Source organism: Dendrobates tinctorius, unplaced genomic scaffold, assembly GCF_039654945.1.
Source record: "Dendrobates tinctorius isolate UK_male_01 unplaced genomic scaffold, ASM3965494v1 ptg000187l, whole genome shotgun sequence".
NCBI classification, from domain to species: Eukaryota; Metazoa; Chordata; class Amphibia; order Anura; family Dendrobatidae; genus Dendrobates; species Dendrobates tinctorius.
The window spans coordinates 1,826,118-2,867,771 of NW_027361854.1; the positions used below are offsets into that span (position 1 = coordinate 1,826,118).

At 44.3% G+C, this 1,041,654-nt stretch overlaps 2 protein-coding genes across 5 annotated transcripts; both read left to right on the forward strand.

The window, feature by feature from the left end:
• The first annotated feature begins 24,836 nt into the window (after nt 1-24,836).
• Nucleotides 24,837-106,012, forward strand: PAN2 (poly(A) specific ribonuclease subunit PAN2). Of its 4 annotated transcripts, none has more exons than XM_073552225.1 (26): nt 24,870-24,953; nt 28,293-28,618; nt 28,900-29,069; nt 29,212-29,332; nt 30,074-30,151; nt 32,440-32,707; nt 33,220-33,562; nt 34,317-34,413; nt 35,329-35,439; nt 35,583-35,702; nt 36,109-36,237; nt 45,944-46,146; nt 62,438-62,586; nt 74,638-74,747; nt 79,526-79,624; nt 88,039-88,112; nt 101,414-101,558; nt 101,763-101,906; nt 102,171-102,230; nt 102,308-102,398; nt 102,479-102,636; nt 102,868-103,011; nt 103,479-103,658; nt 103,739-103,832; nt 104,723-104,925; nt 105,686-106,012. In XM_073552225.1, exons 2-26 carry the CDS (start codon nt 28,337-28,339, stop codon nt 105,857-105,859), a joined length of 3,747 nt encoding a protein of 1,248 aa, XP_073408326.1. In that variant the 5' UTR covers nt 24,870-24,953; nt 28,293-28,336; the 3' UTR covers nt 105,860-106,012. The 4 variants fall into 4 exon arrangements, with proteins under 4 accessions (XP_073408324.1, XP_073408326.1, XP_073408325.1 ...); XM_073552224.1 differs by having other exon boundaries at nt 104,723-104,920; nt 105,686-105,860; XM_073552223.1 differs by lacking the exons at nt 24,870-24,953; nt 105,686-106,012 and adding an exon at nt 24,837-24,855 and having other exon boundaries at nt 104,723-105,093.
• Nucleotides 106,013-296,174: 190,162 nt separating this feature from the next.
• GDF11 (growth differentiation factor 11) lies at nt 296,175-808,780 on the forward strand. The gene is made up of 3 exons (XM_073552226.1): nt 296,175-296,816; nt 794,478-794,851; nt 803,523-808,780. Exons 1-3 carry the CDS (start codon nt 296,417-296,419, stop codon nt 803,901-803,903), a joined length of 1,155 nt encoding a protein of 384 aa, XP_073408327.1. The 5' UTR covers nt 296,175-296,416; the 3' UTR covers nt 803,904-808,780.
• The last annotated feature ends 232,874 nt before the right edge of the window (nt 808,781-1,041,654 follow it).

Genomic DNA, 1,041,654 nt, shown 5'->3' on the forward strand with positions numbered 1-1,041,654 from the left:
ACAGGTGACGTGGTCCATGACTTTGTGCCAGGAGACCTGGTGTATGTGAAAAAGTTTGTGCGCAGAGATTGTCTCCAGCCGAGATTTGAAGGACCCCACACGGTGATCCTGGTCACCCCCACTGCAGTAAAACTTGAAGGAAAGAGCACCTGGATTCATGCTTCACACTGTAAAAGAGACCGAACCAGTGTTTAGTCACAGTAGTGACTGAAGGGAAATGTTGCTGTTGTTTTTGACCTTGGGACTGGGGGCCATCCTCGCCCCTACCTCTTCGGCCCCTATTGTAAATAAGAATTCTGGTCCCTTTATTCTCTGGGTAAACCTGACAGCCCCGGTGAATATCTGGCGATTTGATTTCTGTGATGTAGTCAAGTGCCTTGAGACTGAACGGGTGGTAGAGGGGATCATCCAGTTCTATATGTGTGTTACCAGACAAGACAACAATAATTGTCATTATTGGACAGATGCTGCCTGGAGTACGGGGAATGATTGGGGATATAAACCTAGCGAAGCCATGTTCCCCAAGGATGGGACGGGTAGGAGTCTTCGTGAGAGAATGCATCTAACAGCCCTTCTGCAACCATTTAGGGGCTGTAAATGGGGTAGAAGCTGTCACCCCCTTCTCCTAAATCTTGAAAGCCCTCAATCTGCTGATCTGCAGACGTTCGTACTAGGAAGGCATTATAATTATGTATTTAGTGCTGGACCTTATGCGTATTTAGGCCATATACGGCTTCAGGATATTAGCTTCAGACCAACCAAGGCCCCCGTTACCAGTACACCTAAAATAGGCCCAGGTGAGCGTTTGCAAAATGTAGTTAATGAAGTGATCCCCATTCCAGGTCTCAGTTGGCAAGAGGTTTTCTCCATAGAAACACAAACAGCCCCAAGGAAAAATTTGTGGTTAGAATGGGTGAGGTACAATGTAAAAGTCCAGAATATCTCTGTAGGATGTATTGCTTGTGCTGCTGCGAATACACACCTATACACACATGCATTGCTTTTCCCTGATGACAACACCACTGCCTGTGTCATGAATTTGTTGAAAGGTTTGAAGCCCACTGATTGCCCAGATTACGTCCCACTAATTCATAAGGAACCCAAACTAAAGGTCCCAGGAGAAGTAACTGTATTAGCTGACAATTACACCTGCTATAATTCCCACGACACCACAGGTACACCAGTAGGGATCTTCGAGACAGGTTTCTGCAAAGAGAATAGTTCTCTAGATACTGACTTGTTAATCAAACATACACAATGTATGTTTGACATTTATTGGTTATGTGGAGATGGTAAGCTCCGTCCTAGGTTGCCAAATGCCTGGACAGGCCAATGCACCCTTGTTAAACTAGCTATGCAGTTCAAGATTCTACCCTGGGATCCAAAGATACCTGATGAACCTACCAGGAAAAGGAGAAGCCTCGATCAGCTCCATATGAGTTATGAAGAAGATCCACTAGTATATATTGATGCTATTGGAGTGCCAAGGGGGGTGCCTGACCAATTTAAAGCCCAGAACCAGATCTATGCTGGCTTTGCTTCTATAATCCCACAGGTGCAGATTAATAAAAATGTTGAATGGATCAATTACATATATTACAGTGAACAAAGGTTTGTCAATTTCAGCCAAGATGCCTTCCAAGGTATAGTTGAAGAATTGGGCCCTAACACTAGAATGACACTCCAAAATCGACTAGCCCTTGATATGATATTAGCTGAGAAAGGAGGAGTTTGTGGGATGGTGGGAGAGGAGTGTTGTACCTATATCCCTCAGAACTCTGGAGTGAATGGAAAAACCATGATAGCCCTTAAAAAGATAACTGGGTTAGCAGCAGAATTGAAAACTAATGCTGGAGTAGACACATCTTTCTTTTCCGGCTGGTTGGGTGGACTCAAGGGATTCCTTCAACAAGCTTGTATAGTACTGATTGCCCTCCTTGTAATTGGATCGATAACTCTTTGTTGTGTTATTCCCTTGTATAAAAAGGTTATTGCCAAAGCAACTCCGACTGGCACCTTCCTCAATCAAGAAGTAGACCCACCAGAGTACGATGGTACTGATCTAGGGGAGATCCCTAAGTATATTCCCCTCAAGAGAGTAGACAAAACCCCCCATTCTCAGATGATGTTAAGAGACTTAGTTTAGGGACAGCGGGAGAACTCCATGTGAGGTTAGTGAAGGGTTCAGCTGCCTGGAGGCCTCTCGCTAGGGGAGAGCTTCTGAGGTGTCTGGATGAAGAAATCCACCTCCCCTTTTCCCATCGCATGGACAGTCTCGAAGGATCTTTCATTAAGGGAAAAACTTAGTGTTTAGGGGGGATTGTCAAGGTGAAAATATATTTTCTTATATAACTTTTATACTTTTATACTGTGAAACAATAAGTTTTTCCTAATTGCTTGCTAATGCAAAAGTAACTGTATTAAAGATGGCTGCCAGTGTTCACTTTCACTTAAATTCAGTGTCTAAAGAGTTAAGTTAAGTTTCATTTCTCCTAAAAAAGATAACTCAGGAATGTGAAGAAGAAGTAACCATCGGGAGACGTTTTGACGAATCAGAGAGAGACTGGACACTAGATGTATACTGCATAAACCCCGCCTAATGCACGCCTTCCCCTAACACTCAATATAGTATTGTGTATTTGTAAATAAAGCCAGTTGTTGTACTGCTCCTGACAGGTGTGGATGCGGGACATTAGCTAAGACTGAATCAGCTGCGTGTCTGAGTCATTCTTAATTGGTACCAGATGTTTTGCGCTCGCACAATGATTTGGAATGACTGGTGAATGAGGATTTATTGTCGTTTACGACCCCGACAGTATATAACTTGAATTCCACACTATATACACATCTGTACATTATATACTATATATACAGTACAGACCAAAAGTTTGGACACACCTTCTCATTCAAAGAGTTTTCTTTATTTTCATGACTATGAAAATTGTAGATTCACTCTGGAGGCATCAAAACTATGAATTAACACATGTGGAATTATATAATTAACATAAAAAGTGTGAAACAACTGAAAATATGTCTTATATTCTAGGTTCTTCAAAGTAGCCACATTTTGCTTTGATTACTGCTTTGCACACTCTTGGTATTCTCTTGATGAGCTTCAAGAGGTACTCACCGGAAATGGTCTTCCAACAGTCTTGAAGGAGTTCCCAGAGATGCTTAGCACTTGTTGGCCATTTTGCCTTCACTCTGCGGTCCAGCTCACCCCAAACCATCTCGATTGGATTCAGGTCAGGTGACTCTGGAGGCCAGGTCATGTGGCGTAGCACCCCATCACTCTCCTTCTTGGTCAAATGGCCCTTACACAGCCTGGAGGTGTGTTTGGGGTCACTGTCCTGTTGAACAATAAATGATGGTCCAACTAAACGCAAACCGGATGGAATAGCATGCCGCTGCAAGATGCTGTGGTAGCCATGTTGGTTCAGTATGCCTTCAATTTTGAATAAATCCCCAACAGTGTCACCAGCAAAGCACCCCCACACCATCACACTTCCTACTCCATGCTTCACGGTGGGAACCAGGCATGTAGAGTCCATCCGTTCACCTTTTCTGCGGCGCACAAATACACGGTGGTTGGAACCAAAGATCTCAAATTTGGACTCATCAGACCAAAGCACAGATTTCCACTGGTCTAATGTCCATTCCTTGTGTTCTTTAACCCAAACAAGTCTCTTCTGCTTGTTGCCTCTCCTAGCAGCTATTTTACCATGAAGACCTGCTGCACAAAGTCTCCTCTTAACAGTTGTTGTAGAGATGTGTTAGGAACGGCGGAATGCACTGAATAAAAATAAATAATAAAGTGCGTTCGCCGCTCGGGGTCCACCGTGCAGTAGATGTAACACAGCTGCTAGGTAATGACAGACGAGCAATATGGCGGTATAATGCACATGGGTTCAACTTCACCCGAAGTGCGCAGAGCGGGCTCTGTTCACACACAGAGGCGCCGCAACATAAACATACAAAAACGCTGAGCCTGTTAGTGTCACAGGCCTCAAGTAAATGCACACACGGTATCTGGTCACAGGAGCAGGACCTAAGACAGAGGAGCTGCGTCCGTCTAGACCTACCGTGTGTGCGGCGTCGCTACTGCGAGCGCCAAGAAGGACTGCAACTGCAGCGTGGCATAGCACACTGCCGCTCGACGACAAAGCTATAAAGCAAGCGCAATGTCGGACGCTAGCGTAGAGGTGCGGTGTGCACAGTGGCCTAAGGCTTGCCACTGACTGGCACTCACTGCTGAACTAATACCCTATCCACAAGCGTAATATCAGAGGGAAGGGGTTTCTTAATTAGTCAATCACCAGAATCATACATCCGTCACCATTCACACATCTAGCAAGTATAGCCTATACTAGCGCATGGCCCAACGGTCATGCGCGCTTTTTATAGCCGTGCGGGACCTTCCAGATCTCCGAGATGGACCAATGAGATCTGGAGCAGAAACTGGGCACATGACTCCCGATCTCCAATGGGAGATTGCCTTGTGAACATGCCCAGTAGGAGCACAGAGGAACTTAGTCTCTGGAGCTGTCTGCTGCAAAGTAATCTTCTCTGCAGTAGACAGCAGGAGACCGCAGAATGTGAGGGTGTGGATTCCTGCAGAGCAGACGCAGAACCCGGACGCCTAATAGAGATGTGTCTGCTGCTAGAACTCTGTGTGGCATTGACCTTGTCTCTAATCTGAGCTGCTATTAACCTGCGATTTCTGAGGCTGGTGACTCGGATGAACTTATCCTCCACAGCAGAGATGACTCTTGGTCTTCCTTTCCTGGGGTGGTCCTCATGTGAGCCAGTTTCTTTGTAGCGCTTGATGGTTTTTGCCACTGCACTTGGGGACACTTTCAAAGTTTTCCCAATTTTTCAGACTGACGGACCTTCATTTCTTAAAGTAATGATGGCCACTCGGTTTTCTTTACTTAGCTGTTTTTTTCTTGCCATAATACAAATTCTAACAGTGTATTCAGTAGGACTATCAGCTGTGTATCCACCAGACTTCTGCACAACACAACTGATGGTCCCAACCCCATTTATAAGGCAAGAAATCCCACTTATTAAACCTGACAGGGCACACCTGTGAAGTGAAAACCATTTCCGGTGATTACCTCTTGAAGCTCTTGAAGCTCATCAAGAGAATGCCGAGTGTGCAAAGCAGTAATCAAAGCAAAAGGTGGCTACTTTGAAGAACCTAGAATATAAGACATATTTTCAGTTGTTTCACACTTTTTTGTTAATTATATAATTCCACATGTTTTAATTCATAGTTATTTTCATGAAAATAAAGAAAACTCTTTGAATAAGAAGGTGTGTCCAAACTTTTAGTCTGTACTGTATATACGCAACTCTACATTAGACACTATATTAGCATGGCTGAATATAGTATATATCACATACTGTTAAACTGTAAAGCGCTGCGGAATATGTTGGCGCTATATAAAGATTATTATTATTATTATAAGTGATACTGTGACTGCTGTATATACACTATATAAGTGATACTGTGACTGCTGTACATACATGCTGTATATACATTGTATAGGTGATACTGCAACTATAGAGTTGCATCACATTCATAATGTATATACAGCAGTTGCAGTATCACCTGTATAAAGGGAACCTGTCATTAGGTTAGGCTGATATGAGTTGCGGCCACAGCGTTTCAGGGCTTATATACAACATTGTATATTGCTGTATATAAGCCTCCAACCCAAACTGTAAGAGAAGAAAAATAACTTTCATTATACGCACCTGGGGGGCGGTACAGTCCGAGGGGTGTCGCTCTCCTTGGTCCAGCTCCTCATATCTTCTTGTGATGCCGTCCTCCTTCTTGCTTCATGTTAATGACGCGTCCCTGCATCATCCACACAGTCTGCTCGGCATCACACTCCTGCGCAGGCGTATTTATCTTCCCTGTTGAGGGCAGAGCAAAGTTCTGCAGTGTGCAGGCGATGGGAAAGGTCAGAGAGGTCCAGCGCCTGTGCACTGCAGAACTTTGCTTTGCCTTTCACATGGCAGATAGGTACGCCTGCAGTATCACCTATGTAACATATAGAGAGCAGTATAATATACTCTAGATATATACGTGTATATATATATATATATATATATATATACAGTTAGGTCCATATATATTTGGCAACACTTTTCTAATTTTGGTTCTAGACATTACAACAATGAATTTTAAACAAAATGCAAGCACCACACCTCAAATCAACTCCAAACCTTTTATCTGCTTAATTGAGAATGACATAACGAAGGGATTGCCCACACCTGTCCATGAAATAGCCTTGGAGTCAATTGTCCAATTACTTTTGGTCCCTTTAAAAACAGGGTGGCACATGTTAAGGAGCTGAAACTCCTAAACCCTTCATCCAATTTTAATGTGGATACCCTCAAATGAAAGCTGAAAGTCTGAACTTCAAATGCATCTGAATTGTTTTGTTTAAAATTCATTAAAATTCATTGTGGTAATGTCTAGAACCAAAATTAGAAAAATGTTGCCTCTGTCAAAATATATATGGACCTAACTGTATATATATATATATATTATATATATATTGTATTTATAGCAGTCGCAGTATCCTCTATAGGCCGGGGTCAGACTTGCGAGAAACTCGGACGAGTCTCGCTCGTCAATACCCGGCACTGCCGCCGGCACTCGGATCGGAGCGTTCAGCTGCATGTATTTCTATGCAGCTGTACGCTCCGATCCGAGTGCCGGGTATTGACGTGCGAGATTCGTCTGAGTTTCTTGCAAGTCTGACCCCGGCCATATAATGTATATAGACAGTCATATATACATTATATAGGTGATACTGCATCTCTGCTGTATATACATTATATAGGTGATACTGCGTCTCCGCTGTATATACATTATATAGGTGATTGTTGTGAGTTCATTTTCCCCTTCATTACTGAGGCCCGAGGAACTCCCTCTTCTGGTAAAGAAAGGTAGTGAGCCTGATTATCAAACACCTGAGGCTGATGATGATGACTGGCTGAGTGGAGTTACTGACTGGATATAAGGCTGCCGACGCCCTTCTGCCCTGTGGGTGATTTCTCTGTGGGATCCTTGGAGACCAGTCTGAATTCCTGCTCCTCTAAAGCTAAGTTTGCTGCTCGGCCTTTTGCATTTGTGCTTTGACTTTGCTTTGCTTTGTTTTTCTGGATTTCTGCCATTCCCTTCTGGGGTGTGCTGAATTCCTTTAGCCGTCTTCTGAAAATACCTGAGTGCTGATTTAGTTTTTGAAGCCTAGCTGCTTCAGGGCCTTTTTCATATCAGCTTGTTGGCTTATGTCTTTGATAGGGTTTTGGCAGATTGCAGACAGCAGCCTTCCTGTCCTTTCCTATCTAGGTAGTTTTGGGCCCGTCTTTACTCAGTCTATCTATCTGTCTGTGTTAGTGTTTTCATCTTGCTTCACCGTCATTATATGTTGGGGGCTGCCTATTGCTTTGGGGTCTGCTCTGGGGCAGTTTAGATTTCCCCTTTCTTTCTTTAGGCCTGTTTAATTCTCCGGCTGTGATCGAGGGGTCTAGGGCATCGTAGGAACCCCCCACGGCTACTGCTAGTTGTGTTGATAGGTTCAGGGGTCTGCAATCTGATAGTTGCCAACTTCTCTGGTTTTCTGGACCTAGCTTGTATTTCTGTTTTTGCCTCCTACGGTGACTCATTCATAACAGAATCACCCGCCATACCGCAGATCCTAGGGTACTCAATAGCAGGAAAGAATTGTAAAAAAAAAAAAAGAAAAAAAAAAAGTGTGTATATTTTTTCCTCTATATCTCTGAGGCCGTAGGGGGAATTTTTTTTTTCTCTCAAAGGAGATAAAGCAATTGTCTGATCGTGTGGAGCAGCTCGCTGCGGAAGTGCGGGAAATTTCCGCCTACCTTGCTCATTCACATGCTGCTGAACCAAAGATTCCTACACCTGATGTATTTTTTGGGGATGGGTCTAAATTTTTGAATTTCAAAAATAATTGTAAATTATTTTTTGCCTTGAAGCCTAACTCGTCAGGGAGCTCCGCACAGCAGGTTAAAATTGTCATCTCTTTGCTGCGTGGCGATCCCCAGGATTGGGCGTTTTCTTTTAAACCAGATGATCCTATTCTGACTAATGTGAACGCATTTTTTCAGGCCTTGGGGTTGTTGTATGACGAACCTAATGCCATTGATCAGGCTGAAAAGACCCTGCTGGCATTGAACCAGGGTCGTGATTCTGCAGAATTATACTGTCAAAAATTCCGAAAGTGGGCAGTACTTACTACCTGGAATGATAATGCCTTGGCTGCTCTCTTTCGGAAGGGGTTGTCAGAAGCCGTAAAAGATACTATGGTGGGATTTCCTGTTCCCTCTGGTCTTGACGATTCTATGTCATTAGCCATTCAGGTTGATCGGCGTTTGCGCGAACGCAAAGCTGCACGAGAGGTGTTGCCACCTGTTGAACAAATGTCTGAACCTATGCAATGTGATAGAGTTTTTTCCAGAGAGCAGCGTCAGGAGTTCAGAAGGCGTAATAGGTTGTTTTTTTTTCTGTGGAGATGCCTCGCATATTATTTCTGTCTGTCCTAAGCGAGAGAAACGCTTTGCACACACGTTTTCTGTTGGGGGTGTTCAACCTAAGTCTCTTCTGGCTATTACTCTGATCTGCTCCCTGTCCACATTTTCCGCCAAGGCTTTTGTGGATTCGCAAGCAGCCCTAAACCTAATGGACTTGGATTTTGCTAAACGTTGTGGATTTCCGATGACACCTCTGCAGACGCCTATCCCTTTGAGGGGGATTGATGCTACTCCTTTGGCTAAAAATAAACCTCAGTTTTGGACCCAGGTGGTAATGCGGGTCGCCCCAGACCATCAAGAAAATTGCAGATTTTTGGTGTTGCATAATCTGCATGATACTATTGTTCTGGGGTTTCCCTGGTTACAAATTCATAATCCAGTTTTGGATTGGAAATCTGTGTCTGTGGTGAGTTGGGGTTGTCGGTGTGCCTTTAGTGAGGCTCCGGTGTTTTCCACCTCTCCTCAGTCGCATGATGTTCCTGATTATTTGGCGGACTTTTATGATGTATTTAGTGAGAATGAGTCTGCGTCTCTGCCTCCTCATAGGAGTTATGACTGTGCAATTGAACTGAGCCCGGGGTGTAAATTTCCCATGGGTCGGCTCTTCAATTTATCTGTACCCGAGCACGAGACTATGCGATCCTATATTAAGGAGGCGTTGGAGAAGGGTCATATTAGACCATCCTCGTCACCCTTAGGTGCCGGTTTTTTTTTGTAGCCAAAAAGGATGGATCATTAAGACCTTGTATTGATTATCGTGCCCTCAACAAAATTACTGTTAAATATCAGTATCCGTTACCCCTGATTTCTAACCTATTCTCCAGAGTTAAAGGTATAATCTTATTCGCATTAAGTATGGGGATGAATGGAAGACGGCGTTTAATACTCCGGAGGGACATTTTGAGTACCTGGTGATGCCTTTTGGGCTCACTAATGCCCCTTCTGTCTTCCAGTGCTTCATGAACGATATTTTCCGAGATTTTGTCGATAAATTTTTGATTATCTATCTGGATGATATTTTGACCTTCTCCAAGGATTGGGATTCTCATGTGGAACATATTCGGACTGTGTTCCGGATCTTGAGGGAGAATTCCCTGTATGTCAAAGGATCTAAATGCCTTTTTGGAGTACAGAGGATTTCTTTTTTGGGATTTATTTTGTCCCCGTCAACTATTGAAATGGACCCGGCCAAGGTACAGGCCATTTACGATTGGGTTCAGCCCACTTCTTTGAAGGCCCTCCAGAAGTTTTTGGGTTTTGCTAATTTTTATCGGAAATTTATAGCAAAATTTTCTAGTATTGCCAAGCCATTGACTGATTTGACTAAGAAGGGTGCTGATGTGTTAAATTGGTCTCCGGAGGCTGTTTCTTCCTTTCAGGAGCTGAAGCGAAGATTCACCTCCGCCCCGGTTTTGCGGCAACCTGATGTCTCACTTCCATTCCAGGTAGAGGTGGATGCTTCTGAGATTGGTGCAGGAGCTGTTTTGTCCCAAAAGGACCCTGTAACAACTAAAATGAATCCCTGTGCTTTCTTTTCCCGAAAGTTCTCTCCATCTGAACGTAACTATGATGTGGGGAATAGGGAACTGCTGGCCATGAAATGGGCATTTGAGGAGTGGAGACATTGGTTGGAGGGAGCTAAGCATCAAGTCGTTGTCCTCACTGACCACAAGAATTTGATTTACCTAGAGTCGGCTAAGCGCTTGAACCCTAGACAGGCTAGGTGGGCCTTGTTTTTTACACGTTTTGATTTTGTGGTTTCTTTTCTTCCTGGAACGAAGAATGTCAAGGCAGACGCCCTCTCTAGGAGCTTCTTTGCTGATTCTCCTGTGGTGACCAAGCCTGCTACCATCTTAGGCGAAGGGGTAGTTCTTTCTGCCATCTCGCCCGATTTGAGACGTGCTCTGGAAGAGTTCCAGGAGGACAAACCTGAGCGTTGTCCCAGTGGAAAGTTGTATGTTCCTGACCAGTGGAAGAAGAAAGTGATGTCTGAAGTTCATTGCTCTGCTTTGGCTGGTCATCCAGGTATTTTTGGTACTAGAGATCTGGTGAGTCGTTTTTTTTGGTGGCCTTCCTTGTCTCGTGATGTCAGGAATTTTGTGCAGTCCTGTGGGACGTGCTCCCGGTCTAAATCGTGTTCTCGCTCTAGTGGGTTGTTGATGCCTTTGCCTGTCCCCAAGAGGCCATGGACCCATATTTCAATGGATTTCATCTCTGATATGCCTGTCTCTCAAAGGATGACTGTTATTTGGGTGATTTGTGATAGGTTCTCTAAGATGGTTCATCTTGTACCACTCCCTAAGTTGCCGTCTTCCTCTGAGTTGGTGCCCCTGTTTTTACAACAGGTGGTTCGTTTGCACGGGATTCCTGAGAACATTGTATCTGACAGAGGAGTCCAGTTTGTGTCTAGATTTTGGAGAACTTTCTGTTCCAGGCTGGGAATTCAGCTGTCCTTCTCTGCTTTTCACCCTCAGACCAATGGGCAGACAGAGAGAACAAACCAGACCTTGGAGTCATATTTGAGATGTTTTATTTCTGCTGATCAGGATGATTGGGTTTCATTTTTGCCCTTGGCCGAATTTGCTTTAAATAATAGAGCTAGTTCTGCCACTTTGATGTCACCTTTTTTTTGTAACTTTGGGTTTCATCCTCGATTTTCTTCAGGGCAGGTGGAGCCCTCTGCCTGCCCAGGTGTTGACACTGTGGTGGAGAGAATGCACCAGATTTGGGACCAAGTGGTGGATAAGTTATCTCTCTCCCAGGAAAAGGCCCAGCGGTTTTCCAACCGACATAGGACCATTGGTCCCCAGTTTAAGGTTGGTGATATGGTGTGGTTATCATCAAAAAATATTGCTATGAAGGTGGCTTCTCCTAAGTTTAAGCCTAGATTTATTGGACCTTACAAGATTGTGGAGATTATTAATCCGGTCTCTTTTCGTTTGGCTCTTCCTGTCACATTTAAAATCCATAATGTGTTCCATAAATCTTTGTTGAAGAGGTTTGTTGAACCTGTTGTTCCGGGGGTGGCACCCCCAGACCCTGTATTGGTTAAAGGTAACATGGAATATGAGGTAGAGAAAGTACTGGATTCCCGTCTGGCTAGACGGAGACTCCAGTATTTGGTTAAGTGGAAGGGTTATGGTCAGGAGGATAATTCCTGGGTCTCTGCCTCTGATATTCATGCCAAAAGATTGGTGCGTGCCTTTCATCGGGCTCACCCTGATCGCCCTGGTGGCGTATTTGAGGGTTCGGTGACCCCTCCTCAAGGGGGAGGTACTGTTGTGAGTTCATTTTCCCCTTCATTACTGAGGCCCGAGGAACTCCCTCTTCTGGTAAAGAAAGGTAGTGAGCCTGATTATCAAACACCTGAGGCTGATGATGATGACTGGCTGAGTGGAGTTACTGACTGGATATAAGGCTGCAGACGCCCTTCTGCCCTGTGGGTGATTTCTCTGTGGGATCCTTGGAGACCAGTCTGAATTCCTGCTCCTCTAAAGCGAAGTTTGCTGCTCGGCCTTTTGCATTTGTGCTTTGACTTTGTTTTGCTTTGTTTTTCTGGATTTCTGCCATTCCCTTCTGGGGTGTGCTGAATTCCTTTAGCTCTGTCTTCTGAAAATACCTGAGTGCTGATTTAGTTTTTGAAGCCTAGCTGCTTCAGGGCCTTTTTCATATCAGCTTGTTGGCTTATGTCTTTGATAGGGTTTTGGCAGATTGCAGACAGCAGCCTTCCTGTCCTTTCCGATCTAGGTAGTTTTGGGCCCCGTCTTTGCTCAGTCTATCTTTCTCTGTCTGTGTTAGTGTTTTCATCTTGCTTCACCGTCATTATATGTTGGGGGCTGCCTATTGCTTTGGGGTCTGCTCTGGGGCAGTTTAGATTTCCCCTTTCTTTCTTTAGGCCTATTTAATTCTCCGGCTGTGATCGAGGGGTCTAGGGCATCGTAGGAACCCCCCCACGGCTACTGCTAGTTGTGTTGATAGGTTCAGGGGTCTGCAATCCGATAGCTGCCAACTTCTCTGGTTTTCTGGACTTAGCTTGTATTTCTGTTTTTGCCTCCTACGGTGACTCATTCATAACAGGTGATACTGCGACTGGTGTGTATAGTCGCAGTATAACCTATGTAACACACAGTATATACAGCAGTATCTCCTATAGTAGTTCTAGCAGTCACAATATCACCTATATCATGTATATAGATACAGCAGAAGTATACACTCACTGGCCACTTTATTAGGTACACCTGTCCAACTGTGTGTTAAGACTTAATTTCTAATCAGCCAATCACATGGCGGCAACTCAGTGCATTTAGGCATGTAGACATGGTCAAGACAATCTCCTGCAGTTCAAACCGAGCATCAGTATGGGGAAGAAAGGTGATTTGAGTGCCTTTGAACGTGGCATGATTGTTGGTGCCAGAAGGGCTGGTCTGAGAATTTCAGAAACTGCTGATCTACTGGGATTTTCACGCACAACTATCTCTAGGGTTTACAGAGAATGGTCCGAAAAAGAAAAAAAATCCAGTGAGCGGCAGTTCTGTGGCCGGAAATGCCATGTTGATGCCAGAGGTCAGAGGAGAATGGGCAGACTGGTTCAAGCTGATAGAAAGGCAACAGTGACTCAAATTGCCACCCGTTACAACCAAGGTAGGCAGAAGAGCATCTCTGAACGCACAGTGCGTCGAACTTTGAGGCAGATGGGCTACAGCAGCAGAAGACCACACTGGGTACCACTCCTCTCAGCTAAGAACAGGAAACTGAGGCTACAATTTGCACAAGCTCATCGAAATTGGACAGTAGAAGATTGGAAAAACGTTGCCTGGTCTGATGAGTCTCGATTTCTGCTGCGACATTCGGATGGTAGGGTCAGAATTTGGCGTAAACAACATGAAAGCATGGATCCATCCTGCCTTGTATCAACGGTTCAGGCTGGTGGTGGTGGTGTTATGGTGTGGGGAATTTTTTCTGGGCACTCTTTGGGCCCCTTGGTACCAATTGAGCATCGTTGCAACGCCACAGCCTACCTGAGTATTGTTGCTGACCATGTCCATCCCTTTATGACCACAATGTACCCAACATCTGATGGCTACTTTCAGCAGGATGATGCGCCATGTCATAAAGCTCGAATCATCTCAGATTGGTTTCTTGAACATGACAATGAGTTTACTGTACTCAAATGGCCTCCTCAGTCACCAGATCTCAATCCAATAGAGCATCTTTGGGATGTGGTGGAACGGGAGATTCGCATCAGGGATGTGCAGCCGACAAATCTGCGCCAACTGTGTGATGCCATCATGTCAATATGGTCCAAAATCTCTGAGGAATGCTTCCAGCACCTTGTTGAATCTCTGCCACGAAGAATTGAGGCAGTTCTGAAGGCAAAAGGGGGTCCAACCCCTTACTAGCATGGTGTACCTAATAAAGTGGCCAGTGAGTGTATATACATTATATGATATAGGTGATATTGTGTTCTCCGTATGGTCATCCGTGTGTAATGCGTTTGCAATGTGATGAAGCGATTTTCTCGCACCTATGTATCTGCATGACATGCATATGGCTTTACATTTGTCACTGATTTTTCCCATTGAATTTAATGGCTCAATGGGTTGAAATGAGGAAATTGTGTCTGTACTTGTCGCAAGCTAGACGAATGGTCCGCGTGGTGTCTGAGTTTTTCTCGCACCCATAGGCTTGCAATGCGTGTCTCGGACGATATATGCATACAATCGCAGCATGCACGATGAATACGCCTGAGAATTAATACTGTGATGTGAGCTGCCGCATAGATTAACACTGGTCCGAGTGTTATATGATGTTTTCTCGCATAGCACGCCTCCGTATTCTACGGTAGTGTGACCCCGGTATTATGGTCATGAGACAACGAGCTTCTCTTCCTGCTTCTCTCAGTTTTGCACTGAACATTGAAAAACGTCAGCTCATGGTGCAAATAATAAGCCCTTAAATAGCCCCATAGACCAAAAATGTAAAACATTACGGGTCTCAGAAAATGGTGATGGTATTTTTTTTATTTTTACAAATGTACAATTTTTTTTCACCACTTAAATGAATAAAAAAAACTGTACATGTTTGGTATCTGCGTGCTCGTGCTGATATGGAGAACCATATGCCAGGTCACTTTTACCATCTAGTGAACACGGTAAATAAAAAAACAAAACAAAAAAAAAAACAAAGTGAGGATTTGCACTTTTCCACCTCCGTTTTCCAGGGCAGCACATGATAAATTGAAAGGTATAATTAACCCCTTCCTGACATCAGACGTGTGTGAGCGCCGCTGATCGCGGCCGGGTGTCAGCTGATTATCAAAGCTGACACCCGGCACTATGTGTTAGGGGCGGTCACGGACCGCCCCCGACACGTTAACCCCTTGCACACCGCGATCAAACATGATCGCGGTGTACCGGGAGTTAAAGGGAAGCATCGGCAGGGAGGGGGCTCCCTCCGTGCTTCCCTGAGCCCCCCACGGCAGCGCAATGTGCAGCGCTGCTGCGGGGTACTCCTTTCCTCCAGGCCCCCGGATCCAAGATGGCGACGGGGGCCTGGAGGAAGCTGGCTTCCTCAGTGCCTGCAAAGCGCAGGCATGAGGAAGCCTTGTGCACTGCCTGTGACAGATTGCTGATCTGTCACAGTGATCTGTGATGTGACAGATCAGCGATCTGTCACAGGACAGTCATGTCCCACCTGGGACTATGTAATAAAGTTAAAAAAAATTTTAAAAAAGTGTAAAAATAATTTTAAAAAAATCGCCAAATAAATTAGTAAAAAAAAAAAAAAATATTCCCCAATAAATTCATTTTTTGAAAATAAAAAAACCCCAAAACAATAAAAGTACACATATTAGGTATCGCCGCGTCCGTAACGACCCGCCCTATAAAAATGTCCCATTAGTTAACCCCTTTAGCGAACCCCTAAAAAATTAAAAATAAAAAACGAAGCAAAAAATAATGATTTATTATCATACCGCCGAACAAAAAGTGTAATAACGCGCGATCAAAAAGACGCATATAAATATCCATGGTACCGCTGAAAACGTCATCTTGTCCCGCAAAAAACGAGCCACCACACAGCATCATCAGCGAAAAAATAAAAAAGTTATAGCTCGCAGAATAAAGCGATGCAAAAATAATAATTTTTTATATAAAATAGTTTTCATTGCATAAAAGCGCCAAAACATAAAAAAAGACCTAAATGAGGTATCGCTGTAACCGTACTGACCCGAAGAATAAAACCGCTTTATCAATTTTACCGCATGCGGAACGGTGTAAACGCACTCCCCCAAAAGAAATTCATGAAACGCTGGTTTTTGTTCCCAAAAATCGGAATAAAAAGCGATCAAAAAATGTCACGTGCCCGAAAATGGTACCAATAAAAACGTCAACTCGTTCCGCAAAAAATAAGACCTCACATGACTCGGTGGGTCAAAATACGGAAAAATTATAGCTCTCAATATGTGGTGATGCAAAAACTGTTTTTACAATAAAAAGCGTCTTTTAGCGTGCGACAGCTGCCAAAAATAAAAACCGCCATAAATAGTAAATCAAACCCCCCGTTATCACCCCCTTAGTTAGGGAAAAATAATAAAATTAAAAAAATGTATTTATTTCCATTTTTCCATTAGGGCTAGGGTTAGGGCTAGGGTTAGGGCTAGGGTTAGGGCTAGGGTTAGGGTTAGGGCTTGGGTTAGGGCTGAGATTAGGGTTAGAGGTGTGTTGGGGTTCGGGTTGGAGTTAGAATTGGGGGTTTCCACTGTTTGGGCACATCAGGGGCTCTCCAAATGCAACATTGCGTCTGATCTCAATTCCAGCCAATTCTGAGTTGAAAAAGTCCTATGGTGCTCCTTCCCTTCCAAGCTCTGCCATGCGCCCAAACAGTGTTTTACCCCCACATGTAGGGTATCAGCCTACTCAGGACAAATTGCAAAACAATTTTTGGGGTCCAATTTCTCCTGTTACCCTTAGGAAAATAAAAAATTGGGGGCAAAAATATCATTTTTGTGGAAAAAAATGATTTTTTTATTTTCACGTCCGAGCGTTATAAACTTCTGTGAAGCACTTGGGGGTTCAAAGTGCTCACCACACATCTAGATAAGTTCTGTGGGGGGGTCTAGTGTCCAAAATGGGGTCACTTGTTGGGAGTTTCAATAGTTTAGGTACATCAGGGGCTCTCCAAACGCACATGACACCCGCAGACCATTCCATCAAAGTCTGCATTCCAAAACGTCACTACTTCCCTTCCGAGACCCGACGTGTGCCCATACAGTAGTTTTCTCCCACATATGGGGTGTCAGCGTACTAAGGACAAATTGGACAACAACTTTTGCGGTCCACTTTCTCCTGTTACCCTTGGGAAAATGAAAAAATTGGGGACTAATTGATCATGTTTGTGGAAAAAATACGATTTTTTTATTTTCATGCCCGGGCATTATAAACTTCTGTGAAGCCCTTGGGGGTTCAAAGTGCTCACCTCACATCTAGATAAGTTCCTTAGGGGGTCTAGTTTTCAAAATGGGGTCATTTGTGGGGGGTTTCCACTGTTTAGGTACATTAGGGGCTCTCCAAAGGCAACATGACACCCGCAGACCATTCCATCAATGTCTGCATTCCAAAACGTCACTACTTCCCTTCCGAGCCCTGACGTGTGTCCATACAGTAGTTTTCTCCCCCATATGGGGTGTCAGCTTACTCAGGACAAATTGGACAACAACTTTTGGGGTTCAATTTCTCCTGTTACCCTTGGGAAAATAAAAAAATTGGGGAATAATTGATCATGTTTGTGGAAAAAATACGATTTTTTTATTTTCATGCCCTGGCATTATAAACTTCTGTGAAGCCCTTGGGGGTTCAAAGTGCTCACCTCACATCTAGATAAGTTCCTTAGGGGGTCTAGTTTTCAAAATGGAGTCATTTGTGGGGAGTTTCCACTGTTTAGGTACATTAGGGGCTCTCCAAAGGCAACATGACACCCGCAGACCATTCCATCAAAGTCTGCATTCCAAAACGTCACTACTTCCCTTCCGAGCCCTGACGTGTGTCCATACAGTAGTTTTCTCCCACATATGGGGTGTCAGCTTACTAAGGACAAATTGGACAACAACTTTTGGGGTTCAATTTCTCCTGTTACCCTTGGGAAAATAAAAAAATTGGGGAATAATTGATCATGTTTGTGGAAAAAATACGATTTTTTTATTTTCATGCCCTGGCATTATAAACTTCTGTGAAGCCCTTGGGGGTTCAAAGTGCTCACCTCACATCTAGATAAGTTCCTTAGGGGGTCTAGTTTTCAAAATGGGGTCATTTGTGGGGAGTTTCCACTGTTTAGGTACATTAGGGGCTCTCCAAAGGCAACATGACACCCGCAGACCATTCCATCAAAGTCTGCATTCCAAAACGTCACTACTTCCCTTCCGAGCCCTGACGTGTGTCCATACAGTAGTTTTCTCCCACATATGGGGTGTCAGCTTACTCAGGACAAATTGGACAACAACTTTTGGGGTTCAATTTCTCCTGTTACCCTTGGGAAAATAAAAAAATTGGGGAATAATTGATCATGTTTGTGGAAAAAATACGATTTTTTTATTTTCATGCCCTGGCATTATAAACTTCTGTGAAGCCCTTGGGGGTTCAAAGTGCTCACCTCACATCTAGATAAGTTCCTTAGGGGGTCTAGTTTTCAAAATGGGGTCATTTGTGGGGAGTTTCCACTGTTTAGGTACATTAGGGGCTCTCCAAAGGCAACATGACACCCGCAGACCATTCCATCAATGTCTGCATTCCAAAACGTCACTACTAGAGTTGAGCGATACCGTCCGATACTTCAAAGTATCGGATCGGAATGGATCAGCCGATCTTTAAAAAAAGTATCGGTATCGCCGATTCCGATACCGGAAGTCCCATTCAAGTCTATGGGACTTCCGGTATCGGAATAAGAAAAACCCTGTTTTTGCCTTGTACAGCCTCTCTGGGGTCTGTACGGGCCTTTCGGGGGGCTGTGCCGGCCTGCCAGGGGGTCTGTGCCGGCCTGCCGGGGGGCTGTGCCGGCCTGCCGGTGGTCTGTGCAGGCTCCGGTGGGCTGTGCCGGCCTGCCGGTGGTCTGTGCAGGCTCCGGTGGGCTGTGCCGGCCTGCCGGGGGGCTGTGCCGGCCTGCCGGTGGTCTGTGCAGGCTCCGGGGGGCTGTGTCGGCCTGCCGGGGGGCTGTGCCGGCCTGCCGGTGGTCTGTGCAGGCTTCGGGGGTCTGTGCAGGCATCGTCCGATGGGACTACAAGTCCCATCGGGCGATGCCTGCTACCATGACAGTGATTGACACATTAGCCAATGATGGGACAGTAGTAGTCCCATCATCCGGCTAATGTGTTAAATGTTAAAAAAAAAAAAAAAAAAATACTACATACATACTACATGCATGCTACATACATACTACATGCTACATACATACTACATGCTACATACATACTACATGCTACATACATACTACATATATACTACATGCATGCTACATACTACATGCTACATACATACTACATGCTACATACATACTACATGCTACATACATACTACATATATACTACATACATACTACATACATACTGCATGCTACATACATACTACATACATACTACATGCATGCTACATGCATGCTACATACATACTGCATGCTACATACATACTACATACATACTACATACATACTACATACATACATGCATGCTACATGCATGCTACATGCATGCTACATGCATGCTACATACATACTACATGCTACATACATACCACATACATACTACATACATACTACATACATACTACATGCATGCTACATACATACTACATGCATGCTACATGCATGCTACATACATACTACATGCTACATACATACCACATACATACTACATACATACTACATACATACTACATGCTACATACATACTACATATATACTACATGCATGCTACATACATACTACATGCTACATACATACCACATACATACTACATACATGCTACATACATACTACATATATACTACATGCATGCTACATACATACTGCATGCTACATGCATGCTACATACATACTACATACATACTACATGCTACATACATACCACATATATACTACATACATACAATACATTCATACAATACATACATAGACATACAGTACATATAACATAGAGTAACATACTTACCAATACTTGTCACATTGTTCCCCGAAGCCATTGTCTTTTCCGGAATAAATATTAACATAACAAACCACAAAAATACTCACCCACGATCCGAAGCAGTCCACGAGTGTGTCCCACGACGATCTTGGGTAGAGAACTGCAGCATCAGATGATGCTGCCGTTCTCTACGGGCTGCAGGAATCCAATGACGGAAGGTAGGTATCCTTCCGCACTGTATTCCTCCGCCACTTAAAAAAAAAAAAAGTCCCTAGTCTCACTTTATGCCATTGCTGCGTGGGAAATTGTAGCATGCAGTATGTATGTAGCATGCATGTAGTATATATGTAGTATGTATGTAGCATGCATGTAGTATATATGTAGTATGTATGTAGCATGTAGCATGTATGTAGTATGTATGTAGTATGTATGTGGTAAGTATGTAGCATGTAGTATGTATGTAGCATGCATGTAGCATGCATGTAGTATGTATGTAGCATGCATGTAGTATGTATGTAGCATGCATGTAGTATGTATGTAGTATGTATGTAGTATGTATGTAGCATGCATGTAGTATGTATGTAGTATTTATGTAGCATGTATGTAGTATGTATGTGGTATGTATGTAGTATGTATGTAGCATGCATGTAGTATATATGTAGTATGTATGTAGCATGTAGTATGTATGTAGTATGTATGTAGTATGTATGTGGTATGTATGTAGCATGTAGTATGTATGTAGCATGTAGTATGTATGTAGCATGCATGTAGCATGCATGTAGTATGTATGTAGCATGCATGTAGTATGTATGTAGCATGCATGTAGTATGCATGTAGTATGCATGTAGTATGCATGTAGTATGTATGTAGCATGCATGTAGTATGTATGTAGTATGTATGTAGTATGTATGTAGCATGTAGCATGTATGTAGTATGTATGTGGTATGTATGTAGCATGTAGTATGTATGTAGCATGCATGTAGTATATATGTAGTATATATGTAGCATGTAGTATGTATGTAGTATGTATGTAGCATGTAGTATGTATGTAGCATGCATGTAGTATATATGTAGTATGTATGTAGCATGTAGTATGTATGTAGTATGTATGTAGTATGTATGTGGTATGTATGTAGCATGTAGTATGTATGTAGCATGTAGTATGTATGTAGCATGCATGTAGCATGCATGTAGTATGTATGTAGCATGCATGTAGCATGTATGTAGCATGCATGTAGTATGCATGTAGTATGCATGTAGTATGCATGTAGTATGTATGTAGCATGCATGTAGTATGTATGTAGTATGTATGTAGTATGTATGTAGCATGTAGCATGTATGTAGTATGTATGTGGTATGTATGTAGCATGTAGTATGTATGTAGCATGCATGTAGTATATATGTAGTATATATGTAGCATGTAGTATGTATGTAGTATGTATGTAGCATGTAGTATGTATGTAGCATGCATGTAGCATGCATGTAGTATGTATGTAGCATGCATGTAGTATATATGTAGTATGTATGTAGCATGTAGTATGTATGTAGTATGTATGTGGTATGTATGTAGCATGTAGTATGTATGTAGCATGCATGTAGCATGCATGTAGCATGCATGTAGTATGTATGTATGTAGCATGCATGTAGTATGTATGTAGTATGTATGTAGTATGTATGTAGCATGCAGTATGTATGTAGCATGTATGTAGCATGTATGTAGTATGTATGTAGTATATATGTAGTATGTATGTAGCATGTAGTATGTATGTAGCATGCATGTAGTATGTATGTAGTATGTATGTAGTATGTATGTAGTATGTATGTAGCATGCAGTATGTATGTAGCATGTATGTAGCATGTATGTAGTATGTATGTAGTATATATGTAGTATGTATGTAGCATGTAGTATGTATGTAGCATGCATGTAGTATATATGTAGTATGTATGTAGCATGTAGTATGTATGTAGCATGCATGTAGTATATATGTAGTATGTATGTAGCATGTAGTATGTATGTAGTATTTTTTTTTTTTTTTTTAACATTTAACACATTAGCCGGATGATGGGACTACTACTGTCCCATCATTGGCTAATGTGTCAATCACTGTCATGGTAGCAGGCATCGCCAGATGGGACTTGTAGTCCCATCGGACGATGCTTGCACAGACCCCCGGACATCAGCACAGCCCCCCGGCAGGCCGGCACAGCCCCCCGGCAGGCCGGTACAGACCCCCACAGGGTGCACAGACCACCGGCAGGCCGGCACAGCCCCCCGGCAGGCCGGTACAGACCCCCACAGGGTGCACAGACCACCGGCAGGCCGGCACAGCCCCCTGGCAGGCCGGTACAGACCCCCACAGGGTGCACAGACCACCGGCAGGCCGGCACAGCCCCCCGGCAGGCCGGTACCGACCCCGGGCAGTCCACACAGCCCCCCGGCAGGCCGGCAGAGACCCCCGGAAGGCCCGAAATGACGGCGCATCATGATGCGCACACACCGCGCATCATGATGACGTCAGGCCGTCAATCAACTTTGAACTTCCGATTCCGATGCCGAATTCCGATATTGAAAAAATATCGGAAGTCGGTATCGGAATTCCGATACAGCAAGTATCGGCCGATACCCGATACTTGCGGTATCGGAATGCTCAACACTAGTCACTACTTCCCTTCCGATCCCCGACGTGTGCCCATACAGTAGTTTTCTCCCACATATGGGGTATCAGCATACTCAGGACAAATTGGACAACAACTTTTGGGGTCCAATTTCTCCTGTTACCCTTGGGAAAATAAAAAAATGGTGAATGGGGTCTAGTTTCCAAAATGGTGTCATTTGTGGGGGGTTTCCACTGTTTAGGTACATCAGGGGTTTTCCAATCGCGACATGGTGTTCGATCTCAATTCCAGCCAAAAACGTCAAATGGCGCTGCTTCCCTTCCGAGCTCTGCCATGCGCCCAAATAGTGGTTTACCCCCACATGTGGGGTATCAGCGTACTCAGGACAAATTGCAAAATAACTTTTAGGGTGCTGTTACCCTTGGAAAAATAAGAATTGAGGGTGAAAAGATCATTTTTGTGGAAAAAATATGATTATTTAATTGTACGGCTTTATGTTATAAACTTCTGTGAAGCCCTTGGGGGTTCAAAGTTCTCACCACACATCTAGATAAGTTCCTTAGGGGGTCTAGTTTCCAAAATGGTGTCATTTGTGGGAGGTTTCCACTGTTTTGGTACATCAGGGGTTTTCCAATCGCGACATGATGTCCGATCTCAATTCCAGCCAAAAACGTCAAATGGCGCTGCTTCCCTTCCGAGCTCTGCCATGCGCCCAAATAGTGGTTTACCCCCACATGTGGGGTATTAGCATACTCAGGACAAATTGCACAATAACTTTTAGGGTCCTGTTACCCTTGGGAAAATAAAAATTGGGGTGAAAAGATCATTTTTGTGGAAAAAATATGATTTTTTAATTGTACCGCTGTACGTTATAAACTTCTGTAAAGCCCTTGTGGGTTCAAAGTTCTCACCACATATCTAGATAAGTTCCTTGGGGGGTCTAGTTTCCAAAATGGGGTCACTTGTAGGGGGTTTCCACGGTTTAGGTACATCAGGGACTCTCCAAACGTGACATGGCGTCCGATCTGAATACCAGCCAATTTTGCATTGAAAAAGTCAAACGGCGCTCCTTCCATTCTGAGCTCTGCCATGCGCCGAAACAGTCATTCCCCCCCACAAATCAGGTATCAGCGTACTCAGGACAAATTGCACAATAACTTTTGCAGTCCAATTTCTCCTGTTACCCTTGGTAAAATAAAAAAATTGAACCTGAAGTTTTTTTTTTGTGAAAAAAAGTTAGATGTTCATTTTTTTTTAAATATTCAAAAAAATTCCTGTGACGCACCTAAAGGGTTAATAAACTTCTTGAATGTGGTTTTGAGCACCTTAAGGGGTGCAGTTTTTAGAATGGTGTCACTTTTGGGTATTTTCTATCATATAGACCCCTCAAAATGGCTTCAAATGTGATGTGGTCCTAAAAATAAAATGGTGTTGTAAAAATGAGATCGCTGGTCAACTTTTAACCCTTATAACTTCCTAACAAAAAAAAATTTTGGTTCCAAAATTGTGCTGATGTAAAGTAAACATGTGGGAAATGTTAGTTATAAAGTTTTTTGGGTGCCATATCTCTGTGATCTAAGGGCATAAAAATTCAAAGTTGGAAAATTGCGAAATTTTCAACATTTTTGCCAAATTTCCATTTTTTTCACAAATAAACGCAAGTTATTTGAATGAAATTTTACCACTAACATGAAGTACAATATGTCACGAGAAAACAATGTCAGAATCACCGGGATCCATGGAAGCGTTCCAGAGTTATGACCTCATAAAGGTACAGTGGTCAGAATTGTAAAAATTGGCCCGGTCATTAACGTGCAAACCACCCTTGGGGGTGAAGGGGTTAAAAAATAGGAGTCGTCCCACCACAAACAAGCCCTCACACTGCTATGGGGACGGAAAAATAGAAAAAAACGTATGACGCTTTTAAGTAGGGAAGGAAAAAACGGAAAGATGGAAATTGGCACGGCGCGAGAGAGTTAAACCGCGATGAATCCCAGCTATGACTATGCCAGAACAAAAATGTACAGAACCGTGCCGCGCGTCGGTTCCGGAGTCTACCGCAGGAGATGACGCGCACTGAAGATATGACGCACCGTCACAACAACCTCCCATTACTTGTGGTAATATACACATTCGCTGTGTGTAATCCAGACTTTGGTAAAACACATTTGACAGTGAAATAACAATGAAATTCACACCTTGTAATAATAAATATTACAGGCACTATATTAGATCATATGCAGGGACCTACATACGCGAACTCTCCTGGCTGCAATAAGTTTGACTCCCTTCTCTTTCCGTCCAGCAGCCTCAACTCGCTCTCGCCGCTTGTTTCCGTCAACAAGCATTTTCTGGCCTCCAAGCTCTTTTAGAGATTCTATTGGTTCAGCTGTTTGAGCTGTCTGCTCTGATTGGCGCGCTGTACTGCCAGTCCAGCCAAGCTTGTAGGCGGGGATAGGCTGTGGCGCCGGTGGCCGCATACAAAAGATGGTGTCCTGAAGCAGGTAATGATGCACAATGTTTCCTCACAGGCGTTTGGAGCCCACGGTGTGCGCCGTGGGGCCATGGACGGAGGAGCAGCTGCTGTACATCCCCGTCCAATGTATATGCTCCTCAGTGTCGCTATGTAGCAGTGGCCGCAGACGGCTATGTGTGACTGGGCGCCAGTTGGCTGCACGCCTCGGGCCGTTCTTGGTGTCTGTTTGTTGCATTGGGCACTGCAGGGCTGGTGTTTGCTGGTGCCGGCGGTCTGTCCTGTGTGGGCTGGAGCTGGTGTTACACGTGGGGAGGCTGCAGCCTGCTGGGGTGTGCACACTGGTCTCCAGTGTCACTGTGTGGCCCCACCTCAGCACCAGGGATCTCCTTCAGTCATTATTTATGCTTTTTGTTCTAGTTGACTGCCTGTGCACGTCTCATCAGTCGGTGCCCAGTGTTCACATGCTGCAAATTCATTGATAGAGATAAAAGCTGTGCATTCTGTAAATTGTTCATCTTGTACAGCACCACACACAAATACTCCTGTGCTGGAGTACAACTGTGCAATCGGTGATGAGCGAGCGTGCTCAGATAAGGTGTTACCCGAGCATGCTCATGTGCTAAGGCTGGGGTCACACTGTGTTTCAGCAGTCTGTTAGATGGACTACTTTACACCGCGGTGCAATGCAGTCCGTTAACGCTGCCATTGCCCCCCCCCCCCCCCCCCCCCCCTATTATGTGGCGCATGCCGTGAAGCAGCACGCGTTCGCGATGTGCTGTCATTCACTGACGGAGCCTGGGATGCGGGCTGCAGCGTCTGAGGCACCGTCACCGCTAGCGCTGATGAATCATCAGTGCTAGCGGTATAGCATATCGCGTTGATGGGCTGCGTTAACGCTATAGCATAACGCAATATGCTTTAGCGTTGACGGGCTGCGTTATGTGTTGAACGGGCTGTGTTAACGCAGTGTGAACCTGGCCTAACCGAGTGACTTCAGCGCACTCTAATCTATTTGAGTACCTGCATGTCTCATGGCTGTTAGCTGCAACACATGAGGACTGCCTAACAAATGGGCCGTGAGACATACAGATGCGATCACTCTAAGGCTGTGTGCACACGCTGCGGATTCATCCGCGCGGATTTTGTAAAATCCGCAGGTGAAACCGCAGGTCAAAAGACCTGCGGATTGCTCTGCGGTTTTGCCCTGCGGTTTTTCATCTCCTCAATGGAGGAGATGGCAAACTGCAGGAGAATCCGCAGAAAGAATTGACATGTCAATTCTTTCTGCGGATTGAAAACCGCAGATAATCCGCGCGGAAAATTCCGCACCGTCTGCACTGCGGTTTTTGATTCCCATAGGGAATCATGGTACTGTACACCGCAGCAAAAACTGCTGCGGGTCCGCAGCGGCCAAAACCGCTGCGGAAACGCAGCAAAATCCGCAGCGTGTGCACACAGCCTGACATTATTTGAGCATAATGACACTCAGCACCTGAGCATGAATGCTCATCACTAGTCTTAATCTATGTTCAAATGTGTGGGGTTTTTTTTTTTTTTTTTTTTTTTTCTTTTCCCTAAAGGGTTGTTCCCTTAATCAGTAGTTCTTGGATATAAAACAAACCTGTCAGCAGGATTGTGCACAGTAACCTACAGACAGTGTCAGGAAGGTGCCATTATACTGATTAAAATGATACCTTGGTTGATGAACTCCGTCTTGTGGTTTAATCTTTATTTTCAGTTTTGTTAATGACATTCTCGTGCTCTGCTTCATCTGTATGGGCTTAAATGACAGGTCACTAAATCTTTAGGCTCTGTGCACACGCTGCGGTTCTGCAGCAGTTTTGGCTGTGGTGTACAGTACCATTCAAATGAATGGTATCCAAAAACCGCTGTGTAGACGGTGCGGATTTATCCACGCGGTTTTCCTATGGTTTTGAAACTGCAGAAAGAATTGCCATGGCAATTCTTTCTGCGGAATCCTATCTTCACCATTGTGGAGATGGTTAAACCGCAGGTCTTTTGACCTGCGGTTTTTGCTAAATCCACGCGGATGAATCCACAGCGGATTCCACAGCGTCTGCACACACCCTTCGTGATCTGCCTCCTATTTTAAATACTGCATTTGCGCAGTTAGGCTAAGTGCACATGTAGCAGAAAACTTCTGCTCAAAAACCTGCCACCCTTCCCAGAAACCGCACTTTTTTTTCCCACGGTTTTTTGATGCGGTTTTTCCGCAGCGGTTTCAAAACACGTGGAAAAATCCACAAAATTAATGAACATGCTGCGTTTTTTACCGCGATGCAGTTTCTTTCGCAGTAAAAAAACGCATCAATGTGCACAATGCATAGAAATGACTAGGAAGCTTATTTTTAGCGGTTTTATAGTGAAAACCACTAAATGCTGTGTGTGAACACAGCCTTAACATTGTGGTCTTTACCCACCCCCCCCCCCCCCAAAAAAAAGTACAGCAAAAAATGACATTGGCTGTGCAGTAGCATCTATTGACAAGTGGTGCATACCAGTGGGCTGGGCTTACACAGATTAAGAGCATCGCTTAGCTGAATGCTACTGTGCCAGCGCCATTTTGTTGGGGGGGATGGCTCCAGGAAAACGAAAGTATTTTGCTGTAGGTAACTTTAAAAAAAAAAAAAAAAAAAAAAAATTTCTTAGCCTACTATTTTAACTCCTCAAGTGCTGTTTAAAAAAAAAGAGGCAGGACACTGAAGGTTCAGTGACCTGTCATTTAAGTCCAGGCTTGCTTTAAAGATAAGTTCCAAAATTAGTTTAAAAATAAAATGTTCCTGTGCTGAGAATCTTATAATTGTGCTACTGCTGTGTAATGGCTGTGTCTTCCCATACAGGGACATGGTCTGATCATACCACAGCTCCTGGTCAGGGGAGGAAGCAAAAAAGTATACATATGACAGCATGAAATCACAGCTGATTCTTTCTTTGAAATAAAACATTGTTTTAAAAACAGGGAAATGTTTTACCTCCCAAAAAAGAATCAGCTGAGATCCCCAGCTGTCCTGTCTGTATACTCTTTTCTTTTCTTCCCTGCCCAGGAGCTGTGGTATGATCAGACCATGTTCCTGCACGGTCAGACTCGGCCATTGCACAGTACACAGCTGGGGACATTTAAATAAGATTAGCTTAGCAGTGACACCCCCCCCCCCCCCCCCCACATCCAGTTGGGGTGCTTATTATTCTGAGAAGTATTGAATATGGCATAACTAAAGGGTACTTATTTATTTTTTTTTCCTGTAAGACAAGGCATCCTTTTACTTCTGGTGTCTTCTCCCTTTGGCACTTGGTGCTGCTTCTGAAAATGTGTGTTGTACTTCAGCCTGCCTTCACTCCTGTCATGTCTGTTTTAGCAGCTTAAATACCTTTTAGGTAACATTAGAAAGTGAAAAGAGGCTTCTTTAATGGTTGTTGACTTTTTTTTTTTTTTTTTTCTTCCAGTTTTACCACCTCCTGTTTTACATAATCCCTATTTTCCAGTCGTCATGAATTTTGAAGGGCTAGACCCAGCTTTGGCAGAGTACTCGCCTACCTTGCATGCTCCCTTGGATCCAGTTCTTGATCCCCACCTGAACCCTGGTCTTCTGCAGCCTGTAGAGCTAAACCATGAGCGTGTTGGTCTGGAAGGGATCCCTGTCCCAGAGACTGTGCGGATCATGGAAGGAATGTACTCTGAGCTGCACACAACTGTTTCAGAGGTTGGCGTGCCTGTGTCAGCTGTCCACTTTGACGTTCGTGAGGAGATGCTCTGGGTTGGAAACCATGGAGTAAGTAATATAATTAAAATGTTATATTGTAGGGGTGGGGGGAAACCTAAAATGTCTACTAAATCACATTACTAAGGAGAAAATTCTCAATATCAAACAACCAATTTTGTAAAGGCAAAGAGCAGATGTATTTGCTTGCCACATCTACAACTTGGTGACTACATCCTTCACCATGAAGTATTGCTTGACACACACTACTAGGTATAAAGGCACAGGGCTAAATTGGGCAGGTTGTTGTAGTTATAATCAAATGTGTATTAATTTTTGCCCTCTTTGTTTAGGGTCATGCCACATCCTTCTTCAGTCCAGCCCTCGAGAGGTATTCATCTTTTCAGGTTCATGGTTGCAATGATATCCGACAGATCCAAAGTGTGGACACTGGGGTTCTTTTCCTCTCAAAAAACAACTTGAAATGCATGACGCGAGGTGGACTTACCATCTTTGATTACCTGTGAGTTCTTGGCTATTTCATTTAACAGGATAGTTATACCAACATTTTCATTGAGACTTATAACTGGTTCTTCAGCTATTTACTGCCATACTTCAGTACTTGCTTACAGTATTAATATATTGATCCTCATTCTGGCTTCTAGAATGGAGGAGAGTATAGATAACCACAGTCTCTTACTCACAAATGACAACACTCTACTCATGGGAGGTATGCAGAACCATGTCATTCAGATGGATCTGAACACTGTGCAGGAAATACAAAAGGTAATGGGTTTCTTTTACATAAATTACCTTTCATGTGAAGACAAAGGTGCTTCACTCGATTGCTTATGTGCAGCTTTTCAGTAAGCTATATTTGTGACAACTTTAGTAGTCATGACTGGTGGACATGGAAACATTGAGGGGGAGCTCCATGTAAGATGGTAATGTAGTTGGCTTCTCTGGTTTAGGCCCTGATCCCTACTAGGGAAAAGGCTGCATAAGAGGGTCCTACAGGAATTAAACTTGGGTTCTTAAATTGAGCAGTAGCAGTTCCACATCAGTATTATGGCGTAAAAAGCTTTGACAAGACTGAAGTTTTCTGCAATCCAAGTCTGCTCAAAAATTTTACCACTTGGCTTTCTCTCACAATTTTCGCCCAGCTCTGACAAAGTGGGCAATACTGAGGCATGGTGACTACCGTTAAATTCATGGTATGTGATGTAGGATTTGTGTCAAAGTGCACACCACTTTTCTGATGCTCCTGAATCGTGATGATGCCTGTCTTTTCATGGATCAGTAGCTTCTGACTCGGCACATCGCCTTATCAAGACGGGCATGAATATCAGTCTTAATGAATCGGCCCCAGATCTTTAGGCTGCAGAATGTCTAATTACAAGCCATATTAATACCTTTAAATGGGTTCTCCTACTATATTCACTGGATAATGTGATAAATGTATGAGGAAAGGTTTGTGGGGGGGGGGGTTAATTGTTACTAAATTTTGATTACTTGTTTACACCTCAGTATACAGTGGAAGTTCCTGGTATTACAGTGATGCGACAATCAAACCGCTACTTTTTCTGTGGACATGCATCTGGAAAGGTATCGTCTATATTGCTATAATGTGTAACTGTATCGATTAGTTCTAAACTACTCCATGTTGTAAAATATTCTGCCTGGTGTATGTGCCAGATTTGGCATCTTACAGACTTTCATACTTTTAATATACAAGAAAAAAACACACAAAAAAAATCCCATACAACAATTTTTACAAATTACAGAAATAATTTTATTGAAGTATAACAGGAATGTAGGAAAAAGGTGGTAAAGAAGTCAATTCTGACCATAATTAGCACATGAGTGGGAAAAAACCCAAGGGTACACCATAGGTAATGCATAAGAGATATAATTCATAGTATCAAACCCTTAATAAATATATTTATTATCCCAAGATAATGTATAGTAGCCAGTCCAAGTATGCATGCTAAAAGACTATTGTAACACACACAAATGGTGGAACCTGCCACCAGTGAGGATAAATAACATAGTCACACCAAATGAGTTCATTGCTTGATATTACCTCTTAGACTGGTCAAAAGTATAAGTCCGCCTAGGAGTACCCGACCCGAAGTACGTTTCGGCTATGTAGCCTTCATCAAGGGGTTTCATACTTTTGTGGATAGAAGGCAGTGAAATTGCCGAAGTGCAAACCCACTTGTTTATCTTGCTAGGTTCACTAAATGCTAACTGATCTGCCATTATGATTCTCCTGGTCAGTACAAGTTCATAGACACCAAACATGCCTAAGTGGTGAAAATAAAATACCAAACTTTGCTTAAAGAAATAAAAAAGCGCAATTTTCCAAGACCATGTTTTTCCACTTTTTTCATGCTCTCAAAGTGAGGGCCTATTAAATTTTCTTTTCTCTGAACACAGCAATACAGTGTGTTGTGTTTATATTTTTTTTTTTTTCTTTTCCTCCCCATGCTTCAAGAGACTAGAAGCTGGCACAACTTTCGGCTCTGCTACATAGAGGCAGTGAGCAGATTGCCTCTATGTAGCAATATTAGACTTGCTATGAGCACCGGCCACTTGGTGGTGCTCATAGCAAATCAGCACTGACTACAATAAAGGCCTTGGGTTGTCATGCCGATGCATCGGTGACGCAAGTCATCGCTAAGCGGTGAACACATTTCCGGCCTATTGGCCAGAAGCGCCATTTAAAAGCTGCTGTCACTTGATGGCAGCATTAACTAGTTAATGGCTGTGGGTGGATCGATTCCTCCCGCGGCAAGCACATGTCAGCTGTTCAAAACAGATAACGTCCTGGAAAAGATGTGGGCTCACCGCCTTTGATGTGGGCTCCGGGAGGGATACCGACGTACTATTACGCCTGATATTGGTAAGATGTTAAAAATATGGCATGAGGACCCCTCGATTCTCAGCTGTCATCAAAGCTGGTTAACGAGGGTTACAGCCCCCAGCTGTGAGTTTTGCCTGGCTATCAAACGTACAGGGAAACCCGCTCCGTGTGGTGGATTTATTTATTTTTTTTTTTTTTTTAAAACTTGTCTATAGTGCAGGCTAAGGCCTGTTTCACACTTCCGTTTTTTCAAATCCGTCAAAATCCATTGGTTTCTGTAAAAAAAAAAAACGGATCCACCATTTTTTTGCAGGATCCATTTTTGTCCCATAGCGGATCCGTCAAAAAACAGATTCGTTTTTTTTAAAAACGGATCCGTTTGCATCCGTTTCCGTCAAAAAAGCGGAAACGGATCCGTTTGGCGGACACAAACGGAAGTGTGAAACAGGCCTAATGAATACTCCCATCAGCTGCCACTTGCTCAGTTATCAGTTGAATACAAATCTCAACATTCTCCCCTGCTAGTGCTGATCATGGGAGAGAGTATTAGTTGTCTTCACCTGGCGCTGGGGAACAGCGCAAACAGTACTGCTGATTCCCAGGTGCCAGTACATGTGATACTGATGAAGCACAAGTATTGCACATGGACACTGATCTTTCTTGGACTGGAGATATCGGGACATATGAAAGGGCTTTGAGTGAGCAATGCTGTCTTAGATATGCATGATCAAAGGCTAAAAACTAATGTTTGCTAATAAGACTACTGAATTTTTTTTTTTTCTTCTAAAATTCCCCACAACGGTGGACATATTCTGTCTCTTGTAAACATTTAGTCTTGCTTTGCAGCTCTTATTTTAAAATGTGGGCTTCAGAAAGCATAGAGAAACTTGCATCTCTGAGTAGCATTTTCTGCTGTTCTGAAACCTTGACAACTGCCAACTTGTGAGTTCTTTAGCAATATGCATCTGTAAGCATTTTGTCAATTACCCTCATCTAATTTTTAACAATCCACTTGTTTACCCTACAGCTTTCTTTACGAGATCTACGCACTTTTAACGTCGAGCATGAGTTTGATGCGTACTCTAGTAGTTTATCTGACTTTGATGTCCATGGAAATCTTGTGGTGACATGTGGATTCTCCAGTCGCATGAACGTTCTCGCTTGTGACAGATTCCTGAAGGTGTATGACTTGCGTATGATGAGGGCTATTACTCCTCTTCAGGTTCATGTTGATCCCCTCTTTCTGCGCTTCATACCTACATACGCTACCCGGCTGGCGATTATTTCTCAACGCGGTAAGCTCAATGTTGTGAGGGTGTTCCCCCCCCCCCCCCCCCCCCCCCTTTTTCTCTTAGAAGGTACTGCTTTGTAACCCTGCCCCCCCTCCCCCCCCCCCCCCCCCCCCCCCCCCCACTAAAGGTACTGTCTTTAAAGCAGTTTGCTCCCTTGATGTTGTGGGTTCTTTTAAAGACTTCATCAGTAGAGTGGAAAAACCTCATCCCACCAGTGGATGGAGGCTATCGTTATATTAATACAATTTCAATTGTGTCTAAGAACACTGAAATATTTCCTGCAAAAAAAAAAAAGCTCAAAACACAACCTAAAGTGTGGTTCTCCTAGGTTGTAAAGTTTCTAGTCTCTGGGAAGTGGATCCTTTCTTCCTTGTTGGTTATCTGGTATGGAAATCAAACTTGCCAATTAATATTAAACCCTTTTAGAATCAAGAACTTATTGTAACATCAGTATCCTGATACTGACAGATACCTGATCGTGATTTTTATGTAACCACTTTCCACCTCTCTTACAGGTCAGTGCCAGTTCTGTGAACCCACTGGTCTGGCTAATCCTGTGGACATACTCCACGTCAGAACTGTGAGCCAGCTTATTATGTCTTTTGATGTGTCTGCTAGCAAACAAGTTTTAGCATTTGGAGACTCTGATGGCTGTGTGCACCTATGGGCAGACACCCCAGAAGCAACATTTAACACATACTCTCGTGACTCGGAGTTTGCATTGCCCTGCTTGGTGGACAATTTGCCACATTTGGACTGGAATCAGGATCTCATGCCGCTTTCTCTTATCCCTGTGCCGATAACAAATGAAGCCTTGCTCTCTGACTGGCCATCTACAAACTCCACACCAGCTCCTCGGTACTTTTATTTATTTTTTTTTTTTATGTAGTCTTAACAGCCACCAAAAACTGTTTTTTATCTACACAGTGGTTGTATATTTCACAGTTCTTGTTAGAATGTTTACTTTTTTTTAATTTTCAAACAATTGTGTATGCTAAGGTTTAGTTGTTGGACAACTTGTTAAAAGGAACCTGTCACCTGTTTTGGCTGCTGTAAGATGTGGCCTCTGCCTTTCAGGGCTTGTATACAGCATTCTGTAATGCTGTAGATAAGCCCCCAGTCTGATTTGCAAGATAAGAAATAACTTGTACTCACCCAGGGTGGTGGTCTGGTCCGATGGGTGTTGTAGGTACAGGTCCGGCAACTACCATCTGCTTGTTTCCTCGCTACTGGCATTTGACTTCTGCACAGGCGTACTTCTCTGCCCTCTGAGGACAGAACAAAGTACTGCAGTGCACAGGCGCTGGGCCTCTGACCTTTCCCTGCACACTGCAGTACTTTGCTCCCCCCCCCCCCCGCCCGGGTGAGTTGAACTTATTTTTCTTATCTTGCAGGTCGGATCTGGGGGTAATCCACAGTATTATAGAATGCTGTAGATAATCCCTGAGAGGCAGTAGCCGCTGCTTATAGCACTCAAAACAGCTGACAGGTTCCCTTTAATGTTTGCAGGCTGAAAATGAGATCCTTTATGCGTTGTTCATGTTGTAACATACAACACAGACTATAGTGCATTATCTCCTTAGTCTGTACTCACAAGATTCTCTTGCTTCAGTCATGCTCCTCCTGTAGATCAAGACATACTCCGCACCATGAAACAAGTTGGGTTTATTGGCTACTCTCCCAATCCTAGGACAAGGCTCAGAAATCAGGTCTGTATTTTAAGACTTGTCATGATGGGGACATTTTTGGTGAGTTTAGTGACCCTTCACCATTGTAGACTGCATAGTTCTATCACTTTCTGTAGGTTTTAAAAAAAAAAAAAAAAAATGTTTCTTCTATTTTGTGACACACCCAGACCCCCTACCCCTTTCCTCCTCTTGCTCTAGTCATTAGGGGTTTGATAAAATGTTCACCAAAGCTGAGTCAATGCCTTGTTAAAGGGTACACAGCCTTTAAATAGGCAAAACAAAAATCGCTGTGAAATTTTAATATAAGGCCGGGGTCACACTTGCAAGTGCAATGTGAGAAACTCACGCCTCAATACCCGGCACCGGAGTGTGTGGCTGCATGTCTTTCTATGCAGCTGGCGAGAGACTCATGCAAGTTTCTTGCATTGCACTCACAAGTGTGACCCCAGCCTAAGACTGAAAATAACTTCTAAGTGGGAATCTGCCTCCTGAGAACCCCACTCTGCACAAAGCACTGCTCCAAATTGCACAGCTCTTGTATGTGGCCTGTGCACACACAGGTTCAATAGTAAGTCTCTGGCTCTGCCCGACATGAGTGGGAAACAAACTGACGTAGCTGGACTCCTCAGAGCAGCCAGAGTGAGTATATTAGGCTCTGCCTTCATGATGTTTTCCCAACACTGAACAAGCGCTGTGTATCCAGTAAGCACTTCACCCCCTCCCCAAATTTGACCCAGTGATTGTGATTGGGTGTAGGGGCAGGGAGCAAGAGCTGGTGAGTCTTAGAAGGCTAAATTTCCACTGTAATTGAGGCTGTTTAAAGAAGTGCTCTGGCTGAGTGTCTGAGAACTACTTGAAATGTTGCTTGTTGTTCAGTATTTAACATTTCTGTGACAGTGTGTAAAGGTCTGTAATGTTACATATGTTGCCTCTTAGGTGCCATATCAGTTGGAAAATGATTTTGACAGCTTTAATCAAGTTCCAGAATCTCCAATAGGAAGAGAGGAAGAACCTCATCTCTATATGGTGCTCAAGAAGTATAGGAAGGTTGTGTAGATTATTTTACTATATTTTTCATCTTGATTTCATTAAACAGACAAGTTTTTTATTTTTTTTTGAGGGGGAGGGTAAAAAACACTATAAGTTGCCCTTTATGAAAAGTGTGAAGCTAATTCTCTTGCCTCTCATAGGTTACCATAAAATATTCTAAGCTTGGTTTAGAAGATTTTGACTTTAAGCACTACAATAAAACCTTATTTGCTGGCCTGGAACCTCATATTCCCAACGCCTACTGCAACAGCATGATCCAGGTGAGTAGGGAGGCCTGTACTGTGTGGGTGGTGGTAAATGACCAGCTAAATTATGGTGGAGCGAATAAAGAACAATTGTCTGACATCAAGAGACTGTGGCTTGACATATTAATAATATATACTTGTCACACTTTAAGCCAGGAAATCTGGGTAACCTCAGGTGTCCTTTTTAGTGTGACAAGTGGCACACGTTCAGTTAGTGACTGGTGCAGGAATTTTTATACTTTCAGCTCTCTCCAAATCATGCCACATAACTTATAGGAACACCAATATTATCCAGATCACTTAAACAGCTGCATCTGTCACCATATGAAACTTAATAGTATTTTACAATGTTTCAACCCCAGGCAGCGTGTGGGTTTTTTTTTCGATGGAAATCTGTTCTCACTTCTAACTTTCTACTTAGGTTATGTACCTCTTGGAACCAGTAAGATGTCTTGTCCAAAACCACCTCTGTCAAAAGGAGTTCTGCTTGAGTTGTGAGCTTGGCTTTCTTTTCCACATGTTGGATTTGTCACGTGGAGACCCTTGCCAAGTAAGGCTGTTACTGTGCAGATGCATTTAATTACCTCTTTGTTGAATTTCCTTGAAAGTAAGAGTCAGAAGATCTATTTATTCCCCCCTCTTAACTGGTAGTCATTATGGTAAAGTTTACAGTGGGTGTCCTAATAGTTCACAATGGATCACTAGTGTTGAGCATTCCGATACCGCAAGTATCGGGTATCGGCCGATATTAGCTGTATCGGAATTCCGATACTTAGTTCCGATACTTTTTTCATATCGAACACCAGAATCGGAAGTTCCCATAATGCTAGGAGCCCGCTCGATTTGATTCAGTCAATGGGGATCCTCAGAAGTGTGGGCACATCCTGTTAGGCATGTTAACTACTGGCATGGCCGTGATTGGCTGCTGAAATGATGTCATGATGCACTATAAAAAGCGCTGCAGCCGCCATTTCTGGTCACTCTGCTGTGAATTCAGTTAGGGACAGGCTGCTGTTGAAGACTGTGAGGGACAGTTAAAAATAGCGATTCCACAAACCATATAGTGCTTAACCCAGGCTACATAAACCACCACTGTAGCTTGCTTTTCCCTAGCAGTGCTGTCTGCAAGGGCTGTGAGTGCAGACCCACAGTGTAGTGTGTCCTGCAGGCACGTCTGCTTGTAGGCCGCCCAGCATGTGTCTCTGCCTCATACACTTTTCTTTTATTGCTTTTTTTTTTTTTTTTTTTTTTTTTTTTTTTTCCTCCTGTATAGTGTGCTTCCATACATATCCATTTACGTTGGTTGCAAACACTAAAGGAGTGGACAGCGGAGCCTTTCAGTGCTATAGCCCATTTCTCTGCACTGTTTTTGGCTGTCTGATAGGTCTCTGTGTGTGAGTGCAGCTCACGTTGCAGTGTGTTCTACAGCCACCGCTAGCTGTAGTCCGCTCAGCGTGCGTCACTGCCTCATACATAGTCCTCTTTTTGCAGCTAATTTAGCCAGATTTTTGCTCCTATATTGTGCTTCCAACCGCATTCATTGTCATTGGTTGGTTGCAAACACTATATATAGGATTAGATAGAGGAGCCTTTTTGTTGGCTTGTGCCCTTCAGGGCCAGCCAGGCTAGTATCGCCCTATTTTTTTGGAGCCTCATCAATTGCATTGTAATCGCTCCAAAAAGTTTGATACTATAGCTTTCAAACTTTGGTCACATCCTTTCCTCCCCCCCCCCCCCCCCCCCCAAAAAAAAAAATAAAGTTCACCAAACACTCCACTTTAAAGTTGTGTAGGCCACATTAGATCATATTAGAGTGTAGTACACACACTCTTAGCCAAATTAGTGTTTCTTATACTGGTTAGCAGGTGTTCAGGAATAAGAACACTAAGCCACCCCTTTTTTTACTCTTCTACCTATCTTTATCAGTCTACCAAGATGAAGAAGGCAGGGAGTAATGCACGTGGACGTGGAGTTTCAGCAGGGAGAGGATGTGGGGTTTCGGTGTCTGCTGCGGCCACCAGTGACCTGGCATCCCCCACTTTTACCAGGCAACAGTCCTTCATGCGCAGCTTTGTAGGACCTCGCCGTACCCCACTGCTGCGTGACGAACAAATTGAAGCCGTTGTCGGATGGATGGCAGCTAACACATCCACTTGAATGACTTCCGCATCCTCCCAAGGCCAGAGCACTGAAGAGCAACCATCTGTCTCTTCACCACCTGCCAAATTGCCCGGGCAGTCTGAGAGCCCTGGACAGGACCCATCTCAATCTTCTGTTCTCAGAATCTGTTGGCTTGGAAAGAGGTGGCCAGCCAAGCAGCATTCTAGAGCGTGAAGAAGAGGGAGTATGCAGTGATGCGCAACTGCTTTGTCCCTCTGAATCTGAAGAGGTGGGTGGGCCAGTGCCTATTGTCAGCACACCTCAGTGCTCATCTGATGATGATGACTCAGTTGCCAATTTCTGGTGCATACAGTGCTGGCGAGACAACCCAGGACCAGCCGGTGCTTGAAGCGGGGAGTGGAGATGATGAGGTCCTTGACCCATCATGGCGTCAGCCACAGGAAGGTGGTGGGAGCAGCTCTGAGGAAGAGATTCCCCAAACGGCCAAAAGAGGAGGGCGGGGGCAGACTTGGTTGCCTGTAGCCTCCACTTTGGCACCCGTGAGGAGCAATCCTCTTCCAAAACACAAAACGGGCGCTCCCAGGACTTGCAGTGCGTGGTCTTTTTTTTTGACACAGTTGCAGATGACATTTGCTTTGTCAAATGCAAGCTGTGTCATCAGAAAGTGAAACGAGGGAAAAATGTGACCAACCTCAATACCACAAATATGTGGAAACATGTGCGTACCAAGCACGAGGTGGAGTTACACAGACACACTGAAGATGTAGGCCAACTTTCAGCAGCACCTACCACCTCTTCAGCTCGTGTTGGGGCCTCTTCCTCCAGCTCACACACAGCTGGTTCGGCTTCCTCACTGGAACGCCATGGAAGAACCACTGCCACTGTTGTCCAGAGACCCAGTGAAATTCCACCCACTGAACCACGTTCGCAGTCATCAGCACACTCCCAGGCCACTCGCCAGCAATCGGTAGCACAGGCATGGGAGAAAAAGCGGCCATACTCGGCAAACCATCCCCGAGCACTGGCTCTGAATGCCGGCATTGCCAAACTACTGGCCCTTGAGATGCTGTCATTCAGGCTGGTGGAGACTGACACCTTCCGGAACTCTGTCATTGGCAGTTCCACAATACAATGTGCCCAGCCGCTTTTATTTCAGCAGGCAAGCTGTCCCTGCCCTGCAAAAGCATGTGGAGGGAAAAATTAAAAATGCGCTACTAAATGCCGTCAGTAGCAAGGTCCACCTGACCACCGATGCATGGACCAGTAGCCATGGACAGGACGATACCTTTCCCTCACTGCCCATTGGGTCAATGTTGTGGAGCCGGGTACAGATCTGGAGAGTGGCTCTGTACGTATTCTGCCAACTCCAAGGATTGCAGGAATGCAGTCTGTACATATTGAGTCCTCCTCCTACTCTAGTTCCTCGGAATCAGCACTGCGTGAGCCTGTTTGGCCACACCTGTGCTCATATCTGGCCTAACGTCAACAGGCCGTCCTTAAATTAATTTCTTTGGGGAATCGGAGCCACACAGCACAGGAGCTCTGGAATGCCATCAAGCAGGAGAGCGATGTGTGGTTTGTGCCAGCGAATCTCCAGCCAGGTTTGGTAGTGAGTGACAATGGCCGAAATCTAGTGGCAGCTCTGGGCCTAGGCAACCTCGCTCACATACCATGTCTGGCACACGTGCTCAATTTGGTCGTGCCGAGCTTTCTGAGGGACTATCCGGATCTTGATGCACTGCTGCACAAGGTTCGCCTAGAGTGCTCACTTGCGGCGTTCCAGCATGGCAAGATCGCGCATTGCATCTCTGCAACGCCGATTCCGCCTGCCAGAACATCGCATCATGTGACCTCCCCACCAGGTGGAATTCAACGTTGCATATGTTGGAGCGGTTGTGTGAGCAGCAGGCAGCAGTAATGGAGTACCAGCTGCATCAGGCGCAAACAAGTCGCACTGTGCGCCAGACACACTTTACCACCACTGAGTGGGCCACTATGAGGGATATCTGCCAAGTTTTGCGTGCCTTCGATGACTCCACGCGGATGGCCAGTGCAGATGATGCACTAACAGCATGACTGTCCCCCCTCATCTGTCTGCTTCAAAAAACCTTACAAGCACTAAGTGAGGAGGTTTTTGAAGAGGTCGAGGATGAGCAGTCAGAAATGCCATCTGCTTCTGGCAAGTCTGCGCAATGTGCTTCCACACAAAGGCCCAGGCAGGGGACACTTAGTGAGGAGGATGACGAGGAGTCAATGGAGGAGGAGGAACACATCTCTCCAGAGGAGGGAGGTACACAAGGCTCTAGTAGTCAGTGTGTACAGCGAGGGTGGGGTGATGCTGAGCAGGCAGAGATGCTGCCTCAAGCTGGGGACAGCGTTTCCAGTCCAGTTGGCAGTCTGCAGCACATGGTTGATTTCATGCTGCAGTGATTGTTAAATGACCGCCGCATCGCCAACATTCTCCACACGGCTGATTATTGGGTGTACACCCTCCTAGATCCTCGCTACCAGGACAACTTACAAAGCCTCATACCACAGTTGAACCGGGAGCGAAAAATGCAGGAGTACCATGAAACACTTGTGCAGGCCATCATGTTCTCTATTCCCCCAACAAGTGTTGCTGGTAGTGCTTTTCAAAGCAGCCATGTGGGTAGAGGCAGTGGAGGAAGCTCTGCACAAAGAGGTAGCAGAGGCAGTGCCGCAGGACAAGGCAAGGCCAGTATGGCCCAAATGTGGAAAAGTTTTGTGGGACCGCCACAAACGGCTACACCATCACAGACGGCTCCAGTCAGCAGGAGGCAACGTTTCCGTCAGATGGTGACAGACTACTTGTCGTGCCCTATTAGTGTACTCCCAGACGGCTCTTCCCCGTTCAAGTATTGGGTCTCTAAGCTGGATACATGGCCAGAGCTTAGCCAGTATGCATTGGAGGTGCTGGCTTGCCCTGCTGCCAGTGTATTATCGGAACGTGTCTTTAGTGCTGCAGGTGGTGTGGTAACAGACCGTCGCACGCGCCTATCCGCCGATAATGTTGACCGGCTTACTTTTGTGAAAATGAACAAGGCCTGGATCTCGCCTGAATTTGCCAGTCCTCTTCCAGAATAAATAATTGGCTGGCAACAGGATCCAGGTCTCCTGTTGTGTTCATGTTTCTATGACCTGAACTTTATTTCCTGGGCTACAGCAACACCCGTTGTTGCTCAGAAGTGCTGTCCACACAGACAAAACACTCGCTCATGTGTAAGTGGGGTTCGGTAACGTCAGCTGATCCCCCCCCCCCCCCCCCCCCCCCCCTGCTGTGTGTACGGCAAACTCTCCTGCTGCCTACAACTTCTGACTACCTCTGATTTAATGTTCTCTGATTTGCCCTGTCTCCACTCTGTTTTGAGTATTTCCTCCAGCCTACAACACCGCCTGTTTCTGCTCTCAAGTGCCGTCTGCACAATCAACACTTGTTCCTGTGGTACCTGGGTCCTGTATCATCTGCTCATCTCGAGTTGAGCACGGCAATGTCTCCTGCTTTGTCTACATTCCCACTACTTGTAGTGGAAATGTGGACAGAGCAGGAGACATTGCCTGACTCGCCTCTAGGGAGAAGCTGCTGTTACAGAACCCCAGGAACAAGTGTGGGTTGTGCAGACGGCATTTCAGAGCAGCAACTGGCGTGGTTGGAAGCCAGAGGAAATACTCGAAACAGAGTGAAGACAGAGGCCTAATTGGAGTACGTTGACAGTTAGTCTAGAAACAATCGCAAACTGCCACCAAGTAGGCCTCGGCCTACCACCTGATTTTCCCTGGGCTCCGACACCGCCAGTTGGTGCTCAGAAGTGCTGTCCACACAGACAAAACACTCGTTCATGTGAAAGTGGGGTTCGGTAACGTCAGCTGATCCCCCTGCTGTGTGGAGGGCAAACTGCTGCTGCCTCCAAATTGTAACTACTTCAGATTTAAACATTCTCTGATTTGGCCTCTCTCTAGTATTTCCCCTGACCTCCAACACCGCCAGTTCCTGCTCACAGTTGCCATCCACGCATTCCACACTTGTTCCTGTGTTCCTGGTGTTCTGTAACGTGAGCTGATTTTCTCTCCCCCCCCCCCCCCCCCCAATGTGTGTCCGGCACTGTCTCCTGCGCTGTCCACCTTCCCACTGTAAGTGGTGGGAATGTGGACAGAGCAGGAGACAGTGGCAGACACACCAGGGGATCTGACATTACAGAATCCCAGGAACACGTGTGGATTGGGCAGACGGCTGCTGTACGCATAAACTGGCGGTGTTGGTGGTCACGTGAAATCCTGGAAACAGAATGGAGACAGATGCCTAATTGGAGCACGTTGACAGTCTGTTGTAGCCTACAAACAATCTAAAACTACCTCCAAGTAGGCCTCAGCCTACAAAATGACTATCCCTGGGCTCCAACATCGTCAGTTGTTGCTCGGAAGTGCTGTCCACACAGAAAAACACTTGTTCATGTGAAAGTGGGGTTCGGTAACGTCAGCTGATCCCCTGCTGTGTGGAGGGCAAAGTGTCCTGCTCCCTCCAAAGTCAAAATACCTCAGCTTTACACCTGGCTCCTAGTAGGCCTCGGCCTGCACCATGATTGTCCCTGGGTTCCAACAACGCTAGTTGGTGCTCGGAAGTGCTGTCCACACAGAAAAACACACTCGTTCATGTGAAAGTGGGGGTCAGTAATGTCAGCTGATCCCCCTGCTGTGTGGAGGGCAAACTGCTGCTGCCTCCAAATTCAAACAACGTTTTATCTTAAACTGCCTCCAAGTAGGCCTCGGCCTACACCATGATTGTCCCTGGGCTCCAACAATGCCAGTTGGTGCTCGGCAGTGTCTTTGGCACGGGGACTCCCTGTTGCCCAGCCTGGTTCCAGCACGCCTGCTGTTTCCGGGTAGTGTCAAGGTCACTATGCCACCAATCCGTTGTCCTGTCGTCTTGCGGCCGGGTTAGCCGACTCTACGGTGCCTGCAGTTTAGGTGACTCCTATGTGGGCTGCGGGAACTGGCACTGAAGGCTGGATCCATAGTGCCAATGGGACATGGACCCCCTGTAGGACTGTGGGTTTCGGTAACTGCGGCCGGGCTACTTTGCTTTGAATGGGTACCTTCTGCTTCCCACCCGGGTTCCAGCACTGTCTGCTGGTTCTCGCCAGAGCCTTTGGCCTAGGTGCCTCCATCTCGGTATCTGAGGTCCAGCACCGTCAGCTGGTCCTTGGTAGTGCTTTTTAGCACAGGTACCTTCTGCTTGGTGCTGGACCACGGTTACTATCAGTTGGTCCTCAGAAGTGCCATTGGCTCTTGTTCATTCTGCTACCCATCCGGGTGCCAGCACTGTCGGCTGGTTCTCGCCACAGCCTTTGGCCTAGGTGCCTCCATCTCGGTATCCGAGGTCCAGCACCATCAGCTGGTCCTTGGTAGTGCTTTTTAGCACAGGTACCTTCTGCTTAGTAACCGTGGTCCAGCACCATCAGTTGGTCCTCGGTAGTGCCATTGGCTCTTGTTCCTCCTGCTACCCATCCGGGGTGCCCGCACGGTCTGCTGGTTCTCGCCAGTTTCTCAGCCTTCTTGTACCTTCTGCTACATTTCCAAGATCAAGCTTTTTGAAATTGTCTTTGGTAATACTTATTGATCTCCATGACGACGACCCTGATGACGACAACCCTGAAGACCACACCAAAGAAGACCAGAAATATGACCCTAAATAATAAGACCAAGAGGACAAAGAACATGACAACCACGAAGATACAGAACAAAAGACAGAAGAACAGAAAGCAGAAGAACATTAAGCATAAGACTAAAAATCAGCATAGAAGAAATCAAAATTATAAGCAGAAGAAGACTAAGCAGTAAATGGGGGGTGAGTCCGTTCCTCCTCGTGGTGCCCCTGGAAAATGCCTGCTGCTGCAGGCCAAACTGAACGCGGACAAATCCTGTTGTAAATCTTTAGTGACAGGCAGAACGTAAGGTGTAATCTTATAACTTTTATAGATAAGTACTACAGGAATGCCTGTCACCATAAGAAAATGAAGACAAAGAAGAATAGGAAGAAGATTAAGAAATGGCATATTAAAATTGATAATTGAATAAGAATATGAAGAATGTAAAAAAAAAAAAATAATGGGAAGATGAATAAGGTGAAGAAAAAGTTGATGAAAAAAATGCTACTGCTGCGGATCATGAAGGAGAAAGTGTGGGAGAAGTACAAAAGAACGTGAAGAGCATGGAAGTTGTGAAACATACATATCTGACAAAATATAAAAAAGTTAACAGTCAATATCTTAACTGAACGTACTGAAAAAAAAAAATTGGAATTAATGCTATGCCATGTGATTTGAATAAACCACTGCTTTTAATGTCTCCTCCACCTCCCACAATACATTCTACATGATTCTTATTTGTTTTCAATTATGTAGAATTAGCCAACAAGGAAATAAAGGGCTTTTTTTTTAATTCCGATACCGGAAGTCCCATTGACTTGAATGGGACTATCGGAATCAGCGATACCCGATATTTTTTTCGTATCGGGCGATACCATCCGATACGATATTTTTGGGTATCGCTCAACACTAATGATCACAGCTCACTTCAGACTTCCCCCCCCCCCCCCCCCCCTGCATAAGTCGCAATTCTCCAATAAATTCCAATGGGTCATCTCCAGGCACAGATTTCCTAACGTGAGCCCTGCAGTTGTGTACAGAAAATATTAAACACGTATGCATTGGTATGTAATTTTAAGGCTGTGTGCACACGTAGCGATTTTTAAGCGTTTTTGCCGCGATTTTTGGCACAAAAACGCTGCGAAAACATTTAAAAATCGTGTACAGAACACCCCCCCATGCATTCCTATGGCATTCCGCACATGCTGCGCTTTTTTCTGCGGCGGAATTGCATCGCGGAAAAAATAGCAGTATGCTCATTCTTTGTGCGGAATTGCAAAGAATTGCCGCGATTCCGCACCCATAGGAATGCATGAGAATCACTTACTTCCCGCATGTGGCTATGCCCACCATGTGGGAAGTTAAGCGTCTCATGTGCGGTTGGTACCCACGGTGTGGAGGAGACTGTCCTCCAGGCCCTGGGTACCATCCCCCTGTAAAAAAAGAATAAAAAATCAGGGTATATTTACCTTCCGGCGTCCCGCGATGTGTTCCCAGTAATGCCTTGCGGCAAGGTCCTGTGATGACGTAGTCTTGCGTGACGCTATAGCAACGCGAGACTACCTCATCACAGGTCTCGCAAGGCATTACTGGGAACGCTGAGGCCCGGGAATGCAGCGCGGGATGCCGGAAGGTAAATATACTCCTTTTTTTTTTTTTTTTTTTTTTTTTTTTTTTTTTTTTTTTTTTTCTTCCATTTTAACATTCTATCTTTTACTATTGATGCCACATAGGCGGCCTCAATAGTAAAAACCTGGTCACACTTGTCAAACACTATGTTTGACGAGTGTGACCAACCTGTCAATCACTTTCCAAGCGATGCTTGGAAAGTGCTTGAATATCGCACGCGAAAATCGCGGTGAAATCGCGCAGAAAAAAACCGCGATTTCTGGGAAGGAGTCCGGTTTTTAGTAAGCATTTTAAAACGCTACGTGTGCACATAGCCTAATTGGGAATATGTATAACTCATTCAGTATCTCTTCGCAGAGCCTGGAACTTTATTCAGAGGTCTATAAACTCCCAGTTTATTCTGTCATTACAAAAATCTTTCTGCTGCTGTTTACTAGGCCACAGCCTTTGATACACTAAAAGATCAGTGCTGTCCTGAGCCACTTAGAAAGAACCTGTCGGCCCCTCTGCTCTGTGGAGTGGTGGTTAATTGCAGAAGATGCCAAGCAGTTGGTCTCTGCTCCATTATATGCCACACTTGATCCTGGCAATCATGGCTGCAGTATATTGTTAATTGATACTAAACAATGTCTGCTACACTGCAAGTGTAGATATAGACATGCCAGAACTGTGTTGTGCCAATTGATAAACTTTCCTCTATTTGTCAAAATTTGACATCTTACGCATTTACACAAGCCATTGATATTTGGTCCTTCTTTTTTTTAAGTATCCAAAACTGCAGTGTCTGATTTTGAAATGTGAATATTTTTTTTTTTTTTTTTTTTTTTCCCATCTCTCTGAAAGGCAAGTAACTTTTTGCGGGCTTTCCGAACAATCCCAGAGGCAGCTGCATTGGGACTCATTTTGGCTGATTCAGATGAGGCCACAGGAAAGGTGAACCTGGGTCGCCTGATACAGAGCTGGTGTCGCTTTCTTTTGACACAACTTCACCAAGAAACTCAAGAGCTGGAAGGTCCTCAAGCTTATCGTGGTGTTGGAAGCTCCAGGTAAACTATACTTTCTATTTCACCCCTTTAGAGCATGTGCAAAGGTGCTGGCCCCTGTTCCCCCCACACACCTCCCTAAACAACTGAATATTCAGTGCTTTTCCAAAACCCTTGACTGGGAGGAATGTCTTTAGTTGGACTACCAAGTAAGGAAAGAGTGCCTGACGGGGAGGGGGTGGGACTACACATTAGCCCCTTACTAGCCAATACAACAGGGGCCATATTGGGCCTCTAATCAGTGCCATTTTTTTTTTTTTTTTCCGTCTTACCCCCATGTACAGGCATTGCAGAACATCAGGTATCCATGGTTATGATCACTGGTGACAGCTAGTTGCTAGTGATTCCAACCATGGATACAGAAGGTCCTGCAGTGCCTGCACGTGAGGAGACATGGCAAATCAAACTATACTACCTTTCTAATTGGAGGCACTTACTAATATTACACCTACATATTGGGATCAGATCTTGGAGGGTCATCTTGGAACTGCCTTTGTTTGTCCTCCTAGGACTGAAGCTCAAGTATAGGCCTTGGCTTCTGCTGTGGGCCTGATCTGGTAGGCTGTCAAGCCCTGGGGTCTGACCCTGTTGCCTTAGGCAAGGCTCTCTTTGTATCAACTAACGCCTTCCTTTCCGAATAAATATATATATATATATATATATATATATATATATATATTACTCTCGAACCCCACACCAATCTGCTTGGCCCCTGCTCTTTGTAGACTTTGTCTAGAAGTATAATTTCCTGTCTCGCCAGCATGTTGCAACTTGTGGTACCTGCAGCAAATTGCTTCTGGCTCAAGAGCCCCTGTGACAAGAATGTAACCCCAGCTTGGGCCATTAAACTCACTATGCCATTTCTCCTTTCCAAAGGCTTTGAGTCACATAGTATAACAGGCAATCCCCACATGTGTTGAGGCTTTCTAACTGTCACAAATCATGCAGACAGACTCTGTAACATAACATACAAGCACACTCGCTACTCACTACTTGCCACCTCATACACTTCAGCGACTCTGCAGACGTTCTGTGGAGACTTCTGGCTCAACCAGATCTAATTTCCCAGGATAACTACTGAAGCCTGTTAACCCCTTCCTGACCTTTGACATCACGTAAGCATCATGAAAGTCAATGCCAATCCGAGAAGATCGCTCTACGATCACGCCTGGTGACCTTTTTCACCCCCCCCCCGATCTGATTGGAGCTAGCGTCCATGTGACGCTAGCCCTCCAATCAGATTTTGAGGGGCAGAGTAAAATGATGGCTGCCTCGCTCCTCAGCTTCATCCCATCTGTGGAAGCTGAGGAACGAGGTGCCTGACTGCCGCCCTGACCTGCGATCGTCGACGCTGCCACCACTGACAATACAGTAATCCCCTTATCTTCCAGCCCCCCCCACTTCCGCTTACTCTCCCCTGCCCCCCTGATGGTCCCCCTGCTGCTTTTTTGTTCAATCCACCTCATCTCAGCCCCCCCATGATCACCCCGATTTAACCCCTGCTGCTTTTATATCCAACTCCATCTACTCAGCACCCTCCTGCCCCCCCAGTATCAGCCCCAGTGATCACCCCCTGCTGCCACTGTCTTCAAATCCACCTACATCTCAGCCCCCTTCTGCCCCCAGTGATCACCCCCTTGCTGCCCCGGCCCCCGTGCACACCTGACAGCCCACTCCTGCAGTAAAGTTTCACCAAACACTTGCACATACACACTATAAGCTCTTTTTTTTTTTTTTTTTTTTTTTTTTTCCTTTCTCCTCCACTCACAATGTCCCACTCACCCCAGTCACCAAAGGATCAACTCGGTTGAGGAGGCATATGACATTATTGCCTCAAACTGATAGGGAGAGGACCCCACCCCACCCCCACCTTTCTGTATTCCTCCAGCGACACACTAAGATGTCACAAGATGAGAAATGGTCCGGAGCCCAGGGAGGGTCGGAGGCCTTGGAGGAAGTCCCACAGCGAAGTGGCGTTCCCCCAAAACCCCCCCTCCCCCCCCCTCCTGGACCCCCATCCCTTAAAACTTTTGCTCCACGGATTCCTGATTTCTCTAGCAACCTTTCACAACAGCATAGGAGGTTGTCTCCATGCCCTAATGGGGGACAGGAAGTATGAGGTTAAAGGTCCCACCCACCTCCCTCTCACCAGTGTCTTTCCTGTCCCCCATGGGGCATGGAGAAGTTCAGTGTGCTGTGTGGCCGGCTGCTGCAGCAGCGTACCTGGGATCCTAAGCCGGGCAGTGGTCGGTGGCGCTGCCTCCCCTCCTCCAGACTGCTCCTGTCTTCTTAGAATTCGGGACCGCTCCTGGCCCACCCACGCTCTCCCAGGGGGAGTAAAGCGGGCCAGTGATTTTTTTTTTCCCCCCCCCCCCCCCCCAACTGGAGGCCTCCCGCAGCTCTCCGGTCTCTCCTCCTGCTGCGCGGTGACCCGGAAGTGATGTCACACGCGGTCACTTCCGGGGTATGTCTGACGACTTCCTATCATGGCGGCCCCCCATTCAGCTGCCGGCGCGTGGAGCTCGCCAGTACCAGCTGTGCCTGCTCCAGGACCCAGGGAGGGGGGGGAAAATGAGAAACTGCACTGAGGGCGGGGTTAACCCCTTATTAACCCGCCAGAAGACGCCGACAGGTAAGACTAAATCCCCTGTTAGCATGGACAGTTCTTCCTGCCCTGCGTCTGCAGAGCCCAGCGCTGCCACAGTGAGTTACCTGGGGTGGGTCCTAGTGGTGTGGTCCTGGGATAGAGGTCCTCAAAATGCTTTCTTAACCCCCCCCCCCTTTTGTCCCAAAAAAAAGACTGTCCACAAGAGCACCAATACCACCAGCAAGTCAGCCAAATGTGCCATATGCAGTTCAAAACTTCCCTCAAATTGGGTGAAAAAACTGTCAGGCTTGCACGGACAGGGTGGTCAGGGCTGAGCATCAATCACTAATTGACAAAATCCGCAGCCTGGTTACTCATCAGGTCCAGACCTCTTTGGCTGCCCTGTCTCCCCCACCACCACCTCCTCCGATTGTAGGCTCCCCATCCCCCAAAAAACAGAAAATACAAATAGAGGGCTCAGAATCCGAATCAGAGAGGTCATATAATTCAGGCTCAGAGTTGGGAACAACCGGGAACTTCTAAATCAGCCGGAACTAGGAGATACCTCCTTTCTACGGAATGTGGAGGAGCTGGTCAGTGCTGTTAAGGCCACCATGGGCCTAGAGGATGAACCAGTTACTCAGTCAGCACAGGACCGCATGTTCGGAGGATTTGAGGGACCCAGACAAACAGCTTTCCCAGTTCATAAGAGCATAGTAGACATGATCTTTCAGGAATGGGAGTACCCAGAGAAGCACTACTCGGCCCCGTCAGAGCTCAGGCATAGATTCCCCCTGGAAGGAGAGGAGTTTAATTGGGACATCCCGAAGGTTGATGTCCAGGTGGTGAGTGGTGAAAAAAACGGTCCTTCCATTTGATGTGTCCCAGCTTAGAGACCCAATGGACCGTAAGGCAGAAAGCCTCCTAAGAAAAGCCTGGGAAACTTCTGCCTTCTCCCTAAAATCAGGAATAGCATCCACATGTGTCTCTAGGTCTCTCTTCCAATGGATAGAGGAACTAGAGTCATATTTCCCGGGGAACCTCAAGAGGTGACCTCCTTAACTCCCTTCCCATGCTACAGGCTTCTTGGCCGATGCATAAGTGGAGATGATCTGCACCTCTGCCAGAGCCATGGTCCAGTACAACTCTGTAAGATGGGCTCTTTGGCTTAAAACATGGAGCGGGGATGTGACTTCTAAGGTTAAACTCTGCTCCTTAACCTTCAAGGGTGAACATGTCTTTGGCCCGGCCTTAGATGAAATTCTTGAAAAGGCCACAGATAAGAAGGTGCTTCCTGAGCAGAGGACCACAAAGAAGCGGCTTTTTCGAGCCCCCCAGAATCAGCCATCCCAGCCGAGAGGCAAGGGAAAGACAGGAAGATGGAGTTATGCTAAGGGGAGAGGCAGGAACATCCTGGTCCCCCAGCAACAGCCACAAGAAAAGCAATGACTTGACCCCAGTGGGGGGTAAGGCTTTTGAGGTTTATTCACTCTTGGCAGATTTCCAAGAGCCCCTGGGTCCTCAGCGTGATCAGAGAGGGCCTGCTGCTAGAACGCAAATCCTTCCCTCCGCGGGGTATAAGAGTTACCTCCCTACCACCTCGGGAGTCCCCAGCATTAAAAACTGGCATCCAGGTCCTGCTCCAATCAAACGCCATCTCCAGTCGCTGTGGAGGAACGGGGAAGAGGGCATTATTCCAGACTGTTCCTAGTGAGAATACCCCCACGAGAGGCAAGAATAATAAATCTGAAGGGCCTCAACCGACACATCGTATATCACAGATTCAAGATGGAGTCTGTGAAGACCGCCATTCCACTGATAGCCCAGTCTCACTTCATGACAACCATAGACTTAAAGGATGCCTATTTTCACATCCCCATACCTCCTTCTCACCGGAAGTATCTGAGGTTTGCGATCCGCCAGGGTACAGAAGTCGGGCACTATCAGTACAACGTGCTTCCCTTTGGAATATCCTCTGCTCCTCGAGTATTTTCCAAGGTTATGGCAGAAGCTGTGTCCCACAACAGAGGGCAGGGCATATGCATTGTGCCCTACCTGGACAACCTGCTGATAATAGGAGCCTCCTATTCTTCAATCATTGGGGGGATCCCAAATATAAAGTCACAGATCCAGCCCTCCCAGGAGATAAAATTCTCAGGAGTCCTCCTAGATTCAAGACAACAAATGACCTTCCTCCCAGAGGAACATTAGAGGTCCATAATATCAAGGATCTCAGCTTTCAGGGAACAAAGGTCCCCCAACCCTCAGGTCAGCAATGTCTATACTAGGGTCAATGACCTCCTGCATCCAGTCAGTGCCTTGGGCACAGGCCCACTCCAGAATACTCCAGTCCCACATCTTGGGGAGCTGGAACAGGGATCATGCCTGCCTGAACAAGAGTCCAGACCCCAGGAAAGGTGAAATCTTCACTAGCATGGTGGATGGACCGCAAGAATCTGTGCAAGGGAATCAACTGGTCCCAGATTCCCCTGCTCTCGGTAACATCAGATCCCAGCAAAAAAGGCTGGGGAGCTGTGGTGTCCCGACAACCATTCCAGGGGTTGTGGAGCCAGAAAATGAGAGCAAAATCCTCAAACTTCAGGGAGCTGAAGGCCATGGAGGAAGCTCTTCTGGCAGCAAGACACCTAGTCCAGGGCCATCATATCGGAGTCTGTTCGGACAATGTAGCAACAGTGGCCCATCTCAGACACCAGGGCGGCACGAGATCCAGGAGCCTAGAGGGCCTTTCTGGTCGAATATTTTGCTGGGCTGAAAGACACCTCCGTTCTCTAACGACAGTCCACCTAAAGGGTACCTTCAAGCAGATTTCTTGAGCAGAAAATGCATCCAGCCTGGAGAGTGGAGCCTAAACCAAAGAGTCTTTCAGAGGCTGGTCAACAGGTGGGGTCTTCCAGAGGTGGATCTACTGGCCTCAAGAGAAAATGCCTGAGTGAGAAACTACTTCTCCCTGAACCCCAGAGACAGATCCCTGGGGGTAGATGCCTTTGCCCACAGGTGGAGATTTTGTCTGGCGTATGCATTCCCGCCAGTTCCAATCCTTGCTGCAACCCTGAGGAAAATCCAGGAGGATTAGACCCAAACCATTCTAGTAGCCCCCGCTATGGCCAAAGAGGAGCTGGTACTCTCTAATTATGGAGCTACAGGTAGACGGGCCATTCTACCTACCCCTGGAAGACAACCTTCTCTTGCAGGGCCCTCTACATCACCCAAACCTCCGGGGAATTAAGTTAGCGGCCTGGTTACTGAGACCCAGATCCTGAGGGCCAGGGGGCTATCAGAAGCAGTAATAAAAACCCTCCAGAAATCTCAGAAACCGGTCACCATTGCTATTTATAACAAAATATGGAAAACATTTTCCTCATGGTGTCTGCCAGATTTGCCTGACCCAGAAAACCCTAACATTTCCCGTATCCTGGATTTCCTACAGAGGGGGTTTGAGCTAGGTCTGAAACCCAGCACGCTTAAAGTTCAGATATCAGCATTAAGCTCCATGTTCGACTGTGACTTGGCCAACCACAGGTGGATAAAAAGATTCATCACATCAGCCACTAGGCTACATCCAAAAAGGCTAGTCGCCATTCCACCTTTTGGACTTGAATGTGGTACTTACGGGACTCACTCAATCACCCTTTGAGCCCCTGCCTTCCTGTACTTCTCAGCTGCTCTCCTGTAAAGTGGCCTTCCTTATAGAGATAACCTTGGCGAGGCGAATAGGAGAGCTCCAAGCTCTCTCTCAATCAGGGATCCCTACCTAACCATTAGGGACGATTCCATAGTTCTTTCCCTTGATCCATCGTTCCTACCAAAGGTTGTGTCTGATTTCCATAGATCGCAGGAAATCATTCTTCCCTCGTTTTGTCAAAACCCAGCAAACCCTAAGAAAAGTGTTTCATACGCTGGACGTGGGGCGCATAATTCTCCTACTTAGAGTGTACCAAACCCTATAGAATTGATCACAACCTATTTATCCATACTTCTGGTCCAAACAAGGGAAAGAAGGTAGCAAAAAACCATTGCCAATTGGATTAAGAAAGCCATCTCCGAAGCATACCTGGTGCAGAACATTGCTCCCCCTACGGGGATCAAGGCGCATTCAACACTATCTACCTCTACGTTTATGGGTTGAGAGGGCAGGCGCATCTTCGGTGCAGATTTGTAAGGCAGCAACCTGGTCCTCCTTACATACTTTCACTAAACACTACAGGTTGGCCCTTGTGTCCCACCTCATTGGCCCTTGTGTCCCACCTCGTTGGCCCTTGTGTCCCACCTCAGTGCAGTATAGGTTGTTATGCCTCCTATGCTGTTGTGGAAGGTTGCTAGAGAAAATAGAATTGGACTTACCGGTAATTCGGTATCTAGAAACCTTCCACGACACCACTATTTCCCTCCCTGCATTCTTGGACAAAATTCTGAGAATCTTAAGGTAACCGGTGCTATGGTAATCAGTTATATGTAACTGGTGAGAGGGAGGTGGGTGGGACCTTTTTAACCTTTCGTACTTCCTGGAGGCAACCTCCTATCCTGTCGTGGAAGGTTTCTAGAAACTGAATTGCCGGTAAGTCTAATTCTCTTTATTCCCCAATCAAGAATCCAGTTTGAGACTGCCAACTTCAGGGAAATAAACTTCTTTCAAAGTCTATTTCTCGGAGTCAATTGTCAGTCTCATGGTGCAACAAACTTGTATGCCCAGCTTTTTTTTTTTTTTTTTTTTTTTTTTTTTTTTTTTTACCAAAACCCAAATTCATCATTTTCTGCTTGGAGTCCCATTGACTGTGTAGAAATGATGAAATATTGGGGACTGGTCCTTCACATGGGGATTGAAGAAACCAGAAATTCGCTGATACTGGAGTACTGATATTTTGTATCACACAAATATTTGGCATGGTTATGACTCTGAAACATTTTGAGGCAATTCTCAAGTTTCTCCACTTTAGGGACCATGCCGACAGCCTTCCCCGAGATGACCCAAATTTTGATACTGTTCAAAATTTGGCCAGTCATCAAACACTTCAACAAGTTTGCTGACGTGTACACTCCCGAAAGGGAAGTTTGTGTGGATGAATCCCTCATCCACTTCAAAGGGAAGCTTCAGTTCCGTCAGTACCTGCCCAGCAAGAGGGCGAGGTACAGGATAATAAAACTATAAAGCAGAGAGCATACCTGGAGGTTCTCACACACAGCTTAGAGTTTACCAAGGGAAGGACAGTAGGATCCAGCCCCCAGAATGTCCACCTGCTCTGGGGGTGAGTGAGGAATATAGTGTGGGATTTGGTCCACCCTTTGCTTGATAAAGGTTACCTTCTGTATGTTAACTTTTATACAAGCATCACACTATTTCAGTCCCTGTCTGCCAGAGCTATCGTCGCTTGCGGTACGGTGCAAAAACCAGAGGGGTCTCCCTTTGCTGCTAATTGAGCAGGCTCTCCCAAAGGGTGAGAGCAGAGCCCAATGTAGCAGCAACCTACTTGTGGTCAAGTTCAACGACAGACTTCTTTTTCTTGGGGTACAACAAACACATGGGGGAGTTGATCTTTCTGATCAAGTCCTCCAGCCCTATAGTGCCATGCAGAAGGCAAAGGTGTGGTATAAAAAAAAAAAAAAAAAAAAAAACTGGCTGTGCACATCGTACAAATGGCGCTGTATAACACATACGTGCTATCATGATGTGCAGGCCAGACCAACACCTTCAGTTCAGTTCCAGGAGGCGGTGATAAAGGCCATGATTTCTGGAGACTAGAATGGAGCGTGCCCCAGCACCCTGGAACTCCAGTTTCCCATATGGTACTAGGGCAACATTTACGGTCGCCTCATTGGGGGACACAGAACCATGGGTGTTATGCTGCTGTCCACTAGGAGGCGACAGTATGCATAATCTGAAAATAACTTTGGCTCCTCTGCAGTATACACCCCTGGAACGTGTCAGCCTTCTCCAGTCTTTGCTTAGTGTTGCATAGGAGGCACACAAAGGTGGGTTTTTTTTTTTTTTTTTTTCTTTCCTCCCTGACTAATTACAGATGAAGAAAAGTGGATCTCCTGAGACCCCCCCCCCCCCCCCCCCAGCATGGCTCCTTCCTCAGCCACTATTATAGGGTGTTATAGGGTGCCCGGTTGAAGTTGAGGTGGCTATTCCCCAGTCCCTCGGGTACTGGTTTGAAGTCGAGATCTCTCCCCCCCCCCCCCCCCCCCCTCCCAAACCTCTTTGGGGTTTGGGTTGAGGTGAGGATGAAGACCCCTGATGCTGACAGATGCACCCTCCTTAATCCCCCTCTGGGGGCATTAAGTTGAGACACACAGGTAGGTCTATATAAGGCAGCATTCTGCAGCTTAAACAGCCAGGGACCCAAGCCTTGCTGCGGGCTCCTGTTGGGGCCGGGGAAGAGTTCAGACAGACATGGCACATACAGAGACAGGGCTCCTTGCGCTCCTGTCTCTGCAGCAGCACTGGCTCCATAGCACCTCAGGGGCACCCCCCCCCCATACGGATACCACTATCGCTGCTGGCCCCACCGCTACTGTCTCTCAATCCGGGCAGGGGTGGTTCAAATCAACCCCCTTCTGGACATCCGCGCCAGTCTGGAGCCCTCCTGGGCATCAGGCTTCAAATTTAGACCGTGGCTTCGGCCTAGCTGAAGCCACAGCCTTCTCCCCGCTCCCCCGCATGACTATTATGACACTCTATAGTGTCATAGAAGGGGTGGATCAAGGCAGAAAGGGCGCATTTTTACATAGCCCTGCGTGCCCTTTTCAGCTCTCCGCCCCCTTCTCCTCCTCAGCGTCCCGGTGGCCATCTTTGCCGCAAGCCATCTGACAGGACGCCCACAGCAACGTCGGCAGTCTCCGGGGGGCACAGGACTGAGATCTGTCGGCGCTGGACCTAGGGGCACACTGGTGGGTTAAGATCACAGCTGGGTCCTCTTTACTCATCTGTGAATCCATATCACCTATAAGGCTCTCCTATAGGCTCCTCTGCACAGCCTCCCCTGTAGGGTCTCTGATAGCCAGCCTCTGTGCACTATGCCGGGCTCGAGAAAGAACCAGGCAGGACTGTTTTAATGCATTCTGCACAGCCTGCAAAACCCCTCTCCCCAGTGGTAGCACGTACCCACATTGCCGGGATTGCATCCAAAACACTGGGTCAGAACCCCAGGAAGCCCCTACCAATGCTTCAGCATCGGCTACTACGCCAGAATGGGCTGCTCAGATGTCAGTCTGACACAGTCCATAGATAATCTAACCTCCACACTGCTGCAGGCTCTTCAGGGGCATGTCTCAGCTATGAACATTACCCAGCAAAAGCATAGCTTGTCTCGGGAACATGCCGTTTCCGACACTCAGACGTAAGCGAACCCACAGGTCGCGGTCATTTGCGTCATCCCATAGCACACAGTCATCTCCCTCCAGGGAGAGACACCATGATTCCAGGTCGCCTAGACCGTCCCCTACCAGAGACAGACAACGCAGATCCCCACAGCGATCTCCGACCACAGCAGACCTCCACTCCACTCCACTTTGCCCACTAGGGAACGCCTTAGTGACACGCAGGATTCGGAAGGCATCTGTGACTCCGACAACGAAACGGAGAGGTCTGCGATACCTTGTCCCCCTAGCACTACAGCGCTAGTTGAGGACATAGTCTCTTCCATCTACTGGGTGCTGGAAATTTCTGATCCAACCCTGGAAGCCCCAGAGCACAAAATTTGCTTTGAAAGTGTCCTGAAACCACCTAAGGTCTTCCCTAATCACCCAGAGTTTCAGACGATACTAAACAGTTCTCGCAGCCAATTGCAAATATTTGGAAGCAAGGTACCCCTTCCCAGAGAAGGACACCAAGGTGTGGACAGACCCACCCGAAGTGGACCCCCCCCAGTTTCTAGGCTAGCAGCACAGACCCTACACTCACTGCCAGATGGCTCAACCCTCAGGGACGCAGCAGACTGGCAGGTAGAACGCATGGCCCGTTCAGTTTTTGAAGCGGCAGGGGCCTCCCTGGCCCCCGCATTTGCTTCAGTTTGGGTAGCCAAGGCCATTCTGGCTTGGGCCAAAGCATTGCAAGAGGGTCTTCAAGCTTCAAATCCTGGGCTTTTGGACCAAGCGGTTCAAATTGTAGTTGTAGCAGATTACATACTTCATGCAGCACTGGACTCCGCAAGAGGTGTAGCGGGGATAGCAGCAAACGCCGTCACGATCCGGCGTATCCTCTGGCTGCAGGAATGGAAAGCAGATGCGGCCTCAAAGTCCCTCACGCATCTCCTGTACCTTAGTGGACGACTTTTTGGTGAAAAGTTGGACACAACGATATCCAACGCCACTGGGGGTAAGAGTACCTCTCTCCCTCAGCTGAAACCTAAACGCACGTTCAAACGGCATAAACAAACACTATTCCGATCCTTTTGGAATTCTTCGGGCTGATCCATCTCGAGACCAGCACAAAATTGTAACCGCTCTCCACGCAGGGACAACCCACGGGCGGTGCAGAGGCCGGACAGGACCTGGCAGTCGAAAGCGGGCCAAGCGAAACCCAATGGAGGAAAAACCTCAGAACTCCGCTTCATCATGACTCACGAACTCTGGAAGACACACCACCAGTAGGCGGGTGACTTCTACTCTTTCAGCAAGTCTAGCTGCCTATTACAGAAGACGGGTGGGTAAGGGAAATAGTGTCTTCCGGATACAAGGTAGAGTTCACTTCCAGTCCACTGAACTGGTTCTTCCTCTCTGTCACCAAAACCACCAGACAAGGCTCGTGCCTTCCACCAAGCGGTCTCCTCTCCTTCAAGCAGGAGTCGTAGTACCGGTTCCCGTGAACGAACGCTTCTGAGGGTTCTACTCCAATCTATTCATAGTCCCCAAGAAAGGAGGCAGCGTTTGGCCCATACTAGACCTGAAACAGCTCAACAAATATGTACGGGTCTGTCATTTTTGCATGGAGTCCCTTCGGTCCATCATTGCGTCCATGGAGCAGGGAGAATCTCTCCTCCATAGATATACAAGACTCATACCTGCACATAACAATTGCTTCCGCCCATCAACAGTTTCTCAGATTCGCGATCAACCAGGACCACTACCAGTTTGTGGCTCTCCCATTCGGGCTTGCCACGGCTCCAAGAACGTTTTACAAAGGTCATGGCAGGCAGCTACCATGGACGTTCTACGCTCCAGAGGCATTGTAGTCGTTCCATACCTGGACGACCTTCTCAACAAGGCTTCCACCTTCAAGGACTGAGAGGACACTGTCTCAATCACAATCGACACTGAGTCGCCTGGGCTGGTTAGTCAACCTACAAAAGTCATCGACTACCCCGAGTCAGGCCCGGACCTTCCTGGGGATGCTATTCAACACTTCCAGGGGTCTGGTGCTCCTACCCAGGGACAAGACACTGGCTCTGTCTGGGAGTTCGCATACTCCTCGATCCCTCCGGTTTGCCATGAGTGTCCTTGGCAGGATGGCAGCAGCAATGGAGGCGGTACCATTTGCCCAGTTTCACCTCAGGCCTCTTCAACTTGCCATCCTCAAGTCTTGGGACAGGAATCCCTTCTCCCTCGACAGGGAATTCTGGTTGACATCGTCAACCAGGAGGTCCCTACACTGGTGGCTCAAGCCAACTTCGCTTGCAAGAGGGAAACCTTTTCTCTCGGGTCACTGGAAGGTCGTGACCATCGATGCAAGCCTGACAGGTTGGGGTGCGGGGCACCTACATCACAGGGCACAAGGCAAGTGGTCACCAGCAGAAATGACTTTGCCCATCAATATTCTGCAAATTCAGGCCATCATCCTGGCACTGAGAGCCTTTCATCGCTTGCTGGCAGCCTCTCACATAAGGATACAGTTGGACAATGCGGTGGCATATGTGAATCGCCAAGGCGGGACCCGCAGTCCCCAGGCGATGAGAAGTGGCACATATCCTCCACTGGGCGGAAGAGACGAGGTCGGTACTCTCAGCGGTCCACATTCCGGGTGTGGACAACTGGGAAGCCGACTTCCTCAGCAGACAAGGAATGGACTCGGGAGTGGTCTCCATCCTGAAATTTTTCACCAGATCTACCATCGCTGGGGGATCCCGGACGTGGACCTAATGGCATCCCATTTCAATGCCAAGGCCTCCAATTTCATGGCCAGGACACGCGACCCGCAGTCGCTCGGAGCGGATGCCCTGGTGCAGGACTGGACCCAGTTCCAGCTTCTGTCCTTTTTTTTTTTTTTTTTTTTTTTTTTTTTTTTTTTTCCCTCCACCCTTCCCCCTGATCTCCAGAGTCGTGAGGAAAATCAAACAAGAGGGAGTTCCAACCATCCTGATCGCGCTGGACTGGCCCAGACGTACATGGTACGCCGACGTCGTGCAACTTACAGCAGACGCCCCCTGGCGTCTCCCCAACCGTCACAAGGTCCGTTCTACCATCTGAACTCAGGGGCTCTCAATTTGATGGCGTGGCCCTTGAAACCTGGGTTCTAACCCAAGCAGGGCTCTCACCAGTCGTCATCACAACCATGATCAGAGCAAGAAAGCGAGCCTCCGCCCAAGATTTATTGTACCTGGAGAGTTTTCTTTACCTGGTGCGAATCCCGTGGACAGGTCCCACTCCCTTATTCCCTCCCGAAGGTGCTGGGTTTTCTTAAATCGGGCCTGGACGCCGGCTATCCCTAGGCTCTCAAGAGCCAGGTGTCAGCGCTTTCAGTGCTTTTCCAAAGGCATATTGCTAACAAGCCGCAAGTAAGGACTTTTCTCCAGGGAGTTTCCCGATTGGGTCCCCCCTACAGACGCCCACTGGAAATGTGGGATCTCAACCTCGTCATGACAGCATTACAGGCACCACCTTTCGAACCCCTTAAGGAAGTCCCACTCCGCATCCTGTCACAAAGTGTTTTTTCTGGTGGCAATCACCTCGCTGCGCAGGGTGTCTGAATTGTCAGCACTCTCCTGCAGACAGCCTTTCCTAGCTTTTCACCAGGACAAGATGGTTCTCCGTACAGTACCAACCTTCCAAAGGTTGTGTCCACCTTCCACCTCAATGAAGAAATCTCACTGCCATCCCTTTGCCCAGGTCCAGTTCATAGAGTGGAGAAGGCTCTGCATACTCTTGACCTCGTCAGGGCATTGCGTATATACGTGTCTAGGACTGCACTCTTCCGGAAGTCTGATTCCCTTTTCCTTCTTCCGGAGGGTGTTCGCAAGGGTCTGCTGGCTTCCAAAGCTACCCTTGCCAGGTGGATCAAGTCCACCATACAAGAGGCTTACCGACTTGACAATTCCCCTCTTCCGGCCGGTATCACGGCGCACTCTACGTGGGCAGTAGGGGCATCCTGGGCCATTTGGCACCAGGCTTCGGCTCAACAAGTGTGTAAGGCAGCCACTTGGCCTAGCCTACACACGTTTATGAAACACTACAGTGTTCATACCCAGTCCTCAGCGGACGCGAGCCTGGGTAGACTGGTTCTGCAGGTGGCAGTGCCCCAAGTTTAGGCACCTGCTAGCACAATATCTGTCCTCTGCTTCCCACCCAGGGACTGCTTTGGGACGTCCCATGGTTCTTTGTCCCTCCCCAATGAGGCGACAGAGTAAAGGAGATTTTTGTGTACTCACCGTAAAATCTTTCTCTTGGCCTCTAATTGGGGGACACAGCTCCCACCCTGTTCCCCTTACGGGCTGTTTACGGTTGAGTTCTCATAATATTCTTTGAGCTCGTACATTGTAGCCTTCTTACAGGCATGGTTATTTCTGTTACATTCCTCCTAATGCTCTTGCACAAAACTGGAGAAGGCTGACTCGTCCAGGGGTGTATACTGCAGAGGAGGAGCCATAGTTAATCTTTTTCAGATTATGCATAGTGTCGCCTCCTAGTGGACAGCAGCATAACACCCATGGTTCTGTGTCCCCCCCCCCCCCAATTAGAAGCTAAGAGATTTTACGGGGAGTACACAAATCTCCTTTTCCCCTTTATGAGAGAGGGGGGAAAAAAAGGTGCTGGGTATGATATAAAAGGGGGACAGGAAGGGAAACTCGTATCCAATGTGAAACTGTCCTGACAAACCTGGACTGTTTGAATGAATGCTTCAGAATTTCACACGTCCGTGGACTAAACACATCCTGACACAACACTACAGAACTCGCCCACACCAACCTGACGTACACTACATCACCACCCTGATGTAGTGTCAGGTTGGTGTGTGGTATAGCATACGTCGGGTTGGGGTGTGTGTGTGTGTGTGTGTGTGTGTGTGTGTGTGTGTGGTGCAGTGTACGTCAGGGTGTGTGGTGTATACTATACCTCACACCAACCTGACGTACGCTGCGCCACACCTCACACCATCCTGACGTACGCTAATGTTTGGAGCTAATTTTTCATTCAAAGTCAGACAGTGCTCCATTTCCGAGCCCTGCTGTGCCCAAACAGTGGTTTATGACCACATATGAGGTATCGGTGTACTCGGGAGAAATTGCCCAACAAATTTTAGGATCCATTTTAACTTGTTGCCCATGTGAAAACGAAAAAATTGATGCTATAAATTTTTCAAACAAATTTTCCTTCCACGCTGCTTTAGTTCCTCTGAAGGGTGCAGTTTTTAGAATGGTGTCACTTTGGGGTATTTTCTGCCATATAGACCCCACAAAGTGACTTCAAATGTGAGGTGGTCCCTTAATTTACAAAACTTTGCTGGTCAACTTTTAATCCTTATATAAAAAAAAATTGTTTCCAAAATTGTGCTGATGTAAAGTAGATGTGTGAAATGATAAACTATTTTGTCACAACTCTCTGGTTTAATAGAATAAAAATTCAAAATGTAAAATTTTCACCAAACTTCCTTAATTTTTGCTTTTGAAAAAAAAAAAAAAACCAACCTAAATTTACCACTAACATGAAGCCCAATATGTCAAGAAAGAACAATCTCAGAATTGCTAGGATCCGTTGAAGCGTTCCTGAGTTATTACCTCATAAAGGGACACTGGTCAGAATTGCAAAAAAATGGCCAGGTCATTAAGGTCAAAATAGGCTGGGTCATGAAGGGGGTAAGAAACCCTAGTATTTTTAGATCAAGTTATGCAAACCATGATCAAGGAACGGAAGCCATCCTTATCTTGTATCTACCGTCGTACCTGGAAGACCTTCTTACATTGGTGCAAAGCCTGCAAGGGTCCTCTGTGGTCTTCTCGCGTCTCCTTGCATTCCTGCAGTCAGAGCTTGATTCAGGGGCTACTGGTAAATGAGTCCATGTAAGTGCAGTGCCCACCTTACTTCACTTACCACTCACTAGCAAGGTTGGGACAGTGCCTACTGCTCTCCCATCTGACCTTTCCCCATCTGCTGCCTGCCTAACTATGGAGTTCTCTAAACAAGCAAATACTGATTTGCACAAGAAAAGTAAGGATTTACTCCCCATTAATGCACCTTACTATAAATGCCCTTAGTATAAAATTCTGATGACAGGTTCTTTAAATGTGAGTGAGTGCTGTAGGAACAGGAGGAGGTTGCCCTTTGAAGAACAAGTGGTTGTATGTTGCCTAAACGTGTAAATCCAATGTTAAGGCTGACTTTTAAATCTAGACAAAGTTGAGACTTGGTGCATATTTTCAGTGCAGAATGCATAACTTTACAATGTGTACAAGAAACTCTTGCATCCCTGTAATTATCTACATTTAATTTTACATCCCATATTTAACCCTATCCTGACTTGCATGTTTGCCATTTCAGCTGCTTTTCATCCTCTGGAGGTTCAGTGATTGGGCAGCTTTTTGGATGTGAAGTGGAAAACTGCAGCATGTGCCGCTGTGGTAAAGAGACAGTGCGTTTATCTACAACTCTACTCTTTACTTTGTCGTATCCAGAGGCAAAAAGTAATGGTATGTGATTGTACTCGGGCTATTACAATGCACTACATCAGAGCTATTGCTGCTTATTTGTTGTGTCATTCTATGTTTCCCTGCACCTGATTGTGGGGAAGGATTGGCTGGGACTTATTGCAATCATGTCTCTCTACTTTGTACATTTTATAAGGTCCATAGTGACCTATCATGAATTGGTTTATACATTATTTTTTCCGGTTGGGACTGTTTTGCATTGGACTTTTTATGCCTTCACAAAGGTTTCATAAATAATCATTCAAAGTGTTTGCAGAATTTACTGTTTAACCCCTTACTGCCATGTGACGTACTATCCCATCCATGTGCCCTGGGACTTAATTCCCAGGGACGGGATAGTACGTCACAGCGATCAGCGGTGCCCACGTGGTGAGCGCCGCTGTCGCGGCCGGGTGTCAGCTGATGATCACAACTGACACCCGGCACAATGTGTCAGGGGGCGGTCATGGACCGCCCCGGCACGTTAACCCCTTGCACACCGCGATCAAACACGATCGCGGTGTACCGGGGGTTAAAGGGAAGCATCAGCAGGGAGGGGGCTCCCTCCGTGCTTCCCTGAGCCCCCCACAGCAGCGCTGCTGCAGGGGGCTCCATCCCTGCAGGTCCCCGAATCCAAGATGGGGACCTTCGGGGAGCTGGCTTCCTCATGCCTGCAAGGAGGAAGCCTGTGTAGTGCCTGTGACAGATCGCTGATCTGTCACATCACATATCAGCAATCTGTCACAGGACAGTCATGTCCCACCTGGGACAATGTAATAAAGTTTAAAATATCGCTAAATAAAAAACATTCCCTAATTTGTTTGGAAATAAAAAAACAAAACAATAGTACACATTTGGTATCGCCACGTCCGTAACGACCCGCCCTATAAAACTGTCCCATTAGTTAACCCCTTTAGCAAACCCCTTAATTTTTTTTCTTCGTTTTTTATTTATCATACCGCCGAACAAAGTGCAATAACGCGCGATCAAAAAGACGCATATAAATATTCATGGTACTGCTGAAAATGTAATCTTGTCCCGCAAAAAAAGGAGCAGCCACACAGCATCATCAGCAAAAAAATAGTTATAGCTCGCAGACTAAAGCGATGCAAAAATAATTTTTTACATAAATGTTTTCATTGCATAAAAGCGCCAAAACACAAACTACATAGCGGTTTTAGTCTTCGGGTCGGTACGGTTACAGCTATACCTCATTTATCAATTTTACCGCAGGCGGATTGGTGTAAACGCACCCCCCCCATAAGAAATTCATGAAGCGCTGGTTTTTGTTCATTCTGCGTCCCAAAAATCGGAATAAAAAGCCATCAAAGTCACGCGCCTGAAAATGATACCAATAAAAACGTCAGCTCGTCCTGCAAAAAATAAGACCTCACATGACTCAGTGGGTCAAAATATTGAAAAATTATAGTTCTCAATATGTGGTGATGCAAAAACTATTTTTACAATAAAACGTCTTTTAGCGTGTGACAGCTGCCAAATATAAAAACTGCCATAAATAGTAAATCAATCGCACCCTTAGGGAAAAATAATAAAATTAAAGAAAATGTATTTATTTCCAGTTAGGGGTGTGTTGGGGTTACGGTTGGAGTTATAATGGAGGGGGGGGGGGGGGGGTGTTTCCACTGTTTGGGCACATCAGGTGCTCTCGAAATGCAACATGGCGTCTGATCTCAATTCCAGCCAATTCTGCGTTGAAAAAGTCAAATGGTGCTCCTTCCCTTCCAAGCTCTGCCATGCGCCCAGTGTTTTACCCCCCATATCTGCCTACTCGGGACAAATTGCAAAACAACTTTCTTTATCGCCTTATTGGGGGACACAGAATACCATGGGTGTATGCTGCTGCTAGGAGGCTGACACTATGCAAAACAAGAAAATTGGCTCCTCCCTGGCAGTATACACCCACCAACAGGCACTAGGCACCTCAGTTTGTGCTTAGTGTCTGTAGGAGGCGGACCGGGATCTACCCAGATCTGCACTTAACCCTTTTTTCCTTAGGTTTTCTTGTAGAACGTTTTTAATTTTGTCTCTTGTTTTTCAGATTAAAGTCGGGAAACAGGGTGTGGATCTCAGGCGGCTGAGCGAGCAGTGTGGCTTATCCCACATTGCACCTCTCAGTACGCTGGCAGGACTTTTTTCCATATCACCTCCTGGTGCTATGGGTTGGAGACAGGTGGCTGGTCCTTGCCAAATCCCCCTCCTCACCCCTTTCTCGGGACAGGGCTGGGAGGAAGACGGCGATCGCAAGAGGTTACGCCGTCTTCTCCAGGATGTGGGTACAGAGGATCCCGTGGGCCCCTGTGGTCATCCTCTTCAGTGCGCCAGGTAAGTGCCTGCACGTCCCTCCACCCCCGCATTACTTTCAGTGAGTCCATCAGAGCATCTACAGGTCCCCCTCATTCAAATCTCCCGCCCTGCCTGCCGTGCGCTCACACAGCCGCTCGCGCCTCTCTCCTCTCTGCAAGCGGAACACAGGACTGCTCCCACTATTCTCCAGGGTGGGAGACACAGCAGCAGATTCCTTTTTTAGATCAGCGTTGATCTCCTCTCCATTTGTCAGGCACGGGGCTGCGGCGTCCTTGGTTCATTTTCACTTTCGTTTTCAGTGCTCTCAACACGCTCCCTCTCTAAGCACGCTTTTTTTTGCGCCCTTACTAGCCCATCACAGGGCTCCTTTCTTTTTCGATATGCCAGCCTCTCATTTACCTCCCCATCTCCGACGCTGTTATCCAATTGCGGCTCAGCCGCTAAGCTCCGCCCCCCCACTTCCATCAAGCATTTCCTGGAGTTTTTCTTCTCTTCCTGTGCTGCTTGGGGGACACTAACGGTTTTTGCTGCTCACCTGAATCCTGGTAGGCTCTTCTCTGATGCAAAAAAACTAGCTCCTCTCTGCAGTTCCTGTCTATTCCTGCCGCCATTCAACGCAGTGTACTTACGCCCAATCCTTCAGGGGATCTGTTTCAGGCCCACCGCTACACATTACGCCTGTGCGCGCTGTAAAAAGAAGTGGGCGTCGGGTCAGTCGTCCCCCTACTGCCTTTCCTGCAGTCCTCCAACTATGTCTGCATCTCAGGAGCACACCGACTCTCGGGCTGAGGACACTCCACCTCCCCCGGAGTGGGCCGTTGTAGCGTCTCAGTCTCTCACTTGACTAAGGTTTCTTAGTCGCTGTTCCAGGTTTTAGAACGATTACCTCAGCTAGCTACAGCCACCTGTGCACCGACCACCTCTCAAGGTGAGTCGTCCGCACCTGACCGCAACCTTCAGAGGGACAGACCGGGCAGGTGCTCTAGGAAGCGAGTGCTATCTGGCTCGTCTTCCAGCTCACTAGGGCCATCTGCCTCACCCAGGTGTCATTCTTCCTCAGAGGACAACCATAGGTCAGACGACGATCCCCAATCGGGATCTAGTTCAGAAGCAGATAACATATCCAAAACGTGGAATATGGTTGATGGTCTCCTTTCTGCTATCTTCCAAACCCTGGAAGTTAAGCAGGACAAGACCCCCTCCGCAGGAATGTTCTGTTCCATTTAAACGAGCAAGACCTTCCTCCCGAACCTTTCCAAACCACAGAGTTCGATACTACTCTAACCAAACATTGGGAGCACCCTGAGCAACGCTTTTCAGGCCACAGGTACTTGCATGTTCTGTACCCCTTTGATGTAGAGCTGCTCACAAAATGGACCAAAGCCCCCGAAGTGGATCCTCCCGTCTCTCATATAGCCTCTAAGATGGTTCTATCCCTCCCGGACGGGGCATCGCTTAAGGATCCAACTGACCGGCAAATAGAAGCTCTGGCAAAGCCTATTTTTTTTTGAGGCATCAGGCGCCACTGTCCTATTTTCGCTTCCTCCTGGGTGGCGAAAGTCATTTCAGCTTGGGCCAAAATTCTTCGCAGAGGCATCTTGGCGGCAGCTCCTCAGGACGAGTTAGCAGATCAAATTAATTATGCGGGTAAATACCTTTTTTAGATGCGGCTGGGTGCGTAGCAGCGACTAACAGCAACATAGTGGCAGTATGCCGAGTAGTTTGGTTAAAATCATGGAATGCGGATACCACTTCTAAAAAGTCGCTTACCAATTTGCCGTTCCACGGTTCTAGGCTCTATGGAGCCAAGCTGGATCAAATAATTTCTGATGCCACTGGTGGTAAAAGAACCTCTCTCCCCCAATCTTGACCAGAACGTTTTTTTCAACAAAGGGTTTCCGGCCGTTTAGGCCCTTTCGTCCCTTCTCGTCCACAGATCTACCCAGCAAGATCGGTCTTCCGCCGCCAGGGAGCGAGAGCAGAAAAAAACATATTACAAACCCGCTCCCCACTGGAGATAAAGGGGACAATATTCCAGGTCTTCAGGCGGTGGTTCCGGTAGGTTTTCCTCCAAGTGATGGGTCACACCCACCTGGAAGTTTTTCCAGGGTGGGAGGCAGACTTTCCTTTTTCATGGACGCTTGGCTGTCTGTGGTCGACGCTTTGGTCAGGGAAATCATCGCATCCGGTTACAAGATCGAATTTGCTTCCCTGCCAAACAGGTGTGTTTTTTTTTTTTTTTTTTTTGTTTGTTTTTCCTGTCTCGACCTCCAAGACAGAGGTCCCACATTCCGGGGTTCTTTCAAGCCGTCTCCTCCCTTTCTGCCGGAGTGATTGATCCCGTTCCCTCAAACGAACGGTTTTCAGGGTTGTACTCAAATCTTAGTTCCGAAGAAAGACAGCTCCCTGCTGCCAATCCTGGACCTCAAATTGCTCAATCACCACGTGAAGATTCTTCACTTCAAAATGGAGTCGCTTCGATCGGTGATGGCCTCAATAGAGCCTGGAGAATTCCTCTGCTCGGTGGACATACGAGATGCCTATCTTCACATCCCTGTTTGCTTGCAACATCAGAAATATCTCCGGTTTGCAATTCAGGAAAATCACTACCAGTTCACGGCTCTTCCCTTCGGCCTAGCCTCCACTCCACGTGTGTTCACGAAGCTCAAGGCTGACGGTCATGGCTATCCTTCGATCCAGGGGGATTCTCATCATCCCTTACCTGGACGATCTCTTGATCAAGGGATCGTCCCGTCAAGACTGTCTCCTAAGTCTTCAGATAACCCTGGATACTCTTGGCCGTCTCGGATGGTTAGTCAACAGGAAAAGTCCATCCTCAGCCCCACTCAGCGTCTGACCTTTCTAGGCGTGGAATTCGACACAAATCTGGCGGCCCGAGTGTTCATTCCGAGGGAAAAATTTGCGTCTCTGTCCAAGGGAATTCGAGCGCTCAAGCGGCCAACGCCCATTCCTCTTTGTTTCTGCATGAAAGTCCTGGGGAAGATGGTGGCTTCCATGGAAGCAGTACCTTTTGCAGAGTTTCATATTTGCCCCTCCAGCTGTTCCTCCTTTCAGCCTGGGACAAGACACCGCTGTCCTTGGACCGCCCCATTCTCCTCCCTCTCAAAGTGAGGCAATCCGTGACTTGGTGGACAATGCCTGCGTCAGTCCTCCAAGGGAGGTCCTTCTTCCCGCTTCGGTGGCAAGTCATCACCACCGATGCCAGCCTTCTAGGTTGGGGAGCGGTTTTCAATCAGAACGGCCCAGGGACGCTGGAATCCACAAGAAGCTCTCCTTCCTATCAATCTTCTCGATCAGAGCAATCTTCCTGGCCGTTCTTCGCTGGCAATCTCTTCTCGCCGGCAAGCCAATCCGCATTCAGTCGGACAACGCCACGGCTGTGGCGTACATAAACCATCAGGGCGGCACGCACAGCAACCAAGTGATGTCAGAAGTGGCCAAGATACTGTGCTGGGCAGAATGTTACGTTACAGCAATCTCTGCCGTTCACATTCCAGGGGTGGAAAACTGGGCAGCCGACTTTCTGAGTCGTCAAAGCCTAGCGTCGGGCGAATGGTCTCTCTTCACCCCACAGTCTTCGATCAGATATGCCAGCGCTGGGGCTCTCTGGATGTCGATCTCATGGCATCGCAGATGAACCACAAAGTTCTGCGCTTCGTAGCCAGGTCCAGGGGGACCCTCTAGCTGTTGCTTGCGATGCCCTAGTAATTCCGTGGTCCCAGTTCCAACTTCCTTATCTGTTTCCACCTCTTGCCTTGATCCCAAGAGTAGCCAAGAAGATAAAATTGGAGGGCGTCCAGGTGACTCGTGGTTCCAGACTGGCCAAGAAGGCCTTGGTATGCAGAGCTGGTAAACATGCTCGTGGATGTTCCTTGGAAGCTTCCAGATCGTCCAGACCTTCTCTCGCAAGGCCCCTTTACCACGAGAATTCTCGGTCTCTGAATTTAAAGTCATGGCCGTTGAGGCCGCAATCCTAAGAGTCAGGGTTGTCCAACCAGGTGATTCAGACAATTATCAAAGCCAGGAAACCAGCCTCTTCCCGCATTTACCATAGGTACTGGAAGGCCTTTTTCCGTTGGTGCGACGATAGTCTTTCCAATGTCCTTTTCCATTCTGTCCATACTGGGTTTTCTCCAGTCCGGCTTAGATTCGGGTCTCTCTCTCTCAGTACCCTCAAGGGCCAGGTTTCCGCTTTGTCTATACTCTTCCAAAGAGAGCTCGCTTCCTTGTTGCAGGTTAAGACTTTTCTCCAAGGGGTCGCCCACGTGGCTTCTCATCATTCGCCGATAGACCCGTGGGATCTCCATCTCGTCCTTAGCGCTCTTCAAAAGGCGCCGTTCGAGCCTATCCAGGACATCCCGTTATCCCTTCTCTCATGGAAGGTAACCTTCTTGATTGCCATTACGTCCATCAGAAGAGTTTCTGAGCTGGCGGCATTGTCATGTCATTCCCCTTACCTCATCCTCTATCAAGATAAGATCGTCCTCAGGCCCATTCCTTTTCTTCCGAAGGTGGTGTCCTCTTTCCACATCAATGAGGATATTGTTCTTCCATCTTTGTCCTGCTCCTCACCCTCTTGAAGTCTCTCCACAAACTGGATGTAGTTAGAGCCTTGCGTGTCTATCTCGCCAGGACCTCTTCATTTCGTCAGTCCGATTCTTTGCTGGTCATCTCTGAAGGTCGCCGGAAAGGGCTTCTGGCATCCAAATCCACGCTCGCTGGATTCGTTCTACCATTCTGGAAGCTTACCAGCTACAGGAAAAACTGCTCACTCCACCCGAGCCGTGGCAGCGTCGTGGGCCGTTCGTCACCAGGCCTCGGCCTTACAAATTTGCAGGGCCGCTACCTGGTCGTCCTTGCACACCTTTGCGAGGTTCTAAAGGGTTCATACCCAGGCCTCGTCTGATGCAGTTGTTGGTAGGAAGGTTCTGCAGGCGGTGGTGGCGCACCGGCCCACCTAAGCCCTTCCTGTTCTTTCATTCCTTATTGCTGTTCCCGCCCTTGGGACTGCTTTGGAACGTCCCATGGTATTCTGTGTCCTCCAATAAGGCGATAAAGAAAGATGGATTTCTGGTTCTTACCATAAAATCTTTCTTGGAGCCTTCATTGGGGGACACGGCACCCTCCCTGTTTAAATTGTACAGTGTTGGGTATTTGGAGTCCCTTGTTGGGTTGGTACATATGTTTAGAGTGGTTTTGTTGCCTCTCCTACTGCTTTTTCATCAACTGAGGTGCCTGTCGGTGGATGTATACTGCCGGGGAGAAGCTAATTTTCTTGTTTTGCATAGTGTTGGCCTCCTAGCAGCAGCATACACCCATGGTATTCTGTGTCCCCCAATGAAGGCTCCAAGAAAGATTTTATGGTAAGAACCAAAAATCCATCTTTTGGGGTCCAATTTCTCCTGTTACCCTTAGGAAAATAAATTGGGGGCAAAAATCATTTTTATGGAAAAATGTGTGTTTTTTTTTTTTTGTTTTTGTTTTTTGTTTTTTTTTTTTTTTTCACGCCCTGGCGTTATAAACTTCTGTGAAACATTGGGGGGGGGGGGGGTTTCAAAGTGCTCACCACACATCTAGATAAGTTCTGTGGGGGGGGGGTCTAGTTTCCAAAATGGGGTCACTTGTGGGGGGTTTCCACTGCTTAGGTACATCAGGGGCTCTCCAAAAGCAACATGACACCCGCAGACCATTCCATCAAAGTCTGCATTTCAAAACGTCACTACTTCCCTTCCGAGCCCTGACGTGTGCCCATACAGTAGTTTACCCCCACATATGGGGTATCAACGTACTCGGGATAAATTGCACAATAACTTTTAGGGTCCTGTTACCCTTGGAAAAATAAAAATTGAGGGTGAAAAGATCATTTTTGTGGAAAAAATGAGTTTTTTTTTCAATTGTACTGCTGTATGTTAAACTTCTGTAAAGCCCTTGTGGGTTCAAAGTTCTCACCACATATCTAGATAAGTTCCTTGGGGGGTCTAGTTTCCAAAATAGGGTCACTTGTGTGTGGGGGGGTTTTCCACTGTTTAGGTACATCAGGGGGCTCTTCAAACGTGACGAATTCCAGCCGATTTTTGCACTGAGAAAGTAACACTCCTTCCCTTCTGAGCTCTGCCATGCGCCGAAACAGTGGTTCCCCCCCCCCCCCCCCCCCACATATCGGGTATCGGCGTACTCAGGACAAAATGCACAATAAACTTTGCAGTCCAATTTCTCCTGTTGCCCTTGGTAAAATAAAAGAATTGAAGCCGAAGTGTTTGTTTTTGGGTTTTTTTTGTGAAAAGTTAAATGTTCGTTTTTTTTTTTTTTAATCAAAAAATTCCTGTGACGCACCTGAAGGGTTAAACTTCTTGAATGTGGTTTTGAGCACCTTAAGGGGTGCAGTTTTTAGAATGGTGTCACTTTTGGGTATTGTCTGTAATATAGACCCCCCCCCCCCCCCTCAAAGTGGCTTCTAATGTGATGTGGTCCATAATAAAATGGTGTTGCAAAAATGAGAAATCGCTGTTCAAATTTTAACCCTTAACTTCCTAACAAAAAAAACTTTGGTTCCAAAATTGCACTGATGTGAAGTAAACATGTGGGAAATGTTACTTATCAAGTTTGTGTGCCATATCTCTGATTTACGGGCATAAAAATTCAAAGTTGGAAAATTGCAAAATTTTTAATTTTCGCCGAATTTGTTTTTTTTTTTCACAAATAAGCGCAAGTTATTTGAATGAAATTTAACCACTAACATGAAGTACAATATGTCATGAGAAACAATGTCAGAATCACCAGGATCCATGGAAGCATTTCATAGTTACCTCATAAAGGGACAGTGGTCAGAATTGTGAAAATTGGCCCGTCATGAACATGCAAACCACCCTTGGGGGTTAAGGAGCTAACTTCATTATAAAGGTGCCAAAAAATTGCTATTTTGCACTTTTTAATCTGTCTGTCTGTGGGGTCCAATAAACCCATATTTTTTTTCTTGAGCATTTGGCTTTAAAATGCTTTTAAATTGATTCTTGCGTGGTTTCTGCTTATGCCAAATAAAGAATATGTACTTTGTACTACATTTATAATCTTTCTGGGTGATGGCCGTTGCAGCATCAGCATGCAGCATGCGCCGTTGCAGCATTCTCCCTGGTATGACAGTGTCTGGTATCTAGCAACTTATCAATTATGCTTACTTATTGGCACAAAGGGCAAGAATGCTTAATACCCAAACTATACTGCCAAGACTCACACGTCAGTGCTTGCATACAGTTGTGGCCAAAAGTACTGACACCCCTGCAATTCTGTCAGATAATACTCCGTTTCTTCCTGAAAATGATTGCAAACACATTCTTTGGTATTATCTTCATTTAATTTGTCTTAAATGAAAAAAACACAATTGTCCTAAAGCCAAATTGGATATAATTCCACACCAAACATAAAGAGGGTGGACGAAAGTATTGGCACTGTTCGAAAAATCATGTGGTGCTTCTCTAATTTGTGTAATTAACAGCACCTGTAACTTACCTGTGGCACCTAACAGGTGTTGGCAATAACTAAATCACACTTGCAGCCAGTTGATATGGATTAAAGTTGACTCAACCTCTGTCCTGTGTCCTTGTGTGTACCACAGAGCATGGAGAAAAGAAAGACCAAAGAACTGTCTGAGGACTTGAGAAACCAAATTGTGAGGAAGCATGAGCAATCTCAAGGCTACAAGTCCATCTCCAAAGATCTGAATGTTCCTGTGTCTACCGTGCGCAGTGTCATCAAGAAGTAAAGCCCATGGCACTGTGGCTAACCTCCCTAGATGTGGACGGAAAAGAAATTGACAGGAGATTTCAACGCAAGATTGTGCGGATGTTGGATAAAGAACCTCGACTAACATCCAAACAAGTTCAAGCTGCCCTGCAGTCCGAGGGTACAACAGTGTCAACCCGTACTATCCGTCAGCGTCTGAATGAAAAGGGACTGTATGGTAGGAGACCCAGGAAGACCCCAATTCTTACCCCGAGACTTAAAAAAAGCCAGGCTGGAGTTTGCCAAAACTTACCTGAAAAAGCCTAAAACGTTTTGGAAGAATGTTCTCTGGTCAGATGAGACAAAAGTAGAGCTTTTTGGGCAAAGGCATCAACATAGAGTTTACAGGAGAAAAAGGCATTCAAAGAAAAAAAACACTGTCCCTACAGTCAAACATGGCGGAGGTTTCCTGATGTTTTGGGGTTGCTTTGCTGCCTCTGGCACTGGACTGCTTGACCGTGTGCATGGCATTATGAAGTCTGAAGACTACCAACAAATTTTGCAGCACAATGTAGGGCCCAGTGTGAGAAAGCTGGGTCTCCCTCAGAGGTCATGGGTCTTGTAGCAGGACAATGACCCAAAGCACTAGAAAATGGTTTGAGAGAAAGCGCTGGAGACTTCTAATGTGGCCAGCAATGAGTCCAGACCTGAATCCCATAGAACACCTGTGGAGAGATGTAAAAATGGCAGTTTGGAGAAGGCACCCTTCAAATATCAGGGACCTGGAGCAGTTTGCCAAAGAATGGTCTAAAATTCCAGCAGAGCATTGTAAGAAACTCATTGATGGTTACCGGAAGCGGTTGGTCGCAGTTATTTTGGCTAAAGGTTGTGCAACCAAGTATTGGGCTGAGGGTGCCAATACTCTTGTCTGGCCCATTTTTGGAGTTGGAGTTTTGTGTGAAATGATCAATGTGTTGCTTTTTGCTTCATTCTCTTGTGTTTTTTCATTTAAGACAAATTAAATGAAGATAATACCAAAGAATTTGTTTGCAATCATTTTCAGGAAGAAACTGAGTATTATCTGACAGAATTGCAGGGGTGTTAATACTTTTGGCCACAACAGTATGTATGCTGCCAGTGCCTTCCACATACTCTGTGGTGCTATTCATTTATTTCCTTCATGAGACTTGCTGATTTATTTAGTGCCATGGTGTCCATTTCTTGCAGACAAAGAAAATCACTAGTGAATTTGGCCTCAGTCATGTTAAAGAGTACCTGTCAGCAGGATTTGGCACTGTAAAGTAAATTCATGGCCATAATGGCAGTATGGTGCTAATCGATCTGATGTGGGATGTGGAGGAATCTGATCTGCAGTTGAATAATCTTCCAAAGTGTTCATCTGTGCAACAGAAAAGCAAGCAAAAAAAATGCTAGCTATTAATGTCCTTATTGGTAATGGTGTCAACTGAAAAGGATTCATTAGTTTGAATTAAATACTTTGGTAAACATTTCAGCCAAAACCAGAAGTGGATTCACGTAGTGTAGAACACTGAGAATGGACTTCTCCTTCCTGCTGGATCCATTGCTGGCTTTGGTACAACCTGCAACAAACTACTCTTGTGATTTCTGACTTAAAGCTAGTTACATACAGTGGCTGAATGTCAGTCCAACCTGACTGCTCTCCATTACCCCTTCTGGCCATATCTGGGAAAAAATGGGACTGTCAGGAAGGTGAAAATCGGCTTCAGCGGGAGAGTGTTAAGGGATATTCTAGTGTCCAGTATGTGGTCAGTATTTTGCGTCAGTATTTGTAAGCCAAAACCAGGAGTGGGTGATAAATACAGAAGTGGTGATGGGTTTCTATTATACGTTTCCTCTGACTGTTCCACTCCTGATTTTTGCTTACAAATCCTGAACATGTGAATGTGGCCTTAATTTGATAAGACCTGTCATGTCATTATTTTTTTTTTTTTTTTTCCTCTTCTCTAGATAAAACCCTACCTCCAGACTTTGAGTTTGTAGATATTCTGCGGAGAAGTATCTGCCTGGAACAGAGCACTCAAGCCTGGTGTGAAAACTGTGAGAAATACCAACCTACAGTAAGAGCAGTGATCATGCAATATCTAAAAGTGCACTGTCACAGCTGATGTATGCTTAACCTTTATACGAAAGTGCTACAAAGCCAAAATATCAAATTTTCTGATTTCCAAACTAATGTATTAAGAGGCATTTAACAGGATGTCCTTAAAGGGAATCTGTCACCCTTTTTAGCCCCAATTAGCTGCCGGCATAGACATCGGGGGCTTATCTACAGCATTCTGTAATGCTGTAGATAAGCCCCCGATGTAACCTGAAAGAAGCGTTATATTATACTCACCGAGGTGTGTGGTCCGGTCCGATGGGTGTCGCCGTCCCGACGGTGCCTCCCTTCATACGATGACGTCCTGTAATGGCGCAGGTGCACTGCTCTGCCCTGTTGAGAGCAAAGTCCTGCAGTGCACAGGCGTCGAGAGGTCTGGCGCCTGCGCACTGCAGAATTCTGCTCTGCCCTCAACAGGGCAGAGCAATGCGCCTGCGCCGGAGCAATTACAGGACTGGAGAAGAGGACGTCATCGTATGAAGAAGGGAGGCGCCGGACGGGATGGCGACACCCATCGGCCTGGACCGCCCACCCCGGTGAGTATAATATAACGTATTTTTCTTCTTTCAGGTTACATCGGGGGCTTATCTACAGAATTGCAGAATGCTGTAGATAAACCCCGATGTCTATGCCGGCAGCTAATAGGGGTAAAAAGTTGACAGATTCCCTTTAAGGCTGCGTTCACACATTCAGGTTTTTTCTGAGTCTGCCGCGAAAAATCGGCATCCCATGCAATCCTATGGGATTCAGCAATTCTTTGCTAATGCTGTGGGTTTTCCCACGGTGGAATTGCATCGCAGAAAAATCTGCAGCAGAATCGTGGCAATTCCACCCACATAGGAATGCATTGCTCTGCTTACTTTCCGCATGTGGCTGTGCCCACCATGCGAAAAGTAAGCAGAAGACTTGCGCATGGTACACACGGTCTGGAGGGGAGGAGGCTGTCCTCCGGACTGAGTACCATATCCCTGTAAAAAATAGAATTAAAATAAAAAAAAATCAGGTTACTCACCTTCCGATGTCCAGCGCAGCATCCCCAGGCTTCAGCGTTACACACGGCAGCTCCCGTTCCCAGTAATGCATTGCGATGACCTTTGCTGACGTCGCGTCTCGCGATGCTGTAGCAGTCTCGCGAGACCGCGACACCATCAAAGGTCATTGCCGCCATGCATTGCTGGGAATGGGACCTGTCGGAGCATCGCGGAGGCCTGGGGATGCTGCGCGGGATGTCTCAAGGTGAATATAACCCGAAAACTTAGGTAAGAAGGTGAGAGAACTGGGAGCGCAGGTGGTCTTCTCATCCATCCTCCCAGTGGATGGCCATGGAACAGGGAGGTGGAATAAGATTCTGCAGGTGAACTGGCTACATCGATGGTGCCGTCAGCAAGGATTTGAATTTCTGGATCACGGAGTGAATTACCTGTATGATGGACTACTTTCTAGAGATGGGGTGCACCTTACGAAGACTGGAAAACATGTATTTGGAAGTCGCCTTTCTACACTCATCAGGAGAGCTTTAAACTAGAACAATGTGGGAAGGGAAGCAAAAGACCAGAAAAACTCATACACCTGGCAAATTCTATTGAGAACTCTGCTATTAGAAGTGGAAAGGAAGAACAAAGACAAAAGAATCTAAATAATAAAAATATTGGAGGAAGAGAAACTAATCACAAACTAAAATGTTTCTATACTAATGCACAAAGCATGGGCAACAAACAAGGAGAATTGGAACTACTAACAGGAAAAAATGTAATTGGAATAATAAACTTGGTGGGACAATACACATGATTGGAATACAAGGCTAGAAGGTTACAACTTATTTGCGAAAACCAGACTTGATGATCGAGGAGGTGTTGCATTGTATGTTATAAACTCTTATATCTGCACAGAGATCCAAGCTTCAGAGACTGGGAGTTCTGTGGAAACTGTTTGGGTAAGAATACAAGGACAGAACAATGGAAAGGACACCATTGTAGGCATTTACTACAGGCCGCCTGTGCAAGCTGAAGATATGGATGAACTCATTATGCATCAAATGGCCAAGTTCTCCAAAAAATGACATGGTTGTCATGGGAGATTTCAACTATCCTGTCATTTGTTGGGAATCTCTCTCAGGCAAAACTAACAGGTCAAGGAAATTCTTATCCTCTCTTGCTGACAACTTTATCCTCCAAAAGGTAGGGGAGAAAACAAGGGGATCTGCTACCTTGGATCTAATCCTTATAAACAGGGAGGAAATGGTTGAGGAGGTAAAAGTGGCTGGGACCCTAAGAGGTAGTGACCATGCCATTTTAGAATTTTGGATAACTAGAGGAGGAAGACCTGTGGGGGGGAAAAAAAATGAAATTCTTAAAGCACAATTGTTGACAATTCCAAAAAGAGGGAAGAATAGGAAGCATTCAAGGAAACCAGGATGGATGAACACAGAACTTAAGCACATGCTAAGAAGGAAATGTTTATAAAATGGAAAGAGGGAGGCATATCTAAAGAATATAATGCTGTCTGCAGAACTTGAAGGGCACAAATCAGATTATCTAAAGCTGACAATTGAGGCTTGCAAGACGTCAATAGCAATAAAGGATTTTGGGGATATGTCAAAAGTAAGTCAAAGATGCTATAGGATTTTTAAAGGATGAAAATGATGACATGGTAAGACAGGATGTTGAGAAGGCCGAACTTTTAAATTCCTATTTTGCATCTGTTTTCTCTCAGAAAGGAAATGTAACATCAACTGTTCTTCACTGTCCTATTAAAGGAATAGAAGAATCCAGGATATCTATAAACAGAAAGATGGTGAGGAAACACTTAGCTAACCTAAATGAATTCAAGTATCCAGGTCCAGATAAATTACACCCCTGAGTACTGAAGGAGATGGCAGAAGAAATTTTTGAACCCCTCTCCATAATCTTTGAATATTCTTGGAGAACAGGAGAAGTCCTGAAGATAGGAACATTTGCTCTTCTCCAATCTTCAAAAAGGGGAAGAAGGTGGACCCAGGGAACTATAGGCCGGTGAGTCTGACTTCTATAACAGGAAAGATCTTTGAACAAATTATTAAACATGTATGTAAGTACCTGAATAAGTATGAAGTGATTAAACAGTCAGCATGGGTTTGTAACTAATAAGTCATGTCAGACTAACTTAATTTCCTTCTATGACGGAATCACTGAGTGGGTGGATCAGGGTAATGCTGTAGATATAGTATATCTTGACTTCAGCAAAGCATTTGACAAAGTATCTCAATCCTTATTGAAAAAATGACTAAGTATGGAATGGACAAGGCAACTGTTAGGTGGATTCATAACTGGCTGAGCGATCAGACCCAAAGAGTGGTTGTAAATGGCTGCACATCCAGTTGGAAGAATGTCTCAAGTGGGGTACCACAGGGCTCTGTCCTGGGCCCTGTAATGTTCAACATCTTTATCAACGATTTAGATGAAGGAATTGAGGGTAAACTGATTTAAATTTGCTGATGACACAAAGCTTGGAGGGATGGCTAATACTAGAGAAGAGAGGATTCAAAAAGATATAAATAAACTGGAGCAGTGGGCAGCAACTAACAGAATGGTTTCTAACAGGGAGAAATGCAAAGTACTACATCTGGACAATAAAAATGAAAAAAGCATATACAGAATGGGAGGAATAGGGCTAAGCAACAGCACATGTGAAAAGACTTGGGTATACTAATAGATCAGACTGAGTCAACAGTGTGGTGCATCAGCAAAAAAGGCAAATGCAATTCTAGGATGTATTAACAGAAGCATACAGTCTAGATCACGTGAAGTCATTATTGCCCTGTACTCCTTTGGTCAGACCTCATCTGGAATACTGTGTCCAGTTTTGGGCGCCACATTTTAAAGACCTCAACAAACTGGAGCAAGTTCAGGAAAGGGCAACCAGAATGGTGACCGGTCTGCAAACCCTGTCTTCTGAGGAAAGGTTGCAGGATTTGGAAATGTTTAGTTTGCAAAAGACAGAGTAGACTTAATAGCTGTCTACAAATATCTCAAGGGCTGTCACATTGTAGAAGGATCATCTTTATTCTCATTTGCACAAGGAAAGACTAGAAGCAATGGGAGGAGACAGATTAGATATTAGAAGACTTTTTGACTGTTAGTGATCAATGAGTGGAATCGGGCTGCCACAGGAGGTGGTGAGTTCTCCTTCAATAGAAGTCTTTGAACAGAGGCTGGACAGACATCTGTCTGGGATGATTTAGCGAATCCTGCTTTGATCAGGGGGTTGGACCAGATGGCCCAGGAGGTCCCTTCCAACTCTACAATTCTATGATTCTATATTCTTGTTTTTTTGGATCAATTTTAATGTATTTGGACATTGGTATAGTATTTTATTTTGGTGCGGTTACTTGTGCATTCGGTGTAGTTTTTTACCCATCTATTAATAAAGGTATTTTAATTTAATCTTGGTTGTCCAATTTTTTTATTATATATTTTTTTTTTTTTTTTTTTTTTTTTTTTTTTGACCATTGATCCAGTACTTTTTTCTTATTACAGAGTGGTCTGCCATTTAACTTTTTAGTAGATATATACCATTTTATTAACACAAATATACTTGATTTTTCTGGTATATACTTTTGTATTGTCTCAATGCAGGAAAAAGCATTATACAATGGCAACAAATTGCCCCTGGATTGTTGGGATATTAATTATTTAGATGCAGTTATGTATTCATGGCAGTGTTCTTTAATTTAGAGATTAATTGCTTTCTTACCCACAGGTTCAGACTCGTAACATTCGTTGTCTTCCTGATGTGCTTGTTATAAATTGTGAAGTTAACAGCACAAAGGAGGCTGACTTTTGGAAGATGCAGGCAGAGGTACGGTTTAGTACTTATTCTACTTATTCAATTTCCTTTACTCTTAATATAAGCTGTGTATTTTTTAACCCCTTTCCGACATTGAGAGTAATAATACGCCCACGTCAGAATCCCTCCCTTTGGTGTGGGCACTGGGGCCACATCTTTCCTGGCTCATGGCAGCTGTTTTGAACAGCTGACATGTGCCTCCAACAGCCACGGGTGAAATTGCAATCCACGCATGGCTGTTAACCTGTTTAAATGCCGCTGTCAATCTGACAGCGGCACTTAACATGCTTACTGGAAGAACGCCGGAAATCCTGCCCATTGACACCCGGTCAGATGACAGCAGGTCACTAATGGGTTGGCATGACAATCAGGTGTCCGGCAGACCTCTATGGTTGTCATAGCCAGATTGCTGTGAGCGCTGCACGGTGGTTGGCACTCATCGCAACTAAACACTTCTGCTACATACAGGTGATCTGATCCATCTGTGTGGCACAAGCGACCAGACAACTGCAGCTTCTAGTCTAGTATGAAAAAATAAGTTTAAATCACCCATTCAAAATAAAAATATAAAAAAATACACATTTGGTATCGCTGCATTCAGAATTGCCTGTTTTATCAATGAAAAAAAATTTCCCGGTAGGTAAACGGCATAACAAGAATTCAAATCTCATTTTAAAATTTATTTATTTATTTTTATTTTTTTTTTGCCGCTGCTACGTTGCACTAATGGGAAAACAGAAGATTGTATCTAAACCACTAAACAGTATCCATAAAAACATTACAGCTCCGCATTAAAAAAAAAAAGCCCTCACCCAGCCCCAAATCACGAAAGATGGAGATGCTACAGGTCTCCGAAAACAGCTTTTTCCAGTTCACCACCTGACAGCACCATGGAGGACATCCTTTGTACCCTCAGTGGGGCAGGAACAATGAGCGGTTAAAGGCACTTTCCTACCACCCATCAGTGGTTTTTCCTGTCCCACTGGGGATGGGAATGGCAAAGCGTGTCCTTGGATGGTGCTGTGCAGATGGGGAGGGTCGGGGGGCCCAGCCTTTCCCTTTCTGCCACAAGAAATCTGCGGCTGATGCCTGCAATGGGGAGTCCCTCAGCCAGCCCCAGTGTAGCGCTGCTCCTGGGTATAGGGTTCCGCTTTCTCCTCTTTGGGGGCTCTCGGGGCCCAGCACCATGCCTCTGGTCAGCAGTCTCCACTGCAAAACGGGCCAGGGTGCAGTAGTGGCCACAGCAGCCAGCGCACGGCTAAATCCTGGCCGCAGAAATGCAGCAGCCGGCAAGCATCGAGTGCTGGGAGAGCAGGAGATGCGGCCGCATGTCATTTCCTGTCACACGCTGGTCATGGTGGCCGCATCACTGCCGGGTGGTGGGGGAGCCCAGCACAGCGCCTGCCGCATGGAGCGGCTTGAACAGTGCAGTCACGCCGCATGAAAGCGGCAATCGAGTAGGAGCAGGATCAACCAGGTAAAGAGAGGTATAAAGGGGAGGGCTCGGTACCCACCGCTGGCCATCCTGAATGGTAGGAACAAACTCGGGCAGTCTGTGCCACATAATGGAGGACACAGCCAGACCTGAGGGAGCAGAGCAAAGCCAGGGGCACATGAGTAGGCTACTAACAAAGCCATGCCACATTAAAATACCCTACACACAGAGATAATGCAGGATCTCTGTGTATTTGTAGGGAGTCATCCACCCCTTCAGGAGAAAGAAACCCGCGAAGAATAAATGTCATCTTTGCTCAACATCACGAAACAATCACTGACCTCAGGGAGACCAGTCAAAGAAAACACTGCGGCAGCCAGCAAAGGCGCTCAATCAGTGAAATCCTAGGTGCATTGCTCCCTGGGAAATACAAATATGCAAATAAAGTTCGTGGAGCATCATTTAAGACCAGTGTTTTCTTTGACTGGTCTCTGAGGTCAGTGATTGTTTTATGATGTTGGTCTACTAGGCATTGCTGCCACCTAGCCAGAATCCTACTCCACACTGATGAGGGGCAACACCCCAAAACAGCTGTCTGTGGATGGATACCTGGCATTGGTATTTCCTTTGTCATATCTGTAAACTCGTAAAGAGCTGGATATTGACTTAAATGGCCACTTAATATGGTGGTAATGGTGGTTTCTGAAAGGAGCCACCCTTTGGCTGGGTCCTTCACTTGAGGAAGATCTCTTGAGGAAGATCTGGCTAGTCCCGTGTTTGAGACTCTTAAATGAGGCTCCACGGACTTTATTTGCATATTCATCTTTGCTCAACAAAATTGCCAGAAAGCTGGCGGAAGCCACTCTGTAAAGCCTGTATCATTAAAATTGTTTTAGAGGAGCAGACTTTGCTGATGACCAATATGAGGTCAATGATAAAACAGGAAGTGCAGGCTTGCATATCAGCCCTAAACCTCCCTCATACCAGAAATCCAGAGGCCACAAAAGAGGCTTAGGGAATCTAGTCCTTCCTCTGATTCGGATCAGGAAGAAAAGGAGGATCCGATAGGAAGAGGGGGGGAAGGTACCTCTTCTCTGCAGCGGACACCGATGAGCTCCTCCAAGCAGGACGGGACACGATGCAGTTATACGACACCCCAGAGGAGGTTTCCATACAGGATGAAATGTTTGGTGGACTGCATACCAAGGTTACTAGTGTTCCCAGTGAATAGCCATGTCCGGTCCATGATCTTAGAGGAGTGGGAAGATGCAGAAAAGAGACTAGTGGTACCAAGAGATTTCAGGCTCCGTTTACCCTTCAATCCAGAGGATATAAAAACTTGGGACGAAACACCCAAAATAGATGTACCATTGGCCAATGTGGCGAAGATTGCAATCCTGTTTGAAGACTCCTCCAGACTGAAGGAGCCAATGGACCGAAAGGCAGATAGACTCCTGAAAAGATCCTGGGAATCTTCGGCAGCCATAATTCGGGCCCACATTGCAGCAATTTGTGGCCCGTCGATGCATTTATGGGTGGACGACTTGGAGGAACAGAACATCTCAAAGCAAAAACCCCCAGAGAGGTTATACTCAAGTCTCTGCCATTGCTAAAGCTCGCAACAGGGTTCATGGCAGATGCATCGGTGGAGTGCGTACAAGTCGCCACCAGGAGTGAGTTTTTCTAATGCAGCCAGAAGAGCAATCTGGCTAAAGACTTTGTCTGGGGATACCCAATCCTAAAACAAACTCTGTGCCATTCCCTTTTCTGGGGGGGGGGGGTAAAGTTTTTGGGCCCATTCTAGATGACATATTAGAGAGCCTCAGACAAAAGTTTTTTTTTTTTTCCTCAGAGAACCAAGTATTAGCCCTTTTCGTAGGTCCTGGGTTAATCAGCGGACAGACTACAGGGGGAAAGGGAAGACAGGGAGATGGAGCTATCCCAAAGGGGGTAAGGGTAGAGACTCCATTTTCTCTGGCTCAGGGTCACAAAGACATGTGAAGGTCCTCTCCGACAACATGACTGCAGTGGCGTTTCTAAGACGCCAGTGAGGCCCAAGACATCCGTCATTACAACATCTGGCGGATCGGATCTTCGAGTGGGCAGAGAACTCGGTCGAGTCCATCTCGGCGGTACAAATGGAGGGAGCCAGGAACCAGCTGGCAGATTACTTAAGCAGGACATCGCTAAATCCCACAGAATGGGAGTTAAATTCGGTGATATTCCACGTACTGTCAGCGTTGGGGGAACACCGCAGGTGGATCTCTTTGCCTCCAGAACCAATGTAAAGGTCAGAACCTTGTATTTGCTAAATCCCCTAGAGGGGGCAGCCGGGGTCGACGCTCTGTCTCAACCCTGGGGAGAAGGGCTCCTGTACGTGTTTCCACCCCTTCCACTAATTCCGAGAACACTCAGGAAGATACTAGACAGCAATCGTAGTAGTTCCCTTTTTGGCCAAAGAGGAGCTGGTTCTCCCTTCTAAACAGAATGGCAGTGGTAAGACCTATCCGTTTACCAAGGAGACAGGATCTGCTATACCAGGGTCCGGTACTGAACACTAATCCAGACTCGCTGCAGTTATCTGCTTGGATCCTGAGCGCCAAACCCTGAGATCCAGAGGCCTATCAGACGATGTCATCACCACACTCCAATCAAGTAGGAAGCCAGTGACATCGGCGATATATCTGGAAACTATTCTGTACTTTATCGGGGGGGAGCTTCAAGTCTGGACATTCCCAAAATCCTTGACTTCCTCCAGCTGGGGCTTAGAAAAGGTCTTCGGCCTAGTACATTAAAAGTACAGATATTGGCCCTTAGTGTCTTCTTTGATTTCTCCCTAGCCACCCATCCCTGGGTAGCGAGGTTTTCTAGGGCCACACAGATTGAGGCCCCTCGTAAGGAAGTCCTCCACCCTGGGACCTTAACCTGGTCCTTAATGTGCTGTGTAAATCCCTGTATCGCCTGTCAGAGAATAAAGATACAGCCAAACTCTCTCCTTTAAGACAGCCTTTCTCATAGCCATTACATCAGCCAAGAGGTTGGGGGAAATGCAGGCCCTATCTATACAGGACCGATACCTACAGATTTTTGAGGAAGGGGTTAGTCCTGCGGCTTGACCCAACTTTTCTCCCCAAAGTAGCATCTTCCAAGAATATAAAAGAGGTGGTTCTTCCCTCATTTTGCCAACACCCCAGAAATCCAAAGGAGGGAGTCTATCACAATTTGGACGTCACAGTGCTAAACCATCTAAAAGCAATCGAGGGTTGGAGGAGAGACGAAAATCTGTTGGTCCAGCACGGGGGACCAAATAAGGGCTGTAAAGCGGCAAAAGTGACAAATGCGAGGTGGATTAAAACCACGATAGACTTGGCCTATAGAGCTCAAGGGAAAGATTCCCCAGACAGCAATAGAGCCCATTCAACTTGAGCCGTAGCTACGTCATGGGCAGAAAGAGGGGGGCCTCAGCAGAACAAACTTGCAGGGCTGCAACATGGGAAAACCTTAGTACCTTTGCTAGGCATTACAAATTGGACATAGTGTCAGAATAGCTAGCCTTTGGCAGGAAGGTCTTGCATGCCGTAGTCCCGCCCTAAAATTACCCTCCTTTGGTACTTCTCCATGGTGCTTTCAGGTGGTGAACTGGAAAATGGTAATTGGACCTACCGGTAAGGCCTGGATCACACTTCCGTTTTTATAAATCCGTCCAAATCCGTTAAACGGATCCGCCATGTTTTTGGCGGATCCTTTTTTTTTTTTTTCCTCATAGACTTGCATTAGCGGCTACCACGGATCCGTCAAAAAAAAAGATCCAAACGGATCCGTTAGTGGCAAAAAACGGAAACTGCTCCGTTTTGGCGGACACAAACGGATGTGTGAAACTGGGTTTCCAGGAATCCATCCTGACAGCACTACTAGTTCCCTCCCTACTGCAAGTTGAGTTTGCATATTGATGTGAAGTAACATTTGTATAAGAATTGTTAATAGTCTGTTTGCATCCATCCAGATGTGGTACTTTGAAAATTATTGATGGGTGGTAAGGGGAGGTCCTTTTTAACCGCTCATTGTTCCTGACCCACTGAGGGTAAGAAGGACATCCTCCATGGTGCTGTGAAGATGGATTCCTGGAAACCCAACTACCGGTAGGCCCAATTACCATTTTTTTATGCCAAAGTTTGGATTTTTTTAATAAAAAAACCTTGACATATTTGTCTATGAACTCTTAATGACCTGGAGAATCATAATGGCTGGTCATTTTTACCATTTGGTGAACATGGTTAAAAAAAAAAAAAAAAAAAAAAAAAAAATCCCCAAAACAAGTGTGAAATTGCACTTGTTGCAATTTCAAAGCACTTGGAATTTTTTCCTGTCTCTCAGTACACAATATGTTGAAACCAATCTCACCATTCAAAAGTACAACTTGTCCTGCAAAAAAAACCCTTATGGCTATTTTGACTGAAAAACAATGGTCTGGGAAGAAGGGGAGCAAAAAAAAATGCAAAAGACAAATACTTGCAGCAGTGCTCTCTGGGACTCCCATTTGTTTGCGATCCACATCACCTTTCTGTTGCTCGAACCCCCACCTATTAAGCTACACAGTTGGCCTCATGTTTTTATGAACAAAAGCCTCATTTTGCCCCCCCCCCCCCCCAGCAATTTTCAAACCTAACACATGTAGTATTGTAGCTTGTTAATCAAAAACAAATGACAAACATCTAATGTCAAACATCTCGCTTCCTAAGGGTACCGTTACACCTAGCGATGCACCAGCGATATGACGCGGTCAGGGTCGCTGGTGCATCGTTAGGTGGTCGCTAGTGAGCTGCCACACAGGCAGATCTCACCAGCGACATCACTGGGGACGGGGGTCGTTACCTGTCAGACGCAGCGATCCTGCGTCCTCCTGCCCGGCTCCACGCGTCGCTCGTCACAGCAGGAAGAACCGCAGGAAATGGCCGACGAGGAATGGTCCAGGAGCTTCTCGCGCGATCAGCGATAACCAGCGGGGGAGCCGGTCGGAGGTAAGTATCAGACACAGCGATAACGCTGTAACGTCACAAAATCGGTGACTTTACAGCGATATTGCTAGCGATATCACTGTATAACGGGGGCTTAAAACTCAATGTAGACAAAACTGAACTCGGAACCTTTCCTCCATCTCGCATATCTTCCCTACCCGATCTATTATGGTAAACGGCATCACGCTCTCTCCCACACCTGAAATCCGCTGCCTCGGAGTAACTATCGACTCTGCCCTGTCGACCAAACTTGCCACCTCCTATCGCCTCCAACTCAAAAACATTTCCAGAATCCATCCCTTCCTCAGCCCTCAATCTACTGAAACTCTTGTACATGCCCTAATCTCCTGCCTTGACTACTGCAATACTCTCCTCTGTGGGCAGCAGAGTTGAGGACAGACTGGAGTGGTGCATGAGTTACTCTTGCACTACTCCAGTCTGTCCTCAACTCTGCTGCCCGACTAATCCACCTCTCCTCGCTACTCCCCTTTCTCTCCCCTCTGCAAATCCCTCCCTTGGCTCCCAATACACCAACGAATCCAGTTCAAACTACTAACACTGACCTACAAAGCCATCCACAACCTATCCCCTCTTTGTATCAATGAACTAATCTCCCAATATCTTCCCTCATGTAATCTGTGATTCTCCTACTCTCCTGCACACTTATTCGTTCCTCACACAGCTGCCTCCAATATTTCTCATGAATATCCCCTATCCTCTGGAATTCCATGCCTCAACACGTCCGATTATCCACCACCCTCGGATCCTTCAAATGGAACCTGAAAACCCATCTTTTCAGGAAAGCTTACAACGTGCAATAACCACTCTGCTGCCTCGCCACCACCTCAAAACCACCAGTGCTGCTGCACCCCCGACCTGCTGTCTCTTCCCCACTATCCTATAGAATGTAAGTCTGCAAGGACAGGGTCCTCTCCCCTCTGTACCAGTCTGTCATTGTAAATTTGTTTACTGTTAACGATATCTATAACTTTGTATGTACCCCCCCCCCTTCTCATGTACAGCACCATGGAATTACTGGCGCTATATAAAAATCTACGTTTTGCAGATTTTTACAATATTACTCTTATACATGGCAGTTTTTACCACCGGTCTTCCAAAAATACACACTTTTGACCTTTTTATATTGTGAATGTGAAAAATCACTGGCTACTTGCTTAGAGGGCACACTTTACCTAAAGACTGTCTACACAGAGTGACTGTTCAAAATAAGTCCACCGCTGAGTGCTTCACAACAATTATTTGCACATGCCTTCCTACCTGCTTGATTTCTATCTGCCATTACTACCCCCACCCCCTTTGTTTGGTATGAACAGTCATTCTGTGTGGATAGTCCCATTTTAATCTTGGTTAACAACCTGTCTAGAGTTTCCTACTCTAATTTTGGCTCAGGCTGCTTTCACATTAGCGCTTTTTAAGCGCACGCACGGCCAGGGGTAGCTCCGCCCCCGAGCCGGCTCTCTGCCCGGCGTGCCCGCCCCTTGCTTGTAGCACCGCCTCCTAGCGCACAGCAGCGCCTGCGATCGGCGCACCCTATCTTTAGCATAGGGTGCGCAGGCCGTGCGCTAGTTGCGCTTGACCTGCGCTGCGCACTTTTGACGGTGCGCTGTGCGCGCCAAAATCAAACTTTTCGGATTTTGGCGCGCACGGCGCACCGTCAAAAGTGCGCAGCGCAGGTCAAAGCGCAACTAGCGCACGGCCTGCGCACGATCTGCGCACCCTATGCTAAAGATAGGGTGCGCCGATCGCAGGCGCCGCTGTGCGCTAGGAGGCGGCGCTACAAGCAAGGGGCGGGCACGCCGGGCAGAGAGCCGGCTCGGGGGCGGAGCTACCCCCGGCCATGCGTGCGCTTAAAAAGCGCTAATGTGAAACCAGCCTCACTTAGGATTTGTCCACACAAAGTAGCTTGCCATGTTGGGTTTTAAATCAATCAGTTTAAAGATTTTCTTTATTTTCAGTATGCCTTTAAAAAGGCCCTGCGAAAAATGGAGCTAAACTACCCCAAACCCAATGAAAGTAGCAGAGGTGGATGGTAAGAACATATCATATTGGCAGAAAACTTTCCTAATTGTTAATTGCTCAAAGAAGCCGTTTTTGACTGGCTAAACATTGGGCGCAGGGTAATGCCCTCATTTAAACATACAGGTAGTCAGTCAGTTTGTAGGAGTTCTAAAGTGAATCTGTTATTGGTGTCAAATGCAGTAAGGTTTCACCTAAATTTCACTCCACAAAATGTATTTAAAGTGTATCATGAGACTAAGGGATCATATACATATCCATAGGTCTGTATCAGAAAAGGTAGCAAGAAAAGCAGCAATCACCCGATCCTTTCTAGATGTGGTTTTAATCCATATAATGGGTTGCATTGATATTAGCAGAGGTGCAGGTGTCGGAGTTGTTTCATGAACAGTAAAACCTGCCACACTACAGCTGTTTCACGCCTTGCTGGCGCTTCTACAGGTCCATAGGTATCTTAATTTCTCTATCGCTTCATTGGGGTACATAGGAACCATGGGTGTATGCTGCTGCCATTAGGAGGCTGACACTATGCACAAAGTTAGCTCCTCCACCACAGTGTACACCCCACCAACAGGAACTAGTATATTCAGTTTAGCTTGGTGTCAGTAGGAGGTGGACACGGGTCTCTCTAGAGACCCATATCTACCTAATGTGTTTTTCCTTTTCAGGTACCTGGAGTGATAGTGTGAACGGTCACAACTGTACTCCCACGCAGAGACTGAGTGCGGCGTGTACTGCCACCCCATTTCTTCATGTCTGTTAGGCAGGGTCCCAAATACTAACACAGAAGTGTTTGGGTGATCCAGAAGAAGACCCAGTCCTGCCTCCGTCTCCCACCCACTCACCCACCAGAGCCTGTCGGTTGAGGAGACGTGGACGTCTCGCAACATGGATTCCGGTCTTCGTGAATGGGGAGGTACTTTCTTTCCTCCCCAGGTGCTGAAGAGAAAAAGACAACCCCACCACTTTTTCTTCAAGCGGCTAGTGCAGATCATACTTTGCTTTGCGGCTTGTTTGGGGGGCCTCAGCACTGCTTTGCAGATCCTTTTGGGAAAGAGAGGGTATTTTTGGCACACAGGGGCTCCTGTTCTTTGTGCCACTTTGCAGCACGTATAAGCGACACCATGGCGCTTTTGTTTGCGCCACTTCAGTCACATACCTCTTCCTCTTCTGCTCTGGTCAGTCATTTTGTGGTCTCTTCAATCCTCTCCCCTCTGTCAGAGCTGCAGAAACCCCACTGCCCAGGAGCTCCTTTCTGTCCCTGGCGACAGCAAAGTCCCTATTCCAGGCTGGGCTGCCTCTCAGTCGCAGTCTGTGACAGATCTCACCAAGGTATCAGACTCTGGTGTTTGTCCTTGACAGGTTGCTCCCTCCTACGCCCGCAGCTGCTAGTGGGTCACTGGCTGGGCCTTCTAACACGGGCCGCCAGAGATCAGACAGGGGTGCCTTTCTAGGTCCTCTTCCCGCTCCATCTCACAACCCCAGGCCTTCCCGGTGGTCTGCCTCTACCCGATCCTCTTCTCCAGAGTCAGGCGAAACATTCTCGGACACACCATTAGAGAATGAATCGTATCTGGATTCGGACCAAACATCTAACAGAGACTTGGTCCAGAGCCTCATTGTGGCGGTCAACCAGTCCTTTAAAATCAAGGACACCTCTACGGAACCCGCAGATCAGGTGGTTTCGTTTAGGCGGTCAAACCATCTTCCAAGGTCTTCGCCCCTCAGAGAATTTCAGGAGATACTCACCAGAGAAAGGGAGAACCCGACCAGGCACTTTCAGAGAGGAAAGCGCTTCGGAGTCTTATATCCCTTTTCTCCTGAGCTCACCACTAATTGGACAGCTTCTCTTACTGTGGACCCGCCAGTGTCCCAGACTGTCCTCCAGCACGGTGCTCCCGCTCGCTAATGGAGCGTCCCTCAAGGACTCCAATGACAGGAACATAGAATCCTTCACAAAATCAGCTTTTGAAGCTGCAGCTGCAACATCATGTCTGGCTTTTGCTTCCACCTGGGTCTCCATGGCTATTGCCAAGTGGGCTAAAGAGCTCTGTCATGGCATTCGTGCTGCGGCTCGTCCGGATGACTTGGCGGATCTCGCCAACCAGATTTCGTTTGCAGGAAAGTACCTGATCTCAGCCTCTCTAGATGCTGCTTTCTGCGCAGTTCTGGCTTCTCTCAATATTGGGGCTATTCGCCGGACTATCTGGCTCAGGCTTGGCAGGCGGGCCTATCTTCGGAGTCACTTACCAGTTTGCCTTTTCAGGGCACTCGTTTTCTCGGCTCCCTGCTGGACCAGATTAAGGACGTCACGGGGGGCACGATTTCTTCCCTTCCCCAGTCCAAACCCTGTCGGCCACCACTGAAGCGGCAGTTTCGGTCCTTTCATCGCTTTGCGGAGCGGGAACACTTCACGGGTTTCTATTCGAACCTGTTTGGTGCCAAAGAAAGACGGCACAGTGCAGCCCATCCTGGATCTCAAGTTGCTCAACAGGAGAGTCTGCCTGAGACAGACATTTCAAGATGGGAGTTTCCGCGTTCTGTAATTGCTTCCATGGACCACAGGAATTTCTGTGCTCCATAGACGTTCAGGATGCCTGTCATGTCCCTATTTTCCCAGGCCATCAGAGGTTCCTGCGCTTTGCAGTAAATCAGCAACATTTCCAGTTTGTCAACCTGCCTTTCGGTCTTGCAACCGCCTAAGGGTTTTCACCAAAATCATGGCCATTTTGAGAATCAGAGGTCTTGTTCTCATCCCATACCTCAATGTTATCCTCATCAAGGCTCTGTCCTTTTCTCAGGCCAGACAGCCTCGCCATCATTCTCGACACCCTTTCCCGTTTTGGGTGGCTTGTCAACAGGAGGACGTCCTGCCTTGTTCCGACTTGGCGCCTGATCTTTCTAGGCATGCTGTTCGACACCTGTCGGACAAGGGTCTTTCTTCCAAAGGAGAAAAGGGTGATCCTCCAGCAGGGGGGGGGTTCGCTCTCTACAAAGCATTCGGCTTCCTTCCTTCTGCTCAGCCATGAGTTCTAGGGAGGATGGTGGCCGTGTCGGAGGCGATCCCCCTTAGCCCAGTTCCACTCAAGACCTTTAGCGGGCCATCCTTTCACAGTCGAACACGTCGGTTCTCTTCCTGGATCGTCCTTTTCCGCTCTCTTACCAAGTCAAACGATCTCTCAGATGGTGGTGGGACTCCCCTCTCATCCTCCAGGGCAGATTCTTCCTTCCCATCCACTGGCAAGTGGTGACGGATGCCATCCTTCTAGGCTGCCGAGCAGTATTAAGTCAGCTGACTGTCCAAGGACATTGGCTGGTGGAGGAATCCTCTCTGCCGATCAACATCCTAGAGCTTTGAGCTATTCTTTTTTCCCTACTCCACTTGGAAACTCTTCGCAAGGGCCTGCCAATCTGAGTTCAGACGGACAATGCCGCTGCAGTGGCATAGGTCAATCACCAAGGAGAGACCCGGAGTTCTGCAGCAATGGCCGAGGTAACAATGATTCTTCTCTGGGCGGAGTCGACTGTTTCGGTGATATCCGCAGTGCATATTCCCGGCGTGGACAACTGGGCTGCTGATTTTCAGTTGAGGGTCTCGCAGCAGGAAAAATGGTCCCTGCATCAGGAGATCTTCCATCAGATCTGCATTTGATGGGGTCTCTGGACGTGGACCTCATGGCGTCCCGACTGAACAGGAATGTCCCACGTTTCGTCTCCAGGTCCTGCGGTGGGCGGCGACACTCTGGCCATTCCCTGGTCCCAGTTTGTGCTTCCCTATCTGTTTCCTCCCCTCTCCTCCTGGAGGGAAGTGCCGGTCATTCTCATCGTGCCGGACTGGCCCAGAAGGTCTTGGTTCGTGGACATTGTCAATCTTCTCGCAGATGCCCCCTGGAGGCTCCCAGACTGACCAGATCTCCTATCCCAAGGTCCGATCTGCCACCAGTATTCTCGGTTGCTCAATTTAAAGGCGTGGCTGTTTTTCTTTTCCAGAAGAATCTGTCCTCCCGTTCTCGGGTCAGAACCTTTCTTCATAGAGATGTGCATGTGGCTCCTCTATACAGGACACCGATGGACCCTGACCTCAATCTAGTTCTGGAGGCTCTGAGAAGCCCTCACTGTGAACCGCTCAGAGGTTTCACTGTCTTTTCTGTCTTGGAACGTGGCGTTTCTGGTGGCCATCACTTTCATTAGGCGTGTTTCGGAGTTGGCAGCAGTTTCCTGTCACCCTTTTTGGTTCTGCACCAGGATAAGGTGGTTTTGTGCCTTCCTTCCACCTAAATGAGGATATCGTCCTCCCGTCACTTTGTCCGGCTCATCCTCTGGAGCGTTCTTTGAGCAAGCCTAGACCTGGTGAGGGTGGGATGGGTTTATCTGGCCACGACTGCCCCCTTAAGGAAGACTGACTTTTTGTCATTCCTGATGGTGCTCGAAGAGTTCTTCCGGCCTACGATTGCTCGCTGGATCAGGACTGCGATCTTGGAGGCTTACAGGGTCAAGAGCAGAGTGCCTCCCCCTGGGATCAGGGTTCTTTCTACCCAGGCAGTGGCTGCCTCCGGGGCTTTGAACCATAGGGCTTCTGCTCTACAACTTTGCAAAGCGGCAAGTTGGTCTTCCACACGTTCACCAAATTTTATAAGGTCCTTACCTACGCCTCAGTTGACGCCAGCCTAGTCAGAAAGATCTGGCAGGCCGCAATAGTGAGTTTTCTGACATCAATGAAGCTTCATATTCCCTCCCCAGGGACTGCTTGGGGACATCCCATGGTTCCTGTGTCGTTCCCCCCCCCCCCCCCCCCCCCCCCCCCCAATGAAGCGATAGAGAAAACAGGATTTTTTGTTGCTTTCTGTAAAATCTGTTTCTCAGAGCCTTCATTGGGGGACACGGCTCCCTCCCAAGTTGAACAGCTTCTTACTATATTATATTGTTACATTTTTAGTTTTTCTGTGGTTTGTCTCATTTACAGATTGCTTCTCCTACAGCTTTCTCACTAACTGAATATACTATTTCCTGTCGGTGGGGTGTACACTGCAGAGGAGGAGCTAACTTTTTTGTGCATAGTGTCAGCCTCCTGACACTATTTTACGGTAAGGAACAAAAATCCTGTTATAGCAACTATGCTCATGTAAATCAGTTTGTAAGTGATTACTTCATATACCTTTCCCTTTAAGTCTTAGAGCTGCAATGAACCTGTGAACACTTGTGCCTACTCAGAGCTTCCTGCAGATTAGAGACCGTTACGTCAGGGGCTCTACAATTGTGTCTTGGCCGGAATCGAAAGCCGGATGCCGTTTTTGCTTTCAAAAGTCAAACTGTAATTTTTTTTTTTTTTTTTTTCCTATTTATCACTGGCCATGTGCCCAAACAGTAGCTTTCCAGCATGCTCGGGAGACAAATTGTACAAACTTTGGGGCCATTTTCCCCAGTTACCATTGTGAAATGGGAATTATTTTTTTTTTTTTTTTTTTGTCCCTTTCAGTAACTGTATACACACTTGTACAAAAAGCTTAGATGGCTGTTAAATCGCTGACAACCCCCCCCCCACTAGAGCAAACATTCCAGAAAGAGTATAAGATGATGCCTGCAGATTGGACTATATTTTTAGTGACTTGTTTCCTTTTAATATAACAAGTTTAGAGGATTGTATTGGTACACTTATTTAGCTGACTTTCTAATCGCATGAAGAGGATTTGCTTTTCAACACTGAAATTGCAACACAAAGTTGAAAAGTCAAGACATTATGCAAATCAGAGGATGAGTAGACCGGCTAATACATAAATTGTGAGGGGTAAAAAATAACCCTCTTCAAAACTTCTATTTTTATACTGCATAGTGTGATCAACGCACTCTATGGTAAGGCATGTAAGTACTTGTATTGATTCCTTTTGATCCATGATGTTAATGGTTGTCTGGGGATTATTCAGCCACCCTGAATGCACTTGGGCAAAGTAACATCCATTGCTGGCAGTTCACTTTGCAATTGCTAACCATATGTGCTTGATGGGAGACAAGTCTGGAGAGATGGTAGGCCGTGGTAATGCATTCATTTAGATTTCTGGTTGAAAGTCATAGCTAGAAGACTTGTTTGCCAGGACATCCCTTATTGCAGAAAACCATAGTACAAAATACCAAGCAACTAACTTTAAATGGATTGTGCAGGCTTGGGGTGGGGGTTGGCCTCAAGTCTGTAGTCACACTGGCTGCATACTTGTGAAACCGCATAGTACGTGCTTGACACATAGTAAAATGTTACACACACTCCAAAAATAAGATAAAATATCCTCAGATATGTACCCTACCACTTCCTTTCGAAGCCACAATTCCTCAGCGGTGAAACGTGCGTTGAGGCTGCTGTTTGCTACTACCTCTATAGCAACAGTGACCACAGATAATATACCCAATTAAATATTTAATAGTTGTGTTTTATAATAAAAATATATACTTAGGCCATAAGCTAGGTTGCAATGTTGTCAGATGTGTATGTACATACATGTAAATGGCCTAACTTGTGTACCTTGTAGATGACTACCTAATGTCTTGATGTCTGAGTCCTCTGATTAGCCATATGGTCATTTGACAAGACAAGTGTAGTAGGGAGGCAAACAGTAATTTCTTTATCGCCTTATTGGGGGACACAGAATACCATGGGTGTATGCTGCTGCTAGGAGGCTGACACTATGCAAAAACAATAAAATTAGCTCCTCCCCGGCAGTATACACCCACCGACAGGCACCAAGCACCTCAGTTTGTGCTTAGTGTCTGTAGGAGGCGGACCGGGATCTCCCCAGATCCGCTTTTTTCTTTTCAGGTTTAGTCTGAACTTTTTAATTTTTCCCTCTTTTGTCTTTTAGGTTATTTTCCATCGGGAAACAGGGTGTAGTTGTCACCCTGATTTCCCATATCATGCGGCTGAGCGAGCAGTGTGGTGTCATCCACATCGCAACTCTCAGTACCGCAGGCAGGACTTTTCCCTTTCGCCTTCCGGTGATAAGGGTTGTGGACAGGTGGCTAGTCCTTGCCGAATCCCCCTCCTCACCCCTCTCTCGGGACAGGGCTGAGAGGAAGACGGCGATCGCAGGTATTTCAAGCCGTCTTCTGCAGGATGCGGGTACAGAGGACTCCCTTTCCCCCAGCGGCCTGCCGTTTCCCCGTGGGCCCCTGTGGTCATCCTCTTCAGGGACGTCAGGTAAGTGCCTGTACGTTCCCTCCGGCCCCCGCATAAGCTCCAGTGCATGGGAGAAGTTGGATCTTGGGATTACAGGTCCACTGTTTTGAATCTCCCGCCATTTTTGCCTGCCGCGCGCTCTCACAATGGAACTATCCCTTCCCCTCTTAGTCAGGGAGACGCTGCGGATTCCTTCACTCACCGCAGCAGCGTCGCAAGCAGGGGACCGCTTCATATTTCATCCTGAGCGCGGTATGTCGGGGTGGGCAAGGGGTTGCAGCGCCGGCGCGGGCGCCGTCACTTTCACTTTCACTTTCCCCTCAGCCAGGGGAATTTCTCTGCTCCCTCCTCCATTCTTGAGCGCGCTCTTTCAGCGCGCCTTTTCTAGCCCATCACAGGGCTTCTTTCTCTTTGGAATGCCAGCCTCCCCTCTCTGTCATGCCCCCTCCGTCGCTGGTAGCCAATCACGGCGCAGCCGCTAAGCTCCGCCCCCCATCTTCCAGCACAAGGATTTCCTGGTTATCTCACTCCTTCCTGCGCTGTTTGGGGGACACTTCAGCGTTTTCTGCTGCTCACAGAATCTCGGTAGGCTCTGCTCTGAGGCAAAGATTAGCTCCCCTCAGCAGTTATTCCATAAATCCTGCGGCCATTCAGTGCAGTCTACTTATGCCCAACCCTTCAGGGGATCTCTGCTTCAGGCCCACCGCTATCTATTACGCCTGTGCGCGCTGTAAAAAGAAGTGGGCATCAGGTCAGTCGTCTCCATTCTGCCCCCCCTGCAGTCCTTCCAATATGTCAGCATCTCAGGAGCGCACAGAGTCCCGGGCGGAGGGCGCTCTTCCCTCCTCTCTCTCCCCGGAGTGGGCCGTTACAATGTCACAGTCTGTGTCTGACTTGACAAAAGTATCACAGTCGCTGGTCCAGGTTTTAGAACGATTACCTCAGCTATCCTCAGCCACCTCTGCCCCGACCACCTCTCGGGGTGAGTCGTCCGCACCTGACCGCGACCTTCAGAGAGACAGACGGGGAAGGTCTTCTAGGAAGCGGGCTCGGTCCTCTTCGTCCTCGAGCTCGCAGGGCCCTTCTGCTCCCAGGCCTCCTTCTCCTTCCTCAGATGACAGCCTTCAGTCAGGCGATGATTCTCATTCGGAAGCTAGCTCTGAGGGGAACAGCGTTTCTAAAACGCGGGACATGGTCGATAGTTTGCTTGCAGCTATCTTCCAAACACTAAAACTTAAACAGGATGAGGCTCCAGCTCAGGAAGGCTCGGTTGTCCTTAGACGAGCCAGACCTCCGTCCCGAACCTTTCCCAATCACAACGATTTTAATACTACCTTAGCCAAACACTGGGAGCGCCCTGAACAACGTTTCTCAGGCCGCAAGTATTTGGACGTTCTGTACCCCTTTGACGCAGAACTGCTCTCAAAGTGGTCCAAGGCTCCAGAGGTAGATCCTCCAGTATCCCAGATAGCCTCTAAAACGGTTCTCTCTCTTCCAGACGGGGCGTCGCTCAAAGATCCTTCTGACAGGCAGATTGAATCTCTGGCTAAATCTATCTTTGAGGCATCTGGCACCTCTCTCTGCCCTATTTTCGCATCCGCCTGGGTGGCGAAGGTCATTTCCGCTTGGGCAAAAATTCTTCGCAGAGGCATCTTAGCGTCAGCTCCTCAAGACGAATTGGCAGATCTTGCAGATCAGATTAACCAGGCGGGAAAATACCTTTTGGCCGCGGCCGGCTGCGTAGCAAGGGCTAACAGCAACATAGTAGCTGTACGCCGAGTCCTTTGGCTAAAGTCATGGAATGCGGACACTACTTCGAAAAAGTCGCTTACCAATCTGCCATTCCATGGCTCTAGGCTCTTTGGAGCAAAGCTGGATCAGATAATTTCCGATGCCACTGGAGGCAAAAGTACTTCGCTTCCCCAGTCTCGACCAAAACGCCCCTTCAACAGAAGGGGGTTTCGACCATTCAGGCCTTTTCGTCCCTTCTCTGCCACGGAGAGGGCCACTCAACAGGATCGGCCGCCTGCCACCAGGGAGCGGGATCAGAGGAAACCTTCCTACAAACCCGCTCCTCGCTGGAGATCTAGAGGACAATATTCCAGATCTGCAGGAGCCAATTCCGGCAGATTTTCGTCTAAGTGACGGGTCACCCCCACCTGGAATTCCTTCCAGGGTGGGCGGCAGACTTTCCTTTTTCGCGGATGCTTGGCTGTCCGTTGTAGACGACGCTTGGGTCAGAGAACTCGTCGCATCCGGTTACAAAATCGAATTTGCTTCACTCCCGAACAGACGGTTTTTCCGGTCTCGGCCTCCGACAGCGGGCCCAGATTCCGGGTTTTCTGCAGGCCATTTCCTCCCTTCTTTCCGCCGGAGTCATTGTTCCCGTTCCCTCAGACGAACGGTTTTCCGGGTTCTACTCCAATCTCTTTGTAGTCCCGAAGAAAGACGGCTCTCTTCGTCCTATTCTGGACCTCAAATTGCTCAATCGCCACGTGAAGATTCTCCATTTCAGGATGGAGTCTCTTCGGTCGGTGATTGCTTCCATGGAGCCCGGGGAATTTCTCTGCTCGGTGGACATTCGGGATGCCTATCTCCACATTCCAATATGTGTGCAACATCAGAAGTATCTTCGATTTGCGTTTCAGGGAGACCACTTTCAGTTCACAGCTCTTCCTTTCGGCCTGGCTTCAGCGCCCCGGGTTTTCACGAAGGTGATGGCGACGGTGATGGCCATCCTTCGCTCCAGAGGGATCCTCATCATCCCTTATCTGGACGATCTTTTGATCAAGGGTTCGTCTCGCCAGGACTGTCTCCGGAGCCTTCAGATAACCCTGGACACTCTCTGCCGCCTAGGTTGGCTAGTCAACAAGGAGAAGTCCATTCTGGTCCCCACCCAGCGTCTGACCTTTCTGGGTATGGAATTCGACACGGAGCTAGCCCGTGTTTTTCTTCCAAAGGAAAAGTTTGCAACTCTGTCCAAGTGCATCAAATCTCTCAAGAGGCCTGTTCCCATTCCCATTCGGTTCGGCATGAAGGTCCTGGGGAAGATGGTGGCCTCCATGGAGGCAGTGCCCTTTGCGCAGTACCACCTTCGCCCTCTCCAGCTGTCTCTGCTTTCAGCCTGGGACAAGACCACGATGTCCTTGGACCGTCCTATTCGGCTTCCTCTCAGAGTGAGGCAGTCTCTCACTTGGTGGCTACGGCCAGCGTCAGTTCTCCAAGGGAGGTCCTTCCTTCCTCCTCAGTGGCAAATCCTCACCACCGATGCAAGCCTTCTAGGATGGGGAGCCGTGTTCCATCAGAAAGCGGCCCAAGGACGCTGGAAGCCACAGGAGTCTCTCCTTCCAATCAATCTTTTGGAGATCAGGGCGATTTTCCTTGCCCTTCTTCACTGGCAGCCCCTCCTTTCCGGCAAGCCGGTCCGCATTCAGTCGGACAACGCCACGGCCGTGGCGTACATAAACCATCAGGGGGGTACGCGCAGCAAACAGGTAATGTCAGAAGTGGCCAAGATATTCCGCTGGGCAGAACGTTACGTTCCGACAATCTCTGCCGTCCATATTCCAGGGGTGGAAAATTGGGCAGCCGACTTTCTGAGTCGCCAGGGCCTAGCGTCCGGCGAATGGTCCCTGCACCCCGCGGTTTTCTCTCAGATATGCGACCGTTGGGGCACCCCGGATGTCGATCTCATGGCATCTCGGATGAACCACAAGGTACCGCAGTTCGTAGCCAGGTCCAGGGACCCTCTAGCCGTCGCATGCGACGCACTGGTGACTCCGTGGTCCCAGTTTCAACTTCCGTATTTGTTCCCGCCTCTGGCATTGATCCCTCGGGTGGTAAAAAAGATAAAATCAGAAGGCGTACCAGTGATTCTAGTTGCTCCAGATTGGCCAAGACGGCCTTGGTACGCGGAGCTGGTCAACATGCTCGCGGACGTTCCCTGGAGGCTTCCGGACCGTCCAGACCTTCTCTCGCAAGGCCCCCTTTACCACGAGAATTCTCAGTCTCTGAGTTTGACGGCATGGCCATTGAGACCGCAATTCTAAAGGAATCAGGTCTGTCCAGTCAGGTTATTCAAACTATGATCAGAGCCAGGAAACCAGCCTCTTCCCGCATTTACTATAGGTACTGGAAGGCTTTTTTCCGTTGGTGCGATGATAGCAAAGTCTTCCCAATGTCGTTTTCTATCCCGTCTATCCTAGGGTTTCTTCAAGCTGGGTTAGACGCGGGTCTGTCCCTCAGTACGCTCAAGGGCCAGGTTTCCGCTCTCTCTATCCTCTTCCAAAGAGAGCTAGCTTCTCTACCACAGGTCAAGACTTTTCTACAAGGGGTTTCCCACGTGGCTCCCCCTCATCATTCGCCAATAGACCCGTGGGATCTCAACCTCGTTCTTAGCGCGCTCCAGAAGGCGCCGTTCGAGCCTCTCCAGGACATTCCTTTGTCCCTTCTCTCTTGGAAGGTCACCTTTTTGATCGCCATTTCCTCCATCAGAAGAGTTTCTGAATTGGCCTTGTCATGTCGTTCCCCTTACCTCATTCTCCATCAGGACAAAGCCGTCCTCAGGCCCGTTCCTTCTTTTCTTCCAAAGGTGGTTTCCGCTTTCCATATCAATGAGGATATCGTCCTTCCTTCTTTTTGTCCGGCTCCATCTCATCCTCTTGAGAAGTCTCTCCACAAACTGGACGTAGTTAGAGCCCTGCGTGTCTATCTTGCCAGGACCTCTTCCTTCCGTCTGTCCGATTCCTTGCTAATCATCTCTGAAGGTCGCCAGAAGGGCCTTCCGGCTTCCAAATCCACGATCGCTCGCTGGATTCGTTCTACCATTCTGGAAGCGTATCGTCTTCAGGAAAAGCGCCCCCCTCCGGGAGTAAGAGCTCATTCCACCCGGGCTGTGGCGGCTTCGTGGGCTGCTCGTCACCAGGCCTCGGCCATGCAAATTTGCAAGGCTGCAACCTGGTCATCCTTGCACACCTTCACGAGGTTCTACAGGGTTCATACCCAGGCCTCGTCTGATGCTGTGGTTGGTAGGAAGGTTCTGCAGGCGGCGGTGGCTCACCGGCCGACCTGAGCCTTTCGGTTACTTTCGTTCCTTTTTGCTGTTCCCACCCTTGGGACTGCTTTGGGACGTCCCATGGTATTCTGTGTCCCCCAATAAGGCGATAAAGAAAGATGGATTTTTGGTTCTTACCGTAAAATCTCTTTCTTGGAGCCTTCATTGGGGGACACAGCACCCTCCCTTTTTCAGTTGTACCGTGTTGGGTCTTAGAGTCCCCTGTTGGGTTGGTACATATGGTTCGAGTTTTTTTCTCGTTGCTTCTCCTACTGCTTTTTCACCAACTGAGGTGCTTGGTGCCTGTCGGTGGGTGTATACTGCCGGGGAGGAGCTAATTTTATTGTTTTTGCATAGTGTCAGCCTCCTAGCAGCAGCAGCAGCATACACCCATGGTATTCTGTGTCCCCCAATGAAGGCTCCAAGAAAGAGATTTTACGGTAAGAACCAAAAATCCATCTTTTGTGCTTCTCTTCTGTCACATTTGAATAAGTGTACATTTTTTGTAGATATTTTGAGTTTTGTGTGTAACATTTTACGGTGTCAAACTCTTTGATATATGAATATGCATGATTTGATTCCCATTACCTTGTTAAATAGGCTTCATATAAATTTTTTTTTTTTTTTTTCCTCACCCGTGAGGGGATTATATTTATCTTTGAGAGGATCATTAGGTTTGTGGCATAAACGTACTAAAATGGCCCACAGCGTGTCTTTACTTCTCTCATCCAGCACATCTGGGACATCATTGGTCAGCAACTGGAAAGGGAGCTGGCAGCGGAAGACTGACTTGCATGGTGGATCTTTTCTCAAATACATGCACTTGCATACTTTGGCATGTCAATTAAGTTATTAATGGTTGCCTGTGTTGCACTCAAACTTTCAAAAAAACCTATTAACATGTTTGGTTTTTTTTTTGTTTTTTTTCTCATCAATTGTCATAACCCCATGACTTTTCCTTCTTGCTGTTGCAATTTCATAGTGAGTGTATTTCCAAATCACATAGACATAAACTTGCCCCCCCTTCCCCTACAAATCTTAGTTTCCACTGGAGGAACAATTGAGTAAACTAAGATTCAACTCCTTGTGTCCTCGGCAGGAATGACTGTCACTCTGAAGGGCCACTACCATCCCTAATGCCTTCAGTGGAAGAACTTCGTAATGTGTGGGTCCCCTATTCCTTGAAGATGAAACTTTCTAAAAACAAAGAGTTGGAGGTTCTTAATTGTTCTGAGAATGAGGAGGTATAGTTCCTATAAATCTTTTATATTTAAATTTTGTTTAAGTTTTTAACTTGTCCGGCGCTAAAGATGCCTTCTTAAAAGCATCTGCTGTACAATAGCCGACTGGTTTGGTCTCAAATATTAATGTTTATTGCATACTTAACTAATTTTCACCTTAACCAAGAATTGTGGTGGGTGTTTTTTTTTTTTTTGTTTTTTTTTTAGACTAGTCAGGTAGAAGATAATGCAGATGAAGCCACAAATGTGTATGACCTAATGGCGACCGTCAATCATGTATTGGATCCCCGCACAGGTGGCAGCTTGGTAGCACACATAAAAGTGGGAGAGACCTATCACCAAAGAAAGGAGGTGAGTGTTGGAAGACATTTTTCAAAGTGGTTTTTGTCAAGCCACCAAATGGATTCTTAATGGGTGACCAAAATAAATCTCTGGTTCCAACTCTGTTTCTTGGCATGCCTCCACCATATATAGTGTCTGTATTGGTCACTTACATGGACTTCCCAGTGGCATTAGTTGGATATATAAAATTTCATAAGATGTGGGTTTTCTAAATTATTTTTTTTTTTTTTTTTTTTTTTTTTTAACTATTACATTTTTTACTTTTTTGCTCAGGGAGTAACACATCAACAGTGGTATCTGTTCAATGATTTCCTCATTGAACCTGTGGATAAGGTAAGGATAACCTAATACAGAAATGTTGCCTTTTGAGATGAAGGGGGTAAACCTTAACTAACTTTTCTTGTGTTCAGTGTGAAGCTGTACAGTTTGACATGAATTGGAAAGTACCTGCAATACTGTTCTATACTAAGAGGAACCTGAATTCAAAATTCAACTTGACTAGTAAGACTTCATTCCACCCACCCATCACCTCCATCAAATTCACTTTTCTTTACCAGTAACTGATTAAATATTTCCTTTAGTTAAAAATCCAATTGAAGCTAGTGTGTTACTGGCAGAAGCTTCTCTAGCAAGGAAACAGAGGAAGTGTCACGCAACCTTCATTCCATTACTGCTGAATGAGATGCCACAGGCAGGAGAACTGGTGGGGCTTGATGCAGAGTTTGTTACCCTAAATCAGGTAAAGCAGTAATCGTTAAAACACTTCTTGGCAAACTCCTGGACAAAACGCATGCATAAGTTGACTTGGATCTGGCTACAATATAGCATTAACATTAGTTTTATTTTTAATCCAAATTATCTGTTCCCTGTGAGAACAAAATCCTTTAAGTAATAGTCTACACAATCACTACATCAATGTAGTGAATTTATGCACCATTCCAACATCTTGTGGTTGTGTTAATTTTAACAGGAGGAAGCTGAGCTACGGAGTGACGGTACAAAGTCTACAATAAAACCTAGTCAGATGTCTGTTGCTCGTATTACTTGTGTTAGGGGGCAGGGACCTAACGAAGGTGTCCCATTCATTGATGATTATATCTCCACACAAGAACAGGTTAGTTTTTTGTACTCCATACAACACTTGTGCACTTTAACACATCGGTGTTTGTTGTACATGTTTGTTCTTTCCAAGAGGAGAGAAGAAAAGAGAAAAAAAACTGACCTCCCAGTAGTCATGATTTATCATTTATGTACAGTATTGACTCTAGTTTAACCACTTATCAGTCCTGCACTATACATTTTCTTGTGAACTGGAGTTTTAATTTTACTTGTTATATTCATGTTGCGGGGAGATGGTTTGAAGCCGGGAGAAGTGTTCTGTATTTGAGTGGTCACACTGATCAAAATATTAATCAATCAAGGTCACACATTAAACTTCATTTAAGGCATTTTTGCAATCGATATGGCATACTTGTAAGAGTTGCATGCTGTTGAAGTGCCATCACTGCTGCTGTCGCAGCAGCAGAGACCGGTGTACAGTGGTGGAAAAATGTTTTTGTGAAGAATGTAACTTTCTTGTAGGTTGTCGATTACCTTACACAGTACTCTGGAATAAAGCCTGGTGACTTGGATGCCAAGATCTCATCCAAGCATCTGACTACATTGAAGTCCACATACTTAAAACTAAGGTTTCTCATTGATGTAGGAGTTAAGTTTGTGGGTCATGGCCTTCAAAAAGACTTCCGTGTCATAAACTTAATGGTATGTGTTGGAACATTAATTTGAAATTCCATCTTTGTAGCTCTGTCCAGTATCTGAATTTTTTTTTTAATTGGATATAGGTGCCAAAGGATCAAGTGATTGATACGGTTTACTTGTTTCACATACCACGTAAAAGGATGATCTCTCTGCGCTATTTGGCTTGGTATTTCCTGGGTGAGTTTCCACTTCACTTTAATATTTCAAAAGTTTGACATGACTGGCTAGTTTTGAAAGTGTTCTAAAAAATTAAATTTGAATTGGCCACTTTTAAATCTCTACTCGAGGTTCTACTTGTATGGGGATGTGCTGGCAAGCATGTCGACCTTTGCAAGAAATTGTTCTGTTTAATATTGCAGAAGGTTTCTCTATAAAATACAATGTTTTGGAATGTAAAAACCACTGCAGAACTTGCAGCATAATAATTCTGGGTCCTTCTTTCATTCTCCCCCACCCCTCCATAGAACTGTGTGTAGCAACTGTCATTTTCCATCTATGTCAATAACTACAAGTCTTCATTCACCAATAAGTAATTCTTCTGAACTGAGGGCAGTCTGTATTCACTGATCTTTCATTCCTTTGATAAATCAATTGTACATGAAAATCATCTTTGACAGCTTATTATCTAAAAACACTTATTACTCTAACCCCTTCCTGATATTTTTACATTTATGTAATGTCTTGTCCCCTTGTTTATATAAGACTCTTGGTTATCATGCGTTTTTTTTTTTTCCCCTCCCACTTGGCAGATAACTGCTTATAGTCCAAAAATAAGATCATAGTATGTGGCTTTTTAGTTTTGATATTGCAGTAATTGTACCAATTTGTAGAATTTCAAACCATTTTTTATCTTGACATGAACACCATAAAAACAACCTATATTGGAAGAGGGTACAAGTCTGAATCTCCTGATTGGTAGGGGATTTAATGAGGCAAGTTCATATAATAAAGATCTTTAATAGTAGCAGCTAAGTTAATTGGGGCATACAGTCCAAATGATAAATATAATCTAGGCATATATGTTGGAAAATGTCTTGACTTTTTTCTTTTCCTGCTGTTTTATATAGATCTTAAGATACAAGGTGAGACACACGATAGCATAGAAGATGCTCGGACAGCCTTGCAGCTCTATCGCAAATACATGGAGCTTAGTCGTAATGGAAGAGAGCCAGATAACTTCCGCAAAGTATTGAAATGCCTGTATGAAAAAGGACGAAAAATGGACTGGAAGGTTCCAGAACCAGAGAGTCAAAGCAGCCCAAAAAGTAAAGTGGATGCAATTCTTCTTGACCCTGATGCAAATGATGATCTCACATCAGCTCAGTGACTGTCCCTTTACCTCACCTGACTGTCTGCAGCATCTGTTTCTATATCTGGCACTGATCTAGTCTTTTCACTTTCTCACTGACCACTAATGTGTGAAAGATGGCACTTGAATTGTATAGAGCTGCTTTTTTTTTTTTTTTTTTTTTTATAATGTCAAAGTATTTGTAGAAATGATTAGCTTCCTTTTATGTGGAGATAGTTGTGTCTGTGATTGAATTAATGCTTGTTTTTTGTTTTTTTTTGGTTTTTTTTTTTTGTTAATTGACTATCCTTTTGCAATATTCTAACACTTGCATGAATGAGTGTCTACCTTGTAATTACTTAGTTTTCCTAATTCCTTCTCTTGATCAAGCTGTCGAATGCAAAGATCTTCACTTTTTTTTCATTGGATCTTATTTTCATGGTCTCAGGTCTTTGCATAACTTTTCTAATCTATTCTGCATTAAATGGTGACTGGTGCTGTACAGATCCCTACAGTAACTGAGTTGTTCCATGGTAGACTTTTTATTTTAGAATTCACATTTCCTGTGTTAAGACCTTTAAATTTCCTACAGCATGCATGTGTAGATGTCTGTACAATATGTATGTGCAGATTTGTCACATTGATATGACTTGTGCACGAGTAGGTTTCCTTTATCAAAGTCTGAGTTACAAATTACTTGTGCAATTTGCCTAACTGATCTCCAATTTTGTTTTATCCACAGATGCGCCAGTGTATTCTGCTATGGTGGGACTTTAGTGTCCTTTTTTTAAATTTTTTTATGAACTTTGTAGAGTGGAAACTAATTTTCCACTTACTACTTTTATTGATTTGTTTTTTACTTGTGATATCGTTCTGTGAACGCAAACACCTCACTTTTAATAAAACCAAATATTGAATCCAGTGTCTGTTTTATTGGTCGCATTAAGAATTATGCTTCACAAACATCTGTCAGTTGACATTCTTTGAAATGTGAACCTCTCATAGCTTTGCCTGTTTTTAAAGATGTATTTTGCAATATTGCTCAAATAAAGATTGTTGGAGATATTCATTCTTGGGTTTTAAAATGGTTTGTAATTTCCATAGCAATTACACTTTTATATAGAACTTGAAACATAACCCCTTCATTACATCCTCTGTACATGTACAGCGACTTGTGAAGTATTCACCACCCACCCCTTTGGCATTTTCTGTGTTTTGCTACATCACAACCTGGAATCTCACTTTTGTGTTTTGCATGAATTCATTGAAAAAGCCAATGGATCCACCAATCAATAATTGTAGTAGATAAGCAAGGCAGATATGTTATTAAAATATAACTTTTAATGGTTAAGGAAAGAGCCCTTGAGGTCCATTCAAAACAAAATTAACCAATTTCAACCAAAATTCAAAAACCCACCAAAAGAAAATCACTGAAAAAATTAATTTAAAGTGGCCATATAGAATTTTTAGCCAAGCTATAACTTATAACCTTCCCAAGACAGTCTCAAAATTTTCACAAATGCCATTAGTAACATGTATATCAATGCATTAGTAGATAACCTTTACCAAGAGATTATCAGTTCAATATTCTCTCATTCAAATTCAGGACTGAAATGCCCTCCTCGTACTGCTTAAACACCAATAATGGAGCGGTTTAGAAAACATATAACCAAGTGATATCACATTAATGCAGCATATATATGTGCAATGAATATCCCAATAAATCAGCACTTTGGGTGAGATTGTTCCTTCTGTCAATATTCACCAGTGTCTATTTGGTAGCCTTTCAGGTTTTGCTTGACCAAATCCAGTAGGGGGAGGCTTTCACATATAGCTGTACAATACCCTACCATGAGGGCATAGCAATAGACTGAAATATAATGGGTCTCCAATCATCCTACTTTGAGTTCAAGTAACGAACATGCCTATAACTGACTGAAACAGGTTTTGCTAAAGAATATCACTGTTTTCACTTCACCCATGACAGCACACCAGAGAGATCTGCCAAGACAGGAACCTACTGAAATATAAGTGGCTGTACCTCTCCTCCGCTTCAATTGGGTTCCTGTCCTGGAAGGGAATCCCATAATGACAGCGGTGGTGCCTGTCATGCAGTAAAGGAAAAGGGCCCGGCACGGGAAGAGCAGGTGTCATGCCTGTAGTGCCGATCGTCTGGTCCTGGAAGCGCAGTTCGCAGGGTTCCCTGGGGGCTTTGCAGGTGTGAGTGGCATTCTCCAGGGTGCTCCTGAAGATATCTGCTGTGCCTCCCTCCCCTCGCATCCCCCGAGCCAGCTCGCACTAAGGCAGTGTGGAGAAGCGGCCGAGGGTGACATCCGGCTGCTGCTGACATCACAGGCGCCGCAATGGATTATGGGGCGCATGCCTGCTGGCTTCAGGGAGGTGCTGGGAAGATGGCTCCTTGTGTGACGCATGCTGGCTTTTTTGAACAAATGCAGGTGATCCGGCCAGTGGTCGTAGGGGGGAGGGGCGGGTCATCACCTGGAACAAGGGGGAAGTTTAAAAAGAGGACACCAGAGGAGAGCAGGCTGCTGGCAAAATGGAGTCAGAGTGGCAGTTATCGCCACTACCTCCAGCACAACCTGCGGCTCATCCACAGCAGAGCCGCAAGAGTGACAGCCAGTCAAGTACCAGAAGCGGCAGTTGTCCCAGCCACAGTTCTAGGGAATCCTTAGTGTACAGAGAAGACAGGTTAAGAGTCCCGCCAAGTCTGGTACCCTTGGTTATCAATGGTTTTTGAGGGATCTTTGTGAATGTTAGCTAGGTGTTTAATAGGCCCCTATTGTTTGTCTAAATCTTTAGGAAAAGCCTAGGAAGTCTGTCAAAGAAGAATAACAGGGTCTGTGCCCTGTGTAAAAATCCCCTAGCAGAGGACTTGTGTTCCAACTGCATTCAGAGAACTATTGCGGAAGAGACCCCTGATTTCACATCAAGCCTTAGGTTGGAGGTGGAGGGCTCCCTTAAAACCCTATTAAAGAAAGGGAAGAAGAAAGTTAAAGACGTTCCATCCGACTCTTCCTTGACATTGTCTCAGGGCTTAGGACAGTCAGTCCCCTGCCTTCTGCCTCAGATGGTGATGCGGGTGGTAAATCATGTTTCCTGATAGACACTGACTGTCACCCCTTTTTTTTTTTTTTTTTTTTTTATATAAGCTGCTGCCACAGCCATCAGGGACTTATCTACAGCATAATGCTGTAGATAAGCCCCCGATGTAACCTGAAAGATAAGAAAAACGAGTTATATTATACTCACCTGGGGGTCTGGTCCGATGGGTGTCGCGGTCCGGCGCCTCCCATCTTCTAGCGATGACGTCCTCCTCCTTGCTTCTGTCACGCTCCTGCGTAGATGTACTTCTCTGCCCTGTTGAGGTCCCTAATGTGTTTCGAAGTCTCCAAAAGTCTTTCAGGTGTGCGGTCATGGGTGAAGGGAAAACCACCATTGTTACTTACTGGTAGCCGTTTTTTCCGGAACCCAGGATAGCACCCGTATGCACGAGAGTTGGATGCATTTTGTGATGTGTTGGATTAATATGTAACTAACCAGGAAGTCTTCTCATGCTCTGTAACCAACTGAAGCAGGGGAGACGTACCACCCCTTATATTTCAGTAGGTTCCTGTACTGGCGGGGCGGATCCCTCTCTCGGGTATGCTGTCATGGGTTCCTGAAAAAACGGCTACTGGTAAGTAACATGGTGGTTTCACCCCTGTAGTTCATTCATTGTAATTTATTTTCTATGTAATCCCTCATGTATAGCGCTTTGGAATCAGTGGTATGCTAAAGAAAAATACTCCTTTGCATGATGTTCCATCCAGTCCTCCACCTTGTCCTCTTTGCCAGTCTACACACAGCAAAAAGCTGCAGCAATTGGTACCTGTTTCATCATCAGATGTGCTGTGGCATTCTGCTGATCATTTGCAGTAGCCCTCCCATGTACTCATCCTCAAACAGAACAAGTGGTTTGGTACCGATGCACTCAATGTCTTCCACTTATGGGCCAAGACCAGGTCGATGGCATACAGAACCTCAGCCAGCAGAGACATCAAAAGCAGAAGTGAATGCTGCATAAGATACAGATGCCCGTCGGCTGCAGGTACTAACGGTCTTCTACGGGATTTGGAAGTTTCTCCCCCAGCAGTTCGCCCCTGGGTACACTTCGCCCCCTGCATTTGGCCCCCGGATGTTTCACCTACAGCATTTTGTCCCTGGATGTGTCACCAACTGATGTTTTTCCCCTAGCATTTTGACCCCCAGATGTTTCACACTCTTTTTGGGGTCAACATGCAGGGAACTAAACATCTAGGGCTGAACATACCTGGGGATAAAATATACAGGACCCCAATTGCTGGGGATTCTTGTGGCTGCCTCTTCAGCAGCTCTACTGGCTGGCCTTAAAGGAGATTATCACCCTAGAACACAGAAAAACTGACATACGTGTCGCCGCTGCAGCTCCTTGGGTCCCAGAGTGCAGTCTAGCGGTTCCCCGTGACGTCTTCTCCTGCTTCTGGCTGTCTTTTCATCTTGCCTGGATCACTGATCCATGAAGCATGATGAATGTCGCGGCAGTGAGGCCGAATGTCTCCTGGCCTCTCACTGACATGATGTCACTCCTGCCCCATTCATCAGCCAATCCAGGGGGCAGGATGTCTCCTGTCACCAAAACACTGCTACGCATGCGCAGTGCCGCGATGAGATCAGGCAGAAGACGAGGACGCTGGGAAGGAGAGGACTCGTGGTGGCCTCTGGATCCAGCATGGCGATCGCCAGCCCACACAGTCAGGAGAAGATCAGGCAAAGATGAGCAGAAGACCTCTAGGTAAGTACCAGGAGGGGAAGATCGGCATCATGCTTACCACAACATGATTGCTGAAAGCATGCTGCCTTATTTTGCTGTTTGGCATGAGAATACCGCTTTAATGCAGGCTATGTATGGAAGCAGGGGGACTGTTGACTGACTACAGGGTTAATCCCACCAACCATCTCTGCAGAACTGAGATATTGGCTTTGCTGAACTAAGGTGGTGGTGAACCAGCTTCTACAGAACCTCTTTATCAGGTCTTCAGAAGGGGGGGTTTGGGATTAGCCCTCACAGTACACTCTGCCAGTATACCAAAGAATGGAGCAGCAGATAAAAGTGGTATTCTCACTTCAGGATCCCTTTTTCTATTGATGCTCATTCCTCAGATTAGGCCAAGAATAGGGTCCAGTTGTATTCTGCATTAAACCAGCTGTTTATCAGCAGCTTTCAGCACCAAGGACAAGTGACTGGATGCTGCAGCCATAGCGCTCCATGATTTCAGTGAGATCCAGGGAAGATGTGACAGCGCCTGGTAAAGAGCTGGTCCACCGTGACATGCCTTATACAGGGGCATGCACTGCTCTGTGCAGAGAAATGCATGTTCTGGACGGGACTCGGTTGTGTGCAACCGGTCTTTCAGTAACAAATGGCCCTTTGGAGACAACCATTAACTTGGTGTGGCCCTTGGTGAATATGAGTTTGACCCCCCTGATCTAAGACAAGTGACCATCATTTTACTGTCATGTACTAGTGGTGTTACATTTAATGGCTTCTTTTTGTCATCCATTATATATCATACTGTATCTAGTGATGAGCAAACCCGATCTGGAAAGTTCAGGGTTCGTATCGAACATTGCCTACTCTGGTTCAACCACACTGACCCCAACAGGCAATGTTCAGAGTTTGCTCATCAGAAAATAAAAATCGCTTCTCTCCCCTTTGCTGAGCTCCTGACCTGTGGAGAGTCTTCTTGACCAAGGGAATCCCTAGCTAGGAATTCTGAAAGGTATTCCCTCGGGTATGATGACATTCACACAATGTGGAAGTGCATGGAAGAGGACTGAAGAGGACCCTCCGCGTCTGCCGATACCTCAGCAAAGGGGTAAGTAACAATATATATATTTTCTTTTTACTATCTGGTCAGTGATGAAGATGTGGTGGACAGATTCTCCACTCCTCTGAGTCTCCATACCCATTGAGTCCAATGGAGATGATAGTTTGGAGGTGCTGAACCCGAACCCGGATTTTCTTGTGTGTTTGGGACGGAACTGCCCGAACTGAACTTCAGCAGGTTCACTTCTCACTAATCTTATTTTGGGTCTAAGATGTATAAATGTGATCAAGTTACGATTTTTTTAATTCCAAAACTTTGACTTTTCTAGATAAGTAACTTTACAAACAGACAGAAAAATATTAACAATTGGTCAAACCAACCAACCAACATTGCAGAACAATATATTTAAAGCGTAACTCTAAAAAAAAAAAAAAAACAAAAACTTTTGATATGTTATAGTTAGTGTTGAGCGCTACCATCCGATACCCTAAAATATCGGATCGGATGGTATCGGCCCGATACAAAAAAAGTATCGGGTATCGCCGATTCCGATACCGGAAGTCCCATTCAAGTCTATGGGACTTCCGGTATCGGAAGAAGAAAAACCCTTTTCTCTCCTTGTACAGCCTCTCGGGGGGGGGGGGGGGGGGACCTTCCGGAGGTCCGTGCCGACTGTCCGGGGGTCTGTGCAGGCTGTGGGGGTCGACACATTAGCCAATGATGGGACAGTAGTAGTCCAGTAGTCCCATCATCCGGCCTATGTGTTGAATGTAAGAAAAAAAAAAATACATGCTACATACATACTACATACATGCAACATATATACTACATGCATGCAACATGCATACTACACATATACCACATACAGTATATACTACATATACCGGGGGGCTGTGCCGACTGTCCGAGGGTCTGTCCCGACTGCCCGGGGGTCAGTTCCGGCCTGCCGGTGGTCTGTACCGACTGTTCGGGGGTCCGTGCAGGCTGCGGGGGTCTGTACCGGCCTGCCGGTGGTCTGTACCGACTGCCCGGGGTTCTGTGCGGACTGCCGGGGGGCTGTGCCGGCCTGCCGGTGGTCTGTACCGACTGTCCGGGGGTCTGAACAGACTGCGGGGGTCTGTGCAGGATCGTCCAATGGGACTACAAGTCCCATCGGGCGATGCCTGCTACCATGGTGGTGATTGACACATTAGCCAATGATGGGGACAGTAGTAGTCCCATCATCCGGCTAATGTGTTGAATGTACAAAAAAAAAATACATACTACATGCTACATACATACTACATACATGCAACATATATACTACATGCATGCAACATACATACATACTCCATATATACCACATGCATGCAACATGCATACTACATATACACCACATATATACTACATGCATGCAACATGCATACTACATATACACTCACTGGCCACTTTATTAGGTACACCATGCTAGTAACGGGTTGGACCCCCTTTTGCCTTCAGAACTGCCTCAATTCTTCGTGGCAGAGATTCAACAAGGTGCTGGAAGCATTCCTCAGAGATTTTGGACCATATTGACATGATGGCATCACACAGTTGGCGCAGATTTGTCGGCTGCACATCCCTGATGCGAATCTCCCGTTCCACCACATCCCAAAGATGCTCTATTGGATTGAGATCTGGTGACTGAGGAGGCCATTTGAGTACAGTGAACTCATTGTCATGTTCAAGAAACCAATCTGAGATGATTCGAGCTTTATGACATGGCGCATTATCCTGCTGAAAGTAGCCATCAGATGTTGGGTACATTGTGGTCATAAAGGGATGGACATGGTCAGCAACAATACTCAGGTAGGCTGTGGCGTTGCAACGATGCTCAATTGGTACCAAGGGGCCCAAAGAGTGCCCAGAAAAAATTCCCCACACCATGACACCACCACCACCAGCCTGAACCGTTGATACAAGGCAGGATGGATCCATGCTTTCATGTTGTTTACGCCAAATTCTGACCCTACCATCCGAATGTCGCAGCAGAAATCGAGACTCATCAGACCAGGCAACGTTTTTCCAATCTTCTACTGTCCAATTTCGATGAGCTTGTGCAAATTGTAGCCTCAGTTTCCTGTTCTTAGCTGAGAGGAGTGGTACCCAGTGTGGTCTTCTGCTGCTGTAGCCCATCTGCCTCAAAGTTCGACGCACTGTGCGTTCAGAGATGCTCTTCTGCCTACCTTGGTTGTAACGGGTGGCAATTTGAGTCAATGTTGCCTTTCTATCAGCTCGAACCAGTATGCCCATTCTCCTCTGACCTCTGGCATCAACAAGGCATTTCCGGCCACAGAACTGCCGCTCACTGGTTTTTTTTTCTTTTTCGGACCATTCTCTGTAAACCCTAGAGATGGTTGTGCGTGAAAATCCCAGTAGATCAGCAGTTTCTGAAATACTCAGACCAGCCCTTCTGGCACCAACAATCATGCCACGTTCAAAGGCACTCAAATCACCTTTCTTCCCCATACTGATGCTCGGTTTGAACTGCAGGAGATTGTCTTGACCATGTCTACATGCCTAAATGCACTGAGTTGCCGCCATGTGATTGGCTGATTAGAAATTAAGTCTTAACACACAGTTGGACAGGTGTACCTAATAAAGTGGCCAGTGAGTGTATACTACATATATACTACATGCATGCAACATGCATACTACATATATACCACATATACCAGGGGTCTGTGCCGACTGCCCGGGGGTCTGTACCGTCCTGCCGGTGGTCTGTACCGACTGTCCGGGGGTCTGTGCAGGCTGCGGGGGTCTGTACCGGACTGCCGGGGGTCTGTACCGGCCTGCCGGTGGTCTGTACCGACTGTCCGGGGGTCTGTGCAGGCTGCGGGGGGCTGTGCCGGCCTGCCGGTGGTCTGTACCGACTGTCCGGGGGTCTGAGCAGACTGCGGGGGGGGGTGTGCAGGATCGTCCGATGGGACTACAAGTCCCATCGGGCGATGCCTGCTACCATGACGGTGATTGACACATTAGCCAATGATGGGACAGTAGTAGTCCCATCATCCGGCTAATGTGTTGAATGTACAAAAAAAAAAAATACATGCTACATACATGCTACATACATACTACATGCTACATACATACTACATACATACTGCATGCTACATACATACATGCAACATATATACCACATGCATGCAACATGCATGCAACATATATACCACATATATACTACATGCATGCAACATGCATACTACATATATACCACATATATACTACATGCATGCAACATGCATACTACATATATACCACATATACCGGGGGGCTGTGCCTTCTGTCCGGGGATCTGTGCCGGCCTGCCGGTGGTCTGAGCGGACTGCCGGGGGGCTGTGCCGGCCTGCCGGTGGTCTGAGCGGACTGCCGGGGGGGCTGTGCCGGCCTGCCGGTGGTCTGAGCGGACTGCCGGTGGTCTGAGCGGACTGCCGGGGGTCTGTGCGGACTGCCCGGGGGTCTGTACCGGCCTGCCGGGGGTCTGTGCCGGCCTGCCGGTGGTCTGTACCGACTGTACGGGGGTCTGTACCGGCCTGCCGGTGGTCTGTACCGACTGTGAAGGGGTCTGTGTACCGGCCTGCCGGTGGTCTGTACCGACTGTGCGGGGGTCTGTGTACCGGCCTGCCGGGGATCTGTACCGGCCTGCCGGGGGGCTGTGCCGACTGTCCGGGGGTCTGTGCAGGCTGTGGGGGTCTGTGCAGGCATAGTCCGATGGGACTACGAGTAGCTTAGCGTACATTTTTTTGCAAAAAAACGTATCGACAAAATACCCTGGTTTTGTTAACATCTTTTACTAGCACTTGCTACTTACAGTTACATATATTTTACAACAGAGTATTTATGCACGTTTGTCATACTGTGTTCTGTTTCTGTGTTTTAGTTCTTGGGTGGTGTGAACAGGGTCTTATTGACCCGTTCAGTTTTTGTGCATGTGTCATGTGTTCTGAATCTATTGATTTCTTGCTTATGCAAGCTTTGGGAGATCCCCGCCTCTCTCTTTTGGGACATGCTTAAAAAGCCATTTTGCCCAGCGAGCCCATACCGGGCAGCACCTTTCTGAACCCTGCTCATGAAGGTATTATTCACATGTTCAGGTTTTTAAATATATTAGATAGAACTGCTCCGAGAAGGGTATGCCTTGACGCGGCGGAGTGGCTTAGCGTACATTTTTTTGCAAAAAAAGTATCAACAAAATACCCTGGTTTTGTTAACATCTTTTACTAGCACTTGCTACTTACAGTTACATATATTTTACAACAGAGTATTTATGCACGTTTGTCATACTGTGTTCTGTTTCTGTGTTTTAGTTCTTGGGTGGTGTGAACAGGGTCTTATTGACCCGTTCAGTTTTTGTGCATGTGTCATGTGTTCTGAATATATACTACATGCATGCAACATATATATAATACATATATACTAAATGCAACATACATACTACATACATACTACATATACTGTATACCACATGCATGCAACATGCATACTACATATATACTACATATATACTACATGCATGCAACATACATATATACTACATGCATGCAACATACATACAAACATACTACATATATACCACATGCATGCAACATGCATACTACATATATACTACATGCATGCAACATACATATATACTACATGCATGCAACATACAAACATACTACATACAATACATTCATACAATACATACATATAGACATACAGTACATATAACAGAGTACATACTCACCATCACTTGTCACTTTGATCCCCGAAGCCATTGTCATTTTTGGAATAAATATTAAAATAACAAACAAACAATATACTCCCTGATCCGCAGAAATCCACGAGAGTCCCACGATGATCTTGCGTGGAGAACTGCAGCATCAGCTGATGCTACCGTTCTCTACGGGGCCCAGGAAACCAGTGTCGGGAGATAGGTATCCTTCCACCCTGTATTCCTCCGCCAGTGTAAAAAAAAAAAAGTCCCTAGTCTCACTTTATGGCAAAAGCTGCATGGGAAATTTTTCACACAGCAATGCCATGAAATGAGACTAGGGACTTTTTTTTTTTTCTTTACAGTGGCGGAGGAATACAGGGCGGAAGGATACCTACCTCCCGACACTGGTTTCCTGGAGCCCGTAGAGAACGGTAGCACCAGCTGATGCTGCTGTTCTCCACGCAAGATCGTTGTGGGACACTCGTGGACTTCTGCGGATCAGGGGTGAGTATATTCGTGCTTTATTTTAATCTTTATTCCATAGACGACAATGGCTTCGGGGATCAAAGTGACAAGTGATGGTGAGTATGTACTCTATGTTATATGTACTGTATGTCTGTATGAATGTATTGTATGTAGTATGAATGTATTGTATGTAGTATATATGTATGTTGCATGCATGTAGTATATTTGTAGTATATATGTAGTATGCATGTTGCATGCATGTAGTATATATGTGGTGTATATATATAGTATGCATGTTGCATGCATGTGGTATATATGTAGTATGTATGTTGCATGCATGTCGTATGTGGTATATATGTGGTGTATATATATAGTATGCATGTTGCATGCATGTAGTATATATGTAGTATGCATGTTGCATGCATGTAGTATATATTATGTATGTATGTTGCATGCATGTAGTATATATGTGGTACATATGTAGTATGCATGTTGCATGCATGTAGTATATATGTAGTATGTATGTATGTTGCATGCATGTAGTATGTATGTATGTTGCATGCATGTAGTATGTATGTAGCATGTATGTAGCATGTAGTATGTATGTATGTATTTTTATTTTTACTCTTCGCCACGACAGCACCCACTGGAGGTATCGGATCCGCCCATTTGGAACAGGAAACCCTACAGGAAAGATAAAAGGGGCGGTCCGCCTTTCCTCCTCAGTTTTTGGTTTCCTGTTCCAAATGGAGCAGGATCCTGCAGGATCTTACCTGGGCCATGCATCCGCCTGTGCGGTCTCTTCGGGAACGGCAGGGGCTGCGGTCCGGAGGCAGCGTCGGGGGAGACTCCGTTTGACGGCTCCCCCCTCGTCTGGTGGCATATTGGTAATGGCCGGGTCCGGGGAGGGCCGCCCGGTCTTACCAGGGAACGCGCCGGTCTGGCATCCGGGAGATCCTCCCCCCCCCCATCCCCATCGGTGGGGGTATAGCGTGGATGGTGAGGCCATGTGCGCGCGAGCCGCGTGTGTAATTGCGGTGGCGCGGGAGCAGGCCGGCGCCCGACGCTCCTATACCCCGGAAGTGATGGTTGAACTTCCGGGGTAAGATGGCGATGACGCGGCGCATGCGCCCTGTGACTGGCGACTTCCGGGGCTACAATATGGATACAGATAAAACAGCGCTGCAGCGCTGCAACGTTGGAACATGTCGTCCCCCGCAGAGTCGCAGACCCCAGCAGGGGATTCAGCTGGGGGCAACTCCACCAGGGACCGCAGCGCCAGGACGGAGACTGCCCGCAGGAGCGAGGCAGCAGAAACCCGATCCAAACCGTCTCAGCCATCTGAACCGGTATTAAGCTTCACTGGGTGAGTGTGCAAAGCATATGCTCTACCTATTAAGCTAACCTCCTCTCCTCCTCCCCCCCCCTCTTTACCTTTGACCTCCCGTTTTAGTCAAAGAAAAAAGGAAAAACAAAACATAAAGAATGCGCATTATGTTCAGAGCCTCTCCCTGACTCCTACCCCAAAAAGCTCTGCAAACAATGCATTAAAGAGACCAGGCAGGGGTCGACGATATCTTCTCAGGATATCCGAGCCATAATTAGGGAGGAAATACAAGCCATCAACCGCGCCAGCACTCCCGCAGAGTCCAGTCATAGAAAACAGGTTATTGTTAGTTCAGAGTCAGAGGAAGAACAGGATTTAAACTCAGACTCCGCTTCCACGTCCTCATCATCATCCTCGGAGGCGGAAGGACGCGCATGTTTTCCTCTGGACAGCGTAGATAACCTGGTAAAAGCGGTTAGAAACACTATGGGGTGTGAAGAGGAAAGGGGAGCCCAGACCGCGCAGGACATTATGTTTGCGGGATTGGCAGAAAAAAAGAGGAGACCATTTCCAGTAATACCGGCAATTAAAGATCTCATCAAAAGGGAATGGGAAAAACACGACCAGAGGGGTTTTCTCCCATCCGCCTCAAAACGGAAGTACCCGTTCACTGATGAAGATTTATTAAAATGGTCTAAAATACCAAAAGTGGACGCTGTCATATCCTCCACTTCCAAACAAACCTCGATCCCGGTCGAGGACGCAGGATTGTTAGCAGACCCATTGGACCGAAAGGCTGAATCTTCGCTCAAAAGGTCCTGGGAGTCCACCACCGGGGTATTCAAACCCGCAATAGCCAGCACATGTACTGCTAGGTCAATGCTGGTATGGCTAGATCAATTAGACCAGCAGATTGAGCAAAGAGTGTCAAGAGACAAACTGCGTGCAGCCATCCCGTTGATAAGAGGGGCAGCTGCCTTTATGGCAGACGCTTCAGCGGACACCCTAAGACTGGCAGCAAGGTCGGCAGCCCTGGTGAATAACGCCAGACGCGCGCTTTGGATAAAAAGCTGGAAAGGGGATGCACAGTCAAAGTCCAAAATTAGTGCAACCCCATGCGAGGGTGAGTTCCTCTTCGGAAAAGCCTTAGACGAAATTCTCGCCAAGGCAAAAGAAAGAAAAAAGGCCTTCAGTGATTCTCCCATTCCGTTTTATAGGAAAACCTTTAAAAGACGGCCATTCGGGAGAAGAAGACAATCGGACAGAACGAGATGGGCCACGAAAGACGAAAAGCAGAAGGGTACCATCTTCAGAGGGCCAACATATAGGAGAGAGAAAAATTAAAAGTTTAGACCCACCGGTTGGGGGCAGATTAAAATTTTTTTTTACCAAATGGGAACAAATTACGTCAAACCCATGGATTTTGAAAATAATCAAGGAAGGAATAAAGATTGAATTCCTTCGAATCCCCTATGAGTTCTTTGTTATAACTCGCCTTAATTCCTCACTTCAGCAAAAGGCTCTCGAAGACGAGATTCGAGTCCTGCTAGCTAAAAAAGTTTTAGTTGACGTCCCTGAGGAACAACAGGGTAGAGGCTTTTACTCTCCCCTGTTTTTGGTGTCTAAACCAGACGGTACATTTAGAACCATTATTAATTTAAAGAAGCTAAATTCATTTATAAAAAATTATAAGTTCAAAATGGAATCGATTAGATCCACTATAAAGCTTCTTTTTCCAAATTGCGTAATGGCAGGGATTGATTTAAAAGATGCTTATTATCATCTCCCTATACACAACAGATTCCAGAAATACCTAAGAGTCGCAGTGGAAGTCGAGGGCAGGATTCGTCATTTCCAATACGCGGCCATGCCCTTCGGGCTTTCCACGGCACCAAGAATATTTACCAAGGTGATGGCAGAAGTGATGGCCTACCTTCGCCAAAAGGACACACTAATTGTACCATATCTAGACGACTTCCTAGTAATTGGGAATTCAGTCAAACAATGTACTGAACGCGTGACTGACGCAGTCTCCTCTTTTCAGAGCCTTGGCTGGATCATCAATATCCAAAAGTCCAGACTCGATCCGCAATCTCTCCAGACTTTTCTAGGATTTCAACTAGATTCCTTGACCCAGAGATGTCTACTACCCCTGGTAAAAATCATCCTCATAAAACAAAAAATACAAGCAGCTATAGTTAAACCACGTGTATCCTTAAGAGGAGCAATGTCACTATTAGGATCACTAAATTCTTGCACCCCGGCAGTCCGGTGGGCCCAGTACCATGTCCGTACACTACAACACCAGATCCTCCAGGAGGATAAACGACATAGTGGTTATTTACAGAGCAAAATAACCCTGTCACAAGAAGTCTTGACTTCCCTAGAGTGGTGGTTAGACGATGACCATTTATGTTCAGGAGTCCCATGGGTTATAGTTCCATCCTGTATTGTAACCACCGATGCCAGTCCCCAGGGCTGGGGAGCCCACATGGAGAATGGGTTTTATCAGGGAAGGTGGAGTAAAGAGGAATGTGATTACTCATCTAATTTAAAAGAACTGACTGCAGTGTTCTATGCTCTATACAACTTCCTTCCGCAGCTCCAACAGAAGCATGTAAGGATCCTGTCGGACAATACCACCACAGTGGCATATATAAACAGACAAGGAGGAACTCGATCAGAGACTCTGATGTCTTCAGCGGCAAAAATTTTAAACTTAGCAGAAAACTATTTTTTGTCCCTCTCGGCCCTTCATATAAGAGGCGAGAGCAATCAAAAGGCAGACTTCCTAAGCCGTCACACTCTACGACAAGGAGAGTGGTGCCTCAATCGGAAGGTCTTCAGGGACATAGTAGCCGCATGGGGACAACCCGAGGTGGATCTTTTCGCCACAAGGGAGAACAGGCAGATAAAAACCTTTGCCTCCCTATCTCCGTCAGATCACCCAAACATACTGGACGCCTTTCTAGCTCCATGGAATTTCAACCTAGCGTATGCGTTCCCTCCATTGATCCTCCTACCTCAAGTAATTCGGAAGATCAGAGACGACAAAGCCAGAATAATCTTAATAGCACCGTTCTGGCCAAAAAGACCGTGGTTTTCGTGGCTGCAGATTATGTCGATAACAGATCCTTGGATCCTTCTGACTGCCAATCTACTCTCCCAGGGCCCCTTTTTCCACCCTCAAGTGCTCAGCTTGCACTTGACGGCGTGGAATTTGAGAGGCAGTTATTGAGGACAAGAGGATTCTCGGAGTCCTTAATTGCTACACTACTACAAAGTAGAAAACAGTCCACGACCCAGATTTATACTAGAATATGGAAAAAATTTCTTCAATTCCATACAGTACCTCATACAACAGAAGTTCCGATAATCCCAATCTTGGAATTTCTGCAGAAGGGGAAACACTTAGGCTTAGCAGTAAATACACTGAGAGTACAAATATCGGCATTAGGAGCACTATATGGCCATAATATAGCGGGCAACAAGTGGATAACTCGTTTCATTACAGCATGTGAACGAATAGCTCCAATCCACATACCCTCCGTCCCTACATGGGATCTAAATCTGGTCTTAGACGCCCTAACGGTAGACCCCTTTGAGCCGATCGACACAATACCCTTCAAATACTTAGCACTTAAAATGGCCCTCTTAGTATCACTGACCTCAGCTAGAAGAGTGGGTGATATTCAGGCCTTGTCAATAGATCCACCTTTTTTCCAAGAATACCAAGACAGATTAGTATTAAAACCTGACCCTGCCTACCTGCCAAAAGTGGCAACAAAATATCATAGATCTCAGGAGATACTCCTCCCAACCTTCTATAAAAATCCCTCTACTCCGGAAGAGCAGAAGTTCCATACTCTGGACGTCAAAAGAACTGTCCTAAAATATATTGAGAGGTCCAACAGTTGGAGGCAGAGCAGGGCCCTATTTGTTTCATTTCAGGGCCGTAAGAAGGGGTATGGAGTCACGAAGAGCACCATTTCCCGGTGGATCAGAGAGGCCATTCGTTTAGCCTACTCCGCAAAAAACGAAGATCCTCCAGGGAACATCAGGGCGCATTCCACCAGAGCAATGGCAACCTCTTGGGCGGAAAAGGGAGATGTTCCGATTGAAACTATATGTAAGGCGGCAGTTTGGTCATCCCCTTCTACCTTCTATAAGCACTACAGACTTGATCTGTCATCAACCTCTGACTTAAGCTTTGGCAGGACTATCCTTGGCACGGTGGTCCCACCCAGGTGATGGTCTCTGGAATCTCTCCAGTGGGTGCTGTCGTGGCGAAGAGTAAAAAGCCGGATTACTTACCGGTAATGCTCTTTTAATGAGTCCACGACAGCACCCGTTCACTTCCCCCCCTAAAGATATCAATAGTTAAAGTATTACCAAATAATGGATAAGAAAGATGTTAAAATAAGAGAACATTGCCTAATCCTTGGCGGTCCTTCTGGTACTCTGAAACGTAAAACTGAGGAGGAAAGGCGGACCGCCCCTTTTATCTTTCCTGTAGGGTTTCCTGTTCCAAATGGGCGGATCCGATACCTCCAGTGGGTGCTGTCGTGGACTCATTAAAAGAGCATTACCGGTAAGTAATCCGGCTTTTTTTTTACATTCAACACATAGGCGGGATGATGGGACTACTACTGTCCCATCATTGGCTAATGTGTCAATCACCGTCATGGTAGCAGGCATCGCCCGATGGGACTTGTAGTCCCATCGGACGATCCTGCACAGACCCCCGCAGCCTGCTAAGACCCCCGGACAGTCGGTATAGACCCCCGGTAGGCCGGTATAGACCCCCGGTAGGCCGGTACAGACCCCCGGCAGGCCGGCACAGACCCCCGGGCAGTCGGCACAAACCCCCGGGCAGTCGGCACAGACCCCCGCAGCCTGCACAGACCCCCGGACAGTCGGTACAGACCACCGGGAGGCCGGCACAGACCCCCGGACAGTCGGCACAGCCCCCCGGTATATGTGGTATATATGTAGTATGCATGCATGTAGTATATATGTGGTATATATGTAGTATGCATGTTGCATGCATGTGGTATATATGCAGTATGTATGTTGCATGCATGTAGTATATATGTTGCATGTATGTAGCATGTATGTATGTAGCATGTAGTATGTATGTAGCATGTAGTATGTATTTTTTTTTTTTTTTTACATTCAACACATAGGCCGGATGATGGGACTACTACTGTCCCATCATTGGCTAATGTGTCAATCACCGTCATGGTAGCAGGCATCGCCCGATGGGACTTGTAGTCCCATCGGACGATGCCTGCACAGCCCGGTACAGACCACAAGCGGGCCGGTACAGACCCCCGGCAGGCCGGTACAGACCACCGGCAGGCCAGCACAGCCCCCCGGAAGGCCGGTACAGACCCCCGGGCAGTCGGCACAGCCCCCCGGCAGGCCAGCACAGCCCCCCGGACAGTCGGTACAGACCCCCGCAGCCGACACAGCCCCCCGGACAGTCGGCACAGCCCCCCGGACAGTCGGCACAGCCCCCCGGCAGGCCGGCACAGCCCCCCGGGCAGTCGGCACAGCCCCCCGGGCAGTCGGCACAGATCCCAGGAACAGTCGGCACAGCCCCCCGGTATATGTGGTATATATGTAGTATGCATGTTGCATGCATGTAGTATATATGTAGTATGCATGTTGCATGCATGTAGTATATATGTTGCATGTATGTAGCATGTAGTATGTATGTAGTATGTATTTTTTTTTTCTTCAACACATAGGCCGGATGATGGGACTATTACTGTCCCAATCACCGTCATGGTAGCAGGCATCGCCCGATGGGACTTGTAGTCCCATCGGACGATCCTGCTCAGACCCCCGGACAGTCGGCACAGCCCCCCGGCAGGCCAGCACAGCCCCCCGGGCAGCCGGCACAGCCCCACGGCAGGCCGGTACAGACCCCCGGCAGTCCGCTCAGACCCCCGGACAGTCGGTACAGCCCCCCGGCAGGCCGACACAGACCCCCGGCAGTCCGCTCAGACCCCCGGCAGTCCGCTCAGACCCCCGGACAGTCGGTACAGACCCCCGGACAGAGGGTACAGACCACCGGCAGGCCGGTACAGACCCTCGGACAGTCGGCACAGACCCCCGGTATATATGTAGTATGCATGTTGCATGCATGTAGTATATATGTGGTATATATGTAGTATGCATGTTGCATGCATGTGGTATATATGCAGTATGTATGTATGTTGCATGCATGTGGTATATATGCAGTATGTATGTATGTTGCATGCATGTGGTATATATGCAGTATGTATGTATGTTGCATGTATGTAGCATATATGTTGTATGTAGTATGTATGTAGCATGTATGTAGTATGTATGTAGCATGTATGTAGTAGGGATTTTTTTTTTTTGTACATTCAACACATTAGCCGGATGATGGGACTACTACTGTCCCATCATTGGCTAATGTGTCAATCACCGTCATGGTAGCAGGCATCGCCCGATGGGACTTGTAGTCCCATCGGACGATCCTGCACAGACCCCCGGACAGTCGGCACAGCCCCACCGGCAGGCCGGTACAGACCACCGGCTGGCCGGTACAGACCGACGGCAGTCCGCACAGACCCCCGGGCTGTCGGCACAGACCACCGGCAGGCCGGCACAGCCCCCCGGAAGGCCGGTACAGACCCCCGGGCAGTCGGCACGGACCACCGGGAGGCCGGCACGGACCACCGGGAGGCCGGTACGGACCCCCGGCAGTCCGCTCAGACCCCCGGGCAGTCGGCACAGACCCCCAGCAGGCCGGTACAGAACCCCGGGCATTCGGCATTGACCCCCCCCCCTCCGGAAGGCCCGAACTGACGGCGCATCATGATGCGCACAGACTGCGCATCATGATGACGTCATTTCGGCAGCCAATCAGAGCCACAGCAGTGGCTCTTTGCATTATGGGAAATTCCGATATCCGATATTGAAAAAATATCGGTACTCGGTATCGGAATTCCGATACAGCGAATATCGGCCGATACCCGATATTTGCAGTATCGGAATGCTCAACACTAGTTATAGTACCTGTGGCACTGATCTTTTCCGATGGAGACCACCTTCCAGCAGCTTTAGTTTTTTTTTTTTTAAATATAATTTTTTCTAAATTTTATTTAGTTTTGTGTGAAAAGTCCCATCCAAGTTACAGCAGCAGGCTCTATGTGCTGCAGGATTTCAGTGGTTACTAAGCAAGTTGGGCCCCCTTGGTAGCTAAAATTGTGGATGGATTCAAGCTTCCTGTGATACATTCAGTTCTACTCGTTCACAGCCCTCTGGAAAGTTCCCCTTCCCCCTCCCCTCATGTGCTTCATCCTGGACAAGAGGAGGGCTTCCCCCCTGTGTAAAGCCAGTAAAGGACTGAGCACATGGGGAGCTTTGCAGAGGGCTGTGAACTAGCAGCCCTGTATACATCATAGGGGGCACGTTGATGCCTCTTTCAGACTTGCTGTTTTCCTGGTGATTACCGCTGCAGTTTAAAACAGCGGCGGTAATCGCCAGGAAGATAGAACATGTTTTAAAATGAAAAACCGCTTTCTGCAGCACAGTTTTCTCGTGATTTGAGCCCATTGACTTGCATTGGGCAAATCGAGTGCTATCTAGTGGTTTTGCTGGCGATTACCGATGCGGTGTTAAACTGCTGCGATAATCGCCATCAAAGCCGCTAGTCTGAAAGAGGCCTGATAGTTGCACGTCCTGTGTAGCCACACCGCCTAGAGTCCGTCCACAAATTCTGCTACCAAGGTGAAACTACCTTCTTAGTAGCCACTGAAATCTTGCATCACATGGAGCCTGCTGCTGGAACTTGGATGGGACTTTTCACACAGAAGTAAAGTTGCTGGAAGGGGGTTTCCATTGGAAAAGAAGATCAGTGCCACAGGTACTATAACATAGCAAGACTATTTTTTTTAGCGTTACGCTTTAACTGTAAAAATTAAAACTGTTAAACAAGAAACAAAGGGTATAGAGGGAGAAGGGTTAGAGAAAAAGAGGAAAGAAAAGAAAAATTGCAGGTGTTAATGTTTGAATTATTTTACAGCTAAATATGTGACCATCAACTAAAATTCAAAGCTGTAGGCGATGCCTCTCAGATAATCTATCAAGCGTCTTGTTGAAATCTTGCACAATACGTTTAACCAGAGGCGTAGCTATGGTTTTGGTTCGGGGGGGGGCAAAACTTCTGAGTGGGCCCCTAACTAGGTAACTTTGATTACAACTCGGTGACGCACCCTAATAGTGGAGGTAGGAGATGACTGCGCTGTTACTCAAAATAATCCCTATATAAAGACCAACATGGATATTACCGCAATATGGTCAGTGGTAAATACCAGTCCTACAAAACGTGATTACTGCACAGGTATAGTTGGTGTCTTACCGCTGACGTTCTTTCTGATGGAATCGGTCATTTTTCACGTCTTTTCCATCTGGCCCAGACCGACATGACAACTCCTCCAGCCAGGACTCGGCTACAGAGAATACAACGACACGTTTCACTTCTCATATTCCAGCCCCATCACCATGTATCCCCAACCTGCACAAACCACTCATCCTGCTGATACCCCAATGCTGAGCCGCTGCTGCCGCCGTATGTGTCCCTATTACTGCATCTGATACCCCAATACTGAGCCTCTGTTGCCATATGTGTCCCTACTACTGCACCTGATACCCCAATACTGATCCTCTGCTGCCGTATGTGTCCCCATTACTGCACCTGATACCCCAATACTGAGCTGCTGCTGCCGCCGTATGTGTCCCTATTACTGCATCTGATACCCCAATACTGAGCCTCTGTTGCCATATGTGTCCCTACTACTGCACCTGATACCCCAATACTGATCCTCTGCTGCCGTATGTGTCCTTATTACTGCACCTGATACCTCAATACTGAGCCGCTGCTGCTGTATGTGTCCCTATTACTGCACCTGATACCCCAATGCTGAGCCGCTGCTGTCGTATGTGTCCCTATTACTGCACCTGATACCCCAATGCTGAGCCGCTGCTGTCGTATATGTCCCTATTACTGCACTTGATACCCCATTACTGAGCAGTTGCTGCCGTATGTGTCCCCATTACTGCACCTGATACCCCAATGCTGAGCCACTGCTGCCGTATGTGTCCCTATTGCTGTAGCTGATACCCCAGTACTGAGCAGCTGCTGCCGTATGTGTCCCTATTACTGCACCTGATACCCCAATGCTGAGCCGCTGCAGCCGTATGTGTCCCCATTACTGCACCTGATACCCCAATGCTGAGCCACTGCTGCCGTATGTGTCCCTATTGCTGTAGCTGATACCCCAATACTGAGCCGCTGCTGCCGTGTGTCCCTATTACTGCAGCTGATACGGCAGCAGCGGCTCAGCATTGGGGTATCAGGTTCAGTAATAGTGACACATACCCCAATACTGAGGCGCTGCTGCCATATCAGCTGCAGTAATAGGGACACACGGCAGCAGCGGCTCAGTATTGGGGTATCAGGTTCAGTAATAGGAACACATACGGCAGCAGCGGCTCAGCATTGGGGTATCAGGTGCAGTAATAGGGACACATACGGCAGCAGCTCAGCATTGGGGTACGAGGTGCAGCAATAGGGACACATACGGCAGCAGCGCCTCAGTATTGGGGTATGTGTCCCTATTGCTGCACCTGATGCCCCAATGCTGAGCTGCTGCCGTATGTGTCCCTATTACTGCACCTGATACCCCAATGCTGAGCCGCTGCTGCCGTATGTGTTCCTATTACTGAACCTGATACCCCAATACTGAGCCGCTGCTGCCGTGTGTCCCTATTACTGCAGCTGATATGGCAGCAGCGCCTCTGTATTGGGGTATGTGTCACTATTACTGAACCTGATACCCCAATGCTGAGCCGCTGCTGCCGTATGTGTCCCTATTACTGCACTTGATACCCCCTATACACACACGGCTCTGCTCCACACCCCCTATACACACACGGCTCTGCTCCGTACACGCTGTACACATGCGGCTCCGCACCATACACCTTGTACACAAACGGCTCAAATCCGTACACCTTGCACACACGGCTCCACTCCGTACACGCCGCATACACACAGCTCTGCTCTGTACACCCCGTACACACACGACTCCGCTCTGCTCACCCCATACACACGGCTCCGCTCCTCTGTACACCTCATACATGCATATCTCTGCTCCGTACACCTACACACATGGCTCTGCTCTGTACACCTCATACACGCAGCTCTGCTACATCCACCCTGTAAACCCCTCCTGAACCCACACAGAAACTTACTTCACCTCATCCAGCACCATGACAACCAGCACAGCAGAGCCCGGTGCTGAAGCCCCTGATCATGTGACCCCTGAGTCCGCCCCTCCTGTGACCTCATCACACGTCATGTGCGCACAGAAAAGCTCATAACTACGTTGCTGGCTGTGAGGTGGGGGGCCCACTGCTGGCACCAGGGCCCCCCACCGCCTTCTCGGGCCCATTGCAGCTGGGCGGCAGAGTAGGGAGATCGATTCTCCCCGCTCTGCCGCAGAATGTAACTGTATGGGCGCTCTGTGCACGCCGATACAGTTACAGTAGCGTAGCTCAGTGGGCCCCTCAGAACTCGGGGCCCGGGGCGACCGCCCCCTCTGCCCCCCCGGTAGCTACGCTACTGCGTTTAACCCTTCCTGAAATTGCAGCGTATTTTTTGTCTCTTGCAGTGGTGGGATTTCCTGCTATTATCTGAATAATTTCTAAACTGTGGAGCTCTTGCTGATCTTTCAGACAGTTAATGTACCAGTATATATTTGGGAAAAGAGTACCACATGTTTCTTGAAGGCTACGGTGCCATCCTTCAACATCATTATTTGTTCGCTGTTGATCATTTAATGTTTGTTCATACATATACCAAAGTTGAACGGGAAACAAAGGTGCCTGACCTCCTGCCAAGCCACCCCCTGCCAAGCTCCGGTAGGTGACAGGCACCTACCGGAGCATGGTGTACCCTCTTCCCAGCACTAAGTCAGCATTGGAACTTCATTTCAGGCTCTTGGCAGGGGGCATGGCTAAAGGGGCAGGCCATTGCGGAGGAAGGGGGGCCCAGGCCCCTTCAAAACTTTGCTATGGGGCCAGGGCCAAGCTACTTATGTCCCTGCATGTGAATGTATGCTGCCATTATGCAAAAAAGATTCCAGCCATTCAGACAAGGGGCTAAAATCCTGCACTAAAACCTGCACCTAAATCCATAGAGCTAAATAGAGATTTTGGTGTAGAATTATCTACACCAGAATAGCTGTAGATCTACAGTTGTGGACTGTCCACAGAAGTTAGGAGACATGTTAATGAATCCTTAAGGTCCATTCACATGCACTAAGTAGCTGCAGCAGACGATCTGCAGCTAATTTATATAATAAAATTCTACAATAAAATTGACATCTAGTGATGCGGGTTTGATGCGACAACTTTGTCCTCTGGCTGTGATTGACAATGGCTGGATACTTGCAAATCATGGTTGGTGGACAAGGTTACTACTCTACTTATGAACATGGCAGACCACTGTATCTCAAAGGTAGGAATTCTACTTTGAAGCTGAGCAGAGAATCAGACTGCAACTAAACAAGTGAGGCATAGTTGGAATCAGTAGGCCTCACCCTACATTGCACTATTCTCAAAGTTTCCCTTTAAGGCAAAATAATCACATAGTATTCTATATCAGCACTTTGTAATATATAATTTTTCACATTTGTGCAGCATAAACTTTGCAATAATTCTACATAATGGAAATGTTAAATGCTCACCAGAGTTATGCAGAAGGAACTGCTGCTGGATACCATCAAAAAACAAAAAGCAAGCTAAGCCCAGAAAACCGGAGAGGTTGGTAACTAGCGGATTGCAGACCCCTGATCCTATCCACACAACTAGCAGTAGCCGTGGAGCGTGCCTACGGTGGTCCTAGACGCCTCGTCATGCCCGGAGAACTAAATAAGCCTAAAGAAAGAAAGGGAAAATCTAAACTGCCCCGGAGCAGACCCCAAAGCAGTAGACAGCCCCCAACATGTATTGTCGGTGAAACAAGATGAAACACAGAAAGATAGGCTGAGCAAACGATGGGGCCCTCACTAACTAGAAAGAACAGGAAAGAAAAGCTGCTGTCTGCAATCACGCAAAAAACCCTGCCAAAAAAATGTCCAACACGTCTGATAGAAAAAGAGGCCCTGAAGTTGCTAGACTTCAATTCCCTATATCAGCACTCAGGTATATTCTGAAGACAGAGCAAAAGAGATCAACTGATCAGAGACAAAATGGGGATTCAACCCAGTCCCAGCCAGGGCTGGCTGAACACAAAGACTAAGTAAACCAGACGAAAACGCATATGAACAATAGCAGAGTAAACTTAGCTTTAAGAAGGCAGGAACCAAACTGGAAACCAGAAGCCACAGTCAGGAGAAATCACCAGAAAGAAACTAGGGAGTCGGCTGCCTTAAATCCAATCAGAAATTCCTGATGTCCAATCACAGTCCTCTTCCTCAGGTGGCCGGTCACTGCCATTTAGATCAGCTTCATTACCTCCCTTCACCAACAGAGGGAGTCCAGATAGAGAACTCACTACTCCTCTGTCAGCACTGCCAGCTCCATAACCCTCACCAGAAGCCAGAGGCAAACCCGAAAATGAGCTCACAACAGGTATTGTTCTCTTCAGTGATGCTTTCTTTGGGAGAAGTGCTACAACATTAGAATGGGCTCCTGAAATGACTTCTGTGAGAATTTGTTGTGGTGTCTCATGTGCTGTCCTTGCCCTGGTGACCGCCTCATTGTCAAGTCGGATTGCTTCAGGTCTTGCTGCTTGTGCTGCGTGGTTTTGGTGATTGGTTACTTTCACCAGATGCTTCATTGGTCCAAACACGTCCCTTGCAATTCGACCGTTTTTCACACACCCAGATGGAATGGACATTGTCAGCCGTTCGTTTGGAAAATACGTAAATGTGATTCTCGTAGACCAACTTCTTCCCACGTTTGGATAGAACTGAATTCATACTTGTAGAAAGTGAATTGCTGTGGAAGCTGGCTGATTTTTTGTGCTAGTACACCTCTCTCTTTGTAGAGATTTTAGACACAGCTATATTCTGATGTAAAGATGGAATAAAAGCTAGTCTAATGTAACTTGCAGGACACCTGACATGAAAAAAATTGTTACATCTGCAGCAAAACATGCAAAAAAAGCAGGTCAGTGCTGGGTCAGGTAAAAGTTCATAAAATGTTTTGAGTTTAGAGTGGTTTACATTCCTCACCTAATCAGGCCTTACTCACACTACATTTTTTGGATCCGTGTTATGTTTTTGTAACACAAAAACGTTTTAGAAATGTTTTGGAAAATGTCTTGTTAAAATTGCGGGCAAAATGCTCTGACACTATAATGCAATCAGTTGTGAGGTTTATAGATGGAAACAGTTGATTTAACATGTCACAAAAGTGCAGCACTCTGTACAGTACTTTTGTGACATGTGGATTGATGATGGATGGAAATTCAAGAACCACAAGGACAAACTGGCAAAACTTCCAAACACAAAATTCTGGGGGCAAAACAGGGTACAAACATCCAGGGGCAAACTACCGGGGGCGAAACATCCAGGGGCAAACTAGGGGGGCGAAACATCCAGGGGCGAACTGCTGGGGGGAAACATCCGGGGCGAACTGCTGGGGGCCAAAATATGTGGGGGCGAAATGTGCTGGGGCGAATCCTCCTGGGGGTGAAATGATAGGGGCGAAATGTACCTGGGGGCGAACTGCTGGGGGCGAAACTTCCTATAACCGTCTTCTACATAGTCCCCTGCTGAAAGGCAAAATGAAGGCACTCGGGCCAACAATCGAAAAACCAATGTACTTATTTTGGCCTTACCATTCATTCGTTATTCAGGCCTATAACATTACACAGAACATCCTGTCTCCTGCATGCACAAGAGAAAGGTGTTTTATTTGGATGGTTATTGGACGCAGATCAGCACCTCTCTCCCTGCAACAGCTACACCACCAGCAACACTACCGTGTCCCTGATTTGATTTTCACCCAAAACAAGTTCAGAGAATTACATGGCCTATAGAATCACCAACAGATGATGGAACTGCCTATTTTCAGAGTGCCCCCCCCAAAAAACAAAGCACGAAAAGACCACAAACGGTGTTGGCTCCGCCTCTTCCACCTCCACTTGGACCTCCACATTCAGGTTCAAGATAAGAGAGATCTATTATTCATTATTTTTTTCCTGTTAAGTAATTTCCATATCCACATTTGTTTGCAGGGCAATTGTCCTGCTCTTACACCCATTCAACTTCCTTTTGCAGCCCTCTAGCCCTTATTGCATTTTTACAGCTCTTTTAAAGCACCAAAGTTCAGGTTGCCATTGACTTCTGTTGGGTTCGGGGACAATTTCGGATATCAACCTGAACTTTCAACTGTAGTTCGGCCGAAGCGGACAAACCCGAACATCCGTGGGTTCGCTCATCCCTACTCCTACAACATGGCAAAATAAGTTATTGTACTTAAGAATAAATAATAGAAAGGAGGGCACCACTATGCTATATTGGAAAGAGGGGGGTTCTCCAAAGGTATGTCAATCAAACAATGGCATGAAGTGAAAACAGCGACTTGCCCATAAACTGAGAACACCACAAGTATGAATTATATAGTAAACAAAAATATATTTTATTAACATAAAAGGCTCAGAAATGAAACAACAGTATACCCATAAAAACTATTAAAAACATGCAAAAGATGCATAGAACTGGTCATGTCATATAATAATGATTCAATGACCCTCCCACATCCAAAATCCCACAGATGGAAACAATTATGTTGGAGCAAAATGTGCTCCAAACATTCAATGTGCAAAAGCAAACACTTTATAATGCAATTTCATGTGGATAATGAAGAACCCTGCACACTAAAGGTATAGCTGGTCATGGCACATGCGGATAGAATACTAAGTCTATAATGCAATTTCATATAAAAGATCAAATACCTTGCACACTACAGATATGGCTATTCATAGCACCATGCAGATAAAATGTTTAAGCCCATATAATAGGACAAGTCAAATATCTACATATAACTAAGGTAATAAAGTGGATGCAGCAATCACTGCCTATTACCAACACATGAAAGGCAGAGAGCTAGGTTGATCAAAAGACTCCTCAAAGCATGAAAAGATAAAGTGCCTGGTGCAGATGTGGGATGAAGTGGTGGGGGGAGCAAAGCCCCATGCGTATCGCCACTATCCAAGTGGCTTTCTCAAGGGAGAATGAAGTGCTGAATGCCTGGGCGTGCCAGATGTATTTATGTAGGTAGCACATGTGCAGAATAATCAACAAGAACCTTACTGAGATGAGGTGTCCGGGAGTTCGCGCTGCCGCGGCCACCTTGTTGGCATCAGAAAGAGTGTAAATAAAGTTGAGCAAAACGGTTAAACAGCGCATGCGCCGAATCCATAGTTGGGCGTGTGCGCAGACGGCATGCCTAAGCTCTGTCACAATAAAGACTGGATCCCAGGGAGAGAACAATTAGACAGCGCATGCGCCGACTCCGCGATTAGGCACATGCGCAGACGACGTATTCTAGCCCTTTCACAATAAAGATTTTGTTCCCATTTTACGGTGATGCTAGACGGTCAGGCCACGTATGTGCTACATGCGCGGATGGCGTACTTAAACCCTGTCGCGGTCAAAACTGAATCCCTAATGCAGAGAGAGGACAATCAAACAGCACATGCTCCGGTTCAATGATTAAGCACGTGCACAGACGGCATATTACAGCCCTGCCGCAGTGAGGGTTTTTATCCCTATTACAGGGAGATACTGAACGATTAAACCACAAAGTAAAGAACGCTATACACTAGTGATAATTTGACATTCAGTGTATATACACTCACTGGCCACTTTATTAGGTACACCTGTCCAACTGTGTGTTAAGACTTAATTTCTAATCTGCCAATCACATGGCGGCAACTCAGTGCATTTAGGCATGTAGACATGGTCAAGACAATCTCCTGCAGTTCAAACCGAGCATCAGTATGGGGAAGAGAGGTGATTTGAGTGCCTTTGAACGTGGCATGATTGTTGGTGCCAGAAGGGCTGGTCTGAGTATTTCAGAAACTGCTGATCTACTGGGATTTTCACGCACAACCATCTCTAGGGTTTACAGAGAATGGTCCGAAAAAGAAAAAAAAACCAGTGAGCGGCAGTTCTGTGGCCGGAAATGCCTTGTTGATGCCAGAGGTCAGAGGAGAATGGGCAGACTGGTTCGAGCTGATAGAAAGGCAACAGTGACTCAAATTGCCACCCGTTACAACCAAGGTAGGCAGAAGAGCATCTCTGAACGCACAGTGCGTCGAACTTTGAGGCAGATGGGCTACAGCAGCAGAAGACCACACCGGGTACCACTCCTCTCAGCTAAGAACAGGAAACTGAGGCTACAATTTGCACAAGCTCATCGAAATTGGACAGTAGAAGATTGGAAAAACGTTGCCTGGTCTGATGAGTCTCGATTTCTGCTGCGACATTCGGATGGTAGGGTCAGAATTTGGCGTAAACAACATGAAAGCATGGATCCATCCTGCCTTGTATCAACGGTTCAGGCTGGTGGTGGTGGTGTCATGGTGTGGGGAATTTTTTCTTGGCACTCTTTGGGCCCCTTGGTACCAATTGAGCATCGTTGCAACGCCACAGCCTACCTGAGTATTGTTGCTGACCATGTCCATCCCTTTATGACCACAATGTACCCAACATCTGATGGCTACTTTCAGCAGGATAATGCGCCATGTCATAAAGCTCGAATCATCTCAGATTGGTTTCTTGAACATGACAATGAGTTCACTGTACTCAAATGGCCTCCTCAGTCACCAGATCTCAATCCAATAGAGCATCTTTGGGATGTGGTGGAACGGGAGATTCGCATCAGGGATGTGCAGCCGACAAATCTGCGCCAACTGTGTGATGCCATCATGTCAATATGGTCCAAAATCTCTGAGGAATGCTTCCAGCACCTTGTTGAATCTCTGCCACGAAGAATTGAGGCAGTTCTGAAGGCAAAAGGGGGTCCAACCCGTTACTAGCATGGTGTACCTAATAAAGTGGCCAGTGAGTGTATATATATATATATACAGTATATATGCTGGATTTCACCATTTAATCATACAGGATGATTATTTAAGATGCCAAAGAAATATTTAACGCGCTTTAAACCGATAATAGGCAAATATTAGAGACAAGACTTCCAAGCAAGATATTAAACATAATTATGAAACCAATATAAGGTTGCTTAGGTAAATAGTGAATAATAAATGAAAAGGGAAGCATCTAAGGACCATCACACATGCCTGAGCTAAGCATTCACATTCGTTAACTTCATATACTGTCACAATGTGGGCATGGTCTTAATTATAAGAGAAACTAAACAGGCAATCAGACAGCGCATGTGCCAAAGAATAAACCATAGAACCCTGGTTCGATCAGCAATAGTAGATGGACATTAAACATGTATGTAAATGCTGAAATATGAGCACAAGTGTGATGACATTGATTGCCATATCATTGAAAAAATTGACATGATGTTGACACATCAAGATAAAAGGGCCTCCAAAATAATTTTGGGACCAAAATTATCATTGAGCATAAATGTTCAAAACACAATGACGTGTCAGAAAGAACGCATGACACAGAAATCAAAAGCGTCTGAGCTAGATATTGTATGTGCTCAAAGACAGTGATGTGCAATGAATACATGTAGAAATAGATAAAGATAAGTCGACGAAACGCCCATATAAACAGCGCATAATAAAACCCCAGATTGAACCCTGGCACTAACTAGGCAAGACATGTATTTTGGGGGGCTGAACGAGGTATACTTCAACCAATGTGTAGTCTAAGTGGAAGTACAACAGCTGAATTAACAGCCAGAATAGTCAGCAAAAAGAATGTGTCGCTTGCACGCAATAATGTGCAACAGTTTTTATGCAAAAAAATTGTGCAAAAAATCCTATCTTGATGAAAAAAGTTTAATTATTGTTTTCTGGAACAAAGAGAGCAAACAGGTATAGTTTAATGGCAACTTATGTCTTTAGTTGTCAGAGACCCTAAAAGCATGGTACTATGAATAGTCGGGTACTATGCCATAAGGCAGTAAATGCTCAAAACCCAGTCCACATTAGAAATTGTAGTCAAACAAAAAAGACAGCAATAATAACTAGCCAATCAATCAAAATGGCGACTTGAACGTGCCAATAAAAGTGGAAATGAAAATTGGGTAGAGGTTGAAAACCCAAAGATGATTATTGATAATTGATTATCTTAGTGAGCAAAGTTTGAATATTGTTTTAGGACAGGAAAGACAGATATATGATATGATGACAGCTTGTATCTTTATTTCTCATCAACCCTAAAACATGGTACTATGAATAGTCCGGTACAATGTCCCAAGGCAACAGATGCCCAAAACCTAATCCACATTTAGAAATTAAAGTCAAACAAAAAAGACGATGATGACTGGCCAGTCGATCAAAAAGATGGCGTCGGCGAAATCTCGCGAGATTACGCCGACGCCATTTTGGATCCCGATGTCGCCCATGCCAGCGACATGTTGTTGCGGCGACGCCATCTTTAATATCGCGGGACTTCACGATATCCAAGATGGCGTCCCGCATGAACATGTCGCTGGCGTGGGCGACATCGGGATCCAAAATGGCGTCGGCGTAATCTCGCGAGATTTCGCCGACGCCATCTTTTTGGATCCCGATGTCGTCCACGCCAGCGACATGTTGTTGCGGCGACGCCATCTTGAATATCGCAGGATTTCACGAAATCCAAGATGGCGTCCCGCAAGAACATGTCGGCGGCCTGGAGAACGTCTGGATCCTGGATCGCGGCGGCGGAGGAAGATGTCGGGGCAGCGACGATGACGGTGTGAGTATGAGAAACTGAGTGAGAGAAAGGAACGTATGTGGAGTGAAAGAGTGAGTGGACATGAGTGGAGGTGAAAGGTGAGAGGAGTGTGTGTTGAGGCGGTGTGGTGTGTTGAGGGTTAACATGGCAAGAGGTGTTAACGACGTCGGCGAAATCTCGCGAGATTTCGCTGACGCCATCTTGCATTCGTGAAATTGCGTCATTTACCTCACGCCGACTTGCTGTGCGGACGCTTGGCATTGCCTGTACCACCATAACTACTGCTGCCTTGGTCCTATGCCTGTTTACTGCCGGTGTCTAATTACTGGACCAATTTGCCTGTACCGCCATAACTACTACTGCCTTGCTCCTCTGCCGGTGTCTAATTACAGGGCCAATTTGCCTCTACCGCCATAACTACTGCTGCCTTGCTCCTCTGCCAGTGTCTAATTACAGGGCCAATTTGCCTCTACCGCCATAACTACTGCTGCCTTGCTCCTCTGCCGGTGTCTAATTACAGGGCCAATTTGCCTCTACCGCCATAACTACTGCTGCCTTGCTCCTCTGCCGGTGTCTAATTACAGGGCCAATTTGCCTCTACCGCCATAACTACTGCTGCCTTGCTCCTCTGCCGGTGTCTAATTACAGGATCAATTTGCCTCTACCGCCATAACTACTGCTGCCTTGCTCCTCTGCCGGTGTCTAATTACAGGGCCAATTTGCCTCTACCTCCATAACTACTGCTGCCTTGCTCCTCTGCCGGTGTCTAATTACAGGGACAATTTGCCTCTACCGCCATAACTACTGCTGCCTTGCTCCTCTGCCGGTGTCTAATTACAGGATCAATTTGCCTCTACCGCCATAACTACTGCTGCATTGCTCCTCTGCCAGTGTCTAATTACAGGGCCAATTTGCCAATACCGCCATAACTACTGCTGCCTTGCTCCTCTGCCGGTGTCTAATTACAGGGCCAATTTGCCTCTACCGCCATAACTACTGCTGCCTTGCTCCTCTGCCGGTGTCTAACTACAGGGCCAATTTGCCACTACCACTTCATAACTACTGCTGGGCAATTACAGGGTCAATTAGTATCTGTTTACTCTACAATACTCCAGGACGCCTTCTTCACTGCCAGATAACTGCCAAATAGACTCCTTTACCTGTGCCAACATGAGTCATAACAAAAAGTATGCCAATGCCAGTGAAAGGAAAGCAGCTTTAGCACTACGACAAAAACAACGCCGTGCTAATGAGACTCCTGAGGAAAAACACCATCGCCTTGAGAAGATTAAGGCTTATAAACGCCGTCGCCTCACACACGAATCCCCTAACTCTAAATCCATAAGATTGGCTGAAGAAGCCTCTGCACGCCGTCACCGCCGACAACAGACGGCCTCTTCCTCATCATTATTATTAGACTCACAACAGGATGCTTCCACATCAGCATGTGGAACAATTTACTGCTACACTTCATCCCATATGCCGTTCACTGACATAACTAATCAGCAATCTGTTTCTGCCCTATCAATACCACCATTCAATACCGATGCACAGTATGCCAATGCCAGTGAAAGGAAAGCAGCTTTAGCACTACGACAAAAACAACGCCGTGCTAATGAGACTCCTGAGGAAAAACAGCATCGACTTGACAAGATTAAGGCTTATAAACGCCGTCGTCTCACACACGAATCCCCTAACTCTAAATCTATTACATTGGCTGAAGAAGCCTCTACACGCCATCACCGCCAACAACAGACGGCTTCTTCCTCATCATTATTAGTAGACTCACAACAGGATGCTTCCACATCAGCACGTGGAACAAGTTACTACCACACTTCATCCCATATGCCGTTCACTGACATAACTAATCAGCAATCTGTTTCTGCCCTATCAATACCACCATTAGTCAATACCAACGCACAGTTTCTTCACATACAAGCTGCAGTTAGCCCGCAGAAAGTGCAACCAAGACAAATATACTTTGGTCTCAAAACTAGGCGCACCCCATCGGTTGGGCATGCACTTCTACTACAACCTCACATTTTCACTAATGATGAAAATAGTATTACCGAACACAGCTGTGGTGACATGACCCATGTATGTGAGCATTGCGAAGCTTTGCATTTTGTAGCAGAGATACCTTCTGATAACAACTTTACGCTCTGCTGTCAGAAGGGTAAAGTCCATGTACCCATACTACAATACCCTGATGTCTTTACACGTTTGCTGAAAGGGCAAAGTGAATTTAGCAAAAATTTCATGGATAATATTCGAAGTATTAACAGTTCCTTTGCTTTTGCCTCCATGGGTGCAAATATTTTACCACCTCCTGGATATGGCCCATACTGTTTCCGCATACATGGCCAGATCTATCATAGAACTGAAACACTACATCCCTCAGATGACCAGCAACGCGCATTTGCCCAACTTTACATTCTCGATACCACTACCGCAAACGAAAAACGCTTACGATGTAAAGAAAATCAAAAATGTCATCCTACATTGATGAACATTATTGCCCTTCAAATCCAAACTATTAATCCTTTTGTGGAAGCTTATCAAATGTTACGTGATGTGGAAGAACAAGAAAAAATTAAATCTCTACAAAACGGAACTGTCATGCCAAACATCACTATGGCTATTAAACAAGATCGTACTCAAGACCCTCGACGCTACAATAATCCCACTGTCAGTGAAGTAGCAGTCGTGTTTCAAAATGACAATGGTGAGCCACTAATGTCCACTCGCAGGATTTCAGAATACTCAAGATGGCATGGCCGCAAGAACATGTCGCCGGCGTGGACAATGTCGGGATCCAGGATGGGGCCGGCGGAAGAAGATGTCGGGGATCGTGGAGCAGCGACGATGACGGTGTGAGTATGAGAGACGGAGTGAGAGAAAGGGTCGTATGTGGAGTGAAAGTGAATGGACGTGAGTGGAGATGGTGAAAGGTGAGAGGAGTGTGTGTTGAGGCGGTGTGGTGTGTTGAGGAGGTGTGTGTGTATTGAGGGTTAACATGGCAAGAGGTGTGTCACTATCCTCTCGATGCGATAGCATCGGGCCTTAATCTACTATAATAAATGCGCTAAGAAGCTTCCGGGTTGTAACAACTTCCGTCCAGTTGTAACTGGTGACGTCACAGCACACCTCTTGCCATGTTAACCCTCAACACACCACTCCTCAACACACACTCCTCTCACCTTTCACTATCTCCACTAATGTCCACTCGCAGGATTTCAGAATACTCAAGATGGCATGGCCGCAAGAACATGTCGCCGGCGTGGACAACGTCGGGATCCAGGATGGCGCCGGCGGAAGAAGATGTCGGGGATCATGGAGCAGCGACGATGACAGTGTGAGTATGAGAGACGGACTGAGAGAAAGGGTCGTATGTGGAGTGAAAGAGTGAGTGGATGTGAGTGGAGATGGTGAAAGGTGAGAGGAGTGTGTGTTGAGGAGGTGTGTGTATTGAGGGTTAACATGGCAAGACGTGTGTCACTATCCTCTCGATGCGATAGCATCGGGCCTTAATCTAGTATATATATATATATATATATATACACACTCAATGTCTAATCACTAGTCCATAGCGTTCTTTACTTCATGTAGCGCATGCGTGGTTTGATCGTTCAGTATCTCCCTGTAATAGGGATAAAAACCCTCACTGCGGCAGGGCTGTAATATGCCGTCTGCGCACGTGCTTAATCATTGAACCGGCGCATGCGCTGTTTGATTGTCCTCTCTCTGCATTAGGGATTCAGTTTTTACTGCGACAGGGTTTAAGTACGCTGTTATGAATGGGTCACTGAGGAGGAAAAAACAAAACAAGCTAAGTCCCAGAAAAACCAGAGAGGTTGGTAACTATGCAGATTGCAGATCCCTGATCCTAACCACACAACTAGCAGCAGCCGTGGAGCATTCCTACGATGATCCTACCGTGTTTCCCCGAATATAAGACAGTGTCTTACATTCTTTTGACCCCCAAAAGTCCCACTATGTCTTACTTTCGGGGTATGTCTTATATTAGAAAAAAAAAAATGACAATTTTTGTTTTAACCAAAAAATAACATTTATTAACAAGCTGAACAGTGTGGTGTTCACCACAAAACAGTTTTATTAAACCAAGTGCCCAAGAAAGTGCCAAGAATGTCTTGTTACAACCGTATCATGACGGTATTTCCATGTATAACATGTAAAACATTTAAAACAATGAAAAACGGTAACAATGAACAGTCTGAATAAGTTATACTGGAAGATAAAACAAGATTTATTCGATGACAACCATGTCATCATCTTCAGGAACATCATCGTAAACATCCACACTCTGAGGTTCCTGTGGATTTTCTTGGGACTCTCGGGAATCCATTTCCGCCTGAATCATTGGCCCATATCTCTCATGGGTAGCAATGGCACTGTCCTGAAATGAGCAGGCCTTGTCCAGGTAGCCAGCTCGCAGTGCATTTTCAATGCAGATGTCACTGATCTTATCCCATGAATTCTTCACCCAGTTCACAATCTCAGGCAGTTTTGGCTTAACAAAGTTCCCACGTACGTTCCTCTCCATACGGTTTTCAATGTAGTCATTGATTTCCGCACGCAGATTGTCCTTGAAGGGCTTGTTTATGGCGATATCCAGAGTCTGGAGATAAGCCGTCATCCCTGCCGGAATCATGATCTGGTCGATACGTCGCTCATGAAGGAAGTTTTTCATGTCTTTAGCCCGGTGTGTGCTGGCTGCATCCCAGATCAGCATCCCTCTTTTGCTCCCTCGCATAACAAGCGGCAGCATTAAATCAAGCCACTTCCTTATAACCGCTTGTGTGGCCCAGGCTTTTTCCGTTTCCAGCACATAAATACCAGAAACCCGCTCTATCTTGTCCTTCTTGCCCTTTGAAATCAGCAAAGGTGTGACTTTAGTGCCATCCAGACGAATCGCCAAAATGCAGGTGACATGTGCACTTTCATAAGCGGTGGAGGGAACGTACACTGAGGAGGCACCTCGTTGATCAACGGTGGTTTGAGCTGCTTGGCCCATGAACACAGCAGTTTCATCCATGGCGATCATGTGGCAAAGATTGTATTTGGAGAAGTCAGTGTCATCCACAAACTTCTTGTAGGCAAATGCACGTTTCACAATCTCTGCATCTTCCAGCCTAAAGAGGGTCGTGGATCTTCTCAGAGACAGGTCATTGCGTTCCATGAAGTTATCCACCCAGTGCTGTGACGCCTTGAATTGTTCAGGGGTAATGTCAAACTGTGGTGCCACAGCAAGGGCATACTCCTGAATCTGAGCCCTGGTCACCACCAATGTCTTCGCTCTCCTGTCAGCAACTCACTCACACACCAGGCTTTCCAGCTCGGGATACATTGGCTGCCGACCACATCCAACCTTACGCCTTTTAGCCATTCCACTCTCCGCTTTCTCACTCAGGTTAGTGTATTCTGCACGCCATTTTTGGAACAGTCGGTGATCCAACATCTTCTCCTTGCAGAACTCCACTACATTTTTGCCCCAAGATTCTTCAACCATGGCTTTTTTATACTCCACAGAGTAGCTCTTCCTTTTACTCGGACCGGAACCACTCATGTCTGGGGGCAAAAATATAGCGTATAAGCATTGCTTATGGTTCCGTATCACAGTCACCCATACAGTCCCATACAGTATCCCACAGCAGCCTGCCATACAGAAGGGTTGCTGCCATTACAGTACGGTATCTCACAGCCTGCCATTGTACAGTATCCCACAGCCTGCCATTATTGTACAGTATCCCACAGCCTGCCATTGTACAGTATCCCACAGCCTGCCATTGTACAGTATCCCACAGCCTGCCATTGTACAGTATCCCACAGCCTGCCATTATGGTATGGTACAGTATCCCACAGCCATTGCTTACCGGATGGCGATTCCTCTGCGGTGCGGGACAGGGCAGGGCAGGCTTCTTCTTCCTCGTGCAGGGGGACACTGGCCAATGAGCGGTGACGTCAGGGCGGCGGCCGGCGGGCGGGCTCACAGAAGCCGCTGGGCCAATCAGAGAGGCCCTGACTTCTGCCCGGGGGACACAGGGGGACACAGGCACCGGTACCGGTATGTTAAACCTAATGCATTATACCGGTACCGCACAACGTCTTACTTTCGGGGCACCGCTGATCCGCTATGTCTTATAAACGGGGGATGTCTTACATTAGGCATCCCCCATTATTCCCCTAGTACGTCTTACATTCGGGGGTGTCTTATATTCGGGGAAAGACGGTAGACGCCTCATCACCGCCGGAGGACTAAATAAACCTAAAGCAAGAAAGGGGAAAACTAACTGCCCCAGAGCAGACCCCAAAGGAAAGACAGCCCCCACACGTATTGACGGTGAAACAAGATGAAAACACAAACACAGGCAGGAAAATAGGCTGAGCAAACGATGGGGCCCAAGCTAACTAGAAAGGACAGGAAAGGAAAGACTGTCTGCAATCTGCCAAAAACCCTACAAAAATAATGTCCAACACTTCTGATAACAAAATTAACCCTGAAGTCACTAGACTTCTCCCACTATATCAGCACTCTGAAATATTCTGAGACAGAGCAAAAAGAGGCCAATCTAATAGGGGACAAAAAGCAAATTGGCAAATACAGATAAATAAGAGTGGAAATTCAGCACAGCCCCAGCCGGGGCTGGCTGACCACACAAAAAACTGAATAGACCAACAAAATCAAGTGTGAACATTAGCAGAAAAACTTAGCTTGAAATGACTGGAACAGAGCTGAACACCAAGAGCTGAAAAGCCAGAAGGAATCACCAGCACCAGAATAGGGTGTCAGCTGACTTAAATCCAGTCTGAAATTCCTGAGGTCCAATCGTCATCCTCATTATCAGGTGGCAGATCTCTACTGATTAAATCAGCCTCGCTACCTCCTGTTACCACCAGAGGGAGCCTGGAAGGAGAACTCACAACTGGTAGACCAGAAAATGAACTCACAACAGTACGCCGTCCACGCATGTATCGCATGCGTGGCCTGACCGTCTAGCATCACCGTAAAATGGGGATAAAATCTTTATTGCGACAAGGCTACAATACGCCGTCCGCGCATGCGCATAATTGCGGAGCTGGTGCATGCGCTGTCTAATTGTTCTCTCCCTGTAATGGGGATCCAGTCTTTATTGTGACAGAGCTTAGGCATGCCGTCTGCGCACGCACCCAACTATGAATTTGGCACATGCGCTGTTTATCCGTTTTGCTTAACTTTATTTACACTCTTTCTGACGCCAACAAGATGGCCACGGCCGCGCGAACTCCCGGACACCTCATCTCAGTAAGGTTCTTGTTGATTATTTTGCACATGTGCTACCTACATAAATACATCTGGCACACCCAGGCGTTCAGTACTTCTTTCTTCCTTGAGAAAGCCACTTGGGTGATGGCGATATGTGTGGGGGCTTTGCTCCCCCCAACACTTCATCCCACAGCTGCACCAGGCACTTTATCTTTTCATGCACTTTCATTCTTTGAGGAGTCTTTTGATAAACCTGGCTCTCTGCCTTTCATGTGTTGGTAATAGGCAGTGATTGCTGCATCCACTTTATTACCTTAGTTATATGTAGACATTTGACTTGTCCTATTATATGGGCTTAAACATTTTATGTGCATGGTGCTATAAATAGCCATATCTGTAGTGTGCAAGGTCTTTGATCTTTTATATGAAATTGCATTATAGACTTAGCATTCTATCCACATGTGCCATGATCAGCTATACCTTTAGTGTGCAGGGTTCTTCATTATCCACATGAAATTGCATTATAAAGTGTTTGCTTTTGCGCATTGAATGTGTGGAGCACATTTTGCTCCAACATAATTGTTTCCATCTGTGGGATTTTTGATGTGGCAGGGTCATTGAATCATTAATTATATGACATGACCAGTTCTATGCATCTTTTACATGTTTTTAATTGTTTTTATGGGTATAGTGTTGTTTCATGTCTGTGCCTTTTGTGTTAAAATATATTTTTGTTTGCTATATAATTCATACTTGTGGTGTTCACAGTAGAGTTGAGCGACTTTGGTCGGATCGGGTTTCTTGAAACCCGACTGAAACAAAATTTGAGTCAGATGAAACTGGTCCAACTAGGGCAAAAAAAAGTCGGAGTTTCGTCCGAAACTCGACCCCAAAGCAAGTCAATGGGGAATAAAAGTCGGCATTGAGTGGATGAATGTCTTCCGCTCAATGCCGACTTTTATTTCCCATTGACTTGCTTTGGGGTCGAGTTTCGGACTAAAGTCCGACTTTTTTTGCCCTAGTTGGACCAGTTTCATCTAACTCAAATTTTGTTTCAGTCGGGTTTCAAGAAACCCGATCCGACCAAAGTCGCTCAACTCTACTGGGAACAGTATGAATTATATAGCAAACAAAAATATATTTTATTATCACAAAACTCTGGGGGGTTTTTTTGCCCTAGTCGGACCAGTTTCATCTGACTCAAATTTTGTTTCATTTGGGTTTCCCGAAACCCGATCCGACCAAAGTCGCTCAACTCTCGTTCCCAGTTTATGGGAAAGTCGCTTTTTTCACTTCAAGTTATTGTACTTAAATTGCAAATAATGAATCTGGCCCTATATCTTCAAAAAAACATGGTCAATTCATCAGCTCCATAGACTAAAATGGTTATCTCTTTAAAAACAATGCAAAAAATATTGTACGCGTTCTGACTATAAGACGCACTTTTTTTCTCCAATTTTGGAGGAAAGTGGAGGTGCGTCTTAGTCTGGATGTTCCTTATATGTCCCCTGTGGATGGTAGAAGAGCAGCGGAGGAGCAGGTCACAAGAGCCAGGCGTGGCTACTGCAGCTAACACTGCCCGCTGTTAAAGAAAATGAATATTCACTGCTCCCCACGCCCATAGTCCCACCATTGAAGCTGGTCCTGAGGTGGGAAGGACTAAGGGCACGAGGAGCAGTGACTATTCATTTTCTTTAATAGGGGGCAATCACGTGTGGCCACTAGTAAAGAGAATGAATATTCACTGATCTCCACAAGCAGCATCAATTCTTCTAGATACACCTGCACACGTTTTTTTTTTATTCTCTTCGGCTTTGAGGTTGTTCCAAACATTGGTGAACTGACCACAGATCGGTGGATGTAGGCTTGTGCAAATCCTGTTCCTTCAAGTAATCCCAGACAGGCTCAATGATTTTGAGATCGGGGCTCTTTTGATGCCATATCATCGCTTATAGGATTTCTTGCATGATGGATAAGTATCTGCACTTATGTCTCAGCAGTGAGTATATCAAGAAGTGAGCAACTTTGAGGGCCATGGATGCAGTGGTTGGCCAAGGAAAAGTGGTTGGCCAAGGAAACAATGCAGCAGAAGTAAGACATTTTGCTTACTTCATTTAGAAACCAATGTGCCTCAGCTATACCCATCTACTGTTTGTAAAAGTCTTCATGTGGTCTTTCTGGAATAGTTGTGTGGAAAAACCATACCTCCAATATGGAAACAAAACTATATGACACAACTTTAGTTATGTAGCTATCATCCAGTACAATCGAAGAGGTGCCTGATTGGCTTCAAATTTATTTAGCAGTTGGACAATGACCATAAACATACAGGCAATATAATTAAGAACTGCCTTAAGCGTTAATGAGAACCAGGAGTCCTGGAAGTGATACTATGGCCCTAAATAACCGCAATCGCAACATCATTGAAGCTGGCTGGGACCGCAAAAAGAAGTAAAGAATTTTAGATAAGCCTTACACCACAGATCTGTGGTTATTTCTCCAAGATGTTTAGAGTAACCTAAATTCCTTCAAAAACAGTGTGCAAGGAGAATTGATACTTTGATACTGTTTTGAAGGCAAAGGCCCATCACCAAATATAGATTTGATTTAGATTACTTTTGTGGTCCTTCACTTTGCATTTAGTTAATTGATAAACAAACTCCATTTCTACTTTTGAAAGCATACTTAGCAACATTTTTCCAACACCTGTCTAAAATATGTGCATAGTGTTATATGTCTTAAATTTTTGCGAAATTTTAGCTGAACATGCTACTTGCCACAAAGGCACAAAAAAGTGAAAGCCAAAAATAAAAAGCATTTTATATTTTAGGCAACATTCATGAACCACTTGTGCCATGACACGGCATCCACCACGGGTCAATGGCGCCATTGTGGATGCCGTGTCATTGCCCCACACGCTGTACACTGACCGGAACAACTTTGCACAGTTGTGCTTTATGTCCATAATCCCGGGGGGATCACACATTTTCTGGCTCCTTTTTAAGCATTATGCAAACAACAACAGTACAATACATAGTACTGTGATGAATGTCAATGTGACCGAAACGTCTATACTGTATGTACTATATATTAAAAACTACCTTTTCACTGGAAATCACATATTGTGTGTGCCAAGTTTCTATACCTATATGACTACGGACTAGGATCCTACTTGTTGCACCAAAACTTTATAGCTGTTCTAAACGGTTTTGATTCTTGAGAACGTATGCAGACTTGGCCAAGTCGCAGCCTTGTAAACCTGTTCCGCCGAAGCCTGGTGCCGAATGGCCCAAGAAGCTCCCACCGACCGAGTTGAGTGTGCCTTAATCCCCACTGGGAAAGGATGGCCCCTGAGGGTGGTAAGACTCTTGAATAGCCGAGCGTATCCACCTGGCTATAGTGGACTTAGAAGCGGCGAGACCCTTCCTGTGACCCTCAGGAAGACAAACAAGGCATCCTTCTTACAGAAAGAAGCCGTCTGAGAGATTTACCGTCTGAGAGCTCTCACCAGATCCAGAGTGTGAAGAGCCCGTTCGACACAGTGTACAGGTGCTGGGCAAAGCAAGGGCAGAGCAATGTCCTTGTTAAGGTGGAACGAGGAGACCACCTTGAGTAAGAAAGATGGGGACGGGCTGAGAACCACCTTGTCCTGGTGAAAAACTAGGAAAGGGGCTTGACAGGGCAGCTAGCTCCAAGACCTGCCTGATTGACGTCACCGCAACGAGAAAGGCGACCTTCCAGGAAAGGCAGGTCAGGGAAACGTCCTGCAGTGGCTCGAAGGGAGACTCTTGAAGAGCCCACCAGGACAACGTTAAGGTCCCCGGCATCCAACAGCGTTCGGTAGGGCGGGCACCATATGGTAGACCCTCTGCAGAAACATCCTCACTTGCAGTTTGGAAGCGATCCTGCGCTGGACAACAGATAATACCGAGATCTGGCCTTTGAGAGAGCTGGGCGCCAGGCCTAATTCCACACCAGAAAACCTCAAAAAGAGGAAAAAATCCTCCAACTAATTCAGATACAAACCAGACAGACCTAAATGCATCTGCACTAATACAGGGTGCAGTGGACCCAAGTAAAATGGCAGCTGCACAGGTGCATAAATACCAAATGAAACAGCCAGCCTACAATCAGGGATTGGCCGTGTGGTACACCAGTGCAGAAGAAATAATCCGCATGTGGCAGTGTTCACACAGGGAATGCAGGGCTCTTTTTGAGGTTTTCATGTTAGAGTAGGACTGGCAAGTGTAAGGAACTTTGACTCAGTTTGCCAGCTTCTGTATTAAGGCCTTATTATCAACCAATACCTTATATATATTGATATGTTTTTTGTGCACTTTTTATATTTCTTTCAGGGTGCAGTTGGGCCCAAATGGTACTGCAAACTTGTGGCCTCTGTTCACACAGGATGCATTCTAGTTGGCACTGGGCAGCCCCCCTATATGGTGTTACTAAGAGGTTGTGAACCAGAAGCCCTGCATTCCCTGTGTGAACACTGCCACATGCGGATTATTTCTTCTGCACTGGTGTACCACATGGCCAATCCCTGATTGTAGGCTGGCTGTTTCATTTGGTATTTATGCACCTGTGCAGCTGCCATTTTACTTGGGTCCACTGCACCCTGTATTAGTGCAGATGCATTTAGGCTTGTCTGGTTTGTATCTGAATTTTTTGGAGGATTTTTTCCTCTTTTTGAGGTTTTCATGTTAGAGTAGGACTGGCAAGTGTAAGGAACTTTGACGCAGTTTGCCAGCTTCCGTATCAAGGCCTTAATATCAACCAATACCTTATATATATTGATATGTTTTTTGTGCACTTTTTATATTTCTTTCAGGGTGCAGTTGGGCCCAAATGGTTCTGCAAACTTGTGGCCTCTGTTCACACGGGATGCATTCTAGTTGGCACTGGGCAAACCCCCTATATGGTGTTACTAAGAGGTTGTGAACCAGTAGCCCTGCTTTCCCTGCGTGAACACTGCCACATGCGGATTACTTCTTCTGCACTGGTGTACCACACGGCCAATCATTGATTGTAGGCTGGCTGTTTCATTTGGTATTTATGCACCTGTGCAGCTGCCATTTTACTTGGGTCCACTGCACCCTGTATTAGTGCAGATGCATTTAGGCCTGTCTGGTTTGTATCTAATTCCAAACCAGTCTGGAGGAACTTCAAAATGGTTGGGATGGAAAAAGATGAGAGGAGGACGACCAAGGTCTCTGCACCAAGCGAAAAAGGCATTCCAGGTGCCGTGGTAAATGCACACCAAAACCCGCTTCCGAGCATTAATCATGGTGGAAATGACCTCTTGGAAGAACCCAGATTGGGCTAGGACACAGGATTCAATGGTCAGGCCGTCAAACACAGGGCCCCTGAGTTTCGGTGGCAAATCGGGCCCTGAGAAAGTAGATCTGGACTATCCGGAAGATGCCAGGTAACATCCACGACGAGCTGCACCAGCTCCGCGTACCACGCCAGGTGTGGCCAGTCCAGGCAACCAGGATCACTATAACGGCTTCTGCCTTGATCTTCCTGATGACCCTTGGAAGTAAAGAAAATGGGGAAAACACATACGGAACTTGGAACTGATGCCACGGAAGGACCAGTGCATTCACCCCGATAGCTGCTGGTTCCTGGGATCAAGCTATGAACACGGGCTCCTTGGCGTTTTGTCTGGATGCCATCAGATCCATATCCGGAGTCCCCCAGCGATGGCAGATCTGTTGGAAGACCTCTGGATGAAGTGCCCACTCTCCCGAGGCGAGACCCTGATGGCTGAGGAAGTGTGCCACCCAGTTTTCCACGTCTGGGATGTGAACTGCTGAAAAGACCGAATGGTTCCTCTCGGCCCAGTGGAGAATGTGCGCCACCTCGCACTTTGCGGCTCTGCTGTGGGTGCCCCCTTGATGGTTGATGTATGCCACGGCCGTGGCGTTGTCCAATTGTATTCAGACAGGGCGACCCGCGAGCAGGAGATGAAATCGCTGCAAGGTCCATCGGATCGCTAAAATTTCCAGTACATTGATGACAAGGCGCGATTCCCGAGGTGACCAGCGCCCCTGAGCAGTGTGGTGATGAAAAACGGCTCCCCAGGATAGAAGACTGCCGTCAGTGGTGACCAACAGCCATTGAACTGGGAGAAAAGATTTTCCCTGGGAGAGAGAAGACTGTGAAGTCCACCACCTGGGCATCTTCCTGACCCACGGAGACAAGCGGTACCACCGGTCAAGGGAAAGCTGGTTCCTGTCCCAGGCTGTCAGAATCGCATGCTGCAAGGGCCGGAGGTCAAGTTGGGTGAATGGAATGGCTTCCATCGCTGCCACCATCTTGCCCAAGACCCCCATGCCGAATCGAATGGACTGTGGGTATGGGTGACAAAGTGCCCAGGCTCCCTGCTGAAGGGCTAAGACATCTCAAGGGAGAATGACCAACCCTCGGGAGGTGCCCAAGGTCATTCCCAAGAAGGATATCTGCTGGGCTGGCCCTGAGAATATTTGTGCAAGTTTATCAGCCAGCCCAGATGAGAAAGTGTATCCAAGGTGATACGGATGCACTCTGCGCAGGCTTGGAAAGATAGCCCCTTGATCAGGAGGTCATCTAGGTATGGCAGAACGACCATTCCCTGAGGGTGCAATATGGAAATGACGGCTAACATGACCTTTGTGAACACTCTGGGGGTGGTGGCAAGCCCGAAGGGTAAAGCTGTGAACTGGAAATGTTCCTCGCACATAGCGAAGCGCAGGAACCTCTGGTGAGGGGGAAAGATTGGGATATGAAGATAAGTATCCTTGATGTTGATGGAAGCTAGAAACTCCCCCTTTTCCATCGCGGAGATGACAGAACAGAGGGACTCCATCCTTCAGTGTTGGACCCTTACAAATTTGTTTAGGAGCTTCAGGTCCAGAATGGGCCACACCGTTACTTTTTTTTGGAACCAAGAATAAGTTCAAGTAGAACCCCTTGAACCTTTCGTTTTTTGGGACAAGAGTAATACCTCCGTTTTGGCATAGCAAATCGATGGCCCGGTAAAAAGACCAGACCTGTGCCTATGTCTTGGGCGGGCGAGAGGGAAAGAACCATGCCGGAGGGTGAGAAGAAAACTATTTTGTATCCGGCAGACATCACTTCCCTGACCAATTCGTTGTGAACAACTGAGAGCCAGATGCGTCAAAACAGAAGTAGATGACCACCTACCCTACTGGTGTCTAACGGATAATGCCACGAGTCATTGCGCTGAGAATCTATAGGACCTGGATCCCTTAGATCTAGATTGTTTAGGTCGGGTCTTCCAGGACTGGATGGCCTTGTACGAGCCTTGGGGATATTTCTCCCCATGGGGGAGCGCCCCAATCTGGAAGAGGTGGTTGTAGTGGACCAACCGGGATTGCCACAAAAGGATCGAAACCGCGTCTGCTGCTGACGATGGAAGTGTCGCCTAGTTCTCTGCTGTGGGAGGAATTAACTTTTCCCCCTGTAGCGTTGGAGATAAGCTGATCCAGCTTCTCTCCAAATAGATGCCCGCTCTGGTAAGGCAGAGACATTAAGGACTTCTTGGCCGTCAAATCCACTTTCCATTCCCTGAGCCACAGTACCCTTCTGATGGTGATGGCGTTTGAGGCTGCAAGAGCAGCACAATTAGCCACATCCAGAGAGGCATGGACCAGATAGTTGCCTGCCAGAGAGATCTGATTGGCCAGATCCACTGTCTCCTGGGGAAGGTTGCTATCCTGAATGGTTCCAGTTACGGTATCTGCCCAAGAAACCATGGCTTTAGCTACCCATGTCGCGACAAAAGAGGGAGAGAGTGCCGAGCCGAAGGCTTCAAACATTGAGCGGGCAAGGTTCTCTCTCTGATGGTCTGTGGGGTCTTTAATGGAGGAACCATCTGGTAAGGACAGAAGGGTTTTGGTGGCCAGACGGGATACAGGTGGATCAAATAGAGGGGATTCGGCCCATTCCTTCTGCAGATCCGCTGAAAAGGGGTATCTCGCCTCCAGAGGTTTCTGACCTGTGAAGCACTTGTCCGGTCGCTCCCTATGTTGCCGAACTATTTCCTGAAACTCAGGATGATTAGAGAAAACCCTATGAGGGCGTTTTGTCCACTTGAAGGATACTGTGTGATCCGGGACCGAGTTGGAGTTCTCGTCGATGGTGTTGAGCGATACCACCCGATACTGAAAAATATCGGATCGGAATGGATCGGCCGATCTAAAAAAAAAGTATCGGGTATCGCCGATTCTGATCCCGGAAGTCCCATTCAAGTCAATGGAATAGAAATATCGGAATTAAAAAAAAAAACATTTTTTTTCCCTGTAGGTTAATTCTACATGAAGAAAAACAACTAATAATAATGTAGAATGTATTGTGGGAGGTGTAGGAGACATTAAAGGCATAGAACTTTAGCCCAATCAAATGGAATAGCAGTATTTTTTTTTTTTTTTTAAAGACGTTCGTAGTTACAAAGATATTGATTATGTTAAAGTCTTTAATATTTTGTCAGATATGTATGTTTCACTACTTCCATGCTCTTCACCTTCTTTTTTACTTCTCCCACACTTTCTCCTTCATCATCCTCAGCAGCAGCATCTTTTTCATCAACTTCTTCTTCACTTTATTCATCTTCTTCTTCTTCTTCTTCTTCACCTTCTTCCTATTTTTTTTTTACATTCTTCATATTCTTCTTATTCAACTATTATTATTCTTCATATTCTACTTCTTCATCTTCTTCCTATTCTTCTTCTTCATCATATTCTTATTTGTGTCAGGCATTCCTGTAGTTGTAATCTATAACAGTTTGAAGATTACACCTTCCGTTCAGCCTGTCACAAAAGATTTACAACAGGATCTGTCCGCGTTCAGTTGGGCCTGCAGCAGCAGGCCTTTTCCAGGGGCACCACGAGGAGGAACGGACTCACCCCCATACACTGCTTAGGCTTCTTCTGCTTATAAATTAGATAATATCATTTGCTCAGATTTTTTAGTCTTATGCTTAATGTTCTTCTGCTTTTGGTTTTTATGCTTCTTGTTCTTCTGTCTCTTGTTGTTCTGCATCTTGGTGGTTGTCTTCATGTTCTTTGTCCTCTTGGTCATCTTCAGGGTCATCTTTTAGGTATTCTTCTGTGTGGTCTTCAGGGTCGTCGTCTTCAGGGTCATTGTCAGGGAGATCCAGAGTGAGAATCAAAAACCATTTCCACAAGCTTGAACTTGGAAAAGTAGCAGAAGGTACAAGAAGGCTGAGGAACTGCCGAGAACCAGCTGACGGTGCTGGAACCCGGATGGGTAGCAGAAGGAGCAATAGCAAATGGAACTAGCGAGGACCAGCTGACGGTGCTGGAACCTGGAGGGGCAGCAGAAGGAACAAGAGCCAATGGCACAACTGTGGACCAGCTGACGGTGCTGGAACACGGTTACTAAGCAGGAGGTACCTGTGCTACAAAGCACTACCAAGGACCAGCAGACATTGCTGGAACTCGGATACCAAGAAGGAGGCACCTAGGCCAAAGGCTCTGCCGAGAACCAGCTGACGGTGCTGGAACCCGGATGGGTAGCAGAAGGAACAATAGCAAATGGAACTAGCGAGGATCAGCTGACAGTACTGGAACCCGGAGGGGCAGCAGAAGGAACAATAGCCAATGGCACAACTGTGGACCAGCTGACGGTGCTGGAACACGGTTACTAAGCAGGAGGTACCTGTGCTACAAAGCACTACCAAGGACCAGCAGACGTTGCTGGAACTCGGATACCAAGAAAGAGGCACCTAGGCCAAAGGCTCTGCCGAGAACCAGCTGACGGTGCTGGAACCCGGATGGGTAGCAGAAGGAACAATAGCAAATGGAACTAGCGAGGACCAGCTGACGGTGCTGGAACCCGGAGTGGCAGCAGAAGGAACAAGAGCCAATGGCATAACTGTGGACCAGCTGACGGTGCTGGAACACGGTTACTAAGCAGGAGGTACCTGTGCTACAAAGCACTACCAAGGACCAGCAGATGTTGCTGGAACTCGGATACCAAGAAGGAGGCACCTAGGCCAAAGGCTCTGCCGAGAACCAGCTGACGGTGCTGGAACCCAGATGGGTAGCAGAAGGAACAATAGCAAATGGAACTAGCGAGGACCAGCTGACGGTGCTGGAACCCGGAGGGGCAGCAGAAGGAACAAGAGCCAATGGCACAACTGTGGACCAGCTGACGGTGCTGGAACACGGTTACAAAGCAGGAAGTACCTGTGCTACAAAGCACTACCAAGGACCAGCAGACGTTGCTGGAACTCGGATACCAAGAAGGAGGCACCTAGGCCAAAGGCTCTGCCGAGAACCAGCTGACTGTGCTGGAACCCGGATGGGTAGGAGAAGAAACAATAGCAAATGGAACTAGCGAGGACCAGCTGACGGTGCTGGAACCCGGAGGGGCAGCAGAAGGAACAAGAGCCAATGGCACAACTGTGGACCAGCTGACGGTGCTGGAACATGGTTACTAAGCAGGAGGTACCTGTGCTACAAAGCACTACCAAGGACCAGCAGATGTTGCTGGAACTCGGATACCAAGAAGGAGGCACCTAGGCCAAAGGCACTGCCGAGAACCAGCTGACGGTGCTGGGACCCGGATGGGTAGCAGAAGGTACCCAGGAAAAAAACAAAGTTGCAAGGCCGTGAGCCGGCCGCAGTTACCGAAACCCACAGCCCTACAGGGGGTGCTTGTCCTATTGGCACTACGGAACCAGCCTTTATTACCAGAACCCGCAGCCCACATAGGAAGCACCGAAACTGCAGGCACCATAGACTCGGCTATCCCGACCGCAACACGACAGGACAACGTATTGGTGACAAAGTGACGTTGACACTACCCGGAAACAGCAGGCGTGCTGGAACCAGGCTGGGCAGGAGGGAGTGCCCGTGCCAAAGACACTTCCGAGAAACCAGCTGACGGTGCTGGAACCCAGATGGGTAGCATTAGCTACAAGAGTCAATGGAACTACTGAGAACCAGCTGATGGTGCTGGAACCCAGAGTGGCAGCAGAAGGAAAAACAGCCAATGGCACAACCGTGGACCAGCTGACGGTGCTGGAACACGGTTACAAAGCAGGAGGTATCTGTGCTACAAAGCACTACCAAGGATCAGCCACGTATTGGTGGCAAAGTGACGTTGATACTACCCGGAAACAGCAGGCGTGCTGGAACCAGGCTGGGCAGGAGGGAGTGCCCGTGCCAAAGACACTTCTGAGCAGCAACTGGCGATGTTGGCGCCCAGGTCAATCACGGAGCAGGCTGAGGCCTATTTGGAGCAAGTTTTACATCGGTTGTACACTACAACTGATTGTAACCGTGCTCCACTTAGGCCTCTGGCTCTACTGTCTCTAGTATTTCCCCTGGCCTCCAACCCTGCAAGTTGCTGCTCTGAAGTGGCGTCTGCCCAATCCACACTTGTTCCTGGGTTACAGGGGCTCTGTCACGTCAGTGGATCCCCTGATGTGTGTCCGACAAAGTTTCCTGCTCAGTCCTCATTCACACTACTAGTAATGGGAATGTGGACAGAGCAGGAGACATTGCCGGACACACATCAGGGGATCCACTGACGTGACAGAGCCCCTGTAACACAGGAACAAGTGTGGATTGTGCAGACGCCACTTCAGAGCAGCAACTGGCGGGGTTGGAGGCCAGGGAAAATACTAGAGACAGTAGAGCCAGAGGCCTAAGTGGACCATGGTTAAAAATCAGTAGTAGTGTGACTGTGTAGGCAGCAGGAGACTTTGCCATCCACACAGCAGGGGAGCAGCTGGCGTTAAAGAACCCCAGTGACACAGGAGAGAGTGTTTCTATCTGTACGGACGGCACTTCCAAGCTACAACTGGATGTGTTGGAGCCCAGGATCAATGCTTCGAAGCAGGCTGAGGCCTTCTTGGAGCAAGTAGAAAATAAGATGTTGCGTGATTTTGGAGGCAGCAGGACACTTTGCTGTCCGCACAGCAGGGGAACAGCTGGCGTTACTGAACCCCACTGACACCGGAGCGAGTGTTTCTATCTGTGCGGACGGCACTTCCAAGCTACAACTGGCTGTGTTGGAGCCCAGGATGAAGCATGCAGCAGGCGGAGGCCAACTTGCAGCTGGTTTTATAGAGGTTGTAGACTACTACTGATTGTAACCTTGCTCCACTATGGCCTCGGCTCCACTGTCTCTAGTATTTCCCCTGGCCTCCAACCACGCAAGTTGCTGCTCTGAAGTGGCGTCTGCACAATCCACACTTGTTCCTGGGTTACAGGGGCTCAGTCATGTCAGTTGATCCCCTGATGTGTGTCTGGCAAGGTTTCCTGCTCAGTCCTCATTCACACTACTAGTAATGGGAATGTGGACAGAGCAGGAGACCTTGCCGGACACACATCAGGGGATCAACTGACGTGACTGGGCCCCAGTAACTCAGGAACAAGTGTGGATTGTGCAGACGCCACTACAGAGCAGCAACTGGCGGGGTTGGAGGCCAGGGGGAAAAACTAGAGACAGTTGAGCCAGAGGCCTAAGTGGAGCACGGTTAAAAATCAGTAGTAGTTTGAATGTGGATGGAGCAGGAGACATTGCCGTCTACACAGCAGGGGAACAGCTGGCGTTTCTGAACCCCCCTAACACAGGAGCTAGTGTGTTGTTCTCTGGGAAGACAACACTTCTGAACACCAACTGGCGTTGTTGGAGCCCAGGATGAGGCATGCAGCAGGCTGAGGCCTGATGTTTTGGCCTGTGGAGTCAGCAGGAGACTTTGCCGTTTACACAGCAGGGGAACAGCTGGCATTACTGAACCCCACTAACACAGGAGCTAGTGTGTTTTTCTCTGTGAAGACGGCACTTCTGAACACCAACTGGCGTTGTTGGAGCCCAGGTTGAGGCATGGAGCAGGCTGAGGCCTGATGTTGTTGGCTTGTGGAAGGCAGCAGGAGACTTTGCCGTCTACACAGCAGGGGAACAGCTGGCATTACTGAACCCCACTAACACAGGAGCTAGTGTGTTTTTCTCTGTGAAGACGGCACTTCTGAACACCAACTAGCGTTGTTGGAGCCCAGGTTGAGGCATGGAGCAGGCTGAGGCCTGATGTTGTTGGCATGTGGAGGCAGCAGGAGACTTTGCCGTTTACACAGCAGGGGAACAGCTGGCATTACTGAACCCCACTAACACAGGAGCTAGTGTGTTTTTCTCTGTGAAGACAGCACTGCTGAACACCAACTAGCGTTGTTGGAGCCCAGGTTGAGGCATGGAGCAGGCTGAGGCTTGATGTCGTTGGCATGTGGATGGAGCTGGAGACTTTGCCGTCTACACAGCAGGGGAACAGCTGGCATTACTGAACCCCACTAACACAGGAGCTAGTGTGTTTTTCTCTGTGAAGATGGCACTTCTGAACACCAACTGGCGTTGTTGGAGCCCAGGTTGAGGCATGGAGCAGGCTGAGGCCTGATGTTTTTGGCATGTGGAGGCAGCAGGAGACTTTGCCGTCTACACAGCAGGGGAACAGCTGGCATTACTGAACCCCACTAACACAGGAGCTAGTGTGTTTTTCTCTGTGAAGATGGCACTTCTGAACACCAACTGGCGTTGTTGGAGCCCAGGATGAGGCATGCAGCAGGTGGAGGCCAACTTGCAGCTGGTTTTATAGATGTGTCGTCTGCACAGAGAAAAACACACTATCTCCTGTGTTAGTGGGGGTCAGTAACGCCAGCTGCTCCCCTGCTGTGTGGACGGCAAAGTCTCCTGCTCCAACCACATTCAAACTACTACTGATTGTAACCGTGCTCCACTTAGGCCTCTGGCTCCACTGTCTCTAGTATTTCCCCTGGCCTCCAACCCCGCCAGTTACAGCTCTGAAGTGGCGTCAGCACAATCCACACTTGTTCCTGGGTTACAGGGGCTCTGTCACGTCAGTGGATCCCCTGATGTGTGTCCGGCAAGGTCTCCTGCTCTGTCCACATTCCCACTACTAGTAATGGGAATGTGGACAGAGCAGGAGACCTTGCCGGACACACACCAGGGGATCAACTGACGTGACTGAGCCCCAGTAACTCAGGAACAAGTGTGGATTGTGCAGACGCCACTTCAGAGCAGCAACTGGCGGGGTTGGAGGCCAGGGGAAATACTAGAGACAGTGGAGCCAGAGGCCTAAGTGGAGCACGGTTAAAAATCAGTAGGAGTTTGAATGTGGATGGAGCAGGAGACTTTGCCGTCCACACAGCAGGGGAGCAGCTGGCGTTACTGAACCCCACTAACACAGGAGATAGTGTGTTTTTCTCTGTGCAGACGACACATCTGAGCGACAACTGACTGTGTTGAAGCCCAGGGATTATAGTTCAGGTGGTAGAAACATGAACACAAAAGGAGACCTGGATACAGTTGCCAACCAATTATTTAGTCGGGAAGAGGACTTGCAAATTCTGGAGAGATCCAGGCCTTGTTCATTTTCAGAAAAGTAAGCCGGTTGACGTTATCGAAAGATAGTTGCTTGCGACGGTCTGTTAGTACACCACCTGCGGCACTAAAGACGCGTTCCGATAATACACTGGCAGCAGGGCAAGCCAGCACCTCCAATGCACACTGACTAAGCTCTGGCCATGTATCCAGCTTAGAGACCCAAAACTTGAAGGGGGAAGAGCCATTTGGGAGTACACTGACAGGGCAAGACATGTAGTCTGTCACCATCTGACGGAAACGTTGCCTCCTGCTGACTGGAGCCGTCTGTGATGGTGTAGACAATTGTGGCGGACACACAAAACTTTGCCACATTTGGGCCACAGTGGTCTTGCCTTGTGCTGAGGCGCTGCCTCTGCTGCCTCTTTGTGCCGAGTTTCCTCCACTGCCTCAACGCACAGAGCTGCTTTGTAAAGCACTAGCACCACTGCTGTCGGGTGGAATGGAAAACATGATGGACTGCACCAGTGTGTCTTGGTACTCCCGCAGTTTACGCTCCCGGTTCAACGTTGGTATGAGGCTTTATAAGTTGTCTCGGTAGCGAGGATCTAGGAGGGTGTACACCCAATAATCAGCCGTGTAGAGAATGTGGGCGATGCGGCGGTCATTTCTCAGGCACTGCAGCATGAAATCAACCATGTGCTGCAGACTCCCAACTGCCAAAGAACCGCTGTCCCCTGCTTGAGGCGTGATCTCTGCCTGCTCTGCATCACCCCACCCTCGCTGTACATACTGTCTAGAGCTTTGTGTACCTCCCTCCTCTGGAGAGATGTCTTCCTCCTCCTTCGACTCCTCCTCATCCTCCTCACAAAGTGTCCCCTGCCTAGGCCTTTGTGAGGAACCACGTAGCGCAGACTGTCCAGAAGCAGATGGCATTTGGGACTCCTCATCCTCCACCTCTTCCAAAACCTCATCCCTTAGTGCTTGCAGTGTTTTTTGAAGCAGGCAGATAAGGGGGACAGTCATGCTGACTAGTGCATCATCTGCACTCGCCATCCGCGTGGAATCATCGAAGGCACGCAAAACGAGGCAGATGTCCTTCATAGAGGCCCACTCAGTGGTGCTGAAGTGTGACCGGCGCACAGTGCGACTTGTTTGCGCCTGATGCAGCTGGTACTCCATGACTGCTGCCTGCTGCTCACACAACCGCTCCAACATATGTAACGTTGAATTCCACCTGGTGGGTAGGTCACATATGATGCGATGTTCCGGAAGGCGTAATCGGCGCTGCAGAGCAGCAAGGCGCGATCTTGCCATGCTGAAACGCCGCAAGTGAGTGCACTCTATGCGGACCTTGTGCAGCAGTGTATCAAGATCCGGATAGTCCCTCAGAAAGCGCTGCACGACCAAATTCAGCACATGTGCCAGACATGGGATGTGAGTGAGGTGGCCTAGGCCAAGAGCTGCCACCAGATTTCGGCCATTGTCACACACTACCAAGCCCGGCTGGAGATTCGCTGGCACAAACCACATGTCACTCTCCTGCTCGATGGCATTCCAGAGCTCCTGCGCTGTGTGGCTTCGATGCCCCAAAGAAATTAATTTGAGTACGGCCTGTTGACGTCTGGCCACGGCTGTGCTCATATCGGTTGTAACAGGCTCCTGCTGCGCTGTTTCTGAGGAACTTGAGTAGGAGGAGGAGTCTATGTGTACAGACTGGATTCCTGCAATCCGTGGAGTTGGCAGAACACGTACAGCGCCACTCTCCAGATCTGTACCAGGCTCCACAACATTGACCCAATGGGCAGTGAGGGAAAGGTATCGTCCCTGTCCATGGTTACTGGTCCACGCATCGGTGGTCCGGTGGACCTTGCTACTAACGGCGTTTAGTAGCGCATGTTTTATTTTTCCCTCCACATGTTTCTGCAGAGCAGGGACGGCTCGCCTGCTGAAATAAAAGCGGCTGGTCACGGTGTATTGTGGGACTGCCAATGCCATGAAGTCCCGGAAGGTGTCAGTCTCCACCAGCCTGAATGACAGCATTTCAAGTGCCAGTAGTTTGGCAATGCCAGCATTCAGAGCCTGTGCTCGGGGATGGTTTGCCGAGTATGGCCGCCTTTTATCCCATGCCTGTGCTACCGATGGCTGTCGAGTGACCTGGGAGTGTGAGGATGCCTGGGAACGTGGTGCTGTGGGTGGAATGTCACAGGGTCTCCGGACAACAGTGCCAGAGGTTCTTCCTTGGCGATCCTGTGAGGAATCCGAACCAGTTGTTTGTGAGCTGGAGGAAGAGGCCCCAACACGAGCTGAAGAGGTGGTAGGTGGTGCTGTACGTTGGCCTACGTCTTCAGTGTGTCTGTGTAACTCCACCTCGTGCTTGGTCCGCACATGTTTCCACATATTAGTGGTATTGAGGTTGCTGACTTTTTTCCCTCTTTTGACTCTCTGATGACACAGCTTGCATTTGACAAAGCAAATGTCATCTGCAACTGTGTCAAAAAAGGACCACGCACTGCAAGTCTTGGGAGCGCCCGTTTTGCCTTTTCAAAGAGGAATGCTCCTAACGGATGCCGAAGTGGAGGCTACAGGCAACCAAGTCTGCCCCCTCCCTCTCCCTCCTGTTTTGGCCGTTCGGGGAATCTCTTCCTCAGAGCTGCTCCCACCACCTTCCTGTTCCTCACGCCATGATGGGTCAAGGACCTCATCATCTACACTCCCCTCTTCAAACATCTGCTTCTCCTGGGTTGTCTCGCCAGCACCGTACGCACCAGAAAGGGGCACCTGTGTCTCGTCATCATCTGATGCATACTGAGGTGTGCTGACCATAGGCACTGGCCCACCCGCCTCTTCAGATTCAGAGGGACAAAGAAGTTGCGCATCACTGCATACTCCCTCTTCTTCACATTCTGGAATGCTGCTTGGCTGGACCCCTCTTTTCAAGCCAACAGATTCAGAGAACAGAAGTAGAGACTGTGATGGCTCCTATCCAGGGCTCTCTGACTGCCTGGGTACTTTGGCAGGTGGTGAAGAGACAGATGGTTGCTCTTCGGTGCTCTGGCCCTGAGAGGATGTGGAAGTCATTGAAGTCGATGCGTTAGCTGCCATCCATCCGACAATGGCTTCAATTTGTTCCTCCCGCAGCACTGCGGTACGGCGAGGTCCTACAAAGCTGCGCATAAAGGACTGTTGCCTGCTAAAACTGGGGGCTGCTGACTCACTGGTGCCCGCAGCAGGCACAGAATCCCCACGTCCTCTCCCTGCAGAATCCCCACATCCTCTCCCTGCTGAAACTCCACTCCCACGCCCACGTGCCTTACTCCCTGCCTTCTTCATCTTGCTAGACTGATAAAGATAGGCAGAAAAGTTCAAAGGTGGGGCTTAGTGTGCTTATTCCTGAACAGCTGGTTACAGGTAGAAGAAACACTAATTTTATGAAGTGTGTGTGGACTACACTTTAATAGGAGCTAATGTGGCCTACACAACTTTCAAATGTAGTGTTTGGTGAACTTTATTGTTTTTTTTTGTGAAAAAAAACTAAAAGGATGTGACCAAAGATTTGACAGTGATAGTATCACCAACTTGTTGGAGCTATTACAATGCAGGCAGGTAACCTACAATGCAAAAGATGAGGCTCCAAAAAAATTGGGTAATACTAATCTGGCTGCAGATGAAGTGCACAAGCCAGAAAAAAGGCTCCTCTATGTACTCCTATATAGTGTTTGCAACCAACCAATGTAGATGGATAAGGATGGATGCACACTAATAGGAGAAGAAAAAATGAGCTGCAATTAAAGAAAAATATGTGTGAGGCAGTGACGCACGCTGAGCAGCCTTCAACCAGACGTAGCTGCAGGACACACTACTCAGCATGAGCTGCACTCACACACAGTCAGAGACCTCTCAGACAGCCGTGAACAGTGCAGCTAAGTGGGCACTAGCACTGAAAGGCTGCAGAAAGGCTCCGCTGTCTGCTACTAGTGTTTGCAACCAACGTATATGGATACGGATGGAAGCACACTAGATATAATTTTTTAAAAATAAGCAGCTCAAAAAGAAAAATATGTATGAGGCAGCAGTGAGGCACGCTGGGCGGCCTACAACCAGGCGTGGCTGCAGGACCCACTCCACAGCGTGAGCTGCACTCACACAGCCCTTGCAGACAGCTGTGAACACTGCTGCTAGGGAAAAGAAAGCTACAGTGGTGGTTTATGTAGCCTGGGTAAAGCACAATATTGTTTTGAGAATTGCTATTTCTAACTGTCCCTCACAGTCTTCAACAGCAGCCGGTCCCTAACTGAATTCACAGCAGAGTGACCAGAAACGGCGGCGGCGGCGGCTTTTATAGTGCATCATGACATCATTTCAGCAGCCAATCACAGCCATGCCAATAGTTAATATGCCTACATGCCTAACAGGATGTGCCCACACTTCTGAGGATTCCCATTGGCTGAATCAAAGCGAGCGGGCTCATAGCATTATGGGAACTTCCGATTCCGGTATCCGATATGAAAAAAGTATCGGAAGTCAGTATCGGAATTCCGATACAGCTAATATCGGCCGATACCCGATACTTGCGGTATCGGAATGCTCAACACTACTCGTCGAGCTTCAAGGTTTGGTTGACGGCCCCTATGAGGCTGTTTACCGTCGCCTGATAGTCTGGAGAGTCTAGGTCGAGAAACACGTCAGACTCATACTCAGAGTCCTGGTCAGTGCAGACCCCAGGAGAAGGGGAGTGAGAAACGGAACTAACGTATACCGAGGCACGAAAGGACACGGGAGACGTGCTATGGATTCGTTTTCTGGATGCCTGTGTATTTTTTGAGTGAGAGCGGCCCCTGCTGAATGATGGTTCCCCTGTAGTAGGGGAACTCTCTGAGACAGGCAGACAAATGCCCCGACCCATGGAGGGATCGTGGAGGGACTAAATTTCTTTGGCTAGTGAAACCATGGACTGCACCAGTGATGAAGCCCACTCAGGGGGACTAGGTACACTGGGTTCGGAGGCAACAGAGGGCTCCTGAGTGCATTCCGGATCACAGGCCTTGCAGAATGGTGTAGTCTGCCCTCAAGGCTACGCAGTCTGGCAAGTGGTACATGAGGCAAAAAACACTTTATGTATTTTGTTAGCCTTCCTGGATGTCTTAGGGAGAGACATGGTGTAACTCAGTATGTCACGGTTTCTGCTACTATGTCCCATAGGACAGAAAGACCCCTCTGAGGACTACAGAGAAGGGCCAATCTCCCTGATCTGGGGTATGCAGCTCTTACCCCAGTCCTGTGGCCCTGTCGGTCCTCCCAGCACTGCGCTCTTCCAAGTAAGCCACTTGGTAGCAGAAATGCGGCAGAGTATGTGATTGATCCTGGAGATACCGCTTGTTTCAATCTGCACAGCTGGTCTCGTGATGGGCGAGAAGTGCCAAAAATGTGGGTGGAGCCACTGGTGTGGGCAGATCTACCGGGTTGCGGCCTAGAAACCAATACACTGGACCACACCCACCCAAAAATACTAAGCTAATGATGGTGCACAGATGTATATGGGAGCTAACATGCAAAACGGCATAGAGAATCAAACAAGGAAGAGCGCAGCGCATACAAAATTACAACATTTATTAAAGATACAACATAGCATACAAAGACAAATAGTAAAAACAAGGATGACAGTGGTACAGACAACCAAGAGGAGTCACGGTTGAAAAAAGTAGGCAAACCAATCAGGACAAGTCTATAATTTGTAGGTAAAGTCCGCTAAGGAAAGTGAAAGTGCAGTGTGCTGACATAAAGATCCTATGCAAAAGGTAAGGATATAGTGTTATCCATATAGACCAGCACTAGAATTGTTATAAGGGACTCGGAAAGGTAAAACACCACAAAAGTAAGTAAGTAGAACAGTTTTGCATAGTAAAAAAATGGGTGCCCAGAGGGTTTACCTTGAAAGACCGTGGCTCCTCCCACCCCAACGCGCGTTTCGGCGCAGTGCCTTCTACTGGGTTGCGGCCTAACCAACGCCGAAGCCTAAATTTGCAGGCGGCCGGCTGTAGTACGGGGATAGCGCGCACTGCAGGAGTCCTCCTGTCGAAAAAGACCCGGGACCCCACTTAAACTCGGAGTTAGGTGAAAGATTACCAGCGAAGATCACAGGGCCCGTCATCTCTGCTACACGTCGGCTGTTGTAGCATGGATGGTGCAGGTAGCCCTCCATCCACCATCCCTTTGATATGGCGGTGGAGAGGGACTGTCTGCCTCCTTCCATCACCGCTGTTCTATCGGCGGTGATGCAGTGGGGGCTGCACAGACAGTAACAAATGCCTCTGGACATCCTGGGGTTAATTCCTCCATCATGGGACAGGGCTGAAGTCCAGAGTAAAAAAGGCCTGGCTGCAGAAGGGGGTACATGGAGGCAACACTCCATGTTCCCGTCTGATGATGGTGTGGAGAGAGTGGGGCCCTTAAGGTGCCCGTCGCCCCTAAAAAAGCTCAGGCATATCTTTAAACGGTGCAGGAGGGGGTACGTGGATGCGACACTCTACATTCCCGCCTGTTGTTGGTTAGGGGAGTTCAGACCACTAAAGGGATCCGTCGCCCCTGTCATCCATTAAAAGGCGTAAAAAGATTAAAATTAAAAATTTAAAAGGTAAAAATTAAAATAACAAATTATGGTCTGAATAGCAGACCCGTGTGCCTCCTGCGGACACTAAGCATGAACTAGTTCAGCTGGAGCCAGTGTGTGGGAGTATACTGCAGAGGAGGAGTTAACTCTTTTTGTGTTTACTTAGTGTTAGCCTACTAGTGGTAACAGCATAACACCCACGGTCCTGTGTCCCCCAATGAGGCGAAGGAGAAAATGTAATTTATTATTTCTTCACCGCTCAATTGTGTAAAATTCTGTGAGGCACATGTGGTGTCAATATGATCACTGCACCCCTAGTTGAATTCAATGCAGAGTGTAATTTGTAAAATGAGTTCACATATAGGGAGTTTCTGTTGTTCTGGCATCTCAGGTGCTCTGCCAATGTGACATGGCACCCTTAAACCATTCCAGCAAAATCTGAACTTTAATATGGCGCCTCCTCCCATCTGAGCTTTGCACTGTGCCTCAAAAGTAGTATTCCCCCACATATGGGGTATCGGCATACTCAGGAGAAATTGCAAAACAAATTGTAGGGTGCAATTTTTCCTGTTACCTTTTTGAAAATGCAAAAATTGGGGCCAAAATAACAATTTTTGTGAGGAAAATGTAATTTTTTTTATTTCAAAGGCTCAACGTTATAAACTTCAGTGAAGCACCTTGGGGTTCAAGATTGTCACAAATTTAATTACATCCTTTGAGGGTGTCTAGTTTCCAAAATGGGGTCACTTGTGGGGGGTTTCACTGTTTAGGCACATCAGGGGCTTTCCAAATGGAACATGACATCCGCTAATGATTCCAAGAAATTTTACATTCAAAAAGTCAAAAGATGCTACTTCCCTGTCGAGCCCTGCCGTGCGCCTAAAACAGTAGTTTTATCCCTCATATTGGGTATGGGCGCACTCAGGAGAAACTGCACAACAAATTGTATGGTGCAATATCTCCTATTACCCTTATGAAAATTAAACATTTGTGGCTAAAACAAATTTGTGGGGAAAACTTCTGTTAAAATTTTGCATTCAAAAACGCAAATGGCGCTCCTTCCCTTCTGAGCTCTGCCGTGCACACAGTGATTTTCTCCCTCATATGCGGTATCGGCATGCTCAGGAGAAATTTCACAACACATTTTGGATAAATAACTTGATCTCAAGTACAGAGCACATATTCTTTATGGCAAGAAATCCTGGTATACCACCAGGATACTAATGGGAAAATTCCCTATGGAGCTCCCTAATAGCTAGAACACACAGAAGAATGGAGCCAAATGTCTATAGAAACAGGAAATCAGTACAAAACTTGCTTTTATTAATACAAAGAATTATTTAAAAATCATCACACAATGTTACAAACAAGGACAAAGCCATTTGATACAGGTCAGAATACACCAAAATTGAAATAAAACGTGCTGCACAATGAGCACCAGACACTGGAATAAGACCAGTATACTACCCTATGACCCCACACATATATCCAAAAAATTATATATTGCGTCTATATAGACAGTAGCATCCATAGCCCAAACTAATGGGGGAAATGTTGTGGGGCCCAATCCCTCTCCACCTTCTATGCCCCCATACATATAACTAGGAGTAGCGATGATTACATCCTGCCAGAGTATAGCCACATCTACCCCAAAAAGGGAGGGAAGAGGGAGGTCAAAAGTCAAACAGAGGCGTCAGCCATTACCTGTGCTGGTGTCCATTAGCAAGCGCGTACCCATTTTGGAGTCCATTTTTTCTTGTTACCCTTGTCAAAATGAAAAAAAAAATGGATCTGAAGTAAATTTTTTTGTGAAAAAATGTTCATTTTTTTCCCACATTCCAAAACATCTTGTGAAGCACCTGAAGGGTTAATAAACTTCTTTAATGTGGTTTTGAGCACCTTGAGGGGTACAGTTTTTAGAATGGTGTCACTTTTGAGTATTTTCTGTCATACAGAACCCTCAAAGTCACTTCAAATGTGATATGGTCCTTAAAAAAATGGTTTTGTAAATTTTGTTGGAAAAATGAGAAATCGCTGGTCAACTTTTAACCCTTATAACTTCCTAACAAAAAAAATTTGGTTCCAAAATTGTGCTGATGTAAAGTAGACATGTGGGAAATGTTACATATTAACTATTGTGGGTGACATATCTCTATGATTTAAGGGCATGAAAATTCAAAGTTGGAAATTTGTGAAATTTTCCAAATTGTCCCCAAATTTCCATTTTTTTCACAAATAAATGAAGAAGTTTTAGCACTATCATGAAGTACAATAAAAGCAGACCAAGAAAAAGTATATGCAACAACTATAGGGATCACCACCAATATTTATAATACAAAAATATATTATATTTAATTTCAGCAAACAGTACATACAAACACATAGTTAAAAACAATTAAAAAAAGTCTGTGCAAAAACAGACATTAGAAAGTGAACAAAGAAAATTGGGTCATAATCACATACAATTCAATATTTAAGGTTCCAAAACCCCAGACAAAATACAAAAGTGCAAGCGCTCATTAATTAATGAGGTCCCACTAGATAGAGATATATATATTATATTTCAATATTTCAAGTACTGATATCTGTATGCATGCAATTTACAAATAAATACTGACATAGACATACAGAATGTGCTAGACGCACGCGTACACAGGGAACAATCAGCAAATATTATTAATGGTACTTCAAGCTCTATTACCATACACCCTGGAACATTCAAATTGCTGCAGCCAATATTACCTCACAGCAGATAGAGCATATTACCAGCACAGGAGCCCTGGAGGCATAGACAAAAATCTCCCCTGCCTGCAACCATGATACCAGGCGGACCCCAAGTGAAGCACACAGCCGGGTTTTATGGAACCTAGGACCCACACGTATCGACACTAAGATGTGTCTTTCTCAAGGTCAGTGTGTTACTGAAGTGCAGCAACACTTGATATATATATAGCTTAAAGATAACTAGTAAGCCTTACCAGCTGAGCGATGACCGGGAGGAAGTATAATTCATGATAAGACGGCGTCCTGTCAACGCTACTACGCTTACTAGTTGGGGTCTGCCTGGTATCATGGTGAGTTAATATTGGTTGCAGCAATTTGAATGTCCCAGGGTGTATGTTAATAGAGTTTGGAGTACCATTAATATTTGCTGATGGTTACCTGTGTAAGCATGCGTCTAGCACATTTTGTTTGTCTATGACAGTATTTATTTGTAAATAGTATGCATACAGGTATCAGTACTTGAAATCTAATATATAAAGCTCAATGTTTGTGTGTGTCTATGTGTGTATGTATGTATGTTTGTATGTCCGGGATTGGCATCTGCACTGTCGCAGCTACAGCCACAAAATCTTGCACAGTCACATGTCTGGACCCCGAGAGCGTCATAGGCTATGTTGTGAGGCGAAATTTTAACCCCGCGCGTTCCAATTCACAAAACAATTTTGCCCCTAGGTACATAATGGGGAAAAAGTGTATGTATGTAAGTGTGGATGTCCGGGATTGGCATCTGCACCGTCGCAGCTACAGCCACAAAATTTTGCACAGTCACACGTCTGGACCCCGAGAGCGTCATAGGCTATGTTGTGAGGTGAAATTTTAACCCTGCATGTTCCAATTCACCAAACAATTTTGCCTATTATTCTTATCATTTCTATGGTGTTATCGTCCTTCTGTAAAGCTGGAAATATCACAACACAGACCACCCTCTGACACAGACTGCAGGGGGAGCCCAGTATCATACAGGATAGGATTAGATACACGGCTCAGCAGTCAGTATCACACAGGATAGGATTAGATACACAGCTCAGCAGTCAGTATCACACGGGAGAGGATTAGACACCTGGCTCAGCAGTCAGTATCACACAGGATAGGATTAGATACACAGCTCAGCAGACAGTATCACACAGGATAGGATTAGATACATAGCTCAGCAGTCAGTATCACACAGGATAGGAATAGATACATGGCTCAGCAGACAGTATCACACAGGATAGGATTAGATACACAGCCCAGCACACAGTATCACACAGAATAGTAATAGATAGACGGCTCAGCAGTCAGTATCACACAGGATAGGATTAGATACACAGCTCAGCAGTCAGTATCACACAGGAGAGGATTAGACACATCGCTCAGCAGTCAGTATCACACAGGATAGGATTAGATACACAGCTCAGCAGTCAGTATCACACAGGATAGGATTAGATACACAGCTCAGCAGTCAGTATCACACAGGATAGGAATACAGTTAGGTCCGTATATATTTGGACAGAGACAACATTTTTCTAATTTTAGTTCTAGACATTACCACAATGAATTTTAAACAAAACAATTCAGATGCAGTTGAAGTTCAGACATTCAGCTTTCATTTGAGGGTATCCACATTAAAATTGGATGAAGGGTTTAGGAGTTTCAGCTCCTTAACATGTGCCAGCCTGTTTTTAAAGGGACCAAAAGTAATTGGGCAGATTAAATTATTGTAAATAAAATGTTCATTTCTAGTACTTGGTTAAAAACCCTTTGTTGTAAATGACTGCCTGAAATCTTGAACTCATGGACCTCACCAGACTATGTGTTTCCTCCTTTTTGATGCTCTACCTGGCCTTCACTGTGGTGGTTTTCAGTTGCTGTTTGTTTGTGGGCCTTTCTGACTCCAAAAAAGCATTGAAATTTTTTTTTTCCCCAATGTGAAGCTTACTGTTTGCCACATGGTTTGTTTTTTTGCCTTCCTCTGGATCAACATGTTAGGGAAAGTTAGGACAGGATATGGGTTGAACTAGATGGACTTAAAGTCTTCCTTCAACCTTAATAACTATGTTACTATGTTACTTTGTCTGTATTCAATTAGTCATCCTTACAGTATTAGGTGATAGTTGTGTCATTTCTGTGGTATATAAGACTATAAAAAAGTGTTTAAAAATTTGTTGTATTCAAATAGTCATCCATAGAGCATTAGGTGCTTTCTTTGACATTTTGGTGGTATATAGGACTCCAAAAAAAGCGTTGAAAAATTTGTCTATATTCAAATAGTCATCTATACAGTATTAGGTGCTATCTTTTAAATTTCAATGACATATAGGACTCCAAAAAAGAGAGAAATTTGTCTATATTCAGTTAGTCATCCATAGAATATTCTGTTAGAGTGGTATACAACAATGTTTCTGGATTCAATTAGTCATCCATAAAGTATTAGATGTTTTCTGTTAAATTTCAGTGGTATTTACCGCCAAACCGCTACATGACCAGCTCTACCCTCACCTACTGTATCCTCATCCATCCCTTATAGATTGTGACCCTTGGCGGGCAGGGTCCTCTCTCCTTCTGTACCAGTCATGACTTGTATTGTTTAAGATTACTATACTTGTTTTTTATTAAGCATACCCTTCCTCACATGTAAAGCGCCATGGAATAAATGTCACTTTAATAATAATAATAATAATAATAATAATAATAATAATAATAAAAAATAAATAATAGTAATATAAGACTCCAAAAAGTGTTGAAAAATTTCTCTGTATCTCTGTATTCAATTAGCCATCCATGCAGTATTAGGTGCTTTCTGTTAAATTTTGGTGGTATATAAGACTTCAAAAAAAGCGTTGAAAAAATTTTCAGTATTCAATTACTCATCCATTGAGTATTACGTACTCTGGGGTACATTACAGTTGTGCATAACACTACAAAAAAGCATTCAAAATTTTTATGGATTGAATTAGTATTCCATACAGTATAGCGTGTTTAGTGGGCGACAAGGCGATAAAGATTGCAGAATCCTGCAAAAAACTCCAGAGGGAGCGACCAAAACAATATCGGAGCCAGACTAAGCTGGAGAGACAGCATAGGTGAAGTAGCCTGTGGTTGGAACCAGCTGCTGTCCCAGAACCACCAAGCCCGGACTCAGTTGGGGTTCTTGTGGACTGCAGATGGGAGAATCAAGATCCAGCAACTACACTTTGTTCATAATATTTGAATGAGAAACTGCTTTTGGTGCCTTCAGTGGTGTATGGAAGACCCTGCTTGCAATTTTTGGCAGACTTTCTACTTAGTGCATAGTGCTAATAAGTCTAGAAGTACCACTGCATGACAATTTGAGCAGAATGTGTATGAGGCCCTCCTGTATGTCTAATTCAGGGTGTTATCTCAAGTCCCTCTGAGTCCCTAATTATTGGCACTTCATGCTTCCTTCATAAATTACACTGAAATTTCCATTTTTTTAATAAAATTAATTTGGGTTTGCATAAATTTATTTTTTTAAAATCCTTTTTAATTTTTCCATTATAAACAAGTCATTATACAGGAAAAAATGTTTCTTAACATTTTTTTCCTGTAAACTCCAATTTCTCGTTGATTTTGAATGTTTTATTGTCAGTCCTTAAAGTGGAGTAAAAGTGTGACACCATTGTTCTCAGCAACGATCTGGGAGTGAGAGATGTTCCAGGGGTCTTCCCCATACTGTTCTCCTTCCATTCAGTATATTTTGCATCCACTTCAACATTTTCACTGCCCCCCAGAAATCCTTGTAGGGTCTGTCAGAAAAATGCTCACATTTCCCATTGACTCCCATTATACTTGTAACTTGAAACAAGCGCACGAACATTGGAAATTGCTTGGTTCAAATAAAGAGAATTTTAGTGCTTGCTCATCACCAATGGCTATACATCTTTTGTCAATAGGTCCTTTACCATGTAGAATACAGCAGGACCTTTAATCAAGGAAAGCAATCACCCCCAAAGGAAAATGTATGAAGAAAATTTAGATAAAATACAATTTATTGAAAAATGCAAATTAAAATATAAATATATCAATTAGCCAGTAGATGGCACCACATACCAACAAATAATTCACCAAATGCTAAAACCTATAATTTCCAAAAGCAATTGGTACCACATATATTTTTCATATACATGTTGGGTAAAATTCCTTTTGTAAATTGTAGGTATTATCATTTGATAAATGCTCCACTCAGGGTTACTATGGTAATTTATATGTTCATATCTTTCCCTATTTACCACAATTATTGTTATGTGGTGCCATTGATATGTTTATATTTTAATTTGCGTTTTTCAATAAATTGTATTTTATCTAAATTTTGTTAATACATTTTGTGCTAATCCTATTACTGGTTTAGATGCACATTTTCTTATCTGATCTGCTATTCTCCTGGTGCAGAACCATATATAGTCCTATAGTGGTGGGTACATAACATATTTACTATGGTTTAAATTACCTACTTAAATTTACAATTATTATTCTCTATGTGCTTGGACTGATTGCTTTCTTTTGGGGGTAAACCAATATTAGTAGATCCCCCCAAAAAAAATTGCACTTACAAGACCCCAAACAATTAGGGTATGTTCCCACGGCCAGTCAACACTGCGGGATAGACGCTGCGTACAGCCGCAGCAGCCAGATGTTACAGCATAGTGGATGGGATTTCAAGAAATCCCATCTCCACTATGCGTGCACGGGCTCCCGCGGCTTCCCTGTGGAGATGGACATGCGGCACGTCTTTCCAGACCGCAGCATGTCTATTTATCTTGTGGAGACGTGAGCCTCCACAAGATAAATTTCACGTATCCAATGTATTGGATGCGGTGATTCTTCACGGTTCAATGAACACATACAGAATCACCTGCGTTCAAAAGCCGGCAGCGCTGTGACCGCAGCGGACATGTGCTGCACCCAAAACGCTGCCTAAATACTAAACGTGTGCACATATCCAAAGACTTGGCAAGTGGATGGGCTCTCACACACAAATGTGCATTGCCGTCAGGCTTTTCTGACAGCGGTTGGCTCCATCTAGTGCTCGGAAGCAGTATTACTCGTGCTCAGGATTGGAGTGATACTGATACCTGATCTGTGTATAAGAGCTGCAGTGCAATGCAGCTGAAATGGCAACGAACCTGACAGCAACGCGGATCTCTGTGTGAGAGCCCATCCACCATCGGCATATGCCAACTCTATCTGTTTGGGGTCTGGTGAGTGCGATTCTTTTAGTGGGGTGTCTGCTTTCTTTGATGAAGGGTCCTGCTGTATTCTTTAACTTTTTTAGCTGCCTGGACACTTTCTTATTGAATTGCAACTAGGGCTTATTTTTCGAGTATGGCTTATATTTTAACCAAACTCCAAAACGCATGAAAAAAATCATGATAGGGCTTATTTTCTGGTAGGTCTTTCTGTAAGCGTGAGTTAAATGCCGCTGTCAGAGATTGACAGTGGCATTTAACTAGTTTAACAGCCACAGGTGGATCGCGATTCCATCCACGGTTGTTGGAAAGGTGCTGACTCTGCGTCGGAGCCCAAACCAGACAGGGGAATCAGGCATGGGCATACTATTATGTTGGAAAGGGGTTAATAGATTATATTATTTGTATCTTATGTCATATAGCAAAGAAGACCTGGAGGAAAGGGTGGGGAAGGAAGAGGTGGAGAAGGAGACAATAAATGAGAAGAAGGTAATTTACACTGCTAAATCACAGGTACATCAAGCTTTGAGCTTCGCCTCATTCAGTGCGTACATGATATGACAATGTTAAAGTATAAGACCTTATGAAAGCATCCTCCACTAATCACATGGAACTTTTATATGGAGATTCTACATGAATTTTTATAGAGATTAATTATTCATAAACCTTATATAGACTTGCGCTAATTAAATGTGTCCTGGTTAAAAAGAAATATCTTATGAAGAGATCTATTACCTTTACTTGAGCTAAAACTGGCGAAGCAGGGAGAAAAGTCTTCAGAATACAGGTAGATTTCCAGGTCCTTTCCCAAAGATACTCCCCGACACAGCTGTATAAAAAGTTACTGGAGCTAAAAGGTGCTACCTCCTAGCATGCCGCCGTCCCAGCCGGTGACTGGCGTGCAGCTGGAGGTGTGTATCGGCAGGCTGTGAAAGTGCCAGCCGCCGCTTGCAAAAGCAGGCCTGCAAGGTCCGAGAACGCTGAAGGACCTTGCGTGACATCACAGTCACGTGGGAGGTCACGTGACAGGCAAAATAGCGCTATGAGGCGCTGAAGGGGCCAAAAACAATGGCAAATCATACGCGTTGCGGAATTCACTGATTCCTTCTTCAGGGATGGCCCCCTGGGACAAGAGGAACCCTTATATAGCCTCCAGTGATAAAGCATCATATTATACATTAAAAGCAAATAGCTCAATCTCGCTATTTAAACCATTTGGGATCAGAGTATTCAATTCAAATATTAATTTACACTGCTAAATCACAGGTACATCAAGCTTTGAGCTTCGCCTCATTCAGTGCGTACATGATATGACAATGTTAAAGTATAAGACCTTATGAAAGCATCCTCCACTAATCACATGGAACTTTTATATGGAGATTCTACATGAAATTTTATAGAGATTAATTATTCAGTCTTACAGGTGACTTAGCCACTATTACTCTCATACATGCAATATAGATTTCTCTACTTTAGTTGTATGGAAAACTGTTTTATTTCATATGCAAATGAGGGCTCATCAGTGCACCCTTAAATGGAACCTGTCATCACAATGTGTGCATTGATTCTAGTATCTTGAAGTGTCCTTAGCTTAATAGTCAGGACTATGGGAATAGGTATCAAATCAGTATAAAAGCACCATTATTGCCCTACCTTTATTTTAACATACTAAATTATGATGACAGGTTCCTGTTAACATAGGCTAAGGCTCAGAGAACTATTTTTCTCCCTCAGTCAACCATACCTCCCAACTTTTGAAGAACAGAAAGAGGGACAAACTATGCAGCGTGCATAGAGCGTCGTTTGAAATTGTGGCCATGCCCCTTACCACACCACGAGTCACACCCATTTATCATTTCTTTCTACCCTGGCTTGTAATGTCAGAAGGGTGCTGGCATTATGGAACATTCAGAAGAAGTCCGAGACTGAAGAGCGTAGACCCAAATCTGGGACTTCCCACTGTATCGAGGTTGTTTGGGACTACAGATAAGCAGTTTCATGGGACTCCGATCCAACATCCCGGTCAGTTATACAAGGTGGCTGGATGGTATGCCTATGAATCCCTTACATTTCGGCGTCCCCGGAGCAGCAATTGATTGGCCAGGGCCGGTGCTACGTCATGTGTTCATCATGCTCATCTACAGTTGGGACCTAAGAATTTATTTTTCGTCCATTCATTTGTTCATTAATTTTGCATAAATTTCACAATACATAACATCTGTGTTTTTTTGTTTACTTCAGGTGTCCACACCAAACTGCGCAATAAAAATTTTCTCTGATTATTGCATTTTTGCTTCCTTTTCACTTTTATTTGTATTTGATGCTTTTTGGTGCAGATGTGAAGCAGCGTTTTTTAAGTGTCTTTTTATAGTACAGAAAACACAAGCCTCAGCATTACATTTTTATTACATTTTTTCATATGTCTAATAGAGGAATAAATTAAGCCATTTACCAATTGCCATAAATAATCTGATCGCAGGTTGTTACGATTACAGGGACACCAAATATGTCTGTTATTTGGAAATTTGTTATGTGTATTATTTCTTTAAAAAGCTAATTTGAAATTACATTAATGTCATTGTTTTCTATTTTTAGTAATTTTATAGGAATGGAAAACTTTTTCTTTTATTCTCCCTCTAGAATACAGGGACATAGAAATACAGTGCTATGTACAGATGTATATCTATGTACAAGTATTATCTACTTGAGTGTGTGGTGCCTACATTGCAGGTTGTCAGTGCAAGCTTTGGCTCATCTTTTTAGTTAATGCCTGCAATGATAGAGGTTGTGGGTTCAATTCCCAGAGAGACCAGATCTGAAGAAGAGAAAATGACATTTTTGTAATTGTTTTTCATTATTTTTAATAGTTTCATAGGAACAAAAAAATTGGACTTTTTCTTCACCTTTAGAATACAGGGACATAGAAATACACTGATATATCCAGATGTATCTCTATGTACCAGTATAGTCTGCCTTTGAGTTCACTGCCTGCAATGCAGTTTCAAGTATACAAAATTCACATAAACTTGTCAGTGCAGGCTTTGACTGCTGCCTGCAAAGGTAGAGGTTGTGGGTTCAATACCTTTTGGAGACCAGATCACAAGATAAGAGAATTGTTTATATAATTAATGTAAGTGTGTGCAGGGCAGATAGGTTGGCCCCGCCCCTCAGGAGGAGCTACAGAGCAATGAAGCAATGTAAATGGAAGTCAGAAAAACACTCTGACCTGCCTTGGACAAATGGGACAGTCCCGCTGAATCTGAGATGGTTGGGAGCTATGAATCAAAATCCCACTCACATCACCATAGCGTGATTGATCCCTGCGAGCTGCACACAGAATAATAATAACGATCTTTATATAGCGTTAACATATTCCACAGCGCTTTACAGTTTGCACACATTATCATCACTGTCCCCGATGGGGCTCACAATCTAAATTCTCTATCAGTATGTCTTTGGAATGTGGAAGGAAACTGGAGTACCTGGAGGAAACCCACGCAAATACAGGGAGAACATACAAACTCCTTGCAGATGCTGTTCTTGGTGGGATTTGAACGCAAGGCTGCAGTGCTAACCACTGAGCCACCGTGCTGCTGGCAGTTGCTGTGTGATCTTTTATGAAACATCTAACACTGTGTGTGCACACTTGTACGTTCCTGGAGTGTTAGTGGGAATGTATGGGATTTGGATGTTTGGCCCCCAGCAGTTCAGTTTGCCCCAGGTACATTTCACCCCCGCACATTTCATCCCCAGCATTTGTCCCCCAGAATGATTCAACCCCCGCTCATTTCGCCCCCAGCAGTTCACCCCCTGATATTTTGCCCCCAGAAGTTCGCCCCCGAATTTTTCACCCCCAGCAATTCGCCCCTGGATGTTTTGCCCCTGGATGTTTCACCTACGGCATTTTGTCCCTGGATGTGTCGCCATATGATGTTTCGCCCCGAGCATTTTGACCCCTGATGTTTCACCCTCAGCTTTTGGGGTCAACATGCAGGGAACAAAACATCTAGGGCTGAACATACCTGGGGTAAAATATACAGGACCCCAATTGCTGGAGATTCCTGTGGCTGCCTTTTCAGCAGCTCACCCAGTGTCTCTTCTGGCTGGCCTTAAAGGAGTATTATCACATTAGGACACAAAAAAACTGGCACTCTTACCTGTCACAGCTGCAGCTCCTTGGGTCCTGGAGTGAAGTCTAGCGTTTCCCCGTGATGTCTTCTCCTGTTTCCAGCTGTCTTTTCATCTTGCCTGGATCACTGATCCATGAAGCATGATGAATGCCATGGCAGTGAGGCCGAATGTCTCCTGGCTGCTCACTGACATGATGTCACTCCTGCCCCATTCATCAGTCAATCCAGGGAGCAGGATGCCTCTCCTGTCACCAAGACACTGCTGGACATGCGCAGTGCCGCAATGAGATCAGGCAGAAGAAGAGGATGCTGGGAAGAAGGAGAGGACTCGTGGTGGCCTCCGGAACTGCTGCTGGATACCATCAATATTGATCCCTTGGAACTCCTGGGGAATAACAAGTTGATCAAGGGTTTGGGGCAACCTTGGAATATTTCCAAGTTGCCTTGATAATCGTATTGTTCTCTTCAGTGATGCTTTCTTTGGGAGAAGTGCTAAAACATTAGAATGGGCTCCTGAAATGACTTCTGTGAGAACCTTTTGTGGTGTCTCCTGTGTCGTCCTTGCCCTGATGACCGCCTCATTGAAAAGTCGGATTGCTTCAGGTCTTGCTGCTTGTGCTGCATGGTTGTGGGAATTGGTTACTTCCACCACTTCACCAGATGCTTCATTGGTCCAAACACGTCCCTTGCAAGTCAACTGTTTTTCACACACCCAGATGGAATGGACATCGTCAGCCGTTTGTTTGGAAAACACGTAAATGTGATTCTCGTAGACCAACTTCTTTCCACGTTTGGATAGAACTGAATTCATACTTGTAGAAAGTGAATTGTTGTGGAAGCTGACTGATTTTTTGTGCTAGTACACCTATCTCTTTGTAGAGATTTTAGCCGCTGCTATATTCTGATGTAAAGATGGAAAAAGAGCTAGTCTAATGTAACTTGCAAAAAAGCAGCTCAGTGCTGGGTCAGGTAAAAGTTCACAAAATATTTTGATTTTAGAGTGGTTTACATTCCCGACCTAAATCAGGCCTCATTCACACAACATTATTTTAATCCTTTTTTTTTTTAATGTTATGCTTGTGTAACTCAAAAACGTTTTAGAAATGTTTTGGAAAATGTCTTGTTAAAATTGCGGGCAAAATGCTCTGACACTATAAAGCAATCAAATAAATTAAGACTGTGTGCCCACGTTGCATTTTTGTAGCATTTGTGCCGGATCAGACGCTTCAGAAATGCTTAAAAGAAGCTTCCCATTCAATTTAATGCATTTTGGCATTTTTGTTCCAATGCATGCGCTTTTTTCCGCTCAGAAAACGCTTAGCGGCTAAAAACGCAGCATGCTCATTATTTTCCACATAGCTCCGCGTTTTTAGCTATTTCCAATGTTCCCAGAAAACGCGAGGAAAAAAACGCATCAAAAACGCGCAAAAAATGAGCGGATATAAAACGCGCGGTTTCTGGGAAGAAGTCCGGTTTTCTGAGCGTTTAAAAACGCTAACGTGGGCACACAGCCTAAATCAACTTGGCACTCAGTTCATGAAGAATTTAAACAGTTCCTTTTATTATGTGCATCCAGACAATAAATTGCTTGAACGTTTTCGGTCCTACAATGGACCTTCATCAGAACATCATTTCGTTAGATGATGACTAGAATATATGTGAAACAAACAAAAATGTAAAATTAATAAAAAAAAGATGAAACAAAAAACTCGTCATAAGATGCAAAACGTATTACATCGGATACATGAGTATCTATTAAGTTGGTAAGAGATCATGCGCAATTCAGAAGAGCCGTGTGTAATTGGCCCAGGGCCACACTGAAGATTTCAGCACAAATACAGTAAATCTGAAGGAGAAAATATTTGCTTGTTGTAAGGCTGGTACCTGCACCTGAAAAGAAAAGCTGTGCAAAAAAGGAGGGTTTTTTTTAGTGCTGCAGGGTCTTAAATGTTTCACATGAGCAACTTCTGTAAAAAAATGCCTAGGATTAGTATTGGGTTAGTATATAAAAAAGCAAATATAGGAGGAAAAGGCCCACATAGATGTATGTAGTCCTGAATAATCCTTGTTCCTGTACGTGACAAGTGAATAGTCACAAAGTAGTAGAAGAAGGCAGAATTAAATTCTAAAGTCTCATGCAATCTGCCCCGGCTGGTGGCAGTTCCTCCGTGTTAAAAAGAAAAATGGCCCGGTCACGGACCTGTCGGCTAGAATGATTACCTTGCGCAATGTCAAAGGAAGAGAGTCCGCTCTCTATGGTGGTACAGACAGCAATGAAGCCAGCTGGCGGTGAATATGAGACTATATCTAACTGTTCTAAACCCTCTGTCTTTAAAAGCGATTTTGTATCCCTCACTCCAAAATTTTTAGAAAAGGGTTATAATTTCAAATCATTAGACGTATTAAAAGAATCAGTTATGAATATGTCCTGCCAGGACCTCTTTAAAGAGAAAGAAAAAAGCAAAGAACAAGATCTTCTTAATTTTATCCCAATTATTACACAGTATAGCTCCAATTCTGTTATATTAAGGAAAATAGTGAACAGACACTGGGGGATACTTAAAGATGATTAAGTTTTGGGGGGATTGATTCCCACATTAACCCATTTTATATATAAATAAGCATGTACGGTAATCTTGGGAATATAATCGCGCCAACTGTGCAAAACAATACTAACCAAAAACACTCTAATTTATTTACTCATAATTTGAAAGGCTTCTATCCCTGACATAAATGTTTAATATGCTCACAAACCTGTAGCAGCAAAAAGCTGGCAATTACAAAAAGATGGCCAAAATCATATTATAAAAGCCTTTATCATCTGCTCCTCTGAGGGCGTTATACAGTATTTGTAATCAAATGCCCATGTGATAAACTCTACGTGGTATGTACCAAACGCCCACTAAAAGCGAGAATCAGCAAAGATATTAGAAATATCAAAAATAAATTCATGGGCCATCCACTCTCTAAACATTTTATTGAACATCTTAAGAGTGAGATATATTGCATGGATGTTACAGGTTTTGTGCATGTACCACCACCTTGGAGGAAGGGTGACTATATAGCTTTAATGTCACGGACGGAAACTAAGCGGATCTTTACTTTGGATACGCTGATTCCTAAAGAATTGAACAGCGAGCTGGAACTGTTTGGCTTCTACTAATGCCAGCTGATTACAGGCAGATGGATAAAAGGACCCCATTGTTAGAAAGGACCATCCCTGACGAAGGAAACTGTGTTTTCGAAACGCGTTGGATGTTTCTGGATCCTTTCTGCAATCTGTACTTTCCTGCAGCCAGCAGCAAGCTTGGGTCACGTGTCACCATGTGCCGTCCTGCGTCACGCCAGGTCTTGCTCCCACCATCGCACACAAGCCGACTCTCTTCCTTTGATATTGCGCAAGGTAATCATTCTAGCCAACAGGTCCGTGACCGGGCCATTTTTCTTTTTGACACGGAGGAACTGCCACCGGCCAGGGCAGGTTCCATGAGACTTTAGAATTTAATTCTGCCTTCTTCTACTACTTTGAGACTATTCACTTGTCACATACAGGAACAAGGATTATTCAGGACTACATACATCTATGTGGGCTTTTTCCTCCCATGTTTGCTTTTTTTTATATACTAACCCAATACTAATCCTAGGCATTTTTTACAGAAGTTGCTCAATGAAACATTTAGACCCTGCAGCACTAAAACTGCCCCTCCTTTTTTCCACAGCTTTTCTTTTCAGGTGCGGGTACCAGCCTTACAACAAGCAAATATTTTCTCCTTCAGATTTATTTGTGCCTGAAATCTTTAGTGTGGCCCTGGGCCAATTGCACACAGCTCTGCGGATCTAGTGCAATTGTACTAGTTACTTTTTTAGGCATTTTCTTCACCTGTCTTTACAGTTTTTTGTCTGCAGCACTTAAACACCAGTTGGGCAAAGTGCAATATTTATTGTGGGCTATTGCAATTGTGCTTTCTTGTATTATTATGGTCTGGATGTAATTATGTCTTGAAATATCATCGTTTCAGTTTGACATCCTTTTTATATTGTTTTTTTCACAATTTAGAGGTTCTATGTGTGCAAATCTATTATTATATCCAATAAATAAAATAAACAATATCTGGCAAATATATATACATAAACTTAATTTTTAAGAACTATAAAATAAATAACTAACTCAAGCCCACCAATTCCTACCCCTGCACTGACATGAGAGTTGGTCCTGCGACTTATGCCTCAGTCCATGTGCAATGTCCATATGCCAGATCAGGCCAGCGCCAGCTTTTTACCCAAACACCCCAGTGTCCCAAAGTCTCACAAATTGAAGCCACCTCCCCAATTTTCCCACCACCCAACCTCACACCTACACCTAAATCTATATCCCTATATACAATATATACAGAAACAAACACTACAATAGCCACAAATAACAAAGCCGAAGTTAGGCACTTGAAGCCCTACCTCACTATGTACTGAGCAAAGCAATACAAAAAGACTATCGTGTCAGTAGCCCTCCACCAGGGAAGCAGATGACCAGATTATGGCACACTAAAAGAAAAGATACTCCAAAGTGGTCTTCACTAGGTCACCGAGTATGGTCCTAAACACATTGTCCACTGGGAGGTTTCATCAATACTTCGCACTGTGCATTCCATGTGTGATACCTAACCACTAACTAGAAATAAGGTGCTGCGGTCCCGATCACCCAGGTTTCTGAATGCTTCATAGGCCCGTTCCACATAAGAAAGACCGGCCAGCTGAGGCCAGCCAATGGAAGCGTCCACCCTGCTGTGCACCTCTGTGTTAAAGGGACAATGAAACAGGAAGTGGTCCATGCTTTCCAGCAAGGTACCACAATGCTCCCGAGGACAGTTCCTGTCCTCAGAGCTCATACAGTTCAGATTGTCTTTTACATACAGTTTCCCATGGAAGCAGCGCCAAGCCAAGTCCCAAAACAACGAGGGGGTTCTGATAGAATTCAAACAATGTAGACCCACTCTAAGTTCCTGAATTGGGCAATCTCTCAGTGCTAGAGGTGTCTGAATATGGGTCGAAGGAACCCCTTTGTCAAGAAGCTTCTTTGGCAGAGTTCAGATCTCCCACATTCCCAAACCCCAGCTGCGAATTACCTTCAGAACCAGGGTAGCATAAGCCAGAAGATGTTCATGTGGTGTTCGAAGATCCTTCACTTGCCCTACTATCTACCATTCCTGGAAGAAAGTTTAAAACCATCCCCAACAAGAGAACACCCATGGAGGCGACCCTCTCTTTCCAGAGGTTTTCAATATTGATCTTAATGAAGGTAGTCACGAGGAATACCACAGGGTTGGCCATACTGTCATGTCGGACACTGTTCACACCAGGGTGTCCGGCAGACAGCGGTAATACCCTGTTCCACTACAGTATTGTCATGTCGGACACTGTTCACACCAGGGTGTCCGGCAGACAGCGGTAATACCCTATTCCACTACAGTATGCTCAGGGACTTTGTTGGGTATTCTGTTCCAGTCGGGATAGGGTTAACCAGGTTGTCATGCTGGCTGAGGGCTGGGCCACGCCCTTGGTCTTTAAATAGTCCGTCCTGACTATGGGCGTCGCCGACTATAGCTTTTGCCTAGTGCTAGCAATACCGGTCAGCAGTGGTGGTTTTGGAGCGTCTGATATTTGGTGCAGTATATCTCTCAGTTGTTCTTTCTCCTATCTGTTATATATATATATATATTTGGTTGCCCTTGCACATTATTGTATTCCCTTGTGTATTAACGGTGTGGTGTTTCTTTTACCCCTGTCCATACGTATTTGTGGGGTCTGGTGTCTGGTCCCCTCACTGGGTGGAGGGTGGTGGGTTCAGCTTAGGGCTGGACAGGAGACAGGGACAGGGTGGAGGCCCAGGCAGGCACACCTTCAGTGTAAACCCTGGGTTGAGGGACAGACAGGGTTTTCCCTAGTCTGAGGGACACCGCAGGGCTCCCGGGGTTTTAGCCTAAAGTAACCTAGGCATACCATGACATTATAGTCGGCCCAAATACTAAAGTAAGAAAAAAAAAAGTAGGGAATATAGGGGTTACTTACTATGGATCCTATACTTTCCCTAACCAAGCAGCTGGAGGCTCTATCCATACAGGTCACTGAACTTAGGGGGGCGGTCCAGCAACAAGGCCTGTCAGCTCCTGCAGTACCTGCTGAGGCTGCAGCCAGGGCAGCTGAACCCAAGTTTCCCCTTCCTGAACGATTTGCTGGTGATCGTGGTAAGTTCACGGTTTTTCGTGAATCATGCAAATTGTATTTCCGTATGCGTCCACATTCCTCAGGTAATGAGGCTCAACGCGTGGGCTTGGTGATTTCTTTGCTGAGTGGTGATCCACAGGCTTGGGCCTTTTCACTCCCGTCTGACTCACCGACATTTGAGTCTGTAGATTTTTTTTTCTCTGCTCTGGGTTTGATCTATGACGATCCGGATAGATTAAACTTAAGAATGAAAGACAGCAAAATGTGCTGGAGTGGGTTATCAAAATCATAGTGATTTAGATGTGTTGGTAATCACAACCAAGATTCCAGCACATGAATGGATAGTGCAGAACACACTGCATATAACCATAGCAACTGACGAAAAGCAGTGAAAAAGTCCTCATATCACAAGGTAAAGTGCAAAGTAGGTTTTTATTGAAAGGTGAAACAAACAGAACATGGCTAAAAAGTGACATTGGTAGGAAAAGAAAGGCCGGGTGACCATGGCAGCTCCAAATAAATAGTCATGAGAAATACATGAACATTGTGAAGTGTCTAACTGTCTAAACATAAATAATGTTTGCCCATGGTCGTGACCATAACTACAGGGAAAAAATTCCTACATGAATGATGACAGGCAAAAACATACAATATGGTAATAAAGGAGGCACTTACACAAGAAGGAGCAGCAAGGGAGACCACAGCCGTACCCCAACGCGCGGCGTTTCGGCGATAATGCCTTCCTCAGGGGGAATGCCCCTGAGGAAGGCATTATCGCCGAAACGCCGCACGTTGGGGTACGGCTGTGGTCTCCCTTGCTGCTCCTTCTTGTGTAAGTGCCTCCTTTATTACCATATTGTATGTTTTTGCCTGTCATCATTCATGTAGGAATTTTTTCCCTGTAGTTATGGTCACGACCATGGGCAAACATTATTTATGTTTAGACAGTTAGACACTTCACAATGTTCATGTATTTCTCATGACTATTTATTTGGAGCTGCCATGGTCACCCGGCCTTTCTTTTCCTACCAATGTCACTTTTTAGCCATGTTCTGTTTGTTTCACCTTTCAATAAAAACCTACTTTGCACTTTACCTTGTGATATGAGGACTTTTTCACTGCTTTTCGTCAGTTGCTATAGATTAAACTTAGCAGAGTCTAAGATACGCTCACTACTACAGGGTGAGCGACCAGCTGAGGATTACTGCACGGAATTCCGGCGCTGGGCGGTGGACACGCTGTGGAATGACCCTGCGCTTAGAAGTCAATTTTTGCATGGGGTTTCTGGAAGGGTTAAACAGACTCTCCTAATGTACGAGACTCCCGCCTCTCTGGAGGCTGCGATGGCACTTGTAGTACGCATAGACCGCCGTCTCCGTCAGGGGGCGCTGGTTTCGTTGCCTCCGGGAGGTGGGGGAGTTGTAGGTGAGGTTGCCTAGGGTGAATCCGTGGAACCCATGCAGATCGCTGGTATAGCACAGTCACCGAGTAACAAGCCTAAACGTCCTTGGCACAGAAGGCAGGGGGTTTGTTTTTTTGTGGCAAAGGAGGACATTTTATTAACGCTTGCCCCCTGGTACCTAAGAAGGGCGCGCCGGCGGAAAACTGATAGGCTCAGAGGGTTTGGAGGAGTCTAGTCTGAGCCTTTGTGTGTCCTCCATCATGGTTTCCCAGTGTATGCTCCCTGCTAGGGTAGCACTTGGGGGGCAAATGCTCTCTATTACAGTGTTTGTTGATAGTGGCTCAGCTGCCAATCTCATTGATGAGAAGTTCGCGCATACAGCGGGATTTGCGTTGGAGAAATTGCCGAACCCCATCCGGGTGGTTACCATCAATGTTTCCCCGTTGCCTCAAGGGGAGATCACAGAGTGTGTGTTGGATATACAACTCCACATTGGAGTATTACACTTAGAGCGGGTAACTTGTAAGGTGCTTAGTAACTTACCGGCTCAGATGGTTCTGGGCTTTCCATGGTTGTCAATGCATAATCCTGTTATTGATTGGAAGACCCAGGACAAAATTCAGTGGAGCAAGGAGTGTCAGGAGAGGTGCCTGGCTACATGTATTTCCGCTTTGACTCCCGGAGCCGTTGCTGGACTATGCGGATGTATTTTCTGAGAAGGGTTGTTCAGAACTACCACCGCATCGCCCCTATGACTGTGCTATTAGGTTGAAACCAGGGGCCAAGTTACCTAAAGCTAGAATGTTTAATATCTCAGGTCCCGAGAGGCTACCTCTCAAAGAGTACATTGCGGATAGTCTGAGCAAGGGTCATATTAGACCTTCCTCTTCTCCTCTGGCTGCTGGCTTCTTCTTTGTGAAAAAGAAGGATGGCGGTTTACGCCCGTGTCTGGATTTCAGAGAACTCAACCAGATTACGGTTCGTGATCCTTACCCTATGCCACTTATACCCGATTTGTTCAACCAAGTGGTTGGTGCCAAGTGGTTCTCCAAACTGGACCTCAGGGGGGCGTACAATCTTATAAGAGTCCGTCAGGGGGATGAGTGGAAGACGGCATTCAATACCCCTGAGGGTCACTTTGATGAGAGTTTGGTAATGCCGTTTGGGTTGACTATGGCACCGGCAGTCTTTCAACATTTCATAAATGATGTCTTCTCTCATTTGCTGGGGAGATTTGTTATAATTTATCTAGATGACATCCTCATTTTCTCTCGCGACCATGATACACATATAGAGCATGTTAGACAGGTCCTGCAGTTGCTCAGAGAGAACAGGCTCTATGTCAAGCTTGAAAAATGTGTGTTTGTCGTACAGGAGCTACCGTTCTTGGGTTATATAATCTCTGCCTCAGGGTTTAAGATGGACACTGCAAAGGTGCAGGCGGTACTACATTGGGATCGGCCTGATAATCTTAAGGCGCTTCAGCGATTTCTTGGCTTCTCCAATTACTATAGGAAATTTATTAAGAATTTCTCTATGATTGCCAAACCACTTACTGACATGACTAAAAAGGGTACCGACTTTTCTGACTAGTCTGAGCCTGCGGTACAGGCGTTTGAATTCCTCAAGAATAGTTTTGCCTCAGCGCCCATTCTGGTGCAGCCCGATGTCTCCTTACCATTTGTCGTGGAGGTGGATGCGTCGGAGGTTGGAGTGGGGGCTGTACTGTCTCAGGGCCCATCTTGGGCCAAGTTGCATCCGTGTGCCTACTTCTCCAAGAAGCTGTCACCTGCGGAGCGTAATTATGATATTGGCAACAGGGAATTGTTGGCCAGCAAATTGGCATTTGAGGAGTGGCGACACTTCTTGGAGGGGGCTGTTCATCAGATTACTGTGATAACCGACCATAAGAATTTACTTTATTTAGAATCTGCTAAGCCCCTGTCCTCCAGACAGGCTCGCTGGGCATTATTCTTCACCCGGTTCAACTTCATTGTTACCTATCGACCTGGTTCAAAGAATATTAAGGCAGACGCTTTATCCAGGTGTTTTTCTGGTGGAGAGTTATGTGAAGAGCCGGTGTCTATTCTCCAAAAGGGTGTGGTGGTATCTGCCATCACGATAGAAATTGAGGCAGAGATTGCGGAGGCTCAGGAGGAGGTACCGCCGGGGTTGCCTGCTAATAAATCTTTTGTGCCACTACATCTACGCTCTAGAGTGTTAGGCGAACATCACGACACGGTACTGGCAGGTCATCCAGGGGTTAAGAGCACTCTGGAACTGGTATCGCGTAGTTTTTGGTGGCCTAAAATCCGGCAGGATGTGGCCTCATATGTCTGCCTGTACCATGTGCGCACGGGCCTAGACTCCTCGTTCCCTTCCCGCTGGTAGGTTGCAGCCTCTCGGGGTGCCCAGTAAGCCATGGACTGAGATTTCCATGGATTTTATTACAGACTTGCCCGCCTCGGCGGGGAACTCGGTCATTTTGGTAATTGTTGATAGGTTCTCCAAAATGTCACATTTCGTTGCTTTACCATCTTTGCCCAATGCTAAGACTCTTGCTCAGATATTTATTTGCGAGGTGGTCAGACTTCATGGTGTCCCGTCTGACATTGTGCCTGATCGAGGTACGCAGTTTGTGGCAAAGTTTTGGAGAGCTTTTTGTTCTCGCCTTGGGATCAAATTATCTCATTCATCGGCTTTCCACCCTCAGTCGAATGGGCAGACTGAGCGGATGAACCAAAACCTGGAGCAATACTTGCGCTGCTTTGTTTCCGACAATCAGGAAGAGTGGTCAGCGTTTCTTCCTCTGGCAGAATTCGCAATAAACAACCATTGCCAGGAATCGTCTGGGGAATCTCCTTTTTTTTGTGTGTATGGTCAACATCCTCAATTTTGTACCTTGCGTCAGGGGTGCTCGGTTGGCGTCCCTGAGGAGGACCAGTTGGGAGCTCAATTGTCGTCTGTTTGGAGGAGAGTTAAGCAGCGCTTGTTGAAGGTGGGTTCCAGGTACAAACGGGTGGCTGACTGCAGACGTGTGCCAGGTCCGGACCTGTGTGTGGGTGATTGGGTGTGGTTATCTACAAGGAACATCAAGCTCAAAATACCGTCACTTAAGTTGGGTCCCAGGTTCATTGGCCCATTTAGGATCTCCGCAGTGATCAACCCCGTGGCATTTCGTTTGGAGTTGCCGGCTGTGTATAAGATTCATAATGTGTTTCACAAAGCATTGCTAAAAAAGGTCGTGGGTTTGGCGAATGGTTCTCCAGGGCCACCACCTCCCGTCTTGGTGGATGGCGCGTTGGAATTTGAGGTGTCCAAAGTGGTGGACTCTAGGGTGGTGCGTCGCACTCTACAGTACCTGGTCCACTGGCATGGCTATGGTCCTGAGGAGAGGACATGGGTGCCGGCCTCAGACATTCATGCTGATTGACTGGTTACTATGTTCCATCGTCGCCATCCGGACAAGCCAGGTCCTCGACATGGTGAGGTTCCGGAGGTCCCTCGTAGAAGGCGGGGTACTGTCATGTCGGACACTGTTCACACCAGGGTGTCCGGCAGACAGCGGTAATACCCTGTTCCACTACAGTATTGTCATGTCGGACACTGTTCACACCAGGGTGTCCGGCAGACAGCGGTAATACCCTATTCCACTACAGTATGCTCAGGGACTTTGTTGGGTATTCTGTTCCAGTCGGGATAGGGTTAACCAGGTTGTCATGCTGGCTGAGGGCTGGGCAACGCCCTTGGTCTTTAAATAGTCCGTCCTGACTATGGGCGTCGCCGACTATAGCTTTTGCCTAGTGCTAGCAATATCGGTCAGCAGTGGTGGCTTTGGAACGTCTGATATTTGGTGCAGTATATCTCTCAGTTGTTCTTTCTCCTATCTGTTATATATATATATTTGGTTGCCCTTGCACATTATTGTATTCCCTTGTGTATTAATGGTGTGGTGTTTCTTTTACCCCTGTCCATACGTATTTGCGGGGTCTGGTGTCTGGTCCCCTCACTGGGTGGAGGGTGGTGGGTTCAGCTTAGGGCTGGACAGGAGACAGGGACAGGGTGGAGGCCCAGGCAGGCACACCTTCAGTGTAAACCCTGGGTTGAGGGACAGACAGGGTTTTCCCTAGTCTGAGGGACACCGCAGGGCTCCCGGGGTTTTAGCCTAAAGTAACCTAGGCATACCATGACACATACCCAACCCACCTACTCTCTTCATATGTTAAGTTACCTCCTTCTTGACCAGGTTCAGTTTATTTCCCCCATAACAGTTTTAAGACCAAATAGTATACCTGAGTCCCGAAAGGCTTCGGCAAGATGCACATGCTGCCAAGTTAGATCAGTAAAAGGAGCAGGTAAGTTTTGATCAGGTTTATCCTTTCCCTTAGGGTCAAAGAACAATCATTCCATACATTCACCTTCTGTGTGGCAATCTCTAGCCTGATGTCCAAATTTTGCTTGGGGTAATCCCCTTGGCCAAATTCAATGCCAAGGACTTTTGCAGAGACTTTGGGTCCTGGAAGGGTGTCCGGGAGATCAAAACCAGAATCTCCTCCTCCCAATCAGAGACTCTCACACTTTTCCCGATTGATCTTGGACCCGGATGCCTCCAAGTAGCGATCTACAGTACCTCTAACATCAGCCACGTTCCCTCCCCATCAGAAGAGGGGTCATCAGCATATGCCACCACCCTCAGAGTGGCTTCCAGTGCCAGCTAGCCCATCCCAACCTCGGCCAACGATTCACTTTTCACCCTCCTAAGAAGTTAGTCATTTAAAATACATATAGCAGCGGGCTCAAGGGACAACCCTGTTGAACACCAGACTCAAATTCAAAAGAGCTGCAAATCCAACCATTCAGGCCATACCAGAGAAGGACAGACCAGAGGTACTCCTGATTAGCCAAATCAAATGCTTTTACCTGGTCCAATGATAGTATGCACCCCTTCCAGTGTCCATCCTTACCCTGCTCCACTGCCTCTTGGACAAACATCACAGCAGTCAATGTAATGCGGCCTGGGACAGAGCAGTGCTGGGATCCCAAAAGGTGTCAGGGTGCAAATTTCACCAGCCGATTAAACAGGGCCTTTGCCAAAACCTTACTGTCTGCATTAAGAAGCGCTATGGGATGCTAATTCTCAAACCAACTGTTTTTTGATTGTAAAGACACAAAGACATTGATTGTAAAGACACAAACCTATTTCAAAAAGCTCTAAATAAACAATAAAAATAATGAACATATGCAATGCAATGTAAAATACAGTGCCTTGCAAAAGTATTTGGCCCCCTGGAACTTTTCAACCTTTTCCCACATATCATGCTTCAAACATAAAGATACCAAATGTAAATGTAAATGTAAATTTTTGGTGAAGAATCAACAACAAGTGGGACACAATTGTGAAGTTGAAAAAAAATGTATTGGTTGTTTTAAATTTTTGTGGAAATGCAAAAACTGAAAAGTGGGGCGTGCAATATTATTCGGCCCCTTTACTTTCAGTGCAGCAAACTCACTCCAGAAGTTCATTGTAGATCTCTGAATGATCCAATGTTGTCCTAAATGACTAATGATGATAAATATAATCCACCTGTGTGTAATCAAGTCTCTGTATAAATGCACCTGCTCTGTGATAGTCTCAGGGTTCTGTTTGAAGCACAGAGAGCATCATGAAGACCAAGGAACACAAAAGGCAGGTCCGTGATACTGTTGTGGAGAAGTTTAAAGCCGGATTTGAATACAAAATGATTTCCAAAACTTTAAACATCCCAAGGAGCACTGTGCAAGCGATCATATTGAAATGGAAGGAGTATCATACCACTGCAAATCTACCAAGACCCAGCCGTCCCTCTAAACTTTCATCTCAAACAAGGAGAAGACTGATCAGAGATGCAGCTAAGAGGCCCATGATCACTCTGGATGAACTGCAGAGATCTACAGCTGAGGTGGGACAGTCTGTCCAGAGGACAACAATCAGTCGTACACTGCACAAATCTGGCCTTTATGGAAGAGAGGCAAGAAGAAAGCCATTTCTCAAAGATATCCATAAAAAGTGTCGTTTAAAGTTTGCAACAAGTCACCTGAGAGACACACCAAACATGTGGTAGAAGGTGCTCTGGTCAGATGAAACCAAAATCAAACTTTTTGGCAACAATGCCACATGATATGTTTGGCGTAAAGGCAACACAGCTCATCACCCTGAACACACCATCTCCACTGTCAAACATGGTGGTGGCAGCATCATGGTTTGGGCCTGCTTTTCTTCAGCAGGGACAGGGAAGATTGTTAAAATTGATGGGAAGATGGATGAAGCCAAATACAGGACCATTCTTGAAGAAAACCTGTTCCAACAAGACGATGATCCCAAACATAAAGCAAAATCTACAATGGAATGGTTCACAAATAAACGTATCCAGGTTTAGAATGGCCAAGTCAATGTCCAGACCTGAATGTCATCCGCTCAATGCCGACTTTTATTCCCCATTGACTTGCATTGGGGTCGGGTTTCGGACGAAACTCCGACTTTTTTTGCCCTAGTCGGACCAGTTTCATCTGAAACAAATTTTGTTTCATGAAACCCGATCCGACCAAAGTCGCTCAACTCTACTTACTGATATCCTGAATTTTCTGTCAGGTGAATGCTACTTCTCGTAGTCCCTTTTAAAAACCATGTAGGTCTGTCATTCAGACATCTCTTACTCTGAAAATATCTTTGCAGTTACCTGCAGGTGAGACAAGATGCTTGAGTTTACTCATTAGTCGTTAATGCAAGCATTGCCTGTTTAGACTCCTGAGACATCAGAACTGAAAGAAGAATATTGCCCTCTTATTCTTGAATATCTACCACCACTCTGACTTCAAAGAAACCAAAATAAAGTAACCTAAAAATTGGACACTGCCAAAGCCCACTCCATACACCGAAACATATCATAGGACATACATGTGGCCTCACATTTGACTCTACAATAATTCGGAAGTATTGTGGTTTGCTTGAATGAAACTTTGCAAACTTTAGAGACTGTACGTATATTAAAATTGACATCTTCACTACCCTGTTTATTTAGTTGCAAATTTATATAGCTGTTTGAGGTGTTTTTGTTTTAATGGGGGAAAATATTCAGATTGAGAAGGGATAGTCCTAGTAGTGGACAACCCCTTTAATGTGCAGCTCTATTACCTTCAAGTTAATCGATAAATAGTAAAAATAGCAATTTGCTTTTCCACTCATTCTGCCAACTGTTCCATCCTTGCAGCCATCCTGAACACAGGCAGGAGCAAGCTTCAGTTAGATGTCCTGTTGAATGCAGGGAGAAAATTTCAGCCCCTACTGACACTTCTTCTGAATCTGTTACATAATAAGGGATATATCTGTATATAATAATATGGGTGAGAACTGTATGTAATCAAGGATGGCACTATACATAACAGAAGAGGACAATTTATGTAATAAGGGATTACACTAAACATAACAAGGGAAGACTGTATGTAATAAGGAACAGCACTATAAATAAAAAGGGGACACTGTATGTATTATGGTAAGGAACTAAGTATACTTGGGGAGAACAATGTACTGCTGGATAAAATTTGCATAAGTGATGAATCAAACTGACTCATTTTGATCCATTTTGTAATGGATCTTATTGACTACATACATAACATATGATAACATTGAGGCACTGAGAATGTATACAAAGGCAAAGGTTCCTATATAGCAAGGATGTCAAATTCAAATACGCAGAGTGCCAAAATAAAAAGCTTGAACAAAATTGCCCTCAATACAATATAATGGCCACAAAAAGTGCTCCATGCAGTGTTATGGGCACCGCATAGTCTTCCATACAGTATAATGGGCACAGAAAGTGTTTCATACATTATAATAGGCCCCACATGGTGCTCCATACAGTATAACTGGGCTCTGTATTGCCTTCTATACAGTGTAATGGCCCCACATAGTCCTCCATACAGTTTAATTGGTCGCACATAGTCCTCAATACAGTATAATGTCCCGACATAGTCCTCCATACAGTATAATAGGCCCCACACAGTACTTAATTCTGTATAATGATCCCACATAGAGCTCCATACAGAATAATGGCCGCACATAGTCCTCCATACAGTATTATAGCCCCACATCGTTGTCCATGCAGTATAATGGCCCCACATAGTCCTTGATACTGTATAATGGCCCCACATAGTGCTCCATACAGAATAATGGCCATACCTAGTGCTCCATACAGTATAATGGCCCTACATAGTGCTTTGTACAGTAAAATGACTCCACATAGTCTTCCATACTGTATAATGGCCCCACATAGTCCTCCATACAGTATGATGGCCCCACATAGTGCTCCATATTTGTCCCTTTAACACCTTGCTTTTTTATTATCCAGTTTTTAACATCTTTTTTAATATCCCGTTCTATAGCAATTAATATATATATACAGGCATTTCTTTAATAAAATTCATTAATATAATTTACACATATGTAATAATCATTCTTTATGTTTATACATACTGTATATATATATATATTTTTTCGAACACAGGCGCGTTTTCCATATACAGCAATTATGTTTTTTATTCACTCACATATATTTTATCTGGTTATAGGAAGTTTCGCCAATAGCAGTTCGCGCCCACACATTTTGTTCCCAGCATTTGGCCCCCAGGATGTTTTGCCCCCGCACATTTAACCCCCGCACATTTTGCCCCCAGCAGTTCGCCTATTTCACCCCCAGCACTTCGCCCCCAGCAATTCGCCCCCGGATGTTTGTACCCTTGTGGTTCATCAGCAGTTCACCCATTTCGCCCCCAGCAGTTCACCCCCGGATGTTTCACCCCCAGTAGTTCGCCCTCGGATGTTTGTACCCTTGTGGTTCATCAGCAGTTCACCCATTTCTCCCCCAGCAGTTCGCCCCCGGATGTTTCGCCCCCAGCAGTTCACCCCCGGATCTTTGTACCCTTGTGGTTCATGAATTCCCATCCGTCATTTTTTGAATCCATTTATTTTTTTCGTGTTATGTTTTTGTAACACAAAAAACGTTTTAGAAACGTTTTGGAAAATGTCTTGTTAAAATTGTGGGCAAAATGCTCTGATACTATAATGCAATCAGTTGTGAGGTTTATAGATGGAAACAGTTGATTTAACATGTCACAAAAGTGCAGCACTCTGTACAGTACTTTTGTGACATGTGGATTGATGACGGACTGGAATTCATGAACCACAAGGACAAACTGGCGAAACATCCAAACACAAAATTCTAGGGGCAAAACAGGGTACAAACATCCGGAGGCGAACTTCTGTGGGTGAACTGCTGGGGGCGAAACATTTATGACGGACGGGAATTCATGAACCACAAGGGTGCAAACAAGTGGTAGCGAACAGCTGGGGGCGAAACATCCAGGGGCGAACTGCTGGGGGTGAAATTGGTGAACTTCTGATGAACCACAAGGATACAAACATCCGGGGACAAAACATCCGGGGGCGAACTGCTGAGGGTGAAATGGGTGAACTGCTGATGAACCACAAGGTTACAAACATCTGGGGGTGAACTGCTGGGGGCGAAACATCCAGGGGCAGAACTGCTGGGGGCAAAATGGGTGAACTGCTGATGAACCACAATGGTACAAACATCCGGAGGCAAACTGCTGGGGGCGAAACATCCAGGGGCAAACTGCTGGGGGCGAAATGTGCGGGGGTGAAATGTGTGGGGGCGAATCATCCTGGGGGCCAAATGCTGGAGACAAATAGTGCGGGGGCGAAATGTACCTGAGGGCGAACTGTTGGGGGCGAACTGCTGGGGGCGAAACATCCAAATCCCATTTTATCCTACATATACATTTATATTTTTAATTCACAATATACATTTTTAATATACTTTTTTTTGAAAAGATAAAATTGTCGCCCTGTTTTTTGGTGATGGTAACTACATTGTTGGTATAAAGCTGATTGAACGCCAAATTTAACGCCAAATTTAATACTTGATTTCTTCTTCTTTGATTGAGCCTCTACTGGCCTGATCTGTGGCATGGGGGACTGATCAGTGGATCAGACTCCTGTTTGTACGTTTTGAAGGAAGTTTGTTTCCACACAAATTATACATATTTTTTTAATATAAAAATTCTTTCTTCCTTTTCCTCTTTGAACGAACCCATAAAAATATGAGATAATATGAGTATATTAATTACTAATAATTTTATTTGTTCCTATAGATGATCTGCATATGTCATGTGCTGTACCATGTGTCTTTCCTATGAACTTTGACACTGTTAGACATTTGACTTTTTTCTGGCGCCATTCTTGAATGTGCAACTTATTTAAACAGTATGTATGTATAAGACCCTATTGCGCTTTTCATTTTTCCTTTAGTTGCGCCTTAAGGATATAGCTCTTTAGAGTCCTAAGGGTTCTGCATTTTTTCCCGTTTTTCATTTGCACATTCCAAAAATCGCAACTTTTCCTTGGATATAGCTGTATATTTTTTTAAATTTTGTTTTACCTAGGTTTATTTGCTCTGGGGCATGAAGATACCTGAGAACTTGAGAGCATAATCATGTACACTGTATTTCCTTTGAAAAAACTTGATGCAGTATGCATATCCTGGCAAAATTTGATTGAACTGCCAAATTCATATTTCACTTGTAATCAGCCTTGATGGTTGTAAAATAAAAACACTCTTTTTAAAAAAAAAAAAAAAAAAAAAAAAAAAAAAATTCTTGTATTGACATATGCTTGTGTGCGATAATTTGATTTTTAAGCGGAAGTTTTTATTGGTACTATTGAGGGTTACATAGGACATTATGATCACATTTATTTACTATTTGCAGCCAAAGCGCCCCCCCCAAGAAATCAATCCTGACAGTGTTTATGTGTTTAACAACCAGGAATAACAATGTGTTACTTGGTGTCCTCGCATTTGGACATGTGCATCTTAATGGTTAAAATTGGAGAAACTTCCTATTTTGCCCATTTAACGCTTAAAATACTGTGTATCCTACCAATGTGATTGTCAGAGATTTACTTTTCTTTAGTTACTGCCTGCTAGACTCTTTTAAAAAGAACCTAGACTTGCACAGTGATAACATGTAAGGGCATATTGTTGGAATAAAGTAGGATTATATGAAGTGGCTCGCTTTATTCTAATCGGGCTGCAGGTCTGTGCCAGTAAAATCTAAACAATTGGTAAGTATGCCTAGCTTTCACATGTCTGTTTATCACAGGGCCTTTAGTTAACATACTACCAAAATCAAAATTCATACACTGAGTACCGAAAGTATTCAGAGCCCTTTAAATTTTTCACTCTTTATTTCACTGCAGTCATTTGGTAAATTAATTTTTTTCCTCATTAATGTACACTCTGCACCCCATCTTGACTAGAAAAAAGCAGAAATGTAGACATTTTTGCAAATTTATTAAAAAAGAAAAACTGAAATATCACACGGTCATAAGTATTCAGACCCTTTGCTCAGACACTCATATTTAAGTCACATACTGTCCATTTCCTTGTGATCCTCCTTGAGATGGTTCTACTCTTTCATTGGAGTCCAGCTGTGTTTAATTAAACTGATAGTACTTGATTTGTAAAGGCACACACCTGTCTATATAAAACCTCACAGCTCACAGTGCATGTCAGACCAAATGAGAATCATGAGGTCAATGGAACTGGCCAAGGAGCTCAGAGATAGAATTGTGGCAAGGCACACATCTGGCCAAGGTTATAAAAGAATTTCTGCTGTACTCAAGGTTCCTAAGAGCACAGTGGCCTCCATAATCATTAAATTAAAGAAGTTTGGGACCACCAGAAGTTTTCCTAGACCTGGCCGTCCAGCCAAACCGAGCAATCGTGGGAGAAGAGCCTTGGTGAGAGAGGTAAAGAAGAACCCCAAGATCACTGTGGCTGAGCTTCATAGATGCAGTAGGGAGATGGGAGAAAGTTCCACAAAGTCAACTATCACTGCAGCCCTCCATCAGTCGGGCCTTTATGGCAGAGTGGCCCGACGGAAGCCTCTCCTTAGTGCCAGACTTATGAAAGCCCGGATAGAGTTTGCTAAAAAACACATGAAGGACTCTCAGACTATGAGAAATAGGATTCTCTGATCTGATGAGATGAAGATAGAACCTTTTGGTGATAATTATAAGCGGTATGTGTGGAGAAAACAAGGCACTGCTCATCACCTGCCCAATACAATCCCAACAGTGAAACATGGTTGTGGCAGTATCATGCTATGTGGGTGTTTTTCAGCTGCAGGGACAGGACGACTGGTTGCTATTGAAGGAAACATGAATGTGGCCAAGTACAGAGATATCCTGGATGAAAACCTCTTCCAGAGTGCTCTGGACCTCAGGCTTTCCCCTAGGTTCACCTTCCAACAAGACAGTGACCCTAAGCACACAGCTAAAATAAAAAATTTGCAAAAATTTCTACCATTCTGATTTTTTGTCAGTCAAGATGGCATGTAGAGTGTATATTAATGGACAAAATGAAGTATTTTGAATTTACCAAATGGCTGCAATGAAACAAAAAAAGTGTAAAATTGAAAGGGGTCTGAATACTTTCTGTACCCACTGTAAATAATTTTGTAAATGCACACCTCTGAACCGTCCTGATTCCAGCGTAACAGTCCTTAATTTGGGGAGTTGTGACCATGTCGCTCCAGGTTGGGGCTGATACAGTTGAAGCCAATGTTGAGGGACTCATTAGATCTCTGCTCTACCGTTCAGCATGGGTAGAGACTAAAGGATTTTCAGATCACTTGACACTCTTAGTTTCACATGACTGGCAACAGAGAGTAGCTAATTGCGGAGCAGCAGAAATGAGAATGGACACAGCAAAGTGGGATGCTTGTGTGTGGGCCACCGTGGGAAATTCATACTGTGGGGACAATATACTGTATGAGGTTGTGGGGGATATCATATTGTGTGTTTAGATGGCACTGTGAGGGCATCTAACTTTGGGGTGGACTGGGGGCATTATTCTGTGCTGGGGCAATGTGAACTCTTCATACTGTCTGTGAGGGCATCATAATGTGTGTATGAGGGGCATCATACTGTGAGTGGGGACATCATAACGTGTGTGGATGTACTGTGGGCAATATACTGTGTGTAAGGGACTGTGCTGATCATCATACTGTATAGGGGACTGTGGGACCATTATACTGTACGAAGGACAGACTATGAACATTCTAGTGTGTGTGGAGGGAACTATGGGCATAATATTTTATGTAGTGGGCATCATAAAGGTATTATATTGTGAGGGAGACCACTGTGGTCAAAGCGGGAACAGTGATCATTCTGGGAAGTGAGCGCAGTCAATTAGAAGCAGTAGAAGGGCCTCATTACGCAAAAGAGGTGTAATGGTGCACCAAACTCTTGGCCATGCCAAGGGTGCACCGAAGCCTCTACAAAATAAAAATATTTTCTCAGGAACTGTATCAGTAACAGGTACAGTGCTAGTATGGTTATTATAAAGGCTAATTCTCTTATAACCCATTTAAAATGCATTTTGGGGGTGACAGACTGACTTTAACCAGATACTTTTTAAAATACATCTTCCAATGCTGACTACATTGATTACATTTTCACGAATAAAGTGTCTCAGTAATATTTCTTTACCATTTATACACACATGTATTTGTATGTTTATTGTGTGAACAACAATAAAGAGTTCTCGTGATATGCGCTCTTGTTTTGGACATTGCTTTGCAGCTCAAACTTTGAGTACCATTGATGAAGAAGATTACAGGAAGGGTATTAATATTTTTAGAATTATTATTTATATAAGTTCCAATTTAAAAAAAAAACAAACTACAAAAGACCTATTGGACAATATGCAAATTTACACATTAATGCAAATGTCCTTAGCAGTCACAATCACAGGATAAATCATTGCAGTGATAATTGAGAAAGTCAAAGCTGTTCAGGATTTGGTTAGATCCAGCAGCCTTTTCACAAGATTGCTGTCCCAGAAAAAGCGCTAGATGCCATTTTTATGCACATAGCTCACTCAGGGAAAAACTGTTATAACGCACAGTTCCATGGTGACACCGAGTTGACGACTATTCAACGTATAATTGCTGTTATAATGTGACTTGCAGGCTGGGCCGGTTTTAGACAAAGTGGGGCCCTGGGCAAAAGTTTAAAGTGGGGCCCAAAATGCTCACATATTGCACCATCACACACACACTGTTGTATTTACAAGCGCTGAGTTCAGGCCATTAACCCCTTAGCGACAGAGCCAGTTTGCAGCTTAATGACCAGGCCAATTTTTACAATTCTGACCACTGTCCCTCTATGAGGTTATAACTCTGGAACGCTTTCATGGATCCCGCTGATTCTGTTTTTTTGTGACATATTGTACTTCATGTTAGTGGTAAAATTTCTTCGATAAGTCTTGTGTTTATTTATGAAAAAAACGGAAATATGGCGAAAATTTTGAAAATTTTGCAATTTTAAAACTTTAAATTTTTATGCCCTTAAATCAGAGAGATGTCACACAAATTTCTTAATAAATAACATTTCCCACATGTCTACTTTACATCAGCACAATTTTGGAAGCAAAATTTTTTTTTGTTAGGAAGTTATAAGGGTTAAAAGTTGACCAGCGATTTCTCATTTTTACAACAAAATTTACAAAACCATTTTTTAGGGACCACATCCTATTTAAAGTCATTTTGAGGGGTGTACATGACAGAAAATACCCAAAAGTGGCACCATTCTAAAAACTAGACCTCTCAAGGTGCTCAAAACCACATGCAAGAAGTTAATTAACCCTTTAAGTGCTTCACAGGAACTAAAGCAATGTGGAAGGAAAAAATTAACATTTAACTTTTTTTTGCAAAAAATTTACTTCAGAACCAATTTTTTTTATTTTCAAAAATTTGTTGTACAATTTCTCCTGAATACGCCGATACCCCATATGTGGGGGTAAACCACTTTTTCAGCACATGGCAGAGCTCGCAAGGGATGGAGCGCCGTTTGAATTTTTCAACGCAGAATTGGCTGGAATTGAGATCGGATGCCATGTTGCGTTCGGAGAGCCCTTAATGTGCCTAAACAGTGGAAAACTCCAATAAGTGACCCCATTTTGGAAACTAGACCCATTAAGGAACTTATCTAGATGTGTGGTGAGCACTTTGAACCTTCAAGTACTTCACAGAAGTTTATAACGTAGAGCCGTGAAAATAAGAAATCCATTTTTTTCCACAAAAATGATTTTTCGCCCCCAAAATTTTTATTTTTACAAGGGTAACAGGAGAAATCATACCCCCACAGTTATTGTGCGATTTGTCCTGAGTACGCTTATACCCCATATGTGGGGGGAACCACTATTTGGGCGCATGGGAGAGCTTGGAAGGGAAGGAGTGCCATTTTGGAATGCAGACTTTGATGGAATGGTCTGTGGGCATCATGTTGCGTTTGCAGAGCCCCTGATGGGCCTAAACAGTGGAAACCCCCAACAAGTGACCCCATTTTGGAAACTAGACCCATTAAGGAACTTATCTAGATGTGTGGTGAGCACTTTGAACCTTCAAGTGCTTCACAGAAGTTTATAACGTAGAGCCGTGAAAATAAAAAAATCAATTTTTTTTCCACAAAAATGATCTTTTCGCCCCCAAATTTTTATTTTTACAAGGGTAACAGGAGAAATCATACCCCCACAGTTATTTTGCGATTTGTCCTGAGTACGCTGATACCCCATATGTGGGGGGGAACCACTGTTTGGGCGCATGGGAGAGCTCGGAAGGGAAGGAGTGCAATTTTGCAATGCAGACTTTGATGGAATGTCTGCGGGCATCATGTTGCATTTGCAGAGCCCCTGAGGGCCTAAACAGTGGAAACACCCCACAAGTGACCCTATTTTGGAAATTAGACCCCCGAAGGAACTTATCTAGATGTGTGGTGTGCACTTTGAACCCCCAAGTGCTTCACAGAAGTTTATAAATGTAGAGCCGTGAAAATAAAAAGTCTTTTTTATTTCCACAAAACTGATTTTTTAGACCCAATTTTTAGACCCCCAAAGTTGGTAAATAGTGGAAACCCCTCAATTCTTTCTCCTACCCTAACCCCAACACACGCCTAACCCTAATCCCAACACTAACCCTAATCCCAACCCTAATCCTTAATCCTAATTCTAACCCTAATCCTAGTTTGCCCTAACCCTAATTCTAACCCTAGCCCTAACCAGATCCCTAACCCTAGCCTTAGCCCTAACCCTAGCCCAACCCTAGCCCTAACCCTAGCCCAACCCTAACCCTAGCCCTAGTCCTAGCCCTAACCCTAGCCCTAGCCCTAGCCCTAGCCCAACCCTAACCCTAGCCCAACCCTAACCCTAGCCCAACCCTAACCCTGCAGTGGGGCATTTATGCACACTTTATCGAAGTACAGTTTTTCAAAATACTGGCAGTTATAACATGGATGAATGTGACACGCATCTCTATTCTCTTCATACAGGTAACCAGCTCCTTCAATCTCTGCTCTGAATCAACCTGTGTTTCTCCACTCCATTCAATGTCAGCAAACAGTTAATCCTGAATGCTATATATGTGTTTTCAACTATGCAAGCTTCTATCTGGTAACCAGCTCCTTCAATCTCTGCTCTGAATCAACCTGTGTTTCTCCACTCCGTTCAATGTCAGCAAGCAGTTAATCCTGAATGCTATATATGTGTTTTCAACTATGTAAGCTTTTATCTGGTAACCAGCTCCTTCAATCTCTGCTCTGAATCAACCTGTGTTTCTCCACTCCAATGTCAGCAAGCAGTTAATCCTGAATGCTATATATGTGTTTTCAACTATGATGTAGTGCTGGACATCTGTTTATTTGACCACAACATTTTATTGGGTTCTGCTGTCTCAATTTAGTTTGATTAACGAGAAGAGAGAGAGAGCAAAAAAAAAAAAGAAAAAAAGGTTCTAAGTCTTATCCTCCTATATATTCAGACATAGTTTGGGGAAAGCATTTATGCAGGGGGCATTCATGCACACTTTATCGAAGTACAGTTTATCAAAGTACTGGCAGTTATAACATGGATGTTAGACAGGGCAGGAGACAGGTAAGACATTTATATACATCTACTCCCTGTACGTTTGGCGTACAACAAATATATACCATCTGCATTTGTGTAATTTATATCCTGGCAGCTGCATTCACACACATCCACCGCCCTGGCATTAACTCTCTACACTCCATACATATCGGCCCCTCGCAACTCTCCTCTCCTATGTATAGCACTCATGCTCTTTTCACATTGTTAAATTGCACAGATCCAGTCAGTCCCACCATTCAACGTAAGAGACGCTCTCACAAATCACTTAACCATCTGCACATTCTTTCTATCCTCCTTCTCCTAGTCGCAGGAGACATTGCTCCCAACCCTGGTCCCCCATGTTAAAGAAAGTCAAACCCCCCAACTGCTACACTCAGAAACCCCTCTAATCTTATTAATATTCCCTGCATGCCATCTGTCTCTCTTAATTGTGCACTTTGGAATTCTCACTCAGTGTGTAACAAACTCTCCTTCACTCATGACTTTTTCCTTTCTAATTCTCTTAACCTCCTGGCTCTTACTGAAACCTGGATCCAGCAGTCAGACACTACAGCTGCTGCTGCTCTTTCATACGGGGGACTACACTTCTCTCATACCTCAAGATCAGACAATAGAGCAGGTGGAGGAGTCGGTCTGCTCCTATCACCAAAATGTACCTTTCAGGTTATCCCTCAACTACCCTCACTAGTCTTCCCTTCTTTTGAGGTCCATGCCGTCAGACTCTACACCCCCTTCTCCATGCGAGTGGCGGTAGTGTATCATCCTCCCGGCCCCTCCCATCAGTTCCTGGATCATTTTGCCACTTGGCTTCCACATTTTCTCTCCTGTGACATCCCTACCCTCATCATGGGAGATTTCAACATCCCCATTGCTCTTCCCCTCTCCCCATCTGCTACTCACCTTTTATCTCTAACCTCCTCGTTTGGCCTTTCGCAGCTTACTAATTCTCCAACGCATGAAGACGGAAACTCCCTCGACTTCGTCTTCTCTCGGCTTTGTACAGTGGATGATTTTGCAAACTCCCCTCTCCCGCTCTCTGACCACAATCTTCTTTCATTCTCTATCAAGAACTGCCAGGCTGCTCAGGTCACCCCCACTGTCCATATTTATAGAAACATACAGGCATGTTGTGAGCTCATCTGATCATTCACCTTTTGTGTCCGAGGATCTCCCTCTTCTGGTGAAGGAAGGTAGTGAGGCTGATTTGGATGAAAGAAACCAAACACCTGATCAGGTGGATTGTGACTGGGTAACAGGAACTTCAGACTTGATATAAGGCAGCCAACGCCCTTCTGAGTGGCTGGTGATATCTCTGCTGGATTCTTGGAGACCAGTCTGATTCCTGCTTCCCAAAGATAAGTTTTTGCTCTGCTATTGAACTTATTAGTTTTGGTTTTGTTTACCTTGTTTTTTTAGTTCAGCCATTCCCGGCCGGGGGTGTGCTGGATTCTTTTTCCTTGATCAGTGTTCTCTTTTGCTCTGCTTTTAGAATATTCTGAGATCTGATATAGGGTTTGAAGTCTAGTGACTTCAGGGTCCTTTTTGCTTATCAGTTATGTTGGTAATATTTTTAGCAGGGTTTTCTCGGATTGCAGACAGCAGCTTTTCTGTCCTGTCCTTTTTAGTTAGCTTGGGCCCCATTGTTTGCTCAACCTATCTTTCTATCTGTGTTAGTGTTTTCATCTTATTTCACTGACATTATATGTTGGGGGCTGCCTATTGCTTTGGGGTCTGGTCTGGGGCAGTCAGTTTTTCCCTTTTCTCTCTTTAGGCTTATTTAGATCTCCGGCTGTGACAAGGCGTCTAGGACCACCGTAGGAACGCTCCACAACTGATGCTAGTTGCGTGTTAGGATCAGGGGTCTGCAGTTTGCATAGTTACCAACCTCTTTGGTTTTCTGAGACTTAGCTTGTATTGTTTTTTATTTCCTCCTCGGCTACCCATTCATAACACAGGTCATTAACACCCAGAAACTTATGAAGAACTTGCAGTCTTCATTGGCCCCTATCTCCTCCCTCCTGATTCTGCATTGAAGCATTACAATGAAACACTTCAAAGTGCTCTGGATGAATTTGCACCCCCTATAAATAGAACACCACAACACAGACGGCGACAACCCTGGCACACCCTGCAAACACGTTTCCTGCAGCGGTGCTCCAGGTGCGCCAAACGTCTGTGGAGAAAATCCAATCTACACGAAGATTTCATCCATTATAAGTTTATGCTTCGAACATACAACACTGCCCATCACCTCACTGTCTAATAACCCGAAATGTCTGTTTGACACTTTTCATTCTCTACTCAACCCAAGAGTACAGGCCCCAACCACGGAGCTCCGAGCTGACGATCTGGCCAATTACTTCAAAGAAAAAATTGACCAGATTCGACAGGAAATTATCTCCCAATCACCTCTTACCATGCACTGTCCTCCCTCCCCCACTGCATCTAGCTCACTCTCTGATTTTGAACCAGTCACAGAAGAAGAAGTAAGCAGGCTCCTTGCATCTTCTCGCCCAACCACTTGCACCAGTGACCCATTTCCGTCACATCTCCTCCAGTCCCTTTCCCCTGCTGTCACCCCTCACCTAACTAAAATATTTAACCTCTCTCTCTTCTGGTATCTTTCCCTCCTCATTTAAGCATGCCATCATACATCCACTACTTAAAAAACCATCCCTCGACCAAAACTGTGCCACTAACTATAGACCTGTCTCTAATCTTCCCTTCATCTCTAAACTCCTGGAACGCCTGGTCCACTCCCGTCTTACCTGCTATCTCTTTGATAACTCTCTTCTCGACCCTCTCCAATCCGGTTTCCGCTCTTTACACTCTACTGAAACTGCCCTCACTAAAGTCTCTAATGATCTACTAACAGCTAAATCAAATGGTCATTACTCCATGCTAATTCTCTTGGATCTCTCTGCAGCATTCGACACTGTGGATCATCAGCTCCTCCTCACTATGCTCCGTTCCATTGGCCTCAAGGACACTGTTCTCTCCTGGTTCTCCTCCTATCTCTCTGACCGCTCCTTTACTGTATGTTTTGCTGGCTTCTCCTCCTCTCACCTTCCCCTTACTGTTGGGGTTCCTCAAGGATCGGTTCTAGGTCCCCTCCTCTTTTCCTTGTACACTGCCCCTATTGGTCAAACAATCAGTAGATTTGGTTCCCAGTACCATCTCTATGCTGATGACACCCAATTATACGCTTCTTCTCCTGACATCACGCCAGCCTTTCTAGAAAACACCGGCAATTGTCTAAACGCTGTGTCCAACATCATGTCCTCACTATATCTGAAACTGAACCTGTCAAAGACTGAACTCCTTGTGTTTCCTCCCTCTACAAATGTACCTATACCCGACATTGCGATTTCTGTGTGTGGTTCCACTATTACTCCCCAGCAACATGCCCACTGTCTTGGGGTCATACTTGACTCCGAGCTTTCCTTTGCCCCCCACATTCGATCACTGGCTCGCTCTTGTCATCTGCACCTCAAAAACATCTCTAGAATTCGACCTTTTCTTACTTTTGACTCTGCAAAAACTCTTACTGTTTCTCTTACTCATTCTCGTCTCGACTATTGTAACTCTCTTCTAATCGGTCTCCCTCTTACCAAACTCTCCCCTCTCCAATCTGTCTTGAATGCTGCAGCCAGGATCATATTCCTCACCAATCGCTACACCGATGCCTCTACCTTGTGCCAGTCATTGCACTGGCTACCCATCCACTCCAGAATTCAGTATAAACTTATTACCCTCACCCACAAAGCTCTCCATGGCTCAGCACCACCCTACATCTCCTCCCTTGTTTCAGTATGCTACCCTACCTGCACCCTTCGCTCTGCTGATGACCTGAGGTTAGCATCCTCAATAACCAGAACCTCCCACTCCCATCTCCAAGACTTTACACGTGCTTTGCCAATTCTTTGGAATGCACTTCCCAGGTCAATACGATTAGTCCCCAATCTCCACAATTTTAAGCATGCCCTGAAAACGCATTTATTCAGACTGGCCTACCGCCTCAACACATTAACCTAATCTATCCCTGTGTGGCACAGCCAAAAGTTTTACCATTACCAGGTTCCCCGCATCATGTTCCCACATGCTTTATGCATCCATTAGCCCTCTGTGTCTGTAATGTTACACACTTAACATTATGGCTGGTCCATACAATCAGGGCAACTGTTACCACCCACCTTTCGTGTCTACCTCTTTCCTCATAGACTGTAAGCTTGCGAGCAGGGCCCTCATTCCTTTTGGTATTTGTTATACTCTATGTGATTATTGTTATGCTGTAATGTCTATTGTCTGTACAAATCCCCTCTGAAATGTAAAGTGCTGCGGAATATGTCGGCGCTATAGAAATAAAATTTATTATTATTATTATAACCCTAGCCCTGAACCTAACTCTAATGGAAAACTAAAAAAAAAATATTTTCTTTATTTTATCATGTTTGCCTATATAAGGTGGTGATAAACAGGGGGGGTTATGTACTATTTTTTTATTTTGATCACTATGATCGTTTATCATAGTTATCAAAATAATGAATGGAATCTGCCAGCCGGAGCCGGCAGATCCCCGGCGGGCGCACTGCGCATGCGCCTGCCATTTCCAAGATGGCGGCGACCATCGGAGGACGCCGGCGGGACTCGGGACCACCGGGAGGGGACGGAGGACCACGGAGAGGTACCGGGGGGGATCGGGGACCCTATTTCTCTCTCCTCTAATGTGCGATCACATCAGAGGAAAGAGAAATTTAATGCATAATCGCGGCTTCTTTTTTTTTTTTGCGGTCGCTGTTATAGGGTTAATAATGGCGATCGCAAAAGTGGGGTCGGTAAAAACCAACCGATTCATGTTCTCTGGGGTCTTGGCTACCCCTGGCAGCCGAGACCCCAGAGAAAATCCGACACTGAGGGGCGCTATGTACTTTCTCCACAGCGCCGTGAATTAACGGCAATGTGGTTTTAGTACCCTTAATTACCGCCGTTAAAAGGCGTATAGGCGGTTGTTAAGGGGTTAAACGAGCATGATCGACAATATAGAAGTCCTTCAAAGCTTGTTTCCCGGCCTCTTTACACCGGCTGAGGAAGAGTGAAGGGTACGGATAGTTCTCGATACAGTACAATGCAGGTCCCATATAGTAAATATAGTGTAATGCACTGACCATGGTCCTTGAAAGAGAATAATGCAACCCCCCTCATAGAATATACTGCAGCCCCCTCATAGAGTATAATGCATCCCCTCATAGAATATAATGCAGCCAGCTCATTGAGTATAATGCAGCCCCAAAAACACAAAATATAATGCAGCCCCCTCATAGAGTATAATGCAGCCTTACACACAGTATAATGTAGTCCCCTCATAAAGTAAAATGCAGCCCCCTCTGAGTATAAAGCAGCACCACACATAGTATAATGCAGCCCCACACATATAGTATAGTGCAGCCCCCACACACAGTATAATTCAGCCCCCTCCACACACATGCAGTAGAGTGCAGCCCCCTCCACACACACAGTATAGTGCAGCCCCCCCACACACAGTATAATGAAGCTCTCCACACACAGTATATTGAGACCTCCCACATACACAGTATAATGCAGCCCCAACATACACAGTATAGTGCAGCCCCCACACACAGTATAATGCAACACCCCAAATACACAGTATAGTGCAGCCCCCACACACAGTATAATGCATCATCTGATGCTCTCTCCACAATCACTGCTGAAGTGCAGCGGTAGCACACTCTGTAGTGATAAGGCAGTGACCCAGCAAAGTTCAAAACAAAACGGCTCTTTAGTGTTCAACTCAGCAAAACACAGCACACGATATCCTCTGGTTCACAGCCGGGCACATATCCTCTTGATTACAGTCACTAAACACCCAGTCATCCTTTTGAGACCAGTTGCCGTGGGTGACTGCACCACCGTGTTAATGTTCTACTCACAGCATTACACAGTACACAATATCCTCCGGAACGCAGCTGGGAACAGCTTACAGTCACTAAACACGCCAGTCTTCCTCTGACCGGTTGCCGTGGCAACTTCATCGCCATGTACGCTGTGGGTGCCAGGCTTGGCTGTTTGGCTCCGCTTGTATGTGTGGCCTCACACAGGTGGAGCTTCGCAGAGCCTTCTGCTCTGTACTTCCCCAAGCACCACTGTTAGCGTGGGTAGTCTGGAGCCGGAAACTCCAGGAGTGGACCCTCTGGACCGTGGCACCGAGGGGCCCCAGGCGAGCTGCCAGGTGGAACCGACCCCTATACAGGGACCGTTAGGAGCAGGCCCAGGGGTTCGAGTACCACGGTAGCCGGTACCGAGAGGGGCGGCTCAGGATGGACCGGAGTAGGACTGTGGGACAGAAGTATAGATGACGGAACAGGAACACTGGAGGCAGGCCTGGAGTTGGACTGCAGGACTGGAGTAGGATGGAACAGGAACACTGGAGGCAGGACTGGAGTAGGACGGCAGGACTGGAGCAGGATGGAACAGGAACACTGGAGGCAGGACTGGAGTAGGACGGCAGGACTGGAGTAGGATGGGACAGGAACACTGGAGGCAGAACTGGAGTAGGACGGCAGGACTGGAGTAGGATGGAACAGGAACACTGGAGACAGGACCGAGAGGCTGCTGCGGAGAGCAGGCAAGAAGAGAACTGCAGGAGCTGACAGCACACGATGCAGCGAGGCCAGTGTGCATGGAAACACAACAATCAGGCACCTCCCACAGGGGGAAGTGGCCTGATATGCTCCTGTCTGGTCTGCCATTGGTCAGGGAGGTGCTTCCGGGTCAGGGCATAGCCAGAGCACAAGAAGCAGAAGGGAGGCGCGGCCGCGGCCTATGGCGCATGCGCATTGCATGCAGGGACGCCGCCGACCGCGCACCTGCCGGAGGCGACCTCCGTGGATGTCGGGCGGTGGGAGGCTGCGGCGTGAGAGCGATGGCCGGGTGAGTACGCAGGGACGGTGTAACAACCACATTGACTCTGAACCTGACACACCCAGACCCTATACTGCAGGGTTTTTAACTAGAATCTGTGGCCTTCGGCCACATGGAAAACCCGGGTCGGGAATGAAATGGACTGCAACACTACCATCTGCAGTCTGTTTTAAAACCCCAAAAGCCCAGAGCAGGTTTTCCCTAAATCTGCCTGGTACAACCAGCATGTCCAAGACCTATACTCACTTTAGTCTGCATTGCAACCACAGCTACGCCTGTGACTGCAATGCACTCTCATACCATCAATATGCCTCCGTGCGCATCCTGGGGGGAACATACAGTGACCCTGACATGTAACACCGATCGCTGCCTCACACTGCTTTCAACTGTATAGGCATCTATGATGCCGATAAGTTGAATGTGGTGGATGGCGGCACCGGGTCCCTCTTACTCACGGGCCCCATACTGGCCACTGGCTGGGGGCCCCTCGAGGAGCAGGGACCCTAGGCAGCTGCCTGCCCTGCCTGCCCATAACGCCAGTCCTGCTCGCAGGCTTCATTATTGTTTCCTTATGTGAAACAAAGTTGCAAATCCCCTTCTTTGTGAAGGTGACAAGGACTCTGTGATTTATTGTTAATGACTCCACAAAATAAAAGATACTATTTGAAATTCTTGATTGAGCAGTGAAGTGGAAACCATTGATGTTTAATAAAAGCATCATTAAAGTCTACAAGCAGTTTTGCATAATGTTATAAAGTGCCACAGTAAGAGTTCTTGTAAAAATAAACCAAAAGAGAGGGCACTCCATGTGAAGAATGTCACAACACATATGCAGTGGGGGAAGAGGTGTTCAACTCACCACTAGTAGTTGTGCATGTCAGGCACTCACCTGATGAAAGGGACGGATTGTCCCTGAAATGCGTTGCGTGTTGAATAAATCAACTTTTCTTATCTGACCTGGGTGGTTCCTGACTCAGAGCGTGGAGCCCTGTGGAGCTCCATCGCCCACCTTCCATTGTTTCTTACTATCGTAAGGGCTCATGCAGGCCTGCACAGCCTTGTTGTGGGTCTCCCATCCTGAGCGTGAAAGCCTTATAGAAATATATAAAGATGTCATGCTTCGGTAAGGAGACCCGCAATCAGTCGATGCATTGTGGTCTATGATTGGACCAAGATCAACAGACACTTGCATGAGCCCTAAGGTCATCATACCAATAGCCACAATGCAAGTTACCTTGGTTGCCTTACTTAACCCCATAGTGACATACACAATTTGGGCCTTAAAATGTTGGCCTGTCACTAGGTCGAAAGTGGTGAGATTTATTACACCTCTCACCCGAGTCTACTTTTTTCTTCTTATGTTTTATTAATCCACAGTATAGTTGCAGAGATATGGACCTTTTTATTCATTACTAGTTTTTATGGTCTTTACGAGGGGGTGTTGCTCAAAGGGTTATAATTCAAAGCAGCCTAAAAGACACTTCCCTAGAGAATCCTGTGAACAACTCCCCCATGATAAAGATTATGAACATAAGCAATAAATAAAAGGAACCTATTAAAAATGACACGCAACTCATAAGTAGCAAGAACAATTTCATAAATTTATTAATACATAGAATCAAAACTAGACACAATAAATAGTTCAAGGAAAAGCACTACACAAAAAGTTATACATAGAAACATGCATGATGTTTGGATAGAACAAAGTAAATCATGAACAGCATAACTCCATGGAGCGTGACATAACCAATGCATGGGCGCTCTGAGGAGTTGCGCACTCCGGCAGGGAGTGGCGTCAGTGCTTTCCCATGCATGGGTTATGTCATGTTGCTACCAATATTTGCTGGGCTCATCTGATTGATCCGCTCGGACTTAAATACCTATGATACTTACCTTTCCCTCATTCCCTCGTCACAGTCACCAGCAAAATGCGCGTCGGGTCTTCCATGCTGTAGGGTCTGTATTTACTTAATATGTCTTGTTGATTTTGGCTGCATTTTTCCACCAGTATCTCTTGATGTTTTATTGATTTATATGTGTCTCACTGTTTGAACATTTCATTGAAATTGATTCTGGTTATAATCATATACATTTTTCTGACTTTTTCCCCGCTGCCTCATTTATTTATTCATTCATTATTTATTTATTAACGAGCACATGCCATTTTATTCTACTGTATATTACCTGGTTTTGTAAATATTTTTACACATTATGATGATTACTCTATTAAACTGTTATTCAGTCTGCATGCTCTCTGGCACTAGTCGCTTTTTGACCTGAATACTTTTCAGCTGTGCAATATATTTGAGTATTTGTTTACATAACTCTGTGGAATTAAGCTGTTCATGACTTATATTATTCCATCCACACATCATGCGTGTTTCTATGTATAACTTTTTGTGTAGTGCTTTCCCTTGAACTTGTTATTGTGTCTAGTCTTGATTCTATGTACTAATAAATTTCTGAAATTGTTTTCGCTACTTATGGGTTGCATGCCATTTTTTTAGGTTTCATTATCCCCCAGGGCATACAACCATGTTGCTTCATTCACTTATAGCTAATAAATAAGGCCCAAATCTCTGGGACCGTATGGAAGATTAAAAAAAACAGCAGAGAAATAGAACACTAAGAGAGAATGATATAAAAATTGGCAAGGTTTTACTTGGTGACAAGTCCTCCTTAACCCCTTTATGACCTTGGATTATCCATATGTCCAGGTTGGCTGGTACTTACCAACCTTGGACGTATGGATGCGTCATGGAAATTTTGCACAGAGACTCTGTGTGTGTGATCGCCGCTGGGTGTCAGCTGATTCTGACTGCTGACATCCGGCACTCAGTGCAGGAGCGGTGCCCGCACCACTCCCGACACTGTAACCCTCTAAATGATGCGATCAAAATCGATTGCAACGTTTCGCAGGCATGCAGAGGGAGGGAGCCCCCTCAGATCTCCGATCGGCACGCCCGCGACATTGCGAGGGGCCGATAGTTGCCATGGTGAATCGCTGTCATCATGACGACATCCGGGTCACCAGAGCTAGCAAATTTGCTACACCATGCTCAGAACATGGTGCAGCAAGTTTGTCAGTCAGCTCCTGCTTTGCTATGCTTTACAAGCGATCATACTGAGAAGAGTAAAAAAAGGAAAAAAAAAGTGAAAAAAATTGTAAAAAAATCACAAAATAATTAAAAACAATAAAAATATATTGTAGCCATAAATAAATATTTTTATAAAAAAAAATAAAAGCATATTTGGAGTCGCTGCATCCAGAACGACCCATCCTATAAAACTATTCCACTAGTTAACCCCTTTAGTGAACACCGCAAGAAAAACAAAAGAAAAAAAAAAGAGGCAAAAACAATTCTTTATCATCAGTGCTGAACAAAAAGTGGAATAAAACACGATCAGAAAGATGAATTTAAATAAAAATGGTACTACTGAAAACGTCATCTTGTTCCACAAATACCAAGCAGCCATACAGCTCCAGCAGCGGGAAAAAAAAAAGTTATAGCTCTCAGAGTAAAGCAATGCAAAAATAATAATTTTTTCTATAAAATAAAAGTTTTTTTTGTGTAAAAGCGCCAAAATATAAAAAAACGATATAAATATGGAACCTCTGCAATCGTACAGACCCAAAGAATAAAGCTGCCTTATCAATTTTGCCACATGTGGAACAACATAACCCCCCACCCCCTGAAAAAAAAATCCTGAATTGCTGGTTTTTGTTCATTCTAGCTTCCAAAATTCAGAATAAAGAAAGCAATCAATCAATCAGCAACATCCACTGCTGCTTGTTTTTGGAAAACACCCATGGAGTCAAAATCATTACTATATTTGTAGATAATTTCCAAAAGGGATATAATTTCCAAAATGTGGTTACTTGGAGGGGGAGATTCTGCTCTTCTGGCACTTAGGGGCTCTTTATATGGAGTTTGCAAACTATTCTAGGAAAATCTGCCATCCAGGAGGCACTCCGTCCCTCCTGAGTCTCTCTGTATGGCTCAGCAATACTGTACAGTAGAGATGAGCGACTTTGCCTTTTTTCGGGCCGAGTCGGGTTTTATGAAACCTGACTTTCTTAAAAGTTGGGTCGAACGAAATCGACTGACTATAGGGAAAATTTGGGGTCCGACTGAAAGACGAAACCCAGTGCAAGTCAATGGGGAAGCAAAGTCGGCAGGGAGTGGAGGACAGTAAACACACCTACAGTTCCCATTTCAATACCAACGACATCAATTCTTATTACTTAAGCTTGTCAACCTTAATTTACTTTATAATAATAGTTACGCATTAAAAACTGGGGTTATTTGGCTAAAGTTGTGGGGGGTAGGGCTGGCGCCAGGTTTTCGTGTGCCCTGGGCCAGAGTGTCAGTGCGCCCTTTTAACACATACCACAATTCATACACACCTACAGTTCCCATTTCAATACTAACGACATCAATTCTTATTACTTAAACTTGTCAACCTTAATTTACTTTATAATAGTTACGCATTGAAAACTGTGGGTTATTTGGCTAAAGTTGTGGGGGGGGGGGGTAGGGCTGGCGCCAGGTCTTCGTGTGCCCTGGGTCAAAGAGTGTCAGTGCGCCCTTTTAACACATACCACAATTCATAATGCTCCGATACGGCACAGAAATATAGGTATAGTACAATGAAAAATACTTCACTGCTTACATGACATGACTGATATCTATTTTAAATTCTACAATAGCTCAAAAAATGGACAGTATATTACTCCATACAGTATTATGGCCACCACCTAGTGCGCCATACAGAATAATGAGTCCCATATATTTCTCCATACAGAATAATTGGTCCCATATAATGTTCCATACAGTATATGATGAGCTCCACATAATGCTGCAGTCTATGTTGGTCCCCATGGATGATGCTCCACTGTCTTATGGGCCAAATAATGCTCCATAGAGTCCATGTATAATGGGCCCCATTTCTAATGCTCCAGTGTATAATGGGCCCCGTAAATGCTGCTCCAGTGCCTGATGTCTTCCATTTGGAATGCTCCAGTATATGTTGGTCCCCATGGACGATGCACCAGTGTGTTATGGGCCCAAATTATGCTCCATATATAATGGGCCCCATTTCTAATGCTCCAGTGTATAATGGGCCCCGTAAATGTTGCTCCAGTGTCTGATGTCCCCCATTTGGAATGCTCCAGTATATGATGGGCCAAATGGATGATGCTCCAGTGTATGATGGGCCCCATATATCATTCTCCAGTATATACTGCTCCCCAAAAAATGCTCCCAACATTTAAAAAAAATTAAACACCTCTCCTCGCTGGGCACTGCTCTACTCTGGACTCCTCAGAATTGCCATCTTCAAGCTCTCTGCACTTGTACTGTTTCGGTAGAGAGCCTACAGACGTGATGTCGTCACACTCTGTAACCTGAATGTCACTGTCAGGAAAGGCGGAAGACGTCACGGCGGTGGAGCAGGGAGAGGTAAGTATTGCAAGTGCTGTGGCCCTGAGCAAGCATGCGGGGCCCACTCGAGGGCGACGGCACTGGCACAGTGCCCCTCATAGTACGACGGTATGTCTGACGGTGAGTGGGCCCTCCCACCGGCAGAGACACTTTTGCATACTATGAGGGGCCCTGTGCCACTGCTGTCGCCCACGAGTAGGACCCCCCTACCTGCTCAGGGAACCAGCACTTTCATCTGCACCTTCCTCTGTGTCACCATGTAAGGTGGTATAGTATGCGGGAAGGGGCACCTGAGTTTCATCAGTGTCACATTCTGGCTCTGTAGAGTGCGAGGGAAATGTAGTGCTGTGGGTCAATGTACCAGCAGAGTCATCTAGCAGTGGCTGTGCATCAGTGCACTCCATCTCCGATTCATGTTGGACTGGGGAATTCATAATTTCACTTGATAACCCAGGCATGGCATGTGAAAAGAGCTCCATGGAGTAATCTGAAGTGTGGGCTGCCGCATCCTTCAATTTTAGTGCGGGTCAAGGAGACAAGGAAAGAGGTGGTTCCTGACCAGAAGCCTGCACTGACGACTCAGTGCTTGCATTTTTTTAAACTTCAGAAGAGGAGGCGATAGAGCTGGAGGCTGTTTTGGCAATGTAAGGCAAAACCAGTTCCTGATGCTCCGGCTTTAAAAGCAGTTTACCTACTCCCAGAAAAGGGAGCCTTAAAGGCCTTCTTGTGCCAGACGACGCAGGCTCAACACCTCCTGCCTTAGCTGATATTGTGCTTTTGTCACTACCGGCAGATGCACCACCACCACCATCAGTACCAGCTGACCCCCCACACCCATGTCCACGGTCTCTTCCACCATACTTAATAATTTTTGTAAAAATTGACTCAAAATACCAGCAGATATATGGTACTGTTTCAGAAGCGGAGAGCACTATACAGTCTAGGGATAATTGTAAATCTCCGTATATATTTCATGAGTCAGACACAGATGGTCACAGGCTCAGTATGGATTAGACAATAATATAAAATTTGCAAAAGGGTACAGTATTACTAGATACAAGGTATATATAGTATAGTTTAAACATACTGAATCTCCGTATACATTTCAGGAGGCAAACACAGACGCTCTCAGGCCCAGTATGGATCCGACAACAATATAGAAAGTTGAGAAAGGGTACTATGGTGCCCCTGAGGGTTCGCCTCAGAGGTACTGCACCTCATCCAAAGGTGTGGTATCCCACCCTCAGGTAAGGAGGGATCACCACTCAGGACTCCTAACCCTGCACTCAACACACACACTAGTTAGTCAGTGCTTTCTTGGTGTACCTGGCGGGAGGATGGCCTCATCCTAGACTGACTAGGAAAGGGTGTTGGGGGTTAGTGTGGTAGGTAGGTACAGTGGGAGGAGCTTAGGTAGTGGAGTGATTGTGGGCATCCAATCAGAGAGAGCAAGGTGACAGTTGGTGGGTGAAGCTAGTCTGAGGTAAATGGATCTTTCTAGAGAGTTCTCAGTCGGTGACAGGACAGAGTAAAAGCAGGATTGCTGTGAGAGGGCAGAGGGTCAGAGAAGAGAGAAAAATCTTGTCCAAGCTCCTAGACTGGAAGGAAGGGGTCCTTGGGGGCACAGGAAGTGCAATAAGCCACCTGTGAAGCCTGTTTCTGGAGAAGGAAGGACCAGGCTTCGTTGGGGAAAGTGGCTCTTGAAGGTAGTGGAGAAATACAGGGCTCTGCTAGAAAGACGGAGGCTGAGGTAACTTTAAGTTCCTCAGTTGCAGCTGCATTCAATACTCAAAAAGCAGCAGTTGGAATAAAGGACCCTGGAGCCTGACCCACGTCGCCCGGTGTGATCCGTGGCTGCCGGCTTGGGACACTGTTTGCGAAGGCGCACAGCAGGAAGGAAGGGAGAGGTCAGCACAAAGACACGGCCTAGAAAGGATACACAAGGAGGAGTCTTGAACAGGTGTGCCTGATCTACCTTGGAGTTTGCCGGACCCCTCCCTCGGATGACAGTACCAATCGGGTCATCTTGTGCACAAAACTTTTGAGGAAAAACTCAGAAACTGCACCCAACTGTGTCCTTGGTGTCTTTTACAACTCGCCTGCCACACATGCTACACACACACTATCTCAACTGCCCTGGGATACAGCTCTGCCCATGGAGAGCTTCATTATCTTGGCTGCTTTAACACCGGCTCAGAGGATCTGCATTTCAGTGTCGGCTACCCTAGACGAGTATCACCGGTTGCGTCACGATCCCCCTTTTCCAAATTACTTATCATACCATCTTCCCCCTCATCTGAACTGTCATCTTCTTTATTGGACACCCAGGGCCACGGACTGGGTCCCACTCACCACCGTGACATACTTCCCCCTTAAAAGAGCTTGAAAGGCCCCGTACTGAGTAACCCCCGGCCCTGCGTGGCGTTTCATTTTAACACCAGATAGCAGGGATATATTGTATAGTTTCAACATTATAAATCTACGTATATATTTGAGGAGGCACACACAGACGCTGTCATGGCCAGTATGGATTCGACAACAATTTAAATAGTAGAAAAAGGGTACAGTATCACCAGATACAAGGTATATATAGTATAGTTTCAACATTCAAAATCTCTGTAGTTATTTCAGAAGGCAGACACAGACGCTCTGAGGCCCAGTATGGATTACACAATATAAAAAGCAATAAAAGGAAATGGATCCCAAACGTACTGCTGTATACAGTGTTGGTGTCATTTGCCGATCTACATATATATTTCAAGAGTAACACACTGCCTCTCACAGGCTCAGTATGGATCTGTCACGTCGCCGTCAGACACAGGAACTGCTGTTCCTGCCTCGGCCACTGGGAGGCTCCGGACTGTCACGTTTCCGTCAGATACAGGGACTGCTGTTCCTGCTTCGGCCACTGGGAGGCACTGGACTGTCACGTCGCCATCAGACTCGAGGACTGTGGTTCCGGTCTCGGCAACTGGGAGACGCCGGACTGTCACATCGCCGTCAGACTCGGGGATGGCTGTTCCTGCCTCGGCCACTGGGAGGCGCCGTGGTTTGCCCGTGGGTGTGGGTGGTGGTGTCAGAGAAGAGGCTCCTGCACAGGCATCAGATGGGCGCAGGCTCCGCTCCTTTGTCAGTCATGAAGGGGTTGATGCATCACCATCTGTCCTGGTTCTGGGGTGGTCCAAATGACATCATCAGATGTGAGCCTGTGAGGGATAGCCTGAGCCTTCAAATACCTTGGGGCCTGTCTTGCAGGCCACCAGATATAATCTTGGTTTCCCCAGTGTGCTAGTGTGTTATTTCCTATTGCTATCCCTGACCTCAGCCTGGATTTTGACTCTGCTACTGCCTGCCGATTTTGTACCTCTGTTGCCCTCCTGGTTTAATGGTCTTACCTTGGCCAGGATTCTGACTCTGCTACTGTCTGCTGATTTTGTACCTCTGCTGCCCTCCTCGTTAATGACTCTGACCTTGGCCTGGATTCCGACTCTGCTACTGCCTGCCGATTTTGTACCTCTGCCGCCCGCCTGGTTTAGACTACGCTTTCGGTCCCGCTAATTTATCCCTCTCTGGCGACCATCCTGCCTGGTCCGCTGCTCTTATACAGACAGCTACCTCCTGGGCTCAGCTGTAATTCCAGATCCCTGTATAGGGGTAAAGGGTCTCGGGGTTGCTTGGGGTGTTGTCTCAATTGCAATCCAGACTCGCACCAGACGAACGTCACAGGATCACACCATAATATAAAAATATAAAAAAGAAGATCCGCAAGAAATAATCACACATGTGGGCCAATGTTCCAGGGGTCAATGAGTGGTGGGTGGAGGATGAATTTCGGGCACAAAGGGTACTGGATCAACAGATACAAGATATATATAGTATACTTAAAATTCAAAAAATCTCCGTATGTATTTCAGGAGGCAGACACATGCTCACAGGCTCAGTATGGATTTGACAATAATGTAAAAAGTTGAAAAAGGGTACAGTATCACCAGATACAAGGTATATATAGTATAGTTTAAACATTCTAAATCTCCGTAGACATTTCATGAGGCAGACACAGACACTCTCAGTCCCAGTATGCATTAGCCAAGAATATAAAAAGTATAAAAAGGTTACTGTATCACCAGATACAAGGTACATATAGTATTGTTTAAACATTATAAATCTCCTTATTTTTTTCAGGAGGCAGACACAGACGCTCTCAGGGTCAATATGGATTACACAATATAAAAAGCAGTAAAAGGGTCATGGATCAGAAGCGTACAGCTGCATACAGTGTAGGGGTCATTGTAAATCTCAGTATATATTTCCAGAGTCAGAAACAGACTCTCACTGGCTCAGTATGAATTAGACCACTATATGAAAAGCAGTAAATGGGTAAGGTATCACAAGCGTACAGCTGTATACAGTGTTGTGGAAATCTTAAATCTACAAATATATTTCTGGAGTTACAGACAGACGTTCACAGGCTCAGTATGGATTACACCAGAATCTAAATAGCAAAAAAGGGTACTGTATCATTAGCATACAGCTTTTTCCAGTGTTGGGCAAATTTTACATCTTGGGATCTATTTCCGCAGTCACCCTCAGACGCTCACTCACTATGGATTTGACCGTAATACAAAAAGTCGATCAGAGGTACTGTATCACAAGATAGGAGTTATATATAGTATAGGGTAAATTTTATCTACGTATATATTGAAGGACTAAACCACACACGCTCACTCACTATGGATTATGCCGTACTAAAAAATTTAGAACAAAGGTACTGTATCATCAGATACTAGGTGTATATAGTATAAGTGAAAATGTAAATCGCCCTATATATTTCTGAAGTCACATACAGATAGTCAGCATGTATTTCTCCATGATACCAGCCGGGACACGGTACTGTGTGAGGAGCGTACAGCTGTATACGGTGTGGGAAATAATGAACGTTCGTTCACTGTGCAGAAAAAAAGAATAAAAGTATTAGTGCTGTGTAAAAAGCTGTCTGCACAGCAGTGTACACACAGCAATACTGCTATAAGGCAGGCTAATAATCGGCGCTGCTGCACACAAGAAAATCCTCCCCTATGACTGCACCCTAACTGTACCCAACAATTGCGTTCAGTACAAGCACATAAGAACTTCTGTTTACAGGCCTAAGTATCTCCCTAAAGACAGGGGCCAGAGCGAGCCAAACCCCCCCTCCCCAGAGGCGTAAGTGGATGCCCACATGACAGTGGATTGGAGGGAGGGAGTTAACTGTCCCTGGGGGGTGGAGTATGGAAATAAGGGGAGTATTTGAAGTCGGCTTATGGGGCGGTTACCTCAGTTCCTGCTACGGAGCAGCAGAGACTGTCCCACGCCCAGACGGCATGGAGTCCATATCAGCTGGATTGGAGAGGCTGCGCGCTGCAGCGGAGTTGCAGCCTGCCGGCGTGGATCAAGGAGCAGGTCGCGGGGATCATCGGTGGAAGCAACGGGTCGGCCACTGATGTCTCTTCCCGTGCGAGACGGCGGTAAAGGGCCACGGCGCGTTTATCCCCCGATGCAGATCCCAGGACGCAGCGCTGGCGACGGAGCCCCTTCCAGGGCCCCTCAGGGTTGGGTGCCTGCTGGTAAGCGTGCAGGCAGGCCCCAGGCTGGGAGGAATCCACAAGCCGGGCTGGGTCCAGTGGCGGTTGCAAGTCCTTCTCCCCGAGCAGAGCGGGAGGCGGGACCTGCACTCGCTGGGTCAGCGATGAACAATGATGTCACGGCAGGCTGTCATGGAGCCGTGCGGTCTGCCTCCTCCTCTTGGGGCAGCGGTGGGAGTTACCCGGAGGGGGGTCATCGGGCAGCAGCCCCCATCACCCGATCCTGTCAGCTATGCCCAGTACCTCGGGCACCCTGACCGGAACAACGGTGGTGGATCAGCATGGACAGTGCGTCAGGCAGTCGGTAGGGGTTGCGGGGGGTGGGTGTCCGCAGGCGGAAGCCCCCATGGCTGTGCAGCCCGCTTGCCTCAGCGGGGTCCGGAGAAGCAAACAGCCCTGAACGGAGTTCCCCGTGAGAGCGTCGTCGTCGAGAATGCCTGTTTCACAAGGTGGTGGACCTCTGGGGACAGAGGGTCTGAGGGGAAGCTCCGTAATCGATGGCCAGTGGGATACGGGATTGGCGGCTGGAGGAGTCACAGCATCATTGCAGCCCAGTGATTATGGCTCCATGTCTTGTTTGTCCTCATCTCTACTGAGGTCCCCTGCGGTCAGGAGTGGGTTGGAGGGCTGGCCAGTGGAGTTAGGTCAGGGAGTTGTGGACCAAGTTCCTTCATGGATTGGGGGGCTGGGGGAGATGTTGACTTTCATGCAGGATTTGTTGTCGCAGATGGAGGGACTTGGAGCGCACCCGGTGCATGCGCTTGGGTGGGGTCGCAGGAGCGAGGGACCAGTTTGTCGGGGCGGTTACCGGGGGTGTCAGTTGGCCGAGCTGACCCTGTGTCTGTTTTGGTTCAGACTGAGAAGGAAAAGGAATGTCGGATCAATGTAGATGACAGGGCGCATGGAGAGGTATATGTATGCTTTGAGGGCCCACTGGGCGCTCATCGTAAGATGGAGGTGCGGGAAAGGATATAGAAGGACGAATATGTCGCGATTTTGTCACTGCTTCCTTTGGAAAAGTTGAACTTGGACAAAGGGAAGAAGGATGATAGCCAAAAAGATGAGGAGGAAAAACGGAGATGGCGATTGATTCCGCACAGATTATCTAACTGGCTACAGGCATTGGATATTTTGGCTAGCGTGTTTGGAGAGAAGGCGCCTGAGAATTGTTCTCCTTTTTTTTGTTTTTTTGTATTCGATTGGGGAGGCTTATAGGGTGTAGGGGGTTCAGGCTTGGCTCCGTTACGACAAACAGTTTAGGCATAGGAAGGCAGTTTGTCCTGCAATTTGGTGGGAAAAAAAAGACTAAGTTCGGCAATTCCTTTCCTGGGGGTGCCGGGGGTGCCAGTTTGTGAAATGCACAAAGCAGTGGACAAGGGGCAAGGGGGTCAGTCAGGGCAATCGGGCAGCCAGAAGCAGGGTCTCTGCTGGCAATTGAATGATGGCCAGTGTAAATTTGGGGCTACATTGCTGCAAATTCAAGCACCTTTGATCCCATTGCAAAGGAACCTCGCATGGTGCTTCCAGATGCTTTAGGAAGCAGAAAGGAGAAGCAGAGTGAGAGTGCTAATTCAAAAGGGGTATGCGCCATTGAACCTGGCAGCGACGGTCCCTTATGTAAGTAGGTTTCCGGATGGGGTTAAGTTGGAACTGTTGTTGTCCGTTTTCAGTGACGGGTTTAAAATTCCCACTCCTCCTTTTGAGATACCACGGGTGATCAACAATCTGAGGTCAGCTGGCCAATATGCTGAGGTGGTGTCGTAACATTTGGGGAAGGAGGTTATGTTGGGAAGGATGTCGGTGCCGTTTAGGGATCCTCTGTTTGATGATTTGGTAGTCTCTCCCCTGGGTGTAGTGCCTAAGAAACAGCAGCATAAGTTCAGGCTCATTCATCATCTGTCTTTCCCTCGTGGTAGGTCGGTGACTGATGGAATTGACCCGGAGCTGTGCTCTTTGTTTTATAAGTCATTTGAGGAGACGGCAAAGTTTGTCCGGAAATGTTGGAAGGGGGTACTTTTGCCTAAAACAGATATTGAGTCGGCGTTTATGTTGATCCCTGTTCATCCGGATAGTGTTAAGTTGTTGGTGTGTTACTGGGGTGGTGTTTTTTGGGTTGATAGGTGTTTGACAATGGGTTGATCGGTGTCTTGTGCGTTTTTGAGGCATTCAGTTCTTTTCTCGAATGGGTTGTCCGTGAAATATCTGCTTTTGATTCCTTGATTTATTACCTGGATGTTTGTGTATTGGTCGGGCTAATTCTGGTTGTTGGGAGAGGTTACTTAGAGTGGCGGAATGGGTGGCGGAGCGTTTTGTTGAACCGCATGCTCCCGGTAAAACAGAGGGGCCTTGTACGTGCCTATCGTTTTTGTGAATCGTGATTGATTCGTTAAAATGTGAGTTCCATTTGATGGAGGATAAGGTAAAGGAGTTGTGGGATGAGGTGTCTCGGGCAAGATGGTTGAAGAAATTGTTGTTGACATAGGTGCAGTCACTACTTGTGAATTTGACTTTTGGTTGTCGCATTATTACAGTGGGTCAGGTCTTTTCTCGGTGGTTTGCGAGCACTACAGCGGGAGTGCGGGCTCCGCAGTATTTTGTTTGGCTTTATAGTGAGCATAAGGCTGATTTGGAATTGTGGGACTATTTTTTGGAGCAATACAACGGACGTTTTTGGCTCATGGAGGAGGCAGTTGTAAATGATGACTTGGAGTTGTTCACAGATGCGTGTGATGGAGTATGTTTTGGGTCATATTTTAGGGGCCTGTGGTGCGCGGCTGCGTGGCCTGAGGAGTGGTTTCGGCTGGGCCTTGTTAGGAATATTGCTTGGTTGGATATTTTGCCTATACTGGTGGCTGTGAACCAATGGAAGGAGGAGTTTCGGGACAGAAGGATCCGTTTTAATTGTGACAACATGGGAGTTGTGCATTCCATTAACAGCTTGACGGTGTCCTCTCCTCCAGTGATTCGAGTCCTGCGGCACTTAATTTTGACTTGTTTAATGCTTAATGCTCATGTGACGGCTTCTCAGGTGGCAGGTATTAGGAATTCCATTGCTGATTCTTGATCTCGTTCACAGTGGTAGCGTTTTCGGTAATTGTCCCCGGATGCGGAAGAAGCGGGTTTATGTGAATCCAACCGGGCCTTGTAAGGTGGTCTCAGTGCTGCAGAACCTATCATACGGGCATCTCTGTATTTTATTACTTGGTCGATTTATCAGTCAGTATGGATTAACCGTAATACAAAATGTTGGAAAAAGGTACTGTATCAGCAAATCCCAGGTGTTTCCAGTCTAGGGGTAATTGTAAATCTCCATCTATACTTCAGGCTTCAGACAAAGACAATCACAGGCTCAGTATGGATTACACAAGAATATAAAAACTTGAAAAAGGGTAATGTTTTACAACCGTTCAGCTGCATACAGTGTTGGTGTCATTTTAAATCTCCTTATATTTTACCAGAGTAAGACACAAACTCTCACAGGCTCAGTATAGATTACACCAGAATATAAAAATGAGAAAAAGGGAAATGTATTCAAAACGTACACCAGTATACAGTGTTGGAGTACTTTGAAATCTTCGTTTATATTTCATTGTCAGTCAGCCAGTCCAGACTCTCCACTAGAGGAAGCTAGATGGATAAAAGTACAGACGTAAAGTCGAGTGATTTCAGAAGTGTTGGAATTACTAATCACGGGAAAACCTCCCAGGAGAATTCGCAGAGGCGATGCTGACCCTCAATAACTTTTACTGTGGATACAGCTAAAATGCAAATTAGTGAAGTAAGGGTTGCTATTTCACAGTAGCGTCGATCCCATCACTGTTACTCATCTCCATCAAATTGTGATCACAGGGAGAGCTGTAGACATGGTCCTCACTGCCTATTATGAGCTGTCTGGTCACTTTTGAGTGCAAAATACAGAAGCCACAGGCCCTAGGGGATTCTATTGGATTGCCATGAGAGGAGACATTGAAAAATGGTGTCAGAAATGTCACACGTCTGTGACTATGAAAAATGTGAAAGGTGATCAAAAAGCACCACTGCATCCGATTGGGAGTTGACGTCCATTACAAATGGTAGCCATTGGTAATCTGAAGGTAGAGGCCAGCAGGAAAGGACATAGCTACATCTTAACCATCATCGATCAGTACACCAAATTTGTAGTGGCCATCCCTGTGAAGGATTTAACTGGCCAGACTACACAGCGGTGGAGCAGGGAGAGGTAAGTATTGCAAGTGCTGTGACCCTGAGCAAGCAGTGGGGACCCACTCGTGGGTGCCGGTACTGGCACAGGGACCCTCATAGTACGCCAGTGTGTCTGATGGCTAGTGGGCCCCCCACCGTCAGAGACACTTTATTGTACAATGAGAGGCCCTGTGCCAGTGCCGTCGCCCAAGGGTGGGGCCACACACCTGTTGAGGGCAACTGCACTTGCCCGGGTGCGGCAGGTGGTGACCCCGGTCCTGGGGTGGGGGGGAACCCATTTAGGGAGGTTTAAAAAATGGCATATGTTGATGTGTAGGCTGGACTTTCAGCTGCTGCAAATGGAGAAATTGGAGAAGTCAGAGGAAGAGGACGACAAAAGCAAGCCTTTTCTCTGGCAACCTATGTGTTATCAGGGGAGGGTGGGACAAAATCTTTTGAAACCCATGCATGGTTCATTTTAATGAAGGTTAGATCATCAACATTTTGGGTCAACAGATGGGTCCTTTTTTCTGTCAGGATTAGAGTTGAGCGAAACGGGTTGAAAAAATTCAAAAGTCGCCGACTTTTGGCAAAGTCGGGTTTCATGAAACGAAACCCGACCCTAGGATGAGGTCGGCCACGAGGTCGGCGACTTACGCGCCAAAGTCGCGTTTCAAAAGTTTGTTTTGCGCTCTTTTTCAGCCAATCAGGATCCACGGACACTGTGGGCAATGTGATGACCTAGGCACGGGTCACCACCATCTTTCAGAAGGGCATGCAAGTGATTGGCTTGCTTTGGTGGGCGTCACAGGGGGTATAAAAGGGCGTGCACGCCGACCGCCATCTTACTTCTGCCGATCTTAGTATAGGGAGAGGTTGCTGCTGATTCTGTAGGGAGAGCGTTAGGCAGGGAAGAAGACAAAAAAACTGCTTCTGCTGCTAACGATTTGGCCTGCACAACACACAAGTCACTGTGTGTGCAGTGCAAGGGGAGGCTATATAGTGGTGTATCAGTGGTGTTGGTTGTTGGGCTGCCTTTTAAGGCTTCCTGACACACTGGCATTGCTGTTTACCCACTGCTCCGCAAACTGCTTTTTTAAAAGCAATCCAATCTCCCTTATCCTCTAGTCACTTTTGTCACAGCTGTGCCATCGAGCCTGTCACATAGCGCTCAGATATCAGTGGGCCTCACACAATCCACAAGTGTCCAGTGTCCAAAAGTGTGCACAGAGATTCAAAATCTCCATTATCCTCTCGTCACTTTTGTCACAGGCAGCTGTGCCATCGAGCCTGTCACATAGCGCTCAGATATCAGTGGGCCTCACACAATCCTCAAGTGTCCAGTGTCCAAAAGTGTGCGCAGAGATTCAAAATCTCCATTATCCTCTCGTCACTTTTGTCACAGGCAGCTGTGCCATCGAGCCTGTCACATAGCGCTCAGATATCAGTGGGCCTCACACAATCCACAAGTGTCCAGTGTCCAAAAGTGTGCGCAGAGATTCAAAATCTCCATTATCCTCTCGTCACTTTTGTCACAGGCAGCTGTGCCATCGAGCCTGTCACATAGCGCTCAGATATCAGTGGGCCTCACACAATCCACAAGTGTCCAGTGTCCAAAAGTGTGCGCAGAGATTCAAAATCTCCATTATCCTCTCATCACTTTTGTCACAGGCAGCTGTGCCATCAAGCCTGTCACATAGCGCTCAGATATCAGTGGGCCTCACACAATCCACAAGTGTCCAGTGTCCAAAAGTGTGCACAGAGATTCAAAATCTCCCTTATCCTCTCGTCACTTTGGTCACAGCTGTGCCATCGAGCCTGTCACATAGCGCTCAGATATCAGTGGGCCTCACACAATCCAAAAGTGTCCACTGTCCACAAGTGTGTGCAGAAATTCTAAATCTCCCCTGTCCTATAGACACCTTGTACCTTGTTTTACATTACTATATAGTTTGTTGGATTTTGTCTACATTTCTACCAAAAATGAGGAAGGCTGGTGGAAGAGGCCGTGGAATTGGGCGGGGGTTGGCAGCTGGTAATGATGGTGTTGGTGGTGGATCTGATGGTAGTGGCAAGAGCAAAATAGGACCGAATGCAGGAGGTGCTGACCCTGCGTCATCGTCTGGCTACATAAGGCCTCGAACGCTTAGTTTTCTAGGAGTTGGCAAACTGCTTTTAAAGCCAGAGCATCAGGAAAAAGTTTTGTCTTACATTGCTGACTCAGCCTCCAGCTCTATCGCCTCCTCTTCTTCAGTTGTAAAAAGTAAAAGCACTGAGTCGTCATTGGAGGCTCATGTTCATGAACCACACCTTTCCTTGTGTCCTTCACCCCAACCAAGATTGAAGGATGACGCAGGCCATACTACTGATTACTCCATGGAGCTGTTTTCACATACCATGCCTGGATTATCAAGTGAAATGGTGAATTACCCAGGCCAAGATGAATCTGACATGGAGTGCACTGATGCACAGCCGCTGATGGATGATTCTGCTGGTACATTCACTCAGAGCACTACATTGTCCTCGCAGTGTACAGAGCCAGATTCTGACCCTGATGAGACTCAGGTGCCCCTTCCCGCACACTATACCACCATACACGGTGACACAGAGGAAGGTGCACATGACATAGAAGAGGAGGTGATGGATGACCCAGTTGTTGACCCAGATTGGCATCCATTGGGGGAAGAGGGTGCTGCTTCCAATAGCTCAGATGAGGAGCATCCACAGCAGACATCGACATCGCAACAGCTGTTATCTGGCAGGCCCGGAGCACTCCAAAGACAGGTTCCAAACATCAAAAGAGTTGCTGGACAGCTTGTCCAGAGGGTCAAAAGATCACAGCGTGCTAGGCCGCAAAATGTCTGCCAAAGTAGGAAGAGTGCAGTGTGGCACTTTTTTGAACAAAATTCTCATGATCAGGCCAAGGTTATCTGTAAGAAGTGCGCAAAGACCTTTAGCCGAGGGAAAAATCTGAAAAATTTGAATACCAGTTGCATGCTTAGACATTTAACCAGCATGCACTTGCAAGCGTGGACACAACACCAAACCTCAAGTGCCACGTGTGCAACTGATCACAACGAAGGTAGTCAGCAACGCTACATTGTTTCCCCCACTGTAAGCCCACCGGTTAGCACAGCAGCAAATGTTGAGGTGTCGTTGCAAGACCACAGCAGTCAGGGAATCCCACTGTTATATCAACGAAAGACTGATTCTAGGCCATCAGAAAGAACACCAACTCCATCACCATCATCAACCCTCTCTCAGTCCGCCCTGTCCACCGCTACTTCCACCATATGCAGCTCTCAAGTCCAGCTCACCCTCCCAGACACTATGAGTAGGTCAAGAAAGTACTCAGTCTCTCATCCGCGTACACTGGGTTTGAATGCCCACATTGCCAAACTAATCTCGTTTGAGATGATGCCCTTTCGGTTGGTGGAAAGCACAGCTTTCCGCGAACTCATGGCCTATGCAGTACCACGCTATGACCTACCCAGTCGCCACTTCTTCTCTCGCAAAGCCATCCCAGCCCTCCACCATCATGTGAAAGACCGCATTGTCCATGCACTCAAGCAGTCAGTGAGCGGAAAGGTGCACCTCACAACTGATGCATGGTCCAGTCGGCATGGCCAGGGCCGTTACGTGTCCATCACTGCGCACTGGGTTAATGTGGTGGATGCAGGGTCCACAGGGGACAGCGGTGGTGGGACAGTGCTGCCTAGCCCACGGTATAGGAAACAGTTGGCTGTAGGCGTTCGACCCTCCTCCTCCTCCAGAAGCGAAAGCTCGTCCACAGAGCGCAGTCGTACGAGCACTCCATCTGCAGCTGCCACTGTTGCACACGATGTGTCCCCCTATCGAGCAGCTAGTGGAAAGCGTCAGCAGGCTGTGTTGCAGATGATGTGTTTGGGCGACAGACACACCGCCGAGGTGCTGGCCGAGTACTTGAAGCGACAAACTGAGTCATGGCTGGGCAGTGTACATCTTGAGGCAGGCAAGGTAGTTAGTGATAACGGCCGTAATTTTGTGGCAGCCATAGCCCTTTCAAAACTTAGCCACATACCTTGCTTGGCTCACACCTTGAACCTGGTGGTGCAGTGCTTCCTCAAAAATTATCCGGAGTTAACAGCCCTGCTCCAGAAGGTGCGAAGACTGTGCGCGCACTTCCGCCGGTCGCCTGTACACTCCGTTCGTATGCAGAAGCTGCAGCGATTGCTCCACCTTCCCAACCACCGCCTCATTATCGACATTGCAACAAGGTGGAACTCCACCCTGCACATGGTGGAGCGGCTGTGCGAGCAGAGGCAGGCCATAATGCATTTGTGGGAGGATACACGGCCAGGCACTTTGAGAGCAGACATGGAGTTGACAGGCGTGCAGTGGTCGAAGCTGAAAGACCTTTGTAAAGTCCTTCAGTGCTTTGAGGAATGCACATGGCTGGTAAGCGCAGACGACGCCATCCTAAGCATGAGCATCCCACTTATGCGTCTGCTCATGCAAACTTTGACGCACCTTAAGGAGCAGGCGTCTGCAGCCAATGTTGATGAGGAGGAAGAGGAGGAGGGAATCCTTGATGACATTCAGCCATTGTCTGCTCAGGGACCTCTCCTGGACGAGGTGGAGGAAGAAGAGGAGGAGGAGGAGGAGGATGATGGGGATGATTACTTAGGGGAGGAGGATGCATCTCGTGGGGCAAGTGAAAATGTTGGCGTGGCAAGGTCTGGTACAGGGTTTGTGCGTGACTGGAGGGATGTGGATTTGCCAGAAAGTGCTCCTCCACCCAGCACTCGCAGTGCATCATTGACACCGGGAACATTGGCCCACATGTCAGATTATGCCTTGCGGACCCTAAAAAGGGACCCCCGCATTGCCAAAATGATGAACGATGACGACTACTGGTTGGCCAGCATCCAGGATCCACGCTATAAAGGCAAATTACAAAACATCATGCCACAGGAGAACCTTGACCTAATATTGGCTAATAAACAAGCAACTCTGGTAAATCGGTTGCTTGAGGCATTCCCAGCACACAGCAGCGGTGATGGTTCTCACACGAGCCGTACGGGCCGGGGGCAGCTTGGCAGAGGTGTTCGTGGTGCACACAGCAGAAGTGGCGTTGGAGACAGGGGTTTCATGACAATGTTGTGGACTGATTTTTCAAATACCGCTCACACAACTGGTAATACTGCATCGATGGAAAGTGACAGGAGACAGCAGTTGTCAACTATGGTTACAAACTACTTTTCCTCCCATATCGATGTTCTCCCACACAGGTCATTCCCCTTTGACTATTGGGCCGCTAAACTGGACACCTGGCCTGAATTGGCCCAATATGCCTTACAGGAGCTCGCTTGCCCAGCTGCAAGTGTGCTATCGGAAAGAGTCTTCAGTGCAGCTGGATCAATCCTGACAGAAAAAAGGACCAGTCTGTCAACCCAAAATGTGGATGATCTAACCTTCATTAAAATGAACCACGCATGGGTTTCCAAGGATTTTGTCCCACCTTCCCCTGATGACACATAGGGTGACAGAAAAATGGCTTGCTTTGGTCCACCTCTTCCTGGTACTTCACTTATTTCGCCTTTTGCATCAGCTGAATGTCCAACATCAACATATGCCACTTTCTAAAACTCCCTAACTGTGCTGTCTCCCCCCCCATGGCCGGGGTCAACACCTAGCGCACGACACCGTGCGAGTGCCGTTGCCCTGGACAGGTGGTAGGCCGACTCATGGGCGCGGGCACTGGCACAGGGTCCCTCATAGTGCAATCAAGTGTCTCTGACGGTGGTGGTGCACACCCGCCGTCAGACACACCGCTGTACTATGAGGGGCCCAGTGCCAGTACCGACGCCCACGAGTGGGCCCCCCTTGCTTGGGCAGGGCCCCAGCATTTGCAATCTTTACCTCTCCCTGCTCCTCCGCTGTGTAATCTGGGCCGTCAAATCCATACTGGGCCTAACACCGTCTGAGCCTGCCTCCTGAGACATATATTTTGAATGTGTACGCAATCCATACATGTTATCCAGGGATACGGTACCCTTTCTAACCTTTGTGCAATCACGTGCAATCCATACTGGGCCTAACACCGTCTGAGCCTGCCTCATGCTGTATAGACATATATTTTGAATGTGTACGCTATCCATACATGTTATCCAGGGATACGGTACCCTTTCTAACCTTTGTGCAATCACGTGCAATCCATACTGGGCCTAACACCGTCTGAGCCTGCCTCATGCTGTATAGACATATATTTTGAATGTGTACGCTATCCATACATGTTATCCAGGGATACGGTACCCTTTCTAACCTTTGTGCAATCACGTGCAATCCATACTGGGCCTAACACCGTCTGAGCCTGCCTCCTGAGACATATATTTTGAATGTGTACGCTATCCATACATGTTATCCAGGGATACGGTACCCTTTCTAACCTTTGTGCAATCACGTGCAATCCATACTGGGCCTAACACCGTCTGAGCCTGCCTCCTGAGACATATATTTTGAATGTGTACGCTATCCATACATGTTATCCAGGGATACGGTACCCTTTCTAACCTTTGTGCAATCACGTGCAATCCATACTGGCCCTAACACCGTCTGAGCCTGCCTCATGCTGTATAGACATATATTTTGAATGTGTACGCTATCCATACATGTTATCCAGGGATACGGTACCCTTTCTAACCTTTGTGCAATCCATACTGGGCCTAACACCGTCTGAGCCTGCCTCATGCTGTATAGACATATATTTTGAATGTGTACGCTATCCATACATGTTATCCAGGGATACGGTACCCTTTCTAACCTTTGTGCAATCACGTGCAATCCATACTGGGCCTAACACCGTCTGAGCCTGCCTCCTGAGACATATATTTTGAATGTGTACGCTATCCATACATGTTATCCAGGGATACGGTACCCTTTCTAACCTTTGTGCAATCACGTGCAATCCATACTGGGCCTAACACCGTCTGAGCCTGCCTCCTGAGACATATATTTTGAATGTGTACGCTATCCATACATGTTATCCAGGGATACGGTACCCTTTCTAACCTTTGTGCAATCACGTGCAATCCATACTGGGCCTAACACTGTCTGAGCCTGCCTCCTGAGACATATTTTTTGAATGTGTACGCTATCCATACATGTTATCCAGGGATACGGTACCCTTTCTAACCTTTGTGCAATCACGTGCAATCCATACTGGGCCTAACACCATCTGAGCCTGCCTCATGCTGTATAGACATATATTTTGAATGTGTACGCTATCCATACATGTTATCCAGGGATACGGTACCCTTTCTAACCTTTGTGCAATCACGTGCAATCCATACTGGGCCTAACACCGTCTGAGCCTGCCTCATGCTGTATAGACATATATTTTGAATGTGTACGCTATCCATACATGTTATCCAGGGATACGGTACCCTTTCTAACCTTTGTGCAATCACGTGCAATCCATATTGGGCCTAACACCGTCTGAGCCTGCCTCCTGAGACATATATTTTGAATGTGTACGCTATCCATACATGTTATCCAGGGATACGGTACCCTTTCTAACCTTTGTGCAATCACGTGCAATCCATACTGGGCGTGAGAACGGCTGGCGAGCTGTTAAGCAAGCTACAGCACCTGTCCAGACAAGTACAGGGATTCCCTAGCGAGGAGACTTATTTGATTGTTTTCAATGTTGGGACAGCAATTTTTGGGAAGCACTATACTCTGGAGAATGATAGATGGGGCCCACCATACACTGGAACATTCCAAAGGTGGAATCAGACACTGGAGCAGCATTTACAGGGCCCATTATACACTAGAGCATTAGAAATGGGGCCCATTATGTTTGGAGCATTATTTGGGCCCATAAGACAGTGGAGCTTCATCCATGGGGACCAACATATACTGTAGCATTATGTGGAGCTCATCATATACTGTTTCAAACATTATATGGGACCAATGATTCTGTATGGAGAAATAGATGGGCCTCGTCATGAGATGTAAAAAGTGAGGTATTTTTCATTGTACTATACCGCTATTTATCTGCCGTATCGGAGCATGATGAGTTGTGGTATGTGTTAAAGGGGCGCTCTTTCGCCCAGGGCACATGAAAACCTGCAGCCAGCCCTCCCCCCCCACAACTTTAGCCAAATAACCCCCATTTTTCAGTGCGTAACTTGTATTATGAAGTTGATTAAGGTTGACAAGCTTAAGTAAGAAGAATTGATGCTTTTGGCATTCAAATGGGCACTGTAGGTGTGTTTCCTGTCCTCCTCTCACTGCCGACTTTTATTCCCCATTGACTTACATTGGGTTTCGTGTTTCGGGACGACCCCGACTTTTCCCTATAATCGGACGATCTTGCTCGACCCGACTTTTGGAAAAGTCGGGTTTCATGAAACGAAACGCGACCCTAAAAAACCAAAAGTCGCTCAACTCTAGTCAGGATTGATCCAGCAGCACTGAAGACTCGATCAAATAGCACACTACCAGCAGGGCAAGCGAGCTCCTGTATGGCATATTGTGCCAATTCAGGCCATGTGTCCAGTTTTGAGGCCCAATAATCAAAGGGGAATGACCTGTGAGGGAGAACCTCGATATGGGAGAAGTAGTTTGTAACCATGGTTGACAACTGCTGTCTGTCACTTGCAATCGATTCTGTATTAGCTGTCGTGTGCGCAGGACTTGAGAAATCAGACCACAACATGGTCAGGAAACCCCTGTCTCCAACGCCAGTTTGGCTGTGTGCACCACGAACACCTTTTCCATTTTGCTCACTACGACTCGTGGGAGAATCAGCTCCGCTGCTGTGTGCTGGGAATGCCTCAAACAACCGGTTTACCAGAGTTGCTTGTTTGTTAGCCAATATTAGCTCTAGGTTCTCCTGTGGCATGATGTTGTGTAATTTGCCTTTATAGTGTGGATTGAGGATGCTGGCAAACCAGTAGTCGTCATCCCTCATCATTTTGGCAATGCGGGGGTCCCTTTTTAGGATCCGCAAGGCACAGTCACACATATGGGTCAATGTTCCAGGTGTCAATGCTGCACTGCCAGTGGTGGGTGGAGGAGCACTTTCTGGCAATCCACATCCCTCCAGTCATGCACAAACCCTGTACCTGACCTTGGCACGCCCACATTTTCTCTTGCCCCCTGAGAAGCATCCTCCTCCCCAAAATAATCATCCCTCTCATCCTCCTCTTCATCATCTTCTTCCTCCACCTCGTCCACGCCAGTTCCCTGACCAGACAATGGCTGACTGTCATCAAGGCTTCCCTCCTCCTCCTCATGTTGCTCCTCAGCTGCAGACGCCTGATCCTTAATGTGCATCAAAGTTTGCATGAGCAGACGCATAAGTGGTATGCTCATGTGTTATGATTGAGTCACCGTAGGAGGCAAAAACAGAAATGCTAGCTAAGTCCAGAAAACCAGAGCAGTTGGCAGCTATCGGATTGCAGACCCCTGATCCTATCACAACAACTAACAGTAGCCGTGGGGGGTTCCTACGATGCCCTAGACCCCTCGATCACAGCCGGAGAATTAAATAGGCCTACAGAAAGAAAGGGGAAATCTAAACTGCCCCAGAGCAGACCCCAAAGCAATAGGCAGCCCCCAACATATAATGACGGTGAAGCAAGATGAAAACACTAACACAGACAGAAAGATAGACTGAGCAAAGACGGGGCCCAAACTACCTAGATAGGAAAGGACAGGAAGGCTGCTGTCTGCAATCCGTGAAAAACCCTATGAAAATAAGAGCCAACAGACTGACAGTGAAAAAGGCCCTGAAGACGCTAGGCTTCAAAAAAGCTATGTCAGTACTCAGGAATATTCTGAAGACAGAGCAACAGGCAAAAGGAGATTCAGCTCACCCCAGCAGGGAATGGCAGAATCCAGAAAAGCAAGGAAAACAAAAACAAAACATAAATGCAAACAGGCAAAGCAGAAAACTTAGCTTTAGGGAAGCAGGAATCAGACTGGTGTCCTAGAAGTCCACAGAGAAATCACCCGCAGGGCAGAAGGGCGTCGGCAGCCTTATATCTAGTCAGTGACTCCACTCAGCCAGTCATCCTCATTAGTCTCAGGTGCCTGATAATCAGGCTCATTACCTTCCTTTACCAGAATAGGGAGTTCACCAGACCTCAGTGACGAAGGGGAAAATGAACTCACAACAGTACCTCCCCCCTTGAGGAGGGGTCACCGAACCCTCAACCACGCCACCAGGGCGATCAGGGTGAGCCCAATGAAAGGCACGCACCAATCTTTTGGCATGAATATCAGAGGCAGAGACCCAGGAATTATCCTCCTGACCATAATCCTTCCACTTAACCAAATACTGGAGTCTCCGTCTAGCCAGACGGGAATCCAGTATTTTCTCTACCTCATATTCCATGTTACCTTCAACCAATACAGGGTCTGGAGGTGCCACCCCAGGAACAACTGGTTCAACAAACCTCTTCAACAAGGACTTATGGAACACATTATGGATTTTAAATGTGACAGGAAGAGCCAAACAAAAAGAGACCGGATTAATAATCTCCAAAATCTTGTAAGGTCCAATAAATCTAGGCTTAAACTTAGGAGAAGCCACCTTCATAGCAATATTTTTTGATGATAACCACACCATATCACCAATCTTAAACTGGGGACCAATGGTCCTATGTCGATTGGAAAACCGCTGGGCCTTTTCCTGGGAGAGAGATAACTTATCCACCACTTGGTCCCAGATCTGGTGCATTCTCTCCACCACAGTGTCAACACCTGGGCAGGCAGAAAGCTCCACCTGCCCTGAAGAAAATCGAGGATGAAACCCAAAGTTATAAAAAAAAGGTGACATCAAAGTGGCAGAAATAGCTCTATTATTTAAAGCAAATTCGGCCAAGGGCAAAAATGAAACCCAATCATCCTGATCAGCGGAAATAAAACATCTCAAATACGACTCCAAGGTCTGGTTTGTTCTCTCTGTCTGCCCATTGGTCTGAAGGTGAAAAGCAGAGGAGAAGGACAACTGAATTCCCAGCTTGGAACAGAAAGTCCTCCAAAATCTAGACACAAACTGAACTCCTCTGTCAGATACAATGTTCTCAGGAATCCCGTGCAAGCGAACCACCTGTTGCAAAAACAGGGGCACCAACTCAGAGGAAGATGGCAACTTAGGGAGTGGTACAAGATGAACCATCTTAGAGAACCTATCACAAATCACCCAAATAACAGTCATTCTTTGAGAGACCGGCATATCAGAGATGAAATCCATTGAAATATGGGTCCATGGCCTCCTGGGGACCGGCAAAGGCATCAACAACCCACTAGAGCGAGAACAAGATTTAGACCGGGAGCAAGTCCCACAGGACTGCACAAAATTCCTGACATCATGAGACAAGGTGGGCCACCAAAAAGAGCGACTCACCAGATCTCTAGTACCAAAAATACCTGAATGACCAGCCAATGTAGAGCAATGAACTTCAGACATCACTCTCTTCTTCCACTGGTCAGGAACATACAACTTTCCACTGGGACAACTCTTAGGTTTGTCCTCCTGGAACTCTTGCAGAGCAAGTCTCAAATCGGGCGAGATGGCAGAAAGAACTACCCCTTCACCTAAGATGGTAGCAGGCTTGGTCACCACAGGAGAATCAGCAAAGAAACTCCTAGAGAGGGCGTCTGCCTTGACATTCTTAGTTCCAGGAAGAAAAGAGACCACAAAATCAAAACGTGTAAAAAACAAGGCCCACCTAGCCTGTCTAGGGTTCAAGCGTTTAGCCAACTCTAGGTAAATCAAATTCTTGTGGTCAGTGAGGACCACAACTTGATGTTTAGCTCCCTCCAACCAATGTCTTCACTCCTCAAATGCCCATTTCATGGCCAACAGTTCCCGATTCCCCACATCATAGTTACGTTCAGATGGAGAGAACTTTCGGGAAAAGAAAGCACAGGGATTCATTTTAGATGTTACAGGATCCTTTTGGGACAAAACAGCTCCTGCACTAATCTCAGAAGCATCCACCTCTACCTGGAACGGGAGTGAGACATCAGGTTGCCGCAAAACCGGGGCGGAGGTAAATCTTCGCTTTAGCTCCTGAAAGGAAGCAACAGCCTCCGGAGACAAATTCAACACATCAGCACCCTTCTTAGTCAGATCAGTCAATGGCTTGGCAATACTAGAAAATATGGAATAAATTTCCGATAAAAATTAGCAAAACCCAAAAACTTCTGGAGGGCCTTCAAAGAAGTGGGCTGAACCCAATCATAAATGGCCTGTACCTTGGCCGGGTCCATTTCAATAGTTGACAGAGACAAAATAAATCCCAAAAATGAAATCCTCTGTACTCCAAAAAGGCATTTCGATCCTTTGACATACAGGGAATTCTCCCTCAAGATCCGGAACACAGTCCGAATATGTTCCACATGAGAATCCCAATCCTTGGAGAAGATCAAAATATCATCCAGATAGATAATCAAAAATTTATCGACAAAGTCTTGGAAAATATCGTTCATGAAGCACTGGAAGACAGAAGGGGCGTTAGTGAGCCTAAAAGGCATCACCAGGTACTCAAAATGTCCCTCCGGAGTATTAAACGCCGTCTTCCATTCATCCCCCTGCTTAATGCGGATAAGATATTATTCGCCCCCCTGAGGTCAAGCTTGGTAAACCAGCAAGCACCTCTAACTCTAGAGAATAGATCCAAAATCAGGGGTAACGGATACTGATATTTAATAGTAATTTTATTGAGGGCACGATAATCAATACAAGGCCTTAAAGAACCATCCTTTTTGGCCACAAAAAAAAACCCGGCACCTAAGGGTGAAGAGGATGGTCTAATATGACCCTTCTCCAACGCCTCCTTAATATACGACCGCATAGCCTCGTGCTCGGGTACAGATAAATTGAAGAGCCGACCCTTGGGAAATTTACACCCCGGGGTTAGTTCAATTGCACAGTCATAACTCCTATGAGGAGGCAAGGACGCAGACTCATTCTCACTAAATACATCATAAAAGTCCGCCAAATAGTCAGGAACATCATGCGACTGAGGAGAGGTGGAAAAAAACGGAGCCTCACTAAAGGCACACCGACAACACCAACTCACCACAGACACAGACTTCCAATCCAAAACTGGATTATGAATTTGCAACCAGGGAAACCCCAGAACAATGGCATCATGCAGACCATGCAACACCAAAAATCTGCAATTTTCTTGATGGTCTGGGGCGACCCGCATGACCACCTGGGTCCAAAACTGAGGTTTATTTTTAGCCAAAGGAGTAGCATCAATCCCCTTCAAAGGGATAGGCGTCTGCAGAGGTGTCATCGGAAATCCACAACGTTTAGCAAAATCCACGTCCATTAGGTTTAGTGCTGCTCCTGAATCCACAAAAGCCTTGGCGGAAAATGTGGACAGGGAGCAGATCAGAGTAATTGCCAGAAGAAACTTAGGTTGAACACCACCAACAGAAAACGTGTGTGCAAAGCGTTTCTCTCGTTTAGGACAAACAGAAATAATATGCGAGGCATCTCCACAGAAAAAACACAGCTTATTACGCCTTCTGAACTCCTGACGTTGCGCCTTAGACAAAACTCTATCACATTGCATAGGTTCAGACGTCTGTTCAACCGGTGGCAACACCTCTCGTGCAATCCTGCGTTCACGTAAACGCCGATCAACCTGAATGGCTAATGACATAGAATCGTCCAGACCAGAGGGAACAGGAAATCCCACCATAGTATCTTTTACGGCTTCTGACAAACCCTTCCGAAAGAGAGCAGCCAAGGCATTATCATTCCAGGTAGTAAGGACCGCCCACTTTCGGAACTTTTGACAGTACAACTCTGCAGAATCTCGACCCTGGTTTAATGCCAACAGGGTCTTTTCAGCCTGATCAATAGCATTAGGTTCATCATACAACAACCCCAAAGCTTGAAAGAATGCGTTCACATTAGTCAGAATAGGATCATCTGGTTTCAAAGAAAACGCCCAATCCTGGGGATCGCCACGCAGCAAAGAGATGACAATTTTAACCTGCTGCGCGGAGCTCCCTGACGAGTTAGGCTTCAAGGCAAAATATAATTTACAATTATTTTTGAAACTCAAAAATTTAGATCGATCCCCAAAAAATACATCAGGTGTAGGGATCTTTGGTTCAACAGCATGCGAACGAGCAAGGTAGGCGGAAATTCCCCGCACTTCCACAGCAAGCTGGTCCACACGATCAGACAATTGCTTTATCTCCATTGAGAGAAAAAAAAAATTCCCCCTACGGCCTCAGAGATATAGAGGAAAGAATATACACACACCTTTTTTTTTTTTTTAACACAATTCTTTCCTGCTATTTAGTACCCTAGGATCTGCGGTAGGGCGGGTGATTCTGTTATGATTGAGTCACCGTAGGAGGCAAAAACAGAAATGCTAGGTAAGTCCAGAAAACCAGAGCAGTTGGCAGCTATCGGATTGCAGACCCCTGATCCTATCACAACAACTAACAGTAGCCGTGGGGGGTTCCTACGATGCCCTAGACCCCTCGATCACAGCCGGAGAATTAAATAGGCCTACAGAAAGAAAGGGGAAATCTAAACTGCCCCAGGGCAGACCCCAAAGCAATAGGCAGCCCCCAACATATAATGACGGTGAAGCAAGATGAAAACACTAACACAGACAGAAAGATAGACTGAGCAAAGACGGGGCCCAAACTACCTAGATAGGAAAGGACAAGAAGGCTGCTGTCTGCAATCCGTGAAAAACCCTATGAAAATAAGAGCCAACAGACTGACAGTGAAAAAGGCCCTGAAGACGCTAGGCTTCAAAAAAGCTATGTCAGTACTCAGGAATATTCTGAAGACAGAGCAACAGGCAAAAGGAGATTCAGCTCACCCCAGCAGGGAATGGCAGAATCCAGAAAAGCAAGGAAAACAAAAACAAAACATAAATGCAAACAGGCAAAGCAGAAAACTTAGCTTTAGGGAAGCAGGAATCAGACTGGTGTCCTAGAAGTCCACAGAGAAATCACCCGCAGGGCAGAAGGGCGTCGGCAGCCTTATATCCAGTCAGTGACTCCACTCAGTCAGTCATCCTCATTAGTCTCAGGTGCCTGATAATCAGGCTCATTACCTTCCTTTACCAGAATAGGGAGTTCACCAGACATCAGTGACGAAGGGGAAAATGAACTCACAACACTCATGCTTATGATGGCGTTGTCTGCGCTTACCAGCCGTGTGCATTCCTCAAAACACTGAAGGACTTTACAGAGGTCTTTCAGCTTTGACCACTGCACACCCGACAATTCCATGTCTGCCCTCAAACTGCCTGCCCATGTATCCTCCCACAAATGCATTACAGCCTGCCTCTGTTCGCACAGCCTCTCAACCATGTGCATGGTGGAGTTCTATCTTGTAGCAACGTCTATGATTAGGCGGTGCTTGGGGAGGTTGAGTGATCTCTGCAGCTTCTGCATATGACTGGAGTGGAAGGTTGAGCGACGGATGTGCAAGCACAGTCTTCGCACCTTATGGAACAGGGCTGTTAACTCCGGATAATTATTTAGGAAGCACTGCACCACCAGGTTCATGGTGTGAGCCAGGAAAGGTATGTGTGTGAGTTTTGAAAGGGCTATGGCTGCCACAAAATTCCACCCATTATCACTGACTAACTTGCCTGGCTCAAGATGTAGACTGCCCAGCCATGACTCAGTTTGTCAATGCAAGAAGTCGGCCAGTATCTCCGCAGTGTGTCTGCTGTCACCCTAAGACATCATTTTTAAAACAGCCTGCTGCTGCTTACCACTAGCTGTTCGATAGTGGTACACCTCGTGTGCAACACTGACAGATGTGGATGGAGTGCTCGTGTGACTGCTCTCTGTCGACGAGCTTTCACTTCTGGAGGAGGAAGGTCGAACGCCTACAGCCAACTGTTTCCTATACCGTGGGCTAGGCAGCACTGTTCCACCGCCACTGTCCCCTGTGGAGCCTGCATCCACCACATTAACCCAGTGCGCAGTGATGGACATGTAATGGCCCTGGCCATGCCTACTGGCCCATGCATCTGTTGTGAGGTGCACCTTTCCACTCACTGATTGTTTTAGTGCATGGACAATGCGGTCTTTCACATGCCGGTGGAGAGCAGGGATGGCTTTTCGAGAAAAGAAGTGCCGACTGGGTAGGTCATAGCATGGGACAGCGTAGGCCATGAGCTCTTGGAAAGCTTCACTTTCTACCAAATGGAAGGGCATCATCTCTAATGAGATCAGTTTGGCAATGTAGGCGTTCAAAGCCAGTGTGCGTGGTTGAGAGGATGAGTACTTTCTTGTCCTACTCAGAGTGTCTGGTAGGGTGAGCAGGACTTGAGAGTTGCATATGGGGGAACTAGCATTGGACATGACGGACTGAGAAGGGGTTGGTCCTGGTGAGGGTGTTGATGGCCTAGATTCAGTGTTTCCTCTTGAAAATATTGTGATTGCCTGACTGCTTTGCTGCTTTGGCCTAGCGACAACACCTCAACATTTCTTGATGGTGGTGTGCTTAACGTTGGCCTTACAGTGGGGGAAGCGATGGAGCATTGCCGGCTAACTTCAGTCGGAGCAGGTGCACATGTGCTACCTGAGGTTTTGTAGTCCGTCCACGCTTGCAAGTGCATGTTGGTTAAATGTCTAAGCATGCATCTGGTATTCAAATTTTGTAGATTTTTCCCTCTGCTAAAGGTCCTTCGGCACTTCTTACAGATAACCTTTGCGTCATCAGTAGGATTTTGCTCAAAAAAGTGCCACACTGCACTCTTCCTACTATGGTACAAATTTTCAAGGCTTGCACGCTGTGCTAATTTGACCATCTGGCCAAGCTGTCCTGCAACTCTTTTAGTCTTCCTGCCAAGTTTTTTGACAGCTACGGGCCTGCCGGATAACTGCTGCTGCGATGACGATGCCTGCTGCAGATCCTTCTCCTGTTCTGACCTATTGTCACCAGCACCCTCTTCCCCCAATGGATGCCAATCCGGGTCAACAACATCCATGACCTCGTCTTCAATATCATCTGCACCTTCCTCTGTACCTTCCTCTGTGTCACCATGTAAGGTGGTATAGTATGTGGGAAGGGGCACCTGAGTTTCATCAGGGTCTGATTCGGGCTCAGTAGACTGCGAGGGCAATGTAGTGCTGTGGGTGAATGTACCAGTAGAATCATCTAGCAGTGGCTGTGCATCAGTGCACTCCATGTCAGATTCACCTTGGACTGGGGAATTCAGGATTTGACTTGATAACCCAGGAATGGCATGTGAAAAGAGCCCCATGGAGTAATCTAAAGTGTGTGCTGCAGCATCCTTCACTTTAGTTGTGGGTGAAGGACCCAAGAAAAGGTGTTGTTCCTGACCAGAAGCCTACACTGACGACTCTGTGCTTTCAGTTTTTGTAACTTCAGAAGAGGAGGCAATAGAGCAGGAGGCTGTTTCGGCAATGTAAGCCAAAACCTCTTCCTGATGCTCTGACTTTAAAAGCGGTTTACCTACTCCCAGAAAAGGGAAACTTAAAGGCCTTCTTGTGCCAGACGATGATGCAGGCTCAACACCTCCTGCCTTAGCTGCTATTGTGCTTTTGCCAGAACCAGCAAATGCATCACCACCACCACCATCAGTACCAGCTGCGCCCCCCGCCCACATCCACGGCCCCTTCCACCAGACATCATCATGTTTGGGAAAATGTACCAAAATTACCAGCAGAGAAATGGTAGTGTATGAGTAGCGTACAGCTAGGTAAGGTGTATGTAAGAAGTGAAATCTCAGTATATATTTTGTGATTCACAGACACTCACCCAGTACGTATTTCACAGTAATCCAACAAGCAGATATATGGTACTGTACCAGAAGTGTACAGCTGTATACGTTGTTGGTGAAACTGTCACTCTCTGTATATGTATTTACGGAGTGTCATACACACACGCTGACTCTGTATAGATGTGACCATAATAAGAACAGCAGATATACAATACTGTTTGAGAATCGGACAGCTCAATACGGTGTATGGAGAAATGGAAACGTCCGTATATGTATTTACGGAATGTCACACACACACGCTGACTCTGTGTAGATGTGACCATAATAAGAACTGCAGATATCCGATACTGTTTGAGAATCGGACAGCTCAATGCATTGTATGGAGAAATGGAAATGTCCGTATATGTATTTATGGAGTCTCACAGACACACGCAGACTCTGTGTAGATGTGACCGTAATAAGAACAGCAGATATACAATACTGTTTGAGAATCGGACAGCTCAATACGGTGTATGGAGAAATGGAAATGTCCATATATGTATTTACGGAGTCTCACAGACACACGCTGACTCTGTGTAGATGTGACCGTAATAAGAACAGCAGATATCCGATACTGTTTGAGAATCGGACAGCTCAATGCATTGTATGGAGAAATGGAAATGTCTGTATATGTATTTACGGAATGTCACACACACACGCTGACTCTGTGTAGATGTGACCGTAATAAGAACAGCTGAAATCCGATACTGTTTGAGAATCGGACAGCTCAATACGGTGTATGGAGAAATGGAAATGTCCGTATATGTATTTACGGAATGTCACACACACACGCTGACTCTGTCTAGATGTGACCGTAATAAGAACAGCAGATATACAATACTGTTTGAGAATCGGACAGCTCAATACGGTGTGTGCAGAAATGGAAATGTCCGTATATGTATTTACGGAGTCTCACAGACACACGCAGACTCTGTGTAGATGTGACCGTAATAAGAACAGCAGATGTGCAATACTGTTTGAGAATCGGACAGCTCAATACGGGGTGTGGAGAAATCAAAATGTCCGTATATGTATTTACGGAGTCTCACAGACACACGCAGACTCTGTGTAGATGTAACCGTAATAAGAACAGCAGATATACAATACTGTTTGAGAATCGGACAGTTCAATACGGTGCATGGAGAAATGGAAATGTCCGTATATGTATTTACGGAATGTCACACACACACGCTGACTCTGTGTAGATGTGACCATAATAAGAACAGCAGATATCTGATACTGTTTGAGAATCGGACACCTCTATACAGTGTATGTATGGAAAAATGTTAATCTCCATGTATTTTTTTTTATGGAGTCACACACATATAGCATGTATTTGTCCATGATACCAGCCGATACACGGTAGTGTGTAAGGAGCGTACACCTCTATACTGTGTGTGCAAAAATTTACGCTCAGTAACTACTGTGGTGATTGTCTCTTCAGAAAGGAAGAGGACTAGAACTCTAGTTCCACCTATTGGAAATAGCAATCCTAAAAGTCAATGCTGACCCTTTAACGAGCCTTGTTACATGACTTAGGATAAAAGCCAAGCCAGAATCTCAATTTGCAGACACTGTGTTTCGGGGTACTGCCCCTCGTCAGTGCAAAGTGTGAGATCTGGTTAGGCTGTGTGAGAGGCGTCTGACCGATATCCAAGAAGTATCATTTCTTCTTGCGGAGAATGACATGTTAAGCATGCCGAGATGAGGAGACTTAAAGCCGCAATGCTCCTCTGGGAAATGCACAGAATGCCGCCGCCACCTCAGCACAGAGCAACACACAGAGCACCGCTGCCGCAGCATTTGTAAGTATATTGCGGCTATAAGATGCACCCCCATTTTCACCAAAAATTTTTTGGGGAAAAAGTGCGTCTTATAGTCCGAAAAATATGGTAGCTAGGTAATATGGTAGCTAGGCAATTTTTACTAAACGCACCAATACCCCATATGTGGTTGTACACTATGACTTGGGTTTATGACATGGCTCAAAAGAGGGGAACTATTTGGCTTTTGGAACACAAATTCTGTTGGACTAGCTTGTGAGTGCCATTAGCAGAAACCATGAGGTGCCAGAGCAGCAACCCACTCACCCCTCACACGTGTCCCTGTGTACAAAACTACACCGATCAAGGAATTTATGTAGGGTTATAGTGAGTGTTCTGAATCGACAGGTGATGGACAGATTTTTAGAACTTTAGGACATGGAAATATTTTTTGTTACATATTTACTAGGGGTAATAGGTGAAAATGGACCAGTCAATTTGTTACGCTATTTCTCCTGAATGCAGTAAGAAAAAAATATGTTGGAAATTTCCATTTGGCTACACAGCAGGGCTTAAGGTACAGTGCTCAGCATAAATGAGTACACCCCTTTTGAAAAGTAAAATAGTATTCAATATCTGACTGAAAACAAGAACAGTTTCTAAAATTGTGACAAGACTGAGTTTCATAGAAAATATTTTAACCCATAAACATGAAAGTAAGGTTAATAATATAACTTTCCTTCAGTTTTACTCAAATAGGTTGATGCACCCCATATAAATGTCCATGATTTTTTAGGGTGCCAGTGACGCGCTTCCTATAAGCGTGAGTTAAATGCCTCTGTCAGAGATTGACAGCGGTATTTAATTAGTTAACAGCCGCGGATGGATCGCGATTCCACTCGTGGCTGTTGCAGGCACATGTCAGCTATATAGATCAGCTGTCATGTGCCTGGAAAGGTGTGGACTTCGCAAAAGAGGAATTTGACATATGCGTATAATTATGGCACATGTCGGAAAGGAGTTAAAATATATACACTCTGTGCACAATTATTAGGCAATTTGTATTTTTACAAATAGTTTACAGATAGTTAGCTGGTTTCTTCCTACTTAAAATCACCTGAGACTGATGGAGTAGGAGTTGCTAAGAATGACATTGGAACTACATTACTGCCATAGAAAATAGGAAAATGCTACATTATGTACATATGGAAAATTGGAAAAATGAAACTGTTCATAATGTAGTGCTTTCCTATTTTCTATGGCAGTACTGCGGTTCCAATGTTATATAGTTTTCATTCTTAGCAATTCAGCGTGCAACTTAATCTTTTTCTATATGTATATTTTTTTTAGTTGGCACCTGTTCACACTACAGGGTGGGCCATTTTTATGGATACATCTAAATAAAATGGGAATGATTGGTGATATCAACTTCCTGTTCGTGGCACATTAGTATATGGGAGGGGGAAAACTTTTTAAGATGGGTGGTGGCCATTTTGAAGTCAGCCATTTTGGACCCAACTTTATTTTTTTCAATGGGAAGAGGGTCATGTGACACATCAAACTTATTGAGAATTTCACAAGAAAAACAATGGTGTGAGAGAAACTACTCCTTCTCCTTTATTGTATTTTTTCACAGCAATTTTGCAGTTTAATTTTTTCAATATCCCATATGTACAAATTGTAGAGTTTTCCCATTTTCTATGGCAGTAATGCAGTTCCAATGTTCTATAGTTATCATTCTTAGCAATTCAACAAATTAAACGTTTTCTAGAGTTACAGTATATATTTTTTTTTAGTTGGCAACTTACCTCGGATTGTGACCTGACTACGCCTTTGCCCGACCTCTTTGTTTATGACGAGCTCTCTTAGTATCTGACTCTGGAGTTCTTGACTACCCAGCTTCATGGTTTGTCCTGAGTAGTGACCAGTGTCACATTACAGATTACATAATGTGGATTTCAAGCATCTTCTGCCCATGATGTGGAAGTACATGTGGCTGGATGAGACTTAATTGGGAAAAACTCCAGTAAATCTAGGTTATACAATTCCAGCAGAGCATTGTAAGAAACTTATTGATGGTTACCGGAAGTGGTTGGTCGCAGTTATTTTAGCTAAAGGTTGTGCAACCAAGTATTAGGCTGAGGGTGCCAATTCTTTTGTCTGGCCCATTTTTGAAGTTTTGTGTGAAATGATCAATGTTTTGCTTTTTATTCATTCTCTTTTGTGTTTTTTCATTTAAGACAAAATAAATGAAGATAATAATACCAAAGAATTTGTGTTTGCAATCATTTTCAGGAAGAAACTGAGTATTATCTGACAGAATTGCAGGGGTGTCAATACTTTTGGCCACAACTGTATGCTTCTATAATAAAGTTTATCTTATCCATCTTAGTAGGGCCTGAACCCTTCTTAGGACCCATAAACAACAAAAAAAATATTTTAAAGATCTAGGTATTGTAAAAGTAGTGTTAAGGACGGCAGAACGCACTAATAAATAATAATAAGTGCGTTCGCCGCCCGGGTCCACCGTGCAGTAGGTGTTACACTGCTGCTAGATAATGGCAGACGCACAATATAGCGGTATATCGCACACAGGTTGAACGTCACCCGGTGTGCACAGAGCGTACTCTGTTATCTCCACAGAGACGTTTGGAATATAAACGTACAGTAAGTACTGAGCCTGTTGGACTCACAGGTCTCAGAGAACTGCACGCACGGTATATGGTCACAGGAGCTGAACTAAAAGCAGAGGGTCACGGTCAGTCTAGACCTACCGTTCGTCTCGGGATGATATGCGGAGGACAAATTGAGCTCGATACTGAGCAGACTGCAGAGCTCCCTCTAAAATCGAGACGCAAATTGGGGCCCTCGGTCACTGACAATTTTGTCTGGCATACCGTGGAACCGAAATACGTGCTTTATGAACAATGCGGCGAGACCACAAGCGAAAGGCAGCCGCGCAAGTGGCACCAGATGCATCATTTTAGAAAAATGATCGGTGACCACCCAGATGACCGTGCTGCCACCAGATTTGGGAAGGCTGACCACAAAATCCATGCCGACCATCTCCCAGGGTCTGTCTGCCACCGGCAAGAGATACAGTAACCCAGCTGGCCTCTACCTAGCACAAGAGACGCATGCTTGAATGTACTCTTTTGTGTCCCGAACCATGTGCAGCCACCAGTAAGACCTTGCCAGGAGTTCTGTGGTCCGCTTAATGCCAAAGTGACCACCCACCCTGGACGCGTGTGCCCACGCGAGGACCTCCGGTCGCAGGCGAGGAGGGACAAAGGTCTTGCCCAGCGGAACTGCCTCAAGAGTGACCGGTGCCACGGTCCTCAGGCTCTCTGTGGGGACGATTAGCCAAGGCTCAGCCTCCTCTTCCTCCTCTGAGACCATCGAGTGAGAGAGAGCATCCGCACGGATATTCTTCTCTCCAGACAGGTAGTGCAAGGTGAAGCGGGAGAAGAAGAGCGACCACCTAGCTTGACGAGAGTTCAAGCGCTGGGCCATTTGCAAATAGACCAGGTTTTTATGGTCAGTGTACACCTGGAAGGGAAACCGGGCTCCCTCCAGGAGATGTCTACACTCGGAAAGGCCAATTTCATGGCCAGCATCTCCCTGTCCCCGATGGAGTAGTTTCTCTCTGCCGGTAAGAAGGTCTTTGAGAAGAAGAAGCAGGGATGCTTCCAACCTTGAGCATCCTTCTGGAAAAGGACTGCTCCTGCACCGACGGATGAGGCATCTACCTCTAGGATAAAGGGTTTATCCACATCGGAACGGTGGAGGATGGGAGTGCCAGCAAAATGGGTTTTCAGAGACGAAATCGCCGTGGAGACCTGCTCTGACCAAACCTTAGGGTTGGCTCCTTTCTTGGTGAGAGCGGCCAAAGGAGCTACCAGTGTGGAGAAGTAGAGGATAAACTGGCGGTAATAGTTAACCAACCCCAAAAAGCGCTGCACCGCTTTTAAACAGTGGGGCTCCTGCCAGTCCATTACCGCTTGCAATTTGACAGGATCCATAGCCAACCCATGGGCCAAGATGATATAGCCCAGGAATGGCAAGGACTCCTGCTTAAACTGGCACTTCTCCAGAGAATTCGCCTGCAATCGGTCAAAGACCTTGCAGACGTCTCTCCGGTGAGAGGTCAAATCTGGAGAAATGATGAGAATGTCATCCAGATAGACCACCACCGAGGTGGAAATCATACTGCGAATGATGTCATTTATGAAGTCCTGGAAGACAGCAGGCGCATTACAGAGACCGAAGGGCATGACCAGGTACTCATAGTGGCCATCCCTGGTATTAAAGGCTGTCTTCGACTCGTCTCCTTCGCGTATGCGGATCAAGTTGTACGCCCCCATAGATCCAATTTGGTAAAGATCCGGGCCCCTCGCAACCTGTCAAACAACTCAGAGATCAAAGGAAGAGGGTATTTGTTTTTTACAGTAATGGCGTTAAGACCTCTGTAGTCAATGCAGGTGCACAACTCTCCACTCTTCTTCTGCACGAAGAAGAATCCTGCACCAGCCGGCGACATCGATTTTCTGATAAAACCCCTTGCCAGGTTCTCCCGGATGTAATGTGACATAGCCTCCGTCTTGGGAAGAGATAGAGGATATACGCGGCCTCTAGGAGGTTCCGCGCCTGGCAATAGGTCTATCGGGCAATCGTATGGACGGTGTGGCGGAAGTGTCTCCGCAGATTTTTTGGAGAAAGCATCCGCGTATTGCCGGTAGTGTGTAGGAAGTGCGGAAAGATCCGCAGGCACCTCTGTGGAGGCTACTTGGACACTGCCCCTCATGCACCTTCCCTCACAGTTCTTGCTCCAACCCAGTATACGCCCTGAAGGCCAATCTATATGAGGAGAGTGGTGGCGGAGCCACGGCACTCCGAGAAGTACCTGGTCAATGCCATCTGGCAAAATGAACAGGGACAATGTCTCGTGATGAGAGGGTGAGATTGAGAGACCAAGAGGTGCTGTTTGGTGTGTAACCTGAGATGGTAAAGGTGCACCGTCAACCACCCTAATGGTCATGGAATGGGGCAGTAGTACCAGCGGAATAGCATGCTTTTGGGTGAAGGACGAGGACATGAAGTTTCCTTCTGCCCCGGAGTCCACCGTGACCACTACCTCCCAGGTGGAAGCACCACTATCTAACGTCCCTCGGAATACTGGTTTGGGGGAAAAGGGTTTCATATCAGGTAGACCCCCACCTACTACCATGGTACGTGCTTGTTTTTTCGAGCGCTACGGGCACCTGTTAGCCGGATTACCAAACTGTCGACAATGGTAACAGCGTGCGAAGCTTCGCGCCGAACTCGACTTGGAACCGGTGCGAGACACCTCTGTGGGTACAAGAGGTACAGAGAAGGTTGGTGCCAACCTAACCTTCTTTCTGAATTGAGCTCGCTCCAACCCGCGCTCGGTATAACGGAGATCAATGCGGGTGGAGATAGCAATCAGCTCCTCCAGAGTCACAGGAACCTCCCTGGTAGCTAAGGCATCTTTGACATGACCCGCCAAACCCTTCCAGAACACAGGGATGAGTGCCTTATCTGGCCACTCCAACTCGGAAGCCAGTGTCCGGAAACGGACAGCGTAATGGCTAACCGAGAGGGAGCCCTGTGTTGAAGCTAATAGCTGGAGAGAGGTGTCGTGAGTGACCCGTGGTCCCAAAAAGACCTGTTTTAGAGAGGTTAGAAACTGAGCAGCGCTCAGAACCACGGGGTCACCACGCTCCCATAGGGTCGTGACCCATTCTAACGCCCTGTCTGACAGAAGGGAGATGATAAACTCCACTTCCGCCCACTCTGTAGAGAATTGCATGGCCAGTAACTCAAGCTGGATAGAGCACTGGCTCACGAAACCCCTGCAGGTGGCGCTGTCACTGGAAAATTTATCGGGCAACGGGAGGCGGGATATTGTCGGCACATTGTCGGCACAGGCATGGATGTTGACACACGCGAGACAGCCTCTGCGACCGTCTGGGCAGCGGCCATAGTAGCATTCGCAGCTGAGGTGGAGCTCTCAATAGCCAACAACCTGCTCTCCAGCTGCCGAATGTACCGCTGCAGCTGCTGCAGGTCCGCCATTACGAGCCAGACCCTGGCGCTAGTATAATGTTAGGCATGGTGGAACGCACTAATAAATAAATAATAATAAGTGCGTTCGCCGCCCGGGCTCCACCGTGCAGTAGGTGTTACACCGCTGCTAGATAATGGCAGACGCACAATATGGCGGTATGGAACATCACCCGGTGTGCACAGAGCGTACTCTGTTATCTCCACAGAGACGCTTGGAACATAAACGTAAGTACTGAGCCTGTTGGACTCACAGGTCTCAGAGAACTGCACGAACGGTATATGGTCACAGGAGCTGAACCAAAAGCAGAGGGTTAGGGTCCATCTAGACCTACCGTGTGTGCGGCGTCGGTACCGCGGATGCCCACAGATGCTGCTGATTGCAGCGTGGCGACTGACTCAGCCGCTATGCGACAGTGCCCAGAGGAGGCGCACTGTCGGACGCTAGTTAGGTGAATATATGCACTGTGGCCTGTATCATGCCACTGACTGGCGCTGACTCTAATACTAAGTCCCTATCCACACACGTAATATCAGAGGGAAGGGAGTCTTAATGAGTCATTCGCAGGCACATGCATCCATCATCATTCACACAGGTAGCAAGTAGAGACTATACTAGCACATGGCCGAGTGGCCATGCGGACCTTTTATAGCCGTGCGCTTCCGGGACCTTCCAGATCTTTGAGATGGACCAATCAAATCAGGAGAAGGACCTGAGCACGTGACTCCCGATCTCCAATGGGAGATCGTCTCGTGAGCATGCCCAGTAGCGTGACGAGAGGACTTAGCCACTGGTTTGGTTTGCTGCAGGACAGCTTGTGCTGCTATTGCTGACCCAGAGGTGGCAGCCACAACCAGTTCTACAGAGCTGGTCTGAGCAGAGTGTCTAGATTGCTGTGCAGGCTCCTGAGCGTTCGGTGGAGAATGGGAGACCGCTGGATGCAAGGCTCTGGATTCCCGCTGTGCAGCTGCAGGAACCTGACACCTAACAAGTAGATCTCTAGAACAGAGATACAAAGTCTAAAAAAAGTATAACTCATTATGTAAATGGATTTAGGAGCAGCATAGGAAATAATGACTTTGCTGACGTAAGTAAATGAAAATTTAGAGACAAAGCATGGACTTGAAGACCACCCTCTGGAGCCAGAAAGAGAAAGTACTTGTAACTCTCCTAATCCCTTGGAGTGTGATAGCCTCAAAGTGCCAGACTTTAAAGGGCAAACAGTTAAATGTTAACATCAGTAAAGAGGTTCAAGGACAGTCTATTCAAGGTTTTCTGACTTTAAAACTTCTCCGCCATAATAAGTTGATATCAGAATAAGTGCTACAAGGGTCTTGGTTCTGATATTTTTATGAAAATCATGTTGCATAAGTTCAAGCACAATAGATAGATTTGTAGAAAATATTTCTGTACTTTGAGCCAATAACAGAATTTCTTCCAGCCGTTTGATAAACTATTTAGAGTATAGATCTATTAGCCGACAAGCAAAGAAAAGCAGCTTGTTTAGTTGGGGACAAAACAGACCATGTGGAGTAGTGTTAGGCATCGGATTCCTGGCACTGCACAGCAGGAATCCAGAGCCAGACATCCTGCAGTCTCCCATTCTCCTCCAACCACTCAGACTCCTGCTTAGCAATCACAGCAAGCCAGGCTTGCTGCTCAGACTCGCTCTGACAGCCTGGATGTTGCCGCCACCTCTGGTGCAGCAATAGCAGCGCAACCTGCTCTGCAGGGAACTGCTCCTGAGGCTAAGTCCTCATGCCGTGCTACTGGGCATGCCCGCAACTTGACCTCTCACTGGAGAGCAGGGGTCACATGCTCAGGTCCTATGTCGGATCTGATTGGTCCTTCCCAGGCTAATGGAAGGTCCCGGAAGCGCATCGCTATAAAAAGCCCGCATGGCGGCTCGGCGATGCGCTAGTGTAGCATATTATTCTGTGTGTGTATGGTGATGGATGTATGGACTGGTGTCTGACTCATTTGAAACCCCTACGCTCTGATATTACGAGTGGTGACCGAGTGTGAATAGTCAGCTCCAGGGTTGTGGCAAGCTACACGCCACTTGCTCCACACCTACACTAGCGTCCCCAGTTTGCGTCTCGGTTTTGGAGGGAGCTCTGCAGCCTACTCAGCATCGAGCTAAATCTGTCCTCCGCCTACCATCCCGAGACGAATGGCTTGGTCGAGAGAGCCAATCAAACCTTGGTCACCTATCTACGGCATTTTGTCTCTGCCAGGCAGGATGACTGGGCATCCTTGCTACCTTGGGCTGAATTTGCCCTAAACAATGCGGTGGCTGATTCCACTGGACAGACGCCCTTCCTCTTAAACTATGGTCAACATCCACGCGTCCCTGTCCCGATGCCAGTGTCCTCCACTGACTCCAGGGTGGCAGACTGGGCAGTGGAGGCCCGGGACATTTGGGATCGCACTCAGGATGCTATCCGGGCATCTAAAGAAAGGATGAGGGCGTCCGCCGACACGCATCGGCGGCCCGCGCCAAGCTTCTCCCCTGGCGACATGGTATGGCTCTCTACCAGAAATATTAAACTGCGGGTCGAGTCTCCCAAGTTCGCACCGCGATACATTGGACCATTCAAGGTCCTTGAGCGACTTAGCTCAGTGGTCTACCGCCTGGCTCTTCCTCCACATTTGGCCATTTCAGACGTGTTCCATGTGTCCCTCCTCAAACCAGTTCACATGATCCGGTTTCCTGAGTCACCTGCCGGGTCATCAGACTTATCGTCTGACGAGTTTGAGGTTAACGCCATCGTGGGGCGCAGGTTTGTCCGTGGCAAAAAATTTTATTTGGTGGAACTGCTCCTCATGCCGTGCTACTGGGCATGCCCGCAACTTGACCTCTCACTGGAGAGCAGGGGTCACATGCTCAGGTCCTATGTCAGATCTGATTGGTCCTTCCCAGGCTAATGGAAGATCCCGGAAGCGCATCGCTATAAAAAGCCCGCATGGCGGCTCGGCGATGCGCTAGTGTAGCATATTATTCTGTGTGTGTATGGTGATGGATGTATGGACTGGTGTCTGACTCATTTGAAACCCCTACCCTCTGATATTACGAGTGGTGACTGAGTGTGAATAGTCAGCTCCAGGGTTGTGGCAAGCTACACGCCACTTGCTCCACACCTACACTAGCGTCCGCCGGCGCCCGGTCCTCGGCGCCGACGCTTGCGGCTTTTCTCTGCCGCTGCGCTGTAGCAACAGCAACTATTGGTGTTCGCGGCTGCGACGCCACACGCAGGTCTCTGTGACGCTAACAGGGCCTGTGCCTTTGCTTTAGCGTTTGGGTGACGTTAACCCGAGCGCAGTCCTGCACCTATTAGGTGCATCTGCCATTGTTCAGCAGCGGTCTTGTCATCTACCGCACGGTGGACCCCGGGCGGCGAACGTACCTACTATTATTTATATTTGGTGCGTTCCGCCGACCCTAACAAGTAGAAGATCATTATGATAAAGAAGATGCTGGTATTCTCCACTCAGTAGATGTGACTATGCCCCTTAGGTACCGAACGGGGTTAATAGAATCTCAGATAGGCTGTCCAGCATGATCTTTGCAGTAGGTCTACTTGAGGAAATCCAAATCTGTGAGTGAAAGAACTTCAATTAGAGATTCCTCTCTGCTGGGTTCAGACTCTTTTGAAGATCGGCCTCTTAAATGTTTGGTTCTTCAATCTCTAGTATTTTGCTCTGTCCAATTCAAGATTGACTTGCATTTTCTGCATATTCTGAAAAGACCTTCTGTTACTTGATTGATGAAGTGCTAGATTTCAAGTCTTACATTCTTCATTTCTCTGAGATGAATTCAGATTTTCTACCCAAAGAGAAAACTGAGAACTCTCAATATCTGGTGACAGATCTTCTTTAGAAGCTGGTGAAAACACATTTCTGAAGAACAGTCAAGTTGGAATCATTAGAGATAAAAGATTATAGAGGATTTAAAACTTGTGGAAAATAAAGATTGCTTGTAAATGACGTAAACTTTAAATGAAGGGTGAGTCATGGATGGCAAAATGATAAGGATCGGTTCTGGGTTCTATTTTGTTTTATATTATCAACAATATTATTGATCACTGTGAACTTATTTGTGATCAGCAAAAGAAAGGTGGGTCTATCCAGAGAAGTGTAAGTTGTATCATGGTTTCCATCAATGAGTGATTCAGTGTAGCAATGTAGAAAAAAATAAAGAAAAGTTTAAAAAAAATCAAAATAAAAGACAGTGGAAATAGGACAAACGTGGAATAATAAAAAATATGCTATCTTTTTTCAATGGCAACAAAAGTGCTCTAAAGATATTATCAAGTAAATAAAATATCCAAAGACAACAAGGTCCTACCTGCTCTTTTCCGTACATCAATTTCTATAATTTTATTCTTGAACTGCAATGATGATAAAGTAGCAAATAGCAAGTAGGTTTCTATTATTGACATAATTTGACCCCAGATTATTGCGTCTGTAATTTTTACAGAAATGTGGAGATGTTCTTCCACAGACTAATAACAGTCTTTTTCCAGATCACATGTCTCTAGGCACTTAATGTGGATAGGCTTTAAGGCTGTGTATCCTCATTCTCTTACATTATGTTATTCTTGATATATTTTATTCTCTATACCTTTTGCAGAGATTATTATTTTCCTCATGTTCTATTAAGAGATATTCATATTGAAAAAACATCCATCATGGATGCATAAATAATAGAGGCCTTGGTGCAGATGTGAACAGAGCCTAAGAACATGAAGGCAAAGATAAATTGATGTACCGTATTTTGCATTTGTGCAAGCTGCATATTTCGGTCTTTTCTACAGTCTTCATTATTTCTGTACATCTTAATTTTCTCTCTATAACTGTACTGAGTGGGTGGGTTCTTGGTGCCAGAGCTGTGCTATGTGTCTGGACCAGAAAGATGTATCTCCCCACAGACCTTTCCTTTCTCAGAGCAAATCTCACTCCTATCTTGAGACCCCCCCAAGATTACCATTTCCCATCCCTCTCTTTTTACCTGTGTCTTCAGTTACTGTACTAGTTACTGGGTTTCTGAACATTTAGAGATAGTCTGCCAGCAGGGAAAGAAAACTACGGCCTGCCAGAAGGTGGGGAATATGCCACTTTCAGTGATATGATATAACACATAATTCCATATGTTCACATACACTTTGTATTTGGTGGTGCCTAGAAGTGAAGAGAATCCGGAAGTGGTATACCGTATAGACTGTGTATAAATTTTTTTGCCTTTTCTGGAGACAAAATAAATTGTCTGAGCTCTGGTGTGATTTTAGTGGTCTGGGACTAAATTATTTTCATGGAAGTGTCTGGGTTCTGAACTAATTTTAGAGACTGCACTTTGGTATGATTTATTTCAAAGCTTTGGCCTTGGGTCTCACTTCATGTTTGGGCCTGGAATTGGCCCTAAATAAATTTAAGGGATCTAAATGAGTTTAAGGATCTAATCTGTGGTGTGAAATGTAACGGTCAGCAGGAAATACATTTAGGTTAGAGATGAATGGATCGATTTGCGAGACGCTAGTGCTGTGTCCAGCTCAGTGGTATCCGGTGGCTAGATGGGAGCCCTGCAAATCTATTACCTTCTGGCGTTCCTGCCGTGGCTTTGATTTGCCAGGCCTAGTGAGACATCACATGTGTCACGTGACTCAAATATGAAATTTTGCCAGCTTTGAAGAATCAAATGCTGCTTCTGAGATGCTGGAAGGTAAGAAATTTGGGGGCCTCTTGTCTAGCCACCAGATACCACTGACTTGGACAATGAAGCAGAATCTAGCAAATTGATCTGCTAGTTTAGGTGTTATAGGTTCTTACAGGGGTTGCCCACTTCTTGACAACCGCTGCTTAAATTCTACAGCACCCCATATAAAATGAAGACATATATACTCACCTCCAAGACCGTTACTGTTCCAGCGATGTTATAACTGCAGCCTTCACAGTTCTGTCAGACGCAGTTCTGCCGGAGGGAAATCCACCGGTCTTCAGTAGCTGCTGATAGGTGGTAGCGCTCATAATGTTACCAAAGGGTTTAAAGGCATAGCGCCAACATCGCTGGAATGTCAACCCATCTAGGAGGTGAATGCATTGTTTTGATTTTTTTCTTTATATCTGGGACTATGTAGTATTTGAAATGAGTTGTCACAACTAGAAAACTGCTTTAACTCATTTTGGGGTCTGGTCTGAATTAATGTACTGGTCCGGTGTAATTTTTACACTAAAAAATAATATATGTAGGTGGACCTTTACTAAAACAAATTGACTATATTTAATTATTAGGTATATACTACTATTAGGCTTAAAATGTTATATAACTATTGCTAATACTATTCTGTTTTCTTACAGAAAATTTGGCAGTGTTACAAATATTTGAAAAATATGATAACATTGGTATTTAGAGGCCAGAGGTCCCTTTCATAACTTGACTAGAAAGCCAAGAGATTTAAAAAAAATGGACCTCATGATGCACCAAGGAAATTCTGCATTTTATACAATTAAGTATAGTAGCTTAATCTTACCAACACTGAAGAAATCAGACCCAGGATTAGTCTATTATAGTTCCGTATACAGCCATACTGGGCTTTTTTTCTATTTCAATTTGTATTTAATCCTTAAGAAATGTAGCCAATACTGATTGCATGCATCGCCACTATTCTATGTCCTTATGTCAGTCATATAGACCGTGCATCTCGCATGACCCTTATTACTGCAGCTTTTCAATATTGTTTAAGCAAGCGAAGGCGTCTGTCCACAAACTTGTTCTTAATGTCACATAAAAGAAACCCAACCTCCCATCCTCGCACGCTTGGGGAAACCATGGGGGAGTTTAGATGGTTCAATCTGCTACTTATTTTTTATTAGTATTTTTATTTATACAGCATTGACCTCGGACCCTTATAGCCTAAAGATGCAGCTGTAACCCCTCCCCCCCATCCATAACAATAAGCTTTAGATAAAGGTAGATGATTGATCCACTGTGCTACAAAGGTCACATACTGAAAGCGTTTACATATTAATACGGAAAGTTTTATATATGTATATATATTACACACACACTCATATATATATTGCTACACAGACATGCACATATGTATACACACATATATTATATAAAAATATATATATATTCATATATTGTAATGTTAGTTTAAGTAAGCTATAACCTTTACATATACATTATGATTGCATTGATTAGCTATATAAATTTATATTTCATATTTTGCTTAAGATTAATTGCATTAATTACACATGTTTGTATATGTTGCTGCTCTGGTCACTTCATGAGGAAATGAAACATGGCCCCTTGCATCATGGCTTCTTGGATCAAAGTGGCGTGAAGCATAAATATTCTGATATATAATTATTATAATATTGTGGGTGAAAAAGATATTCAGACCTTTAATAATTTATTATATGCAGCATGTAAGTTTTTATATATATATATATATATATATATATATATACTGCTCAAAAAATAAACGGAATATATCCTAGTACATCGTGCTGGATAAGTGTTCACCTTATTCTTTTGAGCAGTATATATATATATGTATATATATGTCCCTTGAACAAATATTATAATTGCCAGATAGTTACTATTTGATAGCAAATGTATACCGTGAACCATTTTGTGTTAATATACCATTTTTTATCCATAGTTGCTAAATATCAGGTCATATTTTCTTGCTATTTTGACCTTTTTATGCTCATATGTAAATATAGTTATTTGCAAATTTATTAAGACAAAGTAAAAACAAAACACTTTCTTATGACAAAGCTAATTCTCCTAAAATACCAATATACTTAAAATTGCAGCTGTTTAAATGGCCATTAAAGCACAGTTCAGATGGAATTGTCTGAACAATATATATTCATGAAACATGGTCATCCTTTGACTGACAGATAACAGCTGAGCCAAGATTGAGGTCAGTGGAGTCAAATAAAATAAATCACCAATACAATAGTTTTCAGAAGCAGGGGATTGTAAGGCATTGTATTCTGCTAGTATTTGTATTTAATGAAATGTTACCATAACTGTTGTCCGATACCCATATTCATTATACGTCTGTTGTACTATGTGTGTATGAAAGTTTGAACCAATTAGGTCAAAAGGTTCATGTTCAGCTATTATACTGTATTTGATTAATTCTTCATCAGGTAGACATTTCCTTATGTGCTGAGAGCTGATTTCACATTTTCATAGTAAGTTAGGGCATATCACTAGCTTATGCAATTACTTACTCATTGAAGAGGATCTAACTGCACATCGGCAACCCACACCACCATACACTGAAATAATGCTGTGCTGCAATTCCCTGCACAACCAGTGGCTGGGAGCACCGCCGGGCAGTAGCGATCGCAAAGTTATTGCATATACTAGCAATATGCCAGAAAATTAAACTGAAATTTTCCCCAGATTTCACAATACAAAGAATACATTATTAAACAAATCTTATAGACCTGGTGATGCTTTTCTATATACTTTGAAAATCTATGTCAAAAGCAGTGTGTAATCCTGACATAAAAATTACAAAAAATGCTCATTTTAAAATTAAGTGTAAAAGAGAGGACCGGGCTGCCAAGGCTGCTGAAGTGCAGGGTCTGGAACTGCTGGGGCTGCACCTCCTGTTGCTGGAGGGAATGAAATTGCAGCCAGAGCGAGCCGGTAACCTGGGTGAAGGGGGCGTGGCCAGAGTCAGTAAGAAAAAGGGGGCTGCGCAGAAAAGAGAAAGAGGTCTTTTCGCCAGAACGTTGAGCAGGTGCAGATCGCAGCCGCAGTGAGAGGTATGTTAGGCCGCAGTGTGCAGGGACAGGGCGGCTGGGTGAGAGACTTACTGATATCAGCGGGTGCGCAGGGTAATGTGTGCCAGGCAGAGCATCGCACCGCAGTCGTCCGCGTGTTGGCTGGCACACAGAGGAGTGCACACTGAGCAAAGCCATGCAGAGCAGCCATTCAGGTTACAGCAGCTGCTGAGAGAGACACGTGCCAAGTGGAAACTTGCAGAGAGCTCTACCCTTTTGATCCGCAGTCAAATGGACTAGCTAGGGGCTCATTGGGCAAAGCCGGAGACCGCCTGCTGCCACCAGAAGCAGGACCATGTGTTGGGCGAGGACACCTGAAGATGCTGCACCGACCATCGCTGGGATTCTACTACCCATGGGACCTTCAGAGAGTTATGGGCTGCAGAGCCACAATAAGTGAAACTGTTATCAAAAGACTGTCTAGTTAAACAACCGTTATTCACTTTATTTGTACCCCTTTTCCCCTGCTATTTCCCTGCGAGGAGTTCATTGCTGTTAAATAATTAAATATAGTTAACCCCTGCTCTGCAGCATTTGCATTACTGCATCCCAGCACCTGCATATTACATAAGCACAAAGGATTATACAACCTTCAAATATGGTTGTATAAGCACACCAGCCTTATCAGTCCTAAGACATCTATGTAATAACGTATGTGGTTTGTATTGCAAAATCTGGTGACAGATCATGTTAAATGATGGATATAGCACTTTAAACCTCCAGAAGCCAAATTTTCAAATGTACATTTGATGATACACTAGTTACTAGTATATCTTTACATCAGAATATCTATGTACCTTATCGCTGCAGCCAATCACAGGCTGCAGTGGTCCTGATGCTAGCGGAACATCTTTTCGTCATGTGTAAGTGCAGCTTGTTATTTCTTTATAGCTCCAAGCCATTGGTGAACTATCTATTTTGCCTGGACAACCCCTTCAACTGCAAATCTTTTATTGAGCTCCTTCCAATGGCAGGGTTTGTAACTCCTACTCTAAGCTGATTTATGGCCACATTAAAATTCAGCTCAACTTTCATGTGGTTATAAATAAGTATAGGGAACATCACAGATGAAGAATGTATGTAGAAACACAGATCCTAAAAGCTGTGCCTTAATTGACAGAACAGCAGTGTCATAAGTATACATACCTCCATTAGATGATGAAAAGGGCTGTGATAAGAGAGGAAATAAATCTTTTTATCTGACTGAGCTCAAATGATAATATTTTTCCAGTTTCAGTCCTCTTTGCTCAGTCAGCAGAGAAGATTTATTACTTCTCCTGTTACAGCTCTTCTCAGGCAGCTCTGGTATGTATGCTTACAATCCAGATCCTGTCAGTTGAGACACAGATCTCAAGAGTTGTGTTTCTTCAGACTGCAGTCTATCTTGACACATGACTAGGATGGTTTGCTATTTGAATTACTTGATAGGGCAATTGTATTACATTCTGAAACCCCTTTAATAAAGCTGATAAATTTACTTTCTATTCGGTCTGATGGGCTGAAACAAAAGTTTGGGGACCCTGCATGGTTAGTACCTAGTAGCACCCCCTTTTGAAATTATCACAACTTGTAAATGCTTTTTGTAGCCAGCCAAAAGCCTTTCAATTCTTGCTTAATAGAGTTTTATCCATTCTTCCTTGGAAAATTATTCCTGTTCCGTGATATTTCTGGGTCATCTTGCATGCACTAATATTTTGAGTTCTAGCCACAGATTTTCATTGATGTTTAGATCATGAAACTGTGAGGGCCATTGTAAAACCTTCAGCTTGTGCCTTTTGAGGTAGTGTATTGTGGATTTTGATGTGTGTTTAGGATCATTATCCATTTGTAGAAGCCATCCCCTTTTCAACTTCAGCTTTTTTACAGATGGTGTTATGTTTGCATCAAGAATTTGTTGAAATTTCATTGAATCCATTCATTCACTGGTTGCAACACAACCCAAAAGCATGATTGATCCACCCCCAGGCTTAATGATTGGTGACATGTTCTTTTCCTGAAATTCTGTGCCATTTTTTCTCCACATATACCTTTGATCATTGTGGCCCAAAAGTTCATTTTTAACCTCATTGGTCCCCAGGACTTGTTTCCAAAATGCATCAGGCTTGTTTAGATGTTCTTTGGCATACTTCTGACATTGGCTTTTATGGTGAGGATGCAGGAGAGGTTTTCTTCTGATGACTCTTCCATGAAGGCCATAATTGTGAAGGTGTCTCTGAACAGTAGAACAAAGTACCACAACTCCAGAGTCTGCTAAATCTTTCTGAAGGTCTTTTGCAGTCAAGTGGGGGTTCTGATTTATCTCTCTAGCAATTCTACATGCAGCTCTCACTGAAATTTTGCTTGGTCTTCCAGATGTTATCTAGACCTCCACTGTTCCTGTTAACTACTTTTCAAACTGAGGAAAGGGCAACTTGAAAACACTTTGCTATCTTCTTATAGCCTTCTCTTGCTTTGTAGGCCTCAACCATTTTCATTTTCTGAGTATTAAGCAGCAACTTAAAGAGCCCATGGCTGCAGTTTTTTGGCACAAGGTTAGAGGAGGCTGTGTTTTTATAAATCTGGGAAATTTGCATCATCTGGCCTTTCCTAACGATGGTAGTGAATAAGCAATGACACTAGCAGACTGGTCATAGTTATCTGAGCACACAAATTTCTGCTCAAAGTTATCTGAGTACACAAATTTCCAAGGGTGCCCAAACTTTTGCATAGGTTCAATTTCTTATTTGTAATTTTTAAAATGTAAAAAAAAGGACAATACTTTTTTTTGCCTAAAGTACAGTACAAGGGAAATATGTCATCTTTAACTTTAGGCCTTTTAGAGATCATTTCATTGTCAACTTGCTAAACTGTTCAAAATAACAGTAATTTTGAACCGGGGTGGCCAAACTTTTTAATGCCACTGTGCGTATGTTATATATTTTTGAGGGTCAGTGTACTCTGGAACTCAGATGAGACTCGTAAACATGAGGTGAAAACATGCAGCCAGATGAGTAAACATTAAGTAGGCCCTTAGTATTTGTGACTGAAAAACAACTGAAAAATCCAACTTGAATATTTTTTATCTTTTAGATCATTCAGCAGATTGTTGCAATTATATACTTTATCCCATAAATTTATTGTCTGTTTCAGTGGCCAACCAGCAGAGGCTTGAAAACAGTTACAATATGTATTGATGAAGTAAGGACTCATTTAGAGTTTAGTGTTTAATCATTGTTTTTAATCTGAGTTTGATCCGAGTGTCAGTTTTTATAGTGTGGTTTTGATCAGAGTTTCATCAGTTCTTTTGGAATAAAAAAAATAATGGAGGTTTCTCAAGCTTCTCTTATCAGTTTGTAAAAAACGGACAGCCTATGGATTGCATCTGAGTGCTGTCCGACTTTTTTCATAGACCCACAGATTGGTATTGGGGAGTTTGAACCAAGAGTTGGATGAAAATTGAACATTTTTCCATGATTTTGTGCAGACCAGTTGGTCTGCAAAAAAAAAAAGGAAGTCTGAAACGGCCCATAGACTGCATCCTCTGTTTCCGGGGGGGAAGCCTGACAGAGGCAGACCTTCTCCAGTTGCATGAGGGAAGCATTAGTGAGACAGAGCTTCCTGCTGACAAAGGAGGGCAGAGAGGGAGTGGGGAAAAGCACACAGCAGCAGAGGTATAAGAGCAGATATCGTGCACTGCAGCACACAGAGCAGAGCGCGGTGCACTCTGCCTCCCCTTCCCTCAGAGAGTACCGGCACTGTGACAGGCCCAATAGAGAGAGCCTGCCACCAGCAGAGAGAGCCGTGCATGCAGAGCAGAGCCAATCGGGTGCTGCAGCAGACACAGAGAGGAGTGTTCCATTCGGGGAGCACCTACGCCACACAGACCAGCGACCGCTGTCATCAGTGGGGACAAGAGGAAAGGAGATGTACAGTGCATGCCCGGTGACCGCCATAAAGTCAGGTGTCAGACACTCCAGGAAAGTGAGTACCGCACGCGTGCTGCTTGAAAAGAGACCAGGAGCGTGACCTTCAGCTACCCCTGACTGTGTTAGCTAATAGCAGCCTAGAAACGCATGACCTGACTTCACCAGGGGTTATAGTTTTGGAGCTTCTGGTCCATATACCTGCACACGCCGCAGAGAGCAGAGCTACATGCCGGCGGTACCCCACACTGGACTCAGTAGCGTGTTAGACTCCTGTAAGCATGGGAAATCTACCCACTTCCCAGAGACTTCATTTGGACGTCACGTGACGCTGTTGTTGGAGCCACCGTTGGAGCACTGAGACGCTGCAATCAAGAAGACTACAGACTGATAAGTTTTTCCCTTTTCCTTCTGAACTATCGTTTGTCCCTGTCCTACCCCGTTCAAACTCTCTGCCCCATCCTTTGTCCTATTATACCCCTCTGTGCCCTGCTACTCCCTACATGGAGTATATTTGTTAATAAAATCCTGTTAACTCTTGATCTGTCTCCTTTCCGTGACGACATTTCAAGTTCCTGCGATTTCTACAATTGGCGCAGTTGATAGCTCGAATCAATAATGTAAACCGTAAATCACTCAACACAGTTTGTGTGAGAAAAATAGTATACTTTATTAATAGAGCAAGTACATAAGAAGTAGATACATAAAAAATGTCCCCCTGGTCACACCCAGTCCCCATATGGGTAAGGAGCTTCATTACAGTTTAGGTGTAGCTATACATATGGCTTAATGTTACGGCAGCATTACTGCTCAGCGCTCTGGGGCAGTGATTATTTTACATATGAATTGTTGCATTTGGCATATGCTCCTGTGAACCTGTCTTATTGCACTAACATATGGCACTATTATATGCACTTTACTCAGTCATTATTTTCCTAAAGCTTCAATGGGTCACAGTTAGTGTTGAGCGATACTTTCCGATATTGAGAAATATCGGATCGGATTGGATCGGACCGATACCCAAAAGGTATCGGGTATCGCCGATTCCGATACCGGAAGTCTCATGCAAGTCAATGGGACAGAAATATCGGAATTAAAAAAAACCCTTTCTTTCCTTGTAGGTTAATTCCACATGAATAAAAACAACTAAGAATAATGTAGAATGTATTGGGGGAGGTGGAGGAGACATTAAAGGCATAGAGGTTTAGCCCAATCAAATGGAATAGCAGGAATAATTTTTTTTTTTAAAGACGTTCGGAGTTACAAAGATATTGACAATGTTAGCCTTTTTTATATTTTGTCAGATATGTTAATTTCACTACTTCCATGCTCTTCACCTTCTTTTTTACTTCTCCCACACTTTCTCCTTCATGATCCTCAGCAGCAGCAGCATCTTTTTCATCAACTTCTTCTTCACCTTATTCATCTTCTTCTTCTTCACCTTCTTCCTATTATTCTTTTTTTTTACATTCTTCATATTCTTCTTATTCAACTATTATTCTTCTTCATATTCTAATTCTTCATCTTCTTCCTATTCTTCTTCATCATATCTTATTTGTGACAGGCATTCCTGTAGTTGTTATCTATAAAAGTTTGAAGATTACACCTTCCGTTCTGCCTGTCACAAAAGATTTACAACAGGATTTGTCCGCGTTCAGTTTGGCCTGCAGCAGCAGGCATCTTCCAGAGGCACCACGAGGAGGAATGGACTCACCCCCATACACTGCTTAGTCTTCTTCTGCTTATACTTTAGATAATATCTTTTGCTCTGATTTTTAGTCTTATGCTTAATGTTCTTCTGCTTTTTGTTCTGTAGCTTCTTGGTCTTCTGCTTCTTGGTCTTCTGTCTCTTGTTGTTCTGTATCTTGGTGGTTGTCTTCATGTTCTTTGTCCTCTTGGTCATCTTCTTCAGGGTCATCTTTTTGGTCTTGTTTGGGGTGGTGTTCTGGGTCGTCGTCTTCAGGGTCATCGTTTTCATGGTCGTCGTCTTCTTCAGGGTGGTCTTCAGGGTCGTCGTCTTCAGGGTTGTCGTCAGGGAGATCCAGAGTGATAATAAGCAAAAACCATTTCCAAAAGCTTGAACTTGGAAATGTAGCAGAAGGTACAAGAAGGCTGAGGAACTGCCGAGAACCAGCTGACGGTGCTGGAACCCAGATGGGTAGCCGAAGCTGCAAGAGCCAATGGAACTAGCGAGGACCAGCTGACGGTGCTGGAACCCGGAAGGGCAGCAGAAGGAACAAGAGCCAATGGCACTATCAAGGACCAGCTGACGGTGCTGGAACCCGGTTACTAAGCAGGAGGTACCTGTGCTAGAAAGCACTACCAAGGACCAGCAGACATTGCTGGAGCTCGGATACCGAGAAGGAGGCATCTAGGCCAAAGGCTCTGCATGGAACCAGCTGACGGTGCTGGAACCAGGAGGGGTAGCAGAAGCTGCAAGAGCAAATGGAACTAGCGAGGACCAGCTGACGGTGCTGGAACCCGGAGGGGCAGCAGAGGGAACAAGAGCCAATGGCACCACCGAGGACCAGCTGACGGTGCTGGAACCTGGTTACTAAGCAGGAGGTACCTGTGCTAGAAAGCACTACCAAGGACCAGCAGACATTTCTGGAACTTGGATACCGAGAAGGAGGCACCTAGGCCAAAGGCTCTGCCTGGAACCAGCTGACGGTGCTGGAACCCGGAGGGGTAGCAGAAGCTGCAAGAGCAAATGGAACTAGCGAGGACCAGCTGATGGTGCTGGAACCCGGAGGGGCAGCAGAAGGAACAAGAGCCAATGGCACTACCGAGGACCAGCTGGTGGTGCTGGAACCCGGTTACTAAGCAGGAGGTACCTGTGCTAGAAAGCACTACCAAGGACCAGCAGACATTGCTGGAACTCGGATACCGAGAAGGAGGCACCTCAGCCAAAGGCACTGCCGAGAACCAGCTGATGGTGCTGTAACCCGGATGGGTAGCAGAAGCTGCAAGAGCAAATGGAACTAGCAAGGACCAGCTGATGGTGCTGGAACCCGGAGGGGCAGCAGAAGGAACAAGAGCCAATGGCACTTCCGAGGACCATCTGACGGTGCTGGAACCCGGTTACTAAGCAGGAGGTACCTGTGCTAGAAAGCACTACCAAGGACCAGCAGACATTTCTGGAACTTGGATACCGAGAAGGAGGCACCTAGGCCAAAGGCTCTGCCGAGAACCAGCTGATGGTGCTGTAACCCGGATGGGTAGCAGAAGCTGCAAGAGCAAATGGAACTAGCGAGGACCAGCTGATGGTGCTGGAACCCGGAGGGGCAGCAGAAGGAACAAGAGCCAATGGCACTACCGAGGACCAGCTGGTGGTGCTGGAACCCGGTTACTAAGCAGGAGGTACCTGTGCTAGAAAGCACTACCAAGGAGCAGCAGACGTTGCTGGAACTCGGATACCGAGAATGAGGCACCTAGGCCAAAGGCTCTGCCTGGAATCAGCTGACTGTGCTGGAACCCGGATGGGTAGCAGAAGCTGCAAGAGCAAATGGAACTGGCGAGGACCAGCTGACGGTGCTGGAACCCGGAGGGGCAGCAGAAGGAACAAGAGCCATTGGCACTACAGAGGACCAGCTGACGGTGCTTGAACCCGGTTACTAAGCAGGAGTTACCTGTGCTAGAAAGCACTACCAAGGACCAGCAGACATTGCTGGAACTCGGATACCGAGAAGGAGGCACCTAGGCCAAAGGCTCTACCTGGAACCAGCTGACGGTGCTGGAACCCGGAGGGGTAGCAGAAGGTACGCATGAAAAACAAAGTTGCAAGGCCGCGAGCCAGCCGCAGTTACCGAAACCCACAGTCCTACAGGGGGTGCTTGTCCTATTAACATAGTAACATAGTAACATAGTTATTAAGGTTGAAGGGAGACTTTAAGTCCATCTAGTTCAACTCATACCCTGTCCTAACCTGCCCTAACATGTTCATCCAGAGGAAGGCAAAAAAAAAACCCATGTGGCAAACAGTAAGCTTCACATTGGGGAAAATAATTCCTTCGCGACTCCACATACGGCAATCAGACTAGTTCCCTGGATCAACGCAATATTAAGGAAATTAGTGTATATACCCTGTAATATTATACTTTTCAAGAAAGGCATCCAGTCCCTTCTTAAATTTTAGTAGGGAATCACTCATTACAACATCATATGGCAGAGAGTTCCATAGTCTCACTGCTCTTACAGTAAAGAATCCGCGTCTGTGAGTATGCTTAAACCTTCTTTCCTCCAGACGTAGCGGATGCCCCATTGTCCCCGTCACAGGTCTAAGAGTAAAAAGATCATTAGAAAGGTCTTTGTACTGTCCCCGCATATATTTATACATTGTAATAAGATCACCCCTAAGCCTTCGATTCTCCAAACTAAATAACCCCAAGTGTAATAACCTGTCTTGGTATTGCAGACCCCCTAGTTCCCTAATAACCTTGGTCGCTCTTCTCTGCACCAGCTCCAGTTCAGCTATGTCTTTCTTAGACACCGGAGACCAGAACTGTGCACAGTATTCTAAGTGTGGTCGCACTAGTGTCTTATATAGAGGTAAAATTATGTTCTCCTCATGACCATCTATGCCTCTTTTAATGCATCCCATTATTTTATTTGCCTTTGCAGCAGCTGCCTGACACTGGCCACTAAATGTGAGTTTGTCGTCCACCCATACACCCAGGTCTTTTTCAGTGACAGTTTTGCCCAGTGTTTTACAATTAGGCACATAATTATACATCTTATTCGTTCTACCCAAGTGCATGACCTTACATTTATCCCCATTAAAGCTCATTTGCCATTTATCAGCCCAAGCTTCTAGTTTACACAAATCCTCCTGTAATATAAAATTGTCCTCCTCTGTATTGATTACCCTGCAGAGTTTAATGTCATCTGCAAATATTGAAATTCTACTCTCTATGCCCCCTACAAGGTCATTAATAAATATGTTAAAAAGAAGCGGGCCCAAAACTAACCCCTGTGGTATCCCACTGCTAACCGTGACCCAGTCCGAGTGTGCTCCATTAATAACCACCCTTTGTTTCCTATCCCTGAGCCAGCTCTTAACCCACCTACACATATTTTCCCCTATCCCCATTGTTCTCATTTTATGTATCAACCTTTTGTGTGGCACCGTATCAAAAGCTTTTGAAAAGTCCATGTACACCACGTCCACTGCATTCCCTTGGTCCAGTCCAGAACTTACCTCTTCATAAAAGCTTATCAGATTAGTCTGACAGGAATGGTCCCTTGTAAACCCATGTTGATATTGGGTCATGAGGTTATTCTTCTCCAGATACTCCAGTATAGTATCTCTTAGAAAACCCTCCAGGATTTTACCCACAGTTGAGGTTAAACTTACTGGCCTATAATTTCCGAGTTCAGTTTTTGTCCCCTTTTTGAATATTGGCACCACATTTGCTATACGCCAGTCCTGTGGGACAGACCCTGTTATTATGGAATCTTTAAAGATTAAAAATAATGGTCTATCTATGACTGTGCTTAATTCCTGCAGTACTCGGGGGTGTATCCCATCTGGGCCCAGGGATTTGTCAATTTTAGTGATTTTTAGACTCCGCCGTACTTCCTGCTGGGTTAAGCGGTGACATTTAATGGAGAATTTTTATCCCTGATCATGTTATCCGTCATGGGATTTTCTTGTGTAAATACTGCTGAAAAAAGTCATTTAGCATATTGGCTTTTTCCTCATCCTCATCCACCATTTCACTCAGACTATTTTTAAGGGGACCAACACCATCATTTTTTAGTTTCTTACTATTTATGTAGTTAAAGAATATTTTGGGATTATTTTTACTTTCTCTGGCAATGAGTCTCTCTGTCTCAATCTTTGCTGTCTTGATTTGCTTTTTACAGAATTTATTTAATCTTCTGTATTTAGTTAATGCTTCATCACTACCTATTTGCTTTAATTCTCTAAATGCTTTATTTTTATCTCTTATTGCACGCCTTACAGCTCTATTTAGCCATAGTGGTTTCCTCCTATTTCTCGCATGTTTATTCCCATACGGTATATATCATGCACAGGTCGTATTCAGTATGCTAATAAACGTCTCCACATCTTATTAAAGGATACATGAAAACTTATTAATTTGTGATCACTATTACCCAAGTGACGCCCAACCCTTACATTTGATATGCGGTCTGGCCTGTTGGTTAATATTAGGTCTAGCAGTGCCCCCCCTCTTGTTGGGTCCTGAACCAGTTGTGAAAGGTAATTGTCTCTCATAGTTGTCAAAAACCTATTACCTTTGCTGGAACTGCAGGTTTCGGTTCCCAATGTATTTCAGGGTAGTTGAAGTCCCCCATAATAATGACTTCTCCTTGAGTCGCTGCTATTGGCACTACGGAACCAGCCTTTGTTGCCAGATCCCGCAGTCCACATAGGAAGCCCATAAACTGCAGGCACCATAGAGTCGGCTAACCCGACCGCAACACGACAGGACAACGTATTGGTGACAAAGTGACGTTGACACTTCCCGGAAACAGCTGGTGTGCTGGAACCAGGCTTGGCAGGAGGGAGTACCCATGCCAAAGACGTTGCTGGAACTCGGATACCGAGAAGGAGGCACAAAGGCACTGCCGAGAACCAGATGACGGTATTGGAACCCGAATAGGTAGCAGAAGGTACCCATGAAAAACAAAGTTGCAAGGCCGCGAGCCGGCCGCAGTTACTGAAACCCACAGTCCTTACAGGGGGTGCTTGTCCTATTGGCATTACGGAACCAGCCTTTATTACCAGAACCCGCAGCCCACATAGGAAGCACCTAAACTGCAGGCACCATAGACTCGGCTAACCCGACCGCAACACGACAGGACAACATTTTGGTGGCAAAGTGACGTTGACAGTACCCGGAAATAGCAGGCATGCTGGAACCAGGCTGGGCAGGAGGGAGTACCCATGGCAAAGACACTTCTGAGCAGCAACTGGTGATGTTGGAGCCCAGGGTCAATCAGGGTGTAGGCTGAGGCCTAATTTCATCAAGTTTAATATCGGTTGTAGACTACTACTGATTTTAACCGTGTTCCAATTAGGCCTCTGGCTCCACTGTCTCTAGTATTTACCCTGGCCTCCAACACTTGTCCCTGTGTTACTGGGGTTCAGTCATGTCAGTTGATCCCCTGATGTGTGTCCGGCAATGTCTCCTGCTCTGTCCACATTCCCACTACTAGTAATGGGAATGTGGACAGAGCAGGAGACATTGCCGGACACACATCAGGGGATCAACTGACGTGACTGAGCACCAGTAACACAGGAACAAGTATGGATTGTGCAGACGCCACTTCAGAGCAGCAACTGGCGGGGTTGGAGGCCAGGGGAAATACTAGAGACAGTGGAGCACGGTTAAAAATCAGTAGTAGTTCGATTGTGGAGGGAGCAGGTGACATTGCCGTCCACACAGCAGGGGAACAGCTGACGTTACTGAACCCCACTAACACAGGAGCTAGTGTGTTTTTCTCTGTGAAGACGGCACTTCTGAACACCAACTGGCATTGTTGGAGCCCAGGATCAAGCATGGAGCAGGCAGAGGCCTGATGGTTTTTGAATGTGGAGGCAGCAGGAGACATTGCTGGACACACATCAGGGGATCAACTGACGTGACTGAACCCCAGTAACACAGGAACAAGTGTTGTGAGTTCATTCTCTGGTTCACGAGTTGTGAGTTCTCCTTCCAGACTCCCTCTGGTGGTAACAGGAGGTAGTGAGGCTGATTTGATCGGTGGAGATCTGCCATCTGAGAATGAGGATGACGATTAGACCTCAGGAGGCTCAGATTGGATTTAAGACAGCCGACACCCTATTAAGTTGCTGGTGATTCCTTCTGGCTTGTCAGCTCTTGGTTTTCAGCTCTGTTCCAGTCATCTAAAGCTAAGTTTTTCTGCTAATGTTCACACTTGATTTTGTTGGTCTATTCAGTTTTTTGTGTGGTCAGCCAGCCCCGGCTGGGGGCTGTGCTGAATTTCCACTCTTATTTATCAGTATTTTGCCAATTTGCTTTTTGTCCCTTACTAGTTTGACCTCTTTTTGCTCTGTCTCAGAATATTTCAGAGTGCTGATATAGTGGGAGAAGTCTAGTGACTTCAGGGTTAATTTTGCTATCAGAAGTGTTGGACATTATTTTTGTAGGGTTTTTTGCAGGTTGCAGACAGTGCCTTTTCTTTCCTTTCCTTTCTAGTTAGTTTGAGCCCCATCGTTTGCTCAGCCTATTTTCCTGCCTGTGTTTGTGCTTTCATCTTGTTTCACCGTCAATACATGTGTGGGGGCTGTCTATTCCTTTGGGGTCTGCTCTGGGGCAGTTAGTTTTCCCCTTTTCATGCTTCAGGCTTATTTAGTCCTCCGGCTGTGAACGAAGCATCTAGGAACATCATAGGTACGCTCCACGGCTGCTGCTAGTTGTGTGGTAGGATCAGGGATCTGCAATCTGCATAGTTACCAACCTCTCTGGTTTTCTGTGACTTAGCTTGTTTTGCTTTTTTTCTCCTCGGTGACCCATTCATAACAAACAAGTGTTGATTGTGCAGACCGCACTTTTGAGCAGCAACTGGCGGTGTTGGAGGCCAGGGTAATTACTAGAGACAGTGGAGCCAGAGGCCTAATTGGAGCACGGTTAAAAATCAGAAGTAGTCTGAATGTGGAGGCAGCAGTAGACATTGCCGGACACACAGCAGGGGAGCAGCTGGCATTACTGAACCCCACTAACACAGGAGCTAGTGTTTTTTTCTGTGCAGACGGTACTTCTGAGCAACAACTGGCTGTGTTGAAGCCCAGGATCAATCATGGTGTAGGCTGAGGCCTACTTGGTCAAGTGTAAAATATGAGGTAGTTTGAATGTAGATGCAGCAGGAGACTTTGCCGTCCACACAGCAAGGGAGCAGCTGGCGTTACTGAACCCAACTAACACAGGAGCATGTGTTTTTCTCTGTGCAGACAGCACTTCTGAGCAACAACTGGCAGTGTTGGAGCCCAGGGTGAATCATGGAGCAGGCTGAGGCCTAATTGCAGCAAGTTGAAAATCTGATGTAGTTTGAATGTGGAGGCAGCAGGAGACTTTGCTGTCCACACAGCAGGGGAGAAGCTGGCATTACTGAACCCCACTAACACAGGAGCTAGTGTTTTTCTCTGTGCAGACGGCACTTCGGAGCAACAACTGGCAGTGTTGGAGCCCAGGGTGAATCATGGAGCAGGCTGAGGCCTAATTGCAGCAAGTTGAAAATCGGATGTAGTTTGAATGTGGAGGCAGCAGGAGACTTTGCTGTCCACACAGCAGGGGAGCAGCTGGCATTACTGAACCCCACTAACACAGGAGCTAGTGTTTTTTTCTGTGCGGACGGCACTTCCGAGCAACAACTGGCGATGTTGGAGCCCAGGATCAATCATGGAGCAGGCTGAGGCCTAGTTGGAGCAAGTTTGAAATCAGTAGTAGTGTGAATGTGGAGGCAGCAGTAGATTTTGCCGTCCACAGCAGGGGAGCAGCTGGCGTTACTGAACCCCACTAACACAGGAGCTAGTGTTTTTTTCTGTGCAGACTGCACTTCCGAGCAACAACTGGCGATGTTGGAGCCCAGGATCAATCATGGAGCAGGCTGAGGCCTACTTGGAGCAAGCTGAAAATCGGATGTAGTTTGAATGTGGAGGCAGCAGGAGACTTTGCCGTCCACACAGCAGGGGAGCAGCTGGCATTACTGAACCCCACTAACACAGGACCTAGTGTTTTTTTCTGTGTGGACGGCACTTCCGAGCAACAACTGGCGTTGTTGGAGCCCAGGATCAATCATGGAGCAGGCTGAGGCCTACTTGGAGCAAGTTGAAAATCGGATGTAGTTTGAATGTGGAGGCAGCAGGAGACTTTGCCGTACACACAGCATGGGAGCAGCTGGCGTTACTGAACCCCACTAACACAGGAGCTAGTGTTTTTTTCTGTGCGGACGGCACTTCCGAGCAACAACTGGCAATGTTATAGCCCAGGATCAATCATGGAGCAGGCTGAGGCCTACTTGGAGCAAGATTGAAAACATTAGTAGTGAGAATGTGGAGGCAGCAGTAGACATTGCCGGACACACAGCAGGGGAGCAGCTAGCGTTACTGAACCCCACTAACACTGGAGCATGTGTTTTTCTCTGTGCAGATGGCACTTCTGAGCAACAACTGGCGGTGATGGAGCCCAGGGATTACAGTTTAGGTGGTAGAAACATGAACACAACAGGAGACCTGGATACTGTTGCCAACCAATTATTTAATCTGGAAGAGGACTGGCAAATTCCTGCGAGATCTAGGCCTTGTTAATTTTCAGAAAAGTAAGCCGGTCAACGTTATCGGAGGATAGTCGCGTGCGACGGTCTGTTAGTACACCACCTGCGGCACTAAAGACGCGTTACGATAATACACTAGCAGCAGGGCAAGCCAGCACCTCCAATGCATACTGGCTAAGCTCTGGCCATGTATCCAGCTTAGAGACCCAAAACTTGAAGGGGGAAGAGCCGTCTGGGAGTACACTGACAGGGCAAGACATGTAGTCTGTCACCATCTGACGGAAACTTTGCCTCCTGCTGACTGGAGCCGTCTGTGTTGGTGTAGACATTTGTGGCGGGCCCACAAAACTTTGCCACATTTGGGCCATACTGGTCTTGCCTTGTGCTGAGGCGCTGCCTCTGCTCCCTCTTTGTGCAGAGCCTCCTCCACTGCCTCGATGCACAGAGCTGCTTTGTAAAGCACTAGCAGCACTGCTCTCGGGTGGAATGGAGAACATGATGGAATGCACCAGTGTCTCTTGGTACTCCCGCATTTTACGCTCCCGGTTCAACGGTGTTATGAGTAAGTTGTCCTGGTAGCGAGGATCTAGGAGGGTGTACACCCAATAATCAGCCGTGTTGATAATGTGGGCGATCTGGCGGTCATTTCTCAGGCACTGCAGCATGAAATCAACCATGTGCTGCAGACTCCCAACTGCCCAAGAAACGCTGTCCCCTGCTTGAGGCATCATCTCTGCCTGCTCTGCATCACCGCACCCTCGCTGTACATACTGACTTGAGCATTGTGTACCTCCCTCCTCTGGAGAGATGTCTTTGTCCTCTATTGACTCCTCCTCATCCTCCTCAAAAAGTGAACCATGCCTAGGCCTTTGTGAGGAACCACGTAGTGCAGACTGTCCAGAAGCAGATGGCATTTGTGACTCCTCATCCTCCACCTCTTCCAAAACCTCCTCCCTTAGTGCTTGCAGTGTTTTTTGAAGCAGGCAGATAAGGGGGACAGTCATGATGACTAGTGCATCATCTGCACTCGCCATCCGCGTGGAATCATCGAAGGCGCGCAAAACGAGGCAGATGTCCTTCATAGAGGCCCACTCAGTGGTACTGAAGTGTGACTGGCACACGGTGCGACTTGTTTGCGCCTGATACAGCTGGAACTCCGTTACTGCTGCCTGCTGCTCACACAACCGCTCCAACATATGTAACGTTGAATTCCACCTGGTGGGTAGGTCACATATGATGCGATGTTCCGGAAGGCGTAATCGGTGCTGCAGAGCTGCAATGCGCGATCTTGCCATGCTGGAACGCCGCAAGTGAGCACACTCTATGTGGACCTTGTGCAGCAGTGCATCAAGATCCGGATAGTACCTCAGAAAGCTCTGCATGACCAAGATGAGCACATGTGCCAGACATGGGATGTGAGTGAGGTTGCCTAGGCCCAGAGCTGCCACCAGATTTCGGCCATTGTCACACACTACCAAGCCTGGCTGGAGATTCGCTGGCACAATCCACACATCGCTCTCCTGCTTGATGGCATTCCAGAGCTCCTGCGCTGTGTGGCTTCGATTCCCCAAAGAAATTAATTTCAGTATGGTCTGTTGACGTTTGGCCACGGCTGTGCTCATATCGGTCGTAACAGGCTCCTGCAGCGCTGATTCTGATGAACTGGAGTATGAGGAGGAGTCAATGTGTACAGACTGGATTCCTGCAATCCTTGGAGTTGGCAGAACACGCACAGCGCTACTCTCAAGATCTCTACCCGGCTCTACATCATTGACCCAATGGGCAGTGAGGGAAAGGTATCGTCCCTGTCCATGGTTACTGGTCCACGCATCGGTGGTCAGGTGGACCTTGCTACTGACAGTGTTTAGTAGCGCATGTTTAATTTTTCCCTCCACATGCTTTTGCAGGGCAGGGACGGCTTGCCTGCTGAAATAAAAGCGGCTGAGCACGGTGTATTTTGGGACTGCCAATGCCATGAAGTTCTGGAAGGTGTCTGTCTCCACCAGCCTGAATGAGAGCAACTCAAGGGCCAGTAGTTTGGCAATGCCAGCATTCACAGCCTGTGCTCAGGGATGGTTTGCCGAGTATGGCCGCCTTTTCTCCCATGCAGGTGCTACCGATGGCTGTAGAGTGGCCTGGGAGTGTGAGGATGAACGGGAACGTGGTGCTGTGGGTGGAATGTCACTGGGTCTCTGGAGAACAGTGCCAGAGGTTCTTCCATAGCGATCCTGTGATGAAGCCGAACCAGCTGTGTGTGAGCTAGAGGAAGAGGCTACAACACGAGCTGAAGAGGTGGTAGGTGGTGCTGTAGTTTGGCCTACGTCTTCAGTGTGTCTTTGTAACTACACCACGTGCTTGGTCCGCACATGTTTCCACATATTTGTGGTATTGAGGTTGCTGACACTTTTCCCTCTTTTGACTTTCTGGTGACACAGCCTGCATTAGACAAAGCAAATGTCATCTGCAACTGTGTCAAAAAAGGACAACGCACTGCAAGTCTTGGGAGCGCCCGTTTTGGCTTTTGGAAGAGGAATGCTCCTAACGGGTGCCGAAGTGGAGGCTACAGGCAACCAAGTCTGCCCCCTCCCTCTCCCTACTGTTTTGGCCGTTCGGGGAATCTCTTCCTCAGAGCTGCTCCCACCACCTTCCTGTTCCTCACGCCATGATGGGTCAAGGACCTCATCATCTACACTCCCCTCTTTAAACACCTGCTTCTCCTGGGTAGCCTCGCCAGCACCGTACGCACCAGAAAGTGGCACCTGAGTCTCATCATCTGATGCGTACTGAGGTGTGCTGACCATAGGCACTGGCCCACCCGCCTCTTCAGATTCAGAGGGACAAAGCAGTTGCGCTTCACTGCATACTCCCTCTTCTTCACATTCTTGAATGCTGCTTGGCTGGCCCCCTCTTTCCAAGCCAACAGATTCAGAGAACAGAAGTAGAGACTGAGATGGCTCCTGTACAGGGCTCTCTGACTGCCTGGGCAATTTGGCAGGTGGTGAAGAGACAGATGGTTGCTCTTCAGTGCTCTGGCCCTGAGAGAATGTGGAAGTCATTGAAGTCGATGTGTTAGCTGCCATCCATCCGACAACGGCTTCAATTTGTTCGTCCCGCAGCAGGGGGTACGGCGAGGTCCTACAAAGCTGCGCATAAAGGACTGTTGCCTGGTAAAACTGGTTGATGCTGACTCACTGGTGCCCGCAGCAGGCACAGAATCCCCACGTCCTCTCCCTGCTGAATCCCCACGTCCTCTCCCTGCTGCAACTCCATGCTCATGACCACGTGCCTTACTCCCTGCCTTCTTCATCTTGGTAGACTAATAAAGATAGGCAGAAAAGTACAAAGGGGGGGCTTAGTGTGATTATTCCTGAACAGCTGCTAACAGGTATAAGAAATTCTAATTTTATAAAGTGTGTGGACTACACTTTAATATGAGCTAATGTGGCCTACACAACTGTCAAGTGGAGTGTTTGGTGAACTTTATTTTGTTTTTTTCAAAAAAACAAAAAGGATGTGACCAAAGATGTGAAAGCGATAGTATCACAAACTTTTTGGAGCTATTACAATGCAGGAAGGTAACCTACAATGCAATAGATGAGGCTCCAAAAAATAAGGTAATACTAATCTGGCTGCGGGTGCAGGGCACAAGCCAGAAAAAAAGCTCCTCTATCTACTACTATATAGTGTTTGCAAACAACCAATGTATATGGATATGGATGGATGCACACTAATAGGAGAATTAATGAAAAATGAGCTGCAATAAAATAAAAATATGTGTGAGGCAGTGACGCACGCTGAGCGGCCTACAACCAGACGTGGCTGCAGGACACACTACAGCGTGAGCTGCACTCACACAGAGACGCCTCAGACAACCGTGAACAGTGCAGATAACTGGGCACTAGCACTCAAAGGCTGCAGAAAGGCTCCGCTGTCTACTCCTATAGTGTTTGCAACCAATGTATATGAATACGGATGGATGCACACTAATAGGAGAATTAATGAAAAATTAGCAGCAATAAAAGAAAAATATGTATGAGGCAGTGACGCACGCTGAGCGGCCTACAACCAGACGTGGCTGCAGGACACACTACACAGCATGAGCTGCACTCACACAGACCTTGCAGACAGCTGTGAACAGCGCTGCAAGGCAAAAGAAAGCTACACTGATTGATAATGTAGCCTGGGTAAAGCACAATATTATTTGGAAAATCGCTATCTCTAACTGTCCCTCAGAGTCTTGAACAGCAGCCTGTCCCTAACTGAATTCACAGCAGAGTGATCCCGAAATGGCGGCGGCTTTTATAGTGCATCATGACATCATTTCAGCAGCCAATCACAGCCATGCCATTAGTTAACATGCCTACATGCCTAACAGGATGTGCCCACACTTCTGAGGATTGTCATTGGCTGAATCAAATCAATCTGGCTCATAGCATTATGGGAACTTACGATTCTGGTATTCGATATGCAAAAAGTATCGGAACTCAGTATTGGAATTCCGATACCGTGAATATCGTCCGATACCCGATATTTGCGGTATCGGAATGCTCAACACTAGTCATAGTGGCTATATGCAAATGCCCACTATTATATTTGTTCACTATTTATGGGCCTGCTTAGCTGTATCTGAATAGGTTGTGCTGCTTTTTACACCTTTTCTGTAACTTCCTGGTGAGACTTTGTTGTAGTATCTACCATATATACTCATTTTTTATGTATCTACTTCTTATGTACTTGCTCTGTTAATAAAGTATACTATTTTTCTCACACAAACTGTGTTGAGTGATTTACGGTTTACATTATTGATTCGGGCTATCAACTCTATGTTCTGTTATAGGTTATATTCATATTTGAGCTGCCCTAAAAAAAGTGTTTATTATGAAGTGTTCCTTAAAGGTATGATACCCTTTTCTGTTCTAATTGGCGTAGTTGGCAGGATGTTGTACAATGGTGCGGAGGCGGCAGATCAAGCAGTTGCAGGAGGCCCCAGATCCAGTATCTCCCTGGGGGCCATGTTAAATAACCTGCCAAAGTTCACGGGGAATAATACTATGCTATGGAGTTGGACTGTATAAGGGGGATGATGAGGCTGCATCCCATGACCCTTGCCCTAGAAACAGAGGTGGCCATGATGGCATTAGATGGGGAGGCCAGGGATTCTATTATGCTCCGACCCCCACAGGCAAGAGACACCCTGGACAACGTCTTGTTGATACTTCAGGAGACGCATGAGGACCCCACGGACGTAGGAGAGTTATGTATGCACCTGTTCAGGCGTATTCATAGAGGGGGAGACGGTGACCCAATTTATGAATGCGCTGCTGAAACTCCATATTGCTATTGCTCGCAAAGACGGAGTAAGCGTAGGGTCCATTGATGAAGTGCTGCGAGAACAGCTAGTGATGGGTCTTCGCCACGTGCTGCTGAAGCAGGCTCTGCAAGAGCGCCTGAGAGTCAAACCCTGTATGACTTTCTCTGACATAGGGCAGAGGCGCGCATAGGCGAGCAGGAGCAGGACATTGCAGCCTTGACAGGGATGGTCCAAAGCTGTGGAGTACCCAACCCGAATGGAGAGCAGACGTGGTCCCATGATCTACGGCTGGGAATGAATTTGGGAAGAAGTCGAGAGCCTGAAGGGAGCCCTTGCTGCTATCTTGGGGGCCAGCATCATACACCGAGGTAACGCACGGAAACAGGCGAAGGAAGTCAGAGGAGAGGTGCGGAGCATGAATGAAGCTTCAGTGGCGGCTCCAGAGTATAACCCCGTATCCTGCAGTGAAGAGCAAACGCAAGTGAGATATGCTTCCCGCCGAGGTCGACGAACCAGACCAAAGCGGCCACCAGACAGACGCAGACATGAGTGCTGGGCATGCGGAAGAATGGGACACCTGTCTAGAAATTGCCCTGCCCGAGAAAAACGACGGCAAAGGTATGCTCACCCCTCCAAAGGTCCTGCTATTTGGAGGGAACGTCGCCCCGGGAGGGACTGATACGGCGGGAGGAGAAGAGCTCCACTCAGAGCAAGTCAGTGCCACAACGTCGAATGCTAAGAAGAGATGGAGAAGGTGTCGACTGTCCCCGGTAAGATGTCTGCCCTGTCCTGGCGTGTGAAGGTGAGTCTGGTAGAACTCCAACCTGGATCGGAAGCTCCTGACAAAGGAGAGAAGGTGACAAGTGTTCCAGAGACGCCCGCTCCTATGGTTCTCGTCGATGAGAAAGAAGAGCCACTAATATCGTCCCCTGAGGTGGAAAGTTTGCCGGCCGTCAGCTCAAAAGATCCTGACCATTTGGAAAAGATGAAGCAGCTGTGTGAGACAGAGAGTGTGGCTGAAATGCAATGGGAAGTGATGCCCACAGAGCCCAGTGCGGATGACAAGAGTTCCGGCCTGCGTGGTCTTAGTTAATCCGATTCCAGTTCTGACGGGAATGCGCCTGTCAAAGAGAGGGGGAGCTATGGAGAAGAATTGCTAGTGCTAAGTCCCCAAACTGAGAAGCCTGAGTAAGAAGTCCCTAAGGTTACCACTATTGATAGAGAAAAGGGCGAACCGTCTGCTCAAATGTCTGCTGGCAGCAAAGCTAAGAAGAAGAAAAAGAAGAAGATAATGGATGCAGTTGAAAAACCCAAGGCCACAAAGCAAAGTTTGTCTGAAGACTTCTCTCCTACAGCTGTCGAGGATGAAGAGGAACAGGCCTCAGAGATTGCTGCTCCATGGGACCTGGATGAACTCCCGTTCCCTACCACTCCACCCAAAGCTCAGAGTGACGTTTACGAGCCTTACTGGAAGAAGATGGAGCCAGAGAAGCAGGAGTGGTTGCAAAAATTGTGGGCATCTGTCAGCCCTCAGTAGAGCATCGTGGACTATGACAAATCCTTGCCCATGGAATGGCGAGCTAAAAGAGAGGGGGAATGTAAGAAGATAGACCAGACCGTGGCAACCTGCATGCCGGGTCCGCAACTGAAAGAGCTGCATCCTCTGTTTCCGGGGGGATGCCTGAGAGAGGCGGACCTTCCTCTGCTGCATGAGGGAAGCTTTAGTGAGACGGAGCTTCCTGCTAACAAAGGAGGGCGGAGAATGAGTGGGGAAAAGCACGTGCAGCAGCAGAGGTATATCTGCAACATCTGCATGGAGTTTGTATGTTCTCCCCGTGTTTGCGTGGGTTTCCTCTGGGTACTCTGGTTTCCTCCCACATTCCAAAGACATACTGATAGGGAATTTAGATTGTGAGCCCCAATGGGGACAGCGATGACAATGTGTGCAAACTGTAAAGCGCTGCGGAATATGTTAGCACTATATAAAAAAAAAAAAAAGAAGAGCAGAAAGCGCATGCTGCAGGACAATTTGGCACGAATGCAGAGCAGTGCGCAGAGTGAAGTGGGGCGCACACTGCCCCCCTACCCTCAGAAAGTAGCGGCACTGCGATAGGCCGCATATAGAGAACCCGTTGCCTGCAGAGAGCTGTGCAGAGCAGAGCCATGCAGGACAGGGTCATGCAGAGCCATGTATGCAGAGCAGAGCCAAATCGGGTGAGTACCGCGTGCGTGCTGCTTGAAAAGAGTCCTGGAGCGTGACCTTTAGCTACCCCTTTAGCTAGTTAATAGCAGCCCAGACACGCGTGACCTGACTTCACCAGGGGTTATACTTTTGGAGCTTCTGGTATGCCTGCACACGCCACAAAAAGCAGAGTCGGCGGTTCCCCACACTGGACCCAGTACCGTGCTAGACACCTGTAAGCACGGGAAATCTGCCCGCTTCCCAGAGACTTCGTTTGGACGTCACATGCCGCAATTTGTCGGTGCCACCGTTGGAGCACTGAGACACTGCAATCAATAAGACTATAGACTGATAAGTTTTTCCCTTTTCCTTCTGAACGATCATTCGTCCCCGTCCTACCCCGTTCAAACTCTCTGACCCATCCTTTGTCCTATTATACCCCTCCATACCCTGCTACTGTAAGGGGGTGAGATAGAATTACCTCCCTGCTTCCCTTCCTCTAATTGTCTTCCATCTGTTGATGTTTACATATGCTAATGTTGATAATGTCTATGATAAATATTTGTGGTACTGCTACATAGTAAAATGTATTATCGCTCACATTTATGGTACTGCCACATTCACACGTGTTGCCATTCTTTAGGGAACTGTATTCTATTGTATTCTATTGTTGAGTTCCTTTAATGTAACACTGTATATATGTGATGTGTAATAATGTTCATGTACAGTTTAGGTAAACTAAAGTGCATCCTGTTGGGACATTAGAGGAGGGCACCTTAGTACTATAGTTCTTATAGATAAGGCTAGGTGTAGTTTCTTTTTTGAGCCACTAGATGGGGGCATACTAGTGTGCACTGTAGGTAGTTTATTGTATGGTTATTGGGGGTTAAGTATAGGAGGGGCTGCTGGGTGGTAAGACAGGAGTTTGTAGGAAGTTAGGTCAGACGGGGCCAGGGTGCCCGAAGTGTCCACATGGGCTATAGGCCCGGACAGCTTGGCAGCCACCTTAAGTTAAATCGCTGCAGCCCACGTTATCCACGGCAACTGGGCATCATAGCAGTGGGCCTGAACAGGGAAGGAAAGATGTGGCGACTTATCACCTGGGTGGATGCCTTTAGGGCCGGAGTCGGTTGCACAGAGGAGATGAAGGAAGTTGGAGCTTCGATGAGAACGGTACACACGGGCTGGATGCAACCAAACCTGGCGGCTGATGATTTTGCATGTGGGGCAAAACAGGCAGAAGGAATTGGGAGCAGTCTAGGATGGTCCGGTCCGGGAGTGTACTGCACAGAAGCGACAGCCAAGCAGGGAAAGATGAGGAAACAAGTGAATATCGTGATGTGCCAACTGTGGATGTAAGTGTGAAGTATTAAGTAAAGAGACTGTTCAAATTATCCTGGACTGTATCTCCATTACTGGGCATTGCCTGGAAGAGGGACCGTCGTGGCCTGGGAAGTGCCCGGGGGAATTTGGATTTGGAGATTCAGATATGCTGAAGAGAAGAGTACAGTTTTCTGTAGGGGATGGACTGAACATAGATGTTTCAGTAACTCAGGTCACGACTACAGTCCTGTCCTCCCCTTACACTACTCCCTGCGTGGAGTTTATTTGTTGTTAATAAAATCCTGTTAACTCTTGATCTGTCTCCTGTCCGTGATGACATCTCAAGTTCCTGCGATTTCTACACATGTAAAACATGGAACTTGTATGAGAAAAATTGACATCTGAATGAAGATGAGATCACATGAACTGCTGAGGCCCACCATATCTGTGGCCTCATTCCAAATCAGTACAAAAGAAATTGATCAGTATGTGTCACGTCTGCCATGTCTGCCATGTCTGTTTGTCTCAAGAACTCCTGGAGCGATGCGCATGCTTTGTCTGCTGTCCTGCATGTCCCCTAGAGCAGTGTGCACACTCACCTCATGTCTGAGCTACAGGATGCCTGCGTTTCTGCTCTGCCTTCTGTGATCTTCTCATCATGTCTGGAGTCCTTGATCATGTGACATTTCTTAAGATCCTGCACTGTCTGGTTCTGCAATCATCTCGTCATGTCTAGAATCCCGGATCATGTGTTCTTCCTAGGATCCTGCACTGGTTGGTTCGGTGATCATCTCGTCATGTCTGAAACCCTGATCATGTGACGTTTCCTAAGATCCTGCACTGTCTGGTTCTGCTATCATCTCGTCATGTCTAGAATCCCGGAAGTGCTCCCCTGGTCCTGACCTGGAGGAGGAGGTGCTATGCCCTATATCAGGCCGCCTCTTCCTATGTTCAGGGCTTGATTATTGTGTTGCTTCCCTGCAAGGCTCTGGGTCTGTGTGGTTGCTCCCTCTATTCTGTGCCCTTGCACTTTGCTCTGTAGTGCATCTCTCCACACGCTCCGTGCTCGTATTCCACCTCTTGTCTTGTGCCATGTCTTGTGTTGTCTCTCGTGCCATGTTTGTCTTTGCCTTACTTTGCCTTGTAGTCCTTCTGCTGTTCTTTGTCTTAGTCTGTTTTGCTATGTCTCGCCTTAGCTATGCTTTGACTTGTACTCCTTCCTGTGTTCTCTGCCTCGCCTGTTTTGCCATGTCTTGCTTTTGCTATGCTTTGACTTGTAGTCCCCCCTGTGTTCTCTGCCTTGCTATTCCTTGCTTTGTGTTCCTCCCTATGGTCTCAGTCTTTGCTTGCTCTGCCTCGCTCTCTCCTATGGTGCTCTGTAGTGCTCCCTGGCACACGCACCATTTCTCCTCTCCTTAGTGCTCGTTTCTATGTCTAGTCCCAAGGTCTTCCCTTGGCCCGGCTCTGGGCTTCTGCCGACGCTCCGCTGCTAGACTCTGTCCTCGCTCTGACCTGGCTCTGTTTCTGCTTGTTCCTTGCCTTGTTCCCTGCCTTGTCCTTGCATTGAACCCCGGCGTGGGTTCCCCTTGGCCGTCTCCTGTGCCGTGGTAAGTGCCACGTGTTTGTGTACAGCCGTGTGCACTGGCCAGTGTGGCGTGCCCCCTGTGTGGCTCCTAGCATTCAGCCCTTCCTTGTGCCCTGGCGTGGCTCCTAGCACGCACCCTGCCTTGAACCCTGGCGTGGCTCCTAGCACGCACCCTGCCTTGAACCCTGACGTGGCTCCTAGCACGCACCCTGCCCTGAACCTGGCGTGGCTCCTAGCACGAAGGTTCCTTTGCCCGCCTCCTGTGGCTTAGTCGTGCCTCGTGCTGGCGTTACAGCCATGTGCATTGGCCAGTGAGGTGTGCGTCTCTGCGTGGCTCCTAGCACGCAGCCCTGCCTTGAACCTTGGCGTGTCTCTACATGCACTCTGCCTTGTACCTTGGACCCTGGCGTGTCTCTACACGCACCCTGTCTCGTGCCTTGGCGTGTCTCTACACGCACTCTGTCTTGTACCTTGTGCCTTGGCGTGTCTCTACACGCACTCTGTCTTATTCTATGCTTTGGCGTGGCTCTACACACGCACCGTCTCGTTTGTGAACCTTGGCGTGTCCCCTACACACGCACCTCGCTTTGAACCCTGGCATGTCCCCTACACACGCACCTTGCCTTGCACCTAGCCTTGAACCCTGGCGTGTCCCCTACACACGCACTTAGCCTTGAACCCTGGCGTGTCCCCTACACACGCACTTAGCCTTGGACCTTGGCGTGTTCCCTAAACACGCACCCTGCTTGGATATCTGTCGTGCCTCCTTGCCTGAACCCTGGTTTGCCTGCCGGATGCCCGGAACCTGCCGACAGTTGCCAGAGGTCCGGAACCAGATGACTACGGCCTGATGTCCGGAGCTGACATCCGCAGCCTGATCCCTGGACCCTGTCGGTTTGCCAGCAGTCCGGAGTCCGATGCCATCATGCCATTACCTGTGCCTAGGTGTGCCACCTGGCACGTTTTGCTTGTTTACTCTGTATGTGATCCTGTGTTATTCTAATGAAGATACCTTGCACCTACGTCTTGTCTCGTCTTGCTTCCTGCTCGTCCTTGTCGTCAGACACTCGTCTAGTGTCCCCTGAGCCAGCCGTCTGGTCCCAGCAGTCGTGGTGGCTCGCCCCCTTGGTCTTGCCCCTGACACTCCCTGTATAGGGGGTGGATTCTCACAAGGTCAGCTCGCCCTCGGTGGGTGGGTGCCACGACCCAGAGGGTCCACTCAAAAAATGGGCTCAGCAGGAGCTGAGTCCGTCACAGTATGATAATCTAGGTTTAAAGGGTTGTTCCCATCTCCAAGATCCTATTCCAATATGTAGTAGATATAATATTAATAATATTAGCAAATTCCTCCAATTGTAATGTGTTATAATGTAGACCTATTAAATCAGATAGCAATATCTGTGATGGGCCAGATAACGAATAATGTTGCTGCCGTACAGGGAACTCCTGTTGGAGAGTACACCTGAAAAAGGTGCTAGATATAGGTGGTTGCAGCTAATGATAGAACGTATGAACCTGGCATAAATGTCCAAGGGCAAAGATCATATCAAATTAAAGACCGAACACTGTGAGATCATTTTACCTTGAGACAAGTAGTTGATAAAGGGCAAGAGTGCAGGTGGGACACAGCTAGAGGCTCTTATAAAATCTGTCCCACATCACAGTGGATATATAAATGTCTGTTCTTCAGTTATGATAATAGTGACAAACCCATATCCCTACCAGTGGTTTAACCAACAGTTACTACAAATGGATCAGATCTTCTTGGCAGCCAGAAATTGTTTCACCAGCTGCTCCATCTGGCTCCAGTTGTACAGTGATAATTTAAATTTACGAACCCTTCAAAATTTTCTGCATTTCTGGAAATTTTACGAGAATCGAATCAAACACATAGGTGACAAATATTAGACTTTGTCACTTTTTTTAAAGAGGAAAATTATCCAAAATAAAGTCTATGAGGTGCAAAAGTAGGTGAACCTCTGCATTGATGACCTGACCCCCTTGTTAAGCCATAGCTGGATCTAAATGTTTTCGATAATTGTTATTCAGTCCTGCTCATCAGCTTGGAGAAATTGTAGCCCATTCCTGCCTACTAAACAGCCTCCAATTCATATGTTGGTGGGTTTTCTACCAAAAACTACTTGATTCATGTCCTTCCAAAAGTTTTCAACATTTCTATAGGACTAAGGTTACTTTATTCTACTTTAGTAATTCTTTTGTAGAATGACTTGTGCACTTTGGATTGCTGTCTTACTACATGACCCATGTTCCCTTGAGATTCAGCCCATGGTCAGCTTGTTTTGACATTTTCCTTTTGAATTTGCTTGTATAATTCATTATCTTATTAATGATGGTAAAACGTCTTCACCCAGATTCAGCAAAACAGGTCCAAATCATGCTACTACCACCACCCCAGTGTTTCACAAACGGTATGTCGTTTTGATGCTGTAATGTAGTGTTTTTCTTTCTCCAAATATAATGCTTCTTATTTAAACCAAACACCAAAATTTTGGTGTTATTTATCTACAAAACATTTTTCCTATAGTCTTCTGGCTTCCAGGTAATCTTTAACAAACTACAGCAATGTTCAATAGTGGTTCTTTCCCCTTCCAATCCTGCCATGCAAAACAGTGTTTTTCAGTGTTCTTCCTATTGTGGACCTTGAACCTTTATATTAATGAGAGAGGCATTTAGTTGCTTAGGCCTGTTTCACACATCAGTTTTTTTGGTCAGTCAAAATCTGCTAAAATGGCAGATAATGGATCCGTTCCTGTACTGACCACAACGTTTGGCGCCAGACCGTTATTTTAATGGATCCGTCAAAGGAAGAATTTTAAAGGAACCGCTGCCTGGGGGGGGGAGAGAGAGAGAGAGAGAATTTTTCAGCCGCCATAACAGAGTTTAGGTTAAATTTGCGGCTGAGTGAAATCTTTCGGGCATGCACAGTGAGAAATGCGGATCCGGCCGCCCGAAAAAACGTTGCATGGTCCGTTCGGGCTTGTCAGCGGACATCAAAATTTTGGAGGATCCGCAAAAAACCGGATCCAACGGATGGCCATCCGTCAAGATCCACCGGTAATGCGAACTCAATGGGAAAAAAACGGATCCGCCAAGAAAAATGGCGGATCCGTTTTTTTTTGCAAAACGGCGGATTTTGACTGATAGACACAAACGGATGTGTGAAACAGGCCTTAGAGGTTACATTGGCTTCTTTTGTGACTTCACAGACTACTATATGCCTGTAATTTGCAGTGATTATTGCCGGTAAATCAATTTTATTGTATTAGGTATCTTGTCTATCTGTATACAATCTGCCTGCCTGTAGATTGGTGCAGTCGAAACGCTTTAGTTTTATACCCTTTTCCAAAGCATCAACATTTCTTTTGAGGTCCTCACAAATCTTCTTTGTTCATGCCATGATACACATCCACAAAAATGTGTTATGAAGATCAGACTTTGGTAGGTCCTGGTTCGTTAGATAAAACAGGTCACCCACTCATACATGGCTGTTATCCCATTCATTGAATCTGCTGATCCTATAGGTTCAAAATTTTTTTACCTCCTGCAGACATGATATTGGATCGTTTCTCTCATTTAACCCATTAACGACCGCCAATACGCCTTTTAATGGCGGCAGTTAAGGGGCCTTATTCTTCAGTGCTGCTTTTTAACGGCACTGAGAAATAAGGGTATAGCACCCCCCCAGCGTCAGAAAATCTCCAGGGTCTCAACTACCAGGGATTGCTGAGACCCAGGAGAACATGATTTGGGTTGTTTTTTACCGTCCCCAGTCTTGTGATTGCTGTAATTCACTAAATAACGGCGATAGCAAAAAAAAGTCTGATTCACATTCATTTCTCTCTCCTCTGATTTGATCTTGCATACCAGAGGAGAGAGAAATGGGGCCCCCTGAGCCACCCCACCTTCCCTGGACCCTCCTGCTCCGTCCCCCGGCCCTCTGCATCTTCTTCCTGCCGGCCGATCTACCATTCGATACCCGGCAACAATAGGAAAATTTTCCTATTGGTTCATTTTGATCAATGTGATAGACCCTATCACAGTGATCAAAATAAAATTTTTTTTAAATAAAACCCCCCTTTATCACCTCACCCCCTTAGTTAGGTAAAAATAATAAAATTAAAAAAATGTATTTTTTCCATTCTTTGCAATTGGGGTTTGGGTTGGGGCTAGGGTTAAGGTTGGGGTTAGAGCTAGAGTTAGGGTTGGGCTAGGGTTAGGGTTGGGGCTAGGGTTTGGGATCGGGTTAAGGTTAGGTTAGGGTTGGACTAGGGTTTGGGTTGGGGCTAGGGTTTGGTTTAGAGCTAGGGTTATGATTGGGCTAGGGTTAGGTTTGGGACTAGGGTTAGAATTGGGGCTAGGGTTGGGGTTAGGATTGAGTTGGGGTTCGGGTTGGGTTTACGGTTGTGTTGTTGAGTTTAGGGTGGTGTTGGGGTTAGGGTGGTGTTGGAATTAGGGTTGTGGTTATGGTTGTGGTTAGGGTTGGGATTACAGTTAGGGTGGGGATTAGGGTTAGGGGTGTGTTAGGGGTTTCCACTGTTTAGTTACATCAGGGGGTCTCCAAACGTGACATGGCACCCACCATTGATTCCAGTCAATTTTGCGTTCAAAGAGTCAAATGGTGCTTTCTCCCTTCTGAGCCCTCCCATGAGGCTAAACAGTGGCTTTCCTCCACATACAGGGTATCAGTGTACACAGGAGAAATTGCCCCTCCAAAGACAACATCTGCAAGGAGTTTGTATGTTCTCCCCGTGTTTGCGTGGGTTTCCTCTGGGTTCTCCGGTTTCCTCCCACATTCCAAAGACATACTGATAGGGAATTTAGATTGTGAGGCCCATTGGGGACAGTGATGATAATGTATGTAAAGCGCTGTGGAATTAATGGCACTATATAAGTGAGTAAAATAAATAAATAAAATAAATAAATTGCACAACAATTTTTGTGGTCCATTTTCTCTTGTTAACCTTGTAAACATAAAAAAGTTTGGGCCTAAAGTAAATTTTTTGTGAAAAAAGTAAAATTCTAATTTTTTCCTTCCACATTGCTTTAGTTCTCGTGAAGCAACTGAAGGATTATTAAACTTCTTGAATGTGGTTTTGCGCACCTTGAGATAGATGTAGAATGATGTCACTTTTGGGTAGTCTCTGCTATATTGACCCCCCAAACTCACTTCAAATGTGAGGTGGTCCCTAAAAAAATGGTTTTGCAAATTTTGTTGGAAAAATTAGAAATCACTGGTCAACTTTTAACCCTTATAACGTCCTAACAAAAAAAATATATACAGTGCCTTGCAAAAGTATTCGGCCCCCTGGATCTTTTCCCACATATCATGCTTCAAACATAAAGATACCAAATGTAAATTTTTGGTGAAAAATCGACAACAAGTGGGACACAATTGTGAAGTTGAACGAAATCTATTGGTTATTTTAAATTTTTGTGGAAATTCAAAAACTGAAAAGTGGGGTGTGCAATATTATTTGGCCCCTTTAACTTAATACTTTGTTGCGCCACCTTTTGCTCCAATTACAGCTGCAAGTCGCTTGGGGTATGTCTCTATCAGTTTTGTACATCGAGAGACTGAAATTCTTGCCCATTCTTCCTTGGCAAACAGCTCAAGCTCAGTGAGGTTTGATGGAGATCGTTTGTGAACAGCAGTTTTCAGCTCTTTCCACAGATTCTCGATTGGATCCAGGCCATTCTAACACCTGGATACATTTATTTGTGAACCATTCCATTGTAGATTTTGCTTTATATTTGGGATCATTGTCTTGTTGGAAGACAAATCTCCGTCCCAGTCTCAGGTCTTTTGCAGACTCCAACAGGTTTTCTTCAAGAATGGTCCTGTATTTGGCTCCATCCATCTTCCCATCAATTTTATCCATCTTCCCTGCTGAAGAAAAATAGGCCCAAACCATGATGCTGCCACCACCATGTTTGACAGTGGGGATGGTGTGTTCAGGGTGATGAGCTGTGTTGCTTTTACGCCAAACATATCGTTTGGCATTATTGCCAAAAAGTTCGATTTTGGTTTCATCTGACCAGAGCACCTTCTTCCACATGCTTGGTGTGTTTCTCAGGTGATTTGCTGCAAACATTAAATGACACTTTTTATGGATATCTTTGAGAAATGGCTTTTTTCTTGCCACTCTTCCATAAAGGCCAGATTTGTGGAGTGTACGACTGATTGTTGTCCTATGGACAGACTGTCCCACCTCAGCTGTAGATCTCTGCAGTTCATCCAGAGTGATCATGGGCCTCTTGGCTGCATCTTTGATCAGTCTTCTCTTTGTTTGATATGAAAGTTTAGAGGGACGGCCGGGTCTTGGTAGATTTGCAGTGGTATGATACGCCTTCCATTTCAATATGATCGCTTGCACAGTGCTTCTTGGGATGTTTAAAGTTTTGGAAATCATTTTGTATCCAAATCCGGCTTTAAACTTCTCCACAACAGTATCACAGACCTGCCATTTGTGTTCCTTGGTCTTCATGATGCTCTCTGTGCTTCAAACAGAACCCTGAGACTATCACAGAGCAGGTGCATTTATACGGAGACTTGATTACACACAGGTGGATTATATTTATCATCATTAGTCATTTAGGACAACATTGGATCATTCAGAGATCGACAATGAAGTTCTGGAGTGAGTTTGCTGCACTGAAAGAAAAGGAGCCGAATAATAGTGCATGCTCCACTTTCCAGTTTTTGCATTTCCACAAAAATTTAAAACAACCAATACATTTTGATCAACTTCACAATTGTGTCCCACTTGTTGTTGATTCTTCACCAAAAATATACATTTGGTATCTTTATGTTTGTTGCATGATATGTGGGAAAAGGTTGAAAAGTTCCAGGGGGCCGAATACTTTCGCAAGGCACTGTATATGTTTCAAAAATTGTGCAGATGTAAAGTTGACATGGGGAAAATGTTATTTATTAACTATTTTGTGTGACATGACTCTGATTTAAGGGTCCAAAAATTAAAATTTTGAAAAAATGTTGCCAAATTTCTGCTTTTTTCCATAAATAAACGCAAGTCATATCGAAGAAATTTTATCACTAACATGAAGCACAATATGTCACGAGAAAAATGATCTCAGAATCAGTGGGATACGTTGAAGTGTTCCAGAGCTATAACCCCTAAACTGACAGTGGTCAGAATTGTAAATATTTGCTTGGTCACTAACCCCTTTCCTACATTAGACGTACTATTCCGTCCATGTGACCTGGGACCTAAGTCCCAAGGACGGAATAGTACGTCTAGCGCGATCAGCTGCGCTCACGGGGGTAGCGCAGCTGATCGTGGCCGGGTGTCAGCTGATTATCACAGCTGATACCCGGCACTATGTGTCAGGCACAGTCACAGACCGCCCCCAACACATTAACCCCTGGCACACTACGATCAAACATGATCGCAGTGTACCGGCGGCATAGGAGAGAAGCGCGCAGGGAGGGGGCTCCCTCTGTGCTTCCCTGAGACCCCCGCAGCAGCGCGATGTGCAGCGCTGCTGCGGGGGCCTCCTTCCCTGCAGGTCTCCGGATCCAATATGGCGGCGGGGACCTTCGGGGGCCTGCAGGGAGCCGGCTTCTGCACTGCCTGTGACAGATCGCTGATCTGTCACAGCGATCTGTGATGTGACAAATCAGCGATCTCTCACATGACAGTGATGTCCCCCCTGGGACAATGTAATAAAGTTAAAAAAAAAAAAGTGTAAAAATAATTTATAAAAAATCGCTAAATAAATTAAAAAAAAAATATTCCCTAATAAATTCATTTTTTGAAAATAAAAAAAACAATAAAAGTACACATATTTGGTATCGCCGCGTCCGTAATGACCCACCCTATAAAACTGTCCCATTGGTTAACCCATTTATTGAACCCCTTAAATTATAATAAAAAACGAAGCAAAAAATAATGCTTTATTATCATACCACCGAACAAAAAGTGCAATAACACGCGATCAAAAAGATGGATATAAATATCCATGGTACCGCTGAAAACGTAATCTTGTCCCGCAAAAAACTAGCCACCACACAGCATCATCAGTGAAAAAATAAAAAAGTTATAGCTCGCAGAATAAAGCGATACAAAAATAATTATTTTTTATATAAAATTGTTTTCATTGCATAAAAGCGCCAAAACATAAAAAAAGACATAAATGAGGTATCGCTGTAACCGTACTGACCCGAAGAATAAAACCGCTTTATCAATTTTACCGTACGCGGAACGGTGTAAACGCACCCCCCAAAATAAATTCATGAAACGCTGGTTTTTGTTCATTCTGCGTCCCAAAAATCGGAATAAAAAGCGATCCAAAAAGGTCACGTGCCCGAAAATGGTACTAATAAAAACGTCAACTCGTCCCACAAAAAATAAGACCTCACGTGACTCGGTGGGTCAAAATATGGAAAAATTGTAGCTCTCAAAATGTGGTGATGCATTAAATATTTTTACAATAGAAAGCGTCTTTTAGCGTGCGACAGGTGCCAAAAATAAAACCCTGCTATAAATAGTAAATCAAACCCCCCGTTATCACCCCCTTAGTTAGGGAAAAATAATAAAATAAAAAAAATGTATTTATTTCCATTTTCCCATTAGGGCTAGGGTTGGGGCTATGGTTAGGGCGGTGTGTTGGGGTTAGTGTTGGAGTTAGAATTGGGGGGTTTCCACTGTTTTGGTACATCAGGGGCTTTCCAAACCCGACATGGCGTCCGATCTCAATTCTAGCCAAAAAAGTCAAATGGCACTGCTTCCCTTCCGAGCTCTGCCATGCGCCCAAAAAGTGTTTTACCCCCCACATATGGGGTATCAGCATACTCAGGACAAATTGCACAATAACTTTTGGGGTCCTGTTACCCTTGGACAAATAAAAATTGGGGGTGAAAAAATCATTTTTTGGGAAAAAATATGATTTTTTAATTGTACGGCTGTAAGTCATAAACTTCTGTGAAGCCCTTGGGGGTTCAAAGTGCTCACCACATATCTAGATAAGTTCCTTGGGGGGGTCTAGTTTCCAAAATGGGGTCACGTGTGGGGGGTTTCCACTGTTTAGGTACATCAGGGGCTCTCCAAACGTGACATGGCGTCCGATCTGAATTCCAGCCAATTTTGCAGTGAAAAAGTCAAACTGCGCTCCTTCCCTTCCGAGCTCTGCCATGCACCCAAACAGTGGTTCCCCCCAGATATCAGGTATCGGTGTACTCAGGACAAATTGCACAATAACTTTTCCAGTCCAATTTCTCCTGTTACCCTTGGTAAAATAAAAAAAAATTGAACCTGAAGTCATTTTTTTTGTGAAAAAAGTTAAATGTTCATTTTTTTTTAAACATTCAAAAAATTCCTGTGAAGCACCTGAAGGGTTAACAATCTTCTTGAATTTGGTTTTGAGCACCTTGAGGGGTGCAGTTTTTAGAATGGTGTCACTTTTGGGTATTTTCTATCATATAGACCCCTCAAAGTGACTTCAAATGTGATGTGGTCCCTAAAAATAAAATGGTGTTATAAAAAAGAGAAATCGATGGTCAACTTTTAACCCTTATAACTTCCTAACAAAAAAAAAATTTGGTTCCTAAATTGTGCTGATGTAAAGTAAACATGTGGGAAATGTTACTTATTAAGTTTTTTGAGTGCCATATCTCTGTGATTTAAGAGCATAAATATTCAAAGTTGAAAAATTGTGAAATTTTCTAAATTTTCGCCAAATTTCCATTTTTTTCAAAAAGAACACAATTTATATGAATGAAATTTTACCACTAACATGAAGTACAATATGTCATGAGAAAACAATGTCAGAATCACTGGGATCCATGGAAGCGTTTCAGAGTTATTACCTCATAAAGGGACAGTGGTCAGAATTGTAAAAATTGGCCGGGTCATTAACGTGCAAACCACCCTTGGGCGTAAAGGGGTTAAGGTCAAAATTTGTTTATTGCATTGTACTTTAGAATTTGTAAGAAAATTTAATGTAGTTTTTAGTCAAATTTATGCAGAAATACATACAATTTTGAAAGGTTCATAAACTTTTAAGCGCCACTGTAGATCACAGCTTTTACTTGAACTTGTCAGATTCTACCCTTGCTCCAGTGCTGCTGAGGTTGTCCGCTTTCTGGCCGCATTCCAGCCATCTGTTGGCATAAGATCTGTTCAGCATCATCTCACCCAAGGTCTCCAGTGTCACCCCATGCCATATGCTGTTCTGTTGTGGGCAATTCCATTGCCTTCTTATAAATAGTGACAACACACTGCGCGCAGCTGCAAACAGAGGTAATACCAACGAGTGCTGGGGCAATGGCATAAGAACTGCAAACCAGAGCGTATGATATTCATGATTATGACAAAAAATGACGAGACATAAGATATCAGGGGTGTAAGTAAAGCAAATGCAGAACAGCTTGACGCAGACACATAGACCCAGATTCTAGTGACGTATCACTTACTGGGCTGCCTAATGTAGTATTTATAAAATCACTGCTTTATCAGGAGATGATTCTTATTAGTGGACTAGTAAACCTGCTCCCTGGTAGTCAAGCATATTCATGAGCTCTGTATAACCACACCCCCACTACTGATTGGCAGCTTTTGTGTACCGCTGTACTTTGGCAGAAAGCTGGGCGGGGTTATAAAGAGCTCTGCATTCAGAGAACTGATAGATTGACAACAGAGAAACAGTACAGTGATTTTATCAAAATGACAGCAAGTAGCCCAGTAAGTGACTCAGCTCTGGAATCAGGGTCTCAGACTCTGCACTATGCAGCTCTCAAATAACATAGCAGAATCCTGGTGACAGATTCCTTTTAAGGCAAGGGCTATATGTCAAGTGTGTCACTTGTGACTTGTGGTTAACGACAGAAAATCCAACATATTGGGAAACAATTGCAACTCTGTGCCGCAGTCGCAGTATGTCACAGGTCGAAACACCACGTGGTAGGAAATCATGACATCCAATGATGCAATATGTCACTGTGATTTCAGTGTCACGTGACACATGTCGCCATGTAGACCTGGCCTTACCCTAGCACTGAATATATATATATACTCCTTTGTGACGGTCCGCAGAGCACAGGTGGTTTAAACTTCTGCTTGATTTTGATGTTTCCCGAGAAAGAACTACAGATAATGACATGTAGGATTCCTACGCTGTTAGAACATTACACCTCAACATAAGTATTCCCAGGGGTGAACATATCATTGGTGCAACACAGGGGTCCAAGAGGTAAAAGGACCCATTCCTAACTCCAAGCATGCAGAATTGTGCCTTATCATGAGCGATTGGACGACACTGGGCCTATACACTGCTCTTGCACAGGGACCCTCTTATGTCTGTGTTAGAGACTGAGTATTCCCCTACATGAAACAACATGTACCAAGGAATCCACATTAATAGCATGGAAGCAGTAGCTGTGCTCTATTGCACATTCTGTAACAGGGCACCTACAGGGATTGTGACATGATACAGTTGTGGTCAAAAGTATTGACACCCCTGCAATTCTGTCAGATAATACTCAGTTTCTTCCTGAAAATGATTGCAAACACAAATTCTTTGGTATTATTATCTTCATTTAATTTGTCTTAATTGAAAAAACACAAAAAGAATTGTCCTAAAGCCAAATTGGATATAATTCCACACCAAACATAAAAAAGAGGGTGGACAAAAGTATTGGCACTGTTCGGAAAATCATGTGATGCTTCTCTAATTTGTGTAATTAACAGCACCTGTAACTTACCTGTGGCACCTAACAGGTGTTGGCAATAACTAAATCACACTTGAAGCCAGTTGACATGGATTAAATTTGACTCAACCTCTGTCCTGTGTCTTTGTGTGTACCACATTGAGCATGGAGAAAAGAAAGAAGACCAAAGAACTGTCTGAGCACTTGAGAAACCAAATAGTGAGGAAGCATGAGCAATCTCAAGGCTACAAGTCCATCTCCAAAGACCTGAATGTTCCTGTGTCTAATGTGCGCAGTGTCATCAAGAAGTTTAAAGCCCATGGCACTGTGGCTAACCTCCCTAGATGTGGACGGAAAAGAAAAATTGACAAGAGATTTCAACGTAAGATTGTGTGGATGTTGGATAAAGAACCTCGACTAACATCCAAACAAGTTCAAGCTGCCATGCAGTCCAAGGGTACAACAGTGTCAGCCCGTACTATCCGTCGGTGTCTGAATGAAAAGGGACTGTATGATAGGAGACCCAGGAAGACCCCACTTCTTACCCCGAGACATAAAAAAGCCAGACTGGAGTTTGCCAAAACTTACCTGAAAAAGCCTAAAACGTTTTGGAAGAATGTTCTCTGGTCAGATGAGACAAAAGTAGAGCTTTTTGGGCAAAAGCATCAACATAGAGTTTACAGGAGAAAAAAGAGGCATTCATAGAAAAGTATACGGTCCCTACAGTCAAACATGGCGGAGGTTCCCTGATGTTTTGGGGTTGCTTTGCTGCCTCTGGCACTGGACTGCTTGACCGCGTGCATGGCATTATGAAGTCTGAAGACTACCAACAAATTTTGCAGCATAATGTAGGGCCCAGTGTGAGAAAGCTGGGTCTCCCTCAGAGGTCATGGGTCTTCCAGCAGGACAATGACCCAAAACACACTTCAAAAAGCACTAGAAAATGGTTTGAGAGAAAGCACTGGAGACTTCTAAGATGGCCAGCAATGAGTCCAGACCTGAATCCCATAGAACACCTGTGGAGAGATCTAAAAATGGCAAGTTTGGAGAAGGCACCCTTCAAATATCAGGGACCTGGAGCAGTTTTCCAAAGAAGAATGGTCTAAAATTCCAGCAGAGCATTGTAAGAAACTCATTGATGGTTACCGGAAGCGGTTGGTCGCAGTTATTTTGGCTAAAGGTTGTGCAACCAAGTATTAGGCTGAGGGTGCCAATACTTTTGTCTGGCCCATTTTTGGAGTTTTGTGTGAAATGATCAATGTTTTGCTTTTTGCTGCATTCTCTTTTGTGTTTTTTCATTTAAGGATAAATTAAATGAAGATAATACCAAAGAATTTATGTTTGCAATCATTTTCAGGAAGAAACTGAGTATTATCTGACAGAATTGCAGGGGTGTCAATACTTTTGGCCACAACTGTATGTGGTAGAGAGGCCATGGGACCCCCAGGCTGCTTGTACACCCCCCTGCATGCTGCACATATGTTATCTGTTCTGTCCTAAACATTAAACTTTCAGATAACGCACATGTAACTGTTCATTGCCCAAACTCCCACTTTCCGTTGCCGGCCTCTGCGGTCAGGTAGGGTTATCTATATGGCATATGGCTCAGGGAGAGATGGCATTATTGCTTCCCTTGTCTCACTATCCCTTTACTTTGCTCTGTAATCCTTTGGCTGAGTAGTGGATACTTGTTCTTACCATTCGGGACAATACGTACTTTATTATATTGATATTTTTGCAGTTTTTCTTACTTTTAATGACTACTATTAAAGTTTACCGTTTATATAGGGCGTTTTATAAATGTTAGAAAGTTTTGCGCATCTTCCTGATTTATTGATTTTTCTGTTAGCCAAACACTACTAAGATAACTAATGACTGGCATCCAGAAAACCAGAAACTATGGCACTATGCCCCTCTGCCCATAGGTGCCAGGGGCAGCAATAAAGGGGGATGAAGGGGGAGCTCAGGAGGGACACAATAAGAAGGCTTTGTGTCTTTAAGAGGTGTCACAGCCCCTTTCCCTGTCCCAAGTCCCAGGCTGAATCCAGAGCAGTCACTTTGCTCCTGTTCTCTGGCTCTCTTCTCTCTCTTACTTTGCTGACAGCCCTGCTAGGGGCCTTTTGTTACCTCTCCAGCCAATGAAAGCATTTTACGACAGAGAACAGTTGGGATATAAAAAGAAGGAGTCCCTGTGCCTAGTACAGGATCTGTGGTCGCCTACCCCTCCCCTAGAAAGACCTGCACACGGCAGCTGTCCTCTCTGCACCAGCAGCAGTCTCAGCCTGGGCACCCAGCGATGCTGTCTCAGCGCTCCCCTCTCTTCTTCTGCATGCTGGTCCTGACCCTGGAGTTTTCCAAGAGTGGAGGAGAGTCTATGATGGAGAAGGGAGCCGTGCAGGTGGAGACCTCCCCGGGAGAGAGTGAGGAGCAGGACTGCCCTGTGTGCATGTGGAGGAAGCACAGCAAGGAGATGAGGCTGGAGAGCATCAAGTCCCAGATACTCAGCAAACTCCGGCTAAAGGAAGCCCCCAACATCACCCGGGAGGTGGTCAACCAGCTGCTGCCCAAGGCGCCCCCGCTGCAGCAGATCCTGGACCAGCACGAGTTCCAGGGAGACTCCTTCCAGCACAATGCCTTCGTGGAAGAGGATGAGTATCATGCCACCACGGAGACAGTCATCAGCATGGCACAGGAAAGTAAGTGCACCCTCCTTTCTATGTATGGCATCAATCACTATAGCGCTGGATCGCTGCTTGTCATGGCACTTATGGCACGTGCTTTGTACCCACGTGTGACAGCTCACCCACTGATCAGCAGTGCAGGCAATGCAAGGCAGGAACTGCCTGCAAGTCACTTGGGCATAATAGGGGTTAAATGGCAATTTCATGCTCTCACCTGAGTGTATGGAAAGCTGGATGTCTAAGGATTGTATATTTAGTCACTGCTTTAATTCATATTCATCACTGAAACCATTTATTCTTTGACGCTGGTGCCAGTTCCACAGCATATATGGTAATACAATCATCTTCAGTGTAGAACACTATGAAATAGTTATTGGGAAAGACCCGAAAAACTGCTGGTCTTCTAGGATGTAATCAAGGAAAGACTTGGTACACACCAAAAAGGTTCTGATGCAGAAAGGTGGTTTTAATGAATTGCAGTACATACATACAGACGTTTCGGTCTAGGACCTTCATCAATGTACAATAAGTTGTACTGTGAGCTCTTAGTGACTGGGCTTTAAGGGAGATACCAAGGGCCACCCTTGGATTCGCGGCGGATACTGCGTCCACTTGTTATATAGAACCACGTGGGACGGCCGCAGGTGCCTCCTTGCAGTATTGGTATCTCCCTTAAAGCCCAGTCACTAAGAGCTCACAGCACAACTTATTGTACATTGATGAAGGTCCTAGACCGAAACGTCTGTATGTATGTACTGCAATTCATTAAAACCACCTTTCTGCATCAGAATCTTTTTGGTGTATGCCAAGTCTATATAAATTGAAGTTCAAGGATTGGGATCCTACTTGTGCACCACCTCCGGTTACCAGGGTTGTGCCAACGGTTTTGTTCTAGTAATCAAGGAAAGAACCTTATGGCCACATTCACACTATCACTGTTTTACATCAGTATGTGTAAGCCAAAACCAGGAGTGGGTGATAAATCCAGAAGTGGTGACGTGTTTCTATTATACTTCTCCTCTGATTGTTCTTCATTTGGATTCGCCTCACACATACTGATGTAAAATACTGACCAAATACTGAGGGTGTGAACGCGGCCTTAGAAGTTTAGCTGCACCTTTATGGGTGAGTCTACGCTTACTCAGATGATCGAGTGCCCACTACCTACCTGAGGTTGAAGGAACGTTTCAGTATTTTGACTGCTCACTGTTTGTCAATATTCCAATGTCAGTCTTGTGTTGATGGTCACCACTGCCATATAATGTGTCATAAGACAAGCCCAATTGTCAGAGTCATTAGCATAGAAATGAAGACTGCGTGGTGACACATCTATAGTCATATGTAATAATAATAATGCATGTCGTACTAGAATCGTCCTGTGTGAACTCATTGGTAGGAAGACAATTGTTTATTGTTCTAAATGTAAATTAATAAATACGAATCTCAGAATAATGAGAATCATGATTATTAGCATAAAGCAAATCTCAGGCCAAACTATCAATGTGTCACAGTTCTGAAGTAGAATTGTATCAGATGTGATTAAAAGTTATTTTTTCATTATATCAAGTTGTAGAGAGATTTTAGCCAAGTTGTGGTATCTGTATAATTCATTATTTCTTTTATTTTATTTGTTGTAAATTTAATTTTGTTAATTGTGAAAACTATAGAAGAGAGAGAATTCCAAGTTTTACCTGTAAAGACATAAATGGCTCCGCAGGTCCATGTTATCTCCAGACTCAGGCTTCTCAGTATGTCGCTTACTGTGCTTTTCATTAGTATTGCACTTCTGTGGACATGATATAGAAAAGCTCCAGGGCTGACAGTCTGATGAGGAATATAACCATGTGATATGTGTGCAGGGGTCGGCTCACCTGGCCGGTCCTCCAGGCTGACAGAGGACTGACAGTCATTTACCTGAAATACATGTGTTCAACAAGTGATCTGGTTTCTACCTTCTGACTGAACAATATTCAAACAGCTGGGGTCATTCAACCACAAATGTGCCTTGTCTGTGGCCAGATACTGCTGTGTCATGCTTTACAGCCTATGTAGAACATTTGCTTTTTGTTAATACCATGTCTGTGCATTCTACTTAAAATATCTATTATCGATCTATCTATCTATCTATCTATCTATCTATCTATCTATCTATCCCATATATATATATATATATATATCTATTTATCTATCATCTATGTATGTCATATCTATCTATCTATCTATTATCTATCTATCTAAATAAAAAAGACAGATAGCATTACAAATTTGATCAGATTTTGGGTGCAATACTTCCTGAGTAATGCGGTTGTCCAACGCAAAATATAAATGACTTGTGTGTGCTTGACAAAGACCGTGCTGTGAGGTCGAAACGTTGCACCACTTGGTGCTGGATTAAAGCCCACAATTTTTCCTTGAATTGGAGTGCTGCCTGATTTTTTTCTATCTATCTATCTATCTATCTATCTATTATCTATCTTTCTATCTATTTATCTATCCATCTAGCTATCTACCTATTATCTATCTATCTATCTATAGATCTATCTATTATCTATCTATTATCTATCTATCATCTATCTTTCTATCTATTTATCTATCTATCGGTCGATTATCTGTCTTTTCGTCTACTTTTCTGTCTGTACATATATGCAGTCACATAAAGATGTACATTTCATTTTTTTCCTATTCTCCCCCTCTTCTTAACAGATTCTATTTCATTTCCAACGTCTTTTCTTTGTCCCACTTTCCCCTGGTTATCCCTTCTGCTAATTCCTTGCTGTTATCTCCTTTTATTTTGGGTTCTCCTTGGCTCATTCTCTCTAGTCTTTTGTTATCCTCAGGTCACTTCTGTTGGTTTTTCCTTTTTACCATGTGCAGTAATAACAAAGCCTGGCTGTGGTTACCCCCATGGGGTCCTTGTGTTGTCCTTTTCTTTGGTTTTGGGAGGAGATGGACAGATCCATTTGGCAGTGTTAAAGGAATGCGACTGGAAGCATTTCTAATCCTCTATGTCTATTCCAACTCATGCTAAATACCCTAACCAGTATAATGTCTCTAGATCCACTTCTTCTTTGCTTATGTTTGCTCAAGTTATATAATAGGGGACAGAGCGTCATGATACCTGTGCTCTAAGTTGCCATGTAGAACCTTACATTGTGAATTCAAGTCCAGTTCATCGGCCAAAGTCTTTGTCACCCATCATTTAATTTACGAGTGCAATCATGCTCTCTAATTCTGTACAACTATGAAATGGTATATGTTTGATGCCAGTGATTGGCTGCAGCGTTCACTGGGTGTTCAGGAACATCATCATTACAAAGAGTCCGCCAGTGGAGTGGAGGCATTAGAACACATCGAAAATAGATACATTTTCTACTCTGTTGCACAATTTTCTTGCATTTTTACTATAGTATCATATATATATTGTATTAAAAATGTGGATTTATGATAAATGGTAGGACAGAATTATTTGAACCCAATGTCTATGTACCGTACATTTGTATCCATTGCAAAGCGTAACTGTTAGACTGCTCTTTATATTAAACAATGGTAGAATTCATATATATTATTAAAGACTGTAATCAGTATTAAATACTATAAATAGGAGTCCATGACATCAAATAAAACTTTTCAAGAGCCATATCACTCAAACCACCTGCCTACTATTGTGTAGCGGATACTATTGCCATGAGATGTCCTTGGTCTACAACAACGTTTAGGTAGGAGATATGTGTTAAAGTAACACCAACATGAAGGCCAGGACCAAAGGTTTCCAAGTAGGGCTTCATATTGTGCAATCTCTGTCCCTGGTAGGTGACGTACAACAAGCATTCAATATGTTATAAAAGAAAATGAGATTCATCAGACCAAGCCATCTTTTTCTCTTGATCCATACTTCAGTTCTGATGCCCATATACCCGATATAGGAGCTTTTCGATGGTGGACAGGGGTCAGCACGGGCAGTCTAATTGGTCGTGCGCAATCTAACTGGACTACAAAAAACTGATATATTGTCTTTTCTTAAATCTTTCTAACATAGCCAAGCATTGACTTATCCAGCTTTTTCTACTACAGGAGACCTTCTGAAAGATCAGACCAGGAAGGCAAGCCTTTGCACCGTATGTGTATCAATAAGTCATTACAATTTTGTCAGTTTACCAGTTGTCTGTCCCCGGACCACTTTTTGTAGGCGCTAACCATTACTTACTAGGAACATCCCACGAGACCTGTCGTTTTGGAAAAACTTTGACACAGTTGTGTTGTCATCACAATTTGGCCCATGTCAAAGTCACTCCGATAATTACACTTGACCATTTTCCTTGCTTCTCAGTCATTAACTTCAAGAACTGACTATTCACTTGCTCCTTAAAATGTCACACTACATTGATAAGTGCCATTGTAACTATTTACAATGTCTGCACACAAGGGTCATGCCTTGAGTCTTATGTTCAAAGGGCAATGCCACACCAATGCTTGGGCCATGTTCTCCTCTTAAATTATTCTAAAGACACTCTACCAGCAGTTTCAGATGTAGGTCAAATCTGTGCCATGTAACCTAAACCTAAAAAGTGTTTGTAACAACATTAATAATGTTACATTATTGTATGGAAATATGTTAAAAGAAGTCCTGACACCATATCTGGCATGCCTGTTATAGTAAATATTTACTTCTGGTTTATGTTTACTCATTATTCTGTATTGTTCAGGTCCGCTTTTGTTTTTTCTGAATATTTAGGAATAAATTGACAACAGAATATTACTTTTCCCTTGTCAAAGGAGTGTGTTCCTACGCAACCTTATACTCGGAGCGCTGATTGAACAGTGGCGGCATTTAAGGACGCCTCCGCCGACTAGAAACACCCAGTTGTCAATTTGTTGTAAAAGTTCTAAGGAAACATTTTCCAGAATTATTTCCTGGAGAATTCCATTATTTACTACAATAGACCAGATGCCAAGAGAGCCGACAGATTTTCATTATATCGGCTATTGTTAGTAGTAGCAACCACTTTGTAGTTGTCTCTATAGACCGACTGGAAACACCCAGTTGTCAATTTGTTGTAAAAGTTCTAAGGAAACATTTTCCAGAATTATTTCCTGGAGAATTCCATTATTTACTACAATAGACCAGATGCCAAGAGAGCCGACAGATTTTCATTATATCGGCTATTGTTAGTAGTAGCAACCACTTTGTAGTTGTCTCTATAGACCGACTGGAAACACCCAGTTGTCAATTTGTTGTAAAAGTTCTAAGGAAACATTTTCCAGAATTATTTCCTGGAGAATTCCATTATTTACTACAATAGACCAGTTGTCAAGAGAGCCGACAGATTTTCATTATATCGGCTATTGTTAGTAGTAGCAACCACTTTGTAGTCGTCTCTATAGGCCAACATGTTTGGCAAGTAGAGGACGTGAAAAGTTGGATTGATATGGCAATAAGGTGGCTCCCAAAAATCCCCCAAAATTCCACTTAGTATGCACTCACCCATCTATTAATTTCTGGCAGAAAGCTGTGATATTTAAATAATACCGTAAATTGTGGGAACACAAGCAAGGTAAGTGTTTAGTTTTGTTAATGCCTTTTCTGTATCTCATAATTCTACGATCAGTTGATGTTATATACAATCTGACCATTAGATGTTCCTTATGCCTTGACTACACTTGATGCGAGTGCTGACAGAATGAAACACTAATGCCGCATCACTCGTAAAGAATTTGCTTTATGAAACCTGTTCTTTCTGTAGATCTTTTCATCATGTGAAATCTCTGCCATACCCTTGTGCAGGAATGAGGAGATCGCAGGAACTTGCTTTAATATCTTTTATGCTTCAATAGGCTTTATGTAATTCTGTAAATCGTTACTCAATCTATGCCAATGGAAAAATGAGCTCAGCCGGTCGCTCAGTGTTATGCACGTGTTGTAGGCATAGTAACAAGTTTCAAGGATAACTCTTGAAAATTGAACTTATAGTGCACGTAAAATAAAAAAGTGTCCTCTGTTGTACATACGTGAAGAAATAGGACTATTTATTGTAATTTCTAAAGGGTAAACTGTAATCTGTAATATCTGAGATATCTGTAGTTAGTGGATTGCTTAAAGGAGTTGTCTCAAGATGAATAATGGTTAAAATTGTAAAGTGCTCATAAGAGAAAGCAACTTTGCATTTTGAATCTAATTACAAATTATATCTATTCTTCAGAATGGAATGATTTTTAAATTTATTGTTAATGCTTGTTGTCTAGGCTACCGACCACTGCTGCAGATTTTCAGTAGCATGGCCAAGCATGCCCAGTGCTTACAGGCTCTTTTCCTTTAAGAACTGATCTAAAGCTGGAATGCCAAGCCCTGTCAGCTTTAGTACTCCTTCGATACTGCAACAATACACAGTTCGGGCCATCAGAGTAACTATGCTGCTGGTCCAAACTGTCAATCTTCAAAAGCACACCGCCCCCAGGAAACAGGAAGCCTGTAGGCAAGGCAGCAATGTGCTACTGAGGATTATACCTGAGAACAACTCTTTTAACAGCGATTTCTTATGTACATTATTTGCAGACTAAGTTTCAAGTATTAAAAGTGATCTGGATGTAGATCACTAAATCTAATATATATTGACATGGATGCTCATCCGTAAGCTCTAGAATTCTGGTAGTAGTTGGAATTTCTGAAAAGTATTTCCACTATGTAGGGAAACACTGAAACATAACGTAACTTTTCCATTTGTTGTTAGGGAGCACAAAATGAGTTATGTGCCTAAACTAAATGATTTTCATGCCTGGAGGGTGAAGATTTTTCGCCGAAGTCACCAATTCATTAGAGTGTGTACGCTGTGATGTGACGGGTGGTTGTGTGGTTAATGGGAGGTATATGTCACATGGATGGATGCTCCCTGAAATGCAACCCGGAGTATTTTGTTGTTAGTGTACATGAGCACTAATATGGCGTTTAATGCACTGGGTCAGGGTTGTGGGTAGCTATGAGAGATGGGAGGGTCTGGCTACCCATATTGCCTCACCTTTGGGTGAGGGTGCGGCTGTACACCATTTTGCCTGAAGATATGTGTATGTTAAGGACCTGTGGTGAGGCCCTGACCATGTGACCAGCTCATGTGATCCATGTGATCCAGCTCTGCTATGGACATTGCCCTGGCCTGTGTGTGAACAGGACCTGAGGGAACCAAGCCCAGCTAAGGACTGTTTTTGTGTTGCTGTAAGACTGTTTGCCTTTTGTTCATGCTTCAATGGTTTATGGAGAAAATAAACTGAATGGACTCATTTTAACCCTGCATGTGCCAGTGTTTACCTCCAAGACCTGCAAAGTGAGTAACCCCCGTCCACAGACAGTGTGGAATGTTACAACGCATAAAACACCTTAAAATGTCACATAGTTTTGGAGTAACACCGGGTTACACAAAAACTTTGCGTTTTCACTTCAGTTTTGGCCAGCTGCATAATTTGGGTGGAACTGTGGTTGGACTAGGTTGTAATTGGACATACTTGTTTAATGAATGATTAGTTGTGGCATACCTTATACCAGAGATCCTTCTCTAGACCTCAACTGTAGTAAGACTTCTGATGAAGTGCACTGAAGCTCACGCCGCTTGTAAGATGTGCCCGTTTTATCTAGTGGCATACGCCTCTTAATGAATCAAGTACCTCTCACTCCGCCACGCCCCTAAGATTGGCGTATATATTGCCAGTCTTAATGAATCAGGGCCTAAATGTTTTTAATTCTAGGGTGAAGATTTTTGATCTGTATGCTGTTAGATAGATACCAGCAGTGTTACTCTCATTAGGGGTTGTTCTAGAGTAGAGAGTAGGCTCTGTTTAGTTCTAAAAACAAAACACTCTTATCCATTTCCTCAACTGGTAATTTAGGCAGAGCCATGGACAGGAATGTCTCTCTTTCTGGAGAAAATGCAGAAGGGGCCGGAGCCGTACTTGTAGGCTGAGGCCCACATGACGGTGATTGGGCCAGGAGAGGGAAATAAAGTTTGAATGGGGGCTATGGTATTGGATCATGAACGAGTGGGAGGAGACAGTAAAAGGGAGGTATAAAACGAAAAGTGAAGGACAAGGTGAGTCATTCTAGTGGGGATATCATTTACACCAGTGCTGCCTGCCTCAACCTTGGACCGCCTGATTACGCTTGTGTCTCGACCTCCTGTAACTCATCCTATTGCAAGCTTCTGGTCAGCTGTTGCAGTTCCGGGGACTGCCCTGGAAGAGTACCTGGTGTCTGTCGGCAGGCACGCCTATCCTCACCGTGAGAGGCCATAGTGAAAACCTGGTAGACACTTACACGCCTATCCTCACCGTGAGAGGCCATAGTGAAAACCCGGTAGACACTTAGTCATGCCCCTCCAGGGTGGGCCAGGCCAGGGCGCAGTGGGTCCTCTACTACGAGCGTTATAGCTAGTTAGATGAATCCAAGAAGGAGAGGAGATGAAGATTATGCCGAGTAAAGTCAAGTTGTCCACATCTTATTTCCATTTTTAGTGATTGTATGATGTTCTTAAGATGATATTGAGATGATATTCCCAGTTCTCAGTGACATTCGTAAAACTTAATTAGCATATGGGGTTAGCAATTTTAATTTTAGCACTGTGGCTACTATGGACATGTTTGGAGACTGCAGAAACAGAAATATTATGGATAGGGAGAAAAAGAAGATCTGACAGGTTTCCATTAAAGATTAAAAGAACTAAATTGTCCTTATTGTTCCTATATTAGTTTATCCTTTCCTTTGTATGTTTTACTTAGAACAGTCAAACGGAAAAGAGAAATGGAATGAGTATTTGTTATATTTCTGTTTCAAAAGGACACAGATAGGCCTCATTGAATTGTATGGGGTTTGTCTGATTTCTGCTTGTTCTTTAGTTTAAAAATGGTATAAAAATTTTGCATAGGGGACTTTTCCTTCTGTTTTAAAAAGGTGACACAAAACGGTAACCAGATGGGTCCCATATAAGTCAATGGAGCCCTCTGCTTTTCTTTACAACAGGAATGCAACACCTTCCATTTGGCTGTTCCCCTTGTCCTAAGTGAAACATGCAAGCAAAAAGGATAAATGGATATGTGAACAGAGCTTTACAGTATATCGCAATACTACAGTATGTTGTATTCCCTCACATCCCTTGTGAATCAGCTCTGCACTACACGGTAAGGGGTTTTATAACTGTGAGATCCATGCAGACAGAAGAGACTCTCTATGTTTGTAGTATTATATCTGTGAGGCCACTATTACAGGGCACTGTCTCCTGGGTACCTCCAGGAATAACAGGTGCCAGTTTTCCATATAAATATGATCAATGCTTCAATGGGCCTCCTTTCCACAATACAGTTATATGGTACATCTGTACAATCCAGGGCATCTGTAAGGTTCAGGACATCCGTAAAGTCGAGGACATCGGTAAGGTCCAGGACATTGTTCACCACATTGTTCAAATTTGCAATGCTTATAAGTCTTTTAGAAATACCCATTTACTAAACACTGGATGGTGTAAAAGTGGGGAGATATTGTTTTTTAACGATTCCATCTCTGTATTACTGTACTGTAGTTTTTACTTATAGCAGAGGCAGATATACCGTTGAGAAATTAGTGCAACTGGACAAGGGCCCAAGAGGTAAGGGGGCTCACTACCACCTCCAATGCAGCAAGCAGCGTCTGACTGAGACACAATTGGACTACAAAGGGCTCCTATACAGTTCTTGCTCAGGGGCCACCTCCAGCCTGTGTCTGACGCTACTGGATGACTAGTCAGTTGTACAGTCAGGGCCGGACTGGCCATCTGGCAATTCTGGCAAATGCCAGAAGGGCCTGTCTGGTCGTGGGCTGCCTTGTCTGCTACGTTTTTAACAGAATCGTTGTTCTCAAGACACCAATACTGTTAAGAGTTGTGATGGAGCACAAAGTCGCTGACTCTGTCACTTACCCCAGCAGGCCACGGGTATCATTAGAAATATTGGTCTTGCAGTAAATCTTCCTTTCCTCCATCCAGGGTAATTTTACTAATATATTCCATCTGGTGCTTGAGGACGGGGACAACATAGGCATGTGTGATTTCCAATGCCAGGGCCGAATTTCAGTCCCAGTCCGTACCCATGTACAGTTATGGAAGTTTCTCTTATAGTTATATACATGATGGGCCATAAAACCCCAGTTATCCTTGTGTGATTTGTACAGGATATTGGCTACTGGGCTTCGCTCATCAAAAATATCCTACAGTCCAATTGCTGATAGCAGCCATGCAAAGCTAAGCTTTCACATTATTGGTGCAGTTGAAGAAGTGACTGAGACCCGTAGCATACTTCCTACCAGTCGAGGGGTATCTTTGTAGAGCCAGTAGTGTTGTGGGTCCTACATGCTGTGATTAATTTTTCTTGCATTCCTTATTCAGCAATAGCTAGATTAGATTACTATTGGTTAGTACTAGCATTATTACTGCTCGTTCGTCTATGTAGAAAAGAATCGTATAGGAAAGACACATTGATCTATCAAGAATCTTTTAGCATATCTTCACTAAGTGATGAGCAGGTACAGGTAAAAAAAAAAATGTAATGAGTATTCATTACAAATATTTATACATTTATTTGGTATTGTGACATAGGTATTAAACCAGATGTCCTATAGTTCCCAGAGTTTCATCACTGAAGAAAGTAAAAAGGCTGTAAGAATTACCTATATATACTAATTACATGTAACTTTCACTCCTTTCTGACATCCATCATAAATATACAATGCATATCAGGTGCGGGTGTATGCAGTGTACTCAGGAGCAGGAGCTGAGCCTGCACAATACCCAGGAGATGCCAACTGAGCTCTGATTGCTGCTGTTAATTCTCTTAGTGCTGCTGTTAATCCCTGATAGTGGCATTTAGGGTATGCGCTACCGGGGGGCGCCATTCTGGATGCTCATCGCATTGCATGGTGCCGATGGGATGCCATGACAGTCAAGTAACTGCTGAAGTTCCCATGGCTGCCATATTTGTACTCTTGTGAAATCCATATTGTATGAATGCCCATAACATGTGACTACAGCTACAGCATGCTTGTGAAAATTCTGCTACATTCATAAGGTGAACACCTTCACGATGTGGCAGTCTTTGGTTAGTGAGGGGGGGGTCTCAAACTGTCCCTGAAATTATGCCTATCCTGGAAGTACTCTTGACGGTAGAGAGGCCCGAGTCTCCAACCTTAGGGCCCCGTCACACATAGTGACTCTCCAGCGATCCCGACAACGATATCAACTTGTCAGGATCGCTGGTGAGTCACTACATGATTGCTGGTGAGCTGTCAAACAGGCAGCTTCACCAGCGATCAGGACCAGCGACGCCGAGCACGCGGCATCGCTGTGTACGTTAGTTACCAGCGCGCTGATGCAGGGAGCTAGTAACTAAGGTACACATCGGGTTTCTAAGCAGCGCGCGTCACTTAGAAACCCGATGTGTACCTTGGTTACCAGCTCCCTGCATCAGCTCACTGGTAACTAAGGTACACAGAGGGTTTCTAAGCACAGCGCGCTGCTTAGAAACCCTGCATTTACTTTAGTTACCAGCGCGTTGATCGCTGGGCTCCCGCCTGTCACAAGCAGTGATGCGTGCTGGCCAGCAGGATTCCAGCGATCAAAAAATGTCCAGGGCTTTCCATCAACAATCAGTGATCGCCAGTCGCTGATAGGTGTCACACACAGCGATCTCGCTGGTGAGATCGCTGTTGCGTCACAAAACTTGTGACTCAGCAGCGAGATCGCTATGTGTGATGGGGGCTTTACTGTGCTCTTGTTAAACCCTGATCTGTCCCCTTCCCCACCTCATGAGGCATGGGACAGAAATGTAAGGTAAACAAGACACAAAGACAAAACAGGGATAACAGAAAACCTCTATCATACAAAAGCACTAACCAATAATAGGGAGATAGGGACAGTGAGGAATAAACTACATGGGAACAGGGATCAGGAGATAAACACACACATACTAAAGCAAACCACAGAACACTACTATAACAACTCCACTCCAACCACTTAGGTTTAGCACACAGCACAGGAAGATGAATCTTTCACCAGCAGGAACAATAAGGTCTAACCAGTTTAGATAGGAAGAGGTAATGACCAGATCAGAAGCAGATAAAATGGAGCTGCATGTTTCTGATCAGCATAGAAAGGGTTGTTAACCTCTTCATCACCAGAGGAATCTAAATCCATTTAATATGGGACACATCACACCATCTCTAAAAAGGAGGGGTGATTCACGTAATTCCAGGTCTTCCAGGTAGATGTTACACCCTTGTGGCAGACACAGGAGCACCTTTCTTGTAATCAGTTGCGGTCCTGATGATGTGGCCCCTTGCAGTGAGAGACATATCACCTAGCCTGCAGTGTTCATTTGTGATTCTGGGAGCATCCATTAAATGGATTGTCCAGTACTTTTTTATTAATTTTCACTCTGTCAATCAAGCAGCAAACACTGTAGAAAATAAATAACCAGCTAGCATTACCCAAATATATCAATAAAGTGGTTGTCCAGTATTCTTATATTGATGGCGTAGCCTTAGGATAGGTCATCACTGTCAGATTGCTGGGGGTGCGACTCACAGCACTCCCAATCGATCAACTGTTCCCAGTGCTGGATGTAATTTGTGGAACCGAATAGGACAGCTACATCAATTGTATAGTGGCCATAGGGTGGTACCGTAGATCCAATTCCATTCATTGGAATAATGGCAGATGTGCAGTACCTAGCCACAGCCACTATACAGTTGACGGAGTTGTTTCGCTCCACAATTGATCATATTTATCCAGCACTGGGAACATTTGGGTAATGCTAGCTAGCTATTTTTTTTCAATGTTTGCTGTTTGGTTGTCTGTTTTTGGTTCTGCTCTTAGACTTTGGCTTAGCTGCATTGTCAGATGGGAGTCTGAGATAGAAGGAAATTTCAGACTGTTATATAACTAGTTAAAAAGGGGTTGTCCACTACTAGGACAACCCCTTCTTAAACTAAATGTTCGGCCCCTAAAAAATAATAAAGCCTATACTCCCCTCCCATGCCGGTACCGTTCCCGCGGTGGCGGCACTCGCTCTCCACGGGGCTGTGATACGGTGTTGTGATACGTGACGCTGGCACCCAATCAGCACTGGTGTTGCTGTCTCCGCCTTCGGACAAACTGAACATGAAGAGGAAGCCAGGGCTGCAGCTGTCGGAAAGGCGGAGACAGTGACACCAACGCTGATTGGGCACCGGTGTCACGTATCACAACACCGCATCAATTTGTTACCATCTTTTCAGTTAGCCATTAAAAGGTATCAACCACTGAGGACTCTCAATTCTGAATATTTTTATATCTACTGGCTAACACGGTACAAAGATATACATCTTTCCTGTATGACACCTATTGCAGCTATGTGGAATTTAGAAGAAGAGACTTATAATACGCTAATGGTGGCATTAATAATAATAATAATAATAAATTTTATTTTTATAGCGCCGACATATTCCGCAGCACTTTACATTTCAGAGGGGATTTGTACAGACAATAGACATTACAGCATAACAATAATCACATACAGTAGATTATAACAAATACCAAGAGGAGTGAGGGCCCTGCTCGCAAGCTTACAGTCTATGAGGAAAGAGGGAGACACGAAAGGTGGGTGGTAACAGTTGCTCTGATTGTATGGACCAGCCATAATGTTAAGTGTGTAACAGTACAGACACAGAGGGCTAATGGATGCATAAAGCATGTGGGAACATGATGCTGAGAACCTGGTTATGGTAAAACTTTTGGCTCTGCCACACAGGGATAGGTTAGGTTAATGTGTTGAGGCGATAGGCCAGTCTGAATAAATGCGTTTTCAGGACACGCTTAAAATTGTGGGGATTGGGGACTAATCGTATTGACCTGGGAAGTGCATTCCAAAGAATTGGCGCGGCACGTGTAAAGTTCTACCGTTCTACCTAAAGGGGGCTTCACACATAGTGATATTGCTAGCAATATCGCTAAAGCGTCACCGATTTTGTGATGCAGCAGCGATATTGCTAGCGATATCACTACATGTGATACTTACCTCCGACCGGCTCCCCCGCTGGCTATCGCAGATCGCACGAGAACGTCCTGGGCCATTTCTCGGCGCCGGCTTCCTGCTGGGTTTCCAGCTGGCGCCGACGAGTGATGCGTGGACGTGGGTGGGAGGACGTCTTCATCGGCGCGTCTGACAGGTAAGTAACGACTGCCGACCGCTGCTACGTCGCTGGTGAGATCTGCCTGTTTGGCAGCTCACTAGCGACCATTTAGTGATGCACCAGCAATCCTGACTGGGTCGTATCGTTGTCGGGATCGCTGGTACATCGCTAAATGTAACGGGACCCTAAGACGTGAGCCACTAATTATTTCTTTGGATTTTATTCAATGTTTAAAGCTTATTAGTTGAGTAATTATGCTGCTCCTCAAAAGTAAACTTAGAGCCAGATGGGCCAGGACACTTAAAGCTTAAGAGCCACTGTAGTAAATGTTTCCAATTACACAAATATCTTGGTTTAATTGTCTATGAAATGTACATGACACCAATGACCCCTGACCTCTACCCTTGCTGGAAGGCCTAAAATAACAAATTTGACCTGTTTAGATAGAGAAGTGTGTGTAGAGGCCTGGCATGTGTGTTTAGTGAACTATAAATGTAATTATCAGGAGAAAATATCAGATGTGGCAGCTTTGAGTTGCTGCTTATAAAATACAGATTTAATAAGACTTGCCAGTTATATTTTTACATAACTTTTTTTTGTATTGACAAATATTCTTTGTATATTGCTCCATGATTTTCTCTGTGAAGAGAAATAAAAAAAAAATGGGCATGAATAATTTTTTTTTTACATTTTAGAATAATGTACAACATGTATTAAACTGATGAAAATAAGTATCCCATGACTCATGCGTCCAGGAATGTACGGTATATCTCGTAATCTAAACTTAGATACTGTTCTGCATGCTAACAATTATGTATGTATTGTTAGGCAATGTATATTACACTGGCATATAGTGTAGTAGCGATACATTGCAACATATTTTTAACCTCTTACCCCTCAATCCTAATAAGCCTTTTTACATAATTTACTGGACTTATTCTTTGGCACCATGTTTTGACAGCACATTAGAATGATGGTTGCACAGGAGATGATGCTACATTTGCTACCACTTCCATTGGTTCCGGCAATCTCATGATTTCCAGGTGATAGCTCATTTGACTATGTGTCTAGGTCTTCGGCTAGAGCTACAGGGTGACATTTGTTACACAATACTGAATCTGTTATCAGGTTTTTGCTATGGAATCTGATAGCAGCATGAGATAGGGACATACACCCTGATTCCAGTGGCATGTAACTCAGTTTACTGGGCGCAGCAGTTGCAATACAATTACAGCTTCCTCTGCTACATATCTAGCAGACCTCAGTTTTTGAGCTGTGTAACCTAGCACACACCACAGCTTTCTGTGAACATTGTGTAGTAACAGAGAGCTGCTAATCAATCCAGGGAGAGTGTTTGGACTAGGGGGCACCAGACCAAAGGTCCTGTAGTGATAACATCCTGATGATGTAACTCCAATTATATTGAAGCAGCAAAACACAGCCAAGTAAATGACTCATCACTGTAATCAGGCTCTCTTCCCCTGCATTATAGTGTTCTCAGATTGCCTTACAGAAACCAGCTTTAAAATTCTCTAAATGACAGAAAAATAGTCAAAACTGAGAGTTACCCAGTAGTTAATCATTTTCAATTAGCCTCTAAAAGGTATTGATCACTGAGGACTATCAGTTTTGACCATTTTTCTATCCATTGCCTAACACCGTACAAAGATAGCACAGGTCAGCAGTTCCCAGTGGAGCACAGTTTGTACGGTAGAGCTATTTTCCATTCCCAGAGTCACTGGGTAAGGCCCATTTCACATCAGTTTTTTGGCGTCAGTCACAATCCGTCGGCTCAACGGAGCTGTCGCAGATTGTGAAAAACTGATGCCACGGATCTGTTTTTTTTGCCAGTTCCGACTGCCGGATACGGTGAAAAAACGGATCCGTCGCTTCAGTTTTTTCATCCGTTTCTTCCGTTTTTCGACGGATCCGTTTTTTAAAAGCCAGCAATTCAGTGTGCTGTACAGTAAAATCACACTGACATGAATCGAAAGAATAGATATATACACTTAGAATATATACAGTATATATATATGTATATGTCATTGAGACACATGTATATATATATATATATATATATATTTAGAGTTCATAGAGTTCTACATAGCATAATAGCCACTAAATCAATTGCCGGCTTCAGTAAAATCATTCCCGAACCCAACATGATATGACACATGGTTTACATATAGTAAACTATGTCATATCAAAACGATTTATATATGTCAGTGTTTAATCAATTTAGTAGTTTGTGTTAAGAAAAATTTAGAACTCTAGGGGTTAAATTTAAGGCTATAATCGCGGAAAAAAATTGTGTGGGCTCCCGTGCAATTTTCTCTGCCAGAGAGAAAATGCCAGTGAGTGAGGGCAGATATTAATAGCCTAGAGAGGGACCATTGTTTTTGCCCCCCCGGCTAAAAAAAATCTGCCCCCAGCCACCCCAGAAAAGGCTCTTTATTCCCATGGCCTTTAGCAGTGGCTCATGGGTTAATAATAATGGATTATTGTCACCTTGCTATTGAAAGGTGACATTAAGCCGGGTTAATAATGGAGAGGAGTCAATAAGATACCTGTCCTTTATTAATCCTATAGTAGTAAAGGGTTAAAAAAGACACACACATTAATTAAAAATTCTTTTAATGAAATAAATACACAAACTTTTTGACCACATTTATTATTCCACCAATCAAAAAAAAGCCATGGTTCTGTAAATAAAAAAAATAATCCCAACAATATACTTACCTCTCCACTGTTCAGTCAGGTCCCCCGCTGCAATCCATAACAAGGGGTTAACTAGTTTACAACGGGGACCTGTGCTAATGCTACCGGCCCCGCTGTAAAAAACTGCAGAATGAATTAAATCATGTCTGCGCAGGCACCCCAGCTGACCTGAGATGAACTGATTAGTGTGGGAAAGTCTCTGAACTTTTTCCCACGCTGTCAGTTCACCTCAGGTCAGCCGGGAACTCCACGCAGCCTCACCGACTACCGCTGATGTCATTGAGGCTGTGCAGAGTCCCCAGCTGTCCAGAGGTGATCTGACAGCGTGGGAAAAGGTTCAGAAACTTTCCCACACTATCACGTTCACTTTAGGTCAGCCAGGGACTCCGCACAGCCTTACTGACGTCAACGGTAGTATAAGTGTCTCAATTATTTGAGGTCTGCAAGCATTGCATTTTTTTGTTCTTTTGACCATTTCTGATTTTCTGAAAATAAATACAAAATTTAGTGCTTGGAAATTCAAAGACATGTTGTCAGTAGAGTTGAGCGACTTTAGTCGGATCGGGTTTCATGAAACAAAATTTGTTTCAGATGAAACTGGTCCGACTAGGGCAAAAAAAGTCGGAGATTTGTCCGAAACCCGACCCCAATGCAAGTCAATGGGGAATAAAAGTCGGCATTGAGTGGATGAATGTCATCCGCTCAATGCCGACTTTTATTTCCCATTGACTTGCATTGGGGTCGGGTTTTGGACGAAACTCCGACTTTTTTTGCCCTAGTCGGACCAGTTTCATTTGAAACAAATTTTGTTTCATGAAACCCGATCCGACCAAAGTCGCTCAACTCTACTTACTGATATCCTGAATTTTCTGTCAGGTGAATGCTACTTCTCGTACTCCTTTCAAAAACCATGTGGGTCTGTCATTCAGACATCTCTTACTCTGAAAATATCTTTGCAGTTACCTGCAGGTGAGACAAGATGATAAGTTTACTTATCAGTCGTTAATAGTGTTGAGCATTCCGATACCGCAAGTATCGGGTATCGGCCGATACTTGCTGTATCGGAATTCCGATACCGACTTCCGATATTTTTTCAATATCGGAATTCGGCATCGGAATCGGAAGTTCAGTTGATTGACGGCCTGACGTCATCATGATGCGCGGTGTGTGCGCATCATGATGCGCCGTCATTTCGGGCCTTTCGGGGGTCTCTGCCGGCCTGCCGGGGGGCTGTGCCGGCCTGCCGGGGGGCTGTGTGGACTGCCCGGGGTCTGTACCGGCCTGCCGGGGGGCTGTGCCGGCCTGCCGGTGGTCTGTGCACCCTGTGGGGGTCTGTACCGGCCTGCCGGGGGGCTGTGCCGGCCTGCCGGGGGGCTGTGCTGATGTCCGGGGGTCTGTGCAAGCATCGTCCGATGGGACTACAAGTCCCATCGGGCGATGCCTGCTACCATGACAGTGATTGACACATTAGCCAATGATGGGACAGTAGTAGTCCCATCATCCGGCTAATGTGTTAAATGTTAAAAAAAAAAAAAAAAAAAAATACTACATACATACTACATGCATGCTACATACATACTACATGCTACATACATACTATATACATGCTACATACATGCTACATACATACTACATGCATGCTACATACATACTACATGCTACATACATACTACATGCATGCTACATACATACTACATATATACTACATACATACTACATACATGCTACATACATACTGCATGCTACATACATACTACATACATACTACATACATACTACATGCATGCTACATACATACTACATATATACTACATGCATGCTACATACATACTACATGCTACATACATACTACATATATACTACATACATACTACATACATGCTACATACATACTGCATGCTACATACATACTACATGCATGCTACATACATACTACATGCATGCTACATACATACTACATGCATGCTACATACATACTACATGCATGCTACATGCATGCTACATACATACTACATGCTACATACATACCACATACATACTACATACATACTACATACTACATATATACTACATGCATGCTACATACATACTACATGCTACATACATACCACATACATACTACATACATACTACATACATACTACATACATACTACATATATACTACATGCATGCTACATACATACTACATGCTACATAAATACCACATACATACTACATACATACTACATACATACTACATGCTACATACATACTACATATATACTACATGCATGCTACATACATACTACATGCTACATAAATACCACATACATACTACATACATACTACATACATACTACATGCTACATACATACTACATATATACTACATGCATGCTACATACATACTACATGCTACATACATACCACATACATACTACATACATGCTACATACATACTACATGCATGCTACATACATACTACATGCTACATACATACTACATGCATGCTACATACATACTACATATATACTACATACATACTACATACATGCTACATACATACTGCATGCTACATACATACTATATACATGCTACATACATGCTACATACATACTACATGCATGCTACATACATACTACATGCTACATACATACTACATGCATGCTACATACATACTACATATATACTACATACATACTACATACATGCTACATACATACTGCATGCTACATACATACTACATACATACTACATACATACTACATGCATGCTACATACATACTACATATATACTACATGCATGCTACATACATACTACATGCTACATACATACTACATATATACTACATACATACTACATACATGCTACATACATACTGCATGCTACATACATACTACATGCATGCTACATACATACTACATGCATGCTACATACATACTACATGCATGCTACATACATACTACATGCATGCTACATGCATGCTACATACATACTACATGCTACATACATACCACATACATACTACATACATACTACATACTACATATATACTACATGCATGCTACATACATACTACATGCTACATACATACCACATACATACTACATACATACTACATACATACTACATACATACTACATATATACTACATGCATGCTACATACATACTACATGCTACATAAATACCACATACATACTACATACATACTACATACATACTACATGCTACATACATACTACATATATACTACATGCATGCTACATACATACTACATGCTACATAAATACCACATACATACTACATACATACTACATACATACTACATGCTACATACATACTACATATATACTACATGCATGCTACATACATACTACATGCTACATACATACCACATACATACTACATACATACTACATACATACTACATGCTACATACATACTACATATATACTACATGCATGCTACATACATACTACATGCTACATACATACCACATACATACTACATACATGCTACATATATACTACATGCATGCTACATACATACTACATATATACTACATGCATGCTACATACATACTACATGCTACATGCATGCTACATACATACTACATGCTACATACATACCACATATATACTACATACATACAATACATTCATACAATACATACATAGACATACAGTACATATAACATAGAGTAACATACTTACCAATACTTGTCACATTGTTCCCCGAAGCCATTGTCTTTTCCGGAATAAATATTAACATAACAAACCACAAAAATACTCACCCACGATCCGAAGCAGTCCACGAGTGTGTCCCACGACGATCTTGGGTAGAGAACTGCAGCATCAGATGATGCTGCCGTTCTCTACGGGCTGCAGGAATCCAATGACGGAAGGTAGGTATCCTTCCGCACTGTATTCCTCCGCCACTTAAAAAAAAAAAGTCCCTAGTCTCACTTTATGCCATTGCTGCGTGGGAATTTCCCACACAGCAATGGCATAAAGTGAGACTAGGGACTTTTTTTTTTTTAAGTGGCGGAGGAATACAGTGCGGAAGGATACCTACCTTCCGTCATTGGATTCCTGCAGCCCGTAGAGAACGGCAGCAACAGCTGATGCTGCAGTTCTCTACCCAAGATCGTCGTGGGACACACTCGTGGACTGCTTCGGATCGTGGGTGAGTATTTTTGTGGTTTGTTATGTTAATATTTATTCCGGAAAAGACAATGGCTTCGGGGAACAATGTGACAAGTATTGGTAAGTATGTTACTCTATGTTATATGTACTGTATGTCTATGTATGTATTGTATGAATGTATTGTATGTATGTAGTATATATGTGGTATGTATGTAGCATGTAGTATGTATGTAGTATGTATGTAGCATGCATGTAGCATGCAGTATGTATGTAGCATGCATGTAGTATATATGTAGTATGTATGTGGTATGTATGTAGCATGTAGTATGTATGTAGCATGCATGTAGTATGTATGTAGTATGTATGTAGCATGTAGTATGTAGCATGCATGTTGTATATATGTAGTATGTATGTAGCATGTAGTATGTATGTAGCATGCATGTAGTATATATGTAGTATGTATGTAGCATGTATGTAGCATGCATGTAGTATGTATGTAGCATGCATGTAGTATGTATATGGTATGTATGTAGCATGTAGTATGTATGTAGCATGCATGTAGTATATATGTGTTATGTATGTGGTATGTATGTAGCATGCATGTAGCATGCATGTAGTATGTATGTAGTATGTATGTAGTATATATGTAGTATGTATGTAGCATGCATGTAGCATGCAGTATGTATGTAGCATGCATGTAGTATATATGTAGTATGTATGTAGCATGTAGTATGTAGCATGCATGTAGTATATATGTAGTATGTAGCATGTAGTATGTATGTAGCATGCATGTAGTATATATGTGTTATGTATGTAGCATGTAGCATGCATGTAGCATGCATGTAGTATGTATGTAGTATATATGTGGTATGTATGTAGCATGCAGTATGTATGTAGCATGCATGTAGTATATATGTAGTATGTATGTTGCATGTAGTATTTATGTAGTATGAATGTAGCATGTATGTAGTATGTAGTATGAATGTAGCATGTATGTAGTATGCATGTTGTATGTATGTAGCATGTAATTTTTTTTTTTTTTTTTTTACATTTAACACATTAGCCGGATGATGGGACTACTACTATCCCATCATTGACTAATGTGTCAATCACTGTCATGGTAGCAGGCATCGCCCGATGGGACTTGTAGTCCCATCGGACGATGCCTGCACAGACCTCCGGAGCCTGCACAGACCACCGGCAGGCCGGCACAGCCCCCCGGCAGGCCGGCACAGCCCCCCGGCAGGCCGGCACAGCCCCCCGGAGCCTGCACAGACCACCGGCAGGCCGGCACAGACCACCGGAGCCTGCACAGACCCCCTGGCAGGCCGGCACAGCCCCCCGAAAGGCCCGTACAGACCCCAGAGAGGCTGTACAAGGGCAGGAAAGGGTTTTTCTTATTCCGATACCGGAAGTCCCATAGACTTGAATGGGACTTCCGGTATCGGAATCGGCGATACCGATACTTTTTTTAAAGATCGGTCGATACCATCCGATACGATACTTTGAAGTATCGGACGGTATCGCTCAACTCTAGTCGTTAATGCAAGCATTGCCTGTTTAGACTCCTGAGACATCAGAACTGAAAGAAGAATATTGCCCTTATTCTTGAATATCTACCACCACTCTGACTTCTAAGAAAAGTCACTCAACTCTAGTTGTCAGTAGTTTATAGAATAAAAAAAACAATTTATATTTTACTCAAAAATATACCTATAAAGAGAAAAATCAAACAAACTGAAAATTTTGCAGTATATCTCCACTCCACACTATCAAATTCCTTAGTTGCATCCAAGGAAATAATAGCCTTATTTCTTGGATCAGCCTGAGACCCTTGTATATTTAGGAATAACCTATGTAAATTAATGGCTGTAGATTTAAAGGCCATAAAACCTGCCTGATCAGAGTGAATTACCGAGGATATGACCGTACTAAGTCTTGCTGCGAGGATTTTTGCTAGTATCTTGACATTAGACATCAGCAATGAAATGGGCCTGCATGGGTCCAATAATTCCTTGTCTTTATCCTCTTTGGGTAAAACCACAATCACTGACTCATATAGAGATCTTTGAAGTTTCACAGACAAAAATGCATTATTAATCATTTCTGAGTAATGTTGCAATTGTTCTCCTTAAACAGCTTCTACATTTCTATTGGTAAGCCATTTGATTCCAGGGCCTTGTCATTCGACATTGTCCCCACCACTTGTTGGGTTTCCTCCGAGATCAACAAATCTATAAAGTCTTAATCCTTATCCCCCTGAAAAGGGAGACCAATTCCTGCTAAATACTCTGAGAGTTCCTCCTCAGAGTAATTAACTCTAGAGGAATGTAAGCTATGATAGAATCTCAGTAGGATCCGCAATATTTTAGAAGTTTGAGTGTTGAAATTTCGCTCCTCTTCTCTTAGTTGATAAATAAAGGCATTCTCTCTCTGTGCCTGCGCCAGTTTGGCTAGTAATCAACCTGTATTTTCTCATTCCTCATTGAACTGTTGTCTTAAAAATTAATTTTAGATGCTTTTGGGCCTCCTTCCATTTCAGGACATTTATTTTGAATATAAGCCAGTTGGTCACCTTTACTCTATCTTCCATCTCAACTCCTTTTTTCCAGGAATTATCTTTTACTATCTTTATTTTGCTAATTAGCACCCCCTCAAAAAAGCCTTCATAGTGTCCCAAACTACATTAATGGGCGCAGAATCCAAATTAGATTCAAAGAATTCCACCAATTTCTCCTTAATATTATTACATTTAACAAGTTTGGGCCAAAAAGGGTTAAGTCTCCAGCCTTGCGAGTGTCTAGCCCAATGGGGTCCCCCTGTACCTTGAATTATAGAGTAGAATGATCAGGTAAGGATTTGGAAAGGTATTCGATATTTAATAGAAAAGGGACCAAAGGATGGTTGCAAAGAGCCAGGTTGATTTTTTTTAAAGGGAATGAAATGTCAAGGAGGCACATGAAAAGATCTTTAGGGAGGGGAAACTTTCCTTCCAAATATGTATTCGGCCCATTGCACTAATAAGCCAACCAAAGTCATCACCCCCAGGAAACTTATGTTTACAAAGATTACAAATATTATTAAAGTCGCCCATAATTATTAGCGGTATATCAGGCCAATTAGCAAGTTTTTCAAGTATTTTTTAAAGGGATATTTTAGTATGGAGAAGGAACTAATATTACTACAATGATACATTCAAAGTGGGAAATTGTACAGCCCACTTCAACAAACATACCTTCATAATTTTTAAAGGAGTCTATGTATTAAAAGGGGATGCTCTTATTCACCGAAAAGGCTAACTCCTCTTGAATAATTAGAACATACAGAATGCAGGCTACAGTCATGGCCAAAAGTGTTGGCACCCTTGAAATTGTTCCAGTAAATGAAGTATTTCTCCAAGAAAATTATAGCAATTACACATGTTTTGTTATAGAAATGTGTATTTCCTTCTGAGTGTATTGGAACAACACAAAAAAAGAGAAAATAAAGGCCAATTTGACATCATTTCACACAAAACCCCCAAAATGGGCATGACGTAATTGTTGGCACCCTCAACTTAATATTTGGTTGCCCACACTTTGGAATAAATAACTGCAATCAATCGCTTTCTATAACCATCAACAAGCTTTTTACACCTGTCAACTGTAATTTTTGACCACTTTGCAAACTGATCCAGCTCACATATTTGAAGAGTGCCTTCGCCCAACAGCAATTTTAGATTTCTCCACAGGTGTTCAATGGGATTTAGATATGGACACATTGTTGGCCACTTCAGAACTCTCCAACGCTTTGTTTCAATCTGTTTTTAGGTGCTTCTTGAAGTATGTTTGGTGTCATTGTCCTGCTGAAAAACCCATGACCTAGGATGCAAACCCAACTTTTGAAACTGGTCACTACATCACACATAGTCAAGGTACCCAGTGCCAGAGGCAGCAAAACAACCCCAAAACATCTTTGTATATCCACCATATTTGACTGTAGGTACTGTGTTATTTTCATTGTAGGCTGTTTTTGGTAAACAATGGAATTATGTGCTTTACCAAAGAGCTCTGTCTTGGTCTCATCTGTCCACAAGATGCTTTCACAGCAGGATTTTGTCTTACTCAAGTACATTTTGCCAAACCGCTGTCTAGCTTTTTTTATGTCTCTGTCAACAATGGGATCCTCCTTGGATACTCCTTGGTCTCCTGCCATAATGATTAATTTCATTCAAATGTCAAAGTATAGTTTGTGCTGCCACTGATGCACCCTGAGCCTGCATGACAGCTTTAATTTGTTTGGAACTTGATTGAGGCTGCTTATCCACCATCCGATCTATCCTACTTTGTAATGTTTTTCTCTGCTATCCACATCCAGGGAGATTAGCTACTGTGTCATGGGATGTAAACTTATTCATTATGTTGTGCACTGTGGACAAAGCAACATCAAGATCTCTGGAGATGGACTTGTAACCTTGAGATTGTTGATATTTTGCAGCAATTTTTGTTCTTAAGTCCAAGGAGAGTTCTCTTCTACTCTTTCTGCTCTCCATGCTTAGCGTGGCACACACAGACACACAATATAAAGATTGACTCAACTTCTTCCTTTCTAATCCTGTTTCAGGTGTGATTTTGCCCACAGCTGTTACTTGCTAGAGGTGAGTTTGAACAAGCATCTCATGCTTGTAACAAAGTTGTTTACCCAAAATTTTGGAAAAGTACCAACAATTTTGCCCTGCCCACTTTTGTGGTTTTGTGTTAAATGATTTATAATTTGGCTTTTTTTCTGTTTTTTTGTGTTGTTTCATTACATACAAAGGAAATAAACATGTGTACATCAGAACATGTGTAATTACAATAATTTTCTGGGAGAAGTACTTCATTATCTGAAGCAATTTCAAAGCTGCCAACACTTTCGACCATGACTCTATATCCCAACCAGAACCTATGTAACATATTAATCGAGTAATTCGCTATGTGTGTCTCCTGCAGGCCTATGATCGTTGGATTGGATTTTCTAATGCACTAAAGGATTGCATGCCATTTAGAACTCTCTCTCCTTCCACTAACATTCCAAGAAATAAACTTGGGTATTGAACCCATTTTTGAAAACACAAATAAATGCTAGTATCAATGACATCACGGCATTCCCCCAATTAATTACTCTTAATGTTAACTAGAAAAGAATATGATCGCACACCCCTAAAACCCCTCACTATATCCCTACCCCAAAACAACCCCCCAGCCCCAAATTATGGAAACCTGCCCTTGCATGTAAGGAATGAGGCACAAAAATACACATAACCATTGAATATGTGATCCTGCTGTAAAAGAAGGAGAAAAAAGAAACCCCCCTAGATAAGGAGCTAGTCATTTTTCAAAGTCCCTGGAGCAGAACTCCCTCCATTGCTAAAAGATACTACTATTATAACATCAGAAAAGTCTAGACCCCTAGTGAAGTCAAAATTTCAATCAGATAACACATTAATTCCTTATGTCACGAGGCCAAGTTAAGTCACCATAGCCCCCCGTTAATTCAAGCTCTCTCGGACCTCGAATCCTGCCAGATCTAATGCTCATGAGTGTTCAACCATCTAAGGGCATCCTTGGTAGACTCAAAGAATGTAATTGAACCGAGAGCCACCCCTCTCAATTTAGCAGGATAAATCGTAGAATATTGTACTCCCAATGTCCTCACTCTCCTTTTAATGTTCAGGAACATAGATTGTTTGCGCTGGACATTCACAGAGAAATCCAGAAAGATTGAGCTCTTTTGCCCACCAAGATTACGTCTTGCTTTTTTAATGTCTTCCTAAGCATAATATCCATTCTTTATAGAATAGGTTGAGGGGTCTGCCCACTGGCCAGGGTCTTGTAGGGGTGTAAGGATGCTATACACCCTCTCCACCACTTGTAAGGGAGTGAGGATCTCTTTGACAAAGGTATCCAGTAGCAATTTTTCAAAATAACTGTTGAGGTCCACCTTTTCCTACACCCCAACTAGTTTGATATCATTATGTCTTTGGTTAGTGATTTCTCCCTCTGGAATAAGTGGATTCCCAACAGGATTTTATTCAGGACAATAACAGATCTTCTGATACATGTCAGGTTAGCACCAGAGCATGATTTAAATTTAACATTGTTTTAATTTAACAAATATAAAAAAATTGTCACAGTGTTACTATTCTAATGTTATTACTATTATGATCAGTTCCATTTGATAAATACATAAATTGATAATGTAGTTCTTATAGTCTATTATTAGTATTTTACTAATATTAATATTTTAGCGATAGATGCAAATTAGCTTTCTTCCAGAAGGAAGAAAACGGCATCTCTTAATGTATTGAAGGTAGCCAGGGATGAGAACGTAAAGATGGTTGCCTCTTCCTTTTGAAGAAGACTCTAGCTTGGCCTAAATCCAAATTCAAGCTTCAAGGCTTCATGTACATTTACATACAGAATAGAGAATCACTAATAATAGTTGTTTGAGACAGTTTTCTTCCTTCTCTAGGAGAGTCAAGTAGCATAATTTACACCATAGACCATTGCCGTTAAGACTCCATACTAGCTGGGTCCTTTTCGTCTGTCTTATCTATTTATCTGTCCAGTTTTATTTATTTTTTTAACAGTCTTCGGCTCAATCTCAAGCCGTGGCGACTTGATGGATGAACGATCTGTAGGAAGATCGATCTTGTGCAAACCCAGATATATCCGCCAGGGTCTTTTCCGCCGTTGTCTTCATAGTATAAAACCATCGGGTTACTGGTGTTCCTCTTTGCCTTGTTTTTTCTATTCTTCCGACCATTATGTCCTTCTCCAGTGATTGCTCTCTTCAGATGATGTGTCCAAAGAAAGCAAGTCATAGCTTGTTGTTCCTTGCTTCAAGTGACAAGTCTGGCTTGATTTATTCCAAAATTGAATTATTTGTTCTTCTGGCCATCCATGGTATTGATAACATCATTATCCGGCAACACATTTTGAAGGCATTGATTCTTCTTCTGTCGAGTTTCTTCATCGTCTAGGTTTCACATCTGTATGTTACTATAGAAATATTCTGCAGCTCCTCTGAGCTTTTCTGTGTGTTTGAACATGTTAATTTTGTGCTGAACAAGTTGGACACACTGCTTGCCAACATAACTGAAACGATCCAAGTTGCCCACAGTTCAGAGTCATTCAGCAGATCTGTATTTGTCAGCAGTAAGATCATTTTGATGACTTACTTTCACAAAACAATGACAATAGATTAGTTAGGCTCAAAAGCCTAATCCTAGTGTGACTTAAGCTTTCAAAGACTGGTTTCACTGGTTTCGTCCCCAAAAAATAAACGTGTGCATTGGCATTGCCATTTAAAAGTGCAAATATTATTCCTTGTTACTCAGCCTGGAGGATTTCAAATGGAATCATAGTAAGGGCTCAGTTAAAAATCAGTGATTTTTTTCATATTTAAAAAACGGTCATAGTTTCATTTAGTGTTTTTAATTAGAGTTTTATCTTGGTCAGAATGGTAGTTTTTACCATCAGAGTTTGTTCACAGTTTCATCAGTTTTTCTCAGATCCAAAAAAAATGATGGCGTCTGTGAAAAGAAGACAACACACGGATTGCATTGAGAAGTCCGATCCAAGTCTTCGAATCAAAATCTGACATTCCATGATTTTGGGTGGCCAACTCGGTCTGCAAAAATGTACAGACATGGGAACAGCCCCATAGACTATAAGAGATACAAATTGTACCTGTAAAAGCCACAAATAGAACTTGTATGAGTAAAAGATTTGCATTACATACAGAAAGTTCTAACCAAACCAGGGACTGCAACACAAGACTACACTCTGCCAGCATGTCTTGACCTTCTGCACCATCTCCGAATATACATTGGTTCTGAATATGCTTGGGTCTTTGCTCATCCCACCATAATATCTCTTTAATAAACCTTTAGAATTGGAAACTCCATTTCCTATTAATTACAAAATATTTAATTTGATCATTGCTTAAAGCGGTTGGCCAGCCGTTTAACTTTTTTTTTTAATGAAATCCTATATTGCTATAACATAACAAATTGAGCAATGTTGACATGTTCAATCTCACTTTTGCTCCAGTACTGTTATTTTTGGGTCTATCAATCAGGTATGGTATATGCTTCTTCATAAACAGTAATTTTGAGATCAGGAACGCTAAAGAGTCTTTGAGGAAGGTAGCACCATCAAGTGCAGAAGGAGAACCCGTAATACCTATGGATTAGTAAGGGCAACAAATCAAGTACCACATACAATTGTTAAATTAGAGTGGGTAATCCCTTTAATTTTGGAATATCGGTAGGAAGTTGGATTGAATTTTTCTTTCATATGCATGATATTGTTCCAGTTATTGCATTGACACATGTTGGAAACATGGCTGATGTGGGCAGTGAGTGTAGTCTCCCTCAGCTGGCTTTCAGCATAGCTCTGTGGGCTTCCATAACTGACATTGAGAGTATTCTACATTTAGAGTACACTTTATTCTTCGGTGAACTCTGGTCCTGTACTGTAATCTCTCAGACCAATATCATAGCGGACCACCCATTCAGCTATGTGAAGCTGGAAGCACAGAGGAGCAGATGAGGGTGAAGAAGGCGCATATTAGAAGAAAGAATCTTTATGTTGGGTTTGGTCTGTATGTAAGTGTGCATTTAATGTACTTTGTAAAAAAAATAATGTGATTGTGGGAATAACCCTTTGATAAAAGAAATAAACTATCCAAACTTATGCTACCCCAGCAGGTGCCCAAAAAGAACAATCTTTTAGTGCACGTTGAACCCATAGGGTTTATGGACAGATTTAGCATACATAAGGGGAGCACGTTAACACGTGTCCTATGCAAATAGACCCTAAAACTACATTTTTTTAACCTTTTTTTCATACTGTATTTACTGTGTATTTTATTAGTATTTATTGTGTGTGTTATTATTTTTTATTGCTCTGTGCACAGTTGCTATTTCTGAATGTTACTCCAATTACCCATCATAGTATTTTTTTAATCACCTTTTATGCCATCTATGACCTTGCCCCTGTTATTTGACCACACCATTGCTTGTTGATTGAGCATTAATGACCATAATGGTTTCACTTGACCTTTTAACCTAAATGACTAATCTCTTCTGCATGCCACAAACACTGTCAATGCCCATTAACCTAACTACAGATTTGCCAATTTCAGGTTTCACATCTGAATACTCATATTCTCTTGACCCCTTTCATATTTATTGTGCCCTTTCAGAAAATCCTGGTCCCTGGGCACAAAAATGAAAAGAAATTAAAAAAAAGAAATGCGCTTTACTCACTGTGAGCCTCAGCCGATTCCGCTGGTGTCTGATATTGGCTGCAGTGGTGACATCATGTCAACAGCACTGCAGCCAATCACTAAGCTCAGCTGCTCTAAACGAGGAGTACCATCTATGCAGTTTGTTTTTAACAACAGACTGCATCCACGGACCAAGATTTTCTGAAAAGGGACAACCCTTTAATAAACAGTGCAGCAAATGTACCAAGATAAACTAGAACTTCCAATTTTCCATATTCTGAGGATTCTCAGTTGTGAGCATCGGTACCAGCAGTCACATGACCGCAAGAATACGACCTGCATACCCCCTGCTTGAACCCGACTAGACTGTTTATGACCTAGTTCAGTACACTTGCATTGAGCGCGCCAGAAAAAGTCAGTGGAAAGGTAGCTAGAATAGAATTTGACATCCAACCATTTGCCCTTTATGCACACAAGAGGGACTCACCCCAAATAAACATGTTCTGTCTAGGGTCCTTCTTTTTTGCTGAGGATACAGTCACTGGTCAATCCTAGCTGGACTTGCTAAAGGAATGTCTTACGCAACAGATAGAGGATGGTCTATCAAACGTAATTTATCAGCAGGATGGTGCAGCTCCACATTTCCATTTGGATTTATGTCGTCAACTTAATTAAACTGTAATTGGATCAGCTGTGCCAGAAAACAATGAGTCATCAATATTGCACTGGGCTCCACGATCACTAAATCTAATACCCTACGACTTCTGTCTGTGAGGCTACATGAAGGACTCCTAGTATCTGCCCACTTCCCCACTCCAAAGCAACAGCATCTAAATGACCTGGAACAACACTGAAACAGTGGAGTTCATATATCCGAGGATATGGTTACATGCATCTGGAGAGAACTACATGTGTGGGGTGCACGCAGGCATCCTATAAGCAAAGCATCACAGAAGCTAATCATCAAGCAAAAGGCAGTTATTCCATGGCAAGAAATTAACATCCATCTTCTCTCTTCACACAGGTAATCAGATCATTCAACTTCTGCACTGATCCACCCTGCATGTATTCACTCCATTCCATGTCAGCAAGAAGCCTGAATGGTAATCAGATCATTCAACTTCTGCCCTGATCCACCCTGCATGTATTCACTCCATTCCATGTCAGCAAGCAGCCTGAATGGTAATCATCTCCACATCTTTGTCTGCTATCTCATCCACTGCATATCACTGGCAACATATTTTAATGAACTGTGCTTACTGAATATTTGCTATAATTCATCTGCTGCATTGTTCTCAGTACTTACTGTTGTATAGCCATGGGTGGGGGTCAGTCTAGATGTTATCTTGTGGAAAGTGCTATAGCATATAGATGTAGCCAAGCCCAATATCTTTGATCAGTTAACCACACCCTGGTGTGACGGCCCCAGCTGCCAAATTAACCCAAACCAGCTCCTACCTTTGTGCCTATAAATTTAGAAACATTCTATGGGGTTCATGCATGTGTGGGGTGCATGCAGGCATCTCATAAGCAAAGCATCACAGAAGCTAAGCATGAAGAAAAAGGCAGTTATTTCATGGCAGTTAGTCAGGGCAGGAGTCAGGTAACCCACATTTTGCACTCACTTTTATCCATGTGCTTTATTTATATCCTCCTGTGTTCCCTTGCCATCCACATTCACCGCCCCTTCCCCCCTCCATCACCACTCATACACATCAGCCCCTCTATACTTCCCTCTCCCATGTTCAGCTTCCATGCACTTCTCACTTTCCTGAAATATCTCAGCCCATCTTGCCCAAAGACACGGCAGGAAAAAACTTCTTATAATTTCAATAGCTTTTTTGTGCTTTATCTTCCTACTTCTACTGATTTTGGGGGACATCTCCCCCGACCCTGGTCCACCATCCCCCAACCTCAACCCCTACCCTACCTCTTATCGGAACCACACTAATCTTATTAATATTAGTTGCACTCCCTCATCTTCTTTTAATTGTGCCCTCTGGAATCCACGGTCTGTATGTAACAAACTTCCTTTCCTGCAAAACTACTTTCTGAACAACTCTCTTAATCTATTGGCCCACACTGAAACCTGGATTCAGGATTCTGACACTGTCTCCCCTGCTTCCATTATCCGATGATGGCTCACAATTCTCCCATTCCCCGAGACCCACAAACAGACCTGGTGGTGGAGTCGGCATACTCCTGTTCCCACAATGCAATTTCCAGGTCATCCTCCCAGTTCCATCACTCATTCCCTTCTTTTGAGGTCCACACCATCAGGCTCTTCCTTCCCCTCTCCCTCAGAGTAGCAGTCATATATACCGGCTCCCAGACTCAGCCACCCACTTCCTTGACCACTTCATGTCCTCAGAACTACCAACCCTTATCCTGGGAGACCTCAACATCCCCATAAACAGCCCCACTTCCACATCTGCATCCTAGGTTCTATCACTAACCACTTCTCTTGGCCTCTCACAGTTCTCAGCCTCTGAAACACACAAGGACAATGACAGCCTTGACCTGGTCTTTGTCCAGCTTTGTTCAATCTCCTACCTAAATAACTCACCGCTTCCCCTCTCTGACCACAACATTCTCTCCTTCACGCTCACAATTCCTTGCACACCCCAGCACACGTCTATCTACCACACATTCAGAAATCTACAAGCCATTAACCCTCATACACTGTCCCCAATCTCCTCTCTTTCCTGTCCTGATCTGGCTTTACACCACTACAATGACCCTCTCAGAAACACCCTGGACTAAGTAGTGCCCCTCACCCTCATAACCTGCAAGCACAGAGTAAAACAGCCCTGGCTCACATCGCAAACTCGACTTCTCCAGCGATCTTCTAGGAGTGCTGAACGCTTATGGAGGAAAACTCGCACACCATAAGACATCATCCACTACAAATTTATGTTAAGAACCGATAACTCTGCCCTTCACCTCGCCAAACAGACCTACTACACCACTCTGATCTCCTCACTATCCACCAACCCCAAGAATCTTTTTGACATCTTTCACTCCCTCCTCAGACCAAAAGCACAAGCCCCTATCACAGATATTCGTGCTGATGACCTGGCTTCCCACTTTATAGAGAAAATAGATACATCAGAAAATCCGCTCCCAGCCACCAAGTGCTGTGACTCCCATTCCTCCTGGCAGTGCCCCTGGCTCACTCTCCAAATTTGATCCCATCACAGAAGAAGAAGTTTCCAGGCTCCTCTCTTCCTCTCATCCGACTACATGCACTACTGACCCCATTCCCTCACATCTCCTCCAGTCTCTCTCTCCAGTCGTCACAACTCACCTAACTACAATCTTTAACCTCTCTCTATCCTTGGGCATCTTCCCATCCTCCTTCAAACACTCTATCATTACTCCATTATTAAAGAAACCTGCTCTTGACCCATCCTGCACAAATAACTACAGGCCAGTCTCCAAACTCCCCTTCATCTCTAAACTCTTGGAGTGCCCATTCTACTCCCGTCTTACCTGTTACCTCTCCACTCATTCCCTCCTAGACCCTTCACAGTCTGGCTTTTGCCCCTACATTTGACAGAAGCTGCATTCATCAAAGTGACCAATGACCTTCTGACATCAAAATGTTACGGTGACCACTCTCGTTTTCTCAATCTTACTGCAGCTTTCGACACTGTTGACACCACCTCCTACTCTCTAAGCACCAGTCACTAGGCATTAAGGATACTGCCCTCTCCTGGTTCTCTTCCTATCATTCTGACCGCTCATTCAGTGTTCTGTTCGCTGGCTCCACTTCACCTCCTCTTCCTCTCACTGTGGGGGTGCCTCAGGGCTCTGTCCTTGGCCCCCTTCTCTTCTCTCTCTACATGGCCCCAATTGGATGGATCATCAGCAGATTTGGCTTTCAGTACCATCTTTATGCTGATGACGCACAACTATACATGTCATCCCCTGACCTTACCCCCGCTGTACTACAAAACGCCAGTGACTGTCTGTCCACAGTCTCCGACATCAAGTCCGCGCTCTATCTGAAACTCAACCTCTCCAAAACTGAACTTCTGCTCCCGCCGTCTATTAACCTCCCTAAATCTGACATTTCCCTCTCCATGGGTGGCACCATAATACCACCCCGGCAGCAGGTGCGCTGTCTGGGTGTTACGTTTGACACCAATCTCTCCTTCACATCCCATATACAATCTCTTGCCCATTCTTGCCACTTACACCTAAAGATCATCTCTAGAATCCGCCCTTTTCTCACCATGGAAGAAGCAAAAAGCCTCACTGTTGCCTTGATCCACTCCCGTCTAGACTACTGCAATGCTATATTAATTGGCCTCCACCTCACTCGACTTTCCCCTCTCCAGTCTATCCTTAAAGCAGCAGCCAGGGTCGTCCATCTAGATAATCGGTATTCAGATGCATCCACTCTTCACCAGTCATTACACTGGCTGCCCATTCATTATAGGATCCAAATCAGAGTACTTGTTCTCACCCACAGAGTTCTTCACAGTGCAGCATCCCCTTACATCTCCTCCCTCATTTCTGTCTATCAGCCTAACTGACCACTGCGCTCTGCAAACAACTTTCGACTAACCTCTGGACTAATCCGTACCTCCCACTCAAGACTCCAAGACTTTTCCTGCGCAACGCCAATCCTCTGGAATGGTCTACCCCAATAAATTAGGACCATCCGCAATTTGCATAGTTTTAGGCACTCCCTCAAAACACATTTGTCCAGAGCGACCTATCACGTTCACTAATCAGTCATTTTATGTGTAAGAGTGTGTGTGTGTGTGTGTGTGTGTGTGTGTGTAGCCCATTCACTATATCCATCTATCCCCCACTCCCTCAAGATGGCTGGACCATCACTGTATATACTGTACATCGTTGTAAATACACATCTGTACTTTGTATCTCCCCCACCTCATTGTAGATTGTAAGATCTCACAAGCAGGGTTGTTTTATTTTACTTTAATTATTGTATTGTTAACGTTGTTATTTATGACTTGTGTTTGAAACTGTTAGGCTATGTGCACACGATGCGGATATATAGCGGATCCGCAGCGGATTTTTCCGCGCTGAAACGCTGCATATCCGCATTGTGATGTACAGTAGCCTTAAAATCAATGAAAAAATAAACCGCTGTGCAGACGCTGCGGATTTTTCCGCGCGGTTTTCCTGCGGTACAAAATCGGCAGCATGTTACTTCTTTTGTGCGGTTTTCCACCTCCCCTGTCTCCAAATCCGCAGGGGGGAATCCGCAGTGGAAAACCGCACAAAAACCGCAAGAAAACCGCAGGAAAAATGGAAGAAATCCGCAGGAAAAATGCAGGTCATTTGACCTGCGGATATCTTCCATTCTGCGCGGAAAAATCCGCAGGGTTAAAAAATCCGTCTGCACTCAGCCGGTTTTCCTGCGGTACAAAATCCGCAGCATGTAACTTCTTTTGTGCGGTTTTCCACCTCCCCTGTCTCCAAATCCGCAGGGGGGAATCCGCAGTGGAAAACCGCACAAAAACCGCAAGAAAACCGTAGGAAAAATGGAAGAAATCCGCAGGAAAAATGCAGGTCATTTGACCTGCGGATTTCTTCCATTCTGCGCGGAAAAATCCGCAGGGCTAAAAAGTCCGTCTGCACTCAGCCTTAAACTGTAAAGTGCTGCGGAATATGTTGGCACTATATAAATCAATATTATTATTATTAACTGGACTACCGGCTAGACGTCTGCTATGTCAACATTGGAAATTACTTTGACCATTAGTAGATAAAACTTGGTTAAATAGTGTGCCTTTTCATGTTAATAAATTTATGTTAGGGTCTCTCGATTATGAATACAGCCGCTATACCATTCTTTTTAAATCACACCGTACAGTGGTGCTTGAAGGTTTGTGAACCCTTTAGAATTTTCCATATTTCTGGATAAATTTGGCCTAAAACTACATCAGATTTTCACACAAATCCTAAAAGTAGATAAAGAGAGCCAAATAAAACAAATGCGTAAAAAATATTAGGTTTTGTCATTTTTATATTAGGAAAATGATCCAATATGACATCTCTTATTGGAAAAATGATGTGAACCATCACTCCTTTCAGTATCTGGTGTTACCCTCTTGTGCAGCATCTAAATGTTTCCTGTAAATGTTGATTAGTCCTGCACATCAGCTTGGAGAACTTTTAGCCAGTTTTTGCCTACAATACTTCAGCTCTGTAATATTGGTAAGTTTTCTCCAATGAACTGTTGCTTCCAGCCAGTCCACAACATTTCTATAGGATTAAGGTTAGGACTTTGACTTGGTCATTTCCAACTTGGCCTTTGGATTTGGTCATTCCAAAGTTTTAACATTATTCATTATTCTTCTTTTAGCATTCTATTTTAGAATGACTTGTGAGTTTTGTCTTGTTGTGTTGCAGCATGATACATGTTCTCTTGACAGTCAGCTCATGGAAAGGTGTCCTGACATTTTCCTTTAGAATTTGTTAATAAAATTCAGAATTCATTGTTGAGTCAATGATGCCATTTGCAAGCCATCCTTTATTAGATGCAGGCTGAAGCAGTAATACTAGTAATAGAACCATGTGTCACAGATGGTATGTTTTTAATGCAGTATTTTTCCTTCTACAAACATAATGCTTGTCATTTAAAAAAAAAGCTCTATTTTGATCCCATCATCCTCAAAATATTGTTTTAACAGCCTTCTGGCTTCTTCAGGCGATCATTAGCAAATTGCAAACGGGTAGCAGTTTTTGTTTTGCAGAGCAGTGGTTTTCTCTTTGAAATCTTGGCATGCACACAATTCTTGTTCAGTGTCCTCCTGATGGTAGTAAACTCATGAACATTAACTTTAGATAATGTGTGTTAGGCGCCGGGATTCTCCTACTGCACAAAGTAGATCCCAAGCCTTGTCTGCTGCTGCAGTCCCCCATTCAGCTTCAGCTGCTGCGGGAGCTGCTCAGCAGAGACATTGGTCCCAGAGTCTTCTTGCCCAGGCTCGTGCTGTTCATCTGTTTACTACTGGTTCTCCAGCCAAGTCTATGGTAACCAGCGATAGGCAGCAGCGATCGTACGCTCTGGAGTCTAAGTCCAGAAATCACATTACTGAGCATGTCCGTGAGGTGGTACCTTATCATTGGTTTTGGACGTATTCTGCTCTGGTGATGTGGCAGCTCTGGATAGGCCTGCAGGCAATATCAGTGTGTTTGGGGTGGAGCTATGGCTTTAAAAGGCTCTCGGCGACACCCACGAATGTGCTAGTGTCATTCTTTTTTGGTGTCTGTGAGTGGATACGCTACCACTCTGACTGCAAGTGTGTGTGAGTTGGTGCTCTTTATCAACTTGGAGACAGATAGGGTTTTTGCTTGCCAATTGGCTTCCAACAGCTGTAACCAGTCGTGTGTGCTCTTAGCACAGCTGAGATACAGAGCAAGTCCAACCACAGAGCCTTTTTGCTCCCCTTTGAGTCAACAGGTTTTTGTTTCAGTTAACTAGCGTCAATGTAGCATTCTGCTTTTTGACTCTGTGTCTGTTTGGCCACGTGTGTGATTGGCATGGGTCGATTAAAGATCAAGCTCAACCCTTAGCTTCTTTGCTCTGTGAAGTTAACAGAGCTGTGTGCTGTGGGTTCTGTTTCACACTGTGTGGAGTTAATGCAGTCGTGTTGGATGTATGCTGGCCGTGTGTTACAATATTATAATCTAGCAGCAGTTTTACATCGCTACACGATGGGCCCTGGGTTGTGATTGCACTTCATTATACATCTTTATTTATGGCAATCCGCCAACCCTAACAATGTGAGAGAGGCCTTTAGTTGCTTAGAGGTCACCTTCAGTTCCTTTGTGACCTCGTAGACTATTAAACATCTTGCTCTTGGATTGGTCCTCTTGGTCCACTACTTCAGGGGAAGGTTATAATAGCCTTTGATTTTCTACATTTGTCCACAATCTGTCTGATTTTAGATTAGGGTCCAAACTTTGTAGAGATGGGGTTTTTTTTAGCTTTTTCCAGCCTGATAAGCATTATCAACGCTTTTTCTGAAGTCCTTAAAAATCTCCTTTATTCGTGTCATGATACACTTCCACAAATATGTGTTGCATCTACCAGACTTTGATAGATCCCTGTTCTTTAAATAAATCAGGTTGCATGCCCTCCTAAACTAGAACTGAGCTTAAATGATGCCTATAGGTATCACAGCAAAAATTGGTAACTACAGTGAGGAAAAAAGTATTTAGTCAGCCATCAATTGTGCAAGTTCTCCCACTTAAAAAGATGAGTGAGGCCTGTAATTGACATCATAGGTAGACCACAACTATGAGAGTCAAAATGAGAAAACAAATCCAGAAAATCACCTTGTCTGATTTGGCAAGATTTATTTTGCAAATTATGGTGGAAAATAAGTATTTGGTCATTAACACAACAATACTTAACAAAACAATATTTTGTTATATATCCTTTGTTGGCAATGACAGAGGTCAAACATTTTCTGTAAGTTTTCACAAGGTTGGCACACACTGTTGGTTGTACGTTTGCCCATTCCTCCATGCAGATTTCCTCTAGAGCAGTGATGTTTTGGGCCTGTCGCTGGGCAACACGGACTTTCAAATCCCTCCAAAGGTTTTGTATGGGGATGAGATCTGAAGACTGGCTATGCCACTCCAGGATCTTCATATGCTTCTTTCAAAGCCACTCCTTTGTTGCCCTAGCGGTGTGGATCGCCTGTCAGGGCCATGGGGATACTCGATACTGGGACGGTATTTAAAGGGGTAGTGTCAAGGCAGCAGTTGACCTGGTCCGTGGCCCTGGGCGTCCAATTAAAGGGGTATTTACAAGGGATAAATAAAGTTTGTAAAGTTTGTAATAAAGTGTTCGTGACACCACCTGTGGTATTCGGTTAGGGGACTGACGCTGCTATGCAGATCCTCTGGGATGGTGACAGCAGAGATGGTATAGCTCTCCACAGGTAGAGCTGTATCCCAGGGCACTTTGAGTGTAGATGATGAAGGTGATTTTGGATGTGATACAGGGCAGGTGACGCAGGAATAATTAGAGGACATGGCTGGGTGCAGTTCCAAAGGTTCACTCACTGTTCTGGCGTGCACAGATACCCGCTTGGCACTGGGTCCTCCAGGTGAGGGGTCCAGCAAACTCCCAGGTAGGTCAGGATACACTTTCCAGGACTCCCTTCAGTATATGCCTCTCCTGGCCGTCTCACTGTGCTGGCTTTCCGCTTCTCCCACCCAACACCTCACAGGCAGTGTCCCAGACCAGCAGCCGTAGACCTTGTCGGGTGATGTCCTCTCTGCATCCCCTTGCTCCCTTATGGCTGCCTTTCCAGCAAAGATAACTGTTGCTTGTGGCTGAAGCACCTACAGGTGCCTCTGCCTCCGGTTTTTAGTTGAGTCCGGTGATTTCTCCATTAGGCTTGGGGGCGGGTACTCCCTTGCGACCTGGTATCTCAAATACTGGATTGGGCCCCACAGGTGGCATCCGCACTTCCCGTGCCCCTAAGACCCCTTCTGCTCTCTGGGAGCTTCCTTCTGTCTCTTTTCCTCCTTCTGCAGCTCCTCATGACAGGGAGCTGCTTCACTACATGTCTCCCCACTTTTCTTCCACTCTCTCAACTCAACGCCTCCTCTCTTCCTACCAACTCCACCCACCTCCCAACACCCTTTACTACCCAGCCAGGGATGAGACCATCCTCCCATATAGGGTACGTCCAGGGTGCCCTGCGACTGTAGTGTGTGTAGGGTGCAGGTGTTAGACTTCTGACCACTGTCCCTTTATTAGGTAATAACTCTGGAACGCTTCCATGGATCCCGGTGATTCTGACATTGTTTTTCTCGTGACACTGTACTTCATGTTAGTGGTAAAATTTCATTGATATAACTTGTATTTATTTGTGAAAAAAATGAAAATTTGGTGAAAATTTTGAAAATTGTGCAATTTTCCAACTTTGAATTTTCATGCCCTTAAATCACAAAGATATGGCACGCAAAATACTTAATAAGTAACATTTCCCACATGTTACTTTACATCAGCACAATAATGGAACCAAAATTTTTTTTATTAGGATGCTATAAGGGTTAAATTTGACCAGCAAGTTCTCATTTTAACAACACCATTTTTTTAGGGACCACATCACATTTGAAGTCACTTTGAGGGGTCTATATGATAGAAAATACCTAAAAGTGACACCATTCTAAAAACTGCACCCCTCAAGGTGCTCAAAACCACATTTGTGAAGTTTATTAACTCTTCAGGTGCTTCACAGGAATTTTTTGAATGTTTTAAAAAAATGAACATTTAACTTTGTTTCACAAAAAAATTATTCTGGTCCAATTTTTTTTTTATTTTACCAAGGGTAACAGGAGAAATTGGACTGCAAAAGTTATTGTGCAATTTGTCCTGACTATGCTGATATGTGGGGGGAACCACTGTTTCGGCACATGGCAGAGTTCGGAAGGGAAGGAGCGCCGTTTGACTTTTTCAACGCAAAATTGGCTGGAATTGAGATCGGACGCCATGTCGCATTTGTAGAGCCCCTGATGTGCCTAAACAGTGGAAACCCCCCAACAAGTTACCCCATTTTGAAAACTAGACCCCCAAGGAACTTATCTAGATGTGTGGTGAGAACTTTGAATCCCCAAGGGCTTCACAAAAGTTTATAACGTACAGCCGTAAAATTTAAAAAAATCATACTTTTTCCATAAAAATGATCTTTTCACCCCCAATTTTTACTTTCCCAAGGGAAACAGGACCCCAAAAGTTATTATGAAATTTGTCCTTAGTATGCTGATACCCCATATGTGGGGGTAAACCACTGTTTGGGCGCATGGCAGAGCTCAGATGGGAATGAGCGCCATTTGACTTTTTCAACACAGAATTGGCTGGATGCCATGTCACGTTTGGAGAGCTCCTGATGTGCCTAAACAGTGGAAATCCCCACAAATGGCACCATTTTGGAAACTAGACCCCCCAGGGAACTTATTTAGATGTGTGGTGAGAACTTTAAATCCCCAAGTGCTTCACAGAAGTTTATAACACCAGGGCATGAAAATAAAAAAATCATATTTTTTCCACAAACATGATCATTTAATCCCCAATTTTTTTATTTTCCCAAGGGTAACAGGAGAAATTGGACCTGAAAAGTTGTTGTCCAATTTGTCCTAAGTACGCTGATACCCCATATGTGGGAGAAAACTACTGTATGGGCACACGTTGGGGCTAGGTAGGGAAATAGTGACGTTTTGGAATGCAGACCTTGATGGAATGGTCTGCGGGTGTCATGTCGTGTTTGGAGAGCCCCTGATGTGCCGAAGCAGTGGAAACATCCCACGAGTGACCCCATTTTGGAAACTAGACCCCCAAGGAACTTATCTAGATATGTGGTGAGCACTTTGAACCCCCAAGTGCTTCACAGAAGTTTATAAAGCCCGGGCGTGAAAATAAAAAAATCACATAGTGCCGGGAGTCAGCTGAGATAATCAGCTGACTCCCGGCCGCGATCAACTGCGCTCCCCCCGTGAGTGCAGCTGATCGCTATGACGTACTATCCCGTCCATGGGCATTAAGGCCCAGGGCAGATGGACCGGATAGTACGTCATATGTCAGGAAGGTGTTATAAAGAAGAAGTTACAGGTCTGTGAGAGCCAAAAATCTAGTATGTTTTTAGGTGACCAAATATTTATTTTCCACCATAATTTGCAAAATAAATCTTGCCAAATCAAAGTAATTTTCTGGATTTGTTTTTTCATTTTGACTCTCATAGTTGTGGTCTACCTATGATGTCAGTTATACGCCTCTCTCATCTTTTTAAGTGGGAGAACTTGCACAATTGGTGGCTGATTAAATAGTTTTTTTCCCCAATGTAGCTACTATAAAAATGGGTTTATGCCTTCTGTTTGGGATCATAATTATGTGTATAACACTCCAACGTCTATAAGCTTGTCCTGATATTGTCCTTTGTCTTGATTGGTATCGACTGAATCCATTTACTTTCATTAAGAGCTCTTTCAGATGTCAATGATTTTTCGCTTACGGAAAAAAAAATTCCGAGGTTCATCAGTGTTTTTGATTGGTGTTTCATCACAGTTTGGTGAGTGTGTCAGTTTTTATCATCAGAGTTTGGTCAGTATTTCATCAGTTTTTCTCGAATGAAAAAACTGATGGAGGTTTCTCAAGCTTCTCCTATCAAGCAGTTCATGAAATATGGACATTTGAACTGCCCTATAGACTATCCGAACAGTTGATTACCCCACAGACTAACTGAAAACATGGATAGTACTCGTGGGAGAAAATCTGACTTCGGAATGAGCCCTACTCCATCTGCTTACAGGATTTTTGCAGTGAACAAGCTTTTTTTTGTTAAACAAAAAAACCTGTAGAATTACCGATTCAGCTTAGAACAAGTTTTGGTACGCATTAGGTATGTCTAATAATGCATATGCATAATAGGTGGTAAGTCAAGGTTTTTTCGTAATGGCTAGCAAAGAGCCTTCCACATAGAGGAAAGATATGTTAATTTCTGTGTATTCTATATCAGCATAGTTTATATTATTCCACATATTAGCAGTTGGCTTTGCTGGAATTACTGAAGCATAATTAAGTGCTCCTGTGAACAATAATTAGGACCCATCTGCTTTTCACATAGCAATACAAATGACATCCCGTAATCATGGGGAAGGTCATGGAAATGAATGGCTGGTGTCATGTGTGGATGAGGTAGTGCAATTGAATTGGAGATGTCATTATAAAACATGCACTGGAGAACTGTGGTCTTTAGATTTTGACTGCATTTAATGAAACTTTTATTGGGACAGAAAATTGCAATAATGAGCATTTTTTTTATATAGAAAACAGTGTTGCAAGCTGATTATGTAATACTGTGCAATGTACTTCATTTATTGTGAGTGTGACATAATGGGAATCCTAATTTCTGGCAACCGACTTGCTGTGTTCTCAGGCTTTGTCAAGTGTTGGGACAGTGTAGGCATCTAAATTGTAAAGAAGTCTTAAAAAAGACCTAAAGTTGCTGCTAAACTTGCCATAAAACGTAAACTATATCAGAGGAGACAACATTATAAATTCAATAGTATAGCATTAATAGTAATAATGCATATTTAATAATAATTTTGAAGTGATAATATTGTAAAGCTAGTTTGATCTTGCAACTATCAAGCTGTGTTTTTTTGTAATAGATATACAGTATGATTAAGCGATTTTTTTTATTTTTGTCATTACATGATTTTCAGATTCTGTGTTAATTATTTTAAGTTTAATAACAATAAGATAGTAAAATTATATTGGGCCCCTCTGCCATTGGGAGGAGCTTAAAAAGCACACTCCACTTTCTTGTATATTTATAGACAACTTGTGACTAGGACAGAAATGGGCAGTTTTTTTATTCACCTTGTGGTACCAGAGATATTGGACATTTTTTTGTGCCAAATTTTATGGTAGTAACCAAGAGGAATAACCAAGAGGGGATGGCTCACCGGAATCTCTGGTGGTAGAAGGATAACTCCCTTGGTAAAGACCATAAAAACTATCACTACATGAAAAAAAGGCCAGTATCTTTGGTGGTGTATGGGGGATTTAATATGAAAACAAAAAATAGAATGACATGTCGTGGCAGCGGGAATAAAATAGGAACAAGATCAGTGTGATTTACTTTGCCTTACCCAGACAGAGAACTGTTTTGTTTTTAATTTGGGCTTAAGAAAGGCTGTTTCCATTTTGAGGTTGTAAAGTTTATGAAGGACAATAAACTTTATTATGTTTTTTATATTAAAAACCTTGTGCCTGTGCATATACATGCAGCTACCAGAGGCAGCAAGCTTGATCAAATATTTCTTGTAGCGCAACGAATCATAGAACCATAGAATGTTAAAGTTAGAAGGGACCTCCTGGGTCATCTGGTCCAACTACCTGCTCAACGCAGGATTTACTAAGCCATCTCAGACAGATGTCTGTCCAGCCTGCGTCTCTGTACTCCACAACAGAAATATTACTTCTAAATGTAAGGATTTAGGAAGGCACCACCGTTAGGGATCACCTAATGTATGCTAAACAGCCAACTGAACACCATAGAGAAAAGAGCATGCACAAACAAGGGATCACCCAATAATATCATAAATATATATATAAACTTCATTATGCGACAAAATTTCACAACACTCCAAAAAAAACACTTTGAAAACATTTAGAATTGAAAACAAGCAATAGTAGAAACTGGACCCATAATAAGGTCAAGCCCTTGATGCTCCACAATAAATGCTCACTCCAAATCAGTGGGACACTGTGAGTAGATAATAAATGTTGAACATGCAGTATACAAGGCTGAAAATTTCAAATTTCAAACAAGTCACCGACATAGAGTGAAAAAATCCAATATAATGAGTTATAATATACAATGCACGCATTAATGTTGGTATTGGAACCCTCCTTGGAAATTGCACATATGTTATAGCCCAGAAAAACTCCCTTTATGTTGTCCACTAAAAGGGACCTTGAATACTAAGCCCAGAAAATGAGCTTAACCCCTTCGTGACCGGGCCAATTTTTTAAATTCTGACCAATGTCACTTTATGTGGTCATAACTCTGGAATGCTTCAACAAATCCCAGTGATTTTGAGACTGTTTTTTCGTGGCACATAGTAATTTATGATAATAGTAAATTTAGATTGATATGCTTTGTTTATTTATAAAAAATATCAGAAATGACAAAAATGTAAAAAAAAACTTTGAATTAATATCCCTTTAACCCAGATAGTCATACCACAGAAAAACATTAATACATAACATTTCCCACATGTCTGCTTTACATCAGCACCATTTTTAAAACACTAATTTATTTTGTTAGCCTTTTAGGAGGCTTAAAAATGTAGCAGTAATTTTTCATTTTTTCAAGGAAATTTACAAAATTTATTTTTTTGAGGGACCTATCCAGGTTTGAAGTGACTTTGGAGGTGATATAAATTGGAAAATCCCAAACATGATACCATTTTAAAAACAGCACCCCCTAAGGCTAGTTTCACACTTGCTTTTTTTTGCAGGGCGTTTTTCCCGCAAAAAAACGCATTAAAAAAACGCATACAAATGCATACAAACGCTGCGTTTTTTTCAAGCATTTTTATGCGCATGCAGGAAAAAAACGCAGCGTTTTTGTGCGTTTGTATGCGTTTTTTGTGCGTTTGCGTTTTTTTACAGACTTTGGAAAAACCCCGAAAAAAAGAAAAAACAACCATTCAACAACACAAAAGACCAATGGGACTTCATTGTGGGTGTGGTATGTTAATATATAGACCCTGTCTACAGTATTCTTCACATTTGCTTGATTCTTCTCGTGACCATGGATCTGCGCTGGAAGAGTTTTCACTTCAACTTGGATTTGGACATCGCGATGGCTCAGGCATATGCAGTTGCTTGCCATGAACAAAGGAAGAGAGAGAGGCAGCGAAGACGGCGGCATATGTGGATACATCCGATTGTTGAACTCCGGGAGAGCCGTGGGGCATACCACACCCTCTACAGCGAGCTCCAGTCAAACCCGGAGAAATTTACAGATTATATCCGGATGTCCCACGAAAGTTTCATGGATTTGCTTGCTCGTGTCCAACAATCCATCCGGAGACAGGACACACAGCTCCGTCGTGCGATTCCTCCTGAGGAACGGCTACTGGTGACATTACGGTATGTTTTAAAAACCAAGGGGTGCGGTCTGATGTTTTTTTTTTAAATTTAGTATTCAAAACCTTGGGTAATTAGTTTTTGTGAATGTACTAATATTTTATTTTATAGTTTTTTAAAATAATATACATAAATATTAATTTTACTTCTTTGTCTGTTCACAGATTCCTGGCGACTGGAGAAACCCTATCTTCACTACACTTCCAGTACCGTATTGGAATCTCTACCTTGTCTGGAATTGTTGCTGACACCTGCCGGGCTCTCTGAAATGTTCTTTGTCCAGAATTTATGCCCCTGCCCACCGCTGAAAAGTGGATGAAAATTGCTGACAAATTCTGGACAGTATGCAATTTTCCCAACTGTTTGGGAGCTGTTGATGGTAAACACATACGGATGTCACGGGGGCTTAGTTCAACTAAGGCTGAAAGACCCGGGGCCCCTGTGGTGTCCCTTTACTAGGGGAAACCCTGTCTGACCCTCAACCCAGGGTTTTTGCTGAAGGTGCAAATGCCTGAGCCTCCGACCTTTCCTTATCTCCTGCTCAGCCCTGCACTTAACCCTCCACCCTCCACCCAGTGAGAAGTCACCACCAAAGCTCCCACACAAATAATGACAGACAGGGAGAACTTAAACTGCACTGCGCCGCACACACACAGGAATAAACAGTAATGTGAACAGGGCACAACTAAACACAAATATGGGAAGGAGAAAGGATAACGACGGATCATACGACACCAGATATGAATCTCTCTCTCTTGAACACCTCCACTCCAGACCGGAACCACTTGGTATGAAACACAAGCTATAATCGGCGACGCCCATAGGCCAGCATGACTATTTAAAGACCGTGGGCGTGACTAACCATCCAACCTGGTCTCCAGCAGGATTAACCCCCGAGAGCCTGAAGATCAGGCTGGCGCCACTGAGGCTATAGTGGCTGGAGGTGGAACTACCTCTGCCTGCCGGATGCTGTGGTGTGAACAGCGTCCGACATGACAGTACCCCGTCTTCTACGAGGGACCCCAGGGCCCTCAAGACTCATAGGACCCGGCTTGTCCGGATGACGACGGTGAAAAGAACTGACCAGCCGATCCGCATGTATGTCTGAGGCTGGAACCCAAGACCTCTCCTCTGGACCATACCCCCGCCAGTGCACCAAATACTGAAGAGTACGGCGTACTACTCGAGAGTCCACTACCTTGGCGACCTCGAACTCTAACTCGCCATCCACCATGACTGGAGGTGGCATCGGCGTTGTGTCCACAGAGCCTACCACCTTTTTCAATAAAGCCCTGTGAAACACGTTGTGTATCTTGTACACTGCGGGAAGCTCCAACCGATAAGCCACTGAGTTAATGATGGCAGAAATCCTAAAAGGCCCAATAAACCTTGGACCCAGTTTTTAAAGAAGGGATTTTGAGTTTTATGTTCTTCGTAGCTAACCACACCCATTCACCCACACACAGGTCCGGACCTGGCACGCGTCTACTGTCAGCCACCCGTTTGTACCTGGCACTCATGCTCAACAAACGCTGTTTCACCCGCCTCCAGACTGATGACAATTGGGCTCCTAGCTGATCCTCCTCCGGGACACCCCCGGAGTCACCCTGACGTAAGGTACAAAACTGAGGATGTTGACCGTACACACAAAAGAATGGAGACTCTCCTGATGACTCTTGGCGGTGATTATTTAATGCGAATTCGGCCAGAGGAAGGAAAGTAGACCACTCCTCCTGGTTGTCGGACACAAAGCATCGTAAATACTGTTCAAGATTTTGGTTCATGCGCTCAGTTTGTCCATTAGACTGTGGATGAAACGCCGATGAATGTGACAACTTGATCCCCAACCTTGAGCAAAAAGCTTTCCAAAACCTCGCCACAAATTGCGTACCCCTATCAGATACTATGTCAGACGGTACTCCGTGGAGTCTGACCACCTCCTTCACAAATACCTGAGCCAACGTCTTAGCATTGGGCAAAGAGGACAACGCCACAAAATGCGCCATCTTTGAAAAACGGTCAACCACCACCAGGATGACCGTGTTCCCTGCCGAGGCTGGCAAGTCAGTGATAAAATCCATGGAGATTTCTGTCCATGGCCTATTGGGTACCCCCAGAGGCTGAAGATCAGGCCGGCGCCACTGAGGCTATAGTGGCTGGAGGTGGAACTACCTCTGCCTGCCGGATGCTGTGGTGTGAACAGCGTCCGACATGACAGTAATGTCACGGGGGCTTAGTTCAACTAAGGCTGAAAGACCCGGGGCCCCTGTGGTGTCCCTTTACTAGGGGAAACCCTGTCTGACCCTCAACCCAGGGTTTTTGCTGAAGGTGCAAATGCCTGAGCCTCCGACCTTTCCTTATCTCCTGCTCAGCCCTGCACTTAACCCTCCACCCAGTGAGAAGTCACCACCAAAGCTCCCACACAAATAATGACAGACAGGGAGAACTTAAACTGCACTGCGCCGCACACACACAGGAATAAACAGTAATGTGAACAGGGCACAACTAAACACAAATATGGGAAGGAGAAAGGATAACGACGGATCATACGACACCAGATATGAATCTCTCTCTCTTGAACACCTCCACTCCAGACCGGAACCACTTGGTATGAAACACAAGCTATAATCGGCGACGCCCATAGGCCAGCATGACTATTTAAAGACCGTGGGCGTGACTAACCATCCAACCTGGTCTCCAGCAGGATTAACCCCCGAGAGCCTGAAGATCAGGCCGGCGCCACTGAGGCTATAGTGGCTGGAGGTGGAACTACCTCTGCCTGCCGGATGCTGTGGTGTGAACAGCGTCCGACATGACAACGGATCATCAAACCCCAAAGAACGGGATCTGAGTACTATAATTACAAAAAGTACTTTTCAATAGTACTCATGGCGATTGCGGATGCCGGATGTATGTTTGTAGCAGTGGACATTGGAGCATTTGGCCGTGGTAATGACTCACAGGTAGAGTTGAGCGATACCGTCCGATACTTCAAAGTATCGTATCGGATGGTATCGGCCGATCTTTAAAAAAAGTATCGGTATCGCCGATTCCGATACCGGAAGTCCCATTCAAGTCTATGGGACTTCCGGTATCGGAATAAGAAAAACCCTTTCCTGCCCTTGTACAGCCTCTCTGGGGTCTGTACGGGCCTTTCGGGGGGCTGTGCCGGCCTGCCAGGGGGTCTGTGCAGGCTCCGGTGGTCTGTGCCGGCCTGCCGGTGGTCTGTGCAGGCTCCGGGGGGCTGTGCCGGCCTGCCGGGGGGCTGTGCCGGCCTGCCGGGGGGCTGTGCAGGCTCCGGGGGGCTGTGTCGGCCTGCCGGGGGGCTGTGCCGGCCTGCCGGTGGTCTGTGCAGGCTCCGGGGGTCTGTGCAGGCATCGTCCGATGGGACTACAAGTCCCATCGGGCGATGCCTGCTACCATGACAGTGATTGACACATTAGCCAATGATGGGACAGTAGTAGTCCCATCATCCGGCTAATGTGTTAAATGTAAAAAAAAAAAAAAAAAAAAAAAAAAATTACATGCTACATACATACAACATGCATACTACATACATGCTACATTCATACTACATACTACATACATGCTACATTCATACTACATAAATACTACATGCAACATACATACTACATATATACTACATGCATGCTACATACATACTGCATGCTACATACATACCACATATATACTACATACATACTACATGCATGCTACATGCATGCTACATGCTACATACTACATACATAACACATATATACTACATGCATGCTACATACATACTACATTCTACATACTACATATATACTACATGCATGCTACATACTACATGCTACATACATACTACATATATACTACATGCATGCTACATACATACTGCATGCTACATGCATGCTACATACATACTACATACATACTACATGCTACATACATACTACATATATACTACATACATACTACATACATACTACATGCATGCTACATGCATGCTACATACATAACACATATATACTACATGCATGCTACATACATACTACATGCTACATACATACCATATACATACTACATGCATGCTACATACATACTACATGCATGCTACATACATACTACATGCTACATACATACTACATATATACTACATGCATGCTACATACATACTACATGCTACATACATACTACATATATACTACATGCATGCTACATACTACATGCTACATACATACTACATATATACTACATGCATGCTACATACATACTACATGCATGCTACATACATACTACATGCTACATATATACTACATGCATGCTACATACATACTGCATGCTACATGCATGCTACATACATACTACATACATACTACATGCTACATACATACCACATATATACTACATACATACAATACATTCATACAATACATACATAGACATACAGTACATATAACATAGAGTAACATACTTACCAATACTTGTCACATTGTTCCCCGAAGCCATTGTCTTTTCCGGAATAAATATTAACATAACAAACCACAAAAATACTCACCCACGATCCGAAGCAGTCCACGAGTGTGTCCCACGACGATCTTGGGTAGAGAACTGCAGCATCAGCTGTTGCTGCCGTTCTCTACGGGCTGCAGGAATCCAATGACGGAAGGTAGGTATCCTTCCGCACTGTATTCCTCCGCCACTTAAAAAAAAAAAAGTCCCTAGTCTCACTTTATGCCATTGCTGTGTGGGAAATTCCCACACAGCAATGGCATAAAGTGAGACTAGGGACTTTTTTTTTTTAAGTGGCGGAGGAATACAGTGCGGAAGGATACCTACCTTCCGTCATTGGATTCCTGCAGCCCGTAGAGAACGGCAGCATCATCTGATGCTGCAGTTCTCTACCCAAGATCGTCGTGGGACACACTCGTGGACTGCTTCGGATCGTGGGTGAGTATTTTTGTGGTTTGTTATGTTAATATTTATTCCGGAAAAGACAATGGCTTCGGGGAACAATGTGACAAGTATTGGTAAGTATGTTACTCTATGTTATATGTACTGTATGTCTATGTATGTATTGTATGAATGTATTGTATGTATGTAGTATATATGTGGTATGTATGTAGCATGTAGTATGTATGTAGTATGTATGTAGCATGCATGTAGCATGTAGTATGTATGTAGCATGCATGTAGTATATATGTAGTATGTATGTAGCATGCATGTAGTATATATGTAGCATGTATGTGGTATGTATGTAGCATGTAGTATGTATGTAGCATGCATGTAGTATATATGTAGTATGTATGTAGCATGTAGTATGTATGTAGTATGTATGTAGTATGTATGTGGTATGTATGTAGCATGTAGTATGTATGTAGCATGCATGTAGTATATATGTAGTATGTATGTAGCATGTAGTATGTATGTAGTATGTATGTAGTATGTATGTGGTATGTATGTAGTATGTATGTAGCATGCATGTAGTATATATGTAGTATGTAGTATGTATGTAGTATGTATGTGGTATGTATGTAGCATGCATGTAGCATGCATGTAGTATGTATGTAGCATGCATGTAGTATGTATGTAGCATGCATGTAGTATGTATGTAGTATGTATGTAGTATGTATGTAGCATGCAGTATGTATGTAGCATGTATGTAGTATATATGTAGTATGTATGTAGCATGTAGTATGTATGTAGCATGCATGTAGTATATATGTAGTATGTATGTAGCATGCATGTAGTATGTATGTAGTATGTATGTAGTATGTATGTAGCATGCAGTATGTATGTAGCATGTATGTAGTATGTATGTAGTATATATGTAGTATGTATGTAGCATGTAGTATGTATGTAGCATGCATGTAGTATGTATGTAGCATGTAGTATGTATGTAGCATGCATGTAGTATGTATGTAGCATGTATGTAGTATGTATGTAGTATATATGTAGTATGTATGTAGCATGTAGTATGTATGTAGCATGCATGTAGTATGTATGTAGTATTTTTTTTTTTTTTTTTTTTTTTTAACATTTAACACATTAGCCGGATGATGGGACTACTACTGTCCCATCATTGGCTAATGTGTCAATCACTGTCATGGTAGCAGGCATCGCCCGATGGGACTTGTAGTCCCATCGGACGATGCTTGCACAGACCCCCGGACATCAGCACAGCCCCCCGGCAGGCCGGCACAGCCCCCCGGCAGGCCGGTACAGACCCCCACAGGGTGCACAGACCACCGGCAGGCCGGCACAGCCCCCCGGCAGGCCGGTACAGACCCCCACAGGGTGCACAGACCACCGGCAGGCCGGCACAGCCCCCCGGCAGGCCGGTACAGACCCCCACAGGGTGCACAGACCACCGGCAGGCCGGCACAGCCCCCCGGCAGGCCGGTACAGACCCCTGGCAGTCCACACAGCCCCCCGGCAGGCCGGCACAGCCCCCCGGCAGGCCGGCAGAGACCCCCGGAAGGCCCGAAATGACGGCGCATCATGATGCGCACACACCACGCATCATGATGACGTCAGTCATCCAGGTGCAAAAATTAAAGATGTGTCTGACAGGATATCAGGACTCTTCAGACCTACAGATGACTACCCATTCCTGCTACTACATGTGGGGACAAATGACACTGCAAGAAACGACCTGGAAACCATCTGCAGAGACTTTGAAGACTTAGGCAAGAAAGTGAAAGAACTGGGAGCGCAGGTGGTCTTCTCTTCCATCCTCCCAGTGGATGGCCATGGAACAAGGAGGTGGAATAAGATTCTGCAGGTGAACAACTGGCTACGTCGATGGTGCCGTCAGCAACGATTTGGATTTCTGGATCACGGAGTGAACTACTTATACGATGGACTACTTGCTAGAGATGGGGTGCACCTTACGAAGACTGGTAAGCATGTATTTGGAAGTCGCCTTGCTACACTTGTAAGGAGAGCTTTAAACTAGAACAACATGGGAAGGGAAGCAAAAGACCAGAAAAAGCCATACACCTGACAAATGCTATTGAGAACTCTGCTATTAGAAGTGGAAAGGAAGAACAAAGACGAAAGAATCTAATTAAAAAAAATATTGGAGAAAGAGAAACCAATCACAAACTAAAATGTTTCTATACTAATGCACAAAGCATGGGCAACAAACAAGGAGAATTGGAACTACTAACACAGGAAAAGAAATATGATGTCATTGGAATCACTGAAACTTGGTGGGACAATACACATGATTGGAATACAAGACTAGAAGGATACAACTTATTTGCAAGAAACAGACTTGATAAACGAGGAGGGGGTGTCGCATTGTATGTTAGAAACGCGTATATCTGCACAGAGATTGAAGCTTCAGAGACTGGGAGTTCTGTGGAAACTGTTTGGGTAAGAATACAAGGACAGAACAATGGAAAGGACACCATTGTAGGCATTTACTACAGGCCGCCTGTGCAAGCTGAAGCTATGGATGAACTCTTTATGCATCAAATGGCCAAGTTCTCCAAAAAATATGACATAGTTGTCATGGGAGATTTCAACTATCCAGACATTTGTTGGGAATCTCTCTCAGGCAAAACTAACAGGTCAAGGAAATTCTTATCCTCTCTTGCTGACAACTTTATCTTCCAAAAGGTAAGGGAGAAAACAAGGGGAACTGCTACCTTGGATCTAATCCTTATAAACAGGGAGGAAATGGTTGAGGAGGTAAAAGTGGCTGGGACCCTAGGAGGTAGCGACCATGCTATTTTAGAATTTTGGATAACTAGAGGCGGAAGACCTGTGAAGACTCAGACGTCAAGGTTAGATTTCAGAAAGGCAGATTTTAAGGGATTCAGAAAGAGAATTGGAGGGATCCAATGGCTGGATATCCTTAAAGACAAAAATGTCCAGGAAGGATGGGAAATCTTGAAAAATGAAATTCTCAAAGCACAGTTGTTAACAATTCCGAAAAGAGGGAAGAATAGGAAGCAGTTAAGGAAACCAGGATGGATGAACACAGAACTTAAGCACATGCTAAAAAGGAAGAAAAAAATGTTTATAAAATGGAAAGAAGGAGGCATATCTAAAGAAGAATATAATGCTGTCTGCAGAACCTGCAGGGCACAAATCAGATTATCTAAAGCTGAAAATGAATTGAGGCTTGCAAGAGATGTCAAAAGCAATAATAAAGGATTTTGGGGATATGTCAAAAGTAAAAGAAAAGTCAAAGATGCTATAGGATTTTTACAGGATGAAAATGATGAAATGGTAAGACAGGATGTTGAGAAGGCTGAACTTTTAAATTCCTATTTTGCATCTGTTTTCTCTCAGAAAGGAAATGTAACATCAACTGTTATTCACTGTCCTATTAAGGGAATAGAAGAATCCAGGATATCTATAAACAGAAAGATAGTGAGGAAACACTTAGCTAGCCTAAATGAATTCAAGTCTCCAGGTCCAGATGAATTACACCCCAGAGTACTGAAGGAGATAGCAGAAGAAATTTTTGAACCCCTCTCTATAATCTTTGAAAATTCTTGGAGAACAGGAGAAGTGCCAGAAGACTGGAGAAGAGCAAATGTTGTTCCTATCTTCAAAAAGGGGAAGAAGGTGGACCCAGGTAACTATAGGCCGGTGAGTCTGACTTCTATACCAGGAAAGATCTTTGAACAAATTATTAAACAACATGTATGTCAATACCTGGATAAGAATGAAGTGATTAAACAGAGTCAGCATGGGTTTGTAACTAATAAGTCATGTCAGACTAACTTAATTTCCTTCTATGACGGTATCACTGATTGGTTGGATCAAGGAAATGCTGTAGATATAGTATATCTTGACTTCAGCAAAGCATTTGACAAAGTCTCTCATACAATCCTTATTGAAAAAATGATTAAGTATGGAATGGACAAGGAAACTGTTAGGTGGATTCATAACTGGCTTAGTGATCGGACCCAAAGAGTGGTCGTAAATGGCTGCACATCCAGTTGGAAGAATGTCTCAAGTGGGGTACCACAGGGCTCTGTCCTGGGCCCTGTATTGTTCAACATCTTTATCAACGATTTAGATGAAGGAATTGAGGGTAAACTGATTAAATTTGCTGATGACACAAAGCTAGGAGGGATAGCTAATACTAGAGAAGAGAGAGAGAGGATTCAAAAACATTTAAATAAACTGGAGAAGTGGGCAGCAACTAACAGAATGGTTTTTAACAGGGAGAAATGCAAAGTACTACATCTGGGCAATAAAAATGGAAAAAGCATATATAGAATGGGAGGAATAGGGCTAAGTGACAGTACATGTGAAAAAGACTTGGGTATACTAATAGATCACAGACTGAATATGAGTCAACAGTGTGATGCAGCAGCAAAAAAGGCAAATGCAATTCTAGGATGTATTAACAGAAGCATACAGTCTAGATCACGTGAAGTCATTATTTCCCTCTACTCCTCTTTGGTCAGACCTCATCTGGAATATTGTGTCCAGTTTTGGGCGCCACATTTTAAAAAAGACATCAACAAACTGGAGCAAGTTCAGAAAAGAGCGACCAGAATGGTGACCGGTCTGCAAACCCTGTCTTATGAGGAAAGGTTGCAGGATTTGGGAATGTTTAGTTTGCAAAAGAGAAGACTGAGAGGAGACTTAATAGCTGTCTACAAATATCTAAAGGGCTGTCACGTTGTAGAAGGATCAACTTTATTCTCATTTGCACAAGGAAAGACTAGAAGCAATGGGATGAAACTGAATGGGAGGAGACACAGATTAGATATTAGAAAAAACTTTTTGACAGTTAGAGTGATCAATGAGTGGAACAGGCTGCCACGAGAAGTGGTGAGTTCTCCTTCAATGGAAGTCTTCAAACAGAGGCTGGACAGACATCTGACTGGGATGATTTAGCGAATTCTGCTTTGAGCAGGGGGTTAGACCAGATGGCCCAGGAGGTCCCTTCCAACTCTACGATTCTATGATTCTATGATTCTATGATTCAGTCTGTCAATCAACTTTGAACTTCCGATTCCGATGCCGAATTCCGATATTGAAAAAATATCGGAAGTCGGTATCGGAATTCCGATACAGCAAGTATCGGCCGATACCCGATACTTGCGGTATCGGAATGCTCAACACTACTCACAGGCTTTTAAAAACTCAGACATGGGCCGGAGGTTGTATGGCAACCAATTTAATTTCCCTATGCCACGGCCTCTTCCTCACACCGAAGCTCCGCCACTGCCCTTTGTAATGGTTGGCGATGAGGCTTTTCAAATGTGCGGAAACTTACTGAAACCCTACTCCAGCCGGGACTTGGACCACACCAAAAAAATATTTAATTACAGGCTGACCAGGGCCAGAAGAACTGTCGAGTGTGCTTTTGGGATTCTTGTCTCCAGATGGCGAATTCTGGGCACGGCCATTAATCTTAAACTTGAAACAGTCGATGAGGTGGTGAAGGCCTGTGTGGTTCTACATAACTTTGTGATGGCTAAAGAGCACCCGACCTTTGAACTGGACGATGATGCTCCTAACCCATTGCCTGAATTCACTCAGCACACTCTCAGGTCATCCGTTGAAGTTGGCCAAATGAGGGACCAATTTGCGGCCTACTTTATTTCTGATGTAGGACGGGTGCACTGGCAAGATGAAATGGTGTAATGTTTTTGTTTGTTTATGGTAATAAAAAACCTTATTTGATACCATTACTGAGTGCACTATATTTTTTAAACTCCAATTAAATAAAAATATATTGGAACGAGCAAAGCTGCAGGCCATGAATCAGGAAACCAATTTTTTTCAAGAGAAAATTGTGCAACTAGTTGAAAAAAAAGTATGTGATTTTCTCAAAACACAACCCTCAAAACCCAACCCCAATGAAAGTCCATGGGGAATACAAGTCAGCATTGAGTGGATGAATGTAATCTGCTCCATTCCAACTTACAAGTTATTACACTAGGCCTTGGAATGACTATACTAGGCCGTGGTATTTCAAATATGAGTATAGTAGGCCTTGGGCCTACTAGTATAGTCATATGTGAAATACCACGGCCTAGTATAGTAATACCAAGGCCTACTCGATTTTTACCAACTAGGATCTTGTTTCACGAAAAACAAACTGGTGAAACTTGACAAGTTTCAACAGTTTGTTTTTCATGAAACCAGATTCTAGTTGGTAAAACTAGAGTTATTACACTAGGCCTTGTAATGACTACACTAGGCCGTGGTATTTCAAATATGAGTATAGTAGGCCTTGGGGCTAGTAGTATAGTAATATGTGAAATACCACGGCCTAGTATAGTCATACCAAGGCCTACTGTAATAACTCGATTTTTAACAACTAGCATCTTGTTTCACAAAAAACAAACTGGTGAAACTAGAAAGAAACTTATTTTTAAGACAAGTTTCAACAGTTTGTTTTTCATGAAACCAGATCCAAGTTGGTAAAACTCGAGTTATTACACTAGGCCTTGGTATGACTATACTAGTCCGTGTTATTTCACATATGACTATACTAGGCCTTGGGTTGGTTTTTAACATGTATTTACCCATCAGTGTGTGTGAGCGGCGCAAACAACATTAATGAAACTTTGTAATGGTGAACCACAAATGTAAATTTATTTTTAATCACAAAAATAAACCAAAAAATTATTTTTTCCGGCGTTTGGGGGCAGATGGTTTCAATTTGGGGGTGTGCAGGGAATATGCAACACTTGCAGTTGAAGACGGTGTTTGAGGGGAAGGGGCAACAAAACTTGTGGGGGAAGGTAGTCCAGTTAAGGGAATTAAACTAGGAACACTTGGAGGAGAGGAAATCTGTTCAGGTACATTAGTTGTAATGGCATGTCGCCGTAGGCTTGTGTGCCTGGACCGACTTTGGCCCAATGCCCGCCTTGATAGATTTCGCCTTGAACTAGGGGCAAATATTGAATGTAGGTCCCCCGTCTGCTGGTGTGGCTGCTGCTGCTGAGGTGGCTGCTGCTGCTGCTGAGGTGGCGGCTGCTGCTGAGGTGGCTGCTGCTGCTGCTGAGGTGGCTGCTGCTGCTGCTGAGGTGGCTGCTGCTGCTGCTGAGGTGGTTGCTGCTGCTGCTGAGGTGGCTGCTGCTGCTGCTGAGGTGGCTGCTGCTGCTGCTGAGGTGGCTGCTGCTGAGGTGGCTGCTGCTGCTGAGGTGGCTGCTGCTGCTGCTCTTCGTTGGCAGTGCTCGTCCTTGCAGGAGGACTGGTGGCGGCAGTGATGGTCCAGGTTTGCAGAGTGGTGGTGGCAGGGCTACTACATGTTGTTGTAGCGGCAGGGCTGTTCCATGTTTGCCTAGTGGTGGCTGAGCTCCACGCATGCATGGGAGTGGCGGTGGTGCTCCAGACAGGAGCAGCGCTTGCCATGGTGGTGTCGGTGAAGTGACCAGCTGCACTCAGACTTGTGGTGGTGTAACGGTGGGTGTCCTGGCTTTGAATAGAGGTGTCCGTGCAGTGGTATGCAGCACAAGTCGGTAGTGAGGTGAAGCGAGTCAATGGTGGCACAGGTGGAAATGACACCACTGACTGCTGACCGTACCGATTATGCTGCATAGCCTGCAAGAAAGCATTGTTGCAGGCCTGCAGCACATTCAGCTGTTGCTCAGGACTAAGGTGTTCCGCCATGCCCTTTTCAATCTTACTAAAAAAATGGTGTGCTGGTCTGTTGAGGTCGGCCTCCAGACGGTCAAGGCGCTGTTCTACAGAATTGAAGCGGTGTTCAAAGTGGTTAAAACCACGTTCCATGAGTGCAAAACCGCTTTCAACTCTGTCGGACAGTGACTTGAGGCTGGAATTAAAGGCCTCGCTCAAATGCATAAACTCGGGCAAGACATTCCGGTCCAAGGCCCTCTGCCGCTGGCGGGTAGTGCCCGCATAACCAGTGGCAGAGACCTGGGACAGGGGAACACCTGATGGCCCAGCTTCCTGGTCACCAGCTGTGTGTGTGGTTGACCTGCAAGGTGCTTCCTGGCTGTCGGATGGCTGGGACGGGTCAGAGGACGTCCGAGGAAGGACCGCTCCAGGGCCAGGTTGCAGGGTGCTGCTCCAGGTGCTGTGGAAGAAAGGAAAATCATTACTACCATGCCTTTACAAGAAGCATCAGCTGTGGATTAGAAAAACACAGATTAATAAAAATAAAAACCCAAAATTTATAATACTTACGATCTCGTGGCAAGGACCGGTCTTAGGAACTGCAACGCGTGATAGTGACGGTATCTAGTTCTGGTCCTTGACGCAGATCCACTGCGAACCTGGCCCTCAGCACAAACATCACTGTTGAAGCGGTCCTTGATCGAACGCCAACGTGTTCGGACTTTGTCCACTGTTGTTAAAAAAAAAACAGTGCCGTCAAGGACAACAGTCAATGCGGCACAATATAGCAATACAATACTCAAAGCAGTCACTGTAGACCCCGATGACACTGTTGGGTTTCATGCTAGAATACACCTAGCACGAAACCCAACAGTGCCGTCAAGGACAACAGTCACTGCGGCACAATGTAGCAATACAATACTCAAAGCAGTCACTGTAGACCCCGATGACACTGTTGGGTTTCCTGCTAGAATACACCTAGCACGAAACCCAACAGTGCCGTCAAGGACAACAGTCACTGCGGCACAATGTAGCAATACAATACTCAAAGCAGTCACTGTAGACCCCGATGACACTGTTGGGTTTCCTGCTAGAATACACCTAGCACGAAACCCAACAGTGCCATCAAGGACAACAGTCACTGCGGCACAATGTAGCAATACAATACTCAAAGCAGTCACTGTAGACCCCGATGACACTGTTGGGTTTCCTGCTAGAATACACCTAGCACGAAACCCAACAGTGCCGTCAAGGACAACAGTCACTGCGGCACAATGTAGCAATACAATACTCAAAGCAGTCACTGTAGACCCCGATGACACTGTTGGGTTTCCTGCTAGAATACACCTAGCACGAAACCCAACAGTGCCGTCAAGGACAACAGTCACTGCGGCACAATGTAGCAATACAATACTCAAAGCAGTCACTGTAGACCCCGATGACACTGTTGGGTTTCCTGCTAGAATACACCTAGCACGAAACCCAACAGTGCCGTCAAGGACAACAGTCACTGCGGCACAATGTAGCAATACAATACTCAAAGCAGTCACTGTAGACCCCGATGACACTGTTGGGTTTCCTGCTAGAATATGCCTAGCACGAAACCCAACAGTGCCGTCAAGGACAACAGTCACTGCGGCACAATACAGAGCAGGGAAATACTCACTAAACGCCTTTTTAGAGGATGCTGTGGCGCTGTCCCAGCCATCCATCAACGCTGCGGCCACCTCATTCCATAGCCGCCGGGTCACCACAATGTCCTTGTGCAGCCGGTCACGGCTGTCCCACAACGGCGAACGCTCCTGGACCAGGCTGATGAGCTGCTCATTATCCAGGTAGACGTCTTCATCCCGTTGTGGAACCTAGACAAAACACATTCATTAGAATAATCAAATTTAAATTGAATAAAAAGTTACAAAAAAAGAAACATAAAAAAGAGTAAAAATAGAAGATAAAAAATAAAGAACATTACAAATCATTTGATACATACATTCCGTATCACCACCGGGACTTGGCTTCGCTGCTCCTGCTCTTCGCCCTCACTAGTCCCGTCCGCAGAAGATGATGATGACGATGTCTTAAAAAAGTTGAAAAAAACGTAAGAGATTTGGAGAAGCTGCAGATATACTTACCAGATGCACGAAAATAATCACCTCACGGTCTGCTTGCGCCAATTCCTGCTGCGATGGGGAATACTCGGATTCTGAAGACATACTGCATGTAAAAATAATAAAAATCATTAGTACATACATAATTTAAAAGGACAGGCATATAATGTAATATACTCACATTCTTCGCTGATAGAAGATGGGTTCCTTGTTGACTGTCTGCTCTCCAATCTGTCAGTGTAGTAGTGGCAGAGTTTTGGCAGGCACCTCCTTTATATAGACTTTTTTTTTTTGACTTTAGAAGATTATAACTAGTACAACAAGTGGACACCACCAAAAAAACGCAGCGCTAAAAAAACGCTTACATGCGCATGCCAGTGCGCACGTATGCGCATCCATAGGCTATAATGGCCATTTTTAGCGCAAAACGTGCGCATACGTGCGCATGCGCTTTTTTGCAGGGCCAAAAAATGCAACATGCTGCGTCTGGAAAATACAAACGCACACCCCAAAAAAACGCAGCGCATGAAAATCGCATACGTGCGCATGCCAGCGCGCAGGTATGCGCACCCATGTTAAATATAGGGGAAAAAACGCATGCGCACGTATGCGTTTTTTTCCAGCGCAAAAAAACGCAAATGTGAAACCAGCCTAACATATTGAAAACTGCTGTCAGGTAGTTTATTAACCCTTCAGGTGATTTTCAGGAATTAATGCAAAGTGGTATAGCCGGAATGAAAAAGTGTTTACCACATAAATGTCGCTGACTTCTGAACAGGCCGCTTTAGCCGGGAGACTGTAAGGCCGCTATTTGGCCATGAACTGCTATGGCAAACATCAGGCCACACAATCATGATCTCGGTGTGTCAATTAGATTAAAGTGCAAGCCCCCACAATCTATTAACCATTTATTTGATGTAGTCACTTTTGACAGCAGCAACTAAGGGGTTAAACAGATATGGACAGTGCAAACACCGATCATTTGTGATACAGCAAGTTGTCAGATATAGTGGACATCCGAAAGCTACTGGATTGTCACCTGTGTGGGGATGATATTCTCTTATATCATTGGCTGTCATGAAGGTGTTAAATAGCAAAAAAAATCCATGCATTGTATATTTTGTAACTCATTATATTGGATTTTTTCACTCTGTGTCTGTGACTTGTTTATAGTTTCTACTATTGCTTGTTAGCAATTTTAAATGTTTTTAAAGTGTTTTTTTGCGGTGTTGTGAAATTTTGTCGTATAATAAAGTTTATATATATTTTTATGATATTATTGGGTGATCTCTTGTTTGTGCATGCTCTTTTCTCTATGGTGTTCAGAAATATTACTTCTATCGAGGACCGGAGTGATATTTCTGGCAGAAGAAACACCTCCACTTTTGAAAATTTGTTGGGTCACTATGTCCCATCCCACCCTGGCTCCTTCCCAGCTACACCTATTTTGGCTGAGCTGCAAGAAACTGGCGGGAAAGAGGCAGAAGTTACAACATTTTTGTGCAACTTCATATTGTGCCTAAATTTTGCAACTTTTCAAAGTGTTTTATGTTGTCTTAAACACTTTGACGAATTGGGGCCTTTGTAACTGTGACTCCCATTGACCAGCAAATTGTTGCTTGTAGCTGTCATTGTAAACACGCATAGGTATAAAAATCTTGCCAAATGAATCTATACAGTTGTGTGAAAAAGTGTTTTTCCCTTTCCTGATTTCCAATTCTTCTGCATGTTTTTCAGACTTAAATATTTCAGATCATCAAACAAATTTAAATATTAGACAAAGATAACACAAGTAGGCACAAAGTTATTAAGTTATAAGTTATTAAATTAAGTACTTTATTATTAAGGTAAAAAGAAATCAAAACTCTGCTCACTCGTGCCGTCACTCCGTGACTGCAGGCGTGCACCTCTGGGTGCCGTTTCCTTGCGGATCTTCAGTGCTTGAACGTTGGCGAGTGTATCCTAGGCCTGGGGCGTAAAGGACTGGGTCCTGACTATTGACAGGTGTCTTCTGGTCCTTGGACTTGACCGACACAGTCTGTAATCTGGGTCTTGACCGATGTAGTTCGGAACTACGGGTCTTGACTGGCATGGTCGGGCCTCTGTATCTCAGCAGGAATCGTCTAGACCTTGCCTGGCAATGAGCTGCACCCTGGTGGCGTGCGCTCTCCTCTTTGGTCTGCGATGCTGCCCTCAGCGCTATCCCTGGTCTGCATCTGATCTACTCTTGCTTTGGCGCCAAATCCTCCTGCCGTTTGGTGCGGAGAGCTTTTTTACACAGGAACTCTCATGCAAAACACCTAACCAAGTCCTGCAAAAGAACTGATCCCCCTTGCAATTCTTGTGGTGCAAATTGGTTCCACTTGATTTCATCCCTCCAGCTACCAGTCTTTCCTCTCTAATGTGATGTCACGCAGGGGCTCTTCAGGGGTGTCATCGCTTCCTCTTACATATCATTTGAGGCAAGCAGCCAGTCAGGTGGTCCCTATGGGTCTTGTTGAATGGTACAGTAGCGATGACTTGCAGTACATAAACTTGTGACTGCGGCAGCCAATTACTAATCTCTGGTCAGTGTTTGGTTGCAGCAGCATTCATGTGCTTATGTATGGTACGTCACCAATGAAGGAAAAGTCAGCAATAACTGTGTGGTGGCACTGCAGCATTGGAGAATTGTTCGTGAGTTGTCCAGTCAAAACTGATAAATCTGCAGTCACTCTGCCAGCACACGCACTGTGCGCTTTGGGGCTGAGCCGGTTTCTGAGCTGGGAATGGCTGGTTGTGGATACTATGGATTTCTCTGTTTGCATCCCAGTTAATTGGTCAACCAATTGCCTACTTCTCATTGTAGGGGGTATACTAACAATGGAGTCTTTCTGGTCTTTTCACTTCCAGGAAGCTCCTAATCTAAAGTAATCACCTATTGTTTTACACCTTTTCAACCTACATAAATTGGACTATTATGATTGATGTACCTGAGTTTTTTCCCACTTTTAGTGATCTACAACATCTTCTTCCTTTTACCCTTGTAGTTCTTTTTCCTCTGGAAGCAGTATTGTGATGACTCATTCAAAAATATACAATACATTTTTTTCTTATAAGTCACTTATTGCCCCCATTCATTATTTGCATTTTTTAAAGTCACTTTTTTATTTTGTCCTATGATATTCGTTGACATTTTTTATGTCACAGTCTTCAAAATGGCGCACATGCAGTGATGTAGAATTGTGCTTCTAATGATGACTCATGCGGGGAAAAGAGGCTTCTTGTGTCAACATAGAGCTTAGAAGGATCCAGCTAGTCTGTTTTTAGTCATGTGATGTCATAGCCCTAATGTAAAAGAAGAAAATTAGCTGGGTAAAAAGGCAAAATGAGCAATTGTAAGTACACAGTGCTACATAATTTGATGACTGCAATATATTATGAGGATAATAATTTTGATGGGAGAGCTTCTTTAAAAGCCTGCCCTCGCTGGCTGCTATCTCTTCTTTGGATACAAGATAATATTTTTCTGTAACAGTATCGGCTAAATACTTTTTTTAAAAACTATAACTAGGACACCCCCTGGAGAAGCAGTATGTTATATGTATATTTATTGATCAGTTTGATTTATTTAACTTCTTGGCCTATGAATGCTGTACATAGACAGTGCAAGTCATTAGCAGGTGTATGGAGTGGTCTCAGGGTCTGGGCTCACCACATTCCAGGCTGTGTTATCTGGCTGTAATAAAAATGAGTAGAGCTGAGCTCCACCCACAGTAAAATGCCATTAAATTAAATTAAATTAAATGCCAGTATCAATCTCTGACAGCAGCATTCAAAGCGTGTGGTCCATGAGGTGCACTATTAAAAGCATGCTGAAAACCATTCTGTGACTGACATTGATAGGAAACCAAGATTTTTACTATGTTTCAAAAAAACAAAGATATTAAAAAAAATAAAATACACATATGTGATATTACTGCAACCATTCAATTCCAATCTATCAAAATGTAAAATAATTCAATCAGTAAACATCATAAAAAAATCAAAACCAGCATTATGGTTTCTTGGTTAATGCAACTCCGTAAAGCAATAAGCGATATAAACATCATATCTACCCCAAAAAGGTGTCAATAAAAATATCAGATCATGACACTAAAAGAAAGCCCTCACACAATTCAATTGACTGAAAAATTAAATCAATTTTTTCACAACCTTCTGAATTTGTTTGCCCCACTTAAAGAGGTTTTCCCACAAACAAAAGTTGATTTTAATAAATAGATCTTTGAATAATAGTAACTTCCACAATTGGATGTGCTTAATAAAATGTTCCTGTGCTGAGATAATCTTATAAATGTGCCCCTGTTGTGTACTGTGTAATGTCTGTGTCTGACCGTGCATGGACATGGTCTAATCATACCACAGCTCCTGGACGGGGGAGGAAGCTAAAGAATATACAGAGTGGACAGTCTTTCAGGATATGTAACTTTTATTGCTGCATGTTGCCTTGTTGTGTTGTAATCACCAGAAAATTTATAGTTGTGCACCGGCTAGGCAAGTATATGTAAATGTGAAATGAATATTCACCCATTCCCCCACCCATAATCCCATCTACCCCTCTGCACCAGAGTCCTAGGATTGTGATGCGATCCTCAGGCAAGTAATGCAGCAGTCTGACTGAATCACTGATTCCTGCGTAGAGGGGTGGACGGGATTATGGGTGGGGGAAGGGGTGAATATTCATTTCACATTTTCATACGCTTGACTTGCTAGTGTTAGACTATACATTTTTCAGGGCTCACAGCAACGCAAGAGGGGCAACGTACAGAAATAATAGTTATATATCCTGAAAGGGCTGTCCAAGCCCTATTTCAAGATTTTATTAATATGGTACGCAAAGGTTTAGGGTTAAAGTTTTCCATTTCTCTTCCTGAAAAATGCAACAAAAACTGGAATTCTGCACTTTAAGTTGGAAGTTGAAGTTACTACATTATTTTCTCATTCAAGTTGAAAGGTTATTTCTGTAATCAGTTATTGAAAGTTAGCATAGTATTACTGTTTGGTTAATTATTCTGTCAACCTTTCCTACATATCAATCATGATAAGCAGATAACTTTGTAGGTTGAACTTTAAGCCTTAGGATAGACCATCAGTATCGCCGTAACCTTCTGGTAGGGCAAAGTATTGTTCTGCAATGTGAGAAGTGTCTATCAGAGACGTAGCTGAGATATAATAGAATAGCATTCCCTGATGGATAACAACGCAGCAGCTTTTAGCAGTACACTAAACCTGACAACCTGCTGCATTTGTCAAGATTGGTGTTGATGTCAACCATGGCGGTTTAGCCCACTAGTCATTACTGACTATGTTCATCTAGATGGTTAACAGAGTGTGAGGGCTCCATCTTCAACCCCATTGGCACCCCGAGATAGTGATTGGGTGGTACTGATGTTTGTCATGGTAACTCACAGCCAAATTATGGTTTTAAAGTCCGCCGGCTATAGTGACCTGTTCAGATGTTAGCAACATTTAGGTGGGACAAATAAAATGGAAAAACACCTGAAGAGTCAATAAGTTATCGACAGCAATTTTGCTGTTTTTAAAATGGTATCACTTTTGGGGGTTTTCCAAATCACTTCAAAACTTGAATAGGTCCCTAAAAAATAAGTTTTGTAAATTTCCTTGAAAAAAAATGAAAAATTACTGCTACAATTTTAAACCTTCTAAAATGCTAACAAAATAAAATAACATTTTACAAACTTTATGTGATTTATGAATTTATTTTGTGTGGCATGAATATCTGGATTAAAGGGATAATTATTCAAAGTTTGAAAATTGCTAAGTTTTTTAAATTGGTCAAATTTCAGATTTTTTTAATAAATGCAAAGCACATCGATCTAAATTTACCATTAACATAAAGTACATATAATGTGTCACAAATCACTGGGATATGTTGAAGCATTCCAGAACTATTCCAATATAAAGTGACATGTCAGATTTGAAAAATTTGGCCTGGTCACTTAGAGGTTATAAAAGACCTGTAACCAAGTCAAGATTCTCAATTTTTTACTACTATTTTTTCCAACTGCTACCCTCAGTATTCCTCTGTTTTCTTTTCTAAAATTTGCCATACGGCTCAAGAGATATGGGTCTTTTATCTAGTACTAAGTTTTTTGATCTTTACAAAGGGGGTATTACTCACAGTGTAATATTGCAGATCAGCCTGAAGGCACGCCCCAGGGAGCCCTGTCAGCCACACCCCTTCCGTAAAGACTAAAAATTAGCACTAAATCAAAATTCTCAGATCTTTTGGAATCGTATGTCAGATTTTAAAAAATAAAAAATCAGAATAGGACAGCAATAGTAATAAAATAAGATAAAAAAACTGGACTTTTTTGATCTGGTGACAGGTTCTCTTTAAGACTGCATTATTGAGAAGTGCCAGACATGAGAAGCAGGTCAAGTATGCACACGCATGGCAAATGTGTTGAAGAAGTTCAAAAATCTCTTCCATGCATCTGAATAGAGGTTGTTTCTGCAGCATGAGTTTCCTCACATCTTATTTAAATAAATGTGACAGTCATAAAAATGTGTATACTAAATGTGTGAACAGTGGTTATCAATAACTGTGCAGGTATAGAATGCAAGGCAGAGAAGTTTTTCTGTTACAGATCACTATATTGTATGATTAGATTGTAGCTTGTTAAACATTTTATACTTATTTTCCCCTTGTTTTATACTTTTTTTAGTATAACCAATAATGATTATAATTACAGTTTTTTTAGCATGTTTGATTTGAGATAAAATAAATTTCATTTGTTAAAAACAACCATTTATTAGTTAAAATATCCAGGCTCTCATTTTATAAAGCAAGGTGCGTCCATAAAGAGAAAATAGTTATTGCATCTTTAAAGAACGTGATTACCATAAAGCAAAGGATCATTATGTAAGATGGTATAATGGCTTTGAGGATAGGCCATGTAAAGTATTAATGGCATTTTCAGGGAACTGTCACATTCACCAGCATGTGCCGCACCCTTACTTGCCAGTCCAGGTCATTAGGTCTTTGTTTACCCAGCAGCTGGAGCCTATTAAGTCTGACACGTGCAGGTAGTCTTTGACCTATCTCAACTCAATGCAGCCCAGATGTTGCTATGATAGTAGTTCAGTAAGGTGAACATTTAGTTAATTGCTTCTGAAACAATGCATAACCTTGTCCTCAAGTGTAAACTACATGACATATGTAAGCAGTATAAATCACACAGCTATTTAATGACTTGAGAAACCCACTCCTGGTGAAAACTCAAAAGTTATTTAAATCGTGATATTAGAAATAACCCACAGAATTTCCAGAGCCCTGGATCACGTCAGTGTATTCAATTCTACATTTAAAAAAAGATTCTACGTATTAATACTTCTAATGTGAAAAATATTTGGAATTGAGAGTCCTCCGTGGTTGATACCTTTTAATGGCTAACTGAAAAGATGGTAACAAATTTCAAGTTTTCGAGACTACTCGGGTCTCTTTATCAGGCATTGACCAATACAAAATCTGAAGAATCACATGTTTATGTATAACACAGCACAGAAATAATGAAATAGATAAGACAAGTAGCGTGAAACAGAACTATCATGGGAGAGTGATAGACAGTTGTGATAAACCGCCACAAAATAAAAGAAAAAGAATGGATCTATCTGTGGCCAAACATTTTTGTGTACCTGATCACAGCACCATGGACCTGAAATTTGGGGGCTGCCTAAAACATAGTAGCGAGGGGTCTGGAAAAATGGGTTGTGATCAGGGATCTTTTTGTAGTAAAGGTTGTAATTTCCGTGCAGCTCCCCTTAGCATCTCCAGATTTGGATTGTAGGTGACTATTAGAGGCACCCGGTAATTTTCTTCTTTAGCTTTGTAATGTAGCAGGTGATTCCTTGATATTCTGGTGGCTCTTGGTATCTGGATTTGCATTGTTCTTGGATGGTAGCCCTGATTCAAAAAGGTCTTTCTGAGGAACTAAGGTGTTCATCTCTATCCATGGGGTTGGAACATATCCATTTTTCCCTTCTACTGTATTTTAGGCAGCTCTCAAATCTAAGAAGCATCATTGTCAGAAGCTTCCTGTCCTCTACAAAAGCTGCAGGAATCTTTCCTTGCAACCAGAAAAAATGTAAAACCTGTCCATTTATATTGACCATGGACAAGATAAAGATCCCCAATTCACATCATGACTACAAGATCCCAGGTACTTTCAGCTCCATTACATCTAATGTGGTGTACTTAATTATTTATACTAAATGTCCAACTGTGGGTCTGTATGTAGGGTAGACAGGGCAAAAACTTAGAACAAGGATGAATTCTCACAGCCACATAATAAGAGAAAAAAGAATGGATCTACCTGTGGCCAAACATTTTTGTATGCCTGATCACAGCACCGTGGACCTGAAATGTATTGAAAGGTAACTTCAAATCTCAGAGAGACAGAAGGGTCTGGGAGTATAAACTTATGACAACCTTTGTGTTAGGGACGGCGGAACGCACTAAACATAAAATAACGTAAAGTGCGTTCGCCGCCCGGGGTCCACCGTGCAGAAGGTGTTAACACTGCTGCTAGCTGATGGCAGATGTACAATATGGCGGTATAACGCACGGAGGTTGAACGTCACCCAGGTGCGCTGAGCGATCTCTGTTTTACTCACAGAGATGCCTTAAGTGCAAAACACAAAAGGGCTGAGCCTGTTAGCGTCACAGGTCTCAGAGGAGTGCACGCACGGTATATGGTCACAGGAGCTGGGCCCTAGGCAGAGGGTCAGCATCCGTCTAGACCTACTGTGTGTGCGGCGTCACAACTGCGGACGCCAAAAGGAGCTGCAGACTGCAGTGCAGTGACCAACACTGTCGCTAGTCGACAGTGCCCAAGAGGGGGCGCACTGTCAGACGCTAGTACTGTGTAGATGCTTATTGTGGCTATAGCTTGCCACTGGCTGGCGCTGACTCTAAAGCTAAGTCCCTATACACATTCATAATATCAGAGGGAGGGGATCTTAATGAGTCATTCGCAGGTTCATGCATCCATCATCATTCACACAGTAGCAACTAGAGACTATACTAGCGCATGCCTGAGCGGCCATGCAAACCTTTTATAGCCAGGACCTTCCGGAAGCTTCCAGATCCCTGAGATGGACCAATCAGATCTGGAGAAGGACCTGGACATGTGGCTTCCGATCTCCAATAGGAGATCGTCTCGTGAGCATGCTCAGTAGAGCTACGGAGGGACTTAGCCTCTGGAGTTATTTGCTGCTGAGCAGCCTGCATTGCCATTGCTAACCCAAAGGTGGCAGCAATAGCCAACCCCACAGAGCAGATCTAGGCAGAGCGTCTGGGAAGCCGGGATTGCTGAGCAATGTCCTCTGCGGTCGAAAGATAATGGGAGACCGCAGAATGTGAGGCTCTGGATTGGGGCTTCACAACACAGAACCAGACCCCAATCAGAGGACAATAAAACTTTCACTCCTTATCTACGAACTGTTCCAATATTTATGGACACAACTGTTCATCACTCTCCCATAATGACAGTTCTGCTTCACGTCACTTGTCTTATCTATTGCATTCTTTCTGTGCCGTGTTGTGTATAAATATGTGATTTTTCAGATTTTGTATTAGTCTATATGCCTGATGAAGAGACTTGAGTAGTCTTGAAAGCTTGCAATTTGTTACCATTTTTTCAGTTAGCTATTAAAAGGTATCAACCACTGAGGACTCTCAATTCTGAATATTTTTCTATCTACTGGCTAACACAGTACAAAGATATACATCTTTCCTGTACTTCTAGTGTGATCATTTTGCACAAAATTTGGTTATAATTGGATTTACAGTTCATTCTCCAATCATTTACCTTAACTGTAGAATTTGGCATAATTGGACATACTTATGAGAATCATTTTAGTCTTCCCACCAAAGCAAAAGTATATCACCTTTTTAATTTGCTATCTTCATTATACAATTATATCTTAAGAAGAAAGATGTTTGCAAAATAACAAAAAAAGGAAGTGAAGCAATCATCAGTCGAGATTCATGGACCCCTGGCTGCACAAGAGGATCTTCTGATAGAAAAGTCCAGCCCTTATTAACACTTGCATTAAATAATGTATGATGGCAGAACCTTAGATTAACAAGGCATTTAAGAAGGGAACAACCCCTTCAATGGACTGTCTGGACAAAAGGAAGAGAAACTGAAGAGTAGGTTTAAATATGACAGTATCTCTTCAGAGGCCATCATCAAAGTGTTTAATCAATTATCAACTTCTATCAATAAGATTCAGGTGAAAAAGGATCAATGAAGCAAAGTAGTTAGATTCTCCATCCTGTGTAGTTTGTCCAGTATGTGAATCCAAGGGGCTAAGGAGGGGTGAGGTAGATCTTTGGTGAGTTGGAATACAGGTTGTAGAGCATTCATAAGGTGCTTTAGTATACATCTCTGATATTTTATGGGAAGGTCATTGAGATGCAGGTGAAACAGAGTTTTAGATACCTGTATATGAAGGATTTGCTTGATAGTACAATGGACATGACTCCAGAAATTGGATAAACTAAGACATTCCTAGGATGTTCTGCCACATTTTACGGCACCTGGAGAAACTGATGATTGTGTCCTATGTAATTTAACAGGAAGTTGAAAAATATAAATGTATGTCCAGAACTAGATAGATAAACAGCACGCTAGTACCAAACTAAGCAACAAAAATATTAAAACGAATCTACTTTATTGGAGCCCATTAAAAAGGAATGTATCCTAGTAAAAGTTCACGTAACAAAGACAAACAGACAAATAAAGACTATCCCAATATATTGAAAAGATAGTCAAAAACTGGATCCCAATGATCTCCTCATAGACATACTATTCTTGGGGGAACCCTTATATTGTCTTCAGGGGCAGTACAACCAGTCCCTCTGAAACAGGCTTACCCCCTATTGCACGATCATTGAAACCAGAAGTCCCATTCCTCATTTATCATAAAGAAATGGAATATAAGAGTTGTCTATGATATATCCAAACTCAATCCGAGCAACAAAGTAGTAAAACCCCTTATACATAGAGGGCACCAGAAGGCATAGACAGTCTAGCAGCAATGTAATGTCTTAAATAATAGAAAATGGCATCTCTTGCAAACTGAGGCACATTATACGATAAATGTTATCTTCCCATTTGGGCATACATCAAAGTTGTCTGTCCTCTACTTCTCCAGAGTTTGCATACATGGCATACACAAAGGGAGGATCTCACCCAAATCAAATGGTAAAGGGTTCCTCCATATCAAATCATCTCCAGTCTCCCGACGTGTTTCACTGTTTTCCAGATCATCAGGGGAGTTAGTATGATGTGGATAGATGCCTTCACATTCCCACACTGCCATCAAGGAGGCTGCTCACCAGTTTATCTTTATATCACGCGCCACACTCCATGCTTCTTGTCTTCACATGTGAGGTGAGTTAATTAGTGCCGACAACGTCCTCTGCTAGGAGTCTTTAGAATCACCCAATGCACCCATCACACAGGTGCAGAACCAATTAGTATCAAGTACACCCAGCACACACGCGCAGGGCAAGGCGGTGTCTCCGATCTACTAATGGGTCGCCCAAAGTACTCATTGCGCAGGCGCACAACAGAAGCGGCATCAATGAAAGATTACTCTACTTAGTGTGCAGGCACAGTGCGAGATCAAAGTTTCCGGTCAGAACACGCAATTCAATCAGCGCGCACGCGCGGATTCAAGCGGCATCATCAATCTTGATCCACTTGCCGCGCAGGCGCAGGGCGAGGTAGCGTCACCAATTTCCTATCAGACCGCCCACCACCTTCAAGGCGCAGGCGCAGATTCAAGCGGTGTTGCCACAAGACTAGTCCACTTATCGCACAGGCGCAGGGTGGACCAGTGTCATCAATCTGACATCAAGCCACCAAATGCGTTTATGAAACGGGCACAAAGACAGGCAGCGCCACAGAAGGGCCGCCAAACTTAACAAAGAAGGACAGGGAGAACGGGAATGCCAGAAGGAGACTACTCCTTTCAATCATTAGTCACAAATACCTCCTCGTATTTATCTGTCATGCCGCCCATAGCACACAATGAATACAACATACCTGATCCTCATCGCGCGTTACAGAAGCGCATATCGGATCATCAAGAAGTGCTATCACACATAGTGTGACTTCTCTATAAATATAGGGAAATATTCCTATGGCCCAGCAGGTAAAACCGCCATCTCTCAAGATGACAATAACAGCATCCATAGTCATTCCGATGGCTAAATCATTGTCATAATTAAGATATAAATCACATACTAGACTATATGCCATCCCCAACGTAGTAAAGAACCAATGCCTAATTTCCAAACTGAATAAAGTTTCTATATAGCATGAAAAAATAGGCAGTTGAGAAAGATCCTAGGAAATGCACCCAAAATGTAGGGGGTATTGTATGAAAAGGAAAAGACTCATAAAAATGAAGCAAAAGAGAGCTGATCATTCAAACCCGTGGGTTGAAGGGTTTTTAACCAAAAAATCCATTTGCATTCCCTTTGCAAAATGAGTCTGTCCCAATCTCCACCACGAATAGGAAAGGGAACTTTGTCTATCCCCATAAACTTCATAATCCTGTAATCTCCTTGATGTGCTTGATTAATGTGGTTCGCTATTGCCGTATCTCTGTGATTGACCACATCTCTAACATGTTCGCGAATCCTTTTCCTAAATTCCCTCCTTGTTTTCCCCACATACTCAAGACCACAAGAACAGATCGCCTTGTAAATCACACCAACAGTGCGGAAATTTATGAACTGTCTGATAGTGTACTTTGTCCCTGTGTTGTTACTTTTGATGGATTTACCTTGTGCCAATGACTGGCAGGCTTTATAGTTACCACACTTATAGCAACCCTTCAACTCTTTCTCAATCCATGTACAGGTTCTGTCTTCTCTGAAATGACTATGAACCAATCTGTCTTTCAAAGATCTATTTATTTTAAAAGTAACTTGAGGTCTTGGTCCCAGAGTTCCCTCAATGTCCGCATCATCTGAAGAACAGGCCAATGCTGTTGTAAGATTTCTTTTAATTTTTCAGAACCATTTGAAAATTTAGTGATGAATCGAGTTATCTCCACCTCTTCTATTTTGTCAGTCTTATTCCCTATATTTATAGAGAAGGCACACTATAGCACTTCTTGATGATAAGATATGCGCTTCTGTAACGCGCGATGAGGATCAGGTATGTTGTATTCATTGTGTGCTATGGGCGGCATGACAAATAAATATATTAAGGAGGTATGGGCGACTGATGATTGAAAGGAGTAGTCTCCTTCTGGCATTCCCGTTCTCCCTGTCCTTCTTTGTTAGGTTTGGCAGCCCTTCTGTGGTGCTGCCTGTCTTTGTGCCGGCGCCATAAATGCATTAGGCGGCTTGATGTCAGATTGATGACACTGGTCCTCCCTGCGCCTCTGCGATAAGTGGACTAGTCTTGTGGCGACACCGCTTGAATCCGTGCCTGCACCTTGAAGGTGGTGGGTGGTCTGATAGGAGATTGGTGATGCTACCTCGCCCTGCGCCTGCGCGGCAAGTGGATCAAGATTGATGATGCCGCTTGAATCCGCGCGTGCGCGCTGATTGAATTGGGTGTTCTGACAGGAAACTTTGATCTCGCACTGCGCCTGCACACTAAGTAGAGTAATCTTTCATTGATGCCGCTTCTGTTGTGCGCCTGCGCAATGAGTACTTTGGGCGGCCCATTAGTAGATCGGAGACACCGCCTCGCCCTGCGCGTGCGTGCTGGGTGTACTTGATACTAATTGGTTCTGCGCCTGTGTGATGGGTGCATTGGGCATTTCTAGAGACTCCTAGTAGAGGACGTTGTTGGCACTAATTAACTCACCTCACATGTGAAGACAGGAAGCATGGAGTGTGGCGTGTGATATAAAGATAAACTGGTGAGCAGCCTCCTTGATGGCAGTGTGGTAATGTGAAGGCATCTATCCACATCATACTCACTCCCCTGATGATCTGGAAGACAGTGAAACGCATCGGGAGACGAGAGATGATTTGATATGGAGGAACCCATTACCATTTGATTTGGGTGAGATCCTCCCTTTGTGTATGCCATGTATGCAAACTCTGGAGAAGTAGAGGACAGACAACTTTGATGCATGCCCAAATGGGAAGATAACATTTATCGTATAATGTGCCCAGTTTGCAAGAGATGCCATTTTCTATTATTTAAGTCATTACATTGCTGCTAGACTGTCTATGCCTTCTGGTGCCCTCTATGTATAAGGGGTTGTACTACTTTGTTGCTCGGATTGAGCTTGGATATATCATAGACAACTCTTATATGCCATTTCTTTATGATAAATGAGGAATGGGACTTCTGGCTTCAATGATCGTGCAATAGGGGGTAAGCCTGTTTCAGATGGACTGCTTGTACTGCCTCTGAAGACAATATAAGGGTTCCCCCAAGAATAGTATGTCTATGAGGAGATCATTAGGATCCAGTTTTTGACTATCTTTTCAATATATTGGGATAGTCTTTATTTGTCTGTTTGTCTTTGTTACGTGCACTTTTACTAGGATACATTCCTTTTTAATGGGCTCCAATAAAGTAGATTTGTTTTAAAATTTTTGTTATTTAGTTTGGTACTAGCGTGCTGTTTATATTGTGCGGCTGGGAGATCACTTGCTATTTTTTGTATGTCCAGAACTAGTAGAGAATGCATATATATCAAGTGCAATGTACAAATAAATGTACGAATAGGGAACGGATAGAGTTGGAAGCGCATTAAATATTGAAAGAATAGCTACCAAAAAAGAAGATGGCCATGGAAAGCACCTCTGTATTTGCTTGGTCGTCAGATTCATTCACCCTTCAGTGTAGAGAGAGCGGTGGCTGTAACTGCGCCCCCAGCATTGACTGACAGCCGGCTCTAATACTATACACAGAGCAGTGACTGAATCGGCGCCTCTGACTGAAACCCAAACACTGCCGGAAGGAATAACGTTAATTTCCTCTGAGCTGTGAGGCTTTTACTGCAGGCACCAGGCAGGTTCAGAATGCTATTAACCTTCACGTGGCAGGTTCTCTTTAAGGGCACTTGCTTTTTCCACTCAGATAAATCTATCCTTTTTATGCGCATATGAAATCTGTGAAAATCCTTTGTAATTAGTATGCACAAATACTTTGTCTAGTCATGTTGTAAATTACCATCTGCATTTATTCATTGGTGTTAAGGCCCCGTCACACATAGCGATCTCGCTAGCGAGATCGCTGCTGAGTCACAAGTTTTGTGACACAAGAGCGATCTCACCAGAGAGATCGCTGTGTGTGACAGCGATCAGCGACCGGCCCCACTACAGGTATCGCTGATCGCTCTGGGAAATCTCTGAACATTTCTTTCGTCGCTGATCTCCCGCTGGCCAGCACGCATCGCTGTGTGTGACAGGCGGGAGACCAGCGATCAGCGATAAAATAATAAAAAAAATTTAAAAAAATATTACTATTCTCACCTTCCGACGTCCCGTGCAGTCTTCCCGCCTCTCTCCACGCTCCGGTCCCAGTAATCCTTTGCAAGAATGACCGCGAGAACGGACGTCATCGCGGTAATTCTCGCAAAAGCTTACTGGGACCGGAGCGTGGAGAGAGGCGGGAAGACTGCACGAGACGTCGGAAGGTGAAAATAACAATATTTTTTATTTTAATTCTATTTTTGACATGAATCAGCGCTGAACACAGCGATGCCGCACGCACGGCGTCGCTGTACTAATCGCTGGTGAAGCTGTCTGTTTGACAGCTCACCAGCGATCACATAGCGATTTACCAGCGATCCTGACACGTTGATATCGTTGTCGGGATTGCTGGTAAGTCGCTTAGTGTGACGGGGCCTTTAGGGTTGGTGGATCGCACCAAACATAAATAACTAATAAAGTGCAATCGCTACCTGGGGTCCACTGTGCAGAGATGTTATCCTGCTGCCAGAGGTGAACCTAGCCTCTCTGCTGCCTGAGGTGAACTGCAAAATGGGGCCCCCCCTGTAGTAAAATCACTACAAATAAATCTGGTTTACTCTTTACTAGCCTAACCTGACGCACCTGTAAAATACATACACTTTTAAGTACGAATATATTTGAAACATCGATCCTTACACTTGTCTTCAGGGACTCAATGCCGCCTGAGGCGAAGTGATCAACTTACTTTATTTTTATTAAAGGTGCGCCCCTGGCCGGGGAACAGTGCTTACTGTAGCGCTTCTTCCCTGGCGGCTGTCCATGTGGTACTGATGCTGCACATGGGCAGAACACAGTTGCCACATGTATTACACTCACAGACACGGATATCTTCAGTACCGGTTTTTCCGGTACTGGAAATATCAGGATGTGTGAAACCAGCCTAAAGCCACATTCACACGTTCAGTATTTAGTAAGTATTTTACATCAGTATTTGTAAGGCAAAACCAGGAGTGGGTGATAAATCCAGAAGTGGTGACGTGTTTCTATTATACTTTTCCTCTGATTGTACCACTCCTGATTTTGCCTTACAAATTACTGAAGTAAAATACTGAACGTGTGAACGTGGCCGGATAGCGTGCTTCTGTTACTTCTGACTTCCCGCAGACAGAAGTTGCAGTCACAAAATGGTGCAGATAAAAGGTGAAGATGGCAGCAGGGAGTATAGGAGCAGGGCAGGGACCTTAAGTTAGAAGCACCACTCCAGGGCAACCCCCCAAAAAACACAAAGTGGTGCTTAGAGTGCAGAAGCCCAGCATTAAATCTACACCTAAATACATACACTGGGAACATAAAAAATACAGCAAAGACCCAATAATCGGAGCAGATTGGTAACAACTAGAGTTGAGTCCGAAACCCAACCCCAATGCAACTCAATGGGGAATAAAAGTCGGCATTGAGCGGATGACATTCATCCACTCAATGCCGACTTTTATTCCCCATTGACTTGCATTGGGGTCAGGTTTAGGACGAAACTCCGACTTTTTTTGCCCTAGTCAGACCAGTTTCATCTGAAACAAATTTTGTTTCATGAAACCCGATCCGAGTAAAGTCGCTCAACTCTAGTAACAACAAAAAATATATATATTATAGATGAAATGTGGAAAAATGCAGTGTTTCTGCATCTAGGACCATGGCACAGGGGGCAGACAACCTGGATATATCAGCAGCACTCAGGGTGTAGGATTTGGGGCCATTTTGCTGACACAAATTACTTGTGAATAAAACTGGTGATAAATCTTATAAATTAGTGCTTAGTAATAGTGTAACAAATGTTTTAAGAACAATGGAGATTCCTTCTGCTTTGTCCCAGCTCAGCACCTTCCTAGGAGCAAACATTGCTCGCGTGCACACATGCAGAGCTGCCACTAGGAATTTTGGGGCCCCAAACTGGCAAAATTTTTGGGCCCCATTGAGACTCTGCCCAGGCTTCACCCCAGCCCTGCCTCCACCCCTCGAACTGTCCACAGTCCCACTGCTCTCTCTTGGAAAAACTCCACTTCTCACCTATTACACATTAACAGTTCCCATCACCAGATCACACATATAGCCAGCAGCTTTTGTTTTAGCCAAAATATTTTTTAAGCCGCCACCACGACAAGGTAGACTCTTTTGGCTGGGCCGTACTCTATCCTATTAAACATTTGTTAAAATATCCAATACAATTTCGGTATATATTTTATTTATTTTTCAATTTTTAAAATGATCAATAAAATCACATACAAGGGACAAATACCACCGCACCATGTCTAGAAATCATATTACCACCACATAGTGACCTATAATACCACATACAAGGAACAAATAACATCACACCATGTCCAGACACCTTATTGCCACCACAGTGACTGAATAATACCACATACAAGGAACAAATGCCACCACACCATGACCAGACCACATATTACCACCACATGATGACCAATAATACCACATACAAGGAACAAATACCATCACACCATGACCAGACCACATATTACCACCACATGGTGACCGAATAATACCACATGCAAGGAACAAATACCACCACACCATGACCAGACCACATATTACCACCACATGATGACCAATAATAACACATACAAGGAACAAATACCACCACACCATGACCAGACCACATATTATCACCACATGGTGACCAAATAATAGATATATAACATACAAGGAAAAATATCATCACACCATGGCCAGACAGCATATTACAATCACATAGTGACTACAATACTGATCTTTAACAAAAAAACACAATACTAATATCACCATTAGTGCAATTATACACAGGAGATCTGTACTTAGTATGCAGTGTCTGTGTACAGGTAATACAGTGATCACTGGTATCATTATACACAGAAACTCTGCATATAGTGTATAGGTAATACAGTGATCTCCATTGACATATACAGGAGCTTTGTATATAGTGTCAGTGTACATGTAATACAGTGATCACCAGTGACATACACAGGAGCTTTGTATATAGTGTGTCAGTGTACAGGTAATACAGTGATCACTGGTGACATTATACACAGGAGCTCTGTATATAGTGTCAGTGTACAGGAAATACAGAGATCACCAGTGACATTATACACAGGAGCTCTGTATATAGCATCAGTGTACAGGTAATACAGTGATCACTGGTGACATTATACACAGTAGCTCTGTATACAATGTCAGTATATAGGTAATACAGTGATCACCGGTGACATTATACACTGGACCGCTGTATATAGTAGTATGTGTATAGTGTCAGAGAAATAAAGAAGGGAGAAAGAAAGAAAGAACAGAGAGAGAGAAGGAAAGAAAAGGGGGAATGAAAAACAGAGAGAGAAAGGAAGAACAGAGAGAGAAAGTAAGAGGGGAAAGAAAGAACAGAGAGAGAAATAAGGAAAGAAAGAAAGAGAACAGAGAGAAAGAAAGAACAGAGAGAGAATAAGGGGACTTAAAGAAATAGGGGAAAGAAAGAACAGAGAGAAAGAAAGATTAGAGAGAGAAAGAAAGATTAGAGCAAGAAAGAAAGAACGGAGAGAGAAAGAAACAGAGAGAAAGAAAGAAACAGAGAGAGAAAGAAAGAACAGAGAAAGAAAGAAAGTAACAGAGTGAGAAAGAAAGATTAGCGAGGGAAAGAAAGAACAGAGAGAGAGAAAAAGAAACAGAGAGAGAACAAAAGATTCTATACACCCCCTTAAGGTCAAGCTTGGTAAACCATCAGGCACTTTTAACTCTGGAAAATAAATCAGAAATTAGGGGTAACGGGTACTGATATTTAACAGTGATTTTATTAAAGGGGTTGTCCGGGCTTTTCACATAATCTCAGTACATATCTGGGCTGCAGAATTATGACAATAAGTAATTTACTTTCTGTCACTAGTTTGGACGGTTTTCTAGATATTCTGAACAGAACGTCCAAGGGGGGTGTGTTATGGCATTGAAATGAGAACTAGTTGTAACCTCCTACTCTACTCCAAACATGCCCTCTATAGCAACAACCCCACCCTCCATAGCTACAGGCCCTCCCCGTCCACATGAAGGAGCCCTCAGCACACAGTAACAAATCCTCCCCCTATAGCAGCCTCACTGCAGAGAGCAGACCACCTCTCTCTGGCAGAGGGTGGCTATTTAATGCTCATTGGACCTAGGTCCGGTGTCAGTTATACTCCTGCTGAGTTAGTTGACCTTGTGCGTACGTGTGCCTTGTGCCTGATATCTTGCATGCTTGCTTGGTTTTGATCCGGTTCTGTCCCTGTTAAGAGTTCTGCCTGCCCCTCTTGTACTGCGCTACCTCTCGTGTATGACTCTCTGCTTGTGACCCGACTTCTCTCTGCTCGTCCCCTTGGTACCACGTCGCCCTCTTATGTATGACCTTCGGCTTTGTCTGACTACCCGTCTGTTTGTCCCTGCTGTGCCTTGTTTGCCCATACTGTGTGTGACCTACATTTTGCCTGACTCTGAGTTGTTGTATGGTGTCCTGACATATCTGAAAGCAGGACGCTAAGCTCCGCCCCCTTGCAGTCACCTGACCATAGGTCCTGTGCCAGCTTGCTAATTTCAGTGCCCGCAGGTCCTGTGCCTCTTTACTTTCCGGCGCTGACTGGACCCTGACACTAATAGTTTGAAGCACGCATTGTCACCTCTGCTGCCCTGCTCCACAGGTATCTTTTAGCACTGTTTCTGTACTCAGGACATGCGCACTGGCTCTGTGTTCGAGTGTAGTGTGGTGTCTCTGACAACAAGCCTGAGCAAGATGCTGGAACTGATGTCTATGCAGAAGCATACAAGGCTTGGGATTTATCCCGTGCAGTGGAAAAATCCTGGCACCTAACAATTGGTTTTAACTATTTTTACATATAGCTCGGTATTTTTTGTGCAGTCTCCTTTAGATCAATTACTAAGTGGATCGTTAATGTGACCATACAGCTGGCTACCTCTGGAATTTCTGCATTTAGTTTTGATATACAGTCATCTTTATAGCTACCTCTATACTATATACTTTTGAGACTTTACTCTTTGCATACCAAGTAGGTCCACTTTTACATTCATGGCCGACTTTGAAATTGTTCCAGAAAATGAAGTATTTCTCCCAGAAAATTATTGAAATTAGACATGTTTTGTTATACACATGTTTATTTCCCTTGTGGGTATTGCAACAACACAAAAAAAATAGATAAAAAAGGCAAATCGGACATAATTTCACACTAAACCCTAAAAATGGGCCAGACAAAGTTGTTGGTACCCTCAACTTAATATGTGGTTGCACGCTCTTTGGAATAAATACCTGCAATCAATCAATTCCTATAACCATCAACAAGCTTCTTACACCTCTCAGATGAAAGTTTGGGCCACTCTTCTTTTGCAAACAGCTCCAGGTCTCTCATAATTAAAGGGTGCCTTCTCCCAATGGCAATTTTAAGATCTCTCGACAGGTTATCAATGGGATTTAGATCTGGACTCTTTGCTAGCCACTTTAGAACTCTCTAGTGCTTTGTTTCCATCCATATCTGGGTGCGTCGTGAAGTATGTTTGGGGTCATTGTCCTGCTGGAAGACCCATGACCTAGGAAGCAAACCCAGCTTTCTGACACTGGGCACTACATTGCAACCCAAAATCCTTTATTGATCTTTAGATTTCATGATGCCTTGCACAGTCAAGGCACCCAGTGCCAGAGACAACAAAACAACCCTAAAGCATCTGAACCTCCACCATATTTGACTGTAGGTGCTGTGTTCTTTTCTATGTAAGCCTCATTCCTTTTTCGGTAAATAGTAGAAAGATTGAGTCAACTTCTCCCCTTTTTATCTCGTTTCAGGTGTGATTTTCATATTACCCACACCTGTCACTTGCCACAGTTGATGAGTTTGAATGAGCATCAGAAGCTTGAAACAAAGCTATTTACCCCCAATTTTGAAAAGGTGCCCTTTTTTGGAGTTTTGTGTGAAATTATGTCCAATTTGCCCTTTTTTCTATGTTTTCTTGTTGTTCCAATACACACAAAGGAAATAAACATTTGTATAGCAAAACGTGTATTTGCAATAATTTTCTGGGAGAAATACAGTGGGGCAAAAAAGTATTTAGTCAGTTAGCAATAGTGCAAGTTCCACCACTTAAAAAGATGAGAGGCGTCTGTAATTTACATCATAGGTAGACCTCAACTATGGGAGACAAACTGAGAAAAAAAAATCCAGAAAATCACATTGTCTGTTTTTTTTTCATTTTATTTGCATATTATGGTGGAAAATAAGTATTTGGTCAGAAACAAGCAATCAAGATTTCTGGCTCTCACAGACCTGTAACTTCTTCTTTAAGAGTCTCCTCTTTCCTCCACTCATTACCTGTAGTAATGGCACCTGTTTAAACTTGTTATCAGTATAAAAAGACACCTGTGCACACCCTCAAACAGTCTGACTCCAAACTCCACTATGCTGAAGACCAAAGAGCTGTCAAAGGACACCAGAAACAAAATTGTAGCCCTGCACCAGGCTGGGAAGACTGAATCTGCAATAGCCAACCAGCTTGGAGTGAAGAAATCAACTGTGGGAGCAATAATTAGAAAATGGAAGACATACAAGACCACTGATAATCTCCCTCGATCTGGTGCTCCACGCAAAATCCCACCCCGTGGGGTCAGAATGATCACAAGAACGGTGAGCAAAAATCCCAGAACCACGCGGGGGGACCTAGTGAATGAACTGCAGAGAGCTGGGACCAATGTAACAAGGCCTACCATAAGTAACACACTACGCCACCATGGACTCAGATCCTGCAGTGCCAGACGTGTCCCACTGCTTAAGCCTGTACATGTCCGGGCCCGTCTGAAGTTTGCTAGAGAGCATTTGGATGATCCAGAGGAGTTTTGGGAGAATGTCCTATGGTCTGATGAAACCAAACTGGAACTGTTTGGTAGAAACACAACTTGTCGTGTTTGGAGGAAAAAGAATACTGAGTTGCATCCATCAAACACCATACCTACTGTAAAGCATGGTGGTGGAAACATCATGCTTTGGGGCTGTTTCTCTGCAAAGGGGCCAGGACGACTGATCCGGGTACATGAAAGAATGAATGGGGCCATGTATCGTGAGATTTTGAGTGCAAACCTCCTTCCATCAGCGAGGGCATTGAATATGAAACGTGACTGGGTCTTTCAACATGACAATGATCCAAAGCACACCGCCAGGGCAATGAAGGAGTGGCTTCGTAAGAAGCATTTCAAGGTCCTGGAGTGGCCTAGCCAGTCTTCAGATCTCAACCCTATAGAAAACCTTTGGAGGGAGTTGAAAGTCCGTGTTGCCAAGCGAAAAGCCAAAAACATCACTGCTCTAGAGGAGATCTGCATGGAGGAATGGGCCAACATACCAACAACAGTGTGTGGCAACCTTGTGAAGACTTACAGAAAACGTTTGACCTCTGTCATTGCCAACAAAGGATATATCACAAAGTATTGAGATGAAATTTTGTTTCTGACCAAATACTTATTTTCCACCATAATATGCAAATAAAATGAAAAAAAAACAGACAATGTGATTTTCTGGATTTTTTTTTCTTAGTTTGTCTCCCATAGTTGAGGTCTACCTATGATGTAAATTACAGACGCCTCTCATCTTTTTAAGTGGTGGAACTTGCACTATTGCTGACTGACTAAATACTTTTTTGCCCCACTGTACTTCATCTTCTGGAACAATTTCAAGGGTGCCAATACTTTTAGCCATGACTGTATATTTTTTTTGTAAGTTTGTGGTTTATATTTTGTTATTGAATAACTTTTTTGCATTGCTCTGTACTTGATCCCTGGTTGTTTGCTGTAGGAAGTATGCAATGTTCATAAAGTTGTTGAAGGATAAAAGCAATGATAGACTGACGGGTGAATTTCCCAACTACTTGCTTATATCTAACAAAAAGGAATGTTTGTCTTTGCTAATACTATGTAACTTCCGGGTCAGGCGCCGGCCATGTGAGTGTCTGAATCCCTTGTTTCTTACCCTCTGTCGAACCCATAATTCTGCCTCTATCAGGATACAGTTGGACTACACTCTGGTGAATTTTAAAGATTAAAGGCGCGCAATTCTCTGCCAACTTAATATATATATTTATGGACTGTTACCTTCTGCGCAGTGGTCAGACGCAGCGCCTGGCCCTGGGAAGCCTGCCAATATGACATCTACTAAGGAGAATTCTGTTGATACTTCTGCGGCTCCCATCCCCCCTGCTTCGGCTTCCTCTGGTAGCCTTGATCTACAAGTAAACATCCCCTCAATGGTTGCTTACATTATGGCTTAAATTATGTCAGATATTAAGTCCATCATTGAAAACTCTTTAAATACAGCCTTAAAGGCATTGCAAGAGAGACAGGCCGAACAGGCCGAAATTATCTCTGAAATGGAAAGGAGAATATCAAATGTGGAGGATGATACTTATAGTGACCATAATAAGCTCTGGCCCTCACTAAAGAGAATGCCTTGTTGTGGGATAGAGTGGATGATCTGGAAAATCGCTCCCGTCGTAATAACTTGTGCCTGGTGGGACTGCCAGAATCTTTTCTACCTAAAGAGTTGAAATCAATATGCGAAATTGATCTTCCCAAAGCTTTCAATCTATCCACGGGGCGAAAGGTGGAGAGGGTCCACAGAGTGGGACTGCTGGTATCCTCTACTGCGACTGATGGACTGGCCCCGAAGCACCCGCGACAGATGATTATGCGCTTTCTAGATTATAATGATAAAGTCGATATCCTGAAGGCATATCGGAGACGCAACCAGCCATTGATGATACGTGGCCACAAAACCCTCATATTTGATGACTTTTCAGCGGAAGTTACAAGGAGATGGAAAGCTTTTAGTCCTATTTTATGAGACTATTTCAGGAAGGTATCCGATTTCATCTTAAGTACCCGGCTGTCCTGGTGGTTAGGGGAGACTCAGGTGTGTCCCACACCTTTACCTCCCCTGAGAAGGAAGATACATTTGCCAAATATCCCTCCCCTTCTCTGCCTCTACTCCCATCTTCCTCAATTTGTATACATTACAAGCTTAATTCACAGACCTATATCATTCATTTCCATATATGAAAATAATAAGCTGGAATGTTAAAGGTTTGCATTCCCCTCAGAAGCGAATGATGGTCCTTAGACATCTGAAATGACTTAAACCAGATATAACCCTTCTTCAGGTTGGAGTGACTTTGTTCGAATGCATAGGTTGTGGGTGGCGAGTGTCTATGGATCTCCATCAATTCATAAAAAGGCAGGGGTGGTAACCTTAATCAGTAAACATTTTAGTCACCAAATGGTCCATCCTCAAATGGATGGGAAAGGTAGATTATCACACCTGGGTTTGTCTACGCAGTTAGAAGAGATCTCGATTATTAATGAATATGGCCCAAATGACAGCAACAAATCTTTAACTACTTGGAAGGTGTTATTAACGCTGATCACAATTTAAATAAAGTAGTAGGGGACGACTTCAACTCGGTGGTTTCTACTTTAGAAGATAGAAAGCATGAACTTTTGTCTAGTTACAATGAAACTTCAAAGGACAAGGTTTTGGCCCCTTTGCTGACTGCTCCTTAAAGATGCATGGAGATTTTTGCACCTAGATGGTAGGGAATATACATTCTTTTCCCATGCTAAAAATCCTTGGTCCCGAATTGACTATTTTCTAGTATCCCACCCCCTAATCTCCAAGTTAGTAGCAGCAGATTTTGGAGATTTGGTGATCTCGGACCACTCCCCGATGTTACTTGATCTTAGGGAGATCTACCCAAAAAGTTCTGATTTCCTCTGGAGATTTTCCAGCTTCTTGTGTAGGGATGAATCCTTTGCTTTTTCCCTCAGGTTATGGTGGCAAGCATTTTTAACTGATAACGAAGGACATCAGAATGACCCTACACTCCTGTGGTAGACGGCAAAGGCGGTGCTCAGAGGAAGAATCATGGCGTACATGTTCTCTTTAAAGAAGCACGCTTTGAAACATTATGGGGAGTTATTGGAGGAGCTCAGAGCAGCTTACACAAACTTCCTTACAGATCTGTCTTTAACAAATAGTGAGCTTTGGCAACAGAGGCAGCCAGAATTTAACCTCCAGTCCGAGATGAGAGAGAAGCTGTTTCTGTGTCAGAGATTTTTTTTATAGACATGGAAACAAAGCCGGCAGGGTATTGGCTAATCTGGCCAAAGGAATTAGGCCCCAACAGGGGATTTGCCAACTAAAAGATCCTTTGGGAATAATCCAATATGACCCCCTGACGGTTAATAGCATCCTAGGATCATAGATCATATTACAGAGCACTGTATAGTGAGCCCAATGCCCCAGAAATGACCTATCAGACCTTACTACATACGGTGGAACTGGCATTGTTTTCAGAGGAACAAGAATTATTTATTAATAATCCAGTCTCCAGAGAAGAGATACTCTCTGCTATTAAAAACTCAAAAAACTGTAAGGCCCCCCGGACCCGATGGCTATACTGCCAAATTTTTCAAACTTTTTACCCCGGAGTTCACACCAATCATGGAACAATTGGCCAACAAAATTCTAAATGATGACACAGTGTTCCCCTCAGCAAATAAAGCCTATATCTAACTAATCTTGAAGCCAGGTAAAGACCCTATGCCCCCATCTTCTTATAGACCTATCTCATTATTCAACACAGATATTAAATTAATCTGAAAAATAAAGGCGGACAGATTGGCAGTGATTCTTCCAGAAATCATATCCCCTTCCCAGGCGGGTTTCATTAAAGGCAGGTCATCAACCTTAAACATACGAAAGATCCTCTTGGCGTTTAGTTGGATCCACTTGGGTGGGGCCGGGACTGGGGGAGGCGATTCTTCAATGCTGATTACTATAGACGCGGAAAAGGCATTTGACAATGTCAAGTGCGACTGGCTATTCAAGGTTCTGACCAGAATTTCTTTGTCGAGCCCCTTTCTTGAATATATACACCCTCTGTACGGCTCCCCCCAGTGCCCAGGTTTACACCCTGGGATTTCTCTCCAGTCCCTTTATCCCAGATTCCTCCTATATTGCATATTTGGGAGTTAAAATTGGAAGAGAACCATCGCCAATCTATTCTTTAAATTACCCCCCTCTGCTTAATAAAATCTCTAACCAATTGAACACATGGCGAGATCTCCCGCTTTCTCTTATGGGGAGAGCCCATCTTGTTAAGATGATCAGCATGCCCAAATTAATGTACCTACTTCAAACAATACCCCTCCTGTTAAAATACTCCGATATTAACTTTCTCAATAGTAGATTTAGTCAATTTATTTGGAAGAAAAAACATCCCAGAATTAGCTTATCAAAATTCATGGCTTCAAAAGAGAATGGAGGTTTAAACTTTCCTAGTTAGGAATTATAACCTGGCCTACAACATGCATTACATTATAGATTGGTTGCACAATAGACACTCATCTACGGACTCGACTTTGGAGGCTGATTTCGCACACCCCTTTGATCTGGCGCCAATTTTGTACTCTCGTCTCTCCTCTCTCCCTCCTTATATAAAAAAAATCAGTTCTACTCCGAGATACGATTTCAACATGGAAGGCGGTGAGGAAGAAATATTCCCTCCCTCATAGAATCTCTAAGTACCTAACAATATGGGCAAACCCCGAATTCCCCAAGGGTATGGAGAACAAACAGTTGGTTACTTGGCGACGGAAGAATATTTCTAATGTCTACCACTTGATCCACCTGACAGAACTTAGATGGTTGACATGTTCTGAATTGCTTGAAAAATATCAACTGCAACCCTCACAATGTTTTCAATACAAACATTATTGTGGAGTTTGAAGGGGTTTAATAACTTTCGATCATGAGAAATCTGCAAGATGTCAGATTTGAGGTGAATCACAATGTTCTGGATGAGTTACTTCAACACCCAATGGGGACCCCTTCAATCTCCACAATTTACTCTATAATGAGTCCATATTTGTTAAACCCTTATCCAGATAAGTTTTATAAATATTGGAGGCTACAATTGGATGCTATTGAGGCTCCCTCCAAGATCAGAAAAGGTTGGTCTCTCTTCCAAAAACGCATAATAAATTAATCTTGGAGGGAAACTCAATTCAAAATCATGCATAGAGGTATTTATGCGTTTAATATCTGTTAGGCATTGGGTTCCTGCAACTGCACAGCAGGGATCCAGAGCCTCACATTCAGTGGTCTCCCATTCTCCATTGACCGCAGAGGAGCTTGCTCAGCAGCCCCGTCGTTGCCGACGCTCTGCTCAGACCAGCTCTGTGGGTCTGGTTGCTGCTGCCACCTCTGGGCCAGCAATAACAACGCAGGCTGCTCAGCAGCAAGCCGTTCCAGAGGCTAAGTCCTTCTGTCGCTCCACTGAGCATGCTCACGAGAAGATCTCCAATTGGAGATCGGGAGTCACATGCACAGGTCCTTCTCCAGATCTGATTGGTCCATCTCAGTGATCTGGAAGCTTCCAGAAGGTCCCGGCTATAAAAGGTTCGCATGGCCGCTCGGCCATGCGCTAGTATAGACTCTAGTTGCTAACTGTGTGAATGAGGATGGATGGATGGACTTGCAAATGACTCATTAAGATTCCCCTCCCTCTGATATTACGTTTGTGGATAGGGAACTATTGATAGAGTCAGCGCCAGTCAGTGGCAAGCTACAGGCCACAGCACACATCCTCCACAGTGCTAGCGTCCGACAGTGTGCCTTCTACTGGGCATTGTCATATAGCGGCAGTGTCTGTCACCGCGCTGCAGTCAGCAGTACTTCTTGGCATCAGCGCTTGCGACGCCGCACGCACGGTAGGTCTAGAAGGACGTGGACTCTGTGTCTTGGGCCAAGTCCTGTGACCATATACCGTGCATGCATTCCACTGAGTCCTGTGACATCAACAGGCTCGGCCTTTGTTCTTTACGCCTCGGCGCTAGTATAATGTTAGGGACTGCGGAACGTACTAAATAATAAATAATAATAAGTGCGTTCGCCACCCGGGGTCCACCGTGCAGAAGATGTTATACTGCTGCTATGTAATGGCAGATGCACCGTATGGCGGTATAACGCACATGGGAGTGCGCTGGGCGCCTCTGTGAAGGAACAGAGATTGCCCAGTGCACTCCGGGTGACGTTCAACCCACGTGTGTTATATCGCCATATAGTGCGTCTGCTATTACATAGCAGCAGTATAACATCTTCTGCACGGTGGACCCCGGGCGGCGTACGCACTTATTATTTATTATTTAGTGCGTTTCGCCATCCCTAACAATATCCATAGATCAGATCCTAACTCTGATAAACTTATTGCATGCCCCAGGTGCCAGCTCCCTAAATCAGACATGATGCATGGATTATGGTCATGTCAATCTATTGCCTCATTCTGGGTCTCAATTTCAGGTTTGGTAGAAAAATTATGGAGCAACGTAGCACCCCTGTCGTTATTGTCAGCAATCTTGCACTCTTGGGGAGATTTGGTGACGAGAGATCGTGGAGGGGGGCCCTCTAAAACTTTTACATAACTGTCAAGGGGTACTTCTCTGATACCACACAATCAACAGAGCATTGGAAGTATGAACAATCCCAAGACTTTTATTATAGGCAAAACTAAAAGGCCCATAAACAATCCACCACACTGAGAATACAATAGTCCAGAACACGAATGCAGTTCAGTAACAGGATGAATGTCCAAGGAGATGAGAGTCCAATAATCCAGCCAGCAGACAGAGGATAAAATGGGTCCATATGCTCCTCCTTCTCTCTGACGTGCTGTCTTTACACGATCATCACCACACAGAGTCTGACTTGAACAGCTCCTGTCCTCCCCAGCCCCCTCCTTAAGCCCAGGGGTAGTCAGACAGGTTGGGGCGGTTTTCAGGCCTCCCCGACCTGACAAAGGTGCCTTGGGGATTAAGGCACTACAGGGGGTTCATCAAGAGGCATAGATACAGTCAGGCTGCAGACAGTAAGTGAGCTAATTCAATTATCATACTTTTGGAAGGTAATTGAGACTCTAGACAATATGGGAATACACGGAATGATCCAGGGCAACAAGAGAACGCTATAGAAATCCGTAAAATATAAATATACACAAAATAATACTCACATAACATATCACACCATCACAATACCTTTCTAATTTTGGCTAAAAAGTTGATCCTCAATCAATGGCTTAGTCCATGTACTCCATTACTATATGACTTGATAGCCCAATTACATCACTATATGATGGTAGAGCAAGAGGACGCACTTATGAAATGAGGCCCACGCGGGGAAATTTTTATCAAAATGGAATCAATTAATTGGTAAATTTTGTGGTGCTGAAGAGAGACGAAAGATAATCGAGCCTTGGTACTTAATGGAAAGCCTTAAAAGTCTGGGAGTCTTTCGATTAGAGAACTAAAGTTGCCCCTATGAATTAGGGTTGGGAATCAGTTGGAAAGAGGAGAGGCATACTGAGTGAGTGCTTTGGTTTTTTGAGGTAGGCTAGAAGAGTAATGAAATGAAAATGATAAAAAAAAATGCAAACAACATTTTTGAAACATCTCAATAAATTGAGTGAGCACCATGCACAGCAATTCATTCACTTACATGCCTTGGCATGCTATCAATGAAATTAATCATTGTCTGAAGAATGTTCTGCCAAGCTGAATCGACTTGGGCATGCAAATCATCAATATCTGCTGCTGGCAGCTACTTTTGCAATTTTCTGACCAATGATACCCCAGATGTGCTTGATGCTCACTGCTCACAGTAGCACTAGAAAAATGCGGCTGTTGTTGACTTGTTGAAAAATGAATATTGGAGAAATGGTTGTACCACTGGTTCCAACTCCAAATCAATGTAATGCAAAGTTGTTAGTGTGCCTGAAGTGCAGACAAGAGAGGTCTGTATACCATAAAACACACGACGCCATAATTCCAAAAGTAGAACCAGTGTGCCATTCCATCTCGAAGGCCTTTTCCTAGCGTTGCCTATGTACTCTCCACACCACTCTGTTTATCTCTGCATCCAATGATAGACCTCATTGTTAAAGAGAATAGACTTCCATTGCTCTACTCTAGCCTCTGACTGGATATCAAATGGGCAACACCATTAGGAGGCCTTCACAAGGGAACATCAGACTGGTTCTGCTCCCAGGAATATTATGTGAGATTGCATGATGCACCATAGTCAGACCTCTTTAGTCCTTATTGTAGGTACACGTCAGTGGTGGAACGGTACGACCATTTCTCCAAAGTGTCCAGGAGTCATTTTTCAACACAACATCACCAGTCTGCATGTTGCTTGCATGGTCTAAGTGTGATAACGTTGCCTGTGGTGTGCTCAGACTTATCTACAATTGAGTACATCATGGACATCATTGGTTGGCAATTGCACAAGGTACTGCCAGAAGCAGATCTTGTTGATTTCCATACTTAAGTGCATGCAGCAGCCAAGGTGTGTAAGTGCGTGTATTTGTGCACTTGGCATTCATACCTGATACTGAATAAATTGAGATGTTTTTAAATTTTTGTTTCTGTTTTTCATCTTTGCATATCATTAATACACCAGTGTCTTGCATGCCTTCTAACCGCTGCCCCACTAACTGAGTTCGCCACTAATCATTCACCCAGTGTCAGATTATGCCTTGTGTTCACTGTCAGCTTTGCAGATAGAGAATCTCCACCTGGCTTTAGGAAGGCACGGCCATATCCTATTGGAATTTAACCCTGCTGTGTCTACTAGGTTTGCCTTCCCCAACCTATCTGTAGGCAGCAGCGCGTTTATTAGGCAGCTCCTCCCAACACTCTTTACTCGACCATTGGTTTACAGTTACTTGTCTCCAGATCCTGTGGGTGCATGTTTGTATTGTATGTCCTGTTTTCTGACTCAACTTACCTAACCGTTTATCCTGACCGCTCCTCACTGCCTGCTCTGACTTGGGATATCTGACCATGTTTTTTCCTCCATCTACCTGTACTTTGTACCCATGTCTCCTACCCTCCGGTCATCTGCTGCAGACCAGGGGACTGTCCTGGATTGGTACTTGGTGACTACCTGTGGCCAAGCCTATCCTCACCATCAGAGACTCTAGTTAATAACTGGTAGTCACTTAGTCATTCAACTCCATTGTGTCGCAGTAACCCTACACCTGCCAACTTAACAACATATCTGCTCATCCTCTGGTTCCTTAATTCCAAAACTTTTCCTTTTTGGTATTGCAATTTCAATGTTGAGGTTTCTATAGTACATATTTATGGAAAATGTAAAAAGTTCCCACTGCAGTGAAATGTTATCATGAAAGTAGGGCATTTAAGTAGAATCATGCAATGGTGATTTCCTCATCTCAAACAATTTATTGAACCAAAAGCCAACAACAGTGGTTGGTATACCCCCTAAAAAGTCAATGTCTCAAAAAATTGTCATGTGGCATTGAGAATAAATTACAGCTTGACAATAGTCTCATGCTTTTCATAAGTCGAGTTATTGTCTGTGGATGCATGACATCCCACTCTTCTTGAAGGGTGGCCCTCAAGTCACTGAGGTTCCAGTGTACAAAGTTCTGAGCCTCTACACATTGACTCAGCTGATCCCATAGGTTTTATATGGGATTCTGGTCTGGATTGAATGCAGATCACCCCATTTGAAGTACTTCCGTAATGATACAACCTCAGTAAACTGGAGCATTGTTGTTCATGAAGATGAAATTTTTCCTTTGTTGTTCATACAGAGGAACAATGACCGGATTAAGTATGTTATTCAGGTGCTAGGGGCTTGTCACTGTACCAGGGCCGGCTCCAGGTTTTTGAGGACCCTGGGCGAAAGAGTCTCAGTGGGCCCCCCTTTAACACATACCATGATTCATGCCGTGTGGCATCCGTGGTACCCGCCAAAAACGGATTTGTCTCCGTGTGGATCACACAGACACGCATATGATCCACACGGACACATGCTATGTGGCAAAACACGTTCATGTGAAGGAGGCTATTGAGTAGTAGTGTACGTATAAAAGAAAGATGAGAAAGAAAGAACAGAGAGAGAAAGAAAGAACAGAGAGAGAACAGAAAGAGAGAAAGAAAGAACAGAAAGAAAGAACAGAGAGAGAAAGAAAGAAGAGAGAGGAAGAGGAAAAAAGAAAGATTAGAGAGAGAAATAAAGAGGGGAAAGAAAGAAAGAACAGAGTGAAAGAAAGAACAGAGAGAAACAGAAAGAAAGAGGGGAAAGAAGAAAGAACAGAGAGGGGGAAAGAAAGAATGAAAGAAAGAAAGAAAGAACAGTGAGAAAGAAAGAATGGACAGAAAAAAGAACAGAGAGAAAGAAATAAAGAGGGAAAAAAGAGCAGAGAGAGAGAGAAAGAAAGAGGGGAAAGAAATAAAGAACAGAAAAAGAAAGAACAGAGAGAGAGAAAGAAAGAGTGGACAGAAAAAAAGAACAGAGAGAGAAAAAAGAAAGATGGGAAAGAAAGAAAGAAAGAAAGAACAGAGAGGTAGAGAGAAAGAAAGAGGGGAAGGAACAGAAAGAAAGAAAGAGGGGAAAGAACAGAGAGAGAAAGAAAGAAAGAAAGAAAGAAAGAAAAAGAAAGAGGGGAAAGAAAGAACAGAGAGAGAAAGAGAGGGGAAAGAAAGAAAGAACAGAGAGAAAGAAAGAAAAAGAACAGAGAGAAAGAAAGAGTGGACAGAAAAAAAGAAGAGGGAGAGAAAGAAAAAAAAGAAAGAGAGAAAGAAACAGAGAGGGAAAGAAATATTCTATAAAAATACCATAGCAGCCCAGCTCCCATTTAGTGCCCATCTGAGCCTCCCGATGCTGGACATATCATGATCCGCTCACATGGCCGGCATCCCCGATTCCAAGGTGATCCCGCTGTTCGCACTGTCGGAGGAGGACACGTTGATGGATCTGAAGCATTCCCTGAAGTGCCTCCATGGTTCCATCAAAATCTCCTCCTGAAATTACCTCATTTCTGTTCAGCTTCCAGCACGTCACTTCCGGTAGAACGTCACATGCAAGATTTAAAGTGCTCCTTGGGGCTCCGCCGTGTACTCCTGTGTCCGCGGGAAAAGTAAGCTCCCGGCTGGGGCAGTCTCTCTCAAAATCGGGACTGTCCCACTGGATCCGGGACGGATGGGAGGTATGAATGCTCCCCACCATACACCTCGTACATGCACGGCTCCACACACCTCATACACACACGGTTCCGGTTTGTATGCCTTATACACACACGGTTCCGCTCCGTACACCTTATACACACACAGCTCTGCTCCGTACACATGCGGCTCCGCTCCATACACACGCGGCTTCACTCTGTACACCCCTTACATACCCGGCTCTGCTCCGCTCCGTAAACATACGGCTCAGCTCCGTACTCCTCGTACACACGCGGCTCTGCTCCATACACCTCGCACACATCCAGCTCCGCTCCGTACACCTCGTAGACATCCGTCTCCACTCCGTACTCCTCGTACACATCCGTCTCCGCTCCGTACACATCCGTCTCCGCTTCCCACACCTCGTACACATCCGTCTCCACTCCCCACACCTCGTACACATCCGTCTCCGCTCCCTTCACCTCGTACACATCCGTCTCCGCGCCCCACACCTCATGCACACACAGCTCCGAGCTCCGCACCATACACACGTGGCTCCGCACACACACGGCTCCTCTCTCTACACCTCATACACACACGGCTCCGGGCTCCGCTCCAAACACCTCGTACACATGTGGCTCCGCTCCCCACACCTCGTACACACACGGCTCAGTGCTCTGCACCGTACACCTCGTACACACGTGGCTCCGCTCCGTACACCTTGTAGACACAATGGCTCCTCTCTGTACACCTCGTACACACACAGCTCCGCTATGTACAAATCGTACACACACGGCTCTGGGCTCTGCACCGTACACCTCATACACATCCGTCTCTGCTCCAAACACCTTGAACATATCCATCTCTGCTGCCCACACCTTGTACACATCTGTCTCCGCACCCCACACCTTGTACACATGTGGCTCCGCTCCCCACACCTCGTACACACACGGCTCCGGGCTCCGCACCGTACACATGTGGCTCCGCTCCATACACCTCGTATACATGTGGCTCCGCTCCGTACACCTCGTACACACACAGCTCCGGGCTCCGCTCCCCACACCTCATACACACACGGCTCCGGGCTCCGCACCGTACACCTCGTACACACACACGGCTCTGCTCTGTACACCTCGTTCACATGCGGCTCCGCTCCGTACACCTCGTACACTCACGGCTCCGCTCTGTACACCTTGTACACACACGGCTCCGCTCTGTACACCTCGTACACACACGGCTCCTCGCTCCGCACCGTACACCTTGTACACATGTGGCTCTGCTCCCCACACCTCGTACACACACAGCTCCATGCTCTGCACTGTACACCTTGTACGCACGCGGCTCCGCTCTGTAAACACCTCTTACACAGACGGCTCCGGGCGCTTCACCGTACACATCGTACACATCCGTCTCCGCTCCGTACACCTCGTACACACACGGCTCCGCTCTGTACACCTCGTACACACACGGCTCCAGGCTCCGCTCCCCACACCTCATACACACTCTGCTCCGGGCTTCGCACCGTACACCTCGTACACACACACGACTCTGCTCCGTACACCTCGTTCACATGCGGCTCCGCTCCGTACACCTCGTACACACACGGCTCCACTCTGTACACCTCATACACACACGGCTCTGGGCTCTGCACCGTACACCTTGTACACATGTGGCTCCGCTCCCCACACTTTGTACACACACGGCTCCGTGCTCCGCACTGTACACCTCGTACGCACGCGGCTCCGCTCCGTACACCTTGTAGACACAACGGCTCCTCTCTGTACACCTCGTACACACACAGCTCCGCTCTGTATACACCTCTTACACAGACAGCTCCGGGCGCTGTACCATACACATCGTACACATCCATCTCCGCTCCATACACCTCGTACACATCTGTCTCCGCTCTCCACACCTTGTACACATCTGTCTCTGCACCCCACACCTCGAACACACACAGCTCCACTCTGTACACCTCGTACACACACGGCTCCAGACTCTGCACCATACACCTCGTACACATGCGGCTCCGCTCCGTACACCTTGTACACATGCGGCTCCGCTCTGTACACCTCGTACACACACACGGCTCCACTCTGTACACCTTGTACACACACGGCTTTGCTCTGTACACCTTGTATACACATGGCTACGCTCCAGCACACGTCGTACACACGCGGCTCTGCTCCGTACACACAGCTCTGCTACATCCCCTGTAAACCCCTCCTGACCCCACACATAAACTTCCCTCATCCAGCACCCTGACAACCACCAGTACAGCAGAGTCATGCAGACACCGAGGCTTCTGATCATGTGACCCCTGACTCCTCCCCTCCTGTGACATCATCACAGGTTCTGTGCCAGAAGAGAACACAGCCTAGTGATAACTCATTGCTGGCTGCGGTGGGTCTTGGGACAGCGAGGAAGGGGTCGTTGCATGGGGGATGTGGCGGCTGGTATCCCAGACAGCGTGAGTGGGCCCCCCTCATCTCGCCAGGGCCCCTGCACTTGCCCGGGTGCTGACGCCGGTCCTGACTGTACCATTCACAAAGTGTAGGGCAATTTTGTATTTACTGGACACACTTGCCCACCATCACCAAAGGTTCATCTGGTGACAATATTGGCTGATGCATAGCACTCTCTTTGACATCTCCAACATCTTTGTCAGCCATCATTTGTGCTCAGCGTGAATTAACTTTCATCAGTGAACAGCACTAAGGCCCAATGGTCCCTCGTACAATGTAGATGCTCCCTTGCCAATACAAGACGATGACACCTGTGCCTGGTGGTATGGGCAGGTACCCTAGCATGCAGATCACGCTGACATAAACGGTTTTGAATGGTCTGATGCCTCCATTAAATCTGCTTGGTGTTTGGCATTCATCATCCGGTTCTGAAGGGCATTGTTCACAATGAAGCAGTCATCAATGTGGGATGTGGCCAAAGGACGTTCACTTCTCTGCCTTTCTGTGACTCTCCCAGTCTCTCTGTATCTCTTTTGCAACCTGCTGATGACACTCTGTGACACTAAGCTCAGTTGCCACTTCTGAGAACATCCTGTTTGAAATCTGACAATGGCGAGGTACTGATGATCAATTGTTAGGTATCGTCTTGGTCTCATGATGTCAAAATGTGAACAGCATGATGAGGAGGACTGTTTAGATACCAAGTCTAATTAAACCCTGTAATTTATTGGGCGATTCATGGATCAAACACCTGTTGTAAATTCTGCCATTAAACTCCTTTTTAGAGAACTGCAAATTGTGCAAAAAGTACTGAAACATTGAACAGTTGGACATGGATGTGTGTTCAAAAGTTTAGAGATTGTTACATTAATTTTACCTGAAAAGGATAGAGTGAATTTTAGGTTCATTCTGAAATTTAGCCTGAAAGTCAAATATCCCTAACTTTTTGAGTACTGTGTATTACAAAGTTGCTTATTTTCATGTGTACCATTGATTTCTGAAATGAAATGTAAAACAACAGTTACTCTTTAAAAGATACAGTAGACTACAGCTGTTTTTCTTAGTGGATGAAGAGTTTAGGAAGCAGTAAGAGAAAAAGAAGTGGCTCATAAGTAGAGAATAAGTAATATTTCTCTAATAAGATATATTACAAAGTTTCTTATATTCGACTGTGCGATCCACCAACCCTAACAGTATACTAGTGCCAGGGTCTGGCTAGCAAGGGCGGACGAGCAGCAACTCAAGCACTATATCCAGCAGCTAGAGGGCAGGCTGTCCACTCTCGAGTGGGCAGCTGCAGCTGTGGATATTAATGTAGTGGCAGCACAAGCAGCCAGCAAATCCGCTACTATGGTTTCCGCTGCGGTGTCTGTTCTACCTGTACCACGTTTTTCGCTGCCCAACAAATTTTCTGGGGACAGCAAGGCCTTCAGAGGTTTTGTTAATCAGTGCTCAATACACCTGGATGTACTAGCTACAAGGTTCCCAACTGAGCGAACCAAGGTGGGATTCGTAATTTCTTTTCTGTCAGGCAGAACGTTAGATGGGAGTGAGGTGACCAACTGATCTTAAACGCCTCTCGTTTTTCGGGTGCCCTGAAAGAGGTCTTTTTGGGGCCACAAGTAACCCAAGATATGGCCCTCCAACTTCTGGCATTAACTCAGGGTTCATCCATGGTTAGTCAGTTTGGCATTCAGTTTCGTACTGGCTACTGAGTTGGAGTGGCTTGATAAGGTCCTGCTACCTATTTTTTGGCGGGGTTTAGCAGATCATGTCAGGGATGATTTGGCCACTAAATAGATTCCCACTACTCTGGAGGAATTAATATTCATGTCCACTTGCATAGATCTCCGGCATGCTGAACGGAGATTGGAGCAAGCTCTGATTCTTTTGGCTCAGAACTTTGCTAATCCAATGAACCTTCCAACGCAGGTTGATGACCCTGTAGAGCCCATGGATACCTCCCGGGCGGAATCTAACACCCGCTCAGTATTTCCTCAGCCAACTTGTTTTGCCTGCAGGCAGACCGGTCATTATGCTAATAAATGCCCCAAGCGTCGGAGGGAGTCACAGCATCCTGTGGCTTTAGGGAGATGATCACTTCCAGTTGATGTCTCCTCCAAATTGGCCTTAGGAGTTTCTTTGACATTTGGATCAACTATCCTCCATGTTGTGGCTTGCATGAACTCTGGGGCAGAGGGCAATTTCATATCTGCTACCTTCGCTCAATGGCACGAAATTCCAGTAGTGATATTTCCTAAGCTGATGTCCATTTGGGTGGCTAATGGGTCCATTTTACCAACCCTGATTTCCCATTGGACTATACCTCTCACTCTCACTGTCTCCAAGACATCAGGAGATAATCTCCTTTCTAGTCATCCCTAAGGGTATGGATGAGGCACTTCTGGGGGGGCCTTGGCTGCACCTCCATTATCCCCAGATTGATTGGGCGACGGGGAGCATACTAAAATGGGGTAGTTTCTGTGAGAGTCTGTGTCTTAAAGCCCAGATGCTCTCAGGTGAAATCTTTGTAACATCTAACCTACAGTGGAGGGTCACTCTGGGGCACATATCTGTAAAGGTAGAGGTCTCTCTAGTATTAAAAAGGACCTCTGTGCGGTTGAAGCGAAGGAGAGCTTCGGTCGATGAGCAAAAGCACATTCATGCCTCCCAACTCGTGGTGACTTTCAAGCCTGCCGATTGTTGCCGGGGGGATGTTAGGGAGTGGGGTAATGTTAGGCACTGGGATTTTCCCGCTATGTGAGATGGATTGTAAGCCTTGTCTTGCGTCTTCCTATTGGAGGTCAGATGTCAACCGCTCTGGTGATGTGGCAGCTCCGGATTGGTCCACGGGCAAGGTCCTGTCCGACTGGACATGAGCCTAATGTATAAAAGGCTCTCAGAGGTGCACACCTGTGCACTAGTATCATTTATGGTTGGTGTTTGTGAGTGGATATGCCACCTCTGTGTTTGCGTGTGTGTGTTTGTTATCTTCTGAATTTTAGCCAGTTAGGGTTTCATTCATGTATGTGGTTAGCACAGTTGAGTTACAGAGCAAGATCCAACCGAAGAGCTGTGTTCCCCTGTGAATTCAACAGGGATTTCGTAGCTAGCATCAGTTTAGCTTTTTCTTGTGACTGAGCATCTGATTCGACCACGTGTGTGATTGGCCCTGCTCAGTTACCGAGCGAGCTCAACCCTTTAGATTTATCTCTCTGTGAACCTAACAGAGCTGAGTATTGTGCATTCTGTTCATACAGCGTGGAGTTAATGCAATGGTATTCAGGGGTTCGCTCGCTGTTTAGTACCATCATTGTTCACATTAGCAGCAGGTTACTTCTCTGCATGGCGGACCCCGGATTGCGATCACACTTAATTATTATTTTTCATTTAGTGCAATCCGCCAACCCTAACATGGTGCTAGGGAAAGCACAACCGTGGGCCATTCCATGGCTATTCTAATGAAGGCCATGTGAGGCCGAAACATTAATACTGCAAACAGTAGATACTTTATGAAATAAAATTTTTTATCTAGAGTGAGCAGAATGAGCAAAAGGTGATGATGCAATTGGAGATGGACTTGCTTGACATCACATGTATCAGTGAGGACCAGTAGAGCAGGGTATGCAATACGGTAGATTGGCAAGCGAAGCAGGAAACAGTAGGGGCAGTTGCAAAGAGTAATAACAGAGAAGCATATGCAATTGGATTGGGATATGGTTAACTACAGGTATAGCAGAGACTTATATGCAATCAAAAACTTGTAGTAAGGATATGGTTAACCAAAGGAATAGGAGAGATATGCAATCAGGTACCTTGAGAGCAGAAATGAGTTTGTAACTTTTAACTTGATTCAGTAGAACTGATAGATCATTAGCAACAGGATTCACTGGACTGAGCTGGGAAGTAGTAGTTGTATGTTAGAAAACAGGTAGGAATGGCAGGAAGTATTGTTAGCCAGCTGGCCAGAGAGGAGTCTAGTGGAAAATGAGGCTAATTCTTACAAAACAAAAGTACATGGTAGCAAAGTGCTCTACTTTCCTGAATACTGCCTGAGCAAACCTGATGTGGATTAGTACAGAGAAAGAAGACCATAGGAGAATGGAGAAAAGCCCAGCACTGAATTCCGAAAGTGTGAGTAACAGTACCCTTCTTTTTAACAGAGAAAGTCTGTAAAATAAGAAAGAGGGTGATTGACATGAAATCTCTTGAGTAAAATTGGAGATTTAATGTCTTATTTTAGGAATCCTGCATTTCTCTTTCAGACTGTATTCTTTCTATCCTATCATGTGGAAAAGATTCACATGAACCCTTAATAATACTAATAATTTTATTTACATGTATATAGCACCAACATATTGTGCAGCACTTTACAATTAGTCTGGGACATGTACAGACAATAAAGACATTACAGAGTAACACATAGTTCAGCAGTTACAGTAGGGTGATAGAGATGAGGGAGGAGATGTATGGTAGGGCATAACTGTGGAGGGCTTTGTGAGTGAGAGAGATAAGTTTATTTTGTACTTTGCAGTGGATGGGTAACCAGTGCATTGACTGGCACATATTGGAGGCACAAGTGTAACGGCTGGACAGAGATATTACACTGGCTACCATATTTAGTATGCTTTTAAGAGGAGAAAGAAGGTAAGAGAGGGACCGATCAGGAGATAGTTGCAGTATTTCAGACAAGAAGGAATAAGTGAGACAGTATGAGTTTTTGCTCTTTCAAAGGTGATATGAGCGAGTTTTTAAGATGCAGGTGACATGAGCAAGTGAGTGATTGGGTATAGGGAATAAAGGAAACTTCTAGTAAATATGACCCCATGACTGCAAATTTTCTGCTTGGGATTTTGGTTGAATGAAAATTTGGGTATATGTAGGTTAGTAGAGGGAGGAAACATGAGAAGCTCATTTTTGGAGAGATTCAGTTTCAGTTAGTGGGAGGACATAATGTTAGAGGCTGCAGACAGACAATCCTTAGTATTTTGTATTAAGGTGGGGGTGATGTCAGTTCAGGAGAAGAGTTATATAATTGGTTGTCATTAGCATAGAGATAACTGAAAACTGAATCTGTTTGTCCAATAGGGGCAGTTCCAGATTTTAGTTGATTTTATATCAGGTTTAGTAATGGAAGAATAATCTGTCTTGACAGTAGGAGAGAATTTGTTGAGGATTAGAGAACATAGAAAAGGCATATAAAAAATATTGAGAATTTTTAATGTGGAAGGTAATTTCATATGGAAAAAACCTGAATTTATTTGCTTTATAATCTGGAAAGGGCTGATGAACTGAGAGATGTTGGGAATGGGTTGATGGTATTTATTAGCACTCATCTTTGATTTGGCCTTGGCTGCTGCCACATTCCTTTGCACCTCAGTCCAGATGTCATGAATGCCCTGAGAGACACTGTTCATAGCAGTAAGTTGACTTTTGATACAGATACAATTGGCAGAGGAAGACAATGCTCTCAACCAAACACCATGACAAAGAGAGGCTTTCTAAAAAGACTCAGAAACTGAATTATTGTGGTTGATTTTGACCCAAGAAAGTAAATTCAACCAATTATCTCGATATAAATTAGAGAAAATCTGAAGGTATTGCTTCATAGGTTGATTGATTCTCTCAATTTATCCATTATTATGGGACTTACAGGAAGAAGAGAAGTCTAAGGAAATTTTATTATACCTGCAGAGTGCCCTCCAGAATCTGCAACCTCCAGAATCTGGAAATAGCACGCTATGATCAGACACTATATGAGTAGAAAGCCTATTGATCTGGAGCATTTCTTTGAAAAATACTTGGCCCAGCTTTGGTGGAAATGAAAGTTCAAGTAATTATTCCACGTTGTGGAATAATGGGTCACCAGTTCCCAGATGATAATGAATTCTTGCACCTCAGGAGGATCTGTAACAAATGAAGAAGACTGAGAGCTGCTTAATATTAGGATTTGAGCTGCGCACACTGGGGACAAGATGTCACAAACTATTTGACATCTTGCTTTTATTTACGCCACCATTAGAAATGGGAATAAAGTTCTTCAGTCTGTTTAACTCTTCGGTGGCCAGAAACAAGAGAAGGAATGCACCAGGTTAAGACCTTCCTGCGAACAGCTTTGGAGACAAGGATACATACATAATTTGGAGAATTAGAAGGAGAAATAGAAACAAGAATATGTTTTGGTTCTATTATCCACTACTAGCACAACCCCTTCTTGAGCTAAATGTTTGGCCTCGATAAAATAAAAAAGTATATACTCACCTCCTGTGCCGGCATCATTCCAGTGGTGTTGTTATTCACTCTCTGAGGCTCTCATACGTTTGCATGACACGTGGTGCCTGGCGCCCAATCAACGCTGGCATCTGTGTCCCCACTTTTGTACAAATTGAACTTGAATAGGAAGTCAGAGATAATCTACAGTCCAGGCTTCTTCTTCATGTTCAATTTGTCTGAAGTGGAAGGCAGTGACACCAGCACTGATTGGGCTCTGGGTTCCATGTGTCATAACAACATTATGGGAGCCCTGGGACCATGAGTGCCGACACTGCTGGGAGGGCGCCGGCACAGGAGGTGAGTATAAGCTATTTTATTTTATCGGGGTCAAACATTTAGATTAAGAAGGGTTTGTCTAAATAGTGGACAACCCCGTTAATAAGCATCATTTGGATCAAAGGATCAGGAAAGGGCATCAGCCCTGCATTTTTTTGCCAGCTTCACAATAGATAAGTATGAAATCAAACCACATGAAGAAGAGTGACCATCAAACTTGACACAGATTCAGCCTACGTCCTGACTAAAGATACTTCAGATTTGTATGGTCTGTATAGATGAACACTAAATGGTTAACAGTTCTCGATGATCAATGGAGTCATTGCATTTCACCAAAGAAAATTTCTTGGCAAAGAAACATCAGGGAAAAATTTTAGACTCAAAATAATTTTCATAGAACTTCTACACCAGTAGCTCATGCATTCACTTCACAGAGAATCTTGGTGGTGTCCAACCAGAGAAGTTGAAAAACCTAAGATTTAAGTTGCTTGAGTACTTTAATAATAGAATCTGATTAGTTCTGAAAATAAGAGCCCTTCCAAGTGACATCTGTAAGAGGATATACCACTTGAGAGTAGTTATTAATAATTTCTTCATGACAGTTTGAAAAATCTAACAATCTTTGCAGGGATTTAAGACCATCAGGTTATGGCCAATCCAGAATAATAGAAACTTTCACTTGGTCCATACCGAGACCTATGGAAGAAATTATGCATCCGAGAAATGCCAATTCATGATGCTCAAAGAGCATTTTAAAGCTTGGCATAAAAATGATTTTGATGCAGTCTTTGTGAGGCTAATTCTCTGGAGAAGATTAAAATATCATCATGATAGAGAAAAACATACTGGTACAGGACATCACAAAAGATTTAATTAACGAAATGCCGGAACAAGGCAGGTGTGTTGCATATTCTGAAAGGCAAAACAAAGTTTTCATAATGACCAACCCGATTGTTGAACACAGTCTTCCATTTGTCACCCTCCTTAAACATTTTGCAGAGATACATTTCAGAGGCTTCGACAGAGAAACAGAAGGAATTTCATCTTTCTGGTTAGTGAGAAGTCAATAAAATGTTCTACAACTCCAGAATCAGTGAATGTTTGCCTTGTACACGTAGACAAATTAAAGATAATAGCCATAGGAGCATCAAGCTTGTCGATCTTTCACCTAGTCTAAAGCTTCTGTTTGCCCTTCACTTTGATATAGTCTATATAGGAATAATCTTTTCCATGACAGTAGAAACTTTGCTTAGTGAATTTGCTCGGTCCCCTCCTTATTTGGCACCGGCTACCTGGATTTCTCCTGGTGATCAGCTGTTCGGCACCGCAGCTGTGAGTGTCGCAGCTGTGTGACAGTCACAACACATGCATGTAGAGCCCAGCAAACAGGCTCTCCATGCATGTGTTGTGACAGTGAAACAGCCACGACACATGCAACTGTGGTGCCGGACAGCTGATCAGCAGGAGCAATACAGGTAGCCGGGTTCCCTCTGCAGCTTGTTCGGTAAGCATTATATCTTGCCGAATAAGGAGGGAGCCGAACAAATTTGCTCATCTTTAGTAGAGACAAGTTTCTTTTGTCAGGCAAAGGGAAACATCTGCCAACAACAATTTCTTCCTGCCAATTCGAATTTGTTTATGTATGGCCTCTCTGGGAGAAGAATTTGAAGAAACTACTGTGCAGGACATGAGAATGTTGAGCTTTCTTTCTTCACAATTGGTAACCAAGAAGATATGCGCTAAACATCCATTACATGCTCTTATGTTGGATTCACACTGTATGATTATTATACAGTGTGAACAGGCTACCAATCACTCAATGAATGAGCATAATACTTGTTCTTTGGGCAAAATTATTTTTAGACTGCCGTAAAATCCATCATTCTCGGCAGCACATCATCTTTTGTTAACAGTGCACATGCTGTCAAGAACAATGACAGTCTATGTTCATAAAACAATCTATTACTGATTGTTTTGTGTGCATATTAACCCCTTCCCGACCTTCGCCGTACTAGTACTGCTCTGCGGGAACTGCATTTCCACTCGCAGAAGTACTATTACGGCGGCATGATCACCGCGGCCTCACGCTGAGAGCTGCGGTGATCGGGTGCAGGTGTAAGTGGTATGTGACAGCTGACACCCTGCAGCAATGCCCACGATCAGTGCTAGCACCGATCATGGGCATTTATCTCCTCTGATGCCGCTGCCAGTACTAACAGCGGCATAGAGAACAATCGCGCAGGGAGCTCCCACCAAAACAACACGATGCGATTGCATTGTTCCGTGGTCTCCATGGAGACCCCCGGCTCCAAGATGGCCATGGGGTCCTTCCGAGTCCTTCAGTGAGGTGGCTTGTCAGCGCCTGCTGAGAGCAGGCGCTGGCAAGCCTCCTACACAGCATGTCAGATTGCTGATCTGACAATGTGCTGTGCAAAGTGTCAGATCAGTGATCTGACTTTATATAGTAATGTCCCATACTGGGACAATGTAATAAAGTTAAAAAAAAATTATAGTGTGTAAAAATATTTTTTAAAAATCCCCAGATAAAGAAAAAAAAAATATTTTACCAATAAATACATTTATTTATGTAAATAAATAAAAAAAACAATAAAAGTACACAAATTTGGCATTGCCGCGTCCATAGCGACCCGACCTATAAAACTGTCCCACTAGTGAACCCCTTTAGTGAACACCATTAAAAAAACAAGGCAAAAAAATGCTTCATCATCATACTGCTGAACAAAAAGTGGAATAACAAGCGATCAAAAAGATGGATATAAATAAACATGGTACCGCTGAAAACGTCATCTTGTCCAGCAAAAAAAAAGCTGCAATATAACTCCATCACCGGAAAAATAAAAAAGTTATAGCTCTCAGAATAAAGTGATGCAAAAATAATTATTTTTTCTATAAAATAGTTTTTATTGTATAAAAACGCCAAAACATAGAAATATGATATAAATGAGGTATTGCTGTCATCGTACTGACCCGAAGAATACAATTGCTTTATCAATTTTACCACACTTGGAACAGTATAAACGCCCCCCCAAAAAAATCATGAATTGGTGTTTTTTGTTCATTCTGCTTCCCAAAAATCGGAATAAAAAGTGACCAAAAAATGTTATGTGCCCGAAAATGGTACCAATAAAAACGCCCCGCAAAAAGCAACACCTCCCATGACTCTGTGGGCCAAAATATGGAAAAATTGTAGCTCTCAAAATATGATGCAAAAGCTATTTTTTGCAATAAAAAGCATCTTTTAGGCTAGTTTCACACTTGCTTTTTTTTGCAGCGCGTTTTTCCCGCAAAAATACGCATTGAAAAAACGCATACAAAAGCATACAACTGCTGCGTTTTTTCCAAGCATTTTTATGAGCATGCATGAAAAAAACGCAGCGTTTTTATGCGTTTGTATGCGTTTTTAGTGCGTTTTTACCGCGTTTGCGGTTTTTTCCAACATTAGGTGGCCCCTCACACTAACCCAAACCATGACTTTACTAACCCTAACCCTGACCCTAACCCCAACCCTAACCCTGACCCTGACCCTAACCCTAACCCTAAACCCCCTTAACTAACCCTATCTCTAACCCAAACCCCTAAATTCCATGGTTAACAAAAAAAACCGCATGTGCAAAAAAACGCATACATGAGCATGCCAGTGCGCATGTATGCGCATCCATAGGCTATAATGGCCATTTTTAGCGCAAAACGTGCGCATATGTGCGCATGCGCTTTTTTGCAGGGCCAAAAAATGCAACATGCTGCGTCTGGAAAATACAAACGCACACCCCAAAAAAACGCAGCGCATGAAAATCGCATACATGCGCTTACCAGCGCGCAGGTATGCGCACCCATGTTATAAATATAGGGGAAAAAACGCATGCGCACATATGCGTTTTTTTCCAGCGCAAAAAAACGCAAATGTGAAACCAGCCTTAGTGTGTGACAGCTGCCAAACATAAAAACCCGCTATAAATAATAAATCAAACCCCCCTTTATCACCCTCTTAGTTAGGGAAAAATAATAACATTAAAAAAAAGTATTTCCATTTTCCCATTACTGTTAGGGTTGGGGATAAAGTTAGGGTTAGGGTTGGGATTAGGGTTAGGGGTGTGTTAGAGTTAGGGTTGTAGTTAGGGTTAAGGTTAAGGTTGGGATTAGGGTTACGGGTGTGTTGGGGTTAGGGTTGGAGTTAGAATTGAGGGGTTTCCACAGTTTAGGCACATCAGGGGCTCTCCAAACATGACATGGCATCTGATCTCAATTCCAGCCCATTTTGCATTGAAAAGTCAAGCGGCGCTCCTTCCCTTCTGAGCTCTGTCATGCGCCCAAACAGTGGTTTACCCCATGGGGTATCAGCATACTCGGGACAAATTGCACAACATGTGGGGTCCAATTTCCCCTGAAAATAAAAAATTGGGGGTCCAATTTCTCCTGAAAATAAAAAATTGGGGGGCGAAAAGATCATTTTTGTGAAAAATAATAAGATTTTTTATTTTTATGGCTCTACATTATAAACTGCAAACACTTGGGGGTTCAATGTGCTCACCACACATCTAGATAAGTTCCTTAGGGGGTCTACTTTCCAAAATGGTATCACATTTGGGGGTTCCACTGTTTAGGCACATCAGGGGCTCTCCAAAAGCGACATGGCGTCCAATCTCAATTCCAGCCAATTTTGCATTGAAAAAGTCAAACGGCGTGCCTTCCCTTCCGAGCTCTGCCATACGCCCAAACAGTGGTTTACCTGCATATATGGGGTATCAGCGTACTCAGCACAAATTGTACAACAACTTTTGGGGTTCAATTTCTACAGTTACCCTTGGTAAAATAAAGCAAATTGTATCTGAAGTAAATTTTTTGTGAAAAAAAGTTAAATGTTCATTTTTTTAAACATTCCAAAAATTCCTGTGACGCACCTGAAGGGTTAATAAACTTCTTGAATGTGGTTTTGAATACCTTGAGGGGTGCAGTTTTTAGAATGGTGTCACTTTTGGGTATTTTCTATCATATAGACCCCTCAAAGTCACTTCAAATGTGATGTGGTCTCTAATAAAAATGGTTTAGTAAAATTTGTTCAAAAAATGAGAAATCGCTGGTCAAATTTTAACCCTTATAACTTCCTAATATAAAAAAAAGTTGGTTCCAAAATTGTGCTGATGTAAAGTAGACATGAAGGAAATGTTACTTATTAACTATTTTGTGTGATGACTCTGATTTAAGGGCATAAAAATTAAAAGTTGGAAAATTGTGAAATTTTCAAAATTTTCACCAAATTTCCGTTTTATTTTTTTTTTGCAAAAAAGGCATCATATCAAAGAAATGTTACTGTTATCATAAAATATGATGTCACGAGAAAAAAGTCTCAGAATCAGTGGGATCCATTGAAGCGTTCCAAAGTTATTACCTCATAAAGGGACAGTGGTCAGAATTTTAAAAATTGGCCGGACCAGAAAGGTGAAAACAGGCTGGGTCGCGAAGGGGTGGTCTGAATAAAAAAAAATTCAAATCGCTGCCATAAAAAAAATCACTTTTTCATTGCTAAAATAGCCATTACTTCTTATCAAACCATATGGTCCTTCTACTACAGGAATAGAAGTCTACACTAAACAGAGAAAATTTTAGCAAAAAAATGAAAATACTGTAAAAAATAAAGAATTTTTTGTACAGGTAGAAAAGCTATTGCTTTTTTCACAAACTATATTGTCTTATTGCTGTGGTTAAGGAATTCTGCCTAGGGAAAACATCACAAAAAAAATTAAAACTGCTGCCAAATTTTTTTTTGATTCACAGAAAAAATAAAGCACTTACTTCCTCATTGGCTGTACTGTTTTGCTGCTGTGGGGAGAATTTCTACCCTACACAAAGAAAACGTAATATCAAGCCTTAAAATGCTTCTAAACAAGGGAAAGGCTAGGTTCACATTGTGTTAGAGCTGTGCATGCATTAAACGGATTGTGCTAACGCTCCTTCATTTTTTGATCACGCTATGCGATTGCACTAGTTCAGCTTCTACATCTGCGCTAGCAGTGACGGACCCTAGAACGCTGCAGACCACGTCCGAGGGTACGTCACAGCATGACGGCACATCTCTAACGCATGCCGATTATGACATGCGCAAGCGATGCGCTATGTTATGGCAGTCTGTGGGTGCGTTAATGGATGCGTTACATCGCTTTAATGCCGCATTGTAATGCATTCCATTTAACGGACTGCCATAACGCAATGTGAACCACCCCAAACATTGTTTCCGCCTAAAAAACTAAAAAAAGCCATTACTGTCTTGCTGCTACCCATGCTGCATCACTGAGATCTCCTACCTGTCCATTAGGCTCATGGAAATTGAATACTAGACAAGGTAAATACATATAAATCCTATAAATGCTCCCAAAAATTGGCTATTTTTTAATTTGTTGACTAAAATACGCCATTGTTTTTCACTTTTCTAAAATTAAATCTGTTGCTACTCCCTAAAAGGGTTCATTTTTGACTCACTTGTTATAAAGTTATTGTTCCTTTAAAATATCACCATATGTGTATAAACACCTGCAGGTATTATCTTCCCTGAAAGGCATACATTTTGGATAGTTTTTTATTTTATTTTAAAAAGCAAAAATGTCTGACAATGCAGTTTGTTACCACCAATTACCATTCATTTACCTATAGCCATATATTTTGGTGTTACTTTTACATTAATTACCGTATATACTCGAATATAAGTCGAGATTTTCAGCCCCAAAAATTGGGCTGAAAGTCCCCCTCTCGTCTTATATTCGAGTCATATACACCGGGGGTCGGAGGGGGAGGGGGAGCGGGGGTGTCAGGTCATACTTACCCGTCCTGATGCTGTGCCTTGAGCCCCCAGCTTCTCCCCGTGCTCTCTCTTCCTGCCTTCAGCGGTCACGTGGTGCCGCTCATTAAAACTCATGAATATGCGCATATTCATGAGTTTTAATGAGCGGTACCACATGACCGCTGAAGGCAGGAAGAGAGAGCGTAGAGAAGCTGGGGGCTCAAGACACAGCGTTAGGACGGGTAAGTATAGCGATACTCACCTGTCCTGCGTCCATGGCTGCTTGCTGCTGTCTGTGTCTGTCATTGGTCAGTGACTTCAGACAGCAGAGGACGCGGTGATGTGGTTAGTGCGCGCCACGCCCCCTGCAGTCTGAACGTCACTGACTGATGACGTGGCAGATAGCGGGGAGCAGCCATGGACGCAGGACAGGTGAGAATCTGACACCCAGCGACGGAGAGGTGAGTATGTCATTTTTTTATTTTTACATGCAGCAGCGGCAGCACATGGGGGAATCATCTATGGAGCTTCTTATGGGGGCAGCATATGGGGGGCATAATCTAAGGAGCTTCTTATGGGGGCAGCATATGGGGGGCATAATCTAAGGAGCTTCTTATGGGGGCAGCATATGGGGGGCATAATCTAAGGAGCTTCTTATGGGGGCAGCATATGGGGGAATAATCTATGGAGCTTCTTCTGGGGACACCATATGGGGGAATAATATATGGAGCATTTCCCACCCTAGACTTATACTCGAGTCAATAAGTTCTCCCAGTTTTTTGTGGCAAAATTAGGGGGGTCGACTTATACTCGGATCGACTTATACTCGAGTATATACGGTATGTTGTTTGTCATGATCCCAGTGCAGGGTTTTGAGCTGCATGTCAGGGGTTAATGTCTGGAGCTCAGTGCAGGTTTTGACCTGCACACCTGGGGTTAATGATTGTGGCCTCTCTTTGGTTCTGGGAGAGCTTCTTAAACCCCTGGGAAGCTCCAATCCCTGTCAGCTATACTTTTGCCTTTGGCCAAGTGTGGTGACCTCTGTGTGCCTGTTCGTTGTTATAGCTTGATTATATGGTTCTGACCCGATTCTGTCCCCCGTTGTGAGTTTGCCTGTTGATTCTGTACTGCACTTCCCTCTCCGTATATGATTCATTGCCAGTGATCTGACTACTCTCTGATCACAGCTCTTGTACCTTGAAGCTATCTCTGTGTATGACTCATTGGCTACGTCCTGACTATTCTCCCTGTCTATGCCCCTTGGTAACTTTGTCTCACAGTTACCCTGCTAGGAGTTCTCTTGCAGCTCCTAGCTCTCTGGAGTTTAGGCCACGCCCCTAGCAGTCACGTGCTTCAGGTCCTGCTGCTCTGAAGTACGCATCTACTTGGCTGCTGCCCACTCCACAGGTATCTTTGAGCACAGTTTGTCTTACTCAGGACACGCACACTGGCTCAGTGAGCAAGTTCAGTGTGGTGTTCCTGACATTGTTTTTGTGTTATAGAACTTGAAATGGATTGGGTTGGATACAGTTCTAAGAGTCCTCAAAATTGTCTTACACATCTTTGCATGGCAATTGGTGGCTTTGAAATACTTTTGTAAAAGAAGGAAAAAGATGCGGCACTCACCCAGATTTGCAGTGCAGTGTTTCTTTATTGAACCATTAAAGGTCACACAATAAAGGACGGGCAGATAGCATGAGGCATGCGGGGAAAAAGACGGACGACAGCCGTTTCGCGTACACAGACGCTTCAACAGGTCCAGGACCATTAAATTGTCTTACACATCTTTGCATGGCAATTGGTGGCTTTGAAATACTTTTAGTTCATCCCAAATTTATTTAATCCAAATAGAATTTTTTGTTGAATCTGACAAATCAGACTTGCAAGAAATTTCAGGAATTGCACGTCACTGGAAATCCACAAAAACTCCACTTTTGGGTGAATGGGTGTGGATGAGGTTAACAATTTAAAAAAAAAAAACCATAAATAAAATAAAACAAAACAAAACAATATTTTGAAAATGGAAAACATGATTGTACATGATAACAAACACCTTGAGGATTTTCGTTGCCAGTGGATTTTATTCAGTGAGGGGAATGACTTGGCAATCTGGTTGTCAGAAAATAATTCTTAAAATAGAATGCTGTGGTAGATGTGGCCTCCTCTGAAGTGCTGGTTTCAATAAGTCGTGTTTTTTTCTGGTGTTTTCTTTTCATTCCCCCACCTCCTTATCCTTCCCATTATTTCTCTTTCCGATCTCCTTTCTTCTTTACATTCCTCTAGCGCACACATAATTATTTGGTTCATGTAAAAGATTATATTAATAGCTTATCAAACCATCAGCCTTTTTATTGTTATTATGGAACCTAATTGGAATTTTCTGTTTTCATATGATTGTTACTAAAATACAAGAAAAATATTTAACGTAAAAAAATCTGGAAATTTCTACAGGAGAACCACTTTTTTATTACCCTATTTGTGCCTCATGAATATTAGCACTTTTTCTGGAATAATAAGGCTAACTTCAATGTAGAGATACTATTCTTGGGGATCATTTTAATCTTGCTTTTTCCATGCCCCAAGACAGGAAATTTAATTTATAGTTATTAGCATTTTTAGCAATTGAAAAATCAGCCAAGAAAAGTCTGAAGAAAGATCATATTGTTGATGCTGAAAGAATGAGATGGAAAAAGCTCTACAGTTTATCATTCAGGAAAACATTAACACTCATTCATATAAAATCCATTCCTTACCCTAACTCTATATTAACCCTCAAAGACCTGTATAACCCTGCTCTTGCCCACATGTCAAAATCAGTATCTGGACACTATCATATATGCAACCATACCTCACCTATGACTTTTGCCTTCATCCTAAGAGCAATGGTTTCAAAAATTTCTACCAGGCTTGGGTGAGTAATGGCATCATAACATTTGTACATACACTACCGTTCAAAAGTTTGAGGTCAATCAGAAAATTTTGTATTTTCCATGAAAACTCATACTTTTATTAATCAAATGAGTTGCCAAATGAATTTAAAATTTAGTCCAGACATTGACAAGGTTAAAATAAAAAGATTTTTATTTGAAATAATAATTTTCTCCTTCAAACTTTAATTTTGCCAAAGAATGCTCCCTTTGCAGCAATTGCAGCATTGCAGACCTTTGGCATTCTAGCAATTTGCTGAGGTAATCTGGAGAAATTTCACCCCATGCTTCCAGAAGTTGGTTTGGCTTGATGGGCACTTTTTGCGTACCATACGGTCAAGCTGCTCCCACAACAGCTCAATGGGGTTGAGATCTAGTGACTGCGCTGTCCACTCAATTACAGATAGAATACCAGCTGCCTACTTCTTCCCTAGATAGTTCTTCCATAATTTGGAGGTGTTCTTTTGGTCATTGTCCTGTTGTAGGATGAAATTGGCTCCAATCAAGTGCTGTCCACAGGGTATGGCATGGCATTGCAAAATGAAGTGATAGCCTTCCTTATTGAAAATCCCTTTTACCTTGTACAAATCTACCACTTTACCAGCACCAAAGCAACCCCAGACATCACATTACCTCCACCATGCTTGACAGATGGCGTCAGGCACTCTTCCAGCATCTTTTCAGTTGTTCTGCATCTCACAAATGTTCTGTGTGATCCAAACACCTCAAACTTGGATTCGTCTGTCCATAACACTTTTTTTGAATCTTCCTCTGTCCAATGTCTGTGTTCTTTTGCCAATATTAATCTTTTCCTTTTAATAGCCAATCTCAGATTTGGCTTTTTCTTTGCCACTCTGCCCTGAAGGCCAGCATCCCGGAGTTGCCTCTTCACTGTAGACATTGACATTGGTGTTTTGCGTGTACTATTTAATGAAGCTGCCAGTTGAGGACCTGTGAAGCATCGATTTCTCAAACTACAGACTCTAATGTACTTGTCTTGTTGCTCAGTTGTGCAGCGGGGCCTCCCTCTTCTCTTTCTACTCTGGTTAGAGCCTGTTTGTGCTCTCCTCTGAAGGGAGTAATACACACCGTTGTAGGAAATCTTCAGTTTCTTGGCAATTTCTCGCATGGAATAGCCTTCATTTCTAAGAACAAGAATAGACTGTTGAGTTTCACATGAAAATTCTTTTTCTCTGGCCATTTTTAGAGTTTAATGGAACCAACAAATGTAATGCTTCAGATTCTCAACTAGCTCAAAGGAAGGTCAGGTTTATAGCTTCTCTAATCAGCCAAAGTGTTTTCAGCTGTGCTAACATATTTACACAAGAATTTTCAGGGATATTCTATCTATCCATTAGCCTTCTTGCACAGTTAGCAAACACAAAGTTCCATAAGAACACTGGAGTGATGTTTGTTGAAAATGAGCCTCTATACACCTATGAAGATATTGCATTACAAAACAGACGTTTGAAGCTAGAATAGTCATTTGCCACATTAACAATGTATAGAGTGTATTGTTGAATCATGTTAGCTTCATTGGAAAAAAAACTGTGCTTTTCTTTCAAAAATAAGGAAATTACTAAGTGATCCTAAACTTTTGAACGGTAGTGTATGCCGCCATTTAAAAAAAAAATGCTTATAGTTGTATAGTGTTTTGAGAAGAAAATAAGAAGAATAAACATTTAAGCTTAACAAACTTTAAAATTCATCAATCGTGGAGTCTCTATGGGTGGAGATACAAGGAGAGAAAAGTAATAAAATCCTCATAGGGGATTGTTATAAGCCACCAAATATAATAGAAACCACTGAAAATGTATTATTGAAACAAATAGACAAAGCAGCAAATCACAATGAGGTGATTATTATGGGGGACTTCAACTACCCCGACATAGACTGGGAAAGTGAAACCTGCGTATCTCAGAAAGGAAACCAATTTCTGTCAGTAACCAAGGATAATTATTTGTCACAACTTGTGCAGGGCCCAAATAGAGGGACAGCCCTTCTGGACTTAATTTTAAGCAACAGGCCAGATAGAATAACAGAAACCAGGGGAAGAGTCTTGAGGAGATCATTTGCATATTCCCAGTGCCTTCTGGATAAGTGAAGAGTCTCCGCGAGCTCAACGATCACTGGGTTTTGGCCGTTGCAGCTGAAAAGAGGAAATCGGAGAAACCAGGGGAAGAGTCTTGAGATCATTTGCATATTCCCAGTGCCTTCTGGGATAAGTGAAGAGTCTCCGCGAGCTCAACGATCACTGGGTTTTGGCCGTTGCAGCTGAAAAGAGGAAATTGGAGAAACCAGGGGAAGAGTCTTGAGGAGATCATTTGCATATTCCCAGTGCCTTCTGGGATAAGTGAAGAGTCTCCGCGAGCTCAACGATCACTGGGTTTTGGCCGTTGCAGCTGAAAAGAGGAAATCGGAGAAACCAGGGGAAGAGTCTTGAGGAGATCATTTGCATATTCCCAGTGCCTTCTGGGATAAGTGAAGAGTCTCCGCGAGCTCAACGATCACTGGGTTTTGGCCGTTGCAGCTGAAAAGAGGAAATTGGAGAAACCGCGCGCCGACAGGAATTTTGGCTCATCTTTCATCTTTTTAAGAAATCTCAAGATGGAAGAGGCCAGGAGCCATTTGGTGAGCTGCATTTCTTGCTACATGTTCACAGATTTACCAGTGGAAAAGCCAAACTTCACATGCCACAAATGCAAGCTTGTGACCCTGTTGGAGGAAAAGTTGCAAAATCTCGAAGAGAGGTTAGCTACGTTAAAGATCATTAAGGAAGGTGAAGAGTTCTTGGACAGAGCAGAATTATCTCTTCATGTTACAGAAAGAGAAGAAATTCGAAGTGCACCTGAAGTAACAGAGGAATGGAGACATGTGACCCAGAGAAGCAGGAGGATCAGGAGGCAGTCAGCACCCATACTGCTCAGAAACCAGTACCAGGCTCTCACGCAGGAAAACGATGAAGAAATACATCAGGATAAGACTTTGCCAACAAACAGCAACCTTGTACGCCTTCAGAGTCCTCCTGGATGGAGAAAGAAAAATGTTGTGAAGAAGAAACGGAGAGTGGTGGTCATGGGGGATTCTCTGTTGAGAGGAACAGAGGCCGCTATCTGCAGACCGGATATAACTTCAAGAGAAATGTGCTGTCTTCCAGGTGCAAAAATTAAAGATGTGTCTGACAGGATATCAGGACTCTTCAGACCTACAGATAACTACCCATTCCTGCTACTACATGTGGGGACAAATGACACCGCAAGAAACGACCTGGAAACCATCTGCAGAGACTTTGAAGACTTAGGCAAGAAAGTGAAAGAACTGGGAGCGCAGGTGGTCTTCTCTTCCATCCTCCCAGTGGATGGCCATGGAACAAGGAGGTGGAATAAGATTCTGCAGGTGAACAACTGGCTACGTCGATGGTGCCGTCAGCAACGATTTGGATTTCTGGATCACGGAGTGAACTACTTATACGATGGACTACTTGCTAGAGATGGGGTGCACCTTACGAAGACTGGAAAGCAGGTATTTGGAAGTCGCCTTGCTACACTTGTAAGGAGAGCTTTAAACTAGAACAACATGGGAAGGGAAGCAAAAGACCAGAAAAAGCCATACACCTGACAAATGCTACTGAGAACTCTGCTATTAGAAGTGGAAAGGAAGAACAAAGATGAAATAATCTAATTAAAAAAAATATTGGAGAAAGAGAAACCAATCACAAACTAAAATGTTTCTATACTAATGCACAAAGCATGGTCAACAAACAAGGAGAATTGGAACTACTAACACAGGAAAAGAAATATGATGTCATTGGAATTACTGAAACTTGGTGGGACAATACACATGATTGGAATACAAGACTAGAAGGATACAACTTATTTGCAAGAAACAGACTTGATAAACGAGGAGGGGGTGTCGCATTGTATGTTAGAAATGCGTATATCTGCACAGAGATTGAAGCTTCAGAGACTGGGAGTTCTGTGGAAACTGTTTGGGTAAGAATACAAGGACAGAACAATGGAAAGGACACCATTGTAGGCATTTACTACAGGCCGCCTGTGCAAGCTGAAGATATGGATGAACTCTTTATGCATCAAATGGCCAAGTTCTCCAAAAAATATGACATAGTTGTCATGGGAGATTTCAACTATCCAGACATTTGTTGGGAATCTCTCTCAGGCAAAACTAACAGGTCAAGGAAATTCTTATCCTCTCTTGCTGACAACTTTATCTTCCAAAAGGTAAAGGAGAAAACAAGGGGAACTGCTACCTTGGATCTAATCCTTATAAACAGGGAGGAAATGGTTGAGGAGGTAAAAGTGGCTGGGACCCTAGGAGGTAGCGACCATGCTATTTTAGAATTTTGGATAACTAGAGGCGGAAGACCTGTGAAGACTCAGACGTCAAGGTTAGATTTCAGAAAGGCAGATTTTAAGGGATTCAGAAAGAGAATTGGAGGGATCCAATGGCTGGATATCCTTAAAGACAAAAATGTCCAGGAAGGATGGGAAATCTTGAAAAATGAAATTCTCAAAGCACAGTTGTTAACAATTCTGAAAAGAGGGAAGAATAGGAAGCATTTAAGGAAACCAGGATGGATGAACACAGAACTTAAGCACATGCTAAAAAGGAAGCAAAAAATGTTTATAAAATGGAAAGAAGGAGGCATATCTAAAGAAGAATATAATGCTGTCTGCAGAACCTGCAAGGCACAAATCAGATTATCTAAAGCTGAAAATGAATTGAGGCTTGCAAGAGATGTCAAAAGCAATAATAAAGGATTTTGGGGATATGTCAAAAGTAAAAGAAAAGTCAAAGATGCTATAGGATTTTTACAGGATGAAAATGATGAAATGGTAAGACAGGATGTTGAGAAGGCTGAACTTTTAAATTCCTATTTTGCATCTGTTTTCTCTCAGAAAGGAAATGTAACATCAACTGTTATTCACTGTCCTATTAATGGAATAGAAGAATCCAGGATATCTATAAACAGAAAGATAGTGAGGAAACACTTAGCTAACCTAAATGTATTCAAGTCTCCAGGTCCAGATGAATTACACCCCAGAGTACTGAAGGAGATAGCAGAAGAAATTTTTGAACCCCTCTCCATAATCTTTGAAAATTCTTGGAGAACAGGAGAAGTGCCAGAAGACTGGAGAAGAGCAAATGTTGTTCCTATCTTCAAAAAGGGGAAGAAGGTGGACCCAGGCAACTATAGGCCGGTGAGTCTGACTTCTATACCAGGAAAGATCTTTGAACAAATTATTAAACAACATGTATGTCAATACCTGGATAAGAATGAAGTGATTAAACAGAGTCAGCATGGGTTTGTAACTAATAAGTCATGTCAGACTAATTTAATTTCCTTCTATGATGGTATTACTAATTGGGTGGATCAAGGAAATGCTGTAGATATAGTATATCTTGACTTCAGCAAAGCATTTGACAAAGTCTCTCATACAATCCTTATTGAAAAAATGACTAAGTATGGAATGGACAAGGCAACTGTTAGGTGGATTCATAACTGGCTTAGTGATCGGACCCAAAGAGTGGTCGTAAATGGCTGCACATCCAGTTGGAAGAATGTCTCAAGTGGGGTACCACAGGGCTCTGTCCTGGGCCCTGTATTGTTCAACATCTTTATCAACGATTTAGATGAAGGAATTGAGGGTAAACTGATTAAATTTGCTGATGACACAAAGCTAGGAGGGATAGCTAATACTAGAGAAGAGAGAGAGAGGATTCAAAAAGATTTAAATAAACTGGAGAAGTGGGCAGCAACTAACAGAATGGTTTTTAACAGGGAGAAATGCAAAGTACTACATCTGGGCAATAAAAATGAAAAAAGCATATACAGAATGGGAGGAATAGGGCTTAGTGACAGCACATGTGAAAAAGACTTGGGTATACTAATAGATCACAGACTGAATATGAGTCAACAGTGTGATGCAGCAGCAAAAAAGGCAAATGCAATTCTAGGATGTATTAACAGAAGCATACAGTCTAGATCACGTGAAGTAATTATTTCCCTCTACTCCTCTTTGGTCAGACCTCATCTGGAATATTGTGTCCAATTTTGGGCACCACATTTTAAAAAAGACATCAACAAACTGGAGCAAGTTCAGAAAAGAGCGACCAGAATGGTGACCGGTCTGCAAACCCTGTCTTATGAGGAAAGGTTGCAGGATTTGGGAATGTTTAGTTTGCAAAAGAGAAGACTGAGAGGAGACTTAATAGCTGTCTACAAATATCTAAAGGGCTGTCACATTGTAGAAGGATCAACTTTATTCTCATTTGCACAAGGAAAGACTAGAAGCAATGGGATGAAGCTGAATGGGAGGAGACACAGATTAGATATTAGAAAAAACTTTTTGACAGTTAGAGTGATCAATGAGTGGAACAGGCTGCCACAAGAAGTGGTGAGTTCTCCTTCAATGGAAGTCTTCAAACAGAGGCTGGACAGACATCTAACTGGGATGATTTAGCGAATCCTGCTTTGAGCAGGGGGTTGGACCAGATGGCCCAGGAGGTCCCTTCCAACTCTACGATTCTATGATTCTATGATTCTAAGTACGAGTCGATGTGCACCTAGGGAACAGTGACCACAATATAATACAATTCCACATGTCCTTCAGTAAGGTGCCCTGGAAGGGGGTTATGAAAACGCTGAATTTCAGGAAAGCAAAGTTTGATCAGCTTAGAGAGGACCTTCGCCGAATTGATTGGGACAATGTCCTGAAAAATAGGAGCACTGAAAATAAATGGGAAATATTTAAATCAGTTTTACACACCCACTGCGAGCTAGCCATACCGTACAGAAATAAAAGGGCTAGGAGCAGGAGAACACCAATGTGGCTAAATAAGGATGTAAAAAGGGCAATAAATAACAAGAACAAGGCATTTAGGAAGCTAAAACAAGAAGGCAATGAAGAAGCATTAAAAAGTTATAGAGAAAAAAATAAAATGTGTAAAAAACAAATACATTTAGCAAAAGTGGAAACTGAGAGACTCATTGCTAAGGAAAGTAAAACTGATATTTTTCTGGGCCTGCCACTTCTGGACTTAACAAGAACTGTACCTGTGTTCTTCCATTTCCTTACTATGTTCCTCACAGTGGAAACTGACAGGTTAAATCTCTGAGACAACTTTTTGTATCCTTCCCCTGAAAAGCTATGTTGAATAATCTTTGTTTTCAGATCATTTGAGAGTTGTTTTGAGGAGCCCATGATGCCACTCTTCATAGGAGAATCAAATAGGAGAACTACTTGCAAGTGGCCACCTTAAATACCTTTTCTCATGATTTGATACACCTGGCTATGAAGGTCAAAGCTCAATGAGGTTACAAAACCAATTTAGTGCTTCAGGAAGTCAGTAAAAAGTAGTTAGGAGTGTTCAAATCAAGAAAATGATAAGGGTGCCCATACTTTTGCACCGGTCAAATTTTGTTTAAATGCAGATTGCACATTTTCTGTTAGTACAATAAACCTCATTTGAATCCAGAAATATAACTGAGTCCATCAGTTATTAGATATATGAAACTGAAATAGCTGTTGCAAAAATCAAAATTGTTATAAAGAAAAAAGGTTAACATTAATACGGGTGCCCAAACTTTTACATATGACTGTATATAAACAGTAAAAAGATTAAAACTGATAGTGTCGGCCCTTTAAAGAACAATGAGGGTGAAATCATAGAGAGCGATGTGGGAAAAGCAAATGTTTTAAATATTTTTTTCTCAACAGTGTTCACACAGGAAAAGGATTTGCCAGGGGAAATGCAGAGTGATAATGTAAACTCCCCATTAAGTATTACCTGCCTAACCCAGGAAGAAGTACAGAACCGCCTTAGTAAGATTAAAATTGACAAATCACCAGGTCCTGATGGCTTTCACCCTCGGGTATTAAGGGAGTTAAGTAATGTGATACAGACTTCTATTCCTTATATTTAAAGACTCTATAGAAACAGGGTCTATTCCTTTTGATTGGCGGCAAGCAAATGTGGTACCAATATTCAAAAGGGGTGTAAAAGGGAACCTGGAAACTATAGGCCGGTAAGCTTAACATCTGTTGTGGGTAAAATTTTTGAAGGGTTTCTAAGGGATACCATTATGGAATATCTCAATGTTAATAAAAGTTTAACTCCATATCAACATGGATTTATGAAGGATCGCTCCTGTCAAACTAACCTGATCAGCTTCTATGAGGATGTAAGCTCTCAAATGGAATAAGGAGAATCATTGGATGTCATTTATCTCGACTTCTCTAAAGCATTTGACACTGTCCCACATAAAAGATTGGAAAGTAAGATGAGAAAGCTTGGGCTAGGGGAAAATGTGTGTAGATGGGTAGGTATCTGGCTTAGTGATAGAAAACAAAGAGTGGTTATTAATGGGGCATACTCAGATTGGGCCAGGGTTACTAGTGGGGTACCACAGGGTTCTGTATTGGGCCCCCTACTATTTAATATATTTATTAATGATCTATTGGATGGCTTACACAGTAAAATATCAGTATTTGCAGATGATACAAAACTATGTAAGGTAGTTAACACAAAGGAGGACAGTTTGCAACTACAGACAGATTTGAGTAAATTGGAGAATTGGGCTGAAAAATGGCAAATGAGGTTTAACACAGATAAGTGTAAGTTTATGCACATGGGAAGGAGAAACAAATGCTATAATTAATTACTAAATGGGAAACTGCTGGGGAAATCAGACATGGAAAAAGACAGGCATCTTAGTCAATAAGGAGCTAAATTGGAGTGCCCAGTGTCAGGCAGCTGCCACCAAAGCAAATAGGGTCATGGGATGCATTAGAAGAGGTCTGGGGACACGAGATGAAAGCATAATTCTCCCTCTGTACAAATCACTCGTCAGACCACACTTGGAGTATTGTGTGCAATTTTGGACGCCGGTGCTCAAGAAAGACATTACTGAACTTGAAAGGGTTCAAAGGCGGGCTACTAAAATGATAAATGGAGTTGGTTCAATACCCAGAAAGGTTATCAAAATTAGGTCATTTACTCTAGAAAAGAGAAGACTTAGGGGAGACTTAATATATATGTACAAGTATATCAGAGGGCAATACAGAGATCTCTCCAATGAACTGTTTGTACCAAGGACTGTGACAAGAACAAGGGGGCATTCTCTTCGTTTGGAGGAAAGACAATTTCTGCACCAGGGATTTTTCACGGTAATAGCAGTGAGGCTCTGGAATTCTCTTCCTGAGGAAGTGGTGATGGCCAACTCACTGAATGAATTTAATAAAGGAATGGATACTTTTCTTGTGAGTAACAGTATAGAAGGTTACGAATAACAGAATATTATAGGTAGATGGTTGACCCAGTTTAGGGGAAGGAATTTTTTTCCCTATGGAGAAAATTGACTTCTACTCTGTGGGTTTTTTGCCTTCCCCAGGATCAACAATGCAGAACAGCTGCACGAAAAATAGGCTGAACTAGATGGACATAAGGTCTTCCTTCAGCCTTTAAAACTATGTTATGTTATGTTACTATGTGTATTGTTATAATATTTGAACACAAAGAATTGATCATTTAATGCTTTTCACATTTTCACTGGTTAAATATTGTTTAAAATGCAAAGAAATGTACAAATCATAACAATCATTGATGTGGTCTTCATATACTCCTTTTCTTTAGAAATTTCTTATTGATGCCATCTGTCTCTTAACATGTAAAACTATCACGGGTATGTCAGAAGCTGCAGACAGTCACACTGCATCTAGTTGCAAAAGGTCTCTGCGTTTGGTTTTGCAGACACTTTCTTAACCGTTTTGACTCTTTGATCCAGTAGCAACTTTTTTCCAGCTCTAATTATCACTCCGGCCCTGGGTGTTTATAGACTCCCAGCCTGCTGCTGGGAATCGCGGTGGTATTTCCATTTCCCCCTGCTGAGGCTTGGAGCTATAGCAGTCAGCTTTTTTCCTCTTTGGTGTTGCTGGAGGATATCTGTGTTACATGAGTCTACTCAAGATAAGTGTTTCCCCTGTTTGTTTATACCAGCTGTCTTTAGTGGTAGTGGGGATCGACTAGTGCTACCCCGTCATTCCCTAAGCAGTGCTTATTGCCATGGTCAAGCAGGGATTAGATTCCTGTTTGGCGATAAGTGCACAACCTATATAGGGACCTTTAGGGCAGACAGGCTTATTTTCCTACAGACAGGATGACTCCCCACTTTCCTAGTGTTGGGCTCCCCTCCTTCATCCCTTCGTGTTGCTCTTAGTCTTTACTACACTGTGTATGACAAAACCTTTTAGACATACCAAGAAAATGGCATACAAAAGAGAAAAATTGAGTCATTGCTTGATATGAAATAGATCTACATCCTGAGGAAGGAATAAACACCGAAATGTACATCGGGGATTGAGTTTCTGAGTGCAGGACACACACCATGATGGGTAATTACATATTTAATCATTTTTGCTTTGCTGTCCCCTATTGAATGTGTATTGTGGGTGGTTCTTTGCGGACCTTCTACATAGTGGCCACATGCAGGAACATGGGTAGGGAATTTTTCTGGCTTATAAAGACACAGGATCTATACAATTGATAGGAAGCCTTATATATCCCTGACTCATCTCTTTTTTTATCCCCCCACGTGTATTACTTCATGATATTCACTATCTCCTATTGGAGTAATGACAGCACACTGATATATATTGTCTGATACTGACATCTACCCTCAGTGCTTTGATACTGTGTTTGTTAAGCCCCCTTCTCACATAGCGAGATCGCTGAAGCCGCACCGATTTTGTGATGCAACAGCGATCTCGCCAGCGATCTCGCTACATGTGACACGCAGCAGCGACCGCCCCCCCCCCGCTGGATATCGCTGATTGTGCTCGAATGTCCTAGGCCCTTTTTTCGTTGTCGGTGTCCCGCTGGCCAGCGCGCATTGCTGTGTTTGACAAGCGACCTCGTTGGCGACGCAGAACTCAGGGACGCAGGTGGGAATCGTTTGAAAAGCTGCTGTGTGACAAGGTACCAACGACCGGCGAGATCGTTACACGGATCGCGGGATCGCTGCTGCGTCGCTGGAGAGAGCTGCCTGTCTGGCAGCTTACTAGCGACCATTTAGTGACGCACCAGCGATGCTTTCCAGGTCGTATCGTTGTCGGGATCGCTGGTGCATCACTAAGTGAAACGGGACCCTTACTCTTGGTTATTTTTTTGGATATTGTCATCACTACCTGCATCTCTAAATATTTATGTGATTGTCTACTCCATTATATTTTCTTTTCACTATTTTTAGTATGTGTTTTAATATATTGAAATAAAATTTGTAGATCTATTTCATATCAAGCAATGACTCAACTTTTCTCTTTTGTATGCTTTAATTCATTGAGTTGTTTTGTTACATATGATTAACATGTGGATGCAACATTGTGCACCACAATATATTGGTGATTTTATGCTTTAGAGAATATTTATGCCAAGAATATGTACGTACAACTTCTGTGAAAGGTAATATCTGGCCTAAAGTCTCTCTCAACTCGTGTTTCAATTCTGGCCTCTCTAGGCAAGCTTATAACTGATTCTGTTAACTGTTTGAAACTATCCTATAGAATTAGAGTGTGTATGGACAAGCATGGGAGCACGATGCATAGGGTGGCATTAGTAGCTGAAAAATATAACAGGTTATAAATTTTTTTTGCAAGCCCCTCCCATGCCTTACCCCGTATTTGAGTCGTAATTCCACCCAAGTCTTCCAATAAATACCAACTGGTCTGGTCAATGGGCTTCATGATTTTATAATGTTCCTCCTTCATATCATAGTTGAGTAAAAACCCTTTCCATTTTATGATAAGCAGTTTTACATATCTTTCCTTATCACATTCTGCTTCCATCCTTCCATCCATTAGTGAGGAGTATGAGGAACAGTTAGCTTCTTTGAAGAAACCGTGTTTATGACAGAAGCTAATCAGTCCAGGCCCTACGAGTGGAATCAGAACAGCAGGAGTGAGACAGCGGCTAGGCTTCATGGAAATTCCTGTGACATCCAAGACCCACTGTCCGTGAAGAATTGGCAGCAGCATCCTTTGGCTTTGCCCACGATGGGGAGAACGGATGGGGAACACAAGGAAAAAGCTAGTCTAGCTATTCAGGGAGCTGTGGTACCGGAGGATACGGTACAGGAACACGTGATGCCAAGGAGTACCAGGGACAGTTCAGAGAAAGGCATGTCCGTGGCGTGAGAAGATTGCTGTTCGGTGTCTGTGACTAAACTGGACAAGCTAAGTTGTTTGGTTAAAAATGAACTTGGACTCTGAAAATCATTGTGTGATACTGAAGTAAGCTGGGACTCTGCAACCTGAGGAGGACTCTAACCCACAAGTGAGTGAAACGCACTGCACACAAAGCACACACCAGAATGGACATTGTGTTTATGTTTCAGGGTGCCAGGGCGTGCCAGAAAAGCAGCCCCTAGCCATAACTATCACCTTGGCCCCCGTTACAGCTCAGTCTGGTTAAATGGAAAAAAAGAAAAGGGAAAACTCATGTTTCTAATATGTTTAATTTTGCAATGCTTGTGGGTATACAATATTTTTTGTTGTTCTATTGTCTGTGTAGATATAGAGATTGTCTGGTTTGCTGACTCTAGAACACGCAATGTATAATTGTCCATTTGAGAAGCAGTCCGTGTCTAGATCTAAACCGCACAATCCTAAAGATTGGCCCTGAGCTTTGATAGTGATTGCAAATGCTGATCAAATTGGGGATTACAATCTCTTAAACTGAAATGGCATATCTGTTGTAATCATAGGAATGTGAGGAATAAGGACATCTTCACCTTTGCAAGCTCCTGTCAATATTATTGCTTCTACGACATTGCTCATTAATTTTTTTTTACTGCAAGCCACGTGCTGTTGCAAAGCTTTGGCTGGTTGATATTTTGCAACATGATAATTGGCACGACGATTTTCAATTGCAGTACGTGCGGTGGCATCCCTGGCAGATCAAGTGAATTCAAAAGCTCTGTTGGATAATTAATCGCTTCATCTGCTTCCACAACAGTGTCAACAGACTTGTATGTTACTGCCTCACTTTGAATGTTAGACTGAATAATATTGTTAAGTTCGTAGTCTTTGTTCTTGGCCTCAAGCATAACTCATTCACTCAGCCAATCCTGACTATTACGATAGGTTTGAATATTGGGAAATAACTTTTCAATCAATTCTTCTTTTGACGCCACTAAATTGCAGAAGTTATGAGGCAATGAAATTCGTGCTGAGGTCAGATCAACCGGCAACTTTCCATTTCCAGCAATTGATGTGAGAATATCTCAGCTGATCGATCGTTTTGCAGTTGGATATGCATATTTGTAGTTAATTTTAACGTCTTTGCATGTCACCACATAGTAGGGTATTTCAGACCAGCATTCATTTCGTCCGCTGGTGTCGATTGATGAATTACAGGTAACGTTTGTCTGAAATCTCCTGCAAGCAATATTAATGCATTCCCACATGGTCTGATGTTTCCGTGCAAATCTTGCAAGGATTGATCAAGAGCCTCGAGTGATTTTTTTTTCCGCCATTGTGCATTCATCCCAAACAATAAGTTTGCATTTCTGCAATGCCGAATGCTTTGGAAATGTGGCACGTGGGAGTTTTAATGAATTGTATCTTCAATGGCAATTTCAATGGCTGTTCAAAAAAGCAGGTGTGCAATCTATATCGTAGGTATATGAAAACATGCTCGTATTCGAATGAATGCAGTGTTGTGTCAAAATTTCAAAGCAATTAGTGAAGAAATTTTGGAGATTTAAGATTTTGAACAAAACAAACATTTACATTTTTATTTAAATATAGATAATGTGCACACAGTAAAACACAATTGCAAAAAAATCAAAATCTTAACATTATTTTTTAAATTTATTTTTATAACATTCTTTTTATAGTAAAGAAAAACCTTGGCATCATGATCCTCCAAGGCAGTAGGATTATGGCAATTCTTAGTGATGAAAAAAATGTTTAAATTAAATTTGTATTACATTTTTTTTATTATTATTTTGGGATACGGTAGATGCACTGTTTTGATGGATTTCTATTGCATATTTTGCAGTGTTGCAGCAACAAAAAACCCCCACAATTTTGTTTCAATTTTTTCTCTTTGCGGTATTTACCAATTGGATTACTTTAAGTTTTATATTTTAATAGACCAGACTTTTTTTTTTCAATATCTTTATTTTTAAAAGGGGAAAAGGAGGGTGATTCAAACCAATTATGGTTCTTTTTAATATTTTTAATATTTTGCAACACTTTTTTAACTTTTTAAAATCTCTTTAGGGAAGTTGAAGCTTCGATTATTTCCTCCTTTTTACTACAATCATGGCCGAAAATGTTGGCACTCTTGAAATTGTTCTAGAAAATGAAGTACTTCCCAAGGAAAATTATTGCAATTACACGTTTTGTTATACACATGTTTATTTTGTTTGTATGTATAGGAACAGCACAATAAAAAACAAAAAAAGAAAAGGCAAATGAACATAGTTTCAAACAAAACCCCAAAAATGGGCTGGACAACTTTTAGGGCATATTGGCAGAGGTTGTCATCATGAAATAATAACTTTAACCTTTTCCTGATAGCCATTTTCTTGCACTTTCATGCCATGCAACGTTTTGGTTCATAGACAATGAGCTTTTCTAGGCTCAATGTGCAGGAGCCAGAATTTTGCATTGTACTTTATGGGCTAATATTTTGCACATTAAATTTTGGAGTGCTGCCCTCCTTTTTTTAAAAGTCGCTTTTTATTGGGAACTGTCTGTCTCTCCTATCTATCTACCTACACATGTGGTCAAAATTGTCGGTACCCCTCTTTTAATGACAGAAAAGCCCACAATGGTCACAGAAATAACTTGAATCTGACAAACCTAATAATAAATTAAAAGTCTATGAAAATGAACAAATGAAAGTCAGATATTGCTTTTCAACCAAGCTTCCACAGAACTTTTACAAAATTAAAACTCATGAAATAGACCTGTCAATAACTGTGAATGAGACTTCTGCACCTCTCGACAGGTATTTTAGCCTACTCCTCAAGAGCAAACTGCTCCAGTTGTCTCATGTTTGAAGGTTGCCTTTTCCAGACGGCATGTTTCCGCTCTTTCCAAAGATGCTCAATAGGATTTAGGTCAGGGCTCATAGAAGGCCACTTCAGAATAGTCCAATGTTTTCCTCTTAGCCATTCTTGGGTGTTTTTAGCTGTGTGTTTTGGGTCATTATCTTGTTGCAAGACTCATGACCTGTGACTGAGACCAAGCTTTCTGACACTAGGCAGCACATTTCTCTCTAGAATCCCTTGATAGTCTTGAGATTTCATTGTACCATGCATAGATTCTTGACACACTGTGCCAGATGCAGAAAAGCAGCCCCAGAACATAACAGAGCCTCCTCCATGTTTCACAGTAAGGACAGGTTCTTTTCTTAGTATGCTTCATTTTTCCGTCTGTGAATATAGAGCTGATGTGCCTTGCCAAAAATTCCATTTTTGTCTCATCTGTCCATAGGACATTCTCCCAGAAGCCTTATGGCTTATCTACATGTAGTTTGGCAAATTCCAGTCTGGCATTTTTATGATTTTTTTGTCAACAATGGTGTACTCCTTGGTCGTATCCCATGAAGTCCACTTTTGCTCACATGACAGATAGTGCGATCTGACACTGATGTTCCTTGAGCTGAAGTTCACCTTTAATCTGTTCATAAGATTTTCTGGGCTCTTTTGTTACCATTCGTATTATCCGTCTCTTTGATTTGTCATCAGTTTTCCTCCTGCCGCCACGTCCGGGGAGGTTGGTTACAGTCCCATGGATCTTAAATTTCTGAATAATATGTGCAACTGTATTCACAGGAAAAGCAAACTGCTTAGAGATGGTCTTATAACTTTTACCTTTAACATGTTTGCCTATAATTTACTTTCTAATCTCCTGAGAGAACTCTTTCCTTTACTTCTTTTGGTCCATGTTGAGTGTGATACACACCATGTCACCAAACAGCACAGTAAGTATCTGTAGCTCTATACACAGGCCCACTCACTGACTCCAAGATTGTAGACCTGTGATGCTAATTAGTTGACACACTTGATTTAACATGTCCCTTTTGTCACATTACTTTCAGGGGAACCATCATTTCTGTCCAGGTCTATTTCATGAGTTTTATTTTTTTTTAAATTTTGTGGATCTGTGGAAGTATGGTTGAAAACCAACGTCTGACTTTCATTTGTTCATTTTCATAGATTTTTTATTTATTATTACTTTTGCCAGAATCAAGTTATTTCTGTGACCATTGTGGATTTTTCTGTCATTAAACGAGGGGTATCAACAATTTTTACCATGTGTGTGAGTGTGTGTGTGTATATATATATATATATATATACATACATATGCATACAGTGGGGAAAAAAAGTATTTGGTCAGCCACCAATTGTGCAAGTTCTCCAACTTAAAAAGATGAGCGAGGCCTGTAATTGACATCATAGGTAGACCACAATTATGACAGTCAAAATGAAAAAACAAATCCAGAAAATCACCTTGTCTGATTTGGCACGATTTATTTTGCAAATTATGGTGGAAATAAGTATTTGGTCATTAGCAAAAGTTCATCTCAATATTTTGTTATATATCCTTTGTTGGCAATGACAGCGGTCAAACATTTTCTGTAAGTTTTCACAAGGTTGGCACACACTGTTGGTGGTATGTTGGCCCATTTCTCCATGCAGATCTCCTCTAGAGCAGTGATGTTTTGGGCCTGTGGCTGGGCAATACAGACTTTCAAATCCCACCAAAAGTTTTCTATGGGGTTGAGATCTGGAGACTCGCTAGGCCACTCCAGGACCTTCATATGCTTCTTATGAAGCCACTCCTTCATTGCCCTGGCATGGCAGTGTGCTTGGAATCATTATCATGCTGAAAGACCTATCCACGTTTCATATCCAAAGCCCTTGCTGATGGAAGGAGGTTTGCACTCTAAATCTCATGATACATGGCCCCTTTCATTCTTTCATGTACACGGATCAGTCGTCCTGGTCCCTTTGCAAAGAAACAGCCCTAAAGCATGATGTTCCCCCCATGCTTCACAATAGGTATGGTATTCTTTGGATGCAACTCATCATTCTGCCTCCTCCATACACAACGAGTTTTGTTTCTACCAAACAGTTCTACTTTGCTTTCATCAGACCATATGACATTCTCCCAATAGTCTTCTGGATAATCCAAATGCTCTCTAGCAAACTTCAGATAGGCCTGGACATGTACTGGCTTAAGCAGGGGGACACGTCAGGCACTGCAGGATCTGAGTCCCTGGCGGTGTAGTGTGCTACTGATGGTAGCCTTTGTTATGGTGGGTGGTCCCAGCTCTATGCAGGTCATTCACTAGGTCCCCCCATGTGGTTCTGGGATTTTTGCTCACCGTTCCTGTGATCATTTTGACCCCATGGGGTGAGATCTTGCGTGGAGCCCCAGATCGAGGGAGATTATCAGAGGTTTTGTATGTCTTCCATTTTCTTATTATTGCTCCCACAGTTGATTTCATCACATCAAGCTGCTTGCCTATTGCACATTCAGTCTTCCCAGCTACAATTTTGTTTCTGGTGCCCTTCAACAGCTCTTTGGTCTTCACCATAGTGGAGCTTGGAGTGTGACTGTTTGAGGTTGTAGACCGGTGTCTTTTATACTGATAACAAGTTTAAGCAGGTGCCATTACTACAGGTAATGAGTGGAGGACAGAGGAGTCTCTTAAAGAAGAAGTTACAGGTCTGTGAGAGCCAGAAATCTTGATTGCTTGTTTCTGACCAAATACTTATTTTCCACCATAATATGCAAATAAAATGAAAAAAAAACAGACAATGTGATTTTCTGGATTTTTTTTTCTCAGTTTGTCTCCCATAGTTGAGGTCTACCTATGATGTAAATTACAGACGCCTCTCATCTTTTTAAGTGGTGGAACTTGCACTATTGCTGACTGACTAAATACTTTTTTCCCCACTGTACATAGACCAATGATATAAACATTTACTAATGAATCAACAATGATATGGAATAACTGCCACAAAAAACAACAATATATAAACATACATGAAAAAATGCATCATATAGTAGGCATGATCTAAACATCAGAAACAATCACAAAAATATCTCTCAGAAGGTATAATATCATAGAGTAGGTTTAAGATAAAGATATAATCTTTTGTAAATTCATACATGAACTCTATCCCTTTTCTTATCCTCTCCCTTTCCTCTTTTCCTCCTTCACAAAAAGAAAAAAAAATATATACCTAATATTGTGTAATGAGATCCATTCTACTATTCAGTCTGTCTGGAACTCTAGTCTCTAATAAAAAGATCCACCTACTTTCTCTAGAAAAGATTTTACTTTTAAAGTCACCACCCCTATGTGGCTTTGTAACCACCTCTATTCCCCTAAAGGAAAAACTTTTTAAATCTCCTTTATGCACATTAGCAAAATGTTTAGAAACCGCAGAGGCTCCTGCAATAGGCAAATTAACCGAATCCGACAAATGTTTTCGCATACGCTGTTTCAATGAATTAGTGGTGCAACCCACATATTGAAGTCCGCAAATATTGCAATCAATAAGATATATTACATTTTCTGTATTACAATTGATAAAGGAAAAAATCTTAAAGTTTTTTCCATTTTTTATAGAAGAAAATGTTTTTGTTTTGACAATATATTTGCAACACTTACAGATTTTTGCACCACAACCATAACAGCCTACAATTTTCATCCAATTTTGTTTCAATTTTTTGTCTGGATCAGTAAATAAACTTGCCGTCAACATAGAACCTATAGTAGGAGCTCTCCTCGCAACAAATTTAATTGAGTGTTTTTTTAATATTTCTTTCAATTCACCACTTTGTTCTAAAATGGGCAAATGTTTTTTAATAATGGAGACTATTTCTTGATACTGTGAACTAAATTTGGTGCTTAAAACTATACCCAAGTCATTGTTTTTTTCTTTGATATTTTTATATTCCAACAATTCCTGTCTATTAAAATTGTCTACTATGCCTCTCGCTCTTTTTATAGACCAGTTCGGGTAACCCCTAGATTTTAATCTTTTTACCAAAAGTTCAGATTCTTTCATATAAGTATCTTTTTCTGTACTATTTCTTTTCGTTCGAATCAGTTCACTAGTAGGTATATTCTTAATTACATGATTAGCGTGACATGAATTTGCCATCAATATACTGTTCACAGCTGTAGATTTACGATAGGGTTCCACCAACACTTTTTTTCGATTCGAATCTAATTTCAAGGTCAAATCCAAAAAATTGATTGACAACTCATTCATGTGGCATGTGAATTTGAGATTAAAACTATTGTTGTTTAAATATGAAAAGAAGGAGGATACTAAATCCTTCTTCCCCCTCCACACAAAAACCAAATCATCAATGAAACGTCCCAACCAAAAAATGTTATAGCCAAATGGATTATTAAGATGAAAAATATATCTCTCCTCCCATACTACAATCCCCACCCCACAAACTTTCACACCCTCGCAGGAATCTTAAACACCTTGACCTACACTCATTCTCTGAATCCCTCCTCCCTCTTACAGATATAAGTTCCTTACACAATGCGGATGACGCTGCCGCTCTATATAACACCACAATAGCTGTAGCTTTGGAATCCGCTGCCCCACTTACACATACCAAAACTCGCAAAATCAACAGACAGCCCTGGCACACCAGCCTGACCAAAGAGCTGAGGCGAGCTTCCAGGGCTGCTGAGCGCAGATGGAAAAGATCCCACTCCAACAAGCACTTCATCGCATTCAAACAGTCCCTCACTACTTTCAAGACCACACTCGCCACAGCTAAACAAACCTACTTCTCATCTCTCATATCATATAGAGCATTTGGATGATCCAGAGGAGTTTTGGGAGAATGTCCTATGGTCTGATGAAACCAAACTGGAACTGTTTGGTAGAAACACAACTTGTCGTGTTTGGAGGAAAAAGAATACTGAGTTGCATCCATCAAACACCATACCTATTTGTTACATTACAATTTTGTTTCTGGTGTCCTTTGACAGCTCTTTGGTCTTCAGCATAGTGGAGTTTGGAGTCAGACTGTTTGAGGGTGTGCACAGGTGTCTTTTTATACTGATAACAAGTTTAAACAGGTGCCATTACTACAGGTAATGAGTGGAGGAAAGAGGAGACTCTTAAAGAAGAAGTTACAGGTCTGTGAGAGCCAGAAATCTTGATTGCTTGTTTCTGACCAAATACTTATTTTCCACCATAATATGCAAATAAAATGAAAAAAAAACAGACAATGTGATTTTCTGGATTTTTTTTTCTCAGTTTGTCTCCCATAGTTGAGGTCTACCTATGATGTAAATTACAGACGCCTCTCATCTTTTTAAGTGGTGGAACTTGCACTATTGCTGACTGACTAAATACTTTTTTTCCCCACTGTATAAAACATGTTCAATATAGGCATTTTTCTGGCAACAGTTTTGAACTGAGTTTCAACCATCTACTCAGATGTTTTTAGTTGGTTTGTTCCACTGTTTTTAATTAAGGGTCATTTGAATATGTTCCACAAAGGAGGATATATTGCTAGTGTTGGAGCTCAGTTCAAATAGGACCGTGAGGAAGGCACATAGTTAGAGTTGAGCGACTTTTGGTTTTTTAGGGTCACGTTTCGTTTCGTGAAACCCGACTTTTCCAAAAGTCGGGTCGAGCAAGATCGTCCGATTATAGGGAAAAGTCGGGGTCATCCCGAAACACGAAACCCAATGTAAGTCAATGGGGAATAAAAGTCGGCAGTGAGAGGAGGACAGGAAACACACCTACAGTGCCCATTTGAATGCCAAAAGCATCAATTCTTCTTACTTAAGCTTGTCAACCTTAATTAACTTCATAATACAAGTTACGCACTGAAAAATGGGGGTTATTTGGCTAAAGTTGTGGGGGGGGAGGGCTGGCTGCAGGTTTTCATGTGCCCTGGGCGAAAGAGCGCCCCTTTAACACATACCACAACTCATCATGCTCCGATACGGCAGAGAAATAGCGGTATAGTACAATGAAAAATACCTCACTTTTTACATCTCATGACGAGGCCCATCTATTTCTCCATACAGAATCATTGGTCCCATATAATGTTTGAAACAGTATATGATGAGCTCCACATAATGCTACAGTATATGTTGGTCCCCAAGGATGAAGCTCCACTGTCTTATGGGCCCAAATAATGCTCCAAACATAATGGGCCCCATTTCTAATGCTCTAGTGTATAATGGGCCCTGTAAATGCTGCTCCAGTGTCTGATGTCCACCTTTGGAATGTTCCAGTGTATGGTGGGCCCCATCTATCATTCTCCAGAGTATAGTGCTCTCCAAAAATTGCTGTCTCAACATTGAAAACAATCAAATAAGTCTCCTCATTAGGGAATCCTTGGACTAGTCTGGACTCCTCGTCGTCCTCATCTTCCATCTCACTGCACAGTATTTCAACCTTGCAAGTGCTGTGATCCTGAGCAAGCAGGGGGGCCCACTCGTTGGCGACGGCACAGGCACAGGGCCCCTGATAGTACGGTGGTGTGTCTGATGGCGGGTGGGCCGAACCTGCACTTTCATCTGCAGCTTCCTCTTTGTCACCGTGTAAGATGGAACTGTATATGGGAAGGGTAACCTGAGTTTCATCAGGGTCAGATTCAGGCTGTGTAGCGTGAGAGGGGAATGTAGTGGTCTGGGTCAATGTACCAGCAGATTCATCGAGCAGTCGCTGGGCATCAGTGCACTTGTGTCGCCCCCAGGAGTACGGTCGCCACAGTGGCATTACCTTCCTCCTAGGGAGTGTGATGTCATGCTTGGGAGCAACGAAGGATCTCTCTAGCAGGTTAACTGATTGGGCGGCGTTATTCCCACGAGTCATGACCCTCCAAACAGCATTCATGAAGGCAAAGTGTTTGTTTTACGTGGGCAGTATGGTTGCAAAGCTGAACCTTAAAGGAATGTCCAGAAGGGCACCACCAGGAGTGGAGCCTACGGTTAAATTCGACTCCACCTGGGAAACCTCAACCATGCCAGCTACAGAACAGATGCACACATTGCAAGCTTAATTCCGTTAACGAACGAGACTCCGTCATGCCCCACGGTCCGAGTCCGGCTTACTAGAGGGACACGTGAGGCTCTGGAACATGAGATTGGCCAATAACTGGTGTGTCATGCCCTTACATGTCCGTGGCTGCATGTGCGCTACACTGAAAAGGCCAGCGTTTGTCGCTTACAGGTGCAGATAACCCGCTGAACAACGTTAGTGATGGGGATCACTGAGTGATTACAATTATTACCCGCGAACAATGATTTCCCAGTAAGTGCAGGTCAACTGCAGTTCCGGAATTAGGCCTAACCGTCATTCCTGAAAAAATGAAAAACTTACGTGTGCAAACCACAGGTGCTGTAGCTTGCCAGCCGTTCTCACGCCCAGTATGGATTACACGTGATTGCACAAAGGTTAGAAAGGGTACCGTATCCCCAGATAACATGTATGGATAGCGTACACATTCAAAATATATGTCTCAGGAGGCAGGCTCAGACGGTGTTAGGCCCAGTATGGATTGCACGTGATTGCACAAAGGTTAGAAAGGGTACCGTATCCCCGGATAACATGTATGGATAGCGTACACATTCAAAATATATGTCTCAGGAGGCAGGCTCAGACGGTGTCAGGCACAGTATGGATTTGACGGCCCAGATTACACAGCGGAGGAGCAGGGAGAAGTAAAGATTGCAAATGCTGGGGCCCTGCCCAAGCAAGGGGGGCCCACTCTTGGGCGTCAGTACTGGCACTGGGCCCCTCATAGTACAGCGGTGTGTCTGACGGCGGGTGTGCACCACCACCGTCAGAGACACTTGATTGCACTATGAGGAACCCTGTGCCAGTGCCCGCGCCCAAGAGTCGGCCTACCCACCTGTCCAGGGCAACGGCACTCGCACGGTGTCGTGCGCTAGGTGGTGACCCCGGCCATGGGGGGGAGGCAGCACAGTTAGGGAGTTTTAGAAAGTGGCATATGTTGATGTTGGACATTCAGCTGATGCAAAAGGCGAAATAGGTGAAGTCCCAGGAAGAGGTGGACCAAAGCAAGCCATTTTTCTGTCACCCTATGTGTCATCAGGGGAAGGTGGGACAAAATCCTTGGAAACCCATGCATGGTTCATTTTAATGAAGGTTAGATCATCCACATTTTGGGTTGACAGACGGGTCCTTTTTTCTGTCAGGATTGATCCAGCTGCACTGAAGACTCTTTCCGATAGCACACTTGCAGCTGGGCAAGCGAGCTCCTGTAAGGCATATTGTGCCAATTCAGGCCAGGTGTCCAGTTTAGCGGCCCAATAGTCAAAGGGGAATGACCTGTGTGGGAGAACATCGATATGGGAGGAAAAGTAGTTTGTAACCATGGTTGACAACTGCTGTCTCCTGTCACTTTCCATCGATGCAGTATTACCAGTTGTGTGAGCGGTATTTGAAAAATCAGTCCACAACATTGTCATGAAACCCCTGTCTCCAACGCCACTTCTGCTGTGTGCACCACGAACACCTCTGCCAAGCTGCCCCCGGCCCGTACGGCTCGTGTGAGAACCATCACCGCTGCTGTGTGCTGGGAATGCCTCAAGCAACCGATTTACCAGAGTTGCTTGTTTATTAGCCAATATTAGGTCAAGGTTCTCCTGTGGCATGATGTTTTGTAATTTGCCTTTATAGCGTGGATCCAGGATGCTGGCCAACCAGTAGTCGTCATCGTTCATCATTTTGGCAATGCGGGGGTCCCTTTTTAGGATCCGCAAGGCATAATCTGACATGTGGGCCAATGTTCCCGGTGTCAATGATGCACTGCGAGTGCTGGTTGGAGGAGCACTTTCTGGCAAATCCACATCCCTCCAGTCACGCACAAATCCTGTACCAGACCTTGCCACGCCAACATTTTCACTTGCCCCACGAGATGCATCCTCCTCCCCTAAGTAATCATCCCCATCATCATCCTCCTCCTCCTCCTCCACCTCGTCCAGGAGAGGTCCCTGAGCAGACAATGGCTGAATGTCATCAAGGATTCCCTCCTCCTCTTCCTCCTCATCAACATTGGCTGCAGACGCCTGCTCCTTAAGGTGCGTCAAAGTTTGCATGAGCAGACGCATAAGTGGGATGCTCATGCTTAGGATGGCGTCATCTGCGCTTACCAGCCGTGTGCATTCCTCAAAACACTGAAGGACTTTACAGAGGTCTTTCAGCTTCGACCACTGCACACCTGTCAACTCCATGTCTGCTCTCAAAGTGCCTGGCCGTGTATCCTCCCACAAATGCATTATGGCCTGCCTCTGCTCGCACAGCCGCTCCACCATGTGCAGGGTGGAGTTCCACCTTGTTGCAATGTCGATAATGAGGCGGTGGTTGGGAAGGTGGAGCAATCGCTGCAGCTTCTGCATACGAACGGAGTGTACAGGCGACCGGCGGATGTGCGCGCACAGTCTTCGCACCTTCTGGAGCAGGGCTGTTAACTCCGGATAATTTTTGAGGAAGCACTGCACCACCAGGTTCAAGGTGTGAGCCAAGCAAGGTATGTGGCTGAGTTTTGAAAGGGCTATGGCTGCCACAAAATTACGGCCGTTATCACTAACTACCTTGCCTGCCTCAAGATGTACACTGCCCAGCCATGACTCAGTTTGTCGCTTCAAGTACTCGGCCAGCACCTCGGCGGTATGTCTGTCGCCCAAACACATCATCTGCAACACAGCCTGCTGACGCTTTCCACTAGCTGCTCGATAGGGGGACACATCGTGTGCAACAGTGGCAGCTGCAGATGGAGTGCTCGTACGACTGCGCTCTGTGGACGAGCTTTCGCTTCTGGAGGAGGAGGAGGAGGGTGGAACGCCTACAGCCAACTGTTTCCTATACCGTGGGCTAGGCAGCACTGTCCCACCACCGCTGTCCCCTGTGGACCCTGCATCCACCACATTAACCCAGTGCGCAGTGATGGACACGTAATGGCTCTGGCCATGCCGACTGGACCATGCATCAGTTGTGAGGTGCACCTTTCCGCTCACTGACTGCTTGAGTGCATGGACAATGCGGTCTTTCACATGATGGTGGAGGGCTGGGATGGCTTTGCGAGAGAAGAAGTGGCGACTGGGTAGGTCATAGCGTGGTACTGCATAGGCCATGAGTTCGCGGAAAGCTGTGCTTTCCACCAACCGAAAGGGCATCATCTCAAACGAGATTAGTTTGGCAATGTGGGCGTTCAAACCCAGTGTACGCGGATGAGAGACTGAGTACTTTCTTGACCTACTCATAGTGTCTGGGAGGGTGAGCTGGACTTGAGAGCTGCATATGGTGGAAGTAGCGGTGGACAGGGCGGACTGAGAGAGGGTTGATGATGGTGATGGAGTTGGTGTTCTTTCTGATGGCCTAGAATCAGTCTTTCGTTGATATAACAGTGGGATTCCCTGACTGCTGTGGCCTTGCAACGACACCTCAACATTTGCTGCTGTGCTAACCGGTGGGTTTACAGTGGGGGAAACAATGTAGCGTTGCTGACTACCTTCGTTGTGATCAGTTGCACATGTGGCACTTGAGGTTTGGTGTTGTGTCCACGCTTGCAAGTGCATGCTGGTTAAATGTCTAAGCATGCAACTGGTATTCAAATTTTTCAGATTTTTCCCTCGGCTAAAGGTTTTTGCGCACTTCTTACAGATAACCTTGGCCTGATCATGAGGATTTTGTTCAAAAAAGTGCCACACTGCACTCTTCCTACTTTGGCAGACATTTTGCGGCCTAGCACGCTGTGATCTTTTGACCCTCTGGACAAGCTGTCCAGCAACTATTTTGATGTTTGGAACCTGTCTTTGGAGTGCTCCGGGCCTGCCAGATAACAGCTGTTGCGATGTCGATGTCTGCTGTGGATGCTCCTCATCTGAGCTATTGGAAGCAGCACCCTCTTCCCCCAATGGATGCCAATCTGGGTCAACAACTGGGTCATCCATCACCTCCTCTTCTATGTCATGTGCACCTTCCTCTGTGTCACCGTGTATGGTGGTATAGTGTGCGGGAAGGGGCACCTGAGTCTCATCAGGGTCAGAATCTGGCTCTGTACACTGCGAGGACAATGTAGTGCTCTGAGTGAATGTACCAGCAGAATCATCCATCAGCGGCTGTGCATCAGTGCACTCCATGTCAGATTCATCTTGGCCTGGGTAATTCACCATTTCACTTGATAATCCAGGCATGGTATGTGAAAACAGCTCCATGGAGTAATCAGTAGTATGGCCTGCGTCATCCTTCAATCTTGGTTGGGGTGAAGGACACAAGGAAAGGTGTGGTTCATGAACATGAGCCTCCAATGACGACTCAGTGCTTTTACTTTTTACAACTGAAGAAGAGGAGGTGATAGAGCTGGAGGCTGAGTCAGCAATGTAAGACAAAACTTTTTCCTGATGCTCTGGCTTTAAAAGCGGTTTGCCAACTCCTAGAAAACTAAGCGTTCGAGGCCTTATGTAGCCAGACGATGACGCAGGCTCAACACCTCCTGCATTCGGTCCTATTTTGCTCTTGCCACTACAATCAGATCCACCACCAACACCATCATTACCAGCTGCCAACCCCCGCCCAATTCCACGGCCTCTTCCACCAGCCTTCCTCATTTTTGGTAGAAATGTAGACAAAATCCAACAAACTATATAGTATGTAAAACAAGGTGTCTATAGGACAGGGGAGATTTTGAATTTCTGCACACACTTTTGGACACTGGACACTTTTGGATTGTGTGAGGCCCACTGATATCTGAGCGCTATGTGACAGGCTCGATGGCACAGCTGTGACCTAAGTGACTAGAGGATAAGTAAGAGTTTGAATCTCTGCACACACTTTTGGACACTGGACACTTTTGGATTGTGTGAGGCCCAATGAATATCTGAGCGCTATGTGACAAGCTCGATGGCACAGCTGTGACCTAAGTGACTAGAGGATAAGTGAGAGTTTGAATCTCTGCACACACTTTTGGACACTGGACACTTTTGGATTGTGTGAGGCCCAATGAATATCTGAGCGCTATGTGACAAGCTCGATGGCACAGCTGTGACCTAAGTGACTAGAGGATAAGTGAGATTGGATTGCTTTTAAAAAAGCAGTTTGCGGAGCAGTGGGTAAACAGCAATGCCAGCCTGTCAGGAAGCCTTAGAAGGCAGCCCAACAACCAACACCACTGATACACCACTATATAGCCTCCCCTTGCACTGCACACACAGTGACTGGTGTGTTGTGCAGGCCAAATCGCTAGCAGCAGAAGCAGTTTTTTGGTCTTCTTCCCTGCCTAACGCTCTCCCTACAGAATCAGCAGCAACCTCTCCCTATGCTAAGATCGGCAGAAGTAAGATGGCGGTCGGCGTGCACGCCCTTTTATACCCCCTGTGACGCCCACCAAAGCAAGCCAATCACTTGCATGCCCTTCTGAAAGATGGTGGTGACCCGTGCCTATGTCATCACGTTGCCCACAGTGTCCGTGGATCCTGATTGGCTGAAAAAGAGCGCAAAACAAACTTTTGAAACGCGACTTTGGCGCGTAAGTCGCCGACCTCGTGGCCGACCTCATCCTAGGGTCGGGTTTCGTTTCATGAAACCCGACTTTGCCAAAAGTCGGTGACTTTTGAATTTTTTCGACCCGTTTCGCTCAACTCTACACATAGTGCTGAAACATGTAGTCCCTTGCTGGAATGCTATTAATTGATTGGAGTTCCTTATATTTTTTATGACATAATGGATTAATAAAGAAGAAGTTTTTACAAATCTGGAACTTTCATCCTTTTGCTGGATCCCAATTTCCTCATATTTCTATTTGTTGGGGCATACTCCCTGCCTGGATCCGTGCAAAGTATAGGGTGAACACCGATCACTGCATCGAGAGGAACTCCTTTATGGTGAGCTGACTATATGTTTTTCACATTGCTTGAATATATATATATATAGTAGTATAGTAGGTACGGAAAGTATTCAGACCCTTTACATTTTTCACTCTTTGTTTCGTTGCATCCATTTAGTAAATTCAAAAAAGTTCATTTTTTTCTCATTAATGTACACTTTGCACCCTATCTTGACTGAAAAAAAACAAATGCAGAAATTTTTGCAAATTTATTAAAAATGAAAAACTGAAATATCACATGGTCATAAGTATTCAGACCCTTTGCTCAGACACTCATATTTAAGTCACTTGGTGTCCATTTCCTTGTGATTCTCCTTGAGATGGTTCTGCTCCTTCATTGGAGTCCAGCTGTCTTTAATTAAACTGATAGGACTTAATTTGTAAAGCACACACCTGTCTATATAAACCCTCACAGCTCACAGTGCATGTCCGACCAAATGAGAATCATGAGGTCAAAGGATCTGGCCATAATTGTGGCAAGGCACAGATCTGGCCAAGGTTACAAAAGAACTTCTGCAGTACTAAAGGTTCCTAAGAGCATAGTGGCCTCCATAATCCTTAAATGGAAGAAGCTTGGGACCACCAGAAATCTTCCTAGACCTGGACATCCAGCTAAACTGAGCAATCATGGGAGAAGTACCCCAAGTTCACTGTAGCTGAGCTCCACAGATGCAGTATGGAGATGGGAGAATGTTTCACAAAGTCAACTATCACTGCAGCCCTCCACCAGTCGGGCCTTTATGGCAGAGTGTCCCAACAGAAGCCTCTCCTCAGTGCCAGACTTATGAAAGCCCGCATAGAGTTTGCTAATAAAACATGAAGGACTCCGAGACTATGAGAAATAGGATTCTATGATCTGATGAGATGAAGATAGAACTTTTTGGTGATAATTCTAAGCGGTATGTGTGGAGAAAACCAGGCACTGCGCATCACCTGCCCAATACAATCCCAAGTGAAACATGGTGGTGGCAACATCATGCTATGGGGGTGTTTTTCAGCTGCAGGGACAGGACGACTGGTTGCAATTGAAGGAAACATGAATGCGGCCAAGTACAGGGATACCGTGGATTAAAACCGCTTCCAGAGTGCCCTGGACTTCAGACTTGGCCAAAGGTGCACCTTCCAACAAGACAATGACCCTAAGCACACAATTAAACTAACAAAGGAGTGGCTTCAGAACAACTCTGTGACTATTCTTGACTGGCCAAACCACAGCCCTGACCTAAACCCAATTGAGCATCTCTGTAGAGACCTGAAAATGGCTGTCCACCGAAGCTCACCATCCAACCTGACGGAACTGGAGAGGATCTGCAAGGAAGGACGGCAGAGGATCCCCAAATCCTGGTGTGAAAAACTTGCCAAGAAGACTCATGGCTGTACTAGCTCAAAAGGGTGCTTCTACTCAATGCTGAGCAAAGGGTCGTTTTAAGTAAATTTGCAAAACTTTCTACATTTCTGTTTTTTTTCATTCAAGATGGGGTGCAGAGTGTACATTAATGAGAAAAAATGAACTTTTTTGAATTTACCAAGGGGCTGCAAAGAAACAGAGTGAAAAACTTAAAGGGGTCTGAATACTTTCTGTACCCACAGTATATATATATACTGTGGGTACAGTATATATACTGTGGGTATATATATATATATATATATATATACTGTGGGTACAGAAAGTATTCAGACCCCTTTAAGTTTTTCACTCTGTTTCTTTGCAGCCACTTGGTAAATTCAAAAAAGTTCATTTTTTTCTCATTAATGTACACTCTGCACCCCATCTTGAATGAAAAAAAAACAGAAATGTAGAAAGTTTTATATACTGTGGGTATATAATCTAGTATATTGGTCTCTTTTTGCTTTGCTTTCAGAATATACCAGAGTGCTGATATAGTGGAGGCGAAGTCGTGCGACTTCAGTGTTTTTTGTGCATCAGACGTGTTGGACTTTTGCAAGGTTTTTTGCGTGATTGCAGACAGTGTCTTTTCTTTCCTGTCCTGTCTAGTCAGTGTGAGCCCCATCGTTTGCTCAGTCTATTTTTCTGCCTACGTATGTGTTTTCATTTTCTCTCACCGACAATATATGTTTGGGGGCTATCTATTCCTTTGGGGTCTGCTCCGGGGCAGTTTAGATTTCCCCTTTCTTACTTTAGGCATAGTTAGCTCTCCGGCTGTGCCGAGGCGTCTAGGATCATCGTAGGTACGCTCCATGGCTACTGCTAGTTGTGTGGACAGGATCAGGGGTTTGCAATCCGCTTAGTTACCAACCTCTCTGGTTTTCTGTGGCCTAGCCGGAGCCTGCTATCCTCCTCGGTGACCCATTCATAACAGGACCTGTTGTGAACTAATTTTCTGGTCTGCCTCTGGTTTCTGGTGAGGAAGCTCATTGTGCTGACAGAGGAGTTGTGAGTTCTCTTTCTGGGCTCCCTCTGGTGGTGGCAGGAGAAAGTGAAGCTTATCTAATTAACAGAGACCTGCCACCTGATAATGAGGAAGAGGAGTGGACATCTGGAGTCTCAGACTGGATTTAAGACAGCTGACTCCCTATTCCCATGCTGGTGATTTTTCCTGCCTCCTGAGGTCTTAGTTTCCAGCTCAGTTCCTGCCATCTCAAACTAAGTTGTCTTTGCTAATGTTCACATTTGATTTGGTTTGGTCTATTCAGTTTTTTGTGTGGTCAGCCAGCCCCGGCTGGGGCTGTGCTGAATTTCCACTCTTATGTCACTGTATGTGCCAGTTTGCTTTTTGTCCCTTATAAGATTGGCCTCTTTTTGCTCTGTTCTCAGAATATGCCAGAGTGCTGATATAGTGGGAGAAGTCTAGTGACTTCAGGGTATTTTTTGCTATCAGAAGTGTTGGACATTGTTGCAGGGTTTTTTGGCGTGATTGGAGACAGTATCTTTCCTTTCCTGTCCTTTCTATCTAGTGTGGGCCCCATCATTTGCTCAGCCTATTTTCCTACCTGTGTTCATGTTTTCATCTTGTCTCACCATCAATACATGTGTGGGGGCTGTCTATTCCTTTGGGGTCTGCTCTGGGCCAGTTTTAGATTTCCCCTTTTCTTGCTTTAGGCTTATTTAGTCTTCCGGCTGTGACGAGGCATCTAGAATCATCGTAGGTACGCTCCACGGCTGCTGTTAGTTGTGTGGTTAGGATCAGGGGTCTGCAATCTGCATAGTTACCAACCTCTCTGGTTTTCTGCGACTTGGCTTGGTCTTGTTTTCCTCCTCGGTGACCCATTCATAACAAGGACCTCTATATATAGTATACAGTGACGTCTCTAGGTGAAGTTCTTCATCTTTGCTTTTCATCTTTCATCCTGCACAGACTGCTATCAGTTTTTCCTGCCAGGACTTGTCTCTGCAGGAAATAACACAGTTATCTAGAATTCCACTTGCAGAACACATTACTTATTTTTTTTCACAACTTCTACATTACACCACATGAAGAAAAAAAGGCGACATAGTATCGCTCTACAAAGTAACAGGACTGCACCCCATTTAAAACAGTATACTCGAAAAATAAAATAAATACATCACTGCAGTAATAATTTCCCTTAATTAGCCCCTATGGTATAAATATCCCCCATCCTGGTCCCTGTGTGTCTCATTCCTGGCTTCAGCCATATGTTCTCCCATCCTGTCCTCATGAGTATCCATTCTTCCCCATATGATCTCCCCATCCTGCCCCATCTGTCTCCATCGTATCCATCCTGCCCCATGATCCTGCATGATCAGTCTCCAACCCTGCCCCATCTGTCTCCAATCCTGCCCCCAGTGTCTCCAATCCTGCCCCCTGTGTCTCCAATCATGCCCCCATGTCTTTCATCCTGCCCCCTGTGTCTCCAATCATGCCCCCAGTGTCTCCAATCATGCCCCTAGTGTCTGCAATCATTTCCCCATGTCTTTCATCCTGCCCCATGTCTCCAATCATGGCCCGTGTCTCCATTCTGGCCCCTGTGTCTCCAATCATGCCTCGTGTCTCCATTCTGCCCCCTGTGTCTGCAATCATGCCCCCTGTGTCTCTAATCCTTCCCCATGTCTCCAATCATGCCCCCATGTCTTTCATCCTGCCCCGTGTCTCAAATCATGCCCCATATCTCCATTCTGCCCCCTGTGTCTCCAAGCATGTCCCATGTCTCCAATCATGCCCCATATCTCCATTCTGCTCCCTGAGTCTCCAATCATGCTCCCCATGTATCCAATCATGCCTGATGTCTCCATTCTTCCCCCTGTGTCTCCAATCATGCCCCATATCTCCATTCTGCCCCCTGTGTCTGCAGTCATGCCCCCTGTGTCTCCAATCCTGCCCCGTGTCTCCATTCTGCCTCCGTGTCGCCAATCATTCCCCCATGTCTTTCATCCTGCCCCCTGTGTCTCAAGTCATGCCCCATATCTCCATTCTGCCCTGTATCTCCATTCTGCCCTCTGTGTCTCCAATCATGCTCTGTGTCTCCAATCATGCCCCATTTCTCCAATCATGCCCGTATCTCCATTCTGCCCCCTGTGTCTCCAGTCATGCCCCCAGTGTCTGAAATCCTGCCCCCAGTGTCTGCAATTATGCAATTATGCCCCCATGTCTTTCATCCTGCCCTGTGTCTCCATTCTGCCCCCTGTGCCTCCAATCCTGCCCCCTGTGCCTCCAATCCTTCCCCCTGTGCCTCCAATTATGCCCCCTGTGTCTCTGTTCTGCCCCCTGTGCCTCCAATCATGCCCCCTGTATCTCCAATTCCTGCCCCCTTGTCTCCAATCATGCCCGTCTCCATCTTGCCCCCAGTGTCTCCAATCCTGCCCATCTCCATCCTGCCCCCCATGTCTCCAATGTGCCCCTGTGCATCCAATCATGCCCCCTGTCTCTCCAATCCTGCCCCCTTGCCTCCAATCATGCCCCATCTCCATCCTGCCCCCCGTGTCTCCAATCTGCCCATGTGCCTCCAATCTGCCCTGGCAGGATGGAGACACATGGTCCATGTATCTCCATCCTGCCGAGGAAACATATTGGCTGCTTTCAATAATCAAATAAAAAAAAAATTTTCTTCTTACCTGGCCGCGCTCCTGGAGCGAATATGCAGCTACTGCAGTGCTGTGTGAGCTGAAGGACCTGTGGTGATGTCATCATCATGTGATCAGGGGCAGAGCTGATTAATGGTGAAGGCCTGTGATGATAACATCACCACAGGTCCTTCAGCGCTTCCACTTCTGCAGGTAGCTCTGATGTTCGCTGTGGCGGCTCTGCTGATGTGTGCGTGGCGCTTCGCAGGCCCGGCCGCAGCGCACAGCACATGGGGCCCGGCCACGGCGCACAGCACTTGGGGCTCGGCTGCAGTGCACAGCACTTGGGGCCCGGCCGCCGCGCACAGCACTTGGCGCCCGATGACTAGAAGCACAGGAGCGGGACCCCTTCTGTACTGCTGTTCCCCGGGCCCCATACAGCAGTAAGGGCAGTAATGCCCTGATGGCAGCCCTGTAAAAGGGTGTTGGCCCACTACTGCACAGGGGCCCACCAGAGGATTCTCCTGTTCTCCTGTGGGCCAGTCCAAGTCAATACAGCTCAATGGAAACATGTGCAGAAGCTGAGTCAAAATCATCAGACACAAGTGTCCGAGGGTGGGGGTCCAGGATAATTGATGGCAAATGAGCTGTCTGCAGGTTGAGAGTGACCAGCCATGATCCCTATAGGAAGGCACAGTATTATAAACCAGCAGAACAGTGCTACAGTTCAACAATGAGCTTTTGGTGCGTTTTTGACACTGCATATTTTTAATGCATCAAAAATGCAGTGTCTTACAGTCCCAGCATAGTGGATGGGATTTATAGAAATCTCATGCCTACTATGCTTCTTTATAAGGCATTGTAAACTGACCTGTGTTGTGTGTTTCAAATCTACAGCATGTCAACTTGTCTTGCTGCAGGTGCACTGCATTTTCTATGTGGAATTTTCCCATAGACTTTCATTATGTGTGGAAATTCTACAGGTAAAAAACTTTTTTTAGTGTGTTACCGCGGTGGAAATGCATCAAAAACGCATGTGGTCTGCAATTAAGTATGTCAATAAAGTTTTGTCAAAGACAAATACCAGGAAGTATCAAAAACAGTAGTTTTTTTTTAAAGCAGTACAAAACCCGCAGCATCAAAAATGCGATAAAAACTCATAGTAAAAAGACAAGAAGCACAATAAAAAAGCAAATAATCTCATTTAAATAATAGGTGCAGAAATGGTGCAGAAATTCTGCAACATCAAAAACTAAACCAAAGCTCATTGTGGGAATGTAGCCTTATGGTGGAGACATTAATAATGCACAAAATCAACTTAATAGTAATAACGTGAGTAGAGTAAATGGTTTGGAACCTTGTAAACAATGAGATGATCATGATGTATGAATTGATAAAATGGTACAAATTCATAGTGGTCATAGTGGTCAAATGTCCACATACTGTATCAATCACACTTCATCATCTCCACCTTGGCCAAGACCAAAGAGCTGTCTAAGGACACCGGGGCCAAAATAGTAAACCTACACAAGGCTGGGATGGGCTACAGGACAATAGGCAAAAAGCTTGGTGAGAAGACAACAACCGTTGGCACAATTATTAGAAAATTGAAGAAACATAAGATGACTGTCAATCTTCCTCGGTCTAAGGCTCCATGCAAAATTTTGCCTCGTTGGGCCGGACACAGGGACTCCTTGTTAGCCATCCACCACCTGCCATTCTATTCGGGTATTTACATTGTCCACATGAATATGTACTATTGATTATTTCCTGGATTTACTATCCTTCAGCTTACCACTTGTTAGTTTACCATGGGTACTTTATTTACTCCATTTACTATCACTAACTTGTAGGTTCTTTATGATAGAGTGCAATATATACCATTGTTATGCAACTATAAGTATTTTTAATGCAGTATTGGCTACATGGATCTCTGTGTCCCTATCTGCTGTTTTTTTAATCAATTTTTTGTGGCTGTATAACATGTCATGTTTGTACCTTGCCTTTTCCCTCTAATAAAGCAATTTTATATATGACCGTCAGTTGCATTTTGGATTCGTCCTCCCCCCTCTGCTCGTTGGGTAAGGATGATGCTGAGAAAGGTCAGGAATCAGTCCAGCACTACATGGAAAGACCTGGTCAATGACCGGAAGAGAGCTGGGACCACAGCCTCAAAGCATTACCACTAATAACACACTACTCCATCTTGGATTAAAATCCTGCAGGGCACATAAGGTCCCCCTGCTCACGCCAGCACATATCCAGGCCCATTTGAAGTTTGCCAATGACTCACCGTGTTTGGAGGAAGAAGAAGGATGAGTACAACACCAAGAACACTATACCAGCCGTAAAACATAGTATGGGAAACATCATATTTTGGGGGTGCTTTTCTGCAAAGTGGACAGGACGACTACATCCTATTGGAGGGAGGATGGATGGGGCCATATATCGGGAGATTTTGGCAAACAACCACTTTCCCTCAGTAAGAACATTGAAGATGGATCATGGCTAGGTCTTCCAGCAAGAAAATGACTTGGTACATACAGCTAGGACAACTAAGGAGTGGCTACATGAGAAGAATTTCAAGGTGCTAGAGTGGCATAGCCAGTCTCCAGACCTGAACCTCAAAGAAAATATTTTTAGAGAGCTGAAACTCGATGTTTCCAAGCGACAGCCCCGCAACCTGAAAGATCTGGAGAAGATCTGTATGGAGGAGTAGGTGAAAAGTTGGTCAAGAACTACAGGAAACGTCTGACCTATATAACTGCAAACAAAGGTTTCAATGCCAAACATTAAGTTGTTTTTTTCTATTGCATCAAATAATGATTTCATGCAATAAAATGCAAATTAATTATGTAAAAATCATACAATGTGATTTTCTGTTTTTTTTTATTTTTTTTTTAGATTTTGTTTCTCACAGCTGAAGTGTACCTACGATAACAATTACAGACCTCTCCATTCTTTGTAGGTTACAAAACTTGGCAGTGTAGCAAATACTTATTTTCCCAAATGTAACAGATGATAGAGTAGAATAAATAGAGCAGAAAAAAAAAAATAAAGATACCAGCAAGAATGTGTATTCCCTCTGGATTGGCATCTTAGTACTGGTTAATACTACTATGACTTTGTACCATTTTATTTAAAGTATACATCCCAATCATCTCATTATTCACTAGTTATTAGGGTGGTTATTTGCATCAATAATGTGTTCACTATGGTAATACACTATACAGATCCATGCAGGTATTTTTCATCTGTTTCTAATACTGTGCCTTCATATTTATACACTGAAGAGCAAAAGGGTAACAATGCTTTGAACTTTTGACTTTTAAGCTTCATATCTCAACATCCACTACTGCTGTGAATGTGAGACTACTATCATTTTATAGATAATCATCTCGGCTACCTCATACATAAATTGCCACTATTTAGCATATGATAAGTTATACAGAGACTTGTCATGTCACTGCATTGTTATTGTTTAGCCCCTGGTAGTGGGAAAATCTTTTTCTTCCTGTATAATACAAAATACAAACTGTTCTCACATTGCCTAATAGCTCGGTGTGATATTAGGTTGATTCCCAAGTGAAAGGTCACTGGTTTGAATCAAGTAGCAGCCATGAAGATTTCCAAAGAAAAGAGAAACAGCATCATCCAGCTCATCAATAGTGGTCTCTCAGCCAAGAAAATTGTGAAACTGCATCATGTGCGTGCCATGACAGCTGGAAGAATAAGAAATGAAATCCTTCCATGCTTTCAAAATCCAAGAGTGGGCGTCCGGGTAAAATATCAAAGTCAACAAGTCAGCTCATCACAAGGTCTATCAGTTCTGGTGTCACAAACACAGAAGTGGAGATGGCTTGTATGCTTTGCAATAGTGAGATCACAGATGTCAATGCAAGCACCGTGTGACATACGTTATGTAAGTCTGGAATGGTGTCCCAAAATTGAAGAAGCCTCAACTTCAATATCGTTATCAGAAGCGTTGGAGAGAGTTTGCAAAAAATTACAAAAAGTGGACAGTAAAAGATTGGAAATGGGTGATTTGGAGTGATGAGATGAAAATCAATAGCTATGCTCTGATGGGTGAAAATGGGTCTGGAAGAAACAAAGGAAAAAGGGGCTAACAGATCGAGAAATTGAAGGAACTGCCAAGTTCAATGGAGGAAGCCTGATCATATGGGGTTGTCGCAATGCTGAGCTATATGTGACTATCCTACAAGACGAGTTACTCCAAACACTTGAGCACTATGGCTATGAAAAGTACAACATAGTGTTCAAATCAGGACAACAACTTGAAGCATACATCAAGATTGACAAAGAAATGGCTCAATGACAATGAAGTAGAGGTGCGGGTTTGCCCCCCCCCGCAGTCCCCAGACCTCAACCCAATTGACCACTTATGGGTACAGTTGAAAGAGTTTTGTACATAACGAAACGAGTCGACCAGTATGCACCAACTTTGGAAACCTGTAGAAGAGACCTGGGATTAAAATTTGGTTAAAACATGCTTGAATCTGATCAAGAGCATGTCCAGAAGGATTCAGGAAGTGTAGAAATCCAAAAGTAAATGGACAAAATACTAACAAAATAATAAAATTTAACATTTAGATTTTTAGAAGCAAAAAAGTAACCATGCAGTGACATGGCAAGAATCTGCATAGCTAATCATATGCTCAATAAATGTAAGTCAAATATTTGTATGTGTCACGAGTGTGTCACGAACCCCTGGTACATCTGGGGTTAGAAGATGACTACATATTGTGAATTGCAGATCTTCCATTTAGCCTGTGTCTTTGTGTCCCATGATAAATAGATTTGGTTTCCTTTGGTGTTGAAGAGGTTAATGATCCTTTCTATGCTGGTCATAAACATGCAGCTCCATTTCAGATGCTTCTAATCTGGTCATTACCTCTCCCTGACCAGATCTTCTCTTCTTTGCCAGTGAAAGCTTTGCTTCTTAACTCTTTGGAGACTCTATGCTGAATTGGAGATTGTTGTTGCTACTGGAGATTTTTGCGTGATGTTTTGGGGGGCATTTTCCTCATTGTCCTATTCCCATTTGGTTGGTACATTCCTATCCTTCCCTATATACCTCTCTGCCTTTGGTGAGGGTTTGCATGTTTGTTGCTTTCAGTTATCTGGCTTAAGTGTTGATTCACTATCATTTCTGCCCCGGGCCTCCTGGGGGAAGGTGAGGGGACAGCTTAGGGAATAACAGCAGAACAGTAAGGGTGGTGACCCAAACAGCCTTACCTTTAGAGGTACATTTGGGAGCAGGGATAGATAGGGCCCCTTTCCCTAATCACGAACAGTTGAAGTGTGACAGTATGAGGTAGCCAAAATGATTGTCTATAAAATGGAAGCCTGACGTTTGAAGCAGTAGTAGATGGTAAGATATGGAACCTGAAAGTCAAAAGTTCAAAACACTGTTACCCTTTTGTACGTGAGTTTTTGTCATGATTTTATAATAACTTACTATCCTTAGCTGCTGAACCATCTATCATAATTTTCAAACATCAAAGAGAAAAAATGGGTAGTCAGCTTACCCGAGTCTCTAGATTATATCCAGACCAACTCCTCACATGGATCCAGGCATAGCAACCAGAAAGTGCAGAAAAAAAGGAGAAAAAATCCAGCGTAGAGTGAAATGATAAAAAAATTCTTTATTAACTAGTTACTTAAAAAAGGAATTTCCATGGGATTATGCAGGCAGATACCTACATGTAGGACAGATCAACGCGTTTCAACGTGAGTCTTTGTCAAGATCTGACTCAGAACACAAGTCTTAAAATAGCGTGCCTCCCTATAGTGTGCACCACCTGACAGTTATTAATTACATATATAAACCTAAAATTCCTACTACCATCTTTAATGACGGTTTTAACAATGAGTGGAACCTAATTTTAAGCCAATGTTCACTAAAGCTGATTGCGTTGATCATTGAGTATGAGGAGATTGAGCTTAACTCCCTTAAATCAGAGATTTTGAATATACAAACTTCCCTAAAGGAACACACCATGTCTAAAGAATTTTAATCCTATCATGTCAGAATGAAAGAAAATATCACTAAATGGGAAAATAATATTATAGAAATGAAGAAGAAAAAATTTGCACGAGACATGGAAGACTATACCCTTGAGAGGGTGTATAATTGGCACAATAAATCGCACTCCATTTTGAAAAAACATTTTTATAAACGGAGAAACAACGCAAGCAAAGTCAGTTTTAAAGATTCTGATGAACTATCTGACATTTCAGTATTTTCGTTGGATGACCGTTCTGACTCATCGGTGGCATCAACCTGTAGTGCAAAAATATTTTTTTCACATAAAAATATTCCATATAAATCTACTAATGAAACGTCAAAAAAACGACAAAAACGTGCAGGGAGAAAGCACAGAAAGAAAACGATATCCCTTTCGTCAGAAGAAACTATACTAAAAGAAACACCAGTATGGAATTTGTCCAGCTATATAGTTTCTGAAGAACAAATTTCTTTGTTAAGGAAAGGACTAGGCTTCTCCACCACCTATGAATTTAACCTTTTCAACACACTGTTGGATGTCAATAGGTTTGCTTGCAATTTAACTGTCAAATGTCATTTTCTTGCACCAGATCAAGCTGAGCACATCTCACCTAGTGTGGAACAAGAGGAGTATTTTGTCGATACCATAAAGTTTTTTCAAGAACAAAAAAATCTACTTAATCTTAGTGCTCTAAGAAAAGAATCTGGCATTGAGTTTTTGTCTATGAATGATGATTTTGCCATTAGCAATCCATTTTTTTATCCCCTGCAGTCCAGACCATCTATCCTAGATCAATTTCAGGATTTAATAGAAAAAGATTTAATTGCTTTGGAGACAGAAACAAAGAATAATAAAAATCATAAAAATAATCTAACATCACAAGAAAGACTAGCCGTAGAGGAGTTAAGAAGTAACAAAGTAACAAAGATCTAATCATCAGAAAATCTGATAAAGGTGGCACTGTTGTTCTTATGAATGCTGGACTTAAAAATTTAATCCTTTCAGATCTTGAAAATAAAAATGTCTACAAAAAAATCCTGTCTAATCATACTATGGAGTATAATCAGGAAATGTATAACATCATTTAAGAGGGTCTTCACTTAAAAGTTTTTTAATAAAAAAAATTGCTGATTATCTCTACAATGAGATATCCAGTTACATCATTATATCATGCTTTTCCTAAGATACATAAAGGACTGTTCCCACCTCCCATGAGACCAATAGTATCTGAAATTGGTTCAATATAGGAACACCTGGGAGCATGGGTCAACTTTTATCTTCAGCCCCTGGTTCAAGATACTCTAAGCTTTATTAGAGATATCAAATACAGTGGGGCAAAAAAGTATTTAGTCAGTCAGCAATAGTGCAAGTTCCACCACTTAAAAAGATGAGAGGCATCTGTAATTTACATCATAGGTAGACCTCAACTATGGGAGACAAACTGAGAAAAAAAAATCTTTTCATTTTATTTGCATATTATGGTGGAAAATAAGTATTTGGTCAGAAACAAAATTTCATCTCAATACTTTGTGATATATCCTTTGTTGGCAGTGACAGAGGTCAAACGTTTTCTGTAAGTCTTCACAAGGTTGCCACACACTGTTGTTGGTATGTTGGCCCATTCCTCCATGCAGATCTCCTCTAGAGCAGTGATGTTTTTGGCTTTTCGCTTGGCAACACGGACTTTCAACTCCCTCCAAAGGTTTTCTATAGGGTTGAGATCTGGAGACTGGCTAGGCCACTCCAGGACCTTGAAATGCTTCTTACGAAGCCACTCCTTCGTTGCCCTGGCGGTGTGCTTTGGATCATTGTCATGTTGAAAGACCCAGCCACGTTTCATCTGCAATGCCCTTGCTGATGGAAGGAGGTTTGCACTCAAAATCTCACGATACATGGCCCCATTCATTCTTTCATGTACCCGGATCAGTCGTCCTGGCCCCTTTGCAGAGAAACAGCCCCAAAGCATGATGTTTCCACCACCATGCTTTACAGTAGGTATGGTGTTTGATGGATGCAACTCAGTATTCTTTTTCCTCCAAACACGACAAGTTGTGTTTCTACCAAACAGTTCCAGTTTGGTTTCATCAGACCATAGGACATTCTCCCAAAACTCCTCTGGATCATCCAAATGCTCTCTAGCAAACTTCAGACGGGCCCGGACATGTACAGGCTTAAGCAGTGGGACACGTCTGGCACTGCAGGATCTGAGTACATGGTGGCGTAGTGTGTTACTTATGGTAGGCCTTGTTACATTGGTCCCAGCTCTCTGCAGTTCATTCACTAGGTCCCCCCGCGTGGTTCTGGGATTTTTGCTCACCGTTCTTGTGATCATTCTGACCCCACGGGGTGGGATTTTGCGTGGAGCACCAGATCGAGGGAGATTATCAGTGGTCTTGTATGTCTTCCATTTTCTAATTAGTGCTCCCACAGTTGATTTCTTCACTCCAAGCTGGTTGGCTATTGCAGATTCAGTCTTCCCAGCCTGGTGCAGGGCTACAATTTTGTTCCTGGTGTCCTTTGACAGCTCTTTGGTCTTCACCATAGTGGAGTTTGGAGTCAGACTGTTTGAGGGTGTGCACAGGTGTCTTTTTATACTGATAACAAGTTTAAACAGGTGCCATTACTACAGGTAATGAGTGGAGGAAAGAGGAGACTCTTAAAGAAGAAGTTACAGGTCTGTGAGAGCCAGAAATCTTGATTGCTTGTTTCTGACCAAATACTTATTTTCCACCATAATATGCAAATAAAATGAAAAAAAAACAGACAATGTGATTTTCTGGATTTTTTTTTCTCAGTTTGTCTCCCATAGTTGAGGTCTACCTATGATGTAAATTACAGACGCCTCTCATCTTTTTAAGTGGTGGAACTTGCACTATTGCTGACTGACTAAATACTTTTTTGCCCCACTGTATATAACAACGATCTTTGATAAATTATTTTGGAAAGAAAATTATACCTGGCTTTCATGTGATGTAGTTAGTGTTAGGAACGGCGGAACGCACTAAATAAAAATAAATAATAAAGTGCGTTCGCCGCTCGGGGTCCACCGTGCAGTAGGTGTTACACTGCTGCTAAGTGGTGACAGCCGAGCAATATGGCGGTATAATGCGCACAGGTTCAACTTCACCTGAAGTGCGCAAAGCAGACTCTGTTCACTCACAGAGGCGCTGTAACATAAACATACAAAAAGCTGAGCCTGTTAGTGTCATAGCTCAGGTAAATGCACACATGGTATCTGGTCACAGGAGCAGGACCCAAGGCAGAGGAGCTGCATCTGTCTAGACCTACCGTGCGTGCGGCGTCGCTACTGCGGACACTAAGGAGGGCTGCAACTGCAGTGTGGCGTAGGACACTGCCGCTAGTCGACAAAGCAAGGAAGCAGGCGCAATGTCGGACGCTAGCACTGTGGATGATGGTGTAGTGGCTTGAGGCTTGCCACGCGCTGGCGCTGACTCTAATCTAAGTCCCAGTACACATTTGTAATATCAGAGGGAGGGGATCTTAATGTGTCATTCGCAGGTTCATACATCCATCACCATTCACGCAGTAGCAACTAGAGACTATACTAGCGTATGGCCGAAAGGTCATGCGTGCTTTTTATAGCCGGGACCTTCCGGAAGCTTCAAGATCTCCGAGATGGACCAATGAGATCTGGAGCAGGACCTGGGCACATGACTCCCGATCTCCAATGGGACATCGTCTCGTGAGCATGCCCAGTAGGAGAACATAGGGACTTAGTTTAGTCTCTGGAGCAATCTGCTGCAAAGTAATCTCCTCTGTGGTAGATAGACAGCAGGAGACCGCAGAATGTGAGGCTCTTGATTCCTGTAGAGCAGATGCAGAAACCTGACGCCTAACAGTTAGCCTATACCCCTCGATCCCGCATTCTCTGGCACTCGAATGTCTTTCATATCATTTAGACAAATACAGTTTGTATAATATAGAGACAAAAGATTTTCTCATTATGGCAGTTGATTTTTTGCGTAACCACAATTATTTTACTTTTGATAAGTTTTTTTTTGCGAACCAGTGGTGTGAGTATGGGGGCTAAATTTTCCCCCTCCCTGGCAAATTTAGTGATGTCCCGCTGGGAAGAATTATTCCTATACAATGAAAATAATGTATTTAGTGGTAAAATCGTGTGGTATGGTCGCTATATCGACGTCCTCCTGTTTGTTTGGGGGGGGTAATCAGGATGAAGCCATTTATTTAATTAATCACTTCAACATCAATGAATTTAATTTGAAATTTATTCATCACTTTCATGAAAATAAGATTCTAAAATTCATTTTTTGGATTTGACATTATGTGGTAATATAATTGACCATTCTATAACCATTTCCCCTTTCATCAAACCAACTGCATGCAACTCCATTTTAACTGCCAAATCATGTCATCCCCCACACATTATCTATAACTTACCTTATGGTGAATTTATTAGACTGAAACGTAACTGTTCAAATACAGACATTTATGTAGAGGAAGTGGCAAAAACGCACCAAAAATTACTACAACGCGGTTATTCTAATTATAATCTGAATAAAGCCATAAAAAAGCCTCACAACCTGATAGAAAGGATCTTTTGACCCATAAAATTCTTAAAAACAATAGTGTCTCAAAAGGTTCAGTTGCTTTTACCACACAATACAGTTGTCAATTCACCAGAATGATATCCATTGTTAAAAAAAATATCTTCCCATGTAAAATTTGGATAATAACCTAAAAACTGTGATTGACGGCAATATACATTTTTCAGTCAAGAAGGCACTAACTTTGGGTATCCCTTTATCTCCGAGTTTTTTTTTCCAGCAAACCAATTAATACTGGTAATACCTATAATTGGTTACATACTAAAGGTTTTTCACAATGTGGAGCAAATAAGTGTAAAGCATGTTTATATGCTGCAAAAACGCAGACATCTTCATCCACTCAAAGTGCAAAAATTTATTCTATAAGAAATTATATAAACTGCAATACATCTAATGTTGTCTATATGATTCAGTGCACTAAGTGCAATCTACAATACATTGGGTGCACTACTTGTCCCCTTAAAATACATATTAGACAGTATCTTTCTGATGCGGTTAATCCCAAAGCCACATCACCCTCTGCAGTATCCAGACATTTTTCACATGTCCATAATGGTAATCTGGATTTTTTTAAGTTTAATGGTATCGAGAAAGTTTTCAAACCGCAATGAGGCGGTATTTATAAATGGAAATTATTGAATAGGGAATCCTTTTGGATTTTTACTCTGAATATCTGCACCCCCCTTGGTTTAAACACTAGATGTGATTTGAATAAGCAGTACTGAAATCAGCATTTGTAAAAACTTTTCATGTCTGCCCTATCTTTGTTTGTCAAAATCAATTTGTGAACAATGCTCTGTATGCATTATTATTTTTATACTTTGTATATATTTGTCACTTTTTTCTTCACTTTTAATTAAGGTTTATATATGTGTTTAACAATTTAATTATTGTCAGGTTTGTGTACTCTATAGGGAGGTGTACGCTATTTTATCCCCTTTCTGACATTCGATGTACTGTACCGTCCATGTGCCCTGGGCCCGTATGCCCATGGACGGTATACATCATCGCGATCAGCTGCGCTCACGGGGGGGGGAGTGCAGCTGATCGCGGCCGGGTGTCAGCTGATTATCACAGCTGACACCAGGCACATTAACCCCGGTCCATGCAGCACTGCAATTTCTTACATTATGGCTGGTCATAACAATGAAAGCCATTGTTGCCATCCATCTTTCGTGTCTCCCCTTTTTCCTCATAGATCGTAAGCTTGCGAGCAGGGCCCTCATTCCTCTTGGTATCTGTTGATTTATGCAATTATTGTTATTCTGTAATGTCTTATTGACTGTAAAAGTCTCCTCTAAAATGTAAACTGCTGCAGAATATGTTGTCGCTAAAGAAATAAAATTATTATTATAATAAAATTTGTTTTAATGTTGCAACATTTTATAAACTAATGTTATGTATGTACACTTATGTATATTATGTAATTTTAGGGAAAAAAAAGAAAATTGGCATAGCCAGCTCACCGCTTTGAAGAAAACCAGGAATAAGTCCAGCCTGTGGTTGCAGTTCACGTGGGAAACGGATTGGGATAAATCCTTACATGTAAAGGAAATAGTTTTGTTTCTCCAGCGATCAGTCCAATGGTAGGGAAAAACATAGCTTTTATTTTTCCATTGAAAAGGTTCCATGCTTCTTCAATATCAATTTTGCATATAGTCAATCCCTTCGACACTACATGTGTCTTCCTCCTGGTTTCTCCTGTTTTACCCTACCATTGGACTGATCGTTGGAGAAAAAAAATTATTTAAATTTTAATACAATTTCTAAACACCTAGTCTACACTTCAAAAACAAGAACATTCCTGATGTCCTTAATGCATAAACATGTCTAATGCTTAAGGAGATAGTATTGCAAACTAATTTTTTATGCTTAAAATTGTTATAGCAGGTAATATTGGCGTATAGTTATGTTGACAAAATTCACGAATTTCACATTAAAGTGTCACTGTAATGAAGTAATAATAGAAGTGACAGTATACAATTATATTTCAGTATGTTAAATATAGTAGGACTACATACATGGCTACCTTGCAAAAATTAGGGATCTACTATACTTTGATGATACAACCACTAGATGGCACTTCTGATACTTGAAGTATTCACAGCAATCGTACAGCAAGGCTGTGGATTTAAGGACTGTGATACAGAAAATGAAAGTTTACATTTTTCCAGCATCTATAAAATAACCTACTAACAAAACAATATAACCTTCACATAACCTTCAAAAACTAAAAGTCAAAATTATTTTACATAAACAAATTAATAACACAATCAGTCTCAGACTGGCCCATAGGGGAACAGGGGAATCCCCCTGTGGGCCCCTGTGCAGATCTGGGCCCCCATCCCCACTGTATGGTCACTACTTGGTATAATTCACTGGTTTCACTCTGTACAGAAAAAAGCAGCATCTCATCATTCATTATCAAACTACCCAGTTTATTATTATATAGCGATATAGGTAAATTTGTGAACGAGGGTAGTGTAATATTTGTATGCAGATGAAAAGTGGGCCCCCCAAGGTCAATGTTAATGATGGGCACTTGGCACTCCAGTCTGACACTGATCACATTAATAACAACATCATCGATTCAAGATGGCTGACAACTAGTGTTGAGCATTCCGATACCGCAAGTATCGGGTATCGGCCGATACTTGCTGTATCGGAATTCCGATACCGACTTCCAATATTTTTTCAATATCGGAAGTCGGCATCGGAATCGGAAGTTCAAAGTTGATTGACAGCCGAAATGACGTCATCATGATGCGCGGTGTGTGCGCATCATGATGCGCCGTCATTTCGGGCCTTCCGGGGGTCTCTGCCGGCCTGCCGGGGGGCTGTGCCGGCCTGCCGGGGGGCTGTGTGGACTGCCCGGGGTCTGTACCGGCCTGCCGGGGGGCTGTGCCGGCCTGCCGGTGGTCTGTGCACCCTGTGGGGGTCTGTACCGGCCTGCCGGGGGGCTGTGCCGGCCTGCCGGGGGGCTGTGCTGATGTCCGGGGGTCTGTGCAAGCATCGTCCGATGGGACTACAAGTCCCATCAGGCGATGTCTGCTACCATGACAGTGATTGACACATTAGCCAATGATGGGACAGTAGTAGTCCCATCATCCGGCTAATGTGTTAAATGTTAAAAAAAAAAATATATATATATATATACTACATACATACTACATGCATGCTACATACATACTACATGCTACATACATACCACATATATACTACATGCATGCTACATACATACTACATGCTACATACATACTACATATATACTACATGCATGCTACATACATGCTACATGCTACATACATACTACATATATACTACATGCATGCTACATACATACTACATGCTGCATACATACTACATATATACTACATGCATGCTACATACATACTACATGCTACATACATAACACATATATACTACATGCATGCTACATACATACTACATGCTACATACATACTACATATATACTACATGCATGCTACATACATACTACATGCTACATACATACTACATATATACTACATGCATGCTACATACATACATACTACATGCTACATACTACATATATACTACATGCATGCTACATGCATGCTACATACATACTACATACATACTACATGCATGCTACATACATACTACATGCTACATACATACCACATATATACTACATACATACTACATGCATGCTACATGCTACATACATACCACATACATACTACATACATACTACATGCTACATACATACCACATATATACTACATGCATGCTACATACATGCTATATACATATATACTACATACATACTACATGCATGCTACATACATACTACATGCTACATACATACCACATATATACTACATACATACTACATGCATGCTACATGCTACATACATACCACATACATACTACATACATACTACATACATACTACATGCATGCTACATACATACTACATGCTACATACATAACACATATATACTACATGCATGCTACATACATACTACATGCTACATACATACCACATACATACTACATACATACTACATGCATGCTACATACATGCTACATACATACTACATATATACTACATGCATGCTACATACATACTGCATGCTACATACATACTACATACATACTACATACATACTACATGCATGCTACATACATACAACATACATACTACATGCTACATACATACCACATATATACTACATACATACTACATGCATGCTACATACATACTACATGCTACATACATACTACATATATACTACATGCATGCTACATACATACTGCATGCTACATACATACTACATACATACTACATACATACTACATGCATGCTACATACATACAACATACATACTACATGCTACATACATACCACATATATACTACATACATACTACATGCATGCTACATACAATACATACATAGACATACAGTACATATAACATAGAGTAACATACTTACCAATACTTGTCACATTGTTACCCGAAGCCATTGTCTTTTACGGAATAAATATTAACATAACAAACCACAAAAATACTCACCCATGATCCGAAGCAGTCCACGAGTGTGTCCCACGACGATCTTGGGTAGAGAACTGCAGCATCAGCTGATGCTGCCGTTCTCTACGGGCTGCAGGAATCCAATGACGGAAGGTAGGTATCCTTCCGCACTGTATTCCTCCGCCACTTAAAAAAAAAAGTCCCTAGTCTCACTTTATGCCATTGCTGTGTGGGAATTTCCCACGCAGCAATGGCATAAAGTGAGACTAGGGACTTTTTTTTTTAAGTGGCGGAGGAATACAGTGCGGAAGGATACCTACCTTCCGTCATTGGATTCCTGCAGCCCGTAGAGAACGGCAGCATCAGCTGATGCTGCAGTTCTCTACCCAAGATCGTCGTGGGACACACTCGTGGACTGCTTCGGATCATGGGTGAGTATTTTTGTGGTTTGTTATGTTAATATTTATTCCGTAAAAGACAATGGCTTCGGGGAACAATGTGACAAGTATTGGTAAGTATGTTACTCTATGTTATATGTACTGTATGTCTATGTATGTATTGTATGAATGTATTGTATGTAGCATGCATGTAGTATGTATGTAGTATGTATGTAGTATGTATGTAGCATGTAGTATGTATGTAGCATGCATGTAGTATGTATGTAGCATGCATGTAGTATGTATGTAGCATGCATATAGTATGTATGTAGTATATATGTAGCATGTAGTATGTATGTAGCATGCATGTAGTATGTATGTAGTATGTATGTAGCATGTAGTATGTATGTAGCATGCATGTAGTATATATGTAGTATGTATGTAGCATGCATGTAGTATGTATGTAGCATGCATGTAGTATGTATGTAGCATGCATGTAGTATGTATGTAGTATGTATGTAGCATGCATGTAGTATGTATGTAGTATGTATGTAGCATGCATGTAGTATGTAGCATGTATGTAGTATGCATGTAGTATATATGTAGTATGTATGTTACATGTAGTATATATGTAGTATGCATGTTGCATGCATGTAGTATATATGTTGTATGTATGTTGCATGTAGTATATATGTAGTATGAATGTAGCATGTATGTAGTATGTAGTATGAATGTAGCATGTATGTAGTATGCATGTTGCATGTAGTATATATGTAGTATGCATGTTGTATGTATGTAGCATGTAGTATATATGTAGTATGTATGTAGTATGTATGTAGTATGTATATATGTAGTATGTATGTAGCATGTAATTTTTTTTTTTTATTTTTTTTTTTTTTACATTCAACACATTAGCTGGATGATGGGACTACTACTGTCCCATCATTGGCTAATGTGTCAATCACTGTCATGGTAGCAGGCATCGCCCGATGGGACTTGTAGTCCCATCGGACGATGCTTGCACAGACCCCCGAAGCCTGCACAGCCCCCCGGCAGGCCGGCACAGCCCCCCGGAGCCTGCACAGACCACCGGCAGGCCAGCACAGCCCCCCGGCAGGCCGGCACAGCCCCCCGGAGCCTGCACAGACCACCGGCAGGCCGGCACAGCCCCCCGGCAGGCCGGCACAGCCCCCCGGAGCCTGTACAGACCACCGGCAGGCCGGCACGGCCCCCCGGCAGGCCGGCACAGCCCACCGGAGCCTGCACAGACCACCGGCAGGCCGTCACAGCCCCCCGGCAGGCCGGCACAGACCACCGGAGCCTGCACAGACCCCCTGGCAGGCCGGCACAGCCCCCCGAAAGGCCCGTACAGACCCCAGAGAGGCTGTACAAGGCAAAAACAGGGTTTTTCTTATTCCGATACAGGAAGTCCCATAGACTTGAATGGGACTTCCGGTATCGGAATCGGCGATACCGATACTTTTTTTTAAGATCGGCCGATCCATTCCGATCCGATACTTAGAAGTATCGGACGGTATCGCTCAACTCTACTGACAACCCTCAACGCTAGTCATCTTTACTTATTCCCTAAGAAGCCATTTTGGCTAGTGAATTTTGTCAGCAATATTTAAAAATAACAGTCACAATTAGGGATGAATGAACCCAAACTATAAAGTTTGGGGTCCGTACTGAACGCCTAGTGTCCAATACTGAACACCGAACACAGACTTCTTACTATATGTCCGGTCTACTTTTCAGCTTCAGCAGACTAATAAAGCTTGTTAAAAGGCTGCAGCTCAGTAAAACAATGAGATTTTTCAGTGTGGGCACTTCTAACAATATCACAACCATGCCAAGTATTGGCATGGCTGTGTTTAGCCGACGCACAATGTTAGAGAAAAAAATATGTGGTGTCCCCCCTATTTTTCATAACAATCGAAGGTAAAGCAGACAGCTGTGGGCTGCAGCCATTTGCTGTTTATAAAAACTAGAGGAATGCCCTCTTCAACTGCTGACATCAACCCCAAAAACAATTTCCTCGATTGCCATCGCACCATTGCAATTGAGAAGAGACAAATATGATGTGCCACTTCTGGTGTGGCTGCAGGTTGATATTTACACATTGGAAATGACCCAATAGCCATGGGCATTTCCAGTCTATTAATATCAGCCTGCAGCTGTCAGCTTTCCCTTAGCTGGTTATTAAAACTAGGGGGGACCCCATTCCATTTTTTTCATTAATTTATTTATTACTAAGAAATAAGTGAAAAACACTAATAAATAAATACATGTAAAAAACAATTTGGGGTTCCCCCTATTTTTAATAACCAGCCAAGAGAAAGCTAATAGCTGCAAGCTGGTCTTATTATTCTGGGAAGAGGCCAATATCCATGGACCTTCCCAACCTATTAACATCATCTCCCAGTTGTCTGCTTTGTCACTGCTGGTTATCAAAAATGATGGGACCCTAAAAAAATTACATGGCATCCCCCTATTTTTTATATCCTGCAAAGGAGACAGCTGGGGGTTGATATCATTAGGCTTGAAAGGGCCATGAATATTGGCCACTTCCTAGGCTATTAAGACCAGCTCTTAGCCGCCCCAGAAATGGTGCATCCATTGGATGCAACAATTCTGACACATATATACATATTAGTCCTTAGAACCCAACACCAACTATGGGTACATTCCGCAAGGATAAATGAACACTAAATGCCACTAGAAGGAATAACCAAATGACACAAGGAATGTAGAGTACAAAATGTAAACAATTTTATTCATATTAGAATTCATACATCATACAATCACATATAGATGCCTCAAATTATCAAAAAGCCGCTGGATACATGGACAGAATAAATCACTACATTATTAAAAATAAACCAATAATGGTGCTACACTATGGCATATAGTACCCACGTAATTATAAATGAGACCGCTAGAAACCAGATTATAATAAGTGCCCCAACTGACACATTGCTCCTAAATTTACGCGGGTACTATATGCCAAAGTGTAGCACCATTATTGGTTTATTTTTAATAATGTAGTGATTTATTCTGTCCATGTATCCAGCGGCTTTTTGATAATTTGAGGCATCTATATGTGATTGTATGATGTATGAATTCTAATATGAATAAAATTGTTTACATTTTGTTCTCTACATTCCTTGTGCCATTTGGTATTCCTTCTAGTGGCATTTAGTGTTCATTCAATTCTGACGCATAGCCTAGGCTCTTCCCGATTGCCCTGGTGTGGTGGCAATCGGGGTAATGAGATTGTGGGGTTGATGTCAACTGTGTAATATCCACTGACATCAAGCTCATGGGTTAGTAATAGAAAGGTGTACATCAGATAGCCTCATAACTAACCCAGTGAGTATAAAGAGAAGAAAACACTGAAAAAAATATTTATTTGAAAAACAACATAGAAATTTAATCTTTATTTGAAAAAAAACTCTTCAACAATTTCCCTCTCTCCACCATTTATTAAAAAATAATAAAAAATAGTGATAATTCACAGTGTATGCTGTAATCCATAATATGGAGGTCCCACGACGATCCCAGTCTTCCTCGGCCAGTCTATGAAGCTCATAGAATGCAGCTCCATAGACTGGAGCAGCAGCCACTGCTAGGTCTCACGCTGCACTCCACAAGACCAGGCTGCTGTAAACTGAGGTTATATCAGTAAGGTTATCTCAGTTCATAGCAGCCTGTTCTCACAAGAGCAACACTAGTGCCGGACTGATGAGTGACCACAAATCTAACACTCGGCACTTATTAGTCCAGCACTCGAGCTGTCACGAGACCCACTGGCTGTGAACTCAGGTAACCCTAAAGGTAACTGGGTATCCCTGCATGTGTGAGGCCCAGAAACCTTAAGGTAACCTTTAAAGAAGACTATAAGGTTCCTGGAGTTTCCAGCTGTTGGAACTCCTGAAGGATGTGAGCTAAGGTTACTAGAATTCACAGTATCCAGGTGTTCAAGCAACTGTAAACTCCAGTAACCTTAAAGTCTCCCTTAAAGGCTCCCTGGCTGCAACTTCAGTCTGTGGAGCTGTGTTCGCTGAACGGGGCTCCATAGCTTGGAGGAAGAAGACTTGAATCATCGTGGGATCTCCATATTATAGATTACAGAGGACCTTGTGGATTATGATTTTTCTATTTTTTAATAAATGAGGAAATGGGGGAAATTGATGGGGAGTTTTTTCAAAGAAAATTTTTCAGTGTGTTTTTTCAAATAAAGATTTTTTGGTGTTTTCCTCTCTTTACTTACTGGGTTAGTAATATGGGTGTCTGATAGATACCACCCTGTTAATAACCTGTGGGCTTGATGTCAGTGAACATTACATAGCTGAGATCAACCCTACAAACCTATTACCCCAATTGCTACTGCTCGAGGGCAATCGGGAGAGCCGAGGCTACGTGTCAGAATTGGTGCATCTAATGGATGCGCCATTTCTGAGGTGGCCGAGGGCAGATTTTATTAGTCTGGGAATGGGTTAATATCTAAGGCCTTTCAAAGCCTACTAATATTAGCCTCCAGCTGTCTGCTTTGCCTTTGCTGGTTATTAAAAATGGGGGTCCCAACTTCATTCTTTTTATGGTCCTCCCATTTGTTATAACAAGCAAAGACAAAGCAGACAGCTGGGGTCTGTTATTAATATGTTGGGAAGATACATGGATATTGGCCCCTTCCCAGAATAATACCAGCTCACAGCAGTCTGTTTTACCTTGGCTGGTTATGAAAATAGGGGGAACCCCAAGTTATTTTTTTATTTATTCTTATTTTTATTTGTTTATTAGTAATAACTAAATTAAAGAATGGTGTTGTGTCCCCCCTATTTTAATAACCAGCTGAGGGAAAGTAGACAGCTGAGGGCTGATAGTAATAGGCTGCCAATGCCCATGGTTATTGGGCCATTCCCAACCTACAAATATCAGTCTGCAGCCTCCACAGAAGTAGAGCATCATATTTGATGCTCCAGTTCTGGTGTTACCCTCAGATCTTCCAGATTGTTCTGGTGTGTTGGCAATCGGGGTCAAAGTTTTTGAGGTTAGTAATGGAGAGGTGTTAGTCAGACACCCACATTACTAACCCAGTAGTAAAAATAAACTCAAACACAGAGAAAAAAAACTTTATTTGAATAAAGACTCATCCACACAAGCCCTTGTTCACCCATTTATTAATAAAATGATTCCACAAAGTAATCAACATCCATCTTCTTTGTCTGTGGCACCTGTGAATAGCAGTAAACCTACCACTATGCACTATGAGCGTTGCCTGCTCTCGCTGCTATCAGCGAATCTGAACATCCATGAGTCCAGTCATCCCTAATAATAGTGGATAGTACCCAAACTGATCTCCAGGTATCCCTGCTCCGACACCCATTTCACAAATTGCTTCCCCAGTGGAGACACCTATCAACGTACCCCTGATGTCCCCCCTGAGGAATCAATGGGTGAAAAACGTGTCAGGGGGCGGTTTTAGATACTATCCACCATTATATTTTTAAATTAATCTGATGCAATACATGTTTATCCTGATATATTTATTTAATATGTTATGGATCATATTTGTAACTTTAGATAATCATGTTTAAAATATATTTATGCACTTGCACTTTTATTTATATGAACTTTCCCCCCGTGTTTGATTACGGTATATATATGTAATGACTATTATGATTTTTTAACTTCTGCATTACTTTATCAATCTCCATATTGATAACATGATTATACCATTATACCCCAATCATTTAATAACTGCTTATTATGCATACTATCTCGTTGCAATTTGTCGATAATTTGATATGATAAAAATTATGTATTTTAAACAGTTTAATAAATAATATATTTTAGTTTTCTATCAAAATATGGTATCTTTTCTGGTAGTACTTATGATTGATTTATTTTCACACACTTATTATTTTTCTGTGTGAATCAGTATATTTAGTCACGGAGAAATGCTGGCGACTGCTAAATGCCTATTGGACATGGCGGTGGCCCCACTTATGCGATCACTGTGATTGGCTAGTTTGTACTGACTGTCTAATGATAGTAGCGATTTTAAAATAAGTTCCCACCCTACATGCTGTGTGCCCTCAATCTGATCTCCATAGGTTCTGCCTGCCTGTAATTGCTAATTAATAATGTATTAAGCAACTCCATCCTAGACTTCAGCATCACCTTTAGGGGCTATTGCCCTTCCTGGTCAGTGATACATGACACACATCTCTGACCAATATCTACACCCACATAGTCTCCCTTTCCATCCTAGGCCACTGAATACTAATTAATGTGCCCTTTTTTAGCAAAGGTGTTCACTTATTGCAGTGTTGGTAGTTTCCATTTTGTAGAAAAAAAAAACATTTTGGCTTTTTATATTTTTAACTACAGTTGCTTGCACTATGTATTATGGAGTATTAACTGCCTAGTAGTAGGCAAAATATCTAATGTAGTCAGTCAGTGACAGAAGTTCGGTTCAAACAGGGATTGTTCCTGTTCTTTTTTATGGTGTCCAAAATAAATGTAAAACCTGAGCATTAACTAGACATCAACTTTTCTAATAGTGCAAGTGACTTACTATCAACTGGTTAAGAAACAAAAAAGTAATGTGTTACCTCATGCCAATAGCACTAACTGGAGACCAGCAGTCCTCCATAAAAGAGTCTCTTGAACAGACATCTATGGGGATTGAAATAGCATTTCTGGAATACAAAAGCTGGAACATTTGATGGGTGGGCGTGATCACACTTCACTACCCAACTCTGCCCATCTGGACACAGGTGATTCAAGTTGGTGTGGAAACTCTAAGGGTGTGTGCACATGTTGCGGATTCGGTTTTGGCCCTGCAGATCCGCAGCAGTTTCTGCTGCTGTGTACAGTACCATTATATTCATTGCAAAACAAAAAACGCTGTGCACATGCTGCGGATTTTTCCGCGTGGATTTACTGCGGTTTTAAATCCGCAGCATGTCACTTCTTTGTGCGGATTCCGCAGCGGTTTCACACCTGCTCCATGATCAGGTGTCGAACCACAGGAGAAAATCGCAGGCTAATCCACAGGTAAAACGCAGGTCTTTTGACCTGCGGAGTTAGGGAAATCTGCACGGAAAAATCCCCAGCAGATTCCGCAACGTGTGCACACACCCTAAAACTCACAAATTTGTCAGATTGAGCCAACACTGAGGGAATCCACCCGTGGTGTTTGCTGTTTTTCCTCTATATACAATACTAAGCATAAATGACTACTCCCACTTTGAAAAGTAAGATTGTAATCAATATCTCACTGAACATAAGAACAGTTTCCAAAAGGTTTACAAGATTGAGTTTCATAGAACATTTTTTTAATCCATAATATGAAAGTAAAGTTAATAATACAATTTTCATTACAAAACCTTTAGTTTTACTCAAATTAGTTGATGGAAAACTAAGCACACTTCACTTCAAAAACAACTACATCTAGTATTTTGTATGACCTCCATGATTTGTAAGGATAGCACCAATCTTCTAGGTATGGAACGAACAAGTTAAAAACATCTATATCTTTCCATTTTTCAAGAATGGAAGAGGACTAGAACTCTAGTGCCACCTATTAGAAGTAGCAATCCTAAAAGTCAATGTCGACCCTTTAATGAGCCTTGTTACATGACTTAGGATAAAAGCCAAGCCAGAATCTCAATTTGCAGACACTGTGTTTCGGGGTACTGCCCCTCGTCAGTGCAAAGTGTGAGATCTGGTTTGACTGTGAGAGAGGTCTTTCAGACGCTTCTCTCACAGCCAAACCAGATCTCACACTTTGCACTGATGAGGGACAGTACACCAAAACACAGTGTCTGCATGTCTGCAAATTGAGATTCTGATTTGGCTTTCATCCTAAGTCATGTGACAAGGCTCGATAAAGGGTCGACATTGACTTTTAGGATTGCTACTTCTAATAGGTGGCACTAGAGTTCTAGTCCTCCTCCTCTCTGAAGAGACAATTTGCATGGTTAGCATATTTCCCAGAGGAGCATTGCGGCTTTAAGTCTCCTCATCTCGACCTGCATAGCATGTCATTCTCCGCAAGGAGAAATGATACTTCTTGGACATTTTTCAAGAGCAAACTTTTTTAGAGCCTGGATGCTGGATGGAGAGTGATGCCCATCTCGTCTCTTCAGAATTTCCCTTTGATGTTCGATTGAGTGCAGATCAGGAAACAGACTTGGCCACTGAATGTGTGCAGAGAAATATTTATTTTTTATGTGGTACGGTTGAGTAGTTTTTTTTCTCAGTGTCTTACACAATTTCTTGACACTATTTTGCTGAACCCCCCAAAAAATACAGATTTTTTTTGCTGTCTGGCACTGTACTTATATACAGCACTATTTAGCCAAAAAATTTAAAAAAAACAGGCCACATATTTTTCAGTGTGGTATCTGCGTGACAGCTCATATCTGTTTGTGCTCAAAGTTTGGCCAGTTTACGGTTGTCTTCTATTTTTGTCCGGGGTGTCACTGGACTTCTATACAGCAGTATTTAGCCAAAATATTTAAAAAATGCAGGTCGCACATTTTTCAGTGTGGTATCTGCGTGCCAGCTTATATCTGTGTGTGCTCAAAGTTTGGCCAGTTTATGGCTGGTTTCTTTTTTTGTCCGGGGTGTCACTGGACTTATATACAGCACTATGTTGCATTATTTTAAACAGCCCACATTTTACAGTGGGGTATATCTGTGACACGCCTCATACAGCCGTGTCTCAAAAATTGAGGCATTTTTGGCCTAAATTCCCTTTTTTTGCCAGTCTGTCACTCTCGTTATATCCAGCACTCTTTTGCATCCAATAAAAAAAACTTAAAATTTTACAATGTGGTACAGTTGTGGCCAAAAGTATTGACACCCCTGCAATTCTGTCAGATAATACTCAGTTTCTTCCTGAAAATGATTGCAAACACAAATTCTTAGGTATTATTATCTTCATTTAATTTGTCTTAAATGAAAAAACACAAAAAGAATTGTCCTAAAGCCAAATTGGATATAATTCCACACCAAACATAAAAAAGGTGGACAAAAGTATTGGCACTGTTCGAAAAATCATGTGATGCTTCTCTAATTTGTGTAATTAACAGCACCTGTAACTTACCTGTGGCACCTAAACAGGTGTTGACAATAACTAAATCACACTTGCAGCCAGTTGACATGGATTAAAGTTGACTCAACCTCTGTCCTGTGTCCTTGTGTGTACCACATTGAGCATGGAGAAAAGAAAGAAGACTAAAGAACTGTCTGAGGACTTGAGAAACCAAATTGTGAGGAAGCATGAGCAATCTCAAGGCTACAAGTCCATCTCCAAAGACCTGAATGTTCCTGTGTCTACCGTGCGCAGTGTCATCAAGAAATTAAAGGCCATGGCACTGTGGCTAACCTCCCTAGATGTGGACAGAAAAGAAAAATTGACAAGAGATTTCAACGCAAGATTGTGCGGATGTTGGATAAAGAACCTCGACTAACATCCAAACAAGTTCAAGCTGCCCTGCAGTCCGAGGGTACAACAGTGTCAGCCCGTACTATCCGTCGGCATCTGAATGAAAAGGGACTGTATGGTAGGAGACCCAGGAAGACCCCACTTCTTACCCAGAGACATAAAAAAGCCAGGCTGGAGTTTGCCAAAACTTACCTGAAAAAGCCTAAAACGTTTTGGAAGAATGCTCTCTGGTCAGATGAGACAAAAGTAGAGCTTTTTGGGCAAAGGCATCAACATAGAGTTTACAGGAGAAAAAAAGAGGCATTCAAAGAAAAGAACATGGTCCCTACAGTCAAACATGGCGGAGGTTCCCTGATGTTTTGGAGTTGCTTTGCTGCCTCTGGCACTGGACTGCTTGACCGTGTGCATGGCAATATGAAGTCTGAAGACTACCAACAAACTTTGCAGCATAATGTTGGGCCCAGTGTGAGAAAGCTGGGTCTCCCTCAGAGGTCATGGGTCTTCCAGCAGGACAATGACCCAAAACACACTTCAAAAAGCACTAGAAAATGGTTTGAGAGAAAGCACTGGAGACTTCTAAGGTGGCCAGCAATGAGTCCAGACCTGAATCCCATAGAACACCTGTGGAGAGATCTAAAAATGGCAATTTGGAGAAGGCACCCTTCAAATATCAGGGACCTGGAGCAGTTTGCCAAAGAATAATGGTCTAAAATTCCAGCAGAGCATTGTAAGAAACTCATTGATGGTTACCGGAAGCGGTTGGTCGCAGTCATTTTGGCTAAAGGTTGTGCAACCAAGTATTAGGCTGAGGGTGCCAATACTTTTGTCTGGCCCATTTTTGGAGTTTTGTGTGAAATGATCAATGTTTTGCTTTTTGCTTCATTCTCTTTTGTGTTTTTTCATTTAAGACAAATTAAATGAAGATAATAATACCAAAGAATTTGTGTTTGCAATCATTTTCAGGAAGAAACTGAGTATTATCTGAAAGAATTGCAGGGGTGTCAATACTTTTGGCCACAACTGTATATCTGTGACACACCTTATACGTCCGTTTGATTCAAATTTGGGGATTTTAGGCCCGTATTTCAGTGTTTTCCTGTCTGTTACTCCAATTATATACAGCACTCTGTTGCTTTTTTAAAAAAAAAACGGCACATTTTACACTGGGGGATGTCGGTAAAAAGAATTCGGTTTAAAGTTGTTATGGCAGCTTCATGACTGTATTAAATGCTCCAACTACTACCCCCATCATCATCTTCAGCCTAGAGGCAGTCACTGTGCAGATAGAAAGTCTGAGTAGCAGAGGGTGAACGGTTAGGCGCTGTTGTACTCTGTCTTGAACTCTGTCTCTGTATTACGAAGGCTAATCTTCGTGATGAAATCATGCCTGGATGGCCAGAGCAAGATTATGTGGAAAATCACGGGGATAGGACTCGCAACTGAAGCCTGGTGTTCCTGGACAGGATTCTGACAAGCCCTGACCTACTAATACTTAACTGGTTGGTTGCTGATGTTTAAAAGGAGCCCATGCATTGTCTGGAACTGAAGATAGAGATTTTGACGTTTCAGCTGCTTTTCAAGAGATGGCAATTGGAGAGGGTGGTGGTCGGAGATGAGACTTCCACACCACCACATGAGCTGCCGCCTCTCCACCACCCGATTTGCCGCACCCCCCACCTTCTGTCTCTTTCCCATTCTCCCATCCGCAAGGACAAGGTCCTCTCCCCTCTATAAGTCTGTCATTGTAATTTTTTTTTTAAAGATATTTATTTCTTTGTATGTAACCCCTTGTCATGTACAGCACTATGAATTAATTGTGCTATATAAATTATAATACTAATAATAATACTATATGGGTGTTTCCTAGAGACAATCCATCAAACATGTTATTGAAGGATTTTTTTTTTATGACAACTCTGTTCAGCTGGGCACAAACTATGTCAAATTGGTAGCTATACCCCAGTGGGTGTTGGCCCAGTGTCATGTTGACTACAGTCCCCAGATGTTATGTAGGTCCTTAATCTCACCTCAACTTCAGCAGCATGATGAATAAATTGGAAAAGCACATGGTATTGGTATAGCTGTTGTTTTCTTGCCAAAGAAACTCAATAACATCAATTAGGTGGTTAGCCGCACACGGAATGGAGAAATAGTAAAGATGACAATTGACAAGTAGTTTCACATTTGAGGTAAAACACAATTCAACAATTTCCTTTAACTCTTACAACACATTATATTCAAAAGCCTTGAAGAAAAAGGTGAATATATTGTGAAGCTAATAGGTATGAATAATTAATCATACCGATGATGTTACATAATTCTAAACATACACAACCTATCAGTGGTGAAATTATTTTCCACGAAAATTTAAAGTATCAAACTAGTGTCATCTTTTGGAATGATATGAGCCACAAAGCCCTTAAAATTGAAACTGTTGTGGATGTACTGTTGAATTTTCTCTTGAACTTTGGAAGTACATGCCCTCTACGCTGCTTGCATTAAAGACCTGATTTGCCAGATATGTATGGAGTCAGGATGACCGGTCCTCGGGTACCTGTGCTGCGCCGGCTCAGGACCTGTTTTGGCTGCATCCCCTGTTTACAGGCGGAAGGAATAGGGGAACGGACAGGCCCCATTACACAGAACGAGGGGTTGTGTTTAGACAGGAAACAAGCCCGGAAGCTGAGGGAAAAAAAAGCAAGGTGATCAGCAAGGGGGGCAGTGCAATATGCACCCAAAGTGCCAATGCTGCGGTAAAATGCAGCAGAGCTGGTGACCTAGAGGCAGGGGGCCAGCTTAAGAGAAAGCGGGCAAGACAGCAATGATTTTTGGCGTGGACAAGCAGCCCATAGGAGGCTGAGTAGCGTGCTCCATCCTTAGAGCAGTGGCGCTGCAAAGGACTGTTCCCGTAGTCTCCCACCACTAAAAGCGATACTGCCATTTAGCAAGGTGCCGTTTGCCCAGTAACCGCCAGAGAGCGAGGCGCCGCCTGCTCCTTGACCATGAGTACAGCGCACGTGCACAGTAGAGCCAGTTCATGCCACATGTCCAGCTTGGATAACCAATATTTATAAGGCACAGAGGAATGACAGAGGATGTTGGTACGGTCAGCAAGGTACTCCCTCAGCATCTTCCAAAACATTGCATTCCTTGTGACAGTACCCTGCGCCTCTGTGTCAGGGTGATGAGGGGGTCTGTTAAAACTCTATAAGAACTTTGCCATTGTTCCACTGCCTCTACTGTATTGGAGTGGTCTCTCTCTCACCTGTACTCCTTGGTTGGCTAACGAACTGTGTCCTCTGCCATCAGTGTTTGAGATAGTAATTTTATTAATAATTGCATTATAAGGGCCCTCTGGTACTGCAACATTTTAGTACACCTGTCTGCCTCAGGACTAAGAGATATCAAGTTCTCCTACTACCGTGGGTCTAGAAGTGTCACAAATCAGTATTGCCTGTATGTCATACAAAATTTTGAGAGCGTGAGGGTCACGGGAAAGGCAGCGTAACATAAAGTCAGCCCAATGCGTCCCAGACTGCTTACAGGCAAGATTTCCGTGTTGTCACCAAGGGGACGACTGACCATGCTGTCCTCCTCCTCCTTGTCCTCAATCCTACAAGACTTACAACAAACCTCAGTAAGATCATAGTACAAACATCATTGTAAATACCTACTTGTAAATATACCCCTGTATTTATTTCCCCCTCCTCATTTTAGATTGTAAGTTATCACAAGCAGGATTGTTTTGTTTGGGTTAAATTATTGTGATCAGTGTTACTTAGTGTAGATTGTAAGCTGTCATGAGCAGGGTAGTTTTATTTGGGTTTAATTATTGGATTATTGTTATCGTTGTTATTTAGGACTGTTGTGTTTGACACTGTTAAACTGTAAATATGTTTTCACTCTATAACTCTCAATATTCAAATTAGAACACAGATAAGCAGGATGAAGACGTTAATTATGGTTTCATTGACGCTCACCCTCTTGGTGGATTCCTCAAAGTTTCGAAGGATGGTACACATGTCAGACATCCATGTCCACACCTCAGACGTTATGTGTGGAGACAGAACTGAATACCGACAACCTTGTTGATGCTGGTAGATTAGTCACCAATTGTCCTCTTCTGCTCAGAAATCCTTTCCTACATCTGCAGTGTAGAGTTCCAAGGCCTGGGAGCATCACACACCAGTCGGTGAGCCGAAGCAGCAAGCGCTGCTGAATTACGGCAAGGGCGGATGACGCTGTAGCTGACTGTCAGGACTCTAATGTCAGGACCCTGTCGGCGTCGGCAAACTGCCACGCCGAGCAGGGTGACTTACCCACACTATGGGAGAGCGCGGGGTCCAATACAGTAGTGACGGTTCAAGCAGACAGGACCTGCGGCACTGAAAATAGTAAGGAGTCCCAGGACCTAGATCATGTGACTGCAGGGGGCGGGGCTTAGCGTCCTACTGCTGCAGATATAATGTACCTACTGCAGGGAAACTGTAGAGGAGGAGAGGAAACCGCAGGTCAGACAAGCGAGGGTTCGTACACGGAGAGGGCTGTGCGGTACCAGAGGGACAAGCAAAGAATAGTCAAGTCACAGGCAGAGGGTCATACACAGAGAGGTAGTACAGTACAAGAGGGACAGGCAGAACTCGTAACAGGGACAGAACCGGGTCAAAACCAAACAAGCAAGCAAGATATCAGGCACAAGGCACACGTATGCACGAGGTCAACTAACTCAGCCGAGGGCAGGAGTATAACTGACACCGGACCTAGGTCAAGTGAGCATTAAATAGCCGCCCTCTGCCTGAGAGAGGCAGAAACAATTAACCCCTGTCTGACCAGAATGGACCAAAGACAAAGCCCATCCTGGATCATGACACTGACTTTCTAAAATGGGTATTTAGAGCATTTTATTCTTACCAGCAGATCTGCCAGCTCCGTGTCGCTTTTCAAAAAATATTTACCAATTAGGATAAGCGCATGAGCCAGGCATGGCATGTGTGTGAGCTCACCTCGCCAAAGAGCAGTCACCAGGTTCCACCCATTGTCACACACATACATGCCTGGCTGTGGGTTCAGTGGTCTCATCCACCAATATGCCTGCTGTTTCAGAGCTGTCCACAACTCTTCAGCATTGTGACATTTGTCACAGAGGCATATTAGCTTCAGCACAGCCTGTTCCCACTTTGATTAGGCAGTGCTGCAGTGCTTCCAGCTTGTGACTGTTGTGCTACCTTTTGGAGCTGGAGGCTTAAGAGGAGGTGAAGGGGGAGGTGCAGGAGCTGTACACTGTGGGGGCAACCCAGATTGACGTAGGGCACCCAATACTCTGTGTTTGTGAGGATTGCCACCATACCAAGGTCTGAGTGTGTCCTGGATTCCACTATATTAACCCAGTGTACCCTCAGTGAGCTGTATCATCCCTGACCACAAGCACTTTTACACGTGTTTATGGTTAGGTGGACTTTCCAAGTACCAGCATTGTGGAGGGCATGGGTAATGTTGTGCGACACGTGCCTGTGTAATGCTGGGATGGCACACAGGGACAAATATTCCCGCATGTTCGTGGCCTCGGGGTGATCCTCAACTCTGCCCTCTCTTTCAAACTACATATCAAAGCCCTTGCCTCCTCCTGTCCATTACAACTCAAAAACATTTCCTGGATCCGTACATTACAAAAAACCTTAAAAAGTTTGTGCACGCCCTCATGATCTCCCGCCTTGAGTATTGCAACCTTATACTCTGTACCCTCCTATCTAACACTGTTGCACCACTCAAATATATCCAAAACTCTACTGCCAGAGTAATCCAACTGTCCCTCCATTATTCCACAGCATCTCCTCTCTGCCATGCCCTTCACTATCTTCCTATTGCCCATAGGCTACAGTTCAAAACCATAAATATAACATACAAAGCTTTCCCCAAAGTGTCTCCTCCATACATCTGTGACATGGTCTCACAATGTCCGACTGGGTCATTACATTTTCCACGCAAACACAGTGTGCCGTCAGCAAGATGTACTGTCCCTGCCCACAATCACTTGTCCACGTGTCCGTGGTTAGGTGCACTTTCCCTGTGCCTGCATTGTTGATGGTACAGATAATGTTGTGGGACACGTGCTTGCATGTCTAATATCGTGATGGCAGACCGGAAGAAACAGTGCCGGGCTGGGACCGAGTACCTTGTTACAGTCATCGCCATCAGGTTGCAGAAAGCGAGCCTAGAATGCAACATTTCCAGCGCAAGTAGAACACAAATTTGTGAATTTAGTACTGTGGCCTGTTGGCCGTTGGCTACGTCTTTCCGCTTACGGTCCAATGACTATGGCATGGACAACTGAAGACTGCACTGGGACAATGATGTGGGCGTGCTTGATTATGGTGCAATTAGACTGTGGTCAGCAACTGGTGCAGGCCAGGAGGCATCTTCACATGTACTGTGGACATGGGATGGGCTTGTACGCACAACAGCGGAAGAAGCAGTGGTATCACATGCAGACACTGTTCATGGAGCATGGTGTTCAACCAACAAAGTCTGTTGCTTTGCTGCCATGTGCCTGATCATGCTGGTGGTGGTAAGGCTGGTAGTTTTACTACCCCTGCAGATGCGGCCATGGCCAGTGGTGCAAATGTCCTTTTTGGGGTTATCAGCAGAGTCTTTAAAAAACAAGAAGACTGGTAGGGAGACATTCCTTGCCTACCTCTACCATGCCACCTCCTCATCTCGACACCTGTCTTTCATTGTTCCCCAAGGCTCTGTTCTAGTACCCCTACTTTTCTCCATCGACACCTTCGGCCTGGGCCAGCTAATAAAATGGCACAGATGCAATATCATCACTATGCCGATGACACGCATATCTACCTATCTGTAACTGACATCCCCTCCTTACTGACCTAAATCACATGTCTTCCCTCATAATCATCTTTCTTTTCTGCTTGCTTTCAAAAAGTGGACATAGAGAAATCAGAATACATCATCTGAGTACACCAGAGAGCTGTGTCTGCCTCATTCGGTACCACTTTAGTAAGAGGTAAACTTTGACCTAGAGAAAATGATTTTCAAGACATTCACTGCCTTTTTGGAACATTTTTTGCAGCTGTGATGTTCATCTTCTTGGTGTGGATGTGAAAAATTTCTAAGTCATCATCAATACCATCATCGTCCATATGTTGTAAAGAGGAAATCTGGATTTTCAAAGGGTTGTGGTTATTTACGTTTTGTGGCATTCCTTTAACAGTGTTGGTTACACTCGGACAATTAATTTTAGACTGTGACATTTGTATATTTTTGTTAATATGTATGGGTGAAGATGAAGAATCTTGTTGCACGGGTGTGTTTATAGTTACTGACGGTGCACTCCACTTTAAACTTAGTTTTTCACGAGCATACATCAGTTTGTTTCGTTTTCATCCAACACTGATCTGCTTTCTCTAATTCAGCATCTCACGAACATGTTGCACTTTACCCTTTATACACATGCGTCTTTGGCAACATATTTTGGACGGGCATTTTTAGTCCGAGTCTCAGACGCACATCTGGTACACCGATCTTATGATGGGCATGAAACCGATTATGGTAATTTATGGTGGCTAAACAACAAATCATTGTTGGCTGTATCATGGATTTCATACCTCTCATAGCCACTTTTGTTAATCATCATGTACTTTACTATTCCTGTCATCACCATGCCCCTTTTGCAGATCACTTCATCCAACCATTCGTCCGCCATATTTTTACTAAAAACCTGCACCTTCACAGCAGCAACTGTGTATGAAACCACGTTACAGTTTTGCACGGTGTTTATGATGCCCCACACCTAAAAAAGGAAATACTATGTTGATATCTACCCCCAGGAGCAAAAGTTTGCCAGTGTATGGGCATTCCAAGTCTAGGAGATCCGCTACTTTAAATAGGGCATCTTTTTTAATCAGGCTTTCCTCCACATCTCATTATCTGCCGCCAGTAGATCACCAGCGTTAACGACTTCCGTGCTGCTACAGCTAGGGTCGACTTCAGAACAAGGGTGGGTGTTTTTGCTGGGTGGAAACTACTTGATGTGAAACCAGTTGAGGTGTACCCCACAGGGGAAAATGTTTGACAGCCAACACACTTAGCTTATGGGCATACCAAGTCTAGGAGACCCGCTAATTTAAATTGGGCATAGTTTTTAATCAGGCTTTCCTCCATGTCTCATCATCCGCCGCCACTAGATCACCAGCGTTAAAATGTTCCGTGCTGCTACAGCCAGAATCCAACTTCAGAACAAGGGTGGGTGTTTTTGCTGGGTGGAAACTACGTGTGAAAACGGTTGAAGTGTACCCCACAGGGGAAAATGTTTGACAGCCAACACACTTGGTATATGAGCATTCCAAGTCTAGGAGACAAGCTTCTTTTTAATGGGACATTTTTGGTTAAGAGGCCCTCCTACATGTTTCTTCCAATCGGGATTTGGGTTATTGGGGTGCATATGACTTGGTAGCAGGGCAGGCCTTGCAGTCTAAGCATAAAAAAACAGAATGGGAGTACAAAATAAATAATGTGAAGTGGATTTTCCTGTGCCCATCCAGTATGTGGTTTCAAAGGCGTATTGGGGTGCCGATAACTTCTCAGCAGGGCAGGCCTTGCAGACAATGCATAAGAAAATATTTTGGGATTACCAAATGAATAATGTGAAGTGGATTTTCTGATGGACATCCAGTATGTGGCTTGAAAAGCTTATTAGGGTGCATGTAACTTTGGGGCAGGCCAGGCCTTGCATTCAATGCAACATTTTTTCAGGAAGCACTCCTGTACCTCTCATGAAAGGGGTATTGCGGTGCGTCATAATTCTTGGCAGTCCATCCTCTCACTGCATAGGCAATAACAGTTTAGGAGACCCACTGATTAATTCTGGCCCTTTAAGAAGATTAATACTGCCTGATGCCCCTGTAAAAATAGGCTCTGTGACTTTAAGAGTCCATCCTTCATAAATGAAACAAGATGTGTCTTCTTATGTGTCACACACCACATGACCAGCTAGAGTTGTTAAATGTTACAATGGCATTTCCCAGTGAATGCATTTGTATTGGTTGAAAGCAATGTTAAAGTTGAAAAACACTTCAAAAATGCTGCGTCTGAACATAGCCCAAGTGGGGGAGGAACATTTGGTCTGGGGTAACTTATTTTGCCTTATATACAAGTCATTAACCTGGAAAGGATGTACCTTAACATATTTCCCAGCAAAATCCATTTTGGTTTCATTTTGGTATGTTTTTTGATGCACCATTAAAAATGGCATGAAACTCTGAAAAAATTGTTTAAAGCTGTGAAGTAGGAGTCAGGAATGCTTCCAGGGGTGATCCCCATGATGTCCCTATGTCATTTGAGCAGTATTTCCATCATTTTCAGACATTTTTAGACCTTTAAAAGACCCACAGGGGATCACTGTAAAAATGCTCGGGTTTCCCATAGACTTACATTGGGCTCGTTGCTCTGTCCAAGTACCCGAGTATTCCAATTTGTTCGACTAAAGCAATGAGCACCAAAGCATTTTAGTGCTCGTCCATCACTAGTGTTTTGGAACAATGTCATGTTGGAAAAATGCACGTCTACCAAGGGCACGCAGTGATGGTATGATCTACTCTTTCAATACCGAGAGGTATATCTCTGAATTCATGATACTATCAATCAAATGTAGCTCCCTAACACCATCAACCCTCATGCAGCCAACATATAAGGATACTGCCACTATGTTTCACTGTATGTACCATATATTTTTCTTTGTACTCCTCACCTTTGCAACCCCATACAGTTTTGAAGCCATCAATTCAAAGAATGTTAAACTTGGCCTCATCACTTCATAGTATAGAGTTCCAGTAGCCTTGATATTTTGCAATATGTGCCCTGATATTGGTCTCATCACTTCAGAGTATAGAGTTTCAGTAGCCTTCATATTTTTCAACATGTGCCATGGCAAATTATAGATTTGTTTTTTTTTTTTTTTCGTTTTGGCCTTAGGAGAGACTTCTTTCATGGATGACACTCATGCATGCCATTCCTCTGCAGTGTGCGCCTAATTGTGTCATGGGAAACACTCACCAAGGTTTGGCTTTATGTATTTTTAACTAACTGCAGTGAACTTGCATAACAATTTTCATCAACTCTTCTCCTCAGAATACGCTCCTGTTTAGGTGTTGACCTCCGTGGTCAGCCTGGACATCTCTATGAGATAGTTGCAGTTCCGTCTTTGTTGAATTTTTGCATCACTTTTGCTACAGTATTCTGACTGATAAAAGCTTTGTTGATCTTGTAGCCTTCATTCACCTCTCTTGTATAAAGGAATTATTTTCTTTCTCAGATCTTGTGATATTTCTCTTCCATGTGGTGCCATTGCTGACAGCATGAAATGTGAAGGTGTTTTCTTTTTATAGTCAACAGTGTCCTGGACATCTGTTTAATAAATAATTAAACTTTTCCTTGATTTCTTGTCAATTAGAATATTGCAGTCTAAGCTTTAGCTTTACTGCTAAGACATTCATTTAGGCGTTACTCATTTCTGCATTACGGTCTTGTTAGAAAAATAACTTGTGTTTGGGTGTGCAAAATAACAAATCTTGTTTGCAATCAGTGGTTCACATTTGTGGGACTAATTTATTGTATGGTATCCCATAGAAAATGTTGTTTTTGAAAAGAAACTTAAGGTTTTCTGAGTAATCAGTATGGGTGTACTCATTTATGCTTAGCACTGTATGTCTACATTTTTGTGTTTGTCTTGTGCTTGGTGTGCAAATAGCGTTAGAAGACAGCCATGCAGCAATCAGAATTGTATTTTCAGGCTGGATTGATAACCAATAAGGCATTAACATTGAGTGAGTCAGGTTGTGCCAGTTGGGAAAAGTGACATCCTCATAGTGTTACCCTGACCAGGGAGCTTGTCAGAATTGGGACACAGTTTTAGAGGACCCCAAGCTCAAGTAATTTGTACTAAAAGTAGACTTATTCTTGGATACACTGCCTAGTCATGTAGACAAAGTTGTTTTGGTTTTAAAGCCTACTGAAGGTAAGTGCTATCAAATGAAGAAATAAGTTGTCTCCTGCCATTGTGTCATCTATTTTACACACTGCACAGCAACTAAGTCCAGTAATTAATTAGCCTAACACCTAGAATGACTGAGGACTAAAGAGAAAACTAGGCCAGGAAGCAGCATGATCAAAATAACTTAGCAAGTTATAGTTTTCCTGGGTTCCTTATACTTTACTACTTTACCCAGCTTTTCATGAATGAGATGCCTACTTTCTGGAACCTTTTATGGAAATTAAGGAATTATTGATGAAAATAGAAATGATCAACCATTTGTCTCACATACCCTTCCCTTGTTCGATAGACCCTATAGGGATGGACACTTTTAGCTGGACAGAGCATGTACAGTTCCTTGCAATTTGCCTGACATTTTTATGAACCAAAAATGTGAAATTTTGTAATGTGAGAAACCACCTTATGACTCATGTATTTCTTTATTTGGCCTGATTCATCTATGTCAGAAAGGATTGGTCACTAGCCAACTTGAAATGTGGGTCTATCAAGTAATACCTCAATGGTTCCAGCGTCCAGTTGTTTGCCAACATTCATGTTCGAAATTACTATAGTTTGATTCAGTATTTGTATACTTCCTGCTCAGATGTGTAACTCTAGGTGTGATTCTATTCCAACCTCTTCGGAAAGGACTGCAGCCAATCTCAGATAGGAGCAATCAGGTTGGTCCATGAACGACTTTCTGAAAGGACTCGTGTACACAACTGTATTTTTGGTCCAAGTGCTTACACTTATGGATCACACTTGCACCAAAGTTATTCAATGGGGCAATGCAGAGGAATGATTTTTTCACTGACTGAATCTACATGTGAAGCAAATTGCAGCTTGCACAATTTTTTAAATTCCTTTTTTAATCTGTGAATGAAACCTACTTTAATTCTTTAAATGAATCCTCATTCCACTTGACCATGACTGATTTATTCCCCTTGCTAATTTCTGGTAAGGGTTCTACTTTACTAACATCATTTGGTATGAACCAACCATCTAGTGTGACATGTAGTTTTTTTCTCTGTAGCACTATTTGAGTGGCTCTCACTACAACTTAGGAGAAAAGCTTATGGGATTCAGAGAACAAAATAAATACACAGGCTTCTGAATTAAAACAATTTCTAGGGTATTTTCGGTATGTTTGTATATTTATAGGCTCCTAGAATATAGGCGTTTCATAAATACATTTAGATGGTTCAAATATGATAGCAAAGAGCAGAATTCCTAACTGCATTATCCATAAAAGACTGTCCCTGTGTCCCCCAGCTTAGTCACACCCATCATCAGCCTCTTTGTCTAGTTCTCTAGTGATCTAGGACTACCGCACACTGTAAATTTTGGCAAGCCTGAAGACATTAACCCATTCCTCACTCTAACATTTTCCCTTCGCTTTATGCCTATTAAATGATCCTGTCCCTTCCTGATGGATGAGGTTGACTAACACACCCATACTTTACACAGTAAGGCTGGTTTCACACTTGCGTTTTTTTGCGCTGTTTTTTAGCACAAAAAAAGCATGCGTTTTTTTGCCCTATCTTTTACATGGGTGCACATAGGTGCGCATACACATGCGTTTGTACGCGTTTGTATGCGCATGCGTTTTTTTGTAGTGTGCGCTCGGGTGCACAAAATGCATCCTGTTGCATTTTTTGTGCGTCCGACTTGCCCCAAAAAAACGCATGCGCGCGCAATGCGTTTTTTTTTTACAGCAAAGCACCCATTATAGTCCATGGGTGCGCATACGTATGCATTGTAATGCGCTCGTATGTGCAAAAAACGCATGCGTTTTTTTAAAAAACACACCAAAACCCCCCAAAAAGGCACACAAATGCATGATGCGTTTTTTTCATGCTCTTTGTGTGCGCAAAAAACGTGCAGCAAAAAAATGCAAGTGTGAAAGTAGCATTAGGGATAAGTTTTTAACTACAATGGGCAGACTATTCACACATCACATACTTAACTATGATTACACATAATATTCAGTTGGTGACATTCTATGGATTGGTTCAACAACTGCTGTGACATCTTTTGGACAAAGGAGGATAAGATACTGCTACAGTGTTGGTCTCATTCTTTACTGTAAGGCTAAGTGCACACGTACCGGAACTCTCGCAGAAATTACCGCGAGAATTCCGGAATTCCAGTCCGCGGGAAAATCGCATTTTAAATTCCTGCGATTTTCCCGCGGAAAAACTAGCATTTTTCAAGCGTATTTAGCTTGCAAAATGCTAGCGTTCTCCAAGTGATCTATAGCATCGCTGGGAGAACTGATTGACAGATTGGTCACACTCATCAAGCATAGTGTTTGACGAGTGTGACCAACTTTTTACTACTGAGGCCGCCTATGCAGCATCAGTAGTAAAAGATAAAATGTAAAAAAACATAAAAAATGGTGTTATTCTTACCCTCCGACGTCCCGCGCATCCGTTCTCAGTAATCCTTTGCGAAAATGCCCGCGATGACGTCCGTTCTCGCGGGATCGCGAAGTCTCGCGGTAATTCGCGATGACGTCGCGCGAATGACTGCGAGACTTCGCGATCCCGCGAGAACGGACGCCATCGCGGGCATTTTCGCAAAGGATTACTGGGACCGGGAGCATGGAGAGAGGCGGGAATGCTGCGCGGGACGTCGGAGGGTGAGAATAACAATATTTTTTATTTTTAAATTCTATTTTTTACAGGGATATGGTACCCAAAGCCCGGAGGACAGTCTCCTCTCCTCCGGACCGTGGGTACCATCCGCAATTGTTCTGCTTACTTTCCGCATGGTGTGCACAGCCACATGCGGGAAGTAAGCGGAACAATGCATTCCTATGGGTGCGGGATCGCCGCGATTCCGCAAAATTAATGAGCATGCTGCGGTTTTTACCGCGAAGCGATTCCGCCGCGGTAAAGACCGCAGCATTAGCACAGCATTGTGGAATCCCATAGGAATGCATGGGATGCTTATTTTTTGCGTTTTCGCGGCAAAATCGCGTGGTTAAAACAGCCGCGGAAACGCGAAAAAAACGCCACGTGTGAACTCAGCCTAAGAGAAAATATATTATGATTCTGGAAACATCCTGTTATCTTTTTTTCCAGAAGCTGGAACAAAGATCATTATTATGCCTATACTACACTTTACTGAGCATGGTGGCTCAGTGGTTAGCACTGCAGTCTTACAGCGCCGAGGACCTGGGTTCATCCCACCAAGGATATCATCTGCAAGGAGTTTATATGTTCTTCCTATATTTGCGTGTGTTTCCTCCGGGTTCTCCAGTTTCATCCCACACTTCAAGACATACTGATAGGGAATCTAGATTTTGAGCCCCAATGGAGACAGTGGCAATAATGTCTGTAAAGTGCTGTGACATTGTATAAGTCAGTAAAGTAAATAAATTCTATAGTTAGTGGGTGTACTGTCATTTGTAGCGATCCTGGAAACCAACCATAAACCAGTTGTATTTAGCCAGGATAGCCAACTGGGTTAGTCAGGATTCTAATCTTGTGAGTTAGCTTTTCGGACTCTTCTTTCAGTTTACACACCTGCTCTCTCTCATGTTTTAAGCTAATAACTAGGGGTGAACATATTGGTAGTAAGCTGGGCCTTTTATTTGAAACATTCCTTTTTCAGAAGGATACATTTTTCTAAAAAAATTGTTAAACAATAACCAGATGAGTATATACCCTTTAAATTATTTTATTAAATTAGATTAAAATCAGAGATTGTATACAAACAAACATACTACTGGATATTATAAGAAATAACATAGTAGCCAGTGCCTTTTGTGCTGATTATACAGTGGGGAAAAAAAGTATTTAGTCAGTCAGCAATAGTGCAAGTTCCACCACTTAAAAAGATGAGAGGCGTCTGTAATTTACATCATAGGTAGACCTCAACTATGGGAGACAAACTGAGAAAAAAAAATCCAGAAAATCACATTGTCTGTTTTTTTTTTCATTTTATTTGCATATTATGGTGGAAAATAAGTATTTGGTCAGAAACAAAATTTCATCTCAATACTTTGTGATATATCCTTTGTTGGCAATGACAGAGGTCAAACGTTTTCTGTAAGTCTTCACAAGGTTGCCACACACTGTTGTTGGTATGTTGGCCCATTCCTCCATGCAGATCTCCTCTAGAGCAGTGATGTTTTTGGCTTTTCGCTTGGCAACACGGACTTTCAACTCCCTTCAAAGGTTTTCTATAGGGTTGAGATCTGGAGACTGGCTAGGCCACTCCAGGACCTTGAAATGCTTCTTACGAAGCCACTCCTTCGTTGCCCTGGCGGTGTGCTTTGGATCATTGTCATGTTGAAAGACCCAGCCACGTTTCATCTGCAATGCCCTTGCTGATGGAAGGAGGTTTGCACTCAAAATCTCACGATACATGGCCCCATTCATTCTTTCATGTACCCGGATCAGTCGTCCTGGCCCCTTTGCAGAGAAACAGCCCCAAAGCATGATGTTTCCACCACCATGTTTTACAGTAGGTATGGTGTTTGATGGATGCAACTCAGTATTCTTTTTCCTCCAAACACGACAAGTTGTGTTTCTACCAAACAGTTCCAGTTTGGTTTCATCAGACCATAGGACATTCTCCCAAAACTCCTCTGGATCATCCAAATGCTCTCTAGCAAACTTCAGACGGGCCCGGACATGTACAGGCTTAAGCAGTGGGACACGTCTGGCACTGCAGGATCTGAGTCCATGGTGGCGTAGTGTGTTACTTATGGTAGGCCTTGTTACATTGGTCCCAGCTCTCTGCAGTTCATTCACTAGGTCCCCCCGCATGGTTCTGGGATTTTTGCTCACCGTTCTTGTGATCATTCTGACCCCACGGGGTGGGATTTTGCGTGGAGCACCAGATCGAGGGAGATTATCAGTGGTCTTGTATGTCTTCCATTTTCTAATTAGTGCTCCCACAGTTGATTTCTTCACTCCAAGCTGGTTGGCTATTGCAGATTCAGTCTTCCCAGCCTGGTGCAGGGCTACAATTTTGTTTCTGGTGTCCTTTGACAGCTCTTTGGTCTTCACCATAGTGGAGTTTGGAGTCAGACTGTTTGAGGGTGTGCACAGGTGTCTTTTTATACTGATAACAAGTTTAAACAGGTGCCATTACTACAGGTAATGAGTGGAGGAAAGAGGAGACTCTTAAAGAAGAAGTTACAGGTCTGTGAGAGCCAGAAATCTTGATTGCTTGTTTCTGACCAAATACTTATTTTCCACCATAATATGCAAATAAAATGGAAAAAAAACAGACAATGTGATTTTCTGGATTTTTTTTTCTCAGTTTATCTCCCATAGTTGAGGTCTACCTATGATGTAAATTACAGACGCCTCTCATCTTTTTAAGTGGTGGAACTTGCACTATTGCTGACTGGCTAAATACTTTTTTTCCCCACTGTATCTAGAAAAACATAGTAATAACTGGGATAGAAATTCCCCACATGCTGATCAATAGGTTACAACATTAAAGCATGATGGCATTACATATTTAAAACTAGGCTTGTGGAAGCATCCCCATTGCAACAGATGTCCGGAAGGCAGTCACTGACATACTTCACAAGGAGGGTAAGCCACAAAAGGTAATTGCTAAAGAAGCTGGCTGTTCACAGAGTGCTGTATCCAAGCATATTAATGGAAAGTTGAGTGGAAGGGAAAAAGTGTGGTAGAAAAAGGTGCACAAGCAACCGGCATAACCATAGCCTTGAAAGGATTGTTAAGAAAAGGCCATTCAAAAATTTGGGGGAGATTCACAAGGCATGGACTGCTGCTGGAATCATTGCTTCAAGAGCCACCACACACAGACGTATCCTGAGCATGGGCCACAAGTGTTGCATTCCTTATGTCAAGCCACTCATGACCAATAGACAACGCCAGAGGTGTCTTACCTGGTCCTAGGAGAAAAAGATCAGGACTGTTGCTTAGTGGTCCAAGGTGTTGTTTTAAGATGAAAGTAAATTTTCCATTTCATTTGGAAATCAAGGTCCCATAGTCTTGAGGAAGAGTGGAGAGACAGACAATCCAAGCTGCTTGAGGTCTAGTGTGAAGTTTCCACAATCAGTGATGGTTTGCGGAGCCATGTCACCTGCTGGTGTAGGTCCATTGTGTTTTATCAAGACCAAAGGCAGCATAGCCGTCTACCAAATTTTAGAGCACTTCATGCTTCCCTCTGCCAACAAGCTGTTTGGAGATGGAAATTTCATTCTCCAGCAGGACTTGACACCTGTTCACACTGCCAAAAGTACCAACACCTGGTTAAAAACAACAGCATCACTATGCTTGATTGGCCAGCCGACTCGCCTGATCTTAACCCCATAGAGAATCTATGGGGTATTGTCAAGAGGAAGATGAGAGACACCAGACCCAATGCAGACAAGCTGAAGGCTGCTATCAAAGCAACCTGGGCTTCCATAACACCTCAGCAGTGCCACAGACTGATCGCCTCTATGCCACGCCACATTGATGCAATAATTGATGCAAAAGGAGCCCCGTCCAAGTACTGAGTGCATTTACTGAACATACATTTCAGTAGGCCAACTGTTATGAATGGGTCACCGAGGAGAAAAAAGCAAAACAAGCTAAGCCACAGAAAACCAGAGCGGTTGGTAACTATGCAGATTTCAGATCCCTGATCTTACCACACAACTAGCAGTAGCCGTGGAGCATGCCTACGATGAACCTAGACGCCTCGTCACGGCCGGAGGACTACATAAGCCAAAAGCAAGAAAAGGGAAAACTAACTGCCCCAGAGCAGACCCCAAAGGAATAGATAGCCCCCACACATGTATTGATGGTGAAACAAGATGAAGGCACAAACAGGCAGGAAAATAGGCTGAGCAAATGATGGGGCCCAAACTAACTAGACAGGAAAGGAAAGGGAAGACACTATCTGCAACTTGCAATAAACTCTACAAAAATAATGTCCAACACTTCTGATAGCAAAATTACCCCTGAAGTCACTAGACTTCTCCCACTATATCAGCACTCTGAAATATTCTGAGACAGAGCAAAAAGAAACCGAACTAGTAAGGGACAAAAAGCCAATTGGCAAAATACTGATAAATAAGAGTGGAAATTCAGCTCAGCCCCCAGCCGGGGCTGGCAGACCACACAAAAAACTGAATAGACCAACAAAAGCAAGTGTGAACATTAGCAGAAAAACTTAGCTTTAGATGACTGGAACAGAGCTGAAAACCAAGAGCTGACAAGCCAGAAGGAATCACCAGCAACTGAATAGGGCGTCGGCTGTATTAAATCCAATCTGTGAATCCTGAGATCCAATCGTCATTCTCATTCTCAGGTGGCAGATCTCCACCGATCAAACCAGCTGCACCACCTCCCGTCACCACCAGAGGGAGTCCAGAAGGGGAACTCACAACTGGTGAACCTGAGAATGAACTCACAACAGCCAACATTTCGGATGTTAAAATCATTTTTCAAGCTGGTGTTATAAAGTATTCTAATTTACTGAGATAATGACTTTTGGGTTTTCATTAGCTGTAAGCCATAATCATCAACATTAACAGAAATAAACACTTGAAATACATCACTCTGTTTGTAATGACTCTATACAATACTGTATATGAGTTTCACTTTTTGTATTGAAGAACTGAAATAAATTATCTTTTTGATGATATTCTAATTTTGTGAGAAGCATCTGTATTTTCTTGTTAAACAGACTAGGGTCCTAGCCTTGGAGTCCGCTGCCAAAACAGTGACGTGTGAACATCACCATGGACTATATTGAGAATGTGTTCTAGCTATCAAAATCACAGATAGAACAGTTAAATGAAAAATGGATATTTAAAGAGGCCTAAAACACAGGCATATACTCTGGAAAACTGGGAATGTAGGTGAAATGCCACAAGGCAATGCATTCCTAAAGTTTTCTACACAAAGGGTATTCACTATGGTTTCTTGTCCTATCCTGGAATAACCAGTGGAACACTGTCATTAATTCATTTTTACCTATGTTTTGAGAATTACCGTATATACTCGTTATAAGCCGACCCGAGTATAAGCCGACCCCCCTAATTTTGCCACAAAAAAGCAGGGAAAACTTATTGACTCGCGTATAAGCCTAGGGAGGAAAATGCAGCAGCTAATGGTAAATTTCAAAAATAAAAATAGACATCAATAAAAGTAAAATTAATTGAGACATCAGTAGGTTAAATGTTTTTGAATATCCATATTGAATCAGGATCCCCATATAATGCTCCATACAGTTCATGATGGGCCCCATAAGATGCTCCATACAAAATACACCCCAGATAATGCTGCGCAAAGGTTAATAATGGCCCCATAAGATGCTCCATGCAAAATACGCCCCATATAATGCTGCACAAAGATTAATAATGGCCCCATAAGATGCTCCATATAATAATATGCCCCATATGCTGCTCCATAATGGTTATGGCCCCATAAGATGTTCCATAGATTATGCCCCCATAAGATGCTCCATAGATTATGCCCCCCATATGCTGCCCCATAAGATGCTCCATAGATTATGCCCCCATATGCTGCCCAATACGATGCTCCATAGATTATGCCCCATATGCTGCTGCTGGAAATAAAAAAAATGACATACTCACCTCTCATCACTGGGGGCCAGGTGCTGGTATGCTGAGCAGGCGGGGACACTGATGTGCTATGTGGGCCATGTGCCGGTGTCACCACTGGCTCAGGTCCCCGGCACTGGCTATACTCACCTGTCCCCGTTCCACCGCTGCATACCGCTCTGTCTTCCGGGTCCCTCTGTCAGTGACTGTTCAGGCAGAGGGCGCGGCGCGCACTAACTACATCATCGCGCCCTCTGACCTGAACATCACAAACAGAGGATGCGGAGGACAGAGCGGCGCACAGCGATGGAACGGGGACAGGTGGATATCGCATATACTTACCCCCTCCTGGCGCGGTCTCTGCAGCCCCTTCTTCCATGGTCTCAGGCAGCTATTCCTTCCTTCAGTGGTCACGAGGTACCCCTCATTAAAGTCATGAATATGCGCATATTCATGAATTTAATGAGCGGTACCACGTGACCGCTGAAGGAAGGAGCCTGAGACCGTGGGAGAAGCAGGAGGGCTGCAAAGACGCGCCGGGGGTTAAGTATGATCTGACAACCCCGCTCCCCCGCCGACCCCCTGGCATATATGACTCGGGTATAAGCTGAGAGGGGAACTTTCAGCCCCAAAAAATAGGCTGAAAATCTCGACTTATACGCGAGTATATATGGTACTTGATTCTAGCAGTTAGGCTGCAGGAACTCTAGATGTGGTAGTGTCACAGACAGATGGGGCATAGGTCCAGCTGCTACACGGGAATGAGTTCAGATCCAGCAGTCAGTAAGATTAGTCAACTTAAGTATGCCCTAATGGTATTTTATGAATTCATTATCCCACTGATCCCGGAGATTCTTGCGTATAGCTTTAGTAATCAGAGATCCAACTTTTCTACATGTGTTCTTCACAACCAGCTAACCTCAATGTTTTAGTTAATGACATCCCTTCAGCCCTTCTGGATCTGGTACAGAAAAGAACAGATGGACATGAATTTGTGGCAATGTCTGTTGTAATGCACTGACATACAGTATCTTGTCAAGCTTGCACATAGGTGCAGTAACTGCTGAGGAAAATAGCAACATGTCTTATCAGGATTCCCATAAATAGCCTTATAGAGAGAGCACTGTCTTCCTGTTGTGGGTGGTTCTGACTGAATATAAAGCTATTGACAATGTTTTCCTTGTTTGTCCAAAAATTTTCTGATTTTTTTTTTTACTTCAGGAAGCCATTCTGAGAATGTTTGCTCTGCCGACACCATTACAATTTATGGCCCCATCGGCTCATACATCCGAATGCCGTTTTGCGGGGGGGGTTCAGACGTAAGTCTTGACAGGGCCATCGAATGGGTGCCAGAACACAATGTGAAAAGCCCCCTTACATCTGCATTCTTCTTTTTCTTTGTCTGAGGACTACTGCTAAAAGCAGCAGTGTACACTAAAGCATTACCCTTGGCTTCTTCTTTGTGTGAGCTGTTTGGTATCTGCAGAGCTCTGAATAGTTGTCTGATACTTTCAGCATTGCAAATCGGCTCAAATGTGGACTAAATTTGCTCTCTACTCGTCCAGATGGGTACATAGTTGTGTGCCACTCCACAAACATACCTAAAATTGGTGTAGATTACAATTCAATTTTCTGCCATTGTACACTCTGCTCATTGCCTTTAGCTCCTGAACTCAACAATAAGGGAGGAGTGGTTCCCGAAATAGCACAACTTTCAGGCTATGTGCCCACATAGCGTTTTTCATGCAGAATATTCCTGACCGGAAACGCACACCCTCTTCCCGGGAAAACGCATGCGTTTTATGAAGCGCTTTTGTAAGCGTTTTTGATGCTTTTGTTAAGCGTTTTAGCATGCATTTTCCTATGCGTTTTTGCAAGACAATTGAATGTATGCGTGCGTTTCCGCAAAATTAATGAACATGCTGCATTTTTTTCCGCTTAGCGTTTCCGCAGCGGAAAAAAACGCACCATTAGCACCTCATGTGCGGATTCCATTATGATTACATTGGATGCTTTTCTTAAGCATTTCCGTGGCAGAAACGCTTGTCTAAAAGGGCTGCGGAAACGCTTAAAAAACGCTACGTGGGCACACAGCCTCAAGGTGATGACTTTACTCCTGATAGTATATGAAGATGTCTACAAAAAGCTAAAAGTCTGCACTAACAATGGTAGTTTCAACAACATTCTCAAGTTTTTTTCATCTCAGTTTTCACTAGTCTCAAACAATCATGATAGTCATCTATTCTATTATTTCTAAACACTGTTTTTCGGTGATTCCTTTGTATCCCCGTACATACTGCACCCACACACACAAATGATGCACCATTTGAAAGGTAAACTTGCCCCCTTCAGCAAGAAAATAGCCAAACAAACCACACATCCACGATTTGATCACAAAATACAGTTTAAACATTAATTTTCATAAACCTGCAGTAAGGAAAAATGACCTGCAGGTGGCACCACAGTACCCCAAAGCACACTACTAACACATTTGTAAACATGCACTGCTTTTTTGCTGATTATTTCACCCCACACACACACAATACACCATTTGAAAGGTAAACTTGCTCCCTTCAGCAAGAAAAGAGCCAAACAAACCACACATTCACAATATTATCACTAAATACAGTTTAAACATTCATTTTCATAAACCTGCAGAAAGACACAATGACCTGCAGCTGGCAACTCAACCAGAAAACATTTTTTGGCCTCTACTTGTCAAACCAATTTATTGTATTACCAATCTACATATATAAATACCTGTCTGTGTTCATCAGCTCATGAAATACATTTACAGTTGACTAGCTTGCGTTTTCTGAAATTGCCTGCGCCCCCGGCGGCCAATGTGTGAAAATTTTGCATGGGCCAAGCTAGTTATGATAAGAAAAAGAAAAACATTTGTAGGGTATAGAAAAGATCCAGTCTCCATTTTTATCTCTTCCCTCACTTTTTCATAATTGCATTCCGTTTTTTGTTCTTTCTGTGCCCAACCATCCCTAGGTTCCTTGTTTTAAACCCGGTCCAATTTAAACCTGTACATCTTTTATAGCAAGGATCACTATAGCTACCTCATATTTTGTTTAAATGTTTTATTCAGTCCTGCATGAAAATTTTAGTCACAGAATGTGGTAATTGTATTATTAACATTAATCTTGAATCGATACTTACTACGTTATTTCTGAGAACAGCAGCAACAGCCACTCTTCTGACACAAGAGGGCGCACCTTTTATGATGGAATTTTTATCATAAACCCTTAACATGTGGTATCCAAAAATAAAAATGAATACAAGAGAAATCAAATCAATATTTGATGTGATGACTACGCTTTGCCTTTAAAACATCATAAATTCTTCTGGGTTCACTTCCACAAAGTCGAGGCTTTTGGGCTTTTGTAGGATTATAATCAAGTGTGTTAGTAACCAGTTATACCAAACATGATAATGATCATATACATACAGCATGAAGGCTGAAACACAGTCATTAACTGAAAACAGTAACAGGATTAAAACTGGATGAGGAGCAGCTATGCTCTGCTGCAAAGATGAGGTTGACCAATTTGGACGATAACACATCAGACTGCGCTGCTGTAAGGAAGAATCCTTAGGACCAAGAGGAGTTGAACGGTCTTTATTTCCAAAACACGTTTCAGTGCTGGACTAGCGTCTTTTTCAAGTGAAAAAACAATTTGCAAGAGATCATTCCCCAGCCATGAGGAAGCAACATCTGATATTTTTAGGTGTTCATAGGAGTTATGCATGCACACAAATCAGGTGAGCACCTTTGTTTTACTTTCCTTTTGTACTAAAAAGGGTATTACCCGATGGTCTCGTGCGCTTTTGTTCCCCTACACTTTTTCCACAAAGCTGAGGTTGTGGCAGATAGTGTATTACCTAGGAATATGAAACTATGACAAAACTGATCACAGCAATAAGACACAAGGTAGGTACTAAATCAACAAGTTCTCTCCCAATCAAAAATTACAAACCACCATGTCAGGTTTTCAAGATGTGCTGTTCAAGCTTTTTTAAGAAGCTACAAGAAATGGGCAACATTGAGAGCTATAGATGCAGTGTTTAGCTAAGGAAACTTAGTGCAGCAGATGAAAGACACATTGTACTTAATTCCATTCAACATCTGAAGATAACCAGCAGTGCCATCAGCTTAGAACTAGCAGCAACCAGTTTGACCCAGTTATACCCATTTACCCTAATTACTGTTTGGAGAAGTCTGATCAGAAATGGTCTTCATGGAAGAAATACTTACAAAAAGCCACCATACGTTCAACATTGAAATAAGGTCAAGCAACTCAAATATGTATGAAAAAAAAGGAACTGTGATGCAGAAAAATGATAGCAAATGCTCTGGCCTGATGAGTTATAATTTAAATTTTTGACTGAAATAGAAGGCAATTTCTTTGGTTAAGGACTGCAGAGTTGTGTAATAATGAGTGTCTTCAATGAATCATGGTGGATGTTCCTTGCATATTTGGTGCTACATTTTAGCAAAGGGAGTTGGTGATTTGGTTAAGGTTAATGATGTTTTCATTGCTGAAATATAAAAGGCAGATACATATCCATCATAAAATACTGTCAGGGAGGCGTCCCTGTGAGCTTAGTAATTCCACTTTCCTTACATCTTCATGAACTTCCCTTTAACCTATATTGGTGGTGGAGTGTTTTTTGCGTCATCACCATAATTGGGTAGGCGTTTAACAGATTGATATGGTGGAGGGGTTTTTGCATTTAGTCCCAACTTTAGTTTACTCCCTCGTATCCTTTTCAAATATTTTTTATTGAAATGTTATACATTTTAAAAGGGAAAGAGGGGGATAACAAGGGAAAATAGGGAGAAATAAAAAATAGAGAGCTCCGCTCTTAATACACAAACATTTACTATCAAAAGGTTTAAGGTAGTCAGTCCAGATTCAAATCACGCATATCTTACATTAGCTATAGCCCATGGGTAGGATAAGTATTTTACAGAAATTTTAAGTTCCATATTTCCCATTTTAAATAGTACTTATTCAGAGAGTTATTGTTAAAGGCATACCTCTCTTCCATCAGGCTATGCGAACGTAAGTTTTCTATAATATCAGAGAAAATAGGCACATGTGTTTTTTCTACAGTAAGCAATAGAATTTTTAACTGTCAGAAAAATGTGGATCATAACATATTTAACTGAAGGATTAATATCTTCAAGATCCAAAGACAAAAGTGCCTTTCTGGGAGTAACGTCTATTTCAACCTGAGAAAGCGAATTAATATTATTCTTAACTTCTATCCATAGGATCTTTAGTTTTGGACAACACCAAAAGATATGGTATAAATTCCCTGGTAAGTTACAGCCTCTCCAACAAAGAGGAGAAATGTCTATATTTATATGGGAAAGTCGTGTTGGCGTATAATACCACCGTACCATGACCTTAAATAAGGCTTCATGTAGGGCCATAGAAATAGTGGACGCATACCAATGTTTAATTACATATTCCCATTTTTCTGGTTAAAGTGTTGTCCTTAGATCTGCTTCCCACCTTTCCATATAGTTATTTTTAGAAAATGAAGTGTCTCCATTAAGTTGGAGATAGATGTTTTTGAGACTCCACTTATTATTGTGAGTAGGATTAGCCACTAATGAGGAAATGATATCTAAATTTAGGGACCTACTACATAGAATTTTTTGAAGATTTTCTTTGAGTATCAGGTAAGATGTAAACTCTGTTGATGGCACGTGAAATTTAATTTCCTCCAAGCTTCAAATATAGCGTTAAAGATTGGGTGTTTATGATTTTTTAGTGAGACTTTAGTAGGTGACTAAAAAATAAATCCATAAGGGTTTGTAATTATTGTGAGCCAATTCTAAATCTATCCACATTGGATAGTCCTCCTCTTTAAACCACTGCTGACTATGTTTGATCAGAGTTGCCTGACAGTAAGCCCAGATGTTCGGTAGAGCTAAGCCTCTATTATTTTTCCCTTTATACAAAATATTATTTGCTACTCTCAGTTTCTTATTTTTCCAGATAAATAGATTTATCAAATTTTGTATTTTGGTTATTGATGTTATATGGATTTTTGAGGAAATAGTTCTACATAGATACAAGATCTTAGCAGTATAAAAGATTTTAATGCAAGGATTCTTCAGAATAAAGTAAAATCTAAGAGGCCAAAGTGGGCAAAGTCTTTAGAAATAGTATTGAGTAGGGTTTCAATATTGGTAGATATACGCAATTGGAATTGGCTTGTGATGCTAATACCCAAGTACACCAGACTCTTCCCTTCCAACTGAAATTTGTTTTTTCCCAAAACAACCTCAATATCGGTGTGTTTTAGATTAAGAGGTAAAATTTTAGATTTATAAGTGTTGATCTTAAAAAAGGAGATTGGGTGTTTATGATTTTTTAGTGAGAGTTTAGTAGGTGACTAAAAAATAAATCCAGTAAGGGTTTATAATTATTGTGAGCCAATTCTAAATCTATCCACATTGGATAGTCCTCCTCTTTAACCCCTTCACCCCCAAGGGTGGTTTGCACGTTCATGACCGGGCCAATTTTTACAATTCTGACCACTGTACCTTTATGAGGTCATAACTCTGGAACGCTTCTATGGATCCCGGTGATTCTGACATTTTTTTCTCGTAACATATTGTACTTCATGTTAGTGGTAAAATTTCATTCAAATAACTTGCGTTTATTTGTGAGAAAAACGGAAATTTGGAGAAAATTTTGAAAATTTCGCAATTTTCCAACTTTGAATTTTTATGCCCTTAAATCACAGAGATACGGCACACAAAAAACTTGATAACTAACATTTCCCACATGTTTACTTTACATCAGCACAATTTTGGAACCAAAATTTTTTTTTGTTAGGAAGTTGACCAGCGATTTCTCATTTTTACAACACCATTTTATTTTTAGGACCACATCACATTTGAAGCCACTTTGAGGGGTCTATATGATAGAAAATACCCAAAAGTGACACCATTCTAAAAACTGCACCCCTTAAAGTGCTCAAAACCACATTCAAGAAGTTTATTAACCCTTTAGGTGCGTCACAGGAATTTTTTTGAATATTTAAAAAAAATGAACATCTAACTTTTTTTCATAAAAAAAATACTTCAGGTTCAATTTTTTTATTTTACCAAGGGTAACAGGAGAAATTGGACTGCAAAAGATATTGTGCAATTTGTCCTGAGTACGCAGATTCCTGATATGTGGGGGGGAACCACTGTTTCGGTGCATGGCAGAGCTCAGAATGGAAGGAGCGCCGTTTGACTTTTTCAATGCAAAATTGGCTGGAATTCAGATTGGACACCATGTCACGTTTGGAGAGTCCCTGATGTACCTAAACAGTGGAAACCCCCTACAAGTGACCCCATTTTGGAAACTAGACCCCCAAGGAACTTATCTAGATATGTGGTGAGAACTTTGAACCCACAAGGGCTTTACAGAAGTTTATAACGTACAGCGGTACAATTAAAAAATCATATTTTTTCCACAAAAATGATCTGTTCACCCCAATTTTTATTTTCCCAAGGGTAACAGGACCCTAAAAGTTATTGTGCAATTTGTCCTGAGTACGCTGATACCCCACATGTGGGGGTAAACCACTATTTTGGGGCATGGCAGAGCTCGGAAGGGAAGCAGCGCCATTTGACGTTTTTGGCTGGAATTGAGATCGGACACCATGTCGCGTTTGGAAAACCCCTAATGTACCAAAACAGTGGAAACCCCCCACAAATGACACCATTTTGGAAACTAGACCCCCTAAGGAACTTATCTAGATGTGTGGTGAGAACTTTGAACCCCCATGGGCTTCACAGAAGTTTATAACATAAAGTCATATAATTAAAAAATCATATTTTTTCCACAAAAATGATCTTTTCACCCTCAATTCTTATTTTTCCAAGGGTAACAGGACCCTAAAAGTTATTGTGCAATTTGTCCTGAGTACGCTGATACCCCACATGTGGGGGTAAACCACTATTTGGGCGCATGGCAGAGCTCGGAAGGGAAGCAGCGCCATTTGACGTTTTTGGCTGGAATTGAGATCGGACACCATGTCGCGTTTGGAAAACTCCTGATGTACCAAAACAGTGGAAACCCCCCACAAATGACACCATTTTGGAAACTAGACCCCCCAAGGAACTTATCTAGATGTGTGGTGAGCACTTTGACCCCCCCAGTGCTTCACAGAAGTTTATAATGCCCGGGCGTGAAAATAAAAAATTCGTATTTTTTCCACAAACATGATCTTTTAGTCACCATTTTTTTATTTTCCCAAGGGTACCAGGAGAAATTGGACCCCAAAAGTTGTTGTCCAATTTGTCCTGAGTATGCTGATACCCCATATGTGGGAGAAAACTACTGTATGGGCACACGTCGTGGCTCGGAAGGGAAGTAGTGACGTTTTGGAATGCAGACTTTGATGGAATGGTCTGCGGGTGTCATGTTGCCTTTGGAGAGCCCCTAATGTACCTAAACAGTGGAAACCCCCCACAAATGACCCCATTTTGAAAACTAGACCCACTAAGGAACTTATCTAGATGTGAGGTGAGCACTTTGAACCCCCAAGAGCTTCACAGAAGTTTATAATGCCAGGACATGAAAATAAAAAAATCGTATTTTTTCCAGAAACATGATCAATTAGTCCCCAATTTTTTCATTTTCCCAAGGGTAACAGGAGAAATTGGACCCCCAAAAGTTGTTGTCCACTTTGGCCTGAGTACGCTGATACCCCAGATGTGGGAGAAAACTACTGTATGGACACACGTCGGGGCTCGGAAGGGAAGCAGTGACGTTTTGGAATGCAGACTTTGATGGAATGGTCTGCGGGTGTCATGTGCGTTTGGAGAGCCCCTGATGTACCTAAACTATTGAAACTCCCCACAAGTGACCCCATTTTGGACACTAGACCCCCCACGGAACTTATCTAGATGTGTGGTGAGCACTTTGAACCCCCAAGTGCTTTACAGAAGTTTATAACACTCGGACGTGAAAATAAAAAAATCATTTTTTTCCACAAAAATGATATTTTTGCCCCCAATTTTTTATTTTCCTAAGGGTAACAGGAGAAATTGGACCCCAAAAATTGTTTTGCAATTTGTCCTGAGTAGGTTGATACCCTACATGTGGGGTAAAACACTGTTTGGGCGCATGGCAGAGCTTGGAAGGGAAGGAGCAACATTTGACTTTTTCAACTCAGAATTGGCTGGAATTGAGATCAGACGCCATGTTGCATTTGGAGAGCCCCTGATGTGCCCAAACAGTGGAAACCCCCCAATTATAACTCCAACCCTAACCCCAACACACCCCTAACCCTAATCTGAGCCCTAGCCCTAACCCTAGCCCTAACCCTAACCCTAGCCCTAACCCTAGCCCTAACTCTAACCCTAGCCCTAACCCTAACGGGAAAATGGAGATAAATACTTTTTTTTTAATTTTATTATTTTTCCCTAACTAAGGGGGTGATAACGGGGGGTTTGATTTACTATTTATGGCGGTTTTTATATTTGGCAGCTGTTGCACGCTAAAAGACGCTTTTTATTGTAAAAATAGTTTTTGCATCACCACATATTGAGAGCTATAATTTTTCCGTATTTTGACCCACCGAGTCATGTGAGGTCTTATTTTTTGTGGGACGAGTTGACGTTTTTATTGGTACCATTTTCGGGCACGTGACATTTTTTGATCGCTTTTTATTCCTATTTTTGGGACACAGAATGAACAAAAACCAGCGTTTCATGAATTTCTTTTGGGGGGGTGCGTTTACACCGTTCCGCGTGCGGTAAAATTGATAAAGCGGTTTTATTCTTCGGGTCAGTACGGTTACAGCGATACCTCATTTATGTCATTTTTTTATTGTTTTTGTCGGTTTTATGCAATGAAAACTATTTTATATAAAAAATAATTATTTTTGCATCGCTTTATTCTGCGAGCTATATCTTTTTTATTTTTTCGCTGATGATGCTGTGTGGCGGCTCGTTTTTTGCGGGACAAGATGACGTTTTCAGCGGTACCATGGATATTTATATGCGTCTTTTTGATCGCGCGTTATTACACTTTTTGTTTGGCGGTATGATAATAAATTATTATTTTTTGCTTCGTTTTTTATTTTTATTTTTTAAGGGGTTCGCTAAAGGGGTTAACTAATGGGACAGTTTTATAGGGCGGGTCATTACGGACGCAGCGATACCTAATATGTGTACTTTTATTGTTTTTTTTTTCTATTATTTCCAAAAAATGGATTTATTGGGGGAATATTTTTTTTTTTTTCTAATTTATTTGGCGATTTTTTTTAAAATTATTTTAACACTTTTTTTATTTTTTTTTTTACTTTATTAAATAGTCCCAGGTGGGACATCACTGTCCTGTGACAGATCGCTGATCTGTCACATCACAGATCACTGTGACAGATCAGCGATCTGACACAGGCACTGCAGAAGGCTTCCTCATGCCTGCGCTTTGCAGGCACTGAGGAAGCCAGCTTCCTCAGGCCCCCGAAGGCCCCCGTCGCCATCTTGGATTCGGGGGCCTGGAGGAAAGGAGCCCCCCGCAGCAGCGCTGCACATTGCGCTGCCGTGGGGGGCTCAGGGAAGCACGGAGGGAGCCCCCTCCCTGCCGATGCTTCCCTTTAACCCCCGGTACACCGCGATCATGTTTGATCGCGGTGTGCAAGGGGTTAACGTGTCAGGGGCGGTCCGTGACCGCCCCTGACACATTGTGCCGGGTGTCGGCTGTGATAATCAGCTGACACCCGGCCGCGATCAGCGGCGCTCACCACGTGGGCGCCGCTGATCGCGCTAGACGTACTATCCCGTCCATGGGCATAGGGGCCCGGGTCCCATGGACGGGATAGTACATCTCATGTCAGGAAGGGGTTAAACCACTGCTGACTATGTTTGATCAGAGTTGCCTGACAGTAAGCCCAGATGTTCGGTAGAGCTAAGCCTCTATTATTTTTCCCTTTATACAAAATATTATTTGCTACTCTCAGTTTCTTATTTTTCCAGATAAATAGATTTATAAAATTTTGTATTTTGGTTATTGATGTTATATGGATTTTTGAGGAAATAGTTCTACATAGATACAAGATCTTAGGCAGTATAAAAGATTTTAATGCAAGGATTCTTCAGAATAAAGTAAAATCTAAGAGGCCAGAGTGGGCAAAGTCTTTAGAAATAGTATTGAGTAGGGTTTCAATATTGGTAGATATACGCAATTGGAATTGGCTTGTGATGCTAATACCCAAGTACACCAGACTCTTCCCTTCCAACTGAAATTTGTTTTTTCCCAAAACAACCTCAATATCGGTGTGTTTTAGATTAAGAGGTAAAATTTTAGATTTATAAGTGTTGATCTTAAAAAAGGAGATTCTAGAGAATTGTTCTAGGATCGCCAACAGATTTAACCGGGTCTGTAATTGAGACGAAAAGATCATCGTCAAAAAGACTAAGCTTGTGTGAACGAAATTTGGTTTCAATCCCTGAAATAGAGTCATTTGTCTTAATTTTTTCGGCAAGGGGTTCAATTGCTAATGCCAAAAGCAAGGGGGAGAGGGGAGACCCTTGCCTGGTACCATTCGTAATATTAAATGATTTAGAGAGATGATTATTTGTATATATTTTGGCGCTAGGCTCAGAGTACAAAGAAAAGACATTAGACACAAATCTATCATTGAATCCAAGCTTAGTTTGAACGCTTTTGAGGTATAGCCAATTTAAACTATCAAACGTTTTCTCTGCACCTGAAGACAGAAACAGAGAAGGAACACTAGAGGTCTTAACTAAATTAAATAGATTTAGAATCTTCCTTGTACCGTCAGACTCCTGTCTACCTATGATGAACCCAACTTGATCATTCTTGATCAAATGTGGTAAAATATTTTGGATTTGGACCGCCAGGATCTTGGAATAAATTTTGATGTCTCCATTAATAAGGGAGATAGGCCTGTAATTATTATTATTATTATTATTGCTTGTATCATATCTTTAGGAAAAGAGCCAAGAACCGACGTGTGATCAAATAGAGTGTTTAGTTGCGGGGAAATAAGTCCAGAGAATATTTTAAAATATTCATAAATAAAACCATCAGGTTCAGGGGATTTCAATGGCTTAAGTTTATTTATAGTGCTGGTTATTTCCTCAATATTAATGGGGTGGTTTAGTATTTCTAAATCTAACGGATCTATCTGTGGGAGATTCAAACAGGATAAAAAGGAATCAATTGCTTTTTGGTCTGGAGTTGGAGTCTAGGGATCATGTTTTAGGCTGTGTGCACACGATGCAGAATTCCTGCGGATCCGCAGAAGATTTTACCGCCCAGAAACGCTGCAGATCCGCAGTGTGATTTACAGTAGCATGTAAATCAATGAAAAAAAAAACCGCTGTGCAGACGCTGCGGATTTTTCCACGCGGTTTTCCTGCGGTACAAAATCCGCAGCATGTCACTTCTTTTGTGCGGTTTTCCACCTCCCCAGTCTCCAACTCTGCAGGGGGAGAACCGCAGTGGAAAACCGCACAAAAACTGCAAGGAAACCGCATTAAAAATGGAAAAAATCCGCAAGAAAAATGCAGGTCATTTGACCTGCGGATTTCTTCAACTCTGCTCGGAAAAATCCGCAGGGCAAAAAGTACGTGTGCACTCAGCCTTAGGTTATACAGATTTCCAAACAAGTCAGTGAAAACATTCGCAATATTCTGTGGATGTGTTTTAATTATCCCTGATGGAGATTATATCTTATTAATTCTCCTAAGTATGTGTTCCTGTTTTAACTTATTCATCATATGTCTCATTGGTTTATTTAATGATGACTAAGAAGTGAATTTTGAAGCTCTCAGAGCTGAGTCATACTCAGACATGATCTGTGATCTAAGCTCTTGCCTTAACTTCAGTATCTCCAGATGTAGGGCATGGGATGGCATAGTTAATTTATTTTGTTGCTCTTCTTTTAATTTTATATTTGATTGCAGATTTGTTATTTTCTCTCTCCTTTCTTTTTGATATCTGGAAGATAATTGCATTAGGCATCTTCTAAGGACTGCCTTATGAGCCTTCCATAGAATAAACAGGTCTATATCCCCTGTAGAATTTTCATTAAAATAGTTATTGATGGTTTCTTCTATAATTTTTCTATACTTAGGAATTTTAAGTACTCAGATTCGTTTTCCAAAGAAAGGTATTTTGTACCGGAGGCCCTATGACAAATTTAGCCATTTACGGAGCATGATCCGTGAATGACTTATTCAGGATTTAAATCTTTTTATATTTGGACAGGGAAAAGATATTGGTGAGGAACAGGTCAATTCTAGATGAAGAACCATGTACATCGGAATAGTGCGCATATTACTGGGATAATGAGTTGAGGCACCTGAAGACATCAAACAATTCGTTTTTGGTTATCCAATTACCTAAAGATGAGAATGATAATCGTACTGAAGAAGAAGAGTCAATATACTTAACAGGCACTACCGTATATTAAAGTCGCCTACCATCAGTAATTCTCCCTTCTTGACCTAGTTAATTTTTTGAATTAGCTTATTAAGAAAGGGGAACTGTTTTTTGCTTGGGGCATAAATATTAACAATTGTAAATGTTTTACCATTAAGATTACAGACAAGAATATGGAATCAACCTCTGGGATCAATGTCTTCGCTAATCAACTGAAATGAGATTTTGTTACTAATAATAGTGATAACACCTGCTCTCTTTTTTTCCTGTAGTGCATTGAAAATATGGGGATAATTTTTATGTTTAAAGGTGGGGTGGTTGTCTCAAACCAGTTTCACTTCTTCTTGTAAGCAGATAATATCTGCCTGGTACATTTTAATTTCCTTCCTCGTTATATGTCTTTTATAAGGACTGTTAAGGCCTCTGATATTGTACGAGAGGATATTAATGTCCATTTATTCCTACCCTGGAATTCATACAAGAAATTTGTAGTCTGTAAAAGGATACTTATATCCTAACAAAAAAGATAAATAAAGGAGAGACATATAAGTCACTGGAGTTCTCCTGAAGGAAATCACTGCCTGTGGATTTGGGGGTAAAGGGAAAAAATGTGGCAAAGGTCCCGCATGACCAGCCAAAGGCTATAGAAACTAAACTATAAAGTTACATTATGTAAAAACTAACGTTTTTGAAGAAGGAACCTCAAAGATATATTGATGCAAAGATTTATCCTTTATCCTTGAGGTCTTTTTGAAGAAAACTAACAAAATCACGACCCTCATCAATGTTAAATGGTGGGATATTCTTGCCTTTATACCTAACAATTAATTTGGTGGGAAACCCCCACCTGTATGGGATTTCTAAGTCCCTCAATTTGATAGTAATTTCTCTAAATTATTTCCTGGCTTCCATTGTGGCTCTAGAGAAATCTGAGAAAATTTTGATATGCTCATATGGAGCCGAAAAGGAGCCTCTGTCTCTTATAAATTTCAAAATCTTTTCTTTAGTCTCGAAGAAGTGCAGGTGCAAAATAGGATCCCTAGGCTTATCTGGGGGAATTCCTTTTGGACGCGGCAGCCTATGGATCGTATCAATGGTTAACTGTAGGTCCGGCAGGGTGGGGACTGCCTTCCTAAAAAGAGCCTTAGGCTGTGTACACACAGTGCGGATTCTGCTGCGTTTCCACAGCGGTTATGGCCCTGCGGAAACACAGCAGTTCCGCAGGCCAAGTAGAGTACAATGAAACCCTATGGGTTTTCAAAAACGCTGTGCTGACGGTGCGATTTTTTCCGCGCGGTTTTGCTGCGGTTTACAAACCGCAGCATGTCAATTGTTTGGGCGGATTCCGCAGCGGTTTCACACCTTTAACATAGTAGAGGTGTGAAACCGCAGGGCAAAACCGCAGACCAAACCGCAGGAAAATCGCAGGTCACTTTTCCTGCGGTTCCGCGCGGAAAAATACGCAGGTGAATCTGCAGCGTGTGCACATAGCCTTAGTATAACCAGAGATCTGTATTATATTTTCTGGGATTCCTCTAATTTTGATATTATTACATCTGCTCCTATCTTCGAGATCTGCCAGTTTAGATCTCAAAAACATTTTTTCTTCCTTCAAGTCTGAATTTTGCTTTGACAGTGATTCCATTTTGTTTTCCACCTTTATAATTCTGCTTTCATTTACTTCAAATCTGTGTGTAAATTTGTCACAAACTTCTTGAATAAAATTTTTTTGTTACTCAAAGCCTAATGTGATAGACTCTTTTAAGAATTTATTTTTTTTTTTTTTTAAAAGCACCATCATAATTACATGCTATTCTAGCATATATTTATATAATTTGTATAGTGCTAACTGTGACAGATAAAATCACAGCTAATTATTTAGGAAAGGATTAAAAGATAATTTTTATAATACTATTTATTATCTCATGTGGTGGAATATTTTTTTTGCTAATTAGCAGAAATGGTTTTTCATTTTTTATTTGTATACTGTGTTTAATGATGTCTTAGCCTTATTGTTCCTTTTAAATATGGTAGACAATTGCTTAATAATAAATTTTATGTGATAAAAAAATTGATATTTCTAATAAAATTGCAATTTATCTATAATTTTAGTTCTTGTGTTTTTTTCTGTCAACTCTATCTCTTGATGTAGAGTTGTGAGTGACAGATTTTTGGATTTTACTAATTTTAATAACACAAGTTATTTGGGATCATTAGTTGATTTAATCTTTTAAGGATTTGCAGAAATTGGCCAGGATACCTTCAGACACTTGTTTGTCTGAGGCAAGAAAGCTTCCATAATTAGCAGTATTAAAAGAGGAGCCAGCAGGGCAAGAGGCCTCTGGACAGCCTTTTTTGGGGATTGGTTTAATCGGACTACCATTTAGTGAGGAGTCTTCTGAAGTAGTATCTGAGTCAAATGCTGTAACTCCTCCATTATGGTCCTCTTTTCCTAAATGTTTCCTTTTGCTGGTTTGGGACAAGTCCATAGAGTCATCCCCTGTGGTATGACCAGTTTTAACCCCATCCTCATTCCCAGTGGCCGAGGTAGACTTTTGGGAATTGGTCTGAAAATCTGAAAATCAGAAAGCAAGTCTCTCTGTGTAGAGTTCCCCTGTGCTGTTTTTTTTATGAGGAACACTAGTGACATTTTTTGAGAGGTTGAAATTTCCCTCTTCCCTTTTTAGAGGTGAACTGGACTTAATGGGACTGATTAAGTTCATTGTGTTGCCATTCTGTCTCGAGCGCACAGTGCCCAATGCTTTTAGGTTGCTATTATTTTGTCCCTTGAATTTTGAGCTCCTAGACTCCATTTTAGTGAGCCAAAATGAAGAGAAACAGAGAAGCAGAGAGACAAACAAATCCACACCTCGCAGTGGGCTTCACAGATATAAGTTACTAGTGAGACTGCTATATTGTAGTAAGTTATGTGTAAGTTTCGCTGTAAGTCTCATAATACAATCCTACTTTTCCTATGCAAAGTAAACTCTAAAATATTGATGGTACCACTCTATTATAATATTCAGGCTATAAATCTGATTGGAGCAATTGATATTGTCCAAGAAAAAAAAATGCTGCAAATATGAGGTTTAAAGTGCAAGAAGCTATAAGGCAAATATATTCCAGAAAGTCTCTGTATATTACCTCATGGGACTCGGTTTCCTCACCTTATCCCACAGTTTCAGTCAGCAGGCTCTTCAAGCGTTTCAACAACAAAAGCCTCAGCAGTATTGCCTCCAAGTTCCAATTGCTGTGTCACTTGCAGCACTAAGTGTTTCTCACACCCTCTTATGTCCTCTCAGATTCCTCCCTTTTACCTCAGCGCGACTTGATTTCCCGCTCTTTTTTTGCAGCGTTGCCGCACTTTCCCGCTCTTTTTACAACACCTCTGACATACTGCTTTCTTTCAGCGCCGCTGGTCTCCCCGGACTTCCTGCTCACTCAGGGACATTGACGGTAATCCTCTCCTCCTTTCCAGCTCTGAGCGCTCCGGAGATATTAACCCCTTCACCCCCAAGGGTGGTTTGCACGTTCATGACCGGGCCAATTTTTACAATTCTGACCACTGTACCTTTATGAGGTCATAACTCTCGAATGCTTCCATGGATCCCGGTGATTCTGACATTGTTTTCTCGTGACATATTGTACTTCATGTTAGTGGTAAAATTTCATTCAAATAACTTGCGTGTATTTGTGAGAAAAACGGAAATTTGGTGAAAATTTTGAAAATTTCGCAATTTTCCAACTTTGAATTTTTATGCCCTTAAATCACAGAGATACGGCACACAAAAAACTTGATAACTAACATTTCCCACATGTTTACTTTACATCAGCACAATTTTGGAACCAAAATTTTTTTTTGTTAGGAAGTTATAAGGGTTAAAAGTTGACCAGCGATTTCTCATTTTTACAACACCATTTTATTTTTAGGACCACATCACATTTGAAGCCACTTTTAGGGGTGTATATGATAGAAAATACACAAAAGTGACACCATTCTAAAAACTGCACCCCTTAAGGTGCTCAAAACCACATTCAAGAAGTTTATTAACCCTTTAGGTGCGTCACAGGAATTTTTTTGAATATTTAAAAAAAAATGAACATCTAACTTTTTTTCATAAAAAAAATACTTCAGGTTCAATTTTTTTTATTTTACCAAGGGTAACAGGAGAAATTGAACTGCAAAAGTTATTGTGCAATTTGTCCTGAGTACGCAGATACCTGATATGTGGGGGGGAACGACTGTTTCGGCGCATGGCAGAGCTCAGAATGGAAGGAGCGCCGTTTGACTTTTTCAATGCAAAATTGGCTGGAATTCAGATTGGACGCCATGTCACGTTTGGAGAGTCCCTGATGTACCTAAACAGTGGAAACCCCCTACAAGTGACCCCATTTTGGAAACTAGACCCCCCAAGGAACTTATCTAGATATGTGGTGAGAACTTTGAACCCACAAGGGCTTTACAGAAGTTTATAACGTACAGCGGTACAATTAAAAAATCATATTTTTTCCACAAAAATGATCTTTTCACCCCAATTTTTATTTTCCCAAGGGTAACAGGACCCTAACAGTTATTGTGCAATTTGTCCTGAGTACGCTGATACCCCACATGTGGGGGTAAACCACTATTTGGGCGTATGGCAGAGCTCGGAAGGGAAGCAGCGCCATTTGACGTTTTTGGCTGGAATTGAGATCGGACACCATGTCGCGTTTGGAAAACCCCTGATGTACCAAAACAGTGGAAACCCCCCACAAATGACACCATTTTGGAAACTAGACCCCCTAAGGAACTTATCTAGATGTGTGGTGAGAACTTTGAACCCCCATGGGCTTCACAGAAGTTTATAACATAAAGCCATACAATTAAAAAATCATATTTTTTCAACAAAAATGATCTTTTCACCCTCAATTCTTATTTTTCCAAGGGTAACAGGACCCTAAAAGTTATTGTGCAATTTGTCCTGAGTACGCTGATACCCCACATGTGGGGGTAAACCACTATTTGGGCGCATGGCAGAGCTCGGAAGGGAAGCAGCGCCATTTGACGTTTTTGGCTGGAATTGAGATCGGACACCATGTCGCGTTTGGAAAACCCCTGATGTACCAAAACAGTGGAAACCCCCCACAAATGACACCATTTTGGAAACTAGACACCCTAAGGAACTTATCTAGATGTGTGGTGAGAACTTTGAACCCCCATGGGCTTCACAGAAGTTTATAACATAAAGCCATACAATTAAAAAATCATATTTTTTCCACAAAAATGATCTTTTCACCCTCAATTCTTATTTTTCCAAGGGTAACAGGACCCTAAAAGTTATTGTGCAATTTGTCCTGAGTACGCTGATACCCCACATGTGGGGGTAAACCATTATTTGGGGGTATGGCAGAGCTCGGAAGGGAAGCAGCGCCATTTGACGTTTTTGGCTGGAATTGAGATCGGACACCATGTCGCGTTTGGAAAACTCCTGATGTACCAAAACAGTGGAACCCCCCACAAATGACACCATTTTGGAAACTAGACCCCCTAAGGAACTTATCTAGATGTGTGGTGAGCACTTTGACCCCCCCAGTGCTTCACAGAAGTTTACAACGCCCGGGCGTGAAAATAAAAAATTCGTATTTTTTCCACAAACATGATCTTTTAGTCACCATTTTTTTATTTTCCCAAGGGTACCAGGAGAAATTGGACCCCAAAAGTTGTTGTCCAATTTGTCCTGAGTATGCTGATACCCCATATGTGGGAGAAAACTACTGTATGGGCACACGTCGTGGCTCAGAAGGGAAGTAGTGACGTTTTGGAATGCAGACTTTGATGGAATGGTCTGCGGGTGTCATGTTGCCTTTGGAGAGCCCCTAATGTACCTAAACAGTGGAAACCCCCCACAAATGACACCATTTTGTAAACTAGACCCCCCAAGGAACTTATCTAGATGTGTGGTGAGCACTTTGACCCCCCCAGTGCTTCACAGAAGTTTACAACGCCCGGGCGTGAAAATAAAAAATTCGGATTTTTTCCACAAACATGATCTTTTAGTCACCATTTTTTTATTTTCCCAAGGGTACCAGGAGAAATTGGACCCCAAAAGTTGTTGTCCAATTTGTCCTGAGTATGCTGATACCCCATATGTGGGAGAAAACTACTGTATGGGCACACGTCGGGGCTCGGAAGGGAAGTAGTGACGTTTTGGAATGCAGACTTTGATGGAATGGTCTGCGGGTGTCATATTGCCTTTGGAGAGCCCCTAATGTACCTAAACAGTGGAAACCCCCCACAAATGACACCATTTTGTAAACTAGACCCCCCAAGGAACTTATCTAGATGTGTGGTGAGCACTTTGACCCCCCCAGTGCTTCACAGAAGTTTACAACGCCCGGGCGTGAAAATAAAAAATTCGTATTTTTTCCACAAACATGATCTTTTAGTCACCATTTTTTTATTTTCCCAAGGGTACCAGGAGAAATTGGACCCCAAAAGTTGTTGTCCAATTTGTCCTGAGTACGCTGGCACCCCATATGTGGGAGAAAACTACTGTATGGACACACGTCGGGGCTCGGAAGGGAAGCAGTGACGTTTTGGAATGCAGACTTTGATGGAATGGTCTGCGGGTGACCCCATTTTGGACACTAGACCCCCCACGGAACTTATCTAGATGTGTGGTGAGCACTTTGAACCCCCAAGTGCTTCACAGAAGTTTATAACACTCGGACGTGAAAATAAAAAAATCATTTTTTTCCACAAAAATGATATTTTTGCCCCCAATTTTTTATTTTCCTAAGGGTAACAGGAGAAATTGGACCCCAAAAATTGTTTTGCAATTTGTCCTGAGTAGGCTGATACCCTACATGAGGGGGTAAAACACTGTTTGGGTGCATAGCAGAGCTTGGAAGGGAAGGCGCACCATTTGACTTTTTCAACTCAGAATTGGCTGGAATTGAGATCAGACGCCATGTTGCATTTGGAGAGCCCCTGATGTGCCCAAACAGTGGAAACCCCCAATTCTAACTCCAACCCGAACCCCAACACGCCCCTAACCCTAGCCCTAACCCTAGCCCTAACCCTAGCCCTAACCCTAGCCCAACCCTACCCCAACACACCCCTAGCCCTAACCCTAGCCCTAACCCTAATGGAAAAATGGAAATAAATACATTTTTTTTATTTTATTATTTTTCCCTAACTAAAGGGGTGATAACGGGGGGTTTGATTTACTATTTATGGTGGTTTTTATGTTTGGCGGCTGTCGCACGCTAAAAGACGCTTTTTATTGTAAAAATAGTTTTTGCATCACCACATATTGAGAGCTATAATTTTTCCGTATTTTGACCCACCGAGCCATGTGAGGTCTTATTTTTTGCGGGACGAGTTGACGTTTTTATTGGTACCATTTTCGGGCACGTGAAATTTTTTGATCGCTTTTTATTCCGATTTTTGGGACGCAGAATGAACAAAAACCAGCGTTTCATGAATTTCTTTTGGGGGGGGTGCGTTTACACCGTTCCGCGTGCGGTAAAATTGATAAAGCGGTTTTATTCTTTGGGTCAGTACGGTTACAGCGATACCTCATTTAGGTCATTTTTTTATGTTTTTGTCGGTTTTATGCAATGAAAACTATTTTATATAAAAAATAATTATTTTTGCATCGCTTTATTCTATTATATTTATTATAACTTTTTTATTTTTTCGCTGATGATGCTGTGTGGCGGCTTGTTTTTTGCGGGACAAGATGACATTTTCAGCGGTACCATGGATATTTATATGCGTCTTTTTGATCGCGCGTTATTGCACTTTCTGTTTGGCGGTATGATAATAAATCATTATTTTTTGCTTCGTTTTTTATTTTTATTTTTTAAGGGGTTCGCTAAAGGGGTTAACTAATGGGACAGTTTTATAGGGCAGGTCGTTACGGACGCGGCGATACCTAATATGTGTACATTTATTGGTTTTTTTTTTTATTATTTTAAAAAAATGAATTTATTGGGGAATATTTTTTTTTTTTTTACTAATTTATTTGGCGATTTTTTTTAATTTATTTTTACACTTTTTTTTAATTTTTTTTTACTTTATTACATAGTCCCAGGTGGGACATCACTGTCCTGTGACAGATCGCTGATCTGTCACATCACAGATCACTGTGACAGATCAGCAATCTGTCACAGGCAGTGCACAAGGCTTCCTCATGCCTGCGCTTTGCAGGCACTGAGGAAGCCAGCTTCCCCAGGCCCCCGAAGGCCCCCGTCGCCATCTTGGATTCGGGGGCCTGGAGGAAAGGAGCCCCCCGCAGCAGCGCTGCACATTGCGCTGCCGTGGGGGGCTCAGGGAAGCACGGAGGGAGCCCCCTCCCTGCCGATGCTTCCCTTTAACTCCCGGTACACCGCGATCGCGTTTGATCGCGGTGTGCAAGGGGTTAACGTGTCGGGGGCGGTCCGTGACCGCCCCTGACACATTGTGCCGGGTGTCAGCTGTGATAATCAGCTGACACCCGGCCGCGATCAGCGGCGCTCACCACGTGGGCGCCGCTGATCGCGGTAGACGTACTATCCCGTCCCCGGTCATACGGGCCCGGGTACCGTGGACGGGATAGTACATCTCATGTCAGGAAGGGGTTAATAGAAATTTCTCTGTGGAGGGTCTCCCGAACTCCTGCCTCTAGTAATTGAGCCTTTCCCACCAATACCACAGCTTCATTCACCGCTAACTTCATTCAATTGTAGCAGATGAAATATTGCTCCCACACACCTGAAAATTGTGTCAAATAACTCCAGAGAAAGTGGTGAAGATTTTCAAGGACTTTTTTGATTTAGGTTTCTTCTTTATCTTGCTTTATTGTCTCAGAGCTCAGGCATCCTCCATCCAGCTGAGCTAAAGCCACGCCCCTCTCCCTCGTATCCTATCCCTGTTGGAAGGCCAGTGTTCAACTTCTTGGTCATGAGCATGTCCTTTTTTGCAGACCTAATTCTTCTGTTTGGTTATATGCCCTCCTCCCTGTCTTACGGGTTTCATGTTCCACTCTGGAAAAACTAAAAGTAGGCCTGAAGACAAAAGAGGGATGAAGGTGGTAAATTGGTGGAGCCTATAGAAAGCATGTCTTCGTCCACAAATTTTAAACTTCTTGAAAATGCTACTGCCCATTCTACTACTCAATTTATCTATCCTGTCCTTGCAGCCATTACAGTATCTGAAGTGTCTTTACTATCTTGGGTCCACATGGGTTCTGTGAAATGAATTTCAGGTATTGTGGAATGATCTCTATTATTAGAACCTGGATTTTAGCTTTGAAACCATTTTCATATATCTTGAAATAATATATAATAACAATAATCTCTAGTCTTTTATTAAATTAATTTAAGATATCTTGAAATTTTTATTTATCTTTTTCATTTATATAATACCATCAATTCATAGTGCATTACAGACATCCTCACTGTCACCATTGCTTGGTTGCTGCTGCTGGATACTGCAGCATATTCACTTCAATGGGAGATAAAGTACAGTACTTGTCTGTGGCCACTAAGCAGTGCACTGCACTGCTGTGTCCTGTCTTGTATATTACTTAGCTCCAATCACTGCTGAAGCAGTTTTCAGCCAATTGGTGTATATGCTGGGTTTCTGGCCCTCACCGATCTCATATTGATGACCTATCCAATCATTACATTCTGGAGAACTCCTATAAATTGTTTATCCACTTTGCAGCATGTCGACACTATTATTTGGCCATGCTGCAGAGCTCAAAATGAGGGACACATTTGGCTTTGGGAGCATGGACTTTACGGGATTAGTTTTTGGAAGCCATTTGGCATTTCCAATCTCTTTAATCTACTAGTAACCTGGAAAAGCTTTATTTTTCCACAAATGACAGATCTGAGTAGGGGCTTGTTTTTTTCAGGTGCCTTTTGGGTGTACATAATATTTTTCAATCAGAGTTTAATTTGATTTTTGGTAAACAGAATTATCAAATAAAGAGCTATTTAGGAATGGAATTTAATTCTTTAATGCTGTTTTATACTGTTCACCATGTGGTAAAAGTTTAACTTAAGACAAATGTATTCTTTGGATCAATAGGCTTAAAGCAAAATCGTGGTAATAGTAATGATTTCATGCTTTTGCACACTAAAAACACTTCCCCCCCAAAAAAAAATACTAGTTTTTGCATTATCAAATTTGAGGGATATAACTTTTTTTTTTATTTTGAAAGCGTTGATTAGTAATTTACTTTTTGGGGGATAGCTTGAGGTTTTTAATGGTACCATGGTATCATTTTGGACTGTGCAAAAATGTTGGATCGATTTTCTTATAAATTGTATTTTTTTATGCCTTTCACTGTGTAGTAAAAATCATACGAAAACTTAATTCCTCGGGTTAGTACTATCACAGTGATACCACATTTGTATTGTTTTTTATCTATTTTTTTACTGCTACTTTTGCACAATAATAATAATTTGGATTGGTATCACCATATTTTGAAAGCTAAAAATTTTTTAAACTTTCGCTCTCAGAGCATCTTGATGGCTTTTTTTTACCGGACAAGATGATGTTTTAAATGGTACCATTTTTCCATTATTTTTTAATTCTTTGTTTTGTATTTTTGCTTATATTTTTACAAGCTTTATTGGTCTTTTCTTTTAACTTTTTTTAGTTAGTCTTAGTGTGAGACTTCAAATTGATTGATGGCAGGGTCTTAGAAATGTCAGTCTGACATTGACGGGAGGCATGTGTTAGCCTTGGTTCAGCATGACAACCATTGGCACCATGTGATTGCTATCACGGGGTGCTGATTTGGATAAAAAGGGAGCCTCCCACTTCAAAAAAGCATCTAGATGTCATTGTCGCAGTTGACAGCGACATGTTAGAGGTTATGAAAGGCCACCATCAGTAATAGCACTGATTAAAGACATTATAGCAGTGTGTCAGCTATGATATACAGCTGACACTGGCTGGTTATGAAGCACTGCTTGTGATCTGGCAAAATCATTGTGCCTTACATGTTTGGTTCTTTGCTGGAACGAAATACACCAAACAGCATGTCACCAAAATAAACAGCCTTCAGTTCAGGTGACAAAATAACATCAAAATGTCCTTTCCTTCAGGCTCAGTCCGCGAGCCTCAGCGCACACAGGAGGTGTATACCCCCTCACATACAGCTGCCTGGTTCAAGAGCAGGCCACATTATAAGGGTGTAGCCACACCCACGAACCCAGCAGCTGACTGGTCACATGACTGTGACCTCACCACAGGTCCTTCAAACAATAATAATACAGCAATATTTGTTATGCCTTACATTATGGAGACAAGCCATTTATGAGACACATATCTCCCATCGATTACATGACCCTCAGCCCTGCCACATACCTCCCCCTCTGCCTAAAGCCGTGGGGCTTGGCACTTTCACCTACCAGGCAAGGGATTCTGGAGAGGGCATCGGCATTCCCATGTAGCTTCCCGGCCCTATGCTCTACATGGAAGCTAAAGTCTTGTAGGGCTAAGAGCCAGCGGGTGACCCTAGCATTCTTACCCTTTGTTTCCCTCATCCACCTGAGTGGGGCATGATCGGATATTAATCTAATCTTCTGTCCCACCAGGTAGTACCGTAATGTATCCACTGCCCATTTTATGGCCAAACACTCCTTCTCTACAACTGAGTAATTTCTCTCACAAGAAGTCAACTTCCTACTCAAGTAGAGAACAGGATGCTCCTCCCCACATATCTCTTGGGAAAGGACTGCTCCTACACCAACATCTGAGGCATCTGTCTGGAGGATAAATTCACGTTTAAAGTCTGGGGCCACCAAAACGGGTTGCTTACAAGGAGCTCCCTTCATTTCTTGGAAGGCTGACTCTGCTTCTTCGGACCAGCTGACCATCACTGACTTTGTCTCCTTAAGCAGATCAGTTAGAGGTGCAGCCATTGTGGCGAAGTTTGGGATGAACCTCCTGTAATATCCCACAATCCCCAGGATGGCTTTAACTTGCTTCTTTGACAAAGGTCTCGGCCATGTTTGAATTGCCTCCACTTTATTGATTTGGGGTTTGATCTCACCACGCCCCACTACATATCCGAGGTACTTGGCTTCCTCCTTACCCAAGGCACACTTTTTCGGGTTTATTGTAAACCCCGCCTCCCTTAGAGCATCAAACACTGTTTGGACCTTTTCCACGTGAGACTCCCAGTCCGGGGTGAAGATGACGATATCATCCAGGTACGCGGCAGTGTATAGCTTATGAGGTGCAAGGATTCTATCCATAGCCCTCTGGAAGGTTGCCGGAGCTCCCTGCAGGCCAAATGGCATCTGGACATACTAGAAGCACCCGTCTGGTGTGGAGAATGCCGTCTTCTCCTTGGCTTCCTGTGCCATGGGGATCTGCCAGTATCCCTTTGTCAGATCCAAAGTGGCTATGTACCTGGCAGGTCCAAGTCTCTCGATGAGCTCATCAACGCGTGGCATGGGATAAGCGTCGAGACCTCATTCAGCTTCCAGTAATCATTGCAGCACCTCCATTCACTATCAGGTTTTGGGACCAGGACAATCGGGCTCGACCAGCCGCTCTTGGATTCCTCAATGACCCTGAGTTTCAACATACGCTGCACCTCCTTGGAAATTACCTCTCGCCGGGCCTCAGGAATACAATATGGTTTTACGTTCACCCGCACATGTGGCTTGATCAGAAATTCGTGCTCCACCACCTTCATGCACCCCGGCAACTCTGAGTACAGGTCCCTGTTTTTCTGGAGTAACTCCCGACACTGCTGTTTCTGGGCCTTCGATAGCGTCTCCGCTATGGTAACTGCTCCAACCTCCCCTTCTAGGTTGCCGAGCAAGCATGGATTTACTGCTGGCCCTCTATCTTGCCACGGCTTGATGAGGTTGACATGGTAAACCTGGTATGGCTTCCGTCTTTCGGGTTGGTGGATCTTGTAGTTCACGTCTCCCAGCCTCTCCACCACCTCATATGGCCCTTGCCACTTGGCCAAGAACTTACTCTCCACCGTCGGAATTAGCACAAGAACTCGGTCTCCCGGATTGAACTGCCTCACTCTGGCTGACTGGTTCTAGACCCTTGCCTGAGCCTATTGTGCCTGGCGGAGATGTTCTTTAACAATGGGCATCACCTTCGCAACCCTCTGCTGCATCAGTGCCACATGCTCAATGACGCTTCTGTGAGGCGTGACTTCGGCTTCCCAGGTTTCTTTGGCTATATCTAGGAGACCTCGCGGATGCCGGCCGTACAGAAGCTCGAAGGGCGAGAACCCCATGGAGGCCTGGGGAACTTCACGGATAGAAAACAGTAAATACGGTAAGAGACAATCCCAGTCTCTACCATCTTTCTCTATGACTTTTCTCAGCATGCTCTTCAGTGTCTTGTTAAATCTCTCAACAAGGCCATCTGACTGCGGATGGTACACTGAAGTCCTCAACTGGGAGATTTGCAAGACTCTGCACAATTCCCTCATCACCTTGCTCATAAAAGGTGTCCCCTGGTCGGTCAGGATCTCCTTCGGCAAACCCGTCCGGGAAAACACATGGACCAGCTCGTGGGCTATACTCTTCGTGGAGGAGTTTCTCAGGGGAATGGCCTCAGGATAGCGTGTGGCATAGTCCAGGATGACTAATATATACTGATGGCCCCGAGCTGATTTAACTAAGGGACCGACCAAGTCCATGGCAATTCTCTCAAATGGCACCTCAATAATGGGCAGTGGCACAAGAGGGTCCTGAAAATGAGATGTGGGGGCACTTAACTGACATGTCGGGCAGGACCTGCAATAGTTTACTATTTCCTGGTGACACCCAGGCCAATAGAACCTCTGTACAATCTGTTCCTGCGTTTTTTCCACCCCCAGGTGTCCCCCCAAGATGTGTGAATGGGCCATGTCCAACACTTTCCGTCTATAAGGGCCTGGTACTATTAACTGCTCTACCACCTCCTCCCTTATTTTCGTGACCCGGTACAACAATTCCCCATTCAACATAAAATAGGGAAACCTTGTGTCTGCTCCCGGCTCTTGTGCAAGCCCATTAATGACGGTGACATTGTTAAAGGCTTCCCTCAGCGTGGGGTCCCTATGTTGGGCAGTCCCAAAATTCTCCCCGGCCACCCCTAACTCCGGGATGTCAGGTACAGGGGACCCTTCCTCTTCATCCCCAACAAGGACATATAAAGGAAACCCGTCTGCCTCTGGTGGTGGTGATACCTCACTGGAGTGAATTGGTTCCCTGCTCTTGCTAGCACACTCAGAACCCTTCCCCCACAGATCCCAAAACAGACAGAATTCCCAGCCAATAATTATAGGATGCAACAAATCTCGAACAACGCCAACTTCATGCGACTTGGTGCCATGCGCCGTTTCAATGTTCACCCTGGCCATTGGGGAGTCCTTTGCATCGCCATGTATGCACCGAACGCCAATCTTTTTACCCGGGAGTATGTTGAGAGGAAAACTGGCCCTCACAAGGGTCACCAAGCTCCCAGAGTCTAGAAGCGCCATTGCTGCTCGTCCGTTCACCTTCACGGGACACGCATGTGGCCCCTCATTAGGTGGCGAATTCACACTGCAAGCTGGATATGCGTAGTATGAACTACGGCGTCCCATGCTGCAGTCCATCTGCTCGGTGGTCTGGGAACAACGAGCAGCTATATGTCCTGGCCTGTGACGCTTCCAGCAAATAATATCACCCGAGGGGACCTTGGGCACCGCCTCCCCTGCCCCTTTTGACCTTGGACGCACCACCCCTTTTTGGGACTCCGCTCCCTGCTGGGACCCCCAATACGGAATGGGCTGCTTCTCCAAGGAACCTTCCATCCCCTGGTATCTCTCGACCAGCCCAACCAGTTCATCGGCATTTTGGGGATCACCCTGGGCCACCCAAGTCTGTAGGGGTCTCGGCAGAGAATGCACAAACCGATCCATGACCACTCGCTCTACCATCTGTGCCGGGGATGACGACTCTGGCTGCAGCCATTTCTGGACCAGGTGCAACAGGTCGAACATTTGGGAGCGCGGCGGTTTGTCCCGGTAATAGGCCCAGCGATGAACTCGCTGTGCCCTGGTAGTAATTGTTACCCCCAGCGTGCGAGAATTTCCGCTTTTAATTTGGGGTACTCTCTGGTGTCTTGTACAGTCTGGTCAAAGTATGCCTTCTGGGGCTCCCCCGTTAGGTATGGGGCCAGTACCTCTGCCCACAGCTCTGGCTGAAGTTTTTCCCTCTCAGGCACCCTCTCAAACACCGTCAGGAAAACCTCCACATCATCCTCAGGGGTCATTTTTTGCAATGCGCGTCTTACCGCCTTCGTGACGTGGGTTGGGGCGCTCGTCCTGCCCTCCTGGATGGCGGTTGCCAGAAGCTGCATCAGCTGCCGTTGCTCCTGCTGGCTCTGCTGGAGCTGCTGTAAGAACAGCCTGTTGGCCTCCTGTTGCTGGGTCTGGGCCTGGACCAGGTGTTTCAGCAGGTCCTCCATTATTCCAGGTAGAGCTTGCTGCCTCGCTGAAAACTTTACCCAGGACATGCAGCAACGGTCTCAAGTCTCTGCTGGGAACTCTGCCTGCATTCTCCACCAATTGTAGGGAAATCTAATCACTTAGGTGTGACTGGATAGAGTCAGGAGGCAGGTTCCCTTAAAGTTCATGCGGTTTATTACGTCATAAACCAAACAGCATGTCACCAAAATAAACAGCCATCAGTTCAGGAGACAAAATAACATCCAAATGTCCTTTCCTTCAGGCTCAGACCGCAAGCCTTAGCGCACACAGGAGGTGTATAGCCCCCTCACATACAGCTGCCTGGTTCAAGAGCAGGCCACATTATAAGGGTGTAGCCACACCCACGAACCCAGCAGCTGACTGGTCACATGACTGTGACCTCACCACAGGTCCTTCAAACAATAATAATACAGCAATATTTGTTATGCCTTACATTATGGATACAAGCCATTTATGAGACACATATCTCCCATCGATTACACGACCCTCAGCCCTGCCACAATATATATATAAAACCACATACTGTGTATATGTATATATATATATACACATACTATATATCTCTCTTACATAGCCTCCTTTATTATGTATATTGCCGTCGCTTATTACACAGTGCCCTCTCTTGTTATGCATAGCACAGTCCCTTATATATCGGAATATATAGAGCACTGTCTGTATTACATACCGCCCTCTCTTATTAGATATGTAACAGCTGATGGAGCATGGGAAAGCTTCTTTTCTAATGGAGAAACTGATGGACTGGTCTTCTGGTCACCATCTGCTCCATTAGCAGTCAAGAGAGGACAATTTAATAAAAGAGTGTTCTGTGAATAACAAAAATAACAAGAATACATTATGTAAGGAACGGTGCTATATAACAAGACATAATACTATGTAATAATGGGATAGCACTGTACATAACAGCAGAGGAAGCTATATAATAAGGGATAGCACCATATATAACTAGAGAAGTACGTAGTAAGGGATGGTGTTATACATAATAAAAGAGGAAACTATGTAACTAAGGACGCCACTATACATAATAAATGAGTACACTATATACTAAGGGACTCTGCTATACATAATTGAGTACACTATATACTAAGGGACTGTGCTATATATAACTGATTACACTATATACTAAGGGACTATGCTATACAAATATAATGCTACATTCTTGTATCCGTGTACAGTGTCGGTGTGCTGCCCCCTTTTATGGACGCAATGAGTATGTCCAATTTTGATCCTCAAAATCGGATCAGTACAAGACATTCTCTGACCCTCACGGATCACATTCTCAGATCCATGATTTTCATGGATGTGTGAATGGACTTATAAAACTCCATGAGTCTGAGTGCAGTCCGAAAAAGAAATCTGACATCACACAGATATCACCCAAATTTGAGAATGTGGCCTATGGGATTTTCCAGATAACACTATCACTCCAAGTCACACAGTGCAGATACAGAATAATATTTGCATCTGGGAACTTACCGCTGACGTCTTGTCTCATTAGAGTCAATTTCTGCTGTTTCTTCTCCATCTGGTCAGACCTTCATGTCGACATCCCTCAGCCATGACTCGTCTTGTCACCATGATCGTCGCAGCCCTGGAAATAACAAGGTCACATATATTCTATACATACTGTACATGTGTCTCCTCCCTGAATATAGATATGTACTCCACCATTAATATACTATTAGCCACACACAAATCAAAATATAAAGTGATAAACAGCACTGTTCCCCCATTAGATGTAATCTATGCCACTCAATAATATAAATTATTCAGTTTGTGACTCTCCCATTTAACTGTAAGGTTAAGGCTATGTGCACATGCTACATTTTTTTTAAAAGAAAATATGCAAAGTTTCACAGTATAAGCAAAATGAATGAGATCCATGAAGTCTCATTCATACGTTGCTTATTTTTTCCTTTCAGATTTGCAGCAGACTAAAATTTGCATGATAAAAATTCTTGTAGCATATTTTACCCATACTAATAAGTGGAGGATAATACATAACAAAATCATGTAAAAAATGTGGCAAAAAATGAATTTTATGCGGCGTTCTTCCTGCCAACACATTAGGAAATGCAGCAGAATTTTCTACTGCAAATCCTGAACATGTACATGTAAGGTTCAGCCAGGACTGTATTTGTAGCCAAAGACTCCGGGTCAACAGAGTCCTGGCCTGCCCTCACATAGACATGACTGTCAGCATACCTGTCGCTTTCTCCAGTTCTCCCTCAGGGATTTCTGTTATGCGCTGCTCATTCTCCTCACATGATGTGGAACAGAGTCACAGTCCTGTTCAGTACTTACTCCAGTAGGGGACCCTCTTAACCGTTTAGCCCGAGTTTCAAGAATATCCCCAACTGAAATAAGCTGCCACATTCTGAGTGATCTGCCCGTACTGTTTAGTCTTCTTCTGGCAACTGCAGACCCACTATTTCTGCACTGTCAGCACTTCTCCTGTTGAGATACTGGCCCGAATTCTGTATGACTGGGCTCTTGACTTTAACGTTACGGAGCCAACAGCCCTGTCAGGATGCTCCTGCCCAACCGATTCAAATTCCAGATGCTCCCTGGCTTAACAGCAGTTAGCTACTTCTACTTTAACTATTTAAAGGCTGAGCATCTCTAACCCCATCTAGTGGGCAAACTAGGGTACTACACTTTCCCTATCTATATAACAGTGCCCAATGTTAAATACATATAACAGATACAATAAATAGACATTTACATGACATGTACAATAAATACGAACAACGCTAAAGGGAAAGGGTATATAACATCCGACATTAAATATATGTATATATATATATACACACACACGTGTATAACTGTACACTTATGGATACTCCTTTGTGGACGCTGGACACCGCGTCCTAGGACACACGGCCCCTTCTGACCCTGATTTCTCATATCCTATCACTGAATCCTATCCTCCTATTACAGATCACCATCACGGTGCATGTGTCTGTACACTCCTTACCATTAATTCATTTAGCACACTGATGAAGGTCTTAAAAGACCGAAACGTTTGTGACTACTGTATGTACTGCACATTAAATTATCCTTTTTCACCACAATTACCTGAATGTGCCCAGTATTCTATACTATAATTCACGGTTTGGGAACCTACTGGAAGCACCTCCACACCTGGCTGTGCTAGCAGTATTACTTTTCATCAACGTCTTGCTCAGTCTCGGGCTGTGCACTTTGTTACCGCTGCCTTTACAGGTCCAGCTATGGTCATTTGCAATAGACAGTGGCAAGCAGTCGTGCCTGAGGCTAAGTCCAGGATTCACTCTACTGAGCATGCTCATGAGGTGGCGACCTCTCATTGGTGGTTGGCCGTCAACTGCTCAGGTCCTGAGCTTGCAGTTCATCGGTTCAGGGGACATTTGACATCGGGCAGATACATGTTCAGGATTGTGACATCGCCAACAAACCACATTCTTATCATCAGCCTTAGGCCGGGGGTCACACTAACCAACGCAAATTATGGTCCGTATTTTACAAGCGTAATACGGATGAATGACCCCTAAATAGTGCTCCGTATGTCATCCGTAAGCAAGGTGTGGTTGCGTATTTTGCGCATGTCAGCATCCGTATGTAATCCATATGGCATCCGTATGGCGAGATTTTCTCGCAGGATTGCAAAATGGACATTTAACGGTTTTGAGGCCTGCAAACTATTTAAATCATTAGCCTGCACCCTATTTATTGGCTCAGGAACAGGTGGCTGCCTCTATTCTGTCCATTTGTGACCTTGCCTTGACTAGGTGTGTTGGTGTTGTATGTGCAACATGGCAGACAGCCTGAGTTTCGACACAATCGAGCAGGTTCTCTTCAACTGGCTTTTGTCACGCCGCTTTGGGCAACCATACCCAGTGATAGTGGATCCGCGGAGGAGGAGACGCATGTGGGTCCATCCACTTTTGAGGCAACGACTCACAAGAGGTCATTTTCACCACCTCTATTCTTCTCTGCGGGAGCATCCGTTAAAATTTTACCAATACTGTCGCATGAGCCTTGCAACATTTGATCTACTCTTGGAGACAGTGCGCCCTCGGATAACCTTTCAGGACACAAGGATGTGCAAAGCTATATCTGCAGAGGAGCGACTTCTACTCACACTACGGTATGTACTACACAACCACATTCTCTATGTTCATGATGTGTTGCCCAAAGTATGTATTTTTTGCTTTTTGGACTAAGTTTAATGCCCTCATCTTATTCCAGATATGTTGAAACTTACAGACCAGAATGTTATGTGTAATATGTACTGAATATCACGTAGTCATTGTGCGACCAAATATATGTGTGTTAGTAGATCTGAATCACTAACAAGTTTGGTATGTATGTACCTGGTCTTTTGTTAATTTGTGCATTCTAAACGGTTCCATTTCTGTTCTTCTTCAGCTTCCTGTCCACTGGCCTGTCTTATGCCGCCCTCCACCATGAGTTTCTCATTGGAAGATCTACCATTTCTGGCATAGTCAGGTCGACATGTAGTGAAATATGGTCAAGACTACATCAACTAGTCATGCCCGAGCCCAGGATGGAAGAGGATATCAAGGCACTTTGAGGAGGAATGCCAGTTTCCTAATTGTATTGGGCCCCTTGATGGCAAACATATCGGGGTGCGTAAGCCGCCGAACTCTGGCTCCCAATTCTTCAATTATAAACAATACTTTTCTGTTTTATTGTTGGCTCTGGCTGACCCTCAATACAAGTTTATAATTGTTGACATTGGGGCCTATGGAAGGACGGGAGACTCTCGAGTCTTCAATACTTCCATTATGGGTCGGCGGCTACGTACCATAAAGTTGGATCTACCACCGCCACGCCAGCTACCAGGCTCCACTCAAGAATCAGTCCCTTATGTCCTTGTGGCAGATGAGGCGTTTCAGTTAACGCGCAATGTCATGAGGCCATATCCCTGGAGCAACCTGGACCACTGGCGCAGAATTTTTAACTTGCACCTATCACGTGCTTGGCGACTGGTGGAGTGTTCCTTTGGCATTCTTTGTGCCAAATGATGGGTACTCCAGTCTGCCATTCAGCTGAGTGAACAAAATGTAAATGAAGTAATTAAAGCATGTGTCGTTCTTCATAACTTCACCAGGATACATGATTGTTCCTCCTCTGCTGGTGTTGTGCGTGGGTCAGACAATGTGCGTGGGGCGAGACCATCTATCAACCCTCAACGTAGACCCCTTTCTGGGCTCAAAGTGCGCGATATTTTCACAAATTACTTTATGTCACCTGAGGGTGAAACTTCTTAGCAAGAGCATGCTGTGTCTATGTTATAATTTTTTGGTTGATGTGTGTCTAAATATATATATTTAAACCCCTTACGATTCTATGACTGTTTAATTGCATTGGTAAGCGTATGTTAGTATGCTGACACCTTTTTTTTTTAGAATTGAGACAGAGACGTAAAATGTAGTAGACAAATGTTTACTTTTGCCTTGTTTTTTTTAGAAAAACATATTATTGCCGTATGATCAATGTGGCAATGTGCCAAATTGGCCTTTGTGCAGATGTGAAAATTGGGAACAAATAACATTTTCTGACAAACAAAACAACCACAAAAACTTTAGCCAATACCAAAATGGCAACAGGTCGGGGGAGGAGAAGGTGGAAGACCAGCCTGTGTTTGCTGCTGACTACTTTGCCCAACTTGGCCATCGCCCTGTGTGGGGGCATACTGTTGCCCATGATGTGGGTAGTGTACTGATTCGTGGGATTGTGGTTGGTACTAGCCAGAGTGATACTGGAGAGGGGCCTCTTGTTGGGGCTGGTAGGCCTGCGCCTCATACCCACCAAAATAGACATGTCGTCCCCAACCAGGTTGGGACCAGCCTCCAACACTGGGTGGCAACAAGTGGCCATATTAGTGAGGTTGGCTAGAGACAGACATATGTGGCTGCTGTAGGAAAGGTTGGGTAGGGGGAGGAAGGGGGGTGAGGTGGAGACCCACGTATTTGAGGATCCTCAGAGCCTGCTTGAGCAAGCATGTGTGTGGGGAGTCTAAGGCGCATCAGATTCCTGGGGGAAAGCTGCCACCTCTCCAGATATTCAAATAACTTATATGGGGTATTGGGGTGTGTGCTTGCATCAAGCAGGATCTGAAAACATCCTTGAATATGTAGCCTCACCTCACGGGAAAGGGCACGAAGAGAAAGGGACAGGCTGCGTGAGTATGCCTCCTCACCATCATCATTATTGACTCTAGCCAGATAGTTAAGTACCCCTGTGTCAACATTGGTATGAGTATCTTGGGCAGGGATCTGGCGCCTTCTTCTTCCTCGCTGGATGGTCCAGCAGGCTGTGGGGAGCCCCGGATCTGGGCAGTTGGGCTGCTGCTGATGTTGCCCTGCTCCTCCTGTATGGCTGATGGTGCAGTAGCAGACGGTCCTGCTTGTGGATGTGGTCCTGGTGGTGGGGTATGTGGTGCAGGCACTGGGTTTTCCTGAGAGGAATCTTCACCCATGCTTCTTGGAGGGGATGAAGATGGGCCAGCCACTCTTCCCCTACAGACCCAGGATCTATGATGGGCTCGGTATCTGAGCCAGTTTCTCTCTCCGTAAGGTTGGACTGAGTTCTGTTATGAAATAGAACAGAGCCAAAAATAAATCATTTTTTTGGCCCTGTAAAGTATCTGTGTAATGTGGTGTGAGGCATTTACTTACGGTCTCAGATCCAGAATTGGAGCGAGGAAGGAGAGGCGGTCATAATAGATATATTTCCTCTTTATGTGGCCCGCATCACCACTCCTGGACAGCTGCTGACGTTCCCGCCTGTATTGGTCGCGGATGCTGCGCCAGCGTCTCATCACATCTTCCACTGCACTGCAATGTGACAGGAAATATTCTCAATTTCACATATTTGCTAGGTCAAATTTGCTACCAGTAGCCTAGGCATGTGGCCTTCTAGGGTGTGTTTTCTACCCAGGGTGGCATATATAATTGGGCCATCCAGGCCAGATACACAGGGTCACAATAGTTCAGGTATCAAGTAACTACCTTAATAACTTGGTTGGCTAGGAGGATGAGGAGCTTGTGGCCTGGGCCAAATTATGGCTGTGTAAAACCATGGGTCACATAAAAATCTACCCGCCTCATGAGGCAAAAAGTCCAAGCACAGCACAGGAAGGAGGGGGGGCCTGATTCTAAATGGCTTTTTTGATGTGAGGTAATTTTAAATAGTTTTTGGGTTGTACTTACTCAGTTGCTGCTGCTCCTCACGTGGCCAATCAGAAAAATTGTGGAACATCTGGCGACATATGCGCCTCTGTGACGCCTCCTTTCTTGCCCAGTTGGCATAATGGGCATCACGTTGGTCCCAGATTTCCGGCCGCTCCTGCACTAGTACATGTATAGGGATGATGCGCACTCAGGTCTCAAGATAAAGTAGGTGCTGGTGAATTAAACCGATTCACCGCACTCAATACGTTAATGGTATGCAAAAATTCATAAATTTATTAAACATGTCCAATCCAAAATTTTGGATTGGACATGTTTAATAAATTTATGAATTTTTGCATACTATTAACGTATTGAGTGCGGTGAATCATTTACTTTGCCTGCACTAGTACAATCAGCATCTCCACATTGAGGAAATATGGTGCCATGACGCTGCAGGACTCAGTGGAGGCGTACTTCTTGGATGTCTGGAGCGCTTTTTGAGCAAACTAGCATGTCTAAGCTTCCTGATGATGGATTGGCCCATTTCCTGTCACCTGCCAAAAGACCTGCGTATTTCTCGCAAATCACATGTGTGGTCCGTGTGTAATCCGTATTTTTTGCGCACCCATAGACTTGTATTGGCGTACTACAGGTGTAGTACGCTGACAATCACAGCATGCTGCGATTGGCATGGACCGTAGAATACGGAAGAGAATTATATGGCTGTGGGGAGCTGCCCCATAGAGAATCATTTGTCCGTGTGTAATGCGTGCTTTTAACGCCTCTCTCTTCCGTATTCCTCTGTAGTGTGACCCCGGCCTTAGGATTTCCCTCAGCAGAATATGGAAGCCCCCCGGTTTGTGGCTCTAGACTGCCTCAATTGTGAGCCCACCCCTTTTTGGGTATTCCAGTATGGGAAGTGACGATGTCCTGTTTTACTAAGGATTTCTTGACAATCTGGTATCTCTCCGCTAAGTCAACCAGGTCATCTGCGTTCCAAGAGTTGGCCTGGGCAACCCAAGCCTGCAGTGACCTGGGAAGGGAGTGGATGAACCTGTCCATTACCGCATGCTCGATCATTTGGGCAGGAGTGGAAGTCTCTGGCTGCAACCACTTCTGGACTAGATGTAGCAATCAAACATATGCCCAGTGGTGGACTCGTTGGGCTCTATCTGACATAGTTACTCCCAGGTGTGTCAAGATTTCAGTCTTTAACTTGGTGTATTCCTTGGCGTGCTGCAGTGCTAAGTAATAATAAACCTTTTGGGGTTCACCTGTCAAATATGGCCCCAGCACCTCTGCTCACTGCTTTGGTGGAAGTCTCTTTCAATCATCCACCCTCTCGAAAACCATGAGAAAGGCTTCTACATCACCCCCGGGGGTCATCTTCTGTATGGCCCATCTTACTGCCTTCCGGACGTGTCAGTCATCAGTCAAACCTGGGGGTGGGGCAGTCAACCTGCCCTGGATGGTGCTCGCCAGAAGCTGCATATGTTGTTGCTGCTCCTGCTTATACTGCTGCATTTTCTGCTTTTGTATCTGCAGTATCAGTATTTTCTTTGTCTCCTGCTGCTGCTGCTGCATCTGGAACAGGTGTTTGATTAAGTCCTCCATGTCTTCTGCTGGCTGGTGGCTTTTACCAAGGATATATAACCTTTTCTGAAGCAGCTACACATGTTCCTAGAACTTTGCCCACATTCAAACACCAACTGTGGTAATACTACTCATTTGTCCGCTACTGAGGTAGACACAGGAACACTTGCGGTTAAAGTTCGTGGCTGGTTTATTATTTCATAAACCAGAAAAGCAAAAATAGTAACACAAAACGGTTATTTCTTTCATAACTGAAAATAAACAGCAAGTGAACAATCTTTTCCACTGCAGCTCCCTGCCTTGAGGAAAACAACAAATGTCAGCTCAAACGTGAGCTCCAGTGGCTGAGAACCACTGGGGAATGAACTACTGCAAGTGCACGGTGATGTCATCGAGGTTACGTCCGGTTACTGAGGCTGCGTTCCCAGCCAGGCTGAACTGCCGTGACCTCAGTGAGATCCCCGCTAGCACCGTGGGAAAAAGTCACTGAGTTCACCACAGTTCATGCTTAGTGGCTTCACAGCAGATCACTGTGAGAATTTTTCACTGTGATCTGCAGTGAAGTCACAGCTTGAACTGACTTTCTCCCACAGAGCTGAGGTCACAACAGTTCAGCCCTGCTGGGAATGCAGTCTCAGTGACCGGAGGTAACCTTGATAACGTCACTGCTAGTTACTGATGCTGCACTCACAGCAGCTCATTCACCGGTATTTCTAAGCCTGGACGGTTGCATCTTGGCACAGTCCAGGTTGAAAACTTTTAATCCCCCAGACATGGATTACGACGTGGGACAGAATGACAGACAGGAATGGTATATTGTTGTTTTTTATTTTAATTTTATTACAGGAGAACGAGGACTTCAGTGGAATTAGGCATTAGGTGAACAGAACTGTGTTTGTTATTTTTAAATAAAAATTAAAAACTGTGTCTTATTTCTAATAAAGGACTTTATTCTGGCTGTGTCTTTATTTACCATGTAACTATAGGATTAGTATTAGATAGGTGTCTTATAGACACCTCTCCATTACTAAGCCATGGGCTTGATGTCACCTGACAATACAAAGGTGACATCAACCCCACAAATATGAACCCCACTTGCCACCGCTACAAGGCAATTGGGAAGAGCCAGGCAAAGCACCAGAATTGGCGCATCTAATAGATGTGCCTTTTTTAGGTGGCTGCGGGCTGCTACTTTTAGGCTGGAGGTGGCAATATTCATGGCCCCTTACTGGCATGAGAATACCAGCCTGGAGCTGTCTGCTTTAGCAAGGCTGGTTGTCAAAAATAGGGGGGGGACCTCAGCTGTGAGTTTTACCTGGCTGGTTATCAAAAATACAGGGAAACCCATGCAGGTTTTTTTTAAAATTATTTACAGTGCATGAGTGGTTGATGAAGGCCAGCATCACACTGCCATAGAATACGGGCAAGTGCTATGCGAGAAAACATCGCATAGCACTCGGCCCAGTGTTAGGGCTCATACCCATATGTGTGAAAAAAAGCTTTACAATATCAGGACCGAAAAAACGGATGAGTGTCATGTGAGTGTCATGCGAGTACAATGCGATTTTCATACTTAGCATCCGATTTACATCCAAATGCTGTGTGATTGCTATCCGATTGCAATGCGATTTTAATATGAGCTTTTACATACAGCAATTCTCTGTCATTTATTTCAAAGGAGATATTCGTCAAAACGCACACACACATATGTATATATATACAGTATATATATATATAATAGCAGAAAAGCCGCATAATTGTACCGGATACAGTAAAATCACACTGACAGGTTAGAATAGAATAGATAAAATAGATATATACACATAGACTACATAGATATATTGATGTAAGTGACACACACATTGGATATGTATTTAGATTACATAGATACATAGACAACAGTATTCCTCACCTTTCCATTGAGATGCTTTTAATCCATTTGTCCCATGATGGGTCCAGCTCTGCTACATCTAGATGGCAAGCTACATGGTTGCATGAAGGGACCATGCAGCCTGTCATCCAGTAGACACTGAGCAGCATTTGCTCAGTGTCTCCCTGTGAACTGCTATTCCCTGTCTGAGGGCACCACAAGTGGGAGAAAGTGCTCCTGCTCGTGGTGCCATCTGACAGGTACTGCGATTTCACAGCCAATGAACTCACTTCACCTATGTGATATCAGCGCAAGAGCCGAGGAAAATTTTCCCACGGTGCTCGCACTAACATCAGAAAGTGGCAAGTGTTGTACTGTACTTTGTAGAGCCTCTTTTTGTGGCAATTACAGCTGCAAGTCCCTTTGGATAACTCTCTATGAGCTTTCCACATCTTGCTACTGGAATTTTTCCACATTACTCAAGGCAAAACTGCTCCAACTCCTTCAAATTACATGGTTTCCTCTGGTGAACAGCAATTTTTAAGTCTAACCACAGATTCTCAATTGATTAGGCTTGAAGGTGAACTTCCATTCCAGTCTCAAATCACTTACAGACTAAAACAGGTTTTGCTGAAGAATATCACTGTATTTTGCACCATCACCTCTTCCTCTTGACCTTTTTGCCTGTCACTGCTGCCCAAAAACAAAACCACAGCATATTTTTGGCACCACCTTGTTTCACTGTGGGGATGGTGTTCTTGCGGTGATGAGCTGTGTTTGTTTGGCACCCGACACAGTATTTACCTTGGTTGCTGAAAAGTTTAATTTTGGTCTTATCTGACCATAGCACCTTCCTCCATACACTTGGGGAGTCTGCCACATGTCTTTTGGCAAGCTTAAAATGAGTCTTACAGTTTTTGTGTGAAAGTACAGGCTTTTTCCTGCCCATTCTTCTATAAAAGCTACCTCTGTGGAGTATACAGCCTATTGTGGTTGTATGGACAAATACTCCAGTCTCTTTTTGGGACTCTGCGGCTCCTTCAAGGTTACCTTTGGTCTCTGAGCTATCTCTCTGATTAGTGCACACCTTGCCCTGGCTGAGAGTTTTGGTGGGCGGCCCTTTCTTGGCAGGTTTGTTGTGGTACCATGTTCTTTCCACTTGATGATAATGGATTTGATGGTGCTATTGGGTTTCATCTGAGTTTGAGATTTTTTTATAACCCAACTCTGACGTACTTCTCAACAACTTTATCCCTGTCTTGTTTGGAGATCTTCTTGGTCTTCATAGTGTTAGTTGGGTATTGGTGCCACTTAACCCCTTCCCCACCTTCGTTTTTTCTGTTTTTAAGTTTTAGTTTTTTGCTCCCCTTTTTCCTAGAGCCATAACTGTTTTATTTTTTTGTCAATATGTTATGTGAGGGTTTGTTTTCTGCGTGACGAGTTGTACTTTTGAACTACAACATTGGCTTTACCATATAGTGTACAGGAAAATGGGAAAAAACTTCAAAATGCTGTAAAATTGCACAGAAGTTCAATGCCACAATTGTTTTTTGTTTTTTTTTACCATGCTCACTAAATGCTAAAACCAAACATGTATATTTTTTTTTTATTTAAGTAGAGAAAAAAATGTAAATGTTTGTAAAAAAAAAAAAATAATTGTCTCCATTTTCCAAGACCTGTAACGTCTCTTTCTTTTGTGAGGGCTTTATTTTTGCACACTGAGCTGACGTTTTTATTAATACTATTTTGGCCTCCTGCAAACCCCAGGTTGTCATGCCAACCCATCCACGATGTGCGGACATGTGACCTGATGGGCAGGGTTTGTGACGTGCTTCCAGAACAGTCACCAGAACCCGCAGACAACTGGGAGGAGGTGACCTTGGGCTTACCTATACATCCAAGGTCATACAGGAGCTTCTAACAAAATTAGAATATCATCAAAAAGTGAATTTATTTCAGTTCTTCAATACAAATAGTGAAACTCATATTATATAGAGTCATTACAGAGTGATGTTTATTTCTGCTAATGTTGATGATTATGGCTTACAGCCAATGAAAACCCAAAAGTTATCTCAGAATACTTTTAACTCCAGCTTGAAAAATGATTTTAAAATCCAAAATGTTGGCCTACTGAAATGTATGTTCAGTAAATGCACTCAATACTTGGTCGGGGCTCCTTTTGCTTCAATTACTGCATCATTGCGGTGTGGCATGGAGGCGATGAGCCTGTGGCACTGCTGGGGTGTTATGGAAGCCCAGGTTTCTTTGATAGCAGCCTTCAGCTTGTCTGCATTGTTTGGTATGGTGTCTCTCAACTGCCTCTTGATTCTCTATGGCAGGGGTCTCAAACTCGCAGCCTGCAGGCCAACTGTGGCCCTCGGGACAATAGTTTGAGGCCCTCACCTCGGCCGGGATCACATGGCCGAGTCTCGCATGTGAAATCCCAGTCACACGTAGTACCGCTCATTAAGGTCATGAATATGGACGCCACTCCACTCTCATAGGCGTCTCCCATATTCATGAGCTTAATGAGCGGTACCACGTGACGTGTGAAGACGCGCTCATACAGGAAGATGTCAGCGCTGGACCATCGGAGCTGCAGCAGGAGGAGGTGAGTATAATGATGGCTATACAGTCACAGCAGCCTGCTGTCAGCAGGCAAGGCATATGAGTCACACTCACAACACATGCAGCAGGAGCAGCTGAGCAGGGACCGAACCACGCCACAGACTCAGGTGCGCCGGGTTCAGAATGAGCGGTGGGGCAGTGCGGTATATTGCTCTCGGAGGCGGGACAACAGCTGGCCTTATTGCGCACTTGCGCCATTACCCCGGGCTCAGAAGCGGAGGTGGCCACGGAAATTGCTGCTAAGCGGGACAGAAAAAAAAGCGGAAAAGACGCATCAGCTAACACTGAAACAGTGACACCAAGTGGAATTATCTATAACACAGTCCCAAACATGTCTTTTACAAAGCCTGCAGTGAAGAGAAAGGTTGGTGATGAGCACAGACAATTTCAAGAAGTGGGAAGTGCAATATTTCTTTGTTGAGCACAGGGGCATCCCGACATGTCTTATTTGCACAGAGAAAGTTGCAGTGCACAAAGAATACAATTTGAAATGTCATTACATAACTAGACATGCTGAGAAGTATGCAAAATACCAGGGAGATGAAAGAGCCAACCGGGTTGCTAATCTTAAAAGATATCTACTGAGGCAACAAGATTTCTTTAAGAAAGCAACCAAAGAGAATGATGCAGCAGTCGAAGCTAGTTACGTGGTTAGCGAGATGATTGCTAAAGCAGGAAAGCCATTCAAAGAAGGTGAATTTGTAAAAAAGTGCATATTACAGGCTGCAAGTATCTGTCCAGAAAAGAAAGGTCACTTTAGCAACATCAGCCTTTCTGCCAACACCGTAGCAGAGCGCATTTCTGACCTGTCAAGTGACATTTATGATCAACTGTGTGAGAAAGCAAAATGTTTCAGTTTATACTCAGTCGCTCTTGATGAGACCATAGACATCACTGACACTGCCCAGCTCACAATCTATGTCCGTGGTGTTGATGACCATTTTGAAGTCATAGAGGAGTTGCTCACAGTGATTCCAATGCATGGCCAGACCACCGCTCAGGAGATATTTCACCAGCTGTGTGATGCTATTGAGAATGCCGGTTTACCTTGGAGGAGGTTTGTTGGAATAACAACTGATGGAGCGCCATCAATGACAGGAAGGAAAAATGGACTGGTGGCACTTGTTAAAAAAAAACTGGAAGAGGAAGGTGTGGAGGAGGTCATTGCTGTGCACTGCAATATCCATCAGCAAGCCCTTTGCAGCAAATGCCTGAAGTTTGACAATGTGATGTCTTTCGTTGTGAAATGCATCAACCAAATCCGATCCAGGGGCTTAAACCACAGAAGGCTTTGTGCTTTTTTTTAGAGGAAATGGAGTCAGAATATGGGGATGTGCTCTACTTCCCCGAGGTACGTTGGCTCAGCAGGGGAAACATATTGAAGAGATTTTTTGAGTTGAGAGTCGAAGTGAAAGCCTTCATGGAGAAAGATGGGGCTGCTGTTCCTGTGCTAAGTGATCCAAAATGGCTCATGGACTTAGCTTTTTTTGTTGATATCACACATGAGCTTAATGTACTGAACAAGAAGTTACAAGGCCAGGGGCAACTTGTCAGTGCTGCCTATGACAACATGAGAGCATTCTCTACAAAACTTATGTTATGGAAAGCCCAGCTTTCTCAGACAAACCTTTGCCATTTCCCATCATGCAAGGCACTCATGGAAGCAGGCACACTATTCAGTGGTGAAGAGTATATGGATTTCATTTTGAAGCTACACGAGGAATTTGATAACAGATTTGCAGACTTCATGACGCACAGAGTCACATTTCAAATTTTTGTGGACCCCTTCTCCTTTGATGTGCAAGATGCCCCTCCTGTGCTTCAAATGGAGCTCATTAACCTGCAGTGCAACTCTGAACTCAAAGCCAAGTTCAGGGAGGTGAGTGGAAAAGCAGACAAGCTCGGGCAATTTTTGAGAGAATTGCCCCCCAGATTCCCTGAGCTTTCCCGAATGTTCAAGCGGACCATGTGTCTTTTTGGGAGCACATAGTTGTGCGAAAAGCTCTTCTCTACCTTGAACTTCAATAAGTCCAAGTACAGGTCCAGACTTACTGATGAGCATCTTCAAGCCCTACTAAGGGTTTCAACTGCTTCCTCCCTTAAGCCAAATGTGGCTCGGCTATGCGAGAGTAAGCACTGCCAGATCTCTAGCAGCAAGAAGTAGGCAGAAGAAACCATGTTCAAAACAGTTTATGTTCAATGTTCCATTCATGTTCAGAAAGTTAAATGTTAAAGAACTGTTAATACAGACAGCTGAATCTGAATAATAATAATTACATTTCTCTAGTCAGCAACTATATGTGGTTTCTTCAGTCTTCTATATCTGCTGTATTATCATTTTCATTTTATTTATTTATTACTGATTGATTTATTTTTTTCTTAAGATTTTAATTTATTTTTATTTTTAACACAAAATAAGATGAAAAAATAAAGACAGTTGATAACATTGGAATGTTTTTGTAAGAGCTTTTCTTGTGGAAAACCTGATGCGGCCTCACCCAGATTCTACCTCCAGCGGCCCCCGGGTAAATTGAGTTTGAGACCCCTGCTCTATGGGGTTAAGGTCAGGCGAGTTTGCTGGCCAATCAAGCACAGCGATACTGTTGTTTTTAAACCAGGTATTGGTACTTTTGGCAGTGTGGACAGGTGCCAAGTCCTGCTGGAGAATGACATTTCCCTCTCTAAAAAGCTTGTCAGCAGAGGGAAGCATGAAGTGCTCTAAAATTTCCTGGTAGACGGCTGTGCTCACTTTGGTCTTGATAAAACACAGTGGACCTACACCCGCAGATGACATGGCTCCCCAAACCATCACTGATTGTGGAAAGCTCACACTAGACCCAGCAGCATAGCTACTGGGGGGGCAGAGGGGGCGGGGGCCCCGCGCTCTGAGGGGGCCCACCCGAGCTACGCTATGTAACTGTATCGGCGTGCAGATCGTGCCGATACAATTACATTCTGCAGCAAGGAGTGAGTCATGTGACCGCTCTTCTGCAGTCTGTAGAGGACAGGGGGATGGGATGTCACTCGCCCAATCCAGGCTGAGCGCGCTGTCCTTGAAAGCTCCCTGCTGCAGAGAAGTCATCAGCTCCAGCAGCATCCGGGACACAGGAGGCTTTGCCTCTGACTGTGAGATGAGTTCACTGCTCTGCACTTGATTGCTTCTGACTGAGAGGAGCCTGACAGATGAGGAACAACAGCCAGGACCAGTGGACACTGCACACAGCAGGGGGATTGATGAGTATCTACTGTATGTTATTTACTATTTGAAGTGTCTAATCTGTTGCTTTGGATATATACATGCAACTTACTGCTATTGGGGTGTAATATTCATTGCATGAAGCTCTCCTTACGTGTTACATAGTAGAGATTACGGTGTTGGAGCTATCAAACAATTTGGGGAATACTAAGCATTCAGTATATACAGTGAGGGGGATTAGACTGTGTATGAGAGAGCATCATACTGTGTATAGGGGAGTACCATACAGTGTATAGGGGAGCTGTACAGGGGGGGAGACTCAGGACTTTATTAAATGTAAAGTGGGCACTTATTTTTATAGAACTCAGGTTACTGTGACTGTCAAAGGGGCACAAATGGCACAATTACTTTCTAGTGGACAAAATATGGGCACTGCTTTCTAGAGAGTTGCTTTAGAATTTAGAGGACACAGAGAACCATACAGCAGGTACAGTTATAGGGACACATACTGCAGCAGTGGCTCAGCATTGGGGTATCAGCAGGATGAGGAGTTTGTGCAGGTTGGGAGTAGTCCCATTTGGGAAAGAGCTGAAAATATGAGACATGAAATGTCTTTGTTGTAATCTATGCAGACGAGTCCTGGCTGGAGAAGTTGACATTTTGTTCAGAGCGGCCTATCACATTCAGTAATCAAAGTCATGTTTGTGTGTGTGTAGCCCATTCACTATCTCCATCTAACCCCCACCCCCTGAAGATGGCTGGACCGTCATTGTAAATACATCATTGTAAATACAAACCTGTGCTTTGTATCCCCCCCACCTCATTGTAGATTGTAAGCTCCACGAGCAGGGTCGTCTTATTTCGCTTTAATTATTGTATTGTTAACGTTGTTACTTATGACTGTTGTGTTTGAAACTGTTCAACTGTAAAGCGCTGCGGAATATGTTGGCGCTATATAAATAAAGATTATTATTATTATTATTATTATTATTGACATGTCGGTCTGGGCCAGATGGAAAAGACAGGAAAAGTGAACGATTCCATCAGAAAGAACGTCAGCAGTAGGTCACTATCTGTAACTGTGCTGTGATCTCTTATACGGTATATTCTGTAGGACAGGTATCTACCAGTCACCATATGGCGGTAATAACAATATTGGTCTTTATTCAGAAATTATATTCAGCAACAGCGCTGTCCTCTGCTGAGATTCTCCTCCACTATTATTGTGCGTCACCCAGATGTAATGAAGGTTACCTGGTTGGAGACCCACTCAGAAGTTTCGCCTCCCTGAACCAAAAACCCTAGCTACGCCTCTGACTAGACCTCAAGTAGACTGGATTGTGTGCCTCTCCATTCTTCCTCCAGACTCTGGGACCTTGATTTCCAAATCAAATGCAAAATTTACTTTCATCTGAAAACAACACTTTGGACCACTCAGCAACAGTCCAGTTCTATATCTCCGTGTCCCAGGTAAGACGCTTCTGGATTGTCTATTGGTCATGAGTGGCTTGACAAAAGGAATGCGACACTTGTAGCCCATGTCCTGGATACTTCTGTGTGTGGCGGCTCTTGAAGCAATGACTCCAGCAGCAATCCACTCCTTGTGAATCTCCCGAAAAATTTTGAATGGAATATTCTTAACAATCCTTTCAAGGCTCCAGTTATCCCGGTTGCTTGTGCACCTTTTACTACCACACTTTTTCCTTCCACTCAACTTTCCATTAATATGCTTGGATACAGCGCTCTGTGATCAGCCAGCTTCTTTAGCAATGACCTTTTTTGGCTTAGCCTCCTTGTGGACTGTGTCAATGACTGCCTTCTGGACATCTGTCAAGTCAGAAGTCTTCCCCATGGTTGAGAAGTCAACTGAAATAGACTAAGGGATCCTTTTAAACGCTTAGGAAGCCTTTGCATGTGTTTTTTGATAATTATTCTAATTTACTGAGATAATGACTTTTGAGTTTTCATAGGCTATAAGCCATAATCATCAAAATTAACAAAAATAAGCACTTCAAATAGATCCCTCTGTTTGTAATGACTCTATTTAATATGAGTTTCACTTTTTGTATTGAAGAACTGAAATAAATTAACTTTTTGATCATATTCTAATTTTGTGAGAAGCACCTGTAAATGGGTTAATGGTGTTGCAGCCTCTGTGGCATGTCAGAAAAGGTGTATATATACTGACAGACCATGTGACACTTTTAGATTGTATACAGGTGAACTTCACTAAGCATGTGACTCACACATAGCGACTTACCAGCGATCCCGACAACGATATCAACGTGTCAGGATGGCTGGTAAGTCGCTATGTGATCGCTGGTGAGCTGTCACACAGATAGCTTCACCAGCGATCAGCACAGCGATGCCGAGCGCCCGGCATCGCTGTGTTCGTTAGTGCTGATGCCATCCCTGTAAAAAAATAGAAAATAAAAAATATTGTTATTCTCACCTTCCGACCTCCCGCGCAGCATTCCAGCCACTCTCCACGCTCCGGTCCCAGTAATCCTTTGCGAGAGTTACCGCGATGACGTCCGTTCTCGCGGGATCGCGAAGTCTCGCGGTCATTCTTGCAAAGGATCACTGGGACCGGGAGCGTGGCTGGAATGCTGCGTGGGACGTCGGAAGGTGAGAATAACAATATTTTTTATTTTTTTTATTATTTTTTACAGCTGATCGCTGGTCTCCCACCTGTCATACGCAGCGATGCGTGCTGGCCAGCGAGAGACCAGCGACGAAAAATATGTCCAGAGGTTTCTTGCAGCGATCAGCGATACCAGCAGGGGGGCCGGTCGCTGATCCCTGTCACACACAGCGATTTCGCTGGTGAGATCGCTGTTGTGTCACAAAAGTTGTGACTCAGCAGCGATCTCGCTAGCGAGATTGCTATGTGTGACTCCTGCTTTACAGTAGGGAAAAAATTATTTAGTCAGCCACCAACTGTGCAAGTTCTCCTACTTAAAAAGATGAGAGGCCTGTAATTGACATCATAGGTAGAACACAACTATGATAGTCAAAATGAGAAAACAAATCCAGAAAATCTCCTTGTCGGAATTGGCAAGATTTATTTATAAATCTGGTTTACTCTTTACTAGCCTAACCTGACGCACATGTAAAATACATACACTTTTAAATAGGAATATATTTGAAACATTGATATTTACACTTGTTAATGTTCCGTATAAGTAGTAGAAAATAAAGGATTTTGAGAATACTACTCACTGTATGGTTTCAGTTTCAGAAATCAACAGCTGGGCCTTACTAATGAAAATACTTCAACAAACTCTCTTGCCACGTAGAATTTCAAGGTGTTGGACAATAGAAAAACTATACAAAGGAATACACCAATAAAAACCAGTGCTGTGCATATCATAAGTGCATACTGTATATCATCCCAAGTCTTAGAGACTCTAATGTCCACTCTTAAACAGCCTCCCCATTTTAGACAATCCATACTTGTGTTAGAAGGGTCCATGGACACTCAGTAAAATAAAGTGTCCTCCTTTCTTAATGGGTAAAAGTCCTTTTAAATGGGCAGATTTAGCCACTGAATCATATCAGTGGATAAATCTGCCCGTGCTGCCCTTACCTGCCTCTGAGCCACAGATTTATCAGCTGGATAAATCTTTGGTAGGAGCATGGACTTCTTTGTAGGGGCGAGCTAGAGATCCTCACTGTTGTGAATGTTTCCACACTCCTCCGCTGTCTCTTACCTGGCTTCAGCATCCAGATTCCACGCCACTCCGATGGATGTTCACAGCCCTCCACTGGATTCCACGACCCTCCGCTGTGCACAGTGGAGGGATGTGAAATCCAGGAGCAGAAGCAAGGTAAGCCCGCCTTTATCCGCCGCCGGATGAAAGATAGCCGTTTACATGGCGAAGGTTTATCTAGTGGCGGATACATTTTTCAACTTGCAAAGATCAAGGGATCAGCAGATAAGTATATGATCCCTTGATCTTTGCTAGTTTTCAAACAGACATATCTCCACCAGATTTATCCTTCATAGAATAAATCCGCTGGATAAATATGCCCATGTAAAAGGACTTTTACAATTGCTTGTGATGTGTGAGGAAACCTGGCAGTAAGGCCCCGTTCACATGTCAGTATCTCCAGTACGTGTGGTGACAGTTTTCTCATGTATCAGAGACACTGACACACATAGACCCATTCAAATGAATGGCTCTGTGCACATGTCAGCATGTTTTCCACGGACCGTGTAAAACGGACTGATTTTTAATACACTGTGTGTGACTCCAGGGTAAATCTAGAGATCGTTGTGTAGATGTTCTTCTTGGGCTATTCTTGTGATGCTGGATGATCGCTATTTTACACATATATAGAATAAACTACATGTTCTGCCCATTCTGCGCAGCAAGATATTTTAAGTGCTGTTCCAGGTGTGGCCATTAGGTGTCACAGTTGCCTTTCTCCTTTTTATTCATGTGTTTGGAATCTTCTGTTTCCCCAATTGGTTAACTGTTCAGAACCGCCCCGTCTTCCTGCCCTGGTCAAAAACATGTGGGTGGCTGGGGCACATGTGTTTAGCCGGGGGGGGGGCAATAACCATGTTCCCTCTCTAGGCTATTAATATCTGCCCTCAGTCACTGGCTTTCCCTCTATGGTGGAGAAAATTGCGCCGGAGACCACACCAATCTTTTCCGTTATTTAATTCTTTATTTTATCACCTACTGCTCCAATATTTTACACACACACACTAATAAAATTATTAGGGAAAAAAACATCAGTCTGAAAAAATTGGGAAACTTTGAAAGTGTCCCCAAGTGCAGTGGCAAAAACCATCAAGCGCTACAAAGAAACTGGCTCACATGAGGACCGCCCCAGGAAAGGAAGACCAAGAGTCACCTCTGCTGCGGAGGATAAGATCATCCGAGTCACCAGCCTCAGAAATCGCAGGTTAACAGCAGCTCAGATTAGAGACCAGGTCAATGCCACACAGAGTTCTAGCAGCAGACACATCTCTACAACAACTGTTAAGAGGAGACTTTGTGCAGCAGGCCTTCATGATAAAATAGCTGCTAGGAAACCACTGCTAAGGACAGGCAACAAGGAGAAGAGACTTGTTTGGGCTAAAGAAAACAAGGAATGGACATTAGACCAGTGGAAATCTGTGCTTTGGTCTGATGAGTCCAAATTTGAGATCTTTGGTTCCAACCACCGTGTCTTTGTGCGACGCAGAAAAAGTGAATGGATGGACTCTACATGCCTGGTTCCCACCATGAAGCATGGAGGAGGAGGTGTGATGGTGTGGGGGTGCTTTGCTGGTGACACTGTTGGGCATTTATTCAAAATTGAAGGCATACTGAACCAGCATGGCTACCACAGCATCTTGCAGCGGCATGCTATTCCATCCGGTTTGCGTTTATTTGGACCATCATTTATTTATTTTTCAAGAGGACAATGACCCCAAACACACCTCCAGGCTGTGTAAGGGCTATTTGACCAAGAAGGAGAGCGATGGGGTGCTACGCCAGATGACCTGGCCTCCACAGTCACCAGACCTGAACCCAATCGAGATGGTTTGGGGTGAGCTGGACCGCAGAGTGAAGGCAAAAGGGCCAACAAGTGCTAAGCATCTCTGGGAATTCCTTCAAGACTGTTGAAAGACCACTTCCGATGACTACCTCTTGAGGCTCATCAAGAGAATGCCAAGAGTGTGCAAAGCAGTTATCAAAGCAAAAGGTGGCTACTTTGAAGAACCTAGAATATCTAATATATAAAGCTCAACACAGTGTGTGTGTGTATGTTTGTATGTATGTATGTGTGTATGTCCGGGATTGGCATCTGCACCGTCGCAGCTACAGCCACAAAATTTTGCACAGTCACACGTCTGGACCCCGAGAGCGTCATAGGCTGTGTTGTGAGGCGAAATTTTAACTACATGCGTTCCAATTCACCAAACAATTTGGCCTATTATTCTTATGATTTCTATGGTGTTATCGTCCTTCTGTAAAGCTGGAAATAACACAATTTATTACCGTGCCAACACAAACCACCCTCTGACACAGACTGCAGGGGGAGCCCAGTATCACACAGGATAGGATTAGATACACGGCTCAGCAGTCAGTATCACACAGGATAGGATTAGATACGCAGCTCAGCAGTCAGTATCACACAGGAGAGGATTAGACACATGGCTCAGCAGTCAGTACAACACAGGATAGGATTAGAAACACAGCTCAGCAGTCAGTATGACACAGGATAGGATTAGATACACAGCTCAGCAGTCAGTGTCACACAGGATAGGAATAGGTACACGGCGCAGCAGACAGTATCACACAGAATAGTATTAGATACACGGCTCAGCAGACAGTATCACACAGAATAGTATTAGATACACGGCTCAGCAGACAGTATCACACAGAATAGAATTAGATACACGGCTCAGCAGCCAGTATCACACAGGATAGGTGTAATCCTAGCTCAGCAGTCAGTATCACACAGGATAGGATTAGATACGCAGCACAGCACACAGTATCACACAGAATAGTATTACATACACGGCTCAGCAGACAGTATTACACAGGATAGGATTAGATACACAACTGAGCAGTCAGTAACACACGATAGGATTAGATACACAGCTCAGCAGAAAGTATCACACAGGATAGGGTTAGATACACAGCCAAGCTTGAGACCGTGAAGAAGGCGGCAGTCTTTTTACGCCGAAACACGTAGTCTGTTCAGCATTATGTCTGCTTCTTGTTACTGAACTCTGGATACATTTTAATTAATCTACAATAAATTTTTGGAATTTTTAAATTACCTGAAGTTTCCATTTGCTGGGCGTTTCTGCTTTGATTTCTACATTGTTGGACTAGTTCCCAGTCCTGGCCCGTGCAATATAGAGAGAAAAGTTATCGTCAAGAGCTCGGAGGACAGCTGGTCCAATTTGTGTTTTATCATATATATATATATATATATATATATATATATATATACAGGCCCGGATTGGCAATATGCCGAACCGGGCAGATTCCCAGTGGGCCGGTGGCTCTGAACTAGGAAATGGGCCGCCGGCCCTTTAAAACCTTTGACTAGGCCCTGTGTGGGCGCTCCCTCTCATTGCATGCGCTGACAAGGGCCGCATCTGTCGGCGGCAGTGCGTGAGCGTGCCCCACGTCCGTGACTGTGTGCGCCGCTGCTGCCCTCCTCAGTGCAGGCAAGCAGGAGAGCTCGCGCTGCACACTGGACCTTGTCAGAAGTTTGAAAAGACCGCCGCCGCCACCACAGCACGCACAGGACTCCTGCCTCTCTGACGCTGGAAAGTACCAGCATCAGAGAACAGTGGAGAGAGCCAGCAGCACACAAGATTAAAGGTAATACCTGCCTGTGAGTGCTGTGCTTCCAGGGAGAGCTAGGGAAGCAGCTCAAGCCAGCACGGTGACATCGTCTTCTGCTCTGATCTGCATCGGGGGAGGTGAGGGGACAGAGATGCTGTGAGCACTAGAACCTGAGGAGCTGCATATGGACATCAGCCTCCTCTGCACCACAGAAGAGAGAGTGTGTGTGTGTAAGTAATACATGTGTGTGGTATCTGTAGTGTGTGTGTGTGTGTGTGTGTGTGTGTGTAATGTGTGTGCAGTATCTGTAGTATGTAATGCTTGTGTGTGCGGTGTCTGCAGTGTGTGCGGTGTCTGCAGTGTGTGCGGTGTGTGCGGTGTCTGCAGTGTGTGCGGTGTCTGCAGTGTGTGTGCGGTGTCTGCAGTGTGTACGCGGTATCTGTAGTGTGTGTGCAGTATATGTAGTGTGTGTGTGTGTAATGTGTGTGCGGTATCTGCAGTGTGTGCGGTATCTGCAGTGTGTGCGGTATCTGTAGTGCGTGAGTGTGTAATGTGTGTGCGGTATCTGTAATGTATGCGCGGTATTTGTAGTGTGTGTGTGCGGTATTTGTAGTGTGTGTGTGCGGTATTTGTAGTGTGTGTGTGCGGTATTTGTAGTGTGTGTGTGCGGTATATGTAGTGTGTGAGTGTGTAATGTGTGTGCGGTATCTGTAGTGTGTGCGGTATCTGTAGTGTGTGCGGTATCTGCAGTGTGTGCGGTATCTGCAGTGTGTGCGGTATCTGCAGTGTGTGCGGTATCTGCAGTGTGTGAGTGTGTAATGTGTGTGCGGTATCTGTAATGTATGCGCGGTATCTGTAGTGTGTTCGGTATCTGTAGTGTGTGTAGTGTGTGTGTGCGGTATTTGTAGTGTGTGTGTGCGGTATATGTAGTGTGTGTGTGTAATGTGTGTGCGGTATATGTAGTGTGTGTGCGGTATATGTAGTGTGTGTGCGGTATATGTAGTGTGTGTGCGGTATATGTAGTGTGTGTGCGGTATATGTAGTGTGTGTGCGGTATATGTAGTGTGTGTGCGGTATATGTAGTGTGTGTGCGGTATATGTAGTGTGTGTGCGGTATATGTAGTGTGTGTGCGGTATATGTAGTGTGTGTGCGGTATCTGCAGTGTGTGCGGTATCTGCAGTGTGTGCGGTATCTGCAGTGTGTGCGGTATCTGCAGTGTGTGCGGTATCTGCAGTGCGTGAGTGTGTAGTGTGTGTGCGGTATCTGTAATGTATGCGCGGTATCTGTAGTGTGTTCGGTATCTGTAGTGTGTGTGTGTAGTGTGTGTGCGGTATCTGTAGTGTGTGTGTGTGCGGTATCTGTAGTGTGTGTGTGTGCGGTATCTGTAGTGTGTGTGTGTGCGGTATCTGTAGTGTGTGTGTGTGCGGTATCTGTAGTGTGTGTGTGTGTGCGGTATCTGTAGTGTGTGTGTGTGTGCGGTATCTGTAGTGTGTGTGTGTGTGCGGTATCTGTAGTGTGTGTGTGTGTGTGCGGTATCTGTAGTGTGTGTGTGTGCGGTATCTGTAGTGTGTGTGTGTGCGGTATCTGTAGTGTGTGTGTGTGTGCGGTATCTGTAGTGTGTGTGTGTGTGCGGTATCTGTAGTGTGTGTGTGTGCGGTATCTGTAGTGTGTGTGTGCGTGTAATGTATGCGCGGTATCTGTAGTGTGTGGTATCTGTAGTGTGCGGTATCTGTAGTGTGTGTGTGTGTGCGGTATCTGTAGTGTGTGTGTGTGTGCGGTATCTGTAGTGTGTGTGTGTGTGTGCGGTATCTGTAGTGTGTGTGTGTGTGTGCGGTATCTGTAGTGTGTGTGTGTGTGTGCGGTATCTGTAGTGTGTGTGTGTGTGTGCGGTATCTGTAGTGTGTGTGTGTGTGTGCGGTATCTGTAGTGTGTGTGTGTGTGGTATCTGTAGTGTGTGTGTGTGTGTGCGCGGTATCTGTAGTGTGTGTGTGTGTGTGTGCGCGGTATCTGTAGTGTGTGTGTGTGCGGTATCTGTAGTGTGTGTGTGTGCGGTATCTGTAGTGTGTGTGTGTGTGTGTGTGTGTGCGGTATCTGTAGTGTGTGTGTGTGTGTGTGTGGTATCTGTAGTGTGTGTGTGTGTGCGGTATCTGTAGTGTGTGTGTGTGTGCGGTATCTGTAGTGTGTGTGTGTGTGCGGTATCTGTAGTGTGTGTGTGTGTGCGGTATCTGTAGTGTGTGTGTGTGCGGTATCTGTAGTGTGTGTGTGTGTGTGTGTGCGGTATCTGTAGTGTGTGTGTGCGTGTAATGTATGCGCGGTATCTGTAGTGTGTGTGGTATCTGTAGTGTGTGATTGTGTAGTGTGTGTGTGCGGTATCTGTAGTGAGTGTGTGTGCGGTATCTGTAGTGTGTGTGCGGTATCTGTAGTGTGTGTGCGGTATCTGTAGTGTGTGTGTGTGTGTGTGTGTGTGTGCGGTATCTGTAGTGTGTGTGTGTGTGTGTGTGGTATCTGTAGTGTGTGTGAGCTTGTAATGTGTGTGCGGTAGCTGTAATGTGTGAATGTGTAATGTGTGTGCAGTGAGGGCATTCATTGTATGTGGGCTGGTGAATTTTTTTTGTGACAGGGCTGCTTTTTGGTCCCAGTCCGGCCCTGTGTGTGTATGTATGTATATGTGTGTGTGTGTGTATATAATATAAATATATATATATATATATATATATATATATATATATATATATATATATATATATATAATATACACACAGTGGGGAAAAAAAGTATTTAGTCAGTCAGCAATAGTGCAAGTTCCACCACTTAAAAAGATGAGAGGCGTCTGTAATTTACATCATAGGTAGACCTCAACTATGGGAGACAAACTGAGAAAAAAAAATCCAGAAAATCACATTGTCTGTTTTTTTTTCATTTTATTTGCATATTATGGTGGAAAATAAGTATTTGGTCAAACAAGCAATCAAGATTTCTGGCTCTCACAGACCTGTAACTTCTTCTTTAAGAGTCTCCTCTTTCCTCCACTCATTACCTGTAGTAATGGCACCTGTTTAAACTTGTTATCAGTATAAAAAGACACCTGTGCACATCCTCAAACAGTCTGACTCCAAACTCCACTATGGTGAAGACCAAAGAGCTGTCAAAGGACACCAGAAACAAAATTGTAGCCCTGCACCAGGCTGGGAAGACTGAATCTGCAATAGCCAACCAGCTTGGAGTGAAGAAATCAACTGTGGGAGCAATAATTAGAAAATGGAAGCCATACAAGACCACTGATAATCTCCCTCGATCTGGTGCTCCACGCAAAATCCCATCCCGTGGGGTCAGAATGATCACAAGAACGGTGAGCAAAAATCCCAGAACCATGCGGGGGGACCTAGTGAATGAACTGCAGAGAGCTGGGACCAATGTAACAAGGCCTACCATAAGTAACACACTACGCCACCATGGACTCAGATCCTGCAGTGCCAGACGTGTCCCACTGCTTAAGCCTGTACATGTCCGGGCCCTCTGAAGTTTGCTAGAGAGCATTTGGATGATCCAGAGGAGTTTTGGGAGAATGTCCTATGGTCTGATGAAACCAAACTGGAACTGTTTGGTAGAAACACAACTTGTCGTGTTTGGAGGAAAAAGAATACTGAGTTGCATCCATCAAACACCATACCTACTGTAAAGCATGGTGGTGGAAACATCATGCTTTGGGGCTGTTTCTCTGCAAAGGGGCCAGGACGACTGATCCGGGTACATGAAAGAATGAATGGGGCCATGTATCATGAGATTTTGAGTGCAAACCTCCTTCCATCAGCAAGGGCATTGAAGATGAAACGTGGCTGGGTCTTTCAACATGACAATGATCCAAAGCACACCGCCAGGGCAACGAAGGAGTGGCTTCGTAAGAAGCATTTCAAGGTCCTGGAGTGGCCTAGCCAGTCTCCAGATCTCAACCCTATAGAAAACCTTTGGAGGGAGTTGAAAGTCCGTGTTGCCAAGCGAAAAGCCAAAAACATCACTGCTCTAGAGGAGATCTGCATGGAGGAATGGGCCAACATACCAACAACAGTGTGTGGCAACCTTGTGAAGACTTACAGAAAACGTTTGACCTCTGTCATTGCCAACAAAGGATATATCACAAAGTATTGAGATGAAATTTTGTTTCTGACCAAATACTTATTTTCCACCATAATATGCAAATAAAATGAAAAAAAAAACAGACAATGTGATTTTCTGGATTTTTTTTTTCTCATTTTGTCTCCCATAGTTGAGGTCTACCTATGATGTAAATTACAGACGCCTCTCATCTTTTTAAGTGGTGTAACTTGCACTATTGCTGACTGACTAAATACTTTTTTTCCCCACTGTGTGTATGTATATATATATATATACAAACATTATATATTTATATAAACATTTATATAACCATTTAGATATAATATGTATTGTGGTGTGATGGGTGGTCGCGTGGTTAATGGAAGGTATGTGTCACGGGGATGGAAGCTCACTGATGTAGCCCAGAGTGTTTTCTTAAGTAGCTGTTGTTCACATTTGGGTCCGGGATACGGGTAGCTTTGAGAGTTGGGAGGGTCTGGCTACCCATGTACCACACACCGTGGTGAGGTGGTTCACTGTACCCTGTTTTGTCTGAAGATGTGTGTGGTTCTGAATCTGCAGGACCTGTGGTGAGGTCATGATCATGTGACTAGCCATGTGGTAGGCAACTGGGAGTGGTTACAGGCTATCTAAGGCAAGTGTGTTGCACATGGGAGAGAGTGTGTTGGAGACAGAGCTCCCATGTTCCAGGCTTGGACGTCGCATAGCCTGGGGAAGCCGTTCCGGCAACTCTGAGCCAAAAGGAGCTGACGGTCATGAAAACCGTGGCCAACAGGTAACGGTCTTGAAAACCGTGTGATACTGACTGGGGTCAGAAAGAGACTGTGTGTGAACTGATATCTATCGGATACCTATGAAGACAATAGGGATCCACAAACCTGTCTGGGTGATCCAACAGGTATCAGTATTGACAACCGTGTGTTATACTGACCGGGGTCAGTGAAAGACTGTGTGAGAAGTGGCTATAGGGTGCCTCTGTGGATAAGAGGTACCCGGGAACCTGTGTGATGATCCAACAGGTAACGGTCTTGACAACCGTGTGTTATACTGACCGGGGTCAGTGAGAAGTATTTTCAGTGAGAGACTGTATCTGCATCCATGTGTTAAAGCTGAAGTTTTAACAGACAGTGTAATGGCTGCTGGAACTGTCTAAATATTAAACTGTATGGCTTAATTTTAACCCTGAGCGTGCCAGTGTTTACCTCAAAGACCTGCCAAGAGAGTAATCCCCGTCCACTCACATGGTGGAACGTTACAGTATATACACACACACACACACACACACACACACACACACACACACACACACACACACACACACACACACACACACACACACACACATATTCTCTTAGGCATGGATTGTAAGAAAGAAAAAATAATGCATTCTAGCCCCCTGTCACAAGCTGCTACGGAAGCAATGACTGCAATATTCAAATATCATAGGACTTCTGCAGCCTGTTATTGTCTGCAGCAGTCACAGTAACAACTGATGACTTGCTGTACTAATCACCTAACTACAGCAGTCATTGTTTCTAGAGCAGACCAACCTGGAAAGCCAGCGCTGAGGTCAATGGGGTATGGGGAGAAGAAATGATGAGGAACAATGCATTATGGGATATGAGGTAGATGACAGTGATGCGCCAGGTGACGGGACCACAATCCGGGGTTGCATGAATGAAGGAAAGCTTCATCTTTTTGCACCGCACACACATTAAAGTGACTTACACACCAAGTTGGACAACCCCTTTAATGGGGTCATCACATGAACGGCATTCACCAGTGGGGGTTCGGATCCCCCATATGAACAGAGCAGTAGGGTGCACTTGAGAGAGCGGTGAATGGAGTCATAGTCATGAATGTGCTCTAGAGCTCCACAGGAACTTTCTTCTCAAATTGTGAGGTCCCACCAATCCCCTATTTATCCTGTGGATACTACACGTTGTTGGCAGAACGCCTCTTTAAGCAGCCATACACAGATTGTCTGACTAGGTCCATACAGCTGAATTAAGAAGGCTCAATTCACACTACAGAGACCGCTGACATAAGACGCTACAATTACATATGTCACCATTATAAAAGCACACACTCCCATGAGGGGGTTAATAATTATGCACCAAACTTTTCCATCAAACCAATAAGTCTCCTCCTGCAGTGAACAGTAAATGCACTGATACATATAACTCTCCCTGCAGGATATTCATCAGAAAACCACACAATGTACCTCTGTGGAAACAGTTACAGCAGGTTGTTTACTGTCTGCTTCACATCTCTACAGACACCTGAAGGAGCATCATGGGAAATGTAGTTTTTTGCTCAATACACACATTCATCTGATGTCAACTTAAACTACAACTTCTAGAAACCAGTGCAGCGGCAAAGACATCAGGTAAATGTAGTTTGAAGTCTATGCAGACTCTAGCAGATAGGAGCATCAGGAATCTACACTTCCCTTAAAGGGAACCTGTCACCCACCCAGGGCCTTTTTAAGTAAGAGAGCCACCTTCAGCAGCACTAAGGCTGCATTCTGTGAAGGTGGCTCCTATGTTTCTGATCCCTAGGAACTCTGAAATACCTTTATAAATTCCCCGCCATGCCTCTAATGTGCCCTGGAGGTATGTTTTCTCCCTGTGTGTCAACCGCCTCAGAGCCGTCAATCATCTCCCTCTTGTGTCTGTGTGCCGCCACCTGTATTCCTGTTACATGCCCGGCGCCTGCGCTCTGCCAATAGTCCTCGGGCATGCGTCATGCACGCTGCCAGGGAACTTACATCAGGCAATGATGTAATGCTTTCTCGCCTGCGTGGAGCGGAGGCCACAGATCCCGCCCTCCCCCCAGTGTGTTATGATGTATTCACACTGCGGGGCTGGGAATCTGGCGCCTGCGCAGTGAGGATCTTTGCGCCTGTCCCCATCTCCCCCCTCCTCTTTCCTCCACTGTAATACGTCAGCACTTCAACTTAGACGCTGCCAAGTGCCACCCCCATGCTTCACAGTAGGTATGCAACTCAGCATTCTGTCTCCTCCAGACATTACGAGTTTTGTTTCTACCAAACAGTTCTACCTTGGTTTTATATGACCATATGACATTCTCTCAATATTCTTTTGGATAATCCAAATGCTCTCTAGCAAACTTCATATGGTCCTGGACATGTGCTTTCTTAAGCAGGGTGACATGTCTTGGTCTGAGTCCCTGGCGGCGTAGTGTGTTACTGATGATAACATTTTTTTATGGTGGTTCCAGCTCAATGCAGGTGATTCACTAGGTTCCCCCATGTGGTTCTGGGATTTTTACTCTCCGTTCTTGTGATCATTTTGACCCCACGGGGTGAGATCTTGCATGGAGCCCCAGATCAAGGGAGATTATCAGTGGTCTTTTATGTCTTCCATTTTCTTATTATTGCTCCCACAGTTGATTTTTCACACCAAGCTGCTTGCCTATTGCAGATTCACTCTTCCCAGCCTGGTGCAGGGCTACAATTTTATTTCTGGTGTCCTTCGACAGCTCTTTGGTCTTCGCCATAGTGGAGTTCGGAGTGTGACTGTTTGAGGTTGTGGACAGGTGTCTTTTATACTGATAACAAGTTCAAACATGTGTCATTACTACAGGTAATGAGTGAAGGACAGAGGAGCCTCTTAAAGAAGAAGTTACAGGTCTGTGAGAGCCAGAAATCTTGCATGTTTTTAGGTGACCAAATACTTATTTTCCACCATAATCGGCAAAATAAATCTTGCCCAATCAGACAAGGTGATTTTCTGGATTTGTTTTCTTATTTTGACTCTGATAGTTGTGATCTACCTATCATGTCAATTACAGGCCTCTCTAATCTTTTTAAGTGGGAGGACTTGCACAATTGGTGGCTGACTAAATACTTTTTTCCCACTATATAAAGGTAATTGTTTGCACTAGAATTTTTAGGGGCTTCATCGCAAAATGGGTGAATGCATATGCACATGACAATTTTTAGTTATTTGATCCCATAAATTTAATTCATGCCTATATTTTTCTCACTTCACTTCACCAATTTAGACTTTTTTAGTGCTGATGCATCACACACACATTGGATTACAAAAATATTTTAAACATAGGTTATAAGTAGAGATGAGCGAGTATACTCGTTGCTCGGGTTTTCCCCGAGCATGCTCGGGTGTCCTCCTAGTATTTTGGCGTGCTCGAAGATTTAGGGTGTGTGCACACGTTGGGGATTCTGCTGCGGAATTTTCCGTGCAGATTTGTCTAAATCCACTGGTCAAAAGACCTGCGGTTTATCTGCGGATTTCTTGCGGATTAGTCTGCGGTTTTCCCCTGCGGTTTGACAACTGTCATGGAGCAGGTGCCGAACCGCTGCGGAATCCGCACAAAGAAGTGACATGCTGTGGATTTAAATCTGCAGCAAATCTGTGTGGAAAATTCCTCACCGTGGGCACTGCAGTTTTCAATTTACATAAACTAAAAGGGGTACTGTACAACGCAGCAGAAACTGCTGCGGATCCGCAGGGCCAATTCTGCTGCGGATTCGCAGCAGAATCCGCAACGTGTGCACACACCCTTAGTTTCTGTCAACGCAGCTGAATGATTTGTGGCTGCCGAACAGGCTGAATACATGTGAGGAATGCCTGTTTGTTAGAGAATCCGCACATGTATTCAGGCTGTCTAGAATCCGCAAATCATGCAGCTGCCTCAACAGAAACTAAATGTCCGAGCACGCCAAAATACTTGGAGGACACCCGAGCATACTCAGGAAAACCCGAGCAACGAGTATACTTGCTCATCACTAGTTATAATGTCACAAAATAGGTAAAAAGCCAAAGTGGGTGAATACATTCTTAAAGGATATCTGTCACCCTTTTTTCGAATATGAGCTGCCGACACCGACATCAGTGGCTTATCTACAGCATTCTGTAATGCTGTAGATAAGCCCCCGATGTAACCTGAAAGATAAGAAGAAAGAGTTAGATTATACTCACCGGGGGGGTGGTCTGGACCGATAGGTGTCGCAGTCCACAGTGCGCCTGCGCAGGAGCCACAACAGGAAGGAAAGAAGAGGACGGCATCGTATGAAGATGGGAGGCGCCGGACCGGACCGCGACAACCATCGGACCGGACCGCCCCCCCCCGGTGAGTATAATCTAACTTTTTTCTTATCTTTCAGGTTACATCAGGGGCTTGTCTACAGCATTACAGAATGCTGTAGATAAGCCCCTGAAGTCGGTGGCGGCAGCTCATATTCGAAAAAAGTGGTGACAGATTCCCTTTAAGCCATCTGTCTGTGAAAACTACGGATTGCTTTCATCTGAGAAAATCGGTCATGTGCACGAGCCCATACAGTGCAGGTTTTTCCTATCCTTTTAGGGGATAATTAGTTACCAGAATCCATTAGACTAAGCAAATGCCCAAAACCTCCAAAATGGACTAATGGCATTTTATATATAAGCACATTAGTACATGATAAACATTATGATACCCTACAGAAATCTTTTCTTGTCATGTCCACATATTACCACCATATACTCTATACTCTGCTGATAAAAACTCCAGATATACCATATATACTCGAGTGTAAGTCGACCTGAGTATAAGCCCATGCACCTAATTTTACCTTAAAAAAACTGTGAAAACGTATTGACTCGAGTATAAGCCATGCATTGTCTCCCCATCCCCATCCTGGTATGCATGGCTCCTCATCCCTTTTCTGGTATGCATGGCTCCTCATCCCTATCCTGGTATGCATGGCTCCTCATCCCTATACTGGTATGCATGTCTCCTCATCCCTATTCTGGTATGCATGGTTCCTCATCCCTATCCTTGAATGCATGGCCCCTCATCCCCTTCAATGTCTGCATGACTCCATCCCTGTCCTTGTATGCATGGCTCCATCCCTATCCTTGTGTGCATGGCTCCATCAATATCCTTGTATGCATGGCTCCATCCCTATTTTTGTATGCATGGCCCCTTCCTTATCCTTGAATGCATGGCTCCATCCCTATCCTTGTGTGCATGGCTCCATCCCCATCCTTGTACGCATGGCCCCTTCATTATCCTTGTATGCATGGCTTCATCCCTATCCTTGTATGCATGGCTTCATCCCTATCCTTGTATGCATGGCTTCATCCCTATCCTTGTATGCATGGCTCCATCCTTATCCTTGTATGCATGGCTCCATCCCTATCTGTGTATGTATAGGGGGGTACAGAGACTGATTCATCCCCTACCCTTCCTGAACACATTCCTTGTAAAGCTGCTATATTTGATATTATAATGTTGCTGTATAGTGCAATGTATACATGTACACTGCTCAAAAAAATAAAGGGAACACTAAAATACCTCATCGTAGATCAGGGCCGCCATCAGGGACCTACTTCCCTGACTGGCGTATGGGGTCTGGTGGGCAGAGGGGGCCCGCAACGGGCCCCATCTCATCTGCTCATTGGGCTCCTACCGGCAGGTAAACCGGGCCCTTAGCGGCGCTGCGGCAGCTGAACGCTATTGAAATGCGGGCCCGTCTACCCACATGTCAATAGTTAACAGCCGCCAGCCAATTGGAGGATGGCAGCTGACGTCAGCCGCAGCGTGCACGTCGCTGGCGTCTGACGTCACTGTCAGTTGCCGGTAAGTGCACACTTCAGCAGCGTGGAGGGAGCACGAGCGTCGCCGTTGGAGCACGGCCAGGTAAGAAGAACTTTTTTTCTTTTTTTTTTATTGAAAGCGGCGATCCAGGGGGCCCGGGGCATAATCCTGGACACGATGGGGGCATAATGCTGGACACGATGGGGGCATAATGCTGGACACGATGGGGGCAGAATCCTGGACATGATGGGGGCAGAATGCTGAACATGGGGACAGAATGCAGACATGATGGGGGCAGAATGCTGGACATGATGGGGGCAGAATGCTGGACATGATGGGGGCAGAATGCTGGACACGATGGGGGAGAATGCTGGACACGATGGTGGCAGAATGCTGGACACGATGGTGGCAGAATGCTGGACACGATGGTGGCAGAATGCTGGACACGATGGTGGCAGAATGCTGGACACGATGGTGGCAGAATGCTGGACACGATGGTGGCAGAATGCTGGACACGATGGTGGCAGAATGCTGGACACGATGGTGGCAGAATGCTGGACACGATGGTGGCAGAATGCTGGACACGATGGTGGCAGAATGCTGGACACGATGGTGGCAGAATGCTGGACACGATGGTGGCAGAATGCTGGACACGATGGTGGCAGAATGCTGGACACGATGGTGGCAGAATGCTGGACACGATGGTGGCAGAATGCTGGACACGATGGTGGCAGAATGCTGGACACGATGGTGGCAGAATGCTGGACACGATGGTGGCAGAATGCTGGACACGATGGTGGCAGAATGCTGGACACGATGGTGGCAGAATGCTGGACACGATGGTGGCAGAATGCTGGACACGATGGTGGCAGAATGCTGGACACGATGGTGGCAGAATGCTGGACACGATGGTGGCAGAATGCGAGACATGGGGATAGAATGTGACAGTGAGACACAGGAGGGGGCAGAATGGACACAGGGCAGAATGTAACAGTGAGACACAGGAGGGGGCAGAATGTGACAGTAAGACACAGGAAGGGGCAGAATGTGAGACACAGGAGGGGGCAGGATGTGACAGTAAGACACAGGAAGGGGCAGAATGTGAGACACAGGAGGGGGCAGGATGGGAGACACATGGTGCAGGATCATGGGGCAGGATGGATATGAAGGAGACAAATGGGGAGATCATATGGGGCACAATGGATACTCATGAGGGTGGGATGGAAGAACATATAGTTGAAGCCAGGAATGAGACACACGGGGGCCAGGGTGGGGAATATTCTTACCATAGGGGCTAATTAAGGGATATTATTACTGCAGGGATGTATTTATTTTATTTTTTGAGTATACTGTTTTGAATGGGGGGGTGGTCGTGTTATTGTGTAGAGTGATACTATGTTGCATTTTTTTCTTCATGTGATGTAATGTAGAAGTTGGGAAAAAATAAGTAATGTGTTCTGCAAGCGGAGCTCTAGATAACTGTGTTATTTCCTGCAGAGACGAGCCCTGGCTGGAAGACGTGATGGCGATCTGTGCAGGATGAAAGATGAAAAGCAAGGATGAAGGACTTCACCTAGAGACGTCACTGGTGAGTTAGTGTGTTAGCTATACACTGACACTATACACTGTATACTATATACAGAGGTCCTGTGTATAATGAAACGAGTGATCACTGTATTACCTGCACATTATATACAGAGCTCCTGTGTATAATGTCATTAATCACTGTATTACCTGTACACAGACATTGCGCATACTAAGTACAGATCCCCTGTGTATAATGGCACTTATGGTGATAGTATTGTGTTTTTTTTATTACTGATCGGTATAGTAGTATTCAGTCACTATGTGGTGGTAATATGTGGTCTGGACATGGTGTTGCGGTATTTGTCCCTTGTATGCGCTATTATTTGGTCACTTTGTGGTGGTAATATGTGGTCTGATCATGGTGTTGTGGTATTTGTTCCTTGTATGTGATATTATTCGGTCACTATGGTAGTAATATGTGGTCTGGTCATGGTGTGGTGGTATTTGTTCCTTGTTTGTGGTATTATAGGTCACTATGTGGTGGTAATATGTGGTCTGGACATGGTGCGGTGGTATTTGTCCCTTGTATGTGATATTATTGGTCATTTTAAAAATTGAAAAATAAATAAAAACATACCTAAATTGTATTGCATAGTTTAACAAATATTTAATAGGTTAGCGTAGAGTAGAGCTTGGCCAAAAGTGTCTACAGTGTTGTGATGGCGGCTTAAAAAATCTTTTGGCCAAAACAAAAGCTGCCGGCTATATGTGTGATCTGGTGATGGGAATTGTTAATGTGTAATTGCTGAGAAGTGGAGTTATTCCAAAAGAGAGCGGTGGGACTGTGGACAGTTTGAGGGGTGGAGACGGGGCTGGGGTGGAGCCTGGACGGAGTCTAAAGGGGCCCCCAAAACTTTTGCCAGTATGGGGCCCTGAAATTCCTAGTAGCACACCTGACCTAGATAGATGTGTTCAGAACAATAAAACATAACAATTATCAATGTAAATCAAAATGAATATCTCATGGAGGTATGGATTTGGAATGATGCTCAAAATCAAAGTGGAAAATCACATTACAGGCTGATCCAACTTCAGTGGAAATGCCTCATGACAAGGAAAATATGCTCAGTATTGTGTGTGGCATCCACATGCCTGTATGACCTCCCTATTGTACAACTCCTGGGCATGCTCCTGATGAGGCAGCGGATGGTCTCCTGAGGGATCTCCTCCCAGACCTGGACTAAAGCATCCGCCAACTCCTTGGATAAACTTGGTGGATAAAGCGAGACATGATGTCCCAGATGTGCTCAATCCGATTCATGTCTGGGGAACAGACGAGCCAGTCCATAGCTTCAATGCCTTCATCTTGCAGTCCTGCTGCTGGGTTGTTGCCCTCCTACGGCCCCCTCCTCATTTCCTGGTGTACTGGCCTGTCTTCTGGTAGCACCTCCAGCCTCTGGCCACTACGCTGACAGACACAGCAAACCTTCTTGCCACAGCTCACATTGATGTGCCATCCTGGATGAGCTGCTTTACCTGAGCCACTTGTGTGGGTTTTAGAGTCCGTCTCATGCTACCATGAGTGTGAAAGAGCAACCAACATTCAAAAGTGACCAGAACATCAGCCAGAAAGCATTGGTACTGAGATGTGGTCTGTGGTCTCCACCTGCAGAACCACTCCTTTATTGAGGGTGGCTTGATAATTGCCAATAATTTCCATCTGTTGTCTATTCCATTTGCACAACAGCATGTAAAATTGATTGTCAATCAGTGTTGCTTCTTAACTGGACAGTTTTATTTCACAGAAGTTTGATTTACTTGGAGTTATATTCTGTTGTTTAAGTGTTCCCTTTATTTTTTGAGCAGTATATATTGTATTGTGTAGATAGGGAAAGCGTAGTGATAGGAATAGCCCACTAGAGGGGGGCATTGTAGGACAACAATAGGAACTTAGAATAGAATAGGAATTAGTTAAGATAGGAAGGGCCAACTGGGATAAGTTAGTGAGCTTCCTGGCTTTTAGTCAATAGGGCCTGGGAGCCTTGACAGAGCAGTTGAGCCCCGTAACGTCAAATTCAAGTAAAGGAGCCCAGCTCTTCCAGGGCCTAGGAGTAATGTTTGCCAGAGAAGCCAAGGAACACAGTGCAGCTTTGTCATGATGGCGGTCAGCTACTTAGGAAGACGCCTGCGTGTCTGGGGTGAAACGGACCAAGAATTACTACAGTTAGTCAGACAGAATGCTGCGGTACCGGGGACAACGGTGCAACCCTGCGATAGTCCTGAAGAAGTGATGGACCGCACAGGGACAGAAAATGTTGTGTCTTGTGAAGTATCTTGTTTTGTACCTAAATGTGAACTGGACGCGCTGAGAAAGGTACTAAGTAAAATCGTTTGTTTTAAGCTGGAAATGGACTCTGTGTCTATTTGTGTGGAACCCCAAGAAACGAACCCCCAGTGGACCAGAGAAGATCCAGACGGATGTGAAAGCGGACAAAAAGGTATGATACCACTGGGACATTGTGTGTATGTGACGGAGGGCCAGAGTGCAACAACACCCCCATTGAAAGCCACGACTACAGCCCTTGGCTCCCTCACATATGCATGACCCCATTCTTATCCTGGTATGATTGGCCCCATCAAAAAACACAAAAAATAAACCATTACATTTACCTTCCTGCGCTCCATTGCAGCGTCTTGTTCCGGTGCCAGCAGCTGCTTTATGCTTGTAAGCAGCACATGGCAGGGATGTCATGTGCTTCTCACAAGCAGAGCACAGCTGCCTGAATATTCACGGCTCCCGACGCAGGAGCTATATGCGTAGAGGGCAGTGAGTATTAAGTAGCGCGCACAGTGTCAGCTGCAGCGCGGTCACTTGTACCGCTACTTAAGAGAAATGGATATTCACCTCTCTCCATGCCCATGCAGGAGCCGGCTGCTGCGGCTGACACTGTGTGCGCTATTACAGAGAAATGAATATTCATTGCTTGTGCAGTGAATATTAATTTCTCTTTAGCAGCAGGCAAAGGAGTTAGCTGTAGCAGCCGGCTCCTGCTTTCTGTGACCCACTGCTCTGCCACTGCCTCTCCATGTTCAGGACAGCTCGAGTATAAGCCGAGCGGGGCATTTTCAGCATCAAAAAATGTGCTGTAAAACTCAGCTTATACTCGCGTTTATACGGTATATTGTGGTAGATTGTATCACTTGGCTGCACATAGAGATAGACACAGGAATGCTGTTTCTTTAGATCTTCCACTGGCTTATTAAACATACTGCATAAACCAGTGCAGCATTAGCAAAACAAACACAGCCTTTCTGTTCTAACGGGAAAACAAAAACATAATGTATCGCACAGTCCGTGTGGCTGCGGGGATCCACTCGCTCAGGAATGAACAACAAAAAAACTTCAGCTTTCCTTATCGTGAAAACACGGCTCTGTTGATGGAGCTGCTTGGGGGCTTGTTTTTGCGAGACAAGATGACCTATTCAGCGGTACCATGTTTATTTATATCCGTCTTTTTGATTGCGTGTTATTCCACTTTTTGTTCGGCGGTATGATGATAAAGCATTGTTTTTTGCCTTTTTTTATGAGGTTCACTAAAAGGATTAACTAGTGGTACAGTTTTATAGGTTGGGGTATTACGGACGCGGGGATACCAAATATGTGTACTTTTATTGCTTAGATTTTTTTATTCAAATATTTATTTAGTGATAGAATAAATATTGATTTTTTTTTTTATTTTTACAATTATTATGTTAACATTTTTTTACTTCATTCTATCTTTTACACTTTGTCCCACTATAGGACAATCATTTTTTTGCACGCTGATCGCTTCTATTGCATGCAGATGAAGCAGCATCTGCATGCTACTGAACCTGTCAGCGCAGCACTCTGTGCACACTGACCTGAGAGACTTCCTGACATGCACTGCGCATGACAGGAAGTTTCACAGGTCTGGTAACCCAGATGTCATCATGACGACATCGGGTTACCTGTTGTGAGTTCATTTTCCCCTTCACTACTGAGGCCCGAGGAACTCCCTCTTCTGGTGAAGAAAGGTAGTGAGCCTGATTGTCAAACACCTGGGGCTGATGATGATGACTGGCTGAGTGGAGTTAATGACTGGATATAAGGCTGCCGACGCCCTTCTGGCCTGCGGGTGATTTCTCTGTGGACTTCTAGGAAACCAGTCTGATTCCTGCTCATCTAAAGCTAAGATTTCTGCTTTGCCTTTTTGCATTAGTGTTTTGTTTTCCTGGCTTTTCTGGATTCTGCCATTCCCTGCTGGGGAGAGCTGAATCTCCTTTTGCCTGTTGCTCTGTCTTCAGAATATTCCTGAGTACTGACATAGCTTTTTTGAAGCCTAGCGTCTTCAGGGCCTTTTTTACTGTCAGTTTGTTGGCTCTTATTTTCATAGGGGTTTTCACGGATTGCAGACAGCAGCCTTCCTATCCTTTCCTATCTAAGCTAGCGTGGGCCCCATCTTTGCTCAGTCTATCTTTCTGTCTGTGTTTTGTTCTTTCTTCTTGCTTCACCGTCATTATATGTGGGGGGCTGCCTTTTACTTTGGGGTCTGCTCTGGGGCAGTTTAGATTTCCCTTTCTGTCTTTAGGCTATGTAGTCCTCCGGCTGTGATCGAGGGGCCTAGGGCATCGTAGGAGCCCCCCACGGCTACTGCTAGTTGTGTTGATAGGTTCAGGGGTCTGCAATCCGATAGCTGCCAACTTCTCTGGTTTTCTGGACTTAGCTAGCATTTCTATTTTTGCCTCCTATGGTGACTCAATCATAACAGAATCACCCGCCATACCGCAGATTCTAGGGTACTCAATAGCAGGAAAGAATTGTGTAAAAAAAAAAAAAAAAAAAAAAAAAAAAAAAAAGTGTGTATATTTTTTCCTCTATATCTCTGAGACTGTAGGGGGAATTTTTTTTTTTCTCTCAATGGAGATAAAGCAATTGTCTGATCGTGTGGAGCAGCTCGCTGCGGAAGTGCGGGGAATTTCCACCTACCTTGCTCATTCACATGCTGCTGAACCAAAGATTCCTACACCTGATGTATTTTTTGGGGATCGGTCTAAATTTTTGAATTTCAAAAATAATTGTAAATTATTTTTTGCCTTGAAGCCTAACTCGTCAGGGAGCTCCACACAGCAGGTTAAAATTGTCATCTCTTTGCTGCGTGGCGATCCCCAGGATTGGGTGTTTTCTTTGAAACCAGATGATCCTATTCTGACTAATGTGAACGCATTTTTTCAGGCCTTGGGGTTGTTGTATGATGAACCTAATGCCATTGATCAGGCTGAAAAGACCCTGCTGGCATTGAACCAGGGTCGTGATTCTGCAGAATTGTACTGTCAAAAATTCCGAAAGTGGGCAGTACTTACTACCTGGAATGATGATGCCTTGGCTGCTCTCTTTCGGAAGGGGTTGTCAGAAGCCATAAAAGATACTATGGTGGGATTTCCTGTTCCCTCTGGTCTTGACGATTCTATGTCTTTAGCCATTCAGGTTGATCGGCGTTTACGCGAACGCAGAGCTGCACGAGAGGTGTTGCCACCTGTTGAACAGATGTCTGAGCCTATGCAATGTGATAGAGTTTTTCCAGAGAGCAGCGTCAGGAGTTCAGAAGGCGTAATAAGTTGTGTTTTTTCTGTGGAGATGCCTCGCATATTATTTCTGTCTGTCCTAAACGCGAGAAACGCTTTGCACACACGTTTTCTGTTGGTGGTGTTCAACCTAAGTTTCTTCTGGCTATTACTCTGATCTGTTCCCTGTCCACATTTTCCGCCAAGGCTTTTGTGGATTCGGGAGCAGCTCTAAACCTAATGGACTTGGATTTTGCTAAACGTTGCGGATTTCCGATGACACCTCTGCAGACGCCTATCCCTTTGAGGGGGATTGATGCTACTCCTTTGGCTAAAAATAAACCTCAGTTTTGGACCCAGGTGGTAATGCGGGTCGCCCCAGACCATCAAGAAAATTGCAGATTTTTGGTGTTGCATTATCTGCATGATACTATTGTTCTGGGGTTTCCCTGGTTACAAATTCATAATCCAGTTTTGGATTGGAAATCTGTGTCTGTGGTGAGTTGGGGTTGTCGGTGTGCCTTTAGTGAGGCTCCGGTGTCTTCCACCTCTCCTCAGTCGCATGATGTTCCTGATTATTTGGCGGACTTTTATGATGTATTTAGTGAGAATGAGTCTGCGTCTCTGCCTCCTCATAGGAGTTATGACTGTGCTATTGAACTGAGCCCGGGGTGTAAATTTCCCAAGGGTCAGCTCTTCAATTTATCTGTACCCGAGCACGAGGCTATGCGATCCTATATTAAGGAGGCTTTGGAGAAGGGTCATATTAGACCATCCTCGTCACCCTTAGGTGCCGGTTTTTTTTTTTAAAGCCAAAAAGATTGGATCATTAAGACCTTGTATTGATTATCGTGCTCTCAACAAAATTACTGTTAAATATCAGTATCCGTTACCCCTGATTTCTGATCTATTCTCCAGAGTTAAAGGTGCTTGCTGGTTTACCAAGCTTGACCTCAGGGGGGCGTATAATCTTATTCGCATTAAGCATGGGGATGAATGGAAGACGGCGTTTAATACTCCGGAGGGACATTTTGAGTACCTGGTGATGCCTTTTGGGCTCACTAATGCCCCTTCTGTCTTCCAGTGCTTCATGAACGATATTTTCCGAGATTTTGTCCATAAATTTTTGATTATCTGTCTGGATGATATTTTGATCTTCTCCAAGGATTGGGATTCTCATGTGGAACATATTCGGACTGTGTTCCGGATCTTGAGGGAGAATTCCCTGTATGTCAAAGGATCTAAATGCCTTTTTGGAGTACAGAGGATTTCTTTTTTGGGATTTATTTTGTCCCCGTCAACTATTGAAATGGACCCGGCCAAGGTACAGGCCATTTACGATTGGGTTCAGCCCACTTCTTTGAAGGCCCTCCAGAAGTTTTTGGGTTTTGCTAATTTTTATCGGAAATTTATAGCAAAATTTTCTAGTATTGCCAAGCCATTGACTGATTTGACTAAGAAGGGTGCTGATGTGTTAAATTGGTCTCCGGAGGCTGTTTCTTCCTTTCAGGAGCTGAAGCGAAGATTCACCTCCGCCCCGGTTTTGCGGCAACCTGATGTCTCACTTCCATTCCAGGTAGAGGTGGATGCTTCTGAGATTGGTGCAGGAGCTGTTTTGTCCCAAAAGGATCCTGTAACATCTAAAATGAATCCCTGTGCTTTCTGCCATCTCGCCCGATTTGAGACGTGCTCTGGAAGAGTTCCAGGAGGACAAACCTGAGCGTTGTCCCAGTGGAAAGTTGTATGTTCCTGACCAGTGGAAGAAGAAAGTGATGTCTGAAGTTCATTGCTCTGCTTTGGCTGGTCATCCAGGTATTTTTGGTACTAGAGATCTGGTGAGTCGGTCTTTTTGGTGGCCCTCCTTGTCTCATGATGTCAGGAATTTTGTGCAGTCCTGTGGGACGTGCTCCCGGTCTAAATCGTGTTCTCGCTCTAGTGGGTTGTTGATGCCTTTGCCTGTCCCCAAGAGGCCATGGACCCATATTTCAATGGATTTCATCTCTGATATGCCTGTCTCTCAAAGGATGACTTTTATTTGGGTGATTTGTGATAGGTTCTCTAAGATGGTTCATCTTGTACCACTCCCTAAGTTGCCGTCTTCCTCTGAATTGGTGCCCCTGTTTTTACAACAGGTGGTTCGCTTGCACGGGATTCCTGAGAACATTGTATCTGACAGAGGAGTCCAGTTTGTGTCTAGATTTTGGAGAACTTTCTGTTCCAAGCTGGGAATTCAGTTGTCCTTCTCTGCTTTTCACCCTCAGACCAATGGGCAGACAGAGAGAACAAACCAGACCTTGGAGTCATATTTGAGATGTTTTATTTCTGCTGATCAGGATGATTGGGTTTCATTTTTGCCCTTGGCCGAATTTGCTTTAAATAATAGAGCTAGTTCTGCCACTTTGATGTCTCCTTTTTTTTGTAACTTTGGGTTTCATCCTCGATTTTCTTCAGGGCAGGTGGAGCCCTCCGCCTGCCCAGGGGTTGACACTGTGGTGGAGAGAATGCACCAGATCTGGGACCAAGTGGTGGATAAGTTATCTCTCTCCCAGGAAAAGGCCCAGCGGTTTTCCAACCGACATAGGACCATTGGTCCCCAATTTAAGGTTGGTGATATGGTGTGGTTATCATCAAAAAATATTGCTATGAAGGTGGCTTCTCCTAAGTTTAAGCCTAGATTTATTGGACCTTACAAGATTTTGGAGATTATTAATCCGGTCTCTTTTCGTTTGGCTCTTCCTGTCACATTTAAAATCCATAATGTGTTCCATAAATCTTTGTTGAAGAGGTTTGTTGAACCTGTTGTTCCGGGGGTTGCACCTCCAGACCCTGTATTGGTTGAAGGTAACATGGAATATGAGGTAGAGAAAGTACTGGATTCCCGTCTGGCTAGACGGAGACTCCAGTATTTGGTTAAGTGGAAGGGTTATGGTCAGGAGGATAATTCCTGGGTCTCTGCCTCTGATATTCATGCCAAAAGATTGGTGCGTGCCTTTCATCGGGCTCACCCTGATCGCCCTGGTGGCATGGTTGAGGGTTTGATGACCCCTCCTCAAGGGGGAGGTACTGTTGTGAGTTCATTTTCCCCTTCACTCCTGAGGCCCGAGGAACTCCCTCTTCTGGTGAAGAAAGGTAGTGAGCCTGATTGTCAAACACCTGGGGCTGATGATGATGACTGGCTGAGTGGAGTTAATGACTGGATATAAGGCTGCCGACGCCCTTCTGGCCTGCGGGTGATTTCTCTGTGGACTTCTAGGAAACCAGTCTGATTCCTGCTCATCTAAAGCTAAGATTTCTGCTTTGCCTTTTTGCATTAGTGTTTTGTTTTCCTGGCTTTTCTGGATTCTGCCATTCCCTGCTGGGGAGAGCTGAATCTCCTTTTGCCTGTTGCTCTGGCTTCAGAATATTCCTGAGTACTGACATAGCTTTTTTGAAGCCTAGCGTCTTCAGGGCCTTTTTACTGTCAGTTTGTTGGCTCTTATTTTCATAGGGGTTTTCACGGATTGCAGACAGCAGCCTTCCTGTCCTTTCCTATCTAAGCTAGCGTGGGCCCCATCTTTGCTCAGTCTATCTTTCTGTCTGTGTTTTGTTCTTTCTTCTTGCTTCACCGTCATTATATGTGGGGGGCTGCCTTTTACTTTGGGGTCTGCTATGGGGCAGTTTAGATTTCCCTTTCTGTCTTTAGGCTATGTAGTCCCCCGGCTGTGATCGAGGGGCCTAGGGCATCGTAGGAGCCCCCCACGGCTACTGCTAGTTGTGTTGATAGGTTCAGGGGTCTGCAATCTGATAGCTGCCAACTTCTCTGGTTTTCTGGACTTAGCTAGCATTTCTATTTTTGCCTCCTACGGTGACTCAATCATAACAGTTACCGTAGCTGGGATCGGGACCCCGTGTCTTGCCATGGGGTCTCCGATCCAAAGGCAGAGGCGCTGTCAGCCCTCTACTTGCACCCGGAATGCTACGATCATGTTCGATCACCGTACTCCTGGGGTTAATCGCTTAGTGCCAGGTGTCAGTTGTGAGAATCAGCTGACACCTAACCGCGATCGGCTGCACACCAACCGTGTGCGCGGCCGATCGCTATGACGTATTATTCCATCCATAGTCAGATCGGCCCTGGGCACATGAATGGAATAGTATGTCAGCTGTCAGAGAGGGGTTAATCAGCCCTGTTTAGGGCTACAGTGGAGTCAAGAGGTAAATACACAGCCTATTGGCTCATTCATTGTTTGGTGCAAGGAAAAATAAAGTTATAGCTCTCAGAATAAAGTGATGCAAAAAAAATTATTTTTTATATAAAATAGTTTTTATTGTATAAAAGCGCCAAAACATAAAAAATGAAATAAATGAGGTATCGCTGTAATCGTACTAACCCAAAGAATAAAACTGCCTTATCAATTCTACACACGCGAAATGGTATAAAAGCCCCCACAAAAAAATAAATTAATGATTTGCTGGTTTTTGTTCATTCTGCCTCCCAAAAACTGGAATAAAAAGCAATCAAAAAATGTCATGTGCCCAAAAATGGTACCAATAAAAATGTCAACTCCGTCCCGCAAAAAACAATACCTCACATGATTCTGGGTCAAAATATGGAAAAATTATAGCTCTCAAAATATGGTGATGCAAAAACTATTTTTTGCAATAAAAAGCATCTTTTAGTGTGTGACAGCTGCCAAACAGAAAAACCCGCTATAAGGCCTCTTTCACACATTCTGACAGGTTCGGTCTGGCCGGCAGGGTACCAGTGAATCCCCCGGTGGGCCCTTGCTGAGAGGGCGGAGCTACGGCTGCTTCACTCTCCGACTCCTCTTCTCATGCGATGTGCAGCCTGATCATTACGAGAGGCTCTGCAAACTGCTCTGTGTCTGTTAGCAGTGAGAAGGCTCCAGGCGCAGAGCAGCTGCACAGAGACCGCCTGTGGCATAAAGTCTAAGAAGCAGTGTTATAAGTATTGACCTGGGGGTGGAGCTTAGTGGCATTGGGGGCGGAGATTACCACTTGGGGCCCACTACTCTAGTGCAGGATGCATCTTGGTGGAATGGAGTCAGGATCCATGAGGTAAGTAATAATATAGCTTTACTGTCATGTTTACAATGCGTTTGTGCTGTGTATATTCTGTACTGTATATTTGTGTACACTGCACTTGTTTCATGTGAGCTGCTGGACGAGCATGCATGGTGCTTGTGTGACAAGCGTGCATGGTGCTTCTGTGATGAGCGTGCCTGGTGCTTGTGCGACATGATTGCCTTGGTGCTTGTGCGACGTGCATGCCTGGTGCTTGTGCGACGTGCGTGCCTGGTGCTTGTGCGACGTGCGTGCCTGGTGCTTGTGCGACGTGCGTGCCTGGTGCTTGTGCGACGTGCGTGCCTGGTGCTTGTGCAACGTGCGTGCCTGGTGCTTGTGCGATGTGCATGCCTGGTGCTTGTGCGACGTGCGTGCATAGTGCTTGTGTGACGAGCGTGCATGGTGCTGGTGGAACGAGCGTGCATGGTGCTTGTGTGACGAGCGTGCATGGTGCTTGTGTGACGAGCGTGCATGGTGCTTGTGTGACGAGCGTGCATGGTGCTTGTGTGACGAGCGTGCATGGTGCTTGTGGGACGAGCGTGCATGGTGCTTGTGGGACGAGCGTGCATGGTGCTTGTGGGACGTTCGTGCATGGTGCTTGTGGTACGAGCGTGCATGGTGCTTGTGGTACGAGCGTGCATGGTGCTTGTGGTACGAGCGTGCAGGGTGCTTGTGGGACGAGCGTGCATGGTGCTTGTGGGACGAGCATACCTGGTGCTTGTGTGATGTGCATGCCTAGTGCTTGTTGAATGAGCGTGCATGGTGCTTGTGGGATGAGCGTGCATAGTGCTTTTGTGACGTACGTGCCTGGTGCTTGTGTGGCGTGCGTGCTTGGTGCTTGTGTGACGAGCGTTCATGGTACTTGTGTTACGAGTGTGCATGGTGCTTGTGTGACGAGCGTGCATAGTGCTTGTGTGACAAGCATACCTGGTACTTGTGAGACGTGCGTGCCTGGTGCTTGTGAGACATGCGTGCCTGGTGCTTGTTAAACGAGCGTGCCTGGTGCTTGTTGGACGAGCGTGCATGGTTCTTGTGTGACGAGCATGCATGTTGTTTGTGGGACGAACGTGCCTAGTGCTTGTGCAACGTGCGTGCCTGGTGCTTGTGTGACGACCGTGCCTGGTGCTTGTGTGACGACCGTGCCTGGTGCTTGTGTGACGACCGTGCCTGGTGCTTGTGTGACGACCGTGCCTGGTGCTTGTGTGACGAGCGTGCCTGGTGCTTGTGTGACGAGCGTGCATGGTGCTTGTGTGACGAGCGTGCATGGTGCTTGTGTGACGAGCGTGCATGGTGCTTGTGTGACGAGCGTGCATGGTGCTTGAGGGACGAGCATGCATGGTGTTTGTGGGACGAGCGTACCTGGTGCTGGTGCTTGTGCGTGCCTGGTGCTTGTACGACATGCGTGCCTGGTGCTTGTTGGAAAACCGTGCATGGTGCTGGTGGAACGAGCATGCCTGGTGCTGGTGGAATGAGCGTACATGGTGCTTGTGTGACGAGCGTGCATAGTGCTTGTGTGACAAGCATGCCTGGTGCTTGTGAGACATGCATGCCTGGTGCTTGCTAAACGAGCGTGCCTGGTGCTTGTTGGACGAGCGTGCATGGTTCTTGTGTGACGAGCATGCATGTTGTTTGTGGGACGAACGTGCATAGTGCTTGTGCAACGTGCATGCCTAGTGCTTGTGCAACGTGCGTGCCTGGTGCTTGTGTGACGACCGTGCCTGGTGCTTGTGTGACGACCGTGCCTGGTGCTTGTGTGACGAGCGGGCATGGTGCTTGTGTGACGAGCGTGCATGGTGCTTGAGGGACGAGCATGCATGGTGTTTGTGGGACGAGCGTACCTGGTGCTGGTGCTTGTGCGTGCCTGGTGCTTGTACGACATGCGTGGTGTTTGTGGGATGAACGTGCAAAGTGCTTGTGCGACATGCATGCCTAGTGCTTGTGCAACGTGCGTGCCTGGTGATTGTGTGAGGACCGTGCCTGGTGCTTGTGTTACGAGCATGCATGGTGCTTGTGTGACAAGCGTGCATGGTGCTTGTGTAACGTGCGTACATGGTGCTTGAGGGACGAGTGTGCATGGTGTTTGTGGGACAAGCGTACCTGGTGCTTGTGCGACGTGCGTGCCTGGTGCTTGCTGGACAAGCGTACCTGGTGGCTATTGGACAAGCGTACCTGGTGCTTGTTGGATGAGCGTGCATGGTGCTGGTGGAATGAGCGTGCATGGTGCTGGTGGGATGAGCATTCATGGTGCTTGTGTGACGAGCGTGCATTGTGCTTGTGTGACCAGGGTCGGTTCTGGCCTGGCAGGTTACCGGGAATTCCCCCGTGGGCCCTGGGCTGTTGGAAGGAGAGGAGCAGAAAGAAGAAAAAAAAAATCTGCGGGTTTAGGGGCACAGGCCCTTTAAAAGCGCAGGCCACGTATATGCAGGGGCTCGCACATGCATCGTTCATTACCTTAACCTCTGCGGCGCACATCCCGAACGCTACTGACCAGTGTTCGCCTGTCGTCACGGCGTATGATGTCAGTGTCATGCGCTGCATGCGAGGGGCGCACATATTCACCGGCCTCTGCTATGTCGGCAACCATTTTAGAATGCAGAGGAGGAGGAGTATGCCGCCGTAAGTGCAGGTAGGTAAGAACAATTTTTTTTCTTCTCTCATATGGGGGAAGGGGCCCAGGATGGCTACACATAAGGGGGGGAAGGGGCCCAGGATGGCTACACATAAGGGGGGGAAGGGGCCCAGGATGGCTACACATAAGGGGGGGAAGGGGCCCAGGATGGCTACACATAAGGGGGGGAAGGGGCCCAGGATGGCTACACATATGGGGGGGAAGGGGCCCAGGATGGCTACACATAAGGGGGGAGGGGACCAGGATGGCTACACATAAGGGGGGGAAGGGGCCCAGGATGGCTACACATATGGGGGGGAAGGGGCCCAGGATGGCTACACATAAGGGGGGAGGGGACCAGGATGGATACACGTACGGGGGAAGGGGGCCAGGATGGATACACATACGGGGGAGGGGGGCCAGGATGGATATACATACGGGGGGAAGGGGGCCAGGATGGATATATGGGGAGCCAGGATTCATGTGTATGGGGCCAAGATGGATTTGTGGGGGAGAGGGGCAGGACAAGGACCAGGATACATATATATGAGGGGCAGGATGGATATATGGGGGGGGCAGTTTGCATAGATGTGGGGCCAAGATGGATATATGGGGGCAGTACAAGAGACCAGGAAGCATATATACGGGGGGGCAGGATGCAGATATATGGGGAGCCAGGACAAGGAACCAGGAAGGATATATGGGGGTCCAGGAGAGATATATGGTGTGGCAGGACAAGGGACATATGAGAGCCAGTATGTATAGCTGGTAAAGCGGGATGGAAATCTGGGGGCCTGGCTGGATAAGAGACATAGGGGGCCAGGCTGGGGCATATTATAAAATAAAGAGGGCCAGGCTGGGGCATATTACAAAATTTAGGGGGCCATGCTGGGTGAGATTATTAAATAAAGGGAGCCAGGATGAGGGACTTAATTACTGTTTGAGGGCCAGAATGAGGAACATACTATATTAGTTTATGGTGACAAGTGGGGAACATAATTTCTTTAGGGTCCAATTAGGGACATTATTACTACTGTAATATAATTTACTTTTTAGGAAATGGTTTTCCATGGAGGGAACAAAAGGGAGGTCCTGTTGCTGTGCAGGGCGGTACTATGTCGCTATTCCTCTTCAACTGACGTAGTGTAAGGTTGTGTGCCCACAATGCGATTTTTAAGCATTTTTGCAGCGATTTTCGGCGCGAAAACGTTTAAAAATCGCGTACAGAACGCACCCCATGCATTCCTATGGCATACCGCACATGCTGTGCTAATGCTGCGCTTTTTTCAGCGGCGGAAACGCATCGCGGAAAAAATCGCAGCATGATCATTCTTTTGTGCGGAATCGCAAAGAATTGCCGCGATTCCGTACCCATAGGAATGCATGAGAATCGCTTACTTCCCGCATGTGGCTATGCCCACCATGCGGGAAGTTAAGCGTCTCATGTGCGGTTGGTACCCACGGTGTGGAGGAGAGGAGACTGTCCTCCAGGCCCTGGGTACCATACCCCTGTAAAAAAAAGAATAAAAAATAAAAAAATCGGGGTATATTTACCTTCTGACGTCCCGCGCTGCCTTCCCGGCCTAAGCGTTCCCAGTAATGCCTTGCGGCAAGGTCCTGTGATGACGTAGTCTCGCATGACTCTAGCGGTCTCGCGAGATCGCTATAGTAACGCGAGACCAACATCATCACAGGTCTCGCAAGGCATTACTGGGAACATTTATCTTTTACTATTGAGGCCGCATAGGCGTCCTCAATAGTAAAAAGCTGGTCACACTTGTCAAACACTATGATTGATGAGTGTGACCAACCTGTCAATCACTTTCCAAGCGATGCTTCAAATCGCTTGGAAAGTGCTTGAGAAAATCGCGGCAAAATCGCGAACAGAATCGTAGTAAAATCGCGGTGAAATCGCGTGGAAAAAAACGCGCGATTTCTGGGAAGGAGTCCGGTTTTTAGTGTGCGTTTTAACACGCAACGTGGGCACATAGCCTAAAAGTCAGGGAAAAAGTGGGGAATGTGATCTGGAAGAGATTAGCTATTGATGACTGTGTTATTTTTTGCAGAGACGAGTACTGGCTGGAAGAAGTGACAGCAGTCTGTGGTGGTTGAAGAAGAAAATCTAAGATGAAGGACTTCAACTACAGACGTCACTGGTGAGTCAGTGTATTGCATGTACACGCACACTATATACTGTGTACAGAGCTCCTGTATATAATGTCACTGATCACTGTATTACCTGTTCACTGACACTATATGCAGAGCTCATGTGTATCATGTCTCTAGTGATCACTGTATTACCTATACACTGACACTATATACAGAGCTCCTGTGTATAATATCACTGGTGATCACTGTATTACCTGTACACTGACACTATATACAGAGCTTCTGTGTATAATGTCACTAGTGATCACTGTATTATCTGTACACTGACACTATATACAGAACTCTTTTGTATAATGTTACCGTTGATCACTGTATTACCTGTGCACTAACACTATATACAGAGCTCCTGTGTATAATGTCACCGGTGGTAATAACAGTGTTGATAGTATTGTGGTTTGTATTCATAATCAGTATTGTAATATTCAGTCACTATGTGGTGGTAATTTGTGGTCTGGTCAAGGTGTGGCAGAATTTCTCCTTGTATGTTGTATTATTTGGTCCCTATATGCTGGTAATATGTCATATTATTCGGTCACTATGTGATGGTAATATGTGGTCTGGTGATAGTGTGGCGGTATTAGTCTCTTGTAAGTAGTATTATTCGGTCACTATGTGGTCTGGTCATGGTGTGGCGGTATTTGTCCCTTGTGTGTAGTATTACTTGGTCACTATGTGGTCTGGTCATATTATTTTGGTACTTCTTCCTTTATCTGGTATTATTGGTCTTGGTATAGGGGATTGTGTTGTGTATGGCAGTCATTTGTTTTCTCTGATATTACCGTATATACTTGAGTATAAGCCAAGATTTTTCAGCCCATTTTTTGGGGCTGAAAGTACCCCCTCTCGGCTTATACACGAGTCATATACCTGGAGGATCGGAGGGGGAGGGGGAGCAGGGGTGTCAGATCATACTCACCCTTCTCTGCAGCTCCCCTGCTTGTTCCATGTTGTCAGTGCTGCTCTCTTCCTGCTTCAGCTGTCAAATGGTACCCGCTCATTAAATATGCGCATATTTAATGAGTGGTACCACGTGACCGCTGAAGCAGGAAGAGAGCAGCGCCAACAACATGGAACAACTAGGGGAGCTGCAGAGACAAGCGCCAGGACCGGGTGAGTTTGAATGGGTGGGAGGCATATTCTGCGCTCTGCTGTCTTGCATCCTCTGCAGTGGGATTCAGGTCAGAGGGCGCGATCGTGCCCTCTGCCTGCACAGTCACTGCAGAGCCCGCAACGCTGATGAGCAGGAGGCAGCGACGAAGGTGAGTATACAGTTTTCTTTTTTGCAACGGAGGCAGCGGCAGCAGCAATATGATGGAGCCACACACTGTGCAGAATTATCTGGGGCCACTCACTGTGCAGCATTATCTGGGGCCACTCACTGTGCAGCATTATCTGGGGGCACTCACTGTGCAGCATTATCTGGGGGCACTCACTGTGCAGCATAACTGGGGCCACTCACTGTGCAGCATTATCTGGGGCCACTCACTGTGCACCCTCGGCTTATACGCGAGTCAATAGGTTTTCCCATTTTTTGTGACAAAATTGCGGGGGGGGGGGGTCGGCTTATACACGGGTCGGCTCATACACGAGTATATACGGTAATTAGAAGGTTCTTTATTTCCATTAGAGATTAAATACTTTGTACACAATGGCAGAGATGCACTTACAGGGCGTTTCCTGTGGAAAAAAGTAATCACCTCTCCAAAGGATAAGTAATAACGTATTGATTGGTGGGAGTCTGACTACTTGCACCCATTCAGCAAAATGTCGAACTTTTTTTCCCCATTAGACTGGAGTGGCATGTCCGACTTGACCACTGATCTATTCTTTCCCTCAGTTGCTGCTCTTATTTTTTTCTAGAAGCCTCAAAGAGAATGGAGCTGCGGTCAGATATCCCACCTGCCGCTCCATTTTAAAATGGGGATAAGTGACCTATCAACGATAAAACTTTCTCATTCTTCCGATCTGTGCAGTTTCTAATGGTCGAACCTAAGTGATCACCTATCCTATGGAGCCCATGGATAGGTGATAACTTGTTTTAACCAAAGAACCACATTAATGTAAACTACCGTAATTATACATCCCAGTTATAAGGGCGCACAGTAGATGTGCAGGAGCCTCCTGTGTTTTAAAGTCAATGGTCCACTATAATCAGGATAACAACTGACAGATATTTGCATATAGTTGTAGGGTGGGCCCCTAGAGTCCATTCCCCTGGTGGGCCCCAGACACCTCAGTCCGACCCTGCGTTCTGATATTTCCAGTACCGGAGATGTCAGTGTCCATGTGTGTAATACTTGCAGCACACATGTAGCATGCATGTGCCGTATCAGTACCACAAGGATGGGCGCCAGGACTGAAGCGTTACAGTAAGCGCTGTTCCCCGGTGCCAGGTGCTGGACATGGCTCTCATCTTTCTCCTTCCCTCCGAGCTCTGCCATGCACCAAAACAGTGGTTTACCTGCATATATGGGGTATCAGTGTACTCAGGACAAATTGCACAACAACTCTTGTTGTCCAATTTCTCCTGTTATCCTTGGGAAAATGAAAAATTGGGGCGAAAAGATCATTTTTATGATTTTTTTTTTTAGGGCTCTACGTATTAAAAGTCTGTGAAGCACTTGGGGGTTCAAAGTGCTCACCACACATCTAGATAAGTTCCTTAGGGGGTCTAGTTTCCAAAATGGTGTCAATTGTGGGGGGTTTCCACATCAGGGGCTCTCCAAATGCGACATGGCGTCCGATCTCAATTCCAGCCAATTTTGCATTGAAAAAATCAAACGGCGCTCCAACCGTTCCGAGCTCTGCCGTGCGCTCAAATAGTGGTTTACCACCACATATGGGGTATTAGCATACTCAGGGCAAATTGCACAACAACTTTTGGGTCCAATTTCTCTTGTTACTCTTGGTAAAATAAAAAAAATTGGATCTGAAGTAAATTTTTTAGTGAAAAAAGTTAAATGTTGTTTTTTTTTAATCATTCCAAATTTTCCTGTGAAGCACCTGAACAAGTAATAAACTTCTTGAATGTGGTTTTGAGCACCTTCAGGGGTGCAGTTTTTGGAATGGTGTCACTTTTGGGTATTTTCTATCATATAGACCCCTCAAAGTGACTTCAAATGTGATGTGTTCCCTAAAAAAAAAGGAGTTGTAAAAATTATAACTCACTGGTCAACTTTTAACCCTTAAAACTTCCTAACAAAAAAAAATTTTGGTTCCAAAATTGTTCTGATGTAAAGTAGACATGTGGTAAATGTTACATATTAAGTATTTTATGCGACATACATATCTTGATGATTTAAGGGCATGAAAATTCAAAGTTGGAAAATTGCGAAATTTTCACAATTTTGCCAAATTTCCATTTTTTTCACAATTAAATGAAAGTAATATCAAAGAAATTTTACCACTATCATGAAGTACAATATGTCACGAGAAAACAATGTTAGAGTCACCGGGATCCATGGAAGCATTCCAGAGCTATTACCTCATAAAGGGACAGTGGTCAGAATTGTAAAAATTGGCCTGGTCATTAACATGCAAACCACCCTTGGGGGTAAAGGGGTTAACCCCCTCTCCTTGTCACTGACAAAGTGCTGAAGGCGAGATATGCTTCACTGAGGCTATTAGCTTCAATAATTTGAAACCCAGAAGTTTGCTCCAGCACACTATGCGTTGAGAGGGGTTAATCGGCTATTTTAAGGGCTGGGTTTTTGTGGACAACCATAGAGCGTGTGGGAAGTTGTCCACCTTATCGCCACATCTGGGTGTGGTTTGAGGTTTAAATAGTCGGCCTCCTGAGATATTCAGTATTCAGTGGGTCACTGGGTCTGGCGCCGGCAGCTCCAGAGAAGTGGTTGTGTGTTAAAGCACGGAAAGTATTCAGACCCTTTTAATTTTTTCACTCTTTGTTTCATTGCAGCATTTGGTAAATTCTGAAAAGTTCATTTTTTTCTCATTAATGTACACTCTGCACCCAATCTTGACTGAAAAAAACAGAAATTTAAAATTTGCCATTTTATTAAAAAAAGCAAAACTTAAATATCACATGGTCATAAGTATTCAGACCCTTCGCTCAGACACTCATATTCAAGTCACATGCTGTCCATTTCCTTGTGATCCTCTTTGAGATGGTTCTACTCCTTCAATGGAGTCCAGCTGTGTTAAATTAAACTGATAGGACTTGATTTATAAATGCACACACCTGTCTATATAAAACCTCACAGCCCACAGTGCATGTCAGACCCAATGGGAATCATTAGGTCAAAGTAACTGGCCAAGGAGCTCAAAGACAGAATTGTGGCAAGGCACACATCTGGCCAAGGTTACAGAAGAATTTCTGCAGTACTCAAGGTTCCTAAGAGCACAGTGGCCTCCATAATCTAATCATTAAATGGAAGACGTTTGGGACCAATAGATGTCTTCCTAGACCTGGCCATCCAGCCAAACTGTGGGAGAAAGTTCCACAAAGTCAACTATCTCTGCAGCCCTCCACCAGATGAGCCTTTTTGGCAGAGGGGCCCCGACGGAAGCCTCTCCTCAGTGCAAGACATATGAAAGCCTGCGTAGAGTTTGCTAAAAAACACATGAAGTATTCCCAGACTATGAGAAATAAGAAACAAGTCGCATGCATTCCTCAGGCGTGATTTTGACCTATTGTTCCAAACAACTACTCTTCAAATTCTTTTTTTTTTTGCCCCCCCCAACTCTATCACTCCCTCAGGAAACTCGTGTGAAACACGAGGTGGAATGAGGGGTGGAGCAGTCACATCTCCAGCATGAACCTTGGTAAGTAACTTTTCCTTTGCCTACTGTGAGGTAGCGCTGTCATTTACTTAGGGGATTCTCGCCTGCAGCGAACAAAAACCAGTTCCGGCACAGGATTTTCCAACAAATCATACAGTCCTTGCGGTTTATTCACGCCTCATAAACCACAGCAGCAACAGAAAGTTCACTTAACAGCATTACCAGCATAGCGTCCATTATAATGCTTCACTCTGGTTATCAATGTCCAGTACGCAGGCTCTCTTAGCCTCACAACTGTCTCACCCAAGTCAGGGCTCCTCATGCGGCTTCAGCATTCCGCACACGTTCATTCCCTCCAGGGAACTCTCAGGCACACATCGCCATTGCTCACAGCCACTTCACACTTGCTTCCAGACAGGAAGTTCCATCTCTGCGGGACCTTCCACACTGGACCAACCAGGTCCCAGCATTCCTCACATGTGACCTACCCTGGCCTCATTATATGGTCTATAGCCACATCCACCGGGTCACGTGACTATGACCTCATCACAGGTCCTTCACACACTCACATAGCTTTTTTAATACAGGTGTTTTCAGACACACCCCTGGGTGGGTTTGTAGTTAACTGGCCCGCCCAACTCCCGAGTTACCTGGAGACTTCTCCCTTATACCTTGAAATAACACTTCAGCAATATCATTGCTGATCAATACACATAACTAAGTCTCCATCTCAAAGCCACCCACTTTGAGATACATAACCATCCTTCCGGATTCTGCCAGACATCCTTTCTCTTGGAACCTCCACACAGCGCCCCCTAGCGGACACAGTGGTTACTACACCACACTACTTCACTACTTAGGCACTATCACTATACTGTGGTACATCTTTTATCACCCATTACTATCGTTGCATTTGTCACTTTTTGTGCACTTGTACTTGTATGTTTATGTTTTTTATCTTGTTTGTCATGTGGTGACTTCAATAAAAATATGAATTAATTCTACATTGATTCCTTTATTTCATATTATCCCAAGTAGTGTCTTTTTGGTTCGCACCAGATAAGACACTATAATAAGGTGCGTTCGCAACCTGGGGTCCACCGTGCGGTTATGGAGAAACCGCAGCTAGCACAAAGGCATGTGGCAGCGGGAGACCAACGATCAGCGAGTTCCCAGCGAGCACGCTGGTATCCAAGGTTCACAGCGGTTAACTAAGCGACGCGTGCGCTTAGTTACCCGATATTTACCTTGGATACCAGCTCCCAGCGCTGGGAACTCGCTGATCGTTGGTCTCCCGCTGCCACATGCAGCGATGCGTGCTGGCCAGTGGGAGACCAACGATCAAAAAATGGCCCAGGACATTCCTGCAGATCAGCGATACCCGGTGGGGGGACTGGTCGCTGATGCCTGCCACACACAGTGAGATCGCTAGCGAGATCGCTGATGCATCACAAAATCAGTGATCTCGCTAGCAATCTCGCTTTGTCTGACAGGGCCTTAATACAATTTGCTGACAATGTAAAGCTAGGAGGGACAGCTAACACTAGAGAAGATAAAGGATTCAGAAGGATCTAGATAAGCTTGAACAATGAGCAGCAGCTAATAGAATGGGGAGAAATTCCCCATTCTATTATTTTCATTTATTTATTGTTATTTTCATTTTTCTTAAAATGAAAATAACATCTGTAGATTGGGAGTAATAAAACTAAACAACAGCATGTGTGAAGAAAGCCTTTTGGTATACCAGTAGATCACAGACTGCACATGAGTCAACAGTGATGCAGCAACAAAAAAGGCAAACCCTTTTCTGGGATGTATTAAGAAGAGCTTAGAGTCTAGATCACGTGAAGTAATTATCCCCCTCTATTCCTCCTTGGTCAGGCCTCATCTGTAATACTGTGACCAGTTCTGGGCACCACATATTAAAAGAAACATTGAAAAAGTGGAGCAAGTTCAGAGAAGAGCTACCAGGATGGTAAGCGTACTGCAAAGTATTTCCTACAAGGAACGGTTAAATGATATGGAAATGTTTAGCTTGCAAAGAAGAAGGCTAAGAGGAAATGTAATAGCGGTCTACAAATATCTAAAGGGATGTCACAGTGTAGAGGGATCATCATTATTCTTATTTGCACATGGACACACGAGAAGCAATGGAATGAAACTGAAAGATTGAAGATACAGACTAGATAAAAACTTTTTGACAGTAAGAGTGATCAATGAGTGAAACAGGGTGCAATGAGTGGTGGCGAGTTCTCCTCCAATGGAAGTTTTCAAACAAAGGCTGGACAGTCATCTGACTGAGATGGTTTAGTGAATTCTGTGCTGCATTGAGTAGGGGTTGGACTCAATGACCCTTGAGGTCCCTTCAACTCTAACATTCTATGATTCTATGACTGTGTGTTTGTGATCATTGTCTACCTGAAATGTTCACCCTCGTACATGTCAACAGATTTTTATCAGAATGTCTTGGTACAATTGTCCATTCATCATTCTTTCAATTATATGAAGTTTGCCAATGCCATATGCTTAAAAACATCCCCACATCATGATGTTTTCTCCTCCAAGCTAAACTGTTACTATGGTGTTTTGAAGTGATATACAGTGCCATTTGGCCTCCAAACGTGTGTATTATGACATAAGTTATGTATTATGGCAAAAAGTTAAATTTTGGCCTTATCTGACATGACTATATTCTCCCAGTATTTCATAGGCTGCTCTAAATATGGTTGAGCAAACTTTAAACGCTCTTGAATATGCCTTTTGTTAAGAAATGGAGTTTTGCTTGGTGAACATGTATATACAGTTGTGGCCAAAAGTATTGACACCCCTGCAATTCTGTCAGATAATGCTCAGTTTCTTCCTGAAAATGATTGCAAACACAAATTCTTTGGTATTATTATCTTCATTTAATTTGTCTTAAATGAAAAAACAAAAAGAATTGTCCTAAAGCCAAATTGGATATAATTCCACACCAAACATAAAAAAGAGGGTGGACAAAAGTATTGGCACTGTTCGAAAAATCATGTGATGCTTCTCTAATGAGTGTAATTAACAGCACCTGTTACATACCTGTGGCACCTAACAGATGTTGGCAATAACTAAATCACACTTGCAGCCAGTTGACATGGATTAAAGTTGACTCAACCTCTGTCCTGTGTCCTTGTGTGTACCACATTGAGCATGGATAAAAGAAAGAAGACCAAAGAACTGTCTGAGGACTTGAGAAACCAAATTGTGAGGAAGCATGAGCAATCTCAAGGCTACAAGTCCATCTCCAAAGATCTGAATGTTCCTGTGTCTACCGTGCGCAGTGTCATCAAGAAGTTTAAAGCCCATGGCACTGTGGCTAACCTCCCTAGATGTGGACGGAAAAGAAAAATTGACAAGAGATTTCAACGCAAGATTGTGCGGATGTTGGATAAAGAACCTCGACTAACATCCAAACAAGTTCAAGCTGCCCTGCAGTCCGAGGGTACAACATTGTCAACCCGTACTATCCGTCGGTGTCTGAATGAAAAGGTAGGAGACCCAGGAAGACCCCACTTCTTACCCCGAGACCTAAAAAAGCCAGGTTGGAGTTTGCCAAACCTTACCTGAAAAAGCCTAAAACGTTTTGGAAGAAGGTTTTCTGGTCAGATGAGACAAAAGTAGAGCTTTTTGGGCAAAGGCATCAACATAGAGTTTACAGGAGAAAAAAGAGGCATTCAAGGAAAAGAACGCGGTCCCTACAGTCAAACATGGTGTAGGTTCCCTGATGTTTTGGGGTTGCTTTGCTGCCTCTGGCACTGGACTGCTTGACCGTGTGCATGGCATAATGAAGTCTGAAGACTACCAACAAATTTTGCAGCATAATGTAGGGCCCAGTGTGAGAAAGCTGGGTCTTCCTCAGAGGTCATGGGTCTTCCAGCAGGACAATGACCCAAAACACACCTCAAAAAGCACTAGAAAATGGTTTGAGAAAAAGCACTGGAGACTTCTAAGGTGGCCAGCAATGAGTCCAGACCTGAATCCCATAGAACACCTGTGGAGAGATCTAAAAATGGCAGTTTGAGGAAGGCACTCTTCAAATATCAGGGACCTGGAGCAGTTTGCCAAAGAAGAATGGTCTAAAATTCCAGCAGAGCATTGTAAGAAACTCATTGATGGTTACCGGAAGCAGTTGGTCGCAGTTATTTTGGCTAAAGGTTGTGCAACCAAGTAATAGGCTGAGGGTGCCAATACTTTTGTCTGGCCCATTTTTGGAGTTTTGGGTGAAATGATCAATGTTTTGCTTGTTACTTCATTCTCTTTTGTGTTTTTTCATTTAAGACAAATTAAATGAAGATAATAATACCAAAGAATTTGTGTTTGCAATCATTTTCAGGAAGAAACTGAGCATTATCTGACAGAATTGCAGGGGTGTCAATACTTTTGGCCACAACTGTAGGCCATGGATGTTGAGTGCATTACTTATTGTTTTCTTTGAAACAATTACACCTGCTAAGTCTCAGTCTTTCTGTAGCTCTTCACATGTGGCCCATGGCTCTTGGCTAACTCTTCTGAAAATTCTTTTTACTCTTCCTTTTGAAATCTTGTGGGGAGCACCTGTTCGTGGCTGGTTTATTGTGAAATTATGTTCTTTACACTTCTGGATTATGGCTCCAAAAGTGCTCACTGGAACCTTCAGTAGTTTAGAAATTCTTCTTTAACCAATGCCATCAGTATGTTTTGCAGCAATAAGGATGAGTATGTCTTGAGATTGGTCAGTGGGTTTACAAATCATGAGATGTTTCTTGTGTAGAACCTTGGTAATGAGACACCATTTTAAAGGCCATTAGCTTAACCAACTGATATTATTTTTCACTAACTGGCAGGATTGCTTTCAAATTGCTGATAGATGTGAGCTGTTGTCATGACTTTCCATGGCTTTTTGCACCTCTCTTTCTTCATGTGTTCAATACCTTTTCCCTGTGTCTTTTCTCATTAATACATATACCGTATTTTTCAGGCTATAAGACGCACTTTTTTCCTCCCAAAATGTGGAGGAAAATGGGGAGGTGTGTCTTATCCTGATGTATCGGCGCTGGCTGTGGTGGGGAGGTGGGGGAGCAGTTTTGGCGTAGCAACGGGTCACAGAGGCAGGAGCCGGTGGCTCCGGCTAACTCCTGTACCCCTTGCTAAAGAGAAATGAATATTCACTGCATTCCATGCCCATGAGCATGGAGGGCAATGAATATTCATTTTTTTTTGACATCCTGGTATGATTGGTCCCATCTTTATTCTGGTATGACTGGCCCTATCCCATTCCTGGTATGATTGGCCCCATCCCAGTCCTGGTATGCAGGGCCCCATCAGAAAAGATAAAAAAAAAAAGCATTACACTTACCTTCCTCCGCTTCCTCCGGCAGCTTTGGCTAACTCCTGTAACCCCTGCTAAAGAGAAATGAATATTCACTGCATTACACGCCCATGGGCATGGAGGGCAATGAATACTCATTTCTTTTTTGGCATCATGGTATGATTGGTCCCATCCCATTCCTGGTATGATTGGTCCCATCCTTATTCTGGTATGATTGGCCCCATCCTGGTATGCATGGCCCCATCAGAAAAGATTTAAAAAAAAATTACACTTATCTTCCTCCGCTCCCTCGCAGTGTCCTGTTCCTATTGCCAGCAGCTGATTAATGCATGTAAGCAGCGCATGGCAGGGACGTCATGTGCTGCTCACAAGCAGAGCACAGCTGCCAGAATACTCACTGGGACTGTTCATTGCAGAGAGCAGTGAGCATTCATTGCTCTTTAGTAGTGCTCACAGCCCAACACCATGCGGCCCTCCAAAGAAATGCCACCCCACACCATTACTGACGCACTGCCAAACCGGTCATGCTGAAGGATGTTGCAGGCAGAAGATCGCTCTCCACGGCGTCTCCAGTCTCTGTCTCTTCTGTGACATGTGCTTAGTGTGAACCTGCTTTCATCTGTGAAAAGCACTGGGCGCCAGTGGCAAATTTGCCAATCCTGGTGTTCTGTGGCAAATGCCAAGCGTCCTGCATGGTGTTGGGCTGTGAGCACAACCCCCATCTGTGGACGTCGGGCCCTCAGACCATCCTCATGGAGTGGGTTTCTAACCATTTGTGCAGACACATGGACATTTGTGGCCTGCTGGAGGTCATTTTTCAGGGCTCTGGCAGTGCTCCTCCTGTTCCTCCTTGCACTAAGGCTGAGGTAGCGGTACTGCTGCTGGGTTGTTGCCCTCCTACGGCTCCCTCCATGTCTCCTGGTGTACTGACCTGTCTTCTGGTAGCGCCTCCAGTCTCTGGACAGTACGCTGACAGACACAGAAAACCTTCTTACCACAGCTCGCATTGATGTGCCACCCAGGATGAGCTGCACTTCCTGAGCCATTTGTGTGGGTTGTAGAGTCTGTCTCATGCTACCCCGAGTGTGAAAGCACAACCAACATTCAAAAGTGACCAAAACATCAGCCAGAAAGCATTGGTACTGAGATGTTGTCTGTGGTCCCCACCTGCAGAACCACTCCTTTATTGAGGGTGGCTTGATAATTGCCAATAATTTCCATCTGTTGTCTATTCCATTTGCACACCAGCATGTGCAATTGATTGTCAATCAGTGTTGCTTCCTAAGTGGACAGTTTGATTTCACAGAAGTTTGATTTACTTGGAGTTATATTCTGTTGTTTAAGTGTTCTCTTTTTTTTCAGCAGTGTATAAATAGATATATATTGTGACAGAGTCACTGGTAATGTAATAGAGGGGAGATATGTTTCACTGCGCATGATGGCATCAGTGATATAAAATTCAGAGTGCTATTTTCTCCAGCACTGTAAGTGTTACGACTGTTAAGTTAACGTATGTTATGGGCTGTTTTTTAGGGGGACATTTATAGAGCGGGTGGGAGAGTGTCCCCACATATCTCCACCTACAGAGCTAGTAGATCTGTGTGCTGACAGGACCTTGATGAGGTCACAGTCATGTGTTCAGTCACATGGTTGAGTCACATGGTCTAACCTTAAATGGCAGAAGGAAAGAGCTTTCCAGTGTTGTGTGTGCGCCTGGAGAAGGAGCACTGCAGGAGAGTGCTGCATGGACTAGTGAACATGAACCATGTCTGTTCTGTCAGCCGTGAGCGGGGGGAACCCCGCACAAAGAAGGACTGTGTTTGCTCTGCCATCATTTTGTTTTGTTTTCCTGTTTTGTCCAGAAGGTTGTGTTTTTTACCACACATTGGTTTATGCTGGCTACAATAAACTAAAGAAAGTTCTTAAAGCTGCAGTCTATCTCCGTGTGCAGCCGAGTGAACCGCTCTACCACAGGAGGTGTTGGAAGTGTGAGCGTTTCCAGTGAACACGTGGGATGGCCACAAGCCAGCGTGAGATGTCAGACAAGATGAAGAACCTGCTAAAACATCTACTACCAGCACAGCAGCAATTGCAGCACCAACAATTAGAGCAGCTACAGATGGCAAGAGACAAGGAAGTTGCTTATACAGCAAATGCAGCAGCAGCACAAGCAACACCAGCAGCAGATTGACTTGCTTGCAGAAGCGGTTTGTGGGAGGCCAGCAGTCCCTACCCCATGTCCAGGTGACAACATGCGCGTCCAGAAGACAGTAAGATGAGCAATGCAGAAAATGACTCCAGGTGATGATGTGGAGGCGTTTTTGACTGTTTAAGCGGGTGGTGGAGCGTGAGAAGTTACCACCAGAGCAGTGGGCAGAGGTGCTGGCCCCCTATTTGACTGGTGATCCCCAGAAGGACTATTATCATCTGGCTTTACAGGATGCAAAAGAGTATACCAAGTTAAAAACGGACATTTTGGCATGCGTAGGAGTGATTATGTCAATGAGAGCACAAAGGGTTCACCACTGGGCATTGTATTTGGTGCAAAAATGGCTGCAGCTAGAATCCTAACTCCAGCCCAGATGGTCGAGTGGGTTGTCATGGACAGATTCATGCACTCCCTTCCTAGGCCTTTGCAGACCTGGGTTGCCCAGGGAGATCCCCAAAATGCGGACTAACTGGTGGTCCTAGTGGAATGGTTCCAGGTGGTCTAGAGATCCCTATGGAAACCAGGGGGTGGTGCATCCCCATACTGGGTTATCCAGCAGGAAACAGCCCCAAAAGAGGGGTAGTAGAGCCACTACTGGGGGGAGTCCTAGATCCCAAAGGGTCGCTGATGGGTTGTCAATAGTCACAGGGATAGACTTGCTTTGCTGGATATGTCACGGTCCAGGAGATATAGCTACCCATTGTCCCTTGTTCCCCGAAGAGATGGACTTCAGCCTATGGAGGCGCTTCTCCTAGTATGCATATCCCGCCTGCAGTGTGGACTATCGGCTCGGAGAGGGGCTGCAGTCATGTCCTGTGACCATAAACGGAGTGCAGGTGTCAGAACTGTTAGACTCAGGTAGCTAGTGACCCTGATAAGGGCCCCCTCCACCAGTTGGTCCCCGGGGAAAAACGTGGATGTCTGCTGTATTCACGGGGACGGCAAGGACTATCCCATTGCCAGAGTGACTATAAAAACTAACTGTGGGGTTGTGTCGCATGAGGTTGGGGTGGTTAAGAACTTGCTACACCCGGTGTTGATAGGGCGGAACTTTAGCCTGTTCTGGGATTTGTATGGGGAAATCGGGGATACCAAGTGTCCCAGACAGAAGCCAGTCCAACCGTGAAGGAACTCCATCGCAGTTGGAAGTGGATGAATTCCCCTTGTGTGTCCTGGCTGGTGACAAGGACGAGACGGTGACCAGTGAAGCTGAGATTCCTAAACTGGGGGTTTCTGGTGGAAATTTTGGGACTGTTCAAATCTGGGATCTTACTCTAAAAGGGGCGTTGGAAAATCTGACCATGATAAATGAGGTTGCCCAAGAGCTGGGGGCTGACACTAGGTTTCAATATTTTGCATTAAATGGAGAGCTGCTGTATCAGGTCACTAAGCTGGGAGAGGAAGTAGTAGAGCAGTTGTTAGTACCTGGTCCCTATGGGCATAGGGTCTTAGATCTGGCCCATTCCCATATCTAGGGTGTTCGCCAGAGGGCACCAATGCATTCTAGTAGTGATGGACTATGCAGCACAGTACCCAGAGGTGGTACCCGTTAGAAACTCCTCCGCCAGGTGCATAGCCTGAGAGTTAGTCCACATTTTTTCCCAGACGGGTGTCCCAAATGAGATCCTGATGGACCTAGGCACACTGGTTATGTTCAAAGTGATGAGGGAGTTGTGTAAGGTTATCCAGATTCCACAACTCCACACGTCAGTGTACCATCCGCAGACGGATGGCCTGGTGGAGAGATTCAACTAGACGTTAAAGTCCTTGCTTAAGAAAATCGTGGAGAGCGATGGCAGAGACTGGGATTGCCTACTGCAGTACCTGTTGTTCTCTATCAGGGAAGTTCCTCAGTTCTCTATGGGATTTTCACCGTTCAAGCTCACCGTTCACCCACGTGCACTTCTAGATGTTGCAAAGGAGACCTGGGAGGCAGAAGTTACACCCCATCGGAGCATTATTGAGCATGTGGTCCAAATGCAGGACCGGATCACAAGGGTGATGCCAATTGTGAAGGTGAGCCTACTTCAAGCACAAGAGCCCAGGCGAGGGTCTACAATTCAACCGTAAAGCTGAGACAGTTTAGCCCTGGAGACTGGGTGTTGGTGCTGATTCCCACCATGGAAAGTAAATTCCTGGCCAAGTGGCAAGGGCCATACGAGGTGGTCGAGAAGTTGAGTGACGTTAACTACAAGGTCTACCAACCAGGGAGAAGGAAGCTGTACCAAGTGTACCACATTAACCTGCTGAAACCATTGCGAGACAGGGATCCGGTAGACCTTCAGTTACTACAGAGCAAAGTGACAAAATAAAATATGCAGGTATAAGAATAAACAGAAAATAAAATTGAAATTATAAGGAAAAATTTCACAAAAAAAAAATCAATAATGATAAAGAAAGTATATACACTGAAAATGCATGGTCATATGAATATAATATCAAAAGACGCAGATTATTCACACCAGACATCAAGCACAATTTATCCTAGGTGAGGGAGGTGAGAGATAGGTCATAACAAATGTCCAAGCAGGGTGTATGACATACCGTGTTTATAATAGATTTCTTGCAATAGGATGTGAACCTATTGAGTAGCTCCGTGTGCTCAGTATCTATGGGAAAATTTGTCTGAAGGGGCGAAATATGCAAATAGACAAAGTGGAGGCAATCCAAAAGTGGCCACAGCCGGTCTCCAAAAAGCAGGTCAGAGCCTTCCTGGGCATTGTGGGATATTACTGCCGGTTTATCCCGAACGAGTTGAAGCTCATCCTGTGCCGACAGCCAGTCTTGGTCGCATCAGATTTCACTAAGGAGTTTGTGCTCCAGATGGATGCCTCCAAAGTTGGATTAGGAGCTGTGCTGTCCCAGATAATAGATGGTGACGATCATCCAGTCCTATACCTGAGTAGGAAACTCTCCTCCTGTGAGAACTATGCCATCGTTGAAAAAGAGTGCTTGGCCATCAAGTGGGCGATTGACAGCCTGAGGTACTACCTGCTAGGCCGTAAGTTCAGGCTAGTATCAGATCATGCGTACCTGAGATGGATGAGGGAAAGGAAGGGGAAGAATGCTCAAGTGACTAGATGGTTTATAGCACTGCAGGATTTTAATTTTCATGTCGAGCACATGCCAGGGAAGCTACATGGAAATGCAGATGCCCTGTCCAGAGTCCCCTGCTTAGCCAGTGAAGGAGCCAAAACCCCCGGCTTTGGGCAGAAGGGGGGAATATGTGACAGAGTTGCTGGTATTGTAATAGAGGGGAGATATGTTTCACTGCACATGATGGTGTCAGTGATATAAAATCCAGAGTGTTATTTCCTCCAGCACAGTAAGTGTTATGAGGGTTAAGTTAACGTATGCTATGGGCTGGTTTATAGGGGGACATTCATAAAGCAGTGGGAGAGTGTCCCCACATATCTCTACTGTGGACTGTTTTTTCTGCCGTTTTGTTTATTTTCTTGTTTTGGCCAGAGGGCAGTATTTTCTTTACCACACCTTGGTTTATGCTGCCTACAATAAACCAAATAAAGTTCTTAAAGCTGCAGTGTGCAGCCGAGTGAGCCACTCTACCACAATATACTGTATACAGTTAGGTCCATATATATTTAGACATTACCACAATGAATTTTAAACAAAACAATTCAGATGCAGTTGAAGTTCAGACTTTCGGCTTTCATTTGAGGGTATCCACATTAAAATTGGATGAAGGGTTTAGGAGTTTCAGCTCCTTAACATGTGCCACCCAGTTTTTAAAGGGACTAAAAGTAATTGGACAGATTAAATAATTGTAAATAAAATGTTCATTTCTAGTACTTGGTTAAAAACCCTTTGTTGGCAATGACTGCCTGAAGTCTTGAACTCATGGACATCACCAGATGCTGTGTTTCCTCCTTTTTGATGCTCTGCCAGGCCTTCACTGCAGTGGTTTTCAGTTGCTGTTTGTTTGTAGGCCTTTCTGTCTGAAGTTTAGTCTTTATCAAGTGAAATGCATGCTCAATTGGGTTGAGATCAGGTGACAGACTTGGCCATTCAAGAATATTCCACTTCTTTGCTTTAATAAACTTCTGGGTTGCTTTGGCTTTATGTTTTGGGTCATTGTCCATCTGTAGTATGAAACGACGACCAATCAGTTTGGCTGCATTTGGCTGGATCTGAGCACACAGTATGCCTCTGAATACCTCAGAATTCATTTGGCTGCTTCTGTCCTGTGTCACATTATCAATAAACACTAGTGACCCAGTGCCACATGCCCAAGACATCACACTGCTTCCGCCGTGTTTTACAGATGATGTGGTATGCTTTGGATCATGAGCTGTACCATGCCTTCACCACACTTTTCTCTTTCCATCATTCTGGTAGAGGTTGATCTTGGTTTCATCTGTCCAAAGAATGTTCTTCCAGAACTGTGCTGGCTTTTTTAGATGTTTTTTTAGCAAAGTCCAGTCTAGCCTTTTGATTCTTGATGCTTATGAGTGATTCTTGATGCTTATGAGTGGCTTGCACTCTGTATTTACTTTCATGCAGTCTTCTCTTTATTGCAGATTTGGATATTGATACGCCTACCTCCTGGAGAGTGTTGTTCACTTGGTTGGCTGTGGTGAAGGGGTTTCTCTTCACCATGGAGATTATTCTGCGATCATCCACCACTGTTGTCTTCTGTGGGCACCCAGGTCTTTTTGCATTGATGAGTTCACCAGTGCTTTCTTTCTTTCTCAGGATGTACCAAACTGTAGATTTTGCCACTCCTAATGTTGTAGCAATTTCTCGGATGGGTTTTTTCTGTTTTTTGCAGCTTAAGGATGGCTTGTTTCACCTGCATGGAGAGCTCCTTTGAAAGCCACATGTTTCCTTCACAGCAAAACCTTCCAAATGCAAGCACCACACCTCAAATCAACTCCAGCCCTTTTATCTGCTTAATTGAGAATGACATAACGAAGGGATTGCCCACACCTGTCCATGAAATAGCCTTGGAGTCAGTTGTCCAATTACTTTTGGTCCCTTTAAAAATAGGGTAGCACATGTTAAGGAGGTGAAACTCCTAAACCCTTCATCCAATTTTAATGTGGATACCATCAAATGAAAGGTGAAAGTCTGAACTTCAACTGCATCTGAATTGTTTTGTTTAAAATTCATTGTGGTAATGTCTAAAACCAAAATTAGAAAAATGTTGTCTGTCCAAATATACCCTTGATATTTTTCCAAAAAATGAAGTATTTCTCCCAGATGATTATTGCAATTACACATGTTTTGTTATACACGTTTATTTCCTTTGTGTGCATTGGGACAACACAAAAAACTGAAAAAAGGCTACTTGGACTTAATTTCACACAAAACCCCCAAAATGGTTGGACACAATTGTTGGCACTCAACTTTATATTTGGTTGCACACCGTTTGGATTAAATAACTGCAATCAATTGCATCCTATAACCATCAACAAAAGCTTCTTACACCTCTCACCTGGAATTTTGGACCACTTTTTTGCAAACTGCTCCAGGCCTCTCATATCTGAAGGGTGCCTTTTCCCAACAGAAATGGGATTTTGATCCAGACTCAATTCTGGCCACTTCAGAACCCTCCAACGCTTTGTTTCCATCCATTTCTGGGTGCTTCTTGAAGTATGTTTGGGGTCATTGTCTTGCTGGAAGACCCATATCATAGGACGCAAACCTAGCTTTTTTGACACTGGGCACTACATTGCGACCCAAAATCCTTTGATAATTGTCAGCTCTCATGATGCCTTGCACACAGACAATGCAAAACAGAAGCCGCGGAGACACCATCACATGTTTCTCAACGCAAGCAATGACTAGCCTGGTCTTTCCCCGGGAAGGAACAACCACGGGAAGGGCAGTCTCCAATGAAGGAAACCACCTATGCCAAAACATGGTATCCATCCACAGACAGCTGTTTCGGGGTATTTGCCCCTCATCAGTGTGGAGTAGGAAACTGGCTAGTAGGAGCAATGCCTAGTAGAAGACTGTGTAAAATGAGGATGATTGACCTCATGGAGATCAACATCCAACACTGCGGAGACACCATCACGTGTTTCTCAACGCAGTGATTCTAGCAGTTTCCTACTCCACACTGATGAGGGGCAAATACCCCGAAACTGCTGTCTGTGGATGGATACCATGTTTTGGCATAGGTGGTTTCCTTCATTGAAGACTGACCTTCCCGTGGTTGTTCCTTCCCGGAGAAAGACCAGGCTAGTCATTGCTTGCGTTGAGAAACATGTGATGGTGTCTCCGCGGCTTCTGTTTTGCATATTTTGCATATTTCCCATAAGGGATGGGGGCAGTGCTCTAGAATCACTGCATTGAGAAACACGTGATGGTGTCTCCGCAGTGTTGGATGTTGATCTCCATGAGGTCAATCATCCTCATTTTGCACACAGACAAGGCACCCAGTGCCAGAGGCAACAAAATAACCCCAAAACTTTTTTGAACCTCCATTATATTTGAATGTAGGTACTGTTTTCTTTTCTTTGTAGACCTCTTTCCATTTTTGGTAAACAGTAGAATTATGTGCTTTCCCAAAAAGGTCTATCTTGGTCTCATCTGTCCACAAGACACTTTCCAAGAAAGATTTTGACTTACTCATGTACATTTTGGCAAACTGCAGTCTAGCTTTTTTTGTGCCACTGTATAACTGATGCGGTCCTTGTGGGTCTCCTGTCAGAGTGTTTCCAGGTAGATGACCAAAATACAAATGTCCTCCGTACACAAGATCCCTTTCCTGGGGCCGATAGTCCCACTGACCCTGGACCCTCAATACCGACTGTCTCCTATCTTTTGGTTGGACCACAGATTTAGTATCTCCAGCCAGTATAGTCTGTAGTCACAGTCAAGGCTCCTCTAAATGACAGGTAGCGCAACCAAAGCCCATGTATCCAGCAGCAACAGTTCCAGTTAAGAAAGTTCCTGAAATCCAGATGACAGATCCCTCGACAGTAGCATGGGATGCAAGTCTTTTTGCCACCCCAAACTCATGGGACTTGGTACCACAGTCTGTTCCCATGGTCACTCTGGCCACAAGGTAGTCCTTGCCGTCTCCCGTGTATGCAGTGGATGACCACAAACTTATCAGGGATCAACTGGTGGGTAAGTGTAGTACTGACAAAGGACTTCCAGGGTCCAAAAGTCCAAGAACCAGTACCCTATTGACTGAAATGATACATGCCTGCGTCACCTCACTGGGTGCACAGTCCACAGTACAGGCTGGACAGGAGTAATAGGAACGCTGCCGGCCTAGGCAGCAGTCAATTGGTTCAAGGGACATATGAAAACGGGTAGTTACTTGTCCAGGATTGTGACATCGCCACAGACCATGTCCTTAGCTACAGCCTTTGGGGACCCTCTGCGGGATTGAGACTCCTTCCACTTGTGGCTCTAGATTCCCTCCGTGATGAGCCTCCCCTTTGGGTATTCCAGTAGGGGAAGTGGAAGTGTCTGGTTTCCGGAGGGCTTTCTCGACAACCTGATACCTCTCTGTTAGGCTAACCAGGTCGTCCATGTTCTGACGGTTGCCCTGGGCAACCCAAGTCTATATTGGTCTGGGAAGGGAGTGCATGATCCTGTCCATCACTACATGCTCAACTATCTGGGCAGGCATGGAAGACTCTGGCTGCAACCACTTTTGGACTAGATGCAACAAGTCAAACATCTACGAGCGATGAGGTTTTGTCGTCAGCTTACGCCCAGTGGTGGACTCATTGGGCTCTAACCAACATAATTACACCTAGGTGTGCCAAGATTTTGGTCTTTAACTTGGTTTAATCTTTGGCATCCTGTAGTGCTAAGTTATTATATGCTTTCTGGGGTTTGCCCGTCAAATATGGCGCCGGCACCTCCATAGGCTGCTCTGGTGGAAGGTTCTCCTGATCAGTCACCCTATAGAAAACAGTGTGAAAAACTTCCACAACAATCCCGGGGTCTTCTGCATGGCTCGTCATAACGCCTTCCGGACGTGGGAGTTATCAGACAGACTTAAAGGTGGTCGACCTGTCCTGGATGGCGCTTGTGAGAAGCTGCATCTGCCTCCACTTCTCTTGCTGCTGCATCTGCTGCAGGAGTAACTTGTTGATCTCCTGGTGCTGTTGCTGGATCTGGACTAGGTGTTTAATTATCTCTTCCATGCTGCCGGACGTCTCCTGCTGGATCGTAGCTTTTACCCAGGAAATACAGCAACTTGTGTAGCAGCTACACGAGTTCCTGGAACGTTGCCCGCATGCGAAGCACCAACTGTGGAAGGCTGACTCACTTGTATGCTTTCAGAGGTAGACACAGGAACATTTCTTTGGTCAGTCACCTTCTGGTTAATTAAGTTAACAGAATAAACATGGCCTTTCTGGCATAACGCAAAGCAAAAGATAATGTATTGCAGAGTCCTTATATCTACAGGATTCGCCCGCTCAGAACCTCATAAGTCTTCAGCTCCCCCTTGGAGCTACCATCTGGAGACTTTCCTCTCTAAACACACAACAGACTAAAAAAAACCTGTCGCTGGAATGTCATTGGACATTTAACCCTCCAACCACACCCTTGAGGTAGAGATATGATAAGTAAGTGTCCTGCCATTCTCTTATACAAAAAAACAACCCTTGTAATGGCTGGTTAACTGCGCTATAAACTTCTGTGAAGCACTTGGGGGTTCAAAGTGCTCACCACAAATCTAGATAAGCTCCTTGGAGGGGGTCTATTTTCTAAAATGGGGGCAAACACAACATGACTCCCGCAGACCATTCCGTCAAAGTCTGCATTCCAAAACAGCGCTCCCTCCCTTCCGAGCGCTGCCATGCGCCCAGTGGTTCCCCCCCCACATATGGGGTATCAGCATACTCAAGACAAATTGCACAGCAACTTTTGTGGGCCAATTTCTCCTGTTACCCTTGTGAAAGTAAAAAGTTTGGGGTGAAAAGATCATTTTTGTGGAATAAATGTGATTTTTTATTTTCACGCCTCTACGTTATAAACTTCTGTGAAGCACTTGGGGGTTCAAAGTGCTCACCACACATCTAGATAAGTTCCTTAAGGGGTCTAGTTTCCAAAATAATGTCACTTGTGGGGGGTTTCCACTGCTTAGGCACATCAGGAGATCCCCAAATGCGACATGGCGTCTGATCTCAATTCCAGCCAATTCTTCAGTTGTTAAGGGGTTAATGGCTAAAAGTTCCATATTCCCAATGTTGTAGTTCTTTTCTGACATGGTATGAGAAAGAAATGCACAAAGATGAAGCTGCATTTTGTCTCCAACTCGCTGTAATAAAACTGCTTCCTCCGCAGAGTCTGAGGCGTCTACTTCAACAACAAATGGCAGTTCAGGGTTTGGATGAACAAGTAATGGGGCGGAAGTAAAAGTGTCTTTAGTTTGTCAAATGCCATTTGTGCCTCTGGAGACCAAAAAAAACACTTTGGTTTTCTTTGTGAGTGAAGTAATTGGTGAGATTACTTTTGAAAAGTTTTTAATGAATTTTCCGTCGAAATTTGCGAATCCTATAAAGCACTGAATGCCTTTTAAATTTCTTGGGGTAGGCCAGTCAACCTTCTCTTTGATTTTACTGGGATTCATTCTCAGACCTTCTGGGGAGATAACATATCCCAGAAATAGAGTTCTGGTCTGTTCAAATTCACATTTTTCGAGTTTGATATAGAGATGGTTTTCCAGTAGACATTCCAGGACTAACTGGACATGTCTGCGATGCTCCTTCAGGGTATCTGAAAATATAAGAATGTCATTGAGATAAACAACAAATCAATCCAGAAAATCTCAAAAAACATCACTGATGAAGTGCTGAAAGGTGGCAGGGGCGTTGCTAAGGCCGAAAGGCATAACCAGATATTAAAAATGTCCATATCTAGTCCTAAAGGCGGTTTCTACTCATCTCCTGGGCGGATTCGTATGAGATTATAAGCCCCTTCTTAGATCGAGTTTAGTAAAAAGTCTGGAAGAATGATTAAGCAATTCTTAATGGTAAATTTATTGATTTCTCTATAATCAATACATGGCCGCAGGGTGAGTCCTTCTTTACTACAAAAAGCAATGGTGCTCGAGCTGGCGAAGAAGAAGGTTGAATAAAGCCTTTCTCTAAATTTTTGACTAGATATTCCTTTAAAACTTTTAATTCTGGCTTAAAAAGATTGTAAATTCGCCCAAATGGAATGGACGCTCCATGAAGAAATTCAATAGGATAGTCACATGGACGATGAGGAGGCAGTTGATTGGCTTTCTTCTTACTGCAGACCTCACTGAACTGTTGATACTGAGGTGGAAGTTTATCAAAATTATGATGCGAAATCTCGGAAACTTGAATTTGTTTGGTAACAGATACATTAGTATGGCAATTGTTGTTACAGCACTCAGAGGGAAAGGTAATGGTCCTCGATGCCCAGTTGATGAGTTATGGATGGAAAACCAGGGAATTCCTAGAACAACTGGAAATTTTGGAGATGAAATAAGTTGAAAACTAACCGTTTCATGATGATTCGGTTCAATACAGATTTCTGGCTCAATTTTCTTGTGAGTAACAGGTCCAGGCGATAAAGGTGATCCATCCACAGTTTCCTTATTGATGGGCATGGATTTAGTCCTACTTGCAATGTTATTATCAAGAGTGAATTGTAAGTCCATGAAATTCTCTCCTGCTCCAGAATCTAACATGGCAGAGCATTGATTTTTTGGCTCTCAATTATGACCTGTATGGGAATGACAAAATGAGATGATGGTGATTGCCATTTGCCTTTATCTTGCATTATGGACGATATGGTTTGCAGTATCTCATCTGGCCATTCAAAGAGGCCTAAATCACTTTCAGTCCTGGCATTTGTAAAGGCTATGGTCCTTTTATAAGGACAGTTGATGGCAAAATGTCCAGTGCCCCCACAATAGAGACATAGATTCTCTGTATGCCACCTCTCCTTCTCTACTGCAGAGAGAGGTTTACGGATTACATCAATTTGCATAGGTTCAGGAACACTTTCCTTTTCCTGTTGGTTTTTTAATGCTGATTGAGCAAAGTAGCAGTTAGGGGTGTTGCCAAACACTCGCAGCCTTTCCTTTCTTCATTCAGTGAGTCTCTGATCAGTTCGTATGCATAGCTGAATAAAGTCCTCCAAATTATCAGGGTCTCAACCCTTACAAGTTCATCTTTTATTAGCTCTGATAATCCTCAGTGAAATTGACTCCTCTGGGCAGCCAAATGCCATGTGCTGTCTGCCACCCAGCGTCAGAATTCGGAGGTATATTCAGCTACAGAGGGCCGCGCTTGACATAGGTTATGCAGGAGATTAATGATAAACAGAACCCTTTTCCTGTCACTGGTAAACAGAGAAGAATGTATCTGGAAATAGATACGGCATTGATTTAGGGATCCACGGTAGTGATAACAATCCCTGCTGAACTTTGCGGGCAGCGGCATGCATGCGTTTGATTCTAGGCCAGAGATGCGCAATTCCAGAAGTTGCCTCTGCAACTCAATAATTTCCTTTTGCTGACGCAACACCTGTGTCTACTTGGTATGTGGTACAAAAATTCGAAGTCCAGCAACTTGTTGCTTCAGTTGGGATGCTATAGACTCCATTTTGTGAGCGTGATTATTCTGTTATGGACTGACCTAGTTTGGAGTAGTGATACTGCAACCACCAGGGGCAGCACCAGCAGGCAGCATAGTCAGGGATAGCCAAGAAGTCGATACAAAGGAACAGCAATGTAGTTTGAATGAATAAGCAGTGGAATAAGCTTTGCTCGAGGCTGGTAGCTGAATAATCACGCAAGGAAAGGAGAGCAAGGCTAGGTTTAAATAGGGTGTGCAATCAGGATGAGCCAACCAGGAACTCAGGGTGGTAACCAATAGGAAACTCACTGTGGATACATCAGCAACAACATAGGTACAAATATTTGGGTGAGCACGGAACTGTCCAGCGAGCTGAATAGCTCTGAGGGAAGAGCCGCTGTCTGGTGCACAGGAGCTGCTGGCTTCAAATCCTGACAATGGCAAACAATGGATTTTTGGTCTCCCCATTCAAGTGAATGGGGTTCGGGTCCGGTTACTGTTCTGGTAGCTGAATTAAGAAGTAACCACTAAAACTACTGTATTTATTTTCCTGGCACGACAGAAATTGTGATAACTATACCAAAGACAAACAATGCTAAACAGGATAATTACTGCAGGAAATATACAGTGGGGTACAGAAAGTATTCAGACCTCTTTAAATTTTTCACTCTTTGTTTCATTGCAGCCATTTGGTAAATTCAAAAAAGTTCTTTTTTTTTTCTCATTAATGTACACTCTGCACCCTATCTTGACTGAAAAAAAAACAGAAATGTAGAAATTTTTGCAAATTTATTAAAAAAGAAAAACTGAAACAGCCTTTGGAATCAATGTTTCCATATTGCTTCAGTTCCTGTGAAGCACATAAAGGGTTAATAAACTTCTTGAATGTGGTTTTGAGCACCCTGAGGGGTGCAGCTTTTAGAATGGTGTCACTTTTGGGTATTTTCTGTCATATTGACCTCTGAAAGTGACTTCAAATGTGATGTGGTCCCTAAAAAAATGGTTTTGTAAATTTTGTTGTAAAAATGAGAAATCGCTGATCAACTTTTACCCCTTATAACTTCCTAACAAAAAATATTTTGGTTCCAAAATTGTGCTGTTGTAAAGCAGACATGTGTGAAATGTTATTTATTAAGTATTTTTGTGACATACTGTATCTCTCTGATTTTAGGGCATAAAAATTAAAAGTTTGAAAATTGCAAAAATTTTAAAATTTTCGCCATACTTCCGTTTTTTTCATAAATAAACGCAAGTCATATCGAAGACATTTTCCCACTATCATGAAGTAAAATATGTCATGAAAAAACAATCTCAGAATCAGCGGGATCCATTAAAGCATTCCAGAGATATAACCTCATAAAGTGACAGTGGTCAGAATTGTAAAAATTGGCCTGGTCATTAAGCTGCAAATTGGCTCCGTCACTAAGGGGTTAAAAGCACATGGTTGCTTTGTTTATTTCATATCGAATATAATAACGCAGATTGGGCATAGATGCTGGAAACGTATATTTTTTGAATCTGCATGATCAAAGCTATTCACCACAGCATTTTGCAATCTCCTCGCTCACCAGAAACTGAGAAACTGGTATATGCTTCCCCGTAATACCTAGAGATATGATGTTTAGTCTTAAATGTAAGCTAATTTTGTAAGAAGACATATAATAATGCCGTCGTCCCTCTATGAGCTTCCCTCCCAAGAGTAATGGCTATTAGAAGGTTTTTCATAACTTTCCAAAGGGGGCATATCCAGCCACCCGGTGAGGTCAGCATGGGGGAAGTCCCCAAGTTTATGGGCCAACTATAAAATAGGAACAGACATATTGCAGGGTGTTCAGTACCTGGGGGAGGACAGCTATTTACCATCCATGCTGTGGATTGAATCTTTGCCTTTGGGAACCCCTCCCCCTTCCTTCACATGGCGTGCCATTGACTGATAGGTGTAAGTTCATTTTTTAATCCATTTTTATTTCATAATTGCCTGTATATATTGAAACTTGTATCATTTGTAACAGCTTTTATATTTTTGTAAACACTACCTATCCTTTCTGGAGTAAATCTATAAATTTACTTGTTTTGTTTTCCCTGCTTTATAGCGTCCTCCGTGCTAAAACTACGCTACCGTGTAGGCTGGCTCCTGACCCAATATTGGTTTTATTGTAGAACGAGGAGCTGGTGGCAGCAAAGTATGTTCTGGGGTATTTGGGAGATTCTGGCAGTGACGGAACAGAGGTTTATGTGTGAATTTCCTGCCTGAGACAGGGGATATACAAACCACCCTCACTGCAGAGTGCCCAATAGACAGTACACAGCAAGGCAGCCTTTCTGGCGACTACTTATCCTAGAACCGGAACCGAAACCAGAAAGTGGGATATAATAAATCCCTGACAAACTGGGGGCAACTACACACCTCCGGTTCACGACAAGGACTCTCAGCAAAGAAGGCTTACACTGCTCCTTTAACCTCCAGGTCTTAATTGAAACTTCAATTCAAAGCTCTAAATGCTGGCCCAAACCCCGATACCTCATGCATGGCCCATGGCTGACTTCTTCTGTGTCATTATAACATTTTCTACTGTGGGTCAATTGATCAGTCAGCTACCTATGTTACTTTCCTTATGTTTTTCTACCAATAGTGTGGTAAGAAGACATATAATAATGCCCGTCGTCCCTCTATGAGCTTGTGCCACCTGATTGTGGCTAGGATACCTCATGCATGTCCGATGGCTGACTGCTGGAGTGCCATTTGCCAATTTCTACTGTGGGTCAATTAACCCCTTTCTGACATTAGACGTACTATCCCGTCCATGAAACCTATGACATTCTGACCATGGACATGGGTGAGCGGCCGATCGCGGCCTGGTGTCAGCTGATTCTCACAGATGATACCCGACACTAAGTGCCAGGAGTGGTCACGGACCACTCCCAGCACTTTACCCCCTGGCACACTGTGATCAAACAAGATCGCAGCGTTCCGGTGGCATAGGGAAGCATCGCGCAGGGAGGGGGCTACCTGCGCGCTTCCCTGAGTCCCTCAGAACGACGCAATGTGATCGTGTTGTTCTGAGGTTCTCCTCCCTGCAGGCCCCTGGATCCAAGATGGCCGCAGGGTCCTTCAGGGTCCTGCATGGAGGTGGCTTGTCAGTGCCTGCTGAGAGTACACTGCCTGTCAGATCCCTAATCTGACACAGTGCTGTGCAAAGTGTCAGATCAGTGATCTGACTTTGTATAGTAATGTCCCACCCTGGGACAATGTAAAAAAGTTTTTAAAAAATTATACTGTGTAAAAATATGTTTTAAAAATTACTAAATAAATAAAAAAATAAATATTTCCCCAATAAATACATTTATTTATGTAAATAAAAAAACAATGAAAGTACACACATTTAGTATCGCCGCGTCCGTAACAATCCGCCCTATAAAACTGTCCCACTAGTTAACCCCTTCAGTGAACACCATAAAAAATAAATAAAAAACAATGCTTTATCATCATACCACCAAACAAAAAGTGCAATAACACGCGATCAAAAAGACAGATATAAATAAACATGGTACTGCTGAAAATGTCATCTTGTCCCGCAAAAAATAGGTGCCTACAGCATCATCAGTGAAAAAATAAAAAAGTTACAGCTCTCAGAATAAAGCGATGCAAAAACAATTATTTTTTTATATAAAATTTTATATAAAATAGTTTTTATTGTATAAAAGCGCCAAAACACAAAAAAATTATATAAATGAGGTATTGCTGTAATTGTACTAACCCGAATAAAACTGCTTTAGAACGATATAAACGCCCCCCCCCAATAAATTCATGAATTGCTGGGTTTTGTTCTTTCTGCCTCATAAAAATCATAATAAAATAGCGATCATAAAATGTCATGTGCGTGAAAATGGTACCAATAAAAACATCAGCTCGTCCCGCAAAAAACAAGACCTCACATGACTTTGGTGGGCAAAATATGGTAAAATTTTAGCTCTCAAAATGTGGTGATGCAAAAACAATTTTTTGCAATAAAAAGTGTCTTTTAGTGTGTGACAGCTGCCAAACATAAAAACCCGCTATAAATAGTAAATTAAACTCCCCTTTATCACCCCCTTTAGTTAGGGAAAAATAATAAAATAAAAAAATGTATTTATTTCCTTTTCCAATAAGGGTTAGGGTTCAGATTAAGGTCAGGGCTAAAGATAGATTTGGGGTTGGAGCTAAAGTTAGAGTTAGGGTTGAGGCTAAAGTCAGAGTTAGGGTTGGGGCTAATGTTAGGGTTAGGGCTAAAGATAGGGTTAGGTTTGGGGCTAAAGTTAGGGATAGGGTTTGGATTAGGGTTGAGATTAGTGTTAGGGGTGTGTTAGGGTTAGGTTTGTGGTTAGGGTTAGGGGTGTGTTGGGGTTAGGGATGGAGCTAGTATTGAGGGGATTCCACTATTTAGGCACATCAGGGGGTCTCAGACGTGTGCCCAAACAGTGGTTTACCCCAACATATGGGGCATCAGCGTACTCAGGACAAATTGCACACCAGCTTTGGAGGTCTAATTTCTCCTGTTACCCTTGGGAAAATAAAAAAAATGGGGGCTAAAAAATCACTTTTGTGGGGCTGGGATTAGTGTTAGGGGTGTGTTGGGGTTAGGGTTGGAGTTATAATTGGGGTTTTCCACTGTTTAGGCACATCAGGGGCTCTCCAAATGCGACATTACGTCTGATCTCAATTCCTGCCAATTCTGCGTTGAAAAAGTCAATCGGTGCTCCTTCCGTTCCGAGCTCTGCTGTGCGCCCAAACAGTGATTTACCCCCACATATAGGGTGTCAGGGTACTCAGGCCAAATTAGACAACTTTTGGGATCAAATTTGTACTTTTATCTTTGTAAAAATAAAAATTGGCAAAAAAATCATTTTTGAAAAAAAATGATTTTTTATTTTTACGGCTGTACGTTATAAGCTTCTATGCAGCACTTGGGGGTTCAAAGTGCTCACCACACATCTAGATAAGTTTCTTAGTGGGTCTAGTTTCCAGAATGGTGTCACTTCTTGGGGGTTTCCACTGTTTAGGCACATCGGGGCTCTCCAAATGCGACATGGCGTCCGATCTCAATTCCAGCCAATTTTGCATTGAAAAGTCAAACGGCACTCCTTCCCTTCTGCGCTCTGCCATGCGCCCAAACAGTGGTTTACCCCCACATATAGGGTATCAGCATACTCAGGACAAATTGTACAACAACCTTTGGGGTCCAATTTCTCCTGTTACCCTTGGTAAAATAAAAAAAATTGGACCTGAAGTAATTTTTTTGTGAAATGTTCATTTTTTTAAAACATTCCAAAAATTCCTGTGAAGCACCTGAAGGGTTAATAAATAATAATAATAATAATTTTATTTCTATAACGCCAACATATTATGCAGCACTTTACATTATAGAGTGAACTTCTACAGACAATAGAAATTACAGCATACCAATAATCTCATAGATCAAAACAGATACCAAGAGGAGTGAGGGCCCTGCTCGCAAGCTTACAATCTATAAGGAATAAGGGGAGACATGAACGGTGGATGGTAACAATTGCTTTTATTGTTTGGACCAGCCATAGTGTAAGAATCGGCTGTTCCTGTTGCTGCATGAACCAGTTAACAGTCTAAATATGTAACGGTACAGACACAGAGGGCTGTTAAATGCATAAAGCATGTGAGAACATGATGCGAAGAACCTGGTTATGGTAAAAAATCTTGAATGAGCCACACAAGGATATTTAGGTTAATGCGTTGAGGCGATAGACCAGTCTGAACAAATGCGTTTTTAGGGCACGCTTAAAACTGTGAGGATTGGGGATTAATCGTATTAACCTGGGTAGTGCATTCCAAAGAATTGGCGCAGCACGAGAAAAGTCTTGGAGACAGGAGTGGGAGGTTCTGATTATTGAGGATGGTAACCTCAGGTCATAAGCAGAATGGAGGGCATGGGTAGAGTGGTAGGCTGAGACGAGGGACGAGATGTAGGGTGGTGCTGAGCCATGGAGTGCTTTGTGGGTGAGGGTAATAAGTTTATACTGAATTCTGGAGTGGATGGGTAACCAGTGTAAGGACTGGCACAAGGTAGAGGCATCGGTATAACGATTGGTGAGGAATATGATCCTAGCTGCAGCATTCAGGACAGACTGGAGAGGGGAGAGTTTGGTAAGAGGGGAATGATTATTATTATTATTATTAGAGAGACGAGAATGAAAAAGAGAGACAGTAAGAGTTTTTGCAGAGTTGAAAGTAAGAAAGGGTCAAATTCTAGAAATGTTTTTGAGGTGCAGATAACAAGAGCGAGCTAGTGATTGGATGGGGGGGTGAATGAAAGCTCGGAATCAAGTATGACCTCAAGACAGCGGGCATGTTGCTAGGGAGTAATGGTGGAGCTACACACGGAAAATGGCAATGTTGGGCATAGATAGGTTAGTAGAGGGAGGAAACACGAGGAGTTCAGTTTTTGACAGGTTCAGTTTCAGATAGAGGGAGCACATGATGTTACAGACAGTGGTAAGACAATCACTGGTGTTTTCCAAAAAGGCAGGTGTGATATCAGGAGAAGAAGTGTATAATTGGATATAATCAGCATAGAGATGGTCCTGGAACCCAAATCTACTGATAGCTTGACCTATAGGGGCAGTATACAAACTTCTTTAATGTGGTTTTGAGCACCTTCAGTGGTGCAGTTTTTAGAATGGTGTCACTTTTGGTTAGTTTCTATCATATAGACCCCTCAAAGTGACTTCAAATGTGATGTGGTCCCTCCCCAAAAAATGGTGTTGTAAAAATGAGAAACCACTGTTTAAGTTTTAACTCTTATAACTTCATAACAAAAAAAAATGTTGGTTCCAAAATTGTGCTGATGTAAAGTAAACATGTGAGAAATGTTACTTACAGTAAGTATTTTGTGTGTTGTGTGATATATCTCTGTGATTTAAGAGCATGAAAATTCAAAGTTGGAAAATTGCGAAATTTTCAAAATTTTCACCAAATTTCTGTTTTTTTTCACAAATAAATGCAAGTCATATCAAAGAAATTTTACCACTATAATGAAGTAAAATATGTCACGAGAAAACATTGTCAGAATAAGCAGAATCCATGGAAGCGTTCCTGAGTTATTACCTCATAATGGGACAGTGGTCATAATTGTAAAAATTGGCCCGGTCATTGACGTGCAAACCAGGTTAATGACACTTTTCATAGTGTTTGTATAGGTAACAGCAGGTTCGCAGGATGCAGTGACGAGACGCAAGACTGGTTGAACTTTGAAAAGCAAACTTTTTATAATTTAAAGCCGCTAGGGCTATACTAAGCAACCAAAAAGGGATAGCAACAGTTGTCCTCGCAGGGACTCAGTACAACTAAACACTTTTTGGAAAGAACACGACTAACCCGGCCGAGGCTGGTTACTATGGGGCCACAGTTTGGCCATCTACGGGTCCTTATACTCTATAATGTCACTTATCCATCCTGACGTCCCTCGTCGTCTCTGTGGAAGCTGCATTGCTGATGAAGCTGCTTTGGCGTCTTTGATAAGGCTGCTTTGGCGTCTTTGATGAGGCTTCTCTGGCATCTTCGATGAGGCTGCTGTGGCGTCTTCGATGAGGCTGCTGTGGCGTCTTTGATGAGGCTGCTCTGGTGTCTTTGATGAGGCCGCCTTGGCATCGCAGCCGCTGGGCCCAGCTGCTGAAGATTTGGAGTAGTCTTCGGGCGCCCCAGCGCCCAGGAGGAGTTGGGGCACAACAGGCCCTGATGGAGTCCTGAGATGAAGTAACCCCCTGTTGTAACAGCGGGGTTGCGCTTGTTAGCGAGTTCAACGGGACTCCTGTCCCCAAGCAGGGTTGTGTCGCAGTGCTCAAGAGTGGCGGTTTACTGGCCGCGCGCACAGCCTGGGGCTGTGTGCAGAGTGTCTCTGTTGATGAGGAACAGGACCCAACTGCCGACTGCAGTGGGGTGAAGGCGGCTGTGAGCAGTGATAGACAGGCCGCAACCACAGGCTGACATGAGACGGCAGCGTCCGCGGGTGGCAGCGGGCAGGCCGCAACCGCGGGCTGAAGGGGGATGGCAGCAGCCGGGAGAGGGAGCGGACAGGCCACTGAGGGCTCGAGCTTAGCGGTAACGGCCGAGGATGACCGGGGGCAGATCATCGGTAAGCTTGGTGCCTCTTTCCTGAGGGCCACTGCGTATCTACCCTCTGCTGCTGGTCTCTTCTCTGAACTGTCAGTGCCCTTCCCGTTCTCTCATGCCCCCTCCGTCTCCAGCTCCATGTCTGACGTATCACCAACTGACTCCTCTGCGTGCTCCCTGCCCCTTTTATACTCGCCCCTCCCCTTGCTGTCCTGTCACTCTCAACAGTCCACTCTCTGTTCCCCGTGTACTGTTTCCTTAGGGACTCAGATGGCGGTCCCCTTGGTTCCAGCCCGGACACTCTGTGGGGGTCCTTCTCCCTACATCTGCCTGTAATTTTAGTTGTATGGAAGGCTTTTTGTCACCCCTCAAGGTGTTGTGTTACATTTGGTTTTGCTTCCACTTGAATTTAATGAGGTTTGGTTATGTGCGTCAAACTGTTCGGCAAACCAAACCAAACCGAATCTTGAAAGCTTTGCTCAGTCTAGTCATTAGTGTTGAGGGCAAGTGCTCGCTACTCGAGTGTCATGTTCACGCGTGGCTGGACATAGCGCCTCCAGCAGGGCGGATTTAGATGACACGCGTGACCCTGGATACACCGTCTTCAGTTGGGCGAATTTAAATAATAAAACGTGCAGCTGGATACGCCGCCTCCAACAGGCAAATTTTGGAAATACACATGTCTGGAAACCCCGCCTCCAGTAAGGCAAATTTAAACAATAAAAGGGAAAACCTGGGTAACAATAACAATGGTGGCCCTGCGATAGGGAACGGGGAAGTGGAGACCTCCTGCACTCCCCTGAGTCAGTGTCTCTACACTCCTAACGTTCCCTAGGCCGGTTCCGCACCGGGCGCCGCTCAGGATACCTTTAAACCCTAGCTCGCCCTCCACCTACCCCTTTCTAGTGTAATGGCCGGTGCGGAAACTAATCCCACCACTGCACTAAAACACACACAAGGAAAAGACAAAACAGGGAAACACCACTTAGCTTTGCTTTGTTGCTTACGCTCCCAGCACCAGAGCCCACCACCTGCGTGCATCTTTTCCTCCGACCGGATCCAACACCATAGTGCAGCCTTGGAGCAAACAGACTCCACCACCTGCATGCAGCTGTCCAGAAACAGAGTCCAGCATATGAGTCCAGCTTTCCAGCAAAAGAGTCCAGCATCTTGAGTCCAGCTTTCCAGCAGACAAGTCCAGCATCATGAGTGCAGCTCTACACCATAGCTGCCACTCCACCAAGCCATGCAAGAACTCCTTGCTGACACCATAGCTGCAACTCCACCAAGCCATGCCAGCCCTCCTCGCAGACACCATAGCTGCCACTCCAGGACTCTCACTGAGCTGCCCGGGACTCTCCTTCAGCTCCATCCTCCACCGAGGCTTGCTTGTAACTGAGGACTATCACCAACAGTGATTACCACACCTGACACTCTTTTATAGAGCAATCACACCTGTTTTATAATTACGTGCACAAAACTAAAGTAACCAAAGTGCAATGACGCTCACCACCACCGGGGGCAAACTTAGAACAAAGGACACCACAGCGCAATAATCCCAATTGCCACCGGGGCCAAAAGCCACACCAAAGCACAAAGCTTCAGGGAAAAAAAGGTTACATGTGCATTTTCTCTGTCATATCCAACCTGGATCATGACAGTACCCTCCCCTTAATGAGGGGCCTCTGGATCCTCAAGACTGCTCTTCATTAGGGAACCACCTACAGCGGGGACACCCAGATCCAGAGTTCACCCCAACCACTACCTGACACTTCAGGTTAATGACAAATGCACCGCTGGTATAGGCAATGTATGTTCTGGAGGCATCACACATCTCCAAAGCGCCAACCTGGGGAACGAGTAATGTATGTGTATGTTTGGTATGAGCTGGTAAGACTCTGCAACACACTTCCACAGGATGTTTTTTATGGCCATCCATACATGCTCGTTCACACACAGGTCCGGACCTGAACGTTTATTGCCACACATTCGTTTGTCATAATTTGGTGAACTCATTCTGGAATCGACAACAGAAGCGTCCCACTGTGTCACCAAACTCACACCCCCGCTATTCACCAAGGGAACACCACCCTCCAACCCTTTACACCACGAGGTCTGCACCTCCCAAGGTTGGCTAATGGCAAGGGTTGAGATTTGCCCCTACTCCCCGTAGCGCACCTGCTGCTCACACTGGAGAGGAAGGGGCCTGGGATATAGAAGAAAAATACACTCCCTGGTCGCCTTCTTCCACACAACCAGGAGGGGGCAGCTTCTTCGGTGGTATGGAAGATTTGGCGTGAGCCCCACGGACTATAACACCAGTCTGCTCACTACCGGGATGTACCCCTTCACCTCGGGGAACCCCAGACAGCACCATGGAGACACCAACTCCACCCACCTGTCTGGGTGCGTCTGCCTGTATGAGCAAGTCCCGCTCCCCAGCAGCGACTCTAAGGGGCTTCATAGCCAGCCGCTATTTGATTTTCCAGTTGAGTCAGAGGGAAGGCCCAAGACCCTGATTACTGCTGTTGGAACTGCTTACACATCATGCAGCTCCTCACTCACCTCAGTGAGGCCCAGCAGCAAATGCTCACAGGTCTGAACATGGCCCGAGGCTCACCAGATAAAAAATGTATCGGTTGGTGATAATGTCATGGTCACGCGTAGCTGGACACAGTGCCTCCAGAAGGGCGGATTTAGATGACACACGTGACCATGACATTGGGTTTGCATCGGGTGCTAAGGTATCCCACGAATATTGGAGATGCTCAAGTGACATGTTTGAGTCACTGCCCCGCATGTTTAGTGGCTGTTAGACGCCCAAAAAAAGATGCGGGGATCCACGATACTCTGTGCATACCCTAGCACCTGATGCAAACTCGAGTAGCGATGAACTAATTTGCTCGGGTTCCCTCTTATTTGGTAAGCTATAGTGCTTGCCGAATAAGCTGCATCGGGAACCCAGCTTCCTCGATCGTTATGGCCGATCAGCTGATCGACACCGCAGCTGCATGTGTCGTGGCTGTGTCACTGTCACAGAACATGCATGGAGACCCCAACCCTGACCTCTTTCACAGTGATCAAAGGAAACCAACAAGAAAAAAGTCCTATTGTTGCTAAGTAGCGGCTGGCAGATTTTGGAGGGCGCACTGCGTCCACCATTTTTTTTCAAGAAGATGACGTGGAGGGTCAAGGGACAAAGCAGCAGGGCCCGGGGATGATGGAGGTTTCAAGGGGCATCATTTCTCCCTTCCTCGTGTATATCATGTGAGAAGACACAATGATTTTTCTAACAGCGGGCGCCCTTTTTTTTGTGACCGCTGTAATTCACTGAATAGCGGCAATCATCCCTGACTATGTTCTCCATGGTCTCAGCTGAGACTACAGAGATTTTCCAACTCTGTGGAGCGCTACAGCCTTATTCACGATCGCCTTTTTAAAACAGCAATGAATGGTGGAATTATACCCCTTAGTGGCCACCGCTTTAATACGAATCAGCGGTCATTAAGGGGTTAAAAGATTTAAAAATAAAATATAACACCTTCAGCTTTTACCAAAAAGGACCTGAAAAGAAAACCTACCCAGTATCTCTTGCAAAAAGCAAGCACCTGCAAAAGATCACTTTGTTTGGGTGACGTGTGGGACTATTATTGGACTATTACAACAATGATGTGTGCAAAAAAATTTTTTGTTACAAAACGCGCACTTTATGAGCCAGATAGTTGTGTTTAAAGGGCTATTCCCATCTCCAAGATCCTATCCCAATATGTAGTAAGTGTAATAATAATAATAGCAAATATCTTCAATTAGGAATGTATTATAGTTCGTCTGATTTGCTATGTTGCTTACATGTTCAGGGCATTGCAGTAGCTTAGATATCCATGACTAATAACAGCTAACTAACTGTCACAATAATAACAGCTGACTAACTGTCACAATATGAGTGGTCGGAACGATGGATACCTAAGCTACAAAATAACTATACAACATTTCTAATTGGAGGTATTTGCTAATATATTATTATTAGAATCATATAATGTTAGAGTTGGAAAGGACATCCAGGGTCATTATGTCCAAGCCCCTGCTCAATGCTGTAGTCACTAAACCATCTCAGACAGAAGTCTGTCCAGCCTCATACACCTACTACATATTGGGATAGTACACTACTACATACTACATTACACCTACTGCATATTGGGAAAGGATCTTAAAAATGGGAATACCTGCAATGAGATTAACGCGACAGAAAGGAGCCAAAAGAGCGCAGCTGCAAACAAGCACTTCACCTTCATATTAAACAGTGCAGGTTTATTTTAGCAGAGTTTTCCTGCATTAAGGCTTTCAGTGTCACGTGGACCCGTCCTGTGTGACGAGTCCAGCAGGCCGGTAACTGAAACAACAAGACACGGCACGTGAAACTGTCCTGTGTGACACATCCCGCAGGCCGGTAACTAAAACAACAAGACACGGGGGAAGGGGAAACAGTTGCAACGGTGGGCCCTGCGATAGGGAACGGGGACGTGGAGACCTCCTGCACTCCCCTGAGTCAGTGTCCCTCACACTTCTAACGTTCCTAGGCTGGGCACCGGGCGCCAACCAGGATACCTGTCACCCTACACCTATCCCTTGCTAGGGAGCAGGGTGATGCAGGCACTGGCCCCACCGCTGTGCTAATACACACCAGGGAAAAATACAAACAGGGAAACACCACTTAGCTTTGCTCTGTGGCTCTTGCTCCCAGCAACAGAGTCCACCACCAGAATGCAGCTCTCCTGAATAGCTGCCACCAAGCTCTGTCAGAGCTGCAAGGAAATCCCCTCTGACTCCTTCCACAACAGGGCTCTGACTGAGCTGCCAGGACCTCTCTCTGGATCCTTCCTCCACCAAGGATGGTTGAAATGAACACTATCACCAACAGTGAATGCAACACCTGACACTCTTTTATAGCAGAGCCAGAGCAATCACCTGCTTTATAATCACATGCACTAAAGAAACCAGAGTGCAATGACGCTCACCACCACCGGGGGCAAACTAGAACAAAAGACACCACTGTGTAATAATCCTAGTGGCCACCGGGGGGCAAAACTAAACTTAAGCACACAGTTCAAGGAAAAAAAAAGGTTACATGTGCTTTTATCTGTCATGATCCAGCATGGATCATGACATTCAGCTGTTCACTGTTAACCCTTCCCATCTACTATATAATCTGGAACCTGGCTAGCACACATTGCCAGAGCTAGCTTATGCTGCATGGTTAGGAGATGGTGGTTGGTGGTTGTTTGAGAAGGCATTTGGTGAATTTATCTGAGACTTGCTAGGTTTTGGGTGTGTGTTAATTCCCCTCCTTCTCCTACTTTGGTTTTACCCCATCCTCCACTCCCCGGTGTATACCTTTGTAGTTTGGGTGAGTATGTTTGTATGATTGGCACTATTGATGAGCGAGCACGGGTGCTTGTTGTTCGGGTCAAGCAAATTGAAATACTCGGGTACTCAGACAGAACAACGAGCCCAATGTAAGTCTATGGGAGACCCAAGCATTTTTACCGCGATCCCCCCGAGAGTCCTTTTAGGCTCTGAAAACATCTGAAAATGATGGAAACACTGCTCAAATGACATGGTGACATCATGGGGATTGCCCCTGAAAGCATTCCTGACTCCTAGTTCACAGCTTTAAACAATATTTTCAGAGTTTCACGCCATTTTTTCCGATGCACCAAAAAACATACCAAAGCGAAACCAAAGCGGATTTTTTAGGGAAATATGTTAAGGTACACTACCGTTCAAAAGTTTAGGGTCACTTAGAAATTTCCTTATTTTTGAAAGAAAAGCACTTTTTTTTCCAATGACCCTAACATTACATGATTCAGAAATACACTCTATACATTGGTAATGTGCTAAATGACTATTCTAACTGCAAATGTCTGATTTGTAATGCAATATCTTCATAGGTGTATAGAGGCCCATTTCCAACAACCATCACTCCCGTATTCTTATAGTACTTTGTGTTTGCTAACTGTGTAAGAAGTCTAATGAATGGTTAGAATACCCTTGAAAACCCTTGTGCACGTATATTAGCACAGCTGAAAACAGTTTGGCTGATTAGAGAAGCTATAAACCTGACCTTCCTTTGAACTAGTGAAGAATCTGGAGCATTACACTTGTTGGTTCCATTAAACTCTTAAAATGGCCAGAAAAAAAGAACTTTCATGTGAAACTCGACAGTCTATTCTTGGTCTTAGAAATGAAGGCTATTCCGTGCCAGAAATTTCCAAGAATCTGATGATTTCCTACAACGGTGTGTACTACTCCCTTTAGGGGAGAGCACAAACAGGCTCTAACCAGAGTTGAAAGAGAAGTGGGAGGCCCCGCTGCACAACTGAGCAGCAAGACAAGTACATTAGAGTCTGTAGTTTGAGAAATCGATGCCTCACAGGTCCCCAACTAGCAGCTTCATTAAATAGTACATGCAAAACGCCAGTGTCAATGTCTACAGTGAAGAGGCGACTCCTGGATGCTGGCCTTCAAAGGAGAGTGGCAAAGAAAAAGCCATATCTGAGACTGGCTAATAAAAGGAAAAGATTAATATGGGCAAAAGAACACAGACATTGGACAGAGGAAGATTGAAAAAAAGTGTTATGGACAGACGAATCCAAGTTTGAGGTGTTTGGATCACATAGAAGAACATTTGTGAGATGCAGAACAACTGAAAAGTTGCTGGAAGAGTGCCTGACGTCATCAGTCAAGCATAGTGGAGGTAATGTCATGGTGTGGGGTTGCTTTGGTGCTGGTAAAGTGGGAGATTTGCACAAGGTAAAAGGGATTTTCAATAAGGAAGGCTATCACTAAATTTTGCAACGCCATGCCATACCCTGTGAACAGTGCTTGATTGGAGCCAATTTCATCCTACAACAGGACAATGGCCCAAAGCACACCTCCAGATTATACAAGAACTATTTAGAGAAGAAGCAAGCAGCTGGTATTCTATCTGTAATGGAGTGGCCAAAGCTATCACCAGATCTCCACCCCAATGAGCTGTTCTGGGAGCAGCTTGACCATATGATACGCAAAAAGTGCCCATCAAGCCAAACCAACTTGTGAGAGGGGCTTCTGGAAGCATGGGGTGAAATTTCTCCAGATTACCTCAGCAAATTAACTGCTAGAATGCCAAAGGTCTGCAATGCTGTAATTGCTGCAAAGGGAGCATTCTTTGACGAAAGCAAAGTTTGAAGGAGAAAATTATTATTTCAAATAAAAATCTTTTTTTCGAACCTTGTCAATGTCTGGACTCGATATTAAATTCATTTGGCAACTCATTTGATTAATAAAAGTATGAGTTTTCATGGAAAACAAAAAATTGTCTGGGTGACCTCAAACTTTTGAACGGTAGTGTACATCCTTTCCAGGTTAATGACTTGTATATAAGGCAAAATAATTAACCCCAGACCAAAATGTGCCTCCCCCACTTGGGCTATGTTGATACACAGCGTTTTTGAAGCATTTTTCAACTTTAACATTGCTTTCAACCAATACTAATGCATTCACTGGGAAATGTCATTGTAACATTTAACAACCCTAGCTGGCCATGGGATGTGTGACACATAAGCAGACACATCTTGTTTCATTTATGAAGGAGGCACTCTTAAAGTCACAGAGCCAATTTTTGCAGAGGCATCAGGCAGCATTAATATTCTTAAAGGGCCATTATTAACCAGTGGTTCTCCTAAACTGTTTTAGCCTATGCAGTGAGTGGATGGGCTGCCAAGAATTACGACGCACCCCAATACCCCTTTCGCGAGATGTCCAGGAGGGCCTCCATAAAAAATGTTGCATTGAATGCAAGGCCTGCCCTGCTACCCAGTCATATGCACTGCAATAAGCCTTTGAACCCACATACTGGATGGGCCCTAGGAAAATCCACTTCACATTATTCATTTTGTACTCCAATAATTTTTTTTTATGCATTCACAGCAAGTCCTGCCCTGCTGCCAAATGATATGCACTCCAATACGACTTTGAACCCACATACTGGATGGCACCAGGAAAATCAACCTCACATTATGCATTTTGTACTCCTGTAATCTTTCTTTATGCATTGACAGGCCTGCCCTTCTGCCAATTAGTATGCACTCCAATACGACTTTGAACCCACATACCCCACATACTGTATGGGCCCAGGAAAATCCACCTCACATTTTACATTTTGTACTCCCGTACTCTTTCTTTAAGTATTGACAGGCCTGCCCTTCTGCCAAGTAATATGCCCTCCAATATGACTTTGAACCCACATACTGGAAGGGTTCATGAAAATCCACCTTGCATTATGCATTTTGTACTCCCATACTCTTTCTGTATGCATTGACCGCAAGGCTTGCCCTGCTGCCAAGAAATATGCACTCCAATACGACTTTGAACCCACGTACTTGATGGACCCAGGAAAATCCACTTCATGTTATTCATTTTGTGCTCCTGTACTCTTTCTGTATGCATTGACAGCAAGGCCTGCCCTGCTGCCAAGTAGTATGCACTCCAATATGCCTTTGAACCCACATATTGGAAGGGACCAGGAAAATCCACTTTACATTATTCATTTTGCACTCCCATACTCTTTTTTTATGCATTGATAGGCCTGCCCTGCTGCCAAGTGTTATGCACCCCAATATGCCTTTGACCCCACATACTGTATGAGTCCAGGAAAAACCAATTCACATTATTCATGTTGTACTCCGGTACTCTTTCTTTCAGCATTGACAGCAAGGCCTGCCCTGCTGCCAAGTGTTATACACCCGAATATGCCTTGGACCCCAAATACTGGATGGGACCAGGAAAATCCACCTCACATTATGCATTTTGTACTCCCATACTCTTTATTTATTCATTGACAGGCCTGCCCTTCTGCCAAGAAATATGCACTCCAATACGACTTTGAACCCACATACTGGAAGGGCCCAGGAAAACCCACTTTACATTATTCATTTTGTACTCCCATACTCTTTTTTTATGCATTGATAGGCCTGTCCTGCTGCCAAGTGTTATGCACCGCAATATGTCTTTGACCCCACATACTGTATGGGCCCAGGAAAAACCAATTCACATTATGCATTTTGTACTCCTGTACTCTTTATTTACTCATTGACAGGTCTGCCCTTCTGCCAAGTAATCTGCACTCCAATACGCCTTTGAACCCACATACTGGTAGGGACCAGGAAAATCCACTTGACATTATTCATTTTGTACTCCCATACTCTTTTTTATGCATTGATAGGCCTGCCCTGCTGCCAAGTAATATGCACTCCAATACGACTTTTAACCCACATACTGGATGGGGCCAGGAAAATACACTTTACATTATTCATTTTGTATTCCTGTACTCTTTTTTTTATGCATTGACAGGCCTGCCTTGCTGCCAAGTGTTATGCACCGCAATATGTCTTTGACCCCACATACTGTATGGGCCCAGGAAAAACCAATTCACATTATGCATTTTGTACTCCTGTACTCTTTATTTACTCATTGACAGGTCTGCCCTTCTGCCAAGTAATCTGCACTCCAATACGCCTTTGAACCCACATACTGGTAGGGACCAGGAAAATCCACTTGACATTATTCATTTTGTACTCCCATACTCTTTTTTATGCATTGATAGGCCTGCCCTGCTGCCAAGTAATATGCACTCCAATACGACTTTTAACCCACATACTGGATGGGGCCAGGAAAATACACTTTACATTATTCATTTTGTATTCCTGTACTCTTTTTTTTATGCATTGACAGGCCTGCCTTGCTGCCAAGTGTTATGCACCGCAATACGCCTTTGAACCCACATACTGGATGGGTCTAGGAAAATCCACCAAAGCAGTTAAGATTGTTCACTCGAGCACGAAAGCTGTCACCAGTAGCCTCGTTCCATCACAAGCATTGGTTACTAATGTAAATAGAGGTAAAATCTTGCCCAAATCGAAGAACCCAACAGTGCAGAAAAGACTGAATATGAAGAAAGTTCTCTCAGTCAGAAGAAAATATTACAGTTGTTTTAGGTATGCTGTCTGATAAAGTCCTTCTATGTAAAAACAAGCACATATCCAATAAATTAGACCAAGCTATATTGCAATTCAGAAAAGCACATAAAAGAGTAAAAAAAAGTTTATTCAGCTACAAGTGTGTCACACAAGCGTGTCAAAAGCTGCTGAAAGACGAAATTGGGCTAAATCTTCCAGTGTACAGAAAATTCACATTGTCAATCAGAAAGAAGTAAATGGAAAACAGGTCGACTTGAAACTACAAGCTGTCAGATCTTACAGACCCAAGATTCTTCTCCAAATAACAAAGCTGATGACATCCAGAAGTCTACACTGATACACAGAAAATGTCAAAGTCAATCTATCCAATTGATGATTAATGGGGCTTCAGTGCAAGATTCCCAACATCAAAGTGAATGGCAGTTCCCCAGCCAAAATATCAGTTACACCTACATATTTAGTGTTGGTTTTCTCCCCAGAAACCCTGGAAGATCATTCTAGTTTTTCCAGTGTTATTGTATCAGATAAAGAAAATACTGTTCCTTCCCTGAAATCGTCTTCTGGTGGCAAAGAAAAGCATTCATTGAACTGTGATTCTCAAGGCAAAGATTGTACATTGCAAGATGGTTGACGTAAAAGAAGGCATGATACAAAAAACTTATTTTCTAATGTCAGAAAAGTGAGTACATCCCCTACCCAATCCATTTCTCAATGTTCAAATAAGAAATCACATAGAAAATCACATAGAGTTAGGGAGAACTTCCTGAAAGCAAAACGAAGCCAAGAATCTGCATCTGTTCCAGCAAATGTTGCTAACACTTCAGAATTGTTGCTGAAACAAATATCAAAAATTAGGCAAAAACAGAGTGATACAGATTCCTTAAAATCCTTGCAAGACTATAAACTAATTTACCAGAATATGATGGCTGCTTTCATTAAAGCTTAGGAGAATAAACAACAATGTAGTCTGAATGAGGTGATTGCAGACAGGAGACTGTCTTGAAAGTGTATCCTGAAACCTCAAGCTGTTGAAGGCTTTTTTGAATTGAAAATGGTTATGTAACCCCGACAATATGTTGAGAGCAGGATGCACTATATTGAAGGATCACCTACATTTCGTCATTTTTTTATGGTATGATGGGTCCTTCTATGCAGTATTAATTGCAGGAGAATCTGGCTATCAACAGCAATCAAATCTTTATTCAGCCTTTCAAGAAAAACTGAAGCTTAAGCCAGTGAGTACTCTGGAGAATCATTACCATCAACTTTCCCAGTATCTACAAGCAATTAATGAAACAAATAGCTGCTACTATGTAATTCTAAAATACAAGACAGAACTGCAAGAATGTGAACATGACACATGCATAGAAAATGAACAGGTTAGTAAGACCCTGTTCACACCACCCAAGAACTAAGACACAGAAAAAACACACAGTATGACAAACGTGCATAAATACTCTGTTGTAAAATATATGTAACAGTAAGCAGCAAGTGCTAGTAAAAGATGTTAACAAAACCGGGGTATTTTGTTGATAAGTTTTTTTACAAAAAAATGTACGCTAAGCCACTCCACCAGGTCACGGTATACATTTCTCGGAGCAGTCCTATCTAATATATTTAAAACCTGAACATGTGAACAATACCTTCATGAGCAGGGTTCAGAAAGGTGCTGCCCGGTATGGGCTCGCTGGGCAAAATGGCTTTTTATGTGCATGTCCCAAAGGAGAGAGGCGGGGATCTCCCAAAGCTTGCATAAGCAAGAAATCAATAGATTCAGAACACATGACACATGCACAGAAAATGAACAGGTTAGTAAGACCCTGTTCACACCACCCAAGAACTAAGACACAGAAAAAACACACAGTATGACAAACGTGCATAAATACTCTGTTGTAAAATATATGTAACAGTAAGCAGCAAGTGCTAGTAAAAGATGTTAACAAAACCAGGGTATTTTGTTGATACGTTCTGAATCTATTGATTTCTTGCTTATGCAAGCTTTGGGAGATCCCCGCCGCTCTCCTTTGGGACATGCACATAAAAAGCCATTTTGCCCAGCGAGCCCATACCGGGCAGCACCTTTCTGAACCCTGCTCATGAAGGTATTGTTCACATGTTCAGGTTTTAAATATATTAGATAGGACTGCTCCGAGAAGGGTATACCGTGACGTGGTGGAGTGGCTTAGCGTACATTTTTTTGCAAAAAAACGTATCAACTAAATACCCTGTTTTTGTTATCATCTTTTACTAGCACTTGCTGCTTACTGTTACATATATTTTACAACAGAGTATTTATGCACGTTTGTCATACTGCATGTTTTTTCTGTGTCTTAGTTCTTGGGTGGTGTGAACAGGGTCTTACTAACCTGCTCATTTTCTGTGCATGTGTCTTCTGAATCTATTGATTTCTTGCTTATGCAAGCTTTGGGAGATCCCCGCCTCTCTCCTTTGGGACATGCACATAAAAAGCCATTTTGCCCAGCAAGCCCATACCGGGCAGCACCTTTCTGAACACTGCTCATGAAGGTATTGTTCACATGTTCAGGTTTTAAATATATTAGGCAGGACTGCTCCGAGAAGGGTATACCGTGACGTGGTGGAGTGGCTTAGCATACATTTTTTTGCAAAAAAACGTATCAACAAAATACCCTGGTTTTGCTAACATCTTTTACTAGCACTTGCTGCTTACTGTTACATATATTTTACAACAGAGTATTTATGCACGTTTGTCATAATGTGTGTTTTTTCTGTGTGAACATGTGGTAAAACATAACTGTGACCATGCTAAATTTGCCCTTACTGCTCCTTTCAGCTGTGGATTAAATATTAGAGACACAATAGATGATCAGAATGCCTTGCAAATAATTAATTTTGAGATAATAAGAGCATTTCTTAATTTTCCTGTTTAGAATCCCAGAAAGAAGGAACATGCAGTCTCCCTCCTAGAAGTTATCTCTGCAGACATTGATTACATTAAGTCCTTAGCATCTACAAGCATTAAGCTGTCACTTTTTGGTATTGAACCCTTACCATGTGATGCAGGCAAATTTAGGGCTTTCAATGAGAGAAAAAAATATAGTGGCCAGGATTCTATGGGGCATTACTACATTAATACACTTGTGCTTTACATGTAATATTCTATAGGATAGCCTGCAATTTTTATGAAATAGGAGCCTCCAGTTAGAGAGATTATGCGTATAAACCAGGTCATCCAATTTGACAGTAGTCTTCTCCCAAACAAAAACCCCCTACGTGTGTCTAGTTTGGAGCCAAAATGCATCAGTGATCCAATGGGAAGAGGAACAATATCTTTAATATACTCAATTGTTAACCCACTTCATGATGAGGATAAATTGAAATTTATGATACAGTGGGAGAATGAGATGGGATTTGATTTGCCACTGGACTATTTGAGATCATGTTGTGATAAATTGTCCAAGAGAAGCCAACAATCGGCCCTTGTGGAGACCACAGAGAAGGTTCTCCACAGAACCAACCTCATTCCAACTAAACTTCATAGTATATATTCAAATATAGCAACTGTATTTTTCCGAGGCTTTGGTCTAGCGGGGGACATGAAACACATTTGGTGTAGTTGTCCAGCGGTCTTGGATCTCTGTCATAGAGTAAAACTCATGGTGGATCAATTGATAGACAACATGAAAACCCACTCCACAGTATTCAGTTGGTCCTGCCATACATATTCCCTATGCATTGAATAAATAAGGAACACCTTGAGCCAAATTTTCCTGCACCCCAATCCCCCCTTGTACGAAACATGGAGGAGAGCCTCCCCAAAAAAATTTCACATTACAAAGCAGCGTGTCTCCTAGACTTGTATCGCACATACACGCAGTGCATGAGCTGACAAACCTTTCCCCATGGGGGGGACATTTTATAAAAGTATAATATGGGCTTCAGACACCTTGGCCAAAAATTGGACTGCCTGTTGATGCACAGAACACATTAACCCTGGTCATCTAGTGGTGGACAAGGAGTAGACATTGCTAAAGGCCTGAGTAAACACTAGGCCCAATGTAAAGAAGCGGGTCTTCCACCCTTATAATGCCCATACATGCAGTGCATGGGCTGACAAACCTTTCCCCATGGGGGGACATTTTATAAAAGTGTAATATGGGCTTCAGACACCCTGGCCAAAATTTGGACTGCCTGTTGATGCACAGAACACATTAACCCTGGTCATCTAGTGGCAGACAAGGAGTAGACATTGCTAAAGGCCTGAGTAAACACTAGGCCCAATGTAAAGGAGCGGGTCTTCCACACTTGTAATATCCATACATGCAGTGCATGGGCTGACAAACCTTTCCTCTTGGGGGGACATTTAATAAAAGTATAATATGGGCTTCAGACACCCTAGCCAAAAATTGGACTGCCTGTTGATGCACAGAACACATTAACCCTAGTCATCTAGTGGCGGACAAGGAGTAGACATTGCTAAAGGCCTGAGTAAACACTAGGCCCAATGTTAAGGAGCGGGTCCTCCACACTTGTAATGCCCATACATGCAGTGCATGGGCTGACAAACCTTTCCCCATGGGGGGGACATTTTATAAAAGTATAATATGGGCATCAGATACCCTGGCCAAAGATTGGACTGCCTGTTGACGCACAGAATACATTAACCCTGGTCATCTTGTGGAGGAGAAATAGGAGACATTGATGAAGGCCTCATTAAAAACTAGGCCCAATGTTAAGGAGCGGGTCTCCTAGACTTGTAATGCCCATAAACGCAGTGCATGGGCTTACAAACATTTCCCCATGGGGGGGTACATTTTAAAAAAATATACTATGGGCATCATAGACACCCTTGCCAAAAATTGGACTGCCTGCAGCAGCACAGAACACGTTTAGCCTATTGATGTAGTGGTGGATAGTGAGGAGACCTAATGATAAATCATACTGAAATCAAACAAATAAAAAAAAAAAATTAGAATACACCTATTAACCCCTTCACCCCCAAGGGTGGTTTGCACGTTCATGACCGGGCCAATTTTTACAATTCTGACCACTGTACCTTTATGAGGTCATAACTCTGGAACGCTTCCATGGATCCCGGTGATTCTGACATTGTTTTCTCGTGACATATTGTGCTTCATGTTAGTGGTAAAATTTCATTCAAATAACTTGAGTTTATTTGTGAAAAAAACGGAAATTTGGCAAAAATTTTGAAAATTTCACAATTTTCCAACTTTGAATTTTTATGCCCTTAAATCACAGAGATACGGCACACAAAAAACTTGATAACTAACATTTCCACATGTTTGCTTTACATCAGCACAATTTTGGAACCAAAATTTTTTTTTATTAGGAAGTTATAAGGGTTAAAAGTTGACCAGCGATTTCTCATTTTTACAACACCATTTTATTTTTAGGACCACATCACATTTGAAGCCACTTTGAGGGGTCTATATGATAGAAAATACCCAAAAGTGACACCATTCTCAAAACTGCACCCCTTAAGGTGCTCAAAACCACATTCAAGAAGTTTATTAACCCTTTAGGTGCGTCACAGGAATTTTTTTGAATATTTAAAAAAAAATGAACATCTAACTCTTTTTCACAAAAAAAATACTTCAGGTTCAATTTTTTTTATTTTACCAAGGGTAACAGGAGAAATTGGACTGCAAAAGTTATTGTGCAATTTGTCCTGAGTATGCTGATACCTGATTTGTGGGGGGAACGACTGTTTCGGCGCATGGCAGAGCTCAGAATGGAAGGAGCGCCGTTTGACTTTTTCAATGCAAAATTGGCTGGAATTCAGATCGGACGCCATGTCACGTTTGGAGAGTCCCTGATGTACCTAAACAGTGGAAACCCCCTACAAATGACCCCATTTTGGAAACTAGACCCCCCAAGGAACTTATCTAGATATGTGGTGAGAACTTTGAACCCACAAGGGCTTTACAGAAGTTTATAACGTACAACAGTACAATTAAAAAATCATATTTTTTCCACAAAAATGATCTTTTCACCCCAATTTTTATTTTCCCAAGGGTAACAGGACCCTAAAAGTTATTGTGCAATTTGTCCTGAGTACGCTGATACCCCACATGTGGGGGTAAACCACTATTTGTGCGCATGGCAGAGCTTGGAAGGGAAGCAGCGCCATTTGACGTTTTTGGCTGGAATTGAGATCAGACACCATGTCGCGATTGGAAAACCCCTGATGTACCAAAACAGTGGAAACCCCCCACAAATGACACCATTTTGGAAACTAAACCCCCTAAGGAACTTATCTAGATGTGTGGTGAGAACTTTGAACCCCCAAGGGCTTCACAGAAGTTTATAACATACAGCCGTACAATTAAAAAATCATATTTTTTCCACAAAAATGATCTTTTCACCCTCAATTCTTATTTTTCCAAGGGTAACAGGGCCCTAAAAGTTATTGTGCAATTTGTCCTGAGTACGCTGATACCCCGCATGTGGGGGTAAACCACTATTTGGGAGCATGGCAGAGCTCGGAAGGGAAGCAGCGCCATTTGACGTTTTTGTCTGGAATTGAGATCGGACACCATGTCGCGATTGGAAAACCTGTGATGTACCAAAACAGTGGAAACCCCCCACAAATGACACAATTTTGGAAACTAGACCCCCTAAGGAACTTATCTAGATGTGTGGTGAGAACTTTGAACCCCCAAGGGCTTCGCAGAAGTTTATAACATAAAGCCGTACAATTAAAAAATAATATTTTTTCCACAAAAATGATCTTTTCACCCTCAATTCTTATTTTTCCAAGGGTAACAGCACCCTAAAAGTTATTGTGCAATTTGTCCTGAGTACGCTGATACCCCACATGTTCGGGTAAACCACTATTTGGGCGCATGGCAGAGCTTGGAAGGGAAGCAGCGCCATTTGACGTTTTTGGCTGGAATTGAGATCAGACACCATGTCGCGATTGGAAAAGCCCTGATGTACCTAAACAGTGGAAACCCCCCACAAATGACACCATTTTGGAAAACAGACCCCCCAAGGAACTTATCTAGATGTGTGGTGAGCACTTTGAACCCCCCAGTGCTTCACAGAAGTTTATAACGCCCGGGCGTGAAAATAAAAAATTCGTATTTTTTCCACAAACATGATCAATTAGTCCCCAATTTTTTTATTTTCCCAAGGGTAACAGGAGAAATTGAACTCCAAAAGTTGTTGTCCAATTTGTCCTGAGTACGCTGACACCCCATATGTGGGAGAAAACTACTGTATGGACACACGTCAGGGCTCGGAAGGGAAGTAGTGACGTTTTGGAATGCAGACATTGATGGAATGGTCGGCGGGTGTCATGTTGCCTTTGGAGAGCCCCTAATGTACCTAAACAGTGGAAACCCCCCACAAATGACCCCATTTTGAAAACTAGACCCCCTAAGGAACTTATCTAGATGTGAGGTGAGTACTTTGAACCCCCAAGGGCTTCACAGAAGTTTATAATTCCAGGGCATGAAAATAAAAAATTCGTATTTTTTCCACAAACATGATCAATTAGTCCCCAATTTTTTTATTTTCCCAAGGGTAACAGGAGAAATTGAACCCCAAAAGTTGTTGTCCAATTTGTTCTGAGTACGCTGACGCCCCACATGTGGGAGAAAACTACTGTATGGACACACGTCGGGGCTCGGAAGGGAAGCAGTGACGTTTTGGAATGCAGACTTTGAGGGAATGTTCTGCGGGTGTCATGTTGCCTTTGGAGAGCCCCTAATGTACCTAAACAGTGGAAACCCCCCACAAATGACCCCATTTTGAAAACTAGACCCCATAAGGAACTTATCTAGATGTGAGGTGAGCACTTTGAACCCCCAAGGGCTTCACAGAAGTTTATAATGCCCGGGCATGAAAATAAAAAAATCGTATTTTTTCCACAAACATGATCAATTAGTCCCCAATTTTTTGATTTTCCCAAGGGTAACAGGAGAAATTGAACTCCAAAAGTTGTTATCCAATTTGTCCTGAGTACGCTGACACCCCATATGTGGGAGAAAACTACTGTATGGACACACGTCAGGGCTCGGAAGGGAAGTAGTGACGTTTTGGAATGCAGACATTGATGGAATGGTCTGCGGGTGTCATGTTGCCTTTGGAGAGCCCCTAATGTACCTAAACAGTGGAAACCCCCCACAAATGACCCCATTTTGAAAACTAGACCCCCTAAGGAACTTATCTAGATGTGAGGTGAGCACTTTGAACCCCCAAGGGCTTCACAGAAGTTTATAATGCCCGGGCATGAAAATAAAAAAATCGTATTTTTTCCACAAACATGATCAATTAGTCCCCAATTTTTTGATTTTCCCAAGGGTAACAGGAGAAATTGGACCCCAAAAGTTGTTGTCCAATTTGTCATGAGTACGCTGACACCCCATATGTGGGAGAAAACTACTGTATGGACACACGTCGGGGCTCGGAAGGGAAGCAGTGACGTTTTGGAATGCAGACTTTGATGGAATGGTCTGCGGGTGTCATGTGCGTTTGGAGAGCCCCTGATATACCTAAACTATTGAAACTCCCCACAAGTGACCCCATTTTGGACACTAGACCCCCCACGGAACTTATCTAGATGTGTGGTGAGCACTTTGAACCCCCAAGTGCTTCACAGAAGTTTGTAACGCTCGGATGTGATGATATTTTTGCCCCCAATTTTTTATTTTCCTAAGGGTAACAGGAGAAATTGGACCCCAAAATTTGTTTTGCAATTTGTCCTGAGTAGGCTGATACCCTACATGTGGGGGTAAAACACTGTTTGGGCGCATGGCAGAGCTTGGAAGGGAAGGAGCACCATTTGACTTTTTCAACTCAGAATTGGCTGGAATTGAGATCAGACGCAATGTTGCATTTGGAGAGCCCCTGATGTGCCCAAACAGTGGAAACCCCCAATTCTAACTCCAACCCGAACCCCAACACACCCCTAACCCTAATCTCAGCCCTAACCCTAACCCTAAGCCTAGCCCTAACCCTAGCTCTAACCCTAACCCTAATGGAAAAATGGAAATAAATACATTTTCTTCTAGTTTTATTATTTTTCCCTAACTAAGGGGGTGATAACGGGGGGTTTGATTTACTATTTATGGCGGTTTTTATGTTTGGCGGCTGTCGCACGCTAAAAGACGCTTTTTATTGTAAAAATAGTTTTTGCATCACCACATATTGAGAGCTATAATTTTTCCGTATTTTGACCCACCGAGTCATGTGAGGTCTTATTTTTTGCGGGACGAGTTGACGTTTTTACTGCTACCATGTTCGGGCACGTGACACTTTTTGATCGCTTTTTATTCCGATTTTTGGGACGCAGAATGAACAAAAACCAGCGTTTCATGAATTTCTTTTGGGGGGGCGCGTTTACACCGTTCCGCGTGCGGTAAAATTGATAAAGCGGTTTTATTCTTCGGGTCAGTACGGTTACAGTGATACCTCATTTAGGTCTTTTTTTTATGTTTTGTCGGTTTTATGCAATGAAAACTATTTTATATAAAAAATAATTATTTTTGCATCGCTTTATTCTGCGAGCTATAACTTTTTTATTTTTTCGCTGATGATGCTGTGTGGTGGCTTGTTTTTTGCGGGACAAGATGACGTTTTCAGCGGTACCATGGATATTTATATGCGTCTTTTTGATCGCGCGTTATTACACTTTTTGTTTGGCGGTATGATAATAAATCATTATTTTTTGCTTCGTTTTTTATTTTTATTTTTTATGGGGTTCGCTACAGGGGTTAACTAATGGGACAGTTTTATAGGGCGGGTCGTTACGGACGCGGCGATACCTAATATGTGTACTTTTATTGTTTTTTTTTTTTTTTATTTCCAAAAAATGGATTTATTTGGGGGAATATTTTTTTTTTTCTAATTTATTTGGCGATTTTTTTTTTAATTATATTTACACTTTTTTTTTTTTTTTTTTTTTTTTTTTACTTTATTACATAGTCCAAGGTGGGACATCACTGTCCTGTGGCAGATCGCTGATCTGTCACATCACAGATCACTGTGACAGATCAGCAATCTGTCACAGGCATTGAAGAAGACTTCCTCTTGCCTGCGCTTTGCAGGCACTGAGGAAGCCAGCTTCCTGCAGGCCCCCGAAGGCCCCCGTCGCCATCTTGGATTCGGGGGCCTGCAGGAAAGGAGCCCCCCGCAGCAGCGCTGCACATTGCGCTGCCGTGGGGGGCTCAGGGAAGCACGGAGGGAGCCCCCTCCCTGCCGATGCTTCCCTTTAACCCCCGGTACACCGCGATCGTGTTTGATCACGGTGTGCAAGGGGTTAACGTGTCGGGGGCGGTCCGTGACCACCCCTGACACATTGTGCCGGGTGTCAGCTGTGATAATCAGCTGACACCCGGCCGCGATCAGCGGCGCTCACCACGTGGGCGCCGCTGATCGCGGTAGACGTACTATCCCGTCCATGGGCATAGGGGCCCGGGTCCCATGGACGGGATAGTACGTCTGATGTCAGAAAGGGTTAAAGAAAATAACAAAAGGGAGGGGCGAACACAGGTTCATAGCTATGAACCAAGAATGTGTCCAGCGAGATATGTTTGTCCCTAGCAACAGCTCAGAGACAGAGATATAAATAAAAATAGAGTGACTTTTGCAGCATGGAATACGTTGATCCTGGTGTTCTATTGGTTGTGGATGATGAGAATGAGGATAAGGAGGAGGATAACAGCCAACAGACCCAATAATGAAGTGGATAGACATGTGTGATTGAGAAGAGGTGACTGAGAATACACCTCCCCAATCAACCCCCAAAATAAATTGAGGTTAGGTTTCGATGTTTTCATTCGGTGGTGTGCAGAAGTCTTGGTCAATCCTGCCCTTGTTCATTTTGATAAGAGTCAGCCTGTCAGCATTGTCAGTTGACAGGCGGATGCGATTATCTGTTATAATTCCACTAGCAGCGCTGAAAACCCGCTCTGACAGAATGCTAGCAGCAGGGCAGGCCAGGACCTCCAAGGCATAGAGAGCCAGTTCATGCCATGTGTCCAGCTTGGATGCTCAATAATTAAAAGGCACAGAGGAATCCCTGAGGATGTTTGTACAATCTGCAAGGTACTCCCTCACCATCTTCCCAAACATTGCATTTCTTGTGACACCACCCCCTTGCCTCTGTGGTGGCACAATGGTAGGTTCTGAGAAAACTGTCCCAGAACGTTGCCATTGTTCCCCTGCCTGTGCTGGATTGTACTTCTGTCTCTCTCACTTGGTCTACTTGGCTGTACAACATACTCTGACGTCTGCTGCCAGCGTTCTCACATGGGAATTTTTTAAGTAATTCCGCTACAAGGACCCTTTGGTAGATCAAAATTTTTGTACACCTCTCTGCCTCTGGAATAAGAGATTGAAAGTTTTCCTTGTAGTGTGGGTCTAGAAGTGTCACCAACCAGTAATGAGTGTTCCCGAAAATGTTGATAATGCAAGGGTCCCGGGAAATGCAGCACAACATAAAGTCAGCCATGTGTGCCAGACTACTAACAGGCAAGACTTCCGTGTCCTCAACAACAGGACGGCTGAGCGTGTTGTCCTCCTCCTCCTCAACCTCCTCCTCCCTGTCCTCAGGCCATCCCCACTGAACTGACGGTATGACAGCTGTGCTTGTACTACCGTCTATACCGCATGAAAGTAGCTCCTGTTCTTCCTCCTCCTCCTCATTGTCTACCAATCCACATTGCGACGACATGAGGCTGGGCTGACTGTAATCACCCTGTATGTTTCCTTCCTCCATGTTCTCGTGATCTTCCTGCAATGCATCATCTTTAATTGTGAGCAGAGAGGTTTTCAGAATGCTGAGAATTGGGATGGTGATGCTAATTATGGCGTCCTCATCGCTCACCATCTTGGTGCAGTTCTCAAAGTTCTGGAGGATGGTACATATGTCTGACATCTATGTCCACTCCTGAGGTCTTATTTGTGGAGTCGCAACTGAATATTGACGGCCTTGTTGATGCTGGTAGTCACAACTGCCCTCTTCTGCTCACAAATCCTTTCCAACATATGCAGTGTAGAGTTCAATCGCGTAGGGATATCACTTACCAGTCGGTGAGCCAGAAGATGCAAACGCTGCGGGTAGCTTTTGAGAAAACGTTGAACCACGAGGTTAAGCACATGGGCTAGGCAAGGTACGTGTGTGAGCTCACCTTGCCTCAGAGCCATCACCAGTTTATGGCCATTGTCACACACGACCATGCCTGGCTGCAGGTTCAGCAGTGTTAGCCAAATATATAACTGCTTTCAGCGCTGTCAACAACTCTTCTGCATTGTGTGGTTTGTCACCTATGCAGATTAGCTTCAGCACAGCCTGTTGCTACTTGGCTGAGGCAGTGCAGCAGTGCTTCCAGTTTCAGACTGATGTGTTAATTTCAGAGATGGAGGCTGAAGAAGAGGAGGAAAAGGAGGAGGAGGAGGTGTAAGAGATGTAAACTGTGGGGGCTACTGTGATTGACGTAGGACCCCCAATCATCGGCGTGGGGAGGATGTGTTCCATCCCAAGGTCCGACAGTGTCCCAGCTTCCACTATATTAACCCAGTGGGCCATCAGTGAGATGTACCATCCCTGCCCACAGGCACTTGTCCACGTGTCCGTGGTTAGGTGAATTTTCCCAGTAACAGCATTTTTGAGGGCACGGGTAGTGTTGAGTGACACATGCTGGTGTAATGCAGGTACGGCACAATGGGAGAAATAGTGGTGACTGGGGACTGAGTACCTTGGGACGGCCGCCACCATCAGGTTGCGAAAAGCTTCCGTCTCTACGAGCGTAAAAGGCAACATTTCGAGCACAAACAGACGAGAAATGTGAGAATTAAGGACTGTGGCCTGTGGGGCATTGGCTGCGTATTTGCACTTGCGTTCCAATGACTGGGGTATAGACAACTGAAGGCTGGGCTGGGACAAGGACGTGGACAGGCTTGATGTTGGTGCTGGTTGACTGTGGGCAACAACAGGTGCAGGGCCTGAGACATCTTCACAGGCACGGTGAACTGGGGATTGGCTTTGATGCGAAAAAGTGGAAGAATCAGTGTTGTCACCTGCAGACAGTGTTCCTGGAGCCTGGGGTTCAGCCCACAAAGTCAGGTGCTTTGCTGCCATGTGCCTAATCATGGTGGTAGTTTTGCTACCTCTGCTGATGCAGGCATGGCAAGTGCTGCATATAACCTGTTTGGGGTTATCAGCAGAGTCCTTAAAAAATAACCAGGCTCGGGAAGATTTAACAGAGGGAATGGCAACTTCCATCCTGTTGGTGTTACGCAGAAAGGAGTAAGGAGTTTGTATGTTCTCCCCGTGTTTGCGTGGGTTTCCTCCGGGTCCTCCGGTTTCCTCCCACATTCTAAAGACATACTAATAGGGAATTTAGATTGTGAGCCCCATCGGGGACAGTGATGATAATGTGTGTGCAAACTGTAAAGCGCTGTGGAATATGTTAGCGCTATATAAAAATAAAGATTATTATTATTATTATTATTATTATTATTAAAGGATGCACGCTTACTGTCTGTCGCCACCACACTGTTTCTTCCTGCCTGTTGGGTTGATATGCCTCATTCCCCATGTGTGCTGCTTTGCTAACTCTGCATGTCCTCCTGCCATGTTGGGACAGTCACTGTGTCATCCACCACCTCGTCTTCCACATCCGCACCCTGCTCCTCCTTCTGACTTTATGACAATTGTGTCTCATCATCATCCACCTCAGGTGACCGTGGCTGCTCAAAGATTTGTGCATCGCTACATGGAATATCATCTTGACCCACTTCAAGTGGGCAAGAGGTCCCGAATATACAAATGGATGACTGAACAGTTCTTCAGAGTATGTGAGTGCGGGATCAGTTGTCTCAGGGCACTCAGCATGGTGGGAGGCAGGAGGATCAGGGTGAGTAATATCCGGTCCACACTCAGGGCTACTCAGACTTGACCGTGTGGAAGACATGGTGGTGGTGGTGGTGGCTAAGTGACTGGAAGCATTATCCGCTATCCAACCAACAACCGTTTCACACTGCTCTGGATTCAATAGTGTTGTGGTGCGGTCCACTAGAAACTGGGACAGGAAGATTGAGCGCAAAGATGTGGGTCTTTGCTGTGGCCCACTGTCTGCTTGACCACGGCCTCGTCCTCTACATGCACCATCAGCATCATGTCGACGTCCCTGTCCCTTGCACCTTGCCTTACCCATTTTAAATGGACTACTGAAAAATGTAATGTGATAAGACTATCCGCAAAGCAAACAATTTTCCACCACAGATACACGCGGCCTCAACCTGAGATAACAGACTGTATTTTTTTAAAACTATATTTGGGATAGCAAAGACTGCTGGATATAACGACTGTGACAGCAAGGCCAACAAAAGGAAACCAAGGTAAACTTGGCAAACTTTAACCACGCACAGATAACAGCTGACACAAAGCACACCAAGAAATGAGAGTCCTTTTTTTTGTTTTTCTGGAATAAATAATGCTTTATTTCAGCAATATTGCAAGCGAGAAAGACAAAAAAGCTGTAATCTGGCAACACTCACCAAGAACTGATAACAGCTGGCACGAAGATACCGCACCAAAAAATGTGTTTTTTCGTTTTTTTGGGCCTAAATAATGCTTTATATCAGCCAAACACACAGCCAGGCCAAAAAGAGAAAAAAGCTGAAATCTGGGAACACTTTCACCACGCACAGATAACAGCTGGCACGAAGATACCGCACCAAAAATGTGTGCACACCCTATACACACGTTGCTCCACTTCATACACTCCATACACACGTGGCTCTGCTCCATACACCTCGTACACACACGGCTCTGCTCCGTACACATCTTACACACACAGCTCTGCTACATCCACCCTGTAAACCCCTCCTGACCCCACACATAAACTCTCCTTCATCCAGCACCATTACAACCAGCACAGCAAAATCCTGCATACACTGAGGCCCCTGATCATGACTCCTGACTCCTCCCCTCCTGTGACCTCATCAGAGGTCCTGTGCGCACAGAGCAGCCCAGCGACATCATTGCTGGGATTTATAGGATGATGTGGAAATGGCTGGCACAGTGCTCTCAGCTGGATGAGGAGAATTTGCGCCGATGCGCCTGACATCTGCACACAGCACAGCCAGTCAGTTGTAGGCACTATTGACATGCAGGGCAGGGCAGGGACTAATGAAGGAGGCAGGGGCTGGGGGCGGGGCCCACCGGAGGATACGCCAGTGTCTTGGTGCCTCAGTCCGACCCTGTGGACAACTATGAGAGACAATTACCTTTCACAACTGGTTCAGGACCCAACAAGAAGGGGGCACTGCTAGACCTAATATTAACCAACAGGCCAGACCACATATCAAATATAAGAGTTGGGGGTGACTTGGGTAATAGTGATCACAAAACAATGCGTTTTCATGTATCCTTTAATAAGATGTGTAGTAGAGGGGTTACAAGGACACTAAACTTCAGGAAGGCAAATTTCCAACGGATGAGAGATGATCTTAGTGCAATTAACTGGGACGATATCCTGAGACATAAAAATACACAAAGAAAATGGGAGACGTTTATTAGCATCCTGAATAGGACCTGTGCACAGTATATACCGTATGGGAATGAACATGCTAGAAATAGGAGGAAACCACTATGGCTAAATAGAGCTGTAAGGGGTGCAATAAGAGATAAAAATAAAGCATTTAGAGAATTAAATCAAGTAGGTAGTGATGAGGCATTAAATAAATTCAGAAAATTAAATAAATTCTGTGAAAAACAAATCAAGGCAGCAAAGATTGAGACAGAGGGACTCATTGCCAGAGAAAGTAAAAATAATCCCAAAATATTCTGTAACTACATAATTAGTAAGTAACTAAAAAATGATAGTCTTGGCAACCTTAAAAATAGTCTGGGTGAAATGGTGGATGAAAATGAGGAAAAAAAGCCAATATGCTAAATGACTTTTTTTCAACAGTATTTACACAAGAAAATCCCGTGACGGACAACATAATGAGTGGTAACAAAAAGTATCAATTAAATGTCACCTGCTTAACCCAGCAGGAAGTATGACGGCATCTAAAAATCACTAAAGTTGACAAATTCTCGGGCCCGGATGGGATACACCCCCAAGTACTGCAGGAAATAAGTGCAGTTATTGATAGACTGTTATTTTTAATTTTTAAAGATTCCATAATAACAGGGTCTGTACCACAGGACTGGCGTATAGCAAATGTGGTGTCAATATTCAAAAACGGAACAAAAACTGAACTTGCATTTATAAGCCAGTAAGTTTAACCTCAACTGTGGGTAAAATCCTGGAGGGTTTTCTAAGAGATGCTATACTGGTGTATCTGAAGAAGAATAACCTCATGACCTAATATCAACATGGGTTTACAAGGGACCATTCCTGTCAGACTAATCTGATAAGCTTCTATGAAGAGGTAAGTACTGGACTGGACCAAGGGAATGCAGTGGGCGTGGTGTACATGGACTTTTCAAAAGCTTTTGATACATTGCTACACAAAAGGTTGATACATAAAATGAGAAAAATGGGGATAGGGAAAATATTTGTAAGTGGGTTAAAAGCTGGCTCAGGGATAGGAAACAACGGGTGGTTATTAATGGAGCACACTCGGACTGGGTCACGGTTAGCAGTGGGGTACCACAGGGGTCAGTATTGGGCCTGCTACTTTTTAACATATTTATTAATGATCTTGTAGGGGGCATACAGAGTAGAATTTTAATATTTGCAGATGACACTAAACTCTGCAGGGTAATCAATACAGAGGAGGACAACTTTATATTACAGAAGCTTGGGCTGATAAATGGCAAATAAGCTTTAATGGGGATATATGTAAGGTCATGCACTTGGGTAGAATGAACAAGATGTATAATTATGTGCTTAATTGTAAAACACTGGGCAAAACTGTCACTGAAAAAGACCTGGGTGTATGGGTGGAAGACAAACTCACATTTAGTGGCCAGTGTCAGGCAGCTGTTGCAAAGGCAAATAATAATGGGATGCATTAAAAGAGGCATAGATGCTCATGAGGAGAACATCATTTTACCTCTATACAAGTCACTAGTGCGACCACACTGCGTACAGTTCTGGTCTCCAGTGTATAAGAAAGATATAGCTGAACTAGAGCGACCAAGGTTATTAGAGCACTGGGGGGTCTGCAATACCAAGACAGGTTATTACACTTGGGGTTATTTAGTTTGGAAAAACAAAGGCTTAGGGGTGATCTTATTATAATGCATAATTATATGAGGGGACAGTACAAAGACTTTTATAATGATCTTTTTACTCTTAGACCTGAGACGGGGACAAGGGGGCATCCTCTACGTCTGGAGGAAAGAAGGTTTAAGCATACTCACAGATGCGGATTCTTTACTGTAAGAGCAGTGAGACTATGGAACTCTCTGCCATATGATGTTGTAATGAGTGATTCACTACTAAAATTTAAGAAGGGCCTGGATGCCTTTCTTGAAAAGTATAATATTACAGGGTATATATTGATAGGGCGGTGATCCAGGGAGCTAGTCCGATTGCCATATGTGGAGTCGGGAAGAAAATTTTTTACCCAATGTGAAGCTTACTGTTTGCCACATTGTTATTTTTTGCCTTCCTTGGGATCAACATGTTAGGCTGTGGGTTGAACTAGATGAACTTAAAGTCTTCCTTCAACCTTAAAAACTACAGTATGTTACTATGTAAATAGAGAAATTCTGCTGTTCATTTGACTCCAGGATGATCATAAAGGATAAAAGACAGAGCTCAATGAAAGACTTTCTGGTTGATTGCTTTTGCAACAAAATTGCAAGGATACATTCAGGCAGGGTTGCCACTTCGACTTTTTATTTTTTCTGTACAAGTTATCAAGAAATCGCAGACAGACAATATTTTTACGGACACATTGGAAAGCCATGAACTGCGCCTGCGCAAGTGACATACATGTGATCGCTATTCTCACACATGCATAGTAACGACGCAGCTGTTACTGCGCCTTCGCGGTAATAGCGGTGACGTGTATGTCACTTGTAGTTCTTGGCCTCAAGGAACAGCCACTGCACCTGCGCGCAGTTTGTGGCCGCAAGAAACAGCCACTGTGCCTGCGTGGGGATTACCTCAGGCAGCAGTAAATTCTGACAGCCCCACATATACAGTATACTGTTTTTTTGAAAAATAGCCACTGCGCCTGTGTGGGGATTACCTCAGGCAGCAGTAAATTCTGACAGCCCCACATACAGTTGTGGCCAAAAGTACTGACACCCTTGCAATTCTGTCAGATAATACTCAGTTTCTTCCTGAAAATGATTGCAAACACAAATTCTTTGGTATTATTATCTTCATTTAATTTGTCTTAAATGAAAAAACACAAAAGAGAATGAAGCAAAAAGCAAAACATTGATAATTTCACTCAAAACTCCAAAAATGGGCCAGAAAAAAAGTATTGGCACCCTCAGCCTAATACTTGGTTGCACAACCTTTAGCCAAAATAACTGCGACCAACCGCTTCTGGTAACCATCAATGAGTTTCTTACAATGCTCTGCTGGAATTTTAGATCATTCCTCTTTGGCAAACTGCTCCAGGTCCCTGATATTTGAAGGGTGCCTTCGCCAAACTGCCATTTTTAGATCTCTCCACAGGTGTTCTATGGGATTCAGGTCTGGACTCATTGCTGGCCACCTTAAAAGTCTCCAGTGCTTTCTCTCAAACCATTTTCTAGTGCTTTTTGAAGTGTGTTTTGGGTCATTGTCCTGCTGGAAGACCCATGACCTCTGAGGGAGACCCAGCTTTCTCACACTGGGCCCTACATTATGCTGCAAAATTTGTTGGTAGTCTTCAGACTTCATAATGCCATGCACACGGTCAAGCAGTCCAGTGCCAGAGGCAGCAAAGCAACCCCAAAACATCAGGGAACCTCCGCCATGTTTGACTGTAGGGACCGTGTTCTTTTCCTTGAATGCCTCTTTTTTCTCCTGTAAACTATGTTGATGCCTTTGCCCAAAAAGCTCTACTTTTGTCTCATCTGAGAACATTCTTCCAAAACGTTTTAGGCTTTTTCAGGTAAGTTTTGGCAAACTCCAGCCTGTTTTTTTTAAGAAGTGGGGTCTTCCTGGGTCTCCTACCATACAGTCCCTTTTCATTCAGACGCCGACGGATAGTACGGGTTGACACTGTTGTACCCTGGGACTGCAGGGCAGCTTGAACTTGTTTGGATGTTAGTCGAGGTTCTTTATCCAACATGCGCACAATCTTGCGTTGAAATCTCTTGTCAATTTTTCTTTTCTGTCCACATCTAGGGAGGTTAGCCACAGTGCCATGGGCTTTAAACTTCTTGATGACACTGCGCACGGTAGACACAGGAACATTCAGGTCTTTGGAGATGGACTTGTAGCCTTGAGATTGCTCATGCTTCCTCACAATTTGGTTTCTCAAGTCCTCAGACATTTCTTTGGTCTTCTTTCTTTTCTCCATGCTCAATGTGGTGCACACAAGGACACAGGACAGAGGTTGAGTCAACTTTAATCCATGTCAACTGGCTGCAAGTGTGATTTAGTTATTGCCAACACCTGTTAGGTGCCACGGGTAAGTTACAGGTGCTGTTAATTACACAAATTAGAGAAGCATCACATGATTTTTCGAACAGTGCCAATACTTTTGTCCACCCTCTTTTTTATGTTTGGTGTGGAATTATATCCAATTTGGCTTTAGGACAATTCTTTTTGTGTTTTTCATTTAAGACAAATTGAATGGAGATAATAATACCAAAGAATTTGTGTTTGCAATCATTTTCAGGAAGAAACTGAGTATTATCTGACAGAATTGCAGGGATGTCAATACTTTTGGCCACAACTGTATACACCTTTTTTTTAAAAATCTACATAACTACTGCATGTCCAACTAGCATTCATTGATGAAGGAATATAACAGCAGTGCCACTTACTGAAGGTCAGGTTTTTACACACAACAAAGCTTCCTCAGTTCCCCAAACATGCTCTCATACCTGCCTGTACACATACCCACAGCAGTGCCAACATGTCTCCTCATAAAAAATACAAAAATCAACATGAAAAAAAAAGGCTCAGGCACTACGTCAACAGCAACGTCGTGCTAACGAGTCTCCTCAACAAAAACGCCATCGTCTGGACAAAGACAATGCATATAAACGTAGACGACTCGCTCAGAAGTCACCTAAAGCTATTAGATTGACTATTCGCCAACAAAAACGCTGCCACAATACACATTCCGTTTCCACATTTCTACAAGAACCACAAGGTGACGTATCACAATTTGAACATCACACCACAGATTCTACCACATAGCACACAACAAAGAAGAAACAGTGCACAAGGGGTAAAAGATGTCAAATGACCAAACACATACAATCCAAAAACACAGAGGAATGATATAAACAGATTTGTTGGAAAGTGCAAACGGCGTGAGACATGTCCGCTGCTCCTGTCAACACCACTAAGCATGCACAATTACATTAATTTCACCACACTCCCGATGCGATAGCATCGGGCCTTTTTCTAGTTACAGTCATAATAATCTGTTAAGGTTTCTTCAGCTAAAAAAATATCATGGACACCTTCAATTTTTCTAACGGACAAGGCAAAAATTGCAATATTTTTGCGAATTGTCCTGAAATTTCTGTACAGTTGACATCCCTGCATTCAGATTCGAATGCAATATTGGTTGTCTATTCAATGAAGTCATTTGGATCAACACATCTAGCGCACATGAGTCCTGTGATTCTTCCCCACTGGACAGTAGGTGAGAACAAAGTTGAATCAATGGGAATAATGCAACCATTGCACTAGGTGAGAACTAAGCCTGCTGCGTGGGTTTGTAAGTGTGATAATTCCCTTCCCTTCTTTTGTTTTGGTTTATCCCCATACACCACTTCCCAGTACATTTCTCTGTTATATGTGAGTGAATATTTGTATGCCTGGTATTTTCATTTACCCTTGTTCGTCGGTTTGATGTACTGCGATGCACGGCAGCTCCCTTCTTCCCTGAGTGAGGGAAGGGAAAGACGGAGGGGTGATTCGGGAGATAAGTCAAGGGTGGAGGCCTCGGCATCTTTACTTTCATAAGTATGTCAGGAAATAGGGCGAGCTAGGGTGCCTCCTAGTGTTAGGGACAGGCAAGGAACCCCTGATCCCGAGTTACCCGACAGCTGAGTCGTGACAAGTTCCTTTTCGGCCACTGAATTATCGTATTTTACGGATTATAAGACGCACTTTTTTCCCTCAAATTTGGGGGGAAAATGGGGGTGTATCTTATAATGTTTATGTACCTTACCGGTACCGTTGCTGCAGGCCACAGGCTGGGATGAGGGGGTGTCCGGCCGTGCTGTGGGTGCCTGGCAGTGCCACGGGGGTGTCCGGCGCTGCTGGGGCATCCAGCAGTGCTGCCTGATGCCGCTGCAGGTGTCTCCGATGCTGCCGGGGCTCTGCCAACATTTTGTGAAAGGCCAGTGCCCCGGCAGTTCCATGGTTTCCTGTGCGGTGGACTCAGGGAAAATGGTCATCTGGGGCAACGCATGCGCAGATGGAGATCTCGGCACTAAGATCTCGAGAGATGAGATTTCAGCGCATATGAAATAACCGAGGTTAACAAAACTGTGATCTTCTGCTTGAAATTTGGTTAAAGGCAATCTGCAATATAAACTTAAAAAAATTGAGATTCACTGATAGTTTGTTTTTATTTCCCTACAATACTTGGTGCATTAGAAAGGTTATAGGCCAGAGGAGAGATCTTAGATCCCAACTATTTCATCAGCCTTTCCCTGAAAAACCTGCCAGGAGCCCCTCCTAAAAGAGCAAGTACAGTCACATCCATGTCTGAACATAATGCTGCAACTAGAGATGAGCGACTTTGCCTTTTTTAGGGTCGAGTCGGGTTTCATGAAACCCGACTTTCTCAAAAGTCGAGTCAAACGAAATCGGCCGACTATAGGGAAAAGTCGTGAAACATGAAACCCAATGCAAGTCAATGGGGAGAAAAGTCGGCAGTGAGTGGAGGACTGTAAACACACCTGGCATGAATTTTAACCCTAGTGGCGGTGAAATCTCTCTCTTCTCTCTCTCTCTCTCTCTTCTCTCTCTCTCTCCCTCTCTCTCTCTCTCTGTCTCTCTCTCCCACTCCCACTCCAGCTACGCTCCCGCTACGCTCCGCTTCTCTCATTGGCTGAAAAAGTCACGTACAAGCATTCAGTGAAACCCGACTTTGGCGCTTGGGTCGCCGACCGCATGGCCGACTTCACACTGTGGTCGGGTTTCGTTTCATCAAACCCGACTTTGGCGAAAGTCGGCGACTTTTGAATCTGAACGACCTGTTTTGCTCAACTCCAGCTGCAACCCTTCACAAACATGATTGCCATTCGAGAACTCAGCCCAGGGAAGTAATTTCACCCAATCATTGTGGTGGGCATTGATGAAGTGTCGCAGGTGGTTACCCAGGACCTGGTTGACATGCTCCACTTGCCCATTGGACTGAGGGTGATAGGTCCAGGAGAAATCCAAGACGATCTCCAGATGTTTACAGAGAGCTCGCCAGAATTCGGAAGTGAACTGCGAACCTCGATCAAGCACAATGTGAAGAGGAAATCCATGCAGGTGGAAAATATGTATGGTGAAGCTGGCAGCCAGTTCAGGAGCGGACAGAATAGCAGACAATGGGGTAAAATGCGCCATTTTGGAGAAGAAATTGTTTGGGTTGGTGGATCACAGTAAATAAAAAGAACTAATAATGTGCAATCGCAACCCAGGGTCCACTGTACAGATGTTAACCTGCTGCTAGTGTGTAATGGCGGAACTGTGTGGTGAGCGATCTCAAAGAACACACGGAGTTAAACGTCACCCGGTGTGAACAGAATGCTAATTGCCCAACTCTGATAGCGTCTCAGAGAGGTGCACACAGAAATAAAGATGCCCTTACACAGAATGGTGCAGCTTGATGCAAGGTAAAGAGGTATGGCACTAAAGTTGAGCCCCTGTTAACCTCACAGGGAGATGTAGCCCCCACACAGGGTTAAAGGCAAGCAGTGATCACACAAATAGCAAATGCACTCAACAATCTCCTCTCTGGCGGTGCCGGAATTCTAATGGCTAGATGCCAGCCCTGAATTCACACAAACAAACGCCTCTCCAGAGGTACCGAAATTCTAACAGCTTACTGCAGACCCTGAGCACATGCTGACAAAGATCATACTGCTGCAATGTCCCATACACACGCATAATATGAATTATACTAGCGCCGCCACGGGTGTTGCTGGGAGCCTTTTATACTGAAAGCCCCACTCCAAACACTCAGACTGACATCACCCGCGGGCCAATCTGGAGCAGCCACATCACCAGAGCAGCTAACGTCTGACCACCAATGAGATGCCACAACATCACAAACATGCTCAGTAAGGTGATTTCTGGACTTAGACTCCAGAGGGTCTGGTCGACGCTGCCTATCGCTGGTTACCATAGACTTGGCTGGAGAGCCAGCAGTAACCAAATGGCCAGCACAAGCCTGAGCAAGACGTTGGGATCGACCTCTATGCTCAGCAGCACCCACAGCGGCCGAAGCTGAATGGGAGACTGCAGAGATAGACAAGGCTTGGGATCTAAAAAAAAAAACACATCATCAAAATTAGCCTCACCAAAAACCTTGAAAAATGATAAATCCCCTAGCAGGATGCTAACTGGTGCAGTGGGAGAATCCGGGTGCCTAACATTAACCCCCCCCGCTAACATCCCCTTGGTGGTGCTCGAAAGCCGCAATAAGCTGGGGGCACGAATGTGCTCCATAGGCTCCCAGGTCCTATCCTCAGGCCCATGACCCTTCCAGTCCACCCCAAAAAAAATGTTGACGCACACCACCTTGGACCTGACAATGGCATTGACCTCAAAATCATCCAAGGATGTATCCGAGCTCCCATCAGGAGTCCCAGAAGACCAGGTCAAATATACAGGTTTCAACAGAGAAACATGGAAGGTGTCGGTGATGTTCAAATGTGATGGAAGACTGGGACAATAGACTACAAGATTGACCTGTTCAATGACCTTGAAAGGACCTAGGTAGTGGGGAGCAAATTTAGTGTACACTACACACAGCCTGATGTTACGAGCTGACAGCCACACTAAATCGCCAGGTGCAAAAACAAGAGCGGGTCGACAATGCGCTTCGGTGGAGACTCTCATTCTCCCCTAAGAAATCTTGATGTCATCTTGCATGCGGTCCCAAATGTCACAAGCCTCCACTGCCCAGTCCACCTCCCTAGGGTCGAAAGATGAGATGGGCATGGGCACAGGAACCTGCGGAAGCTGACCAAAGTTTAGGAGAAACAGCATCTGCCCCGTGGAGTCGGAAACAGCATTATTCAGAACAAACTCCACTCAAGGCAGCAAGGACACCCTGTTGTCATACCTGGCAGACACCAAATGATGTAAATATGTGACCAGTGTCTGATTGGTCCTCTCCACCAGCACATTCATCTCAGGATGGTACACAGCGATTGAGCTCTATGCTGATCAGTCGACAAAGCTCTCTCCAGAACCGAGACGCGAAATGGGGACCCCAGTCACTGACAATCTTGTCAGGCATCCCATGACGGCAGAAAATATGCTTAATGAATAGTACTGCCACAGAGGCAATCAAGGCTTGGGATCTACCCAAGGCAGTAGGAGAATCCCTGTGCCTAACAGCGATCCACGACTACCCAGATGACGGTGCAACCCTTGGATACAGGCAAATCTGTAACGAAGTCCATTGCTATGGCTACCATGGGCCAGATGGCACAGGTAAAGGAAGGAGAAAACTGGTACGAAATCATCTGGGGACTATTGCGGGCACAAATCAGACAGGCAGCCACGTAAGTATAGACCTCCTGCCTCATGGATGGCCAACATTAGTGGCAGGAGATCAATTGTAGAGTCTTCCTTTGTCCCGCGTGACCAGCCACCTTGAACGAGTGGCCCAAAACAAAACACGCTCCTTCTTGGATTCAGCCACAAGGGTCTTTACTGGGGAAATTTGCAACAGGTTCACTGGAGGGACAGTAACCAACTTGGATGGTTCGATGATAAATTGAGAATCCTCTTGGTCCACGGACAGAAATGAGCGAAAGAAGGCATCAGCTCTGACATTCTTGTCACCGGACCTGAAATGCAATAAACAGTTAAAGCGGGCAAAAAACAAAGACCACCTGGCTTGGCATGGATTAAGTCTCTGGGCAGACTGGAAGTACGCCAGGTTCTTATGGTCTGTGTAGATGACCAGTGGATAGACTGCTCCATCCAGCAGTTATCGCCACTCCTCCAAAGCCATCTTAATGGTGCGTAACTCCCGATCACAAATGGAGTAGTTATGCTCTGGAGCTGAGAAGGCCTTAGAGAAGAAATCGCAGGACACATGGTGACCTAAGGAAGATTTCTGAGTGAGCATAGCTCCAGCCACTAACAAGGATGCGTCCACCTCTAGTAAGGACTGTTTGTGTCACAATTCATTTTTGGATCTGTGGCAGATCCGGCTTCTCAGATTAAAACTTTTTTCCTTTCAGGCCATCGGGGGTTTATGTCAGTTTTTTCCCCCACTGGCCTGCTGGTGTAATTGCATTGCTGCTGGGTCTGCTGATGTGGGTGGTGACCACTCCCACCATCCTTCAAGAGGTCACCTGATGCATCAGCTGATGGTCTGTGTTAGAGGAATCTTCAGTGATCTAACTGAAGGAAGGAGCTGGCTGGATGCTGAGGTGCTTCAGCTGAATACTTTGATCTGCTGTCTTTATCCTGCTGTGCAGTTTTTTGCAACAGAGAGCGCTAAATGTTGCATTTTTTGTTACGCTGTCCCTTTTGGTGTCTGTCTTCCCATTCCTTTTGTTATATTAGTGCAGCGGAGGGACCAGTGCTTTCACCTGGCAGTTCCCTACTTAGGGATAAGAGCAGGACAAGTGAGGGATTAGGTATCCTGCTTGGCTCAACTTCTGAATGAACCCCCTGGCCAAATTCTCCTGAATGTAGTCTGAAATAGCTTGGGTCTCAGCTTGGGACAGAGGGTAAACTTGGTCTCTAGGGGGTGTAGATCCAGTTATCAATTTAATTGGGCAGTAATACGGCCTATGAGGCGGCAAAGTCTCTACTTCCTTTTTGTCAAATACATCGGCAAAGGATCTCGAACTAAGCAGGCAGACTGAGAATTCTCTGGAGAAGACACAGCTGCCTCAACATGTGGGAACTCTGGAGAGATGTTTAGGCCTCCAACTTGGTAGTCAGTGACTGCAAGTGCATGGACGCTCCTCTTGCGCATCTTTCTGTCAGCAGAGCTCTTCATACATGGTCCAAACAGGCAGAACAGGCAGGATCCGTGGTCCATGGCCTGAGCAAACTGTCACAGATGTGGTTTGTGGAACCATTCTGCCAAGGCCTGCAGAGAGCTTGGAGGGGGGTGACTAAGTGAGCACTGGACTGTTCACTAGAGCCTCTGCCAGTGAGGTTAGGCATGGCTCCAGATGCATGCCAGGTGCCACTCCATGACAGACCAACATATGCGCAGCAGCTGGACCCAGTAGGACAGACTGGATGGTACAGCAGATAGAGTTCGTAGCAGAGTGCAGCAGACAGGATCTGCACCAGAGTGCAGCAGGAAGGATCTGCACCAAAGTGCAGCAGGCAGGATGTTAGGTGCTGGAATTTTCCCGCTGCACAGGATATATCTCAAACCTTGTCTGCCTCTGCGGTATCCCATTCTGCTCTGGCCGCAGTGGAGGCTGCTCAGCAAAGATGTTGGTCTCAGCGTCTTGCTCAGACTTGTGCTATTCTCTTGGTTGCTGCTGGCCTCCCATCCAAGTCTATGGTAACCAGCGATAGGTAAACAGATGCTCTGGAGGCTAAGTCCAGAAATCACTCTACTGAGCATGCTCGTGTGGCGATCTCTCATTGGTGGTTGGTCGTCAGCTGCTCTGGTGATGCGGCTGCCCTGCAATGGTTCACGAGTAAGGTCCTGTCCGACTAGACATGACCTGAACCTGTAAAATGTCCTCCGAGGCGCACGCCGGCACGCTAATGTCATTTGCAGTCATGTGTGTCTGTGGATGGAGATGTCGCCGCTCTGTCGGCTGTGCAAGTGCCTAGCTTTCCTTAGAGAGGCAGGTTTTTCTTTTGGCTTGGTAGAGCATCTGTCTCGACCATGTGTACAGTTAGCACAGGTCAGTTACGGGGCACAGTCAAACCCACGTGCTTAAACCCTTTTGGTTTCAACTGGATACTGCACACAACTCATTTAGTACCACTCTGCGGTTAACTGAGCTTGGTACTCATATTTTTCTCCACTAGGTGGACAGGTGTATTAGTTTTATTTTTATTTGCCACTCAGCGATTAGCTGAGCTGTTATTCCTTTGCCAGTGAATGAATACCTCTGAGACGCTATCGGTATCTTGCGTTCAACCCCCACTGTGTGGAGTAAACACAGAGTGCTTTCTGGTGAATGCTCGTTGCACCACTCCGCCATTGTTTGCTAGCTGCAGCATAACATCTCTGCATGGTGGACCCCGGGTTGCGATTGCACTAAATAAATAACTAATAAAGTGCGATCCGCCAACCCTAACACAGGATCTGCACCAGAGTGCAGCAGGCAGGATCTGCACCAGAGTTCAGCATGGTCTGGTATGCAAGCTTACGCAACTTACACTGCAGAACAGGAAGGTTGCTCAGGCACCTCCTCAGTGAGGAGGAAGCAATGTATACATAATGCAACTCAGCCATAGGCTGGGGTTGAAATAGCAAGTATATGCGCTGGCCCTTTAAGAAGGCAGGAGCGCGTGTGCCCTAAGGACATGGCTGGAAGCCCGGCTGGGAGCATGCAGAGCATGGGGAAGGGGAGAACCGACCGCAGCGCGGGTGAGTGAAGTGACACGCCGGAGACCCTGCCTGCCAGAGCAGGGATCCGGCGTGGTGCTAACAACGTATGAGGTTAACACAGACATTTTTGGCCACAATGATCAAAGGTATGAGTGGAGAAAAAAGGGCACAGAATTTCAGGAAAAGAACATCTCTCCAACTATTAAGAATAGGGATGGATAAATCATGATTTAGGGTTGTGTTGCAACCAATGGCCCTGGGAAGAATAGATTTAATGATATTTCAGCAAATTCTTGGTGCAAACACAATACCATCTGTAAAAATGCTGACATTGAAAAGAGGATGGCTTCTACAAGTAGATAATGATCCTAAACACACATCAAAATCCACAATAGACTACCTGAAAAGGTGCAAGCTTAAGGTTTTACAATGGCTCTCACAGTCCCCTGATCTGGACACTATTGAAAATCTGTGGCTAGACCTCAAAATAGCAGTGTATTCAAGATGACCGAGGAATCTCACAGAAATGGAAGAATTTTTCAAAGAAGAATGGATGAAAATTTCTCAAACAAGAATTTTAAGACTCTTGTCTGACTGCAAAAAAAGCATTTACAAGTGGTAATACTTTCAAAAGGGGGTGATACTTGGTACTAACCATGTAGGGTGCCCAAACTTTTCAATTAGAATACAAAGGTATTGTGTCATCTGTAACTTTAGGCCTTTTAGAGATCATTTCATCTTCAACTTGCTTAACTGTTCATGAAGACTGTAATTTTAACCAGGGGTGCCTCAAACTTTTACATGCCACTGTACTGTAAGTAATTTTCCCACTTCCTGATGTTCAATGTCAATTGTAATCACAAAATAATAAAAGAAAGGGACAAAAATAAATTTTGACACTGTATGTGGTAAAATCTCTGCAATGCTTCAACGTATACCAGTGATTCTAAGACTGTTTTTTCATGACTCCTTGTACTTCATATTAGTGGTAAATTTAGGCTGATATTTTTATGTTTATTTTTAAAAATATCGGAATTTTGGAGAAATTTTGAATATTTTGTAATTTTCAAACTTTTAGTTTTTATGCTTTTAAAGCAGATCGTTATATTACACAAAATAGTTAATAAAAAACATTTACCATATGTCTACTTTACATAAGCATCATTTTTTAAACATTTTTTTTGTTAGGAGTTTAGAATGGTAAAAGTTGATCAGCAATTTCTCAATTTTCCAACAAAATGTTTACAAAACTAATTTTTTTAAGGACCACATTACATTTGAAGTGAATTTGAGGGGCCCAGGGCTGGCGTTAGCAGCAGGCACACCAGGCAGCTGCCTAGGGCCCCCACTCCCCCAGGGCCCCCCCAGCCAGTGGCGTGCCGCTAATAGTGGCACATTACGCAGCCGCAATAGGTCCCGTGGGTCAGGGGGCCCGCCTGCCGCCAGCGCCGACTCCCCCCGCTGACGCCGCCACATTGAAATATACCGGCATCATTATGGATGCAATGATGGAGGAGAGATGCTCCCTCTCCCCTCTGCCTCTGCCACTTCCGGTGCGCAATGACGTCACTTCATCGTGCACCCACTGTGACGGCGACCGCCATATTGGCAGAGCTTGTGGCAGTGGGCATCTGGAACAGGCGGCTCCGGAGGGGAGTAGTATTCTCACCTCTCCGCTCCCCCTTTAGGAGCTGGCTGGGGGCGTGTGGACTGAGCGGCCCAGGAGTGAGATGCCACAGCAGCTCAGCCATTTGGAGGATCTGTGGATGAACATGGAGGTGTATGGGACCTGGCGGCAGTGAGGTGTGTCTGCTGCCCGTGTGTCGCCATCCTCGGCCCCCAGGGTCCTTGGCTCCCAGCGTCCCCGGCCCCCTGTGACACCAGCTCCGTTTCCTCCATGCTCTGCCCTTGCTCCTTGCTCTCCCGTGCCTCATGTCCCGTCCCCAGGTCATTGTACTCCTCCGGGCCCCCTTACTTGCCTTGTCCCTTCTCCCATGGTCCCCCAATGCTCCCCATCTCCCATGACCTGAGTCCTTCTGCTCCTCCCAGGCATTTCCTGCCCCTTGTCCCCTTGTGACACGTCTGCCATGCTATCAAGTCTCCCCTGCATCCCGTTGTTCCCCCATTTCTCTTGTCACCTTGCGACCCTTTCCTACCATGTGACCCTCATTTACCCTGTCGTCGTAATCCCTGCGCTCCCTTCTTCCCTGCTTCCAAGTCTCCCCCGTCTTCCCCTGTCCCCTTTCAGCCCCGTCTCCCTGTACGTCCCTATCTACTCTGCCCTTGGAGTCCGCTTGTGTCCTCTTGTGCCTGTCTCCCTTGCCCCCTAGTCCCATTGTGTCCCCTTGTGCCCTTCTCCCCTTCCTCCTAGTCCCCACGAGTCCCCTTGTGCCTGTCTCTTTTACCCACTTGTGCTTGTGTCCCTTGTCCCTGTGTGTCTTCTTGTGTCAGTCTCCCTTGCCCAGTAGTCCTTGTGTGTCCCCTTGTGTCACACTCCCTTGCCCACTCGTCCCCGTGTGTCGCCTTGTGCCTGTCTCCCTTGTCCCCTTGTGTTAGTCTCCCTTGTCCACTAGTCCCCTTGTTCCCCATTGTGCCCTTCTCCCCTGCCTCCTAGCCCCCGTGTGTCCTCTTGTACCTGTCTCCCTTGCTCACTAGCCCCCCTGTGTCACCCTTGTGCCTGTCGCCCCTAGTCCCCTTGTGTCCTTCTCCCCTGTTCCCCTAGTCACGTTTGCCCATGTCTTTCTCACTGCCCGTGTGTGGCCCTCCACCTTACAAGGGTCTCGTGTTCAGACCATCATCTGTGCTATCATAATGTCATTTGGTTGTGATTTTTTTTTCTTATCATTTGTTGAGGTTGGCTCACTAAAGGTATTCTTTGGGGAGGTGGACTGTATTATATTCTATGGGGGTTACATTATATTCTATGGGGAGGTGGGCTGTATTATGTTCTTTGGGGGGCTTCATTATATTCTATAGGAAGGTGGGCTATATTATTTTCTATGGGGGGCTACGTTTTACTCTATGGGGGCTGTATTATATTTTTTATATTCTATGAGGGGTGATTGCATCATACTCTTTGAGGGGGCTACATTGTATTCTATGGGGGGCTAGATTATACTGTAAGGGGGCTTCATTATACTCTATGAGGGGGCTACATTATATTCTATGGGGGGCTGCATTATACTATATGAGGAGGGCTACATTGCATTCTATGAAGGGGCTACATTATACTATAGGGGGCTGTATTATATTCTATGGAGGGGCTGCATTATATTCTGTGGGTGGCTACCATATATTCTATGGAGGGGCTGCATTATATTCTATGGGGGTTACATTATATTGTATGGCGGGGCTGCATTATACTCTGAGGGGGCTGCATTATACTATGTGGCGTGGCTTCATTATACTCTGTGGAGTGGCTGCATTGTAATCTGTGGGGTGGATGCATTATACTATATGTGGACTGCATTATACTGTATCGAGGATTATGGGAATACACTATACTATATGAAGAACTATGGGGTGCATTAGACTATGGGAAGTAAATTGTACTACATGGATGACTATGGCGGTGAATTATACTATATGAAGCACTATGAGGAATGTATTATACTATATGGAGGATTGAGCAGTGTTTTTTAATATATGGAGGACTATGAGGAGTGTATTATACTATATGGAGGAATGAGGAGTGTATTATACTATATGGAGCACTATGAGGAGTGTATTATGGTATATGGAGGACTGAGTTGTGTATTATACTATATGGAGGACTACGAGGAGTGTATTATACTATATGGAGGACTGAGGAGTGTATTATACTATATGGAGGACTGAGCAGTGTATTTCAATATACGGAGGACTATGAATAGTGTATTATACTATATGGAGGACTATAGGAAGTGTATAATACTATATGGAGGACTGAGGCGTGTATTTTAATATATGGAGGACTGTAGGGAGTGTATTATATTATATGGAGGACTATGGGGAGTGTATTATACTATATGGAGGACTGTGGTGCACATTATAATATATGGAGGACTATGGGGTGTATTATACTAAGCAAGCAAAATGCTGCATATTCATCAAGTGATTGGATTGTTTATGCTGGAACAAAAATCATTGTTCTCAGCAGCACATCTCCAGTGTAAACTGGAGATGTGCTGCTGCTAACATGATACTGTATGGGGACAGATTGATCTAATGGTGATTGTTCTGTCTCCATCATTCTTTCTTAGCTGGTGTAAAGAGACCAGGAAACAAGCGTCGAATAACCAATATTGTCGATCACACTCGTTTAGTGGCCTGTACACAGCGCACGTAAATACAACAGAAATGTTTCTGTGTGATGTGCAATATGTTAGCATCTGGGGCCCCATTTTAAACTTTTGCGTAGAGCCCCACTTTGCCTAAAACTGGCCCTGGAGGGGACTATATGAAAGAAAATACCCCAAAGTCCAAAAGTGACTCCATTTAAAAAACATGAAGGAAGAATCTCCAGCGTAATGATAGTATTTTTTTAAAAAACCAAAAATTTTATTATGTATAGTTAAAACTACAATGGAAATATGGACAAAAAGAGCAGGCAGATGGCGTCTCTAGTGGTCAGAAACCAACGCGTTTCGACTTAGGTGGTCTTACTCATGGCTAAGGCCGAAACGCGTTGGTTTTGATTATGTCCATTTTTCCATTGTATTTTTAACTATGCATAATAAAATTTTTGTTTTTTAAAAAAATACTATCATTACCTTGGAGATTTTTCCTTCATGTACTGCTTCAGCCAACGCCTTGATCCAGGTGGCTCCGTGCGTGACAGAATTGTGGATTACTACTGAGACTGGTGAGCTGTTTTTTTTCCCTTTTTTTTTCCCCCCTTCCTATATGTATTACCATTTTAAAAACTGCACCTCTCAAAGTGCACAAAACTACATTCATTACGATTATTAACTCTTCAGGAGCTTCACAGGAATTAAAGCAATGTGGAAGGGTAATAGGAGAAAATGGAGCATATAATTTGTTGTTGAATTTATCTTGAGTACACTGATATCCCATATGCAGTGGAAAACTACTGTTTGGGAGTCTCACGGGGCTTAGAAGGGAAGGTACATCATTTGACTTTTGGAATGCAAAATTGGCTACAATCGATGGGCAATGCCATATCGTTTTTGCAGAGCTCCTGATGTGCCTAAACAGTGAAAAAAAACACCTGACCCCATTTTGGAAACTACACCCCTCAAGAAACTTTTTCTAGAGGTGGGGTGAGCAACTTGAACCCACAGGTACTTAATAGGAATTTATAACATTGAGCCACAAAATTGGGAAAATATATTTTTCCAGCAAAAATGTTGGTTTTGCTCCAAAATTTTCATTTTCAAAAGGGTTACAGGAGAAAATGAATCATACAATTTGTTGAGCAATTTCTCCTGAGTACAACAATATGCCATATGTCATGTACAACTATTGTTTTGGCACTCGGCAGGGCTCGGAAGGGAAGAAGCACCACCAGAATTTTGGAGCTCAATTTTGGCTGGAATAAATTGTGGACGCCATATCAGATTTGAAGAGCCGTTGGCATACCAAAACAGGAGAAACTCCCACAAGTCACTCCATTTTGTAAACTACACTTTTTGAGGAATTCATTTAGGGGTGTAGTGAATGAATATTCCTTCAGGCTAGTCACTAAATTGAATATCGTTGAGCTGTGAAAATGAAAAAAACAATTTTTCCCTCAAAAATGTTGTTTTAGCCCCCAATTTTTCTTTTTCAAAAACGATAACAAGAGAAAATGGGATATGTAGTTTGTTGTACAATTTCTCCAACGATACCCCATATGTGATGAAAAACTACTGTTTGCGCACACAGGAAGGTTCGAAAGGGAAGGAGCGCAAACTGAATTCTGGAGCTGAATTTTGGCTGGAATAGATTGCGGATGCCATGTCACATTTGAAGAGCCCCAGACATGCCAAAACATCAGAAACTCCCACACGTGACCACATTTTGGAAACTACACCTCTCAAGGAATTCATCTAGGGGTGTAGTGAGCACTTTTAACCTTCAAGTGATTCACAGAATTGTATAACATTAGGCTTAGTAAATGGAAAATTACTATTTTTTCCACTAAAATGTTGCTTTGGCCCGATGTTTTAAATTTTCAGAAGGGATATAAGAGAAAATGAAAGGTACAATTTGTTATGCAATTTCTCCTTAGCACGCTAAATCCTTATAAGTGGTCAAAAACTATTTTTGAGGCACAGTGCAAAGCTCAGAAGGGAAGAAGCACCATATTGGAGTCCACACATTGCTGGAAAGGTTTGAGGGTGCCAGGTCACATTTGCAGGCACCTTAGATACCAAAACAGCAGAACCCCTCCATGAATGACCTCATTTTACATACTACTCCCCCCAATGACTTCATTGAGGGGTGCAGTGAGCATGTTGACAGCACATGTGCCTCACAGAATTCTATAACATTGGGCGGTGAAAAAAAGAATATTTACATTTTTACCCCTAAATTGATGTTTTAACCCCAAGTTTTTTATTTTTGTAAGGCCTCTTTCACACTTCAGTTTTTTGTGTCAGTTAAAATCCGCCAAAAAGGCAGACAAGCGGATCCGTTCTTAACTGATGTGAACGGATGCCACAGAATCCGTTTTTTGACGGATCCGCAAAATGAGGAAATTTAAAGGAACCGCTGGCAGAGAGAGAGAGAGAGAGAGAGAATTTTTTTTTTGTCCGGCACCCAGACAGAATTTTGGGTTAAATCAGTGTCTGGAGGATCCGCCGGGCAAAAAAAGTTGCAAGCTCCGTTTGAGGATGTTGACGGACAACAACATTATGGCGGATCCGCACAAAAACGGATGCAATGGACGGCAATCCGTTAAAATCCGCCAATAATGAAAATCAATGGGGAAAAAAACGGATCCGCAAAAAAAAATTGCGGATCTGTTTTTTTCAAAACCTTGTGGATTTTGACTGATTGTAAAAAACGGATCTAATCAGAAAAAATGGGTCTGATAGTTTGTTTTGCAATTTATTCTGAGTGAGCAAATACCCTACATGTAATCATGAAATACTTTTCAGGCACAGTGGAAAGCTCAAAAGGGAAGGAGTGCCATATTACACTGCAGATTTTGTTGTGATGGTTTGCAGGTGCCATGACCCACTGGAAGAATTCCTGAGGTGCCAGAACAGCAGAACTCCCTCCATAAGGGACCCCATTTTACAAACTACACATCTCAATGAATTCATTTAAGGGTGCAGTGATCATACTGTCTCCACGTATGTGTCATAGAGTTTTTTTCACCATTGACAGAGACAGAGTGCTATTTGACTCTCGGAGAATAAATTTTTGTAGAATAGTTTGTAGACTCCATATAAAGAGCCATTAAGTGCCAGAATAGCAGAATCCCCTCTCTAGTGACTGCATTTTGGAGATTAAACCCCTCTAGGAATTATCTACAGGTGTAGTGATGATTTTGACTCCATGGGGGTTTTCCAAAACAAGTAGCAGTGGATGTTGCCTAGTGAAAATTGCAAATCTTTACAGCGATCTTTGCAAGACAGAATAAACAAATCAACAGGAGGTCAATTATTGGTTTTATTTATTTTTTAAAGCCATTTCTCATGCAGTATAAGTGACTAGACATTTCTATTCTTTGGGTTAGTGACAGCAAACCATTACAGCAGACCAAAGTATTGCAGTGCGCAGGCGTCGGGAAAAGTCAGAGAGGCTCAGCGACTGCGCACTTTGGTACATTGCTCTGCCCTCAATATTGCAGACAAATATGCCTGTGCAGGAGCACGATGCCAGGGAGCCATGAAGCAAGCAGGAGGGCGGTGATCAAAAGAAGATGAGAGGTGCCGGACCTGGTCATGCGACACCCATCGGACCGGACCGCCCCCCGGGTGAGTATAATAAAACTTTTTCTTATCTTTCAGGTCGGATCGGGGGCTTATCTACAGCATTACAGAATGCTGTACATCAGCAATGAAAGGCGGTGGCCATATCTTATATTGGCCAAACCAGGCGACAGGTTCGCTTTAAACTTTTATTAGTCTGATCGCTGGTATAATGTATTGCCATAGCGTTGAGCGAATTTGAGTATTGGAATTGAATTCTACTAGAATATATGAAAAAAATAGTATTTTTAAGAATATGTACTTTTGTAAATTTGCTTTCTGCACATTCAGCAAAATGGCAGCCAGTTGCTAAACAATAGACAGCTCTCATGTAACATTTTAAAAGATGTGATCTTCATTGCAAAGTTGCTAAAATGGCACAGCACTAGAGCTAATAAATGTAGAAAAACGGAGAGAAAAAGCAACGCATTTCAGCCGCAACTGTGGTCTTTGTCCCAGCTAAACTCTCAATGAACACACCTGAACTATATATATATGTATATATATATATATATATATATATATATATACACTCACTGGCCACTTTATTAGGTACACCATGCTAGTAAGGGGTTGGACCCCCTTTTGCCTTCAGAACTGCCTCAATTCTTCGTGGCAGAGATTCAACAAGGTGCTGGAAGCATTCCTCAGAGATTTTGGACCATATTGACATGATGGCATCACACAGTTGGCGCAGATTTGTCGGCTGCACATCCCTGATGCGAATCTCCCGTTCCACCACATCCCAAAGATGCTCTATTGGATTGAGATCTGGTGACTGAGGAGGCCATTTGAGTACAGTAAACTCATTGTCATGTTCAAGAAACCAATCTGAGATGATTCGAGCTTTATGACATGGCGCATTATCCTGCTGAAAGTAGCCATCAGATGTTGGGTACATTGTGGTCATAAAGGGATGGACATGGTCAGCAACAATACTCAGGTAGGCTGTGGCGTTGCAACGATGCTCAATTGGTACCAAGGGGCCCAAAGAGTGCCCAGAAAAAATTCCCCACACCATGACACCACCACCACCAGCCTGAACCGTTGATACAAGGCAGGATGGATCCATGCTTTCATGTTGTTTACTCCAAATTCTGACCCTACCATCCGAATGTCGCAGCAGAAATCGAGACTCATCAGACCAGGCAACGTTTTTCCAATCTTCTACTGTCCAATTTCGATGAGCTTGTGCAAATTGTAGCCTCAGTTTCCTGTTCTTAGCTGAGAGGAGTGGTACCCAGTGTGGTCTTCTGCTGCTGTAGCCCATCTGCCTCAAAGTTCGACGCACTGTGCGTTCAGAGATGCTCTTCTGCCTACCTTGGTTGTAACGGGTGGCAATTTGAGTCACTGTTGCCTTTCTATCAGCTCGAACCAGTCTGCCCATTCTCCTCTGACCTCTGGCATCAACATGGCATTTCCGGCCACAGAACTGCCGCTCACTGGATTTTTTTTCTTTTTCGGACCATTCTCTGTAAACCCTAGAGATGGTTGTGCGTGAAAATCCCAGTAGATCAGCAGTTTCTGAAATTCTCAGACCAGCCCTTCTGGCACCAACAATCATGCCACGTTCAAAGGCACTCAAATCACCTTTCTTCCCCATACTGATGCTCGGTTTGAACTGCAGGAGATTGTCTTGACCATGTCTACATGCCTAAATGCACTGAGTTGCCGCCATGTGATTGGCTGATTAGAAATTAAGTCTTAACACACAGTTGGACAGGTGTACCTAATAAAGTGGCCAGTGAGTGTATATATATATATATGTGTGTGAACCAATAATGACAATGAAACAACATCACATGACAAAGATACACCAGGCCCTCTAATCCCGAACCCATTAAAAACAGAAGTTAAATAACATTTTATCACTATTTTATATTGTATAATTTTTTTTACTATTTAATAGTCTGTTAGGTGCTGGGATTCTCCCACTGCATGGGATAGATCCCAAGCCTTGTCTGGTGCTGCGTTCTTCCATTCAGGCTCAGCCACTGGGATGACTGCTCAGCGCAGACTCCGGACCCAGCGCCTTGCCCAAGCGTATTCTGTATGTGTAGTTGCTGCTGGCTCTCCAGCTAAGCCTATGGTGACTAACGGTATACATGTGCTCACCCTACTGAGCATGTCCATGATGTGGCGCCTTCTCATTGGTGCTCAGATGTCAGCTGCTCTGGTTAGGTGGCAGCTTCTGATTAGTCCACAGGCAAGGTCCTGTCTGTCGGGACTTGAGCTAAAGGATAAAAGGCTCTCAATGGCGCCCGCCTGTGCACTATTATCATGCTTATTGTGTGTGTGTGTGTGTGTGTGTGTGTGTGTGTGCCACTAATAGCACTGCGAGTTTGTTCCTAGACTGGCAGTGTAGGGTGGGAACTCCCACTTGAACTTAGCGGCTGCACCAGGCGTCCTCAGGCTCTGGCTCAAAAGCCACCATGTGTCACTGCAGGTTCAATCACCAGCATAGTGGGGGGTGAGTTATGGGGACCCCACTAGCGTCAATCCTTCTATGCCTCTGTGACGTTTAACAGGGCATAGCTTACAGTGCTCTCAGTTTCCACACTGCTCTGTAGAGTAACAGAATCAGGCGCTTTGCATTCAGTTCCCACCGAGTGACGCTTAACTCGGTGTGTTTACGGTGCTTACTCGTGGCTACGCTCCGCCATTGTCCTCTAGCTGCGGTTTCGCCATCACCGCAAGGTGGACCCCGGGTTGCAAATGCACCTAATTATAATTTATATTTGGTGCGTTCCACCAATCCTAACAGTAAACTAGCGCCAGGGTCTGGCTAGCAATGCCGGACGATCAGTGTCTTCAGCAGTACGTCCAGCAGCTTGAAAGCAGGTTGACCACTCTCGAGCGGGTGACTTCAGCTGTACATCTTGCCGCTTTGGTAGCAAAAGCAGCCGCTCAAGCTGCTTCTAAGGTTACTGCTGCGGCTCCTGTTTCCTCCGTGCCACGTTTTTTGCTGCCCAAAAAATTTTCAGGGGACTGCAAGGCTTGTAGAGGGTTTGTGAATCAGTGCTCAATCCACCTGGAATTACTGGCTTCACGATTCCCAACAGAGTGTACCAAGGTGGGATTTATAATTTCCCTTTTGTCGGGCAGGGCGTTGGAATGGGTTACACCATTATGGGAACGAGATGATCATCTGATCCTTAGCGCCTCTCGTTTTTTGGGGGCCCTGAAAGAGGTTTTTTTGAGGCCACAAGTAACCCATGATACCGCACTGCAGCTCCTCACTCAGGGTTCGTCCATGGTTAGCCGGTTTGCCATCAGAGTTCATACTTTGGCTACTGAGTTGGAGTGGCCAGATAAAGTCCTGATACCTATTTTTGGAGGGGCTCAGTAGATCATGTCAGGGATGCTTTGGCCACTAGGGAGATACCAACTTCTCTGGAAGAGTTAATATCAGTGGCCACTCGCATAGATCTGCAGCATGCTGAGCGTGACTTAGAGCAAACTTATACTAAATCTAGGGTTCTGGGTCTCAGGTTGATGACCCTGTAGAGCCCATGGATGTCTCTTGAGCGGAGCCGATCTCCCGCTCTGAACGTCCGCTGCCTACTTGTTTGGCCTGTGGGCAAGTCAGTCACTTTGCCAATAAATGTCCTAAACGTCAGAAAGAGTCACAGCGTCAAGTGGCCTTAGGGAGAGGTTCACTGGTTCCTGTTGAGGTGTCACCCAAGTTGGCTTTTTGAGGTTTCTCTGATGTTTGGGTCGGCTACTCTCACAGCGCAGGCTTACGTGGGCTCCGGGGCTGAGGGCAATTTCATGTCCGCTACCTTCACCCAACGGCACACTATCCCATTGGTAATGCTACCTAAGCCCATATATTTTCAGGTAGCTAATGGGTCCGTTTTGCCAACCCCAATTTCCCATCGGACAGTACCCCTTTCCCTCACTGTGTCTCCAAACCATCAGAAGATAATCTCTTTTCTGGTTATTCAGGATGGTATGGATGAGGTAATTTTGGGGAATACCCAGATTGATTGGGCAACGGGGAGCATACTAAAATGGGGCAGCTTTTGTGAGAATCCGTGTCTGAAGGCCCAGGTACCCCCGGGCAAGTTCTATGTACCATCTAGAGCTTTAGCCAATCAGCAAAAACACATCCATGCCTCCCAGCGTATGGCGGCTTCTAAGCGTAGCAAATATCGCTGGGGAGGGGGTGTTAGAGGGGGGTAATGTTAGGCGCTGGGATTCTCCCACTGCACAGGATAGATCCCAAGCCTTGTCTGGTGCAGCGGTCTCCCATTCAGGCTCAGCCGATGGGATAACTGCTCTCCACAGACCTCAGCGCCTTTCCCAAGCTCATGCTGCATGTGTAGTTACTAGAGTTGAGCGACTTTTGGTTTTTTAGGGTCGCGTTTCGTTTCGTGAAACCCGACTTTTCCAAAAGTCGGGTCGAGCAAGATCGTCCGATTATAGGGAAAAGTCGGGGTCGTCCCGAAACACGAAACCCAATGTAAGTCAATGGGGAATAAAAGTCGGCAGTGAGAGGAGGACAGGAAACACACCTACAGTGCCCATTTGAATGCCAAAAGCATCAATTCTTCTTACTTAAGCTTGTCAACCTTAATTAACTTCATAATACAAGTTACGCACTGAAAAATGGGGGTTATTTGGCTAAATTTGTGGGGGGGGAGGGCTGGCTGCAGGTTTTCATGTGCCCTGGGCGAAAGAGCGCCCCTTTAACACATACCACAACTCATCATGCTCCGATACGGCAGAGAAATAGCGGTATAGTACAATGAAAAATACCTCACTTTTTACATCTCATGACGAGGCCCATCTATTTCTCCATACAAAATCATTGGTCCCATATAATGTTTGAAACAGTATATGATGAGCTCCACATAATGCTACAGTATATGTTGGTCCCCATGGATGAAGCTCCACTGTCTTATGGGCCCAAATAATGCTCCAAACATAATGGGCCCCATTTCTAATGCTCTAGTGTATAATGGGCCCTGTAAATGCTGCTCCAGTGTCTGATGTCCACCTTTGGAATGTTCCAGTGTATGGTGGGCCCCATCTATCATTCTCCAGAGTATAGTGCTCCCCAAAAATTGCTGTCCCAACATTGAAAACAATCAAATAAGTCTCCTCGCTAGGGAATCCCTGTACTTGTCTGGACAGGTGCTGTAGCTTGCTTAACAGCTCGCCAGCCGTTCTCACGCCCAGTATGGATTGCACGTGATTGCACAAAGGTTAGAAAGGGTACCGTATCCCTGGATAACATGTATGGATAGCGTACACATTCAAAATATATGTCTATACAGCATGAGGCAGGCTCAGACGGTGTTAGGCCCAGTATGGATTGCACGGCATTGCACAAAGGTTAGAAAGGGTACCGTATCCCCGGATAACATGTATGGATAGCGTACACATTCAAAATATATGTCTATACAGCATGAGGCAGGCTCAGACGGTGTTAGGCCCAGTATGGATTGCACGTCATTGCACAAAGGTTAGAAAGGGTACCGTATCCCCGGATAACATGTATGGATAGCGTACACATTCAAAATATATGTCTATACAGCATGAGGCAGGCTCAGACGGTGTTAGGCCCAGTATGGATTGCACGTCATTGCACAAAGGTTAGAAAGGGTACAGTATCCCCGGATAACATGTATGGATAGCGTACACATTCAAAATATATGTCTATACAGCATGAGGCAGGCTCAGACGGTGTTAGGCCCAGTATGGATTGCACGTCATTGCACAAAGGTTAGAAGGGGTACCGTATCCCCGGATAACATGTATGGATAGCGTACACATTCAAAATATATGTCTATACAGCATGAGGCAGGCTCAGACGGTGTTAGGCCCAGTATGGATTGCACGTCATTGCACAAAGGTTAGAAAGGGTACCGTATCCCCGGATAACATGTATGGATAGCGTACACATTCAAAATATATGTCTATACAGCATGAGGCAGGCTCAGACGGTGTTAGGCCCAGTATGGATTGCACCTCATTGCACAAAGGTTAGAAAGGGTACCGTATCCCCGGATAACATGTATGGATAGCGTACACATTCAAAATATATGTCTATACAGCATGAGGCAGGCTCAGACGGTGTTAGGCCCAGTATGGATTGCACGTCATTGCACAAAGGTTAGAAGGGGTACCGTATCCCCGGATAACATGTATGGATAGCGTACACATTCAAAATATATGTCTATACAGCATGAGGCAGGCTCAGACGGTGTTAGGCCCAGTATGGATTGCACGTCATTGCACAAAGGTTAGAAAGGGTACCGTATCCCCGGATAACATGTATGGATAGCGTACACATTCAAAATATATGTCTATACAGCATGAGGCAGGCTCAGACGGTGTTAGGCCCAGTATGGATTGCACGTCATTGCACAAAGGTTAGAAAGGGTACCGTATCCCCGGATAACATGTATGGATAGCGTACACATTCAAAATATATGTCTATACAGCATGAGGCAGGCTCAGACGGTGTTAGGCCCAGTATGGATTGCACGTCATTGCACAAAGGTTAGAAAGGGTACCGTATCCCCGGATAACATGTATGGATAGCGTACACATTCAAAATATATGTCTATACAGCATGAGGCAGGCTCAGACGGTGTTAGGCCCAGTATGGATTGCACGTCATTGCACAAAGGTTAGAAAGGGTACCGTATCCCCGGATAACATGTATGGATAGCGTACACATTCAAAATATATGTCTATACAGCATGAGGCAGGCTCAGACGGTGTTAGGCCCAGTATGGATTGCACGTCATTGCACAAAGGTTAGAAAGGGTACCGTATCCCCGGATAACATGTATGGATAGCGTACACATTCAAAATATATGTCTATACAGCATGAGGCAGGCTCAGACGGTGTTAGGCCCAGTATGGATTGCACGTCATTGCACAAAGGTTAGAAAGGGTACCGTATCCCCGGATAACATGTATGGATAGCGTACACATTCAAAATATATGTCTATACAGCATGAGGCAGGCTCAGACGGTGTTAGGCCCAGTATGGATTGCACGTCATTGCACAAAGGTTAGAAAGGGTACCGTATCCCCGGATAACATGTATGGATAGCGTACACATTCAAAATATATGTCTATACAGCATGAGGCAGGCTCAGACGGTGTTAGGCCCAGTATGGATTGCACGTCATTGCACAAAGGTTAGAAGGGGTACCGTATCCCCGGATAACATGTATGGATAGCGTACACATTCAAAATATATGTCTATACAGCATGAGGCAGGCTCAGACGGTGTTAGGCCCAGTATGGATTGCACGTCATTGCACAAAGGTTAGAAGGGGTACCGTATCCCCGGATAACATGTATGGATAGCGTACACATTCAAAATATATGTCTATACAGCATGAGGCAGGCTCAGACGATGTTAGGCCCAGTATGGATTGCACGTCATTGCACAAAGGTTAGAAAGGGTACCGTATCCCTGGATAACATGTATGGATAGCGTACACATTCAAAATATATGTCTCAGGAGGCAGGCTCAGACGGTGTCAGGCACAGTATGGATTTGACGGCCCAGATTACACAGCGGAGGAGCAGGGAGAGGTAAAGATTGCAAATGCTGGGGCCCTGGCCAAGCAAGGGGGGCCCACTCGTGGGCGTCGGTACTGGCACTGGGCCCCTCATAGTACAGCGGTGTGTCTGACGGCGGGTGTGCACCACCACCGTCAGAGACACTTGATTGCACTATGAGGGACCCTGTGCCAGTGCCCGCGCCCAAGAGTCGGCCTACCCACCTGTCCAGGGCAACAGCACTCGCACGGTGTCGTGCGGTAGGTGGTGACCCCGGCCATGGGGGGGAGGCAGCACAGTTATGGAGTTTTAGAAAGTGGCATATGTTGATGTTGGACATTCAGCTGATGCAAAAGGCGAAATAGGTGAAGTACCAGGAAGAGGTGGACCAAAGCAAGCCATTTTTCTGTCACCCTATGTGTCATCAGGGGAAGGTGGAACAAAATCCTTGGAAACCCATGCGTGGTTCATTTTAATGAAGGTTAGATCATCCACATTTTGGGTTGACAGACGGGTCCTTTTTTCTGTCAGGATTGATCCAGCTGCACTGAAGACTCTTTCCGATAGCACACTTGCAGCTGGGCAAGCGAGCTCCTGTAAGGCATATTGGGCCAATTCAGGCCAGGTGTCCAGTTTAGCGGCCCAATAGTCAAAGGGGAATGACCTGTGTGGGAGAACATCGATATGGGAGGAAAAGTAGTTTGTAACCATAGTTGACAACTGCTGTCTCCTGTCACTTTCCATCGATGCAGTATTACCAGTTGTGTGAGCGGTATTTGAAAAATCAGTCCACAACATTGTCATGAAACCCCTGTCTCCAACGCCACTTCTGCTGTGTGCACCACGAACACCTCTGCCAAGCTGCCCCCGGCCCGTACGGCTCTTGTGAGAACCATCACCGCTGCTGTGTGCTGGGAATGCCTCAAGCAACCGATTTACCAGAGTTGCTTGTTTATTAGCCAATATTAGGTCAAGGTTCTCCTGTGGCATGATGTTTTGTAATTTGCCTTTATAGCGTGGATCCAGGATGCTGGCCAACCAGTAGTCGTCATCGTTCATCATTTTGGCAATTCGGGGGTCCCTTTTTAGGATCCGCAAGGCATAATCTGACATGTGGGCCAATGTTCCCGGTGTCAATGATGCACTGCGAGTGCTGGGTGGAGGAGCACTTTCTGGCAAATCCACATCCCTCCAGTCACGCACAAACCCTGTACCAGACCTTGCCACGCCAACATTTTCACTTGCCCCACGAGATGCATCCTCCTCCCCTAAGTAATCATCCCCATCATCCTCCTCCTCCTCCTCTTCTTCCTCCACCTTGTCCAGGAGAGGTCCCTGAGCAGACAATGGCTGAATGTCATCAAGGATTCCCTCCTCCTCTTCCTCCTCATCAACATTGGCTGCAGACGCCTGCTCCTTAAGGTGCGTCAAAGTTTGCATGAGCAGACGCATAAGTGGGATGCTCATGCTTAGGATGGCGTCGTCTGCGCTTACCAGCCGTGTGCATTCCTCAAAACACTGAAGGACTTTACAAAGGTCTTTCAGCTTCGACCACTGCACGCCTGTCAACTCCATGTCTGCTCTCAAAGTGTCTGGCCGTGTATACTCCCACAAATGCATTATGGCCTGCCTCTGCTCGCACAGCCGCTCCACCATGTGCAGGGTGGAGTTCCACCTTGTTGCAATGTCGATAATGAGGCGGTGGTTGGGAAGGTGGAGCAATCGCTGCAGCTTCTGCATACGAACGGAGTGTACAGGCGACCGGCGGATGTGCGCGCACAGTCTTCGCACCTTCTGGAGCAGGGCTGTTAACTCCGGATAATTTTTGAGGAAGCACTGCACCACCAGGTTCAAGGTGTGAGCCAAGCAAGGTATGTGGCTGAGTTTTGAAAGGGCTATGGCTGCCACAAAATTACGCCCGTTATCACTAACTACCTTGCCTGCCTCAAGATGTACACTGCCCAGCCATGACTCAGTTTGTCGCTTCAAGTACTCGGCCAGCACCTCGGCGGTGTGTCTGTCGCCCAAACACATCATCTGCAACACAGCCTGCTGACACTTTCCACTAGCTGCTCGATAGGGGGACACATCGTGTGCAACAGTGGCAGCTGCAGATGGAGTGCTCGTACGACTGCGCTCTGTGGACGAGCTTTCGCTTCTGGAGGAGGAGGAGGAGGAGGAGGGTCGAACGCCTACAGCCAACTGTTTCCTATACCGTGGGCTAGGCAGCACTGTCCCACCACCGCTGTCCCCTGTGGACCCTGCATCCACCACATTAACCCAGTGCGCAGTGATGGACACGTAACGGCCCTGGCCATGCCGACTGGACCATGCATCAGTTGTGAGGTGCACCTTTCCGCTCACTGACTGCTTGAGTGCATGGACAATGCGGTCTTTCACATGATGGTGGAGGGCTGGGATGGCTTTGCGAGAGAAGAAGTGGCGACTGGGTAGGTCATAGCGTGGTACTGCATAGGCCATGAGTTCGCGGAAAGCTGTGCTTTCCACCAACCGAAAGGGCATCATCTCAAACGAGATTAGTTTGGCAATGTGGGCGTTCAAACCCAGTGTACGCGGATGAGAGACTGAGTACTTTCTTGACCTACTCATAGTGTCTGGGAGGGTGAGCTGGACTTGAGAGCTGCATATGGTGGAAGTAGCGGTGGACAGGGTGGACTGAGAGAGGGTTGATGATGGTGATGGAGTTGGTGTTCTTTCTGATGGCCTAGAATCAGTCTTTCGTTGATATAACAGTGGGATTCCCTGACTGCTGTGGCCTTGCAACGACACCTCAACATTTGCTGCTGTGCTAACCGGTGGGCTTACAGTGGGGGAAACAATGTAGCGTTGCTGACTACCTTCATTGTGATCAGTTGCACATGTGGCACTTGAGGTTTGGTGTTGTGTCCACGCTTGCAAGTGCATGCTGGTTAAATGTCTAAGCATGCAACTGGTATTCAAATTTTTCAGATTTTTCCCTCGGCTAAAGGTCTTTGCGCACTTCTTACAGATAACCTTGGCCTGATCATGAGGATTTTGTTCAAAAAAGTGCCACACTGCACTCTTCCTACTTTGGCAGAAATTTTGCGGCCTAGCACGCTGTGATCTTTTGACCCTCTGGACAAGCTGTCCAGCAACTCTTTTGATGTTTGGAACCTGTCTTTGGAGTGCTCCGGGCCTGCCAGATAACAGCTGTTGCGATGTCGATGTCTGCTGTGGATGCTCCTCATCTGAGCTATTGGAAGCAGCACCCTCTTCCCCCAATGGATGCCAATCTGGGTCAACAACTGGGTCATCCATCACCTCCTCTTCTATGTCATGTGCACCTTCCTCTGTGTCACCGTGTATGGTGGTATAGTGTGCGGGAAGGGGCACCTGAGTCTCATCAGGGTCAGAATCTGGCTCTGTACACTGCGAGGACAATGTAGTGCTCTGAGTGAATGTACCAGCAGAATCATCCATCAGCGGCTGTGCATCAGTGCACTCCATGTCAGATTCATCTTGGCCTGGGTAATTCACCATTTCACTTGATAATCCAGGCATGGTATGTGAAAACAGCTCCATGGAGTAATCAGTAGTATGGCCTGCGTCATCCTTCAATCTTGGTTGGGGTGAAGGACACAAGGAAAGGTGTGGTTCATGAACATGAGCCTCCAAAGACGACTCAGTGCTTTTACTTTTTACAACTGAAGAAGAGGAGGCGATAGAGCTGGAGGCTGAGTCAGCAATGTAAGACAAAACTTTTTCCTGATGCTCTGCCTTTAAAAGCGGTTTGCCAACTCCTAGAAAACTAAGCGTTCGAGGCCTTATGTAGCCAGACGATGACGCAGGGTCAGCACCGCCTGCATTCGGTCCTATTTTGCTCTTGCCACTACCATCAGATCCACCACCAACACCATCATTACCAGCTGCCAACCCCCGCCCAATTCCACGGCCTCTTCCACCAGCCTTCCTCATTTTTGGTAGAAATGTAGACAAAATCCAACAAACTATATAGTAATGTAAAACAAGGTACAAGGTGTCTATAGGACAGGGGAGTTTTAGAATTTCTGCACACACTTGTGGACAGTGGACACTTGTGGATTGTGTGAGGCCCACTGATATCTGAGCGCTATGTGACACGCTCGATGGCACAGCTGCCTGTGACCAAAGTGACGAGAGGATAATGGAGATTTTGAATCTCTGCGTACACTTTTGGACACTGGACACTTGTGGATTGTGTGAGGCCCACTGATATCTGAGCGCTATGTGACACGCTCGATGGCACAGCTGCCTGTGACCAAAGTGACGAGAGGATAATGGAGATTTTGAATCTCTGCGTAAACTTTTGGACACTGGACACTTGTGGATTGTGTGAGGCCCACTGATATCTGAGCGCTATGTGACACGCTCGATGGCACAGCTGCCTGTGACCAAAGTGACGAGAGGATAATGGAGATTTTGAATCTCTGCGTACACTTTTGGACACTGGACACTTGTGGATGGTGTGAGGCCCACTGATATCTGAGCGCTATGTGACACGCTCGATGGCACAGCTGCCTGTGACCAAAGTGACGAGAGGATAATGGAGATTTTGAATCTCTGCGTACACTTTTGGACACTGGACACTTGTGGATTGTGTGAGGCCCACTGATATCTGAGCGCTATGTGACACGCTCGATGGCACAGCTGCCTGTGACCAAAGTGACGAGAGGATAATGGAGATTTTGAATCTCTGCGTACACTTTTGGACACTGGACACTTGTGGATGGTGTGAGGCCCACTGATATCTGAGCGCTATGTGACACGCTCGATGGCACAGCTGCCTGTGACCAAAGTGACGAGAGGATAATGGAGATTTTGAATCTCTGCGTACACTTTTGGACACTGGACACTTGTGGATGGTGTGAGGCCCACTGATATCTGAGCGCTATGTGACACGCTCGATGGCACAGCTGCCTGTGACCAAAGTGACGAGAGGATAATGGAGATTTTGAATCTCTGCGTAAACTTTTGGACACTGGACACTTGTGGATTGTGTGAGGCCCACTGATATCTGAGCGCTATGTGACACGCTCGATGGCACAGCTGCCTGTGACCAAAGTGACGAGAGGATAATGGAGATTTTGAATCTCTGCGTACACTTTTGGACACTGGACACTTGTGGATTGTGTGAGGCCCACTGATATCTGAGCGCTATGTGACACGCTCGATGGCACAGCTGCCTGTGACCAAAGTGACGAGAGGATAATGGAGATTTTGAATCTCTGCGTACACTTTTGGACACTGGACACTTGTGGATTGTGTGAGGCCCACTGATATCTGAGCGCTATGTGACACGCTCGATGGCACAGCTGCCTGTGACCAAAGTGACGAGAGGATAATGGAGATTTTGAATCTCTGCGTACACTTTTGGACACTGGACACTTGTGGATGGTGTGAGGCCCACTGATATCTGAGTGCTATGTGACACGCTCGATGGCACAGCTGCCTGTGACCAAAGTGACGAGAGGATAATGGAGATTTTGAATCTCTGCGTACACTTTTGGACACTGGACACTTGTGGATGGTGTGAGGCCCACTGATATCTGAGCGCTATGTGACACGCTCGATGGCACAGCTGCCTGTGACCAAAGTGACGAGAGGATAATGGAGATTTTGAATCTCTGCGTACACTTTTGGACACTGGACACTTGTGGATGGTGTGAGGCCCACTGATATCTGAGCGCTATGTGACACGCTCGATGGCACAGCTGCCTGTGACCAAAGTGACGAGAGGATAATGGAGATTTTGAATCTCTGCGTACACTTTTGGACACTGGACACTTGTGGATGGTGTGAGGCCCACTGATATCTGAGCGCTATGTGACACGCTCGATGGCACAGCTGCCTGTGACCAAAGTGACGAGAGGATAATGGAGATTTTGAATCTCTGCGTACACTTTTGGACACTGGACACTTGTGGATGGTGTGAGGCCCACTGATATCTGAGCGCTATGTGACACGCTCGATGGCACAGCTGCCTGTGACCAAAGTGACGAGAGGATAATGGAGATTTTGAATCTCTGCGTACACTTTTGGACACTGGACACTTGTGGATGGTGTGAGGCCCACTGATATCTGAGCGCTATGTGACACGCTCGATGGCACAGCTGCCTGTGACCAAAGTGACGAGAGGATAATGGAGATTTTGAATCTCTGCGTACACTTTTGGACACTGGACACTTGTGGATGGTGTGAGGCCCACTGATATCTGAGCACTATGTGACACGCTCGATGGCACAGCTGCCTGTGACCAAAGTGACGAGAGGATAAGGGAGATTGGATTGCTTTTAAAAAAGCAGTTTGCGGAGCAGTGGGTAAACAGCAATGCCAGCGTGTCAGGAAGCCTTAAAAGGCAGCCCAACAACCAACACCACTGATACACCACAATATAGCCTCCCCTTGCACTGCACACACAGTGACTTGTGTGTTGTGCAGGCCAAATCGCTAGCAGCAGAAGCAGTTTTTTTGTCTTCTTCCCTGCCTAACGCTCTCCCTACAGAATCAGCAGCAACCTCTCCCTATACTAAGATCGGCAGAAGTAAGATGGCGGTCGGCGTGCACGCCCTTTTATACCCCCTGTGACGCCCACCAAAGCAAGCCAATCACTTGCATGCCCTTCTGAAAGATGGTGGTGACCCGTGCCTATGTCATCACGTTGCCCACAGTGTCCGTGGATCTTGATTGGCTGAAAAAGAGCGCAAAACAAACTTTTGAAATGCGACTTTGGCGCGTAAGTCGCCGACCTCGTGGCCGACCTCATCCTAGGGTCGGGTTTCGTTTCATGAAACCCGACTTTGCCAAAAGTCGGCGACTTTTGAATTTTTTCGACCCGTTTCGCTCAACTCTAGTAGTTACTGCTGGCTCTCCAGCTATGGTGACTACTGGTAAACACGTGCAGTGTTGTGCTCTGGAGACTAAGTCCAGATTTCACCCTACTGACCATGTCCATTATGTGGCACCTTCTCATTGGTGCTCGTACGCCAGCTTTTCTGGTGAGGTGGCAGCTTCTGATTGGTCCACAGGCAAGGTCCTTTCTGTCTGGACTTGAGCCAAAGGTATAAAAGGCTCTCAATGGCATATGCCTATGCGCTAGTATCATGCTTATTTGCTGTGTGTGGGTGGGACAGCTACCACCCTGTGTGCATGTGTGCCGCTAATAGCACTGCGAGTGTGTTCCTAGACCGGCAGTGTAGGGTGGGAACTCCTGCTTGAACTTAGCGGCTGCATCAGACGTCCTCAGGCGCAGGCTCAAAAGCCACCGTGTCTCAGTGCAGGTTCAATCACCAGCGTAGTGGAGGATGAGTTATAGGGGCCCCACTAGCGTCAATCCCTCAATGCCCCTGTGACGTTTAACAGGGCATAGCTTAAGAGTGCTCTCAATTTCCCAACTGCTCTGTGGAGTAACAGAGTCAGGCACGTTGCACCCCGAGTGACGCTTAACTCGGTGTGTTTACGGTGCTTACTCGCGGCTACACTCCTCCATTGTCCTCTTGCTGCGGTTTCGCCACCACCGCATGGTGTACCCGCACCTAATTATAACTTAAATTTGGTGAGTTGCGCCAATCCTAACATAGTCATTATTCCAAATCAAGAATTCATATGGTGTAAACATGACTAGGAGCAGACACAAAACAAAGCAAAAAGATCAGAACATTAATAGTGAAACATAATCTCGTTTTGTTTGTTCAAGCCTTCAGCGAATCTAGTCGCCAGCATATAGATCCAAAACACCTCCCGAGTGAGGAGGCATCTTCTCATGTCACCTCCATGATAAGGTTTTTTCACCTTCTCAGTGTGCCAAAGGACTGAAAAGAAACAACATTGTGTTGATAACAGGTAATAAAATGTTTGGCTGCCACTGATACATAGCAATAGGCATTTTTACAATTTTAGAGATATTATGTAAATGTTCAGAAATACACACCTTCATTTTCCAAGAGGTGCCCCCAATATAAATTTTAGTACAAATTATGCAACGTATAGCATAGATAATGTTCTGTGAATTACAGTTAATAAACTGTTTGATGTTAAATGTAATAGAATTATCACAATTAGAAAACGTCTTTGTATTAATCATGTAAAAATAAACTTTACATTGTCTCCCGTCACACAATCTAACCAATTTGTAGATGTAGAGGTGATGTAGAGAGAAATAACCTGGGAGATGTAATATTCCCCAGTGAGAGTGAGCATGGTCTTAAAGGCATTTTGTAAGTGTGAAGCCATGTTCACTTGTTCAGTATTTGGTCAGCTTTTTCACTTTAGTATTTGTAAGCCAAAACCATGAGTGGATGAAATATAAAATGGTGACGTGTTTCTATTATACAGTACTTTTCTTTTGATTGTTCCAGTACTGGTTTTGGCTTACACATACCAATGTAAAATAGACCAGTGATCAGAGAAATAAAAGTCATATAGTCAAATAGCGGGACTAAGTGAAAAAAAAGTTAAAAATAAAAATTAAGATGTAAAAATTGTAATTGTAAAAATATAAAAAAAATCAAAATAAAGAACAAAAAAAAATATTATACCATTAAATACATATATTTACCGTATATACTAGAGTATAAGCCAAGATTTTCATCCCATTTTTTAAGGCTGAAAGTGCCCCTCTAGACTTATACTCGAGTCATAGACCAGAGGGTCGGCGGGGGAGGGAGAGCACGGCTGTCAGATCATACTCATCCCCTCCTGGCTCGGTCTCTGCAGCCCCTGCTTCTCAGATGGTCTCCAGCGCTGCAGTTCTTCCTGTGTTTAGCGGTCATGTGGTACCGCTCATTAAAGTAATGAATGTGTGCATTTTCATTACTTTAATGAGCGGTACCACGTGACTGCTGGACACTGGAAGTAGCTGCCGGCATCGGAAAACCAGGGACTGCAGAGACATGCCAGGAGGGGGTGAGTATGATGGGGGGAGGATGAAGGGGCGCATATGCAATATTCACCTGTCCCTGTTCCACCGCCGTGTGTCGCTCTGTCTTCCACGTCCTCTGGCTGTGATGTTCAGGTCAGAGGGCTTGATGACATGTTTAGTGCGCACCCTCTGCCTGAACAGTCACTGCAGAGACCCAGAAGACAGAGCAGCTTGCGGTGGTGGAATATCACAGGTGCTGGGGCCCTGAGCCAGCGGCGACACCAGCACATGGCCCCCAGAGCGCGCCAGTGTCCCCGCCTGCTCAGGACACCGGCACCTGGCCCCCAGTGGCGAGAGGTGAGTATGTCATTTTTTTTTATTCGCAGCAGCAGCAGCAGCATATGAGGCATATTATTCTATCAAGCATCTTATGTGGCCATAACCTTTATGGAGCAGCATATGGGGCATATTCTATGGAGCATCTAATGAGGCCATAAAGATATATGGAGCAGCTTATGGGGCATATTCTATGGAGCATCTGTCACGATGACCCGTCCTGTGTGACGCGACCAGCCGGCCGGTAACTGAAACAACAAGACGCGGCACGTGATACTGTCCTGTGTGACACGGCCCGCAGGCCGGTAACTAAAACAACAAGACACGGGGAAAGGGGAAACAGTTACAACTGTGGGCCCTGCGATAGGGATAGGGGACGTGAAGACCTCCTGCACTCCCCTGAGTCAGTGTCCCTAACGCTCCTAACGTTCCCTATGCTGGTTTCGCACCGTGCGCCGATCAGGAACCTGTCGCCCTAGCACACCATGACAGTACCCTCCCCTTAATGAGGGGCCTCTGGACCCTCAAAACCGCTCCCCATTAGGGAACCTCCTACAGCAGGGATGCCCAGACCCAGCATTCACCCCAGCATCTACCTGCACATCAGGTTGATGAGAAACGAGCCCGCTGGTATTGGCAACGTCTGTTCTGGAGGCACCACACATCTCCAAAGCGCTGACCTGGGGAACGAGTTGTGTATGTGTATGTTTTGTATGAGCTGGTAGCACTCCACAACACACTTCCACTGGATCTTTTTTGGTGGCCACCCATACATGCTCATTCACACACAGGTCCAGACCTGAACGTTTATTGCCACTTGTTCGTTTGTCACCATTTGGAGAACTCTTTCTGGGATTGACAATAGAGGTGTCCCCCTGTGTCACCACACTCACACCAAGGGGTACACCACCCTCCAACCCCTTCCACCACGAGGTCTGCGCCTCCCAGGGTTGGCCAATGGCGAGGGTTGAGACTTGCCCCTACTCTACTGCAGCACATCTGCTGCTCTCACCGGGGAGGAAGGGGTCCGTTGAAGAGACGGCAGAGACAGTAGTCCCTAGGCAGCAGCCCTCACACGACTGCCCCAGCTGACCACTTCCCTCGCCCGCCAATCTATTATTGGGTTGTGTCTTTTCAGCCAAGGGAGGCCTAAAACAATAGGTACTGGCATTCTCTCCAAGACGTAGCATGACAAGGACTCCTCATGATGTCCTATATGCAGATGGATATTCTCTACGACTTGGGTCAAGCTCCCCTGGCTCAGTGGAACAGAGTTTATGGCCTGGATGCTAAAAGGTTGGGCTAGCATCCTACACCTCAGACCATGAGTTTGGACAAAGCGAGCATCCACCAGACTGACTCCTGCTCCGTTGTCTCCAAGCACCGGTATCACCTCCGGTACCCCGCCAGCCAAGACCTCTGCTGACATGGTACCTTGGGAGGGCAAAATGGAGGAAATGTATACTCCCTGGTCGCCTCCCTCCAAACTACCAGGGGAATGCGGCGTCTCAGATGGCACAGATAATTTGGCGTGCAATGGGCAAGCCTTCAGGACATGACCAGTCTGCCCACAGTACAAACATGCCAACACCACTCCCCCGAATACAAACTAGCTCCTCCTACTTGCATAGGTTCATCTGGAGACTTGGCATGAACTGGGCAGGCTCTCATAAAATGGCCAGGCTTCCCACAGGAAGAGCATACCCCCCACCACGACGAGCCGCAGACACCCCCTTTTTTCTATCAACAACACCAGGCTGTCTGGGTTCCTCAATGTGCACTGGTGGGTCCTCCTCCCTAGCGAGGACATCAGGGGGCACTTTTTGTATATGTCTTTCTCTAAGGCATCTATCCACCTGGATGGCAAGGGACATGGTGGCCTCCAGCGACCTGGGGGCGGCGTACTGCACCAGTATCCTGCAACTTTGGAGACAAACCCTGCACAAATTGACTCCTAAGTGCAGGGTCATTCCACTGAGTGTTAGTGGCCCACCTCCTAAACTCTGAGCAGTACTCCTCAGCAACCCGGGCTCCCTGTTTACACCTACGTAGTCGGGATTCCGCCAGGGCGACGCCATCAGGATCCCCATACACAAGTGCCAAAACCACAAAAAACTCGTCCACGGACACCAATGATGGAGAATTGTCCGGTAGGGAGAAGGCCCAGGATTGGGGATCCCCTTTAAGAAGGGACATAATGATTCCCACCCGTTGCTCTACACTCCCTGATGAACGAGGGCGCAGCCTGAAATATAATTTGCAGGCTTGTTGAAACACCAAGAATTGATCTCTCCCTCCAGAAAATCTGTCAGGGAGGGATAACTTGGGTTCTAGCTGAGCCTGTTCCTGAACCAAGCCCCAAGAGCCCACCAACAGCCGCAGCTGCCGCACCAATCCTCTGGGCAGCCCCCTAATCTCATTAGTAAGGATCTGCAGCATTTTGGTAAAGGGCTGAACTGGGTCCATGGCTCAGCAGAAAAAAAGTTATCGGTTGGTGATAATGTCACGATGACCCGTCCTGTGTGACGCGACCAGCTGGCCGGTAACTGAAACAACAAGACGCAACATGTGATACTGTCCTGTGTGACACGGCCTGCAGGCCGGTAACTAAAACAACATGACACGGGGAAAGGGAAAACAGTTACAATGGTGGGCCCTGCGATAGGGAAAGGGGACGTGGAGACCTCCTGCACTCCACTGAGTCAGTGTCCCTAACGTTCCCTATGCCGGTTCCGCACTGGGCGCCGATCAGGAACCTGTCGCCCTAGCACACCATACACCTATCCCTTGCTAGGGAGCTGGGTGGTGCAGGCACTGGCCCCACCGCTGTACTAATACACCCTAAGGAAAAGCACAAACAGGGAAACACCACTTAGCTTTACTCTGTTGCTCTTGCTCCTGGCAACAGAGTCCACCACCAGAATGCAGCTCTCCTCTTGAATAGCTGCCACCAAGCTCTGTCAGAGCTACAGTGAAATCACCTCTGACTCCTTACACACCAGGGCTAAGACAGTGCTGCAAGGAATGCTCTCCAGCTCCTTCCTCCACCAAGGATGGTTGAAATGAACACTATCACCAACACTGATTGCAACACCTGACTCTTTTATAGCAGAGCCAGAGCAATCACACCTGCATTATAATCATGTGCACTGACTAAAGAAACCAGAATGCAATGACGCTCACCACCGGGGGCAAATTTAGAACAAAAGACACCACAGTGCAATAATCCTATTGGCCACCGGGGGCAAAAACCAAACTTAAGCACAGTTTAAGCAAAAAAAGGTTACCTGTGCTTTTTATCAGTCCTGATCCAGCATGGATCATGACTGCATCTTATGGGGCCATAACCTTTATGCATTATATGGGGCATCTTATGGTGCCATCAACCTTTATGGAGCAGCTTATGGGACATATTCTATGGATCATCTTATGGGGCCATAACCTTTATGGAGCAGCATATGGGGCATATTCTATGGAGCAGTTTATGGTGCCATCAAGATATATGGAGCAGCTTATGGGGCATATTCTATGGAGCATCTTATGGGGCCATTATTAACCTTTGTGCAGCATTATATGGGGTGAATTTTGTATGGAGCATCTTATGGGGCCCATCATGAACTTTATGGAGCATTATATGGGGCATATTTTGTATGGAGCATCTTATGGGGCCATCATGAACTATATGGAGCATTATATGGGCTCCTGATTCAGTATGGATATTCAAAAACATTTAACTTACTGATGTCTCAATTAATTTTACTTTTATTGGTATCTATTTTTATTTTTGAAATTTACCAGTAGCTGCTGCATTTTCCACCCTAGACTTTTCCTCGAGTCAATAAATTTTCCCAGTTATTTGTGGCAAAATTGGGGGCCTCGGCTTATACTCGGTTCAGCTTATACTCGAGTATATACGGTATGTAAAAAAAGGAGACATATTTGGTATTGCCACTTCCAGAACACCCGAGCTGTGAAACTCTCACTAATTAACCCCTTTAGTGAACACAGTGGGAAAAAAAGTGGCAAAAAACAAAAGGTGGAATAAAACATGATAAAAAAAAGTTGCATGTACGTAAATAAAAATGATATAGCTGAAAACGTAATCTTATCCCCCCAAAAAACAAGCTGCAATACAGCTCTGTCAGTGGATAAACAGTTATAGCTCTCAAAATAAAGCGATGTAAAAACAATACTTTTTTCTGTAAAATTATTTTTATTGTGTGAAAGTTGCAAAAGAAAATGATATAAATATGGTATCATTGTAATCTTACGGAGCCAAAGAATAAAGCAGACATATCGGTTTTACGATACAGTGAACAACATAAAAAAATCTGAACTGCTGTTTTTAGTTCATTCTGCCTCCCAAAAATCTGACTAGAAAGCAATAAAAAAAAATGCACGAAAATGGTACCAATAAACCCTTCAACTTATTCCACAAAAAAAACAAACCCTCACATGACTCTGTTGGCAGAAATATAGAAGAAATATAGTTCTTAAAATATGGCTATATAAAAACTTTTCTTTGTAAAAAAAGTTTTTTTAATGTGTGATGACATCCAAATGTTCAAAAAATTATATAAATCTGGTATTGCTGTTATCACACTGACCTGCAGGATGAAGCCGTCTAATCATTTATACTGCACAAGAAACAGCGTAAAAAATAAATTAAACCATTTCTTGACTTGCTGTTAATTTCTTTATTCTACCTCCCAAAAGATCACAGTAAGGTTCGGCTCACATTTATCCTGTTCTCTGCGTTGAGCGCTTACGTCAGCCTTTTTAAGTGTACGTAAAAGCGAGGTCAGTCACAGTTTTGTGACCCTATGAAACATGGACACCACTGAACGCAGGCCAGACAGAGTCAAGATTAATGCTTCTGCCTCATTATAGTGACTGGATCCCTCAGAGGTTTCATCTAAATTACATCATTCAAACATTCAAAGATTTAGGGCTCATTCTCATCTGTGTATAAATCGGACGAGTGCAATCCAATAAAAGAATCAGATTGCACTCTGACTCATGTTATTCAATGATTCTGTGCTGTTCTTTTTTTCTTTTCGCAAGTCAAACGCAAGTCAATGTGTGCAAGAAAACAAATGGCATGGCACATGGACCATGCATGTGCTGTCTGATTTTTATGCACATATCTCAAAGGAAATCCAACATTTCCTCAGCCAAGTGCAATACATTCACAGCCGAACCGTCAGAATAGAATAGATAGAATAAATATATAGATAGAATAGATAGATATATATCAGTGAGATATATAGTCACTGGTTTGCGTGTGTAATTTGCTGCACATGTATTTAGCTAATAAATAAAAAAATTAAATGAAAAAAATGGCACAGGGCCCCTTATTTTAATAACCAGCTAAAGGAAAGAAGACAGCTGTGAGCTGGTCTTAATTGTCTGGGAAGGGGCCAATGAACCATGGACCTTCCCAGTCTAGTAATAACATTTCACAGCTGTCTAATTAGCCTTTACTGTTTTTTAAAAAGGGGGAACTGTTGTGAGTTCATTTTCCCCTTCACTACTAAGGCCCGAGGAACTCCCTCTTCTGGTAAAGAAAGGTAGTGAGCCTGATTATCAAACACCTGAGCCTGATGATGACTGGCTGAGTGGAGTTACTGACTGGATATAAGGCTGCCGACGCCCTTCTGCCCTGCGGGTAATTTCTCTGTGGGATCCTTGGAGACCAGTCTGAATTCCTGCTCTTCTAAAGCTAAGTTTTCTGCTCGGCTTTTTGCATTTGTGCTTTGACTTTGTTTTGCTTTGTTTTTTCTGGATTTCTGCCATTCCCTGCTGGGGTGAGCTGAATTCCTTTAGCTCTGTCTTCTGAAAATACCAGAGTGCTGATTTAGTTTTTGAAGCCTAGCTGCTTCAGGGTCTTTTTCCATATCAGCTTGTTGGCTTATGTCTTTGATAGGGTTTTGGCAGATTGCAGACAGCAACCTTCCTTTCCTGTTCTGTTTAGTTAGATTGGGCCCCATCATTTGCTCAGCCTATCTTTCTATCTGTGTGAGTGTTTTTTCATCTTGCTTCACCGTCATTATATGTTGGGGGCTGCCTTTTACTTTGGGGTCTGCTCCGGGGCAGTTTAGATTTCCTTTTCTGTCTTTAGGCTATTTACCTCTCCGGCTGTGATCGAGGGGTCTAGGGCATCGTAGGAACCCCCCACGGCTACTGCTAGTTGTGTTGATAGGTTCAGGGGTCTGCAATCTGATAGTTGCCAACTTCTCTGGTTTTCTGGACGTAGCTTCTATTTTTGTGTCTGCCTCCTACGGTGACTCAATCATAACAGAATCACCCGCCATACCGCAGATCCTAGGGTACTCAATAGCAGGAAAGAATTGTAAAAAAAAAAAAAAGTGTATATTTTTTCCTCTATATCTCTGAGGCCGTAGGGGGAATTTTTTTTCTCTCAATGGAGATAAAGCAATTGTCTGATCGTGTGGAGCAGCTCGCTGCGGAAGTGCGGGAAATTTCCGCCTACCTTGCTCATTCACATGCGGCTGAACCAAAGATTCCTACACCTGATGTATTTTTTGGGGATCGGTCTAAATTTTTGAATTTCAAAAATAATTGTAAATTATTTTTTGCCTTGAAGCCTAACTCGTCAGGGAGCTCCGCGCAGCAGGTTAAAATTGTCATCTCTTTGCTGCGTGGCGATCCCCAGGATTGGGCGTTTTCTTTGAAACCAGATGATCCTATTCTGACTAATGTGAACGCATTTTTTCAGGCCTTGGGGTTGTTGTATGACGAACCTAATGCCATTGATCAGGCTGAAAAGACCCTGCTGGCATTGAACCAGGGTCGTGATTCTGCAGAATTGTACTGTCAAAAATTCCGAAAGTGGGCAGTACTTACTACCTGGAATGATAATGCCTTGGCTGCTCTCTTTCGGAAGGGGTTGTCAGAAGCCGTAAAAGATACTATGGTGGGATTTCCTGTTCCCTCTGGTCTTGACGATTCTATGTCATTAGCCATTCAGGTTGATCGGCGTTTGCGCGAACACAAAGCTGCATGAGAAGTGTTGCCACCTGTTGAACAAATGTCTGAACCTATGCAATGTGATAGAGTTTTTTCCAGAGAGCAGCGTCAGGAGTTCAGAAGGCGTAATAAGTTGTGTTTTTTCTGTGGAGATGCCTCGCATATTATTTCTGTCTGTCCTAAACGAGAGAAACGCTTTGCACACACGTTTTCTGCTGGTGGTGTTCAACCTAAGTTTCTTCTGGCTATTTCTCTGATCTGCTCCCTGTCCACATTTTCCGCCAAGGCTTTTGTGGATTCGGGAGCAGCCCTAAACCTAATGGACTTGGATTTTGCTAAACGTTGTGGATTTCCGATGACACCTCTGCAGACGCCTATCCCTTTGAGGGGGATTGATGCTACTCCTTTGGCTAAAAATAAACCTCAGTTTTAGACCCAGGTGGTAATGCGGGTCGCCCCAGACCATCAAGAAAATTGCAGATTTTTGGTGTTGCATAATCTGCATGATACTATTGTTCTGGGGTTTCCCTGGTTACAAATTCATAATCCAGTTTTGGATTGGAAATGTGTCTGTGGTGAGTTGGGGTTGTCGGTGTGCCTTTAGTGAGGCTCCGGTGTTTTCCACCTCTCCTCAGTCGCATGATGTTCCTGATTATTTGGCGGACTTTTATGATGTATTTAGTGAGAATGAGTCTGCGTTTCTGCCTCCTCATAGGAGTTATGACTGTGCAATTGAACTGAGCCCGGGGTGTAAATTTCCCAAGGGTCGGCTCTTCAATTTATCTGTACCCGAGCACGAGGCTATGCGATCCTATATTAAGGAGGCATTGGAGAAGGGTCATATTAGACCATCCTCGTCACCCTTAGGTGCCGGTTTTTTTTTTGTAGCCAAAAAGGATGGATCATTAAGACCTTGTATTGATTATCGTGCCCTCAACAAAATTACTGTTAAATATCAGTATCCGTTACCCCTGATTTCTGATCTATTCTCCAGAGTTAAAGGTGCTTGCTGGTTTACCAAGCTTGACCTCAGGGGGGCGTATAATCTTATTTGCATTAAGCATGGGGATGAATGGAAGACGGCGTTTAACACTCCGGAGGGACATTTTGAGTACCTGGTGATGCCTTTTGGGCTCACTAATGCCCCTTCTGTCTTCCAGTGCTTCATGAATGATATTTTCCGAGATTTTGTCGATAAATTTTTGATTATCTATCTGGATGATATTTTGATCTTCTCCAAGGATTGGGATTCTCATGTGGAACATATTCGGACTGTGTTCCGGATCTTGAGGGAGAATTCCCTGTATGTCAAAGGATCTAAATGCCTTTTTGGAGTACAGAGGATTTCTTTTTTGGGATTTACTTGGTCCCCGTCAACTATTGAAATGGACCCGGCCAAGGTACAGGCCATTTACGATTGGGTTCAGCCCACTTCTTTGAAGGCCCTCCAGAAGTTTTTGGGTTTTGCTAATTTTTATGGGAAATTTATAGCAAAATTTTCTAGTATTGCCAAGCCATTGACTGATTTGACTAAGAAGGGTGCTGATGTGTTAAATTGGTCTCAGGAGGCTGTTTCTTCCTTTCAGGAGCTGAAGCGAAGATTCACCTCCGCCCCGGTTTTGTGGCAACCTGATGTCTCACTTCCATTCCAGGTAGAGGTGGATGCTTCTGAGATTGGTGCAGGAGCTGTTTTGTCCCAAAAGGATCCGGTAACATCTAAAATGAATCCCTGTGCTTTCTTTTCCCGAAAGTTCTCTCCATCTGAACGTAACTATGATGTGGGGAATAGGGAACTGTTGGCCATGAAATGGGCATTTGAGGAGTGGAGACATTGGTTGGAGGGAGCCAAGCATCAAGTCGTGGTCCTCACTGACCACAAGAATTTGATTTACCTAGAGTCGGCTAAGCGCTTGAACCCTAGACAGGCTAGGTGGGCCTTGTTTTTTTACACGTTTTGATTTTGTGGTCTCTTTTCTTCCTGGAACGAAGAATGTCAAGGCAGACGCCCTCTCTAGGAGCTTCTTTGCTGATTCTCCTGTGGTGACCAAGCCTGTTACCATCTTAGGCGAAGGGATAGTTCTTTCTGCCATCTTGCCCGATTTGAGACGTGCTCTGGAAGAGTTCCAGGAGGACAAACCTGAGCGTTGTCCCAGTGGAAAGTTGCATGTTCCTGACCAGTGGAAGAAGAGAGTGATGTCTGAAGTTCATTGCTCTGCTTTGGCTGGTCATCCAGGTATTTTTGGTACTAGAGATCTGGTGAGTCGGTTTTTTTGGTGGCCCGCCTTGTCTCGTGATGTCAGGAATTTTGTGCAGTCCTGTGGGACGTGCTCCCGGTCTAAATCGTGTTCTCGCTCTAGTGGGTTGTTGATGCCTTTGCCTGTCCCCAAGAGGCCATGGACCCATATTTCAAAGGATTTCATCTCTGATATGCCTGTCTCTCAAAGGATGACTGTTATTTGGGTGATTTGTGATAGGTTCTCTAAGATGGTTCATCTTGTACCACTCCCTAAGTTGCAGTCTTCCTCTGAGTTGGTGCCCCTGTTTTTACAACAGGTGGTTCGTTTGCACGGGATTCCTGAGGACATTGTATCTGACAGAGGAGTCCAGTTTGTGTCTAGCTTTTGGAGAACTTTCTGTTCCAGGCTGGGAATTCAGTTGTCCTTCTCCTCTGCTTTTCACCCTCAGACCAATGGGCAGACAGAGAGAACAAACCAAACCTTGGAGTCATATTTGAGATGTTTTATTTCTGCTGATCAGGATGATTGGGTTTCATTTTTGCCCTTGGACGAATTTGCTTTAAATAATAGAGCTAGTTCTGCCACTTTGATGTCACCTTTTTTTTGTAACTTTGGGTTTCATCCTCGATTTTCTTCAGGGCAGGTGGAGCCCTCTGCCTGCCCAGGTGTTGACACTGTGGTGGAGAGAATGCACCAGATCTGGGACCAAGTGGTGGATAAGTTATCTCTCTCCCAGGAAAAGGCCCAGCAGTTTTCCAACCGACATAGGACCATTGGTCCCCAGTTTAAGGTTGGTGATATGGTGTGGTTATCATAAAAAAATATTGCTATGAAGGTGGCTTCTCCTAAGTTTAAGCCTAGATTTATTGGACCTTACAAGATTTTGGAGATTATTAATCCGGTCTCTTTTCGTTTGGCTCTTCCTGTCACATTTAAAATCCATAATGTGTTCCATAAATCTTTGTTGAAGAGGTTTGTTGAATCTGTTGTTCCGGGGGTGGCACCTCCAGACCCTGTATTGGTTGAAGGTAACATGGAATATGAGGTAGAGAAAGTACTGGATTCCCGTCTGGCTAGATGGAGACTCCAGTATTTGGTTAAGTGGAAGGGTTATGGTCAGGAGGATAATTCCTGGGTCTCTGCCTCTGATATTCATGCCAAAAGATTGGTGCGTGCCTTTCATCGGGGTCACCCTGATCGCCCTGGTGGCGTGATTGAGGGTTCGGTGACCCCTCCTCAAGGGGGAGGTACTCTTGTGAGTTCATTTTCCCCTTCACTACTGAGGCCCGAGGAACTCCCTCTTCTGGTAAAGAAAGGTAGTGAGCCTGATTATCAAACACCTGAGCCTGATGATGACTGGCTGAGTGGAGTTACTGACTGGATATAAGGCTGCCGACGCCCTTCTGCCCTGCGGGTGATTTCTCTGTGGGATCCTTGGAGACCAGTCTGAATTCCTGCTCTTCTAAAGCTAAGTTTTCTGCTCGGCTTTTTGCATTTGTGCTTTGACTTTGTTTTGCTTTGTTTTTTCTGGATTTCTGCCATTCCCTGCTGGGGTGAGCTGAATTCCTTTAGCTCTGTCTTCTGAAAATACCAGAGTGCTGATTTAGTTTTTGAAGCCTAGCTGCTTCAGGGTCTTTTTCCATATCAGCTTGTTGGCTTATGTCTTTGATAGGGTTTTGGTAGATTGCAGACAGCAACCTTCCTTTCCTGTTCTGTTTAGTTAGATTGGGCCCCATCGTTTGCTCAGCCTATCTTTCTATCTGTGTGAGTGTTTTTTCATCTTGCTTCACCGTCATTATATGTTGGGGGCTGCCTTTTACTTTGGGGTCTGCTCTGGGGCAGTTTAGATTTCCTTTCTGTCTTTAGGCTATTTACCTCTCCGGCTGTGATCGAGGGGTCTAGGGCATCATAGGAACCCCCCACGGCTACTGCTAGTTGTGTTGATAGGTTCAGGGGTCTGCAATCTGATAGCTGCCAACTTCTCTGGTTTTCTGGACGTAGCTTCTATTTTTGTGTCTGCCTCCTACGGTGACTCAATCATAACAGGGAACCTCAATAAAGTCACTTGTGGTCCCCTCTATTTTTAATAACTAGCAAAGGCTAAGACAGCTGCAGGCTGATATTAATAGGATGGGAAATTTCATGGATTTTGTCCCTTTCCCAGACAATTAAGACCAGCCCTCAGCTGCCATAGAAATGCCACATCCATTAGATGCACCAATTCTGGGAGGTTGAGGGCTGTTCTTAATAGTCTGGGAAGGGGCCATTATCCAAAGGCCATCCCAGCCTATTTATATCAGGCTGCAGCTGTCTGTTTATATTTTGGTGGTTATTAAAAATAGAGGTGACCCCACATCATATGTTTGTGTCCCCCTTTTTAATAACCAGTAGAGGCTAAGGAAACAGATGTTAGCTGATATCAATAGACTGGGAAGGTCGATGGTTTTTGGCCCCTTCCCAGACTTTTAAGACCAACTCACAGCTATCTGCATTTCCGTAGCTGGTTACTAAAAATAAGGCAGACCACACGCTATTTAAAAAGAAATTCTAACAAGCTGCTGGATAAGCTCTACAGAGTTTAATAAATATCTGACTGCTATCCATCTCTCTCTCTCTGTATCTATCTATATACAAATAATAGAAATTACTTTGCAGTATATTCACCACTGTGAACAAATTATCCAGAATGCGGTATGGGCTTGAAAAAGCTTTCGACTTGTGGGTAATCCCTGCACAGACATGTGTTTACATGAATTGAGCAGGAGGGCAGAGACATTGTCTAGTCATTATCTCCATTAGAGCAGAATTTTTACTGTAAAATTTAGATGGCTTCTGCACATCTACTGTGCCCACAACATAGCTTTTATGTACAATTATGATGATTTCATTAAGTGCATATCTGCTACTGAGTAATATAGCTCCCAACTGTCATGGATTCTTTGGGACTGTCCTGACTTCTAGTACTTTCCTCTCTCCAACATCTTCAGAACTCTGTGGCTCATCCTCTTTGTGGGGTGGGGTCACATCTCTTTGCACAGGCATAAATGAAATAATCAATTCCCTCCTCCAAGTACTCAAATTTGTAACTCCATGTTCACAAGCAGCAGTACGATCTATGAGCCACAGCCCATAATGATAAACATAGGAGAATATAGTAATCTTGAGCTGTATAGCAAGGAGTGAACCCAGAAGCAGAAAATACTGGTACACAGAGATACATCTGTATATAGCAGTATATTTCTATGTATCTGTATTCTACAGGTGAAGAAAAAGTCAGATTTATTTGTTCCTGTAAAACTACTAAAAGTAATGAAAAACAATTACAAAAATGTAACTTTCTCTTTATTTGTGAGTCTCCCAAGGACTTAAATACACATCCTCTATTAACCCCTTAACCCCCAAGGGTGGTTTGCATGTTAATGACCGGGCCATTTTTTACAATTCTGACCACTGTCCCTTTATGAGGTCATAACTCTGGAACGCTTCAACGGATCTAGGCGATTCTGAGATTGATTTCTCGTGACATACTGTACTTCATGTTAGTGGTAAAATTTCATTGATATAACTTGCGTTTAATTGTGAAAAAAAATGGAAATATGGAAAAAATATAGAAAATTTTGCAATTTTCAAACTTTGAATTTTTATGCCCTTAAAATAGAGAAATATGTGACACAAAATAGTTACTAAATAACATTTCCCACATGTCTACTTTCATCAGCACAATTTTGGAAGCAAATTTTTTTTTTTATTAGGAAGTTATAAGGCCGGGGTCACACTAACCGACGCAAAATACGGTCCGTATTTTACATGCGTAATATGGATGAATGACCCCTAAATAGTGCTCCGTATGTTATCCGTAAGCAAGGTGTGGTCTCGTGTTTTGCACATATCAGCATCCGTATGTAATCCGTATGGCATCCGTATGCCGATATTTTCTCGCCAGCTTGCAAAATGAACATATAATGAAGCCCTATGACAGGGTTTCTAACAGAAGCGAAAGAATATATATAGACACATAGAATGCATATATATATATATATATATATATATACACACACGTGTCATTGAGACAAACATATATATATATTTATATTTCATAGAGTTCTTCATAGCAGAATAGCCACTAATTCAATTGCCGGCTTCTGTAAAATCATTCCCCAACCCGACATGAAATGACACATGGTTTACATACAGTAAACCATTTAATTTCATATTTTTTTATATTTCCCTGACTAATAATTAGATGAGGGTTTGTGTGCCAAATTTGGGAGGTGTAGGTGTTATTGTAGGTGGATTGCAGCGTGGGACATGACTTAACGGCGGAGAGGTAAGTATATTGGTGATTTTTTATGTTATTTTTTTGCAGGTCATGGTTTTTTGGGTTTACCAGACTAATAAAAATTCGTCAAAAACTTGGTGTATTTATTTCATTAAATGACTTTCTAATTCATGTCTGTGTGTGGTTTATAACCCTTTCTTAGTATAGGGTTAATAATGGATCGGTGTCTTATTGACACCTCCTCATTATTAATCGGCTTAATGTCACCTTACAATCGAAAGGTGACATTAACCCTTTGTTATATTAACCCATTCGCCACTGCTGCAGGGCAATGGGAATAGAGAGGATAAGTGCCAGAATTGTCACATCTTAAAGATGTGCCATTTCTGGGGTGTCTGGGGGCAGATTTTTGTAGCCAGGGGGGGCCAAAAACAATGGTCCCTCTCATGGCTATTAAAATCTGCCCTCACTCACCTGCTTAACCTCTCTGGTTGACAAATTACAGCGGAAACCCACGCATTTTTTTACAATGAATTAACCCCTTAAAATAACACCTACACCTCCCAAATTTTGCACACAAACCCTCTTCTAATTATTAGTCAGGGACATATAAAAAACATGAAATGAAGTGGTTTACTGTATGTAAACCATGTGTCATTTCATGTCGGGTTGGGGAATGATTTGACAGACGCCGGCAATTGAATTAGCGGCTATTCTGCTATGAAGAACTCTGTGAAATAAAAATATATATATATATGTGTATATGACGTGTATATATATGTATTCTATGTGTATATATCTATTCTTTCATTTCTTTATTAAGCCTGTGTGGGGAATACATAGCTCAGCTAGGATCTTTGCTTTGGCACAAGCGTGTGGCTATGAAGTCACTTCAGCAGACTAGCAATATGGACACGGCATATTTATTGTGCACACTTGTTATCCAATGTTACACATGCCAAACATGAAATAAAACGTCTAAGGCCATCTGGCCACTAACTAACAATAGCAGGCTAACTACAAAATAAACCTATATAACAGCAAACAAGTCCATGTTATCTTACTGTGTCAGCTCCCAGTTCAGCAGACGATAGACTGAGAGCTCCTCCTGATTATATCAGCTGGACCAGTCAGGAAACCAAAACCTGGATTGAATTAGTGGAGGGGGAACTACCAGTCCTTTCCATGCTGATCACTAAGGAAACCAGGACTGGATTACAGTGAAATAAACTGGCTTCATCATCAGTACAGGGAGACATATGAAATGAAACGGGGGGAAACATACCTGTTTTCTAGTACCTCTCCCCTTGGCACCTCACACACCCCCCTCCTCTGTTCGAGCCCGTGGGGTCGGACACAACGAGTCACCAAGCAGTGCGTTCTAGACAACGCATCTGCATTTCTGTGCGCTGTGCCCGCCCTGTGCTCAACGGAAAATTTAAACCCTTGTAATGCTAAGAACCAGCGTGTCACCCGCGCATTGCCTTCTTTTGCCCGGGACATCCATGTTAGGGGCGAATGGTCCGTCACTAGCCTAAACTGGCGACCTAGTAAATAATAGCGCAAGGTGCACAGGGCCCATTTCACAGCCAGGGCTTCCCGCTCAACTACACTGTAGTTCTTTTCTGCTCTTGTAAGCTTTCTGCTTAGATAGGCCACTGGGTGTTCCTCGCCATTTACTTCTTGAGACAAAACCGCGCCGAGGCCCACCCCAGAGGCGTCTGTTTGGACAATAAACTCCCGTTTAAAGTCTGGTGCAACCAACACTGGTTGGTCACAGAGGACTGTTTTCAATCGCTGAAAGGCCTCCTCTGCTTCTGCGTTCCACTTTATTGTGACAGATTTCGACCCCTTAGTAAGATCTGTGAGAGGAGCTGCGATGGTCGCAAAATGTTTGATGAACCGCCTATAATAACCAACGATCCCTAAAAAAGCTCCAACCTGTTTTTTGGTTACCGGTCGTGGCCAATTTTGAATAGCATCCACTTTATTGGCTTGAGGCTTCACGACGCCTCTCCCTATGCTATATCACAGATAGCGAGCCTCTTCCAATCCCAACGTACATTTCTTGGGATTGGCAGTCAACCCAGCTGTTTTTAAGGAGTCTAAGACGGCTTGTACTTTTGACAAATGTGTGTCCCAGTCATTGCTAAAGATAATAATGTCGTCCAAGTACGCAGATGCATACTGGCCATGGGGTTTTAGGACAATATCCATTAGACATTGGAAGGTGGCTGCGGCACCATGCAACCCAAATGGCATATCTCGGTACTGGAATAATCCCTGGGGCGTAACAAAGGCAGTTTTCTCTTTGGCTGATTCCGTGAGGGGAATCTGCCAATAACCTTTTGTTAAGTCAATAGTGGATATGTACCTAGCCGAACCCAGTCTCTCTATCAGTTCATCGACTCTTGGCATCGGGTAGGCATCGAATTTCGATACTTCGTTTACTTTCCGAAAATCGTTACAAAATCGGATAGTCCCATTGGGTTTGGGCACCAGTACGATAGGGCTAGCCCAATCACTCCGGGACTCCTCAATGACCCCGAGCTCTAACATCTTCTTCACTTCCTGGGCAATGGCTTGTCTCTGAGCCTCCGGAATTCGATATGGTTTAAGCCGTACCCGCGCCTGTGGATCAGTAATAATGTCATGTTTAATTAGGTGAGTCCGGCCAGGAAGTTCCGAGAAAATATCTGCGTTCCTCTGTATGAACTCCCTGGTCTCTCGTTTTTGGCTTTCGGATAGCGTGTCTGCAATACCCACTTCTGGCGGAGCTACCTGGGGGTCCTTTACCTTAGAAGGTGGTGCCCCTCGAGGCCCATCCTCAAGGGCAGCTCCTGCCACCAGACTCTCCCTGTCCCGCCAGGCCTTAAGCAAGTTTATGTGGTATATTTGTTCGGGCTTTCTCTTGTCTGGTTGGTGTATCTTATAATTTACTTCACCTACTCGTTCCAGCACTTCGTATGGTCCCTGCCATTTCGCAAGAAATTTATTCTCTATGGTAGGCACCAATACCAACACCCTGTCTCCGGGTTGAAAGACTCGTGTTTTTGCCGCTCGGTTGTATACCGTGCTTTGGGCATGTTGTGCGCGCTCTAAACACTCTTTAACTATTGGCATAACTGCTGCAATTCGGTCCTGCATAAGTGTTATGTGTTCAATTACACTGCGATAAGGAGTCACCTCTTGTTCCCAAGTCTCCTTGGCAATATCTAACAGGCCTCTAGGACACCGCCCATAAACCAACTCAAAAGGTGAAAAGCCTGTGGAGGATTGGGGTACCTCACGTATAGCGAACAGGAGGTATGGTAGTAGGGCATCCCAATCTCTCCCGTCCTTATCCACCACCCTTTTCAACATTCCCTTTAGGGTTTTGTTAAAGCGCTCCACCAAACCATCAGTCTGAGGGTGATATACTGAGGTACGCAAATGGGAGATTTTTAGCAGTTTACATAAATCCTTAAGTACACGAGACATAAAGGGGGTCCCTTGATCAGTAAGTATCTCTTTCGGAATGCCGGTGCGGGAAAACATATTAACCAGCTCCTTTGAAATTGATTTCGCATTGGCATTCCGCAAGGGCACTGCTTCGGGATAACGCGTGGCGTAATCCAATACTACCAAAATGTACTGATGACCCCTGGCAGATTTAACTAATGGACCGACTATATCCATTGCTATCCTCTCGAAGGGCACCTCTATTATTGGTAAGGGCACTAAGGGGCTTCTAAAATGTGACATAGGTGCGGTCAATTGACACGTAGGACATGACCGACAGTACTGGGTCACGTCTCCCACTAGACCCGGCCAAAAGAAACGTTGCAGAATACGGTGTTTTGTCTTTTCTACCGCCAGGTGTCCTCCCAAGGGATGTTTATGTGCCAACTCCAAAACTACCTGGCGAAAGGACTTAGGTACCACTAGTTGTTCTACCACCACCCCTCGCACCTTGTCTATGTGATACAACATATCCTGCTGCACCGCCACGTGTGGGAACTCGTTTTGAGCCCCTGGGTACAATGGTCTTCCCTCGGAGACCTTTATGTTTTCCCACGCACTTGCTAGAGTAGGATCCTGGTGCTGAGCGGTCCCGAACTTACCACGGGCCACCTCAAGGTCAGGCATTTCTAAAACATCCTCTAGCTGGTCTGCCTCGCCTGCATACACAGCCAGAGGAGAGTCCACAGATTCTAGTACTTCCTCTGAGATGAGTTCTCCGTCGTCTTGCTGCAATGGTTCAGGGGCTAGCTCCGGAGCACAGTCTTCAACTAGATGGTTCATGCCACTTTTGAAGTTCCACAAGTCCCAAAATAAGGGAAAGTCTCTCCCCAGGATTACACTGTGTCCCATAGACTTTATGACTGCCGCCTGATGTCTTTTGGTCCCTACTGGCGTGGCAAGAGTAACCCAGGCAGTGGGGTAGTTCTTAGTATCCCCATGGATGCAACTAATGCCCACGGTTAAGTTCGTTAGGGCGCTAGAGTCCACCAAACTGGCATGTACCAAAGTTACTTGACTGCCGGAATCCAAGACGGCATTCACACTATAACCGTCAACCTCGACATGGCACACGTGTTGTTCATTTCCCGTGAGGGTCTCCGCCACACAGACTGACTGCACATATAATGAAAGACGCCTCATAGCATTACAGTCCATTGGCTCCGTAGTCATTGGGCAGTTAGCTGCTACATGGCCAAGCCCGCGACATCGCCAACATTGTATAGGCCCTTGTCTCCTCGATGGAGATCCCAGACGAGGTCTGCTGGCTTGATGTGATCCCGTACCACCTCCATAGTCCTTTGTAGGTCTGCTACCCTTCATTGTGACGTTCTCTTCTTTTGAAGATGGAGTAGGTTTCGCAGGACTCTCCAACGATTTCTTGGGGGGCCAGTGGGGTGCTAACGTCCCTTGGAGTAGGCTTTCAGAAGCATTGTAGCGTTCGACCATATTCACCAACTGGTCAGCGATAGTTGGGTCACCCTGTCCAACCCACCTCTGGATCTTAGCGGGTAAGGACCGCAGGTACTTGTCTAGAACAACACGCTCCACCATCTGTGCGGACGTCAAAGCCTCCGGTTGCAGCCATTTCTTTACTAGATGGATGAGATCATGCATTTGTGAGCGGGCTGGCTGATGCTCCACAAAATTCCATAAATGCACCCTCTGTGCACGTACATACGTGTTTACTCCCAGCCTTGCCAGGATTTCGCCTTTGAGTTTGATATAGTCCATAGCATCCGCTCCACTCAGATCGTAATAGGCTTTTTGTGGATCTCCGCTCAGAAATGGAGCCACTACCTCAGCCCATCTGTCCAGTGGCAAGTGCTCACGTTCTGCAATACGTTCAAACACGGTGAGGTATGCTTCCACATCATCGTCTGCGGTCATTTTAAGCAAAGTCTTCTGTACGGCTTTCTGCGCACTAGCAGCGCTTTGTGTACGGTCTCCCTCATCTCGGGGATGCCGAACCAAGGCCTGTTTTATTGCCTCCAACTGCTCTTGCTGCATCTGGTGTTGCTGCTCCAGAGCCTTCTGGAAGCAAGCATTAGTCTGCTGTTGCTGCACATTTGCTTGCAATAACTGCTTCACTAGTTCCTCCATATTACTGGACTCTTGGCTCTTCAAAAGCGCAGAAGCTTTCAGCCAGGACATACACAGTGTTTTCTCTGCAGTCACAGTCCAGCAGCCACAAGTGCCCGCATTCGAAACACCATTTGTGGGGAATACATAGCTCAGCTAGGATCTTTGCTTTGGCACAAGCGTGTGGCTTTGAAGTCACTTCAGCAGACTAGCAATATGGACACGGCATATTTATTGTGCACACTTGTTAACCAATGTTACACATGCCAAACATGAAATAAAACGTCTAAGGCCGTCTGGCCACTAACTAACAATAGCAGGCTAACTACAAAATAAACCTATATAACAGCAAACAAGTCCATGTTATCTTACTGTGTCAGCTCCCAGTTCAGCAGACGATAGACTGAGAGCTCCTCCTGATTATATCAGCTGGACCAGTCAGGAAACCAAAACCTGGATTGAATTAGTGGAGGGGGAACTACCAGTCCTTTCCATGCTGATCACTAAGGAAACCAGGACTGGATTACAGTGAAATAAACTGGCTTCATCATCAGTACAGGGAGACATATGAAATGAAACGGGGGGAAACATACCTGTTTTCTAGTACCTCTCCCCTTGGCACCTCACACCTGTCAGTGTGAGTTTACTGTATAGCGCACTGAATTGCCGTATTCTCTAAAAGACACCGGGTGCGTATTTCTCGCAAGTCACATGTGTGGTCCGTGTGTAATGCGTATTTTTAGTGCACCCATAGACTTTCATTGGCGTACTACGGGCGTAGTACGCTGACAATCGCAGCATGCGATTAGTCACAAAAATGATATTTTAGTAACAATTATTTTATTTTCCCAAGGGTAACAGGAGAAATTGGACCCCAAAAGTTGTTGTCCAATTTGTCCTGAGTGCGCTGATACCCCATATGTGGGGGAGAAACACTGTTTGGGCACACGGCAAGGCTCGGAAGGGAAAGAGCACCGTTTGACATTTTCAACCTAAAATTGGCTGAAATTGAAATCGGATGCCATGCTCCGTTTGGAGAGCCCATGATATGCCTAAACAGTGGAAACCCCCCACAAGTGACCCCATTTTGGAAATTAGACCCCCTAAGGAACTCACCTAGATGTGTGGTGAGCACTTTGAACCCCCAAGGGCTTCACAGAAGTTTATAACGCCCGGGCGTAAAAATAAAAAATCATATTTTTTCCACAAACATGATCGTTTAGTCCCAAATTTGTTATTTTCCCAATGGTATCAGGAGAAATTGGACCCCAAAAGTTGTTGTTCTATTTGTCCTGAGTGCGCTGATACCCCATATGTGGGGGAGAAACACTGTTTGGGCACACGGCAGGGCTTGAAAGCGAAAGAGCGCCGTTTGACATTTTCAACCTAAAATTGGCTGAAATTGAAATCGGATGCCATGCTCCATTTGGAGAGCCCATGATATGCCTAAACAGTGGAAACCCCCCACAAGTGACCCCATTTTGGAAACTAAACTCCCTAAGGAACTCATCTAGATGTGTGGTGAGCACTTTGAACCCCCAAGGGCTTCACATAAGTTTATAACGCCCGGGCGTAAAAATAAAAAATCATATTTTTCCCACAAACATGATAGTTTAGTCCCCAATTTGTTATTTTCCCAAGAGTATCAGGAGAAATTGGACTGCAAAAGTTGTTGTCCAATTTGTACTGAGTGCACTGATACCCCATATGTGGGTGAGAAACACTGTTTGGGCACATGTCAGGGCTCGAAAGGGAAGTAATGACGTTTTGGAATGCAGACTTTGATGGAATGGTCTGCGGGCATCATGTTCCGTTTCCTGAGCCCCTGATGTACCTAAACAGTGGAAACCCCCACAAGTGACCCCATTTTGAAAACTAGACCCTCTAGGGAAATTATCTAGATGTGTTGTGAGCACTTTGAACCCCCAAGTGTTTTGCTAAAGCTTATAATGCCCGGGTGTGAAAAAAAAATAATAATTTTTTTTTTCCACAAAAATGATCTCTTAGTCCCCAATTTTTAATTTTCCCTAGGGTAACAGGAGAAATTGGACCTCAGAAGTTGTTGTCCAATTCGTCCTGAGTATGCTGATACCCCATATGTGGGGGAGAAACACTGTTTGGGCACACGTCAGGGCTCGAAAGGGAAGTAATGACGTTTTGAAATGCAGACTTTGATGGAATGGTCTGCGGGCGTCATGTTCCGTTTGCAGAGCACCTGATGTACCTAAACAGTGGAAACCCCCCACAAGTGACCCCATTTTGGAAACTAGACCCCCTAAGAAACTTATCTAGATGTGTGGTGAGCACTTTGAACCCCCAAGTGTTTCGCTAAAGCTTATAATGCCCGGGCGTGAAAATATAAAATCCTATTTTGTTTCCACATAAATGATCTTTTAGTCCCCAATTTTTAATTTTCCCAAGGGTAACAGGAGAAATTGGACCCCAAAAGTCGTTGTCCAATTTTTCCTGAGTACGCTGGTACCCCACATGTGGGAAAAAACTGTTTAGGCACACATCGGGGCTCGAAAGGGAAGTAGTGACGTTTTGGAATGCAGACTTTGATGGTCTGCTGGCATCATGTTCCGTTTGCAGAGACCCTGATGTGCCTAAACAGGAAAAAAACCCACATGTGACATCATTTTGGATACTAGACCCCAAAGAACAAATCTAGATGAGCCCCCCAACTAAACTAAAGTAAATTAGTAGTGCATGGAGGTGTGGTACAATTTGAAGCAATCCTTCATACACAGGCCAGGTTTATGACAGATAAAAGCACTAGTAACCTTTTTTTTCCTTAAGCTGTGTGCTTAAAGATAGTTTTGCCCCCGCTGGCCATTAGGGTCATTGCACTGTGGTGGTTTCAGTTCTAGTTTTGCCCCCGGTGGCCGTTAGGGTCACTGCACTCTGGTTACTTTAGTTTAGTGCACGTGATTATGAAGCAGGTGTAATTGCTGGCTCTTACCTACAAAAGCATTTCAGGTGGTTGCAATCACTGTTGGTGATAGTGGTCATTTCCAACCATCCTTGGTGGACGAAGGAGCTAGAGAGAGTTCCTGGCAGCTCAGTCAGAGTCCTGGTGTGGAAGGAGCTAGAGAGAGTTCCTTGCAGCTCTGACAAAGCTTGGTGAAGTAGCAGCGATTCTGAAGGAAAGCTGCATTCTGGTGGTGGACTCTGTTGCTGGGAGCAAGAGCAACAGAGCAAAGCTAAGTGGTGTTATCCCTGTTTGTGACTTCCCTTATGTGTGTTTCAGTGCAGTGGTGGGATTAGTTTCTGCACCATCCATTTCACTAGAAAGGGCTAGGTGCAGGGCGAGCTAGGGTTCTTAGGTTCCAGCTCGGCGACAGGTGCGAAGCCTGTATAGGGACTGTTAGGAGTGTAGAGACTGGCTCAGGGGAGTGCAGGAGGTCTCCACGTCCCCGTTCCCTATCGCAGGGCCCACCATTGTAATTGTTTTCCTGGTGTTTCCCCTTATTTAAATTTGCCCTGCTGGAGGCGGTGTGTCCAGTTACACGTGTAATTCTAAAATTCGCCTGCTGGAGGCGGTGTATCCGGCTACATGTTTTATTATTTAAATTCGCCCTACGGGAGGTGGTGTATCCAGGGTCGCATGTAACATATAAATTTGCCCTGCTAGAGGCGGTGTGTCCAGTCACACGTGACCATCACATTAGCACCGACCACAACATTTTTTTTTTTTGTTGAGCCATGGGCCAAGTGCAGACCGGTGAGCAGTTGCTGCTGGCCCTCACTGAGGTTAGTGGGGCGCTGAATGATGTGTTTCAGCAGCACCTGCAGCAAAATTATGGGTCTGAGGCCTATCCTTTGCCTCAACTAGAGGGTCCATATATGGCTTTGGCGAGGATGAGCTGTGGAGTCCCTGCTGGGGAGCAGGACTTGCTTATACAGGCTGACGTACCCAGGCAGGTGGGTGGAGTTGGTGTCCCCATGGTGCTGCCTGGTGTTCCCCAAGGTGAAGGGGTACGTCCCTGTAGTGAGCAGACTAATGATTTAGTCCTTGGCACTGACACTGAGATTTCTGTACTGTCAGAGAAGCCGTGCCCCCCTGGTCGTGTGGAGGAAGACGACCTGGGAGTGTATATTTCTTCCTTGCCCTCAGAAGGTACTATGTCAGCAGAAGTGATGGTTGGCGAAGTACCTGAGGGCATACCGGTGCTTGTGAACAGTGGAGCTGAAGTCAGTCTGGTGGATGCTCAGTTTATCCAGACTCATGGTCTGAGGTGTGAGACGCCGGACAAACCCATAAGTGTCCAGGCCATTAAGTCTGTCCCACTGAGCCAGGGGGGTTAAACCAAGTCGCAGAAGACATTGTGCTGTATAGTGAACATCCTGATGAGTCCCAATCATACTACGTCTTGGAGGAAAATCCAGCATCTATCGTTGTGGGCCCCCCTTGGTCTAAAAAATACAACCCGGTTTTAGATTGGAGGACTAGGGAAGTAGTCAGCTGGGGGCAGTCGTGTGAGGGCTGCTGCCTAGGGGCTACTGTCTCTGCCATCTCTCTACAATCGTCCCCTTCCTTTCCCATGGGAGCAGCGGAGGGGCTGCAGGAGAGTAGGGGCAAGGCTCAACCCTCGCCATTGGCCAACCCTGAGAGGTGCAGACCTCATAGTAGGAGGGGTTGGAGGGTGGTGTTTCCCTTGGTGAATTGCAGGGGTGTGAGTGTGGTGACACAGGGGGACGCCTCTGTTGTCAGTTCCAGAAAGAGTTCACCGTATTGTGACAAACGAATGTGTAGCAATAAACATTCAGGTCCTGACCTGTGTGTGAACGAGCATGTATGGGTGACCACCAAAAACATCCAGTGGAAGTGTGTTGCGGGGGTCTGGAATTCTCAGGTGATCGGGCAGTATCTGGTGTCGGCTGTCCAGGGCCCGGAGACTTACCAGCTGGAGTTACCCACATACTTGCCCATACACCTCTCGTTCCCCAGATCGGCGCTTTGGAGATGGGTGGTGGCTCTGGAACATACATTGCCAATACCAGCGGTGCTCGTTTGTCATAAACCTGAAGTGCAGGTCGTTGCTGGGGTGAACTCTGGACCTGGGCGTCCCTGCTGTAGATGGTTCCCTGATGAGTAGCGGTCTTGAGGGTCCAGAGGCCCCTCATTGAGGGAGGGTACTGTCATGATCCAGGTTGGATTATGACAGATAAAAGAACTAGTAACCTTTCTTTTTTTCCTTAAGCTGTGTGCTTAAAGATAGTTTTGCCCCCGCTGGCCATTAGGGTCATTGCACTATGGTGGTTTCAGTTCTAGTTTTGCCCCCGGTGGCCGTTAGGGTCACTGCACTCTGATTACTTTAGTTTAGTGCATGTGATTATGAAGCAGGTGTGATTGCTGGCTCTTACCTATAAAAGAGTTTCATGTGGTTGCAATCACTGTTGGTGATAGTGGTCATTTCCAACCATCATTGGTGGAGGAAGGAGCTAGAGAGAGTTTCTGGCAGCTCAGTCAGAGTCCTGGTGTGGAAGGAGCTAGAGAGAGTTCCTTGCAGCTCTGACAAAGCTTGGTGAAGTAGCAGCGATTCTGGAGGAAAGCTGCATTCTGGTGGTGGACTCTGTTGCTGGGAGCAAGAGCAACAGAGCAAAGCTAAGTGGTGTTATCCCTGTTTGTGACTTCCCTTATGTGTGTTTCAGTGCAGTGGTGGGATTAGTTTCTGCACCATCCATTTCATTAGAAAGGGCTAGGTGCAGGGCGAGCTAGGGTTCTTAGGTTCCAGCTCAGCGACAGGTGCGGAGCCTGTATAGGGACTGTTAGGAGTGTAGAGACTGGCTCAGGGGAGTGCAGGAGTTCTCCACGTCCCCGTTCCCTATCGCAGGGCCCACCATTGTAATTGTTTCCTTGGTGTTTCCCCTTATTATTTAAATTCGCCCTGCTGGAGGCGGTGTGTCCAGTTACACGTGTAATTCTAAAATTCGCCTGCTGGAGGCGGTGTATCCGGCTGCACGCTTTATTATTTAAATTCGCGCTACTGGAGGCGGTGTATGCAGGGTCGCGTGTGTCATATAAATTCGCCCTGCTGAAGGTGGTGTGACCAGTCACACGTGACCATCGCACCAGGTTTTTCGGGTCAGGTGTCACACTGGTAAATGGTGTCCTTGCGTATTCCCCTTTTGTAACACACTCGGCACCTTTTTTGCGGCTTACCTTTTCTACCAGTTGGTGGGACCACCCCCGGAAAATGCTGACCTGGTACGATACGAGCACCTTCAGTTCCGGAAGTACTGGGAACCGCTCCTTCCTGAGCGCCAAACATCAGGGCCTTAACCACTACCTCCTGGAAATGAAGGTACGACGTATCGGTGTGGCGTGCACATTGTGACAGCAGGAATGCGTTGAGCATTGCCATTTGTACAATGTGCATGGCCAGCTTTTTGTACCACGCCCTGGCCTTTCTAAGAGCATTGTACAGTTGGAGGTATTGATCGGAGAGATCAACGCCCCCCATGTTTTTGTTGTACCCCACTACACAGGTCGGTTTGCTGACCTGTGCGGAGGTAACCCGTACAGTGCAGAGGGTGCTGCCATCAAAGTGTATGGTGGTCAAGAGATGGACATCCCTCTTGTCCTTGTACTTGACCACCAGTAGGTGGTCGCTACATTGGGCTCTGCTCTCACCTTTTCTGAGCATCTGCCCAAGTAGCGTCTTCGGAAGGCCTCTCTGATTTTTGCGGACAGTACCGCAGGCTGCGGTACCTCGTGCAGAGAGGGATTTGTAGAGTGGGATGCTGCTATAAAAGTTATCAGTGTAGAGGTGATAACCTTTATCCAGCAGTGGGTGAACCAAATCCCACACAATTTTCCCACTCACTCCCAGGACAGGAGGACACTCAGGGGGTTCAATCCTGGTGTCCTTTCCTTCGTAGACTCTAAACCTGTGAGTGTACCCTGAGGTACTCTCACAAAGTTTGTAGAGTTTGATTCCGTACCTGGCCCTCTTACTGGGCAGGTATTGACAGAATCCGAGCCTTCCCTTGAAATGGACCAAGGACTCATCCACGCTGATCTCCCTTTGGGGCACGTACACTTCAGCAAACTTTTTGTTGAAGTGTTCGATGACCGGCCGAACTTCGAACAGTCAAAGTTGGGGTCATCTCGTGCGGGACACTGTACATTATCGGTATAATGCAGAAACTTGTGGATGGCCTCAAAACGCGTCCGGACCATAACCATTCGGAACACTGGAGTATTGTATAAAATATCAGCACTCCAATATTGCCGAATTTCCGGCTTCTTCAGTATCCCCATGTGGAGGACCAGGCCCCAAAACTGCATCATTTCAACTGCGTCCACAGGAGACCAGTTGGAATATGATGAACGCTGGTTTTGCACCAAAAATTGACGAATGTACAAATTAGTTTGCTCCACCATGAGGTTAACAAAATCCTCAGAGAAAAAGAGTTTGAAAAAGTCTATTTCTGTGAAGCTGGTGGTGTCAAACTAGATTCCTGATTCTGCTACAAAATCAGGAATCAGTGGCTTGTAATTTTCGGGGGGCGAGGCCCATACAGGGTGTACTGAAGCAGCTTCGGTCATGGTGGGCGCTGCCTCATTTTCTGTCCTGGAGCGTCTGCGTGGCAGTTCTGCAGGACCCGAGGAGGAAGATGAGGAGGGAGAAGAGTAAGAGGATGAAGAATCCGAAAAATAAAGAAAAGTCAGATCCTCGTCCTCGCTATCAGTGTCGGAGGCAAGGTAAGAGTATACCTCCTCCATTGAATAGCGCTGTTGGGACGAACGCGAAGGGCGGGACATTTTTTGTGAAAGTGGTGGTTGGGTGTACTTTATTTAAGACTATGTGTATGTGTGGGGGGGCTAGTGATTGGTGCACACTAGTCTGTAAAGGAAAAGAAAAAAGGAAATGGGGAGAAAAATGCCTGTGAAAAGAAAAGTCTAAAACAGCAGGCCCTAGCTCTGATAAGTGAACGGCGTCACTTATCAAAGTTCAGTGGCAGCTGCTGGGTGTGCATACAGGTGTGGTGCAAGGGGGGTGAAAAAAAGGAAATCAGCAGGCACAAGCTCTGATAAGTGAACTATGTCACTTATCACAGTTTAGCGGCTGTGGGATGCGAATGAGTTGGCGCAAAGAGGGCTGCTAAATGTGCGCACAGAGGCGGCGCAAAGTGAGATGGATGGGGTAAAAAGAGGGGGAAAGGGGATGAAGAGAGATTGGACAGGGATCAGGGATTAGCACTTATACTTGTAGTTAGGTAGCGCAAAGGGGGGGTGAAAAAAAAGAAATCAGCAGGCACAAGCTATGATGAGTGAACTATGTCACTTATCACAGTTTGGCGGCTGTGGGATGCGAATACGGAGTTGGCGCAAAGGGGCTGCTAAATGTGAGCACAGAGGCGGCACAAAGGGGGATGGAGGGGGTAAAAAGAGGGGGCAGGGGGATGAAGAGAGATCGGACAGGGATCAGGGACTAGCACTTACACTTGTAGTTAGGTAGCGCAAAGGGGGGGTGAAAAAAAGGAAATCAGCAGGCACAAGCTATGATAAATGAACTATGTCTCTTATCACAGTTTGGCGGCTGTGGGATGCGAATACAGAGTTGGCGCAAAGGGGGTTGCTAAATGTGTGCACGGAGGTGGTGCAAAGGGGTATTAAGGGGGGTAAAAAGAGGGGGAAGGGGGGGATGAAGAGAGATCGGACAGGGATTACCACTTACGCTGGTAGTCAGGTGGCGCAAAGGGGGGTGAAAAAATAGGAAATCAGCAGGCACAAGCTATGCTAAGTGAACTATGTCACTTATCAAAGTTTGGCGGCTGTGGGATGCAAATATGGAGCTGGCGCAAAGGGGGCTTAGGCAAAAAAAGCAAGCACGAGTGTTGATTGGTGAACTGCGTCACCAATCAACGCTCGGCGGCTGCTAAATGTGCGAACGGAGGTGGCGCAAAGGGAGGGTGGGGGGTAAAAAGAGGGGGGATTGGGGAGGATGAAGCTAGATTGGGGGATGAAGCTAGATTGGTGGGGTGAAGCTAGATTAGGCTGGGATCGGGGATCAGGCAATACTTACAGTTGTAGGGTTTTTCTTTCTTCTTTCTTTACAGGTATTGTGATGCTACAAGCTGCTGTGGCACCACAATACCCAGCACACCAGGAGATCCAGACGTATGACCGCTCTCTAGGGAATCCTCAGCTAGTGTGAGGACCCCCTGCAGAGCTGTCATACAGGTCACAGGCAGGTCAGGGACAGGTCACAGAGCGATCACATCGCTGCGGTGACCTGTCATTGGTGGGATCAATAATAACATCGATCCACCAATCCCTGCTCTGCCTGGTGACCATGGCAACTGCCTAGGATTGGAGCTCTGGTTCCAAGGCAGGTCATGGCCAGGTTATCAGCAGGGCACAGAGCGACAGCAGCTGTGCCCTGTGGTTGGCGCGATCGCCGATCTCATCGATCGCGCCAACCAGCTCCTGCAGGCCCTGCTGGGCCTGTATCAGGTCCCTGCCTAGGATCGGTGCTAATACAGCACCGATCCGGACCGGTACTGGCAGGGCAGAGCGGCGCTATAGCGCCGCTCTGCCCTGCGATTGGCGCGATCGATGCGATCGGCGAACGCGCCAATCCGGGTTGCCAGGCACCGGGTCCAGGATCGAGTACATCGGTACTCGATCCCAGCCTAGGACATCATTGTTTCAGCCGCTCCGATTGGCTGAAGCAATGAGAAGCGCTGTGATTGGCTGTTTCGATTTCAACAGCCAATCACAGCTCTCGGGAGGAAGGGAGGGCAGCGACAGACCCCAGGAAGCCGAGGCCATCTACCGTAAGGTAAGATGGCGTCGGAATTTTAATGCGATCACCTCGACTTAAGTCGCGATTTCGCATTAAATGCCATGACGTACTATCCCGTCCTTGGGAATTAAGTCCCAGGGCACATGGACGGGATAGTACGTCATATGGCAGAAAGGGGATAATACAGGCAGGAACTAAAGCTAATAAACCACAGGCTCCAGGTATATTACTGGAAGAATTTTATATACAGTACTTGGTCTGTATTGCAGGCTGTGACCACCACCGACAGATCATACTGATACACAGAGATACATTGTATATAACAGTGTATTTCTATGTCTCTGTATTCTACAGGGACAAGAAAAACAACATTTTTATCCTTGCTATAAAATGACTTAAAAATAATGAAAAACAATTACAATAATGCCTTTTTTATACGCTTTTTAAAAAAATTATGAACATAACAAATCATCAAATAACATGAGCGTATTTGATGTCCTTGTAATCATAGCGATCCACACAACACAGTAATCAGATTATTTACGGTGATTGGTAAATGGCGTAAAAAAATGTTGTGATCTTATTCTCTCTTAAACCGTTAAAAAAAGTAATACAAAATGTACTGTAACGCTACGAACATTTTCACATAGAGCTTACGGTAATTGTTGAATTTTTATTTTTTGCACATTTTCTGCAGGTGTCCACACCACATGACACAATAACAATCTTTTCTGATTATTGCGTGTTTGCTGTGTTTCTTTTATGCGTTTTCCCCCTTATTTGATGCATTTTGGGTGCAGATGGGAATCTGCGTTTTTATTACTTTTTAAGACTATGTTAACACATTGCATTTTTGCTGCTTTATTCATTCTAATTTTAGGCTGCGTTTTGCTAACTCTCATACGCACACTTTATTTTCCTGACTGAATTGGAAAACTGCAGCGTTTTTGCAAACTGCAGTCTCAAACTGCAGTCTACTTTCAGTGTTTTTGCAGTGTTTTTTCACCCATGTAGAAGTGCAATAATGCATAAAAAATGCAGCAAAAAATGCAGTTTTCAGGTTTTACTGCATTTTGGGAGAAAAAGGAATTTGTATCATGTTTTTTGGGGGCACTAAACTTTATCAGCATGCACAAGAGACAATAAAAACGCAGCAAAAACACAGCAAAACCTGCTTTTTGTAAGCAGCTTCTTTACTGCCAAGAGAGCAGGTTTTGCCTGCAGGAAAAAACGCTGCAAAAACGTAACTTGTCACCATAGCCTAATAGTACAGAAAGTTTTCGTTCTGTGCTTAAAAATGCAACAGCGTTTTTTTTCCTTACATTTTTTTCAGACGCCTGTGGAGGACAAAATGCACCACAACAACACAGTGCAGCCCAGTCACATCTAAAAATTGTAGACTTTAATAGCTACTTGGAGTTTTCTAGCAGTCACCACCATAGATGGATACAGAATATTCTGTATGGAAAGTATAGAAGAATAAGAAAGAATTGTAGCAGCAGCAAAAAAGGCAAATGCAATTCTAGGATGTATTAACAGAAGCATACAGTCTAGATCACGTGAAGTCATTATTTCCCTCTACTCCTCTTTGGTCAGACCTCATCTGGAATATTGTGTCCAGTTTTGGGCACCACATTTTAAAAAAGACATCAACAAACTGGAGCAAGTTCAGAAAAGAGCGACCAGAATGGTGACCGGTCTGCAAACCCTGTCTTATGAGGAAAGGTTGCAGGATTTGGGAATGTTTAGTTTGCAAAAGAGAAGACTGAGAGGAGACTTAATAGCTGTCTACAAATATCTAAAGGGCTGTCACATTGTAGAAGGATCAACTTTATTCTCATTTGCACAAGGAAAGACTAGAAGCAATGGGATGAAACTGAATGGGAGGAGACACAGATTAGATATTAGAAAAAACTTTTTGACAGTTAGAGTGATCAATGAGTGGAACAGGCTGCCACGAGAAGTGGTGAGTTCTCCTTCAATGGAAGTCTTCAAACAGAGGCTGGACAGACATCTGACTGGGATGATTTAGCGAATCCTGCTTTGAGCAGGGGGTTGGACCAGATGGCCCAGGAGGTCCCTTCCAACTCTACGATTCTATGATTCTATGATTCTATGTAACTATGGTCATGATTTTGAGAAAGAAGTGAAAATACTGAAGAGTAGATTCCAGTAGAAAAATTACCCCAAACAGATTTTAAATTGTATTTTATTTTATTTTGTATAACAATAAAATCTTATATTTTATTAATTGTTCTTGGTTCCATTTTTTTTTGGTTTATAGATTTTAAATAATGCCTATAAGTGCACTAAAGTACTCTTGCAAAAAGTTTGCCTAATTAAGAAAAATACTGAACCTAATGATCCAGGGCTTATGAATAGGATAAAGTATAGTTTCATCACCACCTACAGTCAATCCCATAAGAGTATTAGATCTCTAAATATTGTTCAATTATTAACCCCTTAGTGAAAGAGCCAATTTTGACCTTAACCCCCAAGGGTGGTTTGCACGTTCATGACCGGGCCAATTTTTACAATTGTGACCACTGTCCCTTTATGAGGTAATAACTCTGAAACGCTTCCATGGATCCCAGTGATTCTGACAATGTTTTCTTGTGACATATTGTACTTCATGTTAGTGGTAAAATTTCATTCAAATAACTTGCGTTTATTTGTAAAAAAAAATGGAAATTTGGCGAAAATTTTGAAAATTTTGCAATTTTTCAAATTTGAATTTTTATGCCCTTAAATCACAGAGATATGGCGCACAAAAAACTTAATAAGTAACATTTCACATATGTTTATTTTACATAAGCACAATTTTGGAACCAAAATTTGTTTTGTTAGGAAGTTATAAGGGTTAAAAAATGACCAGCGATTTCTCATTTTTGCTACACCATTCTATTTTTATGGACCACATCACATTTGAAGTCACTTTGAGGGGTCTATATGATAGAAAATACCCAAAAGTGACACCTTTCTAAAAGCTGCACCCCTCAAGGTGCTCCAAACCATATTCAAGAAGTTTATTAACCCTTCAGGTGCTTCACAGGAATTTTTTGAATGTTTAAAAAAATGAACATTTTTTCACAAAAAAATTACTTCAGGTCCAATTTTTTTTATTTTACCAAGGGTAACAGGAGAAATTGGACTGCAAAAGTTATTGTGCAATTTGTTCTGAGTACGCTGATACCTGATATGTGGGGGGAACCACTGTTTCAGCGCATGGCAGAGCTCAGAAGGGAAGGAGCGCCATTTGACTTTTTCAATGCAAAATTGGCTGGAATTCAGATCGGACGCCATGTCACGTTTGGAGAGCCCCTGATGTACCTAAACAGTGGAAACCCCCCACAAGTGACCCCATTTTGGAAACTAGACCCCCCAAGGATCTTATCTAGATATGTGCTGAGAACTTTGAACCCACAAGGGCTTCACAGAAGTTTGTAACGTACAGCCGTACAATTAAAAAATCATATTTTTTTCCACAAAAATGATCTTTTCGCCCCCAATTTTTATTTTCCCAAGAGTAACAGGACCCTAAAAGTTATTGTGCAATTTGTCCTGAGTACTCTGATACCCCATATGTGGGTGTAAACGACTATTTGTGCGCATGGCAGAGCTCGGAAGGGAAGCAGCCGCATTTGACTTTTTTGGCTGGAATTGAGATCGGACACTATGTTGCGTTTGGAAAACCCCTGATGTACCAAAACAGTGGAAACCCCCCACAAATGACACCATTTTGGAAACTAGACCCCCCAATGAACTTATCTAGATGTGTGGTGAGAACTTTGAACCCCCAAGGGCTTCACAGAAGTTTATAACGTACAGCCGTACTATTAAAAAATCATATTTTTTCCACAAACATGATCTTTTAGTCTCCAATTTTTTTATTTTCCCAAGGGTAACAGGAGAAATTGGCCCCAAAAGTTGTTGTCCAATTTGTCCTGAGTACGCTGATACCCCATATGTGGGAGAAAACTACTGTATGGGCACACATCGGGGCTCGGAAGGGAAGTAGTGACGTTTTGGAATGCAGACTTTGATGGAATGGTCTGCAGGTGTCATGTTGCCTTTGGAGAGCCTCTGATGTACCTAAACAGTGAAAACCCCCACAAGTGACCCCATTTTGGAAACTAGACCCCCTAAGGAACTTATCTAGATGTGTGGTGAGCACTTTGAACCCCCAAGTGCTTCACAGAAGTTTATAATGCCCGGGCGTGAAAATAAAAAAAACATTATTTTCCACAAAAATGATATTTTTGCCCCCAATTTTTTTATTTTCCTAAGGGTAACAGGAGAAATTGGACCCAAAAAGTTGTTTTGCAATTTGTCCTGAGTAGGCTGATACCCTACATGTGGGGGTAAAACACTGTTTGGGCGCATGGCAGAGCTTGGAAGGGATGTAGCATCATTTGACTTTTTCAAACGCAGAATTGGCTGGAATTGAGATCAGACGCGATGTTGCATTTGGAGAGCCCCTGATGTGCCTAAACAGTGGACACCCCCCCAATTCTAACTCCAACCCTAACCCCAACACACCCCTAACCCTAATCTCAGCCCTAACCCTAATGGGAAAATGGAAATAAATACATTTTTTTAATTTTATTATTTTTCCATAACTAAGGGAGTGATAAAGGAGGGTTTGATTTACTATTTATAGCGGGTTTTTATTTTTGGCAGCTGCACGCTAAAATACGCTTTTTATTGTAAAAATAGTTTTTGCATCACCATATTTTGAGAGCTATAATTTTTCCATATTTTGACCCATAGAGTCATGTGAGGTCTTATTTTTTGCAGGATGAGTTGACGTTTTTATTGGTGCCATTTTCGTGCACGTGACATTTTTTAATCGCTTTTTATTCCGATTTTTGGGACGCAGAATGAACAAAAACCAGCATTTCAAGAATTTCTTTTGGGGGATGCGTTTACACCGTTCGGCGTGCAATAAAATTGATAAAGCGGTTTTATTCTTTGGGACAGTACGGTTACAGCTATACCTCATTTATGTCTTTTTTTATATTTTGGCGCTTTTATGCAATGAAAACAATTTTATATAAAAAATAATTATTTTTGCATTGCTTTATTCTGCGAGCTATAAGTTTTTTATTTTTTCGCTGATGATGCTATGTGGTGGCTCGTTTTTTGCAGGACAAGATGACATTTTCAGCGGTACCATGGTTATTTATATCCGTCTTTTTGATTGCGCGTTATTGCACTTTTTGTTCGGCGGTATGATGATAAAGCATTATTTCTTGCTTTATTTTTCATTTTTATTTTTTAAGGGGTTCGCTAAAGGGGTTAACTAATGGGGCAGATTTATAGGGCGGGTCGTTATGGACGCGGCGATACGAAATATGTGTACTTTTATTGTTTTTTTTTTAAATTTCCAAAAAATGAATTTATTAGGGAATATATATTTTTTTAATTTATTTAGCGATTTTTTTATAAATTATTTTGCACTTTTTTTTAACTTTATTACATTGTCCCAGGGAAGACATAACTGTCAGGTGACAGATCGCTGATCTGTCACATCACAGATCGCTGTAACAGATCTGTCACAGGCAGTGCTGCAGGCTTCCTCATGCCTGCGCTCTGCAGGCAGTGAGGAAGCCACCTCCCTGCAGGCCCCCGAAGGTCCCCACCGCCATATTGTATCCGGGGACCTGCAGGGAAGGAGGCCCCCTCAGCAGCGCTGCTGGGGGGTCTCAGGGAAGCACGGAGGGAGCCCCAAACACGATCGCAGTGTGCCAGGGGTTAACGTGTTGGGGCGGTCCGTGACCGCCCCTGACACATAGTGCCGGGTGTCAGCTGTGATAATCAGCTGACAACCGGCCGCAATCAGCAGCTCTGGCCATGTGAGCGCAGAAAGGGGTTAATTACCAGGCCAATTTCTATAATTCTTACCACTGTCAATTTATGAGGTTATAGCTCTGGAACCCTTCAATAGATCCCACTGATTCTTAGATTCTTTTTTCATGACATATTGTATTTCATGTTAGTGGTAAAATTTCTTCACTATGATTTGTGTTTATTTATGAAAAAATCAGAAATTTGGCAAAATTGTAGAAAATTTTGCAATTTTCAAACTTTTTTTATGCCCTTAAATTAGAGAGTTATATCGCACAAAATAGTTAATAAATAACATTTCCCACATGTCTACTTTACATCAGCACAATTTTGGAAACATAATTTTTTTGTTAGGACATTAAAAGGGTTAAAAGTTGACCAGCGATTTCTCATTTTTCCAACAAAATTTACAAAATTTTTTTTTAGGGACCACCTCACATTTGAAGTGAGTTTGGGGATCAATATAACAGAAAATACGCAAAAGTGACACCATTCTAAAAACTTAAGAAATAAATTTGATTTAATTGGAGACAACAAAAAAGCAAATATACACCACAATATAAAAACATTTAAAATGCCAAGATAGGCTGACAAAAAAACCTGACCAATGAGGTCCTTCCCGGGGCACAGATCCACAAGGCACAATCAGATAAAGAAAAAGTACAATGTTTCACAATGTAGATACACTCATAAATAGCGTAGTCCAGAAATCACAAATGCTTATCTACAGTTGTTGCCAAAAGTATTGACACCCCTGCAATTCTGTCAGATAATACTCAGTTTCTTCCTGAAAATGACTGCAAACACAAATTCTTTGGTATTATTATCTTCATTTAATTTGTCTTAAATGAAAAAACACAAAAGAGAAAGAAGCAAAAAGCAAAACATTGATCATTTCACACAAAACTCCAAAAATGGGCCAGACAAAAGTATTGGCACCCTCAGCCTAATACTTGGTTGCACAACCTTTAGCCAAAATAACTGCGACCAACCGCTTCCGGTAACCATCAATGAGTTTCTTACAATGCTCTGCTGGAATTTTAGACCATTCTTCCAAAACGTTTTAGACTTTTTCAGGTAAGTTTTGGCAAACTCCAGCCTGGCTTTTTTATGTCTCGGGGTAAGAAGTGGGGTCTTCCTGGGTCTCCTACCATACAGTCCCTTTTCATTCAGACGCCGACGGATAGTACGGGTTGACACTGTTGTACCCTCGGACTGCAGGGCAACTTGAACTTGTTTGGATGTTAGTCGAGGTTCTTTATCCAACATGCGCACAATCTTGTGTTGAAATCTCTTGTCAATTTTTCTTTTCTGTCCACATCTAGGGAGGTTAGCCACAGTGCCATGAGCTTTAAACTTCTTGATGACACAGCACACGGTAGACACAGGAACATTCAGGTCTTTGGAGATGGACTTGTAGCCTTGAGATTGCTCATGCTTCCTCACAATTTGGTTTCTCAAGTCCTCAGACAGTTCTTTGGTCTTCTTTCTTTTCTCCGTGCTCAATGTGGTACACACAAGGACACAGGACAGAGGTTGAGTCAACTTTAATCCATGTCAACTGGCTGCAAGTGTGATTTAGTTATTGCCAACACCTGTTAGGTGCCACAGGTAAATTACAGGTGCTGTTAATTACACAGATTAGAGAAGCATCACATGATTTTTCCAACAGTGCCAATGCTTTTGTCCACCCTCTTTTTTATGTTTGGTGTGTAATTATATCCAATTTGGCTTTAGGACAATTCTTTTTGTGTTTTTTCATTTAAGACAAATTAAATGAAGATAATAATACCAAGAATTTGTGTTTGTAATCATTTTCAGGAAGAAACTGAGTATTATCTGACAGAATTGCAGGGGTGTCAATACTTTTGGCCACAACTGTATACTGAAAAACATATCCTTAAACTCCAAGGCAAAAGGTAAAATGGTGTACTGCCAGCCCTATTAAGGTAGCTGTCCATATGAAGATCAAGAGAGATAAAGAGCTGAGAAAACATACCCTATCAAGAGATTACAGCAGTTACCAAATTGAAATTCAGCCGGTGTGGATGGAAATGGTTCTAGGCAGTCAAATAGTCATTCGGAGGTAAAGTGCCATGTGCAGCCTGGGGAACAGGTGCCCCACACATATCGACACTCTCAAGTGTCTTCCTCAGAGGTAAAGTTATGTATGCGGTAAGGACCCACTCTTTTTATCCCCAAAAGTAGATTAAAGTAATCATTACCAATTGTGAATAGGCAGGCGTTGCGTCTCGGTACATGTGCTGCATGTCGGACATCTGAAACATGGCGTCCTTAGTGTGCTTGTGCGCAGGTGCACAGTAAGCCCATCAGAGCTCACATGTGTTAGTGACGTAATACATCTGGAGCACATGCACTGGATACTATAGTGGCGGAACACAGGCTGCGAGAGCAAGCGACGAACTAGATGCAATGTGCATGCACCAACGAAGTAACAACAACTAGTGCACGTGCGTAAAATTCCCCAGTGCGCAGTGAAGAGCATTACGCAAGCATTCAATATCAGAGACGGCAATGATTGCTATAAGGAAAATGCTTTATGCACAGGCGCTCAAGAATCAACAGCATGGATGGATAGGACTGCATGAGAAATCATATGTTACCAACTTGCCATATGTAAGACCTTTTGAAAGAAAATATGTGGCATGGGCAGCAAAGCGCAATGGATAACAGAGTAATAATAATAATAATTTTATTTCTATAGCGCCAACGTATTCCGTAGCACTTTACATTATAGAGGTGACTTCTACAGACAAAAGACATTACAGCATAGCATAGCAATAAACACATAGATCAAAACAGATACCAAGAGGAATGAGGGCCCTGCTCGCAAGCTTACAATCTATAAGGAAAAAGAGACACACGAAAAGAAAGGTGGATGGTAACAATTGCTTTTATTGTTTTTATTGTTTGGACCATCCCTAGTGTAAGAATTGGGTGTTCCTGTTGCTGCATCAACCAGTTAACAGTCTAAATATGTAACCGTACAGACACAGAGGGCTATTAAATACATAAAACATGTGAGAACCTGGCTATGGTAAAAATTTTTGAAATGAGCCACACAGGGATATTTAGGTTAATGCGTTGAGGCAATAGGTCAGTCTGAACAAATGCATTTTTAAGGCACGCTTAAAACTGTGGGGATTGGGGATTAATCATATTAGCCTGGGTAGTGTATTCCAAAGAATTGGTGTGGCACGTGAAAATTCTTGGAGACGGGAGTAGGAGGTTCTGATTAATGAGGATGTTAATGGAAGAACAGAGGGCACGGGTAGGATGGTAGGCTGAGACAAGGGAGGAGATGTAGGGTGGTGCTGAGCCATGGAGTGCTTTGTGGGTGAGGGTAATAACTGAATTCTGGAGTGGATGTGTAGCCAGTGTAAGGACTGGCACAAGGTAGAGGCATCGGTATAACGATTGGCGAGGAATATGACCTTAGCTGCAGCATTCAGGACGGATTGGAGAGGGGAGTGTATGGAAAGAGGGAGACCGATTAGTAGAGAGTTACAATAGTCCAGACAGGAATGAATAAGAGAAACAGTAAGAGTTTTTGCAGAGTTGAAAGTAAGAAGGGGTCGAATTCTAGAAATGTTTTTGAGGTGCAGATAACAAGAGCGAGCCAGTGATCGGATGTGTGGGGTGAATGAAAGCTCAGAATCAAGTATGACCCCAAGACAGCGGGCATGTTGCTGGGGAGTAATGGTAGAAACACACACGAAAATGGCAATGTCGAGCATAGGTAGGTTAGTAGAGGGAGGAAACATGAGGAGTTCAGTTTTTGAAAGGTTCAGTTTCATATAGACGGAGGACATGATCTTAGAGACAGCGGTAAGACAATCACTGGTGTTTTCCAAAAAGGCAGGAGTGATATCGGTAGAAGAAGTGTATAATTGAGTGTCATCACCATAGAGATGGTACTGGAACCCAAATCTACTGATTGCTTGACCAATAGGGGCAGTATACAAAGAGAAGAGGAGGGGGCCTAGAACCTATCCTTGAGGAACCCCAACAGTAATCTGAAGATGAGAGGAGGAGGAGCCAGCTAAAGATACAGTAAAGGAGCAGTCAGAGATATAGAAGGAGAACCAAGAGAGAACGGTGTCCTGGAGGCCATTGGAACGGAGCATAGTGAGGAGGAGCTAATGATCCACACTGTCAAATTCTGCGGAGAGATCCAAGAGAATTAGCTGTTAGAAGATTATTAGAGACTTTAGTGAGGGCAGTTTTAGTAGAATGTAGAGAGCGGAAACCGGATTGTAGAGGGTCAAGGAGAGAGTTATCTGAGAGATAAGACGGGTGTGGACCAGGCATTCCAGGAGTTTAGAGATAATGGAAAGATTAGAGACAGGTCTATAGTTAGCGGCACAGTTTTGGTCGAGGGATGGTTTTTTTATGCAATGGCTGTAGGATGGCATGCTTAAATGAAGAAGGAAAGATACCAGAAGAGAGAGAGAGCTAAAATATTTTAGTTAGGTGAGTGGTGACAGCAGGGGAAATGGACTGGAGGAGATGTGATGGAATGGGGTCACTGGTGCAAGTGGTAAAGCGAGAAGATGCAAGGAGCCTGATTACTTCTTCTTCTGTGACTGGTTCAATATTAGAGAGTGAGCTAGATGCGATGGGGGAGGGAGGTCAGTGCATGGTATGAGGGGATTGGTAGATAATTTCCTGTCGGATATGGTCAATTTTTTCTTTGAAATAATTAGCCAGATCGTCAGCATGGAGAACCGTGGTTGGGGCCTGCACACTTGGGTTAAGGAGGGAATGAAAAGTGTCAACGAGATGTTTCGGGTTATTGGATAGTGAGGTAATGAGGGTGTTGAAGTAGGTTTGTTTTGAGAGGTGACGGGCAGAGTAGATAAGAATAAAAATAAAATTAAAAAGAAAAAAAAAAATGTTGAGAACGTATAGCGTCTCCATAGATGCCCAATAAGTCGTCAAATCATCAAATGAGGACAAGGGGAAAGATACAAAGCGGGGGGAGGAGCAAGGGGAGAAAGAATCAAAAACACAGTTTTTCTAATAGCAACTGCATTTAGTTCTGACCCCTACATATAAACCCATGTATCTGAGGTCAATGTGGGAGGAATTATAATGCACAAAGGGGACCAGAGTAGTACCAACTCTCAATAGATACATCAGGTAAGTTAGAACCATAGAAAATAAGACTAGTAATACCCACGGGAATAGCTCTCAGAGTAGGTCACAAAACATAAATGAGCTAGATAGTAGGGCACAATCAATTATTTATATATGAAGAGGAGGGGAGGGAGCGAGAGAATATATAGGTAATGTGAACTATAGGTGCGCCATATATTTACTTCTGGTATTTAGTAAAGATTACCCTGGGAGAAATGAAAAAGACAAAATAGGGCTGACAATACACCACGGCAGATGAACTGCAGTGTGGCAAACATAATGGAGCGCGTTTACTGGAAAGGAAAGAGAACGGAGTAAACAGAAAAGATGGTCATTCCATAGTGGCAGCGAGTTATCCAACATGGACGAATAGGTGCTTGAGGGCAACTTGTAGTGAAGCCTGTACTTCAAGATGAAACAGGCGCATCTAAAAGTAAGGAGAAAGGAATATATAAATAACTGAGAAAAACAGCTGATCTATAAGGATAATGAAGAACTCCCCATGAGTTGTTTTTTACAAAATTAGGAATGGCGTAACAAGCCACAGCCTTTCAAGACAGTTTTTCTTTGAACACCAGAAAGATCCCACACATCTCCAAATAATTTTAATTGAGTAACTTCCTGAGAATGTTCCCAACAGAAGCCAAAGACTCATCAATAGAGAATCATAATGGATTTTTTAACTGACCACGTTAACGCCTAAAGGGTTAAATGAATGTATTGAAAACACCAAGTAATCCCTGTTCCTTGCCTTGTAATTTACCTCCACCTAATCTTCCCTCTGTTGGAGGGACACTCCAACACCATTTATCAACGAAGGCTTAATATCCACAAAGGTTATTACATTTTCCTTATTTATTTTTATTACTATAACTTTTATTTTCATTTTTCTTCATTTTTGCTTTTTATTATTACAAGTTTTGTAATTGTGGAGTCATGTCCGTTGTTCACCTCGATCATGTGAATTTCCCATTTGCAAATCATATTATCCCATTAAGAAGTGACCGCTATAAAACGTCATGTTAGTCATTCTGAGTGTTATATGCATAATGAAGGAGTACTATCAACTCTCAAACGTGTTACATAAAGAAACTTTATTTTTCTATTCATTTGGATTTTCATCATTGGTTGTGCTCATGATACCACATTTTTGTGGTTATTTTCCTTGTTTTACTGGACTTGGAAGGCTAATCCATACATATGTATCAGTATTGTGCCTTGCACAACTGCTTAAAGGGAATCTGTCACCCCTTTTTTGAGATATCATATAATGATATCATTCAATTGTGTGTCACATGAGGATTCTCTTAGTACTTTTGCTTCCCCCTGACCCCGCACCTTTCATGCATAAATACCTTTTTTATATCGGTTCAGATGTATGTAAACTGCCACGGTCTGGTCCAGTGGGTGGGGCTTATTCGCCTGCTCCCCCCCCGTCTTGCTCTACAAAAGAAGAAATGCGTAGAGCAAGACAGGGAGGGGGAGCAGTTGAATAAGCCCCAGCCAGTGGACCGGACAGCGGCAGTTTACTTTCATCTGAACAGGAACTACCTCTTTTAGGGCCTGGATGTTGGATGAAGAGTGATGCTCAACTTGTCTCTTCAGAATTCCCTCTGGGTTCAGATCAGAAGACATATTTGGCCACTGAATCACTTTCACCCTGTTCTTTGGAATTGCAACAGTGGCCTTGGATGCAGGTTTGGATCATTGTCTCGTTGGAAAGGTGCACGTCTACCAAGGGCACGAACTGATAGTAGCATATTCTTTTTCAATACAGAGCAGTACATCTGTGAATTCATGGCACCATCAATCAAATGTACTCCCCAACATGAGCAGCACTCATGTTGGGGAGCACTGCCTAATCGACTTGAGAAAATGATGAGAAAATAATCGCTAATGTGCACTGCCCCATTGTATAACACTGAGTCAAGTGCTATCAGATAAAACATCAGATAACACTCTGCCATGTTATATGCTCATGTGAGCAAGGCCTAAAAGGATCCTTTTTTTGCTTATTGGATCAGTTCCAAATGGAAGAAAATGGATGGTTATTTAATAGATCCGTTTTCCACAGACTTAAATGTGAAGAAAACCAGTCCAGTTAAAATCAGTTTTTGCAGCAGGACAAGAAAGTTGTGTCTGTGGAAGTGTATGGACATGCTGACCATGCTTCCCCCTTGAAGAAACAAGTTTGAATGTTATATGATATAGCTTAGAGTGTAATGTATAAAATGTCATGTGAATTGTATCCTGCATCTTTGTGAATATTGTGATGTGATGTGCCATGTAATATGTTCCTGTTTAACCTATAGTAATATAGTAATGTGAAGTATAATGGGCATAGTGTTATAAGATAGGTAATGTTGGTAATGTATAATGTAGGATGTGATAATGTTTGCATACAATTTTGTGAAAGGTTAAGTCTGCCTAGCAATAGACTTCATAGTCAGAGATGGTTAATGTTTGGGACTAGCCCATGGAGGGAGGAGTTGGTGTTGAAAGATGTGACTTAGTTAGTTAGAAAGAGTTGGAAGTGCTAAAAGAGCAGGGCTGCCTTGGTGGTGATTCAGAATGAAAGGATACTAACGACATAGGGTAGTGAGATCCTAAAGAAAATTGACTGAAGGGACAGAATGGCCTTCCGAAGAAGGGTCCTTGGAGAGGACGCCGAGTAACGGACCCTAGAGCTTGTAATGCAGAAGGTAATAGGCCTAAACAGGACTGAGTATATGGGACTAGTGGGGGTACCAAGTGCAAGGTTTCTCGGGCGCCAGTAGTGGAAGAAAAAAATTATGGAAACACTGAGCAAGTACGGAGACTTGCTTATAAGGACTGTAGTGTTATAGTTGTGTTGTGGCGAAGTAGGGAGAAACAGTGTGCCTTACTAGTCCTGGAGTAAACTACAGAAGAAGGATACTGTGTGGAAAATGCTTAATACTATAAAGGAAACGTCAATAAGACTTTGTACCCACTACGCCTTGCTGCTTGATATGTTCTAATGCATGAATACTGGATATGTGAACATAGCCTTAAAAGGCAGGTACTGGAACTACAACATGGACGGCACCCAGTGTGTATGTAGAGGGCTCAGCTCCTGAGGCCAATTCATACACCTCTTCCACCTCTGTGATTGTATGATTGCGAAGGGGATAAAAAATCTTTACCATTCCCTATAGCCTCTTTAAAATTTAGGTTTAATTTTATTCAATCAGTCATGGAAAAAAAAAATCTGCTATATTGTTTATATTTATATTGGTGCATAATAAAACGAGGGTGTTCATTGTTTCCAGCTTTCGCTTCAGAATCTCAAGTATGTACTCCAATGATAAACTCTAACTCAGTTACAGTAGATATAAAGAACCCTTCTGTTATTTAGGTTCCGCCCTGTCACTTTCTTTCATTGAATTAGAGCCTCTAATTTAGATTTTTTTTGTAGGCTTGCTTTTGCTTAACCCCTTCATAACAGACCTGTTTTGGGCCTTTAGGACAGAGTTCTTTTTTGGGGGTTTTATTGTCTAAATAAAAGAGTCAAAACATTTGTATTTTTCCTTTGACTTAACCATGTGAGGGTTTGTTTTTTACAGCATTAGTTTAATTTATCAGTGGCACCATTTTGGAGTATGTATATCTTGTTAACCAACTTTTATTAACTCTTTATGGATGAGGAATAGAAATAAACACAGTTATATTAATTCTGTGGATCAGGATGATTTCCACATTTTATTGTTATTTTTTTATAAAGTTTTTACAATAAGTACCCTGAAAAACATTTATTTTTGTGTATCAGAACAGATAGCTATAAGTGTAAGATTTCTCCTTTAACAAAGCTGTATGAGAGCTTACTTTTTTCATGGCAAGATTTTTAATTAGCACCATTGTATCATACTTACAACTTTTTGATAATTTTATATTACACTTTCTAGGGAGTCAAATGAACTAACTAAAAAACATCCAGTCTTGGTATTAAAGGAGGATTCAAAAAGGATGGTGCAAAAGTAAAAGCCTATAGTTATAATAACATCAGTGGTAAATGAGAATCAAAGCAAAATTGGGTTAGTTGCCCAAAGCAACCAATCACATCACAGATTTCATTTTTCAAGAGCCAAATTTAAACAGTGCTTATATAGTGTGACATAAGCTGGCACAATTGAAGTATGGCCTCCTTCACACGTAGGTGTTTCCAGTACGTGTGTTTACAGTTTTCACATGTACTGGAGACCCTTATACATGCAAGCCCATTTAAATGGACCGTGAGTCCGTGTGGCCCACATATGACATGTTTGTTTTTTTCAGGTAGCACGGACATCAATACGTCCCGCACACCTGCACACGGATGTCATAAATTGTGTCATTAGTGTGTCATCCATGTGAAATGTGCTGGAATAGAATAAAGAATAGAAATGAAAGATGTTTAGGGGTTAGATGTGCAAAAATAGAGAATAGAAAGATATCCATGAGGCATAATTACAATTAGTGTAGTATGTGTGTAGTTTACTGTACTTGAATTTAGTAAAAAAGTAAATAAATAAATAAAAAAAATGGTGTGGGTCCCCCTAATTTTTAATGACCAGCTAAGGGAAAGCAGACAGATGTGAGCTGGTCTTTTTCATCTGGGAAAGGTCCAATAGCCACGGAGCTTTCCAGCCTATTAATATCAGCTCACAACTGTCTGCTTAGCCTTTACTAGTTATTAAAAATGGGGGAATCCTAAAAAAATGTGACATGGGCCGCCCCTATTTTTAATAACCAGCAAAGACTAAGCAGACAGCTGCGGCCTGATATTAATAGGCTGTAAAGGTCCATCAAGCCCAGGGGTTAATAATGGAGAGGCATCTGTCAGACATCTCCATTACTACACCCGTTATCAAAAGAAAAAAACACAGAAAAATATTTTATTTGTAAATAAAAGCACTCCCAGACAAATTCCCTCTTTTTCCCATTTATTAAAAAAATAAATAATCCACAGTGGTCTGCTAAAGTCCATATGAAGGACCCACGACAGTCACCATCTTCTTCATCCAGTGTATGGAGCCCCTTTCAGAGAATGAAACTCCATAGACTGGAGCTGCAACCAGCTTTGATGCGGGCTCCCAGTTGTCATGACAGCCGGGGGTCTGCAGAAAGCTCCTGTGCTGTAATTACAATACTACTGTAAATGCCGACTTATGGCTATGTATTGCACAGGCGATTGGTTCATCACAGCTTCAAGTCTCCTAATGGGACTATTAAATAAAATAAAAAGTGGAAAAAAATTTTTTAAAACTATGAACAAATAAAAAAAGCACAAAAGTTCAATTCACCCCCTTTTGTCCCACTGAAAATAAAACAACCAAAAAAATACCATACTGCATAATGATCATGATAAATAAGAAACCTCAAAAAAACAGAATAGAATTGCATTTTTTTGCAATTTTACCGCACTTGTAATGTTTTTTCTCTTCCAGTACATTATATGGTAAAATCAATGATCCCATTCAAAAACACAACTCGCCATGCAAAAAATAAGCCCTCATATGTATTAACGAAACTATAAAATACTTATGGCTTTTTGGAAGAAGGGGAGGAAAAAACTAAAAATGGCCATGGCGTGAAGGCGTTAAACATCATTCACCGTCCTGGATAATTCACGTTATCTTTATTCTGTGGGTTAGTTCAATTAAAATTATACCAAATGTATGTTTTATCTTAAGTTACCTTTATTCTGCAGTTCAATCACATTATTGTAATACCCAATTTATATATTTTCCTTTATTTTCTCCTAAATTTGCAACAGAAAATATTTTTACAACAATTTAAATTTTGGGGGGTTGGGTGGTCATCATAATCTGAGAGCAATAATTTTTTCATTTTTTTGTTTGCAAAGATGTATGAAAGGTTTCTTTCTTACATTTGGTACCATTTTGGGGTGCGTGCAACTTTTTTTCACTTTTAGGTGTATTTTTTTGTGAGGCGTCATAAACAAAAATGGCAATTTTAGCATAGTTTTGCAGAAAATCTTTTTGTGTGTTCTCTGACTGAAATAAATAATGAAATAGTTGAATAGTACGGGACATTACCAATGCAGCAATACCAAATATGTACTATTTTTGCAAGGGAGGGGGGTTTATTTTACAAGTAAAATCGTTTGTAATTATTAAAAGTTGGATTTGGGGATTTTTATGTTTGTTTATTTATTTGCTCTTTACACCTAAAAACATTTTTTCGTTTTTACAATTTGTGCTAGTCTTACAAAGAGACTTGAACATGTGATTATTTGAATGCATTGATAATGCATTGTACAACTTATGTTGTAGAGCATATTACTAGGCCTGTCAGTGTTTTGCCTTTCGGGATCTGATAGGATGGTCTACATGGCAGAAACTGTGAGGCCATTGTTAGGCTTCCACCTACCATTGCAACTCACTGAGTACCACACTATCAAACTACGGGGGGGTGGCTATGGGCTGAGGGAAAGCGCTCTGGTAAAGTACTTGCATGCTCGGTCAGTGCAACCGTGACATATAAAGAGTTAAACTGCCAGGATGATACATAACTGTGATCTCGGCTGTTGCAGTGGGAGCCCAGCTGTACATGCGGAATAGTGCAGTAACTACGGATGAACAGATAAGGCTAAATTTGAATTCATCTGTTCACACAGTTTTTCCTGAGAAATTTGATTTGTGGAGAAGTTATTCTCTACAAATGTAATTTTCTTTATAATTCTACTAATAATAAACGTAATATGTGAAAAATAAAAAAAGTATTACACTCACTCTTGCTCACCTCTCCAGCTCCAGCACTACTCACCGTCACACATCTGATCTTCTGATTTCCCCGCTGTTCATTTGGAATCTTCGGTCCTCTCGCACTGTACCAGACTTGTGGGTGTCATAGTGGCCGGGCTGGGAGGATTTTCTGCGAGACAGAAATTAAAGGCATCATGACTTCACGTTGTGTTCCATGACTTATCGCACATCTGTACAGAATCCACCTAGGCGCCATGACACTTGGACATCAGGCACAGTGTGAGAGGATTGAAGATTCCAACAGAAGAGGTGCTGAGGACTGGATTGAAGGCGATGAGTAGTAGAGGGGTTAGAGAGATGAGAAATGAGGTGAGTATAAGGATTTTATTTATACCTTTTGATCGTGCTTTATGGTTCAGAAAAATGGTCATTTTACTGAATTTGCATAAAAGCAATTTACAAACAATCTGCATTTTGGGAATTGGTTAGTAGGATAGTCCCACCTAAGCTGTCTATATGGTTGCATAGGTCATAGAAAGTTGAATACCTTGATATCTGCAATCTAATGTCTTATTCCAGAGAAATCAACATTTTTCTTACAGTATATACAAATGAGCTGTTAAGATCTACGGGCTGGACACTGATCTGCATGAGCTTCTGCCTCCAGAGCTTATTTTAAGTAAAGGGGAAGATACCAGTGTGATGTGTAATGGCCTCTCTCTGCTCTCCTGATCTCACTACAGTGCTGTGCATGTTTATACCTGACACATCTGCAGGTTCCTCTCAGCTTCAGCTTCCATCTCACAGGCAGTCAGGGTTGCAATGCAGCAGAGCTGTGAGAGCTGCAGTAAATGTGATTGTAAGGAGATAAAGTTTAGTTCTACTGTTCTGTTATATGTCCCACACTGGAAACACCCCATTTTATTAACCATAAGCTCTGGAGGCAGATTGAGACAGTGAACACTATAGAAAAAAATGTCTCTTTTCACTCTGGGGGGTGACTGTCTATGTTGTAAACAAGCCATAATAAATGCATGATTACAACCTGCTTACATTATTAAATGTATCTTTTAGACCAGATGAAGATTGTGTATTTACATTGACAAACCACTCCAAAATAGCACTGTAATCTTGATATTAACTCCTTAACATCCAAGGACGGACACAGTCCATCATGGAAGGATATCAGTTCCCCCACCATGATGGACTGTGTCCATTCTGCATTTAAACTGTCACTGCGTGTAAACATGGAGCATTGCAATGTATTATACCATCAACCTAAGCAATAAAGTGAAAGTCCCATAAAGGGACTAGGTAAAAAAAAAAATAAAAAAAAAATGTAAAAATAAAAATAATTTTAAAAAATCCCCTAATAAATACACATTTTTATGTAAAAAAATAAAATAAACAGAAAAAGTAGACATGTTTGGTATTGCCGCATCCATAAAAATCCCATCTATAAAATGTCACCCTAGTTAACCCCTTCAGTGAACGCCATAAAAAAATGCGAAAAAGTAGCAAATTACACTTTTTCCAAGCTGTATCATCATACTGCTTGGAAAAAGTGGAATAATGCGCGATAAAAAAAACAAATGGTAATAAAATAGTATCACTGAATGCCCCATCTTGTCCCGCAAAAAACAAGCTGCCATACAGCTCCATCAGTGGAAAAATAAACAAGTTATAGCTCTCAGAATAAAGCAATGCTAAAATAATTATTTTTTCTCTAAAAGTTTTTATTGTGTAAAAATGCCAAAACATAAAAAAAACTATATAAATGAGGTATCGCTGTAATTGTAGTGACCCGAAGAATAAGGCTGCCTTACCAATTTTACTACACTCGGAACGGAGAAAAAAAACAATTCCTGAATTGTTGGTTTTTGTTGATTCAAAAAAGTCATGTGCGCGAAAATGGTCAGCTCGTCCCACAAAAAACAAGCCTGCACATGACTCTGTTAACCGAAATATGGAAAAATTATAGCTCTCAAAATATGGTGATGCAAAAACTTCTTACAAAGAGTTCTTACAAAAAAAGTGTCGTTTAGTGTGTGACAGAAGCTAAACATGAAAAAAGCATATAAATGTGATATCGCTGTAATCGCACCGACCTGAAAAATAAAGTCGCCTAATCACTAATACCGCACGAGCAATGGCATAAACAATAAAACCAATTCTTCACCTTTTGTGGATTTGTTCATTCTACCTCCCAAAGATCGCAGTAAGGCGATCACAGTGGTTTACTCATACATATTGGGTATCAGCATGCTCAGGACAAATTGCACAACAAATTTTGACTGTCTAATTTATCCTGTTACCCTTGTGGAAAAAAAAATTGGGGGCAAAAAGATCATTATTGTGGAAAAAAATATGATTTTTTTTATTTTCACGGCTCTACATTATAAACTTCTGTGAAGAACTTTGGGGTTCAAAGTGCTCACCACACATTTAGATAAGCTCCTTGGGGGATCTCATTTCCAAAATGGGGTCACTTGTGGGGGTTTCTACTGATTAGGCACGTCAGGGGGTCTGCAAACGCAACATGACACCCGCAGGCCATTCCATCAAAGTCTGCATTCCAAAACGGCGCTCCTTCCCTTCCAAGCTCTGCCATGTGCCCAATCAATGGTTTCCCCCACATATGGGGTATCAGCGTACTCAGGAGAAATTGCACAACAACTTTTAGGGTCTAATTTCTCCTGTTACCCTTGTGAAAATAAAAATTTGGGGGCAAAAAGATCATTTTTGTGGAAAAAAATATGATTTTTTAATTTTATGGCCCAACGTTATAAACTTCTGTGAAGCCCTTGGGGGATCAAAGTGCTCACCACGCATCTAGATAAGTTCCTTGGGGGGTCTAGTTTAGGTACATCAGGGGCTCTCCAAACGCGACATGGCGTCCAATCTCAATTCCAGCCAATTTTACGTTGAAAAAGTCAAACGGTGATCTTTCCTTTCCGAGCTCCGCCATGAACCCAAATAGTGGTTTACCCCCACATATGGGGTATCAGCGTACTCAGAATAAATTGCACAATAACTTTTGGGGTCCTGTTACCCTTGGGAAAATAAAAATTGGGGATGAAAAGATCATTTTTGTGGAAAAAATATGATTTTTTAATTTTATGGCTCTATGTTATAAACTTCTGTGAAGCCCTTGGGGGTTCAGAGTTCTCACCACACATCTAGATAAGTTCCTTGGGGGGTCTACTTTCCAAAATGGTGTCACTTGTGGGGGGGTTTCCACTGTTTAGGCACATCAGGGGCTCTCCAAACGTGACATGGCGTCCGATCTCAATTCCAGCCAAAAGAGTCAAATGGCACTCCTTCCCTTCCAAGCTCCGCCATTCCCCCAAACAGTGGTTTACCCCCCACATATGGGGTAACAGAGTACTCAGGATAAATTGCACAATAACTTTTGGGGTCCTGTTACCCTTGTGAAGATAAAAATTGGGGTTGAAAAGATCATTTTTTTGGAAAAAATATGATTTTTTAATTTTACAGCTCTACATTATAAACTTCTATGAAACACTTGGGGGTCCAAAGTGCTCACCACACATCTAGATAAGTTCCTTAGGAGTCTACTTTTCCAAAATGGTGTCACTTGTGGGGGTTTTTCATTGTTTAGGCACATCAGGGGCTCTCCAAACGTGACATGGCGTCCGATCTCAATTCCAGCCAAAAGAGTCAAATGGCACTCCTTCCCTTCCAAGCTCCGCCATTCCCCCAAACAGTGGTTTACCCCCCACATATGGGGTAACAGAGTACTCAGGATAAATTGCACAATAACTTTTGGGGTCCTGTTACCCTTGTGAAGATAAAAATTGGGGTTGAAAAGATCATTTTTTTGGAAAAAATATGATTTTTTAATTTTACAGCTCTACATTATAAACTTCTATGAAACACTTGGGGGTCCAAAGTGCTCACCACACATCTAGATAAGTTCCTTAGGAGTCTACTTTTCCAAAATGGTGTCACTTGTGGGGGTTTTTCATTGTTTAGGCACATCAGGGGCTCTCCAAACCAAATGTGACATGGCGTCCGCTCTTGATTCCAGCCAATTTGACATTCAAAACCTCAAATGATGCTCCTTCCCTTCTGAGCACTGCTGTGCGCCTAAAGATTGGTCTTCCTCCACACATTGGGTATTGGTGTACTCAGGTGAAATGCATAACAAATATTGTGGTTCATTTTCTCCTGGTACCCTTGACAAAATAAAAAAAATTGTGTCCAAAGTAAAAATTTTTGGAAAAAAAGTTAAATTTTTTCCTTCCACATTGCTTCAATTCTTGTGAAGTACCTAAAGGGTTAATAAACTTCTTGAATGTGGTTTTGAACACCTTGAGGGGTGCAGTTTTTAGAATGGTGTCACTTTTGGGTATTTTCTGTCATATAGACCCCCCAAACTCACTTCAAATGTGATGTGGTCCCTAAAAAAAAATGGTTTTGTAAATTTTGTTGGAAAAATGAGAAATCGCTGGTCAACTTTTAACTTTTAACCCTTGTAACGTCCTAATAAAAAAAATTATGTTTCCAAAATTTTGCTGATGTAAAGTTGACATGTGGGAAATGTTATTTATTACCTATTTTGTGTGACATCACTCTCTGATTTAAGGGTACAAAAATTAAAAGTTTGGAAATTGCTAGATTTTTTAAATTTTTGACAATTTTCCATTATTTTTATAAATAAACGCAAGTTACATCGAAGAACTTTTACCACTAACATGGAGCACAATACGTCATGAAAGAACAATCTCAGAATCAGTGGGATCCGTTGAAGCGTTCCAGAGTTATAACCACAGCTGAAGGGAATGTGCACACGTTGCGGATTCGGCTGCGGATTTTTACGCCTGGAATTTGCAGAATCCGCAGGTCAGAATGCCTGCATTTTACCTGCCAATTTACTGAGGATTTCTAGCGGATTTGGAGAGGTTTTCACCTGTGTTTTTACACCTGCGGATTCCTATAATAGAATAGGTGTAAAAACGCTGCAGAATACGCACAAAGAATTGACATGCTACGGAAAGTAAACCGCTGTGTTTCTGCGCTGAATTTTCCGCAGCATGTGCACAGCGGTTTTTGTTTTCCATAGGATAATATGGTACTGTACATCCACTGGAAAACTGCTGTGGATCCGCAGGGCCAAATCCGCTGCAGATCCGAAGACGAATCTGCAACTTGTGCACATACCCGAAGTCTGCCTTTGCTTCATCGCATTTGAAGCTGTGTGTATCAGCCAAACTGTACTATTCTACGTAGTACTAAAATTGATGTCATGAAGGTGTTGAAAAATTCTGACACTGCCCTAGTCATTATATTTGCATTATGTGTTGAATTTGGAGAAAGCAATCTTTATATAACTAGTGTTAAGGTATCTAAACTGTGCTTGCTTGATTTGTTTATTGCAAACAGCAGAATGTTTGTATATTTGGTAATAATAAACCTAATTTGCAATTAGTAGTTATAATTTTGATTGCAGCAGTAGAAAAATATGCAGCTTGTTTTCCACATGCAAAACGGGCCCAAAAAAATATTTAATTGACTCCGAAAAGTCATAATTTAGGAAAACCACTTACAGAGGAATGTAGCACTTTTGTAAATGCTAAGATATTTGGGCGTGATCACAAAACGATCAAAAGTTTTGCTGCAAATAATCAACAGGGTCACAAAAACGTGTTGAGAAAAAAAGATACACATTAAGATTAAAGAAGAATCAAACGTAAAACGACCAGGAAGCCATTATCCGCCATTGCTGTCATATTCCAGAATAGCAACCTCCCTGGAGGCCCAGGAGAACAAGGTGATAAGTGCTCAGAGATATGAAAAGGTAAGGAAGGCTGAAACCCAACCACCAATGAGCAAGGCACAGAAGTTGAAACATCAAGACTTGGCCAAGAAATATCTGAAGATTTCTCGAAGGTTTTATGGACTCATGATATGTGACTTTTGATGGACCAGATGGATGGGCCCCTAGCTGGATCAGTAATGGGCACAAACCTCCACTTCAACTCAAGACACCAGCAAGGTGGAGGTGGGGTACTGCTACGGGCCGGTGTTATTAAAAGTGAGGTAGTTTGACCCTTTCAGACTGAAGATTGACACAAAAATCAACTCCCAAACCTACTGCCAGTTTTTAGAAGATGCTTTCTTCAAGCAGTGGTACAGGAAAAAGTCTGCATCTTTCAAGAAAACCATGATTTTTATGCAAGATGCATCGAAGTCTTCACTGCTTGGCTATTCAGTAAAGGCCTTAAAGATGAAAGAATAATGACATGGCCCCTTTCTCACCTGAGCAAAAACTCTATTGAGAACTTGTGGGCCCGTCATAAATGGGATATTTACTCTGAATGAAAAGGGTACACCTCTCTGCTCATGCATAGTGTCTGGGAGGCTATGGCTGGTGCGGCCCAAAAAATTAATTGCCACATATTTAGAAATTGACAGACTCATTGACTGTTATTGAAAAAAGAGGGTCTATATTGGTCACTGATATTTTGTATTGAAATGTTTTATGAAACTTACTTTTGTACATTTTGAGTTCTCACTTTAAGAGATGAAAATCAGAGGTGCAACTAGGGGTTCTGCTAAGGGAACAAGTGTGAAACATCTGAGTAGGCCCCAAACCAGGTTACCGTGTGTACAACTACCGTGGCACAGCCTAATAAATATCAGTGTTACACATCACATAAGATATTAAATGGGGTTATTGATGGTGACTTACAGGTGGCGTTCTTTCTGATGGAATCGTTCACTTTTCCCATCTTTTCCACCTGGTCCAGACCGACATGACAAATTCTTCCAGCCATGACTCGTCTGCAGAGATTACAATAAAAACACATTTGATTTCTCACATTTCCAGCATCGTCCCCATCTATTCCCAATATGCACAAATGCCTTATTCTGCTGTCACCTCAACACTGCTGCCATAAGTGTCCCTATTACTGATCCTCTTAGTGCTTTCTACACAGCAAGATCCCCCCACAGCTCTGACAAACACAGTATGCTGGACCCACAGCTCCCTATACACAGCCCTGTGGTAGCCCCCTGTCACTCTATGACAACCCCCAGTAACCCCCCCGTGATAGCCCTCAGTAGCCCCTACTGTATGATGGCCTCCAGTACACACCCACTGTATGATGGCCCTTATTATCCCCCTACACTTTATTATGGCCCCCAGTAGCCCCCCTGCATTGTATGATGGTCTCAATAGTCTCCCACACTGCAAGATGGTCTCGATATTCCCCTACACTGGAAGATGGCTCCCAGTAGACACCCAAACTGTATTGATGGCCCCCAGCAGTCCCTCAGTACTGTATGGATGGCCCCCAGTGACTCCCTTCACTGTATGATTGGCCCTCAGTATTCCCCCCACACTGTATTTTGTCCCCCAGTATTCCCCCCTCACCATATATATGGCCCCAAACACTGTATGATGACCCCCAGTATTCCCTTCACACTGTATGGATGGCCCTAGTAGTTGACCCACACTGTATGATGGCCCACAGATTCCTCCCACACTGACTGATGTCCTCCAGTAGTCCTCCCACACTGTGTGATGGCCCCCGGTACTCCCCCCAACACTGTATGGATGGTCCCCAGTAGTCCCCTCACACTGTATGGATGGATCAATTAGTTAACTCACAATGTATGGGTGTCCCCCTACAGTCCCCCATTGAGCACTATTAAAATAAAATAAAAAATCTTATACTACCTAACCATGGATTCTGAGGAGTCTGTTGGCAGACAGGACCATGGCGTGGGTGGATCAACTCAGTGATGTCATCGCGCCCGGGGTACACATAGTCCCAGCATGATTTCTTTATCATATTACCTTGCCCCCCAGTCTTGTCTGTTTGTCTCCCTTAGTTACACCTCTGCTTTTCTGCTTACCACAGGCTTAAATCCACATGTGGTCTACAGAAAGTGAAGGGGTAGTGCATGGAGACTATGTCTACAGCAGAGTTTAACTGTATTGGCGCACTACGCCTGCCAATACAGTTTAACATAGTGGTAGTTCCAAGTAGGCCCCTCTGAGCTCGGAGCTTGTGGTGACCACACTCTCTGCCTCTTCTGGTAGCTATGCTACTGATAAAAATAAACTTACATTTTTCATTTAGATGCATCATAATTTTGTACACTAATTGTTGATCAGTAATTCTGCACACATACAGTAAATATTCTCCTAAGGAAGGCAAAACCTCAATTTCACATTGTTAAATATTCTGGTTTCAGATTTATTAACCTTTCAGATTGACCAACAGCACTGTAGTTGATCAATAATAAAATGAATTATCAAAAATATAAATCGTTGCCTAATAATAATGCACACAGTGTATATATATATATATATATATATATATATATATATATATATATATATATTGATGAGCAAAAAGGTAACAATGTTTTGAACTTTTGACTTTCAGGCTCCATATCTCACCATCCACTACTGCTTTGAACATGAGACTACCATCATTTTATAGACAATCATCTTACCTATATCATAAATACAGAGGAGAAAAAAATTATTTAGTCAGCCACCAATTGTGCAAGTTCGCCCACTTAAAAAGATGAGAGAGGCCTATAATTGACATCATAGGTAGACCACAACTATGAGAGTCAAAATGACAAAATAAATCCAGAAAATAACCCTGTCTGATTTGGCAAGATTAATTTTTCAAAATATGGTGGAAAATAAATATTTGGTCACCTAAAAAACATGCAAGATTTCTGGCTTTCACAGACTTGTAACTTCTTCTTTAAGAGGCTCCTCTGCCCTCCATTCATTACCTGTAGTAATGTGTCACGCTCGCGCCTTGGCTGAATGGCGCGAGCCGGGGGGTTGTTGCCCCACTGTGCCACAAACCAGACTACCCTGGAAGGGGCGTAACTACGGCAGCTTCCTTGGTCTTCACTGGAGCCTCTGATGGTGAGGTCAGGCTTGTGCGGCAGGTAGCTGCCGGGTGCCACTCCAGGGTGGTGTCTGGCTGTGGCTGCTGATCCCACTCGGGAACAGGACACCTTGACAGAGGCTATCGACAGGCAGGCAGGTAGACACGACAGGCACGGCTGAGACACAGGGCAGGCGGGCACGGCTTGGAGACACAGGACAGGCGGGCACGGCTTGGAGACATAGGACAGGCGGGCACGGCTTGGAGACACAGGACAGGCGGGCACTGCTTGGAGACACAGGACAGGCGGGCACGGCTTGGAGACACAGGACAGGCGGGCACGGCTTGGAGACACAGGACAGGCGGGCACGGCTTGGAGACACAGGACAGGCGGGCACGGCTTGGAGACACAGGACAGGCGGGCACGGCTTGGAGACACAGGGCACGGCTTGGAGACACAGGACAGGCGGGCACGGCTTGGAGACACAGGACAGGCGGGCACGGCTTGGAGACACAGGACAGGTGGGCACGGCTTGGAGACACAGGACAGATTGGCGTGGTATGAGAAGGAGCAGGTAGGGACCTGTTCACACAGCAGGTGTAGGCAGGAGGGAGTGGTGTATGCTGGAACAGGATCTGGACCTGTTCACACAGGAGGTACAGGTATGGATATAGGCAGGAAGGAATGGAATATGAAGGAACAGGTTTGGGCCTGTTCACACAGGAGGTGTAGGCGGGAGGGAGTGGTGTATGCTGGAACAGGATCTGGACCTGTTCACACAGGAGGTACAGGTATGGATATAGGCAGGAAGGAATGGAATATGAAGGAACAGGTTTGGGCCTGTTCACACAGGAGGTGCAGGTAGGCAGAGCCGCAGGAGTGCGGAGCAGGCAGAGCCGCAGGAGTGCGGAGCAGGCAGAGCCACAGGAGCGCGGAGCAGGCAGAGTCGCTAGGGAGCCGTGCAGACAGAGCTGCGAGAGTGCAGATGCACAGATAAAGCTGCGAGCGTGCAGATGCACAGATAAAGCTGCGAGCGTGCAGAAGCACAGATAAAGCTGCGAGCGTGCAGAAGCACAGATAAAGCTGCGAGCGTGCAGATGCACAGATAAAGCTGCGAGCGTGCAGATGCACAGATAAAGAGGACACAAGGAAAGACACGGCAGGGAAGGAACCACAAACGAGACTGACAGACAGAGGTAAGAGTGAGTTCAGACAGAGGCACAGGGACAAAGACACAAGGACCAGGATATTCTGCCTCCTGGCAGGCAGACAGAGTACGGACAAGGTACAGGGAACAAGACTCAAGGGCCAGGATATTCAGCCTCCTGGCAGGCAGACAGGGTACAAGGAAAGACTAGAGTAATCCTCCAGAGAAGGAGACACACAGAACAGGGCCTGGCTTCCTCAGCAGCGAGATACTAACTGAGTATAGACATTGCTCAGGCAATGTTTCAGTGGGAGTGGCGAAACTAAATAGTCAAGGGCTCCAGGTGATTGGTCAGGGACAGATTACCCAGGTGCACCCAGACTGCATAAGAACCAGAGAGTTCAGGCGCCGCCCCTCTATACACACAGTCAGGAAACATGGAGAGCAAGCAGGAAAACAAGAGGCAAAGCGCATGGAGCTCAGGGCTGGCAACAGACAGATTTCACAGCATGGCTTGAAGGAGAAAGTAAGTTGGTGTGCGGGGGATGGGAGGCCATGCAGTGATGCCAGCAGGGTTGTTACAGTACCCCCCCTTTACGGCCCCTCTTCCTCAAGCCTGCCAGAATGACCAAAAGAAGGAGTACGGGGCCACACACAGTCCAGGCTGACAGGGCATCCTTCTGGTAAGATGAAGTAGGTGTGCTATCCAGAATCACCGATTGCCAAGTTTCTTGGTGCCCGATGGAGTCAGCTTCCAACATAGAGGGTATAAGGACTTGGATTTCTTCCTCCTGATTGGCAGAAAGCAGGGACCTGGAAGCCTCAGACTTGACCCCTACATCAGCCGGCCAGCTGGAAACAGAAGAGACCTTTACTGAGTCCAACTTCAGACCGATATCCCAAGAAAATTGGACCTCGTCCTCCAGATGGGCAAAAAACGGAGCTACATAGGCTACTGTTCCCACCTCTTCATCCACTTGCCACATGGAAGTTGGAGGCATACATACGGGGAGCCACTTCCGCCTGTTACCCGGAAAAAACTGGGCCACTTCTTTCAAGTTGGCGAATGAGTAATGCTTAATCTTGGGACTTTCACCCACTGGCCATAGAGGAGCTGAGGGCACCCACTCAGGATCCATCTTCTGCCTATTATCCTGGGGAAGACAATCAAGCGACAGGGATGTTCCTGGGGACTGGTCACCGGAGGTGTGCGGAGAGTGCGCCACTGCTTTCTTTTCTTCAGTGACGTCAGTACACCATGGCTTAATAGCCAGCAGATCAGGTGGAGAAGGTGACAATACAGAAGACTGACCTTGCAGAAATGGAACTAGACACCTCTGTTGGCTAGGCAGTTCCAAATGCAGCACCACACTGGGTCTTTGGACCGGAAGGGGCAGTAGAGTACCCGGCTCTGAACGACCGGTGGGCAAACTGGACAACAGGTGGAAAACAAATGTCTTCGTGTATAACGCTCCGATTAGGAGTTGTAGTTGACCCCTCAGTACTGGACTGTTCACAAGTAGAGCTCGGCCATCACCAAAAACCCTCAAAGGATTCTGGAATTGTGGAGCAGGAACCACGCACAGACTCTGTCTGGCTTGCAGCTTACATACATCTGTAGGGCTGAAACTCCCACAAGGCACCGGAACAGTCACAGATTTCAGTGGAGAGGAGGTACTCTCACCAAGGGCAGTTTCTCCTACTGACCCAAGGTTCTGGAGCTTTGGTTTCACAGGGCAGAGACCGTCAGGATGTTCCTTCTCAGGATTGGACTCTGGCGACAACCTAGCCAGCCCCTTTTTCTTAGATCTCTTGGATCTTGCATGGGGGGCTGTCTTGGCGGGTTGTGGAACCAGTGGGTCAGGGACGGTCATAGACGGAAGAGATGAATTAGCCTCGGGTTCTCTTCGTCTGGTCCGTTTTTGGAAGCTTGGGGGGAAGACTCTTCAGGAGACACTGTATTTGGCTTGTCAAAGGCTTTGCAGAATGCCACCAGGAAGGCCGGTAAGCTCAAGGTGATGGGATCCCCCGCTTCCCAAAGGGGGTTAAGCCACTGCAATGCATCTCCTGTTAGGTAGGACATAAGTAACCCTACCTTTACCCGATCGCTGGCAAAGTAGGGAGCATGCCATTGGAAATAGCGTAGGCACTGCTCCATAAAGGCACGACACTGCTTGGGGTCCCCATCATATCTTGGAGGGTCCGAGGGAGGTTCAACTTTAGGTATGCCAGCCTCTAGTTGAGCAAGCAGTCTATTGGAGACCACAATGGTGGGTGGAGCAGTGAAGGATTGGGCTTCAGACCGGGTAAATTTATTTGGTTGCCCATACTGGCAAAAAGGCTCATCTTGTTCGGAGAGCGAAAGGACATGGGACTCAGTGGGGACCATGGCCTGAGCAAACTCACGCTCGCGCCTTGGCTGAATGGCGCGAGCCGGGGGGTTGTGGCCCCACTGTGCCACAAACCAGACTACCCTGGAAGGGGCGTAACTACGGCAGCTTCCTTGGTCTTCACTGGAGCCTCTGATGGTGAGGTCAGGCTTGTGCGGCAGGTAGCTGCCGGGTGCCACTCCAGGGTGGTGTCTGGCTGTGGCTGCTGATCCCACTCGGGAACAGGACACCTTGACAGAGGCTATCGACAGGCAGGCAGGTAGACACGACAGGCACGGCTGAGACACAGGGCAGGCGGGCACGGCTTGGAGACACAGGACAGGCGGGCACGGCTTGGAGACACAGGACAGGCGGGCACGGCTTGGAGACACAGGACAGGCGGGCACGGCTTGGAGACACAGGACAGGCGGGCATGGCTTGGAGACACAGGACAGGCGGGCACGGCTTGGAGACACAGGACAGGCGGGCACGGCTTGGAGACACAGGACAGGCGGGCACGGCTTGGAGACACAGGACAGGCGGGCACGGCTTGGAGACACAGGGCACGGCTTGGAGACACAGGGCACGGCTTGGAGACACAGGACAGGCGGGCACGGCTTGGAGACACAGGACAGGCGGGCACGGCTTGGAGACAGGATCTGGACCTGTTCACACAGGAGGTACAGGTATGGATATAGGCAGGAAGGAATGGAATATGAAGGAACAGGTTTGGGCCTGTTCACACAGGAGGTGCAGGTAGGCAGAGCTGCAGGAGTGCGGAGCAGGCAGAGCCGCAGGAGTGCGGAGCAGGCAGAGCCACAGGAGCACGGAGCAGGCAGAGCCGCTAGGGAGCCGTGCAGACAGAGCTGCGAGAGTGCAGATGCACAGATAAAGCTGCGAGCGTGCAGATGCACAGATAAAGCTGCGAGCGTGCAGATGCACAGATAAAGCTGCGAGCGTGCAGATGCACAGATAAAGAGGACACAAGGAAAGACACGGCAGGGAAGGAACCACAAACGAGACTGACAGACAGAGGTAAGAGTGAGTTCAGACAGAGGCACAGGGACAAAGACACAAGGACCAGGATATTCTGCCTCCTGGCAGGCAGACAGAGTACGGACAAGGTACAGGGAACAAGACTCAAGGGCCAGGATATTCAGCCTCCTGGCAGGCAGACAGGGTACAAGGAAAGACTAGAGTAATCCTCCAGAGAAGGAGACACACAGAACAGGGCCTGGCTTCCTCAGCAGCGAGATACTAACTGAGTATAGACATTGCTCAGGCAATGTTTCAGTGGGAGTGGCGAAACTAAATAGTCAAGGGCTCCAGGTGATTGGTCAGGGACAGATTACCCAGGTGCACCCAGACTGCATAAGAACCAGAGAGTTCAGGCGCCGCCCCCCTATACACACAGTCAGGAAACATGGAGAGCAAGCAGGAAAACAAGAGGCATAGCGCATGGAGCTCAGGGCTGGCAACAGACAGATTTCACAGCATGGCTTGAAGGAGAAAGTAAGTTGGTGTGCGGGGGATGGGAGCCCATGCAGTGATGCCAGCAGGGTTGTTACATAATGACACCTGTTTGAACTTGTTATCAGTATAAAAGACACCTGTCCACAACTTCCAACACTCACACTCCAAACTCCACTATTGTGAAGACCAAAGAGCTGTCGAAAGACACCAGAGACAAAATTGTGACGACTGAATCTGCAATAGGCAAGCAGCTTGGTGTGATGAAATCAACTGTGAGAGCAATAATAAGAACATGGAAGACATACAAGACCACTGATAATCTCCCTCGATCTGGGGCTCCACGCAAGATCTCACCCCATGGCTTCAAAATGATCACAATAACAGTGAGCAAAAATCCCAGAACTACACGGGGAGACCTAGTGAATGACCTCCATAGAGCTGGGACCACCGTAACAAAGGCTACCATCAGTAACACACTAAGCCGCCAGGGATTAAGATCCTGCAGTGCCAGATGTGTCCCCCTGCTTAAGCCAGTACATGTCCAGTCCTGTCTGAAGTTTGCTAGACAGCATTTGGATTATCCAGAAGAGTATTGGGAGAATGTCATATGGTTTAATGAAAACAAAGTAGAACTGTTTGGTAGAAACAAAACTCGTCGTGTTTGGAGGAGACAGAATCCAAAGAACACCATACCTACTGTGAAGCATGGGGGTGGCAACATCATGCTTTGGATCTGTCTCTCTGCAAAGGGACCAGGACGACTGATCCGTGTACATGAAAGAATGAATGAGGCTATGTATTGTGAGATTTTGAGTGCAAACCTACTTCCATCAGCAAGGGCATTGAAGATGAAATGTGGATGGGCCTTTCAGCATGATAATGATCTCAAGCACACGAAGGAGTGGCTTCGTAAAAAGCATATGAAGGTCCTGGAGTGGCCTAGCCAGTCTCCAGATCTCAACCCCATAGAAAACCTTTGGAGGGATTTGAAAATCCATGTTTCTCAGCGATAGGCCCAAAACATCACTGCTCTAGAGGAGATCTGCATGGAGAAATGGGCCAACATACCACCAACAGTGTGTGCCAACCTTGTGAAGACTTACAAAAAAACGTTTGGCCTGTCATTTCCAACAAAGGATATATAAGAAAATATTGAGATGAACTTTTGTTAATGACAAAATACGAATTTTCCATCATAATTTGAAAAATAAATCTTGCCAAATCAGACAAGGTGATTTTCTGGATTTGTTTTCTCATTTTGACTCTCATAGTTGTGGTCTACCTATGATGTCAATTGCAGGCCTCTCATCTTTTTAAGTGGGAGAACTTGCACAACCGGTGGCTGACTAAATACTTTTTTCCCCACTGTAAATCTGACTTGCAACTATTTAGCATATGATTAGTTATGCAGATTCTTGTCTTGTTACTGTTTTGCTCCTAAAGCCCCAAAATTTTATTTTTATTATTTTGTTAATATTTTTTAAACTAATTTTTGTCTTTCAACACTGCCTAAATCGTTTTGGGCATACTATAAATCAGATTCAAGCATTTCTAGATCGAAATCTGATCCCAGGTCCCTTCTACATGTTCCCAAAGTTGGTGCATACTGGCCGACTCCCTTGAATATGTATACAGCTTTTTCTTCAACTTTATCCACAAGTGTTTGATTGGGGTGAGGTATGGAGACTGTGGGGACCATTCTAGCACCTCTATTTCAGTGCCATTGAACCATTTCTTTGCCAATCTCGATGTTTACTCTGTGTTTTTGTCCTCCTAGGAAATGTTGCCGTCCTTTTCATTTCCATAGTATTTGAGTGTATGAAGTAACTCATCTTGTAGGATACTCACATATACAGTTGTGGCCAAAAGTATTGACACCCCTGCAATTCTGTCAGATAATACTCAGTTTCTTCCTGAAAATGATTGCAAACACAAATTCTTTAGTATTATTATCTTCATTTAATTTGTCTTAAATGAAAAAACACAAAAAGAATTGTCCTAAAGCCAAATTGGATATAATTCCACACCAAACATAAAAAAGAGGGTGGACAAAAGTATTGGCACTGTTCGAAAAATCATGTGATGCTTCTCTAATTTGTGTAATTAACAGCACCTGTAACTTACCTGTGGCACCTAACAGGTGTTGGCAATAACTAAATCACACTTGCAGCCAGTTGACATGGAATAAAGTTGACTCAACCTCTGTCCTGTGTCCTTGTGTGTACCATATTGAGCATGGAGAAAAGAAAGAAGGCCAAAGAACTGTCTGAGGACTTGAGAAACCAAATTGTGAGGAAGCATGAGCAATCTCAAGGCTACAAGTCCATCTCCAAAGACCTGAATGTTCCTGTGTCTACCGTGCGCAGCGCCATCAAGAAGTTTAAAGCCCATGGCACTGTGGCTAACCTCCCTAGATGTGGACGGAAAAGAAAAATTGACAAGAGATTTCAACGCAAGATTGTGCGGATGTTGGATAAAGAACCTCGACTAACATCCAAACAAGTTCAAGCTACCCTGCAGTCTGAGGGTACAACAGTGTCAACCCGTGCTATCCGTCGGCATCTGAATGAAAAGGGACTGTATGGTAGGAGACCCAGGAAGACCCCACTTCTTACCCCGAGACATAAAAAAGCCAGGCTGGAGTTTGCCAAATCTTACCTGAAAAAGCCTAAAACATTTTGGAAGAATGCTCTCTGGTGAAATGAGACAAAAGTAGAGCTTTTTGGGCAAAGGCATCAACATAGAGTTTACAGGAGAAAAAAAGAGGCATTCAAAGAAAAGAACACGGTCCCTACAGTCAAACATGGCAGATGTTCCCTGATGTTTTGGGGTTGCTTTGCTGCTTCTGGCACTAGCCTGCTTGACCGTGTGCATGGCATTATGAAGTCTGAAGACTACCAACAAATTTTGCAGCATAATGTAGGGCCCAGTGTGAGAAAGCTGGGTCTCCATCAGAGGTCATGGGTCTTCCAGCAGGACAATGACCCAAAACACACTTCAAAAAGCACTAGAAAATGGTTTGAGAGAAAGCACTGGAGACTTCTAAGGTGGCCAGCAATGAGTCCAGGCCTGAATCCCATAGAACACCTGTAGAGAGATCTAAAAATGACAGTTTAGAGATGGCACCCTTCAAATATCAGGGACCTGGAGCAGTTTGCCAAAGAAGAATGGTCTAAAATTCCAGCAGAGCATTGTAAGAAACTCATTGATGGTTACCAGAAGCGGTTGGTCGCAGTTATTTTGGCTAAAGGTTGTGCAACCAAGTATTAGGCTGAGGGTGCCAATACTTTTTTTCTGGCCCATTTTTGGAGTTTTGTGTGAAATGATCAATGTTTTGCTTTTTGCTTCATTCTCTTTTGTGTTTTTTCATTTAAGACAAATTAAATGAAGATAATAATACCAAAGAATTTGTGTTTGCAATCATTTTCAGGAAGAAACTGAATATTATCTGATAGAATTGCAGAGGTGTCAATACTTTTGGCAACTGTAGCTCAGCATTGAGACCACCATCGATACTCATCAAGTATTCAACACCTTTGACTGTGAAACAACCCCATATAATCAGGCCAGGGCAGGCAGACAAGGGGCTGCTGCCTAGGGTCCCCACCCACAAAGGGGGCCCCCTGTGTCTGCAGCCCCTTTATGAAGTGCCCAGAGGGTGTATAGCATTCCTTAGAGTGAATAACGCTGTGCATCCTCTGCAGTCCTCGATTGTGTCTCCCAAACCCCCTCCAACCCCCCATCTGTCTCCCTGTAGTGTCAGGTTAAGTTGAAAGTGAGGGGGAGGGGCAATCTCACAGTACAGCAGAGGTAGAAGGACAATGTCTGCAGCCCTGTGTGTTTCTGTGTCCCCTCCTCCACATCATGGCTGCTCCTAAGCCACTGGCTGCTCCTAAAGCCCCAGGACCTGGTAAGTATACATATATATGCGTATATAGTATATTTGTCAGTGTATGTGTATATAGTATGTGTGTACATATATACAGTATATAGTATGATTTTGTATATCTGTGTTGCATATGTGTGTGTATATACGTTATATGCATGTACATACAGTATACAGTATATGTGTCTGTGTATATTACATTGGTATACTACATGTGTGCACTATATTGTGTAAATATATGTATAAAGTGCATGTGAGCATACTGTATATAAACTGAATGTTTCTATGTGTATATACCTTATATATGTGCTTGTACACACTGTTTGTGTCTGTATACTGTATATACAGTATATAATGTGTTTCTATAGTTATAAAGTGTATATGATGTGTGTACATGTATAGTGTATATATGTGTATATCTGCTGTATATATAGTTCTGTAATTGTAGTGTCTCCAAAATAGAGATCAGCTATTTATGTCTTACATTAGGGCCTATTCACACTTTCTTTACCGCTCCTGTTAGGTTCGGTCTGAATCCCCTATAGAGTCATAGATTACAATGACAGGAATGGAGCTCAAATCAATTCCACATGTGATGTTTTTTTTCTGAACGTGTCCATCTGTCCCAACAGCCACAGAAAAGTGGACACTTTTAGATGAAAAAACACAAACAGACTCTGAGGGTAGGTGCGCCTGGTCAGTAGTCGTTGCGGGTTGGACGCTGTGTAATTGTACAGCATCCAGATGTTACAGCATAGTGGATGGGATCTCAAGAAATCCCATGCCCACTATGCGTGCACAGATGCGGCTCAACTGCAGAGATGGACATGCGGGGCGCGTCTTTCCAGACCAGCAGCATGTCTATTTATCTTGCGGAGACGCGAGTTACCGCAAGATAAATCTCACCCATACAATATATTGGACGCACGGTTCAGTGATCACATGTGGAGTCACGTGTGTTCAGTAGACAGCAGCGGACATAAGCTGCGACCAAAGCGCTGCCAATTCATGATCATGTGCACTTACCCTAAGAAAACAAATCAGACGGTCAATTTCAGAAAAAAAAACCCAAAATGATTTAATCTCTGCTTGTGTCAATGCAGTCTGTGGCCACATCGGAGATTTATGTGAATCCTATTTTAGGGGGATTCATCCAGAGCCCCCGGAAGCACTGGAGAAGTGCAGTGTGAACAGGGTTTAATATACTATTTTGTGGAATAGTGCAGTCAAATATACTATTCCACGCTGTCCCAGTCCAGCAACCAGACACAGACACCGGCCAGGAAACTTTTTTTTATAAATCTGTTGTTGTCATCTTTCAGCATTTCTGCAGCATTTTTTTCCCTATTCAAATGAACAGAACACAAAGATGCAAGTGAAAAGGCTGCGAAAGCGCAGAATATTTCCTGCCAATACTGTAGATCAATCCGCAGCAAAAATGGTGCATGTGAACAGTGTCTACAGGGGTTTTCTGAGAATGTAAAAATAATTAGCATGAAATGATAAATCCCTCGTGGCTCCAGCACTGATGCTCCAAGGGTCTCTGCCAGTCTTAGCACTGGGCTGCAGGGGTCTTGTGGCTTCACCTTATATGATAGCTGCAACAAAGTGAATAATGACCATCAGCCACAGAGCCAGAGGGGATTTATCAGAGTACTTTGGGGACATGTAAGACTTTTATTGCTTTTTATTCTGTTTGTGAGATTGGATATAGGAAAAGACAGCAATTCTTCTAATGTTTTCTATTATGTGACCCTTTTCACACAACCGGGTATCATGTTTTTCATGGATGCCACATGTGCCCTTTTATGCTGCACTCATGTCTGTGTTTTCCCAGTAGCACAGATGATAAGGACCAATACAAGACTATGGGTCCATGTAAACATGCCATCCATGTGCTATCTGTGTTTAACATGGAAACTATGTGAGAGGCTTTGTTTTAGGCACCAGGATTCTCCTGCTGCACAGGATGGATCTCAAGCCTTGCCTGGTGCAGTGGTCTCCCATTCAGGCTCGGCCGCTGGAACAGCTGCTACAGCACAGACTTCAGTCCCAGCACCTTGCCCAGGCTCATGCTGCAGGTGTAGCTACTGTTGGCCCTCCAGCTAAGCCTATGGTGACTGCTAATTTACACATGCAGCGCTGTGCTCTGGAGCAAAGTCCAGATTTCACACTACTGAGCATGTCCATGATATGGTGCCTTCCCATTGGTGCTCAGATGTCAGGTGCTCTGGTGATGTGGCAGCTTCAGATTGGTCCACAGGCAAGGTCCTGTCTCTCTGAACTTGAGCAAGGTATGAAAAGATCTCAATGGTGCACACCTGTGTGCTAGTATGATGTGTGTTTGGCGTGTTGGTGGCTACTTTACCACCCTGTATGTACATGTGCCGCTAATAGCACAGCGAGTGTTGGTCTAGACAGGCAGTGTATGGTGGGAACTCCTGCTTGAACTTAGTATCTGCACCGGGCATCCTCAGGAGCGCGTGCTGAAGCACACCATGTGTCAGAGCAGGGTCAACCACCAGCTTGATCTTCCCTAGGGGGGTTAAGTTACAGAGACCCCAATTAATATTTTATTTTCCATACGCCTGTGCAGTCTAACATTTTATAATCCTTTTTGCTTTACTTCATAGTACCACTCTGTGGTGTAACAGAGCTTGTTACTTAGTTTTCTGTTCACGCGGTATGATGGTTAACACTGTGCGTTTTGATTGCTGCTTCGCTGCCTTTAGTTCGCCATTGTTCAAATTAGCTCCAGGTTTACATTTCTGCACGGTGGACCCCAGGTTGCGAACGCACTTTATTATTATATTTATTTAATGCATTCCGCCAACTTTAAAACTTTGTAATTTCACTTCCAGTATCCATACCAGAAAAACACGGAGGGCAAATGGATGGCACACTGATTGAAAACACTGGTGACACTGATATTGGTGTAACACTTACATGTTTTATATGGACATGTGAAGTGGGCTAACATTGTTTTTTGTGGAATATTTCAGGATTGGGGGCCCCACTTTGAGTTTTGCCCAGGGCTCCAATTTGTCTAAAACTGGCCCTGCATCAGGCATCCTCCATCGATTTTGAAAGTTCCTTGAATTTTGCAATCCATTGGCCCCTTTGTTACCTGTTTCTTCCCATTTGCACCCATCAGAGCCTTGTCTACTGATTTTCTTTTTGTCGCTCCAAATCCCCCCTTTCCAATCTTCTTCTGTCCTTCTTTGGTGCCTTTTTGCAAACTCAAGGCGACACTTCTTATGGTGATATTGAAGTCGAGACTTTTTCACATTTTTTCATCTGTGATCTCACTATTATGAAGCATACGATTCACCTCCATTGCTGTATGTGTCACACCAGAACTTATACACCTAGTGAAAAGCCTACTTGTTGACGCCGATATTTTGCCTAGACATCCACCTCTTAGCTTTTGAATGGATGGACTTAATTTTGTATTCTTCCAACTGTCCTATATACAGTTTTGTGAAAAAGTGTTTGCCCCCTTCCTGATTTCCTATTCTTTTGCATGTTTGTCACACTTAAATGTTTCAGATAACTAAGCAAATTTAAAAATTAGGCAAAGATAACATAAACACAAAATGCAGTTTTTAAATGTAGGTCTTTATTATTAAGGGAAAAAGAAATCCAAACTTACAGGGCACTGTGTGAAAAAGTGATTGCCCCCTAAACCTAATAACTGCTTGGGCCACCAGTAGCAGCAATAACTGAAAATCAAGCGTTTGCGATAAATGGCAATGAGTCTTTTACAGCACTCTTGAGGAAAATTTTGGCCCACTCATCTTTGCAGAATTGTTGTAATTCAGCCACATTAGAGGGTATCCGAGCAAGAACCGCCTTTTTAAGGTCATGCCAAAGCATCTCAATCGGATTAAGGTCACAATTTTGTTTTTTTTTAAGTCATTCAAAGGTGGACTTTCTGGTGTGTTTTGGATCATTGTCCTGCTGCATAATCCAAGTACGCTTCAGCTTGAGGTCACAAACAGATGGCAGAATTCATGATTCCAGTTACCACAAACAAGTTTTACAGGTCCCGAAGCAGAAAAATAGTCCCAGTCCATCACACTACCACCACCATATTTTACTTTTGGTATGATGTTAATTTTCGGTTTACTCCTACACCAGATGCAATGGGACATACACCTTCCAAAAAGTTCAACTTTTGTCAGTCCACAGAGTATTCTTCCCAAAGTCTTGGGGATCATCAAGATGTTTTCTGGCAAAACTGACAAAAGTCTTAGTACACTTATTGCTCAGCAGTGGTGTTCGTCTTGGAACTCTGCCATGCAGGCCATTTTTGCCAAGTCTCTTTCTTATGGTGGAGTCATGAACACTTAACTGAGGCAAGGGAGGCCTGCAGTTATTTGGAAATTCTTATGGGGTCTTTTGTGACCTTTTGGATGAGTCCTTGCATCGATTTGGGGGTAATTTTGGTTGATCGGCCACTTTTGGAAAGGTTCTCCACTATTCCACGTTTTCACCATTTGTGGGTAATGGCTCTCACTGTGGTTCACTGAAGTCCAAAAGCTTGATAAATGGCTTCATACAATTGTGGCCAAAAGTATTGACACCCCTGCAATTTTGTCAGATAATACTCAGTTTCTTCCTGAAAATGATTGCAATCACAAATTCTTTGGTATTATTATCTTCATTTAATTTGTCTTAAATGAAAAAACACAAAAGAGAATGAAGCAAAAAGCAAAACATTGATCATTTCACACAAAACTCCAAAAATGGGCCAGACAAAAGTATTGGCACCCTCAGCCTAATACTTGGTTGCACAACCTTTAGCCAAAATAACTGCGACCAACCGCTTCCGGTAACCATCAATGCTTACAATGCTCTGCTGGAATTTTAAACCATTCTTCTTTGGCAAACTGCTCCAGGTCCCTGATATTAGAAGGGTGCCTTCTCCAAACTGCCATTTTTAGATCTCTCCACAGGTGTTCTATGGGATTCAGGTCTGGACTCATTGCTGGCCACCTTAGAAGTCTCCAGTGCTTTCTCTCAAACCATTTTCTAGTGCTTTTTGAAGTGTGTTTTGGGTCATTGTCCTGCTGCAAGACCCATGACATCTGAGGGAGACCCAGCTTTCTCACACTGGGCCCTACATTATGCTGCAAAATTTGTTGGTAGTCTTCAGACTTCATAATGCCATGCACACAGTCAAGCAGTCCAGTGCCAGAGGCAGCAAAGCAACCCCAAAACATCAGGGAACCTCCGCCATGTTTGACTGTAGGGACCGTGTTCTTTTCTTTGAATGCCTCTTTTTTTCTCCTGTAAACTCTATGTTGATGCCTTTGCCCAAAAAGCTCTACTTTTGTCTCATCTGACCAGAGAACATTCTTCAAAAACGTTTTAGGCTTTTTCAGGTAAGTTTTGGCAAACTCCAGCCTGGCTTTTTTATGTCTCGGGGTAAGAAGTGGGGTCTTCCTGGGTCTCCTACCATACAGTCCCTTTTCATTCAGACGCCGACGGATAGTACGGGTTGACACTGTTGTACCCTCGGACTGCAGGGCAGCTTGAACTTGTTTGGATGTTAGTGGAGGTCCTTTATCCAACATCCGCACAATCTTGCGTTGAAATCTCTTGTCAATTTTTCTTTTCCGTCCACATCTAGGGAGGTTAGCCACAGTGCCATGGGCTTTAATCTTCTTGATGACACTGCGCACGGTAGACACAGGAACATTCAGGTCTTTGGAGATGGACTTGTAGCCTTGAGATTGCTCATGCTTCCTCACAATTTGGTTTCTCAAGTCCTCAGACAGTTCTTTGTTCTTCTTTCTTTTCTCCGTGCTCAATGTGGTACACACAAGGACACAGGACAGAGGTTGAGTCAACTTTAATCCATGTCAACTGGCTGCAAGTGTGATTTAGTTATTGCCAACACCTGTTAGGTGCCACAGGTAAGTTACAGGTGCTGTTAATTACACAAATTAGAGAAGCATCACATGATTTTTCGAACAGTGCCAATACTTTTGTCCACCCTCTTTTTTATGTTTGGTGTGGAATTATATCCAATTTGGCTTTAGGACAATTCTTTTTGTGTTTTTTCATTTAAGACAAATTAAATGAAGATAATAATAACAAAGAATTTATGTTTGCAATAATTTTCAGGAAGAAACTGAGTATTATCTGACAAAATTGCAGGGGTGTCAATACTTTTGGCCACAACTAACCTTTTCAAGACTGGTTGATCTCAATTACTTTGTTTCTCATTTTTTCCAGAATTTCTTTGGATCGTTGCAGCAGCTGCCACTCACCCCGGTACTCCTGTGCCCCGGTATGCTGCGGGGCGGGGACTTCACTGAGGCGCTCTGGCACGTCCGGCTTCCCCGTCGGGCCGTGGATTCCACTGCTCACGCACGCACCCTGCTTTGCCTATGACACGGCTGCACGCAGCTCCAGCATTTTGATTAAGCTGCGGTGTCCTGACCCGGAAGCAGCTTAATTCCAATCGCGGCTAGACACCAGGTATTTCAGGTTGTCTTTCCTTAACGGAAGTGCCTGATTATTGCTCTGCTCTCTCTCTTGGTCATTGTTAGTATTCAGGCTCTCTGTGAGCACCTTGGTGCTTCTCTCTAACCCAGTATCTGCTTGGTCTCTGTGAGCACCTCATGCTTCTTTCTAACCCAGTCTCTGCTTGGTTTTTCTTTCAGGGCCTATTCCCACCTGAGTCTCAAACCCACCAGATTCCACCTTGTCTCCTCCGTCCCTGGCCCTCTGGATCCCATCCTACTTCCTCAGTTCCGAGGTCAAGATCTCATTCTGTCTCCTCTATTCCTGGTCCACGGATCCTCTCCAGTCTCCGTGGCCCTTGCCCTCAGATCCAGTCCCACCTTCTCAGCTCCCCACCATCTTTTCCCGCTATTCCTTCTGTCCTTTGTTTTGTCTCTTAATTCTCCTGTGCCTCCAGTCTCCTCACAGCTCTACATCTTGCTTCCCTAGTCCCCTATGAGCCACCCTCTCGGTACTGGCAGTCATGGTGTTTGAGCCCCCTGGGCCTGCCCCTGATGCTCCCTGTATAGGGGTCAGTCTCACTAGATTAGCTCGCCCAGAGGTGTTTCTGTACCGCGACCCAGAGGGTCCACTCTAGGAAGCGTAACAATCGCAGCATGATGTCTAACTTTTGAGGATCTTTGTCAGGCAGGTCCTAGTTAAGTGATTTCTTGACAGAGAACAGGTGTGGCAGTAATCAGGCCTGCTGCGCGTGGCTAGGGAATTTGAACTTAGCTTCCCAAAGATGTGATAAACCACAGTTAATTTATGTTTTAAGGGGAGGGCAATCACTTTCTCACACAGAGCCCTGTAGGTTTGGATTTCTTTTTCCCTTAATAATAAAGACCTTAATTTAACCCCTTCATGACCAAGCCTATTTTGACCTTAATGACCAGGCCATTTTTTGCAATTCTGACCAGTGTCCCTTTATGAGGTAATAACTCAGGAACGCTTCAACGGATCCTAGCAATTATGAGATTATTTTTTCGTGACATATTGGGCTTCATGTTAGTGGTAAATTTAGGTCGATAATTTTTGCGTTTATTTGTGAAAAAAATGGAAATTTGGTGAAAATTTTGAAAATTTTGCAATTTTCAAATTTTGAATTTTTATTCTGTTAAACCAGAGAGGTATGTTACACAAAATAGTTACTAAATAACATTTCCCACATGTCTACTTTACATCAGTACAATTTTGGAAGCAACATTTTTTTGTTAGGGAGTTATAAGGGTTAAAAGTTGACCAGCGATTTCTCATTTTTACAACAAGATTTACAAAACCATTTTTTTTAGGGACCACCTCACATTTGAAGTCACTTTGAGGGGTCTATATGGCAGAAAATACCCAAAAGTGACACCATTCTAAAAACTGCACCCCTTATTAACCCTTCAGGTGCTTCACAGGAACTAAAGCAACGTGGAAGGAAAAAATGGACGTTTTAATTTTTCCAACAAAAATTTTATTTAGCATCAATTTTTTCATTTTCACGTGGGTAACAGGATAAAATGGATCATAAAATTTGTTGGGCAATTTCTCCTGAGTACATCAGTACCTCATATGTGGTCAAAAACCACTGTTTGGGCGCACGGCAGGGCTCAGTAGGGAAGGAGCACCATTTGACTTTTTGAATGGAAAATATGCTGGAATATTTAGCGTTTGCCATGTTGCGTTTGGAGAGCCCCTGTGCGCCTAAACATTGGAGCTCCCCCACAAGTGACCCCATTTTGGAAACTAGACCCTCCAAGGAACTTATATATATGCATAATGAGCAATTTGAACAACCCAGGTGCTTCACAAATTGATCCGTAAAAAAAAGTACTTTTTTTCACAAAAATTTTCTTTTAACCTCAGTTTTTTCATTTTCACATGGGCAACAGGATAAAATGGATCCTAAAATTTGTTGGGCAATTTCTCCTGAGTGCACAGATACCTCATATGTGGTCATAAAGCACTATTTGGGCGCGCGGCAGAGCTCAGAAGGGAAGGAGCACTATTTGACTTTTTGAATGGAAAATTAGCTCCAATCGTTAGCGGACACCATGTCGTGTTTGGAGAGCCCCTGTGTGCCTAAACATTGGAGCTCCCCACAAGTGACCCCATTTTGGAAACTAGACCCCCTAAGGAGCTTATCTAGATGTGTGGTGAGCACTCTGAACCCCCAAGTGCTTCACAGAAGTTTATAACGCAGAACCGTGAAAATTAAAAAAAAAAATTTTCCCTCAAAAAATGATTTTTAGCCCACTATTTTTTATTTTCACAAGGGTAATAAGATAAACTGGACCCCAAAAGTTGTTGTCCAGTTTGTCCCGAGTACGCTGGTACCCCATAAGTGGGGGGGGACCACTGTTTGGGCACACGTTGGGGCTCGGAAGGGAAGTAGTGACGTTTTGAAATGTCAACTTGATGGAATGGTCTGCGGGTGTCATGTTACGTTTGCAGACCCCCTGATGCACCGAAACAGTGGAAACCCCCCGCAAATGACCCCATTTTGGAAACTAGACCACCCAAGGAACTAATCTAGATGTGTGGTGAGCACGTTGAACCCCCAAGTGCTTCACAGAAGTGTATATCGCAGAACCGTGAAAATAAAAAAATATTTTTTTCCCTCAAAAAATGATTTTTAGCCCACTATTTTTTATTTTCACAAGGGTAACAGGATAAATTGGACCCCAAAAGTTGTTGTCCAGTTTGTCCTGAGTACGCTGGTACCCCATAAGTGGGGGGCCGACCACTGTTTGGGCACACGTTGGGGCTCGGAAGGGAAGTAGTGACGTTTTGAAATGTCGACTTGATGGAATGGTCTGCGGGCGTTATGTTACGTTTGCAGAGCCCCCGATGTACCTAAACATTGGAAACCCCCCACAAGTGACACCATTTTGGAAACTAGACCATCCAAGGAACTAACCTAGATGTGTGGTGAGCACATTGAACCCCCAAGTGCTTCACAGAAGTTTATAACGCAGAGCCGTGAAAATAAAAAATAATTTTTTCTCCACAAAAATTATTTTTTTAGCCCCCAATTTTTAATTTTCCCAAGGGTAACAGGAGAAATTAGACCCCCAAAGTTCTTATGCAATTTTTCCTGAGTACACTGATAGCCCATATGTGGGGGTAAACCACTGTTTGAGCACACGTCGGGGCTCGGAATGGAGGCAGCACTGTTCGACGTTTTGAACGCAAATTGGCTGGAATAAATGGTGGCACCATGTCGTGTTTGATGTGCCTAAACAGTGGAAACCGCTCAATTATATCTCCAACCCTAACACCAACACACCCCTAACCCTAATCTCAACCCTAATCATAGCCCCAACACACCCCTAACCCTAATACCAACTCTAACCCTAATCACAAACCTAACCCTAATCCCAACCCCAACCCACCCCTAACCCTAACCCTAGCCCTAACCCAAGCCCTAGCCCTAACCCTAGCCCTAACCCTAGCCCTAACCCTAGCCCTAACCTTAGCCCTTGCCCTAACCCTAGCACTATTTCTAACCCTAACCCTATTTCTAACCCTAATTGAAAAATAAAAATATTTTATTATTTGTCCCTATGGTGTTGATAAGGGGGGTGGTGATTTACTTTTTTTTTATTTTGATCACTGTGAGAGTTTATCACAGTGATCAAAATAAAAAAAATGAATCTGCCGCCGAGAAAAGCCGACGGGCGCACTGCGCGTAAGCCCGCCATTTTCCAAGATGGCGGCACCCATGGACCGGGACGGCTGGACGGCGAGACACCGGGATGGCCAGGGGGGGTCAGTGAGTATCATGGGGGGATCGGAAGGTGGGGGGAGCGGAGGGAAGGGGGAGGGGGGCAGATTGTGACAGCGGTGGCTGTTGTGAGTTCATTCTCTGGTTCCCCTTCTGGACTCCCTCTGGTGGTGTCGGGAGGTGGTGCGGCTGGATTGATCGGTGGAAATCTGCCACCTGACAATGAGGATGACGGTTGATTCTCAGGATTCTCAGATTGGATTTAAGACAGCCGACACCCTATTCAGTTGCTGGTGATTCCTTCTGGCTTGTCAGCTCTTGGTTTTCAGCTCTGTTCCAGTCATCTAAAGCTAAGTTTTTCTGCTAATGTTCACACTTGATTTTGTTGGTCTATTCAGTTTTTTGTGTGGTCTGCCAGCCCCGGCTGGGGGCTGAGCTGAATTTCCACTCTTATTTATCAGTATTTTGCCAATTGACGTTTTGTCCCTTACTAGTTCGGTCTCTTTTTGCTCTGTCTCAGAATATTCCAGAGTGCTGATATAGTGGGAGAAGTCTAGTGACTTCAGGGTTAATTTTGCTATCAGAAGTGTTGGACATTATTTTTGTAGGGTTTTTTGCAGGTTGCAGACAGTGACTTGCATTTCATTTCCTGTCTAGTTAGTTTGGGCCCCATCATTTGCTCAGCCTATTTTCCTGCCTGTGTTGGTGTCTTCATCTTGTTTCACCGTCAATACATGTGTGGGGGCTATCTATTCCTTTGGGGTCTGCTCTGGGGCAGTTAGTTTTTCCTTTTCTTGCTTTACGCTTATGTAGTCCTCCGGCCGTGACGAGGTATCTAGTAACATCGTTGGCACGCTCCACGGCTACTGCTAGTTGTGTAGTAAGATCAGGGATCTGCAATCTGCATAGTTACCAACTTCTCTGGTTTTCTGTGGCTTAGCTTATTTGTTTTTTTTCTCCTCGGTGACCCATTCATAACAGGCAGCCGATCGGCGCCGTCAGTCGGCGGGGGGGTTAGCTTAGTGTCTCCAGCCATGTCTGATGCTATTTCAGCACTGGCCATGGCTGGATTGTAATATTTCATCAATTTTCATTGATGAAATATTACTATAGCTCTGATTGGCTGTTTCACTTTTAACAGCCAATCAGAGCAATCGTAGCCACGTGGGGGCGAAACCACGCCCCCTGTGGTGAAGAACAAAGCCCCCTGTATCTGCGGGTCGGGTGACCTTTCAGTGACCCCGGTCACCTGACCAGCAGGGGGGCTATAAAGTCATGACGCCACATAGGCATCACTGGTCAGATTGGCACCAGTTTGCATGACGCCTATGTGGCGTCATTGGTCGGAAAGGGGTTAAAGACTGCATTTTGTGTTTTCTGGTGTTATCTTTGTCTTATATTTAAATTTGTTTGGTGATCTAAAACATTTCATTGTGACAAACAAGCAAAATAATAGGAAATAAAGGATGGTGTAAACACTTTTTCACACGACAGTATGTGATTATGTGATTATATTATGTATATATTATGTGATTCTGAATGTACGTAATAAATTCTGATAATTGAATTGCCATAAATTGTATCTTTAAAATGTATCCATATCTAATTAAAATTTAAATCAAATTCTTTATCAGTATATCAACTTTTTACTCATTTTAACATTCCTGTTAATCTAGTTTCTATTCCCCCTTTTCTTTTTAAGTTTATTTTCTTTCACCTCAATTGTTGATCCAATAACTGTAGAATGTTTCAAAGCACTGGGATGTTTTGTGTTCAATCATCTATTTGTCTGTTCATTACCTAATGTAACTCATGCTGTTTCTTTATTATGATGTTTTTAGTTTGGATAAAGAAGAATGAATCAGTTGTGCTACTTTTGCATTACAGTACTTTTGAAACTACAGTTAACTGGAAATGTTCAATCCTCTTTTTCATCAAGCAACAAGAAAATGATTTAAAAAAATGTGAAATACCCTATTAAAGGAAATCTGTCACCCTCTTCTTAATCTATTAATATGGGCATACAGGTGATACAATGGTAAAAACAGTCATACCTGTATGCCTCATAGTAGCAGCATTCTTGTGGAGAAATCCTCTTTTATTCTGTTATGGTAATGAATTCTTCCAGGTTCTGGGGAATGCAGTGCCTGGAACAAAACTGCCTCTTGCCTTCATTATCATACCAGCCCCCTCTCATCAGCGTCATACTGCCCAATGACGTTTAGTGGTGGCCCCGGAATCCCGCACCTGTGCTCTGCAACATCATTTTTCCACCCTCCTATGGGCATTGGCTTCTTCTTTGTCCTGCGCAGGCAAGTAACTGCTACTTCCGCTCCAGTGACCACCGGTGTGCACAGTGACAGGTGCGGGATTCCGGGGCCACCACTACATGTCACAGGGCAGTATGATGCTGATGGGAGGGGGCTGGTATTACAATGAATACCGGAGGCCGAGTTTTCTTCCTGACACTGCATACCCCAGAACCTGGAAGAACTCATTACCGTAGTAGAATAAAAGAGGATTTCTCCACAAGAATACTGCTGATATGAGGCATACAGGTATGACTGTTTTTACCATTCTATCACTTGTATGCCCATATTAATAGGTTAAATACGTCCCAGAAGATGACAGATTCCCCTTTAGTCTTTAAGGAACACTAAACATAGATATAAAAAATCAGCAAATCTTCCCTTAATCTCCTCTTTTTTTGTATACTATTTTCTCCCATATTACAAGTAAAAATGAGATATACCGGTATGTATAAATAAATGTTTGCAGATGAAGTGTGTCTCATATGATCATTCTAATCTTATAATAATTGATAATAAATAAATAATAAAGCTTGCGAGCAGGGCCCTCATTCCTCTTGGTATCTGTTTTGATCTGTGTTTATTGGTGTGCTGTAATGTCTATTGTCTGTAGAAGTCCCCTCTATAATGTAAAGTGCTGTGGAATATGTTGTCGCTATAGAAATTAAATTATTATTATTATTAATTGTATTTATATAGCTCCAACATATTCTGCAGCACTTTACAATTAAGCGGGGACGTGTACTAACAGGAAAAACTTACTTTACAGGATGAGGCGTGAAGGCCCTACTTGCAAGCTTACAATCTATAAAGAAATAGGGGGGACACAATAGGTACAGTGGCACCCCTTGTCAAAATGAGTGTTATTGTGGACAGTTAAACAAATTGAAGATGAAATGTTCTCTAAAAGGCATAAAGTTAAAGATCACACATTTCCTTTGTATTTTGGGCACTAGAAATATATTTTAATTTTTACATTTTAAAAATGACAAAAATTGGCCGATGCAAAGTTTGGGCACCCTTGGAGATTTGTGTGCTCAGATAACTTTGACCAAGGTTTTAGACCTTAATTAGCCTGTTAGGGTTATGGCTTGATAACTATCATCATTAGGAAAGGCTTGGTGATGCAAATTTACCAGCTTTATAAAAACCCAGCCTCCTCTATCCTTGTGCCAAAAAACAGCAGCCATGTGTTAGGCATCGGGATTCTCCCGCTGCGCGGGATAGATCCCAGGCATTGCCTGGTGCTGTGGTCCCCCATTCGTGTCTGGCCGCTCAGATTGCTGCTCAGCACAGACGTCGGTCCCAGCGTGTTGCTGAGGCTCGTGATACATGCCTGGTTGCTGCTGACTCGTCAGCTAAATCTGTGGGAGTCAGTGATACGCAGGTGCAGGCCTGTGTTCTGGAGCCTAAGTCCAGAGATCACCTTACTGAGCATGTCTGTGATGTGGCGTCTTCACATTGGTGGTCGGACATTACCTGCTCTGGTGATGTGGCAGCTCAAGGCCTGCGGGCGATGTCACGGCTGGCTGGGCGTGAGTGTTTGGAATGGAGCCTAGTGTATAAAAGGCTCTTAGAGGCACACGCTGATGCGCTAGTATCATTTATGTTATGGTGTGTGTGTGGATTCTCTACCATACTGTCTACAGGTTGTGTGAATCTGTCTAAGCTCTGGGACTGTACTCGTAGGCAAGCAGCTAGCATCAGTGGGGCCAATTAGTTTCTTGGCTTAGCACCAGTTTCCTTCATGTGCGGTTAGCACAGTTGAGTTACTAGGCAAGTCCAACCCCTATCCTAGAGGGTATTATATCTAGCGTCATATAAGTTTCACGTGCTTTATTCTTGTGACGTTTAACAGGGTATTGCTCTTAGCATGCTTTTGTTCAGTACCCCTCTGTGAAGTATCGCAGCTTGGTACTCAGTGTTCCGTTCACACTGCATGGCATTAACACAGAGTGTTCAAGCAATCGCTCACTGTTTAGTTTCTGTCATTGCCAAGTACTCTGGAAATCAACATGGTAGAGGCCAACAAAACAGGAGAAGGCCATATGAAGATAGCAAAGCGTTTTCAAATTGACTTTTCCTCAGTTAGAAATGTAACTAGGAAATGGAAGTTAACAGGAACAGTGGAGGTTACGAAAAGGTCGGGAAGACCAAGCAAAATTTCAGTGAGATCTGCTTGTAGGATTGCTAGAGAGGCAATTCATAACCCCCCCTTAACTAAAAAAGACCTTCATAAAGATTTAGCAGACTCTGGAGTTGTGGATTGTTTTACTGTTCAGAGACATCTGCACAAATATGGCCTTCATGGAAGAGTCATCAGAAGAAAACCTCTTCTGTGTCTTCACCATAAAATTCAAAAGAAGGCAAAATAACATCTAAATAAGTCTGATGTATTTTGGAAGCAAGTCCTGTGGACCGATGAAGTTAAAATAGAACTATTTGGCCACAATGATCAAAGGTATGTGTGGAGAAAACATCTCGCTAACTATTAAACATGGGGGTTGATAAATCAAGCTTCGGGGTTGTGTGGCAGCCAATGACATGGGGAAAATTTCACGGGTAGCCAGAAGAATGGATTTAATGAAACTTCAACAAATTCTTTATGAAAACATAACACCATCTGTAAAAAAGCTGAAGTTGAAAAGAAGATGGCTTCTACAAATGGTTAATGATCCTAAACACACATCAAAATCCACTAAAGGAGCAAGTTGAAGGTTTTACAGTGGCCCTCATGGTCAAATGATCTGAACATCATTGAAAAGCTGTGGCTAGAAAAATAGCACTGCATGCAAGACGACTCAGGAATCTCACAGAACTGGAAGAATTTTTCAAGTAAGAATGGATGAAAATCTTTCAAACAAGACTTGAACGACTCTTGGCTGGCTGCAAAAAGTGTTTACAAGGGGTAATACTTTCAATAGGGAGTGCTATAAGGTACTAACCATGCATGGTGCCCAAACTTTTGCATCTGCCCATTTTCCTTTTTGCAACTTTTAACATATAAAACATGACAATATATTTTTTTGCTTACAGTAAAAAGGAAATGTGTCATCTTTAACTTTAGGCCATTTAAAGATCATTTCATCTTCAACTTTCTTAACTGTACACAATAGCAAATAACCTACAAAAGGATGGCCTAGTGTATGGCACTTCCAAATATATATACCAATCCAAAACAGAACAAGGAATCATGAGCCAAATAAAATACAAAAGTCTTTATTCACAAATGATTCTAAAATAGATAAGATAAAAATAGAGACACAATTACAAAGAGACTGCCTGCCAGAGACATATACCTAATCCTAATATGCAAGAAGATCAAAAGAAAGCACTCAGGAGCCTTTCCAATATAAGATATCCTGATCAAATAATATACTCATACATATAAAAGGAGAAAATACTCCTAAAGACTAGATGACTTGTTATAGGTCTGAAAATCAGCATAGATAGGATATATCCGTGTTATGGTTGGCGGAACGCACCAAATAAAATATAATAGTAAGGTGCGTTCGCAACCCGGGGTCCACTGTGCAAAGATGGAACCTGCTGCTAGGCAATGACGGACACAAGATGGTGGTTGAGTACCGAAGATATGTGGGTTAAATGACACCCGGTGTGAATAGCAGTAAACTCTGTTGAACCACAGAGCCGCAGCAAACACTGCAATAGAATGCTTTTCCCTGTTAAGCGTCACAGGGCACAGCAAATATGGCGCTAGTGAGGTCTCTACATCTCAGCCCCTGGAACACGGATAAGAGTCTGACCGGACCCACAAAGTGCACGGTGTTGCGCAAGCGACGCCACTACTTGGCGCTGGCTCTATCTCCATTCTCCCCTGAACACATGCACAACCAAGGGTAGGGGATATGTATGAGCTTTCAACAGAGACAATCATACATGCATACAAATCACATCTCATGGTCTATACTAGCGCACAGCCGTGCGGCCATGAGATCCCTTTATAGGTTCCAGTCTTCCGGGACCTTGCTAGCAGACCAATCCGAACTCGCTTGAGGACCTGAGCAGCTGACTGCCGACCACCAATGAGTGACCATTTCATGGGCATGCTCAGAAGGGCAAATCCTGGAGCATCTGCTGCCTGCTGTTTGCTGTTGATTGCTATAGCTGAACCTGAAGAGGCAGCAGCAATCAATCACACAGAACGGGTCTGAGCAAGATGCCGAGACTGACATCTCTGCTGAGCAGGATCTACTGAGACTGAATGGGAGCCCACAGGAAAAGACATGGCTTGAGATTCCTCCTGTGCAGAGGGAGAATCCCGATGCCTAACATATCTGTAATATAATAGAGGCTAGTTCCTGCTAATGCTGTAAATAAAGGCTGCTGGATGTAAATAAAGAATTAACAAGGGCTACAGGAACCCACAAAGGAAGAAGCAAAATGTGCATCGGGGACCTGCAGTGCCTGAGCTAGGTCATATACCTCTTTTACTAATCTTTATACTCTATTTACTTCTGCTGCTGCTTTACTGCTGCTATTTTATGGCATGAATGGCTTGCTGTGCTATATATTGCATGAGACATTGGTCCCTGGGATTATATGTATATATTATTATCTTGTGAATATCCATATGGATACTGTAGTCTGGTTTGCAGTCTCTTTGTAATTGTGTCTCTGTTTTTATCTTATCTATTTTAGAATCTTTTGTGAATAAAGATTTTTGTATTTTATTTGGCTTATCCTTCCTTTTTCTGTTTTGGATTGTTCACAATAGCAGTAATTTTGACCAGGGGTGCCCAAACTTTTACATGCCACTTGTGAACATGCTGGTCATGTATGATCCAGCTATCATTATAATAAATTGGGGTTTTCAAAGAAAGTGCATGAACTGGGCATCAGCCAATATCTGTCTAAATACAGTTACCAAGAGACACCTTTAATTTGATCCCATAAAACAAAAAACACTTTATAGATAAACCAAGTACGCTATAAAAATACAATTTTATTAAATAATTAATAAAATCAAGCAATAAAATAACAAAAATGCATAAACAGAGAAAGACCACAGATAAGAAACAATGGTGGACAAATCTGGACATATATGTACAAAGAAGGCTACATGCATATCATATATTAGTAGGAGCAGCAGAAAAGGGCCTACAAGGCTAGTCAAGGTAAGAGCGTATATAAAAAAACCACACAACTAAATATTTCTATATAAAATATACTCAGACTAAATAGCAAATAATGGCACGTACAAGCAAAAATGTTATATAAAAAGTAGTTATCGTTAGTATATATGCATGCCAGGTGAATAGCGTGAGAGATGTAGTAAATAAAATTTGTAAACCACTCACGATAACCACCAGGGATATAGTAAACCACAACAAATATTAAAGGAAATCATGGCCGAGACAATTATACATCAGTATACATGCATCAAACTACCTAAGTAGGATTATGGTTAATCATTACCTTAAGGCTAAGTGCACACGTACCGGAACTCTCGCGGAAATTCCTGCGATTTTCCCGCGGAAAAACTAGCATTTTGCAAGCGTAATTAGCTTGCAAAATGCTAGCGTTCTCCAAGCGATCTGTAGCATCGCTTGGAGAACTGATTGACACGTTGGTCACACTCGTCAAACACAGTGTTTGACGAGTGTGACCAACTTTTTACTACTGAGGCTGCCTATGCGGCATCAGTAGTAAAAGATAGAATGTAAAAAAAAAAATAGTGTTATTCTCACCCTCCGACGTCCCGCGCATCCGTTCCCAGTAGTCCTTTGCGAAAATGTCCGCGATGACGTCAGTTCTCGCGGGAACGCGACGTCTCGCGGTAATTCGCGATGACGTCGCGCGAATTACCGCGAGACTTCGCGATCCCGCGAGATCGGACGCCATCGCGGGCATTTTCGCAAAGGACTACTGGGAACGGGAGCGTGGAGAGAGGCGGGAAGGCTGCGCGGGACGTCGGAGGGTAAGAATAACAATATTTTTTATTTTAAATTCTATTTTTTACAGGGATATGGTACCCAAAGCCCGGAGGACAGTCTCCTCTCCTCCGGACCGTGGGTACCATCCGCAATTGTTCTGCTTACTTTCCGCATGGTGTGCACAGCCACATGCGGGAAATAAGCGGAACAATGCATTCCTATGGGTGCGGGATCGCCGCGATTCCGCAAAATAATGAGCATGCTGCGGTTTTTACCGCGAAGTGATTCCGCCGCGGTAAAAACCGCAGCATTAGCACAGCATTGCGGAATCCCATAGGAATGCATGGGATGGTTATTTTTCGCGGCAAAATCGCGCGGTTAAAACTGCCGCGGAAACGCGAAAAAAACGCCACGTGTGAACTCAGCCTAAAAGTTTGTATGTACTGGAGTCCCCCACACCCGATGCCCGTTTTGCATTGAAATGCTTTGTAGAGAGGTAAATACAGTTACCAAGTGCTAATGGTTGCATGGCGGATATTAAGACAGATGAGTAAGCAGGACATGTTTGTGAGGAAAATTTAGAAGGTGGGAACAGGGAGAGTTAGATTAGTGACGTGAGGTGATAGGCCTGTCTAAAGAGATGTGTTTTTAAAGCACACTTAAATATGTGGAGGCTAGGTATTAATCAGATCATTCAGGGTAGTGTATTCTAGAAAACTGTTGCAGCTTGGTAAGAAGTCTTGGAGACAGAAATCAGAGGTTTGGATTATATAAGATGTTAGTCTTAGATCAGTTATAGAGTGAAGGCTATGTGCACACGTACCGGAACTCTCGCGGAAGTTACCACGAGAATTCCAGAATTCCATTCCGTGTTAAAATCGCATTTTAAATTCCCGCGATTTTCCAGCGGAAAAACTAGCAATTTGCAAGCGTAATTAGTTTGCAAAATGCTAGCGTTTTCCAAGCGATCTGGAGCATTGCTTGGAGAACTGATTGACAGGTTGGTTACACTCGTCAAACATAGTGTTTGATTAGTGTGACCAACTTTTTACTACTGAGGCTGCCTATGCAGCATCAGTAGTAAAAGATAAAATGTAAAAAATAAAAAAAATAAAAAATATTGTTATTCTCACCTTCTGGCATCCCGCGCAGCCTTCCCGCTTCTCTCCACACTCCCGGTCCCAGTAATCCTTTGCGCGAATGACCGTTAGATGTCGCACTCCCGCGAGATCTCGACGTCATCGCGGTCATTCTCGCAAAGGATTACTGGGACCAGGAGCGTGGAGAGAGGCGGGAAGGCTGCGCGGGACGCCGGAAGGTGAGAATAACAATATTTTTTATTTTAATTCTATTTTTTTTACAGGGATATGGTACCCAAAGCCCGGAGGACAGTCTCCTCTCCTCCGGACCGTGGGTACCATCCGCAAATGTTCTGCTTACTTTTCCCATGGTGGGCACAGCCACATGTGGAAAGTAAGCAGAATAATGCAATCCTATGGGTGCAGGATTGCTGCGATTCCGCTAAATTAATGAGCATGCTGCGTTTTTTACCGCAAAGCGATTCCGCCGCGGAAAAAAACGCAGCATTAGCACAGCATTGCGGAATCCCATAGGATTGCATGGGATGCTTATTTTTCGAGTTTTTTTTTTATGCTAATCAGCAAGAGAATAAAACTTGCAGACTAACAATCAGCAAGAACACCTTTATTTCTTGTTAAGCTGAAACATTTATTTCTAAGTTTGGAGTTCCTTTAAAGGGTTATTCCTAAGGAGGAAAAAGAAAAACTTTCTTAATTAGTTTAAGTACAATTGCTGGGGCCTCCATGCGCCTTTAAAATGAGGCTCTAAAATACTCCACCAAACTGGAGTAGTGGTAAGGCATTAATTTTCTATAGAAATGAGAGACAGCTGAGTGTACTTGGCTATCTACAAAGAAAATTAATGCAGCACCGTACATATGTGCCACCACTGCTCAGGGGGCAAGAGGAAGGAGCCTAGTGCTCCAAAATGCACGTCGGGGTAACGTGCGGACCGCCCAGTCTTCTGAAGGCTTCATTGGAGGTAATGTTGTTTTGGGGAACTAACCCCTTCTGGGTGGGCGATATATAGGTTCCCCAGTGGGAGGGATATAAGCCTCTTCGTTGTAATGTGTGTTCACTGGTACAATTTCTTGACCTTGTGGTAGCAGTACATAACAGTTACTGGCACTTAAGCCGAATAATATATAGAGCATACGTGGATAATACTCGATAAGCATATGTCTACTTAGTATTATGATCACTATATATGCCGTGTGAGCTGCTTTGGTGCTCCATTGTTGGTCACCTTCCACAATTGCCAACCTTTCTTTGTGAGCACATTTAACACATTACATGCCTCCTTAAAAATTAGATTTGAATATCTCAACAATAGTCCTTTGTCTGGCTGTGGCTAGTCCTGCGCGTTTAGCACTGCTGCACTTTGTTTGCTGTTTGCACATGTTCCCCATTTGTCCAATTCTGTCCTTTTTCTAATAAAGTTGATATATTAATATACAATGATATGGGATCTTTGGTCGCAAAGTTTTTTTGTGGTTTCCACATTCTCGTTACATGTTGGACCAAGCACGTTCATCTCTGGGATGAGACACAGAACACGCCGCCTTCCTGAGCGGTATGATGGCTGGACATTCCCATCTTGTTTGTACTTGCGTATAATTGTTTGAACAGTTGAACGAGGCACCTTCAGGTATCTTGAAATTGTACCCAAGGATGAGCCAGACTTGTGCAAGTCCACAGTTCTCTTCCTGATGTCTTAGCTGATTCCTTTAGACTTTCCCATGATGCTACACTAAGAAGCAGTGTTTTAGGTGTGCATTAAAATACATCCACAGGTGTGTCTCTAATTAACTCAGATATTGCCAAAAAAAATATCAGAAGCTTCCATATACTTGACATCATCATATGGGCAGTCCAGAATTATTTTAAAGTATAGTAATCTTAATGTACAGTTAGGTCCATATATATTTGGACAGAGACAACATTTTTCAAATTTTGGTTCTAGACATTGCCACAATCAATTTTAAACAAAACAGTTCAGATGCAGTTGAAGTTCAGACTTTCAGCTTTCATTTGAGGGTATCCACATTAAAATTGGATGAAGGGTTTAGGAGTTTCAGCTTCTTAACATGTGCCACCCTGTTTTTAAGGGGACCAAAAGTAATTGGACAGATTAAATAATTGTAAATAAAATGTTCATTTCTAGTACTTGGTTGAAAACCTTTTGTTGGCAATGACTGCCTGAAGTCTTGAACTCATGGACATCACCAGACGCTGTGTTTCCTCCTTTTTGATGCTCTGCCAGACCTTCATGCGGTGGTTTTCAGTTGCTGTTTGTTTGTGGGCCTTTCTGTTTGAAGTTTAGTCTTTAACAAGTGAAATGCATGCTCAATTGGGTTGAGATCAGGTGACTGACTTGTTCATTCAAGAATATTCCACTTCTTTGCTTTAATAAACTACTTGGTTGCTTTGGCTTTATGTTTTGGGACATTGTCCATCTGTAGTATGAAACGACGACCAATCAGTTGCATTTGGTTGGATCTCAGCACACAGTATGGCTCTGAATACATCAGAATTCATTCGGCTGCTTCTGTCCTGTGTCACATCATCAATAAACACTAGTGACCCAGTGCCACTGGCAGCCATGCATGCCCAAGCCATCACACTGCCTCCGCCGTGTTTTACAGATGATGTGGTATGCTTTGGATCATGAGGTGTACCATGCCTTAGCCATACTTTTCTCTTTCCATCATTTTGGTAGAGGTTGATCTTGGTTTCATCTGTCCAAAGGATGTTCTTCCAGAACTGTGCTGGCTTTTTTAGATGATTTTTAGCAAAGTCCAGTCTAGCCTTTTGATTCTTGATGCTTATGAGTGGCTTGCACCATGCAGTGAACCCTCTGTATTTACTTTCATGCAGTCTTCTCTTTATGGTAGATTTGGATTTTGATACGCCTACCTCCTGGAGAGTGTTGTTCACTTGTTTGGCTGTTGTGAAGGGGTTTCTCTTCACCATGGAGATTATTCTGCGATCATCCACCACTGTTGTCTTCCGTGGGCACCCAGGTCTTTTTGCTTTGATGAGTCCACCAGTGCTTTCTTTCTTTCTCAGGATGTACCAAACTGTAGATTTTGCCACTCCTAATGTTGTAGCAATTTCTCGGATGGGTTTTTTCTGTTTTTGCAGCTTAAGGATGGCTTGTTTCACCTGCATGGAGTGCGCCTTTGACCACAAGTTTCCTTCACAGCAAAACCTTTCAAATGCAAGCACCAAACCTCAAATCAACTCCAGGCCTTTTACCTGCTTAATTGAGAATGACATAATAATAAATAATAATAATAAATTTTATTTCTATAGCGCCGACATATTCCGCAGCACTTTACATTTCAGAGGGGATTTGTACAGACAACAAACATTACAGCATAACAATAATCACATAGATTATAACAAATACCAAGAGGAATGAAAGCCCTGCTCGCAAGCTTACAGTCTGTGAGGAAAGAGGTAGACACGAAAGGTGGGTGGTAACAATTGCCCTGATTGTTTGGACCAGCCATAATGTTAAGTGTGTAACAGTACAGACACAGAGGGCTAATGGATGCATAAAGCATGTGGGAACATGATGCGGGGAACCTGGTTATGGTAAAAATTTTGACTGTGCCACCCAGGGATAGATTAGGTTAATGTGTTGAGGCGGTAGGCCAGTCTGAATAAATACGTTTTCAGGGCACGCTTAAAATTGTGGGGATTGGGGACTAATCGTATTGACCTGGGAAGTGCATTCCAAAGAATTGGCGCAGCACGTGTAAAGTCTTGGAGATGGGATTGGGAGGTTCTGATTATTGAGGATGCTAACCTCAGGTCATTAGCAGAACGGAGGGCGAGGGTAGGGTGGTATACTGAAACAAGGGAGGAGATGTAGGGTGGTGCTGAGCTATGGAGTGCTTTGTGGGTGAGGGTAATAAGTTTGTACTGGATTCTGGAGTGGATGGGTAGCCAGTGTAATGACTGGCACAAGGTAGAGGCATCGGTGTAACGATTGGCGAGGAATATGATCCTGGCTGCAGCATTCAAGACAGATTGGAGAGGGGAGAGTTTGGTAAGAGGGAGACCGATTAGAAGAGAGTTACAATAGTCGAGACGAGAATGAATAAGAGAAACAGTAAGAGTTTTTGCAGAGTCAAAAGTAAGAAAAGGTCAATTCTAGAAATGTTTTTGAGGTGCAGATGACAAGAGCGAGCCAGTGATCGAATGTGGGGGGCAAAGGAAAGCTCAGAGTCAAGTATGACCCCAAGACAGCGGGCATGTTGCTGGGGAGTAATAATGGATCCACACACGGAAATGGCGATGTCGGGCATAGGTACATTAGTAGAAGGAGGAAACACAAGGAGTTCAGTCTTTGACAGGTTCAGTTTCAGATATAGTGAGGAGATGATGTTAGACACAGCATTTAGACAGTCGCCGGTGTTTTCTAGAAAGGCTGGCGTGATGTCAGGAGAAGAAGCGTATAATTGGGTGTCATCAGCATAGAGATGGTACTGGAAACCAAATCTACTGATTGTTTGACCAATAGGGGCAGTGTACAAGGAGAAGAGGAGGGGGCCTAGAACCGATCCTTGAGGAACCCCAACAGTAAGGGGAAGGTGAGAGGTGGAAGAACCGGCAAAAGATACAGTAAAGGAGCGGTCAGAGAGATAGGAGGAGAACCAGGAGAGAATGGTGTCCTTGAGGCCAATGGAACGGAGCATAGTGAGGAGGAGCTGATGATCCACAGTGTCAAATGCTGCAGAGAGATCCAAGAGAATTAGCATGGAGTAATGACCATTTGATTTAGCTGTTACTAGATCATTAAAGACTTTAGTGAGGGCAGTTTCAGTAGAGTGTAAAGAGCGGAAACCAGATTGGAGAGGGTCGAGAAGAGAGTTATCAAAGAGATAGCGGATAAGATGGGAGTGGACCAGGCGTTCCAGGAGTTTAGAGATGAAGGGAAGATTAGAGACAAGTCTATAGTTAGCGGCACAGTTTTGGTCGAGGGATGGTTTTTTAAGAAGTGGATGTATGATGGCATGATGGCATGCTTAAATGAGGAGGGAAAGATACCAGAAGAGAGAGAGAGGTTAAATATTTTAGTTAGGTGAGGGGTGACAGCAGGGGAAAGGGACTGGAGGAGTTGTGACGGAAATGGGTCACTGGTGCAAGTGGTTGGGCGAGAAGATGCAAGGAGCCTGCTTACTTCTTCTGTGACTGGTTCAAAAACAGAGAGTGAGCTAGATGCAGTGGGGATAGGGAGGACAGTGCATGGTATGAGGTGATTGGGAGATGATTTCCTGTCGGATCTGGTCAATTTTTTCTTTGAAGTAATTGGCCAGATTGTCAGCTCGGAGCTCCGTGGTTGGGGCCTGTACTCTTGGGTTGAGTAGAGAATGAAAAGTGTCAAAGAGACGTTTCGGGTTATTGGACAGTGAGGTGATGAGGGTGTTGAAATAGGTTTGTTTGGAGAGGTGAAGGGAAGTGTTGTATGTTCTAAGCATAAACTTATAATGGGTAAAATCTTTGTGTAGATTAGATTTTCTCCACAGACGTTCGGCGCACCTGGAGCACCGCTGCAGGAAACGTGTTTGCAGGGTGTGCCAGGGTTGTCGTCATCTGTGTTGTGGTGTTCTATTTATAGGGGGTGCAAATTCATCCAGGGCACTTTGAAGTGTTTCATTGTAATGCTTCAATGCAGAATCAGGACATGTGAGGGAGGAGATAGGCGCCGATGAAGACTGCAAGTTCTTCATAAGTTTATGGGTGTTAATGACCTGTATGTTTCTATAAGTATGGACAGTGGAGGTGACCTAAGCAGCCTGGCAGTTCTTGATAGAGAATAAATGAAGTTTGTGGTCAGAGAGCGGGAGAGGGGAGTTTGCAAAATCATCCACTGCAGAAAGCCGAGAGAAGACCAAGTCGAGGGAGTTTCCGTCTTCATGCGCTGGAGAATTAGTAAGCTGCGAAAGGCCAAACGAGGAGGTTAGAGATAAAAGGTGAGTAGCAGATGGGGAGAGGGGAAGAGCAATGGGGATGTTGAAATCTCCCATGATGAGGGTAGGGATGTCACAGGAGAGAAAATGTGGAAGCCAAGTGGCAAAATGATCCAGGAACTGTTGACAAGGGCCGGGAGGATGATACACCACCGCCACTCGCATGGAGAAGGGGGTGTAGAGTCTGACGGCATGGACCTCAAAAGAAGGGAAGACTAGTGAGGGTAGTTGAGGGATAACCTGAAAGGAACATTTTGGTGATAGGAGCAGACCAACGCCTCCACCTGCTCTATTGTCTGATCTTGGGGTATGAGAGAAGTGTAGTCCCCTGTATGAAAGAGTAGCAGCAGCAGTAGTGTCTGACTGCTGGATCCAGGTTTCAGTAAGAGCCAGGAGGTTAAGAGAATTAGGCCGGGGTCACACTGGCGATTAAATCGGACGAATGCAATGCGATAAAAAATCGCATTGCATTCGTCCCAATGTTATTCTATGGGGCAGCTCCCATCATGCGATTGAAATTACGGGGACTCCCTGCAGCCTCAGTGACTTCAGCAGGAGTCCCAGCAATTTAACACAATGAATTAACCCCTTAAATTAACCCCTACAAGTCCAAAATTTTAACCACAAACCCTCATCTAATTAATAGTGATAGACATAACAAAAAAAACATGAAATGAAATGGTTAACTATATGTAAACCATGTGTCATTTCATGTCGGGCAGGAGAATAATTATACAAAAGCCGGCAAATGTTTCTGCAGCTATACTGCTATGATGAACTGTATGAATTAGAAATATATATATAAATGTGTCTCTATGACATGTCTAAAATATATATATATATGTGTCTAGATCTATTCATTCTTTGTGTGGGGAAACCTGTCATTGGGCTCCATTATATGTCCATTTAGCTACCCTGCGAGAAAATCTCGCCAGATGGATGTCAAACGGATCCTTACATGCAATTAAAATCGCATCAATGAAGAAAAATCACATCAAAAACGGATCACTGGTTAAGATACTTTTGTGCGATTTCGGATCGTTAAAATGGGACCGATTTTTTAATTCGTTGTGTGTGACTCCAGCCTTAGAAAAGAAAAAGTCATGAATGAAGGAGACATAACGATGGGATTGCCCACACCTGTCCATGAAATAGCCTTGGAGTCAATTGTCCAATTACTTTTGGTCCCTTTAAAAACAGGGTGGCACATGTTAAGGAGCTGAAACTCCTAAACCCTTCATCCAATTTTTATGTGGATACCCTCAAATGAAAGCTGAAAGTCTGAACTTCAACTGCATCTGAATTGTTTTGTTTAAAATTCATTGTGGTAATGTCTAGAGCCAAAATTAGAAAAATGTTGTCTCTGTCCAAATATATATAGACCTAACTGTATGTAAACTTTTGACTTTGCAGTAAGTAAAAAAATGTCTTAAAAGATTCTCTCATTATTCTGGTATTTGGCAAATATTAATAATTATGCTAATCCTAGTTGACCTAAAACAGAAAGGTTTATTCTGATTTCATGTCAGCTATTTGGAAAAACACACATATACTCGTATGTGTTAGGTGCCAGGATTATCCCACTGCACGGTGTAGATTCCAAGCCTTGTCTGCCTCTGTGGTCTCTCATTCTTTTCCTACCACAGTGGGGACTGCTCAGCAAAGACGTCAGTCTCAGCATCTTGCTCAGACCCATGCGGTTTGCTTGGTTACTGCTGGCCTTCCAGCCAGCAATAAGCAGCGGCTACAGACGCTCCGGAGGCTAAGTCCAGAAATCACTCTACTGAGCATGCTTGTGAGGTGGCGATGTCTCATTGGTGGTCGGTCGTCAGCTGCTCAGGTAATGTGGCAGTTCCGGATTGGTCCACGAGCAAGGTCCTCTCTGACTGGACTTAAGCAGAACATATAAAAGGGTCCTTGGGGCGCACGTTGGCGCGCTAAGATCTTCTATGCTACGTGTGTCTGTGGATACGTTACCACTCTGTGTACACGTGTGCTGCCTCTAGCATGGTGATTGCGTGTCTAGGCAGGCAGTGTAGGGTGGGAACTCCCGCTTGGCTCAGCATCTGACTCCGGGCGTCCTAAGTCGCGAGTGCCGTTACCACAGCCGAGTGTCAGAGCGCGCACAACCACCAGCCTAGATTTCCATGGGGGGAAGCTATAGGGACCCCCAACTAGTGTTATTATCTGCTGTACTCCTGTGACGTCTAACAGGGTATAGCTCAGAGTGCTCTGTTATTGTACCGAGCAGGTACTTTGCACTCAGTCCACACGGAGTGACTTTTAACTCTGTGTGTTTATGGTGCTTGCACACAGAATCGCTCTGCCATTGTACATTAGCTGTGGATTCTCCTTCACCATACGGTGGACCCCTGGTTGCGATCACACTTTCTCATAATTTATATTTAATGTGATCTGCAAACCCTAACAGTATCTTAGTTCCAGGGTCTGGCTAGCAATGGAGAACGAGCAGCGTTTATAGCTATACATCCAGCAGCTGGAGGGCAGGTTGTCTGCTCTAGAGCTCATGACCACAGCAGTGGATGTTACCATGGTAGCGGCTCATGCAGCCAGTGAAGCTGTGTTCAGAGTGTCCATGACCACCCCTGTTCCGTCTCTCACGCATTTTCCCCTGCCCGATAAGTTCTTGGGTGACAACAAAGCCTGTCAGGGATTCGTGAACCAGTGCGCTATTCATTTGGAGCTACTGTCCTCACGTATCCCATCAGAGTGGGCCAAGGTGGGATTTGTGGCCCCATATTGACGGACAGGGAGTTGGAATGGGCTACGTCGCTGTGGGAGCGCAATGACCAGGTGGTGCAGAGCATCTCTTGCTTTCTGAGCGCTCTGAAACAGGTCTTCTTAGGACCTCGAGTTACCCATGACGTCACGCTCCAACTCTTGGCGTTAACCCAGGGCTTTTCCATGGTCAGCCAGTTTGCCATCCAGTTTCGGACTCTAGCAACCGAATTGGAGTGGCCGGATAAAGTCCTAATCCCAGTATTCTGGAAGGGGCTTGCTGATCATGTAAAGGATGCTCTGGCCACTAGGAAGATTCCTGCCACACTGGAGGATTTAATAACAGTCTCCACCCTCACTGACCTTCGGCATGCTGAACGAAGATTGGAGCGAACCCAGTTTAGGCAGAGGTTTTGACTGGCCCCAAATTTTGCCAAACCTTTGGAATCTCTGTCTCAGTCTAGCGAGCCTGTGGAGGCCCTGGATGTATCCTGAGCGGAATCTAGGTACTGTTTCATTTGCACACACCCGACCTGCCATGTTTGTAGGCAGGCAGGCCATTACGCCAACAAGTGTCAATCAATCAATCAATCAAATTTATTATCGCCAAGTACATATTACATATATACAAGGAATTCTTTGTGGCAAAGAGGCAACATAATATATAACAACAGATACAACAAGTAACATCTAACAAGACAGATACAGTATATAGTCTACACATGACGATTTAATTGTTGAACAGAGAGTGGATAGAAGCTGTTCATATGGCGGTTGGTACTGCATTTGGGGACTCTGAAGCGACGTCCTGAAGGGAGTAGTTGGAATGAGGAGTGTCCCGGGTGAGAGGGATCGGATGAAATTTTCAATGCGTGGGATCGAATACTCTTATCATAAAGATCCTGGATTTTAGGCAGGGGGGAGCCTATAATTCTCTCTGCTGTTCTGAAAGTCCTTTGTAAGCGGAGTTTGTCATGCGCAGTGGCTCCCCCATACCAGACTATCAGAGAGGAACAAATCACAGATCTGATGACAGCATTAAAGAATAAGATCAGCAGATTCTTAGACAAACCATATATTTTCACCTGACGCAGGAAGAACATCCTCTGTTGTGCTTTTCTTATAACAGCATCCACGTTTTTCCCCCATTTAAGATCATGAGAGATGATAACACCAAGGAATTTGGTCTCTGTGACCCTAAGAACCACTTCGTCATGGATGTAGATTGGAAGTATCTCATGTTGATCTTTCCTAAAATCCACAACCATCTCAGCAGTTTTTTTAGTGTTGAGTACAAGATTATTGGCTTTACACCAGTCACATATTCTTTCCACCTCACTCCGATACAAGTCTTCAGCATTTCCCCTGATGAGACCAATCAGTGTCATATCATCGGCAAATTTCAAGATTTTTACTGAGTCTGCTGAAGAGATGCAATCATTCGTATAGAGAGAAAACAGTAACGGGGACAAAACACACCCCTGAGGTGCCCCGATGTTTGTGACCAAGGTGTCCGAAGTGAATGGTCCAACTTTTACACTCTGTATCCTGGCTGTCAGGAAGTTATAAATCCACATGCATAAGTTGAGAGGGACTCCAAGAGCTACCATTTTCTTATGAAGTAAATTCGGATCAATGGTATTGAACGCTGAGCTAAAGTCCATGAAAAGAATCCGGACATATGAGTGCCGTTCATCTGTATGATCCAAAATGTACTTCAGTGCCAGATTGACAGTGTCGTTTGCCGAACGATTCTCCTTATAGGCAAACTGAAGCGGGTCCCATAGCTTCTGCGTGAATTTTATCAGGTGGGACATCATAATTCTTTCGAAGACTTTCATAGCTACAGATGTGAGTGCTACTGGTCTATAGTCGTTCAACTCAGAGGATCCCACTTTCTTGGGGACAGGGATAATTGTGGAATTTTTCCAACACTGAGGTGCAACGCACTCTTTCAGTGACACATTGTATATATTTGTCAGTATAGGGGCAAGCTGGGTAGCACATACTTTCAGACACATTGGAGATACACCATCAGGGCCAGGTGCCTTTTTGACCTTAAGTCCCTTCAGGATGCGTATCACCTCTGCCTCGGAGATCACTACTTGGGTGTTGCACAATGAATGATCTTTATATGAACAGACTGAGGAGCTTAGAGATGAATAGCCACTGTGTGTAGAGCTTGCCTCAAATCTGCAGTAGAATTCATTTAACTCTGTTGCCAGACTTCTGCTGGGGTTCACTATAGTGGGGTGGCTTTTATAATTGGTGACCTCTCTTAATCCTCTCCATGCAGATCTAGTATCTTTTGATGAGAACCTTTCCTCCAGAATCTTTGCATACTCGTGTTTGGCTAACTTGATCTCTTTAGATAGCAAGTTCCTAAGTTTCTTGAATTCAGTAATATCGCCTGCTTTATAAGCCTCCTCTTTTCTCTTACGGATCAACCTGACTTTATTTGTAAACCACGGCTTGTTGTTTCCCCGAAAGTGGACAGATTTGGATGGAATAAACGTGTCTTCACAAAAACGGATATATGAGGACACTGCATCAACCCATTCATCCAGACCCGAGCATGTTTCCTGGAATACCTCCCAGTCCGTGCATTCAAAGCATGCTTGCAGTTGCAATTTTGCCTCCTCAGACCATGTCTTCTTTGTATAAACTGTAGGTTTGGATGTTTTCAACCTTTGCCTGTAGGCTGGAATTAAATGAATTAGACAATGATCTGAAAAGCCCACTGCTGCTCTCCTCACTGCCCTGTAGGCCCCTTTTATGACTGTATAGCAGTGATCAAGCGTATTGTTCTCTCTCGTGAAGCAGTTTATATGTTGAGTAAATTTGGGGAGATCCAGGTTGAGTTTTCCTTTGTTAAAGTCCCCCATTACGGTCACAAATGCTTCAGGAGATCCTTTCTCCCATTCTGATATTTTGCAAGCTAATTCACCAATAGCAGCTTTAACAGATGCTTGAGGGGGAATATATACTGCAACCAGAACCATAGATGAAAACTCTCTTGGAGCGTAAAATGGTCTACAATTGAGTGCAAGGTACTCTAGATCTGGAGAGCAACCTTTTCCCAGTATGTTAACATCACAGCACCAGCTAGTGTTGATGTAGAGACATACCCCACCCCCCCTTTGTTTACCTGAAGCTACACAATCACGGCCAGCTCTGTAGATAACAAAACCAGGTAGATCCAGACTACAATCAGGGATGGTGTCATTCAACCAGGTCTCAGTAAAACAAAGAGCAGCTGAATTGGCCATATCAGATCTCATGTTACAAAGTAAGTTCAGTTCCTCCATTTTGTTAGATAAGGAACGGACATTAGCCAAGTGGAGTGAAGGAAGAGCTGTTCTGAACCCTCTCCTCCGAAGGCGTGCCAGGACTCCTCCTCTCCTACCTCTCTTGCAGTACACCTCCACAGGTTTCACAGAAGTAATGGATTTTATGTACTCAATTGTTGAATTAGCAATCATGCTCCAAGAAGGGGAGTCCATGAGAAATTGCGGATGATTCCAGAATAATAAATCGTCCCTTGAAATCATAAGAGTTGGTTTACAGAGTGCAGTGGCCATGACTACACTCAGCTTGTAGCTATAAAGACTGAACAGTCACAGCTTAGCAGAGTTAAATGTACAACTTTCCATAAAGGGTGCTCCCAGCACTGCTGGGGGGGAGGGCATGGGTGCAACAAGACAGGGACATCAGGGGACACGCCAACAGTCAGTCCAAACCTGCCCAGCTCACCCTTTCAGCTCCACCTGGATCACAAGATCTCCAGAACATCTCCAGCACTGCACACTCCACCAGCTTTCCTATCCCGGGATCATCTGCATGCTGGAAATGGGTACAAGGCAGGCAGCCTGCAGCTTCACTCTCTCCCAGCTGAAACCAGGCACGGAGCTCCACGAGGACAGAAAGACACCGGTCCCAGCTGGTCGCAGTCTCCACACTACTCCCAGCTCTGCCGAATCCTGTAGCCCTACATCTCCATGTGGACCACAAGATCTCCAGAACAACTCCAGCACCGCACACTCCACCAGGTTTCCTATCCTGGGATCATCTGCATGCTGGAAATGGGTACAAGGCAGGCAGCCAGCAGCTTCACTCTCTCCCAGCTGAATCCAGGCACGGAGCTCCACGAGGACAGAAAGACACCGGTCCCAGCTGATCGCAGTCTCCACACTACTCCCAGCTCTGCCGAATCCTGTAGCTACGCAATGGTGAGTGAACCAAAGGGAGAATTAACAATTAAACGGGGTAAAAAACTAAAAAACTCAGGAGCCTCATGCCAGAGCAGCCATCTCTCGGCGCTCCTCATAGACTTGACATGGAAACGACCGCGTCTAGTGACTATCGGAGGAGGCTCACTAGACACAATGGAGATGTCCTCCAAACTAACTTACAGGGTGACACTTTCTTACGGGTCGACCTCTCACACTACTGAGGTTTGCGTGGATTCCGAGGCTGGTGGTAATTTCACGTCTTCCGCCTTCGCTCAATGACACGCAATACCTCTAGTAATGCTTACCAAGCTGATCAACATCCGGGTGGTAAATGACTCTGCGCTATCCTCTCTGATCATACATCAGACCATTCCTCTTTCCTTTGCAATATCTCCAAAACATCAGGAGATAATTTCTCTATTGGTCATTCCTCAGGGTATTGATGAGGTATTGTTAGGGATACCTTGGTTGCGTCACCATTCACCTCACATTGACTGGTCTACTGAGAGCATACTAGGATGGAGTAGGTCATGTGAGGGACAGTGTCTGGGGTCCCAGGTTCAGGTCGGATCATCTGAGGTCAACACAGATTTAACCACTCTCCCTAAACATTACTGACAAAACACAGACCTGTTCTCTAAAAAAGCCACAGAGACTCTTCTGCCTCACCGCCCTTATGACTGTCCTATAGATGTCTTACGTGGTTCTGAGCCTCCCCAGGGGCAGGTCTACCCTTTATCTCTCCCGGAAACTGAGGCTATGTCCCAAAATATCAAGGAGAATTTGGATAGAGGGTTTATTAGGAAGTCAGTGTCTCCTGCTGGGGCTGAGTTCAGAAGTAGAACGGGGAACTGCATCTATGCATTGACTATAGGGGGTTAAATGCTATTACCATAAAAAATAAATACCCTCTGCCACTCATCTTGGAGCTCTTTGACAGATTGCGAGGGGTTAGGGCCTTTTCCAAGTTAGATCTACATGGTGCTTACAACTTAATACGTATTCGAGAAGGGGATGAATGGAAGACGACCGCGTTTAACACTCGGGACAGTCATTATGAGTATCTGGTACTGCCATTTGGTCTCTGTAATGCTCCCGCTGTCTTCCAAGACGACATTTGTTGGGGGCTATTATTCACCTCGGTAGTAGTATATCTGGATGATATACTTATTTACTCTCCAGATATTGATAATCACCGAAGAGATGTCCCTTTTCGTGAAGTTAGAGATGTGTGTCTTTGAGCAGGAAGCTTTGCCTTTCCTGGGGCATATTATCTCGGCCAAGGGGTTGGCTCTGGATCCTGCCAAACTAGAGTCTGTGTTGAACTGGCAAGAGCCGCATTCCCTTAAAGTGGTGCAGCGCTTTATGGAGTTTATTAACTGTTCAAATGCAAATTAGATTGCCGCGCTCAATAGCAAGTTCCAAAGTTGCTGCTGAAATGAAACTGACCTGTCTTTGTCAATCACATGCTGGGGGAGGTATGACAGGGTCCTGCGTGTGATGATTAGACGTCGGGGGAGTTTTCTGTACAATGTCCAGTGATGTCTAATGTTGGGAGCATCCTCCCATAGAAAAGAAACCCCCGTGGAGACACTGAAAGGTACAGCGGGTAGCCTCGGCCGACAGCGCCACTGTGAGGTAGCATGGTGAGCGGGGGCGTGGCTAGGCGGTGACGTCACCTGTCTGTGAATAACGGACGTGTGCAAGGGCCAACCCGACGCGTTTCGAGGGAAACGTCCCTCTTTCTCAAGGTAGACTGGCCAGACTGCCAACTGCTTGCCTTTCATGAACATTTTGATCAGCGCCAGTGTGATCTTTTGTTTTTTTCACAGGGTTTATTAACTATTATCGCCAGTTCACCCCTCACTTTTCTAACCTTGTAGCTCCTCTGGTAGCCCTCACCAAGAAGGGAGCTAATCCCAAGCAGTGGACTGAGGAGGTCTCCAAGGCTTTTACTTCAGTGAAATCCCATTTTGCTAGGGATCCTGTGCTACATCGGCCCAATGTGGATAAGCCCTTCATATTGGAGATGGATGCCTCATCCGTCGATGTGGGAGCAGTCCTATATCAGAAGGATGCTCATGGTCGGAAACTCCCATGTTGATTCTTCTCTAAGACCTTCACACCGGCGGAGAACTATTCATTCCATCGGGGACAGGGAGCTATTGGCCATGAAGTTAGCCTTCTCTTAGTGGAGACATCTCCTAGAGGAAGCCCGGTATCCCTTTCAAGTGCATATCGACCACAAGAATTGGCTTTATTTGCAGATGGCCCAGTGGCTGAATTCTTACCAGGCCAGATGGTCCTTATTCTTCTCCTTGTATAACTTCACCCATCATTTTCTCTCCGGGAAGAAGAATTTATGTGTCAATGCCCTTTCCTGTTCCATTCTCTCATCCGAGGAGGGGGAAGAGCCATGGCTTATTGTCCCATCGGAGAGTGTTCGAACGGTAGCTCCGGTGTCTCTGGAGTGGGTGCCTCTGGGCAAATCCTATGTTCCACCTAACCTGCGCCTGGAGGTCCTACTCCTGGGGAGGGTGTCTATCCCAGGAGACCAGGTTCTGTGCAGCTTGTAAGTGGTTACCTTATACTTACCATATTTTTGGAGTTTTATGCTGTATTCTTTGTACCCTTCCTTGTCTGTGATAGAACTAACCCATATACTGACACCTATTGATGTATTTGGGTATTACTGGTAGTAGTTTCATTTGGCATACTTGTACAGCGACACCTGCTGGTGGTTCACTTTTTTGCACTAATATTGTACTTTACTAGTTTTCCACAGTGCACTTTATGTACTGTATATTTTTATATATATTTTTTGTCTGTATAATTGTGTTTTATACCTATATATAAAAATCTTTTTTGGATAAACAACTTTGTATGTACTTTATGCAAGTATGTGATAGCACTTTTGCACAATATATTTTTGGAATATTAATAAAAAATGTTTCCAGCACCTTATACTTTATTAGTATGACCCGATAAATTGGATAGTATGCCCCTTTCTGTATAATATGTATTTACATTTCATATTAATATTTTATGTTGATACTGATGCTTTGCTATTTTTAAATACCTTCATTTTAATCTTGTGATTAATAAAATACGTATTTTTACATATGGAACTTATGGTCAAGGGTTTCTTTTGTGTTATGTTGTGTTCAGTTTTTTGACTGACCTAAATAGTTAAAACTATATAGGCTGTGGGGGTACCAGCAACAGATACCACTTGGTCTGAATATTTTATTGTATATTTGCTGGTCCTCCCTTGTTTCCCTCTTGTCAGACAAGGTGATTTTCTGGATTTGTTTTCTCATTTTGACTCTCATAGTTATGGTCTACCTATGATGTCAATTACAGGCCTCTCTCATCTTTTTAAGTGGGAGAACTTGCACAATTGATGGCTGACTAAATACTTTTTTCCCCACTGTATTGCCTTTAATTTTTGTTATCAACTTGTCCATACTGATGGCTCTATTCTAAACAAGGTTTCAGACCAAAAGTGCAATTTTTCATACACACATCCACATGGACAGATTCACTATTTTATAGGTGTATTCTCATCTTAGGAATGTATAGCATATGCTTTGGATATGCCGTTAATGTTTGATGGATAATGGTCCTAGCTTTGGGGCCCAAACTTAACTCCTGAATAGGGGTCCTCTGACCCTCCATCTTACCTAATGCTGTATCATTTGTGCATTTTATTGCTTTCAGGGATGCCTCATTACTAACTGAACATTTCTAACAGATTCTATTATTTTCATGCAGGATGGTTTCAAATTTCAATACATAAACTTGGAGTTGACAAGAAGCTATCATCTGATCCTAAACTTGTTGCATTCAGTCTGTCTTCAGCTGTGAAATTGATCTGCAAAAGAAATTTGGTCAATGGCAGGTCAATATTTAATCATGTCAATATTTAAAGGAAATATGTCAGTAGGTTTTTGCTATCTAATCAGACAACAGCATGAAATAGGGAGTAAGACCCAGGTTCCAGCAATGTATCACTTAACTTACTGAGTGCAACAGTTGTGATAGTCACAGTTTTGATGCACATCTTGCAGAGCTCAGATGTTGAACTGTGTATAACCTCACCCACTCCACAGTTTTCAGTGTACATTGTATAGTGACAGCTGCTAATCAGTGATATGGTTGGACTAGAATGCATGAGTCCAGTTGTCCCTTAGTGATAATCTCCTGCTGATAAATCAGTGATTGCATTGAATCAGTAAAACACAGCCCAGAAAGTGACATATTGCTGCAATCAGGGACTCTGCTCCTATATTATGATTCTCTCAGGTTACATAGCAAAAACCTGATGACAGATTCCCTTTAAAGGCTATGTACACAGCAATTACTCAATAAACTAACAACAGAAAAAAACGATCAAACGTCCAAATATTGTAAAATTAGAAAATGTTTATTGAATACCACAAATACAAGGAGGGAGGGAGGAGTCCCACAACGCATATGTTGAAAAACAGATGCTTCATGGATACAAATTGCACAAAGACATCATACTAGGTACAGACCACGATGGATGTATATATAAATAATGCTCACACAATTTTAATAGAGCTATTACATGGCCATATGACTGAAATACCTAGTAAAACACTCATATCAAGGGCTGTATATGATCATGGTGCCCATCATAAGGATAAATATATGTGCACTCAGGCCCTCCGCTACCCAAATGATGACATATACTGTAAATGTTTACCTGGAGTGGTGGTGGGAGAAGGGGCCAGATCCAAGAGTGTCACCCCGATGCGCGTTTCGGCTTTGGAGCCTTTCTCAAGGGGCCCCTTGCATTGTGGGGACTCCCCCCTCCCTCCATGTATTTGTGGTATTCAATAAACATTTTCTAATTTTACAATATTTGGACGTTTGATCGTTTTTTTCTGTTGTTAGTATTTTGATTTGCGATTAGTCCCATTATCAGTCCTCCTTCACCATGTATCACTGATATAATTGAGCATTATTCTGTGGGTATATTTATATATATGTAATGTATTTCACGAGACATTTAAAATTACTCAATAAAGCAAATTTACAAATTCTTTACATTTTCTCATTCCAAAGTTTTGGTGAATATGCAGCCCTTTATGTATCCATGGTAACACTCTGTATAGTGTTATCCTAAAGTCAAACTCTCCTCCATCTGTTCCATATTTCTTGCTATTCATCTAAATGTATGCGGGACAAAATAGATATCAGAAAGTAGGGTGAATTTAAAATCTGATTACATAAGAATTATTTGTGTAAATTTGTTTTATTTTAAATGCAGATATGAAAAAAATAACAAAATTTGTTGCCAAGGTAGACATATAGTCATGAGAAAAACTAAGTACACCCCCTTTGAATGCTATGGATTCACATATCATTTCTTAGTGTAAAAAATCTGGTCCTTAGAAGGTCTTAAAAATAAGTAACTACAAGCTAAGATGAACATCAAAACATGAAAAATTATGCCATGTCATTAACCCTAGCATGCGTATTGGGGGCCTTTTAGGCCCCCATTATTACTTTTTTGCTATTATCTGCAAAATTACTTAAGTTAGAATTTTGAAACTCCAGGTAATCCTCAAGTATGTCGTTGTTGGTAATATCCAGTTGTTCATATAATTTTTTTCATAGGCATTTCGGTGTAACAATGCTTTTTTGGTGAAAACCACATCTGTACGGATTGGGGGCCTTTTAGGCCCCCATGTATTTTTTATCATGTTCTCAGTAGTGTTTGTGTCTCAAGTTACTTTATTTGTACTTTATTAGTAATGCTGGTGGAGGGGCCAGGGTGTGGATAATGCCACATGAGGATGTCATGTGTCATGTGAATTATTTCTGGACCCACTTTCTGATCTACACTATAAGTCGACAATGTCAGTGGACAGATATGAGGAAATTAGAAGACACATTCGATTTGATGATAAGCGAACACGTGCACTGAGGTTTGAAACAGACAAATTAGCCCCTATCAGTTATATCTGGAACCAGAGGCGTAGCTAGGGTTTTGGTTCAGGGGGGCGAAACTTCTGAGTGGGCCTCCAACCAGTAACTTTGATTACAACTCAGTGACGCACAATAATAGTGGAGGAGAACCTCAGCAGAGGACCGCGCTGTTGCTGAATATAATTTCTAAATAAAGACCAATATTGATATTACCGCCATATAGTGAGTGGTAGATACCCGTCCTACACAACATACCGTATAAGAGATCACAGCACAGTTACAGATGGTAACTTACAGGTGACGTTCTTTCTGATGGAATCATTCACTTTTCCATCTGGCCCAGACCAACATGACAACTTCTTCCAGCCAGGACTCGTCTGCAGAGATTACAACAAAGATACATTTCATGTCTCATATTTTCAGCACTGTCACCAATGGGACTACTCCCTACCTGCACAAGCTCCTTACCCTGCTGATACCCCAATGCTGAGCCGCTGCTGCTGTATTTGTCCCTTTCACTGTACCTGCTGTGTGGTTCTCTGTGCCCTCTAAATTCTAAAGCAACTCTCGAAAACAGTGCCCATATTTTGTCCCCTAGAAAGTAATAGCGCCATTTGTGCCCCTTTGACAGTCACAGTTACCTGAGTTCCCTATAACAATAAGTGCCCACTTTACATTTAATAATGTCATGAGTCTCCCCCCTGTAAAGCTCCCCTATACACAGTATGATGCTCCCCTATACACAGTATGATACTCTCTTATACACAGTCTAATCCCCCCTCACTGTATATACACTGACCGCTTAGTATTCCCCAAATTGTTTGATAGCTCCAACACTGTAATCTCCACACTGTATGATGGCCCGCTAGATAGCCTCCATATAGTATAATGTGCCAGACAAGTTCACTATAGGCCTCAATATAGTATAATGCACTCCCCATAGGCAGACCCTATAGATTAATGCAGCCCTTTATATAATGCACCCCATAGGCAGCCTCATAAAAAATAAATCCAAAACTCACCTTTCCTCCTGGTTTCTACACTGCTGCGAGCTCCCGCATATCTCCGGACTGTAGGCTCCGAGTAGTTACGTCATTGCGACCCCCTGTCAGTGTTGGCGTTAGTGACATCAGAAGCTGATGAGAGGGGGATGATGGGAGAGGGAACGTAATGCTCCTTCTCTCATTAATGTAGTCAGCTGAAATGGCATCCAACCAACACAGTTGATTTTGCAATGACAGGTGGGGACCCACTGCTGGCGCAGGGCCCCTGCGCCTGCTCAGAGGCCCCATAGCGGCCGGGTGGCAGAGCAGGGAGATCGATTCTGCCTGATCTGCCGCAGAATGTAACACTATCGGCGTGCTGTGGGTGGGTCCCCTCAAAGCACTAGTCCCGGGGTGACCTCCCTCCCCCTGTAGCTCACTACATTGCAGGATTCACTCCAACAATAAGTCACCTGCATTACTGATACTAATATATTATATCACACTAGTAACATGTCCATGCCACTAACAATCGCTGTATAGAATAACACTATTCCACAGCTATTTGTCATCAAGCACTAACTGCTGCTGCGGCACTACAAGTGCCAGACTTAACTTCCCAGTAGGAGCACTCTGGGAGCAGCAAACACTAGTTAGGGTGTGTGCACACGTTGCGGATTCTGCTGTGGATCCGCAGTGGATTTGGTCCTGCGGATCGGCAGCAGTTTCTGCTGCGTTGTACAGTACAGTCTATGAGAAATGAAAAACACAGTGCACATGCTGCGGATTTTCTGCAGATTTAAATCTGCAGTATGTCAATTCTTTGTGCGGAATCCGCAGCGTTTTGACACCTGCTCCATTATAGGAATCCGCAAGTGTAAAACGCAGGGGAAATCCGCACAAAATCTGCACTAAATCTGCAGGTAAAACGCAGGTCATTTAACCTGCGGATTTACCTGTGGATTTGGCCAAATCCGCGCGGAAAAATCCGCAGAGTAATCCACAACGTGTGCACATACCCTAATCCTCTAGGACTTGCTGTCAGCCTGGTAACGGGTAGGTTAATAATTGCACACCAGCACAAACAGCCGAGATAAGGTGATCGATACACTGGTTTAACCCTCCCTCTGCCTGCCACAGCGGATGCGCCGCTTTCTTTGCACAGCTTAATGACTGCTGCCAGCAGTGCGATCTCTAGTTTGCACTTTTCCTGGTTTTCTCTCAGTCCCAAAGTGCAGTAAATTCCCAGGCCAAGACAAAGCATTGTCATATAGCGCATCAGTGACCGCTGCAAAGTGCCTGAAAACTATGTAACACGTAAGGAGAGCATCATGTAATGAATATTACACCCAAATAGCAGTAAGATGTATGTATATATCCAAAGCAACAGATTAGACACTTCAAATAGTAATTAACATAGATACTCATCAATTCCCATGCTGTGTGCAGTGTCCACTGGTCCTGGAGCAGCATGCTCCTCAGCTTTCAGGCTCCTCTCAGTCAGAAGCAATCAAGTGCAGAGCAGACAGTGAACTCAGCTCACAGGTAGAGGCAGAGCCCCCTGCGTCCAGGCTGCTGCTGGAGCTGATCACTTCTCTGCAGCAGGGAGCTTTCAAGGAGAGCGCGCTCAGCCAGGATTGGGTGAGTGACCTCCCCTCCCCCTCTCCTCTGCAGAAGAGCGGTGACATGACTCACTCCCTGCTGCAGCATGTAATTGTATCGGCGCGATCTGCACGCCGATATAGTTACATAGCATAGCTCGGGTGGGCCCCATCAGAGGGCGGGGCCCGGGGCCACCGCCCCCTCTGCCCCCCCCCGTAGCTACGCTACTGTCTGGAACATATTTATCAAAAATTGCACCAAACTTTACAATCCTAATACTAACGTTACAGTAGATGAGCAACTTGTACCGTTCAGAGGACGCTGCAAGTTCATACAATACATGCCCAGCAAGCCAGCCAAATATGGAATCAAAATCTTCTGGATGTGTGATTCTGCAAATTATTATGGTATAAATGGCGTAATCTACTGTGACAAAGGGGTTGGTGCACCAGTACAGAAGGATCTGGGGTCAGAAATTGTCAAAACTCTTGCTGTTCCAATATTCCATTCAGGTAGAAACATTACCATGGACAATTGTTTCACCAATGTTGAACTAGGCAATTTTCTGCTTCAAAAAGCTATTACACTTGTTGGTACTATCAAGCCAAACCGACGAGAAATTCCAGAAGCACTGAAACACAATCGTCAGCCAGCACTTTATGAGAGTGTCTTTGGATTCAGTAACAAAGCGACTTTGGTATCTTACAAAGCGAAGAAGGAGAAATCAGTGATTTTACTCAGTACCATGCATCACAAATACAGTATTGACAGCAATGACAGAAAATTAAAACCAGAAATCATCCTGCATTACAATAAAACAAAAGGAGGTGTAGACAAAATGGATGAGATGGTGGGAGAATATTCATGCAAGAGGCAAACAAAACGATGGCTTGTAGTACTTTTTTCAAATGTGCTTGATGTAGCAGCCCTAAATTCATTCATCATTTATACAGAAACTCATCCAGAATTCCATGCACGGAGGAAGGACAGGAGACGCCTATTTTTGAAGAACCTCTGTCATGAACTTGTAATGCCTCACATGCTACAGCGAAGGGCTTGCTAAAGCAAACTAAAGAAGCAATGAAACAGTGTGGCGTACAGTTTCAGATGATTCCAGGGCCAGGACAAAGAAAAAGAAAGCGCTGTTTCATGTGTCCAAGAAACTTAAAAAGGAAAACTGAGAGATTTTGTTCAATTTGTAAGGAAAATGTCTGCAAAGAACATTCTTCCGAAAAAATAACTTGTCAAAATTGTTTGGAAGACTAATATAATAGAAAAGAAACATAATAGAAATGTAGCTGCAGCTAGTTTGGTATAGATTTCTATGCGTTTTTTAGGGTTTTTTCATATGTTTGTGTGAAATTTGAAAAAAAAAATTTTTTTTGGTGTTTTCGGTGAAAAGTTATAATTAAAATTTTGTTTACTAATCATATTTTATTTAGCAATTTTAAAATAAACTTGTAAAAGATATATAAGTGTGTTTTTCCATATGATTTGCATAGGGGCCTAAAAGGCCCCCAATACGTTAATATGAAGATTTCTGATGTCACACATACTAGGATTAACAAAAACTATGTCAAGATGCCGAAGCAGCATATGAAAAAGTGAATAAATAGTTTGTAGAACCAGCTTTAGCCACAATAACTTGAAACAATCGTTCTCTGCATGACTTTATCATTCATCGTTCTGAAGAATTTTGTCACACTCTTCTTTACAGCTTTCCTTACATTCATTGAGGTTTGTTGGCATTCGTTTATACGCCATTGCGGTTCTGTCGTAGAATTTCAATTCAGTTGAGATTTGGACTTTGACAAGGACATTCTGATATAGGTTTGCTGGTATACTTGGGATCATTGTCCTGTTGCATGACCAAGCTTGGTTGAATATTTAGTTTTTAGATAGATGGTCTTGAACATTTAACATGCTAACTGAGGCCATTAGAGTGTGTTTATTTCAAATAAAGGACTTTATTCTGCCTGTGTGTTTATTTACAATATAACTATAGAATTAGTAATGGATACGTGTATTATAGACACCTCTCCATTACTAATCAGTGGCTATATGGTTAATATCAACCACACAAATATGAACAACAATTGCCACCGCTACAGGGCAAGTGGGTAGAGCTGGGCAAAGCACCAGAATTGGCGCATCTAATAGATGCGCCTTTTCTGGGCAGCTGCGAGCTGCTATTTTTAGGCTGGGGGAGGGCAATATCCATGACCCCTTACCAGCCTGAGAATACCAGCCCCCAGCTGTCTGCTTTAAAGTTAATTTTTTTAACTGTTCAGCCTAACACGCCAGACCCAAAACATCCAGGGGTCTGCCCATCTCTAATTGTGAGCCTCAATGGGGACAGTGATGATATTGTATGTAAAGCGCTGGGAATTTGATAGAGCTATATAAATAAATAATACATTGATTTTGCATTTTTTGGCCTACCTTTTGTTAAATAAGTGTTTCTGTTGTTCATCTTAGGTTGTATTTAGCTAATTTTAAGACTTTCTAAGGATTAGATATTTTCTTATTATGTCATTACATATCTTAATATTCACAGATGATTTACTCCTTCTCATGACTGTAACGTTTAAACAAGTTTGTGCTTTAATATGTAATTATTTTTTCTTTATCTTGCAAAAATGAGAATAATGAAAAATATATAAATAAAGAATAGGAGGAAGGATTAGAAAAGGGCTTGGGAAGCGGTCTCTGGGATATTTGGAATTCAAATCCCAGCTTTGAGTTTATGTTTTACTTAGTTATGCAAAAACAAACAAGAAATAAACATAGAAAGGAATGTAGCCCAATTCACAGGATGCTGCTGGACTGTCTTGCTGTGAATTTTAGCAACATAGAATAAGAATATAACGGCAATCATGAAAATGTGATCGCGTTGTAATGCAGTTATCTCTTTTTCTGTGACATTTAAATGACTTGCTGTTTAGATCTTTACATTTCACGCAGATTACCAGTAAGAAAGGCCCATGCTTTTCAGGCTTGACATTGACTGTTGACACGTAAAAGAAGACAGGATGACACACAGAGAAGAAGAATTTGATATACTAATGTTTTAATTTGTCAAAGTCTCCCAGCTGAAAACCACAAAGAAAAAAAATCATCAGGTTCAGTTAGCTTAAACAACCCATTAGTCTCCCTTGGTCATTTCCATCATTATTCTAATAAATTATTAATAGTAAATCATGTGTTCTCACAGCTTATCCCACAGTCTCAGCCTCAATTCTAGGAAAGTCGGAACTTATATCAGGTGATAGCTTTGTTACTAATACTTAAATCCTAGAATTTAAATTTGTGACATACATGGCAAACCATCTCTGGTACATGAGTAGTATAAAGTGCTGTCCGGTTATACTCTGTCACTTTACAGACAAACGTTGTCCTAGTCCCAGTGTGCTGTCAGGTGTGGGGTGCATCACACTCACTTGCAGGCCACAGGCCTCCAGTGCCTCCAGGCTTCCATCCTCAGCAGCCGTCGCATACAATTCAAGGAACACCAAGTTCTTTACAAAAGGCAAACTTTTACTGGTCAGTTTAAGTTCATCAGGTGTGAGAGGGCACAACATTTTACGTTTCTTACTGACTTACTACAGTGCCTCTTCAGCCCTGCCACTCTTTCATCTGGGACCACCCCTAAGCCTCCATTAGCCTCAAGGATTTCCCTTTCACTTCAACAGTGCACCCGACACTGGCCACCTACCCCCCACGTAATTCCACGTCCACTGACCTCGAGATGTCAGAAAACCAGGCTCGCTCCTTGGTTCCTGGCCTGAGCCCTAGGCTCCAGACATTACCAGAATGTCCATAAGGAATTTCAGTACGGTCTCCCACTGCCTCAAAAAATTGGCCCACGCTGCCCCTAGCAGCCCGCTGCGCCTGAACTTGACCTTGACACTGCACTTTTCTAACCACACACTAGCAGGAAGTGACCCCTTTTATCAAGACTAGTTCCCACCCACTGGGCAAGTTCCATCATTACCTATTTCCTATCTTATAGACTAAACCTATTGTTTTTATCCTATGTCTTATACTGTTGCTAAACCACTTACTATATAAACAGTACTTATGCTATCCTATTCTTACCCTACACTACACACTATTCACATTTTACAATAACACTTTACCGGACATATATGCTGTACATTGCCATAATACATGACATAAGACGCACATCACTATTACATGTAAAACCACATGACACTATACACACAGCGCGACTGTTGTCTTCATAGGGCCTATTCTGCGGATAGGTCTTCAATATTTGATTGGTGGGTGGGTGACCCAGCACCTCTGCCGATCAGCTGTTCCCAGTACTGATGCGGTCAGATGTGCTTAGCTGCTGAGCTACACTGCACAGCTCTGACAACTGCATAGTGGCCCCAGCCAGGTACTGCACATCCACCCCTATACTGATCCGAATAAGGCGTGGTTTAAAGCCGCGGTCACTATTCCATTGACAGCTATGTTGTCAATTTTCGCATCTCAGCACATCCAGCCACCACCGTCTCCGGGAACAGCTGATTGGTTGAATTCCAGGTGTCACATCCCCATCAATCAAATATTGATGGCCATCAATATCAGTCCCGGACAACCCCATTAACTATGCATTATGCATTTATTGTGATTTTTTTTAGCAAAAAAACATGGCTGAAAAGAGCAATGATCGAGTTATTAAATTAAGCATCATTTCATTTCTATCTAAGATTTACCCAATGAGATAACATATTAAAATCATTCAGTACTTTCCCAATATAAATTGAATTATATGAAGTATTTTTGTGCTTCCATGAAACTTTGCACAGTGTGCTGCTTTTTGCCTTATGTTTTTCATTTAGCAAATAAAATATTGTAACTATGCACATAAAAATAGTAATGTCAACATACGCATATTTATAAAAGGATTTCTTAGAAATTGCTTTGGTTACCGCATTTGTTAGTAACACGAAATACAAAAACAAGGACAAATAAAAAAGCTTAAAATATTTAAGTGAGGGTGAAATCTGGTTTCTGCTAATATATTTAAAATAAATCATGAAAACTTATTGAGAAGAAAAGCTTCCATTATGTAAAGCATCATTTGATGTCATGATACATTGGCTTGTAAAAGTTTGGGTACCCCTAGTAAAAATTACTGTTATTGTGAACAATTAAGCAAATTGAAGATGAAATGATCTCTAAAAGTCTTAACGTTAAAGATGACACATTTCCTATACATGTATATATTGTCCTTTTTTACAATTTAAAATTTACAAAAAGGAGAATGGGCCAATGCAAAAGTTTGGGCAGGGTTGCCAAAGTTTTACATGTCACTGTATATGTTGAACATTTTCCTGAAGTCTTGTCATATGTTATAAAATAGACGGAAACACAAGGTAAAGGAGAACAACAGACTTCTGAATGCTGCTTTCAGTTTCCAAAAGAAAATAAACTATTGTAAAAAATATTTGCATTAGTCTTGATAAATCATGCCAAATATTTTAATCTCTCATGATACAGAATACAGTTAAAAGATCATCTAAGCATTTGGACCCCGATTCTAAATTGGGTTTAGTATCTTAGAACTGTGAATTAGCATTTTTGTTATTGAATGCAAATTAGTATTGGTTTTACCTTCAAGTACTAGTTTGACTCATTTCAGATTTTTTTTGGAAAAGAGGTTTTAGGGTATGTTCCCATGATCAGTGTTTGTTCAGGCTTTCACGCAGCTGAATTTCCACATGGATCCTGTACCTCAGCTCACTTGTGCTTTTCCTTATGTTTTTATACGCGGTTTTGCATGTGTTTTTGACGCATGCATTTTTTATGTGTTTTTGACATATGCTTTTTTGTGTCTCTTTGTTATGTTAGATTAGATGTGCAAAGATATGGATCGATAGATAGATATTAGGTAAACAGATACGATGTGTGTGTGTTGTTTCCTGTACATGTATTAACCTAATAAAAAAGTAAATGGAAAAAATGACGTGGGGGAGCCCTCATATTTTTTGATAACTAGCCAAAGTAAAGCAGACAGCTGTGGGCTTATATAATCAGGCTCTGAAGGTCCATGGCTATTGAGCCCTTCTTAACCTAAAAATACCATCCCGTTGCCGCCCAAGCATTGGTGCATCACATTAGATGCTCCTGTTCTGGCAATTTGCCCGGATCTTTCCGATTGCCCTGTTGCCATGGCAGTCGGGGTAATGGTAGTTGGGGCTGATGACAGCTGTGATTTGTCAAAAATCATAGTTGCAATTAACCCCTGGAGTTAGTAATGTAGAGGTCTCTATCAGATATCACCATTACTAACCTGGTAATAAAAAATAAAAATGCACAGCGAAAAAAACACTTTATCTGACTCCCCCACACTATCCTTTGTTTGTTTTTTTTAAATAAAAAAAAGAGAATCTCATTGAGGTCCAATGAATCCAAAGTACTCTAAAAAAGAATACCTGAAGAACAGAAAAAAAACAGAAAGAAAGACAAGATAAAGTCTCTCATTCACCAATTTATTACCCTAAATGTTCCCACGAAGCTCTGATGCAGTCCACTTTCCCCAATGTCTCTGGCGACTGTGAATAGCAGTAAAGTTACCGGGCCAGGTCTCGCTGAGGAATAAAGAAGAGACAATTTCAAATTTACATACGGATGTGTCAGCTTCATTTTTTTTCCTTTTGTCAAAACCATTACAGTTTACAATTTCTGGACAATTTACTCATGTTCATCTCCTTCCTTCTCTTCTTTCTTCCTTCCAGTTCCTACTCTTCCCCATTTTTGTAATTTTCATATCCTACTCCTTCCCTCCCTTTATTTTTCTCCTTTTACTCCCCACTTTCCTTGAAATGCAAACTTTCGCCTATTGTGAATCCTCACATCGATCGCTCTATGCAGTGAGGTCTTTCCCCGGTGTCAACGCTATGCATATGCATACTCCCGACTGCATTCCAACTAGACTGCTTTGAGCGAGGCCAAGTCCATCTAGTCAGAATGTGGCTGGGAGGATGCGACTATCTCATACTTGTGGTCACATGACTGCCGTTCCCAGCACCAGCACCCGAGAATCCTCACAGCACACAGTGCGTGTGATGTTAGAATTCACAAGTCTGCAGTCACATAAAGTGATTGCAAACTTGTAGTTTTAGAGGGGACAACCCCTTTAATGTTTCTTTCTTTTCTGTGTTTTATTATTTTGTTCTCTTCTGTTTCCCTGCTATATATTTCCCTCCTGTTTTCTAGTGTTTGCACCTCTTTGTAGTTTGCCACCTCTTTGGATATTTCTTACCATCTTTCACTATTTATCCTCTTTTTTTCCTATGTCTTTAATTTTTTACACCTTCGTACTGTATGCTGTACATTTCTATCTCTGATCTTTCCCTCCCTCACTTGCCCTCTCCTCTTGTCTTTGGTTCTGGGCCTTGATGAGTTGATTGTTTGGCTTGGCTCCATACCGGAGGAATTCTGGCTCTGTTCCCCAGTGTTCATTACTCCTCGGGGAGCTCTGAAACGGCCTGAAACTTTATAAGAAACAGATGTCCCTTACTCTGCCCCTTGGGGCTCAGTCTCTTGAAAAACTGGTGCCACTAAGATCACCGCCATACAAAACAAAGGAGGGAGAAGTGAATAAGTAAATTCGAAGGGGGGCAGAGTGATTGTAAAAGCTAGCTAAATAAGAAAAAGTGAGGGTTATTAGGTGATATAGAGCAGTATCACTTACGTAATGTACGAGTTCTGAAACGAAAGCCATGTAACAAAGCGAGCCATGTTCATTTACATCAGCATCTTTATCCTAGTGATTTTATTACATGGACAAAAGTACAGGATGCATTTTCTCATGTTTGGTTACCAGTTGTTCCAACATGTCATGCTCTTTTTAGCCTTTATAGAAACAAACTGTTCAAAATCTTTGCCATAGCTTCAGGATGCAGAGACCTTATTAGAAAAGAGGCTTAAATCCAGCTCCAGCAATACATTCCAGTCCTCTCCATTAATGAAAACACTGATTGTAAATGTATATTGAGTTTTACACTAGCTGTAACCCGTGTAAGGGAATTATTACGATAAACGAGGAGGAGGTGTCACATTGTATGCTAGAAACGCGTATATCTGCACAGAGATTGAAGCTTCAGAGACTGGGAGTTCTGTGGAAACTGTTTGGGTAAGAATACAAGGACAGAACAATGGAAAGGACACCATTGTAGGCATTTACTACAAGCCACCCGTGCAAGCTGAAGATATGGATGAACTCTTTATGCATCAAATGGCCAAGTTCTCCAAAAAATATGACATAGTTGTCATGGGAGATTTCAACTATCCAGACATTTGTTGGGAATCTCTCTCAGGCAAAACTAACAGGTCAAGGAAATTCTTATCCTCTCTTGCTGACAACTTTATCTTCCAAAAGGTAGGGGAGATAACAAGGGGAACTGCTACCTTGGATCTAATCCTTATAAACAGGGAGGAAATGGTTGAGGAGGTAAAAGAGGCTGGGACCCTAGGAGGTAGCGACCATGCTATTTTAGAATTTTGGATAACTAGAGGAGGAAGACCTGTGAAGACTCAGACGTCAAGGTTAGATTTCAGAAAGGCAAATTTTAAGGGATTCAGAAAGAGAATTGGAGGGATCCAATGGCTGGATATCCTTAAAGACAAAAATGTCCAGGAAGGATGGGAAATCTTGAAAAATGAAATTCTCAAAGCACAATTGTTAACAATTCCGAAAAGAGGGAAGAATAGGAAGCATTTAAGGAAACCAAGATGGGTGAACACAGAACTTAAGCACATGCTAAAAAGGAAGAAAAAAATGTTTATAAAATGGAAAGAGGGAAGCATATCTAAAGAAGAATATAATGCTGTCTGCAGAACCTGCAGGGCACAAATCTTATTAGCTAAAGCTGACAATGAATTGAGGCTTGCAAGAGATGTCAAAAGCAATAATAAAGGATTTTGGGGATATGTCAAAAGTAAAAAAAAAGTCAAAGATGCTATAGGAATTTTACAGGATGAAAATGATGAAATGGTAAGACAGGATATTGAGAAGGCCAAACTTTTAAATTCCTATTTTGCATCTGTTTTCTCTCAGAAAGGAAATGCAACATCAACTGTTCTTCACTGTCCTATTAAGGGAATAGAAGAATCCAGGATATCTATAAACAGAAAGATAGTGAGGAAACACTTAGCTAACCTAAATGAATTCAAGTCTCCAGGTCCAGATGAATTACACCCCAGAGTACTGAAGGAGATAGCAGAAGAAATTTTTGAACCCCTCTCCATAATCTTTGAAAATTCTTGGAGAACAGGAGAAGTGCCAGAAGACTGGAGAAGAGCAAATGTTGTTCCTATCTTCAAAAAGGGGAAGAAGGTGGACCCAGGCAACTATAGGCCGGTGAGTCTGACTTCTATACCAGGAAAGATCTTTGAACAAATTATTAAACAACATGTATGTCAGTACCTGGATAAGAATGAAGTGATTAAACAGAGTCAGCATGGGTTTGTAACTAATAAGTCATGTCAGACTAACTTAAGTTCCTTCTATGATGGAATCACTGATTGGGTGGATCAAGGAAATGCTGTAGATATAGTATATCTTGACTTCAGCAAAGCATTTGACAAAGTATCTCATACAATACTTATTGAAAAAATGACTAAGTATGGAATGGACAAGGCAACTGTAAGGTGGATTCGTCACTGGCTTAGTGATCGGACCCAAAGAGTGGTCGTAAATGGCTGCACATCCAGTTGGAAGAATGTCTCAAGTGGGGTACCACAGGGCTCTGTCCTGGGCCCTGTATTGTTCAACATCTTTATCAACGATTTAGATGAAGGAATTGAGGGTAAACTGATTAAATTTGCTGATGACACAAAGCTAGGAGGGATAGCTAATACTAGAGAAGAGAGAGAGAGGATTCAAAAATATATAAATAAACTGGAGCAGTGGGCAGCAACTAACAGAATGGTTTTAACAGGGAAAAATGCAAAGTACTACATCTGGGCAATAAAAATGAAAAAAGCATATACAGAATGGGAGGAATAGGGCTAAGCAACAGCACATGTGAAAAAGACTTGGGTATACTAATAGATCACAGACTGAATATGAGTCAACAGTGTGATGCAGCAGCAAAAAAGGCAAATGCAATTCTAGGATGTATTAACAGAAGCATACAGTCTAGATCACGTGAAGTCATTATTTCCCTCTACTCCTCTTTGGTCAGACCTCATCTGGAATATTGTGTCCAGTTTTGGGCACCACGTTTTAAAAAAGACATCAACAAACTGGAGCAAGTTCAGAAAAGAGCGACCAGAATGGTGACCGGTCTGCAAACCCTGTCTTATGAGGAAAGGTTGCAGGATTTGGGAATGTTTAGTTTGCAAAAGAGAAGACTGAAAGGAGACTTAATAGCTGTCTACAAATATCTAAAGGGCTGTCACATTGTAGAAGGATCATCTTTATTCTCATTTGCACAAGGAAAGACTAGAAGCAATGGGATGAAACTGAATGGTAGGAGACACAGATTAGATATTAGAAAAAACTTTTTGACAGTTAGAGTGATCAATGAGTGGAACAGGCTGCCACGAGAAGTGGTGAGTTCTCCTTCAATGGAAGTCTTCACTCAGAGGCTGGACAGACATCTGACTGGGATGATTTAGCGAATCCTGCTTTGAGCAGGGGGTTGGACCAGATGGCCCAGGAGGTCCCTTCCAACTCTACGATTCTATGATTATTTGCTGTACATTATATTGCTGTTCTGCATTGCTGTAGCACTATTTCATGGACTTGATGCTTACACTTGTAAAGCATTCTATGTAGGGGCTAATAAAGCACTCTGGTACTTGCTGATGGGGCCTGTTAAGCAATTTTTAATGGCTATTAACCTTTGGATGCCATAGCCCTTTTTTCGTTTTGTTTTCTTTTTTTTTTTTCCTTTTAGCTTTCCAAAAGCTATAAATGTTCTTATTTTTCCATTAATACAGCCATATGAGTATTTGTTTTCTGTGGTTTTGAACCTTTTAATTTATCATCTAATATATTGAAAAATGTAAAAAAAAAAATCTTTGTAGGATGCAATGAGAAAAGAATTGATGATTTAAACTTTTATATATTTATTTTTTCAAGGTACTTGTTATTTTTTTTAAACTTTCATTTACATTTCTGTTTAATCCTAGGAGCCTTGAGCTGGCAATCAATGATACAATAAAGACTTAACCTATAAGCATTCTCTTTTTATGCGCTGCCCATGGCAGAGCTTTCTAGATGTGCAAAAATGGAAGACCTAGCGGTCTTCATTAGGGCTTCTAAGGCATCCCATTGGCATCCTGCAATCCCATTGTGGGGATGGGGGCTGATGATGGGATGAAAGAGAGGCGAGATACTATCTACTCTATAGTCAATATAAAATGCTCTAATTGCTATGTTTCTTTGTTTGATTCATTATGTTATGGTGCAGTTTTAATTTATTTTTCCTAATTGAAAAAAGCATAATAATTAAACAGGCGTTGTATAAAGCATATGTCTCCCCCTGGAATTGAAAATTAATTATGTTTGTAATAGTTATAAGTAAACTACTTTTCATCTAATACATGTGTTGGATGGAAATCAGATTTCTACAAAGTACTTTCTTCTCTAAAGTTAGTGGCAGCTGGACACTTTGCATTAGCAATAGAATAGTTTACATAGTTTGAAAAGCATTTGTTTTGTGAATGGTGTTTGTCACCCTTGGGGTTCAACGGGGATAAGTAGGGAAATTACATTCAAGAAGCAAGCCAATCATTGTTTTTATCTTTTTAATATATTGCAATCATCATATTATATGGCACTATGCACTTGCAATTGCTCATTTTCCCTTTCTACCCAGCTAATTATTCTCTTTTCTTTGCTCTATGTAGAAAAAGGAAGTCTCTTTTCCCTACATGACTCATTGGACACCTTACCCAGCTGATCTGCTCCTCCTCCTGCCAGGGACTTTTACAGTGAAGATTTATGTAGGAAAAATTGACCTCCTGTTTCTACATAGAGCTAGTCAGGTTTTAATCACGTGATGTCATCGACCTAATGAAAAGGAGAAGAATTAATTGGGTAGAAGAGCAAAATAAGCAATTGTAAGTACACAGTGCCATATAATATGATGACTGTAATATATTAAGAGGATAAACATTTTGATGGAAGGAGGAGGAGTGCTTCTTTACATTTGAACTTTGCTCAAAAGTTGAAAACTGATCATTGACTGAAGTTTCCAGGCACTAACTCCTGATCACACTGCTGCTGAGATCTCTTCTCTCTATGGATTTTAAGAAGTACAACAGGAACAGATGGGAACTGTTAGGATTGCCGGAACGCACCAAATAATAAATAATAATAAGGTGCGTTCGCCACCCATGGTCCACCATGCTGTGATGGAGAAACCGCAGCTAGCAAGACTGGGAGAAAACACTTTAACACTTTAACCCCTTCACTACCAAGGGTCGTTTGCACGTTAACTCCCGGGCCAATTTTTACAATTCTGACCACTGTCCCTTTATGAGGTCATAACTCTGAAACGCTTATATGGATCCCGGTGATTCTGACACTGTTTTCTCATGACATATTGTACTTCATGTTAGTGGTAAAATTGCATTCAAATAACTTGCGTTTATTTGTGAAAAAAATGGAAATTTGGCGAAAATTTTGAAAATTTTGCAATTTTCCAACTTTGAATTTTTATGCCCTTAAATCACAGCGATATGGCACACAAAAAACTTAATAAATAACATTTCCCACATGTTTACTTTACATCAGCACAATTTTGGAACCAAAATTTTTTTTCTTTAGGAAGTTATAAGGGTTAAAAGTTGACCAGCGATTTCTCATTTTTGCAGCACCATTTTATTTTTAGGGACCACATCACATTTGAAGCCACTTTGAGGGGTCTATATGATAGAAAATACCCAAAAGTGACACCATTCTAAAAACTGCACCCCTTAATGTGCTTAAAACCACATTCAAGAAGTTTATTAACCCTTTAGGTGCGTCACAGGAATTTTTTGAATATTTAAAAAAAAATGAACATTTAACTTTTTTTCACAAAAAAAATACTTCAGGTTCAATTTTCTTTATTTTACCAAGGGTAACAGGAGAAATTGGACTGCAAAAGTTATTGTGCAATTTGTCCTGAGTACGCTGATACCTGATATGTGGGGAGGAACCACTGTTTCGGCGCATGGCAGACCTCAATAGGGAAGGAGCGCCGTTTGACTTTTTCAATGCAAAATTGGCTGGAATTCAGATCGGACGCCATGTCGCGTTTGGAGAGCCCCTGATGTACCTAAACAGTGGAAACCCCCCCAAGTGACCCCATTTTGGAAACTAGACCCCCCAAGGAACTTATCTAGATATGTGGTGAGAACTTTGAACCCACAAGGGCTTCACAGAAGTTTATAACGTACAGCGGTACAATTAAAAAATCATATTTTTTCCACAAAAATGATCTTTTCTCCCCCAATTTTTATTTTTCCAAGGGTAACAGGACCCTAAAAGTTATTGTGCAATTTGTCCTGAGTACGCTGATACCCCATATGTGGGTGTAAATGACTATTTGGGCGCATAGCAGAGCTCGGAAGGGAAGCAGCGCCATTTGACGTTTTTGGCTAGAATTGAGATCGGACACCATGTCGCGATTGGAAAACCCCTGATGTACCAAAACAGTGGAAACCCCCCACAAATGACACCATTTTGGAATCTAGACCCCCCAAGGAACTTATCTAGATGTGTGGTGAGAACTTTGAACCCCCAAGTGCTTCACAGAAGTTTATAACGCCCGGGCGTGAAAATAAAAAAATCGTATTTTTTCCACAAACATCATCTTTTAGTCCCCATTTTTTTTATTTTCCCAAGGGTAACAGGAGAAATTGGACCCCAAAAGTTGTTGTCCAATTTGTCCTGAGTACGCTGATACCTCATATGTGGGAGAAAACTACTGTATGGGCACACGTCGGGGATCGGAAGGGAAGTAGTGACGTTTTGGAATGCAGATTTTGATGGCATGGTCTGCGGGTGTCATGTTGCTTTTGGAGAGCCCCTTTTGTACCTAAACGGTGGAAACCCCCCACAAGTGACCCCATTTTGGAAACTAGACCCCCTAATGAACTTATCTAGATGTGTGGTGAGCACTTTGAACCCCCCAGTGCTTCACAGAAGTTTATAACGACCGGGCGTGAAAATAAAAATATTGTATTTTTTCAACAAACATCACCTTTTAGTCCCCATTTTTTTTTATTTTCCCAAGGGTAACAGGAGAAATTGGACCCCCAAAAGTTGTTGTCCAATTTGTCCTGAGTACGCTGATACCTCATATGTGGGAGAAAACTACTGTATGGGCACACGTCGGGGCTCGGAAGGGAAGTAGTGACGTTTTGGAATGCAGACTTTGATGGATTGGTCTGCGGGTGTCATGTGCGTTTGGAGAGCCCCTGATGTACCTAAACTATTGAAACTCCCCACAAGTGACCCCATTTTGGAAACTAGACCCCCCAGGGAACTTATCTAGATGTGTGGTGAGCACTTTGAACCCCCAAGTGCTTCACAGAAGTTTATAACGCCTGGGCGAGAAAATAAAAAAATCATTTTTTTCCGCAAAAATGATATTTTTGCCCCCAATTTTTTATTTTCCTAAGGGTAACAGGAGAAATTGGACCCCAAAAGTTATTTTGTAATTTGTCCTGAGTAGGCTGATACCCCATATGTGGGGGTAAAACACTGTTTGGGCACATGGCAGAGCTTGGAAGGGAAGGAGCACCATTTGACTTTTTCAACGCAGAATTGGCTGGAATTGAGATCAGACACCATGTTGCCTTTGGAGAGCACCTGATGTGCCCAAACAATGGAAACCCCCCAATTATAACTCCAACCCTAACCCCAACACACCCCTAACCCTAATCTGAGACCTAACCCTAGCCCTAATCCTAGCCCTAACCCTAGCCCTAACCCTAGCCCTAACCCTAGCCCTAACCCTAACCCTAGCCCTAACCCTAACCCTAATGGGAAAATGGAAATAAATACATTTTCTTTTAGTTTTATTATTTTTCCCTAACTAAGGGGGTGATAATGGGGGGTTTGATTTACTATTTATGGCGGTTTTTATGTTTGGCGGCTGTCAGACGCTAAAAGACGCTTTTTATTGTAAAAATAGTTTTTGCATCACCACATATTGTGAGCTATAATTTTTCCGTATTTTTACCCACCGAGTCATGTGAGGTCTTATTTTTTGCGGGATGAGTTGACGTTTTCATTGGTACCATTTTCGGGCACGTGACTTTTTTTATCACTTTTTATTCCGATTTTTGGGACGCAGAATGAACAAAAACCAGCGTTTCATGAATTTCTTTTGGGGGGTGCGTTTACACCGTTCTGCGTGCGGTAAAATTGATAAAGCAGTTTTATTCTTCGGGTCAGTATGGTTACAGCGATACCTCATTTAGGTCGTTTTTTTTATGTTTTGTCGGTTTTTTGCAATGAAAACAATTTTATATAAAAAATAATTATTTTTGTATCGCTTTATTCTGCGAGCTATAACTTTTTTATTTTTTTGCAGATGATGCTGTATGGCAGCTCGTTTTTTGCGGGACAAGACGACGTTTTCAGCGGTACCATGGATATTTATATGCGTCTTTTTGATCGCGCGTTATTGCACTTTTTGTTCGGTGGTATGATAATAAATCATTATTTTTTGCTTCGTTTTTTATTTTTATTTTTTAAGGGGTTCGCTAAAGGAGTTAACTAATGGGACAGTTTTATAGGGCGGGTTGCTACGGACGCGGCGATACCAAATATGTGTACTTTTATTGTTTTTTTTTTTTTTATTTTGAAAAAATGGATTTATTGGGGAATATTTTTTTTTTTAACTAATTTATTTAGCGATTTTTTAAAATTATTTTTAACACTTTTTTTTTTTTTTTTACTTTATTACCTTGTCCCAGTTGGGACATCACTGTCCTGTGACAGATCGCTGATCTGTCACATCACAGATCACTGTGACAGATCAGCAATCTGTCACAGGAAGTTCTGCAGACTTCCTCATGCCTGCGCTTTGCAGGCAGTGAGGAAGTCAGCTCCCTACAGGCCCCCGAAGGCCCCCGTCGCCATCTTGGATCTGGGGGCCTGTAGGGAAAGAGACCCCCCTCCTTGCCGATGCTTCCCTTTAACCCCCGGTACACCGCGATGTTTGATGGGACGTAATATTCCGTCCATGGTAATTAGGTCCAGGGTCACATGGATGGAATATTACGTCCATTGTAGGTAAGGGGTTAAGCACACTGAGTTAAATGTCGCTCAGTGTGCACAGAGTGCAAAGTACCAACCTCTGTTACACCACAGAGTGGTACTATGAAGCAACGCAAAAAGGACTATACCCTATTAGACTGCACAGGAGTATAGAAAAATACTAATTGGGGTCCCTATAACTTAACCCCCCAGGGAAGACTAAGCTGGAGTTTGACCCTGCTCTGACACACGGTTGTGCTTCAGCATATGCGCCTGAGGACACCCGGTGCAGATGCTAAGTTCAAGCAGGAGTTCCCACCCTACACTGCCTGTCTAGACAAACACTCGCAGTACTATTAGCGGTACACAAGGTGGTAAAGTAGCCACCAACACACAAAACACACATGATACTAGCGCACAGGCGTGCGCTCCAGTGGACCTTTTATACATGCAGCCTGAGGACCAATCAGAAGCTGCCACATAACTAGAGCAGGTGATGTCTCAGCACCAATGAGAAGGCACCACATCCCAGACATGCTCAGTAGGATGAAATCTGGACTTAGGCTCCAGAGTACAACGCTGCATGTGTAAACCAGTAGTCACCATAGGCTTAGCTGGAGAGCTAGTAGCAACCACAGCATGAGCTTGGACAAGGCGTTGGGGCTGGAGTCTGTGCTGAGCGCAGTTATCCCAATGGCTAAGCCTGAATGGTAGACCACAGCACCAGACAAGGCCTGTGATCTTTCCCGTGCAGTGGAAAAATCCCAGCACCTAACAGGGACTCTCAGATATTGTTACAAAGGGTGTTATTTGTTAGGTCTGAAATTTGATGAAAGAAAATCTTAGACCCAAGGGACGTTTTCTTATTGAAAAGCAAATTGCAATTTACTCACCGTCTAAGGGTCCAGTACTGAGTCTTTATTGGTGCTCCCGGTAGATATTGGCTGTGGCGGGGCTTTATGTAGCTAGAACAATCCACTCAGAACCACTGAGCTCATTGATTGGCTGCCACAGTCAATACCAGATAACAGGAGCAGCAGGGAAGGCTCAACGCTGGACTTAGAGATGGGGAGTAATCCATGGCTTGTCTTTTTGTAATAAACTTCACCCCGGGACCGAAGTTTTCTGAAAGGGGACAACCCCCCCTTAAGTAAGTCAGAAGTTTAATGATGATATAAGCAATAATGCCCCTTTATAAATTACATTGTTGGGATGGTTTGAGATCACTTAAAATACCACTTTTTTCAGTGTGATTCCTTTAGAGAGAAAAAAAACTTGTGTTGAAAGTCATATGTAGAAGGGAAGTGCCCCAAAATGTACATCTTTATATAGAGATCTGTATAGTGGTGTATATATATATCTACTATATAATCATCTAATTCTGTCTGTCTGTAATAGAAATCCCGCGTCCCTGATTGGTCGCAGGGACAGGCGACAGGCGCAGTCCGGCCTCGATTTTCCATGGCATTCGAACGACGCACGCCACCGCTACCGTCGGGAGAACTGCGGCCCGGCCCAGCGCTCAATGTGTGGATGGTACCCAGGGTCTGGAGGAGAGGAGACTCTCCTCCAGGCCCTGGGACCATAAACCTGCAAAAAATAGAATTAAAATTAAAAAAAGTGATATACTCACCTTCCGACGGCCCCATGACTTTTTTCCTCCTCTCACCACGTGCCCGGCATCTTCCGATCCCAGTAACGCTTTGTGTGAAAGACCGCTGATGACGTCACGCTCTCGCGAGGGTGAGGTCATCTCCGGTCCTTTGCGCTAAGAATTACTGGGATCGGAAGATGCCGGGAGCGTGGACAGGAGATCGGGGGCCGTCGGAAGGTGAGAATAACCTTTTTTTTATTTTTATTATTTTTTACATTCTATCTTTTGCTATTGATGCTGCATAGGCAGCATCAATAGTAAAAAGTTGATCACAATTGTCAAACACTATGCTTGACAAGTGTGACCAACCTGTCAATCACATTCCAAACGATGCTTCAAATCGCTTGGAATGGCCTTGATTTCCGCATGCGAAAATCGCGTGAAAACGCATGTTTTCCGCGGGAAAACACATGCGAATTAGCATTCGTTTTTCCCACAGTGGGAGTTGTGGAAATGCTGCGGAAATTTCTGCAGCATTTCTGCAACGTGGGTATTTAGCCTCAGTGTGACACGCAGCAACGACCAGGCCCCCGCTGTGAGATCATTGATTGTGGTGGATCGTCCTGAATCATCTTTTGAACGTCGGTATCCCACTGGCCATATTCTAGACTACCCGATGCGTTAGAATCGGGCCACCATCTAGTATATATATATCTATATAAAATTCCCCTACATGTGCTCAAAGACCCCCCTCCGGCTTGCTTCTTAAGAAAAAGAAAGGCCTGCTGTCAGGAACACCGCACTGCACTTGCTCACTGAACCAGTGCACGTGTCCTGAGTAAGACAAACTGTGCTCAGCGATACCTGTGGAGTGGGCAGCAGCAGAGAAGGTGCGTGCTTCAGACCAGCAGGACCAAAAGCACATAACTGCTGTGGGCGTGGCCTAAACCTCAGAGAGCTAGGAGCTGCAGGAAAGCTCCTAGCAGGGTAACTACGGGACAAAGTTACCAAGGGGCATAGACAGGCTGGGGTCAAAGCACGAGATAGCATGACAAAACCAGAGGATAGACAGAATGGGGAGTCAGGACGTAGCCAATAAGTCATACACGGAGATAGCTGCAAAATGCAAGAGAGGCGAGCAAAGAATAGTCAGGGCACAGGCAAGGAGTCATACACAGAGAGGGTAGCGCAGTACAGAATCAACAGGCAAACTCAGAATGGGGGACAGAACCGGGTCAGAACCATATAAGCAAGCTAGAAGACAACGAACAGGCACACAGGGGTCAACACACTCGGCCAAAGGCAAAAGTATAACTGACGGGGATTGGAGTTTCCCAGGGCTATAAGAAGCTCTCCCTGAACCAAAGAGAGGCCACAGTAATTAGCCCCAGACGTGCAGGTCAAAGTCTGCACTGGGCTCAAGACATTAACCCCTGAGGTGCAGGTCAAAACCTGCACTGGGATCATGACAGTACCCCCCTCTCAACGGGGGGCCTCTAGACCCCCTGGCTTCCCCAGGTATTTGGTATGGAAAGCCCGAACCAGGCGCTCTGCATGTACAGAGTGAGCAGGGACCCATGAGCGATCCTCTGGTCCACATTCCTTCCAGTGGACCAGGTACTGCAAGGAGCGGCGCACCCGCCGAGAGTCCACAATATGTCCGACCTCATACTCCAAGTGACCCTCCACCAACACTGGATGGACAGCAGACTCGGAATCCTCTGTGACAGACCCTACGGGTTTCAGCAGGGATTTATGGAACACATTGGATATTTTTAAGGAGGCGGGGAGACGCAACCTATATGCCACTGGGTTGACTATCTCCATAATCTCGTACGGACCAATGAATTTTGGTCGCAAATTAACTGATGGTACCTTCAAGTTGATGTTACGTGTGGAAAGCCAAACCTTCTCCCCCACCTGAAATGTGTCCCTGGGCTCTCTTTTTGTCAGCAAAATATTTGTACCTCTCCTGGGCCCGAGAGATATTACGCTGGACTTCCGCCCAGAGGTCTTTTAACCGTTGAAGGGACCCCTCTGCCCCTGGACAACCGGAATCCACCTGTGAAAACTCCCCAAAATGAGGATTTAACCCATAATTAATCAGGAATGGGGACATGTTGGTGGACTGACTCACCCGGTTGTTAAAAGTGAATTGGTAGCCAATGTCAATGCATCACACCAATCATCCTGTGTAGCGGAGGTCAGACACCTGAGAATTTGTTCCAGGGATTGATTGGTGCATTCCGTCTGACCATTACTCTCCGGGTGATATGCCGACGAGAAGGAGAGTGAGATGCCAGTTTCATACAGAATGCCCTCCAAAATTTGGCCACAAACTGCACACCTCTGTCAGACACCACATTCAGAGGTACCCCATGCAATCGGACCACATGCTGCACAAACAACCTTGACAATGTTTCTGCTGAGGGTAATGCTGCCAAGGGAATGAAATGGGCCTGTTTTGAAAATCTATCCACGACCACCCAGATCACGGTATTGCCCCTGGAAGGTGGAAGGCCGGTAATGAAGTCCATGAAGAGATGAGTCCATGGCCTATCAGGACCGATAAAGATATGAGTTCCCCAGCCGGCCGGTTATGCGAGCTTTTGGAACGAGCACACACACCACAAGCAGAAATGAATTTCTCGACATCGGACCTCAGTGAAGGCCACCAAAAAACACTGACTATTGCCTCTCTAGTGGCCGTGATACCGGGATGAGCACTCAGCCTAGACTCATGAAACTCCTGCAGAAGTCTAGGCCGCAATAAATCTGGAACAAACAATTTATCCCGTGGCCTGGTTGCCGGAACTAGGAACTGAGCCCTTAAAATTTCTTGTTCCAATTCCAATGAGACCCCCGCCACTACCACCCCTGGGGGAAGAATGGAGGACGGCGGCTCGGGGGGAGACACTGGGTCAAAACTTCTGGACAGGGCATCAGCTTTAACATTTTTGGACCTCGATTGAAAAGTAATGGAGAATTGAAATCGTGAAAAAAAAAGTGACCAACGGGCTTGTCTAGGAGTAAGCATCTTAGCAGATTCAAGGTATGACAAATTTTTGTGATCCGTGATAACAGTGATAGGGTGAGCCGCCCCTTCCAAAAAGTGCCTCCATTCTTCGAATGCCAGCTTGACCGCAAGAAGTTCTCTATTGCCTACATCACAGTTTCTTGCGGCTGAAGAGAACTTCTTGGAGAAGAAGGCACAGGGTTTGAGATTAGCAAGGGTGGCCGGACCCTGGGACAGCACCGGCCCCACCCCCACTTCAGAAGCATCCACCTCCACATGAATGGTTTGGACGGGTCTGGCTGGACCAACACCGGGGCGGACATGAAACATCTCTTAAGAGCTGAGAAGGACTCCTTAGCGAGTACAGACCAATTTTTTACATCAGCCCCCTTCTGGGTAAGATCTGTGAGTGGTTTAACCACTTGTGAGAAACCTTTAATGAATCTCCGGTAATAGTTCGCAAATCCTAAGAAGCGCTGGAGCCCCTTGAGATCTCGAGGCTGAACCCAGTCAGCGATCGCCAGCACCTTCTTACGATCCATACAAAACCCTTCACAAGACACAATCAGCCCCAAAAAAGACAGTTCCTGTAAGAAAAACGAACACTTTTCCAATTTAACAAACAATTGGTTCTCCCTGAGTCTCTGGAGAACTGTCCATAGGTGTTGCAAGTGAGACTGACTGTCCAGGGAATACATCAAAATGTCATCCAAATAAATGATAACAAAACGGCCTATCAGGTCAGAAAACACAACATTGATGAAGTTCTGGAAGATAGTGGGTGCATTAGATAACCCAAACGGCATTACCTGGTTTTCAAAGAGTCCTTCTGATGTGAGGAACGCAGTTTTCCACTCGTCCCCTTCCCGAACCCTTATCAGATTGTAGGCCTCCCGAAGATCTAACTTTGAGAACCATTGGGCCCCAGCTAGCTGGTTACATAAGTCTGGGATGAGGGGCAGCGGTAAGTGTTCCTAACCGCTATCTTGTTAAGTTCCCAAAAGTCGAGGCACGGCCGCAAACCACCATCTTTCATCTTCACAAAGAAGAATCCTGCTGCCACGGGTGACACAGAAGGCCTGATATGCCCTTTGCGGAGACTCTCAGCTATGTACTCCTTCATGGCTTGGTGCTCAGGCTCGGACAAATTGAACAATCGAGCCTTTGGTAACTTGGCTCCGGGTACTAACTCAATGGCACAATCATAGGGTCTATGTGGTGGCAGTGCCTCAGCCTCACTTTCGGAAAAAACATCTTCGAAATCCTTCAGGTACTCCAGAATACCTTTCAGACTGACAGACGACATAGATACGGATTTAACAGCGCTGCAAAGGTGTCCCAGGTTACCACATTTATCCTTGCATCCCCATTGAGTGATCTCCACTGTCACCCAATCAATGGAGGGATTATGGCGTTGAAGCCAAGGCATCCCCAGTACCAGTCCTGCAGGCAAGTTATCTAACACAAGACAGCTTAATTTTTCCACATTAGTGGGACCCACTTTTTGAGAAAAAAGTTCAGACCTGAAACAGATACCGTCCTGGGTAAGAGGGGACGAGTCAATTGCCACAAGTTTAACAGGATCCTGAAACCTGAGTGTCCCTATCTTATTAAGAGTCATAATTCGGGTATCAATCAGGTTCACAGCAGAACCACAGTCAACAAAAGCAGCAGTCTGAATAGGACCATTACCAAGTTCCAGTTCCACCTGAAGCACTATTTTTGCACGTGAGGAAAATTGTACCTGAAGGTCTGGGTAGCCTCCTCGACTACTACCCAGACCTAGTTGTTTCCCGCCATCATGGAGGATGACGGACAGGAGGGGCAGTCCTTCCAGTGTCCAGATTCCCCACAATAGAAGCACAACTGCTTCTCCCAGCGGCGTCTTCTTTTTTTCTCCTCACAGGTGACAGCGCTCACCTCCATAGCCACAGGAAGAGTCCGGGTCTCACCTCCCCTGGAGAATAATGGTATTTCAAGTTGCATAACACCTCTTGCCCGCAGTCTGCGATCCATGCGAACCACTTGGGTCATGGCATCCTCCAGGGAGTCAGGTGGAGGATGGAGTGCCAGGGCATCCTTCAGACGTTCACACAGGCCTCTATGGAACAGTCCCCGAAGGGCGGCATCACTCCAAGAAATCTCAGCTGCCCAACAGCTAACTTCAGAACAGAACCACTCGGCCGAGTGCTTCCCCTGACAGACACTGAGCACCTTGTCCTCAGCCAAACGCACTCTATCGGGCTCATGCTTATCGTAAATAAGCCCTAAGCCCTCAAAAAAATGCATCCACAGTCACTCTCTCTGGGGCAGAAGAGGAAAGAGAAAATGCCCAGGCTTGTGGGGCCCCCCTAAGCAGGGACATAACTACCCCCACCCTCTGATTCTCATCCCCAGAGGCGTGGGGTCTCAAGGAAAAAAAGAGCTTGCAGCCCTCCTTAAATGCTCTAAATTCATTTTTGTTACCAGCAAAGTATCTGGCAACTTAACCGGAGATTCGGGTGGGACTAAAATGACATCTCTATTCCCCACCTGCTGAAAGCCTGCAGAAAGCACCTCCGGAACCGAGCCCGCAACCTGCCGTTGGGACTGGGCCAGAGCTTGGTGTTCCACACTTAGCTTCTGCAGTGACTGAGTCAAGCATTTCACCTGCTCAGAAAAAGCATGCATTGGGTCCATGCTGCAGAAGTGAGGAAAAAAAAAGTTCACGGTCAGTTATAATGTCAGGAACACCACACTGCACTTGCTCACTGAACCAGTGCGCATGTCCTGAGTAAGACAAACTTTGCTCAGCGATACCTGTGGAGCGGGCAGCAGCAGAGAAGGTGCGTGCTTCAGACCAGCAGGACCTAAAGCACGTGACTGCTGGGGGCATGGCCTAAATCTCAGAGAGCTAGGAGCTGCAGGAAAACTCCTAGCAGGGTAACTACGGGACAAAGTTACCAAGGGGCATAGACAGACTGGGGTCAAAGCACGAGATAGCGCGACAAAACTAGAGGATAGACAGAACGGGGAGTCAGGACGTAGCCAGTAAGTCATACACGGAGATAGCTGCAAAGTACAAGAGAGGCGAGCAAAGAATAGTCAGGGCACAGGCAAGGAGTCATATACAGAGAGGGTAGCGCAGTACAGAATCAACAGGCAAACTCACAACGGGGGACAGAACCCGGTCAGAACCATATAAGCAAGTTAGAAGACAACAAACAGGCACACAGGGGTCAACACACTCGGCCAAAGGTAAAAGTATAACTGACAGGGATTGGAGTTTCCCAGGGCTGTAAAAAGCTCTCCCTGAACCAAAGAGAGGCCACAATAATTAACCCCAGGCATGCAGGTCAAAGCCTGCACTGGGCTCAAGACATTAACCCCTGACGTGCAGGTCAAAACCTGCACTGGGATCATGACACCTGCCATGTGCTAGTCAAACAGATTTATTGAAGGGATGTATCTTAGTGGACATCATCCCCCACACCTGGGGATGGACACACCTCTTTTTAGCTGGGCATAAATAGCCAAGACACATGTGGCTCTGTCTTTTTATTGATCTCTTGCTTCCTGGGATCTTGATGGACACACATGGATAAGTAGTATCTGTAACCTTTTATTACTAGGCCCTGTACTCCTCTTAAGCATTAGGGATAGTAAGACATAGATGGGAGCAGTGGTGGGATTCAAATTTTTAACAACAGGTTCTGTGTTTGTGTGTAGGAAAGCCACACCCATTTTAAGCCACACCCATTTTAAGCCACACCCATTTACACACACCTTTTCCTCAAATATATACAGGTAGGGGCGCAGTCAAACAGTTGAAAAAAAAATAAATAAATTGGAATGAGATCAGAACAGTACACAGGTCCCCAAAAGGCAGCACAGGTCCCCAATAGGCAGCACAGGTCCCCAATAGGCAGCACAGGTCCCCAATAGGCAGGATTGGTCCCTATAGGCAGCACACGTCTCCAATAGGCAGCACAGGTCTCCAATAGGCAGCACAGGTCCCAAATAGGCACAACAGGTCCCAAATAGGCAGCACAGGTCCCAAATAGGCAGCACAGGTCCCAAATAGGCAGCATTGTTCCCAATTGGCAGCACTGGTCCCCAATAGGCAGCACAGGTCCCCAATAGGCAGCACAGGTCCCCAATAGGCAGCATTGGTCCCTATAGGCAGCACAGGTCCCCAAAAGGCAGCATTGTTCCCTATAGGCAGCACATGTCTCCAATAGGCAGCACAGGTCTCCAATAGGCAGCACAGGTCCCAAATAGGCACAACAGGTCCCAAATAGGCAGCACAGGTCCCAAATAGGCAGCATTGTTCCCAATTGGCAGCACTGGTCCCCAATAGGCAGCACTGGTCCCCAATAGGCAGCTCTGGTCCCCAATAGGCAGCACTGGTCCCCAATGGGCAGCACTGGTCCCCAATAGGCAGCACTGGTCCCCAATAGGCAGCATTGTTCTCTATAGGCAGCACAGGTCCCCAATAGGCAGCACAGGTCCCCAATATGCAGCACTGGTCCCCAATAGGCAGCATTGTTCCCAATTGGCAGCACTGGTCCCCAATAGGCAGCACACGTCCCCAATAGGCAGCACTGGTCCCCAATAGGCAACACTGGTCCCCAATAGGCAGCATTGTTCTCTATAGGCAGCACAGGTCCCCAATAGGCAGGCACAGGTCCCCAATAGGCAGGCACAGGTCCCCAATAGGCAGCATTGTTCCCTATAAGGCAGCACAGGTCCCCAATAGGCAGGCACAGGTCCCCAATAGGCAGGCACAGGTCCCTAATAGGCAGGCACAGGTCCCCAATAGGCAGCACAGGTCCCCAATAGGCAGGCACAGGTCCCCAATAGGCAGGCATAGGTCCCCAATAGGCAGCACAGGTCCCTAATAGGCAGCACAGGTCCCCAATAGGCAGGCACAGTTCCCCAATAGGCAGCACAGGTCCCTAATAGGCAGCACAGGTCCCCAATAGGCAGCACAGGTCCCCAATAGGCAGGCACAGGTCCCTAATAGGCAGCACAGGTCCCCAATAGGCAGCACAGGTCCCGAAAAGGCAGCATTGTTCCCTATAGGCAGCACACATCTCCAATAGGCAGCATTGTTCCCTATAGGCAGCACACATCTCCAATAGGCAGCACAGGTCCCCAATAGGCAGCACAGGTCCCCAATAGGCAGGCACAGGTCCCTAATAGGCAGCACAGGTCCCCAATAGGCAGCATTGATCCCTACAAGGCAGGCACAGGTCCCCAATAGGCAGGCACAGGTCCCCATTACGCAGGCACACTGCACAGGTCCCTAGTAGGCAGCACACACACACAGGCCCCCAATAGGCAGCAGCAATGCACATACAGAATATCAAAACAACTGACCTGGTGTTGGCCTGTGTTGTGTACCATACACACACAGACTAGTGTCCTCCAGGGGCTGAGGGCAGGCTCAGGCAGCTCACTGGGCAGCGGCGGTAGTAACTCCTCCAGCGAGCTCCTCCAGATTTACCCGCCAATAACAGCCGCACGCACTGCATCTGCCTCAGCACCAAAAATGAATCAGTGCGCACTGTGCGTGCCGCCGCCGGGGTGTACTGTGTTGTGCTCTGTCTGTCCAGGACTCAGCAGCAGACAGAGCACGACGTCACGTGACTCATGTGCCTGTGCGTTGTATCAATGCGCCAGCCCGCACCGTGCGGTATCCACTCCAGCGCTGCAGAGGCTGAGCAAGATAGTCCTCCTCTCCTCCGCCTCCCTCCTTGCCTACAGGACCGGATCGCGGCTCTGGATCTCCCCGGTTCGGGGAACCGGCTGCTTTTTTAACAACCGGTTCCACCAAACCGGGGAGAACCCGCTGAATCCCACCCCTGAATGGGAGAGCTGATATTGTATGAGTGATTTGGGTAATTTGGGCAGTTAATCGTGCATTTTTACTCTGTGATATTGTGGTGATATTACTGTGTTCGTGCTGTAGTATCTGTATATGTGTATATATACTGTATATATATTTATAGTCACCAGCTTGGGTATAAATATATATGTATGTAATAGATTGTAGACTTATGTGTGTAATAAATACTTTATTGTTACATTGTTTTGTCTCAGCTAGTATATAATAAGGAAAAGATAACTTTGAGGCATTTGAGGCATTATTAATTGGATATTATTAATAGTCGAGTTTGGCGTTAATAGTTTATATCGGACCTCAACAGAGGTGCAGGGAGGGTTCCTCCTTTAATAACTATAAGTTTAGTTATTTCTGGAGCAAAAACCACCCCCTTTTACATCATAGAACAAAATGTAAATGTTTGTTACAATGTTACAATTTTTAAAGTGGCAGCATTCCCAACTTTCACTTATGACTACTCTTTCTCTTCCTTTTACAGCTGACCCAGTTGTGAGATTGGATGGGAACCCTCACTGCTGCTACTTCAACTTCAGCCCCAAAATTATGTTCACCAAGGTAGTAAAAGCCCAATTATGGGTTTATCTGCGTCCTGTGCAGCACACCTCTACAGTCTATCTGCAGATCCTGCGCCTGAAGCCTATAACCGAAGAAGGCAGCAAACACATTCGCATTAGATCTCTGAAGATTGACTTACATTCACGTACAGGCCATTGGCAAAGTATTGACTTTAAGCATGTGTTACAAAACTGGTTCAAGCAGCCACATAACAACTGGGGTATTGAGATTAATGCCTTTGACCCTAATGGAAACGATCTTGCTGTCACTTCTCTTGGACCTGGAGCAGAAGGGCTGGTGGGTATATTTTCCATAAATTAAAATATATATATATATATATATATATATATATATATATATATATATATATATATATATATATACTGTATGTGTGTATATAGTTGTGCTCAAAAGTTTTCCCCGGCAGAATTTTTGCTTTCTTGGCCTTTTTTCAGAGAATATAAATGATAACACCAAACCTTTATCTCCACTCATGGAGTCACAATCCATTTTTGGATCTGTGTCAGTTTTGGGCTGCTCACATATAAACTTTTTTTCTTTCTGAAGAGAGGAGCTATCTGGAGTAGTGCTGTTGCAGCTTATCTGGAGCCGCTGGTGTTACCACAACTGTAGTTAATCTACTGGTGGGTTTTTCCCCCGGTGGCCGCTGGTGTTACTGCATTATGATTATCTATGCAGGTGGGTGCCACTCCCAACTCCCTTTATAAGGACACCTGGTGCTGCAGTTCACTGTTGGTGATACTCTTTCCTTTTTGGAGACCAACCAAGCTAGAGTCAGGAGCTGGCTGTGTGCGGTGAACTTCAGCCATAACCTCCATCTGGTGTCTTAAAGGCCCTGTCACACACAGCGATCTCGCTAGCGAGATCACTGATTTTGTGATGCCACAGCGATCTTGCCAGCGAGATCGCTGTGTGTGACGGGGATCAGCGACCGGCCCCCCTTCCAGGCATCGCTAATCGTGCTCGATCGGCCTGGGACATTTTTTGATCGCTGGTCTCCCACTGGCCATCACGCATCGTGTGGCAGCGAGAGACCAGCAATCATCGATGCTGAACGCTGGTTTCTAATGTAAACATTGGGTATCCAGGAGCCGCAGCTCTTGGATACCCGCTGTTTACCTTGGAATCCGGCGTACACGCTGGTTTCCAAGGTAAACAGCAGGTATCCAGGAGCCGCGCGGCTCATAGACACCCAATGTTTACCTTGGAAACCAGCATGTATGTCGGTTTCCAAGGTAAACAGCGGGTATCCAAGAGCCGCGGCTCCTGGATACCCGATGTTTACATTACAAACCAGCGAGCTCGCTGGTCCTGATCGCTGGAGGGACTGTCTATGTGACAGCTCACTAGCGATCAGCCTAACGATGTCCCAGCGATCCCATCCATGTCGGATTGTTGGTGGGATCGCTGGGACATCGTTATGTGTAACGGGGCCTTTACTCTGCTGCTGGGAGCATTGGCTGCAGAGAAAGCTAAGTTTGTTCTTCAGTTTATTTTACCCTTAGGTGTCAGTCGTATCTTTCCTTGTGAGTTATTGGTGCAGTACACTTTTTCCCTGTCTCACCTCCTGGGGAGGGGGTTGGGGGTTTATCTCAGGGCTAAACAGGAGATAGGGACAGGTCAGAGACTTGGGCCTCACTACCATTAAGTGTACCCCCAAGTTAAGGAAAGTCAGGACACCCCCTTTAGCCTGAGGGGCAGTTCAGGGGCCCTGGTTCCTGGTCCGCTGTTTCCCCCCTACTGCCCCGTGACACATGGATTGTGGTTGGGTGAAGCCATTTATTGTCAAACTACTGTGTTTTCTCTTTTTAACTAATAATGGCAACCCAAAACATCCAAATGACCATGATCAAAAGTTTACATACCCTGGTGATTTTGCCCTGATAACATGCACAGAAGTTGACACAAATGGGTTTGAATGGCCACTAAAGGTAACATCCTCACCTGTGACCTGTTTGCCTGTAATCAGTGTGTGTGCATAAAAGTTGAGTGAGTTTCTGGGATCCAGACAGACTATTGTATATTTCATCCAGCCACTGACGTTTCTGGATTGTGAGTCATGGGGGAAGCAAAAGATTTGTCAACGGATCTACGTGAAAAGATAGTTGAACTGTATAAAACAGGAAAGCGATACAAAAATATATCCAAGGAATTTATAATGCCAGTCAGCAGCTTTCAAACTGTGATTAACAAATGGAAAATCAGGGCCTCTGTAAAAACAAAACCACGGTCAGGTAGACAAACAAAAACTGCCAGAAAAATTGTTCAGGGTGCAAAGAAAAACCCACAAATAACATCAGCTGAAAAACTGGACTCTGTGAAAACTAGCAGTGTGGCTGTTTCAAGATGCACAATAAGGCTAAGTGCACACGCTGCGGATTGGTCTGCAGATTTTTTATCTGCGGAACCGCAGGTAAAACCGCAGGTAAAATGACCTGCGGTTTTACCTGTGGATTGGCCTGCGGTTTTCCCTGCGGTTTATTATCTCTACAATGGAGGAGATGGTAAACTGCAGCAGAATCCGCAGAAAAGAATTGACATGTCAATTGTTTCTGCAGATTCAAAACTGCAGCTTTTCCGCAGTTAAAAATCCGCAGCATGTGCACAGCAGAATGTAAATCCCATAGGATAACATGCTACTGTACACTGTCTGCAGAACTGCTGCAGTTCTGCTGCGGCCAAAACCACTCTTGGATACCCGCTGTTTACCTTGGAATCCGGCGTACACGCTGGTTTCCAAGGTAAACAGCAGGTATCCAGGAGCCGTGCGGCTCATAGACACCCAATGTTTACCTTGGAAACCAGCGTGTATGTTGGTTTCCAAGGTAAACAGCGGGTATCCAAGAGCCGCGGCTCCTGGATACCCGATGTTTACATTACAAACCAGCGAGCTCGCTGGTCCTGATCGCTGGAGGGACTGTCTATGTGACAGCTCACTAGCGATCAGCCTAACGATGTCCCAGCGATCCCATCCATGTCGGATTGTTGGTGGGATCGCTGGGACATCGTTATGTGTAACGGGGCCTTTACTCTGCTGCTGGGAGCATTGGCTGCAGAGAAAGCTAAGTTTGTTCTTCAGTTTATTTTACCCTTAGGTGTCAGTCGTATCTTTCCTTGTGAGTTATTGGTGCAGTACACGTTTTCCCTGTCTCACCTCCTGGGGAGGGGGTTGGGGGTTTATCTCAGGGCTAAACAGGAGATAGGGACAGGTCAGAGACTTGGGCCTCACTACCATTAAGTGTACCCCCAAGTTAAGGAAAGTCAGGACACCCCCTTTAGCCTGAGGGGCAGTTCAGGGGCCCTGGTTCCTGGTCTGCTGTTTCCCCCCTACTCCCCTGTGACACATGGATTGTGGTTGGGTGAAGCCATTTATTGTCAAACTACTGTGTTTTCTCTTTTTAACTAATAATGGCAACCCAAAACATCCAAATGACCATGATCAAAAGTTTACATACCCTGGTGATTTTGCCCTGATAACATGCACAGAAGTTGAAACTGGACTCTGTGAAAACTAGCAGTGTGGCTGTTTCAAGATGCACAATAAGGCTAAGTGCACACGCTGCGGATTGGTCTGCAGATTTTTTATCTGCGGAACCGCAGGTAAAACCGCAGGTAAAATGACCTGCGGTTTTACCTGTGGATTGGCCTGCGGTTTATTATCTCTACAATGGAGGAGATGGTAAACTGCAGCAGAATCCGCAGAAAAGAATTGACATGTCAATTCTTTCTGCAGATTCAAAACTGCAGCTTTTCCGCAGTTAAAAATCTGCAGCATGTGCACAGCAGAATGTAAATCCCATAGGATAACATGCTACTGTACACTGTCTGCAGAACTGCTGCAGTTCTGCTGCGGCCAAAACCGCAGCGGAACCGCAGCAAAAACTGCAGCGTGTGCACATAGCCTAAGGAGGCACTTGAAAAATGGGCTGCATGGTCAAGTCGCCAGAAGAAAGCCATTACTGTGCAAATGCCACAAAATATCTCGCCTACAATACACAAAACAGCACAGAGATAAGTCTCACAACTTCTCCAACAAGGTAATTTGGAGTGATGAGATAAAAATTGAACTTTTTGGCCACAACCATAAATGTTACATTTGGAGAGAGGTCAACAAGGCCTATGATGAAAGGAACACCATTCCTAGTGTAAAGCACAGAGGTGGATCGTTGATGTTTTGGGGATGTGTGAGCTACAAAGGCACAGGAAACTTGGTCAAAGTTGAAGGAAAGATGAATACAGCACGTTATCAGCAAATACTAGAGGCAAATTTGCAATCATCAACCCGGAAGCTGCGCATGGGATGTTCCAACATGACACAAACAAAACACAAGGCCAAGTTGACCTGTCATTGGCTACAGCAAAACAAAGTGAAGGTTCTGGAGTGCTCATGTCATTCTCCTGACCTCCATATCATTGAGCCATTCTGGGGAGATCTCAAGCTCGCAGTTCATGTTAGACAGTCCAGGAATTTACAGGAACTAGAGGCTTTTTGCCAAGAAGAGTGGGCAGTTTTACCATCTGAGAAAATAAAGAACCTCATCCACAACTACCACAAAAGACTTCAAGCTGTTATTGATGTTAGAGGGGGGCAATACAAGGTATTAAGAAATGGGATATGTGAACTTTTGATCAGGGTAATTTGGATGTTTTGGGTTGTCATTATGATTTAAAAAGAGAAAACATAGTAGTTTGACAATAAAAGGCTTCAATCAACCACTAACCATAAGTGTTAGTGTTATCATTCATATTCCTGAAAAAGGGCCAAGAAAGCAAAATTTCTGCCAGGGTATGTAAACTTTTGAGCACAACTGTATATATATATACACATATATATACTGTATATATATATATACAGTATATATATACTGCATACATGTAATCATATTAATAACTTCATTTTAATTGTTTAATTACTTTCATATGATATAATTGCATGTATTAACCTACGAAAAACCCTTTGAATCACAACAAGGTCAATTCTCCACAGCAACAAACTGTACCAGTAAAAGAAAAAAAAAGAAGATAAATATTCCCAGTTATACAATACAGTACAAAAAATATAGGCTGGAGTATAAAATTTGATTCAAAAGAAGTATGTTTTTTTTTGTTTTTTGTTTTTAAAGAAGTGTTAATAGTTTATCAATTAGCAAAATGCTAAGTTAATGAACAAAAGACATATCTAAATCAAATCAATATTTGGTGTGACCATTCTTAGCATTCAAAACAGAATCAATTCTTCTAGGTATACTTGCACAAAGTCAGGGATTTTGTAAAATTATTGTTAGGTGTATGAGAAACCAATTACACAACAAAAGATGAAAATGAGCATTATTGTCATATGTAGGTGGAAACAGAAACACTTGTGTGTGAAACAAAGCTGTGTGAGGAACAGCCAAAGTCTTTTATAAAGGTGAGGTTTTGGAAGGCTTCATAGCAAGACTGAGCACAGCAACAAGACCCAAGGTCAAATACCATTGAAATCATAAGACGTCCATCAGCACAGAACTAGCAGCAACCATTGGGAACAAACTACCCCCATCTACTGTTTGGAGAAGTCTGGCAAGAAGTTGTCTTCATTGAGGAATTGTGACCAAAAAGTCTCACTTTTGACATGGAAACAAGGCAAAGCAACTCAACTATGCATGCCAATATAGGAACGGAGGTGCAGAAAAATGGCAGCAGGTGCTCTGATTGATGAGACAAAATGTTAAATATTTGGCTCTAACAGAAGGCAGTTTATTCACAGAAGGCCTGAAAAGTGGTAGAATAATGAGTGTGTTAGGCACCGGGATTCTTCCTCTGCACAGGATGGATCCTAAGCCTTATCTTCTCCTGCCGTCTCCCATTCAGTCTTGACCACAGTAGATGCTACTCAGCAGACATCGGTTTCAGCATCTTGCTCAGACTCGGGCTCTGTGCTTTGTTACCGCTGCCTCTCCAGGTCCAGCTATGTATAAGAGAAAACAAGGGAGGGGGCGCAGACATAGGGCTTCACCTGGTATAAATCAATTAAAATATAAAAGTACTCTGGAGTACTCACCCTTTATGGGTTGTGTTCAGACACAACCACTCTCAACGTTTGTTGCAGTCATATAGCTGCTGCAGAGCTCGTGCAGGTGGACAGCGTCCACTAGGTATCATAAGTTGAGGATCCAAGAAAAGCACTTCTGAGCATCCGCGCTGCTTTAGTGATAAGAATTCTTCAGAAATCCATATAAATCTTTCAAGTTCTTTATTATATGTACTACAGAAACTACGCGTTTCGAGGTGACAAACCGCACCTCTTCTTCAGGTTACAGTACAGAGTTGTGATCGGTCTATACAAATGACAGCCTTATATGCTGTGTGGGCGTAACCCCCCGTTGTGACAAAAGGGCGTCAACCTGCACATGCTGCACATAAAGATATTTGAAAAAGACAAGCAAAGTGACATATATATATATAGAAAAACATATATTCCGGATAGTGATAGTATTGTGTATCCTATTCAGACAATCAATACAATAACATGGACTTTTATAATTAAATAAAAAGAAACTACTACCACTACTCCTCACCACTGGTAGCTCATCACTCATGATAGCACAGTGGTGAAACCGCCAGACATTTGTCTCAAACTCACCACAATGAAACTGGTTCTTATCCTGTCTTGTTCCCTTTTTTTTGTGTTCTACATATTTCATATATTTCTTTTTATTTAATTATAAAAGTCCATGTTATTGTATTGATTGTCTGAATAGGATAGACAATACTATCACTATCCGGAATATATGTTTTTCTATATATATATGTCACTTTGCTTGTTTTTTTCAAATATCTTTATGTGCAGCATGTGCAGGTTGACGCCCTTTTCTCACAACGGGGGGTTACGCCCACACAGCATATAAAGCTGTCATTTGTATAGACTGATCACAACTCTGTACTGTAACCTGAAGAAGAGGTGCGGTTTGTCACCTCGAAACGCGTAGTTTCTGTAGTACATATAATAAAGAACTTGAAAGATTTATATGGATTTCTGAAGAATTCTTATCACTAAAGCAGCGCGGATGCTCAGAAGTGCTTTTCTTGGATCCTCAACTTATGATACAGGTCCAGCTATGGTAACTTGCAATAGACAGCGGCGAGCAGTTGTTCCTGAGGCTAAGTCCAGTATTCACTCTACTGAGCATGCTCGTGATGTGGCGACCTCTCATTGGTGGTCGGCCGTCACCTGCTCAGGTCCTGTGCCGGCTCCAGATTGGTCCACTAGCAAGGTCCTGTCTGATTGGCACTGTGTATAAAAGGATCTTTGGCGTGCCCGTCGGTGCGCTAAGATCATACATATTTGCTGTGTGTGTGTTGGTGGGTCAGTTACCACCCTGTATACATGTGTGCCGTTAATAACACTACGAGAGTGTTTTCTAGACAGGCAGTGTAGGGTGGGAACTCCCGCTTGAACTTAGCGTTTGCACAAGGGTGTCCTCAGGCACGGGCTCAAAAGCCACCGTGTGTCAGAGCAGGTTCAATCACCAGCGTAGTGGGGGGTGAGTTATAGGAACCCCACTAGCGTCATTTCCACTATGCTCATGTGAAGTCTAACAGGGCATAGCTTAGAGTGCTCTCAGTTGTCGTACTGCTCTGTGGAGTAACAGAGTCAGACGCCTTGCACTCTGTTCACATCGAGTGACGTTTAACTCGGTGTGTTTACGGTGCTTACTCGTGGCTACACTCCACCATTGTTCTCTAGCTGTGATTTTTCCATTACCGCATGGTGGACCCTGGTTGCGATCGCACCTTCTCATAATTTATATTAGGTGCGATCCGCAAACCCTAACACAGTGTTTACAGGCAATAGTGAAGCATGATAGAGTGCAATTTGGCCAGGATTAATGGTGTCCCCAATGCTGATTAATACACGTTATCCATCATGCAATACCATAAAGCAGGCATCTGCAGCAGGAAAACCATCCCAATCAGCTAGTGTCATTAAGAACTATCTTAAGCATAAAGAACAAGGAGTCCTGAAAGCGATAATTTGGCTCTCACAGAGTCCTGATCTCTACATCGAGTCTGGAGTCTGTTTGAGATTACAAACAGATACAAAAGAATTTGCCCAAATCTACATCCATAGAAGATCTGTGGTTAGTTCTCCAAGATGTTTGAAATAATCTTCCTGCTGAGTTCCTTCAAAAACTATGTACACATGTACCTAGAAGAATTGTTTATTCAAGCAAATGATGGTCACATCGAATATTGACTTGATTTGGATTTCTCTTTTAATCATTCACTTTGCATTTTGCTAATTGATAAAAATAAGCTATCAACACTTTTTTTTAAAGTATTCTTACTTTGCAGCATTTTTTCCATATCTACCTAAAATGTTTTCACAGTACTGTATAAAAAATTATAGCTTATAAGTATCTAGTGCTGTCTAGTGAGCGCTGATTGTTCACTGCACCAGTGCCACCACAATTATAAGAAGCAAACCACAATAGGCCAAAATATAACTTCAATTTTATCCCCGCAGATGCACTTCCCGTTAGATTATTACATGTGCTTAAAGGAATTTAACCGGAGGATGAACATTATGACTTTAAACTCCCTTTAATCTAAGATACAACTAGAAATTTGAGGATGTTAATAACATCTTTCTCATCCAGAAACATAGCAAATACACCAAGCTGATGCATGGCTTCCATATTTCTTCAATTTCAAATAATGTGAATTTAAATTATGGATGCAAGTTGTGGCCTGAGTATGGGTCTGAGTATCTGAACTGACAGCTTCATAGATTCCCAAAAACTTGGCTCTTTAGACCCATTGTTGGGTTGGAACTTGCATCTGGAATATTGATATGTGAAATTGGCTTAAGGAAGTATTTTAATGTGTTAATAATAAGAAATGTTACTTTAACTCTTCCCTACTTTCCACATTGCTTTGTTTTTAAGCATATTTTTTTCCCATACAGCACCCTTTTATGGAATTGCGTGTTATGGAGAACAACAAGCGATCAAGGCGGAACTTGGGTCTTGACTGTGATGAGCACTCTACTGAGTCACGTTGCTGCCGCTATCCGCTTACTGTGGACTTTGAGGCCTTTGGCTGGGACTGGATTATTGCTCCCAAACGTTACAAAGCCAACTACTGTTCTGGCCAGTGTGAATACATGTTCATGCAAAAGTACCCCCACACTCATCTTGTCCAACAAGCAAATCCACGGGGGTCCGCCGGTCCTTGCTGTACCCCTACCAAAATGTCACCCATTAATATGCTATATTTTAATGACAAACAACAAATTATTTATGGCAAGATCCCTGGAATGGTCGTAGATCGTTGTGGATGCTCTTAAGACTTTGGCTCTCTGTCCTTTATAACTACTCTTATTCAAGTCTTTTCTTTCTCTCAAGGGTACAAGCAGACCAAAATCTGGTATTGGGGATGGTGCAGTATATATGCTGCCACTTCCTTTATCCAAACCTAGTTAAAACGCTAGATATTTGACACTTTTATGTGTTATTTCTGCATTTAGTTAAGCTCTTGCGATGACTGCCATTTTCTTTACATCTGGTCAATATGGCACCTCTGTTTTGGGCCCATTCCTATGTAACTATGATGAAAAAAAGCAAGTAGCAGCTCAAATCATGATGTGTCATATTGCATGGGATGAAATAGACCTGCTATCATTTAGGCAGCTTACAGTGAAAGCTAATCATTGTGCAAAAATGCAAATTTCATGGGTATGAAGGGGATATATTCACTTCTAAGATTTTTTTTTCATTTTTTTTTAGTATTTCTTGCAAGTTGTTGTTTGCAAACTAGGGCCAAAAAAAGATCTGTTTTGCACTTGACAACTTCCTATTGCATTATAAATGTTCTCTCAAATTGGTCTTCTCGGAAGTACATTGCATGGATTGCTTTGTGCTTTGCGTTCTACTCACTCACACGTAACCCTCCCTAAAATCACTCGAAGTTCCCTCCTATCTTCAATCTTTTGCAACTGTTCCCTTAAAGGGAAACTCCAGAAGAATATTCTCTGGAGGTTGCCTGCGTCTACTGCTCTGTGCAATACAAAATGCAAAGCATAAGTTAAATAAAGAATTCCTTGTAAGTTTCCACTTTTATAACGTCTTTGTCCTTTCCTCGGTCATATGCCGTAGCATATGTATCAGGAATCCTGTTTAAAAATCAATGGCAAAGGTCTGGATCAGCAACCAACAGGTTCATTTTAAAATTGGAAAATATAATAAACTAGAAACTCTGACCAAAAATTGTTAATTTTTAGACTGGATTTTCATCCTATGGCAGTCCAGTGAGTATGAAATCACAAGGAATCACAGTGTTGATGCTTCTCAGGGATTGGGCTAACATCAGATTTGAGTAAAGTTCCTATTTATCATGTTTTTGTTAATTGGTTTATGTCATGAGCTTGTGATATACAGACCAGTAAACTTCAGTTTATTTCTATTTTCATTCTATCCTAATATGCCCATTCTATTTCTTCAATCAACTTGCACTTATCAATAGTTATAATTCTTATTTGGTTTTGTTATATATCTAGTTGTGTGGTTTTTTTTGGGTTTTTCAAAAGGGGCTCCCAAAATTGTTACACCATGGCACCCATATTATCTGAAGTCACCCAATACTTTTAAGTCGCATTATTACAAAATGTTTTAGGTACCTATCTAAACTTGCACTTCTACGTGGGTATTTTAGGACACTGTGAGAAAGCAATCAATTCTTTTATGTGATGTGTGGCGATAAATGATATGGAGCTGTTCACATATTTAACCACTGTTTGCAGCCATAGTAAGAGTATCTTCCGACTTCAGTGCCTTGGTCCCTAAATGTCCTTTAAATAGACTTTTTCTGTTCAAAATCTACAGTATATACAAATATATAGGTTTTACTCCAAATTCTGGATTTCAAATGAAATAGCTTTAAATTGTATTGACTAGGAGAGATGAGTAACTATACAATAGGCTCTGGAAACTTTTATAGTACATTTGGTACATTCGCAATGTTAAAAAAAAAATGACAAACATAAATGATTCTATTTTTCATTTTTTAAAGAGGAACAAATTAACTTCAAATCTAATATCAGCAATAAAATTAGCTGTGAGGAATGAAAGCTTGGGCAGAGGAGGCATTCGTCCGTGTATTTCATACTTCACATATGTAGAGAAGAAAATCTCAGACTATAGATTCAGTTTAATTTTTGAAATATTTGCTTTGGGTATTTCTTTAGCAATGGGGGTCCAAAGGATCACTTTTTTTATTTTGGGCAGGAGGGGGGTTCAATGGCATCATTTGCACTATAGAAGGTCTTTAGACCAGTGGAAGAAGAGATGCCATTTTTATTTTGTTCCTGTTTAGTCTCCAACAGGCTCCAGACTTGAAGGGACAGGTTGTCCAGATGCTGTAAATTCTTTCTAGGAGGCATTGCACTGTAAGCACCCACATGCATCGGATTTGTACATCCAGGACTACTAGAGGTAGTTCCTTCCAAGCTGGGACTGTCCACCATTTATTTGTGTATGTTTATCTGTGTGAGTCAGTTTTGTAGCAGGTATGTATTGAGTTGGGGGAAAAAAGGTTGTTTTCTGCTGCAAGGTGATTCCCTGCTATTATAAAAAGCAAGAAAACAAACTAATGCCTACTTTAGGGGGTGATAATATCCGTATGCCAAATGCTAATTAAGCCCTGTGTTGATGTGCAAGCCTTCACAAACTTTAATGGACGATATTGGTCACAAACTTTACTTGACTGTTTGTAATCAGTGAACAGATCTTTTTGCAGCTTCAAGCTTTGAGCTACAATATAACCATTATTGCTATCATTACCTGATGTTCTCTTAACTACATGCAAAAGCACACACCATTTACTGAGCTCGCATTTGGCGGCTGGATGCTCTTAACAGATGGATTTTTTTTTTACACCAGCTCTTTGAAAAGAAGATGCAAGGAGGATTTTTCTTTTCTGTGTCGACCTGCCAAAATGACAATGCCCAATGATACCGTCATTAGTCAATGACAGATACTCTGATGACGGAACATTTGCTTACCAGTGGGACATTAGATCTTTTGCCTTATCTGTGTGTGTAAATTTATGTATATTTGTTGACTCATATTTCTCCCATACAGAATTGTGTGCGAGATCTGTGTAGACATGTTGTCATATAATTGTCTATATTGGAAAGGAATTTTTTTTTTTCCTATGAAGGAAACTTGGTGCTGTGACTTTTCTGAAAAAGTGTTTCTTTTCCACAAAAATACTGTTTCAATTCTATGTTTAATTTAATACAATATTTAACTAATGTAAATTATTCCAAGGACAAACTGTGGGATCCCCCATTGGTATTGTTCAGTTTAATGTAGCAGTCCAAATAAATTAGGACATGAATTGGTTACAGATATGTTTATAAGGCATAGGCACAAGACAGTAAAACTTCATTTTGAGGTGACCATAAAAAATTGCATTACAAAAAAGGCGTTTCCCATGATGATGGCTACTTTGAATAGTATTTGGTGGAACATGAAAACTTTGACAAGACATCTGGTGTAAATAGAAGTGTAGGTCTCCTCCAAGAGGTGGTCTTCTGAAGTTATTCTGAATGTATATTGCAGATATAATTACACCAATGTTTTGTCAATTTATTCTTTCACTTGTATTTTTCTCTAGAGGATTGATATATTTCAAATGTATCTTTCCATAAAAGCAGCAATTAAAGTTATACCTTTTCTAAGAAAGATGTAAAACTTCTAAGCCTTGGCTGGCTATGTAGCAACTTGGTCACTTTTCTGGAGACATGGTGGGTCAGGGAGTCTTAATGGGCTGGCCTGAGCTTCCAAAGTATCTTAAAAATTGAGCTGTTTGGACAGTCCAAACAAAGAATGACATTGTATCTCATGTTATCTCTGGGGCAAATGGGTCTACTCTTACTTTTCCATGAAATCTGTTAAAGATTACAACTTTTCATTATACAAAATTAATAAATTATTGTGATGTGCTAGAAAAACCTTTGACAAGCTACAATCCACGTCACAACCTGTGGGTGGCCACACGTTGACACATAGTGCCTAAATGACTACCAAGTATAGTAAAATAGTGTTTTTGCAAAGCTGGTCATCTTGCATCACTCATCTCTGGATATGTCAAAGGAAGAGGAAAGGTAAGAAAGGACACATCTGTTAATTGGGATAGTTCTTCTATGCTATTCTTTAGTACCTCCCTAAGATAAGTCAGTTGTACCACTTTTGGTGGATAAACTGATATACTATTAAAGCAATGAAACATTAGCTGCAGTATATCAGCATGGCAAGAAGGAAAAACAAGGTCAGGTTCAACTGCCTGAAAGGTTCCACTGATTTACATCAGGAGGTCAGTATTGTAAATGATGTGAACATTTTTGGGTGGAAGCCTTGTTACAGAAGTTTCATTGGAGCCCAGTAGTCACAGGCGATATCGCTGGGCAAGATAGTCTAAAATTTTGCACCCCTCCCTGTAACATTACATGCAGTTTTTTTTAGAATGAATTTTTGTCTCTGAGTCTTACATATCTACAGAAATTAGGCAGGCGAGGCTGATTTCAAATGGAATTTCCCTTTTAAATGCGCTTGTTCAATGACTTTATACAACATTTTTAGAACACATTTATACAACATTTTTTTTAGAACCCATAGCTCCTAAATATCTAAGAACTGAAAAATGTCTATGTGATCTCAATGTATATTATTAAATCATGGTACACAAGCTGTTAGGGCAAGTTTCGCTTTACAAAACAGATCCATCATGAAAACGTAAGCGTATTAGTTTAGATTTTATGTTAGAATTGCAAATATTAAATATGGTTGGACTTGCAGCACCAAGTCAGCATTACGTGTCATAAGTATAATCCTTTGTAATATTAGTTGCCAATCACTTGTACATTATGTATTGTCCTGTTTCGTAAATTACTGGTTCCGTCTGCTTTATCTTGAATTACTCTATATATTTCTTTGATGATTCAATCTCAGTTTAAAAATCTTAATGCAACACAATAATGGTTGTAAACGGCTGACTTTCTACCGGTAGAGAGAAACAACATGATTTTCAAGCTCCTCATGTTGTGTATAAATGGTGTAACTCTATCATATGTTTTAGTACTTGTTATTGTAAATTTCATACATCTTAGTACCACTTCCTTCATTTTTATAGACTTTGTTTTGTACAATAAAGTGCATTAATATAGCCAAATGATTTTATTTCTTTGGGTTACCGTATTTTATTTCTGCTGGGGAAACACATTCAACCAATAGCCTATAACCCAACTGATGGAAAGATCATTTTTACATAGCAATTATATAGTCATGCTAATAGGTTTCAAAAGTCATCTAACATATTTTTGAACTTCATAAAATATTATAATGTGGAAAGATAATAAACAAAAATTAAAATCACACCGGTTGGATTGTGCAGGTAACATTAATAAAAAGAATAATATTACATGGAAATACTTGCAACATTATGAATGAATTTCAGGTAAAAAAAGAACAGACTCATTTTTACAACAATGGGCACTAAACTGCAATGTACATTAAAGGAGTTTGCTAAAGACAAGTGTAAGGCCTCTTTCACACTTCACTTTTTTACAATCAGTCACAATCCACCAGGTTTTGAAAAAAACGGATCCTCAATTTTCTTTTGAGGATCCGTTTTTTTCCCCATTGACTTCCATTATTGGCGGATTGTGACGGATTGCCGTCCGTTGCATCCGGTTTTTTTTGCGGATCCGCCAAAAGTTGCTGTCCGTCACCATCCTCAAAGATTTCAAAATGGAGCTTGCAATGTTTTTTTCTCTGGCGGATCCTCCAGACACTCATTTAACCCGAAATTCTTTCTGGGTGCCGGACAAAAAAAAAAAATTCTCTCTCTCTCTCTCTCTCTCTCCCCTTTTCCAGGCTGCGATTCCTTTAAAATTCTTCATTTGTCGGATCCGTCAAAAAAACGGACGGGTGGCATCCATTGGCATCAGTACTAAAACGGATCCGCCATCCGTCCTTTTGGCGGATTTTGACTGATGCAAAAAACTGAAGTGTGAAAGAGGCCTAACCGGGGGCATTGTTATAGCAAAAAACAAACAAACAGCTATAGTCACTATCTGTGACCCCCATGGATCCAGCAAATGCTACTCCAGTGGTCTGTGCAGGCACCAGTAATGATTATGTTCTTCTGTCATAATACCATTGAGGCCCATGATTGGCTGCAACCATGGACGTAACCACAATTGGCGCAGGGGTTGCAATCACACCTGGGCCCTGGAGCCTAAAATGGCCCAAAAAATCAGTTTGGTCAATATGGAAGACCAATACTATTAAAAACTTGCAATAATGTGGGCACTGTTGGAGCTTTTGCCTTGGGGTCCATGAGCTACAAATGATTCCATTGGCTGAAATGGTCAAGTGACAATAACACTGTGTTATCAGAGAAATATCAGATGATGGGCAGTTTTAATCATAAGACATCAATGGTGCTGTTACAGAAGAAATCATTTCTGGTGCCACATTATTTCAGCTTAACCATACCTTTGGGATTCCTGCTTGCATGACCCTGTCTGTGGAGTCTGGGTCATGGAGTCAGGGTTAGAGCTAGTTTTGGAAGAAGTTGGAATAAGTAGAAATCTACAGATTCTGACATCAGTTTTTAAAAAAAAATAGTAGCTGTCATTAATATTGTATCGTAACAACATTACAATATTAATAATAACACAATTATATAATTGATCTATATTTAGTTGTCATTGTCTGTTTATGAACTAGTTGGAGTCGGAACTTTTTCTTACCAATTCCAAAGTCCTGGTCTTACCCCATAAACATAACTCCAAAGAAATGCTAGGTTTCTCCCTTCAATTTAACTTGCTGTCCACTGTCTGTTGCCATGTGCAATCCATCTCCATCAGCAGAGAAGTTGAGACAGAGTACAAGAAGAGGGGGCAGGGCATTGTTCTTCTATACTTGCTTCTCCACCTGTTGCTCATCACACAGGAATAACAAAAAGGTAGTTTTACAGTTTGGAGCAGATCAGACACTAGACAATGGTAAGTGTAATGCAACAAGTTTTGTGTGAAAGGACAGGTACACTTTCAGGCCATTCAGTGGTTTCCATGCTGTGCTGCCTATTCAGACTGGTGCAGTGACTTGAAATACATAGCAAAATAAAATATCAGGAAACATTTTAGAAATGGCAACCATTCTTTCATTTTATTTTTAACATATTGTCATAATCAAATTCATGCCGAAAGGACACAACCATTTAATTTTAAGGTCAATTACCCAGTTTGGGGATTGCACTTGAGCACATAAACTGGTGTTAAACAAAGATACAGAAAAAGACAATTACATTAAAATTACTTTGTTTATTTACTTAAAGCAGAATTCCCATCTCCAAGTTCCAATCTGAATATAGTGGATACAATAATAATAATAATAAGATTAGCAAATACCTCCAATTCGAAATGTAGTATAGGTGCGGAGCATTGCAGTAGGTTTCCATGGTTATGACCACTAATATAGTTACAGTAAGTTAACTGTTAGTGGTCATAACCAGTGATACCTAGCAATGATATGCAAATGGAGTAAGTGACATCGCGAATCAGAACAACTATATAACATTTCTACTTGGAGGTATTTGCAAATGCTATTATTAATACACCTACTATATATTGAGATAGGATCTTGGAGCTGGGAATACCCCTCTGAAGACAAAATCAAAAGTGAAAGGAAAATATTACTTCTAATGTTAAAAAAAGACAATATAATAGCAAGAAAGGGGCATTTAAAAAATCAGTATACAAAAAGTAAAATACTAGTCTGATGTGGCTAAAGCAAATAAGATAAAGGAATTGTTTGTGAACAAAAGAATTCAATGAAACTAAAGGGGGCTTTACACATAGCGATATCGCTAAAGCGTCACCGATTTTGTGATGCAGCAGCGATATCGCTAGCGATATCGCTACATGTTACCTCCGACCGGCTCTCCTGCTGGCTATCGCTGATTGCGCGAGATCGTCCACGTCCATTTCTCATCGTCGTCTTCCTGCTGGCGCCGGCGAGCGAGCTATGGATGTGGGCGGAAGACGGCGGACATTGCTTCGTCTGAAAGGCAAGTACGACCGCCGAGCATCGCTACATCGCTGGTGAGATCTGCCTGTGTGGCAGCTCACTAGAGACCATTTAGCGATGCACCAGCGATCCTGACCGGGTCGTATCGTGGTCGGGATCGCTGGTGCATCGCTAAATGTAAAGAGGCCTTAAGCCTCCGTACATGTTGGGTAGCTGATCATACAGGTGGCAGCTGTTTCGCCCAACTTCTCCCTCTGCTGAACGCTCTTATATTCTCTATAAGAAAGCCGCTGGGAGACAACTCTGGTGGCGGCTTATCACTTAGAGAGCAAAAAGGTTGACAATGCAAAATTTGGCATTCCAAGTCCTTATTTCACCCGAACTCATATGTCAAGGGAGAGTCGGGGTCCCCTGTACACATTAGACTGTCAGCCAATCTTGTTGATATCGACTTGTTTGGGTGTTTCATTCTAATGTGATTCGGGACATAAATCCTCAACAATCCTAAAGGAGCTAAGATTCTTTAATTTTTTATTTTATGTATTTTTTCTCTTATGTACATTTTTTATGACCACATGCAGCTAGTTGCAAAGCTAATGTTGCGCATAGCCTCCAAATGTGAACTAGTGAATTATAGAACTTTGTCATTTATCATAGGAACTATTTTTGAGAATTTGTTAAAGCATTTTTCAAGGCTATGGCAATTTTATATCTGGTATTGCACCATGCCAATTCCAAAACAGTGTGTAATATATAAACTGTTAGGATTCAGTTCTACTTGGTAGTTCAGAGGTTGTCAGGTGACCACTCATATACGGTCACGTGCCATCTAGATTCTTTACCTATTTCTCTTATTAAAAATTCTATTAAGATCCAATCAGAAGTGCCTTGTCAGCAAATTAGCAAATCGCACACGAGCAGCCACACTCATGATAGTGTTGTCATGGACTCAGGAGACAATAATATAATCTTAATGCTATTCTACCATTTCATAAGAGTGATGCTGTAGAGTTGAAAAAATTGCATAGAAGAGTAATAGAGATGAGCGAGCACTAAAATACTCGGGTGGTAGCTGCACGAACCGAGCAATTCCTAATACTTGCATGCTCATTTTGAGCAGCGAGTATAATGGGAGTCAATGGGAAACCCAAGCTTTTCTCCAGCAGACCCAACAAGAGGTCTTAGGGGCAGTGAAAATCTTCAAATGGATGTGAAAAGTGTGGAATGGAAGAATAACAACATGGGGAAGACCCTTGAAAGCATCTCTGACTCCCACAAAGCTGCGGAGAACAATGGTGTCACACTTTTACTCCACTTTAAGCAGTGACAATAAAACATTCCAAACATACGTGAAATTGCATTTTACAGGAAAAAAAAAAGTTAAGAAACATTTTTTCTATATAATGACTTACATATAATGCAAATTTTAAAAAGAATTAAAAATATATATAATTTAAGTAAACCAAAATTGATTTCTTTATTAAAAAATAGGAAATTGATCACAGGAAATATACACCAGATCACTGAATAGTTTATGGATGAGAGCTGTAATCCTACCAATTTTTTAACCCTTTCTGTAGTGTTAGATAATATCACAGAAATTTACTCCAGACAACAAAATAGTGTATGTATGAGAAATGTAATCCAGTTCATTTTTTAAAGCTTTATTGGAGTGTTAAACATCACAGAAATGTACCACAGAACATGTGAAACTGTATGGCTGAGAAATTTACGACTGACGAGAGTTCAAGCGCTGGGCCGTTTGTAAATAGACCAGATTTTTATGGTCCGTATACACCTGGAAGGGAAACCGGGCTCCCTCCAGGAGATGTCTCCACTTGGAAAAGGCCAACTTCATTGCTAGCAGCTCCCTGTCCCCGATGGAGTAATTCTTCTCCGCCGATGAGAAGGTCTTAAAGAAGAAGAAGCAGGGATGCTTCCGACCTTGAGCATCCTTCTGGAAAAGGGCTGCTCCTGCACCGAGGCATCCACCTCCAGGATAAACGGTTTATCCATATCGGGACGGTGTAAGATGGGAGCGCCAGCAAAATGGGATTTTAGAGACGAGAAGGCCTTGGAGACCTGTTCAGACCAAGTGTTAGGATTAGCTCCTTTCTTTGTGAGAGCAACCAAAGGAGCTACCAGTGTGGAGAAGTGAGGTATGAACTGGCGGTAATAGTTGACGAACCCTAGGAAGCACTGCACCGCTATGAGTGAGTGTGGTTCCTGCCAGTCCATTACAGCTTGCAGTTTGGCCGGATCCATAGCCAACCCCTGGGCCGAGATGATGTAGTCCAGGAACGGCAAGGACTCCTGCTCAAACTGGCACGTCATCCAGATAGATCACCACTGAGGTGGAAAGCATATCGCGGAAGATGTCGTTGATGAAATCCTGGAAGACAGCAGGCGCATTACAAAGGCCGAAGGGCATGACCAGATATTCATAGTGGCCATCCCTGGTATTAAAGGCTGTCTTCCACTCGTCTCCTTCCCGAATGCGGATCAGGTTGTACGCCCCCCATAGATCTAATTTCGTAAAGATCCGGGCCCCTCACAACCTGTCAAATAGCTCAGAGATCAACGGGAGAGGGTATTTGCTTTTAACTGTAATGGCGTTGAGACCTTTGTAGTCAATGCAGGGACGTAACTCTCCGCTCTTCTTCTGCACGAAGAAGAACCCTGCACCAGCCGGCGACACCGACTTTCTGATATAACCTCTGGCCAGGTTCTCCTGGATATATTGAGACATAGCCTCTGTCTCAGGGAGTGACAGCAGATACACACAGCCTCTACGAGGTTCCGTGCCTGGCAGAAGATCTATCGGGCAATCGTAAGGACGGTGCGGCGGGAGCGTCTCCGCAGATTTTTTTTTAGAGAAGACGTCCGCGTACTGGTGGTAAGGTTTAGGAAGCACGGAGAGATCCGTGGGCACTTCAGTGGAAGGTACCTGAACACTGCCCTTCAGGCACCTTCCCTCACAGCCCTTGCTCCAACCCAGTATATTCCCCGAAGCCCAATCAATATGAGGGGAGTGACAACGGAGCCAGGGAACTCCGAGAAGCACCTGGTCGATGACATGTGGCAAAATGAACAAGAACAGAATCTCAAGATGAGAGGGTGAGATTGAGAGACTGAGTGGGGCTGTCTGGTGGGTCACCTGAGATGGTAAAGGTGCACCATTAACCACCCTGATGGTCAGAGGTTGGGGCAGTAACACCAGTGGAATAGCGTGTTTCTGGGCGAAGGTCGAGGACATAAAGTTCCCCTCAGCCCCGGAATCCACGGTAACCTCTACCTCCCAGGTGGAGGCCCCACTATCTAATGTCCCTCGGAATAACGGTTTGGGACAAAAGGGTTTCATATTTGTCTGACCACCATCTACGACCACTGGACGTGATCATTTTTCCGACCGCAGAGGACACGTGCTAGCCGAGTGACCAAACTGCCGGCACTGGTAACAATGTGCGGAGCTTCGCACCGGACGTGGCTTAGAGCTGGCGTGAGACACCTCCATAGGTTCGGAGGATGTAAGTTCCTGAGCAGAAGATCTTAGCGGCTCTGTGAAGGTGGGAGCCAAGTTAACCCTTCGTCTGGATTGCGCACGTTCCAGCCCACGCTCCGTAAACCAGAGATCAATGCGGGTGGAGATGGCAATCACTTCCTCCAGACTAGAGGGGGACCACTCTGGTTGCTAGAGCATCTTTGACATGCTCTGCTAACCCTCTCCAAAACACAGGGATGAGTGCTTTATCGAGCCACTCTAGTTCGGAAGCCAATGTCTGGAATCGGACGGCATAATGGCTGACCGAGAGAGACCCCCTGTGTTAGGGCCAATAATTGGAGAGAGGTGTCGTGCGTGATCTGTGATCCCAAAAATATCTGCTTCAGAGCCGCGAGGAACTGAGCAGCCCCCTGAACCACGGGATCATCACGCTCCCACAATGGCGTAGCCCGCTCTAATGCCCTGCCAGATAAAAGAGAAACAATAAGCCACACCTTAGCCCGCTCTGTAGGGAACCGTGCAGCCAGTAACTCAAGCTGGATAGAGCACTTACTCACGAATCCCGTACAGGTGGCGCTGTCACCAGAAAACTTGTCGGGGAGCGGGAGGCGAGATATTGTCGGCATAGGCGTGAGTGTGGGCGCGCGTGAGACAGCCTCTGCGACTGCCTGAGCAGCGGCTACCATAGAATTTGCAGCTGAGGTGGAGCTCTCAATAGTCGCCAACCTGCTCTCCAGCTGCCAAATGTACCGCTGCAGCTGCTGCAGATCCGCCATTACTAGCCAGACCTTGGTGCTAGTATAATGTTAGGGATGGCGGAATGCACTAAATATAAATAATAGGAAGTGCGTTCACCGCCCGGGGTCCACCGTGCAGTAGGTGTAACCACTGCTGAGTAATGGTGGACTCGTTATATGGCGGTATACTGCGCTCGGGTTAAACATCACCCGGGGTGCGCAGAGCGGACTCTGTTAAACTCACAGAGGCCCTAAAGCATAAACACTGAGCCTGTTAGCTTCACAGGTCTCAGCTGGCGTGCGCACACGGTATATGGTCACAGGACATGGCCCAAGACAGAGGTCGGTGTTCGTCTTGACCTACTGTGCGTGCGGCGTCGCTACTGTGGACGCCGGTAAGTGCTGCTAACTGCAGTGCGGCGGTAACTTCTGCCGCTATATGATAGTGCCGTGAGGCGTGACACCATCGGACGCTAGTGCAGATGTGCGGTATGCACTGTGGCCTATAGCTTGCCACTGACTGGCGCTGACTATCTCTCTAGTTCCCTATCCACATGCGTAATATCAGAGGGAAGGGGTTTAAAATGAGTCAGTCACCAGAATCATACATCCGTCACCATTCACACATAGCAAGTATAGCCTATACTAGCGCATGGGCGAGCGGCCATGCGGGCCTTTTATAGCCATGCGCTTCCGGGACCTTCCAGACCTCTGAGATGGGCCAATCAGATCAGGAGAAGGACCTGAGCACGTGACCCCCGATCTCCACTGGGAGATCATCTCGTGGGCATGCCCAGTAGCGCGGCGAGAAGACAGCCTCTGGAGTGGTTTCCCGCAAAGCAGGTTGCGCTACCATTGCTGGTCCAGAGGTGGCAGCAACAAACAGACCCAGAGAGCTGGTCTGAGCAGGGCGCCTGGATCGCCGAGATTGCTATGCAGGTCCCTGAGCGGTTGGAAAGGAATGGGAGACTCCTGGATGTATGGCTCTGGATTCCTTCTGTGCAAAGAATCCGATGACTAACAACGTTAAACTGTATGGATGACTAATTGAATCCAGAAAAGAAATTGGAAAGTTTATTTCAGTTTTTATACTACCGTAATGTAACACTAACCATGTTAAACTGTACAGATGACAATATAGTCAATTTTTTCACCCCCCCAAAAAAGAATGTAGTCATGTGCAGCAGGTATATATTTAGCAATGGATTGCAAAGCCCTAAGCCCTACATAGAGGCTGTTTTCAGCCACTCTCCCTGGTCCTGCACTGTCCTTAGGCTGAAAGAAGAATGTATCTGATAGAAACAGCAAAGCACAGGATTAGCCCTTAGGCCTGTTTCACACTTCAGTTTTTTTCCATCAGTCAAGATCCGCCTTTTTCCTAAAAAAACGGATCCGCCATTTTGTTTGGCGGATCCGTTTTTTTCCCCATTGACTTGCATTACTGGCGGATCTTGACGGATGGCCATCCGTCGGATCTGTTTTTTTGCGGATCCGCCAATTTTTTTGCGTCCACCGACATGCCCGGACGGAGCTTGTAACGTTTTTTGACTGAAGGATCCGCATTTTTGTACTGCGCATGCCCAGAGGAATGATCTCAGCCGGAAATTTAACCCTGAAATTATTTCTGGCGGACGGTAAAGACTCTCTCTCTCTCGTCCCCGGACTGCGGTTCCTTTAAAATTCTTCAGCCAATGGATCCGTCAAAAAACCAGTCCGCTGGCATCCGTTAACTTCAGTTACCAACGGATCCGCTTTCCGCCATTTTGGCGGATTTTAACTGACAAGAAAAAACTGAAGTGTGAAACAGGCCTTAGAAGGACTGTCAGTATGTTAGTTCAGCATCAGCACCAGTATCAACGCTAGAGGACTCTGCACACACAGGCCTGGATAACTGCTCTCTCGCTTCAATTAACACTGTCCCTGAGCTGTGCAATGGCATCAGTGAGCTGAAGGTGCTGGCACCTGTCCTTTTACAACATCTGATTAGGTAATGTGACCAGCCAATCACAGTAATGCCACTACCAAGATGGCTATGGTATTATAGTGACTGGCAGGTAATCGCCCGCATGTTTATTGTCTGTGTAACATGCCAAACATGCTGGGCAGGGATTCGAGCTTCGGATCCAAGCACTAGCCAATGGTTGTCAAATGCAGAGCACCCAGATTCTCGACTGATATCCGAGTATCACCAAGCACATTCGCTCATCCCTACTAACTGACTTTAACCAGTAACTACCTAAGTGCATCGCTCCACAACTCCTTCCACTAACAGAGCTGACTAGTCACTCACTCTTTGCTGACCTGTCTGCTACAGCACCAATGCGAGATATTGCAGAATTTCATTTTACACAGCACACACCAACATTACATTAGAATTACACCTATATAAAACAAAATGAATCTCTTCAGGGAGGTTGTTTCTTCTTTTATCCTCACTCTTACAAGTGCAAAGCATAGAAAGAAAGAAATGTCACAATGGAGTGCAGATTTTTCTGGAATGGGATACTGGTGTCATGTCACTAGCGGAGCCCCTGAGGTGCCAGGAGAGCAGAACCCCCTTTGGATCATGATGACATCCGGGTCTCCAGGCCTGAGAGACTTCCTGTCATGCGCAGTGCATGTCAGGAAGTCTCACAGGTCAGTGTAAAATGCATGCAGCACTGACAGCTTCTGTAGCATGCAGATCTGCATGCTATAAAAGCGATCAGCCTGCACAAAATGAGTGTCCTATAGTGGGACAAGGTGTAAAAGTAAGAATGAAATAAAAAAAATTAAATAATTGTAAAAATATTTTAAAAAATAAAAAATAATAATAAAAAATCAGTATTTATTCCAGCAATAAATACATTTTTGAATAAAAAAAATCTAAACAATAAAAGTACACATATTTGGTATCCCCACGTCTGTAACGATCTGACCTATAAAACTGTCCCACTAGTTAACCCCTTTAATGAAAACCATCAAAACAAAAGACAAGGCATAAAAACAATGCTTTATCATTATACTGCCAAACAAAAAGTGGAATAACACGCAATCAAAATGACGGATATATATAAACGTAGTACTGCTGAAAACGTTGTCACACAAAAAACAAGCCCTGATACAGCGTCATCAGCAAAAAAATAAAAAAGTTATAGCTCTCAGAATAAAGTGTTGCAAAAATAATTATTTTTTATATAAAATAGTTTTTATTGTATAAAAATTTCAAAGCATAAAAAAAATAAATGAGGTATTGTTGTAATCGTACTGTCCCGAATAATAAAACTGCTTTATCAATTTTACCACATGCGTAACGGTGTAAAGGCCCCCCAAAAAAAATTCATGAATAGCTGTTTTTGTTCATTCTGCGTCCCAAAAATCAGAATAAAAAGCTTTCAAAAAAAGTCTTGTGCCCAAAATGGTACCAGTAAAAACATCAATTTGCCTTGCAAAAAACAAGAACTCACATAACTCTGTGGACCAAAATATGGAAAAATTATAGCTCTCAAAATGTGGTGATGCAAAAACTACTTTTTGCAATGAAAACCATCTTTTAGTGTGTGACAGCTGCCAAACATAAAAACTCGCTATAAAAATCCACTATAAACAGTAAATCAAACCCCCCTCTTTCACCCCCTTAGTTAGGGAAAAATAATAAAATTCAAAAAATGTATTTATTTCCATTTTCCCATTAGGGATAGGGTTGGGGCTAAAGTTAGGGTTAGGGGTGGGATTAGGGTTAGGTTTGCGATTAGGGTTAGGGTTGGGATTAGGGTTAGAGTTGGGAATAGGGTTACGGGTGTGTTAGGGTTAGGCTTGTGGTTAGGTTTAGGGTTAGGGATGAGATTAGGGTTTGGGGTGTGTTGAGGTTAGGGCTGGAGTTAGAATTGGGGGGGTTTCCACTGTTTGGGCACATCATGGGCTCTTCAAACGCGACATGTGTCTGTTCTCAATTCCAGGAAATTCTGCATTGAAAAAGTCAAATGGTGCTCCTTCCCTTCCGAGCTTTGCCATGCGCCCAAAGAGTGGTTTACCCCCACATATGGGATATCTGCATACTCAGGACAAATTTCATAACAGCTTTTGGGGTCCAAATTCTCCCGTTACCTTTGGTAAAATAAAACAAATTGGATCTGAATTAAATTTTTTGTGAAAAAAGTTAAATGTTCATATTTTTTAAACATTCTAAAAATTCCTGTGAAGCACCTGAAGGGTTAATAAACTGCTTGAATGTGGTCTTAAGCACCTTCAGGAGTGCCGTTTTAGAATGGTGTAACTTTTGGGTATTTTCTAGCATATAGACCCCTCAAAGTGACTTCAAATGTGATTTGGTCACTAAAAAAAAATTGGTGTTGAAAAATGAGAAATCGCGGGTCAAATTTTAACCCTTATAACTTCCTAACAAAAAAATTTTGGTTCCAAAATTGTGCTGATGTAAAGTAGACATGTAGGAAATGTTATTTTTTAACTATTTATGTGACATACTGTATGTCTCTGTTTTAAGGGCATGAAGATTCAAAGTTGGAAAATGTTCAAAATTTTCACCAAATTTTCATTTTTTCACAAATAATTGCAAGTCATATCAAAGAAATTTTACCACTATCATGAAGTACAATATGTCCAGAGAAAACAATGTCAGAATCACCAGGATCCATGGAAGCGTTCCAGAGTTATTACCTCATAAAGGGACAGTGGTCAGAATTGTAAAAATTGGCCTGGTCTTTAACATGCAAACCACCCTTGGGGTAAAGAGGTTAACGGTCTCTTTATTTTATCTGCCCCAGCAGTCTGTTGCTGGACAGACTTATCATTTCACCTACTTTACTATAGTCTCTATTTTTTAACAGTATGCACTAAGCAAATTACACTTACAATGCCTATTACACTATCTTATGTCCTAAATCTTATTGTATGTCTTCCCCTGTGTTTATCCTATGCTAGTGCCGGAGTGTGCATTTCTCACACTAGGCATTACCTTCACAGTACCGACACAGGAGCACCATTACCTAAAGCAATGTGCATTACTACTTTAAGGTGGCTGCCAAACACAATGGATGAGAGATATGTATCACAGAGGTGGATGCCCTCTGTGTTGTAAACCTGGAGTAATGCTCTAGTACACATACAGTTGTGGCCAAAAGTATTGACACCCCTGCAATTTTGTCAGATAATACTCATTTTCTTCCTGAAAATGATTGCAATCACAAATTATTTGGTATTATTATCTTCATTTAATTTGTCTTAAATGAAAAAAACACAAAAGAGAATGAAGCAAAAAGCAAAACATTGATCATTTCACACAAAACTCCAAAAAATGGGCAAGACAAAAGTATTGGCACCCTCAGCCTAATACTTTGTTGCACAACCTTTAGCCAAAATAACTGCGACCAACCGCTTCTGGTAACCATCAATGAGTTTCTTACAATGCTCTGCTGGAATTTTAGACCATTCTTCTTTGGCAAACTGCTCCAGGTCCCTGATATTAGAAGGGTGCCTTCTCCAAACTGCCATTTTTAGATCTCTCCACAGGGATTCAGGTCTGGACTCATTGCTGGCCACCTTAGAAGTCTCCAGTGCTTTCTCTCAAACCATTTTCTAGTGCTTTTTGAAGTGTGTTTTGGGTCATTGTACTGCTGGAAGACCCATGACCTCTGAGGGAGACCCAGCTTTCTCATACTGGGCTCTACATTATGCTGCAAAATTTGTTGGTAGTCTTCAGACTTCATTATGTTATGCACACGGTCAAGCAGTCCAGTGCCAGAGGCAGCAAAGCAACCCCAAAACATCAGGGAACCTCTGCCATGTTTGACTGTAGGAACCGTGTTTTTTTCTTTGAATGCCTCTTTTTTTCTCCTGTAAACTCTATATTGATACCTTTGCCAAAAAAGCTCTACTTTTGTCTCATCTGACCAGAGAGCATTCTTCCAAAACGTTTTAGGCTTTTTCAGGTAAGTTTTGGCAAACTCCAGCCTGGCTTTTTTATGTCTCGGGGTAAGAAGTGGGGTCTTCCTGGGTCTCCTACCATACAGTCCCTTTTCATTGAGACGCCGACGATAGTACGGGTTGACACTGTTGTACCCTCGGACTGCAGGGCAGCTTGAACTTGTTTGGATGTTAGTCGAGGTTCTTTATCCAACATCCGCACAATCTTGCGCTGAAATCTCTTGTCAATTTTTCTTTTCCGTCCACTTCTAAGGAGGTTAGCCACAGTGCCATGGGCTTTAAACTTCTTGATGACACTGCGCACGGTAGACACAGGAACATTCAGGTCTTTGGAGATGGACTTGTAGCCTTGAGATTGCTCATGCTTCCTCACAATTTGGTTTCTCAAGTCCTCAGACAGTTCTTTGGTCTTCTTTCTTTTCTCCATGCTCAATGTGGTACACACAAGGACACAGGACAGAGGTTGAGTCAACTTTAATCCATGTCAACTGGCTGCAAGTGTGATTTAGTTATTGCCAACACCTGTTAGGTGCCACAGGTAAGTTACAGGTGCTGTTAATTACACAAATTAGAGAAGCATCACATGATTTTTCGAACAGTGCCAATACTTTTGTCCACCCTCTTTTTTATGTTTGGTGTGGAATTATATCCAATTTGGCTTTAGGACAATTCTTTTTCTGTTTTTTCATTTAAGACAAATTAAATGAAAATAATAATACCAAAGAATTTGTGTTTGCAATCATTTTCAGGAAGAAACTTAGTATTATCTGACAGAATTGCAGGGGTGTCAATACTTTTGGCCACAACTGTAGATTGTACTGCCTTTTGTCAAAGAATCATGTGCCCTCAGCCTCAATGGAAGAGAAATAGCTGCTATTATTTATTGAAAAAAGCTCTCCCTGCTAGATCTGGGAACAAAATGACAAAAATTTATCCAAAACAAAATTCATATGTTGTTATTTTTGCTACATCTCAGATTCTTTCTCATTTTTTTGTGAAATAACTTTTTGTTCCTGCATCTGAAGTGATTTACCCAGTTGCATTATAAAATTGATTTTAAAAAATTGATTACCCACAATTTTCTTTAGGACTCTACATCACTATCATTTTTTGCTTATGAAAATTTTTTTGGGGGGCATCTAATTGGGTGACTTTCCCAGGTAGGACCCTGTGCTATTGTAAGTAAGGTATGTGAATGCAACAGCACAGAGGATGAGAATACAGTGGTAACATAACCAACAAATATTTAATTGATTTACACAATCATAAGTTATGTGTTATGATGAGTCACCGAAGGAGGAAAAAACAAAATACCAGCTAACTCCAGAAAAACCAGAGAGGTTGGCAGCTATCGGATTGCAGACCCCTGAACCTATCCACAACAACTAGTAGTAGTCGTGGGGGGTTCCTACGGTGCCCTAGACCCCTTGATCACAGCCGGAGAACTATATAGCCTAAAGACAGAAAGGGGAAAAACTAAACTGCCCCAGAGCAGACCCCAAAGCAATAGGCAGCCCCCAACATATAATGACGGTGAAGCAAGATGAAAACACTAACACAGATAGAAAGATAGGTTGAGCAAATGATGGGGCCCAAGCTAACTACATAGGACAGGGTAGGAAAGCTGCTGTCTGCCATCCGCAAAAACCCTATCAAAATGAACCAACCGACTGATAGGAAAAACAGGCCCTGAAGTCGCTAGGCTTCAAAAGACTATATCAGCACAGCAAAATATCAACAGATCAGCGACAAAAATGGAGTTCAGCTCACCCCCGTCCGGGGATGGCAGAACTCCCAAAAAACAAGGCAAAACAAAAACAAAACTGAAGAGTACAAAGAAGAGCAGAAAAACTTAGCTTTGAGATGCAGGAATCAGACTGGTCTCCAAGAATCCAGCAGGAAAATCACCAGCCTGGAAGAAGGGCGTCGGCAGCCTTATATCCAGGCCTCAATTCCAGCCACCCAGTCATCATCTAGCTGCCCAGGTGTTTGGTAATCAGCCTCACTACCTTCCTTCACCAGAGGAGGGAGTTCATCAGACCTCTATGGTGAAGGGAAAAATGAACTTACAACAGTACCTCCCACTTGAGGAGGGGTCACCGAACCCTCATCCATGCCATCAGGGCGATCCGGGTGAGCCCGATGAAAGGCACGCACCAATCTTTCGGCATGAATATCAGAGGCAGAGACCCAGGATTTATCCTCCTGACCATAACCCTTCCACTTAACCAAATACTGGAGTCTCCGTCTAGCCAGACGGGAATCCAGTATCTTCTCTACCTCATATTCCATGTTACCTTGAACCAATATAGGGTCAGGAGGTGCCACCACAGGAACTACCGGTTCAACAAACCTCTTCAACAAGGACTTATGAAACACATTATGAATTTTAAATGTGACAGGAAGAGCCAACCGAAAAGAGACCGGATTAATAATCTCCAAAATCTTGTAAGGTCCAATAAATCTAGGCTTAAACTTAGGAGAAGCCACCTTCATAGCGATATTTTTTTATGACAACCAAACCATATCACCCACCTTAAACTGGGGACCAACGGTCCTACGCCAGTTGGAAAACCGCTGGGCCTTTTCCTGGGAGAGAGACAAATTATCCACTACTTGGTCCCAGATCTGGTGCATTCTCTCCACCACAGTGTCAACACCTGGGCAGGCAGAAGGCTCCACCTGCCCTGAAGAAAATCGAGGGTGAAAACCAAAGTTACAAAAAAAAGGTGACATCAAAGTGGCAGAACTAGCTCTATTATTTAAAGCAAATTCGGCCAAGGGCAAAAATGAAACCCAATCATCCTGATCGGCAGAAATAAAACATCTCAAATACGACTCCAAACTCTGGTTTGTTCTCTCCGTCTGCCCATTGGTCTGAGGGTGAAACGCAGAGGAGAAGGACAACTGAATTCCCAGCTTGGAACAGAAAGTCCTCCAAAATCTAGACACAAACTGAACTCCTCTGTCAGATACAATGTTCTCAGGAATCCCGTGCAAGCGAACCACCTGTTGCAAAAACAAGGGCACCAACTCAGAGGAAGATGGCAACTTAGGGAGTGGTACAAGATGGACCATCTTAGAGAATCTATCACAAATCACCCAAATAACAGTCATTCTCTGAGAGACAGGCATATCAGAGATAAAATTCATTGAAATATGGGTCCATGGCCTCCTGGGCACCGGCAAAGGCATCAACAAGCCACTAGAGCGAGAGCAAGGTTTAGACCGGGAGCAAGTCCCACAGGACTGCACAAAATTCCTGACATCATGAGACAAGGCGGGCCACCAAAAAGACCGACTCACCAGATCTCTAGTACCAAAAATACCTGGATGACCAGCCAATGCAGAGCAATGAACTTCAGACATCACTCTCTTCCTCCACTGGTCAGGAACATACAACTTTTTACTTGGACAACGCTCAGGTTTGTCCTCCTGAAACTCTTCCAGAGCACGTCTCAAATCGGGCGAGATGGCAGAAAGAACTACCCCCTCACCTAAGATGGTAGCAGGCTTAGTCACAACAGGAGAATCAGCAAGGAAACTCCTAGAGAGGGCGTCTGCCTTGACATTCTTAGTGCCCGGAAGAAAAGAGACCACAAAATCAAAACGTGTGAAAAACAAGGCCCACCTAGCCTGTCTAGGATTCAAGCGCTTGGCCGACTCCAGGTAAATCAAATTCCTGTGGTCAGTAAGGACCACGACTTGGTGTTTGGCTCCCTCCAACCAATGTCTCCACTCCTCAAATGCCCATTTCATGGCCAACAGTTCCCGATTCCCCACATCATAGTTACGTTCGGATGGGGAGAACTTTCGGGAAAAGAAAGCACAAGGATTCATTTTAGATGTCACAGGATCTTTTTGGGACAACACCGCTCCTGCACCAATCTCAGAAGCGTCCACCTCCACCTGAAACGGCAGTGAGACATCAGGTTGCCGCAAAACCGGAGCAGAAGTGAATCTTCGCTTCAGCTCCTGAAAGGAAGAAACAGCCTCTGGAGACCAATTCAGCACATCAGCACCCTTCCTAGTCAAATCCGTCAAAGGCTTGGCAATACCAGAAAAATTAGCTATAAATTTCCGATAAAAATTAGCAAAACCCAAAAACTTCTGGAGGGCCTTCAAAGAAGTGGGCTGAACCCAATCATAAATGGCCTGTACCTTGGCCGGGTCCATTTAAATAGTTGACGGAGACAAAATAAATCCCAAAAATGAAATCCTCTGTACCCCAAAAAGGCATTTCGATCCTTTGACATACAGGGAATTCTCCCTCCAAATCCGGAACACAGTCCGAACATGTTCCACATGAGATTCCCAATTCTTGGAGAAGATCAAAATATCATCCAGATAGATAATCAAAAATTTATCCACAAAGTCTCGGAATATATCGTTCATGAAGCACTGGAAGACAGAAGGGGCATTAGTGAGCACAAAAGGCATCACCAGGTACTCAAAATGTCCCACCGGAGTATTAAACGCCGTCTTCCATTCATCCCCATGCTGAATGCGAATAAGATTATACGCCCCCCTGAGGTCAAGCTTGGTAAACCAGCAAGCACCTTTAACTCTGGAGAATAGATCAGAAATCAGGGGTAACGGATACTGATATTTAACAGTAATTTTGTTGAGGGCACGATAGTCAATACAAGGCCTTAATGAACCATCCTTTTTAGCCATGAAAAAAAAAACAACACCTAAGGGTGAAGAGGATGGTCTAATATGACCCTTCTCCAATGCCTCCTTAATATAGGATCGCATAGCCTCATGCTCGGGTACAGATAAATTGAAAAGCCGACCCTTGGGGAATTTACACCCCGGGTTCAGCTCAGTTGCACAGTCATAACTCCTATGAGGAGGCAAAGACGCAGACTTATTCTCACTAAATACATCATAAAAGTCAGCCAAATAGTCAGGAACATCATGCGACTGGGGAGAGGTGGAGAAAACAGGAGCATCACTAAGGGCACACCGACAACCCCAACTCACCACAGACAAAGATTTTCAATCCAGAACTGGATTATGGATTTGCAACCAGGGAAACCCCAGAACAATGGTATCATGCAAATTATGCAACAGCAAAAATTTGCAATTTTCTTGATGGTCTGGGGCGACCCGCATTACCACCTGGGTCCAAAACTGAGGTTTATTCTTCGCCAAAAGAGTAGCATCAATACCCCTCAAAGGGATAGGTGTCCGCAGAGGTGTCATAGGAAATCCACAACGTTTAGCAAAATCCAAGTCCATCCGGTTCAGAGCTGCTCCTGAATCCACAAAAGCCTTGGCGGAAAATGTGGACAGGGAGCAGATCAGAGTAATTGCCAGAAGAAACTTAGGTTGAACACCACCCACAGAAAACGTGTGTGCACAACGTTTCTCTCGTTTAGGGCAGACAGAAATAATATGCGAGGCATCTCCACAAAAAAAACACAGCTTATTACGCCTTCTGAACTCCTGACGTTGCGCCCTAGACAAAACTCTATCACATTGCATAGGTTCAGACATTTGTTCAACAGGTGGTAACATCTCTCGTGTAGTTTTGCGTTCACGTAAACGCCGATCCACCTGAATGGCTAATGACATAGAATCGTCAAGACCAGAGGGAACAGGAAATCCCACCATAGTATCTTTTACAGTTTCTGACAAACCCTTCCGAAAGAGGGCTGCCAAGGCACCATCATTCCAGGTAGTAAGGACCGCCCACTTTCGGAATTTTTGACAGTACAACTCTGCCGAATCCCGACCCTGGCTTAATGCCAACAGGGTCTTTTCAGCCTGATCAATAGCATTAGGTTTATCATACAACAACCCCAAGGCTTGAAAAAATGCATTCACATTATTCAGAATAGGATCATCATGTTTCAAAGAAAACGCCCAATCCTGGGGATCGCCGCGCAGCAAAGAGATGACAATTTTAACCTGCTGCGCGGAGTTCCCCGACGAGTTAGGCTTCAAGGCAAAAAATAATTTACAATTATTCTTGAAATTCAAGAATTTAGACCGATCCCCCAAAAATACATCAGGAGTAGGAATCTTTGGTTCAGCAGCATGTGAATGAGCAAGATAGGTGGAAATTCCCTGCACTTCAGCAGCGAGCTGCTCCACACGATCAGACAATTGCTTCATCTCCATTGAGAGAAAAATTCCCCCTACGGCCTCAGAGATATAGAGGAAAAAATATGCACACACAGAAAAAAAAAAAAAATTCTGACACTTTTTTTTTTTTTTTTTTACAATTCTCTCCTGCTATTGAGTACCCTAGGATCTGCGGTATGGCTGGTGATTCTGTTATGATGAGTCACCGAAGGAGGAAAAAACAAAATACCAGCTAACTCCAGAAAAACCAGAGAGGTTGGCAGCTATCGGATTGCAGACCCCTGAACCTATCCACAACAACTTGCAGTAGCCGTGGGGGGTTCCTACGGTGCCCTAGACCCCTCGATCACAGCCGGAGAACTATATAGCCTAAAGACAGAAAGGGGAAAAACTAAACTGCCCCAGAGCAGACCCCAAAGCAATAGGCAGCCCCCAACATATAATGACGGTGAAGCAAGATGAAAACACTAACACAGATAGAAAGATAGGTTGAGCAAATGATGGGGCCCAAGCTAACTACATAGGACAGGGTAGGAAAGCTGCTGTCTGCCATCTGCAAAAACCCTATCAAAATGAGCCAACCAACTGATAGGAAAAACAGGCCCTGAAGTCGCTAGGCTTCAAAAGACTATATCAGCACTCAGGTATATTCTGAAGACAGAGCAAAATATCAACAGATCAGAGACAAAAATGGAGTTCAGCTCACCCCCGGCCGGGGATGGCAGAACTCCCAAACAATAAAGCCAAAACAAAAACAAAACTGAAGAGTACAAAGAAGAGCAGAAAAACTTAGCTTTGAGATGCAGGAATCAGACTGGTCTCCAAGAATCCAGCAGGAAAATCACCAGCCAGGAAGAAGGGCGTCGGCAGCCTTATATCCAGTCCTCAATTCCAGCCACCCAGTCATCATCTAGCTGCCCAGGTGTTTGGTAATCAGCCTCACTACCTTCCTTCACCAGAGGAGGGATTTCATCAGACCTCAATGGTGAAGGGAAAAATGAACTCACAACAGTTATGCCTGTATGCCTGTGGCATAATATAAAGAATAAGCAAAGAGTAGAAGAACCGTGAGTTATTGTACGTACAATAGAATACAGCAATTCGGCTATACAGAATATCAGCACAATTCTAATCACCCACTATTGTTTTGTAAGGGGGTGAGATAGAATTACCTTCTTTCTTCTCTTTCTCTATTTGTCTTTGATCTGTTAATGTTTACATATTGCTAATGGTGATAATGTCTATGATGACGTTTTTGGTACTGCCACATTTATATGTGTGTTACCATGCTTTGGAGACTGCTTTTCTTAGTGTTATACTGTATATAATGTAAAGTGATGCATATTGATATTCATGTACAGTTTAGGGTAAGTGCATCCTTTTGGGGACATTAGAGGAGGGCTCTTTAGTATATAGTTCTTATACATAGGGTAAGTGTAGTTCTGTTGTGGGCCACTAGATGGGGGCATACTAGTGGGCCTTGTAGGTATAGTTTATAGGATGTTCATAGAGGGTTAAGTGTTGGAGGGGTTGCCGGGTAGTAAGAGAGAAGTTTCTAGGAAGTTAGGTCAGATGGGGCCAGGGTGACCAAGTGTCCACATGGGTTATAGGCCCGTACAGCTCGGCAGCCACGTAATGTTAAAGTGCTTCAGCCCATGTTGCCCACGGCCACTGTGTGTCATAGCAGTGGGCCAGTGCAGGAAAGGAAAGACGTGGCGACTTATCGCCTGGGCAGATGCTTTTAGGGCAGGAGTTGGTTGGACTGAGGAGATGAAGGAAGATGGAGCTTCGACGAGTTCGGTACAGACGGGCCAGATGCTTTACCAGAGGCAACTAAACCTAGTGACTGATGATTTTGAGTCTGGGGCGAAACAGGCAGAAGGAATTGTCATCATGGTGAGGTCAGGCCAGGAAGGAACTGGGGAGCAGTCTAGGACGGTCCGGTCATGTACTGCACAGAAGTGACAGAAAAGCAGGGAAAGATGAGGAACCAAGTGAATACCATGATGTGCCAACTGTGGATGTAACATGTGAAGTATTAAGTAAAGAGAGTGTTCAAGCTAACCTGGACTGGGTCTCCGTTAGTGGGGGTTGCCTGAAGAAGGGACCGTCGCCGCCTGGGAAGTGCCCATAGAAGTCTAGAGTTGGAGATGCAGGTATGCTGAAGAGAAGAATCCAGTTTTCTATAGGGGAAGGACTGGACATCAATGTTACAGTATCTCAGCTCGCGACTACAGTCCTGTCGCTCCCTTACAGTTCTATTATGACAAATAAACAAAATATTGTCATCAGTGATAACTTGGTCATAATACCTTAACCTGTAGTGCATCACCGTCACTATCGGGCCTATTACCGCCATCTCTCTGTCACTTTCTTGGCAATAAGAGCCGTAATACTGGCCCTAACAGAGGCCTATGATGCCATGCCATTAGGCCACGAATCGCTTACTAATGAGTCACTTTGTACACCCGTTACCCTGGCCATCTTTGTCCCAGTCACCTGTGTACATTACGTCAACACCGGAAGTTACAGCTAAAATGAACGTCTTTTTTCAACGGTCTGGTCATTTCTCTCTCAGCTCTGGATCTGCTCCTTCAATTTGTATCTCTGGTCTTTGTCTCTGGTTCCAGCTACCAAGCTCTGGTCACTTGCCCCTGATTTTGGTTATTTGATTCTTCCCTTGGTTTGGGCCCCTGTCTGTCTGGTCATTTGATTCCCCACTTTCATCTGATCATTCGATTCTTCACTTGGGTTGGGTCACACAATTCTTCACTCTTGTCTGGTCACTCATAATGGTGGCTTTAAGTCAACCTCACTGCACTGCACGTCCATCCTGCTATAGGTTCAGGTGTCAACTCCTCCCCTTCACTGCCCTCCTGGGCTTTTTATATTTACTATCTTTGCCACAGGTATCACCTGACCTAGTACCTCCTCTAATCTCTTTCCTGAGGGAACATGCACTTCACTCTTCAGTTCCTCCTGATGCAATTCTCTCTGCATTCTCTTTTCCTATCATCTTTGACTGGCAGATGGCGGTGTTCGCTTGTAGACACTCTGTTAGACATTATCTTTGTGAGTCTTCTCGATTTGGGCTGGATTCGAAGGTAAACTTGAAGCAAATTAAAAATTTTGACATTCTGTTAATGCAATTTCCTTTAACAAACTTTTAGACTATTGTCTAAATTTTTAATGGTTTTTTGAATCAGGTGAAGTTCCCTGTTAGAATTCTGCACAGTATTGGGCCCAACCCAGACACCTAAGGTCAGGTGCGGACTGGGCCGGGTGGCAGGGAGGCAAATGCCCCCCGGGCCGCTTCTCCAGCAGCTGTGTAGGGCCGGCCGCCTGATGCCCTGCACAGTAAACTGCGTGCGGCCGTGTCTGTTGTGCTGTGATGCGGCCGGCAGCAGACACGGCCACGTAGGCGCGCACATCACAGTCTGTCTCAGCCGCTGTCTGCGGCTTATGAGACAGACAGACTGTGCTGTGGACGCAGGCGGTGCAATGACGTCATTGTTTCGCGCCGCTCTATGGGCCTGAAGAGAAGACGGAGGCTGCAGTGCCGGGAATCAGGATGAGGTGAGTATAAACTTTATTATTTTTATATGAATGGGGCTATGGGGCAATCATACTGTATATATGGGAGGAGGGGTAAAACTGCAGCCATCATACAATATATATGGGGGGGTGAAACTGCGGCCATCATACTGTATATATGGGGGGGTGAAACTGCCGCCATCATACTGTATATATGGGGGGTGAAACTGAGGCCATCATACTGTATATATGGGGGGGTGAAACTGAGGCCATCATACTGTATATATGGGGGGGTGAAACTGAGGCCATCATACTGTATATATGGGGGGTGAAACTGCGGCCATCATACTGTATATATGGGGGGGTGAAACTGCGGCCATCAAACTGTATATATGGGGGGGTGAAGCTGTGGCCATCGTACTGTATATATGGGGGGGTGAAACTGCGGCCATCATACTATATATATGGGGGGGTGAAATTGTGGCCATCATACTGTACATATGGGGGGAAACTGCGGCCATCATACTGTATATATAGGGGGTGAAACTGCGGCCATCATACTGTATATATGGGGGGGAAACTGCGGCCATCATACTGTATATATGGGGGGTGAAACTGCGGCCATCATACTGTATATATGGGGGGGAACTGCGGCCATCATACTGTATATATGGGGGAAACTGCGGCCATCATACTGTATATATAGGGGGGAACTGCAGCCATCATACTGTATATATGGGGGGGAAACTGCGGCCATCATACTGTATATATGGGGGGAAACTGCGGCCATCATACTGTATATATGGGGGGAACTGCAGCCATCATACTGTATATATGGGGGGAAACTGCGGCCATCATACTGTATATATGGGGGGAACTGCAGCCATCATACTGTATATATGGGGGAGAAACTGCGGCCATCATACTGTATATATGGGGGAAACTGCGGCCATCATACTGTATATATGGGGGGAACTGCAGCCATCATACTGTATATATGGGGGAGAAACTGCGGCCATCATACTGTATATATGGGGGAAACTGCGGCCATCATACTGTATATATGGGGGAAACTGCGGCCATCATACTGTATATATGGGGGGAAACTGCGGCCATCATACTGTATACATGGGGGGGAAACTGCGGCCATCATACTGTATACATGGGGGGGAAACTGTGGCCATCATGCTGTATATATGGGGGGAAACTGCAGCCATCATACTGTATATATGGGGGGGAACTGCAGCCATCATGCTGTATATATGGGGGGGAAACTGCGGCCATCATGCTGTATATATGGGGGGAAACTGCAGCCATCATACTGTATATATTGGTAGGGAAACTTTGACCATCATACTGTATATATGGGGGGAAACTGCGGCCATCATACTGTATATATGAACAGGCTGTGGGGCCATCATACTGTATATATGAACGAGCTGTGGGCCCATCATACTGTATATATGGGAGGGAACTGCGGCCATCATACTGAATATATGAACGGGCTGTGAGGCCATCATACTGTATATATGGGGGAAAACTGTGGCCATCATACTGTATATATTGGGGCTGGGGCCATCCTACTATGTATATGCAGTAGAACTGGGAGCATCCTACTATGTATATGCGGTGTAACTGGGACCATCCTACTGTATATATGGGGGCTGTAGCCATCATACTATATATATGAGGGAACTGAGGTCATCATACTATATATATGGTGCCGTGGGACCATCATACTTCATATATGAGGGAACTGGGGCTATCATCCTTTATATATAAGGGAACTGGGGTCATCCTACTATATATGAGGGAAATGGGGCCATCCTACCATATATACGGGGGAACTGGGGCCATTCTACTATATATATGGTGTAGGGATTCAACTCGCTCAGGAGCCACGGGAGTAAATCAGGAGGCACGTTCCTTTAAAAAGTTCACAGGGTTTATTGCTTCATAACCCATAAAGAAGCACATAACACAAGTAATAGCCTTTAGCTCAGGTGAAAGCAAGCATAAGTGTCCATTATTTCAGGCTCAGTCCTGGAGCCTCAGCAAAACACAGGAGGCTTATCCCTCTTCACAAACAGCCAATATAAATAATAATAATAATAATAATAATAATAATAAAAAAAAAAATTATTTCTATAGCGCCGACATATTCCGCAGCACTTTACATTTCAGAGGGGATTTGTACAGACAATAGACATTACAGCATAACAATAATCACATAGATTATAACAAATACCAAGAGGAATGAGGGCCCTGCTCGCAAGCTTACAATCTATGAGGAAAGAGGTAGACACGAAAGGTGGGTGGTAACAATTGCCCTGATTGTATGCACCAGCCATAATGTTAAGTATGTAACAGTACAGACACAGAGGGCTAATGGATGCATAAAGCATGTGGGAACATGATGCGGGGAACCTGGTTATGGTAAAACTTTTGGCTGTGCCACACAGGGATAGATTAGGTTAATGTGTTGAGGCAGTAGGCCAGTCTGAATAAATGCGTTTTCAGGGCACGCTTAAAATTGTGGGAATTGGGGACTAATCGTATTGACCTGGGAAGTGCATTTCAAAGAATTGGCACAGCGCGTGTAAAGTCTTGGTGACGGGAGTGGGAGGTTCTGATTATTGAGGATGCTAACCTCAGGTCATCAGCAGAACGGAGGGTGTGGGTAGGGTGGTATACTGAAACAAGGGAGGAGATGTAGGGTGGTGCTGAGCCATGGAGGGCTTTGTGGGTGAGGGTAATAAGTTTATACTGAATTCTGGAGTGGATGGGTAGCCAGTGTAATGACTGGCACAAGGTAGAGGCATCGGTGTAACGATTGGTGAGGAATATGATCCTGACTGCAGCATTCAAGACAGATTGGAGAGGGGAGAGTTTGGTAAGAGGGAGACCGATTAGAAGAGAGTTACAATTGTCGAGACGAGAATGAATAAGAGAAACAATAAGAGTTTTTGCAGAGTCAAAAGTAAGAAAAGGTTGAATTCTAGAAATGTTTTTGAGGTGCAGATGACAAGAGCGAGCCAGTGATCGAATGTGGGGGGCAAAGGAAAGCTCGGAGTCAAGTATGACCCCAAGACAGCGGGCATGTTGCTGGGGAGTAATAGTGGAACCACACACAGAAATGGCAATGTCGGGTATAGGTACATTAGTAGAGGGAGGAAACACAAGGAGTTCAGTCTTTGACAGGTTCAGTTTCAGATATAGTGAGGACATGATGTTAGACACAGCGTTTAGACAATCGCCAGTGTTTTCTAGAAAGGCTGGCGTGATGTCAGGAGAAGAAGCGTATAATTGGGTGTCATCAGCATAGAGATGGTACTGGAAACCAAATCTACTGATTGTTTGACCAATAGGGGCAGTGTACAAGGAGAAGAGGAGGGGCCTAGAACCGATCCTTGAGGAACCCCAACAGTAAGGGGAAGGTGAGAGGAGGAGGAACCGGCAAAAGATGCAGTAAAGGAGCGGTCAGAGAGATAGGAGGAGAACCAGGAGAGAACGGTGTCCTTGAGGCCAATGGAACAGAGCATAGTGAGGAGGAGCTGATGATCCACAGTGTCGAATGCTGCAGAGAGATCCAAGAGAATTAGCATGGAGTATTGACCATTTGATTTAGCTGTTAGTAGATCAATAGAGACTTTAGTGAGGGCAGTTTCAGTAGAGTGTAAAGAACGAAAACCGGATTGGAGAGGGTCAAGAAGAGAGTTGTCAAAGAGACAGCGGATAAGATGGGAGTGGACCAGGCGTTCCAGCAGTTTAGAGATGAAGGGAAGATTAGAGACAGGTCTATAATTAGCGGCACAGTTTTGGTCGAGAGATGGCTTTTTAAGTAGTGGATGTATGATGGCATGATGGCATGCTTAGATGAGGAGGGAAAGATACCAGAAGAGAGAGAGGTTAAATATTAGTTAGGTGAGGGGTGACAGCAGGGGAAAGGGACTGGAGGAGATGTGATGGAAATGGGTCACTGGTGCAAGTGATTGGGCGAGAAGATGCAAGGAGCCTGCTTACTTCTTCTGTGACTGGTTCAAAATCAGAGAGTGAGCTAGATGCAGTGGGGGAGGGAGGACAGTGCATGGTATGAGGTGATTGGGAGATAATTTCCTGTCGAATCTGGTCAATTTTTTCTTTGAAGTAATTGGCCAGATCTTCATCTTGGAGCTCCATGGTTGGGGCCTGTACTCTTGGGTTGAGTAGAGAATGAAAAGTGTCAAAGAGACGTTTCGGGTTATTGGACAGTAAGGTGATAAGGGTGTTGAAATAGGTTTGTTTGGAGAGGTGAAGGGCAGTGTTGTATGTTCTAAGCATAAACTTATAATGGATGAAATCTTCGTGTAGATTGGATTTTCTCCACAGATGTTCGGCGCACCTGGAGCACCGCTGCAGGAAACGTGTTTGCAGGGTGTGCCAGGGTTGTCGCTGTCTGTATTGTGATGTTCTATTTATAGGGGGTGCAAATTCATCCAGGGCACTTTGAAGTGTTTCATTGTAATGCTTCAATGCAGAATCAGGACATGAGAGGGAGGAGATAGGGGCCAATGAAGACTGCAAGTTCTTCATAAGTTTCTTGGTGTTAATGGCCTGTATGTTTCTATAAATATGGACAGTGGGGGTGACCTGAGCAGCCTGGCAGTTCTTGATAGAGAACGAAAGAAGATTGTGGTCAGAGAGCGGGAGAGGGGAGTTTGCAAAATCATCCACTGCACAAAGCCGAGAGAAGACCAAGTCGAGGGAGTTTCCGTCTTCATGCGTTGGAGAATTAGTAAGCTGCAAAAGGCCAAACAAGGAGGTTAGAGATAAAAGGTGAGTAGCAGATGGGGAGTGGGGAAGAGCAATGGGGATGTTGAAATTTCCCATGATGAGGGTAGGGATATCACAGGGGAGAAAATGTGGAAGCCAAGTGGCAAAATGATCCAGGAACTGATGGGAGGGGCCGGGAGGACGATACACTACCGCCACTCGCATGGAGAAGGGGGTGTAGAGTCTGACGGCATGGACCTCAAAAGAAGGGAAGACTAGTGAGGGTAGTTGAGGGATAACCTGAAAGGTACATTTTGGTGATAGGAGCAGACCAAACCTCCACCTTCTCTATTGTCTGATCTTGGGGTATGAGAGAAGTGTAGTCCCCCATATGAAAGAGCAGCAGCAGCAGCAGTAGTGTCTGACTGCTGGATCCAGGTTTCAGTAAGAGCCAGGAGGTTAAGAGAATTAGAAAGGAAAAAGTCATGAGTGAAGGAGAGTTTGTTACACACTGAGCGAGAATTCCAAAGGGCACAATTAAGAGAGACAGATGGCATGCAGGGAACATTAATAAGATTAAAGGGGTTTCTGAGTGTAGCAGTTGGGGGGTTTGACTTTCTATAACATGGGGGACCAGGGTTGGGAGCAATGTCTCCTGCGACTAGGAGAAGGAGGATAGAAAGAGTGAGCAGATGGTTAAGTGATTTGTGAGAGCGTCTCTGATGTTGAATGGTGGGATTGACTGGATCTGTGCAATTTAACAATGGGAAAAGAGCGTGAGAGCTATACATAGGAGAGGAAAGGAGCGAGGGGCCGATATGCATGGAGTGTATAGAGTTAATGCCAGGGAGGTGGATGTGTGTGAATGCAGCGGCCAGGATATAAATTACACAAATACATATGGTATATATTTGTTGTACTCCAAATATACAGGGAGTAGATGTATATAAAAGTCTTACCTGTCTCCTGCCCTGTCTAACTGCCATGTTATAACTGCCAGTACTTACATGTGCATAAATACCCCCTGCATAAATGCTCCCCCAAACTATGTCTGAATATATAGGAGGATAAGGCTAAGATTTTTTTGTGCTCTCTCTCCACTCGTTAATCAATCAAACTAAATTGAGACAGCAGGACCCAATAAAATGTATGTTATACATAGGCCTCCCCGGGTCAGCAGCCTCAGCACGTGGTCTTCAGGAAGGTAGCACACCTTCCTCCACCTAGGCCTGCCGGGACCTTCCACATAGCCCAATCAGATCCATGAGCTCTCTCTCATGTGACCAGACCTCAGGTACCTTATATGGTCCATAACCACACCCACAGGTGATCACATGGCTATGACCTCACTAAAGGTCCTATTACACACAGCCACACATATACTTTATTATGACACTCTTAAACACACCCCTGGGTGGGTTTGTAGGTAACCAAGCCTGCCCATCTCTCTAGTTACCTGGAGACTTCTCCCTTATACATTGAAGCAACACCTCAGCAATATCATTGCTGAACAACACATAAGTCTCCATCCTAAAGCCACCCATTTTGGGATACATAACGGCCATTCCGTATTCTGCCATTCATCCTTTCTCCTGGGACATCCACACAGTGCCCCCTAGCGGACACAGTGGTTACTACACCACATACAGTACATCCTCCCTCTGTTCAAACTTGTGGGGTTGAACACACAACATTACACCAGGGTCTCGCGACCAGGCACTCACTGCACCTTGCCCCACAGGTCGAGAGAACCGTCTCCATCTGTCATATGGCCTCATTCCTACGTTAGACCTCCCCCGCCTCCAGAGGTCAGAATATCGGTCATTGGCTTTGACCCTCCAGTCACGGTCTGTCTGCGTCGTCAGACACTGGTTCATCACCATCCTTTCTCTATCTAAGGGTCTTGTAAGAAATGGTACCCCACCACATCTAAGTTTACTTTTCAGTGCCTTAACCTCACAGTTCTTTGCATCTGCTGTCTCCATAGCAACCTCCAGTTCACACTGTAATCTACAGTGCAATGTATTGGCACGTTGAGCCTCTTTCTCTGCTACTTCCACCTGGCGTTTCAACTGTTTCAGATGAACATCATTTCCCTCCGCCAGGCCTTTGTACTGCTCAGAATTACGCCTTTCATCATCTATTTGCCTTAGTACAACCTTCAGTTTTTTCTACGTACGACGTACTTGTTTGCTAGCAGATTGTCGCACTTTAATTTCTGCATCAAGCTGTTCCTCCAGTAGTGCAACCTTTGCTTCTAAGTCCATATTCTGGCGAACTAATTGCTGACGGGCACTCTCATTCTTCTGAGCATTACTACATTCTGTCTTCAGATCAGCATCCATCTGGTCAACCTGAAGTGTGGCCTTTCTCAGCTTGTCATTGGCTAATTCAACGTTGCTGTGTTCTTCCTCCACTTCTTCTTCAAGCTGAACAATTTGAGACTCTAACCGCCTCTTTTCTTCCAAAGCCAGAGCACCTTCACCTCTGTTGTTGGCAATCACATCAGCCAGTTCATCTATTTCCTGCTGTGCTTGTCTTTTAGCACACTCTGCAGCAGCAAGCTCCGTCTGCAAACGAATCACCTCTGCTTCCATACTTTTCAGTTTCTTTTTGTCTTCACACTGTTCCTCATTCAGGCCTGGCTGCTGTAAGTCTTCGTCCCACTTTTTCTCCCACAGAAGACCTCTTACAGTTTTTGTTAGTACGCCTACCTCTTCTCTGAGGGACTTATTCAGACCTTGCCACGATGCCAGGTGACCTTTGAGCTCGAAGACTTCTTTTTCTAGCTCATCCAGTCTGTGCTCCCTTTCTCTCTCAGAGCCACAGTCACCCCTCGAGTCTGAGTCACGCCGATCATCCGATTCAACCCTCCAGTTACCCTCTGACCGTGTGTCCACTCCAGTCACCTCATCTCCCAGCCCACCATCTGTCTTGTCACGAGACGTCAGGTCCGTCAGTTGGGCAGATGTACTTCTTTTTCCGGTCAGTTCTACCTCTGACCTGTCCACTTTAGGAGGCGTCACCGTGTCAGTGTCCGCTGGCGCCACAGTTGAAACGTCTTCATCGTACGACCATAAGTCATCAAACACGACAAAGTCTCGGCCCCTCTCAAAGGTATGCACTAAGTTTGGTGGCATACTACCACCTTGACACTTCCCCTTTGTCATCTCAGTCATAACTCTGTTCACCGCATAATTCACAACGACCCCATGGCCGCAGCGAACCCTGACGTTTTTCTCGGTCAGAGACAAAATGAGAGGAGTTCCTGTCAGAGTCACCTGACTCTCTGAGTCCAGTCTACCAAAGACTCCTTCCCGGTGCAGCATCACGGTACACACCTTTGGGCCGTTATTATCTGGAAAATACATGCCGCACTCCTCAAAACTCATACAGACACACTGCGGTTCCCCAGACATACCCACTGAGGCAACCAGTGCTGCCATTTCCTGAACTACCCCAATTTGGGTCACCGCCCCCTCCCGGGACTCCACCCCTTTTTGGGTTACCACGCCAATTTGGGTCACCGCCCCCCTCTGGGATGCCACTTCTTTTTGGGTTACCACCCCAATTTGGGTCACCGTCCCCTTCTAGGACTTCACCCCTTTTGGGCTACCACCCTGATTTGGGTCACCTCCCCCTTCTGGGACTCCACCCCTTTCTGGGCCACCACCTCGATTTGGGCCACCGCCCCCTTTCGGGATTTACCCATGTCCGTTATGCAGAACTTCTTATGCCACAGTTCACATAATACAGTTTATGTCTTTTTTATTTTTTGGGCTGGTACTGGCCCTTTAAGCACAACACCACACCAGTTCCTTCTGGCACTGCCACAGCTCCTGCTGTCACAAATCACTGACACTACCGGCTGCTGTTCACACACAGCGGCTGGTGTCCTCTTCATAACCCCGCCGAGTTACAGGAAGCCGCTTGTCCGCTTTCGTAACCCGGCCGAGTTACCGGAAGCCTCTTGTCTCCTTCATAACCCCGCCAAGTTACTGGAAGCCGCTTGTCACCATCGTGACTCCCACTGAGCCACAGCAGGCTGAGTTAAGAAAAAAAAACACACTGCACAAAACTCACGTGTCCTTTCTGCGTGCTATTCAGAACATACTGTCTCCACCTGAGACCGTCCAACACACAGGGCGCACCGGGTGCTATTCAGGGAGCTGACCCTCTTCCCAGGGTTTCCCAACACACGGGCCTCACCAGGTCCAGGGGCTCGGCGGGTGCCATTCAGGACATCCGTCTCCACCTGAGACTGCCCAACACTCACGCCTCACCAGGTCCAAGGTCATACCACGTGCTCCAGGGAGACGATTCTTCTCCTAGAATCTCCCAACACTGACCATCCAGGACCTTGCTCACTAAACCTTCTAGGTACACAGTCTTTACCACTGACCCAGGTCAGCATACCACAGACTCCTGTCGGTTACCTGTTGGTGACGGCCACACAGGTTCCTGGACGCCTCTTCTCCTCAGAGGTATCCCACAAATGTCAATACAGTCACTTTCTCTGACCTCGGTCAATATCACTCACGGTTTTCCAGACCGTCTGCTCTCCTGGCTCAGAGCCGCCAGTATGGCAACATGTGCTTCTTGGAACCGCTGCCCGCATTCTCCACCAATTGTAGGGATTCAACTCGCTCAGGAGCCATGGGAGTAAATCAGGAGGCATGTTCCTTTAAAAAGTTCACAGGGTTTATTGCTTCATAACCCATAAAGCAGCACATAACACAAGGAATAGCCTTTAGCTCAGGCAAAAGCAAGCATAAGTGTCCATTATTTCAGGCTCAGTCCTGGAGCCTCAGCAAAACACAGGAGGCTTATCCCTCCTCACATACAGCCAATATACATAGGCCTCCCCGGGTCAGCAGCCTCAGCACGTGGTCTTCAGGAAGGTAGCACACCTTCCTCCACCTAGGCCTACCGGGACCTTCCACATGGCCCAATCAGATCCATGCGCTCTCTCTCATGTGATTGGACCTCAGGTACCTTATATGGTCCATAACCACACCCACAGGTGATCACATGGCTATGACCTCACTAAAGGTCCTATTACACACAGCCACACATATACTTTATTATGACACTCTTAAACACACCCCTGGGTGGGTTTGAAGGTAACCAAGTCTGCCCATCTCTCTAGTTACCTGGAGACTTCTCCCTTATACATTGAAGCAACACTTTAGCAATATCATTGCTGAACAACACATAAGTCTCCATCCCAAAGCCACCCATTTTGGGATACATAACGGCCATTCCATATTCTGCCATTCATCCTTTCTCCTGGGACATCCACACAGCGCCCCCTAGCGGACACAGTGTTTACTACACCACAATGGGGAAACTGGGGCTTTCCTACTATACAGTATGTATATATATATATATACATATATATATATATATATATATATATATATATATATATATATATATTGTGAGGTAGCGCTGTCATTCAGTTAGGGGATCCTCGCTAGGCAGCGAATAAAACACATCCAGCACCGGGTTTTCCATAAACCAAAACAGTCCATGCGGTTTATTCCTCCATCATAAACCCACAGCAGCAATATAAACTTCACATTACAGCATAGCGTCCATTATAGAGCTTCACTCTGGCTATCCTGCACTCACACAGGTTATGCAAATGTCCATTACACAGGCTTTTCAGCCTCAGCATTATCTCACCCACGTCAGGGTCAGCTCACGGTTCCTTCACCATGTGGCAGATGTCCATTCCCTCTAGGGAATTCCCAGGCACGTGCAGCCATTCAACACAGGTGTGTTGAATGGCTGCACGTCAGGAATTCCTGCTGTCAGGAAGATGCCCCCATCTCTCTCTCAGACAGGGCCTTCCCCACTGGACCAACCAGGTCCCAGCATTCACTACATGTGACCTACCCTGGCCACATTATATGGTCCATAGCCACGCCCACTGGGTCACATGACTATGACCTCACCACAGGTCCTTCAACCACACACACTCTTTACAACAGTGTTCTTTAAACACACCCCCTGGGTGGGTTTGTAGGTGACTAACCTGCCCGTCTCCATCTCAAGGCCACCCACCTTGAGATACATAACGGTCCTTCCATGTTCTGCTACTCATCCTCTCTCTTGGGACATCCACACAGCGCCCCCTAGCGGACACAGTGGTTACTACACCACTATATATATATATATACATACATACATACATATAGGAACTGTGGCCATCCTTCTCTATATATAGGAGAACTGGGGCCATCATACTATATACAGGGGGGGAAATGGGGCCATCTTACTATATATATGGGGGAACTGGGGACATCCAACTATTTATATGGGGAAACTGGAGGCTTCATACTATATACGGGGGGTCTGGGGCTATCATACTATATACATGGGGGAACTGGGGCCATCATACTATATATATGAGGGAACTGGGATCATCATACTATATATGGGAGAACTGGGGCCACCTTACTATATACATGGGGGAACTGGAGCCATTCTACTATATACTGTATATATGAGTGAACTGGGGTCGTTATATACATATGGGGTGAGCTGGGGATATCTTATTATATATATGGGGCTGTGGGACCATCATACTTTATATATGGGGGGACTGGGACCATTCTACTATATACATGGGGCAACTGGGGCCACCAAACTATTTATTTGGTGCAGTGGGGACCTTTATAATATATATACAGGGCAGTGAGGCCATCATACTATACAGTTGAAACCAGAAGTTTACATACATTATATAAAAAGACACATATGACCTAAAACGGGAAAGGTTTATTCTGATTTCATGTCAGATATTGAGAAAAACATGCATATTTGTATTTTTATACAGTATATAGAGGATGTAAACTTCTGGTTTCAACTGTATATACATAGGGGGAAGTGGGTCTTTCATACTATATACAGGGAGCAGTGGGGACCTTCATACTATATATAGGGGGCAGGGGGACCTTCATGCTGAATATAGGGGCAGTGGGGACCATCATACTATCTATAGGGGCAATGAGAACATCTTATTTTATATAGGGGCTATGTAGCCATTTTACTACATATAGGGAGATGTGGGGTCCTCCATGTATAATAAAGGGCTTTGGGGAGCATCATATTGTGTTTTGTGGTATGTAGGACCATCATTCTGTATATTCAGAGCTTTGTGGGCAGTCAGAGGACATTATTTGTTATAAATGGGGACATTATTCTTTTTGATAGGGGCACTCACATTCCATTATTTTTTTCTTAGGGCTCTGTTCTGCTCCCATATCTCTGTAGTAAGCTCCGTTCTCCTATACTTCTGTAGTAAGCTCTGTTCTGCTCCCATATCTCTGGAGTAAGCTCAGTTCTGCTCCTATACTTCTGTAGTAAGCTCTGTTCTGCTCCCATATCTCTGGAGTAAGCTTGGTTTTGCTCCCATATCTCTGCAGTAAGCTCGGTTCTGTTCCCACATCTCTGGAGTAAGTTCGGTTCTGCTCCCATATCTCTGTAGTAAGCTCCGTTCTGCTCCCTTATCTCTGTAGTAAGGTGGGTTCTGCTCCCATATCTTTGTAGTAAGCTCAGTTCTGCTCCCATAGCTCTATATTAAGCTCCGTTCTGCTGCCATATCTCTCTAGTAGGCTCAGCTCTGCTCCCATATCTCTGTAGTAAGCTTGGTTCTGCTCCCATATCTCTGTAGTAAGCTTGGCTCTGCTCCCATATCTCTGTAGTAAGCTCCGTTCTGCTCCTATACTTCTGTAGTAAGCTCTGTTCTGCTCCCATATCTTTGTAGTAAGCTCAGTTCTGCTCCCATATCTTTGTAGTAGGCTCCATTCTGTTCCCATATTTTTGTAGTAGGCTCACTTCTGCTCCCATATCTCTGCAGTAAGCTGTGTTCTGCTCTCAAATCTCTGGAGTAAGCTCAGTTCTGCTCCCATATCTCTGTAGTAAGCTCGCTTCTGCTCCCATATCTCTGTAGTAAGCTCGCTTCTGCTCCCATATCTCTGTAGTAAGCTCGGTTCTGCTCCCAATCTCTGTAGTAAGCTCCAGTCAGCAATCTTGGTTCCAGTCTCGTGTCTATGTAGTCAGCCTGCTTCTGTTACATTATCTATGTAGGCAGTAAGCTTGGTTCTGCTTCCATATATATGCAGCGAGCTTCGTTCAGTTCCCATATCTATGTACCACCCTGTTTTTAAAGAATGTTATCTATGCTTCTTTAATGCAGCGGCCAGAGACAAACAGGGCAAAAGCACCCCAACTGGAGGGCCACTGCCTTGTGATTGTCCCCCAGGCTGAAAAGTGCCAGCCAGCCCCTGCTTAAGGTCCATTTTACATGCACCCGGATGTGGAGGAGTGATAGGAGGAGCAGCAAGTGGATGTGGATAGGACATTGTGTTGGCAGAGGCAGTGGACAAGACTCACAGTCAGACTGAAAATGTTGACGAAAATAACGACACCAGCCATGATGAACAACCATTGTAGCGAAGTGCAGAAAGTGAACCAGCAGTGCCCTTGGTAAATGGGCATGATAAGTTATATTTTGCAATGCTATTGGCATGAGAGATGCATTGTTACCATGAAGCAGAGGGATGACTATTGGATAGCAATGCTTTTACACTCTCGCTATAAGGGTATATGTGGGTCGCCCTCCCAGGGCTGTGGGGCACTCAGTACCAGGCCGGTGTCAGGGGGATGTGTCACAGCAGCGGTGACCCGGTCCGTGGCCCTGGACGCCCAAGCAATGGGGAGATGTAGTTAATGGTAGGATAGTTCGTGACGCCACCCGTGGTATTTGGCAAATATGGTGTTAGGCCAACACTGCATACAGATCCGCTGGGACTGATGGTATGTGCAGCTTAGATGGTAAAGCTCCCCACAGGTGGAGCTGGAGTCCCAGGGTAGTGTAGATGTAGCTGGCACGGGATTGTAGCAGTGCCAAAAGCGTAGGGAACAGACAAGACACAGCGGTTGTAGTTTCTGTACCTTTACTGAGTATATGCAGTCCAGAGTCCTGATTACAGATGGTATTGGAGCAGGTTAGCCTGGAAGCAGATCAGGATTCTCTCTCAACAGAAGGGCTGTGCAGTCTCCTTCCTAGCGCTTTGTAGTGTGAAGCACTCCAGTACTTAGTTACTCTGAAATGCCTCTCTTCAGATGTTCCTAGAACTTTACTTGTATGACAGACAACTGTAGCCTCTCTCGGGGACTCGTCTCCTGAGTCCTGGCTCACTAGTCAATTGCTGTTGTGTCCCAAGTCTTTGCTGGGAGCAGGGCATTTACAACCTCCTACTCCTCTGGTATCTGTGGTAGGACCGTCAGTATCCGTACCACCATGGAGACCAGGCTCCAGTTCTGTGCGCTCTCAAGCTGAGGGAGCTCGCCTTCTGCAGCTCAACCTCTCAGCTTCGCACCTCCCGTCCGCACACCTCACCCTCCACAGACTAACTCCTCTCTTTTTCCCCCTGGCCCTCAGAGGACACCCCTTTCCAGAATCCTGGTTCAGAGTTCCCCCTGCTGGCCCGGAGTGGAACTGTGTTGCATGAATTAGGTTAACTGCTGGAGAGACCCATCACTGCTTCCAAGCCTGGCATTACCCTCCCCTGGAGGAAGGCAAAGCCAGTGTGGCGACCATACCCCTGGGGGCGCCACATTTGCACATGATTAGAAATAGCTCAGTATTTGCTCAGGATTTGACGCAGGTGGAATCTGCCCCAAATCTGCATCTGAGGTAACTGGCAGGTCACCTATGCTTTTGATGCATTTTTCCACATGCATTTTTTAAGCGTTTTTTTCATTGCATTCTTTTTTTTGTCACTTGAAATAAAGCTAATTATTATTATTATTATTATTTATTTATAAAGTACTATTGGTTCCATGGTGCTGTACATGAGAAGGGGTTACATACAAATTACAGATATCACCTACGGTAAACAAACTAACAATCATAGACTGATATAGAGGGGAGAGAGGACCCTGCCCTTTCAGGCTTACATGCTACAGGATGGTGGGGAAGGAGACAGTTGGTTGGGGGGTTGCAGCAGCTCCAGTGATCATGAGGCGGTAGCTCCAGTGGTGGTGAGGTGGCAGCAGGGATCATTGCAGGCTGTAGGCTTTCCTGAAGAGGTGGGTTTTCAGGTTCTGTGTGAAGGATCCGAGTGTGGTTGATAGCCAAATGTGTTTGGGCAGGGAATTCCAGAGGATGGGGGCTATTCGGGAGAAGTCTTGGAGGTGGTTGGGTGAGGAGCAAATAAGTGGGGAGGAGAGAAGGAGGTCTTGGGAGGACCGGAAATTATGTGAGGGAAGGTATCAGGAGATTAGTTCAGAGATGTATGGAGGAGACAGGTTGTAGATGGCCTTGTAGGTCAGTATTAGTCATTTGAATTGGATACGCTGAGGGAATGGGAGTCAGTGAAGAGATTTGCAGAGGGGAGAAGGAGAGGAGTAGCGAGGAGAGAGATGAATTAGTCGGGCGGCAGAGTTGAGGATGGACTGCAGAGGTGCAAGGGTGTTAGCAGGGAGGCCACAGAAAAGGATGTTGCAATAGTCGAGGCGGGAGATGATGAGGGCATGCACAAGCACTTTAGTAGATTGAGGGTTGAGGAAGGGACAGATTCTGGAAATAATTTTGAGCTGGAGGCGACAGGAGGTGGAGAGAGCTTGGATGTGCGGTTTGAAGGACAGGGCAGAGTCAAGGGTTACTCCGAGGCAGCGGACCTCCGGTACAGGGGAAAGCGTGATGTTGTCAATTGTTATAGAAAGGTCGGGTAAGGAAGATCTGTGAGATGGGGGAAAGATGATTAGTTCAGATTTGTCCACATTGAGTTTGAGGAAGCAAGAGGAGAAGAAGGAGTATATGACTGATAGACACCCTGGGATTCTGGAGAGCAGAGAGGTGATGTCTGGGCCAGAGAGGTAGATCTGAGTATCATCGGCATAAAGGTGGTACTGGAATCCATTTGGACTTTATGAGTTGCCCCAGGCCAAGTGTGTAGATTGAGAAGAGTAGGGGTCCTAGAACAGAGCCTTGGGGGACTCCAACAGAGAGAGGGTGGGATGAGGAGGTAGTGTGGGAGTGGGAGACGCTGAATGTGCAGTTGGAAAGGTATGAGGAGATCCAGGATAGGGTGAGGTCTTTGATGCCAAAGGAGGAGAGGATCTATAGTAGGAGGCAGTGGTCAACTGTGTCGAAAACAGAGGACAGGTCTAGAAACTAATTGAAAGTTGGCTACTAGGAAGGAAAAAAAGGGATTTCCTGTTTGCAGATATATTGGGGCATGTGCACACGGTCAGTAAATGCCGTGGGTTGGACGCTGCGTACATGCGCAGCATCCAAATTGCAGCATCCAGCTGTTACAGCATAGTGGATGGGATTTCAAGAAATCTTATGCCCACTATGCGTGCACCGATGCCCACAGTTCACCCGCTGATGGACATGCGGAGCATCTTTCCAGACCACGGCATGTCAATTTACCCATACACTTTCAATAGATGTGGTAAAACCGCATTACATTCCTAGTCACATGCGTATTACGTTCGGGAATGCAGCTTGCTATGCATGTATACTTATTTAAATAATGGTGAATCTTGTGACACATCCAGAAGTATATGACACAGGAAGTGGAGGAAAGCACAGAGAGAGGTTCCCTCTTTTTTAATAAATAAATAATAATTAAAAAAATGGAGTATGGTCTCCCTATATTTGTTAACCAGCCAGCGTAAAGCAGACTTCTGGGACTGATATTTCAGGCTGGTAAGGATCCAATATCCATGAAACTTACCAGCCTGATAATACCAGGCCGCAGCTGTCTGCTTACCTTGGATGGTTAGCAAAAATAGTGGGATGCCCTCCAAAAAAAACAGCGTGGGGTCCCCTTATTTTTGTTAACCAGCCAAGGAAAAAGCAGACAGCTGTGGCCTCATATTCTCAGGTTGGCGAGGCCCATGGATTTTGGCCCTCAACAGCCTAATAGGTGCCCGCAGTCACCCCACAATTGGCATATGCAAAGATGTGCCAATTGTGGCACTTTACCTGGCTCTTCCCATTTGCCCTATAGTGGTGGCAAGAGGAGTAATATTTGTGGGGTTGATGTCACCTTTGTATTGTCAGGTGACATCAAGCCCACAGTTTAGTAATGGGGAAGCGTCTATAAGACATCTAACCATTAATAATCCTATAGCTATATGGTAAATAAATACACAGTCAGAATAAAGTATTTTAAATGAAATAATGTCAAAGACTCCTTTAATATATCTTAATTAAACTATACTTACTGCATCGCCTAATTCCACCGACGCCCTCATCTCCTGGAAGAGAATTGAAATAAAAAAGCAACTATATCCTTACCTATTTACCAAGAAGATACACATACTGTCCCACGACGAGTCCAGCTCTGCTACATCTGGATGCCTTTGACTGAACGGTGGCATTATGCCACCATTTAGCCTGACATCCAGACACAACAGAGCTAGAAGATGATCACTGGAGATAACTCGGACCCCGGCAGTCACATGCACTGCAGTTCAGATGATCAGCTGATTGTGAGAACTTAGCTAGTGACCGTAGATAACCCCATCCCCGGCGATCATGTGCACGGCAGTTCTCGAGATCAACTCAACTCATCGCGAGAACTGCAATGTACGTGTACTTTCGGCTGAAACAAGGTACACCATTATTTAAATTAGTACACATGCGTAGTAACTTGCGCTCTGGCACTTAATACACATGTGACTAAGAAGATAATGCGGTTGTACCGCATCTAATGATACTGAATGGGTAATTTATGCAGTGGAGATGGAGCATCTCCACTACATAAACTGACATGCTGCGGTCTGGAAAGACGGGCCGCATGTGCATCTCCCTAGGAAAGCTGGAGGCGTCAGTGCACGCATAGTGGAGATGGGATTTCTTAAAATGTCATCGACTATGCTGTAACATTTGGCCACTGCGGGTTTGACGCTGCGGATGTACGCAGCATCCAACCTGCAGTGTTTACTGACCGTGGGAACATACCCTAAAAGAAAAATGGTTCTGTTTTAGTCTAAATTGGTTTATTACTTGGATAAGCTATGATCTCTACTTTGTGAACTTTTCACAAAGCAGATGGCTTTGTTTGACTAGGATACTCCTCTTGTTTCCCTGCAGAGTCAACACTACCTTGTGTTTGCCAGCACCAGAGCTCCAAGAAATCACCATGGGAGCAGCAGGCAGCACTATATGTGACAAGATAGACTAAATTTTTATCTGCCATTGCACCAACATAATCTACATCAGCAAACAGATTTGCACTGCCTGAACAATCAGCTTCAGTCATACCTGGACTGAGAACTTTCCTAGCAAATACTCTGAGCTCTGATACTTTGGACTTCTGGCTCAGAAGATTAGACTATTGGGAAGAAGAGGTCCCGTTTGCTATTGCGTCCTGTCAGGTCCTGCCTCCAAATTGTCAGAGAGGGCATTCAGCGTATACAGTGACTTTTGTGACATCCAAGTGGACCAGGTTATCCTCCGCAATGGTGGAAAACATTATGTGTGTCCAAACAAATCAGGCAGAGATCAGTGCCGGTATTCATTCACCTATTGTTGATGCCAGTGGCTATATCAGCCATAGCATGTGCCTGTCCTTTGTCTGTCTTCTACACTGTTCTTTTGCCACCAGTGCCTAAGGTCCACACTCAGCTGGGGATCAAATTCCTGTCCATCATGTCCTATAACTTCATTGAAAAAATCAAAAATTTTATCCTTGATTATAAGGACTAATTCAATAAGTGATATACTTTATATCACAATTACAACAATCTATCTCATGAGACGACAGATTGAAAGGAGAGAGACAGACGACTGTATTTCTTGTGCAAAGATTGCATCGCTGTTCATGGATTGGCTTGACACCTCTCCTGACCTGAGCGTGACAGTGTGATGTACTTATATGCAGCTGCTATGCTCAGGTCAGGAGAAACGATGGTCAGTCTGAGGATTTCTATGTGCTCCTCACAAAACAATATTTCAAGACCAACTCTTGTTTTCTTTTAGGCTACTTTCACACTTCAGGTTTTCGGCGTCAGGCGCGATCCGGCGTCGTGCCGGAACGCCGGATCCGGCAAATGTTTAGTAAAACCGGATGTGACGGATCCGGTTTTCTGCCGGATCCGTCTTTTTCTTGACAGACAAAACCGGATCAGTCTCATCCGGTTCATCCGTTTTTCTATCCGTTTTTCGACGGATTACGCCGGATCCGGTTTTTAAAATTGACCCTTGTGGCCTTCCGAACGGGATTGGCTACTGGAAAACTATATATAGCATGTTCCTACAGTCCTTCTTTGACAGGTTGTAGAGGAGAAAGTGCAGGTTGGAGAGAAGAGCAAGTTACTGGCGAAGATGGATGTTGTCATTGGAAATATTTTGAAGAATTTGGCGGATTTTATAGCGGAGGCGAATCGTTTGAGGGTGATTGTTCTGGAGAAGGAGAGAGCGAGACAGCAGCGCATCAGGCATCGTAGACGACGTTTGTGGATCCACCCCATCACAGCCAAGAGAATGACGTGTGGGGTCTATTCTACACTCTGCATGGACCTTCGACGAAACCCGGATAAATTTTTTGGATATGTTAGGATGAAAATGGAGAATTTTGATTACTTGGTGGAGCGCATTGCACACCTCATAAGAAAAGCGGACACCTATTGCCGCTTCTCTGTTTCACCCACAGAGCGTCTGATGGTGACTTTAAGGTAAGCCACATTTATTGGATGTGATCGCATCAGAGCACACTTTCACTGCAATCTTGTTGGTGGTAGTTTGTATCTCCAAGTGTTATAGCTCAGTTTTGGTATGTAATGCTGTGATTTAAAACTAATTTATTGTTTTTTAATTCCCCACAGATTTCTTGCAACTGGAGAATCCCTTTCGTCACTGCATTTCCAGTACAGACTCGGGATTTCCACCATATCTGGAATAGTGAAGTACACATGCCGTGCACTGTGGGACTCCTTAGCTGAAGAGTTTTTACCAGAGCCCACAACAGAGAGGTGGATTGAAATTGCTGACAAGTTTCAACAGATATGTCAGTTTCCCAACTGCTTGGGCGCTGTGGACGGGAAACATATCCGCATTGTAAAGCCAGCTGGATCGGGATCGGAATATTTCAATTACAAGAAATATTTTTCAATTGTCCTCATGGCCATCGCTGACGCGGAATACAAATTTATTGCGGTTGATATTGGGGCCTATGGCCGCTCCAATGACTCTCAAGTTTTCAAACTGTCTGCCATGGGGCGTAAACTGTATGGAAACACCTTCCAGTTCCCACCACCTAGACCGCTGCCGCAAACATCTGGTCCACCTATGCCATTTGTCTGTGTAGGGGATGAAGCCTTCCAGCTGTCAGAACACCTTTTGAAACCGTACTCTAGCAGAGGATTGACAAGACCAAAACGCATTTTTAATTACCGCCTCACAAGAGCAAAAAGAATGGTTGAATGTACCTTTGGTATTCTGACAGCCAAATGGCGGGTCCTATTCACTGTGATCAACCTCAAGACAGAAACTGTGGACGAGGTGATCAAAGCGTGCGTGGTACTCCACAATTTTGTTATCTGCAAGGAACCCATTTCCATTGAGGACACCTCTGAAGAAACCACCTTGCAAGATTACCATGACATTACCACTAGAAGTTCTGTGACGGTTTCAGTAATGAGGGACAATTTTGCACTATACTTTATGTCACCTCAAGGCAGAGTACACTGGCAGGATGACAGAGTGTGAAAGATTTGTGCCCAACCAAACTTGTGTACCTTCTGTACCAACAGTATATACCTTTGCCAACCAAAGTTGGCTATCTTGTCATGGTCTCTATTTTTAGCTTTAGGCCACAGGTGTGTACCTGGTTGTGTTTTATGCAAAGTATTTCACCTTTTAACAAAAGTTGTGTACATTGTTATGAAATCACCAACAATAAACACAACTTTTTAGGTGAAATACTTTGCTTCAAACACAACCAGGAACACAACTGTGGCAAAAAGCTAAAATTTACCCACAGTTATATACCTAGTTTTGAATACCATTTCACCTTTTAAATACCCTGTATTTAACCTTTTTCGCCGCAGAAAGAAATGACAGACAACCAGTGTAAAATAATTTAACTTTTATTGAAAAATGTTTTTTTTAGTAAACTTTTTTAAAATTTTAATAAACTTGTTTAATAAAGCTTTGAAACCATAAAACTGGTCATTTTTATTTAAATACACACATTATAAATCTGTGTAGTGTGTGGTGGAAATACTGCTGTAGGGGCTGCGGGACACTTCGACACTGGGAGTGTGGAGAGAGGACTGGGATTGTGGTGGGGAAGGAACAGTTAGAGGTGAAGGTGTGGAAAAAACTACAGAATGGGTGGACATGTGGGAAGCAGAAGAGGTGGTGGGTGGTGGAGTGGAGGGTTGGGCAGGGACTGTAGGAGCAGATGATGTTGATGGCAAGTTGTATGGGGAAGGAGTTTGGTACGGGGCAGGTTGCTGGAAGTGGGGAGATGTCTGGTACGGGGCAGGTTGCTGGAAGTGGGGAGATGTCTGGTACGGGGCAGGTTGCTGGAAGTGGGGAGATGTCTGGTACTGGGGAGGTTGCTGGTACTGGGGAGGTTGCTGGTACTGGGGAGGTTGCTGGTACTGGGGAGGTTGCTGGTACTGGGGAGGTTGCTGGTGCTGGGGAGGTGGATGGTGCTGGGGAGGTGGATGGTGCTGGGGAGGTGGATGGTATGTAATAGGACGGGGAGGATGGAAAGTGGCTGGAGGGGGTGTAGATGTAATAGGAGGGGGAGGATGGAAAGTGGCTGGAGGGGGTGTAGATGTAATAGGAGGGGGAGGATGGAAAGTGGCTGGAGGGGGTGCAGGTGGAGGAACTACTGTGGTGGGAGGAGGAGGTTGGGAGGTAACTTGCTGGAGAGCAGCGTGGCATGAATGCATTACATGCATCTGCTGGGCAGGAGAGAGCGTTTCCATGCGCTCCACAACAGACCTGAAAAAGGTGTGGTTTGGTGAAGATCTTGCTTCTGAATGCATGGTTTGCAGAAGTGTCTTCACCTCCAGAATGCTGGAGTTGATCTGCTGATAGCCTGCGGAGATTTGCTCTGACAAGACTTTTAGACAGTTCTGGAAAGATGCATTCAGATGCAAGAACTCTGGCGCATAAGTCTTTTCCTGACCCCTCTGCCGCTGCCGCCCAGTACCCGCAGGTGTACTAGAGGTGGCAGGGGCAGAAGGGTGGGGTAAAGGGAAAGCGATCTCCTCACCAGCAGCTTCATGTAATGTAGGCGGCCACGATGCTCCTGTGCTGGTGGATGGGACAGATGGGTCGAATGTGTGGGAAGGCTGGGAAGGTGCAGATGTACCGGGGCGGTCGAAGTGTCCCTCGGTGCCGGTCTCCTCAGGGATCGCCTCAGAAGGGTCCAATCGTGCAGGCTCCCGAGTGCTGCTCACCGTGCTGTGGAATAAAGAGAAAAAAAAACAATTAAAATAGTGACATGGTATGGCCCTGGCTGAAAAAAAAAAGTTACATCTAAACATTTTTTTGTCACATGTGGTGTGTAATATTTACCTTCTGGTGAGCATTGTCTCCCGGAGGAACGACAGGGCTCGTGCATACTTGTACTTGCTCCTGCGTCCTACAGATCCACTCGGGGCCCGCATCTCTTTATTGAACTCCTTCTTGAAACGATCCCTCACAGACCGCCACCGCTTCACAATTCTCTCCCCTGAAACGAGAAAGGACAAAGTGGTTAGTATACAACATCAGTGTTTCCCAAACTCCAGTCCTCATGGTCCCCAGGGGTCATGTTTTCAGGATTTCCAAAGTAAATAGAAATCCTGAACACATGATCCGTGGGGACCACGAGGACTGGAGTTCGGGAAACACTGGTTTAAATCAAGCAACCGGTACTGTATATACTTACGCTCTTTAATCTGGGCCCGAGCTTCGAGGTCCTCCCAGCGGTCCACAAGGAGCGAACAGATTTCCTCCCAGAGTCGTCGGGTAACGATCAGGTCAGCGTGGCGTCGGTCAGCCATATTCCAGAGCGGCTCCCTTTCTCTGACGAGATCGATGAGGCGGTCCACATCAATCCCTCCATCCTCACCGTCAGAGTCGGGAGCACGCTGTGAAGGCTGTTAAAGAAAAAGACAAAAATAACATAATTAGCCTCCACAAAAGAAATGAAATAAAAAGTGCAAAAAAAATAAAGCAAAAATATTTATACTTACACGCTGGTGACCGCCGCGTTGCTGTCGCCGACGACCCTGGGAGGCACTGCGAGGACCTCTTGGCCAAGCACCAGATTGGGAAGACTAGAGAAGAAAACAAAAAATGTTATGTCTTTGGATGTAGGCATTTGTTTGCTGTGTGTGGTCTGCAGAACATTGTTTTCTATGTGCTGTGTGTAGTGTGATGTTGTGTTTCTTCGTTTGATGCAAAAAACTTACCAATTGTGAGCCCACTCCAAGTGTCTGTCCACCCCTTCCTTCTTCTTCTGGGAGCTCCTCTTCATCTTGTGATTCCTGTTTTGAAATAAAAGGCAATGAATACACATATATTACAGAGATGATGGATTTTGGAAATAAAAACTTACCGTCAAACGCTGACGATGCGAGGGAGGGCTCCCAGAAGATGTGCTGTCTTCCTCATGGCCAGACTCCATGGCTGTGGGTGGTGTTTCTGCTGCTGCCATTGCTGCTGCTGCTGCTGCATCTATTGGGCGGCTGTTGAATAAAGAGAAACAAAGGGCCAATGAATATCTTGATATTCCATGGCCCTAGTTTGGAGGAATGGGGGATTTGATAATTACCGTCTCTCATCTGCTGCTGGACTCCCCTCCCGTTGTTCAGCATGCTGCTCCATTTGGGGTGGTGCTGATGGTGCTGCTGCTGCAGATGTCTGCTGCCTTCTGCTCCTGGTTCTTGGCTTGGGTGGCATGTTGGGTGTGGCTGAGGGTCCCATTGTCTTGCTTTTATATATGTCCTGTGGGCAGAGCTACTGAGCATGCTCAGACCAAAGAAACCGGATCCGGCCGCCGGATCCGGCTGTCGCCGGATCCGGCGCATTGCGGCGCTCATAGGCTTTCATTGTATGAAAAAGCCGGACACGCCGGATCCGGCGTGTCCGGCTTTTTCGACGGATACAAAAAACTTTACAGTCACCGTTTTTTCCAGACGCCGGATCGCGTCACATTGCCGGATCCGGCGAAAATCGGATGAAACGCATGGCCATCCGGCTCGATCCGGCTCTAATGCAAGTCAATGGGGGGGAAACCGGATCCGGCATTGCATTTCGACGGATCCGGTTTTAGTCAAAAGCGCCGGATCGCGCCTGAAGCAGAAAACCTGATGTGTGAAAGAGGCCTTACTTTTGCTTTGAGTACTCTAATCATTTCCTGGAGTTTTACTCAGGATTTGAATTACTTTAGTGTTCTTTCGGTAGAAGAGTTATGGTTATTTAAATATTTTTTAATAAAAGTTAAGTTTTAATCATTTTTTATGGCCTTTTTAAGGATTTTCCTATAAACTGTATTGCTGCAGCCATTGCTAACCCCACACTGCTAGAAATCTCTTTGCCTGACCTGTGATATACAGTGGGGAAAAAAAGTATTTAGTCAGTCAGCAATAGTGCAAGTTCCACCACTTAAAAAGATGAGAGGTGTCTGTAATTTACATCATAGGTAGACCTCAACTATTGGAGACAAACTGAGAAAAAAAAAACAGAAAATCACATTGTCTGTTTTTTTTTCATTTTATTTGCATATTATGGTGGAAAATAAGTATTTGGTCAGAAACAAGCAATCAAGATTTCTGGCTCTCACAGACCTGTAACTTCTTCTTTAAGAGTCTCCTCTTTCCTCCACTCATTACCTGTAGTAATGGCACCTGTTTAAACTTGTTATCAGTATAAAAAGACACCTGTGCACACCCTCAAACAGTCTGACTCCAAACTCCACTATGGTGAAGACCAAAGAGCTGTCAAAGGACACCAGAAACAAAATTGTAGCCCTGCACCAGGCTGGGAAGACTGAATCTGCAATAGCCAACCAGCTTGGAGTGAAGAAATCAACTGTGGGAGCACTAATTAGAAAATGGAAGACATACAAGACCACTGATAATCTCCCTCGATCTGGTGCTCCACGCAAAATCCCACCCCGTGGGGTCAGAATGATCACAAGAACAGTGAGCAAAAATCCCAGAACCACGCGGGGGACCTAGTGAATGAACTGCAGAGAGCTGGGACCAATGTAACAAGGCCTACCATAAGTAACACACTACGCCACCATGGACTCAGATCCTGCAGTGCCAGACGTGTCCCACTGCTTAAGCCTGTACATGTCCGGGCCCATCTGAAGTTTGCTAGAGAGCATTTGGATGATCCAGAGGAGTTTTGGGAGAATGTCCTATGGTCTGATGAAACCAAACTGGAACTGTTTGGTAGAAACACAACTTGTCGTGTTTGGAGGAAAAAGAATACTGAGTTGCATCCATCAAACACCATACCTACTGTAAAGCATGGTGGTGGAAACATCATGCTTTGGGGCTGTTTCTCTGCAAAGGGGCCAGGGCGACTGATCCGGGTACATGAAAGAATGAATGGGGCCATGTATCGTGAGATTTTGAGTGCAAACCTCCTTCCATCAGCAAGGGCATTGAAGATGAAACGTGGCTGGGTCTTTCAACATGACAATGATCCAAAGCACACCGCCAGGGCAACGAAGGAGTGGCTTCGTAAGAAGCATTTCAAGGTCCTGGAGTGGCCTAGCCAGTCTCCAGATCTCAACCCTATAGAAAACCTTTGGAGGGAGTTGAAAGTCCGTGTTGCCAAGCGAAAAGCCAAAAACATCACTGCTCTAGAGGAGATCTGCATGGAGGAATGGGCCAACATACCAACAACAGTGTGTGGCAACCTTGTGAAGACTTACAGAAAACGTTTGACCTCTGTCATTGCCAACAAAGGATATATCACAAAGTATTGAGATGAAATTTTGTTTCTGACCAAATACTTATTTTCCACCATAATATGCAAATAAAATGAAAAAAAAAACAGACAATGTGATTTTCTGTTTTTTTTTTTTCTCAGTTTGTCTCCCATAGTTGAGGTTTACCTATGATGTAAATTACAGACGCCTCTCATCTTTTTAAGTGGTGGAACTTGCACTATTGCTGACTGACTAAATACTTTTTTTCCCCACTGTATTTCTACCGAGTGGCTTCTGTCACTATCATTGTACAGCCACACCACTGCACAGCCAAGACATTCCCTGGCTGCACACTCTGTTTTATAATGCTATATTTTACTGCAGCTGCCAGGGCTGCCATTGCTGGTAATAAACTTAAAGGCATCTCTTTGCCTGACTTGTCAAATTTTTATAACATATGGCTTCTGTCGCTGCCGCTACATGCTCACTTACATCTCATGCGCTTGTCCAGTATGTTGTGTAGCTATACTGTTTTGCTGCCGGGAAGCATACCCTCTTGAGGTTATACAAATACAGTTGTGCTCAAAAGTTTACATACCCCGGCAGAATTTTTGCTTTATTGTCATTTTTTCTGAGAATATGAATGATAACCCCAAAACGTTTTCTCCACTCATGGTTAGTGGTTGGGTGAAGCCATTTATTGTCAAACTACTGTGGTTTCTCTTTTTAAATCATAATGACAACCCAAAACATCCAAATGACCATGGTCAAAAGTTTACCTACCTCTTTTCTTAATACCATGTATTTCCCTCTCTAACTGTCTTTTGAGGTAGTTGTGGATGGGGTTCTTTATTTTCTCAGATGGTAAAGCTGCCCACTCTTCTTGGAAAAAAGCCTTCAGTTCCTGTAAACATCTGGGCTGTCTAGCATGAACTGCACACTTGAGATCTCCCAAGAGTGGCTCAATGATATAGAGGTCAGGAGACTGAGATGGCCACTCCAGAACCTTCACTTTGTTCTGCTGTAGCCAATGACAGGTCGACTTGGCCTTGTGTTTTGGATTGTTGTCAAGGTGGAACGTCCAAGTACGTCCCATGCGCAGCAGTATTTGCTGACAACGTGCTGCATTCATCTTTCCTTCAACTTTGACCAAGTTTCCTGTGCCTTTGTAGCTCATACATCCCCAAAACATCAGCGATCCACTTCTGTGCTTTACTGTAGGAATGGTGTTCCTTTCATCATAGGCCTTGTTGACCTCTCTCCAAATGTAATATTTATGGCTGTGGCCAAAAAGTTCAATTTTGGTTTCATCACTCCAAATTACCTTGTTACAGAAGTTTTGGGGCTTTTCTCTGTGCTGTTTTGCGTATTGTAGGTGAGATACTTTGTGGCATTTGCGTAGTAATGGCTTTCTTCTGGCGACTTGACCATGCAGCCCATTTTTCCTCAAGTGCCTCCTTATTGTGCATCTTGAACCAGCCACATTGCTTGCTTTCAGCAAGTCCAGTATTTCATCTGATGTTATTTGTGGGTTTTTCTTTAGATCCCAAACAATTCCAGGCAGTTGTGAATGAAATTTTTGTTGGTCTACCTGACCGTGGTTTTGTATTTACAGAGCCCCTGATTTTCCATTTGTTAATCACAGTTTTAATGCTGCTGACTGCATTATCAATTCCTTGGATATCTTTTTGTATCCCTTTCCTTTTTTATACAGTTCAACTACCTTTTCCCATAGATCCATTGACAATTCTTTTGCTTTCCCCATGACTCACAATCCAGAAATGTCAGTGGCTGGAAGAAAGATGCAAGAGTCTGTCCGGATGCCAGAAACTCACTCAGCTTTTATGTACACACACTGATTACAAGGAAACAGGTGAGAATGTTACTTTTAGTAGCCAGTCAAACTCATTTGTGTCAACTTCTGTGCATGTTATCATGCCAAAATCACCAGGGGATGTAAAGTTTTGATCAGAGTCATTTGGATTTTTTGGGTCATCATTATGATTTGAAAAGAGAAAACACAATAGTTGGACAAGAAATGGCTTCACCCAAGCACTAACCATGAGTGGAGAAAAAGTTTTGGCATTCTCATTCATATTCTCTGAAAAAGGCCAAGAAAGCAAAAATTCTGCCTGGCTATGTAAACTTTTGAGCACAACTGTATGAAACAACACCCAAAATAGAGATTATCTATTACTTGTGTGTTGGCAAACTATCGTTTCTTTAGTGACTATGTCTATTAATATACGTAGGAACAAATGACATTGCAAGAAAGGACCTGGAATCTATAGGCAGAGACGTTGAAGATCTAAGCCGGAAAGTGAAGGACCTGGGAGCGCCGGTTGTCTTCTCATCCATCCTCCCAGTGGATGGACATGAACCAAGGAGATTGAACAGGATTCTACAGGTGAAAAACTGGCTAAGTCGATGGTGCTGTGAGCAACGTTTTGGGTTTCTTGACCATGGAGTGAATTACCTGTATGATGGACTCCTTGTTAGATGCATCCTACGAAAAAAGGAAAACGCATATTTGTCAGACGCTTTGCTATACTAGGAGAGCTTCAAACTAGAGCAATATGGGATATGTAAGGCCAGGAACAAATATGCAGCTAATGAATTCTTTTAAGAACTCTGCTAAGAGAAGTGAAAAGGAAGAACAAAAACAACAAACTCTGAATGAAAATAGAGGAGCAAAAGAAGCCAATTACAAACTAAAATGTGTCTATACAGATTCACAGAGCACGGGAAACAAGCAAAGATAATTGGAGCTGCTAACACAGGAAGAGAGATATGATGTCATAGGCATCACTGAAACCTGGTGGGATGACACACATGCTTGGAATACAAACCTTAAAGGCTACAACTTATTTATTATAAACAACATTAAAAAGAAGCATTGCATTGTGCATTAGGAAAATGTATATCGCCACAGAGATCCAAGCTTCAGAGACTGGTAGCACTGTAGAAACTGTTTGGGTAAGAAGTCAAGGAGAGAAGAACAGAAAGAACACTATTGTAGGTGTTTACTATAGGCCACCTGGTCAGACTGAAGATATGGATGAACTCTCTTTACATCAAATATCTCTGTTCTCAAAAAAGTACGACATAGTGATTGTGGGAGATTTGAACTATCCAGAAAATTCTTACCTTCTCTTGCTGACAACTGTATCTTTCAAAAGGTAGAAGAGAAAACAAGAGGATCTGCAATCTTGAACCTAATTCTTACCAACAAGAAGGAAATGGTTGAGGAAGTAAAGGTGGCTGGGAATTTAGGAGGCAGCGATTATGCTATCCTGGAATTTTGGATTACAAGAGGAGGAAGACCAGCGAGGACTCAAGCTTTAAGGTTGGACTTAAGAAAGGCAGATTCTAATAGACTCAGAAAGAGGGTGGAAAGGTCAAATGGCTGGATGTTCTAAAGGACAGAAATGTCCAAGTAAGATGGGAAATTTTGCTAAATGAAATTCTCACAGCACAATCTGTAACAATCCTGAAAAGAAGGAAGAATTAGAAGCATTTAAAGAGACCAGGATGGATGAAGGGAAGCTTGCAAGGGAGACCAAAAGTACCAAAAAAGGATTTTGGCAGTATGTCAAAAGCAAAAGAAAATTCAAAGGTGCTATAGAATTTTTAAAGGATAAAAAGGGTTAAGTGGTCAAAAATGATGTTGCGAAGGCCGAACTTTTAAATTCCTATTTTGCATTTGTGTTTTATAAGAAAGCATACACAACATCAACTGATCTTCACAGTGCCATTGAAGGAATAAAAGAATCCACACTATTCATAAAAAGAGAAATGGTGAGGGAATACTTAGCTAACGTAAATGAATGTAAAATCTCCTGCTCCAGATGAATTACATCCTAGGGTATGGAATAAGTTAGCAGCGTAAATTGCAGAACCACTAGCCAGAATCTTTCAAAAAATCATGGAAAACAGGAGAGGTCCCAGAAGATTGGAGGACAAATGTTGTCCCTATCTTCAAAAAGGGAAAGAAGATGGAGCCAGGAAATTAGAGGCCAGTGAGCTTTACTTCTATACCAGGAAAGGTCTTTGAACAAATTATTAAACAGCATGCATGTAAGTACTTGGATAAGAATACAGTAATTAATCAGAGCCAGCATAGGTTTGTAGTAAACAAGTCATGCCAGACTAATCTAATTTTCTTCTATGATGGAATCACTGACTGGGTGGATCAAGGAAATGCGGTAGTTATAGTATATCTTGACTTCAACAAAGCATTTGATAAAGTATCTCATACTATCCTTATTGAAAAAATGACCAAGTATGGAATTGACAAGGCTATGGTTAGGTGGATTCATAATTGACTCAGTGATCATACTCAGAGTGGTAATAAATGGTTGCACATCCAACTGGAAGAGTGTTTCAATTGGGATACCATAAGGCTCTGTCCTGGGCCCAGTGTTGTTCAACATTTTCATAAATGATCTAGATAAGGGAACTGAAGGTTAACTAATCAAATTTGCAGATGATGCAAAGCTAGGAGGGATAGCTAACACAAGAGAAGACAGAGAAAGGATTCATAAGGATCTAGATAAGCTTGAACAATGGGCAGAGATTAAAGGGGGTTTTACACATAGCGATATCGCTAGCGATATCGCTATAACGTCACCGATTTTGTAACGTTATAGCGATATCGCTAGCAATATCGCTATGTGTGATACTTACTTCCAACCGGCTCCCCGCTGTCCATCGCTTAACCCCCGAGAATGTCCGGCTCCATTTCTCGTCGTCAGCTTCCTGCTGGGGCTTCCTGCTGTGACGACGAGCGTCGCGTGGAGGTGGGCGGGAGGACGTCAGGATCGCTGTGTGTGAAAGGTGAGTATCATGCGCTGCGTCGCTGCTGCATCGCTGTGAGGTCTGCCTGTGTGACAGCTCACTAGCGATCATTTAGCGATGCACCAGCGATCCTGACTGGGTCGGATCGCTGGTCGGATCGCTGGTGCATCGCTAAATGTAAAAGGGCCTTTAGAGAAAGGTATTTAACAGTGAGAAACGCAAGATTCTACATCTGGGCAAGAAAAACAAAAATTACATCTACAGGATGGGAGGAATAGAACTAAGCAACAGCATGTGTGAAAAAGACTTGGGTATACTAATAGATCATAAACTGCACATGAGTCAACAGTGTGATGCAGCAGAAAAAAAAAGGCAAACATAGTTCTATGATATATAAAGAGAAGGATAGAGTTTAGATTACGTGAAGTAATTATCCCCCTCTACTCCTCCTTGGTTAGGCCTCAACTGCCATACTGTGTCCAGTTCTGGGTACCACATTATAAAAAAGACATTGAAAAACTGGAGCAAGTTCAGAGAAGAGCTACCAGGATAGTTAGCGGACTGCAAAGTATGTCTTATGAGGAAAGGTTAAAGGATCTGGGAATGTTTAGTTTGCAAAAAAGAAGGCTAAGAAGTTTAATGGCTGTCTACAAATATTTGAAGGGATGTCATAGTGTAGAGGGATCATTCTTATTCTCATTTGCACATGGAAACACAAGAAGCAATGGAATGAAACTGAAAGGGAAAAGATACAGATTAGATATTAGAAAAAACTTTTTGATAGTGAGAGTGATTAATGAGTGGAACAGGCTGCCACTAGAGGTCGTAAGTTCTCCTTCAATGAAAGTCTTCAAACAGAGGCTGGACAGACATCTGTCTGAGATGGTTTAGTGAATTCTGCATTGAGCAGGGGGTTGGACACGATGACCCTTGAGGTCGCTTTCAACTCTAACGTTCTATGATTCTATGATTCTTCACTTTGAAAACAGACAACATTTCTCCTTTTCCCTAAATATTGAGAAAAGTTTTGGATGGCTTGATAAAAAGCACCTCTAATTGTTTATTCATTTTGAGAATAGCAAACCTATTAAAAACTAGAACTGCTTTGGTGTTTCATTAGTCTTATGAACTTTTAATTTGATCACATAAAATTTCAACAATTTTATGGATACAGCTGGATCTATCCATATTGGTTCACTTGTCATCCTGCCCCAAGCAGTGGCAATGATCTGAGCTCTGGAAAAACTACCGGCTAATATGGTTTGCTGGCTACCTCCTCCTCTTCTTCTAGAATTTTTTTTTGTTCCTAGTTGAGAAGCTATTGCATCTTCAATTTAAAAACAGCATTCCTATCTCTGCTCTCTAAATAAATGGTAATGTTTGGACAGCTTGCAAAAAAGTGATTGTGTCTACATTTAAAAAATGACAATTTCCTCAAACCGTTTTGCAAAGTCATCCCTTCTGATGTTTTTTGCTGCCTGTTTCTAAGCATCAACAAGCCATGCATCTATCCCCTAAAATGGATAATTTTTGGACTGTTTTTACAATTTAAGTGGCCTTAACAGTTTATTAGTGTAATGTGTTAAATAGGCTGCTAGTAAAAATCAGATACCATCTGCTTTCCCTTTAGTCAAGTAGGTTGAGGTTACTTAGACATTACTAGACATGAGTACTCATGTACTGTGGTATGGTGCCTCCGCTAGAAGAGAACCCTTTGGGTAAGAATATTTTCAAAATATTACATACAACTGAGCATTACTATTTATTTACTGAGAAGCCACATACTATATAATTTATGACTCTTGTAGGCATCATACAAATGTCTGTATTTCACATATGTGTTTGAGCTGTACATTTGATGAAGAGAACACATATACATTATATTGATTGGGCATGTTCACATATCTAACCGTACTAATTGTCTGCAAACAAAATGGAGATATGTCTGTTTTTGATCCTATTTCCACTTCAAACACTCAAGGAACTTTTAAGCTTATAATGTGAATTAATTATACTGTATATATATCATATGAGTAAAACGGAAGCCATACTGATGGTAAAAAACAGACACACAGACCTAAAATGGTGAAAATTGGATCCAGCACACTTATGAAAAAAGGTCTAGCTTCTTTATTTCACTAAAGGAATAAAGCTATGCCTAAATATATTTACTTAGAATTTCTACATATAATTTGCACATTAAGCGACAGTATGAAAGTTGATATTCTTACTAGAATTTAAAGAGAATAAATAGCATAGTTTCACAAGATAGAATCTCGTATTTTAAATATACTTTGGAATGTATCAAATAATGCAGATCACCTAGGGTTTACTGACTAAGTTTTCATATTTCTAGATTATTTCTAACCTAAGGGGTTTAGATAACCCCTAAAAAATAGAGAAGCTCAAGTAATTCCCAAGCATTCCATAACATAGAAAGAAATATGTTTTGGATGGAAAAAATGTGTTCTGTATGCGTTTTTTCATCCCTAACTAATCATAACCATGGAACATTGCTGGAGAGTGAATGTAAATGAGATCAAAATGTAACTGGAAAACCAAAGATTTATTGTATCCTCCAGTGAACTAAAGTTCTGCCTTTAACCCTTCAATGACAGTGTCAATAGTAACAGCAGTGACTAAGGAGTTTGACCCTTTTCTCTTTCCAATAAGACAACTGTAAAAATAGATTATCAGTTCTTCAACTTTTTGTTGTTTTAAAAAGTTGAAAGTTAAAGGGCTTGTATACTGCTCGGACAACTCTTTCTCAATCTCTATGTTTGTCCCCATTATATTAATAAGACTTATAATCACCTCTGGTGGCAGTGTAAGGCGGCCAGGGTGGCAGTCGTGACATCGGTTCCCACACCCTGGCGCCCCACAGATAAAACGCAATGTCCTTTTTGCTGCATGTGCAGTGTACACTTACGGTCACTGTCAGAGTCCTTTCCAATTCTGTCACTACAGCTCCACGTTCCACAAAACACCGCAGAGTCACAGTTCTTTTCCAACAGTTGAACTTTACTATTCAAGAGATCATTCATTACACTGGCAGCACAGGTTATACACAAAGACATCTTCTTCCTATCTCTCCCTGCCATCCGGTCAGCCACGATCCTTACTAGCAGCTCCGTCTCCCTTTTCCCTGCCATCCGGGCAGCCTCTTTGGACAATCCATGTCCCTTCCATGCTTCCAGCATCACCAGCTCCCTGTCAGTCCCTCATCTGGTCCAATTGGGAAAAGTGGCAGGAGTGCCATCTCAATGGCTCTCACCCCGGTCGTAGACCCCGTATCCTTCCTGAGGATGATCCTGTTGAGCTGCTGCCTGGCTGCACTAATCTTTTGCCTGGGCTCTGCTGCCTAATAAGGAAGTGTCCTGACTATATCCCTGGCTCTGCACTGCCCAGCCCTATAGCTCCTCCCAGCTACAACACTCCTATACTAATTGTCTATTCTAACACTCCTAATCTATTCTACACTATTCCCTTTCTCTATGATGATCCCCTCTATTCTAATCCACCTACGGTCCTATACTGTCCCGAAGCCTATAACAAATGCTTCACATTACAGTACATAACAATAGCAAACCGCACAGTAGATCAACGTTAATAAAATGTCAGGATACCTCACATGATACATGTGAACAGCTTTCAGGAGAGAGAAGGCATATGAGGGTCCCCGCCAACTCCTTACACCAGTGACATTCCATTGGAGTGGCATTGGCTCTCCCGGGGCTCACGTGTCATTATGTCACAAAATCCCTGCGGCCAGTCAGCACTGGCTTCACTCTGCTCTCCTGTATACGTAATTGACAAGTGAGAGGGCAGCAGCAGCAGCTCTCAATTCCCCTGGATGTCTTGATTTGTCTGAATGCAGGAAGAGTGAAGCCAGTGTTGACTGGCTGCAGGGATTTCATGACATGACAAGATCATGTGAGAAACGGAAAAGCCAGTGCCAACACCTTTGGAATAACGCCGCGACTGGAGGTGAATATAGTTGTTAATATTTTAATGGGGCAAACATGGAGATTGGACAACCACTTTAATTTTCAACTAAGATGACGTTGTCTGGAAGATGATATCTCATGAAGAGATAGACAAAGGCTGGCTTAGCTAATAAGTAATCAAGAGTAAGCACTAAACTGCTTGGGTACTTGTTACTCGAGTTGAGCAAATCGTAATGCTCAGGTTCTCGACACGAGTATGAGTAGAATGGAAGTCATTGGGAAACTCAAGCATTTTTCTGGCACCCCACCACCTCTGGAAGTCTAAAGGGGTGTCTAAAAATTGCTGGAATCTATGGAAAAAGCGTTGAAGAGGCAAGGGAACAGCATGGGGAAGACCAATAGAAGCATCTCTGAAACCCAGGTCGTTGCTGGGAACAATGTTGTCAGAGTATTATGCCACTCTTACGGACTGAAAATAAACCATACAAAACTGAAGTTAAAATGGATTTTACTGGAACATTCTTTCCAGGATAATAACTTGTATAAAAGTCAAAATAAATAAGAGAAAAAAATCCTCCTCCACACCTTAAGCTATGTTCACACGCAGTGATTGTCTTGTTTTTAACACATTTGCATTGCTTTCATTGGTGAAAAAAAATCAACAGAAAATGTAATTTTATAATTTTAATAATTTATCTGGCCATGTGGTATGTGAGACATGATCAGACACATCCTGTTTAATTTATGAAGGAGGGACTCTGAAAGTCACAATTAATTTTTTTTCAGGGCCATCAGGTGGCCTGATCACTATTTGTAGAGGGCCATCAGGTGGCCCTTACTATTGTTAGAGGGCCAGCAATTGGCCTTCACTATTAAAAGAGGGCTATCAGGCGGCCCTCACTTTAATTTTAGAGGGCCAGTAGCCAGCCCTCACTCAGCATTTTTGGAGGGTTAGCAGGCGGCTATGCTTTGTAAAGGCATATATTGCTACTGTAATATAATTTATCCATCTAAGGTGGAAAACTTTTCTTTTTCGTATTAATACTGTAAAGTTTGAAACTTAGAGGACAGCAGGCAGCCCTCACAATTTATAGAGGGCTAGCAGGTGGCCCCCACTATTTTTAGGAGACCAGCAGGCGTCTTGTGGACAGATGAGACCAAGATAGAGTTTTTTGGTAAAGCACATCATTCTACTGTTTACTGGAATGAGGCCTACAAATAAAAGAACACAGGAGTTACAGTCAAATATGATGGATGTTCAAAGATATTTTGGGGTTGTTTTGCTGCCTCTGGCACTGGGTGCCTGGACTGTGTGCAAGGCATCATGAAATGTGAAGATTCCCAAGGATTTTCTGTCGCAATATAGTGCCTGGTGTCAGAAAGCTGAGTTTGCATCCTAGGTCATGGGTCTTCCTGCAGGACAATGACCCCAAACTTACTTCAAGAAGCACTCAGAAAAAGATGGAAACAAAGCACTAGAGAGTTCAGAAGTGGTAATTCCAGCTCCAGTAACAAAAAAGTGACCCACTACTACCTCTTACATTCAGATATTACAGAGAAACTGTGAATGGACATATTAAATTGTTTAATTTTGCCTGCTTTGATGAATTTCTGAGAACAGATCACCATAAAAAGCGAATCGGTCAGTGAGTGCATGAAAAAAAATAGCAGCAAGGCTTATAATTTATTAGGCAATAATTCCTGCTTAGATGGCTGTAATATGCTATTCCTACTGCCACATCTCAACGCAGATGAAGTGCAGATCATAGCGTTATTATTAAAACAGAACAGAATCTATTTGAATTAGCTCTGAAAAAAGCAATTATTTTAACATAGCAGCATCAAGGACTGTTATTTCATCAACCCTGCTGGTGAATATAGTGGACCATTTTGCATCTACTCAGCCTGATATGGAGGATACCAGTTTCTTCTGTACTTACTGTACAAACTCTCCTGTCCCGGCTGTGGAATCCTGTATTCAGTGTGAGAGCTTTCAATGTGATTACCACCTGACAGCCCACAACAAGGCACTGGTTCATATATTACTAATAGAACCCATCATTTTGGTTTCCAAAAATGTTCCCTCAACTAGAAAGTGGAGCCTCATAAAAGCATTTTTTTCCATTACCAACGAGTAGGCCTCCTACACTAGTAAGGCGTATGCACTAAATGCAAGGGATGTCAAAATTTAGAAGGAGGTACTCCAATACCGCTTTAAAGAGTTGTATTGGAGGGCCTCAGAAAACATTTTTTCCCATTATTAAGGAGTGAGTATCCTATACTAGTAATGCCCATGCACTAAGTGCATGGGCTGAAAAAAGTTACCCCTGGGGGTTATGTATATATATATCAAAGAATGTTCAAGGTAGGCTTCTAAAACATGTTAATGTGGGCATTATAAATAACTTAAAAAAGGTATAGCAAGGGTAGCATGATAACCCTGTTGATATGGTGGTGGTAGAGAAGGAGGAGGAGGACAACACAAAAAAATGAAATCCTGAAGCATATACCACTGTTTGGTTGGGAAAGGGTGCATGGGAATAGACCAGAAAAAAAACACTGAATTTCAGTTTATGCTTCAGGGCTGTTATTTAATGGTCTTGAGAAGTGTGGGCCAATCCAGTCCTTGTTCATTTTGATAAGAGTCAGCCTGTCAGCATTTTCAGTTGAAAGGTGGATGCACCTATGAGTTATGATACCCCCTGCAGCTCTAAAAACCAGCTCTGACAAAATGCTCTAGTGGCAGGGCGGGCCAGGACCTCCAAGGTGTAAAGAGACAGATCATGCCACGCGTCTAGCTTGGATACTCAATAGTTGTAAGGCACAGAGGAATCATGAAGGATGCTGGCACAGTCGGCAGGTACTTCTTCAACATCTTTTAAAACTTTTGACTCCTTGTCAGTGTATCCGTCACATCAGGGTCTGAGCAGTGGGAGGGTCTGAGAAAACTGTACCAAAGCTTTTAGAGTGTTCCCCTGCCTCTGCTGCATCTGGTGTGTGTCTCCCTTGTCTCTACTGCTTAGCTGTCCAAGGGACTGTGATCTCTGCTCCCAGCGTTGTCAGATGGGATTTTTTTTAATAATTCTTCACCTGGGGCCTTCTGTTACTGCAACATTTTATTAGACCTCTCTGCCAAGGGAAGGAGAGATGTAAAGTTCTCAGTGTATTGTGGGTCTAGAAGGGTGACCAACCAGTAATTAGTGTTGGCCAAAATGCATACAACATGAAGGTTACGAGAAAGGCAGAAGAACAAACTCATCCATCTGTGCCAACTGTCAACAGCCAAGACTTTCCTATCCCCACCTGGAGGATGACTGTCCATGTTCTCCTCCTTCTCATCATCCTCCCTCTACTCCTCGTGTTCAGGCATCCACACTGAACAGACGGAACAAAGGTGGTGTTGAGTAGTACCGTCTGTAGCACAGACAGCCAGATCCTGTTCCTCCTCCTTCTCCTCCTCATTATCAACCAATACACGTTGAGAAGATGAGATGAAGCTGGGCTGTGTAGCATTATCCAGTATAGTTTCATGCTCCATCTCAACTTGCTCCGCCTGCAAAGCCTCCTTTTTAATTGGTAGTTGTGCTGCCCTTGCTGATGTTGACATGGCAGATGTTGCAAATGGTCTTTTTTGGGTTAACTGGACTGTCTTTAAAAAAGAGTCAGACTCAGAAACAACTAAACATTGGCCTGGTAACGTCACCCGTGTTGGTGTTCGGGGGAACACTTGCCCGCATTGAGTCTTTGACCACCCCACTGCCTCTTTCTGACTGTTCTGGTGCTGCAGATCCTTCCCCCTGTGCTCTGTATGTCACCTTCTCAGGTTGTGTTAGTGACTTCATTGTCCACCATCTCGTCTTCCTCTTCCACACCCTGCTCCTCCTTGTGACTTGCTAACATAACAACAATAATTTATGGCAATTGTGTCTCATCATCATCCAGCTATTGTGACAGTAATTGCATTTTTCCATCATCACCTTCTTGTGAACGTGGCTGCTCAAATATTTAGATATTGCAATATGTGATCTCCCCATGTCCTGCTTGAAACAGGCAGGGCGAGAGGCCAGATTCTATAAATGAAAATGTGAACAGCTCTTCGGCGTGTTCAAGTGTGGAATTACTTGTCTACGGGCACTTGGCATTGTGGAGGGAAGGAGGATCAGGGAGATAATTATGTGGTCCAAAAGCTTGGCTACTGAGAGTGAGCTGTGTGGAAGACAGGGTGGTGCTGGCAAAGTGACTGAAAGCATTATCTGCTATTCATCCAACAAACTTTTCATACTGGGCTGGCTTCAAGAGTAGTGTTCTGCACCCACTTACAAAGTGGGACAGAAAGCTAGATCAACAAGATGTGTGTGTTGTGCTCCCGCAGCAGGCCAAGTTTCACCTTGCCCACGGCCTTCACCTCTGCGCTCATCATCAGCATCACGTCAACTTTCCCGTCCCTTATCACAAGCCTTGCCCATTTTAAATTATGGATGATATTATTTTTATTATTATAGTACCATTTGTTCCATGACGCTGTACATGTGAGGTATTCATGTTGAGAAAACTTTGCAGTATTACTATCGCAGGAAAATTTGCCCACCTCAGATGGACTTTTTACACTGCATTATCAATATAGCAATGCTATTTCTAAGCAATCAAGTCTAGCTTTTTTGTTTTGATGTACAACTGGGGTTGAATAAATGCCATCAAATATTTCTATGCTGAAAACAAATTTGCAGGAATACTAGGGCAGTAAAATTTGCCTACCTCTGATGGACTTGTTACAGTGTCGGAGTAATATAGCGATACTATTTCTAACCAACTGAGTCTGCTTTTTTATTTTGATGCACACCTGGCACAGTATAAATGCAGTATTATATTTCTCTGCTGAAAAAAATTTGCAGTAATACTATCACATGAGAATTTGCTCACCTCTGATGGACTTGGTACAGTGCTGGAGCAATATAGCCATGCTTTTTCTAATCAACCAATTCTGGCTTTTTCATTTTGATGCACAACTGGTGAAGTATAAATGCCATATAATATTTGACTGCTAAAAAAATGTTGCAGTATTATTGTTGCAGAAAAAATAGCCCACCTCTGATGGACATCTTACACTGCAATATCAGTATAGCAATGCTATTTCTAACCAAACAAGTCTGACTTTTTTGTATGATGCACAACTGGAGCAGTATAAATGCCATATAATATTTGACTGCTCAAAAAATTTTTGCAGTACTACTATCGCAAGAAAATTGGCCCACCTCAGATGTCCTTCTTACCCTGCAGTATTAATATAGCTTTGCAATTGAGATCCAAATAAGTCTGGCTGTATGCTTTTGATGCACAACTGCCACTGTAAAAATGGTGTATAATATTTCCCTGCTCTGAACAATTTGCAAGATTAAAATTTAAGAGCAAAACTAATATTATTAGCTCTAAGAAGGGCTTCTGGTATGAGTTTCAGTAGAAAAGAAAGCAGTGCAATTGGCCCTATCCTGTCCTACACTATCCCTTCACCACAATCTCTCCCTAAGTGCTGTTAATAGCAGTATTAACAATGATTATAATTAGCCCTAGGGGCTGTTGTTGTACTTGAAAGAAATATAAATGTGGTTGAATCTCTGCCTATACGAAGCTACAATTCTGTCCCTCTTTCAGCAGCACCTCTCCCTGCTCTGCCCTTTTCTTGGTTACAGTGTACCGAGCATAGCGTCATAGGTCTTATGTAGACCTATGCGGCTAGCCAATCACAGTAGTTCCACAATCAAGATGGCTACTTCATTACAATGACTGTCAGACAATCCCCGCATGTTTATTGGCTGTCTAAAAAGCGCCAAGCATGCTCCCTCTCAAGCATTCAAAAAATTGTTGCCGAGTAATGAGCATCACAAACACATTGATGTTCGAGCAAGTAATGAGTAATAACGAGTAAGCTCACTCATCACTACTAATAAGCTGACATTTTACTGCTGAGTGTAAGATATTGTATATACTAGAACATAGGTGTCACGATTCCTGTGCTCAGAGTGTCTGGAACTCAGTGATGGAGAGCTCTGCCATCCTATCCTGTGCTGGGACATGCTGAGCTGTCAGTGCTTTGATTGACAGCTCGATTGACCTATCTGAGACTGGGAGGTGCAGAGATTTCCACAGGTGCTCCCTGTTCTTGGTAATTGCCCTGCTATTTAGGTGAGTTGTCTGGCCCAGATCACTGCCAGTCAAAAGCTTGTTCTAAGCTTGTGCTCTCTGGTGTGTGTTCATCTGATCCATGTGCTGTAAGTTCTGATCTGCTGCTCCTGACCTTTGGACCATGTTTTGACTACCCGTTTGTTATTGCCCCTTTGAATCTGATATTCAGTTGTTGACCTTTGGACCATGTTCTGCCTATCCATTGGTTATTGCCCCTTTGCATCTGATATTCTGCTGCTGACTTTTGGACCGTGTTCTGACTACCCGTTTGTTATTGTTCCTTTACTTATCCGCTATTTCTCTGGTATGTCCTTTGATTTACTACATGCTGTTTTTTGTATTGACCCCTTAACGTCTGACTTTGCTGTCTCAGGGCCTGGCTGTGGGCTGTGACTAGCGTCACATTTTGACTGGCCACGAGTACTTTTTTTTCTCTTCATCAATGGATCCCATTTGTGATCAGATGGCGTATCTGACCCAGATAGTTTAGGATCTGGCAAGGGAACACCAAAATCTAGAATCTTGACAAAATAGAAAAAACACGGCACTCAGTGTGGAGGGAGGTGCACAAGTCGGGTATCCAGCCAACTAACAATGTAGTACAAAAACTTGGCACTCAAAAGAAAAATTGATTTGACAGTTCCTTTATTGTAAAAGGCATCCAGTTAAATATACTTCTTTTACTTCTTTAAACGTTTCTCATACCAGCAGCACATGCGTCCAGCCACAGACTAAGCGCTATTCCTCTGCACCTTCAGTGCTTCTCCTGAACAGCGCGTTCACTCTCCCTGTGACACACTTGCCTCCCTGGGCAGGACATACCATTTGGAGAATCACAGCACCCAGTTGTGAACATACACGCCTGTCACAAACAATACAGGATAGTTTCCTGAATATATTACAGTACAAATTTCTGGACACCCACACCAATTATTGGATCTACCGGTCCCTGTATAACCCAAGGTGTCAAACCCGTGGGTCTGGTGATTTCCTACATGAATGGTACTTAATACTGCCTACTTATGACAGCAGTTCTTTAATAATAATATATGGAATTTTCCATTACAGTTCCTCTCAGTTAAAACCAACTGTGAAAAAATTCTGTTTCTGATGAAGGTCAATTGTATGACCGAAAACGTTTAAAGAAGTAAAAGAAGTATATTTAACTGGATGCCTTTTACAATAAAGGAACTGTCAAATAAATTTTTCTTTTGAGTGCCAAGTTTTTGTACTACATTGTTAGAATCTTGACAGTCCCAGCTGCAGGGTCAGTTTTCTAGAACTATGGATGCTTCCCAAAGTTCTACGCCATTGATTGTAGCAATGACTCATGTACCTTCTGACATGCAGTTGGTCTTTCTTGAACCTGTAGTGGCATTTCCTGACATATTTTCAGGGGAGAAGGATCAGTTTAGGGTGTTTAGGGAAAGCTGCAATCTATTATTTACCTTATGACCCAGGTCTTCAAGGGATGAGTCCCAGCGGGTGGGAACAATCATGTCCCTATTGCGAGGGGATCCTCAGACTTGGGCATTCTCTTTGACCCCACTAGCCCCAGAGCGGTCTTCCTTTGATGCCTTTTTTGACGCTTTAGGGACGATCTATGATGAACCGGACAGGACCAAGGTCGCAGAGACTAAGATCATGAACCATGTTTTGTGGAATGATGCTGCTCTCAGGTTTCAGTTTCACCATGGCCTTTTTGATACTCTAAAGGACACTCTGGCTTTACATAGTCCACCCTGTTCCTTGAGGGAGGCTATGACCCAGGCAATTCAAATGGATCGCCAAATTCGTGAGAGATATGGTGAACGACAGAGGGTTTCAGTCGTACTGCCCAAGTCTGTTCATTGCCAGAGATGGAACCAATGGAGGTTGGAGCATTCTCCATACACCCTCAAGCCAGCAAGTCATCGGGAAACGTCTAAGTATGGGTGATATTCGAGGAGGTCACCCAGACTTCCAGGTACCCTTTTACTACTCAGATAAAGTATTGATACCAGAAAACCCAGACTCATAGTGATATAAGGACAGAGCACTATACACGCAGCCACAGAAAAAAACACTCCAAAATGAGCATTATAAAAACAAGAGAAGCACAGGAGTGTTTAAAAATGTACAAATATACTTTATTAGCACCTAAAATATTACGTACTAATGACACACAAACAAGTGCAAAATAAGGACACAGTAGTGGTTCTCTGCAGAAGTGTGTAATTACAGAAGGTTCAGATACAGTTCAGAAAATTCTTTATGGTAAGGTCTACTATGCAAGTTTGTATACCTTTAATTAGATACTACCTCAAATAGGGAAAACATTACATAAATCTCCCATATTTAAAAGAAACATTACTATCCCTTCAGAGGTACAAACATGAATGTGGAATACAAAAGTTATATACAGTCATATGTTAACGTTTGGGCACCCCTATTAATGTTAACCTTTTTTCTTTATAACAATTTTGTTTTTTGCAACAGTTATTTCAGTTTCATATATCTAATAACTGATGGACTCAGTTATATTTCTGGATTCAAATGAGGTTTATTGTACTAACAGAAAATGTGCAATCAGCATTTAAACAAAATTTTACCGGTGCAAAAGTATGGGCACCCTTATCATTTTCTTGATTTGAACACTCCTAACTACTTTTTTGACTTCCTGAAGCACTAAATTGGTTTTGTAACCTCATTGAGCTTTGAACTTCATAGCCAGGTGTATCATATCATGAGAAAAGGTATTTAAGGTGGCCACTTGCAAGTAGTTCTCCTATTTGATTCTCCTATGAAGAGTGGCATCATGGGCTCCTCAAAACAACTCTCAAATGATCTGAAAACAAAGATTATTCAACATAGCTTTTCAGGGGAAGGATACAAAAAGTTGTCTCAGAGATTTAACCTGTCAGTTTCCACTGTGAGGAACATAGTAAGGAAATGGAAGAACACAGGTACAGTTCTTGCTAAGCCCAGAAGTGGCAGGCCAAAAAAATATCAGAAAGGCAGAGAAGAAGAATGGTGAGAACAGTCAAGGACAATCCACAGACCACCTCCAAAGACCTGCAGCATCATCTTGCTGCAGATGGTGTCACTGTGCATCGGTCAACAATACAGCGCACTTTGCACAAGGAGAAGCTGTATGGGAGAGTGATGCGAAAGAAGCCGTTTCTGCAAGCACGCCACAAACAGAGTCGCCTGAGGTATGCAAAAGCACATTTGGACAAGCCAGTTACATTTTGGAAGAAGGTCCTGTGGACTGATGAAACAAAGATTGAGTTGTTTGGTCATACAAAAAGGCGTTATGCATGGAGGCTAAAAAACACATCATTCCAAGAAAAACACTTGCTACCCACAGTAATATTTGGTGGAGGTTCCATCATGCTTTGGGGCTGTGTGGCCAATGCCGGCACCGGAAATCTTGTTAAAGTTGAGGGTCGCATGGATTCAACTCAGTATCAGCAGATTCTTGACAATAATGTGCAAGAATCAGTGACGAAGTTGAAGTTACGCAGGGGATGGATATTTCAGCAAGACAATTATCCAAAACACCGCTCCAAATCTACTCAGGCATTCATGCAGAGGAACAATTACAATGTTCTGGAATGGCCATCCCAGTCCCCAGACCTGAATATCATTGAACATCTGTGGGATGATTTGAAGCGGGCCGTCCATGCTCGGCGACCATCAAACTTAACTGAACTGGAATTGTTTTGTAAACAGGAATGGTCACAAATACCTTCATCCAGGATCCAGGAACTCATTAATAGCTACAGGAAGTGACTAGAGGCTGTTATTTTTGCAAAAGGAGGATCTACGAAATATTAATGTCACTTTTATGTTGAGGTGCCCATACTTTTGCACCGGTCAAATCTTGTTAAAATGCAGATTGCACATTTTCTGTTAGTACAATAAACCTCATTTGAATCCAGAAATATAACTGAGTCCATCAGTTATTAGATATATGCAACTGAAATAGCTGTTGCAAAAACCAAAATTGTTATAAAGAAAAAGGGTTAACACTAATAGGGGTGCCCAAACTTTAATATATGACTATAGCGCCAACATATTTCGCAGAACTTTACAGTTTAACCACTTTGTGACCGCCGATGGTAGATAAATGTCGGCGCTAGCAGGGCTTTGTGCAGCGCCGATGTTTGTCTACGGTCGGTGGTTTTGTGCTGATCAGGGGCCACATACCTCATAACGAGGGGATCCCGGCGCACAACACTTCTTGTGACCCCTGACCTCATCGAAACCTGATTGGTTCAGGTCCTGATGACGTCTGCGTCACACTAGCCAATGAGACAGATCACTGGGAAAGTTTGTTATAGCAGCGATCTGCCTCATTGTAATGCTATTTCTCCTCTGATCTCTTGTAAGTGAGAGACAGTGTGACAAGTGCTGCTGGCAACATCTGTGCCAGTTAGCGATCTTGTTATAAAGTTAAAAAAAACAGATAAGGCAGGTTAGGGTTAGTGCTATAGTTAGGGTTACTGTTAGGCTAAAGTTAGGGTTACTGTTAGGGTTGGCTTATTGTTAGAGTTAGGTTTACTGTTATGGTTAGGATTACTGTTAGGCTAAAGTTAGGGTTACTGTTAGGGTTACAGTTAGGGTTGCTGGTTAGGCTAAAGTTAGCGGTTACTGTTACTGTTAGGGTTAGGGTTACTGTGCTAAAGTTAGGGGTTACTGTTACTGTTAGGGTTACTATTAGGCTAAAGTTAGGGGTTACTGTTAGAGTTTGGGTTAGTTTTGCTGTTAGGCTAAAGTTAGGGTTGCTGTTAGGGTTATTGTTAGGCTAAACTTAGGGTTACTCTTAGGGTTAGGGTTACTGTTAGGCTAAAGTAGGGTTAGGCCAAAGATAGGGTTAGGCTAAAGTTAGGGTTAGGGTTAGACTAAAGTTAGGGTTAGGCTGAAGATAGGGATAGGCTAAAGTTAGGGTTATTGTTAAGTTAAAGTTAAGGTTATTGTTAGGCTAAAGTTAGGGCTAGTGTTAGGCTAAAGTTAGGGTTAGTGTTGGAGCTAAATTAGGGTTAGGACTCAGGCTAAAATTAGGGTTAGAGTTAGGGCTAGGGTTAGGGTTGGGATTAGGGTTAGGGGTGTGTTAGGGTTATTTTTGTGGTTAATGTTATGATTAGGGTTGGGATTAGGGTTAGGGATGTGTTGAGGTTAAGGTTTTGCTTAGGGTTATGGTTGGGATTAGGGTTAGGGGTGTGTTGATGTTGGGGTTGTGGTTAGGGTTATGGTTAAGGTTGGGATTAGGGGTGTGTTGGGGTTAGGGTTGGAATTAGAATTGGGGGTTTCCCTCTGTTTAGACTCATCAGGGGCTCTGCAAATGCAACATGATGCCCGCAGACCATTCCATCAAAGTCTGCATTCCAAAACATCACTACTTACCATATGGGGTATCAGTGTTCTCAGGACAAATTGCACAACAACTTTGGGAGTCTAATTTCTCCTGTTACCCTTGGGAAAATAAAAATTTGGGGGCAAAAAGATCATTTTTGTGAAAAAAAGATTTTTTATTTTCATGGCTCTACATTATAAACTGTAGTGAAACACTTGGGGGTTCAAAGTTCTCACCACACATCTAGATAAGTTCCATGGGTGGTCTAGTTTCCAAAATGGGGTCCCTTGTGGGGGGATTCTGCTGTTTAGGCATATCAGGGGCTCTGCAAACGCAACATGACACCCGCAGACCATTCCATCAAAGTCTGCATTCCAAAACATCACTACTTCACTTCTGAGCCCCACCATGTGCCCAAACAGTAGTTTTCTCCTACATATGGGGTACCAGCGTACTCAGAACAAATTGTACAACAACTTTTGTGGTCCAGTTTCTCCTGTTACCCTTTTGAAAATAAAGAATTTGGGGCTAAAAGATCATTTTTTAGAAAAAAAATATTTTTTATTGTCATGGCTCTACATTATAAACTGTAGTGAAACACTTGGGGGTTCAAAATTCTCACCTCACATCTAGATGAGTTCCTTGTGTGTTCTAGTTTCCAAAATGGCATCACTTTTGGGGGGTTTCCTCTGTTTAGGCACATCAGGGGCTCTCCAAACACAACATGGAGTCCCATCTCAATTCCAGCCAATTCTGCATTGAAAAAGTCAAAACGGCGCTCCTGCCCTTCCAAGCTCTGCCGCGCGCCCAAACAGTGGTTTACCACCACATATGGGGTATCAGTGTATTCATGAGAAATTGCACAAAATGTTTTGTGTTTCATTTTTTCTTTTTACACTTGTGAAAATAAAAAAATTGGTTCTGAAGTAAAATGTTTGTGAAAAAAAGATAAATGTTCATTTTTTCCTTCCACATAGCTTCAGTTCCCGTGAAGCACATAAAGGGTTAATTAACTTTTTGCATGTGGTTTTGAGCACCTTGGTGAAGTTTTTAGAATGTTGTCACTTTTGGGTATCTTCTGTTATATTGACCCCAAAACTCACTTCAAATGTAAGGTAGTCCCTAAAAAAAATTGTTTTGTAAATTTGGTTGGAAAAACGAGAAATCGCTGGTAAACTTTTAACCCTTATAACTTACTAATAAAAAAATAATGTTTCAAAAATTGTGCTGATGTAAAGCAGACATATGTGAAATGGTATATATTAACTATTTTATGCAATATGACTCTGATTTAAAGGCATAAAGATTAAAAGTTTGAAAATTGCAAAATTTTCAAAATTTTCACCAAATTTCCATTTTTTAACAAATAAACACAAGTCTTATCAAAGATATTTTACCACTATCATAAAGTACAATATGTCACGAGAAAACGTTATCTGAATCACTGGGATCTGTTGAAGCATTCTAGAGTTATGACCTCATAAAGTGACACTGGTCAGAATTGAAAAAATTGGCCTGGTCATGAAGGCAAAAACAGGCTCTGGTGCGAAAGGGTTAACGGTTTCAAACACAACAGTCATAAGTAACAATGTTAACAATAATACAATAAAGCAATATAAAACGACCCTGCTCATGAGAGCTTACAATCTACAATGAGGTGGGGGAGATACAAAGTACAGGTGTGTATTTACAATGATGGTCCAGCCATTTTGAGGGAGGGGGGCATAAATAGAGATAGTGAATGGGCTACACCACACTTACACATAAAATTACTTTGATTAGGGAACGTGATAGGCTGCTCTAAACAAATGTGTTTTGAGGGAGCACCTAAAACTGTGCAAGTTGTGGCTGGTCCTAATTTCTTGGGGTAGAGCATTCCAGAGGATTGGTGCAATGAGGGAGAAGTCTTGGAGTCGGGAGTCGGAGGTACGGATTAGTGCAGAGATTAGTCGAAAGTCAGGCCAATAGACAGAAATGAGGGAGGAGGTGTAAGGGGGTGCCACACTGTGGAGAGCTTTGTGGGTGAGAACAAATACTTTGAATTGGATCCTATAATGAATGGGCAGCCAGTGTATCGACTGGCGAAGAGCGGACGCGTCCAAGTACTGAATAGTCAGAGGTACATCCCTGGCTGCTGCATTAATGATGAACTGGAGAGGGGAAATTCGAGTGAGGGGGAGGCAAATTAATAGAGCATTACAGTAGTCCAGGCAGGAGCGGATCAGGGCGACAGTGAGGGATTTTGTTGTCTCCATGGTGAGAAAAGGGCGGATTCTAGAGATGTTCTTTAGGTGTAAGTGGCAAGAGATGGCAAGAGATTGTATTTGGGAGGTGGAGGAGAGATCGGTGTCAAACATAACACCCAGACAGCTTGCCTGCTGCCTGGGTGTAATTATGGTGCCACCTACGGAGAGGGAAATGTCAGATTTAGGGAGGTTAGTAGAGGGCGGGAGCAGAAGAAGTTTAGTTGAACACTGAAGGAGTGGTCAGAAAGATAGGAACAGAACCAGGAGAGAGCAGTGTCCTTAATGCCTAGTGACTGGAGCCTAGAGAGTAGGAGATGGTGGGCAACAGTGTCGAAAGATGCAGAAAGGTTGAGAAGAATTAGCAGAGAGTGGTCACCATTACATTTTGCTGTCAGACCGTCATTGGTCACTTTGATGAGTGCAGTTTCTGTCGAATGTAGGGGCAGATGCCGAACTGTGAAGGGTCTAGGAGGGAGGGAGTGGAGAAGTAACGGGTAAGGCGGGAGTAGACCAGGTGCTCCAAGAGTTTAGAGATGAAGGGGAGATTGGAGACTGGTCCAACAAATCCCAGGCACACAGAACCCGATGGCATCGGGTCTCGTCATCCTGTTCGTGACGCCAAGTTGGGTCGCCCTCCCAGAGCCGTGGGGTACTCGGTACCGGGCCGGTGTCAGGGGGATGTGTCACAGCAGCAGTTACCCAGTCCGTGGCCCTAGGCGCCCAAGTAATGGGGGAAGTTGAATGGTGGTGGAATGTAGTTAAATTAATAGTTTGTGACGCCACCTGTGGTGTTTGGCAAGTGAGGTGTTAAGCCGACACTGCTTGCAGATCCTCTGGGGCTGGTGGTGTGTTGCAGCCAAGATGGTGAAGCTCCCCACAGGTGAAGCTGTAGCCCCAGGGCAGTGAAGATGTGGAATTAGAGGAGAGGCACAATCGGTGTAGAAGCCGGTACCCAGATGTAGCAGTGCCGGGTGGGTTTGCGCAAGAATGAATGGAGGACACAAGGGCTTGAAGTTCCAAAGCTTTACTCAGTCTGAAGTACACACAGGTGCCTGCCTCCGTGCTGTGTCCTCCGGGTCAGGGACTCAGTCAACCTCCAGGCAAGATGGAATGCTCCCTTCCAACACTCTGCCAACATGTGCCTTTCGGAACGTCTCCTCTATAGCGCCTTTAAGTGTGAAGTACTCCTAGTACTCAGTTACACTGGAGTGCCTCCTGACAGATGTTCCCAAGAACTCTACTTGCAGACAGCTGTAGCCTGCTTCGGGGACTCCTTACACCTGAGTCCCGGCTCGCTATCCAAATTGCTGTTGTGCCCCCAAGTCTTACATGGGAGCAGTGCATTTACAGCCCACTACTCCACCGGTGTCTGCTGCAGGACCATTAGCATCCATACAACCTCGGGGACCGGGCCCCGGCCTGGCGCTTAGAACTTCTAGGCAGGGTTCTCTCCTAACCCACGTCCTCTCTGTTCCCTTTTACTCCTTCGTTCTGTACTAATCTCTCTCTCTTATGGAAGATCAGGTTTCAGTTCAATGTCTTTCTCCTTCTTTCCTTTCCCGTGCCAGCAGACTCAGGTCATTGAGGTCTGCTGCAGCACCTCCTTCCTCCATCCCTCTCTCCGGGATCTTCTTTCCTCAGTCCTCTCTGAGTGGCTTCCTCTCTCAGACTGACCTACTGTCTGACTGACTTGTAATTCTAAACCTTCCCGCTCTTTTATGTATTCTCAACTCCACCCGCCTCCCAGCACGTTTAGTGTTCCAAGCAGGGAGCCACCAAAGGTGCTCTGCTACACTCCAAGCAGGGAGCCGCAATGTGGCTTTACTGAACTACTCTGTTGTGTGGGATGTAGATGCTGGAGTGTGGTCAGGAACCTCCAACTTACCTGGATGGTGGGGCACCACACCTCAGGAGGAGGTGCAGTACCTCTGTGGCGACTGAGCATCAGGGGCGCCACAATAGGACCCATCAGAGAAGTGTTACTGTTAGGAACACCGCACTGCACTTGCTCACTGAGCCAGTGCACGTGTCCTGAGTAAGACAACCTGTGCTCAGAGATACCTGTGGAGCGGGGAGCAGCAGAGAAGATGCGTGCTTCAGACCCACAGGACCTGAAGCATGTGACTGCTGGGGGCGTGGCCTAAACTCCCGAGAGTTAGGAGCTGCAGGAAAACTCCTAGAATGGTAACTACGGAACAAAGTTACTAATAGGCATAGACAGGGAAATAAACCAGATCAGGCCGGGGTCAAAGCACAAGATAGCACGACAATTACCAAAGGGCAAGACAGAACGGATAGTCAAGACGTAGCCAAGAAGTCAGAAACCAGAGAACCAGATATACAGTACAGAATCAACAGGCAAACTCACAATGGGGGAAAGAACCAGATCAGAACCATATAAGCAAGCTATAAGACAACGAACAGGCACACAGGGGTCACAACACTTGGCCAAAGGCAAAAGTATAACTGACAGGGATTGGAGTATCTCAGGGCAATAAAAAGCTCTGCCTGAACCAAAGAGAGGCCACAATAATTAACCCCAGGTGTGCAGGTCAAAGCCTGCACTGAGCTCAAGACATTAACCCCTCACGTGCAGGTCAAAACCTGCACTGGGATCATGACAGTACCCCCCTCTCAACGGGGGACATCTGGACCCCCAGGCTTCCCCGGGTACTTGGCATGGAAAGCCCAAACCAGGCGAGCTGCATGTACAGAGTGAGCAAGGACCCACGAGCGATCCTCCAGTCCATATCCCTTCCAGTGGACCAGGTACTGCAAAGAGTGGCGCACCCGCCGAGAGTCCACCATATGTCCAAACTCAAACTCCAAGTGACCCTCCACCAACACTGGAGGAACAACAGACTCGGAGTCCTCCTTGACAGACTCCACGGGTTTCAACAGAGATTTATGGAACACATTGGATATCTTTAAGTAGGCAGGGAGACGCAACCTATATGCCACCGGTTTGACTATCTCCACAATCTCGTATGGACCAATGAACTTTGGTCCCAATTTAGCTGACGGTACCCTCAAGTTGATGTTATGTGTGGAAAGCCAAACCTTCTCCCCCACCTGAAACATGTGTCCCGGGGCCCTCTTTTTGTCAGCAAAATATTTGTACCTCCCCTGGGCCCGAGAGATATTACGCTGGACTTCAGCCCAGAGGTTTTTTAACCGCTGGACGGACCCCTCTGCCCCTGGACAACCGGAATCCACCCGTGAAAACTCCCCAAAATGAGGATTAAACCCATAATTGATTAGGAATGGGGACATGTTTGTGGACTGACTCACCCGGTTGTTAAAAGCGAATTACGCCAACGGTAACGCATCACATCAATCCTCCTGACTGGTGGAGGTCAGACACCTGAGAATTTGTTTCAGGGATTGATTGGTGCGTTCCGTCTGACCATTACTCTCCGGGTGATATGCCGACGAGAAGGAGAGTGAGATGCCCAATTTCATACAGAATGCCCTCCAAAATTTGGCCACAAACTGCACACCTCTGTCAGACACCACATTCAGGGGTACCCCATGCAATCGGACCACATGCTGCACGAACAACCTTGACAATGTTTCTGCTGAGGGTAGTGCTGCCAAGGGAATGAAATGGGCCTGTTTTGAAAACCTATCCACCACCACCCAGATCACGGTATTGCCCCTGGAAGGTGGAAGACCGGTAATAAAATCCATGGAGAGATGAGTCCATGGCCTATCAGGAACCGGTAAAGGTATGAGTTCCCCAGCCGGCCGGTTATGTGAGCTTTTGGAACGGGCACAAACTCCACAAGCAGCAATGAATTTCTTGACATCGGACCCCAATGAAGGTCACCAAAAAATCCTGGCTACTGCCTCTCTAGTGGCTGTGATACTGGGATGAGCACTCAGCCTAGACTCATGAAACTCCTGCAGAAGTCTAGGCCGCAATAAATCCGGAACAAACAATTTATCCCCTGGCCTGGTCATCGGAGCTAGGAACTGAGCCCTCAAAATTTCTTGTTCCAACTTGGATGAGACCCCCGCCACTACCACCCCTGGGGGAAGAATGGAGGACAGCAGCTCGGGGGAGACACCGGGTCAAAACTTCTGGACAGGGCATCCTCTTTAACATTTTTGGACCCTGGTCGAAAAGTAATGGAGAATTGAAAGCGTGAAAAAAAAGTGACCAATGGGCTTGTCTAGGAGTAAGCCTCTTAGCAGATTCAAGGTATGCCAAATTTTTGTGATCCGTGATAACAGTGATAGGGTGAGCCGCCTCTTCCAAAAGTGCCTCCATTCTTCGAATGCCAGCTTGACCGCAAGAAGTTCTCTATTGCCTACATCATAATTTCTCTCGGCGGATGAGAACTTCTTGGAGAAGAAGGCACAGGGTTTGAGATTAGTAAGGGTGGCCGGACCTTGGGACAACACTGCCCCCACCCCTACTTCAGAAGCATCCACCTCCACAATAAATGGTTTGGACGGGTCTGGCTGGACCAACACCGGGGCGGACATGAAACATTTCTTAAGAGCTGAGAAGGACTCCTTAGCGAGTTCCGACCAATTTTTTACATCAGCCCCCTTCTGGGTAAGATCTGTGAGTGGTTTAACCACTTGAGAGAAACCTTTAATGAATCTCTGGTAATAGTTTGCAAATCCCAAGAAGCGCTGGAGCCCCTTGAGATCATGAGGCTGAACCCAGTCTGCGATCGCCAGCACCTTCTTAGGGTCCATACGAAACCCCTCACAAGATACAATCAGCCCCTAAAAAGACAGTTCCTGTACAAAAAACAAACATTTTTCCAATTTAGCAAACAGGTGGTTCTCCCTGAGTCTCTGGAGAACTGTCTGTAGATATTGTAAGTGAGACTGCCTGTCCGGGGAATACACCAAAATGTCATCCAAATAAATGACAACAAATCGGCCTATCTGGTCGGAAAACACAACATTGATACAGTGCTGGAAAATAGCGGGGGCATTAGTTAACCCAAAGGGCAAAACCAGGTTTTCAAAGAGTCCCTCAGATGTGAGGAACGCAGTTTTCCACTCGTCCCCTTCCCAAACCCATATCAGGTTGTAGGCCCCCCAGAGATCTAATTTGGAGAACCATTGCGCCCCAGATAACTGGTTACATAGGTCTAGGATGAGGGGAAGTGGATAAGTGTTCCTAACCGTTATCTTGTTCAGTTCCTGAAAGTCGAGGCACGGCCGCAAACCACCATCTTTCTTCTTCACAAAGAAGAATCCTGCTGCCACGGGTGACATAGAAGGCCTGATATGCCCTTTGCGGAGACTCTCAGCTATGTACTCCTTCATGGCTTGGCGCTCAGGCCCAGACAAATTGAACAATCGAGCCTTAGGTAACTTGGCTCCAGGTACTAAATCAATGGCACAATCGAAGGGTCTCTGTTGTGACAGCGCCTCAGCCTCACTTTCGGAAAATACGTCTTCGAAATCCTTCAGGTACTCCGGAATACCTTCCAGACTGACAGACGACACAGATACGGTTTTAACAGAGTTAACAAAAGGCCCCAGGTTACAACACTTATCTTTACATCCCCATTGAGTGATCTCCCCGTCACCCAATCAATGGTAGGATTATGGCATTGAAGCCAAGGCATCCCCAGTACCAGTCTTGCAGGCAAGTTATCTAGCACAAGACAACTTAGTTTTTCCACATGAGTGGAACTCACTTTCAGAGAAAAAAGTTCAGACATGAAACATATACCGTCCCGGGTAAGAGAGGACGAGTCAATTGCCACAAGTTTAACAGGATCCTGAAGCCTGACTGTCCCTATCTTATTAAGAGCCATAATCAGGGCATCAATCAGGTTAACAGCAGAGCCACAGTCAACAAAGGCGGTAGTCTGAACAGGACCATCACCAAGTTCCAGTTCCACCCGAAGCACAATTTTTGCAAGTGAGGAAAAAGGTACCTGAAGGTCTGGGTAGCCTCCTCAACTACTACCCAAACCTAGTCGTTTCCTGCCACCTTGGAGGATGATGGACAGGAGGGGCAGTCCTTCTTCCAATGTCCAGATTCCCCACAATAGAAGCACAACTGCTTCTCCCGGCGGCATCTTCTTTCCTTTTCCTCACAGGTGACAGCGTTCACCTCCATAGCCACAGGAAGAGTCCGGGTCTCATCTCCACTGGAGAATAATGATGTTTCCAGTTGCATAACGCCTCTAGCCCGCAGTCTGCGATCCATGCAAACCGCTTGGGTCATGGCATCCTCCAGGGAGTCAGGTGGAGGATGGAGTGCCAGGGCATCCTTCAGACGTTCACACAGGCCTCTACGGAACAGCCCCCAAAGGGCGGCATCACTCCAAGAAACCTCAGCTGCCCAACGCCTAAATTCCGAACAGAACCACTTGGCCGAGTGCTTCCCCTGACAGACACTCATCACCTTGTCCTCAGCCAAACGCACTCTATCTGGCTCAGTGTAAACAAGCCCTAAGGCCTAAAAAAACGCATCCACAGTCATTCTCTCCGGGGCAGAAGAGGAAAGAGAAAATGCCCAGGCTTGTGGGGACCCCCTAAGGAGGGACATAACTACCCCCACCCTCTGTTTCTCATCCCCAGAGGAGCGGGGTCTCAAGGAGTAAAAGAGCTTACAGCCCTCTTTAAACGCTCTAAATTCATTTTTGTCACCAGCAAACGTATCTGGTAACTTAACCGTGGATTCGGGTGGGACTAAAATGACATCTCTATTCCCCACCTGCTGAAAGCCTGCAGAAAGCACCCCCTGAACTGAGTCAGCAACCTGCTGTTGGGACTGGGCCAGAGCTTAGTGTTCCAAACTTAGCTTCTGCAGCGACTGAATCAAGCATTTCACCTGCTCAGATAAGGCATGCATTGGGTCCATGCTGCAGAAGTGAGGAGAGAAAAAAAAGTTCACGGTCAGTTATAATGTCAGGAACACCGCACTGCACTTGCTCACTGAGCCAGTGCACATGTCCTGAGTAAGACAACCTGTGCTCAGAGATACCTGTGGAGCGGGCAGCAGCAGAGAAGATGCGTGCTTCAGACCCACAGGACCTGAAGCATGTGACTGCTGGGGGCATGGCCTAAACTCCCGAGAGTTAGGAGCTGCAGGAAAACTCCTAGAATGGTAACTACGGAACAAAGTTACTTATCGGCATAGACAGGGAAATAAACCAGATCAGGCCAGGGTCAAAGCACAAGATAGCACGACAATTACCAAAGGCCAAGACAGAACGGATAGTCAAGACATAGCCAAGAAGTCAGAAACCAGAGAAGCAGATATACAGTACAGAATCAACAGGCAAACTCACAACGGGGGACAGAACCGGATCAGAACCATATAAGCAAGCTATAAGACAGCGAACAGGCACAAAGGGGTCACAACACTCGGCCAAAGGCAAAAGTATAACTGACAGGGATTGGAGTATCTCAGCGCAATAAAAAGTTCCGCCTGAACCAAAGAGAGGTCATAATAATTAACCCCAGGTGTGCAGGTCAAAGCCTGCACTGAGCGCAAGACATTAACCCCTGATGTGCAGGTCAAAACCTGCACTGGGATCATGACAGTTACCTTGTCGTGGTTGATGGGCTCACATGAATTGGCCATTTTATAAGCTAAGAACCTTCATTGTAAGTAAAAGTGAAGAGCGAACGTGCTCGCCACTACTTGTCACTTGCCCGAGTATCACTGTACTTGGTGAGCACCGAGCATTTCCGGGATTATTCGGCGGGAGCTTGTGTCTCCGCCCTGCATTTTTGGCGGTCTTTTGAGCACCAGTCAACATGCAGGGATTGTCTGCCATGCACTGTAATGCCGCAGCCATCTTTGTTGTGGTATGACAGTGATTGGCTGGCCGCACAGCGTCATCAGGTCAATAAGAGACCTGATGCCGCCCTGCTCGGTGCATTCAGCTCCGAATTCAGGTAGTGTAGGGAGAGCTGCTGCTGAGATAGGGTCAGATTTATGCTTTTATTAGTTAATGTGGGTCTACCATTGCTCAATCCACATATCCAGCTAAACCAACAGTCCTTCTAATGACTAATTACGGGGTATATATATTGGAGTTCTAGGTAGGCAAGGGAGTCTATGTGAGCATATCCACATCAGTGCAAGGCATTCAGGCACTTTATGTGAGTATATAGATCTCACTGTATACATCAAAAGGGTCTACTACTGTCTGCTGCTGCTGCCTATTATATATACCTAGCTGCATGTATCCATGGCTAGGAATATTTTTTTGTACCTGAATCCTGCTAATTTTATTACAAAGCAATCCAGAGCCCCCTTATTGTCTACATTTATTTGCTTCTCACACTGCAGACTACAGCCAGATCATTTTAATCAATGAGTGGAACAGGCTGCCACGAGAAGTGGCGAGTTCTCCTTCAATGGAAGTCTTCAAACAGAGGCTGGACAGACATCTGACTGGGATGATTTAGCGAATCCTGCTTTGAGCAGGGGGTTGGACCAGATGGCCCAGGAGGTCCCTTCCAACTCTACGATTCTATGATTCTATGATTCTAATACAATAGCATGAAAATCCAGCAATTGAAAACGGCTTTGTCCGTCCCAGACATTACACCTGAGTGCGCAGTAAATTCTGGCCTTTTTTGTGGTACTGTAGTATTTTTTGGAGTGTCATAACATTTTTGGACACCATTTTGCTGACTAAAAAAATCTATAGCTGTCCAAAAATTATTTAGCCACAGTTCATATATTTATCACTGTGTTTTGTGCGTCACACACATCGCATATCATTGTGCTAAATATTGTACAATTTTAGTACTCCAACAATTTTTTTTTTAGTGTCACAGCCTACATATTGACACAATTTTGGTGGGTCAAAAAAATCCAGGCCACATATTTAACAGTGTATCTCAGAAGCCAGATATATCTGTGGTCTACAAATTGTAGCATTTCCAGCCTATATTTCACTGTTTTTGCTGTCTATTACCCTAAATCTATACAGTATTTTGAGGTAAAAAAATAAAAAAAAACCTCCAGACCACATAATGAATAGCAGTCTGTTCTCTCTGTCAGACGCCTGATCTATTTGTGCTCTACAAATAGTTGCTTTTCAGGACTACATTCCACTTTTTTGGCAGTCTGCTACCCTAGGTCTATACACTATTTTGGGGGCAAAATAAAAAAATGCAGACCACATATTGAACAGTCTGATATCGCTGTCAGACGCTTGATCTATTTGTGGCCTACAAATTGTGCTATTTCAGGCCTACATTCCACTGTATTTGCTGTCTGTTACCCTAGTCCTGTACAATATTTTGGGGTAAAAAATTAATAAAAATACAGGCCACATATTGAACAGTCTGATATCTCCGTCAGACGTCTGATCTATTTGTGGCCTACAAATTGTGGCAATTCAGGCCTACATTCCATTGTATTTGCTGTCTGTGACCCTATTTCTAAACACTAGTTTGGGGTACAAATTTAAAAAATACAGGGCACATATTAAACAATCTGGTATCTCAGTCAAACAAAAATTAAAACAAAGGATCAATCAATGGTAATAAAGGTATCAAAATGTAAAATATAAAAAGTATCTATTAGCCCTCTGTGTCTGTACTGTTACACACTTAACATTATGGCTGGTCCATACAATCAGGGCAACTGTTACCACCTACCTTTCGTGTCTACCTTTTTCCTCATAGATTGTAAGCTTGCGCGCAGGGCCCTCATTCCTCTTGGTATCTGTTATGATCTATGTGATTATTGTTATACTGTAATGTCTATTGTCTGTACAAGTCTCCTCTGAAATGTAAAGTGCTGCGGAGTATGTCGGCGCTATAGAAATAAAATGTATTATTATTATTATTATTATTATGTATGTCACAAAAATTTATATAATAAATACCTTTAAAACCAGAGAAATAGGACCAAAGTAGTTCAAAAAGGACAGTTGGGAAATAAAGATAAAACAAAGAAAAGAGCACAAAAACCGACCATAAAGTCCAAAATAATATAATAATTACTTTATTGTACAATATTAATGGTAAAATACAGGTTAAAAACAAAGGTATACAGTGCAAATTATCACAAAAATCACAAAAAAGGATGTACACCCAGGAAAATATGAGAGATGATAATAATTGTGAAAAAATTAAAAATTGGAATAAATATAATCAATGTAATCAATCATTAGTTCACACGAAAATTCATTGACATTAAAATAGCATTGAATTACACATGATAAATAGTATGAAAAAAATATAAAGTACATGCGTGTAATAAAAAATCCATGATAAAAAACAAGATTCAAAAAAGTTGTATGTAAAAATATGATGAAAAAGTGATAAACAATCATGAATATCTAATAATTAATCAATGCAATAAAGTGTGAAGTGCAAAAGTGTGAACAAATGATTGATTACATTGATTATTTTTATTCAAATTTTAATTTTTTTCACAATTATTATTATTATTATTAATCCGTTGAACAGCAAGGTTAAGCACATGGGCCAGGGAAGGTATGTGTGTGAGTTCGCCTCACCTCAGAGCTGCCACCAGGTTCCAGCCATTGTCACACACGACCATGCCTGGCTGTAGGTTCAAAGATGTCAGCCACAGATCTGCCTGCTCTTTCAGAGCTGTCCATAACTCTTCAGCATTGTGCGGTTTATCACCTAAGCATATTAGCTTCAGTACAGCTTGTTGACGCTTGGCTGAGGCAGTGCTGCAGTGCTGCAGTGCTTCCAGTTTGTGACTGATGTGCTCATTTCGGAGATGGAGGCTGAAGAGGAGGAGGAGGATGAAGTGCAGGAGCTGTAGACTATGGGGGCAACCCTGATTAATGTAGGGTCCGCAATTCTCGGCGTCGGGAGGACGTGTTCCATTCCAAGGTCTGTCTGGGTCCTGGCTTCCACTATGTTAACCCAGTGTGCCATCAGCGAGATGTTCCGTCCCTGGCCACAGGCACTTGTCCACGCGTCTGTGGTTAGGTGGACTTTCCCAGTAACAGCATGGTTGAGGGCCTAGGTAATGTAGTGGGACACGTTCTTGTGTCATGCCGTGAAGGCACACCGTGAGAAATAGTGGTGCACCATGGACAGAGGATTTGCTTGCACGTACAACAGCGGAAGGCACAGTGGTATCACCCGCCGACACTGTTCCTGGAGCCTGCTGTTCGGCCCACAAAGTCAGGTGCTTTGCTGACATGTGCCTGATCATGCTGGTGGTGGACAGGCTGGTATTTTCACTACCCCTGCTGATGCAGGCATGGCCAGTGGTGCAAATGGCCTGTTTGAGGTTATTGGCAGAGTCTTTAAAAAACCACCAGACGCGGGAACACCTAACAGTTGTACTGGCAACTTCTGTCATGTTGGTGTTACAGGGACATTCAGTGTGTCCCTCTCCCTCACCACCTCCTCACCTCACCCCATGTGTTTCGGGGTTCCCCAAGGCTCAGTTCTAGGACCCCTACTCTTCTCCATTTACACCTTCGGCCTGGGACAGCTTACAGAATCCGACGGTTTGCAATATCATCTCTTTGCTGATGACACGCAGATCTACCTATCTCGACCTCACATCACCTCCTTACTGACCAAAATCACACAATGTCTGTCCGCTATTTCATCCTTCTTTTCTGCTCGCTTTCTAAAAGTGAACATGGACAAAACAGAATTCATCAGCTTTCAACCATCTCACTCTAACCCCTTCACCAGATCTATCAATCAATATTAATGGCTGATCACTTTCCCCAGTCCCGCATGATTGGTGCCTCGGGGTGATCCTCGACTCTGCCCTCTCATTCAAGCCACATATCCAAGCCTTTGCCTCCTCCTGTCACCTCTAACTCAAAAACATATCCCAGATCCTTACATTCCTTGACCAAGAAACTGTAAAAACCATTTTGCACGCCCTCATCTCCATTCCTCGACTATTGCAACCTTCTACTCTCTGGCCTCCCCTCTAGCACTCTTGCACAACAACAATCTATCTTAAACTCTGCTTCCTGACTAATTCACCTGTCTCCCCATTATTCCCCAGCTTCTCCTCTCTAAACCCTAAAACTATGACATACAAAGTCATCCACAACCTGTCACCTCCATAAATCTGTGACATGGTCTCCCTGGACTTACCTACATGCAACCTTCAATCCTCTATACATCTTCTTCTTTACTCTCCTCTTATCTCTTCTTTCCCCAACTGCATACAAGACTTCTCCCATGCTTCACCCATACTCTGTAACTCTCTACCCAAACACATCAAACTACCAACTATCACGGAAAAATTCAAAACGAACCTGAAGAACAACCTCTTCTGACAAGCCTACAACCTGCGGTGATCCTCAGTTTACTGAACCGCACGACCAGCTCTACCCTCTCCTAGTGTATCCACACCCATCCCCTGTAGACTGTGAGCCCTCGCTGGAAGGGTCTTCTCTCCTTCTGTACTTGCATGTGCCTTGTATTGCTCATGTTTAGTGTACTTGTCTATGTATACCCCTTTTTGCACAAGCGCCATGGAATAAATGGCGCTATAAAAATGACTAATAATAATAATATCATCCACCACCTCATGTTCCACTTCCGCACCCTGGTCCTCCTCCACACTTTCTGGCAAATGTGTCTCATCTTTGTCCACCTCTTGTGACACATTTCCACTGTCGCCTTCGTGTGACCGTGGTTGCTCAAATATTTGGGCAGCACTACATGCAATATCATCTTGCCCCGCTTCAAGTGTATCGTGTAAGAGGCCTAAATCTATAAATGGTAAAGTAAACAGCTCTTGGGAGTCTCCAAGTGTGGGATCAGTTGTCTACAGGCAATTGACCTGGTGGGAGGAAGGAGGATCAGGGAGAGGAATATGCGGTCAACACTCACGGCTACTCCGACTTGACCGTGTGGAAGACAGGGTGCTGGTGGTGGTAGCAAAGTGACTGGAAGCATTATCCGCTATCCAGCCAACAACCTTTTGACACTGCTCTGGGTTCTATATGTGGTGTGCTGATGCATTCCCCTAGTAACTGTGACAGGAAGGTCCAGCGAGAAGATGTGGGTGTTTGGTGTTGCCCAATTTCATCTTGCCCACAGCCTCAGCCTCTGCATACACCATCACCATCATATCCACTTCCCCGTCCCTTGCCACACGCCTTGGCCATTTTAAATGTACTACATTATTTTCCACGTTCACTCAAAATGGCTGAATTTGGAGCGAACTGATATGTTATACAGTAAGTGTGTGGGAAACCCACAGTTTAAAATATTTGGCCTGTCGGTAAAAATATATTTTTTCTCATCATACTGGTGGCAATAACTTAAGTAAGAGACAGGAAAAACATTTCAATGGAGTACTCAAATGCCACATTTTGTAGTCCACAGATAGATGAGGCGTCTAGCGAAGACAGGTCTTTTTTTTTGGGGGGGGGGGCAGAAAAATTGTGTGAATAAGTAGGCTAAGACGCAACCAAAAAAATTCGATGGAGGTCTGATACCTTATGCATATTAAAACTGAGCTTTTTCACCTGATAAAGCCAGGGAGGAGGAGATTAACCCTTTTTTTGCTGCCTGTCAGCAGGTCTCACAATGTATTTAAAGTGCCCAGTCGACATAAAAATGGCGAACATTTATATGATAACACACTATATGGTATCCCATAGAAATGGCTTCTTAGTGGGATACCACACATCCTCCACATCTGTTCAGACACCACCACTAGAACACCAGGGTGAACATGTTTCCTGATGCAGCAGCCACGTTATTGTTTGCAAAGAGATGTTTGTGGTCTCAGCAGAGTTCACCTATTGTTTCTTGTGTTTCCCCCCCTTCCCAACGAGAGGTACAAATAAATATCAATTATCCAAAAATTATAAGGTTATACAGGAAAAGCAAATAGATAGTCCTGGTTTGGCACTGCGCCCTGTCAACAATAGAGTACGTTTTTTTAATTAGCAGCATTACATGCAAATTTTCAAATGCAGTGGAAGTTGATAAAAAAAACACAATCTATGTCCTCCCAGCATTCCTCTGTACACATCTCAGTATTTAGATCACTATTACCATGAACTTTTTCCCTTCAGCATTTCTCTGTTTTCAGATCACAGATATCACAAAATGTTTCAGCCGCATGGCAACGAGTATGGCCTACGATTGAACAGTTCTGGATGAAATGTTTACAGTGTGAAACATTAATTAGTCTTAAAAAAAATTATCTCTCTATAACACAGTCGGTGGACACTTAGTAATTCCCCCTCCCCCTCCATCTGGAATATGAAGGTCTGTTGATGAAGGTCTGGAGATCCATTTGTAGGAATCCAGATATTAAAGCTACCAAACAAATATCTTTTAAGTTGAAACAGGTTATTGAATACATTTAAACAAGTTATTCAACATTTATTTAGTCTCCCTTTACAGAACAGTAGAACCATAATCGTGCTGTATCACAATACTAGAGCAAGTGGAAAGCAGAAATTCTTGATGCAGTAACGCAACTGAACCACAACAAAGGTGAGCTGCACTACAATGCTGAGAACAGGATAAATTGTAAAATGTCTGATGCCAGACTCCTTCAAACATCAACTTCCTGCTGGTGTTCATCACCAGCGTTAAAAAAACAAAACAAAAAGAATTAATAATTTATTTTAAAGTAATCTCTGGGCCCATATGTGAGTTGTGATTCTCTGTTATTACAGTCTCCAAGTTGTGTTGCTGTTATCAGAGCTTAATCTTAAATGCAGGTGGTTGGATGACTGCTGATGACCCTGAGGATTTAAAGAGCACTTTTAAGATAGTATCAGGATCAACTTCAGCCGGAGGATTTTAAGCAACACTGGTGGAGGAGGAGTTTGTGTCTCTTCGACATTAACCTTCCTTCTTTGATGGGGTGTCACTTAATCTTAGAAGTATGGGCTGATCCGATGTTCTCACACTACCATTCAAAGGAAGATTGCATTTCATTGGTTGTCCATCTAGATATCTGTTGCTGTATTTTTGTAGGCACCAACTGCATCTTCCTTTCTTACAAACACAAACTCTGCAACTCCTTAACTCAACAAGCAGGTGTGCTTCAAGACACTGCATACACAGAAAAGCTCCATGATATCTTCCTCTGAGACTCTTGGATGCAAATTATTAATGGTCATTTTTGGGCCTTCTAAAGAGCTAAAGACAGACTCTTTATGAGTGGGCCCTACTGATGAGCTGGCCACCTTTGTGACAAGTGTCCGTAACACGTTGGTTAGAGCCTTTGTGTGCAATAAAGGTAATAAAGGTGTCAATTGGCGAAGTGTCTTGCTGAGTAGACATGGGAGCTGTGTATGCATCATTCTGTAACACTTTAGTAAGAGGTAAAGTTTGCCCAGGAGAAAATGAATTTCCAGACATTCACGGCCTTTTTTGCACATTGTTTGCAGCTGTGATATTCGTCTTCTTGGTGGGGTTGTGGTAAAGTTCTAAGTCGTCATCAATACCATCATCGTCCATATCTTGTAAAGAGGAAATCTGTTGTTTCCCAGGTTTGTGGTTAACTACATTTATTGGCATTCCTTTAACAGTGTTCGTTACACTGAAACAAATAATAATAATTTTCATTTATATAGTGCCAACATATTCTGCAGCACTTTACAATTAAGCGGTGACATGTACAGACAATAAATTCAATACAAGTTAAGACAATTTAAACAGTGACATTAGGAGTGAGGAAAACAAATAGTTTTCAGCTGTGACATTTGGATATTCTTGGTTATATGCATGGGTGAAGAACATGAAGAACCTTGTGCCATGGTTGTGTTGATAGTTACAGCCACTGCACTCCTCTTTAAATTTAGTTTTTCACAAACATCCATCAGTTTGTTTGGTTTTCCTCCAACACTGATCTGCTTTCTGTAATTCAGCATCTCACAAGCAAGTTTCACTTTGCCCTTCATACGGACATATGCGTCTTTGGCAACTTATTTCTTATGGGCATCTTTTATGCCGAGCTTCAGATGCGCATCTGTTTCACCGATCTTCTAACGGGCATGAAACACATTCTGGTAATTGGTGGTGGCTAAACGACTAACCATTGTAGGCTGTATCCTGGATCTCATTCCTCCCATAGCCACCGCTGTTATTAATCCTGTACGTTCCCATTCCTGCCGTCACCATGCCCCTTTTCCTGATCACTTCATCCAATGATTCATCCACCATACTTTTAATAAAAACCTGCACCTTCCCAGCAGCAACTGTGTAGGAAGCCACGTTACAGTTTTCCATGATGTTTATGATGCCCGTAAAAAAAAAAGTTTACACACTATGTTCATGTGTACCATACTTAGTGTATGGGCATTCCAAGTATTGGAGACCCACTCCTTTGTAATGGGAAAAAAAATTTATGAGGCCCTCCTCCTCCACATTTCTTCGAAGGGGGATTGTGGTGCATGCAATTTTGGGCCAGACCTTGCATTCACTTCATGGGCAAACTTTATGGTATTACAGTTGTGGCCAAAAGTATTGACACCCCTGCAATTCTGTCTGATAATACTCCGTTTCTTCCTGAAAATGATTGCAAACACAAATTCTTTGGTATTATTTTCATTTAATTTGTCTTAAATGAAAAAACACAAAAAGAATTGTCCTAAAGCCAAATTGGATATAATTCCACACCAAACATAAAAAAGAGGGTGGACAAAAGTATTGGCACTGTTCGAAAAATCATGTGATGCTTCTCTAATTTGTGTAATTTACAGCACCTGTAACTTACCTGTGGCACCTAACAGGTGTGGGCAATAACTAAATCACACTTGCAGCCAGTTGACATGGATTAAAGTTGACTCAACCTCTGTCCTGTGTCCTTGTGTGTACCACATTGAGCATGGAGAAAAGAAAGAAGACCAAAGAACTGTCTGAGGACTTGAGAAACCAAATTGTGAGGAAGCATGAGCAATCTCAAGGCTACAAATCCATCTCCAAAGACCTGAATGTTCCTGTGTCTACCATGCGCAGTGTCATCAAGAAGTTTAAAGCCCATAGCACTGTGGCTAACCTCCCTAGATGTGGAAGGAAAAGAAAAATTGACAAGAGATTTCAACGCAAGATTGTGCAGATGTTGGATAAAGAACCTCGACTAACATCCAAACAAGTTCAAGCTGCCCTGCAGTCTGAGGGTGCAACAGTGTCAACCCGTACTATCCGTCGGCATCTGAATGAAAAGGGACTGTATGGTAGGAGACCCAGGAAGACCCCACTTCTTACCCCGAGACATAAAAAAGCCAGGCTGGAGTTTGCCAAAACTTACCTGAAAAAGCCTAAAACGTTTTGGAAGAATGTTCTCTGGTCAGATGAGACAAAAGTAGAGCTTTTTGGGCAAAGGCATCAACATAGAGTTTACAGGAGAAAAAAAGAGGCATTCAAAGAAAAGAACACGGTCCCTACAGTCAAACATGGTGGAGGTTCCCTGATGTTTTGGGGTTGCTTTGCTGCCTCTGGCACTGGCCTGCTTGACCGTGTGCATGGCATTATGAAGTCAGAAGACTACCAACAAATTTTGCAGCATAATGTAGGGCCCAGTGTGAGAAAGATGGGTCTCCCTCAGAGGTCATGGGTCTTCCAGCAGTACAATGACCCAAAACACACTTCAAAAAGCACTAGAAAATGGTTTGAGAGAAAGCACTGGAGACTTCTAAGGTGGCCAGCAATGAGTCCAGACCTGAATCCCATAGAACACTTGTGGAGAGATCTAAAAATGGCAGTTTGGAGAAGGCACCCTTCATATATCAGGGACCTGGAGCAGTTTGCCAAAGAAGAATGGTCTAAAATTCCAGCAGAGCATTGTAAGAAACTCATTGATGGTTACCGGAAGCGGTTGGTCGCAGTTATTTTGGCTAAAGGTTGTGCAACCAAGTATTAGGCTGAGGGTGCCAATACTTTTGTCTGGCCCATTTTTGGAGTTTTGTGTGAAATGATCAATGTTTTGCTTTTTGCTTCATTCTCTTTTGTGTTTTTTCATTTAAGACAAATTAAATGAAGATAATAATACCAAAGAATTTGTGTTTGCAATCATTTTCAGGAAGAAACTGAGTATTATCTGACAGAATTGCAGGGGTGTCAATACTTTTGGCCACAACTGTATAGAAAAAATTATAATGGGAACTTTTGTTTCATGTGGCCATCCAGTATGTTGTTTCAAAGGGTTATTGAGGTGCATGTAACTTTGTGGCAAGGCGGGCCTTGCATTCAATGCATAGGCTAACTGTATGGCAGTACCAAAAGAATAATGTGAACTTGGTTTTCTTGTAGTCATCCAGTACAATGCATAAGTAAACAGTATGGGAGACACACTTTCTTCTAATGGGAACAATTTTGTCATGAGGCCCTCAAGTACATCTGAAAGGGTTATTGGGGTGCATGTAACATTGGTGTGGGGCAGGCGTTGTATTCAATGCATAAACAAACAGTATGGGAGACACACTTTCTTCTAATGGGAACAATTTTGTCTTGAGGCCCTCAAGTACATCTGAAAGGGTTATTGGGGTGTTTTTTAAATTTGGTGCTGGGCAGGCCTTGCATTCAATGTATAAGCAGACAGTATGGGAGACACACTGTAAAACATGTAAGGTTCGTTGGATGCAGTGAAGAGCCAGAGGCAAAAAAGGGGATAACAAGATTTACTGAACAGGCAATTAACAAGTAATACTCCATGCAGGGAGGCAAGAACAGTACAGCAGCGGCGGGTATTGCTCACAAACACAATGCTCAAGAATAAGATATACAAAAACAAGGTAACGTACGCTTATAGTTCTTGCAGGGGAAAGGCTGGAAAATCTCCCGACGGCGACGCAAATCATGGACAAAGTCTCAAGCTCTGTTACGGAGGAACGAGAAGCACTGTCCCCCAATGGTGCTGATGGATCCGGTCCTGCTTGGCTTGAGTGCGCTGCAACGTGGAAACAGTCCTCGATGTGGATTCCTCAGGAATGGCGCCAAGCATGAGCTGTCAGCACGCTCACAGTCCGCAGCAGTGGGCGGTCCTTTGGGTTAGTCTCTAGGCAGCTTAAGCATTACCACAGACAGGACAGGGCTGTCCAGAAGAACAGGGTCAGATGAAAACACAATAGTGTCAAAGTCAATCTTATAGCCAGCACGCTGAGGTATGAGCGGCGTGGAGTTGTCAACTGGAGCAGCGGAGAGGGAGTCAACCTACTCCTGTCGCTTTCCCACCAAGTCTGACCCGTTCCCTGCTCTCAGTCCTTCTTAAATACCCCGCTCTCCCTGCTTTCTCTCCCAGAAGAAGCCTTCCCTGGCAACAGTGCTGACAGTCCCAATAGTTCCGGCCTTACAGGGCATTGGAAACCGCTGACTCTGCCTTGGCTCATCTTCTTAAAACACTTTCTTCTAATGGGAACAATTCTGTCATGAGGCCCTCAAGTACATCTGCTGAAAGGGTTATTGGGGTGCATGTAACATTGGTGCAGGGCAGGCCTTGCATTCAATGTGTAAGCAAACAGTATGGGAGACAACCTTTCTTCTAATGGGAACAATTTTGTCAAAAGCCCCTCAAATACTTCTGCTGAAAGGCTTATTGGTGTCATGATCCAGGTTGGATCTGACAAATTAAATGCACAAAGTAACTTTTTTTTTCCTTTGGCTGTTTACCAAAGGTGATTTTGCCCCCGGTGGCCATTAGGGTCATTGCACTGTGGTGGTTTCACTTAGTTTTCCCTCCGGTGGCCATTAGGGTCATTGCACTCTGGTTACCTTAGTTTGTGCACGTGATTATGTAACAGGTGTGATTGCTCTATAAAAGAGTGTCAGGTGTGTCAATCACTGTTGGTGATAGTTCCTCATTTGCAAGCAAGCCTGAGTAAAGAATGGAGCAGAAGGAGAGTCATGGGCAGCCCAGTCAGAGTTCTGGAGTAGCAGCTATGGTGTCTGCAAGGAGGGCTGGCATAGATTGGTGGAGTGTCAGCTATGGTGTCTGCAAGGAGGGCTGGCATTGCTTGGTGGAGTGGCAGCTATGGTGTAGAGCTGCACTCAGGATGCTGGACTCAGTTGCTGAAAGCTGGACTCAAAATGTTGGACTCTTTGGCAGAAAAGCTGGACTCATTTGCTGGACTCTGTTTCTGGACAGCTGCACGCAGGTGGTAGGCTCTGTTGCTGGGAGTGTAAGCAACAGAGCAAAGCTAAGTGGTGTTCCCCTGTTTTGTCACTATTCCTTATGTGTGTTTAGTGCAGTGGTGGGATTAGTTTCCGCACCGACCAATTCCCTAGTGAGGGTTTAGGTGCAGGGCGAGTCAGGGTTTCTAGGTTCCTGATCGACGCCCGTTGCGGAACCGGCCTAGGGAACGTTAGGAGTGTAGAAACACAGACTCAGGGGAGTGCAGGAGGTCTCCACTTCCCCGTTCCCTATCGCAGGGTCACTATTGTTATTGTTACCCAGGTTTTCCCTATTCCCTTGTCTTATTGTATTAGGTACCGGCCTGCAGGCCGCGTAACATAGGACAATTACACGTGCCGCGTCCTGTTGTATTAGTTACTGGCTGCTGGCCGTGTCACTCAGGATGGGGCACGTGACAATTGGGGTGCATGTAAATTTGGTGCAGGGCAGGCCTTGCATTCAATGCATCATTTCTTCTAGAAGCCCGCCTGTATGTCTCATGAAAGGGGTATTGGGGTGCGCCCAAAGTTTTGGCAGCTAAGCCACTCATTGCATAGGCATTATCAGGAACACAGAGAGACACAGTACAACAAACGTGAAAAAATACTCTGCTGTAAAAATAAAATTTCCAACAATGAACCGCAAGTGCTAGTAAAATGATGATACCAAAACAGGGTATTTAGTATTTATGTACGCTAAGCCGCTCCACCAACGCCAAGGTATACCCCTCAGAGCAGTCCTATCCATTGTATTTAAAACCTGACCATGTGAACAGTACCAATATGAGCAGGGTTCAGAGAGGCAATGTCTGATGTGGGCATGCTGTGTGAGACGGCTTTATATGTGCATGGCTCTCATGGGAGGGGTGGAAACCTCCCAAAGACTTGCAAAAGCAAGAAACCAATAGAATAAAAATGGACGCATGGGCCATGCACATACAGTGAACAGGTCGGTAAGACAGTGTTCACACCACCAAGAAACTGGAACACAGAGAAACACAGTACAACAAACGTGAAAAAATACTCTGCTGTAAAAAAAATTCCAACAATGAACAGCAAATGCTAGTAAAAAGATGATAACAAAACAGGGTATTTAGTTGATACGTTTTTTGCAAAAAATGTACGCTAAGCCGCTCCACCAATGCTAAGGAGCACCAATGCTCAGAGCATGTAACTTTAGGGCAAGCCAGGCCTTGCATTCAATGCAACATTTTTGTAGAAGCCCTCCTGTACCTCTCGTGAAAGGGATATTTTGTGGCGTCATAATTCTTGGCAGCCCATCCACTCACTGCAAAGGCATTAACAGTATAGGAGACCCACTGTTTAATAATGGCCCTTTAAAAATATTAATGCCGCCTGATGCCCCTCGAAAAATAGACTCTGTGACTTTAAGAGTCCTTCCTTTATAAATTAAACAAGATGTGTCTGCTTATGTAACATAGTAACATAGTTCAACCTATTTTTAGTGCAGCTGTTCTGCATTGTTGATCCTGGGGAAGGCAAAAAACCCACAGAGTAGAAGCCAATTTTCTCCATACAACACATGGCCAGTTAGGGTTGTTAAATGTTACAATGACATTTCCCAGTGAATGCATTTGTGTTGGTTGAAAGCAATGCTAAAGTCGAAAAACAGAAAAAACGCTGCGTGTGAACATAGCCCAAGTGGAGGAGGAACATTTTTGCTTGAGGTTAATTATTTTGCCTTATATACGTACAAGTCATTACCCTGGAAAGAATGTTCCTTAACATATTTCCCATCAAAATCCATTTTGGTTTAGTTTTTGTATGCTTTTTGGTGTGCCTGTAAAATGGCGTGAAACTCTGACAACATTGTTTACAGCTGTGACATAGGAGTTAGAAATGCTTCCTGGGGCATTTGCCATGATGTTCCCATGTCATTTGAGCAGTGTTTCCATCATTTTCAGACCTTAAAAGGACCCCCGGGGGGATCGTGGTAAAAATGCTCGGGTTTCCCATAGAGTTACATTGGGCTCGTTGTTCTGTCCGAGTACCCGAGTATTACAAATTGCTCGACCCGAGCAACGAGGACCCGAGCATTTTAGTGCTCGCCCATCACTAGTAAGTAATTTAAAAAAAAATTTTTTAACTTTTTATTACAGTTTACTCAACAATTATGATAGATTTTGTGTTCACATGTGTATTGGTCTCTAAAGAGTGCTGCTGCATTCCTACTTTTTAAAAATAATAAAAAACAAGTACAATAATCTTAAACAATACAAGTCATGACTGGTACAAGAGTAGAGAGGACCCTGCCCATGAGGGCTCACAGTCTACAAGGGATTGGTGAGGATACAGTAGGTGAGGGTAGAACTGGACGTGCAGTAGTTTGGTGGACAGGTGGTTACTGCAGGTTGTAGGCTTGTCGGAAGACGTGGGTCCTTAGGTTTCTTAGAAGGTATTGTGAAAGTCTGATATGTTGGGGTACACAGTTCCAGAGTAGGGGAGATGCACTGGAGAAACATTGTATGCGATTGTGGGAAGAAGATATAAGAGGGGAGTAGAGAAGGAGATCTTGTGAGGATCGGAGGTTGCGTGCAGGTAAGTACCAGGAGACGAGGTCACTGATGTATGGAGAAGACAGGTTGTGGATGGCTTTGTATGCCTGCCATGGCTAGCGTTTTGAACTGGAGTCTCTGGGCAGGGCCGCCATCAGGGCATGACAGCCCTTACTGCTGTATGGGGCCCGGTGAACAGCAGTACAGAAGGGGGCCCCGCAGATCAGGGGCCCAGCTCCTGTGCTTCCAGTCATCGGGCCCCAAGTGCTGTGTGTCATCGGGCGCTGGGCAGGCCCCAAGTGTGCGCTACGGTCGGGCCCCAAGTGTGCGCTGCGGCCGGGCCTGCAGCGCACACATCAGCAGAGCCGCCACAGCGGCCGTCATCGGAAAGCTGCAGAAGTGATGAAGGACCTGTGGTGACATCATCATTATCACAGGCCTTCAGCATTGATCAGCTCCGCCCCCTGATCACATGATCATGACGTCACCACAAGTCCTTTCAGCTCACACAGCAGCAGCTCTATCTTCATCGCAGGAGCACGGTCAGGTAAGAAGAAAGTTTTTATTTTATTTTATTATTGAAAGGGTCAAAATGGAGACACACAGAGGCAGAATGGAGACTTGGGGCAGGATTGGAGACCCTCAGGAGCAAATATGTAGACATGGGGGCAGAATGCAGATATGGGAGCAGAATGCAGACATGGGAGCAGAATGCAGACATGGGAGCAGAATGCAGACATGGGAGCAGAATGCAGACATGGGAGCAGAATGCAGACATGGGAGCAGAATGCAGACATGGGAGCAGAATGCAGACATGGGAGCAGAATGCAGACATGGGAGCAGAATGCAGACATGGGGGCAGAATGCAGACATGGGGGCAGAATGCAGACATGGGGGCAGAATGCAGACATGGGGCAGAATGCAGATATGGGAGCAGAATGCAGATATGGGGGCAGAATGCAGACATGGGAGCAGAATGCAGACATGGGGGCAGAATGCAGACATGGGGGCAGAATGCAGACATGGGGGCAGAATGCAGACATGGGGGCAGAATGCAGACATGGGGGCAGAATGCAGATATGGGAGCAGAATGCGAGCCATGGGGGCAGAATGCAAACATGGGGGCAGAATGCAAACATGGGGGCAGAATGCAAACATGGGGGCAGAATGCAGACATGGGGCAGAATGTGAGACATGGGGCAGAATGTGAGACATGGGGGCAGAATGCGAACCATGGGGGCAGAATGCGAACCATGGGGGTAGAATGCAAACATGGGGGTAGAATGCAAACATGGGGGCAGAATGCAGATATGGGGGCAGAATGCAGATATGGGGGCAGAATGCAGACATGGGGCAGAATGCAGACATGGGGCAGAATGCGAGCCATGGGGGCAGAATGTGAGACATGGGGGTAGAATGCAGGATGTGGGGGCAGAATGCAAGACATGGGGGCAGAATGCAAGACATGGGGGCAGAATGCAAGACATGGGGGCAGAATGCAGACATGGGGCAGAATGTGACAGTAAGAAGCAGGAGGGGGCAGAATGTGAGACAGGGGGCAGAATGTGACCGTGAAACACAGGAGGGGGCAGAATGTGACAGTGAGACACAGGAAGGGGCAGAATGCGAGACACGGGGCAGAATGTGACTCACAGGAGGGGGCAGAATATGACCGTGAGACACAGGAGGGGGCAGAATGTGACAGTGAGACAGGAGGGGGCAGAATTTGAGGCACGGGGCAGAATGTGACAGTGAGACACAGGAGGGGGCAGAATGTGAGAGTGAAACACAGGAGGGGGCAGAATGTGAGGCACGGGGGCAGAATGTGACAGTGAGACACAGGAGGGGGCAGAATGTGACAGTGAGAAACAGGAGGGGGCAGAATGTGACAGACACAGGGGGGGCAGAATGTGACAGTGAGACACAGGAGGGGGCAGAATGTGACAGTGAGACACAGGAGGGGGCAGAATGTGACAGTGAGACACAGGAGGGGGCAGAATGTGACAGTGAGACACAGGACAGGGCAGAATGTGAGACACAGGGGGCAGGAAGGGAGACATGGTGCAGGATCATTGGGCAGGATGGATACGATGTAGACAGATGGGGCAGGATCGGGAGATCATATGGGGCAGAACGGATACGCATGAGGGCAGGATGAGAGAAAGTATGGTTGAAGCCAGGAATGAGACACACAGGGGTCAGGATAAGGGATATTGTTACCATAGGGGCTAATTAAGGGATATTATTACTGCAGTTATGTATTTATTTTATTTTTTTGAGGATACTGTTAAATGGGGGGAGGTTCTATTACTGTGCAGAGGGATACTATGTCGCCTTTTTTTCTTCATCTGGTGTAGTGTAGAAGTTGGGAAAAAATTAAGTAATGTGTTCTGCAAGTGGAGCTATAGATAACTGTGTTATTTCCTGCAGAGAAGAGTCCTGGCTGGAAGACGTGATGGCGGTCTGTGCTGGATGAAAGATGAAAAGCAAAGATGAAGGACTTTACCTAGATACGTCACTGGTGAGTCAGTGTGTTATCTGTACAATGACACTATACACAGAGTGCCTTTGTACAATGTCACCAGTGATCACTGTATTACCTGTGCACTGACACTATATACAGAGGTCCTGTGCATAATGTCACCGGTGATCATTGTGTTACCTGTACATAGACACTACATACTAAGTACAGATCTCCTGTGTATAATGGCACTTATGGTGATAGTATTATGTTTTTTTTATTAATAATCAGTATTGTAGTATCCAGTAACCTTGTGCTGGTAATATGTGGTTTGGGCATGGTGCGGTGGTATTTGTCCCTTGTATGTGCTATTATTCTGTCATTGGTGGTAATATGTGCTCTGGTCATGGTGTGGCTGTATTTGATCCTTGTATGTGGTATTATAGGTCACTATGTGGTGGTAATATGTGGACTGGACATGGTGCGGTGGTATTTGTCCCTTTGGATGTGATATTATTGGTAATTTTAAAAATTGAAAAATAAATAAAAATATACCTAAATTGTTTTGGATATTTTAGCAAATGTTTAATAGGTTAGAGTAGAGTAGGGACCGGCCAAAAGAGTCTACCTTGTCGTGGTGGCAGATTTAAAAAATCTTTTGGCCAAAACAAGAGCTGCTGGCTATGTGTGTGATCTGGAGATGGGAACTGTTAATGTGTGATTGGTGAGAAGTGGTGTTTTTCTAAGAGAGAGTGGCGGGGCTGTGGACAGTTCAAGGGGTTGAGGGCGGGGCTGGGTGGAGCCTCGGTGGAGTCTCAAAGGGGCCCTGAAAATTTTGCCAGTATGGGGCCCCGAAATTCCTAGTCGCAGCCCTGTCTCTGGGTAATGGGGAGCCAGTGAAGGGATTGACAGAGGGGAGAGGCAGGGGAATAGCGGCGGTTTAAGTGCTGAGTTATTGTTCTATCACAGGGATCCTCTTCTGTCTGTGTCCGCCATTGACATGGATGACATGTAACGCTATGTTTGCACATTGCATTTTTGCTGCGTTTTTGTCAGCAGGCAAAACCTGCTCTCTTGGCAGTAAGAACCTGCTTCCAAAAAGCTGTGTCTTTTTCGTGTTTTTAATGCTGAGTTTTCGTTGTCTCTTGTGCTTGTTGATAAAGTTAATTGGCCCGAAAAAAGCATGATTTAACTTCCTTAGGTTTTTGCAGCAAAACAGATACTTATGTTTATTTCTGCTATATTGTTGCATTTTTGCGCATACAATTGTTTCATATTGGTGAAAAAAAATGCTGCAAATACACAGAAAAATTGATGAAAGTAGTGACATGATACAGTTTGCAAAAACACAGCAGTTTTCCCAAATCAGTCGGGAAAATAAAACCAATGTGTGCATGAGATTTTGGAAATCTCATAGACTTATATAATATTGGAAAGCTGATTTGAGAAAACTGCTGCGTTTTTGAAAACTGCAACATATCACTTCTTTCATCATTTTTGCTATGTTTTTTTACCCATAGAAAGCAATGAGTAAGTGCAAAAACATAGCAAAAAACGCAGGTATCAGGTTTTGTTGCATTTTTGGTGCAAACAACTTAAGGAAGTTGCATCATGATTTTTGAGGCACTATACTTTATCAGCAGGCACAAGAGATGGCAAATACGCAGCAGAAAAATCATCGAAACCTGTTTTTTTTTCTAGCAGCTTCGAGCAGGTTTTGCCTGCAGAAAACAAGACACAGCGAAAACGTAACGTGTGAACATAGTCTTAAAACTTTTCTTAGATTCTATCTGATCATTCATAATAAAATATATATCTTTTATGATCTAGTAATTACAGAGGCAATGTCCCTTATTATTGGTAGAATATAGAAGTGAATATCAGTCACAAAACTTCCCCTTTTATTTCTCTGTTTGACACTCATTATATGAGCACTCACCCATTGACTGAATTTATCATATTTTGACACTAATGTCAAGTACCCTCTCATGATAATGGGTCATCCTTCAAAATGACAATGACATAATTTATCCGACATTAAAGCTTTCACAGATAACATTATTTTAGTAAAGATAGGATGAAATATTTAGTGTATCTGTCAAGAGAAATGAGCCTTAGAATAGCCCACTTGTCGTAATGAATGGTCTGTATAAAATGAAGCTGATACATTTTAATCAGTACCATAAAATAACAAGATTATTTTTTTCTTTCATGAGTTAACAAGTTCTTCTAAAATAAAATCTACATTACTGTATATGATAGAACAACATAAAGCCTAACTGTAATTAAACAGTAGGCAAAATGAAGTGGATCAAAATTAAAGTTAAAATTTAATATTTATTACTAAATATTATAAAAATGATAAAAAACATTGATCATCAATACACAGAAAATACCCTGTAGGGGGACCAAGAGAAACCTACCCAAAAAATATAATACCAAGTATTTAAAAATAGCTCCAAGCTCAGTAAAAATTGTTGATGATAAAATAATAATGACTCTACTTATGTAAAACAATTACCAGAGAAACAGGGTATTAAAAGTTATTAAAGTAACTTAGAGCCCTGAATTAATAAAGCCCTGTAAAGTAAATTTCGCCACATGCAATATAGCACTTAATGTAAGACATGTTACCAAAACTCAGGAGCCGTGACAGCAGTATGGAGTAGAGGAAAGGATAGTGGTGAAAGAGTAGAAGCAAAGGTCGAAACGCACGCCGGGGCGAGGGGGAACTGCGGGACCACGCACTATCCATTCCTCTACTCCATACTGCTGTCACGGCTCCTGAGTTTTTGTAACATGTCTTTACATTAAGTGCTATATTGCATAGGGTGAAATTTACGTTTCAGGGCTTCATTTATTTAGGGTATTATCATTTAAAGATGCCTTAGGCACTTAGTTACATTATTAACCTTTAATACCCTTTCTCTGCTAATTGTTTTATATAAGTAACACTGTGATGCTACCACGGTTTTTGCACTGAGTCATTATTATTTTTTCATCAACAATTTTTACTGAGCTTGGAGCTATTTTTAAGTACTTGGTATTATATTTTTGGGTAGGTTTCTCTTGATCTCCCTACAGGGTATTTTCTGTGTATTGATGATCTATGTCTTTTATCATTTTTCTAATATTTATTAATAACTGTTAAATTTTAACTTTAATTTTGGTCCTCTTCGTTTTGCCTTCTGTATAATTACAGTTAGGCTTTATGTTGTTCTATAGTATCTTGAAGTGCCATCAAATGGTTATCATAGGACAGTTCTTTGTGTAATCCATTACTGTATATGACTCTATTAGATTTACAACTGAGAGGAAAAAGAAAACGAACAAGGAAATCCTATTAATTCTATTCTAACCTCTTTTATGTCAATGCACTAAAAGGGTTTACATCAAGTTCCTATATTTAGGAGCATACAGCTCCCCCACTTGCCTGCTTCCTGATGTGTTCCAGAAGAGGGCAGGTGGCATGGCTCAGCTGTCAGCCCAAACTGTGTGCTCTCCGATGCTGCTGGTAGAAGCAACTTTGTGATCAGGCCATGCGTGGCTATTACAGACAGATGATGGCTGAATAATTCAGCCATCAACTGCCAAGAAAGATGTGGGCTTGGTGTGCTAACCCACATCAAAGTTAGGGAGCTGGCATTTGACGTACCAGTACGTCATATGTCAGTAAGGGGTTAAGGTGTTATCTTACAGTGCATATGCAATATGATTGTAAATTTCTTAACCCCTTAATGATCGCCAACATGCCTTTTAACGGTGGTAGTTAAGGGTACTTAAACCAGAGCGCCGGTGGTGGTGTGGAAAAAGTTTATAGCAACCCCAGAGTTACAATTTCTCCGGGGTCTCAGCTACCCCCAGAGAACATGATTCGGGTCTGTTTTTACCGACCCTGGTGTTGCCATCGCCGTTATTAACTGTATAACGGCGACCGCAAAAAAAAAAAAAAGTCCTATGTGCCATTTACTTTCTCTCTCCTCTGATGTGATCGCACATCAGAGGAGAGAGAAATAGGGTCCCCGATCCCCCGTTACCTCCCGGAGTCCCTGGCTCTCCTGGTTTCCCCCCACGGTCGCCGGGGTCTTCTTCCAGTTAGAATATGACGGACGCATGCGCAATGCGCCCGCCGAGATCTGCCGGTTGGCACCCGGCAACAATAGGAAGATTTTTCCTATTGGTTCATTTTGGTCACTGTGACTGTGACCCTATCACAGTAATCAAAATAAAAAATAGCAAATCAACCCCCCTTTATCATCCCCTTAGTTAGGGAAAAATAATGAAATAAAGAAAATATATTTATTTCCATTTTCCCACTAGGGTTAGCATTAGGCTAAAGTGAGTTGGGCTAAAGTTAGTGTTAGGGTTAGGGTTGGGATTAGGGTTAGTGTTAGGGTTGGGATAAGGGTTACGGATTGGATTAGGGTTAGGGTTGGGTGTTGTGAGTTCATTCTCTGGTTCACCAGTTGTGAGTTCTCCTTCCAGACTTGCTCTGGTGGTAACAAGAGGTAGAGAGGCTGATTTGATCGGTGGAGATCTGCCACCTGAGAATGAGGATGATGATTGGATCTCTGGAGTCTCAGATTGGATTTAAGACAGCCGACGCCCTATTCAGTTGCTGGTGATTCCTTCTGGCTTGTCAGCTCTTGGTTTTCAGCTCTGTTCCAGTTATCTAAAGCTAAGTTTTTCTGCTAATGTTCACACTTGATTTTGTTGGTCTATTCAGTTTTTTGGTGTGGTCAGCCAGCCCCTGCTGGGGGCTGTGCTGAATTTCCACTCTTATTTATCAGTATTTTGCCAATTGGCTTTTTGTCCCTTACTAGCTCGGTCTCTTTTTGCTCTGTCTCAGAATATTTCAGAGTGCTGATATAGTGGGAGAAGTCTAGTGACTTCAGGGTTAATTTTGCTATCAGAAGTGTTGGACATGATTTTTGTAGGGTTTTTTGCAGGTTGCAGACAGTGTCTTTCCTTTCCTTTCCTGTCTAGTTAGTTTGGGCCCATCATTTGCTCAGCCTATTTTCCTGCCTGTGTTTGTGCCTTCATCTTGTTTCACCGTCAATACATGTGTGGGGGCTATATATTCCTTTGGGATCTGCTCTGGGGCAGTTAGTTTTCCCTTTTCTTGCTTTAGGCTTATTTAGTCCTCCGGCCGTGATGAGGCGTCTAGGAACATCGTAGGCACGCTCCACGGCTACTGCTAGTTGTGTGGTAAGATCAGGGATCTGCAATCTGCATAGTTACCAACCTCTCTGGTTTTCTGGGCTTAGCTTGTTTAGGCCTTTTCCTTTTTTTTATATATATTTTTTCCTCTTTTTCTCTGGGGCCGTAGGAGGATTTTTTTTTTCTTTTTCCTAATGGAGATTAAGCAATTGTCTGATCGTGTGGAGCAGCTGGCTGCTGAAGTGCGGGGAATTTCCGCCTACCTCATTCAGTCAAAAAAACTACACGGGAGGCGCTGCCACCTTTTGATCAAGCGTCTGAACCTATGCAATGTGATGGGGTTTTGTCTAGGGCGCAACGTCAGGAGTTTAGAAGGCGTAATAAGCTGTGTTTTTTCTGTGGAGACGCCTCTCATATTATTTCTGTCTGCCCTAAACGAGAGAAACGTTTTGCACACACATTTGCTGTGGGCAGTATACAACCTAAGTTTCTTTTGGCAATTACTCTAATCTGCTCCTTATCCACATTTTCCATGAAGGCTTTTGTGGATTCAGGAGCAGCGTTGTATTTGATGGATTTGGACTTTGCTAAACGTTGTGGTTTTTCCATGACGCCGCTGCGGAAGCCTATTCCTTTGAGGGGTATTGATGCTACTCCTTTGGCGGAGAATAAACCTCAGTTTTGGACCCAGGTGACAATGCGAGTTGCCCCAGACCACCAAGAAAATTGTAAATTTTTTGGTGCTGCATAATCTGCATGATACTATTTTTCTGGGTTTTCCTTGGTTGCAAACTCATAATCCAGTTTTGGATTGGAAATCTGCGTCTGTGGTGAGTTGGGGTTGTCAGTGTGTTCTTAGGGATGATCCTGTTTTCTCCACCTCTCCTCAGTCTCATGATATTCCTGATTATCTAGCCGATTTTTCTGATGTATTTAGAGAGAGCAAGTCTGCGTCTTTGCCTCCTCATAGGAGTTAAGACTGTGCAATTGAGTTGATGCCTGGGTGTAAATTTCCCAAGGGTCGGCTTTTCAACTTATCAGTACCCGAACATGATGCTATGCGATCCTATATTAAGGAGTCATTGGAGAAGGGTCATATTACACCATCCTCGTCACCTTTAGGTGCTGAGTTTTTTTTGTGGCCAAGAAAGATGGTTCATTAAGACCGTGTTGTTATGAATGAGTCACCGTAGGAGGCAAAAACAGAAATACTAGCTAAGTCCAGAAAACCAGAGAAGTTGGCAGCTATCGGATTGCAGACCCCTGAACCTAACAACAACAACAACTAGCAGTAGCCATGGGGGGTTCCTACGGTGCCCTAGACCCCTCGATCACAGCCGGAGAACTACATAGCCTAAAGACAGAAAGGGAAATCTAAACTGCCCCAGAGCAGACCCCAAAGCAATAGGCAGCCCCCAACATATAATGACGGTGAAGCAAGATGAAAAAACACTCACACAGATAGAAAGATAGGCTTAGCAAATGATGGGGCCCAAGCTAACTAAATAGGACAGAATAGAAAAGCTGCTGTCTGCAATCTGCCAAAACCCTCCCAAAAACAAGAGCCAACAGACTGATAGGGAAAAAAGCCCTGAAGACGCTAGGCTTCAAAAAGACTATATCAGTACTCAGGTATTATCTGAAGACAGAGCAAAAAGGAATCCAGCTCACCCAGCAGGGAAAGGCAGAAATACAGAAAAACAAGGCAAAACAAAACCAAAACACAAATGCTAAAAGTAGAGCAGAAAACTTAGCTTTTGAGGAGCAGGAATCAGACTGGTCTCCAAGAATCCCTCAGAGTAATCACCCGCAAGGCAGAAGGTCGTCGGCTGCCTTATATCCAGTCAGCAATCCCAGTCACCCAGTCATCATCATTCTGCTCAGTTGCTTTGTAATCAGCCTCACTACCTTCCTTCACCAGAAGAGGGAGTTCATCAGACCTCAATGGTGAAGGGGAAAATGAACTCACAACATTACCTCCCCCTTGAGGAGGGGTCACCGAACCCTCATCCACGCCACCAAGGCGATCAGGGTGAGCCCGATGAAAGGCACGCACCAATCTTTTGGCATGAATATCAGAGGCAGAGACCCAGGAATTATCCTCCTGACCATAACCCTTCCACTTAACCAAATACTGGAGTCTCCGTCTAGCCAGACGGGAATCCAGTATCTTCTCTACCTCATATTCCATGTTACCTTCAACTAATACAGGGTCTGGAGGTGCCACCCCAGGAACAACTGGTTCAACAAACCTCTTCAACAAGGACTTATGAAACACATTATTAATTTTAAATGTGACAGGAAGAGCCAAATGAAAAGAGACCGGATTAATAATCTCCAAAATCTTGTAAGGTCCAATAAATCTAGGCTTAAACTTAGGAGAAGCCACCTTCATAGCGATATTTTTTGATGATAACCAAACCATATCACCAACATTAAACTGGGGACCAATGGTCCTATGTCGGTTGGAAAACCACTGGGCCTTTTCCTGGGAGAGAGATAACTTATCCACCACTTGGTCCCAGATCTGGTGCATTCTCTCCACCACAGTGTCAACACCTGGGCAGGCAGAGGGCTCCACCTGCCCTGAAGAAAATCGAGGATGAAACCCAAAGTTACAAAAAAAAGGTGACATCAAAGTGGCAGAACTAGCTCTATTATTTAAAGCAAATTCGGCCAAGGGCAAAAATGAAACCCAATCATCCTGATCAGCGGAAATAAAACATCTCAAATACGACTCCAAGGTCTGGTTTGTTCTCTCCGTCTGCCCATTGGTCTGAGGGTGAAAAGCAGAGGAGAAGGACAACTGAATTCCCAGCTTGGAACAGAAAGTCCTCCAAAATCTAGACACAAATTGAACTCCTCTGTCAGATACAATGTTCTCAGGAATCCCGTGCAAGCGAACCACCTGTTGCAAAAACAGGGGCACCAACTCAGAGGAAGACGGCAACTTAGGGAGTGGTACAAGATGAACCATCTTAGAGAACCTATCACAAATCACCCAAATAACAGTCATTCTCTGAGAGACAGGCATATCAGAGATGAAATCCATTGAAATATGGGTCCATGGCCTCCTGGGGACCGGCAAAGGCATCAACAACCCACTAGAGCGAGAACAAGGTTTAGACCGAGAGCAAGTCCCACAGGACTGCACAAAATTCCTGACATCACGAGACAAGGCGGGCCACCAAAAAGACCGACTCACCAGATCTCTAGTACCAAAAATACCTGGATGACCAGCCAATGCAGAGCAATGAACTTCAGACATCACTCTCTTCTTCCACTGGTCAGGAACATACAACTTTCCACTGGGACAACACTCAGGTTTGTCCTCCTGGAACTCTTCCAGAGCACGTCTCAAATCGGGCGAGATGGCAGAAAGAACTACCCCTTCGCCTAAGATGGTAGCAGGCTTGGTCACCACAGGAGAATCAGCAAAGAAGCTCCTAGAGAGGGCGTCTGCCTTGACATTCTTAGTGCCAGGAAGAAAAGAGACCACAAAATCAAAACGTGTAAAAAACAAGGCCCACCTAGCCTGTCTAGGGTTCAAGCGTTTGGCCGACTCCAGTAAATCAAATTCTTGTGGTCAGTGAGGACCACGACTTGGTGTTTAGCTCCCTCCAACCAATGTCTCCACTCCTCAAATGCCCATTTCATGGCTAACAGTTCCCGATTCCCCACATCATAGTTACGTTCAGATGGAGAGAACTTTCGGGAAAAGAAAGCACAGGGATTCATTTTAGATGATACAGGATCCTTTTGGGACAAAACAGCTCCTGCACCAATCTCAGAAGCGTCCAGCTCTACCTGGAACGAGAGTGAGTCATCAGGTTGCCGCAAAACCGGGGCAGAAGTGAATCTTTGCTTCAGCTCCTGAAAGGAAGAAACAGCCTCCGGAGACCAATTCAACACATCAGCACCCTTTTTAGTCAGATCAGTCAATGGCTTGGCAATACTGGAAAATTTTGCTATAAATTTCCGATAAAAATTAGCAAAACCCAAAAACTTCTGGAGGGCCTTCAAAGAAGTGGGCTGAACCCAATCATAAATGGCCTGTACCTTGGCCGGGTCCATTTCAATAGTTGACGGAGACAAAATAAATCCCAAAAATGAAATCCTCTGTACCCCAAAAAGGCATTTCGATCCTTTGACATACAGGGAATTCTCCCTCAAGATCCGGAACACAGTCCGAACATGTTCCACATGAGAATCCCAATCCTTGGAGAAGATCAAAATATCATCCAGATAGATAATCAAAAATTTATCGACAAAGTCTAGGAAAATGTCGTTCATGAATCACTGGAAGACAGAAGGGGCATTAGTGAGCCCAAAAGGCATCACCAGGTACTCAAAATGTCCCTCCGGAGTATTAAACGCCATCTTCCATTCATCCCCATGCTTAATGCGGATAAGATTATACGCCCCCCTGAGGTCAAGCTTGGTAAACCAGCAAGCACCTCTAACTCTAGAGAATAGATCCGAAATCAGGGGTAACGAATACTGATATTTAATAGTAATTTTGTTGAGGGCACGATAATCAATACAAGGCCTTAATGAACCATCCTTTTTGGCCACGAAAAAAAAAACGGCACCTAAGGGTGAAGAGGATGGTCTAATATGACCCTTCTCCAACGCCTCCTTAATATAGGATCACATAGCCTCGTGCTCGGGTACAGATAAATTGAAGAGCCGACCCTTAGGAAATTTACACCCCGGGCTCAGTTCAATTGCACAGTCATAACTCCTATGAGGAGGCAAAGACACAGACTCATTCTCACTAAATACATCATAAAAGTCTGCCAAATAGTCAGGAACATCATGCGACTGAGGAGAGGTGGAAAAAACCGGAGCCTCACTAAGGGCACACCGACAACCCCAACTCACCACAGACACAGATTTCCAATCCAAAACTGGATTATGAATTTGCAACCAGGGAAACCCCAGAACAATGGTATCATGCAAATTATGCAACACCAAAAATCTGCAACTTTCTTGATGGTCTGGGGCGACCCGCATTACCTCCTGGGTCCAAAACTGAGGTTTATTTTTCGCCAAAGGAGTAGCATCAATCCCCCTCAAAGGGATAGGCGTCCGCAGAGGTGTCATCGGAAATCCACAACGTTTAGCAAAATCCAAGTCCATTAGATTCAGGGCTGCTCCCGAATCCACAAAAGCCTTGGCGGAAAATGTGGACAGGGAGCAGATCAGAGTAATTGCCAGAAGAAACTTAGGTTGAACCCCACCAACAGAAAACGTGTGTGCAAAACGTTTCTCTCGTTTAGGACAGACAGAAATAATATGCGAGGCATCTCCAGAAAAAAAACACAGCTTATTACGCCTTCTGAACTCCTGACGTTGCTCCCTGGACAAAACTCAATCACATTGCATAGGTTCAGACACTTGTTCAACAGGTGGCAACACCTCTCGTGCAGTCCTGCGTTCACGTAAACGCCGATCAACCTGAATGGCTAATGACATAGAATCGTCAAGACCAGAGGGAACAGGAAATCCCACCATAGTATCTTTTACGGCTTCTGACAAACCCTTCCGAAAGAGAGCTGCCAAAGCATTATCATTCCAGGTAGTAAGGACCGCCCACTTTTGGAATTTTTGACAGTACAATTCTGCAGGATCTCGACCCTGGCTCAATGCTAACAGGGTCTTTTCAGCCTGATCAATAGCATTAGGTTCGTCATACAACAACCCCAAGGCTTGAAAAAATGCGTTCACATTAGTCAGAATAGGATCATCTGGTTTCAAAGAAAACGCCCAATCCTGGGGATCACCACACAGCAAAGAGATGACAATTTTAACCTGCTGCGCGGAGCTCCCTGATGAGTTAGGCTTCAAGGCAAAAAATAATTTACAATTATTTTTGAAAAACAAAAATTTAGACCGATCCCCAAAAAACACATCAGGAGTAGGGATCTTTGGTTCAGCAGCATGTGAATGTGCAAAGTAGGCGGAAATTCTCCGCACTTCTGCAGCGAGCTGCTCCACATGATCAGACAATTGCTTTATCTCCATTGAGAGAAAAAAAATTCCCCCTACGGCCTCAGAGATATAGAGGAAAAAATATACACACTTTTTTTTTTTTTTACAATTCTTTCCTGCTATTGAGTACCCTAGGATCTGCGGTATGGCTGGTGATTCTGTTATGGGCTCACTAATGCCCCTTCTGTCTTCCAGTCCTTTATGAATGATATTTTCCGTGAACTTGTGGATAAGTTTTTGATCATCTATCTGGATGATATTTTGATCTTTTATAGTGATTGGGATTCTCATGTGGAACACGTCCGGACTGTGTTCCAGATTTTAAGGGAGAATTCCCTGTTTGTTAAGGGATCGAAATGCCTCTTTGGGGTACAGAGGATTTCATTTTTGGGATTTATCTTATCTCCATCGACTATTGAAATGGACCCGGCCAAGGTACAGGCCATTTATGATTGGGTTCAGCCTACTTCTTTGAAGGCCCTCCAGAAGTTTTTGGGTTTTGCTAATTTCTATCGTAAATTTATAGGTAATTTTTCTGGTATTGTCAAACCAGTGTCTGATCTGACCAAGAAGGGCGCTGATGTGCTGAATTGGTCTCCTGAGGCTATCTCAGCATTTCAGGAGCTTAAGCAGAGATTTACTTCAGCTCCAGTTTTACGGCAACCTGATGTCTCACTTCCATTTCAGGTGGAGATAGATGCTTCTGAGATTGGTGCAGGAGCAGTTTTGTCCCAAAAAGACCCTGTGACTTCTAAGATGAATCCTTGTGCCTTCTTTTCTCGAAAGTTCTCCCCATCTGATCGCAACTATGACGTGGGGAATAGGGAATTGTTGGCCATGAAGTGGGCATTTGAGGAGTGGAAACATTGGTTGGAGGAAGCAAGACATCAAGTTGTGGTCCTCACCGATCACAAGAATTTGATTTATCTGGAGTCGGCCAAACGCTTGAATCCTAGACAGGCTAGATGGGCCTTGTTTTTCACGCGTTTTAATTTTGTGGTCTCTTTTCTTCCGGGCACTAAGAATGTTTAGGCAGACGCCCTTTCTAGGAGTTTCTTTGCCGATTCTCTTAGTGTGACCGAGCCTACTACCATCCTAGGTGAGGGGGTAGTTCTTTCTGCCATTTCGCCCGATTTGAGACGCGCCCTAGAGAAATTTCAGGAGGATAAATCTGAGCGTTGCCCTATGGGAAAATTGTATGTTCCTGACCAGTGGAGAAAGAGAGTGATGTCTGAAATTCATTGCTCCGCATTGGCTGGTCATCCAGGTATTTTTGGTACCAGAGATTTGGTGAGTCGGTCTTTTTGGTGGCCTGCCTTATCTCGTGTTGTCAGGAATTTTGTACAGTCCTGTGGGACTTGTTCTCGGTCTAAACCCTGTTCTCGTTCTAGTGGGTTGCTGATGCCCTTGCCGGTGCCCAAGAGGCTATGGACCCATATCTCAATGGATTTTATTTCTGATCTTCCTGTCTCTCAGAGAATGACTGTTATCTGGGTGATTTGTGATAGATTTTCGAAGATGGTCCATCTTGTACCACTCCCAAAGTTGCCATCTTCTGCTGAGTTGGTGCCCTTGTTTTTACAACAGGTGGTTCGGTTACATGGGATTCCTGAGAATATTGTGTCCGACAGAGGAGTCCAGTTTGTTTCCAGATTCTGGAAAGTCTTTTGTTCCAATCTGGGAATTCAGTTATCCTTCTCCTCCTCGTTTCATCCCCAGACCAATGGACAGACTGAGAGAACAAACCAAACCTTGGAGTCTTATTTAAGATGTTTTATATCTGCTGATAAGGATGATTGGGTCTCATTTTAGCCCTTGGCTGAATTCGCACTGAACAATAGAGCTAGTTCTGCCACTTTGATGTCACCCTTTTTCTGTAATTTTGGGTTTCATCCTCGATTCTCTTCAGGGCAAGTGGAATCTTCGTCCTGCCCAGGTGTGGACACTGTGGTTAAGAGAATGCAGCAGATATGGGACCAAGTGGTGGATAATTTGTCACTCTCTCAGGAAAAGGCCCAGCGATTTTCCAACCGGCATAGGACCATTAGTCCCCAGTTTAAAGTGGGTGATATGGTTTGGTTGTCGTCTAAGAATATTCCTATGAAGGTGGCATCTCCTAAATTTAAGCCAAGATTTATTTGTCCTTATAAGATTTTGGAAATTTTTAATCCTGTTCCGTTTCGATTGGCTCTTCCAGTTACGTTCAAGATCCATAACGTATTTCACAAATCTCTGTTGAAGAGGTTTGTTGAGCCAGTGGTTCCTATGGCAGCACCTCCTGACCCTGTGTTGGTTGAAGGCAATGTGGAATATGAGGTAGAGAAAATATTGGATTCTCGTTTGGTAAGACGGAGACTCCAGTATTTGGTCAAATGGAAGGGTTATGGTCAGGAGGATAATTCTTGGGTCTCTGCCTCCGATATTCATGCCAATAGATTGGTTTGTGCTTTTCACCGGGCCCATCCTGATCGGCCTGGTGGCGTGGATGAGGGTTCGGTGCCCCCTCCTCAAGGGGGGTATTGTTGTGAGTTCATTCTCTGGTTCACCAGTTGTGAGTTCTCCTTCCAGACTCCGTCTGGTGGTAACAGGAGGTAGAGAGGCTGATTTGATCGGTGGAGATCTGCCACCTGAGAATGAGGATGACGATTGGATCTCAGGAGTCTCAGATTGGATTTAAGACAGCCGACGCCCTATTCAGTTGCTGGTGATTCCTTCTGGCTTGTCTGCTCTTGGTTTTCAGCTCTGTTCCAGTCATCTAAAGCTAAGTTTTTCTGCTAATGTTCACACTTGATTTTGTTGGTCTATTCAGTTTTTTGGTGTGGTCAGCCAGCCCCTGCTGGGGGCTGTGCTGAATTTCCACTCTTATTTATCAGTATTTTGCCAATTGGCTTTTTGTCCCTTACTAGTTCGGTCTCTTTTTGCTCTGTTTCAGAATATTTCAGAGTGCTGATATAGTGGGAGAAGTCTAGTGACTTCAGGGTTAATTTTGCTATCAGAAGTGTTGGACATGATTTTTGTAGGGTTTTTTGCAGGTTGCAGACAGTGTCTTTCCTTTCCTGTCTAGTTAGTTTGGGCCCCATCATTTGCTCAGCCTATTTTCCTGCCTGTGTTTGTGCCTTCATCTTGTTTCACCGTCAATACATGTGTGGCGGCTCTCTATTCCTTTGGGGTCTGCTCTGGGGCAGTTAGTTTTCCCTTTTCTTGCTTTAGGCTTATTTAGTCCTCCGGCCGTGACGAGGCATCTAGGAACATCGTAGGCACGCTCCACGGCTACTGCTAGTTGTGTGGTAAGATCAGGGATCTGCAATCTGCATAGTTACCAACCTCTCTGGTTTTCTGGGCTTAGCTTGTTTAGGCCTTTTCCTCCTTGGTGACCCATTCATAGCAGTTGGGATTAGGGTTACGGTTAGGGTTAGGATTGGGATTAGGGTTGGGATTAGGGTTAGGGTTGGGATTAGGGTTAGAGTTGGGATTAGGGTTTGGATTAGAGATAGGGTTGGGATTAGGGTTAGGGCTGGGATTAGGGGTAGAGGTGTTTTGAGGTTAGGTTTGTGGTTGAGGCTATTGTTATAGTTGTGATTATGGTTAGGGTTGTGGTTAGGTTTGGGATTAGGATTAGGGGTGTGTTGGGGTTAAGGTTGTGGTTAGGGTTATAGTTAGGGTTGGGATTAGAGTTAGGGCTGTGTTGGGGTTAGGGCTGTGATTAGGGTTATGGTTAGGGTTGGAATTAGGGTTAGGGGTCTGTTAAGGTTAGAGTTGGAGTTAGAATTGGGGGGTTTCCACTGTTTAGGTACATCAGGGAGTTTCCAAACACAACATTGCGCCACCATTGAATCCAGCCAGTTCAAAAAGTCAATCGGTGCTCCCTCCCTTTTGAGCTCTGCCGTGCGCCCAAACAGTGGTTTACCTCCACATATGGGGCATCAGCGTACTTAAAACAAATTGCACAAAAACTTTGGGGGTCTAATTTCTTTGGTTACCCTTGGGAAAATGAAACATTGGGTGTTAAAAAGTAATTTTTGTGGAAAAAAATGATTTTTATTTTCACGGCTCTGCGTTATAAACTTCTGTGAAGCACTTGGGGGTTAAAAGTGCTCACAACACATCTAGACAAGCTCCTTGGGGGGTCTAGTTTCCAATATGGGGTCACTTGTGGAGGGTTTCTGCTGTTTAGGCACATCAGGGGCTCTGCAAACGGAACATGACTTGAGAAGAAAAATATATTGCCAGCTCACCCATCAATGCATTTTCATATGCCTCAGGAGCACAGACCCGATGTGGCCAAGTGTGTATAGTCCAAGAAAAGAAAGTTGTCCATGTCATGAATAAGGGAGCTTAGTCTCCAGAAGCACGTCGAGATTCATACCCATTTGGTTTTGTGCTGATTGTATCCTCCATGTTACAAGTTTTGTGAATAAAGAAATTTTATCGTCACGGAATCGGTTGAGCTGGACAACTTTCTTTTCTTAAATGCAACATGACGCCCGCAGACCATTCCATCGAAGTCTGCATTCCAAAACATCTCTACTTCCCTTCCGAGCCCTGACGTGTGCCCAAACTGTTAGTTCTCCCCCACCTATGGGGAACCAGTGTGCTCAGGACAAACTGGACAACAACTTTTGCAGTCCAATTTCTTCTGTTACCCTTGTGAAAATAAAAATATGCAGGCTAAAATATCATTTTTGAGGGTAAAAAAGATTTTTTATTTTTACGGCTTTGCGTTATAAACTTCTGTGAAGCACTTGGGGGTTCAAAGTGCTCACCACACATTTAGATAAGTTCCTTAAGGCGCCTAGTTTCCAAAATGGTGTCACACTTGTTGGGGGTTTCCACTGTTTAGGCACATCTGGGGCTCTCCAAACGCGACATGACATCTGATCTCAATTCCAGCCAATTCTGCATTGAAAAGTCAAACGGCGTTCCGTCCCTTCTGAGCTCTGCTGTGGGCCCAAACAGTGGTTTACCCCCACAAATGGGGTATTGGCGTACTCAGGACAAATTGCACAACAACTTTAGGGATCTAATTTTTCCTGCTACCCTGGTGAAAATAAAAATTTGTGGGCGAAATGATTTTTGTGGAAAAAATATGATTTTTTATTTTCATGGCTGTACATTATAATCTTCTGTGAAGCACTTGGGGGTTCAAAGTGCTCACCACACATCTAGATAAGTTCCTTAAGGGGTCTAGTTTCCAAAATGATGACGCCTGTGGGGGAGTTTCCACTGTTTAGGCACATCAGGGGCTCTCCAAACATGACATGGCATCCGATCTCTATTCCAGCCAATTCTGCATTGAAAAAGTCAAACGGCGCTCCTTTTCTTCCAAGCTCATATTCAGGAGAAATTGAACAAAAAATTTAGTGGTTCATTTTCTCTTTTTACACTTGTGAAAGTAAAAAAAAAATGGTTCTAAATTAAAATGTTAGTAAAAAAAAAAATGTTAAATGTTAATTGTTTCCTTCCACATTGCTTCAGTTCCTGTGAAGCACGTAAAAGGTGAATAAACTTCTCAAATGTGGGTTTTGAGCACCTTGAGGGGTGAAGTTTTTAGAATGGTGCCACTTTTGGGTATTTTCTGCGATGTACACCCCTAAAAATGACTTTAAATGTGATGTGGTTCCTAAAAAAATGGTTTTGTAAATTTTGTTGTAAAAATGAGAAATCGCTGGTCAACTTTTAACCCTTATATGTTCCTAACAAAAAAAATTTATTTCCAAAATTGTGCTGATGTAAATTAGACATGTGGGAAATGTTATTTATTAAGTATTTTGTGTGACATATCCCTCTGATTTAAGGGCATAAAAAAATTAAAAGTTTGAAAATTGCAAAATTTTCACCATATTTCCATTTTTTTCATAAATAAGCGCAAGTCATATCATAGAAATTTTACCATTAACAAGAAGTATAATATGTCACGAAAAAACATTCTCAGAATCAGCAGGATCCATTAAAGCGTTCCAGAGATATATCCTCATAAAATGACAGTGGTCAGAATTGTAAAAATTGACCTGGTTTTAAGCTGCAAATTGGTTCTGTCATTAAGGGGTTAATAATGACTCCAGTTGGTCACTCACACTTTTCCCTACAGTAAGGCTGGTTTCACACTAGCGTTTTTTAGCGCTGTGCTTCGTGCGCGTCCATGCGCATGCATCCTGCGCCCCTATCTTTAACATGGGGGCGCATGGTCTAGCGTATGCACGCATTCGTGTGCGTTTTCGTGCGCATGCGTTTTTTTGTAGTGTGCGCCTAGGCGCGCCGGACGCAACCTGTTGCATTTTTGGTCCGTCCGACCTGTCTCAAAAAACGAATGCGCACATTTGCGCACAGAATGCACAAAAAAAATCACATTACAGTCTATGGAAACGCAGGCGTGCGCATGGACATGCGCACGACTGCGTTTAAAATCACATGCGTTTTAAGAGTTAACATGGCTAGAAACTGGTTAAGACACATGCGCCTAAAAAAAGCAAATGCATACAAAACGCATGATGCGTTTTTTGTATGCGATTCTATTGCGCACAGAGCGCAGCGCTAAAAGACGCTAGTGTGAAACTAGCCTTATTCCCATCATTGAAATATGTTGGGGGATGTGTCCAATAAATTGTATGACCTATTCTACCAGTTAGTGATAACACCCCAGGGTGACATCACTTGAAAATATAGGCAATTATCTTCACTATTAATACACATTAAGGAGATTAGAGACATTATTAACATCATAGAAAAAACATAACATCAGAGACAGTTTTAGTCAACAACCCCCAGAGCCCTTCCTCCCGACATCCCAGCCCTCCACCTCCAAAACCAACTTCTCCACCATTACAGAAGATCGACTCTCCACTCTACTCTCAAGATCACATCTCACCACCTGTGCACTTGACCCGATCCCATCCCACTTCATCCCAAACCTCACCACAGTCTTCATCCCAACCCTAACCCATCTCTTCAACCTATCACTAACAACTGGTGCTTTCCCCTCAAGCTTTAAACATGCCTCCATCACACCTATCCTCAAAAAAGCCCTCTCTTGACCCATCCTCTGTATCTAGCTATCGCCCTATATCACTTCTCCCCTATGCCTCCAAGCTACTGGAACAACACGTCTACCTTGAACTGTCCTCCCATCTCTCTTCTTGCTCCCTCTTCGACCGCTTACAATCTGGCTTACGGTCACACCACTCCACTGAAACTGCCCTTACTAAGGTCACCAATGACCTCTTAACCACCAAGAGCAAGCGACACTACTCTGTCCTTCTCCTCCTGGACCTGTCGGCTGCCTTTGACACAGTGGACCATTCCCTATTATTACAGACCCTCTCATCCCTTGGCATCACAGACTTGGCCCTATCCTGGATCTCATCATACCTAACAGACCGGACATTCAGCGTCTCCCACTCACACACCACCTCCTCACCTCGCCCCCTATCTGTCGGAGTCCCAGAAGGTTCAGTCCTAGGACCCCTGCTCTTCTCCATTTACACCTTTGGCCTGGGACAGCTCATGGAATCTCATGGCTTTCAGTATCATCTCTATGCTGATGACACACAGATCTACATCTCTGGACCAGATATCACCTCCCTACTAACCAGAATCCCTCAATGTCTGTCCACTATTTCATCCTTCTCCGCTAGATTTCTGAAACTTAACATGGACAAAACAGAATTCATCATCTTTCCCCCATCTCACGTGACCCACCCCAACGAACCCATCCATTACAGTAAATAGCTGCCCGCTCTCCCCAGTCCCACAAGCTCGCTGCCTCAGGGTAATCCTTGACGCTGATCTCTCCTTCAAACCACATATCCAAGCCCTTTCCACTTCCTGCCGACTTCAACTCAAACATATTTCACGAATCCATTCATTCCTCAACCAAAAATCTGCAAAAACCCTAGTCCATGCCCTCATCATCTCTCACCTTGACTACTGCAACCTCCTGCTCTGTGGCCTCCCCTCGAACACTCTCACACCCCTCCAATCTATTCTAAACTCTGCTGCCCGACTAATCCACCTGTCCCCCCGCTATTCCCCAGCTTCTCCCTTCTGTCAATCCCTTCACTGGCTCCCCATTGCCCAGAGACTCCAGTACAAAACCCTAACCATGACATACAAAGCCATCCACAGCCTGTCTCCTCCATACATCTGTGACCTCGTCTCCCGGTACTTTCCTGCACGCAACCTCTGATCCTCACAAGATCTCCTTCTCTACTCCCCTCTTATCTCCTCTTCCCACAATCGCATACAAGATTTCTCTCGCGCATCACCCCTACTCTGGAACTCTCTACCACAACATATCAGACTCTCACCTACCATCGAAACCTTCAAAAAGAGCCTGAAGACCCACCTCTTCTGACAAGCCTATAACCTTCAGTAACCACCGATCGACCAAACCGCTGCATGACCAGCTCTACCCTCGCCTACTGTATTCTCACCCATCCCTTGTAGATTGTGAGCCTTCGCGGGCAGGGTCCTCTCTCCTCCTGTACCAGTTATGACTTGTATTGTTTAACATTACTGTACTTGTTTTTATTATGTATACCCCTCCTTACATGTAAAGCGCCATGGAATAAATGGCGCTATAGCAATAAATAATAATAATTATTATTTTATCATCCAGTATGCATTTTAAATTTAATAATAAAAGCTAACTTTTATAGCTTGTTAGAGAGGGATTCAAATATGAGGTTCTTCTCTTTCTACCCTACAGTAAGGGCTCATGCAGAGGTCTGTAGATCTGGGTCCAATCAGGACCACAATACACAGTTTGGCCGTTGATCTCTCAACCGAAGGATGACAGCTTCATTTATTTTTCTGAAACATACTTTTAGGCACCGGGATTCTCCCACTGCACAGGATAGATCTCAAGCCTTGTCTGGTTCTGTGGTCTCCTATTCAGGCTCAGCCACTAGGACGACTGCTTAGCACAGACTTCGGTCCCAGTGCCTTGCCCAGGCTCATGCTGCACATATAGATGCTGCTTGTTCTCCAGCTAAGTCTATGGTGACTACTGGTTTACACATGCAATGTTGTACTCTGGAGCTTAAGTCCAGATTTCATCCTACTGAGCATGTCTGGGATGTGGCGCCTTCTCATTGGTCCTCGAACATCACCTCCTCTGATTATGTGGCAGCTTCTGATTGGTCCACAGGCAAGGTCCTGTCTGTCTGGTCTTGAGCTGTATGTATAAAAGGTCCTCTGAAGCGCATGTCTATGCGGTAGTATCATGTGTGTTTGGTGTTTTGGTGGCTACGTTACCACCCTGTGTGCATGTGTGCCGCTAATAGCACTGCGAGTGTTGGTCTAGACAGGCAATGTGGGGTGGGAACACCTGCTTGAACTTAACATCTGCACCAGGCGTCCTCAGGCGCAGGTGCTAAAGCACACCTTGTGTCAGAGCAGGGTCAACCACCAGCTTAGTCTTCCCTGGGGGCTTAAGTTATAGGCACACCAATTAGTTTTTTTCTATATGCCTGTGCAGTCTAACAGGGTATAGTCCTTTTTGCTTTGCTTCATAGTACCACTCTGTGGTGTAACGGAGCTTGTTACTTAGCACTCTATGCACACTGAGTGACATTTAACTCAGGGTGCTTTAAGTGTTTTCTCGCAGCCTTGCTCCACCATTGTGGACCCCAGGTTGCAAACACACCATATTATAATTTCTTATTTGGTGCTTTCCGCCAACCCTACCACGTTCACCCTTGGGTTTGGAGAGTTCGGCCAGTCCTTGCATTGTAATTGGGCTGAGATCCACGGACCTCTGAAAGATCCCTAAAAAGGATCATGCAAATTAGATTCAAGTTAGTCAAAGTGGCTCATTTTGGCAGAAATTGCAGACAATCTATAGTGTAGATCAGGGCTGCACTGGAAGCAAAAAGCAGCCCTGGCACACAAACCACACCAGCCCACATACTGTAATATCCACCCCTGATCAGTGAATTTTGCTTTTACTTAGTAAAAGCAGTGAGTACGATCAACCACAGCTCAATTTACATCACGCTCTTCAAAGCTACATTTCTCAGAATCTTTGGGGGTTTCAGGGGTTGGATAACCAGCGATTGGAAAGTCATCCCTATACAAAAGATTTATTTTTATTTTCCCATAGGAATATAGAAAATAATAAATCCATACTGATGCTCACAAAGTCTAAAACTGCCTCGATGACAACAGGACAGGAGGAGTGGTACTGTGCAGTGTATATATAGATAATAATACCTGTACTGGGAATTAGGGCACATACTAGTGTTGAGCATTCCGATACCGCAAATATTGGGTATCGGCCGATATTCACGGTATCGGAATTCCGATACTGAGTTCCGATACTTTTTGCATATCGAATATCGGAATCGGAAGTTCCCATAATGCTATGAGCCAGTTTGATTTGATTCAGCCAATGAGGAATCCTAAGAAGTGTGGGCACATCCTGTTAGGCATGTAGGCATGTTAACTAATGGCATGGCTGTGATTGGCTGTTGAAATGATGTCATGATGCACTATAAAAGCCGCCGCCGCCATTTTGGGTTCACTCTGCTGTGAATTCAGTTAGGGACAGGACGCTGCTCTTATGACTCTGAGGGACAGTTAGAAATATCGATTTGCTAGATTGTGCTTTACCCAGGCTAGTTTAGCAACCCCTGTGAGAAGCTTTCTTTTGCCTTGCAGCGCTGTTTGCAGCTGTCTGCAAGGTCTGTGTGAGTGCAGCTCACACTGTAGTGTGTCCTGCAGCCACCTCTGGTTGTAGGCCGCTTAGCGTGCATCACTGCCTCATACATATTTATTTTTGTTTTATTGCTGCTCATTTTTCATTAATTCTCCTATTAGTGTGCATCCATCCGTATCCATCTACATTGGTTGCAAACACTATATAAGAGTAGACAGCGGAGCCTTTCTGCAGCCTTTCAGTGCTAGTGCACAGTTCTCTGCACTGTTCACGGCTGTCTGTGAGGTCTCTGTGTGTGAGTGCAGCTCACGCTGTAGTGTGTTCTGCAGCCACCTCTGGTTGTAGTCCGCTCAGCGTGCGTCACTGCCTCATACATTGTTCTTTTTTGCTGTAGTGCTGCTTATTTTTCCTGAATTTCTCCTATTAGTGTGCTTCCATCTGTATCCAGCTAGATTGGTTGCAAACACTATATAGGAGTAGATAGAGGAGCCTTTTTTTCTGGCTTTTGCCCTGCAGCCCCAGCCAGATTAGTATTAGCCTATTTTTTGGAGCCTCATCTATTGCATTGTAGGTTACCTTCCTGCATTGGAATAGCTCCAAAAAGTTTGTGATACTATCGCTTTCACATCTTTGGTCACATCCTTTTTGTTTTTTTGAAAAAAAAAAAACACTTAAATAAAGTTCACCAAACACTCCACTTAACAGTTGTGTAGGCCACATTAGCTCATATTAAAGTGTAGTCCACACACTTTATAAAATTAGTGTTTCTTATACCTGTTAGCAGCTGTTTATGAATAAGTACACTAAGCCCCCACTTAGTACTTTTCTGCCTATCTTTATCAGTCTACCAAGATGAAGAAGGCAGGGAGTAAGGCACGTGGTCGTGGGTGTGGAGTTTCAGCAGGGAGAGGACGTGGGGATTCTGTGCCTGCTGCGGGCACCAGTGACTCAGCATCCCCCTGTTTTACCAGTGAACAGTCCTTTATGCACAGCTTTGTAGGACCTCGCCGTACCCCACTGCTGCGGGACGAACAAATTGAAGCCGTTGTAGGATGGATGGCAGCTAACGCATCGACTTCAATTACTTCCACATCCTCTCAGGGCCAGAGCACTGAAGAGCAACCATCTGTCTCTTCACCACCTGCCAAATTGCCCAGGCAGTCACAGAGCCCTGGACAGGAGCCATCTCTACTTCTGTTCTCTGAATCTCTTGGCTTGGAAACAGGGGGCCAGCCAAGCAGCATTCTAGAATGTGAAGAAGAGTATGCAGTGATGCGCAACTGCTTTGTCCCTCTGAATCTGAAGAGGCGGGTGGGCCAGTGCCTATGGTCAGCACACCTCAGTACGCATCAGATGAGGAGACTCAGGTGCTACTTTCTGGTGCGTACTATGCTGGCGAGACTACCCAGGAGAAGCAGGTGTTTGAAGAGGGGAGTGTAGATGATGAGGTCCTTGACCCATCATGGCGCGAAGAACAAGAAGGTGGTGGGAGCAGCTCTGAGGAAGAGATTCCCCGAACGGCCAAAACAGGAGGGAGAGGGAAGGGGCAGACTTGGTTGCCTGTAGCCTCCACTTCGGCACCCATTAGGAGCATTCCTTTTCCAAAAGCCAAAATGGGCACTCCCAGGACTTGCAGTGCGTGGTCCTTTTTTGACACAGTTGCAGATGACATTTGCTTTGTCAAATGCAAGCTGTGTAATCAGAAAGTCAAAAGAGGGAAAAGTGTCAGCAACCTCAATACCACAAATATGTGGAAACATGTGCGGACCAAGCACATGGTGGAGTTACAAAGACACACTGAAAATATAGGCCAACAGCACCACCTACCACCTCTTCAGCTCGTGTTGTAGCCTCTTCCTCCAGCTCACACACAGCTTGTTCGGCTTCCTCACAGGATCGCCATGGAAGAACCTCTGGCACTGTTGTCCAGAGACCCAGTGACACTCCACCCACAGCACCACGTTCCCTGTCATCCTCACACTCCCAGGCCACTCTACAGCCATTGGTAGCACAGGCATGGGAGAAAAGGCGGAAATACTTGGCAAACCATCCCCGAGCACAGGCTCTGAATGCTGGCATTGCAAAACTACTGGCCCTTGAAATGCTCTCATTCAGGCTGGTGGAGACTGACACCTTCCGCAACTTCATGGCATTGGCAGTCCCACAATACACCGTGCCCAGCCGCTTTTATTTCAGCAGGCAAGCCGTCCCTGGCCTGCAAAAGCATGTGGAGGGAAAAATTAAACATGGGCTACTAAACGCCGTCAGTAGCAAGGTCCACCTGACCACCGATGCGTGGACCAGTAACCATGCACAGGGACGATACCTTTCCCTCACTGCCCATTGGGTCAATGTTGTGGAGCCGGGTACAGATCTTGAGAGTGGCGCTGTACATGTTCTGCCAACTCCAAGGATTGCAGGAATCCAGTCTGTACACATTGACTCCTCCTCATACTCCAGTTCCTCAGAATCAGCGCTGGAGGAGCCATGACGGTCCACCTCCACATGGACCCGTGAACGCTTATGGGTCACCCTCCCAGGGCTGTGGGGTACTCGGTACCGAGCCGGTATCAGTGGGATGTGTCACAGCAGCGGTGACCCGGACCGTGGCTCTGGGCGCCCAAGTAATAGGAAGATGTGAATGGTGGAATGTAGTTAGATGAATAGTTCGTGATGCCACCTGTGGTGTTCGGCAAGGGAGATGTTAAGCCGACGCTGCAGACAGATCCTCCGGGACAGATGGTGTGGTGCAGCAATGATGTTATAGCCCTCCACAGGCAGGGCTTTTGTCCCAGGGCAGGATAGGTGAAGAGACACTTAGATGGTGTAGTGTTTGGCGCAGGGGATGTAGCAGTACCAGGCAGATGGATGCAGGAAGGAATTGAGGACACCAGGGCATGTAGTTCCAAAGATTCACTCACAGACTGTAGTGCCCGCTTCTGTGCCGTGTCCTCCGGGTCAGGGACTCAGTCAACCTCCAGACAAGATGGAATGCTCCCTTCCACACTCCGCCAACTTTTGTGCCTTTTCTGAACGTCTCCTCTATAGCGCCTTTAAGTGTGAAGATCTCCTAGTACTGAGTTACACTGGAGTTCCTCCTGACAGATGTTCCCAAGAACTCTACTTGTACGGCAGACAGCTGTAGCCTGCTTCAGGGACTCTCTACTCCTGAGTCCCAGCTCTCTATCCGTGTTGCTGTTGTGCCCCCAAGTCTTAGATGGGAGTAGTGCATTTACAGCCCACTACTTCACCGGTGTCTGCTGCAGAACCATTAGTGTCCATACAACCTCGGGGACCAGGCCCCGGCCTTGCGCTTAGAACTTCTAGGAAGGGTTCTTCCTCTAACCCATGTCCTCTGTGTTCCCTTTCACTCCTACGTTCTGTACTTGTCTTTCCCTCCTATGGAAGCTCAGACTTCGGTTCAATGTCTTTCTCCTTCTTTCCTTTCCTGTGCCAGCTGGCTCAGATCACTGAGGCAGCTGCAGCACTTCTTCCTCCATCCCTCTTCCAGGGATCCCTGTTATGATTGAGTCACCGTAGGAGGCAAAAACAGAAATGCTAGCTAGTCCTGAAAACCAGAGAAGTTGGCAACTATCAGATTGCAGACCCCTGAACCTATCAACACAACTAGCAGTAGCCGTGGGGGGTTCCTACGATGACCTAGACCCCTCGATCACAGCCGGAAAGATACATAGGCCTAAAGAAGGAAAGGGGAAATCTAACTGCCCCAGAGCAGACCCCAAAGCAATAGGCAGCCCCCCACATATAATGACGGTGAAGCAAGATGAAAACACTTACACAGACAGAAAGACAGGCTGAGCAAAGACGGGGCCCAAAAACTACCTAGATAGGAACGGATAGGAAGGCTGCTGTCTGCAATCTGCCAAAACCCTAACAGAGACAAAAGCCAACAAGCTGATATAAAAATGGCCCTGAAGCAACTAAGCTTCAAAAACTAAATCAGCACTCAGGTACATTCAGAAGACAGAGCTCTAGGAACACTGCACACTCCAAAAGGGAGTGGCAGAATCCAAAAAGCAAGAAAAACAAAAACAAATCTTAGATGCAAAAAGGCAAAACAGAAAACTTCGCTTTAGGAGAGCAGGAATCAGACTGGTGTCCAAGAGTCCACAGAGAAATCACCCGCAGGGCAGAAAGGGCGTAGGCTGCCTTAAATCCAGTCAGTGACTCCACTCAGCCAATCGTCTTCATTAGTCCCAGGTGCCTGATAATCAGGCTCACTACCTTCCTTCACTAGAATAGGGAGTTCACCAGGCCTCAGTGACGGAGGGGAAAATGAACTCACAACAGTACCCCCACCTTGAGGAGGGGTCACCGAACCCTCAACAACGCTACCAGGGCGATCAGGGTGAGCCCGATGAAAGGCACGCACCAATCTTTTGGCATGAATATCAGAGGCAGAGACCCAGGAATTATCCTCCTGACCATAACCCTTCCACTTAACCAAATACTGGAGTCTCCGTCTAGCCAGACGGGAATCCAGAATTTTCTCTACCTCATATTCCAAGTTACCTTCAACCAATACAGGGTCCAGAGGTGCCACCTCAGGCACAACTGGCTCAACAAACCTCTACAACAAGGACTTATGGAACACATACAATTCTTCCTGTGCAGCAAGGGAGTTTCGGATGCTGCCGGTGGTGTGATGGTGGCAGCAGGCTCCACGGAATCTGCCTGGGGAAGCTCCGATGGAGCAGCGGCGGTTACCGCCGCTGTAGGCCCCTCCCGGGCATGCTGCCAGTTCAGCCTCCACAAGGCCTCCTGCCTCAGTTGCAAGCTGCGCGTCAGCTGGGCTATTTCCTCCTTCAGCTGCTGGTGATTCATCTCAGATACTAGGTTGGAGCCTTCAGCCATGGCGCCAGGAAGATTTAGCATAACCTCCTTGTGCTCCGCAGGCCTCCTCCCGTCTCTCTCCAAGATGGCGTTCTGGCGTTCTTCTCCCTCCTCTCTCGGCCCCTTTCCTGCCACTGGCTTCTGCCCCTCCTTCTTGGGGTGGCATCTTCTTCCAGCGCCTCCATACCAAGCCAGTATACGAACCCCTCAGGGGGTGGGCCATGTTGCTGTCACATAGTAATTCAGGCAGGGGAGGCCCAAGACTGTTCGCGGTCTTTTCCTAGGACCTCCCATCTCGTCACGCCCTTCTTCTCCACGCCAACGGCCATTTTTAATGTTCATTTTACAGTCTATTAAATTGGGTCTTCTGCACATTCTCAAAAGTTTTAAGTCCAACAAATCTTAGGCACACAGAACCCGATAGCATTGGGTCTCGTCATCCTGTTCGTGACGCCAAGTTGGGTCGCCCTCCCAGGGCTGTGGGGTACTCGGTACCGGGCCGGTATCAGTGGGATGTGTCACAGCAGCGGTGACCCGGACCGTGGCCCTGGGCACCCAAGTAATAGGAAGATGTGAATGGTGGAATCTGTTAGAGTGGGTGGTCTAGAGCAGGAAGCTCCGGGAGTGGACCCTCTGGACCGTGGCACCGAGGGACCCCGGGCGAGCTGCCAGGTGGAACCGACCCCTATACAGGGACCGTTAGGAGCAGGCCCAGGGGTTCGAGTACCACGGTAGCCGGTACCGAGAGGGGCGGCTCAGGATGGACCGGAGTAAGACTGAGACTTGAGTAAGATGGCAGGAACACTGAAGGCAGGACTGGAGTAGGACGGCAGGAGCACTGGAGGCAGGACTGGAGTAGGATGGCAGGAACACTGAAGACAGGACTGGAGTAGGATGGCAGGAGCACAGGAGACAGAACTGCGGAAGAGATCAAGGAACACGGGTAGCAGGGCTGAGAAGCTACTGCGGGGAGCAGCCGAGAACAGAACTGCAGGAGCAGAGTGCACAAGATGAAGCAAGGCCAGAGTGCTAGGAAACACAACGATAAGGCGCCTCCCTCAGGGGGAAGTGGCCTGATATGGCCCCGTCTGGGCAGCCATTGGTCCAAAGGTGCTTCCGGGTCAGGGCACAGCCGGAGCATAAGAAGCAGGAAGGAGGCGTGGCCGCGGCCTATGGCGCATGCGCATAGCATGCAGGGACAGCATTGGCCGCGAGCCCATCTCAGGTGACCGCCGCGGCTGTCGGGTGGAGAGAGGCTGCGGCATGGGAGCGGAGGCCGGGTGAGTATGGCGGAGCGGTGTAACAGAATATAGTTAGATGAATAGTTCGTGACGCCACCTGTGGTGTTCGGCAAGGGAGGTATTAAGCCGACGCTGTAGACAGATCCTCCGGGACAGATAGTGTGGTGCAGCAATGATGTTATAGCCCTCCACAGGCAGGGCTGTTGTCCCAGGGCAGGATAGGTGAAGAGACACTTAGATGGTGTAGTGTTTGCCGCAGGGCATGTAGCAGTACCAGGCGGACAGACGCAGGAAGGAATGGAGGACACCAGGGCATGTAGTTCCAAAGCTTTACTCACAGTCTGTAGTGCCTGCTTCTGTGCCGTGTCCTCCGGGTCAGGGACTCAGTCAACCTCCAGGCAAGATGGAATGCTCCCTTCCACACTCCGTCAACTTATGTGCCTTTAAGTGTGAAGATCTCCTAGTACTGAGTTACACTGGAGTTCCTCCTGACAGATGTTTCCAAGAACTCTACTTGTACGGCAGACAGCTGTAGCCTGCTTCGGTGACTCTCTACTCCCGAGTCCCGGCTCTCTATCCGTGTTGCTGTTGTGCCCCCAAGTCTTAGATGGGAGTAGTGCATTTACAGCCCACTACTTCACCGGTGTCTGCTGCAGAACCATTAGTGTCCATACAACCTCGGGGACCGGGCCCCGGCCTTGCGCTTAGAACTTCTAGGCAGGGTTATTCCTCTAACCCACGTCCTCTGTGTTCCCTTTCACTCCTACATTCCGTACTTGTCTTTCCCTCCTATGGAAGCTCAGGCTTCGGTTCAATGTCTTTCTCCTTCTTTCCTTTCCTGTCCCAGCTTGCTCAGATCACTGAGGCAGCACTCCCTCCTCAATCCCTCTTCCAGGGATCCCCACTTCTCTCCGAGTGACTTCCTCTCTCAGACTCCCCGTCTGACTGACCTACTGAACGACTGACCTCTCATCCTAAACCTTCCTGCTCATTTATGTATTCTAAACTCCACCCACCTCCCAGCACGTCTAGTGTTCCAAGCAGGGAACCACCAACGCTGCTCTGCCTCTCTCTAAGCAAGCAGCCGCAATGTGGTTTTGCTGAACTACTCTATTGTGTGGGGTGCGAGTGTTGGAACGTGGTCAGGAGCCTCCAACTTACCTGGATGGTGGGGCACCACACCTTAGGAGAAGGTGCAGTACCTCTGTGGCGACTGAGCCTCAGGGGCGCCACACTTACCTGTTACGACCGATATGAGCACAGCCGTGGCCAAACATCAACAGGCCGTACTGAAATTAATTTCTTTGGGGAATCGAAGCCACACAGTGCAGGAGCTCTGGAATGCCATCAAGCAGGAGAGCGATGTGTGGTTTGTGCCAGCGAACCTCCAGCCAGGCTTGGTAGTGTATGACAATGGCCAAAATCTGGTGGCAGCTCTGGGCTTAGGCAACCTCACTCACATCCCATGTCTGGCACATGTGCTCAACTTGGTCGTGCAGAGCTTTCTGAGGGACTATCCGAATCTTGATGCACTGCTGCACAAGGTCCACATAGAGTGCGCTCACTTGCGGCATTCCAGCATGGCAAGATCACGCATTGCAGCTCTGCAGCGCCGATTCCGCCTTCCGGAACATCGCATCATATGTGACCTACCCACCAGGTGGAATTCAACGTTACATATGTTGGAGCGGTTGTGTGAGCAGCAGGCAGCAGTAATGGAGTACCAGCTGCATCAGGCGCAAACAAGTCGCACTGCGCGCCGGGCACACTTCACCACCACTGAGTGGGCCTCTATGAAGGACATCTGCCACGTTTTGCGTGCCTTCGATGATTCCACGTGGATGGCGAGTGCAGATGATGCACTAGTCAGCATGACTGTCCCCCTTATCTGCCTGCTTCAAAAAACTCTGCAAGGACTAAGGGAGGAGGTTTTGGAAGAGGTGGAGGATGAGGAGTCACAAATGCCATCTGCTTCTGGACAGTCTGCGCAACGTGGTTCCTCACAAAGGCCTAGGCAGGGGACACTTTGTGAGGAAGATGAGGAGGAGTCAATGGAGGAGGAAGACATCTCTCCAGAGGAGGGAGGTACACAATGCTCTAGTAGTCAATATGTAGAGCGTGGGTGGGGTTATGCAGAGCAGGCAGAGATGATGCCTCAAGCAGGGGACAGCGTTTCTTGGCCAGTTGGGAGTCTGCAGCACATGGTTGATTTCATGCTGCAGTGCCTGAGAAACGACCGCCGCATCGCCCACATTCTCAACACGGCTGATTATTGGGTGTACACCCTCCTAGATCCTCGCTACCGGGACAACTTACAAAGCCTCATAACACCATTGAACCGGGAGCGTAAAATGCGGGAGTACCAAGGCACACTGGTGCATTCCATCATGTTCTCCATTCCACCCGAGAGCAGTGCTGCTAGTGCTTTACAAAGCAGCTCTGTGCATCGAGGCAGTGGAGGAAGCTCTGCACAAAGAGGGAGCAGAAGCAGCACCTCAGCACAAGGCAAGACCAGTATGGCCCAAATGTGGCAAAGTTTTGTGTGCCCGCCACAAATGTCTACACCATCACAGACGGCTCCAGTCAGCAGGAGGCAACGTTTCCATCAGATGGTGACAGACTACATGTCTTGCCCTCTCAATGTACTCCCAGACGGCTGTTCCCCCTTCAAGTTTTGGGTCTCTAAGCTGGATACCTGGCCAGAGCTTAGCCAGTATGCATTGGAGGTGCTGGCTTGCCCTGCTGCTAGTGTATTATCGGAACGCGTCTTTAGTGCCGCAGGTGGTGTACTAACAGACCGTCGCATGCGACTATCCTCCGATAACGTTGACCGGCTTACTTTTCTGAAAATGAACAAGGCCTGGATCTCGCCTGAATTTGCCAGTCCTCTTCCAGATTAAATAATTGGTTGGCAACAGTATCCAGGTCTCCTGTTGTGTTCATGTTTCTACCACCTGAACTGTAATCCCTGGGCTCCAACACGACCAGTTGCTGCACAGAAGTGCCGTCTGCACAGAAAAAAACACTAGTTCCTGTGTTAGTGGGGTTCAGTTACGCCAGCTGCTCCCCTGCTGTGTGTCCGGCAATATCTCCTGCTCCCTCCACATTCAAACTACATCAGATTTTAAACTTGCTCCAAGTAGGCCTCAACCTACACCATGATTGATCCTGGGCTCCAACACTGCCAGTTGCTGCTCGGAAGTGCCGTCTGCACAGAGAAAAACACTAGCTCCTGTGTTAGTGGGGTTCAGTAACACCAGCTGCTCCCCTGCTGTGTGTCTGGCAATATCTCCTGCTCCCTCCACATTCAAACTACATCAGATTTTAAACTTGCTCCAAGTAGGCCTCAGCCTACACCATGATTGATCCTGGGCTCCAACACCGCCAGTTGTTGCTCAGAAGTGCCGTCTGCACAGAGAAAAACACTAGCTCCTGTGTAAGTGGGGTTCAGTAACGCCAGCTGCTCCCCTGCTGTGTGTCCGGCAATATCTCCTGCTCCCTCCACGTTCAAACTACATCAGATTTTAAACTTGCTCCAAGTAGGCCTCAGCCTACACCATGATTGATCCTGGGCTCCAACACCGCCAGTTGCTGCTCGGAAGTGCCGTCTGCACAGAGAAATACACTAGCTCCTGTGTTAGTGGGGTTCAGTAACGCCAGCTGCTCCCCTGCTGTGTGTACGGCAATATCTCCTGCTCCCTCCACATTCTCCCCGCATCAGATTTTTAACTTGCTCCAAGTAGGCCTCATCCTACACCATGATTGATCCTGGGCTCCAACACCGCCAGTTGCTGCTCAGAAGTGCCGTCTGCACAGTCAACATATGCTCCAGTGTTATTGGGGTTTAGTAATGTCAGCTGATCTCCAGCTGTGTGTACGGCAATGTCTCCTGCTCTGTCCACACTCACACAACTAAAGATTTTAAACTTGCTGCAATTAGGACTCTTCCTCCACTCTGTTTGAACTGTAATCCCTGGGCTCCAACACTGCCAGTTGCTGCTCAGAAGTGTCTTTGGCACAGGTAGTCCTTCCTGGCCAGCCTGGTTCCAGCACGCCAGCCGTTTCCGGGAGGTGTCAACGTCACTTTGTCACCAATACGTTGTCCTGTCGTGTTGCGGTTGGGTTAGCCGACTCTATGGTGCCTGCAGTTTAGGTGCTTCCTATGTGGGCTGCGGGTTCTGGCAATAAAGGCTGGTTCCGTAGTGTCAATAGGACTAGCACCCCCTGTAGGACTGTGGGTTTCGGTAACTGCGGCCGGCTTGCGGCCTTCCAACTTGGTTTTCCATGGGTACCTTCTGCTACCCATCCGGGTTCCAGCACTGTCAGCTGGTCCTCGGTAGTTCCATTGCCTCTTGTTCCTTCTGCTGCCCCTCCGGGTTCCAGCACCGTCAGCTGGTTCTCGACAGTGCCTTTGGCTCAGGTGCCTCCATCTCGGTATCCGAGTTCCAGCAACGTCTGCTGGTCCTTGGTAGTGCTTTCTAGCACAGGTACCTCCTGCTTAGTCACCGGGTTCCAGTACCGTCAGCTGGACCTCGGTAGTGCCTTTGGCTCATGTTCCTTCTGCTGCCCCTCCGGGTTCCAGCACCGTCAGCTGTTTCAGGGAAGTGTCAATGTCACTTTGGCACCAATACATTGTCCTGTCGTGTTGCGGTCGGGTTAGCCGACTCTATGGTGCCTGCAGTTTAGGTGCTTCCTATGTGGGCTGCGGGTTCTGGCAATAAAGGCTGGTTCCGTAGTGCCAATAGGACAAGCACCCCCTGTAGGACTGTGGGTTTTGGTAACTGCGGCCGGCTCGCGGCCTTTCAACTTTGTTTTTCATGGGTACCTTCTGCTACCCATCCGGGTTCCAGCACCGTCAGCTGGTTCTCGGCAGTGCCTTTGGCTTAGGTGACTCCTTCTCGGTATCCAAGTTCCAGCAACATCTGCTGGTCCTTGGTAGTGCTTTCTAGCACAGGTACCTCCTGCTTAGTAACCGGGTTCCAGTAATGTCAGCTGGTCCTCGGTAGTGACATTGGCTCTTGTTCCTTCTGCTACCCATCCGGGTTCCAGCACCGTCAGCTGGTCCTCGGTAGTTCCATTGCCTCTTGTTCCTTCTGCTGCACCTCCGGGTTCCAGCACCGTCAGCTGGTTCTCGGCAGTGCCTTTGGCTTAGGTGCCTCCATCTCGGTATCCGAGTTCCAGCAACGTCTGCTGGTCCTTAGTAGTGCTTTCTAGCACAGGTACCTCCTGCTTAGTAACCGGGTTCCAGTACCGTCAGCTGGTCCTCGGTAGTTCCATTGGCTCTTGTTCCTTCTGCTGCCCCTCCAGGTTCCAGCACCGTCAGCTGGTTCTCGGCAGTGCCTTTGGCTTAGGTGCCTCCATCTCGGTATCCGAGTTCCAGCAACGTCTGCTGGTCCTTAGTAGTGCTTTCTAGCACAGGTACCTCCTGCTTAGTCACCGGGTTCCAGTACCGTCAGCTGGTCATCAGTAGTGCCATTGGCTCTTGTTCCTTCTGCTGCTCCTCCGGGTTCCAGCACCATCAGATTTTTCAGGGAAGTGTCAATGTCACTTTGGCACCAATACATTGTCCTGTCGTGTTGCGGTCAGGTTAGACGACTCTATGGTGCCTGCAGTTTAGGTGCTTCCTATGTGGGCTGCGGGTTCTGGCAATAAAGGCTTGTTCCGTAGTGCCAATAGGACAAGCACCCCCTGTAGGACTGTGGGTTTCGGTAACTGCGGCCAGCTCGCGGCCTTGCAGCATTGTTTTTCATGGGTACCTTCTCCTACCCATCCAGGTTCCAGCAGAGTCAGCTGGTCCTCGGCAGTGCCTTTGGCTTAGGTGCCTCCCTCTCGGTATCCGAGTTCCATCAATGTCTGCTGGTCCTTGGTAGTGCTTTCTAGCACAGGTACCTCCTGCTTAGTAACCGGGTTCCAGTACCATCAGCTGGTCCTCGGTAGTTCCATTGGCTCTTGTACCTTCTGCTACCCATCCGGGTTCCAGTACCGTCAGCTGGTTCTCTGCAGTTCCTCAGCCTTCTTGTACCTTCTGCTTCATTTCCAAGTTTAAACTTTTTGAAATGGTTTTTGGTAATTACTCTGGATCTCCCTGACGACGACCTTGAAGACCATCCCAAAGAAGACCAAAAAGATGACCAAGAGGACAAAGAACATGAAGACAACCACCAAGATAAAGAATAACAAGAGACAGAAGACCAAGAAGCAGAAGAACAAAATACAGAAGAACAAAAAGCGAAAGAACATTAAGCATAAGACTAAAAATCAGAGCAAAAGATATTATCTAAATTATAAGCAGAAGAAGACTAAGCAGTGTATGGGGGTGAGTCCGTTCCTCCTCGTGGTGCCCCTGGAAAATGCCTGCTGCTGCAGGCCAAACTGAACGCGGACAAATCCTGTTGAAAATCTTTTGTGACTGGCAGAACGGCTGGTGTAATCTTCAAACTTTTATAGATACAGTAACAACTACAGGAATGCCTGTCACAAATAAGAATATGATGAAGAAGAAGAATAGGAAGAAGATGAAGAAGTAGAATATGAAGAAGAATAATAGTTGAGTAGGAAGAATGTAAAAAAAAGAATAATAGGAAGAAGGTGAAGAAGAAGAAGAAGAACAAGATGAATAAGGTGAAGAAGAAGTTGATGAAAAAGATGCTGCTGCTGCTGAGAATCATGAAGGAGAAAGTGTGGGAGAAGTAAAAAAGAAGGTGAAGAGCATGGAAGTAGTGAAACATACATATCTGATAAAATATAAAAAAGGTTAACAGAGTCAATATTTTTGTAACTCCGAACGTCTTAAAAAAAAAAAAATTATTCCTGCTATTCCATTTGATTGGGCTAAACCTCTATGCCTTTAATGTCTCCTCCACCTCCCCCAATACATTCTACATTATATAATGGGGAACAATTTTTAAAAAATTTTCTGTTGAGTTAGGTTTTTGAGCTGATTTATACTAAAATTGGCATGCTGATTCCAAAAATGTAGTCAGTTTTTTTCTATCACGTCAAGTTTTTCCTCCTCAACTTACCTGCCATAGAAGCACAATTGCACTGATTTCTGTAATAAGACTTGCTATCTGACTACAATTCGACTCATAGAGCTACGTGGCAACTTGTAAGAGTAGTCACAATTGAGACAGTGTGGTGAGAGGTGTGTACAGCTCCCAATACGTCATAATTATCAATATCTTTACACAAAAAATTTATCATAGTAGGGATAAATAGGATTTGTGATAGCTTTTCTCTTTATATTGGGCACTTAGTTATAATTTATATATCTTTTATGATTTTTTTCTTTGTTAGTTTTCAAAGCTTGTAACTTTCCATCTCAGTGTTTTATTTACTTATGTACATATTTCCTTTGTTTCAGATCATATCTGCTCCTTCTTCCTCTCGTCGTAAATGCCTAAACAACCCTGACTCCTTCTGCTAGATTTGTGGTGTTTTCACCATTCCAGTTCAAAGGGCAAACATCAGTGCATTTGTCAAACAAGCATATTTTGCATATTTTAAAGTAAAACTCGGTGATCAAGATAAGCCATGGGCCCCTCACATAGGGTGCAAGCAGTGTGTCGAGAGTTTACGGATGTGGACCAAAGGAACCCGTGAAAAGTTGGCATTTGGTATCCCCATTGTGTGGAGAGAGCAAAAAAGTCATTCCACAGACTGTTACTTCTGTTTAGTGAAAACATCAGGATTTAACAGGAAAAATAAAAGTAAAATAGAATATCCAAATCTACCGTCAGCTATCAGACCAATGCCTCATTCAGCTGAAATTCCAGTGCCAGTTTTCGAACAGCTACCATCTCTAGAAGTTCTGAGTGATGTTGACGAACACAGTGACAGCAATGATGCAGTAGTTGAAAGTCACAAGGATTCAGTTCGTAAGGGATTTGATCAGCAAGAGTTAAATGATTTAGCACGTGAATTGGGCTTATCAAAAAAAGCTTCAGAATTACTAGCATCAAGGCTGAATGAGAAACAGTTACTTGAACAAGGAGCGAAGGTATCATACTTTCGTACTAGAGAAAGTACATTTTTGCAGTACTTTCGGTGTGACAGCGGTTTTGTGTTTTGCCATAATATTCCTGGTTTACTACAAGAATTAGGGCTTTCAATGTACAATCCAAATGAATGGCTACTGTTTATTGATAGCTCAAAGCGGAGTCTTAAGTGTGTCCTTCTACACAATGGCAATTTATTTGGTGCAGTCCCTATTGGGCATTCTGTCTCTCTTCGTGAAGAACATGGAGATGTAAAGAGAGTTATTGAGTTATTGAAATATGACACACACAATTGGATCATCTGTGTTGACCTTAAAATGGTTTGCTTCCTTCTTGGTCAGCAACGTGGGTACACAAAGTATCCCTGCTTTCTCTGTATGTGGGATAGCAGAGCTCGAGAAAAGCATTAGGTTGAGTCGAATTGGCCTCCAAGATCTGGTCTTAAACCTGGAGATCCTAACATTCTACATCAGCCACTTGTTGACAGGAAGAATATACTATTCCCACCTCTGCACATAAAACTAGGTCTCATGAAGCAATTTGTAAAAGCATTGCCAACTGACGGCGACTGTTTTAAGTACATCATGTTGGCACTTCCTGGACTGTCCATTGAAAAAAAATCAAGGCTGGTGTGTTTGATGGTCCACAAATTCGACAGCTCATCAAAGATGAACATTTCACCGGGACTATGCCAGATCTTGAGAAGAATGCTTGGTTATCATTCAAAGACGTCGTCAAGAACTTTCTTGGAAATACACGTGCAAGTAATTACAAAGAAATTGTTCAGAAACTATTGGATAGCTACATGGCGCTTGGTTGCAACATGAGTATTAAACTACATTTTCTGCATTGCCATCTTGCCAACTTTCTGGAAAATCTTGGTGCTGTTAGCGATGAGCAAGGTGAACGATTTCACCAAGATTTGAAGGTTATGGAAGACCGTTACCAGGGTAGATGGGATGTACATATGATGGCTGACTATTGCTGGAGCATCAAACGTGATTGTCCTCAAGTTAAACACTCCAGAAAAAGCTATAAATGTACATTTTTACCTTAAATACTTGCATATATATATATATATATATATATATATATCTCCTTTGTAAAAAACATGATAGTGTTAAAAACATATTTGTCATGCCAATTTTGTACTATTAAAAAAAAAAAAAAACTTTTTAGGTACAGTAGTTTACATATTTTTGAGAAGACAAAAATCCTATAGTTCAAAAACTTGACGTGACAGAGAAAAACTGAGATCATTTCTGGATTCAGCATCCAAAAATTAATTAAGAACAGTTGTCTGACCTAACTCCTAAAAAATTGCGTTCCCTAGTTGTTTTTCTTCATGTAGAATTAACCTACAAGGAAAGAAAGGGAATATTTTAATTCCGATATTTCTGTCCCATTGACTTGCATTGGTTTCCAGTATCGGAATTGGCGATATCCAATACTTTTTGGGTATCGGTCTGATCCAGTCCGAACCGATATTTCACGATATCGGAAGGTATCGCTCAACACTAGCACATACCCATTTGTAAGAGGGTGAACGGTGATTACACTAGGACCCTGTGGTGTTTGCCTGCTGCAGCTAAGAGCAGGTGCTGCGAGTTCCCGAGAATCAGTGTGTGCTGGGGGGGTGGGGCCTAGTGTCAGCTGTCTAGAGCTGTAAGGGAAGCTTCCAGAAGGAGAAGAGAGACTGCCCTGAGAGACACTGTGTGTGTGGAGCAGCTTGTGAGAAGCAAAGAGATTGAACGCTGTAAGAGACTGTGTACTGCAACCCTTCAACTTGGGAGCCTGAGACCTTGCTGTGGAACAAAGACAGAGTGTTCCTGAGAGTTGTGGGACTGTGGAGCTCTGTGGAGTCCCTGTTGTGATGAGCTGAGAAGCAATATTGGACAGACATTTTATACAGAAACAGGCGTATTGCTTCTAGGAGAATTCATGATGACTACAGGAGGAGAGACGGCATCTTGAGGCTACAGAACTATAAGTCGCCGGCGTTTGGGCTCGACACTGGCCGACAAGACGAGGAACCATGTGTATCTGCAACTGATTGGCGCCGAAGATTTGGGACTGGCTGCAGCCTATGCAGTCTATATGCCTGAAAGGAGACTCACCTCAGGTTAAAGGAACCATAGTCATAGATACCCAGGTATCCCTAGTTGAAGCGCTTTAGGACCTTTGTATTATATTTATATGTATTGCTATTGTATATTTGTCAGTGTGCCATTTCAGGTGGTCCCTTGATATCACTACATTCGATTTACACCTGTTCTCTGAGTACCTGAATTGACCTTTCTGATAGGTAAATTTATTTCAAATTCCTGTGTAATACACTCTTCAGGGAACCTTGGATTGGCATAGTGATTTCAGCTCTAGCTGAGTGAGTGTACTGTATAAGGGTACTCAATCTGTTTCTTCCATATACTAAGTTCTACTTTATCTGCTGTTTGAGTAAAGACTCTTTTGGGATTTCTGCCTCAGTCTCTGTTTGTGACCCACTGGATCTTATTTGGACCTCCGGTCATTACACATTTGTGAGAAAAAAAGGTCCGATTTCCAGTCAAAAAAACGGACGAGTGCTATGCGAATGTAATGCTAGTGTCATGCGATTTCCATGCAGTTTTTCAAAGGAACATGCATATGACCTGCTTATGCAATCCGTATGCAATCTGATTTTAACATGAGCTTTTACATACAGAAATTCTCTCTATGTTAAATCTCATGTTAAAATAGCATTGTAAAAAAAAAATGTACACATCAATTTAAAACAAAATAATCTTCATAATTTACATATGTATATTATATATATATATATATATATATATATATATATATATATGTGTGTATATAGATAGATATATAGATAGATATAGTAAAAGCCGGCAGATACAGTATACAGTAAAAAATAGAATAGGTTCCAATAGAATAGATAGACAAGATATATAGGCATAGTATAGGTGTATATATATATATATATATATATATATATATATATATATATATATATATACACACACACTCACTGGCCACTTTATTAGGTACACCTGTCCAACTGTGTGTTAAGACTTAATTTCTAATCTGCCAATCACATGGCGGCAACTCAGTGCATTTAGGCATGTAGACATGGTCAAGACAATCTCCTGCAGTTCAAACCGAGCATCAGTATGGGGAAGAAAGGTGATTTGAGTGCCTTTGAACGTGGCATGATTGTTGGTGCCAGAAGGGCTGGTCTGAGTATTTCAGAAACTGCTGATCTACTGGGATTTTCACGCACAACCATCTCTAGGGTTTACAGAGAATGGTCCGAAAAAAAAAAAAATCCAGTGAGCGGCAGTTCTGTGGCCGGAAATGCCTTGTTGATGCCAGATGTCAGAGGAGAATGGGCATACTGGTTCGAGCTGATAGAAAGGCAACAGTGACTCAAATTGCCACCCGTTACAACCAAGGTAGGCAGAAGAGCATCTCTGAATGCACAGTGCGTCGAACTTTGAGGCAGATGGGCTACAGCAGCAGAAGACCACACTGGGTACCACTCCTCTCAGCTAAGAACAGGAAACTGAGGCTACAATTTGCACAAGCTCATCGAAATTGGACAGTAGAAGATTGGAAAAACGTTGCAGAATTTGGCGTAAACAACATGAAAGCATGGATCCATCCTGCCTTGTATCAACGGTTCAGGCTGGTGGTGGTGGTGTCATGGTGTGGGGAATTTTTTCTTGGCACTCTTTGGGCCCCTTGGTACCAATTGAGCATCGTTGCAACGCCACAGCCTACCTGAGTATTGTTGCTGACCATGTCCATCCCTTTATGACCACAATGTACCCAACATCTGATGGCTACTTTCAGCAGGATAATGCGCCATGTCATAAAGCTCGAATCATCTCAGATTGGTTTCTTGAACATGACAATGAGTTCACTGTACTCAAATGGCCTCCTCAGTCACCAGATCTCAATCCAATAGAGCATCTTTGGGATGTGGTGGAACGGGAGATTCGCATCAGGGATGTGCAGCCGACAAATCTGCGCCAACTGTGTGATGCCATCATGTCAATATGGTCCAAAATCTCTGAGGAATGCTTCCAGCACCTTGTTGAATCTCTGCCACGAAGAATTGAGGCAGTTCTGAAGGCAAAAGGGGGTCCAACCCGTTACTAGCATGGTGTACCTAATAAAGTGGCCAGTGAGTGTATATATATCATATATATGTCATACACACACATGGAATACTCGGGTAATAGGGTACTCGGACAGAACAACGAGCCCAATGTAAGTCTATGGGAGACCCGAGCATTTTTACGGAGATCCCCCCTGGGGATCCTTTTAAGGTCTAAAAACGTCTGAAAATGATGGAAACACTGCTCAAATGACATGGGGACATGATGGAGATTGCCACTGGAAGCATTTCTGACTCCTAGTCAACAGCTTTAAACAATGTTGAGAGAGTTTCATGCCATTTTTACTGGTGCACCAAAAAACATACCAAGACTAAACCAAAATGGATTTTGCTGGGAAATATGTAAAGGTACATTGTTATGAATGGGTCACCGAGAAGGAGAGCAAGACCAAGCTAAGCCACAGAAAACCAGAGAGGTTGGTAACTAAGCGGATTGCAGACCCCTGATCCTATCCACACAACTAGCAGTAGCCGTGGAGCGTACCTACGATGATCCTAGACGCCTCGACACAGTCGGAGAACTAAATAAGACTAAAGCAAGAAAGTGGAAATCTAAACTGCCCCAGAGCAGACCCCAAAGCAATAGATAGCCCCCAAACATATATTGTCGGTGAGACAAGATGAAAACACAAACGCAGGTAGGAAAATAGACTGAGCAAACGATGGGTCCCATGTTAACTAGACAGGACAGGAAAGGAAAGACACTGTCTGCAATCACGCAAAAAACCCTGCAAAATATGTCCAACACGTCTAATAGAAAAATACTGAAGTCACATGACTTCGCCCACTATATCAGCACTCTGGTATATTCTGAAAGCAGAGCAAAAAGAGGCCAATCTAATAAGGGACATAAACAAACTGGCACAAGCAGTAACATAAGGATGGAAATTCAGCACAGCCCCAGCCGGAGCTGGCTGACCACACAAAACTAAAATAGACAAAACCAGATCAAATGTGAACAATAGCAAAAGAACACTTAGCTGAGCATGCAGGGACTGAGCTGGAAACTAAGACCTCAGGAGGCAGGAAAAAAATCACCAGCAGGGATAGAGGGAGTCGGCTGTCTTAAATCCAGTCAGAAACTCCAGATCTCCAATCGTCCTCCTCATTATCAGGTGGCAGGCCTCTGTTAATTAGATCAACTCCACTACCTTCACTAGTAACCAGAGGTAGGCCAGAAAGCGAATTCACAACAGTACATCCTTTCCAGGTTAATGACTTGTATATAAGGCAAAATAATTAACCAAAGACCAAAATGTTCCTCCCCTACTTGGGCTATGTTCAGACGCAGCGTTTTTGAAGTGTTTTTCAACTTTAACATTGCTTTCAACCAATGCAAATGCATTTACTTGGAAATATCATTGTAACATTTAACAGCCCTAGCTGACCATGTGGTGTGTGACACATAAGCAGACACATCTTGTTTCATTTATGAAGGAGGGACTCTTAAAGTCGCAGAGCCTATTTTACCTGGGTATCAGGTGGCATTAATCTTCTTAAAGGGCCATTATTAAACAGTGGGTCTCCTAAACTGTTACTGCCTATGCAGTTAGTGGATGGGCTGCCAAGAATTATGATGCCCCAAAATACCCCTTTCACGAAAGGTACAGGAGGGCTACTAGAAAAAATGTTGCATTGAATGCAAGGCCTGGCTTGCCCCAAAGTTACATGCACCCCAATAAGATCTTAAAGGCACGCACTGGATGGCCACCGGAAAATCCAATTCACATTATTCATTTTGTACTCCCATTCTGTTTTCTTATGCATTGACTGCAAGGCCTGCCCTGCTACCAAGTCATATGCACCCCATTAAGCCTTTGAACCCACATACTGGATATGGGCACAGGAAAATCAAATTCACATTATTCATTTTGTACTCCCATTCTGTTTTCTTATGCATTAACAACAAGGCCTGCCCTGCTGCCAAATCATCTGCACCCCCCATCTGAACCCAGGTACTGGATGGGCACAGGAAAATCCACTTCACATTATTCATTTTATACTCCCATAATATTTTCTTATGCATTGACAGCAAGGTCTGCCCTGCTGCCAAGTCATCTGCACCTCAATATGCCTTTGAACCCAGGTACTGGATGGGCTCAAGAAAATCCACTTCACATTATTCATTTTGAATTCCCATTCAGTTTTCTTATGCATTCACTGCAAGGCCTGCCTTATTACCAAGTCATAAGCACCCCAATAAGCCTTTGAACCCACATACTGGATGGGCACAGGAAAATCCACTTCACATTATTAATTTTGCACTCCCATTCTGTTTTCTTATGCACTGACTGCAAGGCCTGCCCTGCTACCAAGTCATATGCACCCCAATAAGTCTTTGAACCCACATACTGGATGGGCACAGGAAAATCCACTTCACATTATTTTTAGTACTCCCATTCAGTTTTTTTATGCATTGAATGCAAGGCCTGCCCTGCTACCAAGTCATATGCACCCCAATAACCCCATTCCCCCCTTGGAAGAAACATGTAGGAGGGCCTCTTAACAAAAAATGTCCCATTAAAAAGGAGCAGGTCTCCTAGACTTGTAATGGCCATAGACTAAGTGTATTGCGCTGACAAACATTTTCCACTGTTGGGTACATTTCAACCTTTTCCATAACAAGCATTTAACGCCCAGCAAGAAACCCCACCCTTGTTAGGATTTCGACATTGACTGTAGCAGCACGGAACACATTAACACTGGTGATCTAGTGGCGGTGGATGATGAGACTTGGAGGAAGGCCTGATTAAAAAATAGGCCCAATTTAAAGGAGCAGGTCTCCTAGACTTTTAATGCCCATACACTTAGTGTATGGGCTGGCAAACATTTTCCCTGTAGGCTACACCTCAACCTTTTTCAGAACAAGTATTTTACGCACAGCATAACCACCCATCCTTGTTAATATTTCGGCACTGGCTGTAGCTGTACGGAACACGTAAACCCTTTTGATCTAGTGGCGGTGGATGATGAGACTTGGAGAAAGGCCTAATTAAAAAATAGGCCCAATTTCTAGGAGCGGGCGTCCTAGACTTGGAATGCCCATACACTTATTGTATGGACTGGCAAACATTTTCCCTGTGGGGTGTTCATATTTTTTGTATTTGGTGACGGGCATCATAACACCCTTGAGTGGTCGGAGCATGACTGAATACGTTCACCCTGTTGTTCAAGTGGTGATGAACGGTGAGGATTAGGAGAAGGAGGAGGAGGACACCAAATAGCCAATATCAGGAAGCGTATACCCATATTTGGTTGTGAAGAGGTTCATGGGAATACACCTCCCAAAAAACACTACATTGGAGTTCATGCTTCACTGTCCTCATTTAGTGGTGTCGAGACGTAAAGCCCAATCCATCCCATGTTCATTTTTATAAGAGTCAGCCTGTCTGCATTTTCAGTTGAAAGTCGAATGCGCTTATGTGTGATAATGCCACCAGCAGCACTAAAAACCCGCTCTGACAAAACGCTAGCGGCAGGGCAGGCCAGAATATCCAAGGCGTAGAGAGCCAGCTCATACCACGTGTCCAGCTTGGATACCCAATAATTAAAAGGCACAGAGGAATCACGGAGGACGTTGGTACAGTCAGCAAGGTACTCCCTCAGCATCTTAGAAAACATTGCATTCCTTGTGAGATTACCCCGTGCCTCAGTGCCAGGGCTATGGGAGGGTCTTAGAAAACTGTCCCAGAACTTTGACAGTGTTCCCCTGCCTCTGCTGGAGTGGACTTGTGTCTCTCTCGCCTGTCCGCCTTGGTTGGCCAACGAACTGTTATCTCTGCCGCCAGCGTTTTGAGATGGGAATTTTTTAAATAATTCTGCAGCAATGGCCCTATGGTACTGCACCATTTTGGTACACCTGTCTGCCTATGGAACAAGACATTGAAAGTTATCCTTGTAGCGTGGGTCTAAAAATGTCACTAGCCAGTAATGACTGGTACCCAATATTTTGACACTACGATGGTCACAGGAAAGGCAGTGCAACATAAAGTCAGCCATGCTTGCCCGACTGGTAACAGGCAAGCCTTCCGTGTCCTCTAAAAAGAGGATGACTGACCAAGGTGTCCTCCTCCTCCTCTTCTTCCCTGTCATCAGGCCATCCTCGCTGAACAGACGGTATAACAGTTGTGGTTGTAGTCCCATCTATAGTGCATGACAGTAGCTCCTGTCCTTCCTCCTCCTCTTCCTCATTGTCAACCAATCCACATTGGGATGACATGAGACTGGGCTGTGTGTAATCACCCTGTATGGTTCCTTGATCCATGTCCTCGTCCTGTGCCTGCAATGCATTCTCTTTCATTGTGAGCAGAAGCTTTTCAGAATGCAGATGAGCAGGATGGTGATGCTAATTTTGGCGACATCGCCGCTCACCATCTTGGTGGACTTCTCAAAGTTTTGGAGGATGCTACATATGTCTGACATCCATGTCCTCTCCTGAGGTCTTATGTGTGGAGTCAAACCTGAAAAACGACAGCCTTGTTGATGCTGGTATTCAACAACTGCCCGCTTCTGCTCACAAATCCTTTTAACATATGCAGTGTAGAGTTCCAATGCGTGGGGACATCACACATCAGTCGGTGAGCCGGAATCTGCAATCGCTGCTGAAGCACGGCAAGGGCAGCTGAAGCTGTAGCTGACTTTCTAAAATGTGCACACAGGCGGCATACTTTAACCAGCAGATCCAGCAGCTCCGGACAGCTTTTTAGAAAGCGTTGAACAATAAGGTTCAGCACATGGGCCAGGCATGGTACGTGCATCAGTTTGCCTCACCTCAGAGCCACCACCAGGTTCCTGCCATTGTCACACACAACCATGCCTGGCTGGAGATTCAGCGGTTTCAGCCACACACCTGCCTGCTCTATCAGAGCTGTCAACAACTCTTCAACATTGTGCGGTTTGTCACCAAAGCAAATTAGCTTCAGCACAGCCTGTTGCCACTTTGCTGAGGCAGTGCTGCAGTGCTTCCAACTTGTGACTGATGTGCTCATTTTGGACATGGAGGCCATCTTTGTTGTGGTCGTGCAGTGATTGGCTGACCGCACAGCATCATCAGGGGTATAAGAGACCGGACGCTGCCCTGCTCGGCGCATTCAGCTCCAAATTTCGATAGTGTAGGGAGAGCTTCTGCTGAGATAGGGTAAGAGTTGGGGATTTATTAGTCAGTGTGGGGTCTAACATCGTAAACTACTCAAATTCAGATAAACCAACAGTCTTTCTAAGGACTATCATAGAATCATAGAATCGTAGAGTTGGAAGGGACCTCCTGGGCCATCTGGTCCAACCCCCTGCTCAAAGCAGGATTCGCTAAATCATCCCAGTCAGATGTCTGTCCAGCCTCTGTTTGAAGACATCCATTGAAGGAGACTAATTCCGGAGTATATAGGTTCCTGTGTTAGGTAGGCAGGATAGTGTATGTCGCTCTATACACATCACTGCAAGGCCTGCAGGAAATGTATGTGTGTATATAGATCACTGCATACATCAAGAGGGTCCATTCCCTTCCTGTGTTCTGGTGCTGCTGCTGCTACCTGTAGGATATATTGGCCGAGTATACCTAGCCCCAGGTGTAATTGGCTTTGAAAAATTTTTTGCCAGGGCCAATAGAGCTTTTTTATTGCAAAGCAATCCAGAACCCTTTTTTCCCTCCATTCGCTTTTTGACAGTGCACAATACAGCCAGATCCTTTTCCTAGCACAGCGTGAAAATCCAGCAATTTGAACGGGGTCCCAAACGTCTCTTTTGAGTGTGCAGAGAAATATTTACTTTTTATGTGGTAATGTTGAGTAGATTTTTTTTTTTGAGTGTCTTACATAATTTCTTGACACTATTTTGCTGAACCCCCCAAAAATACATACAGGTCACATATTTTACAGTGTGGTATATCTATGACACGCCTCATCCATCCGTCTGCTAAAAATTTTGGTCTTTTTAGCCCCAAATTCAATTTTTTTTTGCTGTCTGGCACTGTACTTATATACAGCACTATTTAGCCAAAAAATAAAAAAATTACAGGCCACACATTTGTCGTAGTGGTATTCCGTGCCAACTCATATCCGTGTGTGCTCAAAGTTTGGCCAGTTTACAGCAGTTTTCTCTTTTTTGTCCTGGGTGTCACTTTACTTATATACAGCAGTATTTAGCCCCCCAAAAAAATACAGGCCACATATTTTTCGGTGTGGTATCTCCTTGCCAGATAATATCTCTGCGTGCTCAAAGTTTGGCCAGTTTTTGGCAGCTTTCTTTTTTGTCCTGGGTGTCACTGTACTTATATACAGCAGTATTTAGCAAAAAAATAAAAAAATACAGGCCACATATTTTTCGGTGTGTTATCCCCGTGCCAGCTCATATCTGTGCGTGCTCAAAGTTTGGCCAGTTTTCCTTTTTTGTCCAGGGTGTCACTGTACAGGCCACACATTTGTCGTAGTGGTATCTCCATGCCAGCTGATATCTGTGTGTGCTCAAAATTTGTCCAGTTTATGGCAGTTTTCTTTTTTTGTCCTGGGTGTCACTGTACTTATGTACAGCAGTATTTAGCAAAAAAAGTAAAAAAAATACAGGCCACACATTTTTTGGTGTGGTATCTCCGTGCAGCTGATGTCTGTGCATGCTCAAAGTTTGTCCAGTTTTCCTTTTTTCGTCCTGTGTGTCACAGTACTTATACATAGCACTAGCTAGCCCAAAAATAGAAAAAAACAAGCCACACATTTGTCGTAGTGGTATCGCTGTGCCAGCTGATATCAGTGCGTGCTCAAAGTTGGCCAGTTTAGGCCTGTTTTCCTTTTTTTGTCCTGGGTGCCACTGTACTTATATACAGCACTAGTTAGCCCAAAAATAAAAAAACAGGCCACACATTTGTTGTAGTGGTATCTCCCTAACAGGCCTCATTTATCATTGCCAAAAATTTGGCCATTTTAGGCATACACATTGTATGTTTTTTGCAGTCTGTTAATGTACTAATTAAATCTGATAAGGCAAAACACATTTTTACCTAAAGTCCAGATAGGTAAAAGCGTGATTTTCCAGCACACGTATCACATACAAGTTGCCTCCCAAATCACCCTTTTGCAGTGAACGTGTATAATATTATAGTCCATTTACAATGGGCAAGGCACGTGGCAAGGGACAGGGAAGTGGACGTGATGGTGATGGTGCAGGCCGAGGCCGTGGGCAAGCTGAAATTGGCCCACCAAAAACACCCACATCTTCTCTCTGGACCTTAGTATTCAAAGTCCTAGGGGACCGTGGCAAGACAGCATTATTGAAGCCTCAGCAATGTGAAAAGGTTGTTGGTTGTATAGCAGATAATACTTCAAGTCACAGTAGCCGTGAATCTGGACCTCATATTCCTTACCCTGATCCTCCTTCCTCCCATCATGCTGAGTGCCCTGAGACAACTGATCCCACACTCGGACACTCCAAAGAGCTGTTCAGCTTTCCATTTGGAGATTCGTGCCTCTCGCCCAGTCCACTTGAAGTGGGACTAGATGATATTCCATGTAGCGATGCACAAATCTTTGAGCAGCCACAGTCACAAGAGGTGGACGATGATGAGACACAATTGCCGGAAAGTCAGAAAGAGGACCAGGGTGGGGAAGTGGAAGATGAGGTGGTGGATGATCTAGTAACAGACCCAACAAGGCAGGAGGACATGCAGAGCGAGGACAGCAGCACACCACGGGGGAGGTAGGCGTCGCACCACTTCAGGCAGGAAGAAGCAGTATGGTGGCTACAGACAGAAGGTGTGCAACCATTCCCCATAGCACCAACCTGACGGAAGTTGCCAGTCCAACTGTTAGGTCTTCCCAAGTCTGCCGATAAGCCCAAACAGGCCATTTGCAACACCTGTCATGCCAGCATCAGCAGAGGTAGCAAAACTACCAGCCATACCACCACCAGCATGATCAGGCACATGGCAGCAAAGCACCCAACTTTGTAGGCCCAACCCCATGCTGTAAGAACAGTGTCTGCGGTTGACACCACAGCTTCTTCCAGTGTTGTGCGTGCAAGCCAATCCCCTGTCCACGGTGCATGCAAAGATGCCTCTTGCCCTGCACCTGCCATTGCCCACAGTAAAATAGCATCAACAAGCACGTCCACGTCCTTGTCCCAGCACAGCCTTCAGTTGTCCGTATCCCAGTCATTGGAACATAAGCCTAAATATGCAGCCAACGCCCCACAGGCCACAGTACTCAGTTCTCATATTTCTTGTCTGCTTGCAGTCAAAATGTTGCCTTTTAGGCTCATGGAGATGGAAGCTTTCCGCAACCTGATGGTGGTGGCTGTCCCAAGGTGCTCGGTCCCCAGCCGCCATTATTTCTCCCGCTGTGCCGTCCCTGCATTACACAAGCACGTGTCCCACAACATTACCCGTGCCCTCAACAATGCAGTTACTGGGAAAGTACAGCTAACCATGGACAGGTGGACAAGTGCTTGTGGCCAGGGACAGTCCATCTCGCTGACGACACACTGGGTTAACATAGTGGAAGCTGGGACCCAGATAGACCTTGGGATGGAACACGTCCTCCCGATGCCAAGGATTGCGGGCCCTACGTCAATCATGGTTGCCCGCACTGTGTACAGCTCCGGCACCTCCTCCACCTCTTCAGCCTCCATGTCCGAAATGAGCACATCAGTCACAAGCTGGAAGCACTGCAGCACTGCTACAGCAAAGTGGAAACAGGCTGTGCTGAAGCTAATTTGCTTAGGTGACAAACCGCACAATACTGAAGAGTTGTTGACAGCTCTGAAAGAGCAGGCAGATGTGTGGCTGACACAGCTGAATCTCCAGCCAGGCATGGTTGTGTGTGACAATGGCAAGAACCTGGTGGTGGCTCTGAGGCGAGGCAAACTGACACATGTACCATGCCTGGCCCATGTGCTGAACCTCGTTGTTCAACATTTTGTAAAAAGCTATCTGGAGCTGCCGGATCTGCTGGTTAAAGCCCACTGCCTGAGTGCACATTTTTGAAAGTCAGCTACAGCTTCAGCCGCCCTTGCCGTGCTTCAGCAGCAATTGCAGATACCGGCTCACTGACTGGTGTGTGATGTCCCCATGCGTTGGAACTCTACACTGCATATGTTAGAAAGGATTTGTGAGCAGAAGTGGGCAGTTGTTGAATACCAGCATCAACAAGGCCGTCGTTTTTTAGGTTTGATTCCACACATAAGACCTCAGGAGAGGACATGGATGTCAGACATATGTAGCATCTTCCAAAACTTTGAGGAGTCCACCAAGATGGTGAGCAGCGATGACGCCATAATTAGCATCACCATCCCGCTCATCTGCATTCTGAAAAGCTCTCTGCTCACAATGAAAGAGGATGCATTGCAGACGGCGCACGAGGACATGGATCAAGGAACCATACAGGGTGATTACACACAGTCCAGCCTCTTTTCATCCCAATGTGAATTGGTTGACAATGAGGAAGAGGAGGAGGAGGAGGAGGAAGAGCAAGAGCTACTTTCATGCACTAGAGCCGGGACTACAACCACAACTGTCATACCGTCTGTTCAGCGTGGATGGCTTGAGGACAGGAAAGAAAAGGAAGGGGAGGAGGAGAACACCTTGGTCAGTCGTCCTCTTGGAGAGGACACGGAAGACTTTGCTGTTACCAGTCTGGCACACATGGCTGACTTTATGTTGCGCTGCCTTTCCCGTGACCCTCGTATTGTCAAAATACTGGGTACCAGTCATTACTGGCTAGTGACACTTTTAGACCCACACTACAAGGATAACTTTCACTCTCTTCCAGAGGCAGACAGGTGTACCAAAATGGTGCAGTACCATAGGGCCATTGTTGCAGAATTATTTAAAAAATTCCCATCTCAAAACGCTGGCGGCAGAGATAACAGTTCGTTGGCCAACCAAGGAGGACAGGCAAGAGAGACACAAGTCCACTCCAGCAGAGGCAGGGGAACACTGGCAAAGTTCTGGGACAGTTTTATAAGACCCTCCCATTGCCCTGGCACTAAGGTGTGGGGGTTATCTCACAAGGAATGCAATGTTTTCTAAGATGCTGAGGGAGTACCTTGCTGACCGTACCAACATCCTCCGTGATTCCTCTGTGCCTTTTAATTATTGGGTATCCAAGCTGGACACGTGGCATGAGCTGACTCTCTATGCCTTGGAGGTCCTGGCCTGCCTTGCTGCTAGCATTTTGTCAGAGCGGGTTTTTCGTGCTGCTGGTGGTATTATCACAGATAAGCGCATTCACCTTTCTAAGGAAAATGCAGACAGGCTGACTCTTATAAAAATGATCAAGGGATGGATTGGGCCTGATTTCTTGACATCACCAAATGAGGACAGTGAAGTATAAACTCCAATGTAGGGTTTTTTTGGGAGATGTATTCCCATGCACCTCTTCACAACCAAACATGGGTATACGCTTCCTGATTTTGGCTATTTGGTGTCCTCCTCTTCCTTCTCCACATCCTCACCGTCCACCACCACTTGAACAACAGGGTGAATGTATTCAGTCATGCTCCGGACAGTCTATGTTTAGGCAAAGGTGTTAATGCCTGTCACCAAAATGCAAAAAATATGTACACCCCGCAGGAGAAGTGTTTGCCAGCCCATACACTAAGTGTATGGGCATTCCAAGTCTAGGAGACCTGCTCCTTTAAATTGGGCATAGCTTTTAATCAGGCTTTCCTCCATGTCTCATCATCCGCCATCACTAGGTCACCAGCGTTAACGTGTTCTGTGCTGCTACAGCCAGTGTCGAAATCCTAACAAGGGTGTGGGGTTTTGTTGGGCGTTAAATACTTGTTATGGAAAAGGATGAGATGTACCCCACAGGGGAAAATGTTTGTGAGCCCAATACACTTAGTCTATGGCCATTACAAGTCTAGGAGAACCGCTCCTTTTTAATGGGACAGTTTTTGTTAAGAGGCCCTCCTACATGTTTCTTCCAAGGGGGGATTGAGGTTATTGGGATGCATATCACTTGGAAGCAGGGCAGGCCTTGCAGTCAATGCATAAGAAAACAGAATGGGAGTACAAAATGAATAATGTGAAGTGGATTTTCCTGTGCCCATCAGGTATGTGGGTTAAAAGTCACATTGGGATGCATATTACTTGGTAGCAGGGCAGGCCTTGCAGTCAATGCATAACAAAACAGAATTAGAGTACAAGATGAATAATGTGAAGTGGATTTTCCTGTGCCCATCCAGTATGTGGGTCCAAAGGCTTATTGGGGTGCATATGACTTGGTAGCAGGGCAAATTTCAAGCCCTGACCGTCACATCCAAGCATAAGCATAGTGTGAACAGGTGCTTAACCTAGAGTCACCAACTCATATACATTCAAGCAAAAAAGGAAGCACACTGTAGCGCCAAACCATGCAAACATGAAAAATGAATAATGGGCAGCACGGTGGCTCAGTGGTTAGCACTGCAGCCTTGCAGCGCTGGGGTCCTGGGTTCGAATCCCACCAAGGACAACATCTGCAAGGAGTTTGTATGTTCTCCCCGTGTTTGCGTGGGTTTCCTCCGGGTACTCCGGTTTCCTCCCACACTCTAAAGACATACTGATAGGGAATTTAGATTGTGAGCCTCATCGGGGACAGTGATGAAAATGTGTGCAAACTGTAAAGCGCTGCGGAATATGTTAGCGCTATATAAAAATAAAGATTATATAAAATAAAGATTATATAATAATGAATTGCATTACTGCAGTAGAAGTATGAAAAATTGAGAAAGTTTAGCGCATAAAATGGCCAAATTATGTGTACCTGGAAGCCACGTTAAGGCATTTCTCGTTTTCCAGGTCCCATGTTATGCCTTAACATGGCTTCCAGGTACACATAACTTGGCCATTTTATGCGCTAAACTTTCTCAATTTTTCATACTTCTAATGCAGTAATGCAATTCATTATTCATTTTTCATGTTTGCATGGTTTGGCACTACAGTTTGCTTCCTTTTTTGCTTGGTAGCAGGGCAGGCCTTGCAGTCAATGCATAAGAAAACAGAATGGGAGTACAAAATGAATAATGTGAAGTGGATTTTCCTGTGCCCATCCAGTACCTTGATTCAAAGGCATATTGGGGTGCAGATGACTTGGCAGCAGGGCAGGCCTTGCTGTCAATGCATAAGAAAAGAGTATGGGAGTACAAAATGAATAATGTGAAGTGGATTTTCCTGTGCCCATATTCAGTATGTGGGTTCAAAGGCTTATTGGGGTGCATATGACGTGGTAGCAGAGCAGGCTTTGCAGTCATTGCATAAGAAAACAGAATGGGAGTACAAAATAAATAATGTGATTATCCAGTGGCCATCCAGTAAGTGGCTTGAAAAGCTTATTGGGGTGCATGTAACTTTGGGGCAAGCCAGGCCTTGCATTCAATGCAACATTTTTTCTGGAAGCCCTCCTGTACCTCTTGTGAAAGGGGTATGGTGGTTCTTCAAAATTCTTGGCAGCCCATCCACTCACTGCATAGGCAATAACAGTTTAGGAGACCTACTGTTTAATAATGGCCCTTTAAGAAGATTAATGCCACCTGATGCACCAGTAAAAATAGGCTCTGCGACTTTAAGAGTCCCGCCTTCATAAATGAAACAAGATCTGTCTGCTTATGTGTCACACACCACATGGTTAGCTAGGGTTGTTAAATGTTACAATGATATTTCCAAGTAAATGCATTTGTATTGGTTGAAAGCAATGTTACAGTTGAAAAACGTTTCAAAAACAATGCGCCTGAATATAACCCAAGTGGGGGAGGAACATTTTGGTCTGGGGTTAATTATTTTGCCTTATATACAAGTCATTACCCTGAAAAGGATGTACCTTTACATATTTCCCAGCAAAATCCGTTTTGATATGTTTTTTGGTGCACCGGTAAAAATGGCATGAAACTCTGACAATATTATTTAAAGCTGTGAACTAGGAGTCAGGAATGCTTCCAGGGGCGATCCCCATCATGTCCCCGTGTCTGTTCAGCAGCGTTTCCATCATTTTCAGACGTTTTTAGACCTTTAAAGGACCCCCGGGGGGGAAACGCTGTAAAAAAGCTCGGGTCTCCCATAGACTTACATTGGTCTCCTTGTTCTGTCCGAGTACCCGAGTATTCCAATTTGCTCGACCCAAGCAACGAGCACCCGCCATCAGTAATACTGAGGACTACATCCAGTTTTCATTACAGGTGAAGTTGGACTATGTAGTGAATATACACAGAATAAAACTTATACTGAGAATAACACCCAGTATACAGGACAGGAGAAGTGGTACTGTGCAGTGTATACAAACAGAATAATACAGTACAGATACTGAGGATTACACCCAACATGCAGGCAGTTTATATATAATATAACAGAGCAGCACCAAATCTTATGCTGCAAGTGTGTTTTATAAGACACATTAGGCTGCTCACATACATTTTATAAGACACAATGAGGCTTCTGCACATACTTTTCATAAAACGCATTGTGGCTGCTGCACATACAGTTTATAGGACGGACTGCAGCTACTGCACATATGTTTTATAAGATACACTGCAGCTGATGGCCATTCTTTTTATAGGACGCACTGCGGCTGCTGTACATACATTTTATAAGACGCACTAGGCTGCTGCACATACATTTTATAGGACACACTGTGGTGGCTGCATACTCATTTAATAAGATTTACTGCGGCTACTGCACATATATTTAATAAGACGCACTAGGCTGATGTACATACATTTTATAGGACACACTGCAGATGCTGCACATGTTTTATAAGATGCACTGGGGCTGCTGTACATACATTTTATAGAACGTGCTGCAGCTGCTATATATACATTTTATAGCACCCTTTGCAGCTCTTGACTACATTACATATTTCCAAATTAGGACTCATCCAGAGGCCTGAGATCCTGGGGGTGGGGGATGAAGAATTGAATCAGGCACACAAAGTGTGCAGGTACTGAAGTTCGCGGACTCTGCCCACACTACCTTCTAACATTTTTCATTTCACTGTATAGAATAGTACAGCAAATTCTGTTATACTCTTGAACAAAATTTGTCGGACTTCAAATTAAATGCCAGTGTGAATATATCCTGAAATTGTCACATTGAACCTTGGCTTTATCTAGATTTAAGGTATAAGGCATGGAGAGAAGTGTAGCAATTGCCATTTTTTCCTATAACGGCTAAACTTACAGCCATTTCCAGGCCTGTCACTGGAGCGAGCAGAGGTCAGAGGTCACATCTTGAGCTAGGTCACAGGTGGTATGGTTTATTTGAGTCCATGACTTTGTGTGATGGAGCGGACACCTGCATAGGGAATGTTATTAGAAGGGCTTAAGGTTACGATAATATAAAACAGGAGTAAAAAAGGAGAGGCTTCACCTCATTTTACCTCTTGTTTGTTAATATGCTTGATTTTTTGGGGTGAAAACAGAAAATTACATTGCACATTTAAAAAAAAGCAACAATGAAACACAAAGCGCATTAGCTAATAATTGTTTATATTCACAGAAGGATTTTGTTGGAAACGCCTGAAGCTTAATGAGATCTACTGGATTTAGTGAATCATTTTATTTCTAGTTGTGTTTTTTTCACTTTGTTTTTACTATAAGTTGCTAATAATTGTAGGGCTCCTTTGCGCAAACACTTTTTCAACAGGATAAAACAAATCTAAAAACATTTCCTGCATTTCAAGCATTTTATTGATGCTTTTAATTTGTCTTATTTTATACAGTTTACTTGTTGTTTATTTTTGCATGCCAAACTAAAAAGAGGACTTTTCACCACTTTTTGTATTTTAAATGTGCTACCATATGATGAAGAAGCCGAAGAGCTGAATAAAACATAGTTTTCTTTTTTTATTTTTAAAGTTTGCCTCATATGCTATTTTCCCCTTCAACCGAGGAGGCATTAACATAGATTCTTCTCTTACTTTTTTCCCTTGTATGATGTTGACCAATCATAAGAAGACAACATCATACCAGGGGGAAAGAAATCAAATGCCCCCAGAGAAAGTCAGAACCTCCATTTTCCACTGGGATCTGGAGAGATTGATGTATCTAAACCCAATCACATTGAGATTTCCTCACTCCGTTCACTTATTGTCATTGTAAGCTCCAAAAATATCCATAGGCAATAAAGTAATTGTATATTATGCTTACTTATATGGCACCATCATATTCCGCAGTGCTTAACATTATTATTGATATTATCATCACTGTCTCCATTGAGACTCACAATCTAAATTGCCTATGAATATGACTTTGGAGTGTGGGGGGAAACCCATGCAAACACAGGGAGAACATAAAAAACCTTGTGGATGTTGTCCATTGGGATTTTAACTTGGTACTCCAACACTGCAAAGCAACAGTGGTAACCACTGAGCCACCATGCTGCCATGCTATAACTTTTCAATGCTTAGATTTCCAGATGCTCGAGATCCAAATTCAGAAAATGAAAGACACGTTTTTATATTATTTCTGATAATGGTTAAAATATGCTAATCCAGCATCATGATTCTACCATCTATGCTTGAAAATCCAAATATAACTGTACTCATATTATTAATTTTTTTGTTTAATTTAAAACATTTTGTAAATGGATAGGGAGGACCTAAGATTGGTTAACAAATCTTGTTATACTGATTGTTTCTCATGAGCGTCACATAAGGACAGTTTGCTCACGTGAAGTTGCCTAGGAGGTGATAGCTTATATGATGTCATAGTTGGCGTTAGTCATACATTTGCTCATGGACAGCTGTGGGTGGCCCAGCAGGAGGCTGTGAGGGAGGTTTTGAACAAATAGCTTTTCTGTGCCCTAATTTTACTACCTCCTCCCTTTTCACTTTCTCTCACACATATCCTTGTGATTATTATGAATTTATTTTTTGTCCCCATCCATTTATAAATTTGGGTCACTGTTGTTTCAATGTATCGTTTGGCTCACTAACTGGACCCTCTACGTGACTCGAACAATAGAAAGAGCTTGTTAAACTTTTGACATGTAACTTGGAGAAAAATAAATGCATGAGCTTGACAACTTTATAACTGGGGTATTGCTTCCCTTTACTGGGTATACTTTACCTTGTCATATCTTTTATATTGATGTTTGATCATTTCAAACTTTCTTAGGCTTTAGAATTTTAAAAGTGGACGCAAAAAACATTGGAGAAATGTGATAAGAAGGTTCAATCAACAATAATTAAAACATATTAGCTTTTATTGAAAAAAATCTCTGATATCTATCTGTTGAGACCTCATAGTGAATTATTGACTCGTTGTCTTATGAAACAAGGTGACACTTTTATGTGGAAAAGCCTTTATATTTCACTTGTGATTTACCTCCTGTGGATTTATCATGTGTGAATATGTAGTAATATTGTATAATTTTCAAATAAAGTGTTTTATTATTGTAGCGTTGGTATAGTTAGTTATACATTATAGTGATTAGTTATTTTTGTTTTTAGCTATGCTTCATATGAGTTATATTGTAACCTAGATGCACACTCGCTTTAGTCTAAGACACTATTCATGTTTTTTGGTTGGCCAGTGCTGGTCCTAATATGTCTTTAAAGGGGTGTTCTGTACAAAACCCCTATCTATTTACTGCTATGTTCTACACTATTTTCTAATACACTTGAATAAAAAAATTCCCTATCGTACCTTAACTACGCTATCTAACTTCCTTTTTATACAATTTCGTTTTTGAGGACGCTTTGTTTAATAATCCCAGTTCATGTGGATATTGCCTTAGTGTCTGCTCCCTCCCTGAAATGAAGTACAGATGCTTTTCACAAAATTAGAATATCATCAAAAAGTTAATTTATTTCAGTTCTTGAATAGGGATGGGCGAACCCGTACTGTAAAGTTCTGGACCCGTACCGAACACATAGTGTTCAGTCACAAAGTCCCGAACATGGGTTTCCATGGGAAACCCGTGTTACAGTTCGGGTCCAGGGCCTGTAAAAGAATAAAATTAATAATAAGCATTCTAATTATACTTACCTGTCCAGTGATGTGTCTTCCCATCCCGCTGTCTCCCAGCCGCATCTGCTTCTGGGGCCGCTCATTAACTTCCGGCGGTATTCACTGTGCTGAGTACACTCGTCAGTCTTCGGCTTTTTCCGGCAGTGTTCGTGCGGTGACGTCAAGGTTCCGATGACTGCTGAGTGCAGTGAATACCGCCAAAAGTTAATAAGCGGCCCCGGAAACAGATGCAGCCAGGAGACAGCAGGACGCGTCGCTGGACTGGTAAGTATAATTGTAATGTTTATTATTAATTTTATGCTTTGTTTTACAGCCCCCGCCCCATCCCATATCCGTAAAGTCCAAGCTCGGGGCATGGACGCAAGTATGCGTCATCTCCGGCCCCAAGCTCGAACATTACAAAATAAACTCAGGCGAACCCGCCGATCCCGATTATCGGGGGGTTCGCCCATCACTATTCTTCAATACAAAAAGTGAAACTCATATTTTATAGTCATTACAGAGTGATGAATTTCAAGTGTTTATTTCTGTTAATGTTGATGATTATGGCTTACAGCCAATGAAAACTCAAAAGTCATTATCTCAGTAAATTAGAATACTTTATAACACAACCTGTCAGATTTGTACTCTGTTCTGCTGGTGCACAGGTTGTTCTAAACTAAAAAATGTGTGAAATGAGTCACAGAAATTGCTTATGCCAGTTCCTCTGATGCTGGTAATGTTTTTGCAGTGACACCTTAACGTTCTCGGGGTTGGAAGTCTATATGTCTCACTGCTGTCATGGGGAAAACCACTCTACAAGCATGTTTCGATACTCCAGTATGCGCACGTCTCTTTCCAGTGGGGGAAGCATCTGTCAAAATTTACTCTGCACTATGGATCTAACAGAGTGACAACCCAGTAGTCTGCACTATTTCTAACCCTAAGAATACAGACATCATGTTGAAGTGCAGCAAAAAGGTGCTCATGTGTCTGGTGCTTCAATGAGGTCCAACTCCATGGTGTGTTGGTGGCAGGATAACACTCAAGCTTGCTTCCTCCATCCGCTCCTGCCAACAATGGACAACTGAGAGAGGATCATTATCTTCTTCACCTCCTGACTGTTGCTCGCCCATCACCTCTTCCTCCTCACCCTCCTCCATTTGTTTCACCCATCACCTCTTCCTCCTCACCCTCCTCCATTTGTTTCTTGGCTCCTGCACCTTCACTAGCAGTTTGTCTGGTACCTCGAGCTTCCCTTGATCGCTGGAATCCACGCTCCCATGGCACCCGCCTGTGTGACGACAGTCCGGTACTTAGAGATATTGCTATTTCTTCTGCATCCTCCTCTGCTTCCACATCTTCCTCTGGGACCACCACTTCCTCCCACAGACTATTCAAAGTGTGATCAAGCACGAAGCACGTAGATGACCGGAATAGTGATGCTGATGATGACATCTTCAGTGCTAACCATCTTAGTAGTCATTTTGAAACTGTGCAGAAAGATTCATCTGTGCCCAGTCTGCACCACTTCCATACTGCATTGGCCCAGGCTATGGAAAAGGACATACTGCACCAGGGCTTATCGCTGCTGCCTCCATCGCTGCAATATATGCAGAGTGAAATACCACGGTGTTGGCACATCGCAAATTAAATGGTTAAGTGATGCAAGTCTATGATGTGCGGGGTGCAAACAGCGTAAGTGAACACACAGCGACCGTGCTTCCTACAGCAGCGCATCCATGCCAAGATAGTGGCAAAGAAATTGCTGTACCACCAGGTTGAGGAAATGAGCCATGGAAGGCACGTGTGTGAGGTTGCCCCGGATTAGGGCCGCCACAAGTTTGCACCATTATCACACACTGCCTTCCCTGGCTCCAGGTTCAAGGGGACAGCCATTGTTCTAACTAGCCTGGATAGCTGACCGCCAGTAGGCGTCATAAGTTGCCCTTCTCCTTTTATTCCTGTGTTTGGAATTTTCTGTTTCCCGAATGGTTAGTTGTTCAGAACCGACCCTTCTTCTAGCCTTGGTCAACAACATGTAGCCATTCTCCAACATCTCCTGAGCAGCCCACATGTGTGTAGCTCAGCTCTTTGCAAAATCATTGCTATAACAAGCAGATTCCGGTAAGGATAATGCAATTATGAGTTATGCATCTGTGTTAAAAGCCATAATGCAGCCCCCCATGATGTTTGCAATGCATGCTCAGCTCCTGTGATGTTATTTCACTACATGTTTGTTATAAGCATTCTCTGGTCATGCATCTTCTGTTCAGTGAGTGTAAAGCTGGCAGCCACTAGTTGTGTTAGATATTTCTTTCTCCTTTGCTGCTGTGTATGTTATATTGCTCAGCTCTTCTATAATGCATAATAACAGTATCCTGTATCATTGCTACTGTTGTGATAATACCCTGCATTGCTATTACCTGCCAGTATTTGTGTATTGTATACTGTCTAAGTACTGACATGCTGTATTATCTGTCTTTTGTAGTTTTTACCTGAATCATCCACATTTTGTACAACAATCTGCTGAATTATCCATCTGTTATCTCCCATCGTTGTCCATATCCTCTCAATAAATAATAGACTTAAGCACCCATACAGTTTTGTTTCTGGGAGTGGATGAAAGGTTAAGCCGTATGCTGGAATCCACACAGCATCATACGTGGAAGAAGGCATAACAGAGAGGTTGAGGGCGCAAGTGGAGGCCCTAGAGGAGGTGGAGGAGCCAGAAGCAGTGGAGGAAGTTTTAGATACACAGGTTTGTCCCTCAAGCCTTGGAATTTCGATACTTGTGGAGCAACCCCTTGACCACCTGCCCCCACAGCCACCACAGTCACCCAGTGTCCAGTCAGTGAGAAAATGCCCCTGCCCATGTTTGCTCATCCAGGTGTCAGTGGTGAAATGCACCTTGGCAGACATAGATGTTTTCAGGGAATGGGTGATATTGTCTGCGACATGCTGGTGTAGCATAGGCACATCAACTTTTGGAAACCGTCTGTGTCCACCAGGCAGAAAGGCAGCATCTCCATGGCCAACAGATTGCAGATGCAGATGGTGGAGTTGAAGCTCCTAGCTTTGGCATGTGTAGAAGGAATCAAATCAACACGTGTCCTAACTGTAATATATACAGGAAGATGAAGAGATCCCAATTAACTAAAAGCAGTTTTTTATTATAACGTAATTAAAATACATATAAAAAAACAAAAAGCAAAAGTTTCATGGGGGACACCACAAAATATCAAGAAAAATGTATAGTTCTGAGGGAATAAATTGCTATAAACACCAACAGCCATTAAATGTTTTAGCTAACACAACATGCTATGCCTTGTACAGTATCTGCATAGCATCTCTCAATAGAAATTCTGGTGTAGCTAGAAAATATCAATATGGTAGCAAACAACAAGCCCTTCAACAAAAAAAAGAGAATCTTAAGTAATATACAATTTAATCAATAGAGTGTACCATCCATAATAAAGCTGACATTACTATGCCTCAGAGCAAGGTAACCCATAAAGGCAGTGATGATGGATTTAATATCCCATTATAAATATAAACATATAAAACTTCTCCTATGAGATAGAATACAACTGATGTAATGAATACGTGGATTAAATAGAAGAAATCTAGTCCCAAAACTTAATGAAATGTTGCATAAACCAAGGATTCATTACCTAAGTAACGGTGGTGGTATTCGTGGTTTCCCCTCACCCCAACACGCGTTTCACTTCCTGCTTCTTCCGGGGATGTCTTGCCTAATGGCATTTTTGCTTTTTTAGTTTTTTTTATATGTATTTTAATTATGTTATTATAAAAAGTTGGTTTTAGTAAATTGGGATCTCTTCGCCTTCCTCTACATATTAATATAGGATTAGTTGTATGTGTGGAAGGAACCATTCTTTTATGTAGCCACAACTGCGGGACTGAGGGCTGGCTGCTATGCTGAGAGAGAGTGGAGAAGGGTGAACAAGACAAACTGCTGGACTGTGAGTGAGGTGCAGATGGAGATGTTATGGTGGATTGAGAAAGATGTGATATGCTCTCTGAGACAAAAACAGCAGGTTTCTCCACTTCCATAACAGCTGACGGTCTCATGCTCATCCCAATTGTAGGGGGTAAACAAGTGGAGGTTCTGCGGCTGGAGACCTATGTGAGAATACTTGCAATGGTGACAGAGGAGGAAGAAGCAGCAGATGGAGTTGATGGGGCCCGCTAGTCCACATTTCAGCACAGCGTGATTCCCTGACTAAAGTATGTTGATCGCGCATGCTCCTGTTCATGCATCTAGTAGTCAAATTATTGCAATTATTTCCTTTGAGTCATTTTTAGCAAAGTTGGCAGATAACGTGAGTGGGGTCATCCTTTGCGGTCTCAAAAAAGGCTCTGGCTAGGCAACACTTGCTGTCCAAGTGAACTGCAGGCTTGTGACCACTGTTGGCCACAGCAAAAATTGTGAATGAGGATGCAGTGCTTGATGTGTTTGCATTTTGTGTCTGTGTGGGAAGCCGCTACGTAACCTCCTCATCTTTCTCCTCCTTCACTTCCTCTCCTGAGCTGCGTGCCTCTGGGTTCACACCAAATGGCATCTACAACCTCATTGTCATCCTCTCTGTTCTCTCACTCCTTGCCCCTAAGTCACCGTCTTCCTCTTCCTGCCCTGATGCCACAGTACAGTTCACATGCGCCTCAGGTATCTGGTGGGAAGAGCCTGGATTTTGCTCAAACCCTACTTTGCCCGGCCCCGGAATTAACAGGAAAATATTTGGAGCATCAGTGCAGATGCTTTCCTCCTCTGGATTCTGTGAATCTTTGGAGAAACCTCTGATTCCCATGGAATAGAATATGTGAACAGCTCTGCACACTGGCCTATCTGTGGTTCCAAACAGTCAGTTGGGCAGTTGGAAAGTTGTGACATGGAGGGAAACAAGGGTACTATCTCTGAAGATTGTACTATGTGTGATGTTAAGGTGGAGGAAGAGGAGGAGAGGTCACTTGATGCAATGCTTGCCATCCACTGGAGCACATAATAATGATAATTTTATTTCTATAGTGCCAACATATTCCGCAGCACTTTACATTATAGAGTCGACTTCTACAGACAATAGACATTACAGCATAACAATAAACAAAGATCAAAACAGATACCAATAGGAATGAGGGCCCTGCTCACAAGCTTACAATCTATAAGGGAAAAGAGGAAACGCAAAAGCTTGATGGTAACAATTGCTTTTATTGTTTGGACCATCCCTAGAGTAAGAATCGGGTGTTCCTGTTGCTGCATGAACCAGTTAACAGTCTAAATATGTAACGGTACAGACACAGAGGGCCATTAAATGCAAAAAGCATGTGAGAACATGATGCGAGGAACCTGGATATGGTAAAAAATTTTGAAATGAGCCACACAGGAATATTTAGGTTAGTGCGTTGAGGCGATAGGCCAGTCTGAACAATTGCGTTTTTAAGGCACGCTTAAAACTGTGGGGATTGGGGATTAATCGTATTAGCCTGGATAGAGCATTCCAAAGAATTGGCGTGGCACGTGAAAAGTCTTGGAGACAGGAGTGAGAGGTTCTGATTAATGAGGATGTTAACCTCAGGTCATTAGCAGAACGGAGGGCACGGGTAGGGTGGTAGGCTGAGACTAGGGAGGAGATGAAGAGTGGTGCTGAGCCATGGAGTGCTTTCTGGGTGAGGGTAATAAGTTTATACTGAATTCTGAAGTGGATGGGGAGCCAGTGTAAGGACTGGCACAAGGTAAAGGCATCAGTATAGCGATTGGTGAGGAATATGATCCTGGCTGCAGCATTCAGGATGGATTGGAGAGGAGAGAGTTTGGTAAGAGGGAGACCGATTAGTAGAGAGTTACAATAGTCCAGACGAGAATGAATAAGAGAAACAGTAAGAGTTTTTGCAGAGTCGAAAGTAAGAAAAGGTTGAATTCTAGAAATGTTTTTGAGGTACAGAAAAAACACACAGTATGACAAACGTGCATGAATACTCTGTTGTAAAATATATGTAACAGTAAGCAGCAAGTGCTAGTAAGAGATGATAACAAAAACAGGGTATTTAGTTGATACGTTTTTTGCAAAAATTTTTTATCAAGCCACTCCACCACGTCACGGTAACCCTTCTCGGAGCAGTCCTATCTAATGTATTTAAAACCTGATCATGTGAACAATACCTACATGGGCAGAATTCAGAAAGGCGCTGCATGGTATGGGCACGCTGGGCAAAATGGCTTTTTATGTGCATGTCCCACAAGAGAGAGGCGGGGATCACACAAAGCTTGCATATGCAAGAAATAATTTTTTATAGTTTCTTATTGACCTGTTCATTTTTGTGCATGTTCCATGTGTTCTTAATTGATTTATGTCTTGCCTATGCAAGCTTTGGGAGATCCCCGATTCTCTCTTGTGGGACATGCACATAAAAAGCCATTTTGCCCAGCGTGCCCATACCGTCAGGGCCGGCGTTAGGGGCAGGCATACCAGGCAGCTGCCTAGGGCCCCCCCGCTTCTCCAGGGGCCCCCAGCCAGCGACACATCACACAGCCGCTATGGGGCCCGCCTGCTGCCAGCGCTGACTCCCGCCGCTGCCGCACTGAAGGAGGCAGTGATTGAGGAGAGCGCGTCAGCTGACGCTCCCTCTCCCATCATTCCCCGCTCTGCCTCTGACACAGTGGGGGCGTGATGACATCATCGCGCTATCACTGTGTGCCAGACAGAGCAGGAGGAGACAGGAGCAGCCAGCAGCGCAGGCACGAGGAGAAGGTGAGGAGTGTTTTTTTTTTTTTTTTTTTTAAATCAGTGTGAGTACTGGACTGTGGGGCCACTCTGGGGGGACTATATATCATGCTCAGCTGTATCATACCATGCTGGGGGGTTATATTCCATGGTGGGCTGTATTACACCATTCTGGGGCGGCTATATACCATGCAGGGCTGTATTATACCATTCTGGGGGGGGCTATATACCATGCTGGGCTGTATCATACCATGCTGGGGGGCTATATACCATGCTAGGCTGTATTACACCATCCTGGCGGGGCTATATACCATGCTGGGCTGTATCATACCATGCTGGGGGGGGCTATATACCATGCTGGGCTGTATTACACCATTCTGGGGGGCTATACACCATGCTGAGCTGTATTATATCATGCTGGGGAGGTTATATACCATGCTGGGCCATATTATAGCATGCTGGGCTGTATTACACCATTCTGGGGGCTATATACCATGCTGTGCTGTATTATACCATGCTGGGCTGTATTACACCATTCTGGGGGGCTATATACCATGCTGGGCTGTATTATACCATGCTGGGCTGTATCATACCATGCTGGGGGGGCTATATACCATGCTGGGCTGTATTATACCATGCTGGGCTGTATTACACCATTCTGGGGGGCTATATACCATGCTGGGCTGTATTATACCGTGCTGTGCTGTATTATATTATACCATTCTGGGAGGGCTATATACCATGCTGGGCTGTATTATACCTTGCTGGGCTGTATTATACCATTCTGGGGGGGCTATATACCATGCTGGGCTGTATTATACCGTGCTGGGCTGTATTATACCATTCTGGGGGCTATATACCATGTTGGGCTGTATTATATGATGCTGGGCTGTATTATACCATTCTGGGGGGCTATATACCATTCTGGGCTGAATTATACCATGCTGGGCTGTATTATACCATTCTGGGGGGGCTATATATCATGATGGGCTGTATTATACCATGCTGTGGGCTATATACCATGCTGGGCTGTATTATACCATTCTGGGGGGGCTATATATCATGATGGGCTGTATTATACCATGCTGGGGGGCTATATACCATGCTGGGCTGTATTATACCATACTGGGCTGTATTATTCCATTCTGGGGGACTATATATCATGATGGGCTGTATTATACCATTCTGGGGGGCTATATACCATGCTGGGTTGTATTATACCATTCTGGGGGGGCTATATATCATGATGGGCTGTATTATACCATGCTGGGGGGCTATATACCATGCTGGGCTGTATTATACCATTCTGGGGGCTATATACCATGCTGAGCTGTATTATACCATTCTGGGGGGCTATATGCCATGCTGGGCTGTATTATACCATGGTGGGCTGTATACCATGGTGGGCTGTATTATACAGCCCACCATGGTATACAGCCCAGCATGGTATACAGCCTGTATACCATGGTGGGCTGTATTGTCCCATGCTGTGCTGTATACCATGGTGGGCTGGGCTGTATACCATGTGGTGCTGGGCTATATACTATGCGGCTGTGTTATATACCATGGGGGGTACATTTTACATTATATTCTATAGGGGGAGGCTGTGTTATATAATGGGGGGCTACATTATATTCTATGGGGAGGTGGGCTGTATTATATTCTATTTTGGGCTCCATTATATTCTATGGGGGGACTGTATTATATTATATTCGATGGGGGCTGCATTATGAGGAGGGCTACATTGTATTCTATGGAGGGGCTACATTATACTATATGGGGGTGAGGCTGCATTATATTCTATGGGGGGTTACATTATATTCTGTGGAGTGGCTGCATTATACTCTGGGGTAGCTGAATTATTCTCTAAGGGGTGGCTGCATTATACTATAAGAGGTGGGCTGCATTACATTCTATGGGGGTTACATTATATTGTATGGCGGGGCTGCATTATACTCTGTGGGGTGGCTGCATTATACTATATGTGGGCTGCATTATACTGTATCGAGGACTATGGGGAATGCATTATATGAAGAGCTATGTGGTGCATTATGCTATGGTAAGTGAATTGTACTACATGGGTGACTATGGCGGTGCATTATACTATATGGAGAACTATGAGGAGTGTATTATACTGTATGGAGGACTGAGCAGTGTATTTTAATATATGAAGGGCTATGAGGAATTTATTATACTATATGGAGGACTGAGGAGTGTATTATACTATATGGAGGACTATGGGGCACATTATATTATATGGAGGACTATGGGGTGTAAACTGTAGATGTGCTGCTGATAACATGATACTGTATGGTGATCCGTTAGGGTGTGTGCACACGTTACGGATTAGTCTGTGGCTTTTTCTGCAGAGAATCCATATCTCTTGGCAGAAACCGCAGGGTAAAACACATGCATTTTTCCTGTGGATTCCTAGCATGTGTACAGTGGATTTGATGCAGGTTCTAGTGCGGTTAGGCAGTGCGGATGAGAGAGATTGATTGATTTGTATGACCCGGAACGTACACTGCAGCTGCAGTTCTACAAAAAAGAAGTAACATGCTGCGGAAAATAAACCGCAGCAAATCTGCGCTGAATTTTCCGCAGCATGTGCACGGCGGATTTGGTTTTCCATAGGTTTACATGGTACTGTAAACCGCATGGAAACTGCGGTGGATCTGCAGGACCAAATCCGCTGCGGATCCGCAGCAAAAACCGCAACGTGTGCACACACCCTTAGTGATCTATTAGTGATTGTTCTGCTCCCATCATTCTTTCTCAGATGGTGGAAAGAGTCCGGGAAACAAGTGTTGAACGACTTCTTCAATTTTGTCGATCACACTCATTTAGCGGCTTCAACTCAGCGCATGTAAATACAATCGAAATGCTTCTGTGATGTGCAATATGTTAGAATTTGGGGCCCCATTTTAAACTTTGCCTAGGGCCCCACTTTGCCTAAAACTGGCCCTGCATACCGTGCAGCGCCTTTCTGAATCCTGCTCATGGAGGCATTGCTCACATGATCAGGTCTTAACTCCTTTCTGCCATATGACGTACTATCCCGTCCATGTGCCCTGGGACTTAATCCCCAGGGACGGGATAGTACGTCATAGCAATCAGCGGCGCTCACGTGGTGAGCGCCTATGATTGCGGCCGGGTGTCAGCTGATTATCACAGCTGACACCCTGCACTGTGTGTCAGGGGCAGTCACGGACCGCCCCAACACGTTAACCCCTGGCACACTGTGATCAAACACGATCGCAGTGTACCGGGGGTTTAGGGAAGCATCGGTAGGAAGGGGGCTCCCTCCGTGCTTCCTGAGCGTGATGTGCTGCGCTGCTCCGGGGGCCTCCTTCTCTGCAGGTCCCCGGATCCAATATGACGGCGGGGACCTTCGGGGGCCTGCAGGGAGTCGGCTTCCTCACTGCCTGCAGAGTGCAGGCATGAGGAAGCCTGTGAAGCGCCTGTGTCAGATCGCTGATCTGTCACAGCGATCTGTGATGTGACAGATCAGCGATCTGTCACATGACAGTGATGTCCCCCCCCCCCCGGGAGAATGTAATAAAGTTTAAAAAAAAAAAGTGTAAAAATAATCTATAAAGAATTGCTAAATAAATGTAAAAAAAAATATTCCCTAATAAATTCATTTTTTGGAAATAAAAAAACAAAACAAAAGTACACATATTTGGTATCTCTGCGTCCGTAACGACCCGCCCTATAAAACTGTCCTATTAGTTAACCCCCTTAGCGAACCCCTTAAAAAATAAAAAACAAAGCAAAAAATAATGCTTTATTATCCTACCGCCGAACAAAAAGTGCAATAACGTGCGATCAAAAAGACTGATATGAATAACCATGGTACCGCTGAAAATGTCATCTTGTCCCGCAAAAAACGAGCCACCAAACAGCATCATCAGCAAAAAAGTAAAAAAGTTATAGCTTGCAGAATAAAGCGATGCAAAAATAATTATTTTTTATAGAAAATTGTTTTCATTGCATAAAAGCGCCAAAACATAAAAAAAACATAAATGAGGTATCACTGTAATCGTACTGACCCGAAGAATAAAACCACCTTATCAATTTTACCGCACGCGGAATGGTGTAAACGCACCCCCCAAAAGAAATTCTTGAAATGCTGGTTTTTGTTCATTCTGCGTCCCAAAAATCAGAATAAAAAGCGATCAAAAAATGTCATGTGCCCGAGAATGGTACCAATAAAAATGTCAACTCGTCCCGCAAAAAATAAGACCTCACATGACTCGGTCGGTCAAAATACGGAAAAATTATAGCTCTTAAAATGTGTTGATGCAAAAACTATTTTTACAATAAAAAGCGTCTTTTAGCGTGAGACAGCTGCCAAAAATAAAACCCGCCATAAATAGTAAATCAAACCCCCCTTTATCACCCCCTTAGTTAGTGAAAAAAAATAAAATTAAAAAAATATATTTATTTCCATTTTCCCATTAGGGTTAGGGCTAGGGATAGGGCTGAGTTTAGGGTTAGGGGTGTGTTGGGGTTAGGGTTGGAGTTAGAATTGGGGGGTTTCCACTGTTTGGGCACATCAGGTGCTCTCCAAACACATCATGGCGTCTGATCTCAATTCCAGCCAATTCTGCGTTGAAAAAGTCAAATGGTTCTTCTTCCCTTCCAAACTCTGCCATGCGCCCAAACAGTGTTTTACCCCCACATATGGGGTATCAGCCTACTCAGGACAAATTGCAAAACAACTTTTGGGTCCAATTTCTCCTGTTACCCTTAGGAAAATAAAAAATTGGGGGCAAAAATATTATTTTTGTGGAAAAAAAAAAAGATTCTTTTATTTTCACGCCCGGGCGTTATAAACTTCTGTGAAGCACTTGAGGGTTCAAAGTGCTCATCACACATCTAGAAAAAGTTCCGTGGGGGGTCTAGTTTCCAAAATGGGGTCACTTGTGCGGAGTTTCAACAGTTTAGGCACATCAGAGGCTCTCCAAACACGACATGACACCCGCAGACCATTCCATCAAAGTCTGCATTCCAAAACGTCACTACTTCCCTTCCGAGCCCCGACGTGTGCCCATACAGTAGTTTTCTCCCACATATGGGGTATCAGTGTACTCAGGAGAAATTGGACCCCAAAAGTTGTTATCCAATTTGTCTTGTTACCCTTGGGAAAATAAAAAAATTGGGGACTAAATGATCATGTTTGTGGAGAAACTATGATTTTTTTATTTTCATGCCTGAGCGTTATAAACTTCTGTGAAGCACTGGGGGATCAAAGTGCTCACCACACATCTAGATAAGTTCCTTAGGGGGTCTAGTTTCCAAAATGGGGTCACTTGTGGGGGGTTTCCACTGTTTAGGCACATCAGGGGCTTTCCAAACACGGCATGGCGTCCAATCCCAATTCCAGCCAAAAAAAGTCAAATGGCGCTGCTTCCCTTCCGAGCTCTGCCATGCTCCCAAATAGTGGTTTACCCCCACATATGGGGTATTAGCGTACTCAGGACAAATTGCACAATAACTTTTGGGGTCCTGTTACCCTTGGGAAAATAAAAATTGAGGGTGAAAAGATCATTTTTGTGGAAAAAATATGATTTTTTAATTGTACGGCTGTACGTTATAAACTTCTGTGAAGCCCTTGTGGATTCAACGTTCTTACCACAAATCTAGATAAGCTCCTTGGAGGGGGTCTGGTTTCCAAAATGGGGTTCTCTTGTGAGGGGTTTCCACTGTTTAGGTACATCAGGGGCTCTCCAAACATGACATGGCGTCCGATCTGAATTCCAGCCAATTTTGCATTGAAAAAGTCAAATGGCGCTCCTTCCCTTCTGAGCTCTGCCATGCGCCGAAACAGTGGTTCTCCCCCACACATCAGGTATCAGCGTACTCAGGACAAATTGCACAATAACTTTTGCAGTCCAGTTTCTCCTGATACCCTTGGTAAAATAAAAAAAATTGGACCTGAAGTAATTTTTTTGTGAAAAAAAGTTAAATGTTCTTTTTTTTTAAACATTCTAAAAATTCCTGTGAAGTACCTGAAGGGTTAATAAACTTCTTGAATAAGGTTTTGAGCACATTGAGAGGTGCAGTTTTTAGAATGGTGTCACTTTTGGGTATTTTCTATCATATAGACCCCTCAAAGTGACTTCAAATGTGATGTGGTCCGTAAAAATAAAATGGTGTTGCAAAAATGAGAAAACGCTGGTCAACTTTTAACCCTTATAACTTCCTAACAAAAAAAATTTGGGTTCCAAAATTGTGCTGATGTAAAGAAAACATATGTGAAATGTTACTTATTAAGTTTTTTGTGTGCCATATCTCTGTGATTTAAGGGCATGAAAATTCAAAGTTGGAAAATTGTGAAATTTTTAAAATTTTTGCCAAATTTCCATTTTTTTCACAAATAAACCCAAGTTATTTGAATGAAATTTTACCACTAACATGAAATACAATATGTCATGAGAAAACATTGTCAGAATCACCGGCATCCATGGAAGCGTTTCAGAGTTATTACCTCATAAAAGGACAGTGGTCAGAATTGTAAAAATTGGCCCGGTCATGAACGTTCAAACCACCCTTGCGGGTTAAGGGGTTAAATACATTAGATAGGACTGCTCCGAGAAGGGTTACCGTGACGTGGTGGAGTGGCTTGGTATACATTTTTTGCAAAAAACGTATCAACTAAGTACCCTGTTTTTGTTATCTCTTACTAGCACTTGCTGCTTACTGTTACATATATTTTACAACAGAGTATTCATGCACGTTTGTCATACTGTGTGTTTTTTCTGTGTCTCAGTTTTCGGGTGGTGTGAACAGTTTCTTATTGACCTGTTCATTTTTGTGCATGTTCCATGTGTTCTTAAATGTTTTTGAGGTGCAGATAACAAGAGCGAGCCAGTGATCGGATGTGGGGGGAGAATGAAATCTCGGAATCAAGATCCCAAGACAGCGGCCATGTTGCTGGGGAGTAATGGTGGAACCACACACGGAAATGGCAATGTTGGGCATAGGTAGGTTTGTAGAGGGAGGAAACACGAGGAGTTTAGTTTTTGACAGGTTCAGTTTCAGATAGAGGGAGGACATGATGTTAGAGACAGCGGTAAGAAAATCACTGGTGTTTTCCAAAAAGGCAGGTGTGATATCAGGAGAAGTGTATAATTGAGTGTCATCAGCATAGAGATGGTACTGGAACCCAAATCTACTGATTGCTTGACCAATAGGGTCAGTATACAAAGAGAAGAGGAGGGGGCCTAGAACCGATCCTTGAGGAACCCCAACAGTAAGGGGAAGATGAGAGGAGGAGGAGCCAGCAAAAGATACAGTAAATGAGTGGTCAGAGAGATAGGAGGAGAACCAAGAGAGAACGGTGTCCTTGAGGCCAATGGAACGGAGCATAGTGAGGAGGAGCTGATGATCCACAGTGTCGAATGCTGCGGAAAGATCCAAGAGAGCACATGCTCTTTCTGACCCTCATCTTCAAGGCATACCGCTGTGCGACTGCTAAAGAAAGGAAGTCGAGTAGCCCATCCAGTAACAGATGTTGTCAAATGTCTTTGGATAGGACAAAACGGTGTTTGTTCAGTAGAGCTTTCAGTAACATTACCAACTAACCCAAGTACACGTCGAACATCAAGTCTATTCCACCAAAACCTTGCTTTTTCCCCACTCATGTTGTATGTACTTTTCCTCTCTTTTAACCAGGTGTTTTACAACTTTGGGCCCAGACCAGTCAGTCCCCTGGCACTAAATGAGCAAACAGTATTTATTTTCTTAGATAGGGTGCCTCAACAACAATATTTGCCCTAACGATTTTAATTAGCAAACACAGCATTAGCCCAAACAACTCAGTAGGAAATGTGTACTCTGACCTACACAACACTATTAGCCCTAATGATTTTATTAGCATATGGAGCCTCCTGGCTGAACCCCAATATTAGGTCCAACGATATTGATTAGCAAATGGGGCCTCCTGAGTCCTGACTGAAGCACAGTTTTGGCCCAAACAACTTTGAGTAGGAAATGTTGACTAAGGACTACACAACACTATTAGCCCTAATGATTTGGATTAGCAAATGGGGCCTCCTGGCTGAATCCCAATATTAGGCCTGAAAATTTTGGTTAGCAATTGGGGCCTCCTGAGTCCTAACTGCAACACAGTTTTAACCCAAATGATTTTTAGTAGTAAATGTGGACTCCTGCCTGCACAACACTATCAGCACAAATTAGTTTGATGCTGGAAGGTCAATTGCACACAGGACAGGATCCTATGTAACTAAATTGCAAGTTCAGTTGCAGCGGCAAGGAATGTATCTCTGCACTGCTACACTGAGAAAATGGCGCAAAAAAAACAACATGTCCACTTTTTATATGGTTAGTTACATGTGACTTTTGCAGCCAATCACAAAAGCCATTGAGTTATGATGTTGTGGATGGCTTCTGTGCCCCGATTGGCTGCCGTAATGTACACACATTAAGTTATTAAAAAAATAAAATTACACTCTGCCAGTCCTCTGACCTATACACCCCCCCTCCCCTCATAAAACATGTCCTTCCCCCTCTCAGTGTCAGACTGAGGTGCCAATGGCCCACCAGTAACCAACTCCAGGGCCCCACTTTTGAGTTACATTCAAATGTGACATTATCCTCAATCACAATTTAATATAACAATGAACTGCGTAGATTGTTAAATGAATAAGATGCTGCCTTTGTCTATACATAGTGGTTTAGGTACATTGTGCCAAGTACTGCTCATGCAAGAGGGTGGTGGCCCTCTCTTGCACTGTGGCCCACCAGAGAATTCTCCTGTTCTCCTGTGGGCCAGTCCAAGCCTTCCCCCTCTTATCAAACAGCACCACTTTCGTAGCCAAAGTCATAACAAAAGCAGTGTCAGACTGAAGAACATTGGGCCCACCAGAGAGTTTGATTCTGCGGGCCCCCCCTTTCTCCCCCACTCAAGGCTTGCACTATAAACTCTCCTGAAGAAGAAGCCAGGGCCCACCGGAGGATTCTCCGGTTCTCTGGTGGGCCAGTCCAACTCTGAACAAAAGCATTAGTGAAAATGCGATCATTTACCGATGTGTGACTGAATTTTGCCGACTTTGAGGAATATTGCTCGGGAAAACAATTCTGAATGTGCTACCTTCGTGCCAAATTTGAGATTGGCGAACATTTTCTGAACAAGTTCGCTCATCTCTAGCAGAAACAAGAGCCACCCGCAAGTGACGTTTCTTTGCACCATGTTCATCACGCATGGACTAACCCAGCGCCAGAAATGAGCATCACTAATGATGCTTTGTGTCAGGGAGGGAGCAAAGGCTGCGGCAGTTTGGTTTGAGCATCCCAATATACACTAGGATTCTCAATCGAAGCCTTATCAAAAAGGAAGTTGTAAAAAATCAAAAAGAACAGCAGTTAGTGTGGTTAGGTAAGGATAGGCATATTAGAAATTAGTTCAGATTAAGTTGGATTTCGGACCACCGCTTTAATGCTTGGTTTGTACATTACACTATAAACAAATTGTTCTATTGGACAAATAATACCTTTGCTTCCAACAACTGATAAATATATAAAATGCAACTTCTATTTTATCAATTAAAATATCTATGACTCTCTATAATGTTTTAAATCAACAGTCAAAAATTATAAAAGGTTTGTACAGTATAGTGTTTATAATCTATTAATATTAGCCGGTTGGCTGATACTGTATATAGATGTAATGCGATCTCTAAAGCAATCAATATTAGATAGTGTATAGCTAATAGTCAGCGTAACTGCAGTACCGTGGAAACAAAATGTCCATTTGACTGCAAATAAAATGAAAAATCACAGCCCTCCTAACCTAACATGTTTCACCTCAACAGCTGTATTATCATGAGACTATAGGGTCATAGCTATAGCCCTAGATTCCCTTGACAATGCAGCAAGTGTAATGCAGCATGTAGGAGGGTTGTGATAGCTCATAGAGGTGGACAAGTGTGGTGGTTTTAGAACATAAGGGTGGACAGAGTAGGGATTATATCCTGTAAAGGCAGAGTGTGTGGTGGTTATAGCTCATAAGAACAGACAGTGTAGAGGCCATATATCATAAGAGGGACAGTGTGTGCTAATGAAAAGGGAGAAAATGAAGATTAGATATTAGAAAAAGACTTTTTGACTGTGAGAGTGATCAATGAGTGGAACAGGCTACCACAAGAGGTGGTGAGTTTTCCTTCAATGGAAGTCTTCAAACAGAGGCTGGACAGATATCTGTACATCTGTCTGAGATGGTTTAGTGAATCCGGTACTGCTTTGAGCAGGGGGTTGGACACAATAACCCTGGAGATCCCTTCCAACTCTAGCATTCTATGATTCTATCAGGCCCGGGTGTTGTGAATTCCCTGGCTCAGACTTCTGAGCCGAAGCTCCCCCTGCTCCCTATGGTGGTTACTGCAGGTAGTGGACCTGGCCAGATTGACAGAGATTTGCCACCTGATGATGATGATTGGAGATCTGGGGTTATGGATTGGAGTATTTAAGTCTGCAGACTTCCTGCAATCCCTGCTGTGATTGCTTTCCTGTGCATTCAGAGGTCTGATGTCTCCTGCCCTGTTCCTGTATTGTTCAGCTATGTGATTCATTTGCTAATCCTTTGCATCTGATCTGGTTTTGTCTATCTCTGCTTGTTGTGCGGGTTCAGCTTGCTCCTGCTGGGGCTGTGCTGGACCACCGCTCCATATGTTACTGCTTGTGTCAGTTTGTTCAGTCCCCTATTATATTGGTCTCTTTTTCTTTGCTTCCAGTTAATACCGGAGTGCTGATATGGTGGGGGCGAAGTCGTGCGACTTCAGTGTTTTTGTGTACATCAGATGTGTTGGATTTTCAGTGTTTTTTGCATGATTGCAGACAGTGTCTTTTCTTTCCTATCCTGTCTAGTCAGTTTGGGCCCCATCATTTGCTCAGTCTATTTTTCTGCCTGCGTTTGTGTTTCATCTTGTCTCACCGACAATATATGTTTGGGGGCTATCTATTCCTTTGGGGTCTGCTCCGGGGCAGTTTAGATTTCACCTTTCTTGCTTTAAGCTTAGTTAGCTCTCTGGCTGTGCCGAGGCGTCTAGGGCAACGTAGGTATGCTCCACGGCTACTGCTAGTTGTGTGGATAGGATCAGGGGTCTGCAATCCGTTTAGTTACCAACCTCTCTGGTTTTCTGGTGGCTTAGCCTGCTCCTGCCATCCTCCTCAGTGACCCATTCATAACACCTGGGTCTCCTACCTTACTATGTTCCTATTAAACCCTGTTCTGTCCACTCCCCAACCCCATGAGGCATGGGACAGAAATGTAAGGTAAACAAGACACAGACAAAACAGAGGCAGCAGAAAAAAAACTATCATATAAAAAGCACTCACAAAAATAGGGAGGATAGAAACAGGGAGGAATATACTAAAGAATAGGGCCCAGTAGATAAACTCTCATGTACTAAAGAAAATAACTACAGCTCCCACTCCACTCCAACTACTCAGCTTAGCACTTAGCACAGAAAGAAGAATCTTTAACTGGCAAAAAAGAAATGCCCAGAGCTAGTTTATATAGGAAGATTAGGTGATGTTTGCAGCTGTGAGCAACCACTAAATTCTCAGCGCTGAGTCCTTAACCCTTTCAGCGCTGATGGAAAGGAAATCCATTTAAAATAGGACATGAATCACACCGTCTCGAAAGAGAACCTGCAATTCATTACAAGTGCTTGTGGCCAGGGACGGTACATCTCGCTGACGGCATACTGGGTTAACATAGTGGAAGCCGGGACCCAGTCAGACCTTGGGATGGAACACGTCCTCCCGACGCCAAGGATTGTGGGCCCTACGTTAATCAGGGTTGCCCCCACTGTGTACAGCTCCTGCACCTCCTCCTCCTCCTCTTCAGCCTCCATCTCCGAAATGAGCACATCAGTCACAAGCTGGAAGCACTGCAGCCAGTGGCGTAGCAACTGTTTGTGGCACCCGGGGCGGTCAAAAAATTTGCCGCCCCTTTGGTCGTTGATAATCTGGAAGCATCCGAAGAGCCCACACTACACTCAAAGATCTAATTTTTAGTCTGCTACTAACTCTGCTGTTATTATTTCTACATTTCGAGACTTTCATCTTCTTGCAGTTCTCTATATATATGTATGTATTAGCTTGTTGATGCTGGATGAAGACCTAATGGCTTTTTTAATAATAACTTTTAATTACGTGACAGAAAAAAACCAAAGTACAAATTATTTTCGAAACTTGGGTAAAACAGGCCAAAACAGGTGAGAGGTGCACTTTAAAGCAGATCCGCTTTAAAATGCATGTAAAAAAAAAAAACCTGTGAAGTTACCCTTAGGATAAGTGTACACGACCGTTTGATCTCCATCCAAGAAAAACGGTCCAATTATGCCAATCAGCCTATGATCAGAGTTTGATCAGAGTGGGATCCGATTTTCTCAGATGTGGAGAGAAAAAAAAAAAAGAAAAGACTATCCACCTCCTCCATCTAGTCAGTCCATGAAAATCAAACCGTACTCGGATGCCATTTGAATGTGGTCCAATGTTTTCCACGGGCCCATAGATTTGAATGGACGATTTTGATCAGACACACAGATCAAAATTGGATATGTGTACAGTCTCATAGAATAACATGTTACCAGTGCTATCCGTCAAAACGAAGGACAGCACTCGTCCGTTTTAAATGGTTGTGTGCACGAAACCTAAAAGTGATTTTTCATATGGATATTGGAGTGGAATCCTTAAATAATAAACTATGAGGTATTCTCATATCAATCTTTCATGGCTGGGTTATGAATAAGGCTCGGTCCACACTATGTCCTTGCTCACGGTCGGCGGTATACACTACAGAAAATATGTGTCCGACAGTGCGCACTGTCAAGATGGATGCCGAGGCATCCCTCCACCATTGTAAACAAATGTATATCACATAGCATGTTTCTTTGCAGTAGTGCTCTGGATAGAAAAACACACTCTGATGCTCTTTCCTATACAGTTAAAAACGGTATCCAGCCGCATACTGGCCAGACAGAGGCTGAAAGAACACACTTTCAGTCATCGCCTGGTGAATAGACGCCTGTGGCAACGTTACAGTATACGTCGGGAAAAGCTTGTGATGTATACTGTGGGATAGACGTACGGACAGAATGTGCACTAACTAGCCTAACTCCATCTGGGCGCCAGCCACAGGGCAAGGAGCTACAGACACAGCCAAGAGGTACACTTTTTTCCCCATAAGATCCATAGAAATGAATGGGAGTGAAGGAAACAGCACAGTGACAAGCCACTCTGGATGTTTCCATAGTCCCACTACCATCTCCACAGGTTGGCAACTGGATGAGCTATTTCCGTTCCAGCCATGAAAGGCAGAGATGAGAATGGAAATAACTCTAAAGGGATTGAAGTTCACAGAGGACAGAAATGCTGCCATTTGCAAAAGCTCATCATGTGTTGCGGAAATTGATATGTGTTGAGGATTTTGAGATTGGCAGCATGTCAAGTTCTGTGGTGGATTTTTCACCTTTCCGTGTAGCAGGATTGAATTCTGAGGTAAATCTGAATCAAAATCCACATGAAAGTAAGGCCATATGTATTTTGGTCAGTATTTTACCTCATTAATAATTGTAAGCCCAAACCAGGAGTGGACAGTCAGCGGAAAAATATAATAGAAACACGTCACCAATTCTGTATTTATCACCCACTCATGGTTTTGGCTTAAAAATACTGAGGTAAAATATGACCAAATACTCAATGTGTAAACATAGTCTAACACATGCAGATTTTGATATGGATTTCCAACCTTGCCTTAGGCCACGTTCACATGTTCAGTATTTGGTCAGTATTTTACCTCAGTATCTGTTACCCAAAACCAGGAGTGGGTGATAAATACAGAAGTGGTGATGTGTTTCTATTATACCTTTCCTCTGATTGTTCCACTCCTGGTTTTGGCTTATAATTTATTGAGGTAAAAAACTGACCAAATACTGATGGTGTGAACATGGCCTTACTACAACTCACTTATGCCCTAAAGAGATCCAGGTAACATTCAGGCGCCTTCAGTTTATGGCAAAATATTACACATACTCATCCTCAATGTCCACCACCACTCGAACACCAGGATGAATGTATTCCGTCTTGCTCCAGCCACTCTATTTTTTGACAAGGGTGTTATGATGCCCGTCACCAAATTTAAAAAAATATGTACCCCCCCAAGGGGAAATGTTTGCCAGCCCATACACTAAGTGTATGGGCATTCCAAGTCTGGGAGACCCACTCCTTTACATTGGGCCTATTGTTGTGAACACTTTTGACCTGGCTTCTGAGTTTGGGCTTCCTCTGGTGGTTGCTGCTGGTAATGGAGCTGGTCTGGCTGACAGAAGTCAATCACCTGAGGAGGATGATTGGAGGTCAGGTGTTACAGACTGTAGAGATTTAAGTGAGCAACCTTCCCTCAGTTGTTGCCGATGATTTGGTTTTCATCCTGAGCATTTGGGAAGTCTGCTTGCCTCCTGCTTTGTCCTGCATCTTTCAGATGGAGGGGCGGACACAGACTGTAGTGGGCCCCTGTGCAAGAAATTTTTCGGGCCCCCCCTTCATAGGGCAACAAAGTTATTTGTTATTTGTTTTTATGTAATATTGAGGCTATGCAGGGCTGGATATAATATCTGTATAGAATATAATGTAACCCCCCATAGAATATAATGCAGTCCCCCCATATAGTATAATGCAGCCCCTCCATAGAATATATGGCAACCCCCTCATAGGATATAATGTAGCCCTCCTCATATAGTATAATGCAGCCCCCATAGAATATAATAGATATAATACAGCCCCCTATAGAATATAATGTAGCCCCAAATAGAATATAATGTAGCCCCCATATTATATAACACAGCCTTCCCTTATTGAATATAATGTAAAATGTACCCCCCATGGTATATAACACAGCCGCATAGTACATAGCCCAACCCACCTAGGTATACAGCCCACCATGGTATATAGTTCACCATGGTATGATACAGCCCAGCATGGTATATAGCCCCCCCAGAATGGTATAATAGAGCCCAGCATGGTATATAACCCCCCCAGCATGGTATAATACAGCCCAGTATGGTATAGAGCCCCCCCAGCATGGTATAATACAGTTATGGCCAAAAGTTTAGAGAATGACACAAATATTATACAGTCATATATTAAAGTTTGGGCACCCCTATTAATGTTAATCTTTTTTCTTTATAACAATTTTGATTTTTGCAACAGCTATTTCAGTTTCATATATCTAATAACTGATGAGGTTTATTGTACTAACAGAAAATGTGCAATCTGCATTTTAACAAAATTTGACCGGTGCAAAAGTATGGGCACCTCAACATAAAAGTGACATTAATATTTCGTAAATCCTCCTTTTGCAAAAATAACAGCCTCTAGTCGCTTCCTGTAGCTATTAATGAGTTCCTGGATCCTGGATGAAGGTATTTGTGACCATTCCTGTTTACAAAACAATTCCAGTTCAGTTAAGTTTGATGGTCGCCGAGCATGGACAGCCCGCTTCAAATCATCCCACAGATGTTCAATGATATTCAGGTCTGGGGACTGGGATGGCCATTCCAGAACATTGTAATTGTTCCTCTGCATGAATGCCTGAGTAGATTTGGAGCGGTGTTTTGGATCATTGTCTTGCTGAAATATCCATCCCCTGCGTAACTTCAACTTCGTCACTGATTCTTGCACATTATTGTCAAGAATCTGCTGATACTGAGTTGAATCCATGCGACCCTCAACTTTAACAAGATTCCTGGTGCCGGCATTGGCCACACAGCAGCAAAGCATGATGGAACCTCCACCAAATTTTACTGTGGGTAGCAAGTGTTTTTCTTGGAATGCTGTGTTTTTTAACCTCCATGCATAACGCCTTTTTGTATGACCAAACAACTCAATCTTTGTTTTATCAGTCCACAGGACCTTCTTCCAAAATGTAACTGGCTTGTCCAAATGTGCTTTTGCATACCTCAGGCGACTCTGTTTGTGGCGCGCTTGCAGAAACTGCTTCTTTCGCATCACTCTCCCATACAGCTTCTCCTTGTGCAAAGTGCGCTGTATTGTTGACCGATGCACAGTAACACCATCTGCAGCAAGATGATGCTGCAGGTCTTTGGAGGTGGTCTGTGGATTGTCCTTGACTGTTCTCACCATTCTTCTTCTCTGCCTTTCTGATATTTTTCTTGGCCTGCCACTTCTGGGCTTAACAAGAACTGTACCTGTGTTCTTCCATTTCCTTACTATGTTCCTCACAGTGGAAACTGACAGGTTAAATCTCTGAGACTTTTTGGATCCTTCCACTGAAAATCTATGTTGAATAATCTTTGTTTTCAGATCATTTGAGAGTTGTTTTGAGGAACTCATGATGCCACTCTTCATAGGAGAATCAAATAGGAGAACTACTTGCAAGTGGCCACCTTAAATACCTTTTCTCATGATTTGATACACCTGGCTATGAAGTTCAAAGCTCATTGAGGGTACAAAACCAATTTGGTGCTTCAGGAAGTCAGTAAAAAGTAGTTAGGAGTGTTCAAATCAAGAAAATGATAAGGGCGCCCATACTTTTGCACCGGTCAAATTTTGTTTAAATGCAGATTGCACATTTTCTGTAAGCACAATAAACCTCATTTGAATCCAGAAATATAACTGCGTCCATCAGTTATTAGATATGTGAAACTGAAATAGCTGTTGCAGAAACCAAAATTGTTATAAAGAAAAAAGGTTAACATTAATAGGGGTGCCCAAACTTTAACATATGACTGTATTTTCACATGATCTGCTGCCCTCTGGTTTTTATGTGTGTTTGTCAGATGGTTTTATCACATACAGAAATATATTTGCAATCATATTATGAGTAGCAAAAGGTTATATTGACAGTTAGAATGAGTTAATGCAGCAAGTCAATATTTGCAGTGTTGACCCTTCTTCTTCAGGACCTCAGCAATTCTCCCTGGCATGCTCTCAATCAACTTCTGGATCAAATCCTGACAGATAGCAGTCCATTCTTGCAAAATCAATGCTTTTATTTTGTCTGAATTTGAAGGTTTTTGTTTGTCCACCCGTCTCTTGATGATTGACCACAAGTACTCAATGGGATTAAGATCTGGGGAGTTTCCAGGCCATGGTCCCAAAATCTCTATGTTTTGTTCCCTGAGCCATTTAGTTATCACCTTTGCTTTATGGCAAGGTGCTCCATCATGTTGAAAAAGGCATTGTTGATCGCCAAACTGCTCTTGGACGGTTGGGAGAAGTTGCTCTTGGAGGACATTCTGGTACCATTCTTTATTCATGGCTGTGTTTTTAGGCAAGACTGAGAGAGAGCCCATTCCCTTGGCTGAGAAGCCACCCCACACATAAATGGTTTCAGGATGCTTGACAGTTGGCATGAGACAAGACTGGTGGTAGCGCTCACCTGGTGGTCTCCGAATAAGCCGTTTTCCAGATGTCCCAAACAATCGAAAAGGGGATTCATCAGAGAAAATTACTTTACCCCAGTCCTCAGCAGTCCACTCCCTGTACCTCTTGCAGAATATCAGTCTGTCCATGATGTTTTTTCTGGAGAGAAGTGGCTTCTTTGCTGCCCTCCTTGAGACCAAGTCTTGCTCCGAGTCTCCGCCTCACAGTGCGTGCAGATGCACTCACACCTGCCTGCTGCCATTACGTATATAGCCCCCACAGCATGGTGTGGTACAGCCCGACATGGTATATAGCCCCCCCAGCATGGTATAATACAGCCCAGCATTGCATATAGCCCCCCAGCATGGTATAATACAACCCAGCATGGTATATAGCCCCCCCCTAGCATGGTATAATACAGCACAGCATGGTAGATAGCCCCCCAGCATGGTATAATACAGCCCAGCATGGTATATAGCCCCTCCCAGCATGGTATGATACAGCCCAGCATGGTATATAGCCCCCCCCAGCATGGTCCCAAGGTCCAGCATGGTATATAGCCCCCCCTAGCATGGTATAATACAGCCCAGCATGGTATATAGCCCCCCAGCATGGTATATTACAGGCCAGCATGGTGTATAGCCCCCCAGCATGGTATATTACAGGCCAGCATGGTGTATAGCCCCCCCAGCATGGTATGATACAGCCCAGCATGGTATATAGCCCCCCAGCATGGTATAATACAGCCCAGCATGGTATATAGCTCCCCCAGCATGGTATGATACAGCCCAGCATGGTATATAGCCCCCCCAGCATGGTATGATACCATGCTGGGCTGTATATAGCCCCCCCCAGCATGGTATGATACAGACCAGCATGGTATGTAGCCCACCCCAGCATGGTATAATACAGCCCAGCATGGTATATCGCCCCCCCAGCATGGTATGATACAGCCCGGCATGGTATATAGCCCCCCCAGCATGGTATGATACAGCCCAGCATGGTATATAGTCCCCCCCCAGCATGGTATAATACAGCACAGTATGGTATATAGCTCCCCCAGCATGGTATAATACAGCCCAGCATGGTATATAGCCCCCCAGCATGGTATAATACAGCCCAGCATGGTATATAGCCCCCCAGCATGGTATAATACAGCCCAGCATGGTATATAGCCCCCTAGCATGGTATAATACAGCCCACCATGGTATATAGTCCCCCCCCAGCATGGTATAATACAGCACAGCATGGTATATAGCTCCCCCAGCATGGTATAATACAGCCCAGTATGGTATATAGCCCCCCCAGCACGGTATGATACAGCCCAGCATGGTATATACCCCCCCCAGCATGGTCCCACAGTCCAGCATGGTATATAGCCCCCCAGCATGGTATAATACAGCCCAGCATGGTATATAGCCCCCCCAGCATGGTATGATACCATGCTGGGCTGTATATAGCCCCCCCCAGCATGGTATGATACAGACCAGCATGGTATGTAGCCCACCCCAGCATGGTATGATACAGCCCAGCATGGTATATAGCCCCCCAGCATGGTATAATACAGCCCACCATGGTATATAGTCCCCCCCAGCATGGTATAATACAGGACAGTATGGTATATATCTCCCCCAGCATGGTATAATACAGCCCAGCATGGTATATAGCCCCCCAGCATGGTATAATACAGCCCAGCATGGTATATAGTCCCCCCCCAGCATGGTATAATACAGCACAGCATGGTATATAGCTCCCCCAGCATGGTATAATACAGCCCAGTATGGTATATAGCCCCCCCAGCACGGTATGATACAGCCCAGCATGGTATATAGCCCCCCCCAGCATGGTCCCACAGTCCAGCATGGTATATAGCCCCCCAGCATGGTATAATACAGCCCAGCATGGTATATAGCCCCCCAGGATGGTATATTACAGCCCAGCATGGTATATAGTTCCCCCCAGCATGGTATAATACAGCCCAGCATGGTATATAGCCCCCCAGCATGGTATAATACAGCCCAGCATGGTGTATAGCCCCCCCAGCATGGTATAATACAGCCCAGCATGGTATATAGCCCCCCCAGCATGGTATGATACCATGCTGGGCTGTATATAGCCCCCCCCAGCATGGTATGATACAGACCAGCATGGTATGTAGCCCACCCCAGCAGGGTATGATACAGCCCAGCATGGTATATAGCCCCCCAGCATGGTATAATACAGCCCACCATGGTATATAGTCCCCCCCAGCATGGTATAATACAGGACAGTATGGTATATATCTCCCCCAGCATGGTATAATACAGCCCAGCATGGTATATAGCCCCCCAGCATGGTATAATACAGCCCAGCATGGTATATAGCCCCCCAGCATGGTATAATACAGCCCAGCATGGTATATAGCCCCCTAGCATGGTATAATACAGCCCAGCATGGTATATAGTCCCCCCCCAGCATGGTATAATACAGCACAGCATGGTATATAGCTCCCCCAGCATGGTATAATACAGCCCAGTATGGTATATAGCCCCCCCAGCACGGTATGATACAGCCCAGCATGGTATATAGCCCCCCCCCAGCATGGCCCCACAGTCCAGCATGGTATATAGCCCCCCAGCATGGTATAATACAGCCCAGCATGGTATATAGCCCCCCAGGATGGTATATTACAGCCCAGCATGGTATATAGCCCCCCCTAGCATGGTATCATACAGCCCAGCATGGTATATAGTTCCCCCCAGCATGGTATAATACAGCCCAGCATGGTATATAGCCCCCCAGCATGGTATAATACAGCCCAGCATGGTGTATAGCCCCCCCAGCATGGTATGATACAGCCCAGCATGGTGTATAGCCCCCCCAGGATGGTATATTACAGCCCAGCATGGTATATAGCCCCCCCAGCATGGTATCATACAGCCCAGCATGGTATATAGTTCCCCCCAGCATGGTATAATACAGCCCAGCATGGTATATAGCCCCCCAGCATGGTATAATACAGCCCAGCATGGTGTATAGCCCCCCCAGCATGGTATGATACAGCCCAGCATGGTATATAGCCCCCCAGCATGGTATATTACAGGCCAGCTGTGACGTCTGCCTGCGGTCTGGGCTGCAGCCAGACAACACCCCGAGAAACACTGATACCCTTTACCCCTATACAGGGATCTGGATTTATAGCAGAGCCCAGGAGGTGCTGTCTGAATAGGAGCAATGACCAGAGCAGGACGGTCGCCAGACAGGTGTTCCAACACAGGACACAAAGGCAATGATATCCGAGACTAAACCAGTCAGGCAGAAAAGGTATAAAAACGGTAGACATCAGCAAAGACAGATACCAGGTCCAAGCCAGAGTCATAAACCAGGAGAGTCGCAGAGGTACAGAATCGTTAGGCAGAAGCAGAGTCAGAATCCAGGCCGAAGTCAGTGTCATAAACCAGGAGAGTCGCAGAGGTACAGAATCGTTAGGCAGAAGAAGGGTCAGAAGTCCAGGCAAAAGTCAGAGTCAGTCAACAGTAATACACAAAGTAACACGCAGGGGAACCAAGAATATATCCGGCGGCCTGCAAGAGCAGTCCCAAGGTATTTGAGGGATCAGGTCATCCCTCACAGGCCCGTGGGCTGATGATGTCATCCGGACCGTCCCCAGGACCAGGCTGGATGGTGATGCACCAGCCCCTTCATGACTGACCGAGGAGCGAAGCCTACACCCAGCGGACGCCTGCGCAGGAGCCTCATGACTATCGCCGCCACCACTCGGGGTTGAAGCACAGCGCCTCCCAGAGACCAAGGCCGGGACTGCAGGCCACGGGTCAGACGGTGATAGGATAGTCCGGCGCCTCCTACTGGCCGAGGCCGGGACAGCAGGCCCTGAGTCTGACGGCGATGTGATAGTCCGACGCCTCCTACTGGCCGAGGCCGGGACAGCAGGCCCTGAGTCTGGCGGTGACGTGACAGTACCCCCCCTCTAAGAGGGGCCTCTGGACCCTCAATACCCGGTTTGTCAGGGTGGAGGAGGTGAAACCTTCTAATCAACCGCTTAGCACGAATGTCACTAGCGGGGACCCAGGACCTCTCCTCTGGGCCATAGCCCTTCCAATGCACCAAATATTGTACCGAGTTTCTCACTAGACGGGAATCAGATATGCCTTGGACCTCGTACTCCAAGGCGCCCTTGACCAAAACTGGAGGAGGAGGGGACTGGATGGGACGAATTGGGGAACGGTATACCTTGAGGAGGGACTTATGAAAAACGTTAGGAATTTTAAACGACTGCGGGAGCTTTAACCGAAACGCTACCGGGTTAATTACCTCTAATATTTCATATGGGCCGATGAACCTGGGACCCAGTTTGGCCGACGGTACCTTAAGTTTGATGTTTCTTGTAGAGAGCCAAACCTTGTCACCAACTCCCAGGTGCGGCCCCTGGGATCGTCGTCTATTAGCCGCCGAAGTCTGTCTAATTTGAGCCCCTTTTAAATTAGAGTTTACTTCGGACCAAATAGTCTTCAGACGATGTATATTTTGCTCAACCCCTGGGATTTCCGACATCTTGGCCGAAAATGATCCAAAGCGCGGATGTAGTCCAAGGTTACAGAAGAAGGGGGTAGTTTTGATGGAGTCTTGGTATCTATTATTGAGAGCGAACTCTGCCAATGGCAAATGTTCCACCCAATCTGATTGATGTGCTGAGACATAGCAGCGGAGGTATTGCTCCAGCGTTTGGTTGGCACGCTCAGTTTGGCCATTCGTCTCGGGATGGTATGCCGAGGAGAAGGACAACTCAACACCAATACGTCTACAGAACGCCCTCCAGAACTTCGAGACGAACTGGGTACCCCTGTCGGATACGATATTTGCCGGAACGCCGTGCAAACGTACAACGTGAAGAACAAACAACTTGCTTAAGGTTTCAGAGTTGGGTAAGCCGGACAGGGGAACAAAGTGAGACTGTTTACTGAACCTGTCCACCACCACCCAAATACAAGTTTTCCCCTCGGAGGGTGGCAGGTCTGTAATGAAGTCCATGGAGATGTGGGTCCATGGACTGTCAGGGGTGGGCAAGGACTGAAGCCAGCCGGTAGGACGGTTATGGGGGGACTTGGCACGGGCACAGACTTCACACGCTGAGACGTACTCCTTACAGTCCTTGGCCACCAAAAGTTCCTGGTTACCAGCCTAGTGGTATTATTGAGACCCGGGTGGCCTGCCAGGACGGAGTCGTGAGATTCTTTTAACACTCGTAAGCGAAAGGTAGCTGGAACGAATAATTTTTTGGGGGGCGTAGTGTCAGGAGCTCGTTCTGATGACCTACGGATCTCCTCCAGAAGGTCCAGAGATACTGCCGACACGACAATGCCATTACCCAATATGGGACCTGGTTCATAGTCCTCGGTGTGTGTGTGTGACAAAAGCAGCGGGAGAGGGCATCTGCCCTCACATTTTTGGTTCCGGGGCGAAAGGTGATTAAGAAATCAAACCTGGAGAAAAACAAGGCCCACCTGGCCTGCCTAGGGTTTAGTCTTTTAGCCGACTCTAGGTAGGTTAGGTTTTTGTGATCGGTAATAACAGTAACTTTGTGTTTGGCGCCTTCGAGGAAGTGGCGCCATTCCTCGAAGGCCCACTTGATTGCCAATAGTTCTCGGTTGCCGATGTCATAGTTTCTCTCCGTGGCAGAGAATTTGCGGGAGTAAAAGGCACATGGACGAAGCTGAGTGAGGGATGCAGTGCCTTGTGAGAGCACTGCTCCCACTCCGACTTCGGAGGCATCTACTTCCACAATAAACGGGTGGTCCAAGTTTGGTTGAATCAACACCGGGTTGGCCACGAAGCATTCCTTTAGTGTAGAAAAAGCCCGGGTTGCCTCAGGATTCCAATTAGTCACGTCCGCCCCTTTCCGGGTAAGGTCCATGAGTGGCTTGGCAATCTCTGAGAATCCCCTGATGAATTTGCGATAATAATTCGCAAATCCCAAAAATCGCTGCAGTGCTTTCAGCGATTTGGGTTGTACCCAATCCTTGATGGGTTGAATCTTGGCAGGATCCATGCGGAACCCCTTGCCTGAGACCATGTATCCTAAGAACTGCACCTCTTCGGCAAAAAAAAACACATTTTTCAAATTTCGCGAACAAAGAGTTTTCGCGCAGTCTTTGCAGTACTGAACGGACGTGTTGAGCATGTGTCACAGGGTCAGCAGAATAAATCAAAATGTCATCCAGATATACGACGACATACACCCCACAAATATCTCTGAAAATATCATTGACGAAGTGCTGAAATACTGCAGGAGCGTTACTGAGTCCGAAGGGCATTACCAGGTACTCAAAATGGCCAAGGGGTGTATTAAAGGCCGTTTTCCATTCGTCCCCATCTCTTACACGGACCAGGTTATATGCCCCCCCGGAGGTCAAGCTTAGTAAACCAGCGAGCTCCCAGTAACTGATTAAACAGATCAGGAATGAGTGGCAGTGGGTATTGATTTTTTACGGTTATGGCGTTCAGCTCACGGTAGTCAATGCATGGTCTGAGTCCACCATCTTTTTTCTCTACAAAGAAAAACCCAGCTCCTACAGGTGAGGTGGAAGGTCTAATGAAGCCCTTTCGAAGGCTGTCTGCTATGTATTCCTTCATGGCTACACGCTCAGGACCAGAGAGGTTGAATATTCTCCCCTTAGGGAGACGGGCACCAGGGACCAATTCAATAGGACAATCGTATTCTCTGTGAGGAGGTAGTTTCTCCGACTCCACTATAGAGAAAACATCTTCATAATCCCTAAACGCATAGGGAATAGAAGGTGTTTTAATTTTAATCTGGTTTACTGAAAAAGACATACAGTTTCTCTGACACCATGGACTCCAGCGCACAACGTCACCTATGTGCCAGTCAATAACCGGATTATGTTGGTGCAACCATGGCATGCCTAACACAACTGGATCTGATAAATTGTATATAACAAGAAATGACATTTGTTCGTTATGTAATGTCCCCACTGACATAGAAATTTTGGCAGTAACGAATTCCACGCCTCCTTGGAATATAGATGTACCATTAATCGCAGTAGTCTGAATAGGCGCTTTAAGCCTTGACAGAGGTACACCAAGGCTCTTAGCAAATAAAAAATCCATAAGGTTGCCAGCAGCCCCACAATCTACAAAAGCCTTCACACACAGACGTTTCTTAGCAAAAGAAAGGGAAACTGGTAACAACAGTTTGGCCGCATTTGCGGGCAATACCTGACCCCCAAAGCTGTCCAGGGGGTGATGATTCCGGAGTGTGGATTTCCAACAGCCAGCATTTTCCTTGAAGCTTCCAGGCTGCAGCATGCTTGAGCCTGGGAGTAACCTTCCAGGCTGTGCAATGTAACAGGTGTTTGGGCCAAGAATCAGCTCAGTCAGGAGGAAGGAAAAAAAAAGGTGAGGAAAACTGCTTTTATATGTGTTAAGTGTAGACACAAAAAGCAGTTTTATTTTTTGCGCCGGATATAATGTAACGTCTGCCTGCGGTCTGGGCTGCAGCCAGACAACACCCCGAGAAACACTGATACCCTTTACCCCTATACAGGGATCTGGATTTATAGCAGAGCCCAGGAGGTGCTGTCTGAATAGGAGCAATGACCAGAGCAGGACGGTCGCCAGACAGGTGTTCCAACACAGGACACAAAGGCAATGATATTCGAGACTAAACCAGTCAGGCAGAAAAGGTATAAAAACGGTAGACAGCAGCAAAGACAGATACCAGGTCCAAGCCAGAGTCATAAACCAGGGGAGTCGCAGAGGTACAGAATCGTTAGGCAGAAGCAGAGTCAGAATCCAGGCCGAAGTCAGTGTCATAAACCAGGAGAGTCGCAGAGGTACAGAATCGTTAGGCAGAAGAAGGGTCAGAAGTCCAGGCAAAAGTCAGAGTCAGTCAACAGTAATACACAGAGTAACACGCAGGGGAACCATGAATATATCCGGTGGCCTGCAAGAGCAGTCCCAAGGTATTTGAGGGATCAGGTCATCCCTCACAGGCCCGTGGGCTGATGATGTCATCTGGACCGCCCCCAGGACCAGGCTGGATGGTGATGCACCAGCCCCTTCATGACTGACCGAGGAGCGAAGCCTGCGCCCAGCGGACGCCTGCGCAGGAGCCTCATGACTATCGCCGCCACCACTCGGGGTTGAAGCACAGCGCCTCCCAGAGACCAAGGCCGGGACTGCAGGCCACGGGTCAGATGGTGATAGGACAGTCCGGCGCCTCCTAGTGGTCGAGGCCGGAGCAGCAGGCCCTGAGTCTGACGGCGATGTGATAGTCCGGCACCTCCTACTGGCCGAGGCCGGGACAGCAGGCCCTGAGTCTGACGGCGATGTGATAGTCCGGCGCCTCCTACTGGCCGAGGCCGGGACAGCAGGCCCTGAGTCTGGCGGTGACGTGACACTAGCATGGTGTATAGCCCCCCCAGCATGGTATGATACAGCCAAGCATGGTATATAGCCCCCCCAGCATGGTATGATACAGCCCAGCATGGTATGATACAGCCCAGCATTGTATATAGCCCCCCCAGCATGGTATGATACAGCCCAGCATGGTATATAGCCCCCCCCAGCATGGCCCCACAGTCCAGTACTCACATTGATTTAAAAAAAAAACAAAAAAAAACACCACTCCTCACCTTCTCCTCGTGCCCGCGCTGCTGGCTGCTCCTGTCTCCTCTCTTGCACTGCCTGGTACACAGTGAGAGCGCGATGATGTCATCGCGCACCTGCTGTGTCAGAGGCAGAGCGGGGAATGATGGGAGAGGGAGCGTCAGCTGACGCTCTCTCCTCCAGGCTCCATCATTGCCTCCTTCAATGCAGGGGGTGGAGTCGGAGCTGGGTCCGCCCCTGAAGTTACCAACCTCTCTGGTTATCTGGATGCCTAGTCTATTCCCCTGCTATCCTCCTCGGTTACCTACTCATAACAGCCTATTTTTTAATGAAGCCTTCTTCCACATCTCATCGTCCACTGCCACTAGATAACCAGGTTTAACGTGTTCCATGCTGCTACAGCCAGTGTTGAATTATTAACAAAAGTCGGTGGTTATGCTGGGCGTAAAATACTTGTTCAGAAAAAGGTTGAGGTATACCCCACAGGGGAAATGTTTGCCAGCACATACACTTAGTGTATGGGCATTCCAAGTCTAGGAGGCCTACTCCTTTAAATTGGGCATAGTTTTTAATCAGGCCTTCCTCCACATCTCATCATCTACCGCCACCAAATTACCAGCATTAACGTGTTCCGTTCTGCTACAGCCAGTGTTGAATTCCTAACAAGAGTGGGTTGCTTTGCTGGGCATAAAATACTTGTTATGGAAAAGGTTGAGGTGTACCCCACAGGGGAAAATGTTTGTGTCATGCCGCTCTCACCGCATTCCCCTGAGGTCGGGACTCAGCGCTTGTGCCTTTTGCTCTGGCATGCTTCATAGCACACATGCTGCTTTTTGCCCTGTGCTCTGGTGTGCTTCTTAGCACACGTTCTGCTTTTGCCTTGTGCTCTGGTGTGCTTCCCAATGCGTGCTCTGCTTTGCCTTGCACCCAGGCGTGCTTCCCAGCACGTGCTCTGCTTTGCCTTGCACCCAGGTGTGCCTCACAGCATGCGCTCTGCCTTGCCTTGTACCCAGGCGTGCTTCCCTGCACACGCTCTGCCTTATCTTGTACCCGAGCGTGCTTCTCAGTGCACACTATACACAGCGTGCCCCCACCCACACGCCCTGCACTATCCAGTACCCAGCGTGCAGCCCATGTACATGCTCTGCACCATTCCTGTCAGGTCCCTGGAGACTCCTCAGCTGATAGCTTTGGTCAACGGTAAGCCCTTGCAGGAGACCGTTACCCAGGTCACTGAAGAAGTAGAGCTGCAGATTGGAGCCCTTCATCAGGAGTAGACCTCCTTCCACGTCCTGTCGACTTGGTCCCACATGCTTCTTCTTGGTCTCCCTTGGTTCCGAGCACATGATCCAACTCTTGACTGGTGATCCGGCAATGTTCTCCATTGGAGACCATCCTGTCAGAATTAGTGCCTGCTGCCCATCCATCTGATGGATTCTGCCTGTCCATCCTCGGCATCTGCAAGTCTTCCGCCGGCTTATTGGTCTTTCCCAGATATCTTTGACAAGAAGGAGGCCGAAACTCTGCCCCCACATCGACCATACGACTGTCCGATTGACCTCGTTCCTGGCTCTACCCCACCCAGGGGTAGAATATACCCGCTATCTCCTGCCGAAACCCAAGCTATGTCAGAGTATATCCAGGAGAATCTAGCTAGAGGTTTCATCTGCAAGTCTTCCTTGCCTGCAGGAGCTGGGTTTTTCTTTGTCAAAAAAAGGATGGCTCCCTCCATCCCTGCATAGACTATAGAGATCTGAACGACATCACGGTCAAAAACAAGTATCCACTGCCACTGATCCCGGACCTCTTTGACCGGCTTAGAGGAGCATGAATTTTCACCAAGCAGGATCTTCATGGGGCCTACAACATGATCTGTATTCGTTCTGGTGATGAGTGAAAGACCACCTTTAACACCCGAGACGGTCACTACGAATACTTGGTCATGCCCTTCAGCCTCTGCAATGCTCCAGCGGTATTCATGAACGACGTTTTCTGAGATATGCTGTACTCCTGCGTGGTAGTCTACCTGGATGATATCCTTGTGTTTTCTCCAGATCTGTGTGCCCACAGAAAGAACCTGTGCCAAGTACTTCTGCATTTGAGGGAGAACCGCCTTTACGCCAAGATCTAGAAATGTGTCTTCGAACAAATGTCCTTACCGTTCTTGGGGTACATTATCTCGGATTCTGGTCTACGCATGGATCCGGCGAAAGTGTCCGCCGTTCTCGATTGGCCACAGCCTCATGGGGTGAAAGCAATCCAACGCTTCCTTGACTTTGCGAACTACTATGGGCAGTTCATCCCCCATTTCTCCTCAATGGTTTGGCCTATTTCATCTCTTATCCACAAAGGAGCCAACCCTAATGCTTGGTCTGCTGAGGCAGAGGACGCTTTTCTATCCCTGAAGCAAGCTTTCACCATAGCTCCTGTGCTTCATCGTCCAGAGGTTAGTAAACCTTTCACTCTCGAGGTAGACACATCCTCTACCGGGGCCAGCGCAGTCCTTTTGCAGAGGTCTTCTTCAGGACATCTAGTCACCTGCTGCTTCTTTTCTAAAGTATTCTCCTCATCTGAGCGAAATTACTCTATTGGTGACAAAGAGTTATTGGCCATTAAGTTGGCCTTGGAGGAATGGAGATACTTACTAGAAGGTGCCATGCATCCGTTCAAGATCTTCACGGACCATAAGAACCTGGCGTACATTCAGTCAGCACAGAGACTAAATCCCCGGCAAGCCAGGTGGTCATTGCTCTTCGCCCGTTTTGACTTTGAACTTCATTTCCGGCCAGACGATAAAAACATTAAAGCCGATGCTTTATCTACGTCATTCCAATCGACCGATACTGAAGAGGTACCTGCCCATATCATTGACCCCACCAAGATACAGTTGTGGCCAAAAGTATTGACACCCCTACAATTTTGACAGATAATACTCAGTTTCTTCCTGAAAATGATTGCAATCACAAATTCTTTGGTATTATTATCTTCATTTAATTTGTCTTAAATGAAAAAACACAAAAGAGAATGAAGCAAAACATTGATCATTTCACACAAAATTCCAAAAACGGGCCAGACAAAAGTATTGGCACCCTCAGCCTAATACTTGGTTGCACAACCTTTAGCCAAAATAACTGCGACCAACCGCTTCCGGTAACCATCAATGAGTTTCTTACAATGCTCTGCTGGAATTTTAGACCATTCTTCTTTGGCAAACTGCTCCAGGTCCCTGATATTAGAAGGGTTCCTTCTCCAAACTGCCATTTTTAGATCTCTCCACAGGTGTTCTATGGGATTCAGGTCTGGACTCAATGCTGGTCACCTTAGAAGTCTCCAGTGCTTTCTCTCAAACCATTTTCTAGTGCTTTTTGAAGTGTGTTTTGGGTCATTGTCCTGCTGGAAGACCCATGACCTCTGATGGAGATCCAGCTTTCTCACACTGGGCCCTACATTATGCTGCAAAATTTGTTGGTAGTCTTCAGACTTCATAAGCCATGCACACGGTCAAGCAGTCCAGTGCCAGAGGCAGCAAAGCAACCCCAAAACATCAGGGAACCTCCTCCATGTTTGACTGTAGGGACCGTGTTTTTTTCTTTGAATGCCTCTTTTTTCTCCTGTAAACTCTATGTTGATGCCTTTGCCCAAAAAGCTCTACTTTTGTCTCATCTGACCAGAGAACATTCTTCCAAAATGTTTTAGGGCTTTTCAGGTAAGTTTTGGCAAACTCCAGCCTGGCTTTTTTATGTCTCGGGGTAAGAAGTGGGGTCTTCCTGGGTCTCCTACCATACAGTCCCTTTTCATTCAGACGCCGACGGATAGTACAGGTTGACACTGCTGTACCCTGGGACTGCAGGGCAGCTTGAACTTGTTTGGATGTTAGTCAAAGTTCTTTATCTAACATCCGCACAATCTTGCGTTGAAATCTCTTGTCAATTTTTCTTTTCCGTCCACATCTAGGGAGGTTAGCCACAGTGCCATGGGCTTTAAACTTCTTGATGACACTGCGCACTGTAGACACAGGAACATTCAGGTCTTTGGAGATGGACTTGTAGCCTTGAGATTGCTCATGCTTCCTCACAATTTGGTTTCTCAAGTCCTCAGACACTTCTTTGGTCTTCTTTCTTTTCTCCATGCTCAATGTGGTGCACACAAGGACACAGGACAGAGGTTGAGTCAACTTTAATCCATGTCAACTGGCTGCAAGTGTGGTTTAGTTATTGTCAACACCTGTTAGGTGCCACAGGTAAGTTACAGGTGCTGTTAATTACACAAATTAGAGAAGCATCACATGATTTTTCGAACAGTGCCAATATTTTTGTCCACCCTCTTTTTTATGTTTGGTGTGGAATTATATCCAATTTGGCTTTAGGACAATTCTTTTTGTGTTTTTTCATTTAAGACAAATAAAATGAAGATAATAATAACAAAGAATTTGTGTTTGCAATAATTTTCAGGAAGAAACTGAGTATTATCTGACAAAATTGCCGGGGTGTCAATACTTTTGGCCACAACTGTAATTACCATGGCTCCTGTCAACTTGACTTCCTTACCCCTGGGAAGAACCTTTGAGGCAGAGAGCAATCGAAAACAAGTCTTATGCTGGGGACATTCATCCAAAATTGCCGGCCACGTTGGAGTCAGGAAGACCCTCTCCCTGTTATCCCACTACTACTGGTGGCAATCTCTTTCCCAGGATGTCAAAGACTTTGTGGCCTCGTGTCCATCCTGCGCCAAGAACAAGGTACCCAGACAACCACCCTCCGGCTTTCTGCTTCCACTTCCAGTACCTTCGGCTCCATGGCAGCATATAGCCATAGATTTTATCTGCCTCGTTCCTCTGGTTGTACCGTAATCCTGGTAGTTGTGGATCGATTCTCAAAAAAGGCCCATTTTGTTCCACTCCCGGACTACCCTCTGCTCCAGAAATGGCAAAGATTTTCATCACTCACATCTTTAGAATTCACAGCTTCCCTCTGCACATCATGTCGGACAGAGGAGTTCAATTCACCTCCTGGTTCTGGAGAGCTCTTTGTGAGCTTATGAAAGTGACACTGGACTTTTCCTCTGCCTACCATCCCCAAACCAACGGGCAGGTGGAACGAACGAATCAGATCCTTACATCTTACTTCCGTGACTTTTCGAATGCTCATTAGAATGACTGGGTCAGTTTACTTCCATGGGCAGAGTTTGCATATAATAATCACACCAGCGAATCTTCCTCTGAGTCTCCCTTCTTCATCGCTCTTGGACAACATCCTAGTGTGCCTTTACCGGTAACTTCTATCTCGGGAGTGCCTGTGGCCGACTCTGTCCGTGGAGTTCGCCAGGGTCAAGCAGGAGACCAAATCCGCCCTTGAAAAAGCACGAGTCAAGATGAAGCAACAATCAGATAAAAGGCGCCTGGACTCTCCCCCTTTCTCCCTGGTGACAAGGTGTGGCTTTCCTCCAAATATAGATGCAAACTAGGTCCCCGATACATTGGTCCTTTTGAGGTCCTCAGGCGTATTAATGACATGGCGTACAAATTGAAGTTAACCGCCTCGCTCCAAATTCCCAATTCCTTCCATGTGTCCCTCCTCAGGCCGTGATGCTCAACTGGTTTCATCCTTCTCTGGGCCACACACCCAAGCTGGTTGGCGGGGGGGATGAATTTGAGGTGAATTATATCCTGGCCATGAAGAAGGTAAGAGGGAAAACGCTCTTCCTAAATGATTGGAAGGGCTTTGGCCCTGAAGAGAGGTCATGGGAACCCCAGGAGAATATCCAAGCACCCCAGATTTTGTCTAAGTTCCTTTCCAGCCTTGGCGTGTAAAGAGGGGGGTACTGTCATGCCGCTCTCACCACATTCCCCCGGGGTCGGGACTCAGCGCCCAATGTCATCACTTCCAGTATCACGGCCGGTCCGGGGGTCCCATCAGATGTGCACGCGCACCTCCCGCACTTGACTCCATGGCTACACGCACGGCTCCAGGGCTTCGTCAGGCATGCACGCGCTCACCCCACTGCCCTGACTGCGGCTGCACCATCTCTGATGTCTCTATGGTCCTGGAAGACCTGACCCGGATGTTGCAGCACTCACGCCCTATATCAGGCTGCCTCTTCCTGTAGGTGGGGCCTGATTATTGTTGTGCTTCCTTACGAGGCCTGCATGGTCCCTGCTTGGCCGCTCTCTGTACTCAGGTCCCCTGCCCTGTGCTTCCCTGCACGAGCTCTGCTTTGCCTCGTACCCGGGTAAGCTTCTCAGTGCACGCTATATGCACTCCTGTACTCAGCGTGCCCCCATGCACACACCCTGCACTATCCAGTACCCTGCGTGCCCCCCGTGTACACACTCTGCACCATCCTGTACCCTGCGTGCCCCCGTGTCCACGCTTTACACACTCCTGTATCCTGTGTGTTCCCGTCTTCTCCTTGCTGACATGGTCTTGTGTCTTCTGTGAGCCGGCCACCTGGTTCCAGCAGTCATGGTACTTTACCCCCCTGGGTCTGCCCCTGACAATCTCTCTATGAGGGGTGGTCCTCACTAGGTCAGCTCGCCCAGGGTGGGTTGGTATCACGACCCAGAGGGTCCATTCCAGGAGTCATCACAATTTGTCAGCCCAATACACCTAGTGTATGGGCATTCCAAGTCTAGGAGACTTGCTCCTTTAAATTGGGCATAGTTTTTAATCAGGCCTTCCTCCACATCTCATCATGCGTCGCAACTAGATCACCAGCGTTAACTTGTTCCATGCTGCTACAGCCAGTGTCGAATTCCTTACAAGGGTGGGTTGTTTTGCTGGGAGTAAAATACTTGTTATGGAAAAGGTTGAGGTGTACCACACAGGGGAAAATGTTTGTCAGCCCAATACACTTAGTGTATGGGCAATCCAAGTCTAGGAGACCCGCTCCTTTAAATTGGGCACAGTTTTTAATCAGGCCTTCCTCCACGTGTCATCATCCGCCATCACTAGATCACCAGCGTTAACAACCCACCCTTGTTAGGAATTCGACACTAGCTGTAGCAGAATGGAAAGTTTTCAAATGCTAAGATTATTGTTTCCAATTAATAAACCTGGTTTGAATGATTGTTATAGATATTTTTGTACAGGACATTATAGCCTCATCCATGAGAATTATATGATTCACTTTGGTTACTGATGCTTTTTATGCTTGATAAGCAATTGTTCTATAATGGTATGCCATAATTATTATTTGAAGACCATAAGGTCAAATGTAGAGTTAAAGAGGACCTTTCACAAATTTTGACTTTATAAACTCTTGCACACAGTAGCAAGAATATAGATAAAAATGCTTTCTTCTTTTTTTCCACCACTTTGTTGTGGAGATATAGGGCATCAAAATTATTGATGACCACTAAGTTCATTTTCTTATCGTTCAACTGGTCATTTAATTACTTTCAGCTCTGAAGGCATGTATTGTCAACTCACTATGACGCTTTCCAAAATCCGGCATCCATATGTAGGAAAAAGAGAACACCCACAGTTCTGAAATGTATAAGTGCCCATAGAGAAGGTCAAAACTGTGCCAGTGGAATACTTACCCATCCTCAGCTGATCCCACGATGCTCCTTATCTTCCTGCTGCTCTGACATTGTGATACCGTCTTCTCTCTCAGCGCCCTGGATCCTCACAACAAAGTGGAGACAAAAAAAATGAAAAAGACCTTTTTGTTTACATTACCTACTGTTCACAAAACGTTTGTGAAAAATGCTTTTTAAGGAATATACATAGAGGGTTTTGAGGGCAGAAGTATTAAAATGTATGGGTTAGCTGTTGCACCAATATGTCAGGTGATACAGACACTGACCTGGAGGAGGGAGTGACTGTGGCGTTCCATAATTCAATGGGTTGTACATTAGATTTAAATATTTTGATCTTTTCTAATTTCTGATGTCACCAAAGCCATACTTGTTTAGTATATTAATTGCGTTTAAATCACAATTTAAAAGCAAAGTAACGAAATGCTAAATTAAAAATAATCATATAATACTAACACCTAAGCGTATAAGTCAATGGATTCTGCAAAGCTGTAAAGAAAGCACCTTAAATAACTAGTAATGTTATTTGAAAAATTTACTTAAAAGATGTTCTGTTTATCAAGAACTAAGGAACAAAGCGGTTAATTTAGAAGCCAGTGATGAGACACAATAGGAAACAAGAGATCCCCTTGGCACAGAAGGAGTTACTTAGGCTCTTTAGAACCTGAATATTGCATCAGAACTATACAGTGCTGCCTCTGCCAGCCTCCCTTTGTTCTTTCAGCGTTCATGCTTACAGTAAAGCAGGACGTGTATTCCTCCTGAAAGACACTGTATGAAATTAAAATTACATTGAGAAATTCAGTGAAAAGAAATAAAAGGTCTCAGCTACCGCCCTCCATTCCGAGTGATAAAGTGCCAAGTGGGGAGAGAGAGAAACAGAGAAGGAAGGAGAACGAGAGAAAGAAGTGGAAAGAAGAGGGGGGCTGTAATTTTGCTGAACATGTGTGGGTATTTCTTTGTCACACAAGGCACACACGCCCCCTTCTCTCACATTGTGTCGCTGGCTATTCTCTGTGATTCTTGTCTTGTTCTATCTCTCTCCAAGCTCTCTGACCCTATGCCGGCCCTTTGCAATGTGTCCCCGAGAAGTCAAGTCATGCCAAATTTGTGCTCTCCGCGGTGGAACCAACTCTCACACACCGCAGGGCACAGCTTGCCTTTTCTCCCTGGCCCTTTCCCACACTTTCCTATGCTCTTTGTCAGCCCTTAGATTTTTTTTCTGCTTCTATTCAGTCCAAATTAGTCACGAATGGCCCCAGCCTAGAGACAAAAATAAATTAGGTGGAGTTTTTTCTCTTCTCTAAATCCCGTTTACCCTTGTTACCATTACGTACCCTTCCTTCACCTCCCCCTTTGCCCCCATAGTGAAGGATAGCTGTGGTTAACCCCTAATAGGGGACTGTACTTGAGGTAGAGACACCGCGCTCTACAAAAAAAGGAGGTGACCTCATTTGACCCAAGGCATCCTTTCATTCTTTGCATGTCATAGCTATCAAAATCGATTGCAATAGTTTCTGATGTGGTTGATCAATGTAGATCTGGGATTAGCTTATAATAATGGCACAAAAATTTGGATCTTGAGAACATTTGAATTTGTGTCCTTTTATAATGTCATTTGTTCCATGCTGAAGTTATACATCTAAAAGGTCTTTGTCTCTTTGTTAATAGGAATTGACTCCTACTAAAGATACTTTTTTTCAGATCTGGCTATACTGTTATTATAATTCTGATACAATTGTATAGTAATATTGTTAATTCCCCCTTTATTTTACTAGCAGTGAAACACATCTATTAGCAATAACCACAAGTGTAGATTTGTAAAGCAAGCTCATAGACGTTAAGACTACAGATGAGTTGATATTTTGACATTCAAATTCCCTGAATTTCCCCCCAAAATTTGAAGTGTGGTAAATAAATTTGCACAAATTTCAATACTGGAAAGTTTGCAATTGTTTAGAAAATACATGTGGGGGACAGGAGAGATAGATAGGTAACATCACTGACCATAAGAGCTTACACTCTACAGAGATAGCGAGGGGGAGAGGATATGAGTTTACACTGTTCAGGAGAAGGAGGACACCGCTGACCGTAAGAGTTTACACTCTGCAGGAGAGAAGCATATATATTTTACATTATTATTATCATTATGTGACCATTAACGATAAAAAACCTACAGTATGAAACACAACCCAAAATTATAGATTAAATATTTATTATTACTACAGAACTTAGAACAAACAGAAAAATCTCTCAACAGGAAAAGATTGCGGGAGCTGGGAGGTGACAATATAATGCAAAAAAATCATGAGTAAAAAGCAGCATGATGGAAAGGAATAAATAAGATTGCCCAGTATAGATATAAGGGGAATAATATTTCAGTATATGATAAATATTACAAAATGAATTGTAGAATATATTTCCATGATTGGACAAAATATGAATCCAAAGTGCACTCTGACACCTGAAGACCAGGAAAAAATATTATGAAAAAAATTATAATGGTATTAGGGTATAGAATCAGTGTCAGTGTCCACAGTGGAAAAGCATATTACACAATTAAGGGCAATACCATAAAAAACACCAGGCAACATGAGATAATGACTTGAAAGTTATAAAGTGGCAGGTGCTAATGATGTAGAAGGAAAATCAAGTGCCAAATGGTGATGTATGCTGCTTACCCGCTTGCTCCGCCGTGCCCAACGCACGTTCGCGGCAGCTTTAACCAGGGTTCCTGAGAGAGAGAGACGACCCTGCTGACCATAAGCGCTTACACTCTACAGGAGAGATAGAGAGATAGAGAACCCCACTGATCATAAGAGCTTAAAAACTACAGGAGAGAGAGAAAGCGAGAACTATGCTGACCGTAAGAGCATACACTCTACAGGAAAGAGAGAGAGACCCACTGACCTTAAGAGCTCAGACTTTACAGAATATATACAGAGAGAGAAAGGAAGAGGACACTGCTGACCAAAAGCGCTTACACTTTACAGAGAGGTGAGAGAGGACCCTGCTAACCATAAGAGTTTACAATCTACAGGTGAGAGAAAGATGACACTGCTGAGCATAAGAGCTTATACTCTACAGGTGAGAGAGATGACACTGCTGACCATAAGAGCTTACAATCTACAGGACAGAGAGAACCCCACTGACCATAAGAGCTTACACTCTACAGAAGAGAGATACGTAGTCAGTGACTCTGAAGATGGAATACAACTCAGCTGTACAGACTGTGTTCCACAGCGAAATTCTGAACTGAGATGTCCCAGGTACTGTCCACCACTGTTCAAGGTATGATACAGTCTGTATATTATCATAGCTGCATTTTACGAATTATCAGCTGCCCTCGCGGATTCATAACTGCCCAAACTGGAACACATAATGACTTTAGACATCTCTCTGATGCTTCTGCAGTGTAGTAAATGGTGCCCGGGAAGTTTTTTTTCTGCGAAACGTGAATCAAATCTCAAAATGTTTAAATTTGCATGAACCCACAAATTTCAGGAAATTTGACTTGAACTCTCCTCTGCAGAGATTGAGCAAGTTATCTCTAGTTAAAATGGAAATCTGCCATCAAATGTAAAAGTTACTCAATGAGACTTCAAGCATTCATCGAATGCAGGACAATCATAATACCAATCTTGGAAGGCAATGACTAATCCATGAGGACTAATTACATAAAGTGTAATTACTAATATATTAAGTTATAGATTTTGCAGATTATTTGTCTATTGTGGATCCAAAGAGCAAAAAAAAAAAGTGGAACGCTTTTTTTGTTTCATAGGTTAATTACTAGTGATGAGCGAGCACTAAAAGGTTTGAGTGCTAGGTACTCAAATTGAGCAGTTCAGACACTCGAACGGGCTCAACTCGAGTACTGAGGATATTGGAAGTCAATGGGGAACTCAAGCATTTTTCAGAAAGACCCTAACAGGATGGCTGGGGAGGGCAGGAAAATCGCTGAAATGAATGGAAACCGTGCTCAATTGGAATGGGAATAGCATGAGGAAGATGCCTGGACGCATCTCTGACTCCCAGGTCGCTGCTGGGAACAATATTGTCAAAATATTACTCCACTTTTACGGACTGACAATAATACATACAAAACCAGAGATAAAATGTTTTTTACAGGAAAAAGTATTAGCAAATATTCTTTCTTGTAAAATGGCTTGTATTGCACCGCATTCTTGTATAAAAGGCAAAATTAAAAAGCGAAAAAAAGGCCTTCTCCACCCCTTAGTAGCCAGGCCATCTCACATTGTATTTCCCCATCGCCTATGACTACAGTAGATTACAGAGTAGAGGGTGTAATAAAACTACACTCACCAGTAGTGATGGGTAAATGTAATTTTAATATCTTATCTGGGCATGTGGTGTGTGACATTTTCAGAAACATCCTGTTTATTTTATGAAGGTGGGACTCAAACTCACAAAGCCGGACAATGCAAGGATTGCCAAAAATTAGGAGAGACTGCAAGAAACCCTGGAAGACACATAGAGGAGCTCCTCACAAAACATTTTTTTTTCCCATTTTAAAGGAATGGGAATCCTAGACTGGTAAAGCCTACGCACTAAGTGCAAGGGCTGACAGACAATTACCCTTGGGAGCTAAACATATATATATATATATAAGAGAATTGTAGAGGTAGGCCGCATACACATGCATCCTGCAAAAATCATGAAGTAGGACATCATACGCACCCTGGAAAAATTAAGAGCAAGGGAAGCATTATGACCTTCCAAAAATTTTGAACAAGGGTCGCCTGTTTACCCTCCAAAAATTATGAGTGTGGGCTGCATGATGACCCTCTAAAAATTTGGAGCGACGGCCACCTGGTGGCCTTTAAAAATTGTGAGTGAGGGCCGTGTGTTTACCCTCTAAAAATTATGAGTGAGGGCCGCATGATAACCCTCTAAAAATTTGGAGCGATGGCCACCTGGTGACCTTCTAAAAATTGTGAGCAAGGGCTGCATGATGGTTCTCTAAAAATTTGAAGCGAGGGTCGCCTGATGACAATCTAAAAATTATAAGCGAGGGTCGACTGTTTACCATCTAAAAAATTATGACCGAAGGCCACATAATAATAATAAAAATAATAATAATTTTATTTCTATAGCGCCGACATATTCTGCAACACTTTACATTTCAGAGGGGACTTGTTCAGACAATAGACATTACAGCATAACAATAACACATAGAGCAAAATGGATACCAAGAGGAATGAGGGCCCTGCTCGCAAGCTTACAGTCTATGAGGAAAAAAGGTAGACACGAAAGGTGGATGGTAACAGTTGCCTTCATTGCCACATGATGACCTTTTAAGAATTATGAGTGAGGGCCGCATGATGACACTCTAAAAATTTGGAGAGAGGGCCACCTGGTGACCTTCTAATAATTTTGAGTGATGGCCACATAATAATTCTCTAAAAATTTGGAGCAAGGGCCACCTGATGACCCTCTAAACATTATTAGCGAGGGTCATCTGTTTACCCTCTAAAAATTTGACTCGAGGGCCACATGATAATCCAGTTCATACCTTTGGGTTTTTTTCTGTCTGTCTGCATCATGTGCATATAAAGGTGTGGGCTGCCTTTCTCTTGAGCTGGGCATTATTGATGTGGTCTCCCTCGGCTGTGTCCATTGCTTGGACGCGGTCTGTCTCAGCCCTTATCTACACTAGTAGCCAAAATTCTGGATACAGTTTTTAATGGCACTTCCGGGCCAGATGACGTACTTCCGGTCCGGCGGTCGCCGCTGACATTTAAACCCAGCGCTTTCCATCACACAGCACGCCTCATACAGCAAGGCGATAGAGCACCGCTGAGACACGCAGCCAGACACGTAATTCCACTGTACACCAACGATCTTACATGTATAGTGTATGTGGTGGTTGCAATATGTAGCATACTTGCAGTTAAGGAGATACTTATCCAACCATGATGTTAACCTGCGTACCTCTGCATTTTAGGCTCCATACCTGGATGGACATTTTCATATCCATCCTTAATCTTTATCCATATACAACAGGTACCTTTGTGACAATACATACTCTACTCTGGGGACCTCTTTCCTTTTGTCCACTGTGGTACAAACATTAACACTTTATCATCCTCTCACAGCAAACCTCATATTCCTTTGAAAATGCTTCAGGCTACCTATTACTTCTACGATAAAGGTAACTTCGCCCCTTTTTTCTCTAGGGAATCATATATCCGTTTCCCACTACTTTTGTAATTCATTCTCGCCACCCTATATACCATAAGGGCTATGAGTACCCTTCTGACTTTCTGCACCTGGTTATTTAATCTTTCTGCCTCTCATAAAGGGAATCTGTCCCCCCTTTTTTGAGATATCATATAATGATATCATTCAATTGTGTGTCACACAAGGATTCTCTTAGTACTTTTGCTTCCCCCTGACCCCGCACCTTTCATGCATAAATACCTTTTTTATATCAGTTCAGATGTATGTAAACTGCCGCAGTCCGGTCCGATGGGCGGGGCTTATTCACCTGCTCTCCCCCCTCCCTGTCTTGCTCTACACAAGAAGAAATGCATAGAGCAAGACAGGGAGGGGGGGAGCAGTTGAATAAGCCCCGCCCATCGGACCGGACAGCGGCAGTTTACATACATCTGAACCAATATAAAAAAGGTATTTATGCATGAAAGGTGCGGGGTCAGGGGGAAGCAAAAGTACTAAGAGAATCCTTATGACACACAATTGAATGATATCATTATATGATATCTCAAAAAGGGGGTGACAGATTCCCTTTAAGGCCCCGTCACACACAGCGATCTCACCAGCGAGATCGCTGTGTGTGACAGCGATCAGCGACCGGCCCCCCTGCCGGTATCGCTAATCGCTGCAGGAAAGGCCAGGACTTTTGTTTAGTCGCTGGTCTCCCGCTGGCCAGCACGCATCGCTGCGTGTGACAGGCGGGAGACCAGCGATCTGCTGGTAACTAACGTACACATCGGGTATCCAAGGGACGTGCGTCCCTTAGATACCCGATGTGTACGTTAGTTACCAGCGCGCTGATGCAGGGAGCTGGTAACTAACATACACATCGGATATCTAGGGACGCACGTCCCTTGGATACCCGATGTGTACGTTAGTTACCTGCTCCCTGCATCAGCGCACTGTTTACTAACGTGCTCAGCGTCGCTGTGCTGATCGCTGGTGAAGCTGTCTGTTTGTTACAACTATTATATGGATGTATATATTTTTGTTTTGTTTTTGTGAAGCTGTCTGTCTGTTACAACTATTATATGGATGTATATATTTTTGTTTTGTTTTTTTTTCTACCTTTGGACACCATTATGACAATGTATGTTATTAGTTATATTTATTTCTGTTTTATCTTTTTAGAGGCTTTATGATCAAGGCTCGGGAGAGTCGAAACCTCAAAAACAATTGTTGGTCACTTTCTATATATCTGTTTTGCTCCCCCCCCCCTTTTTTGTCTCGTGAGTAAAATTGAATCAATTTGCATAGTAACCCTACAGAGTGTGCTGTGTATTCTAAATTTGCATAAAATTAAAGTAGTGTTTTAAAACTACAGTCGTCACTTGATCCTTTCAGAATAGGTCTTACATGCTTTAAATTCTTTACAGACTATTGATAATTTTTTTCTTGTATTTTATTAATATTTAAATTTATTTTTTTAACTGAATAATTATAAATGTCTATTTTAAGCTCACAAACTCCTGAATGATTTTTTTCTTTAGATTTTAATCATGCCAACCACAAAGAGGTCTGATTGGTCTCCAAAAAAGAGAGCTATGGCAAATCTTTTGAGAAAGGAGGGATACAGTTTCAGATAAATTGCTAGGAAGATGGTGGAGTCACTGCTTCTGGAGTGCAAAAGCTGTGTTCATGTTTTGCTGATAATTGCAGCATCAAACGTAAGAGTGGAAGAGGAAGGAAAGAGGCAACAACTCCAAAAACAGACAGAAGAATTGTTAGGTTAGCCTTACAAAACTGAAGAGCATCAGCCAAGGAACTCAACCAGTTCTTGCACTATGGAGGAGTTTCTGTGTCAGATAGAACAGTACGTCGCCGTTTACTTGATGCCGGTCTGAAAGCACGAACACCAAGGAAAAAGCCATTCTTGAATCTTAAACAGAGAAGTAAGAGAATTTCCTGGGCCAGCACAACTGAAGATTGGAAGAAAGTAAGAGCAATGAAAAAGAATATCAATTTTTGATAGTGACGGAGTGCATTATGTTTGGAGAAGGCCAAAGGAAGACTGTCTTCCAGAGTGTATGACTGCTACAATGAAACATCCTGAGAGTGTTATGACATGGGGCTGTATGTCCTGGCATGGAATTGGGAAAATACAGGTCCTTGAGGAAACTGTAAATGCTTCGAAATAATATATTCATGATGTCCTTGAACCAAAGCTCATCCTATCAATTCATGAACTTGGCAAGGAACACACCAAAATTATTTTTCAACATTCTGGCGCACCATGTCCCACTGCAAGGCTATGTCTAAAATGGTTTGAAAGCAAACAAATTTCTTTGCTTTCATGGCCAGGAAACAGTCCTGAACTGAACCCTATCGAAAATCCATGGTCAAGATTAAACCGATTGGTTTTTAGTAAGCAACCGGCAACAAACAGGCATTGATTGCAGCTGTTATCAGTTCCTGGTACCATGTTATAACCACAGAGAACCTGAGAAGTCTTGTTGAATCAATGTAAAGGAGATGCAAAGCTGTTATCGATGCTAAAGGATACCCTACATGCTACTAAAGAAAGAGCACATAGGGATAGCATGAAATTAACATATTAGGACGTGATATTTTGATTTGGCTTTTTCGCTGTTCTTTTAGAAGTAATAAGATGTCTATAATTTTCTTTCTATTCTCCTGAGACAACTTTTGCCTTTGCTTCCTCTGGTCCATGTTGAGTGTGATGCACACCATGTCATCAAAACAGCACAGTGAGTATCTGTAGCCTCTATACGGCCCACTCACTGATTCCAAGATTGTAGACACCTGTAATGCTAATTAGTGGACACACCGCGATTTAACATGTCCCTTTTGTCACATTATTTTCAGGGGTACCATCATTTCTGTCCAGGCCTATTTCATGAGTTTTATTTTTTTTTAAATCCTGTGGAAGCATGGTTGAAAAGCAATGTCTGACTTTCATTTGTTCATTTTCATAGATATCTGAACAACCAGAATCCACCCGTGAAAACTCCCCAAAATGCGGATTAAACCCATAGTTAATCAGGAATGGGGACAGGTTGGTGGACTGACTCACCCGGTTGTTAACAGCGAATTCCGCCAACGGTAACGCATCACACCAGTCCTCCTGTCTGGCGGAGGTCAGACACCTGAGAATTTGTTCCAGGGATTGATTGGTGCGTCCTGTCTGACCATTACTCTCTGGGTGATATGCCGACGAGAAGGAGAGTGAAATGCCCAATTTCATACAGAAAGCCCTCCAAAATTTGGCCACAAACTGCACACCTCTGTCAGACACAACATTCAGGGGTACCCCATGCAATCGGACCACATGCTGCACAAACAACCTTGACAATGTTTCTGCTGAGGGTAATGCAGGTAAGGGAATGAAATAGGCCTGTTTAGAAAACCTATCCACCACCACCCAGAACACGGTATTGCCCCTGGAAGGTGGAAGGCCGGTAACAAAATCCATGGAAAGATGAGTCCATGGCCTATCAGGAACCGGTAAAGGTATGAGTTCCCCAGCCGGCCGGTTATGCGAGCTTTTGTAACGGGCACACACGCCACAAGCAGAAACAAATTTCTTGACATCGATCCTTAGTGAAGGCCACCAAAAACCCCTGGCTACTGCCTCTCTAGTGGCCGTGATACCTGGATGAGCACTCAGCCTAGACTCATGAAACTCCTGCAGAAGTCTAGGCCGTAATAAATCTGGAACAAACAATTTATCCCCGGCTTGGTTGCTGGGGCTAGGGCCTGAGCCCTTAGAATTTCTTGTTCCAACTCAGATGAGACCCCCGCCACTACCACCCCTGAGGGAAGAATGGAGGACGGCGGCTCAGGGGGAGACACTTGGTCAAAACTTCTGGACAGGGCATCAGCTTTAACATTTTTGGACCCCGGTCAAAAAGTAATGGAGAACTGAAATTGTGAAAAAAAAAGTGACCAACGGGCTTGCCTAGGAGTAAGCCTCTTAGCAGATTCCAGGTATACCAAATTTTTGTGATCTGTGACAACAGTGATAGGGTGAGCTGCCTCTTCCAAAAAGTGCCTCCATTCCTCAAACGCCAGCTTGACCGCAAGAAGTTCTCTATTGCCTACATCATAGTTTCTCTCGGCTGAAGAGAACTTCTTGGAGAAGAAGGCACAGGGTTTGAGATTGGAAAGGATGGCTGGACCTTGGGACAACACAGCCCCCACCCCCACTTCAGAAGCATCCACCTCCACAATAAATGGTTTGGACGGGTCTGGTTGTACCAACACCGGGACGGACATGAAACATTTCTTAATAGCTGAGAAGGACTCCTTAGCGAATGCAGACCAATTTTATACATCAGCACCCTTCTGGGTAAGATCTGTGAGTGGTTTTACCACTTGTGAGAAACCTTTAATGAATCTCCGATAATAGTTCGCAAATCCTAAGAAGCACTGGAGCCCCTTGAGATCTCGAGGCTGAACTTAGTCAGCGATCGCCAGCACCTACTTAGGATCCATACGAAACCCCTCACAGGACACAATCAACCCCAAAAATGTCAGTTCCTGTACAAAAAACAAACATTTTTCAAATTTAGCGAACAATTGGTTCTCCCTGAGTCTCTGGATAACTGTCCGTAGGTGTTGCAAGTGAGACTGACTGTCCGGGGAATACACCAAAATGTCATCCAAATAAATGATAACAAAACAGCCTATCGGGTCAGAAAACACAACATTGATGAAGTTCTGGAAGATAGTGGGTGCATTAGTTAACCCAAACGGCATTACCAGGTTTTCAAAGAGTCCTTCTGATGTGAGGAACGCAGTTTTCCACTCGTCCCCTTCCCGAACCCTTATCACATTGTAGGCCCCCGGAGATCTTACTTGGAGAAACATTGGGCCCCAGCTAACTGGTTACATAAGTCTGGGATGAGGGGAAGCGGGTAAGTGTTCCTAACCGTTATCTTGTTCAGTTCCTGAAAGTCGAGGCACGGCCGCAAACCACCATCTTTCGTCTTCACAAAGAAGAATCCTGCTGCCACAGGTGACACAGAAGGCCTGATATGCCTTTTGCGGAGACTCTCAGCTATGTACTCCTTCATGGCTTGGCTCTCAGGCCCAGACAAATTGAACAATCGAGACTTGGGTAACTTGGCTCCGGGTACTAAATCAATGGCACAATTGTAGGGTCTATGTGGTGGCAGCGCCTCAGCCTCAGTTTCGGAAAAAACATCTTTGAAATCCTTCAGGTACTCTGGAATACCTTCCAGACCGACAGACGACACAGAAATGGATTTACCAGCGTTAACAAGATGTCCCAGGTTACCACATTTATCCTTGCATCCCCATTGAGTGATCTCCCCTGTAACCCAATCAATGGTAGGATTATGGTGTTGAAGCCAAGGCATCCCCAGTACCAGTCCTGCAGGCAAGTTATCTAGCACAAGGCAACTTAGTTTTTCCACATGAGTGGAACCCACTTTTAGAGAAAAAAGTTCAGACCTGCAACAGATACCGTCTTGGGTAAGAGGGGACGAGTCAATTGCCACAAGTTTAACAGGATCCTGAAGCCTGACTGTCCCTATATTATTAAGAGTCATAATTTTGGTATCAATCAGGTTCACAGCAGAACCTGTTATGAATAGGTCACTGAGGAGAAAAAAAGCAACACACGCTAAGTCTCAGAAAACCAGAGAGGTTGGTAACTATGCACATTTCAGATCCCTGATCTTAACACACAACTAGCAGCAGTCGTGGAGCGTGCCTACGATGCTCCTGGACACCTCATCACAACCGGAGAGCTAAATAAGCCTAAAGTAAGAAAAGAGGAAAACTAACTCCCCCAGAGCAGACCCCAAAGGGAAGACAGCCCCCCACATGTATTGATGATGAAGCAAGATGAAAGCACAAACAAAGGCAGAAAAATAGGCTGAGCAAATGATGGGGCCAAACTAACTTGAAAGGACAGGAAAGGAAAGATACTGTCTGCAATCTGCCAAAAAACCCTACCCAAAATAATGTCCAACACTTCTGATAACAAAATTAACCCTGAAGTCACTAGACTTCTCCCACTATATCAGCACTCTGAAATATTCTGAGACAGAGCAAAAAAGAGGCCAATCTAATAAAGGACAAAAAGGCAAATTGGCAAATACAGATAAATAAGAGTGGAAGTTCAGCACAGCCCAGCCGGGCTGGCTGACCACAAAAAAACTGAGTTGACCAACAAGAGCAAGTGTGAACATTAGCAAAAACAAACTTAACTTGAGAAGACTGGAGCAGAGCTGAAGGCCAAGACCTGAGAAGCAGACTGAATCACCAGCAACTGGATAGGGCGTCGGCTGTCTTATAGCCAGTCTGATACTCCAGAGATCCAATCATTATCCTCCTCATCAGGTGGCAGACCATTACCAATTAAACCAACCTCACTACCTCCTGTCACCACCAGAGGGATAACGGAAGGAGAACTCCCAGCTGGTGGAGCAGAAAATGAGCTCATAACAGTACCCCCCCCTTGAGGAGGGGTCACCGAACCCTCTTCCACACCACCAGGCCGATCAGGATGGGCCCGGAGAAAAGCACGAACCAATTTATTGGCATGAATATCCAAGGCAGAGACCCAAGAATTATCCTCCTGGCCATAACCCTTCCATTTGACCAAATACTGGAGTCTCCATCTGACCAAGCGAGAATCCAATATTTTCTCTACCTCATATTCCACATTGCCTTTAACCAAAACAGGGTCAGGAGGTGCCGCCACAGGAACTACTGGCTCAACAAACCTCTTCAACAGTGATTTGTGAAATACGTTATGGATTTTGAACGTAAATGGAAGAGCCAATCAAAAAGAAACAGGATTAAGAATCTCCAAAATCTAATAAGGTCCAATAAATCTTGGCTTAAATTTTGGAGATGCAATTTTCATAGGAATATTCTTAGATGATAACCAAACCATATCATCCACTTTAAACCGGGGACCAATGGTCCTATGCCGGTTGGAAAAACGCTGGGCCTTTTCCTGAGAGAGTGACAACTTATCCACCACTTGGTCCCATATCTGCTGCATTCTCACAACCACAGTGTCCACACCTGGGCAGGACGAAGATTCCACTTGTCCTGAAGAGAATCGAGGATGAAATCCAAAATTACAGAAAAAGGGTGACATCAAAGTGGCAGAACTAGCTCTATTGTTCAGCGCAAATTCGGCCAAGGGCAAAAATGATACCCAATCATCTTGATCAGCAGATATAAAACATCTTAAATAAGACTCCAGGGTCTGGTTTGTTCTCTCAGTCTGCCCATTGGTCTGGGGATGAAACGAGGAGGAGAAGGATAACTGAATATCCAGATTGGAACAAAAGGCTTTCCAAAATCTGGAAACAAACTGGACCCCTCTATCGGACACAATGTTCTCAGGAATCCCGTGTAACCGAACCACCTGTTGTAAAAATAAGGGTACCAACTCAGCGGAAGATGGCAACTTTGGGAGTGGTACAAGATGGACCATCTTCGAAAATCTATCACAAATCCTAGAACGAGAACAGGGTTTAGACCGAGAACAAGTCCCACAGGACTGTACAAAATTCCTGACATCACGAGATAAGGCAGGCCACCAAAACGACCGACTCACCAAATCTCTAGTACCAAAAATACCTGGATGACCAACCAATGCGGAGCAATGAACTTCAGACATCACTATCTTTCTCCACTGGTCAGGAACATACAATCTTCCCATAGGGCAACGCTCAGGTTTATCCTCCTGAAATTCCTCCAGGGCGCGTTTCAAATCGGGCGAAATGGCAGAAAGAACTACCCCCTCACCTAGGACAGTAGTAGGCTCAGTCACATTAAGAGAATCAGCAAAGAAACTCCTAAAAACGGCGTCTGCCTTAACATTCTTAGTGCCCGGAAGAAAAGAGACCACAAAATTAAAACGCGTGAAAAACAAGGCCCATCTAGTATGTCTAGGATTCAAGCGTTTAGCCGACTCCAGATAAATCAGATTCTTGTGATTGGTGAGGACCACAAATTGATGTCTAGCTCCCTCCAACCAATGTCTCCACTCCTCAAATGCCCATTTCATGGCCAACAATTCCCGATTCCCCACGTCATAGTTGCATTCAGATGGGGAGAACTTTCGAGTAAAGAAAGCACAGGGATTCATCTTAGAAGTCACAGGGTCTTTTTGGGACAAAACAGCTCCTGCACCAATCTCAGAAGCGTCTACCTCCACTTGAAATGGAAGTGAGACATCAGGTTGCCGTAAAACTGGAGCTGAAGTAAATCTCCGCTTAAGCTCCTGAAATGCTGAGACAGCCTCAGGAAACCAATTCAGCACATCAGCTCCCTTCTTGGTCAGATCAGTCAGTGGTTTGACAATACTAGAAAAATTACCTATAAATTTACGATAGAAATTAGCAAAACCCAAAAACTTCTGGAGAGCTTACAAAGAAGTAGGCTGAACCCAATCATAAATGGCCTGTACCTTGGCCGGGTCCATTTCAATAGTCGATGGAGACCAGATAAATCCCAAAAATGAAATCCTCTGTACACCAAAGAGGCATTTCGATCCCTTAACAAACAGGGAATTCTCCCTCAAAATCCGGAACACAGTCCGGACATGTTCCACATGGGAATCCCAATCACTAGAAAAGATCAAAATATCATCCAGATAGATGATCAAAAACTTATCTACAAAGTATCGAAAAATATCATTCATAAAGGACTGGAAGACAGAAGGGGCATTAGAGAGCCCAAAAGGCATCACCAGGTACTCAAAATGTCCCTCCAGAGTATTAAACGCCGTCTTTCATTCATCCCCGTGCTTGATGCGAATAAGATTATACGCCCCCCTGAGGTCAAGCTTAGTAAACCAGCAGGCACTCTTAACTCTGGAGAATAAATCAGACAACAGAGGTAACGGGTTCTGATATTTAACCATCATCTTGTTAAGGGAACGATAATCAATACACGGTCTTAATGAACCATGTTTCTTGGCCACAAAAAAAAACCAGTGCCTAAAGGTGACAAGGATGGTCTAATATGACCCTTCTCCAACGACTCCTTAATATAGGATCGCATAGCATCATGTTCGAGTACAGATAAGTTGAAAAGCCGACCCTTGGGAAATTTGCACCCAGGCATCAACTCAATTGCACAGTCATAACTCCTATGAGGAGGCAAAGATGCAGACTTACTCTCACTAAATACATCAGAGAAATCAGCCAGATAATCAGGAATATCATGAGACTGAGGAGAGGTGGAGAAAACAGGAGCGTCCCTAAGAACACACTGACAACCCCAACTCACCACAGACACAGATTTCCAATCCAAAACTGGGTTATGAGTTTGCAACCAGGGGAAACCCAGAACAATAGTATCATGCAAACTATGCAGCACCAAAAATTTACAATTTTCTTGGTGGTCTGGAGCAACTCGCTTTATCACCTGGGTCCAAAACTGAGGTTTATTCCCTGCCAAAGGAGTGACATCAATACCCCTCAAAGGAATAGGCGTCTGCTTAGGCGTCATGGACAAACCACAACATTTGGCAAGGTCCAAATCCATCAGACTCAGAGCTGCTCCTGAATCCACAAAAGCATTAGTGGAAAACGTGGACAAGGAGCAGATCAAAGTAATTGCCAAAAGGAACTTAGGTTGTACACTGCCCACAGCAAATGTGTGTGCAAAACGTTTCTCTCGTTTAGGGCAGACAGAAATAGAATGAGAGGCGTCTCCACAGAAAAAACACAGCTTATTACACCTTCTAAACTCCTGACGTTGCGCCCTAGACAATACCCCATCACATTGCATAGGTTCAGACATTTGTTCAGAAGGTGGCAGCGCCTCCTGTGTAGTTTTACGCTCACGTAAACACTGATCAACTTGAATGGCTAATGACATAGAGCCATCCAGACCAGAGGGAACAGGAAATCCCACCATAACATCTTTTACGGTCTCTGATAAACCTTTCCGAAAGAGAGCTGCCAGTGCACTATCATTCTATGTAGTAAGGACCGTCCACTTTTGGAATTTTTGACAGTATAACTCTGCAGGATCCTGACCCTGGTTTAATGCCAACAGGGTTCTCTCAGCTTGATCAACGGCATTAGGTTCATCATACAACAACCCCAAGGCTTGAAAAAATGCATGCACATTAGTCAGAATAGAATTTTCAGATGTCAGAGAAAAAGCCCAATCCTGGGGATCGCCGCGCAGCAAGGAGATGACAATTTTAACCTGCTGCACAGAGCTCCCCGATGAGTTAGGCTTCAAGGCAAGAAATAATTTACAACTATTCTTAAAATTCAGAAATTTAGACCCATCCCCAGAAAACACATCTTGGGGTCAGCAACATGTGACTGAATGAGGTAGGTTGAAATTCCCTGAACTTCGGCAGCAAGTTGCTCCACACGATCAGACAGTTGCTTAATCTCCATTAGGAGAGAAAAAAAATCCTCCTACGGCCCCAGAGAAAAAGAGGAAAAAATATAAAAAAAAAAAAAAAATTCTGACACTTTTTTTTTTTTAAAACAATTTTTTCCTGCTCTTGAGTACCACAGAATCTGCGGTATGGCTGGTGATTCTGTTATGAATGGGTCACCGAGGAGAAAAAAAGCAACACACGCTAAGTCTCAGAAAACCAGAGAGGTTGGTAACTATGCAGATTGCAGATTCCTGATCTTAACACACAACTAGCAGCAGTCGTGGAGCGTGCCTACGATGGTCCTGGATGCCTCGTCACAACCGGAGAGCTGAATAAGCCTAAAGTAAGAAAAGAGGAAAACTAACTCCCCCAGAGCAGACCCCAAAGGAAAGACAGCCCCCCACATGTATTGACGGTGAAGCAAGATGAAAACACAAACAAAGGCAGAAAAATTGGCTGAGCAAATGTTGGGGCCAAACTAACTTGAAAGGACAGGAAAGGAAAGATACTGTCTGCAATCTGCCAAAAAACCCTACCCAAAATAATGTCCAACACTTCTGATAACAAAATTAACCCTGAAGTCACTAGACTTTTCCCACTATATCAGCACTCTGAAATATTCTGAGACAGAGCAAAAAAGAGGCCAATCTAATAAAGGACAAAAAGGCAAATTGGCAAATACAGATAAATAAGAGTGGAAGTTCAGCACAGCCCAGCCGGGCTGGCTGACCACAAAAAAACTGAGTTGACCAACAAGAGCAAGTGTGAACATTAGCAAAAACAAACTTAACTTGAGAAGACTGGAGCAGAGCTGAAGTCCAAGACCTGAGAAGCAGACTGAATCACCAGCAACTGGATAGGGCGTTCGCTGTCTTATATCCAGTCTGATACTCCAGAGATCCAATCATTATCCTCCTCATCAGGTTGCAGAACCTTCCCCTTTAAACCAACCTCACTACCTCCTGTCACCACCAGAGGGAGAACAGAAGGAGAACTCCCAGTTGGTGGAGCAGAAAATGAGCTCATAACAAGAACCACAGTCAACAAAAGCAGTAGTCAGAACCAGACCATTACCAAGTTCCAGTTCCACCTGCAGCCCCATTTTTGCACGTGAAGAAAATTGTACCTGAAGGTCTGGGTAGCCTCCTCGACTACTACCCAGACCTAGCTGTTTCCCGCCATCTTGGAGGATGACGCACAGGAGGGGCAGTCCTTCTTCCAGTGTCCAGATTCCCCACAATAGAAGTACAACTGCTTCTCCCGGCGGCGTCTTCTTTCCTTTTCCTCACAGGTAACAGCGCTCACCTCCATAGCCACAGAAAGAGTCCGGGTCTCATCTCCACTGAAGAATAATGGTGTTTCCAGTTGCATAACGCCTCTAGCCCGTAGTCTGCGATCCATGCGAACCGCTTGGGTCATGGCATCCTCCAGGGAGTCAGGTGGAGGATGGAGTGCCAAGGCATCCTTCAGACGTTCACACAGGCCTCTACGGAACAGCCCCTGAAGGGTGGCATCACTCCAAGAAAGCTCGGCTGCCCAACGTCTGAATTCAGTACAGAACCATTCATCCGAGTGCTCCCCCTGACAGACATTCATCACCTTGTCCTCAGCCAAACGCACTCTATCAGGCTCATCATAAATAAGCCCTAAGGCTTCAAAAAATGCATCCACAGACATTCTCTCAGGGGCAGAAGAGGAAAGCGAAAATGCCCAGGCTTGTGGGGACCCCCTTAGCAGGGACATAACCACCCCACCCTCTGTTTCTCATCCCCAGAGGAGCGGGGTCTCAAAGAGAAAAAGAGCTTACAGCTCTCCTTAAATGCTCTGAATTCATCTTTGTTACCAGAAAACGTATCTGGCAATTTAACCGGGGACTCGGGTGGGACTAAAATGACATCTCTATTCCCCACCTGCTGAAAGCCTGCGGAAAGTACCCCTGAACTGAATCCTCAACCCGCCGTTGGGACTGGGCTAGAGCTTAGTGTTCCAAACTAAGCTTCTGCAGCGACTGAGTAAAGCATTTCACCTGCTCAGATAAAGCACACATTGGATCCATGCTGCAGAAGTGAGGAGAGAGAGAAAAAAAAATTCAGGGTCAGTTATGTCAGGAACACCACACTGAACTTGCTCACTGAGCCAGTGCGTGTGTCCTGAGTAAAGAAAACTGTGCTCAGAGATACCGGTGGAGTGGGCAGCAGCCGAGTAGATGCGTACTTCAGAGCAGCAGGACCTGAAGCACGTGACTGCTAGGGGTGTGGCCTAAACTCCAGAGAGCTAGGAGCTGCAAGAGAACTCCTAACAGGGTAACTGCGAGACAAAGTTACCAAGGGGCATAGACAGGGAGGATAGTCAGGACGTAGCCAATGAGTCATACACAGAGATAGCTGCAAGATACAAGAGGGGCAAGCAGAGAGTAGTCAGATCACAGGCAATGAGTCATACATGGAGAGGGAAGCGCAGTACAGAATCAACAGGCAAACTCACAAAGGGGAACAGAACCGGGTCAGAACCATATAATCAAGCTATAACAACGAACAGGTACACAGACGTCACCACACTCTACCAAAGGCAAAAGTATAACTGACAGGGAATGGAGCTTCCCAGGGGTTTAAGAAGCTTTCCCAGAACCAAAGAGAGGCCACAATCTTTAACCCCAGGTGTGCAGGTCAAAACCTGCACTGAGCTCCAGACATTAACCCCTGACGTGCATCTCAAAATCCTGCACTGGGATCATGACACTAGTGTTGAAAAGAATGCTGCCTCTTTTAGTGCTGTGAACGATTCTTCAATCCTGTGCAAAGGATATGTATCTTTATGGGCAATGTCATTCATCTTCTAGTAATCAACACAGAAACTGATGCTTCCATCCATTTTCTGGATGAGTATGCAGACCAATGACTATGGGTATCATGGATGACTTTTGAATCCTTGATGTTTCTATTCAGCTGTTTAACAGGCAGGTGCAAGGATGGTGGTATAGGACAATATCTCTCTCTTACTGAAGGGTGTGAACCAGTTGGGATTGTGCGTAGTATGAAGTCTGTTCTTCCAAAATCCATAGGATGATAACTGAAAGCCTGATGGCATTCTCTGGCAACTTTTAAAACTCCTTCCTTCTGTACAGATGGAGAATTCTGATCACCCACATGAATCTCTTCCCACCATGTTGTTTCTTGAGAGTTTGTGGAGTTGGTTTCAGTATGGATTGTGCACTGTGAAGCTGTAACTTCTTTATTCAGGACATCTTGAAACAAGATTTGGAACAGCTCCGCTATCGGCAGATGTTTTAGCAAGTTAACAACCTGGTCACTGAAATTCAAAACATGGATTGGGAATTTACCCTTGACCACTTTGACAAGACTTTGTGCTGCCCTTACAGATACTGTATTCTCTAATAGGACAGGCTCAACCAATGCTTTATAACTTGTGCCCTGTGGTCCCATTCGTACCTTGCAACAGATCATTGTTTCAGTTTGTGGCTGTAGTATTATAGGTCGTGAGTCAACCACTCAAGCCTTACCAAGTTCTCCATCTGGCTTTGAGAACCTCTGGTGTCCGTGCAGTAGACGAATAGTTTGTTGAACTACCTGTCTTTCTTGAATATGTGCTGTACTAAGTTTCTGCTTCAGGACACTCAACATTTCTTCAAAACAATTTTTCAGGACAATCATCCCTAGGACAACTGGTGGAAAGCTGTCATCAACAACAATTAAGCTTTGTTGGGGGAGTATTTTCTATCCAACTTCATTAGTGGGTTCCCAGCAACCTTGATGGGGAACAATTTGTCCATTGCTGGGAATCCCATTGATGAAAGTTGGGGAAATTGCATCAGTTGATCAAGCTTCTAATAGCCGTCATAATGGGATGCGTGAATGGTAGTAACTTGTGAGCCAGTGTCTAGCAATGCAGCAAAAGGAATTACCTTGATGGTGATCCAAGGACAGCGGCCTATATATCGGGGTATCCACTCTGATTGGTCTGGACCTAGAAATTTTCCTCCCAAGAGCAGGTCCTTGCAATTTACAGATAGGTCTTCCTTGGGAGTCAGACTGATCAGTAGACCTTTTTCCTGGGTTTCTGTAACTGCTTTGTCTGTAACTGTAGTTCTGCCTATCCCTTGATTTCCATGAATCTCCAACTTCCCTTTGTTGCTATTCCAGTTCCTTTATCTCTTCGCACAGAGCTGTCATTCCTTTGATCAACTCAGCGATTTGGTCTTTCAGTTTGAAAGGGTGTCTTCTCCCAACAGCAATGCTAAGATCTCTGCAGTTCAGAACTCTCCAGCGCTTTGTTTCCTTCCATTTCTTCTAAGTGCTTCCTGAAGTATGTTTGGGGTAATTGTACTGCTGAAGACCAATGATGCCATTCCATCTTTCTGACACTGGGCACTACATGGTGACTTAAAATCCTTTTGTAATCTTCAGAGATTATGATGCCTTGCACACAATCAAGGCACCCAGTTCCAGAGGCAGCAAAAACAACCCTAAAACATCTTTGAACCTCCACCATATTTGACTGTAGGTACTGTGTTCTTTTCTTTGTAGGCCTCATTCCGTTTTCGCTAAACTGTAGAATAATGTGCTTTACCAAAAAGCTCTTAGTCTCATCTGTACACAAGATGCTATCCCACAAGGAGTTTGGTTAACTAATGTACTTTTTGGTAAACTGCAGTCTAGCTTTTTCATGTCTCTGCATCATTAGTGGGGTCCTCCTTGGTCTCCTGCCACAACGTTTATTTTAATTCAAATGTCCACGGATAGTTTGCACTGATACTGATGCGCCAAAAGCCTGCAGAACACCTTGAATTTCTTTGGAACTATATTGGGGCTGCTTATCGACCATCCAGAGTATCCTGCGTTGCAACCTTTCATCAATATTTCTCTGCTGTCTACGTCCAGGGAGATTAGCTATAGTGCCATGGGTTGTAGACCTCTTGATTATGTTGTGCACCCTGGACAAAGGAACATCAAGATCTCTGGAGATGGACTTGTGACCTTGAGATTGTTTATATTTTTCAACAATTTTGGTTCTCAAATCGTCAGACAGTTCTCATCTATTTATATTCTCCTTTCTTAGTGTGGCACACACAGATACACAATGGAAATATTGAGTAAAATTTTCCCCTTTTTATCTGGTTTTAGGTGGGATTTTCATATTACCCACACCTGTTACTTGCCACAGGTGAGTTTGAACAAGCATCACTTGTTTTAAACAAATTTGTTTACCCACAATTTTGGAAAGGTGGCAACAATTTTTTCCAACCCATTTTTAGAGTTTAGTGTGAAATTATGTTCAATTTTCCATTTTTTTCAGTTTTTTTGTGTTATTCCAATAAACGTGTATAACAAAACATGTGTAATTGTAATAATTTTCTGGGAGAAATACTTCATTTTCTGGAACAATTTCAAGGGTGTCAACACTTTTGGCCATGACTTGTATATCATTATATTAAACTATAACCTTTCTAAATGCAGATAGGAGATATAAAACAAAGCGTATGTCCATGTATCATGCAAGATATAGAAGGATTAAATTTGATATATCCATGCTTCAATCAAACAGATGGTAGCGTAAAAAAATATTGATAACCTCACAAATAGACCTTGAGACATACTGCTTCGTATGTGGGGTAAGCCCAATGCAAAGCTGCTGTTGTTGCCTCAAGTTATTGTCATGATATAGGACATGGTTAATGTCCTGCTCTCTCAGGGTTAACTTTTGCTGACCTCCCTTTGGATCTGGGAGGGGTATTTATACTCACTCCAGACTAGGATTCCCTGTCAGCTATACTGTTGTTCTGGCTGTGTGTCTGACCCCCTGGTGTGCGTGTATACTGCATTGCTTGATTGCCTCCCGTGTATAATAAAGTTACTTGGCACTCAACTGAATAATCCTTTGCAAATTAGATTTATTTTATGATTTATTGCAGTCCTGGAAACGTTTCGGCCTATTATCGGCCTTCCTCAGTCTGCCGACTGCTATCGCGAAATACTAATCAGGTACCCAAGTAAGGATGACGAGCGGGGGAATACCGCGTCCCACCTGTGTATGCCAACTCCATATCTAAACAAGCTTCATATGGACCCATTTACCTCCTGGACTATACAGCACTAGTTTCAAACAGATTAAGCGTCCATGATACCTCCAAGGAGATTTATACATTTCTCTATGTATGGTTATATATTCCTTTTTGCAAGGCATTTAAATCAGTATATCCACTCTTATAATAATAGGAGATACCATTTAGATCAACATGACATTCTGAAATCTCCATAGGAATCCTTACTTGGGTACCGGATTAGTATTTCGCGATAGCAGTCGGCAGACTGAGGAAGGCCGATAATAGGCCGAAATGTTTCCAGGACTGCAATAAATTATAAAATAAATCTAATTTGCAAAGGATTATTCAGTTGAGTGCCAAGTTACTTTATTATTCACTTTGGTCTGGGTAACCTACTTGCACACCCTGCGGTAGTGCCACGCTATATTTGACACAGTGCCTCCCGTGTATGACCTGGTCTGTCCACTCACTCTGTTCTCTGTCTCTCATTTTGGTACTATTGTCTTCTCCGGTTCTGACCTTCTGGCTTGGCTATTGTTACTCCGTTACAGTTTATCCCTATTGTACCGTCTATTGCCTGTTCTGGTTTACTGATCTACTGCTACATCCTGACTATCCGTTCTGTCTAATCCTTTGGTACTGTCATGCTATCTCGTGCTTTGACCCCAGCCTGATCTGGTTTACATCCCTGTCTGTGCCCCTTGGTAACCTTGCCCCCAGCAGTCACGTGCTTCAGGTCCTGTTTGTCTGAAGCATGCATCTTCACCACTGCTGCCCCGCTCCACAGGTATCTTTGGGCACAGTTTGTTTTACTCAGGACATGTGCACTGGCTCAGTGAGCAAGTGCAGTGCCGTGTTCCTGACAGCTCTTTTCCATGTGTAAACCTACTAAACAACATAGCATCCTGGGTTATATTCTTTTTTTAATGGGTAATATAATAGTATCTTAAAAAATAAAAAAATTAGAAAACATTATACATGCTTCATACCATTTTTAATATTCCAATTTACAACTGTACACCTCACAAATGTGGGTTGTTGCAGCATTTTGTTGACTTGTTCCTACCTCCTGGAATTTGTTATGTGGTCTTTTTTAGGCAGGGGGAATTAATAACCAAAAATTTGCAAATTATTGCAATAAATTAAGAAAATTAATTGTGCAGTGCCTGTTTTGACACTCATTTAACCCTGTTGTGCCACAGCCTCTTTTGGTCTTTGTGACCGGGCCAATTTTTACAATTCTGACCAGTGTCACTTTATGAGGTAACAACTCTGGAACCGCTTCAAGGTAACCCAGTGTTTCTGAGATTATTTTCGTGACATATTGCATTTTATTACAGTGGTACAATTTGTTTGATATGACTTGCGTTTATTTCTGAAAATATCAGAAATTTGGCAAAACTTTAGCAATTTTCAAAATTTAATTTTAATGCCCTTAAACTAGAGTTATGTCACACAAAATAGTTCATAAGTAACATTTCCCACATGTCTACTTTACATTAGTACAATTTTTGAAACATAATTTTTTTTGTTAAGTTAGAAAATTTAAAAGTTGATCAGCAATTTCTTTTTTCCATAAAATTAGCAAAATCATTTTTTATGGCCAACATCACATTTGAAGTGACTTTGACAGACCAATATGACAGAAATTACCCAAAAGTGACACCATTCTAAAAACTGCACCCCTCAAAATTCTCAAAACCACATTCAAGAAATTTATTAAACCTTCAGGTGCTTCACAGGAATTAATGGAATTTGGAAGGAAAAAATGGACATTTAACTTTTTCGCACAAAATTGTTACTTTAGCCCCAAATTTTTCATTTTCACAAGGGTAACGGTAGAAGATGCACCATAAAATTTGTTGTGCGATTTTTCCTGAGTACGTCAATACCAAATATGTGGTGGAAAACTACTGTTTGGGTGCACAGCAGGGCTCAGAAGAGAAGGCGCATGTTTGAGTTTTGGAATACGAAATTGACTGGAATTGATAGCGGACGTCATGTTGCGTTTGGAGGGTCCCTGATGTGCCTAAACAGTGAAAACACCCTACAAATGAGCACCCCATTTTGGAAACTACTCCCCTCAAGGAATTTATCTAGATGTGTGGTGAGCATGTTGAACTATCAGAGGCTTCACAGAATTTTAGAATGTTGAGTGTGAAAATTAAAAAACACATTTTTTCCCACAAAAATGTTATTTTAGTCCCAAATTTGTTCTTTTCACAAAGGTAGCAAGGAAAAATGGACACCAAAATTGGTTGTGCAATTTCTCCTGAGTATGCCTATACCACATATGTGGAGAAAAATCACTGTTTGGGTACATGGCAGGGCTCGGAAGGGAAGGAGAGACATTTAACTTTTGAAATACAAAATTGGTTTGAGTCAATAGCTATGTCACGCTTGGAGAGCCCCTCAAGTGCATAAACAGTGGAAACCACCACAAATGACCCTATTTTGGAAGCTAGACCCCTCAATGATCTAGATGTGTTTTGAGCACCTTGAACCCTCAGGGGCTTAACAGTATTTTATAATGTTGAGCTATGAAAATTGAAAAGCACTTTTTGCCCACAAAAATGTTTTTTTTAGCTCCAATATTTTTAATTTTCACAAGGGTAAGAGGAGAAAATGGATGCCAAAATTTGTTGTGCAATTTTTCCAGAGTACGCAGGTACCCCATACCTGTTGGAAAATGATTGCTTGGGCACATGGTAGGGCTGGAAAGGGAATGAGTGTTATTTTGGCTGGAATAGGATACGGATACCATGTTACATTTAAAGAGCCCGACATGCCAAGACATCAGAACCCCCACAAGTGATCCCATTTTGTAAACTACACCTCCCAAGGAATTCATCTAGGGCGTAGTATTTTTCAACCCTCCAGTGATTCAAAAACTTGTATGTCATTGTCCTGAGTAAATGAAATATTGCTATTTTTACCACCAAAATGTTGCTTTGACCCACAGTTTGCAATTTTCAAAAGGGGTAATAGGAGAAAATGAACAGAATAATTTGTTAAATAATTTCTCAAGAGTACATCAATACCCCATAAGTGGTTGAAAAGTACCTTTGAGGCACTGTGCAAAGCTCAGAAGAGAAGGAGTACCATATTACACTGCAGATTTTGCTGCACTGGTTTGAGGGTGCTATGTCACATTGGCAGAGCCCTTGGGGTTCCAGAACAGCAGAAACCCCAATAAGTGGCCTCATTTTACAAACTACACCTCTCAATGAATACATCTAGGGGTGCAGTGATTATATTGACAACACAAGTGTGTCACAGAATTTTAGGACGAAGTGCAGTGAAGAAATAATTGCATTTTAACCACGAAAAAATTGTTTTAGCATCAAATTTTACATTTTTCAATAAAAAAGTTTGCACTTAGAAACGAACCCCCTAATCTTCTACTGGTGACGTCACAAAGGTCCTGTCAGCTCATCGCACGCCACAGCTACTCCTCGTGCACACTACACGCCGGTGCACCATTGGAATGGGGGGAACGTGGAGTGCCTGTCACCGGCCGGGACAGCACTCTGGAAGATCCGTGGTTTAATCCACGTTTTACCAATCAAATACCTTTCACCTATATTAAGAGTTTCAGCGCTCATTGCTAATTGATTCTTAGGAGTCCGGACATCTCTACAGAAAACAACTCAAGGTAATAACTACCCACTTAGGAAACATTTAATTTAACCTTTGTGTACAAGTTTTTTAATATAAGTAGAAGATTAGGGGGTTCATTTCTAGGCGCAAACTTTTTTATTGAATTTTATACTTACTGACCACATTGGTGTGTGTGTTTCTGTTTTGCAGCAAGTGATCTCCTCTCTTCTCACAGTTACTAGCACCCCCTATAACCTATATAAATTGAAATTTTACATTTTCACACAGGGAAATGGGTAAAAATGGTACCAAAATGTGTCACACAATTTCTGATTAAAGTGGCCATACCCCATATCTAGCTGTACAGTACCACAGACCACCGGATCACAGGTCAGACAGCATCCACAGTACCTCCATCTGCCTCATCATAGGGAGTTTTCTACTGGGGGTTCCATCTGCATCACATATTTCAGAGATTTACTTGGAAACCCCAGTGTAATCGCTCAGCGTAGAGCACAGAATAAATGTGAGCTAAGCTTTACTAAGATCTTTGGAGGGCAGAATGAACAAATCAAAAGCAGGTGAAGAATTGGTTTTATTTATATTTTACAACATTTCTTGTGTAGTAAAGTGATTAGACAACTCTTTTCTTGGGTCATAGTGATTACAGTAATACTAGATTTATAAAGGTTTTTATGTTTTGCTGCTGTCATACACTAAAAGATGCTTTTTTTTTTACAAAAGCAAGTTTTTGCATCGCCATATTTAGATAACTATAACTTTTCCGTATTTCTGCCAACAAAGTCATGTGATGGCTTGTGTTTTGCAGGACAAATTTACATTTTTATTGGTACCATTTTTTGGCACATAACATTTTTTGATAGCTTTCTATTACGATTTTTGGGAGGCAGAATGAACAAAAACCATCAATTCAGGAATTGCTTTTGCTTGTTTTTTTATTTTTATTGCTGTTCAGTGTATGGTAAAATTGTTAAGACAGCTTTATTCTTCAGGTCAGTATGAGTATAGTGATACCACATTTATTTTTCTATGTTTTGTCACTTTTACCCAATAAAAACAATTTTATAGAAAAAAATTGTTTTTGCATCGCTTTATTCTGAGTGCTATAACTTTTTTACTTTTACATTAACAGCGCTGTATGGCAGCTTGTTTTTTGCAGGACATGATGATGTGATCATTGGTACTATTTTTATTTCCATTTGAATTTTGGATCGTTTTTTTTCACTTTGTTTGGTGGCATGATGAAAAAGCAAAGATTTTGTCTCCATATTTTTATGGTAAGCACTGAAGGGTTTAACTATTGTGACAGTTTTATAGGTCTGGTCATTCTAGACACGATACTAAATATGTGTACTTTTTTTGTTTTTTTAGATAAATATACGTATTTATTGGTTTAATGAATTGTTTTATTATTTTGTGATTTTTTTTAATAGTGTGAAACCATTTTTTAACTTTTTATTTTTATATTTTTTTTACTTAGTCCCTGTATGGGACTTCAATTTTTATTTTTCTGATCACTGATCTCATGCATTGCAATACACATGTATTGCAAGGAATGAGACCTGACAGATCTACACTGTCAGATCGCCTGTTAGACTCAACTGCTGGATGTTTCTAACAAGCCACCATTGCTGCCAGACCCAAAGGTCATCATGTAACCTCCGGCCGCCATGACAATGCTTGGAGCCCCGTGATGTGATCACATCTCATCACGGGGGGGCCACGGAGAGGTGCATAAAGCAGTGGTCTCCCTCTTCTAAATGCTGCAATCGTGGCATCTAGAAAATAGCAAAGAGTTTACATCATTGGGACTGCATCCAATCAGGTCGCGATGGTGTCACCTGTTAGAGGTACCGCTCTGCACTGGAATCGCAACACTTGCAGGACCCACCTGCGAGACCGTTGATAAATATCATCACTGCACAAAGCCCAGCAAGAGCCGACGTTTATTTACAGTGGGTGATTGGGAACCAGCAGAATTGTTAATTGCTATGGAAACTCATACACGCCACACCAGTATTTAGGTCAAGCTTAGAGATGAGCGAGTATACTTGTTAGGATTCGGTACTCGGCGAGTAAAGTGGTACTCGAATCCTAGTAAATTTCACTACTCGCCTTGCAATATTCGGATCTGCGTTGTGTTAGCCAATCACAGTAAAGCTGCCTCCTTCTTTGTTGTGTCATCACTGTGATTGGCTGGCCGCGCAGCGTCACTGTATCGCTGGAGCCCCTGGAGAGCGGTCGCATCAGCTGATGCGGCTGCTCTCCACGGGAGATCGACGTGGGACCCTCGTTATTAATGGGATTACGGCGGAAAGGTAGGCATAGGTTGGTTTATTATTTTAAATTTTTTTTACATGTGATCGATGGCTTCGGGGAATTACGTGTGTGGGGTGAGTATGTACTCCATGTTATGTGTTGTATGTTATGTATATGTACTGTATGTTATATGTTGTATGTTCTGTATGCCTTTTTTTTTTTTACATTCATCACATTAGCCTGATGATGGGAATACTAGTTTCCCATCATCCGCTAATGCGGTCACTGTAGCGGGCATAGTCGGATGGGACAAGTAGTCCTATCTGATGATGCCCGCGCAGCCTGGCACAGGCCCCGCGCAGCCCGGCAGAGCCAACAGAGCCCAGCACAAACACACACAGCCCCACAGACCCCCGCACACATTCTCCATGCACACATAGTCTCCACCCACACACATTCTCTGCCCATTACTCGCATTTCCCATAGACTTACATTGGATTTGCTACTCGCTACGAGTACCCGAGTATTAGGAGATACTCGTAACGAGAACGGCGAGTCTGAGTCTTTCACTACTCACTCATCCCTAGGCAAGCTGTTGTGGCATTAGCTTTTTTGGTTGTCACGCAAACGCTTCCTAGCAATTCTGCACGATTCTATAATTTTCCAGGAGTGGCTGAGTATGGTAACACATTTTTTTTAAATGAATTAAACATTATATTTGAGTCCAAACTATATGTTAACCCCTTTCTAACATCTGGCCTAATAATCCGTCCATGTTCCCTAAGCCTGTTTGACTACGGACGGATTATTACGGGTGGTGTGCAGGTGATCACTGCTGGGTATTGATTCTGACAGCTGACACCCAGTACCAAGTGCCAGGAGTGGTCACACACTGCTCCCGGCACTTTAACCCCCTGAATGCTGTGATCGAATATGATCGCAGCATTCCGGGAGCTGGTAGAGGGCTGACAGCCCCTCTGCCTTTGGATCGGAGATCCCGCAGCTTGACACAAGGTCCCGATCGCTGCTGGCTGTGAGGGAGTGCCAGGGTCGTAGACGTGGCTGAGAGTATGTGTATTAGCATGCCCTGGTCTCCTGTCACATGAATATAATGTCCTCTGTGCAGCATACCTTCTGCTTCACCCATCAGGGTCCCATCAGGCTGGCTGAAGTTCCACTGCTGGCGTTGTTGCATATAAAGAGACAGAGTCCATTTCAAACTTAAAACGTAAAACTTTACTTTCCTCTTTTCGCAGCACATCCTTTTCAGATATAGCATCAGCATAGAGTTCCATACAGTCGACATTCTCTACTTTCCTTGCGCTTTTTTCTACGTCCCTCAGTACATGCCCGGGTCGTACCGCCGCTTGCAGTAATGCAGCGTCCTCCCTGTTCAGACTCACTGCTCTTGGGGGTTCCCCCGTCACGACCTCTAACCGTCCTTTGAGTAGGATGTGAAACAGTTTCTGTACTCCCTTACACTGCCATGGTGACTCGACAACATCCGTGTCACCTGAGCTTGAAAAGTTGCTTGATCATACGCAGTGCATGATAGTTCTGCACTGACAGGGAAAGTTGCCTAACAGTTTCCATAGAATGGGGATGCTGCTGCATCCCCATATTATACAAGCGATCAGTCTGCAAAAAATGATGGCCCTATAGGGTGACAAGGAAAAAAATGTTTAAAAAAAATTGTTTTTAAATAACTGTAAAAATATTTAAAAAAAAATAAATAAATAAAAACATCAAAAGATATTGTATCTATAAATAAATATTTGTGTGAAAAAAGAAATATAAACAATAAAAGTATATTTTGTAGCACTGCATCCACAACGACCTGACCTACAAAACTCTCAGTTAACCCATTTAGTGAACACTATAAAAAAAAAAACAAGACAAAAAACAGTGAAACAATGCTTTATCATACCGCCGAACAAAAAGTGCAATCAAAGTGCGATCAAAAAGACGGATATAAATAAACATGGCACCGCTCAAAACATCATCTTGTCCCGCAAAAAACAAGCTGCCATACCGCTCCAGTATCGGAAAAATAAAAAAGTTATAGCTCTCAAAAATAAAGCAATGCAAAAATAAATATTTTTTCTATAAAATAGTTTTTATTGTGTAAAAGTGTTAAAACATAAAAAAGATATAAATGAGGTATCACTATAATCGTACTGACCTGAAAAATAATACTGCTTTATCAATTTTACCACACACGGAACAGCATAAATCTCCCCCCCCCACAAAATTAATTCCTGAATTGATGGTTTTTGTTCATTCTGACTCCCTAAAATTTAAATAGAATGCGATCAAAAAATGTCATGTGCCTGAAAATGGAACCAATAAAAACATCAATTCGTCATGCAAAAAACAAGCCCTCATATGACTCTGCGGGCCAAAATGTGGTAAAATTATAGCTCTCAAAATATGGTGATGCAAAAACTTTTTTTGCAATAAAAAATCATCCTGTAGTGTGTGACAGCAGCCAAAGATAAAAATCCGCTATGAATCTGGTATCTTTGTAATCGCACTGATGTAAAGAATAATGTCACAAAATTACTTACTGTATACCACAAGAGCAACATCGTCAAAAACAAATAAATCCAATTCTTCACCTGTTGTTGATTTTTTCATTTTGCCTCCCAAAGATCACAGTAAGGCTCGGTGCACATTTATCTTGCGCTCTGCGCTGAGCGGTACACCCGGGTTTCCGTGTAAATCTCTGAAATAAGTGATTCAGATGGAAAACTGGCGGAAGATTCCCTATAATGAGGCAGATGTAGGCACTGTGGACATCGTCTTACCTGTGATATGGCAGTCTCCGTCTTTTTAGGATTGCATAAAAGTGTCGTTGGCCACAGTTTTGTGCACTTCTGAAAAGGACACAGCTGAACAGAGGCCAGATGGAGTCCAGCATAACTCTGACTAATTATAGTGAATGGATCCTTCGGGGGGTTTCATCTGAATCACGTCACTCAGAGATTTAGATGGAAACCCCAAAGTAAGTGCTCAGCATAGAGCACCGGATATCAGTGATGCCTAACGTTTTGTAAAATGTTCCCAAGATAAGCTTCTACTTAATCCACACAAAAAACAAGCCCTCACTCAGGTATGTCATCTATTAACGTAAATATATCGGGTTTCCACGTTACTGGTAGTATAAAGCTGGAGTCACACATAGCGACTTACCAGCGATCCCGACAACGATATCAACGTGTCAGGATCGCTGGTGAGTCTCTATGTGATCGCTGGTGAGCTGTCAAACAGACAGCTTCACCAGCGATTAGCGCAGCGATGCCGAGCGCGCGGCATCGCTGTGTTCGTTAACGCTGATGCGATCCATGATGGATCCATGTAAAAAATAGAATTAAAATAAAAAATATTGTTATTCTCACCTTCCGACGTCCCGCGCAGCCATCCCAACTCTCTCCACGCTCCTGGTCCCAGTAACCCTTTGCGAGAATGACCGCGATGATGTCACAGTCTCACGGGATCACAAAGTCTCGCGGTCATTCTTGCAAAGGATTACTGGGTCCGGGAGCGTGGAGAGAGGCGGGAAGGCAGCGCGGGACGTCAGAAGGTGAGAATAACAATATTTTTTATTTTTTTTTTATTATATTTTACATCCTAGTACAGCTGATCGCTGGTCTCCCGCCTGTCACACGCAGCGATGCGTGCTGGCCAGCGGGAGATCAGCAACGAAAAAAATGTCCAGGGTTTTTTGCAGCGATCAGCGATATCGGCAGGGGGGCTGGTCGCTGATCGCTGTCACACACAGCGATCTCGCTAGCGAGATCGCTATGTGTGACGGGGCCTTAAGGCTATGTGCACATGCTACAGAATTCCCACGGAAGTTACCGTGGGAATTCCGGAATTCCATTCCACGGGAAAACCGCATTTTAAATTCCTCGGAAAAGCTAGCGCTTTGCAAGCGTAATTAGCTTGCAGAACGCTAGCGTTTTCCAAACGATCTGTAGCATCGCTTGGAGAACTGATTAACAGGTTGGTCACACTCGTCAAACATAGTGTTTGACGAGTGTGACCAACTTTTTACTTTTTACTATTGAGGCTGCCTATGCAGCATCAGTAGTAATAAGATCTAATGTTAAAAATAATAGAAAAATAAAAAATGGTGTTTTTCTCACCTTCCGACATCCCGTGCAGCATTCCTGATCCTCGCAATGCTCCCGGCAAGTCCTGTTCCCAGTGATGCATTGCGACAATGACCTTTGATGACCAGCCACATGCGGAAAGTAAGCAGAACAATGCAATCCTATGGGTGCAGAATCGCCGCGATTCCGCAAAATTAAGGAGCCTGCTGCATATTTTCTGCGATGCAATTCCGCAGCATTAGCACAGCATTGCGGAATCCCATAGCATTGCATGGGATGCTGTTTTTTTGCTATTTCTCTGCAAAATCGCGCATTTAAAATTGCCTCGAAAATGCAAAAAAAAAGCTACATGTGAACACAGCTTAAAAGCTCTGGAAAAGTGAAATGGCTCCATAACCCTCCAAAAGAAATTCAGCAAATTCTGCGCTCCCAAATCCAAATGCCCCCTCCCTTCTGAGCCCCACAGTGTACTTAAACCACATATAGCATCCACATGTTTGGCATTTCTGAAGAGATAAGTGCCCACTTAACTTACAGGTGCATATCTCCAGAAGCATGAAATGGGCATAACGTACTGGTGACTGCAACCCACTGGTAACTACAGGGTACTGGTCACCACAATGGCAGTATGCAATTTTCACACGGCAACATTCATTGCGGCTTGTTTTTGGAAAATACCCATGGAGTCAAAATCGTCACTACACCTGTAAATAAATTCCCAGAGGGGTATAATTTTTAAAATGGGGTCAATTTAGGGGGAATTCTGCTCTTCTAGCAATTAGGGGCTCTGTATATGGAGTCCTCAAACTGTTCTAGGAAAATCTGCGTTCCAGGAGGCAAATAGCGCTCCATTACTCCCGAGTCTCTCCATCTAAATACATTCGTTAAGGAGTCTAATTTCAAAATGGGATCACTTGTGGGGGGTTTGCACTGTTTAGGTACATCATGGGCTCTCCAAATGGGACATGACGTCCGTTAATGATTCCAGGAAACTTTAAATTCAAAAAGTCAAATGCTGCTCCTTCCCTTCTGAGCACTGCCGTGCGCCCAAACAGTGGTTTTCTCCCTCATATGGGGTATCGGCATGCTCAGGAGAAATTACTAGTGATGAGTGAATACATTCAGCACTATTCGTTACTTGGTGAGTAATTTGATATCCACCTCAATATATTCGAGTGACCTGCCCAGAATGTTTGGTGCTTTATTTGCAGCCAATAAACATGTTGGGCTTGCTTGCCAATCACAGTAATGTTGGCGCCATCTTTGGTGTGGCATTACTGTGATTGGCTGGCCATACAGCGTCATAGGGGATATTTAATCACTGCGGCGCTATCTTGCACACATTACATCCTGAAACAGTGTAGTGAGAGCATAGAGTGAGCGTAGGGAGAGTGATAGCAGTGTTTAGGGAGAGTTTCTGAGACTGAGGGGCGGGGCTTGACGCGCACACACTGCTTCCCCAGTATGGGCACTCGACTATGGGATGGCGAATATGTATGATGGGTATGTGGGCATGGGACTATGGGATGGAGAATATGTATGATTGGTATATGGGCATGGGACTATGGGATGGAGGATGTGTGATGGGAATATGGGCACTCAACTATGGGATGGAGGATATGTATGATGGGTATATGGGCACGGGCCTATGGGATCGTGGATATGTATGATGGGTATATGGGCACGGGACTATGGGAAGGAGGATAATTTAATTTGCTACAACTAACCACAGTTAGTTACTATGCCCGGGCAGCGCCGGGCTCTTCAGCTAGTTAGATATATAAAGCTCAAAGTATGTATGTATGTGTGTATGTATGTATGTGTGTGTGTGTATGTGTGTATGTCCGGGATAGGCATCCCCACCGTCGCAGCTACAGCCACAAAATTTGGCACAGTCACACGTCTGGACCCCGAGAGCGTCCTAAGCTATGTTGTGAGGCGAAATTTTAACCCCGCACGTTCCAATTCACCAAACAATTTTGCCCCTATCTACATACTGGGGGAAAAGTGTGTGCGCGTCAAGCCCCGCCCCTCATTGTGATGTCACAATGCCCCTATTTGCATACTGGGGAAGCAGTGTGTGCGTATCAAGCCCCGCCCCTCATTATGATGTCACAATGGTTGCCATGGCGACGCTGATGTCATCATAGGTTGCAAGCCCCGCCGCCGCTCATTGTGATGTCATAATGGTTGACTATGGGGCACTGGACTATGGGATGGAGGATATGTATATGGGCACGGGACTATGGGATGGAGGATGTGTGATGGGTATATGGGCACTGGACTATGGGATAGAGGATATGTTTGACGGGTATATGGGCACGGGACTATGGGATGGAGGATATGTATATGGGCACGGGACTATGGGATGGAGGATGTGTTATGGGTATATGGGCACTGGACTATAGGATGGAGGATATGTATGACGGGTATATGGGCACGGGACTGTGAGATGGCGGATCTGTATATGGGCACGGGACTATGGGATGGAGGATATGTATGATGGGTATATGGGCATGGGACTATGAGGTGAAGGATGTGTGATGGGTATACGGGCACTCGACTATGGGATGGAGAATATGTATGATGGGTATATGGGCACGGGACTATGGGATGGAGGATATGTATGATGGGAATATGGACATGGGACTATGAAATGGCGGATATGTATGATGGGTATATGGGCACGGGACTATGGGATGGAGGATATGTATGATGGGTATATGGGCAGGGCATGGGACTATGAGGTGAAGGATGTGTGATGGGTATATGGGCACTCGACTATGGGATGGTGAATATGTATGATGGGTATATGGGCATGGAACTATGGGATGGAGAATATGTATGATGGGTATATGCGCATGGGACTATGGGATGGAGAATATGTATGATGGGTATATGGGCATGGGACTATGGGATAGAGGATGTGTGATGGGTATATGGGCACTCGACTATGGGATGGAGGATATGTATGATGGGTATATGGGCACGGGCCTATGGGATCGTGGATATGTATGATGGGTATATGGGCACGGGACTATGGGATGGAGGATAATTATAATTTTCTATAACTAACCACAGTTAGTTACTATGCCCGGGCAGCGCCGGGCTCTTCAGCTAGTATTATATATATATATATATATATATATATATATATATACACACTGCTCAAAAAAATAAAGGGAGCACTTAAACAACAGAATATAACTCCAAGTAAATCAAACTTCTGTGAAATCAAATTGTCCACTTAGGAAGCAACACTGATTGACAATCAATTTCACATGCTGTTGTGCAAATGGAATAGACAACAGATGGAAATTATTGGCGATTATCAAGGCACACTCAATAATGGAGTGGTTCTGCAGGTGGGGATCACATGCCACATCTCAGTACCAATGCTTTCTGGCTGATGTTTTGGTCACTTTGAATGTTGGTTGTGCTTTCACACTTGTGGTAACATGAGATGGACTCTACAACCCACACAAGTGGCTCAAGTAGTGCAGCTCATCCAGAATGGTACATCAATGCGAGCTGTGGCAAGAAGGTTTGCTGTGTCTGTCAGCATCGTGTCCAGAGGCTGGAGGCACTACCAGGAGACAGGCCAGTACACCGGGAGATGTGGAGGGGGCCTTAGGAGGGCAACAACCCAGCAGCAGGACCATTACCTCCGCCTTTGTGCAAGAAGGAACAGGAGGAGCACTGCCAGAGCCCTGCAAAATGACCTCCAGCAAGCCACAAATGTGCATGAGTCTGCACAAAAAGTTAGAAACCGACTCCATGAGGATGGTCTGAGTGACCGACATCCTCAGATGGGGGTTGTGCTCGCAGCCCAACACCGTGCAGGATGCTTGGCATTTGCCACAGAACACCATGATTGGCAAATTCGCCACTGGTGCCCTGTGCTCTTCACAGATGAAAGGAGGTTCACAGTGAGCACATGTGACAGACTTGACAGAGTCTGGCGATGCTGTGGAGAGTGATCTGCTGCCTGCGACATCCTTCAGCATGATTGATTTGGCAGTAAGTAATTAATGGTGTTGGGTGGCATTTCTTTGGAGGGCCACACAGCCCTCCATGTGCTTGCCAGAGGTAGCCTGACTGCCATTAGGTACCAAGATGAGATCCTCAGACCCCTTGTGAGACCATATGCGGTTAGGCCTGGGTTTCTCCTAATGCAGGACAATGCCAGAGCTCATGTGGCTGGGGAGTGTCAGCAGTTCCTGCAAGATGAAGGCATTGAAGCTATGGACTGGCCCACCCATTCCCCACACCTGAATCCTATTGAGCACATCTGGGACTTCATGTCTTGCTCCATCCACCGTCACGTTGCACCAGACTGTCCAGGAGTTGGCGGATGCTTTAGTCTAGGTCTGAGAGGAGATCCCTCAGGAGACCATCCACCGCCTCATCAGGAGCATGCCCAGGCATTGTAGGGAGGTCATACAGGCACGTGGAGGCCACACACACTACTGAGCATCTTTTCCTTGTTATGAGGCATTTTCACTGAAGTTGGATCAGTCTGTAATTTGATTTTCCACTTTGATTTTGAGTATCATTCAAAATCTAGACCTCCATGGGATATTTATTTTGATTTACATTGATAATTATGCTTTATTATTCTGAACACATTCCACTATGCAATGAATAAAAATTTGCAACTGAAATATTTCATTCAGAGATATCTAGGATGTGGTATTTTAGTGTTCCTTTATTTTTTTGAGCAGTGTATATATATATATATATATTTATTCTATGTGTATATATCTATTGTTTTGTAAGCTGTCAGTGTGATTTTACAGTAGCCGCACATGAATTGCCGGCTTTCCAAGGGACACCGGTGTGTAAAAATCGGACAGCACTCGCATGGTGCAAGTGCTGTGCAATTTTTTTCTCGCACCCATTGACTTGCATTGGCGAGTCTCATCAGAGATACGCAGCATGCTGTGATTTTTTTCTCAGCTCGATTTCAGAAAAAAATCGCAGATGAGATGTCACTCATTGAATGACATTGGTCCGAGTGCAATCCGATTTTTTATTGGATTGCACTCGTCCATATTTCTTGCAAATGGGTTTGAGCCCTAGCTATCCCACTAGTCTGTCTACTGAAACGCTCGCTGCTCACAATTAAAGTGGAGGCTTTGCAGGTGGATCAAGAAACTCTACAGTGTTATGCTACATAGGCCAGCTTCATCTCATCTTCTCAACACAGATTGGGTGATAATGAGCAGGAGGAACAGGAGCTGGTTGCCTGCGCTACAAACGGTACCAACCACACCACCTTCATCCCATCTGTTCTGAGTGAATGGACTAAAGATAAAGAGGACAACAAGGAGAAAATGGACAGTCATCCTGTTGGTGGGGTCAGGGAAGTCTTGGCTTTTGACAGTCTGGCACACACGACTGAGTTTTAGTTCCGCTGCTTTTCCCGTGACCCTTGCTTTGAACACATTTTGGCCAACACCAATTAATGGTTGTGTCATCAAAAAACTTGTGCAGACAATCAGTAAATGCTGAGGGTTGGACACTGCATACTTGTGCAGCATCCAACCTGCAGCGTCCAGCTGTTACAAAATAGTTGATGGGATTTTCAGAAATCCCATGCCCACTATGCAGAGACGCCCGCGGCTCACCCACTGAGACGGACATGCGGCGTGTCTCTCCTGACCGCAGCATGTCAGTTTCACCCATAAAATGTATTGGATGCGGTGAATCCGCATGGTTCATTGAATACATGAAGATTCACCTGCGTTCAATAGATGGCAGCGCTTTGGACGCAGTGGGCATGCGCTGTGACCAAAGCGCTGCCAATCCCTGATCATCTGCACATACTCTCAAAGGTCTCAGACAGTTTTCTCAGACCCTCCCATCGCCCAGGCCCTGATACATGGGATACTCTGACAAGGAGGGAAAAGTTTTGGAAGATGTTGAGAACTACCTTGCCGACCGCACCAGCGTTCTCCGTGATTACATTGTGCCTTGCAACTATTGGGTATCCAAGCTAGATATGTGGCATGAACTGTCTCTCTACACCTTGGAGGTCCTGGCCTGCCCTGCCGCTAGCGCTTTGTCAGCAGGTTTTTAGTGCCGCCAGGGGTATTATAACCGATAGGCACATCCGCCTGTCAACTGAAAATGCTGACAGGCTGACTCTTATCAAAAAGAACAAGAACTGGATTGGCCCAGACTTCTCAACACCACCAGATGACAGCTGTGACACAAACTCAATTCCAGTGTTTTTTTTTCTTTTTTTTCTTGTTTATTCCTATGCACTTCCTCCCTTCAATCATGCATATATTTTTGTACCCTTCTCTTGACTGAAAACTTTCATCATTGAAATCCCTTCACTGTGTTCTAAACTGTTTATATGCCAAGGTGTTTGGTATAAAATGCAAATAAGAAATTGTCAAGGAAATCCTACTAGAAAAGCTAAACTTTATATTAAATCATAAGCACTTGAAATGTGGCAGCTCTGTACTGACTACTATTTAACATGTTAAAATGTGATTGGCTAATTCTTAACACAACCACATCCCCAATCCATCCACTTATCCAACCATATTATTTTAGATTTGATATTTCCATTTTGCTTCTCAAAATTATTTTGGCTAGTTTCTCAATGGATTTGTACAAATTATGGATGACATCAAGATTAAGGTCAAAAGATTTTTTTTTGACACCGAGTATCTTCGCTGTGCAAAAAATGCTGTGTCTTACAGTTCCAACAAAATGGATGGAATTTATACAAATCTCATGCCTGCTTTCTTTTGCAGTGTAAACTGACCTGCAGTGCTTTTGCAATGTGCAACATATGAAAATTTCTTGCTAGTACACTGAGTGTTCTATGCAGATATTCCCTCTAAAACTGCATTAGATATGGAAGCTCTGCAGGCATAAAACACATGCATTTATAGTGAGATTGTGCTGCAGGAATGCATGAAAAATGCAACTTACACTTGACTATATTAAGTTTTGTCAAAGCCAAATACCTGGAAGTATAAAAAACAAAGCAGTTTTATATAACATGACACACCAAAAAGAGAATAAAACA

What these genes read in the sequence shown, in the direction of transcription:
- GDF11 (XM_073552226.1), top strand. Translation starts at nt 296,417, where the DNA reads ATGCTGTCTCAGCGCTCCCCTCTCTTCTTCTGCATGCTGGTCCTGACC. An exon ending in CATCAGCATGGCACAGGAAA is followed by an intron (nt 296,817 to 794,477) that starts GTAAGTGCACCC and finishes TTCCTTTTACAG; the next exon opens with CTGACCCAGTTGTGAGATTG. An exon ending in GACCTGGAGCAGAAGGGCTG is followed by an intron (nt 794,852 to 803,522) that starts GTGGGTATATTT and finishes TTTCCCATACAG; the next exon opens with CACCCTTTTATGGAATTGCG.
- PAN2 (XM_073552225.1), top strand. Translation starts at nt 28,337, where the DNA reads ATGAATTTTGAAGGGCTAGACCCAGCTTTGGCAGAGTACTCGCCTACC. An exon ending in ACTGCAACAGCATGATCCAG is followed by an intron (nt 35,703 to 36,108) that starts GTGAGTAGGGAG and finishes CTTTCTACTTAG; the next exon opens with GTTATGTACCTCTTGGAACC. An exon ending in GAAAGTAGCAGAGGTGGATG is followed by an intron (nt 88,113 to 101,413) that starts GTAAGAACATAT and finishes TGTCCTCGGCAG; the next exon opens with GAATGACTGTCACTCTGAAG.